Raw genomic sequence first — 1,153,433 nt, forward strand, 5'->3', positions numbered from 1 at the left:
ATAGGAGTGACTAAGTCCCTTCAATTTCTGAAGGAATTAAGAAAAAAGATGCCTATTAAAACATTACTCACTTGGTGGCAACAAGACTCAAGAGGCTTGATTCAAGATAATTTGCCCTTTCAATACAAGAAACTGTATCTTCCAACCAAAAGATTACAAAAACAGGTCCTGAGATGGAGTCATGATTGTCCTTTGGCTGGTCATCTAGGTCAGGCAAAAACTTTGGAATTGGTGCAGCGTAACATTTGGTGGCCACAGTGGAAAAAAGACACCATCGATTTTGTTAGACAGTGTGAGACTTGTGTTCGAGCCAAATCAGACCATACCAGGATATCAGGATATTTAATGCCTTTACCCACTCCACACCAACTCTGGGAAGATATCTCGATGGATTTTATTACCGATCTTCCAAAAGACCAAGGTCAAAATACCATATTGGTAGTTGCAGATAGGTTATCAAAAATGGCTCATTTTGTGGCCTGTTCGGGTTTACCACCAGCCTCCGAACTAGTCTCTCTTTCATTGCAACATGTCGTAAAGCTTCACGGGTTACCAAGATCCATCACTTCCGATCGAGGGGCCCAATATACTTTGCGTCTTTGGAAAGCTTGGTGTTCAGCTCTCCATATCCAAAGTAATCTTTCTACCAGCTTTCATCCCGAGTCAGATGGCCAAACTGAATGGGTGAACCAGGTGTTAAAACAGTATTTAAGGTGCTATCTGTCAAAACACAGGATTCTTGGGTCACCCTATTGTGGGAAGCTGACTTCGCCTACAACAACCATAGCCATTCGTCAACCAAGATGTCCCCGTTTTTTGCCAATCACGGTTATTATCCTCGGTTTTTACCCTGTATAACACCAAGTTTCAGGAATCAAATGCCAGCAGTAACATCCAAGGTACAAGAAATGAACCAATTAATACAATTATTGTGAACGAATAGCCTTAAACCAAAAGCTTTTTACAAGCAAAACGCTGACCAGAAAAGACAGCAGCTCCGGAGTACAAACCAGGAGACAGAGTGTGGTTATCCACAAAAAACCTCAAGTTCAGAAACAAGTACAAATTCCACCCTCGTTTTATTGGACCATTTGAGATTCTAAAATGTATAAACCCATTGGCCTACAAATTAAGATTGTCCAAGTTCATGTCCGTGCATCCAATGTTTCATACATCACTATTAAAAAGTGCTATTAAAAAGGCGCAATTTCGTCCACCTCCAATTTCAGTAAACAATCAAGAAGAATACGAAGTAAAAAGGATTTTGAGTAGTAAACGTAGTAAATGAAAACTATGGTACTTAATTGTATGGAAAGTATAAGGCCTGATGAAAACTCATGGGAACCCAGTAACGCAGTTCACGCACCGCGCCTGGTGCGACGCTTTCATAAACTACATCCAAACACTCCTGTTTAATGAGGAGCTTATTTTGGTGGTAAGAACTGTCATGAATCCCTGGGCTGTCATGAATAACTGGAATATGAACAGAATTAAACTTGCATAAAAAAACAGCTATTGGCATTAAACACCGTTATATTGAAAAGACATACATTCATAAATAACACTAAATCCATTCTATGGTTCCATTGAATTTTTGTACTTTGATTGTAAATAGTAAATCCTGCATCCTTTATGTGCAACAAGTGTGAACTATACATTTGTTTGTGTATCTTCAAACTCAATGAGGGGGTTGTTGGTGTTTGTCCAAGTTTTCACTGTGCCTTCACACCGCCTGATATTGCTTTCCTGTCAGTTGAGTTTCCTTGCAGTGCACGTCAAGATCGCTGAGAAAACATGCTCGCGATTTGCACAGCCACAGCCTCCGTAGATTTCATCGCACGTTCTTAAAAGAAGCCACGCCCATCCGCTGAACGCGGATTATTCTGAGACCTGATCGGAGTTGGAGTGTTGACCGCGTTATTCGATATTTGGCTGATATCCTTCGCTGCCACGCAGGCAATCCAGTTGGGATCGCTCAGGACTAGAAGGGCAGGTAAGGCAATCTTCCTCAGTCTGTTTTTATTGTTTATTTTCATTTTTGAGCAGCGTTTGTCAGTATGGAGAAACGCGCTTAAACTTTCGGATGTTTTCCTCCTGGCCTGAATAGACATAGTGTACTAGTCCAAAGTCCAGACCAGATTGAACGTTAAAGAGAAGTTCTGTCTTTTGTTTTCTTTTTATTATAAGCAGCAAGAGACTGTGTTGGCAAATAAGGCTTTCTGGTGACAATTAACCAATGGCATTGTGAGGACACATTTCAAATTCTACATGCTAACCTATCGTGTATTAGGAAGAAGACTAATACAAAGACATTGTGAGTGCTTTGTGTTAACCAATAAGATACATGAAAATAAGCAACTACAGAGAATAGAGGTCACCTTAAAGAGACTATAATTGTTATCACCTACTGTTATCAAGACTACAGAATTTGTTTTAACCATCAAGATATCGGCTGTTTAATTCACAGGTAATTCAGTGAGTTGCCATCTGATTTATATTCTATTGTGTTACTGTTATCTTTGCTTACCGATCTTCCTCCCCACAGTACCCTCCCTAAATTCCCTTCCCCTCATCTGGCCATTCTGAACCTCTCTTAATAACAACCAGAGTCGGAGCTGCCAGAAGGTGGGCCACTTGAGGGTACTGTTCCTGAGGAACTTGGAGGACTCTTGACAGTTGGTTTGTGATAGGTAATTTTGAAGTCGCCTCAATAGGTTTTGGGCCCTTGCCTGTCACGGGTCCTTGACCCACCCACGTGAGTGAGGTACCATTTTTATCGGGAGACCTGGGGGAACACTGGGTGGGAGGAAATTTGTGGATCCATGCAGTTTCCAGAACTTTCCCACACAGAAATTTTAGAAAAAAAATTTCAGCTTAATTTGAGGTTTGCAGGGTTTCTGGGTAGGAGAATGTTAGGGGACCCATGCAAGTCATACCTCGCTGGACTCCCCCTGATGTCTAGTTTTCAGAAATGTGTGGGTTTGGTAGGTTTCCCTAGATGGCCGCCGAGCCCGGGGCCATAAACTTCTGGGACTCCCCTTGCAAAACTAGGTTGGTTTGTGATAGGTAATTTTGATGTCACCTCAATAGGTTTTGGGCCCTTCCCTGCCACGGGTACTTGGCCCACCCACACAAGTGAGGTACTATTTCTATTGGGATACTTTGAGAAATGCTGGGGGTAGTAAATTTGTTGTTTATTTCTAAAGCGTGAAAATGTTGGCACAATAATGCAAGGAAAATGTGCCAGTCACATTTTGAAGTTTGCAGGACATTGTGGGTAAGTTAACTTTTTGGGATCCACAAGAGAGACATCACTATGTACTCCCATGGGTGTTTGGTTTATGACAATATATACAGTTGGTAGGTTTTTCTTAGATGGAATGTACACCTTGGCAGAGAGTCAAAAATGACAAATATTACTGCACAGCCATACTGGTTGGATTTGGCACGAGGGCGAGTGATGGTTCAGTATTTAAAATGTTATTAACAAGAGATTTCACAAAAATGAAATACACTGTCAATAATTGAAAGGACAAAAAACTGAACCAGTGACTCGCAGCTCGTGAGCTGTAAAGCCACGTCAAGACCCCGACCGCTTTGCAGGTCATTCACACACCTTTCATACGTGATACACACAAGACCATTCACACCACCAGGCACAAAACCAACACATTACAACATTCACAAAAAGGGACAAGGTACAACCTGGTTGAGTAAGACAGAAAAGACAAATATTTCTGCACAACCACCTATTCCTCAAGCACACATACATACCGGTTGTATTAACAAGAGATTTCACATAAATGAAATGAACTGTTAAAAATTGAAAGGACGAGAAACTGAACCATTGACTTACAGCTCGTGATCTGTAAAGCCACGACAAGGCACCAACCTCTTTACAGGCCATTCATACACCTTTCACACGTGTGACACATACACAATCATTCACACCGTCAGCCGCAGGCCCAGCACATTATAACACTCACACCAGCAGACAGCGCCATTCAAGGGCCCATCACTTTCACATGCCCACATTCCTGACACAGCAACCACACCAGCTCACGGATTGCATGGAGTGGCGTTTGGCTAGCAGTGTGTGTAGTGACCAGCAGCAAGTCACTACTCCCACACCGCCAGCCAAGCACCAGTCTACGCACACCGCCAGCCAAGCGCCAGTCCATGCACACCACCAGCCAAGCGCCAGTCCAAGCACACCGCCAGCCAAGCACCAGTCCACGCACACCACCAGCCAAGCGCCAGTCCACGCACACCGCCAGCCAAGTGCCAGTCCACGCACACCACCAGCCAAGCGCTAGCCTACACACACCGCCATCACATTTAGGATATTGTTTTACAAAAAAGAAATCACAAACAGATTGCAAATAGATACAAATCTACTATCACAAAATCTGAAACGAAATACATTGCACAAATGCCAACCTTGAAACTGAACAAAAAATATAAAACAATAGAGACCAGGCAGTTCACTTTACCACTCATGGATGCTCCCAAAAATTATTTTGCGTATGGTACATTCTAAAACAAGCAGGCACACACAGCGCAGGGTTAGAAGGCCACTCGGGGCAGTACATACGAGTCTCCTTCCAAGTACCTCTTCACCAACAGACTCTACATCTCCTACTGGGAAAGTCTTTTGAGGGTGTGGGAGGAATGTGATCAGGAAGGTGGTAATCTTTCAATCTAGCGACATCCTCCACCACTCCAACTCTAGGAACACTTGCCTGTTCCACTACAACAAGGCTGCCTATTACAGACTCCTGAAACTTAGCAAAAGTCAACTTTGACTCAGGACAACAATCCTTGAATACAACAAAAGCATTAAAGGTTGCCAAGTGGAAAAAATGGCTAGCCAACTTCTTATACCAAATGTAAGCCTTACGAAGAGTAGTGTAAGGTTCCAACCTCTGATCTACTCTATCAACGCCACCCATGTGCCTATTATAGTCTAAAATGCACACAGGTTTGTGTGCTTCATTAACCTGACCCCAAACAGTCACAGGTGAAGTGCTTTCATCATGGATGGTAGTCAGCATGTAGGCATCTCTCCTGTCTGAAAACTTCACAGCTAGAAGTTCCTTGCAACGCAACACACTGCACTGTCCCCGCACAAGCTTTTGACAAACAAGTTCTTTTGGGAATCCTTCACGGTTAGAGCTGATTGTGCCACAAGCAACAGTGTCCACTTTGGCCAATTTCCTGAACAACCGCACACCAGTGTAGACGTTATCTACATATAAATGGGGACAGTTGTTAAAAAGTCCTCTACCAAGTTCCCTTACAATTTTCTCAGTCACTCCAAAAGTGGACGGACAACCAGGGGGGTTAATGCTAGATTCCTAACCGGTGTACACCCTGAAATTAGAGACATATCCAGCCTTACTGTCACACAGCATATACATCTTAATTCCATAGTGTGCCCTCTTACTAGGAATGTATTATCTAAAAACCAAGCAGCCCTTGAACAAGACCAAAGACTCATCCACTGTTATTTCTTTCCCTGGAGCATAGATCTCAGAAAATCGATCTACAAAGTGATCAATGACAGGCAGAATCTTAAAAAGACGGTCACAATCAGGGTGATCTTGTGGCAACGCTAAACCATAATCAACAAAATGCAGCATCCGAAGCAGAAGCAAATACCTATCACGATTCTTGACTGCCGGAAATATAACCGTTGTCATCAAGGGACTCATAGACCAATATGAAGACATTGATGGCTTCCTTAGCAAGCCCATCAAAAAAGTTAAACTCAAAAACTTCTTCATCTCTTCCAGATTTGTGGGAGTCCACCGGATAGCTCTAGAGTGAGGCATAAGGCTGGAACTGTTGTCCCCCAAAAACTGTTCGGCATACGAATTAGTCTGCTGAACAATCTCTGCCAAAAATATATCGTCCATAAACAACTGAAAAAATGTATCGGCAAAAAGTTTTCAGTATTCACTCTATACCCTGGAACACCAGTAAAGTCTGGCAAAGCCGGCTGCACCATGCCTGGGGCAACCCAGAGGTCAGCACTTCCAATGGGAAGCCTTGCAGCCCCAGGCTGCAGCCCAGATGCCTCTTGCTGCACTATCGGCACATCAATGTCCTCCTCTAAAACAGGCACTTCATCCGCACTAAGAGTAGCTTCATCCGCACTGAGAGTAGCTTCATCAACCGATGATTCCATGTGGAGAGAAAACTCACTGCCTGAATCTTCCACTGCCTCCTCTGCCTCAGATGCAGAGTCAGTCTCTGAATCATGGTCAGAGGAAGACTCAAAAAGCATACTAACAACCTGCTGAGCAGTAATCCTGCGGCTAGCCATTATCCTTACTAAGAAAGAAGACTGCACAAACAAGTCAACAACAACCAACACTGGGCAACATGAGTAAGTAAAAAAATATGTGCCTTTATCACAAAGATCTATATACTCAAAAACTGTACGATTCACTTGCAAGAGACAGCTAAACTCACTAGCACCTACTCTGCATAGACACAGCAAAAACCAACGATATCCCACTAGAAAGAAGAAAAAAAACGAATTACTCACAAGACAACAAAATGCACATTTAGCACAAATGCAAAAGTTTTTGACACTCAAAAAACAGAAGCCAACCATACTGCTATTATTACACCATTTGCAAAAAACACATTCATGCAGAGAAATGAAACTCATTTCCATTGTACAAAAAAAAGTCTCTTCCCAAACACATGCAACTACACAAACAGCAGAACCACCAGTAACAAAACCGCAAACTGGAACAGTCTAAAGAGCAAAAGCCTTGAACTAGAACAAAAAGGGAGAAATAAAGCATTACAATTACAATTCACAAGAAATAAAACAATTAACATTATAACATGCTATGTTACTACCCAAATGGTAAATCTGCCAGGTGGGCCTTCAAATAGGGCTGAGAAAAATGGGGGGTGATCTTACCCAAGGGACCGGGTGAGGTTGTCTGCCTGGCCGATCTGTCTCCCACGTGGGCCAGAAAACAGCAAACAGAAATGTGCCCCCCTTGCAAAAGAAATACATCCCTGGTGCCTAGTAGGGTTTTCTGCCTCCCCCCTCCCACCTAGGGCAGAAAGGCCGAAAAAGGGACAGATCTGTCCCCAGGAGGGGCAGAAAAACATTAACCAAATCTTACCCCCTTGGAAGCAACCATGTCGCTTCTATTACACACTAAACAAAATCCCTGGTGTCTAGTGGGTTTTCTGCCCCCCCCATCCCTCCCCCCTTGGGGGCAGAAAGGCCAAAAAAGGGCCGATCTGCCCACAGGGGGGCAGAATACACATATAAAAAAATTTGCCCCCTGGAAGCGACCCTTCCCCAAGGGGTCGCTTCCATTTTTTTAAATCCCTGGCTCTAGTGGGCACGTCAAAAAGTGCAGGAGATCTGTCCCCAGGGGGGCAGAAAAATCTTAAAAGTATTTTGCCCAATAAGGAAACGACCCTTGCCCAAGGGGTCTCTTCCTTTAAATAAATAAATAATCCCTGGTGTCTAGTGGGGGCATTCCTGTTGCACGATCGCGATGCTGTACGCGATCGTGCAGCAGAAATGCCCTGCATTGAGACATCAGGGGAGAGGGAAAACTCTTTCCTCTCCCCCGATGCCTCAATACATCCAAAATCCCCCCCTTTCCACAGCGGAGCAAGGAAACATACATCACTCCTCCTGGAAACCTAGAAGCAAATGGCTTCCAGTGCGTCCAGGGCTTCCTCATGACGATGGCGCGCGCTGTGCGCGCTGACGTCATGGGATTGCCTAGGGGGGTTGGGGGTGGCAGCAGAAACTCTTCCGCTGCCATCCCCCTTTGTGGGGGCTAGATGGGCTGCCCAGGGGGGAGTGCCAGCACTTTCCCTTTGTGTGGGTGCCATGACGGAGCGGTTCCGTCATGAGCACACGTCCTCCGTTACTTATGACGGAACCGCTCTGTCATGAGTATGGAAAGGGTTAAATTGATACAAAGTTTGCAGATTTTACTTCAATTGTATGCAAAATAGCAGAATATAGACACTTCCCATAAAAATGATCCTGTAATTAACTGCCGTGGAGAAGGTTCACTGAAAGGAAATGCCATCTAGAATTCAGTCACCAATAAATAAAACTGCTAAAAAAATTGTTCTCCAGTACATTCCTTCCAGTAGCAATGCCCATGGGAAACCAAACGTATATCTAAGTGTGGTGAAGCAACAGAAATGTCTTCAAAACTAGATGACCATGAGAGGAAAATCTGGTTCCGTTGAGAAGAGATAAAATGGCGGTCGTGATCTCCGTGAGGAAAACACACAGCACGTAGATGTAGGGAAAGAGCTGAAGAATGCTCACCAGGCAGACGGAAGCCACATCATGTAAAGCAGGGGGTACTCACACCTCGAGGAACCCACTCCTGCAGCTAAAAACGAGCTGTGTCAGCGTGGAGGTCGGCACCCCTCCTGAGCTGGCATAGAGCCTCAGTGGAGAGCGGCCATCTTCTCCTGGCTTTGAGCCATGCCCCCCTATAATTTCTTTTAAAGGGAGGTCTCAGCACATGTATTTATGTATGTTTGTTTATACTATTTCTGTAGTGCGCACCTAGCCGAAATGCAGCAGAGAGCATTACATGGTCAAGGAGAAGCCTAAAGTCAACGAGTAAGAGATTAGGAGGCCGGGCTATGAATGATTAATGCAGTGTTATGTAGTGTTATTTAAAGAGGAGAGTCTTTAACACTATTCTAGATTGGAACAGCGCTGGGTGATCCTAATGGATACAGGGATGTGGTTCCAGATCCTGGGTGCATAGATGGAAAAGGCCTGCAGTTTTGTCTTTTTTTACACTTCCTAGTTTACAGTCTTATGGTGTCCTGACTGCGGGTGTGCCTAGATCTTCTGGAGATGGTGAGCTAGTTTTCAAAATAAGAGGGGTGTACGTCGTGGTGACTTGGTAAATGATGCAGCTGGTTTTTAAACTGATGTGGCTAGGCAAGGAAATCCATGGAGTTCCATCAGAATAGCAGCGATGTGATCACATCTCTTCAGGCCATGTTCAGGACATTGCTAAAGCATGTAGGATGCCCCTAAGGGCTGCTGGTGTGGGGTCTGGGAGGTCAAGGAGTGAGAGTATAAGGACCTGATCAGCAGTTCTGAAGTTGCTTTCTGGAAGAAATTGTTTGACTTTCTTTACAAGATAGAGCTGATAAGTTTTCTAAAACCCCGAGCTCATAGGAAGCTTATCCTAATAGAAAGAATTAACATTCCTGCAGGTATTTTAGTTCAGGCTAGTAATGGACCCTGGCTCTAACATAAATTAGGTGGCAGACAGATATCTGAGCTCACTCCTTAACGCTACATAGGAGTATCTTAACAAATCACAGTGTCACTGATAAGGCATGCAGTTCCAAAGAAATAGTGTACTCTTAACTCAGAGAGTTTTACTGGAATTGTTAATCTAAATGTAAACTACATTAATAAATCACACGATATAGCAGTTAAGCAGTGTGATAACTTAAATTGTAGCTAATCTTTAAACTTCTTAGTTTGTGCTTCAGTTGAGTTTTGCTTTCTCATAGGCACATAAGATGAACGTAAGCAACTTTTGGAAAAACACAGATCCGTGCTTCATCTAGCATCATCAAGTGCAGAAATACACTCCTACTTTCTTTGTAAACACTATATTTTCACTCAGTCCCTAGGTACCTCTCAGAGTCAGATTCACCTCGAAAAGTAAAAGCGGAAATAATTTAAAAACATGAATGTTCTATTAAATTGTCTTTAATAATATTCTGATTTAATAAACATATATCTGCATTTCTCAATAGATAGTTTTCTTATTTTGTCGTATGTCTTGCATACATGGACACTATTTATGTTGCTAATATCATGGGACATTTTAATTGCATTTTTGAAAGTGCATATAGTAAGACTTTTGTTTTGCGTTGTAGTTATCGTTCCATGTTGAGTATTTGGGAGGACGTCAAATGGTTTTTATGTGAAAACACACTTAGTATGCATTAACGTTCTGTAAACACAGCTATTTAAAATCTGCCTTTACCCCAGCCACCGTGTCTACTACGTGGGAGGATCGTTCCGGTGGGCTGTGTGAGTGATTTTAAAGTCTTGTGCGTGGCGCACAGAGTGATGAGGCAAAATGGCCCTGTTTATATATAAAGTGGCAGATTTTTTTAACAAACCTCTGGATGTGCTCTACATTCAACAATGACATTTGCTGCTTTATAATGGCTATATGTAGACAAATCAAGGAAGGGCAGTACTCTGCAATACTGTGCCTCCATTTATCACAAGCATTACAACTTCTGTATCGATGCTCTGCTTATTTGCCCGCTCATAGGGGCATATTCTCAAGGACTTATCGCTGAGTTATCGGCACTTCAGAGCAGCCAAAGTCACAATAAAAGTATCGCCCCATTCACAAGCTGGTGCTAACAGCCCATAACACCAGTTTACCCGTGATAGCAGCCTCAAAAAACATCGCCACGGATGACCCCGGCAACTATCGCTAATGAGATGCAGAGTAGGTGTTCCCGTGCAAAAAGCCGCAATAACACCACACCTCAACATTCTCAACGACCAGCCAGATTGGGGATAAGATCACAAAACAGGTGATAAGGCGTGTTAACAGCAGGAAATTAACACCTGCTCTCTTACCTGGTGTAAAGTCGGACGACAACCGGGACCAGACAAGGGAGCACAGCCCAGAGCCACACATGAAGAACAACAGATGCCCTGGAGAAACTGATCATGCAGCCCGGAGCCCCAATAGAGCAACAACACTCACTGCCACCACCCCCAGGAGGCCCCCCCCGGCTCCCCTACCCCGGCCCCCCCCCCTTTGTACAAAGATATTGCACATCAACTCTACGAAATCATGAACCAACAATTTGCCTGAAGTCGCACAATCAAAACACCTAACATACATGTGTGGTCAGAAAAAGGAGAATCATACATTCATCTTAGAATATCCAAATAATCTGTTTATTACAGAACAAACACAAAACAACAACTCTGAAGGGTCATGGCTGATCTTCTCAGGACATTCTGTAAGTCACAGCCTGCAAGACAAAAACCTAGATAAGAAGGTGTATCATGTGCTCATCAAAGTACAGAAAGAGAGACCGAACGAGAGATAGAGATAGAGATAAAGAGAGAAAGAGAGGGAGAGAGAGAGAGGAAGAGTAGAAGAGAGAAAGAGAGAGAGAGAGAGAGAAAGAGAGAGAGAGAGGGAGAGACAAAGAGAGAGCGAGAGACAAAGAGAGGGAGAGAGAGAGAGAGAGAGGGAGAGAGGGAGAGAGAAAGAGAGAGAGAGAGAGAGAAAGAGAGAGAGAGGGAGAGACAAAGAGAGTGAGAGACAAAGAGAGGGCGAGAGAGAGACAAAGAGAGGGAGAGAGAGTGCCGACACTGTGGACCCAGGCCTCACTGCTCACCTGCTGCCACCGGTGTGTCTCCAACCACTTGCCGGTATACACTGTAGTCCCCCAGGTCCCTTATCTGAAACAGTTTCCAGAGACATGAATGGCAGAGTCCATACAGTTGCACACGCCATCATCGCTTGCCCGCCCCTGCGCACACAGGCTGATGCACCCCAGCCACTCCCGCCACCCACTGGTGATTGCCCACACCTGCGCAACCAGGCCTCACTGCTCACCTTCCGCCACCGGCGTGTCTCCAAGAGGGCCCACCACGTGCCGGTGGGAGCTCCAAACCCGGGGCCTGCGACCATGGCACCCTCCACATCATGCAGGCCTGCACCATGGGCCACCAGGTCGCACACTTGATTCTGGGTCTTGATTTCGCTATGGCATAAATCGTATCAGTGCACACAGCATCATCGTAGGCTGCACACCTACTCAGCTCTTGAGGTGCCACTAACTCTGTGAACCGGTAGGTGACGCCACGTGTCGGTAGGCCCGCACTGCCGGCTGGCTCAGGCCTACATTGCGGTCCAGCAGGGCTCACACTAATTCTACCAGTCCGGACCGCCAGTACGGCACATCATCGCAGGCTGCACACCCGCTCAGCACTTTAGGTGCCGCTACCTCAGTGCACCGAAATACACCGTCCCATGGTGGTGTGCCTGTGCCTGCCGCAGTGTATCCGGTGCCACCAAGTCTGTGCACCACAAGCCATGGACCCTTTATGATTGAGTCTCGTGGTGCGGACGCTGTCATGTCACCCCCAGCACTGGGCAATGTGAGGTGGCAGGGCCCTAGGCCCTCATGCATAAATGATAACCACACGGAGACACCCAGTTACAGAGTGGAAATGGCATCCAGCATGTGCGCCAGGCCCTTTTATTGGCAGGGTCACATGTCCAGTGACTGCTGTGCTGGATGGGTGTGGTGTGGGTGTAAACCAGCAGTGAGGGAGTGGCTGTGGCATGCTGACAACTAGACCTGTGAGCAGCAGATCCCTACAGGGAAGACCTGGGACATGTAGCGTTGTTGCCCACCCAGTGAGCGTAAGCGGAGTGGGCTGGCCTGGCCTATGCCAGTCCAGCGTAAGGGTGTGAACAATGACCCCGGGGCTCTGGGCTTGGTTCCATCCTGGGCTGGACAAGGAAGTAACTAATGCGTGTGTCTCCATTGTAGTGTCGGCACCACCCGGACCGCAATCGGCAATGTGTCACCCTGTGACCCAAGTCCCACAACATGAGCAACATGGACATAAGGGGGAATCACTGACCCTACATTCATCCATACTTCCACACTTGCAAGATCATAGACATGACACATCTGTGTGAATATGAATGTTTAATGCACATTCAGTGGAGTGTTGTAGCTGGAGCAGTACAGGGCCATCCAAATTCCACTTTACATTGCTGGATCGTGGAGGGCCAGCTAGAGTCCTTCAGGGAATGACAAGTACATCAGATGAGGATGAGTTCAGTTTGCAGTCTGATAGCTGTGTCATTGGTGACCAAACAGAAAATTGCAGTCCATGTCGAGGTCCAAGGTGAGTGTTGCAGAGTGCATCAGGGGACAGTGGAAGGTGAAAATGCAGAGGACAGAACCAAGCACTGCATCCTTCTGACCACGGAGGCAGATTCATCCGCATCTTCGTCCTCTGCTGTTGCATGTGCCTCACGTGTCTGTGGTGGTGTTCGGTCTCCAGCACTGTGTGGCAGTGACACCTCAGGGGCCGGAGGTTGAATGTCTGCCGCACTGTGTGGCACTGACACATCAGGGGCCGGAGATGTGGATGGAGTGGTAGCAGCAGCATGAATCACCGCCAGGGCTTGTGGCAGAAATGCCATGAGGAGGGTCTTTAGGGCATTAAGGGACCCAGCTACCTGGTGTGCAGCCGTGGCAGCCGCTCTTTCCGCCTGCGTCCTCTCCATGTTCTCCATGATCCTACGCATGAGTCCCAACTCCCAGGCTAGCACGCTGGAGCCACTCTGACTAGACAGTTGTTCTCGTCACAGAGTCAGGACTCTAGTGATATCAGCCATGGTTCATTGGAGAGCATGGAGCGGACTGTGGGTGTCCGTTAGGGACTGTGAGTGGTCCCTGATGGGACTTAGACACCCACATATGGCGTCTAGTCTGGCTGCCATTCGGTCGAACCCCACCTGCACCTGCACCTGTTCAGCCAGCTTCTCCTGGCACCTCAACACACGGCATTGGAAGGCCATGTGTTCATCGTGGAGGTCCTGGGAGGCAGCCGTGGTGGTGGGTGCTGCCTGCTGTGTGTTCTGTGCAGGGGGACGGTTCTCCTCGTAGCAGCTGGGCTGCCCTGCCCTGCTCCTGGAAGTGGGCTGTGGAGGCTCTCCATGAGCTGTTGGAGGACGTCGGAGTCAAAGGTGTGGTGGTCCTCTTCATCATCAGAGAAGAGAAGTTCGGCCTGCACTGCAGGAGGTGTTGGATTTCCCCCTGCAATGTGAAGGGGAGATGCAGTTTAACATTGTGTTCACATGTATGTTGATGCATTGTACATGTTTACATTCAGACTGCATGACAGTGTACATTGTGACTGTTTGGGGGGAGCTGCCTATTTGATGCGGGACAGTGGACATTCCGACAACATCACAGATGTGTGTTTGTACTTGTACATTGTCAACTCACATTTCCCTGTAATGCCAAATCTGATTGGGCAGTTTCTACACACAAGCAGCACCAGTTGTGTCCTCTGTTCTGTTGTGGACGTGTTGCGGTTTGTACCACATCGTTGTCAATGTTGATGTGCTCTGCATGTAATGTGTGTGTGCAGCATTTTGGGTGAGTTGCCCTTGCAGCTCTGATTTAGCTGCCCCTTATCCCTTACATGCTTGTGCCTCTGACTTCTGTGCTTATACAGTGCTGAGATGTTGCATACTTGGATGCATTGGTCTCTTGGTGGGAGTTGGGGGTCTGGGGCATGGTTTGTGTACAGATGTGCTATGCTTAATTGTGCATGTGTGCCATTGTGCCCATCTCCCCCTGTCCCTCCAGTGCCTGGTCATTACTCACCCTGTTGCTGTTGTGTATGGTCATGTTGAGCAGTGCCCGGGCCCCCAACTCTTGCCACCGTCTCCCCACTGATGTCTGTGGAAACCATTTCCTCCATCTCGTCCAGCTCCTCCTGTGGCGCTGGTCTCCCAGCTCCAATCTGCATTGCTGCCTTCCGGTTGTTTGCGAGTTTCTGCTTGGTTTTGCACTTCACATCATTCAAGCGCCTCTTGACCTCTTCCATTGTCCTCTTCAGCACTCCGACTGCATTCACCTTGTCCACGATGTACTGCCATATTCCATTTTTAGTTGTCAGTGACACAGTGGAGGTGACGAACAGTAGGTGATGGTGTTCTATCACCTCCGTTAACAGAATCCTGTTTTCCTGCGTATCTTCCTACTCTTCTTGTCCTTGCCCTTCCTTGACCGCGAGGTCCCAGACTAGTCCTGCGGGGGGCTTGTGGGGTTCTGGTTGTCCTCTGTACTTGTTCCGGCTACCTCCATTGTGCTTCGCTGTTGTTTGGCTTTTGTTTGTATGTTTTTTTCTACTTTTATATTGCCTTTTCCCACTTGACGTGTGGGAATTGCAGGCCTGCGGCTGGTTTTCACCGATTTTTGTATCGCGATTGGTGTCATCGCAACTTTTTTTGCGTTTGAATGCCGCATTTTTGTGGCGTCGCGTTGATTTTAATCCAATCATTTGACGCATTATCGGGGGACTATTGCATGGTGCCGCCGTGTTGAGAATACTATGTTAACGCAGCGTTGTTTCGCTGCGATAGACTGCAATATGCAAAGTTGCGTTAAGCTAATTTTGCGATGTTTATCACACGTTCTTGAGAATATCCCCCGTAGTTTGTAAACCAACTGTCTACTTGGATTACTCACAGTATTAACCCTTCTGGGGATTTTTACACCAGTTACACTTAGAGTGCTCCGCCCATGTTGTCATTCACATCTAACATCAGTATCAGCTTTCAGTGGCCTTTTTTACTACCATCCCCCTTCTCGACCTCAAAGCAGTTCGATATGTTCTTGGGCACGAATAACAGGCCAATATATGTATTCTCTTCTTTCTAGCAGTTGGAAGAGATCTAGATTGTATGGTAATGGCTCTTTTTGCATGATCACTCCCCAATTTTTCTAATGATGCTGCAAGATTTTTCCTCTTGAGGGGTTTATATATACTAAGATTCACTTGACAGTAACACAAAGCAGCGCATAGCGCTGCTTTGTATTACTTACTTCCAAGGGAGTGTTCCACAGGTGGTGCCTGGGTATTCCCATGCAACCACCCACGGTTTTTTACACAAAACTCTACTAAAAAAGGTAGACATGATTTTGCATAAAAAAATAACAAGCATTTCAAATAAGCACTATTTTCCAACTTTGCATGTGTGCAGCACTGTACAGCACACATGCAAAGTGGGAAAAGTTTTAAAGTTAGTGTAAGCATAGGATTTTGTCCGAGAACATATGAAAAACAGGTTTTTCAGAACAAAACCTATGCTAGATTCATTCAGACACGTTTGCACTATGGTGCAAAGGTGTGTGCATGGTGCATGGCTGCCTGATTGTGCACCAGCACTAGGGATAGGGGAGGACACACCCCACTCAAAAACCTCTATGACAACTTCACAGACCACCCTCCAGACGCCACAGAGGTACCCCAACACCCTAGAGACACCAGCCATCCCACCATCGCAAACTGGACACCGACCACAACCGAAGACATCGTCTCCACCATGAAAGGCATCCACTCGGGGGCTCCTACGACCCCTTCACTCCGCACATCTACCACAGAGCCGCAGCCACCATCGCACCTGAACTACAGCACACCATTAACACCACCTTACAACAGGCACCTTCCCCGACAATTGGAAACGTGCAGAAGTCAGGCCCCCCCTCAAGAAGCCCACTGCCGACCCCACCGACCTCAAGAACTAGTGTCCCGTCTCGCTACTCCCCTTCGCAGCCAAAGTCGCAGAGAAGAAGGTCAACTCGCAAGACTACATGATGCCGGCATACAAGGAACAACCCTGGACTGGATCTGATCTTTCCTCACCGGAAGAAGCCACAGGATCAGACTGTCACCCTTCCTTTCCGATCCCACGAAAACCACCTGCGGAGTTCCACAAAGGTCATCCCTGAGCCCGACCCTCTTCAACATCTACATGGCCCCCCTTGCTGCCATCATACAACAATACAGCCTCAACATTGTATCCTACGGTGACGACACCCAGCTCATCCTCTCCCTCACCAAAGACCCCATCACTACCAAACTCAACTTCCAGAAAGCGTTGCAGTCTGGATGACCAACAGCTGCATGAAGCTTGTGGTGCTTTAAAATTTGGGACCGCGTGGGAGGCAGGGCCCTACCCTGCCTATTCCGCTATTAGCGAACCGCGAATGGCCAATGCGGTATGTACAAGTGCTTTGTATAACGTTTTATCGATAAACGCACTTTGTATATGATATTACACATTGACTTCGTGGGTTCCATCTTGGAGCAGTGGCCATCTTATGGTTGCCCTCACATAGGCTACACATTACAAACAAGCACAGGCCTTCAGAACACATGTGCCTTCTATTGACTTCTCTGTGACCTGTGCGATTTGGCTTCGCTGCCCCAGGTCAGTCCGGTCCCACGAGCTCCCCGTCCTACGGCCATCTGTGATTAGCATCAGGGTTTGACACACCATAAAGCCTTTTCATCCCACACAAGCCACCGGCTAATCTCTTTCACACCTGACTCTTCCTGCTTTATGGCTTGTTTTCTAAACAGGAGGTGCCGTGTTTATTGGGGTCTGTCGATATCTGATGTGGGATCTGAGCCTCGCTGGGTAAATAATTGTGGGCTGGCTTAACTGGAATGTGGGATGGTCATCATGACTCTGCCTTTTCATTTGTACTGAATACATATGAATGACCATATCGTAAAACGAGGAATGTGTGCCTGAAGCATGATATTTTGTATATAAGGAGAAGGCCGTTTCTGTAAGTTTAAGCAGTCTCCTGAGAACATACATTGTGTTGTACTTCTCGGATACCTGTAATTGGTCTGCAGCCAATAAATCGATCTTTGACTTCACCTAGAAAACTCTGTGTTTCTGTGGGTCTGAAACAGGAAGAACCCGAAGTCTTAGGGTGTGTTCCCCTGCACCGCTGGGCTTTAAAATCCCAGTACTTCAAGCTCAATGCAGAGAAAACAGAAGTCCTCGTCCTCGGAACCACCCCCTCGGCATGGGACAGAACCTGGTGGCCAAGCGCCCTCGGAAACCCACCTTCCCCCGTCGGACCACGCCAAAAACCTAGGCATCGTACTCGACTCATCACTCACCATGAACCGACAGATCAACGCTGTCACCTCCAGCTGCTTCAACACACCCCGCATCCTCCGTACGACCTTCAAGTGGATCCCCCAGGAATCAAGGAAGACAGCCACCCACGCACTCAACACCAGCAGACTGGACTATGGGAACGCACTCTACGCCGGCATCAACAGGTCTCTACTTCATAAACTCCAGACTATACAGAACACCGCCGCCAGACTTATCCTCTGTCTCCCGCGACATGAACACACCAGCCAACACCTACGTGGTCTCCACTGGCTCCCCGCAGAGAAAAGAGTCACCTTCAAGATCCTCACTCACACCTACAAATGCCTACACAACAACAGACCCATATACTTCACCGACAGGATCAACTTCCACGTACCCAAAAGAAACCTCCGATCTGCCAAGCTGGCACTGGCCGAAACCCCGAGCATCCACAGAGCCATCCTTCTCCCACATTGCAGTCAAGACATGGAATGAGCTACTGGCAGACATCAGACGCGCCCCCTCCCTGAACACCTTCAGGAAGACCCTCAAGACCTGGCTATTCGGCTAAGTGAATCGGCTGACCCCTCCCCTAACACCTTGAGACCCTCGCGGGTAAGTAGCGTGCTTACAATTCCCTGATTGATTGATTGATTGATTGAGGACAGTTCCATATCTCTATACATATGGCATTCTCCTGCTCGTTCCTTCTCACACAGCACAGCATTTTTTGCTGCTGTGCTATGCTTTGTGAGAATATGGTAAATAGACCTGTGCCAATGTTCTGAGGCCTACTAACCAGAGGTCAGTGCCAGTGCTCTGGCCCTTAAATGTATATGATTGATTGACCTACACCTTATTGGCGTCACCTTACTTTCTTATAAGTCCCTAGTATATGGTACCAGAGGTACCCAGGGCCTATAAGTTAAAGTGTCTCACCAGGACTGCAGCACTGATCATGCCATCCTGGATGTGACAACTTGAGAATGTGTTAGGAGACACCACTGCCAACTGGCAGAGCAGTTTTAAACTGCTAACTCTACTCTACCATTTAAACTAATTACAAATCTAAAGCCTCCCTTTGTATTACATACATATATCCCTAGTAAAGTTTGCTGAGTATACATAAGTCCCTAGTAAAGTGCACGGAGTGTGCCAGAGCTTGTTAACCAAATGCTACTAGTAGGCCTGCAGCACTGGTTGTGCCACCCACATGAGTAGCCCTGTATATGTGTCTCAGACCTACCAGTATAGTGTCTGCACGCCCAGTTGTTAACTGCCATGTTGCCCAGGCAAGTGCACCCACTTGCCAGGCCCAAACCTTCCATTTTCTTATATGAAAGGCACCCCTAAGGTAGGCCCAATGTACCCCCACAGACAGGAGGAAGTGTATGTGAAAGGTAGGACAAGTACTGGTGTGTGTGACATGTCCTGATAGTGAAATACTGTGGATTTTGTTTTTCACTATTGAAGGACTGTCTGTCCCAAAGGCTTATCATGGGAGCTGCAGGACCAAGTAGGACAGGACTGGTTTCAACTGGGTTCAAAGTCCCTGACCACAAAGAGAACAATGACAAATGGGGTATAAGTATTGGGCCTAAAACCCACGTTTTTAGATTACTTCAAGAAACAGGAGGATCCTGCCAAGAAGAACGGAAGAACTGTGTGAGGAGCACTGCCTTTTCTGTGTGATGGGTGGGTTGGCCTGCAGTTGCTGATTCTGTCTGTGGTGGAGGAATATGACTGACTCTTTTTGCCCTGCTGTGGTATCCTGCTTGTGAAGAATCTCCAAGGGCTGTTGTGTGCTTGCTTCCTGTTGAAAGTCTCAGGGATATCAAGGGGAACCTGCTTGGAAGGAGAGCGGAAGGACTGTGTGAGGATCACTGCCCCTGATGTGTGTGGGGTGGGATGGCCTGCAGTTGCTGCTCCTGGCTGGAGCAGGTGAAGGACCGGACTGTTCTTCACCCTTTTTAAGGAAGAGTACATCCTGAGAGCTTGATGGTTGCTCCTTTGGAGCATGTGGTGAGTGCTGTATTTTCCACCTTCCAAAGTGAAAATGCATGGTGGGCGCTGTATTCTTCACCTTTTTTTCAGTAAGCGCGTGTTGAGCGTTTTATTGGAGGCACAGGTGTGGGAAGAGTGCTTCCTTGTTGAAGGAGCACTCCAAACTGGGATCGGTAATCCCTGGGATTGTCTGCTTCCAAGCGTGTGCTAAGTGCTGCTTGGCTCCATGTGCTGTGGGCAGCACGAGGAGAGAGCTAGTTGCTAAAGAAGTGCTCTCCCCATCCTTCACCACGGGTGCATGTGGCCGTTGCCACAGAGAGCCAATGAAAGCCCTGGGCCGAGCCCTGTATTGCTGGGGCAACACTGATGTCAGAGGGAGGCGGGGCCCAACGGCAGGAGGAAGCCGGAGTCTTGAGGGCTCCCATTAGCCTCACCTGGAAGGAACTGGTGCCTTGCGGGCTCCAATCTGCTGCTTGGGGAGGAATCGGAGCCTAGTGGGCTCCCACCAGCCACCTCGCGCCACACCCGCTGGGAGGAGTGGAACCTCACATCATGGAGACCCGAGGAGAACTCCAAGCACTGGCATGGAGCTCCGTCAAGGCCATTGTACTTTGGCCGCATTTCTTTGTTGGAAATGTATGGCGGCGCCCACTCGGCCAGCTTATCCCCCGGTGCTGAGCTTTAGGGCATATGTGGCAGCTGTGCAACACGGTCGCAGGTAGCTGCTCTGTGTGTATTACGTGTATGGTGGACCAAGGGTGGTCCTACTGCTGACAACAGCAGGGCTTGTCTGCCCCCTGCTTCTGTACATACTTGAGGGGGTGCCAAGGGGCGGCATTGGTCATTGCCTACCCGGTCCCGAGGGGCCATACTTAAAACTTACAGGAGTACTGACACAGCCTAGGGGATTACCGTAATCCCAGTAAACGACAGACAGGAGTTTTGCTGCCCTATGTGTTCAGGGGGAATTGCCATACCAAGTGCATTAGTAGTGCAGTGACACCCCAAAGCCAGGCATGCAATACACAAACCTAAGAGGCATACTGGATGGCTAAGCAAGACAATACCTACTTTCTAAAAGTGGAATTTTCAAACACAGAATGCAAAAACACCCTCACTAAAAGATGCATTTTAACATTCTGAGTTCAGGCATACTAAACTGTATTTTCATAACTTGTTCCCAGGGGTAGTTATATTTATAAGATGTTATAAGCAAACTCCCCATTTTGTCCTATGGGAACTGGTAGCCTTGCAATAGTGAAAAACTGAATTGGCAATAATTCACTATTAGGACATGCCACACACACCAGGGCTTGTTCTACCTTTCACATACACTGCACCCTGCTCACGGGGGTACCTTAAGCCTACCTTAGGGGTGACTAATATGTAAGAAAAAGGAAGGTTAGAGCCTGGCAAGTGTGTGCACTTGCCAAGTCTATATGGCAGTCCCAGACTGCACATAGGCCCTGCAATGGCAGGCCAGAGTTAAATTTTACAGACTGCTTCTGTAGGTGGCACAATCAGTGCTGCAGCATATTACCAGCATTTGATTTACAGGCCCTGGGCACACACAGTGCACTGTACTAGGGTCTGACTAGTAAATTAAATGTGCCAATCATGCAATCACTAATCCATACCAACAATTTACAGGGAGAGCATATGCACTTTAGCACTGATCAGCAGTGGTGAGGTGCCCAGAGTCATAAAACCGATAACAACAGGTCAGACAAAATACAGGAGGAAGGCAAAAAGTTCTGGGATGACCCTGTGAAAAGGGCTAATTCCAACAAGAAGTAATAATGTCACTATTACATCTTGTTAGTTCCAGCAAAGGTTTCAATAATTTAAACCTGAGCTCAAACCCTGGTGGCTATGGCACAGAGCAGGTAGCCTTAACTTAAGAAAATGTGTAATGGATTTAAAGGTACCAGAACAGTTAAAAGGTAAAAAATGCAACACAATAAAGGTCCCACTCCAAGATAAGAAAAGAATATATATTTCAAAGAATGAAATTACACAAATATGATAAAAATCCAATAAGGGGAACCAAACATATGAGTTTTTTAGGTTTTAAATGAAAATTGTGCCAAAAACCTTGACCAGGACCTAGGCGCGAATAATGGCTGACTGCGATGGAGTAAAGGAAAGATACAGAAAACAGGTTCGACCTGGTTGGAAGATTTAATTTGTGACTTAGGGAGGTGATTTTGAGTTTGGCAGACGGGGTCTACTCCATCAGGGTTGCGGAGTAGTACTCTGTCACCATATCTGCCCACCAAATTTAGAGATATCCGCTTGGCTAGCCAACATCTCCTACATTTACAGGAATTGACATTTTGGCGGTTCCTGTAATTGCATTGAAAGTGTGCCACGTGACTCTATCAACATGATGGTGCCACACTGCACACTTTCAAATGTTTTTCTCTAACACAAAACCCAGAAGTGGGGTTTTTAGAAAAGAATTACAAAAGCAATGACCCCTCTCTTGATGGGAATTTTCTCCCATGACATGGGGGATTATTTAAACGTTTTTACCTTAACACACCACGACACTTTTTATGGCTGTAAGTGACAGTAAAAACTTGCCATTTGTCAGCCTAGTCTAAATTAGATGGGCGAACAAATGACAACACCTCTGATGGTGCTGACTCTGTCGGGCTGCCTGAGGTGTATGCAGGTGGGGGAGACAGAGTAGACACACCATACTGAAGGTCGGCCCAACTCTAAATGAGTCTGGCTGACCTTCAGTTAGAGGGTACTCTTTTACCTTGACAATGAAGTGCCCTCTCCGGCAAATTCTAAATCGGGCCCATTGTCTCCGAAATGGAAGTCAAAAATCCTCCGGGGAGAAAAGTAGCAGTTTGTGGCCAAGAAGGACTCCATGATGCCTTATAGCTGTCGGACAATGTCTGATTTAAGCTGTTGACATTTTAAAGGAAAGTTCAGAGTGGGAGAAATTGAAAATTTGTGCCCGTGGAAGTTTCCTTCCAGTCTGCATACTTTTGGCTCCTTCGCGAGGAGAGATTTCCATGTTCAGACATAGTTAAAGTTTTGGAGCTCCATTCCATCAATGGGGCAAGGCTGAAAGCTGTAGTCAAACACAGGCAAATGAGGACAGCTACCTTCTGTGCAACATCTCACTGAAACAGATTTACTGTTGGGGAAAAGCTCAGACCTGGAGCAGCCTCAATCTTTGGACCAGCAGAAACATAGCTTCATCAGATAGACTTGGCAGGTTTGTCCTTCTCCTTCAGAGGTCTTAGGAGCCAAAAGGTTTCAGGTTCCCTAGGATGTTAGGAAGAGTAGTTTGACTCAGCCAAGGCTCCTAGGACCTCTGGAACAACACTTGGGGCCCGATTCACAGAACTAACTTAAAACAAAATCCTAAACTTACTACCATTTTCGTATTCACAGAAGGCACTTACTCATTTTGGTATTCACAGAAGACACTTACTCATTTCGGTATTCACAGAAGTTTGTAGTCCTAAGTTTAGGACTCCTAAATGCCTTCTGTGAATACCGAAAGTCTTAAAATTAGGATTTTTCTCAGTTTAGGAGTCCTAAAGTTGGGACTCCTAACTTTACTACTACTAAACTGAGAAAAATCCTAATTTTAAGGCTTTCGGTAGTCGCAGAAGGCATTTAGGAGTCCTAAAGTTAGGAGTCCTAACTTTACTACAACTAAATTGAGAAAAATCCTAATTTTAAGACTTTCGGTACTCACAGAAGGCATTTAGGAGTCCTAAAGTTAGGAGTCCTAACTATACTACTACTAAACTGAGAAAAATCCTAACTTTAAGACTTTCGGTATTCACAGAAGGCATTTAGGAGTCCTAAAGTTAGGACTCCTAACTTCTGTGAATACCGAAATGAGTAAGTGCCTTCTGTGAATACCAAAATGGTAGTAAGTTTAGGATTTTGTCTTAAGTTAGTTCTGTGAATCGGGCCCTTGGGGGTCAGCAGAAACCACCAGCGGATTCCAGGCCAGGCCCAGTTGGGACTGGCCAGCTGAGCTCTTCAGGAAAAGGTATTCTAAGAGCTTATTGTGTGCCTCTAGCTTAACAGTAGGTCAGCCACCTAACCCTTGAAGTTCACTTCTTTGTTCTGGGTACAAGTGGGAGCAGGTCAAGCCTTTCAGGTCTCTTCACAGGTCTAAACAGTAGGTGCAGGTCATGTTCTTTCTTCCACAGGTTCGGTAGTGTTCTGAAGAGTGTGCACAGGGGTGCCACATTTATGTCTGTCACTAGCCTGTGGGTGTGGGGTGGGACTCCAGACGCCTCCCTAAATGACAGGGCTGACCTTGCCCACATTTGCAAATGTTCCTATGTGCTCAAATACACACAATCCCACAGTGCCCCCGCTTCCTATATTCAACATGGCAGAACCTTCCTTCTCCTGTCCAGATCTTTTGTGCCCACCATGGAGGTGTGGCCAGTGAAATGGGCAACCCCTCCTGTGTGGTAAAGCAAACCCAGTTCTGGGTGCAGCTTCTCTCCCACTGAAATTGGCACCTGGCTGACTAGAAGGACAGAGGAGGGGGCAGGACCAGATGTTAGCCACATGATCCTGTGAAATGGTAGGCCTCTTTGTAGTTAATTAATATCCTGGGCACTGTTCACATGCTCATCCTGTCAGAGGAACATAACACCTCCCTATTCAGCCCCTTGGTGACAGTTGCAAATTAAGGTAAACAGGCTTCGAGAGGCTTTAGGCTGTTAAAAGGTGACTTTTTACCAGTGCTTTTTGTAAAATATTTAGTACAAATGCGACTTTTATAGTGAATTCAGCATGTAATAAATACATTTAAGAAAGTCCAAGAATTAATTATGTAGCTCTTTTCTTAGCGGAGATAACATTATTTGAATGTAATATTATATCACAATGCTTTCCTATGGAACAGCTAATCCCACAACAGTGAAAATAGTTTTTGGGGCCTTATCACTGTAAGGACATGTTTTACACTAAAATGTATATGTCCTGTTTTAAATACCATGCCCCCTGCCGTATTGGTCATTAAGGCCTACTTAGGAGTGGCTGACTTAATAATATTTAAAAAAAAGAGAGTTTAGGTCTGTCAAATGGGCTATTGTGATAGGTCAACATCGTACTTTTAAAACTTCAAAGACAGCTCTGCAATCATGTTTTGCACAGTAACTTGTAACGTTTAACTTATAGTCCCTGGCCAGGTAAGTTAAATATGCTACATTGGAGTACAGCCATTTTGGGTATGTTTTAGGAGTCAGAGTACATGCAGGGATGTGCGGATAGAAAAATCCCAGAGCCCATAGTAAAAAAATCCGCAATGAAATCTAACACAAATCAAGTGTGAACAAGAGAATAAAAGGCAAAAAGGGACATTTTCCTTCACATACTATACCGTTTCATAGTAAACCATAGCAAAATATTTTTCTCCAGATGACATTATACAAGTCATGAAAGAAAATCAGATATCTTTTCAAATGGTTTTCTTTGTAATAGTTGTACTTTTATATAAACTATAGGAAAAAATTGCTTTCATATTATGAACTATATAGCTGGGGCATTTCTGCACAGCCTGGTATGTTTCTGAAGGGATACAGCATGTCAGTACTTTCTCAGACAATTCCTTTTCTTTGTTGGTAAAGCTCGAAAGCAAGTTGCTCATGCTCAGACAACATCAATGAAATGTGTCTTTGCAAAAAGAGGATTATTATTTGGGGTGGGCAACTCTCCGCCCCAAGTAGTTATAACGTTTTGTCATGGCGCACCCTCAAAGTCAATAAATTAACCTGACCTCAGCCTCAAGACAGGCTTAATTTAGGGCAAAATGTAAAGTATTTATGCAGTAGCAAACAGCAACAAAGTCAAAACAGCAGGCAATAAAAATCCCAAACCAAATCAGATAAATAGACCAAAACATAAACAAAATGACACCATAATGGTAAAAAAATCCATAAGGGGAGGTGGAGATGTGATATTTTTACATTTTAAGTACAAAGGGCCTCAGGTCAAATCATTTAGAAAAACTCTAGGAGTCTGGTAGAGACCAGCAGCCAAATGCAGCCCAGGTACAGTGGCCACTGATCAGCTGGGCAATTCAGGAAAATGGTATGTGACTCCTGAAGTCACACAGGAGGTCAGACAGCTAGCCCCTGGAGCCCACATCTCTGTCCTGGCTTCAAAGGGGAGCAGTTCCAAACAGTCTGGGTTCCTCTCAGGTCACAGACAGGATTGTGCCTTGGAATACCACATTTATGCCTGGCACCAGCTAGTGGGTGGGGAAGCTCCTGGCTCTTCCCTAAGCAAGGGTTAAAGGTTTGCTGGGGCAACCATGCTCACTTGTGCAGCACTTCCTGTTTGCCCTATTGCAAAGAAATTCCCAGTGCACTCTATTCCCAAAATCCAGGCTGGAGAAATCCTTCTCTTCTTGTGCAGGGCCTGTGTGTCCACCCAGAAGTGTAACCAGAATAATAAAGAGTCTCCTCCTTATGAAAACTAAAATCATGCTTTACTACCTGTCAAAGGGGTGATTTTGACAGGTCTGCCCAGAAGGGTTCAAACTGCTGTTGTCAGGCCACAAAGGCTAGGCCTGAAGCCTTGTTTTGCCACAGTAGTGGAAAAGTAGTAGTTACATTTAGACAGATCAAGTCTGTTAAAATGTAAGTGGGGAAAGTGTATATATTTACCGTACTATGTAGGATTTGGGTGTTAACCACTAAAAACCATGTTATTCCACAAAAACTTGGCACAGGCGCTATTTATTGCACCTGATGAATAAGGCACCCTTGGCTATCTGTATTTATGAGGTACAATAAATAGCATCTTGATTCTGATAACTCAGAATTGAAGCATTAGAGTTTTACAGCCTGAAAAACAGATGGGGAAACAATTGGAGGGATATCACTCAAAGGAGGGGCATTTCGTACAGCCTTGGATTAAGAAAATCACTAGCAACAATTCCACAGTGGGTTCTCAATGTATGAAGCAAGGGGCATATTTATTAGCCCCTTTGCATCACTCTAGCACCAGGCAATGTGGTGAAAGAGTAACGCAAATGTAAAATGAGATTTATGAAGCCACGCAAGGCCACCTTGTGTGGCCCTGCATGGCTTCATAAATCTAGAGTAATGTAACACAGAGCAAATTGCTGCTTTACATTACTCTGCACCATGGTGGTATTCCCATGGGTGTTACGTCGGTGTTCCATGCTAGATCCATGAATTTTGACGCATTCCCATATTTACAACAGCAGGTAAACCTGGGAATGTGCCAAAACGACATGCCTCCCTAGGAGAGGTGTAACCAGGAGAAATATCTTTCTTTCTCCTAGTTGTGTTCCTCTATTTGTGCTGCCATTTTCAGCACACATAGAAAGAAGAAAAGGCCTCTCAGGATTGTTTCTGTGAGAAAAGGTGCCCAATCCTGCACAAAATCAATCCTGCTGACAAAATAGGTATCCTTACACCATGGTGCAAGGGTGCCTGCATTGGCTCTAGGCTGCCAAAATGGCGCCAGTGCAAAGGAAAAGGACAGGAATGCGCCGTATTGGATAAATACGGCACACTCCTGCCCTTTCACTGTGACACAGGGCACCTTGCTGCGCTGCCTGCGCCCTAGAGTCACAAATATGCCCCGAGTCTATTGTTTTTTTGAACTGGCAGTTTGTTTACTTATAACACCAGATATATTGTGGATTAAGGTGAATAAATATGTAAAAGAGCTAATCTTGTTGATTTCTATCTGTGACAAAGAAAGAAAAAACTGTTTGCTATGGAAAAACGGTATTGTTAATGGCAGAGCCGGTTATAATTCAACTATTGTCTTAAATCGAGTCAGACTGTACAAACACGTGCTTCACGCTCCTCATTTATGGGACGTTTTTCCACTCTCCACCCTTTTCTTCTGAGGAATTTGCGAGCAACACTTCAGAATCAATGCTTCGCACATGGCCGGAACATGTTTTATCGCTTTCACTTCATACATGTGCGTCATATTTTTGCTTTATGATTCCCATCAAAACCTATTAGTACTGCTAATATTCCTTTATCTTTTGCAAAACAAACCCGCTCGTCCTGAACCATTAATCATTCGCACGATTCCACTCATTTATCAATGAATACCTTCTGCGGGTGTCATGTAGAACCTGAACTTTATCTATGCTTCCCCTTGCCAAAAATGTTTGAAAGGGTAACGCTGGCAGATATAATGACTTCATGCTGTGTTTGATCCACAAACATTTACTCCTAATTTCTAACCTCTGTTCTCAACATCTGGCTCGTCTCATCTGCTCTCTCCTGGTTGCTCTGCAGACAGATGTGTGATGTCTTGACTTGTTCTTAATATTCACACCTCCAGTGCTTTGTAGTTTATGGGATAACGTTTGGTCTGACAACCATCTTGTTAGAATGGTATTACACAATCTATTTAATAATGTGTTCAAGATCATCTGATGTATTATTTTAGTAGTTGTCTTGATATTTAGGAAAAGCAATGTTTTGTAGTAATATTATAATAATATTAATAATATTAATTATTATTATTGTTTTTATGAATATTATTATTATATACCCTTGGCTGCATTTAGGCCTCCATAACCGTTTTTCCACATAGGGTATCCACACCGCCAAATTTGAGTCCTTTTTTTCCAACATCCTGGGGATTCCAAAGGTACCCAGAGTTTGTGGATTTCCGTGGAGGTAACTGGGAAAGATGCCAAAATATAGCAACATTTTGGGGTTTTGCGGGAAAAATACGAAGAAAGCGCCCCGCAAAGAAGTGTTATTTTTCCTAAAAATGGCATCAATGAAAGGGTTGCTTTGCTAAAGTCACCATTACCATGGCTTTCAGGAACATGCAGAGCTGAATCAAAAGAGCTATGTTTTTTAACCACAGTTTAGGCATTTTTTAAAGAAGTAGCCCATATTTCCTACTTTTTGTGCTTTCAACCTACTATCAGTTTATGGTGAAAACCGTGGCAAAACCCATGTGTGATCCTGAAAGGTATAGGTTTCTGAAAAGTAGACAGAACTCTGAGTTCAGTAAGGGGTCATTTGTGTATATCCCTCAAGGTTTTCCCAAAGAATCCAACTATTGAAATAAAACAAAATATTGAAAATGAGTAGGAAAAAGCATCCATTTGTGACAATGTTTTAATGTGTAACCTCCTTTCACAATTGCTGATGTACAAGAAAAATATACAATTATGTCCACTAGACCCTTGTGATTGCCACGATTTACAGAGTTTGTAGTTTTTCCAAGAACCCGAGGTACCCAGCGACAACTCAACTGCACCTTACAATTGTTTTACATTGCTTACAGGGTATAGCAGCAATTCAAATGGTAAAATGTAAGGACTCAAACATGGGTATCAAGGAAACCTATGTATTTTTCAAATAGACACAAGATACAGAGTTTAGGAGCAGTGGTTATTTGTACATCTCTGAATTTGTGGGTACCCATACTACTGTGTGATTCAGAGGGTCTTTTTTTTAAATGTCTTCTTTCTTACACATTGGCTTACATTTGGAAGGATTCAACGCAGAGGAGTACAAAAATAAAAACAAATGTTCTAAAACTCTGCATTTTCCCATGTATGTCCATAAAATGGTACCTCACTTGTGTGGGTAGGCCTAGTGCCTGCAACAGAAAAACACAACATGGCCACATCACATTTTCCACTGAAAACTGACCCATTTTTTGCAATGTAGCTAGCTGTGGTTTTTGGGCCCTTGCTCAGCCGGCACCTTGGGAAACCTAGCAAACCTGTACATTTTCGAAACCAAAACTAGATAACTTTGGGAATCCAGGGCGGGTGGCGTTTTTGTAACCAGAAGTCCTACCATCTAGCAGTCCCCAAAGTCTCCTGATAAACATGGTACCTCATTTGAGTGGGTAGGGCTAGTGCCCTTGACAGGAAAGGGCCCAAAATGCAACATGGACACATCGCATTTTTCCACTGAAATTGGACCCTTTTGTGCAATGTGCCTAGCTGTGGATTTTGAGCCATAGCTAAGCCGGCATCTAAGCAAACCTAGCAAACATGTACATTTTTTTAAAGTAGCCTCCCGGAAGAATCAAGGATGGAGTGACTTGCATGGCTCTCACCCCGTTTTCTTTTCTAGAGGCATTAGCAAACATCAAACTTTGAATAAAAACAACACAGTTTCCCCATATTTCTGTGATGGGAAGTTCTGGAATTTGCAGGGTGCATCACATTTCCTACAACCTACCATTCCTCAACGTCTTCCAATAGAAACAGTACCTCACTTGTGTCGGTAGGGCAAGTGCCTGTGAAAGGAAAGGCGCCAAAACACAACATTGACACCACATTTTTCCACTGGAAAATGATCCTTTTTTTCAATGTGGCTAGTTGTGGATTTTGGGCACTAGCTCAGGGGCACCTAGGGAAAGCTAGCAAATCTGTATACTTTTTATAGCTATATACCTAGGGAAATCCTGTGTGGGGTGACTTGTTTGGCTCCCACCAGATTTTCCAACCCAGAAGCGCTTGCAAACCTTAAAGTTTGACTAAAAACATACATGTCCTTCACATTTCAGTGAGGAAAACATCTGGAATCTGTGGGTAGCCACACATTTCCTACCATACAGCATTTTCCCAAGTCTCCCGATAAAAATGCTACCTCAATTGTATGGATGCGGCTAGTGCCCGTGACAGGAAAGGTGCCCAAACGCAACATGGACACGTCACATTTTTCCACTGAAAACGGACCCTCTTTTTGCAATGAGGCTAGCTGTGGATTCTAGGCCCCAGCTCAGCGGGCACCTAGGGAAACCTAGCAAACCGGCACATTTTTGAAAACTAGACTCCCGGGGGTAAGATGTCCAGATTTTGAGGAGGGAAAACCGGGACAGGCCAGACATAATAGTTGGACTACAGCCTTTAGCCTTAACTTTATGTCTATCCTGTCTCAATTTTAATAGCCTTGTAAATATGCATGTACAGACACACACACACACACACACACACACACATAAATATATATACATATATGTATTATCTACTGGTGGTCGCCAGTAGATAGTTATAGTTAGGACCATGTTTCCATAGGAAAAGCATTTTCTGATTTGCTTAGAACTTTGGCGATGTTTGACAAATCTTTACGACATTTTCTAAAAAGTTCCTCTGTTTAGGTCAATTCCTATCCTGAAAGTTTGGGAGTGGGGGTGGCTGAGAAAAAAGGGGGGTCCCAAAACGTGATTTCTCCATGCAATTTCCAAAGGAAACTTTAGACAAGGCTACAGGTCAAACTGCTGAACGGAATTACGCCAAATTTGGCAGGGAGAAAGGTCTTGGTCCAGAAAGCACGCTTTTGTTTAAATGGGGTAAGTCTGTTCAGTAGTTTTAGAGAAATATGCACATTTACAGATATCGATATTTGAGAATTCTGACATCTGATTGGCTGAGGCGTTACGAGCACGAGCAGCCATTTTGTGACTGAGTTGAAAGTAGAGCGGAAAAAAAGAGAATAATTGTATACGAGGGTATAGTAGGAACACTGTGGTCTTAGTTTAAGCAGTCTGTACGGTGCATAAGCAGGGAGTTTGAATGTTGCATAGGCCGTGGAAATTACTTCTGCAGAAGAACGGTGCGCGGTATTGCAGCAAGGTTGCGTAGGGTCTGGAAATCCCGTCGGGATATCAATGTGCCGTATTGCGGCAAGCTGTGTGTAGGGTGCACACACAGGTAGTGTGAATGTGCGGTATTGTGGCAATGTTCAGTAGGCTGTGTAACGGTGCACACACAGGTAGTGCGAATGTGCGGTATTGCGGCAATGTTCAGTAGGCTGTGTAAATCATATCGGGAAAATGACAATGCGCCGTATTGCAGCTTTCCTGTAATATAATGCGCAGTAATGTTTACTTATAATGCGGTGTTCACTTTTATCACGGACAGTGTCACTTTCTTAGACAAAATTTAATATTATGTGGGAGGGCTTGTTCTGTCTGGCTGAGGTGTTCCAACAACGAGCTCAATATTCATTGGCTGTGAACCATTGAAAGTAGAAGTGTTGCCAGCCATTTCTTCCCCGTCTGCGGAGTAGCAGGGACATCTGATTGGCTGACGTGTTCCAAGCAGCACCTTTACAAGCTTAATGTTCATTGGCTGCGAACCATTGAAAGTAGAAGTGTTGCCAGCCATTTCCTCCCCGTCCACGGAGTAGCAGGGACATCTGATTGGCTGACGTGTTCCAAGCGGGACCTTCCCAAGCTTAATGTTCATTCGCTGTAAACCATTGAAAGTAGAAGTGTTGTCAGCTATTCCCTCCCCCTCTGCGAAGCAGCAGGGACATCTGATTGGGTAACGTGTTCCAAGCAGGACCTTCCCAAGCTGAATGTTCATTGGCTGTAAACCATTGAAAGTAGAAGTGTTGGCAGTGATTCCCTCCCCCTCTGTGGAACACCATGGACATTTTATTGGCTATAGTGTTCCGAGTACAAGTTTGCTCATTATTGGCTGGGAACGTTTCACTGTTGTGAACCATTTTGTGACGCACTTCAATGGAGTACGGGAAAACAAAGTAGTAGCGGGAGGGTAGGAACACTATTAACTCGATATATTTTAAGGGCCATTTATATAATTGGCGTGGGGTGTACAAATCACAGCAGCAAAATAACAGAGTCTGTTGCGGTCTTCTTATTATTGAGTTTGCAGGTGGGATACTTCCCAGGAGCACTATTTACTTATAATGTGGTGTTAACTTTGTGGTGTTAACTTTTCTGACGGGGAGCTGTGGATGCAGTCTAGGTTTGAAACAGTTTTTAAGCAATTACATATATACTAGTTTGTAAAAGTGTTGCCCCATATTCTTGATAACATAAGAGGGCATGAGTTACTTTTAGATAAAGTAGAAAATAAGTGCTACAAGAAACACTCCCGCACTACATCATCTCAGGTCGAACAAAGACAAGTAAAAACAGTTAAACACAAATGACTTTATATTACATACCAATGTATGCTTTATCATTTAAAAAAATTTCTATTCTGTAGAATTCAGGAAAGTTCTGTCGTAGTGCTTAGAGGTCGCTCACTGCTCCGCTAACAAATGAATATGTTCAGAGCTTCTTTTCTCCTGGACTTCGAAATCTTTCATCTTCGCGCCGACGGGTCATAAACTTCTCTAAGATCATAATGACTGTGAATATTATAATATACATATTCACAGTATATGATCCCAAAGGGGGAAACAGATGAAGATCCAGAAGCTGCTGACGTTACATATAAATCTGTAGTCTTCACGCCGACGAGTCACCAACACCCCTGACGTCAAGTCCAGTGTCAATATTATAATATAAAGTCACACTATATGAGCTCAAAGGAGCCAGAAAAGGAACAATGTTTGCTTTATTCTGTCTGTTTCTGAAAACAAGCTGCTGACATTACATTTAACCCCTTCGCTGCGGCGGAAATTCCGCCGCAGCGCTGGGGGGTGCGGGGGGGGCAGCGCGGTGGCGCTGTGCTCATGACGGAGCCACTCCGTCATGAGCCACGGTTGAGCTGTGCTCATGACGGAGTGGTTCCGTCATGACTCCGCCCAGTTGCGTTGTCTGCACAGGCGGAGAAACAGCGCCGCATGGGCGGAGCGGCCGCCAACGGTCATGGCATGACGGAACGGCTCCGTCATGAGCACACGGCAACCATGGCTCATGACGGAGCGGTTCCGTCATGAGCGGGGAAGTGTTTTCAATAGTGACAAATAGCTACGTATTATAAATATCTACTATGCCATAATCAAACAACTTATAACTCTGGATTATGTTTTGTGGCCGCAAAAGAAGAATCCGACTCTAGAAAAGAGCACCTGCGCCACTGAATGGACACGCGAAAATAACTCGCAAAAATGAAACTAATCAATCAACGGGTGTGGTTTATATACTTTTTGGTTATTGAGTAGTCTATGGAAGAAAGATGCGGCTCCGCCCATTTAGATGTCATGTTTTACAGTTGACACGTGCTCACGTTTTAACTGTTTAACTTGTGCACGTGTTGAGAAAAGCTACAAAATGTGAAAGGTTTCGATTTCGATCCTAACACGTATAAGGTCCTTAATATGTACATACGTTGGAGTGCTTAAAAACGGATACCGGCAAACCGTGTCATTTCCATACTCATGACTAAATACATCTATTAATTGCCGCAATTCTAAATAGAAGACATAAAAAAAATCTTTCAAAATAGAAGAAAAAAAACCTATGGTTTTAAATTAAAAAAATGCGAGCATTTGTAAAGCGTACAGCTACCCCTGGAAAGGTGTGCCGGCGCTCGGGAGCATCAGAAAGATTAAGCAAGGTGTTGCCCACAGTGACATAGTGGTGGGCTAACGTGCCACTGGAGCCGGGAATCGAACTGTGAATGCTGTTGTTCGAAGTCAGGTATCATAGCTGCTGCGTCACACTTTTTCCACACTTATATGTTAATTACTGCTAATTACGTTTCAAACATTGGTAAATTATAACTTATAACAGACTACTGTTACAGTTAGTTTTTCACTACAAAAAGTATGCATGTCTTTTTAAAATTTATTTTAAAACAATATTGGGTTCAGGGACATTGTAGTTAGAAATTAGCATTTAAGAAACCTTTGAAATTCACTGAAAAAACCATAGGTTTCAGGTACGTTATAGTTAGAAATGAGCATTTAAAAAACCTTTGAAATTCACTGAAAAAAACATAGGTTTCAGGGGCGTTATAGTTAGCTGCACATTTCACACATCCAAAACCATAGAAATTATACCGTTATAGTTTGTTCAGCTAACTATATCTCGCGCCCCCGCAATGCACTGCTCATGACGTCACATATTACATCATTCATGGCATGGTCAGTACCATCACTGATGACATCACAGAAGACATCTCAAATTCCATAACTGATGACATCACTGATGCCATCGTCCACATGAAAATCTGATGTACCTACTCACAGTCTAATAGAAACTTTGATACACCCACTGTAAAATACAGACTACCATTTTCAAAAACATCGAGACATCAATACCAGTAACGACATACCCACTTACTGATTGCTAGGCCTACACACAAATCCACTCATTCACCCATACAATCACTTATACATGAAGTCCCTCATCAATACAACACTATCATATGCACTCATACTCATATCCACATTCAGACACTCAGACACCGCCACTCATCCATAGAGTTACTCACACACCTAGTCAGTCATACAAAGAATCAATCACACTCCCATTTACTCACCTATACAGTTATACACACACCACCTCACTAATTCAGACAGATACTAATGCATACTTACTCTCTTATATAATCACCTATACAAGTACACACTTATCCATACAGCCACTCTCACAATCACTCACTCTCACGTATAGTTATGTATATACACTATGACTCACATATACTGCCTTTTACATATGTAGTTACTCACACATGTACCACCGAGACATCCATTCACTCACCAACACACCCATACACACACTCACCCACTCATACAGCTGTTTCCACATGTACTCTTGAACCCATACATCCAGTGAATGAACCATTCACACATCTATTCAAAGAGTCACACACCTCAAACCCACCCACACACACACTCAGTCTCCCATACAAATACTCAGGCAAACAATAAATAACCCGTATACACACTGACCAACCCATGTAGCAGTTTACACAACAGACAGACTGATACAGACATTCACACAGTTTAGTCACTAACCTATGAATTCACAAAGACACGTTTAATCACTCACTTATACAATCAGTCACACACCTGCTAAATCCTCTATCCTTACACTTATACAACTACTCATTATTCTATAAAGTTTGGCATATATATAAAAAAACAAATTTAAACTTTACAGAAACACACAGTCACTGGATGATGTCATCAGTGATGTCATCAGTGATGTAATTTGAGATGTCATCAGTGGTGTCATCAGTGATGTCACTGACCATGCCATGAATGATGTAATATATGACGTCATGAGCAGTGCATTGTGGGGGCGCGATTTATAGTTAGCTGAACTAACTATAACGAGGGAATTTCTATGGTTTTGTATGTGTGAAATGTGCAGCTAACTATAACGCCCCTGAAACCTATGGTTTTATCAGTGAATATATATATATATATATATACACACACACATATATATACACACATATGTATATATATATATATAAATATATATATATATACATACACATAACAGTAGCAATTATACAAACTATACCCTGAGTACCCCGAGCCCCACTGCCCTCCATCCCACTATGTCTCCGCATCTGCTGCAGCCGCTGACTGAATTTAAGGAAAGCGCCAGGACACCGGGACAGTCCTTTGAAAACTGGGACTGCCCGGGGAAATCCAGGATGTCTAGTCACCCTACCCAGGGGAAACCAGAGTGGGATGATTTGTGTGACTCTCACCAGGTTTTCTCACCCGGAATCCTTGCAAAAGTGAAACTTTGACAAAAAAAAGTCCTCACATGTCTTCGATTGGAAGTTCTTGAATATAATAAAACCCTTAATGGGGGCAAGATGGCATCCGCAAACTCAGACGTGTGAACTGGCTGCTCCCGGGTGCTCACACCCGCATGATGTAGTAACGACAAGTTAATCGGCAGGAGATGGAAGCTGGAGTAGAAGTTACTTACAGAACCAGACCCGGACCTTGATTTTTTTACTGGGATATTGTTACGTTCCATATGCTGGGCATCGCGGCTGCGGTGATCTGAGGCACCCTGATCTACCGACCCCCTGGACCACGCACGCAATTCAGCGAGGACATCGCCGACTTCATCAGCCCGCATGCCCTCCCCTCCGCTGACTACATCCTCCTGGGAGACCTCAACTTCCATCTGGAAAACAACAACGACCACAGCACCAGCACCCTGCTCGACAACCTCGCCAACCTGGGACTCAAGCAACTGGTGTCCACCCCCACCCACCTCGCCGGACACACACTCGACGCCGTCTTCTCATCCAGCACAGACATCGACTTCAGCCACGCCACAGAGCTTCAATGGACGGACCACAGCTGCGTCCACTTCACCTTCAAGAGAACGACGACCCACCAACACCAGCAACACACCGCCCGCAGAAGCTGGAACAAGATCACAGCAGACCAGCTCGCCACCTCCCTGAGCCAACACCCTCCTGCCAGCTCAGCGAACCCCAGCCAGGCCGCCGAGAACATCACGAAGTGGATCAGCGACTGCGCGGACAAACTCGCCCCGCTGAGGACCCCGCCTAGCAGACCCGGCAGCAAGAAGGCCCCATGGTTCACCGACGAACTCAAGAGCTCCAAGAAGTACTGCCGAGCCCTCGAGAAAGTCTGGAAAAGGGAACCGACACCGGACAACAGGACCTCCTACAAACTTGCCACCCGGAAACACCACCAGCTGATCCGCGCCGCCAAGAGAACAGCATACAAGGACCGGTTGGACAACAACGCACACAACAGCAAGGAACTCTTCAACATCGTGAAAGAGCTCTCCAACCCCAGCGCAGGAAACAACGACATCACCCCATCGCAAGACCTCTGCAACTCCCTCGCCTCATACTTCCACAACAAGATCACGGACATACACAGCAGTTTCAACAACCAACCAACGCACACCACGACCGACCAGCCACCCCCCCCCACCACCACCCTCCACGCCTGGACCCAGATCAGCACCGAAGACACCATCCGCACGATGAACTCCATCCACTCCGGATCACCGACCGACCCCTGCCCTCACCACGTCTTCAACAAGGCCGACACTGTCATCGCACCCCACCTGCGAGAAATCATCAACACATCCTTCGACACCGCCATCTTCCCCGAAAGCTGGAAACACGCCGAACTCAGCGCTCTACTCAAGAAACCAACAGCGGACCCCACCGACCTCAAGAATTACCGCCCCATCTCGCTTCTCCCGTTTCCAGCCAAAGTCATCGAGAAGACCGTCAACAAGCAGATGGCCGCCTTCCTCGAGACGAACGGATCCCTCGACCCCTCACAGTCCGGCTTCCGAGCCAAACACAGCACCGAGACCGCCCTCATCGCCGCCACCGATGACATCCGAGCCCTGATGGACAAGGGAGAAACAGCGGCCCTCATCCGCCTAGACCTCTCCGCGGCATTCGACACGGTCTGCCACCGCACCCTAATACAGCGCCTCAGCAACATCGGAATCCAGGACAAGGCGCTGGAATGGATCATCTCCTTCCTCGACGGAAGAACACAGCGAGTCCGCCTACCACCGTACAAGTCAGAGGCCTCCGAAGTCATCTGCGGCGTCCCCCAAGGATCATCCCTGAGCCCAACCCTCTTCAACGTCTACATGAGCCCCCTCGCGGCCATCGTACGCAAACACCACCTCAGCATCATCTCCTACGCCGACGACACCCAGCTGATCCTCTCCCTGACCAACGACCCCGCCGCCGCCAGAGCCAACCTGCACGAAGGGATGAGAGAGGTAGCCGAGTGGATGACGACCAGCCGCCTGAAACTGAACTCGGACAAGACGGAGGTCCTCATCCTGGGCTCCTCACCCTCCGCCTGGGACGACTCCTGGTGGCCTCCCGCCCTGGGCACCGCACCCAAACCGACAGACCATGCACGCAACCTGGGCTTCATCCTGGACTCCTCCCTCTCCATGACCAGGCAAGTCAACAGCGTCTCCTCGGCGTGCTTCAACATCCTACGCATGCTACGAAAGATCTTCTGGTGGATCCCCACAGAGACCAGGAAGACCGTCACCCAGGCCCTCGTCACCAGCCGACTGGACTACGGCAACGCCCTCTACGCCGGGACCACCGCCAAGCTCCAGAAGAGACTCCAGCGGATCCAAAACACCTCAGCCAGACTCATCCTCGACATCCCACGATCCAGCCACATCTCCGGACATCTGAGAGACCTTCACTGGCTCCCCATCAACAAGAGAATCACCTTCCGCCTCCTCACCCACGCACACAAAGCCCTACACGACCAAGGCCCGAGCTACCTCAACAGCCGAGTCAACTTCTACGCTCTCAAACGCCACCTCCGATCAGCCAACCACGCCCTCGCCGCCGTCCCCCGCATCCGAAGAGCGACTACAGGAGGAAGGTCCTTCTCCTACCTGGCCGCCAAGACCTGGAACTCCCTCCCGTCCGTCCTGCGCCTGACCCAAGACCACCTCTCCTTCAGGAAGAAGCTGAAGACCTGGCTGTTCGAGCAGTAGCGGCACCCCTCCCCCCCCAAGCGCCTTGAGACCCTACGGGTATGTAGCGCGCTTTACAAATGTCACTGATTGATTGATTGATTGAGCAAGGCTGCGCCACCTACATTCGCGCTACTGGAGTGTCTTGCTGAGCCAGCGTTGGTATTGCTGCTCGGCTCTTGCACGCTACGGAAGCTGGAGAGGGGAGTATTCGGATCTGCTGGCGATGCCTCCCAAAACCGCGTGAGGGAGGGCCTGTCCCCAGGTTGATACCAGGAGAGCTGGAGCTGGGGACTCAAGATCTCGACTAGCATTGCCAGTGGCAGTAAAACTGCCAAAAATTACCCAGCTGCAATAGGAGAGAAGACAGTGGAGTATACCGGTAAGCGTATTATCCTGCTTCTGTTTTCCGCTAAAAAGGATAAAAGAAATGACGTGCACTCCGTCCAGGGTGGGTCATCTGCTGCAGCAACGGGGGGGCAGGAAAACTATTGACTCTATAATAGAACTTGGAGGGAGGGAGAAAGACACTGCACTCAGTGATATTGCCAGCTCTAATGCAGGATCCTCGCCACTATCTGGGGCAGCACAAGTGATTGAAGACGCTGTAGGGGTGGTGAGATTGCATGATAGTTTGTGCAGTGCTGCCACCCCTGAAAGTGCTCCTAGCGTTGATTCCTTGGATACAAGCCGTACCTTAATTGCTTCAATGGCTGATAATTATGTGCAATCTGGCATGGGTTTAAAGTCAGACATTTCAAGGTTAAAATCTGCACTGTAGGAGATAGAATCTGGGGAGTATTTCTACTTATTATCTGATCATTCAAACTCATCAAGTGATGACCTAGAGTCATTATTTAAGGCCCAGGTGATGGCCAGTGTGCAGGGTGAGGGCGGCAGCGACCATAGTAGTGTACATCTTGAGGACACTGGCGATTTATCAGATGGTAGCCCTCGGACAGTCTGTAAAAGACTGGATGTTAGAGGCGGTGTTAAGGTGATGGATGGTGGCAATGGGAGCAATACTCTACAGTGGGACTACTCTTGTTCAATTGACATAGGCAATGATAACTGGCACAGTCCGGGGACCAATAAAAAAAGTTCAGCCAACTCATCAGAAGATATCTGATAAGCCCTGATTTATCAAACTATTATGACTCACAGGGAATAGACACGAGTACAGAGTCTGAGAGCGCAGAGCTCATGTCCAAAATTACAGAATTCAATGCGACGCATAGCTAAGACCTATACAGAGTTTACATCCAGGTTTAATGCTCGAAGCTCGAAGAAAAATTGGTTGCACAGAAGGCTATGACTCACTCAGTCTCTGCGATCTTAAAAAGATGATACGCAATGGAAGCTAGCTGACATGGAAAACCGATCCCGCAGGAACAATCTCAGAGTTTTGCAAATTCCTGAGTGGAAGGAAGGACAGGATCCTCACAAGTTCATTATTGACTTGTTTACAGAGGCCTTCCCGGAGTTGACACAGTGGGATTGGCAGGGGGAAGTAGAGAGAGCACATCGCTTCCTCTTTGTTCTCCGCCCTAGATCTAGTCAAACCTCGGATAGACCTAGAGCAAATTTGATATCTTTCAATAGTTTTTTGGCTCGGGAAGATGTATATCTGCTGGCACGTCCTGCTAAAAAGAGGGCTGGGAAAGGAGTGGAGTTCTTCGTTAGACCTGACTATTGTCATTTAACTGCTGAAAGGTGATGGCAGTTACGTCAGCTTATCGCACCATTTCAGGCCAAAGGGGCTCAAGCTTTCCTATTAAATCCAGCAAAATTGAAAGTTATATATAAAGATCGCACTCGATTCTTAATCTCTGAGGTGCTAGCAAAAGAGTTTTTACAATTTATGTAAATTATTCCTAACTGGCCCAGACTGCTGATACTTCGCTGGAATGGTTAAATTCAAGGTACTTTGTTTGTGGATTCGTTACTATGTGCCTTTTCTCTTCTTACCTTTCTTTATCAGAGGGATTGCGGGATTTATAGTTGGGACTTGGTACTTCCTTCTCTTTTCTCAAAGTATTTCACCCTATGCGGAACTTCTGTTTGTATGCAAAAAAAGGAATTTGGTGATACATGTAACGTTTATAGAATATATTGGACTGTTGGTGGGCTTATTGTTGTTTTGTGCCACGCTTAGGGTGGGGATTAGTTGCGGGGGTGAACATCCGGGTGGCTGGAGCTTGTCATCACAGGGACCATGGGTCCTAAAGCCTCTTTGAAATGCTGGGATGGTGGGGAGGGCTAGGTTGGGGGAGTCTCGACAGGTAGGGTCTTCAGGGGGACGGGTGGGGTGGGTAAGTGGGGGTAAAGCACGAAAAATAATCCACAGTATTGTTAAGTTTTTTAAGTTGATAGATCTAATGCTTTGTTTAAGAGAATTGAGCAAGGGCTCGCTCCCTTATTTCTTTAATGGCTAGATCCAGACTTTGGATTTGTTCTCTAAATGTTTGTGGTCTGAATAATTAAAAAAGAGACAAAAGGTTACTGCAGAGCTTCGTGTGATTCAGCCCGACTTGGTGTGCATACAAAAAAACACATGTACCTTGGGGAAAGTGGAAAATGCTATCGGAAATGGGCTTCCTGCTATTGGTCGCTTCACAACAATCCTCAATGACTAGGGGTTGGCGGTTTTAGCTAAACCTGTTGTACAAACATCAGGACGGGCTTTAGTGGATAAGTTGGAGCGTTGGGAAATTTTGGAATGCATTTTAGGGGAAGTAAAGTTCACGTTGTGTACTGTTTATGGTTCCAATTTCGATGAGACCATCGTCCCGGAACAACTAAATCTAGAACTTACACTGTGGTATTGTGTGGGGATTTTAATATTAACCTGATTAATCAAGGACTTCAACGTGGTATATTAGACAATAAAGGAAGGAAACCTAGGGTCTTTATGGCATTATATCATTTATTGGCAGATCACGGCCTAGTTTATGTCTGGAATTCTCTCTGTATGGCCGATCCAGGGTTTCCGTTTTATTCTCATCCCCATCGGAAGTTAGTACGTCTCGATTATTTTTTTGTATCTCCATTATTATTTACTGGAGCTAAGATACGAGTATTTCCAAGAATTACTTCTGACCATGCGCCAGTAGTTTTCGACATTCCCGAATTGGGCTTTTGTATACCTGCAAGAGTTTTTACTTTTGATAGGAAGCTCCTTCTTGATAATGCTTTTATGGATCACATGAAGATTTGGATTAAGGATTTCCTTCAAAATAATCTGTATTCTACGTCGGCAGGGGTTCTGTGGGATACCCTTAAAGCTTGCTTCAGAGAGGCGGTCCTGAGATATGGACTGTATCAACAAAAGAAAGGTAAACTTGCAATACAGGAACTGTATACTAAACTTAAAACAGCTGAAGAAAATCTCGCACCGGGGATCTCGCTTAAAAACAATATTACTGATTTACAAACAAATGTGGCAAGATGCAAGGCTAAACATCAATTTATCATGGAGCAAGGAAATCGCACTTAAATATCTGGTATATAAAAAGGATTGTTATGAGTATGGCGAGGCTATAGGGCATTGCTTAGCTCAAAAGCTGCACTCAACGGAGGCTGCCCATAGAATAGCTGGCATGAAGAATGCTTTAGGTGGCATGGTATATGATCCCCAGGAGATTCTTCTGATCTTTCATAATTTTTATGAGGATCTGTATAGGATACAGGAGTTGGAGCAGCACATTAGGAACCTTGGGCTTCAACATGTATTGGAGCGGGTAGATCAGGAAGAGGCAGAGATGCTGGACAGCCCCATTACCATGGAGGAGTTAGAGCTGGCTATTAATAGCATGACGATATGCAAGGCGGCGGGTCCAGATAAGCTTCCTTCGGAGGTCACTAGCGCCTTTTTTCAAGATCTTAAAACAGATATGCTGGCCGTCTTTCAAGCAGCACAAATTGGGGGTGCACCACAATCATGAAATGAGGCTAACATCGCTATATTTAGGAAGAAAGAAAAGCCACGAGATCTCCCAGCGTCTTACCGCCCGATCCCTTGTCAACTGTAGCCGGAAAATCTATGCAAAAATTCTGGCGAACCGATTGGCTAGTCATTTCTTCCTTGGTCTCCTTAAAACAACACAGGTTAAGTCACGGCAGGGGGACAGTGAGCCATATTAGAAGAGTTGTGACTTAATTTGATATCGCTCAGGTGCAATCAAGGAACTTGGGATTGATTCTACTTGACGCCGAAAAGGCGTTCGATCGTGTTGCCTGGAACTTCCTCTGGGGGGTTATGCAGCGGATGGGGTTTGGCCAGGGGTTTATTCAGGCTTTACGGGTATTATATTGATCTCCCGTGGCCAGGATCTGCTCAATGGGGCTTGTATCAGACCCTATAAAGATCTCTTAGAGGTAAACGACATGGGTGTCCCTGCTCCCCCCTGTTGTTCGCCCTATACATTAATCCCTTCCTAACTATGCTGGAGAGAAGTGCCAAGATCAAGCGATTTCTTGTTCAGAAGGATCATTTTTGCGTCCTTGCATATGCCGACGATATAAGTATTGTAACATTGGATCCTGTCACGGCTGTACCTGAAATGGCACCCCTGGCACATGAGTTTGGTGCTATCTCGGTCTATAAGCTGAACACATCTAAAACTCAGATCCTGTGCACGAACCACATTATGGCTGATGACTCTAGAGTGGTTCGGGAGGTCACGTATCTGGGAATTAAGATTTGGGTTTGTTTGAAAGAACTGGTTGAGGTCAATTGGGGGGTCATCATTGGTGATGTGAAACAATCCTTAGAGAGATGCGAGTGTCTGCATCTTTCTCTGGTCGGTAGAGCCAACGTCCTTAAAATGAATATACTCCCCAAGATTTTGTATTTTTTTAGATCAGTCCCTTTGGAACTATCTCGTAGCCAACTACAACATTTACAAACACTTTGTGCCAAATTCCTTTGGGCTCCGGGGAAACCGCGCAGGGCTTCACTATTTATGACTCTCCCAATAGAGAGGACTGGGTGGTCGGTCCCCGATTTCACGAAACAGTTTGAAAATGTTTTCAGATTGAGGAGTTAACTTTTTATACACCTACCACCGCCGCGGGGACACTTTAGTCGATTATAAGGGATCACGTGGTTGCTAGTTGGAGATGTAAGGTTATCACACAAATTGGGGATTTTTATGACGCTAAGGGGCTATAGTCTTCTTTCTCAAACTTGGCAGACAAATATCTTCTACCGAAGAATCAGTTTTTAAAATTTGTACAGATTCGTGATTTTCTGGGTAAACAGTCCACTTTGATGATATCTCATAAACTAGTAGAAGCTGTTAGGCGCCAGGAAAAAATAGGGGCCCTCTATAAAATTCTATTAGTCTCTAGGACGGACGATTGGATAAGCATAACCTTAAATGGGCAAATAGTCTGGGAGAACAATCGGTGTCTCTAGAGAAGGTGATCGCTATTGCTGGGGAAATCTTTTTATCGGCGAGTCCAACATTATAAAACAATGTTTAATCTCTACCACACCCCAGCTAAAATGATGAAATGGGGGGGTTGGGACGATGGTAAATGCTTTCGGTGTGGAGCAGATAACGCTGATAGTCTTCATATATTTTATGTATGTTCTAAACTGGCTCCATTTCTAGAACATATTCAGAAGTTTTTGACAGCGGTTACAGGTGTTGTCATCAAAATCTCGGCTTCCATGATGCTACTTGGGATTGGGGAAGATTTGGAGCAAGGGAGTCCGATGTATAAATTCCGATATTTGCTCTTTATTGTTACAGCTGTAGCACAGTTATGTTTAGCGTCTTCATGGTTACAATCTGAAGCACCTTCGTATGAAATGTGGCGTGCCCGGTTTTATAGCATATTTAATCTGGAGTTCAGTTTGTATTCTGTTAAAGGGCCAAGAAAAGGTAAATTAGGTATCCATGTTTGGGGTGCGATAATTGATCATATGAACTGTTGAAATTTATTTTGGTATAGTTGAATGAATTGAATTGCTACTATGCTCTGATACTAAATCTATTTGTATTTATTAATGTTTTGATATTGTGGATTTTAATTAAAAAAAACAATGTAAGCTCTTAACCTCGAGAAAAAAAAAGGTAGTTCTGGAATCTGCAGGGAATACTAAATTTCGTACCACCTATCAATTTCCCCAAGTGTTTCAATAAAAATGGTAGCACGTGTGGGTAAGGCTAGTGGCCGCAAAAGGAAAGGCACCAATCTTAACAAGGACATATTACATATTTCCACTGAAAACTGACACTTTTTTTACATTATGGCTAACTGTAAATTTTGGACCCTAGCTCAGCCGGAATCTAGGAGAACCTAGCAAAGTTGCAATTTTTTTTAAACTAATTATGTAGAAGAATCCAGGGTGTGGTGACGTGGTGGCTCCCACCAGGCTTTCCTACCCTGAACCTCTTGCAAAACCCAAAGTGTGACTAAAACACACATTTCCACACATTTCTGTGAGAGAAACATCTGGATTCTGTGCAGAGCCACACATTTCCGACCACCCAGCATTTCCCCAAATCTCTCGATAAAAATGTCACCTCACTTATGTGGGTAGGGCTAGTGGCCGCATCAGGAAAGGCTTTAAAAAGCAACATGGGTGCATCACATTTTGCAACTGAAAACTGACCCTTTATTTGCAATGTGGCTAGCTGTGGACTTTTAGCACTAGCTCTGGTGACAGCTAGGGAAACCTGAAAAACCTTTACATTTTTTTAAACAAAACACCCAGGGAAATACAATGATGAGTGGTATTTGGTATTTATTTATTATGCATGATTAATTAAAACCTTTGCATATACAAAAATAAAATTCCGCTCATTCCATAATAAAATCACTATATACAAAAACGTATTTGTCACAGGCAATAAAATTATTGACACAATTTGCAAAAGTTAACTGTTATTGTTGTTATAACTGTAGCTGAAGGTGTTTGAATTTAGATTTCATATATAACTTAGTCTTTCAGCGACTCAATCCAGGTTTTTTAGTCTCTCTGCGGTAATGTCAAGGAATTTAATCAACCTACAGTTTAGCTGTACCCGTTCTGGATTAAGGCACAACATTAATGCTTGTCTACATGATCTGACACCATATTGTTTGAAGGCGGGTTTTAAAAGGGTACTCCTAATGTCTTTTAGCTTACTGCAAATACATATGATATGGATTGCATCTTCTGTACCACTGCTACATAGCCGACATTGGTCGTTTTCATCATTTCTCTCCCAGGGAGGCAGGAATTGGTTGAAGGGGCCTGCCCCCAGTCTCAGTCTGAGGAATTTTTCCTTTATAATAATTTTTAAGCCCACTTTCAGGTAGGGCTGAGGTGTTAATTTGTTGTAAGTGTGTAAGACCATCCAGCCATGAGATCTTTTAGCTAGGGTTTTTTTATCCTCTAGTGCAGATAGGGTACGAGTTACCTTTGTGACTATTTTTAAAAAAATGTGATGGTTACCTTGAACTTCCCACAGTTCTGATAACCCCAGCTGTTTGATCGCCTCCTGGAGGTATGCGTTTGCCGGTGTATTTCTTGGGAAGGAGAGTTCTGTCCAGAGTAGCTCGTTCTGGGTTCCCTTGTGATCGTATTTAATTTTATGCAAGCATTTCACGTAAGCTCCCATACGTTCTAAGGACTGTTTTTGAAGTCCGAATTCTAATCGAATTTGGGCGGGGGAGGCAGTTCTAGGGAGGTGGAAAATTGCGCGGTATGCCTTAGATATTATGTTATCAAGAGTTACGGCATCTTTTCCCATCAGCGCTTCGCTCCCGTAGTATATGGTTGGCTGAAATTTTGCTTGCATGATCTTAAGCAAGGGGTCAAGTGACATGTCCGGTAAAAGCTTCTTAAGGGGTTTAATTGTTAGGTATGTTGTTACCCCCTTTCTCCGCACGGCTTCTATTTGTGGTTTAGCTGAGTTATTTTGATCAAGAATGACCCCTAAGTATTTGTAACTAGTACCTTGATCCAGGCGATGTCCTTCTAGGAACCAGCTAAGGTGTTTTCTCTTGTGGTAATTAACCGCCATGGTTTTTGTTTTGTTGTAATTTATTTTTAAAGCGTTTTCTTGCGAGAATTTTAAAGTGGCATTCAATAGGTGTTGTAGGCCAACGGGGGTCCTGCTTATCAAAACCAAGTCATCCGCGTATAACAGGCAAGGTAGAGGAACATTTCCTAGTTTAGGTGCATGGCCTGCACTATTGATCAGTATCTCTGGTAAGTCTGCAAGGAACAGGTTGAATAACATGGGCGCTAAAACGCATCCTTGTTTGAGTTCTTTTGAGGTGGGAATTCTTCTTGATATTTTACCACCGTTTGCAAGTTTTATCCTAACCCATGTGTTAGTATGCAGATTTCTTAGTTGGGAAAGTAGATTGGAAGGAATACTCCAACTGTCAAGTTTTTGCCAAAGCTTGGTACGATCGACATGGTCGAAAGCTGCTGTAAAATCTATAAAGCATAGAAAAAGTGGGTATTTTCCCTGTTTAGCAGCGTCCATGAGCAGGGTCAGTGCCATTATGTTGGTTATAGTTCCTTGCCTTTTCCGGAAGACAGTTTGGGTCAAGGGTATTACCTTGTTTTCTTTAGCCCAGGTAGATATTTCTTTTAAGAGGAGCCCTGCAAAATATTTAGCCTCTGTATCAATCAGGGTTATTAAGCGATAATTTTTTGGTTCGGCCCTAGCCCCTTGCTTGTAAATTGGGCTTATAATTGAGCCTCTCCATGAGTCTGGGATTGTGGAATTTGTAACTGCATATTGAAAGATGGGCTCCAGTGCCTTGCTCCAGAAGTCCGGATCGCTTTTAAACAGTATTGGTGGTATCCCATTAGGGCCCGGGGCACCTGTTGGTCGGCCCTTTGCTATTTGGATCATTATCGATTTGGTAGTTTGGGCCGAATTCCCTCCGTTTGTGGACGATTCTGCTAAGGTTTCTGTAGAATGCTCTTTGTATTGGTCTGGAACTATTCTTATATAGTTGTCAGGTGGATCCTGGCTGAGAAGTGCTGATTGATTTTTAACCTTGATGCTACTCCCAGGAATTTGATGTTTAGAGTGGCTTATTGGTTCTTCGTTATTATTGAAATGGTTGAAAAGAAAGTTTGCCCAAGCCTCTTCAGAAATGTTGGAATTAATTCCACAATGCTGCGGTTGCTGCAATTTATTTATTGATGAGTGACTTGCATGACTCTCACCAGGTTTTCGTACCCAGAAGCCCTTGCAAACATTAAACTTTGACAAAAATACACATTTGTCTCGCATTTCTGTAATGAAAAGTTCTGGAATCTGTAGCAATTAATTTCCTACCACCTACCATTCCTCCAAATCTCCTGATAAAAATCATTCAGCACTTCTGTGTGTAGGCCTAGTGGGAGCTACAGGAAAGGCGTAAAAACACAATAAGGACACATCACATTTTTCCACCGAAATCTGGCCCTTTTTTTACAATGTGGCTTGCTGTGGATTTTGGGCCATTTGCTCAGAACCTAGTGAACATGCACATTTTTGGAAACTAGACCACCAGGGAAATCCAGCGAGGGGGTACTTGCCTGACTCTCACCAGGTTTGCTTACCCAAAAGCCCTTGCAAACATCAAACTTTCACTGACAAAACACATTCACTCTTCTGTGATGGAAAGTTCTGGAATCTGCAGGGAGCAATACATTTCTCACCACCTACCATTACGATAAGTCTCCCAATAAAAGTGGTGCCCCATGACTGGAACAAATCAAACCAAGATCAATGAGTGACCCTTTGCTAGACTCCCATTGACCTTAATTTTATCCGGTCCTGTCAGAGGCATTAGGCCCAGCTGCACAATTGAGGCAGCATTTATATTGGGACAAGTGAGATAAATCTGGGTGGTGGGAATTTTGTGGATTCCTTCTGATTCAGGAAGAATATCTCACAGAAATTCAAGGAAAGTGTGCGATTGTAGGCACATTTATGGGTTTGCAGGTCCCTGTGGGTTAGAACATTGTGGGATACACAAGACGTCCACCAACCTGTAATCCCCTGGGTGTCTTGGCTTCAGAAATGCCTGAGTTTAGAAGGTTTCCCAAGGTGGCCACCAAGCCCAGGCCACAAAACTGCACCTAGACTTTTTGTTGATGTTCCCACAGTGCATCTTGGACCCGCCCTTCTGTGGGCAATAGGCCCACACACACAGATGAAGTATCATTTTCATTGAGAGACATGTGGGAACTCAGGGTGGCAGGAAATGTACAGCTCCACACAGATTCCAGTACTTTGAGTCACAGAAATCTAAAGAAAATATATGTTTTTAGCCTATGTTTGAGGATTGCAAGGAATTATGGGTACGAAAACCTTGTGGAATCCACACAAGACACATCACCCTGGAGACATCTTGGTATCTAGTTTATGGAAATATCTGGGGTGGGTAGATTTTCTCTAGAGACAATGTACACCCTGACAGAGAAAGACAGAGAAGAGAAATATTACTGCACCACTATCTACTTCTCAAGTTCACACACATATTGGTTGGATTTAGCATGGGGGTGAGTGAAAAGCTCAAAATGTTAATATTCTTAACAAAAGATTGCATCAAAATTAAAATGTAGAAATCCCTGTTAATAAGGAAATTTAAACTTAGTAACACTGAGCCTTTGATTCACAGCTTGTGAGCTGTAAAGCCACAACAAAGCAACATTCGCTTTAGATGCCATTTACACAGCTTTCATGCATCACACACACACAGCCATTCACACTGCCAGCTGTGGCCCCAGCACATAAACAAATAGCACCATTCAAGGGCCCATCACTTTTATACACCCATAGGACTGACACAGCAATCACACCACCTGGCAGCTAGCGTTTGGCTGATAGTATCTGTAGCGACCAGCATCAAGTCACTGCACTCACACACACCACAAAGCAAATGCCAGTTCTCACACACCACCAGCCAGATGGCAGTCACGGTTGTATGACAGAACAATGAGTTCCACAACCCCACATCCCTAAACCAAGTGGTCTGAATAATGGGCGCATCTTAACCACATATTGCTTTACCATGCATGCCATTACCATGAATTTTCATGGTAAAAGCATGCATGGTAAAGGGGTATGCAAGGCTTAGGTCACCATCCCCCTACCCACCGCCCTAGGGTACAAACTCCTCTCCCACCCCCCTCCTGCCCTGAAGTGCAACCCCCACGCTGTGTCTTCCCCCTGCCCTAATTTACAAGACCCTGTCCCTTAACCTGACCCTGGCAGGCCCTAAAAACTGCCCTGCCCTCCCCAAAGCCTTAAAAATCACCCCGACTACCCATTCCTCTCCCCCTGCCCTGAGGCCTAATTCCCTAACCCCTAATTTAAAAACAACCCCAACACTCCATCAGCCCTAAAAACTACTCTGACTCCCAGCCCTGAAAACTTCCCCTGACCCCCAGCCTTGAAAACTTGCCCCACCTCCCGTAGCCCTGAAAACTAACCCCAATCCCCCAGCCCTAAAAACGACCTCTAACCTCCCAGTCCTGAAGACTAGCCCCGATTCCCCCTGCCCAGAAAACTATACCCGACCCCCAAGCTACAAAACTACCCCCAACCAACCCCCAGCCCACAAAACTACCCCGACCCCAAGCCAACAAAAGTACCCTGACCCACCCCTAGCCCCACTTTAAATAACCCTGACTCTCCCCCAGTCCACAAAGCAACCCAGACTCACCCCCCAGCCCCACTTAAAACAACCCCGAACCACCCCAGCCCAGAAAACAACACCCAACCCCCCCAGCCCCACTTAAAACAACCCAGACCCACCCCAGCCCACAAAACAACCTGGCCCCTCCCAGCCCACAAAACAACCCCCTATCCCAGCCCCATTTACTTCCCTGTGATATCTTCCTGCTTCCATCCACCTGCAAGCCCTACCGCACATTGCCTTAACCACGCACATGTGTGGTTAAGGCATATGCATGGTTATGGCATGCATAGTAGGGCTTGTGTATTTGAAACATTCGTGTTCGACTGTTTCCCACCAGTCACACACACCTCGTTTGGCTGGCCTTGTGTGTTGATGGCATCTGCCTGACGGTGTGCATGGACTGGTGTTTGGTTGCCTGTGTGTGTTTGTAGTGACCAGCAGCAAGTCACTATATACACACAATCCCTGAAACGCCAGTCAATATATTTTGTCAGCTGGCAGAATGTGTGGACTGGTGTTTCAGTGATTGTGTTTATATAGTGACTTGCTGCTGGTCACTACAAACACACACACGCAACCAAACACCAGTCCATGCACACCGCCAACCAGATGCCAGCAACACATACTGCCAGGCAAACTCAGACATCACAATAAAGCACCACAACACTTTAATTTCTAAAACACTCGCACAAAGGACAGATTACACACACAAAGCACAGACAGGCATTAAATAAAACATCCAACTAAAAACAGTATTTTTTTTTTAATTGTACAAAGCAACCTACTGGTAGAATTTGAATTACCAACTATGACTGCATACACGACAGCTGTGACTAAGCACATCAAACTACTGCCAACCAAGTTTCTAAACAGAAAATATATCTCAATACAGACCACAGTCAGTTCCCTTTTAGGGTTGTGGTTGCTCCCAATGCTTGTGTTGTGTATGGTGCAACTTAACACATGTGAGAATACATAGGAGGGGATTAAAAGTACAATCAGGATAGTACATATGACTCTCTGTTCGTACTCCTTTTTGGACACAGACTCTACATCTCTGACAAGAAAAGTCTTTTTTGGGTGTTAGAGAAATGTATTCCGGAAAGTCGCGATCTTTTAATTTAGCCACATCTTCCACCACTCCAACTCTAGGAACACTTGCCTGCTTAACCGCAACAAGCCTGCCAATTACAGGCTGCTGAAACTGTAAAAAATCATCTTGGATTCTGGAGAACGATCTTTGAAAACAACATAAGCACTGAAGTATGCTAAATGAAATAGATGAACAGCCAACTTCTTGTACCAGATATAGGACTCTCGAGGAGCATTTCAAGGCTCCAACCTTTTTTATTTACTCTATCAGCACCTCCCATGTGCTTGTTCTAGTCTAGAATGCACACTGGCTTGTGCACTTCTGCAACCTGACTCCAAATAGCCACAGGCGCAGTATTTTCATCATGGATAGTTGAGAGCATATGGACATCTCTTATGTCTGAAAATTTCACAGCAAGAAGTTCATTACTAAACAAAGCACTGCTCTGTCCTTTTTCAAGTTTTTTACACACAAGCTCTTTACGGTAACATTTACGGTTAGATCAGATTGTGCCACCTGTCACAGTGCTCACGTTACACAATTCTTTAAATAATTGCAAACCTGTGTAGACATTGTCCACATTTAAATGGAGACCTTTGTGAAAAAGTGCACTAGCAAATTCCCATTAAACTTTCTCACTGACTCTAAAAATGGAAGGACATCCAGGGGGTCAATTGAAGAATCCCTACCGGTGTACACATATTCAGAGGCACTTTCACACAGTATACAAATCTTAACACCATAATATGCTCTCTTGCTGGGAATATATTGTCTTAAAACAAAATGCCCCTTGATCAAGACCAGAGACTCATTCAACGATATATTTTTCCCTGAAACATAGATCTCCGAGAAATAACCTACTAAATGCTCAATGACAGGCCGAATCTTAAAGAGGCAGTTAGAATCAGGGTGATCTTGTGGCAATGCTCTAGCATTAACAGCAAAATGCAGCCTCTGCTGCAAAAGCAAACACTGAACTCAAATCATAGTTGCTGGAAATATAGCTGTTGCCAACAAGGGACTAGTAGACCAATTTAAAGACAGCGATGGCTTCCTTATCAATCCCATCAGGAAAGTTAAACCCCTGAACTGCTAAATATCATGGCAATTTGTGGAAGTTCACCTGGTAGTTCAGGAGTGGGTCTCAAGTGTAGCACTGTTGTCTCGCAAAAACTGTTCTGCATACAATTTAGTCTGCTCAACAATATCATCCAAAAACACATCTTCAATAAACAGTTGGAACAAATTGATAGGCAAAAAGATCTCTGTATTGACTCTACACCATGAAACACTACTAAAGCCAGGCCAAACTGGCTGCACCATGTTTGGGGAAACCCACGGTTTAGCACATTCTATGGAAAACCTTCCAGCCCTTCTGCACTCCAGCTTGCTCTTGCTGCACTACGGGCATATCATTGTCCTCCTCTAAAACAGGCTCTTCATCAGCACTAATAATGGATTCATCAGATGATTCCTCTCAAACAGAAAATTCACTGCCAGAATCTTGGTCCTTTGGCTCAGATGCAGAGTCACTCTCTGAGCCATGTTCAGAGGCAGATTCAAAAAGCTAACCTACAACCTGCTGGGCGGTCAGCCATAATGCTTACTTATGAAACTAACACAACTAACAAGACAACAATAAACAAGGCTGTGTCAACTTAGTACTCAGGTGTATCAAACAGTAAATAGAACTATTGACGTATAATAATCTGGCAATAACTAGCAATACAATCCACACAATGAACTTGATACTCTTAAAAAATACCTCTCACTTGCCACAGACAGCTAGACTGAGAATCAGCTGCACCTACTCTGCACAGAAACAGCAAGCCCAGAAGATATCCCACTAGAAAGGGAAAAAAAACAGTACACACAAGATAACACAATATAGATCTGGAACAATCCAAACGTGAATTTGAAAAAAAAAATCATAAGCTAAATATGCTACTATTATTACAACCGTTAAAAAACAACATTCAGGCAGGGCAATAATACTCATTTGAAGTAAACATTACAAAAAAGTTTCCATACCGGACACTTTCAACTACACAAACTGCAGATGTATCAGTGCTGAAACCGCAAGCAGGGGTGCCACCAAGGAAATCAAAAGTTTTGCAGGACAATAAAAGAACTAAAACATTAAGATCACAAATGCAAACAATGACAAGAAATGAAACTTTTAACATTATGCAACAGTATGAATTCTAACCCTGGGGACAGATCAGCCTCACAAACTTTAAATCTGCCCCCAAGAGCGCACAAAGCAAAAGTAAGAAATTGCCACACCAGAAGGGAGCGACCCATGGGCAGACTGGCCTATGAAAATTAGGTCTGATCCCCCCCAGTGGGAGCCGAAAACAAAAGACATGTGTAGCACCCTTGCCCAACATATATAAAATAACCTCCCTAGTGTCTAGTGGTTGTCTGTCCCCATTGTGTGCAGATAAGCCTAAATAAATGTCAGATCTGCCCCTGGGGAAGGGGACGGAAAGCAGTCAAAACAGGTCCCCAAAAATTTAGAGTGCCGCTTGCCCAAGAGGCCCGCACTCCATCATACATGTACAATAAAATCCCAGATTTCTAGGGGTTCTCTGCACCCCTTATAGCCATATCGGCCTACAAAATGGCTGATCTGCCTTCCGGGGGCATAAAATGGCCAAAACATGTGTCAAAAAATGGGGGGTGACCCTTGACCAAGGGGCTGCTCCCAACATTCACGAATATTGCATTACCTTGTGTCTAGTGGTTTTCTGCCCCCTTTGTAGGCAGATTGGCCTACAAAATGGGAGTGGAAAATAGCCAAAACACATGCCAAGTAATGAGCAGTGACCCTTGCCCAAGGGGCCACTTCCCACAACAACAAAAACAACCCAGGTGATTAGTGGGTGCATTCCTGCTGCGTGATTGCGGTTCCACCTATGATCCTGCAGCACAAATGCACTGCAAAAACTCTTTCCATTCCCCCTGGTGTCTCTCTGGCCTTCTGATCCCTGTTGGGAGCAAATACATACCTGTCTACTGATTGCACTGGAAGCAAATGGCTTCCTGTGCATCCCCAGTGGCTTTCGAAGACATGCTGTGGGTACGCAGATTCCTGGGACATGTCAAGGATTGCAGTGGAAACACTTCAGCTGCCATCCCTGGTGGGAACATAAGGCGGGGTGGACAATGAGGGGAGGCCAGCCCTGCCATGTGGGGGGGTGCTAGGACATGCTTAGCACCCTAGCAGTTAATAATCATATTAACCCCTTGTGTCCCATGACGTGCTGGACACGTCATGGAGCACAGTCGCGCTGTGCCCATGACGTGTCCAGCACGTCATGACACCCACCCACGGGGGAAGCACTGGCGCTCCCCCCGTGAGTGGTCAATCTTTTTTTTTTACTGGAAAGCCAGGGGATGACCTTCCCCTGCCTCCCCCCGCCCCCCACCCCCGCGTCATCAATGACGTCAGCACGCGAGCCACGCTGACGTCATGGAGGTTTCCCATTTGTTCTCCGAGGCGCAGGAAGCCATTTGCTTCCTGCGCATCGGAGAGGAAAGGTGAGTTTTGGGGCTGGGGAGGGGGGTATTTTGCGATCGGTGGGTTAGGTAGGGTGGGGGCACAATGTTGGGGGGAGGAGAAATGTTTTAGTCAAGGCTCCGCTTGGTTCGTGCTTATTGCAGTTGCTTCCCTGTGAAATGGATCCAAAAAAGAAACACACGCTTGCGAGAGATGCCCTTTTTCTCTCATTGTTCCATTCCAAAGTGCTGCGGGTTGGAGAGAAATACAAAAATTAAATGCTTAAAGCGATTGTACAGATGTTCCTCACTTTGCTTTAGTTTACTTGGCTGTATTGCACTCCAACGTAATCAAAGGATGACAGCCTGTGCTTTACAAAACACCAAAATAAACAGACCTGTGCAGATATATTTTTTCTGCTTGTGACTTGCATATCACCATGCACATCTCTAAACATTGACTTAACGGATGTGTTTTGTACACATGCAAAAAGCAGTATTTCAATTTCCTCCCACAGAGCGAGCGGGGGAGAAACATCTTCGTGGAGAACAGGGCGTTTCTGTTAACGATATGCTTTTGAGGTACAAGTTAATGATTTGTCTGAGGGGTGCTGCTAGCGTGGGAAAGGGAGGTTGGGGGGGCCATACAGCAGGTGCCTTAACTAAATAAAGCAAGACAGAGGGGTTGCAAAGTGGCCAGATTGATTTTATTTACATCCAAATACACCAGCATCACAGAGTTTGCCAGTGAAGCGCTACTTTCGTTTTCTCGTCTTTCTTTGAACAGCATTGTTGTTCCCAGGTTGGGAGAGTGTACCATTCCTGGAGGTATTGCAATACCTGGTTGATGGGTGGATTGGAAAACACAATGTGTACCATGGCTCTGTGTTTATGGATGTGGTCTTTTTATACCATACTGCTTACGTTTTGTAAGGATATAAGCAATGGACATTGAAACTGTTCCCTTCAGGGCCCTCTAGTCATGTCCATAACTTTTCAGGTGAAACCACTCGCTGATTTCTGAATAGTGAGTGAGAGATCGTTAAGGTAACCATGTTGTTTCTGCTTACATTTCACATGTTTTACTTAATCTTGCATTCCCTATGAGTGGTTGCTTTTACTTTTTTTAGGCAGCATATTGCTCTTATCAAGTGCATAATTTGTTTTGAGCCACACCCAAGTGTTTATAGCGGGCACAATTAGTTTGTAGCTGAAGGCAGTGTGAGTTTCTCTCAGTGGGGAAGTATGGTGTTCAGTGGGGGAGAGGATGTGGCCCTATGGCCAGAGCTGTCGAATTTGGAACTGGGGAACCGGGTTCAGCCTTCATGACCAGTCCACCAGACCACTCTACTGAGGAAGCACATTCCCATGCTAGACCGTAGAAGGCCCCACTAGACCTTAGAAGGCTTGATGTCTTAGCACAAGCAGGTGTACCCTAGTGGTGTCTATTGTGGGTTAACCTTGAAGGCCTGTCCACCACAATCCATCTCCAGTCTTGCGGGCAGGCCTACAAAGCAGCACACCCTGGAGCAACAGTGATCCCGTCGCTGTGACTCTGTCACTGAGGTCACATGAACCTTGAGCAGATTAGGGCGATGCGAACGGTGTGACCTCACTGGGTACCTATTTTGGGTGGGTGCGTAGTGTTTGCAAGTATATTATGGTTTGAAAAAAACTTGCTGCCTCCTTCCTGGCCTCCAGCAATTTCCAGAAACAATAAAAATGTCATGATAACTTTGGTGATTAATGTTCTTCCTAGAGAGAGATGGAGTTTTGTCTAGTGGAAGGGTTGACTCCTGGAAAGGTAGCACAGAGGGTTAATGTGCCTGCTGCAAAGAACATGTACCATGCAGATCACAAAGTGCACTGCTTTAATGGGGGGACCATGATGAATGGTCATTTAATGTCAGCTGTAGATGATAGATCCCTGAACAGAGTCATGTATGTGCATGTTTGCATTGTGCTGAGGGGATTACCAGGTAATTATTCACGCAGCTCTTTGATGGATGTCACATGTGGTTTTTCTGAGCCCCCAGATAGATCATGCAGTCTGTGTGTTCTCTTTTGTACTGCCAGTCACCGGTGTATTCAACTGTGTAGCCTTGGACCGTGTCATGTATGTGCATGTAACTTGCATGATCGAGGTAACTAATAGCGGCGATACTACGTGTCTCTCGGACCTCTTTCAAGTGGTCGCTGTCTTTTTTCCCCAGCAACCCCCCCTCCCCAGGGGCGGCAATCTGCGAGATAGCCCCGGGCGCCACAAGCTCTAGCTACGCCTCTGCCCCCAATGTCTCTTTTATGCATTCCTGCAGCAGGAATGGCCACTAGCGCCAGTTTTTTTTTCTTTTTCGTTCTTTAGGTTTGGGGTTGTTTGTGGGAGCGGCGCCTTAGTCAAGGGTCACTCCCCTTATGGCCACATTATTTTTTAAATATTTTAAAGTGCAAACAAAATCAAAGAGGTAGCAGAAGATACGTTACAAGAGGAAAAAGTGAAGTGTGCATGTTACAAAAGACTACAAAATACAAGTAGAGGAAAAAAACTGCAATAAATGGCAGACACTCAGAAAACAAGAGCAAACGTTACGTTACATGAGGCAATGGTGGTAATTGTGCATGTATCAAAAGTAAACAAAATACAAGAGGTAGCAAACAATACGTTACAAGAGGAAAAGTGACATGTGTGCAAGTTACAAAAGAGTACAAAGTACAATTAGAGGAAAAGTGCAATAAATGGCAGACACTCAAAACACAGGAACACACTGGGAAGGCACTTCTATAGGCATGGAGAACAGAATTTCCTATAATGTAAAGACTTCCTTCAGACAATAGAGAGGGCGTGAATTAAGTTTGGAAGTGTCTTTGCAGGAGGAGAACTTTGAGGTCAGTTTTGAAGGACTGGGAAGAGGGGGTGGTCCGGAGTTGAGGCTGAGTTCCAGATTCTCGCCGCGTTGCCTGTAAAGGATTGGGCCATCGATCTTTCCTTCTTGAAAGTGGGAGGGTCAAGCAATAAATGTTGCGCAGTACGTGATGGTCTAGAGCATTATATGCATATGTGACATTAATGTTTTTTTCTCCTTTTTATTCTAGCCTAAAGCTTTTGATTCCTGTTTCCGGTTTCGACAGTGGTTGTTCTGCAGTTTTGTGTAGCTGCATTGTTTTGGTAAGAATTTTTTTGTTGTTCTATTTACTCCAAATGAGTAATATTGTAATGTTTGAATGAATTTTTTTGTAAGTGATGTCATAATGGCAGCATATTTAGTTAGTGGTTTGAGCATGAAATTCTTTGCGATGTGTTTTGCATAGTCTCATGTGTAATTTTTTTTCTCTTTCTTCTTTAGTGGGATATTGTTGATTCATACTGTGTCTGTGCAGGGTAGGTGGTGGTGAGTAGTTTAGCTGCCTCTGGCAAGTGAGTGGTATTGTTTTGGAGTATATATGTGTTTTTGATAAAGGTGCTTTTTGTTTATTACTTATTTTACAAAGTGTTTGTTGTTGTTGACTTGTTTGACAAGTTACCTTTTTTAGTAAGCATTATGGCTAGCCGTAGAATGACTGCTCAACAGGTGGTTGGTATGCTTCTTGAATCTTCCTCTGAGCATGATTATGAGACTGACAGTGCGTCTGAGGGAGAGGAGGGAGGGGAAGATTCTGGCAGTGAGTTTTCTCTCCACATGGAATCATCGGATGATGAAGGTACTCTCAGTGCAGATGAAGGTACTCTTGGTGTGGATGAAGCAACACTCAGTGCGGATGAAGTGCCTGTTTTAGAGGAGGAAACTGCTGTGCCGATGGTGCAAGAGGCATCTGGATTGCAGTCTGAGGCTGCTAGGCTTTCTACTGGAAGTGCTGGTCTTTGGGTTGATCCAAACATGGTGCAGCCGGTGTTGCCTGCCTTTAGCGGTGATGCAGGGTGTACAGTGGATTGTGAACACATTTTGCCTAGACAGTTTATTCAGTTGTTTATGGATGATGTATTTTTGGGTGAGATTGTTGAGCAGACGAATTTGTATGCTGAACAGTTTTTGAGGGACAACAGTGACAAACTTAGGCCCCAGTCTAGAGCTACCCGGTGGACTCCCACATATCTGGAAGAGATTAAGAAGTTTTTGGGTTTGACTTTATTGATGGGTGTGTTAAGGAAGCCAACCTTGGCTTCATATTGGTCTACTAGCCCCTTGTTGGCAACTGCCATATTTCCTGCAGTTATGACTCGTAATCGGTATTTACTTTTGCTACGTATGCTGCATGTTGTTGATAATTCTATGGCGTTGCCACGAGATCACCCTGACTGTGACCGTCTTTTTAAGATTCGGCCCGTTCTTGATCACTTTGTAGATCGATTTTCTGAGATCTATACTCCAGGGAAAGAAATATCTATTCATTAGTCTTTGGTCTTGTTCAAGGGCCGTTTGGTTTTTAGGCAGTACATCCCTAGCAAGAGGGCACGCTATGGAATTAACTTAAGCTGTATATGTTGTCTGAGAGTAGGACAGGATATGTTTTTAATTTTCGTGTGTACACTGGTAGAGATTCTGCTATTGACCCCCCAGGTTGTCCGACCACGTTTGGAGTTTCAGAGAAAATTGTGTGGGATCTTGCAAGAAGACTATTTAACAGAGGCCACCATTTGTACCTTGATAACTTCTATACTGCTGCGCATTTATTTAAGGAATTGAATAAAGTGGACACCTTTGCATGTGGCACAATCCACTCTAACCGTAAAGGTTATCCGAAAGAGCTTGTTTGCAAAAAAGGGGGCAGTGCAGTTCCTTGCGTAGTCATGAACTACTAGCTGTAAAATTTGTGGACAGGAGGGATGTGTACATGCTGACTACCATCCATGATGAGGGTACTTCACCTGTAGCTGTTTGGGGTCAGGTTGCTGAAGTGCGCAAACCTGTGTGCATTCTAGACTACAATAAGCACATGGGTGGTGTTGACAGAGTAGATCAGAGGTTGGAACCTTACTCTGCTATTCGGAAGGCTTATGTTTGGTATAAGAAGTTGGCCATCCATTTCTTCGAATTAGCCAATTTCAATGCTTTTATTGTGTTCAAGGAGTGTTCTCCTGCGTCAACGTTTTCAGCACTCTGTGATAGCTAGCCTTGTTGTTGTGTAACAGGCAAGTGTTCCTAGATTTGGAGTGGTGGAGGATGTGGTTCGATTGAAAGATCGCCACTTTCCTGATCTCATTCCTCCCACACCCTCAAAAGATTTTCCCTGTAGGAGATGTAGAGTCTGTTGGCGAAGAGGTACGCGGAAGGAGATTCGTATGTACTGCACCGACTGTCCTAAACCTGGGCTGTGTGTCCCTGCTTGTTTTAGAGCGTACCACACGCAAAATAATTTTTGGGAGCATTCATGAGTGGTAAAGTGAACTGCCTGGTCTGTAATCTTTGAAAAATTTGATTCTGTTTCAAGGTTGGCGTTAGTGCAATGTATTTAGTTTCTGATTTTGTGTTTGTAGATTTGTATCTATTTGCAATTTGTTTGTGTTTTTATTTTCGTCTAAAAAAATCCTAAATGTGATGGCGGTGTGTGTGGACTGGCACTTGGTTGGCAGTGTGCGTGGAATGGTGCTTGGCTAGCGGTGTACGTGGACTGGTACTTGGCTGGCGGTGTGCGTGGACTGGCGGTGTGCGTGCACTGGCGCTTGGCTGGCGGTGTGTGTGGACTGGCGCTCGGCTGGCGATGTGTGAGTAGGGACTTGCTGCTGGTCACTACACACACTGCTAGCTGAGCGCCACTCCACGCAATCCATCAGTTTGTGTAGTTGCTGTGTCAGGAATGTGGGTGTGTGGAAGTGATGGGCCCTTGAATGGCGCTGTCTGCTGGTGTGAGTGTTGTAATGTGATGGACCCGCGGCTGGCGGTGTGATTGTTTTGTATGTGTCAGATGTATGAAAGGTGTATGAATGGCCTGTAAAGAGGTTGGTGCCTTGTCGTGGCTTTACAGCTCACGAGCTGTGAGTCAATGGTTCAGTTTCGCGTCCTTTCAATTGTTAATAGTGCTTTTCATTTTTGTGAAATCACTTGCTAATACAATTGTATATACTGAACCATTACTCACCCTCGTGCCAAATCCAACCAGTATGTGTGTGCGCTTTAGGATTAGATGGCTGTGCAGTAATATTTGTCTTTTGTTGTCTACCTGAAGCAGGGTGTACCTTGTCCCTTTTTGTGAATGTTGTGATATGTTGGTTTTGTGCCTGGTGGTGTAAATGGTCTTGTGTGTATCACGTATGAAAGGTGTGTGAATGGCCTGTAAAGCGGTTGGTGCCTTGCCGTGGCTTTACAGCTAACGAGATGCGAGTCATTGGTTCAGTTTTTTCTCCATTTAATTATTGACAGTGCATTTCATTTTTGTGAAATCTCTTGTTAATAAAATTTAATATACTGAACCAACACTCGCCCTCATGCCAAATCCAACCAGTATGTGTGTGTGTTTGAGGAATAGATGGCTGTGCAGGAATCATTTGTCTTTTTAGTTTCTCTGCCAAGGTGTATGTTCCATGTAAGAATAACCCACCAACTGTAGATATTGTCGTAAACCCACGGGAGTTCATGGTGATGTCTCTCTTGTGAATTCCAAAAAGTAATTTTATCCACAATGTCCTGCAAACCTCAAAATGTCTGTCACATTTTCCTTGTAATATTGTGCCGAAATTCTCACGCTGTAGAAACCAAAAACTGATTATGTCAAAACGATCTGGTTTTGCAAGGGGGTCAACTGTCTTTTTGGCCCGGTGCTCGGCTGCCATCTAGGGAAACCTACCAAACCCATACATTTCTCAAAACTAGACACCCGGGGGCTTCCAGGGAGGTATGGCTTGTGTGGATCCCCCAACGTTTCCTTACCCAGAATCCCCTGCAAACCTCAATTTTAGCTGAAAAAATCACTTTTTTCACACATTTTTGTGTGGGAAAGTTGTGGCATCACCGGGCCCACTCAAATTTTCCACCACCCAGCGTTCTCCCGGGTCTCCTGGTAAAAATGGTGCCTCACTTGTGTGGGAGGCTCAAGTACCCGCGACAGGCAAGGGCCCAAAACGTAGTGAGGCGACATCAACATTGCCTATCCAAAAACTACGTTCTGGGCCCTTGCCTGTCGCGGGTACTTGGGCCTCCCACACAAGTGAGGCACCATTTTTACCGGAAGACCCGGGGGAACGCTGGGTGGTGGGAAATTTGAGTGAGCCCAGTGATGCCACAACTTTCCCACACAAAAATGTGCGAAAAATGTGATTTTTTCAGCTAAAATTGAGGTTTGCAGGGGATTCTGGGTAAGGAAACATTGGGGAATCCACGGCTGCCATACCTCCCTGGAAGCCCCCGGGTGTCTATTTTTAAGAAATGTATGGGTTTGGTAGGTTTCCCAAGATGGCCGCCGAGCACCGGGCCAAAAACCCAAGTGACCCCCCTTGCACAACCAGGTGGTTTTGAGATAGGCAATGTTGATGTCGCCTCACTACATTTTGGGCCCTTGCCTGTCGCGGGTACTTGGGCCTCCCACAGAAGTGAGGAACCATTTTTACCAAGAGACCCGGGGGAACGCTGGGTGGTGGGAAATTTGAGTAAGCCCGGTGATGCCACAACGTTCCCACACAAAAATGTGTGAAAAAAGTGATTTTTTCAGCTAAAATTGAGGTTTGCAGGGGATTCTGGGTAAGGAAACATTGGGGGATCCACGCAAGCCAAGTCTCCCTGGAAGCCCCCGGGTGTCTAGTTTTCAGAAACGTATGGGTTTGGTAGGTTTCCCAAGGTGCCTGCAGAGCTAGGGTTCAAGAACGACAGCTAGACATTTTGCCAAAAAAGGGTCATTTTTCACTGCGAAATTGAGGTGTGACCACGTTGCGTTTTGCGCCGTTTCCTTTTGCGGGCACTAGGCCGACCCACACAAGTGAGGTACCGTTTTTCTCGTAAGACTTTGGGGAACGCCGGGTGGGTGGAAATTTGTGGATCCACGCAGATTCCGGAACTTTCCACCACAGAAATGTGGAGAAAATGTGTTTATTTGGACAATTTTTTAAGTTTGCAAGGGATTCTGGGTAACAAACCCTGGTGGGAGGCAATCAAGTCACCCCATCCTGGATTCCCCTGGCTGTCTAGTTTTCAAAAATGTAAAGGTATGCTAGGTTTCCCAAGGTGCCCGCAGAGCTAGGATTCAAAAACTACAGCTAGACATTTTGCCAAAAAAGGGTCATTTTTCACTTCGAAATTGAGGTGTGACCACGTTGCGTTTTGCGCCGTTTCCTGTCGCGGGCTCTAGGCCGACCCACACAAGTGAGGTACCGTTTTTCTTGTAAGACTTTGGCAAACGTGGGGTGGGTGGAAATTTGTGGATCCACGCAGATTCCGGAACTTTCCACCACAGAAATGTGGGGAAAATGTGTTGTTTTTGACATTTTTTAGGTTTGGAAGGGATTCTGGGTAACAGACCCTGGTGGGCGGCAGTCAAGTCACCCCATACTGGATTCCCCTGGGTGTCTAGTTTTCAAAAATGTATAGGCTTGCTAGATTTCCCAAGGTGCCCACAGAGCTAGGGTTCAAAAACTACAGCTAGACATTTTGCCAAAAAAGGGTCATTTTTCACTGCAAAATTGAGGTGTGACCACGTTGTGTTTTGTGCCGTTTCCTGTCGCGGGCACTAGGCCGACCCACACAGGTGAGGTACCGATTTTCCGTAAGACTTTGGGGAACGCGGGGTGGGTGGAAATTTGTGGATCCACGCAGATTCCGGAACTTTCCACCACAGAAATGTGGGGAAAATACGTTTTTTTGTACAATTTTTTAGGTTTGCAAGGGATTCTGGGTAACAGACCCTGGTGGGAGGCAGTCAAGTCACCCCATCCTGGATTCCCCTGGGTGTCTAGTTTTCAAAAATGTATAGGTTTGCTAGGTTTCCCAAGGTGCCAGCAGAGCTAGGGTTCAAAAACTACAGCTAGACATTTTGCCAAAAAAGGGTCATTTTTCACTGCGAAATTGAGGTGTGACCACGTTGCGTTTTGCACCGTTTCCTGTCGCGGGCGCTAGGTCGACCCACACAAGTGAGGTGCCGTTTTTCTTGTAAGACTTTGGGGAATGTGGGGTGGGTGGAAATTTGTGGATCCACACAGATTCCGGAACTTTCCACGACAGAAATGTGGGGAAAATTTGTTTTTTTTGACAATTTTTTAGGTTTGCAAGAGATTCTGGGTAACAGACCCTGGTGGGACACAGTCAAGTCACCCCATCCTGGATTCCCCTGGGTGTCTAGTTTTCAAAAATGTATATGTTTGCTAGGTTTCCCAAGGTGCCCGCAGAGCTAGGGTTCAAAAACAACAGCTAGACATTTTGCCAAAAAAGGGTCATTTTTCACTGCGAAATTGAGGTGTGATCATGTTGCGTTTTGCGCCGTTTCCTGTCGCAGGCACTATGCCGACCCACACAAGTGAGGTACCGTTTTTCTTGTAAGACTTTGGGGAACGCGGGGTGGGTGGAAATTTGTGGATCCACGCAGATTCCGGAACTTTCCATCACAGAAATGTGGGGAAAATGTGTTTTTTTAACAATTTGTTAGGTTTGCAAGGGATTCTGGGAAACAGACCCTGGTGGGAGGCAGTCAAGTCACCCCATCCTGAATTCCCCTTGGTGTCTAGTTTTCAAAAATGTATAGGTTTGCTAGGTTTCCCAAGGTGCCAGCAGAGCTAGGGTTCAAAAACTACAGCTAGACATTTTGCCAAAAAAGGGTAATTTTTCACTGCGAAATTGAGGTGTGACCACGTTGCGTTTTGCACCGTTTCCTGTCGCGGGCACTAGGTCGTCCCACACAAGTGAGGTGCCGTTTTTCTTGTAAGACTTTGGGGAACGTGGGGTGGGTGGAAATTTGTGGATCCACACAGATTCCGGACCTTTCCACGACAGAAATGTGGGGAAAATGTGTTTTTTTGGACAATTTTTTAGGTTTGCAAGGGATTCTGGGTAACAGACCCTGGTGGGAGGCAGTCAAGTCACCCCATCCTGGATTCCCCTGGGTGTCTAGTTTTCAAAAATGTATAGGTTTGCTAGGTTTCCCGAGGTGCCCGCTGAGCTAGGGTTCAAAAACTACAGCTAGACATTTTGCCAAAATAGGGTCATTTTTCACTGTGAAATTGAGGTGTGACCATGTTGCGTTTTGCGCCGTTTCCTGTCACGGGCACTAGGCCGACCCACACAAGTGAGGTACCGTTTTTCTCGTATGACTTTTGGGAACGTGGGGTGGATGGAAATTTGTGGATCCAAGCACATTCCGGAACTTTCCACCACAGATATGTGGGGAAAATGTGTTTTTTTGGACAATTTTTTAGGTTTGCAAGGGATTCTGGGTAACAGACCCTGGTGGGACACAGTCAAGTCACCCCATCCTGGATTCCCCTGGGTGTCTAGTTTTCAAAAACGTATATGTTTGCTAGGTTTCCCAAGGTGCCCGCAGAGCTAGGGTTCAAAAACAACAGCTAGACATTTTGCCAAAAAAGGGTCATTTTGCACTGCGAAATTGAGGTGTGATCATGTTGCGTTTTGCGCCGTTTCCTGTCGCGGGCACTATGCCCACCCACACAAGTGAGGTACCGTTTTTCTTGTAAGACTTTGGGGAATGTGGGGTGGGTGAAAATTTGTGGATCCACACAGATTCCGGACCTTTCCACGACAGAAATGTGGGGAAAATGTGTTTTTTTTGACAATTTTTTAGGTTTGCAAGGGATTCTGGGTAACAGACCCTGGTGGGAGGCAGTCAAGTCACCCCATACTGGATTCCCCTGGGTGTCTAGTTTTCAAAAATGTATAGGTTTGCTAGGTTTCCCAAGGTGCCCGCTGAGCTAGGGTTCAAAAACTACAGCTAGACATTTTGCCAAAAAAGGGTCATTTTTCACTGTGAAATTGAGGTGTGACCACGTTGCGTTTTGCGCCGTTTCCTGTCGGGGGAACTAGGCCGACCCCCACAGGTGAGGTACAGTTTTTCTCGTATGACTTTTGGGAATGCGGGGTGGGTGGAAATTTGTGGATCCAGGCACATTCCGGAACTTTCCACCACAGATATGTGGGGAAAATGTGTTTTTTTGGACAATTTTTTAGGTTTGCAAGGGATTCTGGGTAACAGACCCTGGTGGGACACAGTCAAGTCACCCCATCCTGGATTCCCCTGGGTGTCTAGTTTTCAAAAACGTATATGTTTGCTAGGTTTCCCAAGGTGCCCGCAGAGCTAGGGTTCAAAAACAACAGCTAGACATTTTGCCAAAAAAGGGTCATTTTGCACTGCGAAATTGAGGTGTGATCATGTTGCATTTTGCGCCGTTTCCTGTCGCGGGCACTATGCCCACCCACACAAGTGAGGTACCGTTTTTCTTGTAAGACTTTGGGGAATGTGGGGTGGGTGAAAATTTGTGGATCCACACAGATTCCGGACCTTTCCACGACAGAAATGTGGGGAAAATGTGTTTTTTTTGACAATTTTTTAGGTTTGCAAGGGATTCTGGGTAACAGACCCTGGTGGGAGGCAGTCAAGTCACCCCATACTGGATTCCCCTGGGTGTCTAGTTTTCAAAAATGTATAGGTTTGCTAGGTTTCCCAAGGTGCCCGCTGAGCTAGGGTTCAAAAACTACAGCTAGACATTTTGCCAAAAAAGGGTCATTTTTCACTGTGAAATTGAGGTGTGACCACGTTGCGTTTTGCGCCGTTTCCTGTCGGGGGAACTAGGCCGACCCCCACAGGTGAGGTACAGTTTTTCTCGTATGACTTTTGGGAATGCGGGGTGGGTGGAAATTTGTGGATCCAGGCAGATTCCGGAACTTTCCACCACAGAAATGTGGGGAAAATGTGTTTTTTTTGACAATTGTTTAGGTTTGCAAGGGATTCTGGGTAACAGACCCTGGTGGGAGGCAGTCAAGTCACCCCATACTGGATTCCCCTGGGTGTCTAGTTTTCAAAAATGTATAGGCTTGCTAGGTTTCCCAAGGTGCCCACAGAGCTAGGGTTCAAAAACTACAGCTAGACATTTTGCCAAAAAAGGGTCATTTTTCACTGCGAAATTGAGGTGTGACCACGTTGTGTTTTGTGCCGTTTCCTGTCGCGGGCACTAGGCCGACCCACACAGGTGAGGTACCGATTTTCCGTAAGACTTTGGGGAACGCGGGGTGGGTGGAAATTTGTGGATCCACGCAGATTCCGGAACTTTCCACCACAGAAATGTGGGGCAAATACGTTTTTTTGTACAATTTTTTAGGTTTGCAAGGGATTCTGGGTAACAGAGCCTGGTGGGAGGCAGTCAAGTCACCCCATCCTGGATTCCCCTGGGTGTCTAGTTTTCAAAAATGTATAGGTTTGCTAGGTTTCCCAAGGTGCCAGCAGAGCTAGGGTTCAAAAACTACAGCTAGACATTTTGCCAAAAAAGGGTCATTTTTCACTGCGAAATTGAGGTGTGACCACGTTGCGTTTTGCACCGTTTCCTGTCGCGGGCACTAGGTCGACCCACACAAGTGAGGTACCGTTTTTCTTGTAAGACTTTGGGGAATGTGGGGTGGGTGGAAATTTGTGGATCCACACAGATTCCGGAACTTTCCACGACAGAAATGTGGGGAAAATTTGTTTTTTTTGACAATTTTTTAGGTTTGCAAGAGATTCTGGGTAACAGACCCTGGTGGGACACAGTCAAGTCACCCCATCCTGGATTCCCCTGGGTGTCTAGTTTTCAAAAATGTATATGTTTGCTAGGTTTCCCAAGGTGCCCGCAGAGCTAGGGTTCAAAAACAACAGCTAGACATTTTGCCAAAAAAGGGTCATTTTTCAATGCGAAATTGAGGTGTGATCATGTTGCGTTTTGCGCCATTTCCTGTCGCGGGCACTATGCCGACCCACACAAGTGAGGTACCGTTTTTCTTGTAAGACTTTGGGGAACGCGGGGTGGGTGGAAATTTGTGGATCCACGCAGATTCCGGAACTTTCCACCACAGAAATGTGGGGAAAATGTGTTTTTTTAACAATTTGTTAGGTTTGCAAGGGATTCTGGGAAACAGACCCTGGTGGGAGGCAGTCAAGTCACCCCATCCTGAATTCCCCTTGGTGTCTAGTTTTCAAAAATGTATAGGTTTGCTAGGTTTCCCAAGGTGCCAGCAGAGCTAGGGTTCAAAAACTACAGCTAGACATTTTGCCAAAAAAGGGTAATTTTTCACTGCGAAATTGAGGTGTGACCACGTTGCGTTTTGCACCGTTTCCTGTCGCGGGCACTAGGTCGTCCCACACAAGTGAGGTGCCGTTTTTCTTGTAAGACTTTGGGGAACGTGGGGTGGGTGGAAATTTGTGGATCCACACAGATTCCGGACCTTTCCACGACAGAAATGTGGGGAAAATTTGTTTTTTTTGACAATTTTTTAGGTTTGCAAGGGATTCTGGGTAACAGACCCTGGTGGGAGGCATTCAAGTCACCCCATCCTGGATTCCCCTGGGTGTCTAGTTTTCAAAAATGTATAGGTTTGCTAGGTTTCCCGAGGTGCCCGCTGAGCTAGGGTTCAAAAACTACAGCTAGACATTTTGCCAAAAAAGGGTCATTTTTCACTGTGAAATTGAGGTGTGACCACGTTGCGTTTTGCGCCGTTTCCTGTCACGGGCACTAGGCCGACCCACACAAGTGAGGTACCGTTTTTCTCGTATGACTTTTGGGAACGTGGGGTGGATGGAAATTTGTGGATCCAAGCACATTCCGGAACTTTCCACCACAGATATGTGGGGAAAATGTGTTTTTTTGGACAATTTTTTAGGTTTGCAAGGGATTCTGGGTAACAGACCCTGGTGGGACACAGTCAAGTCACCCCATCCTGGATTCCCCTGGGTGTCTAGTTTTCAAAAATGTATATGTTTGCTAGGTTTCCCAAGGTGCCCGCAGAGCTAGGGTTCAAAAACAACAGCTAGACATTTTGCCAAAAAAGGGTCATTTTGCACTGCGAAATTGAGGTGTGATCATGTTGCGTTTTGCGCCGTTTCCTGTCGCGGGCACTATGCCCACCCACACAAGTGAGGTACCGTTTTTCTTGTAAGACTTTGGGGAATGTGGGGTGGGTGGAAATTTGTGGATCCACACAGATTCCGGACCTTTCCACGACAGAAATGTGGGGAAAATGTGTTTTTTTTGACAATTTTTTAGGTTTGCAAGGGATTCTGGGTAACAGACCCTGGTGGGAGGCAGTCAAGTCACCCCATCCTGGATTCCCCTGGGTGTCTAGTTTTCAAAAATGTATAGGTTTGCTAGGTTTCCCAAGGTGCCCGCTGAGCTAAGGTTCAAAACCTACAGCTAGACATTTTGCCAAAAAAGGGTCATTTTTCACTGTGAAATTGAGGTGTGACCACGTTGCGTTTTGCGCCGTTTCCTGTCGGGGGAACTAGGCCGACCCACACAAGTGAGGTACCGTTTTTCTCGTATGACTCTTGGGAACGCGGGGTGGGTGGAAATTTGTGGATCCAGGCAGATTCCGGAACTTTCCACCACAGAAATGTGGGGAAAATGTGTTTTTTTTGACAATTGTTTAGGTTTGCAAGGGATTCTGGGTAACAGACCCTGGTGGGAGGCAGTCAAGTCACCCCATCCTGGATTCCCCTGGGTGTCTAGTTTTCAAAAAAGTATAGGTATGCGAGGTTTCCCAAGGTGCCCGCAGAGCTAGGGTTCAAAAACTACAGCTAGACATTTTGCCAAAAAAGGGTCATTTTTCACTGCGAAATTGAGGTGTGACCATGTTGTGTTTTGCGCCGTTTCCTGTCGCGGGCACTAGGCCGACCCACACAAGTGAGGTACCGTTTTTCTCGTATGACTCTTGGGAACGCGGGGTGGTTAGAAATTTGTGGATACAGGCAGATTCCGGAACTTTCCACCACAGAAATGTGGTGAAAATGTGTTTTTTTTGACAATTTTTTAGGTTTGCAAGGGATTCTGGGTAACAGACCCTGGTGGGAGGCAGTCAAGTCACCCCATCCTGGATTCCCCTGGGTGTCTAGTTTTCAAAAATGTATAGGTTTGCTAGGTTTCCTAAGGTGCCCGCAGAGCTAGGGTTCAAAAACTACAGCTAGACATTTTGCCAAAAAAGGGTCATTTTTCACTGCGAAATTGAGGTGTGACCAAGTTGCGTTTTGCACCGTTTCCTGTCGCGGGCACTAGGCCGACCCACACAAGTGAGGTACCGGTTTTCTCGTAAGACTTTGGGGAATGCGGGGTGGGTGGAAATTTGTGGATCCACACAGATTCTGGAACTTTCCACGACAGAAATTTGGGGAAAATGTGTTTTTTTTGACAATTTTATAGGTTTGCAAGGGATTCTGGGTAACAGACCCTGGTGGGAGGCAGTCAAGTCACCCCATCCTGGATTCCCCTGGGTGTCTAGTTTTCAAAAATGTATAGGTTTGCTAGGTTTCCCAAGGTGCCCGCAGAGCTAGGGTTCAAAAACTACAGCTAGACATTTTGCCAAAAAAGGGTCATTTTTCACTGCGAAATTGAGGTGTGACCACGTTGCGTTTTGCACCGTTTCCTGTCGCGGGCACTAGGCCGACCCACACAAGTGAGGTACCGTTTTTCTCGTAAGACTTAGGGGAACGCGGGGTGGGTGGAAATGTGTGGATCCACCCAGATTCCGGAACTTTCCACCAAAGAAATGTGGGGGAAATGTGTTTTCTTTGATAATTTTTTAGGTTTGCAAGGGACTCTGGGTAACAGACCCTGGTGGGAGGCAGTCAAGTCACCCCATCCTGGTTTCCCTGGGTGTCTAGTTTTCAAAAATGTATAGGTTTGCTAGGTTTCCCAAGGTGCCAGCAGAGCTAGGGTTCAAAAACTACAGCTAGACATTTTGCCAAAAAAGGGTCATTTTTCACTGCGAAATTGAGGTGTGACCACGTTGCGTTTTGCACCATTTCCTATCGCGGGCACTAGGCCGACCCACACAAGTGATGTACCGTTTTTCTCGTCAGACTTTGGGGAATGCGGGGTGGGTAGAAATTTGTGGATCCACACAGATTCGGGAACTTTCCACCACAGAAATGTGGGGAAAATGTGTTTTTATTGACAATTTTATAGGTTTGCAAGGGATTCTGGGTAACAGACCCTGGTGGGAGGCAGTCAAGTCACCCCATCCTGGCTTCACCTGGGTGTCTAGTTTTCTAAAATGTATAGGTTTGCTAGGTTTCCCAAGGTGCCCGCAGAGCTAGGGTTCAAAAACTAGAGCTAGGCACTTTGCCAAAAAAGGGTCATTTTTCACTGCAAAATTAAGTTGTGACCAGGTTGCGTTTTGTGCCGTTTCCTGTCGCGGGCACTATGCCTACCCACACAAGTGAGGTACTATTTTTATCGGGAGACTTAGGGTAATTCAGATTTGTAAAGGAACTTTTATTATCTATTGACTTTCGATGCATTTCTGCCTTCCAAATGAAAGATATTGTGTAAAAAAGAAGTCAGTCTAAAAAATGACTGATAATTCACAAGCTAGTATGAGTATTCCCAATTTCAGAAATGTGCAAATATCTACTGTTTCTAAACTCTATATTTTGTTCCCATTTCAGAAATACATAGGTGTCTTTCATACCGATTTTTCCATGTACACATTTTTACAGAATAATTACTATATACCCGGTACATAATAAAAAACCATTGCAAGTTGCTGCTCAGTTTTTGGCTCTGGGTTTGTCGGGTTCTTGGAGAACCTACAAGTCCTATATATCCCCAGAACCAGTAATGTCCAGCAGATGTAATGGTATATTGCTTTCAAAGAGCTGTCATAATTAGAAGAAGTTACAGGTGAAAACGTTGACACAAAAGGCCGTTTTTTTCAACTAATTTTCAATTTATCCTATATTTAACTGTTAGTTTCTATAAAGAAACCTTGATGGATCTACACAAATGACCCCTTGCTGAATTCAGAATTTTATCTACTTTTCTAAAATGTATAGCTTTCCAGGATCCATTTTTGCTTTTATACCCATTTCTACCATTAACTTGAAGGAGGTCAAAAGCACAAAAAATAGCAAAAATAGGCTATGTCCCAGAAAAATGCCAAAACTGTGTAAAAAATGTTGGGTTTCTGACAAACGTCTGGTATCCCCAAAAAGCTGGGAAAATGGAGATTTCAACCCCACAAACCCTTTTTTGATAACATTTGCAGGGAAAAACCCAGATGCTTTCATTTGGAGCCCGCTTTTCCCATTTTTCCGAAAAAAAACAAAATTTTGCTGTATTTTGGCTAATTTCTGTGACCCCTCCAGGGGAATCCACAAACCCTGAGTACCTTTAGAATCCCCATGATGTTGGAAGAAAAGGACGTAAATTTGGCATGGATACCTTATGTGGTCAAAAAGTTACAGGGGCCTCATCGCGCACTACCCCAAATAGCCAAAAAAAGGCTTGGCACAGGAGGGGGAAAAGGCCTGGCAGCAATGGGGTTAATAATAATTATGATAACAATAACAATAATAACAACAATAAGAATAACATTAATAATAATAATACATTGCAAAAGGTGAAATTTTCTTTATCGGGGTTATAACAGAGATGGACAATTTATCAGAAACTACAGTTACCCAAAAATAACTAATAATCAGGAGTTGAGATTAGGAGCACATTTATTGGTTTAAATATTAACATCACTGCTCTAGCAAAACCAAGATTGGACGGTTCTAAACTTGACCACTGAACCTATGATCATGGTCTACTTAGTTAACTTTGGAAGGCTTGACCGAGCCAACAAAGTACTGGGTATTGTATGTGTTAAAATTAACAGCCTGATTTATTTTTTGGCACGCAAAAGTTTAGTCTGTCAGGCCAACAAAGTATATTAATTCATTGCTCTGACGGAGCCCACGCATGCCAAATTTACAAATGACCATTTCTAAAGCATTGTCAGGAACTGCCATCACGTCGCTTCCGGTTAATACTTTTTTAAGTTTGATGAATGGCTCCGTTTACATGATAGGGCTATCTGACAAACGTATATTTTTTATTTAAAAAAAATAAAAAATAAAAAGTGTGATTTTCTTTCTGAAAAATAAAACAATAATGCTCCCCCTCACCACAGGAGTCAACCCCCAAGGTGATGAGGGCACTTTTAGCTCTTTATTGCCCCTTAGCGCACGGGCGTTCCTTGCAGTGAGGGGCAATAAAAACCAACGATATGCCCGCCAAACTAAGGGGTCTATTAGGATGGAGGATGGATGGCCGCTGCCGGGCCGGCGGTGGGATCTGCCGGGCCAGCGGCGGTCATCCGTCCCCGATCGACACCAGGAAAACTGCCGGTCACATTAGCATTAGAAAAAACAACAGGAGCGTAACCCGTAAACCTCGTTGAGATAGGGTAATAATGTGAGAAACAACAACAACTCTCAACTGGTATCATTCGACCAAGACAAATGATCTGCATGTAAAAAACATTACAAAGGAGATAAGGGTCACAACTCCACAGATTTTGTTTGGCAAGTGATCGAACAACCCACATTACCCCTCAGAGGGGGTAATATTAAACTACTGTTGAACAAAAGTGAGTCCAAATGGATGACCATTTGTGACTCCGTGAACGCTGGCTTAAATACCATTGATGAATGGAACAGTACGATATTGCTCTGAAGTCTCTCTCTACACATATGTTCCCTTGGAATTTATTTTCTCTCCGCCCATGATTCGTAAAACTGTATAGAATTTATTAACTCCTTGATGTTTGCCCTCCCTTTCAACCCCCCTTCATATACGTGTATCCTCATGAAATTAATTTCAATATACCCTTGATTCTTTAATTTGCATAGAATCGATTGACTAACTGTTATTTTTCTTCCTTCGTTTTTCGCCTTTTTCCTTCCCCTACCCTCCCTTTTTTCCCCCCACCCCCTTCTCCTTACCCTGCCCGTCATTAACCCTCCTCCCTCCTTCTTCACCGGCTGGCCCCTTGTCAATTTCATGACTCCCTTTGACCCCTTTGTAATTGGTCGTCTTGGATATACAATATACGTCCTTTATAATTGGTATTTACAGCCCCAATTTAATCTATAGTCCTTTTTTATTTACACCACATGTTCTCCGTGGTAGTTGTAATAAAATATTAAATTGTTATGTGTCCTTCTGACATTTTTTCCCCCACCTTCCCTGCTCTCCTTGCTCTCTCCAGCACACTTTCTTCTATCTCCATTGCCATCGACTTCTCAACCGGACGTACTCTTACGTCATAACCACACCCCCAGCTTGCTTATTTGTACAGCATTGCTTCCCTACGTATTCCCGAGAAGTAATTACTTTTTGCTGAAATCCTGGTGACTGAGACACCCCCCGGACGTCGTTTTCATTAGGTAAGCGTGCCGTCCCGGGTTCACCAGTCCCGCACCTTCCTTCCCATTGATGGCGCTAATTGTTAAGTCCATGTATTTTTCTCCGATTCCAGGCAGTCCTGTCCGCCCCCGTCCCCCGGAATCTCTAACTCCCTCCGGACACCGTATACATTAGGTAAGCGCCCTCTCTTGGCTCCAGTTTTCCCGCCCCTTTCCCTCCCATTGATAACATCAATGGACAACTCCGTGGTTTTATTTTTAATTTATTTCCCAATCAGGTTGTCCTGGCCGCCTCCCCCTCCCTCGGATTCTCCACCTTCCTTCCCGATCGAGTTAATCTTGATCATGGATCCCACGTGACCTACTACTTTCCGGTTCAAGCCCCCTGCTGTTGTATGTGAAACGAATACATATTCATTGTAAGTTATCACGTTTTCTGTGTGCCCATTAGTCTTAGCACCACACATCAGTTTGTCTGTAATGTTAATTCTGACTTCCTTCCTCCCCCCAGAATTGGTGACACCTGACAAGTCTTTACGCCGTTACGGCCACGAGTTCAATCTCGCTCACCCAGATCTGCTGACCTTGATCGCCCCTCGGGTTTCAGGCCCCCGCCCCCTGTCACCCAATCCCAGGTAATTGGTTCTGGCTAGCATCGGACCTTTCCTTCTATCTCGACATCGCCCTTATTACTTATATACCCAATCTCTCTCTCCTCACAGAATTACATTGGACCCTTTCTCTCCACCGTTCCTTAACCTTGAACCTTCATCCATTTAGGTAATTAATTCCTTTTCTCCTTTCTTCTTTCCACTCTCCCCTTCCCCCGCTCTTTTGTTTCCCCCCCCTCCCCCACTTCATCACCTACCTTGCTTTTTTCATCGTCACTTCAGCACGCCTTGATTAGATGGCAAGACCAGCTCTTCGTTCCTTTTACAATTTATATTTCTTTATCCTTCAATCATACTGTTTTCCTTTTTCTTGCATAGCACTGTGATGAATAATTCAACCCTGTCCTGACGATTATCTCAATTTAAGCAGGATCGAAACGCCGTCGACCTTTTCAGCTTAACTGATGGCTTTATGGTTCCTTAAATTGATGTATAAATAATTCTGTAATGTCGAAAATTGAATTCAGAACCTTGTAATTATTGTTCCATTATTCACTTTCACTTCACGTTGCGCCGTCCCTTGCTGATCTCACCTTGTCACTTGCGTCGCCGTCTTCGTGTCACATACACTTTAAGCACCAAGTACAAGTCCGGGTTGTCTTTATGGTATATTAACTGTATGTACAGTGCTGTTATTACTGCTTCATTTTTTTGGACTATTCAAATTTATACATGTTTTTATGTAAGTAATTTTTTCATAACTTAATACAGTATGTTTTTTCTCAAATCATTCTCCTCTTGAGTCTCCCTTATCTCCTTTGTAATGTTTTTTACATGCAGATCATTTGTCTTGGTCGAATGATACCAGTTGAGAGTTGTTGTTGTTGGTCACATTAGCATGGCAGTGATGACCGCGGCAGTGAGACCGCTAAAATGGGGCAGGTGCAGGGCCAGGCTCCGCCGGCATGATTATGATGCTGGCGGTAGCCAGCCTTTCTGCTGCGGTGGAACCGCCATGGAAAGGCATGCGGAGAATGTCTCTGGGGGCCCATTGCGGGCCCCCAATGTCTTGGAGGGGGTGTGGATCCACTGGTGGGTACCCCCCTCCATATCCCTGTACCAGGTGTCAGGCACTGTGCAGTGCCTGCCACGCAGTGCAGGGGTATGCAGGACATGCTCCTTTCAAGATCACGGCGGTGCTCTACGGTCGGATTTCGACTGTAGAGCATACTAATTGGACTGGCAGTTATGCCACTCTCATGGCGGGCGGTCTATACCCGCTACCATGGCGGACAGAGTGATTTTCCGACAGCCATCCTAATAGACCCCTAAGGACCTGATTTAGATCTTGTCAGACGGGTTAGACGGAGATCCCATCTGCTGAAATATAGATCTTATTATATCCTATGATATTTATGTTTCAGCAGACGGGGTACCCGTCACCACTGTGATGGAGTAACCTGTCCACCAAGATCTAAATCAGGCCCTAAGTTTTCACAAATGCAAAAACAACAATTGATTGACAGACTGCAGAACAATGTCATACATTCACCCCATTACAGAGATCTGGGCCAAAATCCATTGTTTTTTGCTCATGGTTGAGGCGAGGCAGACCATTACTCTGGTGGTGTAATGGCTGGATTTTCTGTTTAGATGGGATCAGCCCCCAGGGGCCCCTGTGACCCAGCCAAAACGTACTCACCTTCCCTTCTTAGATCGTATTTACAATGGGTAGATATAAAGATGAATATACAGGTCGCACCTAAGAATGGGGAATGACAATATACATATATGGATTTTCTACAATATCTTATTCACATCAGTTGGCCTCGCGGTCGCCCTGACCCAGACCGTTCTACCCTAGGGCAGATCTGACACGCAATCCGGCGTGTCTACACACGGGCCTGCAGAACCCAATGCTCCCTTTTCCAAATCGTTCGCGATCCTGCGAAACTTACACGGCGGTATCCCTCCCGCCGCTCTCATTTACACACGGGCTGCAATCCGGCAGCCCTACACGCTGGTAATCCTCCCCAGCGCTCTCATTAACGCCGCATATCAACGACGACCACATTCCTATGAAACATTATTAGGATGATATCTTAGCAATCTACTTAGGATAAAACTAAAATAATAACTTTGGATATGGATTCAGATTATATAGTGTACTCCGTGCTTACGACATCAAAGGTCCACTCACTCCCTCTTTATTTGATAACTATTCGTCTGATCGGGATTTCTCATCCGTTCGTCTAAACAGTGCTCAACTAGGAGCATCATTTACCAAGATTGGACACAAGAACCAGGTACACGATAATTCTATATGAATTAGGGCATTTATTAACCATAAACATAAATCACATTACTATGCAGCATTACATTTGCACAAGAAATAAAAGAGAAAGATTAGGGTGCACGCACTATAAGAATCGGTCGGACTTCACCTGGTTAATGGGAAATCGGGACTCGGCAGTCATCTAGGCTCCTGTCTCGTCTCTGGGTCCTGGCTCGCCTTGCAGTCACCCTCAGCCGTCACAAGTACACGTCTGCACTGATAGGCTCAAACTCGTCTGCTCTCCCTCAGGACCTCGGAACCTTGCTGTTAATTAGCTACCGTCTCTCTCTCTCTCTGGGTTAGTGCGCTCCGCGCCACTTCTCGTTCAGTCTATCTTCAGAGAGTTTCGGTCTTAAATCTTTCTCCGACTTCAAAGATGGCGACTTGTCCACCATGAAAATGAATAATGGCAGAGATGCTAACGGCTAGATGCCGCCTACGGACTGACTGACTGAAAGACTAACACCTTTGCTAATATCAAAAGCCCGTTCCTTCATGGAAATTCACGGCCAGTAACCTGCCGCCCACCAAATTCTTGTACCTCCCCGTACCAAGGACACTTTCCCAGCTGGCCAGCCTGAAGTTGTGTCTTCGGAGTGGAGAAAAATACATTCCTTCGATAAGGGTCAGCCTGAACCGGTTCTCTCCAAGCGAACAACAGCTTAAAACTAAAACATCACTTTTAACCTAGAAAGCCTTCTCGAGCTACCAGGCAGAAAGCAAAATGGAGTCTGTCTCGCTTAAGGCCTACGGAGCCCATAATATGCATAGCTCCATGAGAAACAGATCGGCATGTTAGCAAATGAGTAAATCATGACTAATACTTATATATCTAACCCCTCACTTAAATTCATAAGCCTTACTCTAAGAGAAATGGCACGAAAATGCCCTTATATCTGTAAGACAAGGTCCCTGTTTATCGGCCTAATCCCTATGCTATGGGGGTGATAGGCTGGAGTCACTCTCCATCATTCTCCTTCTCCAGAGAGCTGGCAAAAAGACAGCCATAACATTACACCCCTTGACTCCAGTCTATTAACCAATAACTAAATGGAGCTAACGTCAGTAGATGAATAATATGAAACAAAACTAACTGATCTACGACTCTTCGTAAGTTTAAAAAATTGTAGCAGGGAAGGGACACACTGAATAAAGCAGCAAATCGCTATAAGGATGCAGACAATAATAATAACCCCTCCCAAAATTTGTCGTAAAAAATGCATGTCAGGGAGCCAGTTAAAAAGCCAGTCAAAGAAACCCTGATCTATGTGTTCTCTAATTTCTGCAGTCAAGTCGTGGAGTTTATTAATATGGGACTGGATATCTTTAGAATGGTCAGACAAATTAAAACAGCATAGACCTTCAAATTCAGAGCATTCATGCCCGTATTTTAACAGCAAATAATCGATGGCCGCACGATTTTGCAAAATAGCTCTACGTTCACCTTGGGAATCTAACAATAAATCTGACAAAACAGTAGAAGTTTGGTTGATCGACTTGACCATCCAGCAGGCCATCTTGCCTATTGTTTTAGCATTATAAACGGCTAATGCAGGAACACCAATAATAGAAAAAGACAAACCAAGATATTCTGATCTGGAAAAAAGATGAACAGAGGAATCACAGTCGTCATGTAAGGACATTGAGTCACGAACAATACGGGAATGTGAAGGAGGATGTGAAGAAAACATTAGCAAACTTAATCTAGTGATGGCACACGGGCCACCAGAAATATTCGCAGGAATATAGGGCCAAGATGAATTCCCGCATGAAAAGAGCCATCCAGCTGGTAACAACATTGAACGATAATGGCTAGTGGCTACAACTAAACTGTTGCAAGTCATATTGTTCTTCACTGAAAAACATGAATTAGGAAGTCTTTTTGTACAAAGCAAACGTTGATGAAATGAAAAAGTAGTAGCGGCTTGGAGTTTCAACCGCAGACATTCAGAGATGGCCTTAGGATTGCAGGTCATCATAAAGCAAAGGTCACCAGGGGTAATATTAAAAGTAGTAATTCTGGAATTAATAAGGACATCCTGGTCTGGAAGAAGAGTACATGAGGGACAAAATTCATGGGCCAAGAAGTCGCCCAAAATGACATTAGGTCGGGCATAGGACACATTAAATACATGATGAAGGGTTTCAGTAGATGCAGGGACAGCAACCAAACAGGTCGATAAGATGTCAGTAACCGATTTCATGGGGGTAAGGCAAAAATGCGGAGAGTTCGTCACTCGCTTCGCGAGTGTGATCCAAAAATTGGAGGACTTCTGCCACGCGGATCGCGTGGCTCTTGTTATCCCATCACTCGGCGTCGGTAGATGCTCTCCTCTCCCGGCGTAGCAAGCCAAAAGGAGTCCAACGACGACACATCCTGCAGCAGCAGTCCAAAGAATGATCTAAAAGAATACAAACACAGGCCTTAATCATTCTCGTAAATAACATTTGTCAGCTGGGACAGCTTCCCAGCCATCTTTCCCTGGCTTCATCACCAGAACGGTGTTGTCATGACCGGTCGCAATAATATCAGCCTGTTCAGGAGGATTTTTAGGCGATTGCACCCATATTTTAGCTCCAGGAAGATCAGACGATCCGAAGCCTTTTTGTCCACGCACAGTTAGCAACGTTGGGGCAGAGCCTTTTTTGATCTCACCACTGAAGACAGGCATAATCAATAGTTGAGCAACACGGTCAGACTTTTTGATAAACAAATCCATCTCACTGCTATTAAGCAAGAGAACCTTAATCTCTCCCTGATAATCACTGTCGATCACACCACCAAGGACTTGAACACCTTTCAGGGCCAGGCCAGATCTAGGGGCAATTAATCCAAAACTACCGGCAGGTATAGAGACACCTATGCCAGTTTCAACAATTATTCGATCTTTTCCTGGGAAGTGTACATCATTTAAAGCATGCAGGTCGAGGCCTGCGGAACCTGAGGTTGCTCTACATGGAGCCAAAGCACCGGGGGTAATTTCCCAATATGTGACAGTGGTAGCAACAGAATTAGGTTTCGCATCAACATGTGGAGGAAACAAACGCATCAAAGGAGATTCAGCATGCAACAAAGGACGGTTATTCAGAATTAATAAAGCTTGAAGTAGGACATCTCTCCACTGGCTGTAACGGTCATCAGTCAACTTGCGCAACTGTTCTTTCAACAAGCCATTCATTCTCTCAATCAGTCCTGAAGCTTGTGGATAGTATGGAATGTGAAATACCCAGTCGATATTGTTTTCCATACAGAATTCCTGCACCAATCTTCCACGAAAGTGGGATGCATTGTCTGATTGAATTTGGAATGGGACACCATAATATAGAATAATCAGCTCCAGGGTTTTAATCGTATTCACTTGGGTAGCATTCTTGCAAGGAAAAGCGACCAAAAGGCCACTATAAGTATCAACTACTGTACAAATGTATTGACAATTTCTGCTCATGGGGAGCGGACCAATATAATCAATCTGCCAAATTTGGGCGGGCAATTTACCTCGATATAAGTGACCTCGAACAATTTGAGGCACCTCCTTCTTTCTAGAGTGTTGGCAAATGGGACAATGTAGAATGGCATCTTTAATTAAAGAAAAGGGAATATGAATTCCTCTATCAACAGCCCACCTGTTAGTGGCTTTCTCTCCAAAATGTCCTGCCTTCTGATGGGCCCATTTCGCCAATCCCGCCAAATCAGAATCTTGCATGTCAACCACTGCCTCAGAAATTTTAGACTGTCCATCTGCAATGTTATGGAAAAATTTGTCAAGGGAATCGATTGGAGTATGAGCATCCACGTGAAAGATTGTTACAGTACTGTGCGGAAGCAGTTCCCAAATTTCTTGCCACAATTCTTTACCCCATAATTCCTTGGAGTGCAATTCCCAATTGTGTGAGTGCCATGTAGGCAACCACACCGCTAGTCCATTTGCAGTGGACCAAGAATCAGTGAAAATATGACATGTACCTGGTAACTCCTGTTTCAAAACTTGGTAAACCGCATAGAGTTCAGCATATTGACTACTCTTACCGTCTCCAGTTGTGCTCAATAATTTCTGTGTAATCGGATTGTAGGACACTGCTTTCCAATGTCTCTTGTCACCAATGAATTTCGCAGAACCATCCGTAAACCACACATGTTTTCTATCCTCCACGGACAGATCATCAAATGATTTACCCCACTTCACGGGAGACTCCTGCACTACGGGAACCGAACACTCACTTTCAGCCTCATTGGAGGGCGCCTGCGCCACTCGCTCATGTAAAACCGCCACACCTTTCGGACCCACACGTGCCCTGTCCTGAATGTACCATTTCCATTTAATCACACTAGCCTCCTGAGCATGTCCAATTCGATGGGACTTCGGTGAACTCAAAACCCATTGCATGATGGGAATTTCAGGCCTCAAAATCACAGCATGGCCTAAAGTCAATTGCTCGGTATCCACCAGAGCCCAGTAACAAGCAAGCAACTGTTTTTCAAAAGGTGAGTAACGCTCACCAGCCTCTGGCAATTTTTTGGTCCAAAAACCTAATGGCACTTTTTGTCTGCCCTGCTTTTGCCATAAACTCCAATTGGCATACAGACCTTCCACGGACACATTCAAATCAACATCACCGTCACTCACAGGCCACAAATCCAAAGCATACTGAATAGCTTCTTTAGCCAAATTAAAAGCAGTCTGTTGAGGTTCACCCCACTCAAACGCATTCTTTTTACGAGTGACTCGGTACAGTGGAGCCAAGATTTGACTCAAATGGGGAATATGTTGGCGCCAGAATCCAAACAACCCAATGAAGGACTGCGCCTCTTTCCTATTTCTGGGAACAGCAAAATCAAGGATTTTACGTTTAACTTGTGGGATCACCTCTCTGTGACCCTCATGCCAATTGATTCCTAAAAATTTTACAGCTTGAGATGGAGCTTGTAATTTGTCAGGATTTATTTCCCAACCCTTTGCTCGCAAACAGTCAATAATCTGATCCAAATGAGACTGTACCTGGTCTTGCGTATCACCTTGAATCAAAATGTCGTCAATATAATGACAAATTTGAACTTGTGTATTCGTGGGCACTTCAGACAAATGTTCCGCCACCAGCCGGTGACAGATCGTAGGACTATGTACATAGCCTTGAGGAAGACTCCGGAACGTCATTTGACGTCCATTCCATGTAAAACTGAATTGTTCCTGGCATTCGGGGGCAATTGGAATCGAAAAGAATGCATTAGCAATATCGATAGAAGCATACCATGTACCTGGATGCTTTTGAATTCTCTCAATCAATGTAACAATGTCAGGCACTGCCACAGTCAATTTAGGAGTATGTTTGTTCAATTCTCGATAATCAACAGTCATGCGCCAAGAGTTGTCACTTTTGCGCACGGGCCAAACAGGATTATTCCAAGCAGATGTGACCGGAGTAATGACTCCTGCGTCAACCAAATCCTGAATCGTAGCTGTAATTTCTTCATGACCACCTGGGATGCGATATTGTTTTTGAGAAATCACTTTCGTCGCTAAAGGGATCTTAATAGGTGGCATGCGTAAACGGCCAACCCGTACGGGTCTGGTCGAAATGTACTGTCTAGTACCAAACTGATAGTAACCATCATCCAAATGCAAAGTCATACCTTTCAAAATGTCAATTCCAATAATATATTCCAAAAGTGGCACAACCAACACAGAGTATTCTCTACGAGGAATCCTACCAATTGTAATCTCAAGTGCAGTTTGAACTGCGGGTGTTTCTTTGCCACCCAGGCCGGTAATTGTGAAAGACTGTCCATGAAATTTCCTTGACTTACCATGAATTAAAGTGGCCTCCGCCCCAGTATCAACTAACGCTCGGGCCCTTTGGATATTACGATGTTTCCAAAAAATCTCAATATCTACATATGGTCTGTAATCTCTGTGGGCCCACCTGCGTACCGGAGCTTGACCTATTTCCTAGTCATTTTTCCTGCGTTCCGTCAACCAAGACAGATCAGGGTAGATGTTTTCAGTTTTCTTCGGTATCAGGATTTGTTGTTCATATCCGTCTCCAGTACGAAACGGATTAGTATCATGTTCAAAAAGTTGTAAATTACGGTCAGAGAGTCTATTACGATCCTCCCTCCTTCGTATATCAGGGGAATAACGCCTTGCATCTCTATGTCTGCTAGAACCACGATCATCCCTTCCCCTTCCACGATCATCCTCTCTCCCCCTCCCATCACTACGACGGGGGGAACCACCACGTTCTTGGCGCCGGTCATCACGGCGATCAGAATCCACACGTCGTCTCTCATCACCACTGTCATCCGAACCACGATCATAATCATTCTTTCGCACACGACGGGCACCTTCCTTCCGATCCAAACCACGCTTACGAAACATATCCCATAGGATATTATTAGGTTCACCATCGATCTCTTCCCTTTTGACACCATCAGCAATGAGAGCAAGAAACATGTCACGTCTAGAGAACTTATAGTCCCCTCCAGTACGACCCTCAGGTCGGGATTGTCTTTCAGGTTTAAACCATTCACCCAGCTCACCAAGCTGACGAACAGACTCAAGCACAGCAGACAAAGGATTGCCAGTTTGATTAATCAACAACGTCATCATGACCTGCTTGTAAGCAACAGGAGAAGTACGTATAATGCGGTTACGCACGGAAGATGTTAACAAACCATCCAATAACCTGTCAGCAGTACTAAGGAAGATACAAGTTCTCATGACTTCTTCCTTTAAACGTTGCGACGCATCGCGCAGAGTGTACCACGGCTTGTCGTCAGAGGGCCAATCAGACTCTGTTGGATATTTATGATTACAGCCATCAGACGCAAGCTGGAGCAAAGAAGTTTGGACATTACCATTAAAATTCCGAAAATGGTCCTGAATAGTAGAATCAGAACTCAAAGAGCAAAATCGTAAGCAATCAACAGCATCGAGCAGAATACCGGAAGCGCCAAGCTCATAAAGACGCACCATCCAGGTAAGCAAGGCCTCACCAGGCCGTTGTTTAAATCGTTGCAGGATGTCACTAATCTCCTGCTGAGTAAAATCTTCAATACAGTCAAGAGGGATACCACCCGGATTACCAGGGGCTTGTTGTAATTTCCGTCGAAAGATCGGATGAGCAGAAACTGCGGGAAGAGCTTCCGAGGAAGCCCGCATCTTAGATTTAACAGAACAATCAGGGCAAGCTACGTCATCCGCACGGGAAGAACGAGCACGGTCAGAATCGGGAGTCAAATCAATGCATGAAGCAGATTTACAATCACGTCCGGAGCGAGAAGACTCGCGCTTGTCACCCTCCTCTGCCGAGGAGTCAGAAGTATGAGAATCCCAGATATTACCGTCCCACTCATCGGGGTTCCAATCCATTCCAGCTTTCGCTACAAGCATACGCACTTTGCGGGACGACACGCGCCCACGACGATGTTTGTATTTATATCGTGCAATACGGACCGCAGCTCTTTCGGCAATGGTCTGATATGTTTCAAGTTTGTCGGCAAGCAGTTTATTTTGACAACGTAAAAGAGTATGCGCATTTTGCAACTCAACACACCGTCCTTCCGTATCTTTAAATTGTTTCTGTAGTTGAACAAACTTCTCATGCAAAATTCTGTATGCATTAAGAATAATCCATCCTCTGCGTCCTAAAATAGGAAGCTCATCGCCTTTCACTATTGGCGCTTTCTGTAGGCATGAAATCACATCGGCAGGCTCCGCCTGCTCCAAGCATGAAGACCAATTTTCACTCAAACCAGTAGAATCAGCCCACTCACGGGCTAAAGCCTCATAAGGCGTAGACTCCCAGCCGGGAATCTGAATCGGTAATTTGAAAACCGACGGAGATTTTTTCGGAAACATATTAACACGCAAAAAATTATATACACAATTATAAACAAAATTTTATACGTACAAGCCGAGCGCAAACCAACGAGATCAAAACAAAACAATGCACACAGGCTTCGTAAACAGTTCGTGACGCCAGATGTAATGGCTGGATTTTCTGTTTAGATGGGATCAGCCCCCAGGGGCCCCTGTGACCCAGCCAAAACGTACTCACCTTCCCTTCTTAGATCGTATTTACAATGGGTAGATATAAAGATGAATATACAGGTCGCACCTAAGAATGGGGAATGACAATATACATATATGGATTTTCTACAATATCTTATTCACATCAGTTGGCCTCGCGGTCGCCCTGACCCAGACCGTTCTACCCTAGGGCAGATCTGACACGCAATCCGGCGTGTCTACACACGGGCCTGCAGAACCCAATGCTCCCTTTTCCAAATCGTTCGCGATCCTGCGAAACTTACACGGCGGTATCCCTCCCGCCGCTCTCATTTACACACGGGCTGCAATCCGGCAGCCCTACACGCTGGTAATCCTCCCCAGCGCTCTCATTAACGCCGCATATCAACGACGACCACATTCCTATGAAACATTATTAGGATGATATCTTAGCAATCTACTTAGGATAAAACTAAAATAATAACTTTGGATATGGATTCAGATTATATAGTGTACTCCGTGCTTACGACATCAAAGGTCCACTCACTCCCTCTTTATTTGATAACTATTCGTCTGATCGGGATTTCTCATCCGTTCGTCTAAACAGTGCTCAACTAGGAGCATCATTTACCAAGATTGGACACAAGAACCAGGTACACGATAATTCTATATGAATTAGGGCATTTATTAACCATAAACATAAATCACATTACTATGCAGCATTACATTTGCACAAGAAATAAAAGAGAAAGATTAGGGTGCACGCACTATAAGAATCGGTCGGACTTCACCTGGTTAATGGGAAATCGGGACTCGGCAGTCATCTAGGCTCCTGTCTCGTCTCTGGGTCCTGGCTCGCCTTGCAGTCACCCTCAGCCGTCACAAGTACACGTCTGCACTGATAGGCTCAAACTCGTCTGCTCTCCCTCAGGACCTCGGAACCTTGCTGTTAATTAGCTACCGTCTCTCTCTCTCTCTGGGTTAGTGCGCTCCGCGCCACTTCTCGTTCAGTCTTTCTTCAGAGAGTTTCGGTCTTAAATCTTTCTCCGACTTCAAAGATGGCGACTTGTCCACCATGAAAATGAATAATGGCAGAGATGCTAACGGCTAGATGCCGCCTACGGACTGACTGACTGAAAGACTAACACCTTTGCTAATATCAAAAGCCCGTTCCTTCATGGAAATTCACGGCCAGTAACCTGCCGCCCACCAAATTCTTGTACCTCCCCGTACCAAGGACACTTTCCCAGCTGGCCAGCCTGAAGTTGTGTCTTCGGAGTGGAGAAAAATACATTCCTTCGATAAGGGTCAGCCTGAACCGGTTCTCTCCAAGCGAACAACAGCTTAAAACTAAAACATCACTTTTAACCTAGAAAGCCTTCTCGAGCTACCAGGCAGAAAGCAAAATGGAGTCTGTCTCGCTTAAGGCCTACGGAGCCCATAATATGCATAGCTCCATGAGAAACAGATCGGCATGTTAGCAAATGAGTAAATCATGACTAATACTTATATATCTAACCCCTCACTTAAATTCATAAGCCTTACTCTAAGAGAAATGGCACGAAAATGCCCTTATATCTGTAAGACAAGGTCCCTGTTTATCGGCCTAATCCCTATGCTATGGGGGTGATAGGCTGGAGTCACTCTCCATCATTCTCCTTCTCCAGAGAGCTGGCAAAAAGACAGCCATAACAGGTGGTAAAGATACTCCTTTGCTGTTGCACTGGAGTATACTTACCACCAATGTATAAATCAGGCACTTCTGTGCCAATGTGACAAAAATTGGTATTTCAATATCCTCTTACTACCACTATTTGAATGACACTGTGTATTTAACTCTGTTATTTTAAATCCTAATTTCATTGCTCACACTCCTTAGACATGTATTTTGCAAACTCGAAATAACTAAATGTTCGAAAACATAAAGCCATTCATTACACCATTCCAAGTAAAGGTATTCAGTGCTATCATGAAAAGCTCCAAGACCTGAGGCACCTTATTGCTGCGTTTTATGCAGTGATAGGGTGTCAGCGCTCTGCACAAAAGGGTTTTAATATATGTATAATCATGAGTGAATTCAATCACCTGACAGAAAGAGGTAGCAAATGTCATAGCCAAGCATCTGGCACTGAAACCGAAGAGCCTCCTACCGTTCTTTTATGTACTCTCAGTACCTCCAAAATAGCTTGTTTCCTGAGTTCCAAATTCTGTTTTGGTTTAAACTCTGTTTAAAGTAAGATAGATCATTACTACTAAAGAATCACTGACAAAATATCGACGACCACAATATCGAGATACAAAAATATCGGGACATAAGTATCGATGTCAAGAATATCAACGTCCTACAAATGGTAAGTACATAAATATTGGGGAAAAAAATATCGTTGTTAAAAATATCGAAGTACAAAATATTGTTTTTTTAATATATGAAAGATGATGTATAATAAATTAAATAATACATTTAACTTAAAAAAATATGTATAATTATTAGAAAATGTTACCAATTTTAAATATTAAATGAAATGTAAAAAGTAAATTAAACACATATGCATACAATATAAAATATACACTTACTTACTAATATATATAAATTATTATTATAATAACTTATAAATTGTTAAAAAACATTTAAAAATTATAAATGCATATGTATATATACACTTACGCCAGTAATATAAATAAAATATAAATATATATATAACAAATAAAAAACTTACAATGGTTTTTATCTTTTTAAAATAAATTATACACTACATTAACTAAAACAGTAGAGAAAATATTGTATAGCGGAAGGGCTAAAATTACTATTCCAACTCCAGAGAGTGCAACAGTAGGGAAAGTATTGGATAGCGTAGGGGTAAAAATTACCATTCCCACTCCACTAAGCGCAAAAGTAGGGAAAGTGTTGGATATCGTAGGGGTAAAAATTACTATTTCCACTCCAGAGAGTGCAACAGTAGGGGATGTGTTGGATAGTGTAGGGGTAAACATTACTATTCCCACTCCAAAGAGTGCAACAGTAGGGAAAGTGTTGAACAGCGTAGGGGTAAAAATTACTATTCCCACTCCAGTGAGTGCAACAGTAGGGAAAGTGTTGGATAGTGAAGGGGTTAAAATACCTATTCCCACTCCACAGAATGCAATAGTAGAGAAAGTGTTGGGTAGCGTAGGGGATAAAAATACTATTCCTCTCCAGACAGTGTAACTGTAGGGAAAGTGTTGGATAGCAGAGAGTTAAAATTAACATGCTTATCAATTACATATTTTTTTAATTAACTAACCAATTAATAATTAATTAACCATTCATTATTTATGCATACCACTACATTAAAATTAATAATTACTTTATTAAAATTAAATTACTTCCCACCCTTTTCCCCTATAAACCAACAACATGCTCCTAAAATACATTAACACAATTAATATAATTATCAATTAATCAATTAATACAAATTAATTACCAATTATTAATTAATTTTCAAAAATCCATACCAATAAATACAAATTAATAATTAGTTTATTATAATTAAATTACTTCCCACCCTATTCCCTATAAACCCACAACCTGCTCCTAAAATAAATTAACAGAATTAATATAATTAACAATTAATCATTAATAACCAATTAATAATTAATTAACACTAAATTATTTATCAAAACCAATAAATACAAATTGTTAATTACTTCATTATAACTAAATTACTTCCCACCCTATTCCCCATGAACCTACAACCCGCTCCTAAAATAAAATAACACAATTCATATATTTATCAATTAATAAATTAATAAAAATTAATTACCAATTAATAATTAATTAACAATAAATTATTTGTCAATACCAATAAATAAAAGGTCATATTTACTTTATTCTAATTAAATTACTTCCCACCCTAATCCCCTATAAACCCACATCCTGCTACGGAACTAAAACTCAAAATTTAATTAAAAATACTTAATAATTTCCCAAAATTATTATTAAATGTACTATAATTAAATTCTTCCCACCCTATTCCTCTATAAACCCACAACCCGCTATGGAATTAAAATGCTAAATTTACTTTAAAAAAAACTTAATATCTTCTAAATATGTAATACATATATTTAAAACAAATACAATACTATTTATTTTAAAAATATAGAACACATACATATAAAAGACATTCTAAAATACACAACACTAATATAAACATCGATATTATGAACAACGATATTTTTGCAAACGATATTACTGACTTCGATATTAACAAAAACTATGAGGTCCATTAGGATGTAGGGCAGAAAAACACCTGACCGCCATGGAAGCGAAAAACAACCGCCCGCCGGCTCCGTGGGAAAACCAGCAGCCAAATTAGCATCAACCACCAAAGAAATCAGACCGCGGCGGTACGAGGCCCAGAATAAACGGCCATAGCGGGCGAAGATTACCAAAATCTGGCAGAGGCGGTCGGAATCGCGACGGAAAAACAACAACCCGCCGCAAGTATAGCGGAGACACTGCCCCGGACATTAGTATATCCCCAATGGTCCCACGGTACGTACCGCCGTCTCCAACCGCTGCGATCGCTCAATGGGAATGGGAGAGCCAGCGGAAGAGCTGAAGCACTGCCACTGGGGCGGACGAACCGTCAAAAATATGGCAGATGAAGCCAAAACACCACAAGAAGGCCATAAAGTGCACACAGAAAACTAGACATGCCTCCCAAATACACAAAACACACCCCAATGACACAACCACATGGCAAAACGAAAAATACAAATCCCAGGACAACACATTGAGGGTGTCTGGGGGTGGGGGGCTTGCACTACTACTCCCACCATGCCCCCTCTCCCACACTTGAGCAGGATGGATCCCTCCCCCACCCCACCCAGGAGCAGTTGGAAGCCATTGCAGTACACCAAACAAACTGACAGGTAGGTAGCCAGTACGTGCACCCACCCATTTTTCCCAAATTAAATGGTGCCATATGACAACACCAGCCCTCACATTGCACAAAGAACCATACCTACCCCCATTGCCAAGCATAGTGTGCACACAGGTAAGCCAAGGAAACTGTCACAACCACCAAAGTGTGACACACCAATGCACAAGTAGAAGAAAGCCTGGGCACATTCATTCACAGCAACTAGTTATATGTGCATCACCATGGGGCAAGTGCAACAAGGACCATTCTCAAAATATGAAAGCATGTGTGGTGGCACAAATCAAGATATGCACATGACAGGACAAAGGGATGCAGGCGATGACAATGGCCAGTCCATGGCCAGATGTGACGTCTGCTAGGTCAGACAACTAAACCATGAGTCCACAATTAAACACATGCTGTGCCTGGCCCTAGATGGCAACAAATCCCAGTACACCTCAATTGGACACGGTTTGCATGGTATGCCCTGACACCTCGCACCATGGACAAGTAATGCTTGTACCACTGTATCATGTCAGGGAGCACAGTACTGCACACAGTCAACAATGTTATGATATGTCAATTGTGCAGTGTACAAAAAGTGAATGACACACAGCTAACCCAAAGCTTGCCAGGTGCACTGCAATGACCATTTCCCATCTGACCCACAGGTGACCAAGAACTCACTGTCGAGGACAACACCAGCAACCTGCAGAGCCAGTCTCCACCCCCGGTACAAGGACTCTCGGATGTTGACTCCCAGGATTCCATGGAAGATGAGCTCGAGGCCGGCCCATCTGGTGTGCCAGGGAGCTACAGGTCCCAGGACCCCAGCGTCCCCCCCACCATATCTGTGGCAACAACAACTCCACAGCAGACCCCTGCTGTCACGGCCTGTGCGGCCACCGCCACCACTACCACCACCACCAGTGCTGCCTGCAACACCCTCCTTGTCTCAGAGGATGCCCCGCACACACCACACATGGAGGAGGGCAGGGAGAAGATGCGGGTGCCCACAGTGGTGAGGCAACAGGTCTGTGGCAGCAGGGCAGGTGGGAGGGGCAGGGTCACTCCCTGGAACACATCACCAGAGTCCTGGGCGCATACGAACAGGCCCAGGGACGAACGGGCCGGTCGGACGATCTGTTGCACAAGTTCATCCTGCTGATGAGGCCCATCGACAGACGCATGGGACTAATCATGGACCTCTTGGGCCAGCAAGTGGAGGTACTGAGGGACAGGCATGCACCCCAGACAACCCCTCCGCATCCCTCTGGTGGGCTGCACAATGACAGTTCACCATCCTCCCCTGTGCCCACAGAGAGGGGTGAGTCCTCAGACCCCACTGGCCCTGCAGCAGGCCCCCCCTGCCAAACAACGAAGGGGCCGTCCCAAGAAGACCCTGGGAGTATCTCTGGCCAAGCACCTGTCAGACGCACATCACGGAGCCAGCCATGATGGCAACCCTCTCCACCACTGCATTGACTCATTGGACTGTCCTACCCCACACTGCCTTGTGAATGGCATCTGCCTGTTGGACTGGGTCACCACAGCAATGTGGTGACTACTCGACTATCTCATCTACCACGACTGTCAACTCACTCCCCCCAATGGAAATGTACACCCCCCTGACACCTCACCATAGTAAATAAAATATCCTCACACACATGTTGTTGTGTCTGCTCCGTCTTTATTGCAGGGTGTACAGTCTTCAACATGATCACAATGTACCAGGACCATGGGCTGTATGTAGGCAAGGAGAAGTCAAAGGCACCTAGGGAAACACAACAAAACAACTGTCACTGGTCTGGGTGTGGCATCACAGACATCACACAAGCCCTAACACCAGAATAACCCAACATGCACATGTCACAAGTTTCAACATACACGTCCCGTTGATGATACCAAATGACATGTCCTAGAAACATTTCCAACCACCACTGAGTCTACAACTGGCTGATGCTACAATTCTCACATGCCCCTTCACGACAACAGCAATCTCATCAGACAATGGGTATGCTGCATATTGCCACCCACCGTCAAGTGAAGTAGCGGGGGATGAGCTGTTCACGCAGGTCAACACCTTCCTCCTCTCCACTGTCCTCATCACTGGACACGGCTTGGTTTGCAGGCTGGGGCCTTGGGTCCTCACCATCATCCAGGAGCAGGGGAATCTCCCTGCGAATGGCTAGGTTGTGGAGCATGCAGCATGCAACAACAACAATCTGACACACCTTCCCGGGCGAGTAGGCCAATGCACCTCCTGTCTTGTCCAGGCACCGGAAACGTGACTTGAGCAGGCCAAAAGTGCGCTCCACCCCACAACGTGTCCTCCCATGGGCCTCATTGTTGCAGACTTCAGCTGGGGACCTGGGATTCCGCAGTGAGCTCAGCAACCAGGGACGGTTGAGATATGCAGAGTCACCTAGGTATGACAAACACAAATAGACATTGCAATGTCGCAGAGTCTCAGGGGAGCAGGTCACACACAAAGCACACCACACAACTAGGCATACTCACCCAAAATCCATGCATGCTCTGGAAGAAGATTAGCCATCAGCTGGGGCACTCTGCTGTTCCTCAGGATGTAGGAGTCGTGGGCCGAGCCTGGGAATTGGGCACACACCTGCGAGATGGTCATATCTGCCAGGCACAGCACCTGCACATTGATGGAGTGGTAATGCTTGCCATTGCGGTAAATGTGCTCACTTGCCTGTGGTGGCACAAGAGCAACATGGGTGCAATCAATGGCCCCAACAACATTGGGGATGTGTCCAAGGGGATAGAAGTCTCCCTTCACAGCTGGCAATTCAGCACCCCTGGGGAAATGGATGTATTTGTCCTTGTATAGCATCATGGCGGACAGTACATCACGCAGCACCATGCTGAACATCGGTTGTGACATCCCACCAGCGCTGGCCACAGTCTCCTGGAACAATCCTGTGGCAAACAAATGCAGGGCTGCCATCACCGTATGAGTAGGGGTGAAAGCTGTTGGATATGTCCTGCGTGGCTGGCAGGTGGGGCTCCAACAGATCACAAAGGGTTTTCAGGGTGGCTCTGTCCAGGTGGCATTTGCATAACATCCTCCATGTCCTCCAGCACCGTCAAGTGACAAATCAAATTTGGCCTCCTCCTATTGGAGATGATAGTGGACACATGTCAATACAATACACCAAGAGATGTGCACAGCATATCATGTTCTGGATGACACAATGACAACAATGACTGACATGTAGAGTGACTAACAGACCAGCTTACATGGAGGGACACCTTCAGCTACACAAAGGGCACACGTGTCAACTTACACAAGACAAGTACCTCAAACACCACCTTTGGCTATGTGAATGCACATAGGGATATGGCCACAGTACACATGTGCACGCCTGGGAGTCTAGCATCCAGCATATGTGTAACTAATCAAAACCACTGTCTCCTACCTAGCTGCTGTACCGGTCACACCTTGATGCTTCATTACAACCTAGCACACATCCACCACACAATGACCACAATCGGCGCTGGAATGATGAATGTGTTTATGAGCAGACATGAGGAGCAATGCTAATTAGGTCAACATTCATCGAAATGAGCATTGCTGTGATTGTCACTGGACCTCAACACATTGACATGTGTACACATTGTACAGTCCAGAACTACACTGTCCTGCCTACACCAACATCAAATCCTCAAGTGACATGTGAGTGGGTACAGACAAATTTACGTTACACACACACAAGCATGGCATGTGTAGCCATCAGTGGAGTAAATTGAACATTGGCATCGTGTGCACAATGATGTGCCATTGAACATGTTGGCACTATGCACTGTTGATGTTTGACAGATGGCCATCGCCACTGCATGGCACCCATTTCGCGGTAGCTACCGCCTGACAGTGGCGGTGTGTCACCAGCACCCCCATTCACACCAGTGCAGTAGTCATAGGCATGGAGACGTAGAAATGGCAGTTGGCATGTTCCACCGCCAGAATGGTGGTGCCTCATGTCAATGCATGGCACCCATATCACGGTAGCTACCGCCTGGCAGTGACGGTGTGTCACCAGCACCCCTATTCACAACAGTACAGTAGTCATAGGCATGGATACATGTGGAAATGGCGGGTGGCATGCTCCACTGCCAGAATGGCAGTGCCTGGTGTCAATGCATGGCACCCATATCATGGTAGCTACCGCCTGGCACCGGCGGTTTGTCACCAGCACCCCCATTCACACCAGTGTAGTAGTCATAGACATGGAGACATGTGGAAATGGCGGTTGGCATGCTCCGCCGCCAGAATGGCGGTGCCTTGTGGCAATGCATGGCACCCATATCGTGGTAGCTACCGCCTGACACCGGCGGTGTGTCACCAGCACCCCCATTCACACCAGTGCAGTAGTCATAGGCATGGAGACATGTGGAAATGGTGGTTGGCATGCTCCGCCGCCAGAAAGGCGGTGCCTCGTGGCAATGCATGGCACCCATATCATGTTAGCTTCCGCCTGGTAGTGGCAGTGTGTCACCAGCACCCCCATTCACACCAGTGCAGTAGTCATAGGCATGGAGACATGTGGAAATAGCGGTTGGCATGCTCTGCTGCCAGAATGGCGGTGCCTCGTGTCAATGCATGGCACCCATATCGCGGTAGCTACCGCGTGGCTGTGGCGGTGTGTCACCAGCACCCCCATTCACACCAGTGCAGTAGTCATAGGCATGGAGACATGTGGAAATGTTGGTTAGCATGCTCCGCCACTAAAATCGAGGTAGCGCACCCCGGGCCCCAGCGGTGTTACACTGCCATTGATCTCGGTCTAGAGCCAATGGGAATCTCGATAGCGGTGGCATGATGCAATTTTGAAGGTCGAGGTAGGTGTGCTCCGCCACCGCCGAGGCGGTCATTGGCTGCATTTCAAAGAAGCACCAACGCGGTAGCACACCACGGGCTTCAGCGGTGTTACACCGCCATGGAGCTCACCCTAAAGCCAATGTGAAGCTCGATAGCAGTGGCATGATGCAATTTTGAAGATCGCGGTAGGCGTGCTCTGCTACCGCGGAGGCGGTCATTGGCTGCATTTGAAAGATGCACCATCGCGGTAGAGCACCCCTGGCCCCAGCTGTGTTACACTGCCATGGAGCTCGCCCTAGAGCCAATGGGTAGCTCGATAGCGGTGGCATGATGCAATTTTGAAGGTCGCGGTAGGCGTGCTCCGCCACCGCGGAGGCAGTCATTGGATGCATTTGAAAGAGACAGACATGGACCACCAATTGCTGCAGCTTGGCACCTTTGAAACGACCCCGGGGGGCTATATATGTGGGAGTAAGCCTCAAATTGCCACTGCTCACAGAGCCTGCTGCCTGAGACCCCTCACCTGCTGCTGCCTCCAGGGACTACTGCGTGACACCCCTCACCTGCTGCTACCTCCAGGTGCTGCCTCCAGGGACTGCTGCTTGACACCCCTCTCCTGCTGCTGCCTCCAGGGCCTGTTGCCTGACACCCCTCACCTGCTGCTGCCTCCAGGGACTGCTGCCTGACACCCCTCACCTGCTGCTGCCTCCAGGGACTGTTGCCTGGGGACCCTCGCCACCAAAATCCCCTGCTGTTGTCTCACGCCCACAGTGATGGCAAGGACAGAGAAGATCCGTGCTAGTCCCTTCACGAGCGAGGAGCTGGAGGTCCTGGTGGACGAGGTGCTCACACAGTACCCAAGGCTGGGGAACAACCTTTACAACGCAACTTTTACAACGCACTACCATTACAACGCATTTTTTACAACGCATAATCCATTACAATGCATGATATTACAACGCATGACACTACAACGCATTTTTAAAAACTACCATTACAACGCATTCCATTACAACGCATACTACCATTACAACGCATACCATTACAACGCATAATATTACACTATACTATCCAACACTTACCCTACTGATGCACCCCCTGGAGTTAGAATAGTAATTTTTACCCCTATACTATCCAACACTTACCCTACTGATGCACCCCCTGGAGTTAGAATAGTAATTTTTACCCCTATACTATCCAACACTTACCCTACTGATGCACCCCCTGGAGTTAGAATAGTAATTTTTACCCCTATACTATCCAACACTTACCCTACTGATGCACCCCCTGGAGTTAGAATAGTAATTTTTACCCCTATACTATCCAACACTTACCCTACTGATGCACCCCCTGGAGTTAGAATAGTAATTTTTACCCCTATACTATCCAACACTTACCATACTGATGCACCCCCTGGAGTTAGAATAGTAATTTTTACCCCTATACTATCCAACACTTACCCTACTGATGCACCCCCTGGAGTTAGAATAGTAATTTTTACCCCTATACTATCCAACACTTTCCCTACTGATGCACCCCCTGGAGTTAGAATAGTAATTTTTACCCCTATACTATCCAACACTTACCCTACTGATGCACCCCCTGGAGTTAGAATAGTAATTTTTACCCCTATACTATCCAACACTTTCCCTACTGTTGCACCCCCTGGAGTTAGAATAGTAATTTTTACCCCTACACTATCCAACACTTACCCTACTGTTGCACCCCCTGGAGTTAGAATAGTAATTTTTACCCCTACACTATCCAACACTTACCCTACTGTTGCACCCCCTGGAGTTAGAATAGTAATTTTTACCCCTACACTATCCAACACTTACCCTACTGTTGCACCCCCTGGAGTTAGAATAGTAATTTTTACCTCTATACTATCTAATACTTACCTTAAATGTAATTTAATATTATGCGTTGTAATGGTATGCGTTGTAAAGGTAGTATGCGTTGTAATGGTAGTGCGTTGTAAAGGTATTTTTTTAAAATGCGTTGTAGTGTCATGCGTTGTAATGTCATGCGTTGTAATGGATTATGCGTTGTAAAAAATGCGTTGTAAGTGCATGCGTTGTAATAGTGTGCGTTGTAACGTCATACATCCCCCAAGGCTATATGGTGCCCCAAATGTCGTGGTGAGTCTTAAACAGGGTTGTGGTAGGGCAGGGGGGCCACACACATAGTGGACTGATGCTGTATGTGCCTGGGAGTGTGGGGTAGTATCATGCACTGCCTGACATGCTGTCTCCAGTGGGAGGGTGTGTGTACCCAATGCCACAGCTTTCCCTCCCTGCACATGTAAGTATGAGTGACCTGTGTTGTGTTGTCAGCCATACAGTGACACAGAAGCGTATTCATGCTGTAGTCAGGACAGTGATCGCTTGGCTGTGTGTGCCCCTGTAGTCCATCTCAGTGTGAGCCCAGCTGGACAGCACACTCCCCGTCTACAAAGACAAGGACACATCACTTCACTTACAGAGTATGACATCAGTCTTTTCACAATGCACTCCAGCTGTGGGCCATCTCAGCACTGTAGATTGCACACAACCGCCCTTGTGATGGGCATTTTGTATTTGTGAGGTCATGTCCCTCGATGTGACAGCCATGACACATTTATCTATTCACAGGGCAGGGACATTGAGGGCTGCGCAGTCTTGGACACAGTGGGTCCCCCCCCAAACACAGGTTGATATGTGATGTATGTGTTGCTCATCCCAACAATTGACTAGAGATGTGGGCAGGCAGGTTTCAGTGCTGGCATCCTGCATGTGTGTGAGATGTGCAGGAACTGTGTTCCCCCTCACACCTGCATGCTTTAACATCAGCTTTTCCCATGCAGGGGTCACATGTGGGCTGTACTAAAGTCTCTGATTAATATATCGTTGGATATGTGATTTGGTTGTATCTTGCTGCTATACTGATAGTTGTCGGTACATGGCACTGTGTACCTGATCATTTCTCCCTCTTGTCTCCCATGCCTGCAGCTCAAGGTACACCAGCGTAAGGCTGTGTGTAGGGCCATTGCAGCGAATGTGAAAGCCCTGGGGGGTAGCAAACCGACGGCGCACCCACTGCCACAAGAGATGGGATGACATCAGCCGGTTGGCAAAGAATGTGGCGGAGATGAACCTGGGGCTGCTTCCTCGCACTGGGCGTCTGGCAAGGCGCAGCATGACACCACTAATGGGGCGCATCTTGGCGGTGACACAGCCTGAGCTGGACGTGTGAAGGAGCATCAGCAGCAAGCCAAGGGTGAGCATTTGAGGACTCTGACTTTGGATGGGAGTGGTTGCATGTGTACAGAGCCTGTGGCAGCGCTGGCCACCGTGATGTTGGTAGTGTGATGCTGTGGCATGTAAGTGGCTGCTGGCCTGGGTGCCTGTGGCATGCATTTGCCCTACCTGTACTTACAAAGTTGATTTGGAAGCTGTGCCTTCACATTACATTCTGAGTTGTGCTCTTCAGGTTTCTTCTGCATTGGTGTAGTCTTGGGAATCCCATGGGAGGGAACGGCAGTGTGCCCAATCTGACTGTGCGTACATCAATGCGTCCATTGCATGCACCCATATTGGGGAGGGCTAGATATCTTACAGCAATGTGCAGCATTCTATTGTCCCCAAGGTACGACATGGTGGGTGGCATGGGCTAATGTCCACTGTGGACTGTCATGTTGTAGTCTGGGTCTGTGTTGTCCCCTCCTGTTACATCCAGTTCTGTCATTGGCAACAAGTTGTGTGCCCCCATCATGTCCCTAGGTGTGCTCAGAACTAGTTGTGTGTCTGTTTGAACAGAGACACAAGCAGGGTGTTGTGCTGTGTGGTCATCACATGGCTCACTCATGCCTGAGTTTCCAGTTTCCATGCACTGCTTGATTCTATGTAGTGAGTTGGCATGATGTGATTGCACAGGGTGGTGTGCAACATGTAGATTTGCTCAACTTTTGTCATGCATTGCTTGCATATGTTTGTTCTGTTTTTGCCACTGACCTCACCCTACATCTCTCTCTCCCATGCAGCATCACCTATGGTTACGGAGGGACAGGAGATGGACACCAGTAGGGGTGAAACTAGCACCACAGCTGCCCAGGAACCCAGTGACACAGATGTCACCTGCGCATCAGAGGGGGACAGGAGTCTGCTGGAGGAGTCCCAGCCTGAGACGCAAAGCACCACATCATCTGATGCCAGCGGGGATGCATCCATGTTGGAGGGTATAGGGAACGGGGACTCTGCATTGATTTCCACCACACAGCAGCCATTGCCCACCCTCCCAGCCACTTCCTCTGCTGCTGCCCGTGTCTGCCTCAGTAAGAGGGGAAGAGTGTCCTTCACCCCTGGCACGGCTAACCCTGCCCCTGTCCCCCCTGCTGCCATCAGTGCTGAGTCTGTGGAACTTTTGCGCCAGCTGTGTGTAGGCCAGACAACTCTCCTAAATGCCTTCATTGACCACGACAAGAAATTGGCCCAGGTGGTTGCTTTCACGGAGGGCATACATTCCGACGTGGGTGGGCTGCACTGGCAGTCCAGGCTTTGTCGTCAACAGTGACGTCTGCCCTGCAACAGGCACATTCTCACAGTCCAGCTCCAGTCCCTATGTCCACCACCCAGGCAGTGGCCACATCTGGCGATAGTGACCACAGTCCACATACATCAAAGTCAAGATACAGCACACGGAGCACACAGCAGCAGCAACCCAAGCGGTCCCGGGCACAGACACCATCCCCACAGAAGACCAAAGGCACCCCAGAGCGCAGGGAGAAAAGCCCGTCAGGCGACACCAGGGGACAATTAGCAAAGCAGCAGACCTCAGACACACATGCCTCAGTGGCATCCCCATCCAAGGACTCTCCTGCCCCTAAAGCATCACGCAAAAATAACCGTACAGTGTCTGTGCCCACCAAGGAGGTGGTGCATGCCAAGGGTACACCTGGGAAGGGCTCAAAGGCAGTATCACCAACCACCTCGACTCCCATTCCAAGGCCAGTGAAGCAGGGGCCAGAGGGGACTGCAGGGGTGACACCTAGTAAACTGGGGAATTGGGGGAAGAGGCGATGCAAGGCAAAGCGTTCTGCTGGGTCCAGCACATCACCAGAGGGGCTGCCAGCGCCTTCACCTGCTGCAGCAGTGGTGGTGAGTGTGCCTGTTGTGCCCACACAAGTGGAAGGGCACCCCGCCACAATCTCCCAGCCACACCGTGACTCCCGTCTGCATGACTCCACCTCCACGTGCCACTACACCACCTGGTCCAAGCAGCCCTCCAGCTTGCCAAGACACTGATCGCTCTACCTCAGCTGTTCCGTTCTCTCCCCCTTTAAGTGCCCCGACAGTCCCCAAGACACAGACAGCTCCCAATCCGCCTGACAGCCAAGTCTGAGTGGTAGTCGCCCTCACACAGGAGGGCCTGTACTGCACATTGTTGCCCCCTGACTGTGTTGCTGGCCATGGAAAGGTACAGTCGCACACATTCCCTGTGCAGCATCTCATGGACTCAGTCTGCAGTTTGTCATACCCACTGGCCTTGCCGTTCACTGCTGTGTTGGACCCTTCCCTGTGCAGCTTCTCATGGACATGCTCTGCACTCTGCCCTGGCCACTGGCCTTGCTGTGTTGGACCCTTCCCTGTGCAGCTTCTCATGGACATGCTCTGCACTCTGCCCTGGCCACTGGCCTTGTTGTTCACTGCTGTTTTGCTCTTGCCTGTGCAGCTTCTCATGGACATACTCTGCCCTCTGCCCTGGCCACTGGCCTTGCTGTGTTGGATCCTTCCCTGTGCAGCTTCTCATGGACATGCTCTGCACTCTGCCCTGGCCACTGACCTTGTTGTTCACTGCTGTTTTGCCCTTGCCTGCGCAGCTTCTCATGAACATACTCTGCCCTGGCCACTGGCCTTGCTGTGTTGGATCCTTCCCTGTGCAGCTTCTCATGGACATACTCTGCACTCTGCTCTGGCCACTGGCCTTGCTGTTTTGCCCTTGCCTGTGCATCTTCTCATGGACATACTCTGCACTCTGCCCTGGCCACTGCCTTGCTGTTTTGCCTTTGCCTGTGCAGCATCTCATGGACATGCTCTGCACTCTGCTCTGGCCACTGGCCTTGTTGTTCACTGCTGGTTTGCCCTTGCCTGTGCAGCTTCTCATGGACATACTCTGCACTCTGCCCTGGCCACTGGCCTTGTTGTTCACTGCTGTTTTGCCCTTGCCTGTGCAGCTTCTCATGGACTTGCCCTGCATTTTGTGCCTTACTCTTCTCTTCTCATGGTGCCTATCTGTGCAATTTGTGAATAAAGACAGTTGCTCCAGTTGTCTGTTTTGTCAGTGTCCTTACTGAATAAAGTTCTTTTGCTGTGTGTAAATGGCTTACTGTGCCACATGGTCTGTGTGGCACTTCAACATGGTCAATGTTTGGGCTCATTTGCTTTTTTTCAGGGGTGACAGGGTTTTCAGTTCTTCTTGGCCCAGATACTTGTGGTGGCAATGGTGTCAATTTCGAATGGTTAGCATTAGTCATTTACTTGATTAGTTCATGTTGGCTCTATTGTACACATGTCAGGTTGGGGGGCACTGCCAGCACAGGGTGGGTTTCTGCACACAGTATTGCAGGCAGGCTGTCCAGGGCCATCATGTGTGTGTTCTTCCTATATGTGTGCCCAGTGGTGTATATGTGTGGTCATCTTGTGATGGCCAATCATCCTAGTCCCATGGCTTACTTTCCATGTGTGCTCTTGGATGGCCAGGTATTGTGCAGTGTGAATGGGGTGAGTTTGTGGGGAGTGTTAATGTGTGCATGCCTATGCAATGTCAACTACACACATGTGTCACCCAGGAGTTGTGTGCCTGTTGTTTTGATTGTTCATCCCTGTGGATGTGGTTGTATGCCCATGTGTGAGGTGTATGTTGTGCACTGTGCAGTGTGTTGGTGTGTCCTTGCAGTTCTGTCTGACTCCTACTTGTTGTTTTTGTCACTTGTGAGTATGCAGAGGGTGTTACTGGCAATTCAGTGTTGTGTTTTGTTTAGGCCTGGGCAAAAATTTCGTTCCGTTCGCGGAAATTGCGATAATTTGACATTTTTGCGTTCCGCGGAGAGCGCGAAAATGTCAAAAATTCCGGTTTCCGCAGCTTGGCGATAATTTGTTTCTTGCTCGCGCTGTAAAATGATACATTCTCGCGCGCGCGCGATCGCCTTACCTGAATCCCTGCGTTCGCCGACAAGTTTTCTTGATCCGGTCGCGTTCTCCATGAGATGTTGTATTGTTTTTAGCCATTTGCGCTGTCTCGCGACAGTTCGCGCCCGCAGTGACGTCATGCGTCGCGCGATCACGTCTTTCTTCTCGCGATCATGCACCGCGAGAACAACTCAAAACAAGATGGCCGCGCCCGCAAGCAACCACATGGGTAAGTTGGCGACCCGCAACCATGCAGAAAATCTCGCGAACATGCCGGAAAAAAACTTCCGCATCTTTGCGATATTTCTGCTTGTTTGCGATAATTTTAAACATTCTCGCGATAATTTGCGAAGGTTAATTCCGCAAATTCCGCCCACCCCTAGTTTTGTTGCGCATCCCTGTGTCTGGTGGCTGTTTGTGTGGTCTCTGCAGACCTGCTGCTCCACACTGCCATTGTGGTTGTGTTTTCTCATGCATTGCTGTCCCATGGTGCCTTCTTGCCTCCAGTGTGGCATGTTGTGTGTGTTGTCATGCCATCCCCATATCTGTGCTTCAGCTGTCTACCCATTGTGGGTCTGCACTCCCTCTCTTTGTGTATGGTATACTTCTGCCATGTCCCCTACTGACATGCAGTACATTTTACTTTGGTGTGAACTGTCCCCTTGGTTTGTATGCGTGTGTGCCTCCCCATGACTTCATTTGTGCCACTGTGCTTTGTGGTGCAGTTCTTTATCCAGGGTCAATGTGTCACTCGGTGCATTTCCTCAATGGGTCATGTGTGATGTTCTGGTGCTGTTTGTCAGTCATGGTTGCTGCTATGCAGTTCAACTGTGTGTGCTGCCCAGTCCTGTGGTCAAGTTGTTTCCACCTTTGTGTCCCAGACTTGTGCATCTATTGGATGCTGTGTCAGATGTATGTGTGTTGTTTGTGTTATTGCTTCACTTCATGGGTATGCTGTTGTCTTTATGCTGTGCTGTATGGTGTTGTGTGAGTTGCTGTTCTGTCACTGATGTCTGTGTGTGTCTGGTATGCTTGGTGTGCACACACAGCTTGTTGTGCTTGCTGTGCTGTGTGTATGTTGCCTTGTGATTGCCTGGTGTGCATCCCCTGATGTTGTGCTATGTTTGCTATGTGATTGTTCAGCCTGTGCATCTGTTGTGTGTTTGCTGTGGCTGCGTTGTTCTGTGATGGTGCACTTCTTGTGTGTGTTGTGGAATGTTGTCTGTGCATTGTTCCTGAGTGATGTGGTTGTGCACTCCTGTTGTGTCTGTGCTCCCATTGCCTTTCCCCAGTTTAGCTGCACAGGGCATGTATGTTGTTGTTGTTGTGGCTCTGCGTGTGTTTCAGTTGGGTTATGTGTTTGTCTGTTGTATTTGTTTCCACATTTGTGGTGGCATCCCTGTGTGTGTGTGATGTTTGTGGCTGAGCCCAGGGCGTGTGGTTGTTTGTGTGTGTATTGCCTGTCAAGTTTTGGCAGCCTTCAGTGTGTTTGGCACTGGTGTTGTGTGCTGCTGGTGTGATGGGGGTATGTGTGTAGATTCTTACTGGTGTTTGTAAGTCCTGAGGTGTGTAGATGGTCCCTGTGTATAGTGCTGCTGGTGTACTCCTGTGAAGTAGTTGTATGGATGTGTGGCTGTTCCCAGTTTCACTTCAGGGCCTTCCTTTCTCCCTTTCATCCGTGTGCCTATACATAGTTTGCCTTGCTGTCTCCCTGTGTTGTTGCACTTAGCTGTCTGTGGTTTGATTTCACTGACTTTGCCAGCCATGTGTGCTTTGATGGTGTGAGGGTGTTGTGCTCTGTTCCTTGTGTTGATGTGATTTACACATGCTTTTTGTGTGTCTCCATGGCCTTCCATTTGTGTGCAGCCCACTTTGGTTTCCCTATTTGTTGTGCTCCATTGCTGTTGACATGTGAGGTGTGTATGTGTGTGTGTGTCAGTCTGTGATATGTATGTGTGACTGTGCAGGCTGTGTGTCCATTTGGATGTTGATCCTTGCGTGTGTTCATTTGTTGCTTGTCCTCATTGCTTTTTGCCTGAATGTGGTGTTGTGTGTGTTTCCCTGGCCCTGTGGTACTGTGCTGTGTGTTGTGTGTTCCTGTGCAGCCACTCCTGCATTGTGTGTCTCCATGATTGTTTGTTGTGTGGTGCAGGGTGTGTATTGCCCTGGCTTGTTGTTGTGCATGGGGTGCCAAGGAGGGGCACATGGAATGTGCCTTCATGGGGTGTGCTAGTGTGTGGGTGTGGCCCTGTGGTCTTTGTGCCCTGCCCATGCCTGGCACTGGCCCTGCCTTCTGCATTGCGCATGTATTTGCTTCTGTTCTCCGCTGCGGTGACGTGACCGGGACATTGCTGCATGGTGGCGGTAGCTGTGTGTCTAGGATGCAGCGGGGTGAATTTGTGGCAGGTGGGTTATGTGTGGGTGCCATTGGGGATGTGTCCCTATCCCCCTAGGGTGTCTGATGTGGATTTGGACCCTGTGTTAGGCGGTGGGTTGTGTGTTGTGTGTTGTGTTATTGCGTACCTGCGGCGTCGTCCGCGGCAGTCCATGAGTTCCTGGTGATGTAGCAGGTACAGCACCAGAAAGACGTGTAGAGCTGGGTCCATTGCGGTCGTGTCTGGGTGGTGAGGACTGGGATTCTGGTTTCGCACTCCGCTGTTGAATTTCCGCCGTCTCTGATTGGGCGGTGTCTCCGCTGCGGTGCGTCTGCTTGCTTGAGTCATCCTAATTTGTGGACCGGGGCGGACGTCATTCCGTACGGCGGAGGGTCTCCATTGGCTCCCACCACCGCGGTGGCGGGCACACTTTGATGGTGGGGCGCGTCGCACCGCGGCGGTCAGAAATTGGCCTATGTTTGACCATACTGATATGGCGGGCGGGATGTCCGTGCTAGCAGGCGGAAAAAGACACTTTTACGCACTGCCAGCGCAGCGGTGGTCCCACCGCCCTACATCCTAATGGACCCCTATGTTTCTTACCTTTAGGTCGATATTCTGGGCACCATTATTCTTGATGTTGATATTCTGTCCCTTCGATATTTAAAACTCGATATTTTTGTAGGTCGAAATTAAAAACTCAATATTATGTCTGTGCACCACTACTGACTACCATCTGTACCAGACGGAGTTTTTCTCCCAGCCTAGGACTCTCTGCTGCCATGATGTTCAGCTAGTAGCTGCAGGAGGAGGAGGGGAGGAAAAGAAAAACACAATTAATGAAAGTGAGTTGAAGAGTTTAGTGGAGGAGTGCTTAGAAGAACATGATAGAATGCTTGGTAAGGTTTCAATGTTTGTACAAGAAGCCACCAAACAGCACATTTCAACTAGGATGCACCAGCGGATCAATGCAGTTGGAGTGACCGAAAGGTCTGCTAAAGAGTTCAGGAAGAGACTATTATGACCTGCGCTCCTACACCATAGAGAAGTTAATGAATTGAAGGAAGGAGGCAGCAGCTAATGGGGGATGAATGAGTTAAGAACTACCACCTACCTGAATGGAAGAAATGATAGGATCCCCGTTGCAGCCAGAAGCAATCTCACAAGTCTCTAATATTGACAGCTATGTACCTGTATCAGATGCTTCATGTCAGTTTTATTACAATTTACATTATTAAGGTTATAGTTTGTTAATAACTTTCCCATGCAATTTTTGCAAAATAGATAACAAAAAGCAAATTTCCAAAATATTTGAACTAAACAACACTTCAAAATGTTTTCAAAGAACTTCAAACAAAATTGCGTAAAAAATATATTTCACTTGTTATATGTTCATCATTAATATTAAAGGACTCATTTTGTTTTGTTTAAAATTACAACAGCTCAACCTACAACCAGAATCTGAAAATATCATGTCACACTGCAGGTGACAGTGCAGAAAATGTGATTAGCCTTCACAGAGATATTGGAAGTGGAACAAGCAGTCACAACATTACATCAGCATTACTTGAGCCAACTGAAAATATTGCATTATCAGCAAAAACTGAACATCAAACCATACTATCAATACCTATATTACAAAGAGAAGAAGGCTTGTAAAACCTATTTTAAGGTCCAGAGTGCAGAGTATCCAAGTTACCTCAAATTCACCTACACAATTCTATATATAAAAGTACTCTGTGCTAAAAATACAATGAAACAGCAAAGGGAATCATCAGAACTGTTGTGTGGAAGAGTTGGCCGATCAGAAAGAGACATTTCTGAGGGAAATGAAGTAATGGGAGAAGGCTTCGATGAGTTAACAATGGCTATTAAAGACCGGGCCACACAAATGGCTCAAGAATCTGCATAACAAAGGCATCAACAGTGAAACAAGAACACTGAGCTACAAAAAGTTGGCCATTCTGTGGAAAGGTTGGGTAGAGTGATCTCAACTAAAACAGCTAACATTCAGGTTCAGTTAGTACACCACAGTGGTGATGCGGCAAAAAGCCTAGCACAAATTACAAATAGATGAGAAAATCAAAACATATAATGCAGGAAATAGACCCCACAGGTCTGTTGAGGAAACTAAAGAGGGCTCAAGTGTGAGCAGTATTTTATTGGTGAGTAAACTACATCAAGGAGTGCTAGAAGCCAGAGAGGGGATGGGCAAGAAAGGGCCACTCAGTGTTCAACACAGAGACCAAGTACTGGACATCAAATGCGTAAATAGTGAATGAAATAATGGCAATGCTAATTTGTAATTAAAGCAACACATTGTAATTTGATTTGTTTAATTCTAAATAACATTTGTATAACAAAGACAACATTGCTACATTTGACATGTTGTACATCTTCAAATACATCTGCGAATAAACAGAAAACTGTTTTGTTTATTACTCAGAACATTTTGTTTTTGTCTTTTTTAAATATCTAAATTATGTGTCATTTACCTTAAAAGTTCCTCTGCAGCTCTTGCAGCATTAGGCCTTGAAGGTGGCAAGATAGGGGGAATTCTTAATTTTCCTAATCAGACTTTTCACTTGCTGGATCAATTTCTAGGCATATACATACTAGTATGTCGTGTAGCATACCACATATGGCTATAATTTTACAACACATTGAAAAGTCATGCCTCAAAGGACCGCCCACTATTATGCAGACATATGAATTGGCCCTTCTAAAAGGTCTCTCTATAATGCTCCATGCTTATCTGTGGGCATCATTGTACCTCCTTTGTCTAGGGGTTCTAGGCTTTAAGCAGGGAGTCATAATTCATGGCATTAATAAATATGCACTGCCTGCTTAAAACTAAATAGGCTGGTTAAGTTTAAAAAAAAAAAACAATGAATGTCAAAAATAAATTTCAATGTAACCTAAAATTACCTAATAACCAGCTGTCTCCAAACTCTCCTCTGGATAGCCACTCATACAGTCTACAGTGTCTAAATTTGTAGGAGTCATGAGTGCTTCCAGGATATCGTGCCACTAGGTCAGTGATCAGACATTTGCCATCACATACAACTTGTATGTTTAAGGAATGTTAGCTCTTTGTGTTACAATACACATACTCTGTTCCAGAGGGAGGACAAAATAAAATATGTGTACCCTCTACACATCCAAGCACTTGTGGCAAATGGGCTATTGCATAGACTTCGAGTTTTGTATTTTTCAACTCTGCAGGGCTATTGGAAATGAAATGTGAGAATGTACTATAGCCAACAATGCATCTAGAATCTTACTGAAAACCCTGCATAGTGCACTTTGGGTTATCCCACCTACAACAGCCACAGAGCATAAATATGTAGGTATTGCCAGTACTTAAATTTGAATCAGTATTTGCAGGTGGGGCCCTTTGTAACTCACTTTTTGGGACCGACCCTTACCTGATCAAAGCAAGAGAGAAAAGACACAAGACAGAGGAAAGAAGGAGGAAGAGAAACATGGAAAAACAGTGAAACATGGAGAAACCAGGGATGAAAAAGAACATGTACATCAGAGGTAAAGAGGCAGGAAGTGGCTGGTGCTGGATTAATCAGGCATGAAGTGAAATAAAAACTATGTACACTTTGTATTCATCTCCCTGACCTTTGATAGTGTCGGCCGCAGGCTTCTGAGAAGAGCTTTGCGCCCAGTGTTACCCTGCATTAGGTGGACGTGCTTAATACAGGGTCCAAATTAATAATTACACTGAGAATCACCTCATCTGTTTGGTCACACAAAGTTACTTTCTGTCTCAATATCCTTTGTAGGAAATTGGGTCATTACTTGTGTGGCCTGCACAAGTAATATGTCCACAATTTCCCCTTACTGGGAACCAAGCACTCCATAGTAGGGCTTGACTCCCTCAGGGTAGCGAAGTAGAGCAGTCCAAAGCCTACTGAGGAGATGTGGGGTGGGCTAGTAATCATTGTTCGCTGTCACTCAATAAATGATTGCTCAGTTAGTACTTTTTCTTTAGAAGAAGAGAAAATAAATGTATTACACACATACACTGCTAAATACTATGCAGTAATTTACAAATATATACATTGACAGATGAAACATACCATAGATGACATCACATAATCACCTTTGACCCACTTAAAGGGGTCACACAAACATATAAAGTAAGTTCATCAGCTTGGTCAAGGGTTCAAGAGTAGCAAACCACATGTTAAGAACATCATTTTGTATGTAATGAAATCATCTATAATAGTAAGCATGGGTAAATGCATCTAATAATGAGAAAAAAACATGCACTTTTATCAGTATTCACTGTCAACATTACTAGATCAATAAAGCATTTAAAATTAGCAAAACATGTGTCTGTGTACTTTTTATAAACTTGCCAGCCATGAAAAGGCAGTATATAAACTACCCTTATATGGTGTCACATTATGATTACATGACCCGCAACCATTGACTTAGCCCCTAGAAAGCGCTGTGCAACATATACTTTTTACTAGGCTGTTTAGGCCACAGTAAATGTAACCATACACTTTTGCCCCTAGAGGGCTATGCACTCCCAACTATAGAACAAAAGCTCCAACCTGGAGGGTGCTTTGAAAACAATGGACAATTTCAGAGGGGTTCTGGTTTCTAGGACCCAGCAAACATAGCGTGAGTAAACTTAAAAGCTCTTTAGGGGGAGCTGCTGTGCCCCTGCAGCCCCATCCACAAACCTCCTTCACTTAGTTGGTGATTCTCTTGCCAATTTTGGGGACACCATGAGTGGAAAAACATGCAACAGGAAAAAAAAACGCAGGGCATTATTGGGTGCCCCAGCTGGAACAGTGAAAAGTATCCTGCTGTTTCAGGAGCCTGTGTGTCTTATTTCTTTATTGAATTTCCTCTTGGGGTTGCCACCCATGCACCCCCATGCCTTCTCAAGGTTAGGGACAGTCGATGGAGGCCAACTCTCACTGCCTCGTTGACTGTTGTGTGGCCCGCACCTCCATGTGCTGCCATGGGACCTGGCAGCATCCCTCTACCTGCCTGCCACCCTGTTCCCCCAGACACAGGGTGAGCAGTAGCAAGGCCATGAGGGGCGTGATGGCACTCGCCCCTTCTGCTCAGGGGGATGGGGTCCTGTTCCCCTTTTCAGTGAAAAAGGCCCATAGAGAGACTGGGGAGGGGGCCCCTTGCACGCACTCTGCCTGAAAATTGTAATAAATAGATCCTGCACATGGCCCTGGTACACCACAGGGGTAAGTGGTGAAATGGCAGCAGAGCCCCATTCGCTTCGTGGACAAAAGGTCGCCAATATTTCAAATGCCAAAACGCGTGCCCTGTAGTCATTTTACTCCTGATGGTGAGCTTTAGCCACCAAGGGCAGTTGCAGCAGACCTCCTCATCTCTAAAGCAGTGTAATCCTCAGAGAGATGGTTCCCCTGGCTCCTTTCACCAGCCTTTCTCCTGGTCTCTGTCCTGGGTACAGAGGTCCAGGACTTTCCCCCAACTGGTCCTGAGGGGGCAAAAGGGGTCCAGTGTCACTGGCCATGGGGGACCCTTGGGGAGTCCGTTGGGGAGACCCTTCCTGCTGGCCTCTGTCTCTGAGTGCATGAGTCCAGGGATTTCCCCCAACTGGTCCTCAGGGGGCATAAGGGGGCTAGTACCACTGGCTCCTGTGGATACCCATTGGTCCTGGGGCCACTGGGCAGAGTACTTAGTGCGTTTGGGGCATCATGGGGTTCCTCCTTCCAGTTCTCCAGAATGTCCTAGAGTCCAGCAACAAAGCACAGACAAATCACCAGGCAAGAGAGTCTCTCCCTTGTGCAAGAGTTTTTAAAGGGGAGTGGAATGTCCAGAAGCCAGACACCCCTGCCTTCCACATCACCTCTCTATCCCTATCCCAACCCTCCTGCACAGCATGCTGGGACAGTTCACAATGGTGTCATCCAGGAGTCACTAGTCACATCTCCTCTGGGGTCCTCAGTTTTGCCCCATGCTGACATCACTGCTTTTGCCTTTTTCTCTAGATGCAGCATCCTGCTTTGCTGGCTCCAGAGGTCTGGGCTCCCTCCTTTGTTCAGTGGCCTTGGACAGGCCAATCCTTGGTACAGTATGACAGCCGATTGATTGATGCAAATCATTCCGCCCCACCCCTTTCTTCCTCAGTAGCTGAGTGAAGCACTGGTATTTGCTCTCTTTGTGTGGAGAGGCCTTTGTTCTTGCCATTGGAGAGAAATGTAATTAACTTTGCACAGCAGGGTGAAAAAGGGCCTGGGCCCTGGTCTTGAACTGAACTCGAGAAATATAACAATATTGAATGACCCATAATTTGCACAAATATCTTTGTGGAACTTGCAGAATTCATTTTCCCACACAGATTATGCCCCAATTTGATACATCACTGGTCTTGGTATGCCAAAGGGAAGCAAAACTGCACTCTGAGGCAGTTCTCTCTCTATATGTATAATGAGACAAAACAATAAATCACACTGACTTTCCTTATCAGTGTATACTAACATTATAAGGCTTATCCCAGGTCAGTATCTAATCCTGTGGAGTCCTCCAGCGCCAGGTTATGTGTGTGCATCTACTGGGCTGCCCACAACTGTAGTCTCATGTGTGGTTCACTTGTAATCAGTCAAGTGCCCCTTACCATTGCTGCATCACAGCAGCCTTATCTTAAAAGGCAGACACTGGTGGTAAGCATGGGCATTCCATTTTACATGTCGATTACTATGAATTACAGTGGATGTGACACATGTACTCACCCACAGTAAAAAGTCCAAAACTGGGAGATACAAAAAAAAAAACCCAGGTGTATTGAAAAGGCGAAACCCAATTGCAATATCCTTTCTCTCCTCCTCCTCCTCCTCCTCCTTTGTTGAACCCCAAAAGTCCACATCCTACTAACTACAGCATAGATCATCAAAGATTGCAAGGCATTTTGGTACCCTCATACTGTGCTCCTGAATACAACATGTTTCAAATCGATGATATTTTGCAGTTGCAAAATGCTATGTTTTAACAATTGCAAATGCTTTGCTCATCAAAATAGCAATTCGCTAATTAGAAATCCCATTTAGCTGTTCTGTAGTTCCTATTACTTAAATAAGAATTAGCAATGTATTCTGTGCTGGGCACTATTTTAAGAAACGCTACTTTAGTGAGTCTTTGTACATTGCAAACACGCTATTTAGCAGTCAGTAACCAGTTTGTGACTGGTTGCTGCCCCTCAAATCATTTTTACATTAGGCCCCTTTTGATATAGCTACTTGATTACTCTTACATGTGAACAGGGCAGACTCCGCCCTTCCTTGAAATGGGCAATTAGTATTGCATTGAGATGTGGACTGATTTATGCTAGGTGTCTGTCAAAACATGCCATTGAAGAAAATGATATCCTGACTGCCAAAAGGTTTGACATACTTTTTATTACCGAAACCTGGATGTGTGAGGATACCAGACCTGACTTAGCAACTGCATTTCAAGAAGGCTATGATATCCCCAACCACGTATGTCCATCCGGGAGAAGAGTTGGTGTAACCATTATATATAAGGGAAATTAGAAGATTAAAAATTGAATGCATTTACCCTGGAAGAACTGGTAGGCTTTACAGTAATAAACTCAGCTACAGTTTTTATTGGAGGAATTTTGTGCAACTACCCTCCAGGTCCTTCCCCCCAACTGCATCAATTCTTTGGCTGACTCCATTATTCCTGTGTTGCTGTCACATTCAGCCATTACTCTGCTGTGTGACTTTAATGTCTGGGCATGCATTGATAATATCACACTGGCAGCCTACCTACTAAGTTCCCTTGCAGCTCCAGACCTTTTGCAGGTGGAACACAGATGGTCATATGCTGGACTTATTCTTTGCATTCCCTGAGCTGATGGCTAATGTCACAAAAGCCCCTCAGATCTGTACAGACAATTTTCTAAAATTAATTTTGAGGGTAATAGCCAGAGCAGGTTAGGAACCTATAAATTAATCAAAAACAAGTCAGACATGATTCGCTCTGGGGCCACATTTTAGACAGAGGTTTTGGCATGCACTCCTGGCCTGAAGTTGGACTGTTCTGTTAACCATGAGTATCAAAATTATCATAACTGGCTGAATAATGCCGGGACACTCGTGAGTATCCATGCGCGCTATAAATTAAAATAACATAATATATAACACTTCCCTTAAAGCACATTTATTATTATTGGGGTCGCTTTTGGGCTCTTTGGTTCAATACCTCCCTAAAAGAAGCCGATGCAGGATTTAAAAAAATGGAACAAATCTGGCTGATTCATTATTCTGCTGAGGCTAAATAAGATTTAGAAGATCCCCTAAAATCCTACTGAAACATTGCTGTCATCTTCTAAATTAGAATACTACCCCAGCACAAATCTATGTCCATATAAAGAGACTTTTGCAGAAATTCACTCTTTGGCTACTCTAGTATGTACCAGACAGGCATTCCAACACTTACAACAATGTTGTGATGAACTCTCTAATTCTTTGAGGAATCAATTCAAAAAATCTGTGGCAGTTTTACACAGTATTTTCCCAACCTGCCTACCATGCAGGGTTTAAGGTGCAGCAGAGAAGTAGAAGTTGGGGGCCATAATTATCATTATTTTCTGTTTTACTGTGGAGCTGCTAAACTCAGACACTTTTACGATCCTAGCCAATTCTATCACCTCATGGTCACCACTGAGAGAGCTTGGGCCCACTTAAACATTTATCTTCAACCAGATGGTCTTTGTTGCAACTTGAGAGGTAAAAGGGAGAAAACTATCCCAATTCAACCTTAATACAGTGTAACCAATTTGGTCACACAATAATCCACTCGACAACTAAATCTGAGAAAAGTAAGATTTTATTATATATTTAGAAACAAATTGATATAAATCAGTCTCAACATTATCAAATAGGAATACTGAACGAAAAAAATGAATCCGAATTTCCTAAAGAGATTCACCCTATATAATACAAAGCAGATAATTAATTCTATGATGACAATGCAAATATTCTGAAAAAAGAATTGAGTATTAAACTGCATCAAATGGTTCTCAAAGGTAAGCATAAACAAGCTATCTCTTCCTATTCTGCCTTCAAGGATCAACCTTGAACTAAGACGCATTGGATAAAGGTGAAATTAGAAAGGTCTCAGTTGTCAGTCTTAAGTAGAAGGCACTCCAACTAAGGCAGTATAAGATATGTGTTGCATTCAAGATAGACAATTCCACATGACTTTCTCTAGCACAAATTGCATACTTGCACCACCTTTCCCACATCAATAACTTGCAAATTAATTTGTCCTTGGTCATTCTTCTCCTCCTCCATGAGAAATCACCTCCTTGCTCGTTACTCAGTTTCTCCTTGCCAAACTTAATCTTCTTGTGATTGTGTTTGTTTATACAGACTACAGAAATATGTTATTTTATTTTTGTGTGTGCACGATTACCACATGCCTTATTTTTCACTACTGCACTACTTAATGGTGACATTAGTTAGTAGTTAAAACCTTTGATGCAGAATGCCCTTGTTGAAGCTCTATTTTCCACACTAACAGTATTCTGAAAGTAACATGCTTTAACATTTTTGAAACTGCAAATGAAAGAATTGATTTCAGCTAAATACCGGGACTTTCACTGATTGGTGTCCTCATCAGTTCCATAGAGATGTTATGGTGAAAAGGGTATATTAGTCCCTCTAAATTAAAGAATTGTGGAGAAAGACCATATGATGAGAAACATGCTGCCCATCACTATTTTATACTTAAGGCCTTCAGGCTGCATCATCAGGTATGCACAGTGTATTACATATCTTGGGTGCAAGACAGCATAATAGTATAATGCTACAAGGCAAGTAAGTACTTTCCTGAACTAATAAATTAAAACTGGACATTGAACCATGTCTGTGTATATATTCTGTTCTAATAATAGTCATTTTCGCTGAGTTAGTCATTAATGTTATGTTATATTACAAGATGTATAGAGTGCTTGGCTGCCCCCATAATACTCTTGGTTTATGGAAACTGAGTGTATGAAATTAGTTTCACCACATTGTACCCCCCCCCCTCCCCTCTAAACCACATGGTTTATGGACAACTGCCATGAGTGTATCTCACTGCCTGAGTCACATTCACTGTAAGCCCTCTTGAAATGGCTCAATCATGCTAACCACCAGTGATTCCAACATATATGCATTTCTTGTGGCACTTCCAGATTCATTATTTTTCTCTGACTGAGCTCCACATGAGATTCTAGTCTTTCAATCAGCCTGATGGGCCACGTTAGATGGACAGATTAAGGATCAAGTTGATGGCTAGATGGAAGATGAAAGACCTTCTGGCACAAAATAGCCATTTGGCAGAAATTAGGCCTGCTTCTTGGAGAGGAGAGGGTGGGTACAGAATTTGCATTTGATACTTATTTTCCACACTTCACCTGGCCTGAGAAGGCTCATTCTCAGAAAAACTAAGGAGTGTAGCCAGACCTCTGGAGCCAGCCCTATGAGAGGCTGACTTTTGAAGTTTTGGATGGAAGGTAACCAGACAACTGTGGGCGTTAGAAACAGGGCTTAGGCTTTCAGGGAATGTCTTTTAACAGACCAAGTGACTTCACCATCTTGGAAATTCCTAAAATGCTGTGCAGGAGAGTTGTGAAGGGATAGATTGATTATGTTTGACTCTAAGACAGGGTATGAGTGACCAACTTCAAGATCTTTTCACTCCCTCTCAAAAAACCATAAACATATGAGAGACTTTTGATAACAGACTAGATCTTGGGAAAGTGCAGCTTGAGGAATGTTAAACTGGAGGAGTTAACAAACCCAACCCCACTGTAAAGATGAAGTCAATGACATCTATTTTCAGTTGACACCCATGGATTAGGTTGTTTCTCCAGGATAAGTAGCACTAGCCCCTCCATACCCTTTGATCTGAGGAACAGGAGAGGGATGTACCAGCTGGTGTGATCCTTGTAGAATCCCTGGAATGTTCTGTGGATTCATCCTGCAGGAGTGTGACCTCCAGAAGGAAGAGGTCAATGTCTTCTTCTGACCCAGATGCTTTTGCAAGTGGACAGAAGAGGCCATAGGAACAGGAGGGTGTATACAGGGAGGGCACTCTGCCTTGTGGTCCTGGGGCTTCTGCTGAGGAAGGCCATGGGCCCAGCAGAGGGCATGGTCTCCTGACTGGAGACAGGCCCTGAGTGATGAGGGAGAGCATTAGCAATCGGGGTCCCCAAGAATGACAAAATCTAGACCCCATGAGGCCTTGATGAAATACTCCTGGTGACTGAAGCATACTACCAGGTGCACAATTCAACTTTCTCCATACAGTAAATTATTACAGGAATTAATGAATATGATTGTAAGAGGATACTAACTTTATTGATTTTAATGGTATTGCATTAGTTTAGCATGACATATTTCTGTTTTCATTAATGTTAGGATATCCCGACAAATCCACTGTCTGCCTTTTTAATAACTACACCCAAATTATATTGTATCTAGTGTATGGGGAGAGGATGTGGCCTAACCACTAAGGCGGATCGACTTAGAAGTCTCAGCAGGGACACTCAACAACATCCTGTGATTCTGGGCAAATCACTTAATCTCCCTGTGCCTAAAAAAAATGAGTGTGTCCATCTGTAACGCAACTGGGGCTCATGCAAAGCGCTCTGATAGCTTTGTGTCTAGTTTGTGCTATATGAAACTCCACAAAAAAAAGATATCATGGCCTTAGGGTTCAGGCCCTGCTAGGGGTGTGAACTGTTGGGAGGGTGTATTTTTCCCTGCCATTATATGTATATTTGCAAAGGAATGTGAGCGTATAAAGTACTTTTCCTTTTAAAGGTAAAAGCACTGGCTAGGACTGATCAACTGAATGTTGTTTATTGCATCTATGCTGCCTGGAGTACTAGCTACACCACCTCCCCCGAGTAGGCCCTGGACCTCTCTGCTTCATTACCCTGACAGAGTCAAGTGCTACATTGGGGTGCTAGGACCCCAGTAGATGCAACATTGTGGACTTATTATTTGTGAAAGAATTCCAATTTCCCAACCAATAACCCACTTTCCTTCAATCACTACATGTTTACCAGTGTTTATTAAAAATAACAAGCTTTTTGTGTGTATTGGTGCGGGGTTTTGTGGTATGCCTCCTCTTGTAAACATTGGAAGAGATTCTTTAGTAGTCTCACTAAATTCCTAAAATCCCAATATTCCAATAAGAATGACCAAAAGGAGGTGGTGGGAAACATCAGTTTTCCATTTCTCTATCGAGACCAAGGTTATGCACATGCATCTGGAGGCTACAGAAATCTACTGCATGTGACGTCTAAGAAACAGGGTGCATGATAATGTCATGAATTGTCTGTCACATCAAAAAGAACTAAACCATTCACTGACAAATTATGGTATACCAGCCATCTCCATAATTCTAGTATTTCCTTCAGCGTGTCTGTTTTTGCTCATTTAATGTGCATGCCTGGAGTATAGAAGGGTTGATCCTTAACAATCGCTCACAGACTAAATTTGTATGTGGTGTTTCTTCGTTAAAATTATATCCAGGGGAGTGGTCTTACTGCAGAAAGGGAACATGGAATGTTGTTATAGGTTTTAGCCTGATGTTATAATCCACAGTATCAAATGCTTCTAACCAGTCCAACATTACCAAAGCCACATTGAGGTTTGAATCCAAACTAAATGGAATGGACTCTGAGACCTCTAATAATGTGGACTCAGTGCTGTGACAGGCTCTGAACCCCAACTCAGAAGGGTGAAGTACATTATTCTCTGTCAGAAAGGTGGTTGTAGGAAATTCCCCTTTCTGAATGGTTACCCCCTAACTTTTTGCCTGATCTCTAATGCTAACTTGACTGAGAGCATGCTGGGACCCTGTTAAAAGACCCCAGCACCTTTGTTCTTTCTGAAACCTGTACCATTGATCCCACAATTGGCACACCTCTAGCCCACATATAAGTCCCTTGTAAAGGGTACCTGGCCTTAGGACCAGAGAGGGTACCTTAGGGTTGCAGCATGTATTTTGCCACTCTAAAGGAGCCCACATCAAACACATGCACACTGCCATTGCACGCTATTTTTTGTGGTGAAACTAAACTAAAAGGGCCCGATTCACAGAACTAACTTAAGACAAAATCCTAAACTTACTACCATTTTCGTATTCACAGAAGGCACTTACTCATTTTGGTATTCACAGAAGACACTTACTCAATTCGGTATTCACAGAAGTTAGGAGTCCTAACTTTAGGACTCCTAAATGTCTTCAGTGAATACCAAAAGTCTTAAAATTAGGATTTTTCTCAGTTTAGGAGTCCTAAAGTTAGGACTCCTAACTTTACTACTACTAAACTGAGAAAAATCCAAATTTTAAGGCTTTTGGTATTCACAGAAGGCATTTAGGAGTCCTAAAGTTAGGACTCCTAACTTCTGTGAATACCGAAATGAGTAAGTGCCTTCTGTGAATACCAAAATGGTAGTAAGTTTAGGATTTTGTCTTAAGTTAGTTCTGTGAATCGGGCCCAAAGAGTCAACATGAAAAACAGAACAAATAGTCCAAGCCAAGACTAACTAAACCTTATACTTTTCCAACTCCTAAAATGAAATGAAACATGAGAGGAGGGTTTTATAGATTACCTTTTTAGTCAATGGTAATGATTTTAATTTATTTCACATTTCAAAACAATTTAGCGCTGCAACATTACTTCATTGCGCATTCATCTTTTGTACAAAACAATATATTACATTACATTTAATACATCAACATGATACTCATAATCCCCTAAATGAATAAAACAAACACACATACACTCTTCAGACATTCATGGCCAATATACTCCTGCATACACAAAACTACACATACACTATAAACTCGGTCCTAGTAGCACCCTTTCTTTTCTGATAGATTGACTATCAATCAGTTTGTACAACAAAATCGTTCTGTCTTATTTGTTGAAACAATAAAGTTCCAGTGTTATTTTTGAAACAAAAAAATCTCTCAGGACGGTGCAAAAACAAGGACCGAACTGGTCGACGCGTTTCGAACCACTATCTTTTGGGTTCTCCTCAGGACCAACCAATTTCTGCAATAAAAAATAATGAATCCGTTTTAGGTATTGAACTACAACTCAGAATTTCCACAAGAACCGCCAAAGACTCACTTCACCCACCTTCAAATAGTGCCTCCACAATGGAGTTCTAGCTGCCTGAAATATATCCGACTCGTCCCAAATGATGAGGAACCTAAACAAAAAAAACGTTTGCATTATCGTTTCTAGCTCATTTTGAAAAAAGGCTGTACACACAACACTGGACAAACAAAAAACTGTTGCACACAATGGGGTACTTGTTCCACTTACCGGATTAGGGGATGATGCCCTCTTTTCCGGCTGAACAATTTGTTTACTGTTTCAGTACTAGAACCAAAAGTAAACATTGATCAATTACTTGTGAGAGTCCTTTCCCGTGGATAGGCTGATTCTCGACATATCCTTGGGGCAAAGGAAGGCTTACCTAAGTGAGTTCGCTCGTTCGTCTCACGTAGGGTACCCGTGCCGGATCCTGAAAACACAAAGGCGGTATAAGTCGTCAAGAAGACTGCTCCGCCCTCTGTGCTGCATTTTACTAAGCAATCATAGCCCTTACTTTACTATCCTTAGCCGTCAGAAAACTCACCAGGATTCTCCTCTCGTAGCTCGATGTCCGTGTCAAACCATTGGTAAAGCTCGTTTGGCATTGTGGGAAATGGTGACGTTTAGACAACCCAGGAGGTCAGACAACGTATCACCCAGCATAAGTCGAGGATCAGACGACGAGTGGAAAATGCCCCACTAGTCAGCCACTGGGCTACAATGACACACAGTGAGTTGGATTTGAAATGGACAGTGTTGTCCAAGATTAAAAGAGACCCGCGTGGGGGCGATTTGGAAGGCCAGTTAAGCTAACGCGAGGCACTACTCATTATGAAATTCAACACGGCTATCAACGGCCTGAATGAAGTAGCGGAGATATTCAGACCATTGGTCTAAACAGCGAGTAATACTATACAGAGGTTCACACTGCTGTTCCTTTCGGTCCTTGTTTTTGCACCGTCCTGAGAGATTTTTTTGTTTCAAAAATAACACTGGAACTTTATTGTTTCAACAAATAAGACAGAACGATTTTGTTGTACAAACTGATTGATAGTCAATCTATCAGAAAAGAAAGGGTGCTACTAGGACCGAGTTTATAGTGTATGTGTAGTTTTGTGTATGCAGGAGTATATTGGCCATGAATGTCTGAAGAGTGTATGTGTGTTTGTTTTATTCATTTAGGGGATTATGAGTATCATGTTGATGTATTAAATGTAATGTAATATATTGTTTTGTACAAAAGATGAATGCGCAATGAAGTAATGTTGCAGCGCTAAATTGTTTTGAAATGTGAAATAAATTAAAATCATTACCATTGACTAAAAAGGTAATCTATAAAACCCTCCTCTCATGTTTCATTTCATTTTAGGAGTTGGAAAAGTATAAGGTTTAGTTAGTCTTGGCTTGGACTATTTGTTCTGTTTTTCAAGTTAATTGGGCTCAGTTCAGCTGAGTTTTGTTGAGCCAAAACCCGGTGTTGATTTTTTGAAAAGAGTCAACATGGCACACCTTTCTAGGTGCCATGCCTGCACACCACTGCATGTGGCAAAGGTAAGTCACCCCTCTGGCAGGCCTTCTAGCCCTAAGACAGGGTGCACTATACTACAGGTGATGGCATAGCAGCATGAGCAACATGCCCCTACAGCAGAGGTTTTCAAACTTTTTTCCCTGAGGGCCCCCAAAGCTAAATATTTTATAATTGGGCCCCGCCTTCAAACCTCCATGACAATAACTGGCGAGTGGAGGGGCAGGACTGAACGCAGGGGGTCGGGCTTATGAGATCATTTCATGGATACTTTTTCAGTAGCTCATAATCCACAGTAAATTTGAAACCTACAAAGAGCAAATTCATCAAACAAAAACTGAAATTGGCCAACAAATTCTTTGCCCCCCATAATCAGTGTGTTGTGTTCGCCTTTCACACCTGGTGCAAAAGCAACTACACCTGTTGCACCAGTGACTGATAGCATTGGCCATGAGGAAAAGAATATCTCCTCTGTCTCTTTCACCCGTCTCCCATCAATTCCTAAAAATCATTACAGTCTTGAAACAAGCTCTGTACCGTTTGTTTTTTGGGAGTTCTATTCAGCAAAAACTCAGCCCAAGGGCGTTGCAGCGCTCCTTTACATGAGCACCAGTTACATTACACAGGTCAGATTTTTTGTTTTGTTTTTAGGCACATGGAGATTAAGTGATTTAACAACGGGATGTTGAGTCTACATCGGTAGCCAACAAAGGCTTGAACAAATGAAGCCACTTGTAGCTCCAGGAATGTTTCTTATTATTGAGAGGTACAGTGAGGGTGTCTGAAAAGTTTCAGCGCTCTGTTGATCATCTTATTGTCTTTGCTTTGTTCGCCCTAAATTGGCAGGGGATGCCCGGACATGGGTCCCTTGCTCACTTTGCCACTGGATAAAAGCTAGCCAGGCTAATGAGGGGTGTCACCCCGAAACCGGCCCCAGGATGTTTGTTTACGGTCCAGGGAAGACCTGGCTTGGCAGTTCGGCTGGACTGTTCCCATTAGGAACAGGGTCAAGACTGATTTGCATTTAACTGGGTCTGAACTAGGATGACAAAGTGAGCAAAAGAACAATGATGGATTCAACCCAGATCTATGACTGGGGCCTGGTGTCTGAAACGTTTCAGCGCTCTGTCCTTAATCTTATTGTGTTTGCAATGTGAGTGTGTTACCAGTTGAGTTCCTCAGCATATTTTTAACGAACACTCATCAAAATGTTTCCAGACGTAGTCTGATTACTTTTTACTAAAATATATAGATAAAAATGATGACTTACAAATTTTCAGTGTTTTCTGTCACAGGCTTTGACTTTTTAGCACTATATATACACATGCCACTATTCCTCACTGCGCCAACTAGGATTTAGTTTTGTGATTTTCTGGCAGGACCACTAAAATTATGAAATCATGCAGCATTTTCTGTATAATTATGGATTTTGCGGCATTCGTCACTTAATCAGTCATCTGCTGCATAATCTGCAAATGTTCACAAAAAAAAAATTTCTAGCTCAAATGGATTAAAAGGTATTACAAATGTAGTGACATTTAATTTAATTGAATTTTAAAGGTTTTGTATAGCACGAACAAGACCCCTGCGGATATCAGAGCGCTTTACAGGCAAATGTGAATAATCGAGACACGCATAACAAAAATATAGTGTAGAATAAAAACCATAATAGTAAACTAATACAAATTGACACGTATATACAAGGATATACCAATAGTTCAGGTGAATTTGGCAATGAGAATAGATTTCACTTCTTTTTGAAGAATGCCGTGGAAGGGTTCTGTCTCATTTCTGGAGGCAAGGCATTCCAAATCCTGGGAGCCATTCCTGAGAAGGTCCGATTGTAGGTTTTCTTCTTAGCAAAACGTTGTGGTTTTACTAGCAGGTTATTTGAGCTCCTGGTGGATCTGTTACCCCAAGATAGTACCAATTTGTCAGCGAGGTAACTAGGTGTATTGCGATGTAACGCCCTGTGCATCATACAGGTGATTTTCAAGTGGATTCTCGCCTCAAAAGGTAGCCAGTTGAGGACACGAAGGTCAGGGGAAATGTGGCAGTTTCTTTTGGAGTCTGTGATGAGTCTCGCCACTGAATTGATTGAAGCTCTTAGAGGGGCCGTCGTCGATCTGGGAAGGCCGCAGAGAGCGACACTCCCATAGTCAACTCTAGGGATTACTAGCGCTTGAACTGCCTGCTTTAAGTCATTTGCGGGCAGGAAGGGTTTGAGTTTTCTCAAGGTGTTCAACTGAAAATGTGCTCCTTTTGTGGAGGTGCTGATGTGTTTCTGCATATTTAGTTTACTATCTAGAATTACTCCCAGCGATTTCGCTGACTCGATAATGAGAGTTTGACCGTTGAGTGCTGTCAAGTGTTTCAACCAATCAAGGATGATGGTTGATTGGCTGGGGGTGCGATTAAAAGGAATTCGGTTTTGAAGGTGTCTAGTTTCAGATGTTTTTTGGCTAGCCAGGTCTGTGTTTGTTGGAGCGTTGCATTGAGAGATTTGATGTCCTCAAGTGAGTGGATCTTTATGTAGAGTTGTGTGTCATCTACATACATGTGATAATGGACATTTGAAGACCTGAGCAGTTTGGTGAGTGGTTCCATAAAAAGGTTGAAAATTGTCAGCAAGAGGGATGATCCCTGCGGTACTCCTAAGGTAACTGGAGTGGGCTTGGATAGGGATTGATTGATCTTGACTGTTTGTGTTCTATCTTGAAGGAAGGAGGAGACCAATTAAGAACAGAACCGGATAGACCCATTCTGTATTTCAGGAGGTTAAGCAAGTTGTCGTGCTTGAAGGTGTCGAAGGCCGAGGATAGGTCAAGCAAGATTATTAGACAGACTTCGTTTTGGTTCAGGATTGTTAAAGCGTCATCAAGTATGTGGGTCATGGCTGATTCAGTGCTGTGTCCTGCACGGAAGCCCGATTGGTATTGATCGAGCAAGCTGAATTGATCTATGTGGTTGCCAAGCTGCGAGTGAACACATTTTTCAAGCAGTTTGGCCAAGGTGGGGATGTTGGATATTGGGCGATAGTTATTCAGGTCAGAAGGGTCTGCCGATGGCTTCTTTAGGATTGGGCATACCTGGCCTGCTTTGAGGATTTCAGGGATGGTTCCTTGAAGGAGCGAGGTGTTTATAATCTTGGTCCATAGAGGCAATATCAATGGAATGAAGTCTCTTAAGTAAATTGTGGGAAGAGGGTCTGTGTAGTGGTTGGAGGGATTCAGGGCCGTAAGCGTTCTCAATATAGTTTTTTCACGGTAAGTACTGAAGGATGACCAGGAGGTGTTGTTTTCGAGGTCTAACTTTACAGGGCATAGGAGAGGGTTCCATAGCGGGGGCAGTGGAGTGTCCATGTGAGTAACTGTATGGGATGATAGGTCATTGCGCAAGTCTGACTTTATGATTTCTGTTTGACTAACGAAGTAAGAGGCAAATTCCTCACAGTTGGGTAATGTGTCTGTGTTAGCTTGGAGGAGGTGTGAGATACCCTACGAATAACATATTGGGACGATTCTTGGCTTGGACTAATTGCTTACTGAAGAAGTCTGCTTTTGATGTTCTTATCTTTCTGTAATAAGAATTTCTTGTGCTTCTTATTAGCTTGAGATGGTTGGAGGATGGTACCGATCTCCATCGTCGTTCCATTACTCTTAATGAATGTCTATCTTCGTTTAGCCTACCATCATACCAGGGTTTTGAGTCTTTTGTGGTGACTCTTTTCAGCTGTAAGGGGGCTATGTTCTCTAGTACCCTGTTCATTGAATTGAAATAATGGTTAGCCAGATCTTGCACATCAGATACACCATCCGGTGTAAGCATTAAGTTAGAACTAGAGGATGTGAGCAGGTTAGGACTTACATTATTTAGGTTTCTCTTCAAGATTTTCTTTCTCGGGGTTTGGACAGAGAGTGCTTTAACTGATTCATTGATGTGGAATGTGATGATGTGATGGTCCGACCAGTCACAGGGGAGGATTGATTCCAGCTGGGTGCAATCCACTTTGGAGATTACAAGATCAAGGGTTGAGCCTTTATCATGAGTAGGACTGTCACAGATTTAGAAGAAGTTAAGGTCAGAGAGGAACGCTTTGAGGCTATTGACCCCTGGATCGTCAAGGTCATTCCAATGGAGGTTGAAATCTCCAAGGAATGTTTGAATATTATGTTGATCCGCATTTGTAGCTAGGATATCCATGAAATGTTCGATGAAGGTGAGGTTATCCCCTGGAGGGTGGTAGAATGCAGGTAATGAACAAATTGGTTTGTTGTTACTATTGATCTCCAAGCACATGTATTCACAGGAGGTAGGTACCTGGGAGTCAGAGGATTCACAAAGAGGTTGCTCCGATGTATGCAAGCAATACCACCGCTTGCCCTCTCCGTTCTATCAAGTCTTGTGATGTGGTAATTTGGGGGAAGTAGTATGTTTAGGATGGGTGTGGATGGTTTGTTTAGCCATGTTTCAGTAAGAATTATAAGGTCCGGGTCATTGATGAGTATGAGGTCGGCTATGTCTGCGGCATTTTTTGAGGCTGACCTACAATTTAGAAGCATACATTTTAGCCGAGGTTTGATAGGAGTTGTGGTGAGATTGTGCAATATGGGGACTCGCGTGAGGTTGTTTTCATCTATACCTCTGGAAATGAGTCTAGTAGTTCTAGAGGTATTGGAAGGGATGGATTGGATTATAGAGGATCTATGTGAGATGTCTGATTGCGCCGTATTAAGTGGCAATGACGGGAGCTCATAGGATTGGAGTAAGGAGATTAAGTCTTTCGTTGAAAGAGTATTCAACCTCCGGATCAGGCGGGATGCAGCATTGGGGTAGGGTACTGTTCTCCACCTTCGGTGCTCATATTTCTGGGAGCCTGCACGCCGCACTTGGGTGAGTTTCAAGTGATTGGTATGGTGGAATGCCTCAACTTCTAGCGTGGAACCTGTGGACTTGGGGTGTTGCAGAATCAGGTCATGTAGAGTTTGAAGATCTTCTTTGACTTGTTGTAGTGATAGTAATATCTGATCGAGTCTAGGGTCAGATTTCGGTGTTAACATGTTTGAGGTGTGGAATGTGGTTAAGGGATGTGAGGATAAATGTTTTGTGGCATTTGGGAGGGAATCGTCAAATAGTTCTTTTTGTAACAATCTTTCTGTGTGGTAGTCAGTAGAGCATGGGACCTTGGCACAGGGAGAGGGGCAGTATGAGTGTGTGCTATAAAGAGGCTGGTGGGATTAGTGGTGGGGGAGAAAGGGTGTGTACGAACGGGGACTGGGAGGATGTAAGGAGGTGAGGGGTAAATTGGGCCAAGTGAGTATTGGAGGTGTTAAGAGTGGAGAAGGAAGTGGGGGTGTGTGCAATCTTGAGGATGAGAGGGGGAGTGATTGTGGTGTATGAGTGAACACCAGGGAGCAATGGTGAGGGGAGGGGGCATGTAGGAAGGCCGGATAAGAGGAAGTAAGGGTGTGGGATGTGGTGGGAATAATAGGGACCATGGGGGTGCTGTGGACAAGTGTGATTTTGGGAGATGGGTGTCATCAGTAGTGGTGACAGTTAGGACTGGGGTGGGAGTAAATGCCAGATGAGATACAGAGGTGAGATGATTCGGTGGGGAATCAACCTGGGAGTCGCGAAGTGAACTAGGGGTGAGATTGGTTGGGGAGGTAGGATGAGGTCTAATAACTCTTTCTAAGATGAGACGAAAGATGTTATCAAGTAGATTTAGGTTACGATCTGATGATTGCAGGAGGATGACCTCATTATGATAGATGGTGAATGTTTCTGCCGCTTTGTAGAACGGAGAGGGGATGATAGAGATCATGAGACCATGTGCAGTTTTCTTAGTAGAGGCGATCGAGAATAGGGCGAGAAAGGCTTTTTGCCATTGGGCACGTCTTTTAGTATAGAAGATGATGTCATTGGTTATATGACCTTTGTTGTTTGAGAAGTAAGGGTCGGAGATAGGAGTTTTGGGATGAGCTTTTAGTAACTTATGTTTAAAGCCTTTAGCTGCCTTCTTTGTAAGGTTGGGGGGAATATAATGGAGTAGGTATGTAAATCTGAGAGCTCCACAGTGGAGTTGAAAATGTATACAAGGGTGCATACAAGGGTCAGGGAGAGTGTAAGGCAGTGTGTCCTGTAAGGCAATAGAGGAGCTAGGATAGCAAGGAATATCTCTCACAAGTGAATTTGTTGACTAAGGAATTGAGGATGATATCTGTATTGTATGGAAGCCAAGGATATTATGATTGAGACAGTCCAAGATGGTCGTCCCTTTTGCTACCTATCCATGTTCCTTGCAGGAAGTTCTCTCTTGATTTCCATTAATAGGTGACATGTTGCCACGCAGTGGACAGCCCTTCGCAAAAGGTGATTAGGCACCTTTCAGTTGCTCGTTGGTGTATTTCGGGGGTACACTGGTTATAATGAAGTGAAATCTTTGCCCAGAAAGTATTGTGTACAAATGGAAGCATAATGAAATACTATCATAAACTGTGCCACATTAAGTTGTATTATTTGTATTTTCTTAAAACATAACTTATTTAACCCTGCCTCATAACTTTGGTCCTTTCCTGCTTCATACTTATATTGGTGCTGCTTTCTGGCCACTAACAGACATTTGCCTTGATTGCATTAGGCAACTGAGGTTTTGCAGTAAAATTGATAAGCTTAACTTGTGTTTATTTTCCATTTAAACTGTGCCCATGTTTTTGTATGCAGTTACCAGAAGGTTAGAAAAATAAACCTGTTACAGAATATATTGCTCTTTTTTGCCACCCTGCCACCCCACTCACTGCCCCCACCCCCCCCCCCCCCACCTCAGGGCATCCAGGAGCACAGTTTATACTCTCTGGTAAAGCCCTCCAGCTGCTGCATGCAAATCAAGGTTGCCTGGAAACACGTCAAAGGCAAGTGAATAACTTCACCCTCCCAGGCCTACCTTATTTGCAAGTACTTCAAGATCCATTTGCGCCCCCCAGGGAATGCAGCCACGGCCCCCCAGGGGGGCGCGCCCACAGTTTGAAGAACTCTGCCCTACAGTGTCTGAGTCCATTCTTTGACACTGTAAGTGCAGTGAAGCCATTTTCAGGCCATGGGCTGGTAGTTGGCCAACACAAGCTCCACAGCTCCATGATGGCTTTACTGATGACTAAAAAGTTTGGTATCAAACGTCCCAGCATCATAAAACCACACCGATGCCAGTGTTGGATTTAGTATAAAATGCACTCACAGGGCATCTTAGAGATCCCCCTGAAAAATGACCAGTTTCTAGTGTATTGGCTGACTGGACTATGCCAGCAAGCCAGCCCCAGAATGATTTCTGACCTCATGGGGTGATAGCGGTTGTGCTCTCTGAGGTCAGAAACAAAGCCTGCTCTGGGTGGAGGCGCGTCACTCCTCCCCCACTTGGTGGTGAGCCTCAAAGGCTCTCACCTTGTGTTATGCTGATTTGGGCAGCTACAACTAGTGGAGCTCTTCAGCATCGTGAAGGAACTTTCCAACACCAGCTCCAACACCAACGACATCCCACCGTCGCAAGCCCTGTGCGACTCCGTCGCCACTTTTTTCCACCGCAAGATAGCAGACATCCACAACAGCTTCAACACCCAGACAGCCCCAACAGACATCAACACAGTTGACTCTCCGCACACCATCGACCACGACCCCCTGCTAGCCTGGACCAACGTGAGCATCGATGACACCATCAAGACCATGAGCACAATCCACTCCGGCTCCCCGTCAGACCCATTCCTGCACCACATCTTCAACAAAGCCAGCAGCTCCATCGCACCCCATCTGAAAACGTCATCAATCTCTCCCTCGAGACCGCGACCTTCCTAGAGAGCTAGAAACACGCCGAGATCAACACCCTACTCAGAAAACCCAAGGTGGACCCAAGAGACCTCAAGAACTTCTGGCCCATCTCTCTGCTTCTGCTTCCGTGCCCGGCCAAGGTCATCGAGAAGATCGTCAACAGACAGCTAACCCGATACCTCGAAGAAAACAGAATCCTGGACCCTTCCCAGTCAGGGTTTCGCAGCAACCACAGCACCGAGACTGCCCTCATCGCCACCACCAATGACATCAGGACCCTGCTGGACAATGGTGAGACCGTGACCCTCATCCTCCTGGACCTCTCCGCCGCCTTCGATACCATCTGCCACTGCCCACTATGCGCACGCCTCCACGCTGTAGGCATCCAAGACAAGGCTCTGGAATGGACCACCTCCTTCCTCTCCGGCAGAACCCAGAGCATCCGCCTCCCCCCATTCCGATCTGAAGCCTCCAAGATCATCTGTGGCGTACCCCAGGGGTTCTTCCCTCAGCCCGATACTGTTCCACATCTACATGGCCCCGCTCGCACACGTCGCCCGACAGCACAACCTCAACATAATCTTCTATGCCAACGACACTCAACGGATCCTCTCCCTCACCAAGGACCCCATCACCGCCAAATCCAACCTCCACGAAGGAATGAAGGTCGTCGTCGACTGGATGAAGATCAGCCGACTGAAGTTGAACACGGACAAGACGGAGGTCCTTATCCTCGGCTCTAACCCTTCAGCCTGGGATGACTCCTGGTGGCCGACAGCACTGGGGACAGCCCTGACACCCACCGACCACGCACGCAACCTGGGAATCATCCTCGACTCAACGCTCTCCATGACCAAGCAAGTCAACGCCTTCTCCTCCTCCTGCTTCAACACTCTCCGCATGCTCCGCAAGATCTACAGGTGGATCCCGACAGATACAAGAAGAACAGTCACCCAGGCCCTACACAAGGCGCTACACAAGACCGGCCCAGCCTACCTCAACAGACAACTTTCCTTCTACATTCCTAACCGCCAGCTCAGCTCCACCGACCTCGCACTCACCGCGATCCCTCGCATCCGAAGAGCAACCACCGGCAGGAGATCCTTCTGCCACCTCGCCGCCAAGACCTGGAACACCCTCCCACTGAGCCTACAGCAGACCCAAGACCTGCTGACCTTCAGGAGTCTGCTCAAAGACCTGGCTGTTTGACCAGTAGCGCCCTCCCCTCCCAGCGCCTTAAGACCCTCGCGGGTATGTAGTGTGCTCTACAAATGATTGATTGATTGATTAATTGAGATGGAACCCCCCTGTCGTAGCCCCAATTTTGGCAGCAGGGCAGGCGGGACAGTTAGTAAGCAGAGTAGAAGTGTCTACCTTGGCTTGGCACACCTGTAGGGTGGCCAGGAGCTGAGGTGAACCCCTTTCTCTAGAATTCTCTATCTTGGTTTGGAGAACCAATAGGAATAAGGATATGCCCCTTCCCCAAAGGAAGGGGGCAACTAAAGGTGTAGTCATACTAGGGGAGAGTAGCCATTGGCTACTGCCCTCCAACCTCTTAACGCCCATAGATTTAGCATTAAAGAGATCCCCTGAACCATGTTCCTCCGATTTGATCACCTAGAAGAAGGACGGAAGAGCCATGCAGCAGTGGAGAAAAAGACAGCAACTGACTCGGCCCCAGCCCTACTGGCCTGTCTCATCCCCCAGCGACCCTGCTCAAAGAAACCAGTGTGTCCATGGCCAGCATCTCTAGAGCATCTCCAGAGACCTGAGCTGCCTTCAATAAAGACTCTGTGTTAGACCTGGCATCCGGTGGTTTTGACTCTGTTTTTGCAGGTTTAGTGTCTCTGCACACTTTCTCACTGCTGTTCAGTGTTAAAGTGCAAGTGCTCCTGTTGTGAATTGTTATTATGGATTGGTGTTTCCATGATTGGCATATTTGATTTACTGATAAGCCCCTAGTAAAGTGCACTGAGTGTGCCAGGGCCTGTAAATCAAAAGCTACTAGTGGGCCTGCAGCACTGATTGTGCCACCCACATGAGGAGCCCTGAAAAGATATCTCACACCTGCCACTGCAGGGTCTGCATCAGTGGCGGCTTGCATAGGGCGTACTGCGGGGCGGTAGGGCATGGCAGGTGAGGGCCAGGGTGGGGGGTGGTAAACTTGGACATGCGACGGAACGGAGGAAAGTAATTATTACGTTCCTCCGTTCCATCGTATATATGAGTTTAGTACCCCCTACCCTGACCATCCCCGCCCCACAGCACACCCTATACGAGCCACCACTGGTCTGCATGCGGTTTGTAACTGCCTGCCATCTCGACCTGGCAAGTGCATCCACTTGCCAGGCCCTAATCTTCCCTTTTCTTACATATAAGTCATCCCTAAGGTAGGCCTAAGGTATCCGTTGGGGCAGGGTGCTGTGTATGTTAAAGGTAGAGCATGTGTGTGGCATGTCCTTGTAGTGGATTACAGTGCATTTCGTTTTTCACTATGTAAAGGCTCTCTTTCCCATAGGATAGGATGGGAGTTTTACTTATAACGTCTTATAAGCATAACCTCCTATTGGGAAAAGATAGGGACATTGAGTTTAGTATGCTTGGACTCAGAATGTAAAAATGCATCTTTTAGTAAAGATGATTTTTACGATCTGTGTTTGAAAATACCACTTATAGAAAGTAGGGGTTTTCTTGCTTAGCCATCCTGTGTGCCTCTGCTGGGTTGTGGATTGACTGTCAGGCTTTGGAGTGACATGGGCAGGGGATGTGCATTCTCTTCAGACAGCCACTGGGGGGTGTCGAGGCATGTCCTGCCTATCCTGAATGAGTCTGGGCCGGGCTGAATAGATCTGGGCTGCATTAAGAGTAGTGGGAGAAGAGTTCCTTGCACCTGAATGGGCCTGGTTGGCCTTGAAAAATACTGTCTCCACCTCCTGCCACAAAGCTGTCCCAGAGAGAACAGAGCTCGGTCGGACTAAGCACAGACACTCTCTGCCTAGGAGAACAAAGGAATTTTGAGTATAAATATTGGGGCCCAGACCCCAGAACTTTAGAACTTACTGGAATCAAAGAACCTGTCAAGAAGAAGAGCTGGAAGAGCTGCCACGAGAAGTACTGCCCCTTTGCTGTGTTGTGGCTTTGTGGGGTTGGCCTGCAGTTGCTACTTCTGCCTTGGGCAGTGAAAGGACTGGACTGAACTTTATTTACTTGTGCTGCGTATCTTCAAGAGCTTGAAGTAGAGCTTGCCTTTTGTTCTGAAGTCTCAGGGACTGCAAAGACTTCACCAATCTCTGGGTACCGCTTCTGGAACTGCTGTTTCAGTTGCCACAGAGATGGGAAAAGCAACTGACTCCATCACCAACTCTGTCGCTGGGTCCTGAAGGCACCACAGAAGACACTGCTGCATCTTGCACCGCAACACTGGTCTCACTGATGACGACGACCAATGCTGCCGCCACCAAGCCTCTGCTTGCACAGTGACCTGTGGGCTACACAATCCACACCGCCTCGCTTCTCTTCTCTGCCCTGGTCTCACCAACACCACAGCTACCTGCTGACTTCAACACCCGTGACGACATGGAGCCTGGGGGCACCGCTCATAGGTTTCACGATGCACCGCCACATCCAACACAGCAGTCTGGGCTATCCGACGCCAGCTCATGCTAACCGGCTTTGTCACTTGCACCGCAACCTGCCAGCACCACATCGAGCACTCTCTCGACTCGCACCCTAAGCCTTGGTCACATCAACGCTATCTAGATGATTGTCGCCGAGTTGCTGCCTGCATCGCATCGTGAGGGCACGGCACCCTGCATTGCTTCCATGTTGCAACACAAATGTGACGGTTGCCCGGAACGGCTCGCAACAATGTACCAGCCACAACAAGAAAGGTTCTGTCCACGAGTCCGTCCACGCTTTAGCTGTCCTGTACCGACGTGGTTGACTGGAACTGTTAGACTCTGTTGTTTTCAGCATCACGGTAGCCCCAGACGGAGCTACTGACTCAGAAGAACTGCGTTTTTGAGATATTTCTGCAATTTTAAAGATTTATCGCAAAGAGATATTTTTAAGTACTGTATGATGGATTGTTATCGTTTTGGTCTTGTTTTGGATATAGAAAGATATTGGATATTTTTCTAAACTGGTGTGGTGTCCTTTTGTAGCGTGTTCACTGTATCACTGTTGGTTATGTGCAAATGCTTTACACACTGCCTCTGAGATAAGCCTGACTGCTCATGCCAAGCTACCAAAGGGGTGAGCAGGGGTTATTTTAGGAGTGTAACTCCCTTACCCTGACTAGGAAGAAGGTTCCCTACTTGGACAAAGGTGCAAACCATTGCCAACTATAACCCCCCATTTCTAACTCTCTGTCTCCCATGGACACAGTGTTGGTCCAGCAAAAGCAACATTAACTCTAAATAGGTTGTATTTACATTGAAGCACATTTTGCTACTGCGCCAGAGAAATCTAGAAAGTATTTTTTAAACACCGAAGTCACACTTCATAGGCTTTATATCAATATCGTTTGAGAAAATACTTTGCCTGTCCCAGATCTTGAACTATGTATTTCTTTGACCACCCTTGTGCTTTGTAACCTGCGCATAAATTTTTGTAGGTGGAAAGATTTTTTTTAAATGTCCTTCTCCACCTTGTTCTCCTTGTTCTCCTTGTTCTTGTTCTCCTCCTCCTTTTCCTCCTTCTCCTTCTTCTCCCTTTTCTCCACCTTCTTCTCCGTCTCTTCCTCCTCCTCCTTCTTCTTCTCAAGTGAGCCCAACCCTTACTGTGATAGCCTTACAATGTATTTACAGTCATGTCCATCAGCTGAATTTGAATTTGTGTCATTTGTGTGGTTCATTCAGAATTTTTAATCCATGGTAATTAGTAAAACACTGTGTAATAGCCTTTAATGTATTATGCTTCCCTGCTAATAATGATGGACATTGATTTTATACAGTTTTGCCTTGGGTGATATAGAAAAGCATTACTCTCTAATTGATTTATCCTTTCTTTTAGTACTTATATGGTGTTTTCCTAATATGGGCATCACTTCTTCCGAGACTTTATTTTTACGTTACAGAATGTTAAATACGTATACACTTAATGTGTGCATATGCTAATTTTCCTATACTATAATAACTGTACCTTTGAAGTACACATTCATCTTAAAAGGTATATTGGTGCTTCAACGAGAGAACGCTATTGTTTTCCAACTCTATGAATGATACGTATTTTATCAAAGTCAGAAGGATGAAAGGCTGCGGAGATGTGCCAGGATTCGAACCTGTGACAATTTGGTCAAACCCCGAACTCTGGATTGCAAGCATTAGTCCACTAAGAAACCAGATCCAGTTATAGATGAATTACTTGGCCACCCTCAAAACTCCAGATATTCTAAATTGCTCCTTTGTTTATTCCACTCAGCCCAACTCCTGTATATCACCTAAACATGTCCATGCATCTCAGTTAGTTGATACCTGAACTCAGTATTGGTATCTCTGCACCATCATCATTACCATTGGGCAGTGCTTGCTAAATATCTCTATTTGTATTCAGTAGTCCATATTTTAAGGATATTGACAACTTATATTATTCAGTATTGAGCTAATGCTCCTGTTTCCATCTCTGCATGTGCAATTCTATCCACAATTCTTGCTGTCTGAGACGTTATAAGGTGTACTAGCTTTCATCGTCCCAATATTGTACTAGTACTAGAATAGCACCACCCTCAAATGCTGACTCCTTCCATAGTATTACTTCTTTATTCCCACTTAGTGTATGTAGTTAATACTTTAATCTTAAGTGGGCTTGTAAGCATAGATGAACCTGCTCCCCCATTGCGACCCTCTCACAGCTCAAGCCTCAATCTCCATCATAAACTACATGGAGCACCCACAGACCCTTGTCCCAACCACATCTTCAACCTCAGAAGCAAGACGATTGGTGACAAGCTCAAGAAACCCCTGAACACCTCTATCATCTAGGCCTCCTTCTCTGAGGATTGGAAACATGCTCAAGTGAGACCCCTCCTGAAGGAAGCAACCGCCAACCCAGCAGAACCGAAGAACTATTGGCCCATCTCCCTGCTCCCCTTTCCAGTGAAGGTTCTTGAGAAGACAATCAACCAGCAACTCACCAAACACCTGGAACATAACAACCTCCTGAACCCCTCTCAATCTGGATTCTGAGTCAACCACAGCACCAAGACAGCCATGATCACAGGCACCAACTAAATAAAGGTCCACCTAGACTGTGACAAAACTGCAGCTCTCATACTCCTGGACCTGTCAGCCACCTTCAACACCATCTCACATCACATCTGGATCAACAAGCCCCAATACATTTGAATACAGGGTGATGCAGTTGAATGAATCACCTCATACCTCCCAGAAGAAACCAGAGAATCTGTCTACCTCTGTTCACCTCTAGACCCAGGAAGATAATCTGAGGCATCCCACAAGGGTTATCCCTCAGCCCCACCAGCTTCAACATGTACATGACCCCTCTGGCCAACTCCATCAGATTACACAGGCTCAATATCATCTCCTATGCCGACGACACCCAGCTCATCCTCTTGCTGTCAGAGACCCTTCCACCACCAGAGCCAACTTCCACTGGTGTATGATGAACGTTGCCAACTGGATGAAAGACAACTGTCTCAAGCTCAACTCGGACAAGACCGAAGTCCTCATCATTGGGAACAACACTTCGCCATGGAATGATGCATGGTGTTCCGTTGAACTGAGCACATACCCCACCCTGACAGACCATGTCTGCAACCTCAACATTATCATTGGCAGCAATCCATCTATGAAGAAAGAGATGAACGCAGTCTCATTCTCCTGCTTCCAAACCCAATGCATGCTCCACAAGATCATCAAGGGGCTGCCGGTCAGCACAAGAAGGACCATCACACAGGCCCTTGTCACGAGCAGGCTGTACTACAGGAACACGCTCTACGTAGAAATCACCACACGCCTCCTGAAGAGACTATAGACAATACAAAACTCAGCGGTAAGACTCATCCTCAACCTCTCCAGATGAACACACATCACACCACACCTCAACAAGCAACACTGGCTCCTGATCCAGAAGAAATGCCTGTTCAGGATGTTGATTCACACATACAAAGACCTGCATAATGAAGGACCAGCATACATCAACAAACACATGACCTTCCATCAACTGACCGGACACATACAATCTGCCTCCCTCTTCCTTGCAGACACTCCCGCATCCGCCGAGGCAAAAGCAGTAGACGCTCCTTCTCACACCTGGCAGACAAATTTGGAATAACCTTCCCCTGCACATGCAACTGCCTCATTGCTCCAGAAATTCAGGAAAGGTGTCAAGATCTCGCTGTTCGAATGAACAGGCCCACACGAAGCAGCTGGCAACCCAAGTGCCTTGAGACCCTCACAGGTGATTTGCCTGGATTTATAAATGACAGATTGATTGATTGATTGGTGGACACCTGAATATACACAGGCCATACTCTCTATTCTGCTGTGTTTCATATCTTCTCTGAAAGTAGTACAAATATTTAAAAGCAGTTTAATATCAGGCTTTTCTCTTTTAGTAACCCCCTTATTTCATTACATATTTTGTTTATTTAGCTGTAAGTAGCAAATATAGAATGCATGTTTATTAATTTAAATAGTTTCTGCAATATATTCGCAACATATAATCTGAATTGAATTCTGTGTTCTTAATCTTTGCTTTTAAGTTGTGACCAAGACTTTATGGAAACTGATAGTTCCATTTCTTGGTTATTTTCATTATTGTTATTATTGTTATTATTATTATTATTATTATTATTATTATTATTATTATTATTATTATGCAAATGGAACAGTTTCAAAGGATGAAAATAAATGGAAGGACATCAGGCCTTATTGTGCTAATTATTTATTTTTAAAGATTTGGCAAGGACCAGAGCATTTTATATAAGTTAGGAACAGAGTGTAAAGAGCAAGACAGGCCAGGTAGAATCTCTTCACCTCCTGTTGAAAGCTGAAGGGAAGCATATTTAACTTTCCCTTGCTAGCTTATCAGTCGGCCTTATTACCCAGATGAGAACAGCAGACAATGCTGTTATATTGGACAGCTGCTTCATTGTTCATCATCAGGTATGCAGGTGTAGACCATCTTTGAAACTTGAATTAGGCTTTTCTTTTGGTGCTGAGTTTAGCTTGGTCAGCCAAAGACATAAGTGTGGGGTTAATGTAAAGTTATGCAAACATTATGTTGCAATCTTTTCTGCTGATCACACCTCTCATAAATATTGCAGCTACTATTCTGGTTGTTTTTCTCATAGTTGCTGCATATATTCTGTTCACTCAGGTAGGATTTTTATTTTAAAATAAATCTTTAAAATATATCCACTGCTTCCTAGTGTTCTTCAGTGTAACTTTCTTTTCAGAAAGAGGGTTTGGATTCCGCTAATTATCCCTGCAATATTTTATAGGATGTATTGTTACCTTAAACGCAGCTCTCTTAATTACTGCTCGGCGGGTTATGGGGTGTTTGCAGTCGAATTCGGTTTCTATCTCGTGTTGGCTTGTTGACAAAGTCTATAGTGCTAGGTGGTCTCGAAAATCTATTTGTGGGCTGTGTTCTTGAAAATCCAGACAACGTATAAGAATGATTGCATTTCTCATAGCAAATGTTAGTAACTTCCATTTTCTGCTGTTCTCTGGTAAGACATATGTTTTAGAATCCTCCATTTTCCTCTTTCCGAAATCACATTTTCGATTTTTTCTGTTATGTCATGCATCTATCAAATTGCCTTTTGTATTAATTGATGAATTCTGACTTTCATATACATTTATATCTACTAGAGCCACAACTAAAGTTTTCAAATTTCTTTATGTTTCCCCTCATAATCAGTTGATTCACCTCCTTCACCAAGATTCTAATCAGGGTCAACCTTAAGTACTGATGGGATGGGCAGCCGCAATGAGGTACCAAGGTTCAAGTGGTAAATGAAGCTGCTGACACTGCAGTTCCCAGACACCAGCCATAGAGCTCCTGTATCTACTGGAAACAATTTTTCTAATTCTGGAGACTTAGATGCGAGTTGCTGCCATTGAACTATGTATACAGATGCAAATGACGTCATTGATTGATTACAGAAAAACCTGGCATGCAAAGATGTTGCAAGGTGGTGGTCTTAAAGAACCTCTGCATTCTGGGAAGCCAACTACATTGAGACTCCTTATAATCTTTATCACATTTCCTTGCCCCAAGCGTTAGCATTAGTCACATTTTATCAGGGACTGTACACGATTTTGGCATGAACGTTTTGAATCAGTCTGAAAATTATATTTAAAAAGACCTGGCTACTGTATTTTACTGTTAACTCACATATTATAAATCCGATGATAGGATGCATAGTACATATTTGCAAATTTGAAACCCTCCTTTCCCATAGCCCCTTCTCCTTGATTTCAAGGCAAAGAGAGATGATTCATAACCAAGAATGAAAGAAAGTATTCCATCACATGGGGCTTAAACTGTCCTCCTTAGTAGTCCATGGCCAAATTTTTAAGAATACCACCCTATGAAATGGTTCTTGTAAAAACTTAAATTACAACTTTCCTGTTGAGTTCTTTTAAACATTTGTAATACATCCATTTAGAATGAAAATACATAGAACCAATTATATCCATCCCCAATTTCTTCCACAGGGACTTGCGAAACTCCAAAGGAAATAAGGGAGGATTACAGGTACGAAGAAATTTGTAAGCCATCCTGCATCCTTCACAACCTGCAACAAAATACCTCCACTTTCACATCCATGCCTGGCCACCAATAATACAATCAAAGTCTCTCTTTATACCCACATTCGCCCAGCAATATGTCTCACTTTAAAGTTAGACTTATGCATTTTGAATAGCAATCTGACCGCTCTGGGCCTCACCCCATTAAAGTTGCCATCACTAAACAAGTATACCAAAGGTTCTTGTTCAGTAAGAAATATAAATTCTTTATCCCAGATAAAAGTTCAAACGTGGTTGGTTGTCTAAACATAGTCTCTCTCTACCGAGCTATACCTTTTCTCATCACTAGAGAGACGTCTGGAAGCAAAGACTACAGTTCTTCTTTGCCATCTACCATTTGACTTAATGCAGTGCCTACTCTCACTACACTAGCATCAACGTGGCTATCGATTTAGCACTGTCTTTAAAGGTATGGCGAGCTGGAACATTTATAGTCAACATCTTCACCCATTCAAATACATTTCACTCCAAGCAAAAGTACTTTGCACCATTTCTTAAGAGTTTCATTGCAGAGCAAGGTTTTCTGCAAATCTTGAATAATTCTCACAAAAACCAAGAAATCATCTTAATTGATCTTTGCCTTTATGTGAGGGAGCATCCTTTATAGCCTCAATAGGTCTGCCTTTAGTCTTATGGCGTGTGCTGATATATGATGACTCAGATATTGTATTGTACTTCGCTCAAGAGAAACCAATACTTTTCTTTCTAACAGTGAGCCTTACTTCTCCATAATGCCTAACAATTTATCAAGAGCATGAAAATGTGCCTTCAAGGTGTCAGCAACAACAAATATATATCTTTATAGGTAAGCACATTTTCTTCTTTCCCCAGTAGTTGGTACATCAATTTCTGAATGCAGGTAAGGCGAACCACATAGAATGCAAGGAAAACGGAAAGCTCTAAAGGCAGTGTTAAATGTTGTTAAAAATCGACAGACTTCACTTAACTTGACCTGGTGTAATACAGCCCTTAAGTCTAACATAGAAAATACTTTATCCACCCCTATGTGGGCCAACACCTCTTGAATTTCAGTCCAAGGGAATAAGTAAAGTTCTATACATAGCTTTAATTCACCTGACCTCTTCTTGACCACTACAATAGGTAAAAATCCACTGTGATGAGTCAACCGGCTCAATCACATTCTGTCTGATACAAGTGTTCCTTCAGTTGACTTCTGATAATTAATGGTACATTTCATGCTTTATTTTGAACTACAGGTATGATATTAGATTCTAATACTATTCTGTGTTTATAACCCTTGATTACACTTTATGCTCAAAAATAATCTTGTGCCGGTCTAGTAAATCTCCTGCTAAACTGTTCTGACTATCAATTGTCTCAAAGAGAGAAATCGATGTTCTGTTACTGGAACAAGCACTATCCCAAAAGCTCCCTGATCTCTCCAACCCAAGATGTAATAATCTCTTTTTGTCATATAAACCTTTGTATGAATGAGTCTCTAATTAAGCAGCATAATTTCACAAAAAGAACTCATCATGCCTATTTCAAATCCCCCAAAGTCTACAGTGATTATACCAGGAGATGACAATGTGACAAGACTGCACTCTTTTATGCACAATGTGCCTGTTAAAATGGTGATTGGAGATCCTAAATCCACCATTGTGTTTCTTTCCTATGTGTTCTCCAGTCTATACCATTTGGATGTAGAGCACAAGAATGCTCGATTTATTATTCACATTATCTTTTTTTTCGTCAACATTCAGGTGTTGTTCATTTACAAACACCACCGTTCAATTGTTGTTCTTGCATGTCCTGGCAATGTGTTAAACCTGTCTGCATTTCATGCATGTCTTTTCCAAGGAGGGGGACACATTAGATTGCGCCAGGTGAATCCTCGATTCTCATATAATGCAAGTTCCCAGTAAATTCAATCTGCTTTTACAGGAATTTTTCGTTCCAATTCTTTGGAGGGCATGACTGATCTCTCTTCACTGCTCACGATTTCCAGTGTTTCTTCCAGAGAGGGATTTCTGCAATTCTGCAACAGAGTAACCTTTCTAGTGATCTGCTGTCATAACAATTGATCCCTAATTGGTCTCATACATTCACATCAAACTCACATGTGGATGCCAGTTCTGCAAAGCAGCTATCAAGACACCATCAATCGATTCACATTGTTGCTGGTGATGAGCAAAGAACCTGTGTCTTTGAACAATTATACTTAAATCATATTTAAGAGGAGTTTCTAACCTATTGAAGGCTTCAGTTAATTAATCCCAGGTGAGCCGAGCTGAAGGTGGTATTATAGTTAAAAGATGATAAATTATTTGGCCTTTAGTGCCTAATCAATTGTAAAGAATTGCTTTTTTTTCCTCAGCGCATTAAACATTGCACCATTAATGACAATCATGTAATTATCAAAAGACCTACTGCTTCTATTTTAACCTACGAATTCCAGCTTCATACAAGAATGATGCAGATAAGTTTGCATTCTGAATGTTAAAGAAATGTTCCCTACTGAATACAAATAAAGAACATTCTGGAAAAGATTGAGCGACATTGATTCTCATAAAAATAAAAGTCAGTAATATGATTGAAAAATAAAACTAGCCAGGCTTTAGAATTAAAACAAGACAATAGCCAGATCAAATTGTGATAATAAGATGTCTTGCCAAAGAAGGTTTTACATCCAATTCTTGTTTTCTTTTAATTAACTAATGAGCAAGCAAGTCGACTGAGTCCAAGGTCCTGCAAGTGGACATGGTGAAACTACCACGCTGAAAACTGTCAGCAAGCAGAATATTCAAAAATATGTAAAGAGTGAATTCAGCACTGTGCACTGTGCAGCCACATTCAGCAATATATTAAAAGATGGGTCCCGCACCCAACCAAGTTTGTGGAAGCTGCTCTGCGCATGAAGGTTGTTTTGTGAATGGACTGGACTCGGACAGGGAATGTTTCCGTCACGCAGTGAGACTCGAGCAGTAACTCGAGGGTTGCTATGCTCTGATGCTCCAACGGGAGCTCAAGAGTCGATATCAGCTTTCAAATAACAGATTGAAGGGCTCACGCTGAACCGATTGCCAGCAAAATAAATGTGCAAAGAAACTTGTGTTGGGTTGAAATGGAATATAATGTATTATATTAAAACCTGAAAAGATGTGATGTCATGGCTCAACTGGTAACCCTATAATGGATTGTAAACTTTGAAGAATAGGTTGACAAGTTGAGGTGCCAAGCTAATATGCTGAAATTGTGCTAGTCATCCAAGGGTCTAATCAATTGTCAACAAGTTATGTGGAGTTGTTAATCAAAGAACAGGTGATGAGAGGGCCTGTCTTTGAAAGTTTAATAGAATAAAACAGGAGCACCAGAGCCCACACTCTCTCTTTGGCGATTTCTTCAGGCTCCCTCAGCCAACCGGAGTCTGGGACACTCATCAAGAGGTGCCACCAGAACTGCAGGAACATTCTATATATAAAGAAACACAGAAGAAACTTACACTTAGCATTCAATATATCCCCCCCCCACGGTTCAGCCACAAACAAATAGAGTTACTCATTCCAGAAGAACTAGCTTCTCCTTGGACTTTTATCGTGAGACAGATGTGCCTACAGGATTCGGAAATTTCCCCTGTATCATCAATACCAACTCCCTTCGAGCATTTCAACCACTGCTCAACCTATACAAGGAGATAGGATCGCATAAGCTCTTAATGTTTCTCACGTCTCAAAAACTAGAAGCCTAAATCTGCAAATGTCCACTCTAACATTAGATGCACTGATGTCCCCGAACTACTAAAATGACAAAGCTTACATTGGGAAATGAAGTGGAGAAACCTCAAACTTCCAGCTGAATGAATTTCCCACAATTTCCATTAGTGGGAATACAACGTATAGGAAACAAAAACATGCACTTGTAGTAGCATATACTTGTTGCTGATATTTTTCCAAAGAAACACTTGAAGATATTTGATAGGCTTATATGCCCAAGCTCAGGCACCAAGTTGTTTATCTCTTAAGTCGCATATGAGGAATTTATCCCAATATTTAGTGACAAAATACGGTGTTGTGTTTATGGTAGCGCGCAGCATAGATGCGGAGCGCTTTTAAATGTAAACTTGTTTTGTACACGGACCTTAGCTGACTCGAAAGATGTTCTAGAGTCTGGGTCCGTGCCGGGGGGGTTCTAGGGAGACTGTTACAATCTTGGTCATAGCTGTTGGCAGACGTGTATCCAGGTGGTGCTGTTTGTACAATAAATCTACGTTTCAGACTCATCGGCTGTGGCTATTCGTCTTAACAAACTTGACGACGAGCGGGATTTCGACAGCACCATCAGCTTTAAAAAAAATAATAATAATTTAAGGAAAACGAACTCGCGCATGAAGGTTTCCGATCTTAATCTGGATTTCATACATCGGCGAAAGAATACTGTCCAGGACTCCTTCTCCAGAAGCGTCTACCTTATTCAGGTACATCTTTATGGATTTTAATACGAATGTACTTATTTGAAACTCACAGTGCGCATGGAGTTCCACTGCTGCCACGGACGGTGTTTCTCCATAGTGACGCACGCACGCACGACGCTTACAGGATGCACCTGCAACGCTCTATACGATAAACTCTATCGTGAGCACGCACGAAGGCTACGTGCCACCATCTTGTTTTTTTCTTCAGTATCGGACCAAGCATACTGTCACCTAGCAACAGGAAATCGGATCCAAGCTTCAAGATTCACGATTTCTTTCAAGGTATTTCTTATTTACAGAGGCAGATTCACCGTTTTAAATATATTATAACGCATGGGACAATGAATATCTCATTTTAACAGCCATACAACTCATTTCCCACTCGTTTTGCCTCGCATTTGTTACCTGTTTAAATTTTGAGGACATTTAAGTTATTCACTTATAATATTCATTTAGACATTTTCACAGCTGTTTTTTTTATATTCAGTACACACGTAATTTTACTATTTACAATTTTAAGAGTGGAAAGCCTATTTCATTAACTGCAGTGAGACACTGGATGTTAAAGGTAAAATGTCTCCTGCAGAAAAAAAAGGCATTTTCCTACATTCAGTGGGTCCAGAAGGTCTTAAGGCTTACAACCAAATGTCCAGACCTACGGGCGGTACTGATCAAAATGTTTTTTCAGCAGCGATCAACGACTTTGATCGTTACTTTTCACCTAAAGTATGCATTGGCATACTGAGATACAAATTCTTTCAGAGGAAACAAAATGCTGATGAACCCGTTGACAATTACGTTTCCGCTTTAAGAACTCTTTCCTTGGATTGTCAATTTGGGAACCTACAGGAAGATTTCATAAGAGACCAAGTCGTCATGCATATCAAAGACACTTCTATCCAAGATAGGTTATGGGTCAATGGCGATTCAAAACTGGACGACATTCTTGCTATTGTTAGAAAGGCCGAAATGTCTTGCAGAAGCGCAAAACAAGTGAACATCAAGGGTGAAGAAAATAGCAAATTGAGCAATACGGTAACAAAAATTGATAACACAAAAACCAAACTACTATACAAGAAAAACAATATGAGTAAAGAGAATGCTACAGACTCCAACAAATTTAGATGCTACAGGTGCAATAGCAACTCACATTTGGCGAATTTTAAGGGATGCCCATCAATCAAACAGAGATGTTCTGTCTGTGGTGTAGTTGGCCACATTGCCAAAGCTTGCAGGAAAAATAAAAGCAAAAAAGTATGATGCGTGGAGGATGGAGAACCTAGTGATAATGACTTTGAAACCAAAGAAGAATTTGAAAAATCCTATATGCTAAATATCACGGAAGGTCCTCCCATTATCTTGCATATCGACAACAACGTGATAAAGAAAAAACCTATTGGTGATATGACTATTGGTGGAGTACAACTAGAAATCTATGCGGACTCAGATTCTGCTTATTCTATAATCAATGAAAACGTATGGAAATCTAAATTTATAGATAAACTAGGCCCCGTGTTGTACCCTGGAGACATTAATCCGCAAGGGTACTCAGGTGAAAGAATTGATAGTCTTGGTTTTAGAGTACTAGTATTCAAATTTAAAGATCGTGAATGTACTTCAAAATTATACATATCCAAACAAGGGCCGTCTGTCCTCGGGTGGTTTGAACAAGGGAAACTTGATATCATCCTCAATCCCAATAGTTCCAACCCTGTAATGGTGATTGGAGAGTCTGATCAATGTAGTAGTTCCATGCTGAACAGATTTCCAGATGTTTTCAACAAATATAGGAGAATTATTTAATTTTAGGCATAAAATTATTTTAAAAGACAATGCGTGTCCAAAGATTTACAAAGCCAGGAACATTCCCATCACAATTAGGGATGAAGTCAAAAAAGAACTTGATAAGTTAGTTGACAGTAATATTATAGAGAGGATAGAATCCTATGAATGAATTTCTCCCATTGTGGTGGCCAGACGTTCTAATGGCAAAATCAGGTTATGTATTGATCTGCGCCATCTGAACGACAATATTGTTGTAGACCAATTCCCTCTTCCCCGAATCTCTGAAATGTTGTCTTTAGTAGCTGGAGCGAAATTTTTCTCATTTATTGATTTATCGTCGGCTTACCACCAAATTGTCTTAGATGTAAATAGCAAAAAGTACACAGCTTTTGTCACGCCTTTTGGTTGTTTCCAATTTAAGAGAATGCCCTTCGGTCTTGCCTCAGCCGCGGCTGTGTTTTAACGAATCCTGCATGATATGTTTAGTGACTGTAAAAATTGTATTTGTTTCCAAGACGATATACTTGTGTTTAGCGACAACAAACCCTCCCATGACCAAGTCCTTGAGGGTGTTCTGGGCAAGTTATCTGTGAATGGTCTTACAGTTAAACACAGCAAATGTAAATTTGGGGTAAACTCGGTTACGTATTTGGGGCATACTTTATGTGCTGATGGTGTCAAACCCAAGCCTGATCTCGTAGAAGCCATTCAATTAGCTCCTTCTCCTAAATCTAAAGACGACATCCGATCTTTTCTTGGGTTGACAGAATTTTACTCCAAATATGTAAGTAATTTTTCCGGAAGAGTGTTTAATATTAGACAGCTTTTAAAGAACAAGTGTAAATTTGCATGGGATGCTGAGTGCGAGAAAGAGTTTATGGATGTTAAGTCCGTTATTAGCAATGCTGCCGCATTAAATAAGTTTGATCCCTTACTCCGTTGCATTGTCACGACCGACGCTAGCTCAAAGGGTTTAGGCGCTGTTCTTTCCAAGAAGAGAAAGGACGGCAGTGAATCTACCATAGCATATGCTTCTAGAGCTTTGACCCCATCAGAAGAGAAATATTCAACCATAGAAAGAGAAACGCTAGCCGTAGTCTGGGCTTTAGAACATTTTAGAGTGTTTGTCTGGGGAAAAGAATATGAAGTTAGATATGATCACAAACCTCTTGTACGTTTGCTCACTACTGATGGGTTGATCAAAGCATCCGCTAGTATTGCTCGCATGTCCATGAGGTTACAAGATTTCATATACAAGATGATTTATGTTCCAGGTCGTGACAATGTCACAGCAGATTTCTTATCCAGACTCCCTCTACCCTTGAAGGAGTGTATTCATAATACTTGGGATGATTTTCAGATCGCTTTAATCCACGATGAGGGAGTTCCACCCATTAAAGTAGAGATCTGGAAAATGGAATATCACAGAGATAAAGTTTTACAGGAGGTCCAAAGATACTTAATTGAGTGATGGCCAGCTAAGAAGAACCTTTCTCCCGAGTTAAGACATTTTTGGGAAGTGAAAGAAGAATTATCCTTTTCTGATTCTATTATTTGGAGAGGTGATAAAGCTGTTCCTCCGGTAGGGTTGAGAGAAGTTATCATTAAACATGGCCATGAGGCCCACAACGGCATCATCAGAACTAAACATTCCGTCAAAACTACATTCTGGTGGCCAGGATTAGAAATTTTTGTTGAACGTATGGTTAGGGACTGCATTCACTGTGCAAACGCTGACAAATCGTTGAAGACGTTGAAACCAATCATGCAAGGACACAACATCCCTGATGGTCCTTGGGAATCTATTGCAATGGATATTATGGGTCCCATTGGTCCTTTGAACAAATACATTGTGGCTACTATTGATTTATTTTCAAAATGGCCTGTTGTAAAAGTTGTTGAAAAAATTAATACTGACACGGTTTTACTATTTCTAGATGAAGTGTTCACAGAAGAGGGATTACCTATACGTATAATCACCGATAATGGTGTACAATTTTTATCTAATAAGGCTAAGGAATACTTCAGTAAAACTGGAGTCACTCATTGTACCACTTCAATTTATAATCCTTCCGGAAATGGTATAATAGAAAGATTTAATAGAGTACTTAAAGCGGCCATTCAAATGGTTGGTGCTAATGATGGCAAGTGGGAATATCAAGTAATGAAAACAATGTGGAAATACAGGATTACTCCCAATGACATGACTCAGAGTACTCCATTCGAGATCATGAGAGGTAGATTACCTAGGACTAAGGTTAATCCTGCGTGGCTTATTTCGTCCACTAAACGCAATGTGGACCTTGATAAAGTAACTAGGAGGTTGGAAAAATCACATATTGTTCATAAACACAGTTTTAACTTTAAAGAAAGAACTAATCCACTATCTAATGTAAAAGTAGGTATGTTGGTTAAAGTTAAAAAACCGTGGAGAGCTTCCAAAGGTGAAAGCCAATTTATGGGTCCCTTTGAGGTTAGTGAGGTCTTGAGGAATGCCGTTAGACTTTCTAATGGTAAAGTGTGGAATTTGAACAAAATTGCTGTGCTTAAAGGTGACAAGAAATGATATAAAGAGGTCCATTCTTCTCCTACAAGTAGTCAAGTTTTAGAGGACATTCCTGAGGAGATCTCTGGAACAAATAATCGCAAAAATAGTAATATGGATCGCAGTTATGATGTATGTCAGAATAATGACAATGAAGCCACATTATCTGGTAGTCCAATCAATTTTGATGTTTGTCAAAAAGATGTTAATTGTCATGAAACCAAACGTTTGCGTAAAAGATCTGTATGGTTGTCAGATTTTGTAACTTTTATCCAAAGGAAGTTGCATACATAGTCTATTTATCATTTATCTAGTGTTTTTGTGTGGTTTTTTTTGTATTTTGTTTTGTTTGTTATATTGTTTAAGGGAGGAAGATGTGTTGTATTTATGGTAGCGTGCAGCATAGATGCGGAGCGCTTTTAAATGTAAACTTGTTTTGTGCACGGACCTTAGCTGACTCGAAAGATGTTCTAGAGTCTGGGTCCGTGCCAGGAGGGTTCTAGGGAGATTGTTACAATCTTGGTCGTAGCTGTTGGCAGACGTGTATCCAGGTGGTGCTGTTTGTACAATAAATCTACGTTTCAGACTCATCGGCTGTGGCTATTCGTCTTAACATACGTTCATTCAGTTCACCATCAGCAAATCAAACCAAATCAAAATAAGGAAAACCAGGATGACAGTCATTTTAGTTTACCCTGTGACAAATTAACCAATAGGTCCAAGTCCCCGATATTGAAATGCAAACCAATGGTTCTTTGCAGTGTTAGTGGGATTAAACTAGGAAAGTCTTCTCTTGCTTTTGTCATCATTTAAAATGTTCTTTTCAGAAGCCACTGGGGCAAATAACCCTCCTCCTTTGCAGTGGATCCATCGAGAGGTAACAGAAAATCTTTAAAGGTTGTCTTCAAATTGAAAGTAAATCAAAGACCACATTTTGTTTCCAGATACTGATACATTTTTGTTTTCAGCTCCCCCTTCTTGCTACAACATAACACTGATTTTAAACTGTAGCTTCATTAAAAAATGTATTCTCTCGTGTGATTTAATTCTAAAATCTCCAATGTTGTTAAGCCACTCATGGATTTTTAGATTTTTACTGTACTTTTACGTGTAACTTGCCTTCTTTTTGAGTTTATGGCTATGTTTGTTTGCATCTACATTTCTGGCAGAGAGGTAAAGCCCAGACCTATTGTGCTGGTGGTTGCAGGGGGCGGCACCAGCACTTCTTTTGGAGACTGGAACTTTTGTTCCTTGATCCCCAAATACCCAAAGATTGTCCTTGTCCTCTCATCCTTTCACCTCGAGTTGGTCCTGCCTAGGCTCTGACAATGGTGCTGTTTGAATGCAACAGATGCAGTAAAGAGGTATCTCCAATGTCTGAGCTTAGTTATGGGACACAGATAAGAATCTCAAGAGGTTATGCATGTCTCATCACTGTGATTGGCCTCACATTGGTGAAAAACTATTCGGCTGACTCAGCTGGGGAAGACTGTGTGGGCCACAGCTATGCACAGTGGTACTCATAAATGCAGTTCAGTGGTCCATTTGTGACTGCAGTCATACACTCACCCTTTTCCTTGATTCAGCACTGCCTAGACTCAGATTCTAGTGGATTTGTCAGCTAGGACTAGAGAGATTGTCACTCATGGACACACCAACCACAAGTGAATGAACTCCTACTGTGAAGCTGCTGTGCCTGGCAAGCAGCAGACCAGTGCTTGTGCAACCCACAGCACAGATTATGATACGTTAAAGGGATAATTGCAGCACATTATTTAACCAGTGGGACTGCTGGTGCACTGCGAGAACGTCTAGCAATGTGGTACAGTAATACTGTTGTGACATTAATACTTTCAGGGCAAATAGGTATTTTAAGCATCCATGCCAGCAATTCATCCATACTGCTTTGCTTTCACATTCGAGAAATGTTTGTATGGTGAGGAAGTTAGAATGGAGAACAATGTAAATATTCTTCTCTTCTACTGCTTCATCAGCCATCCAGTCCACGTTGCTACTTTTGCCTCTTGTTTGCTCCCTTCATCTCTATTTCTTGCCTTTTCCCTCTCTCCCTTCCTCCCTCTTAATCTTTCTGCACCATTCATCTCCCTGTGTTCCACATTTCCTACATACAAAAAAAATAACTCCTAGCCCCTTTAATTCATTCTTCCTCTCTGGGCCCACTCTTATCATACTCTTTTTTAGGTCTCGCCTAGCTTGGCAGCGCATTCGCTGCTCGGTCGGCGAGATTTATTGTTAAGGAGGACTTTCATAAGTGGGCTAGAAGCCCTGCCCCTCATTTCCATTGGCTGGTGTCATCGTTTATACTAATCGGTGGCCAGCCATTGGAAATGAGGGTTTTGCGTTTACGCCCTTTCGCCTCCGATCCAGACTCGGTGGCCTGCTTTGCTGCTTTCGCAAAGCACTTTCTTATCTTTATGGGGCCATGTGCTTCTAATTAGAAACACATGGCCTCATACAGACAAGAGATCCGCATGCTCCGGCTGCAGCGCGGTCCTCTTTCACTTTTGGGACCCCGCTTTTCTAATTGAGCTGTGCGTCTTAATCTCTACGTCTGCCCAGCTGCAGGGTTGACTGTGGCGTTAGAACCAGAACTGCAGAATTTGGAATTTGAGAACCATGATTGAATCTCAGTGTGCTCAAAATCCAGTGATTCTAGGCACATCACTTCTCCCCGTGCCTCAAAACATGAATGTGATCTTGTGTAATTTAACCGGTGCTCATGCACAGCGATCCAATATCTTTGTGTGGAGTTTGCGCTATATAAAACTGCAATAAACGCTACTCCATCATGGTTTTATATTTGTTTTCATCTTGTTGGTTGGCCTGCTGGGGTTGCCTTCCGTCCTGGCTAATCTTGCATGTAGTAGCGTGCACAGAGCTCTGGGCCTCTGTGTGAACTGACCTGCACCAAATCTGACTCAGTGTCGCCGTTAGTTGTCCTAGTCAGGGTTTTAAGTGGGCCGGGTCCTGCCGGTGCTCTGCACTGGAAGTTCTATAAAGCAGTTGCCAAACCAGGTATCTATCGGGCTCTCCATTTTTGCCCCCAGGGTGAAAAAAAAATCTTACCTCTGCAGCAATGCCACTCGTCATTGCTTTATTGCGTTATAGTTATTTCAGTCTCATCATTCCAGAATGGAGGCATTTTCAATGTAATATACAAGGAAGCCGTAGTTGTTGCTGATTTATCTTACACAAACAACAACCATTGGCAAAGCCAATAGCCCTGGCTTGGTGTAGGTGTAATGTTACTTGCTTTATCAGTATTATATAAATGTATGCAATGACAGAAGAAGCAAAATACAAGTTGTCGTACACGACCACCAGCAAGGCTCCGTTTAATGGCAAAGTGCGTCTTAATCTCCATATCTGTCCAGCTGCAGGGTTGACTGTGGCGTTACAACCAGAACTGCAGAATTTCGAATTTGAGAACCATGATTGAATCTCGGCGTGCTTAAAATCCTGTGATTCTGGGCACATTACTTCTCCCCGTGCCTCAAAACATGAATGTGATCTTGTGTAATTTAACCGGTGCTCATGCACAGTGATCCAATATCTTTGTGTGGAGTTTGCACTATTTAAAACTGCAATAAACGCTACTCCATCATGGTTTTACATTTGTTTTCATCTTGTTGGTTGGCCTACTGGGGTTCCCTTCCATACTGGCTAATCTTGCTTGCAGTAGCGTGTGCAGAGCTCTGGGGTTCTATGTGAACTGACCTGCACCAAAACTGACTCAATGTCGCCGTTAGTTGTCCTAGTCCCCCAAAGATGCAGGGGCACAGCCGGCTAGGGCATGCTTTTACTGCCAGTGTTGTGTGTGCAGCATGATCACGAGTGCGTCAGGAGCTGTGGTCCCTGCTGGGCTCCATCCTCCTACAGGTGAGAGCCAGGGCTTTAAGTGGGTCGGGACCTGCCGGTGCTCTGCACTGGCAGTTCTATAAAGCAGTTGCCAAACCGGGTCTCTATCGGGCTCTCCATTTTTGCCCTCGGGGTGAAAAAGAAAATCTACCTCCGCAGCAGTGCCACTCGTCACTGCTTTTGAGGTAACTTCAAGGAGACTCGTTATAGTTCTTTCAGTCTCATCATTTCAGAACGGAAGCATTTTCAATGGTATATACACGGAAGCCGTAGTTGTTGCTAATTTATCTTACACAAACAACAACCATTAGCAAAGCCAATAGCCCTGGCTTGTTGTAGTTGTAATGTTACTTGCTTTATCAGTATTATATATCTGTATGCAATGACAGAAGCAGCAAAATACAAGTTGTCATACACGACCACCAGCAAGGCTCCGTTTAATGGAGCTGTGCTTCATTTTCTCCACGTCTGTCCAGCTGCAGGGTTAAATGTGGCGTACAACCAGAGCTGCAGATTTTGGAATTTCAGAACCATGATTGAATCTCGGCGTGCTCAAAATCCTGTGATTCTGGGCACATCACTTCTCCCCATGCCTCAAAACATGAATGTGATCTTGTGTAATTTAACCGGTGCTCATGCACAGTGATCCAATATCTTTTTGTGGAGTTCGTGCTATTTAAAACTGCAATAAATGCTACTGCATCATGGTTTTACATGTGTTTTCATCTTGTTACTTAGAGGAGTCGAGCGAAATGCTGCTCATGGGCGGCCTGCTGTGCCACTTCTTTTCAATATCCTAGTACTTGGGCAGGCTCCTCAGGCGTCTCTCCCGGTCCCAGCTGCACGAAAAACCTCTTGTGTGCCTGCGCAAGTAGCCGCTCTTCCACACACTTTTCAGGTTACTGCTGCTGCACTTTGACTCCAGGGAGCACTTCAGCTGCATGCTGCAGATCCTCGCTGCCCCCCTGCAACCCCACTGCCAGGGTCTTTAATGGTGCACTCGTGTGTGCCCCTGACCAAGACTAACAGAGGGCACCTTGGCCCCAGCACTGCAGTGGTTTGTATTCCTCAAAAGCGTTTGCCTCGAGGTTAACTGCAAACATGAATCACTCTTCAAAATGTCACCACGCAGCGCGCTGTTTATTTGCAGTCTGCACCCATTATTGAGTGCCACTGTGCTTGTGCAAATTAACAAAGCAGTGCTTTCTTTTAGCTACTTAAATAAAAACATTCAGATTTTGAAACGCAATGGTCACTTTATTTTCAGGCGCCATTTACGGGTGCTTTTTGTTGTACATGTTTTGTGTTTAACGCACTATTCATTTATTTATAGCCTGTAAGATTCATTGCTCAATGTTTCTCATTTTTGTGCTGTAATGAGGGGAAAATGACTTAATTGGTGTTAGTTCAACCCCGATGCGCAGCGGCAGGGCTGTTTTAGAGGTCTCCCTTCTGTTGCTCTTCCCCCGACATCTGTGCTTTTATGGCTCTCTCGCCAGTGTGCCTCTCTGGTCCATGCACTTCCCCCACATGACGGACCTGGCATGCTGTCCTGCTCCTCTGTATTCTTTCTGCTCTGCCACACTTTTCACACACAACAGCTATTTATTTTCTCACATGAGCGCCTGCCAAGCTGGGCCTCTTTGCTTTGCTAGGTGACTCTTTTCCATAAATGAGCTCCCTGCCGAAATTTATGGCTGTGTCTGCAACTCCACCCTCCTACAGTGAGCTATTAGACTTCAAATGTAATGTCACCAGGGCAGTGTCATAAACCCAGCACACTAGCAGATCAAGACTTTGTATTTAGATTACTGTGCACTTTGTATGTCTGAGTTCTAATCCTATTTCCAGAAACATGTTTAGAGTTTGCATTTTTAAACATTTGAAATGCTGCCGAAGCTTTATTCATTAAATCTGCATTCGCCACCTAAATTATGTTTTTAAAGTTATTTCTTTTCCAAGCCATGGGTAAGGGATAGTTTAAAGTGCTGCATCCAAATTGTAACACCACCTGAAACCCTTCATTTAACTACTCTTTCTGGCACCATCTCCATCTGTTTATTAATTTTTTGGAAATGTTGTGAGGTTTCTGTCTGGTAACTTTGCATCCAACAACTTACTAAGGCTAAAACAGGCCCTGCAAACACATATAATTTTGACAGTCATCCTGCAGCTGTTTTTACCGTTATTCATAAAGGATAATAAAGTACATTCAATATAGCCTTTGCACATACGTGCACATTAATCATTGCCACCTAATTACACTCTTCTAAATACTAGATAAATGCATCCCACATAAAACCACTATGCTACATATCACCCATCCATACAAATACACTCCACACCATGCCACATAATTCCCATCAGCATAATTTCACTCCAAATACCACACAGTTCCATGCCACGCAATTCAGCTCAACACATTTCCATTCTGCACCACATAGTTCAACAACAAACCACCTAATTCAAATCAACACACTTACAAAACAAATGCATCCAATCCACACCTCAAAATTCAACATCATGTCACACAATCCAACAGCTCACCACATAATTAAATTCCACTACACACCACACCAACAAAACAACATACCAATACACATATTTACACTCAATAACACTCCATAACACTCAATCCCATCAGAGGCAGTACTAGGGGTAATGTCATTTATGATAATCTAATCATATATGGAATTTATAAAAGTTCTGTAGGACCAAACACATCATAAGATACCCTATCCCAAACAATTCTTCATAAACTGGAACAGTTGAAATGTTCACCAGGGAAAGGTGTCTTTGTGCTTTGCGCAATGAAGAGTGTGGTTTTAGAACCAAGTTAATCAGTTGTATGGCAGAGTCTTCTGGGTGACAATGTCCAATCAGAAGCAGAAAAAAGACTGTCTCAAAAGCAATCCAAAGGATGAGGAAAAGTATAGAAATTGTAATCCAAAGGTGTTGCCATGGAAGAACAAAGTTAGTATTTTTCAGCCAAAGATAGAAAACAAGCAGTTTTATCCAAAAAGGTAGAGGTGGAGGTGCTGGTGGATCAGATTAATCTGAAGAAAAGTCATTAATGTCGATGAAGTAGCCAGAGGCAATTTGATTTATTGTTGGCAGCTTTGCAGGTTGCATGAAACTGGGAGATGACTTGATCTGTGGTACATTGACATAAACAGCATTCATGTCATGATTCCGAATTGAAATCTGCATGTCTGTACAAGTTGATTGTGTAGTAGTTGCTGTAGTAACAGTTAGAAGGGATACTTCACTGTTGGTTACTGCTATCTCCTGTTGGGGAGAGGATGCTTCATCAGCCATTTAAACTTCCATTGGAACTTTCTGTATGGTAGTGAGAGGAGACAGGTAACTACCCAGGAGCCCATGCGGCCTACTGTTGAGAATCAGTCACATAGTCTAGCTTCATCAAATCAATGGAAACAAATCTCTTTTTTCTGCAGCCAGCAAGAGGCGAAAGAAGCACAGTTCTGGTACCTTCAACGGCCAGGATGGGTACTTGCACTTTGTAGGATGGTTTGAATTCTTTTTATCTACTATTTTTTCTGTGACCAGATCTCAACCTTGAGGATCCACCCGGGAGCTGCTGGCATTTCCTTCACTTTACCTGTGGCGGTGCGTTTTACTTGGACGTTGCTTTGTTTGTCTCGGAAGCTGTTCAGTTTATGTGAAACAGCTAGACCTTTGTTTATGTCAAATGGTGTTTCAGCCCCCACTATGCTGGGACTGCCGAGGTCTGGAACCCACATTTAACCCAAAACAGGATGTCATATGGAGTATGACCACCCAGGGATTTTCTAGGCAGATTGCTCAATACCCTCTGGACCCCATATAGATGATGAACCCAACTGCGACCTGAGTCTAGTACCCTAGCTATTAAAGACTGCTTTAAGTCCAGGTTTTTTCTCTCCATGACCGAATTTCCCTCAGGATGGTATGGAAAGGAATATTGCAGGGTTACAGCAAACTGCCCATGGCATCTTTGTAAGCCCTGGAGGTGAACACTGGAACTTGATTGGAATGGAGTGTGCCAACTACGTATGTCTCAATGAAGACTCACAGATCCTTTATCATAGTTTGGGTGTCAGCCGATCGCTGTGACCAAACCCATATGTAATCGACAGCAGGAAATCACTGCAACCAAGATGTACTTGGAAGCACCATCTGATGACAAAGGGCCACAATGGTCCAGGTAAACACAAGCCAGAGGCTTGCTTGAACTGAGGAGACGTGTCTGTGGTAGACATGCCACTGTTGAACTTTTCATCTGTTGACTGATGTTGCATTTGAGGACAAAGTCCTTGGTCTGTTTATAGAGGCTTGGCCACTAGTATAATTGCTGCAATATTGAAATCGTAACAGCCACCCCTGCAAGTGCAGATCCTAGATCCTCATGTGCAGCTAGATTTAAACCTAATCTTCACCCTAAATTTGGCATTACTTTATCCCCCACTCCATAAATGTGCGCAAATGGTACATTTTGAGCATCTAACTTGTAGGAGTACTTGAGTGGAAAGCATTTCAGCAGTTGGGTGTCATTGCGTGCACCATTGACAGACGTCATGATGACTCCATCCATTCACATACTTGACCAAGTTATTGCAGTGACTGCAGCAGTTTGCACTGTTGCTTTTACAGCTTCATCAGCCATGAAATTCCCTGCAACGTGTACTCCAACACATTGCTGACTTAAGGTATGTATTACATGAGTCTGTGGCAAGCACTCTTTCAGCTTAGCCACCTATTCCCAAACCATTCTATGCTTAGTTGTGCAACCTTTTGAATCGCTGAATCCATTCTGGCTCCAATAGTGTAATTACTCATTAGAAGACTAGACACAATAAAACGAATCACACAAACACAGTGTGGGGTATCCGGGATCTGTATTCTCTAGTACCAGAATTAGAGCCCTAAGTTCAGCCAGCTGTGCAAGGTCTTCTCTGGATAGATTTCTCTATCCTGCATGCACCCCTTTACAGCAGTACATGCTGCTGAATATTGGTGTTTTGTCCCTATGGCAGGCTAGGCAAAATCATTAGTATATATGATTTAATTGTACTGATCTAGAGGCAGATTCATGTTCTTATTGCAGAAAAGCTTGTGTTTTAGTGTTGAGTCAAATCTGTCGTCTACATCTGTTGTAGTGAGTGAGTTAGCCCATTGTGTCCATTGTGGAAGTAATGCTTTTCCATTTGTAACGCTTGCCTTTGTGAATGCCTCTAAGACAGGCACTAGGGTCACAACAGTTATTTGTTTTCCCTGAGTCAGTGCTCTCTCCCTCACCACAACAGTTTGTATTGCAGTTAATAGTTTTTCTGTTGGAGCAAAATGCATTTCGGCATTGGTGTATAAATACAATTTATATGCAATCAATACAGTTTCATCTTCATTGAATGCAAAGTAGGTGTACCCTGATGCTCCTGCAATTACACCGATCACCAGGTATGTTGTGTTTACACATGTGGGGAAGTGTTTTGAAGCTAGTATGTAAGCTTGCTCTGAGCGCAAAATCTTTGAGTGTTCTGTTGCCCAGTGTGTACTTGAAAAGTCTGGATGTATGAGGTTGTAAAATGGTTTAACTCATTTTGTTTAATCTGGAATGTAAGGTTTGCCAAAATGTAGGAATCACAATATAGATTGCAACCTCTTCATCGTAGTTAGAAGTTGTAGGTGCGCACATTTGTATAAGAAGTGTGTAGTAAGGCTTTTGTCTTCACTTGACAGCTCGTATCCTAGAAACAGGACATTGAGATGGGCAATCTTTGTTTATTTTTAATTAGAAATGTATCCCATGTGAGCAAATCCCAGAACAATGCAATCTACTCTCATCAAGAGTACTGAAAGGTCATCATCCGTCAAATATATGTCATCGACTTAGGACAATGCCGGGACATCAACATTTTCTAGAAGTTCTGTTACTCTAGCTGAAAACAACCTGTGGCTATTCTTAAATCAACAGATTTGCTTCTGAGGACCCCACATGGAAAATGTGGGCAAATGCCTGCTTTCAGGCCCTATATTTTGGCAGAAAAATCCATTGAGATATCTAGTGTGGTTTTGTATCTTTTCTTCACTATGTTGTTTATTAGTGCTGCACTATGTGGTGTCTGTAGTCTAATACAAAACAATAAGAATGATTGGGTTTCATTACGCAAAACAAGAAATTATTCATTGAAGAGGTGCAACTTTCTATTACACCCTGGTACTCAAGTTGTTGATGAACTTCACTACCTTGTTTTTAGCCTCATCTTTAAGTATTGTCTTTGAGGTTGTGGGGTTGACCTTAGTGGTATTTCATGATAAGGAGAACCATCATCCCACCCCACATGGCTGGGATATAATACCGGAGCTTGCGCTAACTCCCTTAATTATGTATTCAGAAGAGCATTATGAATCCTTCTTCGGTTTCATGTACTCCTCCGATCTGCGATCTGACCGTCCACCTCCCCCCGAAAGTTTTCTCAGATGACTCCTGAATGGAATGAGACGAACACGTATCAGTATCCTGATACCTGTCAGGCGTTCTAATATTAACATGGTTACGCAGGTTATAGCACTTCGCTGTGACTTTTTGTTGAGGAGACACACCCTGTGATTTAGTTTTGTCTTTCATTTTCTTACTATCCCACTTCAAACCCCTTAGACGCTGGCAAATAGCCAACAGTGCTGCTTCTCCTTTAATGTTACTAACATAATGGAAGATACTGCGGCAAAATTGCCCATCAGTTTCATCCCTTAATCCAGGGCAGGTGCTGCCCCATACTCATTCTGAATCTATTTAAACACAAATGGCAAAACAGAAGGGGTACCAAGGATTCTGATATATACTGCAGCAAAAACTGTACACAAGTGGTGCAGTCTTCCACTGGGGGAGCCTTCCCCATTGACAAGCATGTTGTTAAAATCCTGTGTTTTTCCTAAAGTCCTACATGGGGAAAGACTGCTTCAAGCTGACTTGTTTTTGTGCAATCTAGAACAGATTTTCCTCCCGTCTGATGGGAATTTTACCCATGACTGCATTTATTGTTTGTGGGCTAATACTTGGGGTAGCCAATTGTCATTGTGCATCTTGTCCAGACCTCACAGGATTTAATGTTAATGTTCACATAACTAACTCTATTAAACACCTATATACAAGGTTACTAAACTGTTAAGCAATCTACATACTTGTGGTGCTGTTATGTTTCCTTTATTCAGATGTGGTATGTAACTGGCTAAAACTGGACATGTTGCTCCCTCATTGCCAAGGGGACCTAGTCTTATGTCATTTATTGCATGTGGTAGATCACCTTCAAACCAATTTCTATGTTCTTGGAATGTTATTGGTATTTCTACTTCTTTGTATGGAGTGTAGTTATTTGGAACTTCAACTGCAGTGTAATTGTGACACATCCTAGTTGTGTCGTCTGCTGCAGGTAAGATTAGCCATGATAAAATACCTCTGTCATATATGCTTCATGACCCTCAATCACAAAGGTAATATCCCCACCCATAAGTGCAAAGCCATATTGTAGCAGCTTCTGAGTAACTGCATGTCTGCAGTTCTCAGCTATGTTCAGTAATGCATCTTTAACCATAAGAATTTGTGGAATTCAGAGAGGGTATCACAACGAGATATTCCTTTGAAATGTTCAAGGTTGAACAACATGCAGCCAATACATAGTGGTAAACTACTCAGGTTCGGAGGATAGTTCCTACCACCACAGATGTCTCTGGTTAAGGGGCAAGTAGGGGTCTTTGGGTATGTAAATCTACCATCATTGGTAGTGCCATGTTGTTAGGCTTCCACTTCCTCAGTGGTACCTGTGTGTTTGTGGACAACATAAACGTTGGGATGGTATCAGACTGACACTATGCACCCCTCATTATATTTTGGCCTATAGTCCCACTAGCTCACAGTGCAACCATAATTTCCCCTGAACCTAGTAAGATAACAAATACATTGTGTAACCTCAGAACATGACAACCTTAACTCCGCAAAGAATTGTGGTAACATATTTAGAACCTTTTTGCTCAGTCACTCGTGTTCACCCAGAGAGGCACACAAGAAATACACAAAGGGGCTTTTCAGTATTTATTGAACCATTACAATTCTTATATAAAATGTTTGTGCTGCAATGAGTAATAGACAGAAGCATATGAAAATGATTAGCAATATGAGAACAGTGAAAAGAATAAACCATTCCACCATTGTGCTAAAACAGTGTATAAATGCTGACATATAAATACTGTGTAAAATGTACTCCCACTATGCACTCCCTAACCTCGTTGCCTAGGTCAGGTAACGTGCCATAATCCCCCACCGGATGATCTAACTCCTAATTACCTGAGGCTGAATGTGTTCAGGTCCCCATCTTAGTCACAAGTTGGACATCCCTCCTCTCGGACATAAAGCAGGAATCAGCTGGGCTGGGACTCTGACAACAGCGACCTTGCAGTGACAGCAGAGTGGTCCTCTGATCTGAACACAGAAGTGCTCTTCTTTACATAATAAAGTAGATCCAATCTACCTTGTTGAGACCTCAGACAGGTTGTCATTGTTTATCCTCTTATGAAAGCTATGTTACCTAATGCATGATAAACAAACAACATTTGCACCGTGAACTTTATCCCTTGTACTGAATGTTCAAGATATAGTGATAATGTTTCAACAAAGTGGAAATGTAAGCAAATGTGGTTTCTAAGAACCGAATCCTCCACAGTCATCCAGGCAAATGTGTGTCAAATGTCGACATGTAGAAAAATAGGCTGCTTAAGAAACGTGTGTATGTAAAATGGCAGCATTTCTCCCCGGGCTTAATCCATCCATGTGACAATAACTGCAATTTAATTGTATTTTTTCCAGGTGAATTAATTTTTTTGTAAAAATTTGTTGAGGATTGTCATTGCAAATTTCAAGTAGATTTGTGAATAGGGGAAAGTGGTCAAAAAAATACATTTACCATTTTAAATTGTGTAGGATTCTTTGCTCTCCAGTACAGAATAAATGTCTGAATGAAATTTTACGAAACATGGCATGAAAGTAGAACTTTGGAAAAGAAAGTGTCTTATCTTGGTGTTTGGTGAAAATCTGTTCAATCATTTTTGAGAAATTAGCATTGTAAAAGTGTTTTGTAGGCCTCACATTGAGCCAAGATGTCTGTTAAATTAGAAATATCTGAACTGTCAATCTGTGGATAATCCCACCCACAGACACAATTCATAAATATACATATATCTCATTGGCAAAGAGAAGATATTCTCCCTTCATTCATATCAGGTCTGTGAATCCAATTTTGGGTCCATGGCCCAAGGCTCTCTGATTGGCTTTATACAACTTAAATAAAAATGTGGCTTCTTCTATTACAGGACACAAAGACCCAGTGGCTGCATTGTGAATAAATAAAGGAACAATATTGTGGCATGGAGAACATCATCTCACCCCCTTGGCGCAAGTTTAGCCCCAAAGGGACCCCACAGTTGTTAACAACATTTTGCTGTGTTGTTTATGGACTCAGCTGGGTTCTGAGCCTGCAGCATGACCGCCAGGGCTCAAGAACTCATGTCAATTGCACACAGACCATCTGCAGATGAACTTTGGACCTTTGTTGGGCATCATTTCATGGATTGTGTTTTTTGTTACTCTGCACCAGGTCCTTGAACCCCACAGGGAAACAAGTGTATGAGGGTCTGCAAACCTACAGACAGAGGCCCCAAAAAAAAGAAATTAACAAAAAATGTGTAGGACCATAAGTATCCTCTGCCCCCTTGGATCAGGGAGGGAGTGGTCCCAAGGGGACTCCCTTGGTTGTTAAAGAAATTCTGATTTTGCGATGGGCTACACTAACGTGTAAACTTAGAGAGGTTAGGTGCAGCGGCATGCGCGGCTGACTCTGGTCAGTGGGAAACCTGGTTCGATCCCTGGCAGCAGCTCAGCAACATGTGACTCTGGGCAATAGCTCACTTAATCCCCCCAACGGCCCGGTGCCTTGACACCTTACGGGTTGACATGTTTGTGCTTTCCAAGTATGGAGTACTTACTTACTAAACCCCAGGGCCTGCAAACCTCATGGGATGCTCAACAAAGTTTTTCAAGTTTGTGAGGGTCCACGAAACCCAAGACTGAGTCCTGTAACCATTTAAAGAGGGCAGGCCCGAAGGTCAACCCTCTGTGTGCACAGCAAAATGTTATGTATGGGGAGGTGGCCAGCCCCTGGTGTCCAAGGCGGCATTTCGGGACCGTGCAGAGCTGGGTAGGCTTGCCTGTAGTGGGTACAGGGCCTTGCTACGGGCCAGGGTTTTTAAAGGTAGCTATCACTTTACAATTTGTTCACAGATCGAGGAAGGCTCACCAACAATTCACCCTGACACACCTCAAAGTTCTGCCCTCAGTTAGTTCCCATTAGCAGTCTCAGCTGATTGAGGTTTAAATTCAGTATTGCAACCCTTACTAAGGAGCTCTCTCTATATATAATAAATGATTAGAAAACTTTTTTATGGATCAGTGCTAACATTTCTCTTATGAAGTTTCTTCATACCAGCCAGCCTTCATATGAGACATTCATAATCTAATATTAAAATCACAGATCGAACCTTTTGAAATTGATGCTGTTGCTAAGAGACAACCAGACATTTCATATGCCATGTGAGTCTATAAACAAGGAGCATAGGCGTTACCAGCACCAAAGGATATACATAGGGCTCGGGACAATTCAAACTACTTTCTATCTGCCTCGGAAAGATGAAAGGCTGAGTTGGCCAGACAGCAATTCGAAGCGCAACCTGCTAGTTATACACAGATGTCTATAGCAGGCTTGCAATCCCTGGAGCTGCCATGCTGTGTCATACTGGCATCAGGCCCTTAAAAAACAAAATACATTTTAAAAACGCACAACAGCACCTACATAATCGATCTCTGTAGGACTGGATGCAAACCTATCACATCCAGATTCAAATGCGTGACCTGCACGACCCCACCCCCATTCCCCCACGTACCCCTCTGTGGCCCCTCTGCCTCCCCTCTCACTCACCACAATTCCAAATACTCTTTCTATCTGCCTCAGGAAGATGAAAGGCTGAGTTGGCCAGACAGCAATTCGAAGCGCAACCTGCTAGTTACACACAGATCTCCATAGCAGGCTTGCAACTCCCCGAGCTGCCATGCTGTGTCACACTGGCATCTGGCCCTTACAAAACAAAATCATTTTTAAAAAACGTACAAGAGCACCTACAGGATCGATCTCTGTAGGAATGGATGCAGACCTGTCACAAACGGATTTAAATGTGTGAACTGCACGACCCCCCTCCCCCATCCTTCCAACACGTACTTCTCCATGGCCCTTCTGACTCCCCTTCGCTCTCACTCACGCACCACGATGCTGCTCCCACCTGTTGTTAGGTATTATTGAGCACTATATGGCGTTGTGTTGGGTCTGAGGAGAGAACATTACACACAAACTTTCAGGCTGTGATCCATTATTCTCTGAGATGTCGTCACCTACGCGGGGGTCAGCTGTAGGCACACTCGGCTGTGAATAGAGATTACAAGCCACAACAGAAGTAGAGCGGTAACGGGAGCTCCTTCTCAAGCAGTGGAACCATACCAGAGAGGGTAAGAAACAGCAACAACCATCATGAACTCACACGAGAACTACTGAAGATCCGGCTTTTCCCAAACGCTGGACACAACGGCACCCAAGCTCCCCCGCTGACCGGTTTGTATAGGCGGCTTGTGGTCCTAACTTCACAATACATTGCTTACAACCACAAGTAGGAAAAAAACGAAAATGACAAGCGAAGACGGACTCTGATGTCCCCTGTCCCTAATATCACTTAAACACGCTCAGCCAGTCCTGGCCTGTTAGCATGTTGAGAAACGCCTGGCCGAATGGGGCCTTGAATCGGGTTACTGTCATGTATGGGCTTTGGAAGTGTGCTGCTGCAGGATCGAACATTTGAAATGCAAATGCACGTGTTTTTCTTACCTTTCAGAAGCATGGAGCGCAATGGCAGGCTGAGAGAGGGTGATGCAAGTGTTGTGCACTGGCCTGGCAGGTTGCTGGCAGTGCATACCTGCCCCCCCCCCCCCAATCGTGTGTAGCAGCCCGGGCTGAAACAGCTTCCCGGGCACAAACACAGCCACCCCGAGTACTTCACAGGTCTTTAAATGACCATTCGCTTGTTAATGAGGCTTTGTTGGTTTATCACCCCTTCTAGAGCCCCTGCATCTCCACTCTGACTATTGCTGGAAGAATTAGCACGTTACACAATACCAAGCCCTGTCAGCTGAAACCCCAAGGAATCGGGTTTCTGGATGCTTGAATCGGGATGCGGGAGACTAGCCTTGAAACCGGTAGTCTCCAGCCTGAATCGGGAGGGTTGGCATGTCTGGTCGTGCCTGCAAGTAAAAAACCCACTAAAGAAAAGAGTACTTCCAGACTAAAAAGAGCTGGTCTGGGTTTCCAAGTGAATTCCTGTAGCCGGGCTCTCGAAGTTAAGAGTGCTCCCCACTCAGCAGCAGCCGAGCAGACCCGCAGTGTGCCCCTGCACGGCAGGAACCCGCGCTGCTCCTTACCCCGAGCCTGCCGTGCAGCAGCAGCATGAATGCATGCTCTGAGTCACCGCCTGAGCTCACAGACGCCAGTGAGGGACAGAGCGTGGGAGGAGGCCCTTGCTGCGTGCAGGATAAGGATTAGACAATCAGGACCCAAGGCGCCGTTGCTGCCCGTGCAGCCTCGGTGTTAGATTGAAACGAGCTGTCCCACTCCACGGCGGCTGGTGTGTCTTGTGACCTGTGCGCCATTCTCCTTCCTGCAGCAGCGGTATAATTATACCCTTTTTTGAAATAAGTTAAAAAAAAAAGCATTATACTATGTAAAAAACAAGTGTGGCACAGTTTTACTGGGGCAATCTCTGTTTTTGTTGTCTTTATTGCTGTGTCCCAATTGGATGCTAAGAAGACGTCGCATGGAATGTTTTGAACTGAGGTAACAAGCTGTCGGCATTGTGGGAAAAATATAATGCGTAGCAGCTAATGAAGGAGAGTGTGTAATGCCGCATGTGAGGGATCCAAATCCCAGTGGGCGGGGCCAAAAGTGGACAGGGCGTTAACAAGTAGGGACTAAGAAGCCTCCTTTTCAATCGTGAGCCTGTGTTTTGCATGAAGGATGACACCAGGGAATGAAGAAGATGGGTGGGGCTTCAACTCCGCCTCCAAAAGCTTTGGAATCTGTATTGATTCCAAGAAGCCCTCGCATGGCGTTAGCAGAGCATGTGCGCTGCTAACGCCAGGCGAGACCTAAAAAGCACATGTACTGCTCTGCATGGAAGGGAGAGGGCAGATCAGGTGGAGGTGTAATGTCTTGGCACAAAGCCCTGCCTACCATTACAAGTTGATAAGGTACTGCATCAAATTTAATGGGTGAGAGCATGGCAGCACCCATGAACCACCCAGGGAACTCCTCCTTCACGAAAACTAACGCAGTGCAGCACTACTATGCATTACTTTTAGACAACTTTTCAGAGCAAAACAAGATGTGGGTTGGAAATAAATAAATGATCAACACGTTTGCTGGTGTGCGTCCCTTTTGGTGACGTTACACCAGTGCAGGGTGTTGATAAATCTGCCTCTAAGCGTCCCAGAAGTGCAAGAGTCAACGAAACCTTTGTGGCTAGAAGGAAGCTAAGAGAGACTGTGAGAAACCGAGAGGGCCCTGTCTTTGGTGCAGGGTTGTTTACATTTCTCATGTCATCCCCAAGCACGGTGCCAGATTACTGCACAAACCATTTATAAATGAGTGCCATATATTGTCGAGAACATTCCTCTTGCGAGCTCCCATACGCCCACTGCGCGATCTCGGTTTTCTGACCCCAACCTTTGATCCTCACAGCAGCAGCAGCAACAACAATTGCAAAGCCCTTCCAGAGCGGGCTCAGCTCTGTCCTCTCTAAACAACTGCACAGCCGGAGGCAGATGTGCGCTCTCCCTCGGCGGCCCCGGAGACTCTCCTGCTACCACTCCCGTAATTCTTGCCGTACGTTTATCGGTGTCTGAATGTTATATATTTTATATGTGTGTAAAACATTCTCAGAATGTTCAACAATAACAAACCAAGGCTGGAAACGGCTGAATCGCAAAAACAGATATTGCCCAGCTGTGAAAATTGAACTCGTCACTGAGTTATCAGACAGAGAACTATAAATGTTAGCTTTATTAGGGCCTTCACACGAAGAGCGGTGCAAACAGCCGTCGCGTGTGTTTTCCCCATTTCTGTTCCAGCGAGAAAGTTATAGAAGCGTTCTTAAGTCGGCAAGATAGCTCAGTGAGTTAAGTGTTAGTTCATGGAGTCTGGTCTGATGAGCAAGTCGCAAGTTCCAAATCAAGCCCTTTGTCATTTGGACCAGTTGCATGCATTTTAAGTATTATACTATAGGGAAACTCGCTCTGGGTGCACGTTTAGCAATACAAGCAAGCAAGAAACAAAGGGTCTTTATCTCTTCGTGCTCAGCTCGTTTGAGCCTTAGTTACTGAAAAAAGCTCTCGTCTGTTTTGAATATCTCTTTACACAATTGTCACAGTTTCACTCTTGTGACTGGACCTATAAATCACCTCTTCATTGTGCCATCAATGGTCCACAACTGTGGCAGTGGTGTCAGGATGACTGATTCTCTATAATGGAAACCACACAGCGCACTTCCCTTCATGAAGGGACAGCCCAGGTTCCGTATACTACCCGGTCCCTAAAGGTTATAGCAGAGTGACCTTTCCAAGGGGCTAGCTAAATCATCTGGGTCATCTCAATTCTCCCTTGAGGGATGTACAGGCGAATCATGACACCTCCTGATCTGTATTACCCCCCTTGTCCACCGACATACAGCCAAAGGACCGCGGGTGATTTCAGGATGGATTTCTAAGCCACATATTATGGTTCCCAATTTTCTGTCATCATCTACACCACATCAGATAGCAAACCCTGAGGCTTATAGTCCAGCTATGGGATGCAGCTGAAGCTAAGAACGTGCCTGGCCACATAGGACCTCCAGGCTTGGCATAAAGAAGGAGCTCACAATGGTAGAGCACTTATATGCAATGTAGAAGTCGATCTGGTGTGAGTCACAGGTCCCAAAGAAAGTACCTATCATCCTTCCCAGGTAGAAGGATGTGAGGCAGGGTCACATCCAGGTATCTCTCCTGTGAGAGAACAAAGCACCAGGTCCAAAGGACGTCTTCACCACTTTCTACCCCATTCCTCTCCTATGGAGTCCTCAGAACTTCATGACGTTTGTTTTGAGAGACACCATAGGCACTGCTTCTTACAGGACCCACCCAAGTCTCTGCCCAGGACATTGATAGACAGCTATCCTCTTAAGGGGAAATACCCCACCATCTTTCCAGGAGGAATAATGTCAAGGGGTGTTCATACTTAATAGTGTAGATGCTGATTTTACTCTTCAAGGCCAACTTTTCACTGACACTGAAAACTGTCACATCATCCTTCCTCTTATATTCCATATGGGTCATGCTATGCATTTTTAATTTAGACAACCGCAATGGAGTGCACACCGCTAGCACCTCCTCCGGGTCGCCCCAAGGGAAGCTGGTACATGAAGTTCCCGAGTGGTTCACCCCAGTGGGTGCAAGTAAGTACTTGTTTGATCTCTAGACCCGATACATGTCCCGGGTTTTAAAATATCGCCCGAGACATGGTTCGGGTTTCGGGATAACTTCCCTCCTCAGAAGAGAAAATAGTTAGGAGTGGAAGAGAGGGCCGCCAAGCAACCGTCAAAGGCCTCAGTGCCCGCACAGGCACGCAGGTGCATCGTCCAGGAGCTCGTCAGCTCAAAGCTCGAGGGAGCCATTTTTATAAATAACCGCAATGGAGCGCACAGCGTTAGCCCCTCCTCCGGGTCGCCCCAAGGGAATCTGGTATATGAAGTTCCCGAGTGGTTCACCCCAGTGGGTGCAAGTAAGTACTTGTTTGATCTCTAGACCCGATACATGTCCCGGGTTTTAAAATATCGCCCGAGCAACCGTCAAAGGCCTCAGTGCCCGCACAGGCACGCAGGTGCGTCGTCCAGGAGCTCGTCAGCTCAAAGCTCGAGGGAGCCATTTTTATAAACAACCGCAATGGAGCATTTTTAATTTAGTTAGCCATCTTCTTGATCATTCTACTACTAAGAATTGTGGCTAGGACAAATCTGTACACCTTTCCTTTAGAGAAGCTTTTATTTTTTTATTTATTTGAGTTTTATATAGCGCTGGCTAGACCCGGTGGTATCAGAGCACTTTACATAAGGTTCCACAAAATTACATCAGTTACAAGTTACATCAGTAACAAGAAAACATTTCAAGAGCGTCGGAAGACGAAATAAATGGAGCTTAGAAGGGAAAAGGGGTGGGGTAAAGGTGTAGAAGGGAGAAAGGATGGAGATAGGATGGATGGAGAGATGAAGGAGAGTCTGCCCAAAGTCCGGCTGGGTAGGTGACGGCCGAGGGAGAAGTCCACAGCCCATCTCCTCTATAGCTATCAAGTAGCTCCACCAGGCATCAGTCAAGCGGCTAGGTCTCAATGAGAAAACAATTAGAGAGCAAAGAGAAGGGATAAATGGAGCATAAAGGAGAAAGTGAGTGGAGTAAAGGGGTAGGAGGGAGAGTACGATGGAGAGACGAAGTAAGGTCTGCCCAATGTCCGGCTGGGTAGGTGATGGCGGAAGGGGTAGTCCACAGCCCATCTCCTCTATAGCTATCAAATAGCTTCACCAGGCATCGGCCAAAAAGCTAGGTCTCCACGGTCAGAGGTAGGTTCACAGATTCGTTATCCTGAAGGGTGTGCCGGATGGGGGATGTGATCGAGGTCTGGTCGAAGTCCGTTTTTTTTCTCAGAGGAGTAGCACCAGCGCCGGACTGGTCGTAGTGAGCATCGGGCATTTCCCCGGTGGGCCGCCAGGGTGGGGGCTGGTTTTGGGCCACTGTGGGGCCGTTTTTGTTACAGGGCCAATTTTGCAGCATAGCTGCAATATCGGCCCTTGTAACAAAAACGTCCGAAACCGGCCCTGGCAAATAGCTCGGCCGCGACCCCAACCCCACGGGGGGCGGCTGAGCACTTTGCCAGAACTGGCTTTGGTTCCCAGTCCGGCCCTGAGTAGCACGACGTTGTAGGGAACACTGTGGCAGCCATCTTGGGGTCAGGCAAAGGATTCTGACCTTGGAGTTAGAAAAAGCCGATTCCCATATTAGTCTTTCGCTCGAGGGGAGGGGGTGTTTGTTGTGCAATGGAGCAGCTTGAGGCCGGAGTCAGTGTCTTCTTGCCTCCTGAGGAGGAGAGTATTTCTGCGTTATAGCTGCCACGGACGCCATAATAGGATCAGGTGGGGGACCTCTAGTATCCCACTCGGTTGCTTGTGACGCTAAACGAGGACTTCCCTTCAGGCCTGAGCTGTTGCTGCTATTTCAAACAAATATGCTGAGAATGAAATGATTGTCTCCACATGTCCCCACTGCTGTGCTAGTTGATAGGATAACCCCAGTAGGAGCATAGAATCTTAGTGCAGCCAGGCTTATTCCAAACAGGTCACATCCCAGGTGGGCCAGAGGTATAGTCCAACCTTTCTTTCACATCCCAGACTGAATGGAGACTAAAAGTGCTTTATTGCAGCTCGACCCTTCCAAGATGACCGCCCCCGCAATATAGCCTGCAAAGAGCCCTACCTTTCTTTTCACAGTCCAGACAATTAGGGCTTGAAGCAAAGGACCCTGACTACTAGGGAAATCAGCACTTTCTTTCCCCCAGACGTAGCGGATTCCCAAGCCCACTGAAGAGACAAAAGTAGTGCCCAAACACATTGCCACAACAGGAGCCCAGGGAGAAGTCCCCCGATACAATTATAAGCTCCTCCTAGAGCATGGATAGAAGCTCAAGTCGAATATCAGCAGCGGGCGATGGCTTCCAGGCGTCGCGCTGTAAATATGTGAGGCTATCAGTGTGTTAGTGTTAGTGGCTTTAGAGATATTTTAGTGGACCTTAGGTGTCAGCTGCATGTTTGTATTGTTGTTCCCACTTCCACCCTTCTTATGGGGCCTACAAGGATTCTTTATGGCTACTCTGGCAATGATCCAGTGGTCAGCTGTCTTAGCAAGATCTCAGAGATTTGTCACACTGCTGTCAACTAAGTATTGATGTAAATCTTCAAAACAATTTCTCAACTTTGGAATCAGGTTATTCAAATTGTCAGATATTATAACACTGATAATTTTAATCAAACCCTTGTGTGACTCCCACCCAAAAGTCCTACATTTGGCAAGACTGTTTCGTATTGTACTTGAGTAACCAAGGCTTCATTTAAGGAGTTAGCATAATCTTCTGAGAGCATCTTTCATGTATGTGTATTGTGTGCATATTATAAGGTGAAGGTGGTATTGGTGCCGTCTGAATGATTCCTCACTTAAGCCACAGGTCAATCAATCAAGGTTTGGAAAGCGCGGCTACTCACCTGTGAGGGTCTCAAGATACAGAGGAGGGGGAGGGGGGCTGCTGATCCATCGGGGTGCTGGGGTTCAGTCGAAGAGCCAGGTTTGAGATCCTTCCTGCATTGGGCCAGCGACAGAGATTGCCTGAGGTGGAGAGGCAGGGTGTTCCAGGTCTTGGCAGCAAGGTAGGAGAAGGATCTTCCTCTGGTTCTGGCCCAACGGATTCGTGGGACGGTGGCCAGAACCAGTTGGGCAGAGCGGAAGGTTCTGGTGGGTACGTGGAATGAGAGGCAGTGGTTTAGATATGCTGGCCCTGCATCGTGGAGCGCTTCGTAGGCATGTGTGAGGAGCTTGAAAGTGATTCTTTTGTTGAAAGTGAAAACACAACCCAAGAAGGATCCCACTCATATTTAGAACACTAGAGCAAAATGTAATAAATAAATCATAGCCAAAATGACAAAAAATCCAATCAGTAGGACCAGAGATATGCAGATAAATCATTTAAGTGAAAATAGTGCCAAAAAGTACAAAGCGCCACTCACGGGTATCTTGTTGTGCATGACTGGGAGAAAGCCACAAGTTCAGGCTGACTGCAATAGAGCACGGGTCAGAAACAGGACCTGATTAGTCCAGCTGAAAAGATATCTTCTCAGTCCAGCATAAGAAGAATCCTGTTCAAGGTGGAGGGGGCCGCGAGTAGCAGGGAAGCGTTGCAGACGTTCATCAGAATAGCATGAAAAATAGGTCTGGCATGGTGGACCATTGTCAGTGTAGTGCGAAGGTCCTGTAGTTATCATGAATGGCCAGACCCAAGCTTTGCAATGGCAGTCCCCATGAGCTGTCGGAGAGTCGTGTTGACAGAGCTTCGTGTCAGCGGGCAGTGTAAACAACAAAGTTTTAATGGTAATGGGCCCATTTGCAGTCGCAGAGTCCATAAACTTCAATTTAGCTCCACTGAGGCCACACCATGGGTCCGGGATCTGAGGGGCACCACTTGGGTATCAAGGGCTGGCTTCAGCTGGATCTGGGTGCTGGTTCAGGTGGTTGCAAAAACAACAGTTGATGGGCAGAATGAAGTACAATGTCATACATTCACCCAAGTACAGAGAACTGGGCCTACATCCATCGTTTTTTTGCTCACCATGCCGCTCCAGTTTGAACCCAGCCATATGCAAATCAGTCTTGACCCTGTGCCTCATGGGAACAGTCCAGCCCGAACTGCCAATCCAGGTCCTCCCTGGACTGGAAACAAGCATCCTAGGACCGGTTTTGGAGTCACAACTGTCATGTGCAAGCTGCCTGGCGAAAACAAGCCCCATTTTTAATTTTGTCTGTAAATGTCAAGGACCGCCTGCATGCTCATTAAAAATTGAAAATGCTCTCCATTTCCATATTTAAATTGTGAAGCAGCCTAAGATTAATTAAGAACAGGCGCGGGCCTGTGCATTCTGACCCAGTCGGAGTCTGCCAGGGACCCTGCATTGAGGCCCTTAACACTTGTCTGCCTGGGATTTAAGGCATCACCAAGATGCAGAGCACATCCACCATCTGCAGAGGAGTGGGGATCATATTAGTTTATTCACAGCAGATTTAGTACGTGCAAGAATGGAAACAAGAAAAAAGAACAGCAAGTTCCTTATTATGTAGCTGAAACAAGGGTCTGCTTTTGCTAACGTGATTCTGGTGCTCAGTATGCAGAGAGCATGCGCCTGAAGGAGAGCTGCTACTGAGGAGCAACACAACTTGCACAAGGTGCAGAAGCGGCATTAGCCACAGACCGCACAGCAAGGACAGCACCACCATGAGGGAGGATGACTGTGTGTTCATTTGAGCGCGCTCAAGAGGGTCCTTCTGTGTAAAAGATACTTTTAAAACGGGGTGAGCGTTGGTAAACTCAGCCACGGAATGGTGGCAGAATGTTTGTCAAATTTGCATGCCCTGGGCACATGTAGTACCACTTTGCTAGGGCCTTATAAGTAAATTAAATATGACATTTGTGGATAAGACAATGTCACCATGTTTTAAGGAGTGAGCACATGCACTTTAGCACTGGTTAGCAGTGGTAAAGTGCACAGAGTGGTGCTGAGGTCAGTGAAAATAAGATCAGCAAAAATGTAGGAGGAAGGCAGAAAGTTTGGGGGAAGTCCACCCTAAGCTTGAAAGGTCCAACATATGTTCCCCACATCTGAAAGTTGGGAAAACTCCAGAACCTGTTGGGAGTTCTCATCATTAAGGTGAAAGAACCTGGATAGAACATTAGCAATGGTGTGGTCTGACCCAGGACAGTGTTCCACCGTAAAGCCTATTCCCTGTAGGGAGATGAACCACCTAACAGTTTGGAATTGGCACCTCTCATTTGCATGAACCGTATGAAGGACCTGTGGTTTGTCTGAACCTGGAAGAAAATCCCAAACATGTAGGATCTCAGCTTCTTCTTTTCCCAGACCGTAGCAAAGGACTCCCTTTCAATCGCACTTCAACTCTGTTTCTGGGAAAGTAACCTCCTTCTAATGAATGCCGCCATTTGGTCTAGGCCCCCCTCATTTAACTGTGCTAATACAACCCGTATGCCTTGCTCTGAAACATTTGTCTGCACAATAAACTCCTTAGAGAAGCTAGGAGCCTTTGGTACCGGTGCCATACACATGACCTCCTTGAGGGTGTCAAAGGCTTTCTGACAGCCCTCTGTCCAGATCAACTTTCTGGGCTGCTTTCTAAAAGTTCACTCTGTTAAGGGGGCAATAATGGTGACATATTCCTTAACAAATCTCCTATCGTATCCTGTGCAGCCCAGGAATATCCTCAGTTCCATCTGTGTTTTAGGGGGTTTCCAGGCCAAGATAGCCTACATCTAGGTGTGAAGAGGCTGCACCTTACCCCTGCCAAACATGTTGCCCAGACACGCCACGAAACCCTGCACTGCCTGACACTTACTGGCCTTGATAGTCAGGCCCGCCTGCTGCAAGGCCTTAAGCACTTCCTGGAGGTGGTACAGGTGTTCCTTCCAACTGGAGCTGAAGACAGCTATGTTTTCTAAGTAGGCAGCACAGAATGCCTCCTTCCCAGCAAGGATCCTGTTGACCAACCTTTGAAAGGGGGCAGGGGCATTCTTTAAGCCAAAGGGCATTACCCTATACTGGAAGTGACCCTCTAGGGTCAAAAATGCAGACCTCTCTTTCACCCCCTCAGTCAGAGCAATCTGCCAGTATCCTGATGTGGGATCAAAAACACTGAGAAACTTGGCAGTGCCCAACCTGCCTATGAGTTCATTAACTCAAGGGATGGGGTGTGTGTTGGACTTAGTAATGGAACGTCCTTGGTAGTCCACTTAGAACCTGAGTTCTGGAGTGGTGTCCTGTGGGGCAGCCTTAGGTACCAGCACAACGGTACTGGACCAGGGACTGTTGGAGGGCTCCATCATACCCAATGTCTCCTCCTTGATACTGGCCCTCATCTTGTGTGACAGTCTGTAAATTTTGTTTTTGACAGGGAGACTGTCTCCAGTGTCTGTATAATGGATGCATAAATGTGTAAGCCCAGGGGTGAGGGTGAATAGAGAAGAAAACTGCCCCAACAACTGGTGAGAGTCCATCTGCTGCTCTGGGTTCAAGTAGGGGAGAGGTTAATTCCCTCTTCCACGCCTTCATTTGTCATTAGGAGAGGAGCATGTTGACTTCAGTCCTTTCAAGGAGCACCCTTAAGAGGTTTTTAGGGTTCTTGGGATGCATCAGCTAGGTGGACTCTCCCTTTAGCTCCTTCTCATTGTATGGGCCTGTCCAGCAATCTTGGAGTGCTCAATGCTCCACAGGCTCCCCATCTCACACATTCTGGCCAGGATACACATTTACCAGAGTGGCCTTCTGGTCATATTAGAGTTTCTTGGCTTTTGACTGTTCTCATGATTGTCTTTCACCTTTTTTCAGAAGTGATGCATCAGGTTGCGGAGTGCCAGCATGTAGCTGACCACAGCCAGAAGGGGTTTCCTGTGAGCTTGCTCCCACCCCTCTCTTACAAGGCTGAGAATTCTCCTAACAGTGTGTCCATAGAGGAGCTTGAATGGGCGGAACCCAACACGTTCTGTTGTACCTCCCTGTAGGCGAAAAGAGGGCACAGCAAGAGAACGTCCCACTTATGTCTCATGGGCTCAGGTACGCCGATTATCATTCCATTAAGAGTCTTGTTGAATCTATCAACAAGTCTGTTTGTTTGCAGGTGATAGGGTGTGGAGAACTTGTAAGTCACTGCACATTCATCCCACATGGACTTCATGTAGGATGATATGAAGTTAGTGCTTCTGTCTGAAACTACCTCTTTGGGGAACCCCATATGGGTAAAAATGTCCACCAGGGCTCTGGCTACCACAGGTATAGTCACCAACCTCAGAGATGGCCTCTGAGTAGCAGTTGGTGTGTTCCACCAAGACCAGGATGAACCTGTTGCTTACAGCAGGTAATGAGATCAGAGGAGCCTTGAGCTTTTTCCTGACATCCCACTGGCCTGAAAGATGGGAAAGGAGCTATAGAATGTATCTGAGGCAGTCTTCATCCAGAGCCAATAGAAGTGGGCAACAAGCCTGGTGAAGGTCTTGTCTTGCCCCAGATGTCCTGCCAGCTGGATAGCATGAACCAATCCTAGAAGGAAGGTCCTGTAACACTGAGGCACCATCAACACATATACTGCTCCAGGTCCAGGAACTTTAGACTCACTGTAAAGGAGGCAAATTCTCCCAATAGAGAAGGAGATCTACAGAGGTATCATCTGCTGCCTGAGCCTCAGCTTACAGTCTCAGGGCCTCTAGAATGGGGTACTCTTTCTGCATTTTGTAGAATTCCTCCCTGGTTTGCCCACCTTCAACTTGCCATCCAGCAAGCTCAGGAAGGTCACCCAGGGTGACAATGTCTTCCCCGGTAGGCTCAGGAGCATCCTCTTTAAGTACCTGGTCAACCTTGACTGCAGCAACTTCAGGGGTTTGTTTCCCACACCCCCTACCCTTACTTTTCTTGGCAGCTGTGTGGGCTATTTTTCCAGTCTCCCTTGACTCCCTTTCTGGGCAGCCATGGACTTTGTGATCATACAGATCCATTCAGGCTATTCCAACAATTTGAAGTGTGACCTCTTTCCAGGTGGCATGTTCCAGGTCATTGCCCAACAGATAATCTACAGGCATGGCAGTGCTCACAGCTACTGTTAGAGAACCTGATATCCTCTCCACTCAGAGCCAGAGCCACCGGTAGATGACTCTCACACTTGTCTGTGACATGATGGAATGTGTTAGGGAGGACATGCTCCGAGGACACAAGCTTACACCTTATAGCAGTCATGTTGGCTCCTGTGCCCTTCAGAGCCTCTACACATTTCCCATTGTTGGTGACCCACTGCCTATACTGTGCTGTGGGGGGCTTGGCCCTAATGGGACCTCCTGGTGGACAAAACTCTCCGCCTATCAAATAACCGTTTCTATTGTTGTTCAGATTGGAACAGGTTACTGCTGTTCCCTTGGGGATTCTTTCGGGAGGCTTTAAGAACTCCTTATTTTTAAGTTGTTCTCCCCCTCTTTCATCAGATGGGACCCCTGACCACCCTTTTGGGAGTCCCCCAGATGCCTTTTTTTATCTCTCTTGTGTTTGCCCAGAGGTCCACCTCCTCAACAAACTTCCTGAGGGTCAGTCAGCTTGCTGTCCACTAGATGCTGGTGCAGCTCTGTAAAACAAATATTGAGCATGTGCTCCCTGAGAATCAAGTTGCACAGCCCATTGTAATCACTACCCTTGCTCTCCCTCACCCAGCCATTCAGCACTTTGCTGGAGTAGTCCAAGAAATCCACCTAACACTGTTTTGGAAGCTTTTAGCTGTTTCTGATCCTTTGACTGTATTTTTCAGGATCAGCCCAAATTTAGTCATAAGTATGGCTAAGTAGAATAGGACATGTTACAACGCAAACTTTTACAACGCATGCCTATACAACGCAGTTTTTACATCGCAACATCCATTAAAAAGCATGATTTTACAACACATAAAATCACAATGCATTCCATTACAACGCATACCATATTGTAGGGGTAAAAATTACTATTCCCACTCCAGTGAGTGCAACAGTAGGGTAAGTGTTGGATAGGGTAGGTGCAACAGTAGGGTAAGTGTTGGATAGTGTAGGGGTAAAAACTACTCCTCCCAGTCCTGTGAGTGCAACAGTAGGGTAAGTGTTGGATAGTGTAGGGGTAAAAATTACTGTTTCCCATCACTTACCTTATAATGTGTTGTAATGGCATGCATTGTAGTGGCATGTGTTATAATGGCATGCGCTGTAGTAACATGCGTTGTAATGGCTGCGTTGTAATGGCATGCAATGTGAAGGATGTTGCGTTGTAATGACTGTGTTTTAAAGGTAGTGCGTTGTAATGACTGCGTTGTAATGGTTGTTTCACTGCTAACTATGGCTTTTATGGGGGTATTGGGTTCCCACAAGCCATCTCCCAGTGCTCCTCCAGAATCATGTGACATCATAAGCAGGAAACCACCTATCTATATCATCTACCACCATATAATTAGACACCAGTTCTTTAGGTTTGGGAACCTTCTTGTCTTCTCCAGACACTGAGTGTATGCTGCCACCATTGCTGCACAGCTCTGCTCATCTAACTTTAAAATCCAGCTCTTTGAGGCTCTTCCATGAGGCAAATTCCTTTCTCCTATTTTGAGTTGGGCCACCTGTAGCCTGAACTCCCTCTCTGACTTCCTGTCCGCCAGCTTCTCTGGGGACAGGCTATGCGAGGAGACACTGCTTCCTGCTCTGCCAGATGGTTCCAACTCAGCAGATGGGTCCAAGGCAGTAGATGGGTCTTCCTCCTCCATTGAAGGCTGTGTTTCATGGCTGATATTCAGGTCCTGATCCTGCTCATCCACATCATCCTCATTATGCTGCTCCTTTGTGGTTGTTAGTGACAGATGAATCTCCCACCAGGCCCCGAGAGCTCTCTGCAGCTCCAACTTCTTGATAGCCTTGTTGTCGGGGAATTCTCTCTCCTTGCAAAACTGCTAAGCTCAACCACACTGTAATTTTCCAAGTTGGCCGGCTCGAAGACCATTGCTGCAGGTATGGTCACAGACTGTCAGGTAATGGTAATGGGATTAGTTTTGGTAAAGCAAATTGAGCCAATCAAGAAAAATTTCAAAACTGAAAAGGGTCGCAAATTAATAATGGGAAGATAGTGTCTGTATGGCACTGCACAAACACAAGTCCACATCCTCACCCCTGAACACCAGTATATAAAATTGGGTTATTGGCTGAAGGGGGTGAGACCCTACTCAAGCAGAAACTACAATCCTTGTCAGGACGTGGCACAAGCAGACCCCAAATTATCCTGTGCTCCACCCTCAGCAGCTTTGCACAGAGCAATCAAGCTTAACTCAGAGTCAAAGTATTTATGCAGCACTTCAAACAGTAATAACGTGAAAACACAACACAAGAAAATTCCCATACCAATTTAGAAAAATAGAGCAATAATTAATTAAGAAATCGAGACCAAAACAACAAAAATCCAATCAGCAGAACCGCAGATAAACAATTTTAAGGATTTAAGTTAGAAAAAGTCACAAGTTTAGGCCTACCACAATAGAGTGCGGGTCGGATACAGGAACCAGGTTAGTCCTGCTGAAAAGTTACCTTCTCAGTCCATCGCAAAGAGTACCGTTTATGGTGGAGGGGGCTGCGAGAAGCAGGGAAGAATCAGGAATGGTAGTTGGTGTAGCGTGAAGAGAAGTCCAGGCAAGTGCACTGCTGCACCTTTAAATAACACAGGTGAAACAGCAGTCCCAAAAGACACGGTAATAAAACAAGACCCAGCACTCTCTTAAGGGGAGGCAAGAAAACAAATTCAGGTTCATTTAAAGTAACACACACATGTTTGTTAATTCAATATTTAAGAAAGGAAGGCAAAATATATCATTTAATGCAGACTCCCAAATATCAAGTAATTCAAGGACAAAACCAGATTAACATGAAGCATATATACATGTAGCTAAGAGCAAAGAAACTTAGGAAATATATACACAAAGTAAGTAACAACTCACCAATTGTTCACTCAAAATCCTTTCCAGCGCAAGCTGGGGCGCCCGTTGAAAGCTGGGCTTGGACTCTCAACAGGGACTCAGGTTCCATTCGTCTTACGACAGTACTTCTACTCCGTAAGTGAGCTCCAATTCACCTGTCAACATTCTCTGCCTTTAATACGTTTTACTCGCCGTGGGGTGAAGGTTCTGGAAACCTCGCCCCCTTTTTTCTGTTGCGAGAAACCAAGCTGGCCGTACTGGTCTGTGTCAAGGTCAAGACAGAAGCTGGCCAGGCGCCTGTATTTGATTCCAAGACAGAGATGTACATTCCAGACATTCCCTGAAAGGTACCAAGCACGCATCCCACACAATATGTTCCAGTTAACTCTGATCGGGGAGGAGCGAAAACAAGTGAAGAGTGAAAACATACCCTCCCCACTTCCCCACTTTGCAGCTACGTGCAAGCAAAAAAAATGGAGTCTGTTGCACAAGAGGGAATCAGCACAGAAAATGGAGTCAATTATGCCAAATGGAGCCGATGGTCAATATATAATTCTTAATATCTCTACAGATGGTCATTGCTATAGTACAAAGATACTGATGTTGCTGCAAACAGTCTGGCTGGAACTTTGTGATGGAACTCTCTACAGGCAGTTGATGCTGTAGCACAAAAAGTCAGGCTAGCAGAGCTTCGCTTTGGCAGGCAGTGTGGACAACAATGTTTTGGCACCAGTGGGACCTTTCACAATCACAAAGAGCCTGAAATCTTCACTTCAGCTCCACTGAGGCAACAACAAGGATGCAGGACTTAAGGGGCACCACTTGAGGTTCAGAGGCTGACTCCAGCAGGATCTGGGTGGCGGATCAGGCGGTTAGGACCCTGTGGCTCTGAACAGTAGGTCAGCAAACTAGCCTTAGGAATAACCCTTGGAGTCCTGGGTTTAGGTGCAAGTCCAATCCCTCTGACTCAGGCAGGAGGGCAGAATGTCACTGATCCAGTAAGGCAGCAGTCCAGCAAGGCAATAGTCCAGCAGAGTGGAAGTCCTTTCAGCAGCACAGTAGTCATACTTCATGGAAGAGTCTCCACAGGTCCAAAAGTATACTGAAGGGTTGATGTGTGAGGTCCAACATTTATACCAGGGGCCTCCTTTGAAGAGGGAGAAACTTCTAGAGGTTTCCCTTTAAAGTACAGAGGTTTTCTGTCTCCCCTGTCCTAGCATCAGACCAACTGCAGGGAGTATGGAGTCCTCTGTGTGGAGACAGGATACAGCCTATTCATGTGTAAGTAGGGCTGTGCCCAGTTCCACCTCCCATGCACAAAGTGATGGACCGACCAGGCACGCCAAAGCTTTCTATTGTGTGTGGCTGTCAGCTACACCCAGTCATTAGACCCGGAGAAAGGCTGCAGGCACTAAATGGCTAAGGCAGGGAAATTCAATTTTTCTAAAAGTAACAACAAGGAGTGGGGCCAATTTAACATCAGCAAGGCTAGGCCACTACCAAAATATAACAACAAACAAAAGCCAGTGCTGACTAAATTTCAACTATATCGTAGTTTCAATTACTTGGTCACACAATTTAGTTACTGTGATCACCATTTAATTTTATTATTGTTCATAAGAATCATTCAAATTTACATTGTCATTGGCAGAGGGGCAACATCACAAAGGGATGAATCACTTAACATTCATTTCATGACCCACCTCCAATTAACACCAATACATAATCACAACAATAAATCATGAGACACAATATCAAAACACACATTTAAAACATGTAACAGTGCGTATCACAATTCTGAATTTAACAACAACCAAAGGGTACTAACTCAGATCCCCTTAACCAGTCCCTGATGGCTCATAACCTAGGGGTTGTAACCTTACCTTTAAATTAATTTAAGGCTTAGAACAGGGATATTAATATTGAATTATTTGCATAAGCAATTCCCTGTATTCCTTTGATTTCCTCTTTCTGTAGATGCACTCCCTAGATTAAGATTAAAATTGAACTTCACTCAGGGGCTTTCCTCAGAACTGTGGAACAATAAGTAGCAAGAATGGCATCCTGCAACTGGATTCCTCTTGCCCGTTTCTCTTTACAAGTCGTTTGCTGTGTTTCTGAATGAAGCACAGACCCTTTAACATCAGTTAAATCAACCTTGATCCTTTCCTCTCCTTCACTCTTGATCAAAATTTATATTGGAATGCTAGAACCTCTGCTGCACATCACCAGTTAATATTTTCTGTCTTGATTTTGTATCATGGTGGAATTTAACGCTGTAACTCTCCTTCGGTCTTACGCCCCATGACTTAAGCTGTGGTTGAAATGCCAGTTTCAACTGCACACACAGGCTCTACAACAGCAGGCCTGAGACATGTTTAAAGTGCTACTTAAGTGGTTGGTACAATCAGTGGTGTGGATCAACTATTGGTATTTAATTTACAGGTCCTGAGCACATGTAGTGCGACTTTACTAGTGACTTACAAGTAAAATAAATCTGTCACTTTGATATACACAAATTCTGCCATGTTTTAAGGGGAGAGCACAAGCACTTTAGCACTGGTTAGCAGTGGTAAAGTGCACATAGTCCGAAGGCCAACAAAAACAAATTCAGCTAAAAGTAGGAAGAGGAAGGCAAAATGTTTGGGGGTGACCTGGCAAAAAGGGCCAGGTCCAGCAGATAAACATACAGCAATGACAGTATAAGCATTGAAAGAATGCACGGGAAATACTGTTCTAATGCATAGTATGTGAGGACGACAAAAAAATGAGATTGTTGCAATGTTAGAGAGACTAATTATCCCCCCAACATTACAGAAGTTGAAGTAAAAAATGTAGAGCAAAAGCTCAGGAAGCCTAACACCAGCTCTCAAGAACCTACAGGCACAAATTTAAAAAGTACACATCCTAATATTTCTCAATACACTACAGGCCAGGTCCCTGCAATACCCAATTTAAAAGGACTTACAGCCAGACTAACAGCCAGACTAGAAAATCAACAAGAGAACCCTCTGATGCTCCAAGGCAATTTAAGGATGTTAAAATTCCTGAAACCCTAACTTTAACACACACTTTCCTTTTATATGACAATGGAAAAAATGAGAAAAAATAAATATGTATACTGCTGACAAAAAACAATAAAAACATAACGAAATCAACATGTTGATGATGGATGGCATGTTCAAATCATGCACTCCACCATTCGCACAAATCAATACAATCCATGGAGCATATCAAAACACCAATATCGCCTAAGTCTACGCATTTTTACCAAATAAACCAAGTACACCACACCAAGAACGATTGAACAAAATAAAATTTGAAACCAATAATTTCAATCTTCAAATAAAACTTAATAATTTCAAGCAAGCAATGATTTATGCCATTCTAAAATATGTACATACAGCCACTTAAGGCTGTAACTCCCACTTTAACCAAAGTGTCTGAAGACACCTTAAAAAATCTGTGGAATACTCTAAAGATTTTATTTAGCCCATGAAATTAAAAAAACTCATTGCCCTGGCATAAGTCCCTGTAACTGAATTTGCAAAACATTACAACCTAATAACAGAACCGCCTTACCATCAAAGACATGAACACATATTATCTCCTGTAATGGGCTAACTATTTGAAGACACTTGGGTTGGCAGACAGCACTGTTCTGGACACAGAAACCAACCAAAGCTATAGTGGAATTTTCACATTGTATCGTGGAAAAACAAGAAAAGACAAATAACACAGTGAAAGCGCAGCTCAATTTCTTCCAGCAAGCCCTACAACAAAGTCATCATACACTATTCCAATTTCCAGAAATGTTAAAAATGAAACAAAGTTGACGAAAACTAAGAATGCAACAATGACCTAAGGCAGCAATACAAATTAAAGAAATGCGTAACATGTTACAGTGCAAAGTCCAACTCTTTGACAATAATCCGGGACTAACATCCTTAGACTTCATACCAAAAACCCTACTCTAATTGAACCAATCCAAAAAAAAAACTAGTAAAAAATATATACTCAACTGTCATGTGGAGGTATTAGGCTCAGTTAAGAAACCCCATTTTTACATGTTCACATTCTTAAGTGTTACAACAAACAAATGATGGACGGAATGCTGACAATGCATACATTCTCCCCCAGTCAAGAGATCTGGGTTAAATCCATCGTTCTTTTGCCCACTACACCACCCCAGTTTAGACATGGCCATATGCAAATCAGTCTTGACCCTGTGCCACATGGGAACAGTCCAGCCCGAACTGCCAAGCCATGTCTTCCCTGGACCGGAATCAAGCATCCTAGGACCGGTTTCTGGCTATCAGCCATCATCAGCCAGGATAGCTTGACTCCAGTGGCGTAGTGAGCACGGGTCCCACGTCTGGGAATACCCATCCCACTTAGGGCGAAAAGCGTTACAACAAACAAATGATGGACGGAATGCTGACAATGCATACATTCTCCCCCAGTCAAGAGATCTGGGTTAAATCCATCGTTCTTTTGCCCACTACACCACCCCAGTTTAGACATGGCCATATGCAAATCAGTCTTGACCCTGTGCCTCATGGGAACAGTCCAGCCCGAACTGCCAAGCCATGTCTTCCCTGGACCGGAATCAAGCATCCTAGGACCGGTTTCTGGCTATCAGCCATCATCAACCAGGATAGCTTGACTCCAGTGGCGTAGTGAGCACGGGTCCCACGTCTGGGAATACCCATCCCACTTAGGGCGAAAAGCGTTACAACAAACAAATGATGGACGGAATGCTGACAATGCATACATTCTCCCCCAGTCATTCTTAAGTTGCCTTCTCTTCCTAAACATGGTGACATTTGGCACACGTTCATTTGCGTGCACACACAGGATAACATTCTGTGCACGTAGTTTTGTGTACAGCATAACTACATAGCCGCTCCATCAAAATACCTTAAACATTCTGTACATACTAAAACTAAGTTCAGCACGCAAGATGTTGTTATTTGTTTTTGTCCACTAGGTGACAGAGCTATCACAGTAGAATAAACAATAGTGGCTTGACTGGGGCTTTGCCTTGGCAAAATGGAGGATGTTATATACAAGTCTTTGTTTATGCAGACAAACGTTCTGCTGGCACTGATAGATCAGTCCATGCCAAAATTCCAGCTCAACTCAAGCTTCTTGATACCTCATGTGAGGGATGCTGTCCAACTCCACACCAAGACGGGCAGCTTGCTGACTCTTACCCACAGGTAATGGGGAGTTACACCACCCCACAGGGATTTGGCAGATCAACTCACCTTAGACATGATAGGGTAGAATGTGCCAGGTAGGAGTACACTATGTTACAGTACTTGTATGCAAGCATATAGTTTTCTTTAATTAGCAAAATGGTTGTTATGGGTTTCATCTCTGTTGCCTCCCCCCACAATCACCGCTGCTGTCATGCAAGAGTACAAAAATAATGATATGACACACTGAGTGTGATGGCGCATTGTACATAGTTCTTGTAGCACCATAATGCCTTATGTGGTAGATTTCACTCTCTCTGTTGACTGTATTCTGAATATGTTAACATCTTGTTGTCCATGGCACGTGGTGCAAGAATCTCTCAAAAACTGTAAATGAAGTATTGGCTCAAGAAGAGTAATTGAAAGGCGTTGGCATGTGAACACGTGCAAGTGCCCATTTACATGCTCCAGAGTGAACACTTATCACAACGTGCAAATGATAAAAGCAAAAACACGACACAGCTGGAAGAGCATTCACATGTTTTTGCATGTGCAATCATGAGTATTTAAATGACACAGTGCAGAGGCTCTGTGCTTAGCCTCGTCTGGATGGCAATCCTCTTACCTGACTCCATTTACTGAAGCAGCTCTCCTGCTTTCTCTCCGACACAGCTTTCCTCCTACCATGCAACCTAGAAAAGAAGTACACGAAGATTAGTGCTACTACACATTCAGGCTGCCTACCGTTCTATATACAGTTCTCGGCTGCAGGTTACTTTTACTATTGTTGAAACATTTTATTGCCAGAACAAATTACAGTGGATTCTTGGTTTTTAGCATGTTGCAGTGCAGCTACTTGGAACATAGCAAAAAATACTTTATTCCTGTAAGATAAGACCAAGCAAATTTGGATTGTTTATTATCAATCATTAAGGACATTGCAAGAAGGACTTGTTGAACTGTTTATAGCTCAGACACAAAGATTCAATTTGTGTGATGATTAACCAAACTAAGGGTTGTGGTTTGACATGACTATAACACACCAAAGGCAGAGAAAGCATATTTAGTTCTCCCTAAATAAGAACATTGTTTTAGCAACTGTATGTTCATCTGGTATTTTTGATTCTTGCTTCAGGTGATATTCTTTTATTTATTTACTGTACTTTGAGAAGTACTTGTGAGTTACAGAGCAGCAGTCGCGATTAGTCCTGGTATGTAAATGTTCTACAATATTCTTATTTAAGAGATATAACCAGACAAAAGAACCCAATAACAATAATTGCCTTTATTTTATTACAGATTCTAAAATACCTAACTGTCCTTATGCTCTCGTAAGATATCTGAACATTTCTTGATTGCTTATCTTACTTGGCATGTTATATATCAACTCAACAAATGTATTTGTTTATTTGTGATAGGTTGTCATGCCATCAGTAACTGAGGTATTTCTTTACAGATACAGGTGTGCTGAAATCTAACCCATCTCTGCCGCGGTCTGTGGACCTGATAACCTGATTCTAAAAGCCCTTACTCCTGAGACCAGCCGTAACCAGGACAGATAGAACTGAACCTGGCATTTCTTTTTTATCTCTATCCCATTCCCCCTTCTCCTTGGGAACTCACAGGTGGGCAGTGCTTCCTTCACTATGACATTGTGAGTTTCCGCAGGGATTTTGGAACTACCCTCACCCCATCGGAACCACCTGGAGTTAAGGTGAGTGGCATGCGACAATGGTTGAATTATTCATCTTTTTTCACTATTCTCATAATGCTGATCACATTGTTCAAGTATTTTGCTCAAGAATCCCAATGTTTCAATAAATATTAAAATGCTTTACTGTGAATTTCTTGTATATCTCTTTGGGTATGCATAACTGACTAAATGAAAGGATTCTGAAACCGTTACCAGGATTTTCTTGAGTACTCAGGGTTGTCATGTTCTGAGGTTGTACATCCATTTGTTACCCTGTAAGGTTAGGGGGCAGATGTTGCACTGGGAGCTAGCAGGACTACAGGCCAACATATCCTGAGGGGTGCTCAGAATCAGTCTTGCACCAGTCCAACATTTATGTTGTCCAACAAATGCACAGTTTTACTTGAGAAAGTACAAGCTGTTCGACATGGTGCCGCCAACGTTCCAGGTTGGGTTCTTATTTAATGAATATCCTGAGAATTTTGTTTTTGTGTACCCAAAGACCCCTGATCACCTACTAACAGGACACGTCCTTGGTGTTAGGGAAAATATCCTCCTCAGCTGAGTAGGTCATTCCTATGTATTGACTGTAGGTTGTTCAAGCTTGAACCTTTCAAAGGATCTCCCCATCAAGGTACCCTATCTGATTCCACTCCGCCTATTTAACACGGGTCATGGCGCGGACGCGTGCAGCGGCGCACCAAAGGCAAGCCCGTCTGCGCCCGTCCGCGCCAGACCGCCGGCAGACCGCCGACAGATGCCAAAGAGTCCTGTTTATTTACTCTTACACTCTCCGGTAAATCTGTTCTACCGCTTTGCTGGGTTATTCCAGTAAGGAGCTGCGCTCTCTGAACCCCTTAGTTCTTATATTTATGGAAAATCTCCGAGATCGATTGCGTCTTCTAGTAACTGTCAGTTTACTATCCATAATAGCAAAGAGATAATCACACGAACCCACGAAATAACGAACATTCGTGCTAAAGATATAAAAGCTGCCCCCAAACCCCTTTTGGCCCAATATCTCAACGCTAGGTCCATACCCAAACATGCTCCTGAACTTTGGAGTCTTTTAGAGGCGGAGAAGCCTGATATATGCTTCATAACGGAGACCTGGCTCCACAGTTCAGCCTCATCAAGTGTTACAATAGCGTTTCCCCCTCAATACCATCTAACAAGGTTAGATAGAGATGTGGGTAGAGGAGGTGGTATTGCAGTCGCTACCATGGCCCCTTCTGTGATTAGAGTATTAGAATCACTTACATCCACAATGTCAGAGATAGTGATTTTGAATATAGACATCCTGGACTCGGAAACCTGGAATGGAGCGTTGGTCTATAGACCTCCCGGACCAAAGACGCAATTTGTTAACCATTTGCTGAAAACAATAGTGCCCTATGTATTAGCCGCAGACAACTTTATTTTAATCGGAGATTTTAATTATCACGCGGAGCCACCATTGGACACCGATTCGGGCCACTTAATTGGGGCAATGAACATACGCAGAGGGTAACCGGACCTACTTATTTAGCTGGACACACATTAGACCTGATATTTACAAATTCCCTCAAATTGACTATTGAATCTCCTTGTCCAGTATTATGGACTGATCATTTTATTTTAAAAATTGGGGTGCCTATAAGCACACACAGGAAAACCGGTCCGAATAAAAGTATTTTGATTCGGCCCTGGTGTAAGTTAACACCTGACATTTTTCTAGCACATTTTGAACCCCCACAATTATGTCAAGCGGGCACTGTGGATTTGGCTGCTAGTAATCTTGAATCCGCCATTATACTGGCTCTGGACAAAGCTGCTCCTTTTATCAAGGTCCAAGTAAAAAATAATGCTTCACCCAGGTTTACAGCAGCATTAAAACTTGATAAACAATTAAGTCGAGCTGCTGAACGCCAGTGGAGGAAAACTAAAACCGAGGAAGACTGCAGGAACTATAGGAACCTTCACTTAATTTATATAAAAAACATTAAATCAACTAAAAATACCTATTTAACCCAGCGCATAAATAACGCTGCACATTCGAGCAAAGAACTTTATAAAATATTGAAGGAATTTTCTCCCCCTCGGGTTGAACAGTCCTCTTTCTCTCCTACTCAAGAGTGGGTCGACTCTGTCTCCTCTTTTTTTGATAATAAAATTTTAACTATTTATGCCTCATTCCCTCATCAGGTCAATGATCATAATCACTCTACCAGTAATATGATTAAGACACCTTCTCGGTTGGAAACTGATAATGCCCCCCTATTAATGGAGTTTGAACCCATAACTACCACCGAAGTAGCGGAAGGTTTAATTAGGATTAAATTCGATTCTCCAGCCGATCCTTTTCCTCCTCGCTCCTGCACTAAGATTACGCCTCTGTTCGCGAATGTCTTAACTATCATTTTTAACATGTCATTAAATCAAGCTAAGGTTCCGAAGAGGTGGAAACATGCTCAGGTTAAGCCAATTCTTAAAACATCTACGGCTGACCCTAGCTTACAAGTAAACTATCGCCCCATTTCACTGCTTCCCTACTTTGAGAAGGTATTGGAGCACTTAGTTAATAAACGTTTTACTGCCCATCTAGAGAACCATGGCCTTCTCGATTCCTCGCAGTCAGGCTTCCGTGCTGCTCACAGTACGGAGACCGCGGTTATCGAGATAGTAGATAACATCAGGCTTGCTTTGGAAAAATGTGAATCTGCTCTCTTGGTTCTCTTGGACCTGTCTGCGGCCTTCGATACCATCTCCCACAGTACCTTGGTTCACCGACGAACTCAAGAGCTCCAAGAAGAACTGCCGAGCCCTCGAGAAAGTCTGGAGAAGGGAACCGACACCAGACAACAGGACCTCCTTCAAACTTGCCACCCGGAAACACCACCAGCTGATCCGCGCCGCCAAGAAAACAGCATTCAAAGACCGGTTGGACAACAACGCACACAACTGCAAGGAACTCTTCAACATCGTGAAAGAGCTTTCCAACCCCAGCGCAGGAAACAACGACATCACCCCATCGCAAGACCTCTGCAACTCCCTCGCTTCATACTTCCACAACAAGATCGCGGACATACATAACAGCTTCAACAACCAACCAACGCACACCATGACCGAACAACCACCCCCCACCACCACCCTCCACGCCTGGACCCCGATCAGCACCGAAGACACCATCCGCACGATGAACTCCATCCACTCCGGATCACCGACCGACCCCTGCCCTCACCACGTCTTCAACAAGGCCGACGCTGTCATTGCACCCCACCTGCGAGACATCATCAACACTTCCTTCGACACCACCATCTTCCCTGAGAGCTGGAAGCACGCCGAACTCAGCGCCCTACTAAAGAAACCTACAGCGGACCCCACCGACCTCAAGAATTACCGCCCCATCTCGCTCCTCCCGTTTCCAGCCAAAGTCATCGAGAAGACCGTCAACAAGCAGATGGCCGCCTTCCTCGAGACAAACGGATCCCTCGACCCCTCACAGTCCGGCTTCCGAGCCAATCACAGCACCGAGACCGCCCTCATCGCCGCCACCGATGACATCCGAGCCCTGATGGACAATGGAGAAACAGCGGCCCTCATCCTCCTAGACCTCTCTGCGGCATTCGACACGGTCTGCCACCGCACCCTAGTACGGCGCCTCAGCAACATCGGAATCCAGGACAAGGCGCTGGACTGGATCATCTCCTTCCTCGACGGAAGAACACAGAGAGTCCGCCTACCACCGTACAAGTCAGAGGCCTCCGAAGTCACCTGCGGCGTCCCTCAAGGATCATCTCTGAGCCCCACCCTCTTCAACGTCTACATGAGCCCCCTCGCGGCCATCGTACGCAAACACAACCTCAGCATAATCTCCTACGCCGACGACACCCAACTGATCCTCTCCCTGACCAACGACCCCGCCGCCGCCAGATCCAACCTGCACGAAGGGATGAAAGAGGTAGCCGAGTGGATGACGACCAGCCGCCTGAAACTGAACTCGGACAAGACGGAGGTCCTCATCCTGGGCTCCTCACCCTCCGCCTGGGACGACTCCTGGTGGCCTCCCGCCCTGGGCACCGCACCCAAACCGACAGACCATGCACGCAACCTGGGCTTCCTCCTGGACTCCTCCCTCTCCATGACCAGGCAAGTCAACAACGTCTCCTTGGCGTGCTTCAACATCCTACGCATGCTACGGAAGATCTTCTGGTGGATCCCCACCGAGACCAGGAAGACCGTCACCCAGGCCCTCGTCACCAGCCGACTGGACTACGGCAACGCCCTCTACGCCGGTACCACCGCCAAGCCCCAGAAGAGACTCCAGCGGATCCAGAACGCCTCAGCCAGACTCATCCTCGACATCCCACGAACCAGCCACATCTCCGGACATCTGAGAGACCTTCACTGGCTCCCCGTCAACAAAAGAATCACCTTCCGCCTCCTCACCCACGCACACAAAGCCCTACACGACCAAGGCCCGAGCTACCTCAACAGCCGAGTCAACTTCCACGCTCCCAAACGCCACCTCCGATCAGCCAACCACGCCCTCGCCGCCGTCCCCCGCATCCGAAGAGCGACTACAGGAGGAAGGTCCTTCTCCTACCTGGCCGCCAAGACCTGGAACTCCCTCCCTACCGACCTGCGCCTGACCCAAGACCACCTCTCCTTCAGGAAGAAGCTGAAGACCTGGCTGTTCGAGCAGTAGCGGCACCCCCCCTCCCCCCTCCCCAGCGCCTTGAGACCCTACGGGTATGTAGCGCGCTTTACAAGTGTCACTGATTGATTGATTGATTGATCCTGAAACATCGACTGTGGGAGGTGGGTATCAGAGGAAAGGCCTTAGACTGACTTGAGAACTACCTGGCTGACCGATCCACCACCGTTCATGTAGATGAAATGGTCTCACGTACCTACCCAGTAACGGTCGGGGTTCCGCAGGGATCCATTCTCAGTCCCATGCTGTTTAATGAATACTTAACACCTTTAGCGGGTATCATTAGATCATATGGTTTTGAGACTCTTTCGTATGCTGATGATACCCAGCTACTTGTCACTTGTGGCTCTGATTATGATGGCGCACAATCCCGCTTTAAGAGCTGCATGGTCCAAATTAACAACTGGATGAGCTTAAATAAATTGCAGTTGAATGGCAGTAAGACTGAGATTATTCTATTCGGAAGAGCCGAGCAGTTCTGGACGCAGGATTGGTGGCCCACGGAGTTGGGCACCTGTCCTTCCCCCAAGCTAGCAGTGCGCAACCTAGGTATCATTATTGATAATTCTTTGTCCATGAAAGCCCATATTAACCAGTTTCTAGGAGTCTGCTTTGGGATTATACGTAATCTCCGAAAAAATGTTAAGTGGTTGCCCATTGAAGCAAGGAAACCTCTGGTACAGGGACTTGTCATTAGTCGCCTCGACTACGACAATGCTCTGTTTACGGCACTTAATCAAGATTTGCTTTCTAAACTTCAAATCCTTCAAAATACTGCCGCCAGACTTATTCTTAATCTCCCCCCAGATCTTCTTCAGTTCCAACCCTTAAAACCCTGCATTGGCTTCCGGTTCGCCAAAGAGGACACTATAAAATCTTAAATCTCACACACAAGATAATGTATGGTATCGGTCCTCGTTATCTAGCAAAGAAATTGCAATGGTATGTACCTGGGCGTTCCTTATGGTCTGGCACTAAATCTTACCTTGCTCAGCCCCATATTCGAACTTCTTGTAATGGTGGCCGTTCATTTTCTTATCTTGCCCCCATGCTTTGGAACAAATTGCCATCAGAACTTTTATCCATAGCAGACCATTCATGCTTCTGTCAAAGGCAGAAAACCTGGCTCTTTTCGCAATAAGCTTTTGCATTGGGTTTCCAGGTTACTGTCTGTTTCTCTGTCTTTTTGCTGTTGGCGCCTTGAGACTTTTCGGTGATTTGTGCGCTTTATAAGAATATTTGACATTGACATATTCACATGTCTGAGACCCATGAGACAGCAGTAATTAACTTACCAGGTAACTGCAGACGTGCGGTTACACAAATGCTGGTACAATGTGGTCTGCCCCTTATGAGTGGAGACATTACATTTGTGGTTGAGGATCACGAAGCATTCAGTACAGAGGTATTCTATGCATGGGTTACATTCCCAGAGGTAAATATAACTACAAGACTGTTTCACACATACACTGCAGATACAGCACCTAATAACTACATAGCTTATAAAGCATTAGAAATAACATTAACTTACCAAGAACACCTAAATTGGTTTGAAGGCGCTTTACCACATACATGCAACAATGTTAGACTAGGTACCCTTAGCAATGAGGGAGTAACATTACCCGTCTTAGCCTGATACACACTATATCTAGCTATCGATAATCTGAGTGCTCCAGAACTACATACATTATACACAAATCTGCTTAAAACATATAGATGTTAAAGACGGTTTGTCATGTGAACAATGACAATAAATCCTGTGGGGGCTTTTCAAGCTGCACAACCACAATTGGCTACTCCTGGAATTGGCCCACAAACAATAAATACAGACATGGGTAAGATACCCGTCAGGCAGGAGGAAGGCCAATTCTGGATTACATAAAAACAAGCCAGCTTGATGTAGTGTTTCCCCATGTGGGAGCCCAGGAAAAACATAGAATTCCTACAATATGGCTCCCAAGGGGGAGGTCTGCACCACGTGGGGTACAGTCTTTGCTGCAGTATATACCAGAACACACATGGTACACCCTCACTAGCTGTTTTGCCAGAGGTGCCTAAACAGCTCTAAAATGAGTATCGGGCAGCCCCAGTCCTAGATTTGGGGATGAAATTGATGGGCAATTTTACAGCATTATCTGCCATAATGTTGAGTAACATTAAAGGGGAAGCAGCAGCATTGTTAGTATGAGTTACCTAAAATTAACCTATGCATCCATAGGCAGAGATAATAGTGACCAAGACCTCCTAAATTACAAATTAAAGAAAATACTAATTCATGTGGTGGATCTCCTCAACAGGGGGCCACTGAAACGCACTATAATCTGCATAACTGTGATAATATTAAAATGGATACTGATACACGTTCATCTCATTCCTTTCAGGAGTCATCCAAAAAACGATCAGAGAGGACGATGGTACCTGAAACAGAAGAAGGACTCACAATGCTCTTCTGACTACATTCTAAAAAAAGGAAGATAAACCTGAACAGTCCAAACATCAATTCAAAAAGAAGAAGGTGACTGGCATAAAAGTGAAGCATGCCTCGAATCTTGAGGACACTGCTTCTGAGCCGGGAATGGGCTCTGACCATGCTGGACAGTATGACAGAATTCACAACAGTTTGCTAGAATCTGATGGATTGTCTGGTAGCAGTAGCGTTGAGTGACTATGTCCAGGTAGAAACACCAGACACGAGAGTGAGTGTCCCACATCGATTATACAATATGCAACTCCAATTGGAATGGATATACCAAGATACGTTAATGGTTTCTTTTGGGAAATCTTGTCATTCGTCTACGAATGACAAATTCTCTTGGCTGAAAAGGATTGGCCACCTGAATTTGTGATGGATTGCCCAAAGGTAGAAATGGTAATTTTACCTGATTTTCCCAACCTGAACCCAGAGACTGTGAACAATTCATACACCAGGAAGTAGGCTTTAGTATCAGCTCCTGCATTATAATATAGCCATGTGCAGTGGGATGATAGTTCCCCTTATCACATTATACCAGTGAGGTCAACCCCACAACCTCAAAGACGATACCAATTAAATATGAGGCTAAAAAACAAGTTAGAGTGATACTCACACAATTTGAATACCACAGTATAATAGAAATGTGCTCCTCCCCTATGAATAATCTTTTGTTTCCAGTATTTAAACCTGACCATTCATATCATCTGGTATTAGATTAAGACATCTGAACAAACTACACGTACATTTGCTGCACAAAACATGCATAGCCCTGCACTAATGAACAACATAGTGGGTGAAGGAGAGTAGGATCTGCTTCACATGGGTACCCCCACTTTTTGCTGGTGTTTCACTGTTTTTCGACCTTAGTCTGGCTGTGGCCCCGCTAATCAGGACCCCAGTGTAGCTGCTTCCTCTCTAAAATGGTTTCCATGTACATTAGGTACATCTCTAATTGGATTCTGGAGTGCCTTATAAGCCCCTAGTATTTGGTATACTATGTACCTAGGGCATAGGTACCTCAGAGGCCTACCAGGGGCTGAAGCATGTATTATGCCACCCCTGGGAAGCACTCCAAAATGACACCACAGGTCTGCTACTGCAGCCTGGGTAAGCTGGTGCCCTTACTGTGGAATAGGCTAGCTATTTCACTACCATTGCACACACATATAAAACCTATAAGTCACTCCTATGCAGGCCTTAACAATCCTGAAGGCAGAGTGCTTGGTTTTTATGTGAGAGGGTGCCCCTGCATGAGCAGAGCCACCCTGCAGTGTTCGGAGTACCTCCTCTGATGCTGTTTGTGGTGCAGCCTGACCATATACTCTTAAGTGCATTATAACCTCCTGGTAAATGCTAACTTTGGACTGGCTGCATGGAAACATGTCATATTTGGTGTCAAACACTTTGGAATACTACCCCGCCCCCCGCCAGTTCTGGCGGCGGGGGTAGCATTCCACCCTTCTAGAGGGAGAGACTTGTTCACACTGGTCTTCCCGGTAAAGACTTTCTAAAGCACTGGCATCACAAAATGGAGGCCACAGACATGGGTCTGCCCTCCTGCTGCTGACCAAAACTCCGGCAGGGGAGGCCGGGACAATAGGTTTCCTGTCCTAGGGAGGTGTAGCCACCTCCCCAGACAGGCAGATGTGTATTGGGGCTGGGTGGGAGCGCTCTCTGGTGCTTTAAAGTCCTGCACTGGGGGCACACTTGGTGTCCCTGTGCATAGACCAGTTCAAACCGGTTGCGGTGGCTACCTGCCCCTGCTCTGGCATGAAACTGGACAAAGGAAATGGGTGTAACCACCCCTCTTTCCAAACCCTCCCATAGGTGGGTCCCTAGAGTATGTCCAACCCCCAAACTTAGTATAAGTATGGGAACCCAGTCCTTGAGACTTTAGATTACCCTGGACGAAACTCTACAACATATATCCTGGACCTTCGATTTTCTATTTTTGCTAGAAGACTGAAGAAATCTCCCTTGGGGTCAAGGAGTGACTCCCCTGCTTGGCAGGCACCAAAGAAGCAACTGTCCGGTCTGCAACGCTGAAGCTCCCGCCGGACGCTGAAGTCTTTGCATCACCAGAGGTGGATTTCCAGACTTCTCCGAGGCAACCCTGAGTCCACAGCAAAGCTGAGGCCCATGACTATCATGGGTTACGTGGAACCGTGACCACTAGACTCCGTGAAATTTGCAGCTCCATCATCTTCTTGGTCCTCCTCAAAGTTTTCCTTTGGGCTCCGAGTAGCCCCAGCCTTGGGCACCTCCTGCACCCAAGATCTCTGGCCTCCACTCCACAAGTGACCCGTGGGCCAGTTTCAAGTACGACCGCTCAAGGCTCCTTCACGATCGCTAGCCCTTTGGCTAGTGGGTCCCCTCGAAGGAAAACTCCTCTTCTGATTGAGCTTTCCTGGTTGCTCCAGATGTGCCCTGACTTTCCCTCGCTGGGTAAGTCCCCCAGACCTTGCTGTTCTGCACCAACGTCCTTTTTAGGTCTCGCCTGACCCAGCGCATGCGCTGTTCTGGCGAGACTTATTGAGAGGGCTCCAAAAAGTGCTACCAGGCCAGCCTAGAGCTACAGTGCATGTGCGCGGGCACGCGTGCCAAGCTTGACCGCGATTACTTTCACTTTCGTGGCCGCACGGCCGCTTTGATGTTTGATCGAGAGCGCGATCACTTTCACTTTCGCGGCCGCTTGTTTACTGAATGTACATATGCGCACTATGAGCTCTTAGGGCTATTTATCTGTAAAAGCTTACCTGTACATGTAACAACCGAGCAACAGCCATGTGAGAACCTGCACAAGGACAATACCAACAGTCATAGCAGCCCCAAAGAATACTTTACTTGCTCTCAGAAACAATTGCCTAAACTTTGTGCAAATAAGTCAAATAAATTGAGGTCTAGATGTGTTGTGCATAACTGAGAGGCTCTTAATGGCAGCCGTAAAGAACCGAGAGGAGGCTTCCCAGGGTAGTGCTCTTTTAAGCAAACCTTGTCTTGAAATATTACTTTCATCATCAGCTCTCAGAGAAACCTCCACATGTCAACTGCTCTCTCTCCCCTTCTGACTGGAGTTCAACGTTCCACAATGGCTCCTTTGTCATCTCAACACAAGTACACCAGCCAATCAGAGCTCACCCTCTTCAGACAAAACCCATTTCCACACCACCAACTTACTTATCATAGATAACTACTAGATAAGCATGTTGAATCATACGTTTACGCCTGACATGGATGAAATATGTAGACAGTATCTTCCTCTTGGTAATCGACTGGAAACTGGGTACCGCATGCAGAATTTGACACAGTAACTACAGGTTCTGCATGATTTCCCTGATTGCGTTTCCGTTTCCAGGCTAGTGTTTGGAAACACATTTGCTTTTGCCAAGTTCGTTCCTGCACCCATTAAAACCTGTAATCGAGCGGGGCAGTAACTTTCATCCGTCAGACTTGTAAGGGACCGCTAACAGGCTGGACTTCCACACACGCACTCCCCAAAGTAACTTTTTTATTTTAAAAACATTTCCCCATCTATGCACACAATAAGTTGAGAACCAAACAGGACATCGTTCCTGACAACAATCAGTAGAGCTTATTGAACAATATGGCCTCTCTTCTGTCTTCTCATTATAACACCAACCATTAAGTATAATTGAAAGGTAATTGAATTGTTTAAGAAATAATTGTTTCAATAACAATTTTTCCTTTCAGGTCGCAGGCTATTGGAATTAGTCACATACGCATAGAGTCATCCCCATTTTTAGTGGTAAATCCTTCATGGTAGCATCAGGTAGGGTGGTATTTCACACTAATACTTCCTATAAGCACCATCGGAATCTATAATACTTAAGAAGGAATGGGGAGTTTTTAAATTACCTGCTACATATGGGTGGCAACACTTTATCAGGATCCAACTGGTCAGACAGGCCGAGAACCCGTATTATCCCTAAATCCCTGAAGTTAGCTGCTACACCTGTCGCAGGAAATAGGGGAAAATAGGACAAGCATTGACATAGCCAATAGGTCTCGCCTTTGGGGCCTTATAAGTGTTTAACCATGCAACAGATAATGTTGTTGCACTAAGGATATTGTGCTGCTTAACTAAATACTTATAAGGTCCCAAAAGCGAGACCTATTGGCTATGCCAATGCTTGTTCTATTTTCACGTGACTTGCCGTTGCCAAGACTTGTTGGGTCCAATCTGGTCGCTGACACCGCAGCACTCAACAGACTTTGTGGGACAGCTCGAATCCAGCTCCTGGTTGTCGTCGATGCATCCTGGACCTCGTGGCTGAAGAGTCAAGACACCCGTCAACTCACCTGAAGCACCCGACATCTGTGGGCATTGGACTATCGTGCCCCTGGTCACTGGTAAGTGACCCAGACTCTGTCCCCTCTGCTTTCAGGTTTCTTCCATCCTCAATCCAGGCTTGGATCTCTTTGGACACTTCTCCTCTTCACGGCAGCAGCACTTCTTTGCCAGCTTCCATTGAAAACGACGCCGCGACCCGACACCATTTGACACCTATGCACCCGGCTTCCCTGGGTGAGGTAACTCGAGTACTCCGGTGCTCCCGTGGGTGTTGGCCCTAGACACCTCTAAGTCCAAAAGGGTTAGCTTGTCGCCGTCCTCTAAGTGTCCTTAAACTCGTAATTTCCAACCGCGACTTTCCCCATAGAAGTTAACGGCGATTCGCGGCTGTATTCTCACACTGCATGCGTCTCCCGTGGGTCCCTTGTGTCACTACCTTGGGTGGTACCTTGTGGTCCAAGCACTTCTACAGGCTCTAGGCCTTGTGTCTAGTTCAGTCGTGGTTCTTATATCACTTTATTGGTATATGGTTTTGTACGCCCCTAGGGCCCAAACGTGTATTTGTGCTTTTACTGTTGAATACTGACTTGTAACTTAAATTCTTCGAACTCCAGCCTCATAAAGAGACTAGAGGGGTGTGTTTTATCTTAAATACATATATTTTAAATATATACCTGGTGTCATTGTCCTTTCATTTGATCATTCAAGATATTATAGACTGGTAAAACAAGCTGCTTTACATTCCTTCAAGACTTAGCCTGAAGGCTGCTCTCCATAGCTACCACTAGGATAGCTTTCAATAAAGGTTGTCTTTAACCTATCACCATAAGGGGTTGTTTGGACTGATACAAGGTGCCCACTATGACTTGTAGACAGCATATATCAGGCCAAATTCTCACAGTGGGGAACAATACAAAACAATTCTAGACATCTCAAATAAATATTTCTACCAAAACATAAAATCTGACAGTAGGTATTTGACCACATTTAGCACACACGGGTCTCAAAAGCAGTACTGTTGTTTGCCTCAAGGGTATAATAACAGCCAGGTGACAGAACTTGTGCAATAATTTGATGGCCAGACATTGGCCTATGTCAATGACATCTATCTAATGGATGATGACCTTTCAACACGCTTGACAAGGGTGGATCACATAATTAAGGCTCCTTGTTTTCCCTTTTTACTGATTTTTACAAATAATTCAGACAGAAAACCATTTTATTTTCAGTCTGCATTTATTCTTAAATGTGGATAAAAATGGAAATCAGTCTCTTTTGTGAGTGATTTTTAATACTGCCTGTCATGACTGTCTACCCACTAGCTGTGTAAGTTGACAGGTAAGTTGTTAAAAAATAAAAAATATTATAATAATGATGCTTAAACTCCAGTTGATTTGCAAAAGTTTGATGCTAAAATGTTCATATTTTTTTCATAAACCTGTATTAATTTTTCATGTGTGAGTCTTCATATTATTGAAATTTCTCATACATTCAGATAAGAGTTTACATTTATCATGTAAATAAATGTGGAAATGTACTATTTTTGCTTATTTGTTTTAGAAAATCTGAAATAAAAATGGATAAATACACATAAAAATAGCAAAAAATAAATATGGATAGATACGGATGGAAATGTCAATAAAATAAATTCCATAAAACTGGGAGCGCTACACATAACATTGGGATTTGCTCACATGGACTAAAAATACAATTTAAAAAAATCTAAAATATCCCACCTCAATGTCCTATTTTTAGGATACGAGCAGTCAAGTGAAGGCAAAAGCCTAGCAACACATTTCTTTGAAGAGAGTGCGCTTATACAACCACCAAACACCCTGAATTTTGACAGAACTTACATTCCCGATTACACAGAATCGGTAAAACCATTCTACTACTTAATACGCTCAGACTTTCAAAGCACACATTGAACAACTTAACACACACAGCTCTGGTGTTCAGTGCAAGTTGACATGCTAGCTCAACACACTTACACACATGTGTAAACACCACAAAGCTGGTGATCTGTATCATTGCAGGTGCATCCGGATATACCTATGTTACATTCAATGAAGGTGACACTCAATCAATTGCACATAAATTGCTAATGCTGAGAAGCATTTTGCACCAACAGAAAAGATTCTGATGGTGGTACAGATTGCTGTAGTAAGAAAAAGATCCTTTGCTCAGGGGAAACAAATTATTGTTGTGACTCCGGTTCCAGTCCTAGAGGCAGTCGCATAGACCAGCATTCCTAACGCGTAGGCTTTACAACCATGATGGATACAGTGGGCTAACTCTCTCATTGCAACAGATGTAGGTTGCATATTTTAATCTATATTACAAACACAAGCATACCTGCAAAAAGAAAAATGTATTTCCCCTGCCTAATAAGTCATGCCTCTTGATCAGTATGATTAAATCATCTACACTGATGGTTCTGTACAGCCTGCCATGGAGACAAAACACCAATACTCAGCAGCGTGCACTGCTGGTAAGGGTAAGATTGAGGATGGTGAAGTCCACCCTTACGAGACCTACACACAGTCACTAAGTGATTGCACAGCTGGCAAAACTTAGGGCTCTATTTCTGGCACTGGAGAATACAGATACCGGAAACCCCAAAATGATTGTGTGTGATTCTTATTATTGTGTCCAGTCTTAAAACAAGTACTTACAGTACTGAAGCCAGAAGGGATTCAGAGATTCAAAAGGGTACACCATACAGCGCAAACAGCTTTGGAGACAGGTGGCAAAGCTTAAAGAGTGTTTTCCAAAGAAATACACATTCTTAGTCATCAGCGTTTAGGAATACACATTGTAGGGAATTCCATTGGCTGATGAAGTCACAAAGGCAAATGTGCAAACGGCTGCAGGCTCTGTAATTACTCGTTCTAGCACAAGGAGAGATGGAGACATCATAGTAGCTGTCAATGCTGTACGCTATGGCAACCACCTGCCCAAAGACTTTCCTGCAAAATACTACTATCAGTTAAGTGTGCAAAATATTCCATTTGCTCAGATTCCTGGAGTGAGGGATAGAGTAATACCAATTCAGACCGCAGATTGGGATTGATTTTAGCAGCTCATGAATGCCTGACATCTGCACATTTTCATTATTGCAGCAACGCTATTGGTGGCCAGCTCTCTACAAACAGACCAAGGACTTTGTCTTAAATGTGACATCTGCTAGCAGATGAAGGGTTCCACCGTGTCACGTCCACCAAAGACACCTCTATTGGTCACAGACAAGTCTCTTGCTTGTGTTTATCTGGGCCACTGTGGCCCTTTACAATCAGACGGGGCTTACAAATACATCTCGGTAGCAGTGGATTCCTGCTCTTGATTTCTATGGGTTTCACCACAGCGACTAGCTGACACTCGAACTGTTATAAAAGATTTTCAAATCTTTATTGGGACATCCGCTGTAGCCACATTCCATTAGGACCAGAGTCCAGCATTCGCATTTAAAGGTTACAGAGACACCATGGCAAAACTGGGTGTGACTTTGCAGTTTTCCTCCCTCACCATCCTGAGAGAAATGCTGTAGTGGAAAGGAAAAACCAGGACTTAAAGCATTCTTTAACAGCATGGGTATTAGGTTCAGGTCGCAGTTGGGTTTGTCACCTATATGCGGTACAGAGAGCCGTAAACAATGTCCCTAGAAATTCATTGGCTGGTCAGACTCCCTATGAATTTGTTTGGGTTTAAGATGTGGGTACCAGACCTCAATAGTCTCAGTACAGTGGTGGCTGAAGCACCATTTGACATCACGTTTGGATGTTTTACAGGTTTTAAACAGGTTTTGAGAAGCTCAGAGCCACATCCAGCAGAAACGTTACACCACTAGTGAAGTGAAGGAAACACCAGCAAATCATGTTGGATCCCCAAATTGGCAAACTAGTCTGGGAGAAGATAGTGACAAGAAATAATTTGGGCCATCTCACAGAATGTCTGTACCTGTCCTGGCCATTGAAGATACGAGAACTATACTTTTACCACCCCTTGCTGGCTGTAAAAACAAGAGATTTATGTTAATATATCTTGTCAAACCACACTATGTGGCTGGTTCTACACAATAGGCGAAGATGGCTCCTAGGTAGTTACCTGCCTCCTCTCACTACCCTACAGGAAGTCCAGATGGAAGCTTTGATCAATGATGAAGCCTATTCTCCCCTCCAGGGGACAGCTAACACTGAATCATCACTTCTTTCTTTTACAATAACAACCCCTTTACAAATATCATGCACAGAAACACAGATTTCAATTTGGCAAACAGACAAAGAAGGTGTTTACTGCAACATACCACCATATGAGTGCCAAAGCATCCAGAACTGCCAAAAATAGATCAAACAGCCTCCGACTATTTTATTGACTATTATGACTTGTCTTCGGATTTATCTGACCCACCACTACCACCCCAAGTTAGATTGTGTGAATTTTACATTTGGCTGAACAAGACATATTTTCATCCCACCATGGATATACATTGGGATTATAATTTTGTCACTTTCCCCTTTTCTTTGGGTTGCTTTTGTTTTTTTTCTTGATTCTTAATGAACATTATCTCCCAGAATGCTCTGCTGTTGAACTGGTGAATTTCATCACAGAAAGTGCGACGAGACCTTTCCTTAGTGAACATTACTGCTGTTCCTGTTTCTGAATGAATTGTTTGGGATAAGGTATCCTACGATATATGTGGACCCACTGAATTGATTCAAATTCCATATGTATTTTAAATTTCTCTGCATGATTTCATCACCCCTAGTACTATCTCTGATGATTGGGACATTGCCACAGTGCATGAAATATTAGATGATCTGCAACATTCCGCATTTTTTTATGAAAATGAGATATATGAGGGCACAGCAAATTATGATTAAATATTCGGTTTTCACCATTGTGGTCACCATTTCCTGCTTAAAGCAAATACTCCACATACAGTATTTAATTACACTACACACAATGGGAACACTTTCCTGCACCACCGAAGGGTAACTCAAATGCATTTGCACAGAAGTTTGCATATTTATCAAATCATAATACAACTGACCCAGAGTCTTATTTTTACAAATGACCACCCTCACTGACTCAGAAAACTATGTTCACTCGCAGTAAGCTAACGCATTCTTCACCCTTCATTTCCCAGTTGTCCATACAAACGTTTGACTTTTGGAAAGGCAATGTGGATTTAGAATCCATTTGAGGGAGTAAAGATTGGCAGGTTCAGGGACACCTGGCTTTATTTAGAGCATGCCTTATACAACAGCAAATGATTTTCCTGAACAAAACTGTACAGCAATCATCCTGTCTTGGCTTGGCTATGATAAAAGACTGAAACACTCTAAACATTCCCATATTTACAAGGTTTGCGAAATGGCAATGATTCACAAATTACACAGTGGTAACCTTAGACATCAAGCTTCGTATTGGCTCATAAAATTCTTCAGACACCAATCAAGAGGGATGATTAATGTGGCAGTTTGCTACCATCAGATGTTGGGAAGTTATGTCTTGATTGGAAAAAACCTCAACATTGTCTCAGGTTAACATCACTTGTCCCTTCTTTTTGATCACATGGGATTACAGGACTTTCTACAAGGTCCTCAAAGACCACATCAAAGTGCTTTCTGTATGCAATATACTATGAAGTCTGGAAAATTTCACAGCAGGAAGTTGCTGAGACTTGCATGAAACTTACTGGGCAAACGTAGAAAGGGTTCTGGCAGTAGTAGATAATTGTATGACTACCCTTTTCACCAGAATTTACTCTCTGATTAACATAGTGTCATCTGCAATTGACATCACTCAGAGTGACATGTCTTCTTTACAACATGGGCAGTCGTAGCTTAGAGCTATAATGCTACTAAGTTGGACTCTGCAGACACTTCGAGCTGGTTGCGTTCCATGGTGACACCCTAATGCCCCCAGCTTGTTTTTGCCTTACAATGTCACCAAAGAACAAACAGTCATGGCAAAGAAAGACACAACCTATACCATGATACACATAGAGAGGCTGAAGAAACTGCCATTCACTGTTGCTGAAACGCCTTCTGTGCATTGGATAATCCATGGATTTATATCTCTGCTAACTTTTGCATTTCACTTCCATTATTACTTACAAGACCATCAAGTGGGCAGACATGAAGCATTAGGAGATGAGTATGTACGTGAGTCATGGATCTTATCTTTCAAGTACCGATGTCGGATTGGGGAGTACCTTGGGACATTTCGTAGTTTGCAGGGAAGTTTTGATTTATGACATATGTAATGCATCTTACGAAAACTTGTCATGCTATTTGAAAGGTACCCCAGCTGCTGTGATCTGTCCAGTTTTAAAAGTACTCTTGAATAGGAGTTACTTGATGCTGCATATACTTAAATGTTTGAATATGTTGAATCTTTTTTGACGCTGAGGTTTTTCTGTTGGTGCTTGCCTTCAGTGTTTCTTTTGATTTCCTGCAGAAGAAAAGTTTAAATTTTAATGAATACGTTTAACAGCATCTATTTAATTTTGGGGTTTGTGTGGTTTGTTGGCGATTTAGGTTGGGAATTTTACTTGTTTTATTAGTTTAATTGAGAATTATACTTACTTTTTTGGCAAGGTGGTTTTTGGATGATGTTTGAAGGTAGTGGAGTATGTGTTGAAGTTTCTGTAGAGGAGATATCATAAAAAATATACATTCATTATTTACTTATTATAAAAAGTGCTTTACAATTTTTATATGCAGTTGCAACATTAAATTGATATTTAACTTACTTTTTGAAGTTGTATTCAGAGCTTTCAATGATGAAGTCCAGTGTTGCAGAAGCAAATCTGCAGAGATTCCCATTATTCTTGGTTTTGTTGTTGAGGCCTAAAATAATGTTACATTTTATTTTGTTTATATAGTGTTTGTTTAATTGTGCTTTCAATATTATTGGGTTATTTCACTTGTAGGTATTTTTCATTGGTTGTTACTAATGTTTTCAATTAATTTGGCAGTTTTTTCCTTATATGGGAAACGCAAATTAATTTTCAGTTGAATGTTTTTTATTTTTACTTTATTTAAAAGTGTAATAGTATATTATTTGTATTTTATTTTTCATTGCATGTATAATAAAAAATATTTATTTCATATATAGTGTTTGTAAGTATAATATATTTGGTGAGTTTAAATATGTTAAAGTTATTTTAGTGAATTATAATGTATTTAATGTTAAATGTATTTATTTAATATGTTGTGTGTGTTTGTGATATTGTTTATTTATCTTTGTTATATATTATGTTATTAAGAATATTTTTAAGGTCTCGATATTTTTGTTTGGGGTAATAATAGTGTGATCTATATTTTTGTTATTAATATTTGTATTATTTTGTATGTTTATATAATGTTTTCGATATTAGTTATGACAATATTTTTTGATCGATATTAGTGATATCGATGTTGATGTTTGTCGATAATTTTGTGTCGATATTTGTGTATTTTTTTTAATGAGTATAGAGTATCGATATTCATGTTATCGATATTTGTGTTTCGATAATTTTGTAGGTCGATATTTTGAGTGTCGATGTTATGTCAGTGATCCGGTGGAATGGTCCCTAAAGGCCTTCCCAGAGCAACACAGGTAGTGATCATGACTTGGCAGCAGACTCTTCACCTTTTCGATTGGTGGGGACGTCTTACACGCGAGACCCCGCTGTGGCGAAATTGCCTACTCCCGCAAGTAGCGGACCTTCAGGGGTTCGGTGGCTGGGATCGGATCGGAATTTCAACCTTAGAACAAGTCATGAAGGTCCACATCCTGAAATCCTTTCAGGACCTTTAAAAGGAGTAGTCCATGCCCCACTCCCAGTTTTATAAATACTTACAACTACGGCATGCCCTCACACTTACATTAAGGGCTTAAAAGTCCTGCTCGAGTTCAGCCCTCTAGAAGGCAAACTCCTGATGGGGGACTTAGCGGATCACAAAATGTATCAAACCATAGTGACGAACAGCCCCACAATTCAGAACGTAAGTCACTTTCAACTTTCCCATCTTTCCATGGGCGAAGGACACCAGTTCTTCGCCATTAGGTAGCAAGATAGATCCACATAGATTGTGATTTGACAAGTTCAAACAATTTGTTAGCTTGGTTCCTGGCGTTGACAGATTCCTGAACAAGTTAGTTTCAGCGCTACAAATTTGTTTGTTGTAGATACTTTTCTGTGCTCGTAGGTGCTTGAGGTGATCGAGAGTGGGGAAGATTCTCTATGAGCGCTCAGCTAGTCTTAGATTGCGTCTATCTGTGTTTAGGCTGCCATTGATCCATGGCTTAGAGTCTTTGGTGGATACTATTTTTAGCTGGAGAGGTGCCATATCATCTAAAATGTTTGTCATTGAATTGTAAAGATGATCCGTAAGGCTCTGGGCATCTGACATGTCTTCTGGAGAGGTTAGCATGAGGTTGCTAATAGATGTTAGTTTGTGCAGGTTTATGTTTCTAATGTTCCTTTTCCTATGACTAGGTTTTTTAATGAGTGCCTTTCTAGAGGACATTGCCTTTGTTATGCAGAAGGTGATGCCATGATGATCTGTCCAGTCACATAGGACAATAGATTCAAGCTGAATGGTATTGGCCTTGGAGGTGATTAGATCTAAGGTCGATCCCAAATTGATGGTACGACTATCACAGATCTGGACCAGGTTAAGGTCAAATAGGAAGGTATTTAGGCTAATGACTGTTTGATCGCAGATGCCTTCTCCCCCTAAACACGGTGACATTTAACACGCCTTCATTTGCGTACACACACAGGATAACATTCTGCGAACTCAGTTTTACATACAACACAACTTCTTGGGCACTCTATCAGAACACCTTTAACATTCTGTACGTGGGCTAAGTTTAGCACCCAAGATGTTGCTATTTGTTTTTGGCCGTACGGTGACAAAGCTTTGCCATGCCAACATGGAGGATGTTATTATATGTATGACATCCAGCATTTGTTTAATCAGAGGAGCATTTTGTTGGCACTGAGAGGTCAGTCCAGCTCAGCTGATTCCTGATGCAAGGGATGTTGTTCAACTCTATACCAAAACTGGAAGCTTGCTGACAATTACCCACAGGTAATGTGAAGTTAGAACACCCAACAGGGATTTGGCAGATCCACTCACCTTAAACATGATAGAGTAAAATGCACTAGGTAGGTATACAGTACATTACTATACTTATATGCAAGCATATACTTTTTGTAATCAAAATAATGGTTGAATTATTCATCTTTTTCACAAGTTTCATAATGTTAATCACATTGTTCTGTTTCCTTCTATCAGTCATTGCAGAACAAGTATTTTACTCAAGAATCACAATGCTTCAATAAATATCAAAACTCTTTACTGTGCATTTCTTGTGTAGCTCTTTGGGTATGCATAAGAGACTGAGGAAAGGGTTCTGGATCTTACCACAATTTCCTTGGGGAGTCAGCCTTGTCATGTTCTAAGGTTGCAAATCCATTTGTTACACTGTAAGGTTATGGATGCAGGTGGTGCACTAAGAGCTAGCAGGACCATATGCCAACGTATCCTGAGGGGTTCTCAGAATCGGTCTGGCAGCAGTCCAATATTTATGTTGTCCAACAAACGCACAGTTTTACTTGAGAAATTACAAGCCGTACGACATGGTGCACGCAACACTCTAGGTTGGGTTCTTATTTCATGGATCACTGGAGTAGATTTATTTGTGCACCCAAAGACCCCTACTCACCTACTAACAGAAGACATCTTTGGTGTTAAGGAAAATATTCTCCTCAGCTGAGTAGGTAACCCCTATGTATTGGCAATAGATTGTTCAAGCTTGAAACTTTTTATGTTTATGTTGTCAAACAAATGCACAGTTTTACTTGATAAAGTACATGCCGTATGACACAACTAATCATTTTATTTATTATTCTACATTATTTAATAATTTTAAATATTTTCACTATTTCATTTTAAATTAAAAATAACCTACAGAAGTATTCATAAAAACTGAACAGTAATAATGCTGCAATTATAATAATAAATACAAATACAATAAATAAACCAAATGGCAACTCTATACAATAACATATATGATCCTTCAATATTAAAATTAAGTTACTTACAATTTCTTAGCTGAAGAGGTAAAACTCCATGACAAGGCAAAAACAATCCATAAATAAAAAATGTAAATCCCCAAAACATACATAAATATTAGATTAAAACATTAAAATTCAAACAAAATATAACAATCCATGCAAACCATCAAAAACCCAAAAACATTAAAATAAAATAAAAAACAGTCCAGGAAATTAAAAATAACATTTGTTACAAAGTAACCAATTTTTCTTCCTTGAAATAAAAAGCATCAAAATAGCAATATCACTGAAGGTATACACGAGACCTGTAAAAGAAACATAAAATACTCACCAGCAATACACATAAACTCCAAAAAATTTGAATTCAATATGCACTTTAAGAAACAATCTCATAGAAGAAATACATAGGAAAAAAAGCGATATTCTTGCCGGTGGTATTAAAGTCCATGATATTCTTGACATCACAATATTATTGCAACAATCTTCTTCATTTGATATTTTGGAGGAACATTAGAATGGAAGAGTCTTTACCTCTACTCTCACCAATCAGAGTCACGACATCTTTGAATAAAATTGACATGAAGGATGGAAAAATTCTAAAAGTACTTGTTCTGCTAAAAAGCTTTGGAGAGAGAACATCATGCCTGCAAGCAAGTACTCAAAATAAGGTGATTAGGACAGTGAGACTGTCAAATAAACAGAAGCGTATATAGGGCTGCTGCTAGGCCTGGATGGGAAAGCAGGAAGGAAAACAAGCAAGAAGTACCTGGAAAAGAGTAAAGGGTATTCTCATTGAGAAGTCTTAGATGCTGTGATCTGAAACCAAAACCTAGATACGTAATAAAGGACAAAATAAATTCTCTTGATCTAACGATCCCAAATAGCAAACTTAAAGAAACTTTGACGATAAAAGTGCCGACCTGATTAGCCCAAAAGCAGGGTCGTAGTATGCTTTGGATAAATGATGGGAAACTCCTCAAGGGAATAGGAGTTATGGAGTGGTCACCTGAGTTTGATTGTATAGCAGAGGAGTTGGGGAAGGAGAAATGATCAAGTCCATCTTAAGAAACGCATGCAAAAGAAATCCTCTCATGTTTAGATTATCATCAAACAATTAAGAGAATCATAGTTGATACATTTTCAGCAAAGTTTCTTTCAAGAAATAATGTTTATAAATAGAATAAATGTCCAAAATGTATCATATTTGCGGCCAAAAATGTCTGAAGTCAGGCATGAAAAAGTTAAATTGAACGGAAGGATTCCTGTTGCAGGAAGCCACATACAATCCAGATAATGATTCAGGGAAATTATACCAGTGGATTAATGTAAAAACTCTTCATATTAGAAACTCTGTGTGAGGGTTGCATGGGTAAGATCATTTGGTGGACAAGGAAGCCTTCAGGAAAAAGTGCTGAAGCCAGTTGAATACACAAGCAAAATCCTTGCTTAAGATTTTTACTGAAAAATCGAACTTAAAAGCATTGGAATAATGATCAAGAATATAACTAAATCTTGTGTACAAATGTGCTTTGAAAATATTTAGTATTTTATATTATTCTAATTTTACAACCTCCGAGTCACGCTTAGTTCTCGCTGGAGTCACAACAATTACTTTCAAGGCTGGTAAAATTAGCAAAATAAAAAAAAATATATATATATATATATAAAACATAAAAAAAATTAGCACTACTAGTACCATCAATTTGGATAATAGCCAACATAGTTAATACCCATTTTTGACAACAGCACGAAGCATATCTTATGACTGGCAGGACGAGCGCGCGCGCATGAACTGAGGAGCAGAGCAGTGGAGCAGGAGCCATTGCCTGAGCCGGAGTGGGGGTTAAACTGCTCTGTAACTCCCCCCAGACAAATACACCTACGCTGCCATTGATGTCATTTTCACCACAGCCATCGCCTTTATCATCATCGTCTTTACCCTCACCTTCACCTGCACTAGAAGCAGAAGCAGAAGATCTCTGTGTAAAGACCTCTGGGTAACGGGAGAGAGCCATAAATACCCCTACGCTGCCACTGCTGCTATCTCCATCACCGGCATCGCTCTTACCATCATAGCCTTAATCCTACCCTTACCCTCACCTTCACTAGAAGCAAAAGACCTCCGTGCAACGGCAGGGAGCCAAGGAAACGGAGAGGTCGGAGGTTGGAGTTGGAGTTCAAATAGCTTTTGATACTCAGCTACGGATTTTTCAGAGTTATATTCTTTACTCTGACTGAGGTCTGGACTGTAGGCTCCAGTTCACAATAACAGAACGAAGAACGAGGCAACCGGCCGTTGGTCCACTGGTCAGTGGCAAAGGATGAGATCAGGCAAACAGAGATCTTTAGCCCCGCAAAAGAAAAGGAAACGGAGAGAAAACCTAGAGTTTGCGAGCCAAGAACCAATAAGGTCTCTAATTTCATTGCCAAGTACTCCTGGCGGTAACTCAGGCATGGCGGCCTTGGGCGATGGAGGATTAGATGCAGCTTTTTCAAAAAACTCACAACCGAAAATAACGTCTAAATTTGCCTTTTTGAAAGACGCTGGCTCAGCTGTTTTTTCAAGCAATATGAAACTAAAGGGGCTCCCAGCTCCGTTAAGCCCGATAGTGTCTATCATAAAGAGATCTACTGGAGGATGTAATAACGGTGGCGAAACTCTAACCCAAGGATCATGCACCAACACCCTAGCACTGCCCCCGTTAGAAGAGGGAGGCCTTATCCATCCCGAGTCGATAAATTTGGAGACACCTGTTGGACCTACCCAGGGAAAAGTCCTTTTTAAACCCACAGGTTTATTAGCAGTAGAATCAGCACAATCAGCTCAGTCAGAGCCTACGAAGAAGTATACCGATGAACTTGTCGGAAGCACAAAATGCTCCTCCTCAAGAACCAATTTACTAATTAAAACTCCTATTCACTCCAAGTCTTCTCTGGGTTGCAACTATCCTGAACTAACATCAGAATCTGTCCTAAGCCCTACATCAGGTGTTAGCTTGGAGGGGAGCAAACATACACACATATTTACTCCAATATTACCAGCATTACAAGCATTATCTGCTTTGGAGATGGAAGGAAAAACAGTTTCAGAAAACAGCTCTCCTCAAAATGTGAGTGGGCAAACCTTCTTGCATAGCAGCCAAGCTTTGGAGAGTGCTAGCGCGGTGGAGCGCAATCTCTCTCTTTTCAACACCAATGAATGGGACAACCTAATGTTTCCACATACAAGGGAATTCCCTATTTATTCTCAACCACCGCTACCCCCAAAAGAGGATCCAAAAGAAACTCCTGGGCTAGAGAAAGCATGGACAACAGCTTTGGAAATCTTGCAAAGATCAGCGGATGCAATGAATTTCCAAGCTGATAAAATGGATATTCAGATCAGCCTTCTGGATACACTTGCTACATATATAATCAAAATTGATGAGAGAATCCTGAACTTGAACAACTTGATTAAACGGGCACAGGAAGATGGGGAGTATCAACAAAAAGGCTGTGGCTGCTCACCAATAATAGAGAAATTAGGATCCCTTCCTGAAACGATGGGGAACTTACTGGCAGACTTAAAAGGATTTGCATACCTTAAGGTATCATCCCCGAGCTGCAAAAGACAAGACCTGACACAAGTAAATAATGATATGGAAACAAATAGCCAAGGAGGGAGCAGGGACGCGTTAAACCGTTCTCTCCCACCCAAGGTTACTTTAGCGATTGCGAGCCCAAAGAATAAACAACAACAACAACGTCTAGGGGAGGACAAAGTTTCTATAGCTTCCAATACTTCTCCCTCCTATCAACAACAGGCCACGATTGCGAGCCCAGAGAATAAACAACAACAACGTCTAGTGGAGGACAAAGTTTCTATAGTTTCAAACACATCTCCTTCCCATCAACAACAGGCCATGGCAGATCAATCTGGCAATGGGAAAAGACAAAGGAAAAGGAAGGGTCGAAACAAGATCAGCAGGGCGAGAAAGGGCCTGAGTCTCTATCCCTTGTTCAATAATTGTAGAAGGCCAGTAAGCACAGTCCTCGATAATCAACTGGGTATCGACGATCCCGGTGACAAAATAGAGGTTCAATTATTTACCTCAGGAAGAGATCAAAAAAACAAATCGGATTTATGGGATGGAGCTGAAAATAAGGAGCTAGCCACGATCGATGAGGTCAACACAGGCCCAATAGAGGGAAACAAGCAAAAGGACTTAACCATCTTGAAAGGCACGCTCTCTCTAAACTCAAAGGAAAAAAAAAGGACAATAGCCTCAAGTCCTAGTGTCCCTCAGGACTTACCCTGTTCAAAGTCTTCAGATAGCCAGGCTCCTCAATTCACTTCAAGTAAAGGCCGTACAGGCCCTTACCAGTCGGAGGGGCCATGCAAGAATGAAGAGCTGACAAAAACCAGGGGAAAAAACTCAAGTAGCCCCAGCGTACAAACCAGTCTATTTCCTCTGCTGGCCCAGAACGCAAAATTGGGCTGCCCACTACAAAAAACAATAGGAGATGCCCTGCATTACGCGGCTGTTGGTCAGGGGAGACTAGTAGAAAGTCAAGCAGGTTCGGCTTACAGTGACAACACAGCCACGCTCCTTTATCCGGAGTACAAATCAAAAGGTAGCTGGGACATACTAAATCGAGGGAATATAATTCGACTGCTGAAAGGCTTGGATCCATCAAATCCAATTACTTCACAGGACATAATCTCTATAGAATTTATCGCTCCTAGCACGGGACAATCGAACGAAAGTACAAAGGTCATTTGGAGAACGCAAGAGTTAGCGGACAAAATCCTGCAACAAGCGGATGCCTTTAATTCATGGGGTATTCTCATTCAACCTGGTAGAGATCCAGGCTACCCACATCCTTTGTGGGAGCAACACGGCCTTGGAATCCCAAATATAGGAAAAAGTGCGGTATATTCCGTCCTGAGGGGCGCCCGAAACCAAACTCCTCCTCCTGATGCAAACAACGCAAAAAAACAAGGAGAAGAGATCAAACTCAAAGGGGATGTAAGCAATGCAGATTCATGGTCCTGGCTTGCGGGTGCTCTGAACTCCACCAGGCTACTACGCTGACAAGACCATCGCCAGCGGGGATATGACACCAGCCCGTTAAGGATCTGCTCGTGGAATATAAACGGGCTAGCAAGGAAAATGGAGGACTCAGCTATAATTGCTTACTTACAAACGTTTGATATCATACTCCTACAGGAAACATGGCTACCGGATCCACAGGAAATCGAAGGTTACAAAAGCCACCATATCCCAGCCCAGAAAACGAAATCTACTGGAAGAGGCAGCGGTGGCTTAGCAATATTCATATCAATCAAGAATGCTATTATATCATGGGACCTGGCAAATGATTCTCTTTCTCTGCAGATGGTTGGAATTAAATTTAGAACAAACAAAGGGCAGCTTAGGGCATTAACTTTAATAAATGTCTATGTTAGACCAAACTCGGCGGCTAGACAAGCCTTTTCAGATGAACTAATTGAGACCTTAGTGAGAATGAAGTCAAGCCTGGAGAACACGGATTTCATCCTATCAGGCGACTTTAACATGTGGCTTATGTCAGATTCACATGCCAGTGAGGTAACCCTTGCTCAAGAAAATGGGTGGTCCATCCCAGCACAAGTCCCTCCCACATGGCAAAAAGAAGATCTAAAGGGTCGTTCCTTACAAATTAACTTGGAAAATCTTGGGCTAAGGGCTCTAAATGGGCGATTCTATCCCGACAAACCTCCAAGCCCTTCATACTTATCAAAAACCGGGGCATCTTTGATTGATTATACCTTTGTTAACCTCGGTCTTTTACAACACATTTCAATTTTTGGATTTGGTAACATCGTGGGGAGCGATCATAGACCCAAAGAAATTCTGATTAACATCAGCTCACAACAGCATGAAGAAGTAAGGGCACAAATTCACGAGAGCCACACAGTGAATTTAAAACGTATAAAGTGCACGGCTCTAAACTTACAGGAGGTCTCCACCGCAGCCAAACAAGCCTACGAACAAGGATGTAGGGACCCAAAGGATATAATAGCATACTGGACGACGTTTGTAACAGCACTGACAGCCAAGTTTGCTAAACAAACCAGGCAAAGAAAACCACATGATAAGGAAAATTTAACATTTTCAAGCACAGTACTCCGACCAGCAAAGAAAACTGGGAATCAACTATGGAGGAAACTTAAAAAAAGGCCATCGGACTCAGAAACATTAATAAAGCTGAGAACAGCACGCAACCATCTCAAGAAAATCAAAAGAGAACTTCAAAGGGAAAACTGGAATTCGTTCTGGGCCAAAATATACCAAGATATCAAAGCGAACAACTCGGCCAGGTTCTGGCGTACCATTAATGGCATTGGCGGGAAAACCACAAAAGTGGCAGCTTCAAACATCTTGGAGTCGGAGTGGAGCTCTTTTCTGCATTGCCATTTTTGTGCCCATTCAGTAGTACCCAATGAACAGGGACGAGAAAATATGGTGGACGCAATAAGAAATGAAGTTCACTCGTCCATTGGGCTGGCCAATAACAACATCACAGTCCCTCCTCTTACCGATCCAGATCCCGCTCATCCAACAAACAGGACAACACCAAGACTCTCCCATTTAATCAGCACTGAAATACTAACAATTCAGGAGGAGGACATAGTAAAACTGATCAAAAAGGGCAGGCAAGACGGTGCCCCCGGCCCAGGAGGCATTCCCCCGGCTTTGTATAAAGAGGATCCAGCTTTTTGGGCATCAAAGCTAGCTCCTTTGTTCTCTTGTATTTTACAAAAGAACATTATTCCACCCCTTTGGCATGGCTCGATTCTGGTGCCAATCTTTAAAGGAGGAAACAAGCAAGCCCCTGCGAACTACAGACTGGTCGCACTCATTGACAATGAAGCAAAGTATTTCGCTGGGATACTGTTGAATTCACTACGGGTTTGGGCGGAGGAAAATCAAGTAATTCCGCCAAACCAAACAGGCTTTATGAAAGATACAGGGACAGCAGTCAACCTCTTGTCACTGTCATGTTTGATAGATCAGGCAGAATCTAGCAAAGGATCTCTTTATATGGGATTTATCGATTATAAAGCCGCATTCGACAATGTCAACAGGGCAAAGCTCTGGCAGAAACTCAACAGTCTGGGCATACCAAATGATCTATTAAGAGCCATACAGATGCTGCACCATGACACCTGGGTCAGGATCAAAATTGGGGACGGATCAAGACTGTCTCGTCAAATAACAACATCTAGAGGCCTAAAACAAGGATGTGTCTTGGCCCCCACCCTTTTTAATCTTTTTCTATCAGACCTTCCTGAGGCACTAAATAAAATAAACTCCCATGCTCCTAAACTTGCCAGCTTTTGCTTGTCAAGCATCTTATATGCAGACGATTTGGTCCTTTTAAGCAACACAAAAGTAGGTCTGCAAAGATTAATGGATGCAGCTGCTGAGTATTCAATACGGAATGAGCTCCAGATAAATAACAAAAAAACAAAAATCTTGGCGGTGCGTCCTGGCAAGCCCCGGAAGACGGCTTGGTTCTTAAATATGGTGAGAATTGAAGAAGCACCTTGTCAAAAATATTTAGGTGTATTTTTTAACAACAACGGTGGCTACAAAACTCAGCTAGAAGAGCAGAAAAAAAAGGGAGTAGCACTTTCTTTTGCTCTCAGCTCCATCTTTAAGAAATTGTTTGGACCAACATTCACCCCAATTTTACAGACAGCTCAGGCAAAAGTCATCCCCACCCTATCATATGGAAGCGAGGTTTTAAAGGGGCGGGACAGTGGCAACTTGAACACAATTATTGCAAAAAATTTTAGAACAGTGTTTAAGCTTCCAAAAAACACCTCATCAGCACAGATCAGGCTAGAATTTCGCATCAGCAATCAAACTCTGGCGAGACTAATGAGTTTTTTAATAAACTGCCATAAACTAAGGTCATCAAAAGCCGGGAGTCTGGCACAATATCTTTGGTCCAATATATATACAAACCAATGGCAGTCGGGGCATGCATACTGGGCCAAAGGCCTGGCAACTTTGAACCTAACAGAAGCATGGGATTTGCAAATCAGCCAAGGCGAATTCAAAAGATTGGCAAAAATAAGCATGAAAAAACTTTCTGTAGTAGAGGACAAATCATGCCTCGCAAAAAGGTCACATGGATGGCTAACCCTCAACACGTACTCCAAATTGTCTTCTCAGGGGTACCTAACTTTACCATTCTCGGCACATACTAAACTTCGTTTCTTAAAACTAAGACTGGGAGTACTCAACCTGCTTTGTCATCTGCCGAAGTGGAAAAGAGATCAAACACAGCAGTTATGCCGCCTTTGTGGGAAACACAGAGAAGATATAATCCATATTCTCTGTTTATGCACATGCCTGATGCAGGATAGAAGGTCCCTCCTAAGGAAAATTTGGAACAAAATGGAAATCAGATCCTGCAGAGCCGCAGTTTTAGCAAGTTTCAACTCACATAACCCGGAGCTAAATTACGCCTTAGTCAGGTTCATGGAGCAGGCCGACAAAAGAATAACGAAAGGGTCAAAAAATTGAAATCATCATCATGGACTTAGCTGGGTGGCTGTTCTTGAGGGGCGAGGTTAAATGAACTTGAAAGCACCCCACACCAAAACTTTGCAAAAAAATTTTTTATAGAATTTTGAAAATGTTTTAGCAAGAGCGAAAGGAGAATGGACTCCGAACCTGAAAGGCTGCACTTTTAGTCACTTAATGCACTTTATTGATTGCACAGAATGTCATTTTAAGAATCAGTACAGTCTTATGGTAATATCGCAACCTCTTAAAGTAATTAATTAAATCATTTTTTTTTTTTTTTACACAAAAAACGTTGCCAATCTATTTGGGCTTATGTTATTGTATAATGAAGTGGATTGCAAAGGTTATTTTAACTAAGCAATAAAGTATTATTATTATTATTACATTATTCTAATTTTGTGCAATGTAACTATTTGCATTCTCTTTGCTTGTGACTATATTCTTCAGTTTTAAGTGACATGAAAGGTCATTGGCTGAAATAACTTTGTAAAACATTGAAACCTCTCCATCCTACTTGTCTCCCTGTCAGCCTATCAAAAGTCTGCACAGGATCATCTGGGCTCCTTTCAGAAGTGTGTCTGTTGCAGTGGGACAGTGAATCAGTGGACTGCAGACCCTGAGCATGAACTTCCACCTGGTTCTTTACTTTATTTCCATCTTCATCTTCAGACACCATCTCAGTGACCTCTTCTGTTATATGCCATGACCTCTGACCATTTTCTAAGTTTGTCTTATACTTCTTTGTGGTACGACTGTAAAAGGTGCATGTAAGGGTTAGTATTGTTCATTTAGCTGTGGAAGTTGTGTCCCTTGAGTAGTTTTTATTTCATGGTGTAATTAGTAGATTAAGTCTCGATTAAGAGTGATGAGTAGTTTAGTGCAGATATGCCAGGTGCTGGCAATTAATATTTCTGGCTTTCATCTCTGTGCCTAGCTAAATAAACCTCTTATAAGTTAAACCCCACAGAAGGTTGCACAACTGTCTGAACCCAGTTATGTCGGCGAAATTCCACATGTAATTCAAAATTCCATGAGGCTTAACAAATAAGTTTTCCACCTGCTTTAAGCAGATAGTAAATGTGTGTGGGTAGCTAATACAATTTTGGAGGCCATAGTAAGTGTACATGTAGGTCCCTATAACTATCATCGCCCCATTAGGAGATTGAATAAGTACTCTGATAGGGATTTTTTCTCCCTTCCCTATGACAGTCAGATTTTCTGTTCCATGAGTGATACCTATATGTGTGAAATAGTGTTGAAGATCTGCGGAACTTCAGAGTTATTGTGGGACTCCATACAGTGTGTAATAGACAGCTCTAGATCCTACCTCATCTTAAGCCCATTCAGGAGCCCGGAGTCCTCTTATTTTGAAAAGCTGATTCTTGGTTATGACATTGGACTAGTCGGGGTAGCTAGATACATCCGCATACCTTGCAAAATACAAACAAGCAAGCACCTTGTAACAACCTTATGACTTTACAGCTGATAATACTGTTTATTGCAGGTGAAGTAATTTAAAGTTAAATCTTCACAGCTTACTACATTTACCAGCTAAAAACCTTATTGTGGGGCTATGAATCACAGTCCAGTACACTAAGGAGAGCTGGCTTGCTTTACCGTTCCTTTGGCAGCTAGATCAGATGGAGAAGTCAGTATTCAAGGAGAAAGTATACTGCATTATGTGCAACTGCACAACCAAGCAATGCTATCGATGTGAAATAAAGAACACCAAGCTGGTTCACCTGTACTGGTAACACTTTCTTGAGGAAAATGATAAAATATGGTGAGAAAATGATGAAGTTAAAAAACGATAAAGCGAAAAAACATGAATAGACGTGTAAAAGGGAAGTGGGTTAAAGGATGACCTAAAGCAAGAAACTTCAATATTCTACAATGCTATGTTGAATCTTGAGCTGCAGTTGGTTATGCTGTATGTTGTAAGAGAGAAGATATTGCTATAGTTGGAGATTTAGTAATGACGTTGGTTATATTTTGGTTAGATTGGATGAACCTTCAGAAAACTTCCCAAAACAAAGTTCATCAACCTGAAACGTTTTGGGGGTGTTCCATCAAGCAGAGGCCCAAAATAAATGGGGTAGGAGGTCCCAAAACATTTATTTCAAATGTTAATCCTCATGAAACATTTTGGAAAATGATATAGAAAAAATAATACAAATTTGGCAGAAAGTTGGAATTTTAAATGGATAGTGTTCTTCTTGCTATATGGTGAAGATCCATTCACCCCTTTTGAGAAGTTTGCATCTAAAAATGCGCTTTTTTTATCTTGAAAGGGTTTAAATGGTAGGTGTAATGGACAGTTGGTTACACAGGAGTCCCATGGTACAACAAATTCAAAGAAATAGGTCCTTTTCCTTGTCTGAGTGAGCTTTTTGCTTGTTGTTCGTTGTTGATGTGGTGGCAGCTAATTAGTCACCTTTGGAGATGTGTTGTTTCCGTGAATCCCCCACAGCATGAAATACTTAGAGTTCTTTAGGCTTAATTAAACTAATGAATGGATTTACACCAAATCCCATAAAGCATGCTTTCTGGACCAAGATCTAGATTTCTGACAAATTTGGGGTAAATCTGCTCAGTTGTTTGGGCTGTACCTTTGTCTAAATTTCCTGAGGGAAAATAAATAGGGGAAAACACATTTTGGGACTTTCCTTTTGCTAGGCCTCTGCTTTGGAGCTGAAGTGGAAGAACACTTTTTTTGGAGTTTCTTGAAGATTTTTCAAATGGTGCCAAAGTTATTAGGAAAAGAAAAAATACTTTTCCTATGGAAGCAAGATCCTACCTATAACTACTGATTGGTAACAGCCACTAGGTAAGATATATATATTAATAGTGAAAATCATGCTCAAGATAAACAGACTCCCAGCAGGGCTCAGCAATGCGGGGTCTCAATACTCAGCTAATTAATGCCTAAAGTACTCCCCTCTCTTTCCACTCCTATCAGGATATAAAGCAAGAAGCTTTGGAAATTTCATTTATTAGAGGACAGAAGACATGAAACATTTCAACTCCTAAAGGTCATGTTCACATAATAATGTCACTAAAAAAAGTGCAATTTAAATCATGAAAACAGACAATAGACTTGCATGACTCCATACAAAAAGCCCAGTCGGGTATAGCAATGTTGATTATATGATTTATCCTACATCCACTGTATCATTAAGGCATTATTTGTTGACATTTCCAATTCAAGCTATGTAGATACTGAATTCATAACATACACCACCTGAATGCTGATATAGATTTGTCAAATTCATTAGGTAAACAGACTCCGATGGTATCCTAGATAGTGTTATGAGGCAGGCTTAAACATTATTCTAGAAGCACCAGGATGCAAAGAAAATCAGAAGACTATGTTACAAAGGCTGTAATTTCATTGATATGAAAAAAAAGTCTTCAAAATCTACTTGGCATGTTGTTGTCACCATAATACCCTTATTTGTGATGCATTCGAAAACCAAAAAGGTTCTGTTCAGTATCACAAGTTTCAATAGGGGTGAACACGTGGAACAAGAAATAATGGTGCATCTTCTGGAAGACTGTTCATACACTTAGTCAATTCATGATAACAGTTATAGTGAACATGGTCAATGACAAATTGTTGTAACTATTGTAAACAAAAATTAACAATGAAAGTCAATTTACATATTCAAACATAATTCCATCAAATCACAATACAGCTGCTGTGTGGTAGTGGGATTCTGATCCCCACAAAGATTGCTTGTTAACCTTTCGTAAGGCCATCAAAACCTACCTGTTCCCTTACGGACTAGCCCCTAGCTCTCTACCGACACTGCTACCAGTGCCGGGACGCCTCTTTGCTGAGGCAGCTGTGCGCTATACAAGAATACCTAACATAACATAACATAACAAATCATAATTCGAAAGACTCAAATTTATTCATAAAGGAAAAGTAAAATATAACATATTAAGATTCCAAATTTGAATGTCCACAGTTCATTGGACTGTAGTAGCCTTTATCAGTCCTATTATGCAGCCTGTGTAATCATGCCAACAATACGATCATCTATGATAGTCCATTAAACGGTTCATGTAAGCATAAACTTGTTGTGTATCCTACAAAAAGAAAGAAAAAATCTAGAATAACACAAAACAGCAATCCTAATAAAAACAGAAACAGTTGTGCAATTGCAAACAGTTACTTATAGAAAGTTGAAATGGCAATCTGAAAGCCTGTAAAAGGTTGAAATATTCTTGGTTGTTCTAATTAGAGGTGTACATGCAGTGCCTCATCCGTATTCATGGCACTTGAAACCATGCATTCTGCTTCTATTTTGTTTTTTGACTCCAAACTGAAGAGGGTAAGTATACTATTACTTCCCTTCTGACTTTATGGAACACAGTCAATCCCAAAGAATTTTAGCAACCTTCAATCATTTTGATATGATTCACTGAAATGTCTGGCTGCACTGTAGCTCATGTCCTTATCAGTTATAGCCTGTAGATGTTCTAATATCTGTTTGTTTGCAGGTAATATTATACTTCCCATGTATCATTCTGGACATTGGCGCAGTGTTATGTTATGTGGTGTGAATATGTAGAATACAGCTAATCACCCGTGAAGGTATCCAGGCGCTGAATAGGACAGGCCTGAGGAGGGAGGAGGAGATCATACCTGTTTGGTCTGGAAGAGCCATGTCTTGTGGTTCCTTTGAAAATCAATGAGGGAGGGTAAGGTTCTGAGGTGTTTTAGAAGATTGTTCCCTGTCTTGGCTGTGAGGTATGAGAAGGAGCACCCTCCGCTTCTGGGTTTCTTGATGCAAGGTAGGTGTACTCTTACCTGGGACGCTAATCGAAAGTGTCTGGTGGGTTACTATAAATTGAGCAGTGGTTGAGGTAAGCTGGACCGGTGTTGTGGCGAGCTTTTTAAGCATGGATGATTAGCCTGAACTTACATTTTAAATGGACTTGAAGTCAGTGGAGATTGTTGAGGTGTGAAGACATATCGTTTTCTTTGTGGGATGTTTAGGGTGAGTTTGGTGGTGGGGTTCTGGGTGGTTTGGAATCAGCTTAGGACATGGCTGGGATTTTGATGTGGAGGGTGTTTCCATAATCAAGTCTACTTGTGATAAGAGCCTGGGTGACCATTCGTCTAGTGTTCAGTGGGATCCACTTGAAAATCTTGTGTAACATTCGCTGTATGTTGAAGCATGATGAGAAGACAGCATTGATCCGTCTGCCCATTGAGAGGTTGGTTTCCAGGATGATCCTGTAGTTCTTGGCTTGGTCAGCAGGGGTGGATGGTGGAACAAGTTCAGAGGGCCACCAGGAAGCATCTCAGGGTGTATGGTTGTCTGTGTTGAGCTGCAGGCAGTTGTCTCTCATCTAAGCAGTAATGTTGCTCATGCAGTTGGCGAAATTTGCTTTGGTGGTGCTGGGTAAGTTGGTAATGGAGAAAATGAGCTCTGTGTCGGCATAGGATACCATGTTGATGCCGTAGCCCCTGACGATGTCTGGAAACGGCAACTTGTAGATGTTGAAGAGTGTTGGGATGATTGACAGTCCTTAGGGACTATGCAGATACGTTTCTTGGGTTCTGAGGTAAAGGGGGAAGTCTAACTCATTGAGTTCTGTCGGTAAGGAAGGAGGATGGCCAGTCTACAGATACCCAAGTGCTGAAGCTTTATGATGAGTGACTCTTGGGCGACCATATTGAATGCTGCAGAGAGGTTGAGGAAAATGAGTGTGGCACCTTCTTTTTGGTCAAGGATGCTTCTGATGTCATTGATGGCTGCAATGAGGACCATTTCTGTGCTGTGGTTGGTGTGAAAGCCTGATTGAGAGCTGTCTAGGATTTGATGGAGTTCTAGGTGGTCTGTGAGTTGGGTATTGATGGCTTCATCAATGAATTTAGCTTAGAATTAAGGAGCAACATGAGTCTGTAGCTGCTGATGTGCTGGTTTGTTCAATAGGGCATTGACTTCTACAGCAGAGCATAACAACAAAGTCAGTTTAACATGTAAAGTGTTTAGTGATTCTGCATTTACATTGATCCCTAGGCAATTCATATTATTTCACAGTAGAACTGAATTTACAAGCATTACAATGACCACAGGTATAAAAGCCTGGCATAGGGATAATCCATTTTTTAGAGAGAGATCGGACCTAAGTATTCACCAACTGATCTTTGAGCGATGTCCTCTTCCTCACGGTCAAAGATGGTGCCGGCTCTACCACATCTTGTATGGTATCTTCACTGTGGAGTATGCCCCAAAATTTTCTTAAAATCCATCTCATGTTATTTTCCTGAGTGGTATATGAAGTAATGAACTGAATGTGTTTTTTGATTCATCAATTTTTAATGATTTTCTAGATTTGTAGATTTGTAGAGAATAGTTTCATTACTTATCTTCTCCAACTGTTTGAAATTGAACAGTGATAAAACCGAAGCCATGCTGTTAGGATCAGATGCATCCTTCTGGTCACCAAGATGGTGACCTGCCAGTTTGGGCGACTGCCTAATACCAATGCCCAAGGTCAAAAATCTGAGGTTCATCTTCGATGACAATCTGGCATTTAATAGTCAGATTAACAAGTTATCCTCCACCATCTGGCTCATTTTAAAAACAATAAGAAGTATCTGTCCATTTATCCCTCCTGATGCAATAAAAACACTAGTTTTAGCACTGGCCCTATCCAGATTGGACTATGGCAATGCCTTATATAAGGGGATTCAATCCCAGTACTTACTAAAACTGCAGCGACTGCAGAATGCAGCAGTCAGATTAGTGCTGGATATCCCTAGGTATGAGCCAGTCTCCCACAGATTGAGAGCCCTCCCTTGGCTGCCTGTGGATAAAAGGATTACATTCAAATCACAGTGTCTGGCCTTTAAAGCTCTACATGGCATAGGACCTCAGTTTTTGAGGACTAATCTGAACTGGTACGTGCCGGCCAGAAGTCTCAGATCAGCCATTTAAAACTGTTACAAACACTGAAGTTCAAGTGGCTTCGGTTGGGGGGAAGAAGTTTCCTCCTAGGGATAGTTAAAACCTGGAACCTTCTTCCTATCGCTATAAAGAGCAGCACTTCACTTATGTCTTTTAGAAGAGCACTAAAAACATGGCTCTTCACTAATTAGGCAGCTGGTATATTATAACATTATCACTTTGTCCTACCTACTCTAGCGCCACGACGCCCCCGGACCTTTGTGCGCTATACAAATTTCGATTTTATTTGAGTAACCTCTTTGTATAAATTAAATCAGCGTCTAATCTCATGTTTTTCTGCAGATTTCTTAGAATTTCACTATGAGGAAAACTCCATCTGAAACATAGAAGGTAATGGCTCTTTGCATGAAGTATAGAGTTACTGCAGTCTGCTTATCAAAGAGACTCATATGCATCACCAGAACAGTTATTGTTAGTTTGAAGTCAAGAAATTCAATGCTTTCTGTTCTGTTGTGTGCAGATTTAGATTCCGTATATAGGTTTCACGATTTATGGCCACCTACATCTGTCCATCCACGTCACAACAAATTCTTGGAAAACCAGACCCATAAACCTTTAGGAATTTCCCTCAGCTTGAATATTGATTTCTCCAAGAACTCATTAATTATGCATGAACATCTATTCCTTAGGGGTTCATTCAGGACGTTCTTCTGCCCGACTTTTACGTCAATACTGCCATTCCTAGACACTTTCAAGGTATAAATATACCAGCACTTGCCTTGGCAAATTGTGGTTCCCGGAGGATTCGATCCAACCCAGACTACGCGGTTTGCCACGGCAAGTTTGGAAGGAAATCGAGTTCCAGCCTGATGCACTGACCTGACGCTGCCATCCTCCTGGCAGAGAATCCAGCTCCAGTGCTCCCTGACTTCCCTTGCGGGGTGTTAGACTATCGAGTCCAGAAAAGAGATTCCAACCTCTCTCATTCTCAGGTATGGAGCTGACTAGAACTTAGAGAAACTTTTGGCAACTCTTGGCTAAACTAAAATATAGCTAGCTATACTTTAGAAATAGCACCTACTTCAAACCTCGTACTACACTTAGGTTAGGTACACTGGGGTAGAACAATTTAGAAGTATCAGATGAGTATCACATTTTAGCATTATATTATTTATATATTTATTTTGATTAATATATGTCATAGCTGCAAACCATGCTATTGCAGTATTACTTTATCTTACTGCTAACCTCGTACATATTGTACTTCACAGTCTGTCTTTCGATTGTAGCAATTCGTATATCTTGCATGAGAAATAAGACTGTTCAATAAACCGTTTTTATTGAAACGCCCGTCTCTCTATTTCTGTGCAACTCTGTAGAAATGAAGCATGCACGATTGACTGAGTGAAACTGTTATCTATTGTTTCCATGATTCTGAGACTGTTCCGATTCTAAAGGGAAACAAAGTTGTCATGTTTATGCGGTTGTCAGAGACTAATCTCTTCTTGTACATACGAGAAGTTTCTAGTGACCTCTGAGTTAGCTGGCACACACAAGTAATTAAGTTTAATATACTCAATAGAGACATACTGACCTTAGTCCTATGTCAAATCTATAGTGTATGTTATTCCAATGCGCAGAGCCTATCAGGGATATAGGAACTACACTACAGTTCTAAATTTCATGGTAAATGTCAAATCTAGACTGTAATCATTAATGATGTCAAAAAATGATTTTAAATCATTGACATTACCCTTCCAAATAAGGAAAACATAGTTGATGTATCTGAGCCAAATTACTAAGCTATCTGTGTATTCTTCCATCTTTGATGGACAAGCCACCTGTTCTTCCCACCAGCCCATAACCAATTTGCAAAGCTGGGGTTGCACCAGGTGCCCATCACCATACCCTATATCCATTTGAAGACTTGATCTTTCAAAGAGAAAGATGTTTTCATTTAGACATATGTTAATCATTCGGAGAAGCATATGTGTGTGTTCTAATACATTAATGTCTTGGGCCCTGGGGTAATACTTACAGGTCTCGATACCATCACTATGCTTAATGATGGTATAAAGAGCTTTGACATATAAACTGACTAAAAAGTATGAAGGATCCTAATGAATGTTTTGGATCTTCGTGATAGTATCCAATAGAAAAAGAAGTAAGATTTTGTGAAAAGACAAATAAAAAGTGAACTTGATTTATTCCCTAACAGACTATTATTTGATGAAATAGGTCTCCCAGTATGATTTTAGTGCTTTGCATTGCTCAGGAGTTAGGTTGCATTTGGTTTTACAAGGTTTTTGTAGAACACTTGACAGATCCTTCATAACATATCACAAAAAACATCTAGGTTGTCTCTTGGTACTTTAGGGAAATACCTGGATTTAGGCTTCAGAGCCATGTGTGCAGAGAGATCACTGTGTATCCCATATTCACTTTGTATCCAATTTTTGTGAATAAGATCAAAGGATCAATTTAGCCACAAACATCAATATTATGTGTCAAATCTAACAGTGTATCCAATGTTTCAATATCACCAATCAACAGGTTAGGCTTGTCAATAGATGGAAACATTTATTTTGTTTTTTTTATTATGCATGATATGATTTTTTTTGTGAAAACATTTTAAAAGATCTAATCTTGTTTCAGAGAAGTTGGGAAATACATCTGGACAAAAAGATAATCTTAAACTGATTGTCAGTCTCTGTTTCAGTGTGATTTTTAGAAGAAAGATGTATTACTATTAACATTGCATCCAATGCTGTTTTTTCTGTCCATACTCCCTCTTTCCCATAGAGCTACTGTTGTTTTTTTCTCCTCCTCTTTTAGTTGTTGCTTTCTGTTCCCCCGGCATCCATTGGTTGCATATGGTTGGTTTTGGTTTTCCTTGCCTGGGCATAAAAGCTTGTGCTCCTCTAAAAAAAAGAGTGTTCTTCCTTGGCAAGATTTTTTATCGTCAACACAGTCTGCTTCAGAAATTACATCTGAGTGGGTTTCATCCCTCCTTTTATCCATGGACTGTAGAGTTTTGCCCTTCAGTGTTTGGGAACATGCATTATAAAAATATTTTCTCAAAAGTGAAGATGCGCCCAGATTCAGAATCATTTTTTATTTAGTTGGAACGTTCTCTGTTTGTGCAGGATAATATATTTCTCAAAGGCACAAATGCATTATTCCATTGCCTTAATTGTGGCAGTGATTGTAGTTTGATCTGCCTCCTTGCTGAGTTCAAGGATTCGTTTTTTTATTTGTTCAAATACTTTGTTATGATCTTTCCAGACAAATTAAATAAGTGTACTAAGCATTCCTTGTGAAAACCCAGGTGAGTCCTACCTGAGTACTGGGCTCGCTCAGGTGGAATCTCACAGTGATTTTCATTTTGATGAATGTGTGACTATAAAGGACACCGACCCCACCCCAGATCAGGATGCCGGTATCCCCTAAAATTCAGGGTTAATGTACCTTCTTTCGATACTCAGGAAGGACTCACCTGGGTTTTCCTTTTTTATTGAATCAGTAGATATATCTCGGTGGAATGCCCCAGACCTGTTAAGACTAAGCACTAGGGCAGAAACAGGTTGGCTTAGAGAGACAGGTTGAGCTATTGTTCCTCAAATAAACCGTCTCAATTTGTTTATTTTGGTATACCTGAGGTCCCCACTATTAAAGGTGACATACCAGGGAACCTCTAGGTATTTTTACAGAATCTGTATCCCGCCTTTGTCCAGTGGTTTCTATCTAAGAACTCCCAATTGTCAGAGTCCGTCAGGAGGTCAAGTCCGCCCTGCTGGTATTGTCCTACCAGAGTGGGAAGAGGTTGCTTATGATGAAGCATGAAACAAGTATGTGTGTGAGGCTTCCTCTTCCATAAGCATGATCTTCCCCTGGGCCTTGACAAGAATTCTGTAACATCCACTTCTTGGACATTGACCTGTACTCCAAAATCTGAAGATGGTCTACTGTCCAAATGTTGGAGCTACTGTACTCTTTTTGTGATAAACTATAACTCATGCCCGAAGGTAACTATTACTCACTCTGCCACCATACATAGATTTCTCATTAATAATTTAATTGCAAATGTTGCAGTGATATAATTAATGATGTCATAGAAAATGTCATGGGTGATTTAATGATTCCGTAGTTCTTGGCTTGGTCAGCAGGGGTGGATGGTGTACCAAGTTCAAAGGACCACCAAGAAGCATCTCAGGGTGTATGGTTGTTTGCTGATGATTAGGAGTTTGGTTTTGTCTGTGTTGAGCTGCAGGCAGTTGTCTCTTTTCCAAGCAGTGATGTTGCTCATGCAGGTGGCGAAGTTTGCTTTGGTGGTGCTAGGTGAGTTGGTAAGGGAGAGAATGAGCTGTGTGTCGGCATAGGATACCATGTTGATGCCGTAGGCCCTGACAATGTCTGGAAAGGGCGACTTGTAGAAGTTGAAGAGTGTTGGGATGATTGACAGTCCTTGAGGGACCATGCAGATAAGTTTCTTGGGTTCTGAGGTAAAGGGGGAAGTCTAACTCATTGAGTTTTGTCGGTAAGGAAGGAGGACGGCCAGTCTACAGATACCCAAGTGCTGAAACTTTATGATGAGTGACTTTTGGGCGACCATATTGAATGCTGCAGAGAGGTTGAGGAGAATGAGTGTGGCAGCTTCTTCTTGGTCAAGGATGCTTCTGATGTCATTGATGGCTGCAATGAGGGCTATTTCTGTGCTGTGGTTGGTGCGACAGCTTGATTGAGAGCTGTCTAGGAGTTGATGGAGATCTAGGTGGTCTGTGAGTTGGGTATTGATGGCTTCCTCAATGAATTTAGCTTAGAATTTAGGAGCAACATGAGTCTGTAGCTGCTGATGTGCTGGCTTGTTCAATAGGGCATTGACTTCAACAGCAGAACGTAAAAACAAAATCAGTTTAACATGTAAAGTGTTTAGTGATTCTGCATTTACATTGATCCCTAGGCAATTCATATTCTTTCACAGGGGAGCTGAATTTATAAGCATTACAATGACCACAGGTAGAAAAGCCTGGCATAGGGATAATCCATGTTTTGGAGAGAGATGGGAGCTGACTATTCACCAACCTATCTTTGAGCGATGTCCTCTTCCTCAAGGTCAAAGATGGTGCCGGCTCTACCACATCTTGTATGGTATCTTCAATGTGAAGTATGCCCCAATATTTTCTTAAAATCCTTCTCATGTTATTTTCCTGAGTGGTATATGTAGTAATGAACTGAATGGGTTGTTTTATTCATCAATTTTTAATGATTTTTTAGGTTTATAGAAGATAGTTTCGGTACTTATCTTCTACAACTGTTTGAAATTGAACTGTGATAAAACCGAAGTCATGCTGTTAGGATCAGATGCATCCTTCTGGTCACCAAGTTGGTGGCCTGCCAGTTTGGGCGACTGCCCAATACCAGTTCCCAAGGTCAAAAATCTGGGGTTCAACTGAGATGACAATCTGGCATTTGATACTCAGATTTACAAGTTATCCTTCACCATCTGGCTCATTTTAAAAATGATAAGAAGTATCCATCCATTTATCCCTCCTGATGCACTAAAAACACTAGTTACAGCACTGACCCTATCCAGATTGGACTATGGCAATACCTTATATATGGGGATCCAATTCCAGTACTTACTAAAACTGCAGCACCTGCAGAATGTAGCAGCCAGATTAGTACTGGATATCCCTAGGTATGAGCCAGTCTCCCAAAGATTGAGAGCACTCCATTGGCTGCCTGTGGACAAACGGATTACATTCAAATCACAGTGTCTGGCCTTTAAAGCTCTATATGGCATAGGGCCTCAGTCTTTGAGGACTAATCTGAACTGGTACGTGCTGGCCAGAAGTCTAAGATCAGCCCATTTAAAACTGTTACAAACATTGAAGTTCAAGCGGCTTTGGTGGGGGGAAAGACGTTTCCTCCTAGGGACAGTTAAAACCTGAAACCTTCTTCCTATCGCTATAAAGAGCAGCACTTCGCTTATGTCTTTTAGAAGGGCACTAAAAACATGGCTCTTTACTAATTAGGCAGCCGGTATATTATAACAGTATCACTTTGTCCTACCAACTCTAGTGCCACGGACACTCCCGGGCATTCGTGGACTATACAAATTGACCAATCAAATCAAATCAAATCAAATCCACTCTCTCTGCCACCTGTTGTAAAATGTTATTTGAGTAACCTCTTTGTCTAAATTAAATCATCATCTAATCTCATGTTTTTCTGCAGATTTCTTAGAATTTCACTATGAGGAAAACTCCATCTGAAACATAGAAGGTAATGGCTCTTTGCATGGAGTATAGAGTTACTGTAGTCTTCTTATCAAAGAGGCTCATATGCATCACCAGGTCAGTAATTGTTATTTTGAAGTCAAGAAATTCAATGCTTTACATTCTAATTCCATGATAAATGTCAAATTTAGACTGTTATCATTAATGATGTCAAAAAAGGATTTTAAAACATTGACATTACCCTTCCAAATACGGAAAACATAGTTGATGTATCTAAGCCGAATTACTAAGTTATCTGTGTATTCTTCCATCTTTGATGGACAGACAACCTGCTCTTCCCACCAGCCCATACCCAAATTTGCTTAGCTGGGGTCACACAAGGTGCCCATCACCGTACCCTATATCCATTTGAAGAATTGAATTTAAAAAAGAAAGATGTTTTCATTTAGAAATATGTTGATCATTTGGAGAAGCATATGTGTGTGTTCCAACACATTAATGTCTTGGCAATACCATCAGTATGCTTAATTCTGGTATAAGGAGATTTGACATATAAACTGACTAAAAAGTAGGAAGGATCCTAATGAATGTTTTGGTTCTTCGTGATAGTATCCATTAGAAAAAGAAGTAAGATTTTGTGAAAAGGCAAATAACAAGCATTTGCAATGCATCGGTCTCGCCTTTGGGACCTCTTAAGTGTTTAGACAGAGCTATTGGCACTGCTAATGTGTTTAAGTTATGGTTGAGACAAAAATATCAAGCATCTGCAGGATACTAATTTTCAGTCGTATACTCTCTCGTAAGAGTCATCTCCTCAACGAAACAATTAAAACTAGGGACATTTTGGGTGAAAATGAAGAATGTATGCACAAATCAGAGGGAAGAAAAAGCTAAGGAAGAAATACCAAGCAAAGGCCACCTAAACAAACACCATCTTCCTACAATGTATACTGTAGGTGTTGTGGAATATAAACTTGCAGACATTAAGCAGGATAAAAGATGTTGCAACCAGGAAACTTTGAGGAATTCAATTCAGAAAACTCCAAGTGCCTTTCTGCTCAGCTAACCCGAGACCAGCGAGGATGTCCCAAATCACTCCTACCTGTCGCAACTCTGCCTGATCGCCCTGTTTGCTCCTACTGACTGTTCACTCTGCCTGCTTCTGCTGAACAGTCACTCTGCCTGCTCCTACTGACTGCACTCTGCCTGCTCCTACTAACTGTTCACCCCACCTGCTCCTACTAACTGCTCACTTTGCCTGCTCCTACTGACTGTTAACACAGCCTGTCACTGCTGGCATTTCATTTTGGCTGCTCCTCTCGACTGCTTGCTCTGCCTGATCATCTCGTTTGCTCCTACTGACTGCTCACTCCGCCTGCTTCTGCTGACCAGTCACTCTGTCTGCTCCGGTTGACTGTTCGCCCTGCCTGATCAGTCCCCCTCCTCCAACTAACAGTTCACTCTGCCTGCGCCTAATAGACAGCTGCTAATGACCACTCACTCTTTCTGCTACAACTGACTGCTCACACTGCCTTCTCACACTGCAGTGACTGCTCGCTCCGCCTACTGCTGTGGAGTGCTTACTACTCCGCACACTACCAGGTCCTACTGACTACTCACGCTCCCTACTAACTGCTCTTACTGTCCTAACTCACTGCCAGCTCACGCTGCCTCCTCACGCATACTGTGCCTTGTGCTCCCTACTACATAACAACTAGCTGCTCATACGTTCCACTCACTCTGACTACACACTGAATTCTGACTGCTCCGGCTGGCTGCTTACACTGCACGCTCATGCTTAGCACCAGTCTTAATTGGCTACTGCGCACCCCTACTGACTGTCGCCAGCTATTAAAGTACTGCCTGCTTGTACTCACTGTCCTGCTCCTAAAACCTGATCCATACACCACTGACTGCTCCAATTGTATGATCAATCCTGAACGTCCTGCTCTGACTGACAGCTCCGTTTGAATGTGCATCTTCACTGTTCATACTGCCTGCTTCCTCCGGTGAGCACTGCCTGCTCCTGCAGCTGGCGTGCTGCTTGCTCTGGGAGTGAGAGAAGCTAGCACTCCAACTCGCTTATTTCAACTGTTTTGGTGAATTTTCCTGGGCAGTGTTTGCAGGAGCACTACAATTTTACATACATCAAACGAGCGCACTGAATGACGATGCTCATTAGCAGGGAACTACAGAAGAGGCACACAGAAAATAAATAAACAGCAATTTTTATAGCCAGTATGATACCCGTTAATTAAATTGCTTTGTTTAAACACACTGCACACAGCTTTCAGTCGGCCGTCAATAAAAAACGGGACATGAGTTAAATCTCCTGAAATCAGTCAGAACTGCTGGTGAAAAGCAGGGACTGTCTCGGCAAATTCAGGGCGGCTGGATGACCATATGTATGATTCAACTCAGAACAGGCATCGGGATCTGGGCTACTTACTACCCGGTTGCCCTAATGCATTACAAACATCACAAGCGCATGCAGGAAATACTCAGGGCACCGGGGATCCTTATAACGTGCATCTGATTACGTTACAACAAACTAAGGTGAAGCACTATCAATCATGCAGATACATGCATCTATCAAGAAAACCAGTTTAAAAAAACAAGATTTAAGCAAGCCAAACACCAAAGGTACCGGGGGCACAGGGCATACTTACCATCCACATACAGACGTTTACCCCACAGTCGAGATCGACAATAGAACCATACAACAAGCGTGAGACAATGAACAGTTCAACAGCATAGAAAAAGGACAAGGGAGTCCTCGATGTAGTCAATGGAAACCGGCAGACATGTTGATATGGGAACGCCTCCTATACGTGGTTCGATTCGAAAAAATATTGCATTTTCCTAAAAGGCATCGATAACGCGATGGCTGTTAAAATTAAACAATTTAGTTTTAAAAGTAAGTTGCAAGGGTTTACATGTAGGTGATAATTTAATTTTGAATTCAAACGTGTTTGAAAAAAATACAACATCATTAGAATTAGAAAAAAACGTTTTTACTTAAATTGGAAACTATTTAATTCCAAGTGGACAGAGGTTCGGTGGTGCTTTCATTTATGTTGTTTTGGCGATATTCTCTTTCACTCCCATTAAACAAAGTGAGCGGATTTGGTCCAACGGCTAGATTGCCGACTTTGGTGCTGGAGACCCCGGTTCGAGCCTCGGGGTCGCATCCACATTCTGTGATTTTGGGAAAATCACTTTATCTCCTCATGCCTGAATGTGTCCTTGTGTAATGCAATCGGTGCTCATGTAAAGCACTTCAATATCCGGGGCAAGTTCGCGCTATATAAATCTATAAAAGTCATCTGTTTCCTGGAGTGAAAACATGCCGATGCGGTTTGATAGGTATGCGCGCACAGGCAGGGGGAGCGCTTACAGACATGGAGCTAAAAACAACAAAACACCGGCCAGGAAGAGAGCACGTCATCACGTGCGCACTATTGTGATCAGGCCGGGTGCCAGAAGAAAGTGCGCAAGTGAAGGGGCCAGTAGCCTTGGAAGGTTACTAATGACGACATAATCGTCATGAGGAGGGACTAGCAATCCTTAAACAAATCGGAAAGCAGCATTTACTGACCTAATCCAATGAAAAAGATGGGCGGCGAGTGGGCGGAGCTTCCACGAAGCTTCTCCACTAAAGTGTATACTGCATGTCTCGGAGAGACAGTGCAAGCACTGTCTAGGCGAGACCTAAAAAGTGATCTTCAAAACTTTATGTATTCTCTAACAGACTATTATTTGATGAAATAGGTCTGCCAGTATGATTTCACAGGTCATTTTTCGATTTTGATTTTAGGCAGTAAGTACAGGGTGAGTGTAATCTGTGTATCATTTTTAAGAAATTGGAATTCATCCCACTCGATGATGATTTGGTTATACCATTCTGCAAGTAGTTCCCTGTATCTGATTTGTAGCTCCATGTAGTATTGTTTGCCAATCTTCTCTGAGCAGTCTGTCATATATCATTGCCTATATACTACAAGAACATATCTCTACTATGATAATAACATTTCCCCCTTTGTCAGAGGATTTTATGATCAATTCTGTGTCATTTTGGAGATATTTTAGTGCTTTGAATTGCTCAGGAGTTAGGTTTCATTTGGTTTTACAAGGTTTTTGTAAAACACATGACATATCCTTCATAACATATCACTAAACACACCCATGTTGTCTCTTGGTACTTGAGGGAAATATCTGGATTTAGGCTTAAGAGCCATGTGTGCAGAGAGATCACTGTGTATCCCATATTCATTTTGTATCCAATTTTTGTGAATAGGATCAAAGGATCTATTTTGCCACAAACATCAATATTATGTGTCAAATCGTACCGTGTATCCAATGTTTCAATATTACAAATCAACAGGTTAGGCTTGTCAATAGATGGTAACACATATTTCGTTTTTTTGTTATGCATGATATGAATGTTGTGCAATTTCAACTTGTGAACACATTTTAAAAGATCTAGTCTTGTTTCAGAGAAGTTGGGAAATACATCTGGACAAAAAGATAATCATAAACTTATTAAGTCAGTCTCTGTTTCAGTGAGATCTTTAAAAGAAAGATGTATTACTATTAACATTGCATCCAATGCTGTTTTGTCTGTCCTTACCCCCTCTTTCCCATAGAGCTACTATTGTTTTTTTCTCCTCCTCTTTTATGTGTTGCTTTCTTTATTCACCCGCATCCATTGGTTGGTTTTGGTTTTCCTTGCCTGGGCATAAAAGCTAGGCCTGGGCCAAAATTCCGTTCGGCTGGCGGAAATTGCTATAATTTGGCATTTTCACGGTCCGCGGAAAGCGCAAAAATGTCAAAATTTCCGCAATCCGCATCTTACCGGTAATTTTTTCTTGCTCACGCTGTAAAAAAATACATTCTCGCATGTGCGCGATCGCCTTACCTGAATCCCCGCATTCTCCACGAGATGTTGGATTGTTGGTAGCCATTTTGCGCTGTCTCGCGACAGTTTGCGCCCGCATTAATGTAATTTATCGCGCGATCACGTCATTCGTCGCGCGATCACGTCTTTCTTCTCGCGATCATGCACCGAAGAGAAGATTGAGATCTCGAACACGTCATTCTCCACCGTGAGCGAGAGCGTGAGGACGCGGGCACGTCATATTGAACGCGAAAAGGAGAAAGAGACCCTTAACACGTCATATCCAATGCGACAGGGAGCGAGGGAATGCGATCAAGTAATTTTGGACACTCCATCGACATCCGGCGGAAGTAATGTGAAGCTCAAGAACTCGAACATGTAAAATTTTCAATTTGGAGAAGAATATCAGCTCTAGCAGCATGAAACCTTCTGCAAATGATGATTTTGGATGAAAACAACTCCTCAGATTGACATTTGGCTGTCCTTTTTTGTGCAAGGAGTCCTTTTTTAAAAAGGTGGGGAGAGGGAGGAAGTGCCACAGAATCTCCAACTTTCTGTTCCTGTCCAGCAGGCTCCTCCCAGTGCTTTGTCCATCTCCTGCTCATTCTGCCTTTGGATTTTGAGCTGGAAAGATCACTCTTTTTGTCTGCTGCATCATTGCAATTGGATTTGAGGATTTTTTAATTGGATATTTTACAAGTAAGTGGTTGTTGTGTCTGTTTGATTGTGGGCATTGCAGTTGTTGTAACTACAATTTATTTTTGGTAACTATCATCATTCCTTTTTTTTAAAATGTTGTGGGTAGTAGTAGTCAGTAGTAGGCCCGAGCTAGTCATGGCCTCATGGGTGTGTGCATGATGAAGCAACTGATCCTTTGGTGTTTTGTTTAATGTATTTCCTTTTCAAGCATCATTTAGGGCCTGGATGGCATTGGATTTAGTTGGGAAATGTGTTTTTTTGGGGTGGGCTTTCTGATGTTGTTGGGCCTGGCCATGTGGCTGGTGGCCATTTTGAAGCCTAGGCCTGCAAGCTTGCCTGGCCTTGTCTGCCAACAGGCCTGCTTTCATCCAGTAGGATCAGAGCAGGTAGCCACCGCTTTATTAATCAAGTGTTTTCTGTGTGGTCTGTTGAATTTAGACATCATTTAGTGCATGGATGGCATTGGATTGAGTTGGGGAAGTGTGTTTTTTTGGGGTGGGTTTTCTGATGTTGTTGGGCCTGGCCATGTGGTTGGTGGCCATTTTGAAGCCTAGGCCTGCAAGCTTGCCTGGCCTTGTCTGCCAACAGGCCTGCTTTCATCCAGTAGGATCAGAGCAGGTAGCCACAGCTTTATTAATCAAGTGTTTTCTGTGTGGTCTGTTGAATTTAGACATCATTTAGGGCATGGATGGCATTGGATTAAGTTGGGGAAGTGTGTTTTTTTGGGGTGGGCTTTCTGATGTTGTTGGGCCTGGCCATGTGGCTGGTGGCCATTTTGAAGCCTAGGCCTGCAAGCTTGCCTGGCCTTGTCTGCCAACAGGCCTGCTTTCATCCAGTAGGATCAGAGCAGGTAGCCACAGCTTTATTAATCAAGTGTTTTGTTTTCTGTGTGGTCTGTTGAATTTAGACATCATTTAGGGCATGGATGGCATAGGATTGTGTTGGCAAGTGTGTTTTTTTGGGGTGGGCTTTCTGATGTTAGTTGTCTTAAAGACATGCTTTTGTTGTGTGTGTCTGGTGTGTGTTGGTGTGCAATGCATGCACCCTGCAGACCTTTTTGGGGCCTGTGAATGTTCGTATTTGTATTTTGTTGCATTAAAAAGGCAGAGCAGTGTCCTTTACCATGCATCCTTTACCTGGCTTTTATAGGCCTTTTGTCAGCTCCTGGTGTTTCCCAGGCACCCTGCTTGTTTGTGATTTGTGAGTGTCCATGTGGCTGGTGGCCTTTTTTTGTGTTGGGAGTTATTAGTGTCCTGCTTTTGCCATATAGGCCTGCATGGTTTTCCTATTGGCTTACTGCTTCCACCCAACAACCCCCTTTGCCAGCAGCAGCTCCATGGATGCTGAGATGCTCAAATAATTTAATGGCATATAGGGTCCACCCCACTTCCATTACATTTTTATTTTGGTGGTTCTTATTAACTTTCCTATCCTTCCTGAGAGTGTAGTGTGTGACTGTACACAGTAGTATAACATAGCACTTGTTGAAAAAATGTCTTAAATGGCTAGACTATATCTTTTGTTTGCAGTGGTACAGTAGTAAGTAACTGAACCACAACAACAAATGCAACATTTCACTGATGTTCTTCTCCTGTCTTATTTGCTTTTAGGTGCACAAAAAGCCAGAGGAGGAGGTGTCATCAGCATCACCCGGCTACCCGTTGTACTGCCAGCCAGACAGAAGTCCTGCTGCGCATCACGTCCACGTGTGACCAGAACTTGTTGTGCATCTGCATCCTACCTGACATCTGAAGAAGATGTCCCCAAAGAAAGGTACCGGGTCCAGTACCAAGAAAGTTGCCGGTGAGAAGAAGGAACAGAAAAAGAAAGTGCCTTTAACCACGACTGGTGTGCCGGCCAATATTATTTTTGGCACCAAAAGAGTTACGCCTGCAGCAGCGTTGTCCGGGAACCAAGCTGGGAGCAGCACCTCAGCACCAGCGGTCCAACCCCACCAACCTAGGCCCAAGGGCTTTAGTGTCGCAGAGGTAGCCAGTCTACTAACGAGCAGCGATGTTGAAATGTCATTATCGCAAAGTAGTACACAATCAACGCAGGCGGAAACTCAGCAGATAAGTGTGCAGTTGCAACAAGAACAGCAGCAGCCGCAACAAGAACAGCAGCAGCTGCAACAAGAACAGCAGCAGCTGCAACAAGAACAGCAGCGGCCGCAACAAGAACAGCAGCGGCCGCAACAAGAACAGAAGCATCCACCAGCTCAGTCTGAGAGTGATGCACGCCACAAGCCAATGCTTCTGAAAAGGAAGGTCCCAGAAAAACTTAGAGTTATGGAGGTAGATGTAGAAGAGGGGGGTGATGTGGATAAAGATGAGTAGGTCATCATGCACATCACTCCCACCCCAAAGGGATTGGAGACCAACATTCTCACCTGTAAAGATGATGCCTGCGAGGGTTACTGGTTGCAAGTAGTTTATCATAGAATGACATCCATCCAAGAAGGGGCTCAGGAGCAACTGACTTGTTTAGAACCAACAAGCTACAGTCAGAACACTAGCTCCATGAGCTCATTGCATTCCAATATAGAAGCATAGAGAAACACATTACCACACATCCCCCTTTTTTAACATAAATAAAACAAGCCAATTAAAAACAATAAAATAACTATACATCACCTATACATTTCTAAAAACCTACAAATCTAAATTAACAATACATTTAAATCAATTCAGACACCTGTTAAGAATAATGCATTTACCACCATTCCCTCCCCTTTAAAACTTTAACGGGAAACAAAATCATTGAATCTCATAGGTCTCCTGTGTATACGATCACTCCTACGTGGGACCAACTTGTCTGCTGGTAATTGTGCAACTGCCCTTGGAACGGAAACCTCGCAAGGTATTAAAACAACACGAGAAACACCCCACCAGTTGCCATCAGAAAGCTTCACAGCATTCTTCCTTACTTCACAAACTTGGACAGGATCTCTAAACTTGGAAAAACCCTTCCCAACCAAAACAGGATTCCTGACGCGAACCCAATCCCCTACTTTTAACTTGCAAGGTTTCAACCCCAAATTCTTTTTATTTTCCAACTTCCTTGAGCTAAACAAATTTGAATTATATTCAGCAGCCTCACACCAAATACCCACATTCCCTGATTTTGGCAACTTCTTAAGAATCCAAAACGGACACAATTCAGTAGCAGCCTCTCTACCTCTCATAAGTTCAAACGGAGATCTTCCAGTGACTGAATGCGGGGTAGTGCGGTGAGACCACACCAGTTCATGAATCGACTGAGCCACATCCAAGTTGCTCTTAATAGAAGCTTGAATGCACTCCACCAACACCCTATTGAAGCGCTCTACTTTCCCATTACTCTGGGGATGATAGAGAGGTGTTCTCAAATGTTTAATCTTAAACTTCTCTAGAAAAGAAGACATTTCAGAGGAAACAAATTGAACCCCATTATCGGTCAACAGTTCCGCTGGGAAACCCTCTCTAGAGAACACTTTCAAAAAACAGTCAAGGACTTTCCTTGTGGACGGTTCTGAAACTGGTTCGACTTCAACCCACCTAGAAAGATGGTCCACCATTACATCAAAATATCTCAAATTGTGAGGCAAAATCTGGTACGGACCCAGAAAGTCAACACTAATACGTTGCCACACTCTCTTTGGACACAGACTTACTGACTCAACTTCATGTTCTGTTATCAACACTTTATCACTAGACTTGCACTTAGTACAACTCAATACAAAATCTTCAATCTGTGAGTCCATCCGAGGCCACCAAAACCTCTCTCTGACCTTCCTCTTAGTAGAACCCAAATGCCCATTGTGAGCTAATTTTATCACATGTTGACAAAGAGAAGAAGGCACTACCAACTTCTCTCCACGAACTAGCAAGTTACCTTCCAAAGACAATTCATCTGCAACCTTTCAAAAAGGTTGTACCTCTTTAGATAATAAAGATTCTTTTGGCCAACCAGACTGCACAAATGTGACTACTTCACTTAGCGTGCAATCTGAGTGCAGTGCAGAAATCCACTCGCTTTCTGAAAAGCTTGCGTCTCCTATGTATGCAATAAAACATTCTTCAATTTCTTCTTCCCAATCAAGACTGTCACATTCATCAATAGGGAGACGAGACAGACAATCCGCTCTGGAGTTTCCCCCCCCCCCGGAATGTACTCTATTGTAAAAGAAAACTCTAACAGCTTGGCAGCCAATCTTGAAATCCTGGCTGTGGTGCGTTTGATTTTCTTACCCGAAAGAATATTAACTAAAGGGCAATGGTCTGTTTTTAGCGTGAAATGTCTACCCCAAACATAAGCCTTGAATTTCTCCACACTCCACACACATGCAAGCAACTCTTTTTCTATCACAGAGTATTTACGTTCATCATCCCTTAAGGTGCGTGAAGCAAAACCAATGGTGAACTCACGTCCATTCTCCATTTGAGTAAGTACAGCTCCCAAACCATATTCACATGCATCTACAGTGATAACAGTATCCCTTTTCTCTGAAAAAGATTGTAGGGCTGGTACATTGATGATTCTCTCTTTTATGACCTTAAAAGTTTGCTCACAAGCATCAGTCCAATTATAATCTGCATTTTTCTGAAGCAAAGATCTAAATGCTTCTGTTAAATTTGCAAAATTTTTTAGAAATTTCGCGTAAAACTCACAAAGCCCCAAGAAAGACAACAATTGGTCTTTGTTCTTTGGAGCAGGAGCATCCACAATGCTTTTAACAAGACAAGGTTTAGGTTTGATACCCTCAGCTGAAAAGACATGACCCAGATACTCTATTTCCCTGGTTTTGAAAATATACGTGTCCCTCCTTAGGGTGGCACCTCTTGCTTCCAATATACTCAGAACATTTCCCACAACTGTGTCATGCTCATTTTCACTTTCTGTAAACACCAAAATGTCATCCTGAAAGACCACTACTTGAGATAGGTGGTCAAACATACTCGACATCAATCTTTGAAAGACTGCTGCCGCCGAAGCGATGCCAAAGGGCATCCTGCAAAACTGAAAAGTTCCTTCTGGCGTAACAAAAACAGTCAGATGGCGAGAGGACTCATCTAATACCACTTGATGATAAGCTGACCGAAGGTCAAGCTTTGTAAACCAACAAGAGTGACCAATTTTGGTAATAAGGTACTCAATCCTTGGCAGGGGAAAGTTATCCACCCAAATTGCCTCGTTGACACACCTCAAGTCCACACACATCCTAAGTTCTCCATTTTTTTTCTTCGCGAGAACTATGGGAGACAACCAGAGGGTACCCTCCACCTTTTCAATAATACCGAACACAGAAGTGAGAGCATATCAGAAAGTTCTTTCCTGACACTTAGAGGTATATTACGTAACTTATGTTTAACTGGGACGACTTGACGTTTGACTCTTATTGTAAAAACAAAATCTGTAATTGTCCCCAATTTGTCTTGAAAAACCTTTTTTCGAATTTCTTTCCCAAATCAAACCTGGGCTAAGTTGTGCCTTACTGTCACCAGACAAATTCACCGAACAACATCCACAGCTGGAAACAAGTCTCTCAACAGTAACTGGATTAGCTGAACCAGGTCTAATAACCAACTTCAACTCTGCTTGATGAATTAACCTCAGGACATTAATGCCCTTGCGAGCAACATAAACTTTGCCCTTGGTGTGCGAATCAAGAAACTTGATACTGGCCACAAAATACCCCAGTAAATCCACTTTGCTGCCCTCGAATGCCACTGTGGAGACATCAGGAGGAAGCAAAGAAAGACTACTCCAAGACAAAATGTATTTCTTTTAATCAATGATGGTATTACGGGCACCAGTGTCTACCAGGAGTTTGATGGACACTCCATTAATCCAAATCTCCACTTAAGGGTCAACCACAGAAGAAAAATTATTTTTTTTTACACATCTAACCCCTAACATTAATTCAACATTGGTGCTAACAATTTCATTTTCCACATCGTTGTCTTCAGTTAACACAGAGCGAACAGGATTACTGAATCTACCACCCCTACACACTTTTGAAAAATGACCCCATCTATTGCATTTCTTACACTGTTGACCAAGCGCTGGACAGTACCTAAAGGAAGAAACATGATTAGGTGACCCGCACTTAAAACAGAACAATTTCCTCTGTGCAAAATTTTGGGAACCAGATCTAGCTGCATTGTTTTGTCTTTTTTGTTCAACAGACGTAGTAGGCTTATTCACAACAGCCCCCGAGATGCAAGTTTTGTTAAGAGATTCCTCAAGAGACTTGACATCTTGACCCGGACCCGCAATACTTTTCGCTATATCAATGGCCTTGTCAAGGGACGGATTCTTACACGTGAGTAGGCGTTCCTGTATCTTTTTTGAACTGCACCTAGCCACTAGTTGATCTCTAATCAACTGAGAAGTAAACCCTTCAAATTCACATGTAGACGCTAGAACTTTCAGAGCAGTTACATAGGAATCGATACTCTCCGACGGTTTCTGTGATCTAGTGAAGAACTTGAATCTGTGGACAACCAGATTCTTAGATTTGGCAAAATACTTGTCAAGTTGAAAAATAGCTGCATCAAATTCATCAATGTCGTCGTCAGAGCCATCATAATCGGGGAGATGGTCAAATACGTTTTGACCCTCTACACCAAGGTGGTAGTACATTAACCCTTTTTTCCTGTCTGGTTTGAATTTGGTGGCATCAATAGCTACTAAATAGGCTTTAAATGAGCGAATCCAAAGTTTCCATTCTAGAGGAGGATCACCAGGATCTTGCAAGAAAGAAGCTGGCGCTGTAATGTTTTGCATCTTGGAACAAAATTACAAGTGAAATAAAAATTAAGAATGCTGGGTAAAATGCTAAAGAACCAGCGCTGCGCTAAACACCAAGTAGATTACTGGAATGACAAAAAAAAAATGTTGCAAGAAGAAACAGCTCTGCTAGATCTAACCATAGAAGAAGAATACATTTTAAGCTGAATGCGCAGAAAAGATAAGATAAAAAAATATATATATACACATGCACAAAGCTGGGACCATAAGAGAGAAAAAGAAAACAAACTCCTCTCTCTTTTTTAAGCTGAATGTGTGCATATCACAGAGAACGATGAAGAACTAAGATGCAATTTAATAACACACCACTGGGGGTGCTACAGTCAGGAAACCAGCCAGGAGACGTGCAGTCGACAACTCTATGATCAGTTGGATCGAGGCGAAGGAAGAACGATGAGGGAGCAGCAAAGGTAAGAGCCTTTCTCTTTCAGTTCTCCTTCATATGCTTTCAGACCTTGTTGAAAAGCTTTGAGACCATGTTCAAATATAACGCGCCGCAAATGAAAGCAGAATGCGCAGGAGGCAGGCGCGAGCAAGTTCAAGGTTCCTTCACGAGCACACCGCCCTCGTGGAACTTATGTGGTTACGCTCGCTCTCGTGGAACTACGTGGTATTAAAAAAAAACGAGTATGTTTTTTTTTTCCTTTATAGCTCAACCCTTCTTATTTCGTTGACCTTCCTTGAGAAATAAGAGTTTATTTCTCGGCTTTCGCTCATTCTTATTCGCTCACTCATAATTCGTTGCCATGGCAACACATCGGTTCCCGGCTCCCGGCTCCTCGGAAAACCTTACAGATCGTTAAACACGCTGAGTTGCTCACACATTAAGCGAAGCTGTAGAGGGAAAGCTGAATTTCTCACCTCGCTCATGAGAACAGTTCAGGAAGTCTCATATGATATTTCTCCTTTAAAATAAATTGAAAATTACACCGCTTCGACGAATGGCCCCTTCTTGTTCTCCTTTAGATTCTTCAATCCCGGTCATCGCCAATCTTGTAAAGATGATGCCTGCGAGGGTTACTGGTTGCAAGTAGTTTATTATAGAATGACATCCATCCAAGAAGGGGCTCAGGAGCAACTGACTTGTTTAGAACCAACAAGCTACAGTCAGAACACTAGCTCCATGAGCTCATTGCATTCCAATATAGAAGCATAGAGAAACACATTACCACATCACCCTATCCAGAAAGGCTGCTACTGAGCGGGATGTAGCACGGATATCACCAACACAGGTTACACCACCACTACCTCCAGCTGCCATATTTTCCAAGGCCCGGCAGGGACCTACATCCAGCTCAACCATCTCAGTAGGTAGTGGTAGTAAAAGTCACAGTGTAGCTGCACAGGGTCACATTCCAAGCACACCCTCCAGTTCATCTGGTATTGAAAGTGGCACATCCAGCAGTGCCAGAAAGTTCTCCTCCCCAGTTTGGGACTTCTTTTCTGTTAGCACCAAGGAGGAGAACGTTGCTATATGCTCAATTTGTCAAAAAGGTGTTCGGCGGGGTAAGCTTGGTACAAACTATGGTACCGGAGGCCAAGCAAGTCATCTCAGAATACATCACACTATTGTGTGGGAGAATCACCTAATTCAGTTAAAAGAAAGTAGAAAAACTCAACCCATTGAAGTTGGTCAGGAAGACTCAGGGAGCGCACCGCAGTAAGAGCCATACTCAGAGTCAGGCTGAGACACCAAAGCGACCAAGTACCGCAATGAGACAAACTGTGTCGTTGAGCCTAAGTGGGTTAATGAAAACAACAGCACCACATAGGAAAGTAATCCAGCCAACCATTGAGAGCATGCTTAGGTTGGAGGGGCAGTTCCAACGCAACCACCCAATGGCACAGTTGTACAATGCGAAGCTGGCTAAAATGTTAGCGCTGGACCTTCTCCCTTTTTCATTTGTGAAAGGGGTGGGTTTCCTTGAATTTGTGTCAGCCATCTGCCCTAGATGGAAGGTTCTCAGCCGGTCCTATTTCGCAAGAATTGCTGTTCCGGCACTACATCATGATGTGCTGGAATTGGTTGGACAAGCTTTGCAGCAGAGTGCTGTTCACAATATCCACCTGACAACAGACATGTGGACCAGTTGCTAAGCCACAGATTACATGTGTATCACTGCCCACTGGATCTCTTTTGTGGGGGTTAGAGATAAGCTATCTGCACGAGGTGCTGTTGACACAGCTGCGATTTTTAAAGGTACTCGGAAACATGCAACTGTAGCCATGTTTGCCATGGAGAAATCTCCTACGGCTGTAAACATTTTGCAAGAGTTTCAAAGCAAGGTTTTTGAATGACTGCGCCCAAGAGGGCTTAGTATTGGTTTTGTTGCCACAGACAATGGCAGTAATGTACTTAAGGCCATGGATCTTGGTTCCTATTTCAGGGTTCTGTGTTTGGCGCACTGCATAAACATTATAGTTCAAGACTTTCTGAAAAAAGAACCCATAGTCAGCAACTTACTGGCCATCTGCCGCAGAATATGCACTCATTTCAGCCATTCTTTTAAAGCTCGGAAGCAGCTGAGGATCATCCAACGTGAATATAGGATGCCAGTCAAAGCACTCATCCAGGAGGTGGCAACACGTTGGAACTCAACGTATTACATGCTTGATTGTCTGTTTGAGCAGTACAGGCCAATCCATGAATATATCTGGAAAAGAGGGGATGCTACTGTTAAAGGCATGAACCTTGAGATGGAGCATTGGAGCCTAATTAAATGCCTGACTGAGATGCTTCGTCCTTTTGAGGTCTTCACACGTGAAGTCAGCAAGGAGGACTGTACAATGGGCCAAGCTATCCCATTATTGCAAATGCTAGAGCATCAGCTGAAGAAGGTGTCTGAATCATACAAAGGTGTAGAGGACAAAAGGGAAGCCTATGACTTGGTGGAGAGCTTAGCCCGTCGCTTAGCTGAAAATACAAGGATAAAAAATAAAATTTTGTCACAAGAACATTACATTTGTGCCACAATTCTGGATCCACGTGCAAAATTTGGAGTGAAGACATTCTTTGCTTTTTCAGAGATTGATGTTGCCCGCTAAAAAACTTGTATAGCTGAGGCAGCCTGTAAGTTGGAAAACGAACGGCTGCTAATTAAAAGCCTGCAAGATCAACCCACAAGAAGTACTGCAGCAGGGCATGCAGGATCAAGTGCAACTTTGTTGGCTGAGGGCAGTGCGTTTGGATCACAACACTCACCATCACTATCAACAACAGCAACATTAACTGGATCATTAGGCCCAGTATAATCGTTAGACGATTGGTATGGACAGATAGGCATTAATAAGCACAGTGCTGATGCACAGAGAAAAGAGCCCAAAAGCTTACCAGCAGCACCCCTGAACATTGAGCGGATGGTCCTGGCCTATCTGGCCGACCCAACAGAGGTGTACATTGGTCAAAACCCATTGCAGTATTGGTATCGGAAAAGGTCTGAATGGCCACGCTCAGCAGGCTGGCGATTAGCTATCTGGCTTGCCCTGTCGCAAGTGTCTCTTCCGAACGTGTTTTCAGGGCTGCTGGTTCCATTGTAACATTGAGAAGGACCAGCCTCTCGCCCAAAAACGTGGAGAGGTTAACAATGATCAAAATGAATCAGCACTTCATACCACCGAATCACACAATACATGAAGCAATGGAGGAAGATGAGGACAGCGGCTCAGGTGACGGAAGTAGTGTGTCACATGATTACCTACTACTGGCTGAACCCCCAGAGTTTGAGGACGAGCTATACTTCCCTGACAATTAGGATTGCACTTACTGTCTTCCTCCCTTTTTTCCCCCTTTATTTGTGTGTCGGTCGTTCCGGTTACAAACTTGTGAATCACAACAAATCCATTACCACCGTCTTCTACTCTTCTTATTTAATATAAAAGTTTCAGGTGTCTGCAATTTGACAGTACAGTCCTCCGAATCCAGCTCCTCCGCTCCATCATACTGAATCTCCTGCCCAAATCCATTGCGCTCATGAATGATGATTGGATGATGGGAAATAGAACAAAAAAATTAAACTTTCCTAGTCCCGCCAAAAGAAGTGGAGCATGAATCAGATGGCTACCATAGCTAGCCTCCTTTCAGAGCCGAGAGAGACTGCCCATTAACTGAAAATGAGATGGAACAGGTAATGATTGATGCCATGCATTGGACGCAGAGTCGCAGACTGAGTGATTTTGTTGTGTTTGTTGTGCATGAAGTTATGTTATTGTGCACTAATCATCTTCCTACAGTACACACTAAACTTAACTCAAGGTGAATTTTCCCCTCCTTGCAAATAAGAAATTTGTACTTCTCCTGCAGCTTGATACATTGCTTTTAATTCAATACAGGAAGGGGACTTAATCTGCGCACTGAGTATGACTTACAACAGCACCGTCCATGATGATGATGGCAAAAAAGACGGCCCGTTAACTTAAGATGAGAAGGAACAGGTAATGACAATTAATGGCATGCATTGGACACCTGACTCTGAGCGATTGGTGTTTGTGTTTTCGTTGTTTGTTTGTTGTGCACGAAGTGAGGTCAAAGTGTACTAGTAGTCTTACTGTACACACTAAAGAGTGACTCAAGTCAATAATATTTCTACTCTTGTCGTGTAATAACAAAACTTTACTTCTACTGCAGGCCGATCTTCACAGTCAGTCAGTACAAGTATCGGAGATGATTGATGGAATAATAAGAAGTCAGGAGGACGTTTCATGAGTGGCATAAAACTTAAAAGCCTAAAGGTAAACACATCAACAACAACCACAGCAGACCCAAATGTCTGTGTAGAAGTGGAGTCGAGTGTAGCGGTGGGATGACTGCAGTGCATTGATTTACTAACTTAAACTGTAAAATGCAATGTTTGAAATGGATATTGTGCTTTGCCTTTGTCCAACTCTTTAAAAAAAAAAAAAGTACTCTAAACATAGGATGTGCTACTGCTAAGCAACGTGCCTTCAGGCCTGTCACTGTGGGCCTGCTCTCTCCTGTTATTTTTGAAGGTCAATGCTGGAAACAGACTAGAGTAGAGATGATGCATAAATGCCACCTCGGAAAGTGTTCTTGTTGCACTACACCATAACTTGTGCATTTGTTTCAACTTTGTTTCTCAATATCCCCTTTGTTTTTCCATCTACAATTACAGGCCCTATACTTGGGAAAACATTACGATGCACACTTACCTTACCAATAAATCGACATTTTTTTTCCAGCCGGGCAGTGGCGAGTGGCGACACCCAAGATTGATGGACGAGAGGACCAAGAGGAATGCCGAGATGCAAATCCAGTCCACATTTTTTACCAGGATAACACAGTAACAGTATCAACTTTCATCTTCTTTTAAATAATTTGATTCATTTTTTTGTCTACAATCTTTACAACAGTGTGTTCTTGTTGTTTTTATTATCATCATTAGGTTTGCTCTCTGTTTACGATTCTTCCCTACCAATATTTAAAATTTCTATTTGCTATCTGTAAAAGTATTAAGGCCGGAACAACAGAACAAGAAGTGTATGTAATCCGGGTCTCTCATCATCATGCATGCATTTCCTTTTTCTCCCTTAACATATGGATATGTTAGTCTTCAAAGATTGTCGTTTGTTTGTCCATGCATACTGTTTTTCACTGTCAAACCTTTCCCCAAACCCCCTTCCCATCCATTCAACAAACCCTAACCCTCTTCCCCCGGGCTGTGTGATTTATTGTCGAGGTGTGACTAAATTAAATGTACACCAATACTTAATCACACTCTTGCTGTGGCGGATGTGGCGAAAGCAACAGCACTTCAATTTCAAGGCAAAGCGATGATCTTCTTCTGCTTGCCCACCCATGAGTAGTATATTTTAGAGGTGATTTTATTTAACAAAGGAACATATACCTCTGCATTAATTGCCGGCATTGATTGGATTTGTTGTCATTCCTCTTACACAGCACTAACTGTTAGGCTGTAGGCCTAGTCAAGTCAATCGACACAACTATAGTTTGTAACTCTCTCTAGTAGGCTATCCCAACCACCATTATGTTTTGTTGTAAAATATTTTAGCATATTATTGTTGCTCGGTAAGTTCTGTAATGTACTTCATTCTACTACTCCTCGAACAGTCTCTCAAAGGCGATTGACTGTCTCATTTTCTTTTTTTGCAAATGCTGCAGCCCTGCCTGTGTCTACTACTAGTACTAGACTACCACCACCACCCCAATCATGGCTTGTTAGAAAAAGGTACCCATCTTCACCATGCAGCCATTGCTGTGCCTAAGTTAAACATCAAGCAAAGGTAAGAGAAGTTTGGGGAAGGCAGAATTAATAATGGACATGTTTTCAATTAATTCAATTTCACACACCCCTTTGAGTCCAGATAAAAAATGCATAGACTAGTGGAGAGACTGAAAGTACTAGTAGGACAAGTCAATCAGTGAGGGGTGTCGCATCTATCTGTTTGTGTCTTACACAGCCAGCCAATTATTTAAATCAAACACTGGCTATAGGCGGGCCTGCACCAGCAAGGAAACAGTGTGAAGTAAAACAGTAACCCCACCTACAAAACATTAACAACATTGCATGTAACATAGAAAAATATATTTAATTGACCCTAACAAAAATTAACTAAAGCTGACCCACCCCCCTCCCTAACCCCAACCAATGTCCGTAAGAAAGTACAGAAAATACTAGTCCAAAAAGCAAAAACCCAACGCCCAAACCAGTTCCCACCCACCCAAACAAGAATTAAAAAAGGGGCAGAAGACAGGGACTAAGGCGTGGGGCGGGATTGCAGGAGGACACGCATCTGCTCCTCTAGACGGGCGACGCGGCGTCTGAGGGCACGGCAGTTGCAGCCACAGTGGGGGGGCACCAGAGATGGCATTGCGGTGGCAGTGGGCAGCCGCCAGATGCTGGCGCCGTACTGCTGGAGGGCGGTGGCTGGGGCCCGGGGCACTGGAGGAGTCTTCAAGTGCTGCTGCAGTCTCCTTCTCCTCCTCTGCCAAGACCACCAGCCGCCGATATTCCTGCTGGATTGCCTCCAGCTTCCGGCGCCGTGCCTTGGCGGCCAACTCCTTCCGATTGACTTTGGAAGGAGTAGCTGTGTATCAAAAAGAAAAAAACAAGACAATTGTAAAATATACTCTTAGAAAAACAGTTAGACAAGTTAATTATACACATAGTGGCATGGTAGAGTAGCACTATAAGGCACAGTACATAACATTTTAAATCTCGCCCGTCCTTCTTCCTTCCACCCGTCTTTCACTTTTTAGTTGAACAGTGCACCAGGTGCTCTTCTCCATAAAACTTTCAAAGCGGAGTTGAAATCAGATAGATGAGGCCATTGGTTACTCAATACTCCCGCCCCTATGCCAATTAAAGGGTGTCAAGTCTAGTTCACTCTTCAAACGTTCACAACAACTCATACTTACTTAGGACATCGGATGGCGGGCATACTTTGTCCGCCCACCATCCTCACGCTCAAAAGGGCGGGGGTCCCGTGGGGACAATTTGAAGGATTCGCCCGCCACAGTGGCGGGCGCATCCTGGTTTTTTTACATTCTGGTGGGCGGTGCCGAAAGCAATGCTAAAAATACATGTTGTGCTTTTCCAAGCACAACATCACTGGCCCCGCGCGGAGCCTGTCATGTTTTGCTTTGAAAGGCAGGGGGGTACCATAGCATAGGTACCCTCCATGGGGGCCCCCAAGCATACTCTGCATGCCTTTCCGTGGCGGCCGGCAATGCCGCCACGCAAAGGCATCCCAAAATGCAGATTATATGGCTGGCGGTGTGTTCAGAGAGACACCACCACCATATTGAACCCTTTTCCACCTGGTTGACCTATGGGGGGGTCTGACTCTTTTCTACAGGGATGGCAGGAGGTTTGCCCCTGCGGGGTCGGCGGTGACTACCGCCGGCCCGGTGGGGGCAATCCGCCCGCCATCCTAATGGGGCCCTAAGTCTCAACAGTACAGTATACATACAGTACACCCTTGCAGTGAGTGTACTGTCAAGTTCAACAATAGTTAAGGATTATGAATCTAACTTACCACCACCCACCACTGGTGCTGGCACTCCCCCTACCGCTCCATTGTCGGTATTGGCAGCAACTGCGGCATCCTCTCCCTCTGCGTCGCCTTCGCTGGCCCTGACAATGGTGGTCGGTAGTGCACCTAGAAAACATTACACATTTATTAGGCGTCATATACACCTCCCCCTATTGGTCAGTGGCAAGATTGAAAAATGAGTTAATAGTATATAACATACATTACTAGTACAAATCAGGTAGTAGTAGAGTAGACACTAATAGTTATATATGGTCCCCCCTAGGGTCATTCTAGCCTTTGATTAGTTAGCCCGAGCCATGCAGCCATTTTACCTTTGTGTCTTTTATTTTTGCACATGTGACGTTACCTTGCAGCTTTTTGTATAAGACACCTTTGAGCCCACATGACCTGCCTCACACTGCTTCTGTCTACGTGCTGCATACAAGCGGTCAACAAAAACATTAATAAGCCACTTTTTTATGAAGTACTGGTGTATTGTTAGTCCATATTGCTTACCCATAAATGCTACACTTTTTGGCACGGCAGAGAAATGCTTGCAAGTTGCAATATACTAACGTGCACCATTTCATTTTTTTCGCATTACAGACGGAAGATTCCCTTCTACGAACCAGAGCTTTGCAGAGCTTATGAATGATGGACCAACTACCAGTACTAGGTTCTTCTAAGGTGAGGGGTCCCTTCACTCAGAGATCTTCATTTATAAATTTATATTAACTAAATTCCTAGGGGATGGTGGTGCTGCCGTCCACCACTGTTCAGTTATCATGATTTAATTCCCAACTGTAAGTAAGTGTAACAATGTTTATTGTCTTAATGTTATTGATTTTCCGGTTGGCGCTGCATTATATAATAGAACAATGTACAGAGCTTCTCAATTCAAAATAAACATTTTGAACTTACATAGACTTGGTGGTATTTGGTGTGGACTTACACGAGTGAGCAAATTAAAGGAAGGGTGTGCATGTGCATTGCTTCCATGACTGAGAGGTTGGGTGTGTTATGTTCTGGGTTTTCTACTTGTTGGGTATCTTGGGGGAGGGTTCGGAGACCTAATAGTTATGACAAGACAGTACTATAGTCAGGCAGGGGATTGTGGTGGGTTCTGAATTTCTGATTGAGGTGTGTGAGGAAGGTCCAACCTACCATCACCAACATCCTATTTTCTTGTGCAAAGGTCTGTATGTGCAAGATCCCTACAACAGTAATAGTATGTCCTATAGGCTATCATATCAAAATAGTAATACATCTGGTTGGGCATTTGTTGCTGTGAATTGTCAAAGCCTCAAGATTAACAAAGACTCAAGATCAATAAGACTAGAAGTAGTACAAGAGGACAACCCAAAGGACTGGACTCAATGGCTGGAGCTACTGGTGAATCTGAGTTTTATTTACAACCTTTCAAATAAATAGTGGCACTGGCCAACTGGGCAAGCTTAGCTACTACAGTACAGACAGACTGATAGTAGTAGTAGTACAGAGAGTCATCATAGCAGAGGCAGGGATAGCAAGATTTTTGAAACCGTACAGATCGAAGGATAATTGTTGGTAAAAAATAGCATTGGGAAACTGAAACAATAGTTCGTGAAAAATATGGTGCAGTAAAAGTTATGGAATAAGAAATATTATTAAAAACAAGAAGACTTACTGGGGCCAGCAGAGGAGCCCTCGTTGGTGTCCTCCTGGTGGTGGTGTTCTCCCGCCGACTGCCCACTCCCTGTCTGCCTGCCCCTTGGTGCTGATGAACAGGAAAGATATAAGAAAGAGACAAACATTGATGGATGGTGTCAAACAAATACAATATTTTTAAAGAACTGTCAAAAAACACTTATGTATACAACAATTGCAATAACTAAATTGACCGATCTCATCTGGTCAACAAGTAGTATCAGGGGATTCGCGGATCGACTACTTAAGTTACTATTTATCAACAGTAATCCAGTCTTCCATTCTGATTCCAGAATACTAAATTACAACTAAGCCTAAGTACGACGTACCACCCGACCTAGCCCACTTATTCCAGGCGTGCCAATTGTACATTAAGTATGCATTTCCACTTCTTTTAGTCCTCAACAATGCATATGGTCAAATGGAGGACACATGACTGCATTTTTTGTATACACCAATTGTTAGGTTGATTGATTGATGCTGATGTTCTGCTAGTGCTAAGCCAATTACCACCACTCATTGAACAAACTAGAAAAGGTTCTAATAAAGACTGGCGTACTAGCACAACGTGACGTAACTGAGGGGGCATCATGCATACCACTAAAAAATTACAAACTCATACAAAGTACCTAAACCTAAGTATCAATCCGCCCCTTTCTCTTAGTGACAGGACAAAGTAAGGACTAGAGTCACTGTAGCATTACGTAACTTAATTTATCTAAAATAAACTCTTACAGAATCACGCTAAGCGAGCGCAAACGCAAAGTTGCAAACAAGTAAGATTAGTAGTAGCGCAGAGGAGCACCTGTGTCATAACAATCACAGAAGACTTTTAAACGTAATTAACCTGGAATGTAAGCAGCAACATTCTAGCTGGTTGGAAGAAAAAATAGATATTCGCAATATAAAACAGAGCAGAAGAACAGACACAAAGTAGTAATAATTAAATAGTTACTCACCAAGAACCGGGACCTCCACTCCTAGCAGGTCCAGCAGGTGCTGCACACGGTCCAGGATGTCGGACCACCGGTGCGTCAACTGCGCCTGGGTGCGCCAGACCACAGAGCAGCGCAACACTGCCCGGCGCACCTTCCCCCACCACTGTCGACACTCCCGGAGGCCATACCCAGAGCCAGGCCTGCCACCTGCTGCCAGGGTTGAGGGGAGGTGGCGCTGCACAAAGGCAACTCCACCTACCCAAATAAGGCCCGTGCCTGCACCCCTTGTGGGCGCCGCCAGGCGGTCGCGCCTCTGGCTGCGAAGAGCCCTACCCTTTGACATGGTTCTGAGACGGGGCGGGAAAGAAAAGGTAATAAAATTTAAAAAGTAAGTAATGGAAATAAATAGCAGGCAATAGAAAGAGTGAAAAAGTAGCTAAAAAACTAAAAAAAGTAGACAAAAAACAAAAATATAGAAGCAGGAAAATAGTTAGAGAAATAATAAATAAAAAAGATTAAAAAAAGTGGTTTCAAACACAGGATTGAAAAGATGCAGGGAGGATTGAAAATCAGGCCCCAGAACCATGCAATAGAGTGAAAAACAAGATGGCTGCGCCCATTGCGACCACGTGCGCAAGTTTGCATGATATTTTCTCCCCGAGCAAGCAAAAAGCAACGAGAACAAGTAAAAGCGTTCGCGAACAGGAAATATCTACCGCGAACGGGCGCGAGCATGCATTGTGTGACCCGGAACAGGAAGTAAGCATCGCGGGAGGGCGGGACAAGTGAAAACAAGATGGCCGCGCCCGTGAGCAACCGCATGGGTAAGTTGGCGAGCCGCGATCACGCAAAAAATACCGTGAACAGGCGGGAAAAAGACTTCCGCGTCTTCGCGTGTTTGCGGAGATTTTCAAAATGTTCGCAAATTCCACCCACCGTGTGCTCCTCTCAAAAAAGAGTTTTCTTCCTTGGCAAGATTTTTCATCGTCAACTCAGTCTACTTCAGAATTCACATCTGAGTGTGTTTCCTCTCTCCTTTTATCCATGGACTGTAGAGTGTTGTCCTTCAGTGTTCTTTGGGACATGCATTATTAAAAAGTTTTCTCAAAAGTGAAAATGCGCCTAGATTCAGAATCATTTTTTATTTAGTCTGAACTTTCTCTGTTTGTGCAGGATAATATATTTCTCTAAGGCATAAATGCATTCTTCCATTGCTTTAATTGTGGCATTGATTGTGGTTTGATCGGCCTCCTTGCTGAGTTCAAGGATTCGTTTTTTTATTTCTATAAATACTTTGTTATGATCTTTCCAGATAAATTAAATAAGTGTACTAAGCATTCCTTGTGAAAACCCAGATGAGTCCTACCTGAGTACTGGGCTTGCTCAGGTGGAATCTCACAATGATTTTTGTTTTGACAAATGTGTGACTATAAAGGACACTGACCTTCCCCCCCCAGTGTCAGGTGCGTTTACAGTCTTCAACTAACACGGGAGCAGAATGAAGCTAATTTCCAAATGCCCCCATTGGAACATTCCCGCGAGAATATGTATAACTCTCAACAGGTAAGTGTCAACGGGGGAAAGGGGAATTGGACAGAGAAGAGACAGCCCTGGATATCTTCGTCGTTGTAGAGAAACGATTCTGCAACAATTAACATTTGTTCACTACTCAATTCTTTAAACCTTAACTTACTGTATATGAGGTAATAAATTAGCTTGTCTTACCAGGAGGCATTCAGGGCCAAACCTCTCTTCTATTTCTCAGTTGCTTGAGCGTGTTACAACTGACTTGCTCTGGCTCTCACTAACCCTTTCTTCTTCTTCTTTTCTTACAGGAGTGAAGATGGTGTCGGGTCTTGGAAATAGAATTATAAGGTGAGTATCGTGAATCTTATCTGTCATGTATAACTACACTTTTGCGATGTAACTGTTAACTTACTTCATTTTCAAGCCGTGAGCATATTGTATTTTTATCGTTGAACTTCAGTATTCAGGAGCAGATAACTATAAGTGAGACGTAAATAGACTTCCTAGTTTGTAATCTAATTCCCAGTAATGTCTGAGGTATTGTACACTACTTAGATACTATGGTAGATTACTCGGAAGCTCTAAATCTAGAATGCACTATCTGTCTTTTGACCCAAACGGAATTAAACAAGGACAGTACGAGGTTGGCTCGCGTTGTTCAGGTTTAATCTCGAATTCTCTGAAAGAGTCTTATTCTTCCTGCAGAATAAACTCAGAATTATCAGCGGACTCCGAACTACTCATTGACCTTCCTAAGCTAGAATTCGGACTTCCCTATTTTTCTGTCAGGGAGAGATCATTACTCTGAGACACAATTCTTTAAACTTCTCTAAGTTGCCAATCAAGATACACTAACCTGAGTATGTATGGTGACCGTCGAAGATTAACACAACGAAAATCCTCGACGCGACCTACCCTAACTTCCACGACGGTGAGGTAAGTGTTGTCTCGATAATTTCTCTGGTGAAGTGCGCTCGAGAACGTTGACAGGCGCGCCTCACCTGCTGCGTTAGAATTCAATAAAGACTAGAACGCTGACCCGTGAATGCGTCAGCGGCCATATTGGAAATCCAGCGGCGCCAACAAATACGCCAACTGAGAGCCCCATGAATTCCATCACTCGGTTTACAGAGAAAATGGCATTAACAGTAGTGGGTTCCGAATTACGCGGAGGAAACCTCCCGTGAACCCTGACACCCAGATGAGGATTCCAGTATACCCTAAAGTTCAGGGTTAATGTACCTTCTTTCGATACTCAGGTAGGACTCACCTGGGTTTTCCCTTTTTATTGTATCAGTAGATATATCTCGGCGATTAGTCTGCCTGAGAAAGTTAAGCATCCACAGCCCTCAAGAATGCCCCAGACCTGTTAAGACTAAACACTAGCACAGAAACAGGTTGGCTTAGAGACAGGTTCAGCCATCCTTAAATAAACCGTCTCAATTTGTTTTTTTGGTATACCTGAGTTCCCCACTATTGAAGGTGACATACCAGGGAACCTCTAGGTATTTCTAGGAATCTGGATACCACCTTTGTCCAGTAGTTTTTATCTAAGAACTCCCAATTGTCAGAGTCCGTCAGGAGGTCAAGTCCACCCTGCTGGAATTGTCCTACCAGAGTGGGGAGAGGTTGCATATGATGAAGCATGAAACAATTATGTGTGTGAGGCTTCCTCTTCCATAAGCATGATCTTCCCCTGGGGCTTGACAAGAATTCTGTAACGTCCACTTCTTGGACATTGACCTGTGCTCCAAAATCTGGAGATCGTCTACTGTCCATATCTTGAAGCTACTGTACTCTTTTTGTGATAAACTATAACTCATGCCCTAAGGTAACTATTACTCATTCCGCCACCATACATAGTTTTCTCATTAATAACTTAATTGCAAAGGTTGCAATGATATTATTAATGATGTCTTAGAAAAGGTCTTGGGTGATTTAATATGTTGGGTAATTAGCAGTACATGGGGGGATCGCGAGTTATAGCTGCATGCACCCCGCATCCAAAACCCCCTCAGGCAGCCGACCCCACGCTACACGTGATCTTTGTCTGTGAACAGTGGGGTCTTGGCCACAGGGCCTGAGCTGCAGCCAGGCCCTGCCTCCAACCTCTCTGCAGGCAGCCAACCCCATGCTGCACATGGACTTTGGCCAAGAGTGGCAGTGGGTTGGCCACATTGTCTGGTCTGGGCAAACCCATCTAGAGGCAGCCAACCCCATATGACACACAGCCTTCGTCTTAGTAAAAGGGTCTGTATTTTGTAAGACACGGAGAGGGTCTGCTTCATTTTAAACATGCTCCATATGGTGAATGTTTAAATAATTTAATTAATTAATAAAATTCAAGTTTTGCATTGTCAGATCAGATGCACCTTGTTAATTATATGCCCCCAACCTTTATAGGGAACGTGAAGGGAGTGCCATTTATTTTATTTTATTTTATGCCTTCTGAAGTACCTTGATGTCTAATTTTAAGATTACCCCATAGTGTTGTATTGATCATAGCTCACTTTCAATTTTAATTTGTGTTGGAGGGAAACACAATGTAGAATGGGTTCGTCGTCAAGTATTAAAAAAATCAAGCTGTCGGGCTAAAATGGGAAACATCTATCCTACCATTTTTCTGACAGACCCTTTGTCAGACAAAGGTAATCACATAGCAATGTGCCTTAACCCTGATGGTGATGTCCTTCTTTCAATCTCTTTGGAGACCATTAGTCACAGGCTGACAAGTAAAATGTAAATGCAGGTTGAGCTGGTTTAACCAAGCATGCTCTATTGCACATAAACAGATCTTAGCCCTTAAAAAAGTATCTTGGTCTTGGGACAACCCGAGGAGAGGGGCTGGCTGTCCACAAGGCACTGCACCACATGTCATACATAGTGCCTGGGCGTCTGGCGCAGCGATGGCTTTCCAGCAGACGGTGGTGGCATTGACATTTGGCCGTTCCTCCGTTTCGGTGAACCAAACGGCTGTTGATCGCTGGCCTCTGTGGTGGGTGACAGTGGACAGCCTGGACTCCAAACTAGACTCTTTACTCGCAGTGGGTACCTCCCTCAAACAAACAAGCACTTCCTTTCGACTTCATCCAGGAGCGAACAGATCATCACAAGCTGACTTACAAGGTATATGACATTGAGCAAGAACTGGCCAAAGTCTCCCCAAGTACCCTGAGTACAGCATTGGAGGTGTAGCAGCTAACGGCACATGTGAAGTCACTGGCAAGAGCAGCAGAGAATGGGGAGGGTCGCACCCAGCATAATAACGTGAGGGTTTTGGGTCTGCCTGAGGGAGCAGAAGGGACTGATGCAGTGACATATACTGAGACATGGTTGCATGATCTACTGCCAGCAGGTGCCCTCTCCTCATTCTTTGTTGTGGTGCAGATCCATCGAGTGCCGGTGAGCCGCCATCTGCCGGGGACAGGTCCTAGACCCTTTCTACTCCTCCTCCTACAAAGATCGTGCCAGAGGGGCTCTTTCTAGTGGTTAAGTGATGCTTCCAAGTGTTGGGCATCAAATACTCCCTCCTCTACCTGTAAAGGCTTCGAGTGATCACAGATGTTGACACGCAAATCATTAACACCGTTGAACAGGTCTGGACCTCGCTGCAATCTACTGGTAGCCAGGTGCTGCGGACAGGGAGTGAAGGGTCTGTGCAACAAGCTGTCATTCCTGAAGCCAATCAGATTGGGAGGTGTAGGAGGACCAGGCATCCACCCAACAACTACAAGCCATCCCAAATCTGCAGCAGGTTATACAAGGTTATACAAGATAGGCAGAAGGTGCTGCATGAGGTGGCAACGATGTGCAATTGCACTCAGAGACAGGATCCCGAAACTTCCCCTGAATGCTCCCCTAGTGATGTGGGCTCAACTGGGACGGAGATATCCGGTGCGGAGTCCGTGCAGCCCAGGGATGTGACTGCTCAGACGGCAGAAAACCTAATTTAATGTTGACTGGTTGTGTATCTCTCGTTGTTCCATGGTTACAGACAGCTCCGGAAAGACTCTGGTTTTCTGTGGTTCCTGGTCTCCAGCTTCCTGTTGCAGAAGTTCCATTGTGTACAGAGGTCAGCACTTAGAAGGGATCAGGTGCAGTTGTCACCCAAAGGGAACGGAGCAATTGTTCAGGTGAGCAATGCATATCAGAGGTGGCGATGGTGGTCTCCTTGATGCTCCGAGCTGCAATCGCAGGAGATCCATGGGGTCTTTGACCTTGCCAAGAATGAATTGTGGAAGTTCTTCTATTATCCGAGGCCCTAGCAACACTCTTGCAGCGCTGTGACATCACATGTTTGACATTCCTGTTGCGGAAATGTGCCACAGCATGTTTTAAAGGCCACGCAAAGCCACTTTACATGGCTTTTCATGGACTTGTAAATATGTGACCCTTTCACTCATTAAACAGTGTGAAAGGGGCATTCAATGGGTGTTGCTGTGGGAGTACCCACGCCGGAACAATGGAATCTGGAGCATTCCCAGGTTTACAAGAAACCGTCATGAATCTAATACCACCCGAAGGGTGAAATTTGGGAGGCGCTACGAGCATAAATGTTTTCATTTCTCCTATTTTTTTCACTTTTTCAATGGGTGCTGCATTCTGCAGCACACAGAGAAAGAGGAAATAGCCTGGAGTGATAGGCTTTGTGCAGGTAGGTGTCCCGTCCTGCACAAAATCAATCAACTCTGCAACATAGTCACCCATGCACCATAGCAGAAGGGTGCCTGCATTGGTGCATGGCAGCCATTGTGCATCAACTTAGGTGAAAAATACAGGGGGGCTTATTCATGAGCCCCTTCAGACAGTTTAACGCTGCCGGTACATCATTTTCTTGACATACTTGCAGTGTGAATTTAGCACCACATTGCGATGTATGTAAAAAGTGATGAATCTAGGCATATGCATGACCTTGTAAAGCTCTGTGCCACGTTATACTTGCATCAGGTACGATGTATGCAGGGTGGGCGTTCCAGCGCAACAAAGACTCGTAGGAGTGGCACAGTGAAATATATCAGATTTGACAGCAACAATTCTATGACATCTCTACATCAAAACCTTACGCCTGCCTGTTGGCAAGCGTAAGGGTGACGCAGTGCTATTGGGATAGGCTGGCCCTGTGCATTGCTGGAGTTGCGTCATGCTTGCAACACAACTGCAGCAATGTGTGACTTTAGCACTGACATATATCTCAGGATTCCAGATGTATCTGTCATTGATTGCGACATGGAGCGCTGTACAGTAAATACGGTGCAGCCATGGTGTCGCAAGGAAGGCGCAGTGAAAAGTGTCCAATAGATGTTTTATCGCAGTGATGTGACACTTTTCATGAATGGGGCCCAGGAATTCACCCTATCTTATTAATGGGGAGCATTCCTGACCTTTTGTTTTCATGCAGAGCAGCAATATTCCTTGGAGCACTGTCCAGCACCCACATCTCTTATATGTGGGACCAAGTGTTTGCACCAGCTTTAAGACCAGCTATTTTCTGGTCTTAAAAAACTGCCTCTAATTGGAATTAGCAGCATGTTTGGGGGTTATCGACATGCTGGGATTTCCTTGTAAATGGCAGTTTTTTCCACGGGAATGCCTTGCATCTCATTTTCATTAAGTCCCGCTAACAGAAGTGCCAATCTTGCGATTTCACGTTTACGCTGGAAAATTGCCGCTAACTGCAGTTAGCGACAACTTGTAAATAAGGCAAGAACAAAAGCCACCATAACATCCAAAAATAGACGCTACTGCAGCGTTAAGTTCTTGTAAATATGCCCCTTGGTCCATAGAAAACTAAGGATGCATGATTCTACACAAAGTACCTGCAGATGCATCAAAATTCAAAAGGCAAAACAGCCACAGAAAAGGGAAGCATCAAGAAACAAAGAGATGTGTCAGTTCTGGAGTTCTTTGGGAGGCAATGCAACAGTTCAGCTGCATGCAGGAGAAGTGATGCGTCGAATCTGGACTGTAGTTGGAAGCGATGTGTCGACTCCAAGATGGTTCTGGTCCGCGGGTGATGCCTCGGGAAAACTTGCCGCACAGATGTGTGGAAATCCGGGATGTGTTGCCGATTGATGCAGTAATCAGCGCTGCGTCGGTTTCTTCAGCTGTGATCCCATGATGTGTCGGTACTTGCAGCCTCGGCAGGTGCTGCGTCATCTCTGAAGCGGGGCGGCAATAAGTGGAGATTTTTTTAGCACAGTGGTGCTGTGTCGGGAAAACACCCGCAAGAAGGGCGATGAGTCAATTTTCTCAGTTCTTCAGGTTTCTTCCAGCAGGAACAACCTCCAGAGGCCCAGAACTGGAATAGGCACCTCCTGGCAGGTGAGCTCTCTCAGCAGCAGAGTTCAGGGGAGCTGGGGGGTGAAGTCTTTGTGTCCCTGAGACTTCAGAACAGGGGGACAGCACACAAAGTCCCTTGGAGATTCTTCTTCAAACAGGTTCACAGCAAAGTTCCAGTCTTTGTCCATCCCTTGGAAGACAAAGCAACTGCAGGCCAACCCCACACATCACACAGCAAAGGGGCAGTAGTCCTCCTCACAACTCTCCAGCTATTCTCCTTGGCAAAGGTTCCTCTTGAGTCCAGAAGTGATCTATAGTTCTGGGGTTTAAGGTCTACTACCCCCATTCTGTCTTTGTTCTCTCTGTGCAAGGGTCTCTGATTCCAGTCCAAACCAGTTCTGTCCTCACGGGTGCAGTTTGACCACAAGGGGTATAGACAGCGTTGTGCGTGGGAGACAGGCCCTATTCAGGTGCAAGGAAACCTCATCCCACTACTCTAAATGCAGCCAAGCACCATTCAGCTCAGCTGAGTCATTCAGGAAGGGCCAGGCACACCTCAAACCCCAAGTGGCTGTCTACAGTGAAAGCACATCTCCAGCCCTTGTCACTCCAAATCCAGACAGTCAATCCACAAACAGGCAGAGGCACACAGAATGGTAAAACAAGAAAATGCCTAATTTCTAAAAGTGGCATTTTCAAACACACAATTTAAAAACCATCTTTACTAAAAGATGTGTTATTGTTATGTTATGTTATGTTATGTTATGTTAGCGAATCTTATAAAGCGCATGGTTACACTTAGAACAGTGTGTCCCCGCGCTGCGGTGAGGCAACAATAGCAGGTACTGAGGTCTGTTAGGAGGGAAACAGGAGAGTCTTTAGTTTCTTCCTAAAGATGCCTTCAACAGGTTGCAAGCAAAGGCATGCTGGTAGTTTATTCCAGGATTGGGCAGCCAAAAACCGAAAGGAGCGGCCACCCATCCTGGCTCTCTTCACCTGCGGGGTACAGACTAAACCCAGCCCCTCAGACCTGAGGCGGCGGGTGGGGGTGTAGGGGGTAAGAAGATGCCGCAGATACGCTGGAGAGATCCCATGCATAATGCTGTGGCATACACATAATGCCTTGAAGCGCACACGTTCCCGAATAGGGAGCCAGTGTAAGAAAGTGAGAGCCAGTTTGGAGGGTGCTCTCCTTGGACGCTTCAGGACTAGACGTGCCACTGCGTTCTGTACGCATTGGAGTCTCTTTATGCACCTTTCAGTAGCCCCAGGAAATAGGACATTTCCATAACCAAGACGGGAGGTCACAAGTGCATGAATCATAGTCTTTCTGGCTGCTGCGGGCAATATGTCCAGGGTTTTCCTAAGTTTTTTTAAAACTCCTTAACAGGTGCCCGCAACCCGTTTGGTATGATAGTCAAATGAGAGATGGGTGTCTATCCAGACCCCAAGGATTTTTGTCTGGGCACACGGAACGGGAGTAGGGCCCAAGTCCTGTGGCTACCATGCCGACGACCAAACAGACGGAGCTTTTCCCACTACCAACACCTCGGTCTTATTGCCGTTCAGTTTTAAACAGTTTGAGTCCATCCAGGCTGCAAGTTCTTGGAGGCACGCCACCAAGTTGGGTGCTGCTGATTGTTGATCCTGAGTAAGAGACGCGACCAGCTGGGTGTCATCATCATAGGATACCACTCCAATCCCAAAGCCTTCAGCAATTTCAGCCAAGGGAGCCACATAAAGATTAAAAAGGGTGGGCTTAAGATCGAGCTCTGAGGGACTCCCTGCTGCAGTGCCATCAGTTTCGAGTAGAACTTACCCTGCCTCACCTGGAAGCTGCGATTGTTCAGAAAAGAGGTGAGCCAGCCCAAGGCCCTCCCAGACATACCGCCCCTCTTCAGACGGTCGACCAATATCTTATGGGCCACCCACCGTATCAAAGGCCGCACTGAGATCAAGCAGGATCAGGGCCACAGAATGGCCCGCGTCCACATATTGCCAAATGGTCTCAGTGGCCAGGAGAAGGGCTGACTCCGTCGAGTGACATGCACGGAAGCCCGACTAGGTGGGGTGAAGGAGATGGAATTTCCCAATATGCGTCGTAAGCTGCTGGTTGACCACCTTCTCTGCAATCTTGGCAAAGTAGGGAAGCAAAGAGATGGGACGCAGATTATCTAGTCGTTCAAGGCCTAGGTGAGGTTTTTTAGGGAGGGGTAGAACAATAGCCTCCTTCCAGCAGTTAGGAACTGTGCTGGTCTCAAATGGAACCTCTAGAAGATACCTGATGAAGGGCTCCAGCACTTCTAAGCACCCCTCAAGTCTTCTCGGGGTGGTCGGGTCTTTGGGAGACCCTGATTTAACACTCCGACAGATATTTATCAAGACTCCGAGGGAAGGAGTAGAAAAGTACTCAAGCCTCTCCTCCTCGGCTACAGTTACATGGCATGACCTAGGCCATATGTCTTGGTCAGTCAGAACCACATCAGGGAAAGAGGAGTAGATTGTTAGTACCTTCTCGGAGAAGAATTCTGCTATTTGGTTACAGCGTTCTGCTGATCCTTCACCAGGCACTACTATAGAGTCCAGAGAGGAAATCTCTTTATAGACCCTAAATAGTTCTCTTGTGGAGTTTTCCGCAGACCTGATTCTTCCAAGGTAGTATTCAGCCTTGGTTTTCCTGATCAGCCTATGATAGGCTTTCAGCGAGTTTTTATACCCGTTGCTCCCTTGCACAGAAAAGTCCTTCCTCCATACTCTTTCAACACGTTTACAATCTGCCTTAGCCATTCTCAGGACATTATTAAACCATGGGGCAGATTTTGTAGTTCTGGTTGGAGTTTTCCTCAGCCAGGGGGCAGTCCTGTTAAGTGCTTCTTCTATCCTCCCATTTAGTTCAAGACAGGCACTTTCAGCGTCCTTACCCCCAGGGGGGCCCTCCATCAGGAGGGCACTCTTAAACTTGTCCGGGGAAAAGCTAGCCCATTTCCGGCAGGCTATACCCTCATTCGAGTGCTCTTGCACCTTCGACATGGGGGTCTGTAGCCCAAAAGGGACTAGGTAGTGGTCCGTCCAGATCAAAGGCAGGGGGGTACCTACCACTACCTCCTTCCAGTTGGTAAAAATAGGGTTAAGCAAATGGCCCTTCTGATGGGTGGGGCACGTGACCCTGAGTTCAAGTTGAAGTGTCGCTAGCTCCTGGCGCAAGGCTTGAGCCGTTGTGCAACCGGCATCTTCCAAATGTAAGTTAAGATCACCTAGCACAATGAACTTGCTATAGCGCAGAGCAGGTTGGGTGAGATAATCAACCAAGCTCGCTGCAAACCGGGATGAATATCCCGGAGACCTATATACCAGGAGGCCTTTCACAGTACACTTGCTGTCAACCATGATAGTAAACAGGCCGACCTCACAGTCAATAATGGTGGTAGACTCAAGTTTACACTGAATGTTGTGTTTGAAAATTATAGCCACGCCACCTCCCCTACCAGAATCCCTGTCAATGCGGGTGATAGTGTACCCATCTGGCAAAGCTTCGAGGATCTCAGGGGCAGCATCCCCGTTCAGCCAGGTTTCAGTAAGAAACATGATATCGACCTGTGTATCTGTCAGGAGGTCATAGATCTCAAGTCCATGTTTCTTGAGAGAGCGGCAGTTCAGGAGACCGCAGGCTAGAGTAGGTGAGCCCATCTTACCCTCGAGCGTGAGGTTAAATTTAAAAGAGCAGTGGTTGCAAGCTCTAGTGGGACCGTCAACAAACATAGAGTGGCTACAAGTAACGGTGGTTTTGGGACGCAGAGCATGAAGATATTTGCTATCATAGTAGAGTGCTCTACTAAAACCACCAGGGGGACAGGCCCCGGGCCCCGTACGGCCGCGGACGGGCGCAGACGGGCTTGCCTTAGGCGCGCCAGCGGCGCGCCCGTTGCGTGGGCTACGGAGCATGCGTATTTGAGCCTCCCCGCTGCCTGCCTGTGAACCGGAAGTGCCTTGCCCTGACCTTCTCCGCCCTCCGCGCAACGGTACTAGTTACCGCGTCGGACCGGGGCGAGAAGGAGGAGGAAGAGCAAAGGCACAAGATATCCCGGGTAAGCTGCCACGAATAGCAAGATTAAAAGCTTTAAAAGTGTAAAACGCTAAAATACACAGTCAATCACAGGCTAAAATACATTAAAAGTCTCAGTAATTAAAATTAGCGTAACTCAGCTTTTCGCTCCCAAGTGTCAGCGTACCCACCAAGCGCCTCGGGTCATATCACTGCCCCAATCACCGCTGATTCTGAGCTCAGAGAGCTTAAATCTTCTATCCTCCCATTTAGTTCAAGACAGGCACTTTCAGCGTCCTTACCCCCAGGGGGGCCCCCCATCAGGAGGGCACTCTTAAACTTGTCCGGGGAAAAGCTAGCCCATTTCCGGCAGGCTATACCCTCATTCGAGTGCTCTTGCACCTTCGACATGGGGGTCTGTAGCCCAAAAGGGACTAGGTAGTGGTCCGTCCAGATCAAAGGCAGGGGGGTACCTACCACTACCTCCTTCCAGTTGGTAAAAATAGGGTCAAGCAAATGACCCTTCTGATGGGTGGGGCACGTGACCCTGAGTTCAAGTTGAAGTGTCGCTAGCACCTGGCGCAAGGCTTGAGCCGTTGTGCAACCGGCATCTTCCAAATGTAAGTTAAGATCACCTAGCACAATGAACTTGCTATAGCGCAGAGCAGGTTGGGTGAGATAATCAACCAAGCTCGCTGCAAACCGGGATGAATATCCCAGAGGCCTATATACCAGGAGGCCTTTCACAGTACACTTGCTGTCAACCATGATAGTAAACAGGCCGACCTCACAGTCAATAATGGTGGTAGACTCAAGTTTACACTGAATGTTGTGTTTGAAAATTATAGCCACGCCACCTCCCCTACCAGAATCCCTGTCAATGCGGGTGATAGTGTACCCATCTGGCAAAGCTTTGAGGATCTCAGGGGCAGCATCCCCGTTCAGCCAGGTTTCAGTAAGAAACATGATATCGACCTGTGTATCTGTCAGGAGGTCATAGATCTCAAGTCCATGTTTCTTGAGAGAGCGGCAGTTCAGGAGACCGCAGGCTAGAGTAGGTGAGCCCATCTTACCCTCGAGTGTGAGGTTAAATTTAAAAGAGCAGTGGTTGCAAGCTCTAGTGGGACCGTCAACAAACATAGAGTGGCTACAAGTAACGGTGGTTTTGGGATGCAGAGCATGAAGTTATTTGCTATCATAGTAGAGTGCTCTACTAAAACGACCAGGGGGACAGGCCCCGGGCCCCGTACGGCCGCGGACGGGCGCAGACGGGCTTGCGTTAGGCGCGTCGGCGCACCAGCGGCGCGCCCGTTGCGCGGGCGCCGGAGCATGCGTATTTGAGCCTCCCCGCTGCCTGCCTGTGAACCGGAAGTGCCTTGCCCTGACCTTCTCCGCCCTCCGCGCAACGGTACTAGTTACCGCGTCGGACCGGGGCGAGAAGGAGGAGGAAGAGCAAAGTCACAAGATATCCCGGGTAAGCTGCCACGAATAGCAATATTAAAAGCTTTAAAAGTGTAAAACGATAAAATACACAGTCAATCACAGGCTAAAATACATTAAAAGTCTCAGTAATTAAAATTAGCGTAACTCAGCTTTTCGCTCCCAAGTGTCAGCGTACCCACCAAGCGCCTCGGGTCATGTCACTGCCCCGATCACCGCTGCGCGGGCGCCGGAGCATGCGTATTTGAGCCTCCCCGCTGCCTGCCTGTGAACCGGAAGTGCCTTGCCCTGACCTTCTCCGCCCTCCGCGCAACGGTACTAGTTACCGCGTCGGACCGGGGCGAGAAGGAGGAGGAAGAGCAAAGGCACAAGATATCCCGGGTAAGCTGCCACGAATAGCAAGATTAAAAGCTTTAAAAGTGTAAAACGCTAAAATACACAGTCAATCACAGGCTAAAATACATTAAAAGTCTCAGTAATTAAAATTAGCGTAACTCAGCTTTTCGCTCCCAAGTGTCAGCGTACCCACCAAGCGCCTCGGGTCATGTCACTGCCCCGATCACCGCTGATTCTGAGCTCAGAGAGCTTAAACTTTATTTCTCCTGTCGCAATGGAAAGTTATACTTGTAGGATGTAACAAATTATCTCCCATTCTGTCCTATGGGGCAGAGAGCCTTCAATAGTAAAAAACAAAATTGCCAGTATTTTATTATCAAGACATGTCACACACACCAGTACATTCCTGCCTTTCAAATACACTGCACCATGCCCATGGGGGCACCCTGGGCCTACCATAGGGGTGCATTACATGTATGAAAAGGGAAGGTTAGGGCCTGGCAAGTGAATGCACTTGCCAGGTCGACATGGCAGTTTAAAACTGCGTGCAGCCACTGCAGTGGCAGGTCTGAGTTACATTTACAGGCTACTTATGTTGGTGGCACAATCAGTGCCATAGGCCCACTAGTAGCATTTGTTTAACATGCTTAACATTCCACGATCAACAATTTAGTCCTGCCATTGGAGATCATTAACTGAACAGCAAGACTCGTCTCTCCTCATTGCCCCCCCGCGGCCGGCAAGCTCCCTCCCCATCGACTTTGTTGCTTCAGCTCCAGAGTGTGGATAGTGGCTAAAAAAACACAACAGCAACAGGGTGAGTAACGACCAGGGACTGGTGGGATGAGGGAGATGGCCACAATGGCACACATGCACAAGTAAGCATAGCACATCTTCAGACAAACCTTGCCCCAGACCCCAAACTCCCACCAAGATACCAATGTACCCAATAATGCAACATCCCAGCACTGTAGAAGCACACAAGTCAGAGGTACACCACATGTAAGGGAGCAGGGGCAGCCAAATCAGAGCTGCAGGGGCGACTCCCCCAAAAAGTGGCACACACATCACATGCAGAGCACATCAACATTGACAAAGATGTGGCACAATCAGCAACAAGTCCACAACAGAACAGGGGACACAACTGGTCCCGCATGTGTGCAGTAACTGGCCAATCACATATGGCATTGCAGGGAAATTTGAGTTGACAATGTACAAGTACAAACACACATCCGTGAAGTTGTCGAAATGTCCACTGTCCCACATCACATAGGCAGCTCCCCACAAACAGTAGCAATGTACACTGTCATTCAGTCTGCATGTAAACATGTACAATGCTTCAACATACATGTGAACACAATGTTAAACTTCATCACCCCTTCATATTGCAGAGGGAAATTCAACTCCTCCTGCAGAGCAGTCCCAACCTCTCTTCTCTGATGACAAAGAGGACATCCAGACCTTCGACTCCGACGCCCTCCAACAGCTCATGGAAAGCCTCCGCAGCCCACTTCCAGGAGCAGGGTAGCCCAGCTGCTACGAGGAGAACCCACTCCCTGCACTGTACACAGAGCAGGCAGCACCCACCACCACGGCTGCCTCCCAGGACCCCCACGACGAACACATGGTCTTCCAACTCTGTGTGCTGGGGTGCCAGGAGAAGCTGGCCGAACAGGTGCAGGTGGGATTCGACCGAATGGCTGCCAAACTAGACACCATACATGGGTGTCTAAGTTCCATCAGGGACCACTCACAGTCCCTAACGGACAGTGACAGTCCGCTCCATGCACTCCAACGAACCATGGCTGACATCGCCAGGGTTCTGACTCAGAGGCAAGAACGACTGGCCAGTCATTGTGGCTCCACCCGGGTGTTGGGACTCATGCGGAGGCTCATGGAGGACAGCGAGCGTAAGCGTGCAGAAACAGCGGCTGACACATCTGCACACCAGCAAGAGTTAGCTGGGTCCCTTAATGCCATAAAGACCATCCTCATGGCATTGCTGCCACAAGGCTGGCGCTGATGCATGCTGCTGCTACCACTCCATCCACATCTCCGGCCCCTTATGTGTCAGTGCCACACAGTACGGCGGACATTCCACCTCCGGCCCCTGTGGTGTCACTGCCAAACAGTGCAGGAGACAGAACACCACCACCCACATGTGAGGCACATGCAAAAGCAGAGGATTAATATGCGGATGAATCTGCCCTCGTGGTCAGAAGGAAGCGGTAGCATTCATGTCCGCCATATGGCCTGTTTCTGCTTGGTTCTGCCCTCAGCATCATCCCCTTCCACTGTCCCCGATGCACACTGCGACACTCACCTTGGACCTCGACGTGGACTGCCATATTCTGTTTTGTCATCAATGACACAGATATCAGACTGCGGACTGAACTCCTCCACTGCTGATGTACATGTCATTCCTTGAAGGAATCTGGCTGGCCCTCCATGGGCCAGTGCTTCAAGGTGGGGTTTGCATGGCCCTGTACTGCTCCAGCTACAACACTCTATTGAATGTGCATTAAACATTCATTTACACAACGGAGTGTCATGTCTATGATCTTGCAAGTGTGGAGGTATGGATGCATGTAGGGTCCATGATTTCACCTTATGTCCATGTTGCTTATGTTGTGGGACTTGGGTCACAGGGTGACACATTGCCGATTGCGTGACTGGTGGCGCCGACACTAAAACGGGGAAACACACATTTGTTACTTCCTTGTCCAGGCCAGAACGTAAGCACGCCCACAGCCATGAGGTCATTGTTAACACCCTTATGCTGGACTGGCCTAAGTCAGGCCAGCCCACTCCGCACCACATGACTCAATCATAAAGGGTCCATGGCTAGTGGTGCACAGGCTTGGTGGCACTGGATCCACTGCGGCAGACACAGGCACACCGCCACGTGACGGTGTCTTTCGTTGCACTGAGATAGGGGCACCTTCAGTGCTGAGTGGGTGTGCAGCCTGCGATTATGCGCCGTCTGGAATGGTGGCATTGGTGTGAGCCCTGCAGGACCACAGTGTAGGCCTAAGCCAGCAAGCAGTGAGGGCCTCCTGCCACGTGATGTTGCCTCGCGGTTCACAGAGTTAGTGGCACCTATTGGGCTGAGCAGGTGTGCAGCCTACGGTGATGCCCTGTGCACTGATGTGTTCTCTGCCATTACAAAATCAAGACCCAGAATCAGGTGTGTGACCTGGTGGCCCATGGTGCGTGGCTGCATGATGTGGTGGGTGCCATGGTCGTGGGCCGCAGGCCTGGAGCTCCCCCTGGCATGTGGTGAGCCCTCTTGGAGACACGCCGGTGGTGAAAGGTGAGCAGTGAGGCCTGGTCATGCAGGGGCAGCAGTCTCCGCTGGGCAGCAGGAGGGCTGGGGTGCCGCAGCCTGTGTGCACAGGGGCGGGCATGCAATGATGGCGTGTGCTACTGTATGGACTCTGTCATTTATGTCTCTGGCAACTGTTTCAGATGAGTGACCTGGGGGACTGCACTGTGTACCGGCACGTGGTTGGAGACACACCGATGGCTGCAGGTGAGCAGTGGGGCTTGGGTCCACAGTGTTGGCACTCTCTCTCCCTCTTTCCCTCTCTCTTTCTCTCTCCCTCTCTACCTCTCTCTTTCTCCCTCCCTCTCACCCTCTATCTTTCTCTCTCCCTCTCTCTTTCTCTTTCCCTCTCTCTTTCTCTCTTGCTCTCTCCCTCACTCCCTCTCTCTTTCTCTCTCCCTCTCACTTTCTCTCTCCCTCTCCCCCTCTCTCTCTCTGTTGCTCTCCCTCTCTGTCCTTTGATGGGAGCATGTCACACCTTCTTATCTGATTTTCTGTATTGCAGGCTGTGACTTACGGAATGCCCGGAGAAGACCCATTGTGCCTCTTCATGATTGTTTTTTTTGTTTCATCTGTAATAAATGTTTTTTTTGGTTATATGATGTGGATGTGTGTTTCTATTTTTGTGGCCACACCTGTATGTTATGTGTTGTGGTTGTGCGACTTCAGGCGATTTGTTTGGGTCATGGTTTCGTAGAGTTGATGTGCATTCTCTTTGTCGGAAGAGAGGGGGTGAGTGGTTGGGTCTGGGGGGTGGCGGTGTGTGTTGTTGCCCTCTTGGTGCTCCGGGCTGCATGTTCAGTTGCTCTGGGGCATCTATTGTTCTTCATGTTTGGCTATGGGCTGTGCTCCCTTGGCTGCTGCCGGTTGTCGTCCAACTTTGCACCAGGTCAGAGCAGGTGTTAGTTTCCTGCTGCTAATGCGCCTTATCGCCTGTTTTGTGTCCTTATCGCAGATCAGGCTGGTCGTTGTGAATTTTGCGGAGTGGTGTTGTCGCAGCTTTTTGCTTAGGATCGCCTACTCTGCATCTCATTAGCGATAGTTGCCAAGGTCATCCGTGGCGATGTTTTTTGAGGATAATATCGCTGGAAAACTGGTGGTATCGGCTGTTTGCACCAGCTTGTGAATGGGGCAGTAATGTTATCGTGACTTTGGCTGCGATAAAGTGCCGATAACTCGGCGATAGCTCCTTGAGAATATGCACCATTGTCTCTCAATAGGGGAGTTTAAACCTCTGACATTTCATGATACAAGAAATAAAGAGTTTTCAAAGGATAGAAAACCAAACAACCCAGACCAAACATAGAAGAAACAAGGTACAATCCCAAAAAATCACCAGTATACACAAAATCATTTTGAGAAATGAGAAAAGGGAAATAAAGAATAGAAAGGGTATAGAAGTTTAAAAAAAGTCATGGAAGTAAAAATGATTTAGAAAGGAAGAAAAAGAACAGTAATAAGATAGCAAGTAAAGGGTAGAACATACCCATAAAGAGTAGAATTCCAAAAATTGGGGGTGAGAACACATGGAACAGATGGCAGGCCGAGAATCCAAGGTAAATGCAAGCGAGAAGCACAATACATAAACGAGGAAGATCACAAATGAGGGTAAGATACCAGCACAAAAAAACAGGGTTATTAGTACTTAGTATCATCAATGACAACTCTGAAAACAAAGAGAAAAGAACAATATGAATATCAACATAAAAAAAGCAAACAATATGTAAATATAATGTTAAGGAGCGGGAGACTGCAAAAATAGCGAATTAATTGAAACCAGTTAAGATACAGACGTTCACGATGTATCCATATTTTCTATCTTGCAAGTATTGATGAAACTCTTTAATTTAATAGCATCCTTGTACGTAGTAGTTTTGTTTTTATAGGTGACTTTGAACAAGCAGGGATGAAAGAGGCCAAAGCAAGCTAGCTCCAAGAGAACAACGATCTGGTCTGATATTAAGAAATTCTCTGCGTCTGTCAGCTGTAGTCTTTGCATAGTCTGGTGAAAAATATATAGGGTTACCTAACCATGAAATACATTTCAAAGATTTGACCACTGACAGAACTTTAACAAGATCAGTATATTCCAAAAAGTTCATGATAACTTCTCTCTGCTTTCGCGAAGTGGAAACAGCTGCTGATGGATGACATAATCTGTGGGCACACTGTATATTGAGAAGAGTTCCTTCTGGCATATTCAAAAGTTTAGGAAGAAAGGATTTGAAAAAGGTGAGGGGCTGCGGACCTTCTGAACCTTTAGGTAGCCCATGAAGGCAAAGGTCGTTCCTCCTATTTCTGTGTTTGAGGTTTTCAACCTGTTGCACAAGAGATGACACCTGAGTTTGAAGACATTCACTTTGATATTGGGGGATCCAAAGGATGCAATATTTTGTTCTGCAATATTAAGTCTTTCCTCTAGCTGAGTCCAGTTATCAGTAAGATGCTGCAATTTAGCATTCATCTCCTCCATATAGGACCGTAAGGCGTGTATTTCTTCCAATAGAAGACCCATGAATGCAACCAGAGAAGACTTTGTAGGAGATAGGGGATCTTTTTACAAACGTTTAGAGGAAGCTTTCCCGGTGGGTAAGGCAGGGGCCGCACTAGAGATTGAGGAGGAACCCTATGCACAGAAATCATAGAATCTTACATTTTTTGAAATCTTAAAAAAAGGGTGTCAAATATGGTTTCACCTTTTTCAATCTTGCCATAGAGATAATAAAATAAAGTAGCAGTGCAAGCAAACTTACTTATACTGTCAAACCGCACAATCCTTAACATAAAACAGACGGTTCATCAGTATAAATGAAAAGGTTGGATTAGGAGAGTGCCTTGACAAGAGACAGTCGTGAAAAAGTGAAGAGCCAGTATTGTACTCCCAGGCACCATGCAGAGTGAAACCAAAGGAGGAAGCACAAATGGTGTAAGGCTGGAAGGCCAAGAAAACAAGGCTTAAGAACCAGCCAAAAAATGCAGGGAACAAAGAATAATGATGCCACAATTAAAAGAACACTGTAGCATAAAAGCATGCTTGCCCTTCCAGAGGCTTTAAAAATAATAAAAACAAGCAGAGTGGTGAAAAGGAAAAGAACTAACCGAGGGAAAGAGTGGTCTTCAAATGAGCCAGTTGCAGTTACCGCTGGTTCACAAAAGGTGGGCGGCTCTGTGAGGAGAGCCGCGTCTTCGGAGAGAGTGTGAGTCCGCTGCATAATAGAGAGCCCCGTCTCATGGAAATGTGACGTCCACCATCTCCAGTGCCTCCTCATCTGGGTACGACAGTTCTCACTGTAAAAGTGCTGGCATCCCGTGCAGTCCCAAGGAGAACCACTTGGGCACTGCCATCTTCCGTGAGCATCAAGCCACGCCCTCCCAAAGAAGAGGTAAAGCTTTTAATACACTTCCTTTCCTCAGCAACTAAGCGTGTGGCTGTAATTAGTTTTATACGCTCAACCTAAAAATCAGAAAATGTTATGGAAATTATAATTTCTTCTGTGCTTCTGATCAATTAGGCTAGCATATTTTATTGTTTCTTTTTATGTTTTAACACTTGCATGATATATATTTTTTAACTGTGTTGTACTTTTATGGCTTATTCTTAGCCGAAAAGATAATATTATATTGATATGTAACTTTCAATTGTAGCCTTTCATAAGGGACCATTTGGCGACACTGGCTTGTTACTCAGATGATAATTCAGTTTTTTTCCAACTTTTGATGGACTAATAGTGCCATTATATTGGTATAAAGAAAATGGTTCAGAATACATGAATTGTATGCATCTGCCCTACAAAATTTTTTGATTTGTGTAATTAGATGTGACTATTTGGCAATATTGTGGCAGCATTCGTGTGCAAGTCAAATATAATTAGATTATTAAATACAGCAACAGGCCTATATCTGCGTTCATTATTTTCTACAGAATTGCTTAGACTGTTTTTACATGGGTTGCCATATTAGCCAATAAAAACGAGTGAAGTTTAACATAATTTCATGGAAACGTTAAAACTTAAAAATCATTTGGTCAGTTTCCCTTTGGCCTAGTTTGTGAGTTGCTATTCTGCCTCGAAGCACTTTGGTTGGTAGTTGGTGCGTTATAAATAAAAAATAAAAGCAATAAATATTAGTAAATGTTTTCAATATTATTATCTTACTCTTGTCAGTAAGTTAAATGCCCTATAATTATTAGAAGCGACTCAAAATTAAGAGATTGTTGCTGTTGTCAATATTAATCATGCTTCTGTAGTAGATACCTTTATAATAATTCATCTCAGATTTTAAAATAGAGGCAAAATGCATATTTTGTATTACTTTTCTGTTTTAGGAAACTACCTCCTTTCGAGTTATTCTTTATTTGTACATTGTGATACTTTTTATTAGACTAACAAAGGAAGTGGAAGGATGTTTTGCTCAATAAACTTTCAGGAGCATATTAGACAGCATTATTAGGTTCTAAAATCACTTAAAACCATTGCACCACTCAATGAAATGCATGTCTGTTAAGTTTACGAGCAGTTTGAAGCGGAGTGCCTGGTTTATGTAAATGCACATGTACTTATTTTGGTCGTTATAAGTTTTTATGGCTTCAAAGGTTCCTATAACTTGCTTACTAACATAAAAAAGATCGAGCGCAGGAACTACCATAGTGGACTTACTGTTCAAAGCTGTATAATGTTATTGCATTTTGTTGTTTGCATTAATGCTAGCACCGCCATAGAGCAGCTACAGAGCATTCTGAGATACACTAAACACATAAAAAATAGAACAAATAATAGTTGGTTTTGTAAAAATAAAGGCATTTCTGGACTAGTTAGAAAATTAAATGATTTACCAAGATTCCTACAAAATGAAGTCACTAGTTGATTACCATGCCATTGTCAGCTAAATTCAACACATGATGCAGCACACGAATGTCCTCCGCACAAATCTGGATTGGCTAACAGAAATTTGCATACTAGCCCCATATTGCACCCTGCACACCGACATTACCAGGAAGCCTAGTGCTCACAAGAAAGGAATGGTGGAAGGGATTCATTCTCAAGTAGATTTTTGGCAAAAATGTCACAATGGCGAAATTAAGGGCACAATGTTTTCAAATATATTGAATAAAAACAGGATTCACACATATTTCTGATCGAGAACTAGTGAGCCATTCCAATAAACGTCTATTAATGAGGAGCAATCATTTTCTGTAGCTGAAAATATGTTTGTAAGAAACTATGTCTCTATTACGAAAAATTGGACTAACGGGGGTTAATAGGTGCGGTACAGGAGAAGATGTGCATAGCCAATACAATGTGACCCGCTAGAAACATTTCCAAAGAGAATCCTAGGCCAGAAGAAAAAGCAAGTTTTAACGGATGAGCTAGGACGTAATGGCCAACTCTATAACAGTGTCAGTTAATAGTTAATCAAAGTTTCTTGGATGCCAATAATGCTACTTGCACCCTGCTGGGGAACACTCATGTATACCACATTCTAGTCCAAAATGCTAGTCTGCCAAAAGTGATAATTGATACTAAAACAGGCTGCCTGTTGAGACAGGGTGCATTACTGTGTGCAAGAGGGTTGCTGACAGTGTCCAGGCAGAGTGTTAACAGTTTAAAGAAGTGGATGGATTACTTGAATTAACCTAAATCACTTGTAATTTCTCTAGGTCACACTCCACTGTTTTTGCTCAGTGTGCCATTATAGGCCTTTCTGCCTGTAGAGGCTGTCAGGGAATGAGGGTGGAGGGGCAGGATGGTGGTGGAAGGGAGAGGGGGGGTTGCAGGACACATAAAATAAAAATACCACTTTACTCTTCCGTCAGCCGCGTCTTTCCTCTGCTTCTCCACAGTCTCAGAGCCACGAAGCACCCAGGCTCCACTAAGCCAATCACATTTCTGCAATGCAGCATTGTGATTGGCTCCCCTAAACCAATCCCAACGCTGCAATGCAGCGTTGGGATTGGTCTGAGCGCCAAGGATCTGTGCTCAGACGGAGACTGGGGCCCTGGGTATGTTCCCCAACAGGCTGTGTAATGCAGCCTGGTGGGGAACATGTAAAGTGCGCATGACTGTTTGGCCGGGCAGGACAGATGGCCAAGCAGTCAGGCGCACTTGGAGTGTCCCTAACACTCCTGCCCTTGTGCCACCGCCCTGTCCTCCACTAACCGAGCCCCGAAACTGCGAAAAATACAATGATAATAACAACCTTATTAAAATTGTATTTTTACTGCTCTAAGAGCAGTGGGGCGAAGCTACTCTGCCTTGGCGACTGCCCCTGCTTTCTGCACAGGAGGAGTAGTACCAGAATATTGGGAAAAAATAATATAGTCCAACAATAAAAATATCAACTACTAAGGTATCATCAAGGTAAGTATTTACAGGTAAGTGTAATCTTTCCTTCCTTCCTTTCTTCCTTTCTTTTCATCAACTTTCCATCTTTCTTTTTTCCTTCCTTTCTTCTTTTTGTATCGTTCTTCTGTCCTTCCTACCTTTTTTGTGGGTTCCTTGCTTTCTTCAATACAACATTGTATTCTTCCTTTTTTCTCCCTTCCTTCCCTCTTTAGTTTTGTTCTCCCTTCCTTCCTTCTTTTCTTTCTTTCTTTCTTTCTTCCTTCCTTTCTCTCTTTCTTTTGTTTGTTTTTCTTTCTTTCTTTCTTTCTTTCTTTCTCTTTCTTTCTTCCTTCTTTTTTCTTTTGTTCTTACGTTCTTCTTTCTTTCTTCCTTTCCTATGTTATTTCTTTTCTTCCTAACATCTTTCCTTCATTCTGCACTTTTGTCATTTCTTCTTTCAACCAAACTTCCTCCCTTTTGTCTAACATCCTTATTTACATTCTTCATTTAGTTCTTCCCTGCTTTCTTCTTTTCTTTTTGCCTACATCATCTTTCCTTCTCTCCAGCCTCACTGCCATCTTTTTGTCATATTTGTCTATATTAGAAATGGGGGTCTCTAGTTGGCAATGGCTGGCCACTGTCCAAGTAGGGACCCTTCTTCCTAAGTCAGCGTAAGCGGGCTACACCCTTTGATAACCCCTGCTCAACCCTGTGGTAACGTAGCACGAGCAGCTAGGCTTATCTCAGAGGCAGTGTGTGAAGCATTTATGACCATACACAGTAACACAATGAAGAACACTACAAAGGGACACCACACAGGTAGTTATAAAAAATAAGTATCTTTATATATAGACTTAACACAAGACCAATAACAGTAAAAATCCACAATAATAGGAGAATAGGGTTACTCTTAAAATGCTGCAAAAATAGTTCAAAGTGTGCAAAGAGGAGTTCAGTTCAAGGCAGTGGTCTCTGCGACCCTTTTACTCACAAGATACCTGGTTTCTGTAGCAAAGCAACCAAAATGCCGCTAAGGAGTTGTAGCGAGGATTTTCCTTATGCTAACCAGCGATGCGTTGAATCCTTGCCGCAAGGGAGGATGATGCGCTGATTTGTGTGCAGGACAAAGCGACAAACTTCTACACGCTAAGCCGGCGATGCGATGAAATCCTTGCCGCAAAGGGAGGATGATGCGCCGAGCCTGTTGCGTGTGCGATCTTGTTGCGATTAAAAGAAATGGCGCCCTGCGAGGGAGCGGCGATCCTGATGCGATGCGATGAAATTGGCGAACGCTTGGCATCCGCGCTGCGATGTCGTGAAGCGATGAACTGGATTCGATGATCTTTGGTTAGCGAGCGCTTTGAGGCCCGCAAACATGCAATGCGATAATCTTCGAGTTAGCAAGCATTTGGCAGCCCGCACACAGGTGATGCAACAATCTTGAAGACAGCGAGCCTTTGGCAGCCCGCAGACAGGCGATGCGATGATCTCCGGTAGCGAGCACTCAGCGGCAGCAGCACGATGATTTTCCTTACGCTCTTCAGCTGCGGCGACTCACTAACGGGCGTTAGCAACGATTTTCAGCACTCTCTTCTCCACAGTAGAACTAGAGGCCCTGGAACTCACAGGAGCCTTACCTGCAGATAGAAATCCTCGCTGGGAGGAAACAGGAGGCTGGTGGTGGAGTCTGATGTGCCTGAGACTCCTGCAGGAGGCTAGCTCTCTTCAAGCCCTTGGGTGATTGCTGTAGCAAAAATAAAAGTTCCTTCAAAATCCTTTTCCTCTTCTTCCAAGTCCAGTAGTAACCACTGCAGGCCAGTCCAAGTAACAGCACACAAGCACAAGGACAGTTCTCTCCTGCAGATTCCTTCAGTTACAAGGACAGAGGTTCTTCTTGTTGTCCAGGAGCAATACAAATTGTAGGGGTTTCAGCACAGATATTTATACCCCAAAAGTCTTTGTTCTAAAGAGTCACAAGTCACTGAACCCAGCCAGAACCAGTTCTGCCCAGCACGGGAGCACTTTGTTTACCAGGCAGCATCCTTTCTTTCAGAAAGAGGGGCTCTGCCATCAGACGCACAGTGGGAGGTGGAGCCAGCATTCACCTTGCCAGGCACAGCCCTATTCAGGTCCAGGAGCTACCGCTCCCCATACTCCAATGCAGATCTCTCTATTCAACCCAGGTCTGACTAGGCCTACCCTGTCCCTCCAAAACCAGACAGCCAATACACATAACAGCAGAGCACACTCGAAGGCTTAGGCAAGAAAATACCTACTTTCTAAAAGTGGTATTTTCAAACACAGAATATAAAAATAAACGTCACTAAAAGATGTATTTTAATATTCTGAGCTGAGGCATACTAAATTCGTTTTTCTACCATGTTCTGCGGGTCAGTTGGGACTATAGAATGTAATAGCCAAATCTCCCATTCTGGCCTATGGAGAACAGGTAGCCTTACAGTAGTGAAAAACTAAATTAGTTGTAATTCACTACCAGGACATGCTACACACATCAGAGCATGTCCTACCTTACACATACAATGCACCCTACCATAGGGGTGGCTTACATGATGCCAAGGGAAGGTTCAGGGGCAGGGAAGTGGGTGCACTTCACAGGCAAGTTTAGCAGTTCTAGACTGCACACAGACACTGCAGTGCAGAGACACACTTTACAAGCTTCTTCTGTGGGTGGCGCAAACCAGCGCTGCAGGCCCACCAGCAGCATTTGGTTTACCAGACCTGGGCACACACAGGCCACGCTACTAGGGACTAACAGGTAAACCAAATAAGCCAATCATGGATATACCTAAACACATGTCATCTTTACACAGGGAGCATTCGCGCTGTGGCACTGAATGGCAGCGGCACAGCGCCCAGAGCATCTATTACCAGCAAAAACAGAGGAGCCAACAGCGAAAAATGGAAGGGAGACCCACGCCAATGGTGCCAGGTCTAACAGTCCCCTTTTCATTTTTTTGTCTTCCTTCTTACATTTCTTTTCTTCCTTCCTTCTCCTGCAACCTCTTTTATTCTTTCCACCAACTGTCCTTCACACAATTCTTCATTCTTCCCTTTTTCTCTCTTTCCCCAAATGACCACCTTTCTTCCTTTCTCCTTGTTTTTTTTAATCCCTTTGCTTTTTTCTCCCTTTAGGCCTTGTTTTCTCCCATTCTTCATTCATTGCGTCTTTGCTCCTTTTTAGGTCTCGCCTAGGCAGCGCGTGCGCTGTCTCGTCGAGAGATGCTGTATACAGTATAGCGGGGGAAGCTCCTCCCACTTTCCGGCCATAAATTTGATTGGCTACAATGAAAAATTCTGCATGTTTTTTGGCATTTTATTCCCACCTCCTGACTGTCATGGCGTCATTTTTGCTCTTCCGAGGCTATCAACCGTTTTGTTTCCCTGTCTCTCCCCATTCCCTCCAGCAGTCTGTAACTTCTTGTACCACAACCACCCACCCACCCCCTCCCATTCATGTGTTCTTTTATGCCGGCACTTCCATTTAAAATGCAATAGGTCTCGGGTAAATCCGAGTCCTATTGCATTTTCAGTGCTTGTTTGTCCCGTGATTGGTTGGTGACTTTGCACTATATTTTGCCTGACCTGTCCTAATGACATGCGCAATACAAACGTATGCGTGGGGGATGTCTTTCTGTGTGCTCACGAAGCATTAAAGCCCTAACGTAAGAGAGCTGTAAATGCTTATTCCTGTACAGCGCTCTGTGTGAGGCCACGACAACTGCTCAGACGTACACCAGGGAACACAGACAGGATTCTGCTTTCATAGCAAGTTTCAGCAGTTTGATCCTGACCCCTGCAGCACGAGCTGGTCCAGACGGTGGCGGTTGCATTACGTTGCAGTTTTTACGTCAGCGATGGGTCGTCCTCCCGCTGTCAGCATTGAGGGGATCTTTAATGCACGATAATTAATATTCATCAATTTATGACTTACTTCCCCTCATTCACAAAACCTTAAGAAACCCTTGAACGAGTGTGAATCCAAGGGGCCAAGTCACAAATAAAATAGTAAATCTGCCCGTGTAAGAAAGAATGGGCTGAGGAGTGTCAGTGTGCCTGCAAAGCTGAGCCAGACGGAAGCTTCCAGATGTACCAGTTGGCACGTCATATGACATACTCCCACATCCGATTCCCCCTGTGTGTAATGCTGCACCACGTACATTTGTGCAAATGTACTTTTCTTTTTTGTCTTCTCTGTGGTAGAACATTTTTTTTCATGTAGACTCCTGGTGCCATGAAATGGATGCGACCCCTTATTGCACCTTGCAGGTGGTTAGAGTGCTTAATGCGTACACGCCGCTGTTTACTGGAGTTAATTACCACCGGTCGTGGGGATCTCACATGATTCTCCCAGCTCACTATTACTGATCCCGAGTCAGCCCGTGCAACCAGGAGTAAAGTGCACTACAGCACAGTCCAGCTAGACACAGCTGACCGAGCCGAGGAGAGCTGTGAACCTGCAGCAGACGAGTGTCGTCCGGAAGACCCTATCACAACTGAGGATAGAGACCACCGGACGCAGGTGGGAAGACGGACGTTTTGACAAAGGCCACTGCCCTGCATATGGTGTGGTTTCTTCTCACATGGAGGAACTGGCGGGGGAGGGGGAATGTGTGTTGAGGTGAGAGGTGGTAACAGAGATTAGAGTTCATTCGATTCTCGAGGGCTCATGACGGAAGTGTTCTAGACTTGTGATGTCTGATTGAGCACTGTGGTGACTGTTTGCGTTTCATCCCAGCCTTAAGGAATGCCTGTTATCAGGGTGAATCTCTGCTGAGTTTCCAGGCCCAAAAAAAGGAGTTCTGTATTTAATTTCTCAATTCAGACTCACTTCCCAGCATGCATGGACTGGGTCCATTTACTATTCGAACTCGATTCTTGGTGTAGGGGTTAGCAAATGCTTAATAGAGGTATTAGATGCAAGGCGAAATTGTGCTAGGGAGATATTTACATATTTTATGTAGCGCCTCTACCCCTGACAATGCGTTGACGCGAGTTTTACATTTTGATAGTCTTCGTTTTGGAGCCTGGCCTTGCACCAGTGGATTTTGCATTCTTTTTTACAATTATGTATTGTCGGTCCTCTGAGAGAAAATACTTTGCTTTAGAGGGTGGTAAGTGCACAAGTGCTTGGAGGTGGCTGTGGTTAGCTGGAAACTGGGCTCGTAGGCCAGAATTGTGCCCCCACAGAAGTTGTTTATATAAAGCTACCCCCATCCTACTTACACACTATGCTAGTAGGCAGGACTCGGCCCACTTAAAGCACTGGCTCTAACTCTCCCCAAATGCAAGACCGATTATATTGCAAATGCTTGTTTCTCCACTGCCTAGCAGATTTTTCTTCCTTGCTTCCTGCCTGTCCACTGTCCTCTCCGTCTCTTCTTTCCTTCCGTCTGCTTCCTGCCCTTCCTCCGTCACTCCTCGCTCTTTATCACTCTCTTCCTCCCTCTATTCTCCCATTGTCCTTCCTTTTTCCCAATAGTCCTTCTTCCTCTCTTCTTTCATTTATTGCTTCCATTCTGCCTGCCCACTTGCAGCATTTCCCTCCTTTTCTCTTCCCTTCCAAATACATTTTCACCATCTTTTTTCTTCATTGATTTCACCTGTTACTTGTTGAGCATTGTCTTTCTCCCGTGCTCTGTTCTAAGATAATTTGTAATTCTGTAGGTAGCGCCTAATGTTTCACTATTTTCAACTATTATATAACTTCAGTTGAAATCGCTTTGTTCTCCCTGTTCTTTTGCTTACATCTTGGCGCTACTTGTTGCCAGTGATGAAACGAAGGTGTACCGTACCCCTGCTGATGATGATAATACGATCCGTGAATGAACTAAGGTTATGACTTTATTTTACTTCTTTCTTCGTTTTTAGCCCCAAGGGAAACGAAAAAACAAAATAGAGGAGCTATTCGCGACGTGAAAAATGAGCCTGACAAGCCCCGCGCAGAAGAATTCACAAAAGGAAAGCTGAAGGGTTCTTCAGAAGTTTTTAATTTATAATAAATGAACGTGCACCAGAATATGACATTTTCAAACGTGGGTAGTTTTGTCGGAGCTGATCTGTTGGTTTCATCTGACGTCTGCCTTTTGTTTTGTAGTCCGAAAACTGATATCCAATCCTACTTCAAAAGCAAATGTAGGAAGCAACCTTTGGCAGGTGGCCGAAGAGACGACAGCCGTTCTGCAATAAACCATTTGTACAGCTGATAATTCAGAAATCTAGGCTTCCCTCGTTATCCCAAGAGATGAGGCAGCAAGTCTGCAAATCACAAACGAAACTGACTTCACCACACGCGAAATAGCTTTAAAATGTAGCGCGTTCTTTACACAATATTAAGCCATGGAACCTGATGGCAAATCCTTTCTGATGGGTGCTGTTTAGTGTGCATGGTGGTAGGTAACGCAGTGCTTGGTGTACGCATATATACTTCACAACCGTGTAGATTTCAGCAGGGGTTGGTGCATATTTACTCTGGGGCATTTTGGTTTGCTGGTGATGTGGTGTGAAGGTTTTTTTGCTGCTGTGCTATTGTTCAGCAATATTGCGATATGATTTTGTCGTGTAGTAATGTAGTTTTTCGTTAGTGTTTTACTGTTCTATTTTGTTGCGCGCTTTTATGTTTCAATTATATTGTTATGTTTCTTTTTGTTTGTTACAGTGTTATGTTCAGTTGTTTGCCTTCGCGGGAGCAATAAATGCTGCAACATTTCAAGCCAAATGGAGTCCATAATATTAGCCTCTTAACTCGTGAGGCTTTTCCACACCGAGTGCTAAGCTCATTTTAGTCGCAGCCTACCAGACAAGACATCCTGGGGACATTCTGAAAGTTGACCTCGGAATGCATTCTGCACGTTTCTTGCCATTGGGTTTGTGGTTTGTTACTTACATTTCCTTGCTTTCCATTTGCTAGCTGTTTTATACTGTCCAGCTTGAGTTCCTACCTTGCCTTGCCCAAACCTTATTTACAGTATCCTTCCCAGTGCTCCCTTTCTGTAACCAGGCCTGTAAATCTTGTTCTTATCTGGTCACATTTGCTGTGCATTCAAAGACTGAGGTCAAATGTCAGGTGCAGGCCTCCAAGGGTGTTTGTTTACTTTTCTTTCTCTGACTTCAAAGTGAGAGGATTTATGTGACAACATTGCTGGGGAGCCGCTTCGCTGGGCAAAGAGTGTCGGCGATTATCGGAGCAGCAGCTGGGGACGAACTACACGTACCAGGGGGCCTGGGGAGCCTCACCTGACCTGTCTTTCCTGCCGGCGCGTATTTAGCGCCTCGCCGCTCCCGCTGGCACGGGAGCCGCTTCGCTGGACAAAGAGTGTAGGCGATTATCGGAGCAGCAGCTGGGGAAGAACTACACGTACCAGGGGGCCTGGGGAGCCTCACCTGACCTGTCTTTCCTGCCGGCGCGTATTTAGCGCCTCGCCGCTCCCGCTGGCGCGGAAGCCGCTTCGCTGGACAAAGAGTGTCGGTGATTATCGGAGCAGCAGCTGGGGAAGAACTACACGTACCAGGGGGCCTGGGGAGCCTCACCTGACCTGTCTTTCCTGCCGGCGCGTATATAGTGCATCAATACTTCCGGCGCGCAGACGCGCGCGGACGTGCGCCGGGCAAAGCCCGGGCCAAGGGCGGGCCCGTTTGAGCCCGTTAGAGACCGATTGAGGACGGGACGGGACATCTCTCTTACATCGACTGAAAAGGTCAGTACTAATAAATCTGCTACCTGTTGCACCAAAATTCGGCAGTATTGTATACGGCTAACACAAAGGAACAGAAGTAGGCAGCACTTCCAAAAAGTACTATGACGTGAGCTCCAGATAGAGGTTGAAAATCCATAGCTGGGACACTAGATCAATTTCTGGTGAGGGTTTAGTCTATTTTGGAAAAGGAAATTGTTCAAACTGAGAAACATTTGTCCTTGCAAATTTTAACTGATTAACGTTCTTCTCTGGGTCCACTGGCTTATGTTCGTTCCCCGGTGCACTATCAAACACCGAGAAATAATAATAATGAAGCAAGTCTTGTAGAACGAGAGGTAGCAACCAGTCCTCCTTTGCATGTAGGGCCCTCTCACTGCCTCCCATAATCTGAAGGAATTAATCTCAATAAAAGACTAAAAGCAAGGCAAACAAACTTCATCCAAACCGTTGATGAGACCCAGAGCGTAAAGACACGATCTGCTACTAATGTTAAGGAGAAAACCTCAAACAATAGTGGGAACCTGAAGAGCCAGAGACCTAAAAGGAAACGTGGGGAAACGGCTAATGGAGGAAAAAATCCAAAGGCAAGGAGAACTAATCCTGTAAATGTAAGTGTGAGCACTCCTGCCCCTACGGGAATAGCTATTCCTGGCCCTGGAAACGGAACAACATCCCCTCCTTCGATTCCATTAAAAGAGCTGCCGCCAGACCTGGGAAATGACTTTTGGGCAAAGATAGAATCAATCTTTTATAAAACATGCCTCCCAATCTACGACAGATTAGATGTAATAGAATGCAGATTGGTATGCTTGGAGCTGTCACACGCATCAGCACAGACTCGCTCAAAGAATGTTAGTAATTGTCAGACGTCTGGTACATCGTCCGATAAATGCATCATTAATGCAAATGTCGCTCCAACTTCCACTGTAGTCCAAGTCAGCTCCCCAATATTGGGGCAGGAAACCCGGGTCACTACAAAGAAACTTGCATGTAACATAGTGAGTGCGGGGAGGGTAACAGCTAATGAATGTCCACTAGCTGTGCAATCGGGGAGGGAAGCTTCCAGCACCTCAGTAGGAAGAAAATCCCTAAGCATACACCTCCCACCTGAGTCCGCACCCTATGTGGTGATACTGGCAGGGGTTACACCGTTGGGCTCAGATAAAAGGGAGGACTTTAGGGAACTGAAGAATAAGTGTATTTTTTGGCTTAACTCAAATCGTCCCTTACCCCAGCATGTCTCAGCCGAAATTTTGTTTGCAAGGCGAGTAGATTGGGTTGCTCCCAAAAACAAATCAATAGTGGGAGATTGTATAATAATCAATTTTAGAGACAAGAAGGCAGTGGAACACATTTGTAATTGGCAGAAGATAAACCCATGTACTACTATCCTTTCCTTACCTTTATCCTTTTTCTATTGTGTACATCAACAGCCCGCCCCAGGCGATCGAGTATACAGAGGTTTTGATAATTGTGCCAGGAATAACAGAGGGTCCAATACATATAACGGGATGGATAGGTCCTCTGGGCTGGAAGATTGTGATTGACGGCCAGCCCACTCTGGAGCTAGGAATATAACAATCGATCTAGCGCAAAACCTCTCTGAGAAAGGTGAAGACCAACTAAATGTAGCAGTGGTTGTTAAACCTGGTAGTGAACTAAATCCACTAGTTGGGTTAACAACAACCAACCCGACTCAGATAGGAGTGGTAAGACCACCAATCTCGGTGAAAGAGGCGGGGTGTCCACTGCACCCTCCAAGCGGTGCTGGAGGAGGTAACGAACACGGCGCCAAATCCAACACGGGCACTATCTTTAAGGATAAATTGGTCCACTCAGAGAGGGATGGTTCGAGCGCTCCATTACTGAGTTTAGACATTAAAGAGGGAAAACACAGAGAGAATGGACCACTGTCTATAATATCCTGGAACATTGCAGGCCTAGGTCCTAAGATTGCCTCTTCTGAATGGATGGGATTTATCACAAAATTTGATGTATGTCTCTTCCAAGAGACCTGGTCAGTAGATCCTGTGTTCTGTAATGGCTACCTCAATTTTTATGTCCCTGCTTTAAAAAGTGCAAGAGGCTGCCCGTCTGGTGGGTTAACTATATGGATAAGGCAGGATTTGGGGTGCCAAGTAAACCAAGGTTCAAGAATTAGCGATGACGGGGGCGTTGTCTGGCCACGCAGGAAGATGGCCGCCTGACGAGTGAGCTCCGCCACGGCACGGGCCCCTAACAGAAATTTCTTACCTCACATCGGCTTTGGAGTCCTCTTTTCTTGCCCTGCAGCAGCCGGAAGGTGGTGGGCAAGATTTGGGCGTGTTTCCAGCGATGTGACGGCGAAGTCTCCCTAGTACTGACCGTCTTGACGGGGTTGTGTGGAGATGCATGTCCGGCGCAGTCTGCCTGACGTGTTTCCTTAGGCTGCCTCTTCTTCCTCCTGAAGCCGCGCCTCTGTTGTTCACGAAGAGCGCCTGCCCCCATATGAGGCCGCGCCTTTTGTTGCTGCTGAAGAGCGCTTGCTTCCTCATGAGGCCGCGCCTCCATTGCTGACGACGAGCGCCTGCCTCCTCATGAGGCCGCGCCTTCGTTACTATTGTCGAGCGCCTTCCTCATGAAGACACGCCTCCGTTGCTGCTGCTGAGTATCTGCCTCCTCATGAAACCGCACCTCCTTCAATTTGCCAGCTGCAATATTTCTCTCAGAAATACCGCCTGACAGGAGTCATGGTTCTTGACGTGCTGATGCTCTGCTACTGGTAGGATTAATTCCTTCTACAATTTTGTTGTGGCGCCTATGCCACCCGCCTCATTCAGTCATTGTGCGCCTCATCAGGAGTTGTCTCACCTTTGCTACAGCTGCAGTTTCGCGCCCTTTGACTCTGGTTACAGTTGGTGCTTCATGGAAATGGCTTTCTCTAGCGCAGTCTGTGTGACTCACATAAGGGTGTGCCTTCTTCCAATACCATTATAGTGCCCTCGTCAACTTTTTCAGTCAGGCTGTGTATTCTCTGCTCTGATATGGTCCATGACTACCTTGCATCCTGCAGTCTTGTTTATTTTGCTGTAAATGTAACTGTGTTTACCATCGCTATAAGCGCTGTTTCATCTTATCTCAGTTCTATTTACGTGCCTTTGAACATAGCGGCAGCTGATACTATATCCATAAATGTAATGATACTGTGCTCATAGTTTTTGGGGGTTACTAAACAGTGATTTCTCCTCTATATGATGTACTTTTACATTTTAGTGTCTAGAAATGTGACATAAGCTCCTCTTGGGGTAATTAGCATATTAATATCATACATATACAGTTATTAATTGTATTACTTTTGCATGTCCTGGTACTTCACGGTATTTTTTGTGATTACCTATAAGCATTTCCTCACAGCAAGACGTCCTTACGTATTTTCAAAGTTTTTATCAAACATTCTCCTCAAATGGCTGCTCCTAAGCAAGGAAATAAGACTTCTAAGCCACTTCTTTTTGCAGAAGCTCTCAAGCAGTCCACCAATATGCCAACAAAAGGCAATGCCTCATCTCCTTCCGCTTCACCTCAGGCTTCGGCCTCTAATGGTGGGCAGGCGTCGGCGGCAACTCTGCAACGTATTCTGCACGAAATATCAGAGGTTAGTCGTCGATTAGATGACATGAACCTTACAATTACATCATTAGCTGAGGAGACTAAATCAATTAAAACAGAATTTACCAGCTTTAATGCGAAGGTTGAATCCCTTGACTCTAGAGTTCTGGCAGTGGAGAATCGACTGGACTCCCTTCCAAATCAAGACCGGGACCTTTTACTCTTCCATAGTAAACTCATTGATTTGGAAGACAGAAGTAGGAGGGACAATATCCGTTTTTTTGGATTTCCAGAGCGCATTGAAGGGCAGAGTTCCAGTGTATTTCTGTGTCGCATACTCCCAAAGCTGACTGGCATTTCTTTCAATCCACCTCTGGAGATACAGCGGGCTCATAGAATTGGTCCTCCACGTGGTGATTCTGCTGCGCGCACACGGCCGATTATTGCCTGTTTTCTTCGCCATGAACAAACAAGACAAATACTGTCTGCTGCTCGGCTTCAAGGCTCCTTCTCCTTTGAAGGCCATCGCATTTTCATGGCAGCTGATTTCTCCAAGGAAACCAATGAGCGGCGGAAAGCCTTTCTCTCCATGCGACCTCAATTACGCCAATTAGGCATCAAATATGGCCTATTTGAGCCTGCACGTTTTCGCGTTACCAAAGATGGAGTCTCTAAGGACTTTTTTGACCCAGAGCATCTTCAGCAATTTCTGGACTGTCTTCACCCTCAAGAGATGGAAGTTCTCACTACATCTTCTCAGCAAGTTCAGTCCCAATCACCCTCTAAGTCTTCTACTCCATTGTCAGATCGCAGCAGGCGCCCTCCCAGTAGCCCTCGACCTCGGGGTAGGGACCTTGAACGACTTCATCGCTCACAAGAAGATAGGAAATCTGCAATACAATCGGTTTCGGCTGCTACATTGTCACAAGATTTGCAAAGAGACAAGTCCCGTTCTCCTCTTAACCTCTTCAATGCCCATGACGAGCTGGTCTCGTCATGGGCCGCGGTTGCGCTGTGCCCATGACGAGACCAGCTCGTCATAAACCCCGCCCGCTAATGAAACGGCCGGCACAGGGCGGGGAAAGGGGCGGGCACTGAATGGGTTAAAACTCCTTCAGATGCGGACTGAATAATTCTTTTACTCCTGGAAGTTGCTATCTTCAATCCTATTGGCAGTAAACTATAGACTCCTTTTCCTTGTGAGTCTTATTTCTATTGTTAATTAATTACCGCATTTTTGACATGTTTTGCTGTTCTTATAATGTCTGCTTGCCTTTCTTTATCTCTTTCTCACTAGCTTTCTACTTTATTTCCTTTCTCTTTCACTCTGTTTTCTGTTATTTCTCTGCCTTATAATATTACTCTCTCTTCTTCCTGTATTCATTGCTCTACATGTTACAATTTACTGCATATATTTTTTACTGGTTATGCATTTACTTGGGTGCCTTGGCGCCTAATTGTTTGATTACAGTTGTATTACTCTACTTACACGCTTGCATGTTGGTCTATGCTTATTTATATGCACATTGTATGCCTTATGCTCTTAGGTTACTTCACATTTAATTGTTACTAGATCTCTCTTTTTAAGTAAAGCTGCTTCTCAATTTCTTTTTTGCTCTTTCTACCCTTCTATCGTACTTATGTTCTTTTTCACAATGCATTTCTGGGCGTTTTTACTTCTATATCATTATTACTTTCCTAATCCTTTCTCTTTTTCTGTGGGGTCTTTTCCCGCGGTGGCGCTCTAGTGCGCCCAGACCCGCGGGTAACAGTTTACGGTTTCTTGATCTCTCCCTACTACTATTCAATATTTTATAGTTTTCTTTATTATTGTATCACTTCTCTAAATCTCATCTCCTTTCTTCATTATTCTTCTTATTGTCTCCTTCATGTATCCCACTTAAAACAGAGTATCGTTTCCATTTATTTTATTTTCGTCTCCCCTTCTTTTTGTAATTTCTTTTTCTTTTTCCTTTGTTTGGTTTAACACATTGTTTTGTGCTTCATTCTTCTGTCCCTGATATTTGCATTATTCTAAAATGGCAAAAACACATTCTCTTAATGCAATTACTTGGAATGTACATGGTCTCACCCATTACATAAAACGGAAGAAAGTACTCTCTTATCTGCAAACTAAGCATGTAGACGTAGCCTTGCTTCAGGAGACCCATTTGGATGCTCTAGAATCAGATAAACTCTGTAGAGATTGGGTGGGCAAGGTTATACATAGCAGCATTCAACAAGATGAATCCACGGACGCAGGTCCCCTCCGCAAGTGTGGAGTTGCAATTCTTCTTCGCAAATCCCTTCCGGTCACTGTCTCTAAAACATGGTCAGATGTAAATGGCCGCTATGTATTTGCTAAACTTAAAATTGGTGAGTCCCACATTTGTGTAGGGTCTGTTTATGCCCCCACGGGTACCAAAAAGACATTCTTTCTTCAACTATCCCGCTTGTTGCTTGAAATTAATGCATCGCAATATTTGATTGGTGGAGACTGGAATGTGACGCAAGACTCCATTCTAGATAAAACTGGTCCATTAGATAGGGGCAATGCGTCAGATAGAGCTTTGTTAGGTGACATCATATCAGATATTGGGTTGGTTGATCATTGGCGTTTTAGCCATCCAACGGATAAGGAATATACTTTCTTTTCATCGGCTCATGGTACGTTTTCTCGTCTTGACTATTTCCTCATCTCACATAACGCAGTTCAGCTGGTCACCGATTCCTGCATTCTGGAAGCGGCACTGTCTGACCACTCTCCGGTTCTCCTTTCCCTTGAGCTGGGACTATCTAGGCCTGGACGTAAGCCCTGGCGTATGAATATTCAGCGCCACAAGACCCCTGTTGGTAAATCCCAATTGCAATCACACCTTCAAACTTATCTTTCTACGAATCAGGGGTCCGTGGCCTCCAGCAGGACTCTTTGGGCTGCAGCTAAGGCTACTTTAAGGGGACAATTAATGCGTGATGCAGCAATCGCTAATAAGCAAAATGCAAAGAGACAAGTTGAGCTCGAACATGACATACAAACCTATTCTCGCCTATACATCACTTCTCCATCCTTACAAAATCGTAAATCGCTCGAACAAGCCCGAATGGCCTTAAACAGTCTTTTTACATCTAAAGCAGAATACGCTTTACAGAAAATGAAAGGTCGATATTACGAGCAAGGAGAAAAGGCGGGAAGAATATTAGCCGCGCAGTTGCGTCAGAGGGAGGCGTCTATGGCCATTCCAGCCATTAGATCTGCGCAAGGACACTTGTGCACAAAGCCTCAAGACATTGTTAATGAATTCGCCTCCTTTTACGAATCCCTTTACACTTCTAATAATCGAGTAGATTCGGATAAGATGACAGCATTTCTTGCAAAGGTGCATCTTCCTTCTCTCTCAGCGGATGGCAGAGCCATTCTCGAGGGTGACATAACTAGGGATGAGGTTTCTAGTGCGGTCGCGGCCCTGCCCTATCACAAGGCCCCTGGAGAGGATGGATTTCCTCCTGAATTTTATCGATGGGCAGGTCACAATATTATTGACACTCTACATGCCGCATTCCAGGAGGCGGATAATGCCTCTTCACTAGGCCCCCTTTCTAACAAAGCTATCATTGTTGTGCTTCCAAAGCCGGGTAAAGATCCCCAGCTTTGCAGCAGTTATCGTCCTATTTCTCTGTTGAACTCTGATATTAAAATCCTGGCTAGTATCCTTGCGTCTCGTTTGCGTAAAGTCTTGCCTTCTTTGATACACCATTCCCAAGTAGGCTTTGTACCGGGACGTTCTTCCCGGAACCATTTGCGTTCTCTGGCCCATGCACTGTGGTCGGCTCAACATCTTACAGACGATGCGTTAGCCCTTTCACTTGACGCAGAAAAAGCGTTCGATCGTATCGAATGGAATTATCTATTCACGGTCATGGATAGATTTGGTTTAGGTACGAAATTTATTGATAAGGTACGCTTACTTTACAATCATCCTTCTGCCCAAGTGAATTGTGGTGGGTTTCTGTCTGACACCTTTACGATTAAAAGAGGGACACGCCAAGGTTGTCCATTATCCCCCCTCCTGTTTCTTTTGGCTATGGAGCCTTTGGCTGCTACCATTCGTCAATCTGATGAGGTCTCTGGTATCCCCCTCCCAATTGGACATTCCAAAATATACCTGTATGCTGATGACATCTTACTCACCCTTACTCGTCTTCCTCGGTCGATCCCTTCTCTTCTTCAAATTATTAATGATTTCTCTTCCTTTTCAGGTTACAAGATTAATTGGGACAAGAGTGAGGCTTTACCCATTTCTAACGGTACTACAAAAGCAGCTATTTTTGGATTTCCTTTTCACTGGCAGCCTTCACGCCTCAAATACTTGGGTGTCCTAGTTAATAAAGGGTTACAAGACATGGTTGCAGATAATTTGTCTCCTCTTATCTCCCAAATGCAACGGGATTTTGATAAATGGAAGGCTTTGGGTCTTTCTCTTTGGGGTAGAACCCAGGCTGTTAAAATGGTTACTCTCCCGAGATTTATATACATTTTAGGTATGCTTCCCCTACAGATTCCCTTATCCTTACTTCGGTCAGTAGATGCCCAGATTAAAACCTTCATTTGGGGTACTGCTAAGCCTCGCCTTGCTATAACTAAGTTAAAGGCTCATCAGTTATCTGGCGGAATTGGCCTTCCATCCATTGAACACTACTCTTTGGCGTTACATATTTCCCAACTCTCATATTTTTTACCTGGTATCAAAGACTTACCACAATGGGTTCAAACAGAACGACATCTTCTATCCTCAGAATCGAATCTTACTCCTTTGTATGGTAGTGGTACTAGTCGTCTCGACCCGAAAAACCCGATATTATCTGCCATGCATAAATCTTGGCAGAGAAGTCACAGGTTGTTAGGCTCCAATCCGAGAATTCATATGAAGGCTCCCCTATGGAATAACTCGGGTATCCGTATCAATGGTCGCATGTTATCCTGGCCTGAATGGCGAGCTGCAGGTATCCTTTATCCGGATCAACTTCTGCATGATGGGGATTTTAAGCCATTCTCTCAGCTCAGGGTAGAATTTGATCTTGCTCTACATCACTCTTCTAAATACCTTCAGCTTCAGCAATGTTTGAAGACCCATATGGGGTCATCACCGTGGCTACTGCAAGACTCTCCTATATTATCCTATTTGCACATTTGGGGGAAATTTAAAGGTGTTACTTCTGGTATATACAAAATCTTTTCATCTCATCTTTTTTCTAAATCCCTTTCACATGATCTTCAGCGTAAATGGCAATCTCGCCTCTCAATTTCCTTCTCTGATACTGAATGGGATTTGATTCTAGAGAATTTAAACAAGGGAGCTCGTGAATCAAGGCTCAAATTTTGTCTTTTCAAAATACTGCATGATTGGCATTGGTCCCCAGTCAAATTACACAAAGCTGGTCTTCTCCCTCATTCTAACTGCTGGAGATGTGCCAATTCAGGTTGTGATATTACTCATATCATTTGTGAATGTCCTAGTATCCAATCTTATTGGACTTACATTGGTACTACTTTGAATTCCACTATGCCCCTAAAATTGCCACTCACGCCAACTAACATTCTCTTGCATGATTTACGTCACTCCCCAAAGCTCTCGAAGCCACAACTCCGCCTTTTTCATACCTCACTTGCTACTGCCAAAATATGTATACTGCGTCATTGGAAATCATCTTTACCTCCCTCGCAGGAAGATTGGTTGGTGGCAATGATGCAAACAGCCTCCCATGAACGCACGATTTATAATCTTCAGGACCAAGCTGACGTTTTTCTCCGAATTTGGTCTCCATTTCTTAAATCAAATACTGCTGCATCCCCTGCTTCCACTTTTACCCAAGCACATTAATCAGCTTTTACCCTCTTTTATCCTTTGTTTCATCCGTTGATGCGTTCTTCTGTCTCTATCTAATTACTTTTTCTTCGTTTTATTCATTTATATTTTCTGCACTTTCATTTTCTAGATTTTCCCCCTTTTTCTTTTTTCTTATAGGTTATTTATTTATTATGTATCATTCTATGTTTTGATCTAATTGTTACTTCAACTAGTATTTATTTATTTAAATGCATATTTATATCGTATTTATTCACCAGTACCCTGCTTCTCTCAACATGGATTTATTTTCTCTTTATTTATTGTTATTTATGCTCTGATGTATTAATCTTATAAAACTCAATAAAAAATTTCAACACAAAAAAGAATTAGCGATGACATATTATCAATAAGGTTTATCTCTCAGACCAGGATTAAATTAGAAGTTTTTAATGTGTATGCACGAGGCTTACCGGGGGGCAAAAAATCTGTGGTTGTAAAGGAACTGGAAGGCTTATTGGGCTCTTTGCCCTTGAACACCTTACCCGTAGTAGCAGGTGATTTTAATACCTCCTTTGAGCCTTTGGGCCATGATATATCACAGTTTACAACCGAGGAGGACGCTAGATGGGGTATCCTAACCCTCGAGATTGCTCCCGTGAAAAGGTGGACGGAGGCAGCAATCCAGTTAAAAGGATTGTGTATAGGCAATCATTTGAGGGCAGCCAACGGGCGAAGTGTGTCAGATAAATTAGGAAAGAACACCTTTGATAATGGCTGCAGGAAGAGTCGAATAGACTACTTGCTTATTCATGTGAGGCTTTGGTCCCATCTTGGAGATATGAAGGTCATTAATCGAACCGAGAGTGATCATCACCCACTTGCTTCAGTCTTCAACTTTTCCCTATCCGGGAACTTAGTATCCCAGCAAGGTGATTTGGAGCCCAATCAAATTGTATCTAATAACATGCGCCATCTAAAGTGGGGTAGGATTGTGGGAGACCCAAAAATTATGTCCGCCATTAAAGATGAAGTAACCGGTGCATTACAAGTACCTGGTTCAGCTGTAGATGGTTTGAACTCCTGCCAGGTTGTGGTGGATGTTCATAACAGGCTTTTTGAGGGTCTCAAAAAATATTTTTTTAAACCTATCTCTAAAAGAAACACCAAGCATTACAATAACGAGGGATGGTACAATTTTGACTGCAGGAAAGCCCGGGCTAAACTTGGCAGTGCCCTCAAGACGAAAGATTCAACACTGGTAAGGTCTGCCAGGCTACATTATAGGAAGACAATGATAGAGGCAAAGAAAATGTGGGACAATGATAAGTGGAAGGATCTCCTAGATGCTTGCAAACGTAAGAATGGTAAGCTATTCTGGGACATATATAAATGGGATAGGGGTGGTGTCCCAGAGCGTCCACAGAACAACATGGCTCAGAGTGCGTGGGTTGACCACTTTAAACCACAGTATGCAGCAACCTGTGAAGAAAATCCCAGCGATACTTTTTGCCATGTATATTACGATAAGGCAATATTCTTACCAGTAGATGTAGAAAGGGCTCTAGACACAGTGTCTGGGGGTAGAGCACCTGGCATGGACGGAATCCCAGCAGATGTGTTTACCAGTGATAGACACCTTTGATGTAGTTATATTTCACGTCTTGCTAATGCAATCGCCCAGGGAGCCGATATCCCCTCCTCGTGGAAGGGAGCTGAAATTGTCCCGGTATTCAAAAAGGGCGATAAGTCTGTAGCTGGTAACTACAGACCAATCAGCCTAATAGACTCGATACAGAAGATCATTGGTCATCTGTTTTTACACGAGATCTTAACATAGATAGGAGACCGTGAAATCCTAAGCCCAATGCAGGCTGGGTTCCGACGTCGGACCAGTACAATTGACCAAGTTTTCCGCTTTGTCACTTTGTATTGGAAGACGGTGGTCCTAGGAAAGGGTGCCTTATATGCGGTGTTTGTCGATCTAAAAGCGGCTTTTGATTTAGTCCCGCCAAGAAAGCTTTGGCAGGTCTTGAGAGAAATGGAAATTGCACCTGAACTTCTTTCCCTAGTCATCCGCTTACATGAGGGTAATGTCGCTCGGGTCCGGTGGGGGGGTGTGGGAGAGGTGACGGAGGACTTTCTGGTTGGCAGGGGCGTGCGGCAGGGATGTGTCTTGGCGCCGACCCTGTTCTCGCTCTTTGTCAACGGGGCGGCCGACTTCCTCTCGCTGACCCCCACCGATGTGCCGGCATTGGCAGGGTCACGTGTCCCTATCCTCATGTTCGCGGATGACACGCTGATTGTCTCCAAGACCCCAAGCGGTTTACAAAAGGCACTTGGGGGTTTTGAGGAGTTCTGTAAAGCTAGGGGTCTGGAAGTTAACACTGAAAAAACTAAGTTCATGTCCTTTAATGAACATAAATCATGCAAGGGGAGGGTCTACATGAATAACTTACCCCTCGAGCAGTTTACTTCATTTACATATTTGGGTATTACTTTACAGAAAGGCATGCGATGGGGATGCCAATTAAATCGAGCCGCATTAATACATAAACAAAAATCAGGTGCTCTCCTCTCCAGATTTAAAGCCTCATTTACAAAACCAATCTCCCCAGTACTGGAAGTCTATGGGATGAAGGTTCTGAGTTCATGCTTATATGAGGCTGAGCTCTGGGGATTCGGAAATTTGAGCAGCAGGATAGTGCTCGAGAATGCGTTTTTACGCAAGATTACAAATCTCCCTTCAAGCACGCTGTTGCGACCCCTATTACTGGATCTTGGCAAAAAGCCACTCGAATATCTTGCGAAGCTTCGCCCAATACTTTATTGGCGTCGGCTGTGGTGCACAGGAGAACTTAACCACTATAGGAGTGGCCTTATGGATGTTATAAAATCAGATTTGTTTCACAAAATACATTGGTTGCGGGGGATCAAATCTCTTCTTGGTAACATAGGCCTGGTCGATCTTTGGAACGACCTATTAAATGCTGTTTTCCCTACAAAGGAAAAGTTGAAAATAATATATTGGGAATGGGTATTCAAGGTAGAAACTACACAAGGCCTTTCTACCCATCTAACATGTCATTTCCTCGACCTAAAAGTTTGTCCATCTTTAGAGAGGTATTGGGATTTAATTGAAAAAACCTCCAACCGTAAACTGTATTTCCAACTAAGGGTGGGTACTCTACCCGTTGCGGAATTTACCTCCAGATGGCGGGGTCGACACAGCAAAACTGATAAGTGCTATAAATGCGTAGATGTATGTGAAACAGTAGGATATGTACTATTTTTTTGTCCCATGTATGTAGTACCCCGAAAAATCTGGATAAAGCCTATTTGCAGACTCTTGGGCATTAGGAGATACGCTATAGCTCTGCGTATCTTGTGCACAGATTCTGCTCCCCCATTTGTATAGCTGTGGCCAAGTTTTTGGGGTGGGCTTGGTGCATACGGTCAAAAGCCCTGAGTTATGATGTAAATTGTCCTTAATACACTCATATTCAGTAGCATTTATCAGATGTAGTTCATCTTGTTTGGTAATCAAAATAGTATGCCCCTTGAATTGCGCCAAGCTGACATAAAATCAAAATGATTTGGTTCTAGATTGGCTTAAAGCTTCTTAAGTACTGTATTCGATGGTTGTTTAGAGATTTAATTGTGATTTTAAAATTTTTAGATAATTTATTAATTGTTTTATACTATGATTGTAATGTGCTTTTATGACTCATTTGTCGAATAAAGCTTGATTGATTGATTGGACAACATTGCTGCATACTGGGGGTTGGAAAGAGTTTTTTCCTAGCACACAACAATATTTAAATGAACTGTTTGAGTATTCAGAATTTATCAGAATTAGGAACTCAAATGAAGCACATGTTTGTATATTTCTCAAGTGTGTTGAAACAAATATGAACAAAACAAGTCATTACACTAGGTGATGCAATGTCTACACATTTTCTTCTGGGCCCTGTAGAGTTTTATTAGTAAAACGTTATGTCTGTGCAAATGTATTGGTCAATTCAATTGAAAATGTGTTTTCTGTAATTGCAGTGTGCTACCACACAATGAATATTCCATTTATGCCACTCCACTCTACTCTGCACCACTACACACCACTGCACTCTACTCTGCACAACTCCACTCTACACCACTGCACTCTGTGCCACTGCACTCTACACCTCTCTGCTCTCCCCTGTACCACTCTACTATGCCAATGCACTCTTTGCCACTCTTCTCTAAACCACTGCACTTTTCACCACTGCACTCTACACAACTCTAGCCTAGGCCACACCAGTATACTCAGCACAATTTCACAATGTTACTGTACTCAATGTCACCCTGCAACACTGCACTCTACACCACTGCACATTATGCCAAAACACTTTATGCCAATGCATTTTACTCTGTTACACTTAGCTCTATGCCTCTGCACTCTATGCCAATCCACTCAACGCCACTCTAATCTACTCTGCACCACTGCACTCTATGCCACTGCACTCTACACCACTCAACTCCATGCCATTTTACTCTACTCTGAAAACAACCTACTCTATGCCACTGCACTCTATGCCACTCCACTCTATGCCACTGCCGGCACTCTAAGCCACTCTACTCACCACAAATAAATCTTTATTCAGATTTAAAAAAATACAAAAATCTTGACAAAAATTATTTACATTTAAAACTCATACAAGATGATCTCATCTCATATACAAATCACAAAACCCTAGATACCCGGCAAGGCATCAACTCAATATGACGAGGGTGACATTAGATGTAACAGCATTATACACCAGCATTAAAAGGGACATTGGCCTGACAGCAGTCAAGAGGATGCTAAATAGAAGGGCAGCAAGCTCCTGGAACCACACCGAGATGCTAATTGAGATGGTGGAACTAATACTGGACAATAATGTGTTCCTTTTCAAGGACCACTGGTACAGGCAAAGACAGGGAGTTGCAATGTGCTCCAGATTTTCTTCCTCGTATGCCAACCTTTTTATGGGATGGTTCGAGGAGACGAGAATCTGGGGCTCATTGGGCTCAAAATGGAATGACTCAATATTGTTCTGGGGTAGATACATAGACGACTGCATTATGATCTGGACAGGCACCCAATCAAAACTGATGGGTTTCGTCGAATATCTTAATGGTAATGAGCATAACATACGATTCACCATGGAACACAGTAAAACCAAAATCTCTTTTCTAGATGTGGAATTTTACATACATAACAACAAAATACACAGTAGATTGTATCGTAAAGCCACGGCATTCAACTTTCTGCTGCATGCAACCAGTGCACATCCCTTTCATCAGATACGCTCAATCCCATATGGGGAACTAACCAGAATAAGACGTAACCGGAGCAGTGACGAGGAATTCCAAACCCATAAAAAAGGTGTACTGACAAGATTTGAGAAGAGGGGTTACAGTAAGACATTACTGACCAAAGCAGAGCAAAGAATAGACAAAGTCACACGGATAGACACACTAAAAGAGAAACCCAAACCGAAAGGTCAAGACCAAAGATTAGATTAATCACTGGGTACAACAACTGGTCGGGAATCTTAAGAAAGAGCCTCAACAGACACTGGCACTTACTAAAGACAGATAACTCTCTTAGAGAATTCATCACAGACAAACCAAACATTACATTCAGAAGAGGGGTCTCACTGAGAGACATACTTAGCCCAAGTTACCCAAAACCAGTTAAAAGAACAAATTGGTTGAGCCAACACTCATTGGGCTTTTACAGCTGTGGACACTGCAGCTCATGTAAATGGGCATATGATAAAAAGATTGACTTTGAAGGACCAGCAGGTAGAAAATTTAAAATTTACACTAACATCAACTGCCTTACCAAATTTGTGGTCTACACAATTGAATGTAAATGCAAAAAGAGATACATCGGCAGTACGATCAGAACACTATGAGAAAGGATCAGTGAACACACGAGAGCAGTCAAACAGGGAGACATGAGATACCCTCTAGCAGCACACATGTCAATCTGTTCCGCCCAAACAATGAACCGTGGTTTCAAATTTTACGGAATAGAACATGTTCCGAGAAACCCGAGGGGGGGAAACAGGGAACTTACATTGAGGCAGAGAGAGGCACATTGGATTTTGAAATTGCGTAGTGTGGAACAGGGTCTTAACATCGACCATGAACTGCACTACTTTCTAGGCAAATAAAACTGTGCTTGAGAACATACTTGTAAACAGGTTACAGTAAACATATGAACCCCTAAGACAAAATACATCAACAAAACATGAGTGGAGTTATCATATATGAGTACTAACTAAAAAGACCAACCATGTACACCGTATTTAGGAGAAGCTCCAGATCAATAATATGAAATTATATCATGCTCTAAGAACAGACATGTTGAGTCTAATTACTAACAAGCAATGTTATTTCTAACAAACCTAATGTAAATACTTTGATGCAAATGTTTGTTGTGTAACCTTTCTTTTTACCCCTTTTAGATGCATATTAGCATGAATGACAACAAGTAATATGCTTTCTTTAATACGAGTAACCTTCCTAAAATACTCTAAAGTGTCATAGAACCTATATAGACACATTAATAATACGGAATAACTTTATTATCAGTTTCTGTTACTGTACTGACTCTAATGGATGGAGAGACAAGTTAGTTTTCGTTTACCCACGAATATCTCACCCTGCACTACAAACCTAATAACTCAGTTCCTCAACTATATAAATACTAGAATGACTAGACTGAGGGTTCAAATATTTTGAGCCCATTAATTCAACTACAATTATCTTTGTCAAACTCACTTAAGACTACGCTACATCAATCATAAAACAAGATTGATTTCAGACCATCCAAGGTTTTCTATCCTTTTAGTTCTTACTGATCACCAAAAAATTTTTTTCAGTGGAAACATAATAATTGTATTACTAAAGGCTTTTATTTGTCCAACTAAACATGAATACATGTTATTTTCGTCACGTCTTAAGATGGCCGCCGAATTAGAGTAGTATGTTTAGTCCTTTCTCTCTACTTACTCTTTGACAGTTAGAACGTAATTCACGTACAGCGTAAACACACGGGTAATTTTTCCAGCTTTAAAATTAGTGTGGGGAACCCATCGCACGAGCGCACTCGGCATCACAACTATAGTCTGGCGTCACGGAGGACTTCCTCGTTAGTGGAATAAGGTAAGCAATGTACATTTTCGAATCAGGGATCACGACTTGTTAAAGATATATTTAACCTTTCCTAATGCACTCGAAACGGCAGAAGCCTGACATTTCGAACAGAAGTTTCGAGGGGGCACAATACTTTAATCACAAACAGAGCAGTTTTATTCTTGACACAGATGATGTAGTTATGACATCAATTGGGATCAAGATAATGATTCTCTTTATACAACAGTCGATCCTAAAGCAGAACTTTCTCACAGTGGCCTCCCTGTGTAGATCCATGTAAACTCTGGATAACCATACCTGTTACTTATGGGACACCACGCATAGTTTAAAGTTACTATTTTGGCAAGTTTTTTGCTGAAACACTCATATCGTTACAGCAGATTTGCGATACACATCTACCCAGTGTTTGCCTTTTTAACCCTTTTTTCAAACTAATTTTGGCTAGTCTTTTACCAGCATATATTCTGATAAATTTAGAAAAGACGCCGGTTGACAATAAAACCTCTAATTAGTGTTTTCATAACTTTACAGCACTAAGAGGTTTAAACCTGAAGGAACAAGAACCAGATAAACACTTCCAATACTTAAGACGCCGCCACACCTGAAACCATTGGCGGTTTGGAATTATCACCGCTTACTAAGTAGGTTTCTTCAAAAGCTTAATATTAATGTTGACTATTCAAATAGAGTGAATTGTGAACAGCTTAATTGACGTCACATATCTATTGCTTATGGTTTTCAGATACAGTATCCACACAAGATATAGGTAGTTATAAATTCATCAATATATTCATCACGCTAATTGCACCGATGCACATCACGAGTGTTTCACCTAGTCAATGCACGCATAGATCACTTTTACCAGATCCCTTAAACACCTTGAATGATTCACCTCACACGATATCGCTAACAATATCAGGTTTATTTCTCTCTTTTTCTCTGGAGAAACTCAAGAATTAGACAAACCTTTTTTAATGCACCTAATTTTGCTCTCTCCATCGCTATTAGGTTCATAGACCTACTGTTTCCACAGAGGTACATTCTGTGTTTCTTTTGGTTCTTAACTTCAATGATATTAATTTTCTTCACTTTTGGAGCATGAGTTACATCAACATGGTGACTATCCCACTACCTCAGGATTGAGGAATGTCATTGTCTAAAGTTTGTATATTATCCCAATACGTATACTGGTCTTTTATATTTCTTTATATAAACACAGCCTTGAGAAAGTCGCGGGACAACATCCCCCTGTAGCGACGAAACACGTGTTGGCTGTTGGCTGTTAAAAATAACTGAGAAGACTTGCATAAAATAAAGAGAACAACTAAGAAGTAGGAAGACAAATCCTTTTTGTATTCTTTTGTTGAGCATCTGTGGAAACGCGCTATATATATTGGCATTTTGAAATTATCACGTGTGCTAAGGAGGGTTTTCTATTGTAGAGGGCTAAGGCCCCCTTTTTTTGAGGAGTAGGGTGGTTCTTCTCACCTTTTAGCACCGTCATCTACAGAGTTCTAAATATTAATGTGTGTGACTATTCTATGTGGCGCCTTAACCTAAAATAAATACCACTGCTGTGCTTAATTTTGATCTTAACGTCTAGGTGGCAGCCCGAGACGCACAATGACTACCTTTTCCAATGATAAAGGAAAGAGAGACAGGGAGGCTGAGGACCTCTTCAACAAGATAGTTAGCCAAGGACCAAAGACAACGCCATTACAGAGCGGTCAACACTCCAGACAGGAGGGCATGAAAGAAAAATTCATCAGGTTAGAAAAACTGAGAATTAATGAAATGTCAAGGTGGTGGGACGCAGCAACCTTAAAACAATATATAAAAGTCAAACGGGTACCCAGGGGCTTAAGATCCCAAATCATTCCAACCTATGAGGATCTAGAAGACGACTTATTAGCAGACTGGGAAAAAGAACTGAATAATAACTCCAATAGGTTAATGGAGATATTAATAGAAAACTGTGAAAGGAAGGTTGCACAGCTTCTGAAAGACATAGAGAAATTAGAATCTGAAATCAAGGACTTCAATTTACCAGAGATCACGGACAAAAATTACCTAATTTTAAATGATATTATACATTGACATGTGGCTGATATTAGGAACGTAAGATGAGAAAACTAAGAAGGGACGAACGTGATTACTCCAGTGGTAGGGTGTTCACCTTCGCCAAAAAGTATGATCACTTAGTGCCCAAAACAGTACCCCCTAAATCAGGAGATGGGAAATCAGTGAACTCCAGCACTACTTCATTAGATACTGTGCATATCAGCGATAGTGATTTGGACAGAGTAGAGGGCCCCACTAGTATCTCCAATAATGAAAGCAGTTTTTTATTGGAGGTCAGAAGAATAAAGAAGGGAAACAGAGAGAACCGCAGACCAGTCCAGGTAGAAAAACAAGGAGAGGCAAAAGAGGGGGGAAGAGAAACAGAGCGCCCTGGAGTGAGGACCAGATCATGGAACATGAAAAAATAAATTATGTATCTGTCATGAATTTAACTGATGTCGATCTCACTAAAGATATGCTGTCTGTATTGTTTAAGGGAATAAGTTTTTGCCCCAATAGCATTGGCGACATTTGTGAAATTAAAATTGACCTTTTCAAATTTATTAGACGCATTAAACTAAAAAAACATTTTGAATTGAACAAACTTATGAATAAAGATATGCAGCAAAATCTTGGTCTATTGATATCAAATGAACAATCATTACAAGATGTATTAGATACTAGGCTATTAATGTCTTTAACAGATTGTGAAGATGAGGCTGTTACATCTGACATGATTATGAGAGACCTAAATATCGATATGGATTACAGTATCTCCAGCAACCTTAAAGAAAAATCTAAATGGACCCCTACACTAACAGCAGGAAATAACATAGATCTGTTTTACAAACTTGTAGCCTCAGATTTAGACAAACATGACAGAAGGAACACCGCATCCCGAATAAAAAAAGACAACATCACATATAATGAAAGAGCAGCACTCAGAACACTTAGTGAAAATAGGGAACTCACAATCCGAGAGGCGGACAAAGGAGGAAATATGGTGATCATGCGTAGCTCTGACTATGAGCATGAGATCATGACAAAACTAAGTGATGGGGAATGCTATGAAACACTGCTAGGCAATCCCATCTGGACACTAACTAACTACATTAACACCCAATTGAGACGATGGCATGGCCAGGGATTACTTGACGATAATGAACCTATTTATCTGAAAGTTGACCGACCGAGATACCCGTGTATTTACACGGTACCGAAAGTACATAAAAACCTTCCTTTCCCTCCAGGTAGGCCCATCATATCTGGAATCGATGGACCTACGGAAAGGATATCAGAATATGTAGATATTTTTCTGAAACCACTAGTGATCAACTTACCATCATACATCAGAGACACCAAACACATCTTGGGTACTCTGGCTGACCTGGGCTGGGAAGACAATATGACGATGGTGACATTAGATGTAACAGCATTATACACCAGCATTAAAAGGGACATTGGCCTAACAGCAGTCAAGAGGGTGCTAAATAGAAGGGCAGCAAGCTCCTGGAACCACACCGAGATGCTAGTTGAGATGGAGGAACTAATACTGGACAATAATGTGTTCCTTTTCAAGGACCACTGGTACAGGCAAAGACAGGGAGTTGCAATGGGCTCCAGATTTTCTCCCTCGTATGCCAACTTTTTTATGGGATGGTTCGAGGAGACGAGAATCTGGGGCTCATTGGGCTCAAAATGGAATGACTCAATATTGTTCTGGGGTAGATACATAGATGACTGCATTATGATCTGGACGGGCACCCAATCAAAACTGATGGGTTTCGTCGAATATCTTAATGGTAATGAGCATAACATACGATTCACCATGGAACACAGTAAAACCAAAATCTCTTTTCTAGATGTGGAATTTTACATACATGACAACAAAATACACAGTAGATTGTATCGTAAAGCCACGGCATGCAACTCTCTGCTGCATGCAACCAGTGCACATCCCTTTCATCAGATACGCTCAATCCCATATGAGGAACTAACCAGAATAAAACGTAACTGTAGCAGAGACGAGGAATTCCAAACCCATAAAAAAAGGGTACTGACAAGATTTGAGAAGAGGGGTTACAGTAAGACATTACTGACCAAAGCAGAGCAAAGAATAGACAAAGTCACACGGATAGACACACTAAAAGAGAAACCCAAACCGAAAGGTCAAGACCAAAAGATTAGATTAATCACTGGGTACAACAACTGGTCGGGAATCTTAAGAAAGAGCCTCAACAGACACTGGCACTTACTAAAGACAGATAACTCCCTTAGAGAATTCATCACAGACAAACCAAACATTACATTCAGAAGAGGGGTCTCACTGAGAAACATACTTAGCCCAAGTTACCCAAAACCAGCTAAAAGAACAAATTGGTTGAGCCAATACTCAGAGGCCTTGTACAGCTGTGGACACTGCAGCTCATGTAAATGGGCATATGATAAAAAGATTGACTTTGAAGGACCAGGAGGTAGAAAATTTTAAATTTACACTAACATCAACTGCCTTACCAAATTTGTGATCTACACAATTGAATGTAAATGCAAAAAGAGATACATCGGCAGTACGATCAGAACACTACGAGAAAGGATCAGTGAACACACGAGAGCAGTCAAACAGGGAGACATCAGATACCCTCTAGCAGCACACATGTCAATCTGTTCCGCCCAAACAACGAACCGTGGTTTCAAATTTTACGGAATAGAACATGTTCAGAGATACCCGAGGGGGGGAAACAGGGAACTTACATTGAGGCAGAGAGAGGCACATTGGATTTTGAAATTGCGTAGTGTGGAACAGGGTCTTAACATCGACCATGAACTGCACTACTTTCTAGGCAAATAATACTGTGCTTGAGAACATACTTGTAAACAGGTTACAGTAAACATATGAACCCCTAAGACAAAATACATCAACAAAACATGAGTGGAGTTATAATATATGAGTACTAACTAAAAAGACCAACCATGTACACCGTATTTAGGAGAAGCTCCAGATCAATAATATGAAATTATATCATGCTCTAAGAACAGACATGTTGAGTCTAATTACTAACAAGCAATGTTATTTCTAACAAACCTAATGTAAATACTTTGATGCAAATGTTTGTTGTGTAACCTTTCTTTTTACCCCTTTTAGATGCATATTAGCATGAATGACAACAAGTAATATGCTTTCTTTAATACGAGTAACCTTCCTAAAATACTCTTAAGTGTCATAGAACCTATATAGACACATTAATAATACGGAATAACTTTATTATCAGTTTCTGTTACTGTACTGACTCTAATGGATGGAGAGACAAGTTAGTTTTCGTTTACCCACGGATATCTCACCCTGCACTACAAACCTAATAACTTTAGTTCCTCAACTATATAAATACTAGAATGACTAGACTGAGGGTTCAAATATTTTGAGCCCATTAATTCAACTACAATTATCTTTGTCGAACTCACTTAAGACTACGCTACATCAATAATAAAACAAGATTGATTTCAGACCATCCAAGGTTTTCTATCCTTTTAGTTCTTACTTATCACCCCAAATTTTTTTTACGTGGAAACATAATAATTATATTACTAAAGGCTTTTATTTGTCCAACTAAACATGAATACATGTTATTTTCGTCACGTCTTAAGATGGCCGCCGAATTAGAATAGTATGTTTAGTCCTTTCTCTCTACTTACTCTTTCAGAGTTAGAATGTAATTCACGTACAACGTGAACACACGGGTAATTTTTCCGGCTTTTAAATTAGTGTGGGGAACCCATCGCACAAGCGCACTCGGCATCACAACTATAGGCTGGCGTCACGGAGGACTTCCTCGTTAGAGGAATAAGGTAAGCAATGTGAATTTGCGAATCAGGGATCACGACTCGTGACTTGTTAAAGATATATTTAACCTTTCCTAATGCACTCGCAACGGCAGAAGCCTGACATTTCGAACAGAAGTGTCGAGGGGGCACAATACTTTAATCACAAACAGAGCAGTTTTATTCTCGACACAGATGATGTAGTTATGACATCAATTGGGATCAAGATACTGATTTTCTTTATACAACAGTCGATCCTAAAGCAGAACTTTCTCACAGTGGCCTCCCTGTGTAGATCCATGTAAACTCTGGATAACCATACCTGTTACTTATGGGACACCACGCATAGTTTAAAGTTACTATTTTGGAAAAGTTTTTTGCTGAAACACTCATATCGTTACAGCCGATTTGAGATACACATCTACCCAGTGTTTGCCTTTTTAACCCTTTTTTCAAACTAATTTTGGCTAGTCTTTTACCAGCATATATTCTGATAAATTTAGAAAAGACGCCAGTTGACAATAAAACCTCTAATTAGAGTTTTCATAACTTTACAGCACTAAGAGGTTTAAACCTGAAGGAACAAGAACCGGATAAACACTTCCGATACTTAAGACGCCGCCACACCTGAAACCATTGGCGGTTTGGAATTATCACCGCTTACTAAGTAGGTTTCTTCAAAAGCTTAATATTAATGTTGACTATTCAAATAGAGTGAATTGTGAACAGCTTAATTAACGTCACATATATATTGCTTATGGTTTTCAGATACAGTATCCACACAAGATATAGGTAGTTATAAATTCATCAATGTATTCATCACGCTAATTGCACCGATGCACATCACGAGTGTTTCACCTAGTCAATGCACGCATAGATCACTTTTACCAGATCCTTTAAACACCTTGAATGATTCACCTCACACGATATCGCTAACAATATCAGGTTTATTTCTCTCTTTTTCTCTGGAGAATCTCAAGAATTAGACAAACCTTTTTTAACGCACCTAATTTTGCTCTCTCCATCGCTATTAGGTTCATAGACCTACTGTTTCGACAGAGGTACATTCTGTGTTTCTTTACTTTTGGTTCTTAACTTCAATGATATTAATTTTCTTCACTTTTGGAGCATGAGTTACACCAACATGGTGACTATCCCACTACCTCAGGATTGAGGATTGTCATTGTCTAAAGTTTGTATATTATCCCAATACGTATACTGGTCTTTCATATTTCTTTATATGAACACAGCCTTGAGAAAGTCGCGGGACAACATCCCCCTGTAACAACGAAACACGTGTTGGCTGTTGGCTGTTAAGAATAACTGAGAAGACTTGCATAAAATAAAGAGAACAACTAAGAAGAAGGAAGACAGATCCTTTTTGTATTCTTTTGTTGAGCATCTGTGGAAACGCGGTATATATATTGGCATTTTGAAATTATCACGTGTGCTAAGGAGTGTTTTCTATTGTAGAGGGCTAAGGCCCCCTTTTTTTGAGGAGTAGGGTGGTTCTTCTCACCTTTTAGCACCGTCATCTACAGAGTTCTAAATATTAATGTGTATGACTATTCTATGTGGCTCCTTAACCTAAAATAAATACCACTGCTGTGCTAAATTTTGATCAACTCAATAGCCAACAAACATAAAAACATCATCAGAAGCAATTGATAGAAGAAAGTTAATTAAAACATATTTATGCTATTAAGAGCATAATGTCCCTGACTATTCATCTTTATATCTAAAAACGTCCTGGTCAAGCAGCTTTTTCCTCTTTGGATGGCATAAGATACATAAACAGCAACTTAATAGCATACATCCACATTATCAAGATTACAACTAAAATTGCCTTTCTTGATGGTCTGGAGATGAAATGTCTAGAAAAAGGGTAAACTAGATAGACACTTTTTCATTGCTAGCAGCAAGGTTGTAGAAATTAGTAAAGCTAGACCCCCGTTAGCTCGTCCTTGGCTGGAGGGTATGGCTGGGGTGCTAAAGGTCCTATATTCATCTAAATAGAAATCCCCCATATGGCAGGTTTCCAGTAACCAGATCAGATGGGATGACTTAATTAGGTCTACCCAATCTTTTTTATCTAGTTTGTTGTAAACAACTGCAATATTTCAAGTCCTGATTTCTACTTTGGTACTCACACTATGCAGGGTTGGAGATTCTCGCTCACCCCCATTGGTTGGCTCAGTCAAAATCCCACAGAATATAGCCAGAGTGTTCTGATTATTATAATTAGACTGCTCCCCAGAAAGGTAAAAAACACTCTTCTGGCCTTTAGGAAGTCGGCACTGAGCTTTTAAGGCCTTTCTGTCCCTTTCCCTTTCCAAATCATCCCAATCGTTCAACCAGTCAGAGTCATCAAGGAAAGTCAAAGAGGCATGCCTGTTAAAAAGATTCAATTCCCTTTACTCTTAACCACTGCACTCTAAGCCAATTCACTCTACACAACTGCACTCTGTCACTGCACTCTACGCCACTGCACTTTACTCTCTATCACTGTACTCTAGTCTACAGCTCTCTATGTCACTCCTCTACTCTACACCACTGCACTCTGACACTCTACTCTGCAACCTCAGCCACTGAACTTTACACCACTCTACTCCGCACTACTCTCATCTATGCTAATCTGGTCACTGCTACTGCACTCAATGACACTGCACTGTACAGCACTATACTCTACTCTGCACAGCTCTATGCTACTCTGCTCTGCAACACTTTATGCCACTGCACTCTAAGCCACTCCAGTCCACTCTACTCTACACCACTGCACTCTATTCCACTCAACTCTACTCTGCACCACTGCCCTTTGCATCACTCAACTCTACCACAGTCCACTCTACACCACTCTACATCACTCTACTCTATGCCACTGCCTGCTAGGCTACTGCATTGTATGCCACTGCACTGTACGTAACTCTACGCAATTCCACTCAGCGTCACTCCCCAAACTATGCACCCTGAACTCTACCATTCACCACTCTAATCTATGCCACTGTGTTCTACAATGATGCATTGTGCACCACCGAATTCAATGCCACAGCACTCAATGCCACTGTACTCTACACCACAATACTCTGCTGCACTGTATGCCAACATACTCTACACCAGTCCACTCAATTCTATACCACTCCAGTATGTACCATTCTACACAACTCCACTCCAATACACAATACTCTCTGCCACTCTACTCTACAACACTCTACTGCACTCTTTGCCATTCCACTCTAAGACACTCCACGCCACTCTCCTCAATGCCACTAACGTTTAGCCATGCTGAACAGCAGCTACGCTGGTGTCCAACATGGCAAAAATTCATTGGCAAAGCTAATAGCTCTTGCATAAGTGAGACCTATTGGTTATGCCAATGCTTGATGGCTATTTGGGATACTTTGTGCTTCCACATTGCTAACTTTATTTCTACATAAAGAATGCACACCAAATGTGTGCACTTTTTTAACATTTCATGGGATTCTAAAGATATCCAGGGTTTATATATTTCCCTAAAGGGAACCAAGAAAATAGCCTAAGTATAGCTACATTTGTTTTGTTTTTTAAATGTGTAAGAAAGCATATTTTTTTCTAAGAACAATATCACTGAAACTTTTGCTGTGATAGGATCACCATCTTCCCAGCTTCCAAAAACAAATACAGTTGTATCAAAAAAAAATATTTTTACCAATGTTTTTTCATTTTTCTAAGAGGTAGTCCATTCTTTCTTATTTTTGTGATTTCAACCTACTTGCAGTTTTTGGGAGAAATAGCTGAGAAAAACATGGTGATTCCAGAAGCCTACACATTTCTGAAAAGTAGACAAAACTCTGAATTTAGCAGCTGGTTATTTGTTTTGATCACTCAAGGTTTTCCCAAAAGATTTAAAATCACAAAAAATGCAAATGACTTGGAAAAAACAGCCATTGTGACACAGTTTAACTTACTTGTATGATGTTGGCCAATTTATAAAAGCAATAGACTGTTACATTTGATAGACACTTCTAGTCAAGAGGACATATACGGGTTGAAGGTTCCCATGAAACATGTGGTACAAAGAGGCAACAAATGAGCTGCACTGTTAGAAATTGGGTTACTCATTGACTGGGGTTTGAGCCCTGGTCAAGCAGCAACCACAGTCTTATTCAGGGTAAGGTACAGGCCAATTCTAAATTAACCTGTGTTCACCGTCCGGTAGCCTGGCACAGAGCAGTCAGGCTTAACTTAGATGCAATGTATAAAGCTTTTGTGCAACACATCACACAGTAAAACAGTGAAAACACCGCACAAAAAGACCCCACACCACTTCAGAAGATGTGAGCAAAATGTAATAAATAAACCAAGACCAATATGACAAACATTCAATGAGTAGAACTGAAGTTATTGAGATTTAAAGTATATAGTGTGAAATAGAGCTAGAAAGCACAAAGCGCTATTGGGGATATCTGGTCGTGCCGGACTGGGACTAAGTCACAAGAGTAGGCTGAGCATGATGAAGCACAGCTGACTACAGGGATTGAGTTAGGACCGCCGAACATAGTACCTTCAATCTCGGTTGCAGACCATTGTGTCGATCCGCATTGAAGATGAGTTGCACAGCCACGGCGATGCATTGGTTCTGAGATGCAGCGAAGCTGTGGTGTGAGGTCCTGTTGCATCGACATCAAGGATCCCAATGACGGGACTTGCGATATGAAGGCCGGTGTTGGGGATGCGGTGCGCAGCTGAGGCGATGTGTCAATCTCATTGAGCGGTGAATCTGCATTGTGGAGTTTCATCATTGTGGCTGCCATTGATGAGGGATGTGCGGAACTGTGCTGGGGAAAGCGTAATGCAGTAGGGTTTCCGGAGGCAATGCTTCGGTCCCAAGATGCTGATTATGGTGGCGATGTGAGTCGTTTGCGATGGGTCCAATCCACACAGCAGTGGGGATGCATTAGTTCTGCTCAGGGATGCACTGCGCAGCTGAGAAGATGCATGGGTTCTGCTTCGGGATGCATGGCAAGCACCTTAGGCCCACACCCAAGGGTCCAGGACTGGTGTGGCACCCCTTGGCAGGGTAGACTCACAGAATCCAGGTGCAGCAGTTGCACCTGGCCCTTGGAGTCACTCTGGGTTTTGGGGTCAACAGATGCAGGTCCAGTCTTTCTTACCTAGGCAGAGAGCCGCAGGCAGCATGTTAGCATAGCCGAGCAGGAGTCCAGCAGATTGGCAGTCCTTTAGTAGCACAGCAGTCCTTTGTCCTTGCAGAGTATCCACAGATCTAGAAGTGTACTGAAGTGGTGGTGTCTGAGGTCCAGTATGTATACCCAGTGGTGCCTTTGAAGTGGGGCAGACTTCAAAAGATGTGCCTTTGAAGTGCACAGATTTCCTGCCTCCCCTGCCCTGACTCCAGACTATCCACTAGGTGGGTATGCAGCCCATTGTGTGAAGCCAGGACACATTTATGCAGGAGTAAGTGAGGCTGTGCCCTTCTCCTCCCTCCCACCCTGCCAATGATGGCCCATTGAGACACATCTTAGCTCCCATTCTGTGTGGCTGTCTAGGAAGAATACACAAATCCCAACTGCCAACTACACCCAGTCAAGTGACCAGAGACAGACTGCAAGCACCAAATGGCTAAGGCAAGAAAAAGCCAACTTTCTAAAAGTTGCATTTTCAGAATTGTAATTTAAAATCTGACTTCACCATAATTTAGGATTTTAAATTCAGATTCCAAAGACACCAAGCTAGTTAGATCTTTCAATTTGGAAATTACACTTTTAAAATGTAATAAGGTAATCCCAATGTTATCCTGTGGGCGATACAGGCCTTGCAGTAGTGAAACATGTATTTAAGAGTTTCTCACTACCAAGACATTTAAAAGTTAAAGTACATGTCCTGCTTTTAAATGCATTGCACCCTGCACTCTCGTAACATTTAATTTACAGGCCATGGGCACATATAGGTTACTTTACTAGCAACTTGTAACTAAATTAAATATGTAAATTGGAGATAAGCTAATATTATCATGTTTAGAGGAGAAAGTACATGCACTTTAGCACTGGTTACCAGTGGTAAAGTGCTCAGAGCCCTATTACCAACCAAAACAAGGTCAGACAAATAGAGGAGGAAGCCGAAACGTTAGGGGGAGACCACCCTCAGGCTGACAGGTCTAACATGGACTTTACATTGATTTTTCATTGTGTACCAAATATACAGCAATTCAGAGGGTAAATGTAAAGAATAAAAAATGACCATGAAGGAAACCAATGAGTTTTTTTAAATATATACACAAGATATTGAGTTTAAGAACAGCGATTATTTGTACATTTCTTGATTTGTGAATACCAATACTATTGTGTGATTAAGTGAGCATTTTGCAAAATGTCTTCTTTCATGCACTCTTACTTAAATGTTTGTAAGCTATAAATGCAGAGAAGTCCAATTGGAAATAACAAATTATATACTATTCTGTGTTCCGACACGTTTCCCAAAAACAAAGTACCTCATTCGTGTGGCTAGCCCTAGGACCTGTGACACAATACACCCAAAACGCAACTTAGATACATCACATTTCATCCAGCAAATCCAAATTTGTTTTTTGCTATGTAGGTAGCTGCAGAATGTGGGCCCTAGCTCAGCCGCCCATCCCAAGGAAATCTACCATACCTAGAATTTTCTGAAAATTCGACATCTGGGAGAGCCCTGTGTGGTGCGACTTACATCAATCGCATCAGATTTTTCTACCCAGAAGCCCTTGCAAACCTAAACATTTTGCTAAAAACACGTTTACCTCACACTTCTGATAAGAAAGGTGCCAGATTCTGAGGGATCCAGAAATTCCCTACCTACCAGTGTTTCCACATGTCTCCCAAGAAAAACGGGACCACACTTGTGTTGGTGGGTCTAGTATCCATGCCATGAAAAAGCCCCAACACGCAACATGGACAGATCAGATTTTTTCACTCAAAATCAAAAACATTTTTTCAATTTGGATAGCTGTGGATTTTGGGTCCTACCTCAGTCGACATCTAGGAAACATGATCAAACCCAGACATTTCTGAAAACTAGACTCCTGGGGGAGTCTAGTGTGGATTGACTTGTATGGTTCTCACAATGTTTTTTATCTAGAAACCCTTGCAAGTAATTTAATTTAGCTAAAAAACACTCTCTTTCCTTGCCTTTCTGCAAGGTAAAGTCCCAGAATCTGTAGAAAACTACAAATTTCCTGCAAACCAGTTTCTCTCCTTTCTCCCAATAAAAAAGGTACCCCACTTGTATTTGTATGGGTAGGCCTAGCACCTGTGACTGGAAAGGCCCTAAAATGCAATGTGGAGACATTGACATTTCCTTTCAAAAACAATTTCTGATTTGGTAATGGGGCTAGCTGCGGTATTTGTACCCTGGTTCGGCTGCAATCCAGGGAAAACTATCAAACCCAGACATTTCTGAAAACTAGATACCGGGGGAGTCCAGGGTGGTGTGCCGTGCATCGATCCTTTGACTTTTTCTTCCCCACAATGTCCTACAAACCTTAAACTTTGCCTATGATTTCTCATGTGCATTTCATTTCTGTGACATAACCTTCCAGCATCTGCAGAGATTCACAAATTCCTACAACCCTTCGTTTTCCCACTTATATAGAAATACTCTACCCCACTTGTGTGCCTGGAACTGGAGTCCATGTCAGGAACCAATCAAAGCAGGAACAATGGGAGACCTTTCGAAGGACAAACAAGCTCCTGAGGGAATACTTTGTGGTGCTTTCTTATGTACTACACCCTTTTCACTAAACAGCTGGACTCATGTATAGAATGTATCCACATACTGGTTATATTGTTTATGAAGGAGAAATTTGGCAAGCTCCATATGTTCTTCTCACCAACTCCTGATGTGGAAGGGCAACCTGCAGGATTTATTGGGGAGTCCTTCCCTGTATATATTCTCAGGTTGTATACATAATAACTAGAGCTCTCAAAAACATGTACATCTTAAAGCTATAGCAAATTATTTTACTTGGTATGTACTGCCTGAACAGCAGTCCCACTTTGTACAATATCAAAGACAGGTTGACTGCTATATTCTTTCCAGGAGTATAAATCTCTGGAGACTTGGCAGTTAATGACTGGCTGAACTACCTGTCATGGTCTGGGTGGTCCCTGAGCAATGCAGCAGTATTATCATTGAAATGCAGCATACCCGCTGCAACATCGAACATCTGTCTCTGTTCGTGACCAGTGCAATGCTGGATGTTGCCCAAATCATACAAGATCAGTAAATGGTACAGTAGGGTTATGCACTATTCTCATGTTCAGCGTTAGGCCTGGAATTTTTTCATGTCTCCAAGTGATCTGGGAAAGCTATGAAAAAAAGGACAAATAAAAAGTAGTTCATATTACAACACATCCAATAATACAAAAGCACATTATGCCAAATTTGTCACAGACATCAGTAGAAATTGTTTGTGACACATGTTTTTCACAATGAAGAAAGCCATGTGTCCCTGCTTTGCCAAATGATAGACCAATGTGTCATCCCACTTCAGCAATTGATCAGTCATTCTACTACATTTTACTTCCATCCATCACAGGATATATTGTTGGGGAATTGGATGAGTACAGCTATTGATTAGTTATTGTGCCATTCACATATTACTTCTATCGATGATGACGTACATCATGGGGAAATGGCTAAATCCACTTCAGCACTAATCAAATATTTCACAGCACAATTTTGCATCTGCCTACCACACCATAGGTCAATGTGTCAGCCCATGTCAGCCACTGATCAGTAATTGCACAATTCACATTTTATGTCCATCCAGCACAGACCACATCATGGAATAATAGATGGATCTATTTAAAACTACTATCATTTACATAGCCAGTCACATTTTGCCCTCCTACCCACCACAGCCTCTTCAAAAATGTTGACATAGCAAAGCTTGAATGGCTGAAAAACTGAGCAGTATTCCTGGGGCATTACATGGTACAAAAGAAATGCTCACCATACTTTCCCTTCCCTGGGGTGCTATCTCGTCCGCCCCAGATTAGGGCCAACGCAATCCAAATTGTTTTTCCTGTGCAAAATCATTGGGTGCCCCCTTTGGAGGCTCTACTCGGTACAAGGAGAAGCAGACATCCACCAAATGATTGTGCCGGGTAGCGCAAAAAAAGCCCCAGGCATATCTACATAAAAAATAGCTGTCATATTTTGCGATTGTGGTTCACCCATCCAAGCATTTCTGTGCCTTCATTGGGGAGGTTGACCCATGCCAAGGAGTACTGACCCACCAAATTGAGGTGCTTGGGTAGCACCTAACACCCCAGTCACAGCCACATAAGAAATTAAATGCCCACCATATTTTCCCTTCCCTGGATTGTGGGGGCTGGCTGCTCGTTCATACCTTAGGGGCATTTCAGGAAAGAAAAAATCACAAATATAATGTATGTACCCCATGGTGTTGGTCGACCCTTGCCTGGAGGCTGAGACCATCTCAATAAAGAAAATCAGTGATTTCTAGTGGACCACTGCTCATGGATGCGATCCATGAGCAGGGATCATTTTGAGAGAGTCATCACTGTAAATGAGAGACTCTCACCTTTCTACTGATGCCTCCCTCAAAGGGAGAAGAGGCAGCTGGCAAGCAAAATCCTGCCAGATGTGCGCAGAGCTCTACTCAGCTGCTCATACCGTACAGTGGGATTTCTAGCCTTAGCACCTTCTGGTTTTCTGACATCACTGATGGGTGGCGGAGGGGTGGTGTTTGACACAACAATGATTTTGCTTAAGTCTCTCAGGGGAGCCCACATAGAGGTAGATCTTCAGTAGGAATACTGAAGCTTCCCCCGCACTCCACCAGAAGCATGCCCCATTGACGTTCTCTGCACTGTGGAGGTAGCCCAGAGGACATCAATGGGCCATCCTCCACCTATAAGGGGTTGAAGTTGTGTTAACAAGAAACCATTGAACACTAAGGTGATAAAATAGATCTTTTCTAGCTCTTCAACTATTTAAAAAATGTGTCACCCAAAACTGAGGCAGAGTCCTGTAAGAAATTTGCACTTGTGGTGCTCATTTTATGTGATACTGCCAATGGGGTTTTATCGTGTTCCAGGTCTGTGTGCTGCACTGATGCAGAAGGAGTCTGTATGTTTCTTTCCCAATCACACCCCTTGACTACAGCACATATGTTTATTTAAAAAAATTCCTGACTTAGTGTCTGTACTGCTGACAGCAGAGCTTAGAAACTCAAAGACGCAACGACTGCTCTGTGTTTGCAAGATGTGAACTCTTCAATCCATGAACTACAATTTCTGAGTTAACCTTTGCAGTTTAGACAGGAAAAACAGACACAGATCCCTTCTGTATTGACACAGCTCATGAAAGTAGAGCATATTACAGATGATGGAAATGGTTTGCATGTGTAATATCGACTAATTCTCATTTTTACCGGAGAGGAAACATACTGGTGTATTGGTTTTATAGTTACAGGTGGCTGGATAGTATCAATGTAGGAAATGGGTTATTGGTCAGGAAAGATGTAACTCCTACCCGAGGAATAAGCCCAAAATCCTGTAGGATCAAACACACAATGTTAATAAATTAAACCTGCGGTCAATTCGTGGTAGCTATGATACATGCTTAACAAGCTTAACTTAGCAACATTTGCAAAGTGTGGCAAGCAAAACTAAAACAGTCAAAAAGTCAAAACAAAAAAAAGAATTAATATCTCACAACCAATTTTAAAAAATGAAGAAAAAGATTATTAGAACAAGAATTGGTTAAGACAACAGGTCTGGGGTTGGCCGCCAGCCTTTTGGCAATTCTTTTTTTGTTTTGTCATGGTTTTTGCAAAATGTTATTGTTCAGGAAGCTTCTTGGTCCTCATTAAATCTAAAAAATATATTTGCTAAAGGCAAATTCTTTTTGTGGTCTCAAAAAGTACGTATTGCCATGGTACATCCAGCACTGAATGTATCTACTTTGTGTATGGATGAGGTCTTTGTGAAAGGGCAGCATGCCACAACTCATAGTCAAGTCAGTCAATGGCTGAAGTGGTCTAACATTCCCCCTTGATGCAAGCTGGACTCGGTGGAAGAAAAATGTGAATGACACAATGACAGACTAATGAATGAAGTCTGACTGAAAACCCCTATAATTAACTATGTTGTACATATCTTTAATAAAATCATAAGGTCTTGGCAAACACAGATCTAAAATAGCTATCGTCAGGTATTGGCTGCTAGCCTTGCCTTTGAGAAAGAAGACAAGAAAAAAGGGAAGGAAGGAAGGAATAAAGAAGGAAGGAAGACAGACCAAAAAGGCAGGAAGAAGGGCAAAAAAGGAAGGAAGGGAGGCAAAAAGAAAGGAAGGCAAAAGAAATAAAGGAAGGAAGAATGCAAAAAGATGGTAGAAAAAAGAAAAAGAAAGAAAGAAAAAAAAGAAAGAAAGATGCCTGACGGAAAGAAGGCAAAAAAAGATAGGAAGAATAGAGAAAGGAAAGCAAAAGGAAAGAAAAAAGAAGGAAAAGGGAAAGAAGGCAAAACTAAAGAGGTAAAGAAAAAGGAAAAAGGTAACAAACAAAAGAAAGAAGGAAAAGATAACAAGGAAAGAATGAAAGAAAAAAGCTAAACAGAAACAAACAAGGAAAGAGGGCAAAAAGAAAGAAAAAAGTAAAATAGGCAAGAAAGAAAGAAAGAAAGAAAACAGGAAAAAAGAAAGAAGGTGAAAAAGAAAGAAATGGAAGGAAGGCAAAAAAGAAAGCTAGTAAGAAGGAAGGCAACAAAGAAAGAAAGAAGGAAAAAAAATATAAAAAATTTGAGATGTCAAGAAATAAAGATGCAAAATAGGAAAGACAAAAGGAAAGAAAATGGAAAAGAGGCGAAAGAAAGGAAAGAAGGAAAGAAAAAAGGAGAGAAGGAAAAATAGAAGGGAAAATGAAAGAAAAAAGAGATGAAACAATGAATAAGCAAAAAAGAATGAAAGGCAAAAGAGAAAGAAAGAAGGAATAGAGAAAGAAGGAAAGAATGAAAGAAGGCAATAAAGAAGGAATGATGGAAAGAAGGAAAGGGAAAGAAAAGGTAACACCGAAAGTAAAAGAAAGAAAATATGAAAGAAGGCAAAAAATAAAGAAGAGAATGAAGGAAAGGAAAACTAAAGGCAAAAAAGAAAAAAAAAGGAACACAAGAAGAAAAGACAAAAAGAAAGAAGGAAAGGGAAAAGGCGGTAAAAAGTACTAAAGTCAAGAGGAAAAGAAAAGAGGAACTGGTGAAAGAAGGGAGGAAACGGGGTTCACACTATAAAATATTGCATACTAAAACCCAAATTGCACCCCACATATGATTAAATAAAACTTCAAATGACAATAACCAGAGGCTTAAGAAGACTAACCCCTTGTCCCATGTTGTGTGCTGTAGTGGTCGGAGGCATAATGGGAATGACACAACAACAGACCAATGGGTGAAGAGAGGTGGTTGATTATTTATTAACAAAATGTCTTGGCTATCACCAGAGTTAAATAAAACCAAAATGGCTAAAATCCAATAAGGAGGACTCAAGATATGAAAAAGTAAAGCATCAACCGGAAATCACTGTTTGCATTTTACTGGATTTTAGGTGCAATTCCTGATAGGAGGTCGGATACACCAATTGGGTCACCCTGGTCAAAGTTTTAACCTTCTGACCTGGTCTTTTTTTCTAAAAGTCAAAATCCTCCATGGGGGTAAAGTTTCCCAAAAACGTCCTCTCAATTACAGATAGGTGCTGTATCCGGTCCTTCTGAAGCTGTTAGCTTTGGCGAGAAAATGTCTGAGCCGGGAGAATTAAATGCTCATATCTGATGGAGTTCTCTTGTTGGGCAAGATACTTTTCACAGTTTCACCCAGTCGAGATTTTTACCTTTGTAATTAAGTCCTTATTATGAGTCTGGCAGTCCACAGACTGTCAGGCTCATGGTGGCGGCGGTCTAGTCATCCCAGCAGTAGTGCTCCGACCGCCACATTAATAAGTTGGGTGGTCGAACTGCCAATGCAACACCCCCGCCAGAGAGCACCCCAGTTCCTGCATGGCATAAACTTGACAGTCCATGCCGTGCAGGAACAGTTTTTGGCATTCCCATTGTGGTGCCCATTTTCAGAGGAACACCATGGGAATGTCAAAAACAGCCCGCCAGGCATGAGGAAACTTGTAATCTGGCAGGTGGCCCAACCACAGGTTTGGTGGTGCGGGAGTGCCTGCTGGCGTGAGATCTGTTACCGCACTTATGTAAAGCGCTCTGATAACCGATACCTTCCAGTCAAGTTCGTGCTATATAAAACTCCGTGTAAAAAAAAATAGTTGCACAGTGAGGACTAGTTTGGGAAACCCACATGCTGGAATTTTATGTTCAAGATTACTTCCAAAACATGTGGTACAAATGTAGGTAATACAGATATTTGTAAGCTGCCAGATGCTACTACTCATGAAAGAAACTTGACTGCAGAAGCAGCACAGCACAGTCTTTCATATGAACTGGTATTGGTTGAGGTTTATCTTTTGCTGGATGATAGGATGGCTCTGTTGCTTCTAGAAGCTTTAATATAATTTAACTGCGGTGTCTTTACATTTGTTTGGTGATGCTTACTGGTAAGTCAAGCACTACCACCAACAAAATGAATACTTTATCGCTGTGCAGCCTTTTTATATGTCCGTTCTTTGCAGTTCCATCAGTCGGCATCTATCTACATATATATTTATTGCGGTTTGTTGGGGAAGAGGCAACTGGGGTCTGATTCTGGCCCATTGTTTGCACTTGTTCTTTTATTGCCATTTGCACCTTTGATAAGTAGTGTTGCCTTGCATGTGGTTGGTAAATTGCTGTTTGTGGTAATGCTTATGGAGCTTTGCATTCACCATTCCTGAATCTGCTGACTTGATCTCCATAATTGAGGATTGCCGCAATGTAATGCTGTCATTGGGTGCCGATGCTTCTTCTAATGAGTGATTGAAGGTTATGTGCGCGTTGTTATGCTACGCTTGCAACAGTGCTTTTTATGAGTGGTTCTCGGCCTGAGCATTTTCCATATTCCGGAAGTCAATACAATTCAAGCCGGTGAATATCAGTCATGGATTGAATTCAATCTGTTGCCTTTGTTAAAACTGTCAAGAAGATTATTCATTTTCAATAGTTCAGCCTTAAAGCTTCGGGGAAGGAATGTACACTTACAAATTCCCACAAGTGTTCACTAAAGTTTTCAGTGTAAAGCCCTTACAATGAACATTCATCAGGGTACAGAAAATGAAAAAGGACTATAGAGAGACAGAAAGGCAGAAAATGAATACTTTCTTTCTTTTTGTTTTGTTTCTTTATGTTGCAGAAGACAATGAAGTGGAGCCTCTCGTCTATATGAGATCTTTCAAAGGGGGTGGGGAATCACATTCAAAGGGCGAAGATATGTAGTGGGCCAAACAGCAATTACCTGTAGTATAGTATGTTCCAATGAGCACCTAATTCTCAGGTTCTGCATGTATGTGTCCATTGTTTTTTAGAAAGTGCAAACCTCAGCAGGCACCAACATAGATCCTTATATACGGAAAGCAAACAGTTTGCGATGGTTCACATAGTTGAACCTCATTTGGAGTGGGAAGGGTTAGCTTATGAGTTCTGCGTAAGTTAGAGCCTGGCTGCTAAAGGAGCTGTACCTTAACAATGTAGGGTGATGTGCCTTTAAGTCAAAGATTAATAGACCTATCCAGATGCAAGAGAGCATATTTCAAAGGGTTGCTTCGTTGATTTATCATTTTTAAATGTTTTATTTGAATCCTGTTGGTATCATGGATATGCCTGCAATTAGAGGTATGTAATGCTTTAGGTGATTTCGTAAAATTCCTTCCAAATTACTTGAAATTACGTGAACTGGCATGGGTTCATATTGCATCCCGCCCTCGGAAGCCCACCCACCCACACGGACCACGCACGCAACCTTGGAATCATACTGGACTCCGAGATCAAAATGGACCGCCACATCAACTCCGTCGCATTCTCCTGCTTTCACACCCTCCGTCTCCTACGCAAGACCTTCAAATGGATCCCCCTTGAGCACAGAAAGACCCTCATTCACGCCCTCCTCAAGAGCAGACTCCACTACAGCAATGCAATCTACGCCGGAATAAACAAAAACCTCACCCGCAAGCTACAAAACATCCAGAACACCGCCGCAAGATTGGTCCTCAACCTGCAAAGACACTGCCATATCTCCCAGCACCTGCGCACACTCCACTGGCTCCCCATCGAGGCTAGAATCACCTTCAAGATTCTCACCCACGCACAGACCAGCATACCTGAACAGCCGACTCAAATCCCACACACCCCAAAGAACCTTACGATCAGGCCAGCTCTCGTACGCCGTGGCCCTCAACACCAGAAAGACCAGTTTGGGAGGCTGCTCCTTCTCCTTCCTTGCAGCCAGAGCCTGGAACGCCCCCTGCTGCTCCACCTCAGGCAGGACATCAGTCCCCATCTTCACGGGAAACCTCAAAACTTGGCTCTTCGACAGACCCCCTCCTTGATGGACTGGAACCTACACCTCCCCTCCTCCCCAGCGCCTTGAGACCCTTACGGGTGAGTAGTTGCGCTTAACAAACACATGATTTATTTCTTTATTAGAAAATGGGGTGATAATCAGAGTCTGGCGGTGTAATTTTGACCCAGTGTTGTGTTCTTGCATATTTGGATTGCTCGGCAACACGGGGATTCTGTGTTGGAACATTGAGTTTAGAACACTAGGAGAGGACTAGGCAGAGAAGCTGGACATGTTGCTATAAGCTCCAGACAATAAAGAAGTACATCACTCAACCAACGTGTATGTGTGTACTAATTGGCGAAGAATGTCTGGAGCAGGACCCACGAGTTGCCAAGAATCGACACCTTCATTCTCGGCAACTTCCTGATTACTGGATATCATATTCTTGGAGGCATATCACTTTGCGTCCTAAATTAAGGATTCTGTATCCCTACGTCTCTGCTGCTACAATCCCTACTGAAACGAATCCTTTATCTGCAAGGATTGGAGTGGAGCTACACGAAGCAGAGGTACAACTGTCTCCTGTCTATGACTGACGTGCTGCAGACTTCGTAAGGATTTTGTGTTCATTTTTAACCTTGCCTGTGTCAATGTGTCAATACTGCAATCGGAGGCTGTTTACCTTCAAAGTTGACAGTTCGTTCAACCGCCACTCGATGCCAGCCATCCTCGAGCCCCTTGAAGATTCCTGAATGACATTGGATCTGTGAATCTTCTTTGCCGGCATCCGAAACTCGAACTTCTCGTTGTGCCAGACTACTCATCGGAGCCTTGATCTTGTTCATTGGACGTCATCACGCATTGCTGCACAAAAGAAACTGATTTTATTACATTCCTTGAGCCAGTATGGTTTAAAAATGTACAATCAAATGACTAAAACACCTATTGTGGGGGATGCAAATGTTTTTCTTGCAGCCTTAAATTATCTTGATAGTTATTTTGCACCTAAAGTATGTATTGGCATAATTAGGTACACATTTTTTCAGCGCAAACAGCTAGATGCAGAATCTGTTGACCAATACGTGGCTGAGTTAAGGAAATTGGCTTTGGATTGTAAATTTGGGAATCTCTTAGATGATTTCATAAGAGATCAGCTTGTAATGCAATTAAACAACCAAGCTATTCAAGAGCATTTGTGGGTAAATGGCGACTCTCCTCTGATTGACATAATCAGTATTGCACACAAAGAGGAAATGTCTGGCAGATGTGCAAAAGAGTTAACGGGTTAAAGTAAAGGATTGGAAATGGCCGCTAAAGGTAATAGTAAAGTTGTTCCAAAGCAATATATGCCACAAGCTATAAAAACCACTGTAAGTGGAAACAGATGATAAAGGTGTGATAGTAAGGACCATTTAGCACACAATAAATCCTGTTCTGCCTTAAAACAAAAGTGCAGCAATTATGGTATAATTTGCCAAGGTGTGCAGAAGGAAAAGAGTAGGTGTTTGTATTAGAGGAAGAAAATCCTGAGGATGATTTGGACAGAGAAGGTGATGATGGTAATGTCGACAATGTTTTGAATCTGTCTAACAAATTGATTCTTAACATAGATGTCAATGTTACCATGAACAAACCTGAATGTTTGCTAAGTATTGGTGGGGTTGAGATAAAAAAAAATGTTGCTGATTCTGGCTCACCATACACCATCATAAATGAGGAATTATAGAACAGTAAGTTCATAAGTAAAGTGGGAGATACCTTAAACGAGTCTGATATACATTCTCAAGGATATTCTGGTGAGGCCATTGAGATGTTGGGGTACAGGTGGTTTACATTCAGGTTCAAAGGAAGCAGCACTCATGCTAAATTGTACATTGCTAAGAAGGGTCCACCAGTATTGGGTTGGGTGGATCAAGGCAAATTACACATTATTTTGGACCCCAATAGTGAAGATCAAGTTAAAGTGGAGGATGATGGAACTTTGGTGGCCAGCAATATGTCCAATTTATTCCCTGAAGGTTTCAGTAAAGTTTTGGGCAAATAAAAAAATGTTGAGCATCACATAGTTCTAAAAGACAGTGCGACTCCTAAGATTCATAAGGTTAGAAACATTCCTATCATGCTCAAGGAGGAGTAGTTGAATGAACTGAGAAAATTGGTAGCAGCTCATGTAATTGAACCCATTGACGGTTCTGAGTGGATTTCTCCCTTTTTTGTCACATGATGGAGTGATGGCAAAATCCGTTTGTGAGTTGATTTACGCCATCTAAATGAGAACATTGTAATTGACCGTTTTTGTCTACCCAAAATTAATGAAATGGTGAGTGGTTTGAAGGGTGCAAAGGTTTTCTCCACAATCAATTTGCCAGCGGCCTATCGCCAAATTTCATTAACATCTGATTCCAAGAAATTGACAACATTTATTACACCTATTGGCTTTTCCCAATTTAAAAGGATGCCATTCGGACTGGCATCTGCCGCTGCAGTCTTCCAGAGATTGATATTTAAATTTTTCAGTAAAATTGAGGGTACCAGATTTTTTCAAGATGATATCCTTGTGTTGGGGAGAACAAAGGAAGTCATGACTGTAGACCTAAGAATGTTATGAGTATTTTAAGGGACAATGGCCTTACTGTTGAATTGTCTAAATGTAAATTTGCTGAAGAAAACATTTCATACTTAAGACATGAAATTGGAATTGAAGGGGTAAAACCTAAGGCTTCTCTGGTGAATGCTATCAAGGAAGCTCCTACCCCTAGTAGCAAGGATGAATTAAGGTCCGTTTTACAACTTGTTGAATATTGCTCTCAATGTATTCCCCATTTCGCAACTAGAAGTTTCAATATGACCCAGTTGTTAAAAAACAGGGTAAAATTTGAATGGTCAACAGCATGTCAAGAGGAGTTCCTTTTCCTCACCACAACCATTGACAAAGTACAGGCCTTGAAGGGTTTTGATCCAAATCTAGATAGTTATATCACCACTGATGCAAGTGGGAAAGGATTAGGAGCTTTACTATCACTAAAAAGTGACAGTGGTAAAGAAGTAATTGTGTCCTTTGCATCAAGGGCTTTGACAGCCACTGAAGGAAAGTATCCCGCAATAGAAAGGGAGGCCCTATCCTGCGCTTGGGCCTTGAATCATTTTAGAGCCTTTGTGTGGGGAAAACCTGTCACTATTTTATGCGACCACAAGCCCCTTGTTAAACTGCTGACAACTGAAGGTACTGTAAACGCATCTGCAAAAATTGCAAGACTTTCTATGCGGATGCAAGATTTCACCCAAAAAGTCGTTATTTTACCACGTAAGGACAATGTACTTGCAGATTGTTTATTGAGATTTCCGCTTAAATTAGAAGACTATGAAGAGGATGTATGCAACAATTTTCAAGTGGCATTTGTACATGACGATGGTGGCTGTGCAATGAGTAAAGAGGAATGGTTACTTGAGTGTGGGAAAGATGATGTGCTTAGACAGGTTACAGAATGTATCCAAAATAATTGGACAAATAAGTCAAAGTGTAATGAGAAGTTAAGACCTTTTTGGGAGGTCAGATCGCAATTGAGTATTGAGAATTACATAATTTTGAGAGGTGAGAGAATTGTGCCGCCAGCTGGGTTACGAAAAACAATTATTCAATTGTGTCATGATGGTCATTTTGGCATTGTAAGAACCAAGAACGTTGTAAGAGATTTATTTTGGTGGGATGGAGTAGATGCAGAAGTGGAAAGGTATGTGAGGAATTGTACGAATTGTTCTACGGCTGATCAAACCTTACAAACCTTATGCACACCCCCATGTTGGAGAATGTACTGCCTCAGTGTCCTTGGGATTTTGTAGCCATTGATTTGTTTGGACTTGTTGGAAATTACCCGGTTACTTTTTGGTAATTTTCATTACTCTGAATATTTTCTTCCTCGCCCCATGAGTTACGCAGTGAGCTTCAGCTCTACACCGGAACCCTACAAAGCAATTAGCATTCTATGCCTCCCGTCCCTCCCCAACATGGTCGAACCACCCCACTTCCTGTAGAACTACCAAGGCCCAAAGCAACCACATGAAGCCGATAGCCAAACAGGGAGAGAGAGATGGGAACTCATGTGGCGAAGAAGACAATACTCGGAGTAATGAAGATTACCGGTAAGTAACTGGGGCATAACCTCCTGATAAGTCTTCCTCGCCACTAGAGTTACGCAGTGAGCACATACCCAAGCCCAGCAGCTTCATGGGAAACTCACAAGAAACCACTGACAATGGGATAATGCAAAACAGCAGGTTTAATCCAAAAAGTAACACAGATGGAAAACAACCAAGAAGACGCCCACAGAAGGCGTGACCATAAAAAGCCGGTAGAACCAGCCCGAGAACCGCCTCAGCAAAACTCTCCACAGAAGGACCACCCAACACCACCCGGTAGTGATCCATGAACGTGTGCGGAGAGGATGAGGTAGTGGCCCTAAATATATCATCAGTAGAGACCCCCTTGAAAGAGGCCCAGGATACAGACAGAACCCGGGTAGACCGACCCTGAACCCGGGCAGACATCTCAGAACCCTGCGAAACATAGGCCAGCAAGATTGTCTGCTTAATCAACCTACTAAGGGTGGAAAGAGAAGGCTTATGATCAAAATGAACATGCCCAAAAATGACAAACAAGTTATCACAGCAGCAAAAGGACGAAGTCTGTTCCAAAAACACCAGCACTGCCTGCCGGACATCCAACAGTGAGAGAGCAGAATCCACCCCGGACGCAACGACCGGAGGGGAAATATGCAAAATAACCTCCCGGGAATGGCAAAAACAGAAGAGAGCGCAGAAAAGAACCCAGCTCCCCAACCCGACCAGCTGACACAATGGCCACCAAAAACACCACTTTGAAAGTGAGGAACTTAACGTCCACGGACCCTAAGGGCTCAAACAGAACCATCTGAAGGGCCCAAAACACCAATGGAAGATCCCTAGGAGGTGCAAGACAAATAGCTCTAGGACACTGCAGAAAACAACTCTGAAGTAACCGGGCCACAAAAGGATCCAAATTGTCCAAACGAGGACTGCAGAAAGCCCACAATGCCACCCACTGAGCCTGAAGCATAGAAGGGGCAAGACCCAAGGCAATGTCACCTGACAGGAAATCCAGCACCCTCCTCCGATCCACAGAAGCAGAGTCCAGGCCCTCAGAAACACACCGCTGAGAGAAGGGCCCCCAATGGCGAGAATAAGACAGAAAAGTCGCCGGGTGATGGGAGCCCTGCAGCAAATCAACCACCTGTAGGGAGCATCCCGAGACAGAAGACTCATCCTCTGAAGAGCTAGACCTGAAGATGAAGATGACACAGAACCCCACAGGAAGAGGAGGGCCCCGCAAAGGGTATGGAAGATCAGACAGCCATTTCCTTCAGAGAGGAAACCACAGGCGGTGAACCCGGCCAGGCACCACCAACAGAACAAATGCCTGTCCACGCAAATCTTGCACAGAACTCAAGCAGTTAAAGGGATTGAAGGAAATGAGTAAAGCAGGGAGCATGGCCAACAGAATGATATTGCATCTACCCACCACGTCTCTGGGCATGGAAGGAGCACACAGAAGCGTGGCAGGTGACCATTGGTAGCATCTGCAAGCAAATCCACTGTCGGGCACCCAAACAGTTCCCGCAACATTTGGAACACCGCCCCCATCAGGAAGATGGAAGCCATGGGAGGAAACACCCTGCTTAGGTTATCCGCCATGCAGTTCTCCTTTCCCCCGAAGATAGGCCGGCCTGATCGACAACACCTTCACCTCTGCCCAGGACAGAGTCTCCTGCACACGGAGCCAAACAGAGCAAACCCTACTGCCCCTGGTGATTCAAGTAGCCCATCACCACCTATTGTCGATCTGGACCAGAACATGGTGCCCCCGAAGGGTCGAGGCAAACTCCAGACAAGCTAAATGAACGGCCTTTAGTTCCCAGAATTTGGACAAGCAACCCGCCTGCAGGCGATCCTACCGGCCCTGCACAGACTGGGAATCCAATGTCTCCCCCCAGCCCTAGAGACTGGCATTGGCCGTTACCACCCAGGAAGGGACCCCTGAAAAAAGAAGACCCTTGGAGAGATTGGAGTCCACCAACTACCAACCCAGATCGGCCCAAATCTGAGGCGATACCAACACTGGTAGATCGTAATCTGTGGAACAGGGAACCCAATTGGACAAGAGATGGTTCACCAATGGGTACAGATGAAGACAAGCCAAGGGCAGCACATTGATTGCCGCAGACATCAAACCCTGCACCCTCAACCACTGATGGACTAGGGCGTAATTCAAAGCCAGGAGACAACCCAGGTCCTTCCTCCAGATTGCCCTCCACCCTGCAGGCAAAAACACCAGCCATTTGACCATGGAATGGAATGGAAATGGAATGGAAAAGCATTTATAAAGCGCATGGCTACCCGGAGGCATCCCAGCGCCAGCGTCCAGGTGACCCCCGACGAGCACCAAGTCCTGAGTAAGATCTAGACGAGACTTCTTGCGGTTGATTCAGGAACCCATGACGGTCCAGGACCTCGCACACCCTCTGGATGTGAAGGGTCCCCTTAGGGAAAGAAGAGGCAGATAACAGCCAGTCATCATGGTATGGGAATACCCGAATCCCCTCCCTGTGGAGGATTCCAACCAAGGGGACCAATACCTTTGTGAAGACCCTCGAGGCTTAAGACAAACTAAAGGGAGTACCTGAAATGGAAGTGCTTGGACCACACACAAAACCGGAGGAATCGCTTAGAAGACTGGAGAATCGGCACATGGAGGTAGGCATCCAGCAGATCCAAGGAAGCCACAACTTCCCCCTGAACCAGTAAGGGAAGAATCTTCTGAAAAGAGAGCATCTTAGATTTAATATGAGGGATAAAATAATTCACCCTCTTCTAATCCACCACAGGACGGAAGTATCCAGATACCTTTTTCACCAGGAACAGGATGGAGTAAACTGCAAGATACCTTTGATAGTCTGGAACCGGACAAATGGCCCCTTTGTCAAGAAGATCCTGATTGCCTGCTAAAAGAGTCTCCCTTTTTGGCATGGCTGAAGGCAGGGGAGTGTGAATGAAAGCGTCCAGAGCAAGGGAGTCAAAGACAATCGAGTAACCTTCTCGTACAATCTGTAGAGCCCACTGATCCTAGACCAATTCCTCCCAGGTCTTTATGAAAGCCAACAAACGACCCCCTACAGGAGTCCGGGCATCTGGAACCCAGGAATAGTCAGGACTTGGATGCGGGGGTGGAACCACCATCAGCCTGCTGAGACCGGGATTTGTTGGAGAATGGGGTGCCCTGGGTGTGACCCCTCCTATGAAAGGGCAAACCCAAATCCCAGGTGTAGTAGCAGGACTAAAAGCCCTCTTGGGCCCAAAAAATCTCCTTCGAGATGGACAGACGGGTGCCAACAGCTTCCTGTCCTCAGCTTATTTCTTCACCATCTCCTCCAGGAAGGAACCAAACAACTTGGTCCCTGAAAAAGGAAACTTCATAAGAAGGGCTTTCTGGGCAGATTCTGCTTTCCAATGGCAAAGCCACACCTGATGTCAAGTCTGAATAGCCGCCCCCCCAGCAGCGGCCGTGGCCGCCAAGGTATCAAAAGAAATATCAGATAGCAATCTCATTTGAAGCTCCATGACCACTAGAGTAGACGGGGCATCAGCCTCCTGCTCCATAAGCATGGCCAGGGATTGGAAATCCTTCAATAGGGACTGGACAGTATAGGACAGGTAGGCGGAAGCTCTGATGGAGAAGGTAGCTGCTGCACAGGACCATTTGGCTGCCGCCTCCACTCTCTTTTAGACCGGATCTGAGGGGAAAGCATCATCTGAAATGATGGACCCATGAGAGGACAGGCCAGCCATCAGGGAGTCTAACTTAATGGAAGATGGGAAATTGTTTTCAAAATCTTGAATGGCATAGCATTTAGAGATGTAGCTTGGGAAGGCTTGCTTGTCCACCCCCTGCCAATCATTGTCGATCACCCTCTTGACAGAAGGACGCAAGGGCAGAAACTCTGGCTCCCATCTCTGGTACTGCATAAAAAAAGTCCACCGCCTGCTCCTCCACTGGAGGGACAGACAAGGTCATGTTATCCTTGATGTGCTGAAGAACCTCCTTCAATTCTTGGCCGTGCATATAGCTCCCCTGGAGATCCTTCTCTTCACCCTCATACACAATGCGGGTGGGAGGATCCAGGCGCTATTTCTTAGGAGAATAAGGCAAACACAAGGAGATGATGGACAGAGCGCTGAAACCTTTCAGACACACACCCTCCAGTCACAGATCTCAGTTGAATCCATCATCATTCTTTAGCTCAATTCACCACCCAAGTACAGACACAGCTATATGCAAATCAGTCTTGACCCTGTGCCTCATGGGAACAGCCCAGCCCGAACTGCCAAGCCATGCCTTCCCTAGACCGGAAACAAGCACCCTGGGACCAGCTTCGGGCTAACAGCCCTCATCAGCCAGGCTAACTTGAATCCAGTGGCAAAGTGAGCAAGGGACCCAAGTCTGGGCATACCCTGACAACTTAAGGCAAACAAAACAAACACAAGGAGATGATGGACGGAGCGCTGAAACTTTTCAGACCCACACCCCCAGTCACAGATCTGGGTTGAATCCATCATCGTTCTATAGCTCAATTCACCACCCCAGTTCAGACACAGCTATGTGCAAATCAGTCCAAATTGCACTCTAGATAAAGTCCTCTCATCAGTCTCCTTTGCCCAGTCAAAATGTCTACCTTCAGACAAAGGGACAAATTAAAATGTTGATAGTATATGTACTCCTGGACACTCCCCAGTCAATAGTCCAAAAGTTCCCAAGGTCATGCCACCCTTTTGTTTTTACAGCACATCCTATGGAGAGGGACAGGGCCCAGCCAGGGCTGAAACTAGTGAAAGTAGCAGTCCCTCCTTCCTCAGCCACACTATACTGGTTCTGGGACCAGCTACCCCTCTCACTGGGTCAGTGCCAGGATGACTACACTGTGCTTTGCGATAAAAACGCCACTGTTCCTTAGGTTGCCCATACGCATAATAATGAATGGACATGTCTCATCCTTTTCCCTTTCAAGTTAACGAAGTTCCTGAACCCTCACTTCTTCACAAATTCACTTCTAGAGAGAGGGTGAGTCACATTTCTAACGTGCTCTGGAAAGAGTTTTCACACCCCATGAGGTGAAAAGTGCTAATTAGCATATGAGAACTGCAGGCAGGGAAAGTTTTTTTTTTACAAGTTCATTTTCCTGTATATTTATCAACACCCAACATTCCCATTGAATTATGTTGTTAATAAATAATAAAACAGTGGTCAATCCATTTATGTGGCCATTCTATAAACAAAGTTAGCAAACATAGCATTTTATCTGCACTTTTGTTTTTCTCATAGGATCAAGCTACAGCCCCTTCCTGTGAAAAATGGCTTTTGGGGCTAGTCATTGAATGAACAAGGTATACAGAGAGGGGTAACTGTTCCTAAAGAAAAAGAGAGTGGCAACCTATTCTGGTTAGCACATAGGTGTTAGAGTTGTCTGTCTCAGTAGAGTTGGGATATTCTAGAGTGAGGGGGAATTCCTCCTTTTGAATATAGTGCCCTCACATACCCTTGCGAGTGTCATGCTTCATCATAAGGCATTGCTCCTCGTGGGGGTGGCGCTGCTGTCCCCCTCGGGCCCCGCGAGAGGGCTATTTATCGGAGATCATTTATGGAGATGCTGCAGTTGTGCATGCGAGTGCGTGGGCCTGGGACAGTGAGTGAGTTAAAATTACCAGCCGCTACCTAGAACCTAGTTTTATTCGGTGGTCCGGATGATAAGGTTAAAAATGTAATGGATGTGGAGCTCCTCTAGGAAACAAATGTAGGGGGGGATAAATGTAATTCCGTTGCTCTTAGTATCCGTGAGGGTACATGAAAAAGTATAGGGTCAACATGTTTTGCGCATCAGAATGGTCCATAAGGGATCCATTGGCGCTTCGTCAGGACCAAAAGGGTGAAAAGAATATATATAGAGGAGAAAATGACCAGGGATCAGGGACAAAAAGGACCCCTGCATACCTGTAATACCTATGATCAGGTGTTGATGCGTCTCAGCGCTAGTAGGAACTTGTACTTCAAGTTCCTTGCCCAACCTAGTGATATCAAAAAAGAGAAAGACATACAAACATGTCAAATTCCAACATGGAACAGATTTTAATGCTGGCACTCACTAGGACTCAAATGTGCTTGTGGTATAATATTCGAGTCCTCATGCATACCGGTGTGCATGCTTAGTGAGAAACGCCAAGGTAGACATATTGCCAATGAGCACACAAACTCGCATAAGGTGCGCAGCCCCGATGTTCTGCTTGAGCCCGTCGGATAGGCAGCGGCCAGTCCCTCCACCCCCTGCCTCCGAACGCCTTATCATAATAGGCAGTTGGACTGCAAGTACAGATGTAGGTTGGATCGCAACTGACAGACCATCAGTTGCGATCCGACCGACATCGTAATATGCCCCAAAGTCTTTTCAAAATTCAAAAACTGTAGTTCATTAACCTGCAGAAGCGTTACAGCATAGTACATCAGAATAGATATGTGCATTAAAAATGAGTGTGGAGATATTCATGCCTCCTCACACCCTGACAATAATGCCAATGGTAAACAAAGAGGAAAGTCAGTTTTCACGTAGAACTCTCTGGGTGGTCAGAATTGTTATTATATATGGACAATTTATAGTTTATTAAATCAAATGTAAGAGGTTTGCACTGCATTTATCCTGAACGCCTGTACTCTTATATGTCATAATGAAGAAAAAGGAGGCAATGTGTAATCAGGCAATGTTCCTAAACATTTGGGCCAAGTGGGTAAACTGGCATTGATCCTAGGTTTTCTTATTGCACATCATGCAATTAATTCCATTTCATTTCAATTCAATTCAATAACCAAGTTACTTCCTTTTTCTGCCAAGATAGTGGTAGCAAGCAGAAAGGTGTGGTAGATGGATAGCAATTCAGATACAGAATAACACAGTATTGTCAAATCCATGACTATTCCAGAGAATAGGGGCTTAATTTAGAGGGCAGTATGCAAAGAAACCGTCAAAATAACTCATGACTTACTGACCACACCATGTGTGTGATTTGCTACTCCTACGCCTACCTTAACCCCCCCACAACACCCCACTCTCACTCTGCTGGCATTAATGCGACCCTGGGAACACCACAGACCATAACTTGTGGCACCTGGGGAAATGTTTGCTAATATCCATGTGCTAAGCTATCCAGAATAGTCTCTGTGCCAAAAACTAACCACTTCTTGAAGCAGGCCCTAACAGAGAGAACTTTTTTCTTTCTTTAAGAAAAATGCATTGAATGTGGGCCAAAATGCACAACATATATCCATTGTGTGGGATCCTTACATTTTATTAGACATAGGACTTAGTACTGGTATGCTTCCCATACAACTTATATGCTAGCCAGTAGATGTCACCTCTGCAAGGCTGTGTATCATGCAAGACAGCCTTTTAGTGAGCCAGCACAGGGGATGACAGCAGCAGCAGGGCAATCTGAGTAGATATTGCTCTGCACAGTTTTTGCCCTTTGTACAACACAGCACAGTAAATTGGGTTGCCGTGCTGAATTGCCTGAAAAATGAATAAATATACACCCAAACAATGGCCATTTTGTTTTAGCATTATTGGTATTGGATAGACTTTTTCAATGTCTTGATTCAGTGAAGTAAACAGAAGCAGGATCCCAGCTCATCGAAAAAGGGAAAACTTTTAACCTTAAATTTTTAATCAGTAAAACCTTTGGTTGTATTTCAATCCATCCTCTGTAAAGTTTTTAGATGTGTGTGTAGTACATGGTAAGGTGTATGTGTAGTGTGTGGTAAGTTAATTTAGTGGATTAATGTAATTGTTTATTTAAGTTGTATCAGGAGTGTGTGTGAATTAGTTTTCAATTATATGTTAGTATTTGATGTATGTTTTAGTTTAGGTTTATTATGGGGACTTTATGTAAGTAACTATAGAGGGTTTCACAAAAGTAAATTAACATTTGATTAAATCTACACATTGAAATTTACTCTTACATTGTGTAATAATTTTACTACTTTTGTCTAATTGCCTAAACTGAGTGTAAAGTTACTACAAACTGTAGACTTATATGTTACTATCTCCTCGTTTTAGGGGTTGTAGTCTAAATAAACATATTTATGACCATAAAGTCTATTCTTACAATACAGACTAATAAGTTAAATTCTGCTCTTTTGGCTTTGGGTCTAACTTTGTTACTGAAAGGGCAGTGGTTTGCTTTTTGTCAAACATCTCTATTTGCACCCTGGTCAATATGTAATTAAGTTATTGACTAAATTATATTCTGCCTTTTAAAATTACTCCAAGCCTCGGCAATGTAAGAGAAGCAATATAATATATCTGTTAGTTCTTGTTTTAACTTACAATAGAAGAATCTTTATTGATCTCAAAATAAGTATGTAAACCATCTAAATATTATCTCCTTGTATGATTTAGGATGGCCTATCGCTTATGCAAGTCTTTCTCTCCCGTCAGCTTCTGTAAAACAACGGCCCATAGTCTCCAGTTTGTGAACATTAACACTGATGACATGTCAGGTAAGTCTGGAAACATCAGGCCTTAACCTCTGTAGTTCATCATTAGTTCTTTCTTTAGCTTACTTATCTAATGTTTCTTAGAATACAAAATGTTTAAAGTATTTTCATTGGTATTGATTGTATTCCTTTCCAATAAGTATCTCTAATGGGTCAGAATGTGTTTATGATTACTCTTAAAGATTGACAATATATACTGAAGATAATTATTATTTCTGCAGCAGCTATATCACGAGATACCATGGCACCTACATGGACACAGGTTCAGCAGTTGACCTCACAGGCAGGGGTTCTCCATAAATCAAATATCTATTGCTTATGATGGTGAGTTGACATTGTTGAGATATATTAATCCCATGGATGGATCAACCCCTACTTTCATATGTTTCTTTATGTTAACATGGTACTAAATATATATTTGTTTTGCAGAAAAATATCAATTATAGTACTGTGTTGAACGTTAGGCACAAAACTGTATTTGATATACTTCAACTGTTTACGTTGTTTTCTTCAAGGTACTGTAAACATTGCCTGGGTAATGATGAATCATCTGCGAGCAGGGGATGGAGGGCAATCCAAGGAGATAATCAAGTCTCATGGCCAACACTGCTCAGGAAGAAAAAGGAGGAGGACCTGGACAAGGAGGAGGATATTGTTGCCCTACAATGATTTCTCCAAGAAGTCCACATCACAGGCAGACAGCAGTCTTCCTCTGAAATCACTTCTGAGGATGTCCAGTTCCTAGCCATTAGCTAAGAAGCTGTGGATGTTTGCTCCATCTATGCAGTACTCACCTCCACACAGCGATTAACTAACAATTATCTCCATAAAATCTCCTACATAATCATCCCATGATGGTGCAGCTCAGTCTTCTCTCATTCTGATGGAAAGAACACCTATGGTGAGGAACAAGTATCCCTTATTAATTATTCTCGTCCACAACCGCTCACATAGCACCCCACTCCATACTGGACAACCTGCTGACCAGGTCACCCATGCATGGGGAGAGGGCATCAGAATGGTCTAATGCATTCATCGTCTAGTGCTGCTTTCTTAGGAATCATTATTTCCAACAACAGTCTAATGTGCAAGAGCATATTCATAAAATGGGGGCTACTCTCCTTTAAAGGGCTTCCTTCAATGACTGATAGGCAAACCCATACCTTGGGTAAGACTGGGAAATGTTACTAAGTCATGGCAAAGATACACTGAGAACATCTTCAAAGCTTTAAGGCCTAAATTATAGAGCAGCATGCAGATGACAGAGGCCATAAACCACAAAATTCCAATGTCACTCTTCATGGCCAATGCATACATCTGTAGAAGCTTCACCTCCACCTTCTGCATCTCAACCTCCAACACCACCAACTCAACCATCACCAATTCAAAGATACCCAAAACAAGCATACTAATAATCTCACCACCAGTATTGTGTATGTGGAGTAGTGGGATAAACCCCAAATAATATTTGTAATATATGAACCTTCACAATTCTATCCCTGAAACACTCACTGAAAGCCTTTTGTAAAAATAAAATAGTGTATACACTTTATAAAATACATGTGTCTGTCTTTCATTTTTGTTGAATGTTTGATATTGATGTACAGTGTTGATGTACAGTGCAACCCAGATAACCCAGATAAGACAGAGGTCCTATTATTTGGACGCCTGACTCGCGCCGGAGTCGAGCCAGAGTCTGCCCGTCTGCGCCCGTCCGCGCTAAGTACGCGCGGTACGCGGGGGATTTTATCTTTTATCTTTACTTTGTGTATATTTGTGTGCCCGTAGTTGTCGCCCTGTCAGGATGATTATGTATTCCGGTGCCTCGCTTCTTGCCATCAGAGATACTCTCCCACGCTGCTCTGCCACACCCCACCATCCGCTGGGTGGCCCGTTTCAGTGTGCTTGCAACAGATGGTCATTGGACCAGCCTGTAGGTATTCGCGAGCTCGCCACTTCTCCCGCCCCACGAGCTCCTCCTGGTCTCTCTCCGTTGCCTGGTAGCTTGGGATCTGGTCTACGATTTTTAAATCTGAACACCAGATCTCTAGTGAAACACCATCTGTCTGTGGCTGATCTCATTTTGGATAAGACACCAGATCTGTTGGCTGTAACTGAAACCTGGCTACAAGATACTGATGACGCCATAGTCAATCTTGCCTGTCCTCCGGGCTATTCATGCTTCAGATCTAACCGCCATTCTAGAGGTGGAGGGATCGCCTTATTTATCAGATCCGCCTTTACATGTACCTGGACGGTCTTGCAGATTGCTGGATGTGAGAGTGCGCTGTTTAAGGTTTCCATCAGCCCTCAGTTCTCGCTGTCAGGGATGGTTGTCTATCGCCCTCCAGACAGCGATGTAGCTTTTAGAGGTGCCTTTCCGGAGGCTGTGAGCCTATTGGCTAGCGGCTGTGCAAACTTTTCTATCTTGGGCGACCTAAATCTCCACTTTGATAGGTTAGAGTCTCTGGCCATCAGTGGTTTTTTGGCCGATTTAGAGGCTTTGCAGTTGACCCAGCTTATTTCTCAGCCTACACACGTGGCCGGCCACACCCTTGATCCGTTTTTTACCACTCTCTCTGATGTTCGGATTGTGGCGGTTGATCCTGTGATATGGTCTGACCACTATCTGGTGTCTGCTTGGCTTCCCCTCCCTGCCAATCCCACTATACCGCCTCCTTTGCGGATACCCCGGCGCCACTGGAACAAACTTAGGTTAGAGGACCTTCACCGCATCATGGGTGCTGAGCCATTATGTCCCCTGCTGAATGCCACCTCGGGCTATGACCGGTTCTGTAACTGGATTACCAGGGCGCTGGACGTCCTGGTACCTATCATCTCCAGCAAGTCCAGTCCCCGGCAGGCTAGCCCCTGGTATGACAGCGCGCTGCGTGCAATGAAGTCCTCTTGCAGACGGGCGGAAAGGGTGTGGCGTAAGTCGTACGATGCCGACAAGAAATCCATCTACCTGGCCTTAGTTAAGCTTTACCATCGAGCTATATGCAGGGCCCGGGCGGCGTTTTACGCAGCCGAATTTCGAAATAGCCTTAACCCGACTAAAACCATCTTTAAAACCATAAAAGACTTAATGGCAAAGAGAGTTCCCCCACAGTTGGACAGTTCCACCGCCCACTGTGAAGCCCTAGCCACCTTCTTTTTGGATAAAGTCAGGAAGATCTATCTGGCGTTTCCAAGCACACTGTCTCCTGTGATTCCCTGGAGCGGCTCTAGCAGCTGTCCATCGCTGCACTCCCTTCCTACCATCTCCAATGAGGAGTTCGCAAAGTGGGCCCTGCGAGTCAAGTCTGGATCGCCTGCAGACCCGGTAAGATCTGCTCTTTTCAGGGACGTTGCTTTTCAGGGACGCACAGCAGTGTGCTCCCTGATTAACCTCTCCCTAACCTCTGGCCTGGTCCCTGCCAAATGGAAGCAAGCGGTGGTTTCCCCGATCCTAAAAAAAACATCTTTGGATCCATCGAGACCTGAAAACTACCGCCCTATATCTTTGCTCCCTTGGCCGGCCAAGGTTATGGAGGCCCATGTAAATTGGGCCCTCACGGAGCATATGACCCTTGTGAATGTCCTGGATTCCACGCAGAATGGGTTTCGTGCTGGCCACAGCACTGAGACGGCCCTTCTGGCAATGGTTGAGCATTTGCGAAGTGTGCTCGATGCAGGTCAAACGGCAGCGCTTATTTTACTAGACCTGAGCGCTGCCTTTGACACTGTCTCCCATCGCATCTTGCTACACCGCCTGCAGGACATTGGCATTTGTGGTTCAGCTCTGCAGTGGTTCCGCTCCTTCCTCAGTGATCGCGCCTTCTGCGTTGCCACCCCTCCTTTTCAGTCCAAGTACCATCCTTTGGACCTGGGGGTCCCTCAGGGCTCCTCGCTGAGTCCCACGCTTTTTAATCTGTACGTGCAGCCGCTGGCTGAGGCCGTCAGGCAATGGGGCCTTACCATGGTCTCCTATGCTGACGACACTCAGTTGGCGGTTACGATCAGCGGGGATGCCAAGCAGGATGCCTTCAGGTTCCGAAGTGGACTGAGAGAGGTGGCCAGCTGGATGAATAACAACTGTCTCCAGCTGAACGCGTCAAAAACAGAGGTGATGATCGTTGGAAGGGAAGCGGACCACTGGGGGGACGAATGGTGGCCTCCAGAGCTGGGATCAGTGCCGGCCCCTGTCCTGGAACTCAGGAATCTCGGAGTATGGCTTGACCACACGCTAAGCTTTGTGACTCATACAAAGAGAGTGGCGGCCTGCTGTTTTGGAGTACTACGCGGGCTAAGACCCCTGCTGCGATTCTTCGATGCTCCTACAAGACAGCTGGTCATTCAAGCAATGATCATCTCGCGGTTGGATTACGCCAGTTCTCTCCTACTAGGAGCGAACCAAGCCGAGATTCTTCGCTTACAACGAGTCCAGAATGCGGCGGCTAGGGCGGTGGTTGGTCTGCCTCGAACCTGCCCTACCTCTAACACCCTGCGGTCCTTGCACTGGCTCCCGATATGCAAGCGTATCCAATTCAAGGCTCTCTGCCTGGTTTTTAAAATTCTGAGAGAGTTGGCACCCGGAATACTCAATACACTGATCTCTCCCTATGTCCCTACCCGCTCACTACGATCCCTTGGACAGTCCTTGGTGGTCGTCCCCCGTTTCAGACTTAGTCGGATGGGGGGTCGCTCCTTTCGCGTGAAAGCCGCAACCCTCTGGAATGCGCTCCCCTTGGAAATCCGCCTTTCGAATGACCTAATGTCTTTCCGCAGGGCCCTGAAAACCTTCCTGTTTTAATTGTTTCTAGCTTTTATTGTTTGCTTTTTGTTACCGGACCTAGTGTTGTGTTGTGTTTACCTTTCCCTGCGCCAGGACGCTCCTTCGCTGGAGCAGCTGTGCGCATTAAAATGCAACTAACATAACATAACATGAGATCCACTCACTGGTTGGGTCAGTGCTTGGCCTAACAATGTTCCCCCCAACAACTGTGTCCAGAAACCTGGGGGTATTGTTTGATTCTAAGCTCTCATTTGGACCGCAAGTGTCAGCAGTGGTGATGTCTTGTTTTTGGATTTTGCGCATGTTAAGGAAGTTTCTTCATCTACTTCCTTACGAGGCTAAAATCACAGTGGTTAGAGCTTTGATTTCATCCAAAGTGGATTGCACGAACGTCCTGTATCTGGGCCTTCTGGAATATCTGATCCAGAGGTTGCAGGTCATTCAGAACATGGCAGTCCACTTAATATATAAAATACAAACATTTACCTCAGTGCCAAGTTTCCGGAATAAGCTTCATTGGCTGCCAGTCCATCAGCGGATTAAGGATAAGGCTCTGTCCATAACACACCAAGCCCTTTACAACCGGGGACCCAAGTATCCTAATGACCATGTCAAAGCATACTTTCCTGGGAGACTGCTGCGCTCCAGCTCAGTGGGACTCATTGCAACCCTCCTGTTTTCAGAAACAGTGGAGGGATGGCTCTTCCTTCTCCGTCAAGGCTGCAAACTTGTGGAATAACCTACCGGGCTATCTCATACAGATCCCTGATGAAGGAAAATTCAAACCGGAGCTGAAAACATTCCTATTTAAACCCTAACGGAGAATAGGAGCACTGCCTCTGTGGCCATTATCCTGCAGCATACCTTAAAGCATCGGGACACTCCTTCAGTGTCCGTGTGCTATAGAAATGCTCCATTAATTCATGTTGTAGTTACTATACTGGACATTTTTATATAAGTTGTGTTCTTTGTTGACCTTCAAATAGTACTGCATTTAAAGATGTCATTATGGTATTGAAAGGATTTTGTAAATGCCTATAAAAACAAATTCTGTCATTAAATACATTGCTCTGCAAATATTATATTAATCAAGAAAGACATGTTGTTTACGCTTATTGACATTTTTATATGTTGTAAAAAAGTATTATGCAAACAATTGATTTTGGATAAAACATAACATGCTCTTGTGAATGGGAAAAATAAAGAAAATTGAGTCTTAATGCAGAGGGGAAATACAAACTTGAAGGGGATGGGTAAATATTAAAAACATGTCAGGAAATGTCAAGGGAAGAAATCTATACACAAAGGGGATCAAGAGAAAAAATGTCCATTAAGCGTCCAGAAAAACTGTTCACTATCCTAAACTATAATAAAGTAATTCTCCAAAGCCATAGGGATTGTCAGACTTATGTTTCTGCCTTGGGGGAAATAACCTCTGGCCATCCTCATTATCATTCTGCAGCTCCAATGCAGACAGTAAATGGCTGGATGTAGCGGGATGAAACACCCCACAGGAAGAAGGAAACATACAGACAGCAGAGGAAACAGGGATGACAGGTGAAAAAGAAAATGGGGCAACAGGAGGTGAGGTGGTGTGGGTTGGGAAGCAAGACGGAAAGTTAGACAAGGAGGCCATGAGGCCATATATAGTTCGGGGCGTCTCAGAGACCATTGTGCAGGGTATCCGGGCTTTTATAATTAAGTTATGTATATCCAGAGCAAGTGCAGCCTGAACCGCTCCAATTGGCCTCATGACCTCCTTGAGAGCAACCAAGAGCAACTATTTGGGGGAGATAGAGAGTAGGCTACACAAGAGGGCTGTGGGATGTCAGAGGTTGAGTTGGATCTTACCTGCTGGTGTTGTTTTGGGCAGGCACTGGGAGGAGAAGGTAATACCTATGCAGAGGGACAGTCGGTGGCCCTGGTGGTATGGGACAACTGGAGTTAATGAGGGGTACATGAAGGCCCAAATGGTGGTCTCTGGACACCACTGGATGGTCTTTCTTTTTTTTCAAAATGTTTTATTTCCTACAAGCTTTTTATCCATTATCCAAACAAAGCAAAAGAAAACACGCAAGATCAAACTTGTCCATCCCACCCTACTCATCCCACCACCCTCCCTAGAGATGGATCCAAAACAGAATATAAAATTTTTTCATCAAAGGAGAAAAACAACAATAAAAAATACAAAACAAGAGAAGGAAAGGAAGTAGGACCAAATCCTATAACTAGAACATGAGGTTATTATTCCATTACTCCCTCCATCCACTGTTTGATTGGGGCCCAAACTTTCCTTACCCTTTTCCTAGCATTGGCTCCCCTACGTTCATATACTGCTATTTCAGAGCGGTAAACAGCAAGAAATCTCCCCAGCCATTGCTGCCCAGTAGCTGGTCAGTGTCCAATTAGGCTGTGGCCAAGCACAGTCTTAGAATATTCATGGCTATAAATAGAAATATCTGATGTCTCCAAGAAATACCCATGTCACTCACTCCTAAAATTAGTAAACCCATTAAAAGAGAAATAGGATAGCCTAGCTCACTTTTGAGTATTTTTCCTACCTCTTTTTTCAGGTTCTCAACCTTAGGGTAGTTTGCAAATAGATGAATGAGGTCTGCCGCAAAGCAACTGCACCTTGGACAGTGAACACCCATAGAGCCCCCCATTTGACAATCTTCGAGGGAGTGATATAGTGATTGAACCATGTTTTATAGCATTGGATCTGTAAATTAGCAGCAATAAATGAAATCTGCGCAAAATATAGGGATTCTTGACAATCTCCCGTCCTCATCTGTAAGAGTTCTGACCATCGAGCAGAATGTTTGAATAAATCATCTGCCATTTCTTTATTTAATTGTTTTAATAAATTGGTGAGGGAGGGAGAGGGTATGAACAATAAGTCAACAAGTTCTACCAGATTAAAACCAACACTTCCCCCTTTTTCTTTAGACTAATAAATCCCGGATTTGTAAATACTTGAAAAAATGGGTATTGTTAATACCGAATTTATCCTTTATTACATCAAAAGAAAGGATCCCTCCTTCATCTACCAGATCGGCAATGACCCTCACCCCCCGTAAGCCCAGTGTGCCATATAACCATCTTTATAAATATCTGGGAGTAGAGGATTGTCTACTAGCGGGGAATATCTATTTATCCTACCAATACCATACTTCTTTCGGACTGCTATAATAACCTTAAATATAACCCTTTTAAAAATATCCATATTCAATCTGACGAAGAAAACAACCTCGAGCCTCAGTGTCCATAGTCAATTAATAAATAGATTCCAAATTCCTCTGAAGTGGTTCTCGCCAAGGTTAGAAGTGTCGTCATCTGTTGAGGCGTTGCCGTCCAGTAGTATAATTGGAATTTAGGGACTGCCCATCCCCCTCGTTCTCTTGGCAGAGTCAGAAATGTTAAGGCTCTTCGGGGACGTTGTCCGGCCCATAAAAACCTGGACGCCAACTGGTTTAGAGATTTAAACCAGCAGCTTTCTACTTCCAATGGAATAGCCCAGAAGAAATATAGCATTCTGGGAAGAAACAACATTTTGATCACGCTACCTCTCCCTATTAATGTGAGCATGAAATTATTTATACAGGAAAAATCAGTTTTGGACTTCCGTAATAATGGGGCTAGATTTAGATCAACGATGTTCCCGACATCTGCTGCTATCACCACCCTAAGTATTTTTCTTTGGAACCACCCAAAAGTCGTCTATCTGGGCAAATCCATTTATTACCATCAAAGTTTTACTTTGATTAAGCAAATATTCAATTTCCCCCAGGGCCCCCGATGGATTGGGGGTGGTAATGGCCAGATCATCCGCGTACGCGAGGATCTTAGTATCTCCCCCCTTTTATGCATAGCAGTAATACTTGTATTAAGCTCAATCTTTCTAATAAGGGGGTTGATGTACAGCGCAAATATAAGAGGCAAGCATGGGCAACCTTGACGGGTTCCGCGACATATTGAAACTGGCTCAGACATATCTCCCATTACGGCCACCTGGGAAACTGGATTATGATACATTATCTGGACAGCCTTAATAAAGCCACTGCCTAGGCCATTTCTATCTAGTATTACCCATAAAAAAGGCCAGGAGACCCTATGAAAAGCTTTCTCTGCATCTAGCAGGATTAAAGCCATAGGGTCTCCGGCAGCTTTTGCAGCATCAAACAGGGCGATTGTTCGCCGTATATGATCCGTGGTGCTGCGGTCGGGAACAAAGCCATGCTGGACAGGAAAAACCAGCCTCTTAATCACTTTGGATAAGCGATTGGCCAGTATTTTGGAATAGATTTTTATATCACTATTGATCAGCGTGATAGGTCGGTAAGACCCTAACTCGTTGGTGGGTTTATTTTTTTGGGAAAGACCGCTATATTAGCATACCTGCAAGAATCCGGAGCTTCCCCCCGTTTGGGCATTCACAACTATCTCTCTCAGGATCTCATTTAAACATGGCTAAAAAAAATTATAAAATTCCCCCGGGATTGAATCTGTTCCAGCCGCTTTTCCATTTGGTAAGGAGTTGACTGCCCCGTTTACTTCCTCCTCTGAAATTGCAACCTGAAGGGACTCAGCCTCCTCCGAGGTTACTTCACGAAAAGGTAAATCAGAAATATAATCCACATATTCTGAGTCATCAAAGTGAGAATCTTCTTTGTATAATGCTGATAAACTCTCCGAAAAGCCAAGCGATTTCTGAAATGTCCCCTTGTACAGTCCTCTACCTTATATGTCTTGCTAGTAGCTGTCCCACCCTTTCGTTGTTCTCATAAAGTTTACTACGCCATGCCAAGTACTTGCCAGCTACCTTTTTAGCCGAGATCTCTATTTTTGCAGATTTTCCCACTGCTATTCTAGCTTGTGCCTTCTCGAGATCCCCTCTTGCCGCAATAACCGTGACTAAATGTTCTTCGGCATCTATTAACTCCGTATATAAGTCCTGTTCTAGTCTCTCTTTCTTTCTCTGCTCCACCCAGCCATAACTTGAAGTCTCCCCCCTTATCCCCACCTTGAGAGAGTCCCACACGATATCTGGTCGAGCACTCCCCTTATTTTCCATAATAAATCGGGGAATCCAGGCCTTCATATGCTGTATATATCCACTGTCTGAAAGTAGAGCCCAGTCAAAAGTCCAACGTGAGACTGGTGATGGATTATCTTGTGTATCTATTTAAAGAACAAGAGGGTTATGATCAGACATGAGCCTGGGGTACTTATGGATCTGGCCTTTCTGTACAATTGCGGGAGATACAAAAAAATAATCAAGTCTGATTGACTTGATGGGGGGCTGAAAAGAAAGTATAGCTGGGATCACCAGATTTAAGCACGGCCCAGATATCCAAAAGACCATGCAACACACAAAGATGTGCAACAGACTCATAAACCTTGGGCTTGCTACCCTGATATAATCTTTCCTCGAGGTGGGCTCCTAGCGGTTTTATATTTTATATTTAAATTAAAATTGCCACAAATAACTAGGGGGAGAGGCCAACCAACGAGTTCAGTACTCAGTCAAACAAAGCAGGGTCGTCTAATACAGATCCATACACGGAGCATAGAGTAAGTGAACAATTATCTCTCCATCTTATCAGAGCTTACACGTGGAAACTTAGCTTTCCCCTTCCAGGCCATAATAGCAACACCCCGTGTTCGTGTCCCTTGGGTAGTACTGGTAATTAATTGATAACCTGCCAGTTCTGCAACTTTCTGGCGACTACCTTCTATGTGGGTCTCCTTAAGACACACAATATCTGCTTTTAAATATTGAATGTCCTCATTAATTCTGAGTTTCTTCTGTGGATTATTTAAACCGCAGATATTCACAGAAGCAATCCTTACCTTGTCCTTAACCATTTATCACCGTAAAAAGGGTCCCATTCTCTATATCCAGAAGTCCCCACCCTTTGCTTGCTAAAATCGTGATTATGGATCCAACCCTACCCAACCCCCCCACCCCACAAAACCCGGCAAAATAGGTCCGAAGACCCTTGTGATGCCTCCTGCATCCTGCTTGCACCTGATGTTGCCCCCACCCCCCACAAAAAAACACAAAAAAAGGAAGATAGCATAGTTAGCAAAGAAGGAAAGATTACGAGAAAATACATAACATCTTAACCATGAGGAATCGAGAGAGTGTTCGTAATTTCCCTGCCCCCAATATTTACTGCAGGTACTTTTGAGCCTGAATTTCTGAGTTGCAAACTCAAAGCACTCCTTTATAAATAAGTTTCAAATGGGCAGGACTCATTTGGTAAACTTCACAGTTTACTTTCTGAAAGGGAACAATCAGCTGTCTGAGTTGCCACCTTCTCTCCACTGTTGTGTGGCAAAAGTCTGGCCTGACGAAAAAAGTGGGTACATGCAGGCCCAAATGGTTGTCTCTTGACACTACTGGGTGGTCTTTCTTATGGCCAAGAGGAACCCCAATATTTGGCTCCTCCTGGCTGATGGTATTCACAGCCCTCGCCCCTCCAGTTGGCTTTTACTTCTTCTCCCAGAGCTTGTGGGTGATATGTCTATCTTGTCTCTCTACTGGCATGGGCTTCCTCCTTCTCGGTGGTGGTAGTGTCAAACTGTTGTGCCTATCTAATAGTCAATGATCTTCTTCATTTCCCTGAATCCTGCTGGTTTGATATTTGACCAGCCCAGTCCACTGGAAAGATATGTAAAAAAAGGCAGAAAATGTGATTTGATATGTTCAGTCCTGCCTATCAGATGTACTTTATTTAAAAGGGATAATATAAGAACTGGACTGTGCAGTATTTACCAAACATTTAGCAAGCCATTGTTTATCTATTAACTTTAATTAACTTCCAACCTGCATTGAATGATAATTTTCTAAACTTTATTGTAATCAGACATGTAAAGGAGGAGAAATATGTGGTCACAGAAGGTTGTTTTTTGCATACTCCTGTGAGTAAATGTTTAAAAGATGTTTTGCAACATCTTCCACACATTGCCTGTTTGAGAATAGGGTATATCTTGTTATTTTTAGTGTGATATGTCTGCAAATTTTAAATAACCTGTGTGAATATGCATACTTATAATGGCAATAAATATGGTGTTCTGAAAGTAAGAAAAATCTACAGAATGTCAGCATCAGATAAACTGAGTTAGACTAAATTGAACTGAAACAGTTCCCAAATATAAAAATAGTGTTTTTCTGTTATTTATATAATATAGAATTTGAAAACTATTTTTGATTATGCCCAGATAAGATAATTAGCAAATCCAACCAAAACTTCATCGATACATAAATGTTAGTAGTTTTAAACATACTTCTTTGTTTGTTGCGGTGGGCATGGATCTCTGCCCCTCACGTAGGGTTGAGACTCTGCACACCAAAAGATACCTATGCCTGCAGGAGGGAGACCCCTGCATGCAGAAAAAATGCAAAACAATCTTTAGGATTACAAACATAATAAGAGCGATTATTTGTGTACTTAATGTATTTGTTGAAAGTAAGTTTACAACCTTGGGGCATATTAACTATTGCTGGCCCCACATAGCGGTAGAAATATTATCGCCGGCTATCGCTGAAAATTATCGCCATGATAATGCTATATTAACAATACGTAGCGCTATGGCGATAATATTTCAGCGATAGCGGTGTTTACCATGGTTTTCCAGCGATGTTCCATGGAAAAGACCGATAACATTGCTGATACGACCCTGTGGTCGTATCAGCATAATCCACCTACCATTATTAGTATGCCTTAGTCTGGAATTTAACAGACATTAAATTCCAGCATTAAGGCTGAGTTAGGGCGATTTTTTTCTATCGCTGCACCTCCTTGTTAATATCACGAAGCTGCCTTCGCGATATTTTCATGTATTGTTTTCACAGCCCCGACTTCTTTGCATCTCATTAGCGATGCGAGGTGAGGCTGTGAAAAAACGTGCTCTCCATCAAAGAAACACGCGCTAGTGTGTTCTTGATGATATTGCGATATAATTATCGCCGCTTATCGCCCGAAATCAGATGCTAAAGCGGCGATAATTATATGGCCAGCCCTTGCTAGTAGGCCCCTATGTTCGTTCTCAAAATGAGAGTACTATGTGACAGCTTTTACTCAAGTCAAGTTAATGGAACCGCAGCCCTCATCCTGCTCGACCTCTCAGCAGCCTTCGACACCGTCTCCCACCGCACTCTTGCAGCCAGACTCCATGACGATGGCATACAGGGGTCAGCCATTGACTGGATCTACTCCTTTCTCATTGGCAGAACCCAAAGAATCAGACTCCCACCCTACCTCTCCAAACCCAGAGAGATCAACTGCAGAGTACTCCAAGGATCATCGCTCAGCCCCACGGTCTTCAACATCTACATGGCCCACTCGCCGCCATCGTCAGACAGCATGGGCTTAGCATAGTATCATACGCTGATGACACCCAGCTCCTCCTCTTCCTCATGAAGAACCCCGAAGACACCAGACTCAGCTTCTAGGAAGGAATGAAAGACGTCGCAGCCTGGATAAGCAACAGCTGCCTAAAACTGAACTCGGAGAAGACAGAGGTCCTCATCCTTGGACCCTCCCCCACTGCTTGGGATAGCTCCTGGTGGCCCTCTGCCCTCAAAAACCCACCCACCCCGACGGACCACGCCTGGAACCTCGGCATCATTCTAGAATCCTCCCTCACCCTGACTCGCCAGATCAACGCTGTCTACTCCAATTGTTTCAACTCACTCGCGTCCTTCGCAAGACCTTCAAATGGATCCCCCCGAAGCCAGAAAGACCATCACCCACGCACTCATTACTAGCAGACTGTACTACAGAAACACCCTCTACGCAGGAATCAACAAATCCCTGCTACACAATCTCCAGACCATCCAGAACACCGCAACCAGACTAATCCTCGGCACCCCACAAAATGGAGCACATGACCCAACATCTGCGAGACCTCCATAGGCTCCCCGTCGAGAAGAGAGTAACTTTCAAACTACTCACCCACACCTACAAATCCCTCTACAACATAGAACCCAAATACCTCAATGAAAGAATCTCTTTCCATGCATCCAAAAGAAACCTCGGCTCTGCCGACCTCGCCCTGGCAGTGACCCCGCACATCTGCAGAACCAGAGCTGGAGGAAGAGCCTTCTCCTATGTCGCAGCCAAATCCTGGAACGAGCTCCCAGTCACCATCAGACACTCCCCTACCCTGTACACCTTCAGGAAGAGCCTCAAGACCTGGCTTTTTGGCTGACCCGGAGCTGCACCTCCCAAACCCCCAGCACCTTGAGACCCTCATGGGTGAATAGCATGCTTAAAAATACCCTGATTGATTGATTGAATGAAAAGTGTTTGGAAATTATAGCGAATGAAGTGTCATTTTTTTTAAGTAGAGCATTGCAAATTAAACAGAGTTATCTCAGGGCACTATTTACGGAGACTGTGGTAGACCCTCCCCTGCAACCAAATCACCTGCTCCAGAAAAAATGAATTAACTAGTCGATCCTCACCTGAATACCATAACTCTTATTCTGTAGCTCACCTTGGGTATCTGAATGTCGGTGGGAATCTTGGTCAAGATCTAAATATAAGCCACATTGAATGACGATGTTGTGCAACATATACAACATTGTTGTACACAACTACTGGGGAGTAGATCAGCACCCTTCTTTACAGTCAAGGTATCTCAACCATGACTTAAGGATCCCAAAAGTGCCTTCAATAATGACGTGTGTATGTATGTGTGCCCAATTGTACCACAGCTGAGGGTAGTGTTTTTGGACATCTGTACGGTGTGAGGAGAGAGAAAATGCCTAGCATCACTTAGAGCAAAATGTAGAAGAGGGCTCTAGTCTAAATATAACATGTCATGCCCACATGCATGCAATGGGTATCAGGGTAATCTATGCACTGATTAATAAATATGTTTGAGATATCTCCCCAGATGCACATGTTGCCCCAGTGTGCGTTGTTGTTACTTGCCAATGCGCATGTCATTAAAATCACCAGCAACTAAGAGAACAAGAGGAGACTGACAGAAGAAGCAGCTGTTGTGTGTGCTTCCAGGAAAGGTATCTACAAAACATCAAAGGACATAGAGTGTTTTCGACCATCACACGTCCTCCCTTCTTCAACTACATCAAAACAAAAAGGTGTGCTGTTCTGTAGCAACAATGGGAAACCAGCCTATATTATGTCCTGGACCTGTTCTGGTCATCGCAGGTAGCTCCTGTTAAGCCTTCATTGACCAATAGTGGCATGCTTCATCATCAGGCTGAGCTCCTCATTCGACCAAGGCTGTATAGCCCAACAGGCCCCTCATGGAGATACTTTGCCTTCGATCTTTTGGTATTTGCCTCTATGCCAGGAACATCAGTTGAGGTGAGCTGTGAATCTTAGGACTAATGTAAATTGGTATTAAACTGCTATTAAAATAAACTAGAGATCCCCTGAGCACTAATTTTATTCTCAGGTTCTATGTCAAAGATTAAAACTACAAACGGATCTCAGGAACAATTATGGTTCCTAGGTCATTGTGACACTGGTCAACAAGTTTCGTGCCTAATTTTTCCCAATCTACATGGGTGGCAGTCAATGGCACCTACCATGCAAGGGAAGTGGGTAAAGGTATAAAATTCCCTTGCCACTCTTTGCCTTTCCACCAGTGACTGAGGCATGGCAATATACTGGGACACTTTTCTGATGAAGCACCTCAGTATCTTGCTTATGAGATGCTTATGTTGTCTGAACCGGCCCTCTGGAAAGACCCAGTGGCCATGAAATGAAGTGAAGCCAGTATTTTGAAATATGTAGGAATAGCCTGAGAGTTGGCTGTAGATGACTCAACTTCCTTCTCCCAATATACAACCATGTCAATGATCTCATCAGGTGAGAAGTAAAATCTGGCAATGTCTGTTTCCCTGGACAACCAAAGATGTTCATACTTTGCCTGTAGACCTTCCCTCTCCTCCTCAAATAATTATTCCTGAACATGAGAGGGATGCTAATACACCCATTCACCAACTTAGTAAAGGAAGAAAAAGGTGTTTGGTGTATGAGTTAATTTCTTATGTGATCCGCCTGGGTGTGATTCATTGGTTCTGAAATGCATTTCAGCTGTGAATGGGTGGTGGAGTTCAGTAAAAACACTCTTTACATTACCAGATGTGTTGCAAGTGTTGTGCACATCGTTGTAAAATTAAATTAAATTTGCTCTCAAAAAAGAATTAGATGTTCAAGTAATAAGTTTTAAAAACATTACACAGAATTTACTTAAAGGTTTACAAAATGATTGCATCTTTAAAAACATTTCCTTTATTTTCCAATATATTTCTAAAGATATTTGACAGAGACATTATTTTCTATATTAGAGTCTTGCAGTATCATTGGTTGCCCTTTTGCGTTGGTCGACATACTCCAAAGCTAAGTACATTTATTACAGTTGTGTATCTTTTTTGGCTATAGTAACCTTAAAAGTGCAGTTTGTGAATAGCAATGATCTTACTCTTTTGTGGATAGGTGGTTGCCCCCCTAAAACTCCCGTTTACCTCACCTTATACCCCTCTAAACCCCTCTAATTTACTTGTAAGTATTCACCTATTAAAAGCCACTCTCTTCTGTCCCAAATTCACTGCAAAAACATATGCATACATGTGCATAGATCTCCTGAATCAGGGTGGAGGTCTTCTCAGAATAGAAAAGATAGGAGTGGTAGAGACCTTTGCTTGGAGGTTTTGTAAATAGCATTTCGTAGTACTATTGTAGTACTACTAAATATACTACAAGGTGCTTTTTGCTGAAAGGCTTCTTTGTGTTTTGGGGGGTTGCGTGAATTGTTTTATGTTTTTTGTTATAGAATTGAACTGAACTATTATAAGGACATTCTAGATTTTATTTATCACCAGTTTTGTTTTGGAGATTTTTTTTAAGGAATGGTGTTGGATTCATCTATAAAGCTAACTAGCAATTTGTTTTAAAATGTTTCAGTTTGTGTTTTTTTTAAAATATTTTGGGGAATTCAAAGTGATCTTTGAAATTGCCTATGGCTTTTTCCTCATATACTGATCTTGGATTTTTTAAAACCTTTCGATTGTTGCATTTTTATGGGCACACATTTGTAGATTATTTGCACAAGAGGAGGATTTTCGAAAATGCTCTGCTGCATAAAATTATGCTTCTATTTCTCATTTAATAATGTTTGGTGTGAAGTTATTGGTTTGTTTAAAATGTTTTGTATTGATTTAATTTTTTTTGTAATGTACTGTATTTTTCAGGATTTTTGGTTGCAGTTAGAAAAGTAGTATATACTTGGCAGTTCTTTCTATTTTATGAGACTATTCTAATACATTTTCATAGGGCTATGCAATTAAATATTGTAGAATTATGTTATGTTCTTATTTGTTTATTTTAGTACGTAAAATGAATTTATCTGGTTCTTACATTTGTTTAAACGTTTCATAATTTAGGGTATAGTGGTTTTAGTCAGTGTTTTTTATTATATATTTGAATATATAAATAAAATGAACTAACAGGTAAAACTATGGGCCCCATTATGATGGTGGGTGGATCGCCACCGCCTGGCCGGCGGTGGCGATTCGCCCGCCTTCACCACCACATTTACCCCCCGCCATATTACCATGGCGGGGGGTACCGCGGTAGATGGAAAGTCCGTCCGCCGCTTTTCCGCCGGTTGGCAATCGTCATGAACTTGGGCACAATCCATATTATGATGCCTGGCGGTACATGCCTTTCCATGGCGGCATCGAAAGGCAGATGGGAATTGCTGTGGGGGCCTGTTGCGGGCCCCCTGTGGGTAGGGGGCTGCACTACAGGTGTACCTATGGTACCCCCTTCATTGCCATGGACAAGGTGACAGGCACCACACGGTGCCTGCCACTTTGTGCATGGCAATGCACAACATGCCTCTTTGGCATTGTGGCAGGTGCTGTTTAAAGCAGCACCCGCCGCAATGTCAAAGATGCGGGATGCGACCGCCAGGGTGGCAGTCGCATCCTAATTGGTGGTGCGGGACCGCTGCACCGCTGGCCGCCAGTCCCAGCACCACTAGGGTGGCGAGCGAACTAAAGTCCGCCCGCCATCCTAATGGGGCCCCCTGTGTTTTGGTTTCTTGCTTACATTTCTAAATGTTTCTTTCATAGAGGTTTTCCTTTTGTCTTATTTGTTGTTTAAAGAAAGGTAGGTAGTATTTGCTGTTTTACAGTAGGTTTTAAGTTAAGGATTTGAGGTAGTCTAGGCCTTGCTGTTCATGGTAGATTTGAACTTAGTTTATCATGCATATGTTGCATTTGTTTAGAAAGTTTGGGGGTCTGTGCTAGGAACTGTTTACTTCTTAGCTCTCAATAGATATGTTCCTTTGTAGGATGCGTATGAATTGGTACAGTGTTGGGTGGTGATTTTCAATGATTGCACCCTTCCCTGGTATTATGTGTGTCAGTTTCCTTGTTAAGAGTCTTTCAGTATTCATTCCACTCTTCTAAATGGAATCTAGTTGTGCATCTCTCTACAGATGACCAACCCAGAACTCTTCAATGTAGTCTAGGGTTCACTGACAGAATATTGATGTAAAAAATATAGAAGTAAAAAATATTGATGAACAAATATAGAATGCAAAACTATTGACTCCCTATAATTAAACAGGTATGTACAAAGATATCGGATAAAAATATCGATGTTAAAAATATAGTTGTACAAAATATAGATTTTTATGTACATATAAAATAAAATAATAAATATTAAATATATTAAATGATAAAATGTACTTAAAAAAATATAGTAGACTTAATTTAATATGCATTTTAACAAATATAACGAATAAACTTAATTTAAAAAACACACATACATAATAATAAACATATATATAGAAGTGTATATATATATATATATACATATATATATACATATTTATTTTAAAACTATTTATTAACTATTTATTTTAATATATTTTATCATTTTAAAATGATATAAAAATATACACATATATAAATATATATATATATATATATATTATATATATTATATATAGATATATATATACCAATAACATAAAATCAATTAAAAAAAAAATATTCTATTTTAAATTAAAACATTAAACTATTTAAAAATCTTTAAACTTAAATAAACCACTACAGTCAGTGCAACAGTAGGGAAAGTGTTGGATAGCGGGGGGTAAAACTTACTATTCCCACTCCAGTGAGTGTAACAGTAGGGAAAGCGTTGTATTGCAGAGGGGCAGAAATTATTATTCCCACTCCAGTGGTTGCAAAAGTAGGGAAAGTGTTGGATAGTGAAGGGGTAAAACTTACTATTCCCACTTCAATCAGTGCAGCAGTAGGAAAAGTGTTGGATTGCATAGGGATAAAAATTACTATTCCCACACCAATGAGTGCAACAGTAGGGAAAGTCTTTGACAGCGGAGGGGTAAAACTTACTATTCCCACTCCAGTGGGTGGAACATTAGGGAAAGTGTTGGATAGCAGAAGGGTAAACACTACTATTCCAACTCCAATGAGTACAACAGTAGGGAAAGTGTTGGATAGCGGAGAGGTAAAACATACTATTCCCACTCCAGTCATTGCTACAGTAGGGAAAGTGTTGGATTGCATAGGGGTAAAAATCTCTATTTCCACTCCAATGAGGGCAATACTAGAGAAATTGTTGGATAGCGGAGGGGTAAAACTTACTATTCCCACTCCAGTGAGTGCAACAGTAGGGAAAGTTTTGGATAGTGGCAGGATACAATTTACTATTCCCACATCAGTGAGTGCAACAGTAGGGAAAGTTTTGGATAGTGGCGAGATAACATTTACTATTCCCACTCCAAACAGTGCAACAGTAGGGAAAGTATTGGATAGCAGAGGAGTAAAACGTACTATTCCCACTTCAGTGAGTGTAAGAGTAGGGAAAGTGTTGGATAGTGGCAAGATAAAATGTACTATTCCCACTCCAATCAGTGCAACAGTAGGGAAAATGTAGGGGTAACAATTAATATTTCACTCCAGTCAGTCCATATGTAAAAACAAACAAAACATTAACAACAAAAATATTTAAAAAACAAAATAAATAAAACATATATTAAATATATTAACATTTTAAATACAAATATATTTAATATTCCATTAAAAAAACATTATAATGCTAAATGCAAATGACAAAGAGCTACAAATATTATATTAAATAAAATAGAAATATTTTTCAAACAAATGAATGTGTTTAATTAGAAATTATTCAGAATCAAAAACATTAATTATTACATAATAATAATAATAATAATCTTTATTTAGATATAGCACAGATATCTTTAAAAGAATGTACAAAATTCACATTAAAAACCAACTGTTTTAAAATACACTGAGTGAAAGTGCAACATACTTATTAAAAGCAAGACAGTGTTCTTTGAAATACGATTTGATGAATTAACCTGTCAAATTGCAGAGCGTGATAATCATTTAATTTCATCTTCCCTAAAATTTTTATTAGCAAGACCTCTTTTGCACCAAATTACGATATACTTGCTGAATAAAAATTATTAAACCCAGGTTTAAATCTGTATTTTTGGGGTTCAGGGCCATGATAATGGCTTGCCTGCATGTCCGAGCGCCCAGCCTATTCCACTCTAATTTGAGTTTGCACCTGCGTTGAGAATTAAAGGCTGGGCAGAGACAAACCACATGTAGCAGAGTTTCGGCTGTCTTGCCACACCCTCTACAGGTTACATTTTCCGACGTGCGTCGCCAAGGGGGCAAATCTTGCAAGAAACGCCAGTCACCCATTTTGATTGCCATAAAACTACATTTTAGATACAGTGACTAGGTGCGAGACAGGTAGGAGGCAGGGGCTAGCCGTCTGTATGAATTTACAAGGGCCCAAGCATGAGTACGTTTGGTAAGGAGTGCCTTATCCATTATGAGAGAGCTCATTCTCACACATTTTTTGATGCCAGTCTTAAATACTGCCCGACTGGGGTTAAGGGCCCATAGCTCACTCGCCGACATTTGGTGGATATGGTCCTTGAAAAGACAACCAAACGTACCTCCTGGGTTTTTCTGGGTGATTTCTAACCAGACCAAGGATTCTAGTGTGCCTAAGTCCGCTTGCCTCAATTTATGGCAGAGGTTTAAATATGAACCGATGTTAGAAACATCATAATTCAATATCCCTAGCTCTAGTCTTACCTGGGCTGCGGATGCGGAATTTGGCAAATGGAGTACCTTTTTATGAATTTTAGTCGTATGTTGGTTTAAGACAGTATTCAGCTTGCCCCTGAATATCTCTATGCCATATGATAAAGTAGGGCCAATTTTTGCTCTGAGAACTTCTAAGAGTGGTAAGAGCGTTGGACCGGAGATATTTTTCGAGAGCTTAGCTAATGACACCGCAAGGGTCATCGCTTTAACTGCGATCTCGTTACGATGTTTGATAAGGTTGCCCCTAGAGTCCAAATGGACACCTAGGTACTTGTACGAGTGTCCTACGACAAGGCATATGTTGTTGTATGACCATCCTCCAACAGTGTGCCGTTTCCGACCAAATAGGACAACTTGTGTTTTCTTTAAGTTAACCTCAAGTTGGTTCATGGTCGTATAGATGTACAGTTTATCGAGGAGCCTTTGCAACCCGACCCTAGTGAGGCTAAAGAGAGCCAGGTCGTCGGCATATAAAAGATTACATAATGCCGTACCTCCCACCTTTGGGGGGTAACTGTTAGTATCATCCAGTAAAGTTGACAGGTCCGCTATGAACAGGTTAAAAAGCATGGGGGCCAGCACGCATCCCTGCTTCACGCCTCTTGATGTCGAGATTTTCCGGGAGAGATGCGTGCCGGACCCCAGCTTCACCCTGACCCAAGTTCTGGAGTGCAGTTGTATAATTGCCTCCAAAAGTTTATCAGGGATCCCCCATTTCCTCAGCTTTTCCCATAAGGCAGCCCTCGGAACCCTGTCAAACGCTGCTTTAAAGTCGACAAAGCAGCAGAACACTGATCTAGATGTGGAGAGTGCTTTGTCGACGATAGTTGACAATGTTAATAGATTGGTCATCGTCCCGGACTTGGCAATAAAACCTGTTTGATTAATTGGTATCGGTTTATGGTCCTTTGCCCATAGGCTCAACTCCTCCAGCAGGAGGCCCGCGTAATGCTTCGCCTCAATGTCCAGCAGTTCGATGAGTCTGTAATTATTGGGAGAGGCACGGGAACCTGATTTATAAATAGGTTGAATTATGGCACCCCGCCATGAATCTGGGATTGTTGCTGTTCTCAAAGCAAAATTAAAGAGATTTGTCAATAGGCCTGACCAGAGAGCCACATCAGATTTAAACAGATTCTGTGGCAGGCCATTTGGGCCCGGAGCTCCATCTGATCTAGCTCTTAACACAGCAGTGGCGACCCTTTCTTGTGACATCTGAGGATCCTCACTGTCGGTGTATAAATGCTCTGTCGGATTACTCTGCTTGTTGTTAAAATCTATTACTTTCTCTCTTGCGGGGCTGCCTCCTGTAGTTCCTGAGCATTCTGGAGATCTAAAATGGTCGGTGAGGAAGGTAACCCAATCTGATTCTTGGATGTTGGCAGATCCAAAACTCAATGTGCTCGAATTGGACTGGCTGATTAGGGCCCAGAATTTTCGAGGATTTCGGCTCTTACTCTCCCACACTAGCTTGCACCAGAATTGGTTGTCATGTGTTCGTTTATCTTTAGTGATCGCCAGCCTAAATGACTTTTGGGCTACTTGATACTGTTTTAGACATTCGCTGTTCCCTGGAGCTTTTACCAGTAGCCGTAAGGCGTTGTTTCAGGCTTTCTTGAGTAGCTTCGACAGTTGTAAAAGTGCGAACTGGCGCGTGAGGGGTCTCCTTGGAGAATGCTGTTTTTTTGGAAAAAGATTGATCAGATGTAAGCAGAGAGTCGACCATGTTGCCATCGGGGAGGCATCCTGGTCAATTCCACCTCTTATGTGCTCCATGGATGCATGGAGAATCATCGGGCTGATGTCTTCGCTCCATCTGAGGCGCTTTAGGTTTTCGGAGTATATACCCCTGCTGGTTGTGGGTGCAGATTTATGCTTCACTGAGTTTGTTTTGAAAGCTATGACCTGGGGCCGGTGGTCACTTTCAGTACGTTGGTGAATGCAAAAGCTAACCAGACAATGGAGCAAAGCTGAATTACAGATGGAGTAATCCAGGTAAGATCGTTTCTTTCCATTTGTCCAGGACCAGTTGGGGGGTTTTCGCCCTCCGACCTTCCATTTATAACCAGGTAGCCTGCACTATAGAAGCGCATCACACAAAGGTGTCCCAGGCCACAATAGGCTTGATTTGCCGGTTTGGTTTGTGACACTGCCTGATTCAAGGAAAATAGAAAGGGCCCCTCGGTTTCTGTTGGTTGCCCCTGAAATAGGTTGGTATTAAGATCCCCAGTAACAATACGGTCTGAATCAGGGTGCTCCACGGCTAAGTCGCTCATAATTTCCGTTAGTCGTACCAGATGAACTTTTTTTGTGCGTGTATTTGGGTTAATATACACGTTTAGGAAAATAAGTGAACGATGTTCTCGCCATGAATTGATTTTGACCCCAAGTAGCCAATCTTCATCCAATTTTAATTGTGTTATTGGGTCTTTTAGATTAATTGATATATATATTGATAGGCCGCCTTTTGCATGACCATGCCGGCTGTCCCTCAGTGCTAGTTTCCATAGATCAATATAGCCAATAACGGGGCAGCCTTGTGAAGCCCAAGTTTCCTGCAGGGCTATTACAGCGTGCTTACAAATAAAGGAGGAAGTATCTGAGTTCCTGATTTTCTGTTGAAGGCCGCTGATGTTCCAGGAGCAAATTAAAAAGGTGGAATCTGCTTGCGGGTTGTGCCCCATTGCCGATAAAGATATTTGAGGGCTTATGTTTTCCAGAGATTTGAGGGTTTGACCAGTTGACTCTGTACCTTGTGGTCATTCTGGTCTTTTTGTTGTTAAAATAGCTGGAAGCCAACTCCAGCCTTGGTGAGACTCATCGTTAGAGACCACATTTGAAGTCAGTTTGTTGCGTACTTCAGATCCTGAGGCATTTTTTAGAATCGAGTATGGTCTAGAGTGGGACACAAGTCGAAAGGTTCAAGCTTTTTTAGGTGGCGTTTGCTGGTTTAATAATGCTGGGGGGTACCCTGGGATGGAATATGGGTAAACTCGAATGCCCCAGTCCCGCAGGATGGCCTTGTGATCCAAAAATACCCCTGCCCAATGAGCCGACTTGAATGCTACCAGTGTTACCTCAGACGGTTGTGTGCCTCTTGGTGGGAGGAATACGATAGATTCTATGTCATCCGATACCAGGCCTGCAAACCCCGGAGTGCCATCCACTAGTTTAATTATGTTGGATCTATTGAGGATATCTTGCCAGCCTTTTGATTTGTAATCGGGAGCTAGTATGATGTAAAAAAGATTTAAAACGCTTTCATCCTCTGTGCTGCGTGGGCTTTGAATTGACTTGTTGATTTTATTGAGTGACTGGCCTACAACAAGGTCCTGCTCCTGTTGAGTCTGGTGTTGAAGGGCCTTCCTCGAAGGCTGACTATTAGTTGACAGAAGTGGTTTATGGTTGTAGATTGTTTTTGTAAAATTTGGTTTGGTCGTTAGATTGTCTAGCCAGGGTAAAGTTGACGCTGGATTGAGATTAATTGCGATTGTTGTAGACTCTGGCAAGCTTGATTCGTTGCTTTTCACCCTTTAATTTTCTTTAGCTGTACTGGGATCTTCTATTACTATTCCCCCAGATGTAGACTCTGATAAGCTTGGTTCGTTGATTTTCACCCTTAGCTTTTCTTTAACAGTACTAAAGTCGTCAATCACTGTTCCCGTAGCTGACTTGGTTGAATCATAATTACTACCCAGAGTCAGTTGGGTGTCAGTTTCGGATGGATCCCCTTTCTGTTCAATTGCACTTGGATTTACTGAGGGAGATGGTGCGGCAGTTTCACTTAAGGCTTTTTTGTTAGGAGCTATTGCAAAGAGAGGAAAGAAATTTGACGTGGCAGCTGTTGGTTTAGACCTTGTTCTATTTCTGTATTTACGCTGGCGTTTGCGCTCTCTCTTGCTACGGGGTGGTAAGGTAGCTGGCTGCACTTCCGAGATCGAAGGTATCTGGGCTGCTGAACTAGCCACTAGCTCTTGCTCAATGTGAACTGCGCAAATTGTACGCCCGCTTAGAGAACGGGCATTTTTAGTCATTGCTTCAGTCAGGTCGGGGCCCGTTATTCGAGTTTGAGGTCGGTCAGATGATGACTGCTCATTTAGCTGTTTTGGAAGGGGAGCTATTCCCTCCCTCAGCTGGGTGCCTTGTTTTGTTATAGACCAGGGGCTAGCTTGTATTTGGGACATATTTGGCAATATTTGCGATTGTGGGCAAAGAGTTGATTGAGGATTGCCTACCTTCAGCAGCTTGACTTCATCTATAACATTTGATAGAAAGGCTGGAAGCGACGAAAGAGAGTCTATAATTGGGGAACAACAACAAACCGCCTGCACGAGCTTTGCGGAGGATTGTGCTCCTATTATTAAGTTGTTCAATGTGTCCAATTTATTATCAATACCTGCTATAAAAAGTGCTAGGGTATTCAGGTATTTGCATGCTTTAAAAAACTAGTCAATAACACTGTAAAAAAAGAATCACTCATACAGGATAAAGCTGCCCTGACAGAGCGCGCTCGCGGCTGGTTTACCTTCCTGTCCTACAGGAAGGCGACACCCCAAGTCTATCTCCACACTAGCTTCTCTAGAACCATCAAAGAGAAGTTCTTGAAACTCTGCCTAGGAATATTACTATCTGCATATCATATGCCGTCGAGGCTACACCCTCCGAAACCAGCAATTTGCAGACTATGCGGGGAGGGAGAGGAGGACATAGTACATCTGCTAACCATATGTAAGACCCTAACATGGGAGCGTCTGACCCCCCTTAGACTACTCTTTAATAAGAAGCCCATTTGAACTTGCAGACAAGCAGTGTTAGCAAGGTTCTCCGGCGAGGATGTACAATTAAGATGCCGCCTGGTAAAATTCTTATCTGCCGCCGAACTGAGCATCAAAAGAAGACACGCCAACCAGCTAGTGGACGGTAATGCAGCTGAACGGAACATGGTACATTGATCCAACTTTCACAAGACACTGTCTGTGCTGCAGCCTTAATGAGAACTTCAGCACAATAAAACTCTGGTATACCACGCATTTCTTTAAAAAAAAGGACAAGCTCTGGAGATATTGCTCCATAGAAATAACTTTTATGTTGACTAACCATTTTCCTCTAAGTACCCAACAATTTTTAATGCATGCATTGTTTTACTCTCTAGCAAGGTTTCTCGCAAATAGCTGCTTTGCACTCAGCACCTTTTTCCGCTGTAAATTAGGCGGAACACCAATGATTTTTATTAGAAGCTCACAGAGGTAAAAATTACTGCTTTGGCACTTCGCACTTTCCTTACATACTCAGGCATTTTCGCTTTTTGTCACTTCACCTAACCTACTGCTAAGTATTTGACCTACTTTCGCTCTGCTGCTAAGAATTTACCCACAGGGAATTGATTGCCTGTTCACAACGAATGCTTGCTTACACGGATGAAATACACTATAATTCCTGCAGAGGTTAAATTGTTGTCTTGCACATTGAACTTTCTCCTACATGCCATAGCACTTTGTTTCTTGCTGTTTAATCTATCCTGTTGTCAAGTATTGGACTACCGAGGATAGCTCTGCCAGTCAAGCTGCTAGGCTTAGCAAGGCTATATTTTATCTTAAGTTTATTGTGTTTTAACTATGACTTATTTTTTTCTGGTCAAATTGTTGCTATAAAATTGTTATTGTTATTTTGGATTTATATCGCGCCCAATCACCTGCAGGTCTCTAGGCGCTCGGAAATCGATGTTAACAACAATACACTCGGCAACATAGAATGAAAGGCACACTCTGATCTAAATTACACACAGGATCCTGTTAAACAGCAATGTTTTTAGCATCCTTCTAAATCGCAGGAGGTTCCCCTCCTTGCGCAGCACCTCAGGCAGCGTGTTCCATAGCTGAGGAACTAACACAGAGAAGGCTCTACCTCCCTTCGTTAGTAATTTGTAACGGGGGCAGACCAATAACTGAGAGTCTGAAGATCTTAATGTTCTCACTGGGCTGTACACCTCCAAACGATCGGCAATATAGGCTGGTGCCTGACCATAAATTGCCTTATGAGCCGTGCATAAGTTCTTAAATTCCACTCGCTCTTTAATGGGGAGCCAGTGCAGGCTATGTAGCAGAGGGGAGGCCTTGGTTCTCCTTGGGAGTCTAAAAATAAGTCGTGCAGTGTCATTCATCACGACCTGCAGTCTGTTGGTCAGGGTTTTAGGTAGACCGAGATATAAAGCATTACCATAGTCTATCCTTGAGATGACCGTTGCTGCTACGATTGAGCGCATCATTGATTGGGAGAGGACAGGGGTTAACTTCCGCAATTGCCGAATGATATTAGTACAGCTTCCCACCACGGAGGAAATTTGACTGGACATTGAGAGGTCACAATCCAGTTTGATCCCCAAACTCTTTACATTCGTACTTCATTTTGGGGCAGGGCCTAACTCCGCTGGCCAGTAAAGGTCGCTCCAAGGTGAGGCGGTAGATGGAATCACCAATACCTCGGTCTTGTCAGGATTAATCTTCAGCAGATTTTCAGTCATCCATTGTACCGTGTACCTCAGAATGTTTTGGGCATTGAGTTGTGCGGTCCTAGTATTGTCGATACTCAGCAGCAGCTGCGTGTCGTCCGCATAGTTAAAGACTCTACAGCCCCTGCTGGCCAAAGATGCAATCAGAGGTTGTAGGTAGAGATTAAATAGGAGTGGGGACAGGGCAGAGCCCTGTGGCACCCCACATTCCAAGGATCCCGCCTCAGATGTTTCGTCCTCTAGTTGTATCCTTTGTGTCCTTCCCAACAGGAAGGATTGCAACCACTTAAAGGCCAGGCCTTTGATCCCAAAGTCATTCAGTCTCTCCAAGAGTAAGGCATGACTGACCGTATCGAACGCCGCTGATAGATCTAACAAAATCAGGGCGCTCGGTTTCTTACAGTCAGCCATGCCTCTTAATTCATCCAGCACCGAGAGCATCACCAACTCGGTGCTGTGATGGGCTCGGAAACCTGCCTGACGCTCATGGAGTAGATGGTGAGACTCCAGATACAGGGACAGGGACTTTAATACATGTTGTTCCAGTATTTTTGAGAGGAAAGGCAGCTGGGAAATAGGCCTGTAGTTCTTCAATATAGCAGGATCCGCACCAGATTTCTTCAACAGAGGCCTTACACGTGCCTCCTTGAATTCCACCGGTAGATACCCTGTTTCCAAAGATCTATTGAGGAGGGAGATAATGCGTTCCTCCAATAAGGGGCGGGCTGCACGAAAGACACTGGGTGGGCATGGATCTGCTGGAGAGCCAGATTTAATTCCTCCCATCAGTTTCTCCAGACTCAACGTATCCAGCTCTGGAAATGCTGTAATAGTACAATCCGCTGAATTATACGGGGCGGAGTTGTAGCAGTCCCATTTATCATCCCACTCTTTAATTCCATAATAATGGTCTTAACTTTTTCTAAAAAGTAAACCTGAAAGGAATTACAATTTATAGGGGACTTGGAGTTTTCAGGTTTTTTACTTAACTGTGACAGAATTTTAAACGTCTCTTTCTGGACATTGGTTGCCTTACTCAGGCGGGACTCATAATGTTCTGCTTTAGCTAGGACAATGAGCTTTTTATATATGTTAAGGGAGGCTTTATAGGTGTTCCTAGCTGTGTTTTGTTTAGTTTTCCTCCAGCCTCTTTCCAGAGCTCTGAGCTTTCTTTTATGCTCTCTTAAAGATGACGTAAACCAGGGGGCCCCTTTACCAGGTCCTCAGATCAACTGAGATCTTACTGGCGCTATCTGGCCGATAGCCTGAACCAAGCTCCGCGTTAGATCCGTGTATTCTCGGTCAAGGCTACGTTCCAGATCCGAGGACTGGTTCATTAGCGGTAGCGCCTTGGTCAGAGCTATTAAATCAACCTGTGCCCATTTACGGGTTCTCCTGGTTTCCGACGATATATTATGCAAATGGCCATCAATACGTATCTCACATGACACTAGATGGTGGTCTGACCATATGCATGGTGCGACATCTTTAAGGGTGACATTTGTGTCAGTCGTCCACACAAGGTCGAGAACATGACCTTTAATATGTGTGGGAACATCCACAAGTTGTGTAAAATGACAATATGAGATGCATGTTTGTAAAGGTTTTAATTAACTGTACAATAAATACAATTTCAATTTCACTTTTAGAGAGTCCTCTCTTCCATGTGATTAAAAATTCTACACAATATGAAGCAGCTTTCTTGACATAAGTTTAGTTTTTATAAGTTTTCGTTTTAAGATTTGGTGAGGATTTATTATTTGTGTCACTCTTCACAACCTATGGAGATAATGTCTTATTGTATCTATAAATGAGTAAGCAACTTTCCAAAATGCAAACATCTTACTATCACACGCAAGGAGTAGTTAGATAAAACTTAATGGCATATCAATAACAATATATGTCGCCCAATAACAAGTTATCTAGAGCAGCTTTACTAATAAATGCACATTCACACATTTATTATTACAGTGAAAAGGCCACATTCGAGTTTATTACACAGTACAGTTAAAGCTAACATGAGAAAAATGCTGTTTACAGATTACATGTAACAATTGCTTTACCTGCAGAAACAACTACCCTGGTAGTCAGGTCTCTTCAATAACATTTTACTTGATGGCACAATGAAGGGGCGTTCTTCTGAGTTCCATAGGACCTGGAACCTTCCTTTTTGGTGAAGGCTTAGGTGCTCACGAAAAAGATGATTTTAAAGCTCTATCTGAAATGCGTGACCTAAGTACTGTTGTGAGAAAGCCTGGTCACGCTTCCCACTCTTGTTCAGAAACATGAAATTGTTTATTCTGGTGAGATTGTTTGAAAGAATGGGCATGCATTTGTCTTTGCACCATTTTGATTCAAAGAGCTAGACAAGGTGTTAGGGTTCAAGACATTGTGCGCTCCTTGGCACGGCACTCAGGCCTGCGAGTCTCCTTTTCTCTCCTGGATGCTATTTTTGTATTTGTTGAGACCCCTTAAGTGGCAAGCTGTCAGGGAAAATATAGTACACAGTTGCTTACGATTTTGTGATAAAAACTGGGGTGGGGGAGCTGTGACAAAGGACTTATTTTTTCCAAGGTACAGTTAGATGAAGAACGTTTCTTTATTGGTGCTAAGTTAGGTTCTCCATAAAGAGATGGGTTCTCAGTTCTTTTCTGAAGAGAATTGGTGAAGGAATTTGTCTGGTGGGATGTTTTGAGCCAGATCCTGATTCCCTTCAGTAATCAGCTTCCTGAAGAATGAATGATTTGTAGGTGGGATTTCTGAAAAAGAACTTGTAGTTCTATTCACACCCTCAACGGATGCACCTAAACTGTTGAAATTTAGGATTCTCCCACCACTGTATCTAGAACAATAAAACTCCCGCAGTGCGATGTGTCCTCCACAGTGGCCTGTCATTTTGCAAGTAAGTCAGCAAAACCACACAACCACCATAAATACAACATAGCACATATATCAGATAATCTTTAAATCATCACTAATTTCTGACCCCAATCTTAAACAACCTTTACTAATAAATGTGTGTATTAATAGCAGCATTTTGAATTAGTTTAAAAAGAAATAAATAATGTACACTTACCCCTTACCCACTATTGCTAACCCTCTTTCTAAACCTAACCAATGTTAAATATTTAATTCTGTTTAATAATTGAATTGACTTTAATATGAATTATTTAGTTATATTAAATACATTTTAAACTAATGTTATTGTCTCTCATTTTGCTGCTGTCTATTTTTTATAAACCTATTTTTATTGCCTTGTACAGTTAAGAACTCATTAAAGCATCATTTGACCTATTACTCCATTCACATTTTGATGCATAAACGCATGCTACACACTGTCTGTCTCCTAGGAGATTCTGAATTGAAGCGCAGCTTTTCAGCCACCCTGGCAGCAACCTAAGGTTGCAGATTGGCTCCCAAGCTCCCAGGCAACCCTGAGCCCTCCTCTCACACCTGCCCAGGCCCCTGAAGGGTTTGTTGGGTGAACCCCAAAACATTCACCATTTTGTGGGCTGCAGTTTTCCTTTGGCCCAGATCACTGAGAGACCAATGGCAATTGCCTGTTTGAGCCAGTTCGAGACTGGTCGGGACTAGGGCCAGAAATGCTGCTCAATTGTATATACACCACAACCCACCCTACACCACCCACATCCACAATGAAAGTAACACACTCACAGCACATGTACTCAACTCATTTACCAGAAACTAACCCAATAAAAAATTCTATGTCTCAGCACCCACTACAAAACCCCACAAACCACGCCTATACAACCTTCAATACCAGCTACCACACATTTGCACCATCACTTGCACACAGTACACCACTCTATCCTATACCGCTTACCAATCCACTCATGACTAACACAAACACAACCCAATTCCACACTATAGTTAACTACATCCCATCGAGACAAACACTCCCTGCTTTATATATTCCTAACAGACCCCTTTTTGTCACTAACAAACCGATACTCAGCCTTCCATCATGTCTCCAACCAACACCCTTCTCTTATTTCTACCACAATAACACAACCACACATCACTTACACTCCAGTGTACCACACATATTAGCTCTTGCAGCAAACAAGTCTAAGACAAATACTCTTAACTCTGCTTCTTCCCCTCTTACACACAACATACACTCTACTCACAAACACATGACCACCCACTTTACCTTACAACTTCCACTCACAAACAATACTATACTAACAAATCCATCTCATAAAACAGATACATCAGCACCTCCTTTCACTACTCCTCAAAAACAAAACATATCACGCACACTGGCACAACAAAATCTCTCAAGCGTGACACCTCATATTACTTACCATCACAAACTGCAAACATACACCCACCTTTAAAACTACACAAATGAACACACTCCAATGCCAATATTTCTCTCTTCCACCACACCTAACACTTATCCAGCAACACAGCAACTCTCTTTTAACTGCCTCTCATCCACAGGACAACCTAGAACCTTATTACATGACCCACATGCTGCACCACCACCCCAACTCATACACCTTCCAACCTAAACAGAAGGAAACAAAATAAGCAACGTGTCGCACCTCACAAATTACCTTCTCCATGTCTACTGCACAACAAGTATACACCAAAATACAACATAGCGCATCAACTCACTCTCAAACACCGTCTTCACCACCTGTACATGGAGACCCATCAAAATGCCTTCTTAGCCTGCTGGACGAAGTACACAATACAGAAAAGCTACACAATTGCTATCCTCATATACCTAATACCAACACTAAGGCACACCTGCTGAAAGCCCACAAAATACTACTCACTCCTCTACAAAACAAAGTCACACTATCACCAAAGCACGTTCTCTAAACTGTCTACTGATAAATGCTTGATCACTCTCTAAAAACAAACATCACATCGACAACCTTCTCAACAACACAAAACCAGATATACTATTCATAACTGAATCATGGTTGGGAGATGACGTGGCTCCAGTCCTACATGAAGCCTTTCCTCTAGGCTATCAAACTATCACCCAAAATCATATAGGCAGCAACAGAGGTGGCCTAGCTGTTGTGTTCAGGCAAGCATTACATATCACTAAAGTTGACAACGTCTCCATACAAGGCCCTTTTCAAAAGATGCAATCCTACACCGTCTTCCTCCTGTAACTTTATTCTCCTTTATAGCCTTCCAGCTAGCAATGCAACATTCCCATACACACTTCTAGACACGGTTTCAAACCTGATAAAACTACACTTCAACCTATGCATTCTGGGTGACCTCAACATTTGGTTTGACAAACCCAATATGCCCCATCCCAAAACAATCACCACTGGCCTAGACACACTGAACCTGCATCAGATCATCCACAAACCCACACACATCACTAGACACATCCAAGATGTCATTTTTGATAATACAGAACTACTTACCTTTCAAAGGATGACTCCAGTCACATGGTCAGACCACCGTTTGCTTGCCTACCAACATAAAACAACACTAAGTGACACACCTAAAACCACATTACGTGCAGCCACTTATCGGCCTTTGAACAAACTCAATTTGGAACACTTAGAAATACAACTAACATCCAGTGCAGATCTAGAAACAATAAATTCTGTTCAAAAACTATATGAGTGGCTACAAGAATCTTTTGATATCCTGATACCACTAAAAATCGCACAACAGAACAAAAAAAAACAAGCACCTTGGAGAAATACAGAGCTAAAAGAGATAAAACAACAAATTAGAAAGCTGCAACGTGCCTGGCTCAAAACAAACGCCAATCAAGAAAAACTTCTGCTACTGAAAATTAACAGATCATACAAGTCAGCTATCAAAAAAGTGAAGAAAAGATACTATTTAGACAGAATTCAAAATGCTAAATGTGCAAATAAAGAATTCTATAAAATTCTCAATGAATTTCGTAAACCAAATTGCCTAGAAAGAGATCATCCCGTTACTCAAGATTTCACAGGCAAACTGGCAAGTCGTTACTCGGACAAAGCAGACACGTTGGACTCATACTAAAAACAGAGCCAAAGCATCAGCACTAACCCTCTTACAAAAAAACAATCCAAGAACACTCTGACCCAGCCTCTCTGTTCCTTCCAAGATATTTCACACAATGATTTATGGACCTGGTCAAAGCAAGCAGGCCTTCTGGCAGCCCTCTGATGCCATTCCAGTAAGGAGAATCATCAGCAACTTCTTAACTACTGGAGTATTTCCAGAAGAACTCCAAAAGTCATACATACGCCCATTACTGAAGAGAACAAACTTGGACCTGCTGAACCCTGACAACTACAGACCGATTACAAATGGACCTTTCCTGGTCAAACTGATAGAAGGAGCAGCGTTTGCCCAGATGTCACAATTCATTGAGGAGAATGTCATATTTTCAAACTTCCAAATGGGAGTCCGTCCAGGAAGAGGCCCAGAATTTGCCCAGAATTGGCCCACCTTGCCATCTTGGATGACCTGAAGAAGACAGTTGATTGCAACTGGGTTGCTGCGCAACTTCTCTTGGCCCGCTCTGCTGCCTTTCACATGGTTGACCATGACACTCTGATACAAAGGGAAAACTGGATCTCATCCTACCTTCACAACAAAACTAATGTCATCCATACCCTACCTTTCTCGTCCAAACCATACTTCACAAAACCAGGTGTCTCTCAAGGCTCTATTATCTCACCCATACATTTCAACATCTACATGAAGTCATTACCGGCACTGACCAATCAATTTCACCTCACGTGCAATAACTATGCAGATGACACACAAATACTCCTTCAACTGGAATGCCCAAACATTGGAAACTCGCCAATTTCCAGTTGTTCTAGAGCCGTCGATAAATGGTTGATGTGGAGCTATCTCAATAGAATGCTTCCAAAATGTAAATACTCAAGTGTGGCAATTGAAAAACATTATGACCCCCTCACTGCATGGTCTGATGATCTGAGAACACTCCCTAAAGTTATTGATGAATGCTCAAGAGGACAAAATAGCAACATCAAGCTTTGCTACTATAAAAACTCTGCGACAAATCTTCCCCCATTTGGGATTTTCACAAATGGCCCAGGCTACCATCTCCCTTGTTCTGTCCAAACTTTATTACGCTAATAGCCTCTACCACGGATCACCTTTAACAACCACGAAAACACCACAACGGATTCAAAACTCGGCTGCCCGACTACTCTGATATATAAAACCGCAAGACCACATCTCCCCTGCCTTGAAAGCCCTGCATTGGTTACTGGTTGCCAGAAGATCCACGTTCAAGCTGCTCTGTATCGCCCACAAATTGATACATGGAACAGAACGGCTCTTCATCAGGTATAAAATCACCAAACACATTCAACAAAGGAACCTCTACTTTAGAGTGGAACCTCACCTCAAAATCCCAAGACACAAGAAATAAAATGGGTGGCACATCATTCTCCGTTCAAGCAGACAAACTATAGAATTCTTTACCCAACAACAGAAGATCCACGGAAAACCCCCTTATCTTCAGAAAATTACTCATTAATTGTCTCTTCCCCACATAACCAACATATGCAAACAGAAATATACAGCATATCTCTCCATATTTAAGCATTTATTTGTACTATAGCTATGTACCAATATATGTGTATTGCTTGATATAAATGTGTAGAATAATTACGTTTAAAAAACATATAGAGATAGATATTCATTAGTTCTGCTTAAAAAATGTACCTATTACTGATAGTAACATTCTTATATGTTTTTAACATGTATATATGTGACTGCATAAATAAGTAAAGCTTTTATCATACCTATTTATCTACAATTGCTTCACTACTGATTTACAATATATATATATATATATATATATATATATATATATATATATATATATATATATATATATATATATATATATATATATATATATATATATATATTTATAAATGAATAAATACAATTAATTTAAAGTACAACACTTGAAAGCCAGAGTTTATTTAATGCATCTTTAATCTACATATGCTACCTTCCTTTATGCATCTATATACCTTCCATGTGCTTATGGCTCTATATATTTATTACTTTTCTTCCAATTCAGCATATCCAATGCACTACCCTATCTTTCACCCTATACCGCTCTCAATATATCCTCTACCTCAACTCTCTGACTCATCTCAAGCCTCTTTCTACTTCTCTTCCCAATGCACACACCATACCACTACAATGATCCCCAAAATAACCCTTTCTAAACTCTTCCCTACTCTACCACTCCCTGCATTATCTCATACCTCTTTTTTACTATTCCAATTCCTCAAAACAAGCCTTTCTAAACCCTTCTCTCTGACTCATCCCCCTCTATCTCCCGTTTACTCATCCCAAGCCTCCTCCTACTGCTATGAGTTCCGAAACAAACAAACAAACAAAAACAAAAAATGCTCTAAATACTTCCCTCTTCTATCCCTCCACTATCCTTTTCAATCCACACAACAGACTAACATGTCCACCACTCAAATTAATTTCATATTTCACTGTACTAATTCACCACTCATCCTTTATGGGTTCCAGAGTAGCATGCTACTCACCGAAAAAGCTCTTTAACACCTCACCAGTTGAAGCAAGCGCTGTATAAATGCAAACCTTTTTTCCCTCTTCTTTCCTTTCCCTATCCTTCTGAATCCAAATACCTGAATGAATGAATGAATTCCGATTTATACCACGCTACTAAGCCCAATGGGCGTCAAGGCGCCTAGCCAAGCAGAGCTAACTGGATGAGAGATAAGGGAACTTATTGGTAGGCCTTTGTAAAACACCAAGTCTTAAGTGCCTTCCTAAAAAGAGCCATAGAAGGTTGGGACTTAATCTCCAAAGGGAGAGTGTTCCATAAAAGTGGAGCAGCGATGGAAAAAGCTCTGCTGCCCCATCTAACCTTCCTGGAGCGAGGGACCACCAGCTGATTAGAATCTGAGAAGCGAATACGTCTACTGGGAATGTAGCGGGTCAGCAAAGACCCCAGAGCGTCAACGGGGCCAGCCAACAGGGCTCTGTAAGTCAGGCATAGCAGTTTAAATGAAATCCTATGGTGGATAGGGAGCCAGTGCAGGTTCTTCCTGGCCGTAGTTGCGGAAGAGTCCTTTGGAAGTGCCAGGACAAATTTGGCGGCCGCATTCTGCACAACCTGAAGGCGCTGGATAAGGCATTTATTGATCCCCACATATAATGCGTTACAATAATCCAGCCTAGAACCTACAAGGGCAATCACGGTTTGCTTACGTGCCTGAGGGGACAGATAATGAAGGATTCTTTTAAGAATCTTAATGACTCCCCAGCAAGTGGCTACCGTCCTATTGACCTGGAGGTTCATGGACAATGAAGTATCAAAGATAACGCCGAGATTCCTAGCCGATGGGGACGGAATGGGGCAAGTTCCTAAAGCTATCGGCCACCACTCACTAGACCAAATGTCCTGGTCCTTACCAAAGACCAGGACCTCAGTTTTGTCGGCATTCAATTTTAGGGAGTTTAGAATCATCCACTCCGCCACCAACTGCATGCATGACCTAAAACCCGACGCCGAAACACTAACAGAGTGGGCTAGGGACACCATAATTTGCGTGTCATCGGCGTAAGACACCACCTCCATCCCCTGAGATCTTACTAATCTTGCAAGGGGGGCCACATAGATGTTGAATAGAGTCGGGCTTAAGGCCGACCCCTGGGGCACCCCACATTGCAAAGATTTAGCAGGGGAGAGGAACTCTCCAAGCATGACTCTTTGCTCTCTGAAATGTAAGAAAGAGTCAAGAAGGCTTAAAGCCGGTCCTGCTACCCCTGCCTCCCGTAACCGAGATGTTAAAGTAGAGGGAGACAGGGTATAAAACGCTGCAGTAAGATCCAATAGGACCAGAATGGTCGTCTGACCAAGATCGACCTTACGACGAATGTTATTGACCACCATCGTTAGAGCAGATTCTGTGCTGTGAGCTTTCCTGAATCCATGCTGAGAGCTATCAAGGAACTCAGAGGAATCGAGAAAGGTGGAAAGGTGAAGGTTAAGGTGGGCTTCAAGTATCTTTGCAGGAGCAGGTAACAGGGAAATCGGTCTGAAATTCTTCAACACTCCAGGATCGAGGGAAGATTTTTTAAGAATAGGCTTCACTGTGGCCTTTTTCCAGGCCAAAGGGAAGATACCCTTGGCCAAAGCCCCATTCATTACTTCCAACAATGGAGGCAAAATGATGTCCCTACAATCCTTTAAAACTTTCAAGGGACAAGGGTCCATAGGAGAGGCAGACTTAGTCCTGTCTAACAGGAGATTCAGCCCCTCGAGGGAGAGCGGAGGAAAAAGTGTGAGAGTCTTATTTGGATCTCTTATCCAAGATTCTGTTACCTTAATGTCAAGAAGAGAGTGATCATCTAGCAAATTCCTCTGACTTTCTAAGGCGAGGTGAATATCCGAAATTTTCTTATAAAAGAACTCAGAGATGTTATAACATACCTCCTGTGAGCTCACAACTGGATCAGGTGTCTGAAAGGAGCATAAAGAGTCCACGATCTTAAATAACTCTTTGGGCGAAGAAAGAGAGATCGTCAGATTCGAAAAGAACTCCTGCTTTTCTTTGATCACTCTGGTTTTATAATTACGTAACATCCGTTTATGATCCTCTCTATCAGAGGGATCCCATGACTTACGCCATTTTCTCTCCTTAGATCTACAAGTTTGTCTTAGGAGTCTTAAAGACTCTGTGAACCAAGGCGCTGAAGGTTTCCGCCGAGCCACATACCGCAGGGAGGCAGGGGCTAGCACATCAACCGCTATAGTGATGGACTTGGCAAGCTCTTGGGCCGCCTCATCCACATCTCGCGGAGTCGAAGTCTCAGAGCCTCTTAGAAAAGGAGCCAGGGTTTCATTAGTGATATTCCTATAGCTTCTTTTCAGACCACTATTACTAGTGGCAGAATTACGGGGCTCTTCAACCCAAGATAGAAATTCAAGAGGAACTGCCAGGTGGTCCGACCAGGCCAAGGGTATGGGAGAGCCAACTGAGAGTCTAAAATTGTTGGTGAACACCCCATCCAATATATGACCAGTCTGATGAGTTGAACTTTTTACCAGCTGAGTGAACTCACAGGCTTCCAGTGAGTCCATCAACTGAGAGGTGTCCTTGGCTCCCCGATCGTCCAAGTGGAAATTTAAATCCCCAAGAATGGTAAAATGTGATTTACCAAAGTAGGGCTCCTGGATTCGGAATAGTTCGGAGCAGAAGCTGGCTCTAGAACCAGGCGGTCTGTAAACGAGAATGCCAGTAAAAGAGACTGTAGGAGAAAACGAAATACAAAAATACAGAGCCTCAAAGGGGTCCGAGGTCTCCGACAGGGATTTTATAGTACATGAAAGTGAGGCTCTACAAAGAATTGCCAACCCTCCCCCTCTGCGTCCCACTCTATCCTGTCTGTAAATCGTAAAGCCCTCAGGTACCGCCAGTATAAGATCATGTCCAGAAGAATCGGACTCCCAAGTTTCCGTCACGAATACCCAATCAGGTTGCCTATCGAACACAAACTCATGAAACGCTATATTATTCTTAATAAGCGACCTAGCATTGATCAGGAAGCCCTTTCTAGGTTGAGTAATAGTCCGCAAGGCTAAAGAGGTTCGAGGTCTCGTCCTACATGTGGAAGAAGGACGGAGCACCACCCCACATGTGCGACAGGTAGAGGAGCGTCTCAAAGCCTCCGGCGACAAACAAAGGTGACACGCTAGAGGCAGTGGTCTCAGAGCTAGCAACTCATGTAAGGAATATTCCCTCACTACCTGATGAGACAGGTGGGGGATCCTCGAGTCCAACCCGCCCAGCAGCCCGGCCTCAGCAAGGACGGGCGCAGACGGGCTGAACTCAGGCGTAACTCCGGCGGAGATCCGGCGATCCCGCTGCGCGAGACCGCTGCGCGTCTGCATGACTCCCTTTTAAGACGTCTATCGTCCTTCGGACAGCTAGAGCGTCCGAGCTACACGCTGGCGCCGGCAGGCTTCAGGGAGCGCTCCCAAGATGGCCACCTAACGTCCTGAATAAGACGGGGAGAGGGGCCCACCCAACAGCGGTGAGTAACAAAATTATAGTGCAAGCAGGGGACCTAATAATTAAAAACAGGGTATAATACTGAACAAAATGTTTAATTAAATACAGAACGAGGAGATTTTAAAAAGCCTAAAGCCAGCAGTTCCCAACATCAGACACGCTGAATACGCAAAGCGCTAAGCTCACGTTACACTAGAGATAGGTTAGCAATGTGGAGCAGACAGTTTACCTCCCTTTTAAAACGTCTATCGTCCTTCGGACAGCTAGAGCGTCCGAGCTACACGCTGGCGCCGGCAGGCTTCACGGAGCACTCCCAAGATGGCCGCCTAACGTCCTGAATAAGACCGGGAGAGGGGCCCGCCCAACAGCGGTGAGTAACAAAATTATAGTGCAAGCAGGGGACCTAATAATTAAAAACAGGGTATAATACTGAACAAAATTTTTACTTAAATACAGAACGAGGAGATTTTAAAAAGCCTAAAGCCAGCAGTTCCCAACATCAGACACGCTGAATACGCAAAGCGCTAAGCTCACGTTACACTAGAGATAGGTTAGCAATGTGGAGCAGACAGTTAACCTCCCTTTTAAAACGTCTATCGTCCTTCGGACAGCTAGAGTGTCCGAGCTACACGCTGGCGCTGGCAGGCTTCACGGAGCACTCCCAAGATGGCCGCCTAACGTCCTGAATAAGACCGGGAGAGGGGCCCGCCCAACAGCGGTGAGTAACAAAATTATAGTGCAAGCAGGGGACCTAATAATTAAAAACAGGGTATAATACTGAACAAAATTTTTAATTAAATACAGAACGAGGAGATTTTAAAAAGCCTAAAGCCAGCAGTTCCCAACATCAGACACGCTGAGTACGCAAAGCGCTAAGCTCACGTTACACTAGAGATAGGTTAGCTGACTAACATATCCACCACTCAAAATACTTTCATATTTCACTACACTAATTCACCACTAATACTTTATGGGTTCCAGAGTAACGTGCTACTTGCCGAAAAAGCACTTCAACACCCTGTCAAGGGAAGCAAGCACTATATAAATAGAAACCTTTTCCCCTCTTCTATGCCTCCACTGTCCTTCTCAATGCAAATAATTGACTAACATATCCACCACTCAAATCAATTTCATATTTCGCTGTTCTAATTCACCATTAATCCTTTATGGATTTCGGAGTGGTGTGCTACTCACCAAAAAAAAGCACTTTGACACCTCATCAGGGGTAGCAAGTGGTATATAAATGCAATTACAATTACAATATGTCGAACAATATTATCAGCTCCTATTCATTTTCTTAAGCTGCACCTCTTGCTCTTACTTTGTAGCCTAGCCCTTGGTCCAGATCTATATTTCATTGGAATGGTCAGAATGAAGATGGTGGGGGTGGTCAAGTATGTCCTTCTCCCCTTTCAAGTTAAGTAGGCAAAGTCATGCTGCATGATGAGATCCTGGATGATGCTTAGACATCCTATAATGATGCAATAACCATGGAATGGTTAAAACTGTGGAATAATCAGAGGAAAAGCTAAGGGGAAAGTAAGAGGGACCACTAAGGATGTTTGTAATGAAGAGAGGACAAGGAAAGCAGAAGGGGATACCAAAGGCAATGGGTAGTGAGAAATGTAGTACTTTGTGTCTCTGGGAAAGAGGATGTGATACCTGCAACTTTGGATCCCATGCTTCTTTAGTTCAGAAAAATAATCATAAAGGGGATAGACAAGGGAGAGGCATTTAAATCCAAAATGGAAGGAATGAATGAATGCTATAACCCACTGTCAATACACCACCAAATGAGGGTAGCCCCCAGAGAAAAGTCCCCTCTGTATCCAGGTCACATTAGTAGGACATTAGAAATTCACCTCAGAGAGAATCTCAGGAGACATATAATCTCTCCAAATATGTTTAGAGCAAGAGGGCCAACTTGAAACAAGCATGAGTTGTGGATCACTCTCCCTTTAGGACGACACCAACTATCCCTCTGACAGCGCTTCAATGGGTGTATGTGTCAGATTTTCCCAGTCCTCTTGAAAAGTTACCATGCCCGCAAAAGCATCCTATGAGGCCACTGGTGCCACTATTTGTTGTCCACTCCTCATTGGCTTCTGCTTACCTCTCAAGGGGTTACTGTATGCATACATCCACTGCACATTGGGTATCTTGGGATATTTTGTGCACTTTTAGCCATCTTTCGCTTTTGTTGACACATTCAAGTTTATCTTAGAGACACTCCTTGTTCCCTGAAGTCACTTTGTGCTCTTTCATCTCTTCCATCCTTTATTTGAGACCACACACCATACTGGCCTGTTAGACGCTGTCCTATATTCACATAAAGAGAACAGCAAGTCTGTAAATTGTCTACAAATGGGGTTATATTTCACTTTGATGATTCCTTAATCCTACTGTTTTTTGCAATTGTCCTGAAATATTACACTGGCAGTCTTGAGTCAGGGCACCTTAAGTTCCAACTTTAGGGAGCTCTACCAGGTATTCGTTCTAATACAGCTATTTTTTGCCACTGCTTTTGAGAGACCCAACTTGCCATGGGTTCTACTCCATTACCCATCTGCATATGCAGCTGGCCAGACAATCTACTCCTCTCCTTGCTTAATGCTGCAAAGCAGTTTCCTGATGAAGTAGATTGTGTCTCTTAAGAGTTGCAGCCACTAAGATCATCAACCTCCAGCGGAAGTGCCAAGAAAACACATCTAGCTGGTAACATCTGGCCATGCCCCCAAAATGATCTCTTACCGATTCAAATATTTATTTACATTTCTATTAAGTACATACATTTCAATTTAATACATTCAAAACAATTATGAAACCCTTACAGATGCAGTTATATCAATTAAATTGAATGCGATTAAAATATTTAAATTGCTTTAATATGATTCCCAAAATGAAGGAATACATTCCGTAACTAAAATGTAATTTCACTTAACCTTGCCCTTGCCTTAACTGAAACTCGAGGCCTAATCTTAACCCAACAATGGCGTATATTATTACTTTTACATAGAATTATAGTGTATGTTCCATTATTTGTTTAAATATGATGTTTATCCAATCACCCATCTGCACTAAAGGTGACACCACTTGATTTTCCATCGTCCATTTGCAAAACAAGTATTCAATTTCCAGCCCTCCATCTGCCCAGAAAGTGACATCCCTTGATTTACTATCCATCTGCACAGGAAGTGACATCACTTGTTTTCCACCATTAAAGGAAGAAGCCAAGAAAGAGGACTTCATTTCCCATCATCCATCTGCACAGAAAGTGACACCACTGCATTTACCATCATCTATCCTCACAGGATGTGGCATCTCTGGATTCGCATCATCCATATGCACAGGAAATTACATCACTGCTTTGTCAACAACCTGTGTGGAACAACATCCAGTATCTATCAGGACCTCCTCACTGCTCATCCAATATAAGAAAGTGTTAAAGACACATATCTTTAAAAACAATAATAATGCATCAACCATACAATATCCAGCTTCCTCTCCGATAACTCACTGTCTTTATGTGTGTGTTTGACCATTTTTAGAGTTTTCCACTGCCTTTTGACTATGTTTGTGCTATAGAAAAAACATATACATACATATATTAATTCTGAAGTCTCTGACCACCTTAAAAAATATATTAAATTCGGTATATATATTCCTTATTTGTTGTTTGAACCAGATGTGCTTTTCCACATGAACAAATTATCAAATCGATGACATTTGTAGTCAGACAAGTTGTAAAATGTTTTTTTTGGTTTTTCCAGCCTGTTTTGAGTGTGAAATGTTATCACCTTTTGATCACATTGTTGCATTGTGAGCAGTTCAGTCAAGGAATCTTTCTTCTGATTTAGATGTGAGATATTTCTTTGATTCTTGTGTAGTAGATTCTGCTCTTACAACCACTTGTTGTACATTTCTCTTTCTTGTATACACAAATAATGATTGTATCTGCCTAATTTCATGTAGGGTGTATTCCAGTTATGAATCATATGTTTTACAATTTTGTTTCTTTACCTTGAGCAAGGCAATATCATTTCCACTTGGCCAGGTAAATCATAACAGTTTTTTATTTAATGTCTTTTACCTCTTAATTCATTGCTTATCTCCCTGGATTATTGAATGAATTTAATTTCTTGCCTGAAATTTGTCTCTATTTGTAATTATATATATGTTTTTTATGGGCTGCGATTCTTTTCAACCTTAAAAAATGTTTGTTTATTACAGAATAAACCCAAAACAACAATTCTGAAGAGTCATGGCGCGTCTCCTCAGGACATTCTGCAAGTCACAGCCTGCAAGACAAAAAACCTAGAAAAGAAGGTGTGTCATGCGCTCATCAAAGTACAGAGAGAGAGAGAGAGCAAAAGAGAGAGAGAGAGAAAGAGAGAAAGAGAGGGAGAGAGAGAGGTAGAGAGAATGAGAGGGAGAGAGAGAGGGAGAGAGGGAGAGAGGGGGAGAGAGAGAGAGGGAGAGAGAGTGCCGCTATTGCGGACCCAGGCCTCACTGCTCACCTGCTTCCATCGATGTGTCTCCAACCACGTGCTGGTTCACACTGCAGTCCCCCAGGTCCCTCATCTAAAACAGTTTCCACAGACATAAATGTCAGAGTCCATACAGTAGCACACGGCATCATCACTTGCCCGCCCTGCGCACACACGCTGATGCACCCCAGCCTCTCCCGCAGCCCAGCGGTGATTGCCCACCCTTGCGCAACTAGGCCTCACTGCTCACCTTCCGCCACCGGCTTGTCTCCAAGAGGGCCCGCCACGTGCCGGTGGAAGCTCCAAGCCCGGGGCCCGCGGTCATGGCACCCTCCACATCATGCAGCCCCACAAAGCGGGCCACCAGGTCACACACTTGATTCTGGGTCTTGAGTTCGCAATGGCAGGGAACATACCAGTGCACACGGCATCATCGCAGGCTGCACACCCGCTCAGCTCTAGAGGTGCCACTAACCCTGGGAACCGCGAGGCGATGCCACGTGTCGGTAGGTCCGCACTGCCCACTGGCTCAGGCATACACTGCGGTCCAGCAGGGCTCACACTGATCCCACCAGTCCGGACCAGCAGGATGGCACATCATTGCAGGCTGCACACCCGCTCAGCACTTAAGGTGCCCCTACCTCAGTGCACTGAAAGACACCGTCCCGTGGTGGTGTGCCTGTGCCTGCCGCAGTGTATATGGTGCCACCAAGTCTGTACGCTGCAAGCCATGGACCCTTTATGTGTGAGTCTTGTGGTGCGGACACCATCATGTCACCCCTGGCACTGTGCAATGTGTTGTGGCAGGGACCTAGCCCCTAATGCATAAATGAGAACCACACGGAGACACCCAGTTATAGAGTGGAAATTGCGTCCAGCACGTGCGCCAGGCCTTTTATATTGGCAGGGTCACATGTCCTGTGATGACTGTGCTGGATGGGTGTGGTGTGGGTGTAAACCAACAGTGAGGGAGTGGCTGCGGCATGCTGACAACTAGACCTGTGAGCAGCAGATCCCTACAGGGAAGACCTGGGACATGTAGCGTTGTCGTCGCCCCTTGTGAGCATAAGCCAAGTGGGCTGTGTTGGCGCATGCCAGTCCAGCATAAGGGTGTGAACAATGACCCTGGGGCGCTGGGCATGGTTCCGTCCTGGGCTGAACAAGGAAGTAACTAATGTGTGTGTCCCCGTTGTAGTGTCGGCACCACCCGTGCTGCAATCGACAATGTGTCACCCGTGACCCAAGTCCCACAACATCAGCAACATGGAAAGAAGGGAGAATCACTGACCCTACATTCATCCATACTTCCACACTTGAAAGATCATAGGCATGACACATTAGTATGACCACGAATATTTATTGCACAATCAGTGGAGTTTTGAAGCTGGAGCAGTACAGGGCATGCAAACATCACTTCACATTGTTGGCCCGTGTAGGGCCAGCCAGAGTCCTTCAGGAAATGACAGGTACATCAGAAGAGGAAGAGTTCAGTATGTAGTCTGATAGCTGTGTCAATGGTAGCCAAACAGAATATGGCAGTCCATGTCAAGGTTCAAGGTGAGTGTCGCAGAGCGCATCGGGGGACAGTGGAAGGGGATGATGCAGAGGGCAGAACCAAGCAAAAACAGGCCATAGGGCGGAGATGAATGCTACCGCTTCCTTCTCACCACCAAGGCAGATTCATCTGCATCTTCATCCTCTGGTGTTTCATGTGCCTCACATGTGGGTGGTGGTGTTCTGTCTCCCGAATTGTGTGGCAGTGACACCTCAGGAACCGGAGGTGGAATGTGTGCCGCACTGTGTGGCATTGACACATCAGGGGCCGGAGATGTGGATGGAGTGGTAGCAACAGCATGCATCAGCGCCAGGCCTTGTGGCAGCAATGCGATGAGGAGGGTCTTTATGGCATTGAGGGACCCAGCTACATCTCGCTGGTGTGCAGCCATGGCAGATGCTCTTTCCGCTCTTTCCTCCATGGTCTCTATGAGCCTCCCCATGAGTCCCAACTCCCGCGGTCGAACCTCACCTGCACCTGTTAAGCCAGCTTCTCCGGGCACCAAAACACACAGTGTTGGAAGGCCATGTGTTTGTCGTGGGGGTACTGGAAGGCAGCCGTTGTGGTGGGTGCTGCCTGCTATGTGTTCTGTGCAGGGGGTGGTTTCTCCTCGTAGCAGCTGGGCTGCCCTGCTCCTGGAAGTGGGCTGCGGAGGCTCTCAACGAGCTGTTGGAGGGCATCAGAGTTGAAGGTGTGGTGGTCCTCTTCATCATCAGAGAAGAGAGGTTGGGACTGCTCTGCAGGAAGTGTTGAATTTCCCTCTGCAATGTGAGTGGGAGATGCAGTTTATCATTGTGTTCACATGTATGTTGACACATTGTACATGTTTACATTCAGACTGAATGACCGTGTACATTGTGACTGTTGTGGGGAGCTGCCAATATGATGCGGGACAGTGCACATTTTGACAACATCACGGATGTGTGTTTGTACTTGTGCATTGTCAACTCACATTTCCCTGCAATGCCATATGTGATTGGCCAGTTACTGCACACAAGCGGCACCAGTTGTGTCCTCTGTTCTGTTGTGGATGTGATGCGGATTGTGCCACATAGTTGTCAATGTTGATGTGCTCTGCATGTGATGTGTGAGTGCTGCATATTGTGGGAGTTGCCCCAGCAGCTCTGATTTGGCTGCCCCTTATCCCTTACATGCGGTGTGCCTCTGACTTCTGTGCTTATTAAGTGCTGTGATGTTGCATACTTGGGTGCATTGGTCTCTTGGTGGGAGTTGGGGGTCTGGGGCATGGTTTGTCCGCAAATGTGCTATGCCAACTTGTGCATGTGTGCCATTGTGCCCATCTCCCCTGTCCCCGCCCAGTCCCTGGTCGTTACTCACCCTGTAGCTGTTGTGTCCGGTCATGTTGAGCAGTGTCCGGTCCCCCAACTCCTGCCACCGTCTCCCCACTGATGACTGTGGACACCATTTCCTCCACCTCGTCCAGCTCCATCTGTGGCGCTGGGCTCCCACCTCCAGTCTGCATTTCTGCCTTCCGGTGTTTGTGAGTTTCTGCTTGGTTTCGTGCTTGACATCATTCCAGCGCCTCTTGACCTCTTCCATTTTCCTCTTCAGCACTCCGACGGCATTCACCTTGTCCATGATGGTCTGCCATATTCCGTTTTTAGTTGCCAATGACACAGTGGAGGTGACGAACAGTAGTTGATGGTGTTCCATCACCTCAATTATCAGGATCCTGTTTTCCTGCAGACTGAACCGCTTTTTTCTACTCTTCTTGTCCTTGCCCTTCCCTGGCCCCGAAGTCCTGTGTTTTTTTTTCAACTTTTATAGTGCATTTTCCCGCATGATGTGTGGGAATTGCAGGCCTGTGGCTGGTTTTTGCTGATTTTTGTCTCGCGATTGGCCTCATCGCAGCTTTTTTTGTGTTCGTGTTTCGATTTTTTCGGCGTCGCATTGCTTTTGATCGCGGTCATTTGATGCATTACCATGGGACTATCGCATGGTGCCGCCGGGTTGAGAATACCACGTTAACACAGAGTTATTTTCCCGTGATAGACTGCGATGTGAAGAGTTGCGTTAAGCTGATTCTGCAGTAGTTATCACACGTTCTTGAGACTATCCCCCATTGTCTGTTAAATTGTATGGGTGGAAACATTTTGCATCCCAGGTGTTGGTTTTGTCTGTTGGTTTGAAATAGACAGACAGTGTGCCCAGACATGCATCCCAGGCTCGCTGTGCCACTGGATTCAACCTAGCCTGGCTGATGAGAGATGATCCCCCAAAACTGGTCCCAGGATGCTTGTTTCTGGTCCAGGGAGGACCTGGCTTGGCAGTTTGGTCTGGACTGTTCCCATGAGGCACAGGGTCAGGACTGGTTTGCATATGGCTGGGTCTAAACTGAGGTGGCATTGTGACCAAAGAATGATGGATTTAACCCAGATCTATTGACTGGGGGTAAATGTTTGATTTGCTCTGCATTCCATCCATCATCTGTGTGTCTTTTGCTCTCGAGCCCTAAGTGTGCCGTGTATGCCCAGACGTTGGTCCTGGGCTCACTGTGCCACTGGATTCAAGCTAGCCTGGCTGATATGGGGTGATGCCCTGAAATTGGTCCCAGGATGCTTGTTTCTGGTCCAGGGAGAACATGGCTTGGCAGTTCGGTCTGGACTGTTCCCATGAGGCACAGGGTCAAGACTGATTTGCATATGGCTGGGTCTAAACTGGGGTGGCATGGTGAGCAAAGGTACTTTAGATTTAACCCAGATCTATTGACAGGGGTGAATGTTTGATTTGCACCGCATTCCGACATGAGCCCGGGACCCCCGGGCTCACATCATCTGTGTGTCTTTTACTTTTAGAAAATGAGCATTTCTCTGTGCTTATAACTCTATGGGCTTTGCAGTCTGACTCCAATCTATGTCTCGGGTAGAGTGACAGTTGAGCTTGTGCATAATTTCCAGACAGCCATCACAGAGGGAGGGCTGGGTGTAATAAGGTTGCATCTGCATTCATCTGCATGTTGAATGATCTTCCTGGGCTGGGATAGTGAGGGGCATTGACTCTTTACATTTGTATAGATTGTGTCCTTCCCTCACACAAAGGACTTGTTTAAACCTTACTGATGTCTGGAGCCAGAGCAGGGGAGGCAGAAAACTCCTGGAATTTGTCAGACCTTGCTGGAAATTCTCCTACTTCTAGAAGCGGGACCCCAGAGCATCAGTGCAGGGGCTCTGAACCCACAGTTTTTAGTGTAGTACTGGACCTGAAAGATCTTGCGCTGGAGTTAAGGTTGCTGTGTTCAATGATTTCCATCTTGCTGTGCTGGCTGTTTCCAGGAACTGCTTCCCCTGCCTGTGTGAGCTGCCCTGCTACCAGCTGCCCTCTGCCCTGCAGCAAGGACTACTACATCCCAAGAGTGTCTCCAAGGGCTTGATGGCTTGCACCTTGTTTTTTCTTCAGTAACATAAATGGCCTTGTGACCTTCCTAGATGTAATTCCCATGCACCATTCGTCAAACATTTTGGGGATCACTCCTAATTACCAGCTGGTGCCTGAGCACAGCGGATATGGGTGATTCTCACACCCTTGTGAGCCTGGCTGGCGTGCTGATTTCCCCCTGTACGCATGGTGCTTCTTGTAAACTTGCACCATTGTGAGCCTGGCCTCCTGCATTCGCATGCAGCCTGCCAGCACATCTTAAGATGACCACAGTACCAGACCTCAACCTGTGCATCATTTCTCAAGAGTGCAGCCAAGAGCTTTGTGGGGGAGACTGTTGCACCCCTCACTCCAGTGTATATGTAGCGCTGCACAGCTTCTCTACACCATTGTGGGAGCCTCGGGGTTGCTCAGTCCATCCTGCTGCCCTGATTTCAGGGCGCGCTAAGCGCGCCACTTCCCAAGGCCTACCAGACACTTTGCGGCCATGTAACGAAATTACCTCAACTCGGCCACCCCAAGCATTCAGACCGTGACCTGCCACAGTCCTTAAAGAGAGTGCGTTTTCCGACATCAGCATTCCCGAGAGTCAAGTGTCGGAGGTGCTGCGCTCAAACTATGGTAAGCCCTAAAGACGAGATGAAATAGGAGTATTTCCGCACTCGAAGCTGCTAACATCGAACATATAGGTGACGCATATTGAGGGAGAGTTATCACGGATCCCCGTCACGCCGTTTTGAGTTGCTACGTGACGCCAATATTCGCGCACGATTTTTGGGAACAGGTGACGCACATTGAAGGAGAGTTATCACAGATCCCCGTCACGTCGTTTTTTAATATATATTAGGATATCCGCCCATGAAACATACAAGTGAGGTGCACAGGAGGAGAGATAGCTCGGATCTCCGTTACCTCGACGTTTAATAGAAATCTGGATCATTGATGATAATATAAATCAGGAAAATCGTCTTTAAATATAGAGAAGTCCCAGATCAAATAATGAGGACTTAAAGCCTATAAACTTGTCTTGATAAAGATGGATTAATAAGATTTACCATCGAAACGCGTCGACGCTTCTCATCTACACAATCTTGGGAGAACCGTGGTTTCAGGAGTAGATATAATTGTGCAAAATATCACAAACTACGGATATTGACTCATTACCCAACAGGATGTGTAACAAATGACAAAGCATACTGTCTCTCGTTGTTTTCTGTTATGCGGGCTCATAACAGTTTGTTATATGTATTTTAACTGATATTTGTCAAGTAATATATGGTGTGAAATCCTGTGTTTTTAAATATTCATGTAAATGTATGATTTGATTTTATGAATATACATGTATGTAATTTTTTAGAATTTTTTTTTGTTGCATAATAAATGTGATGAACATACCATGACTATTTGAGTGGAATAGGATTGATTGTGGTGTTACGTGATACTAGTATTGTACCATTGTGTCCCAGCAGAGGGATTGCATCTTGTGTACTAAAGACTCATAGGACAGGGTGCATTATATTTAAAAGTGAGGACACATGGCTTCAGTTTTACATGTCCTAGCAGTGAAAAAACTCATTTTCCACTGTTGTAAGGCTATCTCTTCTATAGAGTAACACTGGGTTTTCTTATTACATTTAATAAGTGCTAACTTTAGCTTGGGGGAAGATAGAGATGTGCTGTTTACATTCAAATGAATTGTAAATTACAATCATACTTAATAGTAAAGTCAAATTTTAGATTATAATTTTGAAAATGACACTTTTAGATATTGGCATTTTCCTGCCCAAAGTTTCTGAAGCCTTTATAGGAATTTCACAGCGTCTGGGCCTGTTTATAGTTCCCCCATCAAGAAAGCGAATTGGCCCCAGACAGTGCGCAAAATATACCCACAATTACGATCTGGGACACTGCGTACGTGACGTCCTGACGGAGTCAGGCAGCGTTTTACGAACCAGCAAGTACGATTCGTGCCTACGTCACTCCGCACGTAGCATTTTTTACAGGAGGCAAAAACTGCTGGGAAATTGAGGAGGACGCGAGGAAGGAGCACCTGTACACGACGGACAGCCATGGACCCCATCCTACGTGTCATCCCGGCCCTCATAGCCTACGACCTGGTGCAGACGCCGCAGAAGGTCAGAACAACACCCAGGGGCAAAGGTGGGGAGCAGGGGCAAGAAACATAACCCCCACCCAAGGCAAAATGTATACATGCCCTGTACATACCGTACCTCCAGGGACTGGTCACTCCGGGGGGGGGGGGCATGTCCACCAAGGCCTGCGTCCCGCCACATCGGAAGTGGAAGTGGACGCGTCCCGTCACCACAACAATTGTGGTACGCACCGTACCCACGCCTTAAGAGCGTGGGTACGGGTCATACCACGCCTACCCCTACGTCACCCCAACATTGGGGGTACGGCCCGTACCCAGGCCTTAAGAGTGTGGGTACGGGTCATACCACGCCTACCCCTACGTCATCCCAACAATAGTGGTACGGCCCGTACCCACGTTATGTAGGCCTGGGTACGGGCCGTACCCCTACAGCACCCCAACAATGGTGGTACGGCCCGTACCCAGGCCTTCAGAGCGTGGGTACGGGCCGTACCACGCCTACCCCTACGTCACCCCAACAATGGTGGTACGGCCCGTACCCACGCTCTTCAGGCCTGGGTACGGGCCGTACCACTATTCTTGGGGTGATGCAGGGGTACTCGTGGTGTGACCGTACCCACGCTCTGAAGGCCTGGGTACGGGCCATACCCCTACGTCACCACAACAATGGTGGTACGGCCCGTACCCAGGCCTGAAGAGCGTGGGTACGGGTCACACCACGCGTACCCCTATGTCACCCCAAGAATGGTGGTACGGCCCGTACCCAGGCCTGAAGAGCGTGGGTACGGGACGTACCACCATTGTTGGGGTGACGTAGGGGTAGGCGTGGTACGGCCCGTACCCACGCTCTGAAGGCCTGGGTACGGGCCTACCCCTACGTCATCCCAACAATAGTGGTACGGCCCGTACCCACGTTATGTAGGCCTGGGTACGGGCCGTACCCCTACAGCACCCCAACAATGGTGGTACGGCCCGTACCCAGGCCTTCAGAGCGTGGGTACGGGCCGTACCACGCCTACCCCTACGTCACCCCAACAATGGTGGTACGGCCCGTACCCACGCTCTTCAGGCCTGGGTACGGGCTGTACCACTATTCTTGGGGTGATGCAGGGGTACTCGTGGTGCGACCGTACCCACGCTCTGAAGGCCTGGGTACGGGCCGTACCCCTACGTCACCACAACAATGGTGGTACGGCCCGTACCCAGGCCTGAAGAGCGTGGGTACGGGTCACACCACGCGTACCCCTATGTCACCCCAAGAATGGTGGTACGGCCCGTACCCAGGCCTGAAGAGCATGGGTACGCGACGTACCACCATTGTTGGGGTGACGTAGGGGTAGGCGTGGTACGGCCCGTACCCACGCTCTGAAGGCCTGGGTACGGGCCGTACCCCTACGTCACCCTAACAATGGTGGTACGGCCTGTACCCAGGCCTGAAGAGCATGGGTACGGGTCACACCACACGTACCCCTACATCACCCCAAGAATGGTGGTACGGCCCGTACCCAGGCCTGAAGAGCGTGGGTACAGGCCGTACCACCATTGTTGGGGTGACGTAGGGGTAGGCGTGGTACGGCCCGTACCCACACACTTAAGGTCTGGGTACGGGCCGTACCCCTACGTCACCCCAACATTGGGGTACGGCCCGTACCCATGCCTGAAGAGCGTGGGTACGGGCCATACCACCATTGTTGTGGTGACATAGTGGTAGGCGTGGTACGACCCGTACCCACGTTCTTAAGGCCTGGGTATGATCCGTACCCCTATGTCACCCAAGAATGGTGGTACGGCCCATACCCAGGCCTGAAGAGCGTGGGTACGGGCCGTACCACCATTGTTGGGGTGACATAGGGGTAGGCGTGGTATGGTCTCTAGTCTGGGCCAAGACAGACTAGAGAAGAAGATATAACAGGTCAAGATTTATTTCAGTTTGAATAATCACGATGATAGTACTTGCATAAAAAATCTAGACAATATAATAGGCAATACAATGTTTACACCTGAACAAAAGATCCCACACAAAAAACACACATAGATGACTCAATCAAGCATCATACTCATAAGTTAGACAAGACAAACATATATGCTTCAATAATACATATTGATTTCCGATTGGATTTAAAATAAACATCCACAATATACAAATTGGACAAAAAGCAAACTTGTGTATTCCCAGTTCATAGGGACATGTAGAATCTTCTGGTGGGCACGAGAAGGTAAGAGCCAACGTACGTTTCGGTGTTCGCCCATACAGGGCTACACCTTCATCAGGGCAACGATGATAAAGGGCGTGTGGGACGAAACAGGCGAAACCTATCGTGGAATCATAAGTTTTTTTTTAAAGAAAACAGTTGATTCACAAAATGTTTATACAATAGTGTCACCTCCAGAGTTCTCATAGAAAACGGAGGGTCACAGGGATGTTAGAAAATGGTATTCATAGTACGAGTCAAAAAGGCCCAGTAGAGAAAGGGATGATATGTGGGATACATACGACCAGCCTCATGCACAGCTTGAGGTAGATAAAACCGTAGTGCACCCGAGAGATAAGAAGAAGAACAAATAACATAAGAGATGTCAATTACGAGAATAACCCATCACCCTGAGCGTGAAGAGAATAAGTTCAAGACGGAGCAATAATATCGCAACCAATCACCCAAAGAAGTAAAGACAAGATTAATAGGAAAAAGATAATACACACAAGGTGAATAAACATGCAAAAAAGCTAAAAAACATTAGAAAACAATACCTTTCACTGCAGGATGATATTAGAGGTAAGTTCTTCTAAATAATATTGAAGAGACCAAACTTAAACATCTAATAAATAGGTGCATCAGTTCTATAACAAAAGAAGGAAGGAACAAAGTAAGGAAGCTTCCGGGGGGTAGATGGATAATCTGGGAAAAGAAGAGGGGAAAGGAAAAGAAGAAAAAAGAAGAAGGGGCAAAGAGAAAGGAGTGAGAAGGGAGGAGGAGCGGTCTAGGTCGCCACCTTACAGGAAACGCTTACCAGGGAAGGGGGGCCCACCATTGGGCGAGAGCCGTACATTTAGATGATCCACAGACTAATATTCACAGTCCTAGCTGGAAAGGATGAAGGTAGAGAGCATCTCAAGTCCAGCCGTCTAGTGCAGGATCTCAAGGGGAATAAGGTAATGGTCCGTCTCAAGAGGTAGGCAGAAGACAGCAAGGAGAGGCAAATACACCAAGTTCATTTTAGGGAGGAACGAGGTGGACACCCTTCCTAGTGCAGCGTCAACAACAACTCAAGTGCAGAGACTGAGCAACGGGATCAGTGAGAGAGGGCACCGTTCAACGATAATAAACAAACACAGGGGCGAAAAATATATACATTGGAGAGATTAATGAGTTACAAACACCCTATCAAGCATCCAAATATAGGAAATAGGTGCAGGGGATAGTGAACCAAATACTCGAAGGGAGGGGAGGTATCTTACCGTACAATGATAACCAGAGTTAGGCGAGCGGGTAACAACCATGTTGGCAATAAACATCTGAGTTCAATAACCCAGGATTTTAAGGAAGTTGGGACCAATCGCGGGACCGAGGATAGAAAGTCTCGCGAGACTACGCGAGATAACGAAACAGGCAACGGACTCCGTATATGCAGCAGCGGGAATTATCTGCATTGGCGGCCATGTTGAAACAGGGTATGATTAAGAGGAATCTAGGTATAATATTTAACATTCTTAAGGACGCAAGCGATTTCAGCGTATTCAGATGGGTGAAGAAACCAATAAACCAATGTAAATGAAATAAATCCTAAAAGGGGAATAGATAGGTGAAGGATAACCCGGACGTGGCTATCCAATAGTTCGCCCAGGGAAACGAATAATGTAAGACGAGATAGCACAAGCCAGATCTCTCACTGGGAGCAGTAATTCGGAAAGGGAAAGAGACAGGAACGGGAATTAATCCGAAGGGGGGAAATATGAATAGAATGCGTGGAACCAGAAGTTTCCTAGACCAAAGTTCGAAAAGGAAAGGCTATTAAGAAAATGGTAAATAAAAGGAATAAAGAAAAGATGCGGAGTGCGCCAGTTCATAGGAGTGAAAGGGCATCAACAACTTGGGAGAGATACATCAAGAAACTAGGGCGACCAAAAAAGGTTGTTCATAATTCAAAGGAATTATTTTAAAAAGGGGGAATATGGATTAAATACAAGGAACCAGATGTTTCCCAGACCAGTATTCAAGGAGGGTCCATCAAGAGACCGGGGCAGCTGGAGAAGGTGTTCATAATTCATACAAACGGATCTCATGTGATGGCATTTTCCCAAGGGCAAATCTCATTAAGACCCTGGGCAACAGAGTCCAAATAAAAGAAGAGGGAAGTCTTCTGGATCTTTTATTTGGACTCTGTTGCCCGACTGTTGGGCAGGGGAGCTAAGGGGAGTGGTTTTGGAGGAAGTGGGTCATAAGGACTGCGGATTCCCACTGTGGCTGTGTGGCTGCCATTTGCCCCCCGACCCAGTGGGTGTGCCTACTTCCCCCTGTGTGTGCGTGACTGGAGGTGTGCGCTTGGCCTTCCCTGTTGGTGTGCTGCCTGTGTCTGGTGGGGTGCGTGCATGGGGATGTCTGGGTGTGCTTGGGACAGGCATGGGAGTGGGAAGTGTGGATGGTGCAGGGGTAGGGGGGGATGGAGCGCTGCAGGAGACCCACATTAAGCAGCGATGTCTGACCAACCTGCAACTGCCGCAGGATGTCCACAGACTCTGCATTGACGGCAGCAGGGGAGACAGGGGCAAGGGGTGCGGTGCCTGGCACGAAGGAGACATGTGGTCGCCTAGCACGGACAGAAGAGACCCGAGCAAGTGGGAGGGCGGTGATGGGAATGGAGGGGGCAGCGAGAGATGTACTGCTGCTTTCAGCTGTGGGAGCAGCCTCCGCCCCCTCTGGGAGCTCAGCCTCGGACCCGTCAGCGTCATAGTCGGTGTTGGGACTGGACAGGTCCTCCGCCTGACTCCACTCACCCTTCATGCCACTTGCTGCGCCAGACTCCCCAGCACTTGTGTGCACCGGTGCTGGATCCCTCCTCCACGTCCGTGCCGGTGTCTCCCTCGGTGTCCCCCGACGATGCTGTGGGCAAGGTGAAGAGACAGGAAATAATCAGACACCTGTATACATATGACACATGAGTCCAAACTACATAGGTCACAGTGCATAGCATGAAAAGCATCATGAGTAACATCTACAATACTACACACATATGTAGGCCCTGCACTACACAGTTGGTTGACCCACCATGCCACTTTGAAACAATGGAGAGCATGACACAACAGCAAAGATCTTGATATTGAATTATACAGAGAAGCTAGTGTCTGTGGACAGTCGAGCACAGCATCTGGACCACACACCGTTGCCAAAAATGGATGAGCAGGAACCATGTCTTTTAACTTTTGACACATGCTGCAAAGCACAAACATTAAACCCTGCACAACATGACTGGGTCAATACTTGTTGAGTGTCTGTTCCGACTATCATCACACACAGGCCAGACCTGGCAAGGAGACATAAGCTTTGGACATGTAGGCCTTGCCCGCACAAACCCCCCCCCTACCTGAGACAATGTGATTGAGACAGAGGAAGGACTTACACCTCTTAATCAGGGATCACAAAAATGGGCTCCATTAAATCCTAATTGCACTCTAACTACCCCTCGTGGGGCTGACCACACATATTATTGACAAACAACCATCATCAGATAGTTGTACACAGACACACAAGCACTGGCCAGTGTGAGAATGCACAAGCCACCTTGGGTCACCCTGTACAGTGTACACATGTAGCACACTTTACGTAAATACAAATGAGGCCAGGGTACAATGCCACAGAGGCCAACCTATGCTGAAGACACTGAGAATGTCCACAGTGTTGGATGACACACATGATTCCTAGGAAAAGGTGTCTCAGGGGACTGTAGTGGCCACACTGCTCCATGGTCCTGGATAGATCTGACTGAAACAGGAGCAACCGTCCCCGCACTATGCATATCTCCCCCTCATGCACATCATGTCTGAGGCCACAACATCGGTCATGCATGCTGCAAGGCAGTTCATTTTAAGCCTCACACTCCTATGTTGAGACTCTGCATCAGTGCCAACAATCATGGACCCCCAAATGACTGAACTGGACAGGGCACAGGCAAGGTCCCAACACATGTCACAGACCACCCCCACACATGATGCTGCAAGCATTGGGCACTTGGATTAACTGCCAGCCTAGATTACCTTGTGCAAGAGTGACTACACACAGACCAGGGAACACATGTCAAGGAGGGGAAGGGAGGAAGAACAGGACCGGTTGACTTTGGGGAACAGGATATGCACTGCACATATAAACTCTGGCAGTGTATTTAGGCGACTGAGCACTTCCAAAAGCTGGTGACACACAACAAACACACATGTACCTACCCCCTTCCTGCTACTGCTTCTCCTGTAACCGCCTATCCATGTCAGGGAAGACCACCGCCAGGACACGCTTCATTTGGTGGGTCAGGCGCCGGCGCCCGCCGTGTTTGCGTGGAGGTGAGTCCTCCAGCAGGACCCGGGCGATCCTCCTGGTCCAGCACCGGATATCCTGCCAGCGTTTCCTCACCTGGGCCAGGCGCCAACTGCGACCCTCCACCGACCTCACGGCCCTGACGGCCTGCTTTCAAATCTCCCCCTTGGCGTAGGCGGCTGCCTGTGAGGATGACAAAGTGAGACAACATCAATACACCTGCTCCATGTCACAGAGACGCACATTAGAATAATTAGTCTTGTTTGAACAGGGCATAGTATGCAGCCAACTCATTGCACCTCAAGAAACACCAGGATTATGGACAGCACCTCAAAGCAGTCACATGCCCCAGGCCACTGACGCAACCTCAGCGGAGTACACAGACACACACAGGCACAGGACAATCACCTGACATTGGCAACTGTGGGTACAAACATCACTCTGCACATGTGCCACTTGACTGGGGGGAGTCACAGGTGTGGGGCTAGCTCAGCACATCAGACACACAGCACGGCTCCCTGCTCACATCAGAGGGGTAGGGCATATGCATCCTCCATGCAGCTGGGGTGCAACACTCCACATAGACACTCACCCACATGACAGGGGACTTACACACACACCAATGTCCAGGGGCCTCACACATCATTTGGACACGATCACCACAGGTACACTCAACTCACACACATCTGTGGGTACAGTCATCTGTCACACTGGGGGGACCACAGAATCACATCAGGACTACAGAAACAACATTCCCAAAAGGATTAGCCAGGCTGAATGTGGTATGCACCATGCAGTGATTGTCACAGTAAGCACAATGCAAGTGGTGAGGAGTGCAGATATGAACCACATCAGGCTCTGCATGGGAGACATAAGGCATTCCCCCCCCTGGGACCCACCATGAACAACATTGCATGTCTGTCACACCTGGACACAATGCCAGAAGTGACAGACACAAAAAAGGGGCACAGTCACAGCTAGTGGAGTCAGCACTCACCTGCTCCCCTGGTCTCCCATACAGGCAGGGGTACTGTGGGAGGATGACGTCCAGCAACGCCTCATTCTCCTCTTGGGTGACAGGCTGGGCCCTCTCCACAGGCCTGGACATGGTGCCAGAGGAATCACAAGCAGCAGCAGTGGTGTGGAATGAAAGGTTGTGCAGGCAAGTGCTCTCTCATGGGTCCTGGCTGCCTTATATCTCCCTTGCTGGGCTGTTTCATTTACAGGAGTACAGAGTGATTGGTCAATCTCATTTGCATCCTACGTTTCCTCCAATCCCTTTAAACCTACCCCAGTAAGTGCCTTTGCATGGTTCAAAATTTGAGGATGATGTCAAGTCAACAACCACTTTGCAACATAGTATATTGTCTCCAACCGACTTTTGCTGGCCATCTGATGAAAAATTTTGAACTGGAAACTCGGTCTCCATGACAACCAGCATGCATTCAGGCTCTTGTACTTGTCCCTCATGTGTCCCCTATGTAATTTCACTATCCACACACAGGTACGGTGTGTTCCACACGTACCCCTAGGGCACCACTACTCCAGTGATACGGTCCGCACACGCGTGTGTAGGGCCCGTATCACTTTGGTAGTGTTGCCGTAGGCGTACGCCATTGTGATACGGGCCGTACACACGTGTGTAGGGCCCGTAGCACTATGGCGTACGCCTACGCCAACACTACCATAGTGCTACGGGCCGCACATACGCGGGTACGGCCCGTATCTCTATGGCGTACGCCTACGCCAACACTACCCTAGTGCTACGGGCCGTACCCGCGTGTGTAGGGCCCGTAGCACTATGGTAGTGTTGCCGTAGGCATACGCCATAGTGCTACAGGCCGTACATACGTGGGTACGAAACGTATCTCTATGGCGTACGCCTACGCCAACACTACCCTAGTGCTACGGGCCGTACCCGCGTGTGAAAGGCCCATAGCACTATGGTAGCGTACGCAATAGAGATACGGGCCGTACATACGCGGGTACGAGCTGTATCTCTATGGCGTACGCCTACGCCAACACTACCATGGAGATAGGACCAGTGTGTACACGTACGTGTGTGCACGGTCCTTGCACACACGCGTACTCCTACCCAAACCCCATATTGTGATACGACCATACACACGCCCTCAGAGCGTGTGTACGGTGCGTTTCACAGCTTACACTGGTGATAGGAGGCGCACAGGAAAGGAATGGAGGTGTATGACTCGCACAAGGATGGACACCAAGTCATTGTCAGTGCAGTGCATCATGTGTAGGGCCTAGGTGTGTCAGGCAGTGAGCTGGCACATGTCTTCTCATGTTTTAACCCAATAGTTGTGTGATGACCTGTGTACACATGTCATGTGTGATGGGGCACCATGTGGCGCACTTCCTCTTCACACCTTTTACATGTGTGCATGTATTTCAAACTTGTCAAGCACTGCATCACTGGCATGGCACAGTCCCCAACACCCGCAACTGTCCCCTGATGCCAGGTACATGGATGATGACACCTGACATCTCACTACCAGCGTGCCCCGATGTGACTATGTCATGTGTGTGTCATTTGTTCCCATGATCTTGCTGTTGGTGTTCAGTCTGCTGTAGCTGCATCCAACATGTGTCTGTGTGTAGATGCCCATGTCACACTATTACGCACACCAGGACACATGTGGAATAAGACGTGACGTGTGTCTGTATGCATCGAACAGGGACTTGCGAGCTTAGGACATATCTGCGTAGTCTCAATGTCTGTGTGATCATATTTGACATGTACCCCTTCATGGCAAAGTGTGTGGTCTGTCCTTTTTACATGACATGTGACCTGTGCGTCTAGCTTGCCGGCAGCTGTCTGTATGAGATGACATCCTTCAAATGCACATATGTGGATGTATGTCACTCCTGTAATGTATCTGGCTGTTCACTCACCCTGGCCCACAGCTACTTTCATGGCATGTCATGTAGACCTTGACATTCCATGTTTGTAGCTGGCTCTTGGTAGGAGTATCACCTGGCTGGCATACGTGTGCAGGATGTATTGCACAGACCAGACTCTGTATGTGGCATATGTGTATTAGCTGTTGAACATGTGCTCAGTTCATTGACATTGTGTAGTAATGTACTCAATCTTCGTTATTCCTTCCAATTTTCTGCAGGGCACCGCCTCTCCCCCGACCAATGCCAGACTTGGCTGCCATGAGGGAACGTGACTGCATACGCCGCTACAGATTCCCCCAACGGTTAATTGTGGACCTGACAAACAGGCTGGCACCACACCTCCAACCGCGACACAGTTATCCGACTGCGCTGACCCCCAAGATCAAGGTGATGTCAGCCCTACATTTCTTTGCCACCGGTACGTTTCAATTGACCATAGCTGATGTGGGTGGCATGTCTCAGACCATGTTCAGCCGTGACCTGCATAATGTTTTAGAAGCCATGTTGGAGCACCTGGATGAATTCATCCATTTTCCAACTCGTAAGCAGTTGACAGGTATCAAGGGTGAGTTCTATGCCCTGGGAGCCCCATGTAATTGGGTCCATTGATGGGACACATGTGGCTTTGGTACCACCACAGGCACAGGAGGTAGCCTTCCGTAACCGTAAACATTACCACTCCATTAATACCCTTGTGGTGTGTCTTGCTAACATGGTGATTTCCCATGTCTGTGCACGTTTTCCAGGGTCAGCACACAATGCCTACATCATGAGGTGTAGCAGGGTGCCAGAAATGATGCTGCAGCTGCACAACGAACGAGCATGTCTTGTTGGTGAGTAGAGTCTGTTTGTCCAGTATTCAGCGGTATCTTAGTATGTGACGGCATCTCCTGACCCACTTCTTTACATGATGTTTCCATGTAGGGGACTCTGGCTATCCCAACATGCCATGGCTGGAGACGCCTCTCCGCAACCCGAGGACAGCTGCAGATCACCGTTACAACAACGCCCATGGGCAGACCAGGCGAGTGATTGAGAGGACGTTTGGCCTCCTGAAGAGCCGATTCCGGTGCCTCCACAAGACAGGCGGGTCCCTCCCATATGCACCGGTGAAGGTCTGAAAAATCTTCCTCGTGTGCTGCATGCTGCACAACATGGCAGTGGCGAAAGCTGTGCCACTCATCCTGGATCCCGATGAGCAGGAACATCCACCCGTGGAGGATGACGGCCTTGGTCACGAGGCAAGTGAGGAGGAGGAGGAGGAGGAGGAGCAGGACATCCGGAGTCAGCTCATATGCAACTTCTTCTCATAATGGTGAGTCCCTGGGTCTGAGTGTGCACGCTTTGAGCCTTGTGTGGCATGTGTTGCAATGTGTGTGTCCAGCTGACTGTATGCTAAGTGACTTTGAGGTGTGTGCTGATGTGTCACTCGAGTGCTGATGTCATTCCACACATTTTAGCTTGACACACTCAATTGACAACTGGCATGGTGTCAACCTTATTCATGTAGAGTACATGACCATGCATGCGGATGACTATATTTTTCCTGACTTCTTGTGTGTCTCTCATCCCCAGGTAGTTGTGCATGTTGTCTGCTCGTGGCATCGTTGTGCTCCTGCTATTCCTCATGAGTAATGCAACGTGTGCTGAATCAGCATTACATGCACGGACATGGTGAAAATTCTCCTTTGGGTAAGGATTGCAGCAAGGTTTTTTGGGTGTGGTAGTTGTTTGTAATGTGTGGGCACTGCTCCTGTGCAGGTTATGTTACTATGCATACATGTCGACTCACCATGGGGCACATGACATATGGCATGACTCACATGAATTGATAGTCACACTTTGTGACGGTCATCTGTTATGGGATTGTGGTTTGTGATGAAGGCATCAATGTGTGTACAACTTTCCTCGGAAACATATGGGAGGCTACGGGTGGACATATTGCGGGACATCCCCATATGATGCTCAATGGGGAATTGCAGCCTCTCCGTGTGCAGCAGGGGATTTTTGGCTCAACCCCTTCACTTGTGTGCCAGTACAATGGATTTACAGCATCTGTGGTGCAAAGGGGATGTCCGGTGTAGGTCCCACATGTTAATCCAATAGACCTGTGAGTCTGTTAATGTTGATGCTTTTGCATCGGTGTGAGCCTGAGTAATAAAGGTGTTCCTCAGCCTCCAAGGTGCCTCATCTCTGTCAATGCAGGTCTCTTGCCACTGTGCATGCGGCATCTCTGGCATGGTTATCAAGGATTGTGTATATGAGTCTATGTGTAGATTAGCAACCTGCATGCTATTCTTCATGTATTTGATTCTCTATTGTGCATGATGTCCATGGCTGTGTATGTGTTTCGGCATTTTAGTCCCCCACACGGGCCGTCAACACCTTCTGGGGTGTGTTTCCTGTGCACAGCTCGGCCTTCAGTGTCATGATCTGGTGTCAGTCATCGTTGGTGATTGTGCATCCTTTGTCTCTGGGTGTGCCATTGCAAACCGGTAACTCCTTCCTTGACATACACCTGTTGCAGTAGTCCTTTTTTGTGTGGATATTGCGGCATAATTCCCAGGACATGCCGCCTGCTGTTGCAGCCACTGCAGCAACGGCACACGTAGTTTCCAGATTTGGCAACACACACACATCAAAGGTGCTCCTCCCTCAACACATTCATTTGGCTGTCTTCGGCTTGTCTGTGCTACAGTTGCGGCCACGCGGTACCAAAGGCTGGACCGTCTGCACATGCAACGTGCACATTGCATGACCCTCAGGTCCTTGCATGACCCACATCACACTACAGTGTGATGTTGCAGGCGCCCTCCAAGCAAGGTCCATCCACACATCTCCTGCCTGCTCTCAGGCATGCACTGAGAGCACACACAACACCTTTGCATGATGAGTGTGCAACTCCGACTGCCTACACAGCGCTGCCACACCATCTAGGATCTGTTACACCCACCAGGTGATGTCCCTCCTACTCCCCACCGGATCTGTACCCCTGCAAGGCCATGGGAGTGGGACTCAAGGCTTCGGCATGTAGTATGCTTTCGTCGTGAGGCACATGGCACAGGTATCATCTTTCAGCGTGTCAATCTACAATGTGTCCAGGACCCCCTATCCACCATCACATGCTCACACGACCTCATCACCAACTCATATGCCATTGACAGCCAGGCGCTCCTCACCCTCACCAAGGATGAAGACATTTCCAGTTCCAATATTCAAGATTGCATGGGATCCATAGATGAATGGCGGAACAGCAGCCACCTTAGGCTGGACTTGTACAGGACTGAGGTCAACATCTGAGGATTGTCCCCTTACAGCTGGCTCAACTGCTTGTGTCCCAACCACAGAAGCCCCGCACAGGCACAGAGTGTCCACGCACACAAGATGTTGTGCATCATGGATAGCTTGCTCTAATTTGCCATGGTAATCACCAGCATCTGTACCTCACACTGAAACACCCTCAGCATTATGCACATGATCCCCAGATAGATCCACTCCAAGGTAAGACAAACCATCCCCCAGGTCCACAACAACATCCGTGTCAAATAATGCCCTGCCCTCTACGGAGCAGCCACATCCAAAATCCAGGGACACTTGTCCACATCCAGGCTGCATCTGCACACCTCAGCGTCAACATCCCGCGCCCCAGCCACATCACCGTCCAGCAGAGATAGCTGCAATGGATCACTGTGTGCTGCAGGATGACCTTCAGACTCCTCACCCACACTCAGGAGGCAGGCCACAACCCTGACCCAAAACCAACCTTGTACCACTGTCATCCAAGACCCCGTAGTGCCATCTCCGTGCATCCAACCTTGACCTGGCCACCATTCTTCTGATCCACCGTACTCCTGCATGCAGGACATAGTTCTCCCACCTGGGAACACATACCTGGGACTCCCTCCCCGGGAACCTCCAAATGAGGCATGACCTCTACGCCTTAATGTTACTCTTCCAAATAGGTGTGTCCTCACAGTTTCCCTAGCACCCCCTCAGCAGCTTGAGGCCATCACAGGTGAGTATTGTGCTCCATGTCTGCATTGAATGATACATTGTGACCCATTTGTGTCCTGTACCAGACTCCGATCCCAGGGTATAGATGTGTGGAGTTAGTTCAACACTCAGGCATAGTTTGACATTTACACACACATATGTTGGTGAATAAGGCCAAATGACAGCAACATCTCATGACAAAATAAAGTATATTTTTTTGGTGGGGTAAGTCTTTTGGTGGATGAAGTAAGGTGCTCTACCGGGTGCATTGAATCCAAAGTTCACAGGGGGAGATGGAATCCTTGTCAGTTGGAGTCATCAGAGTCCAGACCACAGTGTTGGTCATCATTGGTCAGACTGTGACCAGCAAGTCCATGTGGCAGAGAATGTCATTGTGTGAGGTGGTGCTCTTGCGCCAGAGGGCCAGGTGCCAGGCCAGGTGACCTGGGAGATGTGGATGGTCCGCTGACTCTCACGGTCTTTTCCGTGGACGACCCACCTTCCTCGCGGGACCCTCAGATGCAGGCCTTGACGATGTCTGTGATGCTCCGTCGGAAAAATCCTCCTCCTCCTCCCTCCCTCTGGCTGGTGGTGGTCTTCGCTTGGTGGCACAGGGAGGGTTGCCCATGTTGTCGGCGATCCGACGGAGTGAACGGCTCATGTCCGTTTGCACCGCCAGGAGCTCAGCCAGTCTTGCCTCCATCCGTCCTTGGTGTTGTTGACTGGCATGTTGCTCGGCCTGCAGGTTCTTTATCTCATCGAGGGTCCCCTTGATGTCTGTGGGGCTTGACACAACCTGGCTGATGCCCCTGGTGTCACGCCAGTATGTGTCCAAGATGTGGCGCATGTGTGCCATATCGGTTCCCTCAGCTTGCTGGTCAGGTTCTCGCCTCCGCCTGCCTCCACTCCCACCACCCCTGCCCACACGAGCCTCGCCTGCTGTTGTGGGCACATCAGGTCTACGGGACCCCTGAGGGATGGCATTAGCGTGGTCGTCTGCCTCCTCCTGGGTGCCCGGAGAACCTTGTCCCTCCTGGTCAGACTGGTTGTGTTGTTCAGTGCGAGCAGGGCTCCTGGGTGTCTCCTGGGATGTGGCAGGAATGGGGGTGGGGGTTGGCACAGATGTACCTGACGCAGGTGCTGCAGGGGCTTGGGCACGAGAGGGGCCAGGTTGGTCAGGGTCATCCACGGAGTGGTGAGAGTCGTCGCTGCCGGTGGGATCATCTTCACGCTGTGCCTGGGACTGTGATTGTTCCCCCCCATTGTTGGGGGGAGGTCGATGACGTTGCCCTGTGTGTGAGAGAGAGACAATATTAATGCTGTTTCATGCCACATCCATGTTTCATACATATTCAAGTAGTCACAGTTACTCCAGGTGGTTGGATGTGCCTAGCATTCCTCTCAATGTACACTTGGGGATGGGTATGTTGCGGAGGACAGATTGGTATGTGCTCCTGAGTGTTTGCCAGTAGATTTTTGGCTGGGATGCTTATTTGGCTATGGATTGGTCTTGTTGTGTCACATGTCCATTGTGAGAGTGGGTAAATACGTTGCCTGCCCCGAGGGTGTGTGCTTGTGTGAGGGAGGGTGTGACCAGGCCTGCTGTTGTGTGTAGTGTGATTTGTCATTGGGTCTCCCAGGTGATGTGTCTGCCCCCTCATGGTGCATGCTGGCATGACAGTGTGTGTGAGTTCCTGTGCTGGGTATGTGAGCTAGTGGAGTTGTTGTTTGAGTGTACAGTGGTCACAGGAGGGCCTTGTGCTGCCTACAGCAGGGCCAAGTGTCAGTTACCTTGTCATTACTTTGCCAGTCCCTGTGCATTGGGCATGGTACATGGGTATGTACCTAGGCCATATGGGCTGTGGGCATTGGTGTCTGGTTCTGAGTTGCACAATGTGTTGTGTGAGCCCCACCCTCCCAGCATCCCGGACATCCAGTCTTGGGTTTGTGGTTGGTGTGGCCTGGGACATGGCATTGCCTTTATTTGTGAATGGGGCATGGAGACGTTAGTGGCATGAGCGTGGTTTTTTGGTGTGGTTGTGTGCGGTGAGGGCTTGGGGGTAGTTGCGTGCATTTGGTGTATTTGTGGTGTGGATGCCATTCCCCCATGTTACGTGAGTTGTTTGTGTACTCACCAGGCTCTGCGACTCCTTCGACTCCATGTACTCCCACCGGCGGAAGCGTGGCCATCACCTTCTCCTCCAAGGGATGGTAATGTATGGGTCTGCGGGGCAGCCCGCCTCCAGTGATGTTACTCTGGGCGTATTCCTCGTTCATTTTCCTCTTGACTGCCCTGCGCAGATCGTACCACCTGGCCTGGCAATCATGCTAGGCCTGGGCTAAATTTCCGTTCCGCTCGCAGAAATTGCAATAATTTGACATTTTCGCGTTCCGCGGAGAGCGCGAAAATGTCAAAATTTCCGCATTCCACAGCTTAGCGATAATTTGTTTCTTGCTCGCACTGTAAAATAATACATTCGCGCGCGCGCGATCACCTTACCTAAATCCCCGCGTTCGCCGACAAGTTTTCCCGATCCGGTCGCGTTCTCCACGAGATGTTGGATTGTTGGTAGCCATTTGCGCTGTCTCGCGATCACGTCTTTCTTCTCGCAATCATGCACCGCGAGAAGAGTGAAAACAAGATGGCCGTGCCCGCGAGCAATCGCATGGGTAAGTTGGTGAGCCGCGACCACGCAGAAAATACCGCGAACGGGCGGGAAAAAACCTTCCGTATCTTCGCGATATTTCCGCGTGTTTGCGGAGATTTTTAACATTTTCGCGATAATTTGCGAAAGTCGCTTTAGCAAATTCCGCCCACCCCTAATTCATGCCTGGTCCTTCGGATGGGCGCAACAGCATTCACCTTATTGACGATCCTCTGCCACAGGCTGGTTTTTTGGGCTATGCTGGTCTGTCTGACCAATGTTCCAAACATCTGTGGCTCGACTCTGATGACTTCGTTGACAAGGAGCTCCAGCTCCGCCGTTGTGATCTTTGGATTCTTGCCACTGGGCATGGTGTGGGGTGTGGGTGTGGATGGTTGTGGGTGTGTGGGTGTGAATGTGACGGTGTGTGTGTGTGTGTGAAGGTGAAGAGGGGTGTTTGTGAAGGAGGTTGTGTGAAGGTGTGTAAGTGAAGGTGTAGTTAAGGTGTGAGTAAGGTGCAGTTGTTTGTCTGTTGTGTCTGTGAGCAGTGGGTCTGTTGCAATGGCTCATGGGTTGTGTGTGTGGGCCCTTTTTATTGGTCCATTTGTGGGTGTGGCTGTGTTTGAATTTGTAGTGGGTGTGTTATAAGAGGTGGTTGTGATTTGGTCCTCTGTTTGCCTGTTTGGATGTGCCAGGTCAGTCATAGAGATGTATTTTGTCATGTTGACGTGTTTTGTGGTGTTGTGCGAGTCGAATTGACCCTCCTTGTGCTGTTTTACAGTGTCCTGGTTCTGTACGAGTCTTTTTCGCGTAGGTACGGTCCGTACATATACGCGATGCTGGGTGAGGGTGCTGGGGTACGGTGTTGGGGTACGGTGCGTACAGGTGCGGGCTGTGCTGCGTTGTTGGGGTGCGGCACGTACAGATGCGGGCTGTGCTACGGTGTTGGGGTGCGGCGCATACAGGTGCGGGCTGTCCTACGGTGTTGGGGTATAGTGTGTACAGGTACGGGGCTGGGCTACGGTGTTGGGGTACGGTGCCTACAGGTACGGGGCTGGGCTATGATGTTGGGGTTCGGTGCGTACAGGTACGGGGCTGGGGTACGGTGTTGGGGTACGGTGCGTACAGGTAGGGGGCTGGGAGACGGGCCTGGGGTGTGGAGCATACAGGTGCAGGGCTGTGCTACGGTGTTGGGGTATGGTGCATACAGGTACGGGGCTGGGCTACGGTGTTGGGGTACGGTGTGTACAGGTGCGGGGCTGTGCTACGGTGTTGGGGTGTGGCGCCTACAGGTGCGGGCTGTGCTACGGTGTTGGGGTGCGGCGCATACAGGTGCAGGCTGTGCTACGGTGTTGGGGTACGGTGCGTACGGGTACGGGCTGGGAGACGGGCCTGGGGTGCGGCCCGTACAGGTGCGGGGCTGTGCTACAGTGTTGGGGTACGGTGCGGAGGGGGGGGTACGGTGCTGACATACGGGGGTACGGTGCTGACATGTGCGTGGTGAGGGGGGCTGTATGACTCGTATTCGGGCACAAGTTTACCCGTGTACATGTAGGCTACAGCGTTTGCTCCGTACGGGGCCTTTTACATGCGGTTGCGGACGGGCGGTACGGATCGTACTTGCGCGCTCGGACTTCTGTTTTACGATTTGCACATAAAAATGTCCGGCTCCCTGTCGGACACTTTTCCCGACGCTATTCGGACGTAAAAATTTACGGCTCCCTCTCGGACCATTTTCCCGATGCAATTCGTATGTATTTTTCACGTACGAATCGTACTTCGTAGTTTGTATGGTACTTGTACGAATCGTACGTAAAAAAATACGGATACGAGTCGGACGGTAAATTTTTTTAACGGATAGGAATCGGCACCTTATTGTACCAATTAATCTACTTGAACAATAGTGTTATTTTCTTTTCTTTTTATTTTTATTTCCAGGAAGCAATAATTACATACTATTTATATCTGACATACCAGCATTTACATATTCCAAACAAGAAAAGATCAAACTTCATTAAGCAAGAAAAAAAAAGACAGCAAAAAAAAAACAAAAGGGAAAAATCAGAGAGCAAAGGGCATATATTAAGAGAAGACAAAAAACATAATAAGTATCCACGAATTCTCCCTCAAATTCCCCCTACTGTTCCATCAGTAATCCCCACATCTGTCGGGCCCTTGCCCTCCCATTCCTACCTTTACATTTATACAGTGCAATCTCTAAATTAAATATATGATAAAGTCTACCATACCATGCCTAATAGGTTGGTGGATCTACATCCTTCCACGTAGTGGCAATCAATATGCGATAGACAGCTGTCACCATGAAGCATAAGTACACTTGAGGGAGTTCTAACTGTAGTCTTTCATCAAATCCGAATATCAACATGGTTGATGTTAAAGATACTGCCCGCCCCAGATTTTGACATAAAAACTGTTCGATACCTTCCTTCAAACCCAGCAAATTACAACAATCAGCAAACATATGAATTATGTCAGCTGTTGTTTTCACAGTTTTGCCATTATCATTTTAGGTGTCTGGAGGTTACTGGACAAACAGTGACAAGATAAAGGACTCCGCATCCAATTTAACTGTGGCTAACCTCTCTTCAGTGTCAATGCAAAACCATGATTTTTTACATGCTTAGACTTTACTCACTCCCCACACTTACTTATCCCATGCAGGGAAGATGATCGTGCCAGGCCAATTGAACCTGACGCTTTTGTTCTTTTTGAATGCATTTATTCCTTAACCAACAAAGAGAAGGTGATCTTAAAAATATACTTGCAAGAGAATTGGCAACATAGATTAACTGTCACATGTTCACCATCTGCTGGGAAATCTTTTTTTTTTTTTTTTTTTTTTAAGTTTGAAAAACCTTTATTGAAAAATGAGTACGGTACATTAGTGTGATAGTAAACACCAGAGCATATTACACATCAGGACATTTGTATAGAACACCTTCCCGTACCAGAATAAACATGTAGTAAACTTCCCCCCCCCACTAATGTCGATGCAGTCTCGGTAGTCTCATGTTGCAGTCCGATATCTGTCGGCACAGTTTATTGGCATCCGACGTATTCCACCTTTTATCACGGAATATGCGTAGGTCAAAACCACATTAAATAATCAAGGCTCCCAGGCACAGGAACCCCCCCTCCCAGTGTCCAAGAACACCTACAGCGTACAACCTGAATAGTGTGCAACATACTCAAACCACAATCTCAGTACAGCTGTCCTGGCAGTGAGAAGAATCCCCTATCGGGGGGCCCCCCCTGTCAGGCCAAGGATCAGGAGTCAGATTCCGCCTCACGATTTGTCTCTGAACTACCCTCCCCATCCACCTCGTCATTCCTCGCCGCCTGCTCTATCAGGTATGAGGTTAATGGACCCCAAATATCCTTCGGGCGCGACTTAGTGGGCAGAAGGTCGGCATACTCGTGCATGTGCTCTTGCCAGGTGGTCATCGAGTGAATCCAATCTCTAAACTTGGGAGCCCAACCCCTCCCCCATTGACATGCCACTTGCCGTTTTGCCAATAGCAGTCCTATTGCTAGAGATTTTTTATATTTTGTATTAACCACTTGAATCAGGCGCAAGAGGCCTAGTAGTGGGCATGGCTGCACCCGGGCACCTATCATGCCCGATAAACCATCGAACGTCTGCGCCCACAATTCCGCCACCAAAGGGCAGCTCCATGCTAGGTGAAAAAAATCCGCCCCCTCCGTCTGCAGAGCACACATAGATCATTGTCTCTAAGGTGAAGTCTGTAAAGTTTGGCCGGAGAATAATACAATCGATAGAAGAACTTAAAATGAATAAGGCGCAGTCTACTGTTACTAGTAATGGCTACAGTCTGCGTGCAGCTAAGTTCCCACTGGTCATCTGTCAGCGGGGAGCCCAAATCTCTATCCCACTCACTTCTGGCCCGTACGGGGCGGGTGGGCACTGCCTTCTGTGTATGCTTATATAAGAGAGATATAGCGTGCTGGGGGGGTTCTTTCTGCAAAAAAGCATGCAATGGAGCTGATGTAACTGGCTCTGCAGGGAAATCTGGGCTCACTGCCTTAACACTCTGTCGGAGTCTGGTATATAGAAATGTGTCCATAACTGTTCGTGTGTGTGTTCCAAAGAATTGCTCCTTTTAGCGGAACTGCCCCGCAATATACAGGTCCAGCCATGTGGAGTATTGGAGGCCATCGAGCAACTTGCAACATATTCCTTCACACGTTACTCGTATCAGGGGGTTACGCAACAAAGACATCTTGGGGGAGTATAACATAGGGTTCCCCAGCTTGCGGGCTATCTGGTGCCAGGACAGTATAGTACAGTCCACAGTTGATGGATCTCGAGCCCTCTCCCTCACTGCAGTGAACAGATAACCGGACGGTGGGATCGGAGCCATATATCCATCTTCAACCGCCAAATGCGGCATAAATGGCGGTGGATGGAACCAATGGGTGGCAAAATGGGCCTGTGCACAATAGTAATAAAATAAAAAATCCGGAACTTCAAACCCCGCTTGGTGGTATGACAGCATGAGCGTGTTAAGGTTAAGGCGTGCTTGCATCCCGCCCCATATAAGCCTCCTGAGTTGGGTTCTGAGTGTACTAAAGAAAAAACTGCCTGGATGATATGGAATATTGACAAAGAGATATAAGAGCTTCAGCAACAACACCATCTTGATTAAGGATATCCTACCCGCCATGGACAGGGGGAGGCGCAGCCATTTGGTGACATTATCAGTTATTTTATCAATGGCCGTGCCATAGTTTGTTCTCATCAACGCTTCCTTATCCCTAGTAATGCGGACGCCCAGGTATTTCAAGTCATCAGTTTCCCATATTAGGGGGTAGTCCAGCTGGTATGGTGGGGTGATATCTGTAAAGGGAAACACAGCAGACTTTGACCAATTGATTTGTACTCCAGATATAACACCAAATTTAGTTATCTCCCGTAGTATGGGATCCAAATTGATTTGGGGCTTCTTAACATATAATGTCATGTCATCCGCTTATAGCAAGATAAGCAGTTGTCTAGAGGGATAAATCAATGCTTTATCATTGCAGTGCCCCTGGAGACAGCAAAGGGGGGAGATTTGGCTCCATTTAAAAGCACCGACGCCACTGGCTGACTATAGAGCAATCGTATCCAGTTGAGGAAAGTAAAAGGCATCCCCATACATTCTAATACACCGAGCAAGTAATCCCATTCCAGGGAGTCAAACGCCTTGGTGGCATCAAGGAAGACCGCCACGGCCGGAAAGTTAGGGTCAATATCTTGTAACACTGCAGCCAGGGTTCTGAGGTTGTGCGACGTGGCACGATTAGGGATGAACCCCGCCTGATCAGGGAGCACCAACCGCTGCATCAGCAGGCCCAACCGAATCGCCAGAACTTTAGCCAGTATTTTAGTATCACAATTTAACAGCGATAGGGGTCGGTACGAGTCGCAGGACAGCGGGGACTTCCCGGGCTTCAAGAGTGAGGTTATTAACGCTTCACGCATGGTTCTTGGTAAGCTACCCTCCTCTAATGCCGCATAGAATACCTCTTTCAAAATAGGGGCTTGAATCGAAGCATAGGTTTTGTAAAATTCTATGGGCAGCACATCGGACCCAAGGGCCCGACCAGATTTCATCAGCATAATAGCCTCTGTAATTTCATCTAGCTCCAATTCCAGGTTAAAAATGTTTTGCTGATTATCCCCCAAACAAGCCATAGCAATATCCTCAAAATTTTCAGGTAGGTTAAGCGGGGTGCCCCTCTGGGAAGAGTATAGAGTTCTATAAAAATCGCTAAAAGTGGTCAATTGGTCAATGAGATTTCTGTGCGTAGTACCCTGTGCGTCTTGAATCTCCGTTACATAGTTAGAGAATCTAGGGGGCCTAATCGCTACTGCCAGCGCCTTCCCCGGCCAGTCGCCCTCCCCATATTTCCTTGCCATGGGCAGTTTCCCCCAAAATTTACATTCCCTGTCCGCTGTTTCACTATTTTCTGCCAGCTTGCTGCGTAGGGTAGCCCTAAGTGCGTGCCCATCAGTACTGATGTTCACATCCTGCTCCAATTTTTTAAGCTCTGCCTCCAACCTAGAGAGGTCCCTGAGCAAAGTCTTGAGAACTCCCCCCCTTGGACAAGCACCATTCACGAACTGTCTCTTTAAATGCTTCCCAGACAGTAGTTATACTGGACACAGACTTGATGTTGCGTTCTAAGAAATCTCGGATATCTTGCTCCAGTTCTGTTTTAAACACCACGTCATGCAAGTGTGCCGGGTTAAGACGCCAACTAGTGTATGGGGAGTGCTTCAAAGGAGCATAAAGTTCCACCACCACTGGGGAGTGGTCCGAATACGTTCGGGCCAGGTGGGTTGCATCACGCAGCCAGTGCATCATGCCAACCGATATGAGCATGTAATCTAGTCTGGCCCAGGATGAGTGGACTGCTGAGTAGTGTGTATCCTCCTGCAGCGCAGGATGTATGTGCCTCCAAGAGTCAAGTAGACGATTATCGGTTACTATATCTCGCAGTGTTCTGTGAGTGAGTGTGGAGTGTGCAGGCGCTCCCCTAGATCTATCCAGCCGCGGTTGCACTACCGTATTAAAATCCCCCCCATATGACATAGGTGGTGCCTATCTCTTGGATTTTACTCCACAGCTGAATAAGAACTTGAGGGTCATCAGTGTTGGGGCCATAATAATTAGCGAACGTCACATCATAGGACTGGAGCCTTCCCCAGGCAAGACAAAACCTACAGCCAGGATCTGCGTCCATCCCACCAGGTACAAACGGCATCCCCTTTTGAATAAAATAGCGACCCCACAAGAGTAATTGGAGTAGCATGCAAAGCAGCGGTGTGAAGCCCACCTCGAGGCAAACAAAGCTTTAGTACCAGGGTTGAGGTGCGTTTCCTGTAACATAGCCACAGTGATATGGTGTCTATTTAAATACCCAAGTATCTGCCTCTTCTTCCTGGGGTTGTTCAGGCCTCACACATTCCATGATGCTATCTTAAACCCATTCATATCACGTACGGTGTTTGTTGTTGTGATTGCTCTAAAAGGCTGTGCTCAACCCTGCATCAAGAACTATTGTAAGTTGTACAAACCATAAACCGGCAACCGTGCACCACCCACCCGCCACCAACACCGGCTTCCCCAACATGCTGGGCATATTAACCCTTCCCGCCCCACCAACCATCCATATCCCACACTTGCTGTCCCTCGTTTCCATATTAATGGGGGTATGCCCTCATGGGGGAACGCCATGGGCTCACGACCCGCCCTCTCCCTCCTTACTTTCACCCACTCACTGCTTCGCTTGTAAGTGGGCAGCTACCTTGGGACAGAGGGGAGATGCCGAGCAAGACAGTTTGCCAATTGCATAAGATATAATTATCCATCACCAATTACGAACCAGTCAGTAGAAACAAGATATTGCGAAGAGCCATAAGAGAATCAATGCCCATTACAGGTCTTAGTCGGGGTCCGACAGTGGAGAGTGAGATCTTGAGCGACTCCGTGCCTCCGACGTCTTGGACGCCACCCACGATGCTGTTTAAGGTAGTTCTCCGCCTGTTGCGGAGTCTGAAAGAAGTGCTGCTTACTCTGATGCGTTATCCACAACCTTGCCGGGTATTGCATAGCATAAGGGATGCCCTGTGTTCGGAGCTTTTTCTTGACTGCAGAGAACTTACGTCTGGCTTCCTGAACCGATGGTGTGAAATCTGAATAGAATGCCAAGGTAGTGAACCTGTTTCTTTTCACGAGCCAGGCGCAGGACCGCATCCCTGTCCCGATAGTTAAAAAATTGGGCTATCACCGGTCGTGGAGGCGCTCCCGGGGGCGGGCGAGCTCCCAGCGATCTGTGCGCTCTTTCCACCGTAATGTGTGGTGAAAAGGAGTCTCTTCCAAATAGGTCCGCAACCAAACTTTCAATGAAGTCTTCCATGCGACCCACATTGGTGGATTCTGCCAGGCCGAGGATGCGGACATTATCTCTTCGGGAGCGAGCCTCCAAATCCTCGTTTTTTTCAGCGCTATCCTCTAGGTCCGAAACTCTAGTCTCAGCTTCCTTTAGGCGCTGCTCATGCTGGTCCAGTTTGCTGACCACAGCCTCCATGTGCATGTTCATTGTATCAATGTTAGTGCCTATACTCGTGAGGCTTTGCTTCATACCCAGCAGAAGGGCCTTCCAGTCATCATACGGCGCCTCCGAGGCATCCGAGTCTGCATGCTCCTGCGATGACGATTTGGGTGCCTTGCGCGTTTCAAACAGGAGTTTAGTATGCTTGGCGTCCGTGCACCCCATCTTGCAGCGCTGTAATCAGTGCAGGGGCCCCAAGCCGAACCTCCAGCGATGTCACTTACACCCACGACCTCCGCAAATCAGGGATGACAACTGTCCCTCTTAGAGCAATGCGACCAATGCCATCTAATCTGTGCCTAAATACCAGCCTCCTGGCGACAAGCTGAATTGATATCTGGCCCGCCGGCCTCGCGGACAGCCTTGGTAGCAATAAAGCAATGTCCACCTAGTATACTGACAAAAGGCCGCTCCCAAGTTCCAGTGGTGAGTGGTGCCATAACCAAGCTGGGGCTCCTAATGTCCAAAGGCGCTGCCGGGAAGCCCAGAGCCCCACAAAGGTCCCAGGGGGGTATGTAATATCGCAGTTCCCCACACCTGTCGACAATGTTTATACATCCTACCCCAGAAGCGCAGATCCACCGCAGCGCATACAGCACAAAATGGTCACCAGGTGCAGGCTATCCTTCAACTATAGTGGCAGGAAGCTAATCAGCACTGATTGGGGGCCGCAGGCTCAGCACACCACAGGCAGCCGACCGGTGATCCCACACAGCTCACCTCAGCCCCGTCCAGATCTCCGGGGAAAGCGTCTCCACTTCAGGCTGTGGCAGGTCAGGCAGTTAAAATGGAGGCTGCCCCTGTCAGTGCGCGCGCATGCAGCATAATGGTGGCACTGATTTCAGGCTCTGCTTATATGGACGATCCCATGAGGCCAGCAAGTGCGCCCTACGAACCTTCTCGGGCCGCCACAAGTTGTCTCTCACCCGCTGCAAGGAATGCGTGCCGCAGGACTGCCGCTCTGCAGTAGCGCGTGTCTCCGGTCCCGGGGCTCCGGCTCGCAGTTCCACATGTAACGTCAGGTATCGGAAATCAGCGCCAGTGTCCTCACACAGCTCCGTACCCGCCTCCGCCTCACAGCTTCGGTAATCCGCCAGGCAAGGCGGGAGGTGCCATCCGTCAGCGCGCCTCTGTCTGAACAGCTACGGTCGTGTCGCAGCGGCCTCGGGCTCTCCCAACTCGAGCGCCGGCAGTCAGGTTCCACACAGAAGCTGGAACGGCTGCCCACAGCAACAGCAGCACCGTGTCAGGCAACTTCTCCAGGCAAGGCACATGAATTTAGTATCACCAGCTTCAGCATCACATCAGCTGCCTCACGGTGACTTCGAATATACATTTCCCGGCGTCAGGATGTGCTTAAAGTATATTTTCCTGCCCGACTAGGCTAGAGCCTCACAGGCGTGCGGCCATCTTGGTCGTGCGCCACCTAGCACCCACCATCTGCTGGAACATCTTTGTTCTTCGTACACAAGAAAGATCAAAATCTTTACATTTGTATTGATTAAAGAGACTCAAACCAGAGCACCATCACAGATGGATATTATTTGGCTGTTACAAAGGTGCCTTAGAGTCAGTTCATGGAACATAAATCTTTACTAAGCATGATTTACATGGTGCTTATCATTTGTTGCACATAAAGAAAGGTGATGACTAAAAGATTGCGTTCTGCATTCCATTTTGGCATTTTGAATTGAATACCTCTGGCCTTTCTATGAAATCCAAGATGGCTTCAGCTCTTTCATATCAGCATTCATATACTAATTCTAAAGAGGGTAAAAGTTTACCTAGATTGGTAAAGGTTTATCATCAATACAGTAAGAAGTTTTCAAACATAACTAATGACATTATTCATGTTTGAAAAATGAAAATATGTTGATAACTTTTTACTGGAATCATCAAGTCAAAATAGCCTTCAATTAATTCAAACAGATGTTCACTCCAGCAGCAATTGTATTTCAACATGATACTTCAAGGCAGTTCATTTTGTAAACATATGCTTATGAAAGAGCAGATGGAGCAGTTTGATTACAAGAGCAAAAGATGATGGACCACAACATTCTGTCTTATCTAGCTCTTCATTTTGTCAAAGTCCGATCAGGACTACCTGAAATACAACTCTTAACCATGAAAATGGCTTGTTATGAATGAATACATCTTTTATGTACACTCTAGAACCAGTTGAATTTGATATGATTATCAAAATTTGCTGTGTTCAAGAAATCTTCAATAGCCATCAAACTGGATCAGAATTTTGCCAAGTACAATTTTACGATCACTTAGTTTCCTGATTCAAAGATTGTGTTGGTGGATCGTTGATATCCCAACGTTACCCTGAGTCACTGCATACTTATGCTCAGCCTATAATTCCCTGTGTGGTAGGAATAGTACAGTCTTTCTGATAAAGGTTAAGATGGCTCAAGAATATATATATATATATAAAGAAGTATGAGGATCTTCATCTAAAGACCCCATCTGATTTGATGAAATAACTTGCATTCAAGTCATCAAACTATTTGCAAGCACACTAAACAATTACAATTGGATGTGATGAAAATATGTCTTGACTCAACAATTACTGGTTGTGGAGGAGCTAAGGTTACTATTGGTTTGATTTTGCAATATTTATGGTGGCTAACTGCTCATATTGATATTCAAGATTATTTCTTGCTTGCCCCATCTGTGCCTAGAATAAGTCTTTACTTTCCAAGCCAGGGGTATTTAACATTTTGATTTTTATTGCCCCCACTGAATCACTACTGAGATTCAGGACACTTAGCAACTTATATGATTTGAACTGAAAAACAATGCACACAAATACACATAAAAGTACACATCAAACAAAACACACAGATGATACAAGGTTTTATTTAATTCCCAAACAAATATTATACATAAACTGAAAGTTTAATGGCAATATTGGATTTTTTCCAAATAGACTCTAGCATATCAATTTGTCTTGTTGACCTTGGTGCTTCCTCTATATTGATCGATAACATACCTGTGCTACAATTGAGGACATCAGTCATTAATTCTGTTTGCTTTTATAGCACTAGTTCTTTAAATGAAGCTAAGGGTACCAACTTAATTTTCAAAGTTCAAGTTCAAATACCTTCACATTTACAGAGTGTTTTAAAATATTTCATTTTATAATTTGTTCATTATGTGTTTGTACTCTATTACTTTGTTAATATTATTTAATTTACTAAACAGTCGTGGACCACATGAGCATGTGCTGCTGGACTCCAGAAGTTTACGGGGCAGATTTACAAGCCCCTTGCAACACATTTATGCCGGCGTTGCGTCACTTCTGTGACGCAGCGGCGGCGTAAATCATGCGCCATGTTGCGCCGTATTTACAACGTGACGCAGTAAACCCCTGTGCCACATGAAACCTGTGTCAGGTTTCATGTGGGCGTTCCAGCGCAGGGTGGGCGTTCCCTCACAGGTACGCCTCGTAAAAGTGACGCAGTGAAATCTACAAGATTTCACTGAGTCACTTTTACAGCCATGCTGCGTCAAAACCCTGCGCCTGCTTGAAGCAGGCGTAAGGATTGACGCAGCATGTTAGGCATAGGGCACCCCCAAGCCTTGCTGGAGCCGCATCGCGCTTGCGACGCGACTCCAGTTATGAACCGCATTTCCGCCGGGGGATACGACACGCATCTGCCCATCCATGCGTCACGGCGTGCCGCATTGTAAATGCGGCGCATCAGTGGTGGCGCACAGGTGGTTTTGCGAGTCGCAAGTGTTCTGGCGCATCCCTCCTGATTTGCAGAGATGTGCCAGACCTTGTAAATCTGCCCCTAGGTACTCCAGGATAAGAACAACTGTTCTCAGTCTTTTGGATACATACAACTATTATCAGTGGCTCCTCAACCTTGGCATACAATTTCTACGTTATTTGTAATGGATCACCTGCATTCAGAAAAATAGAGAGTGATAATGTTATGCAAAACACTTTTTCAAAGATGGCAACATTTTTCCCCTTTGTTTAAGATACTCACATTTAAAGAAATGTCCCGTGGCTGACTGATACTTTCCATCTTAATAGGTTGCCTCACACTGTCATTTCATGTTTTTGGATAAGTAACAAGCTAACAAGATCTGACACATTGATTTCACAATCATTCTTAACTTTGCTGATTGATACCAAATATATCTCCAGCCTCATGGCTTGAATATGTATCACCTTTATATGGCCATGAGTTGCATTCAAATTTACATGTACAATAGAATCAAGCCACACAAATGTATTCTGAGCTGAAATTGCTGATCCATATGTGAATAATTAATATATTTTGCGTTATAACACAATAGAACTGGTTGAAGGAAGAGATTATTCAGGGTCCCACGAAATTCCAGTAACCCAAGACGTTTGATTAGAACACAGTTTTCTGGCTCTTTGGGGGACTGTCCAGTGTAGGTGCTCATCAATCAAAAATCCTAGGTAAATATACTGTTTTACAGTTTTAAGAGGTGCCTCTATGTAGCACCAGATGTATTTTCTATCACTTTCCAAAGGTCCTTGTCTTGACCTTTGGAAACAGCCAGAAAATGCTCCAAACACTTCTATTGGTGTTGCATGGCATATGATTGAAAGTTACCATACAACCAGCATAGAAAATACCGGGCTATGGGCTCAACCAATTTTAGGCAGCATTCCATTCGTCATTATAAATTCTGAGTACTGATTACTAATAATTTGAATAATTTGGAAACAGTAGGAACCACTTCTGTAAATCTCTTGTTGTGTTGGTTTTGTTACACCACCTCCTTACCTATACAACCTCTTGCACACACATTTGAATGTGTTTCAGGATTTTAGGTTCTGTACCCAATTTACACTTTTTATTAAATGTCTGAGGTTGGTGTTCTGTGTCAAATGCACTCTTGGGATTGATAAATGTGCAGTACACATGGAATTAAATTTGTTAAGGCCTGAGCCATAAAGCAGGTAAAAGCAAAGGAATCCCATGATGTTGCCTGAAACTTCCAAAACCTTGCCAGGAAATTGGAGGAAAATGTATAGCATCTGTCCAGATTTGCAATAAGATTTTACTGAGCGGGCAGAGCATGGGCAACAAACAATAGTTCAATAGATTATTTCTTTTTTTGTTGTTGAAGTAGCCAAAATTGAAAAAAACAAGGTTGTAGTCTAGATCCTGTATACCAAATTTCTTTGAAAGTCATAGACAGAATTAGGGCCCACCAATCTAAAGTAACCAAATGACCAAACTATGTATCTCATGACTCTTTAATAAACAAATGATTACAATCCATTTCCTCATTTTGTGTTGGGCTTTTTTTTAGCTTAATAATGTGCCTGTTTAAAAACATAAGCACATTTCATTTGAGTGGTTGTGGACAACACATAACTGTAATACAGTGTCTTAGACTATGCAGAAATATTAACCACTTAATGAGAAAATTGAGTTCAGCTATGAGAGAGAGAAAAACTCTGTTTATTTAGACCATAGTCTGTAAACACAATAGGAACCCAGAATAATGATGTCAATAAAAATTCTTTAGCGAGTAAATTACCAATAAAACACTTAGCAAAAATGGCATCAATATACAGTCGTAATTCATTATAAACATTTCTTTCTTTAAGCTTTATTCGGCTTATATAGCCATAAAAGCAAGAATACATAAAACATTTCCAACAAGCAAATACAGTTACACAGACCAAATCTTCAAGATAATACATACGGAGGACAAACCACAATTAATCACATCTCGGTTATACTATTTACAGCTTTAAAAACAAGACATATATTATAATTTAATTTAAAAAAGCCAGATTTTGTTTTAAAACTTTTTCTAGAACATGTTAAAAAGGAGGAATCAGTGCAATTCGTAGTAACTAACCAGGCCGGGGAAGGGTACAACCCGCATCTATTCATTACAGCTTGCAACCTGTCTGTTTCCTTATGAGGTACACATTAAATAGGAACCTACTTATACAAAACACTACTAGCTGCGAGGTATTTGACATGAGTATGCGTTCTGCCTCTTTATAGGACCTAATCCCCATATTTTTGCATAAGGGTTTGATCCAACGGTCCCTTGGTTTTTTATAGGCTGGGCAGAAAAGCAATAAATGGGCATCATCTTCTTTTGCTTTTTGAGGACAAAGGGTACACAGCCCACTAGCCTCTTTACCCCCCCACCTACACGTATTTGCCGAAGTCTGTAAGACCCCATATCTAAATTGCAAATATAATGTTTTTGCTAAAGGTGGTCTTATCTCGTCCATGAATTGTTAAAATTCAGGGGTATCCTTTATGGTCAAAAATCTCTGGGTCAGTGTGCCTAATGTTGAACTAGAGAGTGGTTCGCCATTGATATATGTCCAGAAAGTAGACTTCACAAGTTTTTTAAAGGGCGGTGTCATGTTCTGAGGTTCTTCCCAAAAGTGGGAGAACCCTTGCCTGGTAAACCACTGGGAAATGTGCTTCAACCACGTAATCTTCTTAAACCCATCAATCCGGATTATTTCTATCAGTCCACTCTTATAGTCACTCAACTCCGGAGTTGTCCATAACCTAACCCAGTACAGTAGTGGCCTTAGTATGGCTTGGCAATTTGTCCTTTTGAGGTTAATATCCATAAACACTGGAACTAAGGGGGTTCTAATTGGTATTTTAAGCAACCTACGTATAAAATAATTTTCTTCCTTCTCGAAGTTGCTTTTACAAGAATGCCCCCATACTTCAGCACCATAAAGTGCCGCTGATTGAGCCTTCGCTTTAAATAATTCAAGTGCCGGCGTAATAGCTTTAGAGAGACTACTGCCGTGCACCTTTAGAATAGGCATTGAATTTTGTTTTAAAATTAATTTACTTTTTTCCAACTGCCCCTTCCAAGAAGGCGTACTATCCAGCGTGATTCCTAGATAATTAAAACTCTCCACATACTCCAATTTTTGGTTGTTTAAGGCCAGGTTCTTCCTGAAGGACTTCTGGGGATTTATGGACATATATTTTGTTTTAGATAGATGTATTTCTAACCCCTTCCCCACACAGTAATTATTAAAAGAATTCACTAGGTTTTGCAGACCCTTTGGAGTCTGTGAGATGAGAATTGTATCATCGGCAAAAAGTAATGCCGTGATTGCCTCATCTCCTAATTTCAGGGCGTCTTGTTTACAGTCTCTCAGGTAAGTAGGTATATCATTAACGTATAATGAAAAGATGAAAAGAGTGTAGGCGCCAGCACACAGCCTTGGCGTACACCCCGTCCTACTGGAATAGCTTTTGTAGTTTCGCCTCCCTTCCCCCATCTAACTTTAGCATAATTCCCTGTGTGTAGTCTAATGAGTTCCTTAAGTAACTCACTAGGGACCGCCATATTCTCAAGGGTAGACCATAACAATTTGCGTGGTACGAGGTCAAAGGCGGCCCTCAAGTCAATAAATGCCACGTACAAACTGCCCTTCCTTATGTTAATGTATTTCCAGCAGATGCACGTGAACCTGAATACTTGATCGACCGTGCTGGTTTTACCCTAAACCCTGCCTGGTATTTAGTTAATATCTGAGTCCCCTCTATCCATATTAAAAGTCTATTTAAAATATGTCAGGCAAAAACCTTTTGTAAAAGATCTATTAAACTTATAGGACGGTAATTGGCCAGATCATAACAGTCGCCTTTTTTGAAAATCGTTACAATCTCAGCCCCTTTCCAGGTTTCAGGAATTGGCATTACAGCCACTATAGATTTACATAGGAAATTAATATAGGGCCCCCAAACTTCCACATCGTGCTTTAGTAGATCACCAGGGATTTTGTCAGGACCAGGGGCTTTACCCATTTCAACGGCATGTAATGTTTCAATGGTCTCTTCTAGACCAAAACACAGGGGGGAATTATCCGATGTTAAATTAGTCACATAGTCCCCCATGGTCAACCCCTCATTAACATTAGAATATAATTTAGAAAAATGGTCACACCGAGGGCCCGATTCACAGAACAAACTTAAGACAAAATCCTAAACTTAGTACCATTTTGGTATTCACAGAATGCACTTACTACTTCTGGTATTCACAGAATGAACTTACTACTTTTGTGATTCATAGAATAAACTTACTACTTTTGCTATTCACAGAATGGATTTATGACTACTAACTTTACGTCCGCACTCGGGCCGGAAATTCCGGCCCTGAGGCGGAGCTTCCGGCCCGGAGGCGGAGTTTCCGGGCCGGAGGCGGGGCTTCCGGGCCGGAGGCGGAGCTTCCGGCCCAGAGGTGGAGATTTTGGCCATGGTTACATCTCCGCCACTGGCCGGAATCCTCACCTCTGGCCCGGAAGCCCCGCCTCCGGCCCGGAAGCCCCGCCTCCGGGCCGGAAGCCCCGCCTCCAGGCCGGAAATTCCGGCCCGAGTGCGGACGTAAAGTTAGTAGTCGTAAATCCATTCTGTGAATAGCAAAAGTAGTAAGTTTATTCTGTGAATCGCAAAAGTAGTAAGTTCATTCTGTGAATACCAGAAGTAGTAAGTGCATTCTGTGAATACCAAAATGGTACTAAGTTTAGGATTTTGTCTTAAGTTAATTCTGTGAATCGGGCCCCATGTTTTTTCGTCTAGATAAATATCCCTAGGTGATCTACCCTTTTTATTTCCTTTTGAGATTAAGTTCCAAAATGCGCCGTTATCTCTCAGTTTAGCCGCATTTAGAAGGTCATCCCATAGGGCATCATCCCACGCTTTTTTTGCTTGGGTCAGTGTCTTGTTATATACCAATCTACTATCTTTTATACCCTGAGGGTTCTTTGATCTAACAGCCTGGATCAGATTGGACTTGGCTACACGACAATCCTTATTATACCATTGATTAACTACCTCTAAATGATTGTCTTTCTGATTCTTATCCTTTTTATAAATTTTACTTAAATGAGGAGTTAACGCATCTACTAATTTATAATGCAGATCTAAAAAACCCTGTGTGCCCAATAAGGGCATCTGGCATGCTTCAATGGTATCAGCAAAGGTATTGGAAATGTTTAGCATCGTCTCTTCCTTAGCCAGGATGTAGGGCCATTTTATAGCACGTCTATTGTTTGTTACCTGGAGTTCCCCAATGGGGCTGCTTAACATAACTTCTACAGCTATGTTAGATATAAAAGGCACTGAGTGTAACCATAATTGAAGAGGAAAATGATCACTCTCTATCCTATGATCTATTTTAAAATCAATTATTAAATACCATAGGCTCATGGAAACCAATATAAAATCTATATGTGACCTACAGTTGCCTTTGCAAAATGTTGGAGCCGATGGTCTATCGGACTGAAAACGGCCATTACATGCCCTTAATTCGTGGGTCACTGACATTTGTAAAATCTGCATAGCAGCTATGGAATTTTTAACTGAACCAGTGGAATCCAAAGGCAGGACATTATTTGCAATGTCCTGTTCATCAAATAAAATGTCCAAGCCCAACACTGGTTCATACTTACAATTAAAATCTCCTCCGACAATTACCTGTTCATTTGGTCTTAGTGTATCTAAAAAAGAATCCAAAAGCTCTACCACCTTCGATTCCTTATTAAGAGGGTGTGGTCTATTTTAAATATTTAGCAAATATATAGTTTCTTTTCCCCGGGTCACCATTTTTAATCCCATTAGATCGGGGGAAGAAATCATCAATTGGGTGATATCTAATTCCAGAGTAACCCTTACCCAAATCACCAGACCCACAGACGCTCTTCCTCTTACTGACGGAATTGCGTCACAACAGAATGTTTTATACCTAGTCTATGCGGCATTTCTATAGCCCAAGTCTCCTGAAGGAGAATTATATCATACTCCTCAATATAGGAACACCAGGCTGTATCCCGTAGGTTCCTGGCTAACCCTGCTATATTCCATGATGTTAATCTAATAGGTGAGTGTCTTGGTACACCATCCACAGGGCTACTTGAGGTGTTAGTTCCATCAACTGGGAGTTTTACAGTATTAAACCCCTCTATCTCAATACTCCTAATGCAACACTGTCCAGCCTCACCCAAACTAGCATTAATAGCTCCTATATTATTTGGAAGCTCATCATTTACCACAGCTTTAAGAGTCGAGGCATCATAAGACAATATGGGAGCCTCCATCTTTATTTGTTCAGGCTCTTCAGTAGGCTCTACAATACTCGAATTCCTGTCTCTAGCCTGAAGGACTACAGCAGCCTCTACATCAAAATTACCGACCGGCAAAAGTCAATCATTCTGATCCAGGGTAATTAATGCCAGGTATCTGTTATTTGTAGTGATCTGGAAGGTTGGACACTTATTGCAATTTTGAGGCCTACTTAGAATGTTATCCTGGGGAGCCCTGGCTAGATGACTATAGAAGTATCCCAAGGGATGCACACCCACACTATTCTCTCCCAGTGCCAACGATGCTGCTCTGAGTAAAACAGTCGCAACATGTTGGGGATATTTAAAGTTTATAATTATGCAATCGCCTCTGCAGGTTTTCCTGGCATTACCAATCCAGGAAACCCGTCTAGTCGATAGTATCTAGTCCGAATAGTTTACGGGGAACTCACAGTTTTTGTTCAACCAGGACACTGTTTTCTGTTTAAGAGAGTCATGTGATTCATTTCGTACACTAGGCTGTGAGGAGTCTAGGGGTGGAACATTTGAAAGAACAACAACATATGGCTCACACTCTGGAGGTAGATTAATGGAACCTATTCTTCTTACTGGAGCCGAAGACCATGCTAGGCTAGTTGAAGTCTTTTTAGACGGAGTGGTTTTATCGGCCATTCGGCCTCCTGCCCTGGAATTAGGTGAGGAAGCGCTCTCAGTCAACGGTAGCTGTACAGTTTTTCCATGTTGTTCCACTATCCCACTCTGTAAATTACTCTGGACATCAATTATTTTAGGTAGAAGACCACCCAATCTAGTCACTTCTGCTGATAATAAATCTATTTTTTCAACAAGTGGTTTTACGACAGCTTCCAATTTGTCTCCTAATACCTTAGCTATATGGGCCAAAATTTCTGAGCTCATATCTATATTAATGCCACAATTGTTGGTCATGGTTTCCTTTCCTTATGGCCAATAGAACTTCTCTGAGCTTGTTCGGGTAGTAACTTGTGCTGTGCACCCCACCCCTGCTTGAATTGTGTTTTCCTACACTTCCTTACCGCTCTCTTTACAAGAGAGCGAACTATTGGAGTGACCCTGGACTCATCCAGTAGATTCAAGTCTAATACATCCTGGTCCACAACCATTAGTGCAGGAGACTCCTCTAATAAGCAGTCAATAACAATAGGTGCAATAACATTTGGGGTGGTGCTAGCATCAATGGTCGGAGATGTTAACTCCGTACTATTATCACGGCCCAATGATTTTCTTCTGTCGTTATTAATTTTACTCACTACCTTTACTAGGTAGTTATCCATAGTTGATTTGTTTTTAGCCATTGGTGTACTTATATTACACGCTTTAACTCTAGGCTAAAACACTTCTAGTAGCTACAACCAGCAGAAATCAAGCTTTACAAATACTTGTTAAATAATCACCCAAAGGTTATACTCAAAACACAAAGAAATCTTATTGCTGCGACTAAGCGCAATTAAGAGACGCAACAGTTCGGGCGTAGCCGTATCAGAAAAACAGGTGACAAACAGCCCCGCCCCTGTCCTTTCACCTGGCGTGGAATAATCAGCTCAAATCAACCCACAAGGTACCTTCTAAAGCTTTCAAAAGCTTTCAAAACAAAAAGAGGAAACAGTAAGCAAGCCCACAATATTTTGGGGGAGCTAATCACTCTACCGCACGATAGTGAATAGGAGCAAAAATAAGAAAATAAACCGTCATCAATACCCCTCAGGAGCTGGCCACCAAAGCGACACAAGTCGCAGCACGAACAAGGGGTCTCAGTCAATAGCAATTGGTTTGGTCCTTACAACGAGTGTTCAGCACGGACAGTGGGCAACAAGGGTGCTATTGATAGTCAAGGAGAATCCCCCACCTTACCTAGCGGAAAGGGGGTGGCCCAGCCCTGCCTCTCCCTGCCCCGGATGGCCACAGACAGCCCGCCCTCTGCCCGGGCTCAGCCCGGCGCCGCCCGCGCGCGTCCCGCGACGCAGAGGGAGCCGTTCGAATTTAGCGCCTCCAGGCGCGGAAGTCGTCGTGGGTGGGGGCGGTGACGCTGCCGGGAATGCTGGGAGTAGTAGTTCTGACCCCCGCTGCACCGAGCAGCAAGCGCGACCAGCAACAGCAACGCGAGCGTGCAGCAGCCCCTGCTCAGCTCACACCGGACCCCAGGTAAGAGGCGTTGAAGGGCTCTCCTTTAATCTTAGCCTGCAGCAATGACACCGTTGTTAAAAAACAAAAAAAAATTACAAATAATTTCACCTCAAACTTTCATATTAATGGGAAAAGACTAAAATGAATTAAAAATCACTGCTCCTCATTCAGTTTCTCCCTTACGAAGCATTTTATGGCTCTCATATATTTTCCCGGGGCAATAGCAATATCAAGATATGGCATTACTGTGAGCAGGAGTACCGCTTGGGCACAAAATCTTATCTTATATTTTAAAAATATGGGACATAAAACCGAAATACAATCAAGCAGTATGTGCAAAATGTCATTTCTAGTTCCTAACCCACATTTACAAATCCCATCAGTCTGTATCATTGCTACTTTTATTTTTTCTTCCATCAGCCAAGGATTAATACCAACTCGTAATCTTAGGATTTCATGCCTTAGCCCTTGATTAGGCAGTATATCCAGGTACGGAAACCAGGCTTCGTTTACCCATGAATTCCTTATACACTGAACTGATTTTTTCACACTCAGATATTCCCGGTCCGTCATTCTTGAATATTGCTGACCTTGGCACCTGAGAATGCTCTTAGTGAAAACTACTTCCATGGACTGCTGTGATAGTCCCACCTTAAGGCGTGCACCTATTGTCTGGAGTTTCCTTCTTACATCCTTCGCCCATTTTAGGCTACTTAGTTGAATCTCCGCTCTGCACCATTGTGAGACCTTCTGCACACCACCTGGATCTTGCAATTTCCAAAACCTTAGCAAGGACATTTGGATCTGAATGCTCCGTGCTATTATATCTAACTCCATTCTAATAGCCTGAATCATTGTGGAATTTAGTAATGACAATAACATTTTTAAGATCTTCCCTTCTTCTCGATCCCACTCACATTTACCACTCAGGTAAAGAACTTCTGCCCCACACAGTACTTGCGGGGGGTTCATTGCTTCATATGCCTTTAACAGAGGTCTATGCGACATGTCAATGTTAATTTGTTTCAGCTCACAAATTGATGACAAAGCTTTCGCTTTTTGGGCCTCTAAATGGGTATACCACTTTAGAGCACTATCAAACCAAAGACCCAAATATCTATATTCCTTAACTATCTCCAATTTCTCTTGCCCTAAAAACCAGCGAAAATTCTTATCTCTTTTCCCAAAACATAAAACCTTTGTTTTTTCCATATTTACAGTTAAAAACTTTGTCTCACAATAGTTCTTAAAAACATTTAATTTCCTTTGGAGTCCTAGCTCCGTTTGATCAAGTATCACAAGGACATCCGCATATAGAAGGCAAGACACTTTATTACCACTCATTCTGCGACTTGCACTTCTTTCCACTTCTAATGCTACAGGAAGATCAGCTAGGAAAATAGCAAATAGCAAGGGGGCCAAAACGCACCCCTGTCTAAGGCCATTCCCTACAGTTATTTTTCGAGTCAATGACCCTTGCGTATCTCTAATTACCTGGGCCCAGTTTCCTCTATGTAGCTCTTTTAGAATCACTAATATACCTTCCGGTATTCCATACTTTATCAGATCTTCCGATAAACATTTATGGTCCACCGAATCAAAGGCTGCCCGAAAGTCGACAAAGCAGCAATACAATTTCCCTTTTTGCTCTATCGACTTCCGGGCCAGTGTCCATAGGGCAAAACAGTGGTCTATGGTGGAATGCCCTTCTTTAAAAAAACCCTGTTTGACCGGTACAATTGAACCCTGCTCTACCCAATCTTTTAACTTACCTAGTATTATTTTACCAAAGATTTTTTCCCCAATGTCTAATAAATTAATGAATCTATTATTCTTTGGGGCATGAACATCTCCTTTCTTGTGTATCGGCCTAATTATGGCACCCTTCCAATTTTGGGGGATCTTCCCAGTTTCTAAGATTACTAGGAACGTAAGCGAGAAGAATTCTGCCCACCAGGTCAACTTTGATTTTATTATCAGGGCTGGTTGATTATCTGGACCTGCTTCTCTTGTTAGCTTCAAAATCTTTATCGTGCTTGTCACGTTTACTACTGAAAAATCTGGTTTTAGGTCTTCTACTAGACCACTCCATTCTCGTTGTTCCTCCTCTTCAGTTTCTCTGCCCGGGCTATACTGTTCCAGCAGATATTCCTCTCATGCATCCTCTTCCACCACACAATTCATTGAGGCCACCGAAAGTTCTGCTGCTGATTGTATCAGCTTCCAGAACTGACGTATGTTCTTTGATTCGATTGCCTCCAACAATTTTCCCCAGCAGCTTTCCTTATTGACCCTTTTTGTGCTGCGGATTAGCGTGGAGTATTCTCTCTTTCAGCTATGGCCAGTGTAAGAAATTGGGTTATTGTGCAGGATGGGAGCCCTGTGCAAGTAATAGGTCCACAATTGTCTCCTTTGTGGGAACCAAGTACACTTACCCATTGTAGCACTTGACTTCCTCAGGTAGCATAGCAGCTCAGTCTAAGGCCTACTCAGATGAGGTGTATGAGCTAGTATTCTCCATTCACTGCCACACCACAACACTCAATAAATTATTGTCCAGTCAGTGCCTTGTCTTTGAAAAAATTGAAAAGTACAGTTAATTTACACATGCTACTAAATACTGTGCATTCATTTACAAATATATATAGTAGGCAGATTAAACTATCTTTGGTGACAACTTTGGTGGCAGTCCTATATCACATTTAATCCCTAATGGGTCAAGAATCCAATAGTTACAATACCACTCCGTACCAATACCTATACCTGATGCCTCATCACATTTAAGGGGGTATCATTATGTATAAGGCAGGACTATTGGATTTGTCAAGGGGTCACCACATCAATATATAAAGCAAGTCTATTGGCTTTGTCAAGGGTTCACTAACCGTGTAAAAAAGCACTCAATATTAGTAGAAAAATAATCATTGCATTATTCAGTAATAACATTGAATTGGGGCACCAAAAGGAAGATACATATATTCAAATAGGCCACTTGTGGGGCATTCTGGGGAACTCCAGGCCTGAACTATGCAATTTAGATTGCTGGTTCCACCCCTGGCACCATCACACTCCATGCATATTGCAAGTCTTCATGTCCTCACCAGCTCCCCGAATGCAGCCCCTGTCCTCTGGGGCAGTGCCGGAGCAGGCAAGACCACCAGGTGGGAGCAGCCTTCCTCTTCTACTCCCAAGGTGGGATCAGTAAAGATTCACTTTGACCGAGGTGAGAGTAGCCAGGGAGTAGTGCAAAACGGAACCACAGACAGGACATGGTCAACGCATCTGACCAGCTTTCTTTGCAGCCAGGGGAGGCGGTTCCTGGTTCACCTGCTCTGTTGGTCCCCCGGGAGATGGAGACCCAAGATGAGCAGAAGATAAGCACAGGGTAGAGGCCCCACATACACTTTCTCCCAGAAAGGGTACTAAAATAACTTTGCACTGACCCCAGGCCTTAACATACTCCAAGGGTAATTTCCAGTGATGTGGAGGAGCTCCATGCACTCAATGTCTGATGGCAGGGATTCAAAGGTCAAATATTTGCTGGTGTAAATCTCTGGACCTGATGGGACAATTTTCTAGTTTGACTCGTTTTGCTTCTGTTGGCAAGCTCCAACCACCAGGAGCATTTTCATAAAGCCACCTGGCCTCTAAAGGGTGCAATTAGTGGGGAGTTTCACTGGAGCCCCTGAGCAAGTCTTCTTCTCTCCTGGTGCTCCTCTTCTGCTGGCATCTTGTGTAGCCCTTCAGCTACCAGCCAAGATAGCACACTCCTGCGCCCAGTCCCAAGTCTTAGAGGCTCCTGGCTGTATTGAGGAGCACTTGGGATTGCAGTGGAGCCTGAACATTCCCCCAAATGGGCTCTAGAGAGCAAAGGAGGGTCAGAGACACTGGCACAGGATAGGCCCATCTAGTTTGTGGGGTCAGGTGCAGGCAAAGATTTTAGCATGACATATGGTGGCTTCTCCTTCCCAATGTCCATGATTCTGCTGTTGTCGCCTTTTGGGTCCAGAATCTTGCTGCTAACGCAGCAGTTTATAAGTTGGGGGTGGAAAGTTCTAGTTGCCAGTTACATTTGGTAAATCCTAAGACATCCCATCATCTTTCCACCCTGTTAAAACCTGCCTGAACAACATTTTGGAGCAATCCAAAATGGCATTGTCAAGTCTTCTTTGTAAATGGCCCCTCTGAGGATATCAGCTTCACCACTAGCTGATGTCACTGCCAGATACCTTCCCACCAAAAGGGTAAACCCTCCTGTGTGGGCTCCAAATGTCTGGGTTTCATCCTTTCTTCACTGGACCTGGGCTGACCCAGCCTCGGTGCAATGTGGCATTGAGGCTTTTGCACACTCTGCTGCGGTGCACACTAATTAACTTGGCCCAACAGGTGGAACAAAGACCTGGAATCTGATTATGAACTGAGCTGATGAAATATGACAATTCTTGAAAGCTCACAAGGTGTATATAGGTTATTGGGACCTGCAAAATCAAATTCAGCATGTCTGATTTACACCAGTTTGGCATGCCGCTGGTCTATGGAAGCCTACGTTGAGCAAAACTGCACTTCAAAGCAGATTTCATCTATATGTATAATAGGGAGAAACCACTACAGATTTTCCAGAAAATCCTACTGACAAATCTGTGAATGCCCACTAATATTATAAGGCCTACCAAAGGTCAGCGCCTATTCTTGCAATGTTCCAGCTGAACCAGTCTACCTGCAAGCAGTTACTGGGCTGCGTACAACCGTAGTCTCACATGGGCAGCCAAACACACAACCAATGCTGAGTGTGCACACATGCTCACATGTTACCAGCCCAGTACCCATTATCCTATCTGGACTGCAGTGGCCTTTTCTTATAAAGCGGACATTGGCAGTAAACACACTCAATTCAATTACCGTGAAATCCTCTTGAGTGAGACTCAGTTCATGAGACTCACCCACAGTAAGGGTCCAAAGATCGTGTGCTCAAAAGCAAAAAATACTTGTGGGCTAAATAAGCATAACCCATTTACAACAGCCAGTATTAGCAAAATCTTCTTTCATGAGCTCGCTTAAACATGTTATTAGTTTTCACCAGTAAGTAGTCCAGCATCTCATTAAAATATGACTAAAGTAAGTAATTTCTATTGTCATGGCTAGCAATACTCTATTTAAAGTAACAAGTAAAATAAGACCCTATCAGATTTCTTTATCCTTGAGGCTACCTGTCAGGCTAGGCATACACAAAGCCTCATGCTTTTGCAAATAATGATAAGGCATCAAGTGTAGACTAGGGGATGACCAACACATTATCTAAGTTACCTAAAGCCCTGTTATGCCCCCATGGCAAAAAGTCTGATACTTATAAATGGTATATAAAGAAGTCCATAAAGTTTCCTGCCACTTTCGATGCCACATTCATGTCGACATCTACTCGTGTTGAGTATCTCCTGATTGCTCTTCATACTGTCAACATTCCAAGAAAGAATCCTAGTCATTAAGAGATAACTAAGAACAGTCATGGCAAGTCATTATGCTATGGTTTTCTGAGGATCTCTGAGTGCTATCATATGATGATCAAATGAAATTATCTATTGTATTGATTCTGCTACATTATCATCATAATATTCTAAAATCATATTTTACCACTCCCTTCAACAATTATGAATGGAGGAATTATTTTTGTGTCCCCCAGCCATTGCCTATTAAGGTTACTAACCTTGATGGAAGGCAATAGATCATACATACTTGAGATGCATATTCCAAGAATATTCAGAGAACAGCTACAAACAAAAGTTGTACCAACATATTCTCCACATATTAATGGTTTGGTTGCTTCATGAACTAGATCAAGTCTATATCTGGAGAGTGGAAGAATCCAAAACCTATGTAAGGTTAATAAATCTAGTTTTTAAAAAATAGAAGCTTTCATGACTTTTTTCACTAAAGTGTTGTTGCACTGAGGGACATTTGTCTCCAGAATACTTTGATTTGAATGCTGGAATTGGGTCAATGAATTGAGGGATTTTATGAGTACTCCAGGGAGGATTGATAGAAGCAGAAGTGCTTGAGATTGAATCAACAGGCTACGTAGGGATCTTAAAAATATTTATATTCATGCATTATTGTTTCCTTAAAAGATTTAGAATTAGGAAACCTATGATAGACCTTGACTGAGCCGTACTTGTTAAACAAGTCACCTGTTATAACATCCACATCTCATTCTTTAGTACTAAGCTGTATCCTTAAGCACAGTTCAGCTGTACTAGGTGCCTAGATAGTCAGAGACAGCGCCTCCAGTGTGCCCAGATCATCTATTGCTTATTATTGCCTAGTTTACATGGCTCAGGTTTTTTCTAGTTTGAGAACAATTTTCTTTGATTGCTTTATTTGACTAGGATTATGAAGAGGCAACACTGTTGTTGCAGTTAGGGTTTATCATAAGCCACAGTTTCTTGTGTGCATCAGATAATCAGAAAGAGATTACTCATGACCTGTTCCAGATGGTCCTTAACTTAATTTCAAGAGTTTTGTATTGGCACTGGAAAATCTAGGAGACTGATGTGAGAACTGACATGTTCACTTTGTGTCTCATAAAGGTTGACCAATGAGGTCAAGATTGGGTTCATAGTTTTTAGAGATTTAGGTTATAGAAGGGTGTTATTATATCGATTGATAAAAATAGCTTGCATTTCAGTGTTCAAAAGTTTGTGCTTGGTCCCTAAATGACACAGCCTTTTCTGTGATTTGTCATTAATTTCATGTAATACATTCTGCTCTAAAGAAGAGTTTTGATGGATGCCTACCTCAGCCCCAGAAGAGGTGAAATTGAACCCCAGGAAAAGCATCATACTTCCTTTACTGCAGACCTGGATGGAAGAAAGTGCGATATCTTCAATATCTTCAGCTAGCTTTGATGGGTAATTGGAGCTTTAACCAGTGCCATTCCTTGGGGTTATATGCCAAGAGACAGCTATCTTGGGAGGAGGGAAAAATGTTTGTTAGGCTATGTACAAGAAAATCCTAAAAAGTGGAGCGAGCATTGGGGGAAAGGGCATCTGGTGCACTGGTCCCAGTCACTTACTACCAAGCATCTATTTCCTATTTGGACATCCTATTAAGAAATTGGATTACTGTTTGGAGTAGATGACTTTCCATCTTAAGAAGCAATCACAACTCTTGTCAGGGTGAACTCCTAAAGTGAATAAATTAACCATAGCTCAAACCCCTGGTAGCTATGTGGAAGTTGGCAGAGATCACTGTTAGCATGCGCTGAAGCCATTTTGTTTTTGGTAGCCATTTTAGTTAGCCATGTGCTCTCCATGTGCTTTCTCCCTCTTCACTATTGCTTGCCCTTGTTTTCTGCTTGTGTCATCTGTTACAGTTAACTCCTTCAGCACTGAGTCAGAGCCTTGCACATGCTCAGAAAGACCTGTAGCTGAATGCACCTGTCCTAGTGTGTAACTGTCAGGCTGTTTCAACTGATGTCAGCAACTTCATCACCCCTTCCACTTTGTTGACTAAGTATTTTCTGCTACTCCATATATGTGAATAGCTATTCTTGTGTATACTTGTACCGCCTCCTTTTGAGCTCTCATGTTTACTCAGCTACAAAGTGGTTATAAAAGGCCCATGATTTCTGTACTCCTTGTACTACCTCATACATTGCCTGAGGGTTCTGTATAGATGTAGTTCCACTCATGAGGTTTTAATAAACTATTGTTTTGATATTACAGCTTCTGTGCCAATCTTCATTTGTTGGTCAAAGGACTAGTGCGCAAAGAAGGGCGAACCCCTGCTCGGAAGGCCTTGGTAAGGCCCACCCCTACAGCTATGGCACAGTTTTGGTACTGTATAAAGACTTTACACATGGTCCTAAGTTAAGCCTTTGACTTAGAGCAATGTGTAAAGTATTTATAGAGTACCAAAACAGTAAAAATACCAAACAATATGTTTATGTTTATTGGATTTGTAAAGCGCATAGCTGCCCACGGGCTTCCCAGCGCTGAAGGAAGTGACAGAGGTTGCATAGAGGATTACGGGAAGAGCCATGTTTTGCGCGTTTCCGTACGCAAGGAGTTCCAGAGTCACGGGGCCAGATACGAGAAGGATCTACCTCCCCATCTGGCTCTCCCATAGATAAGATGTTAGGTAGTTTGTTACTCATCTGAGTCCCTGGCCGATGCAGTATGGAATGCAATATTTTCAATAGAAGGTTAATACTCTTTTGGTCTGTACAATGTTTCCATTGAATGACTTGGCAGAGTCTTAAAGGCCCCATTATGGAATCCTCGTAATTCCTAATGTGGTCAGTTATGGCAGTTACCAATCCCATTAGGAACTATATGATCTGCTGGGATACCACATAGTAAATGAGTGTCACAGATTTCCAGGGATACTGCAGAGAGTTTTTGAGAAACCCATAAAAGTCAGAAAAGTCTTGCAAATGTTGGATTAATCTTATTTAATGAAATGTCTGACATTTTATCTTACCTTTCTGAACCAGGCTAACTGCGTGCAGTTGACCAACCTAGTTTCTCTGTGACAACTTCAAATTGTAATTTTCTCCATCAGAGTCTCTTACTAAACCTTCATCACTGTTTACACCTCTACATGGAGGCCATTGCAACCAGTATTCTCTCAAATGCTCAGTGGGTATGCCACACACCACTGAAGAAGAAAGGTTAGGGTGTGCTGGGACACAAATGTTTCCTGCATGTGAACTTGCATGTAGCCATGTCCTCAGAGCCTAACTGCTTGCGATTCTGGAATAGTGATATTTATTTTGTCTCTGGCACCATGCTGACCTAATTTGTGCACGCAGGCACAGACATGTCCCTAACAATGACCTGCACTTTGAGCAGGAGGAGTAAAGACAAGATGAGAGTGGGGTGTAAATAGGAGTTGAACAGCAACATGGCACCATTAATGAATGTGTAACTATGTTGGCACCCTCCCTCACTTTTGTCGCATGGAGTTATACCATTATAGGGAATAATGATAAGTAAGAAACTAATAAGGTAAGTAGATCCTCTCCATGGTTTATGTTTTATGTTGTAGAGACAGAACAGAATAGGATGACAGATGGATATAAGATAATAATAATAATAACAACAAGCATTTGCAATGCAATAGGTCTCGCATTTAGGCGCGTTTGAGCTATTAACATTGCAAATAACAATGCCTTTTATTTTTGTTTTCGTTTTTAAAACATAAATAACAGGCATTGTCATTTACAATGCCGATAGCTTAAACTCACATAAATGCGAGACCTATTGCATTGCAAATGCTTGTTACACTTCTACTTCCTTCTTGCTTTCCAGTGCCTGCCATCTGTCACTGGTGATACTGCAGTGGTAGATTATGCAAGTTGTGGTCATAGAAGAGGGACGATTTTAGCCTCATCCAGGAATGAGAGGAATTAAGGAAAGGAAAGAAAAGAAAGAAAAACATAGTGTGGAAACAATGTTCAGGGTTTATTCTTATGTGTGAGTTAGCAACATGCTTTTCTCCAGGAGTTGGTTACCTGCAGAAAAGGTGATGAGAGGAATATTTGCAAATAGTCGAAAACACTGCCAATCGCTCTGGGTAGCTTTCAAACCCTACTGAAGAGCCCCATATAGGCCAAAAAAGATATAGGGTGGTTTGTGCTGTTCAGTGGTTACCTACTCTGGTAGTTTGGGCTGCACTGTTTCTTTTGGAGCAGTAATAAAGTTGATAGGTGTACGGTCTGTGTGAGGTGGCATGCTGGGCAAAAACTGATGGATCAAAAGCGGACTGAGTAATTACAAAGTGGCTTGGATTAATTCAAGCATTCAACTTATCAATTGGTTTGTTTTCTTCAAAATAACACGCGCCAGATTCACTGAAACACACACCAGCATGCAGGATTGTGTAAAGCTTCAGTTGCTTGGAAGTGCATGAGTCACGTGTATACCATGCCAGTCAAGGCTAGGGTACATAGGACAGGTTCTCTACTTGTCTTTTTACTGTAGGTGGCAGGAAGGGGAACCATTTAAGTCAGGGTGAGAACAGCATTCCTCGTTTTACTGCAATTTCTTTCAACTCAGATACTAAACATGTTTTTGATCAATGCAGATACCTGCCTATGTGGCAACTGAGCACGTCTATAAAATTTAATTAGTGTCACAAAATGCGTTAGTGAATTTCAAATAAAAAAGCTAAAGCATGGCTAATTAAACACGTCAAAAACGTCATATTTTTAACCAGTACTAAGAAGAACGTGTGAAAATCAGGCCTGATGTGACACAGAAGTTTGTTCAGTTGTACAAAGAGCTGCTCAGCATAAAATGAAGTCTGTGATAGTTTTACACTTAGTGCGTGAGGGTGGTAAAAGATTTCTACAGCAGATATTTGCATAGACAAACTAGAAAAAAATATATAGTGCTCGCGGTCCGAAAACGAAAGCGGACCGCGCATGTAACTTAGAAAAAATAACTAATATAGTGCTTCCCGAGTAATTGATGGAGGCCGTGTTCCTCCGCAAGTAAACGATCCAATCCCAGTGGGCGGGGCGAAAAGCGGCCAGGGTGGCAACCCTCAGTGTAATGATTGCCTCCGGTGCAATCATTACACTGTGTTTTGCATAATCCATGGCGCAAAGCGACGAGCACGATTCAAAATTGCAGGCAGAGCAGCGACACGACTTCTGGAACCGTATTGATTCCCTCGCATGGCAAGTGCAGCGCATGCACGCTGCTAACGCCAGGTGAGACCTAAAATAATGGGGCAGTTAACTTTAGCCCTGATAACAGCCTGGGACTCGCACAGGCCTAATAAAAAGGGTTATAACAAGTCAACACTAGAGAGGGTGTAGGGTTATCACATCCTATCTACACCCAACATATATTTGTATCAATATTATGGACACCTGTTATTAAAAGGGATCCTTGGGTGTTCCAAGGTATTTGTATTTTTAGAAGACCTCATCAGGAAATTATTGCAAGTGCTCTCTGGAAAATGGTTGAGCCAATCCTGGCTCACAGGGACCAGGTTGAGACCTCTTGAGGAAGCATGCCGCTAATATAGTGGATAAGAATCTTTATAATAAAACCATAAGGTTTCCCTGTGTGTCAACTTCCCTTGTTTTATTGTGATTTTATTTATTCATCCATGAACTGAAGGCTGTAGGATACCTTCACATGTAGGATATTGAGTTAACAAATGTTAATTGCACTGTTAACAAATGTTGGTTATAATCAGAATTTAACTTTTCTTAACCTAATGTGTGCACAAATCCTTAGGCCTGTCCCTAGTAAAGTAAGTTCCAGGACCTGCCCTGTGATCAGAAGGGGGGCACCAATCATGCTCTCATTCTGAACGGGGCTATTGTACCATTAGTGGGTACAACGGAAGTGGCAGCATACCATGTTTTGTGACCAGACCTTTTTATCTATGTCAGTGTCAAGTCAAGTCAAATTCCACTTTATTCGATTAATTAAAATCATAAAAGCATTCTACAATAAATATCAAGAGTTCATCTAAAACAGTATTAAACAATTGATGAATTTAAAAAGCAGATTAAAAAGGCAGTAATTGCATAAAATACATTAAAAGATGCACTTGAGTACGCAGAATATATGGATCCAAGTTTCTATTGATCTTCCAATCTTAGCCTTACCCTCTTGCATCTCACAGATGCGGCTAAAAAACTAGCAGTGCAGTACATAATTAGTGGAGAGGGCAACATCTGTAAATATAACAATGCAGGCTTATACTGGATAAAACCCAGGTCCTTCAAAATAGATTTTAAATATCTAGTGCGAGGTTCATGATAGAAGGAACAAAAAAACAAAAAGTGGGCATTATCCTGTACAGAGAAACCATCACATTTGCATGGGGACGATTCCTCAAGCTTGCACCAGTCTTTCTCATCCCACAGCACCGTATAAGTTTGATTAAACCGAAATTTGGATAAAAGCCATCTATGAAAAGGGTTGGTTACCGTTATTAAATAAGGAGCCAGCACACAAGATGGAGATATTAGAACATGAGCCCTCACAGAGGGTTTACATAAATCATGGGCTTCGCGCTCGGCCATGCGAATTCTCAGAAAATTTGTTTTGACCCACGGCAAGTCAGCTCTACACAGGTCTTCAGGTTTACTAAATATTTCAGGGCGTCCCAAAAGCGCTGTCATAGTTTCAATATAAGACAGCCACTGAATATCCCTCCTGTGATCAAGTTGGAGACAATCTTTGATGATCCGATGATTAAGGCTAAGGTTTGGGTTAAGCCAAAGCTTTATCCACATCAATAGTGGAGCTAGATTTATTATGTCTAGGATGTAACCCATTCCCAACTCTAGGTGTACTGAGTAGGTAGCCGTTGACTGGGGTAAACCCAGCAGTGAGCGAAAAAATTTATTTTCCTCAGTCTGGATATCTTTAGAGTTAACGTAACCCCAGACGGCTGCACCATATCTAGCAATTGCAATTGTCTTGGCTTTATAAACGGCCATAATAGCCTCCATAGGTTTCCCCCCCAATCTCTTAGCAAAACCCAGAATTGCAGCATATGATCTTCTTACCGCATTCATTTTGGATGTTAGCTGCGGTGTCCAGGTTCCCCTCTGGTCAAAAATCACACCCAAGTAGGTAAAGACTTTGACACTAGTAATCACCTCTCCATCACAAAAAAAAGTTTTTTCTTTACGCATACCACATCCTACTGACATGGTATGTGATTTGCTTTTGTTGATCACCAGGTCGAGACTAGTCATAAAATTGCCAAAGGCATCAAGTAGCTTTTGTAAGGCAACTGGGGTCCTAGCTATAAGTACCGCGTCATCGGCATAGAGGAGCACCGGAATTGGTGCACCCCCCATGCTCGGGAAATCCTTTGTAGCAGACGTTATGTCAGTGATATTGTGACCTACTGCCACGTCTTGTGTAAAAGGCAACTCTTACGTGTAACCTAGAACCTTATGCTAACTTACTTGATGGGTATGTGTGGGTCTGGGTACTGAAGTCACTGGGATCAATTTCGGAGGCCCCTGGTTTGAAGTGGCACAAGATGAAGGATGAGGCCAGCTCCCCAGATAGTGGAAGTGTATGTTTGCATTCCTGTGGCTGGGGTTAGAGATCCGGACACTAACATGGGGAGAATGGAAGCAGGGAAACCATCAGAAAATCCTCCATGAATAGTTTGTTAGACATGAGCTGCTGATTAGTTCTTCCTGGAAACTGTCATTTAGTTAATGATAGGGTTGAGATTTGGGACTGAAGTTTCTGTTGTTTAAAATGAGGAATATTCTAGGTCAGGCCTAGAGATGTGTCTGTCCCTGATTAATGCTTCAGGAAGGCTGATGATAGTCAGGTGCAGAAACCTCACACTTCATTGTGCCCATATTGTGAGAACTCCTGCTTAGAGACAGTCTCATAGCTGTCTGCTGTGGTATGCATCTCTATACACAAAGGCTGTATCTGAAGAGTAACCTGAGAAAAACACTTGAAAGAGAACCCCTCAAAGATGTGTTCTTGAGACAGTGGATTCACTACCATATAGTAAATAGTGTACAAGGGACAACCTAACATTCCCATTTTGCTCAAGTTCCAAGTTCTTCAGGACTAAAGATGGAAGTGCTCCACAGAACCATTAAAGGACTTATGACCAGGGCTGGTGTTTTCCTGGCAACTAGTCTCCCAGAGATGAGGGCACATCATGTGAAGTCTGCATGTTCTGCTGGAAGAGCTGAGGGTCTGCCTTGTGCCTAGAAGTCTACCTCTCTGCTCAGAGAGGGAATGAGTCTTTATGGCCCTGGAGGAGGAGGGACTCTCCAGAAGGCAAAGGGCAGCAGATTCCTGGAATGGGAAAATCCAGAGATGCTGAGCTGTCCAAGAGAGTCCACAAGGGATTTCCTATGCTGCAAGTGGGTCTTCATGACTCTGATGAGACCTGTACCCAAACGACCACAGCTGATGTGGGCTGTGAATCAGTACTGCCACCTCAGATGGAATGAGAAGCTGTAATGGTGCTCCAAGAGTGCTGATTGGCCTGAGAAAGTGGCAACTGTCAGGAACGCATACCTGTTTCTGTATCAGCTTGGATAAGGGCCACAACTACCTTACCGTGGTGTTTGTCTGAATCTACCCTCATGAGTCCCGCAACTGCCTTGTTGTAGAGTTTACCTGCATCATCCTGGACTAGAACCACTACTGCTGGATGCTCTAGGATCACTATATCAAAGCCCACTGATCTGCATTCATCTCTTCCACCTGAATGCCTTGTTAGGTGAGGACACAAGCTGCGTTAGATCTCCCTCTCAACAGATCGACAATAATAAGCGAGGTCCACTGGTAACTTTCGACTAGGACACAGAACTATAACATACTGACTCATTGCAAGAACTTGAGACTTTTTCTGACTGCAACTTCAATGGGGGTAAGATCAAAGTGCCTGATTTCACATTTAAAACTGTTGGGGAAAATGTTCAGTACTTGGTTATGTTTCTTGCTTCTGCTAAATAATGCTGTTGTTGACTACAACAAATCAGTGAGAGTAGCCTATTGAGTAGAGGATGGGCTGAGTGCTACTAAGGGTGCGGATGTTAGCAAGAGTACACCCTGTAGTCACAAATTAAATTGCACGGTATTTAATTTTGCTGCTCGATTAAAAGCACTTTATTATACAAAAACAGAAATACAGGGCTGCAGATTGTTATTTGTCCTTAGGCAGCTTCTTGCCTCTTCCAATACCCTGCGCAGAAGCCTTTGACTGCTCACCTTCATTACACTTAAAGTCAGCTGTGGAGAGGGTCAAGATTGGCTCAGTTTGCAGAATCATGGTAGGACAAACCCCCAGAACCCTGATGGAAAAGAATGTAAACCACCATAGTTTGGCCAAGTAGAAACTGCCTGACTTCTGCCCCCACCCCCAGACGTGTTCTGACATGGTGGTAGCATTGCTGCTGCATCTTCGCACTGGCTGACCTGTCCTGCCACTATCAGACTGAGGCCACAGGAAACACGTGAGGAATCAAGGCCACCCTAGGACAATCCAACTTACTTAAACTGACTTGCCTCAGAGACTGGGAGTTAAGAGGGAGATGGTGGATGCAAAACTTAAAGCGATCACAACAGCGACAAATTCATAACTGACTAAGCTGTATCAACAACATATGGATATTAAAACTCTTCTAATATAAGAAGATCAAAAATGTGCCACATTTATAATTGCCATTTTGATAATTGTGTCACGATCGTAAGGATATAATAACCAGAATAACATGAATATGATGAGAAACAGGAGAGTAGGATAGTGACATATAATTAATGACCCTAATTAAAATCTGGAGTTGTTTGCAGTATTTTGTCGCAGTTGTGCCTGATGCAGCTAATGTTAGTGCACAAACGTATCTTGCTTAGAATCAATATTTTAAAAAGTACCCTTGTATCTAAGAACGCTGTGGTATTTTAAAAACGTTTTGGCAGGACACAACAATCACACACATAGAAACATATTTACATATTTAAAAATGAAGCTACTCTGGCAAGGTTTATAGACTAACAAAACATATGTTTTCCTGCTAAGCAATTATCACATTCAAAAACAATATTACATTTCATTAACAAATGAAAAAGACAACGTTCATGCTATGATCCCCTCGTTTATCGAAAATATATACTGTCATTTAACTTTTGTAACTCACTTTGACTTATTACCAGCTAAGTAAAAATCCCTTATATCACATTTAATAAGTTTAGCAGGTTTTGTTCAAACCTATGTCTGTGAGTCCATTTAAAGTGCATCTTGGCGTTAAAACATTTTGAAGTAGTTTGTTCGAGTGTTTTCTGCTTTGCACAACATGTTTTAATGGTGAAAAACATTTTGTATTCTTCTTCTAGAAAGAGGAACTAGCTTTATTTTAGGTTAGTAGATTGTACCACAACGTGTTCATGTTGATTTGTCCGGCTGTAAGGACTGAGAATTATCAAAGCTATGCTCACTTTACAACATTTTTACACAAACTTGGACATAAGACACTCACACAGTTGTACAGCTCCTAGAAAAGAAAATAGTCAAAACAATTAGGACCAATCTCCCAGTTTCACCTGCCATTTATTCGTTCTGACACAGTTCAACTTTTCACTATGTGTAATGGAGCAGAACTTCTAAAACAAAAATGATGTTTATTCAAGCATTTTCAACCTTCGTTTGTTAGTGCCATTCTCTAAATAAATATTCTATATTAGCTTTCATTGGCACAAAGTAACCAAATGTGTTTAATTTCCCATAACAATATAAAACAGTAACAAGAGTTCTCTGTCAAACTTTTGAAAAAATAATCACAGAAAGATGTTTGTTCAAAGTGTTGAAAACGAATGAAATAGGTCTCTGCCAGTCCAGGAACAAATAATCCTTTGAGGTTTTGCAGAAGAAAGAGTGGGTTTGTATAACACATTCTCTTAACGTTTACTTCCAAACAGGAGCAGCTATATACTTTTAAATAAATAACAAGTCCTACTATATACATAATACTGTACACAAGAAGTACACTGGAATCAGTTCGAGGGTGCCGCTGTATCTGCAAGTTTCTTTGCCCAAAGGGCCTGTAAAATAATCCTTAATTTTGCACAGTTTCTCTTTTGCCAAATTTAATGACATCCACAGGATCGCACGACCATATTTCTGTATTTTTTTAAAATGACATTGGAGCTGTCATCAAAGTAGAGTACGGAGATGGCGTTTAACTTTGTTGGTGCGCAACAGGGCTTCGGCACGTGATCAGGGAACATGAGGTGGACCTGCGAAACAAAAAAGTAAACAACATAAAGGGATCTGTTTGAAAAGAAGGATATGTTTATTCGCTGTGTCACTGTGTCAAGGTTAGTAATTTGGATATTTGATTTGTAAATTCTGTTGTAAATAATTCATAGGTCTATAAACAAACGACGACAAATCCCAAATTAGCTGCAAGTAAACATTTACCATAGAGTAAATGGATGTCTAAAATATGCCGTTCCTCAAGAGCAATATCACCTAAGATTAATACAGCCTTTATTATAAGTACATTTTGTAAAAAAGAAGAAAAAAACGAGTCCAATAACAGTTTCTGACATCTGACTGAACAGTTTTATATTTTCTCAGGAAGCTTACATTTTTTTAGAAGTGGTAAAAGTCTAAATAAATGTAATGTATTTGTTATCACGGATGGCATCGGCATTTTCTGCTCCCGAATCTCGACTTGGAGTAATATAGCGAATAACCAGGCTCCTGTACCCTTGCTAGAGAGGCACCGCTTCTCAGCTCCCCATCATGCCACTTTTTGAAAGGTGTTGATCCACACTTCTAAGTTAGCTTCTAGGAGTATACTATCGTTCAATGGTTTTATTTGCTATTAGCTATCCTTTTGTAATTGAGCCGAAAGATTGTGCCCATATTTTATATCCACAGTGATTTATAATTGTGGTTCATCTTTTTGGTGTTTGGCCTTTTTGTGGTAATTTTGTCTGGCTTGCATTTATTTTTAAAATGTATATTTATGTTGCCTTTATAGTTGTATCCTCTAGAACTACTGTTCATTATTAACTATGCAAAGCTTCCTGTCGCCCTCTGGCTGTAATCACAGTAGTATAAAAATAAAAATCAAAAACACATAAGAAAAATATAAAAAAATGAATTGATTGCATTACAAAGTGATTCACCAGTTGTACCTTAGTGGTGCAGATCTTCTCGTGATTTGTAAAACTCAGTAAATATATTGTGGTTCACGTCTTCTAATGAAAGATTCCGTGGAGTAGAGATCCCATTACAGGGGTATTTTCGTGGCTTCGCACATGGCCATATTTCATAACGATTTATTCCATTGCAGTTTTCGCAGCTGCTTCCAAATATTGAATCTGTTTCTATTAATGACAAGTATCTCTGCAAGAAAGTGAGTTATTACTTAGGGTGGGCCCACCTCAAGAAATAGGGTGGGCCCACCTCAAGGAATAATAATAAAACTTGTCAAGGTGAACCTCAAAAGTCAATTTGTTCTTTATTGTTTCAGCTATACAAATGTTAGCCATGCGATAAAACAATTACAATGGCAATTAAGATAATGATAAAAATACTGATTTAATTAAAGCAGTTCATCAGCTTCCAGTGCAGAAATGCAATTCTAAACCTCTGGGAGAAGCAGTACCCAAAATATTTATAAAGGTTAGCTGCAAAACGAATTGAATAGCGTTATTGGGGCGAAGCTACAACAAAGAAGTTGCAGGAAGTACAGAATTCGGCAGCCCCAATATTGCACAGTCTTCTGAAGCATCAGCCTGCCCGACTTGACTTGAATACTCCTCATTTGCTCCCGGCGGGAGAGAGAATTGCATTTGAATCACTTTGCAGCATCCACAGGCCATTTCATGGTAAGGGGCCTGCGATCATTTTTCCCTTGGTAGCCCCCTACTTTACTGGTAGAAGATTGCGGGCATATTATCAAGCACGGCGTTAAAATTATCGTCGCTTTAGCGGCAGAAAACTGCCGCTAAAGCGGCGATAATGGGCTTGATAATATGCCACAGAGAATTCCAATAGAAGCCCATGTTGACACCAGAACAGTTTCCTGCCGCTAAAGCAGCGATAATTTTAACGCAGTTTCTTGATAATATGCCCCTGCATTCTTCCATTGCAAATTCTGGTTGCGTGCCCTTAGTTCAAAGGGCAAAATACGGAGGCCGCTCTTTTGCTTTTAATGCAGTTAAACTCTGGAACAGACTTCCTGTCTCACTGCGATCTGAGAATAAGGACCTCCTCTTTCACGAATCATCAAAGACCTGGCTCTTCCAACACAGTTCCTATTAGGCCCCTTCGATCTGTCGTGTGTTGCACTGTCACTGCCAGGGTTGCCTAAGGGTAACTATGCGCTTTATAAGTGTTTCATAGAATTGAAGATCATGTGCAAGTAGTCATTCAAATAGTAATACATACTAATTAAATAAAAGCGATTCCTCACCTTTATACCAAAATGATATTTGAAGCATTTAGGAACATGCAGTGACCAAGGCATATGTAACAGTATTATGGCAAATTTCATCAAGGTTATATGGATTTGGTCTTTACTTTGGGCGGCCTTTGTGGACAGACAGATAAAAATGCATCAGTTGACATTTAAAACAGTAACCTAAAAACGAATTAAATAACATTGAGCCGATTTCATCAAGGCCATGTACAAATAATTGTTCGGATAAAAATAAATATTAGTTTAGTAAGAGCAATTCACTGCCTTCTTTTGCATGGAAGCAATTCAAAGAATCAGGATGCAGCAATGCCCTGAACGTAGATATCATTTATACAAATAATCACCAAATTTAAACAATGGGTGTATGCTATAACTATGCATAGGGTGAAAAATAGTAGATTAAAAAGCACATGAATTAATGAACATTTAACAGACCTGAGTTCAACAACACGGTATATGCCAAAAGCACAGGGCCCTCGTGTCATGTAGAGGATAAAACCTTGTGGGTGGAAAGTTTAGTTGCACTCCAACCCACATAGATGTAAGAAGCCACAGAGATTTTAAAAATAGCAGATTCTACTTGGAGACATTATACCAAACCTGCTTTACAATGTCCAACATTCAATCTGTAGAAATGGCCCACAGATACTGCCTCCTTGCTTTCAGGGACAAAGTACAAATAAGCATAAAATGCAATAAAGTGTAATTGCTCCCTTGTGTACATGTGCATAATTTTAAGGCGGGGCTTTTTTAGACCAGTTTTTAGTAAAAGCCTAAATCTTACATGCAAAAGTCACTAAATTAACCTGAGCTCAACCCCCTTGTAACTAAGGCATAGAGCAGGCAGGCTTAACTTAAGGTGATGTGTAAAGTAGGGGTGGGCGTAATTTGCGAAATTCACTTTCGCAAATAATCGCGAAAATGTTAAAAATCTCCGCAAACACGCGGAAATATCGTGAAGATGCCGAAGTTTTTTTCCCGCCCGTTCGCGGTTTTTTCTGCGTGGTCGCGGCTCGCCAACTTACCCATGCGGTTGCTCGCGGGCGCGGCCATCTTGTTTTCACTTGTCTCGCGGTGCATGATCGCGAGAAGAAAAACGTCATTGCGCGACGAATGACGTTACTGCGGGCGCGAACTGTCGCGAGACAGCGCAAATGGCTACCAACAATCCAGCATCTCGTGGAGAACGTGACTGGATCAGGAAAACTTGTCGGCAAACACGGGGATTCAGGTAAGGCGATCGCGCGCATGTGAGAATGTATTATTTTACAGCGCGAGCAAGCAAAAAATTTCCAGTAAAATGCGGATTGCGGCAATTTTGACATTTTCGCGCTCTCTGCGGAACGCGAAAATGTCAAATTATCGCAATTTCCGCGAGCGGAACGGAATTTTAGCCCAGGCCTAGTGTAAAGTATTTTTGCAATATCAATAGAGTAATTGAATCAAAACACCAAAAATCGCAAAATAAATTAGAAAAATAGAGCACATTCTTATTTTTAAAAAATTACCAAAATCCAATATGGGAATCAGAGATAAGATTGTTCAAATATTTAAGATAAAATATTGCCAAAGAGCACTAACCACCAATAATAGTCTATGGAATTATAAACCGGAACCTAGCTGCAATTTCATGCCGACTGTAATCTGATACTCTAAGCAGGTTTACCTTCTGACAGTCTTTTTTATGGAGCTCAAAATTCTCCTGTGGGGAAAGCCTGAAGCTTTGTCTGACAAAGTTGCATCGAAATCGGACACCTTTGCCATGATTTACTGCTGTCCATTCTTTTCAGGGTAACTAGAGCAGCTCCTCTGGGTCATTTATAAGGCTCCCAGAACCTTTGTGACTATAAGTATGGGCCAGGACTCACTCTAGCCGAGGCCATCAGCAGGCTCCAGTCTAGATCCTTTTGCTACTGGTCAACTTGTCACATCAGGAAAAACAGCACTTGCAGCTTATTGTGTCCCCTCAGCCACACAGGGCGACACAGGTGGTCAGCCAACTTATCCTTTGAGTAAGCATGAAAAGGTTTCCAGGGGCAACCCTCCCAGTTTTGCAGTACATCTTGTTTGCCTAATTACAAACTATTACCATTGAATCACTTGTGTGCAAGTCAGAGGTGTGTTAAGGGAAATGAGCACTGTCTTCCTAAGCTACAACAAACTGGTTCTGGGCCAGATCCCCTCCACGTGAAGGGGAAATGTTTACTACAATGTGTCTGGGGATCAAAGACTTTCCACTTCCCAGGTCTCTCCTTAAACTTACCTATGAATGGGCAGACCTCACCTCTGCCTCTTTCAAGTTAATGAAGTTCCTAGAACCTTTTACCTGCCCTTCCTGAGCGGATAGGGATCATATGCCCCAAGCCAAGCCCATCCTGTCACCAGGCACAAGCAATTGTTCTGCTCTGGGAAAACAGCAGCTGGCATGTATATTACCCTCCAGGGTCTTGAGGCAGGAAAAAAGCAACTTTCCAAAATGTACATTTACTAAATGCTTATTAAAAATATTATATCATCACTGAATTCAATAAATATGAAATATAAACCTTGAATAATTAGTCTAGTCATTTCCTATCGGAAGTTACAGATTAAAGTTCGTATTGTATGTTTTAACATTTTCCAGGGTCCAGCTACAGTACTGTTAGTGAAAATAGCTCTTGGGGACTAGTCAATGGAGGAACATGCCAACTTTAATTTTCACATGTTACACTTTTAATTATTAGTCATCCCAATTTGTGGGCAACACGGTGTACTTAGGGGAGACATATTAATACTTTGAATCAGCAGTTTCCACCTATCAAGAAGTGTTGTTTTGACAGGTTTGACAGCAAGTGTCTAGGCTGCTGCACAATGGCTACCCATGGTATGACTATAGTCAGTTTTACAGGCCAACCCTGTGAAAGTCAGACTAGGTGCTGCAGTATCCAGGTGACATTTATCATCAAGACCTTGGGTGCATTTTCTATACCATTTACAAGAAACTTATAAGCAAATCAAATATGCCCAGCAGGGTAAGCCCATTTAACCATGTTTAAAGGGGGAGTATTTTACTCCTGGTTAGAAGGGGTGAAGTACACGGAGTTCTAGGACCAGAAAAATAGACATCACAAAAATTGTGGGTACATCACATCAAAGATGGTAATTTCCTACATACTCTTTTAAGGCACATCAAATGTGAATAACAGCCCTTATACATTGTCGCTTAGGCCCCATTACCTTTTATCAGACTCTGAAAGGCTAGACTAAACAACTCTTTTTTGAGTTTTCTGACGCACATGTAGTTGGATATTACCCTCAGTGCCACATTACGGTTTTCCCAGGGTTTTAGGCTTTGTCATCTTAAGGACCTAACTCGAAGTTTACTTTCTTATAATGGTGCAATAAGGAGCTGCTTAGGCAATCAGAAGTTTCTGGTTAGTGTGTAGAGGAAGCAAACTTCTGATTACTTGATTCCAAAATTGAAGATGGCTTTCTCATGCTCTTGTTTTCAAAGATTCAGGACAATTCTGACTCCTTCAATCTGCAGTAACTGCATTATGATGGTATGGTTGTTAGAAACACAGATGCATATCACACTTAAATTGCCCAGCCATGTCATCACAAGAGCACAATGTGATAGGATGTCCTTTCAGAAGAAGGATAATTCCAAATTCACCACAGTATTGATTTGGTATTTGAATCACATATGGATGTTAAATATATATCATTTGTATGGTTGAGTGAGTGCAAAGATAATGACTGACGTTCAGGAACCCTTTTGTGGTCAATGTATATTTTAAGTCCTTCCGTAAATTAATACATTGGATGATGGAGTTCAATCTGGGTCACTCAAGGTATATAGACTTTATTTTGCCTATTAAGAATCACCAATAACAGTCAGCATATATTGCTTATCGTTTACGGATGTTCTAATTTCCTCATTCACGTATTTCAAGTAGATTCATTCAGAAAGTAGATTTCCTGACAGTACCCCTTTACTGAAACGTATCTATAAAATGTATTCAGAGTAAATAAAATACATTAATTTACCAATACAAAATAGAAAATGTATGGTGTTGAAACAATCACAATATCAGTTCATTTCATAATCATATTTGTTAGAAGATTAGCAGATAACTAACAATCCATCTCTTTTATGTTGCATTTGGATGATGAAGATGTGTGTACATGTAAATGAACAGTTTGATACATAACTCACTTTGTCAATCCAGTGGACCCAACATTGATATATACACCAGCTTAAAGGAACATTGCTTGAATGTTTGAATGAAACACACAGCTGAAATTAAAACTTTAAAAGAAAAAAGCCTAGAAACCCCGTTATATTATATATGGGACAGCAGCAGAGACCCCCTGTGCAATCCCCGTGCTGCTCTGATGATATGAGAGCAGGGCAGGGATTGGCCTGAGCGGGCTGTTTTAACACTTGCTCAAGCACAGGGAGTCTGTGTTGTTTCACCAACCTGGCTGTGCAATACAGCTGGGTTGGAGAAACCTCACTGCACATGTGTGTTTAGTGGGCCTAAGACAGCCGGCCAAACACGCATGCATACTTAGAACTGCACTCCACTCCACTCCTACTCCCCCTCCCATGGCTCAGCCCCACCCCTCCCTACACATGCTGGCTCGGCCAGCAGCTAAAAAATTAAACACTAATAAAATATTGTTTTATTATGAACCCCAATGTACCCCAATATAGGCCTAGGTAGTTATTCGACCTTTTACCTATAGCTGTCCTACCAATGTTCTACATAACAGGTCTGGCGCTGACCTCTTACCTAGTTAGGTGCTACATGACCTTCGTGTGCTTTTCCTCATGTATTATGCATGAGGATTCTAAGTATCCCAGCAGGATTACCATCTTCTGCATGATAACTTTGTTTAAGGCTCACCTCTATCGTCATCCTTGCCGGACATGCCCATTGTACACTTCTAGGTAGAACCCTTGAGGGTACCTTTGGGGTATATAATCACTACATCTTCGCTTCGTAAACCTGAGAAGAAAAATACTTATATGTTGACACGCTGACACGAGAGGCTGAGGTTTTTGCACTCAGGCACTCCAGCATGCAGTGGTCTGACATCCCTCGTCCTTCTTGAGACCAAGACGGGGGTCCTTCCCTCTCCCATATTAGGTTCTGTGTATCTCTCTGAGACAAAGTGAGCACAAGTCGCTGAGTGAAAAGTACTGCACTGTTTCCATGATCCCTAAAGGGTCAGGGTTGTCATGTTCGATGGTTGCCAGAAGCTATTTGCTCCTTGGTATGAGGGGCTAGTAGTGGCACTGTGAGCTAGCTGGACTAACAGACTAACATATCCTTTGGGGTTGCCTTAAATCAGTCTGGACACCAATCCCTTAGTTTATGTTGTCTAAACATGCAGATCCTATATAGATTTGTAGGAACCTGATGACACTGGCTCTGAGCCAGTGGGGTGGAATGGCGGAGGAGCCTTGCCTTTGTCTCTACCCACCCCTAAACCCTATAATTGCCCTTACATCCCTTTACCTCTACCTACCTCTACCCCTAAACTGTAAAATTACCCATAACCCCTGTTATGTGGTTACATAGGCCTCGGGTACACACACTTCAATTTTACATGTTCATGCTTAAAGTTGCCATCTTTTTAGACAATGACTCTTAATACACATTTGCTATTGCACCTCGTGAGATAAAGGACTCAGAATTTATTTTGCTTACAGTTACACTTCTTTGTAGGCACACTATCAGGCCTAAGAACATTCTGTATAAGGACTTAGTAAATAGTGCAAAATGTCATTATTTGTTGTTGTATTTTCGGTGACAGCCCTGGGTGAATAGAATCAACAATGACAAGAGGACCAGGACTCAGACATGGAACGAATGATTGCAGTTTATTATACAAACAACACTATGCCTAGGTGTAGGCAGAGCAGCATTTCGATGGATTGTCAAGGGTTGACCTATGCCTGAATTCTAGCCCAGCTGAATTTCAACACCATCCTGAAGAGGACTGCAGTCGGTTCTACACCAAGGCTTGCTGCCAGATGACACACACCCACAGGTAAATGGGGAGCAAGACCACTCTGACATATTCTGGCAGACCTGCATGTCCTATGCTTTATAGGCTAGGAAGCATTAGGTAGAAGTGCTATAATATGTATGCATACAATCTAATGCAAAGGTGCGATGAATACATTATTTATCGTGTTAACCATTCTTTTAATGCTGGTAACATTCTTTTGCTCCATTCTATTAATTATTTCAGCACACGTATTTCACACAAGTGTACAATTGCTTCAATACATATTTGAAATGCCAATTTGCCTACTACTTGTGTCTCCATTTAGGCATGCCTGAGTTCCTTTGGGGAATTAGGGTTGTAATGTTCTGAGGTTGCAGACACCATCTGGTGCACTGTCAGTTTCGGGGCCCAGATGGTGCACTGTGAGCTATCCAGGAATAAAGTCAATATATTCTGATGGTAGGAGTGGGCTCAGTATCACATAGTTTTGAAGCCTATGTTGCCTAAACATAAGTCCCTATCCCCTACTTGCGTTGCTACCCTTAGATCTCTCAGAGGATGCTTCACCTCATTCATGTGGACTAAGGAAAAACAGTTGTCCACTCTCTGGTTACGGACAAATTGGATTACGCTAACCATTTAAATTTGGGTTTACCAGCTTTTTTAACCCAGTGGCTCCAAATTCTCCAGAACTCTGTCTCATTATTTATCTTGAAGATCCCCCACACTCACCAGTGTCTCATCACCTTTGGCATCTCCACTGGCTCACTGTCATCAAGCAGATCCAAGTAAAGGCACTCACTTTTGTCTTCAGAGCATTCACTCATAATGGCCGTCTTTACCTTAGGAGACAACTCAAGCCCTACCTCCAATCCAGAGCTCTGAGATATAACAATCTAACAATCTTTGTGTATGCTCCAAGTTCCTAGCATGCACAAAGCCAGAAGAGGCGGGTGATCCTTCACCTACCTGACCTCAAAACTGTGGAATATATTGCCTCTCAGCTTGCATTGCAGTCCCTCAGACTCAGATTTCAGACTTAATCTCAAAACCCTATTTTTTGACACCTGTCTAATGGGTGTGTAGACTGATAGTTCCTTCCCTCTACTTATGAGCTTTCCGCCAGAACTGGGATGCCTCCTAGAAGGCAGTTTTGCACTCTATAAAACCCATGAGTTGAATAGAAAGTAGGAACCATAGAGCCCTCTCTTTTCCTCTACCCACCCCCAAACTCTAAAATCATCCTTACCTCCCTTTACCTCTAGCCACTCCTAAACCCTGTAAATGGCCTTATCTCCCTTTCCTTTTTCTCACCCCTGAACCCTAAAACTACCCTTCCCTCCTTTTCCTGTTACCCACACCTAAACCCTAAACTTTTTCTTGCCTCCCTTAACCTCTACCCACCTTAAACTCTAAAATGACTCTTACCTCTTTTCACCTCTAACCATCTATAAACCCTAAAATTATCCTTACTTCCCTTCACCTCTCCTCACCACAAAATCTTAATTTCCCTTATCTCGCTTTACCTCTTCCTGCCCATAAACCCTAAATGTACTTTACCCACACCTTTACTTCATTTGTTTTAGAAATAATATATAAAATATGTTATTTACAAAATATACTTATCTGCACGGTAAAGTTCTGTATGATAAAGGATAAACATACTTACCTATGTGGTACTTACCTGCGTGGCAAATACTATGTGGTAAAGGACCTGTGTGTTAAAGGCTGCGTGGTAAAGGCTGTTTCTTCATTATATCTACATTCTGCAGGAAGCCGCATTGGGGGTAGTAGAGAGGATACTCAGGGGCACGGAATAGCAAGTGGAGAAGTGTAGCTCACTGGTTAGAGGAGGCATACCCTGAAGCAGAGATCAGACCCGGGACCTGGGTTCGATTCCCGACGCGGCAGGGTCCAGAGCCCAATTGTCCACGGACTCGATAATTCTCGCTTCGGTGCCCACTCTAAGCACGAGTTCACACTATGCAGCTCTGGGCAACAAGCCTGCTTAATCTCCACAACGGCCCCCCGCGGCGGGATGCCTGGCTTTCACCTTGGGGATGCCCAGTACGGGTTATCTTACAGGGAAAAACCAGGACGGGTTCCCAATGCAAGCGCCAAGATGCCCGTAGGGTGATAGCTGCGCTCTATAAGTACATCAATCAATCAATCAATTGCAATATTATTTGTGATGGCCTAGACCAAGATAGCCTTAACTATTTTTGTTATGTACGAAGAGACAATCTATCACCAAATAAGCGCAAGCAGAATCTTTGCCCAAGTATTTACTGCCTCTATGTCCCGATTTTGAGATGAGACATATCTATGATAGAACCAGCCATTTCACAACAATGATTCACTTAAGGAGATGATAGCTAGACAATGGTTTAATCATTTGGAAAGGCGACAGAGAGGAAGCAAAACAATTTTTGAACTGACTAGGTGAAAAACACCCACAAGTATTGTTCACAGCACACATTGATAATCATCACATTTGTTTCTTGACACAATTTGATTAAAGCAGAAGAATACAGTTTTATCATTGAAGTATCATAAATTTCTTGACAAAAAATCACTACTCCTGTTCAATAGTCAGCATCCACAGTCCCTCAAAGAAAACCTCCCTTTTAGACAGTGTCTCCAAATCCGCAGGAATCATTCAACCTTAGAGACTTTTGAGAAACAGCCAAATTACCTCCGAAACAAACTATATTGCACAGAATTATCCTAAAAGAATAATTGGGAACTACAGAAAAGGGGTTAGAAATAACAACAGGGATTCTGTGTGTGTTACTTTTACAAAAGAAAAATCTGACAGTCTGGCTTTGGTGGCCACCTCAAATTTCAAATGGGCTACAGAAGATTGTAAACAAACACTGGAGAATCCTGAATGTGGGGAGGGGGCTAGTACTACAAAACACACAGAAGGAAGAAACCATTACAAGACTATGTTGTCCACACTAGACTCAAGCAGACTGAAAAAGAAACACCCCATTGATATTGTGGACATTACTTAGTATACTGTGACACCACACACATGGACACAGTAATGTTTGCAGGTTCATTAAATACAGCACATAATTAGATCTGGGACTCCATTCACGTGGAAACATAACTCACACACTAATTGTAACTCTGAATTGGTGGTTTATGTGCATGTGGAAATGTTCACTCAAGTACTTTGATATGATTATATGCAAAGTCTAGACATGCCCTATTGAAACACAACGCAACATTGTCTTGGGTAAATCAACTATGAAGCTGGTTAGACACTAATGAAAATCAGCACAATGAATATGACCTTCAATGGACAGTGATAATAAGTCCCCGGGACCCTTCTGTGGTATGAACAATGCTCTATCTTCTAACTTAAAAGCCATATTTCAGGTCTGAATAACAAAATCAAATAAAACCAGCAGTGAAACACCATTCCCATACAACAATTATGGTTATAGATGTAACCAACACAGATCTTGATTATGAGTATGTTAAAAGTGTAGATTCTATTTAACACACCTAATAAAATCCAACACCAGGAGATTCAGAATTTATTAGGTTTGATAAGTAAAACCTTTCAGAGTTTTGGGAAATAATACACCGAGTTTGGTCCTAATGAACCAAAATCCACATGGCACAGTAAATGCCCTGTTGTTTTTCCCTTTGAAATTTCTGGCAAGTTTGAAGCTGCCGATATTTTGCTGAGAGTGACATATTTAATACTCAGCTTGGAATTCCAACCCCTGCGCAAACACAGGTTTGTGCAGGGGCAGGGATCAGGGAACTCCGACAAACTCAGATTTAGGACCTTCATTCTTTGGGTAGACCAAGGGATACTTTTAATTCCTTTAAAAGTTATTATAGAACAATAACCCTATTTAATGAGCAACTATTTAATCAAAAATAAGATATAATAACAGAGGAGTAGATATCTCTTTTTAAATGTGCCACACCACAGACCGCAAACTGCATGTACCCCTGCCTCCCACAAATTACTCCCCAATGATTTACAACTGCTGACTACTAGGTACATTTTTCCACTCTCCTCCTTCAATAGGATATCAGAGACACATCCTGAAAAAGTCAATACACAATAAACACAATACTCAATACTGCCACACTTGAGTCATTACTTTTATGTACCCTTGATCGCCCATGGGTGATTTCATGTCAGTCTAGAATCATTTTTTAACCTTTCTGGGTTAAAACTAAAATGACTCCCATCTAATCATCTATTTCAGACGGAACTTTCCTACAAAAGTTAGTACGCAGCATTAGGGCCACCCTAGTACTAGGGAATACCCAGAGACTTTGTTCTGCACTAAGATAGCACCGCCTCCTGACAGAAAACATTTAAGCATTAATGACATTTGATGTAATGTTACGCACATGTGCAAAACATAGTGGCTGTTTGATTCTGATCACTGGCACCGCCACGGATGGATTCCTCGAATTAAATGAAATCCTGTGAGCGGGGTTTCCACCATGCAGTCCATCTGTATAAAAATTCATGGAAAGCACTTCCAACCTTTTGGGTAAGTGAATTTAAGGTGGTCTACAAATCCACAAATACTTTTCAAGAGTGGTTATGACATTTATCAACCTGATATTAATCTCTGTAATAGTGGTATGATACCGAAACTGGTCGGAAGGTCTGAACCAGGTGGCTATGCAAATTTGACAGTATGGATGCCTTCACAACTTAGTGATGAGCTGTGCTTGTGTGCTAAGTGGTGTACCTGTTTTAAAAGAGAACATATGTAGTTGTATTATAAAGATAAAACCATGTTGCATAAGAGAATGCCCTCGCAATACTGGAATACAATGTGCCTGACACTAGCAAAATAATATATATTGTGTATAGCTTCCCTTATCATCATAGGTCACTGGACCAGAATGGGCTATGGCAAAAGGCAAGGTGTGGCTCATAACATAATCATTTCTTTTTTACCACACAACTGACAAAGCATGATCACCCTTAAACATGGCATTAGGGAAATATGGTACATTAGTACTGATGAATGTACTGGTCCATATAGAGCCAAAGACTCAGGGCGGAAACAGAAACTGTTCTTCAAGTAAATTGATTTTATTAATGTGATATGGAGGGAGCTATAAAATCCTTCAATTAATTCCCTTCTCTAACACATTTTTAAGCTTTAGTTCTGAATAAGCCTCACTTTCTGGGACTACACCTTATTACTCTTCTTAAAAGAGCTCAAAGGGGAGGCCACCATATGCATCCAGCTGGTAGTCATGTTAAGAAAGGGTGGATAATGAAGCATGTCACTTCATGTTCCTAGTGATGGAGATTAGTCACAGGCTTCTCAAGGATATAGTGTCGGAATCTGCAAATGTAGGATTCAACAATCACCATGCAGCACAATAACTGCAACATTAATGCAAACTAAGTTGTTAGAATCTTCTCAAAACCCATATAGTGGCAAAGCATAAATTCTCAATAGCTTCCAAGTTCTGCTCTGTGGATAGTAGCCTATGGCTAATAAAGGCCACTGGCCGCCAGCTACCCTCATCCTCTGGTTGAGCCCATAACACTATTACTCCCTGATTCGATGCATCTATCTCTTTTATGAAGTGTTGATTTTAGTCAGGGGACTTCAGTATTGGTGCATTGCACGGTGATCTCTTAAGGTTGTTGAAATCTTGCTGACACTCCTTAGTCCAAATCACCTTCTTGGGCTGCTTCTTGGATGTCAATGCTGCCAAAGGGGCGACTTTGGTCTCAAATTTAGATAACTGGTGATTCCTAAAAAGGCTCTCACTTGAGTTTGTGTAATGAGCACCTTCCCCTCCAAAAATAACTGGATCTAAGTATCCAACGGGCAAAGCTTACTCTTACTCACTGAATGCCCATGGTTGATTACAGTGGGCAAACCTACTTGGGAATTAGTTGTCTTTGTGGTTAGTTTTGACCCATCTATCATGGCCATTAAATGTCTAGATGCTTAAGTTAGCCCTCCCATGAAGTGCTAAACACTGCAATGTCATTTAGGTAGGCCTCACAGAACTCCTCTTGTCCTGATAGAACATTGGCTACCATGCACTGGAAAGTGACAGGAACACTTTTCTATTCAATGGGCATCACCTTAAACTGGAAAAGGCCCTCTGGTGGAGAAAACACAGTCTTTTCCTTGGCATTGGGTGTTTCTGGACCCAATCAGACATATGATAAGTCTTACTTTGGACAGAGTGGCTACTATGTCAATCTCATGCACAGAGTCTGGTATCAACACTAGATTCAGGGAGGAAAATAGGGAAAATGGTCTCAACAACTCATCAAATTCTTTTGGCTGCTCGGGCATCAACTCAGGGGCAAGCTGTACCCCTTCCACAGATCCATCCTTTATGTCAGTATGCAGTAAGTCAGGAAGATCTCACTCTCTTTCGCAACCTCCTCTACCATAGCCATGATGTTCACAGTGTAATTGAGTCCAGATGCAGGGCTTAAGTCAATTCACATGAAACACCTTCCTGGGTTCCCTTGTGATATCTATAGTTCAAGGGCTTCTGCTGGAACACACCCTGATCCTCCTAGTTCCCAGTCTGGTCATATCCTTCCTTTATCACATCCTGAAGGCTTTTCTAAGCTTGACCCCTATGCATTGTGCCATCACCTTCCTGAGGCTAAACACACAGTCCATCATATAATTCTGAGATGAGTCTGAAATTCCTTCCCATTCTTCTGAATTCAAGATCAGAGGCCATGCACTGGCTTTCCAACCTAATGCCTTCTGTCAAATCCTCCTCCTATAAGTGAATAAGAAACATGAGGGGAGAAGATCCCACTCCCTTCTAAGGTTTCCTGATCAAATTTTCTTTGTGCATTTAAACTTCTTGTTAAACACCTCCAGTTACCCATTGGCTTGTGGATGATTTGAAGGGAAGAAGTAGTATGTCAGACCAGCTTGCTTCCACATTTCTTTCATGTAAAAGGAGATGCAATTAGTTCCTGGGTCAGAAATAACAATCTTTAGAAATCTAATTCTAGAAAAGATCCAGAGGAAAGCTTTACCTACCACATTTGTAGTTGTGTTTCTCGAAGGTACGGCCTCTGAATACCCAGTGGCATGAACTACCACCACCACAATGTATTGGTATCTAACGTCGAGGATGTGGATGCCAAATCTGGTGGGGTGGAACTCTCCAATAATAGAAAAATTATTAGATGGGGATGAGTTGAAAAATATCCGGAGGGCCTGAAGGAGGTGGTTGTTGAGGCTAAACAGCTGGTACCTGCTTTGGACAGTCTGGCCCTAGAGGACGGAGGACTGTTACTGACAACGATCCATGAGGTGTTCTTTACTAGTTTAAGGGATCGCCTAACGCAAGACATTAAGCGGAATCACACAAGTATAACTATTGGCAGCAGCCAAATTTAAGAATAGGTCTCAGCTTGAGGTGTGTAAGGCATTTTATAAAAGGAAATAAAGACTGCCAAAAGATGCACTCTGGGACAAGTTGTCTCATTCCATGACAGCAAAAGATAATGCAAGCTTTTGGGTGTCTTTGACATTGAAGAATAATGGTGGCAAGAAGTTAGGAGAGTTCAGTGTGCAACTCAAGGACTTGGCATCGCATTTTAGCAGCCTATATTTCAGCAACAATGTAACAGCATGGTTAGTCCTTGACCCTGAGCTGGTAGTTAAATTGAAAAAATATAACACTCTTGTATTCGAATTAAGTGAAACTGAAGAGGCTATAAGAATTAGCTTATCAGAGAAATCACCTGGTCCTGAGCGAATTCCAAAGGAGCTTTTTAAATCAAACTTGGAAATCTGGGGACCCTACATGAACCACCTTTCGAATGCCATTATGAATTGCATGCCAATCCGCAAAACTTGGCTCACTGCATGTATCTGCCCAATCCACAAGAAGGGCCAGCATAGTGTGCTGAGCAAATATCACCAAATCAGTTTGACAGACACTTCACAGAAGATCTTCTATAAACAGGTTCTGGTACATCTCCTAGATTGGATGCAGAAAAAAAATATACTATCTGATTTCAAGGTGGGATTCAGGACCGGTACCAGTACAGTCTATCAGAACTTTTGCTTTAATTGCCTTTTTCGGAAGACTGTACTGGTTAATGCTGGGTGTCTTTTTGTTGCCTTTGTTGACCTATATGCAGCCTTTAATTTAGTCGCTAGGGCTATGCTGTGGTCCAACTTAGATAGGATGGGTATCCCCCCACCTACTTTTGATATGGTAGGGTGAAGATAACTATGCAACAGTTAGGTGGGGGTCCTAGGGCAGCTCAACTCTCCTGTAAGCATCCGCAAGGGGTTAGGCATGGTTGTGTCCTTGCCCCCACTCTATTCTTACTGTTTATAAATGAAGGAGTAAATCAGTTGGATAGGGATGATTGTGATGCATCCAAAGTGGGAGTCAGAAGAGTGCCCGCTTTATTTTGTGGACATTTTCATGATTTCCGAATCAGTTAAAGGACTCCAGCAGCTGCTCAAAAATGTTTTTGTAAAGAGCGTGGGCTTGAACTTAACAACTCTAAAATAACATTTATGTTATTCAACTGTACCAGAAGTAAAAAGTATAAATGTAGGCTCTACGTAGAGTCAGACCCAATAGAGCAGGTCTCTAACTTTGATTACTTAGGGATAATATAGACACCAAATGTGGATTGGTCAATGCAGGTTCAAAAATCTGTTTGTTCGCTGACTCATTATTCAGCAAGAGTGATCAAGATTTTTAATAGAAGTATCTCCAATAAAACTGGCCCGGCGATTGAGATTTAAAATGTAAAAGCACTGGGAGCTGTTTTGTACTGTGCTGAGATCTGGGACCATGTAAACTGTATTATGTTAACATCAACAGAAGATAGCTTTATAAGGTCCCTCTTTGCCCTCCCCAAGAGCGCACCAATGATCCTATTATATCTTGATGTGACATTTAGGAAAATTTCCTGGAAGGCTGAATTAAGGCCCTTGCTTTATTGCTATAGTATACTGATCTCACTGGCTCTAAGAACACATAGAGAAATCATAAAGGATCTTCTGGCCTTAACTAGGACCCAAGATATACCATGGTTTGCGCATGTAAGGTCTTTGTTCAGGAAGTTGGGGAGGGAGGGGTTCTGGGCGGCACCAGAAGAGTTTGGTGCCATCTCTAAAATGGCTATTAAGTTAGCCTATTGGGAGCAGATATCTGTGGAACCTGTTCAGAGTTGTGGGGGATCCCCTAGCTCAGAATGTAATAACTTAAAAATTTTGCAAAGATATGAGGTGAGGAATTATGAGATTATTCCCCATCCATCCTGGAAATTGATGCCTCAATTCAGGTATCAGAGTCTACCTATTAGAACTTATTGTGTTAAATGGGCCAATGTGAAAAACAACAGCGATCAATGTCCGGTGTGTAGAGGGCCACTAGAAACCATATCATATTTGCTATTTTTTTGTCCAGGATATGACCCACAGAAAAAAAGATGGCTATTGCCGCTGAGTAGGATCCTGAGTGTAAGGAAGTATCTCAATGCACTTAGAATCTAAAGTGCTGACAGCTCCAGGCTGGTGGTCTTCTCCGGGTGCAAATTACCTCTTGGCTGCCTGGATCTGGTGATCTAAGTGCATCCGAGGGTATGATATGGACCTAATATCACAGCCACAGAGGAGGGAATTCTGTTGATTTTGTGACATGTTAAACTTATGCATGTGGCTCACACATTTTTGACTTAATCTTTTAAATCAAATTTTTAGTGGTGCTGTCCTCCCTTGCGTCTAAAAAAGCATAGAAATTATATGAAGGAGTATATGAATGTTTCCCTTCTTTTGAATTTCATGTACTAAATGTAAATGCTCTTTTGTACTGGTGAAGTAAAGTGGGAAATAAGGAAAGAGTTTCATGTTGCTGCTAAATTAAGAGCCAAGGGTTTGCTATATAGTCAATTTTTAGGGATTTTTATGTAATTTTATTTTTACTAGATCTCCTTTTAGACCAGAAGGTTTTGGCACTTTTCTTGAGATGTATGTAGTGTTTATTTTTAGATGTACCACTGTATTTTATATGTATTTGTCTGTTCTTTTATGATACTTGTTGATCGAATAGAGTTAAGTCTGACTGACAGAGGGTCCAAACTATCCTATGTCTGTCTAATGTCCAAGTGTCCTGCCATAGACACTTCTTGCTAGCACCGCAATCAGGATTCATGGGCAGACTGTACAGCAGTCCATCCTCCCAGCCAACATAATGCCTTCTAAACAATACTTCAATGATCTGGTCCTGGGCTTCTTTCCTAAGTCCCACAAGCATAGGGAATTCAACTTGTGTCTGGTGAAATTGCTCCCTGGAAGTTCCTCCAGGGGCTGACAACACCTGTAGTTCTGTCAGTGACCCAGGCTCCAAGGCATCTCAGAGTCTGTCCTAATCGCCTTATTAACCTGTTCTGGTCAAGGAAAATCTGGAATGCTCCCAGTCTGCTCCTGGGACTGACATGTAGCCTGTGCTCTGGTCAGTACAGCTGATGTGGGCAAAGCCATTCAGGCTTCAGGTCATGGTACTAAACCTAGGACAATCAAATCATTGCCCAAAGACATCCAGCACCTTACTTCTTTCTAACCTTTACATCCACCAGGGCCGATTTGCCATTGATTGCTATCTAAAATTGGCAAATCAAATACTCCATGCTCACCACTTATTGCCATGCCTTGGGCTTGAGATACTTCATCTCAACCATAGATCCATAAGCTCATATATTTCTCCGGGCAGAATCCTTCCTCCCATTGCTACTAACTCCTAACACAAACCCCTTTGTGTTTGGATGAATGTGTGTCAAACCATAAGGGTCCCTTTTAAAAATTTCCTTAGCCACTAGGTTGAGGCAACAGGGCCCTCTCATCCACAGTTAGCAAACTCACTCAGGTCTATGGTATTTCATCTGACAGCTCTTGTAATGCCTTAAACAAGTAATCACTATGGGGTTGGAAGAACATTCCTGTCCTCCCGTCTTGTTCTGTTCATGACTTGGAATCCAATTGCCTTTTGGAACCATGGCAGGTACTCCTGGAAAGTTTGAAGTGGAATTGCTTTTCCCAGATGTAGCTTTTTCTGCTGCCATCCTGAGCTTTCTATCCACAAATCTATCCTCTCTTCTTCCAGGTTTATCAGTCTATCCCCTTTTCCTCTTCCTGCCTTTCCATTTCCCTTTCCAACACCTCATGCTTCCTCTTTCTTCCTACTCAAGGACCAATTCTTAGTGCTGTACTCTCCTCCTTCCTCATGCTCCTAGCCAGATAATGTTAGCCTCTCCATCTGAAACTCTCTGACCATCTCTTCCTCACCCTTAGCTTTCTTTGTCTGTTTCAGGATCTCAGCTAGGTTAATAACAATTGTATCCTTGTAATCCATGCCAGTAATTGCCTTGGGGTAACACTTGAAAGTAAATTCAGGGATACGCATGGGTGTGACGGAAGAATACCTCTGCTAATGGGTTTGTAAACTCTATGGGGAGAGGAGTTGGCCTAACGGCTAGGGCGCTCGTCCTCGGACCTGGGGACTGGGTTCAAGTCTCGGCAATAATGCTGAACATCCTGTGATTCTGGGCTAATCACTTAATCTCCCGGTGCCTAACAAAAAATGAATGTGTGTCCTCGTGTAACGTAACTGGTGCTATGTAAAGCTCTCTGATACCTGAATGGATTCAGGTCAAGTTCGTGCTATATAAAACTCTGCAAATAAATAAATAAAACAAATAAATAAATATTATGGTACTATCACCAGAGTACATCAGTTTCTCCCTTCCCCTTCAGTGTTTCTAACTGCTCTCTACTTTAACTCCCAAGGACCTCTCATTCCTGGGAGCCCTCCACCAACTGTTCAAAAACAAATACTGAAAACTGATCTAAGGACAAATTATCAAGGTATATCCAAACCAACTATTGAAGTGTAGGTTGTAAAGTATAAAGGTTGAATTTTCACCCATTTGTTGACATTTAGATCTCACATTTACAGGCTTTGAAACTCCTTGATCCCAATTGCCAGACCCTGTTCGAGGGACCATAGGGCATGCAGGTGTGACTGAGGTGGCTGTGATGTCCCTGGCTCTGTCCAACTAAGGTTCTGTAAACTGGACCACATACAACACCTTCAACACTTGACTCTTGGTGGTCGTGAAGACGAGCAGTCAAAGGCTTCTGAGGGAGGTAGTGTGGGATGTGCAAACGTAGAACTTATCAATACCTCGGTGGAGCAATAATCAAATTTCAAACACAGTGCTTGCCTTTTGAAAGCAAAAGTACTTTTTTAGATAGACTCAAAATGGAATAGAGGAAATACTAACAGGCACAACTGAAGGAACTTGCACTCAAGTTATTGCACCTTGCAAACCCATCCATGCCTTCCCTTTGCACAGGTGTCCCTCCGCTGGAAAGGTTAAGAAGGCTCCCCCTACGATTAGAATGTATATGAAGCACAAATCAAAACTCATGTGGAGACTACCCCTGTTCAACATAGAAGTACTCAAATCTGTACAGTCACCTTTGAAGCCTCACCAATTGCCATACTCTGTGCTTAAATTGCTGATGGCAGGGAACCATCAACAGGCTTTTTTATTTGCTCAAGCTTCTAGGAGGAGATGTGCTGCTCATAGTAGCAGCCACTGTCAGTCCAAAAGGTAGTGGCAATAGATCACAGCAGAGGCTGCCATCCTTGGTCCTCAGACATGAAAACAGGTACTTTGAGTCAGAGAAGCCATACAGATCGGAGCAAGTCTCTCTCGTCTTCTGATCTGCTTTTTGATCACGTGGTGATATGCTTCAAGTCAGTCACATCACCTGAAATGTGAGAATGGGTCACAGTGGTGTGACAGACAGCCTTGGGAGCACTTCTTTTTCAAGGCATGAGGACTGTTGTAGGTGTAATTCTTGATTATAGCAGAGAGCAGCACCATGAGCACACTGCTCAGTTACAGCAAAGCAACCAGTGACAGCTTGCATAGGGCGTGATGCAGGGTGGTGAGGTGGGGCGGGGTGGGGGTGGGGCAGGGTGGGGGGTAGTAAACTCGGTCATACGACGGAACGGAGGAAAGTAATCATTACATTCCTCCATTCCATCATATGTCCGAGTTAACTCCTCCCTCTCCATGTCCCTCCCCCACCATGCCAAAGGGAGGGCCAGGGTGGGGGGTAGTAAACTCGGACATACGATGGAATGAGGAAAGTCATTATTACTTTCCTCCGTTCCGTCGTATGTCTGAGTTTACTAAAACCCGCCTCACCGCCGCGCAGCATGCCCTATGCAAGCCGCCACTGAAAGCAACTCACTCTTGACACTGCAGGGAGACCAGCCACAGCAGTGTGATGGTAACTAGTTGGTTCCTTGGACAGTGAACACATCAAGATACTCTTTTAAGCTTATGATATATTCATTTGTAGACAAGGTGTTTCTGAAGCACAACTACACAAAGTGAGAGGCATTTGAATGTCGAATGAGAAAGAATGGTATTTTACTATAGTTTGAATGAAGACTAATAGTAGACTTTCTGCTATCACTCTAGTTATGTTGAAAAAACAAAGGGTTTCCCTACACTGTTGGAAAGTTACCAACCTGCATTAGTTCTATGGACCTTTATAGCAGTGGCAGAAGACTTAGGTAACATAATTTCTGTTGGTCTGCGCCAGATCCTTCGTTCTGAGCACTAACTTCTCTGTTGGGCAGCTATCTGCATTATAAACTCTATGAGAGCAGTTCATGCTGTTTGTACCCAGTGATAAAGCATCTGTAAGATCCTCTCAGAGCCACTGATAGAAGGTCGCGTCATCTCCCTTATCAGTCCGCGAAGCCTCAGAACTAAGTTGTTGAAATTGACTGATGTATTATACTAATAAATCCTGCAATCTCTTTTTCAGAGGGGGAATACCTGTGTGAACATCTTGAATAGTTTGCCTTTTTCGAGATGACCAAGAATTAAGAAAAAATGTTATCCTCATGGTTTAGCCTGTTAGTCTGATTAACAATGATATAATAAGCAGCAATCTTGCCCAACTTTAAGCTTTAGTATTTCAATATGATAGTTTAGAACATTTACTGGATCACCAGAAACTCTTTCGGGACGTCTGATTTGTCCATCAGCAGACATCTTTACCATACCCACTAGCGCCTTCATTCACAAGAACTGCAGGTTCTTTTTAAAGCTGAATCAATTTTGGCCAAAAAGAAACCTCTTTCCCATAATAAAAGAGCTGCTTCTTGTACCCAGAATCAGGAGAGCTAGGATTGGAGGTTGTTATTTTACCTATCTCGTACCCAAGCTTTGAATCACTCTGCCTACAAGCCTTAGAATGGAGGACAATTTCATTAGTTTCAGGAAAAATCTAAAGGCCTATCTTTTTCCCTAATCTTTCTTTCAGCCATATTAACTCACTCCCTCCAACACTCTGATAGCACTGGAAAGCCTGATGATAAGGTAGCCAAGCACTTTATAAAACTGGTGCACAGAATAGAGTCATGCTGTTTCTAGTTCCCCCTGAATTTCAGTAATGGCATTAGTCATAGCCTGCAAAGGACTGGCCTCAGGGTGCATAATGACACTAATTGGGTACTTGCAAACTGTCAGGGATCTACCGAAGTGCCAATCAAACCTAAGCTGATCCCCAACATGCCCTAAACTGTCAGATACAGTGTCTTGCCAGAAGGGAAGGAGTTATGAGAGGGATGGAAAAACTGGTCCAGTTGCAGAGGGTAGCACTAGCTCGTGGACCCAGGAGTCTCAGAGATTAATTCATCAAAGATGCAGACTGCACCTCTTCAGAAAAGATACACAATGAGTATAAAGTGCCCTATCATTATCTCAATATATGTTTCTCAGGAATTAACTCGTAGTATAATTCGCCTGCCTCATCGAAGTCGAACATCATAATGAGACCAAGGAAGACAAAGAAACATCTTTTGTTCCAGAGAAGGAGATGGCGAGTCAGAAAACAAAGCCCAGTGAAGGCAAGGAATGGACATGCTTGTAAGAGGTGCCCATGGGGTGGAAGGGGGAATAACAAAACACGTGGTACGGAATGGCAAGATGCGAACTGAAGCAACCACCAGAAAGCAAGCGTATACACAAAATGGTAGAAGGTAGAGACCCCAAGGAATTGTTTAATCTTGTATTATTACTGCCAGTGATGGACTGGATGTGGCCCTACAAAGAGAAGCTAAACAAAGCTAGGTGTTATCACTTATGAATACCCTCAGTCTACAGCCTCTAAAACTCCATTCCCACGTTTGCCACAAGGGCCATGATTTATTTCTCCTTATGATCTACCAGATATTACCTTATGGTAAGTGTAGGTAACAACCCCTCTGAGTTTTCTCTAGCAGCAAGAATAGATTACGGATCATTCTAAGGGGAATATGTGGGCGGGTACATTGGCATGTGAATAGTCTGTTGATGTCGACCCTGACACCAGCTAGTGGTATCTATGCATCGTTCTCACCATTATAAATAAAAAGATACATCAGCTAAAACTATGAAGAAACTCTAAGAAGCAAAATATCATTGATGAAATTTAGAAAGCCTATAGTTTTTTTACGTGATCCAACCAAGGCAGAATTAAAGGTGAGACACTAAATAAAATGGGAAAGCAGACGTTAATGTAAGCGATTATGTACGAGTCCACGTGTGAACAACGTATCACCTTGGCTAAAAAGAAAATATTTCACTGCAGTTTATCAGGGATACTCTAGATGTAACTGAAGTAATCATAGCAGTTCGACAAAGTAATTACAAAGAATACTCGAAACCTTTTCCGAAATTATAAATTCCTACAAAATTCTTACACGTAGAATGTGTAAATGCTATTGTCATTACAGGGACGTATGGATGTAGTATTAATGTAGATAAAAAATCAATGGGTCCAGAGAAGATCTACCTTTATACCAAGTTTTGTCCCCTTGTAGAATCTGAACAAGCCTTAATGGGAAGAAAACAATTTGACTAACTACAAAAGATACATAACCTTTACCTGAGCAGGTATCCTGCAGGTAAGGAAAATGGAGACATAGAGCTGGAGACGAACACGGGAGCAGCTATCTAGTTTAAATCTGAAGATTAAACAGCCTAGATCGATTGCCTCTGCCCCTCTTGCATGTGGTCTGTACATTTAGTAGGTTACATATCTTGTGTGTTTGTCAATGATGACTTTTTCACTTGCAAAAGCTTTTTGATAAGATCCATCAGCGTATATGAAGGAATAGTAAGCAGTACCTCCCACCCATGAATGTGTGGTAAGTCAAAGCATATGGGACACTTTACAGTAGATAACCAAAAACATGTACATGCAGTCTCACTAATTTCTACGAAAGAACTACATCAATCCCTATTGTCTCAAGAATGAAACAGAGACCTGCTGGTGATTATGCGCTCTATAAATACCAATTAACATAACATTACCTACTCCCCCTGCATATAAACACATAAGCATTGAACTACCAGCCATCCTCCTACTTACCATAATGAAGAAAGACACAGATAAAAAACACTGCTTCAAACCAACCAAACAATGTCATCTACAAAGATGGCTTGCAGGCTAACTACCAATTCAGTTTCCAAGCTATATCAGCATAAAAGAGGTCAACTTAAACGTGCAGGATGATGTATAACAAATTTGAGAGAAGGTGTTTCGTTCACAATAGTGCTACCAACCCTGTAGGTAGATGTTGATACAACAGATCTCGGAAGAATGATACAGATACTACAACACCACATGTACTTTTGAAACTAGGTTCTAAGTTGGTTCCAATACTTCATAGATATTTAACGATTTGAGGCCACATCTCCTCCAGTGCCAAAGTAGTTTTGGGTGTCCACAGGGACGGATCTTAGCTCTCGTCCTTTTCAAAGTTTACATGAACCTACTGAGCTCCAGTCTAAAATCTCAGTTATAGCATTGCACCAATAACAAAGTGCTAATCTCAGCTACAAACCTGAATGCAAGAGACCTTTTTCTTCTTCTAAATCCCCCAAAATAGGATCCCTTTTCCTGTCAACCTCTCTTAAGGGCCATCTCAAACCCTCAATTCAGAATTCCCTAATTATGAAAGTTTTTTCACACACCTGCAACAGCTACAAATGCTTTAGGGGTCACTCTTTATTCGGCCGTCACATCCAAATAGACTCCGTTCAATATGTTTCTCGAGACTAGGTTGTCCATGACCAACACTAGCTTCCCATCAGAGCAAGAATCCAATTTAAAAGCTGTTGCCTTGTCCATAAAGCTATTCATGACAGTGCACCTCCCAATCTAACAGACGTTCTCAGGGCGCTTTCAGGGGCCTCGGAAGTCATGAAAACCTATCAATGTAGCACTTCCACAGCACCGAAACAGTGCTTCTCAGGAGCGGCCACCACCGCTTTGAACTCTCTATCCCCTAAACTTTGAGTGCACATCGCATTCCAGAAACTTAAGGCCTCTTTCGACACCTCCAAAGCTAAGATCTAAACGACCTTGTTTCACAGAAAATATGGAAAAGGCTACGAAATGTTTTTGTATTTATTTTCTCCGCATTTTAATGTAACCTAGTCGTTCGAAATTGTTTTAAAACATGCGGTTACACATGAATTTCACTGAGCACATGCTTGAAAGGTGCACCTTAACGTGAACTATTGAGAAATGCAGACAAACTCTCAACCACTAAGACAACAGAAGCATCTTGGACGGTACCTGAAATGACTCTGATCTTACATTCATGAACAGAATTCAATACCATGAGGAACATGTGTAAAACAAAGAAGCACTTGGTGCTGATGCTGCATCAGCAAAAGCAAAGTGTGTGAGATAAGTGTCTTACCATGGGTGGATGAAGGAGATGCCTTTGGCATTGTTAAGCAGACTGTGGGCACAGAGGAGCCCACTGGGCATTCAGTTGGCATGTCCCTGAAGCTCTGGCTAGGTGGTGGAGATGGTGAGCAATGAGTGCAGAGCAGCGCTAGCACTAGATAGCTACACAGGGACAAACTCATGAGGAGGAATGAAGACCCATGTTCTGAGAGGTGCCACCCCTATGTTGCCTACTTTTATTATTTTGCATTTTCGTATTTTACCTTACATTCTCCTTCTGCAAAGTAGCTAGGTTCCACAATTCACATTACAAATGCTCTCAAAACTAGAACAGCCCGACCCTGCACATTGCCATTCTCCATCCCTCTGTAAATTGCACAATGCTATGTTAGGCTCTACACGTGCCCACTGTAGGAGGACATCTTCAGTAAATGCACATGAAAGGAAAGGAGGAAGGAAAGGGTCGCCTCAGGGGCCCATAGTGATGACCCATCGCCCAGGCTACCGTGCTCTCCACACATCTGAAGAATCAATCAGCTTGTGGCGCTCAGACAGGGAGCCACAGCCGCGTGGGCGTTCTTCTCTCAGAGCCGAGCTGGAATTAAATCTCGAAGAAGCATAACACAAACTTGTCAAATTGTGCATTCGACAAATGTTAACTACCGTATGAGTTCCGACAGTCAGCCAAACACCGTGCTTGACAAAATGATTTCTCAAGCTGCTGTCATATTTCAAAGCAATAACACCACCTCCATCCAACAGCAACAAAATCCTTGCCTGAAGGATTATTGTTTCAAGCTGAAAGGAAAATATTATAAAAAGGAAGACGGAGGGCCACTTACCAGCGTCTGCACGATGGCATGGTTTGTGGCGTTCATGTGAGCATTGAGAGGAAATGAACATTCACCGTCACAATAAAAGGCCGCGTATCCTTCGGGAGCAATGATCCAGTCCTGGAAGTGAATACACACGTTTTAAAAACACGCAGAACATGCTGGCAGGGAATTATAATGTAGGCTTTTATTCTTAGTCAGAGCTACCAAGTGTCACAGAAAGACAAAGGTGAGCGCCTCAGCAGGTGTGCTGCCATAAACGGTACGTTTCTTAACAAAATATATGATCAATAAAACATATTTCGGCCTGTCTTGTCGGTGGGTACTTTTAGAAAATATCAACAGGAGTGCGAGTGGCACAAGCAGTATGAATGTACGTGGATTGCATGGTTGCTTCTAGGCAATAGTTTTTTGAGGACGCATTATTTCCAACCTGTTCTTTTCACACTAAAATGAATGCAGGACAATTGTTACAGAGAGCAGCGCCAGGCCCCCTGCACAGTGAGCTCCAGTGGTGGCTGGTGATTGCAAATAATGGTGAGGCACAAATGCAGCCATGGAATTGCGCCGTGTGAGTGAGCCCAGAGAGCAAGACCAATACTATCATGGAGGGTTTGGGGAAGTTGCCCTCTGAGATGGGGTAGAGTGGGCATTTCTAAAGGAAACCATATTAAATATTTCAGCAAACATATTTCGCTACTCCGCAGACAGGCACTCCATATTTTGTTTGTAATTCATTTTTCTGGTGCCCTGTGATTGTGGTGCTCCCCCCAACTTTTTTGTAACTTTGGGTACCAGGGGCCTAGGGAGGCAGGTTATACTGAACCTGACTTCTTATGTCTTTTTACTAAGACCCATAGTTGTGTAATGGCAGCAGCAACATTTCTGTTCATGTTGCAGTCTTGAGTCTTAAGAAGTGACTACTTCCTGCTTGATGTGGTGACAGCCAATCAGATCTCAGCTTGATATCTGTTGGATACATGAATTCTCAGTGGTGTGATATGTATAAATTTTTTAAAACTAATTTAGCCAAACCTACTGAAGGAATTTACACCAAAACGCTTCTGGTGCAAGATCAAACTTTCTGCCAAATTTGGTGTCAATCCGTTCAGTGGTTTAGGTTGTAGTTCTGTCTAAAATACCTAGGAAATCCATATGCAAGTTGGTCAAAAAGTAGCATTTTGGGGGCAATTTTGTGAAGATTCGTCAAATGGCACCAAAGTTATTAGCAACACACAAAAAGTGCTCTTGCCATGCCATAGCAAACCGCAATGTCCCGGTTGCCCACCCCAGGACATTGCTGTAGCAGGCCCTGGGTGGTGGCGGTCCCCAGGGCCATCTAAGGCTCCTGGAGAGGGGCCACGCAGCCCTCCTCCCATATTCAAATTTGCCCTGGGGAGGTGGTGGTCTCCGGGGGTCCACAACGGACCCCCTTCATTAGTGTATTTGTGCCCCTGGGAGGGGGTGGTCCCGGGGGCAACGGATGAGGGCATAGGGCCTCCCCCACATTACTTAAAAAAAGAGTGCTCTGGGGAGGTGGCAGTCCCCAGGACAGAGGGGTCTGTGAGGCCACCCTATCTACATAACAAGAAATATCCATGGGGAGGTGGCGGTCGCCAGGGCTGTGGGCATGTCCAGTGGACCTGCCCACATTAATAATGAAAAAGGCCCCGGGAGTTGACGGTCCCCGGTTCTTTGATAAGTCCTAGGCCGGGGGCACCATGTGCCCCTTCTATATTTATTACATGCCCCCGGGACAGGGCCCATCCGGGGGTTATTTAAAAGGAAGTGCGGGAGACAGCGTTTACTTTTTTGAAATTATTTTTTGCCGCAAATTTGTGAATATCGCAATCTTGCGGTATTTTTTTAAAGAAAAGCTTTTTGCTGTGGCAGGGTCCCAGGGGGACCCCAAGACCATGGCTTGGGGGTCAGGGTAGTCCTACCCTACCCCATTTTGGGGACTCGGTGGAGCTAAGTCCCAAGATGGCTGCCAACACCTCCTGGTAGAAGTGTCGGCAGCCAATTAGAGCAGTGCATTTCCCTGCGCAAGCTTGTCTTTGTTCACGAAGGCTTTGTGATCAGAGATAGCATTATAATTTTTGGCTTACATTTCTCAAAAACTACTGAAAAGATTTACAGCAAATAGGCGAAAGGCACTTCTTTGAACCAACATCTACCTCCCTGCTAAATTTGGTATAAATCTGTTCAGCAGTTCGGGCTGTAGGTGGGGCTAAAGCTTCCTATGGAAATTAACATTACAGATACACCCGTATTTCGTGCCCCAAATTTTCGCTCCCCACTGCATGGATCACTGCCAAACTTTCCATGACAACTAGAACCTACCTTTACACTTTTTGGGGAATATTTCATGAAGATTGGTCAAACAAAGGCAAAGTTAAAGCCAAGTCAAAAAATGCTTTTCCTATGGAAACTAGGTCCTAACTATACCTACCCACTGGCGACCGCCAGTAGTTAGTTATAGGTAGTTATAATCAGAACCATGTTTCCATAGAAAAAGTGTTTTTTGACTTGCTTATATCTTTGGCGCCATGAGGGACCACCACCTCCCCAGGGCATCCCATAAACAAGAAAGGAGGGGGCCTCGCAGCCCTCCTCCTGGAGCCTTATATGGCCCTTGGGACTACCACATCCCAGGGCTGGCTCCTGCTATGGCCCGGGGTGCCCACCCTGGGGCATAACTGTTTGCTTTTGCTTGGCGGTAGCTGTAAAAGCAAATACTTCAGTTCCAGTGGGCAGGAGCTGTCAAAGTGCTCCTGCCCATTCAAAGCTGAGGTTTCATCTCTTTCCCTGCCCACATGTCTGTGAGCAGGAAAAGAGATTAAAGAATTGCTCCTGCATGGAGAGAGCTACCTTTTCAGCAGTTTCCTCCTTGCAGCAGCAATGCCAGCTCCCTCACTGGGTGCCCAGGACACATGTCTGGGCCCGAGAGAATGGGGACTCCGGCGCTGAAATCAGCCCAGGGAGAGGGGGGTTCGCATGGCACCTCTCACCCATTTGTTTATGGCCAGGCCCCAGACAATGGGCTTTATTGGCCCTCCTCCCCCAGACAAAATATATATTTATTAAGACTGGGTCCTGGGGATAGGGTCCCCGGACCAAAATTGCCCCATTCAGTTAAATTAGGGGCCCGGGGCATTGGGTCCCTGAGGCAGAAATCAGCCTGGGGACAGGGGCTGCACAGCTCCCCTTCCCCTTTCAAATGTGGCCAGGACCCAGGAGATCAATAAATCAAGTAATACTTGTAAAGAATGGCTTATCACCCAAGAGGGCATCCAGGTGCTTGCTGCAGTTCTCAGTCGAAGAGCTAGGTCTTGACCCTTTCCTGAAGTGGGTCAGTGAGGGTTCAGTGCAGGAGGGTGTTCCATGTTCTGGTGGCAACATGGGAGAAGGAGCATCCTCCAGTGCAGCAGGGGCATATGTGAGGGGTCTGTGAGAAGGTGAGGTGTGTGGAGCGGAGGTTTCTGGGGGATCAGTGGAAGAACAGGTGGTAGTTCATGTAGGAGGGTCCTTGGTCTTGGAGGGCTTTGTAGGTGTGAGTCAGAAGCTGGAAGTGGCATCTCTTCTGGACAAGGAGACAGTGGAGGTCTTTCAGGTGCTGGGTGATGTGGGGTCTCTTGGGCAGGTTGAAGATCAGTATGGTGACTGCGTTCTGGATTTTCTGAAATCTTTGCATGAGTTCGGTGGTGGTGCCTGCATAAAGTGTATTGTCATAGTTCAGTCAGCTAGTGATGAGGGCGTGGGTCACCATCTTCATGGTGTTGATGGCGATTCACTTGAAAAAAATTTGGAGCATGCCAAGTGTGTGGAAGCAGGCTGAGGAGACAGTGTTGACCTGGTATCCCATGGTGAGTTCACTATTGAGGATGATGCTGAGGTTGCAGGTGCAGTCTTTTGGCGTGGGGGCAGGTCCAAGTTTCACCGGCCATCAGGAGTCATTCCAGAGGGCATGTGTATGCCGAAGATCAGAACTTATGTTTTGACTATTTTATACTTCAGGCAGTTGTCCTTCATCCAGCATGAGATGTTCTTCATGCGGTTGTGGAAGTTGGTCTTCATCGAGGTCGGGTCAGTGAGATACATATCCAGCCACACCCAAGCCAACTCAGACACTCGCACACCCATTGAAACACTCACACATTCACTCATATATCAACTGAAACACTCATGCACTCACTCACACACTTACTATCAAAGGTTGGAGGTTACAGTTAGGAAAAAAAGTAAAAAACCTTAGAAATTCACTCAAAAAAACAATGGTTACAGGGACATCATAGCTAGGAAATTGAATTTAAAACAACCTTAGAAATTCACTAAAAAAACAAAGGTTACAAGGTCGTTAAGGACCCAACCAGTAGTGTGCCAGGAGACATGTTTGCAGAGTGGTGCAGAAAGGGGGCAGAGCCTTGGATGAACTCTAGCAACGCCACTGTGTGGGACTTACTGGAGGTAACAGGAGGGGTTGTTGTCCCCCAAGGACCCTCAGAAGTGAAGGGGACTTCTTCCCCCAACAAGTTATGTGCTAGGAGGACCCTTTGTCGAGTGGTTGAGAAAGTGGACAGGGCATCCGACAACTTCCCCTGGGGACAGCCTTTTTTTTTTTTAATAGATAGGGCCCACAACCCCAGGCCAATTTCAGCCCCAGGCACCCCATCCCCTGGGGCCCAGACTTTTGGCAATTGGGCAGGGGAGCAGCGTGGCCCCCTCCTAAGGCTGATTGTGACCCTGGGGACCCCAACCCTTTCTCTGCATTGGGACAGCAGGGGGAGCCTGAAGGCCCCTGCACACCTTACTGGCTTCCAGTCTCCTGAAGAGGCAGACACCGATTTGAGATACAGGGACCTGCTGATAAACATGCAGCTGCCTGTGTCTGAAAGAAATGCATATGCTTCCCTGACAACAGGCAGGGAAACGGACAAATGCTCTGCTTCCAGCAAGCTGGAGTATTTTAACTGATCTTGCTTGCTGGAAGCAGAGTGTTTGCTGTTGCTTGGTGGGATTAGTGAGTGAGAGAGTGTGTGAGTGGTTGTATGGGTGGGTGAGAAGGTGTGTGAGTGACTATATGGGTGAGTAAGTGGGTGTCTCAAAGGCTGTATGATTGAGTTACTGGGCATTTAAGTGGCTGTATGGGTGATTGAGGAATGTTTGATTGGGTGTTTGGTTAACTTAGTTGGTGTGTGAGTGGTTGTATTGGTGAGTGAGTGTCAGTGTGAGTGGCTATATGGGTGAGTGAGAGGCTGTGTAAGTAGTTGTATGGATGCATGAATGGGTATGTAAGTGGTTAATGGGAATGAGAGGGGTTCTATGAGTGAGGGAGTGGCTGTGATGAGGTGCTATGGGTGAGTAAGAAGGTGTATGAATAGCTGTATGGGTCACTGACTCAGTGTGTGAGTGGATGTATGGATGTTTTTGTGGGTAATACGAGTCTGTATGTCTGTATGACTGGATGTGTGAGTGACTGTATTGGTGAGTGAGTGGTTGCATGAGTGGTGGTATGGGTGAGTTAGTGGTTGTGTGAGAGGCTGTATGCATGAGTGGAAGTATAAGTGGCTTTATTAATGAGTGTTTGGTTGTGTGAGCACTTGCATGGGTATGTGAATGGGTATGTGAGTGGTTCTTTGGGAGTGGGTGTATGAGATGCTCTATGGGGATGTGAATGGGTGTGTGAGAGGTTCTGTAGATGATGTCAGCAGTGATGTCACTGACAATGTCATGAATTATGTAATATGTGAGGTCATAAGCAGTCCATTGCAAGGCATAAGTTAGAGTTAGGTCAGGTAACCATAACGGTTGAAATTCTCTGGTTTTGCATGAGTGAAATATGAGCCTAACTATAACGTCCCTGAAATCTTTGTTTTTTTCAGTGAATTTCCAAGGATTTATTCAATTGTATTCCCTAACTGTAACCCATAACCATTGAGAGTGGGTGTGTGAGTGCCTATGTGGGTCTGTGAGTGGGTGTGTGAGTGTCTGAGTGGGTCTGTTAGTGTGTGTGTGTGTGTGTCTGAGTGGGTCTGTGAGTGGGTCGATGAGTGGGTGTGTGAGAGCCTGTGTGGGTCTGTATTGGGTCTATGAGTGTCTCTGTGGGTTTTTTAGTGGTTCTGTGAGTGCCTGTGTGGGTCTATGATTGACACTATGGGCCTGTGAATGGGTATGTGAGAGTCTGGGTGGGTCTGTGAGTGGGTGTGTGAGTGCCTGTGTGTCTGTGAGTGGGTGTGTGAGTGGTACTATGGGTTTTGGGCATTACTTAGGGCATTTAAAAGGTAAAACCATACAGCTCTCTGCAGCAGATGACAAGAAAGAACAAAGTCACTATGTGACATATTTGGCTGGAAAAAGCAAAGATGTAAACACCTCCATCATGGATTACAGATAACTTTTAACATTCAAAATGCAGTGAAAACACACTTACTTTGCCTGGCCATGCACACAGATTTAGGATAATTAGTACTTTACAGAAGTGAAGCTTCAACTCGGGCACCTGATCTTTTTATTTCTTTAAGTGCTTCAAGTTGAGGTTTCATTACTGTGAAATGAGCATCAGGCCAGAATCAATCCTACCCTGCGTATTTATCCAAGAAGCGGCCACCATTTTGTGCAACACCCTCTACCTAAGTGGAGTACTTTCTATTAGCTAATTAGTAAGTACTGCCTTGTTGGGTAAATGTATAGTGCGTCTCCTACACTACAGCTGTGTAAAGGACACCAAGGAAATGCCTCCAGTGACTTTGCATGTCTGTAATTTACCATTGTGATTGTCTCTTGAGAGTCTTCATCAAATAACTTTACACGGTGGAACTGCAGAGAAATCACGCTTGGTTGATTTGCACTTTACAGTAGTAATTGCTTCTTTGTTTGGTGAAGATGTGATCGTATTCCTAGGCATCTAGACCCAGTCTCCAAGTTTGTTGAGAAACACGCTCAGGGGCTTTTTAGTAAGCTGTCCATCTTCCTAGGAAAAGGGCGTAAAGAACTTGCATACCACTAATGTATATGGGGGAGGCCAAATGGGCAGGGTTTCTAGGCAAGTTTACATATTTCTAGTTTTTAAATGTTTAGAATACGATCCCTGCTCTCAGCAGCAGAGGACAAGAAAGCACCCCTTGTCACAGACACTACTCGCAATATTGTGCTTGAGAAAAGTAAGGATGCAAACACCTCCATCGTGGATACAGATAACGTTTCATGGAGTAAATGCAGAGAAAACACACTTGCTTTACCTTGGCCATGCGCGCAAAGTTAGGATGATTAGTACTTTACAGAAGCAGAACTTCAACTCAGGCACAAATAAGGGAGTGTTCGCCCCCACCCCACCAGGCAGATTTCAGGCTCGGGACCCCATCACTGGGGCCTGGCCTTTTCATTTTTGTATTTTTAATACGGGAGGGGTCCACGCGACATTCCTCCCCGGCCAATTTCAGCCCCAGAGACCCCTGGGGCCCAGCCATTAACAAATGGGGGATGAGGGCCACAAGGCCCCCTTTCTAAGGCCAATTTTGGCCCCACAAACCCCATCACCCGAGGCCCGGCCATTTGTCCAGGGTGGCCCCAGGGCACTCAGTGTGGTATGGGATCGAGGGGGAGCTTCAAGCCCCCTGCTGTGCCTTCAGGCTCCCAGCCGCATTGCTTTCCCACCCAGGGAGCTACTAAACATGCAGCCCCCTGTGTATGAAAACAGTTGTTTCCTCTGTTTCCCTGCTCACTTGACAGCGGGCAGGGAAACAGATAAAAACTCCACTTCCAGCAAGCAAGAGGATTTCTCTGCTCTCGCTTGCTGGAAGTGGAGTGTTTGCTGTGACTTGGCAGGAGCGGTTATAGCTCCTGCCAAGCCACAGCAAACAGCTTTGTCCCTGGGGTGGGTACCCCGGGACATAGCAGAAACCAGCTCTGGGGGATGGCGGTCCCTAGGACTATTACAAGTTCCAAGAGGGGGACCACGTAGCACCCCTACTTTGCTTTAGTCAGGCCGCCACTGGGGAGGTAACCGTCCCTGGGGCCAAGATAAATACTAATATTTAAAGGGATGTTTTTACATGTCAAAAAGGGTTATTTTAATAGGTTGCACTGCAGGGTTACAGTACACTGTAACAGGGTAGATCTGAAGCCATGGTTGAACTGCCCCTATAGCTGATGGAACAATAGGTGTTGTAGTCCAGGAGTGGCATTACTTTCAGGCCCTGGATGCACTTTTCACACCATATTCTAGGGACTTACAGGCAGGTTAAATGTGCCAATCAGCAAAGAGCCAATGTAATCATGGTTTAAGGATAAGCATAGGCACTTTACGACTCGTTAGGAGGGGCAAAGTGCACAGAGTTGTAAACCCATCAAAAATATAGAGTCCAGAAAAAGAAAGAAAATCTGTGAGGCCATGCAGAAAAGATAGTTTTCCTACAACGTAAACTCAAATGTCTTGGTGTCAATGGTCTGAATTAAAGGAACGAGGGACTAAATCTGATGGGTCATGCCTATGTGACAGTTTGCTTTTCCCAATTGGTTTTAACCATGCTGAAAACCATCCCTGGTGCTGTGTACCATAGATAAAAAAAATATATAAATACATTGATGCATATTACCACAGCATTTGGTAGGCACACAAACTACACATGTGTGCACCTACAAAATGACACAGGCACTTTTATTTTTATTTCTAGGCTAGTAACTGTATCAAGTTGGATCATTAACTATGAAGAAAATCTAAATCCTAGGCAAGGGCGTGGGAGCAAAATGGGGGATCCGGTCGGGTACTTCAGTGAGAGGTGTGTGCAGTCTGATAATGGATGCAGAGCAGGGCTGTAGTGGAGAACTAAATAATGGAAGCAACTATGAGGAACAGATTAGGAAAATCATCCAGCAGGAGATGGAATGAATTGAGGAAGAGAGGAAGAAAAGAATTGGAGTCTGGTGAGGAATTTTTTTCTTTATCTGAGGATGATGAGGATGTGGTAGGCGTAGGAGGTAAAAGGATGAGGAAGATGAAGCATGTGGAGGATTTATTTGTATCAGGAAGAAGGAAGGAAGATTTGAGTTCCATCAAAAGGAGTGGTGTCTATGATGGCACTCAGAGAGTGGAGAGGTGTGGCTCACTGGTTAGAGGCGGCAGATCCGCAAGCAGAGAATCGGCCAGGGACCAGGGTTCAATTCCCGACGCGGCAGGGTCGTGGACCAGGGTCAAAACGGACTCGATAATTCTCGCCTCGGTACCTACTCTAACCAGGAACACACTCGGCAACTCTGGGCATTAGCTTGCCTCATCTCCACAACGGCCCCCCTCATTCGCTGGGGATGCCTGGTTTCACCTTGGAGATACCCAGGAGGGACCATCTCACAGGGATAGCCAGGTCGGGTTCCCCAGCGGTCTACAGCGCCACGACGCCTCAGGGCAGCAGTGCGCTTTACAAGACACATACATTTACAGAGAGTGGATGTTCTAAGCGGCACACATATGAAGGGAGTCCTTAGCGGCACAAAAAAGGACGGATTCAATACAATTTCGGATAGTCCAGAAGCAGTTGAGAAGGACTGGGATGAGTACATTTTGGATCTGCAAAATGATGAGATGGACGATGAATTTGGGTGCCTCGATGATACCGCTTCAGGAGAGGTTCTAAGACACCCTCTTTACCATTCGACACCACAGAAGTAGGGATTGGTGTCCAATGGAGCATTTGGGAAGGTTCATTAAAGAATGGATTAGGAAGCCATTAGACAGAGAAGTGAGAAGGGTGTTAAAGGTGAAGAACTCAAGGCCAGTGATTGAAGAGAAGGTTTGCATAACCCCCAATCTGGATCCGGAATTGATATGTTTTTTATTCTGACTATGGAGAGATCCAAGGAAAGGGCGAGAAAGGTCACTTAAATCTGCCAGGATAAACTTTTGGATGTCTTGGGACCTCTAGCTAGGATTGTGGATATGGTGGAGGAGGCACATGTCAGTGAGGCTCCGCTAGATATGGACTTGCTCAGAGGTTGGAGCCAGAGAGCTATAGTTTTATTAGGAAATGCAAATACGGGTTAAATATCAGAGAGAAAGAAAGCCATTCTTATGAAAATAAGTCCAAAGCTGGGTGCCATGTCTCATAAAGAGCCAAGTAAGGATCCTAAAGGATTACTGTTTGGAGAAGGTTTAGTTAAGAATGTAGGGAAATACGTGGCGACATTCACAGGCTTGGATAAGACACAAACGAATATGCGAAAAATCTTTGGAAATAGTTTTTCTGGCAGGGCTAGTAGGAGAGGACACACTGCTGGCCAGGGCATGCAGAAGTACCAATATTATATGCAGAACAGAGGAAAATGATTTCAAAGTTCAAACACCTACTATCCGAATTGAGGAAGATCAGGAAGAGCTGGTTGAGGAAGGTCGTTCAGAGGACGAGGTCAAATTTCAGGAGGACAGGGTGAGTATAGAGACTACTTTTGGTTTGTCCCAAGGAATGGTAGGTGGTTAGTTAAGAGAGTTTTTGGAAGAATGGAGAACGTTAACTCAGGATCCTTGGGTGTTACAGACAGTAGAAGGGTATATGATATAGTTTATGGAAATTCCATTTCAAATGAAGGAGCCAAGAGAGTTGTCTATGAGAGAAGATCTAGAGAAGTTAGGGGAGGAAGAATTAGTTTCAATGTTACAGAAGGGGGCGGCAAGGCGCCAAGTAGAAAGAGAAAAGTGTTTCGTAAGTACTATTTTTTGGGGTGAAAAAGAAAGAGAAAGGATGGAGACCGGTAATCAACCTGAGAGAGCTGAACAAGTTTTTTGTGTACAGACACTTCAAAATGGAGGGTATCCATTGTCTGAGAGATTTGTTAATGAGGAACGATAGGTTGGTAAAATTAGACTTGAAGGATGCGTATTTTACAATACCTATGGACGAGGAGAGTCAGAGGTATTTACAGTTCCATTGGAAAGGCCAGTTGTATCAATTTCAGTGTCTTCCCTTTGGACTCTCAGCAGCACCTTTGTGCTTTACAAATGTTTTGAGAGTAGTTACGGCTTTTTTTCGGGAGAGAGGAGTACGGATGATTGTTTACTTAGATGACATATTGGTAATGTCTCAGAGTGTGGTGGGATTGAAGGAGGAGTTAAGGAATGTGATTGTAATGTTGGAGTTATTAGGACTTATTATAAACAGGGAAAAATCTGTTTTGGAACCGACCAGAGAGTTAGAATTCTTGGGATTTTTAGTGGAAACAGAGTTGATACTACAGCTTCCAGAAAGAAAGGTGAAGTTGATCAAAACATAACTAAAGCTAGTTCTAAAAAAGGAGTTTGATACAATGAAGCATTTACTTGGGTGATAGGATTGTTGCCATCTTCTATTCAGGCAATTTTTCCAGGTCCTTCACATTACCGTGCTTTGCAGAAATTGAAAGGAGAGGCACTGACGAAGGGTCTGTGGTATGGAGACAAATTGGCATTGAGTTCAGAAGCGAAAAAGGAATTGATTTCATGGAATGAAAAGGCGATTTTTGGAAGTGCCCCGAATTTTGTAGTAGAGATGGATGCGAGTCAAAGAGGTAGGGGAGCTCGTTTTGGAGGTTCAGAAAAATAGGAGGCGTGTGGACACAGGAAGAGAGAGTGAAGCATATAAATTGTCTAGAGTTAAAAGCAGGCTTTTATGCACTGAAGAGTTTCAAAAGAGAATTGCAGGGGCAGACAGTTTTGAAGAAGATGGACAATGTGTCAGCTGTGACGTACATAACAGGCGAGGAGTGAGCAGGTCTCGCGGTCTGGCAGATTTGGCAAAGGATTTTGGGGAGTTTTGTTTAGAACAGAAGATTTCTGTGAGGACAGAGTATTTGCCAGGAGAATTGAACGTTTCAGCAGACTGGTATTTATGGGATAACAGTGATTGGAAGTTAGATCGCAAGATATTTGGGAGAATAAACAAGGTTTGGGGACCACTGGAGGTGGATCTGTTTGTGAGCAGATTGACAAATCAGCTAGTTACTTACTACAGTTGGTTACCAGATCCAGGAACGAGTGCTGTGGATACTTTCCTGAAAGATTGGAGGGGGTAAAGAGCATATGCATCTCCTCCTTTTGCAATGTTACAGAGGGTCCTGTTGAAAGTGAGATAGGAGAGATGTCAGATAGTGTTGGTGGCTCCAAGTTGGGTTTCTCAGGTGTGGTTTCCAGGAGTGCTGGACCTAGCGTGTACGGTTCCTTATTTATTTGAAGCAGAGGAAGGAATAGTAATGAATGGGGATGGAGAAGAACATCCATTGGTGCAGAGTGGGGTGCTGAGCCTACTTGTATGGAGGGTCACAGAGAGAGAGACACAGAAGTATGCATGGACATTTGAGTAGTAGGAGTAGATATAAAGGAATGTGGAGATTTTGGGGTAGTTGGTGCATGGAGAGGTGTTTGGATTCTGTGGAAGCACCTGTGGTAGAGGTTGTGAATTTTTTAGTGGAGAAATTTGAGGAAGGTTTGAGTTACAGGGCTCTGAATTGTTATAGGTCCGCAGTGTCTGCAGGTCATGTGCAAATAGATGGGATATCTATAGGGTGGAATGTTTTGATATGTAGGATTATGAAAAGTATGAGACTACGTAGGCCTGCCAGGATGCATTATGAAGTATTATGGGATGTTAACTTTAGATAGAAGAAGTTTGTAGAGTGGCCGGCTATTAGGTTTTTGGATAATAAGAAAATTTCAGAGAAGTTGGCAGCTCTTTTGTTTTTGGTTTCATACCGGAGATGTTCAGATGTTAAAGCGTTGGAGGTAAGTGGTAGGTTGTTTGGTCCAGAGGAAGTTCATTTTGAGATTTAGAAGAGAACTAAGACCATGTCGGAGTAAATGTTTTATCCTAGGTTTACAGGTAATCCAAAATTGTGTGTTGTTGAGTGTTTGTTGGAGTATGAGAGAAGGATGATGGAATTCAGGGCTCATGGCGAGAAACAGTTATTGATTTCATATGTGAAAACTCATAAAGCTTTAAGTTCAGCAACCATTGCAAAGTGGGTAAAGAATGTTATGAAGGAAGCAGGAATAGACATATGTCAGTATAAAGAGCATTCATTGAGGAGTGCGATGGCAAGTAAATTGTACATGGTAGGTGGTCGTTAGGAGGAGATTTTAAAGGCGGCGGATTGGTCAAATGCAGGTACTTTTGCAAGAAACTATTTCATACCAATATCGCATGTGTCAAATGTGGTGTTGAAGGGCTTTCAACATGCATAATGGTAGCCTCCGGTCTTGAAATGAAATTCGATTCTCCAAATGAAATGCAAAGAGAATCAGGATTTCATTAAAAACATGGAGTCTAACATTATCCCTCCCACCACAACCCTTTATAAGAGATGTGTAAATAAGGTGAGGATGATGGTACGATGTATTTCGGGAAATTACAGGGAGTATGTTTTAATTTAGGGAGAGATTACAGTTTTAAGAATGAACATTGTTATGGACAGTTTTGAAACATGTTATGTGGTGTAATGTCCATTAGAATATTTTTATTGACAGGTTAATGTTTTTTGATAGAATCTTTGTGAAGAGGAGAAAGAAGGTGGAAAAGGAGAAGATAAGAAGAAAGAAAAGGGATCAGATCAAGTTTAAGCTGCATTTAAAGAAGAAGAGTGTTCTATGCAAGGCTTATTTATGGACTATGGAGTCTTCAGTCTAGATTGTTATGTGGAGTGTTCTTTAAAGGTGCTGCAGTGAAGTGGCATTAAAAGTTCTAATGCATAATGTTAGCCTCCGTGTCTTTAATGAAATCTTGAATCTCTTTGCATTTCATTTGGAGTATTGCAATTCCCTTACTACAGGTGTATTGTGACATCTCTAGTTGTCTGTAATAAATAACGTAGCTACCCAACTATAATAACTTCCTAAGGGAAACAGCCATTACGATCGGCTGTTTCCCGCATGCCATTACATCGCCAGCATTACAACGCAAGCGATTTAACAACGTGTAGCCATTAATACGCATTTTTTTACATCGCATGCGCTTTTACAACGCATGCAATGTAAGAAAAAAATGGCAATCCACCTCATTGTGAGGAAACAGAGGTTCTTCCGTTTCGTCACAATGACGTGCACCGCCCCTCAGAGCCGACGTGAAGCAGGAACCAGGAGGAGAGAGGAACCGCGAGGAGAGAGAGGTAAGGGGTTTGGGCCTAGGGTGGGGGTTACTTTTTTAGGGTACAAGGGGGTCGAGGGTGGGGTGTGTGTGTAGTGCTGGGTATTGTTTTAGGGTTTAGTCTAGTGTTGGGGGGTCGTGCAGGGTAGTGTTTAAGTGTAGGGAGAGGACTGGGGGTTGGGGAGGGTCGTGCTGGGGGTAGTGTTTTAGGGTTTAGGGTAGTGTTGGGGGGTCATGCAGGGTAGTGTTTTAGTGTAGGGAGAGGACTGGGGTGGAGGAAGGTCATGCTGAGGGTAGTGTTTTGGGATTTAGGTCAGTGTCAGGGAGGTCGTGCAGGGTAGTGTTTTAGTGTAGGGAAAGGACTGGGGTCCGGGGAGGGTCGTGCTGGGGGTAGTGTTTTAGGATTTGGGTAGTGTCAGGGGGTCATGCAGGGTAGTGTTTTAGGGTAGGGAGAGGAATAGGGTTGAGGGTAGGGGGAGGGTCTTGCAGGGGTACTAAATTAGGGTTTAGTGTAGGGCAGGGTAGTGTAACTTACCTTCCATACTTTTACCATGAGTATACCTTTACCACGCATGGCTTTGCGTTGTAATGGCAAGCGTAGTAAAGGCATATTTATGGTAAAATTATGCGATGTAATGGTAGGTCGGTGTAATTGAGAACGCGTAGTAATACCCACGTTGTAATGGCACGCGTGGTATTAGTATGCGTTGTAATGAGTCATATTCACTTCTTAATGTCAAGTTCTGACGTCACAATGCCTGCTGCCAGAGCCAGCAGTCTAGGGGAAAGAAAGGACACGAAATCAATGATATAATGGGATTGTGGTTGGAGGTATTGCACCTTTGTGAGGGGGTAACGTAGGTTTGAAGACTTCATCTAATCCCCATTAAGACGGTCTGATTGTCCCCCTCCTCGGTGCCAAGCAAGATTAAGAGTTGTGCAAAAGTTGGTCGTACACTGCTCGTCACACCAGCAAGTTGCCCCAAAGGACTGTGGTAAATGTAGTGGCGACGGCGGGTACGCCTATGCCACGATGTGTAAAAAGAACAGTATGTATTGCGTTAGCCATCCCTGGACATGTGTTTTGAGGTAGTTGCCTCTCGTCAGCAGGGAGCAGGTCAGTGTAAAGGGGTGCTGTGTGGACTGCCAAAATGTAATTAAAAACAGGTCAAGTACCTCTCATGGCGCGCAGGTGCAGAACCAAGGCTCGTCAGCCCATTGGCTTCTGGGAGCCGTAATAAATTGTGCAAAAGTTGGTCGCACACTGCTCGTCACACCAGCAAGTTGCCCCAAAGGACTGTGGTAAATGTAGTGGCGACGGCGGGTACGCCTATGCCACGATGCGTAAAAAGAACAGTATGTGTTGCGTTAGCCATCCCTGGACACGTGTTTCGAGGTAGTTGCCTCTCGTCAGCAGGGAGCAGGTCAGTGTAAAGGGGTGCCGTGTGGACTGCCAAAATGTAATTAAAAACAGGTCAAGTACCTCTCATGGCGCGCAGGTGCAGAACCAAGGCTCGTCAGCCCATTGGCTCAAGGGAGCCGTAATAAATTGTGCAAAAGTTGGTCGCACACTGCTCGTCACACCAGCAAGTTGCCCCAAAGGACTGTGGTAAATGTAGTGACGACGGCGGGTACGCCTATGCCACGATGTGTAAAAAGAACAGTATGTGTTGCGTTAGCCATCCCTGGACACGTGTTTCGAGGTAGTTGCCTCTCGTCAGCAGGGAGCAGGTCAGTGTAAAGGGGTGCCGTGTGGACTGCCAAAATGTAATTAAAAACAGGTCAAGTACCTCTCATGGCGCGCAGGTGCAGAACCAAGGCTCGTCAGCCCTGACGAGAGGCAACTACCTCGAAACACGTGTCCAGGGATGGCTAATGCGACACATACTTACTCATACACTTCGTAGCATAGGCGTACTCGCCGTCGCTACTACATCGTCCACAGTTCCTTGGGGCAACTTGCTGGTGTGACGAGCAGTGTGCGGCCAATTAAACTTGATACATTACGGCTCCCCTGAGCCAGCGGACTGACGAGTCTTGGACCAGCACCTGCGCGCCGTGAAAGGTACTCTACCTGTTTTTAATTACTGGCAGTCCACGCGGCACCCCTCTACACTTACCTGCTCCCTGCTGACGAGAGGCAACTACCTCGAAACACGTGTCCAGGGATGGCTAATGCGACACATACTTACTCATACACTTCGTAGCATAGGCATACTCGCCGTCGCTACTACATCGTCCACAGTTCCTTGGGGCAACTTGCTGGTGTGACGAGCAGTGTGCGGCCAATTAAACTTGATACATTACGGCTCCCCTGAGCCAGCGGACTGACGAGTCTTGGACCAGCACCTGCGCGCCGTGAAAGGTACTCTACCTGTTTTTAATTACTGGCAGTCCACGCGGCACCCCTCTACACTTACCTGCTCCCTGCTGACGAGAGGCAACTACCTCGAAACACGTGTCCAGGGATGGCTAATGCGACACATAATTACTCATACACTTCGTAGCATAGGCGTACTCGCCGTCGCTACTACATCGTCCACAGTTCCTTGGGGCAACTTGCTGGTGTGACGAGCAGTGTGCGGCCAATTAAACTTGATACATTACGGCTTCCCTGAGCCAGCGGACTGACGAGTCTTGGACCAGCACCTGCGCGCCGTGAAAGGTACTCTACCTGTTTTTAATTACTGGCAGTCCACGCGGCACCCCTCTACACTTACCTGCTCCCTGCTGACGAGAGGCAACTACCTCGAAACACGTGTCCAGGGATGGCTAATGCGACACATACTTACTCATACACTTCGTAGCATAGGCGTACTCGCCGTCGCTACTACATCGTCCACAGTTCCTTGGGGCAACTTGCTGGTGTGACGAGCAGTGTGCGGCCAATTAAACTTGATACATTACGGCTCCCCTGAGCCAGCGGACTGACGAGTCTTGGACCAGCACCTGCGCGCCGTGAAAGGTACTCTACCTGTTTTTAATTACTGGCAGTCCACGCGGCACCCCTCTACACTTACCTGCTCCCTGCTGACGAGAGGCAACTACCTCGAAACACGTGTCCAGGGATGGCTAATGTGACACATACTTACTCATACACTTCGTAGCATAGGCGTACTCGCCGTCGCTACTACATCGTCCACAGTTCCTTGGGGCAACTTGCTGGTGTGACGAGCAGTGTGCGACCAATTAAACTTGATACATTACGGCTCCCCTGAGCCAGCGGACTGACGAGTCTTGGACCAGCACCTGCGCGCCGTGAAAGGTACTCTACCTGTTTTTAATTACTGGCAGTCCACGCGGCACCCCTCTACACTTACCTGCTCCCTGCTGACGAGAGGCAACTACCTCGAAACACGTGTCCAGGGATGGCTAATGCGACACATACTTACTCATACACTTCGTAGCATAGGCGTACTCGCCGTCGCTACTACATCGTCCACAGTTCCTTGGGGCAACTTGCTGGTGTGACGAGCAGTGTGCGGCCAATTAAACTTGATACATTACGGCTCCCCTGAGCCAGCGGACTGACGAGTCTTGGACCAGCACCTGCGCGCCATGAAAGGTACTCTACCTGTTTTTAATTACTGGCAGTCCACGCGGCACCCCTCTACACTTACCTGCTCCCTGCTGACGAGAGGCAACTACCTCGAAACACGTGTCCAGGGATGGCTAATGCGACACATAATTACTCATACACTTCGTAGCATAGGCGTACTCGCCGTCGCTACTACATCGTCCACAGTTCCTTGGGGCAACTTGCTGGTGTGACGAGCAGTGTGCGGCCAATTAAACTTGATACATTACGGCTTTCCTGAGCCAGCGGACTGACGAGTCTTGGACCAGCACCTGCGCGCCGTGAAAGGTACTCTACCTGTTTTTAATTACTGGCAGTCCACACGGCACCCCTCTACACTTACCTGCTCCCTGCTGACGAGAGGCAACTACCTCGAAACACGTGTCCAGGGATGGCTAATGCGACACATACTTACTCATACACTTCGTAGCATAGGCGTACTCGCCGTCGCTACTACATCGTCCACAGTTCCCTGGGGCAACTTGCTGGTGTGACGAGCAGTGTGCGGCCAATTAAACTTGATACATTACGGCTCCCCTGAGCCAGCGGACTGACGAGTCTTGGACCAGCACCTGCGCGCCGTGAAAGGTACTCTACCTGTTTTTAATTACTGGCAGTCCACGCGGCACCCCTCTACACTTACCTGCTCCCTGCTGACGAGAGGCAACTACCTCGAAACACGTGTCCAGGGATGGCTAATGCGACACATAATTACTCATACACTTCGTAGCTTAGGCGTACTCGCCGTCGCTACTACATCGTCCACAGTTCCTTGGGGCAACTTGCTGGTGTGACGAGCAGTGTGCGGCCAATTAAACTTGATACATTACGGCTTCCCTGAGCCAGCGGACTGACGAGTCTTGGACCAGCACCTGCGCGCCGTGAAAGGTACTCTACCTGTTTTTAATTACTGGCAGTCCACACGGCACCCCTCTACACTTACCTGCTCCCTGCTGACGAGAGGCAACTACCTCGAAACACGTGTCCAGGGATGGCTAATGCGACACATACTTACTCATACATTTCGTAGCATAGGCGTACTCGCCGTCGCTACTACATCGTCCACAGTTCCCTGGGGCAACTTGCTGGTGTGACGAGCAGTGTGCGGCCAATTAAACTTGATACATTACGGCTCCCCTGAGCCAGCGGACTGACGAGTCTTGGACCAGCACCTGCGCGCCGTGAAAGGTACTCTACCTGTTTTTAATTACTGGCAGTCCACGCGGCACCCCTCTACACTTACCTGCTGACGAGAGGCAACTACCTCGAAACACGTGTCCAGGGATGGCTAATGCGACACATACTTACTCATACACTTCGTAGCATAGGCGTACTCGCCGTCGCTACTACATCGTCCACAGTTCCTTGGGGCAACTTGCTGGTGTGACGAGCAGTGTGCGACCAATTAAACTTGATACATTACAGCTCCCCTGAGCCAGCGGACTGACGAGTCTTGGACCAGCACCTGCGCGCCGTGAAAGGTACTCTACCTGTTTTTAATTACTGGCAGTCCACGCGGCACCCCTCTACACTTACCTGCTCCCTGCTGACGAGAGGCAACTACCTCGAAACACGTGTCCAGGGATGGCTAATGCGACACATACTTACTCATACACTTCGTAGCATAGGCGTACTCGCCGTCGCTACTACATCGTCCACAGTTCCTTGGGGCAACTTGCTGGTGTGACGAGCAGTGTGCGGCCAATTAAACTTGATACATTACGGCTCCCCTGAGCCAGCGGACTGACAGGTCTTGGACCAGCACCTGCGCGCCGTGAAAGGTACTCTACCTGTTTTTAATTACTGGCAGTCCACGTGTCCAGGGATGGCTAATGCGACACATACTTACTCATACACTTCGTAGCATAGGCGTACTCGCCGTCGCTACTACATTGTCCACAGTTCCTTGGGGCAACTTGCTGGTGTGACGAGCAGTGTGCGGCCAATTAAACTTGATACAAGATTAAGAGTTGTACACATTAGAATCCTCTAAAATAGAGTGAACAACTTCATCATAGGTAAACGTGAACATGTTGAATACAGAACAGTTTGTAATTTTATTAAACCACAATATTGTGTGATGGCCTTTTCATAGTCTTTCGTGTGAAACTGCAGTTTCCCATTTCATCTCAAGGAAAAATGTGAAGAAAAAAAATACATTCGGAAATGATTAGATTATCACTTTCAGTTGTGAATCATAATGCAAAGTACTCATGAAGCACTGGTGACACCGGAGCCATTGTTGACCTTTGCGTAGAAGACGGGCACAGAGTATTTGCTTTGCAACCACTACCCTTCACCAACCTTGCACTTATTCACTCACACTGTGCATCAACGATTAAAGCTGTTCTGTGTTGAATAATAGTTATGTTTCAAATGATGGTGAAATATATGTTCATCTTTTTGTCTTGTGCCAAAGCAATACATTTACCTTATTACATAAATGAGCAATAATGCTGAGCAATGTTCCACCATTTGCACTGCCACTAGTGAAATATGATGATGTGTATTTAAGATACAAGTAACAATTGTCCCTGTTGTACCAGTTAGCCTTTAAGTGACATGTTTGTGCTAGGCGGGTGTTGCAGGTATTGTCTGTGCAAAGCTGGCAGGCACCGGTGCACATGAATATAATCTGATTTGCAGACACAGGGATCCTGAAGGTGAAATGTAAATACGTTTTTGTAGGGCACGCAAAACAATCCCATCAAACATTCGCTCCATTCAACACACATTGAAGGTGATGAACATATGCTTGACTCCCATTTTATAAATTATGAACAATATTTTAAAAATAAATTGTGCAGTTCAGGGGACAGGAAGGTGTGTTCTTGGTGCGGTGGCCTTATTTCGCAATAAATAGTTTCATTGAGAATGGCGTGTTGCTCTAATAAAACGGTTCCAGTAGAACACGTTGTTTTCTTAACTAACTGCTAGTGATTGAAGCTTGGCTTCTGTATACTTTTATATCATAGACTTTGGCTTGTCCGGAAAAGAGGCAACTAATCCCAAAATTCAAACTAGCAGGTTTGCATTGATGCCTGATTGTGCGTGCCAGGGAGAAGGCAATGTGCAAGCAATTAGAACTGTTCAACAGAAAACCTGTGAGAGAGCTACATTATCTTATGCAAACCAATTTCTTCGTGTTTGACTTTCTTCACAGAAAATATTATTTTAGCTTTTCCGTCGTGGGAAACGAGCAGTCGTTTCGACTTCTGTGCAGATATCAAATGTGTGCTGGTATCATTTACACGAGTATAAATCAAAGTCAGGCCTCTTTCGAACCACTTCCCATGTACATTTCACTTGAATGAAACAGAGAATTTTGGAAATAATCATTCAGTGTGCTGTGTTTACTGACTTTGTCAATGTGTGGCTAATTAGGACTAAAAGCAACATGCAACACAAAGGGGCCATGACATTTCTAATCTAATAAGAATTTCCTCAAGCTTTTCCTTTTCAAGCTCGCACCCTGATATGATTTGTGCGAGGGTATGAACCTTTCATTCGCCACATGTGCATCAAAATAATCATATGCAGGGTACGGGCTGGAAATAGTTCAAGTATCTGATATCCAGGACGGACACGCATAAACTCCCGCTCTGAACCCTCTGTGAGATGCCTCACCACATACAGATCTGTCCAGTGTGGGCCTTTGTCTCACCATTTCCAGACACGGTCTCTCCAGAGTCGTGTCTTCCATCAGTACAAAGCAGTCGCCAGCTACGACTGTGCGTGATTTACATTTCAGAGCCTGAAGCCAAAGGGTGAGGTAATTGTGAGACTCTCTGGGTCATTGAGACCGGCCAGGAGTTGAAACTGTACGCCGAAGCGTGAGGCTGACACCCAATGAGTGACACCTGGGGCTCCTGCTAAGTCTCCCCTACCACATCAACATAATATTTCTCTGAAAATTCAACCAACTGTGTTTATATCACCAGATATGTAAGTATAAAACAGCCATGAAATTTAAAGACAACTTGCCTGTAAATATGGGGATACATTTTCGTGGCTATCCTTAACAAAACTCCAAGCTACTTTAAGGAGATGAATATTGCAAAGAAACTGAACGGAAGACTTGGAAAATGGAAGGCGTAAATCATGAGGGCACGTGCTACGGTGTGAATCCGGAAGCTTAGAACTCAATGTACAGACTTGTGGTTAAGAGTCCGACTGCGGTCGAGCTGAAATGATAAAGCAGGTATCCAAATCGACATAACTTGGCTGAGTAACAAATATGCACCTAGCAAGGTCACTGTTGATCACAATAAATCTTATAGTGTAGGACCCTGTGGCCACGTCAGAGGCATGAAGAGCTAAACCATTGTTTTCATACGATAAGAGTATTTACACACGACAGAGGACAAGGATAAAACAAAACACACGGAGATGTAAGGGAAGTTGAAACAATATCAATTCGCACCCGTACCTGCCAGCCCAAATCACGAAAGCTCACATACAGCTCATGTTTCTTACACGCCTGTTTTTGCTCGCTGGTACTGTAATCTGCGAAGAGAAAGAGACATTTAGTGGTGGCAGTCTGAAATCCGCACTGGTGTTGCCAATGGAGCAGACTATATGAAAGAAAGCAGAAAACACCAGAACACCAACACAGAGCATCACCTGCATTTACACTGGGCAAGTGTCACAAATCCACTTCCTGTCATTTAAGTACTTTACGATCATAAATAGCTGGATTTGCAACTGCTATGCATTCATGCAAGGTAACCTAGCAGTCACAAATCCATTTATTAGTGTACATTGCGTCAGCCTAATGTTACTCGAGAGTAAATCGCAGACAATGGATGGGAAGTGGGTGATTCAAGTTTCGGTTTGACACAAAACTTTGTGACATCCCGAAAAAACATCAGTTTATGGCTGCTCACAAGCCTGACGCTGACCCCTTCTCACTGTGGAAATGGACAAAGACTTACACCATGCAAAGGCAGGATTACATCTCTTTCCAGGCTGTGAATGAGAAAGGATCAACCCCCAATATGATCAAGGAAAAGTAGGGAAAGGGATTTCACCACAGGGAAAAATGTTTCACCGAGAAGAAACAGAGATTTGGGAGTGACATGATTTTACCAGTAGTGCCACTAGCACAGCTTTCCAGAAACTTTCCAGACACAGTAATGATAAGTTTTGTGATTAGCCTTAAGTCATAAATCTACACCCAATTCTAAGAGCATGTGTAAAAGTATAGTTTTTATGGTGTTATTTGTTAATCGGGTCCATGCATTCAATTGCATCTTGCGATGTGAGTGAGTCTTATGACCATTTCACCTATTCAAAATACCTGTGGACACAACAGTGAAACATTACAGCCGAGCAAAACAAATAATATGGAACGGTGGCTACTGATTTTACTAGTGTCCATATTATAGAAAGATTTTTTTTTCCCCAAGGACAAAATTGGACACACAGATTGTGAATATATGCGTGCGCGTGTGTGTGTTTTAGAAATAATTTTAATGATTAAACATTTAATTTCATAAAGAACCACTAGTTTACTGGTTTATTCATAACACACACATTAGGTACATCTCATTTCAGCTACTTGTGTAATAGAACATGTAACATATTTAATTTACATTAAATGTAGCCAAATGTATCACACCTTGTTAGAAATGGGGGTCTCTAGTTGGCAGAGGTAGGTACCTTTGGCCAAATAGGGACCCCTCTTTCTAGTCAGGATAAGGGAGTTACACTCCTGAAATAACCCTTGCTTATCCCCTTGGTAGCTTGGCACGAGCTGTCATGCTTATCTTAGAGGCAGTGTGTAAAGCATTTGCACATAACCAACAGTAATACAGTGTACGCACTACAAAAGGACACCACACCAGTTTAGAAAAATATCCAATATTTTTATATACTCAAGACAAGACCCAAAACGATAAAAATCCACAATACAGTATTTAGAGATCTTCAGTTATCAAAAAAACCTTGAAAAACAGTTCCTTTAGGTCGATAGCTCCCTCTGGGGCTATCACGGGGCAGTGAGCAAACAAATCCAACCAGTTCTGGTGCTCTCAGGTCGCAGTGCGAGCAGCAGCTCGGTTGCGGCATCAGATGGTGTCGTCAGTGAGATCAAGGTCGTGGTGCGAAGTGGTGCAGAGCTCGTCGCGGTGCTGGCAGGTCACAGTGCAAACAGCGGCGGCGGCGTTGCTGAAGCGATGTCGTCGGCTGACGAACTAGAATCGGGCTGGACTGTTCCCATGGTCACATGGTCAGACTGATTTGCATATGGCCATGTCTGAACTGGGGTGGCGGAGTGAGCTAAAGAATGTTGATGGATTAAACCCAGTCAGTTGACAGGGGGCGAGTGCTTGCAATGTTCAACACTTCGTCCATCATCCCCTTTGGTTGTGCTTTGTTCGTTCTAATTTGGCAGGGTATGCCCAGACGTGGGTCCCTTGCTCACTTTGTCACTGGATTCAAGCTAGCCTGGCTGATGACGGCTGATTAGCCAGAAACCGGTCCCAGGATGCTTGTTTTCGGTCCAGGGAAGACATGGCTTGGCAGTTCGGGCTGGACTGTTCCCATGAGGCACAGTGTCAGACTGATTTGTATATGGCCATGTCTGAACTGGGGTGGCGGAGTGAGCTAAAGAATGATGATGGATTAAACCCAGATCAATTGACTGGGGGTGAGTGCTTGCAATGTTCAACACTTCGTCCATCATCCCCTTTGGTTTTGCTTCGAAGTGGAATCGATGGCCCTGGCGTTGGAAGGCCAGGGCTGCAGTGCAGGATGAGAGCGGTGCATCGTGTAACTTTAGGAGCGGTGGCCTCAAACCACGGTGCAAGCAGAAGTGTCCATTTCAGCGTGGAGCGTCGTCGTCAGGGATACCAAGGCGGCGTTGTGAAGCAAGGCAATGCAGAGTGCGGTGCCCACATGTCACGGTGTGAGCAGCAGCTCGGTGGCGGCATCAGCAGGTGTCGTCGGTTAGACTAGAGTCGCGGTGCAGAGGTGCGCTTTATGGTGGCTTCAGGACACGGAGTCAGCAGCGGCGTCATAGACGGCGTCGGGTTGCTTTTTCTTCTGTTGCAGCACAAAACACACAGTACCCAGTGCTGAGGGCAGAAGAACTTGAAGTCTTTGCTGTTCCTGAGACTTCTTGAAGAGGGGGCAAGCTCTGCCTCAACCCTTTAGAGAAACTCACAAAAATAGATTGCAGAAAGTCCAAGTCCAGTCCTTTCACTGCCCAAGACAGAAGCAGCCACTGCAGGCCAACACAGCAAAGCACACAGCAAAGTTGTAGTTCCTCCTCACAGCTTCTCCAGCTCTTCTTCTTGGCAGTCTTCTTCGTCCAAAAGAGTTCTAAAATTCTGGGGTCAGGACCCCAATACTTATACCACAAAATCCTTTGTCCTCTCAGGCAGAGTGTCTGCACCCAGCTCAAACCAAGTCTGTCCTCACTGGTGCAGCTTCCTGGCAGGAGGTGGAGACAGCATTGTCCAAGGCAGAGAGGGCCTATTCATGTGCAAGGGAAATCTCCCCCCACCACTCTAAATGCAGACTGGGCCTATTCAGCCCAGCCCTGACTCATTCAGGAAAGGCAGGACACACATCAACCCCCCCCCGGTGGCCATCTGAGAGAATGCACCACCCCAACTCCTGTCACTCCAAAGCCAGACAGTCAATACACATCCTAGCAGAGGCACACAGAATGGCTAAGCAAGAACATACCTACTTTCTAAAAGTGGTATTTTCAAACACAGAATGTAAAAATCACATTTACTAAAAGATGCATCTTTAGATTTTGAGTTCAGGCATACTAAACTTTATTCTTCTCTCTGGTCCCAATGGGAAGTTATATTTATAAGATGTTATAAATTAACTCCCATGCTGGGCCACATAGCCTTTCAATAGTGAAAAACGAAATTGGCAGTATTTCAGTATCTGGACATGCCACACACATCAGGGCATTTCCTACCTTTCACATACACTTCACCCGGCCCACCGGGTACCTTGGGCCTACCTTAGGCGTGACTTACATGTAAGAAAAGGGAAGGGTAGGGCCTGGCAAGTGGGTGCACTTGCCAAGTCGACATGGCAGTTACAACTGCATGCAGACTCTGCAGTGGCAGGTCTGAGGTACCTTTTCAGGGTTACTCGTGTGGGTGGCACAATCAGTGCTGCAAGCCCACTAGTAGCATTTGATTTACAGGCACTGGCACACTCAGTGCATTTTACTAGGGACTGACAAGTAAATCAAATATGCCAATCATGGAAACACCAATCCATAACACAATTTACCCAGAGAGCATATGCACTTTAGCACTGATCAGCAGTGATAAAGTGCCCAGAGTCCTAAAACCAACAACAGTAAGTTGGAGGAAGAAGCAAAAGGTTTAGGGATAACTCTGCAAAAAGGGCCATCTCCAAAAGACCTGAAAGGTAAAATACATGTATTTTTTGCAATTCTTATTTCAAATACAATAAAAGTAGTAATAAGTCAGTTTGTGCCATGCTTGTCCTGATACAAACACCAGTTGCTCCATTACAACAACACAGGCAATACGATCAAGCATTGACAAAGCCAATAGGTCTCACACTGAAACTTATACAAATGCACGATGGTCTTCTTGAAACATTTTTCTTTTACTTTAAACTAAAATACAAAAAGGAGGCACTAGAAAATCCATCCTAGAGGTTCACTGTGCAAAAGCACGCATGAGTATGCCATCGTGTAATTTTTATTCACTTTATTCTTTAATTACCATGTAAAAGTTGTAGACTAAATAAAGTATGCATAGGGATGCCACACAATGGCAGAAGTCACGATCAACCGAGGAGAAGTGCATAGCTGCTGGGTACTCACAAAATATTTTAAATAAAAAGAAGGAGGGAAGGTGGAAGTAAACTGCGTGGGGCAGCAGATAATGGTAAAACAGTGAGCAGACTAGTGTCAGTATGCAGCCACCAGCCCATTGCAAAAAAGAAAAACAAATTAAACATGTAAATAATAAACGGAGGGAAAGGGAAGTTGTGGATACAGGGATTGGCAGCAAATGGGAAAAACGATCAGGCCCTGGGCAAACATTATAATAATAATATATTTAAAATAAAACAGCAGTGACAGAGGGAATATGAGGAAGAGAGTGTTAAAAGCGACGCACTCACATGGATACTGAAATGCAAATAAAGAAACATTCCACTCACAACTGCAGTGGAAGGATACAAGTCATCCCATCACAAATGACGTAAAGCAAAAGAAATATTCCACTCACAACAGCAGTGGAAGGATACAAGTCATCCAAATTCAAATGACGCAAAGCAGTAACGTTCCAGGGACGGGCAAAAACAAGAACGAGCAGGAAAGTCATTGAATTCGAAGCAGGAAGATGAGACAGACAGAAAAAGACATCCAATCATGAACATGGGCTGACAAAAATCATATGTAATTGAAGACAAAATATCCTTAAGACCTAAATATGGTGTTGATGAGATGAGTATGCTAGTGTGCTGTATTTTCTTTCTTTGCTTCAGTGTAAGTGAATATGTAAAATGGCCCAGGGATGTCAAACTAAATTTCAATTGAATTCCTGCTTGCCAGCCAATAAATAAAGAAATAATGTGGCATTTATGCTGTGGAAAGAAGCATGTGGGACATCTGGCACACTCTGTCTCCCCACAGCATGCATTAGTCAAATAACGCTACATAAATAAATGTCTTTGCAATCGGGAAGGGGTGTCCATAACTGACACGCAAAGGCAGATGAAGAGGATAGCCAGAAAATTAATGGGAAATTAGTGACAATAGGCACAGAGGAGTAAGATAAGGTAACATATAAACACATACATAAACAGCAAAATTAACATTGCAAGGAAAAAAGTTATCACTGCAGGAGGAAGAGGTTGATTGACAGCGAGATAGAAGGGAAAATAGTAAACCGGCACAGGAGATCTGTATTGCCGGAAGTGTAATAGTTTAATGTTTAAGCAGGTCCACAAACAGAGAAGAGCAGTGGGCTAAAGTAAGACAACAGCTGGATTTAAAGAAGTAATGTAAAACAGAAAAAAGTGATAAGGGGTTTGATTTTTCAGGTATTGAATAGATGATCATGACGGTAATCGGAGGTGTGAAATTCTAAGAGGAATTAAATTCAAAGCAGAGATTTAGAGCCGATGAAGAGTATGGCACAGTGGTGGGTGGAAAGGAAATGAGAGGTGGAGCTGGATAGGAACATTGAGCAGAAAAAACAGGTTCTCAGGCTTGTTAGGATTGAGCTTTAAAAATGGGAGGCCATCTAAGCCTCATTTGCTGACAAGCATGCAGTGATGCGTTCCTAAAGAAATAGAGAAACAAGAGAAAGTAAAAAAGATTTTGACTCATCAGCGCAGAAATGGGAAACCAGACCATAGGAAGAAACAATAGGACTGCAGGACGCAAGACACAAGGGGTGCATAGCTTTTTAAATATCTTACCGCCCACGACTTGGTTGATTTACTTGAAATCCTAGGGGGAGCATGCAACACGCTGACGTCATTCAGAGGGGGAGGGAGATCTTTCCTTACAGACTATATGTTCATCAGCTCTGATTTCTTTACCCTGGTTCGCCAAAGGAGAGATCTTGCCCACAGACTGGGGCGATCATAACACCTTGAGCGCCTCTATGTTTTTACTGCTTATGGGCTTCGTCCGTAACAGTAATTTTGCTTCCATTATGCATCACTCCTCGGATGATTTGTGACTAGTCTGGCATTTGAAAGATCCAAAAGAGTTACTAACTGCCTTACTTAAGTTGCACTTAAACAAATTCCTCTACTGTGTAATGGAGAATGTACAGGAATCCATGGACTTACACTATAATGGGTTAATACACACAATTAGGGACTTCATGCTCAAGCCAATTCGTGCCTCAAACATGGACCAAAGATGGTCCGATGGGGTCTGGTCCCTGGCAAATAGGAAGTTGAGGAAAGCCCTAAACGCCCACCCCAGGAATAAGACTGAAATCTCCCTGGCACAAACTGAGTACAGAACCACACTTACAAATAGAAAGAGGGAAGTATATAATCAAGACTGGGAACATCTGGAGCTGGCGTCCCAGGGAAAAGACAGTAAATCCTTTTGGGACTTAGTAAAGTTAATCTGAGCAAGGAACTCTTCCACCATTCCCCCTCTCCAAAATAACATCTCAGTTGCAGACTGGGTTACGCATTTTGCTTCCATCTATCACATGGAGGATGGTCCAAATATGTCTGTTACCGTCCTTAAAAGACTGCAGAACTCCCCCCAATTTTATTAACTTTGGAGGAATTTGAGTAGTAAGGGTGGGAAAGCCCCAGGTCCAGACAGAGTACCGATAGATTTGGTGAAATCTATGCCCAAAATATGGAGTCCCCTCGACACAGCATTTGGTTGAACCTAGCCACTAAACTCTGTAAGTGTTTAGTGGCTAGACGTTGGACAAGGCATGCTCCATACCCTGGTGATATACAGGACACCCTTGGTTTCCTTGGCTTATCCTGGTGGTTTACCGAACCCAGACGTATACCTAAAAATGACAGGCTGGAGGTGAAAATATTATTTAAGAACTACTGTGTAAATATTAGGCTGTAACACCAGTTATCTAAACCCTTGTTGTTGCCTTAGTATAGTCTTTTACATACAAACATCCCTCCTTGTATCTGTCGCTTGATCTGCCAAGATGGGAGTGGTCACGTCTTTTCCGCTTCAAAGCAGAGACAATTTATTGGTCTTTATTTTTCAAACATTTTGTAGACTTAGGGGGTAATATAGTCTTCTTCTGTCCCTATGATAATCATTGTGTACAGTCATTATTGCGCTTTATGTTCTTCTGTAAATTGTACAGACAGGCATGAAAGCAGTTCTTGAGACCCTTGTTACGGAGGCTAGGCCTCTGCCACTGTAGACCAGCTCTCCTTTACTAACAATACCTGTGTTCAACCGAAATTGCATTCATTGTCTGTGCTTTTTTTAAAAAGAGCATTTAGGGCCAGATGCACCATGATGGGCTAGTCTGTCAGATTTTTTTCGTGGAGTATGGTTTAGCATATAGTATTGGCACAGAAGTCGGGTCTACTCCTGAGGGATAGTAGGAGCGCATGGTTGAGGTTTGTGTTCTCTCTCTATCTCCTTCTCATGCTCCCCTATCTAGACTTACTGCTTATAATATTGCAATGGAGCACTGAAACCTGTTTTCACTTTCCTCTTTTCTGTCAGTTTCTAGTATGGTTATTTAACGTATCACTTGATGTGTTGCTGAACCTTTAAAGCCTTTTTATGCACTCATTTTAAAACTGTTTGTAACGAATGATCATTTAAAAAAATGTATGTGTGATTACAGCTATGTGTAATATTTTCATGTACTTTTATGGCCTATTTAGACCGAATAAAGTTATATTAAATTGAATTGAATAGGAATAGTGTTGAGAGAGCAAAGAAGCAGATTGAGGAAAGGGACTTAGGGGAACCCTGAAATGGAAGTGGATAGGATGCGGAAGCACAACCTCACAAGGAATCAAAGGATAAGGACAGGGAGATGTATGAAGAAAGCCAGTTATGAACAGACCCCCAACGCCAGAGAGTGTAGCATAGAAAAAAGGACAGAATTCTCCAAAATCAGCAAAGTATGGGCAAATGTAAATTTTAAACAGTAGTTACACTGGTAAAAATCTGAGACTATTGAAAGAACCAATTGCTGTAACCACCTCCCAACTTCAAAGATGTTTTAATCATGCAGTTCACCTGAATTAGCTAATTTTTTTATTTCATGTGAACATTGAGAGGTGCTTGCACCCACTGTTACATTTTTGCTGTTGTTGTTGCTGTTGTTTACTTCCTGTTTTGTTTAATATACTTTAGAGCTGCTTGGATCCAGTTAGATTAACTTTATGCTTGTTCTGTTAAGTGTGTTTTTTAATTAACCATATGTTTAGATTTGGCATTAGCCAACACCTTTTGATAGAACAATCCATATAAAATACATTCATACACATACTTGCATACAGGTGCTTAATGTTAGTCCTCTTCATCCATTGGTCTGTTGTTGAGCAACTAACATTTTTCTACTGCCCACCAAAGCATAATGCATTGAACAATGTGCTGCCCACTTCAACCGTTGATTTTCTTCTCTGTGAGTCATGGTAGTCAGTCAAAGCACAATGTTGTCACGCACACAGAAATTGGTCTCCCTTGAGTGTCAGGACTAGTAGGCATCTTTATTTTTTTTAAATATGTTTTTATTTGAAGTTTTTACTTTGCAAGGGGCCTGGCAGTCCCTAGCTACTGCTACTGACCTGTAATGACTCTTGCAGTGCTCAGCATTACAAGATGTGTCCATGATTAAAAGGGCTTTCGCCATTCAATTGGGGGAGTAGTCGGCTGAGACTCAAGAAGGCTACACATTCCGGGGTTTCTCTGACATTTTACCTCCTGCTTGACTGTTTTGCCTCCCATTGATAACCACGAGTGGACCAAAATGGTCCAGTTGACAGGGGAGGCAGTTGGGCACCTGGAGATGCAGTGAGGCTCGCTCTCTGGGGCTGCTATGCTCGAAACTGAGGCACCGTCTTTCTGTGTTGGATTCAGGGCAGAACAGAAGGACAGGTTGGCACCCTGAGGGCGTGCCCAAACCGAGGCTGCAGCTCTCTTTCTATGGGCCCCTGGAGGACGGACAGGCAAGAGGACCTGCCAGGGCAAACCGGGGCTCCGCAGCTGTGAATTACCCCAGTGCCCCTTCTGATTGGGTCATAGTACACACAATCCTTATATGGAACTTGGGCCTCAAGTGTGGACCTCCTAAAGGAACGGAACTGGACATTTTGTGAAGTGGTTGAGATGTCTAGGGTGATAAGTAGTGAGCCCTCACTATAGCTAGGTGAATCTGCCTTACAGAGAATATGATGGTAGACCACAAGAAACATAAGGCGTATATTTTTAAACCCTGCAACACCTCAACCAGTATGGGACAGTTGGAAGTGGGGGGTGTATTCACCTGTCAACATGAAGTGTTCCACAAAGAAGATAATCTTACTAAAATCTATCAAAACTATCCATCCAGATATGATTTTCAGAAGCAGTCCAGCAAAAAGTGGAGGGGTAGGCTAGCTGGTTGTCCGCTGTGAATCAGGCTCTTGAAAGCGTGGTACATGACATTCACACACTAATGGCATGCACATATGCTAATTAAATAAGTAAACATTGTTTACAACGACATTTACACATGACATGCCATTACAACGCAGTCATTACAACAACAGCGTTGTTACATCGCATGCCATTACAATGCAAGCAGTTACAACGACTTGCTGTAGGGGGCAGAAGGTGTTGGATTTTTAATTCAACATCTTCCCTACTGTGGCACAGACTGGAGTTGGAATAGTAAATTATACTATTCCAACATCCAGCGCACCCCCTACAGCAAGTCGTTGTAATGACTTGCATTGCAATGGTCTCCGATGTAACAACGCAGTCTTTATAATGACCGCTTGTAAAGGCATGCGTTCTAAACGCATGCATTGTAACGCGGCCTATTCACTTAAATAGCTGTGGAAGATTTGGCTGTCTTCAAATTCTATGATGTTGCAAGTATACTGAAACTGGACACATGAAGAGAGCTTCTGGAAAACCTGAGAAGAAGGGGGCTCTACTTCAAATTCTAGGTGTCCCTGCCATGGTTGAATAGAAAAACTGACTGAAGGACCGGAAGAAAATCTTCCATGAGCTTCTGGACAGTCAAACAGTTCTGAATTTGCGTCTACCTCTGAAGTCACTAGGAGTATGGTGAAAGTGGTCCTCCAGTTATAAGTGAGGAGGGAGAAAAACCTGAGATCTGCTGTCCGCAAGAAAAGGATGATGTTTGGGGAGATCTGATTGCTGTGCATACTGAGCCCTCATCTAGTCACTCTAGCGAGGAAGAAAGAACAGATGGTAGTTAGAGAGGGGGTGGCTTTGAATCGGCTGTCTACATTGATACGGTTCCCAGTGAGACTGAGGGTTGAACACCTGGCAAAACAAAATATTTTTGGAAGGCAGAGTCAGTGAAAAGCTTATTGGAGAGACTACTTGTGGACTTTGAGTGAACCCTGTCTCATGTGGTTTACTATTTTGTCCAGTTTTGTGGTACAGAGGTTGGGATTGGTTGGGCCTTGGTCTGGTCTTTCCAGGGATCATCCTCTGGTAGGTAGGGGAGTTTAGGGGCTTTGGTACATTGTGGAAGGTGTTTGATGCATTAATTCTTTTGTTGTTCTTCCATCCATCTCCTTTACCCTTGTTTGCTATTAGGGTAGTCTGAGATCTGTTTTGATGGGAAATTCTTGAGTATGCCTCATGGCGAATCCTGCTGCGAGCAGAGGTGTCGAGAATAATAACGTGACAAGTGATGCAGCAATGGATTATTGTGTATGTTTCCCATGATGTGCTAAATTAATTAATAAACAGATTTAAACACAAATCATTAAACATCTCTGCCTATGCACGTGCATCCATGCAATGTACGAGTGGCCAGATTCAATGGACTTTAACATCATTCAAACATGGCTGTAGTGCAGGGGTCTTCAAAGTGGGTTCGGGCCGCCCTCGGGCCTCAAGTGATCCCAGGGGGGGTTCCAGTCTCTGGCCAAAAGAAGCATTATGGTGATGACAGTGCTTTGTTTTAAGCAGAAACAAAATGAGCGGCAATACACTGCTCTCTAATGGACCATCACTAACATCTTTTTGTCATTTATATACTGGTTGGGAGAAGGTGTCAAAAGGGAAGGGGCTCCAAATATTTGTGAAAGACCCCAGCCCCATTTCTAATAATCTCACTGAGGATACTTTCACATGATAGTAAGGTCTGGCTGACCAGAATAGCATGTTTGGTAATAAAGTATTTGGTTCCATTTTTAAAACAGCAACAGAATTTAACTACAATGTTTAAATATGTCTTGTGTTGAAATAAGTCGAACATATTTAAACATTGCCAATTTAGTAGAATAATTGTGCAAAATGCTACGGGGGCCCCAATGAATTAAAAAAAAAAATATTGGGAGGGTGCAGCATTCAGAACTTTGAAGACCACTGTTGTAGTGGCATGCTTCAATGTTTTTTAGAAAAGTAAATAGCATTCAAATATGCATGCACGGCATGTACACACTTAAGCAGCCACGTTTCAGTGATTTTTGTGAAGCATGTGTGCATGCATCAGTGGCCATATTTGAATGGCTTTTTGTAATAAAGTCAACTAAAACGATTTCCAAAGAAAGCAAGCCGCAGAAAAGCCAAATGGTTTGCAAATGAAAACAGACCTTAGTACTTCGCAATGCTCGTTTCTTTCTACCTTTGTCATTCCCTCTTTCTCAAAGACTCTTCCTGTCCTTGCCTCAAGGGAGGTGAGTACCCGATTCAGCAGCCAGCGATTGGCTAGCTGTTCACACTCCCTTTCCACCAATGGTGCCCGCTGGGTATGCACTAGAGTGGACAACTGATTGTCGCACCCGCTACCCGACTTTAAGGACTTTTTAATCATGTATTTATTCTGAATGATAGAATCCTTATTTTACTTAAACCATATTTAGGCTTTCATTTTCTTGTTGCCTACCTATTTAATTTCCGTGTATGACGTCAGGGGTTCATGTTGTTTGAACCAGACTGTCCTGTTATCTTTGGGGCTGTCTGGACCACGGGTGTGCTTTCAGGTTTTTAAGTTCAATATGTATTTTTCTTTGGCGGTATTTTTTCTTCCTCCCTTTACCCTTACTAGTCAGCTACTGAATGGCTGGTAAGACTGGCTCCCAACAATGCAACAACTGCGCCTGTTGACGACATGGGTAGATATAGAACACAAGACCTGGCTTTACCTCTTTCCACAGAACATCTCCTAATATAAGAGTGTACTTAAGAGAGGACATTCCAGCATGTCAGGGCATGACTAGTAGTTCTTCACCTGCCCTAAGAGCCCATCTTGAACATTTCAAGCAAGATCACCCACGACCAGATGTGAATGTACGTGAATGGGGGCAAACAGCATTCTCCGCACATGAAGCTAAGAATGACTCTCTCTGCCGCCTCTTCCTAAACACGCAGTCTCTTCAAAGCCCACGTGGAAACTCGATATATTTATAGAAAAACACGACCTTGACTTACTATTTGTTACTGAGAGCTGGTTCAAACATATATCAGCCTTAGACCCGGCATGTGTTGTTCGATGGATTATAACATAATTCACATGGACAGGGTGGGTCAGCAAAGTCAGGATGTAACAGCTATTTTCCACAATATCTTGAAGGCTAGATGAATCTCTTCTTGTATGGTTCCCACCTTCGAAGCTCTGATTTGCAGCTGCTTCCTTTCAGCTGCAGCATGTGCCACTTCCACCTTGAGCTATTGCTCGCCTACAGCTTATTGAGCATAACCATTTTAGGAGAGGTCCTGAATAAACCTGTAATCACACCAGTCAAAGATTGCCTTACAATGATGGAATCCTTAGGTCTCTCACAACTAGTTACTTCGTCTACTCGTGCAGCTGAGTATTCAGATTAGCACCATTAAAAGTAGAACACTAGTTAAAACCCTACCACATCCCTCGTTTGACCGTCCAGCGGGAAATCTAACTGCATATCGGGGGGAGGGGGAGAAGGTAACAAAACACAGTGAATTTAATTTTATAAAATAAATCTAAGTTCTCTGCAAGAATTGATTCAAACTAATTATTATTGCCTTGTTGCAACCAGCTAGGAAATGTTCCTGATTCACTACCCCTTTGACAAAAGGCATTGGAGTTGTTGACAGGACCACAAAAACTTTCATAGTTAAAGTAAACTGTAAAGGAAGAAAAGGGAAAAACGTGCCAACAATGCATTTGTTGTAGGGATTATACCGATTCCTTGCACCTACTTTATACAAGCCAGTCAAAAAAATAGAAAGACCTTACGGACGCTACTAAACCTTGACAAGTATAATTTAAAGTTCTTAGCCAGTCTGAATAAATATAAATAACTTTTTTATGTGACTAAAGAAATTGCACATGCCAATGCAATTAGCTCTGCCATTGCAACTAAGGATCTGTGTGTGGGACGTTGATTTTTCAATCATTAAAGTGGACAAAAACAGGCACAATATTAAAAGCAGCAAAAAACCTTTGCCACTTAACAGAAACTTAGAGGATAGCAAATTCTTGGGATTAATTTTGAAAACCATTCTAACATAATTTCCCATGTTACTGGAGTGGAGGTAGCTCCTTCAATGGCCTGTCTGAAGTCAGGGTAGCCATTGACTACTACCTTGGGTTAATTCTGAGAACCTTATCTACATTGATATCAGTGGCTCTCATGATAATATTAAAATACTTCCTGTACAATAGGATTTGATCCTTCCAAAATTTAAAAACAGATTGTGATTCCGTTACTGAAGAAGCTCTTACTGAATACAACCAAGCCATACAATTCTAGACTCAAGTGGAAGCCACATTGATAGAAAAGACTGCTATGAGATGAATGACCTCCTTAGTTTCAAGGAAGACAAGAGGGCAGAATATACCCGGCTCACAATTATACTTGGAGTAAACACAATGACACAGACATCATTATGCCAGTGGTGACTACTAATACACCAAAGGCTGGCACAATACTGTAATGCCAACAATGGTAGGTGGACATAGTGCACCAATGCCACAGTTATGCCAGATTTAGCTAAGGATGCAGTTTTGCTAATGGTGAACACCAGGAGGGGGACAATATGCTATGGCCTCCATAATAGTATGGTTGGCCAGAGTATAGTATTGCCAGCATCATCTAAAGGATGGCCAATGTCCACACTCACAATCCTAAACAGACTTACTCATTCATTCCAGTATTCAAGCACATACATGTTTACACAAACACACACTCATACAACACACTTATGCATATATATTCCCACACAGAACACAAAATTCATAAGCCCCAAACTTATCCACAAAATGCAGGCAGTAGCATATGACTTTGATGTGCTTCTGCTGAGTGCAGAAGCACTGCCAGATTGCTACATGTTGTCTAGTCATTACAAGGTTGTGGGCATACTGTCATGCCATTGGTGTCACATCATGTGGCATTGGACAATGTGCCAAGCTTCCCTATGGCTATGGAGATAGAGGGATGGAGTCTGCAGCTCTCTGGATCATGATCACCGGTGAAGCTTTATCACTACCACCCAGATACACAGAAATGGGACAGATTGAGGATGCTGGGATATAGACAGAGAGAGAGAGAGAACGAGAGAGAGAGCGAGAGAGACACAGAGAGAGAGAGAGAGAGGTGCAAAGGTGAGGGCAGGGACCGGACAGGTATTAATACATAAATAGCTGCTAAATGCCCACTTTCCCTTTCCTGGAACCTATCGCCTCCTTGCTTTGAATGAGCCATCAATTCTCTCCTATTGAGTGGAGAAGGTGGTGCCCTGGTTGAACTTCTGTCAGAAAATAATTTCGACCTTGATACCTGATAAAAATTCCTGATTTAGCAACATGTCCGCCCTTTAACTCTGCTATTCAGCATGCACATGAAGCACATGCCAATTTGTCAACTTGTGCAACAGTGAAAAGGCGGGTTCAGTTAAATTGATGTAAGTAATCCCTCTTACAGCTGGCCTCTGTCTCGCTCTGCTGTGTTAATTCTCAAATGTTTCACTTGAAATATATATTTAATGTAGTGAGCACACTTGTCTGCAAATAGTCGTATGGCATCTACTCATGATCACACTCAGGGGGATATTTCCAAGAATGTGTGATAACCATCGCAAAAGTTACTTAACGCAATCTTCTACATCTCAGTCTATTGCGGGAAAATTACGCTGTGTTAACGAAGCATTCTCAACACTGCGGCCCAATGCGATATTCTCCAGATAACACGCCAACTGACCGCGTTAAAATCAACGCCATGGCACAAAAATGCAAAACGCGAGTGCAAAAAAGCTGAGATGAGGCCAATCGCGATACAAAAATCTGCGAAAACCAGCTACAGACCTGCAATTCACACACGTCAGGCAGGAAAAATCACCATAAAAGTAGAAAAAAACTGACAAACAAATGCCAAACAACAGCCAAGCACAATGGTTGTTGCCGGAGCAAGTACAGAGGAGAACCAGAACCCCACAAGCCCCCCGGAGGACCTGCCTGGGACCTCGGGGTCAGGGAAGGGCAAGGAGAAGAAGAGTAGGAAGAAGCGCTTCAGTCCGCAGGAAGACAGGATCCTGATAACGGAGGGGGTTGAACACCATCAACAACTGTTCGTCACCTCCACTGTGTCATTGGCAACAAAAAATGGACTATGGCAGTCCATTTTGGACAAGGTGAATTCAGTCGGAGTGCTGAAGAGGACAATGGAAGAGGTCAAGAGGTGCTGGAATGACGTCAAGCGCAAAACAAAGCTGAAACTCGAACACAACCGGAAGGCAGCAATGCACACTGGAGGTGGGAGTCCTGCGCTACAGGAGGAGCTGGACGACATGGAGGAAATGGTGTCCACAATTATCAGTGGGGAGACGGTGGCTGCAGTCGGGGGACCGGACACTGCTCAACATGACCGGAAACAACAGCACCAGGGTGAGTAATGACCAGGGACTGGGGGGACGGGGGAGATGGGCACAATGGCACACATGCACAATTGAGCTAAGCACATCTGCGGACAAACCATACCTCAGACCCCAACTCCCACCAAGAGAACAATGTACCCAAGTATGCTACATGTCAGCACTGTACAAGCACAGAAGTCAAAGGCACACTGCATGAAAGGGATAAGGGGCAGCAAAACAGAGCAGCAGGGGCCACCCCCCAATGCAGCACACACACCTAACATGCAGAGCACATCAACACTGACAACAAAGTGGCACAAACCACAACACTTCCACAACAGAACACAGGACACAACTGGCGCCTACTGGGTGCAGACACTGGCCAATCACAAGTGGCATTGCAGGGAAATGTAAGTAGACAATGTACAAGTACAAACACACATCCTTGATGTTGTCGAAATGTCCACTGTCCTGCAGCAAATAGGCAGCCCCTCCAAAACACCCAGGATGTACACAGTCATGCAGTCTGTATGTGAACATGTACAATCCGACAACACACATGTGAGCACATTGTCAAACTGCATCTCCCCTTCACATTGCAGAGGGACAATCAACACCGCCTGCAGAGCTGCCCAAACCTCGCTTCTCTGATGACGAAGAGGACCACCACAGCCGCGACTCCAACCCCCTCCAAGAGTTCATTGACAGTCTCCGCAGCCCACCTCCAGAAGCAGGGCAGCCTAGCTGCAAATGGGGACACCCCACCCCCTGCACAAAACACACAGCAGGCAGCACCTGCCACCACAGCTGCCTCCCAGGACCACCACGAAGAACACATGGCATTCCAACGCCATGTGTTGGGATGCCAGAAACAGCTGGCTGAACATGTGCGTTGGGTTTTGACCGCATGGTAGACAAACTGGTGTCTAATTCCCATCAGGGACCACTCACAGTCACTAACGGACATCCACAGTCCGCTCCATGCTCTCCAACGAACCATGGCTGACATCGCCAGAGTCCTGACTCTGAGACAAGAACGACTGTCTAGTCAGAGTGGCTCCAGCGAGCTCACCCAAGGAGTTGGGACACATGCGGAGTCTCATGGAGACCATGGAGCGGGCCAATGCTGGAAGAGCAGCTGCCACGGCTACATACCAGCGAGAGGTAGCTGGGTTCCACAATGACCTCAAAACCATCTTCATGGCATTGCTGCCACAAAGCCTGGCGCCGATGCATGCTGCTGCTACCACTCCATCCACATCTCTGCCCCCTGAAGTGTCAGTGCCACACAGTGCAGCAGACATTCCACCTCCGGACCCTGAGGTGTCACTGCCACACAGTGCTGGAGAAAGGCCAGCACCACCCACACGTGAGGCACATGAGACAGCAGAGGACGAAGATGTGGATGAAACCGCCTTACTGGTACGGAGAAAACTGTAGCATTCATCTCTGCCATATGGTCAGTTTCAGCTTGGTTCTGCCCTCTGCATCATCACCTTCCACTGTCTCCCAATACACTCTGCGACACTCACCTTGTACCTCGCAATGGACTTCCATATTCTGTATGTTCGCCAATGACACAGCTAACAGACTGCGGACTGAACTCTTCCTTTTCCTTTGGACTTGTCATTTCCTGAAGGACTCTGGCTGGCCCTCCATGGGCCAACATTGTAAAGTGGGCTTTGCATGGCCCTGTACTGCTCCAGATGCAACACTCCACTGAATGTGCATTAAGCATTCCAAATCACACAGATGTATCATGTCTATGGTCTTTCACCATAGTATGGATGAATGTAGGGTCAGTGAATTCCTCTTACGTCCATGTGGCTCATGTCATTGGACTTGGGTCAAAGGGTGATACATTGCCGAATGTTGTCAGGGTGACGCCAATGCAATAACAGTGACACACGCATTTGTTACTTCTTTGTCCAGCCCTGTACGGAACAACGCCCAGAGCCCCTGGGTCATTGTTCAAACCCTTACGCTGGACTGGCATATGCCAGGCCAGCCCACTATGCTTACTCTTACAGGGGGGACGACAACACTACATGTCCCAGGTCTTCCCTGTAGGGATCTGCTGCTCACAGGTCTAGTTGTCAGCATGCCACAGCCACTCCCTCACGGCTGGTGTACACCCACACCACACCCATCCAGCACACGTGTCACAGCACATGAGACCCTGCCAATAAAAAGGGATGGGTGCACGTACTCAATTCCATTTCCAACCTCTCTCGGGTGTATCTGTGTGGTGTGCATGTAGGCATGGGGGCCTGCGACATCACGGAGGTGACATGATGGCATCTGCACCACGACACCCAATCATAGAGGGTCCATGACTTGTGGGGCACAGACTTAGTGGCACCGGATACACTGCTGCCGGCACAGGCACACCGCCACGGGACGGTGACTTTTAATGCACTGAGGTAGGGGCATCGTAAGTGCTGAGCGGGTGTGCTGCCTGCGATGATGCCCCATCCCAGCGGTCCGGACTGCTTAGGTTTTGTGTGCCCTGCTGGACCGCAGTGTAGGCCTGAGCCAGCGGACAGCAGGAGCTACCGCCATGTGGTGTGGCCTCGCGGGACACAGAGTTAGTGGCACCTCAAGCGCTGAGCGGGTGTGCAGCCTGCGATGATGCCCTGTGCACTGGTATGTCCTCTGCCATGGCGAAATCAAGACCCAGCATCAAAAGTGAGACCTGCAGAGTGGGGCTGCATGATGTGGAGGGTGGCAGGGCGGCGGGAGGGGCTAGGGTGCATCTGCCTGGGTGCGCAGAGGTGGGCATGCACTGCTGGGCAGTGGGAGGGGCTGGGGTGCATCTGCCTGGGTGCGCAGAGGTGGGCATGCACTGCTGGGTGGCGGGAGGGGCTGGGGTGCATCTGCCTGGGTGCGCAGGGGCGGTCAGGTGATGATATCTTGTGCAATTGTATGTTCTGTGCCATTCATGTATCTGGACTCTGTTTCAGATGACGGGTCTGTCTCAGATGTGGAACCTGGTGAACTGCACTACATACCGGCACGTGGTTGGAGACACACCGGGGGCAGCAGGTGAGCAGTGTGGCCTGGGTGCGTAGTGTCGGCACTCTCTCTCCCTGTCCCTCTCTTCTTTTCTCTCTCTCCCCCACTCTGTCCGTCTAGCTCTCTCTCTCCCTCGCTGTCCGTCTATCTCTCTCTTCCCTTCTCTGTCCATCTATCTCTCTCTCCCCCTCTCTGTCCGTCTATCTCCCTTCCCCTCTCTGTCCGTTTATCTCTCTCTCCCCCTCTCTGTCTGTCTATCTCTCTCTCCCCCTCTGTCCGTCTATCTCTCTCCCCCGCTCTGTCCGTCTATCTCTCTCTCCCCCTCTCAGTCCGTCTATCATTCTCTCTCCCTCTCTGTCCGTCTATCTCTCTCTTCTCTTCTCTGTCCGTCTATCTCTCTCCCCCTCTCTGTCCGTTTATCTCTCTCTCCCCCTGTCTGTCTGTCTATCTCACTCTCTTCCTCTCTGTCCATCTATCTCTCTCTCCCCCTCTCTGTCCATCTATCTCTCTCCCCCTCTCTGACCGTCTATCTCTCTCTCCCCCTCTCTGTCCGTCTATCTCTCTCTCCCTCTCTGCCTCCCTCTCTCCTTTGCTCTCTCTCTGTCCCTTGATGTGCGCAGGACACACCTTCTCATAATGATTTTTGTCTTGCAGGCTGTGACCTACGGAATGTCCCGAGGAGAGCCGCCATGTGTCTTCATTTCTGTTCTGTGTTTATTTTAATACATTTTCATTTGTTGCTTCAAAGGTGAATGTGTGATGCTCATTTATGTGATGACACATGCATGTCACCAGATGTGATTGTGCGACATCAGGCGGATTATTTTGTACATGATTCCGTGTAGTTGATGTGGCATGTCTTTGGCTGGGGGGGTGCTGGGGAGGGGGGGTCCTGGGGGTGGTGGCGGTGGGTGTTTTGGCCCTCTTGGGTGTCCGGCACGCATGTTCAGTGGCTCTATGGCATCTATTGTTCTTCAGGTGTGGTTCTGGGCTGGGCTCCCTTTTGTGGTGCAGGCTGCCGATCGACTTTGCACATTGTCAGAGCAGGTGTTAATTTTCTGCTGCTAACGCGCCTTATCGCATGTTTTGTGATCTTATCGCAGATCTGGCTGGTCGCTGAGAATGTTGTGGAGTGGTGTTGTCGCGGCTTTTGGCACCTGAACACCTACTCTACATCTCATTAGCGATAGTTGCCGCGGTCATATGTGGCAATGTTTTTTGTGGCTGCTATCGCAGGTAAACTGGTGCTATGGGCTGTTAGCACCAGCTTGCGAATGGGGTGATAAATTTATCGCGACTTTGGCTGTGTTAAAGTGCCGTTAACTCGGCGATACCTCCTTGAGAATACGTCCCTCAATGTTTTATTCTAATTAAAATTACAAATTGGTTGACATTTCCAGTGCCCATAGATGTATAACAAGCACCAATTTCAATAGGATAGAGAGATGTGCAGTTCAACTTTTGATCATCTACACTCCTGTAGAAAATAGTGGATATCAATCTACACCCAAGCAACAAAGTTAGAGTGGGTGTATTCAAGTATTTACAATAAGAAGCTTCTTCAGGACCGTTTTGCTGAACCAAGCATCAGCAATGGTTATCAAATACACAGATTAATGCTTCAGGAAGGAGTGCACAGGAGCCTATGTGTAAATACTCCACATTTCTACTATTACAATGTGAGTGGATGAGTGACTAAGTGACAGAATTAGTTTATTCTTTTAGAATCATACTAAAAATACAAGGTGGGAGCATTTTCAGTTATTCTATAAAATTGATAAATTGTTTCTGTGCAAATCGTAACAAAAATATGTATATATTTATTTCGGTTTCATAAATTCGCGACCACTGAACTTAAGATAATAGTTGAGCTCTCAGTCAAATATTAACCACTTTCCAGTATTCAATCTTTGAGCATATTGCTGAAAAATTAGATTTTAGGCCACCATCAGAGCTATCTTTAAGGCAAGGGTTCGTTATATATGATATCAGACCAGAGAGTGGGTTGTGATGGCCCTGCTGCGATAGGCAGAGGAACACTGGGATCTCTGGTTTGTTTTAGCACAAACAAATCTATAACATAATTATGTTAAAATGTTAAATAGCATTTCACAATGTATCATATGTTGCTTTCCCAACACACTGCAGATCTGGCAGAGACAGATGCATCTTTAATTTTGATATCTTCGTCCAATAGGACAGGGCCCTGCAGATAGTCATGAATTCCAGTATGTCCCCAGACAGTCATTTTACAATTGAGCAGCTGTAGCAATTAATTCTGTCATGATTTCGAAAAAAGGAAATTGTATGAGTCCGCTTAAAGATATATTTCACCCAATTAATGTTAAATGCAATCAGTATGATGATTAAACATACAAATGTGTCGGTATTATATGTAAGTGTTAATTTCCATCCCTCAATCCAGGTTTATGTTGTCATGAAGATAAAATAGAGTGCTTTAAGGGAGATATGTTCACCCTTTCCTTTTGAGCATTTACTCATTTGTAGTGATATCTTGGTTGGATCTATCCTAGTATTTATTTTATCTATCAAATTCCTCCTACCTGGGGGCATATTATCAAGACAGGTGATAAAATTATCGCCGCTTTAACGGCGATAATGGGCTTGATAATATGCTCTATGGAATTCCAATTGAAGCCCATGTTAGATGTCCCTCACATCTAACATGGGCTTCAATTGGAATTCCATAGAGCATATTATCAAGCCCATTATCGCCAATTTAGCGGCAGTTTTCTGCCGCTAAAGCGGCGATAATGTTATCGCCTGTCTTGAAAATATGTACCTTAGTCTCCTGGAAAGTGTTGTTGTTCTCCCACTCATTGTGTCCCACAATGTTGCATCCATGTCCACTTTCGTTTCCAATAAACATTACTTAATTGCTTACTGTTTACCAATCAAAAACTTTCTTCCAATGATTTGAAAATGTTCATCTTGTTTTGTTTTCTACTCGCTTCTTGATATTATATCTGGTTGTTTTATTTTCTTCATTAATTCTCAGATGGCAACTCTATCTCTTCATTTAGATTTAATTAAAACACAGATGCTATGTTTTCTGGCTCTAAGCTATCAGAGAGTGTCCCATTCTTCTATTTTTTAATTTCATATTCGTTTAAAAATGTTATAAATAATCTAGACATTTTCCTTTATTTATTTATTTTACCTCATTTTTTCTTTGTTGCTCATACGGATTTACATCAACATCTTCAGGGTTTAGTTCTTACCTTCTGCATCACAAACATCTTTTAATTCTGAACTTGCAATGTCCAACCTAATTAAGATTGTTCTGTGAAACCTAATTTATTTTAAATTACAGCAGATTGTTTATTCAAGTCCGTAGTGAAGAACAGCTGACAACACTAGCATGTTATTTACACTAATTTCTGATAAAAGCTAATATAAATTAATATCTAGTGGTGCACAAACATCTATATTTTAATATGTGGATCAGGCATTGTCATTGTAACACTCATTGAGAGTGCTAAATACAAACAAAATATTTCATTCCTTTTCAAATCTGTCTAGTGATGTCTAAATATTACTTAGGCAATGAACAGCTCTGGAATTTTTACAAATTAGAAACAAATATTTTATCAGTGCAAAAGTTAATAATTAACCTTTTCAGAAAAAAATATATGCTGTCATATAATTATTTCAGTGGCAACTGTTTATTAACGTGATGTAAATGAAATGGGCATTGTATTATGAATTTTTATGCATGTGCACCAGGCATTCGGTACAAGAATCTTAAAATCCTGCAATTGATTTTCACTTTGAGAATAGCCACAAGACACCATCCAAGCAATTTGAATCATCTTACATGCATTAATCAAGAAACAATATGTTGTATTATTTGTTGATTCAGTTTGTTTAGGGGTGTTGTGTTATTTATTGGTACTGTTTGTTTACTGTTTTTTCATGTGCTATACACTATTAAAACAACCAAGCTCATGTATCTCCCAGAGACAAGATGACCCATTCAGGATACAGATGTCTTCCCGCCAGTGACTAGTCACCAGCAGCAGAACCATAGTTGCCTTTAAGGGTGTACTGGCTTAATAATTGCCTCATTTAGTTATCTATTGACTCATTTGATGTCATCACTTGCTGAAGGACTTATAAAGACGTTGCCTTTTCTGCTTTGTCACCGTGATCTTGTCACCTTTTTATGGACCCCATTCTTACTGGTCCTATGACTCCATGCACCGTGACACTGCCATTCAGTGCCACAGTGTATGTGCTGTGTCAGTAAAATGGACCAGCAAAATTGGTTTCACACAACTGGGTTATTTAACTTTCAATTAAGAACATTGTATATTGACACAGAGGCTGCACAAATCGCTGTAAATTAACGGTCATACATGGGCCGAAGTGAAGATTACAAGTACTGCAGTGTCAGATGGCAGTGTCTTTGCCATGCAGAAGACATGTGTTTCATTTATTTGTTAATTCACTCCTAAAATATGCCATGTACACCCATAAGCCTGGGTGCTTAATGTATAAACATGTGACTTGCTTGATATTGGGAACAGAATAACCTCATATTGTTCAATTAGAAAAAGTTATTTTCACTGTGTGGGTAAACCTGCATTTTCCAGGAACAGGCCTAGTTATCAATAAAATCCCTTTTTCATATGTAAACAATGTAAAGCACTACAACCGTGATTAAAAGTTAGTTTGCATTTAGGTTAAAAATCTAATGGTGAAATTAGATTTTTAATAATGCAGTAGAAAAGTAGCTTTTGGAAAATATACGTTGTACACCTGATTGTAAACTGGTTTGCTTCTCAGCCTTGCTTCAGAGATGGAATCCATCCAATGTTGCTAATGGTCCTCCATCTGGAAGACAAAGGATTGGCTTCTGGTAGCAGAAATACAGAATTGGTGTCAACAAGTGGATACTTAGCCATTTGGAGGAGAGAGAGAACAAAGACCAGCTTTAATATTTGATTTGAAAATGCCAAAAGTCCACCTGGATTTGCAACCACTGATTCCCAAAGCCATCCCAGACTTTCTTTCTCAAACCCCACCTAGAGTGAAAATCAGTTCTAGCATGGGAGGGTAAGCACTGTATAACAATAGGGAAGTGACAAGAAGAAGAACTGGAATTTCTACAGTTGGAGGAAGGCTGGAACCATTTTGGTTGAGGGATTCTTGGAAGATTGGCAGCATACTGAAATTAGTATTGCTGAAACGGGCAGTGGGAATTCTGTGTTAAATTAGCTATGACTGGGTGTAGGCAATTCTCCATTCAGTGACTTGTGCAAATGATAAGACTGCCACTTTACAACCAACCCCTCAAGACACTCCTGGATATTTGAAACAAACATCTGGAAGAAAGATGACTTGCTTAATATCTAGTGGAAAGAAGAATCAATGACTTCTGACTCCTGATGGCAGCAAGGGACTTCAACTATTCTCCAAAGGTGAACTGGGTGGCCTCCAGGACCTGCCACAGGTACATAAGAACAGAAGGAATCCTGACTGCAAGAATTCTCAACTGACCACTGACCATCAAGGCCTGGATCTTGCAGAAGGCCTGGGTGGAGAGACAACTGGTGCCTAGAAACCTGCCCAGAAGACCTGAGAAAAAATTTTCCCAGCAATTTGAGAAATTTGAGACTCAGTCTTTTCTTTTCACGTCCAGAGGACACAACAAGGTTCTAAGGCTTCCGTGTGGAGGGCACAGCCTTGGCTGGACAGAAAAGCAGGTTTGTTCTGCTCGCAGCTTTTCCTGCACTGAATACAGATTCAGAGAGAATTTCCAGTAAAGGTTTGTGGATTCATAGAAACCTTCCTGGCTACATCCTCCACCTTTGCCCTTGGATTTTGTGAATCAAGAAAGTCCAAAGTGAAAACACTTGACTGGAGAGAGGCAGCAAATCTGCCCAAGGGGTAAAGGAACCTCAGCCACTCTGGAATTCAGCTTTGTAATGCTCAGCTAACGGCTTCAGTTTGAGTGTATTAACAATTTACCTTAATTTGAGGCCCTGTCATCAGCATGAGTTGCCTGCCTTCCCTCACTAGGAGCCTTTGAATTTCAAAAAGTTGACTGAGTTCAAAGATAAAAATGTTGACAGTGTGACCCACTTGGCCTACCTAATCCCCGCTTCATTGTGGTCGGCCTGAAATCATAACTAGGTTCTGGTCAACTGTCTACTTAACTTCTTATTGGTCCTTTTTGCCTAAAAGTTAAAAAAATCTCTATCTGTGTGTCTTATTGCTTATTTTCTTCCATTTCTGATATTCTGGCAAGGGTATTCTAGTAATTTTACTGTGTTGTTTTGACTGTAAAATGTTTGGTACTTCTTAAACTCTGCTTATGCCACAGTAACTAAGGGTACAGCAAAGATTTTCTTAAAAGCGTTTTTGGCCAAATGGGATTGCGCTTATTTATTTTAATTCCAAATTAATAACCCACTTTTTGGCAGGGTTCACAAGGTTTTTATGCAGAGCCATTTACCACCCCAGTATATAGTCCAGCTGCACAGTAGTACTTTAGCAAAAGGGCCTTATTCACAAAGGTAAAATTACACTTTTGGTGCAATGTTACTACTTGTTTGTTATTCACAAACCACGGATGTAGTTTTGCGTGTGTATCTTTACGACTGTGGACATCTCCGCATGTTATAATATAGGACAATCTTTGCAGTCATAAAAGCACTAAGTGCACAAAAATGCACTCATAGGGCCTGATTCACAAAGGTAAACTTACATTTTTGTGTAAGTTTACGATTGTTTGCTATTCACAAAGGGATTTACGAGTAGCATCTTTACCAGTGTGGAGTCTCCGCACATTAAAAGACATATCTTTTTTTGTGTGGTGACTCTGCACTTGTGAAGATACTACTTGTAAATCCCTTTGTGAACAATCATAAACTTAAACACAAGGAGATGATGGACGGAGAGCTGACACTTTTCAGACACTCACCCCCCATCACAGATCTGGGTTGAATCCATCATCGTTCTTTAGCTCACTTCACCACCTCAGTTGAGACCCATCTATATGCAAAATCAGTCTTGACTTTGTGCCTCATGGGAACAGTCCAGCCCGAACTGCCAACCCAGGTCTTGCCTCAACCGGAAACAAGCATCCTGGGCCTTGTTTTCGGGGTAACACACCTCATCAGCCAGGTTAGCTTGAATCCAGTGGCAAAGTGAGCACGTCTGGGGATACCCTGCCAACTTAGGGCAAACAAAGAAAACAAAAGGAGATGATGGATGGAGCGCTGAAACTTTTCAGACACTCAACCCCAGTCACATATCTGGGTTGAATCCATCATCGTTCTTTAGCTCACTTCGCCCCCTCAGTTCAGACCCAGCTATATGCAAATCAGTCTTGGCCCTGTGCCTCATGGGAACAGTCCAGCCCGAACTGCCAAGCCAGGTCTTCCCTGAACCAGAAACAAGCATCCTGCGACCGGTTTAGGGGTAACACCCCTCATCAGCCAGGTTAGCTTGAATCCAGCGGCAAAGTGAGCAAGGGACCCACGCCTGGGCATACCCTGCCACATTACGGCAAACAAAGTAAACACAAGGAGATGATGGACGGAGCGCTGAAACTTTTCAGGCACTGGCTTGGCAGTTCGGCAGTTGTTGTTGTTGTTACTAGTGGGGTAATAATGTCCTCTAGTAACTAAAAGGTCAAAATGTTTCGCACCTTATAGTGGTCAAAAAGAACCTTGGCGCTTCATCAGGACCAGAAAACTTGTTTGTGAGATTCTGAATGAGTTACCCCAATTGAGATAATTGGTAGAGCGGTCCCCCTTCTGTTTTGTTGAGGGTGGCGCCAGCTCATAATAACCACTGGTATCCTGACCTAGAGAACTATTATTTTGATTCAATAGGCTTCATAAGCTATCACATGGCGGCCCGTACCGTAACGAGGGTTTCTGCTGGGTGCGCGAGTCTGCTACACATACCATTGACCATGCGTGCATTATTATCCCACTAGTAACAACAACCTACGAGTTTGTTACTCTGACAAGTGAACCAACATATTAAAAATATTCATGGTATCCCATAGCCAGTTTTAATATTTATTCACACACTCACTTTTCATGACCCCACTTAAAACTAATACCCTCATTCATCATATAGCAAAATAAAAGATCTCTGCTAATGAGATCCTTCGGGGGACCCATAGGGCATTGCAGCGCAGGTCCAACGAGGAACACCACCCGATGATGAAGCATGACATTCCTTGGGATGTGTGAGGGCAACAAGAGACACAACTTTTGACTGTCTCATGTTGAAAAAAAAGGACCTAGAAACCTACTTCTCTATTTACCTTTTTTTGGAAACTATTCGTGTCTCATTAGAAACAGTAACCCTATTCTTGGATCAAAAATTGACTCTGTACCACCTTTTTTTGAATATTTATATCAAAACATTTTCACTTTTTATGGATCTAAAATTCCGTTATTGAGTGGACCCCATTAAATAATGAATTGTTCTATTCTGCTTATTTAATGTTTAGGGTGGTCCTTAACACAGGGCTATTTGTCTCATTAAATTGATGTTAAACACAGTCTCTGATTCAGTAAACTATGGGAAGACTAAATGAGGTAACTTTTGAGTGGGGTAACATTTTGCTCCCATAGTTATGTAATGTCTCTCATGAGTCTTGGATATTGTGATGAGATCTGTTGACGTTAGTGGGTTCGCTCTCATACACATACATCACCCACAGATGCACATCCATATTTAGGGTATATAACGAGGCGGTGACTGTCAATGTATGAAATTACATTCTCACCTAATTTAGGGGTTGGAATATATTTCTGGCCTTCACTTCTCATGCATTTCTCTAGCCATGGAATAGGGGTTACAAGTGCACCAGTGGACAACTGTGTCCCCTGTCTGCTTTCTGCATTCAGAAACTTTGCAGTAGGTCAGCGCTGCCATAAGTGACCAGGAGGTTCAGCGAGCAATGTTTTTGCAGCAATACATGTCTTGGCATACCCTTAAAGCACAATTGTTTGATTTAGCAGATACATGTGGGAGGAGTTATGACTTAGTGGCAAGACCTGCTGACTTTGGAACATGGGGAGCCAGGTTTGAATCCCAGTCTCAGCTCAACATCGTGCTATTCTGAGCAATTCACTTAACCTCCCTGTGTGACCCCACGCTACCAAACGAAATGTGTAACCTAGTCTAATTCTGTTGTAAAGTACACTAATGTCCTTGGGCCAGGTGGGCGACATAAAAAACTGGGGAAAATGTGTGCTAAGGATATGTATCCACATATACAGGTCTCTGTAGTAAGTTAGCTCCAGTGAGAAATTATTGTTGTGAACCCCATCCCTTAGAACTAACTGTGAGTTCACATTTCCCTGGGATTTTCTTGCTGACTTCTACAAAACATAACACTAAATATTTTTTTGAAATGGGCGGTGAATGAATGCTATTTTCATTTGCATGGACTCACTCCATATAAATAAGGCATGCTCAGAAGAGCTGGTCAGTGGTGTTTTTTGCCTGAACTTGAAAACATTTTCCCAGGGTCCAAAATGTATGGTCCATGGTATGACCAAGTGCGCATTGATGCCAGCAGAGTGAGCGTTGGGGTGGTGTTCGAGAAGCGAACCACATCAATGGTGTGGACAGTGAGTCCTGGAGTTATTATGTGAATCAAATCATATTCTTCCTATGCCTTTATACACTGAATTGCCTATATATGATTGAGGTGGGCAAGTAACAGAAAGCTTGAGCCAAGCTTAAGCCATATGCCAGGCTCTGACTCAGGCTCAGTTCGAAGTACTCTTGGATCCCCAAAAACAAACCAATCCTTCATATGACTTCTGTCTGCCACCCATACTCTAACCTCATGAGCCAAGAATGAAAGATAAAACACTCAATTTTGAAGTAAAACATGAGATGGGCAAGAGATACACCTCTAGTGGTTGAATTGTGCAATGTGAAATCAGAAAACCCGAGATCAATCCCTGCTTCCCCACTTGAACAAATTGTGGGATCCTACACAATTGTTTTATTTTACTTTTCCTCCTTTTCCTCATTACACATATCAGAGAGGGAGGGATGAATGTTTCTAAGTTCATTACTTAAAAACTATCATTTCTAATAAATGCCTCTCAATAGAGTAATATAATCTAATGTACTAAGTTGAAACACTTCTGTATGTTAATGACATTTGTCTTTTTTTGAATTTTGAAGAGAGTTCATCATCTTTTTATATGATTGGTGCATACTTTCTTTAAAATTAACTTGTTCTTAAAGGTAAGTGGTACAGGACACCTTAATTTCTTTGATTCTTTTACTTTAGTTAACATGTAAAAAAATGTTTACCCATTTAATAGTTTTCTGAACGTTATTGCTCTGTCGGGTAAACAGCATTCCAGTGTTGACATTCAGCAAAGGGGTTCATGTGAAGATCAGGAGGGCGGAAAATGCACCCAGCCATACTCTGAGCATTCCTGGTGTAGATAATGTGATACTTGCACTTCCTAGTGATCACACTATCTACCTTCCAGTAGTGCAGACAGAGCTTACTTTGAACTGGTGGTTTCAGGTGGAGACTGTGTCACTAATCTTTGGGGACTGGCGCTTAATATTCAAAATCAGGTTTTGACCCAGAGCAAGATAGAGAAAAACATGGAAGACAGAAAGGAGGAAGAGACATAGAGAAAAACCAAGGATGAAGAAGAAGCTGCAATAGGTAGATAAAGGAGCAGGGAGTGTGTGGTGATGGAGGAAAATGGCATGAGGTGGAATCACCACTACGAAGCCTTGGTATTGGATAGCCCTGGCATTCTGTAGCATAGGCAATGGGCTTCTGAGCAGAACTTTGAGCCACATACTTATTCTTTAACAAATTGAGTACTGAGTGCAGGCCACCCATTTCAATGATGACAAACCATATTTGACTGCAAATGTACACGCATATAATTGGACTGAACCTATGCATGTGTCTTACCTCCGATGCTTGGCGTCTTTGAGGATTGTTGTTGATTGGAAGTTTTGTTGCGGTTATGGTTTTTCCTTTTGGTGTTGGCTGCTCTCACAGAGCGCAGCAGCACCTCACTTGCTCTGAAGAAGGCAACCATGAATGGCTGCTTTGACTGTGGTCCATGTCTTCCAATCAGGCCGGCTGATTTTACATTGATACTTCGACCTAAAAACAAATAATTTGCAACACGTTTATTTAAATGTCTATCCATTTATTACATTTTCATGCAAGTCTCATGCATGTCTTCATGGCACATGCACAAGGCAACATACACAAATGCAGATTGTGAAATAATGTGTTAGAAAATCAACACCATTTTCTACATGTGCAGATAGGAACATGTGACTGTGCATCGGCTCCTTTGCATGTTCTGAGCTTTCAAATGAATTGGTTAGATGGGGGTTTCAGATGCACATCTTAGCACATTCCTCATTCATCGTGTGATACACTGAGATATGTACCTGGTGCTCTACAGCAGGCATATTCCTTGCTGGGCTGCTGCATGGGAAGATATCACACAAGTAGGAAGTAGAAATGTTCTCTGTCTGTATTTCAAAGCCCTGTAATTCAGTGTTAATGCAGACATGAGGGCTGTAGTGGACAATTTCTAGACTGTCTTGCTTTTAGTGATGATTTTTCATGGATTTCAGTGGTGTTTTCGCAGGGTTTTCCAAGCCTTTTGAATCATTGCTTATGAGAATTTTTGCAACTGCCTAACCCCCAAAATAGGCAAAACATGTGTTTGTACAGTGTATGCAAAACATGTTGCTGTTTTCCAGTGATTTTTATAAAGTACATATTTAATTAAAAGCAGAAGTAATGTAGTGTATGTAGTGTCTTCCCATTGACAGCATGTGAAACAGACTTGTGTTATTTTAAGCATAGAAGGTCTGTGCATTTCACTCTCACTGACATCTCATTACCCTCTCTCAGATCTCATTACCTCTCACACTCTATCAGGGCCCTGTCAGGTTTGCGGGACTAGGAAATGTATTTTTTTTTAAAAGAGTGCTGTATTCAAATCTTTAAATAAATAATTCCTGCAAAAAAAGTGCGATCATTCACGGAAACCTTACTGAATATTCTGACATTGAAGGGGTGATCAATTCTGCCAAGAGGATAGCATATTGTGAAATATTGTAAACATTTTGAATTAGGCCTTATAAGTTTGCAGTCCTACATTCTAAGGCTCCTTAAATTTGATGGTTTAAATTTGATCGCCTTTGCTTTTATGCTCTCTTTGCCTGAATACATGAAGGTGATGCTGCCATTGTGTCATCATTCATAGCTGTCAAGTGTCCACGTGGTAAATGTCTAATTTCAAGTCAGTCTTGCCCTTTTAAGATACATCACATTGTATTCTGTGACTTGAAATTTAACTCTTGACATTGTAACCATGGGCTCAAAAACAAAAGCGGTAAAGTGCAGTTCGGTAAGAAGCCAGGATTATCTGAGGGTATCACACATAACAATGGGACCCCCTGCAGCTATGAATTTTGCTGGGATGTGAAAAGTCCTGTGTCATGTTTTCACCACTATCCCATTTGCATGGTGACAGCACTCTTTTCACAGGAACCTGTCACTACTGCTTGCATTCAATGTTTAAAGCCTGTGGTATTTGGCAGGTGACCCGCTTTCAATAATTACTTGTTAGCAAAGGAGATGATGTATCAAGAGGTTTTACCCATTCTCTGCCTGTGGGTAGATGTGGTAGTACATATTGGACAAGATTTGTATGAGGCAGCAAAAGATCAAATGTGAATTTAATATTTCCAGATTTTCCATAGTGTATGAAATAATTAGATCAAATCTAAAACATGCACACAAAACTGGAGGAAACAAAAGAAGGAAGAAACAATATTTGAGTGACATTCCTAAAAAACACAAAATCAGGCAGATTACATTTAGACCACTCTTTCTTGTTGCTACCTTGAAAAACAAAATTACAATGTGTTGGCCCTTTGAGAAAGAAATAAAATTACCCATTATCTGACTTTATTTTCTTTGGATGACATTTTAGTTTGTGGTTGTGCAAGTACTTAACAGTGTTGATATGTTTACACTGATGAGGGTTTTTCCCTCTCAGTGATTTTTATCCGTAATTATAACTTTAAACCTAAAACAGAATAGCGTATCAATATTAAAGTAACTTTTATTGAATTCCAAACATTGTGGCCTTTGCAAAAACATAACACTATGATTAAGCAGACCACTCTTTCTTGTTGCTACCTTGAAAAACAAAATTACAATGTGTTGGCCCTTTGAGAAAGAAATAAAATTACCCATTATCTGACTTTCTTTTCTTTGGATGACATTTTAGTTTGTGGTTGTGCAAGTATTTAACAGTGTTGATATGTTTACACTGATGAGGGTTTTTCCCTCTCAGTGATTTTTATCCGTAATTATAACTTTAAACCTAAAACAGAATAGCGTATCAATATTAAAGTAATTTTTATTGAATTCCAAACATTGTGGCCTTTGCAAAAACATAACACTATGATTAAGCAATATAACACTAAGAAAAAGACATTGAAAATGTAAAACACATTTGGGCAAGGTCCCTCATGGAGAAGCTATCAGAACCATAAGTTATTTTGATTGCATTGTGACTAAAAAAGGTAGTGGGCGTGTAATGATACCATGATCCAATATTAGAATTTATAAATTGCATCCGTTGGGATCTGATTAGGATGGCAGGCGGACGTGACCCTAATGGAGAGGAGGATCGCCCGACATAGTGTTGGGGGTCCCACAGGCCAAATTACAATGTGACCGCCACTGTGGCAGTCGCATTGTACGTTTTCCATTGAGGCGTTTGCTGCTGGCTGCACTAGCTGCTGCAATGGAAAAAATGCAGGTTTTGCATTTCCCTGCACAATCCAGAAGCCATAACATTTCTAATACTAGATCAACATTTTAGCAGATGTGTTTTGAAGTTATGTCCTTGGATTGGTTTAAGTTGAAGATTGAAATGTCCTTCAAAATTTTTTCCATCTGATAACAAAACAGCTCCTGCAAGAAATCTATCAAACATTTGCACATTTCTGCACCATTAGAGTGCTATAGAATAATTTTCTCTTACTGTATTACAGCCAATACTGATGGTATATATTAAAGCCAGTGATTAACCAAAGCAAATCAAGTACAGTCATGTGGGCTTTTGCAATAGGAAGAAGTATTCCACCTCAGCCTCTGGATAAATAAGGTGAAAAAGTCTATATAATGTCTACCTGATATGATTGAGAGGATGATTGATTAATTGGTTTGATACATTGATAGAAAAGAATACCTGCTCCCTCAAGTAAAATACACAGATATGCCCTTCCACTAGCTGGATTTTTAACATACATGAATCGTGAGGATATATTGTCACCCTCTTTTCTTTGCACAGTATTATACCATTTTAATGCCACCATACTCAAGCTGACTTCTGACTAATATCTGGACTAGTGCAGAGAATCATGCCCTCTTGTCCATACAACACGCTAGTGGTGCCAATAATTTTAGGGATTCTTCATGAATTATTTGTCAATGTGCTCTTTGATAGCTCAGGGTTTCTTAACTTTTGGAGTGAACTTGAATGGAATGTCATGGGCTCTGTGTATGTCCTGACCAAAGTCAACTGTTTGAAGTTCAATAAATGCTTTTGGCAGTTGTTTGAAGAAAACAAGCATTTTCAATGCAATAGGTCTCGCATTTACACAAGACCTATTGCATTGCAAATGGTAGGCATCATGACAATGGGAGAAAGGGTGGGCGGTGGGAGATGGGGAGAAGGGGAGAAGGCACGGACAACAGGAGGGTGTGGGGGCGAGAAGTCATGGACAATGGGAGGGAGGGGGCGAGGACGAGAAGGCACGGACAACAGGAGTGCGGGCGGGGAAGGGGGAAGAAAGCACAGACAACAGGAAGGAGGGGGAGTTAATAAGGCAGTAGGAGAACCTCATTTACGAAAATAGTGCTCACAGTCTAAATAACATGTACCGTGTAACAACCGAAGTAAAGGGGCCAGTCGCCATGAGAGGTGATAAATGAAGAGGAGGCGATACTAAGGAGGGACTAACAAGCCCATTTACGAATCAAAAGCCAGCATTTAGGATAGACAATGGCACAAGCCAATGGCAAACATGGGCGTAGAGTGGACAGGTCTTCTAATCGCTACTCGTCTACAATAAGTCTCGCAGAGCAGCGCCTGCACGCTGGCTCAGGCTGGACCTAAAAAGCGGTAAGTGTAGGAAACTAGTTGACTGGTTGAGGGGGATGAAACCCTTCTCAAGCAGCATCCACAATTCCTGTCAGGGTGAAACAAAAGCAAACCACAAATTAGGCTGTGCTCAACCCTCTGGTAGCTCGGCATAGAGCAGTCTGGCTGCAATGTGAGGTCTTGCATCAAGGATGCATCACGCAATCGTTCCTTTCAAGGAGCTGCGAAGTCCTGCATCGGGGAGGCGCCATGCAGCAATTCTTCTGTTTCTTAGCTGCGAGGTGATGTGGAGCTGCTAGGTGATCCATCGCGCTGCATTGGTTCTGCTAAGAAGACAGCTGAGCTGGCAGACCACCTTCAGGCCCACTTCCAAGGGTTAAATCACTTAATCTCCCCGTGCCTAACAAAAAATTTAAAAAATGAATGTGTCCTCATGTAACGCAACTGGTGCTATGTAAAGCGCTTTGATAACCGATTCAAGTCAAGTTCGTGCTATATAAAACTCTGTAAAGTAAAAAGAAAAAGAAAAAAAGGTTCTCAGATTGGGGTGGCAGGACTCACATCAGGCACAAAGGGCAGGGTTTAATGAGGTTGGAGGCATTTATTCCCATGAGATGCTGATCAGGAGGCCATCCAACTTTACCTTGGAGTCACTTCAGTGATCCTAGGTTCAAGATACAGTGATCTTTTTGATGATTTAATTGTTCAACCTGATCTTGTTCTTGGAAACTAGGCACTGTCACCACCACTGTCCCAGATCTGCACTAACGGTGTAGAGGCAATACCAGTTACTGATGTTTCAGGCCTAGTCCCTCCTTCAACATTTAGATCTGATGAATGACTAGTTAATTGCCTGAAATGAGAAGGGTATCTGGTCATATACTTCCCAGGGCACTGGGCAGTCACAATGTGTCCTTTAGTAGAAACCACTTAAAAATACTCTGCATCAAAGGAAGCATCAGATTTTTCTTCTCCGCATTTGTCATGTGAGCACATGATCACCTTTCTTAAAGACGATGTTTTTCTCATGTCGTCTTTTGTCGGCATATGAATTCATTTTTTGTTTATTAAACAAGACCTACTCATGAGTTACTGTCTCAGCTTTCTTTTTCTGATTAGTCTATTGGGGTAACGTGGTATTCATTGCTGTCCTGAACATCAATGTCAAAGGACTTTCACCTGTGGTCAAGTGGGGTGTTGAACTATTACGGGCTACACGTGGTGGTAAAGTGTAGATCCCTAGTGCTACAGAGGGGAAGTGAAGAGCAAGTAACTGTGCATATGTTAATATTAATATGTACTCGCAAATTGAACATACCCCGAACCATTGATAATTCAATACACCTCTGCACAGTTACTTGCTCTTCACTTACCCTCTGTAGCACTAGGGATCTACACTTTACCACCACGTGTAGCCCGTAATATTTTTTGCCCCGCTGTGTAGGTCGACACACGTAGAACTTGGATTTCTCTAATCATTATTGAGCTAAGTTCTCTTAAAAACTTTTTCAAAACTTTATTAACATCGTTTTGACCCCGAACAGACTTGCACAACATGCACGCTACTAGAATCTAATGTTAACACACATACACGCTCATACGCATGCGCTGGTTTTAGGGTCAGCGCTCCAGTCGATTTAGGAAGCACCCGGCCTGATCACAAACACGTGACCATACGAGCACTTCCTATTAGAGACAACACAGTCAACCGCTCATGGCACAACAGAGGATCCGACTGGCTGCGTAGGTCATATCGCCTTTTCTCCCCTGACAAATGTGAGTACCCACACCCGTGATTTCTGTGCGGGAGCCGACAAATGGAGAACTCTTAATCCTTAACCTTTATTTATTCATTGCAAACTGTACCCATGAATATCTCCACATCTCGATAGGGTCAGCATGGGGTACAGCAGAGCCCGATCGGATCCATGAGGCATAACAAACTCTGAATTTAAGTGAGACCGCCACTGTCAGTCTTCTATTTTGTTAGTCTCAAGTTCGTGTTTTTATGTTAAAGGTTACTTTACAAAGCAAGAACCACGCGCTATCACTAGATACTTATTTTTAATGTTAATTCTAGCGATTCACGCAATGTGCCAATAAGCGATATCATCTAAAAAGGACAACAAGCCCACTCATTTTTGAGCTATAACCACTAGCATCCATTTACCTGTGGACCCCCTTGTTACAATTCAGAACCACCTGGGCACATTGTAGCCACGCATGGTTTTTTATCGATAGCCATCATGCATGCCTCCACCCAGTCACATGCATGATGCCATCATCTACAATTACAGGAGCGCACATTAATTATTATTATGCATGGCAAACACCTGTACGTTGTGTACCTGCATTCACTAACCTTTTCATTTACAGGTACTCCGACCAGAGGATTTGTGAGTAACATCAAAATCCACTAGACTCACAGCACACTTTAGGGTGTGTGCTGATACTTACACCTATGTGGCCACTTTTTTGGTCACTCACGATTCTGGTCCTGACGAAAGCCTAATCAAAAGGCTGAAACTAGTAGACCCTAAAAAAATCCAAGGCATACCGAGGTACATACTATACCTCTTAGAGATCACAATTTTGTTTTTACATATGTCCTAGGACCCTTTAATTAAAACTTTTATGACGGCTATTCCTAAAGACATTTTTAACTCATAACTGCACTTCACATATCACTTCACTTTCCTTCACAAACAACCTGCTCCGCTGTAACTCAGGCGTTGAAGCACAGCTGGATTGCATTAGGTGATCCAGTTGGACCCCGATGATGAAGCATGCCACCTACCAGGTAGGTGGGTGAGGGGTTTCCTAATAACTACCCATAGTTGTTTGCACTCCTTTATACTGAAGGTTGTGGCAAAGATGTTTTGACCACAGTTACCTCATAAAAGGGCTTGTCCATCGTGTTTATTCATATGTTACTCAGGGAAAAGGACAAGTTAACTTTTTCCTTACTCTCTTCTTGTTTACATATGCAGCCTAAGGAGAAAATCAATTCAAATGCATTTTAAAGCTAGCATTTCTTATTTAGTAAAATAAACTACTAATTAAGTTCAAACATAAAGAAATAAATCAAACATATCATATATGAGTATTTTGTAAGGATGTCAGTGATTGTTACACAGAAGTGTTCAACTCTCATTGAGGCCTACTACCAAAAATCCAAAAAAAGCAATGTGTAAACTATTTCTAAAAATAATTAATATAAAATTGTTTCTATGGTTATAAGATCTTTATAAAGTTAGGCACTTATACTGAAATGTTCAATCATATAGCAAATTGCATACATTAATTGCAACATTGCCAACATTGTTATGGCGCTCTTCAATGAAGTCAATAGAAATACTAAGTTTCATCATAAATTTTCAAGACAACTATGTTAACAATATAATGTAATCAGCTAATATACATTTTTAAATCACTATTTGATTAATATTACTGTTTCTCCTACTCATGTACACTTTTAAGGTGATGGTCGTTAAACCTTTCTCAGTTTCAGTGTTGTATTTCTAGACATGTGCAAAGTGCACATTTGTGTTTTCGGTGTCAAGGTTGATTTATGTGTTGTGTAAAGCATGATCAGCTTTTGTGCTGCATCAGTTGTATTGAAGCTTCCAGTAGATCTTTGCAAACATTACAGTTTAATGAACATTATGTAGGGTATGACCCTGGTTTCATTGTTTTATTTGGATTACTATATTTTAATAGGGATTATCGCTTTCATTTCATATTTCCAGCTTCTTTGAGAGATTAAAATTCACAATAGAATTATAGATTTCATCGCATAATATCATATTGCATCTGATTTTGCATAACAGTTTGAGTATACTCAATATATTTTATAAACATTATGGGACATAAGAGTTGTGCTATCACACAACTCTGACAGGACATTTTTACAACTGTGATGACTTATATTGTACCTACCATCTCATCATAATTCAGTCTTGACTGCTGTCCCATTTCTACCTAGTTGGTCAAGGAAGCTTAAGTGAGGCCTACTTTTGTTTGTGGGCTTGGTATTTTGAGCTTTGGTTGCTAGAGAACTTGAGCCTTCTTTACAGCTGTGGCTCCTCCACATTGGAGGAGTGTCGCCCCACTGGCTCAGAGGCAGCAGCTGAAAAATAAAACTATATTTTATTCTCGTTTTATTTTTCAGCCGCTGGCTGAGCCAGCGTGTGTAGAGTGGTGGGTGGGGCCGGGACATGGGAGGGAGGAAGAATTAAGTGGTATGTGCATGTCTAAGTGAGCATGTCTGTTTGGCCGGACGTCTTAGGCTGGTCAAACAGACATGCACAGTAACATTTCTCACACATAGCTGGGTTGGAGAAACAGCACAGATTCCTTGTGCCTGAGCAAGCATTAAACCTGCCTGCTCAGGCCAATCCCCATGCTGCTCCCATGCTATTGGTAATAGAATGAATGCAGCGTGAGGATGGCACAGGGAGTCCCTGATGCTGTTCTAGTGTCTGCTGGGACCAGTAAGCAGAGTAACACTGAGATACGAGGTGATTGGCAGCTTCAAGTAAGTCTTATTTTTTTAATATTACCTCCCCCACGTTCCCCCTTCCGCGATCCCCCGTTGTCTCTCTATTAAAGAGAGTTCGCTGGCTCCTGCACCTTCCCAATTTCACAGATTTTCTGAAAAACATTATTATTATGTTTTTAATTAACTGCAATTTTAAGATAATGCCAAGTAACCTTTTTATATCTTCAATTTGAAGCATAACTGAACAGTCCCTTGACTCCTCCATTTACGGTGGGCTTTATTAATGTAGAGTTCCCATGGTTTTAATATTTGTTGGTTCTGATCAGTAACAAATTATGTTGTGGTTGGAGTAATAATGAAATACACTTATACTGATAAAAGGGAACAGAAACACCATATTAGGAGTAAGCATTACAAAGCATCCAAAATATTTATACTGTAAATTAGGACTCAGACATGAAGGGACTGATACACAAAGCTGATTCTATGAGTAGTTGTGTCTTGCTCTTGGTTATACTTTTTACTGACTATACACTGATTTAAGTGAAATCAGAAATAATGCCACCACATCAAAACTTTTATACTCTTTTGGAGTCAATATCAGTTACCATTTAAAAAAAAAAATTACAATGTAGTTAACCGAAATTCTAAGCCGATTTATATTGAGTTCTTGAAACTGCTAACAAATGAAAGCACCTTTCCATCTCTTTGATTAGAAACATAAGCACACTAAAAATGACAGGTTGCCCTCCGTGGACCATGCAGGTTAACAGCAGTGGGGCGGTGGGGCTGCGTGGGGGGATTTCGAGGGGCAATGCCGAAGGAAAATTAAATATTTATTTAATTTTCCCTTGGCATCGTCCCTCGAAATCTCCCCCACCCCCCACCTGGCCCCACCGCTGTTACCTGCATGGACCGTGGCTGCAGGCTGCTAAAAGTTCACTTTTTGTTTGGTTTTGATGTCATCCTGATTAATGCTTGTAGGTCTATTTTTGTAAAACACTACACAGATGTTATCAAATCGGGGCACAGGGTGCTGCTTCTCAGATGCTGTAATTTGTCATCACAATTAAAGAGAATGATCCAGGTGTTTTCCCATGACTAGGAAGATGGACATTAGTTTCCCTGTGGCTCCAATAGACACAGACAGCAAATGTCACAATGAGCCAGACAACAGGAACAAAACTGCCAGTGTCACACTTATGCATTCTTGGAGACTGGTGACAGGCTAACTTCAGCAGCGAAACTCACATTATAGCAGCGAATGTAGCTGGCCTTCTGGTCTGCTTTCTTCTTTTTTAAATATCCTGGGGGCTGGGCACTGTCGCTCCAGCACCTGACATGGAGCTCCAAGAGGGCCTCTTTTTGGAATAACCCACATGAGCCCCTTTTGTCCTGGCCCAGCTAGTGGATAAAAAGGTCAGATACATAGGATTATGCATCACAACCACATTGTCAAAACTATACTTAGCCAACTTCTTTTTACTGCTGAATGCCATTAAACAAGACCTCAGGAACTATAACGAGGAATATATTATGTGGTTGGAGAGGGACTACATATTCCAAGCCCTACAAATCAACAAAGTGATCTTTAAAATACTCCAATGTCAAATGTTAGACTTTATTTGGCAGGACAAACATCCTACACTTTTCGTGAAACTTATAAGGTTACCCACAACAAAGAGCGGGCTGAGATTCTCAGACATTCAAGAAGACTCCAGAGTGGCACTACTTCACTTGCTGGGGGGATGGTCGCAGAGACAATTGGAACAATACTGGCCCCATATGGGCAGAACGATAAAAGGAGAGTATGGATCAAACAACAAGATTCTATTTCTGTCAAATTACCATCTCACTCTTAGAATCATGGGATAAAATTGCGTTACAGAGAGGACTCGCAATAAACCCCTAAACAGAAATTCCCATATTTAAAAACCCTGATTTTACACCAGCTTATGAAGAGGAATGGCTACCCAAAATGGAGGGGAGACCATAGAACTACTTGAAAATGGGGATCTGAAATAATTATTCAACAACATTTTATAACTGGAAAAAACATAATATCTCCATGAGAATGAAAGATTTCCCTGCTATCACAGGAACTAAAGGGATCATATAGATACTTTACACAATCCTGACAAATCCCGCCAAAGTAAACAAATGGCCAAACAAGGGAAAATGGGAGAAGGTGACTAAAGCTACAACCTAGAGAGACATAGGGAAATGTGAGAAAGCAGTCCAAAATCAGAAAACAGCAACCATGGTAATGATGAGTTGGTATAAACTCTGACAAGATCAGCCATCTTTTCCATGAAGTCTCAGACAGATGCTAGAGGGAGTGTGAAAAAATATCTCTGATACATATGGTAGACTTCTCTCCAGATCTTAGGTTTTTTTAAGGACGTTCTAGTGGTCATTAAGAACATCTTGTATTAATTCATACCATTTGAACCCAAATAATTCTAAAAGGAATGAGCTAAATGCATAGACGAATGGAAACATATTTCAGCTCCTATTTAGGTTGAAAATGGTTCTTCTGGTAAGGCTGTGGAGGCAGAAAAATGACCCAGTCAATTGACCAATGGTGCTGAAGAATCTGGGAAACAATGGCCATGGAAAAACAAACAACACAAATCATAAAATATAATGATGACTTTGCAAATATTTGGGATTAGGCCTTATGCTATTTAATCTCAAGGTACAAAGACTTAACCTTAACCTGTCCACCAAGAATTGGAGATCCATGCTTCTTTGACTGAACAGCTGTAACAGGGTCTCAAACGTGCAAAACTCACTAGTAATGCTTTACTCTTGTGAGATATTGCAAACATCATGAGTTCAATGGCACTAATATAATATCTAGGCAGATGGTGGAGGAAGACAAAAATGTAAGCTTTGATTTAAAACATGGAAGCTCTAAATTCTTGGATTTAAAAGTGATGTGACTAGTTAACAAGATGTTAAATACTCAAAATCTATTTGGAAAAAAAGGAACAAGCCATTCTTTGTGGTGTACTATCAAGTGGATGAACGTTTTCCTCTAAACGGACTTCTATACAGGTCTGCTGATTAAATCAATTCTAAAAAAATGAGGTTAAAATTCATAATTGAAAAATATATTAGGTCATTTCAGTGGCAGAAGGCATTTCAAAGCCATCCCTGAATTCTGTATTAAGGAATGCACCAATGTTAGATACTGAAATAGGCGCTAGGTATACTTTCCTGCTAGAAAGTGTAGAGAGAGAGATGGATGTATTAGGAAACTTAGTTTCAAATAGGGTGAGTATTCAGTTAGACTAACTGAAAGACTTAGGAATGTCGGAACTATTTTAGAGTGAGACCACTTGGTAAAAGACTACAGGACATGGATTGGGCTAATATCCAATCTCAGATTTAGAAATGTCTACTCTTGATAAATGCAAATGAGCAAATGTAGTCAATGATATAACCAGATTTACTCGAAGCATTGGGTGAGTACTCATGAGCAAAAGAGATGTCTGACACTGATTTGGGTCTCCTAATTGAAGAGAAATATTATTTTACATCAACTCATTGCATTATCAATTGTTAAAAATTGCAAGCTACTGAATGAAATGTATTTCTTCATCCAATATGTCCAACATTTAAAATCAAATGGCGGTCTGTTGTGGTGCAGTATTCCAGTATAAATCATCAAGTGATGGAAACCTGTTAGTCTTTAGAGCAGTTTTGCTTTATTGTGTGTTGGATGCTAAGCTAAAATAACATACAGATATTATGGTAAGAGTTGTTCTAATCTATTGTAAGATATGAGGAGAATACAAGTCCTTTTTGATATTATATTTCCACAAGTGCAAATTATGTATAACTGGATTCAGATACAACATTCTCTGTTAAAGGTTTGAAAATAAGACTGTTATCATGAAGGTTGAACCAAGATGTATATCACTGGCAGTTAATGAGCACATGACCAATTGGCTAAGAATGTCATCCATAGAACATGTATGGGGACAAAAATGGCATAATTTAGTTCATAATTAGTTGAATTTTGCTTTTCTTAACTGTTAAGCTGAATGGTAGCATGAAACCATTTCTACATAAAATGAACATCGAGGGATTGAGCCTCACAGGAAGACTGAAACTTGACTACGTTTCCAGATTGAGGATTTGGTGAAAGGGGGCATAGTAAATAAAGGGAGTTAGATACGGGAAAGTAATAAAAACATGCTTTATCTATGAAAGAGTAAATGCACTACTATGTCTGCACATTTTGTCTAATTGCTTCCCAGTATGCCACCCAAACTTTCCATGTCCTGGAAAGCTTTGAGTCATGCTGAATAAGACAACCTCACCCCTCCTCTCTCTCTAAGAGGAGTCCACCACCACTGCTGCCACGATGACATCTCCGTAAAGAAAGATTACAATTCAAACCCACTAGTCCTGAGAGCTTCACCATCTTCCACTCAATGACAGTGTTTAAAAATGCAAGAAAGGGACTAAAGAAAAGAAAACCATCATGTGATCAAACTCAGGAACCCTTATTGGAAACGCTAGGACTAGCTCTAATATGATTATTACTATGGCCAAGAAGGAGCTCCTCTTCCTCCTGGCACCAGGCATTCTAACAGATGTAATTGTACGAAAAACTTCATATATCAAAGGGAGCAGTAAGCTCCTAGGGAATATTATCAGTTCAATCATGATGGTTCAGGCCAATGACTGGAACCACTTGGATTTCATGGAATGAGTGTCTCACAAAGTCTAAATAAACAATACCTGACACAACAATGCCCCCAGACTACTGACAGCACCTCACTAGAAATTGCTCTCTTCAGACACCTACCAAGAACTGTAACTTACAAAAACACAATAAACTCTGGATCGCTTCACACTCAGAATAAAGTAGTACTCTTGCACACATTGACTGATTTCAACATCCATGTCATCAACTGCCACTTATCCATGAAGCACACATGAAATATTCATAGCCCCTTGTACAATTCAGATTGCCACATAAATGCTCTAATTGAGACATGCTTTGATGTAAGTTACACTGTCTCTATTAGTGTGCTCCTCGCCCATGGTACAGAATCATTCAAAAGAATAAAGCTGTATTTCGCACTTTAACAGACTGCTTAATTACTGTCCATTAATCTCACCAGCTTTCCTATTACTGCAGTTACATCACTCAACCTTTATTTCACAGCAGAATTACATGAACATATACTTCACTTTCAGACTAAGGAAAACATAATTCTGGTTATTGGAGATTCCATTTTATGGATTGATGCACCAGGCTTAAAATCTACAACAGACCTCACCAAGAACATGCAAAAGCTTGGATAACAACAGATTGTGTTCACACACACATAGCAATGCACACACTATGTTCTAGCCCAAGACATCTTCGCACCATGCTACCTTTACTTACCTGACCAATCTTGCTTACAATCTCACTATCTGAACCTCAAACAATACTCCTCAAACTGCCACCTTTATGGTGACCCATATTCGCAACACTCAAACCTCGAAAGACTTGATAACATGCTTAGCCTTGCCTCATATACAGGCATTTCAAATAAACCCTTTAGACGTCTTTGAGCTCAACATACAGTAAAGGTAAAACCCCCTAACCCAGCCTTACTGACCTCATATCCCAGATAAACAACTTATATCACATCATTTTATCAGCACTAGCTGTTCTTCTTTGTGTCAAATCTCGAAAACCCATAGAAGGTATTAAAGACTTAAAAGGAAGTTCAGCAAATAACTGGTCCTGTTGAGAAGCCCTACCTTAGAATGCAGATGTTGCAAATGTAATTCCAAAGAGAACAAATTCAACTGCATTATACAAAGCAAAGGCTAAAACAGGGAAAAGAGAGACAAAAAGGCTACATTGAAAAATACATTCTTGTCGAAGCAAACAATCAAAAGAGATAAAGAAAAAGATGGTCAACTACAATGCACAGAAGAGCAAACCATCTGCATCGCAACAACCCTAAGAAGATATGTAAGAGTTCTTTCAACCTAAAACCGTCGAAATATACAAGCCCAACTTCATTATATGAGATGCATCTCAATATCATTCTACACCTTCCATCTTTATGGTCACCAATATTTGCAATCCTCATCCTCCATAATGACATAGTCACATAAGGGAGGAGCTCCTTCTCTTAATGGATGAGTATAAGGAAACAGCTATCATATACCTTGATCTGCCCTATTATAAGACATAATTATCTACATGATATTGCAAGGCAGACTAGAGAAATTGTCAAAAATAAAAGAAACAACCCTATGATTAATCTGATTTTTTCTCACCAATTGGGACCACAATTTCAAGATTTGGTTAGTTAAATATTTCCTTTGACTGATTCCATGTGTCACTTGCAAGGCTTCTTTCTTTCTAGCCTCTTTTGCTCAACATCCATGTGCACCCCTCTGAAGATCTTTTTAAAGAATGACAGGTAAACTTCAAGATGTGTGCAGACAGGACCCAAATTAATATCCAGCACAACAATACCCCAGGGGAAACCTCATGCTAAGACTATGTTCTCAGCTGGATTATGGAGATCTACCTCTGCATAAACACCACAAGGACTGTGATCATAGTACTGGGAGACTAACCTTCAACTTGTCCCTAGGTATTGGACCCACCTCGACTACTCTTCAGTCTAAAAACCTGAGGAAACTCGTCAGTTCTGGACAGTCACACATTCCATAAAATCAATGCAGTGGTAGAATGGATCCATTTCTAACTATCCCTACTCTACAAAATTCTGAAATTAATATAAGCAAGCCATTAACTGTAACTAACCAAAGCTGTTGTCCAGTCCCATTCCAAATACTTTGTCGTCATTTACATTTATCTTCACCAAATGTTCATAGTCAGGTGGCAATTACTACAAAACTTACTCAAGTTTACCCTGAAAGCTCTCATCTGGCAACCAGAGAAACCCACAATCTAACTCAAGGTTTTTCTGCGGTTTGGGGGATATGATCAGCAGGGTTTCTATGCTCTACCAAACCTCTACCTATTTAAAGCTCACAAATGTCTATAAGAAACTGTTTCCAAGGATATACTCAAAATGGCGATAGAGAATGGAAGATATGGATTGGACTCAGTAGAAGTTGAAGTTGTAAAGTTACAGCCATGTAGGTCTGATGAACTACCAGAGTACAGTCTCACAAATGTGAAGTGAATCACACTGCTTACTTGCTTCTCCAAGATACAGGCAATGACAGACCCATGGGTGACTGGGTTATAACCCTTCAACACAGAAGAAGCTGGAGAACACTCTGCAGTTAAAAAATGGAACAGGGACCAGCAAGCACAAAGTCCAACAACTTAAATTGGGAGAAGCCAAAGGGAAGCAAAACATATATAATAGAGGTAAGTTGCGTGCTAACTAGTATTACAGACTGAAACCTTACAATACACAGAGGTTTCTAGGCAGTTTGTTCCTGGCTGACTCTGCCTAAATAGCTCTGGAAACCTTCCCACAATATCTACTTCCTGAACAGTGTTTCCTGAGCTAAAACCCTAACCTGTACCCAGACTCCACAGGCATATTCTCCAGTGCTTACAGTGCCCTGCCACTGTTCTATTTTTACAAACGCCATGTTTTACTGGCAATCACCTTCCTATGCCAGTGGTTGCAAATCTTCTGTTCTGACATAGTTGAGCTCAAATCCTTACAGTTCTTTCCACTGTTGCTTGGATATGAGTTTACCTTAAAGAAATGAAAAGTCGAGAGATGTTTGACAAAACAGGAACGAGTTGGTTTAATTAAACACAGTGGCTGGGAAAGTCTCAACAGAAAACTTCTCAGGAAAGTCCATCTAGTTACAATGTTTTGGTTGGATTTACATAAATCTTGTGAAGTACTATAAACCGATTTCTGCATTCCTAAAAGGCATAAAAGTCATAAATTAACAAGGTTGGGCATCGTGATAAGGACACAGATGGCTCTCAACCTCGGGGAGAGCTAATGTGGGCCAGTGTGTATGTATCCAGAAGTCTGGCATGAGGAACGTGTGATCACTACGTGTGGTGCGCATGTTGTTGTATCCTGATTGGATGAGTGTTTCTATCTACATATGGCATCTAGCTTTGTGGTATTTTTGGGGATCGCAAGCCTTTGGCCAAACGTATTTCATTGAAGCTACGTGCTGCGAACCTGATTATGGTGAAACTATCTATCTGTGGGAACGATCAAGGTATTCCCTAACTGTGCATTTATCTTTATGTTTGGAGAGATACCACCTGTGAAAAAGACTTTATGATGCTCTCAACACCTCTGAAGGGTAGCAGTGGCCATTTCCTAGGAAAGTGTCAGCTCGCTAGGCATCGGACTCCATGACAGTGCAATCACAAAGCAAAAGCAGCCGGCTTCGTAACTGGTGCTGGTTGTTCGCCTGTGCTTCTACTCCACCTATTCCATTGTTCTACGATCATACAGCAGCGGTTCTCCTCAACAGAGCCTTCTGTTCCCTCCAGTAACCTCTGCTGACCTGCCGAGAACTGCCAAGAGATGAGACACGCTGCATACCGCTAAGGGGTTTTCAGTTACCCTGGTCTTGTTCTCTAGCAGGTGACTCCTTTTTTGCTCCCTTTGCGATGGGGGCAGCTGCTGTGGTGCTCTATGTGAGGCTGTGCAATTAGAACTAGGAGCTAGTGGTGGTCTACCCCCTTACCAGCAGCAGCATCGGCATTCTGGGTATTGGCGGAGCTCAGCAGGGTTTGTGGAGCTGAGGTAATGGAGATGGGAAGAGTCAAGCTGAGGAAGTGTCGGTAATCCTGTTTACCACTTATGCCATTCGTGCTTCCTCACCGGTGTTCTGTGTCCAGTGCTCTGGCCTGTTTCACTGCTCTTGTTCTGCCCTTGCTTTTATCATCATTATCCTGTATATTTAAGGCACTGGTTGAAGCTCTTTTTGTGCTCTTTTGGTGATTTATCAGTGCCTGTAGTATGTGTATTTGCCTGTACTTGCCTGTACCTGTTGCTGTTTCATTATGTACCTGTCCATACCTGCCAATATTTGCCTGCTTTTGGACTTAAGGGTTTTGTGGAAAGCTAGTTCTGGCATGATATATAGGTGCACAGTCGACCAGCTTTGGCATAGACTAGCAGAAGGTTATTAGCAGGGGTGTAAGACTCCGAGGAGGTGAAGCGATCCAGCCAGTCATATGCCCAGTGCAATGCATAATTGACAAATTTTCAGGATGAGCGCAGCATTCAAGTAAAGTTCATGCAAAGCCAGAGTAAAGCCATCACAAGGAGCAAAGGTTGGAAATGTTGAAATCTCAAGGTGGAGAATATCTGGCTATTTAGTCATCTGATCATACGTGTTATGGCTCTAGGGCTCGTAGCCTGAAAACATGTGCTTGTTTCTGAGAAACGTGTGCAGCATAAACAGAGAGGTGACCCTTATCGTCTAACTGTTACTGGACTGTAAGTTTTTTTCGAGACCAGCACAGAGAATGCCTAGATAAATGAGAGACCAGAGAATGGGAAAGCGACGCTTTGAGATGCAATGTTGCGGTCGCTGCTGAATTTATTTTAAAAGTCACTACAACTGAATGCATTAGCACTGTTGATCTTTGTTTGCGCTCTTATTTTAAAAAGCACTAATTGAAGGATTATCTAGCGCTGAAACAAACACCTTACCGTATTCGCTGGCCCGACTCACCTCCTGGTGTACACGCCACTGCTGGGCGCCAATCAGGGAAGTGGGGGGAGGAGCCAAGGCTGACGACGGCTACTAATGCCGGTAGCAGCGAGGGACAGCTACTTGGGAAAGCGACGCTTTGAGATGCAATGTTGCGGTCGCTGCTGAATTTATTTTAAAAGTCACTAAAACTGAATGCATTAGCACTGTTGATCTTTGTTTGCGCTGTTATTTTAAAAAGCACTAATTGAAGGATTATCTAGCGCTGAAACAAACACCTTACAGTATTCGCTGGCCCGATTCACCTCCTGGTGTACACGCCACTGCTGGGCGCCAATCAGGGAAGTGGGGGGAGGAGCCAAGGCTGACGACGGCTGCTAATGCCGGTAGCAGCAAGGAAGCGCAGCGGACGAGCGCAGCGGGCGCGCCGACAGCGCGCCGATGGCGCGCTAAAGGCAAGCCCGTCTGCGCCCGTCCGCGTCCGACAGGGGCTAGGGGCTACTCACAATGCCCAATGCATCACTTACACCTCAGACGAGCTAAAAACAATCCACTGTACCGCGTTCACAATTCACCATCGCACGTTAGATCGACTCTGTAGGATTGGAATAAGGGACACGAGATCTGCCTTTGTGGAATTCAAACATTCCACAGACACTGGTATACCCACTAAACCCCAAGCAACACAGATGGAAAAATCCCTCTCTGTTATTTATCTTAATACCCGTTCATTACCAAAACATCAACTAGATATTTATAACTTGCTGATCTCGGAACAGCCAGACATTCTTCTCTTAACCGAAACTTGGTTAACACAAGACTCGGCTCCCGATATTTTAGCAGCTTTGCCAAATGACTTTTACATTATTCAAGTCAACCGCCCTCAGGGAAAAAAGGGAGGAGGAGTAGCAGCCATCATACACCAAGACCTCAAATTCACTACACTCACTTCCCTAGATATACCACAAACAGACAATCTAGTTTTGAAATTAGAGTCCCCGCTCACCTCTTTAGCTATGGTGCTACTTTACAGACCACCCATGAACATGCCCCAATTTCCTAAACTCTTAAGCGAACAAATGACTCAGTTGGTAACTAATCATGCAAAAGTACTGATGGCTGGGGATTTCAACTACTGGGCCAATGACCCAGCAGAGGGACCACATTCAGCGGAACTCACGGATTTACTTGTTGGACTGAACCTAAAACAGCACATTTCCTCTGCTACACATGTCAAAGGGCATACGCTCGATCAGGTTTGGACAAATAACCTATCCTTAACAAATGTAGAAGCTATACCCTGCATCTGGTCTGATCATTATCTTATTAAATTTGCTATAAATATTTCCACCGCCACTAAAACGATGCCACCAAATCCTGACGCACGCAGGAGTTGGAGGACCATTGACAAAGATCTCTTTTTGGAGTCATTGGCCAACACCGTCCCCGCGGACCAACTCTCCATTGAGCTTAGCGAAAATGCCCTTACAAACTGGCTGCTGACAGCCAGTAATAAACATGCTCCTCTAAAAAAAAACCTACACACTCGTCGACATGAAGCCCAGAAATGGTTTTCTACCGAACTAAAGAACTTAAAACTTGCCTTGCGGCAAGCTGAAAGGAAATGGAGAAATAAATATCTACTTGACGACAAATCTGCGTATTTAACCACACGAGGATTGTACAAAAAAGCAATACTGGCCTCCAAAGCAGAATATTTCTCCTCCAAAATCATTAACTCCACTAATCGATCCAAAGAAATCTTCTCAATCGTTAATGAACTTTCCAACCCTGAGAGAACAATGATTAAACCCATTCCTTCCCAATCCATATGTGACTCTTTAAATAATTTCTTTATTGAAAAAATTAAAACCATCAAATCGAATATCCCTCATTGTCCAAGTCCTGCATACCCCAAAAAACCTGCGAACCCTGACAAGTTGGAACAATTCCCTAAAATAAATCAGGAAAATCTCAACGACCTATTGGCAAAAGTCAAGTCTGGGTCCCCAAGGGACCATTGTCCCCCTTGGATTTTAAAGGAAGTATTTACCACCTGTCCTGGACCAGCCATGGCCCTTCTAAATAAATCAATAGTACAGGGTCAGGTACCTGAGACCTTTAAGGAAGCGGTTGTTATTCCTCTCCTAAAAAAGCCAGGGGCAGATCCTAAAACACTGACTAATTATCGCCCGATCTCGCTGCTCCCTTACTTGGCCAAAGTGTTGGAAGCACATGTAGCCAAAAATTTGTCAGCATTTCTGGAGCAGTCTGAATACCTGGATACCCACCAAGCAGGATTCCGTCCAGCCCACTCTACAGAGTCAGTAGTCTTGTCTGTGCTGGACACCCTGAGAGAAAAGGCGGACAAGGGTCTCCCCCAAGCACTGGTACTACTGGACCTATCAGCAGCCTTTGACACGGTTGACTATAACATCTTGCTCCACCGTGTCGGAGACGCAGGTATCAAAGGAGCTGCTCTTGAGTGGATCAGATCCTTCTTAACAGATCGCTCACAAGCTGTATGCCTTGGTGGATTCTCAACCCCCATGATTAAAAATACATGTGGAGTTCCCCAAGGATCTTCCCTATCCCCTCATTTGTTTAATCTGTATCTTCTCCCCCTGGTTCATGCACTAAAAGAAAAACATATCCAGACTTTTAACTACGCAGACGATTTTCAATTGATTTTCCCCATTAATGCCTCCCCGGATTCCATTTCTGAATTCCAAACAACTATGCTGTTTATTCATGACTGGATGAACAGCAGCCAATTGAAATTGAATCCAGACAAAACTGAACTGATCCTCACGGGTGGCTCACTAAATCATTGGACCCCCAACTTCTGGCCAAATGAACTAGGACAACCTCCGAGCCCCTCCAAGCATGCCAAAACTCTAGGAGTCACTATCGGTAATGATCTATCCATGAAAACTCAAATAGGATCAGTATCATCTACATGTTTCTTTCAATTGAGAAAAATAAAGAAGATTAGTCGTTTCTTAACGCAGGAGGCAAAATTACAAGCTATTCTTGCCATGGTGATTTCGCATATTGATTATGCTAACTCATTATATTTTGGTATCCCAGCCTACCTCAACTATCGCCTGCAATTGATACAGAATCAAGCAGCCAGATTGATATTTCAAGAAAATAAACGTCAACACATTTCTCCCCTTCTCAAAAAACTACATTGGCTCCCCATATCACAAAGGTGCGCCTTTAAGATGGGCTGCATAATATTCAAATCTCTGAATGGAAAAAACCCTAAGTTCATTGACAGCTTAATCACCAGCTATATTCCAAACCGCAATCTGACATCCACCCATAAGCATCTTCTAACAATACCCCCCTTTAAACAGAAGCGTTTTGGTGGATCAAGGTTTGCCTTTCTGGGACCAAGGTACTGGAACTCCCTACCCCTAGAGATCAAAAGCTGTACAAATTTCACGGCCTTCCGTAAACTGCAAAAAACCTGGCTTTTCAAACAAGCATTCGACTGACCCACTGATTCATAAATCCCTTGTCTCTGACCCAAGTAGCGCCAAGAAACCAATCCGGTGTATGTGCGCTATATAAATTCATCATAACATAACATAACATAACAGAATCCTGAAGGGGATTGAGCAGGCAAGTGAGAAGAATGCAGTTCTACCTCCTGCACTACATCATGTGCTACCTCCTGGTCAGAACCAGACAAATCAGAAAAAGTGACTAAAGTACTGGCCTGGATGTTAGCATTTGATAGTGCATGGGAGTTTGGAAGCAGATAGAGCACTAAACTCTATGCCTGTGCCTATTTTACCAGCTGCTCATTCAGCGATTCAACAGACTGGGCACCCACTAACCAACCAAACATGTGGCATAGGCCCAGCTGCACCAAGAATCCTTGTGTTAGAGGTAGAGGTACATCGAAACCCTCACAAGGTAAAAGTATGTGACGGCAAGGCAAGGCATGTGATCAAGCACAAGGAAGGAGTGGGTAGTCACAAGACCAGAATCGTCTATCAAAACATACCATAAGTTAACATGGCGCAGAAGAAACATCAGCACTTTTGAAATTGATTAAATTGTATTAAAAAAATCCTTTACATTGGTTGAAATGCATGCATTATAAAAAGACTGTTTGGGTAGGAACAACAGCTAAAAGTTGGTTATAGTTGTGTATATACATACATATACAATTATGTAGTGTATTTCTACTCAGCATACAATTGACAAGACAGCAGTAGCGTCAGAATTAAAATGCAGAATAAATATGTGTTTGCTGGGCCCAGGCGGTAAACTACACTCTGTTTACAGAGTTTTTTCCACTCTGCGCTCCACGTAGTGTGCTGAGCACTGAAAAACTCCGCGTAACGGTGCAGTTCGCAGCTCAACAATGTTAAGTTGCCGAGCGAGGAAAATCCAACACTAGACCACCTCACAGCGCGATTTCTCAATGCAAGCGGTTGAGACAGGTTTCTACTGCTCACGTCGAGGAAGCTGCCGCTCGAGCAGAACATCCACTTGAGCGGCAGAAAGAAGCCGCGCCCTCTTGCGCTGCACGTGGTGCCATTCACACTGGTTTTACAGCATAGGATAAATGCCTTGTGCTAAAAATCAGCCCCAGCAGCTCGGCTTACCTCACTTTGTCGCTTGTGGAACTCTGTGTAGCGTGGCTGAGGTTTTTTTGTCACTTCCGCAGAACTCTGTAAACTCCACCCAGACCTAGTTTTTATTACTGGTTTGGTAGTAGGGTGGGAGGAGAAAGGCTTTCACGGCCCAGGGTGGGGTAGGGTTTAGGGTGGAGAATGTTTTTTAGGTTTCAGTGATGGGTTATGTTTATGTGTGATGAGGGTTTTTAGAAATCAGAGATGGGTGGTGTTTAGGCGTGCAGAGGGTTTTTTAGGGTTCAGGGACCGGTGATGCATAGACATCAAGAGGGGTTTTTAGGGTTCAGGAATGAGTTTTGCCCACGGATGGAAAGGGTTTTTAGAGTTCAGAGATAGGTGGTTTTTAGGGGCAATGAGAGGTTTTTAGGATAGAGCGAGGAATGGTGTTTAGGAGTGAAGAAGGGTTTTTAGAGTTCAGAGTTCAGGGATGGATGGTGTTTAGGCGTCATGAGTGGTTTTAGGGTTCAGGTGTCAGGTGTCAGCGGAGCTCAGAGATAGAGAGAGTTTTTAGGGTTCAAATATGATTGATTGATTCTTAGGGAGAAGAGAATAATATTTAGAGTTTAGGGATGGATTGTGTTTAGGTGTGGAGAAGGGTTTTTAGGGTCCAGGGGTGGGTGATGTTTAGGGGTGTAGATAGTGTTTAGAGATCAGTCATGCATATAGGTGGAGAGGAGGTTTTAGGGTTTAGCGACTAAGAACATTGAGATTAAGGACGATTGTTGTTTAGGGGCGTTGAGGGATTTGTTTGGTTCAGGAATAGGTATAGGTTTGGAGATAAAAAGTATTTTTAACATTTCAAATGAAAAGGCAGTACTTTAATATACTTCTTTTTTAAAATGCTATAACATTTATCTGGATGCTCCTCTACTGTCAATTTACATTGGGATGCATTACTATGCCATGTAAAGTCTATCATAATAACAGCCTTGAAGTAAAGCACCACACAGTAAAGTATCCTGTTCTAGCAACATATATGTGGTGGCAACACCAGTGAAGACAATGGAGTGGCTCCGGGCCAATGATGGATTCTGTAGATGTTTTACTCCAGCATTTCATTGCTTCTCATTCTTTTTCTACTTTTTTTTATTTTAAAACATTCTCCGTCAGTGAGTGGAATGTTCTAATTGCAATATAGCCCTTCTGCCTGTGGCAATAACAATTAATAAAGGCCCTCTGCCTCGCTATGTGCCCTTACCTCTATAACTCGCCTTTAATAAGTGGCATCGCCTGCGAGAATGGGCTGTGATGCAATAATAGTTCATCTGTCTAGCAAAGAGCTGAAAGTCAAGCTGCTTTTCCATAACTTTCATTAAAGTAATCTGGTGAGCCCTACCAGCAGAGCTGTCTCTTTCTTTCCCAATCTAGTCTCCCGAGGCTTACAGAAAGCAAAACAAGGTCCCGGGATGCTTCCACGGCATAGATTAAATACATCTGCACCGTAAAGTATTATTGGGGACAAAGTAAACAGCTTTGAGTGTTGGTGTGGAGCGCAGGGTAGTATTACCGTCAGAAAACGAGAGAGTGTCGTGTGAGTCTGTGCAGCTGCTCACAAAGTGCATGGCACAAGGGCTCTTTCAATGGAAGGGTATCGGTAGGAAATACAGGGCAGTCTGCGCAGCGTCAGCCTTCTGAATAATTATCCATTCACAGATTGGAAAGATTTGTTTCAGCAGCTCGTGTGTTCACACTACTTAGACTGGTGTGAAAAACAACAATTGCATAAATGGAAAATGGAGGCACTGCCCAGCCGTGGGCATCTGCCTTGCAAATGTGTGGGGCTATTAGCCTCCAACTTAAGAGAGAACGTACAGCGAATCACAGGAGCAAACCTTAAACCAATAACCATCCAGATTTCCCTTCTGAACATAAAGTTACAGTGGCTCTGTGCCACGGTCTATATTTCTTAGAAAAACTCGATCACTGGCATGAATGAAAGAGCCGGTTTGATTTGTGGTCAGGGCAGTTTCCATTCTCCTTCCACTGTAACAAATGTATTAATTCAGCTCAGACTTCCTCCCCCTGGCAGGCCCGACCCCGTAAAAAAGAGAAATTGGAAATTCCAGCCAAATACCATACCTTGAACTGACCCACTTCAATACATAAACACTTTTACAACATGTTTATTCAGGTGTCACACTTTAAATTGGTTTAAGATGTGCCCAGTGACAGGGAGCCCAGGCAAAGGTGAAAGACATGAGAGGCGAGGGCTAGCAGCTACGAGCCAGAAAAACACTCTACCCTCCATCTCCATGAATCTAACCCATTCTGAGCAAGATCAAACGAAGAGTAGGGCCTCCCACTCCTGCTCCCTTTCTGTTACTACGGGTTTCTTAAACTCTTCAGTAATAGTAAAAACCTGCACGCACACGAGATGGGCTTTAAATATTACATCTAACAGCCTGTCCGCAATATGAAGTGTATGCTTCCTTCACTGCATCATCCCAGCAGCATGGTTTGCAAACTGCGCACAAAGAAGCCTGTGTTGCTTTTCCCAATAACCTGCTGTACTTTTTTGTATCTGTAACTTATTAATACGTGATAGGCAAACGTAGGAAATCCAATGAGATTTATGTGCTGCGCTCCGCCGAGGTGTGTGCGGCTTCCGAAGCTGGCTCCCGCACGCTCACAAAGATGGCTATTGTGTGGGAAGCAAAATATCCATAAAACCAAAGGGAACTCCCTCTAAAACAACCTCTGCGCACTACTCAGTTTCCTCCCGGTTTCTTTGGATTTCAGCAATGCGGTATCTATTAAGGTAACTACAGATCGCCTGCTCCTTACCGTGTAAAGATATTGTATGTCCACTTAACTCCAGCGACCACATTCCCTGTGAACACAGTAGCAGCTTACATCATGCAGCCCTGGACTTTCTGTTTTCTTGAACTTTCAGAGCAGCCAAAATATCCACATTAAAGGGAAGTATCTCACTTCTTCCTACAGATCTGCACTCAGTGGCGCAGCCTTCGGGACCTGGCCCTTCCCTCAGTAGTGCAGCTTTGAATCAAAGACCCTAATGCAAGCAATGAAAATGGGCCCCTCTCGCCTCCATACTCTATTTGGCATACAAGGCGGTCCTTGTGGCCCTGGGCCCAGGTGCCACTGCACCTGCTGCACCAATGATAGCTACAAGGTCTTACCTTCGGGACCATTGCGATGTCCCAGGAAATGAATTGCAATGTCCCAGGAAATGACGTGTTCACCAGCAAACACCAAAATGCGTGCCATGTGAGCCTACTGTTACAATACATGGCAATCACGCAAGGCAATTCAAAGGAACATTTTACCACAGTAAATATGTAATTGTATGACAATGCTCACGCAAGCGATTTACATAATTAGAGACTGTGGGACAGATTTATTTACAGGCAAGATTGTTTTTGTGCAGAAAGAGATAACAAGGACAAATAAAGACATTTCTCCTTGTTACATCTCTGTTGGGACGGAGTAGCACTTTGACGCAATCCCAGGATTACTAACCTTGGTAAATCTGGGATTGCATCAAAGTCCATGGGTGGATGCATATGAATACCCATGCTCCGCACATAGAATGCCTTCCCAATGCAGAGTAACGCAAGACCGTGATTTACGCTACCCTGCGTTGCTCTGGATTTACTGTGCCATGCAGAGCAATGCAAGGTGGCTTTCAGAGGCTTAGTAAATCCCAATGAAGGGCTTGCATTCTGTTGCGGCACCTTGCACAACACAAGGGCAATGCAGGCCCTTTGTAAATCTACCCCTGAATTTGGAGATCTGTTTTATGAGTTTAGCACGTGCGTTTGAAAGCTGGCAATGTGTGCTCACTCAAAGATTTATATTTCTCCTGAAGCAGCACTTGATATTTTTGAAACTGTATATGGTCGGAAGTTGGAAATGGTGCAAAAAATGTTTGTATGTACAATTAAGGTCAGGAAACAATATTTAGCTTGGCTCATGAAGCGGTAGGATATGGTATGTTATTTTATGTTAATGAAAATTGTATCGCTTATTGCAACCCCAAAATGGCTTCCCAGTGCACTTGAAAATAAAACAAAAACGGTAGGAGACACTGGTGAAAGAAAAAAACTAAGAATAACCACCATGTCTTGAGATGTTAGCAGAAAACGGTAGATAATTGAAGGAACATAAATTAGATGGAAGGCTGTTCCAGGGCTTGGAGCCAAAAAATGTGAAAAAGGAATGGCCGCCTTGTCTTGCCAATTGTAACCACAGAACAGTGGCCAGACTAGGAGCCTAGGATCTGAAAAGTCTAGTGGGGTGGTAGGTCTTCAGAAGGGATTTGAGGCAAGAAAGGTCAGTATCATTCAGATTTCAGTGCATGACACAGACACCCACATGCATCAAGCACAAAACCGGTCGCAAACGGGCAGATTCTCAGAATCTGCCCCTTTGCGACCGGTATTTTTGCATTTGGGATGCATCATCCCAAAAGCACAAATCGCTATTTAAGGAATCTCAAAATAGCGATTCCTTAAATAGCGATAGCATTTAAGGAATCCCTAATTGAGATTCCTTAAATGCAATGCATTACAGTTTTAAAAATAGCGATTTCGCTATTAGCGTGAGCAAATTACCATGAAGCTAGACTTCATGGTAATTTGCGAAAACTTAGAAAAATGCACTTATTTGCTTTTTTCTAAGTTTCATGTTGCGCACACACATGCCCTTAGAGCATGTGTGTATGCAACATATGTGCAGGGTTAACATACATGGGTGCAATAGGGTGTCATTTTGACACCCTTGCACCATCGAAATTGCGGGAGCAATTTGCGAGTACCTATTGGTACTCGCAAATTGCTCCCGCAATCTCTAATTCATTCCTATGGCCCAGGAGGCCCATAGGCATGAATGGGAAGACATTCCTTAATTGCGACTCGCAATTTGCTAGTCGCAATTAAGGAATTTGTGGGAATCGCTATTTCTTTAGCGATTCCTACATGCATAGGGTTTTGCTATTCCTTAATTGCGATTCCTTAATAATCGCAATTAAGGAATCGCAAAACCCTATGATGATGCATGTGCCTGAGAGTGCCTTAAAATTGTTCCATTTCTCTGCGGGGAGCAAGTGAAGGCTATGCAGCTGACCAGATGTCAACTGAGTTTTAGAAAGATGTCCAAGCAATCTTGCTGTGGAATTTGGGATCAATTGAATCCAATTCTGGATAACTTAGTGATAGCAAATTAAAAGATGTTGCCATAATTGAGACATTACATAATGAGGGCTTGAATGATTGCCCTCTGGGTGGATGGGAGAAAGCTCCACTGAATGTTCTTCAGTCTCCTGAGTATGCATTTGCAGCGAGCTGTCACTATCTTTATTTGTTTGTCAAAAGATAGATTGCTGTCAACCCATACAATTCTATGATGTCTGCCAGCAGCTGTACAGAAACATGGAATAGCATGGGGCTCAAGGACAATCCCTGGGACACTCCAAAAGCTATATGGCATTTAATGGAGGTAAAGGGGTAAAATACAGCTTGGAAAGTGCACCCTTCCAGAAAAGATGTGTACAAAGTTTGTGCTTTGTTGGAGATTCCAAATTCTGACAGTTTCTTCAGTAACACTTTAAAAGTATCAGTGCAGCTGAGCTATATTTATCAACTATTTCCTGGAGCTCTTGGTAACGACCAAAAGACCAATCTCCATGGTTTGGGAAGGCCTGAGTGGGATGTAATAGCTGATGATCTTCTACATAGTCTGAAAGCTGTCTATTAATGAATTTCTCATGTACTTTTGTCTGTACAGGGAGAAACTAAATTGGACGATAGTTATCACACAACATGTGATCCAGATAAGATTTGTTTCAATAAAGGTAAAACTGTTGTGTGTTTTCAACTAGCCGGTACTCGTGCTCTATTAATGGAAAGATTGATAAGGTCAGATAAAATCGGAAAGACAACTGGTCCTCCCATTTTAATTATTCTTGGCACTGCTGGCTCTGTCAGAGAGCCAGATTTTATGTTAAGATGCATACCTTTAAAGTCTCAATATCTATTAAATTAAAAGCCAAGAGTCTTGGCCTGGCATGATGGGCTAGTTTGGGCTGGAAATGATATGCGCTCTTCCTGCGAGAAGTTGCCATAAATATTAGTCACCTTTTTCACAAACTAGTCGGCCAGCAACTACATTCCTCCACCGACGTTCCATGGTTAGACCTCCTGTCTGTCGAATTGGTGAGTACTTGCACAGTGGAGAAGACCTCTTTGGTTGAATTCTGGGCCCCTTCGATTCTTGAAGCATAATGATTTCCACTTTTCTGACAGTGTTCTGATGACATTTAATAGCAGCCATATATGTATTTTTTTTTTTTAGACCTACCACATTATTATCAATCTAGGGAACATATGATTTCCTGAAAATTGAGGGATAAGGGTATCAAGAATTAACTTTTGTTACAGAGCATTTGATGTTCAGGTCAAGCAGCAGTTTAGAAGAGTTGAAAAGATTGCCAAACGTTGATCCATTCAGTTTATGCCAGTGCCCGGTGACACAGGGCAGAGGTGCTGTTGGCGGAGGTGCCATTTGAAGTTGTAGGATTATTGGGACCACAAAATGATCAGTCCAAGTCATTGGGAAATGAGTGTCAGTGTCCAGCAGGAATAAATGACTAACGATTGGGTCAATTTCATAACCTACCAAGTAGGAAGGTTCTTTGGTCAGCTAGACTAGCTGCATCATTTCAAGGTCCCTAATCAAATTAAGAGTAAGGAGGTGATTAGGATTATCAAAGTGGAGATTAAAGTTTTTCTAAATACCAAAGTTAAAGTATTCCATAGCAAAGGTGTAATTAGTTCCATTAGGGCATTGAGGAAAATCGTTTTCAGGCCTTGCGTATGATATAGAAGTGCCTTAGACAATGCAAAATGTTTGGTAAATGGAATGGAAAGCAGAAACGTTTCTCAGCTGGGGATAAAAAAGTTGGTCCAGCTTGCATGTATAATTTGACTTAAAAAGTATTGCTATGTCTCCCACATTTAGTGCAGTCATGTCTCATTATAGAATATCCCTCCAGATGAGCTTGACAAACATCTGGGTATGAGTATTCATTCAGCCAGGTTTCAGTAAGGAACATGGCATCTGGTTTTCGATCGATAATGAATCAAAAATCTCAGCCTTATGCCTGACCATAAAGGCACAGTTCAAACCAAACATGGGGTGCTTATCAGTAATCCTCTCCCCCTCACCAGTGTTGTGGACCCAAGAGGATTTAAGACAAAAGTTACAGTTCTTACAGCCAGTAACTTGCTTTGAGAGGTTGAAACTTCTTTAGGGCGAAGCACTCGTAGTTGATCAAACGAATAGTGAACGCTCTCCCTATGAAAAGTGATACAATTCCTCATCCCTGGCGTGTCCTAGTGCGGATGGATGCAGGCTGGCTTGCCTTGATCGTGCTTTTGGAGTGCCTGTGGCATGCCTACTGTGCGTCAATTCATCTGGGGTATTTTTATAGCGTGTAGGGCTTGTAAGAGGAAGTACGTATCAGCCTACTAGAGTGCACACTACCAAAATGTTTCCCCTAATATGGAACAACAAAAATGGCTGCTAAAACACAACTCCCTCCACATCTGGTGATTGAACTCAGAGAATACAAAAACAGTAATCAGCAAAGGGAAATCTTCAGGTAAGTCTTACAACCTTTTTTGTTTTTAAAATTCAACTTTTAAAGTAGCAAGCACAAGCAAGTGAAACTCCCGTCTCACCCCCGTACTAGCCAAGTGCACCCGTGCATCAGCAGTATTTTTATAGTAAATGTAGTGTCTAAGAAGGGTCATGTGATGTCCAACTAGACTGCACCCTCCTAATATGTCCCCCTTTTATGGAACAACCAAAATAGCTACTAAAACACAACTCCCTCTGCAACTGACTGTGGACATGAGAGAACACAGAAAGAAATCTGCAGGTAAGTCTTACATAGTGCAAGTGCTACCTGCGTCTCCCTATCGTACTTATCAAGGGATCAATGAAAAACATGTGGCACACGCCATTTATGAGCTGAGATGTGAACATTGTGGTAAAGAGAGTGTGGACAGAGAACAGATTAGATACGTGGAAGCACGAAGATATTGAAATTCTGTATACATAAAGAGGCACTTTGCGAAAAAGAATACTAGAGCCGCTAACATCCATTGGAGTAGGCATTGATGAGAAAAGGAATAAAACATAAAGGGTGAAGCCATGGGGTAGACAGATCCAGAAGACATGATAGCAAAAATTTAGGGTAAAAAGGAGAAAAAAGATAGCACTGGAATTAAAGTGGACATGGATTTGACAGAGAAAAAGAGGAGAGCATGTGAAGTGATCAGTATGACTGAAGCAGGCAGCAGGTTTCCTTGATATCCTACACTATATGGATTTACATACTATTGACTAGCTTGAGCTTGATCCAGTGGTAAATCTTAATTGTCCAACATATTTGTCTATATTGATCTTGTAGTCTTCTACAGGCTAAATAATCACTCTGTTATAGGAATGGAGCCATATAAGTAAATGTCATCATAGATAGGTCTGACAATCAAGGTGATCTCTGTCACAGGGGGAGTTTGCTACACCTCTTTTTACTCCTAAGATCTACCATGGATCATACCTGTCACCAGTCTCAAAGGAAATAAATACATGTAACTTTAACATGACACTCAGGACCTTGGTAGGAGTATTGCATCATTTGGAGTGAGGGTACCTGGAACCTGGATCTCTGAATCTGTCCGGGCTGATATCACAGCCACAAACAACAGGCATAACAAGTTATTAACCCTGGAATAGAGAATAGTATGCAGACCTAGGAATAGTGGGTCCTTTTCAGCATGTTATTTCCAAATCCAGCACCAACAAAGGGCCCTTTACCATTGTGATCAACTACATGCTCTTAGGAGGTGGTAAATAACAGGAGGAGAGTGCTATGGGTTGGGGGCCTAGGAGTAAGAGAGCAGGTAGTGGGCACAGCAGGTATAGAAATACTGGTCCCTCTATGGTGCAGGAGTGGGCGAGTGGGAGAAATGCTGCCCCCTTCACGCCAGGCCCTGGCTAGAGACATCTGATGTTTTACCAGGTGCAAATTTCCATCAGATAAAACAGATATAGTGTTTACAGCCCAGGGATTATCTCTCTAGTCAACTTTTAGATTTGGTATCCCTTGAGAGGATATCGCTCTGGGCTACACATAATGAGGCCCTCAGCGGAAGTGCATTTTGGCCTGCCAGATACCAAGCAATGCAACTTCACTGTTCCATGGTCACCTCAGTAGAGGTTACGTTTATGAATGGTCAATACTCCACTATGAAGAAGAGCTGGTTTGCCCGGATGTATGACATTACAACGCGTGTCATTACAACGCGTGCAGTTATATCGCATGCGTTACAACGCATGCGATGTTACAACGCTATGCCATTACAACGCAAGTCCTTACATCGACTTGCACTAGATGGCGTGCTAACATTAGAAAAGTGTAATTTACTATTCCAACTCCAGTCCACGTAACAGTAGGGAAGGTGTTGGGATAGTAAACTACACTATTTGTAATGTTAGCACGCCATCTAGCGCAAGTCGATGTAAAGACTTGAGTTGTAATGGCATTGCGTTGTAACATCGCATGCGTTGTAACGCATGCGATGTAAAAGCTGCGCGTGGTAAAAACCGCGTTGTAATGGCTGTTCGCCGGTTTGCCCAGTACAGCTCTATGGATTGTGGCAATTCACATTGCCACATTGTTATATAAGCTATAAGCAGTTTAAATCAGTGAAGCAGGCAGCCCGTTGCCCTTTTTGCAGGTGGTGTAGATGTTGCCTCGTTAAGGATATACTGCTTCAAAAGTTAATATGAGGGCTAGGACAATGGGGATACATATCTGTAATAAAACAGAGTGCTTTGAAGGCTTTGAAAACTGTGCTATATCTCTAATCTATAGAATAAAAAACATTTTATAGATTCCAAAATCGCTCATCAGCCATCTTTTTTTCTAACAATCGTTTGCTATAGTTTCTAACCAACTTTTGAACGGTAGGTGCAATACATTGCTTTAACTATAGCAAAGATCAAATACTGTGGTGCATAGCTCATTGATTAATACAGAAGGATGAGTACAGGAACACTAGTGCTCTAATATAACAAAAAATTGTTGGAATATTTTAACATAATTCAAACAGGCTATCATAGGAATATACCATAAAACTTTCTATTCTTTACATTTTGGAAGTTATATTGGTGAATTGTTTAAATATTTATTCATTTATTTTGCAATTTTATGTAGCGTGAACATAGAGAGCTTTGCAAGTGTAAAGTTACAAGCTATTATAGTGGGTATATATTTGTGATAGAGCACAGGAAAAGGGACAATAGACATCCAAGAGTGTGTGGGAGATCTTCGATTTAACACTAGTGTCTTGAGTTCCTATTTAAAGGATGGAGGGCAATGGGTTATACATAGGAAGGGACTTCCAGATTCTTGAAAATCTTCCCGAGAATGATTGGTGCCTATATCACTCTCATTTGAAGGTGGGGGGCTCCAGGAGTAGGGATAGTGAATTTCATGAACCCTGTTTTAAGCCCAAGATTTTCAACTTTCTAGTTAGGGAGATGGGTAAAGAGGAATGCAGGACCTTGTGTGCAGTGCTAGTAGTTTTAAATTGAATGCTATAGGAAACACATCTAGGGATAGCAGGGTGGTTGAGACGTGGTAAAATTGTGTGTCTCTGAAAAGAGCTATGTGTGCATTGAGATGCCTGGAAAGAGTGAGGTCTCATAGTTTAATTTGGAAAGAATCGGTACCTGAACAACTTATCTTAACCCCTGTTCTGGAAAGAGCTGCTTCATCACCTCAGTGCAGTCTTCATTGAAACCGGTCGCTCTTGACCATGGCCACAATTTGACTCTTGAGCTTGAGCAGACTGTTGAAGATGATGCCAAGCGCCTTGGCATTCTGAACAATGATGAGCGGGTCCCCCAAGGCAGAGAGGGATTCTATTCATTGCTGTACAGTTTGATTGGGTTTCTTTGGAAGTATAGCAAGACATTCTGTTTTCAAAGGGTTAAGTGAGTTGACATCCATGTTTGAATTCTAGCGAACGTGTGGGGAGAAGGGTAATGTCATCAGAGGATGAGACTTTTAGGTAGATCTGGGTATAATCAGCATGTAGGCGAAAGATGTTCCTAGAGTTCCAACGGGTCTCACAAAGTGGTTCAATATAGGGGGCTAAATAGGGTTGGTGATAGGATCGAGCCTTGTTGCAGGCTGACTTGATTTGAGACAGAGCTCTAAATTTTTCACTACTTGTGAACAGTTGATCAGATGGAACTAAACCAGTAAGGAACTGACCCTCTGATGCTCATTTAATTCCTCAAGTTGCTGATCAAAGCATGATGGTTGAATGTATCAATGGCAGCCAAGACTTCAAGGAGAACAAGAAGACATGAGTTTTGGGTGTCAAGGATGCAGAGTGAGTCATCATTGATCTGCAGAATTTTCAGCCTCGGTATTGTTACTCAGTCTGAAGCCAGATTGGAGAGTGTGTAGAAGGTTATTTGAATGGATATGAGATCACAGTTGTGAGGTTACTTAGCTTTCTATCACCTTACCTAACAAAAGGGAAGGGTGGAGACTGGGCAGAAGTTCTTTAGGTCATCAGGGTCCAGTGATCATTTTTTTAAAGAGCAGAGATTTGGCCAATTTTTGGACAGTCTGGGAAAGTGCCTTGACTGAGGAAAGAGTTGACCAGAGTGGGCCTGAAAGTGGGACAACAAAAGATAAGGACTGCTGAGTTGCAAGTTTTATCCTCACCTATATTATCAGAGGTGGCTGTCAGACAAATGTCTTCGGCCTTTACTTTTTTGGTCTTAAAACTTCATAAAGTCAGAGTATAGGGCCTGAGAAGACTAAGGTGTAGTTTTAGACCAAGTATGGTATGGCCGATTTGTTACTTAAAAGCAATACCAAAAGGGGTGATGGACGGAGCGCTTAAGCAAATCAAACACTCACCCCCAGTCAACTAATCTGGGTTTAATTCATCATCATTCTTTAGCTCACTCCACCACCCCAGTTAAGACATGGCCATATGCAAATCAGTCTGACTCTGTGCCTCATGGGAATAGTCCAGCCCGAACTACCAAGCCATGTCTTCCCTGGACCGGAAACAAGCATCCTGGGACCGGTCAGCTAGGCTATCTTGAATCCAGTGGCAAAGTGAGCAAGGGACCCACGTCTGGGCATACCCTGCCAATTTAGGGCGAACAAAGCAATACCAAAAGCGGTGATGGACAGAGCGTTTGAGCAAGTCAAACACTCACCCCCAGTCAACTGATCTGGGTTTAATCCATCATCATTCTTTAGCTCACTCCACCACCCCAGTTCAGACATGGCCATATCATCCCCTTTGATATCGCTTGATTACTTCAAACACAAGCTTAGGTCCATTCTCTGGTGTGTCCAAGAGGGATCTGATATGTGTTGACTTGGTTTTGAAAATGACATCTTTGTAGCTTTTCCCTGGTGTTTTCGGCCTACCCAGGCTCAGCAGAGAGGGTGATGGTCTCCAGTCTTTCTCAAGCCATTCTTTCTGAAACAAGAGTGAACATTTCTCTATCAAGGGTTCGGTGCAACCCTTGAATTTGTCTGTGGCAGTGTTGATGTCAAGTTGGAGAACTACAGTGGCAGATTCGGGTGAGTCTTGTTCACTAGGGCCTTAATATTAGTGTTTCCTGTGTCCCTGAGCCAGATTTTCTCCTTCTTTGGTTGACCAGTGGTTTGAATGCAGGTAAAAGTCATTTTTAAGGGGATCAAAAGGTGGTCAGACCTATTTACTGTAACTGGATCATTGCCTATTAAGTGAGGAACTTTCAATATGATCAGATTCAGAATGGAGCCCTTGCAGTGAGTGGGTTTCTGGTAGTACTGCAAGAGTTCATTGTCACTGAGAAAGGAAGGTCATGTGTCCATTGGTTTGCTGCTTTTGGTACCCAGCGACAATTGATGTCAGCTAGGAAGAGGATGTTGTCAGAGCGAATACATTGGAATGTGATGAGCTCCATGTGTTCTTCAACAAAAGTATTCATTTTGCTTAGAGGGTGATATATATTTACTTTGAGAGTAGAACAGTGTGGAAGGAGGTTTCCAGAGACATGCACACAAACAATTCAAGGAAAGGATGCAGAAAGCTTTTGTGAATGACTGCTAAATCCTCGACTGTGCCTGTCTTGGCAACTGCAGAAAACAATGTAGTACAGTAGTGGCTGAAGAAAGTTCACTATATTGTTTGTGAGATCATTGAGCCAGGTTTCAGTGAGAAATACCCACACGGTGCATGGCCTTTGGGGTTAGTCGAAGGGTCTAGCTTGTGGCAAGGCCCTGCATGCCACCCCCCACATCCAGCCAACCCCAGCTGACTCCAAAGGCATCTAACCTGGGAGGGGACATGTAGCCCCCCTTCTTGGGTCAATATCGGCCTGGGTGCACCATCCTACAGGGCCCACCCCTGGGGTTATGGAGAGGGGAGCACACAGTCCCCTCCCTGGGCCGATTGTGGCCCTGGGGACCCCATCTCCTGGGGCCTGGCTATATTGTAAAGGGGAAGTTAAGTATGCAGCCCCTCTTCCCAGGCCATTTTGGGCCTGCGGATCCCATCCCCCGGGGTCCTCCACCTTTTTAAATAGGTAGGGGGCATGCAAACCACCTCCCTGGGACCACATCCCCCAGGGCCTGGCCATAACATAATTGAGGAGGGGATCCACACAGCCACCCTTTCTGGGCTCATTTTGACCTAGGGACCTCACCCCCCAGTGGCCTGGCCAATAAAGGGTAGGTTCCCTGGAGCCCAACAAAGGTACCCACTACATCCTTGCTGGGGGCTGTGGGGGAGCCCCAGCTGGCACCTCTCCTCTAGCAGGAACTGGTATTGCTCCAGCCTGCAGGAAGCCGCTAAACATTACAGCTCCCTCCAGATGGGAGCAATTTTTTCATTGGTTTCCTCGCCCACTTTAGTGCGGGCAGGGAAAAAAATGAAAAGCCTGCTCCCAGCGGTCAGGGGCAATATTAATTTTCCCACCTGGTGGGAGCGAACTTAGTGTTTGTTCTCGCTTGGCAAGAGCTTTGAAATTGCTCTCCCCAAGTGAGAGCAAACACAGGTTTCCCTACCGTTCCCCAGTGCAGCATGGAAAGCGCTATGTCCCAGGGTTGCCCAGAAACCAGCCCTGGGTGAATGGGTCCCCAGGACCAATAGTGGCACCAGGAGGGTAGCTGCATGGCCCCCCTCAGTATTTAAAACACAGCTGGGCTCCAAGGGAAGGGGTCCCCGGGGCCGACCACAGCCCAGGAAGGTGGTCCCTCTTCCCCTTCTTTGCTAAGTCCGCCACTGCCTGCTCTTAAAACATGAAAAGAAAACTTTTTATTTTTCGTTTTGTAAAGCATCTCCTTTAAGGAAAATGGGCTGCTTTACAAAAATAAAGATTGCTTTATTGAAAAGCAATCACTGACATGGTGGTCTGCTGATCTCAGCAGGCCACCATCCCTGTGATTTTTGAGATTCCTAGGAGGTTAATATTCATGAGGTAGATCATGTACAACCCCCTAGGAATCGCAAAAGGTGTACTATACACCGTCATACATTGCATTCTGCGATTTCCTAATTGCGAATCCTTGTGATTAGCAATTAGGGAATCGCAAAATGCTATCTACATACATCTGACCCATAGATAGGTATATATGTAAGTGACAACATTAACATTTTTAACTAAAAAAAACACTGAAATACAACAGATGAGCTAACTATAAAGTGTGCCCATGCTATGCTCTGCTTATGACTTCACATATTATATCACTCATTACAGGTTCTATTGTTGCGGGGATTCTGCTCATGCATAGAACTATGCACAGGACCTCAGGGAATTGTGGTGTACCAAAAAACTCACCTCAGTACCCAGAACCCCTATCCGACTAGCATCAGTGTCTCATTCGTTCTCTGTACTACAGCAAAGCTACCAATGATTAGACAACCCAGAACAAGCGACTTGGGATACTCTCAGGAATGGTGGGAATCATGAACACTCTTTCGTTTTTATTCTCATATCAGTCCACAACGTGAGTAATCAGAGACATGGAAAAGTTTAAAATGTTTATTTTTATCTACGTGCTCTAAGATGCAGTATTTTGGGTAACATAATCAGACAAATGATCAGAAATAAAACCATCAGCATTGTTGCAATTCCATAAAACACAAAGGGAGAAATCATATTATAATGATAGTGGAAACAGGTCCTATAGCACCTTGTGTACCACCCTCCCCTGGCTAGAAGCTAGTTTTATAATAATAGAAGGTCTCTAGGTTTGAATAGGGAACCCCATACCTCCAAGATCAGCTTAGGTGAACCGCATCACAGGATCAGCAACGCTCTCTGTGTCTGGAAAGGTTTTCTCCAAGTGCCTGTATCATGCATGCAATGCAATATTAAAGAACCCGAGTTTCAGATATTTGCAGCTGTGTGCTTGTTGTGTCTAGAGCGTGGGCCGATCAACCTGAATTCAACAGCATACATTGTTATTTGACATTGACGGCTTCTGCACACAGTGTTCAGACTAAGGTCGCAGTGTAAGGCTAGGGATGTGAAAAACAGACCGTTCTCATGTGAAGAAAAAGCAAGCAAGCAGTTTTACTTATAATAACAGCTACCTGTGGTGTCATGTGCAAAAGCAGCAAAGTGGCAAGATGGCGTTTAACATCTAAAACGCTTATGCTAACATAGCAATGTGTGCAGGCAAAACCCTGTCATCACTACACTATGACATAATTTATGACATCACTGATGACACGTTTAATGACATAATTGATGACATCACTGATGAGATCATCCAATGAGTGTTAGTTTGTTTTATAGTTTACATAGTGTACGGTAACTACTGTATGACTTTTCTACCTATTATTTTACAGCCTGTGTCCAGCTGATCAATGTTAGTGTTTACAAAAGGCATGTGCTCCTAATGCACCATAGGTATGTAGAAGTATTGAACACATTCTAAACCTTTGTATTGAAGAGTAACTCTGTGTGCAGGTGACAGTTGCCAAATTGTGTTCATTAAGTTCCACACAAGTTTTTGGGTACTGCAAAAAAAGCTTCCAGCAGGGCAAAGATTCTACCTATTGCATACTAAGAATTATAAGCAGCTTTGACTTATTAGACAGGATCGTTTCAGCATGACAATTTCTACTTAACCTAGAAGACTCTGTGCACCAGGTATTAACCTATGTGCATGTGTTTGTTTTGCAGCGGAACATGGCCTATCTGTAAAGTTTTCACCACAGTATGAAGTATGCAGATAGTATGATATTTAGCACCTTCAGACCTTGGTTATTTCAAGTGAACAGTCACTCTTTGGATAAATATTGCATAGAGTGTACACTGTTCGAAGCAGATACTTTTTAAGCCTCTGTGTTGTACTGCTCATGAGAGTTTCACTGTCTGCAAACAGTGTGGAAAAGTGTAAACTCTTTCCATAGAGAAAACAGTGATAACAGTACGCACTTTTCTACATATATACACTTCATTTCTCAATGTACGTTTAATGACTGCCAGAGGTTTAATAAAGGTCAAGACTGTCTGCAGTAGGGCATTAGTTATGTAAAAGAGATTCAGTATCTGGAGGAACTTGGTTTTTCCTGAACAGTTGTTAACAGATCGAACACTGTGTGCAGGATAGGTTACCTTTTCATATGTGGGTCATAGGCAACATGAACTCAGCCACTCATGAAGTGTATAGTAGAGGGTCAATGTTGCACAGAACAAAAGCTTGCTTTCCGCCAGGGTCTTTTTTCTAAAGGAGAGGGGCCAAGTGACACCCTCCCCGGGCTTTATTAGGTCTTGGGGATCCCATCCTCTGAGTTTTTTTTAAAGGGGAGGGGGCACTTGGCCCCTCTCCCTGAGCCTCATTAGGCCCTAGGAACCCCATCTACCTGGGATTTTGTTTCTAAAGGGGAGATGTGCCACAGTTGGCCCCTCTACCAAAGCCTCATTAGACCCTGGGGACCCCAGGCCCTTATGTTTTTTAAAGGGGAGGGGAACCAACTGATCCTCCTCCCTGAGCCATTTGAGGCCCTGTGGACTCCAACCCGAGGGCCATATCTCTTTTAAATGGGAGGAGGGCCACGTGGCCCCTCTCCCTGAGCCTCAATAGGCCCTCTGAACCACATCCACCCGGGTATTTTTCTTTAAAGGGGAGGGTGGGCCACATGAACCCTCTACCAAAGCCTCATTAGGCCCAGGGGACCCCATCCCCCAGGCCCTTATGTTTTTTAAAGGGGAGGGGAACCAAGTGGCCCCCTCCTGGAGCCTTATTAGGCCCAAGGGACCTATCCCTCAGCGATTTTTGTTTGAAGGGGAGGGGGCCAGGGGTAATTATAGCCCCATCGGATGCCACCACTGGGGCAAAATATGCAAACAAGGGAAGGGGGGCCATGCAGACCCCCACCCAAGTCTCTTTAGTCCTGGGGCCCAATCCCCCAGAGCCTATTTCTTTTATTAAAATTGAGGGCGCCACATGGCCCCCTCTCTAAAGCTTGTTAGGCCCTGGGAACCATATCTCCAAGGGCCACTACTAAAATTAAAGGGGAGAGGGCCCCTATAATGATTTTAATTGATGTAGTTACTATTGCAACAATGGTCAAAGACATCAGTAACTCAAGACTATTGTCATTGATCAGAACTAGATCTCTTTATATAAAAGGTTGGAGACCCCTGGTCTAATAGTAATTGAGAGTTGTTTGACCATTTGACCATGTCCAAGGTCATGTCATTTGCATGAAACATGACGTTCCTATTTTTAAAGATTGGAATCGAAAGCTTACATTCAGATTATTTATTATAGTACGATTATTATTCAGACATTCAGATTATTTTGCTTGTTACTGGTCAGTGTTCTGCATGAAGAGGAGGAGGTCAGTTTTGGGTGTTCCTTTCTAAACGCAATGGTATTGGTCTGTAAATTGGGTTGCTGGAAATTCTCTTAGATTCTAATGTTAACAGTTGTTATTGAGTATTTTTAAAGTTGTGTTTACTTTCTTACAATTTACAACTTGTTGCCAATTTGATTACTTTTGTAATAGAAAAGATGCCCTGCAGCACAATGGAGAGCACGTACCCATATCTTTCGTTCCCTTTAGTGAGCCTCTAGTGATTTTTGATTCTTGTCCTCAGTGCATGCGACAATATTGCATGTGTGTTAAAGGCCCATTGAGACCTGCAATGCACATAAAGATGCACTTTGTGGTATGGATGAGGACACCATGTACACCTCTTTGCTATCAACTGAGAGAGATGGCAGCAACTGGTTCACCTGCAGGACAGGCTTTTGACCTGTTGCCTATACAGGGAGCCTGCCTACAGGCTCTCTTATTTAAGTCTGTCTGTCAGCCTCCTGCTACTCGAGCCTTCACTTAATACATGTGGGGCATGTATATTTACCCTATGCACATGTTGTAAAATGAGGTCTAGAGCATATGTGTTGTGCTTGAGAGTTGCCGTTCAAGGAATACATTTTAGATCTGCTGTGGGAGTTACATTAAGACAGATATGCAAAAGAGCATTTTGCTGCAGCTCCTGGCTTTGGGCCTAGCCAAGTACCCCAACCCGCTGTTAATGCACAACCGCACTGTGCATTGGCCTTTGGCTGTGTGCAGTGGAGGCTGGCTCCAGTTTTTCCTTTTCCTTAAGCAAAAAAGACTTTCCTATATTTTATCATTTGTTTTTATTTTTAGTGAAACAGATACTGAGCATATCCTTCTGCCAGGCTCAGTTCACACCTGCCTTAAGCAGCCAACCTCACTGCTCACAGCCTTTAGCCATGTGCATTAGCCAGTGGATGTTGGCCAGGCCTAGTGATCACCCCACCATGGACCCCAGGCCCAGGCTGCACCCAACATGCCACATGTGGCCATTCCACAACGAAAACAGCCTTCAGCCATTGGGCATGGCCTCTGGGCAATTCAAACACAAACAATATTAGTGAAAAGCATGAAATGCATAGTTTCAGAAGAGATGACCTTAAAGAATGAAAGTGACACCAATAATCAAGTTTTGTATTTTGGCTATCTGGGCTACTTTAACACCACAACCAATAATCTTGGACTGTAGATGTACAACTTGGGGTTTCAGGACCCACTCAGGCAGGATCCAGGGGTGGATTCAAGATGGTGGGAGCCTGTTATGTCCCTGTGGCTCTGAAGAGAAGGCAAGTAAACAAGCACTTGGTGTCACTCTGTTAGTCCTGGGTACAGGTGATCAAGCATGGTTCAAGCAGCAGGGCAGGCTTCCGACGGTTCGAGGTAGTCTTCAGGCAGCAAAGCAGCCCTTACAGTTGTAGCAAAACAGCCTTGTGGAGTGCGCAGCAGGCCACATCATCAGTCAATCCTCTGAAAGTCCTTCCGCAGGCCCAGAAATTATACTGAAGAGTGGGTCTGAGCATCCAATTTTTACACCTGGTGCCTTCTAAGAAGTAAAGGTTTCTAGAGGTGCCTCTTTAAAGTGCTTTGATTTTCCAGTCTTCCCTTCCCTGGCACCAGGCTGGCTGCAGAGACAATGCAGTAGTAATGCTGAGAAGCCTTTTGTGAGAAGGCAGAGCATTGTCTATTCAGTTGCAAGTGGGGCTGTACCCAGAACCGTGCCCCATCATGCTAGCAGATGGCCCGCTCAGGCACACCTAATACCTCTATTGTGTGACTATTTGGGAGGAATTCACAAAATCCAACTGACAACTACACCTAGTCATGTGATCCAGGTAGGGCTACAGGCACCAAATGGTAAATGGCAGGAAAATGGCAACTTTCTAAAAATAGAATTAAAAAAAAAAATGCAATCATAAGTTAGCCCTTATTGAATATAATAAGGCAACCCAATGCTATTCTATGGGACAGGTAGGCCTTACAGTAGTGAAAAATGAATTTAGGAGTTTTTCGCTACCAAGACATGTAAAACATAAAGGTGCACATGCAACCTTTTAATTACAATGCAACCTGCCATATGGGTTATCTAGAGCCTGCCTTAGGGGTGACTTATATGTAATAAATGGGGAATTTAAGGCTGAGGGCCTGAAATCTTGGCAGACAGGATAATCAGTCACAATGGATATCCCATCAGCCAAAATATGAATCTCATAGGTTATAATGGAATTGACGTTTCAGCAGACTGGATATCTGTCACCTCTGTAACAGAGTAACCCATCTGCAAAGATCTAAATAAGGCCCTTAGCAAGGTGGTTATATTGCCAAGTCAAACGGGCAGTTTAAAACTACATTCAGGCTAGAATGGCAGACCTGAGATGTGTTCTACTACTGCTACTGCATTGGATGGCACAATAAGTGGTCCAGGCCCACTAGTAGCATTTAATTAACAGGCCCTTGGTATATGTTATACCACTCTAGAAGGAATTTGTAAGTAAATTAAAAATGTTAATTAGGTGTAAGCCAATAGTGCCTTGTTTAGGGGAGTGAGCACAAGCACTTTAGCACTGGTTAGCATCGGTAACGAGCAACGAGTCCTAAGACTATCAAAAATGAATCCCAGCAAAGATGGATGGAAAAAGACAAAACATTTGGGGGAAGACTATCCTAAGTTGACAAGTCTAACACCTACTTTGAGAACTAGTAGTGGTTGATAGTCTGCAATCAATATTGTTGCAGGTGTAAATTTTGTACCTTGCAGGGAGGCTTCAAAATTCCCTACTCCATTTGACTTAGTGTATTATGCATAGTAGTAGGACGATAAGGTTCCATGGAAAGATTAACTAGGACAAGTCTGGTCGTATTGCCATAATCATAGGATGTTTTTACAAGCTCATCAAGGATTTTCATGACAATACAATAAGTTCAACAGCATGACTAAAACGAGACTGGTAGTAACTGAGGAGGGCATTAATCTGCAGGTGAGAACGGACTTGAATGAAGACAATGTATTTAGAACTTTGGCAAAGGAATGGAGGGAAAAGTATACATTTGACTGATCCCCTTAGTCTGCAAACTTTTGATGATGCCGTTCTGGAGTTTCTGGAGTACCAACCCATTATGTTGTATGGGTTTGATGGCTCTATGGCTCAGTGTGAGAATGAGTAGAGATATTTATGTGACTCTGCCTTTGCACACATCAGTAGTAGGCAATTAAAACATCAATCATTTCAATATCTTGGTTGCTTTACATTTGGGGGGGGGGTTGGAATGTTCACAAATTTATAAATGGCCACTTCTATTTCAGATATAAAACTGGATCCATAAAGGGTTATACAGGAAATTTATTCCCAGCCTCTTTGGGAATGATGTACTTAACTCTGGAACAGAAAGAGTCAATTAGCTGACCATATACTAGCTGTGATGCAACCATTGAGGACTGCTACAGATTGGTTATCTATCTTCCTTAGTGGAAGCACTAATGATCACAACCTGTGATTCCTTTAGGAAAACTTTCCTTTGTAAATTGAATTTACATTGGCCGGTAATCAAACAGTTTCCTTGATTTTCATAACAAACTTATTATATCATGGTTATTCAAATCATTGAGCTTGCACCCAATTGGCTGAAATACTGTGCTCAATACACATATGGTCATGGCTCTAAAGAGCTTAACTGTAGAAGAGGTTCAAATTAAGTGTAGCCTGCAATATAAGTCTTTGATTCCTTTTGTCATTAAATCTATTTTTAATTTATTATCAATGGCACCTAATAAGGATTAGGATAATTGCGTTGAGGTTTATTTTTAAGTTAATATAAATGACACCTGAAAAGGATCAGGAAAATTGCATCCAGAGGAGAAAGGAATCAGAGGAACCTGAAATGTAATCGAGGCATAAATTATAAAATATAGTAAAGGTAATGGACATTTTCAACTACAAAGGAAGGGAAAGTATTAAAGACAATTTGGGAACATTCCCATATTTGGGACAGCATTGAAAAAGATTATGGACGTAATCAAAGCATCCAGAAGTGTTGCTTGAATGTAACAGTTACTGCCACACCAGCCTTGCAATGACTTATAATGTCAATGAGAAAAACATACAACTAATTAATGTAGTTTGAGGGATAAGCTATAACAGATTTTGTGAAAAATAAAAAGTGATTTTATTGCGAGACAAATCAGGGTTTTGATGGAAAAATTTGGCGTACTTTGGGAATAAAACAATATACACTGATGTTTTGAGTGCATATCCCAGAGAATACATTTTCCCTCAACAGCAATGCTGTATGACTCTTAGTAAGCCCACTGGGGCAGAACTGATCTATTTAAGTGAAGATATCAGTGCAGTACTATGTAAAACACGTTTTGGAAACAAAATATTAATGCCCAATGTGGTTTGATTGTGATATGCACTCAAAACATGAATGAAATGTTAAACCATATGAGATAAAACGCGTAAAAGCTGTCACATTTTATTTACAGTAAGAATAAGGTAAAAATGTTTTCCAAGCTTGCATGCTCTGCTACACAACTTTTGTGCATGTCACTAAGAATGGTTGTACCTTTAAAAATGAAACTGACAACGTCTTACTCCTGCCAGTGAAAAAGTAGTGAGTTAACTCCCAAACTCGTCGGGATCTGTCTTGCCTAACAAACATGTTTATCTGAAAGTGGCCGCGGTACTGGTGGTTCTTTGGTTGTTGGATAGCAACAACTTTGGCACCTAAGGAGTGTGGAATAATTGGAAACTGTATACCCTGTCATGAGCCCGCCGTCAGAAGTGGCTTGGGCTTTAGCCAAACTACGGAGAGGATTGTGTCAATCGCCCATGCCCACCCCTGACAGCTTGGCCAGAGAAGACGAATGTGAGACCTTGAAGCGCTGCCTGGTGGAGTGTAAACAAACGTGAGAAGGAGTCGGAGGACCCCTGTTCCCGGACGCCGGCCATACACAGGTGAGCACAAGGAGGCAGCGTGTATGTTCATACGGCCAAGTTTAGCAAGTGCAGGGTGCTATACGGAGCCACCCTGGACTGAGGAGAGTTATCTTCAGCCACAGCAATCACTTTAACGAGTTAGCAGCAGGAAGCTGTGAGTTCCATTCCGAACAGTGCTGGAAAGGAATTATGGCATCAGTAAGGGGAGTGAAAAGGAGAGAAGCAGCTAGTAAGCTGTTTATTAAATCAACAACATCCGAAAATATTAATACAGCGACACAAATAAGCCGTAATGGGGAGCATGATAAAAGAAAACTTTGGGACAGCCTGTGGAAAATATTAACAAGCATTTGCAATGCAATAGGTCTCGCATTATAAAAGTGTGAGCAGTTGGCATTGCTAATTATAATGCAACACTAGCTATTGGCATTGTAAATGATAATGGCATTTATTTATGTGTTTATTTTATAAAATAGATAAAAAAGGCATTGTCATGAACAATGCCAATAGCTTAAACTTTTTCAAATGCGAGACCTATTGCATTGCAAATGCTTCTTTTAGGCACCGATCGTCTAAAGAAAGGGGCACCATCTTTATTAATGTGAAAGCGCGTCATGGGAGCTTGAAAACAACCAACGAGACTGTCCCCCTCTGAATGGATGTAACCCAGTGGGCTCATGTTTTTTTCGCATAAGAGACCACGCAGCAGCACACTGTTGCACCAATGACAGCGCTCCGAAGCAGCCAAAAGGAGACGCATAGCGCTATACAGAAACCCTTGATAGATCCAAAAGTACCGTGCAGTAATAATGTCCCTTCCATCTGGACTTAGTCCTCGCGCCTCATTACTCCCAACGCGGCAGAACGCTTCAACAAGCAAATCTATATAAGATTGTGCTGTTCCCCTCCCCCACCCCCCCTCAGGGAGAGGATATGGCTCAGTGGTCAGAGCTACCGACTCAGTATCTGGGGGATCAGTGTTTGAGCCTTGGCATCGGCTCAACATCAGATCACTTTATCTACTAATGTAAATAAATGTGAATAACAAAGTTGAATTTGCACTCATTAGCGAAGCTGCACCCGGAAGTGTTGCTTAGGCGTGCCAGTAGGTTAGTGTACCGGACCTGGAGTATCGATTGTGTTTTTTGTTGGGTCCCGTGGGTGTCTAACAGAGTCTGTGTCAGAGTTTCTAAGATTGACCCGTTCAGAATGATGCGCTTGCACAGTTTATGCAATCTCTGGCTTCACCCAGAGCATTTGGGAAATCCTTTCTGCCTTGTGAAGCCTGCGAGTGTGCAAAGCAGCAGGCTTAGCAACTGTGAAAACCAAAAATGCACCGACTAACCGGTTAAAAAGATCTTTGCAGCTGACGGTGTCAACATTGAGATTCCTTGTGAATTTGAAGGAAAAGTGGATGTCCAGGGAGTTTTTCTCCCTTTCTATTCTCATCAAAATTACAATCCCAAAGCCTTGGAAGGTTCTAGTTGGTGAGGGACAGCTTCCATTTCCTAATGGCAGCTATGGCCATCAAAAGCGGCAGGCAGCTGTCCTGGTGGCTGCTGCTAGAGCCCCTACATGTCCCTTTATTTTTGGGCCATCACAGAGTCAGCATGTACCTCCTTCGGTCTGCTGTCCCTTGCACACCTGAATCTCCCTGGTCGCAACGATTTGCAGAAGGGATCCTGACTCGTGGATGTTGATGAAGCCGGATTTCTGCTGATTCTTGCCACCACCCTCCTTGCAAAGAGCCTGATAAGTACATCTGACAAAGCGCAGAGAATCAGCCAGGTCACATTGCAGGCGCTGTGCTTACACATCTGCGATGACACCTGCACGTGATCCGTTTGAACCTGGATCTTTCTCCACGGCTCTGAAATGGGGGATGCTCCCAGGGGCTTCCAGCGGCACAGCTGGGGTCTGTCTCATACTTTGGGGCAGTGTGCGCTGCCTGTCCGATCCGGGAGCCGTTGAGTTACTCCAGGCTTTGAATGGGCAGTACAGAGGAGCTCAGTGAGTGACTGGAACATGTCTGAAGAAGGTGACATCTCGTTGACCATGAATGGCTACAGCATCAAATTCAAAGCTGAAAGAAGTCCACAGAGCTCAATCCTAAAAGCCTTAAAAAAAATAAAACAAGCCGGAAGTCAGGCGCCCTTGCCCGGGACGTGGGCGGGGCCTGCTCCGACAAAAACAGAAACCGGCGTGCCGTGCTAACGTGGGGCTCCCATGTTGAAGGGAGAGCCCCGCGGTGGCGGCCGGAGTGAAGAGAAGCCCCGGGTCCCAGGAGGGGGCCCGGGTGAAGAATGCGGCGGCCGAGGATGACCACAGCAGCGCGGGGCTCCCAGGAGTGCAGGGAAGCCCCGCAACAGAAGTGTTGCAGCCACGAGGAGGAGCCCCCCCCCCCCAGAAGAGCAGCCCGGTGAGTAAAGAAGGGTTGGGGGGGCTCCGTGTGGGCTATTGTTGCTCAGAATTGCAAAAGTACACTTTGCGCCAACAATAGCCAGCACTGAGCCTCCAACGGGGCTGGCATGTTATCGGAAGCGGGACAGGAGATGTGCACATTGCGTGTGTGCACGTGCACGTACACCAACTCAAATCCGCCAAGAGCCTGCGCGTGCCCATCTCCTGTCCCACTTCCGAGGCAAGTCAGCAACAATAGATCTCGCTTGCGGACAGCAGCGCTTCGCGCTGCGTTCGCAGGCGAGACCTAAAAAAGGAGCACTCCAAATGGTCGGAGGCCACCGCTTTGCAAAAATATGTAGAATGTGGTAGGATACCACGTAATATTTGGATTTTTATAACTCCTACATTTCACAAACCTGATCCTGAAATGGTCGAAGAGTGGATGACAAACAATCACGAATGCCCCACTAACATGCTAAAAATCCTTATAAAATGTGCTGAAAAAGATTGTGAGAAAATAAAAATTAAAAGTGAGGAAATAATCAAGAAATTAAAAGAACTGTACAGTAAAAATTTATTTGATATGGAAATGGCCAAAATTGATAGTAGACTAGAAAAAAATCGAAGAAGAAATAAAAGCGAAAAAGCAACGGAAATATTACCGCAATGAAATCGATTATGAAACGGGGCAGATTTTGACCTTTGGGAAAAAGCTTGATCAACTGAGGAAGGTAACAAATGAGAGAACAAAACAGGAACAGGCCTCAACTTCGAAACCGACTATCCCAGCTGAAGAAAAAGAAAGAAATGATGGAACAGTCACAACTGAGACTGTGGATAGTGACCAGAGCGAGAGCGATGTTTCTGTTCAGTCAGAGCCATTGGGAGTAAAAGCCCATATTTTAAACAAATTCAATCTAATGGCCAATGAGCAAAATCAGACAGCAACGACAAATCGGACAGCCCAGTGGGGGCGAAAAACAAGAAAATGAATTACACCATGACTGTGGTAAATCTTTCGAAACATGTATTGTCTATAAACCAATTAGAGGTATTATCAATAGGGTGTCCTTATGCCCGTCCTCTAAATTTAATTATACGGAGACATGAATAGAACTCTTTAATTTCACACGAAAAATGAAGTTAAAGAAATGGTATGCGACAAAAAATTCACAGATAAGTGAGAAGATAAAAGCACTTCTGACAAACCTGACCACTAATGATATTGAGATTTTACTCACAATGCATGAATTGGAAAATGATGCTAATTTTATTGATGATCCTTTTTTTAAATTGATTACTACTGATATTTATATTGGAATGATAGGTGCAAGCGGTTTTAAACCAAAATCGTTATTTGTCCCCCAGATTAGTAATGATGCAATTGAATGTTTTGAAAGAGGTATGATCAATGAACTACAAAAAATTGAAAAACTGACACCCCATGTCGTTCACAATTTGAAAAAAGCCCACAGGGAAGCCCTGAGAGAGTTAGAAAGCTACACCGATGTTGTCATCAAAAAATCAGATAAGGGGGGCAATGTGGTCATCTGTCCATTAGAAATTTATTTGAATGAAGGTTACAAGCAACTAGCAGACAGAGATAAATATGTTAAATCATCCAAACACAGTATGAGGAAGCCAACAATTAATATTTGAATAAACAAGTGGATTGGTGAGATAAGGGCATCCTGGAATGGGATGAATACTTGTTTCTAGTATGTAAATACCCCAAAATTCGGGCATTATACCTTCTCCCCACATTACATAAAAACCTGTTCAATACTCCGGGGAGACCCATTGTGGCCTCCAGGGGAAGTTTGCTATAAAACACATCCAAGTACGTAGATCATTTTCTACAACCTTTTGTGCAAGTATTGCCATCCTATGTAAAAGATTCAGAAAACTTTCTAAGAATTTTCAATGGAATCACTTGGAATGAGAATTACTTATTAATGAGACTTGATGTAAGTAGTCTCTATACTTGTATTACCCAGGATCTGGGCATTGATGCGTGCAGGTACTTACTTAAAGGAAGATCCCTCTCTTTCCTTGGAGTGTGGAATAATTGGGGGCTGGCTACCCCGCCGCGAGCCCGCCGTCAGAAGTGGCTTGGGCTTAAGCCAAACAACGGAGTGAAATATATATATATATATGTATATATACAAGGCCGCATGTCTAGCGGCCGAAACGCGTCATTTGGACAATGATGTTTGAATAAACTACACTTCCCTGCATCCTTGCTTACAGAGTCTGTACCCTGGTGTTGCGCCGTTCCGGCTGGTTTCGCTTTGGGATTTCCTTGTGTATCTATATATATATATATATATATTCACTGAAAAAACCATAGGTTTCACACATGTTATAGTTAGCGGAAATTTTACTGATAAAAAACCAATGAAATTCCCCCGTTATAGTTAGTGCAGGCAACTATAACTCACGCGACCGCAATCCTCTGCTGATGCTAATACTGTATTTAGACACTTATTTGCCCATGTCTTCTTCCATACATTTTTAGCTATACATATATTACAAATATTTTTTTTTCATAAAGACACATATGTCATCAGCAGAAGATTGCGGTCGCGTGAGTTATAGTTGCCTGCACTAACTATAACGGGGGAATTTCATTGGTTTTTTATCAGTAAAATTTCCGCTAACTATAACATGTGTGAAACCTATGGTTTTTTCAGTGAATTTGCAAGGTTTTTTAAATGCTAATTCCTAACTATAACGTGTGTGAAACCTATGGTTTTTTCAGTGAATTTGTACGGTTTTTTAAATGCTAAGTTACTTGACGCCATTCGTGGCGTGCGCGCCCACTTAACGCAGTTCGTTCCGTGCGCGCACGGTGTGCTTCGCGCACCGTGCGCGCACAGTAAGCACGCGGTGCGCTTCGCGCACCGCGCGCCCACTTTACGCAGTTAGTGCCGTGCACGCACGGTGGGCACGCGGTGCGCTACGCGCACCGCGTGCCCACGTTACGCTAGATGGGCCATGTACGCACGATGCGCTTCGCGCACCGTGTGCACATGGAGGACATATGATGCACTTCGTTTTGAAAGGTAATATTTTAATTTTTCGTAATTTTTATAAGCCATGCACAAATGGTGCCCTTCGGGCACCATTTGCACACGTGGTGGACAGAGTGTGGATAATTTTCTTTTTTTCTTTTCTTTTTTTTAAATATTATAGTTTTTCTCTTCTCTTATAAGCAATGCACAATTGGTGGCCTTCGGCCACCAATTGCACACGGGGTGGGGAGAGTGTGGATAATTTTTTTTTTTATATTATTTTTTACCGTACGCGTACGGTAAGCGTAATCGGCGAAATTAGCGAAAAAAAAAAAATTCCGTTTTTGGCCTTGGGGGATCTTTGGGGACCCCCCCACCTTGGCTATGTGTGTGGGAGCTGTCTAAACAGCCCCTTTACATGTTTTTGTGCTTTGTATTTTCATCATCACTCTCAGTGCGAGAGAGAAAATGGCGGCCGCCGCTTCCTGGTTTCGGCCGATTCGAATGTTTACTAAGATCTAAGAGCCAATCAGAATCGCGCACGCCACCGTACGCGTACGGTAAGCGTACCGTAAGCGCACCGTAAGCTGGCTCAGATATATATATTGATTTAAAGGCTATTTTCTCAGAATCTACTGAACAGATTTACACCAAACCTACAAAAGGCACTTCCTTGACCTGAGGACTACCTCTCTGCCAAATTTCAAGTAATTCTGTTCAGCCGTTCGGGCTGTAGCCCTGCCTAAAGGTCCTATGGAAAAATGCATGGGAAAAACGCGTTTTGGGACCCCCCTTTTATCTCAGCCCCCGCTTGACGAATCCCCCCGAGACTTTCAGGGTAGGAGCGGAGCGTAGCGCCCCACCTATTTTGAAAAATTCGCGAGGATTCGTCGACCGGCGCCAAAGTTATTCAAAATAGAATGTTGCGGATTTCCTATGGAAACGTGGTCCTAACTATAACTACCTACTGGCGACCGCCAGTAGGTAATATATATATATATATATATATATATATATATGTATATATATATATATATATATATATTCACTGAAAAAACCATAGGTTTCACACATGTTATAGTTAGCGGAAATTTTACTGATAAAAAACCAATGAAATTCCCCCGTTATAGTTAGTGCAGGCAACTATAACTCACGCGACCGCAATCCTCTGCTGATGACATATGTGTCTTTATGAAAAAAAAATATTTGTAATATATGTATAGCTAAAAATTTATGGAAGAAGACATGGGCAAATAAGTGTCTAAATACAGTATTAGCATCAGCAGAGGATTGCGGTCGCGTGAGTTCTAGTTGCCTGCACTAACTATAACGGGGGAATTTCATTGGTTTTTTATCAGTAAAATTTCCGCTAACTATAACATGTGTGAAACCTATGGTTTTTTCAGTGAATTTGCAAGGTTTTTTAAATGCTAATTCCTAACTATAATGTGTGTGAAACCTATGGTTTTTTCAGTGAATTTGTACAGTTTTTTAAATGCTAAGTTACTTTACGCCATTCGTGGCGTGCGCGCCCACTTAACGCAGTTCGTTCCGTGCGCGCACGGTGCGCTTCGCGCACCGTGCGCGCACAGTGAGCACGCGGTGCGCTTCGCGCACCGCGCGCCCACTTTACGCAGTTAGTGCCGTACACGCACGGTGGGCACGCGATGCGCTACGCGCACCGCGTGCCCACGTTACGCTAGATGGGCCATGTACGCACGATGCGCTTCGCGCACCGTGCGCACATGGAGGACATATGATGCGCATCGTTGTGAAAGGTAATATTTTAATTTTTCATTATTCAACATAAGCCATGCACAAATGGTGCTCTTCGGGCACCATTTGCACATGGGGTGGGGAGAGTGTGGATATTTTTTTTTATATATAATTTTTAACGTACGCGTACGGTAAGCGTAATCGGCAAAATTATCGAAAAAATGAAAATTCCGTTTTTGGCTTTAGGGGAACTTTGGGGACTCCCTCAACATGGCTAGGTGCTTAGGAGCTGTCTAAACAGCCCCTTTACATGTTTTTGCTCTTTGTTTTTTAACCCCCTCTCAGAGTGCGAGAGAGAAAATGGCGGCCGCCACTTCCTGGTTTCGACCGATTCGAATGTTTACTAAGATCTAACAGCCAATCAGAATCGCGTACAGTAAGCGCACCGTAAGCGCACCGTAAGCTGGCTCAGATATATATATTGATTTAAAGGCTATTTTCTCAGAATCTACTGAACAGATTTACACCAAACCTACAAAAGGCACTTCCTTGACCTGTAGACTACCTCTCTGCCAAATTTCAAGGAACTCTGTTCAGCCGTTCGGGCTGTAGCTGTGTCTAAAGGACCTATGGAAAAATGCATGGGAAAAACGCGTTTTGGGACCCCCCTTTTATCTCAGCCCCCGCTTGACGAATCCCCCCGAGACTTTCAGGGTAGGAGCGGAGCGTAGCGCCCCATTAGTTTTGAAAATCTCGCGAGGATTCGTCGACCGGCGCCAAAGTTATTCAAAATAGAATGTTGCGGTTTTCCTATGGAAACAGGGTCCTAACTATAACTACCTACTGGCGACCGCCAGTAGGTAATATATATATATATATATATATATATCTTGATTACCACATTCACCAGCCTCGATAATCCTTCCGGAGCTTGCGAAGTAAGTACACAAACCAGTTTAAAGTGCAAATTTATTTATTTGCCCAGAGCGACGGCCATCATATATATATATGTATATATGTATATATTATCTACTGGCGGTCGCCAGTAGATATAGTTAGGACCGTGTTTCCATAGGAAATCTGAAAATTCTATTTTGAATAACTTTTGCGCCGGTTGACGAATCCTCGTGAAATGTTTAAAACTAATGGGGCGCTCTGCTCAGCTCCTACCCTGAAAGTCTTGGGTGATTCGTCAAGCGGGGGCCGAGAAAAAAGGGGGGTCCCAAAATGCGTTTTCCCCATGCATTTTCCCATAGGACCTTTAGTCGAAGGTACAGCCCGAACGGCTGAACAGAATTACTTGAAATTTGGCAGAGAGGTAGTCCTCAGGTCAAGGAAGTGCCTTTTGCATACATGGAGTCAATCTGTTCAGTAGTTCCTGAGAAAATTGCAGTTAAAGCACATAAATATCTATAGCCGCGCACCGTGCGCGCACCGTGCGCGCACCCTAACGTGCACGAGCGTAATTCTGATTGGTGGTTACATGTCAGTCAACGTTCGAATCGGTCGAAATCAGAAAGTGTCGGCCGCCATTTTGTTTGTTGTGGGTGCGAGAGTGAAAAAGAGAGTTTGCGAACGTGAAAAGGGGGCAGGGTAGAGAGTTCCTGACTCCCTAGCCTTTGTCAGGGGGTCCCTAAAGGACCCCGAAGGGTAAAAAAACATTTATTTTTTTTTTAAATCGCTGGGTGCACGCACCGTGCGCACACGGTGAAAAACCATACAAAAAAAAATAAAATTGCCATTTAAAAAACCGTACAAATTCACTTAAAAAACCATAGGTTTCACACACGTTATAGTTAGGAATTAGCATTTAAAAAACCTTGCAAACTCACTTAAAAAAACCATAGGTTTCACACAGTTAGGTGGACATTTCACTCGTAAAAAACCAATGAAATTCCACCGTATAGTTAGTTCAGATAACTATAACTCGCGCGACCGCCACTCTATCACAAGGATGATGTCATCAGTGATGTCATGAATGATGCCACTGACCATGTCATGAGTGATGAAATACGTGACGTCATGAGCACTGGATTGCAGGCGCGCGAGTTATACTTATCTGAACTAACTATAACGATGGAATTTCATTGTTTTTTTACGAGTGAAATGTCCACCTAACTATAACATGTGTGAAACCTATGGTTTTTTAAGTGAATATATATACACACACACCTCGGTGGGGAAGTGTCCAAAACATGAGCAGCACTCGAAAGCAAGTCGCCTTTCCCCATCGGCTTTTATTGATACGGTCAGAAACAATTACAAGCACCTGACTCGTGCCGACGCGTTTCGTTAATTTCAGTTCCACTTCAGTTCAATGCTTCATAAAGGCTCCCCATGAGCCCCTCCGATCGCGCGTTCCCTGAATCCATACTTGCTCTCCACAATGCGAGCTCTCCATTTATAGGAGCTCCGTGGCCACCTCTCTCCATGGGTGTTGCTAACTCAGCGGCAGGACGGCCGCTAGTATATCAGGCTCAGTGGGGAAGTGTCCAAAACATGAGCAGCACTCGAAAGCAAATCGCCTTTCCCCATCGGCTTTTATTGGTACGGGCATGCACAGTCAGAAACAATTACAAGCACCTGACTCGTGCTGACGCGTTTCGTTAATTTACTTCTTCATGGGCTTTTGAAGTCAGGAAGGGGCATTGTGTGCTTTTGGGTTCCGTGGTTTGGCAATATCATTTACCCAAATGGGCTGCATTAATTTTTTGCATGTAGTCTTAGGGGTTCAAAAGTCCATATATCAATCCTGGATGGATGCCACATTGTGCCTAGTGTTACCGAAGGGACCAGCACCGGAAATAAAGACTCAGCAGAATTTGAGGCCTATCCAGGGTTGGCATCTGTGACTGTGTGTGACAAAACGGCACCCATCCAAGGGTTTTATTAGCGCTACACTACATTAACCAGAATGCCTGGGAAGACTGCTGATAATGAACCTATCAGGAGGCAGCAATCTAAATAAAGGTGTGGCACAAGACGCCGTGTTACACGCATTAACGGCCTTTGAGAAAGATGTTTATCTAAACGTGTCAGGCCGCATCTCATTGACTGGAGAGTCTAGTTGGTATAGTTGGCCCCAGAGTGCATCGCCAAAGCTGTTGGGCAACTTGGAGCATTTTATATATATATATATATATATATATATATATATATATATATATATATATATATATATATATATATATATATATATATATATATATATATATATATATTACCTACTGGCGGTCGCCAGTAGGTAGTTATAGTTAGGACCCTGTTTCCATAGGAAAACCGCAACATTCTATTTTGAATAACTTTGGCGCCGGTCGACGAATCCTCGCGAAATTTTCAAAACTAATGGGGCGCTACGCTCCGCTCCTACCCTGAAAGTCTCGGGGGGATTCGTCAAGCGGGGGCTGAGATAAAAGGGGGGTCCCAAAACGCGTTTTTCCCATGCATTTTTCCATAGGACCTTTAGACACAGCTACAGCCCGAACGGCTGAACAGAGTTCCTTGAAATTTGGCAGAGAGGTAGTCTACAGGTCAAGGAAGTGCCTTTTGTAGGTTTGGTGTAAATCTGTTCAGTAGATTCTGAGAAAATAGCCTTTAAATCGATATATATATCTGAGCCAGCTTACGGTGCGCTTACTGTGCGCTTACCGTACGCGTACGGTGACGTGCTGATTGGCTGTTAGATATTAGTAAACATTCGAATCGGTCGAAACCAGGAAGCGGTGTCCGCCATTTTCTATCTCGCACTCTGAGGGGGTGTAAGAAAAACGAAGACAAAAAACATATAAAGGGGATGTTTAGACTGCTCCCAACCACCTAGCCTTGATGAAGGTGTTCTCACAGAACCCCCAAGGCCAAAAATTCAATTTTAATTTTTTTTGAAAAATCGCCGATTACGCTTACCGTACACGTACGGTAAAAAAATTAAAAAAAAAAAAAATTATCCACATTCTCCACACCCCGTGTGCAAATGGTGCCCAAAGGGCACCATTTGTGCATGGGATAAGCATTTGACCTGCACTTAAAAAAATCAAACATTACCTTTCACAACGAAGCACATGATATGTCCTCCAAGTGCGCACGGTGCGCGAAGCGCAACGTGCGTACATGGCCCATCCAGCGTAACGTGGGCACGCGGTGCGCGTAGCGCACCGCGTGCCCACCCTGCGTGCACGCCACTATCTGCGTAAAGTGGGCGCGCGTGCTTACTGTGCGCGCACGGTGCGCGAAGCGCACCGTGCGCGCACGGAATGAACTGCGTTAAGTGGGCGCGCACGCCACGAATGGCGTAAAGTAACTTAGCATTTAAAAAACCGTACAAATTCACTGAAAAAACCATAGGTTTCACACACGTTATAGTTGGGAATTAGCATTTAAAAAACCTTGCAAATTCACTGAAAAAACCATAGGTTTCACACATGTTATAGTCGCCAGTAGGTAGTTATAGTTAGGACCCTGTTTCCATAGGAAAACCGCAACATTCTATTTTGAATAACTTTGGCGCCGGTCGACGAATCCTCGCGAAATTTTCAAAACTAATGGGGCGCTACGCTCCGCTCCTACCCTGAAAGTCTCGGGGGGATTCGTCAAGCGGGGGCTGAGATAAAAGGGGGGTCCCAAAACGCGTTTTTCCCATGCATTTTTCCATAGGACCTTTAGACACAGCTACAGCCCGAACGGCTGAACAGAGTTCCTTGAAATTTGGCAGAGAGGTAGTCTACAGGTCAAGGAAGTGCCTTTTGTAGGTTTGGTGTAAATCTGTTCAGTAGATTCTGAGAAAATAGCCTTTAAATCGATATATATATCTGAGCCAGCTTACGGTGCGCTTACTGTGCGCTTACCGTACGCGTACGGTGACGTGCTGATTGGCTGTTAGATATTAGTAAACATTCGAATCGGTCGAAACCAGGAAGCGGTGTCCGCCATTTTCTATCTCGCACTCTGAGGGGGTGTAAGAAAAACGAAGACAAAAAACATATAAAGGGGATGTTTAGACTGCTCCCAACCACCTAGCCTTGATGAAGGTGTTCTCACAGAACCCCCAAGGCCAAAAATTCAATTTTAATTTTTTTTGAAAAATCGCCGATTACGCTTACCGTACACGTACGGTAAAAAAATTAAAAAAAAAAAAAATTATCCACATTCTCCACACCCCGTGTGCAAATGGTGCCCAAAGGGCACCATTTGTGCATGGGATAAGCATTTGACCTGCACTTAAAAAAATCAAACATTACCTTTCACAACGAAGCACATGATATGTCCTCCAAGTGCGCACGGTGCGCGAAGCGCAACGTGCGTACATGGCCCATCCAGCGTAACGTGGGCACGCGGTGCGCGTAGCGCACCGCGTGCCCACCCTGCGTGCACGCCACTATCTGCGTAAAGTGGGCGCGCGTGCTTACTGTGCGCGCACGGTGCGCGAAGCGCACCGTGCGCGCACGGAATGAACTGCGTTAAGTGGGCGCGCACGCCACGAATGGCGTAAAGTAACTTAGCATTTAAAAAACCGTACAAATTCACTGAAAAAACCATAGGTTTCACACACGTTATAGTTGGGAATTAGCATTTAAAAAACCTTGCAAATTCACTGAAAAAACCATAGGTTTCACACATGTTATAGTTAGCTGGACATTTTACTGATAAAAAACCAATGAAATTCCCCCGTTATAGTTAGTGCAGGCAACTATAACTCACATGACTGCAATCCTCTGCTGATGCTAATACTGTATTTAGACACTTATTTGCCCATGTCTTCTTCCATTAAATTTTAGCTATACATATATTACAAATATTTTTTTTTCATAAAGACACATATGTCATCAGCAGAGGATTGCGGTCGCGTGAGTTATAGTAGCCTGCACTAACTATAACGGGGGAATTTCATTGGTTTTTTATCAGTAAAATGTCCAGCTAACTATAACATGTGTGAAACCTATGGTTTTTTCAGTGAATATATATATAGATATAGATATAGATATAGATATATATATATATATATATATATATATTCATATATAATATATTCACTGAAAAAACCATAGGTTTCAGGGGCGTTATAGTTAGCTGGACATTTCCCTCGTACAAAACCCTAGAAATTCCCCTGTTATAGTTAGTTCAGCTAACTATAACTCGCGCCCCCGCAATGCACTGCTGATGACGTCACATATTACATCACTCATGACATGGTCAGTGACATCACTGATGACATCACTGATGACATCTCAAATGACATCACTCATGACATCACTGATGACGTCATCCATGTGACAAATTAGTGCACCTTTTCACACCCTAATATAACCTTTGATACACCGACTCAAAATTTCAAACGGCCATTTTGACAACCATAGATACTCCAATACCAATAACTACACACCCACTCATTGACTTTTAGGTCTACATACATGTCCACTCACTCACCTGTACAGTCACTCATACTTACAGTCACTCTGTGCATTTATACACCTATATAGACACTCACACACCGCCAATCATCCATTGAGGTACTGACACATCTAGTCAGTCATGCAAATAATTAATCACAGTCCAATTTACTCACCTATACAGTTAAACACACTCAAGTTCACTTACTCATAAAAATACTAACAAATTCTGTGTCTTCCTGCAGAAAAACAAACAGCACATGACACAGATATCCTTGCACTATGGTGCATACAGCCACTCACAAAATCACACACTCTCACATATAGATAGTTATATACTCTTACACACATATACACTGCGTTTCACATATGTAGTTACTGACACATGTACAACTGAGATATACATTCAAGCACTAACACACCCTTACATACAGTCACCCAACCATACAGTCCATCACAGATGCACTCTTAAAACCATGCACCCACTGAATCACCCACTCACACATCTAGTCACAGAGTCACACACACACCCTACCCACACAAATACTCAGGTACCCATACAGATACTCAGACAACCAATCAATAACCCATATAGACACTCATATAGCTATTCACAAAGCCATGCAGCCACTTATACACCAACACACAGACACATACAGACATTCACACAGTTTAGTCACTAGTCTGCAGTAAGATACATTTAATGACTCACTTATAGAGTTACGCACCTAGAAAATCATCCATTCACACACTTGTACACCCACTTATTCTTCAACAGGCCTTTCCCTATATATATTAAACATATTAAAACTGTTCAGAAACACATACTCAATGGATGATGTCATCAGTGATGTCATTTGAGATGTCATCAGTGATGTCATCAGTGATGTCACTGACCATGTCATGAGTGATGTAATATGTGACGTCATCAGCAGTGCATAGCGGGGGCGCGAGTTATAGTTAGCTAAACTAACTATAAGAGGGGAATTTCTAGGGTTTTGTACGAGGGAAATGTCCAGCTAACTATAACGCCCCTGAAACCTATGGTTTTTTCAGTGAATTTCTAAGGTTTTTTAAATGCTAATTCCTAACTATAACGTGCCTGAAACCTATGGTTTTTTCAGTGAATTTCAAAGGTTTTTTAAATGCCAATTCCTAACTATAACGTGCATGAAACCTATGGTTTTTTCAGTGAATTTCAAAGGTTTTTTAAATGCTAATTCCTATCTATAACTTATCTCTAAAGATATCATGAAAAGCATTCTTTTTTAAAAGTAGGGTGCACATTAGTTTTAATGAAAAGCATCTTTGTGATTGGTTAAGAAAAAGCAGTTTCAACGAGGAGTACATATCATAGGATAAAATTTGCTCAGCTCAACCACACCTGCTACTTGCATTTGGAAGGCACTGTTCAAACTTAAAACAATCGTGAACTTTTAACCTGCACGTGTCGCTAAATGTTCAAGAAAATGTTGCAAAAAAATATCGTTAAGTTTTAAAAAATTGATGAACTTTTAACCTGCACATGTTGTAGAATGTTCTAGAAAGTGTGTTGATAGAATACGTTGCACTTCTGACTTCTATGTGTTGTTGAATATTTAAAAAACGGTTCATATAGAAAGTTAAAAAGAAACCAATAGAGAAGTATTGAAACCTAAAAGAATCAAGGAACTATTCTAATGTATTCTTTACATGTATTGATGTGTGGAGCAACAAAATTATAGACACAACAGCACCAGGAAGAGGAAGGAGCAGGGAGTGGTGGGAGGGGGGGAGATGGGCAGAATGGCACACATGCACAATTAAGAACAACACACATATAGACTAACAATGGTCAAAATGAAACACACCAACAAGGAGCACAAGTCACACAACCCACCAACATCACACCACTGAACGAGCATAGAAGTGAAAACCACGCTGCATTCATACAGGATGTGTACAAAGGCCAGTCATTGGTGTTATGGGATGGCTGCAACCGTGGTCATCATGGATGAGATGCCCAGCATGTGGCACATGGTCGAGTTCACTGTGTGTTATGTTGCCAAACGGCTGCTCCTCCCTCCCATGAGCCCCCACACTTTTGTACGGTGCGCTGTTGTATCTCGTGCACTCGTACGGCACGCCATTGTAATGCCTATTTGCGCATGTCCTGCTACATTCCAACTACACCATCACAGTGCCGTTTGGAGGTGGTGCATGCAACTTTACAACATCGACTGCTGCGGCTCTTGTAGCAGGCCACACCAGAACACAGAGACACACTTACCGCACTTCCTGTACACGGACATGTCCGAGACACCCCGTTCCCCTTGCCGGATAGGCACACCCCTGCACTGACCTGTGAACCCCAGACCAGCACACGCTTGTTGTGCATGCAGGAGGATGCGTGCGTAGCTACACGTCCAGGCTCACTACCAACGCTGAGGTGACAGCACACTGTGATGGTGCAGGGCTCGTGCCTATCATGCTAAGACAATGACACACTTGCTAAGATGTGGGTTTGGGGGGCATTGGCGGTCCTGGAGTTGTTGAGATGAGTCTTCTGGCCCTCATGGGTATCCCTGTATCATGCTCATTGACTCTACGGCACCTGTGGGTGTTCTGGTGTGGCTCTTGGCTGTGTTCCCTTTCATGGTGCAGGTAGTTGTCCTGCTTCACACCAGCAGAAAGCAGGTGTAAAATCCCTGGTGCTAACGTGTCTTATCGCCGGAATTTGTTTCGCATTGCAATTGGTGTGAAAGTTGTGATGTGATTTTTTTCGTGTGCAGAACAATATACGAACTGAGCAGTGTATCTCGTCAAGATCCAGCACCTGACGCACTATTCCCAATCAATATAAATACAATGAGATTTCTTAATAGATTTTGTGTGTACACTGTAAGTGCAGCCAATACCTCAGTGCAATTCAATACATGATTTTAGTATTTAGAATAAATCGGAAAGGTGCACCTCGTGTCTTTTTGCACGGGAACGGCTAGTCTCCATTTCATTATCAGCACTTTAACGGAAGTAAAGTTGTGATAAATCTAACACACTATTCAGAAGTCGGTGCAAACTGCAGATATCACCAGTATTCCAGCGATAAGTGCCCCAAAATTTAACACCATGGTGGACTCCATCAAATAACAGTAATAAGAACAAGAAAGAGTCACACAGCAGCTAAGAGAACAACCAAAAACGTTATTAATTTTTTTTTCAAACTTTTTTTTTTATAATCATAAATATGTAAACGATAAACTATTTTCAAACTTTATTTTTTTTTTAACATATATATGAACGATAAACTAATTAACAAAATGTATCAAAAATAATACAAAACAACAAGGCGGAACACTCCTGTGGGGACCATGGATGTCGACGACAGACCTGGAAAATCAGAAAGATTGTTAAAAAAAAAACAACATGCTATTCTCAACAAAATACCACAAAAAAACAAATCACAGATATTTAAAATGAATACAGCTAACACAATTTTATAAGTTTAACTTACAAAAACTGTAAATGTTGCCGCTTTAAAATATTTACTGAATCTGAGGACCATTTTTTGCAGAAGGCACCACGCCCACAACGTTTTTCTCCAGTGGTGAGGAAATGTTTTACTTTTCCCAAGGGGCAAACAAAGACCAATGCCACCTTGGTCACGTGCAAGATTTGCAAAAGAGTTCTGTCACGAGGGGATTCTAACAAGAAATACTCGCACGGCAAGTATGATGAAACACCTAAGGACCCTTCATCCGAACCATCTTGCACGAGAAGAGTGCAAACAGATGAGAAACACTCCTATTCTGTATCTGTAAAAAAGAATCACAAATAAATGTATATTAATAACTTTCAAAATTATACTATTCCATTACTGTACAAACACATTTTATATAACTACTGACTAAGAAACTATGTCCCTGAACCACAAGTGTGACGATGGTTAAAACACTACATGCATAGTGCATACTACTTTGAAGCAGTTCATGCCCTAAAGCCTACCTCACTAAAACTCTACATGATAACTGACTAAATGATTACAGTACTATAAGGAGACACGCTGGGTGAGTGACAGGGTGTTTGCTAGAAGAGTATGAATACTAACTAGGGAATTGAAGGTGTGAAACACAACTGTGTTGGTGATTAGAGGACTGCATCCATACTGCATAGGCATTTAAAGCAGTCCATGTGCTAAGGCCTGGCTCACTGCATGACTACTTGGGTACTGACTGAATGATTAGAGTACAGCAAGGAGAGTGCCTAGGTGAATTTATAAGTGCTAGGCTTTTCGCACAGGGAATGTATTAGTACATGATGCTGAATGGGTCACTAGAAGACTGCAAAGGGAGTGACAGGGTGTTTCCTGGAAGTGTATGGATACTAACTAGGGAATTGAAGACAATTGTGTAGGTGGTTAAAGGACTGCATGAATAGTGGATAGGGGTTTGAAGCAGTCCATATACTAAGGCCTGGGTCACTGGATGAGTACTTGGGTACTGACTGAATGATTAGAGTACTGCAAGGAGAGTGCCTGGGTGAATTTATTAGGGTTTGGTGCAGTGAATGGATTAGTACATGATGCTGAATGGGTCACTAGAGGAGTGCAACGGGAATGACAGGGTGTTTGCTGGAAGTGAATGGATACTGACTGGGGAATTGAAGGTGTGAAGGACAAGTGTGTAGGTGGTTAGAGGACTGCATGCATAGTGGATAGGGGTTTGAAGAAGTCCATGTGCTAAGACCTGGCTCAGTGCATGAATACTTAGGCAGTGACTGAATCATTAGAGTACTGGAAAGAGAGTGTCTTGGTGAATTTATAAGAGTTTGGGTTTTGGCACAGTGAATGGATTAGTACATGCTATTGAATGGGTCACTAGAGGACTGCAAAGGGAGTGACAGGGTGTTTCCTGGAAGTGTATGGATACTGACTAGGGAATTGAAGGTGTAAAAGACAAGTGTATAGTATGTTAGAACACTACATGCATACTGCATAGACATTTGAAGCAATCTGTTTGGTACTTAGAAACTGACTAAATAATCAGACTACTTCTAGGACAGTGCTTAGGTAAAACTTTTAAATTTTCAGTTCTGCCACAGTGTACAGAATAGTACATGGTACTGCACCTTAGTGTCAAACCCTGACTCATTTTATCAATGCATAAGCAAAGACTAGCTTCTAATGCTACTAAAACTTGACAACATGACAGGTTTTAAAAGAGTTATCTGCTAAAAAATACATAATGTTACCAAATGCTTCTCTCACAGTGGTTCCCAAATGCACACAGACTCACAGTGTGATTCTAGACAACAACCACTATACCTAGGAGTTTACCACAAACCATTCACTACAGTGCAAGTGGTAAGGGAACTGCACACAATCTACATATTTCAGGACTGCACTTTTCTGTCACAGCCTGACTCATTTAATCAAATCATAAGCCATAACTGTCTTCTAATGTCAACCACTATACCTAGGAGTTTACCAAAAATCATTCACTACAGTGGAAGTGGTAAGGAAACTGCACACAATCTTCATATTTCAAGACTGCACTTTTGTGTCAAAGCCTGACTCATTTAATCAAAGCATAAGCAAAGACTGGCTTCTAATGCTACTAAAACTTCACAACATGACAGGTTTTTAAACAGTTATCTGTCAGCAAATACACGATGTTACCAAATGCTTCTCTCACAATCCTTACCCAAATGCACACAGACTCACAGTGTGATTTTAGACAATCAACACTATCCTAGGAGTTTACCAAAACTCATTCACTAGTCTAGAAGAGTTAATGGTACTGAACACAATCTACATATTTAAGTACAGCACATCAGTGTCAAAGCATGACTCATTTAATCAACGCATAAGCAAAGACTGGATTCTAATGCTACTAAAACTTCACAACATGACAGGTTTTTAAAAAGTTATCTGTCAGCAAATACATGATGTCACCAAATGCTTCTCTCACACTGATCCCAAATACACACTAACTCACACTGTGATTCTAGACAAGCACCACTATCCCTAGGAGTTTACCAAAACTCATTCACTACAGTGCAAGTGGTAAGGGAACTGCACACAATCTACATATTTCAGGACTGCACTTTTCTGTCAAAGCCTGACTCATTTAATCAAATCATAAGCCATAACTGTCTTCTAATGCTACTAAAACTTCACAACATGACAGGTTAAAACAGTTATCTGTCAGCAAATACACGATGTTACCAAATGCTTCTCTCACAGTGGTTCCCAAATGCACACAGACTCACTGTGTGATTCTAGACAAACAACACTATTCCTTACACTATACCAAAACACATTTCTTCAAGTAGTACTACATTTTAGTATAGAAACATAACATAACTCATTTCACAAATTCATAAACAATGACTGGTTTCTAATTCTACCAAAATATAAAAACAGCACAGTTATATGTCTGCAAACACATGAAAAACACAAATGCTTATCACAGAATGGTTTCTACATGCACACACACTGTCAATAAGATTGTAGAGAAAAAAAGTACTCCCTACACTTTAGCAGGAGTAATACATTAGTCTGATTAAAATCAAAATAGTCTACATACATCCCCTCACAATTAAATAACTCATCTTTCAAGTTCTTTTGTAGATTAAGAAGTATATCAGTCACTCACCATATTTTCTTTTACAGGATCTCTGCACTGTGCACCTCTCAGCAAAAACAAAGAATGGAAATGTTTCCCTTTCATTTTCCACACATATACATGTAAACATCAAATCACAATCCTTCACACATAAACTCAAAAGCAAACACACATTTCTATTGGTTAAACATTTCAACCCTTTCCAACTGAAAGACATTTCAACCCTTCCCCCCAATCTGCCTTCTGCCTGTTACCATAGAAACAGGTCATGGAACACTGCACTAAGCACACAGGTCAGAAGTTCAGCACACAATGTTCCTACACAAGAGAGGAAGTGTGCTTCACTTTTCAACATATCAGCTAATCATATATAATGTTCCTTACAATCTGTTTTTGGTAACCAATAAGAATCATACCTTTAAAAAACAGAAATATACACCCTACCTTTCAGTGTACAAAGTAGTCATACAACCAATGATTTCTTGTCTTTTCTTTTTTTTTTTTAAATTCCGTGGATCCGCGTACCCAACGCGATAGGATGAGCGCACTGTGCGCGCATTTCGCCGTTTTTTTTATTTTTAAAAGGGGGCCCCAGGGGGTCCTTCTGGGACCCCCTAAGCACCTCTAGAGGGTCAGAGTATTTCCACTCTGCCCCCTTTATATGTTTTACACACTTATTCCCCATGCTTCTTCAGCCTCGCTTCTACCGAGGCAGAAAATGAGCGCCAACAGTTCCTGGTTTCGAATGTAGAGAGACATTCGACAGCCAATTAGCATTCAGCGCGCGATCGGAAGGGTGCGCGCTCGGTTCGTGGATGGTGCGCGTACGGTGCGTGTACGGTCCGCGGATCCTCCGCGGCCATAGATATTTATGTACTTTTAACTCTAATTTTCTCAGGAACTACTGAACGGATTCACACCATTTATGCAAAAGGCACGAGTCTGAATTGAGGACTACCTCTTTGCCAAATTTGGTGTCATTCCGTTCAGCGGTTCGGGCTGTAGCTGCAACAACAGATCCTATGGGAAATTGCATGGGGAAAACGCGTTTTGGGACCCCCCTTTTTTCTCGGCCCCCGCTTGACGAATCACCACAAAACTTTCAGGGTGGGAGCAGAGCGGAGCTGGCCAAAAGTTTGGAAAATTTCGCGGGATGATTCGTCTACCGGCGCCAGACTTATTGGGAATAGAATGTTGTGGATTTCCTATGGAAAATAGGTCCTAACTATAACTACCTACTGGCGACCGCCAGTAGGTAATGTACATATGTGTATATACACATATATACCGAAGAAAAGTTTGGTGCACTCACGGGGTATAATTTGAGGCTTTAATGATCGCAGACGCGTTTCAGCACATTGCCTTCCTCAGTGCGACGATAAAGCCAAAAGTCGAAGGACACTGTGTACACTCTTTGAAATATCCAGCAATGTGATTAGTTCTTCGGGCCAATGGGAGGACTGCATTTCCCCCTGACTGGTAGTGGAGCGCCGACATCCCCAAGAAAAGTTAATTGAATTTTGGGCCTCAATCCTCCATTAAACCATCCGGTCCGATGTTCTACTGGATGTCCCAACACTCTCACCCGCACCAGTCTTGCCAACATACTTCATTGTGGTAAGTTGATAATTAGAACACTGTGCTTACATGCCAATAGAAATGTCTTTTCAAATTTGTTAAAAATATCACAGCTTTGATTCATAGGTCAAGCATTTAGGTTAGGCTTTTCAGATACTTACCATATAATTTATTTACAGAGTTTACAAGGTCCAAATACCCTTAAAGAGAGAAGAATAGTCCATTCACCTAAGAGCTTAAATCCTACAAAGAAAGGGGAAGGGTTCAGATTTAAAGTCTGTTAAGGGTGAGTCCATTAGCATAGAGCAGAGGAAATTGAAAATAAAATGGTTCGGCATAGAAGGTATCAGTCCATATGCTACAGATTGTAGCATCCCATGTCAGTCCAACAGTAAAAGAAAGTTCAAAAATCGATGAGCATAGCTTCCTGTCACTCGAGGAGAAGAAAAGTGTACTGTCTCATGGAGAAGCAAAAGTCCATGGTGTCCGAGTTGCCCTCCTTTGGGGTGTCTTCTTTTATAAAGTTTTTAAGATTCACAGTGAGATGGCATCACACCACCATCAAAAGACTATCACGTGTCCATATTTGCATAATGTTACCTAGGAAGCTTGAAACAGTGAAATGGTTACCATTGCTGGTCATGAGAATCTAGAGATTAAGAGGCTTATTACAATGTCAGTCGAAGTTTCCTCCGACTGACACTGTGGTGGAAACAGGACCGACCGACCTGCGGTTGGCAGTCCAGACTGCCTAGTTAGGTGCAGTCGCATTTCGTCATTTCATTATGGAAGCATGTGTTACGGCCGTAAACCGGGCATAGTACAAACTCTCATAGGGAAATGAGAGGTTGTGTTAATCCCTGCACCACGTGGCAGGCACCTCAAGGTGCCTGCCACAAAATGCAGAGATTAACAGGGTGGTACCATAGGTGTCCCCTCGGCCTATAAACCGGGGGCTGCAAGTGAAAGGGGGCCTTACTAGGGGCCTACAAACTCACTTTTCGACAGGCTTTCCATGTCGGAAAGCTCTACATGGAAAGCCTGTGAGAAGTCAAGTATCATAATCCTGAAGGCATAAACGCCTTCCTATGGGATTACGGGCTAGTCTCTGACTGGCCGACCGGCTCCTGGAGGCCATAATAAGCCAGCCGGAGTGACTGGCTGGTTTCAATTATGAGATGCTGTATTGTAATCAGCCAGTTGGAATTGAAACAGACGATCTTGGTCGTAAAGCTCCGACCTCAGATTGGAGGCTTTATGACTAAGATCGTTACAGGCCCCTATGAGGTACCTAGGCCTAGTATCGGTAAAAAAAGAAACTAAATATTTATCTAAAGTAACAGCTGCAATTCTGTTTCCACAGGAATAATTCACAGAGAACATTGAAGAAACATTCAGGAATGTCGGGGTGTACACATCTACAGGACAAATAGGGCAACATTTTACTAGCTGTAAGGTGCCCATTGTTTTAGGCCACAAATAAAAAGCCCAACATTTGAAAAAGAAATTCGAAATGCCTTTAAACCATTACACCTTTATCTGAAATAAACTTTAAATAATTGGCAAGTATAATTAAATAAAATCAATTCAAATAAGGAATATGTAGAACATCCACAAAGTATTACTACATGGAAATAGCTTCTGTTAGAAATACCCTACTACCACAATATTTCACAACGTTGATATAAATGTATAATTTTCTAAGTTCATAATACAAAAATCGTTTTTAGTTTTTAATAAACCATGGGTTCTCTAGTTTCATTATGTAAAATTTCAAGCTCATACCTAGTTTCCACATACATTTGCACGATTTTTCTAAGTGGTGCACTCTAACACTAGACATTTGAAAGCACTTGGCTACTTTATTAATAGCATATTCGTATCAATTAATGTTACCAAACAACACTCATTAGAAATTCATTAATACTACTTGTTTATATGTATCAATATTATTTTGTATATATGTTTTCCTAATCTCACATTTTAAAGCACGCTTTTACAGTGCTTCTACTACACTTGTCTCTATTTCATGTGTCAATGTCTTTATCATGTGCAAAGTGCTATTGCAGGTTTTCGTGTCTTTAGTTCGCAAATTTGTAGTGTATTATGATTTATAAAATTGCACTGCATCACCTGTCTGCATGCACGGCCAGGTTTCGGGTAACCTGTGATGTGGCAATCGACTATTGGTTCACACTTAACTAATTAGCAAAGGCTGCGTGAGGAGGCTGAAACGTATGACATCACAAGGGAACACCAAGGACTGCTAACACCATTCCAAGAGGAGGGGAGCGACAAGGAACCAGGAACCCGCCCATCCACTAGGAATGGACAAAATTATAAGTCATGTGCATAATAAGTGATTGAAGCAAATGATCATGTAGGTGACATGCCAAATGTAAGCGATAGGCCTTTTGGGACCTCATAGTAAGCGTAGTATTGACTCAACAAATCGGTTTATTGTAAGGGGAGCTGTTCACACGGATAATGTTCACAACAAGCCCACTGTTAAAAATGGGGGTCTCTAGTTGACAGAGGTAGGTACCTTTGTCCACATAGGGACCCTTGTTTGTAGTCAGGGTAAGGGGGGATACACACTTAAGATAACCCCTCCTCACCCCCTGGGTAACTTGGCATGAGCAGACAGACTTATCCCAAAGGCAATGTGTAAAGTATTTGTACTCAACACACAGTAATACAGTGATAACACCACAAATGGACACCACACCACACCAGTTTAGAAAAATAAAATATCTTTATCTAAACTCAACAAGACCAAAAAGACAAAAATCCAACATACATATGTTGTAGTGTATTTAAAAAGGTAGGACATGTACTTTTGAGTTTTATATATCCTGGTAGTGAAAAATTGTGAAATCTGTTCTTCACTACTGCAAGTCCAATCTTTTTCAATAGGTTAGCATTAGGATTGCCTTAAAACATATTCTAAGTGCAATTTCCAATTGGGAAAAGATACAGGTTCGGAGTTTGGTGTCTCTTGACTCACAATTAAAAATCCCAACTTATGGTGGTCGGATTTTAAAATGTAAGTCTGAAAATGCCACTTTTAGAAAGTTGGCATTTTACTACTTTAACCATTCTGTGCATCTGCCTTTCTCTGAATACAAACCTGGGTTGGGGTACAGCTGGGCTTGCTGCATTACCTCTAGACAGTCACACTAACGGAGCTGGGGTATGACATTTGCATCCTCATGGCCCATCACCAGGCTGATGGGCCTTCCTGGGGTAGATTGAGAGGGAGGAGCTGACTCTGGCATCTGAATAGAGCTGTTCCTTTCACCACACAAATAACAGCATACCCCTCTGCAGTGAGTCTGGAGCCATGGCAGGAAAGTCAGGGGCCTTGTGATTTTCAGAATGCCTCTTTGAAGTCTCCCCCACTACAAAGGCACATTTGGGTATAAGTACTGGACTACTAACACCACCAAATCAGAACTTTTCTGGAACCAAGGACATTCTGCCTGGAACCACAACCAGGGTTAAGGTACTCTTGTTCAATGGGCCTAAATGGGTCCCAGTAGCTGGCCTGCGCTCCATCGCAGTTAGCTTTAACTTGTCAATTTGTCCTGGTCCGGAGCAACCAGATATCCACAGCTGACGCTGCAGTTCTTTTGGCACTATTTTCACTGAAATCTTTAAAATGTCATCTCTCCAGTTCTACTGATTGCAATTTTGTTGTTCTGGTATTGTTTAATTTATTAAACATCACTCTCTTTTTCTAATATGGTGGGGGATTCTTTTTATGGTTTGTTTTCACTTTGTTACTGTTTGAAGTGTTGCACAAGTACTTTACACATTACCTCTTGGTAAAGCATGACTGAATTGCGCCAAGCTACCAGAGGGCTGAGCACAGATTAATTTAGGGCTGCTTGTGACTTCACCCTGACGAGGATTGTGGGTCCTGCTTGAGTAGGGTTTCACTCCCCCCCACCCCCCTTAACCAGCAAATCCATTTCTTACAGTCCCCATACATGTAAAGTACCTTCTGCAGCTAAACAGATGTGTTAAAACATTACAAGGTTGTGTGCTGAATCTTCGTTGCTTTGTCCATTATTATGGTCATGAATAACAGTCCATTTTACTAAATTTCATTTTTGTTTATTTCCTTTGTGCAAATAACCGTGCATTTAATGTCTAATCAAAATTATGTGCAAGTATGTGTTATTTAGGGTGGATTGGAAGCTATTAGCTAGGTTTTCTGTATAAGTAATTATTTTGTGCAAACGTTTTACATAATGTTATGCTTTCCCTTTTAACATTCAACATTATAAAAGATGAGCTATTTGGGAGTAGTTAAATAATTTAATTTTCTCATTCACTCAGTCTCATTTGTCTTTCTGTTTTTGTAATAGAGAAGACTAGATGGTGTGTGGTCCTTTTGTATTAGGGCTTATTATTATTAATTTGACGATAGCCATTTATGTGATGGCTACTTAATTTCTTAAAGCCACATTGTATTATTGCATTTATTAGTGATGTGGCATCTGATTCTGACTATTTTGTACTTTCTGTCATGATTAATGTAATATTTGAATAAATCTACAATCTGAGAACTGAGAGAAATCTAGCTGTGCACATTTTTTCCGAATGGTCTTGGCCGGTTATTTGAGCACAGTATTCTTCCTTTTCTGCAAATTAATCCTCCTTCATGAAAATTGAGTTGGAGCATCAACAAATGCATTTTATTGTGCATCATGTAGAGCTAAAGTAAAGGATGATATGGTATAAGAAATCTGCTGGCGTTGATCTAATATCAATGCAGAGGCTATAGAATCAAAAGCAGAGTGTCAACACCGGAGATCACAGTGATGAAAACAAAGACTGCAATTTATGGAGGGAGGTTTTTCTCAGCAGTGGCCACAAAAGTTACACAGAGATATCTGCAGCAGGTGCATTAACCCATGGAGCTATCATTAATGGTTTGCACATTTTGGCATCTCTGTACAAACACCTCTTTAGCAGCCGCTCAACCCACTCATCTAGCATTAATGAAATTGGAACCTGTGGCCTACAGTTTGCACATAGATATCTGCAGGTGGACCCCTAGCCCATCAAGTTATATTGAAAAGACTGGAAAAGCCCCTAGAATGTTATTTGCAGGCTTCTGAGAATGCACCTCAATCCATTGATCTATTTACTTTGATTGGAACCCATATCCTACTGGTTACAGAAGAACGTTAAAACTGCTCATGGCAGAAATGGCTAGCCCAATCAATCATGTTTGTTTTGCTTTGTGCTTCTTTACATTCTGGTAATTGTAGTCATGCGTTTATTACGGGCATAAAAGGTATGAGTACTAGAGCAGAAAGGATAAACCAGGACTCACAACTGCATTCTGTTTCCCATGGGACAAGTCTAGTGCTATGTTAAGCAGTGATTACTGCATTGCAGCAAGTGCATCCTCACTCACCTGCAGTTTACAAACTTATTTCTGAATCACAAACCCACTGAACTTACTGTTGAACCTTTTGTTGTGTTTCCTGCCTTATCTGTCCGAAACTATTGGTCGTGCCTCACTGATGGGTCACAACCCAATGTTCGGTGGATCGCGACAGTTCAAGCAGTAAATTAAGATGCTTTAAAATCTATATTTATCCTTTCACATTTGCTGCAGCTTCAAAGACAGAGGTCAAATGTCAGGCTATGTCTTCTGAGAAATTGCTGCTTATTGTTTTAACATGGGGGTTGGTGTTTACAAACCCCTCTTACTTAGCAGTCAGGGAAAGAAGAGTAAAGTCAATTATGTGATAATTTTGCTGGGTACAGGGAGCCTGAAAGGAAAGGCTGTAGAATGCCATTTTTGTAACACAACAAAATGTCCGGACCTGTAAATGAACTGTACACATTCAGCAGTTTGGAAGGCAAAAACAAAAGACTTTTTTTGTAATTCTACTTGTGATGGACACAAAGATTTTAATAGGATCAAAACAAATGAAGACACTTTACACATTATCATTGGTGTGGCATATAGTTTTATCATTAAAACTGTATGTTTGTGCAAATTTAGTGGCCATAAATGGGTGGGTCACGAAAGTTTGTCATTCTAAAACGTGGGTGGTGGTTCTAAAAAGTTTGGGAAGCACTACCCTAGAAGTTGTGCACACACCTCTCCAGGTTCATTCAACCGCATTCCTATCCCATGCACACAGCCTCTCTCTCCCTGCTGCCATTTGTGTTCCTGGATACGTTTTTAAAAGCCCGTTCTAGGTGATTTACAGTCAGAACCTGGACTTGACGCGGGAATAACACATTCTCAACATTTCTTAAGATTTAAACATGATTTTATTGGCCCAATATTCTGAGTATTACATTAAGAAAAATGATTGCATGCAATTCTGTAGCCTTCTTATGTGAGTGGCTGGTGCGATTTAAGACTTATACATATTTCGTAAAAGCAACATTAAAATTATATTGTGCAACTGAAATATTCTTAAATCAATTCAGTATATTTTTGCTTGGGGCTGTTACACATGTTTATGTCGGATGTTTGCGCAAGTATAACGCAAAGTCAAATGCATCAACCTTTTATGCGATTTTCATGATGGATTTATTTAACTGGTGTCCCCACTGCCCATTTAAAATTGAAACATTTGATGTCCCACGCACAACCTTTTTCTTTGCCATCATAAAAAGGAGTAAAACTGCCCTGCGCAAGGAGGCCACGTTAAATAAGAAACCATCAGTGTCTCTTAAAGGCGTACAGTGATGATATGGCACACAAATTGGCATCTCACTAAATCGAGCCGTGCTTTTGGGAAAGGTCAACACGAAAACAATATCTACAAAATGTAATTTGTTCTTAAAATTGCAATGTCTTATTTGAGTTATCCCAGTTTACATATTGTGCTCTATATGTGGTTTGCATTAAGATGTCAGTGTAGTTAGTTGCCTCAAAGGTGTTTCCGGTTTTATAAATCTTGGTGGCCAAAGGGCCAGGAGGTTTCTGAATCAGTCGCCCTCCCAGGAGGGGAGGAGAGCACATCCTGGCGTTTCATGAGGTAGATCATTCACAGCAGACAGACTTTTGCAGGTTTTCCATATGGCAGATATTATTAGAGTGCAAACAGGTTCAACAATCTAGTTTGGAGAAGATCTGTTTCCCAATTTTATTCCGATTGTAAAGCATCATGATATTTCAAGGAAAAATAAGGAGAGGATGCTTTGCACCATGGCACACTTGAAATTTCTGCACTGGCCTAGCTTGAGGTCTTGTTAGGATTCGAGTTTCATTAAAAAGAATTCGTATAAAGGGGATGAGGAAAATGTGAAATATCATATACATTTGTGAAAGCAATGTGTATGTATTGAGAGGTAAGAGCTGAATAAGGCTAAGGACGAGCTGGGATTATAGGCCCTTATTTATGAAGGGATTACGTCGCCGTTGGGTCACGTTTTTGTGGCGCTGCGGCAGCGTAATCAATGCGCCACACTGCACCCTATTTACAAATTGATGCATCTAGGCAGATGAGTCACTTTGTAAAGCCCCGCGATACATTACATCATGCAGGGTGGGCATTGCCCCATAAAAAAAGCTTGTAGAAGTGGTGCAGCAAAATCTATGAGATTTCACTGCACCACTTCTACGACTTCACTGCGTTAAATCCTTATGCCTGCTTCAAGCATGCGTAAGGACCGAAGCAAGGCATTTGTCATGGAATTTGCCCATGTGTAATGACACATTGCCAGAGTTGCGTCTATTGTCCGGTACACTCAGGCAATTCGTCATTATTGCGCCAACAGATACGTCAGATTTCCTGATGTATCCGTTCAATCCTTATGACATGGAGCACTGTAGTGTAAATACAATGCATGCATAGTGTTTTCAACCAGCGATGCACCACTATTCATAAATGAGGCCCATAACTGTTAAAGGGTATCAGCAGCTCACACTTCCTTGTCCCAGAGATTCTTGATTTTGCCATTTTCAATGTGAATGGTTATTAATTTCTAACGTTAGCAATAATATTCAGGAGAGGGAAAGTTGGGCCGTTGAGCTTATTCTAATCAAAGCCAGGTAAAAATGAATGCTGAAGGAGTACAGTTGCTACAGCTGGGAAAATTGAACCTTCAAACTATTGTACTTCGGTTGACTGGTGACTTAATAGTTTTATACTTAAGGGGTTGCAGTTTGCCATCTTGTGTATTGATAGAATTTCCACATTCAGGAAGGCCCTATCAACCATGGTCCATATTTATCAATAGTTCAAGGACCGCAACAGAGCAAGCCATCTTGCTGTGCTGCGTGGAAGGGAGAGGGCAGAAATGCACTGGATTTAACATTATACAGAGCATTCCTGCTCTCTGCCTGTGCTGGCTCATAAACTGCTGTCTTGCCCATACGCAGGCACTCTTGCACCATGGTGCAAGGGTGCCTGCGTTGTAGACAGGATTCTTTTTGTGCAGAAATGGGTATCTTCCTGCACAGAAACAACCCTCAGAGGCATTTTCCTAGAAGAAAGAGGAAACAAGGAGAAATACAAATATCTCTCCTCTTTGTGCCTCTGGTGGAGAGGAATACAATTCTGACACATTCCCAGGTCTACCGGACTGGGAAATCTCGTAGTGCATCAGAATGTATCAGCGGATGTGTGGGAACACCCATGCATCCACCCATGTCACGTCACCCTGCTGCAGAGTAACACAAGGCAGTGATTTGTGCTGTCTTATGTTACTCTAAAATTATCAACCAATTCAAGGTGGCCTTGCGTGACTTGATGAAACTCATTTAGGTTTTGCGTTGCCCTGTGTCCCCTTGTGTGGAGCAAGGGTGAGGCAAAACCTTGATAAATATAGGCCCCTGTGTAACTGGATGCGTCAATTTGCACTCCTTTTATCTTCTCATCGTCACACCTTCTCTCTATGTTGTAGTTTTTCATGGTGAGCCTCTCACTTTACAGTTTTCAACTGATTGGTATGTCTGGCTACAGAAAGCTTTAGCTGTCCAGAAAGCCCTAACATCAATACAAAAACACACAATACATACACATCACACAACATAGAACATTCAAAATGCAGAAAGGGGTTTTGGATCAGATTTCTCAGGCATAGACTTATTTGAGTGAGTCCCCTTCAGGCTGTGACTCATGCCTGGCCATCACATTGTGGATCAGCCCGCTGAATTTTACAGATGTTCACATTGTTCCCATTATATTGTTCATTATAAATTAGTGTTAAAAGTGGTCCTCAAACAGCCACTGAGGAGTAATGTAAACTTGTCCTCCATCCCACTCAGACAGGCCAGGCCACTCGGGTCCTACCTGCTGCTGCTGCCGCATTGCCCAGGATCAGAGGGAATGTTTTATATATTTTCTTCTGAGCACCTTTATAAAGTGCTCAACGCTAGAGTGCCAAACAAGGGACACTATGGCACCAAGCGCCATTCAGATTGTACTCACAATACTACCTCCATGAGCACGGTGTCCTAGAACTGCACACCTTGATTTTGATTTATAATGGAGGAGTCAAGTGGCCTGACTCGTGTCCACACCTGACAGCATCACCTCTCACTTCTTCTCAGGCACTGCCATGTTTGAGAAAAACTCCAGGTTGGGTGCAGTCAGTCCCTTTAAAACCAATGCCTCGACTGCTACCTCCTGGGGAGATCCCATGTTATCAGCAGGCAGCTTCTTCCTATCAACTCTTCAATGATTTGAGAGGTGAGTGCCTTTGACCCTGCATGATGGTGTTTTCAAACAGCCTGCCTCTCTTCTCACATTTGAGTGAGGTCTATGGACCCTCCATGTACCATCCACATTATCCTACTTTTCTGGTATCCTCCCTCGTGACACAACGGTTTAAATGTAGAGGTGGACTCACCCAAAAATATCATGCCACCGATAAAGAAAGTCATCCATAACAAGCGATTTTCACGTCCATTGCAAATAAAGCAAACATGAAAGCTTCTAATAAATATAGACTATTGCTTGTCCATGAGTATACATGTTGACTACAAAGGAGTAGTGATAAAAGAAAAGTTCACATTGCAATATTGTTAGCAAGTGAAAATAAAGGATGAAGAGTACTGAAGCGTGCTTCGCCTGCTGAAAATCAAGCACTATTGTTGATTAATATGTAAGCGCTTTGTCTCAGGAAAGTGAGAGATTTCTGGATAGTAAAGATCAGCGAGTTTTCTAAGAGTTTAAAAAGATTAAGATATGATAAGAAATTGAATAATAAATGTGAATTATGTAAGTTCTTTACAACAATAACATGGCATATGTAAGTTCTTTGCTCAATTACTTGGTATTTATAATAAACTGAACACAATTCAATAGCTTATCAATTCAAATCTGCTATCTCGCGTTTGTTACAAGCTACAAAAATAATTTAACAACTATCTTTAATATTGATTAAAAATCCAATCAAATGGTAAAATTACATTCTCAATAAATATTTAGGCACTTACTCTATATTGGTGCATCCCTATGTAGGTTTGCAGCCCGCAAGATATGATGCATAGTATTTAAAATATGACATGCTGAAATGTATCATTGTCATGTCCCTAATTAGACAAGCCCCCAACATCTATTTTCACTGTGGGAAGGCTCTAGCTGTCCTATGAGGAAAACTAGAGTTCAGATTAATTAAAATATTAATTCTACTATCTCAGGTTTGTTAAATTTGTTACAAGCTAGAAAAGTAATGTAACAACTATTTTTAATAGTTTCCGGGAACTTTATTAATTTGAAAGGGATAGAGATGAAGCCTGCCCATTCTAAGTTTAGTGTAAGGGGACACCTGATGAAGAGGAAGCCTTTGCTCTTTAGTCCCATATTAGCCAGTTTGGCACCTGCCCAGTGGGAGGGCTAGCTGGTCCCAGAGCCAATTATGTATAGCTTAGGAGAAGGGGAGAGCCCATTTCCCTGTACACGCCCCTGACTGACACAAGCTCCGTCAAATGGCAGAAGGCCTATGCCATCTTTGGTTTCACTTAAGGTAATGTACTCTGGAATATTTAGCAGTAAGGCAAACAGAATGTGCTGTAAAGTGGGTAGTATTGTCCCTATCCACTCAGTGCTGAACTGTAGAAAAATGTACCTCACCACTAGCTTCCCAGAATACTTCCTCAACCTGTGAAAAAAACTGAAAAACTGAAAAAGGCAGTTTGAGGCCTATAAGGAGACCTGAACTACTGGACCTGCTCCCACTTGTACCCATGACCAAGACAAAGAAGTGGACTTCAAGGGTCAGTTGGCTGACCTCCTGTGTGGCTACACACAACAATATGCAAGGGGCCTTTTGCCTGAACTTCGCACCTGATGAGTTGCAACTACACCTGGACTGGACTCTGCTAGTGGCATCTCCTGGAGTAGGTTCTGCTCCCTAAATATTGTCCCATAGTTCCTGACACCCTTGGCTGTGTTCAGCTGGACTTCTCCAGTAATCTATGAAAAAGAGTGACTCTTTTTGGACTTCCAGATCTCAGGAGAACCAGGACTAACCTCCCCTGTCAATCTGGTCTAGGCATGAACCTGCTGGGCAAGCAAATCAGGTTGGTCCCACTCAGAGCTTTTTGTCACAAGAAAAACTTGTTCAATAGACCTTCACTGAAAGCCTATCTGATTTCTGTGCATTCTTTCCAGATGCAGCCTGCAGCCTCGCCCTGCTACACAACGCTGAGCCCTGATAAAATAGACTAGGTCCTAATGAAGAATCCTTGACTGGGCATAGGTGCAAAAAGTAACCGACTGACGAGGTGAAGAATGTTAACTTTTCCTGCAAAGAGCTTTACCTGCTGAAACCTACAGCTTCAGTGAAAGCTTGTGTAATGACTATTTGGCTTTGAGAGGACTTCCTCAAATACAGTTTGTAACCATGCCCCGCTGAAGACTTCTGCTTTCCATGTCAGTGACTAAATACTAAGGTAAAATATTTGACCAGGATGACCTGCTTGGCATATGCTACCCACGTTCCATTGTGATCCACTTGAAATCACACTTTTGCCCAAGTCACCAGCAAACAGTGATTACTGATTGGTACTTCACTTTTCCTTGGTGTTTTTTCTACTTAAATCCTTTAAAATTCACATTTTTAGTTCCACTTATTGGATTTTGTTTTTTGGTATCATTTTGTTTATTACATTTTCCTCTATTTTATAAAATTGGATTGGATGTTTATTGTGTTGGTATTTGACCTTAACTGTTTTTGTACTTGTAAATACTTTACACTTTTCACTAAGTTAAGCCTGTGCCATAACTACCAGGTGTTGAGCTCAGGCTTAAATTATTGAAAGATGTGCCTGCATCTGATAGGTTAGTAACTTTTTTACTTGGGGTGGGCAACCATCACCCCAACACCCAAATTAATAATGTATTTTCTTACACACTGTGAATCAAAGACCTCTGCATGATGAAAATATGTAGTAACAATGAGAATGCCTCAAAGAATAGGGTTACTTAATGAACATCTCTTATGAACAAGATACCTATCCCTTCTCACATTCTGTCTCTCTCTATTTCTCTCTGTCTTCCCATTCTCACCTCGTTCTCTGCCTGTCTCTCCCCACTCTCTTGTCCGCTCACTCTATCCTCCCACTATCTCTCTCTCCTTCCACTTGCCCCATCCCATTCCTTGCAATCACTCTTCATTTTGACTCCCTTCTCTTACTCTTTGTATCTCCCTTGTTCACTCTCTCTTTTTACTCTGTTCAGACATCATTATCAAGTATGGCGGCCTACATAGACACAGTGTACCAATGCTGGCATGTGAGCAGACGTTTCACCGGACTTGGTTCAGGCTTCACAGCTTTGACAAGATGCCCAAGGTTAGTAAACTTTCTATGGATGATTTAATGTTGCTGTAAATCAAAGACCTCCACAAGATGAGAATCTGCAATAACACTGAGAATGTCTAATCAATACGATGAATATCTCTAATCGTGAAGCCATCTCTCCCCTAACTCTCATATTCTCTGGCTTTCTGCTCCCTCTCTCTCATTCCTCTCTCTCTAGCCTTATTTTCTGCCTGTCTCTCCCTTACTCTATTGTCCTCTGTATCTGTCCTCTTAACTCTCTCCTTCCCCGGATCCCATCCATTCCTTTTTATCACTTTCCACCTTTCCCAACTTTCCTGACCATCCCACACCTTTTCTCTCTTTCTCTCAATTTCACTCTCTCTATCTCTATTTCTCTCTGTCTCTCATTCATCCACCCCCCTTTCCTTTCTCCTCTGGGTGAAAATGTGCAGTGTGAATTCCTTAACGAGCTTAGGGGAACTGATGCAGATCTCTAATGGAGGATTTCAGTGACATTTTATTTGTGACTGGCAAAATCTATTGACATGCAACAGACCCCGTAAGAGATAGCGTCAGTTAAGTGCCTTGCTGCACTCTCATTCTAGTTCCAATACAGATACCTGCTCAAATCTCACTCCAGTTACAGGGCATACCAGTGCTAAAACACTCACTATTGTGGCACAACAGAGCCCTATTTAGATGTCAGAACTAACTCTAGTGCCACTACAGGACCCTCCTCAATTTCACCTCAGTATTAGTAGTGGGACCTGTCAAATCCCACTGTAATGATAACGACGTATCTTTATTATGAGGCTGCTCCGTTATCTCTGGAAGAATTCAGGTTTCCATTTCAGTCTGCAGAACTGCCTTTGGAGTTGTGATGCCACATAAATGTGCAACGTCTCAATTTATTAGAGGGTGAAGCTTTCCAAAGTATTGTTATTATTGGGCTGAAACAAGGCTCGTTAACTTTAACTTATGCACCAGTGCCCTTGCAACTTTCCAAGAATCTTTTACTCAGACCTTGTATATAGTTTCACCCTTTGGATCTAATCGCTGTAACTCCAGCAGACCTCACGCTCCATGGCTCTCAGAAGAACTTAAGCAAGTGAAACTAGCCTGCAGGAAATTGGCGAGGAGATGGTGTGTCTCCAAATGCCTTTCTGATAAAATGACTTACAAATCAGCTTTAAGCAGCTATTATAACAAGCATTTGCAATGCAATAGGTCTCGCATTTGCGAGAGTTTGAGTTATTGGCTTTGTAGATGACAATGCCTTTTATGTATGTTTTAAAAATGAAAACAAAAATAAAAGGCATTGTCATTTACAATGTCAATAGCTCAAACCTGTGTAAATGCGAGATCTATTGCACTGCAAATGCTTTTATATAGATGTTCTGTGCACTTCCTCATATTGGGACTTCCAGCTGTATGCTAAGAAGTGTAGAACTACAAAACCATCATACATATAATCTGATTTCATTACATAACCTAATTTTGTTTATGATATTTGCCTTTCCCACGAGTGAAGATGTTAAATGCACTGAATTCATATGTTACATTTATATGTGCACGTTAGTGTATGAAACATTTTGTGCACATTGTTTTCGTCCTTTTCCCTCAGATAACCCCCTTCTTTGTATTATTTATTTTGATTTATATTTGGTCAATAGATAAGATAACACAATCTTGAATATTTCCCTACAATTGAAGCAATAGGTGTCGACTTGTTGGCACCCTATTGTAAAAGCACCTGGATATCTGTTGTAGAAGTTTATGTTGCAAAAACCTTAAAATGCCTCATTTAGTCAGTTGAATTCCATACAGCACACTGACATTTACATTTTGAGGTTATCCTTTTTCAGTTATAATGTTCAACAGAAGTTACACTCAGAAAAACAGCTGGCTTCAGAGAGGTCAAGGTTACAACCATATGACATAATATGTGTGCTACTAATAAAACACGTATCTTTCACAGTAAAAAAATCAAAGTTCCAAAGAAGGTAAAATTATGATGGGAAAGCAATAAAAGGGGAGTTCTGTTTTACGTCGCTGACTCACTACCGAGTCATCCTCGTTAACGAATTGAAACCACAGGGGCACACTCACATAACGTACGTAATGAATATTAAACAAAGCTATTTGACGTTTACATGAGTTATTTCGATTGCGTAACATACAGGACAGTCCCTAACAGCAATGGCCACAGCACCGAAAAAACAGAACAGGAAAAAAGACGTCCTAGGCACGGTAAAACGGTTACCGTGCTACTTCTTTCTGTGTTGAATGAAGGAGTTGTCAGCAAGGAAAACAAGATAATGAACAAGTACTAAGGTAACGTGCAGGTCTGAAATGGCTTGTGAACAAAAGCGTATGTCATTCTAGGGAAGGTGGTGGAGTCATTTGTAGATCAGTAGAGTATGTTGTATACTATCTATTGCAACGTGGGAAAAATACAACAAATATCTCAAGTGTATACCTTTTACATTATTATTATTATTATTATTATTATTTAAAATCTTATATAGCGCGCAGCTACCCTTGGGCATCCCGGCGCTTCCAGACAAACATCCGATGGTAATGGGAGACAGAATTGACGCATTATCCGGGAAACAAAAAGGTTTTAAGACCTTTGCGGAAACGCAGTGTGCAGGGCTCAGCGCGTAGTTTTAGAGGAAGCGAGTTCCAAAGCTTTGCCGTATTAAATGAGAATCTTCTCCCGCCTGTGCGGGCCTTTTTAACTCTAGGAACTAGCAAGAGATATTTCCTCTCTGATCGCAGCGTTCTACTTGCTTTGTATGACGTAACTAGGTTTTTTAAAATGAGGGGGCCTTTCCCTGAGAGGATTTTATGGGCAGTACAAAGTGCCTTAAAAGTCACTCTCTCCCGCACAGGGAGCCAATGCAATGCCTTCAATGCCGGTTTCGCTGATTGCGTCCTCGGAATGTTCATAAGCAGCCTTGCCGCTGCGTTTTGGACCTGTTGAAGGGTCTTGAAGGTCGATTCAGGGGCGCCCAAAAAAATGGCGTTGCTATAATCTAGTCTAGATGTTATAAGACCCTGAATCAACAGCTTCCTCGATGTTAACGGAAGAAGAGGAAAGATTTTCCGAGCCGACCTAAGCAAAGCATAGCACACTCCTGCTGTTTTCTTGGCTTGAGTGCGAAATGACAAGTCCGGTTCTAGCCAGACTCCAAGGCTCTTAATTGCTTCTTTGGGGGCCGGGGGCTCACCCATACAACCCGGCCAACTGAGCGAGGGGAGAAGGGTAGCTTTACTCCCCAGCAGCAGTATTTCCGTCTTTGAGCCGTTTAACTTGAGGGAGGATTCTCCCATCCAAGTATGAACATCCACCAGACAGGAATTCAAGGTGTACGGATTGTCGGCCAGATGGGATAGGGAAACAACTAGCTGCGTATCGTCAGCATAGCTGACGATTTTGATGTCATAAGGGGATACTACGTCCTCCAGGGGGGCCATATAAACATTAAATAATGTAGGGCTCAACGAGGAGCCCTGTGGCACTCCACACTGGAGGGGAATTGATTTGGATCTCTCCGAGCCATCCCAAACCTGGTAAGTTCGATCCGAGAGAAAAGATCTCAGCCACTGCAGAGCCACCCCAGACACCCCTACCTCAGCCAGCCATTGGATCAACAACTGGTGGCTCACGGTGTCAAACGCCGCGCTGAGGTCCAGGAGGATCACTGCCACTGATCCTCCTGAGTCCAGGATCCGTCTGGCTTCATCCACCACCGCCACGAGGGCCGTGTCGGTGCCCTGGCCTGGGCGGAATCCAGTTTGAGATGGCCGAAGGAGTCCATTCGACTCCAAAAAGGCTGACAGCTGCTTGTTGACCAACCGTTCAGCAATTTTGCCGAGGCCCGGCAGCAGCGAGATGGGCCTAAAGTTCGACAGGACAGTGGGATCCAGATTGGGTTTTTTTAAAAGAGCCTTAACAATAGCCATTTTCCAAGTGGGTGGCACCAAACCCTGGATAAAAGAGGCGTTCATTAGATCTGTCACGGGAGCTGCAATGGCCGCTGTTACCTGTTTAAGGAACTTCATGGGAACCGGGTCCATGGGGGAACCACTTTTAATCGAAGATAGAGTTTTGGCGACATCGCTCACTGATACTGGGCCAAAGGTGTCGAGGTCGAAAACGATCTCTCTGGCCTGAGTTCCCCCGATCTGCTTGCCATAGTCCTGAGATAGCCTGGGCTGGGGCAGGGAGTTTAAGATCTTCTCAATTTTCGTGTGGAAGAACTCCGCTAGTTCCGTGCTTTTTTGTTTGTCATGCGTAGCAGCCGGCTCCGGAACTTTAAGCAGTTCTCTAAGCACTTTGAAACTCTCCCTGGAAGAACTAGAGGCAGATTTAATACGGTCTTCAAAGAATAGGGCTTTCGCGAGTCGCAGAGCAGACTTATAGCCCCTCATTGCAGCACGATATTCTTCTCTCCTAGGAACTTCCCAGTTCTTCCTCCATAACCTCTCCATCCTTTTACATCCCTTCCTGAGGGAGCGCAGCTCTACAGAGTACCACGGAGCCGAGCCAACTCGTTTCTCCCTCTTTTGAACTCTCTTTTTAGGAATCAGAGTGTCCAGGGAAGCGGATAGCCAGTTGTTAATATTGGCGTCGGCCTTAACTGGGTCCGACTCAGAAGGAGGGAGCGTGTCTTCCAGTTTAGAGGTCCAGTTATCAACCGATAATCTGGACCAGGCTCTATCCACTAGGAAGGCCTGTTTGGTACTTGTAGATAGTGGGTCAATTTGCCAGAAAACTGGAACCAAAAAATGGTCTGACCATGGAAGGGGAAGGGCAGGCTTAGCTGTAAAGCGGGGAATGTTCGAGAACATCGGGTCGAGTAGGTGTCCCTTTTCGTGAGTGGGCCCAGAGTTAATTAGGTTCAACTCACACTCTTTTAAAACGCTCTGGAGATCCAGAGCCGTTTGGTCAGTGGGCTCGTTGAAGTGAAGATTGAGGTCACCCAACACCGTGAAATTAGCCGTAGATGTGGCCAGGATCGTCACTGATTCAACAAGGGAACTCACAAAATTACCCAATGCGCCCGGGGGCCGATAAATCAACAAACCTGATATAGACATTAACAAAGCACCTACTTCGATGCCTCGCTGGGGGTAGTGGGCGCTATATAAATGCAACTACAATACAAAACTTCTTCATTATTTTCATGTCTGTTGCGGACATACATTTCAAGTATGTAACGGTAAGCTATCTGTGCGCGCGATGACGGACAGCAACATTGCAGCTTGTAATGGTACAAATGAACTAGCAGTAAACGCAGCCTAAATATGGACAGTGAAAACCATTGTAGCTACCTATCGGAAAAGGGTCAGTGGCCCTTGGGCTTGGCACCCGCTTCGGATCTTGAAGGTTTTGGGGAGAGGATGTGGTCCGTCGGCTGCGCTGCCGCATCTGGTGCAGGAAACCAGGGTTTGAGCCTCGAGGTCGCGTCCACATGCTGTGATTCTGGGCAAATCATTTAATCTCCTCGAGCCCGAATGTGTAATGTAAATACGGTGCTATGTAAAGTGCTCCAATACCTTCGGGTGGAGTTCGTGCTATAGAAATATGCCCAAAAAAAAAAAGGTTACTTACTAATTACTCATTGAAGCGCCTGGTTGAGAGACGCGGTATACTACCTTATTCCTGCAGCGACCGGTAGATGGCGATGAAAGGCCGCGCGGCGTCTTCTTATCAGTGTGCGAGCCCGTTCTTACGGCAGAGCGCTCAGCCACCCACCTGTGTGCGCTCGGAACCTGGCAGGAATCCTGGGAGAGATCTTGTGCAAGTCTGATGTAAAATCAGTGCCAGTCGAAGCAGTGCTTTAAATGCTGCAGTGCGCTCACTGTGGCCCCGCCCCCTTGTGTATCTCGCAGGCCCGGCTCCGGCCTGGTGTCAGAGGGCCTGCGGAACTGAGCCGCTGCTGCCGGGTGGGGGGCGGGGAGTCCGGGGGTCGTAGCCGCGCCATGGAGGTCTGCATGGCCGAGCTCTTCTGCTCGGACCTGGAGATCAGCGCCGCTCTGAAGCCCAAGGGTAAGAAGGCGGGCCGGGGCCGGAGAACCAACAACAACCGGCAGAGCACCGCGACCAGTCTGCCCCCAGAGGTGAGGCGGCGAGGAATGGGGGTGGGGGGCAGAAGTTGCGCTCTTGCCTGAGCTCCGTCTGCGGGAGGGCTGGTTTGTGGGGGCAGGTATCCAGACGTTCTTCTGTTAAAGAGGAAGCGGGAATCACGGGACTGTGGAGGGGACCATGGGGTTAATGGCAATCGAAAGTGAAACTTCATGCTGGCTTGTGAGGGAAGGGCGACAGGAGATGTGCACGCCGCGTGGCTGTAAGCGCGTACACCAACTCAAATCCGCCAAAAGCCTGCGCGTGCACATCTCCTGTCCCACTTACGAGGCAAGTCAGCAACAATAGATCTCGCTGGCGACAGCAGCGCTTCGCGCTGCGTTCGCCAGGCGAGACCTAAAAACCTTAGAGCCACTCGTTCGTCTCATTTCATTAACAGAATCACCAGCACTGGCAATGCTACCAAAAAACTCTTTAAAGTTCGAAATGAGTTCACAAGGCGGATTGCCTCTATCTCTTCTATTCCAGTCTCATAGGAATTGTGCAATGTCTTGGCTAATCACTTGAGGACAAAATTGAGAATATTTATGGTAACCTTACTAACTGCTTCTCTCCCACTGACTTTTTGCCTACTGCTTGTTCTATTCACAATTCCTCCATAACCTTGGAGCACTTTGATTCCATCACCCTGGAATTAGTCTTAGATATTATGAGCAAGGTCATGTCACGTTCCACCTCTGACCCTTCTCCACCTCACATCATGGTGACACTTGCTAATTCTCTACTTCCCGCCATTACAGCTCTGTTCAACCTCTCTCTTGACACAGCCACTCTACCTCAGGCATGGAAGATAGCACAGGTTATGCCCATCTTAAAAAAATCTAATGTGGACCCTCAGAATCCTGCACATTACAGGCCCATTTCTCTTTTCCCTTACCGTAGCAAAATCCTGGAAAGCTTAATCAACCAACAACTCAACCGGTATCTGGAATCTAATACCCTCCTGGACCCCTCACAATCTGGGTTCAGAGCTTTACACAATACTGAAACAGCGCTGATGGGGGTCCTTGATACCATACGACTCACCCTTGTCGAGGGCTGTCCAGCCATGATGGTGCTGCTTTATCTCTCTGCTGCATTCAACACCCTCTCACACTCCATCATGATTCAAATACTTTCTGAGATGGGTGTCGGAGGTAATGCCCTCCACTGGCTTCAGAGCTTCCTCAGCAATTGTACTCTGACTGTCAACCTAGGTCCCTTCAAATCTCGGGTCATGTCAATGAGTAAAGTAGTTCCTCAGGGCTCTTCATTGAGCCCTGTACTTTTAACATCTATGTGGCACCTTTGGCTTAAGTAGTAAGGTCCTGTCGCTTTGGTGTCATATCATATGCAGATGACACACAACTGATCATTTCCACAGGCCCTAACCCCAATTCCATTAAACTGAAATTCAGGGAATGTATGAGGAAAATTGCTTCCTGGATGTCCCGTAATTGCCTACAGCTCAAAGGTGATAAATCAGAAATTGTGCAGTTCGGCAAGGCCTATGACTACTGGACGGATGATTGGTGGCCATCCGAATTGGGCACCCTTCCTCAACTCAAAAAGGTGGTCAACAAGCATTTGCAATGCAATAGGTCTCGCATTTACGAGAGTTTGAGCTATTGGCAATACAATAGCTTAAACTCTCGTAAATGTGAGACCAATTCCTTTGCAAATATTTTTTTGTTTACTAGCGCCCATGAGGCGCTTCCACATTTATGCAGCCCGTGCCCCTTTCTTTAGACAAGCCGCGTCTAAAGAAAAGGGCGTGGCCGATATTAAAGTGAAACCGCGGCATTGGGGCTTTGACAAAAAAAAGCATTTGTTTGTCAAGCAGATTTTTTTTTTATAAAAGCACGTATGCCGCGCTTTCACTTTAATAGTGGTCGCGCACCCTTCTTTAGACACGGCTTGTCTAAAGGAAGGGGTGTGGCCTCCATGAATGTGAAAGCACCGCATGGGCACTGGTAAACGAAAAAATTAAAAAGTAAGTATGCACAGCGGCTATACTTAAAGCGAACCGTCATTAGTAGGTAAAAGAAAGAAAGAAACGCGACACCTATAGTTAAAGCAGACCACCATTAATAAGTAAAATAACAGCCGGCGTGCTGCGACCTAGTGGCTGGAATAGGGGAAAATCTTTAAACAAAATAGTGCTCACAGCCAAGATAAAGCAGACCGTGTAACAAGACAAGTAAAAGGTCCAGTCTTTATTGGAGGTAACAAATGAAGACAAGGCTGTACCAAGGAGGGCCCAAAAAGCCTAAATATGACTCAGAAGCCAACTTTTACGAAGGACAATGACACACGCCAATTAAAAATATGTGCGGAGAGTGGGCAGGGCTTCAGAGCCATACACCACTACTACATGACTCGCAGCAGAGCATGCACAGCCCAGGCTCGACCTAAAAAGCTAACACACTGTATCTATGAGATACAGGTTGAAGTACAGAAGCATTCAACACGGTTACTGTGCATTTGCCCTGCTGATCAGTTACCCCTCAAGTGTATGTTGTCACCACCCACTGTGCCCCTGGGAGTCCCCTGACCTGAAGAATACAAGTTGTGGTTGACACGAACACTCTTTTTCAAAGAAAGCTACTTTGACATGGTTTTGACTGCATTTAAGTGAAAGGCAATTCAAATAGTGATCTCAGCCCCTATTGGCTTAAACTGAGAAACAAAAATGTTAACTGTTGTGAAATGTCAAGATTTAATAGTGTTTCACTTCACTGGCCTATGTGGCCCTGTGAGTAGTAACTGAGAAGGACCATGACGCCAGACTACGGTGGCTCGCTGCCAAAGAGCACATACTTATCTTGCTGGTCCTCAAGTGACATTATAAAAGCATGCCACCTTAACGGTGTAAAAGTATAGCCCATCTTGTATAGGCTCTTCAAATTTAAACTTCCTCTGGTGCCATATCTTTGCTCTACCAAAATACCTTCACACCGTCCGTTGTCACCTGTTCCCAACAGTTTCAATGAACTTCCGGATAATGTGGTTTGCGTTTTGTGCAGCCATTGCCGTAATACAAACTCAATGATCAATCCAACGTGCATCTACCTATACAGTCTTTTCATTCCCACACACGGGTACCAATCAGCAATCTCAGGGCAAAGCAGGGGCGTTATGAACTCCCCGCTTTAGCAGCTTCAACAGAGGTGGAAGCTGATAAATGACGCTAACAAGTAATACAGCCTCAATCGAAGAGTAAACAGGAGCAAGGAAGAATAAAAGATGGGTGAATAGAAGAGAGAAGGAAGGAAGGAAGGAAGGGTGAAAGAATAAATGAGAGAATGGATAAGTGGGCCAAAGGATGAGTGGGTGAAAGGATGAGTGAATGGATAGGTGAACTGACAAGTGAAAGGATGGCAGAGTATAAGGATGGAGGAGTAAATGGATAGGTGAATGGACAGGTGAAAGGATGACAGAGTAAAAGAATGGATGGATGAGTGGGTAAACAGACAAGTGAATGGACGGCAGAGTAGATGGATGGGTGGATAGCGAAATGGAAGACTGTATGATGGATGAGTAGGTGGGTGAATGGCAGAATGGATGGTAGGCGGACAGGATGTATGGATAGCAGGCAGAGTGGATGTATGGGGTGGCAGGCAGCGAGATTGCATAGCTGAATGGCAGAGTGGATGGATGGATGGCAGAGTGGAAGGATGCATGAAGGATGTGTGGCAGGGTGGATAGATGGAAGGATAGATGAACAGCAGAGATGGAATATGGAAAGATTGAATGGATGACAGAATGTAAAGGTGAAATAGTGGATATCACTGGATGGATGGATGGTTGGGTAAAAGGATGAATGGATAGATACTTGGATAGACGAGTAAAGGGAGCTCTTCTAGGGAGGGTTGGGCTCGCTTGGTGCCATCAGAGGTTTAGTTCAAAGTTGGGGAGGGCGGGGGTAATTTTATTTTCAGGTTACTCACTGGGGCAAAGCTCATACTGTTGAAAACGTCAGCCCACTAGACTTACCATCAAAATGTACCCCTTACCCTAAGCTGTGCATCCCACTAAAACCCTAACACCTCCCACCTCCCAGCTGCAAAAATATGCCCTTCACCGATCGCAAGTAGTTCTACAGCCTGCAGGCCAAGCTGTCAGGCCCTCTATGAGAAATTCTGCAACTACATTTACGACTTGAAAATTGGAGCACTCAAAGCCGAGCTGATCTGCGCCTGATGGGCCTATTACCACCAGCGCTGTTACAGTTCCCGCCGCAGAGGAGCGCCCAGAGCAGCCCGCGCTCTGAAATGTCACGAGCCGCAGCGCTCGTGCCCCTCCCCACGCTTGACAGCGCCATTACTGTTTCCAGACGCTTGACCGCTGCAGCAATAATTTAGCACACTAAATTACACTGTATCTTTTACACGTTTTTGACAGGTAAGTCTAATGTGGTCAAAATAATTTTTATGATGTTCGAATCAACAGCTCCAGGGCGGTGAAGTCTTAGACAGCGTGGCACCACAGCGCCAGTAAAAACGGGGAGAGCGAACACAGTCAGTAACAGAGCGGCTCTACGGGAGAGACACTGAATCAGTCCGACTGAGGTCGGGGTTACCGAGAGATGTGAGGGCTCGGCTGGAGTACGCACTAGTGAGGAGAGGATGACACTACACACAGCCGGGCTCACAATGTCTTTTGTCAGATTAAAGTCGCTAGTTTATAGGAAAATACCCAGTTTGTAGTTTTTCTTTGAAAATATAAGTTAGTGGCTAACTCTGAATGTGCTGTTGCCGGGGGACTGGATTTAACCACTGGATGCATCAGGGGGGACCCAGCACTAGAAACAAGAGTCGATGGATCCAGGGAGTTGTGTATTATTTGGGGGCGGCAGCACACTCAAACACCCTTTCAGTTCAGATAGATCATTAATAATGAACAGCCCATTATTTATTATCCTGACGCATACACTGGGTGCTGAACTTCATACCGCAGCGTGACAGGCAAGTGACATTCTTAAATGGGATATACGGGGACAGAGAAAGTCAGAGTTCTTCAGAGGTTTTCTGACAGATACATAAAGATGTGCGTGCATTACAAAGTAAAGTACAGCTCAGCTACAGGGAAAGTACAATCAAGGCACTAAAGTCAGTTGATGTCGATGACCAGCACCCCCACTCTAAACACATTTCCAGCACCACTGATAGCACGTGTTTGAAATAAAACAGCACTATAGATTAAACCTTTACTAACACGTTCACAATCTAGCCCAGTATGCATTTCATCATGCGTCGTTACAAACTACAAAAAGAGTTAAACCTACTTTAGAGCAAGCACTACCATCCACGCTCAGAATGCCCCTGCTTGCTAGTTACATTCTTGCGGCTGAGATGCTGCCTAATCTGCCAGCAAGCATGCCAGGGCTGACTCAGTCGTTCCTCCTTCCAGGACTGAGACACTGAGCTGGTAAATAATACCAATTTCCACCCCAAGTCAGAATCTGCCTGGAGGTCTGCGAAAAGGCATAGTACACACCGCGAAGCCCCGGAACATATCATGGCTGCTGGATGATATCCCATCATCAGTACGCAGACTGTTTCGACATTGTACTGGCTCTGTAAGGGCCAAGTAAGCCTTCTCCATTCTGTTTCCGTGAGTATCCTTTCTGTCGTGCAGGTTTTTAAGTGTTGTATAAACGTTTCAGTCCTAAGTGTCCTGAAGCCATGCTTGAAACTATGCAAAGCATCACTCACACTCAATTGATTACTCAAGGATAAATTATGCAAGAATGTTTGGGACTATGTGATCATCTTTTGTGAAAAGGAAAATAAATTTTTTGACTGCATATTAGTACTATTTATTTATATTTTATAATGTATCCTTTCCATCTATTTGTCTTTAAAAGAACGAGCAGGAGGTGAGGCCGAAAGTGGTGTGCGCGCGCCACAGCGAGCCATGTGGTTTCAATTATCGCGCCCGTGTCTGGGCACGATAATTGAAACCACATGGCAGTGGTGCGAGTAATAGACACCAATATGCCATGGGCGGAGCAATGCGCCCGCCTTTGGCCAATTGCGTGCTGTCTTTGATAAAAAGACGCACGCAAAGGCCAATAGCGTGGGCCAAAAGGAAAAGCACACGCACAAGCGTGTGCGATTCCTAGGTCCGTTTTCAAACCCGGTACAAGAGGTCTCTCGCTGAGCGAGCAATGCTATGCACTGCAACGCTAGGCGCAAGACCTAAAAATCTAGGCATCCTAATTGATGACAGCCTCACAATGAGAGAGCAGGTGAAACCTACATGCGGCATCTGTTTTGGGATAATGCACATGTTAAGAAGAGTTTTCCAATGGTTGCCTCTCAACACAAGAAAAACTCTCACGCAGGCTTTTGTGGTTAGCCGCTTAGACTACGGAAATGCCCTAATGGTAACAGCTAATGAATCTCTCTTGTCAAGACTACAAGTGGTTCGGAATACCACAGCCTGTCTTGTTCTCAAGCTCTCACCCCGCACTTCCTCATAACCAATTCTCAGATAACTGCACTGGGCTTCCTATTAGGAAGCAAACTATTTTTAAGCTACTGTGCCTGATACATACATCCCTTTTAGATAAAGGGCAGGCATATCTTCAAAACAAACTTTCTATATATTGCCTACTAGAAATCTGAGATCCAGGGATCAATTCTTGCTCTGCCCATGCTGCATTCGTGCAGTCAGACATGGCGGCCAATCCTGTTCATATCTGGGTCCTTGTCATTGGAACAGACTCCGGTTTCAAACTTGCACATGCTCTGATTTTGCTTGTTTCAAAAAGCTACTCAAAACCTGGCTTTTTTTGACAGCACTTCTCTTTGTGCTTCCTCTGGGTCTGTGCTTCAGCACCGAGGTACCCCTTTGGGAGTGATTAATCGCGCTATATGAAGTCTTAGTAACATAGGATAACATATGGGTCTGGGAACCGGAGCAATATAGTATTACCGTACTAAAATTCCGGAGGAACCATTCCTATCTTTAGTACGTTAAATTAGTCAGCTTCTTTGCAGCTGTATTTCGAGATGGCATTGCACAGACAATGGAAAAAGTAGAAACAAAATGAATATGTGTTCATTAGGGTAACATCACCAAACGAAGCTGGCAAAACACTGGCAAAGGCAGTAGTTCTGGCTTTGATATAGTAACACGTTCAAGCCGCAGACATACACAAAACGCACTTCGGCATACCTGTGCTAGCATGCTTTAGCACAAGTCAGACCTCTTGTTTTTTTTAAAAAATGCTTGTTAAGTGCGTGCTTAGTCACTAGCCTAACTCCATATTTGAGACTTCGCTGCAACGTAGCTTTCTTTGGTTCAGAAGCTACTGAGAATCATTTATCTTTTTCATTCCCTCTATGGAACCTTGGTTCGTTTTTCTATTTTATGTTGTTTTCGTGTCATTTCAGAAAATAACCACCTTTTGTTGTTTCTGTGCTAAGGAATTTCCTTATTTTTGGGGGGAAAAAAGCAATATGTTATGGAATACACGTGCATATCCCATCTCTATGAGAACTTTGCTTTAGTTGAGATCTTGTACTCAGCGATATGCCATCTTTAATAATTCAAACTTGTTTAAATTTGCCATGCAAATGGAATGCTTATTTTCCGGATTTTGTAATCACATCAAGTACAGAGGGACACTAGTTAGATCAGAAAACCTCTCTCCACAACAGAAAATTATGTGTGTCTTTGGCTTCTTGCAATACATTTTCTCATGCACTTTAAGGTATATTTTTGTCAACTAAACTTTGAGGAATATAGCATTTTGTGCGATTATTTACTAACGTAGTGCCATTTTAGACTGCTCTACACAGCTGATGGGGCACTACATGTAAAAGAAATGCGTCAGCCACATGAAGTGCACGCTATAAACGTAAACTAAAGGTCACTCTTTTCCTAAACAAGTACATCTTGAGAGTTCCTAAAAAAAGTAAACCTTTGGTGGACAGAGCCAAGAATGTTAGATGCGAAGTTGTAGGGCACCAGGCGGTAATATGCCCACTGTAGAGGGCTCTACTGGCTATTAAAGGCACTCTCCAGCGTTAAAAGCCCAAGCCGAAGGCGAGGGCCTTTAACAAAGGAGCAAGCCTTTCAGTAGCCGTAGAGCCCACTACTGAAGGCCCGAAAGGCTAGTAGAACATTCCACAACTAGATGGCAACATTTTCTAATGATTTAAAACAGACGCCGCTTAGAGCCTGAGGGGGTTTAAATCCCCTAAGGCTCTAAGAGGCCGTTGTTGCAGCAACAGCTGTAAACAAATTCAAACATTGGAATGTTGGAGCTCCAGGCTTCTACTAGACATTAGAAGCCCGGATCACTCCATTGTTTTCAATGGAGCTCCTAACATTCCAATGTTCTAATATATAACTTCCAGAAGGACCAGTTGCATAAAATGTCGGCATGCTACCTAATCATAGGTCAATCTGAAGAAGTGGGCTTTCCATCTCTTGCATAACTCCAGGAGTTCTGTTTCCTGTTTTAGAGTGAGATGTCGTATACATGACTAGATAAGCATCCCAGCCATTTACATCTGTATGACTAGATCATTAGATACTTTTGGCTGGCTGACCCTGAGGTCTAGATAGTTGATCATGCTGGAAGGCCATAGACAAGTATTTTAGCAGTACTTAGTAAAAAGTCTTGTAGGTGAGGCTAATTCTCTTTCCTTAATGGAATGCGGATTCCACTGATTTTGTTGCTGGGTAGGCCAACTTTGTTCATATAAAATAAGCTTTGAGTAAGCATGACTCACACAGTAACTTCATGTACATGGGACAACTAAGTCTGGAGTACGACCCAACTACTAATAGAAATACAATTGTGAATTAGACCCAATAGGGCATCATTTTAGCTCCATACTTCATATTCTTATTGGAGGGTGATTCCCATTTTGCTCTCAAACTTTCTAAAGAGAATGAATGGCTTATTGATCCTGTAGCATATTTAGAAATTTGCAGTGTTTTGAGCCATACAATCAGCTCTCTTCAATGGCAGTTTTATTTGTTTCTATTCCACTGGTGAAAATAATGTTGTTGTTTTTTAAATCGAGAGTCACAGATGAAAATTGCGCAAAATTAAGGAACATGTAGCATCCCGCAGTTATTAATACAATTTAGAAAAGCTGTATGGTGAACTTGTGCTAAGTGCCAGGGATCCCAACTCAATGATAGAATGATAAAAATGTACAGTTTCATATCAGCTAGCAACCAGACAGTGTTAGACCTGGCACCATTGGCGTGAGTCTCCCTTCCATTTTTCGCTGTGTCTCCTCTGTTTTTGCTGGTTATAGATGCTCTGGGCGCTGTGCCACTGCCATTCAGTGCCACAGCGCGAATGCTCCCTTTGTAAAGATGACATGTGAATTGGTACATCCATGATTGGCTTATTTGGTTTACCTGTTAGTCCCTAGTAGCGTGGCCTGTGTGTGCCCAGGGCTGGTAAACCGAATGCTGCTGGTGGGCCTGCAGCACTGGTTTATGCCACCCACAGAAGCAGCTTGTAAAGTGTGTCTCAGACCTGCCACTGCAGTATCTGCGTGCAGTCCAGAACTGCCATCTTGGCTGTGAAGTGCACCCACTTCCCAGCCCCTGAACCTTCCCTTGGCATTATGTAAGCCACCCTTATGATAGGGTGTATTGTATGTGTAAGGTAGGATATGCTCTGATGTGTGTAGCATGTCCTAGTAGTGAATTACACCCACTTTCGTTTTTCACTACTGTAAGGCTACCTGTTCTCCATAAGCCAGAATGGGAGGTCTGGGCTATTACATCCTATAGTCCTAACTGACCCACAGAACATGGTAGAAAAACGAATTTAGTATGCCTGAGCTCAGAATATAAAAATACATCTTTTAGTGAAGGTTATTTTTATATTCTGTGTTTGAAACTACCACTTTTAGAGTATAGGTACTTTCTTGCCCAAGCCTTCCAGTGTGCTCTGATATTATGTGTATTGGCTATCTGGTTTTGGAGGGACAGGGCAGGCTGAGTCAGAGCTGGGTTGAATAGAGAGATCTGCCTTGGAGTGAGGGGAGGGGTAGCTCCTGCACTTGAATAGGGCTGTGCCTAGCCAGGTGAATGCTGGCTCCACCTCCCACTGTGCGTCTGAAGGCAGACCCCCTCTTTCTGAAAGGAAGGATGCAGCCTGGTAAACAAAGTGCTCCAGGGCTGGGCAGAACTGGTTCTGGCTGGGTTCAGAGACTTGTGACTCCTAAGAACAAAGACTTTGGGGGTATAAATATTTGTGCCCAAACCCCTACAATTGGTATTGCCCCTTGGCAACAAGAAGAACCTCTGTCCGTGTGACTACAGGAATCTGCAGGAGAAGGACTGTCCTTGTGCTTGTGTGCTGTTTCTTGGACTGGCCTGCAGTGGCTACTACTGGATTTGGAAGAAGAGGAAAAGGACTTTGAAGGAACTTTTATTTTGTGGCTACAGCAATCACCCAAGGGCTAGAAGAGAGCTAGCCTCCTGCAGGAGTCTCAGGCACACCAGACTCCACCACCAGCCTCCTGTGTCCTCCCAGCGAGGATTCCTATCTGCAGGTGAGGCTCCTGTGAGTTCCAGGGCCTCTAGTTCTACTGCTGAGAAAAGAGAGCTGAAAATCGTTGCTAACCCCCGTTAGCGGGCCGCTACAGCTGGTGAGCGTGAGAAAAATCGTCGCTCTGCTGCCGCCGAGCGCTCGCTAACCCCGAAGATTATCGCATCACCCATCAGCGGACCTGAAAACGCCCGCTATCCCGAAGATTATCGCATCACTCATCAGCAGGCCTGAAAACGCCCGCTATCCCGAAGATTATCGCATCACCCGTCAGCGTGCCTGAAAACGCCCGCTATCCCGAAGACCGTCGCAGAGCCTGTCAGCGGGTCTGAAAACGCTCGCTAACCCAAGTTATTGAATCGCCTGTCAGCGGGTCTGAAAACGCTCGCTAACCCAAGGATTGTCACATTGCCTGTTAGTGTGCCCCAAAGTGCTCGCTAACCCTAAATCCTCGCATCAAGCTCATCGCAGCGCGGAAGCCGAGCGTTCGCCATTTTCCCCGCATCGCAACAGGATCATCGCTCCCTCGCGGAGCGCCATTTTCTTTCATCGCAGCAAGATCGCACACGCAACAGGCTCGGTGCATCATCCTCCCTTAGCGGCAAGGATTTTATCGCATCACCGGCTTAGCGTGAAGAAGTTTGTCGCTTTGTCCTGCCCGCAACCCAGCGCATCATCCTCCCTTGCGGTAAGGATTCAACGCATCGCTGGTTAGCGTGAGGAAATTTATCGCTACAACTCCTTAGCGACATTTTTGTTGCTTTGCTACAGAATCCAGATACCTTGTGAGTAAAAGGGTCGCAGAGACCCCTGCATTGAACTGAACATCATTTTGTGCAACTTGTACTATTTTTGCAGCATTTTTAAAGTAACTATATTTTTCTAGTATTGTGGATTTTTACTGTTATTTGTCTTGTGATTACGTCTATATAAATATACCTATTTTTTATAACTACTTGAGTGGTGTCCATTTGTAGTGTTCCTCATTATATTACTGTGAATGGTCATAAATGCTTCACACACTGCCTCTGAGATAAGCCTGCTGCTCGTGCTACGTTACCACAGGGTTAAGCAGGGGTTGTCAAAGGGTGTAGGCTGCTTACTCTGACTTAGGAAGAAGGGTCCCTACTTGGACAGTGGCCAGCCATTGCCAACTAGAGACCCCCCTTTCTAACAGACAGTGTATCATATCTGGGAGTGAACTACCCAAAAAAACAAAACCATCAACCGTGGTGGCAGCAAACACTAAGGGGTGTTAATAACCCATGGCTGTCTGGCAAAATTAAAGAAAAAAAGAAAATAGGATTCGGGTCCTCGAGTTTTTAAGTGAGGTCAATCGCCTCCCCCACACTGGAAGCATTCAGGGAGGGAGCAAGAACAGGGGGCCAGGAGTCATAGAGCCCAACTCGCCAGCAGACGGCCGCTCTCATCTTAGAACCACATAGTCTCAGAGTTCCCAGGGATCCATTCCAGCTCAGATAAGCCCCCTTAGCTACCTGTGGGAGGTGCAGCTGTCTGCACCTTTATTGCCTTTGTGGGTACACATCTTACTCTTGCAGACTCTGCTGTTTAACATTCAGACATTCGAGGAATCAACTCCAAGTGGTGTCATGGAAGTGGTGGATCCCACAATCTGAGAATGAACAGATGGCGCAACACCTGAGTTTTCATCCTTCATCAATATTTCCAACATATCCCTCAGATCTCTAAGTCACATTCCGCATTCTCATCAGTACGGCCCAGGTGGAGTCGTCTCTCCTCGCCTACTCACCATTCACTCAAGTGAGCCCTAGATTTATCCAGTCGGGGGTGTGGGGTGCATTCAATGTATAGGAGTGTGGCGCTTGACCAACACAGCCCCAATAGGGTGAATTTATGTCTCATTTGTGTCCCAGTTTTTGGGTTCAGGAGTACGCCCAATAGGCAGAGTTTAAGCGAGGGCTCCATATGGACCCTCTCAAAGTTCCACAGTGTCTGCAGTACCTCAGTCCAATAATCCTGCAAGCTCACGCAAGACAATGTCAGATGAAGGAACGTCACCGTTTCCTGACCATACCAAGGGCACGCCTCAGAGTGGGCAATATTGAAATGAGATAGTCGCTGGAGTGTCAGATAGGTTCAATATAAAGAGTAGAACTGTGTTATCTGAAGCGTGCATTGCTGGCAACCTCTCGGACCTGTGCAAACGCTTGCCGCCATTCTCCCCCCATGTGAGGGGTAGCGGTAGGTATGCTAACTATCTGTCCTGGACCATCATCACGTCGACATTGCGGTCCTCCTTCAGAGCTTTATATATGCGCAAAATCAGCCCCCTAATGGAGCCCAAGTCAAGTAATAATTGCAATGTATGCGATTCTTACGGCTCATCTGGAAAAGTCAACCATAATTTACAGGTGGTGCGTGACATTTTCAGATATTGCAGAAATGGACCCATTGGTAGTTGATAGTCGTCCCTCCCATCCTCAAGTGAGAGGAAGGTTACATAAAAATACAGACCTCCAGCCAAAAAGCATCCACCAGCATACCACCTTATAGGGTCCTTCACATTCTGTACTCAATGGAAGCTGTGCAACCATCAAAGGGGAAGCAGTCGAGCATATGGGGCTCTGCGGAACACCAAAGAGACTGCATGCTCCAAACACCTGTAACATGCCGGGCTATGAATGGGTAGTTGGGGGGACCTCTGATCCCATCATCAGACACCGCGGGAGGTCCGCTCCCTTGACCCACTCCACTAATAAGGCCCTCTCTGTGTCTGGATTCTCATTAAACCAATGTGTAGCATGCTGCAGTAATCCTGCAAAATAATATAGGGGGAGGTCCTGTAGACCTAGGCCTCCATACTCCATATCCAGCTTTTACAGCTTTAAGCTTACCCTACTGCCCTTGCGGACCCCTACCAGAGAAAGCAGGGGAATATTCAAAGTAGTGAAGGTGTTACGCGTATTGCAGCAGAGGGAATTGTGTAAGACATAGAGGCAAAACGGGAGCAGAACCATTTTGCTTAGGGCCACTCTCCCCATAATAGAGAAAGGGAGGTGGTTCAAGAATCGAACGTAAGCGTCCAGATCTGCAAGGATGTTTAACGCATAGTTAGTCTCAGCCATATGGGTGACCTGTATACCCAAATTCCGAAAGTGGTCACGCTCCCACTGGAGTTCTGTCATAGGGAGAGCTGTAGCACCCACCCCAACCATCCCTGCCAGTGGGAAAAGAACCGACTTCTGGCGATTGACACGTAAGCCCGAGACCATCCCAAGAGTGCGGGTACCAGCCTCTACAGGTGGCAAAAATAGAGCAACGCGCCATTGCATATAACGAGATGACATGCATGCGTCCCCCACCCAGATGCTCCACCAGGTCATATAGGGGCGCAACCGTTTTGCCAAGGCTCCATTGCCAGGGCAAACGGGAGCGGGGAAAGTGGGCACCCCTGCCATATGACCCTTTCTATAGCGATGCCCTAAGATACCACAATCCCACTGCATACACATGCCATCGATCAGCCATAAAGTAGCTGGATCCAGGAGATGAACTCTTGGCCCAGGCCCATCCCCTCCTATACCGCCAGAGGCACTCCCAGCTGAGGGTATCAAATGCTTTTTTGATGTCGATGTCCAGGGCAAACACCACCACCGGTATATCAATACCTGCCACCGAGTGAACGATGTGGCAAAGTCACTGCAGATTCATATGCGTACCTCTGCCTGGCATGATACCACACTGGTCATCATGGACTAGATGGGTCACCACACGGCCCAGGAGCATTGCCATGGTCTTAGCCAATATTTTTGTGTCAATTTCCAGCATAGATAAGGGACAATATGACACGGGGTCCAGCAGATCCTTGCCCAGAAGGAGAAGTATGACTATTTGGGCTGCATGGAAGGCAGCTGGAAGCCTGCACGCCTGAATTTCCAGAGGGTGTCCAGCAAGCTTGGTGTCCAGCAAGCTTGACAACAAAGGATCTGCGAACGTCTGATAGAACTCCATCGGAAGCCCATCAGGGCCTGGGCCTTTGCAGGGGACCATGCTCTGCACAGCTTCCTGTAGGTCTTTGAATCTGAGCACCACATCGTGGCCTTTACTTTATGTTTTAGTGAGGCATAGAAATTTGCAGGTCATCTAAAAATCTCCCAATCTCAATCATGATAATTGTGGGCCTTTTTGTGTAAACCACCACCAAATGGTCTTGCAGCAGGGTGTTAATGCTGATGTGGGTGGTAGCCTCCACCCCATTGGGGAATCTGGCCCTTAATATGAGCAGGGGTGGGAGTTCTTGCTTCAGTAGCCACGCCAAAAGCTTACTGGATTTGTCGCCCTCCCATTGTAACAGTTGCCAGAAATTGTGCTTATTGAGTCAATCTAGTCAGTCCCAAATATCACCCACCCGGCGCTGCGCCTGCAGTAAGGTCTCACGATGTGCCACTGTCGTGGCTCCCAGACCCTGCAGGGCAGTCAGCTCTCCCTCTGCCTAAGTGAGATTTCGCTCCAGGCACCTTCTTGAGCAACCAACTCTAGACACAGTCCCCCGTGTCATTGCCTTGAACGCATCCCACTCCAGCCACTTATCAGAGGTGTATATTGCATTAGTTTTGAAATACCCAGTGATCACCTCAAAGTGTCTCTGACCAAAGACGCCACAGGGAGACTCTTGGCCTGATTCCACCCACACCACACTCCAACAATACCGGGATGTGGTCTGATAGGACGGATCCGAGAGTGCATAGCCACCCCTTGCCAGAAACTAAGAGTCTTTCAAGTCGACTATGTGCATCACAAGACAGGTCATAGCAGGGGTATTCTTGTACCCTAGGATGTGTCTTGCGACCCATGTTAATGCAGTGCAAATGGTTCATTACTGTGTGTAGTGTATCTGTCATGTGGGGTCTAGTATGTAACCTTGGGGGGTGTCTATCCAATGCACCATCAAGCACATAATAAAAATTCTCAGCCCATAATCGATGTATTCCCACATATGGAAGTAGTTTCTCCTCCAACTCTAAGTCAAACCCATTGTCATCTACATTTGGGGCATAAACATTTAGTAGGCAGACATCCACGCCACAAGAATACCATATGCTAGGATATACCTCCCCTCTATGTCTGCTGTGAAGCCCTGAACTCCAAAGGGGACCTGTGGGGCCACCCAGGTAACCACTCCTCAGGCATAAGTGGAGTATGTGGCAGAAAACATCTGACCTCTCCATTTCCTGTGAACCTTGTGGACTTCTGATTCTGACAAATGCATCTCCTGCAGCGTTGCAATATGCACACGATGCCTACAGAGATAGGTCTGCACCATGTATCGCTTAACAAATGAGTTGAGCCCTCTAACATTCCATCTCAGAAATTTAAACTGACCCATCCCACTGTTTCACATCCCCCTGACATTTTGCCCAAGAACCACCATGAACCATAACAATTACGAACGGCATCACCCACCCACCAGGTAAACATATTGAAACAACATGTGCCTTCCCAATCATCTTCAACACCCTCAGCCCCTACCCCCAAAAATAAAACAATATTCAGTATACATCTATCAACTATTTCCACCCAGCTAAGGGGGAAGAAACAGTGAGGAAATATATTAAACAAAATAACAAAGTTTCTACACTCACTTACACCACCTACTAACCACAGACCAATCCAGATTCAGTCAATGAAATAGTGAGTGCCGCGGGGCAGAAGCACACTGGCACTGACCGCATCACCCAGCAATTTGACCCCACCTGACCCTTGTCACATTCTCCTATCACTCATTCTCACAATACAAACAATTACTACAACATCTCTCTAAGATCCACTAAATCATTCAAACATATTCCCCAATGCCCAATACCACAGAGAGGGTGGGGGAGGCCATGCCCGTGTCCTGAATATCCATCACACACATACACCCCCAGGTCTAGTATCTGAATCATGCCTAGAGGCCAAATCGTGCAGCAAATGCCATCGTTCATGGGTCCCATCCAATAGTGCAAAGTCATGCTGCCCCCTATGTCCTGGCATTGAGTAGCAGTCTTCCTGCTAGCTCCCCTGAAGCCTCAGAAGTCCCATGTCTGGGGAGTCTCCTCTACAACATCAAGAGCACTGTTGACAGAGTTAGAGGCAGTCACTTCCTCCACAAGTGCCCTCGCCACCTCCTTCTCACATTGCAACTGCATTTGGGTTCATATGATGCAGTCAGTCCCCACTACACAGTCTGACTCCGGATGATCCAAGCCAAGGGAGCAATCCGGCAGACCACCACATGCCTGGAAGAGCAAGAGGTACACTTGCCCAGTCCATCCTGTCTTCCTGTTCCTCGGAGGCCGGTGGTTCCCAAATGACACTTGTCCATCACCTGCGGGGTCAGGACAAGCCATCACCCCACACCTCAAGCCAGTACCAAGCCACCTCAGGAGTCATGAAAACAGTCACCATGGATAACCTTCAACATGTCAACATCACTCTCAACTTTTGTTTCATGCCCCCAAAAGATGTCCTCATCTGCTGTGCTAGGCGGGTGTAATCAGGAAATATGTGTATGACATGATTCTCGAATGTGAGATCCCCAACACATCTTAAGGATATTGTCCCAGTCCCATTAATTGACGTCTCCTGCAATAACAGTACGGGTTGGGGGCCCCTGTTGGGGGCAATGTGGCTTGGGCCCAGTGCACCCATTCAACCACAAACAGGGAGGACAGGTCAGTAGTAGGAAGAGCCATTTTAATCCGCTTCACTAGAAAAAGTTCGGGCGACATGCCTTCAACCCCTTCCAGAAGTCCTACAAAGCAGAGATTACACCTCCTAGAGCAGCCCTCTGCATCCTCAGCTCCGCATTCCAGGGCCGCTGTTGTGGCAATTAACTTGGTCAGTGCAGCTTTCAGGGTGGACACATCGCCCTGCAATTCCATTACATTTTGTTCTGTGACCAGTTATCTTTCTGCCACTACACGAAGATCAGCCCTTAAGAGTCCAACATCCAGGGAGACGGCATATGATTTAGCTTGTACTGCGTCACTCAACACTTATAGCAGCAAGTATATGTTGTCTGGTAGGGTCCTCTGAAGCCCTTCGGGTAGGGCACCCTTCGGCGGTTCCCCCCTGCACTGTGTATGAATCAATCTTAGTCTGTTTTGCCCCTCGTTGTGGTCTGTCTTTCCTCATGCCTACTATGTGCCAGATGGTGGAAACAGGAGGGTTTAGAGGGGGTGTGGGCCACCAGAGGCATCACAAGCAATGTCCAAACAGGTGTGATCCCTGCACTAGATGAACAAACCAGGCTCAATCTGTGTTTATCCGAATAGGATTGGGGGTGTCTCTCAGTCGAAAAGGGACTTCTGCTAGAGGTGAGTAGGGATATCAAGCACCTCAATGCAAGCTCGTCAAGTAACCGCCCAGAGATGGCTTCCCAGATCCAGGCGCCTGGCAGCACTCCTCAAAGAGAAGGCAGATTTGCCCCAGGAAGGTGAACAGTCTGGCGTTAATCAAAGTAGGTGCGTATGCGACCACCAGGAAGGCAACAGGGAATATCTCCACCAGAATGCTGGCTCCAGGGAGGAAGAGCAGCATGTGAACCCAAGAGGCAGGGAAACACTCAACAAAGACCGCCCATCATGCGTTCTCCTAATCATAGTCTATGAGACAGACGGTATGCACTCCCACAACTAGGAACGCAAGTCAGCATCCTTTGCTGACCTCTCAAAAGTGCATCCATTGGTCTGGCGGATTTATCAGGGGAAACCCATTGTTGAGGGGACACTCACTCAGGGGGGCCAGTCCCATTTTCAGCAGGTCCACAAGGCCAGGTCACTCACCTATCTACACAACGACCGGCTCCAGGGGATCAGGCCCACAAACACATGGCCCTCCTCAAAGCAGAAGGGTAGGATACAGAGCGTCCAGGGTGCCCTCTTACTCGTGGCACCTCAGCCACTAGCAATCAGGGCGACAACTCACTCAGATGGCCCTCGTGTAGCTCACATAAAAATGGCAGGCAACACAGTCACATACAGGCCAGGCACATAAGCTCACTAGGCCCCAGTCCAGGTTCACACAGGTGGCCACTTCCCAAACGTCTCGCCACCGGGGAGACCGCCCTCTGGCCAGTTCAGTTCCAACCTCAAAGAAGGCAGCCTCCATGGCCCCGTCATGGGAGGACCACACAACTTCTTGGGCCGCAATCACTGTGTGTTGGTCACTTCACGGTTCTCTGCAGGAGTGGTGCTCTGCGTACATGGTCATCTGTGTCTCTCAGCCCCCCCAGCGAGGGCCCCGGAGGAGCTCAACAACTGCAGGCATATGTATGGGCATTGTGACCACCCTGTGGGTGCAGCAGCCTGCATCAGGAGTCACTCAGGCCTCCAGGGCCCAGCAGCAGCAATCACTGCTGAAGAGGTGCATGGATCAAGTGGGGGTCTGTGCAACCCACATCTGCACTCAGCACCCAGGCCTGACAATTCAGCAGGGGGAGCAGCGCTCACCGCACGTACCAGCCCTGGCTCGCCACCACCGAGTCCCGCTTCCTTGGTCGATCCCCACAGCAGGTCGGGCCGCTCAGCCAGGAGATGTTGCAGGCTGCAGGCATACCCCAGTGGTTATGCGCAGGAAGCAAGGGGGCCTGTTCAGCTCAGGACACCACCCCTGTGCAGCCCCCAGGAGTGCCAGCAGCAGGGGATCTCTTCCTTGTTCGTGATGGCAGGATGGGCAGGATTAAGGAGGATCTTGAGCGGGCCGGCAGAAGAGCTCCTTAAAGCACATTCGCTGTGGCTGCCATCTTGGCCACGTCGCTGGTGAGGATAATGTTAACCCCAGTAGAGGCAATTTAAGGGTTTATGGGACCCCGAGCAAAATATATTTTGGGTCCCCTTTTTGACCCTTTCAAACCTTTTTGATGACAAACATCTCATGGTAGGTAAAAAGATCGATAAGAGTGACTTGTAAGATGTTGAATAGACTAGTGTGTAGTGTTAAAGTACGACATGCACATAAGGTTTGCAATTGCAGCTTTAATTGCTAAATATTTGTAATCACAAATATATCCCTCTTCACTACTGGGGCTCTTGCTACAATATTTAAAATCAAAGCGCTGCTCTGAGGATTTTCACCATTTCAATAGTAAAAATCTAATAAAATTCTGTGCATTTCTCTTTCCCTGCCTGTCCCTCTTCTCTTCTTTATATGTGTGCACTTCCCAAGCTAGACAGTTACATAGGAGTGTGCTGAGTAACAGAATTAGAACAGAGAATGAAACAAGAGATGTACAGGATACATAAACAGAACAGCATAGCAAGATATGTGAAATATAGGGAAAAAGGGGTAGAGATAGCTATGATCTAGAAAGATATATGAGGCAGGGAGAGAGTAGAGTAAACAGAGAAAGCTAAGGTAGCTAAAAGGATACATAAGGAGATATAGAAAGAGAAATATCAAGGTTAGGAAAGAGAGGCACAGAAAAGGGTAACGTTTTAGAGTGTGACAGAGAGAGACACAGAGAGAATAAAATATAGAGACAGGCAGAAGAGTAGTGTATAAGGTTATGTGTGACAGAGAGAAACAGAGGGAGGCAAAGAAGTTGAAGAGAAAAAGAGGCAGCGGAATGAATGAATGACTGAAAAACATTTATATAGCGCTCGACTACTCCAACAGTGTCCCAGTGCTCCACATCAACTGTACAGCAAACAATAGGACCATAGCCAGTCAACCCCTACCCTAAAGGCTACAGAGGTATATTTGTAATGCTTTTTTGAAGCTCACTTCCTCTTTTAATATTCTCCGCTGGCTAGGCAACGGATTCTACAAGCCAGCAGACAACACTGTAAAGGAGGCACCTCCTCTACGTTTCTCCTTAAAACGGGGTACTGTTAATAGCCCAGCCTGACTGGAGCGCAACACTCTCCTTGGGCTGTGAGCATTAATCCACTCATTCAGATATAGTGACCCTTTGTTATAAAGGGCTTGATGTGTTAATGTTAGAGATTTAAACATTATCTGCTTATGCACCAGGAGCATGTGCAGCTGTTCGCAAAAGAGCGAGACAGATGAGCGCTGCGGGAGATTGTACAATAGGTAGATTGCCATGTTTTGTACCACCTGTAAGCGCTGGACTAAGTACTCTGGAAAACCAGGTAGAGCACATCAAAATAGTCCAGCGGTAATAGTATCAGAGATCTAACCACTGTGATCAGCGCTTCAGGAGAAATCAAATGTAGACATTGCCTAAGCAGTCAGAGAATCCAAAGATAGAATTTTACCACCGAAGAAACCTAGGCATTGAAGGAAAGGCGCGAGTCAAACCAAAACCCCAGGTTTCTTGTCACCACCGCCAGCAGCAGCGGGAGAGTAACATTCATTGGCCAAGCTCCAGTCCATCCCGGAAGGGGATTTGGCCGAAATAGCAGGATCTTGGTTTTATCTGGATTATACTGTAATGTGTCCAAGCTGAGACAATCAAGTAGTGCTTTTAAGCAAAGAACAAATGTTTCTTTGGCGCTATATGATTCCCCATCATAGGTGAGCAGGAGCTGAGTATCGTCTGCATAAGAAATAATCTTAATGCCAAACAATTCAACCATAAATGTCAAAGGAACAAAAAAATGTTGAAAAGGGTGGGGCTCAGTGTAGATCCCTGAGGCACAACCCCATTTCAACTGTTTAGCTGTAAAAGAGTAACGTGTCATTCACACTATCTGCTCGTTTTCCTCCAGAAAGGATCCTAATCATCCTAAAGCAGAGTCTGTCAGGGCCAGATGTTCTAATCCTTTTAACAAGATTCTGTACTCCACAGTCAGATGCTGCTAACAGGCTCAGCAGCACCAATGCTACGCTAAGACCGGAGTCCAGGCTGATCTTAATTGATTGTGTGATCTTCAGCAAAGCTGCCACTGTGCTATTTCGCAAGCAGAAGCCGGACTGGGATTGATGTAGCAGCTTGTTATCTGTCAAAGAGTGGTGAGCTGCTGATTTATTGACTCTTCTTACATCTTAGGGGCCGCTGGCAGTAATGAGACCAGACGAAAGTTGGATCATATTTCCAGATTGGCTTTGACCTTTTTAAGAAGGCGTACCACAATTGCTTTCTTTCAAGAGTCAGGAATGGCACCTGAGTAGAGTGAGACTGAGAATAGTCCTGGTAAATTGGAACTAAGTTATCCATGGCCACCACCATTGTGTGAGGGGGGAGAGGATCATCCAGAGATCCAGATTTCCAGGAAGCAAACTGCTTCTTCAAATCCTCTAATGAGGGTGCAAAAAACATGTCAGCATTATCTTAGCTGAGGGGCCTGCGATGTCAACAAAATCTGGGGCATCGGCCAGGGATTAGGAGCTCTCCATGCTGGCCTGAATTTTGAAGATCGTTTTTTCAAAAAATAAACTTAGTCCAGCCCAAGGTGAGTGATTGGAATCTGGGAGAAGGGATTTTGTTTTTGGATCTGTTAAATTAGAGACAATTAAAAAAATCTCCTTTCCATCGTTATCGGCCTCTCTGATATTTGGGTATAGAAAGAGGAGCGCACTTTTATTTTTAATATTTCGATGGTAAATTTTCAGAGATGTTTTATAGCGTACTTTATCCTCATTTAGATAATGATAACAGCACACTCTCTCTAACTTTTTACAGGCGGCTCTCTCCCGGGCAAGGTCCTGGAGAAATCACTGGGCTGATCGCACCTTCGGCCCCTTAGTAATCTTCCGTGGATCTTTAGAGTCGGACGCTTTCAGGAGCCAGCCCTTTATAGGTGTATCACTCTCATTGACTTTATCTGAAATTACAGGTATAGACTCATCCAACAACAATTTTTTAAGATCAGGGATTAAAATCTTATTCCATGCTCTGGTACCGTGCTCCTGAATGAACGCTCTTCTTTCCTGCATGCACGCATAGTGCCAGGTCAATGGGATCAAAAAGTGATTGCCCATCACACCTGTATAGGACCATATCAGTGGATTGATAAGTTAGACATAATGACATCTATGGAATGGCCTGCTTTATGTTTGGGGCTTGTGTTAGCTTGTAGGAGATTAAATGCAGCTAGAGATTCCAAAAAATGGAGGGACCAAGGGTCCTTTGGTTCATTCAGATAAATGTTGAAATCACCTAGAAACATGAAATTTGCAAAGTTAATACATAAAGGGGCTATGGCCTGGTCATAGTGCACATGAGAAGGAGTGTTTTGCACTAGAAGATATGCTGAAGGCAACGGTTTCAGCGCCCTTCAACGCCTCCGACTCAAATGTGTGACATTTAAAGATTCTTCTAAAAATAATAGCAACTCCTCCCCCCTCTTGCTTACCCTGAATGCAGGGCAGAGCTCATCATTCAATCATGTGTCTGTCAAAAATAGTGCATCCAATTTCTTCTCATTAAGCAACTGAAGCTATCTAAAGCATGCTTATGTAGAGAACGCATATTAATCAGGGCTGCCTTAAAACCCGGTAAATTCAATGACTTACCGATGCAAGCATAATATTACTCCTGATAGGGAAGAGCCTATACCTACAATGTACACAGGAGATGGGTCAATTACACAGGAGATGGGTCCAATACAGTCCAGAAGAAATAGGGAAGGAGCCTTGGGCCCCTCCACCCTCATACCTTTCAGAATGTCAGAAGAGAATACAATTCTATTATGTCAATTAATGGTCGAACTGGCATGGTGGCTGGCACTGGCCTTGGTCATGTCGCAGATGGGTGCATACAGGCTGGCCTTTGGCGCACTTTTGGCGTGCCAGTGGCACACCTGCTGTGCTCGTCCACTGCGTGTCTGTGGTGTGGCCATACTGATGAAGGAGTGTCAAACTACTCTTCCTGGAATTCTCACAGACTAGAGTGCGACCTTACCAAACTGCACTGCTCTAAAGTCACAGTTTCAACCCTTAAGACTGCACAGGTTAAAACTTATGGGGCGCCAAAGTTAAAAGAAGTGTAGAAGACAATTAGAGTTCTGCATGCTATGAAATGAATATGATATTTAAAGAGATGAATGAAAGGAAACAGAGGTAAAAAAAGTGAAAGAGGAGGTGGACAGATGAAGAAGTGAACTAATGATAAGGAAGACCAAGAGGTATGAGCTAGAGAGATAAATTAGATATAAAGGTGAGGCTGAGTGGTGATGTAGAGAAAGAGCTGAAACAGAGGTTGAGAAAGGTAAGGTAGCAGAGACATGGAGAGAGAGATAGATGATGTAAAGATATGTAGGAATGACCATTTTCTGTGTAGTGAAGTCCCAGATGTTTGCCTTGACTGTTCTTGCTGGTTGTAGAACTCTGTGGCAAATGCTCCTGCTAACCAGTGGTAAAGTGGCTGTGCTCCTCTTTTCAACATGATGAAAGTAGTTAACTCTTAATTGGTATATTTAACTTGCATATAAGTCCTTAGTATAAGGTCCAAAATGAACCTAGCGCCTGTAGGTTTAATATCTCTAGTCGACTGCAGCACTTATTGTTCCATCTACTGCAATCACGGCTTAAAACATGGATTAAAGCAATTTGACCAGTTAAAATAAAACTTTTTGATGAGGTCAAAACCTCCCTTTTAAACATCAATTTGTTTCCCGTATGTAAGCCAAGGGAGGTGCATGGTATTTAAAAGAAGGGCCTGTCAAAATGCATGTTAACCTGTCCTTACAGTTACCAGCACCAAAAATCTAGTTTTCACAGGGGCAGGGCTGGCTGTCCTATGTAGAAAACCAGAGTACAGAGTAAAAATCCTAACACTGTGTCACAAAATGAGACTAGAAAAATAACTAAACCACTATTTTTATGACGTTTCTGCAGTTACTCTGAATCTGGGATTAAACCACATCTGTTGGAAAAGGTGCATCATTGCATCTTTCCCAACATGTGCAGGACCGTGGTAGTGTCTTGCCATTGGTGACAATAAGCTATCAGGCAACACTGGTCTGCCATCAATGTAAACCTACACATCATCTTCCCTTTTGGTGCAACCTGCTCTTACCCAACCTTGCGTTCTGCTTCTGTCGCCTCACCCTGCAATTTCTTCACCTCCTTCCAAGTATCTAAAGCTGACAACAACAAATTACAATCTGTGAAGTCAGATGTGTCTTTCAGTATTTCTTCTTTAAATGTATGTGCATTTAAGGCACAATACCTTGCCATCTTGACAGCATAATGGCTGCCGACTGTTACATAGTCGGTACCTTGCAGATGAGTGACACATTTTACAGCAGAAATTTGGGCAGGCTATTGTAGAGACTGCAAAAGCCTCCTCACGCACTCTCCATTTCTAATGGGAGAACCAGAGTACGTCATGAACTCACGCTGTGACCACAATTGCCCATAGTCCTCTACAACTCCAAAGCCATACTGACTATCAGTATGAATTGTAATTTGGAGCTGTTCTGAAATGGTACATTTTCGTGTCAGAGCTATGAGCTCTGCATCTTGAGCAGAAAACACTCCTTGCAACCATGATGCTTCCACAACACCTTCAACTGTGCACAAAGCATGAGCAGCTTTCAGTTTTCCTTTATTGTCTCTCAAACACAAGCCATCAACAAACAACACATGATCAGATTCAGACAATGGATCGTCAAAACTATCAGGACGCTTCATACACAACTCAGTCACATCCAAGCAATCATGCTCGACTTCATCAATCACGTTTTCATTTCCAGGCAATGGCATCGAAGTAGCCGGATTCAACACTGTACACCTTTTAAAAGTCACAATCTCTGCACCCAGAAAAATTTGCTCATACTTAGTCAAAGGACTATTGGTAGGGTACTATGTTCGAGTACGAGTCAACATTATCTCCACTGAATGTCGACACATATACTGTCAGTGGATGACCCATGACAATACTTTCACACTGCACAACACTTACACACGCAGATGCAACCAATTTCAAACATCCAAGCAATGATGCTTCAACAGGGTCAAGTATCACCAACAAATAGGAATAGGCCTGCAATTACTTCCATGTATTGGCATCAACACTGAAAGAGCGCAGTCTTCTCTTTCACTGCAAAATAACAAAAAGCACCTGTTGCAATCAGACATTTCCAAAGCTGGTACCCTGCAAATGCTTTCTCACAACTCTGTGAAGGCAGTCATGCAACTGTCGTCTCAGGGTACCGGATCAGACACGTCTTTTTGTGTCCACCTTTGAAGAGATTTTGCTGTTAAGGAATAATTTGGAAACCACTGTCTTCAATAGCCTACCATTCCTAAGAGCATGCAGGCTTCCTTTTGGGTAGCTGGAAGATCCGTGTTAAGAATTCTGCGACACTTTCCTAGCTCCTTTCTCAATGTGATGTCCTAAATACAGGACTTCAGTTTTGCAAAACGGTATCTTTGTTGGGGACACTGTACATCCATTTTCTGCGTGATGGTTCAACAAAGCAATAGTGTCAATTCTGCACGCTTCCTTTGTAGTTGACGCCACCAATAGGTCATCAATATACTGCACTTACACTGAATGGTTTGGCATTATCAGAGACTCGAGATTCTTTTTGAGTATCTGATTAAAAATTGAGTGGCTATCCGTATATCCTAGTGGAACTCGGCACCATGGCAAAACACGACTACCAAAATGGAAAGCGCATAAATGCCGACTATCTTCATGCAATGGAATAGAAAAGAAAGCCTGGCACTGGCCGAAAAACTGAAAACCATTCAGCGTCTCATGGAATTTTACATAAAATTACAGCTGGATTTGGTACCACAGGACAACATGGAACAACAATAGAGTTAACCCTTCGCAAATCCTGACAATACGATACTTGCCATTCAGCTTCTGCAAGCCCATAATAGGAGAGTTACATGGACTTTCCATTATCTCCTTTAGGATCCCTTGCTCAATCGTTAAATCTATCACAGGATTAATTTGAGCAATAGTATTTGGAGACAAATTGTATTGAAGTATTCTTGGGAACTCTGCATTAAGTTTAACCATAACTTGGACTGGGTCGACACCTTTGATTAGTCTGATATCTTTACCTGTAAAGTCCCAGACTTCAGGTAGCACTGTGTCTCCCAATTCAAAGTGCAAGTCCTCACCCGTCAGATTAGCTGGACATGTGTCACACACCTCAAATTGATGTTAATCATTGACGGATCCTATTTTGACTGCAACTGGTTCTGAAATTGGGGTAAATAATTTTTAATTGTAACTCCTACAACTTGTATACTTTCTTTCAAGAGTAGTAGGTTAGGAACCTCTGCTGTTGTTACAGTAGAGTGAGGAGCACCAGCCACTCTGGTCTGCCTCTAAGGCTGCACCAAGCATGCAGGCTTCCTTCCCCCTCAGGCACCATCATGCTAAAGGGTCCTGGTCACTTTTATCCAGTTGGATTAAATACTTCTGTGTGCTCTGCAGAGAGGCCAACCCACTGACAGGCACGTTGCCTTGGTATCAGCATCAGCGTCACAGCTCTCAATTAAAGCCCCTCAGAAACACCTGCAGAGCTAAAAGTATGCACTGAAAACACAATACAGAAAGAAATCCACCATTATTAAATAGCTAACAGTCGAGGGGGGCAAGAATAAGTAAAATTTCAAATAAGAGAGGAACTAAATCGCTGACATGTATTGCCTTAAGGTTTTCAACACTCATTGTGAATAAATCAATCCAGGTTTTGCCATTAATGTTGTTAAGGGCATGAAGATATAGCCAGCTTTAATGTCATACAGCAGATAACTGTCTACTATAAGCACATTTCTCTCACTTTGCGCTTGACTTGGATATTTGGATCAACTCGAGGCCTGCTCATCTTTTGGATCCATTTCGAGGGGGGGCAAATGCACCAGCGACATGCAGCTAGAGCCTGGGGTGTCACAGTGGGGAAATTTAGTGTGGTGAGGGGTCTCAGCACAATATGCATAACAGAAGTTTAGCATTCTAACACTTACCATTTCTGAGGAAAAGGCACCAAAACACACGTGCTTGTATCCACTCCTACGTGTGACAAATGGAAAAGGGTGGGTTCTATGCCTGTGAACCCATGACGCTGAAAGTGTCACTGGCCTATAGTGGATACTGCCATAGGCTACTCTGCCAAAGATTCATTATGAACGGCTTTTGAACAGTAAGCCCTGAGTCGTGCGTCACAGTTCAGAAAGTTGATTACTGTCTGGCTTCGGTCTCCTGCTTCAGCCGGACAGACAGCCAAGACTTAAATACAACAATTTGTTTAGAGATATACGATTGTATCTCTAAATAACTCAATCTATTTACTATTTGTGCAGGAATGTGAAGGAATATCAGGGGGGGTGCAGTCCCAGAGACCTAATGGTGAATCTTCCCCTGCCTCTGCACCTCCACTGATCAGGAACTGCAACATTCCACGACCTCCCTAAGGCACTTGGGGCCTGTTTTTTAATTTGGCAGATGAGTTATGCCATCCATAAACATGAAAAATGGCCTATCTGCCCTTACTACAAGTGCATTATGTCTTGTGGCAGTTGTAATAAGGCAGACAGGATATCTGCCACATTTGTGATGGAGTAACCCATCTGCCAAAATCTATATCAGGCCCTAAAATATAAAACGTCTGTCAATTCGGAACTTATCCATAAAATGAAAATGTCTTCTGACATCACCAACAGACATATCATATTGAAATGAAGGAACTAAAAGTAGGGCAAATAACACTCCACATGAAAATGGAGCAGTTGCAAGGGAAACATCACAGATATGAGGCGTGATAGATTTTGAAAAGTCAATGACACTAATCCCAGTCATGCCACAAATTCTCAGCCTCCTGCACACAAATTGAGCACTTGGTGAATACCTTTTTCATATGGTTCTATATTTAGTGTATGGACAATTTGTGATCCATTATAATGTATGCATTTCAGAAAATGTCAGAAAGGAGAATATTATACTACTAGTGCGTGTTATTCCCCATTCGGAGTTTCAGAAACAGAGTGTGCGTTCAATTCATCTGCAGGTTTTACCTGGCCAATATCGGTCAGGCAAAATAACCCTGTTTGCACTCAAATCAATATTTGCAAACCAGTCGGCATCAGGCCTCTATTTACTGATCTAAGACTAAAAAAAATCCAGTTTAACTTTAACCAACAATTCTCTGTTAAAGAGAAAGGAATAAAAACAGTGCCCCTTGCCATAGACATGGAAAACACATATTGGCTAGTAACTGCATTCTCAGCCTTAAGTCATAGACATTGAAAAGGGACTCGTGTGGCAGCCACCCAAACAGGGCTGAAATACAGAAACAATATGATAATCTCTCATTTTTAAAATAGGATAGAATAGGATACAATTTATAGAGTGCACTAAAACCAGCAGGTGTCAAGGCGTTGTAACAGGACAGCTAGATCAACATAAACAGAGCAGTCAACAATCAAGTATTCTGAGATTAAAATAGCCAGGTTTTCAGATGCTTTTTGAAGGACACAAAAGAATATGCTTAAGAAATGTGGGAAGTCAGAGTGTTCCATAGTTTACGGCAAATAGGTATAAACACGTATCACTTTGCCCTCGCTTAAATATAAGGTATTTTTGCACCCTCAGCAAATATTGTAAATAACAATCCGTATTATATATAATACATTCTTTTTTTGCCGAAGCTACCTAGAGTGCATTTCAAATAAAGGAGCAGAAACAGTGTCTCGAAGCAGTGTTTCCAGCCGATCTTTATGAATCAGTCAATTGTTGTTTGTATGCAAATGATGGGGAAGGACTGGGCATAAAAGCCTGTCTCTTTTGTGCGAAGATCAAAGGCTTATGTTCTTGCTGTTTTCGCTGGGAAAATCAAGGTGTATGCACTTGGCTCAGACAAAACTAGCAGGATCAGTTATCGTTTCTGGAGGTTACTCTCTCAGGGACACATCAAAGACTTCGCTTTATGGCTCCCGCTCACAGGTCCCTCAAAGGAGGCGCAATGTGTGAGAGTATCACTGACAGATTAGTTCGACCAACATTTCTTGATTTCTTACAAGCCTGAGCTAGCAGCCCTGGGAAAAGGGAGGTTAAAAGATGACAAACTCATCTTTATTCCTTCCTCTCACTGCTAAGCCACAAGGCACGAAATGAAAACCTAAGGGAGGACGGGAAGCCAGCAGGATCATTTGTCTGGGTGTTTTTTAATGTTAATTAAAATGAACATCATGTAGTGACATTCCTTCTCTATTATTGTTCCCAATAGAGAGTCATACGCAGAATGAAATACTAAACGGCGGGTTCCCAGTGCATCAATTGCTGGCCGGGCTCGCCTGGAGTAATGCGCCTTGTTCTGATGATCACATAGAAAATAAGAATATGAAAGGAGGGGATCAGCAAGCAACGTGGCGCAAAAGCAGCACCAAAATATAGCATCTGCGTTTTACTTGTTGTGTATTAGAGCATTTCTAACAGAATATTATTTCATTTCTACAAGTTACTTATGCAGGATACATTCATTTTGAACCCATACATATTTTTATCTTGAATGGCTTCGTGTATGTTGCATTTTGTGGGTTCTCTGCTTTGGGTAAGGGACTTTAAGGAAGATAACACAAGGTGCCCTACAAAAGAAACACAGAACTCTCTCTTCATTCTAAGTCGGGCAATGGAATGCCCAGGTTTGTACATTTTTTCACCCAAGAAGAACATATTAATGTAGGAGATAAGAGGAGTCATGAAGGTGAGAGCAGGAGCTGGAGTTCCATAACAAGCAGCCTGTGGTCTGTACACCTGCCAGTGTTTACTCCAGCATAGGGCTGGTGTGAATCCATTTTTCAGGGTGGACAATCTGTTTATTTTCCTCATTGTTATTGTTATTGTTATTGGTGTTTTCAGAATTATTCTTCAGCACCCCACTTTGAAGTCGTCATTGCTCTTCCTATCCTGTTTCTTTTCTTACCATGTTATGGGGAGTACCAACAATTGCACAATTCTGAACTTTGTTCTAGGTTCTGGTGAAAACCTTTTTATGTCTCTCTTTGCATCTCTGCCCAGTGGTAATCTGGCATATATTTTCACAGTTGAAATATTTATTATTGAGGATTGATTCCAGAAGGAAGAAGCTGGCCAGCACCGCTAGGTCTTCACAATTAACTTTAAAGTTAGTTGCTGCACCTTCATTCATCACTTTGGTATTTTTAGGTCTGGCTTGATAGCACATCTGTCTGCAAAGCATATTATAAATTATTTGAAGTGTACATAGAGTGAGATTTGACCCTTCACAGAGGATTATTACTCTCTCACCTCAGGCTATTGGGTATTTTGTGTATTATCAGGATGACCACTTCTCTCTAGGTCATTATGGATGCTGTTTCCGGTCCTACACCTTTGTGTGGTAGCATAATGTATTCTGGGTGTTGTAGTCATGTTTTCTTTCCAGTTAACTAATTAGATGAACAGACCTGACAACAATGATTTGCAAGTGCAAGGTTTCAGACTGGAGACAGTGTCCATAATGACCTAGAGTGATGTGGTCACCCTTTGTATCATTCTACCAAGTACTTCCATTCTTATGCTTAACGGACTATTTTACATCTGGAAAGTGCACTCAATCACCCTGCTCTTTGCCACATTTAATACATTAGCTCCTGTATGCAATCTGTTATGCTACTTTTTCCTCTGCACTGGCAAAGCCAATAGAGCATCCTTTCTGCGCACAAAACACATTTGAACAGCATTTTTGAATGTCTGTCCCTGCCTACGTTGGCACATTATAGCTAAACCGAATTGCCTTTGTCAATGCTTTTTTACATTTGGTTGCAGTCCCATTATGTTCCTTGTTTTAATTTCGAAGCATCCAAAGTATTCTTGACTGTCAGTTAAGAAAGTTCAGATGGCAGCATTGCGAAGCTTATTGATGTCTCTTCCACACATTTTGAATCTACACTCATCTTTCAGACCAGATATTCTCTCATTATATATTCTGCCGGCAAGTTCACTAGATAGGGTGAAATGACGCTGACTGGTATAACTCCCAACATGAATGAATTAATGAAAAATCTTTATCAGCATATTAATTAAAATCATTGAAATACACACAAACGGAACGTTAAACCTCAATTGATAAAATACATGTCAACTCGCACAAATAAGCATACTCTGTGATCAAAGTTCCAAATCTAAAAATCTAAAAAGACAGTTAGGAGATATGGTAAGAGAGGACAGTGCAAGACCGCGAGATAAATTGCTTGTGCTTGAAAAGTAAACCTTATAAACATTTCTTAAATATCCTGTTTTTACGTTTTCCAACGAAGTAAAATGCACCTGGTTAGGCGGACGTGTTGCACAATGTCCAGACAGCAATAAAAACACACCATTACAAGAAGGACGAACCAAGTTATCAAACTTATGGGTCCCATAAATAAGATTGAAATAAAGTGCTCCTAATTGCACATAAGCGTTCAGTAGTATAACTACTAACATGTTTCACGATGTTCTGTCTTCACTGCAGCTTCTTGTCCAGTGCATAGGTTGTGTATGAGAACAATTAGATGTTCTGGGATACCATTTTCCTAAGGTCATGCCACAATCAAAGGCCTTGCAGTTATAGCTCTTATAGTCTTTACTTTAAAAGCAGACACAAATTCACTCTCACTTGGATTCTCAATATTTGAGACATACAAAACAATAAGGCTACTGAAACATGTTCCTGCCATTTGATAACAAAACCACTATCCATCTCTAGTTGGTCACATACTTTCCTACCTGGGGTTCTTTGAATAGAATCAAATTATTTTACTACATCCAGAAACAATACATTTACACTACCATTTACATTTGTTGAAGAAAACAGGGGCGTTTTGATATTTTAGGACCCATTTGTATTCTTCCTTGCCAATAGACACAGTTCTTGAAGCATTTGTTAATACTTTTGCCTGCTGTTAGAAATGGGGTGTCTAGTTGGCAGTGATGTGCACCCTGTCAAAGTAGGGAGCCTCACTCTAGTCAGGATAAGAGAGTCACACAGCCAAAATAACCCCTGTTCACCCCCTTGGTAGGTGGGCAAGAGCAGTCAGGCTTATCTCAGAGGCACTGTGTAAAGCATTAGTACATAAACACACAGTAGCACAGTGAAAACACTACAAAATGAGTCCACACCAGGCTAGAAATATGGCCAATACTGATCTGAAAAAACAAGACCAAAACGACAACAATCCAACATACACAAGTAAAGATATCACTTTTAAAATGTTAAATAATTTTATTCCTTAGCAATGTAAGGATGCTTTTCTTTTAGAACAAAGTACCTTGGATGTGCCAAAACAATGAAACAGATGCAGGGAAGGTGAGGCGGCAGAAAAGCAAAGGATGCGTTGGTTCCTTACTCCCAGAGGAGGTGATACGTCAGTTCCTTACTGCCAGGGGAGGTGATGTGTCGGTTGATTACTGCTACGCAGGGAATTTCAAGGGTTGGTTCTTTGCTGTCAGGGGAGGTGGTGCAACAGTTCCTTCCTGGAAGGGGAGGAAATGTGTCAATCTCCGGACACGTGGTGGTCTCAGTTCCTTATTGTTGGACAACGTCGATGAAGAGACAGCTTTGAAGGATGATGCACCAAAAATCAAGATGCGCTGCGTCGACACGACGGCGGCGATACAGGTGCTGGGTTGAATTTAGAGTTGCGAGCAGACTAAGCGTTGATTGTTCAGCAGTGAAGCAGGGGCTGCATCGGAGTAGGAGCAGGGGCCTTGGAGGTCAGTGACTCGATGTTCGGGCTGGGGTGGTTTTTCAGCCACAAAGCAGGTGCTGCGTCGATTTTTCAGCCACACTATGATGATGCATCGATTCTTCAGCCACACAGCAGTGAAATGCCAAGAAACTGGGTGCTGAGAGTAGAAGCAAGGATTTTCTCACCAGTTTACCCTTCCAAGAGCCCATTAACTGGATTTGGCACCACTTGGCAAGCCAGGGCTCTCAGCAGAATAGCCCAGGCACTGGCACGTAAACTCCTTGATGGCGCTGAAATGTCTTAACAGGAGGCAAGCACACACAAGCCCTTATGGAACCTTGGAAGCAGAATTTAGAACGCAAAGTCCAGTCCTTTCACTCCCAGGACAGAAGCAGCAAGCAGCCACCCAGCACAGCAACGCATTCGCAACAGGCAGAGTGTCAGTCCCTCCTACAGTATTCAGCTCATCTTCCTGGCAGAATGTCCTTAGTCCAGAAGTGTTCTGATTTTGGGGTGTCAGAGGTCCTATACATATACCCCTCTCTGCCTTTGTAGTATGCAAACTTCAAACTTCAAAGGAAAGTCTTTGTAGTGCACAAGAGCCTGCCTCTTCCTGACCTGGTTCAAGACACAGTACGGGGGGTGGAGACAGCTTTTTTTTAGGACAGACACAGTCCTATTCAGGTGACCGTGACAACTCCTCCGACCACTCTAGCTGAGGAAGGCTCATCAGCCTAGTGAAGGCCCATCAGGATATGCAAGGCACACCTCAGCTCCCTTTGTGTGACCATCTAGAGTGAATGCACAAGAGAACAACTGACAGCCAACCCAGACGTGGATTCTACAGACAGGCAGAGTCACAGAATGGTTAAGCAAGAAAATTCCCACTTTATAAAAGTGGCATTTTCAAGTACGCAATTTCAAAACTAACTTCTCCAAAAGATGAATTTTTAAATTGTGGGTTCAGAGACCCTAAACTCTATTTTCTATCTGCTCCCAATGGGAAATTAATTTAAAAGACAACCCCCACGTTATCCTATGGGAGAGATAGCTCTTGCAATAGCGAAAACCGAAATGAGCAGTACTTCACTATTAGGACATATAACACACACCAGTGCATGTCCTACCTTTTAAATACACTGCACCCTGCTCATGGAGCTACCTTGGGCCTACCACAGGGGTTTGGGCCAGGCAAGTGGGTGTATTTGCTAGTTTGAAAGGGCAGTTTAAAACATGTTTGCAGGGCTACTCATTTGGCTGGCACAATCGGGGCTGCAGGCCTACTAGCAGCATTTGATTTTCAGGCCCTGGGCACACCTGGTGCACTTACTAGGGACTTATTAGTAAATCAATAATGCCAACCATGGATGTAAATGTAAATTGATACTTGTATAGCGCACTACTCACCCGCAAGGGTCTCAAGGCGCTTGTAAGAATACCGCTGTGGAACCCATCCTGGCTTTCCCTGTGAGGCGTCCACTCCTGGGCACCCCCAAGGTGGAGGCCAGGTATCCTTAGCGTTGTGGGGGCTGTTGTGGAGATTAAGCAAGCTATTGCCCAGAGTTGCAGAGTGGGACTCCATGATTGGAATGGCACCGAGGCGAGAATTATCAGGTCCGTGGAATTTTTGAGCCCAAGACCCGCCGAGGCGGGGAATTGAACCCTGGTCCCGGGCTAGACCTCTGCATCAGGGTCTGCCGCTCTAATCATTGAGCCACACTTCTCCACTGGATAAACCAATGACAAATACAATTTATACAGGGAGCACTTGCACTTTAGCTCTGGCCAGCAGAGATAGAGTACCCAGAGTCCTAAAACCAGCAAAAGCTAAATGCAGCACATAGTCCAAAAAACAGGAGGTCAGAAGCAAAAAAGGCAGAGGAAATCACGCCAAAGATGCCAGGACTAACACCAGATTCGTAGTAAAATAGCAAGATAAATGTGATTAGATTAACAAAAGCACAAACAAGAATAATATATATATATATATATATGTTTAACATAATAATGAGAAATATGAAGTTGAGTGTTAATTGCCACAATAATAAACTGGAAAAAAGAGAATATGTGAAAAAGCAGCTAAGAAAGCCATTCTTATAAAGTGTTAGGTCCTAATTAGAATGGGAAGAAAAGTTAAGGGAGAAACAAACATAACAGGAGGACATTAAGTACATTTTATTATCAAACTTTGCTAAGGGAATCTACTATAGATCCAAGTGGAAGGGCTTCATCTACTAGTTCCTGCCCTCATCTTGGCCATTGTTGCTTCTGACCATGTGTTTTTGAGACAAAGGAAAATGAGTTTGAAATTGGGACGATGATTAATTTGATCAAGAATATCATTTGGTTTATTTCTCTTGTATGACACAAGTGGCCAGGGAGATTTTCTGACCTGTAGCCAATGATGATAGAATCCTTGTAAGAAAGTTAAGGAACATCTGGCCTCATTCATGAAGCCCCTTGCACTGCCGGAACGTCACTTTTTGTGACGTTCCGTGGCGTAGGAGCCTGCTCCATATTTACTTGCCAGCACTAAGCCACTTTATTTGGCTTAATGCTGCCTTGTAAATATGGCTCCCTTTAACACAGTTTTCTGCTTTAAAAAGGTGTGCAATGGGTGTTGCTGGGGTTGTTCCGAGCAACATCCATGGCTTTTTGACACTGCCCCAGATTTATGAGAAATCTGAGGCAGTTCCAAAAACCTAAGCCTTAAGAGGCATAACGGAGGCTTTTGGAAAAAGCCTCTTCTGATTGCTTCTGTGCAGGAAGGTTTCCCTTCCTGCACAGAAATAATCATCCCAGCAATGCAGGCGCCCTTCCACCATGGTGCCAAGGTGCCTGAGTTGGCGCACAGCAGCCCATTGTGTGCCGGCGCAGGGGAAAAGAACATGAAAGCACCACATCTGATAGATATGGCTCATTCCTGCCCTCTTCTTTTATCGAAGGGCAGTGCAGCAGGGAGGCCTGAAGGGCTGCTCTATGGTAAAACCTCATAAATGAGTCCCAAGGATCCACAATAGTTTCTTGAAGTCCTGAATAGGCCCAGGTGGAATTTCAGTTACGCTGGAGAAATCAGGGTAATTTCGATAATTGTGCATTACTCCTTGATGCAGAATTACCAATGATTATTCAATTACTCCTGGTTGCATAATTTGGGAAAAAAATCCTATTGCAGGCGCACATTTAGCAAGGGCTATTAAGCACGTGTGGCTGCTCAATACTGGTGCTCTGTTGAATTTAGCACTAATTCAAAGCTCAAAAATGTATCCTCGCATCCATTTTGGATGCAAGGGTGCATTTTGCTCCCAGAAAATGTGCCTAATGCTGGGAGCAAATTGGGAACAAATCCGACTCTATAGGCACATTTAGCAAATGTAAGCGGCTCCTTGTACTTGTTATTCATGCTCTGTTGCATTTGGCACTATTTCTTGCAGCACAATGCCTCCTTGCATCCATTTTTGGACATTTTTGCACTAAGAAATAGCACTAAACACAGAACTACTCTTCTCGCATAATTCTGCATAGTCTCACATAATTCCTAGATAATTCTGCTTCATTACGCTATCTGGAATTACACAAGTTAAGCCCACCCCTAGTCCTGATGCTAGACAAAACTCGTCCCAAAAGTACACTTCTACCATACAAGGATCTTATTCTGGGTTACTCTGGAGTGCCTTCTCTAGTTTCTCACATGCAATTGTTGAGCTATTGTTGACAACAACATTGGGCCTAATTACGATGTCGACACCGTTGCGGAAAAGAACCGCCCAACCTTAGGTTGGCGGTTCCGATTGCAGGATCATGATGCAACCACCCATAGGGCGGTCACAAACATCCATTTGTCAATAGAAGTGTGTGCAGTGGTGCAGGGATGTTTGGGGCCCTATTGCGGAGGGCCGGTAGGGAAGGGGGCACTGCTATGGGCCCCCAAAGACACTTTCTGACAGCCTTTTCATGCCGGAATGGCTGACATGAAATGGCTGTCTGTAAGTGCCATCATAATCCTGACGGTGGAGCCGTGCCTGTTACACCGTCATTTGGGGATTATGCTGGCTTCTGACGCTCTGAGTCCATTGGAACCATGTCGGATATCCGCTGGTTTCATTCCAACTGCCGTCATCCTAATACTGCAGTCAGAATGAAGCCTACAATGTCAGGCAGAAAGCCTCTGACCGCTGATCGGAGGCTCTCCACCCGACATCGTAATCGGACCCTCTGTGTTTATCTAGAATAAGCGCCTCTATTAGTGGATATGAATAGTGTGGATTTTGTTTTCATTCTAGCAAAGCACCCAAATCGTTAACTCTAAATGGAAAAAAGGCAAAATTACATTGAGTGGCTCATTTCCTTGAATAATTTTTCAAGGGGCACTGTAATACTTATAGAGATGGTAAGATTTGCTCTTTTGGGAATTTTGACACAGGGGTTAGTATTTGAAGTGCATAAAGTAGGCATGAAAGGGATTTGGAGCTGTAGCTGATCCTTTTAGAGTACATGTTGGGGCAGTACATCTAAATCAAACAGTTGTTTTTACATTTCTCTGTGGCATTATCTGCAGTAGATTTGCTTGGGGTTTTGGGTTCTCTTGTTTGCAATTAAAATAAACCTGTAAACCCAGTATGTTTTTTTTACCTTATTCTTGAAGATCTTCCAGGATGCCATTGTGTTCACCCCCAGGTTTATTGCTGACTGATATTGCTGGGCTTTGAACTCTGCTTACTGGGGCACTGCTGTCTAGGCTCCATTGTATCTGCTTTGACACTGATACATGATCAAGTTGGCAAGCTCCTAACTGTCAGCTTGACCTTCCAGTAAGGCCATAGTATATTTCGTAGGAAAATACACCAATGGCATGGAAAGGTTAAATGTCACCTATAAACTGCAGCACATGTTGTGACAAAGAAAGCAAGGCTTCAGGCCTAGCTGTGTGGCCTGAGTCCTGTATCTTTTAAAATTTCCCACAAACCTATCACAATAACCTTTTTCTTTTACAGGGAAAACCCCAGCTTTTAAATATTAATTAAATTATCCTTAAGTGAGCCTAGTAGCCCATAAAGTAGGAGAGCCTATTATTCAAAAGTAGTACATGCAAAAACTTCATGTTGGCATGTACCTACAATGATAACCCGCTGTTAGAAATTGCCCTCTCTGCAGGGCCATCCCCAAACATTTTGCCTTCAATCCTCCATTTTTACTTACTTCATTTTTGTTGGCCTTACGACTTTGTGCACTTTACCACTGCTAACCAGCAAAAATGTAACACTGGCTTATACCCAATTGGCATATTTAATTTACTTACATGTCCCTGGTAAAGGGCAATACGGTGCACAGGGCATGTAAATTAAATGCTATTAGTAGGCCTGTAGCACTGATTGTGCCACCCACTTAAGTAGCCCATAAAACAGGTCTCAGATCTACCATTGCAGGGCCTCTGTGCGCAATTTAAACAGTCATTTCGACTTGCCAGGTCCAAATCTTCCCTTTTTATACATATAAGTCACCTCTAGAGATAGGACATGTACCATTAGGTTTTACTTTCCTAGTAGGGAAAAACTCCTACATTCATTTTTCATTACTGCAAGATCTATCTCTCCCATTGGAATCACAATTTCAAATCCTAACTCAAGGTGAAGTCGCATTTTAAATTACAATTCTAAAAATGCCACTTTTAGAAAGTTGGCAATATTTTGCCTTAGCCATTTGGTGCCAGCAGAATGTCTCTGGTCACATGACTGGGTGTAGTTGACAGTTGAGCTTTGTGTATTCCTCCCAGACAGCCACGCACAATGTGAGTTTAGGTGTGACTGGATGGACCATCACTGTCAGGATGGGAGGATGGGAGGCGGGAGGGAGGAGCTAGGCCTAAAACGATGAAGAATTATCCTATGATTACTTCGGGTATACCCAGGGCATCTGCAGAAAAGCCTTCTAGGGGAGCAGGTAGGCATGGAAAGTGCTAATACAAGTGGGACACTTAAACCAAGATTAAATAACAGATGCAATGAATGTCCAAAGGTTGCTTAAAGTATTGCCTCCAATCATATAGCTGTAGTTTATTGGAAGAGTCCAAGCAGAATTTGAGGGTGCTTGTGCGAACAGCAAATTGCCCCAAGGTTGAATGGTAGCTACGCAGAAATATATCACACAGAGATCTGCTTGGGGTCTAGCGAATAAGGAGAGGCACTGTGAATTAACCAGAAATATGTTGTATTGGTGATGTGCCTTGTAGTGATCAAATTTTTGGAGATTAGGTTTTTACAGCACACATAGGATTAGCAGAGCCCAGTTGTGCAGGAGGAATTGGACTGTTTTGTTATTCAGGGAAGTGTTAACTGGGTTCAAACTAGCAATTACCAGCTTAGAGCAGGTTTGAACTCCTCGAGGAACAAAATCACTGCAGAGGGGAATTTTTCTTTGCAGTAACAAGGAGGGGCAAATGCATTGTCACTTCAGCCAGCTTGGATCCCGGGTAGGGGAGGTAGGGGATTCCATGCCCTTCAAAGACACTGTCTAGAAGCTGCTTCCACCTTCCATAACCAGGGCACCTGTGTATAAAAGAAGGACATCAGATACCACCACTTTAGTACTCTTCCAGGCCTGTGGATACTCTGCCAGGAAGAAAGACTGCTGAGCTGCTGAAAGGACTGCCACTCTGCTGGACTGCTGCTCTGAAGGAGCTGCTACCCTGCTGTTCTGACCTACTGACCTCTTGCCTGTGGAGAAAGAACTGGACCTGCTACCTATCTTGAACCCAGGACCACAGAGTGACTCAAAGGGCTAGTCTGCTGGCTTCCTGATCTGAGCCTCAAGGACCTAACAGGCTCCCCACAGCTCCTGGACCCGTCTTCATCGAGTTCCTGACCCCCAAGAGGTGTTTCTCAGGTCCTGGACCCTTGGACAGACCCTCCAGCATTTAGCAATTTCGTGAGTCATGAAATAATCGCTAAATCAGCACATTGCCACAATGGCCGATATATTTAATATTTTTGTGGCAACAAAAAGGTCTCCCGGAAAAAAATGTGCCTCTTATTGGCTGCACGCGCACACGTCCCCACGTGCTGCTGTACAGTCATGAAATAGCAGTAACTCAGGTGGTGGCAGTAGTTGTAACATTGGTGGTGGCAGCCATGTTGGTGCCAGTTGTGTTGTGGCAGCGTTTTTGGCAGTGGTAGAGGTGTAATTGTAATGCCGTTTGTGGCGGCAGTGATGTTTGGGTGATGAAAGCACCCATACTGTTGACAGTGATCATATTATTGGGGACACTGGTGGTTAGTAAAGTGTGGCGTTAATGGCGTTGTTCACGGAGGTGGTTCTGATGTTAGTAGTAGGAGTAGTTAACACTTTTGAAAAAGTGTTTGTGTTTAGCTTTTGCGAATGTATGTACATGCTTGCACTGGTCAAAGATATAAACATGATCCATTCACATGTCAAAGTTCATAGCCATATAGTGTTCCTCCTGGTCCATTTGATCAACGCATTCTTTACAATTTTAAAATATTTCCCTAGTCTTGATATCAGTTGTCCACAAGGTGAGTTTAAACAACTGGTGACAGCATCCTTTTTCACAGTTCTGGCCCTTTTTATATTAAACAGAGGCTAAAATATTGTATCTGCTTACATCTCTAAGAGGGCCTGTGCAAATGAAATAGCCTAAAATTGCACTATTTGAGCTACACAAATGAACATCAAATGCCTTCAACGTCAAAATGCAAATCCCAGGGTGGTTAAATTCCATCATACCAAACTGTAAAAATCTAGGGGCAGATTTATGTTGGACTTGCGCCACTTTTACGCTGCCGTTGTGTCACTTTTGTGATGCAGCGGTGGCGGAAACCATGCGCCACATTACGCCCTATTTACATCGTGACGCATCTATGGAGATGCATCACGTTGTAAAGCCCTGCGCCACATGAAACCTGCGTCAGGTTTCATGTGGGCGTTTCTACGCAGGGGGGGCGTTCCGTCACAGAAACGCCCCTGAAATGTGACTCAGTGACTCTACAAGAATTCACTGAGTCACTTTTCCAACACTGATGCATCAAAACCCTGCGTCTGCTTGAAGCAGGCGTAAGGCTTGACGCACCACGTTACTGATAGGGCAAGTTGGAAGAGTTCTGGAGTTGTGTGTCGCACGCAACACTACTTCAGCACTGCGCCAACTTTACGCCCCAGATGCGACACGCATCTGTTTATTCCTGCGCCATAAATGCGGCGCATCATGGGTGGCGCAAGGGTAAACTTGCGTGCCGCATCTTTCCTGGCACATCCCTGCTGATTTGCAGAGATGCGCCAGGCAACATAAATCTGCCCCTGAATGTTTATTTTTAGCACATGTTTTAAATGACACAAGTAATATTTAGTCCTCAGTAAGGATACTATCCCAGGCCGGTCAAGCCTCATACTCCATATTTCCGACAATTTATATGTAACTCTCGTGTAAATGCTGATCCTTTTCTATTGTCAATTCTCCAAGGTTTTAAGTATGCCATACTGCGCAGTCCGCCTACCTGCCACATGTCCTCAAATGTATGTAAACATTTCAGCGCATGCCTTGTTTGCATGAAGTTGGTGTCAAAGGCCTTTCCACAAAAAGTCTCAGTCTGACGTCAGAGTAGCCATGTACCCAGGACTAACATAATATGGAGCATTTGAATTGGTAGCTTCATACACACAGCTGTCAGGTTTATGTGGTTTTCTTTACTATAAAGCCACTTTTCACCATCACTCCAGATTCAGGGAAGATGTCTATATTCAGCAGACAGAAATAGATGGTAAACTTAATTTTAGGCAAGGCAAAAATTGAGACAGATGTGCCAGGGCACAGGATCCACGACTCCGGGATGCTACTGAGACCTCACTGTGACCTGTGTAAACTACCTCTCATCCATAAGGGTCTGATGGCAGTTTTTTGAGGCAAAGCTATTAACAGGGCTCCCACAAAAGTGGCCAGACTGTATGTGGCGCAGTCTGATGTTTGACAACATATGAGAAAGGAGGAGAGTAACTAAGGATTAGGGAGGTAGATATATACATGTGTTTGTAATTCAGTGTATCACCCTGTACGGTTGTAACAATATGCCATTATTGTTTAATATATTGTACAAATGTCAATAAAAACAAATACACACAAAACAAACTCTTACCACTCTGCTGAGAATCAACCAGTCAGTGTTTTGCAGTTTTACACTGCTATCTGCTATATCCTCTAGTTGAATCGACAGAAAGAATCCCTTGAAGAGCTACATCATGCACGCTCATCAATGCTTGAAGAGGCCACTTTACAAAACAGTAATATCCAGGCAATAAATAAGTAAAAAGCTTTTGGGCTCGTCATGACAGTGAACGGGCTGGTTCACACTGGAACCACGCCGCTCACACCGATAATCAGCGCAACCCGCCGCAAACCCTGTCTCATTGCACAGCGAGCATTGTTCGCCCGCATGGACTGCCAATGCGAAGCTCCACCCCTCCCATCCACAACACCCAGCTTGCTCTTCGAGCCATGCCTTGCCAACCAGCGACTTGAGCCATGCCTTGCCAACCAGCGACTCTCTCCTTGCTCCTGCCGAGTTTCTTCCAAGTGAATGGGACTATTGGCACAAAACTTGAGAAGGTAAACCTCCAGAGGGACTAATCTGGGTCTGTATCCAGCCCGCGCTCCATCACGATCAGCTTGAACGTTTTGACCTTGACCGGGTCCAGTGCGACCAGATGTCCGCGGTTGGAGCTTTATGCTTTTAGGTGCTATATTGCAGTTTATTCTTTAAAAATTCATAACTCCGGGTCTACTGAGTGAATTTTTGTGGTTTTGGTCTTGTTTTATTTATTACATTTTGTCCTGTTTCTCTAAACTGACGTGGGATCTTTTGTGTGGTGTTTTCACTGTTTTACTGTATGAATACTTTACACATTGAGTCTACGTTAAGCCTGACTGCCCTGTGCCAATCTACCAGGGGGTTGAGCACAGGTTAATTTGGGATTGCTTGTGCCTTACCCTGACTAGGACTATGGTTGCTGCCTGACCAGGGCTTACATACCAGCGGCAGGTGTGTGCTTTTTAAGCCTTACTGGGGGAGCAGCCATGCACTATATAAATCATATAACCTGACAACATGAGTTGTGAAAACTGAACTTAGAGCAAACAAATGGCTTAGGCCTTTTGTCAGTGAGACTTAGGTGAGAGGAATGTGACACATATCACCTCAGGAAGGGCAGTGGAGGAGGGTTCAGGAACTTTATTAACTTGAAAGGGACCAGGGTGACCCTGCCAATTCATAGTTAATTATGAAGAGATACCTGGGAAAGAAAAGCCTACTGTCTCCTGTGATATATGTAGCCACCTAGGCACCATCACAATGTGAAGATGTGAGCAATTGGATTTTTGATTGAGGGGGTTAAAACCTCTTCTCAAGCAAAAACCATAATTCTTGTCCGGGTGAATCACAAAACTCACTAAATTAACCTGTGCGTACCACTCTGGGAGCATGGCACAAAGACAGTCAGGCTTAGCTTAGAGGCAATGAGTAAAGTATTTATGCACCACACAAACAGTAATAAAGTGAAAACATAACACAAGGAAACTCCTACACTAATTTAGAGAAATACAATTTAAGAAATAAATCAAGACCAAAATGTCAAAAATCTGATCAGTAGAACCAGAGAAATGCAATTCAAAGATTTAGTTCCGGCTTGTGCCTAAGAGCACAAAGTGCCACTTGCAGTTATCTGTTTGAGCCAGACTGGTGAAAAGTCACAAGTTCAGGCCAAACACGATGGAGCATGAGCCGGATACAGGCTAAAGTTGTTGTGCTGCATTGCACAAGTGATAGCAAGAAGAGGAGAGTCATATTTACTAAATATTTCCTGCAGCTGCTTTCATCCCCTTCCCTGATTCTCCATCTGACTCCCTAGCACCACACACACATAGCTTTCCACTAGAAGTATACACTTACAGTACAAAATATTATAGAGAGACAATTTTTAAAATCATTTCACACATTGGATGTGTGCTGTACAGGGCAGCACACACAAAACGTGTGAACTGTTTGGAAAATAAATATATATCTCCAACTTTGCGCTTGCATCAAGGAGAAGTTATTTTTTATGCACAGTTTGATCTGACAATTTTAGTAGATACGGACTGCCATAAAAAAGGGTGCTTGTGCTGGAACGCCCAACCATCACCAATGTAACTCCACCATTGACAAAAAAAATAGAGCAAGGCATCCAAAAGTTCTATTTGTGCTACAAAGCACTTTTCCCAGCGCAAAAAATGTTTTGAACTGGTAAATAAATAGCCTTAGCAAACACAACAAGAGGATGGACGGAGTGCTGAAACTTTTCAAACACTGACCCACAGTCAAGAGATCTGGGTTAAATTCATCATTCTTTTGCCCACCATGCCACCCCAGTTTGAACCCAGCCTTATGCAAATCAGTCTTGACCCTGCTCCCTATGGGAACAGTCCAACCCAAAGTGCCAGGCCAGGTCCTTTCTGGACCAGAAACAGGTGTCCTGGGACCAGTTTCAGAGCATCACCCCTCATCAGCCAGACTAGCTTAAATCCAGTGGCACAGCGAGCACAGGACCCACATCTGAGCATATCCTTCCGGCATGGTGAGCGTGTGAGCACTACGTGTGCTAGATCCTGATTGGCTATGTGTTCCTAACTCATGTGGCATTTGACTTAATGGTGTTTTTAGGAGCACAAATACCCTGCCATGTGTGCTATATTGGGGAAATCTCCCCTGACCATTGTTATGTCGCTGCACCTATCGGTGGAATGATCAAGAGTTTCCTCCTTGGGTCTAATGTCGCTGCACCTAGCAGAGGGATTGATCAAGAGTTTCCTCCCTGAGTATTTGCCTGCCAGCTATGCACCATCCCACCTGTGACCTATCAAGCCGCAATTCCTGGGCCTAGGTCTCAGGGCCTGCCTAACTCCATATTTGTGAGTTGATGCTGATGTAGATGTCACAACGGGCTAATCTGTTAATAAAGACAATATTTCATTTCCATCAATGTATGCCTCGTTTTCCATATTAAGATTCCCCCCTCAAGTTTATTTTTCATCTACACTGCCTGACTCATGCATTTCAACAATTACTGTAATTGGGGACTGTTGTCCTTTAAGTTCACTGTTGACAACTAATACCTCCCTATTTACTTGCCTTCTACCCAGTTTGAGGACTGTGTTTTTACAGCAGGTGATCTCCAATTGTATAACCCCCTCATACCAATAGAAACACAATGATAACTGGCAGCAGTGATTTACATAAACCGGATATTCATCGTGGGAGCCAGGAGAACAAATGCTAAAACCACTCCTGCTCAGGGGCACCTCCCTCTTCATGCATGTTTCTTTGTAGACTTTGCAGTCCATGAATGGCAAGCAGAGTGTTACATTACATTACTGGAGCAATCTCCACTGTCCATTGTGATGTTGCTGCGCCTGTCTGTGGATTGATCAAGAGCTTCCGGGGGTTTGGCTGCCAGCTATGCACTCTCCCATCTGTGACCTAACAATCAGAAATTCCCAGTCCTAGGTCTCAGGGCCTGTCTAATTGCATATTTGCAAGGCAGGTTGATGTAGAGTTCACAACGGGTGAATCTGTTAATGAAGACGATATTTCATTTCTTTCGATTAATGCTTTGATTTCCATATTAACAGGGTGATTACCCGAAACTGGTCCCAAGATGCTTGTTTTCTGGTCCAGGAAGGATCTGGCTGCAGTTCGGACCAGACTGGACTGTTCCCATGGGGAGCAGGGTCAAGACTGATTTGCTTATGGCTGAGTCTGAAATGGGATGGTGATCAAAAAAACGATGGATTTAAACCAGATCTGTGACTGTGGGTGAATGTTTGACAATGTTCAGCATTCTGTCCATCATCTTTTTGTGTTACTAAGTAAATAGCCTTTCAAGACTTTGCTTTACTTTGTGTGACTTTGCATTGCTTTGCGGTGGTTAAAAGTCGCAGTAAATCTGCTCCTGTGTCTTTTAAATTCCAGAGAGAAATAGTTTGTGTAAAACATACATTATTGTAATATTCCGAATACAGGCCCACAAGTAATACATTTTTATGTTTAAAGCTTGCAGTCTTTATTCATCATATAGCAATTTGGGAACTTTTCAGTGTCACATTTTCTGTTTCAACACTATGGGCCTAACGAAGTAACTCTTTCCAATAAGGATCATTCATGCAGAAAAATATTTTGCACTACATATAAGATAAGATGTCCTGTAATATTCAAGACATCACAATTGAAAAAGAGAATACCATGTTAAATCAACAAACACCACTAGACACAAATAGCCATCCTAAGTTGCAAATGGAATCACTGGTTATAGGTTGAGCCTACTAGACACCGCATGTGCTTTCTGTTGTGAAGCATATTGTTCTTACCAAGAACATAGGGGATTTTGGAGCCCGTCCATTGCTTACCATTGCTTGACTTTCTGTGTCGCTCTCATTTGCCTGCCTTTTATTCTTGTCCCACCTTGTCAGTCTTATGTTTGGCCCTCTCATAGAGCATTGTCTCTTTATAATCTCTTTGATATGCTGGCATCTCTGCTTCCTCTGCCTGCTTTTCAAGCACTACTTTTTAGGTCGAGCCTGAGCCAGCATGCAAGCGTTACTCTGGCGATCTGGGGTAGCTACTGTACGGAGGTGAAGCCCCGCCCATATTTTTCATTGGCTTGTGACTTTGTCCTTTGTAACTGCTGGCGCTTGATTCCTTAATAGGCTTGTTAGTTCCTCCTTACTACGGCCCTGTCGTCACTCGGAACCTCCCATGGCTACTGGCCCCTTTACTTCATTGTTACACGGTATTTATACTTTTGCTTTATTGAGGAGGGACAACGGCGGCCGTTTATTTTTCATAAGGCGCTACACCGCACTTTATCTTTAACTCGCGCCTTTCTGTTATTGTACACGGGCCCACACATTCAACAATGGCACCCGCAGCTTAAAGACCCTCATCCACATCCAACCCCCACATGCTACACTTTAACTTTTTGGTACATTTTCATAACAGCCTAGGAGCACTCTTTTCTTTAATTGGTTTTGTCCTACTTGACACTCTCTTGAGGAACACGTTTTTTTTTTAAACCAGACTCTCACGCCTGCTGTTTCACTGCTCTGAAGAGGCAGCATGCAATGTGAGGGGTCATCGTATATGTCAACCTTTTTTTCAATAAGACACCAACATGGCACCCTCGTGCCTTTCTGTTATTGTACACAGGCCCACACAGTTAACAATGGTGCCCGCAGCTTCAAGACCCCCATCCTGCACCCCGGCACCGCACTTTAACTTTAACATGGGCACCGCGCCACGCTTAATATATTAGCAGGCGCCCTTGCCAACCTATTCCTAATGCGGAAGCTGAGGTTCGCGGCAGGGTAGGGCTCGGCAACCTCCTGGCAGGCGCAGTAGTAGGTCCTCGGAGTTCCGAACCTCAGTCACAGGCAGCATCATGGAGGAGAGTGCCGGCCTCGAGAATCACTGCGTCAAAAGTTTCAAGAATAAGTGTGCGATGTTGACACCATGAAGTTACCGTAGAACTGCGAATATGCCCATTGACAATCTGATAAAATCTTGGATTCTGCCCATCCTCGTGGTGTCTAGAAGTAGAGAAGTATGTTTTTGTTGTGCTATCGATTGTTTTTAAATGCTGCTAAATTTGTGTCTAATATTTGCACTTGAACAAGAATTAAATGACAGTGTGTTCGTTTGATTAATTTTTTTTAATCACTATTAATGCACATTTTTATCAGTAGTGCGGCATGTAGCAGCAACAAGAGAGGATGTGGTCTTACAGCTAGATTGCCGACTTTGGAGCTGGGAAACCACATCACATCACATCCTGTGATTCTGGACAAATCACTTAATCTCCCCGTGCCTACCAGACAAATGAATGTGTCCTTGTGTAACGTAACTGGGGCTCATGTAAAGTGCTCCAATACCTTTGGATCGAGTTTGTGCTATATAAATTGGAAAAAAAACACTAGCATCACTGTCAGGCCCCAGGAACAGTGAGATCCAGCCACTTGAATCCCTTTGGGTGTGTATAGTGAGCTTTTTCGGGATTTTGCACTATCTGGCCTACCCACGCTCTCGTTTGCAAACCTAGGCATCCACTTGCCCATCCACTAAACCCTAGTCTAACATTTACCGACTGACACTCATCTTTGGGGGATAATAATATAAAAACAGTTAAGCATCAACATCGCCTGCTGCAACACCAACATTGTTTGCTTGTCTTATCCTTCAAAAATACAAATCCTCATGGAATTTATCCACCCTGTAAAAACAATCTTCTGAGGTGCTATCAAAAGCAACGCCACATGCCCAGCAAAGCCACCCCTTGTCTTGTACTTTTTTATTTGCAACGTCACTCATCATATCAGAGTTAACTTAAGCACCTCATGTATTCCATTGGTTCATTAGGCGATCCTGCTGATAAAAAAAAAAGCTCTCCGAAAAAAAAGTTCACTAAATAATAGACATAGGGCACTTCATTTATTTGCCCTTGACGTGCAGTAGCCACGCAGTCTGGATCAGTCACGTTTCTTCCTCTGAGACCCCGTCAGAGAGAAGAAACCTTGTAAAAACTAAGCTGCAGTTGGGTGATGCATATACCCAGCTTAACATAATGTTCAATAAATATAACTTTGTAAAAATTAAAACGGATTATTAATAAAATGGTGTTGACAGTCCTGCTTCTCTGGCCTGAATTAGTCGGTATTTCCAGCCGTATCCAATGATGTTATTGTGTTTGGGTGGGCACTGTATAGTTGAGGCCTGAGAGTGTCCTCCATGGTGTATCTATAGACCTGAAGCTGAGGGTGAAAGAAGGGCGAACCTTTCAATACCATGGCCATCTCGCAGAGGGCTCTCTGATTGGAGGAGTCAATCAGAATAGCCAATAGTTTTACATCAGCACTGATGTTCCTACAATTAGAAACATAGCAGCATGGATGACCGAAATTACTTACAATTTTTAATTTCATAAAGATGAAACTTGTCAACATAAAGTACTTGGCAGTGAAATGGAGCTTGTTCCTGCCATTCGCCTCCTGGCTGTCACCTTTCACCTCCTAGTTGCTTCCTTTCATCTTGTCGCTGCTGCCTTTTACCATACTTGCTGCTGCCTTTCACATCGGGTTCGTCGTGCTGCTGGTATTCCACTGCCGCTCCTTAAACATCTGAAGCTACCCATAGGAAAGTTTCAGCATTGTCCCTTTCCACATTACCCACTCCTCTCACTGCCCGTTTTTCGACCTCTGCTAAACATACACTCAGGGCACATAGGCACATAACACTTGTACACACATTCTTACTCCCTAGAAGCTAGCACTCTCAGAAAAGCAGACATTCTCTAACAAATAATAATTAACACATTAAAAACACACGCGCATGCACACACCGACATAGACAGAGCTAGCACTATAGCCTGTAGTTATTTGCAGACTTGTCTCGTTTATTGCTCTTTCTCGAGCATGCATGTCATAATTTCTAAGAATGACACAGCACTCACAATGATGAGTAGGAAGCTGTTTTTAATAGTGCTGCTTTGTGGTGCCACCAGATATTTACAAAGCATGTAAATGTATGGTCCATTCGTAATATATCGAACTGATCGCATCATCTCTCCAATAGTCATGTCCTTAACTTTACAGACAAAAACACTCATATTTCTAAATGTGTGTAAAACCATTAAGGTAAACAGTGTTGTTCCTGCTTACATTTCACATGATTTACTTAATCCTAAATTTCCATATAAGTGTTTGATTTTTTCAGGATGTTATTTTTTTTCCAGCCAGCATATTACACTTGTCTCCCCTGCCTCATAGCCTATTTTCCATTTTCGGGTTCTCCAGCGCCGCAAGATAATACAAGTTGGAATAGTGCTATGCAAATATCATCACTCTACTGCATTAAAAAAAAATAATTAAAAAACATTGCCATTTCAAACGACAAAAGCTCTAACTTCCACAAATGCGAGGCCGATTGCATTGCAAATGCTTGTTTCTTTTGTGTGAAGCACTACCTTAAAGTGTGTGTTCTCAAGCCATCTCTCTCATCTATGTCTTTCCCCATTTGTGCAGCTCCGTGTTCTGACTGCTTCTCCCTGCTCTCCTTCCTCTTGTGTTCACCTCTGTGTGCTTCTCCCCTTTGCTTCCCCCACCTGTGCCCTCTGTGTTGATTTCCCCCGACCCCTGTGTTGCTTTTGCATCCCCTCCAGCCTTCTCCCAATTGCTATCATGTCCCCCACCATGTTGCTTCAGAATTCCTCACACCTTCCCTGTTTTACAACCCTCTCCCACCCGACTTCTTTAAAGAAAATTATTTACGTCATTGTGTAGGTATGCGCATGGGAGCTGCTCGCGCCTACAGAATGACACAGCCAACCGTGTCAAAGTCTTCTGTTTTCTTTATTTTTGACCAGATGCACAGCGTCATGTATTTTGTGCATCGTTGCTTAAAAAAACCCTGGCAAAACCAACAGGTCTCAAAGGTGGGATCTATTGGCTTTGCCAATGCTTGTTCTATTTTATAAATGTGTTACATGAGCAATCATCAGTGTTACCAAATTGCCATAGATATTTAGTATTTTGCATGTAGTTTATAGTAAACCATTGTAATAGCAGCATATTCAAATCAAATCAAATCAAATCGAGCTTTATTTGATTTTAAACATTAAAATCATAAAAGCAGGCATATATTAAAAATCAAAAAGTATATCAACATAAATTACATATAAAATTCATCAATGCACGTCTCATGGATATAAAGTCCTGAAAATTCCTAAAGTGCATGTAGACGATCTGTAGTTCCTAAAACAAACCATCTCACCCTAAATAATTCCAACATGTTATGTATCTTGCGGTTTAGTTATTTAGGCATTTCCTAGTCCGCAACACACTCTTTAAAAAACACACCACGGAACCAATACAATAAGAATTTTCCCAACGTCTGTAAATGCACGAGAGCTGGGCGACATTGCCTCGATCCTCCCTGTTTTAATAGGGGTATTATCCATCTATGCCTTTCATTACTGTAAAATTTACAGAATAAGATTGCATGTAATGTAGATTGTAATGAAATATTATCGCAGGGGCATCGGCATAGTTCCCTTGGCCAATTATTAATGGCTGGAAGGGTAATCAGACGATATGCATTTTGTGCATCGTAGCTAAAAAACATTGGCAAAACCAACAGGTCTCAAAGGTGGGACCTATTGGCTTTGCCAATGCTTGTTTTATTTTAGAAATGTGTTACATGAGCAATCATCAGTGTTACCAAATTGCCATAAATATTTGAGATTTTGCATGTAGTTTATAGGAAACCATAGTAATAGCAGCATATTCTTCTATGGAAGTACACAAAGAGGATTCAGTTTCATTCAAGATTTTAACTTGACTATGTCATGCTATATATTTGGAGTATGATAAAATCCTTTAGTATTCAAAAAGGACTTGTACTTGTGAGAAATCTAAAGGTTCTAGAATGCTTCTGCAGATTCGTTGCAAAATAACAGTTGTTTTAACACGATATTCTTCATCGGAGTATGCAGCGGGTCTGTTTAATGTTGTTTATGTGCTGACATGTTTCTTTCAACAACAATCGAATGTAGCATTTCAATAGTTGTTATGTTCAGTTGGATGGATGTTTCTTTTTTGTTAGGAATACACAATGATTTGAGCTTAAGTCATCAAAACAATTTTGTTGCATTTGTTTCGTCTGATAAATACAATCCTATTGCCCTCAAACATACATCTATTTTATATTAACTACTTTATTTAGTATGTGTAGTGACACATGCACTTGAATAACAGCACATACATAGACAAGGGATAGTTTAATCTATATATAGTACGTGGGATTCTGCAATCACTGTTTAAACTCCTGCCTATAATTTCTTTATAATCGGCGACTTGTGGCACACCCCAATTAAAAAGAAAAGACGTCAGAACTCACCTGTAATAAATTATTGCAGTTGAGTTCTGACATTCCAATGCCTGCTGCCAGCAGCCGAGGTGAAAAGCAAGTGAGGTCATGGAGCAGCTGTTTAAAGCAACGAAAATGAAACTTGTCTTTCTTTCTTCTGATCTATTTTTCTAGTCTACAGTGACTAGCAGAATGAACATGTTAATTTATTTAATTCCTTAGATAATTATGTAAATTTAGAATCTTTCTGAATGTTTCTACACATTCCATACTACTGCAGCCTTTTTTTTAAACTGACTTGCAATGAACTGTTTCTAGTATTTTTTTCCCCCCAAAAATATAGCAGGTTTTTGATGTGTTTAGTTTCACAGTACAGGTTCTATTTTTATTCTTCATGTTTACAAACATGCTATCTCTTTCCAATTAAATGGTACACACTACATTTTTAAGTAGTTTGTGGAAAGATGACGGGTGACCATGTATTATATGGGGTAAAGGACCCCTTTCCATACATGATAAGGCTTTTGCAAGTCACCTCAGAGGTCCATAACTTTATATGGTTATGGGACTAGTCGGTAATAGTAATAATTGATCTTAAACTCACAATTAATCTAGCATGTAAGTCTGGCTTGCAGCAAATAGGACAAGAAATGCATTGATCTTCTTGGATAGATCAGCGTTAGCAAAAGGCAATACAAATAATAAATACAATGATACAACACAATACAACCCTCCGACACGACCACACAGCACAAACACCTATCTTTGCCTAAGTAAAAGAGGGCATGGCTCTCACATAGGCAATTGAGGCTTACACCTCAAGTAACCCTTGGCTCTATACTCACTCAGTGTAGAACTCCAGGAGGCAGAGTTACACTTACATAGTATTCAAACAGTAATTAGAAGGATGCAGAGGATGGCAGGCAATAGCAGATTATGGCACTGCCAAGCACAAGTCTGTCAAGTGTTTTCATTACTACATTCATCAATTATGAGATTCTCATAAGAGCTAGAGAACAGCAACATTGAGAAACGATCAATGGTTAACACTACTTAGTTATAACAAAATTCTATACTGCTATTTCTTCTTTTTCAGAGCAAATGTCACCCAACATGATGTCTCTTCTCTGCCCTGTCTGAGAGTGCTTTTTTTCTTTTCTATACCGATGTGAGTGTAATGATCTTAGTACTCATAGGAGGCCAATGTATACAGAGAGGGTAATCCTTACTTGCTGAGAGTTTCAGAACAACATTCGTTAGCACTGGATTGTTTGCCAAATAAAGATGATCTATCTTAGGGGTTTCTTGTATTTCTAGCATATGTCTGCCTGCACCACAGTGTGTTTCGGTCAGTGCTGTTGTGCAGAAGATTCTAGCATCAGTGGCACTGAGCTCTAGTGACATCACCAAAAGTTTGTTGATGGTGCAGCGCAGGGAAAGAGGGTTGGGAGTTGGCACCTGAGGACAGAGGAGTTTAAACACAAAACTGAAATGGAGGCAGAACTCGTGATGTCAAGTAGCACGGGTAGAAAGCGTTGTACAACGTTATTCTAGTAGGCACCTCTCATGGACTATCTTGAGTGAGTTCCCAGGAGTCTGAAAACCAGGTGTACTTCAGTGAATGAATCTCCCTTCCTTAAAAAGAGCTGCGGATGAGAGGACACTAAGATGTTTAGTATTTTTAGTGAACTGCTAGAATATACAACATTGTATAACATAGCTTCATGAACATGACCAAGAAAATGGTGTTGTGAGTGTTTGAAGTAAACAAAACAGAAGAGGTAGAAAAAACCTTACATCAATGCACTCATATTTATGGACTTCGAAAGTATAATCGGATAAAAAGAAAAGGGCTCATGCTAAATGTGAACCAGTTTGTTTGCATCAAGACATTGGTAAATGAAGATAAAACCTTAAGAAAGTTAGTTGTGGTGTCTTCAATCTCTAACCAAGATCGTGAAATGTTCAAATGTACATAAATGAACTTTATGTTAGCGGAGTGTGTCTAGAGCTCACGTATGAAGTACATAATATGTAAACTATGTAAATGTAGCTTGAACACAGCAGACGTCTGTGGCCACTAAAAAGTATAATTTGCCTATTTAATTTAAATAACGAAAAGAGTGCTATGGACTGGGATATAGTGTGGACAAAGGTTTATTTTACCACTACTGTGCACTTTATAATCGGTCATGATGCCTTTACCGTTCCAGCTGTGAAAGAACAAAATGTTGAACCTGTCCAGAATTTCATGTCTGACACAATAGATGCACGCCATTGCTAAAGTGTTAAACGAATGGCATTACTCCCCGGGCTAATTTACACAATCAGTTTATCTTCTTTCAGATGTTTGGAAGAATGCAGGCCAACTTAGCCTCAGTCCAATACCATCTCCTGACGAACCCACACAGCGCCCAAGAGTAAGGAGAAATGGGAGGGGCTACATCAACACTTAAGAAGTATGATTGGCTTGGAATGATGACAGGAAAGAGAAGCCTCCATTATTCTTCATCCTGGTCATGTTGGTCTCGAGAAGTAGTGTCTGGCGTCTAGAACCTTTTCTAAGGCAGGTTAAAAATGCCAAACCCAACACGGTATATAAAAACAAGCTAAAGGTCAAGTGTTCCTCAGTGACGCTAGGAATGTAACACTAAATTAAACATTAGTTTCATACATTATTAACTCGGCAATTTATTTATTTTACCTGAAATAATTAAATATTTTCCAAGTAAGGTTTTGTAAAGTTGCTTACCATCTCCTGTCTCGGCACAGAGTTGCAGGCCCAGATTGTTCTGTGGATTAATCACCCAGTGATTGCTGGTTACAGTGATGTCGAAGACAAGCCAGCCCACGTCATAGGCATGCACGTTCCGTGTGTCTAACAGGAATAAGTCTGCATCCCTAAATAAACATGCAAATAAGAGGAAAGGAGTGTAAGTAAAGAACATAGAGAACAATTTCCTAGGGTAGGATCTGAAAACATTTTGACTTGCAGAACAGTATTAGTCCTTTAAAAAATGTCCCACTAACCATGTTTATGTAGAAATGCATGGAAGTATGAAGAGTTGCTGCCGCCAAGTTCAATAAAAGGTCTGAACTTTAACTAAATATTTGCAAATGATTTAAGAACCACACATCAAAACAAAAAAGAGTATTTCCAGAAGCACTTCCAATGGCTGAAGTGGATTAATTGAATACTTCTCACATATACTAATACAGCTCTTGACTATTTGGAGTCAGGGGACAGGGGGCCTCATTCAAACAATCCTCTTTGGCACAAACAGTTCCTGCTGGAAATTCCAGTAGACTTCCTGCATCCAATTGCATAAATTCGAGCTTTTGATGTGAGTTTTTGGACATCTGCTGAACGGCATTAAGCACACTTCCACACTTTATCCCAGTTGCATCTTGGACCTGGTTCGTGATGTCTCGAGGCCCGTTCTCAGTTAGCATTAACATAACTTAAACAATCCAAGGTCTAAAAACTTAAATGTCACGGCTGTATTCAGGGAAAACCATGTTTACATCATTTTCATACAAACATGACATTTGAGAGGGAACTGTGCGAAGTGAGGCGCACCCAGACGTGGTCTAAGACACACAAACGTGCACCATGTGCATCACTTTGCACGGCCAGGGCAGAGTTGAGAAAGTGCAGCCGCAAATGGAAATTCATAACTCCAAGAGAATTCGACAGCTTCCTCGAAAGGCCTCGCATTCTGGTGATTATGGGTCTGAGCCTGTCCATCTGTGAAGAGGGACATAAATACACCCCATGTCATCATCACCTTTCTACGAGGCTGGGCCTAAATCTACAGCTCAAATGTATACATTGAGGGGTCTCCACTTACCTTTTGCACCTGAGAAAATATGTTGAATGTCCTCTTCAAGGAGCGCAGTCCACACCGCACTCCATCAATACCCCACATCCTGTTTATATTTACTCTTTCTAAATCTCTTTTTCAAGGGTACTGCCAAGATCAATTGTTCTTTTAATTGTTTATGACATCATCGCCTTAAGGACCTACGTGGATGGTATGTTCTTGATTGGAATGATTGCAGATGTATACATTTTTTTTAAAGAGTAAATGTTAAAAGAATGCCGCGTTGCAAGTAATATAGGTAGGAAGAAATACAGTATAGAAAATATGCAGCATTAGACAACCTGCAATCACACATGCAAGAGGTACGGTGATGCTAGTAGAGAATTGCTTTTTGTTTGCAGTTTTATACAGTGCAAACTTAACCCAAAGGTATTGGAGCTCTTTGTATGAGAACCAATTACATTACACAAGGACACATTCAATATTTTTTCAGGCACGAGCTGATTTAATGATTCGCTCAGAAACACAGGATTTTGAGCAACCCCGTGACTCGAACCTGGTTCTCCAGTGGCAGTTCCACAGTAGGCAGCGCTGGCTGTTACGCCCCACCTTCTCGTTTATTACATGAGTTGTACAAACATGCACATTTAAGTGATGATAGACATCAAATATAGCATGTTGGGGTTTGCAGAGTCCTGCAACACAGAAAAACAGGACATTTGTATATGTGTCAGCTCCTGCTGCTCAAGCCAGTGAGTAAGCTCTTGAAAACAAAAAGTATTTCATTTAAGTGCAGCAGTCACCTGCTTGGTCCTAATGATACTGACGTCTGCCAGAGATACTTCCATGCCCTTGAAGCTTGTCCCCATGGCTTCCCCACTTCTAAGCTGTTTGTGTGCCGTTGCAATACAATGAATCCGGTCCATGCCTGCTATGGTGACAGCGTTACAACAAACAAGTGATGGACGGAATGCTGACAATGCAGACATTCTCCCCCAGTCAAGAGATCTGGGTTAAATCCATCGTTCTTTTGCCCACTACGCCACCCCAGTTTAGACATGGCCATATGCAAATCAGTCTTGACCCTGTGCCTCATGGGAACAGTCCAGCCCGAACTGCCAAGCCATGTCTTCCCTGGACCGGAATCAAGCATCCTAGGACCGGTTTCTGGCTATCAGCCGTCATCAGCCAGGATAGCTTGACTCCAGTGGCGTAGTGAGCACGGGTCCCACGTCTGGGAATACCCATCCCACTTAGGGCGAAAAGCGTTACAACAAACAAGTGATGGACGGAATGCTGACAATGCAGACATTCTCCCCCAGTCAAGAGATCTGGGTTAAATCCATCGTTCTTTTGCCCACTACGCCACCCCAGTTTAGACATGGCCATATGCAAATCAGTCTTGACCCTGTGCCTCATGGGAACAGTCCAGCCCGAACTGCCAAGCCATGTCTTCCCTGGACCGGAATCAAGCATCCTAGGACCGGTTTCTGGCTATCAGCCGTCATCAGCCAGGATAGCTTGACTCCAGTGGCGTAGTGAGCACGGGTCCCACGTCTGGGAATACCCATCCCACTTAGGGCGAAAAGCGTTACAACAAACAAGTGATGGACGGAATGCTGACAATGCAGACATTCTCCCCCAGTCAAGAGATCTGGGTTAAATCCATCGTTCTTTTGCCCACTACGCCACCCCAGTTTAGACATGGCCATATGCAAATCAGTCTTGACCCTGTGCCTCATGGGAACAGTCCAGCCCGAACTGCCAAGCCATGTCTTCCCTGGACCGGAATCAAGCATCCTAGGACCGGTTTCTGGCTATCAGCCGTCATCAGCCAGGATAGCTTGACTCCAGTGGCGTAGTGAGCACGGGTCCCACGTCTGGGAATACCCATCCCACTTAGGGCGAAAAGCGTTACAACAAACAAGTGATGGACGGAATGCTGACAATGCAGACATTCTCCCCCAGTCAAGAGATCTGGGTTAAATCCATCGTTCTTTTGCCCACTACGCCACCCCAGTTTAGACATGGCCATATGCAAATCAGTCTTGACCCTGTGCCTCATGGGAACAGTCCAGCCCGAACTGCCAAGCCATGTCTTCCCTGGACCGGAATCAAGCATCCTAGGACCGGTTTCTGGCTATCAGCCGTCATCAGCCAGGATAGCTTGACTCCAGTGGCGTAGTGAGCACGGGTCCCACGTCTGGGAATACCCATCCCACTTAGGGCGAAAAGCGTTACAACAAACAAGTGATGGACGGAATGCTGACAATGCAGACATTCTCCCCCAGTCAAGAGATCTGGGTTAAATCCATCGTTCTTTTGCCCACTACGCCACCCCAGTTTAGACATGGCCATATGCAAATCAGTCTTGACCCTGTGCCTCATGGGAACAGTCCAGCCCGAACTGCCAAGCCATGTCTTCCCTGGACCGGAATCAAGCATCCTAGGACCGGTTTCTGGCTATCAGCCGTCATCAGCCAGGATAGCTTGACTCCAGTGGCGTAGTGAGCACGGGTCCCACGTCTGGGAATACCCATCCCACTTAGGGCGAAAAGCGTTACAACAAACAAGTGATGGACGGAATGCTGACAATGCAGACATTCTCCCCCAGTCAAGAGATCTGGGTTAAATCCATCGTTCTTTTGCCCACTACGCCACCCCAGTTTAGACATGGCCATATGCAAATCAGTCTTGACCCTGTGCCTCATGGGAACAGTCCAGCCCGAACTGCCAAGCCATGTCTTCCCTGGACCGGAATCAAGCATCTTAGGACCGGTTTCTGGCTATCAGCCGTCATCAGCCAGGATAGCTTGACTCCAGTGGCGTAGTGAGCACGGGTCCCACGTCTGGGAATACCCATCCCACTTAGGGCGAAAAGCGTTACAACAAACAAGTGATGGACGGAATGCTGACAATGCAGACATTCTCCCCCAGTCAAGAGATCTGGGTTAAATCCATCGTTCTTTTGCCCACTATGCCACCCCAGTTTAGACATGGCCATATGCAAATCAGTCTTGACCCTGTGCCTCATGGGAACAGTCCAGCCCGAACTGCCAAGCCATGTCTTCCCTGGACCGGAATCAAGCATCCTAGGACCGGTTTCTGGCTATCAGCCGTCATCAGCCAGGATAGCTTGACTCCAGTGGCGTAGTGAGCACGGGTCCCACGTCTGGGAATACCCATCCCACTTAGGGCGAAAAGCGTTACAACAAACAAGTGATGGACGGAATGCTGACAATGCAGACATTCTCCCCCAGTCAAGAGATCTGGGTTAAATCCATCGTTCTTTTGCCCACTACGCCACCCCAGTTTAGACATGGCCATATGCAAATCAGTCTTGACCCTGTGCCTCATGGGAACAGTCCAGCCCGAACTGCCAAGCCATGTCTTCCCTGGACCGGAATCAAGCATCCTATGACCGGTTTCTGGCTATCAGCCGTCATCAGCCAGGATAGCTTGACTCCAGTGGCGTAGTGAGCACAGGTCCCACGTCTGGGAATACCCATCCCACTTAGGGCGAAAAGCGTTACAACAAACAAGTGATGGACGGAATGCTGACAATGCAGACATTCTCCCCCAGTCAAGAGATCTGGGTTAAATCCATCGTTCTTTTGCCCACTACGCCACCCCAGTTTAGACATGGCCATATGCAAATCAGTCTTGACCCTGTGCCTCATGGGAACAGTCCAGCCCGAACTGCCAAGCCATGTCTTCCCTGGACCGGAATCAAGCATCCTAGGACCGGTTTCTGGCTATCAGCCGTCATCAGCCAGGATAGCTTGACTCCAGTGGCATAGTGAGCACGGGTCCCACGTCTGGGAATACCCATCCCACTTAGGGCGAAAAGCGTTACAACAAACAAGTGATGGACGGAATGCTGACAATGCAGACATTCTCCCCCAGTCAAGAGATCTGGGTTAAATCCATCGTTCTTTTGCCCACTACGCCACCCCAGTTTAGACATGGCCATATGCAAATCAGTCTTGACCCTGTGCCTCATGGGAACAGTCCAGCCCGAACTGCCAAGCCATGTCTTCCCTGGACCGGAATCAAGCATCCTAGGACCGGTTTCTGGCTATCAGCCGTCATCAGCCAGGATAGCTTGACTCCAGTGGCGTAGTGAGCACGGGTCCCACGTCTGGGAATACCCATCCCACTTAGGGCGAAAAGCGTTACAACAAACAAGTGATGGACGGAATGCTGACAATGCAGACATTCTCCCCCAGTCAAGAGATCTGGGTTAAATCCATCGTTCTTTTGCCCACTACGCCACCCCAGTTTAGACATGGCCATATGCAAATCAGTCTTGACCCTGTGCCTCATGGGAACAGTCCAGCCCGAACTGCCAAGCCATGTCTTCCCTGGACCGGAATCAAGCATCCTAGGACCGGTTTCTGGCTATCAGCCGTCATCAGCCAGGATAGCTTGACTCCAGTGGCGTAGTGAGCACGGGTCCCACGTCTGGGAATACCCATCCCACTTAGGGCGAAAAGCGTTACAACAAACAAGTGATGGACGGAGTGCTGACAATGCAGACATTCTCCCCCAGTCAAGAAATCTGGGTTAAATCCATCGTTCTTTTGCCCACTACGCCACCCCAGTTTAGACATGACCATATGCAAATCAGTCTTGACCCTGTGCCTCATGGGAACAGTCCAGCCCGAACTGCCAAGCCATGTCTTCCCTGGACCGGAATCAAGCATCCTAGGACCGGTTTCTGGCTATCAGCCGTCATCAGCCAGGATAGCTTGACTCCAGTGGCGTAGTGAGCACGGGTCCCACGTCTGGGAATACCCATCCCACTTAGGGCGAAAAGCGTTACAACAAACAAGTGATGGACGGAATGCTGACAATGCAGACATTCTCCCCCAGTCAAGAGATCTGGGTTAAATCCATCGTTCTTTTGCCCACTACGCCACCCCAGTTTAGACATGGCCATATGCAAATCAGTCTTGACCCTGTGCCTCATGGGAACAGTCCAGCCCGAACTGCCAAGCCATGTCTTCCCTGGACCGGAATCAAGCATCCTAGGACCGGTTTCTGGCTATCAGCCGTCATCAGCCAGGATAGCTTGACTCCAGTGGCGTAGTGAGCACGGGTCCCACGTCTGGGAATACCCATCCCACTTAGGGCGAAAAGCGTTACAACAAACAAGTGATGGACGGAATGCTGACAATGCAGACATTCTCCCCCAGTCAAGAGATCTGGGTTAAATCCATCGTTCTTTTGCCCACTACGCCACCCCAGTTTAGACATGGCCATATGCAAATCAGTCTTGACCCTGTGCCTCATGGGAACAGTCCAGCCCGAACTGCCAAGCCATGTCTTCCCTGGACCGGAATCAAGCATCCTAGGACCGGTTTCTGGCTATCAGCCGTCATCAGCCAGGATAGCTTGACTCCAGTGGCGTAGTGAGCACGGGTCCCACGTCTGGGAATACCCATCCCACTTAGGGCGAAAAGCGTTACAACAAACAAGTGATGGACGGAATGCTGACAATGCAGACTATGGTGACAGCCCCAGCGATTATCACCATGAAATGCCACTTGCCACTGCACAGAACATTTTCATACCCTGCAGTAAGGGCTGGTGTCCTGCTGCTGGGAGGGGGCGGGTGGATCAATAGGCTGGAACCTCACAAGGAAAGCTGGAGAATGGCGGTGTGCATTGTATAATTGTTATTCTCCTGATGCTAGTTCCCCTTTCTGGCCCTCTGAAGATGAATCCTGCTGAACGCGGCACACACAACACTTTACACAAGTGTCCTGGCTGAAGAACGTTAAATACCTTGGTTGTTGGTGTCACAGATACTGGGTATCTAGTTTGCCACATATGACAGCGGTGGAACATTATATTTATACAGGAGCTCTTTAAAGTGCTAAGTGTCTGCTTTCCAGCGTGACTGGGCTCTTGAATGTCGAGTCCAAATGATCCTGTTGCTGTATTTGCCTGTGCTGGCTGCTGTGTTTGAGCCTGCAAATGGTATGCAGCAAAATGCCACAGCGTCCTTGCCTACTATAGCGGAGGCCCTGAATGGAACCTCTTCATGGTATACGCCTTCTCCCTTGCCCTCATCTTTAGGGGCCTGTGTGCCACTGTGTGATCTGTGTTAATCGCGAGTGACCGCCAACCTAATGGAGGGCTTAGTACTGCATGTCTGAAGATGTGGAGAACCCCAATGGGTGTCAACAGCAACCACCACCCCATGAACACTTAATCTACCATGCCACACCCCATTCTCAAACAGCAAACTACTATTTTTGCATTCACTAATTCCACTACATAATATGTATGGAAAACCATATTTAGTTAACAATTTTGAAAAAGTGACCAATAGTACCTACCTTCCTTCTGCGTGTCATCCAATGTGTGCCTGGGCCTGAAGGTGAGTGCATGTGCATAATGTCATGGAATGTGTTGGAGAATATAGATCGCATGTCATTCAGCCTTATGTCAACACACACGTCCATCTAAAGGCATGTCAACACAGTCAACAGAGTCACAACAAATCCAAGTAAGGTTAAAACATTTGGATAAATATTTTTTTTTTTATAAGAAACAATGGGAAATAGATTCTGGGGGTAGTATGAAGATGTGAGTCGTCGTGGGGAGGATAGAAACAACGAAAACAGAAACGAACTCAGGGTGGACGAGTCAACTTGGAGAGGACTTGGCAACAGAAAAAAAAGCATGTCAGTGGCATCAGGGAAGATAAAGAAGACAAGAGAAATGTCCAAAACAATAGTCCAACAAATATTTAAAAATCCCCTAGTCAAGTTTAAACTAAAAACTATAGAAAAACTGCATGTGTGCACAGTACAAAATCACACAGCGTTCAATGTTCTTAAATGTCTATCGCGAGGTAAGCAAGCATCATTATTCTCAACAATACCCTTGCTGAATTGTTATACTCCGGGATCTACCAGGCCATATCAGACTTTGTTCTGTGTAATGCATTCAGGACCTCACTTCCATAGATCTGTCTGCAGCATTATTGATTTACCATAATTTGGACCAAAGCAACTCAGTTCTGAAAACTCCATTAATTTTTGCTAATGTTGGAGAGTCCAGTGCAAGGCTGAGTCACAGTAGACTCGCCCATCTTTACTCAGAATTGTTCCTGAACAGACTAGAGTTTAATTCCTTCCATTACGGAAGGGCTGTGGTCGGAACATTTTAATGAGAACTCATAACCCAAGCAGAAAATATAATTTCATCTGCTTTTCAGCAATCTATATTATCAACATAATGTTATTTAAAAGCTTAATTTGAAAAAGAGACGTGGAGTGAATCTTAAACAATGGAAAATATCCTGACAATTTCAGTGCTTAATTTGTAAAATAATTAGTGCCGGGGCCCAACGTTTTGCTCAGAAGCCCGTGGCCGGTGCTATCGACAGTCAAGGCTGTGTTCTATTAACGCACGCCACTGCCAGATAGTCCTTCCTTTTTAAGTCACTCTATTTTCATCCCTATGCACTTATTTCCATCTTTCATTTCTTCCTTCTTTTCCCCAGTCTGTGCATTTCTGTCTCTTGCTCTGGATCACGGCATGTTGTGGAAAGATAATTATTGCTCTCCAAAAATGAGTGCGGGTGGGCCACAACTGCAACCACCGCCTCAAATTAAGCATCAATATGTTTTTATGCTGCTCTGCCCACCAAGCCTTGACAATTAACAAGGCCACGAGCAAGCACAGAAACACAGCTTTCCTTATTTCTATGTAAAAGCTTTGCAGCACACCAGGACACCAACATACTTCCAGGTGTCTTGATGATTTAAAAGACACTAACAAGAAGGTGAGAAAAGAACACCTTTCTTGAAATATGTTAGAAGTAAAGCTGTATAGGCTGAAAAATCGACAAGGCTTATACAGTATTTCATTCTTCTCAGGGCAATGACGTAAGCAGCACTGAACGGCACTTACATTATCAACCTTCAAGGTATGACAAGTCAAGTTTATCCTGCAAGACAAATGCGTGCACTTCCTTAAAGGATATGTTTAAGTGCCATCAGGTAATTTGGGTCAACTGAAGAACTATTAAGTGCTTGAACTTGTTCCAGACTCGGATATAGACAAACGAAAATCTGACAATGATTTAATATCAATTAGATTTCAGATAATCGCCATATATTGTAAAATAAAGGCAAAAGCAGATCGTTTTGTCATATTTAATAGTTTATTACAAAATAAGACTTTTCCTGTATACTTTCCTCTTAACATATGAAAAATCTATACAAATGAAAATTAGGAGTTGTTGATTAAATAAAATGAATGCATTACGTATTTCTGCTGCGCCATGCCACAGGGATTAAACACTTTAAAGACATGTTTAATTAAAGAAATCAGAAGCGTAATAGTTGCAATATTGGCAATAGCTGAAACGACACATGTTAAAATTGGGGTGTGACAGAGTAGTGTGACATTTTTGTTAAAAGGAAAAATGACCAGATTCCAACTATGGCTGACAATAATTTTTCAAACTCAAAAACAGCCTGCTGATGAGAGACCAGATTATTCATGAAATGCTGATAGAGCCGACCTCGTTCGCTATGTTTGCCGTAAAGGATATTATACCATACATTGAGCACTAACACCAGTGACCATCAAGTCTTACTCAAATCCTGACACACACATGATCATTTACACTACACTGGTTGTCTTCCTAATTATCTGACCAAAAAGCGGATGTCAATTAGGAGTGGGCAGTAGACTCCGCTCTGCCGGTTGAGTTTGCAGACTTTTGCCCACACCGTGCTCCATTTAGAGTGCAGAGTTCAGCAAAAAGTCTGCAAACCACCATGTGATGGAGTTTATAACCCATCAAAACATTCTCTCATGAACAATGAATATAGAGGGAGGGCGGGGTTCTGCGTGTCTCCACCGCAGTGCCAGAACAGTTCTTTGGGACTAGACTGAGAGCTGCCGGCGGAAGGCAGATTGCTTGTAGCTGGTGGGAGTCAAACTCAGAGCTGCTGGTCATGACCATGTGAGGCAGTGCCTCCAAGCAGGGCCTCACTGGCTGAGCTGAGGGGGGACACCCTTGCACTCTCAGCCGAGCCGCATTCCGAGGGGCAGGGGCTGCCCAATGGCATGGAAAGGAGTCCTGTGAGTGCCCCCGAGAGCCCTCGACGAGGAGTGGGTAACTCTCCTGTTTGTACCGTATGTGTTCTCAAGCAGTAGGCCGTGGGCTGGGCATCAGCAGCAAGGGCAGAGGTGAGAACCGTATACCTGCCTACCCTGATTTCCAAAATCTTCCTGGCAGTGGAGCAGAGCCACGCTCTGAGTGTGGGCGATGCCATCCTGTCTGTCAACGGCTGCAACATCTATGAGGCCACCCGCCATGACCAAGCCGTGCAGGCTCTAAAGCATGCTGGGAAGGGAGCGACCCTGGAAGGTAAGGTGAGTGGGGGGAGCCTTTGGATTGTGAGCGTTTGCAAAAGTGGGATACATATGGCCTAAGATCTCAAAGGTGAGGGGCATTGAAAGCAGTAATCTGAAAGGTGAAGAACTTGAGGTAGAAACAGACTGCAATTGAGTTAAAGATAGATTGGCCCCTGTATGCTAAGGGGAAACTCACCATCCTTAGAGAGAAATCAGGCTAGAAGTTTGAGGGCTGTGGGATTTCAAGGACAGGGCGGATGACGAAAGCTGGTGCATATTTACTAGTGCAATTTCTCTGAAATACCTCGTTTTTGCTTTTGATCCATTAACCTATAATGTAGCTCTACAAGCATATATGGCGAAATGGAATCTCATGGAGTTTTTAGGTAACTCCACAGAATTCCACTGAGTAAAACTCTGCGAGTTCCACCCACCCTTAGTGTCAATGGGCCGTTCCAGAACCCACCAGCTGTCAGTGCTCTACAGTCTCCCTCTGGGTCTTAAATAAATGCATGGAAGGACTTGGAGTTTTCCTTGCGAACATTAAATTGAGATTGACCCACATGCAAGTAAAACATATCTTTCTCTAAATGTCTCAACCATCACAAAAATGTACTGCCTCAAAAACCACCCTACTGTCTTTTATGCATGGATGTCAAAATGCCTACCTAGGGCCAAACCTAACAAATATGGGATACATTAACATTACTTTTGGAAATGGTCCTCTCTGCCGGGTCACTCCCAAAATGTTTTACCTTCCTCCTCTTTTTCTGACCTCAATTTTGTTGGCTTTAGGACTCTGGGCACTTTACCACTGCTAACCAGTGCTAAAGACGTGGAGTGAATCTTAAATAATGGAAAATATCATGACAATTTCAGTGCTTAATTTGTAAAAGCATTAGTGCCGGGGCCCAACATTTTTCTCAGAAGCCCGTGGCCGGTGCTATCGACAGTCGAGATGCTGCATACCAAGGCTGTGTTCTATTAATACTAACGCACGCCACTGTCAGACACATCCCTCCTTTTTAAGTCACTCTATTTTCATCTCTACTTCCTCCCTATGCACTTATTTCCATCTTTCATTTCCTCCTTCTTTTCCCCCGTCTGGGTATTTCTGTCTCTTGCTCTGGACCACGGCTTGTTACTCTTGTTACTCTGCTTCTCTACAATTGGCATATTTAATTTACTCATAAGTCCCTAGCATCGTGTATTACATGTGCCCAGGTCCTGTATATTAAATGCTATTAGTGGGCCTGCAGCACTGTTTCTGCCAACAACTTAAGTAGTCCTTTAAACAAACCTCAGACCTGCCATTGCAGAGACTGTGCGTGCAGTTCTAAACTGCCATGTCGACCTGGCAAGTTAACCATCTTGCCAGACTTGAACCTTCCTTTTTAATGCATATAAGTAATCCTTATGATAGGCCCTTCACAGCCCAAGGGCAGAGTGCAGTGCACTTAAAAAGTAGGACTTTTATGTTTTCTATGTCCTGGTAGTGAAAAAACAGTACAGTCATTTTTTACTACTTCAAGGCCTATCTCTCCCATAGGTTAACATTGTGAATAACTTGTTAGAGCTTACAAGTGTAATTTCCAATTTGGAAGAGATGGGACCCCCAATTTTGGTGCCTCTGGAATCACAATTTAAAAACACAATATACGGTAAAGTCAGGCTATAAATTGTAAGTCTGAAAATGCCACTTTCAGAAAGTTGGCATTTTCCTATTGTAACCATTTGGTGTCTTCTGCCTGTGTCTTAATACATGTCTGGGGTGGGTGAAAGTTGGCTTTGTGCATTCTCTCTGGACAGCCACACACAAAGGGAGCTTAGGTGTGACTGATGGGCCATCCAAATCCTGATGGGACATCCTGAGCAGGATGGGAGGAAGGGGCTGACTCACCTGAAAGGGCTGTGTCCTGTCCTCACACAAAAGGTTGCTTACTCCCCTGTAGCAAGTGTGGGGCCAGGGCAGGCAAGAAAGAAAGAGACTTTTGCACTTCAAAGACATCCATTCGCAGTCTCCCCCACTTCAAAAGCCCAATTGGGTATAAATACCTGCCTGAGCCCTGCTGGCCTCTGCTGGAGTGAGTTCCTGATCCCCAAGAGAAGGCCTTCAGGTCCCCGGACGCTAGGTGTGGCATCAGATGAGCGTCCTCTCTATGGAACAGACATCTCCTGAAGTTTTGGGCTCTTTAGGACCACAAATGGGCCGGTTTATGCCAAGATCTTGCCATTTGCCTACTCAAAGCCCCAGTGCACCTGACTCTTTGTGCTATAATTACCACCAGCGGTGACCAGCAATGCGATATCGGCACTTTGTGCTACAGCATCGACAGCCTGAAGTGCCCATCAATGCAAATCTCCAGAAACAACTGCCCTCGACGCTCGACAGGAACTTCACACTACAGTAATGATACATTGGTATGGGATTTTTCTTGGGTTTTGTTTTCATTTTATTACTTTTTAAAGTGCTGCATAAATACTTGAACTTTGCCACTGAGTTAAGCCGCACTGCTTTTTTGCCAAGCTACCAGAGGGTTAAGAACAGGTTAATTTAGGGTTGTCTGTGACTTCACCCAGACAAGAATTTTCATTGCTACTTGAGTAGGGTTATACCCCCATCAACCATTAACCCAATTTCCTACAGGTATCATACCCTTTAACAAACCTCCTATGGTACCCAGTCAGGCCTAAAATATCTCTGACCTGGATTTGCATCTTAGGAGCCTTCTAGGTCAGAATAGTCTGTATCTTGGACTGGAGTGTTTAGTACATGGCTCCACCTAGTTGGTGGCCCAAGTACACAACTGAGTCTTGTCCCTGTTTTAAAAACTGAAAAAAAACCTGTATTTAGCCATTATTGCGAAACAATGATACAGAGACCAAGCACATCGAGAAAAATTCAAGGGCAAGAAACATATAGCTCAGTGCATCCTGCTGCTTCACAGATCTTGTCGAGGAACTAGGCATACCATTTTCACTGTCTTGAGTAGGACTTGGGAACACCGCATCAGTAGCTAGATCGTCTATAGCCAATTTGTCGCTTATCAATTCAGCAAGCCCCAAGTATTCCAACTGGTCTGTTGTGTCACTACTGGCTCTGTCCCCCTTTTGTCCCCTTCCTGCTTCGTTAGACATTTCAGCGGAGATCTTGCTTGTCTGAGTATTTGTTTCTAAGATATCTTCCACTGTTGGCCTATCCATAACAGGGATATCCGCCATATGTGTTACAGGGCTCAATATCAGGCTGCTCATGTCCACAGTGTTGGCTAATATTTGCGCTGAGATAGAAGTGAAGGCAGAACAAACTTTAGGAGTACTGTGCCTCACTTTGCTCAATAATGAATTGCCTTTCACTCCTCATTTTTCCATAGAATTATCGTCAACTGTACCTGTAGCTAAAGTTTCTGTGCCATGACGAATTGATAATAAAGCAGGTCCTTTTATCAGGGTGTCTCCGCCCCCAAAACCCTCCTGAACAGCAGTATTCAGCAACTCAGCCATATCAAAGTCTGAACTGGATGTTTCTGTGCTGCAGGATTGGAGCAGTTCTGAATCTTTCACCGATTGCACCAATTTCAGAATGGGTTTTCCCAGCCGTGAACCAGCACTTCTCTCCAAGTCGAGGGTAAAGGTAACATTATTTCTTATCTGTTTGCCTGTGTTGTCGACCGCAGTATTGCCATTGTCATCACAATTCCTACAATCCTCCTGTGCCCCCGCAGCTACACCAGTCTCTCACTAGTGCTTCGGACAACCTCGCCCCCTTGTAGTCCGCGGGTAGCCATAATCGCGCTCCGCTGCATTTCTGACCTCCACCAGCCTCCGCTGACCTTCTTTACGCCAGCTGGTTCCAATAATGTCTGCTGCGCTTATCATTTCTGCCAGCAAGGTGCTCTCTCGATTTTCACCGCCTTTTGGACCTCTGTGATCCGACACATCAGCTGGATTCCCCCAGGAGCGGTTCGGTAGCAGTTTTCAGTTTACTCCGTGACAGCAACCCGATAGCCGGCGGGCGGATGGGCGATAACAAGCCTGGAGCTCACGGAACGAGAGCAGAGGTAAGACGCCCTCGGCAGAGTGAAGCCACCATCTTCCTTTCCACAACTGAGTCTTGTCCTATCTGGCACTTCCTTGCCTTGATAGTTAGCCCTGTGTGCTGCAGGGCCTGAAGCTCCTCCCAGGTGGAACTAAATGCCACAATTTCACCCAGATATGTTGCCCTAAAAGTTTCAAAACCTTAAAGAATTCGGCTAAACAACCTGTGGTTTTTCGGAGATGCATTTTCAATCCAAAGAGCATCAGTTTAAACTGAAAGTGGTCTTCAGGTTTTGAAAAGGCAGACCTCTCCTTAGCTCTTGGAATGAGGGCTGTCTGCCAGTAACCTGAAGTCAGGTCAAATGTACCTAGGTACTTGGCAGCCCTAAAATCAACTCCTACCACCGAGTGGCTATCCTACTCGGTATTAAGAAAGTACTCCATGAAGAAATTATGATGAGTACCAAATCTTCCTCCTCTATCACAATCCATGTTTCACTACAGTTGTGCTGTCTTACTGTACTTTGTATTAAGGGTGTCTTCCATGGAAGGGGACATTACATGGGTGGTGCATGGGTTTTGATGCAAATCCCTCAGGGGGCCCAGATTCCGAACTGAACAGGGCAGAGGATGATCTACCCGAGCCATCTAATAAAGCATCAGATGAAAGCACGAAGAATGCAAGTAGCAGTAACTCAGCCATTTCAACCAAGAATAGATACGCAGATCCAGCCACTCCAACAAAAACAATTACCACTGCTAGGGAAGACTTCAAAGCACAAGTTAACTCTTCTAATTTCCACCTTCAAGAGGAACCGGCCATCCAGGTAAACCTCCCAATCACCAATCACCCACAATCTAGACGTTGCTAAATCCTGTTTACCCCTGAATTCAAGTCTAGAGGCTGAGGAGAAATCCTCAATAGAGTGAACATTTTACAAGTATTTCAAACAATCAGGAGCTTGGTGGATATAAGTTAACGCGATCTTGAAAGAATAGATTTCAAAAGCATCAAAAAACTCTCATGTCGAGAAGTAACAAAGGCGACCTGGACCTCAGAGGAAACAGTGAGGAGGATTCTGGATGAAGAGCCCCAACTAAGCCTGGGGAATTAAAATACTCCTCTATCCAAAGCCGGGCTACCCAAATCCCCTGATACCAAACAAATGTGAGCAAGCAATCCCATCTTTTACATCATCGGGCATGCAGCCACAATCTGTGCTTAAAGGTGCCAGCAGCACAAATGCACTACCAACAGAATGAAAAGATCAGTACCGAGCTACCAGATCGGAAGACTGGACGTGGCTAGCAAGAACGATAAAACAACAAGGTGAGAGTACTTGACTCAGGATAAATCAACTTCCACCAGGTAATCCCCAGCTACAAATCTGCTCTTAGAATATAAATGATTTAGGTAATAAAATATCAGATAGAGACCTTCTGGATTCCTTCCAAGGCTTCGACCTCATCCTATTACACGGGACATGGCTTGAAGAACCCATTCATCTACTTTGTTTTAAAACCCATCACACTCCAGCAGTAAATGGCACCAAATTAGGGCACCTAAAGGGCGGTCTAACAATTTACTCGTCAATAAGGACCATAACGGCAACCAAAGATGTTGACATTATCACAACTTCTACAAATGCAATTAAAGCCCTCAAAGTGAATATATGGGATGGCAACACAAAACAACAAATAATACTCCTAAACATATATATACATCCATGTGACAAAACCCAAGGAGTTAAACTGGTGGGATCTGAAATAAGCAGATTGCTCTCAGAAGAATCAACGTCCAATCTCCTGCTGACAGGCGGCTTTAATATGCATCTATTAGGGCCACAGAAAAGGGACGAGCTACTGGAGGACCAATATATGGCCTGGAATATCCCTCGAGAGGAGCAGAGTAACAAGAATCAACAATCAGCACTGGCCAGGAACTTCATAAGGGACCTGGAACACTTAAGCTTTGTGGCAATAAACAGGCGCTTCCCGGAAGATCAGCCCCCGGTGGCAACATTCCACAATGCAGCTGCCAGTACGCTAATAGATTACACCTTCGTCACTTTACCGCTTTTCAGCAAGATTTCAGGATTTCAGATGGGGACACAAGATCTGAGTGATCATCTGCCACAAGAAATCACTATGAGAATATCCAGACTGTCATTAGATCAGCCTGTTGAGGATCCAGAGTCCATACACACTGATAACTTTAGGAGGATTAAATGCAAAACTAACCAACCAGAAGAATTTCTGGTCTCAGCAAAGTCATTATGGATGTAATCAGGAAGAGACAGATACAAACGTGATAACACTCTGGGAACTCTTCATGAAAACACTAGGAGTAATGCATACAGCAAGCCCTGGTTTAACTTCAATGTCTAATGGTTCATCAGACCATCAAAAGAACCACCTTTCTATCTTCAAAATCCCTAACCTTCGGGAGCTCAAGAAAGCAATGAATAAAACATTACGCAGACTTCGGTGAGCAGGAGAGGATCCTATTAATCAAAAGGAGCTAACCCAATTAAAAGCCAGAAAGAAAAAAATAATCTAGCAAACAAAAAGGGAATCAGATTATAAGCTTTGGGCCAGACTACAGTACAACTCAAGTCTGACAACAGGGCAAGTTTCTGGCGCACAATAAACAGCTTAGACAACCTGAACGTACAAAGAATTAACTCACATCTGACAGAAGAAGCTTGGGCCTCCCACCTGCTGCAAGATTTTAACTCAGAACAGAAGCAGAGCTCCAGTTACATGCCTGAGGCAACTCTCTCCGACCTAACTTTCCCAGTAATAAACGATCAGCTTTCATCCACAACTCATCAGATCAAGAATAGGATAGATAAAGAAAAGCTGGAGGGCATGCCGGGCCCCAACGGGATTCTACCAATGTAATTCAAAAAAGATCCAGAATACTGGGCTCCCGCACTACTATCGCTATTTGTACATATCTCAGGAGGAGATAACATCCTTGACTCCTGGAGGGGGTCTATCATATCCCCAATATGCATGAAAGGGGACAAGAACATAGCAAATAGCTACAGGCTTGTAGCCTTAATTGACATTGTTGCTAAATACTATGCTGGCCTCCTTCTGGATGACCTTACAGCCAGGACAAATGAAAAATCGATTATCCCCATCAATCAGATGGGGTTTTGCAGGGGCATGGGAACAACAACGAACATACTTGCCCTGTCTCTATTAATAGATGGCGCCAAAGCAGCAAACTATCCTCTCTTTCTGTGTTTTATCGACTACTCATTAGATTTCGATCAAATTGACAGGAACAAAATCTGGCTTAAACTTAAGGAACAGAAAATACCATCTGCTCTTTTAAATCAGTTAATACTCTTAAACACCAACACGTGGGTCCAAGTAAAGCTAGGAGATGGAAATTTCCTGTCCAAATAAATTCCAACAACAAAGGGGCTTAAACAGGGCTGTGTGCTGGCCCCGATGCTCTTCAACTTGTATATGGCAGACCTATGGACAGAATTGAACATTTGTAACTCACATGCGCCAAGGATAGGAGGGCTCCTACTCTCCAATCTGCTGTACGCAGACGACAATGGGTTGATTAGCCGAACCCCCATCGGACTTCAACACCTGCTAGATACAACAAGCAGATATTCAGCCAACAACGGTCTAACCATCAACCTTGACAAAACGAAGGTAATGCGACTACATCCCAAAAAGATAACATCCAACTACCACTGGCACTTGGCCGATACAACTATAGAAGTAGTTGAAGAATATAAGTACTTGTGAGTGGTAATAGACAATAAAGGCACATTTAATACACAGAAGAAGCCATCAATAGAAGAGGCAATTCAATTGCGGTAGCTCTAAAATCTATCAAACACAAAGCAGCCAGCCTAAGCCTTATCCCACTGCTACAGGTGTGGCAAGCAAAGCTCATTCCAACTATTACATATGGGAGTGAGTGCCTGAGGGGAAGAGACACAGCTATTCTGGACAGAACAGTTTCAAGATGGGAAAGAATGATATTCAACCTACCCAATTATGTCTCGTAAGCCCAAATAAGGCTGGAATTTGGCCTGTAGACCCAAGAAATTGCTTGCAAAGGTGCCTATGTCAAGTGCTGGCACAGGATTAAAGAGGCCGAACTGGGAACACTGAACTCCCATCTATGGAATGAAATACACCTAAAGACGGAATGCACAGCCATGGGTTACTTGACAGCATCAATAGACCGTCTGGGCCTTGAGGATCTCTGGGTGGCCTCAGGGACTCAAAACTGCTTTAAACAACTCATAAACAAGACAGTGAAAAGGCTGTGCATAGTGGAAGATAAGGCAGCACTCAAAGAAAGAGCCCACGGATGGTTCGTTCTGTGTAGCTATGCCAGGTTCTCTCCGCAATCTTATCTAGGTGCAGGATTCAACAGGAGAAGGAAAGAAAAATACCTTCATTTTCAAATGGCATTCTACCATCCCTGCTGCATCTCCCCCCCCCCCCCGAAATGATCTTTGGCCCAGACTATATGTCGCTTATGTGGAGAAGTCGATGAAAGCGTATTACACTTACTGTGTATCTGCAGAGAACTACAAGTTGAATGGCGATTGCTACTGAAGCCCGCCTTTTAAAGCAAGGGGATAAGATCCTGCAGACAAGCAGTGAAGGCATGCCTCGGAGGTTGAGATATACAGTTATTGTATCGCTTTGTACGATTTATGGAAGCGGCAGGGGAAAAAGCTCTGGCATCAAGCGACCAGCAATCTTTATCACTGTAACCAAAAGACTCTCACAGTGCCACTTCTCAGTGAACAACACACACTCAGGTCAACCTCGATCCGGAAAATACAAGCTGCAGTATAACACTCAAACAGTAACATACCATAGCTGCTTTTTATAGATCAATCGAGATTGTACAGTCGTCTTTCTACAGAAACCCAAATATTGGCTGTTCAACTATTAGAATATGTTTCCTTTATCCCTATCCCCTTCTCAATTCTTCTTTAGGCACCTTACGTGACAGCATCAGTAAACTATTTGAAAAGTGTTTAGACAAAGAATGGTCCCTGCACAAACCTTGTTATTGTGAACACACTGAAGTCAGGGCTTTAGTCCTTTACCCGAGGACCTACATTTCTCATCTTCTACACTGAATGTATTGCCAAAACCTTGCACAGGCACCTAACTCATCAGAATTTTTTAACCTCTAATTAGCTCGAGAGGAATAATTTATGTTTAATCTTAAAACCAAAGATTTTGTCAACTAATTGTATTTGATAATAATTACTGATCACTGCTCCAATTATTTTAAAACAAGGAATTAATGGTTTATGATATGCTCTTCAAATTTTTTAATTATGAATTTTGCTGCTATGCTTCTTTATGTGAAAATTGTAAAGATTTTTATTGACCAAACAATAAATTATTACTTATTTACTTACTATCTACAAAGAAATGTATGCATGACTTTCATTTCTCCTCATTTTTTCCACTTTGAATATGTTCTGTCTTGTAAAGCACACATGCAAAGTGGGAGAGCCTTTTTTAACTGGAAGGCATCCCTGTTGTTACATGCTGTTCAATTCATCGCAACATAAACTGACAGCAGTGGAGGAGGAAGTGTGCTTGGATGCATCTTTCTGTCCTGACAACAGGTTGGATTTTGTCAAAACAGCAATTGATGTGTTTCCCTTTATTAGGAAACTGACATTTTTAAACATGCATGCCATGAAATTCAAACATATGAACAACATCTGCACACATGGGAAAATCAGGGTTACAAAAGTCAGATTTGCAAAACATATGCATATTATATGAACTGGAGAATGAAATAGAACTTACTATGCTGAGCCCCCAGTGTTGTTATGTTATGTTATGGCATAGATACTGGAGAAGTATGCAGGAGTGGTTTTAAACCAAAGATGCGGTTCTTGCCAAATAAAAACTTCAAATACAATAGACGTCTTTCATGAATTAGTCTTGAAGGACTTGAAAGCTGTACAAAGACACAAAACTTGGACTTCTCAGAATGGCAATTTATCTAAGAGAGTGACAGCCAGTGAAGTCAGCCAGACTGATCTCAATGTAATTATCAAATCTTCTTATAAAGAGAGCAATTTATTTGTTATGTGAGGGAAAGATATGCACTTGAAAGAATTAGTTCGACAACAGATAGTTGAGGGATATTATATTTCTATTGCGTGGAATGAATTTCGGAATGCAATCTTGCCTGTGAAAGGCAAGTTCAGAGAAGGCTTTTCGATGATGAAGAAGATATGTTTTTGAAAGTGGGCTGCCATATAGTCCAGTATTTTTATTTGCTTCCAAAGATCCACAGGAAGGCCACAGAGCGTGGGGGTACAATTATCTCATTTATTTGCAGCTTATTTAAAAAATGTGTCAGAACATGAGTACCATTTCCTATATCTCTTCATTAATGCCCTCTCCTTGTGTGCAAGACATAGTACAAACTTTATCGCTAAGAGACACAACATACTCTGGCACTTGTTCTTTCTGCTGTGGTTGCTGCTGTGAGTAGAGAAGGGATTTTATTGTCATTAAACCGTAACTCGGTTCCTCATGACTCCTCCCATTTTATTCTACCACCCACCCATGCTCTCAATTTGTGGGTTTCGGGAGTACATTTTTCTAGTTTTTCCATTTTCAACACTGCACAGAATAGTCCTATTTTGTAAGAAAGGACACTTACACCAAAATGGGGAAGTAAAATACCTGGACTAAGTAGCACAGCCTGATATACGTCTGTAACCGATCGGACCCATGGCCCACAACAAATCGGGCAAGCGTGCCTGTTTATAAGGCATTGCATTGTCTAGGGAACATACACTTAAATAGGAAATTCTCTGAGTTAACGTGTGAACTGCAGACAACACGTTGCGGAAACAGGGAGCCTTTCCATGTATCCGAGGTTTGCTGTCTGTTAAAAGTGACGCAAACGTGGCGTAAGGGGCTTGTAAATAAGCCACATGATCTTTAGACAGTGCAATTTCTAGAAGAAAAGGCCCAGGTCTCTGTTCTCCATCACCACACACATTCATAAAACTCCAAGTGTAGTCTTGAAAACGTCTTAGCTCTGATAAGTGTGTAACATACTTTAGTCCCTGACAGAATAGTATTAGTTTTAACATAAAAATAACAGTGTAAGGCTTTTTCTTTAACAATAATTCATTCAAGAATGTTTTACTGTTACAAATGCATGCGGAGGAGATCAGCCTTGAAAAAATGCATTCTTAGGTGGTGATATAGGTTGACAAGAACGGTTCCAAATGGTATTTAACAACATGAAGGTGCATTTCATAAAACATACTGTACGTTAAAATTCCCATTATTTTTTAACCTTAACACCTGGGCTGTAAAATATGTGTCTAGTGAAAACGAAAGAACTAATGAAAGATTTGAATGTGCCATTAAAAGCACATTCTTCATGATGCGGTATGTAAGGTTTTTAATAATCTCATAAACCTATATTCTAAAAACATAGCACTCTAAAACATCTTTGTTAGCTCCTAATTTCCTAGTATCTGTGAGTATTGCCAAATGTGAAGATGAATAGAAATTCTGATTTATTTGGTGAACGTTCTACACTCAGTGAACCCTTAGCTATGGCTGAAGTTATTTGAGTCTTACTGTTTGAAGAAATCAAGCTGGGGCTGCATCTCTATATACAGAGATGGGAGGCTTTCCCGGGATAATTTAACCCGTTACGCATTTTAACAACTTCTCTGAGAGACGACTGGGTGAAATATCCTCACCAGGTCCCACCTCTTTTAATGTCCATTCATGAATTTGATAGTCCGAAAGGTCCACCCGATTTCAAGCTCCCCATTCTCGGACAGTACACCTCCTCCCTCACACGATGATAACATTTTCAAAGTTGGGAGGTCTGAAACTGAGTTTCACTGAATATCTGTAAAATGTTGAGAGGTTACTCATATGAAATTTGATCCTGACTTTAAATTGAGGACAATATGATGTATTGCTAAATGAAAGACTTCGAGGCATACTTATTTTATGCAGCAAGAAAACATGGGGGCATATTATCAAGCACGGCGTTAACATTAACGCCGCTTTAGCGGCAGAAAACTGCAGCTAAATCGGCGATAATGGGCTTGATAATATGCCGCAGAGAATTCCAATAGAAGCCCATGTTCACACCAGAACATGGGCTTCTATGGGAATTCTCCAGGGCATTTTATCAAGCCCATTATCGCCGGTTTAGGGGGCAGTTTTCTGCCGCTAAAGAGGCGATAATTTTAACGCCGTTTCTTGATAATATGCCCCTTAATGTGTTGCATTGTGTGAAAGTGAGAGAGCGGAAATTACAAAGATATAGAGTATTTCTGCTCTATGTTTCTGCAGGTGCACTATGTGCTGCATAGTGTTAACACAGGCACCCTTTCACTATAGTGCAAGGGTGCCTGCTTTACGGGTAGGATTGTTTCTGTGCAAGAATGGATAACTTCCTACAAAAAAACAATCCAAATAGGAACTAATGAGGAGAAAAAAAGATTTTTCTCCTCATTACGCCATCCTCTCTCAAAGCCATGCAAGGTGGTGCAAATTGCCCCTTCAATGGCTTTGTACATTTTCTTGAAGCTCCAACAGTATTGAGAGGACATCAGGAGCCATGCAAAGGAGAAGTCATATTGAAAATGCTCCTCATAGCTAGGTCCGGCCACCAGGATCAAAACAAGTCAAAGAATTGGCCTATAGAGGTCAGAGATATGTTGCTAAAGGAGATGAAAAGAACGGAGCTCATGGCCATCTGCTTGATTCCTTTAGGAAACCGCTAGGGTGGGCCCCGGCGATGGCTAATTCATATTGAATCACTTTCTGGGGGAGCGGGCATGTCCCCAAATCCTTATTGCCTTATTGCTCTCGAATACCCTACCTCTCTGGGGGCTGGTGCATTAATCGCCGGGGCCCAGAATAACACAGGTAGGTTGGTGCACGGATATGCCAAACGCTGGCAAGTGGTGCACAGGATCCCAGGACCCCAGCCCATGAGGCCCAGAAGGAGGAGGAGGACCTGAATGGAGCTCGCCAACCCGCTGTGCTTGTGTCTGGCAGTCAAGTGCTCCCCATTCTGAGCCTACAACCCGCCGCAGGAGGAATACTCACTTCTGTTCCCTCCTATTATGAACAGTGCGGGTGGGAGCAGCACTTACATGATGTCGCCTCCTGCCAAGTGCAGAGAGCTGGCTGGCCCACAGTGGCTTTGAGGTGCCCCCTGTAGGCCACCACCGACCCCAGAAACACGGGGGTTCCTAAGGTGACACTAAGGCTTGGCACAAAAGAGAAACAGTGCAACCCATGGCCTCCATGCAGGAGCCACTGATCTAATATGAATTTTTCCCCGGTATGTGTGCCCCATAATGCCCTGCATTCACCCTATTTACATATTTCTCCTGTTTATGGTGGCTAAGTAGGGGCAGCATCATTTACCAAGGAGTGTTTGGGGGCTGCAGAAGGGCAGCAGTCCCCCACAATATTATATTAAAGGCCACCCTCCATTTTCAATGGCCATGAGGACATGGCCCATGAAGAGTTTTATGCTGAATTTAAGCACTCCCTAGAGTTGGAGCTTTAGTCCTTTGCTTCAGAGTGCCAGGCCTGCTAGTGGTTTTTTCTTCAGCTGCATTATGTGTCCTGAAACAAGTAAAAAAAGGTTCTGGACATATGTTTGTGGCTTTTTTTAATTCAAATGTTTTAATTACAATCTTAATTATGAATATTGCTATGCCCGGGTGTATGGTGAATGTATTTGAGTAGGATTAATGTTGCCATTAATCTTAATGTGATATAACGGTAAAGCATAGCATGACACCCTGACAAATCTAGTAGACTTGCTTTATATATATTTACACTCTCTTTTAATGTATTACATTGACAAAGTATAACATTTGATTAGTGTTATTAATGTGGTGAACTCCTGACAGGTGATCTCCTGACAATCTTATTTAAAATCAAGCCCACCTGAAATTTGTAAGACCAAGGATAAGGGGTATGATCCAATACCCAAATTGGGTGGTCAGTAACAGAAGATTTGTCTAAAAGGTTTTTGCTAATTAAAAATTAATTTATTAGAGAGTATTGATGGAGAACTGGTGAAAAAAGTACCCACCTGACTTGTAGGGTTCTATCAATGCCAGGGATCTACCAGAGCAAGATTGTTCATAATCGCCCCTATACTTGTAATTTATATACCCTGGAACGTGCTCTCAGGATAGTTTTGTCACACATTTGTGATTGTATGCAATTTAAATGTCCTAGAGGAAAGACAAGACCAGGTATAGGTAATAGCAGATCCTGAATTTCATAAAATATCCCAGGATCATCTATATCAGGCCCTTATATGAACATAAATTAACCCCTTCGGTGCTCATGACGGAATGGTTCCGTCATGACCCACGGTTGAGCTGTGCTCATGACGGAACCATTCCGTCATGACCACGCCCGCGCAAGATTCCGTCAGCACAGCGGCGGAATCTGCGCAGCATCGAAGGGGTTAAGAATTTTATTATTACATGTGAATGTGACCAACACCCATTTGTCCTCAATATCTGATTTGCTTCCCAGAATCTGAAAATGAGTATGGAAAAATATTTGTTCCTAGTGGCATTTTTAGTCTCATGTAATCACGCAATGTCGAGAAGAAGAGTCTTTATTTCTAAATGGGCCCTTTTGAGCTTAATCTGGGCAGTCAACCCATTAACATTCAAAGTACCAATGTTAATCTTGGTGTCTACTAAGTTATGTCTCATAAACATATGAATAAGAATACACATATTGCCTGCCTATTTTTCTAACATTTGACCTCTCTCATACCTCCTCCATACCTCCCCCTCCCTTCTACTTCAAACTCCCTGATCCATCTTGCCCTACCAACATTGAATGCTGTTGACTGCATCCTGAAAGATTCTGGCTCCAGCGCTCCACTTATCGCACCACACAATCTGGACCCCTTCAAATGTTGGTCAAACCATTTATTGCTAGACCAAAACCCTAATTGATCTATCTGAACCGACCCACCAAAAAAAAAAAACAATGAAGAGGTTGAAGATAGAGTATGATCATCCATTAGTTAGAAAATTGTCTCTGAATGATTAACTGCTGTGCCTCACTTGAAACGAAGAACCTTGTCAGTTGATCTGGAGATTCCTGCCTCTAAGTGTACCCTGGAAAGCAAGTGTAAATTCAGATATTAGAACATGAAAGCCACAATGTCTTTTCTAAATCTTGAAAAATAAAAAAGTAAAGCCTTGTCAGTGAGATGTCTTTTCTGTTGAGCGCCAGCCAGAACCCGTTATGTTTTACAGTTTTGAAAGTGAAGCATGAATATCTGTGATTCCACCTTGCTTAGGGGGTGAGAAAGGAACTTGATGGGCTCTGGTGATTGATAATGCTGGAATGTGTTTTCATTCATGTAACTCACTCCCCAAGCTAGTAAAAAGTAACTGTGTAACCCAGTTCAAGAGGTTACTTTGTACAGTCTCCACACCCTCCGGAGTTCCTAAAAACCTGAAATGAGATCTGCGTGATCTATTTTCCAATTCCTTGCATTTGCAAATTGAGGTGTGAAGTTGCTGCTCGTGTGCAAACTTATTGATATTAACCTGTTCTTCAGGCTTAGTGAGATGAGTCTACATATCTCATTGTAGGAACATAACATCAGCTAGTATTTTGTCCCTTGTGTACATTTTCTGGTTATGTTCTCAACCTTGGGACTCTGCTCTCTGCATTTATTTAACCCTTTTAATTTCTTTCATAAAACTTTGAAGCATCTGTCTACTGGTAAATATAGAAAATGGTGAATGAGAACTCTCTTATTCTGTGTCAGTCTTGTGTTTCGGATTAATGTTGATGTTGGAAGCTGATCAGAGGCAAGATTATATAAATACATCCCTCTCCCTCAATGAATTCTCTACTTAAGGTTCAATTAATGGTATGAATGAGTGCAAGGAATATAATATAAAACTGAATGTGCTGCTTTAAGCTTACTCAGAGAATACTCTGCATAATTGAGCAGATTAGACCCTAACCACCCAGTATTAGCTTGAAGAGCAGTAATAGAGGGTGGCAATGATAAATAGTCTTAGGCCCATCCGGCCTGGGATTAGATATTATTGGGCGTGATGAGGGTGAGCACTCCAAATTACCAGCTGCCACTTCTTTATTTTAATTTACTGTGTCAGCTATAGTAAGATCCATCCGAGTTGAATATTGAGACGCTGTTATGGTACCAGCAGCAGTGTGGCTAGGTTGGGTCACTGAGTTTGTGTACAAATTACACTGTGCATTAAGACCAGATCTGTCTTTTTCAAGCAAAACTGACCTTGGCTTCAAACTTTTAAGGGAGTTAATTTCCTGTTGTTGTATGAAAGTCAAGTAACCTATCCCAGAATTCAAAAATCCTTCTACATTCAGAAATATATCGCTTCCTTTTGCATCATAAAAACATTATACTACTTTTCCATGCCAGATGATAAATGGTTATGATGAAATGAAAATTACATTTTGGCTTTTCATTCTTTGTAAAATTGTTTGACACATGCATCTTAGTAAAGGTATGCATCTAATTTAAATTAATTCAATATTAGGAGTTTCCTGACCGCCTTACTTTCAATGGCAGTGAGCCTGCTATTAAAAGTGCTGTGGTGAGGAAAATTAGGGGGCCCTACAGGCCCCCCCTGTTGCCTCAGGGCACCATGGGATGCATGCAGGGGGGCACATGATGTGCCCCCCTGTCTGTATGCACCCCCTTGCCTGTATGGCATGGACTTTAAAGTCCATGCCGTGCAGGAACAGGCTTTGGCATTCCCATTGCAGTGCATTTTTAATGAGCACCACTGTGGGAACACCAAAGGACCGCCAGCCAGACCAGGAGAAAACTCCTAATCTGGCGGGTGGTCTGACTATGGGTTTAGCGGGCCTGGAGCATGGCGCTGGCATGGCAGCCGACTCCAGGACTGACAAACCCGTAATCAGTCCATTAGTATTGATGCATTACATTTAGTTAACATAGAGTTAGCTCTTCTTGCCTGAAGTGAGACTTGTTTCTGCTTCTTAAAAAATAGGAATCGGTGTAACAATGAAAGTCCACTGCACTATACCATCCCAAATGGTGTTGTCTTTTATCTATAAAGCTCCCAAGATGCGGCATGCTTAGGTTAGCCCCTCAAATCCTAGGGGAACATTGTAAACCTGCCAAACATTTTCAGAGGTGGGCAAGGGGTGCAGTTCTGATAGTTTGCACAGGAGCAAAATCTGGAATTGTGCATCATTCCAAAGCACGGGAATGCAGTACATTACAGTGCATGCAATTTAATTGTGCATGTATGACATGAATGCATATGGTATGTCCCTGGCACAATTATGCCTCATGCTTACACTAAATTATGTAACCCAAAATTGTCTAAAAAACTTCCATATCATATAACTATTGGCATGTAAAAATAAATGTGTCAAAACTCCCAAATAGAATGAATGTCAAAGGCTAAGCACTCAATAAGAAATGCTGCAAATACATATAAAATCTGAGTACCTGATTAGGATGGTGGCGAGAACGCCCCTGACAGCCTGTCGGTGGCGGTCTCACCGCCATCGGAGCCATTGTTACCGCCCGCCACTTTAGGATGGCTGGCGGTGTGATTGCGGTCAGAAACACTGACTGCCACACGTCCGATAGGCTCCTTGAGTCCACCGGTGCAGCAGAGGGCTACGCAATCCCTGCAATGGTGGCATTGCCTACCAGGCGCCACCATATGGATTACGATGTCGCTCCCCGCCAGTCATTTCATGGCAGTTCACCCATAGTATTGTCAATGCTACTCATTTATATGCCTCTGCAGAGCTTCATAAAGTGTAGAAGCACATTTCATATTATTTGTTTGGGCCTATGTGCTACCTATAATGCAATGTGTATATAACACAAAATCATATATATATATATACACACATATATATATACAATATGTACACACACACACACATATATATAGGGGGATTTATTCAAATTCATCACGAAACTTAAGCTTATGAAACATTTCAAGCTAAATAAAGCAAATGAAGTTGCCTCTCAGATTGCGACACACAACGCACCTAGTTCAACTCTTTTAGTATCTGACATTGGCATACTGAGATCCATGCATGCTTTGACCGACTTTGATGAAAATATTGACAGTTCAACACAAGAAGAGCTGCAAACAATGGGTATCCAAGGAACTAAGTCTATAACTACCCCATTCCGACGACTTCCTCCTTTGTCCCCCTTATGCCTAAGGATGTAATTGATACATTCAGTGACTGTGTTATCAGATAACCATGCTACCTGTACCAGTTCCGCCCACTGGCACTGGTGTACCACCACTCTGCATCTCCCCTTTGTGCAATACCACTTGGCGACCCACATTTAGTTTTGCTCTTTCACCATTTTGGTGTATACATTATCACGCGCTTACATCGCATATAATGCGCAATACCACAATGGTGTCTTTACTATGCACAGTGTGTGCCAAACACGCAGCTATTAGAACTGTAAAATTCGCCCCGAGACCGCCTGTCCACATCAGCATTACTCTTATGTGCAAAACTATTTGGGGACTGGCATTTACCTTATGAGGGCAGGGTTTACTTTTACATGCAGTATCATGTACCTGACATAATATACTGTTCTACCACCTTGGTTACATCCCTTGCCCTTTCACAACTAAGGTGACTGCACACATCCTAATTGTGTATGTTTACATCATGGCCATTCTATTGCATACACTAGCGAGCGTCTCTTGCCCTTTCACCACTATGGTGACTACATCATCGCACTCTTGCGCACAGATATCCTATATTTATATTTAGGTTTCCACTTTGGATATGCAGCATTGTCGATTGGCTTCTCATGCATGTCCACAATATGCTTTATCACCATGGTGTACTCTTCCAGTCTTCGGTACGGGATGCAACACACTTGACTGGCATCTACTGGCGCCCGGTTAGTGGGGACTACATCCCACAATACAAGCCAGCATATAACATTATGGTTTTTAAGTTATCCACTTTACTGTTAGTGATTAGATTGGCATTTATGGCATTGCATTTTTACTGATTAACTGCTTGCATTATGATCATTTATTGTTCCTTGTTATTCAACATTTGGACATTCTGTGACTCTGTCTTCGTATATTTACCTTCACAAAATGGCCGCCATGTTTAATCTTGACTATTATTGATGTATACGAATTAGTCTGTTTTTTATTTTTAACACAAGGCTATGTAAAGAATCTTCACTTTTTACTCACTGTGTGATCAAGACAGTGAGCCTGTCGAAACGCGTAACCTGTGCACATTAAATTCTGTACTTGGCAGTTCCTGAGTGTGTGTATTATCTTGGAATCTGTGCGTCACATACTGCCGTTTGGCTCCGCCAGCATTATACACCACCTGCCTTGGGCCGGGAATCCAGTAGGAGCATTCTGTGGTTTTATATATATATATATATATATTTATATATGAACTCACAATCCTAACTGCAAGACGTTTATCTCCAGCAAAAGCACAGGAACGGACCACCATGCAGCAAGATATTTCTTAAGTGCTTCTTTATTCCACAAACAGTAACATGACGCATTTCGACCGGGTTTCCTCGGTCTTGATCACATGACATGTCGAGACCAATCGTGATCTTATATACATTTGCACAACAATAAGATCCACCCAGTTTGTTCATAGAGCTGGACAACAGACTTTTGATGAGTAACCAACATGAATCCTATATTTAAATACAATATTCATTAAAAAAAGAACTTTTCCCACAGGGTAATCGTTATTTTTATATTTCTATTTGTAAAAATAGGATAATTCACATTTTGAATAATACTGTGTGTTCAAATGACATTTTAGGAATGAAGGACAAGTGCATATTTTAAAATTAAGCATCTCAATATTGCTAATGTAATGAACAAAATTCACTTATGTTTGTTGATATATTTAAAGTGTATAGTGCAGAAATTTATGTCCTGAACCTGGACAGAAAGTGCATAATAAGTATAACCCACCAGTGCAAAAAATTATACTCATATTGTTCTCTTATATATATATATATATATATATATATATATGTTTGCAAGAAGGAGTTACCCAAGAGGCTGGCACACCCAAAGAGAGTTAGACGCTTCTGAAATCCAGCGGCAAAGTAAGGCAAAACCTCTCCGTTAATTTTGGTCCGACGCGTTTCTGGCTCATAGCCCTTAATCATGGACCAGAAGAACGGTGACAGCAGGCAAGGTTACTACTAATGAAATCCCTCTTTTATTTCCAATTTCGGCAGTTGAAATTCAAACAAGTATGCATGCATCTTGGGATTAGTAGTTTTCTACAATCAGACCCCAGTGGGTGAGCTTGCACGCTGTCACAGTCCTTTACATAAATATAAATCGGGAAACAATTGTCCTTCTTTCCGCGATGCAACAATCACCAGAGCACCCCTCGTTCCGCCCTCGCAATTCACACGCTTTGATCAGTCGTGATGGCGGAACAGGAGGTGCTCTTGTAATGATGGAAGCGGCTGCAAAAGGACTATTTGGTTCCCTGTTTTAATTTTGAAGGACTCTGGGCAGCGTGTGACCCACTTGGGTTTGATTGAACTACGAATCCCAATATGCATTTCTGCTTATTCGAGCAAGTATTCACAAGATTGGAAATAAAAGAGGGAAGTTGTAGACCACAAAGCTGCCATTATGTTCCTTGCGGTCCATGAGGAAGAGCTACGGCTTGAAACGCGTCGGACCTGATATACAGTGGGGGATTGTGCCTCTGCATTGCCGCTGATTGTAAGAAGCTTTTCACCTGCCTGAGTGTGCCAGCATTGGGTAAAACTCCTTTTTGAAAAAAAAAAATATATATATATATATATATATACAAATTGAATAAAAATAGTCAAAACACATATTCAACCTTATAAAACAAACTGAAATTAGAATTCACCATAAAAGGCTATAATGTAAGAAAAATTGGCTTAGAATCTTTCATAGTATTTAACTATTGGCATGTAAAAATAACTGTGTCAAATCTCCTAAATAGAATGAATGTCAAAGGCTAGGCACTCAATAAGAAATGTGGCAAATACATATAAAAGCTGAATCTGTAGATTTAAAGAAAACTAACCAACAAAAACAAACCATGAACAAACTTATCTAATACAATTACACAAATAGTAACAATATAAAAGACACACAAAGTAGCACTTACTGTATAAACATCCTACTCAATAACCAATAAATCCCAAAAATAATCCAAATCAGCATAACTAAAATATTTTTAATAAATAATAAACATTATGGGCCGATTACGATTTCGGACGGAGTGAGGTCGGAGGTGTTTCCGACTGAGACTGTCAGTTTCACTTCTGACCACCTAATTACAATTTAGAGGGTCAGAAGCAACACCAGGCGGTCATTTCGGTTGGCTTCCGAAGGGCTCACAGAGCACGTCAGACAGTTAGAACCGGCTGTAATCCATGTGGACGGAGTTTTACGCCGTCTGGATTACGATGCTTTGTTTCCGGCAGACTTTCCATGCCAGGCTTTCTGACATGGAAAGCCTGTCAGAGAGCATGTTTGAGGGCCCCTAGCAGGGCCCTCCTTCTTTTTGCGGCCTACGGCTGGGGGCTGTTGATCCCTGCACCACGTGGCAGGCACCCTGTGGTACTTGCCACGTGGGCAGGGATAAGCACAATCTCTCAATTCCCTATGGGAGCTTGTGCTATGGCCGGTTTACGGCTGTAACACATGCTCCCATAGGGAAATGTGAGTATGCAACTGCACCATGTGGGATTGCATCGTAATTAGGCGGTCGGTAACCCCTACCCGAGGTCAAGAGCAAAAATAAAGCTATGAATAATCAAATTAATAAAATCAAAACATTATTTAAAATCATGAATGAAATAAAGCCTGAAGAAATGTTAATAAACATAAGATATAATCATTTAAAATCACACACCTAAATACATAAATTATATTCATAATTACATTAAAATGTATACACAATATCAATACTCATATCAACTAATATTCATAAACGTACATCCATGTATATTTATTACATCTCCAGGAAATCTGCATTCCTAAAGGAAAACCAAAACACATATATTGTGTTTTAATTTATTGTTTATCAAAATATTTTTTTATTAAAAATAGCAGCATTAAATAAACAATTACAATAAGGAATACAAAAGTTACATATTTAAATTAACTTTGTTTGCATTAAAAGAATGTAAACATTGTTTATTACGTACAAACAAATGTACATTTATTTTTAAAATAATTACAACAATTTACATAAAATATATATTTATTTAAATAATAACATTTTAATATTTACATATATTAATGAATAAAAAATGATCATAAAAAATGAAAAAGAATATGTATAAAATATAAAGATAAAATAAAAATGATATTTAAACATGTTAATATTCTCTCCGGCTGTATCCATTAAAACCCAACATCCTGCTCTTATAGCATAATTACAGAAGCATTGTGTAGTAACTGACTCCAGGCTGGTTGTAGTATTTCAAGAGTATTTATTGTATAAGTTACATGTCCAGTAGTTCAGCCCCACCAGGAGCAGCCAGCATGCTGCTCAGCCCTTCTCCAACTGTAGCCTCTCACTCCCAACATTCCATATTACATCATTCTGAGAGAATCTCACTGGCAGAGCATGAACCACATTGAAACAAGGATACTACATATCCTCCTTTCTTCCAAAAGGAAAACAAAAAACATATCCAAAAAATGATGAAGAAGAAGGAATACCCACAAATACAGAAGAACAGAGAAAAACAAGAAAAAGGGAAAAGGCTAAAAGAGACCAGAAGGAAGACAACAGAAAAAGCATAAGGAAAGGCAAAGGAAACAACAAGGGAAACTGAGGATAGAGATAAACATAATCCACTACCCATCCTCCCTTCCAATATAATGTTGACAAAAAACAAGAAACCTGGAAAAACAAACACCCAGTGTAACGTAGACCATGCACTATGGAAATGAGGTTGGGACCCAAACCATACACCCAATAAGGGTAACAACTCGCTTGTGCAGGGGTAAACTCGAGAGGAAGTAAGACATTGTGCACTGTTGCAATAAAGAAACACCCACACTGTAAAATGTGCACTAAAGAAACACCCACACTGTAAAATGTGCACTATGTAACGAAAGTAAGAGAAAGGTCAAATGCTGTGCACTGAGTAGTGGGACAATAACCCACACTAGACACCTTACGTAAAGTAAAAACATGCACTAAAAAGTGAAGGTAAGGTAAGCGTATGAAAATCCATAAAAAGACGCACCTCGAATGGAGGTCATGTGTTATGCATATAACGATGGGAGAAGACCCAACAGATACACCTCACGGAGAGGTCAAGAGCTGTACATTGTAGGAGCGGGACTACAGTCCACGCAACCCACCTTGTATACTTTAAGGTAAAACATTGTGCACTGTAACAATGGCCGTAGAATCCATAAAACACACCCTATAAAGGGCAACAAAACAAGAAACTTTGACCTTGTGTGGAGGTCTGTTGACGTGCACTGTAGAGATGGGGTAGACCAATGCTTTACACCATACGTGGGGTAAATGTATTTTTGAAGAGTGTAGTAATGGGAACAAAACCCACACTGTACACCCCGTGTGGGGTAGTGGTATACGAGAATGTAGAACCTGAAACGAAAACTGACTCAAGACTAGAGATAGAATGACTGTGTGCAATCAAACTCCAAGGGTCAAGAAATGGACTGTGCATGGATGGAGCTAACAACCTATCCCATCCTCGTCGCCATAAAATTGTAGTAACTGACTCCAGGCTGGTTGTAGTATTTCAAGAGTATTTATTGTATAAGTTACATGTCCAGTAGTTCAGCCCCACCAGGAGCAGCCAGCATGCTGCTCAGCCCTTCTCCAACTGTAGCCTCTCACTCCCAACATTCCATATTACATCATTCTGAGAGAATCTCACTGGCAGAGCATGAACCACATTGAAACAAGGATACTACACATTGTTTATACATATTAATAAAAAATATATTTTTGACATTTTAGACAAATAACTGAAATAATTTGCAAAACATACTAACACAACAATGTATAAACATCTAAAATAAAACACACTACAAAAGATACTTTGTATAATAACCCTTAAAAATGATATTATGTACAGCAATATTTTCTCTTATAATATTTTTTTCAATAATAATAAAACCAAACTCAAAGCTATATTCGTACCTTCACTATTCCGGTCAACGATATTATGCACATCCCGATATTCTTAATACGATATTTCAGTATCACAACATTTTTTATTCGATATCAGTGCCCACGACCCAATGGCATTCACCAGCTTAAAATAAGCCCCTTCAATGAATTGTAATATGCATAGAATGATTATTGTAATAACTATTATCACTGTTTCATCTTATGAGTCCACAGGAATCAAGGTGCGCAAGGAAGACTACATAACATATGGCTTAAAATATTGCTATTAATGTGCAATAAATGTAGCAATGTACAATAATTTTGATATCAATTAGTGCGAATTTTTTTCCTTAGGATTAGCTGAATCTTTCTAATCATTATGAAAACTACCAAAACACTATTCACTTTTAGTGGACAGGCCAGAGGAACAAAAAATGAACTGAGTTTTCTTTACTTTAAAAGATTAAATATCTTGCATGGATATGTAAGCTTACACGAATGGCTACACTGTGTATAAAGCAAGATTAACATATTGCTTTTTATGTTAAACTGGGCAGTGCACTTGTCACTACCCTTTTAAATAAATGTAGACACAGTAGTCTCCTGTAGAGCAAATATTTCTTACCACATGCTATTGGCAGATTGCTAGCTGCCTCAAAATGAACTCAGACAAACAGAGATACTCTTTTTTTGGCACTGGCAGTCACCCAGATTTCTACACCTGGTGGCCCTCAGAACGAGGTACCCCACACAACATCATCTGTGGTAAGAAATCCAAGCGTCAAATTTGATTCCAACTTGTCCTCATGTTAGAGCAGTGTCAGTCCACTCTTTCCTCACTCTGAAATCTATCAGGGTAGTTCTCAAGTTTAGGTGGAAAGCAGCTCCTGTATAGAGCACTCTCAACACCAGCGACACTCTAGATCTGCTCACCTCAAATGTCTGCTTTTCTATCAAAGTTTTTAAGCATAGGATTAGCACAGTGCTATCCACGCCGAGATAGAAATGGACAAAGTCTTTTGCCATTTCTACAGCAAAGTCTTTAAGCATAGGACTAGCACAGTGCTGACCTTGCCGAGCTGTAAAATGACAAAAGCCATTTACCACTCCAGGCACAGTATTACAGCTTTGAATTGGTAAAATACCAACCAAGCCAACCTGAAATGAGTAAAAGCAACCCCTGACACAGTGTTTCGCTCTAATTAGAACTCTTCAGAGAGGTATAGCTTTGTCCAGACACAAGGGAGCACCCAGTATAAGTCAAAAAAATACCCTTTCAGGCATAGAGTGACGAATAAATTATGCAAAAAAGAAGTAGAGAACTCTGGGTAGTTCTCAAGTTTAGGTGGAAAGCAGCTCCTGTATAGAGCACTCTCAACACCAGCGACACTCTAGATCTGCTCACCTCAAATGTCTGCTTTTCTATCAAAGTTTTTAAGCATAGGATTAGCACAGTGCTATCCACGCCGAGATAGAAATGGACAAAGTCTTTTGCCATTTCTACAGCAAAGTCTTTAAGCATAGGACTAGCACAGTGCTGACCTTGCCGAGCTGTAAAATGACAAAAGCCATTTACCACTCCAGGCACAGTATTACAGCTTTGAATTGGTAAAATACCAACCAAGCCAACCTGAAATGAGTAAAAGCAACCCCTGACACAGTGTTTCGCTCTAATTAGAACTCTTCAGAGAGGTATAGCTTTGTCCAGACACAAGGGAGCACCCAGTATAAGTCAAAAAAATACCCTTTCAGGCATAGAGTGACGAATAAATTATGCAAAAAAGAAGTAGAGAACTCTGGGTAGTTCTCAAGTTTAGGTGGAAAGCAGCTCCTGTATAGAGCACTCTCAACACCAGCGACACTCTAGATCTGCTCACCTCAAATGTCTGCTTTTCTATCAAAGTTTTTAAGCATAGGATTAGCACAGTGCTATCCACGCCGAGATAGAAATGGACAAAGTCTTTTGCCATTTCTACAGCAAAGTCTTTAAGCATAGGACTAGCACAGTGCTGACCTTGCCGAGCTGTAAAATGACAAAAGCCATTTACCACTCCAGGCACAGTATTACAGCTTTGAATTGGTAAATACCAACCAAGCCAACCTGAAATGAGTAAAAGCAACCCCTGACACAGTGTTTCGCTCTAATTAGAACTCTTCAGAGAGGTATAGCTTTGTCCAGACACAAGGGAGCACCCAGTATAAGTCAAAAAAATACCCTTTCAGGCATAGAGTGACGAATAAATTATGCAAAAAAGAAGTAGAGAACTCTGGGTAGTTCTCAAGTTTAGGTGGAAAGCAGCTCCTGTATGGAGCACTCTCAACACCAGCGACACTCTAGATCTGCTCACCTCAAATGTCTGTTTTTCTATCAAAATCTTTAAGCATAGGATTAGCACAGTGCCATCCACGCCGAGATAGAAAAGGACAAAGTCTTTTGCCATTTGTACAGCAAAGTCTTTAAGCATAGGACTAGCACAGTGCTGTCCTGCCGAGCTGTAAAATGACAAAAGCCAATTACCACTCCAGGCACAGTATTACAGCTTTGAGTTGGTAAAATACCAATCAAGCCAACCTGAAATGAGTAAAAGCAACCCCTGACACAGTGTTTCGCTCTAATTAGAGCTCTTCAGAGAGGTATAGCTTTGTCCAGACACAAGGGAGCACCCAGTATAAGTCAAAGAAATACCCTTTCAGGCATAGAGTGACGAATAAATTATGCAAAAAAGAAGTAGAGAACTCTGGGTAGGTTTCACACATGTTATAGTTAGCTGGACATTTTACTCGTAAAAAACCAATGAAATTCCCCCGTTATAGTTAGTTCAGCTAACTATAACTCGCGCGCCCGCAATGCACTGCTGATGACGTCACATATTACATCACTCATGACATGGTCAGTGACATCACTCATGACATCACTGATGACATCTCAAATGACATCACTGATGACCTCACTGATGACATCATCCAGTGAATGAGTGTTTTTCTGAAAATTAAATATGTTTTATATATGTATATCTCAAGGTCGATGGAAGAATAAATGGGTATATTACTGTCTAAATGGATGATTTCTTTTTGAAAAATTGATTGTGTAACTGACTGATTAAGTGTATCATAGTGAATACATGGCTTAGTGAGTAATGTTTAAATATATAAATATCTGTATCAGTCTCTCACTTTGTGTATAAGTGGCTGCATGGGTTGGAGAGTAGCTACATGGGTGTCTATATAGGTTATTAGTTGGTTTTTTGAGTATCAGTATGAGTGTCTGCATGGTTCGGTGGGGGGTATGACGTAGTGCATAGGTGCATGAATGAGTGACTCACTGTTTGTATGTGTTGAACAGAGCATGTGTGCAGGACTGCATGGGTGGATGAGTGTGTGTATGGGTGTGTTAGTGAGTGAATGACTGTCTCAATAGTGTCTTTATGAGTAACTACATATGTTTAAAACTAGTATATGTGACTATTGGTTTATATATGTGAGTATATGTGAGAGTGAGAGATTGAAAGAGTTCCTGTATGAATAAGTATGTGTTTCTATAAGTGATTGTTAAAAAGACTAAGTATGTGTAAGTTTCCGTAGAAGTAAGTGTGGTGGTGTGTGTTTAACTGTATATGCAAGTAAATGGATGTTTGATTCTTTATTGGCATGAGTGACTATGTGTGTGAGTAGCTCTATGGATGAGTGGCGTTGTGTAATAGGATGTATAGGTGTATGAGTACATATGATAAGTGAGTACATGTATGAGTGACTGTATTGGACTGTTGGTGAATGAGTGGATGTGTATGTGGATCTTAGAATTACTGAAGAGGTTGTTGTAACTGTTATTGGTATGTCCATTGTTTTGTAAATTTTAGTCTCTATTTTTGATTGTGTGTATCAAAGGTTTTATTAGGGGAAGAGGAGGTCTGCCACTCTATCACAAGGATGATGTCATCAGTGAGGTCATCAGTGATGTCATTTGAGATGTCATCAGTGATGTCATGAGTGATGTCACTGACCATGTCATGAGTGATGTAATATGTGACGTCATCAGCAGTGCATTGCGGGCGCGCGAGTTATAGTTAGCTGAACTAACTATAACGGGGGAATTTCATTGGTTTTTTACGAGTAAAATGTCCAGCTAACTATAACATGTGTGAAACCTATGGTTTTTTCACTGAATTTCTAAGGTTTTTTAAATGCTAATTCCTAACTATAACGTGTGTGAAACCTATGGTTTTTTTACTGAATTTCTATGGTTTTTTAAATGCTAAGTCCTAACTATAACGTGTGTGAAACCCATGGTTTTTTCAGTGAATATATATATATATTACCTACTGGCGGTCGCCAGTAGGTAGTTATAGTTAGGACCACGTTTCCATAGGAAATCCGCAACATTCTATTTTGAATAACTTTGGCGCCGGTCGACGAATCCTCGCGAATTTTTCAAAATAGGTGGGGCGCTACGCTCCGCTCCTACCCTGAAAGTCTCGGGGGGATCCGTCAAGCGGGGGCTGAGATAAAAGGGGGGTCCCAAAACGCGTTTTTCCCATGCATTTTTCCATAGGACCTTTAGAACGAGCTACAGCCCGAACGGCTGAACAGAATTACTCAAAATTTGGCAGAGAGGTAGTCCCTAGGTCAAGGAAGTGCCTTTTGTAGGTTTGGTGTAAATCTGTTCAGTAGATTCTGAGAAAATAGCCTTTAAATCAATATATATATCTGAGCCCGCTTACGGTACGCTTACCGTACGCTTACGGTAAGCGTACGGTGGCGTGCGCGAGCGCGATTCTGATTGGCTCTTAGATCTTAGTAAACATTCGAATCGGTCGAAACCAGGAAGCGGCGGCCGCCATTTTGTGTATTTCACTCTGAAAAAAAAGAGTGAAAACAAGGAAAGGGGGCAATGAGGAGAGTTACAGACCCCCAAACATTTGTAAGGGGGTCAAAGAAGGACAGAAAAGTACAAAAAAAACATTTATTGATTTTAAAAAAAATCACGGGGACGCGTACGGTAAGCTTACGGTAAGCGTACGGTAAAAAAAAAAAATAAATAAATAAATGAAAAGCAGATTTAAGAGTTTAGATATTAGGGAGCTCTAAAAAGAGCCGTTGTGTTTATGAAGTCATTTTTTAGTGGTACCTACAAGTAAGTACCGATGCAGAGTCTAAGGTTCAAGAGGAAGACTCTGTTCCCTTCATCATTGAAGTGCACACCATCTCCTCTATAAATGTCTTGCATGTCATAACGCAAGTTGTTGTGGAAAATGGCACCCATACCATAGTCACGGAGGAAAGCAGAAACAGATTTGTTGACGTGCTTTCTTGCTTTGTCAATCTGTGGACAGAAATGATTGGACCAGTTCCATTTTTGCCTTTGGCATATGTTGGAAAACACAAAGGCAGTTTTAGGGAAAAGTGTAAACAGTTGTGCAAAGGTGTCCTTCATAAGCATTTCCAGACCTACCCCAGTCAAAGTGCCTAGGTCATTGCCACCACAGTGCACTATTATGAGGTCAGGGTGTTGGATTTGAATGAAGGATTTCACTAATGGCATCAATTGGTGCCACTTTAACCCTCTCTGACCAATCCATTTAATGTCTACATTTGGCAAAGCAAGGTCTCTCACCATACCTGTTTTCTCTGCAAACTTTTCACTCCAGAAGACATAGCTGTGCCCTACAATCCACACTGTGAACATCTTCAAAGGAGAACTGGATGCACTCAGGAGGTGTCTTTCAGTAGAATGGCAATATGAAAAGAAAGACAGTTTGGAAATGGAGGCATACATATTTTTTTCAAAACAAAAAGAACTGATTGGCTGTTTCATACCATTCTAGAATAAAAACTAGGCTGTATGTGTAAATTAATAGAAGCATGTTTTGTATTGGTAAAAAAAAATGTGTAACCAAAGAACAGTACTATGGATTTGCTGTTAGGTTTGAAAAGTCAAGCACTCTTGCTCTGTGGAATTGAAACATTGTTTGGCGAACTTCTGACCTAACTCAACACAGCAGTGTTCCATGAGCTGTTGCTATGGTAGCAGGCAGAAGTCAAGTTGGGGGAAGGGTACTAGGCAGAAGTCAAGTTGGGGGAAGGGTACTTTTGGAAAAGGGTTGGTTTTCAACCAATAGAAATGTGTGATTTCATTTGAAAAAAAGGGGGAAGCACTGAGATTTGAAACTTACAAGTATATGTGTGGAAAAATAGAGGGAAAGTTTGCCATTATCTGGTTCTGCTGAGAGGAGAGAGGTGAACACAACAGAGATCCTGGCTCTGATAATCTGCTGTTTGAGTGTCACATTTCTTTCACAACTAACTAATTTTAAAGGTGAGTTTACAGTTTGAGAGGGGATGTATGTGGTAACTTAAGAAAAGAATAATAGAAATGGAAATTGTTTTTGTTGTAGTTACACATGGTGGTTTCATAATGTGTCAGTCTGTAAAAGTGATTTTCACTTGCCCCGAAAAAAAAAAGAGCAGTAAGTGTGCTTTCAAATTGGCAAAGAAATTTCGTTTTGGGACTAATGTGAAAACATGACTCTGTGTGCAGAGAGGAATTATAGGCAGAGATTTATTGCGTATTGCTCTGGTGATTTCACAGTTACATTAGATGGAAAGGGGGAGCGAATTTTTGGGGGAAGAAGCAGAGTCTTAGCACACACCCATGTGCTTGCCATGTATAGTCATGCACAGTATTTACAAGCGAGTGGGGTTTTCAGGTTTCAGTCTGTAATGCAAATACATTCAGCATCACTAAGGCTGGTTGCCCTTGCTGGAGTGTAGGCAGTCACCGAGAATACACATGGTGGTGGTCTGAAAAAACAGTTTGGACATGTGCATTTAAAAAAATCAAAAAAAGTGGTTTCATAATGTGTCAGTCTGTAAAAGTGATTTTCACTTGTAAAAAGTGATTTTCACTTGCCCCGAAAAAAAAAAGAGCAGTAAGTGTGCTTTCAAATTGGCAAAGAAATTTAGTTTTGGGACTAATGTGAAAACATGACTCTGTGTGCAGAGAGGAATTATAGGCAGAGATTTAAAGCGTATTGCTCTGGTGATTTCACAGTTGCATTAGATGGAAAGGGGGAGCGAATTTTTGGGGGAAGAAGTAGAGTCTTAGCACACACCCATGTGCTTGCCATGTATAGTCATGCACAGTATTTACAAGCGAGTGGGGTTTTCAGGTTTCAGTCTGTAATGCAAATACATTCAGCATCACTAAGGCTGGTTGCCCTTGCTGGAGTGTAGGCAGTCACCGAGAATACACATGGTGGTGGTCTGAAAAAACAGTTTGGACATGTGCATTTAAAAAAATCAAAAAAAGTGGTTTCATAATGTGTCAGTCTGTAAAAGTGATTTTCACTTGTAAAAAGTGATTTTCACTTGCGCCGAAAAAAAAAAGAGCAGTAAGTGTGCTTTCAAATTGGCAAAGAAATTTCGTTTTGGGACTAATGTGAAAACATGACTCTGTGTGCAGAGAGGAATTATAGGCAGAGATTTATTGCGTATTGCTCTGGTGATTTCACAGTTGCATTAGATGGAAAGGGGGAGCGAATTTTTGGGGGAAGAAGCAGAGTCTTAGCACACACCCATGTGCTTGCCATGTATAGTCATGCACAGTATTTACAAGCGAGTGGGGTTTTCAGGTTTCAGTCTGTAATGCAAATACATTCAGCATCACTAAGGCTGGTTGCCCTTGCTGGAGTGTAGGCAGTCACCGAGAATACACATGGTGGTGGTCTGAAAAAACAGTTTGGACATGTGCATTTAAATAAATCAAAAAAAGTGGTTTCATAATGTGTCAGTCTGTAAAAGTGATTTTCACTTGTAAAAAGTGAGTTTCACTTGCGCCGAAAAAAAAAAGAGCAGTAAGTGTGCTTTCAAATTGGCAAAGAAATTTCGTTTTGGGACTAATGTGAAAACATGACTCTGTGTGCAGAGAGGAATTATAGGCAGAGATTTAAAGCGTATTGCTCTGGTGATTTCACAGTTGCATTAGATGGAAAGGGGGAGCGAATTTTTGGGGGAAGAAGTAGAGTCTTAGCACACACCCATGTGCTTGCCATGTATAGTCATGCACAGTATTTACAAGCGAGTGGGGTTTTCAGGTTTCAGTCTGTAATGCAAATACATTCAGCATCACTAAGGCTGGTTGCCCTTGCTGGAGTGTAGGCAGTCACCGAGAATACACATGGTGGTGGTCTGAAAAAACAGTTTGGACATGTGCATTTAAATAAATCAAAAAAAGTGGTTTCATAATGTGTCAGTCTGTAAAAGTGATTTTCACTTGTAAAAAGTGATTTTCACTTGCGCCGAAAAAAAAAAGAGCAGTAAGTGTGCTTTCAAATTGGCAAAGAAATTTCGTTTTGGGACTAATGTGAAAACATGACTCTGTGTGCAGAGAGGAATTATAGGCAGAGATTTATTGCGTATTGCTCTGGTGATTTCACAGTTGCATTAGATGGAAAGGGGGAGCCATTTTTTGGTGCAGAAGCAGACTCTTAGCACACACCCAGCTGCTTACCATGTGGAATCATGGACAGTATTCACAAGCGAGTGGGGTTTGAGGTTTCAGTCAGTAATGCAAATACATTCAGCATCACTAAGGCTGGTTGCCCTTGCTGGAGTGTAGGCAGTCACCCAGGTTACAAGTGGTGCTGGTCTGAAAAATGTAAATATGTGTACTGTATTCTAAAATGTTTTAAAAATATTAATACTTTTTTCTTTTTTTCCAGATAGATATAGAAAATTTTCGAAAACTACAAACATTTTTAAAACTATTTTTTAAAAAAACAAATGAATAAATATTTTTTCAGTAAGTATGGTAAGTCAATAATAATAATTGTAGTCTCTCAAGGACAATGTAATGTGATAAATGATTTTTAGTGTTTTTTTTAAAAAAAAAAAAAAAGTACGCGCACCGTACGCGTACGGTAAAAAAAAAATAAAAAAAAGTTTTTAAAAACATATGTAAAAAAAAGATGAAAGATAAGGTTGGCTCTTAAAAGAACCGTTGTGTTCATGCAGGGACAGAGGAAAGGAAGCATGGGAAAATTATTCAAAGCGACAAATGTGCTGATCTATTTTGTTGTTCACTAGGGAAACACTGGTCTCCCTATGGCAAATTAGATCTTTACAAAATGTGCAATGAATATCAACCTTCCGAAATCATGGGTTCATTTCCAGAGGGCCAGCAAAAGGAGATTCTCCCCCCACAGATGAAGGGCTCACCTGACCTGCAGAAGAAGGAGTCAGCCCTGCAGATGATGGTTCAGGCTGAGCTACTGTGGATGTACTGGCTCGTCTTTCTGAAGAGTTACCTCCAAAAAGATGACCATGTGTCCTTCTGTGTACATCCTGGAGGTGTCTCTTCATGGTGTGATTCCCAAAGGAATACTTCCTGTTAGGATTACCTCTAGAAAGTACACGCTTACACAGCTTACAAGTCACTAAGGGTGCATTTACCTTTTGCTGGCCTTCAGGAAAAGTAAAATAATCCCATACATAAGAGGGCTTTTGTTTCCTCGATCTCTGCCTCAAGACAGTGCTGCTAGTGCTAGCCTCACTCTCAGAAGAGCTCTGCTGTTCTGCCATCGTATCCCAAAGACAAACCAGCTCCTTCTCCCAAGGGATCACAAGCAGAAATGAGGGGAATGGGTGTGGTGTAGGAGAGTTCTAGAACTGAAAGTAGTTTCAACCAATCAAAAGTTGTGTTTCATGATCACATGACCTACCGTACGCTTACGGTACGCTTACGGTACGCTTACGGCAAAAGTGCGCATGCGCGTAAAAAAGACACGCGCTTGCGCGCATGCGCATAACAGTCACACCCGGCACTTCCGCGTAACGTGCGCGTGTAGCGTACACGCGTACGCGTCCCACGCGGAGTACGCGCGGCTACGCAAATTGCATAACTATACGCAAGCAGCGTAGGAAAATTACGGACGTTGCGTAAACCGTACGCTTACCGTGAGCTTATCAGTGATGTCATCAGTGATGTCATTTGAGATGTCATCAGTGATGTCATGAGTGATGTCACTGACCATGTCATGAGTGATGTAATATGTGACGTCATCAGCAGTGCATTGCGGGCGCGCGAGTTATAGTTAGCTGAACTAACTATAACGGGGCAATTTCATTGTTTTTTTACGAGTAAAATGTCCAGCTAACTATAACATGTGTGAAACCTATGGTTTTTTCACTGAATATACAATATGTACACACACACACACATATATATAGGGGGATTTATTCAAATTCATCACGAAACTTAAGCTTATGAAACATTTCAAGCTAAATAAAGCAAATGAAGTTGCCTCTCAGATTGCGACACACAACGCACCTAGTTCAACTCTTTTAGTATCTGACATTGGCATACTGAGATCCATGCATGCTTTGACCGACTTTGATGAAAATATTGACAGTTCAACACAAGAAGAGCTGCAAACAATGGGTATCCAAGGAACTAAGTCTATAACTACCCCATTCCGACGACTTCCTCCTTTGTCCCCCTTATGCCTAAGGATGTAATTGATACATTCAGTGACTGTGTTATCAGATAACCATGCTACCTGTACCAGTTCCGCCCACTGGCACTGGTGTACCACCACTCTGCATCTCCCCTTTGTGCAATACCACTTGGCGACCCACATTTAGTTTTGCTCTTTCACCATTTTGGTGTATACATTATCACGCGCTTACATCGCATATAATGCGCAATACCACAATGGTGTCTTTACTATGCACAGTGTGTGCCAAACACGCAGCTATTAGAACTGTAAAATTCGCCCCGAGACCGTCTGTCCACATCAGCATTACTCTTATGTGCAAAACTATTTGGGGACTGGCATTTACCTTATGAGGGCAGGGTTTACTTTTACATGCAGTATCATGTACCTGACATAATATACTGTTCTACCACCTTGGTTACATCCCTTGCCCTTTCACAACTAAGGTGACTGCACACATCCTAATTGTGTATGTTTACATCGTGGCCATTCTATTGCATACACTAGCGAGCGTCTCTTGCCCTTTCACCACTATGGTGACTACATCATCGCACTCTTGCGCACAGATATCCTATATTTATATTTAGGTTTCCACTTTGGATATGCAGCATTGTCGATTGGCTTCTCATGCATGTCCACAATAAGCTTTATCACCATGGTGTACTCTTCCAGTCTTCGGTACGGGATGCAACACACTTGACTGGCATCTACTGGCGCCCGGTTAGTGAGGACTACATCCCACAATACAAGCCAGCATATAACATTATGGTTTTTAAGTTATCCACTTTACTGTTAGTGATTAGATTGGCATTTATGGCATTGCATTTTTACTGATTAACTGCTTGCATTATGATCATTTATTGTTCCTTGTTATTCAACATTTGGACATTCTGTGACTCTGTCTTCGTATATTTACCTTCACAAAATGGCCGCCATGTTTAATCTTGACTATTATTGATGTATACGAATTAGTCTGTTTTTTATTTTTAACACAAGGCTATGTAAAGAATCTTCACTGTTTACTCACTGTGTGATCAAGACAGTGAGCCTGTCGAAACGCGTAACCTGTGCACATTAAATTCTGTACTTGGCAGTTCCTGAGTGTGTGTATTATCTTGGAATCTGTGCGTCACATACTGCCGTTTGGCTCCGCCAGCATTATACACCACCTGCCTTGGGCCGGGAATCCAGTAGGAGCATTCTGTGGTTTTATATATATATATATATATATATTTATATATGAACTCACAATCCTAACTGCAAGACGTTTATCTCCAGCAAAAGCACAGGAACGGACCACCATGCAGCAAGATATTTCTTAAGTGCTTCTTTATTCCACAAACAGTAACATGACGCATTTCGACCGGGTTTCCTCGGTCTTGATCACATGACATGTCGAGACCAATCGTGATCTTATATACATTTGCACAACAATAAGATCCACCCAGTTTGTTCATAGAGCTGGACAACAGACTTTTGATGAGTAACCAACATGAATCCTATATTTAAATACAATATTCATTAAAAAAAGAACTTTTCCCACAGGGTAATCGTTATTTTTATATTTCTATTTGTAAAAATAGGATAATTCACATTTTGAATAATACTGTGTGTTCAAATTACATTTTAGGAATGAAGGACAAGTGCATATTTTAAAATTAAGCATCTCAATATTGCTAATGTAATGAACAAAATTCACTTATGTTTGTTGATATATTTAAAGTGTATAGTGCAGAAATTTATGTCCTGAACCTGGACAGAAAGTGCATAATAAGTATAACCCACCAGTGCAAAAAATTATACTCATATTGTTCTCTTATATATATATATATATATATATATATATGTTTGCAAGAAGGAGTTACCCAAGAGGCTGGCACACCCAAAGAGAGTTAGACGCTTCTGAAATCCAGCGGCAAAGTAAGGCAAAACCTCTCCGTTAATTTTGGTCCGACGCGTTTCTGGCTCATAGCCCTTAATCATGGACCAGAAGAACGGTGACAGCAGGCAAGGTTACTACTAATGAAATCCCTCTTTTATTTCCAATTTCGGCAGTTGAAATTCAAACAAGTATGCATGCATCTTGGGATTAGTAGTTTTCTACAATCAGACCCCAGTGGGTGAGCTTGCACGCTGTCACAGTCCTTTACATAAATATAAATCGGGAAACAATTGTCCTTCTTTCCGCGATGCAACAATCACCAGAGCACCCCTCGTTCTGCCCTCGCAATTCACACGCTTTGATCAGTCGTGATGGCGGAACAGGAGGTGCTCTTGTAATGATGGAAGCGGCTGCAAAAGGACTATTTGGTTCCCTGTTTTAATTTTGAAGGACTCTGGGCAGCGTGTGACCCACTTGGGTTTGATTGAACTACGAATCCCAATATGCATTTCTGCTTATTCGAGCAAGTATTCACAAGATTGGAAATAAAAGAGGGAAGTTGTAGACCACAAAGCTGCCATTATGTTCCTTGCGGTCCATGAGGAAGAGCTACGGCTTGAAACGCGTCGGACCTGATATACAGTGGGGGATTGTGCCTCTGCATTGCCGCTGATTGTAAGAAGCTTTTCACCTGCCTGAGTGTGCCAGCATTGGGTAAAACTCCTTTTTGAAAAAAAAAAAAATATATATATATATATATATACAAATTGAATAAAAATAGTCAAAACACATATTCAACCTTATAAAACAAACTGAAATTAGAATTCACCATAAAAGGCTATAATGTAAGAAAAATTGGCTTAGAATCTTTCATAGTATTTAACTATTGGCATGTAAAAATAACTGTGTCAAATCTCCTAAATAGAATGAATGTCAAAGGCTAGGCACTCAATAAGAAATGTGGCAAATACATATAAAAGCTGAATCTGTAGATTTAAAGAAAACTAACCAACAAAAACAAACCATGAACAAACTTATCTAATACAATTACACAAATAGTAACAATATAAAAGACACACAAAGTAGCACTTACTGTATAAACATCCTACTCAATAACCAATAAATCCCAAAAATAATCCAAATCAGCATAACTAAAATATTTTTAATTAATAATAAACATTATGGGCCGATTACGATTTCGGACGGAGTGAGGTCGGAGGTGTTTCCGACTGAGACTGTCAGTTTCACTTCTGACCACCTAATTACAATTTAGAGGGTCAGAAGCAACACCAGGCGGTCATTTCGGTTGGCTTCCGAAGGGCTCACAGAGCACGTCAGACAGTTAGAACCGGCTGTAATCCATGTGGACGGAGTTTTACGCCGTCTGGATTACGATGCTTTGTTTCCGGCAGACTTTCCATGCCAGGCTTTCTGACATGGAAAGCCTGTCAGAGAGCATGTTTGAGGGCCCCTAGCAGGGCCCTCCTTCTTTTTGCGGCCTACGGCTGGGGGCTGTTGATCCCTGCACCACGTGGCAGGCACCCTGTGGTACTTGCCACGTGGGCAGGGATAAGCACAATCTCTCAATTCCCTACGGGAGCTTGTGCTATGGCCGGTTTACGGCTGTAACACATGCTCCCATAGGGAAATGTGAGTATGCAACTGCACCATGTGGGATTGCATCGTAATTAGGCGGTCGGTACCCCCTACCCGAGGTCAAGAGCAAAAATAAAGCTATGAATAATCAAATTAATAAAATCAAAACATTATTTAAAATCATGAATGAAATAAAGCCTGAAGAAATGTTAATAAACATAAGATATAATCATTTAAAATCACACACCTAAATACATAAATTATATTCATAATTACATTAAAATGTATACACAATATCAATACTCATATCAACTAATATTCATAAACGTACATCCATGTATATTTATTACATCTCCAGGAAATCTGCATTCCTAAAGGAAAACCAAAACACATATATTGTGTTTTAATTTATTGTTTATCAAAATATTTTTTTATTAAAAATAGCAGCATTAAATAAACAATTACAATAAGGAATACAAAAGTTACATATTTAAATTAACTTTGTTTGCATTAAAAGAATGTAAACATTGTTTATTACGTACAAACAAATGTACATTTATTTTTAAAATAATTACAACAATTTACATAAAATATATATTTATTTAAATAATAACATTTTAATATTTACATATATTAATGAATAAAAAATGATCATAAAAAATGAAAAAGAATATGTATAAAATATAAAGATAAAATAAAAATGATATTTAAACATGTTAATATTCTCTCCGGCTGTATCCATTAAAACCCAACATCCTGCTCTTATAGCATAATTACAGAAGCATTGTGTAGTAACTGACTCCAGGCTGGTTGTAGTATTTCAAGAGTATTTATTGTATAAGTTACATGTCCAGTAGTTCAGCCCCACCAGGAGCAGCCAGCATGCTGCTCAGCCCTTCTCCAACTGTAGCCTCTCACTCCCAACATTCCATATTACATCATTCTGAGAGAATCTCACTGGCAGAGCATGAACCACATTGAAACAAGGATACTACATATCCTCCTTTCTTCCAAAAGGAAAACAAAAAACATATCCAAAAAATGATGAAGAAGAAGGAATACCCACAAATACAGAAGAACAGAGAAAAACAAGAAAAAGGGAAAAGGCTAAAAGAGACCAGAAGGAAGACAACAGAAAAAGCATAAGGAAAGGCAAAGGAAACAACAAGGGAAACTGAGGATAGAGATAAACATAATCCACTACCCATCCTCCCTTCCAATATAATGTTGACAAAAAACAAGAAACCTGGAAAAACAAACACCCAGTGTAACGTAGACCATGCACTATGGAAATGAGGTTGGGACCCAAACCATACACCCAATAAGGGTAACAACTCGCTTGTGCAGGGGTAAACTCGAGAGGAAGTAAGACATTGTGCACTGTTGCAATAAAGAAACACCCACACTGTAAAATGTGCACTAAAGAAACACCCACACTGTAAAATGTGCACTATGTAACGAAAGTAAGAGAAAGGTCAAATGCTGTGCACTGAGTAGTGGGACAATAACCCACACTAGACACCTTACGTAAAGTAAAAACATGCACTAAAAAGTGAAGGTAAGGTAAGCGTATGAAAATCCATAAAAAGACGCACCTCGAATGGAGGTCATGTGTTATGCATATAACGATGGGAGAAGACCCAACAGATACACCTCACGGAGAGGTCAAGAGCTGTACATTGTAGGAGCGGGACTACAGTCCACGCAACCCACCTTGTATACTTTAAGGTAAAACATTGTGCACTGTAACAATGGCCGTAGAATCCATAAAACACACCCTATAAAGGGCAACAAAACAAGAAACTTTGACCTTGTGTGGAGGTCTGTTGACGTGCACTGTAGAGATGGGGTAGACCAATGCTTTACACCATACGTGGGGTAAATGTATTTTTGAAGAGTGTAGTAATGGGAACAAAACCCACACTGTACACCCCGTGTGGGGTAGTGGTATACGAGAATGTAGAACCTGAAACGAAAACTGACTCAAGACTAGAGATAGAATGACTGTGTGCAATCAAACTCCAAGGGTCAAGAAATGGACTGTGCATGGATGGAGCTAACAACCTATCCCATCCTCGTCGCCATAAAATTGTAGTAACTGACTCCAGGCTGGTTGTAGTATTTCAAGAGTATTTATTGTATAAGTTACATGTCCAGTAGTTCAGCCCCACCAGGAGCAGCCAGCATGCTGCTCAGCCCTTCTCCAACTGTAGCCTCTCACTCCCAACATTCCATATTACATCATTCTGAGAGAATCTCACTGGCAGAGCATGAACCACATTGAAACAAGGATACTACACATTGTTTATACATATTAATAAAAAATATATTTTTGACATTTTAGACAAATAACTGAAATAATTTGCAAAACATACTAACACAACAATGTATAAACATCTAAAATAAAACACACTACAAAAGATACTTTGTATAATAACCCTTAAAAATGATATTATGTACAGCAATATTTTCTCTTATAATATTTTTTTCAATAATAATAAAACCAAACTCAAAGCTATATTCGTACCTTCACTATTCCTGTCAACGATATTATGCACATCCCGATATTCTTAATACGATATTTCAGTATCACAACATTTTTTATTCGATATCAGTGCCCACGACCCAATGGCATTCACCAGCTTAAAATAAGCCCCTTCAATGAATTGTAATATGCATAGAATGATTATTGTAATAACTATTATCACTGTTTCCTCTTATGAGTCCACAGGAATCAAGGTGCGCAAGGAAGACTACATAACATATCGCTTAAAATATTGCTATTAATGTGCAATAAATGTAGCAATGTACAATAATTTTGATATCAATTAGTGCGAATTTTTTTCCTTAGGATTAGCTGAATCTTTCTAATCATTATGAAAACTACCAAAACACTATTCACTTTTAGTGGACAGGCCAGAGGAACAAAAAATGAACTGAGTTTTCTTTACTTTAAAAGATTAAATATCTTGCATAGATATGTAAGCTTACACGAATGGCTACACTGTGTATAAAGCAAGATTAACATATTGCTTTTTATGTTAAACTGGGCAGTGCACTTGTCACTACCCTTTTAAATAAATGTAGACACGGTAGTCTCCTGTAGAGCAAATATTTCTTACCACATGCTATTGGCAGATTGCTAGCTGCCTCAAAATGAACTCAGACAAACAGAGATACTCTTTTTTTGGCACTGGCAGTCACCCAGATTTCTACACCTGGTGGCCCTCAGAACGAGGTACCCCACACAACATCATCTGTGGTAAGAAATCCAAGCGTCAAATTTGATTCCAACTTGTCCTTCAAACCTCATGTTAGAGCAGTGTCAGTCCACTCTTTCCTCACTCTGAAATCTATCAGGAAGATGATCCATTTTATTCCTGAGAAAAATCGAAAATCCGTCATTCATGCCTTGGTAACATCAAAACTGGATTACACGAATAACCTTTACCTAGGTCTTCCTTCATATCTGCTTTACAATTTGCAGACTATTCAAAAAGCTGCAACTATGTTGATTTGGAAGATCCCGGCTCACTCCACTGCTGTGCCCTCCTTGCGCAGTCTACATTGGCTGCCTATTGACAACTGCATCAAATTTAAAGCTCTAACATTCACTTTCAGAGCTTGAGAGTAGAAATGCTCCACATTATGGGGCCTATTATGATGCCAGACCGGCATTGTGTCAGAATGGAAACCGACCAGTTGTCGGCAGTTCCATCTGACAAATTAGGATGCGGTTGTCCATGAGGCAGCTAGAAACATCCATTCTTCCATTGTGACTTGTGCTGTGGTCGGAAAAAGGCTGCCGAACAAGCCGCATTGGTAAAAAGGATGCTATCATACATCCATGCACCGCCTGGCACATGGGGCATGGATGCTTGGGGGGCACCACAGGTGCCCTCCAGGCCTCATAGCGGAGTCCACGGAGGAATGGGAACCCTGCTAGGGGCACCCAAAGTCTGTTCCCAACACCCTTTTAATGGTGGCTGGACCACCATTGAAAGGCTGTCTGAAAGGGACATCGTAATGCCTGCAGTGGTGACTGAGCCCTCACTGCCTTTACTGTGGGAGTTACATTCCTGCGAAGAAGTAGTGCCAAACTGTTTTGGCATTTATTACCCAATTTAGATAATTACTGTATATAAATGTGGTAATATAATTTCTTCTGTAAATGCAATTTCAATTGGAGGATTTGCTATTTCCACACTACGACATACTCTAGAGTGAAAGATTTATACCCACACATGTCTTTGAGTTCAGAGCAAGGGTGCAGGGGTCCATTTCTCTGCAAATGTTGTACTTGTATTTATTTCTAAGAAATTAGATAAAAGATCGATGACATCAATTATTTTCACATTTATAAATTAGGAATTGAAAATTCACCAAACATTTAAGGAATGCGTGCATAACAACGTGGTACATGGCCTATTTTACCTTATATGTTATTGGTAAAACGTGAACAAATTGCATTTGCGGTGTACCAAGTGCAGATTGCATTGCTTCTGTGCAAGCCCATATACTTACGATGAGGGTTTCCCAGTGGGCAATTGCCAAGGCTAATCAGAGTGCAATAGGGAATGCAAAATGGTTACAATAAGGCCTTGAATGCGAGTCCTTTTTTATTGCAGTGTCATTCATAACAGCCAATAAATAATGATACCATAGAGTTTGTTAATTATTGGATGAGATAAATAACGGCAATTAGGAGTTCGGTCCTCAAAATAGGGTGCAACATGTGGATTTTGCTGCTTGCCACGGTATATACTGGGCCATTCACCTGGTATACTTTGGCAGAATTCACCTGTCGAAATTTATTGTGTGAAAAATTAAATCTGTCTTTATAATGGGACAAATGTATATTTCCACCACTAGTGCAAACAGTGGTTTGCAAGGGTGCCAGAATTTCACGAGGCACTCATACTCTAGACCTTACTATCTTACAGCCTTCACAGAGTGTTTCCCATCATTGTATGCACTTTTGCCAATACACAGATATGCCTGGTGCAATTGAGAGGGAGGTTGCTCCAACAGTTATGCTTTGTGAGCAAATTTCTGAGTTCTTTGATCAAAAAATTAAAAAGGTCTATGACTCTTTTGGACCAGAAATAAAAACAGTGAAACAGGACCTCGCGAATAAGAGCGAGCTAAGTGAGACTTTCACCCAGTTCCTCAATATCCCCGTGAGTGAGGTACGGCAAGAACTGCTCCGATGCAAATCTGGTTCACCCGACGACCCCTGCCCTGCAAAATTATGGAGCTCTATAGCCGACTTCATAGCTCCTACACTTCATCATATCTGGAACTCCTCCATTGCTTCGGGCATATTTCCGGATGCATGGAAACATGCTACCCTCCTGCCCTTAAAGAAAAAGCCTAACGGGGACCCGGAAGATCTCACTAATCTCCGCCCGATATCCCTATTAGCCGCCCCGGGAAAAATGTTGGAAAAAGTCATACAGCGCCAGCTGAGTAAATTTGTAGAAGTAAACAAAATTCTCCATGAAACACAGTCTGGCTTCCGGCCCGGCTTTAGCACGAAAACAGCGCTTATTGAGGTAGCCGAGTCAGTTAGGTGGTCGATGGATGCAGGGAACTCAGCAATGCTGGTACTCCTGGATCTGTCGGCCGCCTTTGATACGGTGGACCACGCCAGACTACTCAGCCGGCTGGCCGAGATAGGGATTCAGGATAAGGTGCTGGATTGGGTACACTCCTACCTATCCCAGAGAACCCAGAAGGTGGCACTTGGAACGATCTCGTCGGCTCCCAAGCCCCTTGGCTGTGGAGTCCCGCAGGGGTCGGCCTTAAGCCCCCTTTTGTTCAATGTCTACCTTGCTCCTCTCTTTACGCTAATTGCCAACTGGGGTGTCAAGGCAATTTCACATGCCGATGACACACAGTTGGTATTTCCGTATTCCGAGATCACGCAAGAGTCCTTTTCTAACTTCAAAGGCTGTCTTCAAGATGTAGCCCACTGGATGAACGCTAATAAATTAAAACTTAATGCCAATAAGACTGAGGTTATCTTTTTTTGCAAGGGCTCCCCGCCCGCGTCAGATCTTTGGTGGCCGTCAGAGATGGGTCCTGCCCCATCACCCAGTCACACGGCAAAAAATCTTGGAGTGAGATGGGATGATTGCATGTCCTTTACCTCCCATATCCAACAAGTTGACGGATGTTGTACGAGCAAACTGAGAAATCTTCGTAAAATCCTCAGACTCCTACCAGAAGACTGCCGAAAAACGGTTATCCACGCTACTGTGACCTCAAGGCTGGATTATGCCAATGGACTCTACCTAGGCCTACCAAAATACCTGACACAAAAGCTTCAGGTAGTTCAAAATGCGGCTGCGAGACTGTTACTGCGAATTCCACTCAAGCAGTCAGTCTCTCTGCATCTTCGATCTCTGCACTGGTTGCCAGTTGCCAGCAGAATAAAGTTTAAAGCACTAACGCTGGCTTTTAGATCTTTGCATGGCTCCTGTCCAGTATACCTGAAAAACCGTCTTCCCAGATACTCCCAAACCCGCGCATTGCGGTCTAACTGCCGTGTTCAACTGACAGTCCCACGCACGAAAAAGGCTCGACTCGGGGGTCGGACTTTTTCGGCTAACGTCTCCGCTCTGTGGAATACCCTGCCACAAGAAATTCAACAGGCCCCTTCCGAATCCTGTTTTAAGACACTGCTAAAAACCTGGCTTTTTAACCAACCACGCTAGCTTTTTAATTTTTAATTGCTAATTTTAACTACTTCCCATGTCTCCTGTGTTCTACTAGCGCCGGGACACCTCCTCGCGAGGTAGCTGTCGCGCTTTTCAAAACCCAGTATTATTATTAAATGTTATTAGTATTGGGGTTATTCGCGTGCACTGATTACCCCAATTGTAAATACCTGCGTAAATTGGCAGAAACAACCCAATGCCATTTTCTAGGCAAATTAATCTTTTTTCAATTATGTAACAAAGTTATTTAGTAGAATTCTGAGTTAGTTATTTATTTCTTACTATGCGGTATCACCTACTGCTCTTGACGCTGTAGAGCAACACATACGTTTCAACCACTACCTCACCCTCTCAGGGTCAGAGAGACACCTCAGCAAAGGAGAAGGTAGGGGTTGAAGATACTTCGTTCTATGGCAATTAAAGTCAGGGGAATAGCAGGGCTGAGGCATAGCCCTACCTTGTGAAACTGACAACTCATCCATACAAACAGCCCATGAACTCTCATACTCTCGAGGTAGAGCTGATGTAATTCAGGCACTCGACTCATAACTCAGGGCCTCCACCAGGAAAGCTTAGAATGTGTGTACTCTTTATGAGGGTCTGTAGTACTGAAATTGGCATTTCCTGCCAACTTTAAGACGCCTAAATACATTTGCTGAAATTGTACAACCAGACTGCCACCATCGTTTGCTGCACAGTGCTCTTTTTCTTTCAAAAGTCCAATGTGTATCAGAATTAAAGGCTTAGGACCTCATTATGGGTGACTTGGGACAACTGATGCTGTTTTCTTGTACACAGAATTACCAATACCACATGTATGAATAACTCCGAGGGGAGGGGATGTAATATATTGATATTCTGAGTTGCATCTGAGTTGCATCTTACAGGCCCCTGAAAAACACGTAATTCCTAGAAGTATGACTGCATCTAATTCCCTTGGTGATTCCCATTATTTCAGTCATTTTGGTCTCAGGAATTCTGGAATGTTTTTGCTGCTGAAATGTCTGTGGAAGGAATTGTCAGGATAGCGGATCACTGCATTAGTTGTAATTCTCGATTGGGCTGTTAACAGCTGAGAGAGAACTTCAGTCCCCTTTGACTGAGGTCTTTAATCAGGTATCAGGTCAACATCAGCAACATCCTTGACTGACACTCAGCAACAAGGTGTTAGAAATTGGGTATCTTTTGTGCAGAGGTATGCACCCTGTCCAAGTAGGAACCGCAATCCTAGTCTGGGTAAGTCACACCACACCCTAAATTTTCCTGCGCTCGCCCTCTGATAGCGTGGCACAGAGCAGGCAGACATAGCTTAGAAGGCAATTTGTAAAGTATTTGTGCCATAACTCATACAGTAATACAGTGAAAACACCACAAAAAAGGCTCCACAACTGTTAAGAAAAATAAAGAATGAGTTTATAAATAAAACAAGACCAAAATGAAAAACATCCAATGTAAGGAAGTTGAGTAATTGAATTTTGAAGAAATAAATGCAGTATAGCACTTAGAAGCAAGTAGCACTAAAAAGGTTACTTTGAGTCGTGCTGAACCGGGGCAAAGTCAAAGTTCAGGTACCCACAATGGAGCACTGGCTGGCTACAAGGCCCACACAGGCCCCGGTGAACAAAGTGCCTTTCCTGGTCACAAACAGTGAGATGCGTCAATCTTCTCCATGCAGTGAAGACGATACATCAGTTCCAAATACAGGTGTCAGAGTTGAGATGCATCGAGAGATGCACCAGATTCTGTCATGCAGTTGAGGAGATGCGTCGATCTCACCAAGCTGCAGCGGTGGCGATAAGCTGTCCGATGCAGTGATCTCTGGAGGCAAAGCACTGGTTCCGAGGCAATGTGCTCACTTTACTCCTGCAACCAGGTCGATGAACCAGTTCTGCTACACACAGACATGAGATGTGTTAAAATCCGTGTTGCAGTTGCCTGGGCCACTTCCAGTGAGTCTGGCACAGGAGCTGGGGAAGAGACTTTGATTTCCCTTAGTTTTAAGCAAGAGGAGGCAAGCCAACAAGCCCTTGGAGATCACTTGGAAGGAGGCAGAGTCCATCTCTCCTTCACCAGAGTCAGAGAGCAGCCGGCAGCAGGGCAACAAACAGAAAAGCAGGCCTTCCAGATCAGCAGTCCAGCTGAGTCCTTTGAGTAGCACAGCAGGTCTTCTGAAAGAGGTTTAGGTGTAGGTCCAGAAGAGTCTGATTTGAGAAGGGTCAGAGAGCCCGTACATATAACCAAATGTGCCCTTGAAGTGGGGGAATCTTCAAAGAGTCATTTTGACTGCCAGGCTATCTTTGGGGGTAATTAGTCCTTTGTGTGGAGTCAGGCCACTACCTATTGAAGTGTAAGCATTAATCCCTTTCTCCCTTCCTGTCCAGGAAGGGCTATCAAAATGCAGATGTATGTAAGATGGGTTTTCAGTCACACCTAGCCTTCCTGTGTTCATGGCAGACTGAAGGAAATGCGTGTAGCTGTGACCCAGCCCAGACGTGTATTGGAGATAGGCTGCAAGACACACAGAGAAATACACACTTTCTGAAAGTGGTGCAGCAACAAATGATGGACGGAATGCTGAATAAATAAAAAATTCAAGTCAAGAGATCTGGGTTAAATCCATTGTTCTTTTGCTCACTACGCCACCCCAGTTTGGACCCAACCATACGTATGCAAATCAGCCTTGACCCTCTTCCTCATGGGAACAGTCCAGCCCGAACTGCCAAGCCGGGTCCTCCCTAGACTGGAAACAAGCAGCCTGGGACCAGTTTTGAGGTATATCACAGCTCATCAGCCGGGCTACTTTGAATCCAGTGGCACAGCGAGCAAAGGACCCACGTCTGGGCATACCCAACCCACTTAGGGCAAAAAGCACTGCAGCAACAAATGATTTGATGGAAGGCTGAATAAATCAAACATTCTCCCCGGTCATGAGATCTAGGTTAAATCCATTGTTCTTTTGCTCACTACGCCACCCCAGTTTGGACCCAACCATACGTATGCAAATCAGCCTTGTCCCTCTTCCTCATGGGAACAGTCCAGCCTGAACTGCCAAGCCGGGTCCTCCCTGGACCGGAAACAAGCAGCCTGGGACTAGTTTTGGGGTATATCACAGCTCATCAGCCAGGCTAATTTGAATCCAGTGGCACAGCGAGCAAAGGACCCACATCTGGGCATACCCAACCCACTTAGGGCGATAAGCGCTGCAGCAACAAATGATTTGACGGAAGGCTGAATAAACCAAACATTCTCCCCAGTCAAGAGATCTAGGTTAAGTCCATCATTCTTTTGCTCTCTACCCACCCCAGTTTGGACCCAGCCATATGCAAATCAGTCTTGACCCTGTTCCTCATGGGAACAGTTCAGCTCAAACTGCTCCGATTTTACTCCTGCAACTGGGTCAATTAACTTTAAAAGTACACGTCCTACCTTTTACTTATACGGCCCTGTGAGTTATCTAGTGCCTACCTCAGGGATGACTTATGTGTAATAAAAGGGGAGTTTAAGGCTTAGCAAGTATTTTTAAAAGCCATGTCAAAGTGGCTGTAATCTTCACACGCAGGGACTGCAATGGCAGGCCTGAGTCATGATTGAGGTGCTATTTATGTGGGTGGCCCAATCAGTGCTGCTGGCCCACTAGTAGCATTTAATTTACATGTTCTGGGCACATGTAGTGCACTTTACTAGGGACTTATAAGTAAATTAAATATGCCAATTTAGAATAAACTAACATTATCATGTTTAGGGGAGAGAGCACAGGCACCTGAGCACTGGTTAGAATTGCTAAAGTGAGCAGAGTCCTAAAACCAGCAAAAACAAGTACAGAGAAATGGAGGGATGCAGGCACAAAGTTGGGGGAAGACCACTCTAAGGCTGTCAGGTCTAACACAGACTATGCATATTAAGGAGAAACTCTTCAACCCAATGTTAGAAGGAAATGTTTGCAGCAATTAGCCATGATTATTCAGTGAAGTTAATTTGATTAATTTAGTGCAAACTGCATCTGGTGTGACTCAAATGATTCTAACGACATAGGTATAGGATCAAATTATTGGAATACAATTAACATACAGCTCAAATTATTTGTTTCTTTTTAAAAATGGCAGCCATATATCAGTTCTATTTCCTCCAATATTTATATTCTTCTTGTACCCTTTAGTGTCTCCAATTTTTTTCTTTTTGTTTTTTTCCATATTGAGCCCTTTCTTTAGTTGCGCCTTTTCTAGTCACCAACCGTTGCACCTTCCTTTAATGCCTTTCCTAAACATTTTCTACTGCAATCCCTATTTGAGCTCAGGCTAGAGACATTATCTGCTTGACATTTAGACATGAATACAACATGAATACAACATATATAGTGAGGCTATGTTTGTTATACAAGATTTAAAAATATACTGCTTGAGTTTTGTTGTTTAGGGATGTCACTAAAACATTGTTTATTCTTGCTTTCATTTACTCCAGTTCTGTGTACTTGGGTTAAAGATGCAGGATTTAGAAGCATATTTTAGGACTGATTTAATTATTTATACACTACAGAGACACTGGGAATATTAAAATCATAGTTGATCTTTGGGCAGTGTTCGATTCTTTCACTGATTGGTGAAATGGCTGGCTCTTAAAAATAGTGGACAATATGTACTTTCACATTTACCCACCGATACAGACTGGGTAAAACCCTTAGATAAATCAGCACTGTTTTCTAGCATGTTGGCAGTAGATCAACTGCTAAACAGCCCAGGGATTAAACATTCAATGCAAGGTGTAGTGACAGGTGCCTGTGAAAAGAGTGCTGCCAACATGTACACAGAGGTGAAAACATGACACAAGACTTCCCATATAATCAACAACATTCATAGCTTCAAGGTGACCCATCATTACAAGGGATATCTTCAGCTAATCCTGGCATTTTCCCAATTGTAATTACTGCTGTGGGTTTTGAGCTCATAGTTACAATGTTAGCAGGAACATTTCAAGTCCCAGAATACAATGTGATATTTGTGAAAAGGTCAGTACTTACTTAAAGAGAGACATTTGCCATGGGGGCACTTGGCAGCTATGAATCTCCACACAACAGTAGAAGCTTCCACTTATAGTCAGGCAAAGAGTAGATTAAAGCAGTAGCAAGCCTGCTTAAAGCATAAGGTGTCAGGTGCCTTAGAATAACGGGTCACAATGGTATCTAATGTAATTAAAAATATTACGTTTTCATACCCCATACCATGTGATACTATTCAGTAAGGAGTAGGTGAATGACCCCCGACTGTGTCCACAAATTCATTTATTAAAGAATTTGAATATAGCACTCTTACTTTTTTAATCAAGTAATAGTCCTGTAAATCTGACAGAGTGAGTGTGAGAGTTAATGAGATGCGAGAGAGGGTAATGAGATGTAAGTGTGAGTGAGAGTGCAATGCACAGACTTTCTATGCTTAAAATAGTCTATCATAAGTTCATTGGACATGCTGTCAATGGAAAGACACCATATACCATGTATTACTTCTCCTTTAAATTAAATATGTGTGTTTTTAACAGTCACTGCAAAAAACATGTTTTGTATACACTGGAATAAAATGTTTTTGTCTACTTTGGGGGTCAGGCAGCTGAATAAATAAGCACTGCTTTTAAAAGGTTTGGAAAACACTTAGAAAACATCACTGAAATCCACAATAAAATACTGAAAATAGTACAGCTTGCATACAGCCTGGGGTCAGCTCCCTGCAGTCACAGATTGCTTTGGTTCAGCTGATTCAGGAATTGCTTATAGAAAATGTTGGCTCTCATTTTGGGTCACCCACAGCAGTATTCACCAGGCTCTGGCTGTTTCACTGGTGCATTAGGTACATGAGTGTGACTATAGAATGATATGCACTATTAATACCCAGTGCAGTGCATCGTCACCTGTCATTAGCTGGCCTGGACCACTCTCAAAAGAGAACTGGGCCACAATGGCTCTGAGGCCACCAGTTCCCCAGTTGCACTGTGAGTGTCAACGAAGCTCATCAATTGGATGCAAGCTGTCCCTGGCACAACATAATGTTGTCAGTCAGTCAGGGGTAGAAACGGTAAGGAGGACTCAGTCCTCATGTACATCCAACTCGGCTTCTGAGGTTCACCTGCTACTACTCATATTGCCAAAGCAACGCACAAAGAGGGTGGACTTGTGGACATATAAGCAGCCTAAGAGCTCCATCATCTATTAATACTGCAACTCTACTTGCCACATTACAAAGAAGGGTATTCCTTCACTGACCCCACACCACTCTCTGACCAGTTAGGGAAGGTCATCTTCTCATTGGCTGACCTATAACAAGGTTTGCCAATGAGAAAAGGGGGCACAATAGTCTGTTTTTCCCCGAAACCTTGAGCTTCTTCCTGGACCTTCGTGCTTCTCTCTCCCACCACCCTCCAGTCCAGCTGTTACTGCTGCAGCCCACTAAGTGCTCAATAAGTACTTAGTGGGTTGCAGCAGTGACACCTGGACCAGAGGGTGGTGGGAGAGAGAATCATGGAGGCCCAATGTGTATTATATATATACACACACACAGAGCCACACAAACATTCAATAAGGCTGCGTGTGTGCATATGTAAATGTATTTCCATTTGCATGTGTGTACTGTGAATGGGTGTGTGCAAGTGTGTGCTTATAAATGGTAGATGTATTTATGTGCACTTGTGAACAGATGGTATGAGTGAGTGAGTGAGTGTGCTTGTGGATGGGTGAGAATGAGTATGGTTGTGCACTTGGAAATGAATGGGTGTGAATGTATTTGCTTTTTGACTGGTGGGTATGAGTATGTGTGTGTGGATGGATGTAAGTGTGCTTGTGGATGGTTGGGTGTGAGTGTGTGTGTGTGTGAGCTTGTGACTGGATGGGTGGAAATGTTTGTGCTTGTGTGTGTCTCCCCCACTCCTCCTCCAAATTATGAGACACCACTGTTGAACAGATTCCTTTATGGTACAGGTCCTTTGGACATTAGGGTTCATGAAATTCCCTACTGTCACACTTGCACACTTCTTTGGTATTTTGCTCTCTAGTCCCAAGATAAAAAAGCTTGACTTGGTGCAAGATCCTGTCTCAGTCACTGTGCCAGCTTTGGAATGAGTTCCCATTTTATTTCTGATCAGAATCCAACTACTTAACCTTCAGAAAAAAATCAGAGCATGGCTATTTAATTAAATTTCAAACACTTCTCCTTTCTCACCAGGACACTCTATCTTGGGTATTGGTCGCACTTTATAGCTTCAAAACTTATTCAGTCATTCATTCATTAAAATCATAGCTCAGCTACACTATTTAATGCTCATATATTGAGGATGCAAATAGACTATTGTTGCATTGTATTTGGCTAATAATATGATGCAGCCTGTCTTTCCAGGGTCGGATTTCTCTTCATTTGATGAATTATTCAAGGAATTGTGAAGCCAATAAGTATGTATTTTAAAAACACAAAGAAGCAAAATGTCATGAACAATTTGTGCTATGCATCTTTCTGTTCTGCTTACGTGTATGCCCCATTTTTAATTCCTTAATCTTGGGGTTCTGCATGGAACGAATAGCATGTGAGCATTTGTGTATGTCTGGCTTTGAATGCATCAATATGTTAAAGTCGGACCTCTTGGTCTTCCTAATGCTTGTTTGAATAGTGTTCTAATCTTTTCTTTTCTGCATCGAATTCAGTCCCATATTAATATTGTTTTAACCATTTGCTAAGAACTATATGTAACTCAAACCGAATGGTACTATTTAGAAACTGGTATCCATAAAATTACATTTAATTTCTTATCACATGATGCTAAAATGAGGGCTGGAGAAGAATGTGAAAATAAAACTATAAACGGGTTAGAACAATCACTGAATTTGGCACATGGTGTTCCCTGTGTATCCTTTATCTCCTGGTACAGTGCCTAGAATTATGTCCCTTCTATGCCTTCCAGGTCGCACTGTGGAACTATCTCCTCTGGCTATTGATTGATTGAGATTGTACTTATAGAGCGCGGCTATCACTCCGCGAGGAGTATCTTGGCGCTTACGTCATACGGTGATGAGAAGAAACAGGATGTTGACTTACTAAGAATAACTAAATTAAAGCAAGACAGCAATCCTCCAGGATGCCATAAATCCAGGTTTTGAGATCTTTCCTGAATGAAAGTTCAGTGTTGCAAAGTTTGATCTGGGCTGGGAGATTGTTCCAGGCTCTGGCACACAAGAAACCTAGAGTTCTTGCGCCTTTTCGTTTATATCTAAAGTTGGGAAGTTTAAGAAGATTTGCCGAGGAGGATCTGAGCAATCTGGTAGTAATGTATGGAGTGAAACGTGCCGACAGGAATTTGGGGCCAACCCTCATTTTTGCCCTGAACGTAATGAGAAGAATCTTAAAAAGGATTCTTTTAGGGACCGAGAGCCAGTGCAGTTTATTCAAAGCTGCGGAGGCTGAAGACTTTCTGGGGAGTTTAAGCACTAAAAAATATTAACGGTTATCAAGTCAGATTTAAAGCCTGTGGTGCATTTTTCTCATTCCATAACTGTTCAGTTTATGATAACACGAAAAGACTCTATGATGGCTCTTATGACAGAATTTAGCAAGGCATGGTGGTATATCATAAGCACAGTTAAACACAAAGGCCATAACTTGGGTTGAATGGTTTATATTCTGCAGAGTTTTGACAATTCCAGAGGCTGGTGGTTGCTTACCAGCACCAGAGCTGTGCTCTTAGAAAGAAAAACATCAATACATTTGAGACTGTGGTAATAGGGACTAAAGAAGCCTGTTTGGACAGAAGATTGATCAGTGAGAAAGTCATACTACTTTACAATTCAATGGTGTGGTGCAGTGTTGATGGCATTTTTACTACACCACAACAGCAACAGAAAAATTATATAATTAGGTATAGCAAGAAATACTTTAAAGGCCCTCACATATCATAACGAAACATAAAACCTAATCCTGATATAAACCTGTAACCTTAAGGATGCTAGGGCCTGATATTACAAAGCCATTTCACTGTCACAAAGTCTGCAAATTGCAAAATCGAAAGGGTTGGCAATCATGAAATGGCTTTTTGTTATGTACTAAACCTATTGGGTAAAAGGCTACTGAATCACAAAATGGATTTAGAAATAAATTGCTATTTGGAAGGGGTGTCTTTAGGGCGTCCCTTCCAAATAGTAATTTATTAAGCTATGTATCAATGTCTAAAATTCTGTTGCAAAACATTAAATTTTTATCAAAACCTCAAAGGAGGATGTAAACCACTTCCAAATGGAAGAGGTGCCCTTGGAACCCCTTCCCCTTTGTGAGTGTTAGGAAAAGGTTTGTTGGAGAGTAGGCAAGCAGCCCTGGTTAATATCAGGAATAGGGTCTTAAGGCAAACAAATGTTTTGTTTATTTAAATTTGATCATGGACATGGTGGTCTGTTGGCTCCAGCAGGCCACCATCCCTGTGATGACATCCATATTGAGTTGCAATTTGCAGCATACCTCTTGAGTACTGATGATATACGGCGGATTGCAGTCCACCAGGATTCTGAATTTTTTAAACCTACTTAGTACTTAGGTCGCTTCAAAAAATTCCTTTCCATTCATAAAAAGTCAGTGCACAATATGCCACCATTTTTGAGAACGGACATTTCTTTCATCAGGTTCATAATTCCTTACAATGTATGTAAACTAGTTAACGAGTAACAAACCTACGTGAAAGGCTTGTTCTGTGGAACAACGTTCCTCTCACTGAATATTGCGCTCCTTTGTGTTTTGCAACAAGTTAACACTGTCATTGATTTGACAAGAATCACTTTCCAGCAGCTCAGAGAACTCCTAATGCTGCTATCTCTGTCAGTCTATATTTCTTTTTCTGTCCTCCCGTTACATAAATTCAATGTTACAAATGTTATTTTATCAGGATACGGTCTCCAATCCCATTAATTCTGACTTGGTTAAAGTGCTCTAGTACTCCCTTTAAGGGACAACGTTAATTAATAATATCATGAGTAAATGCATTTATTTTTTGCTGCCCCATCTTTTGCCATGATGGTGACACTATGTTACAGTGAGTAAGTGCTCATTGACATTCAAAGAGAAGATTTGTCTGTGAGTTAGTGTGAATTATTCAACTAAAAAATAAGCACAAGGATATGCTAGTGTAGCATTCTCAAGCTTATATCAAACAAAAACATATTTGAAAAAATGTTAAAGTTTTCAAACAATGGTGTTTCTAGTAAACATTTACCATTTGTCACTGTGTCATGGAGGATTACATTTAACAGCATTAATAATATAAGGTTTAAATCAATAAGGTGCAACGAATCATGCATTTTTGATATCCAATGAGCTCAAAAGAGCTAAAGCACTCAAGGCATCATACATAGTTGATTTTCATCAAATATATTCATTCACTCAAAACTGGTGGGTGGTGCAGGATGACACAGGACAGAAACACATGCCTGGAAACACATTGCGGGTGAGGAGACGTTATAAGAAAAACACAAAATACTATAGTTAAAATAAATGTGATATTAACATGCAGACCAAAATGATCAAAATAGCAATTTTAAAATGTAGCAACTAGCCATATTTACACGTACTGGGTCTCAAAACTGTTTAAAGCAGCAGTGCTTAAAAAGTGGTTTGACTAAAATGTGCTGATGCATGCATTAAATGTTTTCTTGGGGGATTCCAAGAGATTTAGCTGAATTGATGAAAATAGGGGAGCAGTTGAAGGTAGTGAGGTACTTCATCCAGAGGTCAATCTTGGGGGTGGGTTTAGGAGGGGGTATGAAAAGGAATTCTGTTTTGGCGGTGTTAAGCAGGAGATGGTTCTCAGTTAGCCAGTTTTGGGTAATCATCATGGAGCAGTTGAGTGAGATGAGGGTTCAGAAGAATTGATTTTCAGGTAAAGTTGTGTGTCATCAGCATACATATGAAAAAGAATGTTCATGGATTTCAGAGCGCTCGCCTGTGGTTTCCGGAAGATATTAAAGAGTATGGGAGAGAGTGCAGACCCTTGTGGGACCCCGATGGAGACTGTAGATGGTTGGGACAGTGTATGGTTCACCTTAACTGTTAGGGATCCTGTGTTCCAGAATGGCTAAGAGGATATCGTGATTAACTGTGTCGAATACAGAGGAAAGATCAAGGAGGATTACTAGGCAGGGTTCATTAAGGTCTAACACTTTTAGGATGTTGTCCATGACATGAAGGAGCGTGGATTCAGTACTATGACCACTCCTAAACCCAGACTGATGTTGATCCAAGAGATTGAAAGTCTCAATGTGCGAGCAGAGTTGCGATTGGAAGCATTTTTCAAGGAGCTTAGCCAGGGTAGGGATGTTGGAGATGGGACGAAAGTTGTTGAGGTCAGATCTGCCGCATCAGGTTTTTTGAGAATGGGTGAGACCTGAGCTGCTTTTAGACATTCTGGGATCTTGCCTTGAGATAAGGAGGCGTTGACAATCTTTGTCCAAAGGGGGATAAGTGCACCCTTGATTTCTTAGAAGACAGATGGGGGCAATGGGTTGCTGAGAGGTATATATGTTCAGCAGAGTTTTGTAGATGTCAGTTTCATTGAGGGGAGAAAAGGAGCCCCAGGTGGCCATGTTCTTGGTGCTAGTACTAAGTGGCTTTAGACTCTCAGAGAGAGCAGGGTCAGCCGCACTCACAGATGATGTGAGTAGGGCCTTCTTAGATTCAAGATCAAGACTGATGAGCTTAGTTTTTTCCATAAAGAAGATAGCCAGATCGTTGCATGAGGGTGAATTGACTGTTGATTCGAAATGCTTGGGTACTATAGCTGATTGCTGTTTGACAATTTCAAAAAGTTTTTTAGGATGATTTGAAGCTTGAGTGAGTTGGACTCTGAAGTATTCTTGATTTTTTTATTGCAAAAACTCCTAACCAACGTAAGGAATTTTAGGTGATAAATGGAGGGTTTGGATCGTCATAGACATTCAGCAGCCCTTAGGTTGTGGCGTTCAGAGTTTAGGTTGTCGTTGAACCAGGGTTTGGAAATTTTGGAGGAGGCATTTTTTTGCTGTAGAGGAGCTATTGAGTCCATGATACCAGAGATAGTGGAAGTCAGTGAGATCATGTACATCAGTCATGTCAGTTTTGGAAGACAAGGCATTTTTACAATCGATAGCTAGACAGTCCGTGTTAATATTCCTGATGTCTCTTTTCCATGGTTTAATTTTCTTTAGTTGGACCATTTTCTGTATCACCTCCCTATTGATAAAGAAGAAGATGCTGTAATGGTCGGACCAATCACATGGGGTGGATGCCGGGAGGATAATCAATTTTTCAACTGCAATTTGAAAACAGATAATTTTGTAATTTTTTTAATGGAAAGTCAATTATGGGGACAAGGGAAATAAATGTGACAAATCTAAAAAGCTCCCGGAATAACTACTGGAAAGAGGAACACTAATTGCATATGACTGAAGGATAATAGAATCTTTAGGAACATTTCATGAAAATCAGAAGAAAAAATGAAAAATAGTTTATCATGACCTAGAAAACAATCAGGAGAAATTTGACACATGAATGCTCCAAAAAATAGAACTAAAATTCAAGAAGACATAGCACGATTTGGATCACATGTCTCCTCAGCTAGCAGAAACAAAAGAGGAGAATCAATAGTCCGCAGCTCAAGGTGAAGATTCAGATGATAAAGTATTTGGCAGTATATGATGCCAACTTGCTGAATATAAAATGAAAGTTGGCAGAGCTATCAACATACTAAAGAGTTCGAGGAGCTGATTTATCATGCTTGATAATATTTTGCTACAGATCACTTAGACTTAAGAACTAGAAAATAATCAGCTTGTCCTGGAGGATATTCAATCATTAAAATTGGGGATGGGTCAGAGAGGACAAGATGTACCATGCAAATAAGAACCTTAAATCTCCCCATCCATATACATTCTTATCAAAGTCAGATCGTAAAGGGTTTGAGCAATTAGATCTCATACTAGCATATTCTGGTGAGAAAGAACAAATCAGAAGAATTTGAGGAATATTGCTTAATGAAAAGTTTGGAAAGTTATCACAATCCCCTGACCCATAGTGGTAGCTGTTGTTAGTGTTCTTAGAGGCAAAACACATGAATGTCATTTTTTTGGGGGGCAGACAGTCCAGAAATAGTATAATGGAGAAGAACACAGCAAGCAAATAAAGGCAATGTGAGTTGACCAGCAAGAAGGCCAAATAGTTCAACTAGATCTTACCTCAAAGGGTGACAAAATCATGATTGAAATTTACCAAGAAATTAATGAGGTGTTGAAGCAATGAGACACACTGGACCCTAAATGAAAATAATATGTCTACAGAAAGAAAATATCTGAAAACCGCAAATGAATGGTACAATACAATGCAAATAAAGACAAATTCCAATGAAAAATGAATTTATGTACCAAAGGAGAGGACATAAGCAATCTAGCAAAGTTTATAAAGGATGGAAAAAGACCGCAATGTGAGAAGATACCAAGAGCAAGTTTAGGCAAAATCAATAGGTCTCACCTTTGGGACTCATTGTTTTTTTTTGTTTTTTTTTTGGTATATGTTTATTGAGAAGTACATGTCAGTTTATAAACAATACATAAAGGGACTCATTGGTTTTAACATTGCCTTTTGGTGATGCTGTACAACATGCTGTCACCAATGCAGAAAGAAACGAAGTACCCCAAGACACCCTCTTAAAGTAAACAAAGCCCAACTCACATTACACAATAGGAAGTAGACAGATGAATAGAAATGGCACGAACATTTGCAATGCTTCTCTTTTGGGAACATAGCTCACACTTCCATTTCAAAAAATGTTAGTAGATGAATTCGCAATTCTCAGTATTGCACACTTCTGAGTGAAGACAAACCTCTCTAAACACATTCAGGTTTTAACAGTCCACACTATACAAGCTGGAAACTTCCACTTCTAAACTTAAAGCTTCAAATCTCATTTGCTGCGTGAGTCACAAAACAGACTAAACATCTGGTGACAGAAATGGGGATAGCTTTTATTGTACTTCCTCTAAATTATTCAACATATTTCACAGTTTCTCACATCTCAATATGTTATGCACGGATGGTTCTGATAGCAGAGCTAATTTACCGATTTGCTGATTCTCCTAAAGGAAAATCAAACAAGCAAACTGCACAGCTTGTTGGACAATATTGTTTATCATCATGTTACAGTTTATCCCATTATGTCATCTGCTATTCTATAATTCCTTCTGCCCTCAATGTACTCATTAACCTTATGTCTCATGTGTTATCTACTAGTGTACTACAAAACGTACCCAATTCCTGAGTTCTGCGTGAATGTGTGCAACTCTCATTTTCAAAATGGATTTTTAAGAACAAAACAGATAAAAGGCATACAGTGACATTTTAACCAGCATGCCTATCCCCCTTCCAGACTGGAGATGCAAGTAAAGTCCTGAATAGGAGAGGGAGCCGCTATACTTGTAGCAGGAAAGCAAAATGTTCTTTTGTCAGTACCTCAAATTCCTCACTGTAGAGTGCTTCTTCTCGTAAGACACACAAACCACTGGTTATCTACTGAAGTGCACACCTCAGTGGAAAATGATCCAAAGATTTTCTCTTCCATCAAAGGCTTACACACTTCCTAATCAGAATGATATATTGGGACAATTTATATTGAACACAGTAATGGGAACATTCGAGCCAAACTAGTAAGCTATTGCTGTGTGTTGTGCTTGCTGCAGAAACACCACTCCCGGGAGACATGGAGTGCAGGTACACAAAAATGTTAGTTACAAATCTTCACATTTCTTACCGATTCAAGCATGCAACCACTGCCGCAAGAATAAAAACACAAGTGGCAGTCATTTAAAGCTGGTTTCTGGAAACTTCTCTGTGCGATCAGTCATGCTACTTTTCCTGCTCAGAGTGCCCACTTGCTGCTTTGAAACGAGTATTAGCAAAATCAACAGGTCTTGGCTCAAGGACCTCTTGGCTCTGCTAATGCTAACAAGCGGCTATGTCATTACAGCTACAAAATAATTTACCGTTCTGAAATGGAGTGGCAGATTAATAAAAACAGAGCGCAGAAGGGCTTCTTTAACAAACCTCGACAGAAGCACACGGGCAGACAGCAATCTGTAGAGCAGGAGAAGTTGGGGAGGGGATTAGAGAACTACACAGGTGAGAGACTGCAATGAAGGTGAGGGACAGGCAATATAGCGACATGCAGTGCTGGGTGGGAATGGGTGCACAGAAACACATTGTGCTTATGTAACAGAGCGGGGAGAGAAGCATACAAGAAGGGGCGTTACACAGGCCCCGGCGGACCCCGAGATGCAGGGGGCCCCCTCAGCACAGTACTCAGGCCCAATAGCTCCAGATTAAATCCAGAGCGCGGCCCCTCTGTGTGCGTGACAGTGGTCCCCTCAACTTTTGTTACTCCACTGCATTCAAGGGACACAGCTAGAAAACATGCACTCCCAAGACGAGCTTCAGGAACAAGAAAAAGCAAGCACAGATAGAAGAACAGATGGGGCCAGTCAGAGATTGGTAAACAGGCTATGCCTCAATGATGGGACAAGCACAAACTGGACATCCTAAAACAAATAGAACAATGGAATAGAAAGCAAGCAGATGTGAGTTACAAAATGCAAAGCAGATGAAAAGCAATAGGCGAAATTCCTTCCTCAGTTAGCTTTCAGCATGTCCCCAATATGTATCTGCAACGAGACAGCCCTGCTGTATGGTAGGCTTTGACCTAAAAAATGTCCTCAGTTCATTAAAGGAGACAAAGTGAAGGAGCCCAAAAGTCTGTGTGAAAATAATTATGAGGGTGCATTCTTTATCATCTTGATTATTAACAAACAAGAAAGAGCTGGCTGACTGCACCTAGTGAGCTAAATGAAAAAAAATTTACAATAAGGACTAGCAGCAGACAAAACTACTTAAAAGACAAGAAACCAAGCCCTTTGTTTTCCCTACAGTACTGACAAGCCTGTTTAAGGGAATAGGTTAGATGGTGGCTGTCCTTGTTGAAGGAAGTATTCAGGGGTATAATCAGAAAACAGAAGATCTCATAACCATTGGGAAAAATGTGTGTAACTCCAACCCACGGGACACAAAACACAAGCAGCCCATAGGTACATAGGCCCATACACCTCCTAGATATTGACCAGACAGTGCTTTCCAAGGTCATGTTTCAGGTGCTTTGGGCTGAACTGAAAAAAGAGATATTACTGATAGGGTATTTGTGATAATACACATCATCAAGAAATTCATATACAGTAATACGTACTATTACATTTGGTATTTAAGGATTTCTGAACATTTTTGATGTCATCAATCAAGCAACTTGAGATGTGGGGAATCTAATCTGTATCACAGAATGTGAACTGAATCCTGGACATGGACAAAATTCTGCAAGTGAGAATCTCAAATGATAGATGTGCCACCTTAACAACCACTATGGAAAACATGTCCAAACGTCCTGAATCCAAAAATGTGATCCTGCTCTTTTCCATACTATTCAGTTTACATTGTTGAAATATACTAAGCTCATCCATAGATCAACCCATGATAGCGTATGTTGTCTTACGGCCTTATTATGACTAAAGCAGTCTGATGATGGAGGCAGTGCGGGCACCGCCGCACCGGCAGTATGACTGCCCCATTATGACCGCATCAGAGATTTCTGGCGGTGTTGCGCAATCTTGAGGCCGCAATATGCTTTGTGGGGCCATTGTGGCCCTGTCAATCATATTACAAGTTTCCTCTCCGCCATGATTTTCATGGCAGTGAGCCCACCATGAAAAGTGTGGCGGAGAGGAAACAAAGCCCTGTTGCCTCTGTGCCAGTGGATGCATGCAGGGGGGCACATGGTGTGCCCCCCTATCTGCATGCACCCTTTGTTCCTGCAGGGCATGAACTTGACAATCCTTGCCCTGCAGGGAACCTGCAATGGTGTTCGTATTGCGGTGCCTGTTATGGCTCTCCTATGAGCCTTTAAACAGGCACTACTGTGGGCTAGCCGCCGCAGGACTGCCCGAAATGGATTCCAATCAGAATCCGGTGGGTGGTCTAGTTATGGCTTTGGCGGTGTGGAAGCGGGGCCCTGGCATTGCAGACTACTCCCGCACTCCCAAAGGCATACTATGGTCATTAGTCTAATGTGTTATCAACTTTTTTCTTCATTTGCAGTACAATGTAAATTAAAGTAGTGTGTTTTGAATTTAAAAATAAGCTGGAGGGGCGTGGCCAAGATGGCGGGGTGAGCGGACGCTTCCTCCCGTAGCTCCTCCGGCCCGGCCAAGCTTGAGCCCTTTTCTTACGCTTTTCTCCCCCTGCTGAGGCTCAGCGCGGGAGAGGAGAGTGGCGGAGCATCAGGGGTGCATATTGGTGCTGTTTTGGTTCGGATCGCCCCGGGGGAACCCCCCCAAAAGTTTGATCGAGTTCAAGAGACGACGGCGAGCCCGAGGGGCGGAGCGCATTGGAGTGCTGTCCGGACGCCTCGGTTGGGCCTGGTGCTGAAAGTTGCGATTTGGAGGGGATCTGGCCCGCCGCTCGACGGAGATCGAAGGAGCCTTGCGGGAGAGGACCCGACGGGGCGGAGGGCTTGAGACGGGCGCCCCGGCACTCGGACTTGTGACGGCGACACCCCGCACTGCGGGGGCCCCTAACCCCTAGCCGAGGTACAGCGGACTCCCTGACGGGGTTGGACCAGCTGGGCCCTGTGCGTGACGGACTGGGGCCGGTGGTGGAACTTATTTGACTGTGGGGTGCTTCAGGGGCCCCGGTGGTGTCGTCGGGCCTGGTCATTTTGGCCTGCTCCGCCCTGCCGCCATTTTGTCCCCGAAGGAGCAGTGGTGGCAGCCTTCGCCGGAGTCCTGGCTGCTGGATGCAAGTGACCCCCGCTGCTGCTGGGCTGACTCTCGGAGGGATGTGCTGATGAGACCCCCCCACTGCGGCCCCCTTGGTTGTCTCGCACGGGCTCCCGCGTCTGACGGTGACCGGACTGGGCCGCCATTTTGTCACCTGTGACGCAGCGACTTCGCTCGTGGGGGATACCCACGTCGAGTGCTTGCCGGCGGCTGAGCACCCCTGGGGCGCCTAGATCTGTGTTCGACTGCGGAGCTAGCGATGTCTGGAAGAGGCGGCCCGAAGAAAGGGGACCGTACCCTGCCGGACATGCTTGGCAGGGCCCAGCAATTGCGGGACAGGACGCAGCCCTCACCGGGGTCCTCCCGGGCTCCGGCGGATGTGACTGGGGGGGAGCCACCCGTCACGAGGGCCTTTATGGAGGAACTGTTTAGCTCCCTCAGGGAGGACTTCCAGACACTGAAGCGGGAGGTGGCCAGTGAGGTCCGAGAAGTGCGCAGGGAGGTGGAGGGCCTTGGCGAACGTGTTGAAGCGGTGGAGACGGAGGGCCAACATCGAGCGGAGGAGATAGTCCACCTACAGCAGGACGTTCTCCGCCTCCGGGAGCAGTGTGTGGAGCTCCAGGCCCACTCTGAGGACCTTGAGAACAGATCTCGGAGGAACAACATCCGAGTGCGTGGTGTGCCGACTGCGGATGAGGGGTCCGATCTGAGGGGCTACCTGCAGGCCCTGTTCCGAGAGATCCTGGGGGAAGCTGCGGACTTTCCCATCAGCATTGATAGGGCGCATAGGGTCGGCCGGCAGCGCCAGTCATCGGCACCTCCACCGGACATTCTGGCCTTCCTGCCCGACTTTCCACTGAAGGAGCGCATCATGGCTGAGGCCCGCAGGAAACAGCCCCTGACTTTCCGGGATCGGCCGGTGGCGCTTTACCAGGACCTCTCCGCCATCACGCTGCAGAAACGCAGGTCCTTTAGGATTGCCACTGACTTTTTGCGCGAACACGAGACGCAGTACTCTTGGGGTCACCCCTTCCGCCTGATTTTTTGGTGGAATGGGGTGTTACACCAGCTACGCTCCTTGCAAGACATTTGTGGTGTCCTGGGGCTCACGGCGGCGGAGGAAGAAGGAGCTACGCCGTCGTGGAGGTCCTCGGAGAGACGGAACTGGCGGAGGTCAACGAGGCGGCGCTCAGCGGCCAGCGTGGGGCGTCCGGACTCCCCTACCATCAGGGCGGACATGGCCGACGCTCTGAGGGCGGCGGCCGGGGACTCGACCGGCTCCTCTGGCGTGGCCTTGACGGCCTAACACACACTCCGGGGGGAGATGTCTTTAGCTTCTTTACATGCTTGGTACGGGGCGGGGTGGTGGGGGGGGAGCGGATGGAGGTGAGTGGCTGGACGTCCACTTCGTTCTTTTCTACGGACTTGCCCGTCTTGGGGCTTGACTGAGACAATGGGGTGTTTGAGTTTGTGGGTGGCTAGTTGCCAGGGGTGTGTTTGGGGTGGGGGAGGGGGTTGTTTTGGGGTTGGGAAGGTCCCGTCCGATGTTGTCTATGCCCGCTTTGTTTTGGCTTGTCCTGCGCGGCGGCCCCACCCGCTGATTCCCTGCCCATTGCATGGCGCTCCCGATCCCCGCGAGGAATGCCGGGCCTAAAGGTAGTGACCCTTAATGTTCAGGGTCTGAATAACCCGGTGAAGCGCAGAGCGATCCTATCGTAGCTGGAGGGGACGCAGGCGGACATTTGCCTTTTGCAGGAGACACACTTATTGCCCCGAGATTGCCATAGGATGCGTTCTGCCAGGTTCCCTACCCAGTTCTTCTCCTCGGCAGCGAACAAGACGGCGGGGGTAGCCATTCTCCTAGCGAGCTCCTTTCGGGGGGAGGTTTTGCATAAGTGTGCTGAACAGAAGGGGAGGCTCCTTGCGTATCGCATGCGCCTGGGAGGCATAGCATTTACGGTCGGCTCCGTTTATAGCCCAAACGATCACCAAGAGCGCTTCCTAGACTCCGCGCTGGTGGATGTCACTGCTTCCCCCGACCGCCACATTATCTTGGGGGGGGACCTTAACATTGTCTTCGATTCTGTGATGGACAGATCGGCGCAGCGCTTCCCGCAGACGGGGGAACTGTCCCAGGCTGGGAGGGCCCGGATTGCGGAAATGGACTTGCACGACCTCTGGCGCTCCATGCACCCCACGGATAGGGACTACTCTTATTTCTCGCACGCACACCGAACCTACTCACGGCTGGACTACCTCCTGGTGAGTGGACCGATGCGTGCCGCTGCCACGGCGGCGGACATCGGGGTCCTGACCCTGTCTGACCACTCCCCAGTCACCGGCGTTTTCCAGTGGCCGGCGGCCTCCCCCTCTCGGGGGGTGTGGCGCCTCCGGGATACCCTTCTACACAAGAAGTCGGTGGTGCAACGCATCGGGGAGGTCATACGGGACTATCTCACCCACAATAGCAACACTGACACCTCGCAGGCGACACAGTGGGCGGCATTGAAGGCAGTCCTCCGGGGGGAATTTATCTCTATCTCTGCAGCTGAAAATAAGGAGCGGCAACTGAAGAGGGATGAGCTGACAGCTCAGGTCCGGGAGCTTGAGCAGGTCCACCGCCGCACGGGGGCGCCGAGGGTGTGGAGGCAGTTGAAGGCAGCGAGGAAGCTCCTGTCGGCTCTGGATCTTGACAGGGCGGAGTATGCCGCCCTACGCTTGAAACATGCCTACTACACTGGGGGGGACAGATGTGGCAAGCTCCTAGCACACCGGCTCCGGGTCGCGCAACAGCGTAGCGTTGTGAAAGAATTGGTGGGCACGGACGGGGGGGTTGTCTCCGGGGACGCGGAGGTAGCGGAATCTTTCCGCGGCTTCTACGAGGCGCTGTATGCTGAGGAGCCCTCCTCGCCACGGGATGCCGACGGCTATTTGGAGTCGGTGACCCTCCCGGTACTGGATCCGGCTCAGGCGGACCACCTGGAGCGGGACATCCATGTTGAGGAAGTGATTTCCGCTATCGCGCGGCTGAAACATGGCAAGGCCCCGGGCCCGGACGGGTACACGTCGCTATTTTACAAGACTTTTTGCACGGTTGTGGCCCCTGTCCTTACTCGGCTATTTAACTCTTTCTCCGAACCGGGAGCCATCCCTCCGGATCTCCTGAGGGCGACGGTCGCGGTAATCCCGAAACCTGGGAAGGACCGGGCCCTCTGCGGCTCGTACCGACCCATCTCGCTTTTAAATGTCGACCTAAAGTTGTACACGGGGATTCTCGCGTCCAGGCTGAGTCCACACCTCCCCGGTCTGGTGGAGGCGGACCAGGCTGGTTTTGTGCCCGGCAGACAGACGGTTGACAACACCAAGCGGGTGACGCATGTTCTGGAGAAGGCCTCAAGGATCTCGGGGGAGCGGATGTTGCTGTCCGTCGATGCGGAGAAGGCCTTTGACAGAGTCCACTGGCCGTATCTTGAGCTGGTCCTCAAGAAATTGGGAATCGGCGATAAGTTCCGCACCATGGTATTTAACTGCTATAAGCATCCTTCAGCGTCGGTGCGGGTCAATGGGTGTAGCTCCGGTGGCTTTGCCATCGAGCGCGGAACGCGGCAGGGCTGCCCTCTTTCGCCGCTCTTGTTTGCCCTCTACATGGAGCCGTTTGCTCAGAGGATTCGTAATAATCCGGATGCTGTCGGGGTCCGGATGGGCCAGTACGTCCACACCGTCAGTCTCTACGCGGATGATGTCCTGTTGACCTTGGACGACCCTAGGAGGTCGCTGCCTGCTTGCCTCCGGGAGCTGGACGCCTTTGCGGGGGTGGCCGGCTTCAAAATGAATATGAGCAAGTCGATGGCGTTAGACGTGTCCCTGGCTGCGGATACCAGGAGGGATCTTCAGCGGCTCTTCCCCATGCAGTGGTCCTCGTCCACGGTGCCGTACCTGGGGATCCTACTGGCGCCTACATTACCGGAGATGGTTACGGCCAATTATGCCTCCCTCAGCAGGAAGATCAAGGATGAGCTTGGCCGCTGGAACAAAGGCCTGCTGTCCTGGCTGGGGCGAATCGCGGCGGTCAAGATGACGGTGTTGCCCCAGATACTATATCTTTTCCGGGCCCTCCCGCTCCAGCCCCCGGTGGGCTGGATACGACAAATGCAGGCTGACATCTCCCGCTTTGTCTGGCAGGGCCGCAGGCCACGCATGAAGAGGGTCCTCTCCACGCTTGCTCCGGAGGCGGGGGGTCTCGGTATTCCAGACCTCCGTAAGTACTTTCAGGCGGCACAGCTACGCTATCTGGTGGAGTGGAGCAGGTGGGAGTCCGACAAACATTGGCTCTTCCAAGACCAGGCAGTGGCGGGCCGCACCTTACAAGAGGTTCCATTCCTGCGCCGCGTGCATCGCCCCCCTAATCTTTACGCTTCCTTTGTTACGCGGGTCCCCCTGCGTGTGTGGGACGCGGTCTGTGAGGCCCGGGGCCTTACCACCTTCCCTTCGCCGCTCACGCCCATTGTGGGCAACCCGGACTTCTCCCCAGGGATGGAGCCGGGGGTTTTCTCCCACTGGGTGCAGGCGGGCTGCAGGGCACTCTTCCAGATCTATGGCCCGGAAGGAGTGGTTCCTTTTCAGCAACTCCGCCAGGAGTTCGGCCTGACGGAGCTGGACAGATTGCGCTACATGCAGGTTCGGCATTGGGCCCTCCAGCCCCAGGTGCGTGCCACCGCCGCCCGTCCGATTACACCGTATGAGAGGTGGTTGGCTACTCGGACCTCCGACGCTAAGCTAATTACCGATCTGTACAAATACCTAAAACCCCCGCCGTTTCACTATTACAACCCGGGGAGGGAGCGCTGGCACAGGGAATTGGGCAGGACACTCAGCCACAAGGAATGGGACAAAATTGCGTATCGGGCGCGGCACTCTGCATATCACACGGGCCTTACGGAGACCTTTACTAAGGTGTCCACATACTGGTACTACACCCCGGAGAGACTGTATGAAATGCATAAGCACACTGACAGGGGGTGCTGGCGGAGCTGCGGGCAGGAAGGTACCCTTTCACACATTCTTTGGGATTGCCCAGTGCTGACCGCCTACTGGAAGGAAGTTCTGGACGAGGTGGATAAGCACTTTGGGATAGAGCTGCCGCGACTCCCGGCGTATGTCCTGTTGGGCCTCCCCAATGACCTAATGTACCCACTGAAGTCCCGTAGGGGTAGGCAGATCACAATTGCGCTGGGGTCTGCGGTTCAGAACATTCTAATCCACTGGCGCACAGCCACCGTCCCCTCCATCACCGGTTGGTTGCATAGGCTTTGGCATGTGCTGGGGATGGAGAAGCTGTCGCTTACGGTTGCGGGGGAGATAGACCAATTTGAAGAGCTGTGGCAACCCTTTCTAGCGCTGCTGTCCACTGAATTCCGGGAGCTCACCTGCCCGAGGTATCTTAGGCTTCTCAGGCTGACGCCGCCGGTGACCCCGGCGGACTAGTTTACATGTGAGGCGGGGACCTCCCAGGGAGGGGGGGGGGGTGCGGGGCTTCCTGGTGAGGATTACTCTGGTGCGGGACCATAGGACGGGGGGGGGGGTGTGGGTTTTTTTTTCGTTACTGGGAGAATGGGGGATGGGGGGGGGATTGTGTTCTGTTGAGTTGCTGATGGCTTTCATTGCTTAGATTTGGGGTGTCGGATGCGCGGGCGGGGTTCCATAGCTTGTATTTCTAGCCTTCATCTACTGTGTTTTTCCCCCTGACTTACTGCGCTACCTATTGCCAACCCTCTGGAGTTGCACCCTTTTTCTTTGACAGTATTCCATGTATCCTGACCTCCTATCCCCCTCCCCCATGGTTTGTTTTTGTTTCAATAAAAACGTTTTAAACATAAAAATAAGCTGGAGGTGATGTTCTTCATCTGTTGAAATCTTCTTCTTTCAGGTGCTAGGGAAAAAATCACACAGAAACATAATACAATCCCACAACCAATTTTTAAATAAAAGGGCAACAAATAATGTATACAATAAGATAAAAACAACAAAAAATCTTAGATTTTTGGTCTAGCTTTACTTTTGTGAATGCTGCAAAAGTAGTAAAATTAGACTTTTGGTTAAACTTTACCATTGTGAACTGGGCCTGAAGTCTAAACTTAGACTTCAGGCATAAAGTTGGATTTCAGGTCTAAGTTTACCTTTGTGAATCTGGCCCATAGTCTATGGAAGCGGAAGACCTGATCACATACAACAAGTGGATTGGTCTCCGTAAAAGTCTGAAAGTGAAATGTTTGAAAAAAATTGAAAACGTTTTTAAGTCATTATGTAGAAAGGGTCTTTGTCACTTTCTGACAACAAATTTCCTCACTGAGGGGATCAGTGGTGAAACTGGTGCCATCACTGTTGATCTGAAAGTTGAATAGTTGAAGCAGGTTGGTCCCACTGAAGCCTTGGATACTGTTGCTTTAGATATTTCTTGTTGAAAATGTTTTACTTCGCAAGGCAGAAGGAAATTTAGTTGGTCTGAAGGCCCTCAGAACCACTGGGCAGAGCACTTAGAGACTCTCAGGGTGTCTTGAAGATGCCAACAGGAGAATCTAGTCTACATCCAGATGTACTTTGAAAATCTAATTGTTATAAGTTACAATGTGTTGCTGACTAATGTACATAATGGTTTTAGTATACTTTAGTATAATTGTAGGCAATAGCAGTTATATATGGAAGTATATAACTAAATAATGTCATTGAAACCCTTTTTTGTTTACCGGCATAATGAAAGCAGCTTGCTGGTTGACTTGTTTGCAATTCGTGAGTTGTAAGCTGAGGATTGCACTTGAGAGTGTTTCTGGGCTCTGTTGCCTGGCTACTGGTGGGGAATTTACCAAGGAAATAGCCTGGTTTTCAACTGTCTTTGGAAGTGCCTGTGCTCTCCTGGGTGCTTCTAATGCTGGCTGGTAGTGAGTTCCCAGGCTTGACAGTTTGTACTAAGGAACAGGTGCCTACTACGGATGTCTTATGGTAAGGTGGTAGAATGATAAGTGGTGCAAGTCTGGAGCGCAGTGTTCAGTTTGGTTTGCATTGCTTGAATTTCATTTGTATCTACAGAAGCACTTTTCCTTGGAGGGCTCTGTGGATAATGCAGAGTGCATTGAAAATTGTCCTCGTAGCTATATATAGACAGGGAAGAGATTGCAGAATTGGGGCCATGCATTCTCTTGGATGAAGGAGGAGAAGAAACCTCGAGGCAGCAATTTGGATGAGTTGTGTTTTGCATATAATGAATGTGGGTGCACCAAGGTTTAGGCTGTTGGCATAGTCAAGCTTGGAGATTATGAGCATGAGGGTGGCTTGCAGTTTATGTTGGTAAGAAAGTAATGGGAAGATGAGGCACAGTCTTTTTATTGTGTAGAAGTTACTCTTAGTAACATTGTTAGAATGAAGAATCAAGCATTAATCTAAATCCATGGTCACTTCTAGGTTTCTAACTTCTCTTGCTGTTGTAGGAGGGGCTTAGAAGACAAAGGGCGGTAGACTAGTAGTTTTGCCATTGTCCACATGTTATAATCTCTGTCTTTCCAGTATTGAGCTTTAGATGGTTCTTCATCATGCATGTGTTTATGGCTCGAAGGCAGTCATTGAGATTTGTATTACAGAGTTCTTGGAGGCTATCCTTTTTCAAAATGATTTGGTTGTCAACTGCATAGTTGTAACAGGCAATCTTGCAAGATTTAATTAGAATTGGAAAAGGGGTTAGGTAGATATTGAATAATAGTGGGGTTATGATCGATCCCTGAGAAATGCCGCAGTGTTGTGTGTGAAGAGGTGATGAGAAAGGAGGTACATAAACTACACTTTGTCCACCTGTGAGATAAGGAGCAACCATTTTAAAGCATTTTGATAGATTCCATCATTGTTAGGTCTTTGCAGTTGGGTGTGGTGATGGGCAGTGTCAAATGCAGCCAATAAATCAGGAAGTAAAAAGGCAGCTACGCCGTTTTAGTCACTGTGAGTTTTTGATCATTCCAAATGTATATTTTGGTTCACTCTGTGTCTCTGCATAGTCTGAAACAGGACTGTTGGTCTGACAATAAGTCACAAGGTTCAGTAAAATTAGAGAGTTGACTAATCGCTGCTCTCTCAAAAACGTTTCCTAAGAATGGTCCATTTGATATGGGCCTGTAATGTGCTGTATCAGATGGGTTGAAGTTCCTCTTTTTGAGGAAAGGTCTGATACAGGAGGTTTTGAGCACAGGTGGGAATAAACCATGTTCCTTGGACTTGTGCAGCCATCTGCCTTACTGTCATATGAGACTTTCTGGAAAACTCCAGTTGCCATGAAATGGAGTGCAACCAGTATGATGACACAGACTGAGATAGATTGGGAGCAGGCTGTAGGTGAATCCAGCCCTTGTCTCAGCCAAAAACCATGCCCAGGATCATGTAATGTGGGAAGCAGTAACTGTCAATGACAGTTTTCCTGGACATGTCAACGATGTTGATCCATTGCCTGTAAACCTTTCTCTTCTCATCCTCAAATAATTTCTCCTTAAGAGGCAAACGCTTAAAAATGCTCACCTTCGTAGTGAAGGCAGGATAAGAGGCTTGGTTTTTTGTGTCCCTTTCGTATGCAGTCAGCCTGTTTACAATTGGTGGTAGTTAAAATTAATTTTATATAGAGATTGGTATTGGTGTTCAAAACAATACTAATTTCATTACCAGGTGTGTTGCAAGTTTTGTAATCCTTGTAATATATGTGTCACACATGTGGTCATAAGATACAATTGCTAAGCTGTTGAACTATACATTTCCCCATTTTCAAACATTTAACAACCCTTTAGTTGCAGAGACTCCCTGTTTTAGAAATTTTGATCCACAATTAGAATAAATATATTAATATATTTCATAATAATAATAACATATAGGCAGTGATTTCGATGTCCGCCGAACACTGTATCGGGCTGGAACCGCCTGACCATAGGTCGGCGGTTCTGACCTCTGTATTAGGATGTGACCGCCCATGGGGAAATTGGAAACATCCATTCTACAATGGAAGCTTATACAGCAGGAGGAAAAGGCCTCCAGCACAAGCTTTCATTGTAAAATGGATGTTTTTTAAACATCCCTGCACCGTGTGGCAGGCCCCTCACGGAGTCTGCTACACGGTGCAAGGATGTTTAAGGGTGTATCATAGGTGACCCACAGCCCCAAAAGCGGAGAACCAGGGGGAAAGGGGACCCTGCTAGGGGCACCCAAAAACACTTTCCGACAGCCTTTCCATGTGCGAAAGGCCACCATTAAAGGGCTGTCGGAAACTGTCATCATAATACCGGCGGCAGAGTCGAACTTGGCTTTGCCGTCATTAGGGAATTATGAATGGCTTCCAACGCACGATGCCTCCACCCGCCGCATCATAATGGAGTGGGCGGACCACATTGTCACGTCGGGTGAAACCACGTCATACTCTGGACCATAATTGCTTTAACAAGTGTCATAAAGGTATTAACTTTTCCCAGTTCTTTATCACACAGAGCCCAACTCCCTATGGTAAAGTATGTGTAAAACTAATAAGTGTTTTGCACTTGTACAGAAATTAAAAAAAACATTTTTGTAAAACTATCAATAAAAATTATTTTTATTTCTTTATTTTAAATGTACAACTTCTGTAACAATATTATTAATAATGATAAATTTAAAAATAAAATTACAATATTTTAAATGCATTACATTAAAAAATAGTTCACGTGCACATAAACAAATTCAAAGGTAATCAAAAAAATATAATTTATTATGCATGAATAAATATTAAAAGATATTTTTCCAAATATGTCAAAATTAATTAAGTAGATTTAATTGAATATTATGTTACATTAATTTTGAAACGGATAAGGATATTTGAACATTTTTTAATTATTGTAAGAATATTTACAATTTTTTTATATTTGTTTTTACATTCAAATATATATATTTCTATTTTAGTTTTTTTAATACATGTATTTAAATGTATCATTATTACTGATTGGGTTTGATTCTAAGCCTCCACCTAAATTATTTTCTATGGGAATGGTCTGAAATACTATGGTTGGCCATGTGTGATGCTAGACTTACTCCAACTCTGAGCTATAGTACTTTTGCTGTTGTTTTGGGTTCCTTGTCGGCTATAGTAACTATATATGTGTAATGTGTTAATAGATATAGACTTAGGGGCATATTTTCCTGGGGAATTGCGTCACAATGTGGTGCAAGTGCGACGCAAGCCCAAAATGTGATTTATGAAGCCACGCAAGGCCACCTACCATGGCCCTTAGTGGCTTCATAAATCTGCAGTAAAGCAACGCGTCGCAGATCGCTGCGCTGTGTTTCTCTGCCCAGGGAAGGCGCTCCATGATCATTACGTGAAGGCACCCAAGCAACTCCCTTTGATTTTGACACATTCCCAAATTTACCATCACTGGTAGACCTGGGAATGTGCCAAAAAGATACATATTTTCTCAGGGGAGGCATAACGAGGAGAAATCTCCTTGCGTTTTCCTTTTTCTATTGATGTTGCATTTCGCAGTACACATAGGAAGAGGAAAATGCCTCTCAGGATTGTTTTTCTGCAAGAAGTTGCCCCTTTCTGCACAAAAACAATCCTGCATGCAACCTTGCACCATTGTGCAAAGATGCCTACATTGGTGCTAGGAAGCCCTGTGTGCGCCTGCACTGGGGAAAGGATGGTAATGCGTCTTATTGTAATAAATACAGGTCATTCCTGCCCTTTCCCTGTAACGCAGCGCAGCAAGGTGACTTACTGCACTGCGTTGCATTACAATTTAATTAATATGCGCTTTACTCTTTTTTGGGTGGCTTGATATCCCTCCTTAAACCCCTCCCAAATCCTCCCTTAACACCAATTTATTTCTCCCTATTTCCCTCCCCTTTAGTAGTACGTATTCCCCATTTTTCAGCCTCTACCCTCTGTCCCTCCAACATTTACTACTAATACATATACCTACATATCCGGAGGCAAAGCACTAGGGTGGAGAACTCTGTACATATAAGTATAGGAAATGCAGAGGCAGAAACTCCACATGTATGTCTGTGAATAGAGTTTTGTAGTACATACATTAGTGACCTTGCCCCTAAATGACTTTTGCTTGTACTAAACATAGATACATCTTTGTCAGCCTACATTCAGGGGGGCTATTGGGCAGACAAAGGCTACTGAACGTTAGTAGCAGAGGTTGAGGTCATTTGCTTCTGGTGTCCTGGGGTCTGTCAAATTATTGCTCTGCAAACTAGGACAAAAACAATGCTTCCCACACTTGACTCTCATGATAGTGAGAAAAGGCAGTCATAGTCTTCTCTGGGAGGTAGTGTGGGAGGCACAAGTTCAGAATTCAGCAGTCAACTAACAGACACAACACCGTAATGTCCACCTGAGCTAATATTTTATGTAAATAGAAAGAACTTTAATCACACAGCATAATTGAATGCTACACAATTCAGTGGAAACCACTTATAGGGTTGTAAACAGAGTTGTGTTAAATAATGAGGCATTATCTGCCTTCTTCCTGATATCTTCCTGGTATCCTCCTTCCTCCCACTATTGTCAAGATATAATATCTACAGTCCCCGACACACTATGGGTTTAGGAGAGATTATACAATGCAGATCGCTCCAAACTCTCACAGGCCAAATGTGCAAGTCAGTTCAATGTCTCTTTATGCCTTTGGCAAAAGTCTTGGCATGCACGGAAGTCTCATCTGTGTGCATTTACTCTCTTATCCCTTGTATAGGCCAAGCCCCATTATTTATAAGCTGGGTACTTTAGCAGTTTGAGCTTTGTGGTGAATGTGGTCCAGGACTCTACCTTCATTGTAGTGGCTTGGCTATTGCTGGGACCATGTCAGCAGTTTCACTTGGAAGAGTTTTTCAGATGAATAGGTGAGGCAGACCTGTGCGACATCATTCATCTCCGAAGGCGGGGACCATATAGGCCAACTGCAAACAGGTGTTCTGGTATGGCAGTTGCAACCACCCAGCTGAATCCTCTTGGTGGTGTCTTTCTGGCAGATGTGGCTTCTGGGATGATGAGGGGTTGCCGGCTGCTGCTTTGGCTGAGACATGCCTTCCACTTATAATCCTGGTAGCTGCAACATCAGTCTCTTAAGTCCACAGTACACTGCCAGGCATCACAGTATACTTATTCATGTATCATCTTTTTTGCAAGTTAGCATGTTATTCTGTTAAAGCCTTATGTAGCTCACACTATAATTGTGCAGAGCAACTAGGGGGACTCTCTTCATTACTCAAGTCACTCCTGGCTTTGCTCTCTATGCATCTCAGGTTTTGTCTATGTGCCTCTTGATCTGCATACACACTGGACTCTATCAGCAGAAAGGTAAGTGTCTAGGACTTCTGTAGAAAATGCAAACTTTAGGTAATGTCCCTCTGGGAGACTGGCTACCAGGCAGATATGAGACCTGGATGAACTGCAGTTGTACGGAGCGCTCATTTACTTGGCCAAGTGGAATTTGGGACTGGAAGAAAGTGGGGTGATTTGTATTTCACTTGTATACATATTTTCCAGACACAGGATCTGGATCCTAATCCTAAGATTTCAGTACTGAAGGGTTTGCTTCTCTTTCAAATGTTATTCTCGGGTTCCTCTCTAGACACAGCATGTTTGATATATGATGGCTCTTACTGAAGGTAACAGTGGGACTGGTTCCAAGCAAGAGTATCCAACACTGCTATCCATCTGGCTGTTACCAGCCTTCCTGACTCATTTATCAGAGATAAAGAAATTTCTGGGCAGGGGCAGACCCCACCTAGAAATGTCCTTGCTTTGAACAACCGAACCTGTAGTCCTACAACTCACCTCTAGCATCTACCAAAGGTCAGTTCTCAGGAAGGGATAATAGGCAGCCCTTTGCTAACAAGGTCTCTGCTAAATTTCTATAGGTAGCCCTCTCTCTGTCCTGGTCTGTACCCCCGCTACAAAAATGCTGTATGGGGATTGCAGTCCTCACTGCCTATTGCGCACCATGCTAAAACCAGGGTCATTTAAAATAGAATCCCACTGGCTGTAGTACTCAGACTCATGCAACACAGAGAGTCCTACTACCACACATGTACTACACACACTGCACATACATGCACTCAACATGCACAGAGGATGAAGGCGCATGGTACTGGGTCGCACAACATAACAGTACTGCCTCTCCTTCACACAGATAAAAGGTCTGGTCTCACAATTGATTCAAGAAACATGGTACGCTACACCACTGTTTTATGCAATGCACCCAAGACATGTAGAGCGGTCCATGCCCACTATGGGTCATGCTAGGTGCACTGCTCCAGACACAGAATAGGTTATGGACCTGGCATTAACAGGGACATGCCTAGGATCTATGGACATGCTAGATTAAAGTGACATAAGGGTCAAAATAAGAAATCAAGATGCCAGTTTTACACGCAATCATGCAGTCAGGTTTGGTATAGATGCCCGTTCACCATGGAGGAGCAGGGTCAAGACTGATTTACATATGACTGTGTCCAAGCTGGGGTGGCGTAGTGAGCAAAAGAACAATGGATTTAACCCAGATCTCTTGACTGAGGGAGAGTGTTTGACTTATTCAGCGCTTCGTCCATCATTTGTTGCCACAGCATGTTCACCATGCAGGGCACAATCCTACCGCAGCAAATTTTTATTGCATTAGCACATGCCAGCCTATTTCCACTTTGGCACAAAAAACACTGCCAAAAATACTCTTTGCATAATGGCCAACTCTATTTTACTCCTGATTCCTATTGAAGGTGACAATCTTAAAAAAATAATAGCAGTTTGCTTTTCTGTGAATCTTTTCATTTGTTTTGATACATATGTATTTTGTTCCTATTGTAATAGGGTGGCACAAAAATAAATGGGCTGAAATAATTGAATAAAGAACTATGGCCCTAATTACAATGTGGATCGGAGTTGCCTCCGACCGACACCGTCTCGGTGTAGGAACCGACCGTAGGTCAGCAGTTCCGAACACCATATTACAATGCAACCACATTTCCCTATGGGAGCTTGTCAGGCGGTAGGAAACCGGTCGCAGCACAAGCTCCCATTGAGAAATGGGAGTTTCGGTAAAGCCCTGCACCACGTGACAGGCCCCTCACAGTGCCTGCCACACCGAGCAGGGACTTACAGGTGCCCCCAGTCCCTCAACCAGAGGCATGGGCATCCTGCTAGGGGGCCCCAAAGTCGCATTCGATAGGCTTTTGATGTCGGAAAGCCAGACATGAAAAACCTGTCGGAAACCAACATCATAATCCCAAATGTGAAAAAGCTGTCCGTAGGGGATTATGTGCGACCTCTGACTGGCCAACGGGTTCCTTGAGCCCCTCAAAAGCCAATCAGTCCGACCGGCCGCTTTAAACCATGGATGTCAACGGTAGAAGGCTTTCCGACCGACATCCTAATAAGCCCATAAATAGAGTGGCTGATTAGCCAGAAACCGGTCCCGGGATGCTTGTTTCTGGTCCAGGGAAGACATGGCTTGGCAGTTCGGGCTGGACTGTTCCCATGAGGCACAGATTCAGACTGATTTGCATATGGCCATGTATGAACTGGGGTGGCGGATTGAGCTAAAGAATGATGATGGATTAAACCCAGATCAGTTGACTGGGGGTGAGTGCTGGCAATGTTCAACACCCCGTCCATCATCCCCTTTTGGTTTTGCTTTGTTCGCCCCAAGTTGGCAGGTATTGCCCAGACGTGGGTCCCTTGCTCACTTTGCCACTGGATTCAAGCTAGCCTGGCTGATGACGGCTGATTAGCCAGAAACCGGTCCCAGGATGCTTGTTTCCGGTCCAGGGAAGACATGGCTTGGCAGTTCGGGCTGGACTGTTCCCATGAGGCACAGATTCAGACTGATTTGCATATGGCCATGTATGAACTGGGGTGGCGGATTGAGCTAAAGAATGATGATGGATTAAACCCAGATCAGTTGACTGGGGGTGAGTGCTGGCAATGTTCAACACCCCGTCCATCATCCCCTTTTGGTTTTGCTTTGTTCGCCCCAAGTTGGCAGGTATTGCCCAGACGTGGGTCCCTTGCTCACTTTGCCACTGGATTCAAGCTAGCCTGGCTGATGACGGCTGATTAGCCAGAAACCGGTCCCAGGATGCTTGTTTCCGGTCCAGGGAAGACATGGCTTGGCAGTTCGGGCTGGACTGTTCCCATGAGGCACAGGGTCAGACTGATTTGCATATGGCCATGTCTGAACTGGGGTGGCGGATTGAGCTAAAGCATGATGATGGATTAAACCTGATCAGTTGACTGGGGGTGAGTGCTTACAATGTTCAACACTCCGTCCATCATCCCCTTTTGGTTTTCCTAAATACAGTGGAACAGGGATCTGTGTTTCATGTATTGTTACACAAATGACTGAAAAAGAATTCCAAAACCGTCTTTTTCTATATTCAAAAATAAAAAAACTAGAGAATTCCATCCCCATTTTCAAACATGTGTTCAGGACATCAGTTAGATATTAAATGCAACATTCATTACAATTCTCAGCAACATGTGACATTTCAATCGCAAATAATGTAAACCAATCCAATGTTTACTCACTTGGTAAGAAAATGGTGTTACCTGTTAGGGTTTTCCTTTATGATCTGATAAACACTCATTTTCAGGGTTTCATTTTCAAAGCGAACGTTGCTTCGATCCTTGTATATGCGAAATTCAGCTGCTGTCACTGCTTCTCCGTGAGGGATCTGAGTGAGGTCAAAGCGAAACTCTTTGTAGTGTCTGCGCTGATGAGAAAAATCCTTGTCTCTTTCGACTGCCAATAAAAAAAAGAAATACATGGGTAATTCCTGCACAGAGCAAATGATTAACTGTGAATTTACTATTCTTTAAAATTTAAAGCAAACAAGGTGGCTGATTTCAAGTGAACAAATAGTGAAACTACCAATCCAGGCCTAACTTCCGGTAGAAGGAAACATGTCATGCCAACTGGTTTCAGTTCAAAATGAAATAAACCTCAATCGTCCACTGCTATCTCCAGGAGCCAGAATGAGAAAATATGAGAAAGTTAAAAGAGTACGTTAAAGGTCACATGAAGTACAGAAACTTTAAAGTGCACATTTCAAACTCTAGTATCTCGTATCACCATGGAAACGTCCATTATAAAGGCTTGCTCATATCAGAACAGAGCCAAAGTGATAACCGTGTGCTAGAACTAATGTATAAAATAATAATAAAAAAATATTTATTTAGGGTCTTTTTCATGTTCACTATAATCACATTAACTGACAGGCTCGGTTTATGTTGTTTCCACAATGTTTGTGAGTAAAATACCTTTGGGACATTTGAACAAATCTGTGAACTGACTGCAACAGATGACCAAAGATACAATTATACCTCACTACCAACATAAAGATTCCCATTTGCAAGATCATTTTATTGCTGTTGTCGGCAATATGCAACCAAATATAGCATTCATAAAAAGCACATAGATTAAAAAGAAAAATGAATTGTGAAATGCAGTACAGTGCCTTCAGGGTACATCTCTCAGCAGAAGCAAAAAAACATGCTAGTCACATCAATACAGCTTTTTCCCCTTCCTTAATCACTCATGGAGGTATTCATAAAGGTAAACTGCATTTTTGAGTAATTTGCAAGTGTAATTTTGAGTAACTCTACTACTTTTGGCTACGGTATTCCTTCAGACACCCTGAATGCCTCAGGTGGCGTAGCTGTGACCAAGAGGTCTTCAAACAAGCATTTACAATGCAATGGTCTCGGCATTGGTAAAGTTAGAGCTATTGGCATTGCTCATGACATTCTTTTTGTTTATGTTTTTGTTTTTAAAACATTTAAAGAAACGGCATAGCAAATGTATGAACCTGCTGAGATACAGCTGTGTGAATGTGACCAGGGTGCAATCATGTGACCCTGACACTCATCCATGCCTGGGTGAATTATCCTGCCCGCTTATCTTGTTAACAAGGACGTTCCACACTGGCCTGTGTGAAGCACAGGGAAAAGGTGACCAGGGCCAGTCCGGGAGAGTACACAGGTCACCCTTTCCAAATAATAACTCACACCGCGTAGTCATGTTTGTCCCAGTCATATGACCGCAAAGAAGGAATAATGCGACAATCAGGGTGAGTCATAAGAAGCCGGGCTGCTGAGTGACACAAGACTGATCCCAATGACCATTAAAACCAATAACACTGGACGAACCACTAAACTTGGGTTGCGGAGCAGTGTGGCACCCAGCATAAAGCACTCCCAACGCCTCTTCAGCAGTAGCAAGAGCTATATAAACGTGATACAATACACATCACAAGGCTACGATCTAGGTTGTGATTTCTATCTAACAGCTCACAACCAAACACAAGTAAAATGTTTTTGTTCCGCCCAGTACAACTTGGACAATTGGTTTGCCCACTTCAGCTACTGGTTACCTTTACTGTGAGTTACAGCATTATGACCTTTCACAAGGAGCAAAGCCACACACAAAATAGTGCTCTTCTGTGCCAGGGCTATAGCAATGTGTGCTTTTAGAGCACCTAAAAAAACATTTTCGCATTTATCCCCCTTTATAAAAAAATCAAAAATTTACAAGGGCCCAACAGCTATCCCAACAAAACCTGTCTCCAAGTCCAGACATACAAAGAGCCAAACTTCATGGTGCTCAAGAGGATCTGGTGACGAATTCCAGAGCAGTTTCAGAGAATGTTAGGGAAGTTCTGCGATCCAATACGTTCCGATTAAGCCCCACTCATCCTGTACAATGACAATACCGTGGTGATTCCGATGTATCAAGGATATTGCTCACGGAAGAGATGGGAAGCACGCTTTGAGAGAGAATCATGCAAACAAACGACTAAATCGAACGGTTTCTCCTCAAAGTTAACTAAAATCTCAGCGACACATGCTGCCTCACAGTCAAAGGTCCTTTGCAAAGGTTGACTTCCCACCTTTCTAATACGGAGTACCGGCACTTTTTTTAAGAGGGAGAGTACCGGCACTTCTCAAGACAGTCGTAATACTTTTAATTAGAGAGTACCGGTAATTCTCAGAAATAAGCAGGTACTCTGATACGGAGTACCTGCACTTCTATTTTCCCCATTTCAAGCACTACTTTTCATTATGCTGATACTACCACAATCATTGCCTGCAGCAAGCACAAATTAATACCATCTCTCATACCTTGCAAAACACCTGAATGTCAAAAATAACAGCCGCTTTTTTTGCCACTTAGTTCATTAATGGGGCCCGGGGTACACTTTCATTCTGGTGCCGTGGCCTATTTTGTGTCCCAGTCCAACCTTGTACGCATTTCTTTGACAAAGTTAAGACTTGGGACATCATTTTGGGAGCAGGGGCACTAAACGGACACGTGTCAGATGAACTGCGTGGTTTCTAGCTTTCGGGTTCAACGACTAGGGAGAGGGTTAAATAAACGAGGCTTCGCTCCTATCTCTGGATATCACTGTTCTCTCTGCCCTCCACTACTCACGCAATCGGCGGTGCAGGGGAGCGCGGCTTCTCCACAGCGGTTAGTACGGCTGGCACGGCAAAAGGGAAGGGTAATCACCGGCGTCTCACAGAAATGCCAGACTGCGCTGGCACTACCAACGCGCAGGGGTGAGCGGGTATGCTTTTTAAGAATCTCCGCATTGGCCTGCCCGTCTGCGTAGCCATTTCGAAAAAAGAAACCTCATTGCATCTAAATGTAATACACCCTTTCAAGTACTACGATGCATTCGCGTTGCCTCCCTTCACTCCTTTGTTTATTAGTAATTTGTGTCCACTGCTGACAGTAGTTGAACTTTCCAGCTCCTACGGAAAAAGGCAAGCTAAGAACGGAAATAGAAGAAGGCTATACTATCGTAGAGTGAAACGCATATTTAGTCCTACCTCTGTTTTCAACCTTCTTTGACGCGTCAGTGCTAGGAAACGTCATGCAAATGAAAGACGAGCTTCAGCCAAGTGAAACGATTTCCTGTTAAAGGAAAAAGGTGTTCCTCGTGGGGGATGAGTGTTTACTTTGACCCACATTATGAAGAAACTAAGCTTATATTGTGTGGGTTTTACATCCAGTACCAACAATGCGCGCACTACAGAAAGTGAAATTGCAGTTAGCCTTAATGCCTGTGTGCCAATCGAGCCCGTGGCTTCAACGAGGCAGACTCCGTAAGACCAGCAGATAAAGATGAAAAATGCGTCCGGACGCCGGGACGCCACCGCCTTTCTCCGAGGCGAAGCAGAAATGCCTCGGAGAAACGCAGCGGCGGTTTCGAATTCGGAAGCGTGTTTTCCTTTTCTCTCCTCTTGCCATTGGCTGGAGGAGAGAATTAGAAAAGTTGGAAAAAACACGCCCCCGAATCCGAAAAGGACGGGGCCTGTTCGGAGTGACGGACCTCTTCTCCAATGGCTGGCCAGCATTCAAGAGGCCAGCCAATGGAGAACAGGGGAGAAGAGGGGCGGGTTCAAGCCCCTCTTCTCCAAGTCATTAAATCTCGGACCGAGACTGCGCAAGCGCAGCCTTCGAGCCGAGACCTAAAAAGGAACAAAACGGAAGTGATGAATCGGAGCAGCAACCAATAGGGAGGCCGGAATCGGAGTGAAATCTGAGTGACATAAAAAACCCTATTGCAAGCCGCAGGCAAGCAGCAGGCGGGATTACTCTTGCTATTCGGATTACTGGATTTCTGGGAGAGACAGGGCATGCGCGCTACCTGGGGAAGACCTAAAAAGCAGTCTCTGACATGGCGGTCTGCTGACCCCAGCATGCCACCATAACTGTGAGTGCTAGCCATTCCTAATGGGGTCGCAAATTGCGCCTGTTTCATTAATATTAATGAGGCATGCAATTTACGACCCCATTAGGAATGGCAAACAGTGTCTGGGACACTGTTGTGCATCCCTTTTTACGAGTTGCAAATGTGATGCAATTTGCGAGTCACAAATTGTTGGGTTGTACATTTGGCCCTAAAAGTGTATTATCCACTTTGCTGCTCTTACACTTATTGGCACACAACTTTACAAACCAATAGAAAACGAATCTTTTCAAACTTCAATCAAATTATGTAAAGAATCCTTACACAGTGCAAAAGAAAGGAAAAAAGACATTCGCTCATTGGAACAAGTTTGTTCATAAAATTAATAACTGACGTGTAAAAGCAGATTAAAATACATTAGTTTACATCACAATAGTCACATTAAATTGTTTCATCTTATTTTTAACTGCTCTCATAAATCTTCCTAATGCTATAGACACATCTAAATATTGCATGTTAACTATCAGGCCAACTTTGGTAAGTTGGTATCGTATTTTAAAAACAAAGTTTTAAAAATCGCTTTACTTCCTTGCTCCTTGAATAACTGACAATTAATTAAAATACGTGATAAAATGCATTTTGAGATCAATGGACAATAGCATTTACAATCATTCTTTTGAATCAGCAAGTAAACCTCTAACACTTGATAAGTGGGATTGCATACTATTCTATCATTTAAAATCATTAAGCAACGTTTGTGGTCCATTCATTTGTACAAATAGGAAAATCCTTCCTCATTACCCTTTGCATCCAATGTTAATCCTACCGATAGGATGATCTTCAGATATTTGAAATCCCATTTCTATGTTATAGTTCCAGCTAAGACTTTTAGAGATTTTTTTTTTACCAGCATCGTTCGAATAATTCTGTATTACCAAATAATTCATGTTTTCCTTTAAATTTGCTATCGTTTTTACTTGGTTAACTGCCGCTGCCTTCCACTATTCCGAGCTTCTTGCCAGCACAAATTAAATACTTTATGAGAATTTTCCGCCACTAACAAATTTGTTTATAAAGCATGAAAGGCGTTTACCTGCAAACTGAGTCCATTATGTAGGCTCATATTTGCGCCTAATTGCTTGGATCATGGTTGGTAGATTTAAAACGTTCCTTGATGTGACACTTTCTATTTGCTCCCAAAGAGTTTTTGCAGTTAAGCATACAACATATAATCCATGTATTACTATTGCTGGAATTTTTTTATCCATCTAGGCAGTCAGTGAGCACCCACAGTATTTCTAATTAAATTTTGATAGAGCCCCTGCCAATATTGCTGCGCTTTCTTTTGGAAGATGAAAGTGACCTGTCCAGTCGACGCTGTTTGTAAATTTAGACCTTTATATTTATAACGTTTCACTTCCTCTATTCTTTCCTTCTGGAGAAATCATTTGAACTTTTGTTGTTTTGTTACCAAAGAACATTATCTTTTCTTTTTTCAGTGTTTATTTATAGGAAATATATTTCACAATACTTTGCAAGAACATACATTTTCATCTGCCGACATATTGCAGTATAACTCATAGTAATGAAATCATCAGCGTATATTATGCAAAGGATATATATATTTCTCATCTTGGATAAAAACAAGTGAGTTGATGTTAATGTAGTTGGACGATCAGCTACATGAAGACTGAAAAGTGTAGGTACCAAGACGCAACCTTGGCATAGGTCATTTTCTACTCCAAATTATTTGGAGAGTCAACCCATCAAGTTGAGTTCTACCTGTCTCCAATTAGATGAATTCATTTGCTATAATAAAGAGAGCAGACCGATTGGTAAATCCCACATAAATAAAGGATATATATATTTCTCATCTTGGATAAAAACAAGTGATTTGATGTTAATGTAGTTGGACGATCAGCTACATGAAGACTGAAAAGTGTAGGTACCAAGACGCAACCTTGGCATAGGTCATTTTCTACTCCAAATTATTTGGAGAGTCTACCCATCACGTTGAGTTCTACCTGTCTCCAATTAGATGAATTCATTTGCTATAATAAAGAGAGCAGACCGATTGGTATATCCCACATAAATACATTTTTTCGCAAGTGGCCTCCGTCCACTGTATCAAAGGTAGTTTGGAAGTCAAAAAAGCAATCACAGAGCCTGTGATTTACTTCTACTGACTTCTGAACTATTGCTTATAAAGGAAAACAGTGATCCACTGTTAGTTTGCCTTCTCTAAAGCCTTGCTAGTCTTGAGAGATGAGGTTTTTTATTAATACTACAATCCTTTAGGTGTGTGCGAAGAATTTAAGCAAATATTTTTGAGCTTATATCAGTCAGGCTTTTTAATCTATTGTTGTTAGGTTTACTCCTGTTACCTTTTACAAAAGTTATTTTTTAACCAACACTTTTTTGTTGTCCCTTTTATGCATCTACGTGAATTTGGAAAGCCCAAAATAAATCCCAACTTATAACGTCCCTCATTATGAGTTGGGGTATTTCACTCCATATAGCATTAATGAGTCTCATGGCCAAAAACTCTGGGTCTGGAGACAGTGATCCTGTCACTTTAGCTGCAGGGGAAAGGGCTGTGGACAACAGCACTGTCTAGCTCCGCCTGCCCCTCCAGCAGTTAGCAGTCAAAGCTTCTGCCAGGCAAGAACAACCAAGCCATATAACCCCCAACAACCATTCTATCCCCACCCCTGGCACTCCTTGTAACACTTTCTGCCTACTCATAGCTAGTGGAAATGTCAGTTTTTACATTGAAAATGTGAATGAGCATTGGCAATACCAATACATCTCACATCAGTTACTGATGAGCTGAAATAATAAATACCTTATCATACATGCTGCCGCATCCATTCATCCACCCACAGACTAAGGTAAGATAGGCTAAAAGAATAAAAGTAGAAAAAATAAAATGCTTCTGCATACATGTGGTGGGCATGTGTTTGCAATTAAGAATAAGCAAAACATTAAAACAGAAAAGGTAGGCCAAATTGGGGGCATTCTTGTATAAAAAAAATACCTACAGAGTTGTGAGAAATGTACAGTCTCTTGAGGGAGTAATGCTGGGATTGTGGGAGGTCATTACTTCCAGAAGGACTTTGGACCCCTCCCCTGATGCCATGCTTGTGCCCGTCCATATATGTCACACGCCACATCAGGAGAGAGAGCTGGAGCTGGAGGGAGGACCGTGGGACCCGAACATCGTGTGGAGACTTCTTAGTCCCCCATCTTCAGTGTATCGGCACAAGTACTGTGAGCGGGAGGCTACTAGGCCCATCCTGGGCACTGACATCTGCCCCTCCCCGTTCATCAATGCGCCCGTCTTGCTCAGGCAGGCTCGGGTGTATGGCAGGGCAGCAGGAGTGAGGTGGGGTCACTTTTGGTTTCGGCTTTGTGGTTGCAGTGCCACATGTGGGGTCCCCCGCTTATGCCTCTGTCTCTGCTTCTCATCGGGATTGTTAGTCTTTTATAGCCAGTGGCAACCTCACGACAACGGCCACAGCACTGATTTGGAGCTCATTTTTATTCTATTTCCTGGCCTCAGTTCGAATTATTCCCCATTTTTTAAAACTTCCTAAATGTCTGTCCTCCAGTTTGCAGCCTCAATTTGCAATCATCACTTCTGCTGCCTATAACTGCGCAGCCCACTAGTTCTGCAGCTCATCACCATGGCCTACACCTCCAGCTTCCATAGCCCTTGTGTCAGTGAAGGCAGTGGCAAAAGACCAGGGGAGGAGATAAGTGCTGCCTGTATGCTGCTGCCTGCTAAAGTGTTCCGTGCCAGCCTCTTTCTTTTTTTTGCACCGGGACCATACTACTCCTTTTCATGCCTTCCTTGGATGTATAATCCAGCGATGGGCATTGGAAGTTAATGGCATTGTGGAGTGTGGTGCTATTTTATACTCTTGCGACATTTTGCACCTAGGGGAAGAACGGTGGGCAAACAGAAAACCCAAGGGGACAATCCAGTTAATCAAGGTAGTACTTCACGGGGGAGTACTTTGGATTACTTTTTCGCATGTGTCATCAGTGTTGTTTCTATGGAAGTTGTACTGGCTGAGTGGCATTTGTCTAAGGATTTTGTTGTTGCCTCCAGCTGCCCTCTGACTTCCCCGGTTGGACAACTACTAGCCCAATGCCTATTGCTCCAATGGCTTGCAGGATTTGACAGCTGATTTGACCACAATTCAGTCGACAAGTGTGCTTGTTTTATCGAGCAATGACAATTTAGATACCACGCTACCTAATGATAATGAACCTTGTGCCAAAAGGAAGCATCAAGCCAAACATTGAGGTAGCACCAAATTACAACCCAATAGTAAAAGTAAGGCTGGTTCAAAGAACATGTGGTTAACTTGGCGACTCCCCCTGGGCTGACACCTGGGTAGCTTCCAAGTGGGACGAAGACTGCAGTGGCTGACCTGACATCCTTTGATTGGGACTTCTATTTGGACAACATTTCTATTATTGTGCATTCTTTTCTTTCCCCTTTGTTGGATAAAGTTTGTTTTTTGGAGAATATTGTTAAGCATCCACTCTGGGCCAAGGCAATTTAGGGGCTCCATCTAGTATGCAGCCCAATCTATGGCCCCCAGTTTCCCCTCTCCGCTCTCAAGCCCATTTGAATCTTCCCACTGCTTGCTGTCCATATGTGGTTATTTTAACAGGAGTTCCCCCCCTTTCAGGGTCCCAGTACAGACTCTTATGTGCAACTTAAGAACAAGGTTTGTCATTGGCTGTCTAGGCACATGTGTTTCAATGTTCAAGAATTCGATGACATCCTGCTGGTGAGGAAGGTAGGATGGGTGGGCTTATCCACAAAAAATATTTGAGGAGATTGTGTGGTCATCAATTATAGGAGTCCTGAACTGGCCTAGAGGTTAGTTAGGAGTAGGACAAGAGCCCACTAAGGGAGAGACAACATAAGCCTTGTTTCTCAGTTTTTTTTAATAAGCATCTGGCACCAAGGGCAAGGGTGTTTTTAGGCCCCCACACCATGGGATTTCAAATGGGGATGAGTTTCTTGTCCCTATTTCAAGTAGATTCTCCCCATCATCTGACTTGCATGGCCTAAATTGACGCTCAGTTTTGTCTGTCAGTCATGATAATTCATTGGAAGGTGGGTTTGTGGCATCTACCCTTTCTTCCTCTAAAGCTGGGCCACATACAACTATATGCCCCGCTCCACTTTGCTCTGCACCTATTCCTATAGAAATCCGTTTTCCATTAAGGTGTTGTGTCGGTTCTCAAGAAGAGACCCCAGTAGTGATGGTGTCCACTGCCCTAGATGATCCAGTTCTTTGTTTGCCCCCTAATACGAAGATTGATTCCTGGAACATTTCTGGCTTGGTGCCCAAACATGAGTGTCCCAATTGGGGTTCTTTTATTGATTCATTTGAATATATATATATATAGTCCAGGAGACCTGCTCTGTTGTTCGGCAGCATCGATACAGGTTTGTTAATTTTTCTTTGGCTGCATTTTCCTCAGGGAAGGGCAGACCTTTGGGTGAGTTGGCAGTGTGGGTAAAAACCTCCCTCTGTTGCACATCCAAGACGATTGATTTGGGCAGCACTGATGCTCAGTGTGTTTCCCTATCCTTCCCGATAGGCAGTGTGCATTTTATGTATAATGTATATTTGCAGGCATGAGGGAAATGGAGCAGTGTTAAGGATTATTGAGCTGATTGGAACCCATATGGCTACCCTGCCTGTTAAAGTCTTCAAAATAGTGGCAGGATATTTTAACTGTAAAGTTGAACCATTGTCTGTTTCTCAAGAGGACCCTTTGGGTGACAAGGATCAAATTTAGGGAATCTCGGATCTTTCCCTTGCCCCAGTAAAGAGGTGGACTGCTGCCGTTCTCCAGATTAATGCCTTCACATATGATAGCAGCCTCAGGGCATGTAATGGGAGAACTGTTTCGGATTGAACAGGTAACCACACAGACCAATAGTCCTATTAATTATATCTTACTAGATCTAAGGCTATGGCTATCTCTGGTAGATATGGCTGTAGTTGTCAGGCAGGATAGTGATCACAATGCTTCTGGATTAACGCTGGATCATTTAAGCAACTCTCTTCCATGTTCCTTGTATGAGCAGCTTGATAGAAGGCTTGTCCCTGCTAACAACAGGCGTCGGCTAAAGAGGTGCTCTATGGCAGATTCTAAGATTGCCTTGGGTAAGGTGTTTAAAATCATAACTGCAGGACTGGATGATGTAGCCTCTGCAATGGAGAGTCCAGCTGAAGTAGATCAGTTCTTTTGCTTGGGTGAAATTCATACTCCTGTGTTTTCATCACTTAGGGACATGTTTTTGGTTGAGTACCCAATCTATCCATAAGAGGAAGAAAAAAGCCTGTTGGTATTCCAAATCTTGTCGGCTAGCTAGGAGTGCCTTATCTTGTGCAATCAAGTCTGAGTCTAGAGCCTAAATTAGGATGACTAGGATTTTGTATAAGGGTGCAATCTCTAATGCAAAAAGAAAGTGGACTTGTTTATTTGGGAGTCCATGTTGAGCGCCGTCAATAGCAAGGACTATAGGATATTCTGGTGCATTGTTGCCAACAAGGACCCCAGTACCCTGCTCCCTTGGATAGTAACATCTCAGCCTCTATGTGGGTAGATCACTTTTCCCATTTATACTCAGGAGTTGAGGCACGAGGATCGAACCACGCAGTCCCCAGTGCCCTGGCACCTAGGGAGCTGAGTCTCATTCCAACTCCCTGTGGTATAACAGAGTCTAACATTGAGCCAGCTCTGCAACTAGTTCCTGGTTTTTCTGACTCTGAAATTTCAAGAGCTATAGATCGGATTATACCCAATAAAGCCCCTCGGTTAGACAAGGTACCAGGTGATCTTTTCAAGTCTAACAGAGATGTTTGGTGTCCTTATTTCTCAGTGTATTTTAGTGCCATTAGGAGTGGTGACCTAAGCCACGCACTTGGACAGGGTCTGAGATTATTCCAGTTATTTTAAAAAGGGTTCTAGGTCCCTGCCTTCAAATTATTGGCCGAACAGCCTCATTAACAGCCACCAGAAGCTGTTCAGTCGGGTCATCCTGATTCGACTGATTGAGTGGATATCTGACTGTAACATCTTAACTCCTTGCAGGCTGGTTTTAGGGACAATGTAGGAACCATGGATCAGGTGTTTAGCCAGCAGCCTTTATATTGGAAATATGTGTTCCTGAGTGGAGGCAGACTGTATGTAATTTTTATAAATCTTCGTTCTGCCTTCGACCTAGTCCCTAGAGATTTGTTGTGGAAGACTTTGAAGGATATAGTGGTGCTGGAGTACCTTGTTGATAATCTCAATAGATTGCACCTGAATAATTATGCTCAGGTTAGGTGTGGACCACAAGGTGAGTTGATAGACCCCATTCCGGTTTGTCGAGGAGTTAGGCAGGGATTGTGTTAGCTCCAATACTTTTTCTTTTATATATTAATAATTTGGTATCACAATTGGAGCAATGTGAGGGAGATGCTCCACGGCTTGCCGGGGTCAAGATACCCACCCTCCTGTTTGCAGATGATACAGTTTTGCTATCAAAATCCCCTATGGAGATACAGAATCTTTTGGATTTGGCTGTGGGTCCTTCTGCGGGCAGCAATGGCTTGAAATCAACCTCTGTAAGACCAAGTTTATGGTTTTTAACTCCTGTCCATCCACTTGTCATACCTAGACACTTAATGGAGCGACCCTGGAAAGAGTCCAGGTGTTTGAATACCTGGGGGTTATACTCACAGAGAGCTTTGATTGGATGTGGCCTTAAGCTAGATCAGCTTTGTGGGGTTATTCTGAGGGCACACAGAGCTTTATCTTTACGTCCAGTGACTTCCACTCTTGAGATTTACAAAACCCAGGCTTTATGGGATTTCCGTTCACTAGAAATATTTGAAAATTGAATTGTAAGTGATCTTTGTGGCTTGCCAGTGAGCACCATGCTTGTCCCCCTACGGCTCAACTATGGTTTCAAACGGATTAATGATGTAGGGGGTTTGAGGCCCCGTTTGTACTGGGGAAGGTTGTGGGTCTCCCCTGAGCTTTCCTGCTTTCACATGGGTGTTGAAATGAGGTTTGTAAAATTCCCTGGTTTCAGTCTATGAAGGCTTGTTTGGGACTGATTTGGTTTTCCAATAGGTGGTCCTCCCCTGGTTAAGCTGGACTAGTTTCCAAATCCAAGTTAAAAAGTGCTTACTGGCAATATATTGACAACCAAGCATTATGTTCTGTAAGAGTAGGATTACTTACTGATTCTTTTTTAGGCTTCAAAATTGATTACTGTATTGAAACATATTTGGATGAGATTGAACCTCAACTGGCAAAGAACCTATATGCTAAATTTCACTTAGGGACTCTTCCTCTACGCGCCTTCACATCCATATGGAAGCACTTCTTAAGTGAGGGTGATAGCTCTTGTCCATTTTTCCATCATGTTGAGGAGTTGACTGAGGATGTCATATTTTTTGCCAAGGTTACCAAGTAATTAGAAACAAGTGGATTTTACTGTTTTTTTGTAACCTGGGGACGAGACATTTCAGGATTGCATTCATTATTTTAAGAAGTAACACCAGTCAATGCATTGGGTTTCCTGTAACCCAGTTTTTGATATATATGTGGAGGTACAAGCATAAACATTTGTTTAGCTAGTGGGCCTCTTTGCTTTTAATGTTAATGACCTTGGTGTTTTAAGGTTTATAAGTTTTTACTGACTTTAATAGGTATTTTGTATTTTATGCATTTTCGATTGTGGGCTGTATGAAATAGTGTATGTATAGTGTTTTGGTTAAAATTGGCTGGGCACATTTATGAATTGGTATGTTGAGTAAATTGGTTTTTTTCATGTATTGTAATGTACTATTCTTTATCTATTCTTTTATGGCAATGTGCAGGAAAAAAGATTTACTTACTCACTTTAGAGTGAGAGATTTTAAATGTTCAGTCTGTCCCACACAGGCTACCTTAGACTTCTTACTCTCAGTGAGGACCCCTGTCCAGTTAAGTTGTTACACCTAGGTGCTAGTTCATTGGTACCAATTCTGACAGACTTGCAATACTTTCTGTGGGCCTCGTACAAAATCATTGACTTGGTAAAAGTGGTCGCAAATTGTGCATCGACGTTTACCAAATCATTTTTCATTTTGTGAACCAACCTATGTACTAATAAGTAAGTTCACAAAATACAAAATCTTACTGGGTTGCAATTTGACCTACCTCATATATAATCCTTAGATAGTTCGCAAAATGTGATAATTGCCCACCATCACAGGGATTGTGGCCTACTGAGGTCAGTAGACCTCCATTTATGTGACTGCTTTTAAATAACACAATTGTTTTTTTAAAAACAAGGCTGCCTGTTTTCCTTAAAGGCAAAGCATATTTCTTACAATTAAGCAGTGGTCCCATGGACTGCTGCCAACTCCTAAAAACATTTTTAACAACATTCACGAAGAGGAATGGATCTCTTCCCCTTTCCGAAGGAGTTACTACCTCCTTCGAGTTGGTGATAAAAATATTAATGTTTTGGGACTAGATTTCAGTTTCAAAACATTAATACCATAAGGAATCGATATTTGGAAGGGACGTCCTAAATCCGCCACTTCAGAATATCAATTCCCTATTGTTTCCTAAACCTATTTAATGATTCAGAAAGTGTATTTCAAAAAGTGTTTTGGCATTCGCAAACCCTCAGGTTTACCAAATCTGAGGGTTTGTGACCATAAAACACTTTGAACATGACACCCATAGAACAGCTTTGGTTATGTTGAGTTGGAAGCAGTCAATCGTCATACCTATTCTGAAGATCCACAAAGGTCTTGGAGGACACTCAGTTTGGTTTCAGAGTTATGCATAATACTAGTCAGCTTTGATATCTGTGGAGAAAGAGATAAGGTGGATTGTGGATAATGGAGGTAATGCAGCCCCCATTCTGTTGGATCTTCTAGCTGCCTTCAATGCCATCTCTCAAAGGATCCTACTTGATATAGGCATTGGAGGGCAGGCCCTACTTTCACTTAGTTTGCATCTCCAAGGATGAATGCAAAGATTGAAGATTAACTCAGTCCTGTACGACATATTTCAAGTAGAACCCAGATGTCAGCAGGCATCATTGCTAAATACCACTCTTTCTAATATTTTTCTAATCCCATTGGTAAAACTTATTGATTCCTTTTGGATTCCATTTTGCATTGTAAACCAATGATCCCCAGTTAACTTTAAGGATAGATTAAGATCATGGGTTTAAAAAGACATGGTTTAAAGAATTCTTCTCTGACACATCAAATTGGATGTATAATAATGCGCAAAATCTTAACTTTGATAAGACAGAGCTTTTGTTTTTTGATCAAAACCCAACTCTGTGGTAAAGAACATGAATGTGTATCTTGATTACAGTTCATCTCTCAACACCCAGGTAAAAAATAGCATGTGTAGTCAATTTTTCCAATGTAAGTTGCTGAAGTTTTTTCCCCTTTTTGACTTTAGAAGGGTGGAAAATTGCTGCACCAGCATTAATCCTTCAAGACTGGATTATGGCAAGAGCCTCTACTTAGGCATTTCTAGAGTGGAACTGTCCAAACTTCCAGTGCTGCAGTATTTAGCTATTTATTTGATATTCCTGTTTGGGGAAAAGGCAGATGTAACTGCATTCAGACATAAGGGACATTGGTCGCTTGTTGAGAAATGTATCATATTTAAGTCCGTGTGTATGGTCCATCAGGCAATCCACAATAGAGGACTAAAGTACCTGCAGGAAAAAAATTCTGAGATATCTGGCTAATCACCCTCTTCGCTCAGCCAACTATCATAATCTTGGGATCCCCAAGTTTAAGAAATAATTTTTCAGAGGCAGAGCTTTTAGCTATATAGCAAGAAAAAACTGTCATGTCTTATGGTGTGCCCTAAATGATATTTCTTCACACCCTCCTTTCAGAAAGGCTCTTGAAACCTGCTTTGCTTAACAATGATTTAGAGTTTGTGTTGTGGAGTAAGCTTCTTAGCTCTCAGCACCAGGTTGCTCCTAAGAGTCGCAGGTGGCACTCTATAAGAATGATTAAACTAATATAGTATTCTGTATAATGATTAATTTCTATGCCAATCCTTGAGTACTGACATGTTGCTTCTAAATGCTGCAATTATCTTGGAACAGTAAAATAATGATACACTCTGGATGATACCCCTGAAAGTGGTAGCCTATATTAGAAATAGTGGCTTTAGAGAATGCAGTGCACTAGAGAATAAAGAAGAACTAAGCAAACAGGTTAGTAGCATTTTCTTTGGAACTGCTGAATGGTCCAAAAAACGAACAAAATAAAAAAAGAGAAAAAACAAACAAAAAGGACATATTAAAGGAGAATTTGACTTCTTCACATGGCCTGTCACTAAAGTACATTAAATTACAGGAAGATGTGCTCATGTGATCAGGCAAAAACCACATCACTCAGAGAACTGCAGACCTGATGGCTGAAGTGAGATGACTCATTTCCCATGATATGTGTTGCTATGGATTGAAACATAATGTCATTGAACCTCAAGCAGACCAATAACAAGAGGTTTGACACAAAGTCCCTTTATGTACCTAAACGTACATTTGTTTTTATCAACTTTGAACATTTATGTTCTGGCTACAAGAACCTGGCAGCCTGCTACCCATGTCAAGCCGAATCTAAAAAACTACTTGATTGCACACACCGCTAAAAGCTACACATAAAATTACAAATGTATAAAAGACAATACAAAATCCCTCCTAAGAAGCCTTACAAAGATTCTCAAATGCAAAGCTTCTGCTCCAGGGCTTGTCAGAGGGGGAAAAAACACCAAAACCCTTGTGTCCCGTACTAATCAGATTTCATGTGGCCAAATTATTGTCCACAGGTTTTCATTTAGTTTTATAACAGTCCATCCTTAAATACTTAGTGTATTTAACATATGCTTTTCAGTCAAAATATGTGAGGCCTATTGCCTTCGTTTTAACTTTAATACTATACATATCAGATCTATGTCATCTGACAAAAATGTTCAGAATGAACCAATAGGATTTATAAAAGTTATGATGGGCACCTCTAGCTCAAGAAATCAGGTCCTGCGGATTTGATGTCATCTCTTATGCTGATGACACTCAATTGGTCATCCCCATGGGCCCAAACCCAGACTCTATTAAACTGAAGTTCAGAGATTGCAGGAGAAAAATGCTTCTTGGATGTCCCACAATTGCCTACACCTTATTGAGGACAAATCAGAAATAGTGTTGTTCGGCAAAGCCCATGACTACTGGACGAACGATCGGTACAACCTGAATTAGGCACCCTCCCTCAACCCTAAAAGGAGGTCAAAAACATGGGTATTTTAATTGATGATAGCCTCTCAATGAAAGAGGAAATGAAATATACATGTGGCACCTGTTTTGGGATAATGCACAAGTTAAGAAGAGTATTTCAATGGCTGCGTCTCCATACAAGAAAGACTCTCACGCAGGCACTTGTGGTCAGCTGCTTAGATTATGGAAATGCCCTCATGGCAGAGGCCAATGACTCTCTCCTGTCCAGACTAAAGGTAGTCGAGGACACTGCAGCCCGGCTTGTCCTCAAACTTCCAACTCGTGCCCCCTCTGTACCCATGCTTAAATCTCTGCACTGGTTTCCCATTAGAAAGTGAGTGATTTTCAAGCATCTGTGCCTGGTACACAGAGCTTTATCATGTAAAGGACCAATGTATCTCCAAACAAACTGTCAATTTATCGACCCATCAGAAATTTAAGCTCTAAGGATCGATTCTTGCCCGCCCACATCGTATTTTCAGTTAGACAGGGTGGTTGATCCTTTTCTTACCTGGGTCCTTTTAAATGAAATAGGCATCCGCCTCACATTCGCTTTTGCACTGATTTTGTCTGCTTCAAGAAACTACTTAAAACCTGTATTTTTATCATATATTTCTTCTTTTCCTGTCTCATCTTGGGACTGTGCTTTAGTGCTGAGATATCCCTGCAAGGGGATTCACTGCACTATATTAAGTTTGGATAACATAACAAGAAAAAAAAACACAAGCAAACTAAAGTTGGCTAGGTATACATCTCCAGTCAATTAAATTCTAAATGCCAGGTCTGAAAGAGGGAGGGATTTAAAAAGAACAACTGTGTGTTCTACTGAAGACAGGGGCTATTGTAACTGATAATTTGAATGCTAACATAAGGCCTTGAACTGTAATTGCAAACCGTGCGAGGTGGTTAGAAATTGAGTTTCAAGTTGTTTTTATGCCTATGTTCAGTACTATTAAACCACATCTCGATATTTGATCGAATTGTCTTCCATTTTTGTGTATCCGAGACCAAACAATGAATCATCATACAAGGACGTTTGCGTGTGAAAAACTGCAGTACTGCTTGTACTGGAAATCACAAAACAAGCGTCAAAAGGTTGTGAAATCCAAAAACCAAACCTACATTGTATATTCCAGTTGAAATTAGACTGCTAAGAGAAGGATTGTTGTAAAGAGTATAATACAGAGGGGAACATTAGACCCATGCACATGCTGAAATCATGAACACAAACTACAACGTAAAATAAAATAGCTGTCTTCTAAATTTGGTGTCACTTTATTATCTTAATTCTTTGGTATGGTGTTATTATATATCCCAGTCTTTCTAGCCAACACGATTTTCGACGCTCACAGGGATGAACCAGCGACTTTTTTTTTAGGGCTAAGAGAATATACAAATATGGGTATTGTAGTATATATCATAGTGTGAAGTATGTACAAGTGCACCCTAGTGGAAACGTGTCAACAGAGTTGCTTTGATGGGCAAATAAGGTGGAACTTTGTGAAAAGCCATGCATGCTTTCAACAGATAATTTCAAACATTATTGTATGTGTGAGAACATTTACAAAATGAGGAATCTAGTATATTTTGATAGTTGATACAATAAACTGCATATCCGGGTTGAGCTAATTCTATGGTAGTATTAATCGTGCTGATATCATTTTAAATTTGATCCTTATCAATGGTTAATCATGGTTTTTTGTGTCAATAGACATAGTGCCTCCCATGCTGGCAAAATCTATGGTCTTAGCAAATACATGTAAACTGTGCTTCCAGGTAAACAGAATAGACATATAGGTATCAAGAGGGGATACGATACCTATTTTGTCGATATTTGAATCCCTACAAGTTAAGAGGGATACAAGTGGGCATATAAGTGAAGCGGCCAGTCCCAATTGTAGTATTATTGATAATCGAGTCAATTACACATACTTTGGCCCTGGTAATAATTCCAAACCTGAAACGGTGGCTGAGATTCAAATATGTTCTTGTGAGATCACAATCATAAAAACAGCCAAAAGAGAGCATCAAAGTATCCTGATGCTCCTAAATTTGTTGGAACTATAGTGATGTTCCCCGTCCCTAAAGTGAACTGAAAGTGAGTGAAGTGGTTAGGTCCCATACATTACTTGTGTAGACACAGGATTATCAAGAAATGCAGCCTTGACTGAAGAACGTCCTGCTTACCAGCACGATATTCGTTTGGGATATCATTCCTCCAAACAACGAGTACGTTGAGTGCACGTCATTGAAGATCCCGCCGTTACATATCAGAATAAAACAGGACGTCGAAATCAACGATGGACTACAGGAAAATCATGAAGTAAAGATCCCTGCAGGTGCCATATTGTAGAGGTTAAGAAGTGCTGTTTTTCCTACTTTAGCGCTGGGGATCTGAAGCCTACCCATTATCTGTATGGTTATTGTTATGGTATGATGGTCCATTCACAGATGTGGATCAATATTGCATGGGAAAAAGGGTTACTAGGGGTTATTGTTTACAAGTTGGTTGTATTTAACGCCTCTGATAATAATCAGATGTATTAAATACCTCAACCTTCGTTAAGTTTCGTGAGGTCAAACCTGCCAAAATTTAACAGGGGAAAAGCATGCTGAATTTACTGCATCATGCAGATTTTAGTGTTTTAAATTTCAAGCCCTGAATATGAGTATATGTGATATTTATCACATATGATAAATAACAATACCATGAGATATATTCTTTATTGTGTGTGTTAAATAGCACCTATTACATGTTTGTGGAAAATAACATGAGGATTTGGTGTTTAACGCACCAAAATCTGCATGATATGGTAAATCCTCCAAGATGTTTCCCTGTTAAATTTTGGCACATTTGACGTTTCGAAATTTAACAAAGGTTTAGGTATTAAACCCAATACCTTCCAACTTATAAATCCAACCTGTGTGTAAACAAGGGGTTACACACAGATCAAAATACACAGACACTCTTGTGATTAGGTCCTACTCTTTTTTTTCCTCTATCTAACAATACCTTCTTTTTTCAGACAATTTCTATTTTTTTTATAGTAAAGTCACATTCAATATATAAAAAGTAGGTCGATTTGCTGTGTCAAGGGATCACTACATCAATATACAGCAAGTCTAAAATATATTAATCATTAAAAACAAGAATTGCAATGTCTGTCAATAAACATTTAAATAAGGTATTTGTAGTCAAAACAATATTAAACCTGTGCTAGAGTCATTCCTTTACACCCCTCAAGCCACATAATGCAGCCATAAGACCAACAACAAGTGGTTACTGTGTTTCTGAGCTGCGAGCAAAAGATATAGCTCTGGGAATGCTTAAACATATCATCCACTTTTTCTAGGTCATCTTAAATAGACCTCAGGAAACATAGGATTCATTTCGGAAAATTATTTCTGAGTGGCTGATGCACTCTCCTCAGCCCCAGACAACACTTAAATAAGTAGCTGGTGGTGGCCCTGCCTAGATTGGGGCATCACCGTGAACCACAAGATATGTTAATTAGCCCATGAAGGACATTGTATGGCACTCCTTGTGAGGAACAGTGAACAATAAATAAGTGGCTTGGGACACTCATTTATTATTCTGTCCAGCTTTTCTTTTGTGTATTTTTTTGTGTGCTTGTCCTTGTCCCACCCTGGATACACACAGCTCCCCTGACAGCATATATCTCAGGTGAGGTAGGAGCAGGGCTTCCTTTTAACATTTTCTGCATTGGAGGCTGCTGAGGGAGGCCCATGACCCCCACAACCTCACTCACTCCCTGTCAGCACCCATCCCGGGTGCGACAGGAGCCAGGTTGACTAGAACGCTCCATTGGGTGGGAGCAGCCTTTTCTTTCTTTTTTGTCACGTGGGAGCAATTGTGTGCTCCCTGACCACTACAGTGTAGTCAGGGAGCACTTCAACAACAGTGTCCTAGGGATTGTGCTCCTTCAGATGCTTACATTTTACAGGCCCAGGGGGAGGGGGTCCCTGGGGCTGTTAAATGGATCAGGGAGTGAGGACATGTGCTTTGCTCCCCTTTTTAATAAGAAAACAAATAAGAAGGCCCTGTGGGGATGAGGTCCCTGGAGCCATGTAATCGCTCAAGGAGGGGGTGACCCTCCCCATTATTTGAAATTCACAGCCTTCCCGGACCCTGGCTCTCCCCGGGGGTGCTTCAAAATGAAAAGGATGAGAGCTGGCCCTTCATTGTATTTCCTTTTTACAGCAGAACTGCGTTACTAACGTGATACCACAGCACTGCTTAGACAAATCTAATTTTGGTCCCAAAAAGACTCTACAACCAGGTCTAGGGTGTCAGGGTTTTTTTTATATATTTTTTCCATGATGAGGGGACTGAGTGCCCAAGTCCTAAAATGACCGCTGCATCTTTGTAGATGTTGATGGCAGCCAATCACATCTAATCTTTTGATCTGTCAGGGCCACGGATCCTATGCAGCCTGAGGTTTACATCAGTTTTTAACCTTAATTTCTCAAAAACTACAGAACCTATTTGCTCCAAATCAAGGAAAGCACACTTTCTAGGAAAAGATCCAGCTTTCTACCAAATTTAGTGTAATTTTCATAATCTTTTTTTTTCTGTGTGGCCGCTCAATTTTCTCATGGAAAATTGCATATGGAAAATGTGATTAGGGACCCCCCTTGTACTCGGCCCCCGCTTTACGGATCATTACAAAAGTTTCCAGGAATGAGCTGAGGTGGATGAAACCTTCTTGGGAAAGTTTTGTGAAGATTTGTCAAACAGTGCCAAAGTTCTAAGCAAACCACAAAATAGTTTTCCTATGTAAACATGGTTCTAACTATAACTACCCGATGGAGACCACCAATGCATAAAATGTGTATGTGTGTATATATATGTTTTTTTCAGTGAATATATAGATATACATTTATATATATATATATATAAATACTTATTTATTTTTTCACTGAAAAACCCATAGGTTTCAGGCATGTTATAGTTAGAAATTAGCATTTAAAAACATTGAAATTCACTAAAAAACCATAGGTTTCAGGCATGGTATGGTTAGAAATTAGCATTTAAAAAACCTTAAAAATTCACTGAAAAAACATAGGTTTCAGGGAGTTATAGTTAGTTGGACATTTCACTCATACAAAACCATAGAAATTCCCCTGTTATAGTTAGTTCAGCTAACTATAACTCGCGCCCCCGCAAAGCACTGCTGATGACGTCACATATTACATCATTCATGACATGGTCAGTGACATCACTGATGACATCTCAAATGACATCACTGATGACATCACTGATGACATCATCCACGTCAAAATCTGATGCACCTCCTCACACTCTAATATAACCTTTGATACCCCCACTGCAAAATACAGACTACCATTTTCGAAACCATCAACACACCAATACCAGTTACTACATACGCACTCACTGATTCCTGGGTCTACACACACATCCACTCATTCACCAATACAATCACTCATACATACAGTCACTCATCAATACAGGACTATCATATGCACTCATACACCTATGCAGACACTCACACACTGCCACTCATCCATGGAGTTACTCACACACCTAGTCAGTCATGCAAAGGATCAATCACACTCACATTTCCTCACCTATACAGTTATACACACACCACCTCACTGATTCAAACATGTACTAACACATACTTACTCTCTTATACAATCACTTATATAAGTACTCACTCATCCATACAGGCACTCTCACAATCACTGACTCTCACGTATAGTCATTTATATACTCCAACTCTCACATACACTGCCTTTTACATATGTAATTACTTGGACATGTACCACTGAGACATCCAATCTCTCACCAACACACCCATACACACACTCACCCACCCATATAGCAGTTTCCACATGCACTCTTGAACCCATACACCCAGTGAATCAACCACTCACACATCTATGCACAGAGTCACACACCTCCTACCCACCCACACACACACTCCCATACAAATACTCAGGCAACCAATCAATAACCCATATAGACACTCATGTAGCTACTGACCAACACATGTAGCAGCTTACACAACAACAGACATACTGATACACATATTCAGACAGTTTAGTCACTAACCCATGCATTCAGTAAGACACATTTAATCACTCACTTATACAGTCAGTCACGCACCTACTAAATCCTTCATCCATACACTTATATACCCACTCATTCTTCAATACACCTTGGCATATATATAAAACATATTTAAACTTTACAGAAACACACAGTCACTAGATGATGTCATCAGTGATGTCATTTGAGATGTCATCAGTGATGCCATCAGTGATGTCACTGACCATGTAATAAATGATGTAATATGTGACGTCATCAGCAGTGCATTGCGGGGGCGTGAGTTATAGTTAGCTGAACTAACTATAACGGGGGAATTTATCTGGTTTTGTATGAGTGAAATGTCCAACTAACAATGACTTTCCCTAAAACCTATGTTTTTTTCTGTGAATTTCTAAGTTTTTTTAAATGCTAATTTCTAACTATAACGTGTCTGAAACCTATGAGGGCAGATTTATGTTCCCTGGCGCATCCCTGCAAATCAGCATGGATGCGCCAGGGAAGATGTGTCACGCAAGTTTGCCCTTGCGCCACCACAGATGCGCCGCATTTACGGTGCATCGTGGCGCAAGGACAAGCAGATACGTGACGCATCTGCCGGCGTAAGGTTGGCGCAGTGCTGAAGTTGCGTCGCAAGTGCAACGCAACTCCAGCACTGTTCCAACCTACCCTATCCCTAACATGGTGCGTCAAGCCTTACGCCTGCTTCAAGCAGGCGCAGGGTTTTGACGCATCAGCTTGGGAAAGTGACTCAGTGAAATCTTATAGTAGAAACGCCCACATGAAACCTGACGCAGGTTTCATGTGGCGCAGGGCTTTACACCATGACGCATCTCCATAGATGCGTCACGATGTAAATGGGGCGCAACATGGCGCAGGGTTTACGCCGCCGCTGCGTCACAAAAGTGACGCAACGGCGGCGTAAAAGTGGCGCATGTCTGATATAAATCTGCCCATGGTGTTTTAAGTGAATTTCAAAGGTTTTTTAGATGCTAGTTTCTAACTATGCCTACAGAGGTAGGACATGTGAAGAAAGAAAAATAAATGCACAGAAAGAAGCAAAAGAAACACAGAAAGAAGCAACAGAAGTCCACAAAGACGAAGAAAACTGCAGGAAGAAGCAAGAAATGTGCAGAAAGAACCAACAGAGGAGCAGAAAGAGGCCTTGTTGCAAAATCCTCCTGTGCCCAGAACTTTTTCAGACGGGTACTGGTGGTAACTGACTCTGACTAACCAGGCCTAGAGCCAGTGCTATGCTAAAAGACACTTAGGATATAGTGAAAACACCTACATACACTAGGGAACACTATGCGTTGGGGTACCCCTGTGATTAGCATGACCTCCTCTGTATGACCCTAGTACATAATAAGGCAGGGGGGTTAAAACTACCTCTAAGTCAGAGGTGCTGAAATATACTACTTTAACTAGTAGTCGCATTTGCAGAGTGGTGGAGAAAGGGTGCTGGGCGTTCAACCAACGCTCAAGAATTCTGCTGCGTAGGACTTACAGGAGGTACCAGGAGGGATTCTTGGCCCCCAAACTCCCTCAGGACTAAATTGGACTTTATCCCCCATCCTGTAGTCTGCCACGAGGCACGTTTGCAGAGTGGTAGAGAAAGGAGGCCATGGCCTCTGAAGACATCTTAGCAATCCCACTGTGTGGGACTTACTGGAGGTAACAAGAGGGGTAATTGGCCCCCAAGGACATCCTTGGGGGCCAACTTCCCAAACTATTACCTCCAGTCAGTCCCACACTGCAGCAGTGATAAGTACTCGTACCAGGCCATGTCCACTCTACAAACGCGCTCCCTGGCACACTCTTGGATGGGGATTAAAGTCCCCTTCACTGCTGGTGTTCCTTTAGGGGCCAACTAGCCTACCTTTTACCTCCAGTAAGCCCCACGCAGTGGGATTGGTGAGAGGTAGACAAAGGCCATGCCCGCTTTCTCCACCACTCTGCAAACGCACCCCCTGGCGTGTTGTAAGTTGGAGAATTAAGTCCCCTTGAATCCTGAGGTACCTCCAGTAAGCGCCACAGAGCTGCATTGCAGAGGTGTAAAAAGGGGTGTGGCCTGGACCACCTCTCTGCAATGCAGGCCTGTGGTGCTTACAGGAGGTACCTGTTGGCCTTGTTGGCCCCCAGGGGCCCTCGGAATTGAAGGGGAATTAATTCCCTAACTTAAAACGCTCCACAGGGTGTGTTTCCACACATGTCACCTCAGGCCCTGCCCCCTCCCTTCTCCACTGTGCAAACGCGCTCCGTGGCGCCTTTTTAGTCCCCTTGAATCCTGAGGGTCCCTGGGGTCCAACTAGACCACCAGGTACCTCCATTAAGCGCCACAGAGCTGTGTTGCAGAGAGGTGGAAAAAGGGGCGTGACCTGATCACCTCTCTGCAATGCAGCCCTGTGGCGCTTATTGGTGGTACATGGTGGGCTAATTGGCCCCCAGGGACCCCCAGTATTGAAGGGGAATGAATTCCCCAACTTAAAATGTGCCACAGGGCGCGTTTGCAGAGTGTTGCTGGGAGCGGGTGGGGCCTCCGGCACGATTGTGTCTTTTTTTTTCTTTAAGAAGGGGGGCTGTGTGGCCCCACTTCCTTTCCTATATTATGGGCCCTGGGGACCCCATCCCCCAGGGCCTGACCCTTATTTTTTTTTTTTAAATGGACGGGGGCCACGTGGCCCCCTCCCCAGGTCATATTCAGCCCCAGGGACCCCATTTCCCGGGGCATGGCCAGTGTTTTCTTTTTCTTTATATATTTGGAAGGGGGCTGCGTGGCCCCACTCCTCAGGCCATTTATGGCCGTGGGGACTCCATCCCCCGGGGCCGGCCTTTGTTTATTTATTTATTTTAAATTTTGGGGAGGGGGCCGCGTGGACCCCTCCCGTGCCACTTCTAGCCCCGGGGACTCCATTCCCTGGGGCTGGCCCTCTCCATTGGTGACCGTGGGAGGAGCCCCAATGCCCCCACGGTCCCGCCGGCTCCCCGCGTGCTGCGGGAGCCGGCATTGCTTTTCCATAAGGGGAGCTGCTAACATGCAGCTCCCATTATAGAAAAGCAATTCTGCTTTGCTTCATTGAAGCGAGAGCAGGTTTTCCTGCTCTCGCTTCAATGAAGCAAAGCAGTTTGCAATGACAGGGTGGGAGCCGCATGGCTCCTGCCCTGTCATTGCAAACAGTAGTGAACCGGGGGTGGGCACCCCGGGACACTGCAGGAGCCGGCCCTGGGGGGTGGCAGTCCCCAGGGCCATCAAGGGCTCCAGGAGGGGGGGCCGTGCGTCCCCCTCCCAATGTGTGTATAGCCCGGGGCTCGGGGGTCCGTTACGGACCCCCGAATTAACATACTTAGTGCCCCGGGGAGGTGGCGATCCCCGGGGCGTGTGGGAACTCGAGCCCCCCCACACAGGTTATTATTTTTTTTTAAATCAATCTCCGGGGGTGGTGGTCCCCGGGGCTGCAGGGGGGCCATGTGCCCCCCACAAATATTTTTTAAAAATCCCCGGGGGCACACATTACAAATAACAAGCCCCAGGGGGTGGCGGTCCACCCGGCTACGGGGGGGCCGTGAGCCCCGCTGCAAATATTTAATTGAAAGCCCCAGGGGTGGCGGTCCCCCGGGCTGTGGGGGTCTGCCTGGGTCCACGCAATTTCAATTTTGCATGCCCCCGGGACCTGGCCCACCCAGGGGGCTAAACAATAACGAAGCGCTATAGCCAGCGCTTCATTTTTTAAAAATGTTCAGCCGAAATTCGCGCTAGGTGCGCGAATCTCGCCGATTTGTTTTTTGGCCTTGGGGGCCCTTATGGGACCCCCTGAGCAGGCCTAGGGGTCAGAGGGTTTCTACCCTGCCCTCTTTTGTTGTTTTATGCCTTTGTTTACCTGTTTTCTTGTGCCTTGGTTACCGAGGCACAAGATGGCTGCCAATACTTCCTGGTTTGGAGTGTTGTCAGCCAATTAGCATAAAGCTCGTGGACTCGGGAGGGTGCGCGGATCCTCCGTGCCTCTATATATCGAAACTTTTATTTTTTTATTTTCTCAGCAACTACTGAACGGATTTACACCATTTATGAAAAATAGTTCTTTCTGAAACAAGGGCTACCTTTATGCCAAATTTGGTGTAATTCCGTTCAGCAGTTCGAGCTGTAGTCGTGTCTAAAGTTTCCTATGGGAAATGCATTTTTCGACCTCTTTTTTTAAAATTTCTCAGGAACTGCTGAACGGATTTACACCATTTAACAAAAAGAGTTCTTTCTAAAACAAGAGCTACCTTTTTGCCAAATTTGGTGTAATTCCGTTTAGCAGTTCGGGCTGTAGCCATGTCTAAAGTCTCCTATGGAAATTAACATGGAAAAAACCACAATGTTTACTTTCTCAACTTCCAGCCGGCGATGAGAAAGATCCGGACTCCAATGGTGAGTGGCAAAAGGGTCTTTATTTGTTCTTCAAAGCCATTTATGATGCGTTTTGGACACCACAGTGTCATTGATCACATACAGAAACGCGGGCCACCTTCATTTTTTATATTATTTCTGATCACCTCCCCTGTGTCACATGATGACTAAACATAAACAACATACTCTGTTGCTGCATCACAGGTAGTCTGTTTTCTTTTTCTTCCTAACATGCTTTGCCAGTGTAATGCATATATAAGCAGATATAGCACATATCCTCTATATTTCTCAGTATGGTTAAACAGGCGGTAATGCATTTTGTCAGATACATTTATAAGTCAATGCATAAATATATAAATATAATAAATTAATAAATAACTGATATCATTTTTCAGCACTTACATCTTAAAACCATATATGACAAAGTGAATACATAAATAAATAAATAAATAAATAAATACAGTCTTATTTAAGTATTTAAATATTTAAAACTCATGTATACCTGCATAAATGCATTGATATTTCATGATTGTCACATCAACTGATGATCATTAGGATATTAACCCGACTTGTGCAAATATCGCCTTTAGTGTAACCTTTGGAAAACAGGATATCCCAGTTTGAGCTCATGAAAATGAAAATTCACTTTATACATTTATCATATTATAGCTGCATGAATGCTTGAATAGAATGACCTCTCAGTTCTTCAGTTGTCATTAAGCCCAAGACATGATATTGGGATACCCACTATGGCTGTAATCAATGTGATACCATGTGGGGCAAATTTAAATCACAATAAGTGCAAATGTGCATAACAAGCGCAATAACAGTACTGTTATCATGGTAGAGCAGCCACCCATCCATGTGATAAAGTGCTAGTGCAACCAACAAACTACGTATCTTAACATTTCTTAAAAGTGGGGTTAAAAAAAAGTGAAATAGCAGCAGATGAACGATTTATTTTCTTTTTGTTGATGTCCAAACTATATAGAAATAGATATAGGTGGTAGTCCATATTAATATCTTCTATTGCTATTGGCAGCTCCATATAATAATGTATGTTAGTGGATCTACAGAAAATTATGGAGATCTTCCGTATTGTTGAGCCCATTAGGAGCTTTGCTGTTGAGCTCAAGAATCATACGGAACTCCAACTGGCGCAAAGACCTTTCCCTGTTCCCTCCTCTTCGAGGAGTGGGGACCGCAGCAATTACAAAATACTTGAGATACCCCAGATTGTTATTATGCCCAGTTTTAAAATGTCTAGCAACAGGGTACGCTGTGTCGTTATTCACTATTGCTCGTAAGTTTTGCAAAATTCTTACATGCACCTGTAGCTTTGTGCTCCCCACGTATCGTAAGCCACAGGTCCAAGTCAGAACATATACAGTGTACTCGGTTTTACAAATGTAGTTTCCTTTAATAGGGATTTCCATCTGATGGAAAGGGGAGGAGTATTTGGTGGTGTTCTCTCCAAATTTGCATGATCTTCCTGTCGAGCATTTAAAAAAACCCTGTCTGGGCTGTCGCCACATTGTTTTAACATGCACTTCAGGGCTGCTTTTTACTATTTGTGACCTCATCGGCACACTTTTCCAATAAGTGATAGTAGGGTCAGCTGACAGGTTTTGTGCCAACACCGCATCTGTATGTATATTTGGCCAATTCCGTTTAATGATTGACCTTAACTGTCTCTCCTGTCGGTTATATGTCATTATTAATCGAGGAGTGCTGTTTTCTTGCTGATCATCCTTCTTTTTGTTCTTGGGTTCCAGTAAGGATTCCCTGGGTCTGAGTGCCACTTTCGCTACTGCTTCCCTGAGGACAGAGTCACTATATCCCCTGTTCTTGAATCTTTTAACAGCCTCTTGTGTGCACACATCTAGATCTTGTGGGGTACTACATATTCTTTTCAATCGCAGCAGTTCCCCGTATGGTATACTTTGTACCGAGTGTTTTGGGTGTGCGCTATCGGCATGAAGCATGGAGTTTCCTGCTGTCTCCTATATATATAAGGTCGTGGCTATAAGGCTTTCCTTAATATAGAGTCTAACATCCAGGAACTCAATGATTTCTTTGTTGATATGTGAAGTAAATCTTAGGTTCACATTGTTGTCATTAATGCTATTAATGAAAGAAGTAGCACTGTCTGCATCACCCTGCCACACAATAAACACATCATCTATGTATCTTAGGTAATGTTTGACATGTTTGGCATACATTGCTGAGTGTATGGTCCTAAGAACCTGCTTCTCCCACCAGCCAACCACCAAACAGGCATAGCTGGGTGAGAAGCAGGCTCCCATAGCCACACCCCTCAATTGTTTGTACATTTCACTGCTATACATGAAAAAGTTGTTATTAAGGCACCAAGCTATCATATCCATCAGCATCTTGTTGTGTTCATAGCTTTCAAGTGGTCTTGTATCCAGGAAATGTTTGATCGCCAAGAGTCCAGTTAAACGTTCAATGCATGTATACAAGGACTCTATATCTAGAGTAATGAACATCATATCATCAGCCCATTTAATGCTGTTCACTTTCTGTTGATGGCTGATATGATTGGTCGACCGGGAATAGGGCTCACGTTTTTATGAATCTTAGGGATGAAATATATTGTTTGAATCACTGGATATTCTACTCATAAGTATTTGAATTCCTCTACAGATATCAGTCCATCTCTTCTGTATGGATACAATTTTTTGGTCAGGGAATCTTTTGCCTTATTTTATACTTTGATGTTTGATTTCGCATAACATTCTGGGTCTGTGAGTTGTCTTTGTGCTTCTTTGACATACTCTACTTTAGGCCAAATCACGATGTTTCCACCTTTATCTGATTTTGTTACTACCACTTTGTGATTGTCTCCTAGTTTCTTCATTAGTTTAGCATATTCAATTTCTTGTTACTTTATGTTCCGCTTTTTATGTTTTACTTGGTGATACAGTTGTTTGATATCATCTGTCACTCTGTCATGAAAAATGTCTATAGAATCTTTGGGCATCATTGGAATAAATGTAGATCTAGCTCTGAAAGGGCTACTTCCTGCCCCCCATTTGTTGACGCTGCTCTTGGGTGGAATTATCTAATGCGGGGTTCTCATTGTCATATATGGATTCTTTGTTAAGTTCTTGTATTGTCAATAAAGTAGAAGTGTCTGACACTTGCAAGTTGATTTTAGTATATATATATATATATACCAAGCATTATTAGATTGTCAAGTTGCACTGGTCACTTTTCATTAAGCATTTGCACTGTAAGGAAGATTTAGGTAGGTCAAAGGCAACATGAAATGTAGGTCACTGCATTGGAGCAGTAAAGATATAAGGTAGACGACAAGACAATGATGGCACAATTGTTGGTATCAGTTTTATTAATATAAGATTGGAATGAATCGAGCTCTTTAGGTAGGGATTATATTATACTGCTGCTAAAAAAATCCCCAAAATTTGCACTTTGGAATATATATTTGCACACTGTAAGCACCGAGCACTTTATTAGGATGTAGCTTTATTTGCAATAGTAACATAATTGTTATGACTGCATTATTACACAAGCTGCGAATTTGTTTCCAAAATTATTGAATGTAAACGTGAATTGTATAGCACAATTGATAATCTTGGGGTATATGGGGTATAGAGCATTAATGTGTTTGTAACATTATAACAAGTATGGTCTGTTGCTTATGTTTATACATCACGGGGTGAAGAGGTATAAATACAATGCCAGTAATCACAGCAGGTCATGTGATCAAGACCGTTCAGGAACGGTCGAAATGCGTCATGGGCATGCATTATGCATGATAAATGTTAAAGGATGAAATATTCAAATAAATAATAATTGAAACGCACTGTTAAAGGAGTCCATGCCTACTTCGATCCTGGATTTGTCGATTCAGTAGGACAGATATTGGATATTAAGGGGATTAAGAATAATGTTAGCCCCAAGTTACGAAAATGGGCTGAAACTAATCTTAACTCTTCACGACGCTTGGTAGAAATCCTGGTAAAATATGCCGAAAGTGACTGACTGATTTTACAAACCAATATTGATGAGATCAATGAAGAAATTTCCAAGGAAGAACAAACGGAAACAATATCCAAACATCGTAATGAGATGCTTGTCAGATTACAGAAAGAAGAAGATATAATAAAAAAACAAAAGCCTTTTAAATTCTTCCAGGATAAATGCGACTATGAACAAGGACGGGTGTTCACATTTGCCAATAATTTGACAATGTAAAAACAACTAACATCACAGTCCCAATGAAAAATTTACAACCTAGTACCAGTGGCAATCCTGATTTGCAATCTTCGACATCGGATCTCAGCTCTGCCATTGATAGCGAATCTGATAATGATCAGGCAAGAGCTTCAAAAACAATGGGGTTTCGAAAACCAACTCTGGCGCAGGAAGTCGATTACCTGCGCCAGGACAGACGACAAACCCTCAGATCGAATGTGCAATATGTAAGCACATCACCAACAGGAACCAAAAGCGGAGAGCAAGACGCCGATGTTGCATCAAACGCAAAGCCAAGCAACAAGAAAAAAACAACCAAAAAATGGCAACGCAGATAGCGGCGAATGATGCTAAAGCAAGCACAATAATTAATCTGACAAATACCAAATTAAGCTATGATGAAATGAATACTTTGGCACTGGGATTATCTTACAGCCCACCGGCAAATTTTGATTATGCAACCACAAGGATTGATGTATACAAGTTTATAAACTCAAGCTGCGTAAATATCATACAATGTGAGGAAGCAATACAGAAACTCAAGCGGCTGTGCAAATACCAACTATAGACAATCCAAATGAATTATCAACACAGGAAAATATGTTACTCAGAAATTTAGAGGAACTACATGCGGAAAGCAAAATTTGTACGCAATTACCCTATCATGATGATCTAGAAATAAGTATAAGTGAACGTACCCCATTCAAGCCCAAATCAACATTTTGCCCAATCATGCTGAGAGACAATTTGGACCTATTCAATGAAAAGGTCACAATGGAACTTAAATCCCTTTACTACAAAACAATGCACTCAGCGAGGAGATTTAACAAGCAGAATAATGATTATTACAGACTGATAAAAACACTTCAAGCACAAAGAAAGATCATTATCCGGCAGTCTGATAAAGGGGGCAACATTGTGTTATGGCCATACGAAATGTACATGGAGGAAGCGCTCAACCAACTAAACAACAGGGATTGCTACAAACGAAGTAGCTTACAATCAGTAACCACAGCTCGCAATGAATTTTACAAAAAACTTGTGGCATTGAAATCAGCCGGTTTACTTTCTAATGATGAATTCAAATTTTTAAAGAAAAACCACCCGAAAGTTAACAAGTGCATCGCCAAACCTCCGGGCAGGCCAATTATATCAGCCTGCGGCGGTTTATTGGAGAATACCTCACGCTATGTAGACTTTTTCCTACAAAACCACGTTAAGAGTCTCCCATCGTATATACAGGACACTGGAGACTTTCTGAGAAAACTAAGTGGTGTTAAATGGAAAGATGACTATTTGCTCATAACTTTAGATGTTACAACACTCTATACCAGTATTAATCACCGTGATGGTATCAGGGCAGTTGAATATTATCTAAATACAAGATCTGAGGTTCTGCACTTGCACAACAAAATGTTATCCACCATGATTTTAACCTGTCTTGAAAATAATTTCTTTTTATTCAATAACCAGATTTTTAATCAAATCAGAGGTGTTGCGATGGGGGCCTGTTTTTCTCCCAGTTATGCGTGTCTCCATATGGGGTACTGGGAGGAACAGGTCCTGAGAACTGAACATTCTGAAATTTTAATAAGCCAGGTTTTATGTTGGTAAAGATTTATTGATGATATTTTTTTGATCTGGAAGGGAACAGAAGTAAGTGCTCAGAGATTTGTGAACAACATTAACTGTAATAATGTTAATCTAGGTTTCACAGCACAAATGAGCAGGGATACAATGTGTTTTCTGGATGTGGAAATATAAATTGCAGAAAATAAGGTGGAAACAAGACTACATAGAAAAGTAACCGCAGGAAACACAATTTTACATGCTACTAGCCATCATCCTGCCCATTTGATCAATAGCATCCCCTATGTGGAGATGCTTCGCATTTGACTATTTCTCCCCCTTCCATTTCTCCATGTCCCTGGTCCAACCACCATATTCTTCAATTTTCCTTGGATTATTCCATCCCCGCTAGACCCCTGACCTTGGACAAGTTCTGGGCCAGAAACTGGAGCCGGGCTAATAAGGACGAGTTTCGCTCCTTACTTTCTACTTCTATTCCTGTTGAAACTGACTGCCTTAACAACCAGGCGGACGCTATTAAATGCTGGCTTGACTCTGCCAGCAACATTGTTGCCCCCTTTAAATTATCCACACTTAGACGTCCTCACGACGCCCAACGCTGGTTTTCCAACGATCTTAAATTAAAGAAACTTGAGCTCAGACAGGCGGAACGTAGTTGGAGATGCAATTACTCCATGGAAAAGAAAGCTATATTCATCGGGCTCTTAAAGGACTATGAAAAATCCATAATTCAGGCTAAATCCACGTACTTTTCTTTAAAAATTACCAACTCTGCATCTAAAACTAAAGACATATTTGCTATCGTGGACGAATTATCTCTGCCTGACAGAGTAACGGTCAAACCTCTTCCAACTCAACAGTTGTGTGATGTTCTCAATGACTACTTCTTGCAGAAAATTATCACCATCAAAAGTAGCATCCCTCCGCCAGTCACCCCCACAACTTCTGTGACCTCGTTTAAGAACTCGTAAGTATTAGATCAGATACCTCTGATCTCGAAAGAGGAATTTTTCATACTAGTAAAGAAGGTCGGCTCTGGTTCCCCCACAGATCCATGTCCTCCTCACCTGCTCCAAGAAGCATTCTGTACATGTCCTGATCCCCCTTTAGCACTTCTTAATAATTCCCTGAAACTAGGTCTAGTTCCTGATTCCTTTAAAGTTGCTGAGGTCGTCCCCATCCGCCGCTTTTGACACGGTTGATCATAATCTTCTGATCGACCGTGTCAAGGATGCTGGCATCCATGGAACAGCTCTAAAATGGATCTCTTCTTTTCTTGAAAATCAGTCTCAGGCTGTTCGCCTTGACACCTTTTCTGCCAGGAGGGTCAGCCTGACCTGCAGAGTCCCCCAGAGATCCTCTCTTTCCCCTCTTCTTTTCAACTTGTATATGTTTCCTTTGATTCGTTCTCTTCGCAATTTCGAGGTGGCCTCCTTTAACTATGCTGATGACCTTCAACTAGTGTTCAAAATCGATTCTTCCATCATGTCTGCTTCTAGGTTCCAGGCCACCTTATGTTTTATCAGTGATTGGATGAACGCCAGTCAACTTAAACTCAATCCTGATAAAATTGAATTGGTCTTGACTGGTGGTACCTCCAATCCCTGGAACAACAACTTTTGGCCTCCTATGTTAGGCAATCCCCCTCAACCTGCTGATTCCGTGAAAAGCCTCGGAGTCATAATCAGTAATGACCTGACCATGAAAGCTCAAATCAGCGCTGTAATGTCATCCTGCTTTTTTCATCTTCGCAGAATTCGCAAGATTTCGAGATTTCTATCAACCGAGGCCCTCACTTTGGTTCTCATGGCCTTAGTCATTTCTCGTATAGACTACGCTAGCTCATTGCATGCCGGCATTCCGGCTTACCAACTTCACCGCCTTCAATTGGTCCAGAACCAAGCTGCTCGTCTTATCTTTCAAAAGCAAGACATCAACATGTCCGTCCCCTGTTGAAGAGCCTTCATTGGCTCCCAGTAGCCAAGCGCTGTATCTTCAAATTGGCCTGTACCATTTTCAAAGCCTTAGCCGGCCTTGGCCCTGACTTTATTTCTTCCTTGGTTTTTCGCTACACACCCTCTCGTGCTCTCCGTTCTTCTCACTCTAACCTTCTTGTCATCCCTCCTTTTAAACGGAAAAAACACGGTGGACTTAGTTTTTCTTTCCTTGCTCCCCAACTTTAGAACTCTTTCCCCCTTGAGCTTAGACTTGAAACTTCTTTTTTTCAGTTCAGAACTCTTCTTAAAACTTTCTTATTCACACAGGTTTATCTGTAAACATCTGGTTCAGTATATTTCTGCCGCATCTTTCCCAATAGCGCCATGAAACCGCTGTGGTGTACGTGCGCTTTACAAAAACTTTTAACATAACATATCATAACATTCGCAGGGTATGCAGCAATGACAACGAGTGCAGGATAGCTCAATTGCAGAGTAGGAATAGGTTCCTGGACAGGGTCTATTCGGAAAAGATACTTGATACTGCCATGGAAAAAACTGCTACCCTTGAGCAGTCCAATGCACTAACAGTACGTAATAAACCACTGAATACACTTGATGAGTCTTCAACTAGATTGATTTTAACTTATTGCCTACAACACTAAGCCATATGTAAAATCATGAACAAAAATTGGCAATTGGTAAAAAGTGACTAAATTTTGAGCAACCAAATTACCCGGTCACCATGTATAACATTCAGGAAGGTTCAGTCGATGAGCAATGCCCTAGTAAAAAGTAGACCGGAAGTTTTGGTTGCCAAACTTGGCTAAGTCCCAAAGATGGTTTTACACGCTGTAATACATGCAAAGCGTGTAGATATGGGGTTAACAAAACAAACTATATTACACCTTTCAAACCTAACCCAGTATCTATTACCCAAAGTCTGAACTGTAGAACAGAATATGCAGTTTATGTGCTGGAGTGCTCGTGTAACCTGCAGTATGTAGGGAGTACGAAATTGCAGGTACATAAACGAGTACGCCAGCACTTGAGAGCAATTACAAATGTTGATGTTACTTACCCGGTTGATAGACATTTTAAAGAATATCATGACAGTAAATTGGATAACTTAAAATACTTTGTCATAGATACTATTCCCCCTCAAAAGCGAGGAGGCAACCGGGAAGCGCTGCTCCGCAAATTAGAAATACGATATATTTTAGAACTGGATAGTAAGATACCCCAATGCTTGAAATCGAGTGAGGATTTTTTTACATGTCTGTGATGGTATTTAATTCTTTTAAATTAGATTATAATAAGATCTTAAATCCATTTAGCTGTTGCCTCGCTGAGAATTTCTTTTATATCTTCCCATATTTCCACATATGTGCACTTTAGTATGTCACAGCGGTGACTACTAACAGGGGGTCTTTAAAATTGTTTGTAGCACATGCACTTTAGGCAAATCTTAATATTGAAATCATCAGCAATTATGACGACTTGGTCAGTATTCTCAAGAATTAATACATTGTTATGGGTTGAGGTTCTTGAATGTTTGAAACATATTATATTTGTTTTAAATGTTTTTACCACATATATTGCTTTTAATATTATAGAATGGTTGATAACATGTATTTATTACCATCTATTTTATTGAGCATTATTTAAAGAACTGTAAACTTGTTTGCTTATTTACTTGTAAAAAATTGCAGATGTTTTCTATATCTACGCCTCATGACGTGAGAAATTATGCACTGTCACTTTAAATTTTGGGAAGCACTCCACATGTGCGTCATGTGATCAAGGGCACTCTGCTGCCCGAAACGCGTCATGGCGGTGGTGTAGGGCGTTTAATTACAAATAAATTAAAATATTGCACCGAATTTGGGTCTGCGATCGTCATTTGGATGGTACAACAGCGATATCAGACGAAGAAACAAGCATATATATATATATGTGTGTGTGGGTATATATAATTATATAAAACAAATAGATAGATAGATAGATAGATAGATAGATAGATAGATAGATAGATAGATAGATAGATAGATAGATAGATAGATAGATAGATAGATAGATAGATAGATAGATAGATAGATAGATAGATAGATAGATAGATAGATAGATAGATAGATAGATAGATAGATAGATAGATAGATAGATAGATTACCTACTGGCGGTCGCCAGTAAGTAGTTATAGTTAGGACCTTGTTTCTATTCAAAAAGCGTTTTTTCTTTTGCCAATATCTTTGGCGCCATTTAGAAGAATCTTCGTGAAATTTTCAAATCTAATTGCCCACTCACTTTGGCTGCTGAGTTGAAAGTTTTGGGGTGATTTGTCAAGCGGGGGCCGAGAGAAAGGGGGGTCTAAAGATGCATTTTCTCCATAGGAAACTTTAGACAAAGCTACAGCCAGAACTGCTGAACGGAATTACACCAAATTTGCCATCCCACCTCTATCACTCATTAAAGCCAGAGGATTCTCCCCTTTGTCTGGCCAGTTGTAACCCTAAATGCTTTGTGCAGCTCTAAAGATGTTTTAAAGTTATGGGACAGGCTGATGTTCCTTTGGGTTCTTTTCTGCACAAATGATCAAACATGCGAGTTCTGAGCCTAGTCTGAGGCTTGAGGCTTGAGACTATGAGAGGGTCCACACTTCTCACACATCACAGACCTTGGCCGACTGCCAATAACTCCAAGCTAGTGACAGCTGGGGGCAGTGAATTCAGGAAGCGGGTCCTTGGGTGAAAAAAGGATTATTTGACCTTTATGTCTCACTTAGTACACATGCTTTCCTGCTGGCAAAGGGCTTGATGATGGGCTTTGTATTGCCTGCTGAGGCTCTGGTACTGAAGTGAGGTTTGAAGCTGGCCCAGGGGCTCTCCCAGGCAGAGATGATCACTTCAGACACCCTGCATAGCTACCTCTACAGCAGGTGGATGAACATCCTGGGCTAGCAGCTTTACAAGGAGATGACTGCATGCAGCAGCCCGAAAATGGCCTTCACAGCTGTGGTCCTGGCACAATCCTTCTCTGGCAGTGAGTACCTGGTGCCGGACTTGGGGTGGGGGATCTTTGTAAAGGGGACACAAGCCTGGCTTTCTCTTTCCCAAAATACATACCAGGCTCCTGAGGGATCCTTGCGGGAAATGGATACATGTGTCAGGACTAACTGACCCCGAAGGCTATTCAGGCCGCCAGTGGAGCTGCATGCAAAAGCATCTAACTGGGCTCACCGACCCTAGGGAAACAGCCCATAAAGTACAGAAATGTACCTGAGCTCACAAACTCTCAGATATCTACCAGCCCAAGGCCTGGGACATGTGTGTGTGTAGGGGGGAGTGGGAAGTGGGGATTAGGGGAAAAAACTGTACGTAAAGATACTTTACATGTTGCTGAATGTACCACTACCTCAGGGCTAGACACACTGGCAGCCACCTGGCTCATTCAATTTGAGATATTCTATGTGGGAAGTGAAATTCAACTCATGCTACAGAACCCCAGAAAAAGCAGGTCTGTCTGAGGCAAAAGGTCAATTTTAGGAGCTGCTCACATACTACATTTGCCGGTCACCAAGAGCACACAAACACATCCTTTGGGTTTTATAGAACTTTCATCCCAGTCTTGCAAACGAGCCATGGGTGAACCTTGGCTGCGATGCTTGCCCCCGAAGCAGCCCCAACTCTGCCTTCATTTCCGAGGGACCCCTCCACTCTCCTCTCCCATGGCAAGCACTCAGATAGCCTCTCACCCACATACAGACCCACTCAGATACTTATTTATCCACTCAGAGACACAAACAGACACTTACACATCCACTCACAGACCCACTCAAACACTCACGCTCCCACTTACAGATCCAGTCAGACACTTACACTCCCACTGACAGACCCACTCAGACATTCATGCACCCACTCACAGACCCAGTCAAGGACTGATGCACCTATGTGCAGACTCACTCAGAGACTAATGCACCCATAAACACCCACTCAGATACCACAGACCCACTCATACACTCATGTACCTACTCACAGGCCCACTCACATACTTATGTACCCACTCACACACCTACTTGTACCCTCATGTACTCACTCACACACCCACACAGAGACTCACACATCCACTCACAGACCTATTCTGTCACTCATGCACCAACTCACATACCCACTCAGACACTCATGCATGCACTGGCAGATGTACTCAGACACTCATGTACCCACTCATAGACCCAGTCAGAGACTCACACACCCACTTGCAGACCCACTCAGACACTCGCACACCCATTCACATATCTACTGACTCAGACACTCATGCTCCCACTCACAGACCCTTTCAAGAACCAACATACTCACTCGCAGACCCACTCAGACACTGGTGTACCCACTCACAGACCAACTCAGAGACTAACATACCCACTTACACACCAACTCAAAACCTCATGCACCCACTCATATACACATACGCCCACTCACAGTCCAACTCATACACTCAGGCATCCACTCACACACTCACTCAGACACTCACACATCCACACACACACACACACTCAGAAACTCCCACACACACTAACAGACCCACTCACAGACTCATACATCCACAAAACTACTTACACACTCACTCACCCACTCTCAAAGTTTACAGTTAGGAAACAGAATTAAAAAGGCCTTAGAAATTCACTGTAAAAAACAAAGGTTACATGAGTGTTATAGTTAGACTCAGATTGCAAATGTACAAAATCATTGAAATATAGCAGTTATAGTTACCTGAGCTAACTATAATGTACACCCCCGTGATTACATCACTCATGACATGGTCAGTGATATCACTGATGACATCTCAAATGAAATCACTGTTACCATCCAATGAGCCACTCGCACACCCACTCATACCCACATACAACTTCTTAAGCATCTACGCACACACCCACACAACCACTCACAACCCTATTCACAGAACCATACAAGCACTCAGTGATCCATAGAGTTATTCATACACCCACTCTCCCACTCATAAAGCCACTCACACAACCTCTCACTCACCCATACAGTAATCACACAACCACTCACCCATACAGACACTATTGGCTGTATTGCAGAGTAAGTATCTGTATGAATACCTATATGGGTGAGTGAGCAGATATCTGAGTGCTTGTATAGATGTGTGAATGGGTATGTAAGTGGTTGTGTGGGTGTGTGAGTGCTTGTATCGGTGAGGGAGTGGGTGTGTGAGTAGCTGTATGGGTGAGTGTGTGGCTATATGAGTGGCTGTATGGGTAAGTGACTGGTTGTATGGGTAGCTCTACAGATGAGTGAGTATTTGTATGGGTCTGAGAATGTGTATGTGAGTTGTATAGGGGTGTAAGTGGATATGTGAGTGCTTCTGATGATGATGTCATTAGTGATGTCATTTGAGATTTCATGAGTGAATTCATGAATGATGTAATTGACCATGTCATGAGTGATGTAATATGTGCGCTCATAAGCAGTGCATTGCAGGGGCTTAAGTTTTAGTTGCTCAGCTAACTATAACTGCTGAATTTCACTGGTTTTGTACAAGTGAAATCTGAGCCTAATAATAGCCTCCCTATAACCTTTGTTTTTTTCAGTGAATTTCTAAGGTTTTTTAAATATTTATCAAACTATACTCTCCCTGTAACCTTTGTTTTTTAATTGAATTTCAAAGGTTTTTTCAATTTTATTTCTTAAATGTAACCACTAACCTTTGACAGTGAGTGTGTGAGTGAGTTCATGGATGTCTCAGTAAGTCAGTGAGTGGGTGTGTTAGTCTCTCATTGGGTCTGTGAGTTGGTGTGAGAGTGTATGAGTGGGTATGTGAGTCTCTGCGAGCTTTCTGTTTTCGCCTATTCTGCTCTGTTTTGCCTTTCCTGCTTGTTTTTATGCCTCTGTTTTACCTTTCCTGCTTGTTTTTCTGCTCGTTGCTGACCTTTATTTTGCCTCTTTCTGCTCATTTCTCACCTTTATTTTGCCTTTTGCTACTGGTTTCTGACCTCTATCTTGACTCTTTACTTCTAGTTTCTGAAATTTATTTTGCCTCTTTCTGCTCCCTTCTGATTGTTATTCTGCCTGATTCTGCTCGTTGCTGACCTTTATTTTGCCTCTTTCTGCTCGTTGCTGACCCTTATTTTGCCTCTTTCTGCTTGTTTCTACCCTTTATGTTGCCTCTTGCTGCTGGTTTCTTGCCTCTATTTTACCTCTTTCTGCTTATTTCGGACCTTTATTTTGCATTTTCTCCTCATTTCTCATCTTTATTTTGCCTCATGATGCTCGTCTCTGACCTTTGTTCTGCCTCTTTCTGCTTGTTTCTCACCTTTATTTTGCCTGTTTCTGCTCATTGCTGACCTTTTTTTTAAATCTGTTTCTGCTCCTTTCTCACCTTTATTTAGCCTCTTGCTGGTTGTTTCTTTCCTCTATTTTGCTCATTTCTGACTTTTGTTCTGCCTTTTTCTGCTCATTTCTCACCTTTATTTGGCCTTTTCCTGTGTGTTGTTGACCTTTATTCTGCCTCTTTCTTTTTGTTTATCACCTTTATTTTGCCTCCCTCTGCTCGTTGCTGATCATTATTTTGCCTCTTTCTACTTGTTTCTCATATTTATTTTGCCTCTTTCTTCTCATTGCTGACCTTTATTTTGACACTTTCTGCTCACTGCTAACTTTTATTCTGCCTCTTTTTGCTCATTCCTGACTTTTATTCTGCCTCTTTCAGTTCGTTTCCTATCTTTATCTTCAGTCTTTTGTGTTCTTTGCTGGCTTTTATTTTGCATCGTTCTGCTCGTTTCTGTACTGTATGCTGCCTCTTTTTGCTAGTGTCTGACCTTTAGCCTTTATTTTGCTTCTTTCTGTTTATTTTCCCCACTGCCATGGGGGGATCCTCAAGGCCCCCACAGTCCCAGCCATCTCCCCCCTACAGTGGGAACCAGCATTTCTGCTGCATGGAGGGAGCTGCTGGAAAAGCAGCTCCCTCCAGCCAGAGCAATCATGTCATCTCACGTGTCTGTGGGGAGGGAAAAAGATGAAACCTCTGCTCCCTCCAGTGGGAACCAGCATTGCTGCTGCATGGAGGGAGCTGCTGGAAAGGCAGCTCCCTCCAGCCAGAGCAATCATGTCATCTCAAATGTCTGTGGGTCGGGAAAGAGATGAAACTTCTGCTTCCAGCGGACGGAAGCACTTTGACAGCTCTTGCCCACTGGAACCAGAATGTTTGGTTTAGCTTGGCAGGAGCAGTAAGCTCCCGCCAAGCTAAAGCAAACAGCTATGTCCCAGGGGTGGGCACCCTGAGACATAGCAGGAGCCGGCCCTGAGGGATGGTGCTCCCCAGGGCCCGGGAGGGGGGCTGTGTGGCCCCCTTCTAATTTTACTTATATCATAGGTCTCAGGGAGATAGTGGCCCGTGTGGCACCATCATTACTTTAAATTTAGCCCCAGAAGGTGGTGATTACCATGGCTTGCACCTGCCCCTGGAGGCCCTCCTCCAAATTTTAAATAAAGACCCAGGAAGGTGGTGGTCCCAGGGGCTCAAGAGAAGCTCAGGAATGGGGCCCTGTCTTCTCCTCTCCTCTTTTTAATCTACATGCCACCGGGACCTGTCCCAACCAGTGGCTAAACAGTAGAGAGTAGATTTTGATGGGAGTCATGTATCCAACACAATTCCCGCAGATTTTTTTTGTAATGCTTTTCTTGCCCTGCTGTGTCCCAGGGGGAACCAGGACCAGAGCAAGGGAATAAGGGTCTTTCCATCTTGCCCCCGTTTCTTGTTTTTTAAACATTTTTTCAGGGACTCTGCTGAAGCTAAGTCCCAAGATGACTGTCAACACTTTCTGGTTGCAGTGATGCAGCCAATCACATTTCAACACTGGGACTGTCAGATACTCAGAGGATCTGGGTCCCTAGATATACAAATTTGGTTTTCCGTATATATTTCCAAAAGTACTGAATGGATCTACACCAATTTACAAAAATGTCACTTTCTGGACCAACAGCTACTTTTCTGCCAAATGCTGTATAATTCCTTTCATCGGCTCGGGCTCTAACTGTGTCTGAAATTCCAATGTGAATTAACATTGCAAAAACAATTGTTTTACCCCCCTTTTTCTCATCCCCCATTTGACAGATTGCCCCAAAACGTTCCATGCACAACAAGAATCATCGGGGCACTTTTAGTGGAGTATTTCATGAAGATTCGACAAATGTTACCAAACATATAAGCAAGTCAGAAAACTGTTCCCCATGGAAACTAGGTCCTAACTGTATATATGTATCTTGCAGTGGAACGGAAGCTACGCTCAAAGCAAAAATTATATTGGAAAAGGACTATGCTTGCCCACAGTAAAGGATATAATAATTTTGGAGTGATTTTCATTGTGATGCATTAATTATGATGGAAAAATGTATGCTATTGATGCACAAGTGACACTAATGATTGTGAAAACAAAAACGCAGGGTTTATTGAACTGCTGCAAATTCCGGTGTATGTTGTTTATTTTTCTGATTTAACAAGCATAAAACTTGTAGGTAAAATAGCAACTGGTCAGATTGAGAAAGGCTGTTTGGCTAGCCGACATGAGCCTAAAAAATGAGAGCTGCTAATATGTTGAAATGGATATAAGCAGTGCCACATGCTGTTTTAATTACTGGATGTCCTGCTATTTTGGTGCAATTAAATGGATGGACTATTACCTGTCTTGAGTGCTGCTTCTCTTTGAAGTAGGAGAGGGGTGTTTGTTTGTTTAAATAGGCTCTAGCAGTGGTGCCTTTTCCATGCACCAACTGCATTAGGTGCAAGCCGGGGAAATTGCACCTTGTGCAATATTTTACAAAAACCCGCTAGCCCTCAGGAACGGGTAGAGCTTTAACAACGGAGTGGAAGCTAGGGCAGAATAAGGTGGTCCGATGCTGAGGTTCAATAGACTCTCTTGGCGGGGACCAGACTTGCTGCTAGAAGCCCCTTTTTCATTGTCTTGGAATTGGAAACAATACTAGGAGAAGGGCATCGTAGGCATTGGACTGGAGTTGAGGACCGGTACCAGACATTGTATTGGTGTACCCAGCTGCAAGGAGTGGATGTGAAAGATTGTAGCATCACAGAAACTATGCTCAAAGTAAAAAAGATATTGGACAAGGACTATTTTTGTCGCAGTAATGGATATAATAATTATGGAGTGATTTTTGTTGTGCTGCATTAATTATGAAGGAAAAATTAAATCTATTAATGCACAAGTGACACTAAGGATTGAGAAAACACAGGTTTTCTTGAACTGCTGCAAATTCTGAAGTATGTTGTTTTTTTTCACTGATTTAAAAAGCATAAAATGTGTCAGTAAAATGGTGACTGGTCAGATTGAGAAAGGCTGTTTGATTACTGGATTTGCTACAATTTTGGTGCAATTATATGGATGGGCTATTACCTGTTTTGAGTGTTCAGCACTTATAGTTAGAGTTATCTCAAGTAAAAATAACTCGTGTCGTAAGGTAACTATAACTCGCGCCCCTGCCATGCACAGTTTTCTCATCAATACTTTTACAGCAAATTATACTATCAATGATGTCATAGAAGATGTTATGAGTGATCTAATATGTGAAGCAATTAGTAGTGGATGGGGAGGGTGTGAGGTATAGTTACCTTAGGGAACAAGTTATAGTCACAAGCAGTAGCTCATGTAACTATAACTGCTGAATTTCTATGGTTTATACGAGTGAACTCTGCAATTAAATATAATGTCCCTATAACCTTTGGTTTTTGTTTTTTGCTTTTTTCAGTGAATTTCTAAGGTTTCTTAAATTCTATTTCCTAACTATAATGTCCCTGTAACATTTGTTTTTTTTCAGAGAATTTTCAAGGTTTTTAAAATTCTTTTTCCAAACTGTAACATCGCTATAACCTCTGGTCTGTTCAGTGAATTGTTGAGGTTTTTTAAATTCTATTCCATAACTCTAACATTCCTATAACATTTTGCTTTTCAGTGAATTTCTAAGGCTTTTAAAATGTTTAAATGTGTGTTTGCAAGGGCCTCCATGTGTGTGTGAGTCAGTCTGTGAGTGAGTGCATAAGTTTCTGAGAGTGGGTGCATGAGTCTCTTAGTGTGTCTGTGAGTGTGTGTGTCAGTCTCTGAGAGGGTCTGCAAGTCGGTATGTGAATCTCTGAGTAGATCTTGGAGTGGTCGTGAGAGAGTCTGAGTGAGTCTAAGTTGATGCATGAGTGTTCGAGTGAGTTGGTGAGTGTGTGTACAAGTCTGAGTGGGTCTGTGAGTGGGTGCATGAGTGCTTGAGTGGGTTTTTGAGTAGATGTGAGAGTGTTTGAGTGTGTCTGTGAGTAGGTGCATGAGTGTCTGAGTGGGTCTGTGAGTGTGTGAGAGAGTGTCTGAGTAGGTCTATGAGTGTCAGTGGATCTGTGAGTGAGTGTGTGAGTGTCTGAGTGGATCTGCAAGTGAGTGCATCATTGTGTGAGTGGGTCTATCAGTGGGTGTGTGAGCGTGTGAGTGGTTATCTAAGGGCCAGATGTACGAACAGTTTTTGCATGCGCAAACAGGTTTGTGACCCATTTGCGCATGCAAAAACCTACATGCCATGTACAAACACTATTTTGCGACTCGCAAAAAATTGCGACTCACAAAATAGTGTTTTGCAACTCACTATTAGAAAGGGGCGTTCCCTTCCTAATAGCGAGTCTCTAGCCATGTATGAATGTTTTACAACCACATTTGCGGTCACAAAACACTTGCATATTACCGCCCTCTTCAAGAGGGTGATAATGGAGTGGCAAATAGGAAGGGGCCCCCAGGGGGCCCCTTCCCCTTTGTCACTGGCTCTAAAAATATTTTTTAAGGGTAGGCAGTGGTCCCAGGGACCACTACCTCTCCTTAAAAATGAAACGAAAACACTTCATTTTTTTTTTTAATGAATGCCGTTTTCCTTTTACGGAAAATAGGCTGCATTTAAAAAATAAAACGTTTTATTGACAAGCAGTCCCAGACATGGAGCCCAGCAGGCCACCATCCCTGGGAAGGCCAGCTATTCCCAATGAGATCGCAAATTGCGAGTGGCTCATTAATATTCATGAGCCTTGCATTTTGCAACCCCATTGGGAATCGCAATCAGTGTCTCTGACACTGTTGTACATTCCAAATTGCGATTCGTAATTTGCGGCTCGCAATTGAGCGCACATTGCGAGTCGCAATTTGGAATGGTCGTACATCTGGCCCTCACCTACCCCTTTATCCAAAAACAGTACATAATTTTGCACAAAATATCTACCCAAGTAGAGTACTTTCTACCGGTTAATTACTAAGTGATATCTCTTTCGGTAAATGTTTAGTATGTATTCTGCACTACAGCTGCATAATGGAGCACAAGGAGATGTCACCAGCGACCTTGTGTGTGTTTTGGCAATGTGGTTGTTCCTTGTGCGCCTTTATCTATATATCGTCCAGAAATTTTATAGAAAAGACAACAAGAGTACAAAGAGGTAAATCTCCACCAAACAAGGGTTCTCCCTCTTATTTATATGAAGTAAGTGCTTTTTTGTTTGGTGGAGATGTCCTCATATTCCTCGGCATCAGGTACTCCTCACCAAAATTGGTGGGAAGCACACTGGGGGCTGCTTGTGAAGCTGTCCATCATCCTGGCAAAAGGCAGGAAGACCTTTGCATACTAAAAAGATGGGTGGGGCCAAAATGGAAAAGCTTCCTAGTGATTTGCACATTTCCATACTCACAGTCATTTAAAGAGAGAACCATGGACTCTGCTCTCACGGGGACAGGACAAGAAAAATTCCACTTGTCACAGTCACATACTATACTATCCAATAGATCAACAATCCATTCAACTCCATGAAGCATTTCAGATTGTTTTTCAATATGGAATTGCCAGGAAAACACACTTGCTTTGCCTGCACCAAGCCCAGGAGTTAGAATCATATTTCCTTTGCAGAAGTGAAGCTTTAAAGGGGGCGTCTGCTATGCCTATATGTGTAAGCGCTTACTGTTGTGGTTTATGTTTTGTGAAATGAGTATCAGGGCCAGAACGACCTTGGGGATCCCATCCCCTGTGGCCCAGCCATGACGTAAAGGGGGAGGGGTCTGTGCAGCCCCCCTCCCTGGGCTGATTTTAGCCCCGGGGACCCCATACCCCGGGGCCCAAGACACGGTCTTAATTGAATGGGGAGAGGGCCCACACAGCTCCCCTCACCGGGCCAATTTCAGCCCGGGGTCCCCATCTTCTGGGGCACAGCCAAAATACAATGGGGTAGGGGGTGCACATGGCCCCCCTACCTGGGCTGGTTAAATCCCAGGTACCCCATCCTTTGTGGCCCGGCCACTACTCCCTGCGTGCCCTGGAGCCCACACAGAGCACCCAGTGACCACTGTTGGGTCCGCAGGGGGACTTCAAGGGCCCCACTGTCCCAGCTAGCTCCCCGCCTCCTGTGGGAGCTGGCATTGCTGCTGCATACAGGGAACTGCTGGAAATGCAGCTCCCTGCATGCAGGAGCAATAATTTCATCTCTTTCCCTGCCCGCATGTCTGCAGGCAGAGAAAGAGATGAAACCACCACTTCCATCAAGTGGTAGCACTTTGACAGCTCCCGCCCCTGGAACCGGATGGTTTGCTTTTGCTTGGCGGGAGCTGTCACCTCCCGCTAAACTAAAGCAAGCAGCTATGTCTCTGGGTGGGCACCCCGGAACATAGCAGGAGCCAGCTCTGGATGGTTGCAGTTCCTAGGGCCAATAATGACTCCAGAGTGTGGGCCCCCTTTTTTACAATTCACGGGTCCACCGAGGGGAAGGTAGAGGTCCTTAGGGCTGTATATGGCACAGAAGGGGGGGCAACATATATTTGCAAGGGGTCTGTGTGGCCCCACTATTTGTTGGTGTTAAGCCCCAGGAGGCGGTGGCCCTGAGGCTCTAAAGAGCACACTGAGGGGGGAGTCCACGTGGCCTCCTCCATTTTAATGATAAAGCCTTGGAGATGTTGTGGTCCCCATGTCTGAAAGAGCCTCTGGAGGGGAGCCCTGTGTGCCCGCCTCCTTTTTATCTAATGCCCCTGGGACCTGGTCCACCCGGATGGCTTTTTCAAAACCGAGCACAGTAGACTGCACATGTTTTTTTTTCATATCAAGGCGATATTGACAAATATTTCTCGAAATTAGCAGTGAATAAAAAAAAAAGCTTTTTGCCCTGCCGGAGTCCATCTGGGGACCCAAGAACAAGGCTTTGGAGTTATGGTATTCCTACTCTGCCCCCATTTCTTTTTTTCACTTTTTTTGGGGGGGGCGTGACTGAAGCTGAGTCCCAAGATAGATGCCAACACTTCTTGGTTGAAGTGTTGGCAGCCAATCTGAGAACTGCAGATCTCTGCAAGAGCTCATCCTTATTCGCTAAGTCAACGCGGCCACAGATATACACATTTGGATTTCCTTTAATAACTTACAAACTACTGAATGGATTTACACCAAATAACTGAAAGTGTAATCTGCAAACCAAAAGCTACTTTTCTGCCAAATTCTGTGTAATTCCATACAGCAGTTTGGGCTGCAGTCATGTTCAAGATCCCAAAATATTCCAAACACAACTAGAATTACTGGTGCGCTTTTTTGGGAGCTTTCATATATATATATATATATATATATATATATTACCTACTGGCGGTCGCCAGTAGGTAGTTATAGTTAGGACCACGTTTCCATAGGAAAACCTCAACATTCTATTTTGAATAACTTTGGCGCCGGTCGACGAATCCTCGCGAATTTCTCAAAATAGGTGGGGCGCTACGCTCCGCTCCTACCCTGAAAGTCTCGGGGGGATTCGTCAAGCGGGGGCTGAGATAAAAGGGGGGTCCCAAAACGCGTTTTTCCCATGCATTTTTCCATAGGACCTTTAGAACGAGCTACAGCCCGAACGGCTGAACAGAATTACTTGAAATTTGGCAGAGAGGTAGTCCTCAGGTCAAGGAAGTGCCTTTTGTAGGTTTGGTGTAAATCTGTTCAGTAGATTCTGAGAAAATAGCCTTTAAATCAATATATATATCTGAGCCCGCTTACGGTACGCTTACCGTACGCTTACGGTAAGCGTACGGCGGCGTGCGCGAGCGCGATTCTGATTGGCTCTTAGATCTTAGTAAACATTCGAATCGGTCGAAACCAGGAAGCGGCGGCCGCCATTTTGTGTATTTCACTCTGAAAAAAAAGAGTGAAAACAAGGAAAGGGGGCAATGAGGAGAGTTACAGACCCCCTAACATTTGTAAGGGGGTCAAAGAAGGACAGAAAAGTACAAAAAAAACATTTATTGATTTAAAAAAAAATCACGGGGTACGCGTACGGTAAGCTTACGGTAAGCGTACGGTAAAAAAAAAAAAAAAAAGATAAATGAAAAGCAGATTTAAGAGTTTAGAAATTAGGGAGCTCTAAAAAGATCTGTTGTGTTTATGAAGTCATTTTTTTAGTGGTACCTACAAGTAAGTACCGATGCAGAGTCTAAGGTTCAAGAGGAAGACTCTGTTCCCTTCATCATTGAAGTGCACACCATCTCCTCTATAAATGTCTTGCATGTCATAACGCAAGTTGTTGTGGTAAATGGCACCCATACCATAGTCACGGAGGAAAGCAGAAACAGATTTGTTGACGTGCTTTCTTGCTTTGTCAATCTGTGGACAGAAATGATTGGACCAGTTTCATTTTTGCCTTTGGCATATGTTGGAAAACACAAAGGCAGTTTTAGGGAAAAGTGTAAACAGTTGTGCAAAGGTGTCCTTCATAAGCATTTCCAGACCTACCCCAGTCAAAGTGCCTAGGTCATTGCCACCACAGTGCACTATTATGAGGTCAGGGTGTTGGATTTGAATGAAGGATTTCACCAATGGCATCAATTGGTGCCACTTTAACCCTCTCTGACCAATCCATTTAATGTCTACATTTGGCAAAGCAAGGTCTCTCACCATATCTGTTTTCTCTGCAAACTTTTCACTCCAGAAGACATAGCTGTGCCCTACAATCCACACTGTGAACATCTTCAAAGGAGAACTGGATGCACTCAGGAGGTGTCTTTCAGTAGAATGGCAATAAGAAAAGAAAGACAGTTTGGAAATGGAGGCATACATATTTTTTTAAAACAAAAAGAACTGATTGGCTGTTTCATACCATTCTAGAATAAAAACTAGGCTGTATGTGAAAATTAATAGAAGCATGTTTTGTATTGGTACAAAAAAATGTGTAACCAAAGAACAGTACTATGAATTTGCTGTAAGGTTTGAAAAGTCAAGCACTCTTGCTCTGTGGAATTGAAACATTGTGTGTCGAACTTCTGACCTAACTGCACACAGCAGTGTTCCATGAGCTGTTGCTATGGTAGCAGGCAGAAGTCAAGTTGGGGGAAGGGTACTAGGCAGAAGTCAAGTTGGGGGCAGGGTACTTTTGGAAAAGGGTTGGTTTTCAACCAATAGAAATGTGTGAATACATGTGAAAAAAAGGGGGAAGCACTGAGATTTGAAACTTACATGTATATGTGTGGAAAAATAGAGGGAAAGTTTGCCATTATCTGGTTCTGCTGAGAGGAGAGAGGTGAACAGAACAGAGATCCTGGCTCTGATAATCTGCTGTTTGAGTGTCACATTTCTTTCACAACTAACTAATTTTAAAGGTGAGTTTACAGTTTGAGAGGGGATGTATGTGGTAACTTAAGAAATGAATAATAGAAATGGGAATTGTTTTTGTTGTAGTTACACATGGTGGTTTCATAATGTGTCAGTGTGTAAAAGTGATTTACACTTGCCCCGAAAAAAAAAAAGAGCAGTAAGTGTGCTTTCAAATTGGCAAAGAAATTTCGTTTTGGCACTAATGTGAAAACATGACTCTGTGTGCATAGAAGAATTATAGGCAGAGATTTATTGCGTCTTGCTCTGGTGATTTCACAGTTGCATTAGATGGAAAGGGGGAGCGAATTATTGGGGGAAGAAGCAGAGGCTTAGCACACACCCATGTCCTTGCCGTGTATAGTCATGCACAGTATTTACAAGCCAGTGGGGTTTTCAGGTTTAAGTCTGTAATGCAAATACATTCAGCATCACTAAGGCTGGTTGCCCTTGGTGGAGTGTAGGCAGTCACAGAGAATGCACATGGTGGTGGTCTGAAAAAAAAACAGCTTGGACACGTGCAATTAAATAAATCAAAAATAGTGGTTTCATAATGTGTCAGTCTGTAAAAGTGATTTCAAATTGTAAAAAGATATTTTCACTTGGCCCGAAAAAAAAAGAGCAGTAAGTGTGCTTTCAAATTGGCAAAGAAATTTCGTTTTGGCACTAATGTGAAAACATGACTCTGTGTGCATAGAAGAATTATAGGCAGAGATTTATTGCGTCTTGCTCTGGTGATTTCACAGTTGCATTAGATGGAAAGGGGGAGCGAATTATTGGGGGAAGAAGCAGAGGCTTAGCACACACCCATGTCCTTGCCGTGTATAGTCATGCACAGTATTTACAAGGCAGTGGGGTTTTCAGGTTTAAGTCTGTAATGCAAATACATTCAGCATCACTAAGGCTGGTTGCCCTTGCTGGAGTGTAGGCAGTCACAGAGAATGCACATGGTGGTGGTCTGAAAAAAAAGCAGCTTGGACACGTGCAATTAAATAAATCAAAAATAGTGGTTTCATAATGTGTCAGTCTGTAAAAGTGATTTCAAATTGTAAAAAGAGATTTTCACTTGGCCCGAAAAAAAAAGAGCAGTAAGTGTGCTTTCAAATTGGCAAAGAAATTTCGTTTTGGCACTAATGTGAAAACATGACTCTGTGTGCATAGAAGAATTATAGGCAGAGATTTATTGCGTCTTGCTCTGGTGATTTCACAGTTGCATTAGATGGAAAGGGGGAGCGAATTTTTGGGGGAAGAAGCAGAGGCTTAGCACACACCCATGTCCTTGCCGTGTATAGTCATGCACAGTATTTACAAGCCAGTGGGGTTTTCAGGTTTAAGTCTGTAATGCAAAAACATTCAGCATCACTAAGGCTGGTTGCCCTTGGTGGAGTGTAGGCAGTCACAGAGAATGCACATGGTGGTGGTCTGAAAAAAAAACAGCTTGGACACGTGCAATTAAATAAATCAAAAATAGTGGTTTCATAATGTGTCAGTCTGTAAAAGTGATTTCAAATTGTAAAAAGAGATTTTCACTTGGCCCGAAAAAAAAAAGAGCAGTAAGTGTGCTTTCAAATTGGCAAAGAAATTTCGTTGTGGGACTAATGTGAAAACATGACTCTGTGTGCATAGAAGAATTATAGGCAGAGATTTATTGCGTCTTGCTCTGGTGATTTCACAGTTGCATTAGATGGAAAGGGGGAGCGAATTATTGGGGGAAGAAGCAGAGGCTTAGCACACACCCATGTCCTTGCCGTGTATAGTCATGCACAGTATTTACAAGCCAGTGGGGTTTTCAGGTTTAAGTCTGTAATGCAAATACATTCAGCATCACTAAGGCTGGTTGCCCTTGCTGGAGTGTAGGCAGTCACAGAGAATGCACATGGTGGTGGTCTGAAAAAAAAACAGCTTGGACACGTGCAATTAAATAAATCAAAAATAGTGGTTTCATAATGTGTCAGTCTGTAAAAGTGATTTCAAATTGTAAAAAGAGATTTTCACTTGGCCCGAAAAAAAAAGAGCAGTAAGTGTGCTTTGAAATTGGCAAAGAAATTTCGTTTTGGCACTAATGTGAAAACATGACTCTGTGTGCATAGAAGAATTATAGGCAGAGATTTATTGCGTCTTGCTCTGGTGATTTCACAGTTGCATTAGATGGAAAGGGGGAGCGAATTATTGGGGGAAGAAGCAGAGGCTTAGCACACACCCATGTCCTTGCCGTGTATAGTCATGCACAGTATTTACAAGGCAGTGGGGTTTTCAGGTTTAAGTCTGTAATGCAAATACATTCAGCATCACTAAGGCTGGTTGCCCTTGCTGGAGTGTAGGCAGTCACAGAGAATGCACATGGTGGTGGTCTGAAAAAAAAGCAGCTTGGACACGTGCAATTAAATAAATCAAAAATAGTGGTTTCATAATGTGTCAGTCTGTAAAAGTGATTTCAAATTGTAAAAAGAGATTTTCACTTGGCCCGAAAAAAAAAGAGCAGTAAGTGTGCTTTGAAATTGGCAAAGAAATTTCGTTTTGGCACTAATGTGAAAACATGACTCTGTGTGCATAGAAGAATTATAGGCAGAGATTTATTGCGTCTTGCTCTGGTGATTTCACAGTTGCATTAGATGGAAAGGGGGAGCGAATTTTTGGGGGAAGAAGCAGAGGCTTAGCACACACCCATGTCCTTGCCGTGTGTAGTCATGCACAGTATTTACAAGCCAGTGGGGTTTTCAGGTTTAAGTCTGTAATGCAAATACATTCAGCATCACTAAGGCTGGTTGCCCTTGGTGGAGTGTAGGCAGTCACAGAGAATGCACATGGTGGTGGTCTGAAAAAAAAACAGCTTGGACACGTGCAATTAAATAAATCAAAAATAGTGGTTTCATAATGTGTCAGTCTGTAAAAGTGATTTCAAATTGTAAAAAGATATTTTCACTTGGCCCGAAAAAAAAAGAGCAGTAAGTGTGCTTTCAAATTGGCAAAGAAATTTCGTTTTGGCACTAATGTGAAAACATGACTCTGTGTGCATAGAAGAATTATAGGCAGAGATTTATTGCGTCTTCCTCTGGTGATTTCACAGTTGCATTAGATGGAAAGGGGGAGCGAATTTTTGGGGGAAGAAGCAGAGGCTTAGCACACACCCATGTCCTTGCCGTGTATAGTCATGCACAGTATTTACAAGCCAGTGGGGTTTTCAGGTTTAAGTCTGTAATGCAAATACATTCAGCATCACTAAGGCTGGTTGCCCTTGGTGGAGTGTAGGCAGTCACAGAGAATGCACATGGTGGTGGTCTGAAAAAAAAACAGCTTGGACACGTGCAATTAAATAAATCAAAAATAGTGGTTTCATAATGTGTCAGTCTGTAAAAGTGATTTCAAATTGTAAAAAGAGATTTTCACTTGGCCCGAAAAAAAAAGAGCAGTAAGTGTGCTTTCAAATTGGCAAAGAAATTTCGTTTTGGCACTAATGTGAAAACATGACTCTGTGTGCATAGAAGAATTATAGGCAGAGATTTATTGCGTCTTGCTCTGGTGATTTCACAGTTGCATTAGATGGAAAGGGGGAGCGAATTTTTGGGGGAAGAAGCAGAGGCTTAGCACACACCCATGTCCTTGCCGTGTATAGTCATGCACAGTATTTACAAGCCAGTGGGGTTTTCAGGTTTAAGTCTGTAATGCAAATACATTCAGCATGACTAAGGCTGGTTGCCCTTGGTGGAGTGTAGGCAGTCACAGAGAATGCACATGGTGTTGGTCTGAAAAAAAAACAGCTTGGACACGTCCAATTAAATAAATCAAAAATAGTGGTTTCATAATGTGTCAGTCTGTAAAAGTGATTTCAAATTGTAAAAAGAGATTTTCACTTGGCCCAAAAAAAAAAGAGCAGTAAGTGTGCTTTGAAATTGGCAAAGAAATTTCGTTTTGGCACTAATGTGAAAACATGACTCTGTGTGCATAGAAGAATTATAGGCAGAGATTTATTGCGTCTTGCTCTGGTGATTTCACAGTTGCATTAGATGGAAAGGGGGAGCGAATTTTTGGGGGAAGAAGCAGAGGCTTAGCACACACCCATGTCCTTGCCGTGTATAGTCATGCACAGTATTTACAAGCCAGTGGGGTTTTCAGGTTTAAGTCTGTAATGCAAATACATTCAGCATCACTAAGGCTGGTTGCCCTTGCTGGAGTGTAGGCAGTCACAGAGAATACACATGGTGGTGGTCTGAAAAAAAAACAGCTTGGACACGTGCAATTAAATAAATCAAAATTAGTGGTTTCATAATGTGTCAATCTGTAAAAGTGATTTCAAATTGTAAAAAGAGATTTTCACTTGGCCCGAAAAAAAAAGAGCAGTAAGTGTGCTTTCAAATTGGCAAAGAAATTTCGTTTTGGGACTAATGTGAAAACATGACTCTGTGTGCATAGAAGAATTATAGGCAGAGATTTATTGCGTCTTGCTCTGGTGATTTCACAGTTGCATTAGATGGAAAGGGGGAGCGAATTTTTGGGGGAAGAAGCAGAGGCTTACCACACACCCATGTCCTTGCCGTGTATAGTCATGCACAGTATTTACAAGCCAGTGGGGTTTTCAGGTTTAAGTCTGTAATGCAAATACATTCAGCATCACTAAGGCTGGTTGCCCTTGGTGGAGTGTAGCACTGTGGACATGGGCTTTTTAAAAAATCTGAAAAGTGGTTTCATAATGTGACAGTTTGTAAAAGAGATTTTCACTTGCCCAAAAAAAAGAGCAGTTTGTGTGCATTCAAATTGGCAAAGAAATTTCGTTTTGTGACTATTGTGAAAAGAAATGTAGTAATATATTTAAATACAATAACAGATTTTTTTTTTAGTTTTTTTCAGGTATTGCTGAAGAACAGTGAACAAAATTTAAGATGCCTACAAAATCTCGAGTTCAAAAAACGCTAAAAAAAAAACTATATTTGAAGACAACTGGAGGACCAAAGTTAGTAGAAGATGCTGATGTTGGGAAAAAGAAAAAATCTTCTGGTAAGCAAAAAAAACAATTCCTAAACAAAATATTTAAAACAAAGAAAAATGTACAAAATGTCTGTTCTCGGAAAAATGTAACAAAACATAGAGAACAGCAAAAAATTGAGAATTTAGTTAATGCAAATATACCTTCTGCAATTGAAAAGTTTAACATAAACAGAAAAACAGCATTTAAAGAGATACGTAGAAAAATGTTTCAGAGAAGAGTTATGTCCAATTTGATAAAGGATATAAAGAAATATAAGCAAAAGGCTAAATATTACAAGAGAAAAAAAGAAATTGAAGCCATTGCAGCAAAAGCATTAGAATTAAAAAGGAAACTATTCATATTAATTTTGAATAGGATGCGTACATTAGACAAAATGGTTAATGTACTGAAATCACATAGCAAAAGGAAAAGAGTAGTGAACAGAACAAACTTTTGTAAAGTGTTTTTAGGCAAGTGGATGCATAGTTCAAGTAGTGAACCTTTTTTTAATGAAGAAAGCTATTTTCAAAGTAATAGTTTGCTGCATGCAGTTGACACCAGAGGTCGTTCATACGAAGTAAAAAATGGTTGCATAATGGAGAAGGAGATAATGGTTCCAAGAGATGAGGTACAAGTGATGGCAGATGAGGCAATGGGGAGACGTCCTAAAGCCCCAGTGTACACTTGGAATTGTAGTAGTATTTGCACTGTGCGTCAGGAATCTATTGACAGATTTCGAGAGTTTCTAAGAGAATATAGTAAAAAAAAGTGTAAAACAAAAGATTAAGGTGCTTCAAAGTCTGGATCCATGCAGAGTGAGAGAGAATACTGGTTTGCAGGGTCATTATCTTGCTTGTCTATCTAGAAAAGTGTGCAATAGTGTTTTCCATCATTTTAGGATGCTGGCTGTTCATCATACTGAAATGAGAAAGTTTGTGAGACGGTTGTATTTTGCCAAAAGTCCAGCAATAAAGTTAAATGAATTGAATAGGGCTCTGTTCCGAGGAACGGTATCAGATGTAGAGAAGGTTGTTGATGAAATTCAGTTTTGTTACTTTGGTCCTGAACAAAACAGTGCAGAGAAGGACACAGTAAATGAGGAAGAAGTGGAAGAGAATGTAGAACCCTCTGTAAGTAACACATTTAATGATCACATAACAAAATTTGCAATAGTCTCTAATGAAAGACCAAATTTTACTTGTATTTGTTGCCGCAGAACTCATTATAGAAAACAAACTAGGAATGTTGATCTCTACAGAAAGAGTGAAAATGAAGATAATTATAAGTGGAAGGATTTTGCCACATATATATTTCTAGAAAATTGTTTTGAATTGGGTGAAGATCAGCGTATTTGTAAATACTGTTATAACAAGTTAGAGGAAAATAGAATGCCGACCAGAGCTGTACATAATAATTTAGAATTGGATGCTATTCCTGCTGAACTTTCTGAATTAAATACATATGAGTCTATACTCATTCAATGTGTTCATCCGTTCCAGACCATAGTACGTATGGAGCCCAAAACTGGTAAATTACCTCCTTCAGATTTACTGAGAGGTTTAAAAGGTAGAGTGGTGTATTTGCCCTTGGATTTGAAAAAAAATATGGAAACTATTGATGCGGATACTTTGGAAACTGAACCATTAATTATTCTGGTTAATGGTGTACCTACAAAGAATAAGAAGATTTGGCAGGAGCTGGTAGATGTGCGGAAAGTACAAAGAGCAAATTTGTATTTGAAAAAAAATAACAAATGGTATGAATCAATTTATATAGAAGAAGAAGAAGAAGAAGAAGATTTACAAGGAGACACAGAAACACCAACTGGACAAATTGAAAAAGTGGACAAGTCAAAGGAAGAAGAAATTTATGAACATTTTAGCATACATCCTCTCCATTCGAAAGAAGTTATGGGAGACAATATTGATCTCTTTCAGATGAAGAAAGCAAAAGGAAATCCCGTGAGTGTATGGGAGGAGAGCTTGGAAGCTCGATGTTTTCCCCAGCTGTTTCCTAAAGGAAAAGGAGGACGATACGATGAACGTCCAGAACAGATTCCAGCTTCAGAGTATCGAACTACAAGACTATATGCTGAAGATCCCAGATTTCGACAAAGTATTCCTTATTTGTTCCATCTTTTATTTGAAAGCGACTTGTCTGCACTGTCTTATGCAGTAAATCACATTTTAAAAAGTGGAGTACATTTACAAAATGTGTCTGCTAAGGATTTCATGGAGAAAGTGCAGCACCGAGATGATCATTTGGAAACACAACTGATCAATCTGATGGCTTGTCAGCGTGGGACAAATGAATATTGGTACCGACGCCATGGTGAACTAAAATGCATGTTACGCAATTTAGGAACACCAACATGGTTCCTTACCCTAAGCTGTGCCGAGTACGCTTGGGATGATTTACTGGATTTTCTACGAGAGGCCAATTCAAACATTAAAAACATCGAATACAAGACAGCAGGAGAACTGTGCTCATTGGATCCGGTTAATGTTTGCAGATATTTCAATCATAGATTTGAGGCTATGATGTCCTTCATCTGCAATAAAAAAAATCCACCCCTTGGAGAAGTAGTGGATTTCTTTTGGAGAAAAGAGTACCAGGCAAGAGGTGCTCCTCATATTCATATGCTGCTGTGGATCAAGGATGCCCCAAAGTTTGGAACAGATACTGATGAAGCAGTGTTATCTTACATTGAAGAATATGCAACATGTGCTATACCAAAAAGCACAGAAGAGAACAAGTTAAAGGAGCAAGTTCTACGTTTCCAAAGTCATCGGTGTGGAAAATACTGTCGACGGAAATACAAGAGCAAAGAAAAATACTACACTAAATGTCGATTTGGATTTCCTAGACCTGTTCTTTCAAATGGAAGAGTCAACAGTTTTATGTCAGCTGTGAGACATACTATCACAAGAAAATCACCTAAGAATACCTACAACCTTAAAAGAAAAGAAGAATCTAAAAATATAAATGACTACAACCCAGTCATTTTATCCATGTGGAACGCTAACATGGATATACAGTATGTTGCTGACAATTCCATTGCTGTTGCTCGATATGTAACGTCTTACATTACAAAATCAGAAAAAACAGAATTGAAGGAAATGTGGGAAGAGATTTCTCACGAGAAGACTGTCAGTAAGAAGCTGTACAGTTTCAGTTTGAAGATGTTATCGCATCGAGAAATTGGATCCTACGAATGTTCAGATAGGTTATCTTCTGCAAGTCTCTACTCGAAGTCAAGAAGAATAATTTGGGCAAGTTTAGGCCTTGCAGCAATGAGAAATCGGGTACTGAAATCTGTTGGAGAAATTGAATATTTGGCTGAGAATGACCCAGAAAGTACAGATATATTGAAAACAAACATGTTGGACACATATTATCCCAAGAGAAGTCATCATCTGGAGAACATGTGTCTCTATGAAGTGTTACAGAACTACATTTATTCACGGAAAGCTGCAGAAGACATCAACAGTGGAAAATATAAAGTTGTTGGTGAAGAAGGATGTTTGGTGAAGCAAACCAAAGGAAGTTTGATAAATCACCGGAAGCTGAGTTGCGACACTACCGACAAGAAAGAATTTTACTACTTGGCTCTTTTACAGTTGTTTAAACCATGGCGTACAGAGGATGAACTACTGGGAGAATTCCAGAGCTATGAAGATTCTTTTAATGCTTGTAAAGACAGCATACAATGCAGTACATTCTCAACTTATCTGCAAATGTTAAATGAAGAAATTGAACAGGAAACTACAATTGCAGCAGAAATAGCTAGAGACAGTTCTCAGGACAGCCAAAGTTCAGGAACATACAGTCAAGATCCCCTAGGACAACCAATCGTTGAAAATGAAGCATCAATAGCCATGAATGAAGTGGAAACGGCTATGAATCAAGGTCAAGAAGAATTTATAGACTTAGAAAATTTGGAAAGACAACTGAATCAAGAGCAGCAACAAATTTATGAAGAGATCAAAAACAAAATTGATCACGGATTTCTACATATCAAAAAAGAGTGCTCATGCACATCATTTCATCCAATCAGGATGTATGTAAGCGGACAAGCTGGCACTGGAAAAAGTTTCCTAATTAAAGTCATCAGAAGCTACCTAAAGCAAAAAACGGATTCTACTTTGTCTTGTGTGGTTACTGCTCCAACTGGGTTAGCAGCATATAACATAAAAGGAATCACCTTACATCGTTTGCTAATGTTACCAGTGGAGCATGAGAACAAAATACAATTCAACAAGCTAACTGGAGAAGCATCCTTGGAAGTTTCAAGAGTATTGAAGAAGATGCAAGTTCTCATTATTGATGAGGTGAGCATGGTATCGAACTTAATGCTTGCCTTTGTGCATTTAAGAATGCAGCAAATTTTGAAGACAGACTATGACGTGTTATTTGGTGGAAAACACGTCATAGTTTTTGGGGATCTTTTGCAACTTACTCCAGTTAAAGGACAACCAGTGTTTAATACTGTGACACATGAAGACACGAAGAAGTCATTGGGAAGCATTGGAAATACAAATATTTGGTCCTTCTTTGAGTACAAGGAACTTACAACTAATATGAGGCAAGCAAACGATGAAGAATATGGAAGTATTCTGAAAGATATCAGGATTGGAATACTCACAGAAGTTGGGAAAAAAGCATTACAGAGTCGGCTGCTACATAATTTATTTCCAAAGGAAGAAATAGTTGCAGAGAAAATATACAAGAATATTGCAGAAAACAAAAGTGTCATCTGCTTAATGCCAACTCTACGTGAATGCTCAATATTTAATGAGGAGCTTTTGAAATTGGAAAAGGAAGACATCAGGAAATTGGAAGCAGTGGACAAAATTGAGGATGGAAGAATTACTGTCACAGTAACAGGCAAACTGAAAAATAAATTGGACTCACTAGAGAAGAACATCTCCAAAACAGCAGGATTAGAAAAAAATCTATATGTTTGCATGAACTGTAGAGTGTTTTTAAGGAGAAATTTGGATGTTGAGAAAGGCTTAGTGAATGGAGCAATGGGAAGAGTTGTGGGTTTTATTAATTATCAGAAAAAAGAAGGAATTGAATGTTTAAAAATAAAATTTGATCAGATAGAAGAAGTTAAAGATATTTGTCGTTGTACAGTTCGTTTTATGCTTGTGAAAGACTTATATGTACGTAGGAAGCAGTTTCCGTTTTCTCTAGCATATGCTGTAACTATTCACAAGTCTCAAGGATTGACTGTAGATTGTGCATTTGTGAACATTGGTTCAACTGTGTTCAAAGAAGGTATGGCATATGTAGCTTTGTCACGAGTCAAAACATTATCAGGTTTATTCATGATAGACTTTGATGACTCAAAAGTTAGTGCTGATACAAACTGTGTAAAGGAGTATAATAGATTAAGAAGAAGCTATGCTCCTCATTTAGGTCAGTATCCTGTGTTGGAGAAACGTGTAGTTTCTCGTAAAAGGAGAAATGAGAATATCTGTAATGAAGATATAGAGAAGAGGAAAAAAAAGAGGAGTGATGTAATTGCAAGCAAAAAGAAAAAGGAAAATGAAGAACAGGTTGTAGGATGTCATTTTGAAAATAGCTCTGGTGTCAACTGCTATGCAAATGTAGTGCTGAATGTTGCATTTTATCTGGAAAGTTTGCAAGAGCAGATAATAGTAAATCAGGGAAAAAGATTCTGTTCAGAGCTGAGTCTCCTTTTTCAAAAGCTGAGTAAAGATAAAACTCAAATAGAAAGTGCTACTGACATTAGAAAACTTTTAGATGTATGTTCAGGACGAACACAGTTTTCTCAAAATGAACAGCAAGATGCACACGAATTTTTGATGTATTTTCTTCAGGTAGTGGAAGAAGAAGGAGTTCCCATTGACATTTTTTTTGGTCTCTCTTATAAATGGGAACATAGTTGTGATAATTGTTATAATATATGTGGCTCTATTGTTGATAATGAAAGGTTTATTTATTTGACATTGCCAGAGAGTAAAACAGTCACTTTTGCAAAATGAGTTAAAGATGCTAATCATAGCATGAAATGTGGTGAGTGTAATTCTGACATGTTATCAACATTAATTTTAAGGGAATACGGACAGTATGTAATTTTAATGATGCAACGATGTAGAGCTGATGGATCAAAATTGGATACTTTAATAAAGAAGTTTACAGGACAGCAATTATCAATTTCAGGAAAAACTTTTGTAACTGTTGCAATAATTTTCCATGATGGACCTACTGTTACTTCTGGACATTACACAGTTTATCTAAAATGTGAAAAAGGCTGGACACTGTGTAATGATTCCCAATTGATTTTCAAACAACGTTTGCCTTTTGATTTAGCAAATTCCTATCTAATCTTCCTGAAACCTAAATTTTAGAGAGACTTGGCAAGATCTGGACAAAATAATTTTACCATTTTACTGGATTACCATTGCAATTTTGTAGAAAAAATATTTTTAAAATTATCATTTGGCCTAAAGGAAAGATAACCAATTGTAATGTGGACTTTTTTAATTTTTAATGCAATTTTGAAAAACCAATAATTTAGAGATAATCGGTAACTTCTGCACATTTTAAATTTTGGAATGCTATTGAACTGCCATTGGAAATTTTTTTCAAAAATGATTTAAAAAATTACTATTTGGCCATGTGGAAAAGTAAGCAATTCTATTGTGGACTAAATAAATTATTCAAAAAATTTTCGTGAACCAAAATGTTACAGAGAATCGGTGAGATCTGGACAGATTAAACTTTAGAATTTTAATGGATTTCCCTTGGAAATTTATTCCAGGAAAAAAAAAAAAAATACTATTTGGCCTAAAGGAAATAAAATCAGATGCATTTTGGAGTTATTTGAGATATAATATTGTGATTATACTTCTCAAACAAACATATCAGACGGTATTTTAAAGAAAAAAGTATTGTTTTTAGATGATATTTTTTTAGAATAATATGCATTTCTGTAATGATAAGTTTAAGTGAGAAGAGATTCTGGGCTTTTTTAATACAATCTTTGTGATTGTTAATTTTTTTTGCCCGCTGTAAAATGATGAATGCAATTGCTTTCACAATTAATAGTGAAATGCAATTTATTCTGAAAACAGCAAAAATAAGGCAAAAATATTTTTGGGTAAAAAATGTAAATATGTGTACTGTATTATTAAATGGTTTAAAAATATTAATACTTTTTTCTTTATTTTCAGATCGATATAGAAAATTTTCGGAAACTACAACCATTTTAAAAACTATTTTTTAAAAAAACAAATGAATAAATATTTTTTTGAGTGAGTATGGTAAGTCAATAATAAAAATTGTAGTCTCTCAAGGACTTTATAATGTGATAAATGATTTTTAGTGTTTTTTTTTAAAAAATAAAAAAAAGGTACGCTTACCGTACGCGTACGGTAAAAAAAAAAAAAAAAAGTTTTTAAAAACAAGTAAAAAAAAGATGGAAGATAAGGTTGGCTCTTAAAAGAACCGTTGTGTTCATGCAGGGACAGAGGAAAGGAAGCATGGGAAAATCATTCAAAGCTACAAATGTGCTGATCTATTTTGTTGTTTACTAGGGAAACACTGGTCTCCCTATGACAAATTAGACCTTTACAAAATGTGCAATGAATATCAACCTTCCGAAATCGAAGGTTCATTTCCAGAGGGCCAGCAAAAGGAGATTCTCCCCCCACAGATGAAGGGCTCACCTGACCTGCAGAAGAAGGAGTAAGCCCTGCAGGTGATGGTCCAGGCTGAGCTGCTGTGGATGTACTGGCTCGTCTTTCTGAAGAGTTACCTCCAAAAAGATGACCATGTGTCCTTCTGTGTACATCCTGGAGGTGTCTCTTCATGGTGTGATTCCCAAAGGAATACTTCCTGTTAGGATTACCTCTAGAAAGTACACGCTGACACAGCTTGCAAGTAACTAAGGGTGCATTCACCTTTTGCTGGCCTTCTGGAAAAGTAAAATAATCCCAAACATAAGAAGGCTTTACTTTCCTCGCTCTCTGCCTCAAGACAGTGCTGCTGGTGCTAGCCTCACTCTCAGAAGAGCTCTGCTGTTCTGCCATCGTATCCCAAAGACAAACCAGCTCCTTCTCCCAAGGGATCACAAGCAGAAATGAGGGGAATGGGTGTGGTGTAGGAGAGTTCTAGAACTGAAAGTACTTTCAACCAATCAAAAGTTGTGTTTCATGATCACATGACCTACCGTACGCTTACGGTACGCTTACGGTGCGCTTACGGTGCGCTTACGGCAAAAAGTACGCATGCGCGTAAAAAAGACACGCGCTTGCGCGCATGCGCATAACAGTCACTCCCCGGCACTTCCGCGTAACGTGCGCGTGTGGCGTAAGCGCGCACGCGACCCACGCGCAGTACGCGCGGCTACGCAAAGTACGTAACTATACGCAAGCAGCGTAGATAGATTACGGGCGTTGCGTAAACCGTACGCTTACCGTGAGCTTACGGTACGCGTACTATAAAAAAAAAAAAAAAAAAAAAAAAAACTGGAAATAAATTTTACATGTTTATTTTAAAAAATTTATATAAAATAAATATTTAATGATTTTAAAAATTTAAGCATAGTCTTTATAAAAGGTAAGAAAATTAAATTAAAAATATGTTTGAAAAAAATGAAGAATAAAAAAAAAAAATAGCATTTAAAAAACCTTGCAAATTCACTGAAAAAACCATGGGTTTCACACACGTTATAGTTAGGAATTAGCATTTAAAAAACCTTAGAAATTCACTGAAAAAACCATAGGTTTCACACACATTATAGTTAGGAATTAGCATTTAAAAAACCTTAGAAATTCAGTTAAAAAACCATAGGTTTCACACATGTTATAGTTAGCTGGACATTTTACTCGTAAAAAACCAATGAAATTGCCCCGTTATAGTTAGTTCAGCTAACTATAACTCGCGCGCCCGCAATGCACTGCTGATGACGTCACATATTACATCACTCATGACATGGTCAGTGACATCACTCATGACATCACTGATGACATCTCAAATGACATCACTGATGACATCACTGATGACATCATCCTTGTGATAGAGTGGCAGACCTCCTCTCACCTTAATATAAGCTTTGATACACACATTCAAAAATAGAGACTAAAATTTTCAAAACAATGGACATACCAATACCAGTTACAACAACCTCTTCAGTAATTCTAAGATCAACATACACATCCACTCATTCACCAACAGTCCTATACAGTCACTCATACATGTACTCACTCATCATATGTACTCATACACCTATACATCCTGTTACATAATGCCACTCATCCATAGAGTTACTCACACACATAGTCACTCATGCTAGTAAAGAATCAAACATACATTCACCTGCATATACAGTTATACACACACCACCACACTTACTTCTACGGAAACTTACACATACTTAGTCTTTTAAACAATCACTTATAGAAACATACTTATTCATACAGGAACTCTTTCAATCTCTCCCTCTCACATATACTCACATATATACACCAATAGTCACATATACTAGTTTAAAACATATGTAGTTACTCATAAAGACACTATTGAGACAGTCATTCACTCACTAACACACCAATACACACACGCATCCACCCATGCAGTCCTGCACACATGCTCTGTTCAACACATACAAACAGTGAGTCACTCATTCATGCACCTATGCACTACGTCATACCCCCCACCGAACCATGCAGACACTCAGACTAATACTCAAAAAAACCAACTAATAACCTATATAGACACCCATGTAGCTACTCACCAACCCATGCAGCCACTTATACACAAAGTGAAAAAATGATACAGATATTTACATATTTAAATATTACTCACTAAGCCATGTATTCACTATGATACACTTAATCAGTCAGTTACACAATCAATTTTTCAAAAAGAAATCATCCATTTAGACAGTAATATACCCATTTATTCTTCTATCAACCTTGAGATATACATATATAAAACATATTTAATTATCAGAAAAACACACATTCACTGGATGATGTCATCAGTGATGTCATCAGTGATGTCATTTGAGATGTCATCAGTGATGTCATGAGTGATGTCACTGACCATGTCATGAGTGATGTAATATGTGACGTCATCAGCAGTGCATTGCGGGCGCGCGAGTTATAGTTAGCTGAACTAACTATAACGGGGCAATTTCATTGGTTTTTTACGAGTAAAATGTCCAGCTAACTATAACATGTGTGAAACCTATGGTTTTTTCACTGAATTTCTAAGGTTTTTTAAATGCTAATTCCTAACTATAACGTGTGTGAAACCTATGGTTTTTTCAGTGAATATATATATATATATATATACACACACACAGACATACACATTATCTACTGGCGGTCGCCAGTAGATAGTTATAGTAAGGACCGTGTTTCCATAGGGAGTCTGAAAATTCTATTTTGAATAACTTTGGCGCCGGTTGACGAATCCTCGCGAAATTTTCTAAACTAATGGGGTGCTCCGCTCAGCTCCTACCCTGAAAGACTTGGGGTGATTCGTCAAGCGGGGGCTGAGAAAAAAGGGGGGTCCCAAAACACGTTTCCCCATGCATTTTCCCATAGGACCTTTAGTCGAAGGTACAGCCCGAACGGCTGAACAGAATTACTTGAAATTTGGCAAAGAGGTAGTCCTCAGGTCAGGCATGTGCCTTTTGCATATATGGAGTCAATCTGCTCAGTATTTCCTGAGAAAATTGCAGTTAAAAGTACATAAATATCTATAGCCGCGCACCCTAGCGTGCACGAGCATAATTCTGATTGGTGGTTACATGTCAGTCAACGTTCGAATCGGTCGAAATCAGGAAGTGTCGTCCGCCATTTTGTTTGTTTTGGGTGCGACAGTGAAAAAGAGAGGTGGCGAACGTGAAAAGGGGCAGGGTAGAGAGTTCCTGACCCCCTAGCCTTTGTCAGGGGTTCCTAAAGGACCCCGAAGGGTGAAAAAAATTTTTTTTTCTTTTTTTTAAATCGCGGGGTGCGCACGCGGTGCGTGCACGGTGAAAAACCTCAAAAAAATATATATAATAATACATACATAACTTAGCATTTAAAAAAACGTACAAATTCACTTCACGCATGTTATAGTTAGGTGGACATTTCACTCGTAAAAAAAATGCAATTCCCTCGTTATAGTTAGTTGAGATAACTATAACTCGCGCGACCGCCACTCTATCACAAGGATGATGTCATCAGTGATGTCATGAGTGATGCCACTGACCATGTCATGAGTGATGTAATATGTGACATCATGAGCAGAGGATTGCGGGCGCGCAAGTTATAGTTATCTCAACTAACTAAAACGGGGGAATTTCATTGGTTTTTTACTAGTGAAATGTCCACCTAACTATAACATGTGTGAAACCTATGGTTTTTTAAGTGATATATATACACATATATATATATATATTCACTGAAAAAACCATAGGTTTCAGGGGCGTTATAGTTAGCTCGACATTTCCCTCATACAAAACCCTAGAAATTCCCCTGTTATAGTTAGTTCAGCTAACTATAACTCGCGCCCCCGCAATGCACTGCTGATGACGTCACATATTACATCACTCATGACATGGTCAGTGACATCACTAATGACATCATTGATGACATCTGAAATTACATCACTGATGACATCACTGATGACGTCATCCAGTGAGTGTGTGTTTCTGTAAATTTTAAATATGTTTTATATATATATAGGGGAAAACCTATGGAAGAATGAGTGGGTGTATAAGTGTGTGAATGGATGATTTAGTAGGTGTGTGACTGACTGTATAAGTGAGTCATTAAACGTATCTTACTGCAGACTAGTGACTAAACTGTGTGAATGTTTGTATCTGTCTGTCTGTTGGTGTATAAGCGGCTGCATGGTTTTGTGAATAGCTATATGAGTGTCTCTATGGGTTATTGATTGGTTGTCTGAGTATCTGTTTGGGTGCCTGAGTGTTTTGTGGGTGGGGTGTGTGTGACTCTGTGCATACATGTGTGAGAGGGTGATTCTATGGGTGCATGGTTTTAAGAGTGCATCTGTGATGGACTGTATGGTTGGGTGAGTGTATGTATGGGTGTGTTAGTGATTGAATGTATATCTCAGAGTAACTACATATGTGAAAGGCAGTATATATGTGTGTAAGAGTATATAAGTGGGTATATGTGAGAGTGTGTGATTGTGAGAGTGGCTGTATGGATGAGTGTGTGCTTGTATCAGTGATTGTATAAGAGCGTAAAAATGTGATACTATTTTTATGAGTAAGTGAACTTGTGTGTGTATAAATGCATAGGTGAGTAAATGGGAGTGTGATTAATTATTTGCATGACTGACTAGGTGTGAGAGTACCTCTATGGATGATTGGTGGTGTGTGAGTGTCTATGTAGGTGTATAAATGCATATGATAGTCCTGTACTGATTGACTGTAAGTATGAGTGACTGTACAGGTGAGTGAGTGGATGTGTGTGTAGATCTAAGAGTCAATGAGTGGGTTTGTAGTTATTGGTATTGGAGTATCTATGGTTTTGAGAATGGACGTCTGAAATTTTGATTGAGTATATCAAAGGGTGTGAGAAGATGCACTAATTTATCACATGGATGACGTCATCAGTGATGTCATCAGTGATGGCATTTCAGATGTCATCAGTGATGTCATCAGTGATGTCACTGACCATGTCATGAGTGATGAAATATGTGACGTCATCAGCAGTACATTGCGGGGGCGCGAGTTATAGTTAGCTGAACTAACTATAACAGGGGAATTTCTAGGGTTTTGTACGAGGGAAATGTCCAGCTAACTATAACGCCCCTGAAACCTATGGTTTTTTCAGTGAATTTCTAAGGTTTTTTAAATCCAATTCCTAACTATAATGCCCCTGAAACCTATGGTTTTTTCAGTGAATTTCAAAGGTTTTTTAAATGCTAATTCCTAACTATATCAGGCCTGAAACCTATGGTTTTTTCAGTGAATTTCAAAGGTTTTCTAAATGACAATTTTGAATGTATTAATTGTTATACTGATTTTTTTGATACTGATTTACTACATTTTTTAAACTATTTATTTTTAGATATATTTTTTTTAATTACATTATAATTACATTATACATTACAATACAAAATATACTTTCTCAGAATGAATTACTTTAGTTTAAATACTTGGCAAATAGGCAACAGACTTTTAAGTACAGTAGTTACAGTTGTTGCAATGGGCAACACAATTTCAAACACAAAGCAACATTGAGCTCAATGTGAATTTCTAGTTAAATGCAATTAGTTACTTTATGGATTACTTCTCTAACCACAACACTGGATCCTAGATTCAGTCTTTGGACATCTGTAAACAGTTGAGTAAAAGCGCTTTGGTTACAGTAGTTATTTTTAAGGAATATTATTGTATTTTAAAAGTTGACACTTAGAAACTTTTTCCCATAGAATCACCAATGTTCTCCTATGGCAGAAAATTCACTTAGCAGGTAAGTAGTGTTATCGTTACTTTTTCTTACTCAGTGGTGGATCCTGGATCCAGCACTGGCCAACCTCCTGTAAACAGTTGAAAGAATGTGTTTAAGTCATACAGACGATTTTTTAGTAATATTTTTAGTTTGTGAAAATATACACTTAGAAACTTTTATGGTGAAAACCACACAATGGATTCCTGTGGAAGGAAATAAAAGTTACTGGTAAGTACGCTTAGAATTACTTTTCAAGGTCAGTGCTGGGCTAAAAGATGCAGCCCTGGGTTCTCTCCTGATAACAGGTGAGTAAATCGGAATTCGTAGTTCGGCTGATTTTAGAGGAATATTTGTACATTTCATAAATGGACACTTAGAAAATTTTCTGCTGAAAACCACACAATGGATTCCTATGGAAGGAAATACAAGTTACTGGTAAGTACGCTTAGAATTTACTTTTCAGGGTCAGTGCTGGGCTAAAAGATGCAGCCCTGGGTTCTCTACTGATAACAGGTGAGTAAATCGGAATTCGTAGTTCGGCTAATTTTAGAGGAATATTTGTACAATGGTGAAGGAAGGGGGAGGGGCCTGAGGTGACGTGTGCAAACACGCCCTGCGGCGCGTTTTAAGTTGGGGAATTAATTCCTCTTCAATCCTGAGGTCCCCTGGGGGCCAACTAGCCCACCAGGTACCTCCAGTATGCACCAGGGAGCTGCCTTGCAGAGAGGTGCTCAGAGGCCACACCTCTTTTTACAACACTCTGCAACGCAGCTCCGTGGCGCTTAGTGGAGGTACCTGATGGGCTAATTGTCCCCTAGGGGACCTCTGGATTGAAGAGGAATGAATAGCCCAACTTAAAGCGCCACAGGGCGTATTTGTACAGTATCACCTCAGGCCCCGCCCCCTACCTTCACCACTGTGCAAACGCGCCCCGTGGCACATTTTAAGTTGGGAGATTAAGTCCCCTTGAATCCTGAGGTCCCCTGGTGGCCAACTAGCCCACCAGGTACCTCCAGTAAGCGCTAGGGAGCTGTGTTGCAGAGAGGTGTAAAAAGGGGCGTGGCCTCATTACACCTCTCTGCAACGCAGCCCCCTGGCACATACTGGAGGTTCCTGGTGGGCTAGTTGGCCCCCAGGGACCCCCAGTATTGAAGGGGAATTCGTTCCACCTCTGCAAACGCGCCAGGGGGTGCGTTTGCAGAGTGATGAAAGGAGGGGGCGTGGCCTCCTCCCGATCCCGTTTTTTAAATATTTCTCCTTTTTAAGAAGGGGGGCTGTGTAGCCCCCCTTCTTTTTATTATTTTTTGGCCCTGGAGACCCCATCCCCCAGGGCCTGCCTCCAATTTGTTTTTTTTATTTAAAAAAAAAAAAAGAAATCGGGAAGGGGGTCGCGTGGCCCCCCTCCCGAGGCCATAATTTTCCTCGGGGACCCCATCCCCCGGGGCATGGCCCTTTTAATTTATTTTTTATTTATGGAGGGGGGCTGCGTAGCCCCCCTCCTGTGGCCCATTTTGGCCCCGGGGATCCCATCCCCAGGGCCGTTTTTAAAAAAAAAATTAAAATTTATTTTTGGGAGAGGGGCCGCGTGGCCCCCCTCCCGGGCCACTACTGGCCCCTGGGACCCCATCCCCGGGGCCTGGCCTTCACGTTGGGGACCGTGGGGAGGGTCCCAATCCCCCCACAGCCCCACCGGCTCCCCGCGTCCTGCGGGAGCCGGCATTGCTTTTCCACATGGGGAGCAACTAACATGCTGCTCCCCGTGTGGAAAAGCAATCGTCTTTGGTATTTGGAAGGGAGAGCAGGTTTCCTATTTAAATATTTAGTGCCCCGGGGAGGTGGCAGTCCCCGGGCGTGTGGGGGGGGCTCAAGCCCACCCACACTGGTATTTTTTTTTTTTTTAAAACAAGCCCTGGGGGTGGCGGTCCCTGGGGCTGCGGGGGGGCCATGAGCCCCCCGCATACATTCAGTTAAGCCCCGGGGTGGCGGTCCCCGGGGCTGAGGGTCCCCTCTGGGCCCCCCATTATGATAAAAACATTGCCCCCGGGACTTGGCCCCCCCGGGGGCTAAACAAAAACGAAGTGCGGGAGCTCGGGCTTCATTTTTGTTTTTCATTCGCAAGATGCGCGGACCCTACGCGCATCCCACGATTTAAAGAAAAAAAAAGATTTGTCAATCGGCGCCAAAGATATTCCCAATAGAATTTTGCGGATTTCCTATTTCTTCACAAACATTTTTTTTTTGGCCTTGGGGGTCCTTGTGGGACCCCCTGAGCAGGCCTAGGGGGTCAGGGTGTTTCTACCCTGCCCCCTTGTCGCGTTTTGCGTCTTTGTTTTTGTGCTTTCTTGTGCCTCGGTTCTACCGAGGCACTAGATGGCTGCCAACACTTCCTGATTCAGAGTGTTGGCAGCCAATTAGCATTCAGCTCGTGCTCGGGAGGGTTCGGGGAGGGTGCGGGGAGGATCCGCGGATCCTCCCCGGCCATAGATATATATGTTCTTTTAACTCTAATTTTCTCAGGAACTACTGAACGGATTTACACCATTTAAGCAAAAGGCACGGGTCTGAACTGAGGACTACCTCTTTGCCAAATTTGGTGTCATTCCGTTCAGCGGTTCGGGCTGTAGCTGTGACAACAGATCCTATGGGAAATTGCATGGTGAAAACGCGTTTTGGGACCCCCCTTTTTTCTCGGCCCCCGCTTGACGAATCACCGCAAAACTTTCAGGGTAGGAGCGGAGTGGAGCTGGCCAAAAGTTTGGAAACATTTGCGAAGATTCGTCAATCGGCGCCAAAGATATTCCCAATAGAATGTTGCGGATTTCCTATGGAAAATAGGTCCTAACTGTAACTATCTACTGGCGGCAGCCAGTAGATAATATATATACATATATATAGCTGTACTGGCTGATGAGGAGAGATGTGCGTAAATCTGTCCAAGGATGCTAGTTTCAGGTCCAGGGAGGACCTGGGTTGGCAGTTTGGGCTGTACTGTTCCCATGGGGACCAGGGCAAGAGTGATTTTCGTACGCCTGGGTTCAAAGTGGGATTGCGTGGTGAGCAAGAAAACTATGGATTTAGGCTCAGATCTCTGTACTGGGGAAGAGTGTTTGACAATGTTCAGTATTCTGTCCATCAATTGTTCTTATTACATTTGTCACCCAAGCAGGATGGGTGTGCCCAGACGTGGGTCTATGCTCGCCATGCCACTGGATTCAAGCTATCCTGGCTGGTGCGGAGGGATCCCCCGAAACCGGTCCTAGCATGCTTGTTTACAGTCCAGGGAGGACCTGGCCTGGCAGTTCAGTTTGGACTGTTCCCATGGGGAGCGGGGCAAGAGTGATTTGCATATGGCTGGGACCTAACTAGGGTGGTGTGGTGAGCAAAAGAAATGATGGATTTGGAGCCAGATCTCTGTACTGTACTGGGGTGACTGCTTGATATTGTTCGGCATTCTGTCCATCCACTGTTCTCCTTGCAACTTTCTAAAAATTGCTTTTTAAAATAGTAATTTAAAATCAAACTTCACCATAAGTTAGGATTTTTCATTACAAATCCAAAGACTGCAAACATGAACTGGCTACCTGATCCCATTTAGAAATTACAGCTTCTTAAATGTAGTAAGGTAACTCCAATGTTATCCTATGTGAGAGGTAGGCCTTGCAGTAGTGAAAAATTAATGTAAGAGTTTTTCACTACCGGGACTTGTAAAACTCAAAAGCACATGCCCTACTTTTTAAATGCATTACACCCTGTCCTCTGGGCTATACAGGGCCTACCTTAGGGGTGACTTATATGTAGGGGTGGGCAGTAAGCTCTGCTCCGCCAGCGGAGTTCAAGGAGTTTTACCACTCTGCATTCCGCTTGGAGCGTGGAGTTTGGCAAAAACTCTGCCTGGAGGAGTTTACGGCGCCCATCCCGACTTTTCTGTACAATGTGTGCACTGTGCCTTGGGAGCACAAAAGTTAAATGACGGCAAAGAAGTAACCGAAGTATGATTTGTAAAATTAAACTGCTGCTGCTCAGGAGTGAGAAGAAAAATGCAATATGCTTGTGGCAACTGGAGAGCCCTCTGATGGTGCCAAGTTCATGATGAGAGCTCCCGCCAAGTGAATGCAGACGTGTTAAACAGTTTCAAAGAGCAATCACAAACTGTTAGAAATATGACCTCCATTTTAAATCAAACAAGTAGTGTGCGTGCTACCCAAAAACCACCTACATTGTAGGCAAAATTAACTCGAAATAATGTCCCTTCAATTACTGCAGAGATGTTAAAACAGCTTGTGTCAGCCAAATGTGTGAAGAGTGAAACAATAGTAGTTATTGCCACTAGCTCTCCGTGCCCAAACCCCTTAAAACCTGGCTTAAAAACCAACATAAAATGAGATAAATAAATACATTGCATGGAGTTTATGACACATAAGGAGCGATTCCAAATGCCCAGCTTGTACAGACATGATGGATTATTGAAGTGCATAACGCATGTGGCAATGACATTCAATATTATACTTTGCACTCGCACGTTTACATATGCATTGTCTGCGAAATATATTTTAGGTGAGTAATTTTTTTAAAGCCAAAGAAGCATGGACTGGATAAAGGTGTTATGAATAACATGCAGAATTTGACAGCTTTGTCTCTACTGGTCAGCGCATTGCCTGCTCTTTTTTTCCAGGTCACACTTATTATAAATCAAATGCCCTCACTGGTGCTTTCTTCAATCCCCCACTGTATTACTGCTAGATTTTTTTATCATATTACGATGAAGTCCACTATGCTTTTAGGCATGCTCTGTAACAGGGAATTAATCAAGCCGTCGTAAAAGTATTTCATTTCTATGCATGCTCATTAAATGCGCTGTTTTTGTGAATGAAACAATGAGAAGTGGCTTACAGTTGTGCTCGCTCTGTGGTTCCAGGGTGTCTGAGCATGCCTTGGTAATTAGTGGCTCTTGTTTTGAATCCATAATAGATCAGGCATGTTGTATCTAGGCTCTGTTTAGGGTTGGGATTGGGTTCTTATGACGCTGGTGTGATCAGTGCTAGTAAGGAGCACGTTTCAGGGTAGTGCTGCCTGATCAATGTGCAGAACTTTTACCATTGTGGAATAATTGCAAGACTGCAATGGAGGGACATGCCTCAATAGGAAATAGAGATGGTAAGATCATGCGGCATACAAGAGTGGGAGAAGGGAAGATTCAGTCATGGTCGAAAGCTTCCCTAGAAGACTAAACTAATATCTAAATGGAAATATATACCATTTAAGGTTTGGCTTAATACCTGCTGCACCATTATCTGGAGTCAAATCTTTTAGAGATAGGTGAACAAGGGGCGGTATGTGTCTTATAGCTTTGTGATTGGACTAGAAAGAGAAGTATGTATGTGTCATGCATAATTTGCGGCCTTTAGTTGTTGTGCCAAGCTAATTAATTAGGGATGGGTAGAACTCTGAGGAATCTTGCTACATTTTTATGTAACTGCACTGAATACCGTGGAGTAAATCTCCGCGTGTTCCGCCCACACCTGCTTATATGTAGGAAGGTTTGGGATGGGCAAAACATTTATTTTGCCAGGTCAAAATGGCAGTTTAAACTGCACACACAGGTTGCAATGGCCTTAGCACATATAATACCACTTTACTAGGGAGTTATAAGTACACTAAATATACCAAATGGGTATAGGCCAATTCTACCATATTTTAAGGAGAATGCACAAGCACCCTAGTACTGGTTAGCATTTGCAGAGTCCAAAAGTCAGCAAAAACGAGTTCAGAAAACAGGAGGATGAAGGCAAAGGGTTTGGTGATGGACCTACAGAAAAGAACAAGTCCAACAGATTTTATTGTGCATGTATGATAAGTGTACTGTTGAACTATCATGTGTCAATGTTTTTTAAATAAATACATTAAAGTAATTTCTGGTTTTATAGCTTGGAAATGCTAACAGGACAGTAAATGAGACAAAAAATGGGTAATGAAGAATGATATATATGCTTACTTTGAAAGAATGAAGGGCCACAGGCATGAAAGTTTAGCTCTAATTGCAATCCTGTAATCTCTGACACTAAACAGAGGATTGGTGCCTGGATACAATCATTTTGGTTTTCCTGCCAATACTATCTTTAAAAGACGAAACCAAGCAAAAGGGCCTCATTTCCCACCACCCATCAGCAAAGGAAGTGACATCACTGGATCTCTCATCATCCACATGCACAGGAAGTGACATCACTGTTTAAAATTATCAAGCAACAAACCTCCAAGCCCTCCAGATCCTCTATTCAGGCGTCCAAGGAATTGTGCAAAAACGTTGTCAACTTCTTCGAAGAAAATTCACCAAGATTGAGCTCTCACTAGACATCAACATCAACCCCATCTACAAAAGCCTGCCTCCGGTGACTATAGAAAGTACGTGCTTGTACCCCACAAAAACATGGAAGTCCTTCAACCCCATCCCGGAAGCCGAGATCCTCAAGCTAATCTCCACCTCCAAACCCGGCTCTCACGTCCTTGACCCTATACCCACCCAATTGACCAAAAAACTAAAACTCTCCATAGCCCCGTTCTGGTGCAGGATCATCAACAGCTCACTGAGAACCGCCATCATACCTGAATGCCTCAAAGTCGGCCAAGTCACACCACTACAAAAAAAAACAGGCCACGACTGCAAGGACCTGAACAACTTCAGACCCGTCTCCAATCTCTCCCTCCTATCCAAAATCCTCGAAAAATGTGTCCTCTCTCAACTGACTCAGAACATGGACAACATCAACCTTCTTGATCCCCACCAATCGGGTTTCAGAAAAGGCTATAGCACCGAGACCGCGATCCTCAACATCACAGACGATATCCACAAATCCCTTGATACCGATCAATGCTACCTACTCATTCTCCTGGACCTATCTGCAGCTTTGACACGGTCGATCACCAACTACTCATCAAGGCTCTACAAGAAAGGGTAGGTGCTGATGAGGTGGTCCTACGCTGGTTCTCCTCCTTCCTACACAACCGTTCGCAAAGGATAAAAATCAAAAACTTTACCTCCGACCTACACCCCATCAGCAGGGGCGTACCCCAAGGTTCAGTGCTCTCACCACAACTGTTCAACATATACATGGAACCCCCCACCACCATACTTAAGAATGCCAACATCCCCTTCCCCCTATATGCAGATGACACCAAGATCTATCTCGACACCTCCTCCTTAGATGACATCCTCAGACTAAATGACACTCTAAAAGAAATCCAACACTGGCTGTCTGTTAATCACCTGAAACCCAATCAAGACAAAACTGAGATCCTCCTCATCTCCAACAAAGAAGAGAACCCTCAAATTGCAGAATGGCTTAAAGCGATGGATGCGCTCAACGGTAATCTTACTCTGGCAAACGCCGTAAAATCACTAGGAATCACCCTAGACCCTAAACTCGACATGGCCAATCACATTAAAAACTTTGCAAAGAGTGCCTTCCTCAATCTGAAGCTACTCAACAAAATTAAACCATTCATCCATACCAAAGATCTCAAACAAGCCACCCAATCACTGGCGCTATCCAGACTCGACTAAGGGAACGCAACCCTCACCGGTACAACAAACTCCCACCTAGCTCCCCTAAAAACAACCCTCAAAGCAGCAGCCAGAATGGTCACTGGAATCAGGAAATATGATCCCATTTCACCAGCACTAAGAGAACTAAAATGGCTCCCAGTCGAACAGCGTGCTAATTTCAGAACCTCATGCACAAAGCCCTACACATAGGAAAACCGGAATATCTGGCTGCCAAACTCAAGAGGGCTGGTCAGACAAGAAACCTCAGGCGCTCCAACACCCTACTTCTCATTCCTATGAAAACCCACAAACAAAAACCCGCTGCACGGACCTTCGCCGGAAATGCGCCAAAAATCTGGAACTCCATCCCAGCAGATATCAGAACTATCTCGTTCTTCACAAAATTAAAAAAACACCTAAAAGTCCTCTTCCTCAACCGCTCCCTCCCAAATGGATAACCACGGCCTTAACGCAAACCCCGACTCCATTGCTCTCTGACTCTGTATCACAAAGACCACTTAAGTTCAACCCAAGACGATGTGCAATCCACGAGGTTACCTCAGTAGTCACCACGACCTCAATACTGCACAACACACTTGGACTTCCAAACCATGATGTATAACAGTGCTCTATTATATAACTCTTGCAATAAACTGCTGTAAAGCGCTCCGATACCCCTGGGTCCGAACAGCGCTATATAAAACTCCTAAAATAAAAAATAAAAAAAATCACTGAATATCTCATCATCCATCTTGACAGAAAGTGACATTACTGGTTGTCCCACCAAAACCGTCTTTTAAAGAAGAAGCCAAGCAAGAGGACTTCATTTCCGATCACCCATCAGCACAGGAAATGACATCATGGCACCCTGGACTCCTCCCCCCCCTTCCAAAATCTAGGTAATGAGAGCTGCAACATAGATGCACGGCGGACACGCTGAGCGGGTGTGCTGCTGCAATGCCATAGGTGCACCAAAAGCAAGCCGTCCGCACTCATCAACACCTAGATTGCACCCAGCGCAAAGAATCCTGGTCTGATCACCCCATAGCGATACTCACCAGTTTTCCTTTGGTTGCAAGACTCAGGACGTCATTCCCCCAACTGCTGCCATGATGCTCTTCACACCATGGTAAGACCTTTCACCTGTACTCACTGCCAGTTCTCCAGCAGCCAGCCACCCACACTTCCCATTAATATACTAACAATGCCCTCAACATCCCCTCCCGAAACACACACCACACAAACACCAACAACACCTACACTGCCACCCTACACCATACACCACAGCAAACCCGCAAGTCAACATTCACTTGCATGCATGCTTCTCAACACATGATCACTCAGCAAACACACAACTGAAATATTGGACCTTCTCAGCAGCGACGCACCCAACATCTTCTTCTTCACAGAGACTTGACTCAACCCCTCATCGGCTACCGACATCACTACGGCAATTATAGTGGACTACAAGATCGTTCGACAGGACCACCTTTATAAACCAGGAGAAGGACTCACTATCTTCTAAAAGGAATCAATCAAATGTGCTACATCCACAGAAAATGCCACCCCATTCATGAAACATCTGCACTTCAAGTAGCAAATCTCTGAAAATATCACCCTGAACAGAACCCTCACTTACTGACCCACCAAACCAGCTGCCACCTTTACCAACCTCATCACCAACTTTGCTGCTTTGCTCACCATTGACTCCAGAGCCTACATTCTCCTTATTTACCTCAGTTTTCACCTGGAAGACTGAAAAAAACCCTGCTCCACAGCACTCCTTGAAAGCTTAAGCAACATTGGACTCACGCAGCTCATCACAGAACTAACACAGCACAGGACACACACTGGACCCCATCTCCACCACAAGCGACAGCATCAAATACAACTCTATTACACAGCTCACATGCACTGACCACTCCATCACCCACTTCCAAATCAACACACCTCAAGTCAACAGCCCTATGAGGTTCAGCACTCCAATCTGCAGCTAGGGCAAAATCACAGAAGCAGACTGGATCAGCACCCTCAGCACTGATCAGCTTAGCTATACAGACAACCTCAACAAGAATGTAAACAACTTAAACAACTTGATCAAGAACTGTACAGACTCTCTCACACCCATCAAACCCAACAAGCATAGTAGATGAAACAGGCAGCCCAGCAGGTACACAGAAGACCTCATGCCACCAAACAACACTAGAAATAGCTAGAAGGAAATGGAGAGCCAGTCAAGATACCACCAACAGAACTGCATAGAAAGCCGCACTCAGACGCTATCACCAGCAAATTAGAGACACCAAAAAAACTCTAGCTGATGGCCTTGAAGGAAGCTCCAACAGCTGCAAGGAGATCTTGATCATCAAGTATTTCACCTCACCCTCAGCCACTGTCAACAGCATTGCTGCCTTTCAACCTACCCTACTTCTTCCACAGGACAATTGCAAACATCTACAGCAAATTCGAAGACCAACCCAACCCTAGAGAACTCATTGCTAACCTACCTACCACCAACCAAGATAGCCACCTGGCGGAGTGGACAACCCTCACTAGAAACAACACAGTGGCAATCATGCGGGTCATCTGCTCAAAATTCCCAATGGACCCATGCTTTCACCACAACTAAAACCTGAGAACATCACCAATCAGCACTACCCTGACCCACATCATCAACACCTCCATCACATCCACCACTTTCCGGGATGAATGGAAACTTGAAGAAATTAACTCCCTCCACAAGAAGCCCATAGCCAACCTGAATCAACTGAGCAACTTCCGACCCACCTCCCTGCTTCCCTACCCAGCCAAAGTGATTGAGAAGGCCATTAACAAGCAACTCACAGCCCACCTTGAACTTCATCATCTTCTAGACAACACAGAATCGGATTCAGAAATAACCACAGCACCAGCATTCATCATGGTCACTGATGACATTTGAAACATCCTGGACCGAGTAGAAACACTGGCCCTCATCCTGCTCATCATCTCCGCAGCCTTTGACAATGTCTCCCACAACACCCTCATCGGAAGACTCCACAAGATTAGCATAAAAGGATCCGCTCTAAAATCAATCAATCAATCAGTCATTTGTAAAGTGCACTAGATACCCACGTGGGTCTCAAGGCGCTGGGGGAGGGCTGCTACTGATCTAACAGCCAAGTCTTGAGTGTTCTCCTGAAGGTCAGCAGGTTTTGGGTCTGTCGTAGGCTCAGTGGGAGGGTGTTCCATGTTTTGGCTCTGTTCTTTCCTCATGGGAAGACCCCAAAGGATCAAAGACCGTTATCTCCTATGCCAATGACACTTAACTCATCCTCTCCCTGACAGACAAGACAAACACCACAAGAACCAATTTCACCAACTGCATGTCCATGGTAGCAGAGTGGATGCAAACCAACTGCCTGAGGATCACCTCCAACAAGAAGGAAGAATTGGGCTTTGTCAACAAGACCTCCACATGGGATTTCAACTGGCCCTAGGAGCAAGACCCACACCCACAGACCATACAAGAAATCTAGGGATCATCCTAAATGGCAAGCTCAACATTACAACTCAAGGCTATGCAGTATGCACCTCCTGCTTCAGCATTCTACGAATGCTGTGAAAAATGTTCAAATGTCTGCCTCAGAACACCAAATAGATCATCACACAAGCATTCATCACCAGCAGGCTGGAATTTGGCAAAACTTTCAACACCGGAATCTCCAAACAACTCCTAAACAGACTTCAAACCATCCTCCCTTCATGACACAACCACATCACACCACACCTCAGGACCAGAATATCTTCATACACTTTTACCAACCCACCAGACACCTACGCTCTGCCTCATTTTCACTTGCACATACTCCACGCATCTGGACACGGAAAATAAAAGGCTGCTCATCCTCCTGCATTGCATCCAAGATGGAACGACCTCCCTCAACACACCAAAAACGTTTGCTCACTTCTTGAGTTCCACATTCATGCACACTTTGCCCAAGCACCTGGATACCCTCTCAGGTGATTAGTGCACTATACAAATGAACATCATTCATCCATTAACATCCAATGCCAGCACAGAATTTCTAACCCAAGTATTTTTAGAAAATCGTCCCCACATCAATATAATTCAGTGAGAGGGTGGGACGGCAATGGTAGACCACAAGTGTCTCATTTTTTGCTAAATCTAGACATTATGTTTTCTCTACTTTCCCAGGGTCTATGTGACAGTGTGAAAGGAAATATCAAGTCTATATTACCATGCCCTTTTACACATCATTTGTTACTACTTCTCCATTTTGTCAACAGGAATCTGTCTTTTACGCTGTCTCTCCAGCCATTACATCAGTCATATAATGCCTTTTTTCAGATACACTTCTCCAAACTCTCCCTACTTCTATCAAAACAATTGTTGTGCCCAAAGCCCTCTGACAACAAGCATTCATTAACTTTCAAACTAGCAGCCTCTTCACAATCACCTACAAAGCTCCTTTCATCACACACTCTGTTTTTCCTTTTCCCTATCTTCTGCATTGCATCTTTCTCCACAGAGGAAAATACTGTTTGAACAGGACTCATAGAGTAATGGCATCACAGGAACATGCAGTTGAGATGTAGCCATAACAACAGAACAACTTGTCTATCTATTCCACATGTCAGACGCCAAATGATGACATCTCTCAGTTTATCCCTTACATTATTATAATTACAGCAGTTACTACTTATAACAACTCCAGGTTTACAGTATTCAACCTAGATTACAAGGTGACATTTACATTTGGATAATTATGAGAAGCAAAGCTGACTCCATGTGGTTCTTGTAATGGTAACACAGCATAATGTCTCTAAGTGATAGATTCTATAGGGGAAAGTGCAACGAATGTTAACAGTTTCAGACCTGGTTTAACCTCACAGGGACAATTCATACATTTCTCTGCTGTAATGTTAAGCACATGTATACTGCTATCTCCAGTAATTCCGACAGCTCAAAATGAATGCCTTAAATTCGTGAACTATAACCTTTCATCATCAAACTTTCCTTTCACACATTTTCCCTTTAATGTATCATAGTGAGAACTGCACAAATTTGCAGTAACTTAGCTATTTAGCAGTAATTTGAAACGTTTCACAAACCAACACAAATTGGCAGTTTTTTTTCGAAACAATACAATTTACCTTACGGTTAAGGAGTGAGGTGTTTGTCTTAACTAGATCACCTACACTCATTCCTGAGAGCAGTGTAATTGTAGAAAACGTTTTTATATACAAGCTGCACTAGTGTTGGTAATCTCTTTTGGAACTTTACAAGTCCATAACAGAATAGAGATAAATGTATTATTGCGAACAGAAGTGTAATAAAAGGCCTTTTTTGAGAGGAGCACTTAACCATGCCATATTTATAAATGATCCAATGATTTCATTTCCTCTGCAGCCAAGGATGAATCATTACTTTTCCTTTTCCTTTCTATTTCCATTGAGTAAATCTATTTCAATTTTAATCTGTTTCTATTTCAGTGTTATAAATATTTTAGAAAAGGGTTTACAGTAAATTGATGTTGGCCTTTTTGACAGCACTGTTTCGACACATGGATACATTAATGGATTGTCCCATTATTCCAAAATGATTGATGGTGTTCGGCCCGTGGCTACTTTGTGATAACTCCTGACAAATTGTTTGGAAAAAACACCTGTAGCAAAAGCACATTTGCATACTTCAGTAGAATATCTTATTCATGTTATGATACCTTAATAGGAATTGGTGGTTTCAATTTTAGAACTATTGTAATGAAAGGAAGATTGTCTATCAGCTCGTTGCTGGTTCGTGCTCTGCTGCAGAGTGACAACATGAACTTGCGTGTGATAGCTGCAGAGGGAATGATGTCAGTGCAGTGTAAAGATTTCTGAGGGTACCAACTATGTTAATGGCATTAATTGTATTTATTGTACTTTATTTTGTGGTTTTGCATCGCACATTTGAGACACAAAGTGCACCAGAGTGCTTAACAGAACAACAGATCAACAGAGCACTTAACAAAGCAACACATGAAAGTGATTCAGATAATAACATACTGAAGATAAAAAAGGAAAACATCCAAAACAGAGATTGTCACATTTTTAAATTGGATATTTTCTCCATTTATATATAAATTATTTACAGAGTAAAGAATAGTACTTCAGGAGTTGGCATCAAAAAGTTCCATATAAATGGCAGGATGACCAGAGTAGGGTCACGAAAAGAAAAGGTGTAGATGCTTGGAATGTTGCTTTTAACTACCATAAAGTTTAGATCTCTTGGGAAGGCTCGGTATGAAGGATTGGTCTAGGGAGCAGGTTATAAACATATATTTAAAGGTTTGGGGCTACATTCTTTTTAGGCGCAGCTCTTCAGAGACATTCTTTGTTTACCTTTAAGTCCAAAGATTAGTCCTATAACTTCCTACTTCCACTTCTGAGTCCATAATGGTAACTGGATAATGAGAGTAGTAGTTGCAGGCTGAAGAAAGCTTCTGCTCTTGGAGGGTAAAAGCAATAGCAAAAAGAACTCCCCAAGAATAGAGGCAGACCGAGAGCAGGAGCTTGAATCCTTCTGGCTCAAGCAACAAGTCGAGAGCACAGTTACAGCACACCAATCAGACTGACAGTTCCCTTTTATACTCTCAGATAGACCTGATGTGGAACAGGACAGAGAGAAAAAAGGAAGTAATACTTTGCTATAATGGATTGGGAAGGCCACAATAGAAACAGGCACTAAACTAAGTGGCTTCCTAATGAAGTATATGGTATGCAACATAATCAAACTAAAAGGAAAGGATCTGGATTCACTATGGACAGATTCTAAAATGAGCTACAGTTAATCAATACTAAGAAAAGGTTTGCTTGATCCCGGCTCAGCACTTCGCATGGAACCCCTGAGTCGGCAACTAGGAGAAATGCCAAGATGACTTACATGTGATCCGCCCAGCCAACTGTGGCCAGAACTTAAACTCACAAGGCAGTTGAGACAAGCTGGCCCAAAGCGCCAAGCAGAGGAAGCCCCCGTGTTCTAGCATGAGCTACAGAAATGAACACCATTCTATATAATAATAGACAACACCAAATAATGCGACCGTAGAAACAAGACAAAAATAATTACGTCCTTCAGCCCGGACAACAATCTGCATGAATTTAATTAAGGGCGTTCTTGGTTTGTACTCACATTATAGACTTGATCAGCAACATTGGGCTCTTCTTTGATGAAATGTTATTATCCAATTAATTTGGTTTTTTGGTGTCATCCAAAATATGACCAAATCCAATATCCAACCCCCATTAATACCCTAGATCTATAGATGACTATCAACATGTCTTAGCCAATGATTAAGAAAAGCAACCTTAACAGATTATGACAACATAGTTAATGAACATCACTTCATGTTGATATCAAATGTGCTGATGTAAGAAAGGAAGTATTGTTAACTGTTATATAAAGCTCCAGATGTTTTGTCAAAGAAATACAGAAAGAGTGAAGGAGATTAATGGCTGAAAGATATCTCTGATCATGGTCCAAAGGAGAAGAAACAGTAGTGACACACAATGTATTAGAACATTTGAATGTTGAGTGATCTGTTGAAGCCTGATCCCTTGTTAAAGGCCCTTGCAGAATGCTGGAATGGGCTTTTACTGACCCATAGAGCCCGCTAGGTTGAGCTTGAAGGCTATAATAAATTATACATTTGAAAATATAGTCACAGATTTTGTCTCACACTATGTTCTATACAAGAAGTATTACTTTAACTAAAATGTTCCTGGACTGACCAACGAAGAAAGAAAACTATTACAGGAAACAGTTTCAACAACTAGCCATAAAGGATCGTTTTAAGCTACTATCCTAAGTTAAGGCATTATGATTTCTACTAGAATGACTTATCTAAAATGTTAAGGCTTGTGAATTGATTTAAATACAACAGAGCTTTGAAATCAGTGCTGATAAATGGACATAGAGGAACACACAGCTTTTTCATATTCAAGAACAAATGGCAGCATTATGTAAGTAATTATCCTTACATTCACAGCAACAATACAAGGTGTAGTTGACAAATTAAGATCTGAGTATAAAAGAAAGAAGTCGCTACTGCTTTTGGAAGAATGTAGAAATCATTATCATTATTTAAAAAATAAGATGTATGACATGACAATGCATTGGCAATTTGCTCATGAAAACACCGCTCTGCTGGATCAGTATAACATGATATTCAGTCATAGAAGGAGGTAAGAAAGAAGAACAGCACCCTGTATTGAATGCTGACATTGCTTGAGCTAATCAGAATGCCCTACTCCTGATACTAACTGTTGTTTGAATGTGGAGGTGGGACATAGACTAGACAGGGACAATTTGTCTGTTTAGTCTAAGATAAGAGAATTGGTGCGTCCAACCAAACGTAGTGTCACTATCGTCATTTGCCAGGCTGGCTCTTAATGCAGCACAGGATGCAATGTGCATGCCCGTTTTAGTGTTTGAGGATATTCACAACATATCTCCTGTCTGCCTCGCAAAGCTTACTGCAAACTATATACTTTTTCAAGACTAAAAGCTTTAAAGTAGGTGGATGATCCTCACTAGGGTTGTGCAAAATGTGCATAATTTCCTTTTATGTAATCATGTAAAATTTCAGAAAAATTACATTAAATTTTGCAAAATTAAGCAAAATGCAAATTGTGCATTAAACACTAGGGGGCATATTTACAAAGAAGTGACGGAGCACGGTGTTGGTCTTCTTGGCTTAATGACGTGCTTCTCCACTTCTAAAAGGCAGAGTTGCACCGTATTTGCAACAATACGGTGCAGCCCTGCGTTTACCCCAGCGCTGATGCTAAATGTAGCTGTCTAGCGCCAACGAAGGCACCCTTACACCATAGTGCAAGGGTGCCTACATTGTGGAGAATGATTGTTTATGTGCATGAATGTGTGTTTACCATGGGCATGCATATTAAACAGCGAATGGGGTAAGATCTGTTTCCACAATTCCGTTTGGTATCAGAGTGTCATATTCAAAGTTGTCAAAATCACCTGCTACCCCAGGAAGGTTAGGGATTCAGGTGAGGCACTGTGAGCTAGCTATGAATTGGGCCAACAGTCTCTGATGGTGTAGGTGGACACAGTCCCTAGATTCTGCCATTCTGTTGTCCTAATAGGCAGTCCTACCTTTTCTAGTGGGATCCATATAACATGGTGCCACCAATGTTATTAGGACCGGTACTTATTTAACGGGTCTCCCGAGTAGTTCTTGTGTGTGCTCAAGGAACCCTATTTACCTTCAAATAGAGACGTTCATGGTGTGAGGGACAAATCCTCCTCCACATCATAGGAGGCACCAACTTTTGCCAATAGGTTGGTCAACCTTGAATTTTAAAAGGATACCCCACTATGGTTATTCCCTCTCTGAATTCCATTCACTACCATGTTGAATGTAGTTAATATCCCTGCAACTTGCAGACCTGCTTTTACAGCACATTTAACTTCACATGGAGTACAGAGGTGGAGACTCAAATGGTTGATGCTCATGAAGCTTATAGAACCAAAGTATTTTACTCATGGGTCACTTTTCCAGAAATAGACGCTAATTCACCAACATTTCACACATATATTGAAGCTGCCTTACCAGGACAATACAGAGCTTATAATGACTTAGAAATGCCATTAACATTTCAGGAACGCACAAAATGGTTCCATGGTCTGCTACCACATGTATTACACTACATTCGACTGGGCCCCCTCAGCAATGACTGGGCTACATGGTCAGCATTAGCTGGCTACACACCATACCCAAATTTAGCACCACTTAATGTGGGTTAGTTATGCACTCTCTGTACTGGTCTAGTTAGACTATAGAGACATTTAACACAATTGATTATGCACACAATAACAACTGCCCCAGAACCGGCTGCTCAAGCTGTCCAGTCACAGTTAGCTGTGTCTGCGATTAGTCCTGTATTTACAATGGTATTATGGGCAAGATTCCCACCAGACGGGAGGAAATTCCATTCTGAATTGCACATAAAAGCAGTGTTTCTCCATACGGGACCCCATGGTAAACATAACATTCTCACAATGTGCTTGACACTTGGAATGGTTCCCCCCCTTGATGACTGTGCCACTTGGGGAACAGTTTTTGCTGCAATTTATACCATATCTCATGGTACACCATCACTTGCTGTTTTGCCTGAAGTGCTAAAACAAATTCAAAATGAATATGGGCTGCCCCTTCCCTGGATTTGGGGATGAAATTAATTGGCAATTTTGCTACAGTATCCTCAATCATATTAATCAATATGCCAACGCCTCACAGAAGTCGCAGTGGTAAACCAAGAGCCCAAATCACCTAACATTATTGCAAAAACCTATACATCTGTAGGTCAGGATAATTTGGAGGCCAGACCAAATAAGCCACAGCTTAAACGTAATTCCAACAAGCATTGGCATAACCAATAGGTCTCGCCTTTGGGACGTTATAAGTGTTTAGTCATGCAGCACAATATCCTTGGTGCAACAACATCAACTGTTGCATGGCTAAGCACTTATAAGGTCCCAAAGGCGAGACCTATTGGCTATGCCAATGCTTGTATGGTTTTATGTGCCAGACAGAATATCCTGGGGTCCAGAGGTCCCGGGCTGGTTGCTCACAGCAGCTCCTTGTTTCTGTGTGGTGGCACACACAGGTGACATGATGGTATATGCAATAACAAAAGAATGATGCTGAGAAGGGCTTCTCCCACGCATTACTCCTGGCTGTCTGAATTTATTCCCTGAAGCCAAACAGCAGAATCAGTATAACAGAGCAGGCATACCTGAATCCGCATGGAAACGTCAATGCCTAGGCAATCATGGCTTACCTGCAGCTATTGCTAATTTGCAGTCATGTCTCATGACTGTAAGCATGTCAGTGCTACCAAGGGTCCTCCAGCTGTAGGCCTTAAATTTGAGAGGAAACCCCCAATGAGCACTCATCAGATTTAAAGCCACAGAGGTGGGAGGTAGCAGTGTCAGGCACAGTTCCTCTTCGGGCAGTAGGAAAGTAAAGGCAGGCGAGTCTTTGGAAACGGGCTGGAAATAGATTAATACATGGACATGTATGAAATTCACTGTTTATTAGCTACTACACAATTATGTGTCTAACTCTTGGAATGCACAAAACGAAAGAAACTTCTTCCGTCCTTTAAATTTCTTCAATAAAGCTTCACAAGGCCACTGCCATTCCAGGACATCACTGGAAGTGACATAGCAGGACCTTTCACCCCCGATGATGCCTCAATATATATTTTTTAGACAATCTTTATTGGAAGTCCAAGGCCGCAATATGTTAATGAACAGTGGTTGATGAAAGGTGTATGCATTTCTTCAATTGGATCCTTCGCAGGAAGTGCCTGTTCCGCAGTGTCATGGCCTACACCCTGTTCCTGTTATTGGGGGCCAATAAGTCCCTGTCACTCTCATCCTCCCTTTCCCCTGCTAATATTCTTTAAGCTTTCCCCAGGCGTCTTCCTCTGTGACACTACTTTAACAACAACTTCAGTAAACCAAGCATCAAGTCCCATAGCCCCTTCTCCTCGTTCTGACTCAAACACTGATTTTCTCCTCAAGCTTCATCGATGTCAGGCATGCTGTACCTCTCAGACTGGTTTCTGGGCTCCTTTCCAGGAAAGAAGCAGGAACATGGCTGTTGGACCCGGTGAGTACTGGGGAAGCAGTGAGTCACAAAACGAAGACACGCGCGGGTGATGCGACAGTGCATTGGAGCCCAAGCATGTCAGGCTGCTTCACACTATCACATTTGAGTCTGTGCTAGAGTTTCCTCTTAGTACTGGTGCAGAGGAGCAGATGTCACTCATTAAGATCGTCCCACGAGGGAAATCAGCTACTGGGGATCCAAGTCATCACACGAGTCCTAGGGCTGCAGGCAGCACCTCACTTGTGAACACTACAGCCTTTGATATTGGAGCAGCGTGAGATTGCAGCCTTCTTCCCAAGCAGCAGACCATTTCCCCCCAAGAGGTACTTCTATATTTGCAGCCAGACATGTTCTAGGGCAATACATTCATACTATTTTTATTTCGACTGTTAAAAAATCTCCCCCTGACTTGAAAGGATAAGGGTGCCGAGCGTAAAGAGATTTATGAAAGAACCATCTGCAAAATACACAATACAAAAGCCTGATCTTGAAAGCTGTAGGTGGATTGGAGGCTGACCGACTAAATATCTTTAAAAAAGGTGTGTTTGCCTTAGCTATGTATCCTTCCTGGCGTCAATGTTTGATCCAACCTGTGCCCTATTAAGGGCCAACGATTAGGCAAATGTGCAGCTCCCATACATCTGCAAGCTCAGTTGTCTGTGCAGATAAAAGACGACAAACGAAAAAGGGTAAACCTTGCAAACAGGTGCTACCATCAAGACGTTTTTTCAATCAACAGGAACACAAACTTGAAACAAGCGGCAGTGCGGCCGCGAAAGTGATCGCGATCAAACATCAAAGCGGCCGCACAAGTGAAAGTAATCGTGGTCAAGCACGGCGCGCGTGCCCCCGCACATGCACTGTACCTCTAGGCTGGCCTGGTAGCACTTTTTCGAGCCCACTCAAAAAGTCTCGCCAGACCAGAGCATGCGCTGGGTCAGGCGAGACCTAAAAACGACAATATCAAACTAACACTGGGGTCTTCTAAAAAACACAAGGACAAACAAAAAAATAAAGAAAAAAACAAAATCACAGTCTGCATGTGCAACCACAATATCCAATTAAACATGAAGTGAAAGATCCTGTGAGAGAAATTCTCTCACAATTCAAGTACCAGGGAATTATGGAACTCTGCATATCTCCTATGAAAAATCCCTTATTTCTGGTAGCTAAACCAGATCATTCTTATTGCATAGTCTTAGACTATAGACATTTAAGCAGTTATACATGCAAACTTCCAATTCAAATTTCACACAGTACGGCTTTCATGAACAATATTGTCTGTAAGAAATACAAAACAACCTCAGATATTTCCACAGTTTGCCAAAACATAGCACCTAAAAGCAGAGATCTGGCAGCATTTTCTGCGCTCGGATCATAACATCACTTTTGCAGACTCAGGTGTATAAGGATAGTCTAGGATTGTTTGCTGCCCTAATAACATCAATTCTACATGATATTGGCCATGAAGCATTGTCCTATGTTGATGATACATATCTAAAGGATGATGACTTAAACACACATAAAAGAAATAAAAGATGATGAGCAGAACAAATCTAACAATCACCCCAATCACCCCCAATCACATAGTTTTTTTGCTCGTCACACCATTCCAATTTGGACCCAGCCACATGCAAATCACTCTTGACCCTGCTCCCCATGGGAACAGTCCAGTCTGAACTGCGAGTTCAAGTCCTCCCTGGACCAAAAAAAACATCCTGAGACCGGTTTTGGGGTATCACCCCATATCAGCCAGGCGAGCTTGAATCTGGTGGCATACTGAGCATGGGAACCACGTATGAGCACTCCCTTTCCACTTTTTTGCTCGCCACGCCATTCCAGTTTGGGCCTAGCCATATGCAAATCAGTCTTGACTCTCCTCCCCACCTCCCCATGGGAGCAGTCCCACCCGGACTGCTAGGCTAGGTCCTTGCTGGACCAGAAACAAGCATTCTGGGACCAGTTTCAGGGTATCATCTCTCATCAGCCAGGCTAGCTTGAATCTGGTGGAATAGCTAGTATGGGACCCACATCTGGGCATACCCTTCCCATTTAGAGCAACAAATGCAAAAAGAAAAGACAATGGACACATCAAACATTCACCCCAATTACAGATCTAAGTTTAATCCATTGTTTTTCTTCTCGCTACACCACTCCAGTTTGGACCCAGGCATATGCAAATCAGTCTTGACCCTGCTCCCTATGGGGATCAGTGTCTCATACTCGAGGTTGCCAAAATCACCGCCACCCCAGGAAGGTTAGGGATTTGGAAGAGGCACTGTGAGCTAGCTAGGAATTGGACCAACAGTCTCTGATGGTGTAGATTGACTCAGAAACTAGATTCTGAGGTTCTGTCATCCTAAAACACAGTCCTACCTTTTCTAGTGGAAACTGAATAGCACAACTATTAGCTGAAGCAAGGATGCTATTCAAAAGGACTTTTTTAATTAGTACTGTACCAAATGCAAATGCACATAATGACATATCCATTGTGTAAAATAATTCAGTCTGTCTTCGTCACAGGTATGATGGAAGTGAAAAAGAGGAATCAACTGCATGGAAGACAAATGCTGCTATATGAGATTGTTGAGTGTTGTCTTGCCCAATCAGAGACTTTAAAGTATTAGAACTACGGAATATCTTTCCAAGTTTCTGGGGATGCGCAGGCACCCAGACCTAGAGTTGAGTGGAGGTCAGGCTCATCACTGGCTGCTCCAGATATCTAGAAGAGTGAAAGAGCATGGGGAGTGACTACAACTTCTACCTGCTGAAAGCGCGCCTAAGGCAAGCCAGTCTGTGCTGTCTGCATCCTGACTGCAGCCAGCGTTGCTGGTTTTAAATTAGAGGTAAGACCCCTAATCAATTATACTGCAGATGATCTCCATAGCTTAAACCCCAGCGCAAAGCATTGTGAAGCTCCCATACTTCGAGTCTTCCTAGGCCTTTGTAGCTTCCTTACCTGCCATCAACTCTTTCATCCTTTAAACCTAAGGTTCCGGGACACTAAGAGTCCATCTACAACCCACAGCAAAATTAAAGCTGTTCTGATGAATGTATGCTCCCCTCCCAAACATGCTCTGGACATATATAATCTAATTGAAGAGGAAATATTAGATGTGCTCTTTATGACAGAGACTTGGCTTACAGAGGACTCCTGCCTCTACTTACACCTAGCATGTACACCCCCAAAAAACTCAAGTTGAACCGCACCTCTCCAAAAGACCCAGACACGGAATAACACAGATATATCTCACCTGAAGGGAACCTTTGTAGCCACTAAGCCCACACTTTCAGGTAACATTTCAACAGATTAGGTTTTAGTGACGGGCTAGATTTCACAGGCAGCCACCATAGTTACCCCAGTGCCTAAACCCAGGGATACCAAACAGTTCCATTCTGCCCGCTGGCTTACACCTCAACTCGTGGATGAGAGGAAAAGTTGAAAACATTTGGAGCGCATTTGGAGAAAACACTGCAATGAGGCTGATAAGATACACTACAAAAGGGCCATTAGAATATACCATGGCAATATGAAAGCAGCAAACCCACTTTGTACACCAACTGTATTGTAAAAGCCAATAATAACGCAAAGGAAATATTTAGTGTTGTCTCGAATGTGACAGACCGCAAACATTCCACTCCTCCTATGTAGCAATGTAGCATAGCAGCCATGGAATGGCACAACTCCAACTCGCTCCAATTCAATCCCTAACAATCCAACATCCTGCTCGTCAGTAAGGACCCTGTGGCCGGGAAGTTAGGGGTCTGACCTGCCAGCTATGAGATAATTGACATGTTTTTATTAGGGTTTTTCATGTAATGCATTACAAGTAACAATCATCAGTATAAGCGTAAGTTATTGTACCATAGCACATCATAACATCATGGACCTTTAAGGAAGTTAGCGTGTGCGTGTGCTGTAGTCCGTCAGTGGCTAAGATCTCCTGTGGTGTCGTGAGAGACTCGTCTTCCCAGTGGTCGGCTCTATCTGGCCCCCATGTATATCGTCCTGGTCGTGCCTACATTTTCCGTCTCGGTCGGGGGTCATCTGCACCTCCCCACCGTGGTCCGAGCTGCGGTTCCTTCCTTCCCGGATTCCCTGTCATGTCATGTAACTACAAACAACGGTGTGTAAACCGCTAACTGGGGCTCTTGCTGCCTACGGGGCGGCTTGAGAAGGGCCCTTGAGTAGGGGAGGGGCCTCGGAACTGGGTAGAGTAGGGGAGGGAAGGAGGTAGTGTGGGAAGTATGGGGGGAGGAGAGAGTGCGGGGTCGGCAGACGAGAGAATCTCGTGGTAGATTATGTATGGACTGGTGGTAGGTGTGTGTGGTGTGCTCCGGGGATCCCTGGGGGGGGGGCGGCGGGCCCGCTACTTGGCATGAGGCGGGGGGATCGGGTTCATACTTGCCCTCGTGCCTAGGCATGTTACCTGCCTTATGGGTCGCCTGTATCCCCTGTCGCTTCGGGGCTCCTCGGGGTCATCCCCAACGCGCATTCCTCCCAGGTGGTGGCGGACGGGAGTTCGGTTGTTGCTTGAATGGCTTGCCAGCTATGAGCCTCCACCCCCACACAGACTTGGCCAGAAACCTCGTGGTACTGATAGAAATCCAGGTTTAGTACAACCGCAGATCGCAGCAGTAATAAAAAAACATGCTGGATCCTGAAAATGCTAAGAACATTTCTCAAACTCCTCCCATGGAGTGCTCAGAAGACAGTGGTACAGGCACTGATCTTGCCCGGATTGGATCCTGCCCAGATATGGCAATACGACTGCTATTCAACCTTCCAAAACACACCTCTTTGACTCCCTATCGCAAACATTTACACTGATTACCAATAAAAACAAGAATAATTTTTAAAGCATTAACAATAGCCCACGCTGCCTTCTACAAAATCGGCCTCTCTATCTCCAAAACATCTTGTCAACTACTGCCCTCGGAGATCCCTTTGCTCACAATCAGCACATCTGCTGGTTATCCCTGCTACAAAAAAAGAAAAAATCGGGTGGCTCTGCCTGCTCAGTACTGGCAGCTAGACACTGGAACAAGTTACCACTCACCCTCAAGCGTATTGCAGATAAAACCTATTACAGAAATAAATAAAAACTTACCTATTCCAGGACTAGATGTCACATTCCTTACAGGGCAGATATCCTAGCGCTGGGACACTCTTGTAGTATCCACACACTTTATAAATCTCACAATTCATTAATTCATTAATTCATTCTGCATGCTGTCAATCTATTTCCTTACCACACTGCAGCTTATCATACATACAAGTCTCCAACCCTGCAAGCATCTCCAGGGTACATTTTGGAATAAAGCATTGCCCAAGGAGTCACATTAGTGGTTGCATGATGAATCTATCAAGTGCAATGCCTTTGATTTAGCTTGTGTTTCTGATGCCTAGCCTCATTGTCATAGACATCTCATCCGATGAAAATTGGTCCTGACAAACATCTATTACTGCAATATAGGGAAGTGGCCATGTACCTTTGATCCTGAATTGAAGCTCATATACTATTGATCCTGTTGCTGGGGCTGCCAGGAGAGTAGCACTCCCCCTACGAACCCCCAATTCAACTTTTTTATGGTTGCCTTAGTATCAGTGACCCAGGGAGTGGTTTTCTTAGTAAACACTCTTGGAGCTTGAGGTTTTACCTAAAGGCTCTGGAGTATAGACACCATTATTAGTGGGTCCTAAGGCTGCTCTGACATCATGTTAAAAGTTAAAGAAAAATTCATGAATATATTTTATTGAAATGTACATGCTATATTGACAATGGCAATTTTGGCAGTGAATCATTCTTTATTTATTGGAAGTCATGAAAGGGTTTTATTGCCTAACACAAAGTTAACAGTCAAACATACAAAAATGTAATGAGGTTCATTACAATCTTTTGAAATACTTTTTTCTCCCCTTATATTGTGGCTGATATATGTGGGGAGAATCAAGGGCTGAAGGCTTGCTAAGGGTGTAAACTGTTAAGAGGGTGTCATAATAGGTATTTTCACCTACCATTATATGTATATTTACAAATGTAAATGAATGCATAGTATTGAGTAGTGTGTGAGTGAGGAAGTATATTGTTCCTTTTTATAAGAGAAAGTGCTAACTGGACAATGATTTATTGGGTGTTGTTTGTCACAAGCCTGCGAACTGGGGTGCTAGGACACACCACCTCCCGAGTAGGCATTGGACTCCTCTTCCCCGCTACCCTGAAAGAGTCAAGTGCTACAATGGGGTACTTTGTTCCCAGGAGACAGAAGGTTGTGGACTTACTTCTTGTGAAGGACCAATACCCTTCACAACTAGTACTTTCGTAGAGTTCCCCAGTATTTGTTTCATTGAATGCTTTACACATTAATTTGTGCTAAACTGATTCAATCAGATGATTCATTTTGTACTACTTTGATGTATTGCTCTTTTCTAGCTCTATCCTTACCATATCAAATACTGTCTTTGAATTCTGCTTCCTTTAAAAAAGGGCTGTGATTTGATTGATTTAATAAACTTGACATGCATTTTAACAATTACGGTCAAGTGTATTGATTAACTGGCACATGCATCAACAATGCCATTAGCGATTCCTTATGAGCGAAAAATAAGGATTCGCTAATAAGGAATAGCAAAAGGCAATGCATGTAGAAATCGCTTACAAAATAGCGATTTCTAAACATTCCTTAATTGCGACTCGCAAATTGTGAGTCACAATTAAGGAATACCTCCCCATTTATTCCTATGGGCCTAGAGGCCCATAGGAATGAATGGGAAGACTTTCTCAATTTGCGATTCTCAATTAGAGAATCGCAAATTGCTCATGCAATTTCAAGGGTGCCAGGGTGTCAAAAGGACACCCTGTTGCACCCCTGAAATCTGCATATGAGTACATCTTGCACACACACATGCCCCAAGGGCATGTGTGTGTGTAAAATGGAACTTTGAAAAATGCACTTCAGTGCATTTTTCAAAGTTTTTGCAAATTACCATGAAGTTCAACTTCATGGTAATTTGCTCCCCCTATTAGCGAAATCGCTAATATTTTTACTTTAATGCACTGCATTTAAGGAATCTCAATTTGAGATTCCTTAAATGCAATCGCAATTTAAGTAATCGCAATTTAGAGATTCCTTAAATTGCGATTTTTGCATTTGGGATGATGCATCCCAAATGCAAAAATACCAGTCGCAAAGGGGAAGATTCTGAGAATCTGCCCGTTTGCGACCGGTTTTTGCTTTGATGCATGTGGGCCTAAGTTCTTTAATACTGGATTCAATACTAAGCATGTATACTAATGTCCCAAAAGATTGGTGGAGTTTGGTTTGTCTCCAAATCTAAAAGAATGACAAAGGTATAAAGTTAGCATTTTCCTAAACACTATACAAAACAATGTGTTTTAGCCATGGTGTACACTAGCATAGCCTTAAAATTAATGGCATAGAGTAGAGTGGCATGGAGTGTTGTAGACCTAGATGGTGATGAGTGGAGTAGAGTGTTGTGGCATAGAACATCATGTATTGAAGTGGAGTCACGTACAGTAGAGTGGCGTAGAGTAGTGTTGACTGGTATAGAGTGCATTGGTGTACAGTGTTGCAGAGTACAGTGGAGTAGAGTCTAGTGGTGTAGATTGCAGCGGTATCGAATTTAGTGGCATACAATTCAGAGTCGTAGAATGCATTGAAGTAGATTAGAGTGTTACATAGTAGAGTGCAGTGGTGCAGAGTAGAACGGCATAGAGTGCAGTGATGTAGAGTAGAGTACAGTTGCATTGAGTAGTGTGGCAGAGAGTTCAGTGGTATAGAGTGCAGTGGTATAGAGTGCAGTAGTGCAGAGTAGATTGGCATAGAATTCAGTGGCGCAGAGTGCAGTATTGCAGAATAGAGTGTCATAGAGTGCAGAGGTGTGGAGTACATTGGTGTAGAGCGCAGTGGCATAGAGTAGAGTGGCTTAGAGTACAGTGGTGAAGAGTAGAGTGCAGTAGCATAGAGTGTAGTTGTGTAGAGTGTATTGGTTCAGAGTACATTGTCAGAGAGTGCAGTGGTTTAGAGTAGAGTGGCGTTGAGTGCAGTGCCATAGAGTGAAGTGATGTAGAGTGTAGTGGTGCAGCATAGAGAAACATAGAGTTTAATGGTATAGAGTAAAGTGATGCAGTGTAGATTAGAGCAGCGTACAGTAGATTGGCATAAAGTGCAGGGGCTTAGGGTACAGAGTTGCGCAGTGATGTAGAGTGCTGCAGAATAGAGTAGATAGGCGTAAAGTAAAGTGGTGCAGAGTGCAGAACATGAAGTGGTGTAAAGGAGAGTGGTGCAGAGTACAGTGCAGTGACCTGGAGTGGTGAAGGATAGAGTGCAGTGGCGTAAAGTGGTGTATGCATGGTGTAGCACACTGCCAATACAGACAATACGTTTACAATTGAAATTACCATCAAAATTGCACAGACATACAGTTTTACTAATATAACTATAGATATGATAATGTGGGGAAATGGCATCACCTAGTGTATTGATTTGTTTTGATCACATTAAAGTATTTGTTTCCAACACAGTTCAGAATTAGCAAAACATTTGCTTCATTTGTGAGTTCCTAATTCTGAAATATTCTGAAATACTTGCACATCTCATTCAAATGTTGTGCGCTAGTGAAAACCCCTTTCCTACCCCCAGTATCCAACAAGATTGTTATATAAATCCTCTCAATTTGAAGTCAACGACAGAAAAGAAAACACCAAGCTCCCTAGGAAGACTGAGGCTGACATTTGACCTCTGTCTTTGAATGCACATCAAATGTGACAAGATAAGAATAGGATTTACAGGCCTGTTGCAGAAAAAAGCACTTGTGGAAGAATACAGGGGGAAGAGGCTTTGCTCCTTGGGAGGGATGAACTCACCCTGGACAGCCTAAAACAAATGAAGCCAACCAAGAGAAAGCCAGAAAATGGGAGTTACAAACCACAAAGCCAATGGTAAGCAGAGGGCGGAATGCATCCCCAGGGAATCTTTCTGAATGTCCCCGAGATGTAGGCTTCGACCTGCAACTATTCAGAAATGGTACTGAAGTATGCACTAACACAATCTAGAGAGCAAAGCTCAATTAGAGTCTAGAATCGTCACAAAGTTAGGCAGGATATTTCTACTGATAAAGTTCTCAGAGAGATTAAAAACTCACTGCATAAGAGGGAGTCATTAGGAGAGATTGACCTTCGGCTGAATTAAGTGCCCACACCCTTCGGTTATGAATGCATGAATCGAAAGTAAAGACATTTTCTCTAACAAATGAATGCTGTATTGTCAGTAATGCTTAATTATAATGATTTATGTTAACCACAGCCGTTTATGTCCAAGAACTTCCAACGAGCAAATAGACTTTGTTTAATGTTGTATATCCTGCGTGTGCTTTATTGAGATACAAATGAGCAACCAGTGAACATCATTTATAACTGTTTACAAATAATGTTCTTCTACATTGACACGCTTTTCCAACCCACTCGCCGCCTATATTTTTCATTGGCTTGTGTCATTGTCCTTCATAAATGCTGACGTCCGATTGGTTATTAGGCTTGTTAGTCCCTCCTTGAAAAGCCTTGCCTTAATTTGTAACATCCCACTAGGACTGGCGCTTTTACCTCTGTTGTTACACGGTACGTCTTATTTACTCTGCAAGCACTATTTTCTTTAATGTGTTTCTCCTACTGCAGGCACAGCATGCTTTCCAGCATCATTCAGCAAGCCCATCACGTGCACAAATTGTATATACATGGGCTCCCCTCCATGTTCAGTATGGCATCTGCTTTAATGTGCAGAGGCTCTCCCATAGTTATTAGATGTACACACTGGCCACAGTTTGGAGTGTTTACCCGGGGCCATGTGTCCCCACTTCCATTTCACGACACTCCAGGAGGGGGAAGGGGGATTCTCCTGTTCCTGCCTGAGTTGCTTAGCATTTCCCACTGTGCCATCTGTGGCGTGGGGAACAAACAGAAGCCACACTCGGTCCAACCTGGTCCCAGCTGCCCCTGGACCCCACTGGGCTCACTGCTAGGAGCAGGGCGAGTCTGAGTCTGGGATGGGCTAGAGAGAGGCAGGCAGCTTTCACCCAAGTCACCAGCCATCATAAACCCTCCCCTCCACTAACCGACACGCCCTGCGCCACCTCTCCCGTCTCGGACAATGCAACCCCCAGCTGTACATTTTGCTGCTGCATAAACTGGGCTCGCAGGCAGCTCAGTCAATGTGCCTCACTTTACTTCACTATGTTTTGCTACAGTTATACTAACATTTCTCACATGGAGCGTGGCTCTCTTTTGCAATGCCCACTAGTAGCTTCTACAATTTATATATGGAGGTCATCCAAACACACTGCTCTGTCAATGCACGTCACATGAAATGCTCCTTCATGTGTTGCACACGTTTCCATGAAACTTAACACAATGCTTGTTTACCACTTGAAATGTAACTGTTGGCCGGTAGCAACATGTTGTTTTACTGCAAAAACGTAATAATATAATCACAGACCTTCTGCTGAAAATTAGAGTAATAAAAGAAACACTGACCCGTACACTTATGAACGTGCCTATAAACGTTAAAACATTTGTTTTAAAAAGGAAAGCCGGTGCCGTTTGTTACCCCAACTCGCTCAACAAATTAGTTGATTCTCCACTGAATATTAAAATATCCTTGTTGGTATTCCCAACCAGGACAAACAAAACTATGGTCCACAAGCCCTAGTGACAAAATTGTAGTCTTTGGCCTAAGAGGCCACAGTCCGGATCAGGCTTTCCCATACTCCCACATTGTGTGATTCTAGGCAAAAGGCTTCCTCTCCATGTGGCTTTGTTTGATACTCGGTAATATCTAGGCCCACTTAGACATCAGCAGTTAGGCTATGCCTGAAGACTATACAGATAATGGACACTCCTGCGTAAGCAAGAAGCCCTTCCTTGGTCACCCGCCATCTCTGGCGTACCTGGAGCAGGCCCTAAACAAGCATTTACAATGCAATAGGTCTCGAAATTGCGATATTTTGAGCTATTAGCATTGTAAGTAAAAATGCCTTTTATTTATTTGTTTAAAAAACCTGCAATAATGAAAGGCATCGCCATTTACAATACCAATAGGTAAAAGTTTGTAAATTGCGAGACCTATTGCATTGCAAATGCCTGTTTAATTGTGATGCCTAATTTAGAGCTTCTATGAAAGGAAACTGCAGACCTAACAAACAGAGACATGTGTTATCTAACGTAATGTTGCTTTGCTAATTATGGAAGTAAATACAGAATACAATCTTTTACATTCAATTCAGTAATACCACTGACATCTTTATTTTGCCTTAATTTTAATTGTTAACTAAAATGAGCATTGTACTTAGGTATGTGTCAAGGAACCCACCTCGTAGGCCACTTGTACGAGGGCAATTTCGCTCAGCAACAGATTAATAGGTCAGGATTCACAGCAGAGATCAATCACTACCTACTTTTTCCAATTCTTTCAAATTTTCAGAGACTGGACTTGGTCTCTGCCAGAGAATTATTTGTATCGTTCCGCCTCCCATGGATTGTTAGCATCAAAATACATGAGGGACTATGAATCCTTTGAAAAGTAAACTGAATTATCACACAGGATATATTATTTTTCCCTCATACATGCATTCGAAACAGAAAGCAATCATTCTTTTGGTTTTGCAAAGCCTCTAGCAGACTTTTTAAATGTTTTCCGACAAACGACGGGAATGTGAAAACTAACGAAATAAAACCACTTTCCGTGCGCTCGCCGCATCGCCAAAGTCTGCGATGCGGCGAGCGCAACCTAATTGGTTTTATTTATTTATTTAGTTAGTTTTCACATTCCCGTCGTATGTTGGATGCCACCCCGCACACCCCACTTCACCGCCTCACAGCATTTACTTGTGTGAGCCGCCGCTGGGTAATCCCTCTTTTATCTTGCCTTTTTGTGGCTTAGGTTTCCTCAAAATTTCCAGGAATCTCCAAATCACTTTTATCACTGACTTCAAGCCCTAAAAAATTCATGCTCTAGTTTTTCAACTATCTAGCCAAGTCAAATTTAGAATTCTAAAGAAAATTCAGCGAAGGTGGCATTTTTCTCTCAAAAATAAATTAGAATTATAGATATGCAGTGTTTAAAACAACCTGTGCTCGCTGATAACTGGCAAATTGGGAAACCTGCAGTCCCACCTCCTACCATAAAAAGGATTCGCAGCAGAGATACAAGGTTCCCCATTAAACAACATTTATTTATTTATTTAGGAGTTTTATATAGCGCTGCCAGACCTGAAGGTATCGGAGTGCTTTACATCATGATCACTCGTAAGATACATAGATATACTAGTAAATACAATGGCTCCAGACGTATCATAGTAATATCGTCGTACAGCGCACAATGTCACTTGCAGGGTGTGTTATCACAATAGTATGTACACGGCCTTGTCGTCAGAGAGAGCACAGTGACTCGTGACGGTATTGGCCCGGGGGGGGGGTATAGGGGATAGTGAGGTAGAGTTCTTAATGTCAAAGTGTCTTGTCAGCTGTTGTGGGCCTGCTTCGATGGTTAGGTTGTAGCTACCCATACGGGAGGGATCGGTTGAGGAAGAGTTCTTTGAGCTGCCTTTTGAATTGTAGGTAGGAGGGGTTGCTCCTGATGTGGACTGGTATGGAGTTTCACATTTTAGGAGCATTTTCTGTGAAGGATCAGGATGCGGTTTTTTGATTGTGAGTTCTTGGATGGATAAGGAGTAGGGTGTTGGTACTCCTTAGGCTATTTGTCTGATCGGCCTTCCGGAGTTTGGCAGCCACGTAGGTGGGTTTGCCTGTGTGCAGCACTTTGTGCGTGAGGCAGGCAGTTCTGAAATTGGTCCTCATTTCGATTGGAAGCCATTTGAGCTATCTGGGCACAGGGGAGATGTGTTCATATTTCTTTACTCCAGTGACCATTCAGGCTGCTGTGTTCAGAGTTGATCTGAGGGGAGCAAGGTGAGATTTAGCTGATCCTGTGAGGGTTGCAATCCCGTAGTCCAGACTGGACAGCACCAGGGATTGAGTAGCTTGTTTGAGGTCGTTCTGAGGGAGGAAGGGTTTTATTTTGTTGAGTAGTTTCAGGTTGAGGAAGGCATTCTTTCCGGTGTTGTTGATGTGTTTGTTCATGTCTAATTTGGGGTCCAGGGTGATTCCTAGCGATTTAGCAGAGTCGGCTTTTAGCCATTCTGAGATTTGGTTTTTTTCTCATCATTGGAGATTAGGAGGATTTCTGTCTTGTCTTGATTGAGTTTTAGGTGGTTGCGTGATAGCCAGAGTTGGACATCTCTAAGAGTGCCGTTCAGTCTCTAAATGTCTTCAATGGAGGAGGTTTCCAGATAGATCTGAGTATCGTCTGCATAGAGGTGGAAGGGAATGTTGGGTTTTTTGAGTATGGTGGTGAGGGGTTCCACGTATATTTTGAAAAGCTGCATGGAGAGTACTGATCCTTGGTGGACGCCCCTGCTAACTGGGTGTGGGTCTGATGGGATGTTTTTGATTTTTATACTTTGAGTGCGGTTCTGTAGAAAAGAGGTGAACCTTTGTAGTACCATATGTTCAGCTCCAGCCCTTTCTTGAAGTGAATTGATGAGTAGTTTATGGTCAACCTTATCGAAGGCTCCCGAAAGGTCCAGGAGTATGAGTAGGCAACATTGGCCAGTATCAAGAGATTTGTGCATATCATCTATTATGTTTAGGATCACTGTCTCTGTACTGCATCCTTTCCTGAAGCCTATTTGGTGAGGGTCTAGGACGTTGGTGTTGTCTAGGTGTTGGGTGAGTTGGAGGAGAACACATCTTTCCAGGATTTTCGCTAGGAGAGGGAGGTTGGAGACGGGGCTGAAGTTGTTTAGATCATTTGAGTCTGCGCCCAATTTTTTCAGTAGAGGTGTGACTTGGCCACTTTTGAGACAGTCCGGCATGACTCCAGTACTCAAGGAGCTGTTTATGATCTTAGTCCAGTGTGGGGCTAATGAGAATTTGAGTGTTTAGGTCAATTGGGCCGGTATGGGATCCAGGACGTGTGCTGAGGATTTGGAGGTGGAAATCATTTTGATGACCTCTTCTTCGGAGATGAGGTTGAAAAATGTGGTGTCTTCTGCACAAATAAGTTGGATCCACGCAGACTGTAGAAAGCAGGTCTGGTTTATTCACCTCAGCCATCAACAGCTAAAACATAAATGACAACTAAAGACCCTCCTCACATTGAGATTCTACAAAGAACCTACAACCAGATTCCATAGGGAACCAGGCATGATGTCACACATCTTCCCTCTTTACAACAACAATATGTTTAAAAAAATTAAAGAAGAGAAAAGGAGAGAGAAGAACAAAAACAAGTGACATAACATGACATAAGTGAAAACAAATGACAATGCTTTAGCTGAAACTCAAGTAACATAGTCTTTCATATACAATGGAAATCTGTGCACCCTCTGACTCCTTTTCCTGTCAGTAGCAGGTAATGAACCCAACCTTGCAAAAGAAGGATCGGCAACAGAAGTAGAGGAACTGGAGTTAGTACAAACAGAATTAGGATTGAAATTAACTAACACCACACAACTCTTATTCCAAATTCTTCCATCTTCAGTCTTCACAGCATTTTGGAAGATATTTACAACTCCTCTCACTTTTGTAAACTTAGACCAGGGTTGACATTCAACAGGCGCCCTAATCTTAACATGGTCCCCAACACTCAAATCATTATTTTGAACACATTTTTTCTCATCAAAGTACATTTTTCTTGATAATTGGTTATCATACTCCATACAGCTCCAATCTCCTATCTGATTGTCTTTGAAACCTTTGTCAAGACTCATCCACCCTGGACAGAGCGTAGAATTTGAAGCTCTACCTTTGAACAACTCAAAGGGTGATCTTCCTGTAGTCATGTGAGGTGACATACGATAAGCCGTGATCCTATCTTGTAGAATAACTTTCCAGTTTAAATTATTCGCTCTAGCTACTTGTATACTCTATTTAAGAGTTTTGTTGACCCTTTCTACAACCCCATTGGTTTCTGGGTGATACACATATCTGCACTTGTGTTTTATACCACACTCTCTCATGAAAGACTGGAATTCAGAGGAACAAAACTGAAGACCATTATCAGAGAGAATGCAATTACGGAAACTTTCTCTCTTAAAAACTTCCTCCAGAAACTTCTTGACACTAGCTGAAGAGATATCCCTGACTGAACTTACTTCGATCCATCTGGAATACAAATCCAGATGTACAATCAGGTAATGAGTGCCAGACACACCATCTAAGGGTCCAATAGTATCAATGGCAATCTCATCCCAAGGGTAATCAGGTAATTTTCTGCAGACCATGGGCCTCTGTTTAGTTTTGAGTATCTTATCACTGCAACAACATTCCATACAATCACAAACCATTCTTTCAATCTCCTTATCCATCCCTGGCCACCAGGATTGCATTCTCAAATACTCTTTAGTCTTAACAATTCCAAGATGACCAGAGTGTGCATGACAAAGTAATTTATTTCGCACACCCAAAGGAGGAACAAGTTTTGCACCCCTAACAAGAATTCCATCCATAACAGACAATTCCTCACAAACTAAAGACCAAGGCTTCTCAAGATACTTGTTTTTTCCCAACCTAAGCAAATCCATGACTTTCACGATTTCTTGGACTTTCCCAATTTCATTTTTCCACTCTGATTCCTCCACAGCACCCAACGTGACTTCAGAACATTAACAATATCATCTACAAGACTCACATCATCCAAATCCACAACATAAACATCGAGGAACCGAGAAAAACAATCAGCTGACTTGTTAATAATACCTGGAATATAGTCTACATCAAAATCAAACTCCTGAAGTGAAATAATCCATTTCTTAATCCTTGAGGAGATAGAGTCTAAACCCTTTTTTCCAAAAACCTCCTTAAGAGGTTTGTGGTCTGACAGAACCTTCACTTTAGTACCCCAAATCAAGTTTCTGAATTTGCTCAGTGCCCAAAAGATAGCGAAATCCTCCTTTTCGATTACAGAATAGTTAAATTCCGAACCCCTCAAACACCTAGACGCACAAGCAATCAAATGTTCAATTCCATAATTCTTTTGAAGTAACACAGCTACTAAACCCTTAGCACTAGCATCTGTCAAAATTAGACTTTCTTCACCTGGCACAAAAGCTTGCAAGAGGGAGCTTTCATTAATTCTGCTTTGATGGAGACAAACTCCCTGGCACACTCATCACTCTAGTCAAAAACTACACTCTTTCCCGTAAGTTTCCTAAGACTCCTAGTCTTGTCAGCATATCCCAGTATGAACTTACTATAGAATTCCACCATACCAAGAAAAGAGAGCAACTCCTCTTTGTTGGAAGGCACACAGATCTTAACAATGGATTCTACTAAATCTTTTTTAGGAAAACACCATGTCCAGTGATACAATGCCCGGAGTAATTCAATTCCTCCACAGCGAACATGCATTTCTCCTTCTTGAGGGTCAATCCAGCCTTCCTAAGACAGTCGATCTTCTAACAATGACGACTCCGGTATGTCTGTGAGATCAGGTAGGGCAGTGGTGAGGGCATGCCTAACTTGCAGAAATCTAAATATTTTCTCTTGGGCCATGTCATATTTTTTACGGAGATCCTCAAATCTAAGGATTGAACCTTTTTTAATTTAATCCCCGACAGTGGAAATCCCTATAGTATCCCACTTATCAAAGCCAGGTTGGTGACACAAGTGCCCCAAACTCTGTGTATACCACAGGGGCGTGGCATTTGTAATTATATTTGACCATCCCAGACGGTAATTTGCCTGATGCCAAATCATTAAAGTGTGGGCCCAAAATATCGCCTTTTGCTAACTTTTGAGTAAAGTGTCCCCAAATATCCTGTTTGTCCTGTTTGATACTTATCCAGTACATCAGCAGGGTCAATCGAGGAGCGATATATCCAGTGATTTACTACCTCTAGTTGCGACGCCCAGTAATAGAGCTTCAGGTCTGGGAGGGCAATTCCCCCATCATACCACCCCTTCGTCAACTTTTTCATTGTAATACGTGGAGCACCCCCATCCCATAGTAGCATCCGGACTTCACTTTATACTCCCGAGAAGTAGGCATCCGGAACTCAGTGCTGGCAATTTTGCAGGATGTAAAGAAAGCGTGGGAGGGCCAACATCTCAAAAAGGGCAGCTCGGCCCACCAACAAAAGCGGTAGAGCTCTCCAATGTTTCACATCTGCCCGCAGCCTGGTCAGCGGTGGTGCCAGGTTATGGTCATAAAAAAGGGTGGGATTTAAGGTTATATATATCCCCAGATATCGGAAGCCCTCTGTGGCTATTTCTACATTGCACTCTTCAGGAAGTCGTGGTACCGGACCCTGGAGCACAAATAACAACGACTTGCTCCAATTTATGGCGTATCCGGAGTATTTCCCAAAATTTGTGAAGATGTTTAATACCCCACGAATAGATCTATATGGGGAGGCAAGGTAAAGCAGGATGTCATCCGCATAAAGAGAAATGCCGTTGTCATGATCCTCCGCCCATTTCAAGCCTCTCACCATTACATCTCTCCGTACCCAAGCAGCCAACGGTTCTAACATAAGGGAAAAAATCAATGGGTACAAGGGGCAACCTTGTCGCCTGCCCCTTTTTAATGTGAATGTACGAGACGTGCAGTTGTTGACTCGCACTTGACCCTTTATATTTGTATAGAGCAGGTGCACCCATCCCAGAAACTTTGGGCCAAAGCCCCTCGTCTTCAGGATTTCGAATAAGTAGGGCCACTCAATTGAGTCAAACGCCATGGAGGCATCTAGGAACAGTATCACTGCGTCTTCCTTTATGTATTCTCGTCGTGCGAGTATGTTGTGGAGGCGTCGAATGTTAAGTGCTGTGTTTCTTCCTGACATAAAGCCAGATTGATCTGGGTGAATCAGGGAGGAGATGACCATTACCAATCGTGAGGCCAGTACTTTTGCTAAGATCTTGGCTTCTATATTAATTAGCGAGATCGGCCTATAGGAGCCGCAGTTCTCAGCAGGCTACCTCGGCTTACGAATCACAACTATGGACGCCAAGCGTTGGTCCTCTGGCAGAATCCCCTGTTCGTAACTTTCATTATACATGGCCCGTAAGTGCGGTGTTACCTGAGGGGCGACCATTTTTAAAAATTCGATGGGAGTTCCATTGGGTCCCATCGCCTTCCCTGATTGGATATGACTTATGGCCTTTTGGATCTTTTCATCTGTCAAGTCTTCATCAATGGCGACTTTGTCGGCGTCTGAGAGCATTGATACATCGCTATCAGATAGAAATTGGTGGGAGTCCTCCGCCGTGTAAGTAGTGGAGGGGGAATATATTTCCTCTAAATGATTTGCGAAGGCTTCCGCTATGTCCCTGGGATGTGTGATGAGTGTGTCGTCATTGAAAGTCAGTCGTGGTACCAATCTCTCATTTTGGTCGCGTTTCTCTAAACAAGCCAGGGTTTTACCAGCCCTGTCTCTGAGTTCATACACTCTGCGTTGGGTACGGAGGAGTTTTGCCATCGTTTCTTCCCTAGCCCTAATCTTATATTCCTCCTGTTTAAGTGTGAGGCCGTGAAGAGCGTCATCTGAGGGCGTATTTATGCTGTTGACCTCCAATTGTTGGAGATCGTTTTCTAACTGGACTAGTTGTTTGTGTTTATTCTTGATATATCCGGTCTGGAGAGATAAAGCCTGTGCCTTCAAGACCACCTTGAAGCCCATATGGTTAGCGCTGAACCAACTGAACCTACGTTTTCTTTAAAGTAGTTGATGTTCTGTGCATGTAATTCCTCTATAATATCAGGGATTTTTAAAAGCCAGGGACTTAAGGTAATCGTGGCCCCCTGGTTGTTGTAGTTCCCAGTGTGTATAGTCAACTCCAACTGGAGAGTGGTCAGAAATGCCCCTTGGTTGGGCGCGAGGGTTACAAAAGTTACCAATACTGGCTGCGTATGTTAGAAAATAATCAATTTGGAATGAACTTTTGTGTGCGTTTGAGAAATAAGTGTATTAGGTTCCATCTAGCTGCAGTGTACGCCACACATCTGTCAGACCCATAGCTTTGGTGAATTCGTCCATTAACACATTTGACCTCGCCCCCACCCTTCGTGGGTGTCTGTCCGTTTGGTCATTCATGGTCATATTATAGTCCCCACCCAGGATCAGAGTGCCTACCGGAAGGTCTGTTAATATCTTGCCCAGGTCTGTCAGTGCCGCCTTGCCCAGTGCTGACGGTATGTACAATGAAATAACATTTAAAGACCGCCCCTCCCATTGTGCCTCCAGGACTGCAAACCTGCCACCCGGGTCCGCCCATGTATGCTTCACTATAAGTGCCAGGTTTTTTTTTACTAGAATGCACGTCCCCCGAGATCCCGAGGTGTAATCTGCATGTACTAGGAGTTTGTAACCCCACTGTGTGAGGGCCTTACTTTTATTACCCACCATATGAGTCTCCTGTAGTAACACCACATCAGGTGCCTGACGTTTTAGATATTGTTGGACTATTCCTCGTTTAAGTTTGTCCCCCATCCCATTCACATTCCAAGTAAGCACAGAGAGTGACATCTCCATTTTACCCCCATCATCCGGAGTGAGGACAATCAAGTAGTGACAAGTTAAAATTGTCTTGGGCTCGGCCGTCCCAACCTGTCTATCTGGTTTGCCGTGTCCCTTTGGCCCACTGCAGGTATGGTCTCTTGCACCAATCTCATTGACATTCGACTCCTCCCTGCAACTGGTATTAGCAACGGAACATGCATATGACGATTTATGGTCAGTGACTCGTATATTCAACAAACTCTGAAATAACAAACTACCTTTCCCCGCCCCCCCTCGCCCCCCTCCCAGCCCCCCTGCCCTTCGATTTAAAACTACCCACTCCCCAACTAGGCAGAGTGCCTCTTTCCCTCCCAAAAATACTGAAAGGTGCGGGCTGGCAGTCCTCCCACCCTCGCTCACAGTTATGTCTTTATGATTCAAGTTCGTAGGCTTCCAGCCCAATATCTAGAAGGTCAATATGTCCCGACCTACAACAGTTTTATACTAGTAATCTCAGTCTTAAATTGTAACCATCTCACCCATTCTTGTGGATCTCGTATCTTTGCAGCTCCCAGGGCAGTCCAAGACCACAGATGAAGTGTTCTTAGCTGCGTGTTGTCTCTCCCCCTTCCGCCATGCTGGATTTGTTACCCGGTTGCATCCCATGGTTAGCTGTGTGCGATCTCTATCCTCCATTTCGAGCTCTGCATTGGCCTTCTACTCGGCACCATCTCTCGAGCCATTCCCATATGTCCTCTGGCGAGGTAAAGAACCACGTTTTACCTTCTGACTCCACTCTGAGTTTTGCTGGGAACAGCATGGCGTATTTTACCTCATGATCTCGTAGCTCCTTTTTAACAGCCTGAAAGCTATGCCGTTGGGCTTGGACCTTGGCCGTGAAGTCTGGGAAGAACGTGATCATGTTATTGTCCAAGTTAAGGGGGGATTGGATCGTGCTGTTTGGAGGATCGTGTCTCTGTCTCTATAATTGAAAACATGGGCAATAAGTGGCCGCGGGGGAGCTCCCGGTTTTGGGCGACAGCCTGGCACTCAGTGAGCTCTTTCAATGAAAAAATAGCTTGATAATCTATTGGGTTATAAGTGTTTTAAGATCAAATCTTCAACATATAAGTCTGCTGCCGGCCCCTCTGCCCGCTACGGCACACCCAGTATACGTATGTTATTCCTCCGAGCTCTCCCTTCATACTCATCTAGTTGTTTCGCCATTTGAGCTTGTTGGTTCTAAAGTTCGGCTACTTGTGTCTGGAGTTGGGACGTATCCATTCTCAGTATAGTCATGACTTTCTTAAGGTCATTTACTTTTTCATCCATTTTACGAAAGTCTGCTCGTATGAGGGACACTTCAATATTGACCGAGTCCAGGGATGTGCGCAATCCACTTATGGCTTCCATGATGTCGTGGAGTGTAGGGTCACTCTGTGGCTTTGGAATTTTCTGTGCGTCTGGTGTCTCTATCTGCGATGATTCACGCTCTTCCCCTGATTTACTCCAGGCAAATTTGGCCAATTTGTTATGTGCATTCACTTTGGTTCCCTTGCCCGTGGCCATTTCTAGATCGCAGCATGTGGAGATCGATTATATTTCCCGGAACCAGTCCCAGTAATCGCCGCCGCCTGCCTAGCTAGGTGGTCTTTTCTTGAAGAAGGACAGCAATCCCCACATTGCTGTCATCCCAAAAAATTACAGGTTTTCATTTGGTTTGAAATGGCACAAAGGCGGGTTTGTTTCAAGTCTCCTTCCTATGTTTCAGTTACTCATTCTCGCATTCATAACACCATTTAAATCTGATTTGTTTTCATTAGACACGAGCCGGTGGCTTCCGGTGCTCTGCACTGGAACTTAATTGTCAACACTGGCACTTCAGTCTACCACATGGTGTCGTTGTTTGTCACAACAACACAACCGTTATTTATTAATTCAATATACCTCAAAATAGCTAATGCCTGTCGCCCAAGCAATTCTTATAGCTTTAGGGGCCTGGAATAGTCTGAACTGTGGCAATCGGAGGAGTGTGATGCTTAATAGTTGTGTTGGTACTGTCATTGGCAGTGCTGACAGGACCAATGGTCTGGTGCAAGTTACAGTGGCCTCTTGACGAGGGCCCCAGCACTTATTTTTTTACAAATTAAGCACCGGTTTGGTCTTACCTGAAAACATGGAATAATCTTTGAATAAAATCTCCTAGTTGAAGGAAATATCTAGGGGTGGCATCCATAATTGTAATGACATTTGTTTTCTTTTGGGGCAATTCCCTCTTTTCTTATTTTATGGCCCAGGTAATCACCACTGTCACTATTAATTTTGCACTTTACTTCGGAGATGGTTAGACCTCTCCCTCTAATATAGACAATACCTTGTGTTGGTACTGTCATTGGCAGTGCTGACAGGACCAATGGTCTGGGGCAAGTTACAGTGGCCTCTTGACGAAGGCCCCAGCACTTATTTTTTTACAAATTAAGCACCGGTTTGGTCTTACCTGAAAACATGGAATAATCTTTGAATAAAATCTCCTAGTTGAAGGAAATATCTAGGGGTGGCATCCATAATTGTAATGACATTTGTTTTCTTTTGGGGCAATTCCCTCTTTTCTTATTTTATGGCCCAGGTAATCACCACTGTCACTATTAATTTTGCACTTTACTTCGGAGATGGTTAGACCTCTCCCTCTAATATAGACAATACCTCGAATAAAGGTTTGCTGTGTTCAGAACACATTGGACCAAAAACAAAGATACAGTCCTAAAAATTGGACATAACGTGCATCTAAAAACAGCTGGTCTATTGCATGCTGAAAGACTGCTAACACTTACCTAAAAGGCACGAATTTGTACCAAAATGTTTCTTAAGGAGCTATAAATTATGTCAATGCATTGGATTCCTTATGCAATGCAATCAGGTTATATGCTGACTATAGATCAAGGGTCAGAAATAGGTTGTACACTTAATCAAGGCTAGATTCACACTGATGTTTGGCAGTGGATGACAGTCCACTCAAACACACTAATTCCAGTCTCTCAGATCTACACATAACCTTACACTGCCATTCATTTTCCCAGCAACCACCAATGCTGATAGCATTCAGAGAACTCTATTTCTTAAATCACACCTTTCTGACATAAAGATGTGAGTTCCTTTTTTAAATCCTCTTTTATTGGTTCTGGTACATTTCTCATGTTATGTTTATGAACTTTTTAGTATGACATTTTCTTTTATAATTTAGCAATGCACAAATTCTTTTACAGAATTGATTAACAATTTAGGAAATATCTTCTTTCTTTTGGTCCTGATAGGAATGGATAGCCATCATTAAGGATGTAAACTTTTGCCTGAATGCATTTAACCTTCAAATCCAAACTAGTTTTACAATAATCCAACAACAGGTATCGATTTGTCCCATAACTATTTGAAGAATGCCTGGTGGGCTTACCCTAACATGCAAACAGTTCTAACGTATCCTTACCTTATAGTGTATACGTTTACCCTAAGGGTGCAAGACTTTGTACTTCATTTTCACCTATGAAAATGTCCCAATAGAGTCCAGCCATATCTGATAACCCCCTGTTCGCAAATCTTCAGAATAAACTATTCAGCCTCTCTTATTGTGGCCCGACCCTTATATTTTCCAACTCCACCCTTATTCCCTGCTTTACCTTTGCACATGTGGACATACTGTTCCTTTGCTCTACATTTATGGCATGTTTGCCCTATTGCAGCACTGCTTGTTGCTACAAGCCCTCCTAAACCATGCTAGAAGTCACACCTATAATACATATACTTTGTGGCACATTCTTTACCTTACTATACACAGGTGTGCTCTTTATATTTGCCATGTGAATTACTACTTGTACCCTAGATAGCATATTTATCATTGCAAGCAAACTGTTTCACCCCCTGGGACATTGATTTTAATTGCCTCTGCATTTGAATGGCTTTGTCTAAGATTATGTCTCTGTCAATAACAATTTCTCTTGAATTTTCATGTTATACATCTTATGGATGAGATAATCTTCAATCGTTTTATTGTGAAACGCTTTGTAGTTGCATGTAGCTGTCAGAGTTCTTAAAGCACAGATAACGGTGTCAACAGGTTCTCTAGCAAGTTGAGCTCTTCCTAAACATTTAAGTCTAGCTACTACTTCATTCAATCTTTTCCAATAATTTCACCCAGTTGATTCATAGACAATTCATGTTCATCTAAATCTTCTTCATCAATATCGTCCATTAGAATTGGAGTCAAAGGTTATAGCACTCAGCTTCATTTTGTGTCCAAACAGTGGTTTAATAATGCTAGTTCCTTTTGTCTGTGAATATGTCAATGCTAATGACCTCAACATAGGTTTAAAATGTTCTTTCAACTCCTGCCATTCCAATTCTGGCTCCCCTGAAAACACAGGGCATTGTCCCTCCTTCCATGGTCATTTTGCATCCTAATACATGACAGACATGCTATTGGATATGTTTAGCAACTGACAAATAAATGTTCTATGTTTCAAACCCTTTTATTTTCTCAAAGCATTGCAGGAACAATCATATATTGTTTATTCAAATATTGTTTTCCTTTTCTTTAGGCCAGATAATAGGCTCTGAAAATCATTGTTTTGTTATTATCTCAGCATGCACATATTGCTGTTGTCGGGGTGCTTTCCTAATTGCAATTGCTAAGAAACTGTTTTCATGCATGAAACAACTGCATGGCCTATTAAGGTAAGGAGGCGTACTAGTTAGAGGGTTAAGAATATATAAGCATAATAAAATAGCTAAAAAGGTTCTTAGGGAGGGTAATGATGGAGACTTTAACCAAGTTAATGGTAATAGTTATTTCTATAGATTTCTTGATGGAAAAAGAAGAATTTCAAATTAATACAGAACTAAATAGACCATGCTATTTGACAGGTAGTAAGTCTGGGAAGCTCCCAATCTCAGACCATATGCAGCATAATGCATTTCTGATGAGTTGGGACATTAACTTTTGGGCCTTGGTGAGGTTGGCAAAAAGTTCAATAAGGGCTTTGGCAGCATAGATTACTGGTCCATTCAATAACTGAATTTGCCAACAATAAGAACTTTGTGGTTGAAGGTCCTAAAGCTGCTTCAAGTTCAATGATGCTTTCGAGAAAAGCAGAGTTGGAGCCTGGAGGGCAAAAGACTGTAAGGATGGCAAAACTGAAAATTATGTGGGGCATAGATTGAATAAAGAGAAGCTTGGAAAAGGGTATAACTCAGGCAGAATATATAAAGCAGTTCTTGGAACTTTAACAATAGCTGCAATCGCCTCCCTTCACAGTCAGGGAAACAGTCACCGTGGAAGATATAATATTGGCAGGGCTATAGCTATATCAAAGCCAGAAGATGGTGTGATCCAAGATTCAGGATATGGTTGTTAATTTTAGAGGATGCATAGCAAGACAATGAGCATTAATGTACCCAACCTGAATATGAGGTATAGCAGACATACTTATTGAAGTCCATTAAAGAGTCGGAGAATGGCTAGATGGAAATTGACACAATAATTTCTAAGGGCAGCAAGGAGTAAAAGCAGCTTCACATTAATGGTTGTGTCCGGGTGGCAATTGAAAGTAAAGAGTGGCAGCTTAGATGATCCCTGATGGGCCTGGACAGGTTTGCACTAGGCATGCCTTTAGTGAAATAAAACGTGGCTATGTCAACACGATACTAACGTGGCCACTGCACATGGGCAAGAGGAATGTGCATGTGCATTTGCTACCTCATAACGCCAATGATTCCTGCAACAAGAATAGAGGAATCCTCCTAACTGCATATGTTCATAGATTCAGAGTTAGATTATGTCTTCTTTTCTCCAATTTTTACAAGGACTGATAAACACAATATCACTATGAATGATGTTAGAGCGGAGAACTGTCGACGGTTTTTGGTATGAACATATGCAGTCAAGAGGGTTTATTGCTCCCCAATGATCTATTTTTGAGAATTATTGTACAATTTGTGGCTAGATCTTGTGGGGGAGACAGTGTTGTTGCATTAATATGTTTAAAATGTATGTTTGACCCTGAATATTGTTTATATTTTTTTTGTATGATCAAGACAAATTGTAAGTACTAAATAAGAAAAGTCTTGTTAGATCAGTAAGTCTGAAGTCTGATCATTACTATACTTTTTTGGTTACATTTTGAATAATGTGTTTTGGATATTAATTAGAGTGTTGGATTGATTTACCAAGAAACTGAAAAGTAATTTTGAAACAACTCCTCCAAGAAAACATTTTCTGTATACTTTTAGCCTTAGCCATTTAGTGCCTGTAGCCTGCCTCTGGGTCACATGACTGGGTATAGCTGCCAGTTGGACTTTGTGCATTCCTCTTTAACAGCCATACACTATAGAGTGATTAGGTGTCCATAGATTGGCCGTCAATGGAAGGATGAGAGGGCGGAGCTGGACAAAGCCCTGTGTACACTTGAATAGGCTATGTCCTGCCTCCAAACCAAGGGCTGCACACCCCCTGTAGTTAGTTTGGAGCCAGGACAGGGAAGGCAGGATGCTTGTGGACTTCAAAGGGAAACCTCTAGAAGCCTCTCCCACTTCAAATGAAGGCAGAGCTGTAAATCTTGGACCTCAGACACCAACTCTTTGGTACACTTCTGGACCTGTGGCTAATCTGCCAGGAATAAGGACTGCTTTGCTGCTGAAAGGACTGACACTTTGCTAGACTGATTACCTGATGGACTACTGCCTTGCAGGACTGCTACCTTACTGTGCTGACCTGCTTCCTGTTGCTCTCTTGCCTGGGTGAGGATGATTGGAATTGCATCTGTTGAACCCCAGGCCCCAGAGTGAATCCAAAGGCTAGTTGGCTGACCTCTTGACCAGAGCCTCAGGAACAGAAGGCTCCAACCACCTTGAATCCAGCACCTGGACACTGCCGTCTTGGGGTCTATACTGCCAAGTAGTCCCACTTCAGTCCTGGTCCCTTGTAAGTGGGCCTAGAGGTGCTCTGCCAGCCCATCAGTGGACTCAGTAGAACCAATGCATCTCCTCTGCTGCGTTGCATAATCCTGAGCAGAACAGATGTATCACCTCTGCTGTGAGGGTCCGCTGATGCAAGGACTCTGCATGGACCTCACAACCCGTATTTGAACTGCCACCTGTGTGCAGCTTTCCCGACGCTGGCCCTTGCATTGCGAATCTGATGATGGCAAGCTCAATGTAGCCTCACAGTTCTTCATAACCAACACATCACCTTAACTACGTGATGCATCCTCGATGTGAGACTTCGCATCGCAAGCACTCATCGATGGGATCCTTGAAGACGATGCACAACCTCATATTGCAACTTTGCAGCTCCTCGGAACTGACGCGTTGCCTCAGCTGCGCAATGCATCCATTACGTGGGACCTTGCAGTGCTCTGCAACCACGATTTAAGGTACTCTTGTTCAGCTAGTCTAATTGGGTCGCTGTAGCTGGCCCGTGCTCCATCAAGGTCGGCCTGAACTTGTGACTTTGCCTCAGTACGGCATGGCCAGATATCCACATTTGGCACTTTCTGATGTTTGGCGCTATATTACCTGAAATCTTTAAACCTACATAGCTACGGTTCTACTGATTGGATTTTTGTCATTTTGGTCTTGTTTTATGTATTAAAAATGGCTCTATGTCCCTAAACTGGTGTGGGATTCTTTTATGGTGTATTGTCACTGTGTTACTGTTGAGGTGTTTCATAAATACTTTACACATTGTCTCTGAGTTAAGCCTGACTGCACTGTGCCAAGATACATAAGGGTTAAGCACAAGTCAATTTAGGGATGCTTATGAATTCCCCTTGACAAGGATTGTGGCTGCTGCTTGAGTAGGGTGTCACCCCCATCAACCAGCAACCCAATTTCTTACACCCTGAGGAAAACAAAGCCCAAAATTAAGGCAGCAAGCAGATGGTTAAACCTGGAACTAGTACACCTGGAAAATAAAGGCTAAAACTTAAATTTACAGGGGGGAAAATGTAGGGCTTAATGAGACAGAATACCTCACAAGTTCCCTATATGAAGATACCATAGAGTATAGCAGAAATCATGACAAAATTATACTACTTTTCATCATTAATATGCAAGGCATCTGACTGAATGGGGGAACAGTTTTTACTTTTTAGAATTATTGAAAAAACAGTGCCTCTCGAACGCTTACCAGGCTAATCAGGCTCATTTGCAACAGTGCAATGATCTGCTATACCTCTGCAACCAAGACTGTGAAAGTTCAAGACACAATCAAAGATGACCATTAGTTAAATCTCATCATCCTCTCTGCAATTCATACATCGCTTCCAGGGTTAGTAAGCACCGGCAGAGCTAATACGTCTGTCTTTAAAGTGAAAATGCAGATAGACATAGACAAACATTTTTACATGCACAAATGCTGTTTATCACTTTAAAGTCTGTTTTACTGACTTTGCCACTACTGGTGAAAAGGTTACAATAGAGGTTTGCTTTCTGTATAGAATAAAAACAGAATACAATGAATGGAATATGACAAACAGCTTGAAAATTTAGTGTACTTTACTGATATAATATAGTACCTCATGAATTTCGATGGAGGCACCACGTAGAAGTTGGAATGATGCATCAAAAAAACTTTGAGGAATTGGTAATGATGTTTTGCAGTCAAGCCATCCTTACACAGCAAAGAATTAAGTTCAAAGCTCTCTGACCCACCAACAATGTTTCCACCAAAACATGCCATTCTACTTAAAAAGCCAAGGGCCACTTGTATCAAAGATGCATTTTGCATTCCCTAAATAGTGAATTTTCAGTAATCGCTATTTAAGTAATGCAAAATGGTATGTAAGAAAACAGCAATTACCTAATAGCAATTCCTAAAGATTCGCAATCACAATTAAGTAATCGCTATTAGGTAATACAGCTCCATTTGTTCCTATGAGCCTAAAGGCCCATAGGTGCGAATGGTTTTGCTTGACCTAATTAGCGATTACCTAATTGGTAATCGCAAATTAGGTAATGCACACCTAAGGGTGCCCATGGGCCTAAGGCCTCCTTGAAGCACCCAAAAACAAATGTGCACATGTAAAGCACACATATGCCCTATGGGCATGTGTGTGCTTCATGGCACTTTGAAAAACGAATGTTTGGTGCATTTTCACTTTAATTACTCTTTCAATAATCTAAGCTATCTGATGCATCACAAATCTTGAAAACATGTCTTCATATCTTTAGAGATGATTTATTATTGCTTTACTTACAAAATGTAATACCCTTTGGTTATTATTTACCTTAACTATTCACTTAGAGTGATTATAACATTATCAGTTATAGAACACAATATGACTGTAGTATTGGACTCAAAATCGATCTCACACACAATACATTAATCTGTCACAATTTCATGACATTGGGGTCAGCCATGTCAATCTTTTCAGTATTTCTTAACATTCCCTAATATGTGTTTTAAACTATGATTTTTATGGAAAAGAATATTCTAAATAAAATTGAGTCTATGGGACTTTGCTGGGGAATGTGGCCGAGTACACATCCTGCTGAAGCTTCAAATGGAACCCCACTTATCAGGCAGCTTCCTGTGCAACTGGCAATTCTTGATACAACTGAGTTACAACATTGGGTGATCCTGCACTTGTGGTGCTGTTGAAGATGGCGATCGTGTTATCCCAATGACCTCCTTGCATATGGAGGAGAGGAACCTTAGGATGAGGAATGAAACAGCGGCAAAGGGATGTCCATGTCTGCTTGAGTTATGGCCAACTCCAGCCACCAAAAATGCTATCAATGGCTGCAGGCCTATCTGTTCATCCCAAAATTGCCTGAGATCTCCCAGTGCAAACAAATAAAGAAGATCATCATTCCACTCTATGATCCCTAGAGGTGAGCAGAGAGCTGGCTGTCTGAAGGCCGTTGAGATTCAAATAGCCTGCTACTGCTCTTGTATGGCTGATTTGCAGACTAAATATCTGGCTATGGACAGTGGGGATGTTGAAGTGGGAATTACTGCTATGCCATTTTCATTGACCAACATGATTATTTTGCTTGGATCCAGATCCTGGAGAGACTTGAATTAGAGTGTGATTTAGTTCGGCAATGTATGATACATCTTGTTTAACAAATGGGGGTCTTTGTTATGAATATGTTGAGCTAATAGCTTCATAAACAAATGAAAAGCAACAAAATAGTTCACTACATAGTAGTGACTGGGCTTCCAGGCTAGACACAACAGACTTAAAAATAGGTGCAAATAACATCTGGTATAGTAGATGCAGTTGAAACTATCACCGCCAATGTCTCTAGAATGCGCAACAAGATTATTCAGTTTAAGAAAACCACATATTCATTGGAAGTGGGGGTTGAGGAAGTCGAAGGCACAACAATCTACATATCTTGGCTTTCACAAACAGGCTGATAGCCCCTCAGTAGAGCTTTCGTGATGCCCTGGATTAGAAAAACATAGAAGTGTCACACAGTGCAGCAAGTCACCTTGCTGTGATGCATGACAGGAAAAGGGCAGAAATGTGCCATATTTAAAAGAATAAGGTGCATTCCTGCCTTTTCTCCCGCGATGGCACTGTTTCGGCTGCCTAGATGAGATTACAATGTCGGGTTTTGGCAGCCTTTCCATGCCGGCCTTTCCGACACGGAAAGGCTATCAGGTCTCAACTTTGGGGGCCCCCAGCAGGGCCACCGTGGGTGCACAGCCTCTGGTTGGAGGCCGAGGGGTCATCTATGGTGCACCTCCCATTTTACTATGGGAGCATGCATTCCGGCTGGTTTATGGCCAGAATGCATGCTTTCATAGTAAAATGTAGGAATGCGACCGAACAGTGTTTTGTTGCATCCTAATGGGGCAGTCGGGACCACCGACCTGGTGTCGGTTGGTCCCATGACTGATGCAGTGTCGGGGTGGAAGTGATTCCGCCCGACATAGTAATGACCTCCATAGTTTTTCACTGTAGTAATATCGGTCAGTATTACCACATAGAAAAACCATACACCCTCAGAAATTGTCCATTAACAGGAAAGGGCATATTAAAACAGGAAATATGTAATTTCTAGGTGCCGCCTTCCCATCATAGAAGTGTGATCTGTAGCTTTTATTGGTGACAAGCAGGATTTTACATTTATTTTACATAGTCTGGCTTATGCTGCTTCTCTTTGGCTGCCTTCTTTGGATTTCAAATCAAAAGCAATTCTTGGAAAGCAAAAGACACATCCAGTAGGAAAATCTTAGAAACGTCCACCATGGCCTCACAGCACTGGAGAAAGATGAGTTTTAGTGGGGCAGAACTGCAAACCTACTACAAACGTTAATGCTGTGTCTTCATGCCCACATATGGTGATGGGTTGTTAAAAAAGCATTCATGGTCTTAAACATCATGTAAGACGTTCGCTATCAATCAATCAATCAAACGCACTTTATTCGGTTTTTACATATAAAACCATAAAAGTATTCTGAAAAACCATACATGGTATAAAAGTATTTATACAAATGTCACAAGAAAGACAAGTCTTCCCTAAAAATCTCATACAATGTATAAAATATATTATAAAGAGCATATACCATAAATCATTGGAAAAGGAGGATGAGTCCAAGGACCTCCTCTAGACTATATATATCATCAAGGTAGCCAGATTGGAAACATGTTCTTAAAGCCACTATCATTTAATCGAGGCAAGCTCTAAGCTTCACTGCAGATTTTAGGAAATCAATAACAAATAAAATAGAATCTCCATGCAACAGTTGTAAATGAATCAGGGCTGGTCGCACCTGGTTAAACTTCAACCTCTTTAAAATAGGGATAATAAAAGTTTTCCGGGGGGTCACATACTGCTTACAAAATATTAAAGCATGTCCTATGGAGACCCACCGTCGCAGCCACAGGGTTCTAAGATCTGACTGTTACTACTCCCCCGTCGCAAGGCCAACAGGAGGTGAAAAAGATCCATATGGAACCTAGACAATAAAATGCGTTCATATGTGCTAAAAGGCCCCATGAGATATGGCTCAATTGATTGTGTTGTTTGAAAGATAAAAGAATTACGAACACTGGGTTTCCTTAGTTCCAACTCTTCCCTCTCTAATCTCCTCAAGCTACAGAAAGACTTCCTAGCCCCCCCCCCAGATCCTTCTTAGTCACTGATTCTGGATTTTTGAATAATTCAACTCTTACCAATCTTTCAAAGCTGCTCTTTATATATCTAAGCCAAGGAATGTGATGGGCATAATCAAGAGCCATAAACTCCTTCAGGATCAATCGACTCAAGGATGATCTTTTGTTCAGCCAGATTTTCAGCCAAAATTTTAGGGGGCGAAGAGCCAACAAATCAGAGAGATAGGGCACACCCAATTATTCATGTACCACCACGTTAGACATTCCCCGGGGCACACCTAACACATTTCTAAAAGGTATTCTCAGTAGCTTGTCCATAGTGACATGACCCCATATTTTGCTACCACAGGAGGCTTTAGTGACACATTTTGCATGATATATCTTTAAAAGTGTCACAATCGGTCTCCTACCCAATCTGGAGGCAAAATTCAAAACGGCTGTGTTTGCGTGCCCTAGGTCTCCCCTCTTTCTCTGTTTAAGTGGACCCCATTTAATTTGTTCATCTATTAGAACCCCCAGTTACGAAAAGGCATCTGTACAGGGAACCTGAGCGGATCCAACCATGAATTGAAAGGGCTTTAGAGGACAGAGTCCCACCTGCATCACATTGGATTTGTAATCATTTATTGATAAGTCCAAGTCCACCATGAAAGAGGAAAAGGGATTAAGCAACCCCCTAGTGGTCCAAGATATGAGGACCGCGCCATCTGTATATAATAATCTACCTTTGTCTTCATTAAAACTTTTTCCAAATTATTAATATATAAATTAAACAGAAAGGGGGCTAAAATACACCCTTGACGTACTCTCCTTTGTATTTCAAAATGGCGGGAAACCATTAGATCTTGAGAGAATGTGACCTGAGCCTTTGTTGCTTTGTAGAGGTCTTCCAGAAAATAAACAATATTGCCATTCACCCCGGTAGCCAACATAGTCTGCCAGAGTTTAGCTCTATTCACGCGATCAAACACGGATGATAGATCTATGAAGGCCAGATAGATAGTACCAGGGCAGGCAACTCTATATTTATTAAAAATCATAGATAGATAAAGGCACTGGGCCACGGTGGACTGCCCAGGGTGAAACCGTACTAGATGTCCGATAGAATGTCATGTTCCTCTGCCCAGCTGGTCAACTTGTCTCGAAGGACTCGACCCACCACTTTAACCACCAAGTCCAGCAGGGATATCGGTCTATAGCATTGGGTGCTATCTTGGTTGCCCTTTTTAAAAACAGGCACTATGGTGGAAGTGGCCCATGACTCTGGACAACAAGTTTTTGCAGACACATTCATAACTGCTGTAAGGAAGGGGGCCAAAAATGTTGGGTACGATTTGTAAAGATCCAACGGAATGACTTCAGGACCCGGGGCTTTTTTGCTTGACAACCCAACGATACCATCCTTAAAACCTTCTGGAACAGAGCTTCAAAGTGAAGTACCCACTGCTCCTCAGTAATATGGGCACCCACTGCACTTCCTTTCTCATGATTCAAGAAGGGACTATTTATTATGCTCCAAAACCTAGAACTGTCACTCAGAGTGCTAACTTCAATTAACTCTCTCAAAGACATCCTCCTTTAGCATTGACTTGGCTTCCCTCAGCTTCCTGGCCGCCCTGGAGCAATGAGAATCAAACCTTCTAGGAATCTGGGTAGCGGGTCACAATGACAGGGCACTTAGAAAGTCACTAATTTTACCGGAGATGGTCTTAAAGGCACTGATGACCTCTACAAGGGCCGTTAGTGGGGTGGTGCACAATGCTAACTCGTTAGTACATGTGATGGTTATTGATTCGTAAATACCTCTGGAAATATATGGGCCCATTTTAACCTTCTTCCACCATCTGTTGGTCTCACCGCCCCCCTCTGCCCGGCCTCCCCTCTATGTGCCAATAGGGGCCCATTAATATAAACACACAAAGGGTTATGGTCACTATGTACACTGGCCTGAATAGTGACAATTACTATCAAAACACAGGTGTGACAGTTTGGCCAAAAGAGGAGAATCAACACCACAACTCAACCGAGAAAGAGCAGATCAGGAGCATCAAAAATGGTAAAAGGGATAGAGAGTAGAGGAGAAGCTGGTAGAGGTGAGGAGCATAATAAGTGTATAACACACACTTCTCATACCCATGACTATGTTCATTACACATGTTGCTGTCAACATGAGCAGAAGTTCAATAAGATTTAGATTGATACACACCCACCCAACCAAAATAGTTTTGTAAAATAATTGACTTCGAATAATTATCTCAATTGTTTTGTTTTTTGCAACAGGACATAGAAATGTAGTAGGTTATTAATCCAAAGGTGTAACACTGAGACCTTAATATAAGGTTTGTGAGTCTATGACTCACATTAGCTAAGTAAATATGAAGGTAGAAAGGTCCAGCACAAAAAATAAGAACATAAAAAAGAAATGGTCAACTTATTCCATGAAACTTCACAAAAAATGTAAAATATACTGTGCAAAGGTACATCTATAACTATGCTTTTCTGATGTTTCATCTAGGCTACACATATTTTTTTAAATAACTTGTGAAATCAAACATTTCTACATTAAACAAACCTTTATTATACACATCTACTGTACTTGCAGATAGCACAGCAGAATAGAACATGGAGCAGCTATATACTAGCTGTGCTCTACCACCTGCTAGGAGATCAAAGGTCAGAGCATCCAACAAACCTTAGCTGTTTGTTGTTCAACAGAAACCACAGTGACAACCACTGTGCTTGCAGAAAGCATTTTCACTGTAACAGCGGTCTCTATTGACGTCACTGCTACTGCTACAACCACTGATCTTGTGTACCCTTAAGGATGTCCTGAAAGTGGATCATCTACCACAGTCACTATGGCCCTTGCATTGGCAATTACATCAGCTCCCTTCACACAAACAATGGCTGAAATGCCCATGCCATAAGGGGATGAGGAGGAAGAAGATATACCAATTCCTCCTATATGGCTAGATGCTTCTTCTGGGAGTCTGCTTGCAGAGGAAGACACACAAACACCAACCACAGCAGCACATGCGACTGGTAGTAGCAGTAGTAACTCTGTGGCAGAAACTTTGTAACTACGGTCTGGCACAATTTCTGCAATGGAGCATGGTCATGTTCGGCTACTGGTCAATTCCAAAGAGACAATTAAGGGCATTTTAATGGGCTGGCAATCAACTTCAAACTTTCATCATAACCCAGCAAAAGAAACAGTGATCTGCCATGTGAAATCACATCCAGCTGTGGCGGGATTTGCTCGCAGCTCAAATTCAACGCATAGTAGATCTAGCTGAACAATTACAGAAAAGATGGGCAATACGCCACATGATGTATTCAAACATAGAATTTATAAGACTTTTAGCATATGATCATGTGGCAATTTTAGGTTCGCTAGAGGCACACGCAACATGGATAAATATGCCATGTAGCCTACTCTCACCAGCCACCAGTTGCAGCAGCAATTATCCATCCCATTCTATCTCTTCATAAGCTCAGTCTCCCAGCAAGTGACTACCATCGGGTCACAAAGGAGATATGCCCGCACAGCACAGATCCATGACCCAGCACCTACTCAAGCCAAAAAAAGGGATGTTATTTTATATCCTCTAAAGCAACACACCCAAGATGCTCTCTTTACCTCCCAAGGTGTTGCATCAATGTGAATGCGAAAGTACCCACTCAAAAGCCTTGTTCAATCTGCATTGTCACATTGTTCCCCGTCCACAGCAATAACACAATATGAACTCATTTCACAGAGATTTAACCCACCCTCACACTCCTCTGGAGGCAGAATGTCAGTCTGCTGCTGCGTGACTCCTGCAACCTTCCAACAATTGAAACTTGAAAAGAGGGATAAGAAAGAGATATGCAAAAAGAAAAATGTATTGTAAAGTGAGGAGAACATGGCAATATATGTAAATATTAAGTTCCTTCTCTTATCATGGGCATGAGGCATCTCTCCTAATGAAATTAGGTTTCATGGAAGATGTTACATGTACACATAAATTATTTATGGCCATGTCTATGCTTGTGAAATATTCAAATGGGACATTAGAATCTTATTTTAACTTCTGATATTTTACCTGTCCCTGCCTGAGGGTTATTTTCTCCGTACAGAATTAAGTTTACATGATTTTATTAAAGATATTGCCCAAATTCTACTTTTTCTGGTTTCTTCATTCTGATAGTGCACAGGTTGATATTGAGCAACCAGTTTAATGATTCTCCACCTCCATGCAGCTGACCACATCTATTTTATGGGGTGAATAGCTGTTTTTGAGGCTTCATATTCAGAGGTACTGTGATCTGCTCCTCAGATTAGAGCTAGGGACAGAAATGGGTCCTGCAAACACCTGCTTGTTTCTGCCTTTTCCAGCTAGCACACACAGAAGCTGAGCGAACCCATCTTAATTGCTGGATCACACGTGTGTGACTTGCGTGGGAACACCCTGTCCTATCCCCGCATCTGGTTTTGGAAAGTTCTTCCATTCCTCTGTCAAGGCCCCAAGAGGTCTGGGGTGACAAAGGGCTAAAGTCTGGTCCTTTTGTGTGTGCTGGAAGTTAGCCCTATGAAGTGTAAGTGGAGCAGGTACCCCCAGTCATCCTTTCAGGATGGCCCATCCTGCCCACACCAAGCCCCCTTTTGTGTATAATTTATGTTACAGGCCCTGGGTACATAACGTGTATTTGTAAATTGCACGTTCACCCAGAAGGGTATCATGGTGCTGAATAACAGATATATATTGTTTCCCAAATCAATTGTGCTGATTTTATCAACCTCAGAAGGATTAAAGACTGAGTGGACCTGCCAGGATTTCAACGTGTGACCTTGAGGTTGAACACATGCCCCTGCAGTGGACACATTAGTCTACTAAGCCACCAGACCCAACCTCTACTATGGACTTATAAGTAAATTAATTGTGCCAATCATTTGGAGGCCACGTTTACCATGTTTGAAGGAAAGAGCACAAGAACTTTAGCACTAGTTAGCAGTGGTAAAGTGCACAGAGTCCTAATGCCAACTAAAACGGGTAGAGCAGCAGAAGGCAAAGATCTGAGCAAACTCTGCAAAAAGGGCCAGGTCCAACAGTACCAATTCTGTATGTCTTACTGATCCTGTTCAGTGTATATGATGAAAAATCTGGCGATGGCAGTGCTTGCTTTAGATTTGAAGCAATGAAAAAAGCCAACAAACAGAAAACATGCTCTCAGCAAAGAAGTTTACAAAACATCTCTCTCTTTGTGGAACTCTTAACATTAGGTTTCTCCATTATTTAAACTGCGTAAGGGTGTAAGAGTGACTACTTAGAAGGAGGCTGATGTCTAGAAGAAATGCTTAGAAGGAGGCTGATGTCTAGAAGAAATGCTGTTGTTCTCAGGCACAAAAGCAGACAATTTATGTGATATTTAATTGCTCTTTGGCCTTCCTTTCAGGAGATGCTAGGGCCTCGTTTTATTGAATCACAGTTAATAGTTAACGAGATTATATTGCATTTCTCTTGCTGTCGGTTTATTGGTTGCATGCAACCTGGGCTACCCTCACATTGCTGTTTGCCGAAGGCACTAATACATAAACTGCTATCTCAATTTGGCAATCCTGCAACAGGAAGCAATTAAAAGCAATTAACAGGGAGTTCAGATGGTCATCTGATAAAACGCGCCCTCTAAAGGTCAGGACCACTGAGGTTGCAAGATGCTGGAGACAAAACAAACACGATCATAAATTTGAGGCGATATAAAGCACAGAGAGCTGCCAACAGGAGAGGGGTATTTAAAAGCACGGTCTAGTCTCTAAGGATCGCTTCGAGGGCTGAGGTCTTAAGGATCAACTATCTTGACCTCACCCGAGCGGCGGCTTAAAGGAAACTGACGGAAACGCCATGTTTTAAAAAACATAAAGAATGGAATTTGTTTTCACGTTGCAATTCCAAATGAAAGCCACGTTCAAGATTATCATCTCGGTAATACAAGCCGCATGTCTACAAATTGGGTCGTTTCACAGAACATAGCTCCCACTTTTCCTTTTCTAAACAAATATGTTGACAGCAAACAGATGAAAAACAGGAACAGCGTTTTTCCAGCTGAACAATATGCATGCATCCTTTGTTTTAAAGACACAGCATACACTTTTTGGAGTGGCAATACTTACTTTTGCCTGGGACTTTTGCCCATTGACAATGTGCATCAGAAGCTACAGAGTTCTGATTCTGAACTCATCATCTCCTTCGGCGGCCAGGGGCAGAGATTGACCTGAAGGGTCGAAGAGCAGTGTGCCAGCTTTTGAGTTTGAGTACTCGCTAATCAAAATCTGTCTGTACCACCAGCTCCTCTTCTATGACCACTGCTTATTCACAGTGTGAACCATTCCAAGATATTTGCGAATACACCCACCGCATTGTTCTCTCCCACCCACACCACTGATGAGCAGGCGGCCTGCCTCAGTCAACCCCATACTGCACGGGGCCGCAACTAGAATGGGACCATGGCCAGGTCATGACAGCCCATCCAGTTCTGAAAGCAGCCACCTTCAACATAGTCTACTGGGAAAATGTCGTGTAGCAGAATAAACAACGCGGCCCTGATGCTGGGTACTCATAATCAGTGCTTGAAATGGAAAAATAGAAGTGCGGACACTGTGTCAGGGTACCTGCTTGTTCTGAGAAGTGCCTCTCCAATTAAACGTATTAGAAGTCGCTCTCAAGAAGTGCAGGTACTCTCCATCTCAAAATAGAAAAGAGCTAGCAACCAGTACCGTAACTAGCCCATTTAAACCATTTAAAGCACTGGTTATTATATATATATATATATATATATACCTTTGAAATTTGAAATTTGAAATTTGTGTGTATAATCTCTACCAATTGTACATTTGCACAAGTAATGGCAGCTATTCAACAACGAGTAGGGTTCACATTATTACCCTAATTCCAATATATTATATTTTAGAAACATAGGGAAACTATTTGAATGTTTTTACAGTGTATTTAAACATATATTGGTTTTAACCTCAAGTTTCTCTTACTGCATTGTGACTAATACGGTATATTTTCTATGTTCATGGTTGTGAATACGAGGCGTTTTATTTGCACTTGTCACTTTAAAAACACAAAAAAATGGAACAAACTATTTAAACCTATTGAGCACTGCATAGCGCGTCATGTGATCAAGATCCCTAGAGGATCGAAACGCGTCAGGCGAGGGAGCAAGGGGAAAGAACAATAAACTGATTTTCGCACGTACTTGTGGTCCGTCCTCCATTGGTGTTTATGGCCAGAAGCTGCAGCGGTGTATGGAATTTAACGCATATATATATATATATATATATATATATATATATATATATATATATATATATATATATCACAGTTGCGGGGTTGTAAATTACCAGTAATCACAAGAGCAGTATGCCCAGTTGTTTAATGGGTATTTAGTACGTTTAGACGTGTTTCGGCTATCGCCTTTATCAATAAGGAGCTGCGCAAACAAACAGCTCATTTAAATACACAGTCATTGACAAAAACAAATGACACCGGACATTCTTCTGTCCAATGGTGTCGGTCATCTTTAAACATGCAAATGCGTAAAGCAGCAGTAAACAACAAAGAGTCAAATACTTTCATATTACTCTCGCCATAAATGGGCAAACAACATGCAACAATCTATTTGTTCAAACATGTAATTGGTGGCTACTAGTCCTTCTGTTTTTCTTCTATCCTACCCTGTATGGGTTATTGGATATTTATATCCCACCCTCATACTCTTTAAGAGATGTTATTATTCACTGCTGTTGGTTTTTCTAATGCCTAACTAGATTCCCCATTAAATCAGCAAGAACTATATTCTAAAACAATGTTACAGCTACAGATGTATCACCATCTCCTCCCCACTATTCAGCCCATTAGGTATCTTAGTTTGGATGTCGATGATATATCTCGATTCTAATCTGCAAAGTTGTAACTGTCTATCACCTCCCCTCACATTAGGGGGTAGATGGTCCATACAGAAAAATTGCAACAGATCCCTGTTACTATTGTGGTGCAAATCAAAGTGTCTTGCGACCGGATATGTTGCATCCTTTTTGGCAATCGCCCTTTGATGTTCTAAAATGCGCACCTTGGTCTGATGTATAGTACTGCTGATATACCTCAAGCCACACGGACATACCAAACAGTACACCATGTGGCTGGTATTGCAGTTCATGAATCTCTTAATTCTCTTTGGTACCTTTAACCCTGGTACATTATAGGTTAAGACTTTATGGCAGTTCTTACTCCCCTTCCACCTACCACAGGGGAAGTTATAGTTAGGACAATGTTTCTATTAAAAAAGCATTTTTTCTTTGTCCAATATCTATGGCGCCGTTTGACGAATCTTCGCAAAATTTTCAAAACTAATGGGGAGCTTCAGTCAGCTTCTGCCTTGAAAGTTTCGGAGTGATTCATCAAGCAGGGGCTGAGAAAACAGGAGGGTCCCAAAACGGGTGTTCTCCATGTTAATTTCCATAAGAAATTTTGTCGCAGCTAAAGCCAAAACTGCTGAACAGAATTACACCAACTTTGGCAGAAAGGTAGCTCTTGGTCCAGAGTGCACTCTTTGCTTTAAATGATGTACATCTGTTCAATAGTTTTTTAAATATTAAAGGAAAAATAAATGTATATATCTGGGCGGAGCCTAACCACACATCTCATCGTGAGATCTGATTGGCTGTAAGCACTTCATTCAAGAAGTATTGGGACCAATATACATGATAGCACCCCAATAAAATGCATTGTAGTGAAAGGAAGGTTTTGAGGGTCACCAAAAGGAGAACGTATAAAGGGTGATAAGAGACTTTATTTACATTATAAATAATTTGTTGATGGTACCATACTAATTTTAGGAATTGTGGTGTGTTCTAAGGTGATTTTATCCTGTGAAAAAGTCTTCTGCTGGAATATCATGAATCATGTTTGAGAGAAAACTATTTTGTGATGCTTTTCCCATAGAGGTTTGAAAGGTGTCCAGAAGCTAAAATGAGAGCATATTTTCTGTGAATTCACATTATATTTCTCAGTCATGTGAGAATGAAGTCTGACATTCTGAGGACAACATGTACATCCAACAAGGGCAGAGACTGTCAGTTGATTCCTTTGTGTTCTACTGCAGCTTCCCAGAGTGTTCTAAAGAACCACTAGAGCGCTAACAGTCTTTCTTATGACAAACGTATGGCACACCTGAAGCCATCTTAATTGAAATAAACTGGTAACACTTAAAACATTAAATTTTAAAAAGGAACAAAATGATGGGGTTCATTTTGCCATAGAAATTATGATTAGTGCTGCAGAAAGAAAAATGAGGGCTCATTTTGAGTGACTTCTCAAATCCTCTTCTATTTCATAAACAAATTCTGACATGCAGACTGAAACATGCACTTTCAATATCAGCATCAGACTTCCAGTTAACTCCCTGGTGAGCAGCAGCTTTACTACAGTGATCTAATGAGCAACTAGCGTGCTAACATTCTGAATTTATGGCAAATGTGTGACACATATGAATGCCTTCTTGATGGAATCAAAGTAAACAAGCATTTGCAATGCAATAGGTCTTGCATTTGCGAGAGTTTGCGCTATTGTCACTGTAAATGACAATCCCTTTTATTTATGTGTTTAGAAAAGCTGCAAGTGGTGCGTAAACACACACTTTGTACTTATAGTCCTAGCTTACGAGAAGCAAGGCTGTCAGTAAAAGAGGTGTAGTAACTGCCATTGTTGCTTCTAGTAAGCAACGACTGTAAGTACAAAGTGTGTGTTTATGTACCGCTTACAGGTTTTTAAAATACATAAATAAAAGGCATTGGAATTTACAATGCCAATAGCTCAAACGATCGCCAATGCGAGACCTATTGCATTGCAAATGCTTTTTTTCATGTTGCACAACAGCGTGGAATGCAGTGCAATTGTGCTTAACCCCTTGCCTGCTCATGATGGAACCACTCCGTCATGAGCCACGGTCGCGCTGTGCTCATGACGGAGTGGTTCCGTCATGCTGCGGCCGTTGGCGGCCGCTCCGCCCACGCGGCACTGCTTCCCCACCTGTGCGGGCGAACAATGCAAGTGGGCGGAGTCGTGACGGAACCACTCCGTCATGAGCACAGCTCGCCCGTGACTCATGACGGTGTGGTTCCTTCACGAGCATGGCGGCGCCGCGCTGACCTCGAACCCCCCCAGCGCAGCGGCGGAATTCGTGCCGCGGCGAAGGGGTTAAAGGAAAACAATTGCTATGACACAGTCAAGACTAGCTGCATCATACTGCTTTAAAAAAAAAACTTTAAGCCATGTTGCACCGCAGCCTGCGCTTCTGTGCAAAATGTAAAAAAGAATGACAAAGCCAATAGATTCTGCATAGGCGACACCTATTGGTTTTCCCAGTGCTTGTTTTCTTGGGTGACAGAAGCTTGAACTGCAGCTGCAACTGAGTGTATTTGTTCTGTAATTATCACTAATTCTGGAAAAGCAAATCGTTCCTATCTAAAAGTCAGCACTATTGCCTTTAGCATATACAGTAATTTAGTATTCTATTTCCAGTAGGACAGACCTTCCTCTCCCTTCATGATTCTTGGCCCTTAGGACTCCTTACATCTGCACCTTGCACTTCAGTTCAGACAGAAAATGAAACGTTTAATATCTCCAACTATTGAACGAGCATGGGAAATATTCATCAAAAAGTCATAGCAGAAAGTAGTGAATGAATAGTAACTGTCTTGCAAAAGCCCAACCATTGTTCTCCCTAGAAGTAAGGTTTTATGGTTTAATGGTTAGCAGCACTCTGGACTTTGATCCGAGTTCAAATATTGGTGGAACCAGATGCTTTTACTCTAAAGAAACTTACATCTCTTTATGTACAAGTTTGAAACCTGAAAACATTGTGTACCCAATAAACAACATTTTTTTCTGAGTTTTTAATGATTTCTATTCTATTTATTTGTTTATTTACTGAAACGTGGTAACTTCCTGAGTTACATTAAATATAATTATATGTGTTCTCTGATTTTTGATATCTTGTCTCTTTTTATACGCTTATCATTGCCATATTCTTCCTCGTTTTGAAATCTCACAGTCTTACGTCACATTTTTTCAAAATTCTTGTTTGCGCTTCTACACCTATCAAGGACAATGGGGCTGCTGCATTTATGTTTACTCTGACCACATTTTACTTTAAAAGCGTGTTTCCGGGACCTGATATTTGTTACCTATTATTAATGTTATCACCATCACTTTTAATATTTTAAGTCAGTAAATATGAACAAACTATACATATTCTAAACCATCTTTAGTAGCACACCGAGTGCAAAAGAACTGCCTTGTGGTCACTGCTAGACACACAACGTCACTGACTTTAGAAGAAGTCTGAGCTCGCAGACTTTTCAATCATAGATTACTTAGATTAAAACTGGTGAGAGAAGACACTGGGGCGCCTTTACCGGAGCCTGATGGTAGCAGTAGTTATTCCTGGAGGGCAGTTCCACCTATTTTTGAGCAGCGTTCTCGGCATGTCACGCTCTGAATGCTGGGAAGGCTAGTCAGTGATGGGTGACGATGCTACAGATTACATTTTTCCAGCCCTTGCACAATAGTTGATGTTAGTTGTAAACAACGCACTGTTCTTCCTGCGATGGTATACATCTCTGCTAAAGTGACAAATTTTGAAAAGCACATACACAGCGAGAACAGACATAAAAGTAGGACTACACGTAGACAATAAATTGCATTTGTTTTATATATGCCTAACTATAATGAGTGCTTTAAATTGGATGATAAAAGTGGCCGCAGGAATGGGAGGGAGATCTCTATATGCGGCGTGGCCTAAGCAATTAAGGGCGTGGCGTGTTTGCGTGTTTAATCTTCCCGTGCCTACAAAGCTCTTGAAAGCAGAGTGAGTAATGCAAAATGAGAGATTTTTGATTTAAGCAGATAAATGGAATTTGTATATAGACACTGAAATGTTCACATACAGTTTCTGTGGAAGAGCGAGCCGTAGTGGCAATTTATGTGGGTCTCGAAACGGAAGCAGAAGTAATGATGTAGCAGGCATCGGATTCAAAATATACCAAGAAAGCTAAGAAAATATTAAAGTGTCCGCACGCTCACTTCATTCACACTAGATAACAAGTGCAGGGGCAACATTAAAGAATGCTGCTCTTTTAAACACCGCATGCACTCGTAGACATGTGTGCCGGTCTCAGGGAATCCCTCCGCACCACAAAGGCACATGGATGTGGATGCCTGCTTTTGCCCCGGGTGCACCAAAGAGTGCACAAACAACCGGAAGCCTGCAAGGAGGTCCCTGCGTATACCCCGGGGGTAAGGTGGAATGCGCACTAGATCGGAGCATCAAAATGACTCAGGCACACCCAGTCTGAGCAGAGGCTGAGGCCTTAGGTAATAGGGCAGCACTGCTGAGGCAAAATGAGTAGTTAAAAAGCTTTCATGGACAGGAGGATTTTTTAGCCAGGGAACAGAGGTGCTAAAATAGTCTGCTAAAGAACAGATAAACAACCAAGGTGTAAGGATACTGTAGTTAGTCCCTGCTCTGTGGGAGGAAACAAAGACAAAAGAAGGAGAGACTAGAGGCAGGATTGACCACTAACAAGCAAGTTTTTTTGAAGCACAGTGAAACAAACAAATGAAAGCAGTGGTGGACTGTAATCCTACAAAGAAGTATATCTAAGTATATATATGAGTATATCTATAAGTATATACTAAAGTATATGCAAGAGGTCTCGAAAGCTCGACCTAAAAACTGAAAGCATTTCCTACTGAGTAGACTGCTGTAGATGAGGAAATTAGGAAACTTCATAACAAATAAGTCTCCCAAGATGGCCACCAGAGAAAAAAGAGCTCAAATGTATCACAAATATCACCCAGATGTAGCCCACGTATAGCCCAATGACAGAAGCGTGCAAAAAACTTTTTATTTTTTGTTTTTTTTGCAGTTTTTTATAAGCCTGGGCAAAGCACTACGCTACACTCGCGTAGTTTTCGAAGTTTGCGCTACTTCGCACTACACGAATTGCACGTAGCACAGTGCAAACACGCGTAGCATAGAGCAGCTGTCATTTTTTGCTTGCTCGCAGTCCTCAACGTCAAGTTGGTGACCGCGAGCAAGCAAAATGACATCCCGGCGAGACTTTTTCCGCGTTCGCGATCAGCAACATCAAGTTGGCAATCGCGAGCGTGGAAAATAAACCTCCCGGCGAGATTCTCAACGCAGGGAGGTCAGGTTTCTCATTGCGAGTGGTCGCGTATGCTCGCGACCGCTTGCGATGAGAAACTACCAATCCGCGTTGAGAAAGCTGCCGCTCGAGTAAAAATCTACTCGAGCGGCAGAAAACTACAGCTCGCACTGTGCAAGATGCCGTTTTCAATGATTGCTCAGTGCCAGATGCTTGTCTGCACTGTGCAATCATTGAAAACGGCATCTTGCACAGTGCGAACAGGGTACTACGCAGTGCTACACGTAGCTCGCGCAGTGCGAAGTGCACTTTGCGTAGCTACGCGTAGCGCTACTTCGCGAACTACGCCCAGGGTTAGTTTTTTGTAGTGCAGACTGGTCAGGTATTGGAGCGTTGCATCTTACTTGGACCCCTTATTGCGTATTTTGCATGAAGTACTTGAGATTGATCTTGCGAAACATTGAACTTTACTATTCTGTTAAACTAAAGTTGCTCTGAGCCGTGCTTCTTAACACCCATTTTTACCTACTGGTTTTAATTAATTCTGATTGTATTGTATTGAGAAAGAGGATTTACTGTTTTCATGTACACATTTATGATCTATGTTTCTAAATAAGATCAAATAAAGTTTATTGAATTGAAAGTCTTCCAAGATGGCCACCAGAGAAAAAGGAGCCCAAATGTAGCACAAATATCATCCAGACGTAGCCCACATATAGTCCAATGACAGAAGTGTGGAAAACACTTTTTATTTTTTGTTTTTTTGCAATTTGATATAGTGCAGACTGGTCAGGTATTGGAGTGATTTACATGAACATTGGTTACATCACACAAGGCAACATTTATTTTGGTTGTAGGCCTGGGGAGATTAAGAGATTTGACCAGAATCACAGAATGTCGAGCTGAAGCAGAAACTCCAACCTGGTTCCCCAGTTGCAAAGTCTGCAGCTCTGGAAGTAACACCACATCCTCTCCCCTAACCGCAACATTTAATCAAGTGGTTAACTGGATAAAAAAACATCAAGATACCAAATAATTTAAAAGTGCTTTGTCTCTCTCTATTTGAGAACTCACAAAATATGTCCTCGTTTTAGTTTTTTAGAGCACTAACCATAATTTCGATGCAAATAAGACTCTCTCATTTCTATAATTTCTAAAGGAAGTGCTTTAGGTATTACAGTTTTGATTACATCAAGATTACGTCAGGCGTGCCATACTTTGTAATAAATATAGAATGTTAGCAATCTAGTTGTTCATTAGGATACTGTTGAGAGGCAGAGGTCAGGGGCACATAGTCGGAAAATTGAAGGCAGGTAGGAGGGTGCAGAGGCAATAATTTGACCACACTAGGCAGGCAGGAAGGGCAGTGGTAGCACAACAGACGATGGATGACAGTGGAAAGGGGGGCTGGGGCAACAAACCAACAATGCAGGACAGGCAAGAGAGGCTGTGGCGATATAATAGACCATTGTGGGCAGAAGGAAGAGGCAGTGGTAGTACAACCATACATGACAACAGACACGATTCAGCCAGGAAACGCCCAAAGTTTTTAAGCTCAAACAGGCTTTTTTTTATCTGTCTCCTGTCTACAATCCCCTCTTTTTCAATGTAAGTTAATGGGGAAAATCAATTAGCCATTTTCTTTTTCAAAATCTCCCTCTTACGAAGTTCAAAATGTTTAGCAAGTATGGTACATTGGATCATGGAAGACAGGAGGAACTGGGGTAGGGACATGGACTCAGAAAACATAGGACAGGAGGGACATGGACAGGTGCACCAAACTGACCTTTCAGGGCAGGCAACAGGGTTTGCAGCAGCACAATACACCACACAGTGCATGCAGGACAGCAGTGCAGCACAACAATCCATGGAAAGCAATAGGGAGGGGACAGGACCATGCAGATTTACAACAGACGGTAAAGAGACAATGTCAGCAAGCTGACCATAATGGACAGACAGGAGAGAAAACTGCAGCATAACGGACCATAAAGGGCAGAAGGGAGGGATCAGGGGCATTACAATGGAACAGACAAGCTAGGAGGGAGGGAATAGGGGTCTGCACATGGAAAACCGAGGGCAGGGGGCTAGGGGGCAGGGCAGAAGCAGCAGGTTGACCTTGGAGGGCTACAGTGACACTATAATGGCATACACACTGAACACGGAGGGAAGGTGGTAGGGGGTTAGGGGCAGCTAGCTGACCACACAGGGAAGGTGGGAGAGGCCATGGCAGCACAGAAGACCATGAATGGCAAGCGGGAGGGTTAGTGGCAGCACAATGGCTGTGATGGGCAAGAAGGAGGGGGCAGGGGCATGCACAAAGGACCATGGAGAATATAAGGGGGGGGAGAGCTGGGCACAGACAAGAGAGCTCAGGGGAAGGGGTCTCACAACAGACCACACAGGCAGGCAGGAGGAGCAGTTGCAGCACACCAAACCAGGGAGGCCAGAAGGGTGTGACAGTAAAATTGCCCATAGAGGACAGGAGGAAGGGAATAGGGGCATGGAACATGGACAGGCAGGGTGGAGGTGGCAGGGACAGGATACAGTCATCTGACAATGCTAGGCAGGTGAGAGGGCGAGTGGCAGCCCAACAGAACACTCAGAGTAGGTAGGAAGGGCAGCTCCATGGAACATGGTGGGCAAAGAGGATGGAGCAGAGGCATTCACAAAGACATCGGAGGGCAGGGGGGAGGAGAGTAGGGGCAATATAAGCACAGAGGCTAAGCAGGAGGTCAATGATGGGGCATAGAATTAGGCAATGGAGGGCAGGAGGAGTGGATTGGGACATCATGCTAAATGGAGGGCATTGGCAGCACATCAGACCATGCATGGCAGGAGGGAGGAGGCTAGTGCATGGATTCAGACAACAGAGGATAGGGAGGAAGTGGATGGGGCAGCAAGCTAACTGTTCAGAGTAGGCAGGAAGGCCAGTGGCAGAACAATGGTCACACAGGGCTGTAATGAGGGAGCAGGGACATGGACTTGGACAATGGATGGCAAGGAGGAGGGGAGGCAGGAGCAGCAAGCTTGGGTGGGGCAGCACAATGCCAGGCCAGGCCCTGCTTCCAACCCCCACCATCCATTGTGATAGGCATCTTACTTAACATTAAAAAAAACTAGAAATTCACTGAAAATAACTAAGATTACAGGGACGTTATAGTTGGACTCAGATTTCACTCGTACAAAACCAGTGAAATTCAGCAGTTATAGTTACCTGAGCTAACTATAACTTACGCCCCAACAATGCACTGCTTATGACCTCAGACATTACATCATTCATGACATGGTTAGTGACATCACTCAAAACATCACTCATGACATCTCAAATGACCTGTGAATAGAATGGAACTATAATCGCTAGAACTTTATTTAGGGATAGCGTGTGTATATTAACACCCATTTTTTTGTCTTCTTTCGTGTAAGAACCATTATAATAAGCAAAGTGTCCAGATCAATATGGCCGATAGCCTTTCACTTTAAAGTAATGTGTAGTCCATTGTTTATCTTGATGTTTGCAATCGTAAGTAAGTTTATTAAGAACAAGTCACGTTGACGAACATACAGGTAAGACGGTCACGGGGTAAGATATGCTGAAATGACACTTGTTTTATTTTCTTTATTGTATGAATTCTTGAATGTTCACATAGTTTCCAGGCCAATATAGCCTCCAGCTTTTTGGATTAATTTAATATGTAGTCCTTTGTTAATGTTGGCAACTTGAGGAATTTGTACATTTAAAAAAAACACAGGTTTCATGGGCGTTATAGTTAGTCTGACATTTCACTCATACAAAACCAGAGAAATTCAGCCCTTATTGTTAGCTGAGCTAACTATAACTCACGCCCTGCAATGCACTCCTGATGACGTCACATATTACATCACTCATGAGATGGTCAGTGACATCACTGATGACATCTCAAATGACATCACTGATGACATCATCCAGTGACTGTGAGTGTTTCTAAAAAGTGATATATATATATAATGATTCAGTCAGTGTGTGAGTTATTATACATGTCTGGGTGAATGTATCGGTGAGTGACTAATCTGTGTGAATGTCTGTAAACGTCTGTCAGTTGGTGTGTAAGTGGCTGCATGGGTTGGTGAATTGGTACTGGGTGTCTATATGGGCTATTGATTGGTTGTCTGAGTACCTGTATGGGTGCCTGAGCGTCTATGTGATGTGTGACTACCTGCATGGATGTGTGAGTGGGTGATTTACTGGGTGTATGGGTTAATGAGTGCATCTGCGAGGGGCTGTATTGGCGAGTGAGTGTGCATATGGCTGTGTTGGTAAGTGAATGGATGTCTCAGTGGCATATATGTGAGTAACTGCATATGTGAATAGCAGTATATGTGATTGTTGGAGTATATAAGTGACTGCATGTGAGAGTGAGTGATTGTGAGAGTGGATGTATGGATGAGTGTGTGCTTGTGCCAGTGATTGTATAAGAAAGTTAGTATGTGTTAGTAACAGTATGAATAAGTGAGGTGGTGTGTGTATAACTGTATAGGTGGGTAAATTACATTGTGATTAAGTCTTTGGGTGACTGACTAGGTGTGTGAGTAAATCTATGGGTGAATGGCGGTGTGTGAGTGTCTGCATAGGTGTATGAGTGCATGTAATAGTGGCTGTATTGATAAGATATCTTAGGTGTGAGTAGGTGCATCAGAGATTAAGTGGATGATGTCATCAGTGATGTCATTTGAGATGTCATCAGTGATGTCACTGACCATGTCATGAGTGATGTAATATGTGACATCATCAGCAGTGCATTGCGGGGGAGTGAGTTATAGTTAGCTCATCTAACTATGACGGCTGAATTTCTCTGGTTTTGTATGAGTGAAATGTCAGACTAACTATAATGCCCCTGAAACCTGTGGTTTTTTCATTGAATATATATATATATATATATATATATATATAAATATATATATATATATATATATCACTTAAAAAACCATAGGTTTCACACATGTTATAGTTAGCTGGACATTTCCCTCGTAAAAAACCAATGAAATTCCCCCGTTATAGTTAGTGCAGGCAACTATAACTCACGCAACCGCAATCCTCTGCTGATGACGTCAGATATTACATCACTGTATTTAGACACCTATTTACCCATGTCTCTTCCATTAATCTTTAGCTATACATATATTACAAATATTTATTTTTCAGAAAGACACACATGTAATCAGTGATGTAATATCTGACGTCATCAGCAGAGGATTGCAGTCGCGTGAGTTATAGTTGCCTGCACTAACTATAACGGGGTAATTTCATTGGTTTTTTACGAGGGAAATGTCCAGCTAACTATAACATTTGTGAAACCTATGGTTTTTTAAGTGAATTTGCAAGGTTTTTTAAATGCTAATTCCTAACTATAACGTGTGGGAAACCTATGGTTTTTAAGTGAATTTGTACGGTTTTTTAAATGCTAAGTTATGTATTTATTAATATTGATTTTTTTCAGGTTCTTCACCGTGCGCGCACCGAGCACCCACGATGCGTGGTGCGTGCCGTGCGCGCACGGTGTGCGCACCCCGCACTTTTTCGAAAAAAAAAAATGTTTTTTTCATCCTTGGGGGTCCTTCAGTGACCCCTTGACAAAGGCTAGGGGGTCAGGAACTGTCCACCCTGCCCCCTTTTCACGTTCTCCACCTTTGTTTTTCACTGCCTCAGACTGCGAGAGACAAAATGGCGGCCGACACTTCCTGATTTCGACCGATTCGAATGTTTACTGACATCTAACAACCAATCAGAATTGCGCTTGCGCTCGTCACCGTGCGCGCTCCGTGCGCGCCTATAGATATGTATGTACTTTTAACTGCAATTTTCTCAGGAACTACTGAACAGATTGACTCCAGATATGCAAAAGGCACATCCCTGCCTGAGGACTACCTCTTTGCCAAATTTAAAGTAATTCTGTTCAGCCGTTTGGGCTGTACCTTGGACTAAAGCTCCCTATGGAAAAATGCATGGGAAAAACGCGTTTTGGGACCCCCCTTTTTTCTCAGCCCCCCGAAATTTTCTGGGTAGGAGCGGAGCGGAGCGCCCCACCTATTTTGAAAATTTCGCGAGGATTCATCAATCGGCGCCAAAGTTATTCCAAATAGAATGTTGGAGATTTCCTATGGAAACACGGTCCTAACTATAACTATCTAATGGCGACCACCAGTAGATAATATATATATATAGATATATATATATATGTATATATAAATAGTCAACTGAAAATCAGCTTTTCCGTAAACCTACAGCGGGCAATGCCACTCTACATCATACTAGCCAACACCCACGCTGTCTTGTCAACAGCATCCTGTATGGGGAGCTGTTGCGCTTAAAAAGGAATAGTGCAAGTAAAGAGTATTATGACACAGCTACTAACCAAGTTGTAAATCACTTTGTCCAAAGGGGCTACCCTCAAAAAGTGCTACAGACAGCCAAAGAAAGGGCTAACCTACGAAAGAGAGAAGAACTCCTGAACAAAATACCTCGAACACAAGATGAGGATGTCACTAGAATGATATTGACATTTTCCACAGACTCTGGAGAAATTCGCCAGATCTTGGGAAAACATTGGAACCTCCTCCAATCTGATGGTGTGATAGGCAAAACTATAACACACCATCCAAGCATAACGTATAGGAAGAACATCTCCCTAAAAGACATGCTGGTGCATAGTCATTTTAGTAAGACAGAAGTCATCTTCAACAATGTAAAGGGATTCTACCCATGCCTCAAATGTAAGGCTTTTTTTGTTGTTTTTTTTTGTAAGGCTTGTAAGAGCAGCAGTACTGAGAGTTCCAAGTCCGGGGTAGGAGTCAGACCAAGTGCATTACAAAATTATTGAATTGCAACTCAGATTTCACAGTGTACTGTCTGCTGTGTCCGTGCAACCTGCGTTACATGGGAAGCAAGATACACCAGACAAAAAAGAGAATCCTAGAGCACAAGCGTGCTATAACTAAAAAAGACAGCAACTACCCTGTTGCTAGGCATTTTGCGGAAAACCACAAAAGCAACAGCCAACTGCTAAACTTCTTCTGTATCGACCAGGTGTCCCCCTTGAAGAGAGGAGGTGACAGAATAAGACTCTTAAGACAGTTGGAGTCTCAATATATAGTTGATATGCAAACTTTTGCCCCCTATGGCCTCAATTGTGAAGAAGAACTATGGGTACATGTAGGTTAATTATCTTATGTGAAGCACTTATCATCAATTGACTATAAGGATTATAGTAATGTGAATCGATATATGATGTAATAGGGATATTATTGGATATATACTGAATAGCCCTATGATATATTCATAACGATTACCCATTACTACCATTGTATATATTCCATTTGTAACACTGGTCGCTTCTCTTCTCTACTCCAAATTTGTCCTTATCCTTATCCTTTTCCTTTTCCTTCCCCCCTCCAAGTTTCGTAGCCCCATATCGAGCTCCCTAATATCTTTCAAATTAATTCCTTTCGAATATCTTATCTTTCTCAATCTTTCTCAATTTCTTTAACTTTTATAAAATGTTTCTCTATTTTCACGTCATTACTGATTTGATTTGGAACACATCAGGAACGGCTTATATGAACATAAAGTAGGACTGCTAGATGACAGTTAGCTGTTATATATTTGAGCCCATTCAGGGCTAGATTGTTGGTCAATCAGCGGATATCTATATTCTATGAAATGAATGGCAGATGACTACAGCACATTAGCCCATTCAGGGCAATATTAATATGAATGTATTACCTACTGGCGGTCGCCAGTAGGTAGTTATAGTTAGGACCTAGTATCCATAGGAAATCCGCAACATTCTATTTGGAAAACCTTTGGCGCCGGTTGACGAATCATCGCAAAATTTTCAAAACTTTTGGCCAGTTCCGGTCCGCTCCTATCCTGAAAGTCTCGGGATGATTCGTGTAGCGGGGGCCGAGAAAAAAGGGGGGTCCCAAAACGTGTTTTCCCAATGCAATTTCCCATAGGACCTTTAGCCGCAGCTACAGCCCGAACTGCTGAACGGAATTACACCAAATTTGGCAGAAATGTAGACCTTGGTTCACACTCGTGCCTTTTGCTTAAATGGTGTAAATCTGTTCAGTAGTTCCTGAGAAAATCAAAAGTAAAATCACATATATATCTATGGGCGCGGTGGATCCGAGCACCTTGCCGAGCACGAGCTGTATGCTAATTGGCTGTCAACACTCCAAACCAGGAAGTGTTGGCAGCCATCTTGTGCCTTGGTAGAACCAAGGCACAAGAAACCTAAGAAAGAAATGCGCAGAACGCAAAAAGGGGGCAGGGTAGAAACACCCTGACCCCCTAGGCCTGCTCAGGGGGTCCTACAAGGACCCCCAGGGCCCAAAAGAAAAACAAAAAAAATGTTTTAAATCGGCAAAATCCACGCTGGGTGCACGGATCCTGTCGATAAAAAAACAAAATGAAGCGCGGGCTCCGGGCCAAATCCTGGGGGCTATTTATGTATTGGGTTGGGGGGCCCAAAGGGGCCCCCCCAGCTCCGGGGACCGCCACCCCAGGGCTTTATGTAAATATGTGGGGGGCTCTCTGCCCCCCCAGCCCTGGGGACCGCCACCCCCCGGGGTTTGTGAAAACATTTGCGGGGGGGGCTCACCCCCCCCCGCAGCCCCGGGGACCGCCAACCCTTGGGCTTGTGTATTTAAAAAAAAAAAATACCCTGTGTGGTGAGACTCAAGACCCCCCACCCGCCCCGGGGACCGCCACCTCCCCAGGGCTTTAAATATGTAAATTGGGGGGTCCGTGATGTACCCCCTAGCCCCAGAGACCACCACCCCCCAGGGCTTTCGAAATTGGTGGGAGGGGGGCCACGCGACCACGTGGCCCCTCCTGGAGCCAACTTCATCAGCACGCACGCACTGACCTCCACCGACTACATCCTCCTCAGAGACCTGAACTTCCATCTGGAGAACAACAATGACAGCAACTCCTCTACCCTGATAGACAACCTCGCCAACCTCGGACTGGAATAGCTCGTCACAACGCCGACCCACATCGCCGGACACACGCTAAATGCCATCTTCTCCTCAAGCCCCCACGTCTCCTTCAGCCACGTCTCTGAACCCACCTAGACCGACCACCATTGCATCCACTTCACCTTCCGGAAACCCGTCGCACATCCACACCCTACAGATCCCCCGTCACTGCTGGGGCAAAATCACCGAAGTACAACTACAGACAAACCTCGCACTCAACCCACCGACCAACCCCTCCAACCCCAACGATGGTGCGCGCACTCTCAGACGATGGATGGACAACTGCGCCAACACCTTAGCCCTGCTGAAAAAACAAACCCTCAAAGACACCAGCAAGAGAGCCAACTGGTTCATCCCGGAACTCCTAGTGTCAAAGGGCACCTGCCGGAAGTTGGAGAACATATGGCACAGCGAAAAGTCGTCGGGCAGCCGCGCAGCCCACAAAGACACCATCCGCAACCACCACCACCTCATCAGGACCGCCAAAAGGACCTCCTTTAAAGACCGCCTCGACAACAATGCACACAACAGCAGGGAGCTCTTCAACGTCGGGAAGGAACTCTCCAACTCCAGCTCCAATGCCAACGACATCCCGCCATCGCAAGCCCTGTGCAACTCCCTCGCCACCTTCTTCCACCACAAGATCGCCAACATCCACGACAGATTCAACCCCTGGATTACCCTAACAGGCCCCAACACGCCAGACCCACCACACCCCACCGACCACGACCCCCTGACAACCTGGGCCAACGTGAGCATCGAAGACACAATCAAGACCATGGGCACAATCCACTCCGGCTTGCCGTCTGACCCTTTTCTACACCACATCTTCAACAAAGTCGGCAGCTCCATCGCACCCCACCTGCCCAACATCATCAACCTCTCCTTCGAGACCGCGACCTTCCCTGAGAGCTGAAAACACGTCGAAATCAACGCCCTACTGAAGAAACCCAAGGCGGACCCGAGCAAACTCAAAAACTTTCGGCCCATCTCTCCGCTTTCGTTCCCAGCTAATGTCATCGAGAAGATAGTCAACATCCAGCTCACCCGCTACCTCCAAGACAACAGCATCCTGGACCCATCCCAGTCAGGATTCCGCAGCAACCACAGCACCGAGACCGCCACAGACGACATCAGGATCCTACTGGACAATGGCGAGATGGCGGCCCTCATCCTTCTAGACCTCTCCGCCGCCTTCGACACCATCTGCCACCGCACACTACGCACATGACTCCACGACGCAGGGATCCGAGACAAGGCCCTGGACTGGGCCTCCTCCTTCCTCTCTGGCAGAACCCATGAGAGTCCGCCTCCCCCGTTCCGATCCGAAGCCTCCGAGATCATCTGCGGCGTCCCGCAGGCATCCTCCCTCAGCCCGACGCTGTTCAACGTCTACATGGCGCCTCTCGCACGCATCGCCCGACATCACGACCTCAACATAATCTCCTACGCCGACGACACGCAACTGATCCTCTCCCTCACCAAGGACCCCCTCACCGCCACATCCAACCTCCACCAGGGAATGAAGGCCGTCGCCGACTGGATGGAGGATAGCCGCCTTAAGCTGAACAAGACGGAGATCCTCATCCTCGGGCCCAACCCCTCAGCATGGGACGACTCCTGGTGGCCCGCATCGCTGGGGACACCCCCCGCACCTATCAACCATGCACGCAACCTGGGAGTCATCCTCGACTCGAAACTCACCATGACCAAACAAGTCAACGCTGTCTCCTCCACCTGTTTCAACACCCTCCAAATGCTCCACAAGATCTACAGATGGATCCCGACAGACGCAAGGAAAACAGTCACCCAGGCACTAGTCAGCAGCAGACTCGACTACAGAAACGCCCTCTACGCCGGAGCCCCTACCAAGCTCATCAACAGACTGCAAAGAATCCAGAATGCCTCTGCACGCCTGATCCTCAACGTCCCACGCCGCGACCACATCACCCCCCACCTGAGGAACCTGCACTTTCTCCCCGTCGACAAAAGAATCTCCTTCAAGCTCCTGATCCACAGACACAAGGCACTCCACAAGACCAGCCCAGCCTATTTCAACAGTCGACTCTCCTTCTACGTACCCAATAGGAATCTCCGCTCCACAGACCTCTCCCTGGCTACCGTCCCACGCATCCGTAGAACCACAGCCGGAGGCAGATACTTCTCCCACCGCGCCGCCAAGACCTGGAACACCCTCCCCCTCAACCTACGACAAACCGAAGACCTTCTAACCTTCAGGAGACCACTCAAGACCTAGCTGTTCGACCAGTAGCAACAGCAACCCCCCCACCCTCAGCACCTTGAAACCCTTGCGTGTAAGTAGTGCACTTTACAAATTATTTGATTAATTGATTGAATGATGGCCCTGGGGACTGCCACCCCCCAGGGCCGGCCCCTGTAGTGTCCCGGGGTTCCCACCCCCTGGACACTGTAGTTTGCTATGGCTCCCGCCCTACCAAAGCAAACTTGGTTTGAATTTTGAAAGAGAGAGCAGGGAAACCTGCTCTCTCTTTCAAAATTCAAACCAAATTGCTTTTCCACACGGGAGCTGCATCTTAGCAGCTCCCCATGTGGAAAAGCAATGTCGGCTCCCGCAGCGGGACTGTGGGGGGATTGGGAACCCCCCACGGCCCCAACGGAGAGGGCCAGCACCGGGGGATGGGGTCCCCGGGGCTATTAGTGGCAACTTAAACGGCACCACAGGGTGTGTTTGCAGACATGTCACTTCAGGCCACGCCTCCTTCCTTCACCACTGTGCAAACGCACCCCCTGAGGGTCCCTGGGGTGCAACTACCCCACCAGCTACAGAGGTGCGTTGCAGAGAGGTGTAAAAAGGGGAGTGGCCTCAGAACACCCCGTGGCGCGTTTTAAGTTGGGGGATTAACTCTCTTTTAATACTGAGGGAACCTAAGGGCTAACTAGCCCAACAGGTATCTCCAGTGTGAGCCAGGGAGCTGCGTTGCAGACAGGTGTTCTGGAACAAAGCTCTGTGGTGCTAACTAGAGATACCTGATGGGCTAGTTGTACCCAAGGGACGCTCAGGATTCAAGGGGACTTTATCCACCAAATTAAAACAGCCATAGGGCGTGTTTGCACACGTCAGCTCAGCCCCCCCCTTCACCGGTGTGCAAACGCGCCCTGTGGCGCGTTTTAAGAGGTAGTTTTAATCCCCCTGCCCTATTATATACTAGGGGCTTACAGAGGAGGTCATGCTAATAACAGGGGTACCCCAACGCATAGTGTTCCCTAGTGTATGTAGGTGTTTTAACTGTATTCTAAGTGTCTTTTAGCATAGTGCTGGCTCTAGGACTGGTTAGTCAGAGTCAGTTACCACCAGTACCCATCTGAAAAAGTTGAGGGTACAGGATGATTTTGCATCAAAGACTCTTTCTCCTCCTCCGTTTGTTCTTTCTGCACGTCTTCCTTCTTCCAGCACTTTTCTTTGTCTTTGAGGACTTCTGTAGCTTCTTTCTGCATTTCTTTTTCTTCTATCTGTGTGTTTTTTCTTCTTTCTTCACATGTCCTATTTCTGTAGGCTTAGTTAGAAATTAGCATTTAAAAAACCTTTGAAATTCACTTAAAAAAACATAGGTTTCAGGCACGTTATAGTTACGAATTAGCATTTAAAAAACCTTAGAAATTCACAGAAAAAAACATAGGTTTCAGGGGTGTTATAGTTAGCTCGACATTTCACTCGTACAAAACCATAGAAATTCCCCCGTTATAGTTAGTTCGGCTAACTATAACTCGCGCCCCCGCAATGCACTGCTGATGACGTCACATATTACATCACTCATGACATGGTCAGTGACATCACTCATGGCATCACTGATGACGTCTCAAATGACATCACTGACATCACTGATGACATGTTATGTTATTCATAGGTAGCAACTAAAAACTGCAGCTGATATATTTCATATTGCATTGAGTAGCTTAGGGGTTAAAAAGCCTTTCATAAGCCTGCCAACCCTGATATAGACCATTGCTCCTGTTGGCAAAGAGGGCTAAGTTAAAATTTCTCAATGTCTTCCAAGTAAGAGGTCATCAACATCCAATGTATTTACAGACTCTCATCTAAACGGACACTCCAATTCACAGCTTGAGCTCAAGCTAGGCCAAACTGCTAGCATAAACTTGTTAGATTCTCAACAGCACATCGATTCAGAGCTTTTGTTTTCCATCTCTGGAATGAACTAAGCACCAAGAGCGACAATGAAACAAGACAATGGTAAGCACTAGGTAACCTTTAAGCACAATTAAGCTCTTGGGAGCCCCACAAAATGCCTTTGCAACCAGACACCGTACTGTCTGGTTGGCTCAACCTAAAAAGGCGAACTGCTAATTATAATTTCACAGCAGTTCACAGACAACTGCAAAATTATTGTTTGAACAGTTCTGGAACCCACTTCCATAAAACCCTTCCCCCCTTGATGAATCGGTCACACTGATCAGTTCAGTTTCCGCTATGAAGCTGGCAGGCTAGCTGGATGAGTTAGCTTATGAAAAAAATTGCAACTCAGACCTCAGGCCCCTTGTGGTCAGTACATGGCCCAGACATTTTCTATGTATCCTAATCTAGCATAATCCTGTTGTGCATTGTGTATTTTGCATAATTTAATTTTTTTTTATATATTGTATATACTTTTTGTGTAATTTTCTGTATCCTAAAGACCTGTTTGTATAGAATATGTGATGAAGATTATCACTGAATACACATAACAGGTGTCTTGTGTGATATTTGCACCCACAGACATACCTCATATATTATTTGCATGAGAAGAGCAGCTCCGTACATTCCACAGGTATACTGTATGACTTTTGCACTCGAGGACATATCTTTGAGTGCATTTTTCACACAGAAAATAGCCCAATACATTGAACAAGTATTTTAAGTTAATTCTTATAAGAAATTGATTTACTGGTTGGGGGGTGATACACTTTTCAAACAGCAACCACAATTCTACTCAGGGTGAAGTCACAAGTAAAACCTAAAATAACCTGTGCTCAACCATCAAGTAGCTTGGCACAGACCAGTTAGGCTCAGCTCAGAGGAAACAGCAGCACATCAACGCAGTAGTTCAGAAGAGTGCAGTCCAGCAGGATGGCAGTCGTTAAGCAGCACAGCAGTCCTTTTTCCTGGCAGAGTATCCATAGGGCCAGAAATGTACTGAAGTGGTGGTGTCTTAGGTCCAGTATTTATACCCAGTTGTGCCTTTGAAGGGGGGGAGAGGCATCTAGAGATTTCCCTTTGAAGGCCATCCAGAAGGGAGAAATGAATTTATGAGTTTTTCACTACCAGGACATGTGAAACTCAAACGTACATGTCTGGTTTTCTTAATGAATTACACCCTGCTCTCTGGGCTGTCCTGGGTCTATCCTAGGAGTGACTTATATGCATTAAACAACATTTAGGTCTGGCAAAAGGTCTATTTTGGCAGGATGAAATGGCAGTTTAAACCTGCATACACACAGGCTGCAATGGCATGCCTGAGATATGTTAAAAGCGCTACTTAAGCTGGTGGCATAATCAGTGCTGCTGGTCCACTAGTAGCTTTTAATTTACGAGCCCATGTCACATGTAGTGCATCTTTATTAAGAACTTACAAGTACATTAAATATGCCAATTAAGGATCAGCCAATGTTACCACGTTTTAAGGAGTGAGCATAATGACTTTAGCGCTGGTTTGCGGTGGTAAAGTATGCAGAGTCCTAAGACCAGCAAAAACAAGATAATCAAAATTGGAGGAGAAAGGAAAAAAGCGGGAGGAAGACCAACCTAAGTCTGACAGATCTAACACTTCTGTACACGACGGTATCCCTGATGCACAAATTCCATGCAGAGATCCGACACCGCACAATTCACGGAATATTCATAATTGGCACAATGGTAACTCACATATCTCTTGTGATAGGTAACCCTGGGCAGAGTTCGTGGAGTTGCACTACGGTGAAGTCTGCGAAGTGCAAAAAAAACGCCGCCGCACTACGCGGAGCACCGCAAGTGGCCGAGTACATTAGAAAATGCCGTGCGTGTTGATTGCACAGTGCCGGATGCTTGTCCACACTGTGCAATCATTGCAAACGCAACCATGCACAGTGCAAGCGGTCCCTACTTTCCTTTTCTGATGCTCGAGTAGATTTTTGCTGGAGCTGCAGCTTTCTCAACGCGAATGGGCAGTTTCTCAACTCGAGCTGTCGCGAGCATGCGCGACCACTTGCAATGAGAAACCTGAAACGCCCCGCGTTGAGAAATCTCACCGGGATGTTGATATTCCACCCGCGCTCGCCAACTTGATGTTGATGATGGCAACGAGGAAAAATCTTGCCTGGAGGTTGATTTTCCTCGCTCGCGGTTGCCAACTTGACGTTGACGAACGCGAGCGTGGAAAACAACTCTGCTCTGCTATGTTGAGCAAAGTTTTTCGGAACTCTGCGAGCTCCGTGTAACGTGGAGTGCGGAAAACTCTGCAAACTCCGCAAGCAGAGCGGAGTTCACCGCCCGGGGTTAGTGATAGGAGATGCTCAACGGATGGATGGAAAGTGATTGTGAAAATGTTGCCATAATAATGAGAAACCAATATGCAGATAGTGTGCATTCTCCAAGAGTACCTTTTTCCTCTCATTTGCCTTTGTGCAGATTTTCGTTTTTTTTTTTTGCCCATTAGCATTTCACAGGAATATTACAACTGGCAGATATTGCCCGATCCACTCTTGCAAAGATTTTCAAGACAACTTAGACCAAATGTCCATTTTCCAGTTTAATTCATGGCATTTCTCCCTAAAATGAAGTGCGCTTTGACAAAACTGCCCTCTTCCTCTTATTTGTGGTAAACCCAAATAGTGATAAAATGAGAGAAACAAACAAATACAATCTCAAGTCTTCATGAAATGTGACTGTAAATTTCAGAACAACAAGTACAATGATGGGTCACATATAATGATGAGTACGAGTATGAGTAGGAAGTCTTTGCAGCAGTGGTGATATTTGAATAACAGATCCCCTTTAATAATTAACTGTGGTCCCAATGTATGTGATCTATAGCGCTCCATGGCTACTATAAGTGATCTGCAGATATATGCCTAAATAATATAAAGCCAAATAAAACAGTACGGAAGTTCCAGCCAACTTGTTTTTGGGCATTGAATGGCCTGTATTGCAAAATCTCAGAATTATCCAGATATTTTATTATCCAATTTACATGTCACTTTTTCTACATTTACTGGCTGAAAGTTCAGTTGATAGGGTCTTTTGAATTGCAGGCTCTACCCTACACAGATGACACACACATTATCATGTTCAAAACTAAGGACATCGAGGCCACGGCTGACAACTTTAATAATTGCATGCAAGCAGTAGCGAATTAGATGAATGTTGATTACCTCAGACTGAATGGGGACATACCTGAGGTTTTCATTTTTGGCAACCTACCAGACATCTTCGCTCGGCTAGCTACAATCTTGTAATTGTGCCCAAATTTTGTAAGACCAGGTGGGGTAGTAGGGCTTTTTCAATGGCAGCAAAAAAACTTGGGAATTTGCCCCCACGCAACATCAGTGATCTGCACGAACATAACAGTTTTTGGAAGGCAAGGAAGACTTGACTTCTTACTCTTTAATTTCTGGGCAGTACTCTTCATATTGATCTGTCCCTTCTGGTCTTTCTTTCTCTCTTGAGCTTGTCCTGCTTTAGTGTTTTGTTGCCTCTTTCGGTATTTGTGCGTTTTATAGATTTCCGTCATTTCATTTCAAATCTTTCTTTTTCTGTGACACAATTGAATAGGAAGAGAGGTGTGCTTTTGCATACGTTTGTGTTTATATGTCATGTTATTCTAGCATTAGTGGTATGCTGTCAGGTGAACCAAATCACCTTAATGAATTTTGGGGAGGAACTGCTTTCCGCCAGAGACCAGGACCATAGCTGTGCAGCAATCCTTCACCTTTAGTCTTTCACACGGAATAACATAATATCCTCTTCTTTCTGCTGTACGCTACCTGGGAAGCTATTGAACCAATACTCCAGTGACCAATTTTTTCTGCCCAAATCACAATGATCCCTTCTTCACTACAATCATAAAGGTAACCTATGGTGTGCCCTAAGGATCTTCTTTAGAACAAGCTTTATGCAATACTAACATAGCACCACTACCCACCATTATTTGAAATTATACTATGGGTTACTACATATATGCAGATGATTACTAGATAGTACTAGAAGACCTAGTAATGGATATTCAGTCATTTAGTGTCTCCCACAAGTGCAAGAATGGATAGGTCAAAATGTATTTTGTCTCTGTGACTAATCAGAGATTTTGTTGCTAGCTCCCAACAATACCCAGATGCTTCTGTTTGACCAGCTTTACATAAGAGGCCTTTCTACAAGAGGCAATTCTTTTATACCTTCAATCTAGTCCATGCTCTGTCACCTTCACATCAGATTTAAGTGGCTGTATATCATGTTTACCTATGAATTAATGTGTAGACAGTTAATGTTGTGTCAAAATCCAGTGCAATCCATTAAATGACCCAACTGTGTAATACCTCAGTGAAAGAGGAAGTGTACTAACTGTTTCAATTAAATGAAATTACCTCATTGAATTGTGCTCAATATTTTACTACTAAATGAAGACTGAAAAAGAAAATAAAAGATGTAACAATGGCATGTACCACAATGCTAAAGCCGCACATCTGTGAAATTTTCTGTGCAGATTTATTGTAATGCTACCCCAATCTGTGTTTATATCTTTTCAACTTGCTGCTTCTGGACCAGTGGTCTGCACCAGAAGTTTGCTCCTTTGAGCATGTACTTGAGTACAGCACCACCAATGAAGGAAAAGCTCAGTTGAACAGATATAATAAAAATGAAAGACCTTGATATCAGATTACACCAGTAAAAAGTGAGTTGTGCTATTTGATTTAAAAATAATCAGTATTTTGCTGCTGAATGAAGAATGAAAAAGAAAATTAATTATGTCAAGGTTACATCTGCAACATTGCTATGAGGCCTTACTGAAGGCGCATATTTGAGTAAAGATATGACAATATTAAATGACTTCCATTTTTAAACTCTCATAGTAATTACAATAAACCATAAACTTGTTTACTTCTTAAGACAGTCATATTGCAAGTAGTTCTCTTGTCAAACATATTAAAACGTGTCCTCTCTATACAAAATACCTCATTCATGTATGCTCAGACAGCCAAACTAATTCATAATTGTCTTCTTGTACCACATCTCTATTTCCCTGTGAAAAATCGTATTTCTTATTAGAATGCCTAGTTCTACAATAGCATTGTTTCTACCATAACGTTTTTCAATGTACCCAAATGGAAAGTGTTCAAATTAAGAGGAAAAACCTACTTACTGAGGAAAGTACTTTCAGGATATAATAGGTGTTGGATCTGGCCCTCTCTGCAGGGTCACCCCAAACGTTTTGCCTTTTACCCACCACTTTTTGCTGCATTTGTTTCTGTTGTTAATAAGTAGAAGGGATCCCAAGAATCGATAGGGACCAAGGGTAGTAAGTATTTTCAGGAACAAAGGTCTCTACAGTCAATGAATACATAACAATACTCTGGAGACGATAATAATGTCCAGAAGTAATTAAAAATGGATATGCAGTACACTTTTAATTACGAATATATGTGGTGGATGCTTACCCCACCGGGGTAATCTTCGATGGGTGTTAAAAACATGAAAACAAACAGGAATGAGACATTAAATGACCATCAGTTGTATCCACAATGGGCGTCACTTATTTACATCAAGGAGAACACTTCTGCACCCAGAAGTCATATACACATATTTGAAGGGTCAGAGTTTTGAAGGTTGATGACGTTTTTATCTGTGAGTAATGCAGGATCATCATCAGGACTTCAAAATGCATGCCTGATTAAATTTATTTGTGAGCAAATAATATATAGGCAGTGAAAAAGCCAAATAACCGCACCAAAACCAGGCGAGAAGGAGAATAGACAGTGTCCTATGTATAACCAAATTGGAATACTATCATGCACCATGCGTAGAGCGACTAAAAATACCATGAGATAAGAAAATGATATATCCATGTACCTATCATAGCGTCAGAAGGACGACGTGACAGAGTTTAATACATGTGCCCAAACAGAGGTAGTAAATCTGAAACCACAATAGAAAAGCCAAGTTACGCACCTTAACAATTGAACAGTTTACAAGTAAGCAGGTAGTAAGCATTAAAACGTACCAAGGTAGTATTTACATAGGCAAATATAAACACAATCCATAAATCGGAGAAGTACGTAGCCTTCATGGGGAAAGGTCCCACGGAAAGCAATCCTCAATCCCAAGGTCAGGAAATCTACACAAGGAGGCACAATGCTAGAAGAACGAGTAACACTTACCGGCAAGTATCAATGCCGTGATGCGATGACAGGAGCCTCCGACCGCAACAGTGAGTCAAACGGAGGAGTGAGTGATATTGTGCTTATACGTGCAAGAATAGAGGAGGGAATACGTCGGCAGTGGTGTTGGCCATTTTGGTATACTGATTATGGCTGCAAGAATAGAGGAAGGACTAGATCGGTAATGGTGATGGTGACGGCCATATTAAGCAGTGCGGGGGGTAAAAATATTATGTGACTATATGACATGCAAGTGACAAGGAAAGAAAATACGGAGGAAATTAGGCATAGAGTTATGTCATTTCCAGAGGAAAACATGCAGTTTTGCCTCTTAGTTCATATAGGATGGTGGAGCAATATTTTTAAAATGCAATTGTAGGTAAGGTGAATAAAACCGCTACAGAAGCCAAGGCATGGCAAATTATCAAAAAACATATATCCTCTCAATGTAGAGGGTGAACTTTACACAACACTCTTTCGCAAAACCTCAGAATGCAACACACTTCTGGCCTGCTTCAGCTACCACCCCAGGGCACTTTGGGACTCCATACCATATTCTCAATTTCTGAGGATTAGAAGAAACTGTTTTTTCAAAAAGACTTTTTCAGAGAAGCTGAAATACTGAAATCTGATGGCAAGGGAGTATCTCCAGAAACGTATTACCAGGTCCCTTAAGAGGGCATGGTATAGTCCCTGAGAGGCATTACTCTCCACTAAACCAAAGGAAAAGACAAACAAAATTGTCTGTGTTACCACATTATCACCAATTTCCAAAACTATAAAGAAAATAGTGGTTCGACATTGGCACACCCTAAACACGAGCAGCTTGACATAAGAACGCCCCCTTTCTACCTTCAAAAGGGCCACAAACTTTAAGGACCACATGGTCAAAGCAGGGCTACCATCATCAAGATCTCAGTGCACACCACATGACTTCTGGGAAACCACACCACTGGTGGGTCATTACAAATGTGGTGATTGCAGTGTGTGTGACTACACGATTTAATCAAAAGAATTTATGTATAATACAATATGCATTGCTATGAAAGATGTATCCAACTGCAATACCTCCTAACATAATTTCTGCTATCACTTGTCCATGTAATTTGATATATATTGGCCAAATCACTCCGAAAATGCGGATAAGGATTTGCCTGCACCGCAGCCGCTTTAGGTGCAAAGTGACCACCGCACCATTGGTTGAACATTTCAACACAGCTGGACATAGTGAAAATGACATCAGGTGGCAAGCGAATGAAGTTTCAAAATACTTGAATGAGGATGTGACATCACCACAATTCTGAACAAAGTGGAACTTAAATGGATCCTTAAAACGGACAGCTTAAACAAAGAATTGAACAGAATGGAAGACTGAACAGCCTTGATTTAGGATTTATTTTGTGAACCACCTTTGTCTGGTAGATATGAGCAGCTTGCCAGATCTAATCATTGCAAATTATTCCTTGCCGTATACTTTTTCTTTTCATTGAGAGGATATGTTTTCTGATAATTCGCCACGCCTTGGCTTCTTAGTAGTTTTGTTCACCTCACCTACAATTGTTTTTTAAAAATATTACTCCACCATCCTATATTAACTGAGAGGCTAACTTGCCTACATGTTTTCTTCTGGAAATTACATAACTCTATGCCTAATTTCCTCTGTGTTTTCTTTCCTTGTCACTTGCATGTCGTATGGTCACATAATGTTATGACTCATGCACTGCTTAATATGGCCTACACCATCACCATTAGTGATCTAGTCCCTCCTCTATTCTCGCACATATAAGCCAGTTTGACTCACTCCTCCGATCGACTCACTGTTGGGGTCGGAGGCTCCCGCCATCTTATCACGGCATTGATACTTGCCGGTAAGTGTTACTCGCTGTTCCACAGGTTAGTGAGTATTTCTCCCTTTTCTAAGCCTTGTGCCTCCTCCTGTAGATTTCCCAACCCTGGGATTGAGGATTGCTATCTGAGGGACCATTCCCCGTGAAGGCTATATACTTCTCCGCATTGTGGATTGCGTTTACATTAGCCTATATAAATACTACCTTGGTATATTTTAATGCTTACCACTGGCTTACTTGTAAATTGTCCGTTTGTTATGGTGCGTAACTCGGCTTTTCTATTTTGCGTTCAGATTTATGACCTCTGTTTGGCCATGTGTATTAAACCTTGTCATGTCACCCTTTTGATGCTATGATAGGTATGTGGATATATAATTTTCTTATCGCATGATATTATCAGCCTCTCTATGCACGGTGCATGATAAAATACCAATTTTGGTTTACCTAGCATGCAGTCTATTCTCCTTCTTTTCCGGGTTTGGTACGGTTTATTGACTTTTTCACTGCCTATAGGGCAATTACACCATTATAGACATGTTTATCAAATATATCATGCTTACCTTGGTACAACTGCATTTTCTTGCTCAAAGTGCTACATACGTCTGATTTCTGCTTTTTCTATTTTTCATCTTTTCTTCATCCCAATTTCCTCCACAGGTGTTCTCAGTTATACATAAGATTACATGTATTCTTTGCATACCAATAAATGTAATCAGGTATGTATTTTGAACTCCTGATTATGAGCCTACATTAATCACAGATCGAAACGTCATCTACCTTAAACACTCTGACCCTTTAAATATATGTATATGACTTCTGTGCGCAGTAATATTCTCCTTGATGTAAATAAGTGACCCCCTATTGTGGATACAACTGATGGTCATTTAATGTCTCATGCCTTTTTGTTTTCAAGTATGTTTTTAACACCCATTGAGGATTACCCCAGTGGTGTTAATCTTCCACACCTATATATGATTGAATAAAAGTGTACTACATATCCATTTTTGATTACTCCTGGACAACATTTATGTCTCCAGAGCATTGTTATTAATTCATTGACTATAGGGACCTTTGTTCCTGAAAATGCATTTTTTTGGCTTTAGGACTCTGTGCACTTTACCACAGCTAGCCAGTGCTAAACTGCTTGTGCTCACTCCCCTAAACATGGTTTGATTAACTTATACCTTATTGGAATATTTAATTTACTTATGAGTCCCTTGTAGAGCAGTATCCTATATAGCCAGGGCCTGTAAATCTCATGCTGCGAGTATCCTGCAGCACTCTTTGAGCCACCCACTTAAGTAGTGTTTTAAAGATGTCCCAGGCCTGCTATTGCAGGCTGAATACAGTTTTAAACTTCCATGTCTACTTGGCATTAACATCCCCTTGCCAAGTCTAAAACCAGTGGTGGCTGGGTTGTACCGAGGGTAATTGAGCAGGGGAGACAAAAAAAATGAATTAAAATAGACGTATCTTGGCTGAGTTGCAGCACGTTGTCCTCCTCCCTCGGGCGTATTCACAGGAAGCTCTGACACAGGAAACGGCACTACCTAATCCTGGTGCTGCTTTCACAGCATGAAAGCAGTGCCAGGATTGGATAGAGTGTGCTCTCCCAGTGCTCCTAAGAGCATTGGAGGCCTGTGTCTTCTCTAACCCAGCTGTGTAAAAAAGCTAGGTTAGAGAAGTTTGAAATGTGCATGTCTGGCTGGCCAGCCCAAGATGGACGGCCAAAGAAACATAGCTCATAGCTCATAGCTCCCTGCTCCTGCCATTTGGCAGCACTGGCTGTGCCTCGTCTTGACAGTTCCGGCCAGGTGGCTGAAAAATAAACCGGTAACAAATTAACTTTATTACCATTTTATTTTTCAGTTCTGGGGCTTGTGGGGTGACACACCTACACTCAAATGGAGGAGCCACCCTTGCCATAAACTCCCCTTTTATTACATATAAGGAAGAACTGGTTCTGTTTCCAGGTGAACGGAGACGCTGTGTTGTTGCGGAGCGATGCAGAGACTGAAGCGGCTGCTGGGAGCCATGAGCCGCAGCCCTCCGGCGCACCAGCCTGCAAGTCAGCAATCCGGGATCCTGTATGGTCCTCTGTCACACTCCAAAGGCCACCATACCCTGCAAGCCTGTGAGGGCCCAAGATCACCAATTTCCCGCCCCTCCAGCCCCATCACAACTAGAGACGGTCGTGGAGGGCCAGGGCTGCAAGTCCACAGAGCTGTGAGCGGGCCACAGAGCACAAATGATCTTGCATGCTGTTGGACTTGGCCCTTTTTGTGGGGTCATCCCTAAACTTTTTGCTTTTCTCCTAGCATTTTTTCTGACATGGTGTTGTTGGTTTTAGGCCTCTGGGCACTTTAGCACTGATGTCCAGTGTAAGGTATGTGCGCTCTCTCTGTTAAATATGGTAAGATTGGTCTACAGCTGTTTGGTCTATTTAATTTACCTGTCAGTCCCTTGTAAAGTGGTATCTCATATACCCAGGGCTGGTAAATTAAATACTACTGGTGGGCTTGCAGCGCTGATTGCGCCATCCATCAAACCTATCCTTTCAAACCTATCCACCAAGCCTAGCCTTTCAAACCTATCTCAGGCCTCTGCCATTGCAGGGCCTGTGCGCGCAGTATGACTGCCGCTGTGACGTGGCACCAAAAGTGTGCGCAATGTCAATGACCCCCCTTTTACTACATGTCAGTCACCCCTAAGGTAGGCCCTAGCTAGCCCTATGGGCAGGGTGCATTGTAGATAAAAGATAGGACATGTACCTTAAGTATGTGTCATGTCCTGATAGTGATAAACAGCCATTTTAGTTTCTCACTACTGTGGGGCTGCCATCCCATAGGAATGCATTGGGGATTCCCTGATTAGAGTTTCAGTGGTAATCCTTGATATGAGAGGCGCAGCATGGTCAAGTTTGGAATGCTTGGAATAGTGATAATAAATGCTACTCGAGGGTGTCCGCAGATTTATTATAACTATTTTAGGAATGCCACTTTTAGATGTTGCCATTTCTGTGTGCTATGTGTCTGCCTGCCTGATGTGAATTGCATGTCTGGCTTTTGAGTGGCAGGGACCGGCAGGTGTGTGTGGCTCCAGGAGGGGAAGGGTGAGTCAGCGCTAGGCTGAATGGGACATCTGCATATGGAGTGGTGGGAGGAGAAGTCCCTAATCCCTGAATAGGATGGTGCCTGCCCTAGTGAATGCTGGCTCCACCCCCCTGCGGTGTGTCTAATCACGAGCCCCCACCTGACAAAGGAGGATGTGAGCACTGTACACAAAGTGCTTCAACACCCCCCAGAACCAGGTGGAACTGGTTCCCCCAAGCCCTGTGCTCTGCAGAACAAAGAGAAAAGGTGTATAAATACTGGTGCTGTGACACCATGAAAATGTGCTGTTCTGGACTTACTAAGGGCTTGCTGCGGCTGGGGGCCCAGGAGAAACCGCCACGATGGTTTGCCTCCCTGCTGGAGGGCCCTGTGTGCTGGCCTCCTTGGGCCCCGCTATGCCCCTTGATCCCTAAATGCTTTTGCTGTAGTAGCTTGGGCTCCTAGCGCCTCTGAGCGCTGTATTTCATTTGCTGAGGAAGAGAGGAGTGTCTGGCCTGGCAGCGTGGGGCTGGGACGTGCCCGAGGGAATCCCGGCGTGTGGGATTCCCCCTGCACTGTTCTCTTCGGCGGGAGCCTACCCCGCATTTTGCCAAGCCAAGCGGGAGCCTTCCCCGCTGTATGTGTATTTTCAAGAGCGGGTGCCCACCCCGCATATTTGTGCTCTTGAGCGGGCGTCCACCCCGCAATTGCTTTTATTTAGAAGCGGGAGCCCACCCCGCATTGAGGAGCTGACAAGGAAGTGTGCCGCCAGTGCGACCCGGAAGTCAGGTAGCCTTGCCTGGTTGTGGACAAGGTAGAGGAGGAGGAAGCACAACATCGGCAGCGTGGGGCCTACAGGAGGGTGGAAGCCTGGAAATAAAGTCAAGAGAGACGCGAGTAGCTGAAGCCAGGCAGGAGCCCACCCCACACTGGCGATGAGCGCAAAAGGACTGACCGGAAGCAGAGAGGTGCGGTTGTGGTTGGCGGGGCTCCCAGAACAACGAGGAGAGCCCCACGTGTGCCGGCCAGCAGAAGAGTGTGGGTGCAGCGGGAGCCCACCCCGCCTTCGTGGTCCTGCCCAGCAAGCATCCCGTAGGAGTCCCGGGTCCCAGGAAGGGGCCCGGGTGAAGTCAGGAGAGTCCTGCCCAGGGCTGAGGAGACGGAGCCGCAGCAGCACGAAAGAGCCCGGTGAGTGTGGCTGAAGGCAGGCTTTGTCTGTGCCTAGGCTGGCAGTCTGTGGGGGGGACTACCAAGGCACATTGTCGGTGTCTCCCCCTGACAGGTAGAAGAACCAGGTGAGCAGGTCGCACTTTGAGCATTGTCGGTGCTCCCACGGCACTAGTAGTGCCAGTGGCTATTTAGCTTCACAGCTGCCCTGCTGAACAGTGGGCAGCTGCAACGTTGGGGACAATTGTTTCTAAGGGTCCCAGAGTGGAACTCCCCCAGGCACAGAGGTGCCATTGCCCATTCCTACATCAGCTGCACCGCGAGAGAGCGGGCAGCTGCAACGTTGCGCATTTGTGTAGAGTCCCAGTGGAGGACTCAGGGCACAGGAGTGCCAGTATTGTCCTTTTCCCTACAGCTGCCCCACGGACAGAAGGCAACTGCAACCAAGGGGGCATTGTTGTTTTTGTGATGAGAAAGGACTCCTGCCCTGCCCCAGCGCAATTGCGCACTTTGCTTTTGCTGCATTAGCAGCCAGAGGGCTACTTGAGAAGCCCTATCCTAGCGCCCTGACTGTTGGACATAGGGCATTGGAGCCCCAGTGTATGGCCGGTTGGCCTGGAGGGGGCAATTCAGTACACCTATCAAGTGCTGTGGGCACTTGATGGGTGTACTGGTGGGCGCAAGGCCCTAAGGCGATGTATGCACCTGGTCAGTGTACTGTGGTGCACTACTGATTTATGCCCATAGGAGTTATGCATAATGTGTTTAATGTGTAATGTGATTTAAGCGTAATGTGGGAGTTATGCCTAATATGGTTTAGGCATAATGCAACTGTCATGTTATGATATTTTAGGAGGGTGTCAATGCTAATGTGATAATGCTTAGGCCATTATGGTACCAGTAGTCACTGATCGTGTTTTGCATTTTACTGTTCTGATGGTTCTGACCTTGGGCCGATTGGCCTGGTCCTGTAAATAGTCCCCTGAGAATATTGCCTAGTGCCAGTTGGCAGAGTGTAAATGTGTGATTATGTTTCTAATGTGTTTATAACAAAACAAAGGCTATTTATATAACCTTGTGTGTAGTTCCTTTTGTAGTGTGCCTAGTGTGTTGCTGCTGTGAGTGTGTGTTGCGCAAACGCCTTATACATTGCCTCTGGGATAAGCCTGACTGCTCGTGCCAAGCTACCAAGGGGGTGAGCAGGAGTTATCTTCAGCGTGTAACTCCCTTGCTCTGATTAGAGTGGTGGATGGATTCTGCCTGGCTTAGGCGCAAGCCCTAGCCACCCAGAAATCCCATTTCTAACACGTGCCACACATCGGCCCAGCCAGTCAGTATCACAGGGGACAGTGACACTAAGCGGAGGGTGAGGACAGCGATGTACACCAAGGAGCCAGATCCCACCACCCAACGAGTATATTCAGGCGCCCCCTTGTCCTTGCCCCCCCGAACAGCAGAGAGTGTGCAGAGAGTGTGCTGCTGCAGGAGTAGGCCTGCGGGCCCCCGCGGTGGCAGCCGGCCCAGGCGGCTACACCTGGCCACCCACCACACACCAATAGCGTGAGAGAAAAAGAAAAGTGAATCTGCCATCCAGGGAGACCCACCCCTCAATACGTGGCCTGGGACTGTAGCATTAAAAACAGTACAACCCAATAGCCAAGTAATTGCCAAAGCTAATTATCTCTCTAAGGCCGGATGACTCTGGACAAGTGATCCTGGGGATAAAGATAAAAAAAAAAAAGAAGCAAGATCAAGGGGGTTGTGACAGGCCCCTCACAGTCGGGGGCGGCAATCATTAGAACACCCAGCATTTCTATTACAACCTCAGTTCTATGGAAACAACCAAGCCCCATTGCCTTAAGTCCCACCGCCTCCGGGCTGGGAAGCCCTCCAACTCCCGCAGAGCTAGCCCACACAACTCTACCAGGGCCCTACGATGCCAGCAAAGGTAACAACCCAAGCCAAAACAGAAAATAAAAGCAAATCTGGAAAATACATCAGTAAATGCTGAAGGGCCACCCACAAACCCCGTCAAACCAACCAAGGTGTACAACTTGCGGAGCAGGGCATGGTCACTGAGCCCCAACTTGATAGAGAGCCGGAGAAAGAACGGTCATACAAAAGGCCGCATAAATTCGCACAACCAACATAGCCAGGGTATGGAGCCAAAGGTTTCTTTAAAGAACAAAACAGACAAGAGCCCGCACTGCTCTCGGTGTGCTGGCAACTGAACTACCTCCCCCAACACGGACACAATTGGCCCCTGGAAAAAAAAGAAACCACTCTTGTATTAGCCTAGGGGATACCTGTGACTCAATCATGGACTCAAATATTGAGCTCTCCTCAACTTCATTAGATCATGCAGCTATCCCCCAAGATATACCAGAAGACAACAAGTGTCCATCCGACACTCCAACAACCACACTGGATATCCCGGCTGCACAAAGATCTGCAGCAAGGGCCCAGCCACATTTAGATGCAACCATATGGAAGGGCATCAATGAAACAAGCACCTCCCAAGACTCCACGTTTGAGCCTGATTTAAGGTACTCTTTGCAGACGCCACCCTCCCTCCTTCCATTCAAGCTCTCAAACACACAGGATAACCTGCTTAAATCTGTCAACTTCTCCCTGACTGCAGAAACAAATGCCCTAACATGGCAATCAGAAAAACTTGAGATACAGATGGAAACCCTCCAAGTAATGGCACACACCATGGCAGACATAGCCAGAAAAGTCCACAAGCTCACAGAGGATAGGAACTATGCTACCCCTACATTGGACTGCCTGTGCCTGAAGAAAGTAGATAAATTGGCCTCGCTTCCGACAGCGCTCACCCTACTAGTTGAGGACTTGAAGATAACTTATAAAAACCACCCTGGTACCAAACTCCCAGACCAGGATACGGCCAGCGGAATAAGGGCGCCTACCAAGCTAACCTGGGAATCTGACCTCACAAATAGTCAAAACTCCCTTCCGATAACATCCAAAGAAGCCCTACGCTTCGTATCCACCACCATGGACAAAGATCAAACGGTGAAGCCTGAGGAAAACATCAGAGGGGTCACCTCCCATATTGCGTCACACCTGACTCGGAGAGAAAAAAAACACCTTAAAAAACAACTGCAGCATGCAAAATGGCTGTCAACAAAAGCAGCATTCACAATCTCACATTACACAAAAGGAAAAAATGAAGCTGCCAATCAAGCCATCACCATGAGGATTAACACATCCACCGCAGCACTTTACACCATATTTTACAAGACAGGTCAGCAACATGGCCCATCAACTCAATGTCTTATGAGCACAAAAACACCAAACGAACATCCACACGCTTAGGCATCCAACGGCCAGCCAAATATAACTTCACAAAGGGACAAAACAAAACAGACCTGCGTGGAAATGTCATGAACAGACAACAGGCAATATGCTTCCCCAGGTCTTAAATGGCACCCCCCCAAGGCAATACCTTTTGCGCCACTGATAATAACCTAAGCCCGACCCCGCATGACCAACACCCTGACACACTTCACCTTTTTTCAATCAAACCCGATTTGGGGAACACATTCGACAAACCCAAACAAAAAAAAGGTTGCTGACACAGGTGACACACGGAGGAAGGCCAAGACAATAGAACCCCCAAGACCACTCCAAGTGCATGGCATAGATCCAAAGAGCATCGATTCGCTCGTTCCTCTAACTTCAATATTACAAACCACCCTAAACAGCAATCCATGCTCATGGCCAACCAATCACACGCAAGCTAATGGCCATACATCAAGAATGAGCATGACTCCGCTGTTTACATCTAAAGGCAAAATGGACATTCTCAATAGAGCAAACATACTTAACCTGGTGAAACATATTGTATCACTATCCAACATCACCAGCAGCAACATCATCACGGTGTAGCTTGGTCCACAGGCTCTGGACATAGAAAAGGAGCAGACAACCATAACATGGCATGACGCCAGCACAGCAGAAAGAGTATTCAAAGAAAAGGGCAGTTTGCTGACTGGGGTAATGTCATAGAGATTATCGACAAAGAAAAGTACCCTTTTATTCTACAACTACCCCCAAAAATTACTTCTACAGCATGTATCCTGAAGGGGACCAGCTGAGGTGGGACCAGAACGGACCAGGAGAACATGAACATCAGGTGCAGGCTGACTGGTCAGATTGAGGGCAGGCAAGTAATTACTACTAACTTACCTAGCGCATCCACCCTGCCCACTTCCTTCCCCAACACAGCTTATTGAAGCTGGGCCTCCTCTAACCTGGTGGGAAAAACCAACTCATGTCCCTAGCACAGGGCATCCTCATGCCAACAAAAGGGAAATCAGCAAACAACCCCTCAATATCATGTCATGGAACGTCGCAGGTATCCACAGGATCCTTCACAGCTCAGTGGCAATTGCATTTCTCGAGGGGCACAGATATCATTGGAGTACAAGAAATATGGGGACTTACTTCAACCCCTCTGCCAGGATACGAGGAATTTCACAAACCCGCTAGAAAAATCAACCTATTTGGGTAACCTTCAAGAGGAATTTCCACATACATCAAGCACTCCTTAAAGTTGAGCTTCACAGTACTAACCACCTCTGACATGCTCCTAGCCGGCATTTTAAAAGGCCTAAAAAACATAGCAGGCCCATTATCAACATTACTAATCAATGTATATCAAAACCCCCCGGGGGCCTAGGACCCCCGACAAGCTGGACCGACTAATCCAAAAAATTAAAACACTAATAGCACATCACGCGACCCTGTAAGTCATAATCATAGGAGACTTTAACATGCACCGACTGGGGCATGGAACAACCACAGTACGATCACCGAAGTCAAGGCAAGGTTCAACACCTTCCTACAGACCTACAACTTAGAATCAGCTGAGCCTTGTCAACCCAGGCTGGTTCGAGTTCGGTTCACCCACCCACATTTAACAATCAAACAACCATTGATTACATCTTTCTGAGCCAGCACATAGGCAACATCATGTTAAACTTTGATGTGCTCCAACGGGATGAAAGTGATCACGCAGCTGTGCTGGTCGTTCTGGAGGCAACATCAGGGAAATGGCACATCCATCCTTTCCACTATCGAGAGGTCAAATGGAGAGGAACAACATAGGCTTCTGCAGAGAATAAAATGAACGGAAATGACAGATGGAAATCTACCTGGGAAGGCTGACCATCAGCATTCATCAAAACAGTCATCATTGAGACCTTGGTAAAGCTGATTTCAGTACTAGGCACGCTATTCAGAGGAAAGAGCCCGAGATTAAAAACAAAAATTACACACACATTCAGCACATTCCCGGAGAGTAAGCAAAGTGAGCAGCTCTTAAAATCTAAGCAAAAGGCACACAGGAAAATAAAAAGTGAAACGACAAAAAGACAGCTGAATTTAGCAGCAAAACAACATAAACTACTCATTTGGAAATTCAAACGAAAATAACACAACAAAAAATGGATACGAATCTTTGAGCTCCTGGTCCCCACTAAATCCCAACAATTTTGGCAATATTTGAACAAGCTAACTTACAGGGTGACTAACAGAGGCAATTCGGTTCCAGTCGAAACATGGGTCACACATGTGAAGTCACTCTACATCAGTGATCATGAAACCACAGGCCTAAAGGAACATCGTCCTTGGAGCACATCTACAGACACAGGAACTGAGCCACATGCTGGACCAAGTAAAATTACAGTGAGCTCTGTTTTAAAAAAGATTAGAACAGATGGTACCCAAGGCCCAAACGGCCTGCCAGGCTTCCTATTCAGAGAGGACAGAAACTTCTGGGCACCAACACTTACACCATTGTATGCAGAATGTAGGCTACTAGAAGAAGTGCCAGACTCATGGAGGTTCTTAAAAGTAAATGGGGAACCCAATTAACCCTTGACGGCCTGGGCAAACAAATATTGGTAGGTAAATGTGCCTACAAGAGATTTGCTAAATTGAATTTCGAATAGTTATTCCAATCAATGTTTAACAAACTCTATCAAAGTAGTTTGAAATTTGCAATTTTCAAAGTCAAATTATAATTAACATATAATCAAAATTGGCAAAGAAAGATTTTTCACACTGGTGTATATATTCAAAGAATAGACTTTTCTATTAATAAAATGTTCTTTTAAAAAGGGTACAAGATCATACAAAACACAAAGCAACAAGAAGTTACAATAATTTATATCCATCTTTGTTACAGTTGTGTACACTGTTTTTCGAGTATTTACAAGGCAATATAACCAAATCTTGCAGATAACTTTGCCTTTGATATAGTGATCTGTGAAATTGGTGTAAATGACGACGTTTCAGTCTATAACTGTTTGCATCCACTAGACCATCTTCAGGACTTAATTTAAAAATTACAGTTGAATGACCCTTCAGTAATATTGAGAGTAGCTATGGTTATTAGAATCCAAACCGGTATAAGGTGGCACAAAAGCCTACGACTTATCCAGCAATCAAGGTTTCGTATTGCTTCACCAGAAGATTATCCACTTCTTTACTGCTGGACACAGAGTCAATCTGTGTAGTCACAACGTGGACCACAGAGTCAATAATGCTCGCCCTAGAAAGTGGATGCATCACAGCTAATGATGAGGCCAATCAATATTCATCAAAATACAGTAACATAAATATTTGTACTTAGTCAGGCTCTTAGTCCTGTGAGGTACTTAAGAAGAAATATCAGATAGATAAAAAAAGCCCAAGTCTGGTCCAAATCTGTCGAACACAAATACAAGCAAAGTGCGATAGACCTGAACATGTGAGAGGAAGGGTAAGGACTTGTTTGTAGAATCCCCTGAAGAAGGGTGGATGTATCACCCGAAATGCATTGGGATTTATGTACCCACACCTGATACATATGAACGATATATAAAGGATTTTTTTTTCGAGAAGACCCCATTCCGAATAAACTGAGATTCAAGAATAAATTAACTGATGTTGTTATGAACAAGCGTTTGGGATTTACACTTTTTGAATTTGTTGGTTATATCAGAATTCAAAAATATGTACAGTTCATAAATTGATCTAAGTGAAGTTAAAAGCTTGTGATACACTCACTGAGTGTTGGTTGTAGTGCACTCCCTGTCTAAGACTTTTGTCCTAGTTTTCTTTTTTACTTTTATAGGCAGTTGGGTAGTGCCACCTCAGAGGGTGCTCACAGGAATTGAATTCTGTTGGTTTATATTGTGTACATTGTTTATTTTGTGAATACTGATTGCAACATAGCTGGTTTGCTTTTCCACTTTTCGAAAGTTGGCATTTTCCTACCCTTAGTCCTTTTGTGCCTGTAGCCTGGCCTGGATCACATGACTGGGTGTAACTTATAGTTAAACTTTGTGAATTCCTCCCAAACAGTCACACAATAGAGGAATTAGGGGTGCCTGAATTGGCCATATACTGGCTGGATGGGGCGGGGCAGAGCACAGCCCCATTTGCAGCTGAAAAGCCTATGCTCTGCCTTCACCCAATTGGTTAACAACCTCACATTGTCCCTGCAGCCACCTTGGGGCAGGGGAGTTAGGAAAATCCATGCATGTCAAAGGCACTATTTAGCGGTTTCTCCCTCCTTCCAGAAGCAGGGTACCAGGGTATAAAAAGAGGACCTCAGACATCAACTCTTTAGTACATTCTGGACCTGTGGATTCTCTGCCAGAAAGGACTGCTGTGCTGCTGGAAGGGCTGCCTCTCTGCTGTACTGCTGCACTGAAGGACTGCTGCCCTTTTGGATTTCTTTCATGATTGTGCTGCTTCCCTGCTGCCTTCTGCCTGGTGACTAGGACTGGATCTTCAGCTGTCTCAGGACCTCCAGAGTGACTTACAAGGGCTAGATTGCTGGCCTCCTCTTCAGAGCTCCAAGGACACAAAGCGCTGACCAGACCCAATCCGCTTCTTGCATCCAAACTGCGCTCCATAACGGTCGGCCATATTTTTCAACTTTACCCTGTGTCTCACGACTAGATATCCACGGTTGGCGCTTTGATCTTTTCGGCGCTAGTTTTTACTAAAAATATTTTTTAATCATATCTCCAGTTCTACTGATTGGATTTTTGTTGTTTTGATGTCATAATTTATTTAAATGTACTCTATTTCTTTTAATTAGGTTGGGATTTTTCTTGTGTTGTGTTTTCACTTTATTATTGCTTGTGTGCTGCATAAATACGTTACACTATGTTAAGCCTGACTGCTTTTTGTGCCAAGCTACCTAGGTTAAATTAGGGACTTTTTGTTGTTCACCCTGCAAGGGATTGCGGCTGTTGCATGATGAGTGCTTACACCCCAGTCAACCAACAACCCAATTTCTCACAATAGGGATATTTACTTTTCTCTTCCAGTCTTGTGAGTGTTTGTACTATTATAGTTGTTATTTAATCAGTTTTGCCCCTCTACATTTTAATTATTTTCTATCATTCTTTTTACAGTCATGTTTCTGTGCATGCACCTGGTACTGCTGATTAACTCGCAGTCTCCTAGTATGACATTCTGCAGGCAGTTAATTAAGTGACATTGCAAGACATCTTTTCTGGTCTCTTTTCTGTGGAATTCTTTATTATTTCATATATTATTGCACAAATTATCGAAGAACATTGTAACATAGTAAAAGTTGCCAAACAAATCAATGACCCACATTGTAAAGGATGGAAATAAACTCCAGGTATAATAAACATTTTCACAAACTTTTAAATTCAGGCTCTTCAAATATATTTTTGTTGTAATGCATCATTATTAAAATGGAAAGATCGAGATGTTTCATGTGCATGCAAAGAACCTCCTTAAGGTTCTATCTCATAACATGCATTTCTTCCCGATCTACTTCATCACAGGAACTATATAAAATCAATGGACTTTGCTCCTACTTAACCCATAGAATGTGTCACAGTGTCATTGGAGTATACTGCTTCATTAATGTGTAAATTATTTCCTAAAAATGGTCTTAAAGACATATTTCTTCTGATGTCTTCTTCCATGTGAAAGATTTATCCCACCCACAGCAAGGAAGATAGGAGATTCTTGTCTTGCTGTTCAGTTAAGAGAGAGTATGGCTGATGCTATTTGGTTAACTGTTATCCTAAACATAACAGACACACATTTACAAGCAGAATCATATTCTTTACTCCTTTCAGACAGAGAGCAGAAATAAATGTCAATGTAGGTACTTTAATGGTCATTTTCCAGTCTTTGAATGTGTAATTATGATTTTTGTTCATCACATGTTCTACTTAAATTGTTTGAATAAAAATGGAAAGGACAAACTTCCCCGCTGCAGCTGTCCACAGCTGTACCATACCAACTATGTTGTTTTTGTTACTGCATGTTCCTCTCTCTTTTATCTGGTTTTGGCAAACGTTTGTGGGCACCCAGATTCTGAGGATCACTTAAACTGCAAATCTGATGTTTTTCAGTGACATCCATTTCTGTGAATGCCATATTAAGGGATGATCCTGCAGTATTTCATTCACCCCATATTTTTTATACATCATATGGACAGGTTTTGCAATGTCTGTGAATATTGGAACGTGTGTGTGGGAAATAGCTTGCAATACAAGGTTTCCTTCCAGTGAGGCAGCTGGAGGTTGCACCTAGCCAGCTGTATTTAAGCAGTTCCCACCACAATGGATTCTACGAAATGAGTAGGGACGCCCTTCGTAAAAACTGTTTGAGGAGAGAAAATCTTCTCCAGCATGGTTAGTTAAGATTTCTGAAATAAGAATATGTACAGACTTTGATTTGAGGTTCACTGCTGTTCGTCTTTCATGATTTGTATTATAGACTAGAGCTTTCCTTCTGCTTACTAAACACCTACTTATATGATAATTGTGCTGTATTGTACCTTAGATTCAACATTAGACTGCTTCTTTTTATCTAGGCCTTGGGTACTCATCACGGCAAAGAAACTTTGGATGCTAGCTTTCCATCACACATGAAGTACTCGGGCTTGATTTAGTTTGGAGGATAGTTGGATGTTCATCAGGGCAACAGTTTAAATAACTTCATCATTCTGAAGCACATCCTGTCCCCCAAATCTGAAGTTGTCCACCATCCCCTCCACAGTGAATCCTGTCAATGTTGTAAAAGTTTGACAGAGGGCTCCATCAAACGGGATGGCTGTCCATCAAACTTTTGCATAGTTTTACATTTTCAAAAACAAACTACAAAAGCAGGAGTTTGTTTTTGAAAAATGTCAAACTAAAGACCCCCATTTCTTTGGAGTTTTCTCCCATGGTGTGTGTCATTTATTTCATTTCTACTGTCCCTCACCTCCAGATTTTACCTCGCACTGACGTAGAGTCATAACAAAAAGATATCCGACCGCCCACTCTAAATTTTGCAGATGGTCGGATGAGTAACCTTTGACAGCCAGCCATCTGAGGAGTATATTGGTGATGGAGTTGGAGTAGGCTCCATCGTTGACATCCTTAAGTTCACCCAGCCATAAATCGAGAAGGCAGACTGAATTTATTGTAGAAGGTACTCCATCACTGTTGCACTGTAGTACCCGCTCTTCCAAACTCTAAATCACCCCCTTAAGGATCCTGGTTAGTGGGAAACACCAACACCCTCCCTTTTGATGGCACAGAGATGTCTCTGTCCTCCAAGATGCATACCACCTACCCAAGAGGAAGAGGATGGAAACAGGCTTTACAGTTATATTTGTTTATGAATTTATGATCACTACAGAGAGCTACATGGTCTACCTCCATATATCCTTAGTGGAGTGAAGATGGTGGCCATGTGGCAGGAACTGAAAGAGTCTGTCAATGCAATTGAGGTGGAGGTATACACTGTGGGAAACCACAAAAAGAAGTGGCAAGACAAAAGGGTGCATATGAAGTTGTTTGAAAGGATTATGGGGCATAATATCAAGAAACTACGCTAAAATGATCGCCGCTTTAGCGGCAGAAAACTGCCACTAAAGCGGCGATAATGGGCTTGATAATATGCCCTTGTGAATTCCCATAGAAGCCCATGTTCTGGTGTCAACATGGGCTTCTATTGGAATTCTCTGCGACATATTATCAAGCCCATTATTGCCGAGTTAGCGGCAGTTTTCTGCCGCCAAAGCAGCGATAATTTTAACTCCGTGCTTGATAATATGCCCCTAAATTGCCAAAGGCTCTTCCTAGAGGTGTCCTCAAACCCCAACTCTATTTCACGCCTCTCGAGCAACGTATTCTCTCCACCATGCACCCTGACATGCTATATAGCCTGCCTGTTCCTTGAAAGGTCATGTTAGAACCAAAATGCCTCTAGTTTTCCATTACATTACAGATTTCCACTCATGTCACAATCTCCTCACTCATAGGCACACATCTCATACATGTCACTCACACACATTTTTTACCACCCTGTTTCAAGTGTAAACCGATTATAGTAATCTTCATGCACTCTTTCTTTTATACAATCCCCATATCATATACATTGGTAACAAGAGCTGGCGCAGGAGTAGCCTCTACTGCGGCAGGGTGACAACCATGTCATCTGCTTAAACTAGTCCCAACCATAAATGTTACTAACACAAGCAAGAAATGTGTATGTCTCTGTTGTGCCTCAACACTGAAAATAATTGATGCTTTGTCCACCTATCCCCTGCCTGCCACCACCTTTTATTGTGCTTCAGCCGGTGCACTAACATGTAGGACACATTTACTAAAATACAGTCCAACTTAATGCTGAAACATAAGTTGCTGCACTGTGTTGTGCAAGGGGAGACAGAAGGCATAGCCATGCTTACTAATTATGCCTGGCTGCTGAGCGTGATATCTAGCACAGGTTGGGTACTGTAAGTATACACTTACACTTCAAAATCATATGCCACACAGTTTTTAATATTGTTTGGATGCTGTACAGACCAGCACACATTCAATGTATGAACATTTTGGAGAAATGAAATATTTCTCCTACCGTGCCTGCCTCAAGGAGGTGTTATGTTTGATGAAAGACTGGTCTGACAACTTTAGTAGGTAGAGCTTTGCGTTAAAAAACATGGTCCTTACGCTGAAATGTCCAAGAACCACCCATGCAATTCCCCCTTGACACGAAGGAGTGCAAAGCGCTCTTTGTGCTGAAAAAGAGGACACTTTTGCAGCAGAAAGTACGCTATGTGCTGGAAAGTAAATACACACTCAAGAGGGCGCGTCACTTTCCATTGTTTTGTGAGACTTTGCAGTGGTGCAAAGACTTGATCAATCTGCCCCGTGGGCTGGGCACAGACAAGAGACGGATGACAGTAAATCTTCAGGCAGATCAATTGCAATATCTGTAACCTTTTTATCTATTAAAAGGTATGAGGATTAACAGATTATTCCAACTCATGAAATAGGCCCCATGTTTAGAAAGTGTTAAATACATTGTGTCACTAAATGACTCATTCCGTTGTGCCGATTCATTGACACTATGTATATATTTCTTTGATCGCCCACTGTATCGACACATCCCCATTGCACGCAATCAGTGAGAGATATATTTTTGTCACAGATTCTAACACTCTCTCAGTCATGTAAGTGTATGCATAAAATAACAGCTGCATCCCACTATCTGTGACCCTGACGATGTTTACATGCATGTTATGGAATGTGTATCAATAATATAAATTTTATGCAATCGTGCCATTTGACTGGCAGAAAATGTTTCGACACCATAAACAGCTGATAACAAGTCAGGAAGAGCAGTATTCCTGGGGGGGACAATGTTCTACCTCTCAACAGACTCAGTGTCTCTTTCCACAGCTTCAGTGATAAACCGACCCCTTCACTCAACAAAATATCCTAACTTGATGACATCAAGGGACATCCTTCAAGTAGTAGTTAGGCTCTTGATCACCGTCGATCAAATACATTTGTGACCAGAATATGAGTACTATTACAAGTGAAATGGTGTGTGAGTACATTAAATCTTCACCCAGAGATACAGATTCTGAGAGGCAAATCTGCACATGGGCCCTGCAATTATGATTTTTTTTCTCAGCTCCTACAATATCAAATTTACTGATCATAAATTCCTAACATGGTTTTTATGCATGCAGGGGCAGATTTACGAGTTCTGACGCATCTCTGCAAATCAGCAGGGATGCGCCAGAAAAGATGCGATACGCAATTCCCTCCCTGCGCCACCAAAAATGCCTTGCATTTACAATGTGGCGCACCGTGGCGCAAGGATGGGGTGATGCATGTCGCATCCTGTGGCGTAAGGGCGGCGCATTGCTGGAGTCAAGTCGCAAGCATGGCGTGGCTCCAGCAATGCTCAGGGGCGCCCTATGCCTAACATGCTGCATCACTCCTTACGCCTGCTTCAAGCAGACGCAGGGTTTTGACGCAGCATGGATATAAAAGTGATGCAGGGAAGTCTTGTAGATTTCACTGCGTCACATTTACGAGGTGTTCCTGCGACGGAACGCCCACCCTGTGCCAGAACGCACACATGAAACCTAACGCAGGTTTCATGTGGCGCAGGGTTTTACAATGTGACGCATCTCCCTAGATGCGTCACGTTGTAAATAAGGCGCACCGTGACGCATGGTTTACGCCGCCGCTGTGTCACAGAAATGACGCAACGGCGCCGTAAATGTGGGGCATGGAGGTTGTAAATCTGCCCCGCAGTTTTTCCATGCAATAATAACAGATGGTACTATTACACAGAAAACAATATGCCTGTGAAAAAAATATGCATTGAGAAGAAATGATTTATAAAAACAAGAAATATGCAATCTTTAGTTGTTTTCTTTGTTCCCTTCATCAAAGAAGAGCACTTTATCTTTTATTGAAGAGAAACACCTTCTAACAAAGTCTGTTTTTTTGCTGCTTCTATTTGGTGGCTTTGGTTTACAACCCAAATCATTCCATGGAAAATAACAGCCATCTAGGTAAGAAAAATGTAGAACATTCACCATGTCCTCTGAGCACCAGGGAAAGGTGAAATTTAGTCAGCCAGAACTATAAATACAAACAGAAGATGTTGCTAAACAATCATTTACAATGCAATAGGTCACGAATTTCTAAGACTTACAGCTACTGGATTTAAAAACAGAAAACCGGGCACAGTGCTGAAATATAATGTGCGGCGCCTGTGTCGTAAGGATGAAAGCGGGCGCAGTGCTGAAACATAAAGCACGTTTTACTAAGACAAGGGAACCCAAATAGTGATCGAGGACCTTGGGTACAGAATGTTTTAAGGAACAACGGTCCATACAAAAAAAGCTTTTGCGAAAATTCATGTATATAGAAATGCAATATATCTATATTTGGCTGTCCAACCGCACATAATTATTTAGTGTAAAAGTAAAAGAAAACATACAGGTGAGGACATATATATCATTAGAACGAAAAGAGAGCAGGCAATACAAAAAGTATGGGCAGAAAAATTACAACAATTAGGCCAACAAAGAATATATTAGAGCACCTAGCACATAATAATACAAAGTATCAGTTATGTCACAGTGTGAGAAGTTGGCGACGTTTCGATCCCTCTAACTTAATGCCGGGATAATTTTCAGGACAAGACAAATAGTGCTTGAGGCGACTGCCTATCGAAAAAGGTTCTGGGACTGAACTCGGCACGAGGCTTAGAGCAGAGACGGAGAAGATTCTCGGTCCAGGTAAGTGTAAGAGTCATGAATACTCTGCGGGAGAAATGAGCCCCTGGATGTACAGGGAGGCGCAGGGAGTGGGGTGGAGTGCCAAGCGCGAAGATGAGGAGAGTTCGTGGTCTGGTTGAAGGACCCAGTCTTAGAAGTCGCTGACGTTGCAGCTCTCCAGTCTGTCGCAATTTCACCAATCAGCATATTGAATAGCACTAATAGCAGTGCCCACCACTCCCCTCTTTGACTGCCCCACGATGGCCTCACCCCCAAGACTAGAACTTGAAAAATAAAATTATAATAAACCTGCTTAACTATTGTTCTATTTTTCAAGTTTTGAGTCTGAGCATAGTGGAGGAGCCGTCAATGTATGTGGGTGTGTTTTGGGTATGTGCTTGTGTGGCTGTGAGTGTGTGCATGTGTGGGTGCAAGTGCAGTTGTCTGTGGGTGAGTTTTTGTGTATGTGTGTGTGTGCATGTGTGTTTGTGAGTGTGTGTGTGTGCATGTGTGTAAATATGTATGAGTTATGTGCCAGAGTATTCACCCACAGTAAAATGTTGAACCTGGTACAACAGTGGTCATTTTCGGAAACTTGTAATCAATGGCATAATGCTCACTCTTAGTAAAATGCTAGCCGTGCCACAAAGGTGGCAATTCTTGACACTTGTGAGCTTTCATGCTGATACTTGCAGGATGGTGGCAGTTCTTGTGCTTTTGTGGACATCCATGTTAGGATGTTGTCAACATCAGACATAATGCTGACCTTGGTATAATGGTGGTAATTCCTATCATATAGCATGCATCCATGGTCCAACGAAGCATATCTGTGGCATAATACTGCTCCTCGTATAGGGCTCTCCTTGGAGGCCTAGTGCCCATCCATCACCTTAAGGTGATTCTGGCACCATGGTTGTAATAACTAGAATGATACAGGGATCTACTGCTTTATAGTTCCTAGTTGTGGCAACATGTATGCCATGGTACAATGGTGGTTCTTTCAGTTTGATTTTAAGTATATGCAGGAGCTAGGCTGGTACTGAGGCATAGAATTTTGCAGCCACCTACCACAGTTAATGACTGCAAAGATGGTAAATAATGTAGATTACTATTAACACTTTTAGAATCTAATCTGTACGAGATTCAGCTTATGCAGTGTATGTAATCTGTATTTTAGTTGGTGTAACTACTGTTGTACTGTAACTAAGGTAAAAGGGTACATGCTGCTAGAGAGAACATGCAATGTTAAGCTGGATGATGAAAGTTTAATAGTAGAGTGTGATAATGCCATATCATGTACACAGAGTTAGGTTGGTATAGTTTTTAGACGCTTTTAGCTAGAAGGGTATATGCCTGTCTAGAATGTAGTTTTTAACTGAAATTTATACAGAATTGTATTATTGAGCCAAATCAAATCAAATCAAAAATTTCTTTATTCGGCTCGCCAAAGAGAGTCATAAAAGATACAATTTTTAAAATTACACATTTAAATACATTTTCAGAAACACATTTAAAATTCATTGTGTTTAAAGGTCATGTCTGATTGTAAATATTCACAATAATGGCAGTTTTCCAAGATGTAAACTATAGCATACACCTCTGGGTATAGCATCAATTAAAATGGTACAGTTTCTTTAAATAGGAACAGGTCTGGGTTAGGTCAGCCTAGATTCTGTCTATGGCGCATGATGTATTGTAGGAAATTAGAAACAGTGTGGACCAACCCCTCCCCCTCAAGCGACTGTAAAAACAATAACGCCGGGCGACAGGTACGGAAGCCCGTGCGTCTTAAAAGGGGGATTAATAATTTCTTCCGCTGATCTGTGTAGTATTTACAAAATAAGATAGTGTGAATTGTGGACTGGGAAGAACTCCCGTCACAAGGGCAGAATGGAATTATTTTGGCCCAGTTGTTTCTCAATGGAAAAGTGACTAGTCGATGGAAACAATTCAATCTAAACCTTACAAGAAGGTATAACTCATAAGAAGTAATGTTGTACATCAGGTAAGGTTGTATCCCAAAGACGGTCTGGACTGTTAGACTCTGTCTGACCGTTTGTTTCATGATCTCCGAGTTAAGTCTTAAGTCTTCGAGATGTCTATAGCAAAGATCGTGAAAGACTTTTCTTGTTAACTCCTGGATTGTAGGGGGATCATTATAATATTTTCCTAGGCCAAGATCAGTAAAAAAATGTTTAAGATAGGATAGCCACCCAGATCTATGAGCATTATCTAAGTCCTTGCAGTCTCGAATAATAGTTTGTGTAAGGAGAGATTTATCAGATGTCCATATTCGGTGCCATAATAGGAGAGGCTGGATTTTCGCCAGGTCGGCAACATATGGAAGACCTAATTCTACGTGGCAGGAATAGTTTGCGGCTGATGTTGGTAGAGCAAGGAGATATTTCAGAAAGTTGTTTTCTAACGTCTGAATGGCTGCCACAGACACGTATCCCCATACTCCTGCACCATACAAGGCCACTGATATGCATTTGGCTTTGTAGATCTTTACTATCTCTGCAGGTGCTTTTTTCCCAAGTTTCCTCGAGAAACTCACAAGTGCAGAGGTGGTTCTAGCAAACTGCAGTTTTCTTACTTCAACTGCCGGTTTCCAGTTTAATTTTTTTTGTCGATCATGACACCTAAGTAAGGATAACTATCCGTACTTGCTAAACTCTCCTTATTCAAGTATATTGATCTGGTTTTAGTACTCTTGCTAACACCTGCCCTCATGACGAAGGTTTTCCCTATATTGACCTTAAGGTTCAGACTGGACATAAAAGAAGCGTATTTATTTAAAGCCCCCTGGAGTTCATTTGGGGTGCGGGCCAAAATAACCGCGTCGTCCGCGTATAAAAGTGCCGGAATACGACGGTTGGCCACCATAGGAAGGTCCTGAGCTCCCTTCAACATTTCACCCTCCAGACCATTTGTATAGAGGGTGAAGAGGAATGGAGCCAGGACACAACCTTGTCTCACCCCCTTTTCTATCCCAAAGGGTACAGTCAATTCGCCATTTATTCTGAATCTTACTCTGGCACTTGCATCCGCATAAAGTTCTCTTAGAAAGGTGACTGCGGTTTGGTCCATCCCTAGATCTAAAAGGATGGACCAAAGTTTAGCGTGGTTTACGCAGTCAAATGCGGATGATAGGTCAACGTAGACCATATATAGTGCTCCGGCCTTGATGTTAACGTATTTATCTATCAAAAGTGATAGGTTTAAGGCCTGGTCTATGGTGCCCAGTCCTTCTCGGAACCCATATTGTAGGTTGGATAAGATGTTATTCTCCGCTGCCCACTCCTGCAAACGATCTAGTATAATTCGACCCATCACCTTCCCTGTTGAATCCAGGAGGGAGATGGGGCGGTAGCAGGTAACTAAATTCCTGTCCCCTTTCTTGAAGATCGGGACAAGAATAGATGTTTTCCAGGATTCCGGGATAGCTGTGGCACATAGTGCATTGAACACTCTAGTTAGAAAAGGAATCCAGAGTTCGGTGTTACTTTTATAAAAGTCTATTGGTATAGTTTTTAGACGCTTTTAGCTAGAAGGGTATATGCCTGTCTAGAATGTAGTTTTTAACTGAAATTTATACAGAATGGTATTATTGAGTCATTTAGTTTTAATGTGTCAAATTGTACGTGTATTATTGCTTAATGCTGAAACAATTTAAAAAAATGATTGATTTCAGTTGCCTTGTTCAATTTCCAATCTCCCATTAGAGAGTAGTTTGCTAGGGGGAAATGTTAAAAAAGCATACATTACACACTTCCTCCCATGCTTTTCTCATAAAGTTGTGATTCAATACTGCTTTTTAGTTATATCTGGTGGAAAAATATATATTGTGGGCTTACTTAGAATTAAGAGAGGCTTGCAACCCATCCATTGAATAGCATAGGGAGGCTTTTCTGTCACTCTCATGTGCCTGCTTCTTATTTGATGGCTAGTCTTGTCCATCTTGTGTCATTCCCTCCCAGGAAAATGTTCAATTTACTCGAGTCCTTCCACTGCTCACTTTTGGGAAAGCACGTTGTTGACTTAAGCACTCTTCACGTTTCCCTAATGTTCTTCTCTTCCTCCTTCTGCACTACTATCTCATCCCCTGTGGTTATCCGCAAGCCCTCCACTATAACGTACTCACCCTCGTCTGATTCTCCCCCTCCTTGCTTTTTTGCCAGATATGCATCTCCACCCACATGATCTCTCTCACACATTTGATCTTCTCCACCCCACCTGCACACCCCTTGTTTCCCACACATGCCCTGTATTGCTCCCCCCCACCCCCTTCTTTAAAAATCAAACACTGTCTCACTTTCAATCCAACTCTAATCCGTAAATAAAAAGACAAAAGCGCCTTTGTTATTTTGGAGAACAGGTGCCCACAAAATGAGACAGGCGATCACATCGTTGCCTTTTTTCTTCTACTTTGGCTACGCTGCACAGCGCCTGGGAAGTTGTACCACATTGGTTAAAAAAATGGCTAAGCCATTTAGGTCCTGAGTGAAGCTTCAACCTACTTAGTTTTGAAGAAAAGCTTCAGAAAGGCTACTTGTTTGAATTAATGGCGACGTTACTTTTAGGCTAGAAAGGGCTAACAGGCTGGCTTCGATATTTCTCACTATTTACCACAAGCATTACTTTGATTGCCAAATTATGCTACGAACCAGAGAGAGGGGCGGGGCTGCACGCAACCAGTGCTCTGTTCGAAGAGTCCTTTCCATGTTATCAATGAACCTTGCCCTCCGAGACCCCCGGATGCCCTTGGGCAGATGTAAAAACTGAGAGCCATGGTGTCTCTTGAAAAAGGCAGTCAAAGTAAAAAAAAATAAGCCGACACAAACTGTACGCTTTTAGCCACAAAGTGGCAAAATGAATTACCTACATTATCATGGAACTTGTGCCAAAGGAGACCTACTCTGACACTAGATAGAAAACAGTGGCTGCCTTCTGCAAGTGTATTTTTTAATGTACAGGTGTCTACGATACAGGTTGCATTGCAAATAGTACCACGGAACTGCTTTTAGGACACCACAAGCTGATAAAAACTCTGTACACTTAAAGAGTGGTGGGTGGATGTATGTGAGCCAATTGTCCTGCACCGCAATGTGATACTCGCTAATCTGCCTGCAACGAGAGGGCACACGTACGAGTAACACGATGTGAGCTTCTGTGGATTAGCTGTGTGCGGGATTCCACCCCCGCCACCTGTTTGAAATGCCCAGCCCGAGGCCAGCAGAAAGAGCCTCTAATGAAAGACTCCACACCCTGCCAATATCTGCCTGCGAGGGGGCGGTGGGCAGTGATTGGGAGAAGGGAGGAGGGTGGGCAAAAGAAAACAGAGTGTGGGAAACAATTACAGGGCACGGCAACAGCTCGCCTCTTAGAAACCCTGTGGAGCATGTCTTTAGAAGGAGGCCGCAATTGACACTTCATAAACTGCTCGTTTTGCAGCTCTTTGCAATCACAGCCCTGGATGTGAAATTACAACCCCCAGCCCCTGAGACTCCCTGGAACCAATCAATTCGGAGCTAATGCTAGCCTTTGAGACAGTAGCGGGGTGAAGAATGAAGCCAGCAAACGAGAAAGAGACTGATCCAAGACTGCCCGAGGACAGGGAGGTGGCGCGAGATGTGCTCTGAAGCGTTTCAAACGAAGACGCGGTGCCTTATAATTAACGGGAGATTTCAACACCACTCACTTCAGCCTTCTCGTGCGTGGCGGAGGCCCCCTCAGGAAGACCCCAAGGAGGCTCTTTGTGTGAAGGAGACTTTCCGTGTCACACCATTTGCAGATGGACCACTTCAGAACACTTTGCCAAATAAAAAAAATAGTAAATAAATAACTTTCCTAAAAGCCATTCTCGAAATACTAGGAAGAAAGTGTTCCACTGAGCTCTTTCATAATACTCACCAAGAGTCACACGTCATATTACTCGATGAAATAAATTAATGCCCTTGAACACTAGGGCTGGATGAATGTTTCTAAACTAATGTAATTCGTCCAAATACATCGAATAACCAGTTAGGGGACGTGTGTGGGGGGGAGGGGGGGGGGCAAATTAGCCTCGTCTTAAATAGTAAGCCAATCCAATTTAGTCACAAAATAGTTCAACTGACAAAAATGGGGAAACAATAAAATTTTACAAAAACGAAACAATTTATAAAAACAATACTATTAAACTCTAGAAAAAAAAGTCCTTTATTACAGACAATTAATTATTCAAGCCCCATGATTAAAAGCCTCACAAATGTAAATTAGAATCAACGGTCAAAGTGCTTGAATAAAAGTATGGGAACTGTGATCCTGGGTATAATGAGAGTGCGGCCATCTGAAGGAAGGGTCAGAGACATGGCTACAGAGAACAAAATAATCTGTAACTTCTTTGTTGGTCTTTCACCTACAGGTAAATGCATATAAACTATACTGCACAGACTTTTAAACAATAATGCAACTTAAATTTATCTGTAGGGAATGCATTTTGCTGCTAGGACAGTTCGGCTGGTTAATACGATCACTTCAGATGTCTGTGGCTGTAACAGGGCGGTCACTTATTTAAATCCGGGTGCTATGGGGAAATATTGATAGTTTTTATACTTCTAAGAAGTCCACTTCCAAGCATGTGACAGAAAGCACTGTGAACAAGTAAGTCATTAGTTTAAAAAACGATTACATGCAGTGTGAGGTAGGATTTCCCCAGAATGTAAATAGGTTGACGCAAAATGAGCAAAAGGATTTTATTATAGTGTTTTCAAAAGGTATGTTTTTTTTAAAAGTTTATCATTCAAAAGGTATGTTTTTAGTAATACGCTGATTGCATCCAGTGCAAACCCTTTTCATTGGTGTCCGTTGAATAAAAAGACCAATTCCAGGTTCTATACTGGCTCCTAATCAGTTGCCCATATTTGCATTTCATTCAGGTAGCAGGCACTCTGGACAGATGACTTGTTTCTTCTTCAATGCTTCGCCCATCTCTCACTTAAGGTTGAGTAACACCTTCTTTTACCCTTTCTTCTGCAGCAACTCAACCACTCAGGAACTGTTGTTTTTTTTTGTATAAAAAGAATGGCAACTGTTTTGAACAAATTAATAAACCTTGGAAACCTAAATATGTCGGTCTAGGTTTTGTCTTGTATTTTTATGTCATGCTTAACTTTTTAACATATGCAAAGTGTGCAGTGCAAACACAGAGTATGGACCACAATAAGTATTTCACTTGCATGTTGGTCTTTATGCATTCAAACTATGACATCATTTTGTGTTGATTTTCTTCTGCAACATAGATTGAGGCCTGGTGACCACAAACTGGAACGTACGCATGTAAGCATGGCGATTTGGTAATATTGCAAACTGAATCACAACAGGATCCAGACTACATTGCAGGGATCCTCTGCTTCTGATGAAGGCTGATTGACCCTTGTGGCACTGACATAGGTATAACTTGTAGACCTAATTTGTGATACTGGGGTACTAATAAACTCCCTTTGACTGGTACATTCCGTACCCCTTGCTTTTAACATAATCATGGAAACCTATAAATAGAAATACTTTAGGATCCTTTTCTCTTGGTAATTTTATTTGGATTTGATCCATAGCAATAACAAGAGGTCCCTCAAACAGGTTGAGCCTATCCAGATGTACAATCACTCTGGATGAGGAACTCAATGATGAAGCATGCCACAGATAAACCGCGGTGAGAGTCCTTTGAGAACCCTGCATGAGTGCCACTGTATGGGAACTGTGACCAAGGAGGAATTTCTCAATATTGACCACAGAGATAATGGGCCTTGTTTAGTTGATTGTGTGTTCTGTTTGTACATAGACAACTTCCAAGTTGCAAGAGAAATAATATTAGCAGCTTATTTTCGAAGTTAGAGCTCTAGCGGTGTGGGAACCATCGTCCCACAACTTCAAACTCTTTAGGGAAATGAGCAACTGGAACATCCCTAAATCCTCCTCCTTTCACCTCTCTCTGTGGTCCTGAGCATTAATGATACATGCATCAATAAGTGAGAAGGAGCAGAGAGGTCTGCCTGTACTTGCAGGTAAATATTTCACTTAGTTAGAAGCAGCTGCAAGGCGGGAGGTAGACAATCAACTTCAAAGAGATATGCAATCCCCTATATGCTCACCTACCCCTATGAGCTGAGCCATCCATTGCTAAGCTAACCTATTTCTCTTTCATTGCAGATGGTAGAGCTTCCACTCATCTATTACAGCAGGCAGAACTGACCCTTGTGTGCAATATTTGTCAGAATAAGAGGGAGAAGGAGGTTCAGGCTAGGTTCGTCCTCCTATATCATTAAAGTGTGACCTGTAAGTCCCAGGCTCGACCACATATTCAATATGCTGTCGAGCCTGGGACTTACAGGTCACACTGACGGAGGGATGCCGAGAACAGGTCCTACAGGCCCCTCCACCCAGACAGACCATGGGGCATTTTAGTGCTACCATATAAATACTACGTATTCATCAATAACCGTATGTCTATAACCAAGTACGCTCAATAGGCGCACATTATTAGTCTAATTTTTCACCTTAATTTAGGTTTCTGCACGGAGTGGTACACGTGGGGTTGGATCCCATGCTGTCCTGAAGAAGAGGTTAGGGGATACCTCGAAACATGTTGACAAAATAATAGGCAATATAACCACATAAGTTATATTTTTCCTGTTATTAACCCCTTTTTATCTTACCAGCTAGGAGTAGGAATACATTGTTAACTCACTAGTTAGGTATTTTTAACTAACACAAACACCACTCCCCCAACACTGCACAACACATAGTTTCACACAAAAAAGTGCTCCTACGTAAATCTCGCAAGTCGTAGCACGCCCCAAGCAGTAGATGCATGGGATGGCCCCAATGATGAAGCATGTCACCTAGGGGCAACCCTGGGTGAGTGAGGGGACTCTAGAAAAGCATTTTTCTTTTCTAAATTGTTGAGGCTCACCAATTTGGTGAACCCACTGTCTGTTGACTTAGGCTAGTTTCTCATGATCCATTATCTATGGATCAATTGAGTTTACCTTGTGTGCAATAGTGAGCAAAACTATCTGTCTCTTATGACAGACACAGGTGCTTTGGCAGATCAACTGATAATTGAGACGCCAGGGTGGTATATCTCCTTTAGAATCTGCATCAGACACTACACCCCAAATAACAAGAAGATTCACTAACACTGCTGTATAAAGACTCAGAAATACAACCACTTAGGTCATTTCGAGCAGCACAAGATCCATTTCCATAAATGACAACATGGCCATAGTTAACACAGGTGAGGTAGAGAGTCTCAAGATCTGAACCACCCTTGCCAAGTACCATGCATACTTAACCTAATATGCACTTGACGTTCACATAGAATAGGTTAGGTGCAACCCATATGGTACATCTCGGTGAAGATAACCCACACCCTCCAGATCACCCACACATGCCAATGTGTTTCAGGAGTGGAATTCCCGCAACCGGATAAATGCCAACTGACAGAGGATGAATGGAGAAATTGCCAAGATGCCAAGGGAATAGCCAATGAATATATATAAATATGCAGTAACAGAATATAACCGTAATATAAACGAACAATCAAGTTGGTTGAATCACCAATGCCACAAAGGTCCACCTAAATGGTCAACTTGAAGGAATATAGTGAAATCGCACCTGGGTCTTGAACCTGGCACATATAGAAGCAAATAGGCTTCTTTACACCACACACTTTACATAGCTGTCACAGCCTGCTGTGTCATGCACATGTGCAGCAAGCCAATGCAGACAGTGTAGTTCAGCAAAAATTATTTTATACAGCAACCACACCTCCATAGGGCCATTTTAGGAAACAGGGGCTAAAGGAGAACACTCACACATAATTTTCATATGTAGCAGCTAAAAGTGAAGACGAGAAGTCCTCAAATTCTTGACTGAAATAGAAGAAAGGTAGATTTCTAGTGAAACTGTAAACTTCAGTCATTTGGATACCAGGGGAAAACAGGTAGTAGGTATTTCTAGAATGAGTAACATTGATCATGCAGAATTCTACCTCAATAAATATTTCACACAATTTTTTGGCAAGGAGGACAGTCTGGGTGTTGTTATGTTATGTTAGGTGCAATTTTATAGCGCACGACTCACCCGGGGGCATCTCGGCACTTACTTAGTAATAGGGCTGATGGAGGAAGTCAGAGTCGGAGTGATACATGAATTCAAAACAGACAGGCTTTTAATTGTTTTCTGAAGATGCTATAAGAGGTACATTCGCGCAGGGCAATGGGCAGTTGGTTCCAATAGCGTGGGGCAAGGTACAAGAAAGCCTTTCCACCAGTGCAACAGAGACGTATTCGGGGAACCTTTAGGAGCGCTAAGGAATTTCATCTGAGATTACGACCCGATACTTGTTTGGTAAACTTCTTTTGTAGATAGTAGGGGCCTTTGCCATTTCAGGCATTGTAGGTGTTTAGTCGGGTAAAATAACGCCGGAAAGAATATCACACCTTTTCGGCTGTGCAATATTTTTGCCACACGGGTGAAGTTTTGCAAAAATCCAAATTGAAGACCTTCAATTAGTGGAGAAGTCCCAATTTCCCTTTGCCTGAGCCTGTGTCCAGGAGTAGTCTTTAAGGTTACAATTGGAAACAGCATTAACCCCCACCAGACTATTGTACCCTAAATTATAAATATATCTTATTCTTAGTAATACTAAATGAAAAAAGGGGCTTCAGATAACCTTCAGTCATTGCTCTACTGGAGTGTCATTCATAGTTTAATTTATCCCATAGGTCAGCAGACACAGAGAGGGAGATTGTGTAAGACCCCTTTGGCCATTTCCAGGCCATATCAATACATTTTTTATCAGGTCACTGGAAAATCATTTTGTGTTTGGCTTGCTAGGCAGGGTGAGCGATGACACTGTACCTAATGTATTTCTTCCCCCACATGTGGAAGTAGCAACCTCCTTGTCAGTCCTTCACTTCCACTCACAGCCTCCCCGACCTCTGCTCTTGCTCTTCTACACTATCTTGTTACTATGGGTCACAGTAGTCTAAACGTCAGCTCTACCCTGGCTGTGCCAAGGGGACACTCATTTCTGCCCAGTGCTGAGCATCCTGCACTCATCTTACATTGCAATGTTGTTCAAAAGTTTAAAGTAGAAATTAAAAAGTGTTTGAGCACTTGACAAGGTAATGACTCTCTAATACCACCAACCATGATCAACAAACCTTCGCAAATTACCACCACCATCATTACCTTCATCTCCATTATTACCACCATTATCACCATAACCACCACAACTGCAGCCATTACCAAGACTACTACCAATGCACCCAAAATGATTACCACCACCTTAATTACCAACACCAATGAAACAATTACCACCATTATCACCATTATCAATACAGTTATCACAAAGAATCACATTAACTATCACCATTACCACTGTCATCACCACCACCATTGCTATCACCAACATTACACTCACCACAATTACAGTCACAGCAGTTAGTGTTGGCTGGGTCTAAACTGGAATGACATGGGGAGCAAAAAAACAATGGAGTTAGGCCCAGCTCTCTGTACTGGGGTGACTGTATGACATTGTTCTGCATTCTGTCCATCGATTGTTCTTTTTGCATTTGTCGCCTTGAGTGGGACATGGGTCCCGTGCTCTCCATGCCACTGGAGTTAAGCTAGCCTAGCTGATATGGGGTGATACCCCGAAACTGGTCCTAGGATGCTTGTTTCCAGTCCCGGGAGGACCTGGCCTAGCAGTTCGGGCTGGACTGTTCCTATGGGAAACAGGGTCAAGACTGATTTGCATATGGTGGGTCTAAACTGGAATGGCATGAGGAGCAATACAACAATGGATTTAGGGCCAGATCCCTGCACTGGAGTGAATGTATGACATTGTTCTGCATTCTGTCCATCAATTGTCCTTTTACAGCAGTTAGAACCACCATAATTGCAGCCACAATATTTACACCACCCTTACCATTAATATCACATTACCACCTCCAACCCCTTCACCATTACCACTACTACAAATACCAGCACCACCATTACCACATTAATGTTACTATTGCCACCACTACTTCTGCTACACCACCACTACAATTACTACACCATCTACTACTCTTGCTGCCACCACCACCACCACTACCAACACCACCATTAACAGCACCAGCATCATCCCCACCATTACCACCACAATACCATCACCACATTACTGTTTCTACTACCATCATTACCACCAATATTATCATCACCAAGATTGTCACCACTGCTATTACCATCCTAATTTCAATCACAATTACCACCACTCTGAAGATGATCACAACACCAATGTTATCACAACCACCATTATAAGAACCACCATCATTATCGCATCCATTACAACAAGCAGCTGCATCATTAACACCACGGCTAATATCAATAGCATCACCTTCATTACCTACACCACCATTACAGCTACCTCCAACATTAACAACACTATTACCATTACCACTAATTCCAGCACCATTAATGCCAATTACCACTATCACCACTCCCACCACTATTATCACCACAACCATTTTCACCCCACCATTACCACTAGTATAATCACTACAATTATCACAACTACTATTACCACCTCCACCACTGCTAGCACCATTATCGCAAATTACCCATCAGCACCACTACCAGTAACACCTTGACTGTCATTACGACACAATACAATATAATTGTCATTGTCACCAATATTAATATCATCATTTCCATTAACACCACCATCACCATTACTAGCACCACCACTACCTTTAGCACGACCACCATTAGCACTATCATTATGACCATAACTGCTGCCACCACCACCACCACCATTACCACCATAATAGGTGCCTCCCCACCTCCACCATTAACATCACCACCATTGCCCCTAACATTACCACCACCAACCACCATTAATATTAGCGCTGAACTTACTTTTACCACCAACACAATTATAATGACCAGCATTGCCAGCACCACTATTACCATCACTAACATAATATCATTACCAATGAAAGAAAAATTAGCACCACAACAACAATTACCATCAGCACTATTTGCACCATTACCACCAGCCCATTACAAGCACCACCTCCATTATCACTACCATTAGCATCATTAATACCTCCAGAACTACCATCACAATTGCCACCATTGCCATCTTCACAATTACCACCACCACCATTACTACACCATTACCACCTAAACCATTAATACCTCCACCACCATTAACCCTCTATCATCATCACACCATGACCATCGCCAGTATAATCAACATTTCCGTTACCACCACTAGTACCATCATTACCAACATTACCACTATCACCACAACGATCACCACATCTACCACTGCTACCACCACCACCTACTTTATCACCAGCATCAGCATACCTCCTTTACTTTAATCACTATCACCGTTAGCACCATCAGTACCATCACCACCATTACAATTACTGATACCACCACCTCTACAATTCCCCCACTAATTACCAGCAACATTACCTCCAAATACCACCATCGCCACTACAGACACCACCCCTATTTCCACTGGCACAAACATTAACACCACTACTATAAAACCACTATTCCCAGCACCATCTCACCACCATGTTCGCCACCTACATCACCTTTACTATTGGCACTACAACCAAATTAATCACCACCTTTATCATTGCTATGAACACCATTAACACAACCCTTTTTATCACCACACACATTACCAACATGACCACTGTCACCACCACTATCACCACGCTACCACCACAACTGCCTATACAGACAACCTCACCACCATTACATCCACTGCCAATACCACCATCATTACAACCATAACCGTTCCAAACAAAAGTATTCTTGCCACAAAATACCATTACCCACACCATCTTTCAGTCACTACCATCACTAGTACAACCACATTTCCAAGTATCTCCACAGATACCATGGGAGAGGATGTGGTGTTACTGCCAAAGCCGCTGACTTTGGAACTGGGGAATCAGAGTTGAGTCTTGATGTCGGCTCAGACATCCTGTGATTTTGGGCAAACTATTTAATTAGTTTGTGACTAAAAAATGAATGTGACCATGTGTAATGTAACTGGTGCTCATGTAAAGCACCCCAATATATTCAGGTCGAGTTTATGCTATGTGAAGCTGCACACCACCATTACAGTCACCAACAATACCACCATGCCGTTGTCACCATCATCATTACTTCTATCGGTATTACTTCCACCATCCTCACTACTACCACCATAACAGTTGCCTCCAACATCATTACGAACATTGCCACCACTCCCATTCCAATCACCATTACCAACACAATGATTACCAAGAAAAGCACTATCACTGTTACCTCTTCTACCACAATAATCATCACCACCATTACCAAAGCCATCACCAGGACCATTACTATCAACAACATAACACAATAATCCTCACCACCATTACCACAGCCATCACCAGGACCATTACTATCAACAACATTACACCCCCCTCCACGACCACCACATCATTTAGGCCCACCATCACTACAGCCACAATCCTTACGCCACCATTATTATGAATGAAAATACATATCTAGAGCGCATGGCTACCCGGAGGCATCCCACTGCTAGTGCACACCATTCCAAGTTTGAGGGATTTACAAAAATAGGAAGGTCTTTGATGGAGCGATCAAAGGAACCATAACTGATTTATCACCTGTAACAATGTTCTTTAGGGTGTTTTTCTCAACGAGTAGCAAAGGAGTGTTTGTGTGTATCCTTTTCTCAGTTGTATGAGAAACTCTGTGATGAGGGTTGCTCACATGCATATAAAACAGCTACCAGTTATGCGTAGGGAAAGAGGTGGGGTTCTACCTCCACTTCACCCCACTTTATTTAGTACACTGAGCCAAATGCTGCAATTTTAAAATGCATTTTTACAATAACATTGCCATACAAGAAATAAGGTTAGATATGCCAGTGATGGAGAGCTCCTCACATTTCTAGGGTTTAATACCAATCACAGTACAGAAAAAGATGATATATCTTAAATGAAAGCACTCTTCAAAAGCATAATTTCTTATTCACAGCAAGAACACTAAGATGCACAAACATGTGCTGTGTTGGGAGAAACCATGCAAGTCTGAAAAGCAATGCCTCAATACAACTCACTACCCCCAGCACAACCCCCTACACTACAAAAACACAACACTCCCCTGAACCCTAATACACTACTCCCAGCACGACCTCCTACTCTACATATAAACCAAAACACTACCCTAAACCCCTAAACCATACTATACCTCAGTATGACCCCCACGAGCCCCACTCCTGTCCCTACACTCCCACACTACCCAGCACGACCCACCTACACTACCCTTTACCCTAAAACACTAACCTACACTACACATACACCACAACACTAACCAAAACCTTAAAACACTACCCCCAGCACGACCCCCTACTCTACACATACACCACAACACTACCCTAAACCCTAAAACACTACCCCCAGTACTACCCCCTACACTACACACACACCACGACACTACACTCAAACCTTAAACACTACACATACCCCTTAACACTACCCTCAACCCTTAAACTGTACCCCAGCACGACCCCCTACGCTACAAAAACACACTACATCCCCCTTACCTCACTCTCCTCGTGGTTCCTCTCTCCTCCTGGGACCTTCCTCACGTCGTCTCCGAGGGACGGTGCACGTCGTTGTGAGGAAACCTTCTCAGTTTCCTTACAACGACATGGATCGTTTTTTTTTCAAGCATACCACTACAACGCATGCGTAGTAACAACGCTTGCGATGTAACTACTTGCGTACTGATGGTATGCATTGTAACATCGCAAGCGTAGTAACGCTTGCGAAGTAATGGTGTGCGCAGTAGCAGCCGCGCACTAAAGGCTGTTTACCCTGCAAAATACCTGGCCATCAGATACTGTAATACATGTCTAGCAGTCACTGGGACACGAGATGCCTGCCCACCAGTTAATGAGCCTGGTGAAGCATGTCAGTGAGTTATTAGTGCACATGATACCTGCCCAGCAACTACTTAGCTCTAGAGTCCCTGGCTATAAGTTGCTGGTAAACAAATGGTAATCAGTACTCACTGGCAGTCGATTGACAATCAGTTACTTGGTCTCTAGATGCCAGCCATCAGTTCCAAGTCAACAGGATGCCTGGGCATCATTTAGTGGGTCATTAACATCTGGCCTCTCTCTTGCTGTATCTGTCTTCATCGATCTCTGTCTTGCCTGTTGCTCTATGTCTCTCTCCTTTCCTCTTCCTCTGTCACCCATACTCGCTAACTCTCACTCCCTCATTATTGTTTCTCATCCAACCTCTTTCATACACACACAAGGGCTCACTACTTCTTAATGTCTGTGCCACTCTTTCAATGGACCTCTCCAATGCTTATTCACTCTTACACTTTTCCTCTCTGACACACATGATCTCTTTGTTTCTCGTACTCTCCATATCTATATCTCTCAATACACCCTTTTCAAACACTTCACAAATGTCATATTTCATTTTTTATCCTAATTCACTGTCCCTCTCTTGCTCCAGCACACTCTGTCTCAATCAATCAATCAATCAACAGCATTTGTAAAGTGCAACCCTGTCACCCCTATGGGGTATTTGGGCGCTGTGTCTCCGTCAAAGAGCAAGGTCTTTAGTCTCTTTCTGGAGTCTGCCAGCGAGGGGGATGTATAGAGCTGGAGGGGAAGGTCGTGCCAGGTCTTAGGAGTGATGTAGGAGAAGGAGAGGCCACCGCTGCAGCTGCGACAGATGCAGGGTGTGTGTGCGAGGGTGAGTTAGGAGGAGTGAAGGTTTCTAGAGGGTTGGTGGAGATTCAGTCGATTGTTGATGTAGGCAGGTCCTATGCCATGGAGGGCTTTGTAGGTGTCTGTGCAGATCTTGAACTGGTATCTCGTCTTGATGGGAAGCCAGTGGAGGTCTCTCAGGTGGGGAGTGATGTGGGTTCATTTTGGGAGGTCCAGGATGAGTCTAGTTTATTTATTTTTTTATTTATTTATTTTAAAGGTTTTATATAGCTCTGGCTAGACCCAGAGGTATCAGAGTGATTTACATGAGTGTCAGACCATAGTTACAGGTTACATCGTTACAAAGGTTATACAGTTATTAAAGCATAGCTACATAGTTACATGTTAGGTTGAGACAAACAATAAGGACAATATGCGTAAGGGAAAAAGCAGGCAAGGGGAGAGATTCAGGGGAGAGGGGGTAGGAGCAGGGGAAGTAGACAGCGAATGCAGGAGGGAAAGGGGAGGGGGAGGGGGAGAGAAACAGCATGAACGAAGAGGGGGAGGGTGACGGGGGCACAAACCGGTAGACGAGTAATAGCTGTGTGCAAAATCCAGTAAGCTGTGATCCCAGGGGAAGTGGTATCATTCCCCCAACTCCGTTGCAAGAGGTTCCCTTTACGCAGTTGACTCTCTTAGAGGGGTCTCTGAGACTCCAAGGCCTACATACTGGATCCTTCCCCAAAAAGGGGAGAGGGAGTGCTCTGGAAAGGGGCGCCATACCATACCTCAACTGTGAGTGGCTCCCTTAGTGCTGTGGACTCTCTCAGAGGGATCACTGAGACTCCAGAGTATAAGTAATTGGATCTTTCCCCAACAAGGGGAGAAGGAGTGTTTAGTTAAAGGGCACAAGGGACAGGGAGCTAGGTGACGTAGCAGGCAAGGGGAGAGATTAAGGGGAGAGGGGATAGGGGCAGAGAAAGTAGACAAAGAATGAAAGAGGGAAAGCGGTAGGGGAGGGTGAGAGAGAGCATGAAAGGGGGGGAGGGTGAAGGGGGCACAAACCGGTAAACGGTTAAAAACCTCATCTAAGGTCCGGTAAGCTGTGATCCCAGGGGAAGTAGTATCATTTGTGCTGCTCCATCTTCCAAGTCCGAAGTGCGGCCCTCCACATTGTCCAGTCTCTTGTTGTGACGGTCGATGCGCTCACCCATTCCATCAAGACGCTTGTCATGGGAGTCAAATCTGGTGTCGAGCGCCTTGAATCCGGAGCGCAGTTCTAACAGCAGGGCTGAGTTGTTCGGAGGTACAGAGTAGCTGGATGCGCCAGCTGCTGATTCCGCCGCCATTAAGGTGGGTTGGCGGGCTGTCGTCTTTGGAATGGGGTCGAAGTTGAGATGTTTTTTGCTTGGGATCTTTACGCACCATTCCCACCAGGCGTAGTAAGTTCTGGTCGGGTAGCTCTTAGTGATGCAATAGATGGCTCAAAGCGTAGAGTAGTGTGTGCTTATTTTGTAGCAGGCATGCTGATCTCCTTTCTGGCTCCTCCAGTGACTGGTCCTGCTGGTCAAAAGACTCCTTGCCCCTTAGTTTCTCTGGCGGTGCCCCTTGGGTTGATTTGGGGCGCTCTGTCTTATCACCAGGGGGGGATGGGCGCCCCAGTGCAATGTGCCAGTGTCTGTAAGCCCCGGGCTGTACTCCAGCTCAGTGTCACGTTATGGGCATTTGCCGCCCTCAAGGCAGCCTGCTTAACATTTGCTGCAAGTTATGGAGTGAGTCACCTCAATTCTTGTAGTGCAGCGAAATTAGTGAATTATGACTCTGCCCAGAGAAGTGTGGGCGAGTCCGCGGTGTACCCACTGTCCCTTACAGCACCCTATTCACATGGCCGAAGGGCACCCAGGCTCCGGCAGTTGCAGAGGCAGCAGCTCGATTCTTCACACCCACGCTGTGCTCTCAAGAGCCCCCGCCAGACAAACGCCCCGCAGGTCTCTCACCTTCATCAAGACGTCCGCAGCTCAGCGCGTATGGGCTCTGCCGCCCTGCCCAGCGCTGAACACAGACTTGAGTCCAATTCCTGTGGGGGGCTGTTGTGCTCAGTTCCTCCTGTTGAGCGGCGAAACACTTTCCAGTGAGCGCGCTGGATGCTGCCTCTCTTCATGAGCGCTTGAAGATGCACGGGGTGTTTTCTTTGGTCCTCTATTCGGTGCTGGTGGCCGCCATCTTGTTTGCCTGAGCTCCGATATATTGGTGTTTAATTTGGCCTCATTTGTTGGTTTTCCGACGTATTCTGCAGACCCTCAGGTTCCGTGAACCTTCCGATCCTGGAATTTCGGCAGCGTTGGGGGATTAAGCATTATTTACATGCGTTTTGGTGTCAGGGAGTGCGATAGTTGCAGCATTCTGTATGGTCTGGAGTCTTCTGAGCTGGGTGGTGATGGCAGAGTAGAAGGCACTGCTGCATCCAAGGCGGCTGGTGACGAGGGCCTTAGTGACAGTTTTTCTGCTGTTGGTTAGGATCCATCTGAAGATCCTGCGGGACATGCGAAATGGGTGGAAGCAGGTGGAGGCGACTGTGTTGACCTGCCATTTCATAGTCAGTTGGCTGTCGAGGATGATGCTGAGGTTGCGCCTGTGGTCGCTCGGTGTGGGTGTAGGTCTGAGTTCTGCAGGTCACCAGCTGTGGTACCATGTGTAGGTGTACTTCTCGAACATCAGTACTTCAGTTTTGTCAGAGTTGAGCTGAAGTCAGCTGTCTTTCATCCATTTGGTTACATTGTTCATGGCGATGCAAACGTTGGTTTTGTCTTTGGAGGGGTCCTCAGTGAACGAGAAAATCAGTTGAATGTTGTCTACGTAGGAGATTATGTTGAGTCCTTGGGATCAGATGACGTCTGTGAGGAGGGTCACGTAGATGCTAAACAGGGTGGGGCTGAGGGATGATACTAGTGGTATGCCTCATAAGATGTCTTTGGAGGCAGAGGTGAAGGGAGGCAGCCGGATGTGTGTGTGTCCTGTAAGGAAGGAGGCTATCCACTTGAGGGCGGCTTGCTGTATGCCTATGTTGTAGAGTCTGTTGATGAGGGTGTTGTGGGAGATGGTGTTGAACATCGCAGAGAGGTCGAGGAGGATCAGAGCCACAGTTTCTCTGTGAGTGAAGAGTGTTCTGATGTCGTCAGTGGTGGCAATCAGAGCAGTCTTAGTGCTGTAGTTGGCATGGAATCCTAATTGTGAGGCAACCAGTAGGTGGTTTTGTTGCAGGAATTCGGTGAGCTGTTGGTTGATGGCTTTCTTGAGTACTTTGGTTACGAAGGGGAGCAGGGAGATCGGACAATAATTTCTAGTCTAGTTCCTTCTCATTCATCATCATTCATTCTCTCTATGAATTATTCAGACATTAACTAAATGAAGCATGAATTATGCTGCATAATCTATGCACATCAAATACAGAATGTATTGTCCTGATAAAATATACTTGTTTATCTCGGTAATAATCCCTATATGTAATGCAGATTGGACAAGTTTATTGTGGACCAATTAGGTGTCATCAATACCTGTGTCAAAAGTATCTTTTTCAACCTTAGAAAAATGAAAGGCTAAAAAGGCCACATCCCATTTTAACCTGTGATATGCAGATTATTCACAGATCTTTACAAAAATCGCATTAAACCCCTATATTTGATTGGGGAGCAAGAATTGTTTGATAAGTCAGTAAGCAGCGTGCTCAGCAAATAAATAAACAAGCATTGGCATAGCCAATAGGTCTCGCCTTTGGGACCTTATAAGTGTTTAGTTATGCAACAGTTGCATAACTAAATACTTATAAGGTCCCAAAAGCGAGACCTATTGGCTATGCCAAGCGGTCGTGCGGCCACGAAAGTGAAAGTGATCTTGATCGCGATCACGATCAAACATCAAAGCGGCCGTGCGGCCGCGAAAGTGAAAGTAATCGCGGTAAAGCGCAGCGCGCGCGCCCGCGCACATGCACTGTAGCTCTAGGCTGGCCTGGTAGCACTTTTTGGAGCCCTCTCAATAAGTCTCGCCAGATCAGCGCATGCGCTGGGTCAGGCGAGACCTAATAAATACATATTTAGATATTTATCTTCAGGACTATAAACAACCAGAGCAGGGGGGCTCAATGAAACTGGTAGCATGGTACTTACAGCCATGTGCATACCAGCATAAGGTGGGTACAGACAAAACAGATTACTTCATCAGAGCGACAACTGTAGGTTATTCCTCTAAGATTCATTTTTGTTTTACCCAAGTGTCTTAACAAAATAAGTAATGTTCCAAGAGGCAGTGATGAAGTGTTAAAAAGTATAATCCTATTGACAGAAATTTGGCACAAAACGCCCAGGTGGAGTGCTCTCAAGGCCTGAGCAGCGAGCCCAACAGTGGCACACATAAAAGCAGCCGCGGTCGGTAGTAGGAGTAACTGCAGGGCGGTGACGTGGGGAGGGGGAGGGGCAGGGTGGTGGGTAGTAAACTATGGATTACGTAGGTTTACAGGTAAGTTAACATATAAATTAATAAAACGAATTTCGTTGCGTGCACTGCATCGCATTTGGGGATGCAGTGCACGCAACGAAATTCGTTTTATTAATTTATATGTTAATTTACCTGTAAACCTCCGTAATCCATAGTTTACTACCCACCACCCTGCCCCTCCCCCTCCCCACGTCACCGCCCTGCAGTTACTCCTACTACCGACCGCGGCTGCATAAAAGCTTGCCTTCAGTTATTTTTAGGCCACAAGTTTTACCCCGCCTCTCTGCTGTCCGATAAAAAAACGGCCAGGAAGGTATAAGAGTGAGGGTGTCACTCTTGACTGGTTCATGGCCCTTTCTTGCAAGTGTTCTCCTTTCTTGTTAATAGTACGACTGAAAATGTGCATCTAAAGCTTCATTTAACAGGAGACTCCCTCCCATTTACCTTGTAAAAACAAATGACGGTCCCTCACAGTGTGCAGAGCATCTTGAGCCCACTACTATCACCACAACCTCTATCACCAAAAGAACAACCACTATGACCACCACAATGATCATCATCAATATAATGTCTACCACTTTCACAAATACATCCCCGACTAACACCACCACTATTGCTGCCACCAACACAATCATCATCTCCACCATTGTCCCCATCAAAAATACCACTATAAAAGTCAATGCTGTCCCAACTACCATCATCACCACTATCATGAACATGACCACTATCGTGAACACTACTGCTACTCCCACAACCACTACTGCTTTTACCTTCCTCCCCATTATAACCAGCACAATCACCACCATCACAACAACCACAAGCACTATTAACACCAACTCCACTAGCATCACCACTTTTATCACTACCGCCATCACCACTGCAGACACAATTACCCCCGCTACTACTACCAACACCACTATTACCAGGACTACCAGAACATTCTCATGTATTTTGTGTGCAAGAACATTGTGTGTTTGACAGTATTTTGAGTGTAGGAGAAAGTTTTATGTGAGCATGTGTATGAGACACATTTGAGCTCAATTAGAAATTGGCTAACAACTCACTATCACCATGTCACTGGAGACCATAGCTTTCCTCCCCTAGCAGATGACTACCATATTTAGAGACTCTTATCAGACAGAAGGGGATCTTGGTGCCAACAGAGAAGACATCTTAAATTTGGCTCAAATGAAAATGCTAATTGTTTTCCAAGTGGCACCATGTTTGATGTGCCCAATCAGTAAAGCTTTCTGCTTGCTATAAACATATTTCTGTTTTCAGAAACCAAAAAATGAATGGCACTAGAGCACATGGAGTTTCCCCCTTTCTCATGGGGCCATTGCGTGTTTCTCCTAACAAGGACCACCATGCCCACATGGCGGTCTCTGATAGGTAAAACAACTGATTGTGGCAAGTGGCATCGTGACTTGGTAGTCCAGTGGCAAGTGAGGCACTAGGTAAATGGTTTATGTTGGCAGAGCCAGCTGAGGCCCTTCCAATATAAATCTAGCTCTTTCCCTGGTTTAAATAGAATGAAGAAACTGTAAGATTAGTGGTGTGTGAGCATCACTGATTGATGGCAATGCTCCAACTCTGCAAAAATCTAAAGCACCCCCTTTTTAGGCCTTGCCAGCAAGAGACATTGTGTTCTTCACGGGGCTTGGAGCCTGCCCATTGCTTACCATTCATGGGTTACATTGTCACTCTCCTTTGCTGCCTTCTAATTGAGCAGCACCAACTGGCTTCACTTCCGATTCTTTGAGCTGGAGCACGGACCAAGTACTAATTGGTCCATCTCGATTAGGGTCCTTCCGCCACTGCCTCTGTGATTGGGGTACTCATTTTTAGGTTGAGCCTGTCAGCATGCATGCGCTGCTGCGAGACCTGCTGTTATGAATAAAACCAATCTATTCCTACCTCCTGCTTACCGTCGGTGCATTCCAGCGTCCCTCTTCTTTGCAGTCGTATGACTCATTCTCACAGCCGATTCCTCACTTCCTTTCAAGGCTGAGGAGCACCAGCATAGTATGTAGTCCGTCGGCTAGACTGCTGACTTTGGTGCCGGAAACCAGGGTTCGAGCCTTGGGGTCGCGTCAACATCCTGTGATTCTGGGCAAATCACTTAATCTCCCCGTGCCTGAATGTGTAATGTAAATACGGTGCTCATGTAAAGCACTCCAATACCTTTGGGTTGAGTTCTTGCTATATAAATATGCAAAAAAAATATATATACAGTGTACTTAAGCTTCAGTCTTTATCTCCTGTTTGGGAGAACTTTTTTTCTTTATGAATGCTTTCAGCTCATCGCTGGCTCAGTGCGTATTTCCCATAAGTGTTTCTTTTTTTGGGTGGCCTTAGGCGTGGTTTGCAAGCCTTTCTTTTGTTTCATTTGTATACGTGCCTGCCTCTGCTCAGTAACTCAACCCGGCCCACAGCCACCAGGCTTCCTTTTAAGTGAGCACTTCCCTCACAACAAAACAATTGAGTTATTTTAGTAATTACTCCACTTCACCACTTGGCCACATGATTTTATAATTTAAAATAATTGATTTGGACTCTTCACTTCTGTGTTTATTAAAAACAACTGAAGCGAAATGACCATCTCTGTCATTATTTCCACACTAAGGCCGTTTTCTTCAAGTGAATTGCCACGGCATGAGGAGGTTAAAAATATGGATTCCAGTGCATGTTCTTGTTGGCACTAAATAATTATCGCATCGTTCGAGTAGCCCTCAAAATAATTGATCTGCTGAGAATTACGTCGCTGCTGAGACCTGACAAAATAAACTTCAGCAGCAGATTTCATGGGCTAGCTCACGGGTACTCATAGTACGGCCCGCGGGCCGCTGGCGGCCCGCCCGGCCTTCATTGGCGGCCCGCGGTCCGTTGTTCTTGAAGCATTCTTTACCAGACGCCATTTGTCCATAATTTTAACCGGGCACCGATCGCGCCGGCACAGCTTCCACCCACCTCCCTGCTTCACTCCGATGCTGTTGAGGTCGGGTGTAACAGACTCCATGCAGTGCCAAAGCTCAGATCCCCAGCAGCATTGAAGAGGCACAGCGGGATGGCAGCCCTCGCACCTTCCGCCCTTGATGAGCTGTTAAGAGGTGCTTGAAGGTGACTGAGCGGGAGGGGCTGACGCTTCAGGAGCAAGGACATCTATTCAGCCCTGAATGCGTAATGTGTCTGCAATTTAGAGGGGCCTCACACATTCCTTTTCTGCCCAGGGCCCCAAACATCCTAGAGCAGGCCCGGATTACCCCGAGGCAGCATGTGCTTATCTTCACAGAGCTTAATTACTGTCACTAAATTGTAAGCAAACCTCGGTTCTTCAAACATGCAGTCTATAATGTAATTTAAAAAAAGAAATGGCACAATCACACCCACACTGATTAACAAAGTATGGCGGACAATCAGTTAAATCAGTTCTCTTGAAGTATCTCCTTTAAGTACTGTACATCACAGTGGGGGATGGCAAAACTAACATTTTAGAAAGAGAGCCTGTCTTCTCATTGTTTTGTCCAGGAGTGGGTGAGGAGCCCTACCCCACCCTGGAAGAGACCAAGATACTAGAATACTGCATGCCCACCCTGGTGGATCCTGTTCCCCCTCCTGTGATGGCTCCTGCCCTTCCGCCCCCCCAGTGATGGCTCCTGCCCCCCCCATGTGGTGGCTCCTGTAACCCCACACCCCGCCTGTGATGGCTCCTGTCCCCCCTGTTGTGGATCCTGTCTCCGCCCTGGGTGGCTTCTGTCCCAGTCCTGGAATGGCTCCTGCATCAAGGGTGAAGTTCTTGATGGGCCTCTTCTCAAAAGGTTCAGCTCAAAATTAATATGAAAAGTTGAACGAGTGAGTAAGTGAAGGGATGGGTGGATGGCTGGATGAATTAGTGAAAAGGTGAATGGATGAATGAACGATTGAATAGATGGATAATGAGAGGATGGATGGATTGATGAGAGAGTGGAAGGATGGATGAGAGGAAAGGTAAATAGCTGGATGAATGGGTGGAAGGGTAGCTGGATGGGTAAAAGGGTAGATGGATGAGTGGAAGGATGGATGAGTGGAAAGGTGGATGAGTGAGTGGGTGGATGAGTGAAATGATGGATGGATTGATGAATTGATAAGTGCAAGGGTGAATGGTTGGGCGGATGAGTGAAAGGGAGGATGTAAGGATGGATGAGTGAGTGAAAGGGTAGGTGGACAAAAGGATGAATAGATGAGTGAAGGAGTGAAAAGATAAATGGATGAGAGAAAGGATGGATGAGTGATAGGGTCAATGGATGGATTCATGAGTGGATGAGTAGATGGGTGGGTGGAAGGAAGGATGGCTAAGTGAAAGGGTCGATAGAGAGAGAAAGGGAGGATGGATGGATGACTGAAAGGGTGGATGGGTGGAAGAAAACTAATGGGTGACATGAAATGTAAAATAAGTTTGTAGTGTTTGTCTTTAACATATCTATTTTTGGGACTCTGAAGCCTGTGCTGCACTGGGCATGTGCTGAATATCCGGTTACTGCAAATTGCCATGCAATCCTACTTAAGATTGCTATTGACTGCTAATAAAAAAACATTATAAACATGTGCTCCATGTAGTTACATCTGCTTTGGAAATACAGCATTGTCTAGTAATGTTTTGAAAAGGCAGTGATATTTCCCCCCCTATAGCCCCGCCCCACTGACCCCGCCCCCAATGACCCCGCCCCCACCAGTGCGGCCCTCGGCCAGAAACCACACTGTATATTTGGCCCCTGAGAGAAAGTTTGTGAGTACCCATGGGCTAGCTTTTGTAACTGGAATCATTTATTTCAATGATCTCACCGCAACTGCAGCAGCACTAGACTGCCTGTTCCACCCCCTGAGGAGCCTGGGGGTAAGAGAGAGATCTGAGCCTGCTAGCATTGTGAGTGACGTCCACAGAGTGAGTCCGAGTCCTGCTGAGCAGGAAAGAGAGTGCAATGAATACACCTCTATTGCAACTTAGAGTCCAACATGATTGGCCCAACAGTTCCTTGGTAAGTGGCCAGTGTATAAGGCGGGTAAGAACCAGAATGGTATACAATGAAACATTTAAAAGATTGTGTCCTTGTGATATATAACTCGCTCCTTTTTCGTGTTCTTGATTCACCGTTTTGGTATTGTTTTTTAATGCACATACACGTGCTGGAAGTCATACATTCCGTTTTCCGGAGTTGGATAATTTCTTTAAAGCATCCCATAGATGCTGGGTTATGAAATGATACCCTCTAAAGTTCGGTATTCGGGAGTTTAAACACACACACACCCATCACTAATAGTGGGAGTTCCAATGTTTCACACCCCCAGAACGCGCACTTTCAAATTACAAACACGGCATGGATGCGAGACGCATCCATGTACTGTACCGGTCTCGTGTAGGGTTTGTTGTGCAGCTGCTAGAGTGGAAACTTTATCAAATATGATTATGTTCAAAGTTTCGGCTCCTCTGCTGTCTTCTCTCTCAAGATGATTGCACAGCAGATATTGCTGCAACGCATGCGGTCCCCTGCTCTTCAGAGACTGTTTTTTTCCAGGCTGTTCACTAATCATCATTGTGCCCTTTTTTTACTGTGTTCATGCATCTACAGGCCGATCAGAGGCAGCCTCATGGAATTGTGTGACTTTAAAAACGTTCTCGTCAATTTCATTTTATTTTCACCCCGGGCTTGATCAGACATATTCCAGTCTTAGTCAGGAGAGATGCTCGATAATAGTGTACATCAAAAATATATATACATAGTTGCTGTTAATAATGTATCTGTTTTTAACACTGCATCGCTCTAACAGGTTTTCATGGGTTGTTGGTCCCCATATTACTCTGACAATATTTTGTAAATTAAGTCATTGTTCCACCTCCTTCACAAGTAACAAAACACAGTATTTGCCCATCTCCTACATTGTAAGTTTGAGTATTTGTTGCAAGATTGCGTTCTTCAAACAAACATTTGCTTTTTTTTTTATTTAATATTTTTATTTATGCAGCTTGGAAATAAGGGAGAACAGAAAAAGAAATATTGACAACATTACAGATATTCTTTCACTTCACATACTTAACAATCAAAAAGAAGGTCAGAGCGGCGAGAAAGATAGACATTTTACAATAATTTGTTTTTCTCCCTCTCACGGTCTCGCCGCTATCCAATCAGAGATGGGGGACCAAATAGATTTACCAAAATCCCCGGTTTTCTTCCCCTTCTGAGCATACATAGATAACTCAATGTTATGTATGCCCAATAATCTGGACATCCATATTTGAAAGGAGGGAGCATTTGTATCCTTCCAACCTGAGGAGATTAAAACCCGAAGTACGGCTACAGAAATGAAAACCAGGGCTTCCTCAGCTTTTCCAAGATTTAACCTATTATCTATTCCCAATACCATCAGGGAAGGAGATAGATCGATCTTCTGACCTAGTAATTCCTCCCAGAATTTGACCATCTCTCCCTGAATAGCTGCTAACGAGCCACAGTTAAAAAACATATGCAATAGGTCTGCATGCCCCATATTACATCTGGGACATCTATCATCTTCCCTAACCCCCCTTGCAAAAAGCTTGGCAGGAGTATAATAAAGGTCAAACAAAGTCTTGTAATGCTGAGCCCTCAGATTCGTAGAGCGAAAAACTTTTTTATTCATAAAGAGAGCTTTATCCAAATCGGCGTCGGGGTTCCCTAATTTTAGTGCAAGAGAATGTTCCGTTTTCTCCATTTCATCTTGTATTTCGCCCAATAAGGATATGTAGATAGTTTTGATTTTCAGACCCCCTTTTACCAGCATATCTAACAAGGGGAATTCTACCATGAGTGGTAACCTCGGTCTTAAAGCCTTTATTGTGCTTACTAATTGGACATAAGAGAGCCAATGACTTAAAGGGATACCAGCTCTACACTGGAGGACATCGAACCCCCTTATCCCATCTTCCCCCACTATATCCCCTAGCGTCCTAATTCCAAAATCCTTCCAAACCCGGAGATTTCTATCTAAACCCATCCTCCGAAATAGACTAGAGTTGCAGAGATAGAGATACATGTTTATCTTAGGGATTTTGCAGAGTCTAGATGTAGCCCTCCAAACCCCCCATACCCCTTCCAAGATCTTAAAACGGGCCCTTCTGTAATATCTACGATCGATTTCACACAACAGAAGACCTAATGCTTTTCTCCCAGCTAGTAGCTCAAAGATTGAGGGTGGCGACTGGGTATCCCTATCTCCTGAGTTATAACCTGGCTGTGGCTGAAAAAGGATGGACATTTGAGTTAACAAACAGGCCCAATGATAAAGCCTCAGATTTGGTAGGGTCAGCCCACCCCTTTCCCTCGGAAGTGAAAGTAGATTCGTAGAACGCCTAATTTTCCCATACTGCCATATAAACCTTATGAAAATCGATTCCAAGTTTTTAATTACTTTCTCCTCGATTAAAAGGGGTATAGCACGAAACATATATAAGATCTTAGGGAACATCGTCATCTTGTGAACATTGACCCTCCCGATCAATGATAGATGTAAAACATCAATTCTCCTCAGATCAGACTCTATAGATTTGCCTAATGGGACAAAATTCTCCGCTACTATCTTATCAATTGAAACATTAATTCTGACCCCCAGATAGCTTGCAGAGTCCACAAATCTAGAGTCTGATTTAACAATATTTTGAGTACATATGATTTGCGTTTTGGATTCATTTAACAGATACCCAGATTGACGACCATACATTTTAGCCAATTGGGCGATGACCACAAGTGCCTCTTGAGGGTTAGTAGTAATTACTGCCAAATCGTCTGCATACGCCATGATCTTGCTTTCGTAACCATTACACACTACGGGACTTATCATTGGGCTCTCTAATATCTTCCGAATGAGTGGGTCGATGTAGAGGGCAAAGAGGATTGGGGAGCATGGGCACCCTTGACGCGTACCTCTATTTATATAGATTTTATCCGATCTCTCTCCCATAACCACGATCCGCGCCACTGGATCGACATACATCGCTCTAAGCGCCTTAATACATTTCTCACCAAATCCTCTCCCAATTAAAATCCGCCAGAGAAAGTTCCAAGCCACTCGATCGAAAGCTTTCTCCGCGTCGAGCAGGATCATAGCCATCCCTCCCCCCACCGCCGCCTGAGAATTGAACAAAGCTATTGCCCTCCTAATATGGTCCGTAGTACCTCGCCCAGGTATAAACCCATGCTGCCATGGGGAGACAAGATCGCCAATGATCCTGCCCAACCTCTTAGCCCATATTTTAGAATATAGTTTCGTGTCCGCATTAATTAGCGAGATGGGACGATAAGATCCCGGTTTCTCACTAGGCTTCCCTTTTTTATGGAAGACAACTATATTGGTTTCCCTCCATGACTCTGGGACCACTCCTGTACCAATTATACCGTTAAAAAGACAGATAAGAAGCGGGGTGATCTCATTTTCCATACATTTATAAACCTCCAAAGGGATCCCATCAGGGCCCGCTGCCTTACCCATAGCTAACTCATGCAAGGCAGCCAAGATCTCACTCCTATTAATATCCCTCTCCAATTCTTCCATTACTGAGTCTCCTACACAAGGGCCATTATCAACAACCATTTCGCTCTGGGGGTCATCTAATTTCTCCTCGGTATATAGATTTTGATAAAAATTCTTGAAAACCTGTAGGATTTCTTTGGCATCTGAATATTCTATCCCATTTTCTTCTATCTTAGCGATAATATTCTTTGCTTTCCCCTGCTTGATTTGTAAAGCAAGAATTCTACCTGCCTGTTCACTTGTTTCGTAGCGTTTAGCCCTAGATGATTGATATTCAGACATCGCCCTCTGCATTACCAGCTTTTGTAGTTCCGCCCTAGCTACCAACATTATCCTATAACTCTCGTTACTGTCCCGACCTTGCGCTATATCAAGAATATGTTGTTCCTTCGCAACTGATAATTCCCTTGTAAGTCTTTCGACCTTACTCCTATCTTCCCTTCTAAGTCTTGCTGCGAAGCTTATTGATTCGCCCCTACAGGCCGCCTTAAATGTCTCCCAGACCCCATTTCGTGATGTACTATATCTGTTGGCATCAAAGAATTCCACCACCCATTTCCTTATATGTTCAACAAATCGGTTTTCCGACAATAGCCTCCTTTCGAAGGTCCATCTTGTCCGAGCCCTTTCTTGCCCTTCAATTTCATATGATAACACCAGAGGGTTATGATCCGATAGAATTTTCGGAAGTTTGGTGATTTCTACCCTGTTTATTTCCGCGGATGATACAAAGAAATAATCCAGTTTTGAATATTTTTGAGAAGGGTTTGAAAAATATGTAGAGCCTGATTTTAACGGCTCCTTGACTCCCCACACATCTACCATCCCATGTGAACTTATAAGAGCCTTAATGGCCCTAAAGACTCTCGGTTTCCGTCCCAGATATGCTGACTGACGACACCAGTCGGCCGAAATGTTTAAATCCCCACAGAATATTATGGGAGATAGCCAGTTCACCAATTCTATTTCGAGGATATCAAAAATCTCAGGATCATCACAGTTTGACCCATAAACAACACACAGCGTAAAACCCTTTCCCATCTCCGCTACAAGCCATCTCCCACCGCTATCTACTTTTATCCGCCTAGCTCCACCCAGGGATGTTCTAGCTAAAACAGCGACCCCTCTAATTGTCGACGATTGCGTTGTACATGCTATCAACTCAAAGCCACTCAAAAACATCAGACTCCTTCTAGCCCAAGGGAGATGGGTTTCTTGTAGACAGAGGATATCAAAGTTATTGTATTTAACATACTGTGCCAATTTATTACGTTTCCTCCAATCATTCATCCCGCCTATATTAAGCGAACATACTTTAATGCGCGCCATCCCAGAAATCTACTTGCACAACGAACATCGCCTGAACCTTCAACAAATTATCCATTACTGTAATCATAATCCGACAAAAAAGAAAAAAGTATACGAGATCCTCCGCATACTCCAAGCTGCAATTTTTCCTTTTATTTTCTGATACCACCACCCCACCACCCTTTTGACCCCGAAACCCCAACCCCCCCAACTCCCCCACCACACCCCCTTCTGAGAAGCGCTCAGATCTAGTCTGTGCGTATGATGGGATGCAGAGATTACAGTGAGAACAGACTGTTATTACAAAACAAAATAATCCAAATCAGTTATCGAGGCTAAAGCCAACATTCTAACCAATGTAAGGTATATGGCCTGATCCCCTTCTGGAGATTCTAATAATCGAATACAGCCTTAGAAGCAGAACAAAGTGGATACTGCCCCAACACTATTTGACAGATAAATCTATTTGCCTAAGGAATCCAAGTACTCCTTTGCCTTAATTTCTGAGGCAAAGAATACAGTTCTGCCTTCATTGATAATTTTTAACTGGGCAGGATTTATCAAAAATGCTTGAATCTTCTTATCGTGAAAGGGTTTGATCATCTCCCTCAGTCGCCACCTACGCTCCACAGTCGCATGGCAAAAGTCCGGGCGCACAAACAAAGAGACCCCTTCAATGCTTCTCTTAGCATCCGGTCTCGCTTTTTCTGCGATAGCTTGCCTCAGAATAAAGTTGCCAAAAAAGATCAGCACAGCCCTGGGTTTGTCACCCTCCTTGGTATTTCTACGAAGTTTGAACGGAGTACGCTGAACCCGTTGTATCTCGGTAGACCAGTTCCAGTTAGAGAGTTCTGGGAATGCTTGCTCAAAAAGTTTTATTATATAGGCTCTGATATCAGAGCCCTCGACTCCCTCTGGGATTCCCAAAACCCTCAAGTTGTTCCGGCGCAGCCTGTTCTCCATCTCCTCCATTTTCCACTGCATGTCTACCACCTGTGCACAATGAGAGTTCACCTGAATAGTGGCTGCAGCTACCTCAGTCTCCGTTGACACAATTCTCTCCTCCAAATTTGATACTCGATCCCCTATGTTGGTACAAGCTTTTGAAAGTTTCCTGACCACGCCCTGTATCTTCCTCATTGCGGCCTGAGCCTTACGATCGTCCTGGCGGGTTTCCTCTCTATGTGAAATTATCTCCTTATGAATTGTTTCCAAAATTGAGAGATGGGTAGTATCCATATTAGGGGATCCCTGCAAAGCCAAAGCAGGAGGGTGATCCCAACTAAGTTCGTGTTGGGGGCTAACCTGGGTCTGTTTCCTCATAGCCGGGCCTGCCGGTGGCCTAGATGTAATAGCCGGTGAGTCTGTTTCTGAGTCACTCTCTGAATCTGAATAAGAGCTATGCTCATCGTCCTCGGACCATTCCGCCCCTTCAGATACAGAAAAAAAACATTCACTTGAATCCTTTTCCTTATCATTGAAAGGGACTCCGGATCCCGAACCCATATGCGAGCGATCTGGCTGTACCTGTAAAGGTTCCTGTGGCTGAAGCCGGCCATCAGCCATATCAGCACCCTGTGCAGGTCCACCTACTTTGGCCGGCATTACTTAATCCAAAGGTAGCAAATTCTCAGCCGAAGATATCACCTTAATCGTCTCACCCCCAGCATTAGGACCACCAGAGCTTTTCTCCATAGCCAAGCTTAATACCGTAGGTGATATCCGCTCCGAAAGTTCCACAAGATTAAGGGGGGACCCACCCATGGTTTTACCGGCCTTAGTCTGATCCTTTTGAGAGCTTTCTGTCACAACCGGGGATATGCTACCCCCACCTCTTTAACCACCTCCTTCACCTTTGCACCCTCATTCTCATTTTCCTTTTCCTTACCCATTCTGGGGAAGATATCAGCAATTGAGGCGATCGGGGAGGTAGCCTGTCGAGTTCTCCCAGTATTCAGCTGCCGTTTTTTTGAAGAACCAGTAGGGCGAGTCACTGCATGGGAGTCATCATTGTCTGCATAGGTATCCTCCCGTAGGGCTTTTTTCCTTTGAGTTGAAGCTTTCACCCCAGCTATATTTTAGGAGCCATAACCTTCCTCTGCCTCCTGGCAAACCAATTCAGTGGAGCCTGATCGTCGCGCTGGGCTCTCTCTGCTTGCAGCCCAGAGCGATAGTCTGTTCCGCTCCACCTGGATCCCGCAACACTCTGCAGCCTTGAGCCTGGACTCCGCCCTCCCAAGCAACCGTGGTGTCTATGGCCAGACGCGTAAGCAACAAACGCCGACACAGCCCGAGCGATTTGCTTCACGGAGCCACGGCAGGTCAGACAAGTCAATAAAATCACCCTCTGCATTCCAGACATTGTAGCTGTTTTCAGGTTTTTGTTCTTGCGAGGGAAACGAATCGACGCGACCTATTCTCAGCCTCGTACATCCGAGCTCTCACTGCATCTCTGCAACGGATGTTTACCTAGCCGCCATCTTGCTTCTCGTTCGTCAAACAAACATTTGCAATGCAATAGATCTCACATTACTGAAAGTTTGAGCTGTTGGCGTTGCATTATTATTTGCAATGCCAATAGCTCTAACTTTCACTAATGCGAGACCTATTGCATTGCAAATGCTTGGTTTATTTCTTGCTTCCTCCCTTTGCATCGCTCTGTCTGTTGCTTCTTCCCCTCCTATCCCCATGTGAGTGAATCCTTCCGCTTCCACCTCCCCGTCCTTGTAGCTTCTTCCCCTTCCATCCCCTATCCCGAGCTGCTTATTCCCATCCCCATGTGTTGCTTCTTCCCCTCACATCCCAGTTAGTGTGACTTCTTCCCCTCCTACACCCCTGTCCATTTCACTTCTTCCCCTCCAACCCCCCCACCTGCATGTTGCATCTTGTTAAAAATTGGGTTTCTGGTTGGCTAGGGAATGCACCGAAGCCAGGCAGAACCGACCACTCTAGTCAGGGTAAGTAAATTACACACCAAAGATAACCTGTGCTCAACCTCTGATAACTTGGCACAGAGCAGGCATGCTTATTATCAAAGGCAATATGTAAAGTGTTTGCTCAACACACTCACTCAGGAACACAATGAATGCACCACAAAAGAGACTCCACACAGGATTATATAAATATATATAGTATATTGTACTAACATAGAGACCAAAACCACACAAATCATACATTTTGTGCATACTATAGCAAATCCCCTGAAGTAATAGTCATTATCCTGACTGTGCAAGAATCAAAACGACATACATTAGAACATCAGGGCATGAAATGCAGCAGGTTAGGTTTAGTGGAATCACATAAATCACCATATGTCACCACAAGTACATGATTAACACAAGAGTGCGAGTAATACAACCCGGTTTGGAGGCAAAACATATGAATTGCTGTTGAAACATACGACACAGTGCACTTGAGCTCTTCCTAAATGTTATATGGGACACAAGCATAAGATAATGGGGCACAAAAGCACCGGTGCACCTTTTTCAATGAATCAGCTCATTTTCAACAATGCAGCCACTTCCTCTCTCAACCATCTTAGCCTCAGGATCCAGGGAGGCTTCTAATTGGCCTTGTGGTATCCGGAATGCCACAAGACAATTTTTAGGATATATGCAATGTATTCACAGTACTTGAGGCTAGAAATGCTTAAAAAGCCTCTGTGTGTAAAACTGATCACGATCCCCAAGACTGTTCGGGTTCGAACAGGGAAAACCAATCAGACATTTAGCACACATAGCTGTGGGCTGATAGCAAGCCACTGCACATTCAGGCTTTAAAGCCAGGACTCAACAGATCCTGTAATAGCTTCAATGGGGGAGAAGAAGGCAGTCAGCACAGGACAGCAGGTTCCTGCCCCCTGGTGCCTAGGTGGGTAAATCCATCCACTAGCTGGTGAGAAACGCTGAGGCCCTATGCAGAGGGGAAGGTGGGGCTAATGCACATGCCAGTAGAGCCTCCAGCGATGCTACTGGGCGACGCACTGCTCCTCATGCACTTCCACACAACAAGTGTGATCTTGAAAGCACTCGGTCACCCAGCAACATGTCGGCAGAGGCAAGATGCGATCGAATGTGCCACTCTGGATTTCCGATGCTGGTCTCCTGGAAAAGATGCACACTATGCTCTGAGTGTGGCACAAGCGCTGGGTTCAAGGATAGTAGCACTCAACACTCGCTGGTTTAGAGAACAGCAAAGTGCTCCACACGCACTGGGGAAACAGCAATGAGGAGCTTCCAACACTTGAGGCCTCGATGATGCCACAGCACTCACCATGCACTGATTAACAAGATTGTGAGGGACGGACTTACGAGTCCCACTGCCTTTTCTAGGCTGTTTAATGGAGTCCCCTTTCAGATCCCACACAAATAGGGAGGGGGCAAGCCAACCAGTCCAAGAAGAACACTTGGGGGAACAAGCAGGGAGCAGGAGAGAGGCAGACCAGCACAACAAAGCAAGAAGCTCCAATGGCAATCTCTCCCGGCAGCACCATAGGGCATTGGTAGAAGAGAGTCAAGGAGCAGCAGGGCAACAAACAGAAAAGCAATCCAGTGAGTCCTTTAAGCCACCCAGCAAGTAGCAGGCAGTAGGGTAACAGCAGAAGAGCAGTGCAGGTGAGTCCTTTGAGCAGCGCAGCAGTCCTTCCGGCAGAGGTTCATTTCCAGTTCCAAAAGTGCTCTGAAACCCTGGGATCAGAGCCCCTGTACTTATACTCAAAATTGTCTTTGTTCAAGGGGGAACTTAAAAAGAAACATTTGAAGTACAAAACTCCTCCTCTCAACTCATCCTGGGTTACAGTCATCAGTATAGGTTAAATCAGCCCTGTGTATGTTGGCAGGACACAGCATATACAAATGTAAAGTGTTAATAACCCTCTCTCTCCAAGCCCAGAAAGACCATCAGTATGCAGATGAATGCAGATGTAACCCTGTCACCTTCTGTGTGATGGTTGTCTGAAAAGTATGCAAAAAGTGTAGGTGTCAACCAGGCTGAAATGTGAATTGGAGTCAGGCTGCAAAGTAGAAAGAGTCATAAGCACAGAGAAATGACCACTTTCTAAAAGTGGCATTTCTGAAATAGTAATGTAAAATCCAACTACACCTGTAAGCAGGATTGTTCACTACCATTCTAAACATACCAAGCATGGCAACACTACTCCTTTCAGATCAGGAATTACCACTTAAACACATGCATTGGCATTCCCAATGCTAGCCTATGAGAGGAGTAGGCCTCACAGTAGTGAGAAACAAAATAGGGTGTTTGTCACTACTGGAACATGCCACACAATAAAGGTACATGTCCTACCTTTCCCTTACAAAGCACCCTGTCCATAGGGCTACCTAGCGCCTACCTTAGGGGTGACCTCTATATAGTAAAAGGGAAGTTTAAGGCGTGGCGAGTAGTTTTAAATGTTAAGTCAATGTGGCAGTAAACTGTGCATGAAGGCTTTGCAGTGGCAGGTCTGAGACAGGGTTGAAAGGCTACATCTGAGGGTGGCACAAGCAGTGCTACAGGTCCACTAGTACTATTTAATTTACAGGCCCTGGGTATATGTAATGCCACTATACAAGGGACTTACTAGTAAATTAAAAATGCCAAACAGATGTAAATCAATCATACCATGTTTTTACGGGGGGCATGTGCACTGTACCACTGATTAGCGGTGGTAAAGTGCCCAGAGTCCTAAAGTCAACAAAAAAAACATCAGAAAAATAGTAGGAGGAAGGCAAAACGTTTGGGGACAACCTGCATAAATGGCTTTTACACAATTGTTCTTAACTCATGTAGGACTAGCAGACCTGTCCATATTCTGTTTTACTTTTTGCAAGAAATACACTAAGTTCACAAAAGACACATTTTGCATCTTTGCCACCCCTTACTTTCAAAATGTTGTTCATAAATGAATAGTAACTATTTGAAAGTAAAGTAAAAATACAAAATAGTGAAAAACCTCAATGATTTTGATGTTGCCGAAAGACTGTATTAAGCAGATGTATATGCACAAAACGCTGCACACCTTAGGTGAAAAGAGCATATTTCATTCTGTGACAAACGAAAACATGCTTCCCGAATAGTTTGAGATCTGAAGCAGTGCTCCTCTTACTTAAATCTGGTTGCTCAAGTCACATTCAATCATGCATATGCCATGTTTGGCCTTCAGCTACACGTCGGCAGATTGGAAGAGCTGTCTGGGGGTTTGAATTATTTCACCATGCAGGATACTGGGAAGAAATGCATGTTGCACATGAGGCTTTCACTACGATAAAGAGAAATGGAGCCAAACTTCTTTGTTGTTCCCTACGTTTCCAGCTTCCGCTGCCACAGCTTATGTTTTTGCACTTTTCTTTATTTGATGTCTTTTATTTGAAGCCCCCTAGTGTACAAGTCAAATTCTGTCCTGGGGTCAGTGAGAACTGTAAGATTACTCCTGAATGAATTTTTTCCACATATAACTTAGTTTGCGCAGCATATATGACATTTATTTGCAGAAGAAAATATGTAACAGGCTGGAAAAACAATATCCAGGCAGAAATGGAAAGAGATGGAGAGCCTGACTGAAGGGCAGGCAAGTGAAAGACTAAGGGGCAGATTTACAAGCCCCTTGCAACACTTTTACGCCGCAGTTGCGTCACTTTTGTGATGCAGCGGCGTCGTAAACAATGTACCACGTTGCAACACATTTACAACGTGACATTTCTAGGGAGATGCGTCATGTTGTAAAGCTCTGCGCTACATTATACCTGTGTCAGGTATAATGTAAGCAGGGTGGGCGTTCCGATGCAAGAAAGCCTCGTAAAAGTGACGCAGTGAAATCTACAAGATTTCACTGCGTCACTTCTACGACGCCACTGCGTCAAAACCGTATGCCTGCTAGAAGCAGGCGTAAGGAGTGACGCAGCATAATAGGAATAGGTTTGGTAGCTCTCGGTATTAGATACAGTATTCAACATAAACAAGGAGTGCAACAAAACAAAATCTAAATCACCATACATTTATTTTCTTATAATCTTTACTTTTGACAATTATTGTTGTCAGGGTTTCTCCAGAGGGAACGTGCATGTAGCAAGGGTGCTTAAGGGGGAATGAGTGAAGAAAGAGAGAAATCAGAGGGTAGTGACATAGGGAAATTTGGCATAATTCAATATTGGACTGGTTATCAATCACCGTCCTACAGGGCCTGGTCACGTTTCAAAGTATGCAAACTGAATTACACATTTACAAATTAAACTAGAAAACAATTCTAGTATAGCACGTGGGGGAGTGACATGTCCCAGGCTAATAAACTGGGGGCGTCGACGTTTCGACCCGTCTTTATGGCCTTAAGGGTGGTTTAAACCTTGGCCGTGCGGATCTTCATCAGGACAGATGGGGCAACCTGGATAGGTGCTGGACCTTTTCGTGTGCCCGCTGTCGCTAATGGGGCGGGACTAATCAATATAGGACATAAGAGATAAGGATCATAGTTCCTGTGTCCAAGCGTGATAATCCGCTTATGGATACATATTGGATCAGTGGCTGAAAACTTAAGGTAGAATAATACAGGTTGCTGCCAGCGAATCGAGATACAACACGGATGCCGAAATAGAGCGGTCCCAGCTTGGCTTGACATCCAGCTTATAGAGACACTTACACGTCCTTAAGAGGATCCTGTATTCTTCTACCTTACGTTTTCAGCCACTGATCCAATATGTATCCATAAGCAGATTATCACGCTTGGACACTGGAACTATGATCCTTATCCCTTAAGTCCTATATTTATCAGTCCCGCCCCACGAGCGACAGCGGGCACACGAAAAGGTCCAACACCTATCCAGGTTGCCCCATCTGTCCTGATGAAGATCCGCACGGCCAAGGTTTAAACCACCCTTAAGGCCATAAAGACGGGTCGAAACGTCGATGCCCCCAGTTTATTTGCCTGGGACACATCACTCCCCCACGTGCTATACTAGAATTGTTTTCTAGTTTAATTTGTAAATGTGTAATTCAGTTTGCATACTTTGAAATGTGACCAGGCCCTGTAGGACGGTGATTGATAACCAGTCCAATATTGAATTATGCCCAATTTCCCTATGTCACTACCCTCTGATTTCTCTCTTCCTTCACTCATTCACTCTTAAGCACCCTTGCTACATGCACGTTCCCTCTGGAGCACCCTTGACGACAATAATTGTCAAAATTAAAGATTATAAGAAAATAAATGTATGGTGATTTAGATTTTGTTTTGTTGCACTCCTTGTTTATGTTGAATACTGTATCTAATACAGAGAGCTACCAAACCTATTCATTTTAGCTCACAATTAAGTGAATGATATCACTGAGTAAGGGCCTATAGCCCCTTCTGGTAATGAAGGTCTAGGACCATTGTTTTTTGTATCATAATTGCACCCAGGCCCTCGGCTATTGGGTTACCCCATTTTTGTAATGGCATAATAGCAATAGGCATTCCTGAGCATTGCTGGAGTTGCGTTGTGCTTGCGACATGACTCAAGCAATGCGTTGCCTTTAAGCCAACAGATGCATCACGCATCCGTCAATCCTTGTGCCCCGGTGCGCCGCATTGTAAATGTGCTGCATCCATGGTGGCGCAAGGGTTTTTTTGCGTGACGCAAATGAACTGACGCATCTCTGCTAATATGCAGAGATGCATCAGTTCTTGTAAATCTGCCCCTTAGACTGAAAGATAGACAGGGATAAACAGTCTCAATGAAACAAAGGCAGACAGGGGCAAGGTTTACTGGGCTGAGGGAAAACGCTAGTCTGTGAGATGCTCTTTCCTCTCACATATTTTGGGTGGACTTCAGGTCTGTGTTCTTCTCAGTGGGTATTCACAGGAGTGCTCAATGTGCTTGATGCTATGAAGACACTAGTGACAAGAACCCTTTGGCATCTGATGGAGCCAGTGGAGTTGTCCCTCCTCTCAAATAAGCCAAGGCAGAGCTTTCACAATGGAACAGCATGCACCTGCCCTCACTATTTTTGGCAGTCAGGACAATGGAAAGTATGATGATGATGTGAATCATGATTTCTAGAGCGCAGTAAATGCCCATGGGCAGGCGTCAAGGAGCTGTAGTCCTACTGCGCTGCTTGGCAAGAACTGGAAAAAAGAAAAGGGAATAGAAAGGGTTCCTATGTCTCCTATGCCTTGCTAAAGTTTAAAGAGCCAGGTTTTTAACACCTTGCTAACAGGAAGATGCGGCTTTATGGAGGCAAGATAGAGGGATAAACTGTTCCACAGCCTTGCAGCCAAAAAGGCTCTGCCTCCCCATTTCTTCCTACGGGCTGTGAGAACAATACCTGCTTGCAAGCTGCACAGCGGAGGTTTCTAGCTGGTATATACCATTGGAACATGGCTTTAATGTACACTGGACTTGCTGAGTAGAGGGCTTTAGAAACAATGCAGAGTGACTCAAACGATATACACTTCTCTGCCGAAAGCCAATGCAGGTCCCCAAGACCTTTTGATGCCGACTGTTGCTGAGGAATGTCCAGCGTGAGTCTAGATGCCGCATTCTGCACAAGTTGCAGCTTTGCCACAGTTGTCTTATTGGCCTGGAGGTAGAGTGTGTTACAGTTGTCTATCCTAGAGGTAACCAGAGCAAACACGACCTGTTTACGAACCAGACGGGTCATGTAAGGAAAAGTTTTCCTCAACCTTATAATCGTCCAAAAACAGGTTGACCTGGCTGTTCAATGACAGCTCGCTATCCAAGATAATGCCCAGATTCTTCACTGCTTCTGCTTGCTTCAGTAGGGTACCTAAAGTGTCAGGCCATCAAGTACTATTTCAGACTGAAGATTGACAGCCAGAGAGCAAGACCTCCTCCTTATCTCCATTAAGTTTCAGGTAGTTTTTGACCATCCATGCGGCTACCGCCGTCATACAATTATTAAAATTAGCTGCCAACTCCTCAGAGTCTTTGGAGACAGACACAATTATCTGTGTGTTATCAGCATATGACACAGCCTTCAATCCAAAAGAACAAATGAGTTTGACCAGTGGGGAAATATACAGATTAAATAATGTAGGGCTCAGAGAGGAGCCCCGAGGAACCCCACAAGGCAATCAAAAAGATTCTGAATGGAAATGATGGAAAGTGACCCTCTGTGATCTACCTGAAAGAAAGGAGGACAGAAGGTTCAGAGCTCTATTGTTGATACCCAGTTTCCTCAAGAGCTCCGTCAGCAATGAGGGAGAGATGGTGTCGAAAGCTGCAGAGAAACCACCAGGATCAGTGCCACGGCCTTCCCTTCATCGACCAAGTGTCTGATGCTGTCTGTTACCAAGGCAGGTTCAATTCTGTGATTGCTACAAAAGCCATACTGCGAAGCATCCAGTAGAGTTGGATTGAGGTGTTTCTCCAGGATCTTAGGTGGGACCAGAAGCAAGGCAGACGTGGCGACGTGAAGGGAAGCTCTTAAACAGAGAAACTACAATCAATAACTGACAGCAAACAGTATCACTAGAGTGATAACAAAGCAGAAGAAGATGGGAGGCAGGTTGCGATGAACACATTCAAGCATTGCCAGAGGGATCTTCTGTGAGAAATGCAATACAAGCGGCACCAGATATAGCAGGTAGCATTTGCCTATATGCTACATCCAAAAGAACACCCTGCTGTAGCAGCATCAGCCCAGGGGATGGGTTCCTGTGCCAAGAATGAGTCAGGGGAGAGGGCCCCATGCACACTCCCACGAGGGGAAAGAACAATTAAGGAACCTTGCATCGACCCCGGGGTGCTTGGCCCTTACCCGGGGTAATCTTGGTAATCGCAGCAGAGCTGTTTGTGATGGGAGATCACATTCTTTCAAGGTGCATAACTCAGACCTGATGGACTAATTTCAATGTTCCTGGGCTCATTTTACATCTGGTGACAAGCTCTAGCCACCAGGAGCATTTTAGCAGGCCTCCTGTATCAAAAGGGGCGTACATTGCAGGGAGCTGGTTTCATTTGCTTTTTGCACCAGCCTTCTCCTCTGCTTTGCCCTCTACAGATCCCATGACCTCCTAGCCATCCTGCAGGGCATATGGGGAAGGGAGGGCAGAGGAAGCTAGGTGTTCCCCCAATTGGACCTTAGGCGGCCCAAGGAGGACAGCACCACTGGCCCTGGAGATACCCATCTAGACCCCAGGGACAGCTGTAGGCAAAGTCCTTAGTCCATCAGGGGCATCAGGTGGCTTGCCCTTCCTGCTGGCCATCATTCTGGAGTTGTCACCATCCAGGACCAGAATCATGCTCACTGTCTTTCTCTTGTGCAAGGGATTTTAAGTGTGACTGGAATGTTCTAGATGCCATGCACCCGTTGGCCTATTCTAAGATGCCACATCCTCCCGCCACTGCTGTCCCAACCCTCCTGTGCAGCACTCTGGGACAATCCAAAAAGGTGCAATCAAGTTTTCTCTGTGCAGAGTTCCTCTGAGAGCCTCAGCTTCGCCCATAGCGGACGTCATTGTCAGTAAATCCTACTACCTATCTAGGAATGCCCACTGGTATTATAAAGCTTTCCCCAAGTCAGCATCTACCCTGGTAGGGTCCCTTCTGCACCAGGATACCTGTGTGTAATTACTGAGCTGCACTTGACGATAAACTCACTCATGCAGTCCACATATGCACATGCACACAAGTTTACATGTAACCAGCCCAATGCCCCTTGCGCTACCTGCGCTGCAGTGGCCTTATCTTAAAAGCCAAGCACTGGTGGTAACTATGTTCAGAGCAATTTCTGTGCCATTACTGTGGGTGAGACTCAGGTGGTAAGTCACACCCACAATAAAGGTCCAAAAACTAGGCGATCAAAAAGCAAAACCTCCTGACATACTATATTGGCGTAACCCATTTGCAACACATGTTGCCATCTGCGGAATCATGGGGAAGAACTAGCCATCGCTCATGGGTATTCTTGCCTAGTCAGGGGTAACAAGTGGCAATTAGGGGTGAGATGAATAGGCAGAGTTTTATTCAACAGAATTACATGGAATGGCATTAAAATTCCATGAGATTCCGTGGAATTCCACGAAAGGGCAGAGTGGGCACCACAATATGCAGTGCATCACCTTTGGTGCCCTTACATAAGCATGTAAGGGCACTGAGGGATATTCACTCCAGTGAAGTGCTTATCCCACAATGCTCTCACATACTTATGTACGGGCAATGATGTGTATGTGTGGTGCTGCGCTGCACTGCAGTGCATAACCCTTGGTGCCCTTACATAAGCATGTAAGGGCACTGAGGGATATTCACTCCAGTGAAGTGCTTATCCCACAATGCTCTCACATACTTATGTACGGGCAATGATGTGTATGTGTGGTGCTGCGCTGCACTGCAGTGCATAACCCTTGGTGCCCTTACATAAGTTTGTAAGGGCACCTAGGGGTATGAATAGCGCTACAGTGGTTTAAACACAGCTTGAAGAGAGAGAAGTCCCTTTATGTTTAAATCACTGCAGATTAAAGTTTAATCTACAGCTGCCACTCTCCCAGCCCTGTTTAAAAAAAAACAATTAGAGTGCTGATTAATTCTGCCGGTGGAGAAGCGGAATTTATTAGTAATTCCATGTCACATGAGTAATGCAGAATTGCTATATCCCTCCATTTCTGTCAGTGGAATTTAAAATTCCGCCCGCCCCTAGAGGCAATGTTTTCTCACCAGACACACCCACCTCTCTGCAGTTGCCCACCACCACAGTTATTGTATGCTGGCCTTCCTAAAGTAAGACCACCCACCTAACTCAACCATGAGGCCACCTCTCCCCACAAGGAACCAAGATTGCACTAAGAACTCTCTTGGTATTAGGTCATATCCATCCAGACCACTAAAAGCCTTCATGCCTGAGCAGGTCTAGATCCACCCTTGCCCTGGGTCTCCCAACACTGCACCCACCACACCGTTCTTAGCAAGAGTTCGGTGCCTCTGCACTGATGCCACCACAACAGAGAGATCTGAATCCTTTCCCACAGGTCACTCACCATTCTCCTTCTAGGGAATACACAACCCAGGACCCTTGCTAATCTTGGTCACCGCACACAAAGATAAACACCCCTCAGAGGACCTCTGACTCTCACCCCACTCTGTGGTCTTTTGCTGCCACCACACTTTTTCAGGGTGAGTGAGGAAAACCCAGCCCAATCACAGAGTGCTCCTTTGAAAAGAGATACCCTTAGGCTGTTGCCACCATAGGAACCCCTCACCTGGGGACTCTCAAGCCCCACCAGGTCAACTGGAAGTGCCACTGGGCACTATGCAGTCCACGCCTTAACCAGGCCCCACTCTGGACCACTTCCCATCCTCCAAGTGGTCCAGCTGGAGACCAAATAACAACCCTTAAGATCCCCAATAATATTTGACAGGACACCCTGAAGGCACACAGTGCCACCTTCTACCTCACTCAGCTGAGGGGACAACCCCACCTCCTGAGTCCCTACCTGGTGAATCAGGACTCCCGAGGGTTCTGAGGGACACACCCCAAAACCTATACATCTAAAGTTCACCAGTCAGGAGTCTGCCATGCAAAGTCCTCGACTACCTCACTTCTGACAGCCTAAAGCAACCTCCCATCCAGAAGTCTAACAACAACCCACACTGATGCACAGTGGCCCTCCTCTTAAGATAGGCCCCAGCTGCCCACCTGGCTGTGCCACTGCAGGCACACCCTCCTCCTACACCATTTAAACATGGACATCCCCCCAACTCATACACTTAAAGTGCACCCACCAGAAGTCTGCCGGGCAAAGTCCTCTGCAAATTGCTCTTCCGGCAGCTCAGTGCAACAGTCATAGAGAAGCATCTATCACCAACCCAGACAGATGAAAGGGTCCCCTCACTTAAGCTAGGCCCCATCTGACCACCTGGTTGTACCGCTGCAGGCACAGCCGCCTGCTTCACCATCATGCTGGGTCCTGCACTCACCACCCAAACCAATGACTGGCAAGCCAGAACTTCAAGGGTCCTCGGGCCGCAACCCAGGGCTGGTACACCAGAGGTGCACCAGGCAGACTTCTGCTAAAGCAGAGCCCCGGCAGCCTGCCCTCCTGACAGGTCAGAGCGATAACCCCTAAAATTGTCACCAAAGGAATTTCCATCTGCCTGATGTACATATTTGTAAATTGATGTGTAGTATTTAGTAGTGTGTGTGTATGTGTATGTGTGTGTGTGTGTAGTAAATGTACTTTTTCAAAGAAATCCACTGACTGGACAATGATTTCATGAGTAATTATTTTTTTACAACAGGAAGTGAAGTATAATTTTAAGGGAGCCAGATCCTAAATCTGAGAGCAAAATATATCCTGTTTTTTATTAGACTATCTGGCCAGACGCTGCTCTCAACATGGTTTGGTAAATAGAGTTAACCATATTTGAATTTAAAATTAGAAATGCTAATTGCGGACTGCTCCGGTTTTATGACTGCAGTTGTAGAGTGAAGTTCAAAGCACCAACGCAATATGTTTTCGTATTGGTACAGGAGCCCTGGTAGACATTGTGACACCAGCAATGCGGACAAATAGAAAAGATTGCTTTACATAAAGAAGCGACACCAACATAGCTTCCTATGAAGGACACGCGCATTGATGTACCTGGCCTATGGCGATACAATACCATCTGCAGCCAAAAACAGATCCTTGCAGAATTAAACCGTGCGCGTGTTCGGATGCTAGCTGCACGGCCGTATCTGCGGGCCGATGGATGGTGCTTTCGTGAAGGGGTCCCCGTCTGACTCCGGCACGGACGTGTTTTTTCTCAGCCGCCGGGCTTGGCTGGTCCAATCTCTGCCCAGGCTGACGCTCCTCGCTCTCGGCCGGTATATCATAATATTTTTGGAAAGCCTGTCTTCCCTCGCGGGCCGCCGCGCGCTCCCACCCCACATGATGCGTGGCCTAAACATTTCCTTCCTGACTCACGGGTCACAGGCTGTCCCCGCTGGTTTGTAAACACGGCCTCGCGAGCAATGGAAGCGGGCATTCTGAGCCCTCCTAAGTATGAGTAATCAACGAGAGGCTGGCTCCCACACGACCCTCTCAATCTCAGAGTGTCCGGATGATTCGGTGTTAGACGGAGAATGTTAACGGCTCGTCCCCAAGGCGCTTTTCGTTTTAGCCGCTCGTTTGTCGTTGACGCTGTTCTCGCACGCCTTCTTAACAGCATCCAGAGACTCTCGAAAAGAATAAAACCAACCGATGCTGCCCAGGTACACGAGTAAAGCACGTGAACGTTTTCGCTGCCTGCGAGGAATGTGCCTGGAAGTGCCCAGGCAATCAGAGGCACTTGGGGCACGGTGTAGCTAGACCCAAAATACATTTTGTCCCATTGACTTTCATCGGCACATGGGACCTTTTTGGAACTATTATATAAAATGCAAGTTAACTTACTCGCGGATTTAGCTGCAAAAAAGAGGTTGGGATCAATCATAGTACCGAGACCGCCTTTATGAAAACTCTTCAAAAGAGTTTCAGCGTCTTAAACAACAAAATGGACTCTGGGTTGTCGTTGTGTCACATCTGCTGGGATAATATCACGATATGAGACGCAGATAAACTGACGGCAAAGAAACACAGATAGATTTCTGTTTACCGTTTAACGTGTATTGTGCACAACAGCACGCTTGTTACATAGTAACACAGTAAGATGCGAAACGTGAACTCCTTTGGGCACGGAGAGGTCCCTTCAATACACACCAGTGGCTGAATTCACGAACCATCGTTTTTTTTCCCGAGCTGCACTTTGGCGAAGATGCTTTACGCTTCAAGCCAACCTACGGTGCAGCAGCCGCTCTCGAGCGATGTTTCCACTTCCAGCCCTGCGGCTGGGCGCGACACTTAAACGATGATGCTTCTTGACTAAGCTCTGATGGAAAAATGTCTTCAGCATTATTAGCCCAGTTTCCAACTTTCACCAGGAACCCGGCTCCTGGACTCGGGTATGTGACGCAGCTGCGGCCCCTCCTGGGCGGGGCCGGACACAAGGCGTCTTTCCGTTCACCCACAACCGAGCACAGGGGGCAATGCAGGGGCAGGATCGCATGGGGCGTCAGTGCGCTACAGTAGGTTTGTTGATTTGGAGGACGTGAAAAGCTCCCAGCATTTACTAACGAAATACCGGCCTGACGAACAGCATACACATGCCATGCTTATGGCCAGAGTAGGAGCAGGCTTCGAAGGGGAAATATATAGCACAGTCAATCAATTAAAGACACAAGACTTATGTTGAGTGTAATGCTCTTACGAATTCCAATCTAGCATGGAAATTAAGAGGCATGCGAGGCCTCCTTTGGGTCTAATATTTTGAGTCATTGAGCTGGGAAGGGTCAACTCTTCCGAGTTTAATCTACCCGTATCTTTGGTGAAGTTTCAATGTACGCGCGCCTCAGCAGCAAGACCGGGAGAAAAGGTGGATGTCGGGGCACAGGGATACAAGGCACTGCCACTGAAGGAACATTTTCAAAGAACTTCCAGCTACTGATGCAGACGCAAAGGCTGGTGAGCATCGTCCCAAGATCACACATGGTGGGCAGCTCTCCATGAAGCACCACATTCTGTGGGCGCAGGCTTACTGATCCAACCCACAACCGAGCTCACTGGAGGATTGTCATTCAGCTGCTCACTGCATACATCTATTGTAATCAACTGCTCTTAAATGCACCTCGGCGCTCACCGAAATTAATTTAAACCGCCTTCATTTTCTTAAGTCAAGGAAACAGCTGTATTTGTGTTCATAATTTTCAAAAATGTCTGTAATTCCTTTCAAACAAACGACGTTTTCGGCAAAACTGTACACACGCGTCTGGCGCCCGTTTTTTCAGGAACATATATTTCCCAAAGAGATATTTACCAACGCGTGTAAGAGCGTGAAAGTGAGGGTTTCAGAATATTGCTCGTACGGATTACTCCAAACATGCATTTCAAACTCAAAATTTAGCAGCCATTTGTCAGAATTACTCTCTTCCCCGTGCCTCCAGACAAGATGTGTCATCGTTCGTGCATCTTTCGTCTCAATGTGCATGGGGCAGTTCTCTGGTTCACACGCCACCAGCTTACTAACGGCAGCAGCAACCAGTGTCTGTGCGCTTATCCCCAACGCCATTTCAGGAACAAGGCACTTTGCGGCATCCGTAGATGTGCTTAAAGAAAGAAACGCTAAAACAGACCAGGTGATCAGTCGACATAAATACCTCTTTCCTCTCTTTACATTGTCAATCTCACGTTTAAAATCCACTTGACCACACACAGGCGCAACACCGCTTCTACTATAACAGCAAAAACATGTTGAATATAACAAGTAACTTCGTAACAAAGGGGCCCTTGCACAGAATGGGCGCAGAGAGTGTGAGCCACTATTTCATGGGGCGTAAAGAAGCAGTATCAGGGCCAACACAGACATTATTTCCGTGCCTGACAGCGTGTTGCCTTTCAGCAAAGCAGGCGTCGTGTCAACAGCTACCACTATTCCGGCGACTTCAGAAATTATAGCTCTGAGATCACTCACTGTTGTTTCATACTTGCACCTGGAGTCAATATTTTCAAATCATGTAGGAGGAGTTGAAATCTAGTTGAGGAAAAGAAACGACATTTTTCCTGCTGTGTATATATGAGACAATAGCATCCCCTGAATCAAATATCAGATGTAAAATGCACATAATTCTTGAAAAGAGTTGACCTTTTCTCCGATAGCTTTGGGGGGCGCGCACAGCGTTCGCCAGAATGGCTAATGGTGTTTATATTTGAAGGCGAAGCAGAGAAACTCAAGTGTTTCATTTAACTTCGTGAGGGCGCAGTGAGAGAGGCAGCCCCAGGGATTAACTTCTCTTACAACAATATGTAGCAGAATAAGCCTCGGTGGCCAAAGGGGGGACGCACAGTGGCAAACAAGTGACACAGTATGCCCGCCAACACCTAGAAATTAACATGGATGGACATTCCAGCGGAACAGTGGCACGCGGGCTCTATCGTGTGATTTTTGGAAAGTAGACTATATAAATCCATTAGAAGAAAACATTATTTTTTCAAGGGAAAAAAACACAAGGACTAAAATTAATATGGATAATTAAGACTCGGAAACCATTTCCAAAATGCAGCCAGAAATACCAGCTTCTTCAGTGCATTTTAGTTTAAAAGCAGCACTTCGGGACCTGGCGTGGGTTAAACATTTAAGGCATGTGTTACCCAATGACTTTAGTATTCTTTTTTATCAACCACGGAAGGATGAATGGCTGAGTGGACCCGAGCCTGGATTCAAACCCATGCTTGTACCAACCAGTCTTTCCTTGAACTAAAATACTTCTTCGTGGCAGTGGATGGCTAAACAGTCCTATTGCAGAGACTAGGTCCAGTAGAACCACTCTGAAAAGAACATCTGTGACAATTTTGGAACACAATTGAAATCCATTTGGCACTTGTCAGCTGGAATAACCATCAGATAAGGGGGGCATATCAGGCAACATCGTCCCTGCGCAAAAGGCTAGGCCCAGTGGCACCTACCGAGGTTGACGAAGCTCATGACCATGTCGGCGTCGTTGAGGAAGTTGGCGTCGTGAAGGCTGGCCAGAGGCGGGCTCTGGGTGGACGGGATGCTGGCCCGGTACAGCTGCGCCCGGCGCGAGTACCCGTTGGCCGCTGCGGGCTGCGCCTTGCGCAGTCCTCTGCTCTCGGGGGCCGCGGCCCGGAGACTGAAGCCCAGCTCCTCAGCCGCCTCCTCCGTGGTCATGGCGTTGTACAGGTCGAGCATGAAGAGCGGCGCCGAGGACGCCTGCTTGCCAGGTGAGAAGGGCCGCGGGCGGTGCGGCAGGCCCAGGATGGACAGAATCTCCCTCTGGATCTCCTTCCGCTCATGGCTCCTCAGCCGCCGGTAGATGAAGCTCGAGTGCACATGGTTGTCCCCCAGACCGCCTTTGCCCTGTCCTGGCAGAGTCCAGCAACTCCAGAGAAACCAGACGATGCCCTGGAGAACCAACCTGCCCTGCTTCATGCTTTATCACCCACGTATCTCCGTCCACGAACCTCTGCTCGAACCCTGGCAGGCCCTTCACACCTTCAGCCCTGCAGAAGTCTCACTCTTCCAGCCACAGACAGGTGTGCCGGCTGCTCAGGACAGCATAGTCTCCAATTGGCTCATCTCGTCAAACATCGCTTGTGACGGTATCCCTTCTGTAAAAGTGCAAACTGTCAACATTCCTTTTTCAAAGGGATTGCCAGTGCCCCTTCATAGTACCTACATTTCAGCACGCATGCTCATTGGGGAGTGGAGCAAGTGGTTGTGTGACTCCCGTGGTACCTTGCCGCTCGTGCTGCCGCTGCGCACTCGCGCGCTCTCAAAGACGCAGCGCGCCTCACTGGTCCCGAGCTGCACTTTGATGTTGCAGCGCGCAGTTAGCCCACAGCGTGTCCATCACGCGCACACCTTCCTTCAGCCCCTCCGTGAACGCCGCCCCTGCTTAGGGACCGGCTCTGATCTTCCTAGACAGTGCCCTGCAGGTCCGCCCAGCCCTCCTCTGCTTGCACTGCCACAGTATCCACCTCTGGCTGGCACACACGTACTGGCCCCCTCACGGTAGATCTGAGGGCTCGTGTGAGCACAGCCCTGCTGGGAAAGAAGAGGCTTCTCATTGTAATATGAGCCGGCAAGGCAAGCATATTTTAACAAGCATATTTAACCCATTCGGCTGCTAAAAGAAATGAAACCCTGATTTTTAAGTTGTTTTAAATCTGTACGAATTTCCCTGCTTTACTTGTGTAGTTCGACTCATGGACAGAATGGAGACCACTGTATGAAGCACTTAGATTTCTGAGTGTTTAGAGCACACCCACTTCACGGTAAATATGTGTTCACGAAATGTGAGTTTCTTTAAAACTCCATGCGCAACAGGTACTCGTGAAAATGTTCCCAGCGGGTGCGTAATGTGCGTTCGCGCAATAAGACAGACCACACCAAATTTTGACTTAGCAAAAAAGGTCACTTTATTAGGACAGGTAACTAAGAACCACTTATTGATGCTATGTAAATATTATCAAATTGCTTCCCAAACATTTTTGCCACAAACAATTCCAAAAATACCCCAACCAAAATTTACCATAAATTACCCCATGTACTGCCCCAATGGCATCATTTCCTTTTTGACCATTTTGGTTTACCTGTCCAGCTTTTCCTCCACCCTCCCCCCGCCCCAGAGGGAAGGATAAGCCCGCTCCAGACTATCCAAACCCTCAAAAAACCGCATGAAAGAAAAACACATGAACAGAAACAAAATGTCACCTGTCCTAAACGTGACTTGAGATCAAAAAATTCATCAATATATATTATATATATATATATATATTTTTTTTTATTTATTTATTTATTTATTTATTTATTTATTTTTTATTTTTTTTTTATTATTTTTTTTTATTTTTTTTTTATTATTATTTTTTTTTTTATATACATATATATATATATATATATTTTTATTTATACAGAAAAAAGAGGGTGGGAGGGAGGGTCACAAAAAACGACCGTCTCCCTGCCTCAGCGATCGTTTCCCGCCTAAAACCTTCCCAACGGTGAAAAAACTAAGCCCCGCCCCCTACCTAACACGTGATTCGCTGCGTGGTCTGTACCATCGCGCGAACCTTCCCAGGGGGACACCTGGCTCGAGCCGCGGTCCCCCCGGGTCCCATCGCGCAATAAGACAGACCACACCAAATTTTGACTTAGCAAAAAAGGTCACTTTATTAGGACAGGTAACTAAGAACCACTTATTGATACAATGTAAATATTATCAAATTGCTTCCCAAACATTTTTGCCACAAACAATTCCAAAAATACCCCAACCAAAATTTACCATAAATTACCCCATGTACTGCCCCAATGGCATCATTTCCTTTTTGACCATTTTGGTTTACCTGTCCAGCTTTTCCTCCACCCTCCCCCCGCCCCAGAGGGAAGGATAAGCCCGCTCCAGACTATCCAAACCCTCAAAAAACCGCCACCCAGGAAAACCCAAAGAGTTTTCCTGGCCCACCCCCAAAACAAATATGCTCAAAAAAAAAAACAACATACTCTACTTTAAAAGATGATCACACCAAAGATTCTCATTCCAAAAACCCGCCAGCAAGTCCCGTAATTCCATCATATAGTAGGCTTGACCTAACTGGGATAAATGAACCCCATCCTCCTGAAAAAGATGATACTCGACACTGGTGATGTTATCATGAGACAAAACCTGAATACCCATTGCATTGCAAAAAATCTTCATCGCACGGTTTAATTTTTTGCGAGCTTTTTCCATGGCTGAATGATTGCGGGCCCCCCTCCACTGTTGTCTATAAATAAATTCGGTCCACACCAGAGACGTACCCACCCAATTGTTCTTGATGACTGCTAGATCCAATTGCATTTGTTTCAAGAGCGATAACCCAGATAAAGGTACAAGATCATTCTCACCTAAATGTATGATTAACAAGTCTGGAAAACCTCTATCAGTTGATAATTCAGATAGCGTAGAAAACAACTTGCTCCACCTCATCCCACCGTTACCCTTCCATAGAACTTCGTGGCCTTTGCTAGGAAGTCCGAGCGACCTGCCGTAGATCTGACGTTCTGCAAAAACAGCAGACCACTTGACGAAGGAATGACCTATGATCCAAGTACGCATTTTTGAGGAAAAAGAATTGATGGCACGACCTAGGTAGAAAAGTAAAAATTAGCCTGTATCAAAGCAAACGGATAAGCCATCATAGTCTGACATAACGAGAACAACATGCAGACTTCCACCTACCAATCCTCTTAATGTCCTCCCAGTCCCAGCCCAATTTAGCCGCTTCCGTAGCTGCCCCGATCCTAAATGAGTGAGTCCCAAAAAGTAAGGGGTCCCTCCCAATCTTCTTCAAGGATTTGCGTAAAACAGCCAATAAATGAGCATCAGTAATTTTTGACCCATCTTGATGCAAAAATATGGGCCCATGTATGAACTCAGGGGAACCTACAAATGAATCCCATTCCCCAATCGGACAACATCCTTGAACCCCACTCCCACTCAACTTAACCCAAACACCTTTACCCAACTGGTCAGTTTTAGACTTTTTCAAAAATAACTTGATTGACACCCCACGTTGAAAATCAATTTCACTGGACCGAATCCCCATTTGTCCTCGCAGCCCCAATAATTCTGAAACCCGAAAGGCACCAAAAAACAACCAAATCATACATAGACGAAAGCGCGACACTTCCCAATGGTCATAACAACAAAAAGGCAATTGAACTAGTAACTGCTGTAACAATCCAAAAGTAATAGGTTCTCGTAAAGGCCCGGACTGTGTCCGCTCCCTGCTCAAACCTTTGAGCATCCTCCGCAACAAAACATCCCCAACTAAATCTTGACCCCACCATAGCTGACCATAAAAAGAAATCCCAGCCAATTTGCCAGAAATGGTTGTGTGTGATAAACCTTTATTGACTAAAGATAAAACAAACTGTAACATACAAAACTTGGAATCCAATAAAGGACCTTCAAAACAGTGTGATCTCATAAAAGTTAAAAATTCAGACCAAGCCTGCAGATAAGTGCGTCTAGTAGCAGGGGCTATCGATTTCTCGACCAAATCGATGATTCTCATTCCCCCAGCACCCAGATGTCTTGCGGGATTGGAGTTTTGTAGGTGTCTGCACCAGGCGCCAAGTTGTGGAATTTCTGCCAATTAGAACGAGACAAGGCGTCTGCAATTGAATTATTGACACCTGGAATGTGCTTTGCACGAAAAACAATATTGCATTTTAAGCTGAGCAACATGAAAAAACGCAAAAGCCTCAACACCCTTAGATCTTTGGCCTTCTGATTATTTATGAGCTGAACCACAGCCATGTTATCAATGTGGAACATTACACATCTGTTACTGAATTCCACACCCCAAACCATCAGGGCCACAATTAATGGAAACAACTCAAGGAAAGCAATACTGCGCCCTTGTGATAACCAATGGCGTGGCCATGCCTCCGCACACCAACGACCCTCCCAAAAAAGACCAAAACCGTGTGCTCCAGAGGCATCCGAAAAAATCTGTATCTGCCAAATAGTATTGTCACCAAGAAAATATAAAGAAACTCCATTGAAATCTGACAAAAAGGTTAACCACACCCGAAGATCTTCCTTGATGGCTTTGGTAAGACGAATTCTGTGGTGAGGAAGGTAGGCTCCGGACATCGCAAAACCCAACCTTCTGCAAAAAGTCCTGCCTGCCCTAACAACTCGACAAGCAAAATTCAGATAGCCCAACAGCCGTTGGACTTGCCTAAGCTCAATCTTATCCTTACCCAGCACCTCCAACAGAAAAGACCTGATCTCTTCTACCTTTGCAGTTGGCAAACTAGCCATCATAGCTACTGTGTCTATCTCTATGCCCAAAAATACGAGCTTAGTGCAAGGACCTTCCGTTTTTTCAGGAGCCAGCGGAACACCAAACTCCTCAGCCAAGTCCTGAAAGAATTCGAGACCTCTAAGACATTGTTTTAGTTGTGCATCGCCAATGAACATAAAATCGTCCAAGTAATGACAGACATGTGTGTGGCCACTCCTCACCGAAAAACACCATTGTAGGAACGTGCTAAACGTTTCAAACAAGGCACAAGACACTGAGCACCCCATAGGAAGTACCTTGTCAACGTAAAAAGCTCCATTAAAAAACATACCTAGCAATTCAAAATCCGATGGATGGATAGGAAGTAAACGGAAAGCCGATTGAATATCACATTTTGCTAATTCTGCACCAACCCCTACCTCCCGTACCAATCTCAAAGCGTCATCCACAGACGCATAAGAGACATTGGAATCCTCAGGGGAAATGAAATCGTTAATAGATTGGCCTTCCGGCCATGACAGGTGTAAAATCATTCTGAACTCACCAACCCGTTTTTTAGGGACTACCCCCAACAGAGATATTATCAAATTCTCCAAGGGGCATTGAATAAAAGGCCCAGCTACACGACCAGCTTGAATTTCAGCCTCCAATTTCCGTTGCACCACTTGAGGCAGTTCCTTAGCAGATTTTAGATTGTCAGCCCAACGGTGATCACGAGGCCCTTGGTAGCCAATGCGAAAACCTTCTTTAAAACCCCAAAACAGTTTGGACGCAGCTTCATAATCAGGATAAGCTTCCAACCAAGGCAGCAAACGCATCAGATTAATTGGGGTATGAGCCCTTTGACATAAGTTGAGGGAATCCCCCTCCACCCCTTGGAAAACTCCCTGAACCCCCTTGAGGCTGTTTAGCGAAGCATTGGGTGATGGCATGTCTACCGCCACATTGGGAGCACTCGTGTTTGAACCTACAGAATTGCCTAGTGCATGAGCCCCGGTTAAAATTCCAGCAGGCCCCTGGCATCGGCAAGTGACCCCTTCCTGTAACCCCCGCCCCGACTGGAGCGGGGCGAGGCAGAAAGGGCCGATATATAATCGGCAGACCACTTGCAGTGTGCGTTGACGCAACCGGCTGAGCAGAGGACATCCACTGCAGCCAAAGCTCTTGATCTACTTCACCCCACGGTTTATCTTTAAACATACTGATCCTCGCTCTAAATTCTTCGTCATAATTAAGCCATGCATAGCCCCCAAACTGCAAATGTGCCTTACGAATGTTGTCCATGTATTTAAACAATGAAATAGCCCTGTCCGGATACCTCTCACAATACACGCTAGCATATATCAAAAAAGCTGCAGTCCAATTTTCTATAGACTTTGGGACCCTGGGCCGCCTAGAAAGTTCCCACTCCTCCTCCTTGGACCCCTCTCTGGCTTGAATATCCCTATGAAGGAGTTTAAAAATATCGACAAATTCATGAAGCCAAATCTTATTCTTGGTGTTAACTGACAGATGTATGCCTAATGGCATGGCAAGACCCATATAAGGAAGCTTCTGCCGAGTCCCAGCAGTAGCCTTCACCTGACTTGAACCAGCAGGACCAACCTCAGCAACCCCACTACCCAACGAAGACCTTTTGCTGGATCTATCCACATTACCTGAAATAGATGTTCGAAAAGCCTTGTCCCTTGTATCCCCACCAAAACCAACCCCCAACACCTTAGATGTATTTGACTCGTCCACCCCCACTGAGCCCGGCAAAATTTTGCCTACCCAAGGTTGAGACCAAGCAGCCCACCAATGAGGCTTACCTGACGTTAGTTGTGCAGCACGCTTCTGAAATTCCCGAGGATCATCACGACGCTGATAATCGCGATGCCGCTCTTGGTCCGCCGTGAAATCCGCACTTGACTTCTGTAAGACACTAGCAGAATTGGTTGCCCCCGCACCCGTTGAAGGCACGAAAGGAACATGTTCGGAACAACAATCATTACCCCCACGATCCTTTTCTGAAAAAACATCTTCAGTACCATCAAAATAACCCAGACCTTGAATACCCTGCACCTCTGAAGCTTCACAAACATCCTTGCTTGTACTTGGCATTTCGCCATCTCCCACCCCACCATCGTAAAACTCCCAATTGGTCACAGGCCTCCGAATAGAGAGCCCGGCCGCTATATTAAGATCCGCACCTGATCCGCTTGACGAAAATGGCACGTTACCAAAAGGCGAAACCTGTTTCTGAATTGCTTTTCGAGGAAAAACTTGAGGTGTCTGCTGGACTGAATAACCTACCGCCTCCTCGCCGCTCGTGCCAGAATGCGATAACTTACCATGACCAGAGACATGATTAATAGCATCCGCCTCCGAAGAGTCAGGAACAGCATGCTCAACCCAAATCCATTGACCACGTTGAGGACCAAAAGGAGAATCAAAATCCACCTGCGGGTGACAAGGAGGGGGGCGAGAAGCCGGGAAAATGGAGACAATGTCTGAAGAATTAATAACAGTATCTTCCTGTAAAGGCCCAGCATCTTCCGATGACCTCTGTATCACCGTAGCCACATTCTCTGACACATCTTCACCCAAAGGGAGACAAGAAGGAGTAACTTGCTCCAAGCCAACTGCTGATGTGAGAGCATACACACCTTTGGACCCAGGGGGGCCCCTAGGTAAAGGGGACACCCCAGAAACTGAAAAACGCTTACTGCAATAAGTTCCCTTCTCTAGGCGTCCCCCACAAGCCTCAGAAGGGATAGAAAAAGATGACCTGTCTAGACAAACCTCCTCCTCCCCACCACTATCGCTAGGATAGTCCACCAAAGCTGCAGAGCGTCCCAATGACAAAACAGGAGGAGCAATGTCAATATTGTGCCCAGAAAAGTAACCGGGTCTGTTCAAAAAATACTCTGCGCCCCTCAAAGACGCCCGTTTTGCAGGAGAAGGGGACTCAATAAACATAATGTCAGCACCTTCACTAGACATTCCCCTCCCCTTCCCACCTGTACCTCTACGTGATGATGCAGGCAGGCTTCTAGAAACCGCGCCTCCCCTGGCGCTGACTCGACGACGGGCTCGTCCCACCCGAGACACAGAGACCTCCCCAGACTCCCTCACCGTGACTGCTGGTGCAGAGGCGCAGCGCGCTGTCAGGAGCCGGGAATGGGAGCTCAAACGAGCAGGCCTGCCGCGTGGATCCTTAGCTGAAAAAGGGGCGAGTTCACCTCTGGTGGCCATCTCCTGCACACGTCCTTTGGCAGGAAGACAAGCTGCCACTGCGTCGCTCACACCTTTCGCCGCCAATCTCTTCGGGCGCCTCACAGCTGAAGACATTAAGTCAGGAACACCAGGGGCCAGTAAGTCCACCCGGCCTGCCTCATACAGAACACGGAGCGCATTCTGAACAGCTGGGTCGTCAGCCATGACCAGCTACTTTAGTTAAATACCAATTAAATAAATAATGAGGCAAAAAACGGCACAAAAAACGACCGTCTCCCTGCCTCAGCGATCGTTTCCCGCCTAAAACCTTCCCAACGGTGAAAAACCTAAGCCCCGCCCCCTACCTAACACGTGATTCGCTGCGTGGTCTGTACCATCGCGCGAACCTTCCCAGGGGGACACCTGGCTCGAGCCGCGGTCCCCCCGGGTCCCATTTTTAAAGAATCTGTTTTAGATATTATGGGCAAAAGAAACCAATGCGGAAACAGTTCCCATATTTTGATACCGTGCGTGCATTTTTCAGTACACATCAACAGTAATCGTGTAACGCGTAACACATGACTGGCATGTGCTTTTCCATATGTGTAGTAGGTCATTCTTAGTGTACCTGGAGGGCGCATCTTCTCGCACACATACAGTGCGAATGTGTTCATGCAATGCTTTGTCTACTTTAGCTCAGCACGAGTTGGCCCCGCAGTGCAGAGGGGCCCCTTTAGGAAGGGACTTTTGCGATTACAGTGGCAGGCGATGACAAAGGACGCAGCTCAAGGACGCACATTTTATCCTACCTGAGAGGCAGATTTAAAAGCAACGGATCCCCTGTGTGTAGTTGTAAAAGTGTGTAGAAATATATGTCTAGTGATATATATATATATATGTGTGTGTTGTAACATATGTGTGGAGTGATATATGTGTACTATACATGTGTAGAATATGCACGGGCCCACGGACGGATTCGTCCTTATTGGATGCTTCACTTTTAGCAGAAATACAGCATCCGGCAGCTTATGTCAGCGTGTAACAATGTCTTCCCTCAGGTCATACCCATAGGGCCTCAGTGGCCCATCACAAGTATGGCCCAATAGATACAGCAGTGGCCGAGCAGGATCTTTGGCTCTGTAAAGGCATCTCCAGGAGGACCGTGTGCTGTCAAGATGTCTCTCAGTGTACTAGTTGCATGCAGAGTTCTCCCATTGTTAACACAGGCAAGCATTTTGCTCTTGAAAAGGCCCTTGACGAGTGAGTGAAGTTGTTGCACCCACTGATGTAAAATAGTGTCTCTAGTCAACGATATAGTCAGATCTGGTTATGAACAGTCCACAATACCACATCTAGACTGCTAGTCAACTGCAATTACCCTAAAATAGGCAGAGTGTCTTGTAGCTGGTAATGCACCAGTACAGAGAATTGCAAGGTAACCCCCCCCCCCCCCAACTCGCGGGACCTTATCAACAAAAGAAGATGCTCCCTGGGGAATCTCCTTTGTAGAATATCTCACAAAGGAGGGCATTGCCACTAAACAGGCCAGTCACTGACTTAAGCAAAGCTAAATTAATAGCCTTTTCAGAAAATTAGCGAACTATTGTTTGGATTAGCTAAATTGAAAAAACATACCTCGTAAACAAAAGCATTGATGTAAACTAGCATTCGCTTTTTGTGATGTCACACACATCAACAAAAAGTATAGTGAATACAAGTGGTGTATTCAGTGTGATATGGGCCCTAGTGCAAGGAAGGTAATGGGCTGTTTGAATGATAAATTGCAGCAATATTCAGGTTTGACAAAAAAAGGGAGGTTTGAGGCAATACATACAACACCTATCTCATAAGTGGATTATTATACAAAAACGGGTTTTCGTGATGCACGAGCCAGAAAGACAAACCTCTTTCTTTTCACACACTAATGAAGAAGAATGCATTTCTTCCAAGATACAGTGAGGCTGTGATGCGACGGCCCACATCATCATCGTGGATCCATTGACCGGTTTGCGATGCAAAGTTCAGTGTTGAAATGTGGCACACAGCCTAGCGATGCATCTGCTGCTCCGAGGAGCTGCAAGGCAGCAATGCAGAGTCCAGCCTCATAGTCGAGGCTGCCTTTGAGAAGACATGCGAGAGTCTGAGCCAAGGATGCAACACACCGCAGCTGTTCCTAAGGCGATGTGGGCTTCAGCAGTGATGCAGGTCTCTGTGATGGGTCCAATCCACGCAGCAGTGGAGATGTGTCAGTTCTGCCCAGGGTTGTGCCGGGCAGCAGAAAAGATGCATCCATTCAACTGGATCCACAGAAGATGGCAGAACACTTTAAGCCCATTTCCAAGGGCTCATGACTGGGGTGGCACCTCATGGAGGGTAGATTCACAGATGGCAGAGTCCAGGTGCAGATGCAAGGTTGTTGGAAGCCTGTTATATCTCTGAGAATTAAGAGTAGGAGGACAGACAACTAGCCTTTGGAGTCTTTCTGGGTTCAAGAGATGTAGGTACAATCCTTCTCACCCAGTCAAGAGGGCATCAGGTAGCAGGTCAGAACAGCAGGGCAGCTGTTCCTTCAGAGCAGCTGTCTACCAGAGTGGCAGTCCTTGCAGCAGCATGTCACAAACCCCCTCCTACACCCTCACTGTACCAACCCCCTCTTGTGTCATTTGCATTGCAGTCTAACACGCAGGGCTCACGTTGCTTCATGTAGTGGTCCAGTGGGCAGGGCTCATGTTACCTTACCCCTATGGTGCCCTATGCAGAATATGATATGCCTGACTCATGCTTCTCCAGCATCCTCATGCCCCATGTCCCTCAATTTCCCTCAAAACTGATGCTCCTCAGAATCCCTCATTACTGATGTTCCCCCAGAATCTCTCATAACTGATCTTCCCCCAACTCCCCATAACTGTAGCTTCCACAGCATCCTTCATAACTATGTTTCCTCAGTTCACTCATGACTGATGCTTCCCAATATCCTGCATAACTATGTTACCCCAGCACCCTAATGACTGATGCACCACCAGCATCCTCCATGGCTAGTGTTCCCCCAGCGCCATCTTGACTGATGCACCACCAGCATCCCTCATGGCTGGTGTTCCCCCAGCGCCCTCATAATCGATTCATCCCATCACCCTCATGACTGATGCTTCCCCAGCACCCGTAATTTCCTTTGCACTTGAACCCATGAACCAATGGATGAACTACTCTTGCTATCCTTAGGACCTTGGTGTGGTTTTCCATTACATCCCTGAAAGCTTCCCCCAGAGTTCCGTGAGCTAATGGCAAGCCTACGGTCAGGAAGCTTCCACGGTGGAGAGTGAGCATGGGGCACGGGGACAACAGTGGTGGCTCCCCCATTGGGGCGTGGGTGCGTCGCCCCACTGCTTTCTCGCAGTGAGAGAAGCAGAAACATATAATGGTGAAACTACCATTTTATGTTTCTGCTTCTCGCACTGCGAGAATGCAGAATGTGCCTGGTTGTGGGAGGGAGGGTGGGTGGTCCCGCTTGAGAGCAGCAGGGGAGTGGCTTCCCCACTGTTGTGGAACCTTACTGCTTTGGTCGGCCTGGGGCTGACCAAAGCAGTCATGCGCACTCTCCATTTGCTCTATGTAGGCTGCTGCATGCATCCTACATAGAGAAAAGGGCCTCCGATTAGGCTCCCGGGTGGGGCGCTGTGCGCCTGCACCACACCAATCATAACGCTGCCATTGCAGCATTGTGATTGGCGGAGGGGAGGGAGCTCTGCCTGTGGGTGCCTTTCCTCCAGAGGAGAGTTGCTGCAGGAAAACGCGCGGGACGGCAGGAGTCGGGACCCGGCCGCGGCACAGTGAGTTACTTTTATATTTCATTTGAATTTATTTAGTTTGCATTTGTGCTGACTTCACAGCTATGTACAAAGGAACTTTTTGTACCCCACATTGTCATGCGAGTGAGGCGGTTAGAGCGTGAGTACCTCAGGCACCGGTAAAACGCCATTAAAAACAAATGCACTACTTTTGAATGGGCATTGGGTAGGCCAGGGAGCTCTCCTGCCCCCTTGTAGAACCTGCCTTGCGGGATAAAGCTGACATAGGGCAAACTTCCAGTCTCGGGGGGGTCACGAGCAGCATGTGTCATCAGTTATACCCACGCAGCAAATCAATGGTTTCAGTGCCCTTATGAACCTCTCACGCACGCCTGGGTTTGTGTCACATTCATACTGCGCTCCTGGAATTGTTTCACCTCAGCTCCCCTTCTGATAGTAGGGGGTCGAATTGTTATTTCTCATGCCCAATTTTCACAGAATGTCGTTATCCTTGGGCTGCTCCACAAACGATCCTCCCGACCTCCTTCAGCAGTCCATGTTACAGCTTCCTCACAGCTCAAAACCTCAGAGAATCCACATACTCCAGGCCCAGTTTAATAATATTTGCTGTCCCCGATGAAATACAATCCCGTTACCCCACCACCCCCGCGACCACCCCATTTCCACCCCCCTACCCGTCATGCATTGCCGGCCGTGACTGGCTAAAGGTGATGGCAAGCCGTGTTTTCCCCTTTCAAATGTCGTCTCCGTTTTAAAGGAAATCTTTTTGTTCAAATGATGCATGTGGGGTTGGAGAGGGAGGAGTGGGTGCCTAATCTTTGTGCATCTGTGGGGTTGGAGAGGGAGGAGTGGGTGCCTAATATTTGTACATCTGTGGGGTTGGAGAGGGAGGAGTGGGTGCCTAATATTTGTACATCTGTGGGGTTGGAGAGGGAGGAGTGGGTGCCTAATCTTTGTACATCTGCGGGGTTGGAGAGGGAGGAGTGGGTGCCTAATATTTGTACATCTGTGGGGTTGGAGAGGGAGGAGTGGGTGCCTAATCTTTGTACATCTGCGGGGTTGGAGAGGGAGGAGTGGGTGCCTAATCTTTATACATCTGTAGGGAATTCCTATCAGTAGAGATTTTGATAGTCCAGTCTCATCCGTACAGTAGATTGAATTAATATCTTAACATCTGCACCGTGGAAAGTTTTGATAATTCTATTCCTAATTGCTACTTCTAATGACTTTATTCCAACTTGACTTCATGTGTAAATTCATTTAAGTGTCTTATTATTTGAATTTCTCAAATGTGCTTTAAAATGCATCATTTGTCCACTTTTTTTCAAAATTTTCTTAGGGGGATGAACCCCCCCTCCCCACCTCCCGGTAGGTTGTTCTGGCTCGCTCGCTATGCTTGCTCGCCACAGTGCAATACGACAATTATTTTGCGGCTCACCACTTTCAAATGTCACCAGCCACCACTGGGGGACAATGGGGGGTGGGGGAGGAGTGGGGGACCAGGGAGGGGTGGAGGGGCAGGGGGGCAGGGGGGACAGAAAAATGGGAAAATGGAAAAGAAAAGTCAGGTATAAAAATTATAAGCAATACAAAATTAAATGTGGAAGATTATAAACAAGGGTCAACAATGAGGGCAGCTACAAGTCAATATGGGTAGGCTTAAGATTTGCACAGTTAATGTGGGTGGGCTAAACGATAAGAACTAGAGAGGTAGAGCTTATGAGATACTTGGAACTATCAACCCAGATGTAATGTGCTTTCAGGAAACGCATATCCCCTGGAACAATACAGGCGTTCTGGAGATTAGGGGTTATAACTTGGTTGTATGCTCCCCCCAAACCTCTATGATTAGAGGAGTAGCAATATATACTAAACAATATTTGGGAATGGCCAAGAGGGTAGCAGCTGATAATTGGGGACGCTGGGCAAATGCAAGACTAGCTATGGGGGTAACAGTGGCAACTATATATGTGTCAAACCAGAACGATCCTGAAATTTGGGAAAAACTTTAAGTAGAGCTTGCCTCCTGGCCAGAGCCAATGGTAGTGTGTGGTGATTTGAATATACACTTAGAGACCACTAAAACTCAGACCCAGAAATATGCAGGATGAAAGCCCAGGGTATATAGGGCATTGACTACCTTTAAAAATAGCCATGGGCTGTTTGATGTATGAGAAGAGAAGAAATCTAGTGGCCCTGGATATACCAATTAGTCTCACCCCATAGGATGTATGTGCGCCTAGATTAGTTTTTAGCCGAAAAGTAAAATAATGGATAAGGTTGAAATTAAGGAATTGCCTCAACTTTTCTCAGATCACAATCCGCTTATGTTGGAGGTAATAGGATTTAGCGGTGACAGGAAGCAGGGCGCCTGGTCCTTCGATAAAAAACTGCTTACCAATGAAGAGTTTTGCGCTCATATCAAGAGTTGGACTATAGTATTTTGATATTAATAGATATAGTGCCTCGCATAGGATAGTATGGGACTCTTTTAAGGCTGGGTTGAGGGGAGAAGTAATTAGTTATGTGGGACAATCATGGAAACAAAGAAAGGCCGAGGTCAACTCATTAATGGAAAAATTAGCAGGATTGGAGGCAGAACTTTTTTTTAAATTGATCAACAAGGGGGAAAAGGAAGATCAAATTAGAGAGCACATGCTGAAACTAGCACAAACAAAGGCAGAATTTAATAGCTTCTTTCAGGAAAGACTGGCCCAAATATATCAAGCACATCGGGGGGAGATGTACGAGTATGGTGAGACAGCAGGAAGGCTATTCGCACTGCGCTCAAGGCAGAAAATCGTCAGGAACAACATTCATAAAACTCGGAATAGCAAGGGCCAAATTGTGAACGGCCCAAAAAAAAATTACAGATGTTTTCGAGGAGTTTTATAGGAAGCTATATCAGGCTGATTCTTTAGAAGCAAGCATGACGGATCAGGACGATAGGTGGCCAGCATTAACAAAAATAGATGAAGGCACAGCTCAGGAACTGGAAAAAGAAGTTACTCTGAAAGAGGTTCAGGAGGTGTTAGACTTGGGGGTCTCTATTTTGCACAGGTATACACTTGTGACAAATAGGGACCCTCGCCTCTAGTCAGGGTAGCGGGGTACACTCCTAAAATAACCCCTGCTCACCCCCTTGGTAGCTTGGCACGAGCAGACAGGCTTATCTCAGAGGCAGTGTGTAAAGCATTTGTGAACACATACAGTAATCTAGTCACAACACTACAGATGGACACCACACAGGTTTTATATAAAAAATAAGTATTCTTTATATAGATTTACCACAAGACCATAAACGACAAAAATCCACAATACTGTTACTTTAAGATGGTAGAATTTAGCTTAGTTCTCTTTAGTTCTTAAATGCGACACTTTAAGTCAATGTACCTTTAGATGCGACACGCCGGGCAACGGAAAGTGTTGCAAAGATGATGATGAGTTGAAGATTTTGGTGCAAAGAAATAAAGACGTGAAGATCTTCCAAATGCGGCACGCTTATCCGATGTTGCGAGAAGACTCGATGCGTCAGCTACAGCGGCGACACCCATTTACGCAATGCGAAGACAGCGGCTTTGGCGGCGACACTCTTCTCCGATGTTGCGAGATGCTTCCGCTCGATGCGACAACTGCAGCGGCGATGCCCCTTTATGCGATACGACGACAACAGCTCCGACGGCGGCACGCTTCTGAATGCGAGGCGCTTTTCTTGATGCGGTGCAATATGACAGCTACAGCGGCGTCATCCAAGATGTGACGGCAGCGGCTGCAACGGCAACATGCTTCTTCCTCGATGCAAGACTCTTCTCTTGATGCGGTGCAATGCGTCAGCTACGATGGCTGCGATGTGACACGCTTCTTCGCCGTTGCGAGACACTTCTTTGAAGATGCAAGATGCTTCCGCTCGATGCGACAACTGCAGCGGCGAAACACTTTATGCGATGCGACAACAATAGCTCCGACGGCGGCATGCTTCTCCTTCATGAGTCGCGCTTCCAACTTCTTGCGACACGCAGTCCCTTAGAAGGCCCCAAAACAGCAGCAGGCACTTCCAAAGAAATCTGGGGAGCTGGTGGTTGAAGTCATTTGTTCCTGAGACTTCAGCAGGAGGCAAGCTCTTTTCCAAGCCCTTGGAGATCGTTCACAAGTTGAGCAAAAGTACACACAAAGTTGCTTTCTCCACTTTTTGGCAGTAGGCAACCCCTGCAGGCCAATCCCCCAGTTTCAGGGATAGTCTCTCCTTAGTTCCTTCTTGGTTCCTCTCCTCAGCAGAGGTTTCTTCTTGTTTTCCCAAAGTGATCAAAATTCTTGGGATCAGGGTCCCAATACTTATACCCCAAAATCCTTTGTCCTCCGAGGGCAGAGGGGCCTTTGCCTTGTTCAAACCGGTTCTGGTCAGTCCTGGAGCACTTTGTTTGCCTGACTCCTTCTTTCCTTTCAGAGTGCAGGGCAGAGACATAAGACGTACCACAGGAGGTGGAGCCAGCATTGTGGAGGGAAGGCACAGCCCTATTCAGGTCCCAGGTGCAACTCCTCCCACCCATCTAGATGCAGATCTCTCTATTCACCACTGGGCCACCTCACCCTGTCTCCTGGAATTCCCCAGCCCTGTCACTCAAACTCCAGACAAGGAATACACAGCCTAGCAGAGGCAGGTTTGAATGGTTAGACAAGAAAATGCCTACTTTCTAAAAGTGGCATTTTCAAACACAGAATGTTAAAACCAACTTCACTAAAAGATGTATTTTATCATTCTGAGTTCAGGCATACTAAATTCGAATTTCCACCATGTTACCTGAGTCAGTTAGGATTATAAGATGTAATAATCAAACTGCCCATTCTGGCCTGTGGAGAACAGGTAACCTGGCAATAGTGAAAAACGAAAAAAAATGGCTGTAATTCACTATTAGAACATGCCACACACACCAGGGCATGTCCTACCTTATCCTTACAATGCACCCTGCCCTTGGGCCTACCATAGGGGTGTCTGATATGAAGAAAAGGGAAGGTTTAGGAACTGGAAAGTGGGTGCACTTGCCCAGTCAGCATGACAGTACCAGACTGCACGCAGGCTCTGCAATGGCAGACCTTAGACACACTTTAACAGGCTGCTTCTGTGAGTGGCACAACCAGTGCTGCAAGTCCACCAGCAGCATTTGGATTTACAAGCCCTGGGCACTCCTGGTGCACTGTACTGACAGGTAAACCAAACCAACCAGTCATGGAATCACAAATTCATACATCAATTTACAATAGGGAGAGCATATGCACTTTAGCACTGATCAGCAGTGGCAAAGTGCCCAGAGTTATAAAACAGCCAACACCAGGTCAGAAAAAATATAGGAGGAAGGCAAAAAGTCAAGGGATGACCCTGCAAAAAGGGCCAAGTCCAACAGGAGGCTATCGAAACCCTCTCTCCGGGGAAGGCAGCGGGCCCAGGTAAGATCCTGCTAGAAATATACAAAATATTGGTATACAAAATTGCTCCAATATTGCACGATAGGATTCTGGGTGTTCAGTACAGTGGGTTACTGCCTTCATCATGGCAGGGAACTGACGTGGTGGTCTTTCCTAAAAAGGGTAAACCGGCAGAACTACCTGCTTCTTACCATCCAATCTCTCTCATGAATTCCGATGCTAAGCTTTATTAGAAAATCATGGCCAAACGATTACAAGGGATTATATTGGTACTGGTATACCCTTGGCTGCATGGCTTTGGCCCGGGCAGGGGAACCACAGACCACATCAGGCGGGTTATTGCAATACTTGATATAACAGAAGCAGAATCTAGTGAGGTGGCTGTGGTCCTCCTGGATGCCGAGAAAGCATTTGACCGGGTATCATGGTAATATCTATGGGGTGCCTTGGTAGAAAGGGGACTCGGTCCACGGATGGTGCGAGCTATCCAAGCGATGTATTATAAACCTTATGCTCAGCTACAAATAATGGTCAATACGTCAGGGAGGATCGAGATAGCCAGAGGGACACGACAAGGATGCCCTTGCTCCCCAGTTTTATTCGCCTTTATATAGATGCACTCATCATGCAAATTGTACATAATCAAGCAATTAAACCTGTAACCACTATGGGATTTGAAACTAAGATCTTAGCATATGCAGACGATGTCGAAATAATAACATCAGAACCGGTGGTGGCGGTTAGGGAAATAGAAAGGATGGCGTAGGCATTCAGTAAGAAATCGGGCTATCTACTGAATAAGGGAAAAACCCAAATGATCTGCTCTTCCCAGTGCCAGTTACAAGATCCCCGAAAAAGTGAAGAGACTATGGGGCATATTATCAAGAAACGGCGTTAACATTATCGCCGCTTTAGCGGCAGAAAACTGCCGCTAAAGGGGCGATAATGGGCTTGATAATATGCCCTTGAGAATTCCCATAGAAGCCCATGTTCTGGTGTCAACATGGGCTTCTATTGGAATTCTCTGAGGCAAATTATCAAGCCCATTATCGCAGCTTTAGCGGCGGTTTTCTGCCGCTAAAGCGGCGATAATGTTAACACTGTGCTTGATAATATTCCCCTATGTATTTAGGGGTGAACATTACAAGTCATCTGGATACTCTATGGGCAGCCAATATAGACACTGTAATAGATAAAATATATGCTGAACTTAAACAATTAGATAAATTGCATCTTACAATAATAGGCAGAATTAACTTAATAAAAATAAAAATGTTTCCCAAAGTATTGTATCTGCTCCAGGCGATACCACTCGAACTGGCAGAAGATAAGATAAATAAAAAAATGTCTGGTTTGTCAATTTCATCTGGGGTTATCAGAAAACCCGACGTGCACTGAAGTTTATGACCCTACTAAGAGAGCAGGGTAGACGGGGAGCCCCCAATATTTTATTTTATTATTGGGCTATCGCTCTGCAACAGATGGGTAGTTTAGTTCTACCTGGGAAAGGCAGAACTGAGGCCACGGGTTTACCTACAATTATCAGCTATCAATTGGAAACAATGAAGAAGGGCTTTTTTTGAGGCAGCTTGAACCAAGCTATTATAAGAAAACACGGTTCAAGTATATCAACGTGGCTTGGAAGGTTTGGAACAAAGTTAGTAAGATCTTGAAGATCCCCAGACAGAATAGATATACCCCTTTGTGGCGATCAGCTGTATTGCCGGAAGCAATTTACGATAGCATGGCTAGGAGCTGGGAAAAGGCCGGCATAAACAGTGTGGCAGATCTACTTCAGAACAATGTGTATATCTCATTTGCAGGGCTCGTACAGAGATCTGGAGTTAAGAATAGTACACAGTATGAATATATGCCGGTGTAAAGGAGTTTAAAAAACCTCTTCCAGGAGCCTAACAATTTGGAGAAAATCCCATTGCTTGAAATCATCAAGCGACATGATAGTAGGATAGGGGAATACTATCAGGAGCTAATTAAGACTCTCCCAGACGACATGGAAAAACAGAAACAAAATGGGTAGAAAAACTGGGGGATGGGGATATCGATCTGGACATGTCAATCAAATTAGGAGCAAAAATCTTTCTGTCAGCCATTCTAAAAGCCCAGAAATATAAAACCATATTTAACTTATATTACACGCCGGACAAGCTTTATGGGTGGGGGAAGAGGAAGGATGACAAATGCCCAAGATGCCAGACAGGCCTGGCAGACCTTGTACATATGTTTTATTCCTGCACCAAGCTTTCATTGTTCAGAAAAGGTATTGAGGATTTTTGGGTACAGACACTTAATAAGGAAATTTCGATTACTCCAGTGTTAATGCTGTTAGGGTACAACAGCCGGGCAAATCTTGATACAGCACAGAGGGATTTTGTATTTATGACAGTAGCTATAGCTCGGCTGTTGATAGCTACAGCATGGAAAGATGCAGAGCCACCCACCTATCAACTATGGTTACATTGAATACTGAGTATCAGTATGCAGGAAATGTCATTGTATAAATGTAAAGGACGAAAAGCAAAGAAGAAGGCTGGGAATCCCTATCACTATGGTGGAATAGTAAAGTAATGTAAAGCATGTGTGAAATATGTAAATACCTAACGTTTTATGTAAAGTATGGGGTTTTGGCAGAGATGATAAGTATGATTATAATGTAATAGTGTTATTTTCTGTAATCATTGGTTTACCCGACTTTCTTCTTTCTTCAATAAAAAAATATAAAAAAATACTGCTTTTAAAACCATTTCCTCGTGTCTGGTCGTAGCCAATGTGTTTCGTCCATAGGGAATCTAACAAGCACCTCCGCTATCAGAAGTGCTAATCCTGTTCATGTCAGTTACCACTCCAGTTCCAGTGCTCTTGGCCTTGAACACGTTTTTGGGAATAGTCACAATTTTCATGCATTTTGGAATCAGTGCCAGTTACAGTTTCTTTGTAAACCAGGAACCTTTCCTTCAAATACTGCTAGAATAGCCTTGATTATATCCTATCTCAAGTGTACAGCTCCTGGTTGGGCTAATCTACTCATTGAAAGTAAAGACCTGGATTTACATCATAATGGAAGATTGAAGGAGGCTGTGCATCACGCTTTGCTATGAACACTTTTGTCCATGCCAGTGAAAATGAGTTGTTAAAACTCTGTCAGGACAATAAGGACCTCCTTACCTACATATCAGCTTTTTGTAAACTAGTTACGGAAACCCAGTGACCAGAGGACTGCCCTTTTTTATAGGAGATTAATGGATGACTCAAAAGATTTCCTAGCGCATATTGTAGATTTATCCTCAGAGTGTTCAGAGTTCATTAAGTTAGTTGTCAGGCTTGACCAGAGTTTAATGGAATTTCCCTGAGGAAAGACCAGACTGCTAGTTGTGCAGTCTGACTGGAAAGAGTCAGAGTCTAAGTATCAGGATTACAGAAAACCCATGCAGATATGGGACTTGTGCTGTCCTTTGACCGCTGACGAAGAAGAACAAAGAAAGAAATTAAATCTGTGTTAGTATTGAAGTGAAGCGGAGCATTTTGCATGAGGATATCTTGCCAAACCAAAGGGAATTCGGAAGGCTAGTGCCCTGGCACACAGCAAAAAAAACAAAACACAGAGTGCTAATTTGGCACACGGGTAACTCAGTCGGTGTGGTTCTTGCTGGATTCAAGGTAGCCTGGCTGATGAGGGGTGTTACCCGAAACCAGTCCCAGGATCCTCGATTCCGGTCCAGGGAAGACCTGGCTTGGCAGTTCGGGCTGGACTGTTCCCATGAGGCACAGGGTCAAGACTGATTTTCATATAGCAGGGTCTGAACTGGGGTGGCAAAGTGAGCTAAAGAACGATGATGGATTCAACCCAGATCTGTGACTGGGGGTGAGTGTTTGAAAAGTTACAGCGCTCCATCCATCATCTCCTTGTGTTTGCTTTGTTCTTGAACCGACCCCATTTACCTGGCTAATACCTCACATAAAGTTCCATGCAGTTTAACAAAAATTGTCACCTTTATTATTGCACACCAACAGAGGCAGGCATTACTCATGCTTGTAGATTCCAGGGCCACGGGAAACTTCTTAGATCTAGCCTTGGCCAGTTCTTTACATATTCCACTGGTTAGAAAAAGTGAACCAGAGCCTGTTAGAGCCATAGATGGCTTTCAGCTCTCTTCAGGGAGGATTATATACCAAACTACTCATCTATACCTAGTATGTGAGAAAGGGCATAATGAAACCTTGTCCTTTGACCTCATTGACACACCTACCTTTGGTGCTATTTTAGGGTTCCCTTTGGCTTCCATTGCACAGTCCCTCTATTGACTAGTCCCACCATCTTTTCACCTTGGGATCCCGTTACTGTCAGATGCATTGTCCCCAGAGCTCGAGACAGAACATTTTTCTTTTGCCAAATTGGATAGTAAGAAGGTACAGTTTGAAATGTCCCAGGAGACCAAGAATGCCTTTCTTTTAGTTAAGGAGGGATTCACCATGGTCCCAGCACTTAGACATTCACATCCCACGCAGTCTACTCTTGTGGAGGCGGATGCCTCCCAGGTAGCTGTGGGTGGTATGTTATCACAACATGATAGCACAACAGAATACATACACCCAGTTCCCCATTTTATCAAAAGGTCACTGCCAGCAAAACAGAATAAAGTACTCAGATACCAAACAAGAGTTATTGTCCATTAAATTATGCGTTCAAGAACGGCAACCCTACCTCCAGCCAGAGACACAGTAGATTAGGACTGATCTACTATTTAGAGGGGGTTACACTAATACGGACACTCTAGGGCACACATCACAGAACACGGTAAACTCAAAGAACATCGTAGGTGTGAGAAGATGGCTTTGTATATGGTGTACACTTATGTAAGTGGGCACCCTGCACCAATCCACAGAAACCTTATGGTGATTTTAGTGGTCTTAGACAACCTTAGAAAGCTCTCTAAGTGGTAGCTGTGGAGAGCAGGCTTCAGGCTTAGTCTAGAAGGAGTGTAAATCAGCTTGTTTTACCAGAATGCAATCTTATAGTATAGATTAAGTGAAAAAGAACCACACCAAGTATTTATAAAAATATATATTTATTATAAAAAAACTCACTAACACGTACAGGTATCTCCTAGCTGGAGAAACACCCAATGAAATCCATACTTTTCAATAGAAACAGGTCAGTAGCACATAATACACAGTGGTCACCAGGGGGAGACCAACCCATATACTAAAATAGTGGTATGCGAACCACGACTCAAGTTAATACTATACCCAGAAGACATAGAAGTGCTGGGGACCCAAGTAACCACCCAAGGTAAGTAACTAGGAGCCCCATGAAGGCCATGTGCAGAGTGGGAACACGACCGTAGGATCAATGCAAGTCAACGGGTAAGTCGCGGTTGAAATTTTAAAGAAGAAGGACCCTTCCCAGTGAACACCAAAGACACCCAGTGGAAGACAGAAGGTTGGAGAGTCACCCCACCCGTGGATACCTTAGGAACCAGGATGCCTGCCCCAGGGGAGCCGGGTGCATAGGTGTGAAGTGGCATCAGAAACAGCCGTTGAACCCAATGGAGAAGTACAGGAAGATGCCACTGCTGGGGAAGGAGAAAGTGTCCGGTAGAACCCAAAGGTGGATTCCAGATGGGAAGAATCTGTAAGCAGAGGGGACAGAGTCTATGCCACTCAGAAGTGACCAGGAGGCACGGAAGACGAATGCCCACCAATGTTGAGTGATGCAGAAGAGCTGGCAGTAACCTTGAACTTGCGACTTGCAGCTGTGTGGACAAGGTGGTGCTGTGGAAGATCAGGAGCTGTACACTAGCTATCCCATGTCGGATGTCGAGAGTTGAGGGGTCAGTGTCCAGTGGTAGCACCAACAAGCCTTGGCAACTGCAACCAGCGTAGAAGTAGAAGAAAGTGCAATGTCAGGACCAGCAAGGTAAAAGAGACTCACCACAAGCAGGGCAGTCAGGGCAGGCCCTGAGAAATCAGGGGAGCCCAAAGAATACAAAGATGACGCTCAAGAGGACCTACAGACTGGAAGCACTGGAGTCACAAGAGAACCTCGAGCAGGTCACCAAAGAAGCAGGCCCACGATGCAAGTGATGTGGTGAGGACAAAGTTCTTGGTCACTGGAGATGCTTGAGGTTGGGGTCACTTGGAGCCCAAAGATCTTGATGGAAGGAAGCCAACAAGCCTTTGCTACTGCAAGTCAACGCGGTGCACAGGGGTTCAGTCCCTGCGGCTCCGACGAGGGATACTGGCCTCAAATTTGGTGAGAGGACAGGACAGGCCTTGAGGGATGTGAAAAACTACAACCTGTGTTGCTGAGCCTTTTGGAGTCCGTGGAAGTTTGGGATCAGCAGACAAGTCAGCTTAGTTGCGGTACCTGGGTATGCAGGGAAGTGACAACTACACTTCATGGGAAATTCCTTCAGGTGTCTTGGATGCCCACAGGTCTTGGAAGGTTCCTGTATGGTGTACAGGCATGGATGTTGCAGCAGACAAGCAGGGCAATGAGATCAGGAGCAGCAGGAGTCTTCCTACTTGCAGACTTGATGCCCAGACTGTCAAAGAAGAAGTGGTGTCTGAAATGAATCTGGTCCCACAACGAATCTAGGGACCCACCCACAAGTAAGCCCTTAAGTACCCTAATGAAAGGGTTTGGATGATTCAGGGGGTCCCTCCCAAAGGAAGGCTGGACAAGGGGGAGGATGGGATCTCCCCTGTCCTTTGTTCAGTTTCGTGCCAGAGCGGGAGCCAGGTTTGAACTGGTTGTTACCTTGTCCAAGTAGGAACCCTTCTTCCTAGTCAGGATAAGGGAGATACGCTATTGAAATAACCCCTGCTCACCCCCTTGGCAGCTTGACACGAGCAGTCAGGCTTATCTCAGAGGCAGTGTGTAAAGCATTTACACATAACCAACAGTCATACAGTGAAAACACTACAAAAGGACACCACACCAGGTTTAGAAAAACAATATTTTATCTGTGCAATCAAGACCAAAAATTATTTTAAAATATCACCACACAGTTCTCAGAAATATCAATAAGCAAGAAAAGACTTAAAATACAGTTCCTAGAAGTCGATAGCTCAGTTCGGGTCTATCACGACATCATGAACAACAAATCAAAACAGTTCTGGCTGACTGCGGTATCGGGGGCCAGCTACGATGTCAGGAAGACCCGCACAACTGTACCTTTGGAAATGCGAGACGTCGGCGACCTCTCGTTGAGCTCCGAAGAGCTGGCATCGGCAAGCGTCGGTTCAGGAAGTCGGTGCAAGAGCCATCGGCCCCTTGAAGTCACACACATTGCAGATCGAATGCCTCGCAGTTGAAGTCTGGAGCAATGGCAGGCATCGGGGCTGCGGTACAAAGTGCAGCGATGCGGCATGTAGTGCCCTCAGGTCATGGAGTAGGCAGCAGCTCAGTGGCAGTCGTACAGTGGCGTCGGTGAGACCAGGGCTGCGGTGCAAAGTGATGCAGGGCTCGTCGTGGTGTTAGTAGGTCAAGGAGCAAGCAGCAGTGTTGTTTTTGCAGAAACGTTGTAGTCGGCTGATGAACTGGAGTCGATGGCGCCGGCGTCAGTAGGCCGAGGCTGCGGTGTGGGATGAGGGTGGTGTGTCTTATAACTTACGAGCATTGTCCTCAAACCATGGTGCAAGCAGAGATGTCAATGTCTGCATGGAGCGGTGGCATCAGGGATAACAAGGCAGTGGCGTGAAGCGAGACAGTGTGAAGTGTGGTGCACACGGGTCACGGTGCAAACAGCGGGTCGGTGGCATCGTCGAACAGCATCATCAGTGAGACCAGGGTTGCAGGGCAAAGGGCTGCGGTGCCTTTTGCGATGCATTCAGGACACGGAGCCATCAGCGGTGTCGGTGATGGCGTCGGGGTGCTTTATCTTCTGTTGCAGCACAAAACACATAGTTCCCAGTGCTGGTATCAGTTGAACTTGAAGTCTGTGCTATTTCTGAGACTTCTTGAACTGGGGGCAAGCTCTACCTCAAGCCCCTACAGAAACTCAAAGAAGTTGCAGAAAATTCAGTCCAGTCCTTTCTACGCCCAAGACAGTAGCAGCTACTGCAGGCCAACACAGCAAAGCAGACAGCAAAGTGGTAGTTCCTCCTCACAGCTTCTCCAGCTCTTCTTCTTAACAGGTTTCTGAGTCCAAAAGAGTTATAAAATCCTTGGGTCTGGGCCCCAGTATTTATACCACATTTCCCTCTGTTTTCTTGTGGCAGAGAGTGTCTGTGCTCAGTCCAAACCAGTTCTGTCCTCTCTGGCCCAGCTTCCTGGCAGGAGGTGGAAACAGCATTGTCCAAGGCAGACCAGGCCTCTTCAGGTGCAAGGAAACCTCCTCCCACTACTCTAAATGTAGCCCTGATTCATCCATGAAAGGTAGGACATACTTCAATACCCCTAGTGGCTGTCTGAAGAGAATGCACATCCTCGGCCCCTATCACTCCAAAGCCAGACAGTCAATCCACAACCCAACAGGGGCAAGAACATACCCACCTTCTAAAAGTGGTATTTTCAAACACACAACATAAAAATGATCTTTACTTAAAGATGCATTTTTACTTTCTGAGTTCAGGCATACTAAACTCCATTTCTCTATCTTGTCCCAATGGAAAGTTTTACTTGTAAGATGTTACAAAGTATACTGTATTTCACTATCAGGACATGTGACAAACACCAGTATGTGTCCTACATTTCACATACACTGCACCTTGCACGCTGCCCATCGGGGTACCTTGGGCCTACCTGAGGGGGTGCCTTACATATAGAAACGGGAAGGATTGGGGCCTAGCAAGTGGGGGCACTTGTCAGGTCAACATGGCAGTCACAACTGCATGAAGACACTGCAGTGGCAGGTCTGAGATACCGTTACAGGACTACTTCTGTGAGTGGTGCAATCAGTGCTGCAGGCCGACTAGGGACTTACCAATAAATCAAACATGCCAATCATGGAAACATCAATCCATAACATAATTTACATGGAGAGCATATGCACTTTAGCACTTAATAGCAGTGGTAAGGTTCCCAGAGTCCTAAAACCAACAAAAACAGGGTCAAAAACAGGAGACCAAAATGCAAAAAGTCTGGGGATAAACCCACTGAAAAAGCCAAGCTTAACAATGAGTCAAGAAGAAATGGACTCTTGGGTACCTGGAAAGGGTACTCATGTGCCCAATGCGTAATACCTTATATGTCCCCATTGAATAATTTGGACAGGAAGACTTCACTTTGTGTCATGACACTTCCTTAGCAGGTCATCCAGAAATCCAAAAGATTTTAACGAACTGCCAGCAAAGGGTTTGGTGGCCCACATTGTCTAAGAATGTGCATTACTATGTTCAGAACTTCAGACTGCCCAATATGTTCTCAAAACAAGACTTCCCATTCCACCCCAGCTGGCTATATACGAACTTTGCCAGTGCCTCCACATCCATGTCATCCCAAAAGCCTGGAGCGTATTACTGACCTCCCTAACTCTAATGGCTATTACCATTTGGATGGGAGTAGACCCTTTATAAAAGATGTTGCATTTTATTGTTCTAAAATAACTACCCACAGCAAACACCCTGCAATGCTGTTTATTCAACAAATCATGCTGTTGCACAGACTCCTCTCTGCCATCATTTCTGATGGGGAACCACAATTAATTTCCCAATTTTGGTGCAGTCTTTGCACATCATTGGACATTGATGCTTGACTCTCAGCTGTCTATCATACACAAACTGATGGGCAGATTGAGTGGGTATACCAGGTTATGAAACAGACATTGCAATGTCTTTTGAACTCTCTTAGAAAAGGGTTTTGTTTACAGAAACTCACAGCATTCAGCCACTTGGATTTCACCCTTTTATTATCTAACTGGTACGCATACGTGTATGTTGCCCTAAAATATTGTAATGCACTCTGAAAATGTACTTGATACTCAAGACTTTGTAAAACTCCTGGCTGATCCACAACAGCAGGTGTTATCACATTTACATCAGGCTAAGTTGTTTATGAAAGATATGTCAGACAATAATGTTGGAGATCAAGTCTGGCTGTCCACTATACACCTGGGATTTAATGGGCCACGTAAACTGCCACCAAGATATGCGGGTCCCTTTCCTTTTGAATGAGTCATTACCGCAGTAGCTATAAAATTATAGCTGTCAGAAGATTTACCCATTCATCCAGTGTTTCCTGTGTCCCTATTGAAGCCCTAATGTGGCCATACATATTCCCCGTCTTTCACCTATATCACTGGATGAGTATTTGGAATTCAATGTACAGAGAATCATTGATTCTAAGCGTAAGAAAGAACGCTTTGTTTTACTTTATTCCTTGGAAAGTGTATGGTCCTGAAGAACAGTTTTGGGATCTAGCCAGGGGTCCAGAGGAAGCGTTATAATAGTTTTTAATTTGATCTTTTACTTCAGCTACTTACTCATTTATCCCTCTAACCGTACTGAGCCCTCTACAGTTAAATGAATCACAGCATTACCCTTACAACAGAGGTGACTTGTCCTCTGATGGATCTTTCTCCGCTGATAGGAGGGGTGAGAAGTAGGATGTCAAAAACACAACATTAGCCACCCAATGAAGGCCATTAATTGGTGACCAACTCTCAAATTCGAGATCAGGTTCAAATACACCACTTTCAGGACCATGCTATAGAAATAAAACATCGCAATGGGGAAACTCAACATCCTAAAGAGGTTAAGTTTATCATAAATTGTGCACATTAGGAGATCTGCAGCACAGAATAAAAGAAGCAGAACTTGATACTCTAAAAATATTCACTGATTCTCTCTACAACACTGTTAGAAGGTGGTTGTGACACTATGGGCCGCCCGGATTTTTCGCTTTTTGAGCACCTAATTGTTGAGCTTTTCCTGTGGGGGAGCCTCATAAGTTTTGACTTACCCACAGTGAACTCATAATGAAAGAGACTGCATGGGGATTTTACTGGTGCCCTCCTGGCTTGACCAGGCTGCTGCGCAGCAGCAGGAGTAAGGGGCACCGGGCTAGTTACATGCAGACACATGTGTACATGCGTGTGCACACGTGTACGGGCTGCGCAGGGGAGATTCCTAGCGAGGAGATACAAAGTGAATGGTGTGGCAGGACCTATGCAGAATTGGGTGGTGACATGGAATAGGCTCTATACTGGGAAGAAACATGCCATGGAAAGTCAGTCTGCTTTACAGTGTTTATTCCATTATTCTCTTAGGGTGATAGGGAGCAGATGGGCTAGTTTTACTTTCATAGGGCTTACAAATTCCAGACACGCACTAAAATCCACTGTAACTTGTGTGAGAAGAAGTATTCTGCAGAGTCCAAAGTCATATTTGTACTGCTTCTGGGTCATCCATAAATGTTATATGTCTCTGAGTCAGCTCATAACCAGGGCCTGGCTGGTGGCTAACTCTGACAGGCTGATTTAATGACCTTCTTCTCCAAGCCGTGGCCTCAGAGACCCAGCACAACAAGCATTCCAAGGGTGAGAGCCTCCATGCCAAGAAGTGACGATGGGTGGAGCAACAGGATCATCCATCAGTAGCTGACACCTGGTGCCAGGCACGAGACCGCTCTGGAGGGAAGGCAGCCTGGAGGGAAGGGGCTCTCAGAGACCATGTGGCATGAGACCCTGGACGACGCCATCTTGAACCAACCCAGAGGCCTGGGCAGGAAGGAGGGAGCAGAGGCAGAGAAGTGATGTGTCCCTGTGTGATAGGGCAAACAGAGACTTCCTGCCAGTCCCCTCCCCAACTTTTTAAAAGAACTTGCACAGGAAGAGGAGCTCTCTCTGGGGTGTGGTCTGCTGAGGTAGAAGGTGCTGGAGTCTGGCACAATGGGCAGTTGGAATGAGGAACCCCCCGACTATCCCAGGATCCTGATCTGCTCAGGGAGAAGAGAGGTCCAGGAGGAGAGCCAGGTGAAAGGCTGGTGCAGGGAGCCAGTGAAGACTGCTCCCTGCTGAGTTCACCCCCTTGGAGACCCAGAGGACGAAGGAGAGTGCTCCCAGTGGCTGGGGAGCGCCACTAGGAGCAAGAGGAGGCGAGCATGGCGCAGTTCGGTATCCTGGGGGCTGGGATATGCCCCCCAGAAGGTAGGCGACCTTTGACCTCCAAGAAGACCTACGACGAAGCGCGCAGGACTCCGCTGCTGGTCTTGAAGGTGCCCCCGGGGTGGGTCAAGTCCCCGGGGTTGCCCCCACAAGAAGCGGAAGTTGGGGAGCGCTGTTGCTCTCCACGTAAAAAATGTCCTCGCGGGGTGCCAGATGCCCACCCTGGCCCCCGCCGAAACCAGAGGCAGGGGAGCGCCGTTGCGCTCCCTGGGAACAGGGAGAGGGGCCCTGGATCCCAACTCCGGGCCCCGCCGAAGCTGGGGAGCGCGACGGCGAAAATGCCGGTGATGAGGATGTGGGGAGTGCCGTCATGCCCCCCGCAGAGAGGTCTTTAGGGGCCCGGGACTGTATCCCTGGGCCCGAAGGAAAGGCAGGGAGCGCTGTCGCGCTCCCCATGAAGATATCCCCCACGGGGGGCCAGGAGCAGCCCGCGGGCGCTGTCGCACTCCCCGTGAAGAGGAGGAGGAGCCCGGCACCCCGTCTCCAGGCCCTGAAGTGAACTGGATGGGGGGAGAGCCGTCACGCCCCCCGAAGATGTTCGAGGCCCGGGATCCCATTCCTGGGCCCCGAGTGCTGGAAGGCAGGTGGAAAGTGCCGTTGCACTCTCCCTGAAAGCCGAAGGAGCCGGCGAAGGTCTGCACATCTGCCCGCCGGAGCGGGCAGACCAGAAGAGGAGTGACGGCTCCCGTGGCAGAACGCAAGGGTGCTGGCCAGGCGGGGAGCCAGTGGGGGCAGCCAGGGGTGGGCTCCCTGGGCTGCCCTCCACTGAGAAGGCATGCAGGGGTTCTGGGTGGGACCAGGGCCGTGAAAGAACAGAGTTTGCGGCAAGGGGCCCGGGTGGGACCGGGCCCCTGAAAATGGGCATACGCGGCCGGGGGTGGGCTCCCTGAGCCGTTTCCATCACCTGGGGGTCCAGGTGGGACCGGACTCTCCAACGGCCAACCGACACAGCCGGTGGCCCACATCGCGGCTCTCCCCGGCGCAGTGGGGAGCCGCTGTTCTAAAATGCACAAGTTACCATAATGCCTTGCAGGCCCGGACCGGCCTGCAAGGGCAAACAGCGCTTTTCCCTGCTTGTGGTGGCCCCAGGAGGACGGGGTCACCACCACATGTGTGCAAAGGTGCAGGGGGAGCTGCAGGAGCAACACAGTCTCCCCCAGCACCCCAAATAAAAGTTTCACCCTAAGTTTCTAGGGGACCTAAAAGAATAACCCCTCAAGGGTTCAACTCAGGCATTAACACCTCCTGGGCTGGAACTTTCTGTCTACAGCTGGGGGTGTACTGAAAAGTGCATCAAGGAGTGAAAGACTGAGCTGGGGATGTCTGGAGAAGGGCATCACCTGGAGGCCAAGAGGTGTAATTGCACCAGAAGTGCATTTACTAAAGGTATTTCTTTTAAAGAGACTGGAAGTCACATGTGTAATGTGAAGTAACTGTGTAAGGTGATGTCATAAGCAAAGTGGGGTTATGTTGCCAGACATTCCTGCTAGGGTGTCTAGCTGTATATGCATAATCCTTTGATTTTATCTGTGATGCCTTTAGGGGCTGTAATTGCAAAACATTCTAATGATCCACAAATGTGATGAGTACTGTCATTCTAAAGTGATGCTTACACATGTACTCCTGCTGCTGCGCTTAGGTGAAGAACCCAGACTGCTAGCCCTTAAGATGTAGAGGTGTATACTTCATGGTCAGTAGGAAATGCTCAGTCAGGGTTATGTGTCATCAAGGCAGGGTTACCTATTTTAAATTCTTGTTGAGATAATGGGGTGGGTCGCCACTGGGATTGTGCCAGTCCGCAGGGCCCTCGCTCCAGGTTATGTTCAACTACCTGCATTGGGGGCAAGATGATGTGCATACGTGGGAGTGGTGGTACTAGACCCCACCCCCCTGCGGGAGGGGTGGAGATGTTATGCAATGTCACAAAGTAATTCTAACAGCTTATGTATATTTGTAAATTGTTGCATAGTATTGAGTAGTGTGTGTTTAATAAATGTACTCTTACTTTTATAAAGCAAAGTACAGACTGGACAATCAATTATTGGGTGTTATTTCTGCGCACCTGCAAATGACGATTACTAGCCCACACCGCCTCCCTTGAGTAAGCCTCAGACTGTTCTGCAACGCTACCCTCTGAGAGTCAGGCGCTACAATTGGGTGTTTGGTTCCCAGAGAAGTGCAAATGTAGTCTTGTTATTTTTGCAGGCCTCACAGATACTGCCTTGTTTCCGAACAAACACATTTTTATTTAAATGGAAAATAGCACACTTCAATTAATGAACATCAGTAAACAAAAACAGTCTGAGACAATTTAGATAGCTTAATTATTGTATTAATGATCCAAAATCAATACAAATAAGTAATCTCTTAAGCAGTTCAGTCAGAAATATTACAGCATATAGTACAAGATTATACATTTAGGGGCCGATTCCGATCCTGGAGAAACCGGGTACGAACCGTCGGACGGAGCATTTTCTCCGTCCGACTCGTACCCGACCAAAAAACATTACAAAAATGCAAGTACGATTCGCATGGAAACACTATTTCCGTGCGAATCGTACAAAACACCGACCGACGAAAATATACATACAAATGTGATCTGGGAAAGCGCCGACGTGACGTCGGGACGCATTCAGGCTGCGTTTCACGAACCAGGAAGTACGATCCGCACCGACGTCACCCCGCACGGATTATATTCTCCGGCTGCCAAAAACTGCTGGGAAATCAGGACGACGCGCACAAGGAGCACCTGTACGCGATGGACAGCCATGGACCCGAACCTACGTGTCATCCCAGCCCTCATAGCAGTCCACCTGCTCTACAGGAACCGACGCAGACGCCGCAGAAGGTCAGAACAACACCCAGGGGCAAAGGGGGGGGCAGGACACATAACCCCCACCCAAGTCCCAAATCAGACATGCCCTGGACATACCTGACCTGCAGGACCTGGTCACCTCGAGGAGGTGGGGGCGTGTCCAGCAACGCAAGCGTCCGCCACAACGGAAGTGGATGTTGATGCGAACCGGCAACACAACAATTCCGGTACGTACCGTACCCATGCCTTAAGAGCGTGGGTACGGGTCGTACCACGCCCACCCCTACGCCACCCCAACAATGGCGGTACGGCCCGTACCCACGTTCTAAAGGCCTGGGTACGGGCCGTACCAGCATTGTTGGGGTGATGTAGGGGTATGCGTGGTACGACCTGTACCTACGCTCTGAAGGCCTGGGTACGGTGCGTACCCCTACGGCACCCCATTGGGGGTCCGCACCGTACTCAGGCCTTAAGAGCGTGGGTATGGGTCGTACCATGCGTACCCCTACGTCACTCCAACAATGGCGGTACGGCCCGTACCCACGCTCTTCAGGCCTGGGTACGGTGCGGACCCCCAATGGTGTGCCGTAGAGGTACGCACCGTACCCAGGCCAGAAGAGCGTGGGTACGGGTCGTACCACGCGTACCCCTACATCACCCCAACAATGCTGGTACGGCCTGTACCCAGGCCTTTAGAACGTGGGTACGGGCCGTACCACGCGTACCCCTACATCACCCCAACAATGCTGGTACAGCCCGTACCCAGGCCTTTAGAACGTGGGTACGGGCCATACCGCCATTGTTGGAGTGACGTAGGGGTACGCGTGGTATGACCCGTACCCACGCTCTTAAGGCCTGGGTACGATGCGGACCCCTACGGCACCCCAACAATGGTGGTACGCACCGTAGCCACGTTCCAAAGGCATGGGTACGGGCCGTACCCAGGCCTGCAGATCGTGGGTACGGGAATGTACGGAGCGTACCCCCACCCGTGTATGTATGGAGCGTACCCCCACCCGTGTATGAATGGAGCGTACCCACACCCCACCAGTGTATGTACGGAGCGTACCCCCACCCGTGTATGAAAGGAGCGTACCCACACCCCACCGGTGTATGTACGGAGCGTACCGCAACCCGTGTATGAATGGAGCATACCCCCACCTGTGTATGTCCCGAGCGTACATGCCCAGACACAGGAGGGGTGGGTGCAGAGTCCTCCCAGCAGTGCCCAGACACAGGAGGGGTGGGTGCAGAGTCATCCCAGCAGTGCCCAGACATAGGAGTGGTGGGTGCCTCTCACTCCCAGCAGTGCCCAGACAAAGGAGGGGTGGGTGCCTATCACTCCCAGCAGTGCCCAGACACAGGAGGGGTGGGTGCAGAGTCCTCCCAGCAGTGCCCAGACACAGGGGGGGTGGGTGCAGAGTCCTCCCAGCAGTGCCCAGACATAGGAGGGGTGGGTGCCTATCACTCCCAGCAGTGCCCAGACACAGGAGGGGTGGGTGCAGAGTCCTCCCAGCAGTGCCTAAACATAGGAGGGGTGGGTGCAGAGTCCTCCCAGCAGTGCCCAGACATAGGAGGGGTGGGTGCCTATCACTCCCAGCAGTGCCCAGACATAGGAGGGGTGGGTGCAGAGTCCTCCCAGCAGTGCCCAGACACAGGAGGGGTGGGTGCAGAGTCCTACCAGAAGTGACCAGACACAGGAGGGGTGGGTGCAGAGTCCTCCCAGCAGTGCCCAGACACAGGAGGGGTGGGTGCAGAGTCCTACCAGCAGTGCCCAGACACAGGAGGGGTGGGTGCAGAGTCCTCCCAGCAGTGCCCAGACACAGGAGGGGTGGGTGCAGAGTCCTCCCAGCAGTGCCCAGACACAGGAGGGGTGGGTGCAGAGTCCTCCCAGCAGTGCCCAGACATAAGAGGGGTGGGTGCCTATCACTCCCAGCAGTGCCCAGACACAGGAGGGGTGGGTGCAGAGTCCTCCCAGCAGTGCCCAGACATAGGAGGGGTGGTGCCTATCACTCCCAGCAGTGCCAAGACAATAGGAGGGGTGGGTGCAGAGTCCTCCCAGCAGTGCCCAGACACAGGAGGGGTTGGGTGCAGAGTCCTCCCAGCAGTGCCCAGACACAGGAGGGGTGGGTGCAGAGTCCTCCCAGCAGTGACCAGACACAGGAGGGGTGGGTGCAGAGTCCTCCCAGCAGTGCCCAGACATAGGAGGGGTGGGTGCAGAGTCCTCCCAGCAGTGCCCAGACACAGGAGGGGTGGGTGCAGAGTTCTCCCAGCAGTGCCCAGACACAGGAGGGGTGGGTGCAGAGTCCTCCCAGCAGTGCCCAGACACAGGAGGGGTGGGTGCAGAGTCCTCCCAGCAGTGCCCAGACATAGGAGGGGTGGGTGCCTATCACTCCCAGCAGTGCCCAGACACAGGAGGGGTGGATGCAGAGTCCTCCCAGCAGTGCCCAGACACAGGAGGGGTGGGTGCAGAGTCCTCCCAGCAGTGCCCAGACACAGGAGGGGTGGGTGCAGAGTCCTCCCAGCAGTGCCCAGACATAGGAGGGGTGGGTGCCTATCACTCCCAGCAGTGCCCAGACACAGGAGGGGTGGGTGCAGAGTCCTCCCAGCAGTGCCCAGACACAGGAGGGGTGGGTGCAGAGTCCTCCCAGCAGTGCCCAGACATAGGAAGGGTGGGTGCCTATCACTCCCAGCCGTGCCCATACACAGGAGGGGTGGGTGCAGAGTCCTCCCAGCAGTGCCCAGACACAGGAGGGGTGGGTGCAGAGTCCTCCCAGCAGTGCCCAGACATAGGAGGGGTTGGTGCCTATCACTCCCAGCAGTGCCCAGCCACAGGAGGGGTGGGTGCAGAGTCCTCCCAGCAGTGCCCAGACACAGGAGGGGTGGGTGCAGAGTCCTCCCAGCAGTTCCCAGACACAGGAGGGGTGGGTGCAGAGTCCTCCCAGCAGTGCCCAGACACAGGAGGGGTGGGTGCAGAGTCCTCCCAGCAGTGCCCAGACATAGGAGGGGTGGGTGCAGAGTCCTCCCAGCAGTGCCCATGGAAAGAAAAGGGTGGAGTACCCACAGATACAATGGCCACAAATGTCAGTCCGGTGCCCAAAGACCCTGAGAACACGTAACACATGTGTGCGAGGCTGGGAGAACACACATGCATAGTGTGTAAAAGGGAACATGTCCACATGAAGTAATGTCAATAAACTCCATACACAAGTACAGTGACCACCAAGGATGCCACTAATGATGCAGGTGGAGACATTGCCCAGCATGCATGGCCAAAGTTGAACGGATCCGTCACACACCAAAGAAATGTAGACACAGCTCAGCACAACATATTGGAAACACCCTGCAGGGAAGATGTCAGGGTCCACAGAGGAAGGAACACACCTTGGGACAATTTCACCATACAGTAAGAACACACATGACCAAAGATTATTTGCAGAGCCCTTGTGATGGCACACGAATACCAGGGTCCACCCCATGAGCAGCACACCACAACATTTCCCAGACACCTAACACATTATCACCACCCCAAATCATGGAGCAGCACCACCAACAGCCATACCAGAAAAGCAGTAGTGTACAAAGGAAAAATAAAACATTGCTTTATTCAGCATGAAAATAAAAAATTGTTATTAAAAGTTCTATCTGTACAAGGCCCATAGGGCAGTCCATAGTCCAATTCCTGGTGGGGGACACATAGGGACGCGTGTCCCCTAGCTTGCCTGCGCAGTTCATACCTCCTTTGCTTCCACAGGGGGGGCATCATGTGGGGGGGAAGGACCACGCACCGCAGGGACAGGAGGGGCAAGGGTAGGTGTTGTGGGTGCAGGGGCAGAGGACTCCACCACAGGGGGTGGGGCAGCGCCAAAGGTGGTGGTGAGAATGGTGCTGCACACGGTTGCAAGGTCCCCCAGCGTCTCCCCTGCACCCGAAGGAACCACAGGCCCCAAGGAGGGGGGGGTCGGAGGGATGGGTCGCAGCGCTACTGGGGGAGGGTGTGGACTGGGGGGGACTCAACCACCCTGACCGGGGACTCCTTTGACCGCTTGCGGGGTGGTGTCACTTTGGGGCTCAGGGACAGAGCAGCCATGAAGGAATCTTTGTTGGAATCTTGGCCAGGAGAGCTGAGGGGAGTGGATTCGGGGGGAGTGGGTTGTGAGGAATGTGGACTCCCACTGTGGCTGCGTGTCTTCCGTTTGCCCCCCGACCCAGTGGGTGTGCCTACTTCACCCTGTGTGTGCGTGAGAGGAGGTGTGCGCTTGGCCTTCCCTGGTGGTGTGGTGCCTGTGTCTGGTGGGGTGCGTGCATGGTGACTTCTGTGTGTGCGTGGGACAGGCATGGGAGTGGGAAGTGTGGATGGTGCAGGGGTGGGGGGGGGACGCAGTGCTGCAGGAGATCCACTGCTGCAGTCAGTGTCGAGTCTATGGACCTAAGCAACTGGCGTTGGTCAGACTGCGCAGTTGAGATGCCCTCCATGTATGCATCCATCTGGGTGAGCACACGGGTGTGGCCATGGAGGACATTAAGCATCGCAGTCAGACCAACTTGCAGGGGGTACGGTGCCTGGCAAGAAGGAGACACGTGGTGACCTAGCACGGCGGGAAGGGACCCGAGCAAGTGGGAGGCCGGTGATGGTAATGGAGGGGGCGGGTAGAGATTGAGTGCTGCTTTCAGCTGTGGGAGCTGCCTCCGCCCCCTCTGGGAGCTCAGCCTCGGACCCATCAGCGTCATAGTCGGTGGTGGGACTGGACAGGTTCTCCGCCTCACTCCCCTCGGCCTCCGTGCCACTCGATGCGCCAGACAAGACAGCAATGGTGCTCGATCCCTCCTCACGGTCTGTGCCAGTGTCTCCCTCGGAGTCCCCCGATGATGCTGTGGGCAAGGTGAAGAGACAGGAAATAATCAGACACCTGTGTACATATGTCACATTAGTCAAATCTACATAGGTCACAGTGCATAGCCTGAAAAGCAACATGAGTAACATCTACAATACAAGGTACATATGTAGGCCCTGCAACACACAGTTGGTTGACCCACCATGCCACTGAGAAACAATGGAGAGCATGACACAACAGCAAATTACTTGATATCAAATTGGACAGAGGAGCCAGGCTCTGGGGACAATCGTGCACAGCATCTGCACCACACAGCGTTGCTAAAAAAGGGATGAGCAGGAACCATGTCTATTAACTTTTTGCACATGCTGCAAAGCTAATACATTAAACCATGCCCAACATGACTGGGTCACTGCACCTTGAGTGTATGTCCAGACAAACATCACACACAGGCCAGACCTAGCAAGGAGACTTCAGATTTTTACATGTAGGCCTTGCCCGCACAAACCACCCCCTACCTGAGACAATGTGATTGAGGCAGAGGAAGTACTTACACCTCTTACTCTAGGATAATAACACATGGCCTGCACTAAATCCTGATTGTACACAAACTACCCCTGGTGCGCCTGTCCACATATATCATTGACAATCAACCATCATCAGATTGTCGTACCAAGACACACAGGCACTGCCCACTGTGAGTATGCACAAACAAAATTGGGTCACACTGTACAGTGGACACATGTAGCACAGTTTACGTAAATACAGATGAGGCCAGGGTACAATGCCACAGATCCCAACCTATGCCGAAGACACAGAGAATGTCCACATTGTTGGATGACACACATGATACCTAGGAAAAGGTGCCCTAGGGCACGGTAGTGGCCACACTCCTCCATGGTCCTGGTTGGATATGACTGGAACTGAAGCAACCGTCCCTGCACTATGCATTACTCCCACTCATGCACATCATGTCAGAGGGCACAACAGTGGACATGCATGCTGTAAGGCAGTACACTTTTAAAACACACTCCTATGTCGGGACTCACCATCAGTGCCAACTGACATGGACCCCACAATGACTGAACTGGCCAGGGCACAGGCAAGGTCCCAAAACCTGTTACACACCACCCCCACACATGATGCTGCAAGCATTGGGCACTTGGATTAACTGCCAGCCTAGATAACCTTGTGCAAGAGTGACTACACACAGACCAGGGAACACATGGCAAGGAGGGGAAGGGAGGAAGAACAGCACCGGTGTACTTTGGGGAACAGGTCATGCACTGCACATTTAAACCCTGGCAGTGTATCCATGCAACTGCGCACTTCCAAAAGCTGGTGACACACAACAAACACACATGTACCAACCCCTTTCCTGCTGCTGCTTCTCCCGTAAGCGCCTATCCAAGTCGGGGAAGACCACCGCCAGCACACGCTTCTGGATGTGGGTCAGACACCGGCGCCCACGGTTCTTGTGGCTCTCAGGTGAGTCCCCCAGCAGGACTCGTGCGATCCTCCTCGTCCAGCACCGGATATCCTGCCAGCGTTTCCTCACCTGGGCTAGGCGCCGCTTCCGACCCTCCGTCTTCCTCACGGCACTGACGGCTTGCTTCCATATCTCCCCCTTGGCATGGACACCTACCTGTGAGGATGCAAAAGTGAGAATACTTTAATACACCTGAGCAATGACACAGAGACACACATATTAATAATTTGTCTTGTTTGAACAGGCCATGGTATGCAGGCAACTCATTGCACGTTTGTCATAGGGACATTATCCTCTGGGGAAGGCCAAATGCACTACGTGGCATTGAAAGTACACAGGTGGCATGAGGGGTGCCACACAACCAATTATCCTGGATCACACTGTGCATCACAAGCTACACCAAGGATTATGTACAGCACCTCAAAGCAGTCACATGCCCCAGCCCACTGACGCAACCTCAGCAGAGTACACAGACACACACAGGCACAGGACAATCACCTGCCATTGCCAACTGCGGGTACAAACCTCACTCTGCCCATGTGCCACTAGACTGGGGGGTGTCACAGGTGTGGGGCTGGCTCAGCATGGCAGTCACACAGCACTGCTCCCTGCTCACATCAGATGGGCAGGGTATATCCATCCCTCATGCAGCTGGCGTGCAACACTCCACATATGCAATCAACCACATGACAGGGGACTCACACACACACACACCAATGTCCAGGGGACGAACACATCATTTGGACACTCTCAGCACAGGTACACTAAACAAACACACATCTATGGGTACTGTCACCTGTCACACTGGGGGGACCACAGAATCACATCAGGACTGTAGAAACAACATTCCCAGGAGGAGTAGCCAGGCTGAATGTGGCATGCACCATGCATTGATTGTCACAGTAAGCACTATGCAAGTGAGGAGTGCACACAGGAACTACAGCATGCTCTGCATGGGAGACATGAGGCATACCCCACCCTGGGACCCACTCTAAACAACATTGCATGTCTGTCACACATGGACACAATGCCAGAAGTCACAGTCACAAAAAAGTGGCACAGTCTAAGCTAGTGGAGTCAGCACCCACCTGCTCCCCTGGTCGACCATACAGCATTGTGTACTGTGGGAGGATCACATCCACCAACGCCAAATTCTCCTCCATGGTGAATGGCTGGGCCCTCTCCACAGACCTGGACATGGTGCCAGAGGAATCACGAGCAGCAGCAGTGTTGTGGAATGAAAGGATGTGCAGGCAAGTACTCTCTCATGGGACCTGGCTGCCTTATATCTGCCTTGCTGGCCTATTTCCTTTACAGGAGTACAGAGTGATTGGTCAGTCACATTAGCATCCTACGTTTCCTCCAATCCCTGTAAACCTACCCCAGTGAGTGGCTTTGCATGGTTTAAAAATTGAGCATGATGTCAAGTCAACAACCACTTTGCAACAAAGTATATTGTTTCCAACCGACTTCTGCTGGCAACCTGATGCAAAAATGCAAACTTTAAACTCGGTCTCCATGACAACCAGCATGCATTTTGGCCCTTATACTTGTCCCTCATGTGACCCCTATGTTATTTCAATATTTACACACAGGTACGGTGCGTTCCACGGCCCTAGGGCACCCCAAATGCAGTGAAACGGACCGTACAGGCGTGTGTAGGGTCCCTATCACTATGGGAGTGCTGGCGTATATGTATGCCATAGTGATACGGACCGTACACACACGTGTACGGTCCGTATTACTATGGCGTACGCATACGCCAGCACTCCCATAGTGATAGGGACCCTACACACGCCTGTACGGTCCGTATTACTATAGCGTACGCATACGCCAGCACTCCCATAGTGATAGGGACCGTACACGCGTGTGTACGGTCCGTATCACTATGGTGTACGCATATGCCAGCACTCCCTTAGTGATAGGGACCCTACACACGTGTGTACGGTCCATATTACTATGGAGTACACATACGCGAGCACTCCCATAGTGATAGGGACCGTACACGCGTGTGTACGGTCCGTATCACTATGGCGTACGCATACGCCAGCACTCCCATTGTGATAGGGACCGTACACACGCCCTCAGTGCGTATGTACGGTGCGTTTCACGCCTGACAGTGGTGAAAGGCGCCACACAGACAGGAATAGAGCTGTCATACTTGGCCAAGGCTGGACATCAAGGCATTGTCTGTGCAGTACTACATGTGTCGGGCACAGGTGTGTCAGGCTGTGATGTGGCACATTACTCCTGAGGTGTGAAGCAAATATGAATGATGAGCTGTGTACACATGTCATGTGTGATGGTGCACTATGTGCCACACATCCCCTTCACTCCTTTGACATGTGTGCATGTAGTACAGACTTGTTGAGCCATGCGTCACTGGCATGGCACAGTCACCGACACCCGCAACTGTCCCCTAATGCTAGGTACACGGAATGTTACACCTGAGATGTGAATGCCCGCGTTGTATGCTGTAACTATGTCATGTGTGTGTCATGTGTTCCCATAGGTTTGCTGTAGGTGTTTGGTCAAATGCATCTGCAGGTGCTGCAACCAACATGTGTCTGTGTGAAGATGGGCATGGCACACTGTTACGCACACCAGCCCACATGTGTAATCCGGCGTAAGGTGTGTATGTATGCATCGACACGGAGTTTCAGAACAAGGACACACAGGTACGGTGCGTTCCACGGCCCTAGGGCACCCCAAATGCAGTGAAACGGACCGTACAGGCGTGTGTAGGGTCCCTATCACTATGGGAGTGCTGGCGTATATGTATGCCATAGTGATACGGACCGTACACACACATCCACCAACGCCAAATTCTCCTCCATGGTGAATGGCTGGGCCCTCTCCACAGACCTGGACATGGTGCCAGAGGAATCACGAGCAGCAGCAGTGTTGTGGAATGAAAGGATGTGCAGGCAAGTACTCTCTCATGGGGCCTGGCTGCCTTATATCTGCCTTGCTGGCCTGTTTCCTTTACAGGAGTACAGAGTGATTGGTCAGTCACATTAGCATCCTACGTTTCCTCCAATCCCTTTAAACCTACCCCAGTGAGTGGCTTTGCATGGTTTAAAAATTGAGCATGATGTCAAGTCAACAACCACTTTGCAACAAAGTATATTGTTTCCAACCGACTTCTGCTGGCAACCTGATGCAAAAATGCAAACTTTAAACGTACGCATACGCGAGCACTCCCATAGTGATAGGGACCCTACACAAGCGTGTACGGTCCGTATTACTATGGCGTACACATACACCAGCACTCCCATAGTGATAGGGACCGTACACGCGTGTGTACGGTCCGTATCACTATGGCGTACGCATACGCCAGCACTCCCATTGTGATAGGGACCGTACACACGCCCTCAGTGCGTATGTACGGTGCGTTTCACACCTGACAGTGGTGAAAGGCGCCACACAGACAGGAATAGAGCTGTCATACTTGGCCAAGGCTGGACATCAAGGCATTGTCTGTGCAGTACTACATGTGTCGGGCACAGGTGTGTCAGGCTGTGATGTGGCACATTACTCCTGAGGTGTGAAGCAAATATGTATGATGAGCTGTGTACACATGTCATGTGTGATGGTGCACTATGTGCCACACACCCCCTTCACTCCTTTGACATGTGTGCATGTAGTACAGACTTGTTGAGCCATGCGTCACTGGCATGGCACAGTCACCGACACCCGCAACTGTCCCCTAATGGTAGGTACACGGAATGTTACACCTGAGATGTGAATGCCCGCGTTGCATGCTGTAACTATGTCATGTGTGTGTCATGTGTTCCCATAGGTTTGCTGTAGGTGTTTGGTCAAATGCATCTGCAGGTGCTGCAACCAACATGTGTCTGTGTGAAGATGGGCATGGCACACTGTTACGCACACCAGCCCACATGTGTAATCCGGCGTAAGGTGTGTATGTATGCATCGACACGGAGTTTCAAAACAAGGACATATCTGCATACTCTCAATGTATGTGTGATCAGTCTTGACATGTACTCCTTCATGGCAAGGTGTGTGGTCTGTCCTTTTTATATGACATGTGACCTGTGCCTCTAGTGTTCCGCAACCTGTCTGTATGATTAACATACTTATTCTGCACATATGCAGATGTCTGGCACTCCTGTGATGCGTATGCCTGTTCACTCACACTGGCCCACCGCTAGTTTCATGCCATGTCATGTTGAGCTTGAGAATCCACGTTTGTGGCTGGCTCTTGGTAGGAGTGTCACCTGCCTGGCATACGTGTCCAGGGCATATTGCACAGACCTGACTCTGTATGTAGCATATGCGTATTGCCTGTTGAACATGTGCTCAGTACATTGACATTGGTGGTGTACTGTACTCACTCTTCGTTGTCCCTTCAAATTCACTGCAGGGCTCCGCCTCTCCATCGACCAATTCCGGACTTGGCTGACCTGAGGGAACATGACTGTATACGCCGCTACCGCTTCCCCAACAGTTGATTGAGGACTTGACGACACGGCTGGCACCACACCTCCAACCGCTACACAGGTATCCTAATGCACTGACACCCAAGATGAAGGTGATGGCAGCCCTACATTTCTTTGCCACGGGTACCTTTCAATATACCATTGCTCATGTTGGTGGCATGTCCCAAACCATGTTCAGCCGTGTTCTGCATGATTTTTTAGAGGCCATGTTGGATCACCTGGATGAGTTCATTAAATTCCCAACTCCTGAGCAGTTGACAGGTGTCAAGCGTGAGTTCTATTCCCTGGGAGGGATGCCCCATGTCATTGGGTCCATAGATGGAACACATGTGGCTTTGGTACCACCACAGGCACAGGAGGTAGCGTATAGGAACCGCAAGCATTACCACTCCATTAATGCCCTTGTGGTGTGTCTTGCCAACATGGTGATTTCACATGTCTGTGCTCGTTTTCCAGGATCAGCACACGATGCCTACATCATGAGGCGTAGCAGGGTGCCTGAAATGATGCTGCAACTGCGCAACGAACGAGCATGTATTGTTGGTGGGTATACTCTGGCATTCCTGTATTTAACGTCATCTTCCTATCTTACTGCTTCTCCTGACCCACTTTTGTCCATGATGTTTCCATGTAGGGGACGCTGGCTATCCCAACATGCCATGGCTGATCACGCCTCTCCGCAACCCCAGCACGGCTGCCGAGCACCGCTACAACAACGCCCATGGGCGGACCAGGCGAGTGATAGAGAGGACGTTTGGCCTCCTGAAGAGCCGATTCCGTTGCCTCCACAAGACCGGTGGCGCACTCCCATATGCACCGGTGAAGGTCTGCAAGATCTTCCTTGTGTGCTGCATGCTGCACAACATGGCAGTGGAGAAAGCTGTGCCACTCATCCTGGATCCGGATGAGCAGGACCATCCACCCGTGGTGGATGAAGGACTTGGTCACGAGGCAAGTGATGTGGAGGAGGAGGAGGCGGTAGAGGACATCCGGAGTCGGCTCATATGCAACTTCTTTGCTTAGTGGTGAGTTCCAGTGTCTGAGTGTGCACGCATTGGGCCGTGTGTGGCATGTGTTGCAATGTGTGTGTCCATCTGCATGTCTGCCAAGTGAGTCAGAGGTGTGTTTGGATGTGTCACTCGAGTGATGGTGCAATAGAAGAATGTTTTTCCAGAGTCATCATTGTCACCTAGCATGTTGACAACCTTATACGTGTCGAGTACATGCACATGCATGCGGATATGCTTCTTTTGGCTGACTTCTGGTGTGTCTCTCATCCACAGGTACTTGCGCATGCTTTCTGCTGGTGGCATTGTTGTGCTCCTGCTATTCCTCATGAACACAGCAACATGTGCTGAATCAGCGTTACATGCACGGACAAGTTTGAAAATCTCCTTAGGGTAAGGGATGCAGCACGGCTTTTTGGGAGTGGTATTTGTTTTGAATGTGTGTGCACTGCTCCTGTTCATGTTTGGATACTTTGCATACATGTAGAATCACCATGGGGCACATGACATGGAACTGAATTCACCTGAATTGATGGTCAGACTTGGTGACAGTCATCTGTAATGGGATTGTGGATTGTGATGAAGCCATCAATGTGTGTAACACTGCCCTCGGAAACATACGGGTTGCACTGGGTTGACATGGTGTGTGAATTCCCCATTAGAGGCTCAATGGTGTATAGCAGCCTCTCCGTGAGCAGCAGGGGGTGTTTAGCTGTAACCCGTCACTTGTGTGCCAGTTCTATGGATTTCCAGCATCTGTGGTGCAAAGGGGGGTGCCAGTGTTGGTCCCACATGTTCATCCACATGACCTGTGTATGTGTTGACAGAGTTGCATTAGCATTCCGACACACATGACTAATAAAGGTGTCCCTCTGCCTCCAAGGTGCCTCATCTCTGTCAATGGTGGTCTGTTGCCACTGTGCATGCGGCATGTCTGGCATAGTTATCAGAGATGGTGCATATGAGTCTATGTGTAGAGTAGCAAGATGCAAGCTGTTTGTCAGGGATTAGAATCTGTATTGTGCATGATGTCCATGGCTGTGTAGGTATTGTGGCATGTCAGTCTCCACGACGGCCACTGTGCTGCATGTGCATCCAGTGTGTGTGTGTGTGCCATGTTGAACCAGACATTCCTTCCTTGACATACACCTGTTTCATAGTTCCTTCCTGAGATCCTTGTCTTTGTGTGCTACTTGTGGCATTGTTTTCTTGACATGGCGCATGCTGCTGCAGGCCCTGCAGCAAGGGCACCCAGTGTCCACACAAACGAGCTGGTGTTCATCATGGATTGCTTGCTGACATGTGCAATGCTGATCAGCAGCATCTGTGCCTCATGCTGCAGCACACTCTGCATTATGCGCAAGATCCCCAGTTCCATCCACTTCAAGGCAAGAGAGACCATCCCCCAGGTCAACTACGACATCCGTGTCTAATCCTACCCTGCACTCTACGGACATGTGCGTTACAACTTCCATGATACTTGTCCACATCCAGGGTGCATCTGCACAGCTCTGCTTCTACATCCGGCGACTAGGCCACATCAACGTCCAACAGAGATGGGGGGAATGGATCACTGCCAGCTGCAGGATGACCTTCTCAATCCACGCACACACTCAGGATGCAGCCCACAACCACAACACAACCTTGTGGCACTGTGATCCAACACCCCATTGTGCCATCTCCATGCATCCAACCTTGGCCGACCCACCATTCTCCACATCCACCTGACTCAAGCATGCAGGACATGGTTCTGCCACATGTCTACACATACCTGGGAGTAGCACCCCAGGACACTCCACATGATCCCTGACCTCTGCGCATGACTGTTGCTCTTCTAAATAGGTCTGTAGGCACAGTTTTGCGGGCACCCCCTCAGCTGGTTGGGCCCATCACGGGTGAGTATGGTGCTCCATGTCTGTATTGGATGATACATTGTGACCCATGGGTGTCCTGTGCCAGACTCAGACCCCAGGGTATGGATGGTTGGAGTTACTTCTGAAATCAGGCATGGTTTGACTTTACAACACACACATGTAGTGGAATAATGCAAAATGACGGCATCATCTCGTGATTGTGATGATTTTTATTTGTGGTGGGGTACGTGTTTGGGGGGATGACAAGAGGTGCTTTGCGGGAGTGTAGAATCCAAAGTTCACAGGGGGAGTTGGTATCCTTGCCATTGGAAGTCATCAGAGTCTATGCCACAGTCTTTGTCTACATTGGTCAGACAGTGACCAGCAATGCCATGTGGCAGAGAATGTCATTTGCTGATGTGCTGCTGTTGGGCCAGAGGGCCAGGTGCCAGGCCAGGTGACCTGGGAGATGGTGATGTTCCGCTGACTCTCACGGTCTTTTGCGTGGACGACCCACCTTCCTGCGGGGACCCTCAGAAGCAGGCCGTGACGATGCTTGTGATGCTCCGTCGGATGAATCCTCCTCCTGATCCCTCCCTGTGGGAGGTGATGTTCTTCGCCTGGTGGGACAGGGAGGGTTGCCCATGTTTTCGGCAATCCGACGGAGTACACGGGTCATGTTCGTTTGCACCGCCACGAGCTCAGCCTGTCTTGCCGCCATCCGTCCTTGGTGTCGCTGTTGACAGGCATGTTGCTCGGCCTGCAGGGTCTTCATCTCCTCGAGGGTCTCCTTGATGTCTGTGAGGGTGGACGCAATCTGGACCATGCCCCTGGTGTCACGCCGGTATGTGTCCAGGATGTTGCTGACGTGTGACATTACCGGTTCCTGAGCCAACTGGTCAGGTTCGCGCCTCCGCCGTCCTCCACTCCCACCACCCCTGCCCACTTGCGCCTGGCCTGCCGTTGTGGGCACATCAGGTCTCCGGGACCCCTGAGGGATGGCATTTGCGGTGTCGCCTGCCTCCTCCTGGGTGCCCGGAGAACCTTGTCCCTCCTGGACAGACTGGCTGTGTTGTTGTGTGCGGGCAGGGCTCCTGGGTGTCTCCTGGGATGTGGCAGGAATGGGGGTGGTGGTTGGCACAGTTGTACCTGACGCAGGTGCTGCAGGTGGTTGGACACCAGAGGGGCCAGGTTGGTCTGGGTCATCCACGGAGTGGTGAGAGTCGTCGCTGCCGGTGGGGTCCTCTTCACGCAGAGCCTGGTCCTGTGAGTCTTCCCCCCCAGTGTTGGGGGGAGATCAACGACGTTGACCTGTGTGTGAGAGAGACAATGTTAATTGTGTTACATGCGACATCCATGTTTCATTCATTTTTGAGTTGGCACAGTTCCTCTGGGTGGTTGGATTTGGCTTGCATTCCTATCACAGTGCACTTGTGCATGGGTATGTCCCTTGGCCACAGCTTTCGACACTTTACCTATGTGTGATACAATCTTAGTTGATGCATCTTTTTGGAATGCTGTCAGCAGTGTAGTGAGCGGGCGTAGCAAGCCATGCAGAGCCGCCTTACGTGTTGCACTGTACGTGGCCAAATGGTGATTTTTCCCTGCTATTTGAGAATGCAGGTAGGTAACTTAAGCATTTGTGACAGGGTTCTGACAAACACAATGGGTGGGTATACTGGGTGTAAGGTTAGGTTTGTGCCTGCAGCACGGATGTACTCGTGCACAGATTGACACATGGCCCAGTGTTTATCAAAGGTTAAAGGGGGGGTTCACGCACTGCCAAACCTTGTCTACATGCACACAGTCCACCTGCTGACGAGCGGACATGGCCACACCACCCAAGGGTGATTTGGTCTCCCTCTGTCTCCCTTTCTCCCTCCCTCTGTCAGCCTCCTCCCTCTGTCCGTCTCCCTCTGTCAACCTCCTCCCTCTGTCCGTCTCCCTCTGTCTCCCTTTCTCCCTCCCTCTGTCAGCCTCCTCCCTCTGTCCGTCTCCCTCTGTCAACCTCCTCCCTCTGTCCGTCTCCCTCTGTCTCCCTTTCTCCCTCCCTCTGTCAGCCTCCTCCCACTGTCCGTCTCCCTCTGTCTCCCTTTCTCCCTCCCTCTGTCAGCCTCCTCCCTCTGTCCGTCTCCCTCTGTCTCCCTTTCTCCCTCCCTCTGTCAGCCTCCTCCCTCTGTCCGTCTCCCTCTGTCAACCTCCTCCCTCTGTCCGTCTCCCTCTGTCTCCCTTTCTACCTCCCTCTGTCAGCCTCCTCCCTCCCTCTGTCTGTCTCCCTGTGTCCACCTCTGTCTCCCTCCCTCTCTCTCCCCCTCTCCCTCCCTCTGTGTGTCACCCTCTGTCACCCCAGTCCAGCTTCCTGGGCACACACAGTTTGCAGGTCTTTCAAAGGCCATTGGCTTGTTCATGTGGGTGTGTTTCTTATCTCCGGGCACCCATTGGGCGGAGTGTCTGAGTCTGCGCTGCTGCTGTGGCGGTGTGTGCTGACACTCTTTCAGAGTGATGTGTCTTCATTAGCTGCTATTATGTGCAGATTGTGCCTTCATACCCATGTCATCCTGCAACGCAGCCACCATTTGCAGGCAACACAGTACTGTGTGGGGACACACTGTTTGTATGGCTGTGCCCTAGGCCATATGGGCTGAGGGCATTGTTGTGTGCTTCAGAGTTGCTCTATGTTAGTTTTGAGGCCCACCCTCCCGGCATCGGGGACATCCTGTCTTGTGTTGGTGTTTTGAGTGGCCTGTGACTTGGCATGGCCTTGCTTGGGGCGTGGGGCATGGAGGCGCCAGTGGCATGTGTGTGTTTTTGGAGTGTGGTTGTGTCCGATGCTGGCTTTGGGGGGGTTGCGTGCATGATTGGTATTTTGGTTGTGTATGGCATTCCCCCCATGTGAGGTGAGTTGTTTGTGTACTCACCAGGCTCTCGGACTCCTTCTACTCCATCTACTCCCACCGGCGGCAGCGTGGCCATCACCTTCTCCTCCCAGGGATGGTAGTGTACCGGTCTGCGGGGCGGCCCTCCTCCAGTGATGTTCCCCTGGTTGTGATCGTCCGTCATTTTGCGGTGGACCGTCCTCCGCAGATCGTACCACCTGGCTTGGCACTCATGCCTGGTCCTTCTGGTGGACCCAACAGCATTCACAGAATTGACAATCCTCTCCCACATGGCTGATTTTTCGGATATGCTGGTCCGTCTGACCAATGTTCCAAAGAGCTGTGGCTCGACTCTGACGATTTCGTCGACAAGGACCTCCAGCTCCTCCTTTGTGAACTTTGGATTCTTGTTAGTGGGCATGGTGTGGGGTGTGGGTGTGGATGGTTGTGGGGGTGTTGGTGTGGATGGTTGTGGGTGTGTGAGTGTGGTTGTGAAGGTGTGTGTGTGTGAATGTGATGAGGGGGTGTTTGTGATGGTGGTTGTGTGAAGGAGTGCAAGTGTAAGGTGTATTGATGGATGTAGTATGCTGCAGTGCGTTGTCTCTGTGGTCTGGCAGTAGTGGATCTGTTGCAAAGGATCATGGTTTGTGTGTGTTGGGCCTTTTTATTGGTCCATTTGTGGGTGTGGCTGTGTTTGAACTTTGGGTGGGTGTGTTATAAGGAGTGGTTGTGTTTTGGGCCTCTGTTTAGCTGTTTGGCAGTTGCAGGTCAGTGTATAGGATGTATTTGGGCTTGTTGGACATGTTTTGTGGTGTTGTGTGCATCGAATTGACTCTCCTTGTGTTGTTTTGGTTTGTCCTGGTTCAGTACGAGTGTTTTTTGCGTCTGTACGGTGCGTACATGGGCCATGTTGTTGTACAGTGCTGTCCTTTGCTATGGCTTAGTACGACTCGTACATGCGCGATGTTGGGTGAGGGTGCTGGTGTAGGGGCCTGGGGTAGGGTGCGTACAGACACGGGCAGGGTGTTGGTCCGCACCGTCCATCGGTGGTGGTGTTTCGCACCGTACATACAGGGGGGGCTGGGTGTACGCTCCGTACATACACGGGTGGGGAGTTGGTACGCTCCGTACATACACTGGTGGGGGTATGCTCCGTACATACACGGGTGGGGGTACGCTCTGTACATACACTGGTGGGGTGTGGGTACGCTCCATACATACACGGGTGGGGGTACGCTCCGTACATACACTTGTGGGGTGTGGGTACGCTCCATTCATACATGGGTGGGGTACGCTCCGTACATACACTGGTGGGGGTTCGGCACGTACATCTGCGGCCGGGGGGCGATTGGGGCGTACATGCAGGGGCTGGGGGGGTGTTCAGCGCGTAGAAACGAGGGCTGGGGGGGTGTTCTGCGCGTACATACGGGGTCTGGGGTGGGATTTGGAGCCAGATGCGGTCAGGGGCAGCTAAACATTGCGCGGACTTTCTCCTCTAAACCGGAGACGGGGATTGAACTTTAAAATACTGAGCACAGCTGATACGACTTAAGCATAGACCTTACAGATGTCTGCCCCGCCCGTCGCTTGAATGTATGACCTGGAATTACCCTCATACCTGATATTTTGTGTTTAAGACAGTGTTCAGCCGTGAACAAGTCGCATGTATGATATAACTAAAGGCGACGAAACACGTGTTGGCTCAGGAACCACTGTGAAGACTGTGAAATCACTTTGAAAATGAAAAGATTAAACTGAAGATATTCACAAGAAAAAGACGAAGATTTACTTTTTGTGCTACATGCTGATTTGTACTATTATCTTTGCCTACTTTATTTCTACGTGTGCTTGGGTACCTTTATGCTTGGTCTGGGGTGGGGTGTTCGGCGCATATGCGGGCACATGTCTCCATGGTTGCCATAGGAGTTCGGTCTGTACGGTGTTTTTTCCTTACGGTTGTAAAATCGAAAGGACGGGACTGATCGTACTTGCGCGGTCGGACTTCATTTTTCCGATTCGTACGGTAAATCGTCCGGGGATGTGTCGGACACATTTTACGACCCGAGGACGTGTGGGGAACTTTTCCCAATGCGATTCGTATGGACTTTTTCCCATGCGAATCGTACTTGGCAGTTTGTGCGCTACTTCGGATCCGGATACGATTCGTACGGGGAAAATGTTTCCAGGATCGGAATCGCCCCCTATGTTAAAGATGCAAATCCGAAGAGGATGGTTTAAAAGCTGTCATCTGCTACAAGGTTACAAATACCTACCACCATTAAACACACAAGGATGGTCTATTTCTCTAACAGCATCCAAAGATTCTAGAGCAAAAAGGAATCACATTAAAGTCCTCTAAGGGTGAGACCATAAGCATGGGCAAAAAGGGAAAATAAGACAAAATCATATAGTTCAGTAAAGAATGACTCCAGCTCACTGCTTGAGGCAGCAGTTTAGCAAAAGTCAGACCAAATTAAAGGTTTAAGGATGGTTTTAACATTATAGGGAAGACATTCATTCTTCTTGCAAGGAAAATTAAGTAAAAGTGAATGTGTTGCGTTGTACCATTGAAAGAAAAATAATAGCGTTGCTCTCACATAGAGAGAAAAAGTAATGGCGTCGCCCTTCCCATGTTTTTTTTCTTTTATAGTCTTTATGACGCTTTTGGTGATGTAGTATCACCCCACAATGGTCAATCCATCACACGGTTAGTTACGTATGAAATCACCAAATACATTTTAGTTATTCCTGCATTGTTTCCATGCTGAAAATGAAATGAGAATGAACTGGCTTTCTGGGCCTCATAGATTTGTCAATGGTTAGAAATATAAAGTGTAGCAGTTTATGGAATCGGGTTATAGTTCATTTTCCCACCAGACCATTTCACAGTGAACTCTAAAGGAATGCACTTAACATGTTAGAAGATACATGTACAGAACAAAAACAAGCAACATTTGCAAAAATGCAAAAGATGTATTGTATTTGGCTAAGGGAAAATGCAGCTTAGGAAAGAACATGTTTAAAAGGCCTTAAAGGCATATTTCAGCTTTCAATGAATTGAACTCAATTAGAATCAAACATAATGCTGTTAAATCAAATATTTCATAGTAAGAGAAAAATGTATTATTACACTAAATTGATTAATGTTAGCTGTGGCCTATTGCCACAATTCTTCAATATCAATACATGTAATTTTATTCTTAAAAGTAATTTTACTAAAATAGTTTCTTAATTGTTATGTTTTTATGGTCCCTAATTTCACATTTATAAATTTCAACTTCTTAGCTACTTTTATCGCCATTTTGCATCTGTTTACGATGTGTTTCAATAAAAGACAATAGAAATGCCAAGCCATACCATTAGATCATTAGTCTCATCAGTAAATTAATAATAAAACATCATCTTATACATAGTTCGTTAGAGAAAAACCTATTATTGAGCATTATAAGCATTTAGTAATGATTTCCTTTATTCTAAGACTTTCAAGCACGCTTTTATGAAGCTATTCCCTCAAATGTCTCTATTGCTGTATCACTTCATTTAACACGTGCAATGTTCACGTTCACATTTCTGTGTCTAAATCGGTGAATGTGTTGTGTAAAATGTTTTTAAAATATTTTGTTTCAGCACCAGCAATGTTCATGCCCCTTATCTGGTTTGTTCCTTCTGTGCCTATCACCCAGACGAATCACGACCTGTAGGTCATTACTTGTGGGAGGAAACTTGCCATGACTTCCTCCTGCTACCTCACTGTCACAACCCCCTCTTCTGTCCTCTGCATAGTGGTCGACCACACAGGGCTCATGTTGCATGCTATGATATTCCTGGCTGGTGCTTCCCCAGCATCTCATCACCCATGTCTCCAACTTCCCTCTTAACTAATGCTCCCCCAGCATCCCTCATAACTGATGTTTCCCCAGCTCCCTCATGACTGATGCTCCCCCGGCATCCCTCATAACTGATGTACTCCAGCTCCCTCATGAATGATGCTGCCCCAGCATCCCTCATAACTGATGTTTCCCCAGCTCCCTCATGACTGATGCTACCCCAGCATCCGTCATAGCTGATGTACCCCAGCTCCCTCATGAATGAAGCTTCCCCAGCATTCCTCATAACTGATGTCTCCCCAGCTCCCTCTTTACTAATGCTTCCCCAGCTTCTCTCATAACTGATGTACCCCAGCTTCCTCATGACTGATGCTCCCCCAGCATCCCTCATAGCTGATGTTCCCCCAGCTCCCTCAGAACTGGTACTTCCCCAGAATTCCTCCTAACTATTCTCCCTCAGTTCCCTCATGACTGATGCTTACCCAGCATCTCTCATAACTTTGCTCCCCCAGCACCCTCATGACTGATGCGCCCCAGCATCACTCATGGGTAGTGTTCCCCCAGCGCACTCTTGACTGATGCTAACCCAGCACCCTCATGACCGATGCTTCCTTAGCACCTGTAATTTTCTTAATGTTTGAACCCTTTTAAGCAGTCTCCACTTCCGGTGAACCAATGGATTAACTACTCTTGCTATTCCTAGAGCCTTGGCATGGTTTTCCATTACATCTATGCAAACTTCAGACTCCAGACGTCCGTGAGCCAATGGCAAGCTTTGCTCGCATTGTCACTCGCACCTTGGTGTTGTTTTCCACTATGCACGTTCAAGCAAAAATGAAACATTGAAAGTGTACTAACGTGTTTTCCCTAAGGTTTGAGAACCTTGCCTATGGCCATGTGCCCCATGTGCTGCACGCAATCAAGCTACATCCATTGAGCCTTCGAGAGGGTATATAAACCCCACCCAAACCCAAAGTGTGCCTTGACTTCTCTCCCTGCAGAAAAAGCTTCACCCTTCCCATTCACCTGAAGAATCCTGATGGAACCAAGAAGCATGCCAGTCTCCTAAAAGTCCATCCAAACTGGTGGTTCCTGTAGCATCCGCTCCATCGACGTCGTCCTCCATGCTCCCTCCTGCACAGCTACCCCCGCGTCACCATGAGTCAAGGCCTCGAGATATTCTTCAAACTTCAGACAAGTTGAAGAACTAGGCTTAGCACTTGATATCAGTTCAGTGCGCACTAAACCTACAGTATTAAACAGAACCAAGTATCCCCGTCTTCAAAGACCATAGACTTTTCCTTTGTTTCCTATGTGGGATTTACTCCAGTGCTTCTTGCGTGTTTTTACTCCCTCCCTGAAGCTTGATCCTAGAACTTTCACTGCTCTAGATTAAAGACTTTAGTCCTGTGTTTCTCTGATGAACAGTAATGCCAAGAGAAAGCACTTCAGAGTCTTTGATATGTGCATCAACCTTGTACCCTCACTTTGTGTTTTGAGTGTATTCTTAGGAGTGCGAGTCATTCCAAGCGATGCTCGAAGTGTATCTTGAGGAGTGCTGAAAACTCCAATGTGTATTTAAAGTGTATTTCTAGGAGTGTCACTTTCCAATCTGTGATTTTGATATTTCTTCTATCATGCCGAGCTGCTGACGAAACTTGGCATTGCATCATCGCAAAGTCAGAGGTTCTGGTTTGGTGCACATCTACCTCGCAAACGTCGACAGTCTCAGAAGTGACAAATCCTGTTACTCAGTTTCACATAGCCGCTCAGCAGATCCAGTACCGCAAGTCTCTCTTTTCTAATGTTATCCCAACCATGCTTCCCCCAGGATGACAGTGGGTGTTCTAAGGTTTCCATTCCTTAACTTGCATGATCTTCAGGTGGGATGAGAGGTCCAGCTTCGGTTCCAGTGTCATCTCTGCAGTTGGGACCAGGTGAGTGCATGACACAGCACAGCAGTCCTTCTTCCCGGCAGAGTATGCAATGGTTCAGAAATGTACTGAAGAATTGGTATCTGAGGTCCAGTATTCATACCCAGTTGTGTCATTGAAGTGGGGAGGCTTCTGGAAGCATGCCTTTGAACTGGGTACGTGCCCTGCCTTCCTGGCCCTGGCTCCATACTAACAATGGGCCTCTGGAGCCCTCTAATTGGAGACAGGACATAGCCTATTCAAGTGTAAGTGGGGCTGGGGCCAGCTCCTACCCCCATCCTGCTAGTGATGGCTTATCTAGTCACAGCTAAGCTCCCCATTGTGTGTGGCTGTCTAGGAGTAAATACACAAATCCTACCTGTCACCCACACCTAGTCATGTGAACGGGAAACAGGCTGCAGGAAACAAATGCCTAAGGCAAAAAAAATGACAACTTTCTAAAAGTGGCATTTTTAGAATTGAAATTTAAAATCCGACTTCACAAGAAGTCAGGATTTTAAATTGTGATTCCAGAGGCACCAAATATGAACTGATTTCCTATTCCCATTTGGAAATTATACTTATAAAATGTAATAATGTAACTCCAGTGTTACCCTAGGAGAGAAGGAAGTCTTGCAGTAGTGAAAAATGAATTTAAGAGTTTTTTTTACTAAAATGACCTATAAAACTTAAAAGTATATATCCTGCCTTTTTACAATACATTGCACCCTGCTCTCCGGGATATCTAGGGCTACCCTGCGGGTGACTTGTATGCATTAACATGGAAGGTTTGGGCCTGGAAAAAAGTTTATTTTGCCAAGTCAAAATGACAGTTTAAAGCTACATGCACAGGCTGCAATGGCAGGTGTTACACATGTTTAAAGCGCTACTTGAGTAGGTGGCCCAATCACTGTTCCTTTTAAGGTGCGCGTCTGTGTGCCTATTGAATCTGAGTGCGAAGTGACTTCTTTGTAGCGCGCACACCACCAGAGGCAAGTATTCATGTTAATCGCAGCACCCTGTAGAAACATGATGGGTGCTGTGATTAACATGAATCCTTGAAGAAAAGCAGACAATCTGCCCCCTCCGCATTCTATCAAGAAAAGTCATGCAGCAAGCCTAAAAGCACAACGTGTGCGTTCACAATCAATAACATATATCAGTGATTGTGAAAGCACACATCGTGCTGTTGAGCTTACTGCCTGCCTTTTCTTAACAGAGCGCAGCAGTTATGTGCCTTTTTGAACATTTTCATGTTAATGCTGGCGCTCCTGTCTTTTGTCAGTACGACTAGTACTGCGATGAGGGCGATTTGTATAATGAGACTGCACTTTGGATCTGGATGGTTGTGGTTTTGCAGTGGAGGACCTTTTAGTGTCGCGAGATTGGAGCCTGAATGCCTGTTCACGTTTTTCACCTCTTCCAGCTTCCATTTTCTTGGCATGTTCTTCTGCTTGATCATGTACATGCGTCATTTCTTCGATTTCATCCGGAGAGTAGCTTTTCTTTAATAGACGTCTACATAACGACACAGACTGGAATCCCTCTATGATTCGCAGGCAAAGGGCGTCTTCTGTCGTGAATGAGTCAAATTCACAGTAGCGAGCCAACCGTCACAGTCGCGTAATGAAAGTACTCATGGGCTCATCTTTTTCTTGAGATACCAGGTTGAATGTGTACCTCTTATAATTAATGTTTCGTATGTGAAGACATTTTCTGTTTAGCACATCACGCACATTGACATATGACGAAGCAGCGTCAGCCGGAAGTTCCTTTATGATCTGACCAATGTTTTTCCCGATTAAATTGCGTAATGCAATCAGTTGCTGCTCCTCTTCAGTCACATGTGACCCTTTCATGAAGTCTTTGAAGTCCTCTAGCCATTCTTGCCAGCGAAGGCCCATGCCTCCCCCTGATATGAGGACTAGGGGTTCCGGCGGGCGTAGAAAAGGGACTCCGAGCATGCCAAGTCTGTGTCCACCTATTTGCGCGGTGGACGTAGGCGACTCCGGCCCAGTGCTGGTACTCGCAGAGGCATGACTCTGTCTTGATGTGGGTGATCCAGACATGCTATGCGACTGTGTAGACGACAGTGGAACCACTCCCTTGTAATGGACAGTCTAGCACCGGAACCTCACAGTGCCTGTCACTCAGCTTAACTCAATGTATGTGATGCTTATCCGCACTTGGATAGTGTGTAGACACACCAGCAGGGAGCTCAAGAGAAATGCAGTCCATGTAGTATGCTAATGTGGTCCTGTAATGTAGTGTAAAGCATGTAGTACCTCTTCAGCAGAACATTTGCCAATGCTTGATGCTATTTTCAGCCATTGCCTGACTTCAAAATGGCCACCGGTCACTCCTTGCAAGGGGATTGGTGGAGATGCCTGACTCAAAGATGGCCGCTGTGAGAGCTCACTCCTCGCGAGACTAGCGAGCCCAACTCACACGGTGGCAGCAGCTGGGACTCAGACAGGCACCGGTAACCTCAACGCTGATGGATTCAGCTACCGGGCACCTCATGCGACTCAGCACTCCTCCCTCGATGTCAGCAACCAGATGGGCACTCACTGCCCAGACCACGTGACCGAGGTGGGCTCCCGGGATCGTGAACAGCAAGATGCACCTTCCCAGGCACGCACGCGACCGGGGTGGGCTCCCGGATCGTGACATGAAATGCAGCACTCCGAGTAACGAAATGCGGCAGGGGCGGACTCCCCAGGGCGCAGCAGAGCTCTGAGGCAGCGGAGCCGAAGAGCAACTCGGCAGGGGCACAACGCGACCGGGGTGGGCTCCCGGTCCGCGTGACAGCACAGCTCCGAGGCAGTGGAGTGCACACCAGGATGCAGGTAAGTGAGGCAGGGTCCATGGCCACTCCTCGTCGCCAGTTGTAGTGTCGTAGAGCAGCAGAGCACGACACTGACACGTAGTTATTTCTGGTGTACTTTATTTTTTACTTCTTTCCTTTACCCTGCTCCTACTCTAACCAACTTTCCCCGCCTTCGCTCCTCCTCTTCCATCCCCGGTTCTCCTCCCACCTCTTGTGCTGGTCCTAGCACCCAGTACGTTTCACGACATTACAGGGGTCTTGCGTGAGCCTGCCCTCGTAAGTTCTATGTTGAAGTAAGTGAGTCTCTAGTCAGTGCTTTATGGGTGCAGTGCATCCTAGTGTGTGTTGTTAAATAATTCCTTTAAAGGCCGTGCGCGGGCAGGCAGCTGTCTGCAGTCAGTGGGTGCCGGGCGTGTTACAGTACTGTTGCTCAGAAGCCCTGCCTAGGACATCAGCGAGCACAATATGCATTGAGTATTAAGTGCTCCTAGGCAGAGTTCTGTCCGTGCCTCTCTGGCCGGTCTCGATGAGCATCTGGATTGTTCTAGCCTCAGCCTGTAAGCACTAGAGGGACAGCTCACATAATCCGTACTTAAATTTGTTGAGAGGCTCGGCCTCTGACCCTTATCTACAGACCATCTCCTCTACATTATTCTCTGATTGTATACACTTAACTGGTTTACATAGACATTTTCGATTTGGTGAAATAATATTAAAATATTACATTTTGAGTGGGGTATAGATGATACAAGTAATATGTTATATGAGAAGACATGCGCATCCCGGTATCTAAGTAATGCTATATTTGAACAATGTGGACCATTATAGTTTCACAGTTTCGAGTCATTGTAAAGGTGATAGTTTCATACTCATTTTATCTACATTGGCATGTTGTTCGTTGATTTGCACAGCTGGCATTCGATTCGGCAAGGGCCACAGGTCCTGGGGGTCAGTGTCATGTGGTGCCTAGAAGGAGAGCGCCTTGCACATTCACACCTGTAGCACAAGGCTGCACCTGTGCCTGCAGCCTGGGCATCCTCTTACAAGTGTAAGAGGCAAGGTAGGGCAGACGGAGCACCTCAGAAGCCAGGGAGGGCCACAGGTCCTGGGGGTCAGTGTCATGCGGTGCTTAGAAGGAGAGCGCCTTGCACATTCACACCTGTAGCACAAGGCTGCACCTGTGCCTGCAGCCTGGGCATCCTCTTACAAGTGTAAGAGGCATGGTAGGGCAGACGGAGCACCTCAGAAGCCAGGGAGGGCTACAGGTCCTGGGGGGCAGTAGTGTGTTTAGAAGCAGAGCGCCTCCCACATTCACACATGTGGCAAGACCCTACGGGGCATATTATCAAGACAGGCGATAAAATTATCGCTGCTTTAGCGGCAGAAAACCGGCGCTAAAACGGCGATAATGGGCTTGATAATATGCTCTATGGAATTCCAATTGTTGCCCATGTTAGACGTACTTCACATCTAACCTGAGCTTCAATTGGAAATCCATAGAGCATATTATCAAGCCCATTATCGCCGCTTTAGCGGCAGTTTTCTACCGCTAAAGCGGCGATAAATTTATCGCCTGTCTTGATAATATGCCCCTACATTCGTTCTAAAGTATGCCTGCAGCCTGGGTGTCCTCCTGGTGCGTGAGAGAGTCACGATAGGGTGGAGGGAGCGCCCCTGAAGACAGGGAGGGCTGGAGATCCTGGGGGACACTGGTGCAGTTGCTTAGAAGCCGAGCTCCTCATGCATTCACACCTAAGTGACCTTCAATTTCTGATGCTTTGCACCAGTTTTAAGATTTTCTTAGAGTTTCTCCTTGCTCAAATGGTTTTAATTTCTAATATTTATATATTTCCCTCGTCTTCATTGTTTGATTTTGATCATTAGAAAGTGTCACTCATAGTCGATGAAATGTCACTCATAATTGCACTGAAATAATGAACAAGTCACACATAGCAATTTAAAACCTTGGCAGCTATGAGCACAACGTGTGTTTTCACAATCACCAACATGTATTAGTGATTGTGAAAGCACACCTCGTGCTGTTGGGCTTGCTGCCTGCCTTTTCTTAACAGAGCGCAGCAGTTTGTGTGCCTTTTTGAAAGTTTTATGTTTAAATGCAGCCCCTAGTGTAAGCATGTCCGGAGCTGCAAATTAACATGAACACTCTCAAAAAGGCACACAATCTGCTGCACTCTATTAACAAAAGGCACGCAGCAAGCCTAACAGCATGACGTGTGCTTTCACAATCCCTAATATATATTATGGATTGTGAACTGCTGTTAGGCTTGCTGCGTGCGCCAGAATTGTAAAGCCAAAAACCGGGACATTTCACACAAACAGAACATGGACTACACATAGCTGCCAAGATTTCAGATTGCGATGTGTGACATTTTCAATATCTCAGTGCAATTAGGGCACAAGTCCTAAAAAAAAGGAGCGGGGGGACTAACCTAGTTAGGCAGTATGCAAGTGACATCAAGGCGCACGAAATCACGGCGAGCGACATCACATATGGCATCACAGGAATTGACATCACACATGGCATCACAGGAATTGACATCATAGAAAGTGGCACCACAAGCCATGACTTTACAGGAAGTGACATCAGATCTAAAGCCTTCACATATATGTTTAACGGGTCTATCATGTGTACGTTTGAGCGCATTGCAAGGACAATAGCACAGTGAGCTATGGAAGAGGATATGTGACTTCTACACCTCGCAATCCTCCAGTTTTATATTACACATCCTGTACATTAATTTACAAACGTATATAATTGATTGTACATGTAATATGCACGTGTTGATGTAAAGCACTTTGACACCCTGCATTGGAATGAGTAGGGCTATACAAGAAAAAATAGTGGTACTTAAATTATTTTAACGCCACCTCTATGTAGCATTCACATTTGACAAAAGTGATAGTAAGGGACACATTGTTACATTAAAAGACTTTTAATGGAGAATATGCTTTTGAATACTGTATCCTTTTTATGTTTGTTGTATGCTGCAAACCTGCCTTAAGACCCTTCATGTGGTGCTGTATGTGTAAAAATACAGTCTATTCACTTTATTAAGCAAATGTTTGAGTGATATTTGCACTGATATTTGTCACTGCACCCACACGTGCGGTTAGGTTCTTGGCGCATGTAGCCTTGGCTGCAGCGCACAGGGACCTTATACTGCCACACACAGAAGAAATAAATTAGAGAGAACATTGGGCCCAATCAGTGCTGCAGGTCCACTAGTAGCATTTCATTTACAGACCCTGGGCACAGGTAGTGCCACTTTACTAGGGACTTACAAGTAAATTAAATATGCCAATTGGGTATAAGCCAATCTCATCATGTTTTAAGGAGAGAACACAACCACTTTAGCACTGGTTAGCAGTGGTAAAGTGTGCAGAGTCCTAAGGCCAGCAAAAATGAAGTTTGCAAAAGAGGACATCTGAAGGCAAAAAGTTTGAGGAAAAATCATGGCAAGGATGCCAGGACTAACACCATGTAATAAAAAAAAACAAATTTAGAAGAAAATGTCAACAACATGTTTCAAAATAGATTAACTGAACTACAGATATGGATTTTTAAACGTTTCAGGCAAAAATCTCCAACAACACAAAGCACCAATCCGCATATTTGCTTGCTGTAGTCTGAGGCCTAACTGTGATTTCTGGCCAATTGCAATGGAGTAGGAGTCAGGAAAGACTTGTAAGTCATACAGTTTAAAGGTTTTACCTTGGGACTTAGCCTTTTTTTCTGGAGTCACACTCCTTCAGCAGCACAAGGCAGAATGCTGAAGCCCTCATGTGTTCCTTGTAACCAGATGGTGAGCAGTCAAAATATCGAAAATTAAATATCGACCTACACTAATATCGAGTTGACAATATCGAAGGGACATAATATCGATGTTAAGAATATCTATGGACAGAATATCGACCCTAAGGTAAGTAATATCGATTTTTTTTATATCGATGTTAGTAATATCGAAGTTAGTAATATCGATATCAAATATATCGATGTTACTAATATTGATGTTACTAATATCGATATTTATATTATTGTTATGTATTTTAATATGTATTTAATATGTATGTGTTATATGTTTTTTGTTAAGTGTTCAACTGGTTTTAAAATAAATGTATACAATTTTTATATGTTAATACTGTTTTTTTAAGTCAATTTTGTGTTTTAGTACAGTAGCGGGTTGTGGGTTTATAGGGAAATAGGGTGGGAAGTAATTTAATTATATGAAATTAATTATACATTTTTAGGAATTATTAATTAATTTTAAATAATTTTTGCGTTTAAGTTCTGTAGCGGGTTGTGGGTTTAAAGGGGAATAGGGTGGGAAGTAATTTAATTGTAATTAAGTAATAATTTATTTTCATTTATTTGTATTGATAATTATATTATTGTTAATTAAGTATTAATTGGTAATTAATTTGTATTAATTGGTAATTCGTTTTTATTAATTGATTAATTGATAATTATGTTAAGTGTATTATTTTATTATTGGAGTGTGTCGTGCGTTTATAGGGGAATAGTGTTGGAAGTAATTGAAATCTAATTAAGTAATTATTACATTTGTTGTTGGGTATTGATAATGAATTTATTGGACATTAATTATTAATTGGTAAATATTTTAAATTAAAATATGTTGGATATGAAAAATAATGTATTGCTTATTAATCATTAATTGGTAATTAAATATGATTTAATATTATTTATTGAAATTGCTAATAAATATATTAATAAGTAATTACTAATTGGTAATTAATGTTTAATATTTAATATTTTTTGGTATAAAAATATGTATTTGTTCAATATTTTTTAATTGGTAATTAATGTTTAATAATTATTATTTTTGGGTATAACAAATATTTAATTGTTCAATATATTTTAATTTGTAAGTACTTTTTAATAATTAATATGTTTTTTGTTATGAAAAATATTTTATTGTTCAATATTTATTATGTTGTAATTAATGTTTATTAATTATTATTTATTGGTATTTATTATTAATTTATTGCTAATTAATTATTCATTGGTAGTTGTGTTTTTAATAATTATTTATTGGTATTTGTAAATAATTTAGAGTTATTTAATAATTAAATCAATAATTATTTTAAATAATTATTTTATTCATAAGTATGTTATTTTTAACTTCTATGCTATCCAACACTTTCCCTACTGTTGCACTCTCTGGAGTTGGAATAGTAATTTTTACCCCTACGCTATCCAACACTTTCCCTACTGTTGCACTCTCTGGAGTTGGAATAGTAATTTTGACCCTTACGCTATCCAACACTTTCCCTACTGTTGCACTCTCTGGAGTTGGAATAGTAATTTTTACCCCTCCGCTATCCAACACTTTCCCTACTGTTGGACTCTCTGGAGTGGAAATAGTAATTTTTATCCCTACGCTATCCAACACTTTCCCTACTGTTGCACTCTCTGGAGTTGGAATAGTAATTTTTACCCCTACGCTATCCAACACTTTCCCTACTGTTGCACTCTCTGGAGTGGGAATAGTAATTTTTACCACTACGCTATCCAACACTTTCTCTACTGTTGCACTCTCTGGAGTTGGAATAGTAATTTTTACCCCTACGCTATCCAACACTTTCCCTACTGTTGCACTGTCTGGAGTGGGAATAGTAATTTTTACCCCTACGCTATCCAACACTTTCCCTACTGTTACACTCTCTGGAGTGGGAATAGTAATTTTTACCCTTACGCTATCCAACACTTTCCCTACTGTTGCACTCTCTGGAGTTGGAATAGTAATTTTTACCCCTTCGCTATCCAACACTTTCCCTACTGTTGCACTCTTTGGAGTTGGAATAGTAATTTTTACCCCTACGCTATCCAACACTTTCCCTACAGTTGCACTCTCTGGAGTTGGAATAGTCATTTTTACCCCTACGCTATCCAACACTTTCCCTACTGTTGCACTCTTTGGAGTTGGAATAGTAATTTTTACCCCTACGCTATCCAACACTTTCCCTACTGTTACACTCCGTGGAGTGGAAATAGTAATTTTTAGCCCTACGCAATCCAACATTTTCCTTACTGTTGTTTTTGTTGGAGTTGGAGTAGTAGTGTTATTCTCTCTGCTATTTAATATTTTTTGTATTATTTTAGCTAATGTAATATATAATTAATGATTAAAAATATTCAAATTAAATGTAATTTTTTTAATTTGTTATACGTAATTATTTATTTTTTATTCATGTTATTGTTTTATGTGTATAGATGTATTGGTAATTTATAATATTTTTAATAATTTATAAGTTATTAAAATAATTATTAAAACTAATTATTAAGGTGCCGATTCCGATCCTGTAAAACCCGGTTACAAATGGTCGTACGGAGCGTTTTCTCTGTACGACTCGTACCCGGGAATTCCACCGTACAAACCAGCAAGTACGATTCGTACAGAAATACCATTTCCGTACGAATCGTAAAAAACACCGTACGGCTAAAAAATACATACAATTCCGATCCTGGACAGTGCGTACGCGACGTCCGCACGGAGTCAGGCAGCGTTTTACGGCCCAGCAAGTACGATTCGTACCCACAGCACTCCGCGCGGCTATATTTTTACGGGAGCCAAAAAGTGCCGGAAAAGCTAAGTATGCCGCGATGCACGAGGAAAAGGGGACCCGGTACGCGCCGTACATGCTATCACCATCATCGTACGTGTCATCATGTACGGTGCATACCCCAACATTGCATATGTACGGACCGTACCCCCAACCCCCCCGTATGTACGGCGTGTACCCCCCACCCCCGTATGTACGGCGCGTACCCCCCACCCCCGAATGTACACGCCGTACCCCCCGTATGTATGCGCCGTACCCCCAGCCCTGTATGTACGCACCGTACCCCCAGCACCCCCCGTATGTACGTGCCGTACCCTCAGCCCCGTATGTACGCGCCGTACCCCCAGCACCCCCCGTAAGTACGTGCCATACCCCCAGCCCCGTATGTAAGCGCCGTACCCCCAGCACCCCCCATATGTACGCGCCGTACCCCCAGCCCTGTATGTACGCGCCGTACCCCCAGCACCCCCCGTATGTACACGCCGTACCCCCAGCACCCCCCGTATGTACGCGCCGTACCCCCAGCCCCGTATGTACGTGCTGTGCCCCCAGCACCCCCCGTATGTGCGCGCAGTACCCCCAGCGCTATGCACTGGGGGTACTGCACTGCGCGTACATACGGGGCTGGGGGTACGGTGCGTACATACGGGGCTGGGGGTACGGCACGTACATACGGGGATGGGGGTATGGCGCGTACATACAGGGGTGCTGGGGGTACGGCGCGTACATACGGGGCTGGGGGTACGGCGTGTACATACGGGGGGTACGCACCGTACATACGGAGGTGGGGGGTACGCGCCGTACACATGGGGGGTGGGGGGTACGGTGCGGACGTACGCGGGAGGGGTGGGAGGCTGGGGGGGACTGTATGACTCGTACCCCGGGCACAAGTGTACCCGGGGTAGGGGTCGTGCAAAGTTCGCTCCGTACGGGACGTTTTCCATACGCTTGTGTATTCGGGACGCCGGTTCGGATCGGACTTGTGCGCTCGGACTTCAGTTTTACGACTCATACGTAAAACTGTCCGGGGACGTCTCGTGGGCTTTTCCCGAGGTCATTCGTATCTATTTTTCACGTACAAATCGTGCTTCGCCGTTTGTATGGGACTTGTACAATTTGTACGTAAAAAAATACGGATACGAGTCGGACGGTAATTTTTTTTAACGGATCGGAATCGGCCCCTAAGTAAGTATTATATATTATATGTATATGTTTAATTAATGTTTTATTAAATTATATATATTAATGATTAATTTTAAACATTATAAAATATATTTAATTATGTTTATTTTATATATAAGTATTATTTGGTTTATTTTACATATTTTTTTTAACTAAAGAAAAAACGATATTTTTTAATAACGATGTTTTTGACATCTATATTTTATTTTCGATATTTTTGTACTTACCATGTTGTAGATAGGATGTCGATATTCTTGACATCGATATTTTTGCTCCGATATTTTTGTGAGTCGATTTTTTGACCTTCGATATTTTGTCAGTGATCCTAACCAGATATGTTGTTCTTCAGCATCTGTTGATGCCTACAGTCTTTGCATCAAGCTGGACAAAATAGGTTTTCATAGCTGTCAGGGTTGCTTTATCACTGATGTGTCTTTGTTGACTCACTACCTTGCTGTTTTTTTGTTCCCAGAAATCTCCAATGGAGCAAGACAGTATTTAGTTGGTGAGCATTCTCTATGGCTCGATGATTCTTTTTGATAGTCCTATAGTACCCTTCAATTTTGAGGGAAAAGTCAAAACCAGGAATCCTTAGTTGAATAATATGAACCTTTTTGAGGGCACTTTGGTGCCTTCTCCTAATCCTCCATATGTCAAAAATTTACAAACTCCCAAATCTTGTTCATCCAAAATAAAAACTACTGGTCTGTCCTATTGCTTTTACAGGGAAGCTCTCAAGTTCCAAGTCTCTTTCCAGATGGGGAACCCATAAGGCTCATGAAAGTCCACTCCCAACTGGGCTACTGATTCTCTTAACCCTGCTTCTCAAGCGAAGGTCCATACCAGGCTGCTAATCACATCTGAGCTAATAAGGAGCCCTTTCGTACTACAGGCGAGAGCTGAGCTGAGTTGTGGAATGCAAACGGAATCTATTTGTGTAATTAGAATTACAATTGTAAAAGCTAGGCCCAGTTATATAGTCTTTAAATCTAAAGTGTGCATTGAGCAGTTAAATAACATTTTATAGTATTAATAAATGTGAATTGCAATGTTGCCAATGAAGATGCACACATTTAAATTGCTAAGTTTTAAAGCCCTTTGATTTCTAATTTTGATTTGAAAAATATTAGAAGTTAATTCCCATTAGATAACTAATTAAAGAAAATAATAATCATTGGCCAGTACGTTTTTAGTCTGAGCAGGTAACATTAACCCCCTGCTTCTAGATGGTCTCCCTGGTCTCAAGTAATGAGTTTCTTTCATACCTATTCCCTTCCATGGATAGGTGCTTTTCCCATTAGACAACTAATTCTATCCTATTTTCTGCCTTAGCAAATATGACCTGCCTTCTGTGGTGACAAATATCTGTCAAGGAATGTTTGGCCTTGACCAAAGTGCTACATAGACAGCATTATACTCAACTGTTAATGTCTTCTGTCATTTACACCCATGACAAAGGAAGTCTTGGTAAAGATTAGAGCTCCAGAGTAACAACACATGACTCCTTTGAAACATACACATCTTACAGATAGCAGTGATTCCTAGGTGGAGTATGGCAAGGTATTTAGGAGGGTAGTCTTTTGCATTAATCCTAGAGAAGCCTAGGGAGTTTAAATATGGGGAGGCTCAGAATAAGGAGAGAGATAACTTTAGAAAAGGTTCAGTTTCCATCAGTTGGTTGTTTGCTCCTAAATGTTTTATTTGGCTATGTGAAATTGCTGAGGGGCTTCTGAGTAATCCAGCCGAATGCTTACCGTCATCTAATCAGATGACACTATCTTCTGGTGCTTATTTGGCATTCTATATAAAGAAAAATGCTCCACTGGCACAGTTTAACATTAAAGACACATTATTAAGTGCCTGACTAAACTCAGAGAAGCTACCAATGAATGTGCAGCCCATTTGCATGTAAAGTCGACTTCAACAAACAGTTGATCTCTTTGAACCAGCACCAGTCCTCCACCTTGAAAAACTGGAAAACAAAACTGGAATATGACTAAATTAGCAGTAAGTCATCCATATGAAGCAGGAGCTAGAGCATAGTGCTGAAAAGCAATGAAGTAGAATATGCTCGAATTCCAGTGTGAATGTCTCAGAAAAAGACTTATTTTAGTTTGTGTATTACTGCAGCTTAAGCAGTCGGTCAGCCATATGGCTCTTGGAGTCCACCTCTATGTGCTGGATACCAGAAGAAGCAGGTCCAGTACTTCTGGACTCTTCTCAGGTCACAGACAGCAGGTCCAGCCCTCTTCTGATCTCTCGTAGTTCCAGGAAGTGTTTGGAAGTAGGTGCCTGGAGGTGCCACATATATGCCTGGCACTAGTTAGTGGGTGGGAATGATGACTGGGCACACATAACAACGGAGTAAAAGTCCAAGGACAAACCCTACCCACTTTGAGCATTTTTTAAGATGGAAAAATTCTTTGGCCACACTTAACACAGGCTCTAGAGCTGTGTGTGTTTCGGGGAAGTGTACTATGGTAACACTAGTGTTCTCCCACAATTAACACTAAAATCCATTCTTGAGGCAGCCAATGTACCCACAATAAACCCAGAGACAGGCGTCTGGTAGGATAAAAGCAAAGACCTTCTGCAGCCAGGCAATTAATCCAGAAGAATTGTCTCAGCATCCTGTTTTATAGGCTTTCTAGTATGCCCCAAGGACCCTGTAGACCTGTCAAACAAGATCTGACAGTCAAACAGGAGTTTACATTATAGTAATCATGACCTGACACTGTTGGTGCAGGGCCTTGCCACCACAAGCCAGTGATGTCATAGATAGGTATTGTAGTAAGATCATACTAACTATATGTTACTATAACATGTGCCCCAACCATGTGCTGCTTATGATCTCACATATTACATCACACATAACAAGCTTAATTGCATCATTGATAACATCACTGATGACATCTCAAATGACATTATTGACATTACTGATGATATCAATGATGGCATCATTCACATACTGCTGTTCAATTTACTTTTTTTTTTTTTTTTTTTTTTCTTCAGTTTAAAGAGGATTTTATTGAAGAACGAAAAAAGTTGCAGTACAATAATAATATACACTTGTGATAAAAAATACAATGTAAAACACTTCAGAACAATAAAAGAAGTCGAGAGAAAAAGAGAAAGAAGAAAAGAAAGAAAGAAAAAGGGATATCATCAAAAACATATTACAACAATATATTAAATAAGTGGCAGTATAAAGAAAAAATATGATTTCATAATACAGGAATTAGTATTTAACAAGAGATAGAACAAATTGGCAAATTACATACATTAATACTATCAGAATTATTAATAAAAACAAGAACATCAAGGAGGTTTAGGTACTTCCTCCCTGCATGGGTTATGTAAGGGAATGGATTGGGCAGACATATTTAGAAAAGAAGTAATGGGTAGCCTTAATAAGTCCCTTTTAATCGCAAGGGAAATAGGGTGGACATATGCTCTATCTAGCCTATGGTTATAACAAACCCCATACAACCATGCCTGGTAGGAAATAAGGGAGGTATCCTTCCAAGCTTTCGTGATTTGTTGAAACGCCACAGCAAGAAGGAGATCAACAATAGAGGTATCAGTGTTGGAGGAGGACCACATTTGTGAGAGGCTCCCAAGAAAAATATGAGAAAAAGAAAAGGGGAAATTGGTAGAAAAAATGGAATTGATTTGTTGCCAAACTTTGCCCCAAAAAAGGTGAACAGCAGGGCAAGTAAACAACATGTGTTTAAGATCAGCCACTAAGGCCGAACAGGACCAACAGATGGACGGGATAGAGGGGTCAATGTGGTGTAGTTTGGATGGGGTGATTAAAGGTCGATTGTATATAAAAAAAAGCGTTTGGGTTGTATTTGCCGCTCTAGACGATTTCCTTATTTTGATCCAAATATTATCCCAGGTAATAAGAGGAAAACAATCCTCTAAATCTGATTCCCAAGCACACTCCACAGCAGATTTCACTCGATTAGCAGACGAATCTCGCAATGTTTTGTAAATTTGAGAAGCAGATGGAGAGGAATGCAAAAATGGTAAGGAAATGAGAGAAGAATTATATTGAATGGAAGTACCCGTAAGAGCATCAAAAGTAGCTTGAGCCGCCGATTTTAATAGAATATATTTAGGATAAGAAGAGAGGGGGAGAGAGAAACGATCCTGAAGAACAGAAAAGGGGATAAAAGAACCATCATGAAAGAGTTGATGAGTCCATTTAAGACCTAGAGATAGCCAATCATTCCAAAAAATAGATCTATTTTTAATCTTGATAAGAGAGTTATACCAAATAGGGGATTGTAAAAAACGAGCACGGTCATCCAGGTTATGCAAAATAATAGGTTGAAAAGTCTTGCAAACACGTTGAAGAATAGGAAGAGAAAATTTCTTTGGAGCTTGTGACAATGAAACAAATTCTTCAAACGTAAAGGGCTGAAAAAAGGAAGTCTCAACCTCTACCCATAAAGGACAAGAAGAGGGGTCAGGAATATGATCAGAAATGAAAGAAGCAGAATGAGTAAGAAAAAAGGAAGTATGATATGACGAAAAATCAGGAAAATTGACACCACCTAAGTGTTTAGAAGATTTAAGTCTAGAAAAAGACATTCAGGCAGTTTTGTTTTGCCATAAAAATTTAGATAATACGGAATAAATATTCTTGTAATAAAACTTAGGAATGTGAACCGGAAGATTTGACAAGAGAAATAAGACTAAAGGTACCAACATCATCTTGATAGAATCTAATCTACCCCACCAAGATAAGAACAAAGGATGCCATTGTTTCGTAGAGGCAGTAAGAGCTGTTAGTAAATTTTTAAAGTTCAAAGCCACTGTGTCCTTAATAGAAGGTGTAAACCAAAGACCAAGATATTTGATTTTGTTCGGGCTCCAGTTAAAGGAAGAAGTTAAGAAATCGGCATGAAAACAGAATTTATTAAGAGGAAGGATTTCGCATTTGTCTACATTAAGCTTATAGCCAGACACTGATGCATAGTTCGAAACTTCTGATAAAAATGCCGGGAGAGATGTATGGGGATTCGAGAGAAATAATAAAATATCATCTGCGTATGCAGAGATCTTTAACTGTGTAGAACCATAAGGGAAACCAGAAATATCAGCGTTCATACGAATTTTAGTTAAAAAGGGTTCTAATGCTAATATAAATAGGTGCGGAGACAGCGGACAACCCTGTCGAACACCACGAAGAAGAGGAAAGGAAGAGGAGACAAGGCCATTGGCTAGAATAAAGGACCTAGGAGAAGAATAAAGCATTGAGACATAAGAAAGAAACTTAGGGCCGAAACCAAACCAAGAAAGGGAGGAAAAAATAAATTGCCAGTTGACTCTATCAAAAGCTTTCTCAGCGTCCAATGCAATAGCTGCCAATGACGACTTATGAGAATGAGATTTACTTAAAACATTAAAGAAAAGACGGGTATTGTCAGATAAGTGACGCCCTTTGATAAATCCACATTGTTCTTTGGCGATTAATGTTGGAAGAATTTTTTCTAAACGAAGTGCAAGGATCTTGGCAAAAATTTTGTAATCTAAATTAATTATGGAAATGGGCCTATAATTCTTACAGAAGGTGTGATCTTTACCATCTTTGGGGAGAAGACAAATAAGGGCCTCCTGAAAGGTACCTTCAGATTTTTGGGATGTTATAAAGGATGAAAATAATTGGTGAATTCTAGGAAGAAGTAAGGAGGAGAAATGGGAATAAAATTCTATAGTAAACCCATCAGGGCCAGGGGCTTTACCCCTCTTTAGAACTTGAATAGCCTCCAGAATATCTTTGCGAGTAATGTCAGCCTCTAAAGGGGAGAAATCAACCTCTGAGGAGGAAGGTGGGGCAATGGAAGATAAATAACGAGTAATTTCGGATACGACCGGAGAGGATTCCGGAGTATATAAACGCTGGTAAAAATCCGTAAATTCAGCCAAAATATCTTCGTCTTTATGAACCACAACATTAGAGGAGGTAACAATGGATTCAATTTTAGTACGTTCCTTCTTGACTTTGAGGTATCTAGCTAAAAGATTACCGGCTTTATTTTGGGCAGTGTAATACTTAGCACTAGACTTAAGTAAAAATAAATTGGCAGAATCAGTAGAAATTTTATTAAAGGAGAGCTTAGCCTTAACAAGATTATCTAGGTCGGATTGTTTCTTAGAGAGGTAAAAGGAGTGTTCTAATTGTTTAATTTGTGCGTTAAGCAACTGAGTCGATTGAGAGGCTTTACGATGTTTACGGGCAACAAATGTAATAATGAAGTCTCTAGAAGCGGCTTTAAATGTATCCCAAATAAGGGAAGGGGTTAACTGAGGCGAGTCATTGTTTACAAAAAATGAAGAGGCAAAGTCCATAAAAGCTGGTGTGAATTGTGGGTCCAGTAAAAGAGAGTTATTAAACCTCCATCTCCTAGTGCCTTTCACGGGGGGAGTAATTCCAGACTTAAGGAGACTGGAGCATGATCAGAGATTAAGATAGAACCTATGTCTGAATGAGTAATAAGCTGAGTGAGGGCTTTGGAAATGAAAATATAATCTAACCGGGACTGGGAGGAGTGAGGAGCTGAGTAAAAGGTGTATTCTCTAAGAGTAGGGTGGCAAAGCCTCCACGAATCAACAAGGGCTCTTTGGGAAATAGTGGAGGTAAACAAAGAATGCATGTGGGAGGGGGAGAACCTGGAATCAGATCTTCTATCCAAAAAGGGGTCTATAACCATATTACAGTCACCACCCAAAATCAGATAATCATCAGTGACTTGCATGAGCAAGGAAAGGATAAGGGGCCAAAAGACTTTATCTGGAACAGTGGGAGCATAAATATTAATAATAGTCAGAGGAATTTTATTAATCAACAGAGAAACTGCTACCCACCTACCATCTGCATCATTATCTTGATTGACAAGCTGAACATCTAACCTCTTATGGCATAGAATGGCGACACCATTGCGCTTCCCAGACCCAGGAGAGGCAAAAACATGACCAACCCAATTACGACGCAACTTAGGAATTTCAGTATCTTTAACATGAATTTCTTGTAATAAAACAATATCCCCTTTTAAATTTGCTACATGAGATAAAACTCTTTGGCGTTTAATAGGTGATCCAAGACCTTTAACATTCCAGGATAAAATATTCAAAGTCATTCACAGATAAGGAAGAAAATGTAAATAAAAGGAAAAAGAAAAGCATAAGTAGAGAAAACCTGGATAGTAATCCTTACACTAGTAAGAGAAGGAAAAACAAAGCATTGCAGGGAGACGAGATAATATCAAGTACAAGAAAGAAAAGCAGATACATAATTTAATAAATACGACCAAGGAACCGCCATAAACACATTACATTGAAAAGGGAAGGAAATCAAAGAGTACAGAGAGAAAACGAGAATAAAATAGGAATCAACAAATAAGAAAAAGGGGTAAAAAATAGATTGAAGTAACTGGATAAAGAGAAAGAGAGAAAGAAAAGAGCAGTAGATAAGAGTAAAAGGAAAAAGAATGAAATAATGGTAATGAAAAAAGAAATAAGGAGCAAGAGAAGAGAATAGAATAAAGAGAAGAGAACGACAAAGCAAAAACAACCAATTCCATAAACATAAGAACACAATGGCAAAAGACATACCACAGGAGAACAAGAAAGGATGAGGGTGTTGGAACCACATCAGGGAAATGGAACGCCGAACGGGAAACCACAGGGCAACAACGGCAGGGAGGACGTCATCCAGGAAAATTGAAGAGGATAACAAACAGGGGCCCAAATATCCAAAACTAAAGGGAAAAAGACAAAATACAAATGTTAACAAAGCGGAACAACAGAACCATATACAGTAAAACAGCAAACATTCTACATGAGGGAAACAAAACAGTTACAATCTGGAAACATCCATAGACTCATGACGACAAGTAGTCAAAAACTGTTGGAGAACAGCCGGGTCTTCATAAGAAACAGTCTTGTTATTATATGTCACTTTAAAAAGGCATGGATGAAAAAGGCCATATCTCGCATTAAGACTTCGAAGAGCAGGTCTCATTTCCAGAAACTTTTTCCGACGATCTGCAGTCACTTTGGCATAGTCCTGAGTAAAAAATAGATTGGAGCCATGCCAAGAGATCTTTCCTTTTTGTTTGGCAGCTTGGAGTACTTTGAGCAGGTCCGTATATTCCAGAAAATATAAGATAGTACCTCTAGGTCTCGCTGAGGAGGAGGAAGAAGCAGACAACCGGCCCAAACGATGAGCGCGTTGAATGTTCAAAGGAGGAGATTCAGGAAGACCAAGAAGAGACGGTAAGAATGACTGGAAAAATGAAATTGGATTAGAACCTTCAAGGCCTTCAACCAGACCATAAATACGCAGGTTGTTGCGCCTGTTGCGGTTTTCCAATTGTTCGACTTGTTGTTTAAGACGATCAATTTCTGTATGTAAAATGGGTACCTGATGTATAGTATCCTCAGACGCGTCAACTCTTTGTTCAAGGGCCACAACTCTCTGGATGGTGTGAGACCAGTTGTCTTCAAGGCTTTGTAAGCGCGAATTAGTTTCCTCCATATAAGGCTTCAGAGCACGAATTTCATCAAGGAGAAGCTCCATAGAGACTGAAGAGGGTGGATTAGTAGGAGAAGGAGGGTTAATTTTTGCCCGTTTGCCAGAGGGCGAAGCTGCTGGTAGTTTGGAGAGTTGCTTGGGGCGAGTATCCGCCGAAGAGGAGGATTTAGGATCAGAGGATTCCGGAGAAGCTTCATCCATATTATCTCGTAGGACATTAAAAGGGTTGTTATCAGCCAGTGGCGGGGAGATAGCTTGGTGAGCCCCAGCACGAGCACCACTGCGAGCACCACGCGGCATTGCCATGAAGAAAAGGAAGACAGAGTCTCTTTTGGTGATGGAAGAGACGGTCACAAGGAAAGATGATTCAGATAACAATACTTGTCAAAGTTGGAGGAAATCCGCAACAGAGCGATGATGAAAATAAAACGAAAAACTGAAGAAAAAAGATTCTGCAGGAGGTACTCCAATAACTGTCACAAAGAAGACCAGGAAATTACACCGTGGATAAAGAAAAAAAAACTTTGTTCATATGATATAATATCAATCCCGTAGTGAATGGCACTGATAAAAAGGTAACGAATGCATCAGGAAACTATCGTCACAAAAAACAAAATGGCGGCCGTTGTTCTGACTGACCGCATTTTCCGAAATAAAATCACCTTAACGGCATGGAAACTCTCCGCTATTCTTCACACCGATAGCTGAGGTATTCCGACGGAGGACATGCCGATTTCTGCGACCCAATACAGAGGAAAAGAAGCCTGGAAGCTCTCCACTGTCTACGTTGCCGCGGAGCTCCCGAAAGCAGCGGCCATCACCAACGGCTCCGAAGCCACGCCCCTCTGTTCAATTTACTTAACAAACCGATACAGCCCTTGAAATACGTAAATAAGTATTAAATGACAAAGAATCATAGAAAGCATAAATTACATAAACATGTGTTCTTTTATATAATCATTAGACAGTATCCCACTCATTCTAGACACACATGCCCCATTTGTGGCCTAGCCACTATTACACAAATCCTTCGCAATGTGTACAACTTTTCCAGACCTCCTCCAGACACCCATGTCCCATTAGGTGTTTAAGCTCCTACTACACATAGCCTTTACCCTGTGCAAAACTCTTTATGGAGAGCCCATTCCATGCAGACATCCAAGCCCCATTAAGTGGCCAAGCCCCTACTAAACACAGCTTTCACCCTCTGCACATCTCTTCATGGAGAGCTCACTAAGGTGAGACACCCAAGACCCATTAGGTGGGCAAGCACCTACAATGCACAGCCTCTACCATGTGCACAACTCTTTACAAAGAAGGCACCCTTGAAGATTCTCAAGCCCCATTAGGTTTCCAAGCTCCTACTATGCACAGCCATCACCGTTTGCACAATTCTTCATGAAGATCCCACTACCTACAGACTCTCAAACCCTGTTAGGTGTATGCACTACCTTTGATCTGTGGACAAGCCCTATAAGGAGGCTAAACATGTTGAAAGCTTACACTCATTGGCAATACTGAAGCTAAAGAAAATTTGTTCTGAATGTGCATTGACTAAATACCATTTAGTATCAAAAGCGTTTTCACCTATCTATAATATCATTTTAATATTTTGGTGGAATCACCTTGATCACGGGTACTGTCGGCAAAAATAAAACCAGCAGGTGAGTATTTATAATACATAATTATCCTCCAATTAATTCATAGTATTTATAGCATGAGATTATCCTCAAATGAGTACATCATAAGCAAAGCCTTCTGGTATAGTTAGTTCCATAGATCGCAATGTTCTCATAATCAAATTCGCCTGTTTGTCAATAAATCCAGCCTTCCCAAAAGCTGACAGAGGCCTCCATGAGTGCGTAAATCTGCTAGAGCGACTGCCGCCCACAATCTTCACAGGCAGTTAGGTAGCTCGTCTCATGGAGTGGTGCAGTTCCTGTTCGGCTTTGGGCAAGCCGCCAATATTATTTACAATCTCCATACTCCCACTCTTGGAGACAGAATGCACTCCAAACAAGGCTTCCATCAATTTACTAGTGGCATGGAAAAGTCTGGGGCTCCTTAGTCAGGAGGAGTATAAGTTCATCAAAAAGAGCATCCTCTGGTCCTGGTGATCTATTTTATACCAAAAATTCCCAAAAACATCAATAGACCACCAGGCAGGCCCATAATTGCAGCCTGTGATGGACCATTAGAGAACTTATCCAGGGATATTGACTATTTTTTGCAGGTGTTTGTTAAAAAGTTAAAGTCATATGTGCAAGATACATGTGATTTTTTGAAAAAGATACTGGACTTAAACTGGAACTCTGAGTATCTGCTCATAGCCCTAGACGTATCCTCCTTATATACATGTATTCGAAATAAGGATGGGCTACGAGCTGTGGAATACTTATTACGCACTAGACCCATTATGTATGCACAGCATACAAAAATGTTATTGGATATGCTGCTCTTTTGTTTGGGAAACAATCTATTCCTTTTTAATAGCGAAATGTTTCAGCAAATTCAGGGAGTAGCAATGGGGGCCAGCTTCTCCCCAGCTATGCCTGCTGGTTTATGGGCTGGTGGGAGGAGTTGATCCTCATTCGGCAATATGAGGAAATTTATTACTCTAAAGTTAATTCCTGGTTACGTTTTATCGATGACCTATTTATTGTGTGGAGAAGAAGTGAGGAAAGTGCCATGAAATGTATTGATCAGATTAACCACAATGATATCAATTAAAAATTGACATCTACTATCAGCAGGCACACAGTGACCTTTTAAGATGTACAGGTCTTGGTTGCGAATAATGTTTTAACTACTACCCTTATTAGAAAGCCAACTGCAGGAAATACGGTACTGCATGCGTAAAGTGCTCACCCTCCCCATTCAATCAAGAGCATCCCTTATCGGGAGATGTTACGCATCCGACACATCTGCAGCAAAAATGAGGATGTTGAGATTATGTGGGCAGAAAGTCGTGCCAGGTTTTTGGCCGGGAGATACAGGACATAAATCGTGGATGCCGCCATTAGAAGGTCCAAAGTGAAGGCCAGGGATGACCTTTTAACATACATGGTCAAAACAATATATGGTGATGCCAATAACAAAATTCAAGTCCCCCAGCCTACCAGACTCATCCTATCGTATTCCAGACAGAAGAGGCTACTAAGAACCATGCGGCATATCCAGGCTATAACTAACAATTATCAAAATTACACGGTGGCAAGGCATTTTCAAATCATGCATGACAGTAATCCAAGACATTTGAAATATTATGTCATTGAAGCTATCCCCATTACAAAAAGAGGTGGTGATAGAGAAGCGAAGTTGAGACGCCTGGAAACCAGTTTTATACTGGAGTTCGATTCTTAGCATCCAGGTGGTCTCAACACCACAGAAGACCTTCACACCTTTATATAATATTCATGAATTTTTAACTTCTTCAAATTAATATCAGTCAAGGTCTCTTATAATCTGCAGTAGTTAATGAATTGGTAATTTTGTTTTTTTCTGTATGCCAGGTTAGCAAATGTTATGGGGCTTTTATCAATATTTATGTGCATATTTATATATTAACTTTGTTTTAAGGATTGGTCTAGGGCGTATTGTTTTATCTTATGTGTCGTATTTCTAATCATTGAGACAGGGTTTTATGGTTTAATTAAATCATGAACATATTTATTGATGTTTTTCAAGAATCACTATGTCATATATCATGAAATCGATTGTTTAGAAATCCCTGTAGTACCTGTAATAATGGATACATGATATTCGAATACATGGTCTCTGAACATTTGCACATCCATAGTCTCCAGATCCCCTAGCACTTTTGCACTTTATGGTATCTAGGCACTTTGTAATTAGGTACTGTAGCACTGAGTCACTTTATATGTGTAAAGGAAATGATTGTGGTTTCTGTACTGTAGGGTCAGGAAATAAGAAAACCCGCAGAATATATTAGGAAGTTTTTATACAATAGAGTTAGGCATTTTTTTCAATATTGTATAAATCCTGGAATATATGGAAATCCCATTATTTGCAATTCTGAAGCACCAAGTTACATAGTGAACATATACCTATTGTTTTATTTTAAATATTCATTTCTTTTTTCTTTTTCATTTCCACATATATGAGGGGGCACTTTTTATGTTCATTTAAGTCTGGTATATCGCTTTGAAATGCCAAGGTATTTTACGATAATTATGTATGGTATCTGCAATGTTATGTCTTTTCAACAAAAAAGCATTTAAGCACGAAATGTACCTAAGTGGTAAAGTCTATTTTCTATGTCCATGATTTTTGTCAAGCACTGGCACTTTAAAAAGCGGTGGTAAAACCTAAGTATTGTCATGTGATCAAGGCCGCTTGTTCGACTGAAACGCGTAATGGCAGACAATGGCGAAATAAAATAATTGCAGCACTTATCTGGGTCCACGCTCGTTCTTCCGAGGAGCTGGAGTTTGTGACGAGGTGTTGGTATATATATATATATATATACATATATATATATATATATATAGGTATTTATAGTTAGGACCTAGTTTCCATAGGAAAAGCATTTTTTGACTTGGGTAAACTGTGGCGACGTTTGATCAATCTGCATGAAATTTAGCCAAAAATTGTCACAGTGGGTATTATTGTTATGGAGAGTTTGGGGGTGACCGTGCAGTGGGGACCGAACATTTGGGGCACGAAATAAGGTTGTATTTGTAATGCTAATTCCCATGGGAACCTTTAGCAACACCTACAACCCGAACCGCCGAACGGACTTACACCAAATTTGACAGTGAGGTAGATGTCAGTTAAAGGAAGTGCCCTTTGCTTATTTGGTGTAAACCCGTTCAGTAGTTGTTGAGACATTTAAGTTTAAAATTATAGTGATAGCTCTGGCCGAGGATATTTTGCAGTAGTTTTGGGCTGAATCGCGGATGCACGTGCCAATGTGAATGCTCTGATTGGCACTTGCCATCTCCGTTATATTGGCAGCACCAAACTACAAGTGTTTAACCGAATCCTGCAACACCTCAGAGCTATTGTCAATTCTGATCCTAGCTATCCTGTGGCGCGTCATTTCAAACTAGTTCACCAGAACAATCTAAAAGATCTCAACTATTTTGTTATTGACGCTGTCCCGATTTCCAAGAGAGGTGGCGATAGAGAGAAGAGGCTTAGACAGTTGGAAAGCCACTATATTCTTCTGTTAGATACCAAGATTCCTAATGGCCTGAACACTGGGGAGGACCTCCATAATTTTCTATAATGTATAATTCTCTGATCTTGACCTATTTGTATTGCGCTAGTTGTTTGAACTGATGAATTTACTTGATTGAGTTTTTAGATGTACCTTGATTACTTGCATTTTCTTCTCTTATATTATTCCACGTCATTTTTAGTATTTATACTACTTTTCTTATCCAGCTATGTTTTTATCTTGATCAATTTTACTCCATGTGTATCGTTTTAACTGGTTTTATCTTTTGATCTTATCGGTTTTAGACTGATGCTGGTGGGGTGCTTTTGGTTATGTTATCCTCATGGCTGGTGATCTTTATGATCTTGATGCTATTCTACTATTGTCTCCAAACCTTTTTTTGCCTAAGATTTATTACAGGTATCTGTCCAGTTCCTTATGTCTCTCATTAGGACTATTTAATATTCTAATTCATTTTAGAGTATTTATTCTGTAATTTTTTGCATTCGCCAATGTTTACATTAATGAATTCATTCATCCTATTCTCTGGTATCTGGACTATTCCCACATTTTATTGCATCAATTATTACCACAATGTAGAGCTCAGGGTAGTATTGTCATTCTGTCATTTTAACTTTCTCGTGCTTGTAGGCATCTGCACTTTTCTACTCACTGTATATTTTCTATGTGAATTTGCTGCTATTCGTCCAACTGACAACCAATTTTGGTTTCTAGGTCTGAGTTGTTTTCCATGTTTCATTTTTTTACCAACAGTCTAGGGGCACTTGCCCAAGAGTCTTCTTTATTCCCCGATTATTATTCTTTTTTTCAGTATTTACAATATCGTGACATAAAATATTTTAAAGGATTCTTTATTTACTTAAATAATATCTTTTAATGTTTTCCCGCTTTTACTGATCATAGGGGTTCAATACATTAATTTTACATTTTAATTATTGTATTTTATATTTATTATTCTAGCCTGTTTGTTTTATGATTGATGGCATGGACTATATCTTTTTATCAAGATTACTAACTCGACCTGTAAAAGATTTTAGTTTATAGTATGTTTTCTATTTCTATTACATGGTTGGTAGTTTTGGCGGCACTCACTGTTATTTAAACTCTATGACCCTTGTACATGTCATGTGATCAAGACCGGTTCTCCGGTCGAAACGCGTCATGCTGTTGTACGAAAAATAAAGCACTTTACCTGATAGCCACGGAGTGGTCTGTTCCTGCTGCTTGCATCATTGGGCATTCTGAAGGACTTTGGAAACCATATATATATATATATATAGGTATTTATAGTTAGGACCTAGTTTCCATAGGAAAAGCATTTTTTGACTTGGGTAAACTGTGGCGACGTTTGATCAATCTGCATGAAATTTAGCCAAAAATTGTCACAGTGGGTATTATTGTTATGGAGAGTTTGGGGGTGACCGTGCAGTGGGGACCGAACATTTGGGGCACGAAATAAGGTTGTATTTGTAATGCTAATTCCCATGGGAACCTTTAGCAACACCTACAACCCGAACCGCCGAACGGACTTACACCAAATTTGACAGTGAGGTAGATGTCAGTTAAAGGAAGTGCCCTTTGCTTATTTGGTGTAAACCCGTTCAGTAGTTGTTGAGACATTTAAGTTTAAAATTATAGTGATAGCTCTGGCCGAGGATATTTGCAGTAGTTTTGGGCTGAATCGTGGATGCACGTGCCAATGTGAATGCTCTGATTGGCTGGACGCAACCTAAATAGAAAGTTGTGGCTCCCATTTTATCTATCGCGATTTGTTCCCGGGGCTGAAAATCTGTGCAAAAGCCCACAGTACAGTGTATCATACATAAAATAAACAGAGAATGACACTCACATCGGATTAAGGTAATATGGCATACAAACACTTGAAGTCACCAAACTGAATAATACAACTCTTTTTTTTATTTCATTTGTTAATATCACTTTTTATAATACATAAATAGAATTTGTTGGATTTTTTTTACAAAAATAATCACAATGAATGAATCACATAGTGCATTAAAACAAAACATAAAGGTGTTAAACACACACAATAAATATCTGGAATTTATACAAAAAGGAATATGCCACAGAATGGAGGACAAAAACAGGTTCCCAATCAGGGGAGAACAGAGAAGGAATGTTTTTGATCAAAACTACATACACTCAAATTCGAACAGCTCACATTCATACAACATTACATAATTCATTCAACAAAAGACCAAAGACACTCGTGGGCCCAACTCAAAGCAGTGGCATAGGTGATCCCAAGGTATTCTGATGGTTATTCAGGATAAATGTCGAAACACTTATCTAGAGTACATAATCAATGGGAATGGAGAGGGCCTAATTAACAACGCCGACGCGCGTTTCGGTGAGACAACTCCAGCTCAGGAGTACCACCTTCTTCAGGGCGTAAGGGACAAACCCCCACAAAATGGGACCTGTGGAAATGAGAATAAACATAAAAATAAAATAGGACAAAGAAATAAATCAGGAATATATACAAAAACACAAAGATCATCATAACGGACAAAATGTATGTCATATAGCGACCAAAAATGATAAACTCCAACATGAGTGTCAAACCCTTAAGAGTAAATGGATAAACTTTTCTATTTAATGCCATTTGATTTAGAAAATAATAAACAGGCACTAGAACAGCAATTGAAAGGGTTAAGAACGGGTGAAAAAAATGGAAGAAAAGATGAAAAAATAAAAAAAGGAAACAATGAAAAGGACGAATCCAAAGGCATCTATCTAAACTTTATATAGGAACTATACAAACTGACAAACAGACAAAAACGGGCGCAGGTATATAGATACATAAGAGCTTACCTGCGTTGAAATTCAAAAAGCAAAGGGATGTTCCGTGCAAATATGTTCTAAATCAAATTTCACTGAAAATAAAAAAACAAAAAAATAAAAGAAATAAGCACCCGTTGTTCGATATCCGTAAGGGATGGATCAGAAGATGCTAACTTAAAAAGAAATAACTGCATTTGACCTAAACATTTCTGTTGGTATAGCAGCACAGGTAGTGCAAAGGAAACAATAAAAAGAATTAAAAGAATTACCTAGATTCAACACGAGCTAAAGGTTCTAGGAGTAGATCAATCAGGCAAATATTGACAGGCAATAGATTAAATGCTGTCCCCACTTCTCCTATTTTTATATCCTATTTTCGGTTCGGTAAACGGGGAACAAATCCAAAAGGATGCCCTCCTGGGACCTAGAAAAAAGGAAACCAGAAACGAAAATGTAGATATAAATGCAAAAACACTGTAGGTCCTTAATTGGGTGGAGCAGTGTTATTCAACATCAAGAGCGAGTCTCACAAAAGATGATGTGGGAATCAAGCAATTCACTAAAGAATGACTGCACGTTCATAATCAGACACAAAGCTGATACACTAGGGGGATTCCTACCTATAAACCGAAGGAGATAATCAAATTAATGCAAAACGCCTGATGAAAGAAAAACAGCTCACCTGAGCCCAGATAACTGTTCCACGAGCCCGCTTAGAAAGGCAAACAATCGCAGGATACAAGCGGCGTTTTCAAGGTAGCAGGGCCATAAAGGTCAATTAACTGAAAATTTTTTAAAACAAGAGAGAAGGGAAAACTAAAATAAATCGAATCCAAACATCCCAGACTGGTGCGCGAAAAGAGCAGCCGAGCTATAAATGTAAAGCTAACTCAGAGGGCCAGACTCGAAACCCCCCCCCCTCACACACACAGAAATTACCTTGATAATTAGGTTCAGAGTCGGAGCTCAATCGGCCGTAGTCCAAATAGCGCGAATCTCACGAGAGTGGTTGCGAGGGAGACCCTATCGCAAAAGCCGAATTTGAGATCTCCAGGTAGGCCCCTCCCATATAGTTAGCGAATCAAAATAGAGGGCGTAACAGACTGGGCCCGTAAGAAAGGCCAAAGCAAATATACCAATGGCGAAACCTATAGACGAACTGAAAAAAGAGAGGAGAGAGAAATCTATTGGTATAGACAAGCCTGAGTGATTTAACTCGACAAGCATGTACCGATGGATCCAAGTAACAAAATCAAACGCATATGGCTAATAAACAATTAAAAGGAAAAGGCTAACGGAGAACGATAAACGAGGACCAGAATAGCGAACCAATAAATGTGACAAAACCAAAATATTCAAAATGGCCAGAATACCTTGGGATCACCTATGCCACTGCTTTGAGTTGGGCCCACGAGTGTCTTTGGTCTTTTGTTGAATGAATTATGTAATGTTGTATGAATGTGTGCTGTTCGAATTTGAGTGTATGTAGCTTTGATCAAAAACATTCCTTCTCTGTTCTCCCCTGATTGGGAACCTGTTTTTGTCCTCCATTCTGTGGCATATTCCTTTTTGTATAAATTCCAGATATTTATTGTGTGTGTTTAACACCTTTATTTTTTGTTTTAATGCACTATGTGATTCATTCATTGTGATTATTTTTGTAAAAAAAATCCAACAAATTCTATTTATGTATTATAAAAAGTGATATTAACAAATGAAATAAAAAAAAGAGTTGTATTATTCAGTTTGGTGACTTCAAGTGTTTGTATGCCATATTACCTTAATCCGATGTGAGTGTCATTCTCTGTTTATTTTATGTATGATACACTGTACATCTCTCAATTATAGGGGTAGTGTTGTTGCTTGGTCTCATTGTTCCCCTTTTTCTCTACCCATATTACGCTACTAGGGGTTGCCCTTTGTTCTTTGGAGATACTCTGACCCCATGGTTGAGAAATGGAGGTTCTAGTAACACAAGTTATGTGTCCAAAATGTAATTTTTTTATCACACGCAATATTTCTGATGACGCTGCGACTGCCAGCGCAGCCCCCGTATACCAGCGCAGGGACATCGCGACTATCAACCTTGTCGTGAATATTGGTGAAAATATAAAAAACAGATTGATAAATGTTTTAATAGAGTTATTTATATAGTGACTTATGTACTGTGATTGTTAGAATTAATTATATAGTCATAACTTTTTAATGTTGTGTTGGCTATTAAATTCCTGCTTTTGCTCTCTCCTTTTACGACGTGTCTGAGGGGATCGCAATTACCGATGCCATTGGAATCTCTGGCCTCACCGCAAATACAGAAAATATGTTTTAAAGATGGTTGTTCTAGAAATACACTAGAAAAACATGAGTTTGATGTCTACAGTAATAAACCCCTAGTGTGTAAAATACTGTAATATGTGTGCATATATGTGTTTTCACTTTATTGAAAAAGCGTGATCGTCACGGTTAACAACGTCATTGCGATGTCACGAATAACTGCGAAAATGGGAACAAGGTCTGAAAGATGGTTATAAAGAAAATGAGTACAAAATTATTAGTTTAAACATGCTTTGAAAGAAGTATGTATCTACTAATATGTGTAGGGCAAATTTCAGAATGGAATGTTTTACATATTTTTTCGATGTTTTGGTGGCCATTGAATGTCTGCTTTTGTTTTCCGTTTTTGCGACATGTCCACGGAGATCGCAACGTTGTCATAAAGAACCCCCAAAACTAAAGGAAAAAACCCTTTAGAAAAAAACTTCACAATATGTTGGGTACTAGGGTGGCTCTGACAAGAGCCGTTGCATTGGTTGTGTGTATATGGCTTCTACAAATAAGACTGATGCAAAGTTCAATGTTACTTAGAAACACCCTGTTGCCTTCATCTGCAAAGTGCACTTCAAGATTTATATAAATTACATGCATGTCAAAACATAGAATGTTGTTATAGCTAAAGTCCATGCGATGGTCTCCAAGGAATGCAAAAAGTTTTATTAACATGTTTCTTGGCTTTGTCAATCTATGGACAGAATTGATTTGACCACTTTTCCATTTCTGTCTTCGGCATATGTTAGAGTACACCAAGACAGTGTGAGGAAAAAGTGACATCAGTTCTGCAAAAGTTTCTTTTCATTAGGATTTCCAGCCCTACCCCTGTCAAAGTGCCTAGGTCATTGCCACCACAGTTCACCATTACGAGGTGAGGAGTTTGGGAATCCACAATGGATTTAACCAAAGCCAGCAACTGATGCAACTTTTACCCTCTCAGGTAAAACCAAGTAATCTGCACATTTGGCAAGGCCAATCCCTGTCAATACCTCTCTTTTTGCACCTTCTTTAGCCCAATAGATGTAGCTGTGGCCCATAATCCATAATCTAAGCATTTTGAAGTGAAGGAGCAATAGTAGTCAGGAGAAGGCTGGAGCTGAATTAGGTAGTTTTCCAAAGGAAAAGCAGTTAAAATGGACAGGAACCTCGTTTTGAAAGAAAGGGAAAGGGTTACAGTTGCTAACCATTCACAAATGGAGATGCAGCATTCTAAAATGAAAGACATGATTTCATTTGCTGCCTTTCTCATGATAGAGTGGAAAGTTGAAGAGGTTGCCATTTTAGAGTTGGTTTGTATGAGAGTGGTGTACCATTTTTGTGCTTAGTTTTTACAAATCTTAACGATGTCACAACTATCCAGAAAGAGCTCAACAATAATATAATCTACAAACTGAATTCACTGGTATGTATATAACTTTGTAATTATTTTTAAAATGGAAATTAGAAATGGAGATGTGTATGGGAGTTTGATTAAAAAGAGTATCACAGTAATGAGAAAACATATGCAAGATGAACTGTATCTATTAGAGGGTATGTGTTAAGAGGTTAGTGGTGAATGTTTTGGGACGTAGGAGAAAAATGAAGTAGTGCCTCTTTATTACATTGTGTTTTTTATTGAAAAATAACAGTATAGTCTTGCTGAAAGTTGCAATGAGGATCCAAGAATGTTTTAAATGTCTAAACAGCATGTGCAGAATAGATACATCTGCTATTTACATTCTGGGAGTTTTAGTAACATTATTAAACAGGAATAATGTAGTGAGAAATAAAAGATGAGAACATGTTGTCTGCCTGTGTATGAATTAGAAAGAATTAATACTTGTTAGGTATTGGGAAGTGTTTGTCATTGTGGTTTGTAACTTTTATGACTGCTTTGCATAAGCTTAGATGGTGAGATACGGTTTTTGTGCTTGCAAATAGCTATATATACGGCGGGACTTTTGAGTTTATTTAAAGATACAGAGAGGTATATATTTTGAGAAAGATGGCTTGAAGGTGTACATCTATTAAGAACACGGATATATGTTTACATGGTGATCTCTGTTCAGTAAGGCTGATGAAAATGTCATGTATACGGTGAGGGTAGTGTTTTTCTTTAAACATGGATTGTTTAAAATTGAGAAGTATTAATAGTGCAGATTGCCTCTAGAGTTCTTGTGCTAGCTTCATTTCGAGTGTAACTTTTGTTTGAGATATGCTGAATATATGTTTTACAAGCCGAATAAGTGTTAGAGAAATTATGTAGGTATGCATGGGCTTAAATAATCGTGCATGCACTACCCATGCACTGCATACATCACCTATATACTATGTATGCACTCATGCGATCATCCAGGCACTAGAGTTCCACTCATTTAATCATCCTACCAGTATCTATGCATGTATTGAATTATCAAAGCATTAGTCACACACTTGCCGAATCATTCAGGCTCTACTCGTGCACTCATCCAAATACCCAGATACCAGAGATATACTCATGCAAACATGCAGGCAGTAAGTATGCAGATATGGAATGACTTATGGAGTTATGACATAGTCAGGGAATCATCTAGGCACTACTTGTATCGTCAAGGAATCAGCACTATCTATGCACTCATTCAATCATCCAGGGAGTATTGATGTGTTCAACCACAAACCCATGTATTTACAAATTTTACTGAATTTGTAGTCTTTAGACAATATGGGTGATAAGTTTACTACAACGGTACTCTCTGCATAATTACATCAGAGCATGAGTGTTTCATCAGACACAGGACAGCCACACAGGCCACAAAGACGCCATCTGCAACCACCATCACCTCATCAGGTCCGCCAAGAGGATCTCCTTCAAAGACCACCTTGACAACAATGCACACAACAGCAAGGAACATCATGAAGGAACTCTCCAACCTCAGCTCCAACACCAACGACATCCTGCCGTCGCAAGCCCTGTGTGACTCCCTCGCCACCTTCTTCCACCGCAAGATCACCAACATCCACAACAGCTTCAACACCCAGACAGTCCCAACTGACACCGACACACCGGACTCACCGCCCACCATTGACCACGACACCCTGACAGCATGGACCAACGTGAACATCGATGACACCATGAAGACCATGAGCACAATCCACTCCGGATCCCCGTCAGACCCTTTCCCGCACCACATCTTCAACAAAGCCAGGAGCTCCATCGCTCCCCACCTGCGCAACGTCATCAACCTTTCCTTCGAGACTGCGACCTTCCCAGAGAGCTGGAAGCACACCGAGATCAACGCCCTACTCAAAAAACCCAAGGTGGACCCGAGGGACCTCAAGAACTTCTGGCCCATCTCCCTGCTCCCGTTCCCAGCCAAGGTCATCGAAAAGATCGTCAACAGACAGCCAACTCGATACCTCGAAGAAAACAGCATCCTGGACCCATCCCAGTCAGGGTTCCGCAGCAACCACAGCACAGAGACTGCCCTCATCCCGGCCACCGACGACATCAGGACCCTGATGGACAACGGCGAGACCGCAGCCCTCATCCTGCTGGACCTCTCCGCCACCTTCGACCCGGTCTGCCACCGTACCCTACGTGCACGTCTCCATGACGCAGGGATCCAAGACAAGGCCCTGGAATGGACTACCTCCTTCCTCTCGGCAGAACCCAGAGAGTCCGCCTCCCCCATTCCGATCCGAAGCCTCTAAGATCATCTGCGGCGTACCCCAGGGTTCTTCACTCAGCCCGACACTGTTCAACATTTACATGGCCCAGCTTGCACGCATCGCCCAACAGCACAACCTCAACATAATCTCCTACACCGACGACACTCAACTGATCCTCTCCCTCACCAAGGACCCCATCACCGCCAAACCCAACCTCCACGAAGGAATGAAGGCCGTCGCCGACTGGATGAAGAGCAGCTGACTAAAACTGAACACGGAAAAGATGGAGGTCCTCATCCTCGGCTCCAACCCATCAGCCTGGAACGACTCCTGGTGGCCAAAGGCACTGGGGGCAGCCCCGACACCCACCAACCACGCACGTAACCTGGGAGTCATCCTCGACTCAACGCTCTCCATGACCAAGCAAGTCAACACCGTCTCCTCCTCCTGCTTCAACACCCTCTGCATGCTCCGCAGGATCTACAGGTAGATCCCAAAAGATACAAGAAGAACAGTCACCCAGGCCCTCGTCAGCAGCAGACTCGACTACGGAAACGCCCTCTACGTGGGAGCCCCGGCCAAGCTCATCAAATGACTGCAACGCATTCAAAACGCCTCTGCACGCCTCATCCTTGACGTACCACGCCACAGCCACAGCCACATCACCCCCACCTGAGAACCTGCACTGGCTCCCTGTCGACAGGAGAATCTCCTTCAAACTCCTCATCCACGCACACAAGGCACTGCACAAGACCGACCCAGCCTACCTCAACAGACGACTCCTCTTCTACGTCCCTAACCGCCAGCTCTGCTCCGCTGACCTCTCCCCCGCCACCGTCCCACGCATCCGAAGAACAACCACCGACGGCAGATCCTTCTCCCACCTCGCTGCCAAGACCTGGAACACCCTCCCACTCAGCCTACGACAGACCCAAGACCCGCTGACCTTCAGGAGGCTACTCAAGACCTGGCTGTTCGACCAGTAGCGGCACCCCCTTTTTGTCCCCAGCGCCTGGAGACCCTCGCGGGTAAGTAGTGCGCTCTACAAATTCTATGATTGATTGATCAGTGCACGCGTGTGCCTCAGAATTTCAATAACTGCATGGTTTGTAAGTGGGTGTTTAGATGCCTGCATAGGTTCTGCACAATTGTTATAATGATTGCATAGGTACAGCCTTGTAAATTTAGTGTTACATTTTTAATAAGTGTAGAAGAAGGAGGGATGCAGTGAAACAGAAAGAATGAGTTGAGAGAGTAGTTGATAAGTCCTTCGCTTTGAAGAGGAAACTTTTCATTTTGATTCTTAATAGAATGAAGACTCTTGACAAAATAGTATTGTGCATGAGCAGACATAACCAGTAGAAACAATTAGTAAATAGAAGTAACTGTTGTGCTGTTTATAGTAGAGAATGGATATATACTTCTTGTACAGAGCCTTTCTTTAATGAAGAAAGCTATCTCCAGGAGAACAAATGAGTTCATGTTATTGATTAAAGAGGACGCTGTTATGAAATGAAGAATGATAGTCCTACAGCAAAAGAAGTGATGGTACCTAGAAATGTAGAAGACGTTATTGCAGAAGAAGTACAAGGAAGACATAGTCAGGGTACTATATATAAATGGAATTGCAGTAGTGTTAATAGTATTAGGCAGTAATCCATTGATATATGAAGGAAATTCCTACATATCTTTCCAAGGCAAAGTTTGAAACACAAAATAAGTTATACCACTCAACAATGCGAACTTTAGGTAGGAGGCTGTATTATGTGAAAACTCCTGCTTTATGTTTAGGAAAAATGAATAGAGCACTTTTGCATGGTTGTGTGGCATACGTAGAAAAGGTTTGTAGTGAGCTGTAGTTTTGCTTCTTTGGTCCTGAGCATGATTCAAGGGAAAATGAAGAGTTGTTAAGAGGAGGAGATGCAGTTACAGTTGATAGTTTTAAAGAGATTACAAAATGTAATACAGTGTTGTCTAAAAAAACAGAGTATGTTTGCATATGTTGCCAATTCACTTACTAGAAGATTTAAAAACAGACTGTTGACTTATATTTAAAAAGCGAAAAAGTAAATCATGATAACTGGCAAAAGCTACCTGTGTATTTATTTGTAGAGGGACGGCTTGACTCGTATATACTGCAAGTTATATGTAAGTAGTGTTACAATAAATTAGAAGATAAAATTAACAACACATAGATATTAGATACCCATTTTGTAAGATAACAAAATGCCTGCTAATGTAGACAATTTATAAAGGGCCAAAAACAAAAAACTAAATCAACATTTATTATTCTTTGCAGCATTGCGAAGGGCCGTATGGCCTGCTCTCCAGCACTCACAAAAACTCCACAATCCATGCAGTATGAAGCCATCGGGAAAACTGTGGAGTCAAATCTTAAAGTTGAGATTGGACTTTTGAATGGACTCCCTGCTTTGGTGTTGTTGTGCTGCTATTGAAGTCGAGGGTCCTTCAGCTTCGCGTTGCCTCTTCTTGCTGCTCACTATGAACTCCTCTCATGAAATATGCAGAAAATATAAAAGGGGGAAAAAAATGACCATGTATGATTTTTGGCAGCATTGCGAATAGCTGTAACATACGGCTCCCCAGCTTTTATAACAACACTACAGTCCATGTAATAAGTGGACATTCTTGAAAACCCTGGAGCCATATCTGTTGTAGTAGTCTGTATCTCTAAAGCGACTTTTTGGCTGGGGATTGTTGTTGCTGCCACTGATGTAGATGGTCCTCCAGCTTCCTTCTGCTTGATCAGCAGTTAGAGGTGTTTTCTATGATAAGTTTTAAGATGATATACCATGAAAATTGTCCGACATGAGTCCAAAAAAAGTCTCCAGCCAAAATCTACAACCTACTCACAATAATCGCCTCGAAAAGAATATTTAAGAAGAAGGAGTGGGTGTGTACTTCCTATTCATTTTACTGAACAGTATATCATCCAATGATATTCCTTACTTTCCTGGTCATGTAATGCTTTCAGATTGTGGATTGCACTAGTTTGGCAACTGTTTTTAATTCCCCATGAGTTTCGGTAACAATGGGTAGTTTGATGTGTGTTTGGTAGTTATGTTCTATTTGTGAGGTCAGATGTTGAGTTATTTTTTTAAACTGCTCTTTTTTTAAATAAATATGTTGTTAAAATAAAGTTAGACCAAAATGTTACTAAAGAGCTAGACTCAAACTTTGTGTTAAATATGTCTATATACATGTTTTTCAGTTTGTCATTTGTGTATGACTACTGATGTCATTGGGACCTCTGGTGTTGCTGTGAAGAAGGAAAATGTATTTTTGATTTAGTTATTTCGACAAATGAATACAAAGGGGTTAAATTAGTAGCTTACTAAATTGGTACACTGAAACCTTGTGTAAAATATGTCTATATATGTGTTTTAAACTTTGTTAAAAACACCTAGTATTTGCAGTCTGTACTTGGCAATGGCACTCATAGAATCATACAGGCACTACATGTGCAATCATCAAGGACGTCCTTTCTCATCCCCCTGCAAACACACCTCCTGGAATAGTACTAGTTGGGGAAGTCACCTTGGCTATTGAGGGTATCTGGGAGCCAAGTATTCCTCTTGTTACCACCAGCAAGTTCCACACAGTCAGTTCACTAAAAGGTATTTGGAGGCCACACCCCCTTTCTTTGCTACTCTGCAAACACATCTCCTGGCATACTACTGGTTGGGGAATAAAGTTGTCTTGGATGCTACAGGAACTTGGGCACCAAGAAGCCCTCCTGGTACTTTCTTTAAGTCCCACTCAGTGGGATTTCTGAAAGCTGGTCAGGGCCCCACCCTCTTTCCACACCATTCTGCAAAGACCATTGCTACTTATAAAACCATGGAAATTCACTGGAAAATCAAAGGTTACAGGAAAGTTATAGTTAGGGATTAGCATTTAAAAAACCTTAGAAATTGACTAAAAAAACAAAGGGCACAGGGCTTTTATAGTTTGGAAATAGGTTTAAAAAATCTTAGATATTCACTGAAAAAAACAAAGGTTACAGGGATGGTATAGTTAAGCTGATATGTCACTCAGACAAAACCAGAGAAATTCAGCATTATAGTGAGCTGAGTTAACTATAACTCGTACCCCCACAATGCACTGTTTATGACCTCATATATTACATCACTCAGGACATGTTCAGTGACATCACTGATGACATCTCAAATAAAATCACTGATGACATCAGTCATGACACCATCCACAGAATCTCTGACACAGCCACTCACCCCATGTAGTCTTTCATACACCCACTCCAACTTTCACACTACCATTCTCGAAATCATTGAGACACCCATACCAGTACTTACATACCCACTCACTGATTCATAGATCTACACACACATCCACTCAATCACCCATACAGCCACCCATACACCCACTGACACATTAAAACAGCCACTGACATATCTTCTCATACACCCATACAGACACTCACACACTGTCAAACACTCATGAAGCTACTCACACACCTGCTCCCTCACCTATAGAGCCAATCACACAGCCACTTACTCACCTATACAGTTATATGCACACCAACTCACTTATTCATACAGATACTAACACATACTTACTCACCTATACAGTCACTGACACAAGCACACACTCACCCGTACAGCCACTCTCACAATCACTCACTAACACATACAGTTACTTATATACTCAAACACTCACGTATACTGCTTTTTACATATGCAGTTACTCACTCATATACCACTGACACATCCATTTCCTCACCGACACAGCCAAATGCATATTCACTTACCCATACAGCGCCTCACAGACACACTCATGAACCATTACAGCCAGTGATTCATCCACTCACTCATACATGCAGGGAGTCACACACACCCTCACCCATCCACACATACACTCATACACCCATACAGGTACTCAGACAACCAATCAATAACCCATTTATGCACTCATGTACCTACTCACCAACCCATGCAGCCATTTACACACCAAGTGACAGACTGACACAGACATCCATACAGATTAGTCACCCACCCATACATTCCCTGAGAAACATATAATCACTCACTTAAACAGTCAGTTACACACCCATTAAGTCATCCATACAGGCACTCATGCACCCACTGATTCATCAATACACCTTGGTGTATATATATTTAACACTCATAAACTTTTTAGAAAAACTCCCAGTTATCGGATGATGTTTAGTGATGTCATTTGAGATGCCATGAGTGATGTCACTGACCATGTCATGAGTGATGTAATATGTGAGGTCATAAGCAGTGCATTGCTGGGGTGTGAGTTATAGTTATCTCAGCTAATTAGAACTGCTGAATTTCTCTGGTTTTATACAAGTGAAATTCAGCCTAACTATAACGTCCCTGTAACCTTTTTTTTCAGTGAATATCTAAGTTTTTTTAAATCCTATTCCCTAACTTCAACAGCCCTGTAACCTTTGGTTTTTTCAGTGAAAATATATATATTGTTAGGATCTAGGACCTAGTGTCCATAGGAAGAGAGTTTTTTGGTTTGCCAACAATTTTGATGCCGCTTGATGAATCTTCACAGAATTTTCAAAAGTTATACTTTAGTGGGTTCTGCTGCTGTGTTGGAAGTTTTGGGGGAATCTGTCTAGCGGGGGCTGAGAAAAAAGGGGGGGTCCCAAAATGCATTTTTCCCATGTAAATTCCCATAGGACCTTTGAACTTGACTACAGCCCGAACCCCTGGATGGAATTAGACTAAATTTGGCATAAAGGTAGATTTTCTTATGCAGATCACGCCTTTTGTGATTTGGTGTAAATATGTTCAGTAGTTTTAGAGCTATTAAAGGGCAAAACATATAGGTATCTAGGGCTGTAGATTCTTACAGAGAATGCGCTGAGCCGTGCTGAAATCTGATTGGCTTTCAACACTTCAACCAGGAAGGGTTGGCGCCCATGTTGGGACTCGGCTTGAAGCAGAGTCCCACACAAAAAAGATTTCAAAAAAGAAAAGGGGCACACCTTGAGCCCCTGGCCATGGTGGAGGGGCCTCTCAGAGACCCCGCCATGGTTAAAAAGCATTTTTTTTTTTAATCTCAGAAAAATCTGCAGCCGGATCGGCAAATTTTTCTGAGATTAAAAAGAATGTGGTCTCACGCGCTTTCACTTTATTTGGCTCCTGGGTGGACCAGGTCCCGGGGGCATTCAGGGCTAGAAAAGGAGGGGGAACACAGGGGCCCCCCTCATAGGGCTTATAGTAGCCCAGGGGACTGCCACCTCCCCAGGTTTTTAATACACATGAATGCCAGGAGGGTCCAACCAGACCCCCTGCAGCCCCTGGGACTGCCACCTCCAGAGGCTTTAATTGAGCATGGTGTGGGGGGCCATGCAGAACCCTTTCACAGCCCCGGGGACTGCCACTTACCTGGGGCTTTAATTAAATATAGTGTGGGGGAGCATGGAGCCCCCGCAGCCCCAGGGACTCCCACCTCCCCAGGGCAAAATATTTACAGAAATGTGAGGGGGCCTGGTGGCCACCCCACAGCCCTGGGGACCACCACCTCCCCTGTGCAAATGTAACAGAATAATGAAGAGGGTTCATCGTAGACCCCCGGGGACCATTACCTCCTCAGGGATAAAGTAAACATTGAAGGGGGGCTGCATGTCCCCTCTCCTGGAGCCATACATGGCCCTGGGGATCGACACTCCCCAGGGCTGGCTCCTGAAATTTCTCAGGGTGCCCACCCCCAGGACACTGCAGTTTGCTGTGGCTTGGCAGGAGCATCCCGCCAAGTCACAGCAAGTGTCCTGCTTTCAGCAAACGAGAGCTCACAAATACTTTTGCCTGCTGAAAGTGGAGCATTTGTCTGTTTCCCTGCCTTCTGTCAAGCGAGCAGGGAAACAGACAAATTGGTTTGAGATCCAAGGAGCTGCATGTTTAGCAGCTCCCTGGGTCTCAAAGCAATGCTGGCTCCCACAGGAGGAGGGGAGCCGGCAGGTACCACGTAGGCCTTGAGGCTCCCCTGCGGCCCCCAACGGAGAGGCCGACCCCAGGTGGATGCAGTCCCCAGGGCCTAAATCAGCGATGCCACTGCCTCTTTTTTTAATATAATAAAGTCCAGGTCCCGGGTGATGGGGTCCCCTGGGCCAAAATTGGCCAAGGAGGGTGACCGCTCAGCCTTTCTCCTTTAATGTGAAAAATAAAATAACATTAAAAAGTCTGTGCCCTAGGGGATGGGATCCTTGGGGCCCAAATTGTCCCAGGAAAGTGGCCCCCTCCCACAATAAATAAAATTCAATAAAAATGTGCGACCGGTAAGTTGCTGAAGGCCACGCACCCTTTCTCCACCACTCTGCAAACGTGCCTGCTGATGCACTGCTGGTTGGAAGACAAAGTTCCCTTGGCTGCAAAGGGTCCTTGGGGGCCAACCAGCCCTCCTGTTACCTCTAGTATGTCCCACAGAGCAAGATTGCAGAGAGGACTTCACAGGCCACACCCCCTTTCTCAAACGCTCTGCAAATGCTACTCTTGGTGCGGTGCTGGTTGGGGGATGAAGTCCCCTTGGCTCCAGAGGGTTCTTGGGGGTCAACAAGCCCTCCTGTTACCCCCAGTAAGTCACATACAGCGGAATTGCTTAGAGGTCTTCGGAGGCCACGCCCTTTTCTCCACCACTCCGCAAACGCGCCTCCTGGTGCACTGCTGGTTGGGGGATGATGTCCCCTTGAATGCTGAGGGTCATTGGGGGCCAAGAACCCCTCCCGTTACCTCCAGTAACTCCCACACAGTGCGATTGCCGAGAGGTGGTCAGAGGCCCACCCTCTTTTTCTACCATTCTGCAAATACACCTCCTGGCACACTACTGGTTGGGGGATGAAGTCCTCTTGGAGGCTGAGGGTGCTTGGTGACCAAGAAGCCCTCCTGTTAACTCCAGTAAGTCCGACAAGCAGTGTTCCTGAGAGCTGGTTGGAGGGCCCACCCCTTTCTCCACCATTCTGCATACGCGACTACTGGTTAAAAAAACATAGAAATTCATTTAAAAAAACAAAGGTTAGAGGGACGTTATAGTTAGGCTCAGATTTCACTCGTACAAAACCATAGAAATTCAGCAGTTATAGTTACCTGATCTAACTATAACACACACCCCCACAATGCACTGCTTAAGACCTCACATATTACATCACTCATGACATGGTCAGTGACATCACTGATGACATCTCAAATGACATCACTGATGACACTGCACTACACTCTATGTCACTCTATTTCACTCTATGCCCATCTACTCTACGCCTCTGTACTACAATGCATAACACTCAACGACAGATCACTCAACTTTTCTGTACGATACACCACTCCACTGTATGACACGGCACTCCAGTCTACATTACTCTTCTCCACTGTACTCTATGACACTCCTCTTGATGATACTCCACTCGGTGACACTCTAATTTATGCTGCTCCACTCTAAAGCACTCTACTCCACTGTTTGACAGTCTAAGACACCCTATTCTACTACATTAGCTCATTAAATTGAATGTCTTAAAAATATTTAAATTAATTAAATATAGTCCTTTAATTTTTAATTATTATTTAAAATAATGTTTCAAAAAATACATCCTCACTATAATTTATATTTTTCATCATTATTAAGTAACGAATGTTAAAACATATCTTTTTTAAATAATTGTAAAAATGAATATATATTTTGAATAATTTAATTTGTTTTACTAACTAATAATAAAAAATATAAATTAAAGTGAGTATGTATTTTTTTAAACAATTGTTTAATAATAATCCTTAAAAATTGAATTAATATATTTTATTTAAATACTTTTAAGGTATTCAATTCAATGAGTTAATGTATTGTGACATTTAAATTTTCTTCGTTTCAGGTTACCAATAATTATTTTAATTTAATTTACAATTTTGTTTTACTTAAAACTATTCAACATGATGTCAGCCTCATCTTCAGTTTCAGCCAGGTGGAAAGTATGGTTGATCCATTTTGAAACCTAATTGTCGGCCACCAAAGAAACTTACCCCTCTATGAAAAGATCAATCTTACTGCATTTAGTGGGGAAAGGAGTGCATAAAACGCTTCTCACCCTTGCTGACATTAGTCAAAACAATGACTATGCCGCTGCAATGGCCACTCTGAATTTGCAGTTCAGTACTCAAGCAAACATGCATTATGAATGTTTCATTTTGAGACTAGTGAAACAAGGGCCACGTGAGTCCATCAATGCTTTCTAAGCTTAACTGTGTGGGCTAGAGAGTACTTGCAAGTTTGTCAATGTCAATGAAGAGTTGCGGGATCAAGTAATCCAGGGCAGTTACTCATCTGAACTATGAAAGGGGATATTAAAAACTGCAAAGATGCCTCTACCCAACATGCTCACCCTTGGGAGGAGCAATAAACTCGCCAGATCAGCACACATTGAGTCCTTGCTCGCTATCAAAGTCATCAAGACTGAGCGGAATGACTCTAGTAACGCTAGTGGAGCCAAAAGGCCTATTCACGAAGAGGTCAGACAAACCATGTGGGTACTGGAATGTATGACGTTACAACGCATACATTCACAACTTCGTATTTTACATTACGTTTGTTACAACGCAAGTCATTACAACAACTTGCTCTGGAGATCGCTGGACTTAGGAATAGTATGATTTACTATTCCAACTCCAGCCTACATTACAGTAGGGAAGGCGTTGGAATAGTATATCATACTATTCCTTAGCTTAGAGCGCCATCCAGCGCAAGTCGTCGTAACGACTTGCGTTGTAATGCCCGCGATGTAAACGTACCGCGGTGTAACGCCCACGTTGTGAAGGTCGTTCTCCGGGTACTGTGCCAACCTGCAACACCGAGGGTCCTAGTGTCCCCCTAAGGCAAAACCAGTTCTGCCCATTGCAAAGCAAGATCACTTTGCAAACATACACTGTTCTGTGATTCCTGAACTACTAACCAGCGAAAACCTACCTGGAAAATCTAAATTGAGAGTGAGAAACATGGACACTCCAGACATGAGAATGCATCCACTGAAAGACTCAGATGAGACAATACCCTCTAACACAGAACATATTCACATGGTATCAGCCACTGACAACCCAGGACTGCTCTGAAAGAAGACATGTGATGGCACTGGGTTCCCTTTTGTCAATGTACTAAGGAACCCTCGATCAATGGACCGTTTGTACCTGCTTGGAAGTGTGGTGGGGAGAAATAACTCATTAGATGAGACTCACAAGTTCAAAGAATCATGACTCCGAAGAATCCCAGACACCAGGTTCTAAGTTAGTGGGTTTATTACAAAGCCAAAAATAACTGGACATACAGGCACCTCAAGACGAGGTTGTAGAAATACATCGGAACTAATACAAAGCCGAACCAGCGTGCAATGTTCAATCTTTGAAACATGAAAAGAATGACAAATTCCAAAAACAGAACGCAGGCAATAAGTGCCCCCGTGTCAAGATCAGACTTAATTTGAGGTTTGTGGGTAGAAAGCATTAGGCTGTCCCTACACTACTACTAATGTGACATTCCTACTTAGCATTCCCCAGGCAACTTCAGGAAAAAGGTGTCAGCGTGTGAGGACTTCCTAAGAAGTTCACTCACATTTTACGGGTCAAGTAGCATAAAGCTACAGACCTCGTTCTAAGATGCTCCTTTTGTCTTCCTCGATCTCCTCTCCTAACTCCACCCCCGGGGCACTGTCCCTAATTCAAACACCAAAATCATAAAACACACCCATTTCTACCAAAAGACGTCCCCACCACTTCTTAGACTAAACTGAGTTCTGATGTGCTAGTTTTAGTTATTCTAACTAACAACGATGACTTTCTTCACCCGCAACAAAAACGTGAGAAAAAACAAATTCAACATGTACATGTAATTTAACTACTGAGTCTAATATGAGAGCTTCCAGGGAAAATGCATTTCAGGCCTGCAGAAATCAGCTAACATAAGGAAATAGCATGTAGGCCTTTTGAAACCACACAAATTACCATTTTACTAAGCATTTCTAAATTAACACATTATGTGAATATATCAAATACATGAATGACTGTAAGCAACCAACACGAATTCTACACGTTAAAGTTTCAGTTAAACACGCCTATATGCAGACATTATTATGGTGCACATTTAAATCAGAGGCATTACATTTCAATAAATTAACTTCATTAGTCAGTTATAAACGAACACAAGGATTTACGTTATTCAGAACGCAACTGCCATGTTAATTTCATCACATTGCATGAAATATTTCTATCATTTCACCTGTACATGTTATTACATTTCACTTTCTAATGACCAAATGTTGACACGACAAAAATAAATGCAGGTGCAAACTACCCATGATTATGATGCATGGTGTGAACTTTCCATTCATGGCTACCCTATGACTAGTCTCATAGGCACTGGAGCCATTGTCTGTGTCATGTCCAGAACTGACTATAAAAAGCTGTGCCCCTCTTCTACCCAACAAAAGACATAAACTAACACATATGCCCACAGTAGTTAAACACCCACTGACCTGGTTGGCATGTTGCCCACCAGAATAGTGCACCACACTGATTCAGTCTCTGCATGTTGCAAATGCAATGTGGCAGAGTCATCATTCAAACTGATTGCTTTTGCTTTTGCGGTCAACTACAAAGGGTAATGATGATGCTAGAAGATTTTAGAACACCTTCCAGTGCACTGACTTTCTAAAAGGAAATCAGTAAAACTCTGCAGTGACCCTACTATACAGTCAGTAGCCATACTTCACCATATATGCATTACATTTAATGTATTCCTGCTAGTGGAGCAGGGACTGGAGAAATTGGAACTGCTGGCATTATAGAAAAAGTTGAAGAACCCACCCAATGGGTGTTGATCATTGTTGTGAAGAGGAAACTGAAGCAGCCTGGAGCTGTCCAAATTTGCATGGGCGTGGGAATACCAAACAAGGCCATATGCTGAGAACGCCACATAACACCCACAGTAGATGAAATACCAAGACCGCCTTATTAGCAAAAGTGACCATGAAGTACTACGATCCAAGAAACCAAGCAGAACTTGTAGCAGATGCTAGCTGAACCAGGCTTTGGGTAGTGCTAATGCAGAGGCAGCATCAGGATGTGTGGGCACCAGTAGCCTACACCAGTCATGCACTGATGGAAACTGAACAAATGTACACACAAGTAGAGTGAGAGCAATTGCTGTGGTGTGGGCCTGCAGACACTTTCACTTGTATCTGTATGGCAACGCATTTAATAGATTCACTGATCATGAGCCCCTCATACGTTTGTTTCAAGGATCAAGAGCCAAACTACCACCAAGAATTGAAAAGTGAATGCTCGCACTACAAGAGTGCTAATTTCAGGTAGTGTCCAAGTCCAGCCAAGACAAACCTGCTGACTGGTTATCTTGTCACTACCGAGTCACAGCCATAATAGAACAAGAGCAAGCAATGAATATGTGGACCCAATGATTAATGACTCATGGCCTACACTGTTCACAGTAGAAGAAATAAGCTGGGTGTCCTAGATTGACAAGTGTTCCCAGCATGTAGAGGAGACTTTCGAAGTGAACAATTGGTGGCCAGTCCTCAAAGGACAACTCCACAGAACTTCTGAAGCCAGATTCAAGCAGTGTACAACGTTCGCCACGAGCTGCCCATAGCTGATGGTGGTCTGCTCCTGAAGGTTAATAGGCGTGTGATTCCCCATGATTAGGTCCCCACCTGATGTAAACTGTCCCTCAGACTCACAAAGGGATGGTAAAGACAAAAAAACAGACTGTGGCAAACGTTATGGCTCCCTGATTTGGACAAACAGATTGAGATGATAATTGCAAGCTGGCCAGTAGTTGGACAACTGGACGCCCCTGCACCAGTTCTACCAAAAGACGTCCCCACCACTTCTTAGACTAAACTGAGTGCTTATGTGCTAGTGTTAGTGGATGATCTGAGCAAATATCCGGAGGTAGAAGTGGTTCCCTCTACATCTGCTGAAGAGATACAGCCAAAGTATGAGAAGGTGTTTGTTACTCATGGGCTGCTGCAGAAAGTCCAGACAGACAATGGCAGAATTCTTCTAGTCATTGACTATCCAGCATCTTGAACTCACTCACAAATGTCCCCAAAGGCAAAGCAGAAAGGTTCATGAGCGCCCTCAATTAAGTCATTTGAACTGCTGAACTTAACAATGACCACATAGAGTGGGCCATCTATAAATCCCTCAGAGAATACCACAACACCCCTCATGCCAGCACTAAAGTGTCACCCATAACCTTCCACAGCAAACGCTCAACCGGGGAGGTCATCCCAAACCACTCGTTGAAGGTTCCCACTGTTGAGAAGGCAGAGCTAGTTCAAGCTCAGCGAAGGAAGAACATTGATGCTATGAGTGTCTACAGAAAGGCCAAGTGGATCCCATTAGAAGTCAATGATTCAGCAGTGGAATGGTCCTGGCAGGGTGGAAGAACATTCAAGCCAAGGTCTGAAGCACAACCGTGGCAACGGTCCTCAGTGAAAGTAACTCCAGTCACTGCCACTAGAGGCAGCATCACCATTACCAGGGACATTTTGCTTTTTAAGCAGGTCTCTGGGCAGGCTGCACAAAGTTACAACTCTCGCAACGACTTTAACAACACATTATTAGAAACATCTGTGGCACCTGATAGCCCCAGGTGCAGGCTGTTTGCCAAACTAATGTAGACTCCCACTGGGCCCACAACCACCCAGCCTGTACAAACCGGGGTTTCACCACCATTCCTAGCTGCAGCTAAAACCGCATGAGGGACTCCACCATTACTCCCTGCGACTGCAGCCGCAACCATTGCAGCCATACAGGTGGCACTTGGGAATCTTATGATTTGCTAGGTCAAGGGCTGAAATTTCGAAATCCCAGAATCAGATGATGGACATGTATTTTGTTATTTTGTTGCCTTTATTTATTGTTATTAATGTATTGGTTTTGTTTGTATTTGAAAGTTTGGGATGAATGTTGTGTGGGTGTGAGTGGAAGAGTGCCCTGCTTCCCCCTTCAGACCAGTTCTTATGGGTTGTTCCAGTGTGAGGTCCCTATCGCCATTAATAAATAAGGCACCCTTCACACGCAGGCAGTGCATGCATAACACTAAATCAGGTCTCTGTGTCTATCTATGAACACTGCGGTGGGGCTGGGCCTATGTGATTGCCAACAAGACACAAAGCTCCCATTACATGGTGTAGCAAAGTAAGGCGCTTTTGTTTATAAATTACTTCATTCTCAAGCTTGTGCCTAGCTCAGCCAATATCAAGATATTAAATATTTTGATAGTGAAAATCGAAAACAATAATAGCTAGAGTTAATAATTGTGAACAACTAGGAAAGCAGCTCTAGACAGGTGTGCAGCAATGTCACAGATCTGGGTGTATCCTCCTTTTTTTGATGTTAAATCTGTAGCCGTTTGCCAGTCACTCGATCCTCAGCTCCCGCGGGTCCCAGCAGTGACATCTGGAACGTTTCAGGAAGGTTACAGTGCATTTGACGGAGGAAGAGAGACCTACAGTCCCGTGGCGAAGCTATTAACACAGATCACCGGCAGGCCTTTTCCTCTTCACGGGCTATTGAAAGTGACTTGAACTCTATTTAAAACATATATTTATTTTATTCCATCTGTTTGGCACGCGTTGGGCAGCGCTTTTCCAGCAGGCATCACGTTTACTTCCTGCTACATGAAAGAGCCGCCTATCAGCATGAACACTTTTCTCCTACGTATTTATTTTTATTTCTGAGACAAATGTGCACTTAGATCCTCAGACATGTACAGACGCTAGTAATGAGTAAAGGAGCTAGTGAGCAGAGGACGTTATCACATCCCCAGTGGTGGTGACTTCGGAATGTTCAGTAGGCGTCACTTTCCCCAAACACCTCTACATGTATGGGGGTTAGTATAGTGAACGGACATGAGTGCACGCGGGTGTTGTTTGGGCAGACCATCATGCTGTGTCTTATTTTTCGACAAAAAGCTACAGCTCAAAGCACTTAAGAATAAACCTTAAAGAAGCAGTCCACTTCATACCTAGCTCTCTCTGAACTGTGCGGCCTGATACACAGATCTGGCAGTGTCCTGCCTGAGGTTTCACCTTTCTTCACACTCCACGTTTTTACAAATCTTAGTCCACCTGCTCAATTCACTCGTGTTATGAGACCTTCACCTTAAAACAAATCCTGTGAGGAAATGTATAAACTCCCTGGTAACCAAACCTGCCTCCGCAGACGCTCATGAACACTTACCTCCAACCTCAACGTGTCACCCACCCACTAAAGATATCCGCCCTGATCCCACCTCTCCCGTATCAGTGGTAGGTGTTTTCAGATAGGCCATTATTCATAGTTCTGGAGTACCTATTCAGTAGCTCCAAACCAACCTAGGGCATGACCCGCCTTTTGGATAGCTGAAAATTCATGTTTCTAATCAATACTCCTCAACATAGACAAAAAACCATTGCCTGACATCCTGGCTCATAAACATGTGAGTTTCCACCTCACCATGGATTACTCCAAATTTACAGGCACGTCTCTGGTGACTTTTCAACAACACAGCACATCTTCAGAGCCTCAGATCTGTTTCCATCCGTATGGAGAAATAAAGTTTCACAGGACTCAGTAGAACCACAGCTAGCTATTCAGAGGTCCACAGGGCTTGTAAGCCAAGGAACAAACACATTATGTGGCTAGTTTGAGTGAATTAATCACTATTCTTCTGTTTATCAGAGCAATCTTCTGCTTTGAGTATTTCTTTTAGAAATTAAAAAAAAAGATATTCTCACTTTCATACATTCCATTTTTGCCGAAATTGCTCCAGCTATGTTGGTTAAAGGATTTTATGTGGAAATGCCCAGCTGACTCTGCATACAACTCTAAATTTGGTGAGGGTGTCACCATAGACTGGCAGAGGCAGGGCCATAGCAGTTTGGAGGCCCATCCATCAAATGCAAAAACAACCCCACAACCCTTAATTCCCATTAATTGTAGCAAAGTCGCTGATGTTCTATCCCCGTATACAAACCAGGAATGAGGAAATTTCACAGTGACTGATTTGGGAATAGAAATGCAATTTGCGATTCAACCTCTGTACTAATAGGCTGCATCAACAATTGCTCATTCCCAGGGGTTCCCAAAAAGACCTGACTAAATTCATGTTGTTGTTCATGATGATGTTCATCTGGTTGCATGTAAAGGGCTCTCCTGCCTCTGGGGTTAGGGCCATGCTATGCAGTAATAATAATAATAATAATAATAATAATAATAATAATAATGATGATGATGATGATGATAATAATAATAAAAATATGGTCCTCACACACACACACACACATATATTTACGCAAAACTGAGAAAATACAAAGGTTTAGTGAGGTATATTTATATGTTCAAAATATATAATGTAATGATCTAATACATTTTTTTTCCTGCATTTAAACACAGTTTTAGTCTTTGAATATGTGGTTCATGCGTTTTCGGGGAGTAAATTAATTTGTATCACATGCAATATCATATTAACCCAGTTTTATGAAGTGCACATTCACCTTACCTGGGTGCCATGGTGATATTTATTAAAGTAGTCAACCAGAGTGAAATGCCAGAGTCTAAACCACTGTTAGAAATGGGGTCTCTAGTTGGCAGTGGTATGCACCCTGCCCAAGTAGGGACACTGACTCTAGTCAGGGTAAGGGAGTCACAAAGCTAAGATAACCCCTGCTCCCCTCTTTGTAGCTTGGCACGAGCAGTCAGGCTTATCTCAGAGGCAATGTGTAAATCATTTGTACAAAAACACAAAGTAATACAGTGAAAACACTACCAAAGGAGTCCCCATCAGTTTAGAAAAATAGCCAACAAGACCAAAATCACAAAAACCCAACTTACACAAGTTAAGATATCAGGGGCCGATTCACAGAACTAACTTAAGACAAAATCCTAAACGTAATACTTTTGGTATTCACAGAAGTTAGGATTTTGTCTTAAGTTTGTCTTAAGAAAAACTTAAGACAGACTTAAGACAGTCTTAAGACAGACTTAAGACAAACTTAAGACAGACTTAAGACAAACTTAAGACAGACTTAAGACAGACTTAAGACAGTCTTAAGACAGACTTAAGACAGTCTTAAGACAGACTTAAGACAAACTTAAGACAGGCTTAAGACAGACTTAAGACAGACTTAAGACAAACTTAAGACAAAATCCTAACTTAAGTCTGTCTTAAGTCTGTCTTAAGTTTGTCTTAAGTCTGTCTTAAGACTGTCTTAAGTCTGTCTTAAGACTGTCTTAAGTCTGTCTTAAGACTGTCTTAAGTCTGTCTTAAGTTTGTCTTAAGACAAACTTAAGACAAAATCCTAACTTAAGTCTGTCTTAAGTCTGTCTTAAGTTTGTCTTAAGTCTGTCTTAAGACTGTCTTAAGTCTGTCTTAAGACTGTCTTAAGTCTGTCGTAAGACTGTCTTAAGTCTGTCTTAAGTTTGTCTTAAGACAAACTTAAGACAAAATCCTAACTTCTGTGAATACAAAAAGTAGTAAGTTTAGGATTTTGTCTTAAGTTAGTTCTGTGAATCGGGCCCCCTCTGTTCAAAGATTAAGCAAGTTTAGTCCATAGAAATCAATGGATGCGGTTGTTTTAACTCAAAGTACCTTGGATGCGTCAAAAATAATAGGCGAGAACATGTTGGGAGAGGTGAGGTGCTAGAAAAGCAAAGCGATGCGTCGGTTCCCTACTCTACAGGGGAGGTGACGCATCGGTTCCTTATTGACAGGCAGGGGAGGTGATGCATCGATTCCTTACTATAAGGGGAGGTGATGGCTCAAATTCCGGACACGCAGCCTTGTTTCCTTACTGCAGCCCGGCGTCAATGAAGAGTCTGAATCAAGGGACAATGCATTGATAGTGCAGATACACAGCATCGATGCGGCGGTGAGATGCAGGTGCTGCATTGGAGTTGGAGCGGGTGCCATGGAAGTCGATGACACAGTGCTCAAGACTCACACTGCGGCGATCTTTCAGCTGCAAAGAAGGTGCTTTGTCGATCTTTCACCTGCATTACAGGTGCTGCATTGAGAAATCAGGTGCAGAAAGTCAATGCATGGGTTTTCTCATCAGGTTACACTTTCAAGGCCCCAGGAACTGAATTTGGAACCACTTGGCAAGTCAGGGCTCTCAGCAGGTGAATTATATGATGCCTTAAGACATCTTAGCAGGAGGCAAGCATACACAAGCCCTTGGAGAACCTTGGAAGCAGAAGGTAGAACGCAAGGTCCAGTCCTTTCACTCCTAGGACAGAAGCAGAAACACCAGGCCAGCACAACAAAGCAACAGGCATAGTGGCAGTCCCTTTTTCAGCATCCAGCTCTTTTTCCATCGCAGAATGTCCTCAGGCCAGAAGTGTTCTGATTTTGAGGTGCCAGAGGTCCATTACTTAAACCCCTTCCAGTCCTATTCAGGTGTCAGTGACAACTCCTCCTACCACTCTAGCTCAGGAAGACCCATCAGCCTGGCCTGGTGATGGGCCATCAGGAGATGCAAGGCACACCTCAGCTCCATTTGTATGTCTGTCTAGAGTGAATGCACAGGCGCCCAACTGTCAGTGAACCCAGACGTGTATTCTACAAGCAGAGGCACAGAATGGTTAAGCAAGAAAATATCCACTTTCTAAAAGTGGCATTTTCAAACATGTAATTCAAAACCAAATCCATCAAAAGATGTATATTTAAATTGTGAGTCCAGACACTCCAAACTCCGAATCTCTATCAGCTCCCAATGGGAACTACACTTAAAATATATTTTAAGGCAATCCCCAAGTTACCCTATGGGAGAAAAAGTCCTTGCAATAGTGAAAACCAAAATTAGCAGTATTTCACAATTGGGAAACGGAAAAACACATGTCCTACCTTTTAAATACATTGCACTTTGCTGAGGGCTGCCTTGAGCCTATCTTAGGAGTGACGCACATGTAATAAAAGGGAAGGTTTGGGCATGGCAAGTGGGTGCACCACAATGCCTGCTACGCCAATAGTAGTTGCGCCTCTGACCCATTGCCCTTTACAGGACCCAGAAGAAACCCATTGACCACTGTGCCAGGGTTGTCAGCTCTCCCAGCTAAAAGTTGTATTCCAGCTTGAAAGTGATGGGAGGTAAAGCTGGATTTCTCGCCTGTGACTGGAGACAAGCTGTCTAAAAGCATTCTGGGAATGAATAATAGAACAAACACAAGAAGAAGAAGGACGGAGCGCTGACACTTTTCAGACACTCACCCCCAGTCACAGATATGGGTTGAATCCATCATCGTTCTTTAGCTCACTTCGCCACCCCAGTTCAAACACAGCTATATGCAAATCAGTCTTGACCCTGTGCCTCATGGGAACAGTCCAGCCCAAACTGCCAAGCCATGTCTTCCCTGGACCGGAAACAAGCATCCTGGGACCGGTTTCAGACTAACAGCCTTCATCAGCAAGGCTAGCTTGAATCCAGTGGCGAAGTGAACAAGGGACCCATGTCTGGGAATACCCTGCCAACTTAGGGCAAACAAAGTAAACACAAGGAGATGATGGATCACAGATCTGGGTTGAATCCATCATCATTATTTAGCTCACTTCGCCACCCCAGTTCAGACACAGCTATTTGCAAATCAGTCTTGACCCTGTGCCTCATGGGAACAGTCCAGCCAGAACTGCCAAGCCAAGTCTTCCCTGGACCGGAAACAAACATCATGGGACTGTTTTCATGCTAACAGCCCTCATCAGCCAGGTTAGCTTGAATCCAGTGGCAAAGTGAGCAAGGGACCCACGTTTGGGCATACCCTGCCAACTTAGGGTGAACAAAGCAAACACAAGGGGATGATGGACAGAGTGCTGAAAGTTTTCAGACACTCACCCCCAGTCACAGATCTGGGCTGAATCCATCATTGTTCTTTAGCTCACTTCGCCACCCCAGTTCAGACACAGCTATATGTAAATCATTCTTGACCCTGTTCCTCATGGGAAAATTCCAGCTGCGTAGACAGGAGCTATATCGCAATCTCACCCCATTCACAGAATGAGTATGTGTTTAGGAACAGAAAGTCATATAATTCCATGAACATTGCAGGTAGTGTGCAACGCCAAACATATAATCACTGATATTGTGGCAAAATACCCATTAACCTTTTTCGAATGATGATGTTCACTTTTGTATCTTTATTACGTTTGTATTTTGACTCTTGAATTTGTTTCCCTCTAATGTTATTGTTTCTTGTTTTTCTTTAACTTCACTGATTTCTTTTTTCTTGTAACTTTATTTAGGTTTGTTGTTTATTTTTTCGTATCTTCGTTTTCACACGGTTTATATTTGTCTGGCCGCTTTATTGGCCGCCAGCGTCCTTATTTTTGATAACTTGATGCCCATAGGCTTGCGAAATTACGTCATCACGTAACCAATTGGCTCATTTTCACTCATATATATTGACCAATCACGGGGTGTCTTAGATTGATGATCCTGAACCGACGTCGAACCTTCACGCCGCCAGCAGAGCCTTAGACATGTGAAAACCGTCCGGTTTTTAGTAAGTCTCCGTTCAACATGCTCCCCTCTGGGTTTAATGGGATCCTTTAGTATCATTTTTCACATTATCTTTTCACGCGTTTTAAGCCTTCGTTTTTCACCCGCTCCAATTTTCTCACTCGCTTGATATTTTCGTGTTTCTTCTAATTGGTTTTTGATCCTATGCCACCTATACGCTTCGTTAGCCCTTGCACGTTTTGTTAATTTTCGTTTCTTTTAATTTTTCTTTTCTCTTCACTTCTTGTTTTCACGCCTAATTTTCTACTCAGTTTGTTCTCATTGCAGTTTTATGGATTTGGTACATATGTTTCGTCTTATGTATGTATTTGATTGTACTGTTTATAGCATTTATTTATTCTGGTCAGTGAACCTAATGGTCCTGTTTCATTTCATTTTTTAGACCCCTGAAGAAGGGTCAGACACCAATGACCCGAAATGCATTGGGTGGATGTCTAATGAGCTTAAGAAGAATAATCTTTGTTATGTACTATCATATTTGGAAATGATATTTTCAACGAGTGATTTAACCGGATGAATTTGTTGTAACTCAATCCATGAAGTCAATAAATGGATGAAGAAACTCAACAGTTTCGTTGTTTATTGAGTGCCCTTGCTTTGTGAGAAGGTGACTCTTCTCACTACATACGACAATTTTCACAAAGACGTGGGAGGACGCCACGTGACACAAGGAGCACCAACAAAATAATTTTTTTGAACTTTCGCTGAAATTGTTTAAATAAGAGTGCACAGGGATAACATAGTGTTTTTTATTCGTTGCTTCAGTCCTTCTCATCCCTGTTTGCACCACCAGTAATCATGCAACTAGACGACATTGCACAATTTACCACCAACAAAGCTGAAACGCTTGGCTTCTCTGTAGAAGCCGCCCAAGAAATTTATGATTTGATCCAGGAGACCAGAAGCTTCACTTCACAAAAAACTACCACCTCTCAACTTTTGCGACAGTTTGAATATATAAGCAAAAAAGAAATTAATCAAAGGATGCATGCCACCACGTTAATCCATTATCACAAAAACAAAAGAATACCGAGGGGACTTAGGATAGCCCTCAAGCCAATGTTATGCAAAAACAGCAAGAAATTTGTTGAAAGATGGTATCAGATACTGAACAAATGTTCATTAGACCTCATTCTCCTGATTGTGGAAGAACTTTCAAAAGTCCTAATTGAATTAGAAGAGGAAATTAAAATTTTACAGATTGAAATTAATAAAATTCCAGATCTTACCAAAACTCTTGAAGACATCAACTTGAAACTGGAAAAATATGCAAAGGAAGTCAATGAAAGAAAAATAAGAAAATACCGCAGAGATACACTGGATTATAAACTAGAAGAAGTTTATACTTGGGCCGAAGTTTATAATCAAAGGAAATGGCAATCACAACCCACACAAAAGACAACTACATCTTCATCTCAAGAGAGTGTGGTATCAGACTCAGAAATCTCAGGATCAAGAGGCCCATTAAACAAAGCAACCTTATCCACCACCAAACCATCCACAAGTAATAACACTCAACAGCCTGCTTTTTTAGATATCAGCCCCGCGGCCAACGCTCCACCATCAACAGAAAGTCAATCAGAAGGAGTAAAAGAATCCGATCAGACAATTGCAGAGAGGACCAGGAGTCAGAAATCGAAAATAACCTCATAGTCAATATTTCATCGAAACAGTTGACAAAAGCAGAAACTAAATTACTTAACAAAGGCACGACATTCGTTCCCACCTACCATTCCAACCAAGCAGAAACGGAAATTGCTTTGTTTAAATTCTTCAGAACTTTGAAACTTAAATTTTTCTTCAAAGATATTCAAACACCACAATGCATAGAAACATGGGATAAAGATTTTAAACCCACCAGTACCTTTTGTGCGCCTTTCACCCACAAAACTATTGAAACTTTTGAGAGATCTGTACTAGCGGACATACAAGAAATGAAATTTGTCAAACCAAGAAAGTTGAATCTATCTCCTAAAGAATGGAATACACTTAAAAATTTAAGTGCTGACAAACAACTAACCTTTTCTAAAGCAGACAAAGGCGGCGCCCTTGTCATAATGGACACTGAATTCTACATCAATAACGTCAATGAACATGTTGCAAATCAAGACATTTATTTGCCTTTGGAATCTGATCCTACTGTGGAATATCAACAAATATTAGAAAACATCACTAAACATGCATTTGAAATGAATTGGATTGGCACCAAGACTAAACAATTTTTTGACACAAAATTTCCAAGAAGACCCAAGCTATACATGTTACCAAAGATTCATAAGGATATTAATAACCGTCCCTTCAGACCCATTGTCTCGGCGTGTGGGTCTATCTCTGAGCCTATTGGTAAATTTGTTGATAAATTCTTACAGCCTCTTGTCCAGAAAAGCGTTACCTACATTAAAGACACCACCTCTTTTTTAAACTTGTTGAATTTGGTTGAACTTGAAAATGATGCATCCTACAGTCTGTGCACTATCGATGTAGTAGCGTTATATACATCAATACCCCATAATGAAGGCCTCGAGGCATTAGAATGGAGCCTGCTAACAAGTGAATTAGAGGAGTCACAAAGGTTGTTTATTATGGAACTCATGCAATTTGCTTTGTATTGCAGCTATTTCGAGTGGCAAAACAACTTTTATAATCAAACAAGTGGCACATCTATGGGATTCGGGGGGGCTCCCTCGTATGCTAATATTTTTATGAGCAAATTTGAAACAGATCACATTCTTGATAATACGATGTGGAAAGAAGGCATCATCATGTACAAACGGTACATTGACGATTTATTCTTTATTTGGAAAGGATCACGTTCACAACTTGAAGAGAATATTTCGATATTAAACACACACAATGACCGGATCAAATTCACCTACCACATTGATGAGAAAACCATTACATTTCTTGACGTCATTGTCAAACTTGATCAGAATCAAATTTCGACTCAGCTACATATTAAAAAGACTGACAGAAATTCCAGCTTACTTTTTCAGAGTTTTCATCCGGAAACTTTAAAAAAACATCTACCTACTTCGCAACTGATTAGAATAAAACGTATTGTATCCAACAATGATGATTTAACTAAATCTATTGAACAACAATTGACCAAGTACCGACAAAGGGGTTATCCAGAAAGTGTGTTGAAAACAGCAGCAGACAAAGTATCACTGTTACCCAGAGTTAACCTTCTCCAAGAAAAAATCACAGATACAAAAGACAAGAACAAAACTGTATGTGTATTGAAATATTCTACTGAATCACCACAGATTAAGAAAATCATAAGTAAACATTGGCGAATCATCTCTATGGAACCAGATCTTCTTGATCTTTTTGACAATAAAATCACATTTGCTTTTCAACGTTCAAAAAACATTAAGGAAATTTTGAATACACCTAAGAAATTGACTAAACCATGGCGAGGTATGCTTCAATGTCAAAACTGTACCCATTGTGGTAACGTAATGATTGGTAACCAATTTAATCATCCCACGAAAGGTTACTCCATACCTTTACATCATACAAGTACTTGTGATACGACTAATTGTATATACGCCATCAAATGCCCCTGCGGAAAAATATACGTAGGTCAAACTGAGAGGAAAGTGAAAATTCGGATCTCAGAACATAAAAGCAACATCAGAACCAAGAATTTAAAATCAGCTGTAGCATCACATTGGATTGAAACTGGTCACCAAATTTCTCAGTTGCGGTTTACAATACTTGAAAAGATCACACAACGTCGAGACATGGATCCTGCAAAACAAAGACAAAGAACTGAATATTTTTGGATAAAAAAACTTAATTGTTCCCACCCTATCGGGTTGAATGATCGTATAGAATACGCTTGTTTTCTTTAGTCAATTAAACATAGTTCCATTGGCAAACAGTGTTATCCGGTCCTGAAATTCCCTATGCATAATCCATTAACCTTTTTCGAATGATGATGTTCACTTTTGTATCTTTATTACGTTTGTATTTTGACTCTTGAATTTGTTTCCCTCTAATGTTATTGTTTCTTGTTTTTCTTTAACTTCACTGATTTCTTTTTTCTTGTAACTTTATTGAGGTTTGTTGTTTATTTTTTCGTATCTTCGTTTTCACACGGTTTATATTTGTCTGGCCGCTTTATTGGCCGCCAGCGTCCTTATTTTTGATAACTTGATGCCCATAGGCTTGCGAAATTACGTCATCACGTAACCAATTGGCTCATTTTCACTCATATATATTGACCAATCACGGGGTGTCTTAGATTGATGATCCTGAACCGACGTCGAACCTTCACGCCGCCAGCAGAGCCTTAGACATGTGAAAACCGTCCGGTTTTTAGTAAGTCTCCGTTCAACATGCTCCCCTCTGGGTTTAATGGGATCCTTTAGTATCATTTTTCACATTATCTTTTCACGCGTTTTAAGCCTTCGTTTTTCACCCGCTCCAATTTTCTCACTCGCTTGATATTTTCGTGTTTCTTCTAATTGGTTTTTGATCCTATGCCACCTATACGCTTCGTTAGCCCTTGCACGTTTTGTTAATTTTCGTTTCTTTTAATTTTTCTTTTCTCTTCACTTCTTGTTTTCACGCCTAATTTTCTACTCAGTTTGTTCTCATTGCAGTTTTATGGATTTGGTACATATGTTTCGTCTTATGTATGTATTTGATTGTACTGTTTATAGCATTTATTTATTCTGGTCAGTGAACCTAATGGTCCTGTTTCATTTCATTTTTTAGACCCCTGAAGAAGGGTCAGACACCAATGACCCGAAATGCATTGGGTGGATGTCTAATGAGCTTAAGAAGAATAATCTTTGTTATGTACTATCATATTTGGAAATGATATTTTCAACGAGTGATTTAACCGGATGAATTTGTTGTAACTCAATCCATGAAGTCAATAAATGGATGAAGAACAGTTTCGTTGTTTATTGAGTGCCCTTGCTTTGTGAGAAGGTGACTCTTCTCACTACATACGACAATTTTCACAAAGACGTGGGAGGACGCCACGTGACACAAGGAGCACCAACAAAATAATTTTTTTGAACTTTCGCTGAAATTGTTTAAATAAGAGTGCACAGGGATAACATAGTGTTTTTTAAAATACCCAGGAAGCACACACAACTCATTCATGTTTCGCCACTGTGCATTAAATCGCAGACTCACAAATGGCGAGTTTGGAGAGGCCTACCTGCTAGGTATGTGCATGGCTTACAAACACACAACCAGTAAAGGTTTGAAGTGGCAGGACAGTATTGAACTTAAATCTACGTATACCCTGCAGGTGACAGTGCGTATGCTGTACGTGACTACATCCTCACACCGTAGCGGAATCCAGCCACTGCAGGCGAGCAGAGGTACAACAGCGCCCACAGAGCCACACGCTGTGCCATTGAGAGGACCTTCGGAATCCTTAAGAGCCATTTCCGCTGCCTCCATAAGAGTGGAGGTGTGCTACAGTACAGCCCTGAGACATGTTGCAAAATCGTGGTTGCCTGTGCAATGCTACAAAACATCGCTACCAAGAAAGGCACCCCAGTGGATCTGACAGATTCAGACACATCAGATTAGGAGGGACCAGCTCCACGTCGCAGACCAGCAGGTGGGGCTGGGGCGGCTGCCGGGCGCCTGGGACGAGATGAGTTCACACAGAACTACTTCTAAGTGAGTAACGAAGACACAATGCCACAGAATGGTGCTTAACAGTGATGTTTATTTCCTTTGTTGCAGGAATACATCTGTCACACAGCATGACTTTATTGTGAGTGCTTGCACATGTTTGTGCCACAGTGCAAGTATTTCCATCAGCCAATAAGTCCACATGGAATGTGTTGCTTCACACATAGTCATAAGTCCCTGGTGTACCTTCACCTCCTACGTGCATGCCCTGTTGCCCCTTGCACAGGCTGCCCACTGCCCTCCCTGGAGTCATCATATACTCTCCCCTGGCGCGCACTCCGGTGGGATTGGTGGAGTGATGCTGCTGCTGCTGGACTGTACGTCCGTATCCATTGTGCTAAGTGGGCCTATGCCACCTGTCGCAGCTGCACGCATCTGGGCCACCGCATGTGTAACCTGCACCAGGACCCTGCCCATGTCCTGGCAGCAGTGGGCCATCTCATGCTGCATACTGACACATCTTCAGGCCAGCAGGGATGTGGCGGTTGACTACTCTTGTGTACAAGTCCAGCCGGGTGTGATGGCGATGTCTCTCCCTGCACCTGGCTGCCCTGTCTCTCCTTATCTCCCTGCACAGTACTTCCAAAGCACCTGTCATGGCCATTACACCAACCCACAACTCAGTCATGTTATGATTGTGTGCAGCCAATTGGCGCTATATTGATCTTATTCCTTTGACTTGCAGGTGCTGTGCTTTCAGCATGCTTCCCTCAAGGACCGAGAACCCCGTGTCTTCTTCGACAGGAGCAGTGCTGGTAGACGGCGTGCCCTGCGACTCGACCCACTCCCTTCTCTGGATTGTTCAGGGGACTGTGTTGTCTGTCCTGCACGCTGCCTGTGCACTGGCTGTGCCTCTCCTGCTGTGTCTGTTGCCTCTGCCTCCAGCAGTGGCACTATGTTGAGCCGTCTGCATGGCGCAGGGTTTGTTGGTCTCGCTTTGCCCTGCTCCTCCTGCCCTGTCTCATCCTCATTTTCTGGTGTTTCCTCCCCTTCTGCCACGGTTTCCTGTGTTGTTGGTGGTGCTGTGAATTTAAATGCACACATTTATTCTGTGTCCTGTCTCACATTTGTAATGCATTACAGTTTACAATTTTAAATTCACATGAGTACTATCTGTCTGTTTTCTTCATTTCCTGAATGACTCATCCCTATTCCACCTTGAAGTGTCTCACTGGCTCAGGTATCAGTGCATGTGACTACATATCCCATAATGCATTTCTGGGCGTGCTGGTGGACATATACTGGAGTTGCACTCAGGTTGGGTGTCTGGTGGTGTGAGTGGGTTGGGTGTGTATCAGGGGGTTTTGGCATGCATCTTACCTTGTCTGGTGTCTGGGTGTTCGGAGCTGTCCAGGTCAGCCACTCCACTCACACTCTCAGGCTGAAGGGTGCCCTCCACCAGCTTCTCCAGGGGCGTTGGGTCTATTGCTGTGGTTGTCCCACCACCGGTCTTTTTGGCCTCGACCAACCTTGTAGCCACCCTCTCCTTTGACCTTTGCCGCATGTCGTACCACCTTTTTCTGAGGTCTTCGACTGAGCGGTGTGTCAAGCTAATAGCATTTACTTCCTGCTGGATGTCAGTCCATATTTTTCTTTTTCGTGCCTCTGGCACACATAGTGAACTTTTTCCAAACAGGAGGTCATGGCTGCTGACTATTTCCTGGGTGAGGACCTCCAGCTCCCTTTCGCAAAATGTTTGTTTCCTCTTTCTGGGTGTTTCTTCCTGCTGCTTCTCTGTCCCCTGGGACTCCATTTCTCCTGCTTTCAGTAGCTGAGCACAAATCTCCAACTCTCCTCACAGGCTCTCACTCAGCTTCTGGCTCTCACTCAGCTTCTGGCAATCAGGTGCAGCATGGGCAGTCACACTTCCTGGTTGTGATGTCATCATTCTGCACCTGAATTGGCAGATTCCTGGATTTGCGATTCCTTAATTGCGTTCTCGCAATTAGGGAATCTCAATTTCAGTAATCGCTATATAATTGTGTGATTTTTTGGGAATCGCTATTATTTTTCGATATTTTACCTACATCGGAATTTGCGATTCTCAAAATGCGATTTGCAGAAAATCGTAATTTCAGAATCGCAAATTCATTTTTACCTATATATGGCCCTACGTGAGGTAATGTTTGCTGGAGGAGTTATTTTTATAAGCACAGTTTGATTAATTCCTTTTTTTTAGCGTTTTCTGACGATTTAGTGTTTTCTTTTCTTTTATAGCTCATCAGTATGAAGCAAATCTGTTTTTGAACAGCAGTGCCCCCCCTTGTCTTTATAAAAGACAGACCAGAGATCTACATAAAATCCGCTTTGTCTAACCTTGTTAGTAAGGCATTAATGCTATTAAGCCATTTTTTCACTCCCATGTAACCTGATGTCAGCATCTCTTTCATACTGCGGACATCAAAGTTTGTGTATAGAAGCATGGTAATTCTACCACTGACATACTAGTTTTAACTTAAAATGTATGGCCAAGCTGTAATTGAGTAATGCTGGAAAGGGGCATCAGACTCCAGATACCTTGCAAATATGCAGGCGTTTTCGAACTTGAAACCCCCAATTCACAAATACGTAAATGTAGTCAAGGAAATGTACGTGTATATAGAAATGTACGTATATATATATATATATATATATATATATATACACACACATATATATGTATACACACATACACACATGGGTATGTATACTACTGTATGTCGTTTTTTTGAAGCAAAGAATATCCACAACAATAAGCATAGATTTTAAGAGTTTGTGCAGAGAGGAATGTCAACGGGCCCCCTTCCAAATTATGCAAATCAAGGTAAGATGGGCATTTGAAAATTCGTAATTCTACTGCAAGTAAAACAAAACGCACAATATGATCGTATGATCTAGGTCATGTCAACAGAACTGTCCGCACCACACCCATACACTGCCTACAATTCTGAATGGGGGACCAGGAAAATACCCCACCCTGACCCCAGTCATACACACAAAGCGATAAGAATTTAAAGCACCGAACACTCATGGCCCTGCCCGCTTCTCCTGCTGCACGTTGCTTTGGAGCCAGACTCCCTGGACGCCACAGAAGATGCCGGACATTTCACTGAAGAGGAAGAGGCATTTCACTGAGCAGAGGCTGACATTGTGGTCAACTTTGTAATTTACTGCTGTGCTCAGAGGAGGGTCGGCGTCCACACACCTTCACTGAAGATAAGAAGGAGGCAATAGCAGTACCTATCCGATAGCATCAATGCCATTGACTCGTCTATTGACTCTTGTGACTTTTGTTATCACTGAAGCACTAATATGTGTGGATCCTTGTACAGCAACATGTTAGTAATGCTGGATACAGATACCTTGCAAATTTGCTAACAGCAGTAACTGAAAAATAAGTTTTAAGGGTATCGAATTGGATGACTGTAGGCAGACATTGCACCATTCAGTAGCTCTAATACTCATGAACCTACCTTCATGGAAGAACATAAAAGTGAAAGAAAACTGTTGCTACAGGATTACTGTGCGGCTTAAAATTATGCAGACATAACTTTCCAGTTAATTGTAAACTTATGCAATGCAAGCGTCAAATAGCTTTGTTGTTTTTCTCACAACACATGCGCCTGTCATGAGCTTTTTCTGGGGGTCACCGAACCCTAGGTATGCAAACAACAAATATGTCTCTCTCAGGATGGCCTCAAAGTATGACTAGCAAGATTTAAGATCAGTATTTGAGTAATGAAACTTCCTACCGATGTTAATCTTAGAAATGCCAGCGCTGTCCTGATATCACATTACAGAATGTGGATATCTGGTAAGTTTACCAGTTCACAACTGTCATGTATGCCTGTCATGGCTTGTCATAGCACTGTACTGACCAATGAAACGGCCAGTTTCAGATTAACAAATCTGACATTGTGGAATGCCACATGGAGTTAAACAACTAAAGAAAATGGCCTAATTGTGCCGGAATACACGAAGCAGGGCAGCCCACAGGGAAACCCCATGGACTGGTGCTCTCTCCAAATTGTTCCTTCACCTCCGATATGAGCCATTTACTATTAACATGTACCAATCTGTGTTGGTTCACAGCTGCATTAACTCAACGCCCCATGTCACATCAGTGCTGATCCCCATTAGGCTGCAGTGGGGGCAATGCACAATGGACATAAGCCAGTTCTTTAGTTGTGTATTGTACATCTGTAGCCCCAGGGCCCTATTTAACAATCCATGGTTTCTTCCTGTGCACTGGGAAATAAGAACACAAAACATATGTCCCCAATATTAGTTGGAAAGCTTGTTGGGTACCTTATGTCTTTCCTATTTCTCTTCATTTTTTCAATAGCTACTTCTTTAAAGTACACGTGTCCCTCACCTTGTGCCCGAACAATGGGAGAGTGGCAGATATCATGTGGTCCTGCCTCATACAGACCAGCTATAGCACGGAGAGGTAAGACAAATGACTGTAAAAAACTTTGTTGTCCATTACAAGCATCATGATGTAGGTCTCTCTGATTTTTCTTGGAAATTGCCCGTGCCACTGTCCCATTAGCATTAGTCAAGTTACATGCAACGTATTTGTATGTGCTTGTGTACATTGTTACCCTATCCAAAGCCACCGACAACCAAAAGTGTCTGTCTCATTCACAACACCCGAGGGAGAAGACTCTGACGATTATTGGAGTCTGAACTTCAGTCTCAGGAGAGAAAACTCTGCTCCCGCAGGCATCTTCTGTACACAACATCACTGATAACAAGGATAATTTTGTGGCATATTCAGGATGGCCTACCCACTATGAGATACCTATTACAACATCACTGAGAGTCACAAGTCTCCCTTATTGGGCTACTTTCTGTCTTACATGTCCATGGTTGCATGATCCAATGTCACAGGTGCTTCTTCCGGCTATGCACAACTCACCTAGCAGGTACTACAGATAAATCCCTAGAGGTCCAAGTTCAATGTTCTTTCTGGCATTTCAGACATAGGACTCCCTAAGTGAGTAAGGGGCCTCTTCCAACTCTATTTGCCACATCGACCCCTTATGTCACTCCTGCCCCACCTATCCTGCCAGATGGGTGAGTAAGAAGAAATAGCATGGTGAGTTAGCTTAATGAAGGACAGGTGTCATAGAGCAAGCCTTCTGGACTACGCAACACCCTCTACGTACGAATTGCTGCACACCTCCTATAGAACCTATAGACAATAAAGAACACCCCACAGCCAGACTCATCCTCGGCCTTTCTTGATGAAGCCACATCACACCCCACCTCAGGCAACTCCACTGGCTCCCGATAAGAAGAGATGCCAATTCAAGCTTCTGACCCATGCACACAAGGCTCTACACAACCAAGGACCAGCCTACATTAACCACCATCTGAACTTCCACCAACCGTCGAGAAGACTATGCTCTGCCTCTTTTTCACTTGCCCAATCTCCTGCATCTACCGAAGCAGAAGTGGAGGACGCTCCTTCTCCCACATTGCAACAAAGACCTGCAACAGCCTCCTCATGCATCTCATGTACCATCACCTCACTTCCAGAATTCCGAATGGCCATCAAGACCTGGCTGTTCGAATAAGCCTCCGGGACCTGCAAGCGACTGGATACCCTATCAGGTGAGTAGCTGTGCTTTATAAATCCTGAAGGGAGCCATGTACTCCATCATCACCTACCTAGGGATCCCACAGTCAGCATCTGCAGGACACATTGGACGTGCACACGGAATATCTCTAGATCATGAGTGAGAAGAAGATCAACTAACCTAATTAGGTTCTGCATCTCATTCAGACCAATCCATTGAGCAGGACAAAGGCGTGCTTCTGACTCATGTGTTTATTACCTGCAGGGCCCGGACTCCACCCTCCAACTTCCTCTAAGTAAATAACCTGATCTCACTCACACCCCGTACTGTTTTTGTGTAGCCAATAACATGGGCGAACCTTCCTCATAGATGTGCAATTTAGTCCCCACCAGCTTCAACATATAACAGTGAATGCTTGCAAGCACTGCCCTCGCACACACACTGCTCACCCCTTCTTATATGTGCATATATACTCTGCCTGTTCAGCTCAGGCCAAACAATAATGTGTTAAGTTTTAGGAAGTAACTCAAAACTCAACTTTTTACATAATTTTGGATAATATCCATAGATACGTCTGTGTCTCAGTTAGCTCCTTCTATCAGTGCTGGGAGGCCCGTTGCTGGGTAGCTGTTGCGCTTTATAAGACTATTTAACATAACATAGCATACCAACACATTTCAATAGGGTGTGTATATGGAAACATATTCACCTTGCCTTTCTATCACAATAAAAAGTTTGCACTCAAAGATATATGCTTCACGCCATATGCTGTGCACTGGTGTTGGATTAAAGGCATAATATCTATGCATACAATATCAAAAAACAAAAATATCGGAAATTACATATCGATAACAAAAATATCGACTTCCTATACTTAACTAGTAAAAACAACAAGTATTGAGAACACAAATATTGCTATTAACCCTTTCAGTGCTCATGACGGAGCGGTTCCGTCATGAGCCACGGTGAGCGTGTGCTCATGACGGAACCGCTCCGTCATGGCAACCACCCATGGGGGAAGTGCTGGCGCTCTCCCCATGGGCAGCCCAACATCGTGCCACAAAGGGGGGTGGCAGCGGAAGAGCTTCCGCTGCCACCCCGACCCCTCCTCGGCGATCCTGCGATGTCAGCGCGCACAGCGTGCGCCGACGTCATCAGGAAGCGCTGGACGCCAGGGAAACCACTTGTTTCCAGGCGTCGAGGGAGGCAGGGTAAGTTTTCTTTGCTCCGGTGGGGTGAGGGGGCCAGAACTGTTAGTATTTAGGCATCGGGGAGAGGAAAGAGTGTTTCCTCTCCCCTGATGTCTCAATGCAGGGCATTCCTGCTGCACGGTCGCGGACAGCGTCACAATCGTGCAGCAGGAATAGCCCCACTAGACACCAGGGATGTATTTTATCATGAAAGGAAGCAACCCCTTGGGCAAGAGTCGCTTCCTTAGGGGATAATTAATTTGAAGACTTTTCTGCAACCCCTGAGGCCAAATCGCCCGATTTTTAGAGCGTTTCTGGCCCCAGAAGGGGCAGAAAAGCCCACTAGAATATTGGAAGCAACCCCTTGGGTAACGGTCGCTTCCAGGGGCCTTATTTTTAAAAAAAAGTAAATTCTGCCCCCCTGGGGGCAGATCAGTCTGTTTATTTGGCCTTTCTGCCCCCAGGGGGGGCAGAAAACCCCACTAGACACCAGGGATTGTTTTAAATTTTAAATGGAAGCGACCCCTTGGGCAATGGTCGCTTCCTTATGGGCCTTATTCATTTTTAAGACTTTTCTGCCCCCCCCTGGGGACAGATCGCCTGCATTTTTTGGCGTTTCTGGCCCCAGGGAGGGCAGAAAAGCCCACTAGAGCCAGGGATTTAAAAATAAATAAATTGGCAGCGACCCTTGGGCAAGGGTCGCTTACAGGAGACATATTTTTTTTAATGTGTATTCTGCCCCCCCTAGAAGCAGATCACCCCATTTATTTTGCCTTTCTGCCCCCGGGGGGCAGAAAATCCACTAGGCACCAGGGATTTTGTTTTGCGTGTAATGGCAGCAACATGGTTGCTTCCAAGGGGGTAACACTTGTTTAATGTGTTTTCTGCCCCTCCTGGGGACAGATCTGTCCCTTTTTTGGCCTTTCTACCATAGGCAGGAGGAGGGAAGCCGAAAACCCTACTAGGCACCAGAGATTTATTTCTTTAGCAAGGGGGGCACATTTCTTTCTGCTGTTTTCTGCCCCACCTGGGGGACAGATCGGCCTTGCAGACAACCTCACCCAATCCCTTGGGAAAGATCACCCCACATTTTTCTCAGCACTATTTGAAGGCTCATCTGGCAGATTGACCATTTGGGTAGTGACATAGCGTGTTCAAATGTTAATTGTTTTATTTCTTGTGAATTGCAATTGTAATGCTTTATTTCTCCCTTTTTGTTTTAGTTCAAGGCTTTTGCTCTTGAGACTGTTCCAAGTTGCAGGTTCGTTATTGGTGGTTCTGCTGTTTGTGTAGTTGCATGTGTTTGGTAAGAGACTTTTTTTTGTACAATGTAAATGTTTTTCCTTTCCCTGCATGAATGTGTTTTTTGCAAATGGTGTAATAATAGCAGTATGTTTGGCTTCTGTTTTTGAGTGTCAAAAACGTTTTGCATTTGTGCTCGATGTGTATTTTGTTGTCTTGTGAGTAATTGATTTTGTTTTTTTCTTTCTAGTGGGATATCGTTGGTTTTTGCTGTCTCGCTGCAGAGTAGGTTCTGGTGAGTGTAGCTGTCTCTTGCAAGTGAATCGTATAGTTTTTGAGTATATAGATCTTTGTGATAAAGGGACACATTTTTTTACTTACTTATTTTGCACAGTGTTGGTTGTTGTTGACTTGTTTGTGCAGTCTCCTTTTTTAGTAAGGATAATGGCTAGCCACAGGATTACTGCTCAGCAGGTTGTTGGTATGCTTTTTGAGTCTTCCTCTGACCATGGTTCAGAGACTAACTCTGCATCTGAGGCAGAGGAGGGATGGGAAGATTCAGGCAGTGAGTTTTCTCTCCACATGGAATCATAGGATGATGAAGCTACTCTCAGTGCGGATGAAGGTACTCTTAGTACTGATGACGTGCCTGTTTTAGAGGAAGACATTGATGTGCCGATAGTGCAGCAAGAGGCATCTGGGCTGCAGCCTGGGGCTGCAAGGCTTCCAGTTGGAAGTGATGAACTCTAGGTTGCCCCAGGCATGGGGCAGCCCGCATTGCCAGACTTTACTGGCGTTCCAGGGTGTAGATTGAATACTGGACATTTTTTGCCAATACATTTTTTTCAGTTGTTTGAGGACGATGTGTTTTTGGCAGAGATTGTTGAGCAGACGAATTTGTATGCCGAACAGTTTTTGAGGGACAACAGTGACAGCCTTAGGCCCCACTCTAGAGCTACCCGGTGTACTCCCACAAATCTTAAAGAGATGAAGAAGTTCTTGGGTGTAACTTTTTTGATGGGTTTGCTAAGGAAGCCATCAATGTCTTCATATTGGTCTACTAGTCCTTTGATGGCAACGGCTATATTTCCGGCAGTCATGAGTTGTGATAGGTATTTGCTTCTGCTTCGAATGCTGCATTTTGTCGATAATGGTTTAGCGTTGCCACGAGATCCCCCTGATTCTGACCGTCTTTTTAAGATTAGGCCTGTCATTGATCACTTTGTTGATCGATTTTCTGAGATCTATGGTCCAGGGAATTAAATAGCAGTGGATGAGTCTTTGGTGTTGTTCAAGGGCCGCTTGGTTTGTAGGCAATACATTCCTAGTAAGAGGGCACACTATGGAATTAAGCTGTATATGCTGTGTGACAGTAGGACTGGATATGTCTCTAATTTCAGGCTGTTCACTGGTAAGGAATCCAGGATTAACCCCCTGGTTGTCCGTCCACCTTTGGAGTGACTGAGAAAATTGTGTGTGAACTTGGTAGAGGACTTTTTAACAAAGGTCACCATTGTAGATAACTCCTACACTGGTGTGCGGTTGTTAAGGGAATTGGCCAAAAGGAACACTGTTGCTTGTGGCACAATCCACTCTAACCGTAAAGGTTTCCCAAAAGAACTTGTCTGTCAAAAGCTTGTGCGGGGACAGTGCAGTGCATTGCGAGGAACTTCTAGCTGTGAAGTTTTCAGACAGGAGAGATGTCTACATGCTGACTACCATCCATGATGAAAGCACTTCACCTGTGACTGTTTGGGGTCAGGTTGCTGAAGAGAGCAAACCTGTGTGCATTTTAGACTATAATAGGCACATGGGTGGTGTTGATAGAGTAGATCAGAGGTTGGAACCTTACGCTGCTCTTGATAAGGCTTACATTTGGTATGAGAAGTTGGCTATCCATCTTTTCCACTTGTCAACCTTTAATGGTTTTGTTGTATTCAAGGATTCTTGTCTTGAGTCAAAGATGACTTTTGCTAAGTTTCAGGAGTCTGTAATAGGGAGCCTTGTTCTAGTGGAACAGGCAAGTGTTCCTAGAGTTGGAGTGGTGGAGGATATGGCTAGATTGAAAGATTGCCACTTTCCTGATCACACTCCTCCCACACCCTCAAAAGACTTTCCCAGTAGAGATGTAGAGTCTGTTGGCGAAGAGGTACGCGGAAGGAGAGTCTTATGTACTGCCAGAGTGTCCTTCAAACCCTGGGCTGTGTGTGCCTGCTTGTTTTAGAATGTACCACATGCAAAATCATTTTTGGGAGCATCCATGAGTGGTAAAGTGAACTGCCTAGTCTCTATTGTTTTATATTTCTTGTTCTGTTTCAAGGTTGGCATTTGTGCAATGTATTTAGTTTCAGATTTTGTGTTAGTAGATTTGTATCTATTTGCAATTTGTTTGTGTTTTCTTTTTGTATAAAAAATCCTAAATGTGATGGCGGTGTGTGTAGGCTGGCACTTGGCGGTGGTGTGCGTGGACTGGCGCTTGGCTGGTGGTGTGTGTGGGCTGGCGCTCGGCTGGGTGTGTTCGTGGACTGGCGCTTGGATGGTGGTGTGCCTGGACTGGTGCTTGGCTGTCAGTGTGCGTGGACTGATGCTTGGCTGGTGGTGTATGTGGATTGGTGTTTGGCTGGCGGTGTGTGTGGACTGGTGCTTTGCTGACGGTGTGTGTGGACTTGTGCTTGGCTGGCAGTGTTCGTGGACTGGTGCTTGACTGGCAGTGTGCGTGGACTGGAGCGTGGCTGGCGGTGTGTGTGAACTGGCGCTTGGCTGGCAGTGTGTGTGGACTGGCACTTGGTTGGTGGTGTGGGTAGACTTGCGCTTGGCTGGTGGTGTGCGTGGACTGGCGCTTGGCTGGTGGTGTGCGTGGACTGGCGCTTGGCTGACGGTGTGTGTTTTATTTTTTGTATAAAATAATCCTAAATGTGATGGCGGTGTGTGTAGGCTGGCACTTGGCTGGTGGTGTGCGTGGACTGGCGCTTGGCTGGCGGTGTGTGTGAGCTGGTGCTCAGCTAGCAGTGTGCGTGGACTGGCACTTGGCTGGCGGTGTGCCTGGACTGGTGCTTGGCTGGCAGTGTGCGTGAACTGGCGCTTGGCTGGCAGTGTGTGTGGACTGGCGCTTGTTCATTTCATTTTTGTGAAATCTCTTGTTAATACAACTGTATATACTGAAGCATCACTCACTCTCGTGCCAAATCCAACCAGTATGTATGTGTACTTGAGGAATAGGTGGTTGTGCAGAAATATTTGTCTTTTCTGTCTTACTCAAGCAGGATGTACCTTGTCCCTTTTTGTGAATGTTGTAATGTGTTGTGCCGTTGGTGTGAATGGTCTTGTGTGTATCACGTATGAAAGGTGTGTGAATGGCCTGTAAAGCGGTTGGGGCCTTGACATGGCTTTACAGTTCATGAGCTGCGAGTCACTGGTTCAGTTTTTTGTCCTTTCAATTATTGACAGTGCATTTCATTTTGTGAAATCTCTTGTTAATAACATTTTATATTCTGAACCATCACTCGCCCTTGTGCCAAATCTAACCAGTATGTGTGTGCTTGAGGAATAGATGGCTGAGCAGTAATATTTGTCTTTTTTGTCTCTCTGCCAAGGTGTACATTTATCTAAGAAAAACCTACCAATTGTAGATATTGTCGTGAATTAAACACCCATGGGAGTACATGATGATGTCTCTCTTGTGGATCTCAACAAGTTATCTTACCCACAATGTCCTGCAAACCTCAAATTGTGACTGTCAAATTTTCCTTGCACTATTGTGCCAAAATGTTCATGCTTCAGAAAGAAACAACAAATTTCCTTACCCCCAGCATTTCTCCAAGTCTCCCAATAGAAATGGTACCACACTTGTGTGGGTGGGCCAAGTACCCGCGGCAGGAAAGGGCCCAAAACCTATTGTGGCAACATCAAAATTACCTATCACAAACCAACCTGGTTTTTCTGCAAGGAGGATCACATGAGCTTTTGGCCCCAGGCTCGGCGGCCATCTAGGGAAACCTACCAAGCCCACACATTTCTGAAAACTAGACACCCAGGGCATTCCAGCGAGGTATGGCTTGCGTGGGTCCCCCAACGTTTTCGTACCCAGAATCCCCTGCAAACCTCCAGTTTAGCTGAAAAAACCACATTTTTCTCAAATTTCTGTGTGGGAAAGTTATGGAATATGCGTGGATCCACAAATTTCCTACCACCCCGCATTCCCCCAGGTTTCCCAATAAAAATGGTACCTCACTCGCGTGCCCAGGGCCAAAAACTCATGGAACCCCCCTTGCAAAACCAGGTTGTTTTGTGATAGGTAATTTTGATATTGCATCAATAGGTTTTGGGCCCTTGCCTGTCGTGGGCACTAGGCGTACCCACACAAGTGAGGTACAATTTTTCTTGGAAGACTTTGGGGAACGCGAGGTAGGTTGAATTTTGTGGATCCACGCAGATTCCAGAATTTTCCACCACAGTAATGTGAGGAAAATGTGTTTTTTTTTTTACACATTTTTAGGTTTGCAAGGGATTCTGGGTAACAGAACCTGGTGGGAGCCAGTCAAGTCACCCCTTCCTGGATTTCCCTGGGTGTGTAGTTGTCAAAAATGTATAGGTTTGCTAGGTTTCCCTAGGTGCCGGTAGAGCTATGGTTAAATAACTACAGCTAGACTCTTTGCAAAAAAGGGGTCATTTTTCACAGTGAAAATGTGGTGTATCGAGGAGGAGCCTAGCGCGCAACCAAGATGGCCGCGTAGGTGCGAGGCTCCCGAGGACCTCCGCGACCTCCTACGTTTATCCTGTCTTCATCCTGCATCGGTTGAGGGGACTGTGTCGGTGAGCCTGAGCCGAGGTGGTACCCGTTTCCCGTTCTCGAATTGGACCTCGGGTGCCGGAGTGAGCACCGATTGAAGTTTGCGGCCTCCTTCGCTCCTGACCCCGGACTCGCGTTTGGGGGCGACCCGGTGGCAAAGTGAACAACAACGGCGGGCTGGGCCTGGCGATTCGCGTACCCCGCACTTTCACTTTCACTTTCGCGCCCCCTTGCCGTCTTTGCAAGTGGGATCGCGGCGCTCTTGGTGTTGGGGTGGCCTCGCTGGGTGACCCAGCCTGCCTGCCTGCTGTGGCCCGCTCCGCCGTCCTGGGGTGACCCCCCGGACCCCGTGGCCTTGATTGCTTGCCTTTTACTGCGTGGCTGGTGAGGGGGTGAGACCCGCGACGATGGCCACGAAACAAGATGGCGATCGGTTGAAGGCCAAGTCGACCCGGCGTGGCACCGCACATCAGGCCAACATCATGGACCGCTACACCCTCCCGAAAGGATCTCCCGGTGGACCGCACAAATCCTCTGAGTGCCCTCCGGATGCCCCGGATTTGCCCACAGAGTTGACTCTGCAAGACGTCATGGGCGCCATTGCTGAGATGAAGGCCTCGGTGGGCCAGCAGTTTGACACCTTAGCCCATAAAATCGACGCAATCCTAGTGGATGTCAACCTGGTGAGGGCTGATCTCTCCAAAACCAACGACCGGGTCGATTCTTTGGCCCACACCGCGTCGGGCCTCACGACTGAGGTGGCGGCCCTCCAAACGGAAGTGCGCCGACTTCGTCAGGCGAGTGTGCTTATGGATCGGCGCCTGGAAGATTCCGAGAGTCGGGCCCGGAGGAATAACATCCGCATCATCGGAGTACCCGAGGGACGGGAGGAAGCGGCGGCGGATCTTTTTGTGGAGGACCTGATCGTTACCCATCTCCAGCCTAGGGGACTGAGTAAATTCTTTGCAGTGGAGAGGGCCCACAGAGTTCCCGGGGGAAGGTCGAAGGTCGGAGCCCCTCCGCGGCCTCTCATTGCCCGGATTTTTAACTTTCGGGACAGGGACGCGATCTTGCAAGCCTCCAGACTGCAAGGGCCGATGAAGCTGGAAAATATGGAGGTGAACTTTTATCCCGATTTCACTCAAGCGGTCCAGAAACAGAGACTGAGTTTCCTGGGTGTTAAGCGCCGGCTCCGGGACATGAACTTAAAATACGCCATGCTCTTCCCGGCCAAGCTGCGGGTAGAGGTGGATGGTCGCACGCACTTTTTTGATCGTCCCGAGGCGGCCGGGGACTGGCTGGACACTCTGTCTGGGGGTAGTGCTCGGGATGGTGGGGGGGGGGCGGCGGGAGGAGACGGCCCGCTGGATCGGGGCTGAGGGGTGGATATTGGATCTCACTCTGGACGATTATGATGCCACTTTCGACCAAAGCTTCTGTCTTTGTTCTTTCCCCTCTTTTGGAGGTTGTGTGGGGTCTAGAAGGGGTGCTCTTTCCTCCTCTAGGGGGTCTAGCTAGTTTCACTATATAGGGGCGACAGGCACACTGCAAGTTGGGGGGGCTGTCTGGGCTCATGCAGGGGTGCAGGGAGGGGGGAGTTTTGTTGGGGTGGGTGGGTTGGGGTGGGGTGTTGTTCGTTTCTACCACAAGGCAAAAACATTGTTGTATTATTTCTAAAGTGCTCTCTGGGGGACGAGTGATGGCTTCTGTTTATGATGGGGGGTAGGGGACTGTGCTTGTTGTCCTGGAATGTTAATGGATTGGGGGACAGGATAAAACTTAAACAAGGGCGAGACCTATTTCATTTTCAATGCTTGTTTACTTTGGTTCCATCAAGAAGGCATTCACATGTGTCACACATTTGCCATAAATTCTGAATGTTAGCACTCTAGTTGTTCATTAGATCACTGTAGTAAAGCTACTGCTCATCAGGGAAATCTGCTGCTGGTATTCAAAGTGCATGTTTCAGTCTGCATGTCAGATTTGTTTAAAGAAATAGAAGAGGATTTGAGAAGTCAAAATGTGCCCCAATTTTTCTTTCTGCAGCACTAATCATAATTGCTATGGCAAAATTAACCCCCTCATTTTGTTCCATTGCAAATTAAATGTTTTAAGTGTTACCACTTTATTCCAATCAAGATGGCTTCAGGTGTGCCATACTTTTGTCATAAGTAAGACTGTTAGCGCTCTAGTTGTTCTTTAGAACACTCTGGGACATTCTGTCATTGAGGTATACTTGGGCTACATCTGGGTGATATTTGTACTACATTTGTTTTTTTTTGTCTCTGGTGGCCATCTTGGGAGACTTATTTGTTATGAAGTTTCCTAATTTCCTCATTTACTACAGTCTCATCAGTAGGAAATACTTTCAGTTTTTTACTTTGATTCCATCAAGAAGGCATTCATAGGTGTCACACATTTGCCATAAATTCAGAATGTTAGCACTCTAGTTGCTCATTAGATCACTGTGGTAAAGCTACTGCTCACCAGGGAAGTCTGCTGCTGGTATTGAAAGGGCATGTTTCAGTCTGCATGTCAGAATTTTATAATGAAATAGAAGAGCATTTTAGAAGTCACTCAAAATGTGCCCTCATTTTTCTTTCTGCAGCACTAATCATACTTTCTATGGCAAAATGAACCCCCTCATTTTGTTCCTTTTTAAATTAAATGTTTTAAGAGTTACCACTTTATTCCAATCAAGATGGCTTCAGGTGTGCCATATGTTTGTCATAAGTAGGACTTTTAGCGCTCTAGTTGTTCTTTAGAACACTCTGGGAAGCTGCAGTAGAACACAAAGGAATCAACTGACAGTCTCTGCCCTTGTTGAATGTACATGTTTTACTGAGAATGTCAGACTTCATTCTCACATGACTGAGAAAGATAATGTGAATTTACAGAAAATATGCTCTCAGTTTAGCTTATAGATCACCTTCCAAACCTTTGTGGGAAAAGCATGAGAAAATAGTTTTCTCTCAAACATGATTGATGATATCCCAGCAGAAGGCTTTTTCACATGGTAAAATCACCTTAGAACACACCACAATTCCTAAAATGAGCATGGTACCACCAACAAATGATTTATAATGTAACTAAAATCTTAAAACCTTCTATTAACTGCAATGCTTTTTAATGAGGTGCTATCATGTATATTGGTTCCAAGATGGCTGCCAACACTTCTTGGATGAAGTGCTGACAGCCAATCAGATCTCATGACGAGATGTGTGGTTAGGCTCCGCCCAGATATATCTATGATTTTACTTTGGATTTTCTCAGCAACTACTGAACGGATTTACATAATTTAACCAAAAGGCATGAGTGTGAACCAAGGGCTACCTCTTTGCCAAATTTCGTGTAATTCTGTTCAGCAGTTCGGGCTGCAGCTGCGATTAACGGTTCCTATGGAAAATTGCATGGGGAAAACATGTTTTGGGACCCCCCCTTTTTTCTCGGCCCCCCACTTGACAAATCACCCCAAGACTTTCAGGATAGGAGCGGACCGGAGCGCCCCACCAGTTTTGAACATTGCTCGAAGATTCATCAACCGGGGCCAAAGTTATTCCAAATAGAATGTTGCGGATTTCCTATGGATAATAGGCCCTAACTATAACTACCTATATATATCTTACTATAGGTAAGATATATATATATATATATATATATATATATAGATATATATATTTATATATCTATATATGTATATTATCTACTGGCGGTCGCCAGTAGATAGTTATAGTTAGGACCTATTTTCCATAGGAAATCCGCAACATTCTATTTGGAATAACGTTGGCGCCGGTTGACGAATCCTCGTGAAAGTTTCCAAACTTTTGGCCAGCTCTGCTCCGCTCCTACCCGGGAAGTTTTGCAGGGATCCGTCAAGCGGGGGCCGAGAAAAAAGGGGGGTCCCACAACGCGTTTTCCCCATGCAATTTCCCCTAGGATCTGTTGTCGCAGCTACAGCCCGAACCGCTGAACGGAATGACACCAAATTTGGCAAAGAGGTAGTCCTCAGTTCAGACTCGTGCCTTTTGCATATATGGTGTGAATCTGTTCAGTAGTTCCTGAGAAAATTAGGGTAAAAAGGTTAGTGATATCTATGGCCGCGGAGGATCCGCGGACCATACTCGCACCGTAAGCGCACCCTCCCCGAACCGAGCGCGCACCCTCCCGATCGCGCGCTGAATGCTAATTGGCTGTCGAGTGTCTCTCTACATTTGAAACCAGGAACTGTTGGTGGCCATTTTCTGCCTCGGTAGAAGCAAGGCTGAAGAAGCAAGGGGAATAAGTGTGTAAAACATATAAAGGGGGCAGAGTGGAAATACTCTGACCCTCTAGAGGTGCTTAGGGGGTCCCAGAAGGACCCCCTGGGCCCCCCTTTTTAAAAAAATAAAACGGCGAAATGCGCGCACGGTGCGCGCATCCTATCGCGTTGGATGCACGGATCCTCTCGCGGTGGGTTCGCGGATCCAGGGAAAAAAAAATGAAATTGTTGGGAGATAAAGATTAAGTGTTTTGTTCTTGAGTGGCTCTAAAAAGAACCGTTGTGTTCATTGAGAGTTTTTGGTACTTATAAGTAAGTACCTATACAGAGTCTAAAGTTGTTGAGGAAGGCTCTGTTTCCATCATCAGTAAAGTGTACTCCATCTCTCCTATACATCTCTTGCATATGAAAGCGCAGATTGTTTATGTAAATGGATCCCATTCTATAGTCTCGGAGAAAAGCAGAAACAGATTTATTCACATGTTTCCTAGCTTTCTCAATCTGTGGACAAAAATGATCGGACCAGTTCCATTTTTGCTTTTGGCATATGTTAGAGTACACAAAGGCAGTTTTAGGGAAAAGTGAAATCAGTTCTGCAAAGGTGTCCTTCATAAGCATTTCCAGACCTACCCCAGTCAGAGTGCCTAGGTCAGATTTGCAACATATTTATGTACATATGTGGCATCCCTGTGCTTCGGAAGTACTATAGCACACTGCAGCTAAAGAGGTTACTGTGTGATGCTGCAGCACTTCCTTATAGTTCTGCACTTATACATTCACCATACGCTACTAATGCATTCATTCAGTCAATTCCGTATTACACATACATTCATGTAAACTTTCACACACTAACAAAGAAATTTAGTTCTTTTTTTAAACCAGGAAAGTTAGTTCTTACTAGAACTTTTTTTTTCTTCTTTCTTCTTTTATATATTTTTTTGGGTTTTCTGAACAATTTTGTGATTTTTTTGATTTTTGTGAAAAAACAAAAACAAAAAACAAAACAGGAGAAACCAAAGAATGAACTTCAGGGAACAATAAAAAAGAAAAAAAAATCCTAGCAAATATGACTTTCTTGGTGGCGGCAGATCAGATCGATCGACTGCTCGCCATAGCACAAAGTCTTATTGCACTTAGTGCAGAGCACTTTTAAAAATTGAAATTGAGGACGGATGTCCAAGGTTTGGTCTGATGGATGCACTCTTGATGTGCTCGGCTGCGATGAGGTGGATGGCGCAGGAGCAGGAGTGTTTTTCATCCGTCGGCACTCTTCTTTTGCAAGATTGTTTGGATGAAGTGTCCTCATGTGCTTCATCATACTTGCCGTGCCGCAAGAGTATTTCTTGTTAGGATCCCCTCTCGATAGGACTCTTTTGCAAATCTTGCATGTGACCAAGGTGGCATTGGTTTTATTCTGCCCCTCGGGAAAAGTAAACAAGCATTTACAATGCAATGGTCTCGGCATTGGTAAAGTTAAAGCTAATGATATTGCTCATGACATTATTTTTGTTTATGTTTTTAAAACATTTAAAGAAACGGCATTGTTATTTACAATGTCAATAGCGTAATCACTCTCAAATGCGAGACCTATTGCATTTGCACCCACACATAACAATGCCGTTTCTTTACATGTTTTAAAAACAAAAACATAAACAAATAAATGTCATGAACAATGCCAATAGCTCTAAATTAAACAATGCCGAGACTGTTGCATTGTAAATGCTTGTTCAGTATCGGCTGGGCCCGTAGAACAGTGCGCATGTGATCATTCACCTGGGGAGAATTAGGGAGATAAATTGTACTAGTCTCCAGCAGTAGTTTTGGTTCAACCTCAAAGAAAATCGGGGCTGGTGTTGTGTGTCTGTCACAAGATGCGGATAAGCGAGTGTGACAGTAGGAAAGGAGATGACATAACAGAATGCTAGGAGGGCACAGAAGAAGCTGCAGACGGTGCAGGAGAATGCATCTTGGGAGCCGGCCAGGGTGGCCAGAAAGCAGCGTGGAGAGATGTGTCTGGGGTTCAGAGTGTGGAGAGCTGTGGCGAAGTAGTTATGCTGGTAGAAAGGACCAAAAGTGCAGTGGCTGGACTGGCCATTGGCGCACGTATGTGCGAGAGTCAGCTGTGGCTGCCATTAAGAAGGTCCAAGGGAGCGGGGGGGTTGAAATCATAGAGACAGTGGGCGGGGCTGGGCAGGAGCATGCAGCAGGAGAATGCGGCAGGCAGTGGAGGGCAGGTGAAGGTAGGCAACCCGTGAAGGAGGGTGAGCACAATCGGAAAAAATGCTATAAGGTGAGAAAGAGCGAGAAAGGGTGAAAACAGTCAAAAGTGGTAAAAAGAAACGCAAATGTGAGGCAGTGGAGATAGTGAGGGGAAAAAGGAGCAAAAAAAGGAGCAAAAAAAGGAGCAAAAAAGCAACAAGTTGTCGCAAAAGCAGAGCATGGAGAGTGAAAACAGTGCAAAAAGGCGCACAGGAAGGAGTGGATAATGTTGCGAAAAGGGGCAAGAGAAAGAGCAGAGAGTCCGAAGAAGCACAAAGAGGCAAGTGCTGAGAGGCAAAGGGTGAGGCAGAGAAAAGGAGGCAGCCTAAGAAGCAAGCAGGAGGCTAGGAGTACTCTGCCCAAAGTTGCAGAAGGATTCGGTGTCTCAAAGGGCTGAGCCTTGTCGGAGAGCCAATGCAATCACGAGAGGAAACAGGCAGGGCTAGGCAACATCTCCTCAATATTACTCTAATATAACACTGCAGTATTAGGCATATGACTACACGGCAAAGCAACAGAATAAAGAATAGGATACAATGTAACAGTGGAGCATTAGTAATATGACTACAATGTAAAGCTGCTGCATGAGGAAAAGAAATATAGACCCTCCAGCTCTACACAGGTTAGATAAAGCTAGAGACTATGGTCCTGATTAGAAGTGACCCGTGTAGGGCTGAATGCGATAATTATCACATTCCAGCACTGAAGTGTTTAGATGCATCTGATGCCATAATGTTAGCCTATTCCGATGTTTTAGGGACTAATGCGTGGATTTTTGTGCTTACTGCTCCAAAAACAACTTGCTACACCAAATATGGAGTCTTTTCCCCTTTGTTAAATTCTAGCAGGATTTCCCAGCCAAAATTTAACAAAAGGGTAAGTATGATATTTATCGCACCTCTCAACTATCACGTGCATCATCAATACTTGTGACTGTAATCCTTGCGCAAACAGGACATTTGTAATCAAGCTATAGATGTGTTTTAATCAATGGGCACATAGGATACCCATCTGTCTGTTACTTCAACGATAGAACAGTAAAACAGTTTCGGTCTAAATTTCCTTTTTATGCCGCAAAATTTTCAAATCAATGCCACAATATCCTGGCTGTGCCTGACAATTATGATCGTAAGTACCCAGTAACTGTGTAAGACTGCACTACTCTTGAGCCTGCCATGCAATTAACCCAGGACACACCCTGTAGTAGCGTTTAATTATCCCATTTCACATGACTGGACCCCCTAACACACCGACCCCATGCCACTCGACACCTCGAGCACTGCAAAGAATGCAGCTCTTTCTCGGCTCATCCACAACGTGCAGCTCCTAACCCCCCCCCCCACACACACACACCCCACCCCAAATAAATCAATGTAAGGTTGCGGCTGCCTTCGCAGCCCAAATAGGAGACCCCGTTCAGTGACAGGCTTTACTCCCCTCCTCCATTCACTGAAATCGTAGATGTGCTCGTTACCCGACACCCACCTCTTTGCCTTCACCCCAAGTAGCAAGGTCCTCACCACCACTACCCCCGCCTTCCCTATCACCCATAGGCTTTGCTATTCCTTTATTGGCTGCGATAGTCGACCACCCAGGAAAGTGGCCAATCAGAGGAGCAACTGCGTCACCCCAGACTGGAAGGCATCAGGCCTGGCTAAAACTCCAGCCCTCTTAACAGCTTAAGGCGCATTGTCTGTAAAGGAACAAAGACAGCAATAGCCGGTGAAGAGGATTCGAGTCCCTCTGGGTGGCTCTAATCATCCTCCTACTCCCGGCGCTACACAAAAGAGCTTGCACTCACTCCATCTCCAGCAGTCCATAAAGAAAAGTTCACCGACAAAAGAGGCCGCGTGTTTACTGGCCTCTTTCGCTGTAATAGACACGTCACTGGTATCCGTGCTTTCCATGTGTGTGTTAACAGCTCACTCGCTGCTTGCTCCTCTACCTTCGCTCTCCTTTCCCTCTGATAAAATCTTGACCATGTTCTGGTTTTCGAAAAGCGGCTGCACGATGTTGCTCATGTGGATTGGTTTGTAGGTGCTATCAGTGTGTAAATGTGCATGTCCCGCTTGTGAGCGTCATGTATTATAAATTATACAGTGAACGCTCATAGGTCGCAGTTTTCTTCGTGTGAACTTTCACTTTAAAATGGGGAATTTTGCTCCTCTTAAGTTGCTTCAAGGGAAGAAGGTAGCCAACACCCATCCACTTTCAAAGTCGCAAGACAACGCAATTTAAAGTTCAATCCCGATGGGAATAAAATTGGCATCTTTTTTCAATTCCAACTAGCGTTCGTGAGAAAATATTGTCAGATGGTGGGGGAAAACTACAGAGGGCGTAAATGGCTGAAAAGCAGCATACTGCACATGCCAGTAATCGGGATGTAGATGAGACCGTTGTAATGAAAACTTCAGAATCCCTTTAACGGACCCATGAATTTACTGGCTAGGAAGTCCGCCGCTCTGGAAACCCGTGTCAGACATTGAGGGTCTGTAATTCCCCAATGAAAAAGTCCTGCGGAATGTTGTTCTCGCGGTCTCCCAGTTAAGGGAACCGCATCTGGCACCAGAAGGCTGCCTGGCACTCCAGGGGACTAGAGAAGAAAGCTCCCATTACACAGTACTTAAAGAGATGGCATATGGCAAAATTTGCTGGGATTTGGTGATTCTGCGGATGTGCTGGTTTAAAATTACCCCCAAAAACTTGTGCTGTGCTTTTAGAACACACTCGAACAAGCACACCACGGCCTTTCTCCGAGGCGAAGCAGAAATGCCTCGGAGAAAGGCAGCGGCGTTTCCAGATTCGGGAGCGTGTTTTTCTGTTCTCTCCTCTTGCCATTGGCTGGAGGAGATAATGAGAAAAGTAGCAAAAAACACGCCCCCGAATCCGAAAAGGATGGGGCCTGTTCGGAGAGACAAACCTCTTCTCCAATGGCTGGCCAGCATTTAAGAGGCCAGCCAATGCAGAAGAGGAGAGAAGAGGGGCGGGTTCAAGCCCCTCTTCTCCAAAACATTAAATCTCGGAGCGAGACTGCGCAAGCGCAGCCTACGAGCCGAGACCTAAAAATGTCCATACCACTGAAGAGAAACGTTCTTTGCGTGGTAACTCCGGCAAAAATTCATCCTCAGAAGTTTGAGGTGATGCAGGTGATGCCTGCTGCCCTGAAGCCATTTATGGGTGAAAAAAATTAGAGCTAAGTGTAAACTTAGTTTAAAAAATGTTCTTCTCTCCAAAGAGGTGGTTCTCCAAAGAAGCTCAAAGAAGAATGATTGAAATGGGTGGGGTCTTTCAGTAGTTAGAACAGGAAGTGTAATCAACCAATCAAATCTCTTTTTTTGCAGGTCACATGGGATCCGCGCACCGTGCGCTTATGCAGCACGCACCCAGCGCGCATCCGCGAAATTGAATTCAAAAGAAATATAGGATTAGATGTCAAAATATATTAGTTTTAGGACTAGTTTAGAGTTTGTCTTCAATTAATATTCACATGCAATACATAAATATGTTTTTTTTAATGTTAAATACTTCGCGGGATCCGCGCACCCATCATAGACGCAGATGACGCATCGCGGAAGCGCGTAAACGTCGCGTTACGTGCATCGAACGTGTCCTGTATAGGCTAGGAGTCGCGTACCGGTCGCATTGAAATCACGCACTAACCACGTACCGGCCGCATACCATGCGCGGATGCTGTCGCGTAGGGATCGAGAACGGTGCGCTTAGGGTGCACGGATCCAAAAACATGGAAAAAATATATATAAAATAAAGTTTTGCACATATAGTTAAAAAAATATTTTGAAAAATATAAAAAAATATGTTTGAAAAACCCATTAGTTCAAATAATATTTTTTAATTTTTAAAAGAATTATTTGAAAAAATACATTTAAAAAATGGTGATAAAAAAGTATTTTAACAAAAATGTAATTAATGAAATGACAGACTGAATTTGAAAAATATAGAAATCCAATCAAAATCATTAAACATGATATCTTCAGAGATAAGTTATAGATAGGAATTAGCATTTAAAAAACCTTTGAAATTCACTGAAAAAACCATAGGTTTCATGCACGTTATAGTTAGGAAGTGGCATTTAAAAAACCTTTGAAATTCATTGAAAAAACCAAAGGTTTCAGGGGCGTTATAGTTAGGAATTGGCATTTAAAAAACCTTAGACATTCACTAAAAAAAACATAGGTTTCAGGGGCGTTATAGTTAGCTGGACATTTCCCTCGTGCAAAACCCTAGAAATTCCCCTGTTATAGTTAGTTCAGCTAACTATAACTCGCGCCCCCACAATGCACTGCTGATGACGTCACATATTACATCACTCATGACATTGTCAGTGACATCACTGATGACATCACTGATGACATCTCAAATGACATCACTGATGACATCACTGATGACGTCATCCATGTGATAAATTAGTGCATTTTCTCACACCCTAATATAACCTTTAATACACCGACTCAAAATTTCAGACTTTCATTCTCAAAACCATAGATACTCCAATACCAATAACTATATACACACTCATTGACTCTTAGGTCAACACACACCTCCACTCACTCACCTGTAGAGTCACTCATACTTACAGTCACTCAGTACAGGACTATCATATGCATTTATATACCTATATAGACACTCAGACACCACCAATCATCCATAGACATACTCACACACCTAGTCAGTCATGGAAATAATTAATCACACTCCCATTTACTCACCTATGCAGTTATACACACACAAGTTCACTTACTCATAAAAATAGTACCACATTCTTACGCTCTTATACAATCACTGATATACAAGCACACACTCATCCATACAGCCACTCTCACAATCACACACTCTCACATATACCCACTTATATACTCTTACACACATATATACTGCCTTTCACATATGTAGTTACTCACACATGTACCACTGAGATATACATTCAATCACTAACACACCTATACATACACTCACCCAACCATACAGTCCATCACAGATACACTCTTAAAAACATGCACCCACTGAATCACCCACTCACACATCTAGTCACAGAGTCACACACACCCTACCCACACAAACACTCAGGCACCCATACAGATACTCAGAGAACCAATCAATAACCCATATAGACACTCATATAGCTATTCACAAAACCATGCAGCCACTTATACACCAACACACAGACACATACAGAAATTCACACAGTTTAGTCACTAGTCTGCAGTAAGATACATTTAATGACTCACTTATAGAGTCAGTTATGCATCTAGAAAATCATCCATTCACACACTTGTACACCCACTCATTCTTCAACAGGCCTTTCCCTCTAAATATATAAAACATATTAAAACTGTTCAGAAACACATACTCAATGGATGATGTCATCAGTGATGTCATCAGTGATGTCATTTGAGATGTCATCAGTGATGTCATCAGTGATGTCACTGGCCATGTCATGAGTGATGTAATATGTGACGTCATCAGCAGTGCATTGCGGGGGGCGCGAGTTATAGTTAGCTGAACTAACTATAACAGGGGAATATATATATATGTATATATATATATATACATATATATATATATATATATATATATATATATATATATTCACTGGAAAAAAACAATGGGCCCGATTCACAGAACTAACTTAAGACAAAATCCTAAACTTACTACCATTTTGGTATTCACAGAAGGCACTTACTCATTTTGGTATTCACAGAAGGCACTTACTCATTTCGGTATTCACAGAAGTTAGGAGTCCTAACTTTAGGACTCCTAAATGCCTTCTGTGAATACCGAAAGTCTTAAAATTAGGATTTTTCTCAGTTTAGTAGTAGTATAGTTAGGACTCCTAACTTTAGGACTCCTAAATGCCTTCTGTGAATACCGAAAGTCTTAAAATTAGGATTTTTCTCAATTTAGTAGTCCTAAATTTAGGACTCCTAACTTTAGGACTCCTAAATGCCTTCTGTGAATACCGAAAGCCTTAAAATTAGGATTTTTCTCAGTTTAGTAGTAGTATAGTTAGGACTCCTAACTTTAGGACTCCTAAATGCCTTCTGTGAATACCGAAAGTCTTAAAATTAGGATTTTTCTCAATTTAGTAGTCCTAAGTTTAGACTTAGGACTACTAAATTGAGAAAAATCCTAATTTTAAGACTTTCGGTATTCACAGAAGGCATTTAGGAGTCCTAAAGTTAGGAGTCCTAACTATACTACTACTAAACTGAGAAAAATCCTAATTTTAAGACTTTCGGTATTCACAGAAGGCATTTAGGAGTCCTAAAGTTAGGACTCCTAACTTCTGTGAATACTGAAATGAGTAAGTGCCTTCTGTGAATACCAAAATGGTAGTAAGTTTAGGATTTTGTCTTAAGTTAGTTCTGTGAATCGGGCCCATAGGTTTCAGGGGCGTTATAGTTAGCTGGACTTTTCACTCGTACAAAACCATTGAAATTCCCCCGTTATAGTTAGTTCAGCTAACTATAACTCACACGCACGCAATGCACTGCGGATGACGTCACATATTACATCACTCATGACATGGTCAGTGACATCACTCATGACATCACTGATGACATCTAGCACTCTAGTTGCTCATTAGATTACTGTAGTAAAGCTACTGCTCACCAGGGAAGTCTGCTGCTGGTATTCAAAGTGCATGTTTCAGTCTGCATGTCAGAATTTTTTTATGAAATAGAAGAGGATTTGAGAAGTCAAAATGTGCCCTAATTTTTCTTTCTGCAGCACTAATCATAATTTCTATGGCAAAATGAACCCCCTCATTTTGTTCCTTTGTAAATAAAATGTTTTGAGTGTTACCACTTTATTCCAATCAAGATGGCTTCAGGTGTGCCATACTTTTGTCATAAGTAAGACTGTTAGCGCTCTGGTTGTTCGTTAAAACACTCTGGGACATTCTGTCATTGGGCTATACTTGGGCTACATCTGGGTGATATTTGGGCTACATTTTGGCTCTTTTGTTTCTGGTGGCCATCTTGGGAGATTTATTTGTTATGAAGTTTCCTAATTTCCTCATTTACTGCAGTCTCCTCAGTAGGAAATACTTTCAGTTTTTTACTTTGGTTCCATCAAGAAGACATTCAGATGTGTCACACATTTGCCATAAATTCTGAATGTTAGCACTTTCGTTGCTCATTAGATCACTGTAGTAAAGCTACTGCTCACCAGGGAAGTCTGCTGCTGGTATTGAAAGTGCATGTTTCAGTCTGCATGTCAGTATTTTTTTATGAAATAGAAGAGGATTTGAGAAGTCAAAATGTGCCCTAATTTTTCTTTCTGCAGCACTAATCATGATTTCTATGGCAAAATGAACCCCCTCATTTTGTTCCTTTGTAAATTAAATGTTTTAAGTGTTACCACTTTATTCCAATCAAGATGGCTTCAGGTGTGCCATACTTTTGTCATAAGTAAGACTGTTAGCGCTCTAGTTGTTCGTTAGAACACTCTGGGCCATTCTATCATTGGGCTATACTTGGGCTACATCTGGGTGATATTTGTGCTACATTTGGGCTCTTTTGTCTCTGGTGGCCATTTTAGGAGACTTATTTGTTATGAAGTTCCCTAATTTCCTCATTTACTACAGTCTCCTCAGTAGGAAATACTTTCAGTTTTTGACTTTGATTCCATCAAGAAGGCATTCAGATGTGTCACACATTTGCCATAAATTCAGAATGTTAGCACTCTAGTTGCTTATTAGATCACTGTAGTAAAGCTACTGCTCACCGGGGAAGTCTGCTGCTGGTATTGAAAGTGCATGTTTCAGTCTGCATGTCAGAATGTTTTTATGAAATAGAAGAGGATTTGAGAAGTCACTCAAAATGTGCCCTAATTTTTCTTTCTGCAGCACTAATCATACTTTCTATGGCAAAATGAACCCCCTCATTTTGTTCCTTTTTAAATTAAATGTTTTAAGAGTTACCACTTTATTCCAATCAAGATGGCTTCAGGTGTGCCAAATGTTTGTCATAAGTAGGACTTTTAGAGCTCTAGTTGTACTTTAGAACACTCTGGAAAGCTGCAGTAGAACACAAAGGAATCAACTGACAGTCTCTGCCCTTGTTGGATGTACATGTTTTACTGAGAATGCCAGACTTCATTCTCACATGACTGAGAAAGATAATGTGAATTTACAGAAAATATGCTCTCAGTTTAGCTTATAGGTCACCTTCCAATCCTCTGTGGGAGAAGCATGAGAAAATAGTTTCTCTCAAACATGATTGATGATATCCCAGCAGAAGGCTTTTTCACATGGTAAAATCACCTTAGAACACACCACAATTCCTAAAATGAGCATGGTACCACCAACAAATGATCTATAATGTAACTAAAATCTTAAAACCTTCTATTAACTGCAATGCTTTTTAATGAGGTGCTATCATGTATATTGGTTCCAAGATGGCTGCCAACACTTCTTGACGTCATCAGCAGTGCATTGCGGGGGCACGAGTTATAGTTAGCTCAACTAACTATAACGGGGGAATTTCTATGGTTTTTCATGAGTGAAATGTCCAACTAACTATAAGGTCCCTGAAACCTATGTTTTCTTTCAGTGAATTTCTAAGATTGTTTAAATGCTCATTTCTAACTATAATATGCCTGAAACCTATGGTTCTTTCAGTGAATTTCAATGGGTTTTTTTAATGCTAATTTCTAACTATAACGTGCCTGAAACCTATGGTTTGTTTCAGTGAATTTCAAAGGTTTTGTAAATGCTAATTTCTAATTATAATGTTCATTAAACCTATCTTTTTTTCTGTGTTTTTAAATTATCATCCCATTCTCAACCTGGTCAAAACTGCAAATCTCACCACTTTTCCATCGATACCTTCCGCCAAAACAATCGCCACAAATGAGAGCCACAACTAACGCTAATGATATGCAAAGTAGGCATTCCCGTGGAAGAAAAAACCTAAAACACCACTTCCCTATATTTTCAACGACCAGCCAAATCTGCAATGCGATCCAAAAAGCAGGCGATAAGCCAAGTTAGCAGTAAGAAATTAACATCAGCCTTTAACTGATGTAAGGAGGTCGACTATCTACAGCATGAATTGAACCCAACTCACAGCCACATCTAAAGACCAACACGTGATACAGCTACTGATCATGCAGCTCCGACACCCAACAAGGCCACAACACCCACTGCCACCACCACCAGGAAATCCCCCCAGACACCCCCCCCTACTACCACAGAGGCAGTGCAAAACAGGACAACAGACCTGCCCAAAACTCCATGGTCCATCGGCCGCACAATAGCTGAATGTTGGGAGATGTGGGAAAAAAGTATGTGTGAAGGAGGCAAGTCACCCATCAATAATAATGCACACAATACCAAGTGTAGCGGTGATGTGCTGGACAGACCTCACTATGCAAAGCACAAACCTCTCCATGTGGACATATACTACTAATACTTGTAGTGTTGTGCACAGTGGACGCAACCATGTTACCTCAGGCAATGGGGAAGTTCTCGGTCATGTAGCTGTGTTGTCCCCCTTGGAAGCGTAAGCGGAGTGGTCTGGTCTAACGTACGGCGGCACTCCAGCATAGGAGTATGAATAAATAGGCTGGGGCTCTGGGTATGGTTCACTTGTGGGAAGGCCAAAGCATCTGCCAGAGCAGTGGCCCTCAACCTGCCACGTGGCTGCCGCCATGAGCGCGGGCCCCCTCGACACAGGCCCCCTGCGAATCCAGTGGCACAGCACCACAGACTTATATCTGTACAGACTACTGCCATCGATCTACACTGCGGACAGCAGGGCTCACAATTCAGATGGAGCGGCGATTGCAGATGACGCAGTCCAGTAGGCAAGACACATTGCTCCCAGTGTGGCCCGCCCGGACCACGCATCATCCCAGGCTGCACACATGCCTAGCACCAAAGGTACTACTAACTCAGTGCACCATAAGTAATCGCAAGGAAGAGTGAACAGTTTTATGTCAGCAGTGAGGCATACTATCACTCGAAAATCGAATTGAGGCAGAATTCAATAGACAAAAGGCATTGGTCCGAGTACAGCCCCCTCGGACCACGCATCATCGCAGCACCAAAGGTACTTCAAACTCACTGCACCACAAGTCATTGCCACGTGGCCTTATTGAGGCAGAATTCAATGCAAGCCACAACACGTGGTGCCACTAACCCTGTTCAACACAAGCCGGCGACACGTGGTGCCACTAACCCTGTTCAACACAAGCCAATCCCACGTGTGGAACTGTGTCCTGAGTCCTGAATGGCAGTGACCCCAAGTCCATGGCAGCGACCACAGCACCAGACTCCCTCTGATCAGTTAGGCATATTTCCATATGCAAGACTGGCGACACATGGTGCCACTAACCCTGTACAACACAAGGCGCGACACGTGGTGCCACTAACCCTGTTCAACACAAGCCGATCCCACATGGGAACTGTGTCCTGAGTCCTGAATGGCAGTGACCCCAAGTCCCTGGCAGCAACCACAGCACCAGACTCCCTTTAATCAGTTAGGCATATTTCCATATGCAAGGCCGGCGGCACGTGGTGCCACTAACCCTGTTCAACAGAAGTCGGCAACACGTGGTGCCACTAACCCTGTTCAACACAAGCCGATCCCACGTGTGGAACTGTATCCTGAGTCCTGAATGGCAGTGACCCCCAATTCTGTGGCAGCAACGACAGCACCAGACTCCCTTTAATCAGTTATGCATATTTCCATATGCAAGGACGGCGACACGTGGTGCCACTAACCCTGTACAACACAAGGTGCGACACGTGGTGCCACCAACCCTGTTAAACACAAGCCGATCCCACATGTGGAACTGTGTCCTGAGTCCTGAATGGCAGTGACCCCAAGTCCATGGCAGCGACCACAGCACCAGACTCCCTTCAGTTTTATTTGTTGTTGTTTTCTCTAAATAAAATGTTTTATATGTAAACCTATACATGAGTAAGGTTCTTGTTTGTCCAACCATACAGGGACACTTCCGGGCCCAAGAAGGTTTTCGGGGGTATGTTGGTAATGTGGGAAGAGGGTGCATTACCTGCTGATGTGGGGAGAGGGAGAGTGAAAGGGGTATCTCTCACAGAAAGAACTCTGATATGTTTTCAGAACTGCCTCGGACAGATGCCAGCTGACGGACTGAATCACAAAATGGTTTTTCAATGCTTATGTAGTGTGAGTTATGAACAGTTCACACCCAGGCTCGCAGAGGGACAACTGCGGCCCGTCCGCTCGACTCACAAATGCAGTACTACGAGCCGTCCGCTCCCAAAGAAACAGCAGCGTAGTAGCTCGCAGAGGTACAGGCACAGTAGCGTACTAGCTCGCAAAGGTAGAGAGCTGCGAGCCGACGGACAGGCTTCTAACGGCATAGCTGCGAAGTGGTGATGTTGGGCAGAGGGAGCGTGAAAGAGTTATCTCGCAGAAACAGAGCTCCGGTATATTAAATTGCCCCCGAAACCTTTCTTTTATATTTTCACTCGATGTGAGAAAGCGCGCTTTCTGGACCAAGACCTTTCTCTCTACCAAATTTGGCGTAATTCCGTTCAGCAGTGTTTGACCTGTAGCCTTGTCTAAAGTTTCCTATGGAAAATCCATTGAGAAAACACGTTTTAACACCCCCCACATAGCTACCTGTCTCAGGCGTACTCGCTGTTGCTGTGCAGGTCAGTGGCCTAGTTGTCAACATGTCACGGCCACTCCCTGAGGGCAGATTTGCACACACACCACACCCATCCAGCACATGCGTCACAGACCATGTGACCACGCAAATATAATGGATCGACAACGTCACATCCTTTATTGCCGGTGGTGACTGGATGGCGGACGCTTCACGGGTCTCAATCATTGAGAGTCCATGAAAGGTTGCGCAGAGGGTTAGTCGCACCCTGAGCTGTATGGCCATCAGGGGCCTACTACCACGTGGCGCGGACTTGAGTTCCACAGGGTTAGTGCCACCCGAAGCTGATGTGGCCGTCAGGGGTCTACCACTCCATTGTGCGGACTTGAGTTGCACAGGGTTAGTGCCACCCGAAGCTGATGTGGCCGTCAGGGGCCTACCACCACATGGCGTGGACTTGAGTTGCACAGGGTTAGTGCCACCCAAAGCTGATATGGCCGTCAGGGGCCTACCACCACGTGGCGCGGACTTGAGTTGCACAGAGTTAGTCGCACCCTAAGTTGTATGGCCATCAGTGGCCTACCACCACATGGTGCTGACTTGCGTTGCAGAGGGTTAGCGGCACCAAAAGCTGATGTGGTCCCCACCATTGATGACTCAGGACTCAGCGACATCTGTGAGATCTGCCGGGCTGTAGAGCTTTGACGGGCATGTGGAGTGCCCACTGGTAGACACTCCGGTGGCAGTGGCAGCAGGTAATTATTTGCTCATGGATGTGCAGGGGTGGCAGTATCTCTCTCTCTCTTTCTCTCTCACTTTCCTTTCTTCACTCTCTCTCTCTCACTCTCTTCCTTTCCTTCTCTTTCTCTATCACCCTTCTCCCTTTCTCACTCCCTTTCTTTCCTTCCCTCTCTTTTTCTCTCTGGCTTTTTTTTCCTTCTCTGTGTCTCACTCCTTTAATATGCGCATTTCACACGTCCATATATTGTGCTTTATTTTCCAGGCTGTGTCGTCGACATTCATGGTTCCGACAGGAGTCTTCCGCCTTGTTGTTTTGTGTTCATTCTTTTAAATTTAGTTTATCCTTTAAAATATATGTTTACGAAAAAATAAAGTTTGAAAAAAAAATCAATAAAGTTTTTGGTTATTACTTAAGTGCTGTGTGACTCTTTCTCGTTCTTATTACTGTTAATTCGTGGTGTCCACCATGGTGTTAAATTTTGGGGCAGTTATCACGGGAATACTGGTGATGTCTGCAGTTTGCACCATCTTCTGAATAGTGTGTTAGATTTATCTCAACTTTAGTTGTATTAAAGTGCTGATAATGAAATGTAGAGTAGGCGTTCCCGTGCAAAAAGACACGAGGTGCACCTTTGCGATTTATTCTAAATACTAAAATCCTGTATTGATTTGCACTGTAGTAGTGGGGGCACTTACAGTGTACACACAAAATCAATGAAGAATTGTCATTGTATTTATATTGATTGGGAATAGTGGGTCAGGTGCTGGATCTTGACGGGGTACACTGCCCAGTTTGTTTATTTTTCTGTACACAAAAAAAACACATCACAACTTTCACAACAACTGCGATGCGAAATAAATTCCGGCGATTAGCCGCATTAGCGCCAGGGATTTTACACCTGCTTTCTGCTGGTGTTAAGCAGGACGACTACCTGCAGCATGAAAGGGAACACAGCCAAGAGCCACACCGAAACAGCCACAGGTGCCATAGAGTCAATGAGCATGATACACGGATACTCATGAGGTCCACAACACTCATCGCAACAACCCCAGGACCACCAACGCCCCCGAACTCACATCTGAGCAAGTGTGTCCCTGTGGTCATTGTGTTAGCATGATAGGCACGGGGCCTGCAACATCACAGTGTCAGCAGATGTTACCATGTCACCTCAGTGTTGGCAGTGAGCCTGGACATATAGCTACGCACAAATCCTCCTGCATGCACAAGTGGCGTGTGCTGTCAGCACAGGGGTCTGCCTATCCGGCAAGGGAAACGGGGTGTCTCGGACATGTCTGTGTTCAGGAAGTGCGGTAAGTGTGTCTCTGTGTTCTGGTGTGGCTGCCACAAGGGCCGCAGCAGTCGATGTTGTAAAGTGGCATGCACCACCTCCAAACTGCATTGTCACGGTTTGGTTGGAATGCCGCAGGACATGCGCGAATGGGCATTACAATGGTGCGCCATAGGAGTGCATGGGATACAACAGTGCACCGTACAAAAGTGTGGGAACTTGTGGGAGGGAGGAGCAGCTGCTTGGCAATGAAACACACAGTGAACCCGCCCATGTGCCATGTGCTGGGCATCTCATCCATGATGACCAGGGTCACAGACATCCCACAACACCCACGACCGGCCTTTGTACACATCCTGTATGAATGCAGCTGGAGAATTTACTGTAGGGATGAAAGGTTCTTTGTCTGAGCTATCTTGCGCTAGCACACCGCTGCTCCAAGAAGGAACTTGCAAGTGGCCAGCCCACCCTGACAGATCCGATAATATTTGCATCCATCTCCCACACTACGCACTGCCCGATTTGAGAACAACGAGTACACATCCCACACTCAAAAGTCCTTTGTCGTAGTTAGAGTGCATGAAATGGCCTTCACACGTACTCCCACCACAACCCTGCACCCATTGCACACAGACCCAGCTCATTGCACCAAGCTGTGCCATTTCATCCACAAGACTGGCACACTGCAAGCCAGTGCAGCTACAAGCAGAGCCACTGACGCAATGGCAGAGCATCCCGAACACATGGTCGACTCCATTCACGTCCACCTATACCTTGCATATCTGCTGCATGTCCTGGGTGCATTGCCTTTGGCAGTACTGCGGATCACTTACCGGCTAAGCTTCCGCATTGTGGACATCACCTGAGTTCAACCTATATCGCAATGTCACACGTACCTATTCGAGTGGTGCATGGACGTGTGCCTCTCCAACGAGTGGGTAGCTGACATGGATTATGACGGGTGTGTGCGCCCCCTGTTGGCCCACGACCAGGAGTGTCATGGTGATGCCCGTTTATGGTATGCATGGATGTTTGGCATGCATGTTCATAACTGGGCCTGGGAGATTGCATGTGTCGTAGTATGGAGTGAGCAAATTGACCCACTTCCCGATTCTGCTTTGGTGCACATTGGGTACAGTGGTTGGAGTCAGCACATCTGTCCCAGTCAGTTGATGGATTACGTCGACGACATGTCAAATATTGTGGCCAACCATCACTCATTAGAGATAGTGACTTACGCAGCTGCACTCACGTTCATGAAGAGTGACAAGGTACCTGCAACCACGACTCGATGTGCCATATTGCACGTGTCCCCCCACATCATTGCACGTTGTACATCTGGTCACATGTCCCAAAACAACAGTGGACATGGCTGCATTGGCGTCAAATCATGTCAGAGGCGCGGACAACGAACACTGCTTGACACTGACGTGTGTTGGTGATGGACTACCCCGAGGTGAACATGGACATTTTCCTACGTTCCTTATTCAGGCATGCTGCTGCATTTCTCTGCATATCATGGCACTACTCTTGGACGGACTGACTCACACTTTTCTTTATAATGTTTCCACATTTTCACTTGTCTCCAAATGTGTTCTGTCTTCATTTGTATGCCAATGTGTGTGTCAAGGACTCTCTGGCTGCCTGCCATACATGAATTGCTACCCCATCCGGACTGTGGGATTGTACTTATGCGTTCTCATGTGCCTGTTTTGTACTGACGCTTTTGGATGCTTATCTGCCACAGGCGATTGCATTTGTGTCCTGTGTTCGATTGTGAGAATGTTGGTGTTTGGACAACATTATGTTGGTGTACTGTGCTTCCTATGTGTGTGTGCTGCATTGTGTGTGAGATGTCCCTTCATGTGAGCTTTTGTTCACCCTTCTCCCGTTCAAGCTGTGTGGTTTTCACTTCTATGCTTGTTCAGTGGTGTGATGTTGGCGGGTTGTGTGACTTGTGCCCCCGTTGGTGTGTTTCATTTTGGCCATGGTTTGTCTATAGTTGTGTTGTATTTAATTCTGGATGTGTGCCATTGTTCCCATCTCCCCCCGTCCTCCCACTCCCTGCTTCTTCCTCTTCCTGGTGCTGTTGTGTCTGTAATTTTGTTGCTCCACACATAAATACATGTAATGAACAAATTAGAATAGTTCCTTGATTCTTTTTGGTTTCAAAACTTCTCTCTATTGTTTTTTTTAAATTTTCCATGTAAACTGTTTTTTTAATATTCAAGCACACATAGAAGTCAGAAGTGCAACGTATTCTAGCAACACACTTTCTAGAACATTCTACAACACGTGCAGGTTAAAAGTTAATCCATTTTTTAAAACTAACCACATTTTTTTGCACCATTTTCTCGAACATTTAACGGCACATGCAGGTTAAAAGTTCACAATTGTTTTAAGTTCGAACAGTGCCTTCCAAATGCAAGTAGCAGGTGTGGTTGAGCTGAGCAAATTTTATCCTATGATATGTACTCCACGTTTAAACTGCTTTTTCTTAACCAATCACAAAGATGCTTTTCCACAAAACGAATGTGCACCCTACTTTTAAAAAACAATGCTTTTCATCTCCCAATCAGGTATCGTTTTGTATGGCAAAAAAAGAAGTTCCCCATCTTTAAACATATCTCTGATTCAACAAACGGACTATCCATTCCTCCCAGCCATACCTTCAAAATGCTAGTGTGGATTGTTGGACATAGCTATGTTTTCTGGTGCAAGAGGTATGCAGAACAGAGACGTATTGACTTAGACCTAGGTTTACAAAATGTGGACATTAAATGGTTTGGACAGAGAGGATTGAAGTGGCACCAATTGGTGCCTTTGGTTAAAACCTGTTTTCATCTCCAACACCCTGACCTCATGATTGTGCACTGTGGTGTAAACGACCTAGGCACATTGACTGGGCTAGGTTTGGAAATGATAATGAAGGACACCTTTTGACAATTGATGTTGCTTTTGCCTCAAACTGTCTTTGTGCATTCCAATATATGCCAAAGACAGAAGTAGAAATGGTCAAACCAATTTTGTCCTCAGATTGAAAAATCTAGGAAGAATGTCAACAAAGCTGTGTCTGCATACCTCAGAGACCATAGAATGGGGTCGATCTACAACAACAACATACGTTTTCATATGGCTGATATCTACAGAAGTGATGGAGTACACTTCACAGATAAGGGAAATCGAGTTTTTCTGAATAACCTGAAGCTGTGCATCCGCACTTATGTGTAGCTCCAACTAATAAACACAAGGGCTCTTTTTAGAGCCGCCTTATATTCCCAATATCGGTTCGCAGAGTGACAGCTGCGATCTGGCTAGCACAGGGAGACCTGTGGGCCGTTGAGCAGCCTCGCAGAGGGACACCTGCAGCCCGTGGGCTCAGCTCGCACAGGGAGAGCTACGGGCCGTCGGCTCGCACAGTGTGAGCTGTGGGCTTTGGCTTGCAAACGCACACCAGCGTGCTGGCTCGCAGAGGGAGAGCTCTGGTCTAACTCGCAAAGAGACACCAACGGGCCAACGGCCCTGCTAGCAGAGACACACCTATCACCTAACGGACTGACTCGCACATGTACAGCTAGGGACACGACGGCTCACAGATGCACAGATACAAGCCGACGGACTGTTACTGTTTTATACTTTAGGGTAGTACAGTGGTGTTTGGGTAGGGGGTCATGCTGGGGTAGATTTGGGGTAGTGCACTGGTGTTTGGGTAGTGTAGGGGATCGTGCTGGGGTAGTGCTTTAGAGTTTACGACAGTGCAGTGGTGTTTGGGTAGTCTTTGGGTAGTGTAGAGGGTTGTGACGGCACACTGACTCATAGAGCTCCGAGCTGACGGACGGGCTTCTAAAGGCATACCCGCGACCTGGTGATATGATGAGAGGCAGCGTGAAAGGCATATCTCACACGGACACAGATGCCAGTGTTGCCAAACTGCGGACCAGATGGCTTCTACGCAGAGAGATGTGAGTTGACGTAGTAAATCACAAAATGGCTGCCAACACTTCCTGGTTTCCACCATTCACAGCCAATAAGCCGTAAGCTGGTGCTTGGAACCCCTCAGCCAATCACATGTCAGAATTCTCAAATTTTGATATCTGTAAAATGTTATATTTCTCAAAAACTACTGAATAGATTTACACCATTTAAACAAAAGCATGCTTTCTGGACCATCACCTTTCTCACTGCCAAATTTGGTGTAATTCTGTTCAACAGTTTCACCTGTAGTGTTATGTAAAGTTTCATATGGCAATTCCATGGAGAAAACACGTTTTAGGACCCTCTTTTTTCTCAGCCCTACTACACCATTCACCCCCAAACTTTCAATCTAGGAGCTAATTAAAAAAAGAGTAACTTTTTGGATAATTTCATAAAGATTCGTCAAATGATGCCAAAGATAGAAGCACATAGAAGACTCCAGGAGCGGGGCCGCGCAACCCCCCTCCCAACATAAGTGAAGCTGCACGGACCCCAGCGGACCCCCACAACCCCTGCGAGCCCCTGCTATTATTTTTTAAGAAATACCCCCGTAACCTAGCCCACCCAAGGGCCTCATTAAAATAAAAACTGAAAACCCGCAACCCCAGCGTGAATTTGTGACGTTTTTTTTTTTAATGATTTTTTGGGCCCTGGGGATCCTCCTGTACCTAGTGGGTCAGGGTTTTTCTACCCTGCCCCCTTCTCTTGTTTTATACCTTTGTTTCTCTGTTTTTGGGTGACTCGCTTCTACTGAGCCACAAGATGGCTGCCAACACTTCCTGGTTTGGAGTGCTAGCAGCCAATCATAGTGAAGCTCTTGCACGCGGCTTAGGCTCTGCCCAGATATTGAAACTATTATTTTTCTAATTTCTCAGCAAATACTGAACAGATTTACACCATTTTTAAAAAGGTTGGTTTCTGACCCAAGCACTACCTTTCTGCCAAATGAGTAATTCCGTTCAGTAGTTTCGGCTGTAGCCCTACACAAAGTTTCCGATGGGAAATTGATTTTTTTAATTTCTCAAAAACTACTGAACGGATTTACACCATTTAAAAAAAAGGTCGCTTTCGGAACCAAGCTCTACTGTTCTGCCAAATTTGAGGTAAGTCCGTTCAGCAGTTCAAGCTGTAGCTCATCGCAAAATTTCTATGGAAATTAACATGGAGAAAACGAGTTTTGGGACCCCCCTTTTTCTCAGCCCCCGCTTGACGAACCACCCCCAAACTTTCAGGATAGGAGCTGACCTGGATAGACTTTTCTTGGGAGAATTTCAGGAAGATTCGTCAAACGACGCCAAAGTTATTAGCAAATCAAAAAATGCTTTTCCTATGGAATCTAGGTTCTAACTATACCTGGCGACCGCTAGTAGGTAATATATATATGTATAGGGGGCCTCCAACTCTGCAGGGCGGGCTCTCATTTAGTCAGGAACAGAGAATCCTGCTTGTTAAACCACAAAAAAGACGAAGAGCCCACAGCTTCGGCACCTTTTCAAACTGACATCTTTATTCTGTCTGAATCACGTGGCAGCTTTAGCAACTCTTAAATACCTTACGCGTTTCAGCGCACCAGCGCCTTGGTCACAGGTGAGTTGTATGTGGTCGTATTTAGTCCCAGTGGTCATGTGGCCTCTTCTTCAGACCACAGATCCCAAAATGCACCATTATGCTGTGGTAAATAATTTAATTACCGGGACTTAATTTGATACAGAACATAATAAAAATAGCTCAGTAAATAAGAGGCAAAATCCGTGATATTAGAGGTTCAGAATGGGCTTTATTCTAATGGACGATTTCGAAATCGTGGCCTCCAAGTTCCATCTATTCGTGAGTAATTCAGTCAATATGTCAGGTAAGGGACCAGGATCTGAATGTTGGCTTTTATATAGTATAAGAAGTTGTTGAATCATATAAATCCCAGCTAAACGCTGTTCATCTGGGGTGAGGTTCAAAAATGTGTGTGCTACTGTATCATCATCATACTTTCCGGGACTGTCAATCCAATGAACGGCTGACCTGGCTAATTCTTGTTCATCCATAGAATCAAGAAAATGATAACCCCTTCGTTCTCGCAGTAATTTGTCAGCGGCCTGGAACGAATGCTCGGGGGACCTCATATTTATTATAGGTGTTTGGAAATTCCTGTTATTATCTGGACATATCGGACGTATCGGGTCAGTAAAGTATCTAGTACTATTACAAGATCTTCCTCTACCTACATAGGCTATGGTTTCTGACTGTCCTGTGGACAGTCCTGATCCTTCCTCCTCCTCGTTTTGTTCAAACTGGTCTACCGCTAATCTCTCTTCGTGTAGGCGTTCTATTTCTTTACGGATCTTTCTGCACATGGCTATTATACATTTTTGCCTGTCATGTCTCCCTTCTGATATGTTCTGGCTCCATCTGGTAAGAGTTTCCATTGTTTCCGGGTCTACCCCCGGTCGGTCTTGATTTCTGATCACACAATTTATGAGGAAACGTAACAGTTCCCCCTGTATCTCCACTTTCTGGTATTCCATAGCTCTGTTAATACTTTCAGAATCTCGCCCTGTTTGGACAAAATGATATATATTATCTAGATGCATAGTCATTCCTGGTAACTTCCCTAAATACACCGCGGCTCGTCTGATACGTAATGATGCCAGGATCATTTCGTCCTCTTTGCCGGGCACAGGGTCATATCTACAATCTACAAGAAGTTCCTTAAGCGTGCGGGAATTTATGAGTTTGGGGGTACGTGGATGTGCTGACTCTTGAAAGGTAAGTTTATTTATTCTGGGTGGCGTAGAAAAAATGTTGGTAGCCCCTCCCGTAGCCCCGTCTGGGGTATCGGGCGTGAAAGGATTCGTTGAACGTGATACAGCAACTATAGGTGTGGACACAGCCATAGAAGTAGCTGTAGGAGCAGATGTGGAAACGGACGTGCTTGCCGGAACTTGTGTCAGTATTTGATGCTGTAAGGATACAGATACAGGATCTTGGCGTTGAACCTCCCCGGCCGACGGTCTGTGTGGGGCGGGGTGAGCATACTCGGGAGCTGCGTCATCTAAATATGAGGAAAGAAAAACATCTTCTGCGGTTCTAGGATGCCCCTTGGGATGTGCCTTTATTGGAAATAATGGGGGTGGCAAATCTTTTGGTATCCCCGCAGTAGCCTTAGGTAATCCCTCGGCCAGAAGGGGATACATACCCTTCATAAGGGCATGTCTTTGTCTGTCTACTTGTTCTGATTTCACTCGTGCACCTTCTTCAATTAATAGATTTTCTCGGACTTCATTTGAATTCTCTTTACTCTTCTCTTCCTGTCTACGTGCTTTTTCTGTACGTCTATATGATTCTTTACGCCATAATTCAATGGCGTCTTTCTGTGATTGTCTAGCTTTCTTTTTCCATAATTCTTCCTCTACTTTCACGATGCAATCTGCATCCCAGGTCCCAGCTGCGGGCCACCTCTGACTCTCTGGTAATTCCTTGGTGTAGTCTACCCATAAATCAAGAAATAATATAGCGTCTATGCCGTGTTTATGATACATGAAGTACCCTGGAGTGTCCCTAGGAGGAATAGGAACAGCTTCTTCGAGTACCCCTTTTCTAGTTGTGATCTGTCTTAATTTCGAAAAGAGCGGCATATTGAGAATTGATCTGATACTTGATCTTGAACAAACTTAATACAGTAATCACAATAATGAACAGTCATTCAGACCACAATATGCAGAACGTACTAAAAACATTTAACATTTAACATTCCTGAGCAACAATGATGATACGATCTAAGGAAACTTAATTACTGAACATAATACTCGGCATTATCTGAATTATTCTGAATTTATATACTTGACATACTAGATATACTGCTAAACAGTACAGATACACTGCTAAAACAGTGCAGACCGGATTTGTGTACCCAAACCCGTCTGGACCGGCACAACTTATGTGCACGCCAGAACGCCTCCCCAGTAATGGTACTCACCGGGTAGCTCGGAACGGAAGGCCTCGGAACGGATCTGATCTGAACTTGAACCGGACTGGACTCGACTCGAACACTTCGGACACGTCAGGACATCGGAAACCTGGTGGGCCTCTGTATACCTCGGATCTTGCTCTCTCAGCTAGGCTCTGGTCGGGATACTTCGCACTTCTCACCGCCTCGTCTGGGTGTTGATCGCAGCCTCAGTCGCCCCCGCTTGACCGGAGGGAGATACAGGAAATCCTGCTGGTACGCGTTGTTGTCCGTCCAGCTGTGGCAGGAGACCGGGCCTGCAACGCACCACCGGCGCGTGAGATGAGAAAGTGTCCCTGTTCGGGCGCCATTTATGTGGTAAATAATTTAATTACCGGGACTTAATTTGATACAGAACATAATAAAAATAGCTCAGTAAATAAGAGGCAAAATCCGTGATATTAGAGGTTCAGAATGGGCTTTATTCTAATGGACGATTTCGAAATCGTGGCCTCCAAGTTCCATCACCACGGAGGTTCAGGAAGTGAAGTACATACATTATTGATAATTATTCACTTTTATACAATAGGCATTACAGTGAAGTAAATGCGAGAGGCGTAACAATTGATAGTGTAGATAAGACATACATACGTAGCAAAAGTAGGTGGAACTGGGAGTAACAAGGAAAACGTCATTGGTTATGATGTCACATATGGGTGGACCTATGAAATAATTTCGCAATGTCAGCAGAAATACTTGGCAGAGATGCGCGCGCAGCAGCATGACGTGTGATTGACGTGCAGCTAGGGGGTGGAGGGGACTTGACATTTAGCTCTACATGTGGCGACAGAAGTCTGGAGGGTCAAGTCAACCTAATCCCAAATCATATCTAACATCCTATGTTTAAAGAACTATGTTATCCAAAAGAGAGGTCTCTTAGAGTAGAATCTTATTCTATACTGACTATACTGACTGTTAGTGCGTGTACAAGCGTCTAAGTGTCTACACTAGATGCGAGGGCAGGAATCTTCCATAGTAACAGGGCTATGAATTACTTGCATGAAGACAGAGAAGCCGGGCCTTTGCTCGGTAGCTGGCAGAATGTTTACTTAAACTACTAGACAGGAATGCATTGGGCAGGGATCGGAGCAGATAATTTCGAAGGTGAAATACAGTTCTTGGCAGGCAGCAAGCTGATGTCAGGCTTCGTGAGCCGCGCAGGGAATGAGACAAAGTTCATGGTCACAGATGCAGGCTCGGACTGGAGCTTCAGAGACAGAAAGCAAGAAAAGCTTGATGACAGAATCAGGGCCTACTTGCCTGGACTGTAAAAATGGCATAAGTGAACCATATAAAGGCGGTGGCCTTTTGTACTTAGGAATGGAATATCCGGCCCATTCATGGCGGATCTGAAAGAGGACATGTTAACGGTGGACGCACATGTATTTGCGTCTTCATAACTGGAACTGGAGGGAACATACATGTACTTGTAACATGCACACAGAACCGTTGGGGTCCAAGATAGGGGACATAACTGACCAGAAAAATCCATATTTCCACAATGCAAATATATCAGACCGGCTTTTGCATAGTGTTATATTTAGCATTAGTAGCTTTCTAATTTTGCCAAAGTCCAGCGTTTAACTCTTAATCAGCGATGCTTTCAGGAAAATGTCTTTTAAAAGCATAGTGCACCTCGCTGCCACATGGTGAGTAAGTGGTTGAAAGAGAAACACGAAGACTGCTAAAAAGAGGCCACCGCCTCCTTCACTCCCTTTCTTTCCAGCCTCCCAAATAGTTACGGCAATCCATTTTCTACTGTTTTGGTAGGAAAGCGAGTCATGCCCCCTCAATTTGCTGCACAACTATTTCTCTGCTTTACCGGGGGCCTCCAACTCTGCAGGGCGGGCTCTCATTTAGTCAGGAACAGAGAATCCTGCTTGTTAAACCACAAAAAAGACGAAGAGCCCACAGCTTCGGCACCTTTTCAAACTGACATCTTTATTCTGTCTGAATCACATGGCAGCTTTAGCAACTCTTAAATACCTTACGCATTTCAGCGCATCAGCGCCTTGGTCACAGGTGAGTTGTATTTGGTCGTATTTAGTCCCAGTGGTCATGTGGCCTCTTCTTCAGACCACAGATCCCAAAATGCACCATTATGCAAATATATCAGACCGGCTTTTGCATAGTGTTATATTTAGCATTAGTAGCTTACTAATTTTGCCAAAGTCCAGCGTTTAACTCTTAATCAACGATGCTTTCAGGAAAATGTCTTTTAAAAGCATAGTGCACCTCGCTGCCACATGGTGAGTATATGCTTGAAAGAGAAACAGGAAGACTGCTAGAAAGAGGCCACCGCCTCCTTCACTCCCTTTCTTTCCAGCCTCACAAATAGTCACGGCAATCCATTTTCGACTGTTTTGGTAGGAAAGCGAGTCATGCCCCCTCAATTTGCTGCACAACTATTTCTCTGCAGGATTCTCTGTTCCTGAATAAATGAGAGCCCGCCCTGCAGAGTTGGAGGCCCCCGGTAAAGCAGAGAAATAGTTGTGCGCATATATATATATATATATATATATATATATATATATATATATATATTATTTATTATTTTTTTTTTTTAGGTACAATTGATTGGTGCAGACCCCCCGCTTACTGACAGACGCGTTTTGCCTTGCGGCTTTTTAGATGTACCCAAAAAAAAAAATATATATATATATATATATATGTATTTATTTAAGATTTCCTTGATGCAAATCTGCACAGTTTGGGGATTTTACCATGCCTGAAACACATCTGTTGAACACACATGGCCCTTTCCTTTGTCTTGAGTTCTAAGGTCATTTGGAGATTAAAAAGGAAGTTGCTATTTACCTCATACTGTATAAAGGTTTCCTGCCTCAATATAGCATACGCATCACTGTCATAGCAAACATATTCATTATACGTGTTACTTCTTGTTATAACATCCATGATGTGGCTAACTTGTTATGATGTAGCAGATTACAAATTCAGACTTTTTGCTAAACCTTAAAGCTGTTTTTTCTTTTTTAGTTACAGGACTCATTGGATGATTCCTCAAATTTTAATTTTGGAAAGCTCTCTTTGGTGTCTTAGCAGTTTTGAATAGCCAGCACAATATTGAATACAAACTGATTTGAGACCCTCTACATAAGGGTCACTTTTGTCGGCTTGCTTTGTTGTTGATGGATCAGGCTCTTTGTCAATGGGCCTCAAGATACATCAACAGATTGTGTACCCGTGGTTGACCCGCCCGCCAGATTAGGAGTTTCTCCTGTCTGGAAGGTGGTTCTTTGGCGTTCCCACGGCGGTGCCTATCGCAATGGGCACCTCAAGAACAGTACGTGCATGGCATGAACTACTGCAGTCCATGCCGTGCAGGTACTGGGTTGCATGGTCAAAGGGGGACACCTCATATGCCTCCCTGCAAGCAACCCATGGTGCAGGGGCACAAGGGGGCCACTGCCATGAAATGTGTGACAGTGAGGAAAACTTGTAATATGCTTGGCGGGGCCACAGTGGCCCCACCAAGCATATTACGGCCTCAAGACCACTACACCACCGCCCCTGGTGGTTGCGGTGATCCTAGGGTGACCCCCGGACCGTAATAAGGTGGCTGGAAGACTGCCACCGCCACGCCCCTGCGAATCTGGCAGGACTTGAATCACCAGCGTCGTATTGAGGGCCTTAGACTTGAGAGAGGATGAGGAATGGGGGTTGCTTCTGCCGGGCTTGAGCAATCCATCAACGTATTCTTCACTGGCCTGCATTTCAGCAAGGGGGGTGTCGGTCGGAAGGATCCCATATCTCCCGGCCCTGCAGGGTTTGAGGGGAGACATGTAAGTATGCAGGAGCTTCTTTTTGGGCACATTGGTATCGCTGACTTTCAACATTGACAATGGACATAGAAGATGTCAGATCGGGTGCCTGACTTCCTGACTGCAGTAAGCGCATTCACGCCGAATTGACTTTCCTGAGTCATCGGAGTAATGGGAAAAGCCTCAAATACTGGTGATCGGGGGAGTACTGCATAGCTTCTTTTTTGGATGCCTTGGCAGTAGAGTGATATTTGGCATTTCTGTTGGTGGGTCTGGCAGTTTTTGAAATGGGCAAGCATGCAAAAAAGAGGAGGCATGTGGAGACATACTCTTCTTCTGAATCTTCTTTCTCTCCCCCTCTGCCAAAGAGAAGCAGGGAGAGTGATGATGCCAGGATAAAGAGGCTCATTAAATAAACTTTGTTGGAGATCAGGTCAGATAAAGTTAAGCTGGGGGACATCCTGCTGGTGAGATCCTCTCAGTCCTCTGGATCAGAGGATGAGGTGCCAGGGCAGAGGAACAAAAGGGCAAGTACATTGCTCGAGATATTTTGCATGGGTTGATAATGCATGTTAAGGCTAACATGGGTTTTTCGGGGAAAGAGGTGGGGGTCACTCTTACACCATTTTCAGAGTGCAGCTCCCCTGGATGTCCCTGTACATTATACATAAATGAGGTCTTGAGGAGGGAGTGGAAGGACCCAGACAAAATCATTCTCCCAAGATTTATGGAAAGGGTGTATTCCTTGCAGGATGTGCAGTGGACATTTCCAGATTCAATCCCTATTGATTCTTTTGTGGTCAGTTTGGTGGGGAGAACATCATTGGCCGAGGATACAGTCATCAAAGATCCAGTTGACAAAAAGATTGATGCTGCACTGCATATAGTATATTTTTGCTTGCATCTGGCTCTGCAGGCTGGGATATATTGGACATACATGGTCTATGGATGATGCATCTGATTGTTCGGGTTTGTTGGAACAAATCCAACGTCAGGTAGTATACGTCGGTTATCATCATAAAAACTTTATTAGGTTTGGATTTAAAAGTACACATACAGTTCCATAGTATATAAAATACATCATGATGACAGTATTATATCTACCACACTAAAACAAAAGCAATAGATACAAAACAGATTCTAAGAATACACTTAGTACACGACATAGATAAAGCGCATAGTGGTAGCTGTGTGATGTAAGCAATGGTAAATTGTTATTTCTTAAAAGTCATAATAAAATACTAACATGTTATTGCAGTTATGCAAAATTCAGCGAGACCAGGTGAAACAGAACATCGATAGATGTCTTTGTCATAGTGAAATGGTCTGGTGAATGGAAATGGAAAAGAGCAGGTAGGCTAAAAGTTTCATATAGACAAGGGGATGCAAGTCAAGCAGGTTTTATCTCCAGATTTTTATAACCAAAACCTCTATCTAGGGTCCGCTATCTTACCAAAGGGTAGAGTGATCAGCCTACATGTTGCATAACTTTTGAAAAATAGTCAGTGAAGCATTTAAAAAACACCAAATTCTTAATTGGCATTCTTTTACCTTAGTATGAATAAAACACTGTCTCTGGCCTACAAGGTCCCTACCCCTAAAAATTGGAGTACTAGTTCCAAGGCTAAAAATAAATGACAGATCCAATCTGAAAATTGCATTCACCAATTAAAAAGGACCATGAAAGCACATATGTCATCGTAGTCAATAACATTTCTAAGTGGCATACATGTTTTAAAAGCATTTCAGGTCCTAGTGTTTACAATTGGGTGGAACCCGACAGTCCTCGTCTAGAGTTAAAGATTTCCAGCAACATAAATAAAACAAAAAGAAGCAAACAGCCTTGAGAAAAGACATAGACAAATTTGACATTTGAGAAGTAGAGGAGGGGACCAACACAGACTATTTCAAGACATTAGCCCTGATGGCTCAGTGCCACTTCAGGTATTTGGCCAAAGCATATACAGTAATGGCAGATGTATGAAGGCATTTTGCCTGCCTCGGCACGTTTGCGAATGCAAAAAGGACTTTTGCAATGTATGTACCTTTTTGCATTCGCAATATAGGTATTCACAATTTTTTGTGATTACCTAAACTGCGAATGCATTCAGGGAATCACAATTTGCGATTCGCTAAATGCAATGCATGTAGCATTCGCTAAATGCGACTTTACATTTAGGAATCGCAAATTACCATCAACTTCAAGTTGATGGTAATTTACGAATCCTTTGAAAAATGCACAGAAGTGCATTTTTCAAAGTGCCTTGTGGCGCACAAACATGCCCATAGGTGTGTGCCATTTGTGCACACTTACCTTTTTTGGGGGTGCATCAGGGGGGCTTAGGCCCCCTAGCATCCTTGGGTTTGCATTCACAAATTGCGATTACCAATTTGCGAATGCATTCCCATTCATTCCTATGGGCCTATAGGAATGGGAATGCATAATTTGCCATTCGCTATTAGGAAATGTTAAGGAATCGAAAAATATTTTGCAATTCCTACATACATTGCATTTTGCAATTCCAAAATAGCGAATTGGTACATTTCACTATTTCAGAATCGCAAAATGCTTTCTTGATACATCTGGCCCTGGATTCCCTAGTTTCAGTGTGAAGTAATGTGAGCGATGAACAATACTGCCTGCATCCCAGCTTTCTACAGATTGGGATGATCCAATATTTCCTAGGGTGAATGTACACTGGGCAAAAAAACAGAAGCATGGTAGAGACTTTTCAGCCTGCAGGCATACGAGACACATAGAATTAACACTAGTTTGGAATGCCATTTTGTGGTAAAAGATAAAAGAGGCTGAGTAAGGTGTCACAATTTAAGAAATAGATTTCTAACTCCTCGTTCCGTCAAATGATCACGAAAGGGATCAAATTCTGTGTGTGTTCTGGGTTTAAATTACAGAAAAGTGTCAGTGAGAGAGTTATAGTTTGCCATTTTCATGTCTTTCTTCCACATCCTTTTTCAAAAAGGGTCATTCAGCAACTCCCTTGAAAGAGGAGGGAAGCCATCATCCAAGTATTCACCCAAGCCAATTTCCATCAGGAAGTCTTTCACTAACGCCAACCATTTAACTGTACAATATTTTTTTTAAGGCCACAATATCCTTAAAAGATTGATAACAACGAAAAATGCAGGTGTGTGCTTAAGTCTATGTAAATAAATTAGAGATTGTAGCCTAGCTCTGGAGGCCACAGACAGAAGGCCCAGGTCATGCAACAGGGGTACTAGTGATCCAGCGGTAAACCAGCCTCAAATATTCTAATACCTCATACTCACCATGGGCCCATAAATACACACACACACACAGGCCAGTTAAATCCACTGGAGTACATTTTTATATTTATCTCACTAAGATTAATTATGTGACATTTCTAACCAATCTTTCACAGATCAAAAGTTCTTTCCTCTGGTCAATGGATCATTAGTTGAACTAGTTGATTCCCTCCAAGCAAAAGCTTGTCATACTACGTAGGTGTAGTGGACATGCGCAACGCAATTTCCAGCGTTAGCGGCCATCTTAGATTTCACTTTAGTTACTTGTTAATATAACACATACGCAAGCTTCTCTATTCTTGATATTTGAAATGTAGTGCATATTAATTACACAATACACTATTAGTATGACTTTATGAGTTACATGAGAGGATTGTCTCCAAGCAAGTCTCTTTTCTACGAGTCCTTGCTCCATCACTAGTGGGGTGCTCTTAGGGAGATTAACTAGGGTGTACAAAAAATTGATTTCAGCTTTACTCAATTCTGTTAGATTTGTGCTCTGCCTTGGCCCTGTAAACCTTAACACAGGTGAAAGACGTTTGGTTTTGGAGAGTTTAAAATGTTTAAGGATGGCTGCAGCATGATGTGACAGGTTTAGGGCACTTTTCTTGACCTGAATGGACCAACACATGTTTTTGCATAATGTGACTCCTAGGTAATTAAAATCCATTACTTTTTCAGGTGGGATGCCATCAAGGGTAATAGAGCCATGAAAGACCTGTGGGGCTGATGGCCATTTAAATTTAGTTGTAGAGTGATTAGTCACCAGCCCTCGTTCATGATAAAAATCCCTAAATCTAATGACCAATGTTTAGAGTCCTCTCAGGGTCTTTGAAATTAAGAGCATATTAGCAGCAAATAGGAGCAGGGGCATCTTCCTACCCACCAACTTGGGTGCATCACACATACAGGCCTCCAGGAAGGCAACCACACCTTTTAGATATAAGGAAGCAGCTTGGGAAAGAGAACGCTCCTCTTGCTTATGCCCTTTTGTATTGCAATCTTGTCTGTTAGCTTGCCCTTCGGGCCCCAGTGGACCTCTGCGTATGTGTCCTGGTGTAACCGCCTAATAATGTCCAAAGGGGGTAGTGGTATCCCACTGGCTTTTAGGACTTTCCACAATTTTGGGATGGGCACCAGGTAAAAAGCAGTCTTCAGGTCCATGAAGACTAAATACAGATACGATTTTTCGAGTTGGACGATCTTCCAATAAATAGAAGCGAACCTGAAGACCTAACTAATAGTAATTATCTGACTTCTAGAACCCACTTGTCGGTAGGGTAAAGGCCCGTGGTTTTCAATCTATTTCTCCAGCTGGTACACAATCTGCCTACTAAGACTTTTTGGGCTACATCAATAAGACTGACTGTTAGCCTTGGCTTTTCCAGCTGGTTTATCCCCAGGTTTTATTGGCTTCCTGTTGTTGATCCTGTTTTTTTTGGTTTTAGGACTGCTGTTCAGTGCTAAAGTGCATATGCTCTCAGTGTAAATTGTTATTATGGATTGACGTTTTCAGGGAAACAGCGGTTACAACGCTGCTTTTACCACGCAGGTAGGTAACAACACGGCCATTACAACGACCGCGTTGTTACCACGCATGGCATTACATCGCAAGTCGTTTCTACGACTTGCGCTAGGTGGCATGCAACACCAGGGAATGTGTTGGATTTTAAATTCAACTCATTCCTTGCTGTTGTGCTAACTGGAGTAGGAATAGTAATTTATACTGTTCGTAAGTCCAGTGCGCCATCTAGCGCAAGTCGTAGAAACGACTTGCGATGTAAAGCCACACGTGGTAACAATGCGGTCGTTGGAACGACCGCTTTGTTACCCACCGCGTGGTAACACCACGCGCTGTACCATCATACAATCGTGTTTCCACGATTAGCTGATTTGATTTACAACTAAGTCCCAAGTACAGTGCACTGTGTGTGTGCCTAGGGCCTGTAAATCAAATGTTGCTATTGGGCCTGCAGCACTGATTGTGCCACCCACACAAGCAGCCTTGTAAAAGGTTCTCAGACCTGCCCCTACAGTGTATGCATGCAGTTTTTACTGCCATGTCGACCTGGCAAGTGCACCCACTTGCCAAGCCCTAACCTTCCCTTTTATTACATATGAGTCACCCCTAAGGTAGGCCCAAGGTACCCCTGTGGGCAGGGTACAGTGTCTGTGAAAGGTAGGACATGTTTGATGTGTGTAACATGTCCTGGTAGTGTACTACAGGGAATTTGATTTTTAACTATTGAAAGACTATCGGTCCCATAGGATAGAATGAGAGTTTATTTATAACATTTTATAAATATAACTTGCCAGTGGGACAAGAGAGGAAGGTGAAGTTTAGTATTCCTGAAATCAGAATATCAGAATATACAAATGCATCTTTTAGTAAGGATGATTTTTACATTCTGTGTTTGAAAATACCACTTTTAGAAAGTAGGTATTTTCTTACTTAGCCATCCTGTGTGCCTCTTCTGGGTTGTGGATTGACTGTCTGGCTTTGTAGTGACAAGGGATGGGGATGTGCATTCCCTGTAGACAGCCTCGGGGGGTGAGGTGTGTCCTGCCTATCCTAGATGAGTCAGGGCTGAGCTGAATAGACCTGGGCTCCATTTAGAGTAGAGGGAGGATATTTCCTTCCACCTGAATGGGCCTGGTCTGCATTACACAATGCTGTCTCCACCTCCTGCTGGGAATCTGGACCAGAGAGAACAGAACTGGGTTTGACTGAGCACAGAGCCTCCCTGCCACCAGAGAACAAAGGAGAATGTTGTATAAATATTGGGACACAGACCCCAGAACTTTAGAATACTTCTGGACTCAAGAGGAACCTCTGCCAAGGTGAGGAGCTGGGAAAGCTGAAGGAGAAGTACTGCCCCTTTGTTGTGTGCTGTCTGGGGCTGGCCTGCAGTGGCTGTTTCTGCCAAGTAGAGGACAACGACTTTGCTGTGTGCTGTGTATCCTGCTTGAAGAAGTTCTCCAAGGGCTTGAAGTGGAGATTGCCTCCTGTTCTGAAGTCTCAGGGACACAAAGACTTCACCAACAGCTCCCCTGAACTCACTTGCTGGGTGTTCTGACCTGCCATGAGGAGCCTGTTACTGTGTTGGGCTTCCTGAGGTTGTTCATGCTGCTGGAAGCTGAGGAAAGAGAAGCAGCTAAATAAGCGTGACACATCCGCACCCGTTTCTGATGCATCACCACTGTGCGGGTAAAGTTTCCACGCATAGCCATCGTGACGCTAAAGAAACTGATGCAGCACCTGCTTGCGGCTGGAGAAATCAACACACACCGAGTCTAGTACCCCGATCTCTGAAGTCTGAGATCAACGCACTGACTCTGATGCAGGCCCTCCTGTGCGACTGCAAGAACCGACGCATCGTGAGACCACGGCTGGAGAGATCAACGCAGCGCCGCTGCCGCATCGAGAACCAATGCATCCCTGAATCCCCACGCAATGCACCGGGGCACCAAGTCTACAGCAACGCCGGGGCTACAGTAAGAAACAGACGCATCACCTCCCCGCACAGTAAAAAACAGATGCATCACCTCCTCTTCAGTAAGGAACCGACACATCACCTCCCCTGGCTGGCAGTAAGGAACCAAAGCATCGCCTCCCCTGGAGCAAGGAACCGACCATGACCTTCCCTGTGCGTAAGGAACCGATGCATCACCTTTCCTGTGGCTTTCTTTACTTATGATTTTGATGCACCCAAGGTACTTTGTGTTGAAAGTGTCACGTCTATAGTTTGCTATGGACAGAATGTTTTCACCTTTTAAAAAGTCACATCTTGAGTGTTGGATTTTTGTAGGTTTTGTTTTGTTTGGTTTAGATAAAAAATACGTATTTTTCTAGACTGGTGTGGTGTCCATCTGTAGTGTTTTTACTGTATTACTGTATGAGTGCCCAAATGCTTTACACACCGCCTCTGAGATAACCCTGTCTGCTAGTGCCAAGCTACCAAGGGGGTGAGCAGGGGTTATTTTAGAAGTGCATCCCTCTTACCGTAGGAAGAAGGGTCCGTCCCTATGTGGACAAAGGTCCAAACCATTGCCAACTAGAGACACTGATTTCTAACATTGGTGGTCAGCGGTGAGGATTAGGACTTGCATTTGTGTCTCATATCCAGTGATTGGTGTACACTACTAGTATAGTGCAGACCATTACACAATCACATACTTTTTTTCTGCTTTTTGGTGGCCTCCTGGATGTATTTTTGATAGTGAGACTCTGATTAGCTGTTACACCTGTGAAGTCTTGACAAAATGGAAATCAACTTTTGTCACCTGTACATCTACACGATGAAGGAGATAAAAACCTTTTGCAAGGAGAGGGGGTTGCCTGTGGAGAGAGGATCCACAAGGAGGGATCTTGAGGCATGCCTGTATTCTTATGAAGTCACACTTTTGGAAGCAACACTACTAGATTTTTCTGAGGATGAGGACTTCTCTAATAGTGAGGGAGAAACACAGAAAAATGAGTGGCTTCTAGTTGTTGAGCAGAAGCGGAGAGACTTTGGCTGGGAACTCAAGAGGGCTGAGACAAAGAGTGCCTTAGCCCAGGAAAATGAAGTATGTGTAGCTCAAGAACTTGGGGGCATATCAACAAGCCAAACGATAAAATTATCGCCGCTTTAGCGGCAGAAAACTGCCGCTAAAACGGCGATAATGGGCTTGATAATATGCTCTATGGAATTCCAATTGAAGCTCAGGTTAGACGTCCTTCACATCTAACATGGGCTTCAATTGGAATTCCATAGAGCATATTATCAAGCCCATTATCGCCGTTTTAGCGGCAGTTTTCTGCCGCTAAAGCGGCGATAATTTTATCGCCTGGCTTGTTAATATGCCCCTGAGTTTGGCTGGGCTGGAGGTGGAGTCCAGCTGAGATGGTGGCAGCAAAAAGGTGTTATCTAGTGCTGAGGGAAAAATACACACACCCAGAGATGTGGTTCCTGAATTGAAAAATACACCAGGGGGTTCAGGTTTATGAGGTGGCTCCAGTGGTGTGCAGTGTCCCTGAGGTGGATTGGAGGGAGAAATGGCACAGGGGATCACATTGCTAGAGGTGGGATGGGGCAGGGCCGCAGTCGGGGGGCAGGGAGAGGGCAGTCTCACCCCTGACCCCTGCCCATTCTAAGGGTACAGACCCTAGGCTGGGATACCAGTTGCGGGATAACACACCTGAACTGGTGGGCGAATTGTGCATGACACCTGCCCCGATAATTCTAGAGTTGGAGATACCGCTCCAGATGAAATGGTACAGGGCCCCAGGGAGGAAGACCGGGTGTGTGAGAGCCCACCCCAGTCTCCTGTCCATCCACCGGGTACAGACCCTGGGTTGGAGGGGCCAGTGTCAGGTTACCATACCTGACCTGGCAGTAGGGAGAGTGGACAATGGGTACGAGGCACTAGGTGCTACCGCCCCCCACTCTTTCATGCCACAGAGGTTGGAGCGCCCTGAGAGGCATAAGGTCTGGGTCTCATCACTGACAACTGGCAGTGGCCACTGTGGCTTCCTTTCCTGCTGCTATTTTTGCTTATGATTTTGACACATCCAAGGTACTTTGAGTTGAAAGTGTCACATCTATAGTTTGCTATGAACAGAGCTGTTTTCACCTTTTAAAAAGTCACATCTTGATAACTGTATGTTGGATTTTTGTTGTTTTGGTCTTGTTTGGTTTAGATAAAGATTACTTATTTTTCTAAACTGGTGTGATGTCCATTTGTGGTGTTTTCACTGATTTACTGTATGTGTGCACAAATGTTTTACACACTGCCTCTGAGATAAGCATGTCTGCTCATGCCAAGCTACCAAGGGGGTGAGCAGGTGTTATTTCAGAAGTGTACCCCCCTTACCCTGACTTGGAAGAACGGTCCCTACTTAGACAAAGTTGCAAACCATTGCCAACTAGAAATCCCTATTTCTAACACTGATGGGTCTGTAATTTGCAGGGGAGAATCCCTTGGTCCTTTCTTGTATACAGGGACAATTTCTGCTGCCTTACAACTTTGTAGGATTACCATCCCAGATAGTATAGCGACGGTTGACATATTTATTTATTTGGCCCAACGGTCGATGTCAGATAAAAACAAGCCTCCCAGAACTACAACAAGCCCTGCAGCTTTCACTGCGGCTATGGACTTAATTGCCCTCACTATCTCACTTAGGCCAATAGTGATGGAGAAGGATAGTGGGGCTAGTGCAATATTCTGTTGGCTTTCATCACCAGAAACCGTGACTGGATTTGGGCCCTAGAGGTTTAAAAATTGTTTATAACAGGTCTCCAGGTGAATAGAGCCAGCTAGATGAGTTGTATGATTATGCCCTTTGTTGGCCACCAATTGCCAACATTTCTTAGAGTCCTTTTTGGTATGGCATCATATAAACCATCCCAAAGCAAAGAATCCCAGCCATTCTGGGCTTTATGTTGGATCTGCTTGTATTGTTTCCTGCAAGCTCTAATTGCAGGGACATCTCCTTTCACGAGGGCCTACCTCAGTTCAAGTTTTTCTCAGCTACAGTTATTATTAAACCAAGTGCAGATTTGTTTTGGGGCACTACCTGCACAGGTGCAATTAGATGTAAAATACTCCCACAGTGTACAAAATAAAGTGTGGTGTATTGTTGACACTGCATGAGATCTACTTTCAGTTGCATGCAGGTGTTCTAACTCAACAGTAGCTTTAAGCAACGCCCTCTTCATTTTGTCCCTAAGATCAGGGTGGACAGCCACTTTGGCCCATTAAATTCTCCTCCCATCATTAGAGTGAATCAGATATGAATCACATGAGAGGAGGATTGAATGAGGGAAATGTTCAAAGAGCAATGAAAGGTGTTGTGATCACTGTCAGATCTAAAGAGGACCCTCATATCCACAAGATGATGTCAAATTGGAAGGGCTAACATTATATAATCTATTCTACTGGTAGCACTAGGGCGATTAAAGACGTGAGACATTTTCCGGTCCGACAAGGTACACCCATTGCAATCCCTCAGCCCAAACATAACAGTGAACAATAAAAGCTGATAGGCTAAAACTGTCCAACTCCTTGTTGGTATAGCACCAATAGATGGAATGCCCAATTTTTCGTCCTGGGCATCAAAAATAGTAGAGCTACTGCTATCCAGGGGCTCATATGTTGTATTAAAATTGCCTGCGATATTGAGACCATCCTGTGAATCACATGAATTCCTTTTTTTTATTTTTTATTTTTTTATTTGTCCAGGTACCAGAAACAATATACACTTTACATTTTACAATCCCATTCGAATAGTTTATACAAAATAAATAATATAGTTCTGTAGTTAACATACTTGGATCTTATTAACTGAGCAAAGTATTACAGATTAGATTCCCTCCATCTTTTTAATGGAGCCCACAAATTCTGTCCCACTTCTCTTCTTTTCCTACCCCAATGAACAAAAAGGGAAGATTCAATATTGTGTATACCCAAAAGTCTTGCAAGCCACATATGAAACACCGGCGCTTGTGTGTCTTTCCAGCCCGCGGAGATAAGAATCCGAAGAACCGAAACAGCAATAAAAACAAGGGCTTCTGCTTCTTTATTCAGCCCCAATTTACTGTCCGTTCCCATTATCATAAGAGTAGGGGATAAATTAATCTTAACTCCTAACAGCATCTCCAAAAATTTCTCAATTTCTCCACGAATTACATTTAGTTTCTCACATTGCTGAAACATATGTACTAAATTTGCGGGCCCTTCCTGACACCTAGGACAGTTATCATTCTCCCTTTTACCCCAAATAAACAATTTCGCTGGCGTAAAATACAAATTAAACAGGGTTTTATATTGTTGGGCTTTCAAATTTGTTGAGCGAAACAACCTCATAGCTAACTGAAGTGCTCTGTCAATATCAACATCCGGGTCTCCCAATCTCGATACCCAGGCAGCTTCCATCTTTTCCAAATCATCTGGGATCTCTAACAATAGAAATCTATATACTAATTTAATCTTATTACCTCCTTTTAATAAATAATCCATCACTTTAATTCTGTCCCCTATAATAATCCTTGATCTTATAGCCATTATAATACTATGAATTTGCACAAACTTGAACCCTTGATTCCCTGGAATATTGTATTTTTGCTGGATATTCTTGAATTCCATCAAGACCTCCCCTTCAAAAATATCACTTAATGTTTGAATTCCATGATGTTCCCATAATCTCCCCATACTATCCCCACTCAATTGCGGGAAAACCTTAGAATTCCACAATGGTGAATACCCATTAACTTTTGGTATTGATAGTAATTTTCGAACTTGTTTCCATACTTGCCAAATACCTTCAAGCGACTTGTATCTCATTTTTTTGAAATATCTTCTCTCAGTTTTCCGTAGCAGAAGCCCCAGTGCTTCTCTGCCCAGCATAAGTACATAAATAGAGGGGGGATATTGAGTCCCAAATGATGATTCCAAAAGGTTAGTGGCAGGATCAAATAGGATTGCCATCTTAGTCAGCAAACACGCCCAATAATACAGTCTAATATTCGGCATTGCTAACCCCCCTTTTTCCCGTGGAAGGGACAAATACTTCATTGATCGTCTTATTTTGCCGTATTGCCAAATAAAATTCACGAAAGTTGCTTCTATTGACCTTAATAGACTCTCATCTATCGCAAATGGAATAGCACGAAAAAGATATAAAATCTTAGGGAACATAGTCATTTTCACCACATTAACTCTCCCTATTATAGACAGATGTAGGGTATCTATTCTTTTACGGTCTGCCGTTATTGATTTCAACAGAGGGGCAAAATTTTCTTTTATAATCATATCTATAGCTGAGCTAACCATAACCCCTAAATAGACTGCTGACTCAGTATATCTTATATCCTCTTTTTTAATATTAGCTGTACAAATTATCTGAGTCTTATCCTCATTCAAACGATAGCCGGATGAGCGGCCAAATTCCTCTGCTATCTCTTTAAGAGCTACTAATGCCCTAATCGGCTCAGATGTAATTATCGCCAAATCGTCCGCATAAGCCGATAATTTGGTCTCCATCTTATTACAGACTATTGGTTTAATATCATTGCAACCCATAATTCTGCATATCAAAGGATCTATATATAACGCAAAAAGGATAGGTGAGCAGGGGCACCCCTGACGTGTCCCCCTGGAGATATGAATTAGTTCTGAGCTTTCACCCATTAGCTGAATTTTAGCCTTAGGATCACAATACATGGCCCTAATAGCTTTAATTATATTAGGGCCGAAGCCCCTTTGGTCCAATATCCCCCATAAATACTTCCACGCAACACGGTCGAAGGCCTTTTCTGCGTCGAGAAGGATCATGGCCATCCTTCCCCCCAAGGCCACCTGCACATCAAACAGAGTGATCGCTCGCCTAATATGATCGGTTGTTCCTCTGCCTGGAATAAATCCATGCTGCCACGGGGAGACTAGACCGCCAATAATCCTTCCCAACCTTTTAGCCAAAATCTTAGCATAGATCTTATTGTCCGCATTAATGAGGGATATTGGCCGATAGGATCCAGGGTGCTCTTTAGGTTTTCCTTTTTTATGAAAGACAATAATATTTGTTTCATGCCAGGACTCCGGTATTACTCCCGTACACATTATCCCGTTAAATAAATCCAACAATATTGAGGCAATTTCCTTCTGAATGCTTTTATAAACTTCTAGCGGGATACTGTCCGGTCCTGACGCCTTTCCGACTGCCATCTCCTGTAATGCCTCCAATACCTCACCCATTTCCAGATCCTTGTCTAGCTCTCCTTTATCGGTCGTGCTTACCTGAGGCCCACTATCCACAAACTCATGTCTTCCGGTCTCTGAATCAATCTCTTCCTTATACAGTGTCTGATAAAAGTTTCTAAAAACTTTTAATATATCACTTGGTTCAGAATAATTCTGGTTGCCTTCACATATGTATGAAATAATATTTTTGGTTTTCCCTTGTCTGATCCGAAGTGCCAATAATCTACCTGCCTGTTCTCCAGTCTCATATAATTTACCTCTATGGGTCTGATATTCACCTGCAGCTTTCTGGGCTACCTGCTTATGAAGCTCTGCTTGTATAATGGAGATCCTCTGTCTAGTCCCCACACCATCTTTTCCCTGGCCAATTTCCCTCATATGCTGTTCTTCTGCTTCTGTTATCTGATTAATTAATCTCAGGTTCTCTGACCGATCTGCTTTCCTACGCTTAGCAGAGTAACTAATTGTTTCACCCCTCAGTGCTGCCTTAAATGAGTCCCAAACATTATTTCTGGATGCGCTAAAACGATTAGCATCAAAATAATCCTGCGTCCATTTCCTTAAGTGTTCAACATAGCTACTATCCGCTAACAATTTCCTTTCAAAGGTCCATCTTGAGAATTTTTTTTAAAAAGCCTCGCATTCATATTCCAAAATCAAGGGACTATGATCAGACATAATTTTCGGTAATTTATTAATATTAACTTTGTTCAATTCTGTTGCTGATACCAGAAAATAATCCAATTTTGAATATTTCTTGAAAGGACATGAGAAATATGTAAAGCCCGGATTATTGGGCTCTTTATTCCCCCATACATCTACCAGCCCATGTGATTTAGCCAAGGAGCTAATAGCTCGAAATACCCTAGGTTTTCGCCCTAAATAAGGGCCTTTATTTATGAAATCAATATGGATATTAAAATCTCCACATACTATAACTGGGCCAGGCCAGTTTGCCAATTCTATTTCCAAAAAATCAAATATTTCAGGATCATCCTGATTAGATCCATAAATCGCACAGATTGTACATCCAATTTCCAATTCTACCAATGCCCATCTCCCCGTTATATCGGCCCTTTGACGTTTTGCCCCTCCCAACGTTGATTTGGCTAAAATTGCCACACCTCTTAGAATAGACGTCTGTGAGGAACAGGTCAGCAGATCAAAACCTTTAATATTTATCAAATGTTTTTTTTCCCAGGGTAAATGCGTCTCCTGTAAACACAGAACATCTATAGAATTTAAGCTAACGAAATGCCCTAATCTCTGCCTTTTCCTCCAGTCATTTAAACCGCCTATATTGACTGTGCATATCTTAAGTTTCCCCATTGCTATCTTTTAGATATTTCTTTGACTTCACCAAAATTCAGAGCCCAAACCGTTATAGAAATACAAAAAATATCGCTCCTGAAAATGGCACCTGGACTTATTATTTTTTTAAGTTTTTTCACCTCCTTTCCTTTCCCTTCCCCCAACCAACCCCAACCCTCTCACCCCACCCCCCCACCTCCACCCCCTCTCCTCCCCTTACCCCTACCCCCACTCCCCAAGAGGTGCTCAGACCGAGGTCTGTGCATGTGATGTGAACAGCATTGGCGAGCTGGGTGGTACTTAAGCCAATCATCAAATATATCCATACCCATACCAGTACCCCCCCACAGCCCTAGTAGATCCGAAGAGCTTCTATAATACACCTGAGATAAAATATTCAGCCTTTAGGGTTACCCAGAGTGTCCAAGAACTCTTTCGCCTTTATCTCAGATGAAAAATATCTTGTCTGTCCTTCATAAATCACTTTAAGCTGCGCTGCATTAATTAAATAGCACTGAGTATTTCTCTCTTGAAATGGCTTAATTAGCTGCCTCAGTCTCCAACGTCTCTCTACCGTTGTGTGGCAGAAGTCTGGACGGACAAAGAAAGAAAACTCCCCATTTGATCTTCTTGCTTCTGGTCTAGCTTTTTCCAAGATAGTCTGTCGCAGGAGAAAATTCCCCAGGAATACCAAGATTGCTCGTGGTTTTACCTCGCCTCCTATCGTTGCTCGAATCTTAAACGGGGTGCGGTGCGCCCTTTGAATTTCAGCTGACCAATTCCATTCTAATAGCTCCGGGAAGGTGGATTTAAATAGCTTCATTATGTATGCTCTAGCATCTCCAGCTTCCACCCCCTCGGGAACCCCCAGCACCCTGAGATTGTTCCTCCTCTGTCGGTTTTCAAATTCTTCCAGCTTCCACTGGATATCACTGATTTGCGCATTCTGGGCCTCCACTTGAGTAGAGGTGTGAGCTGTTTCTGCTTCCGTTTCTACAATTCTCTCCTCTAGGCTTGTCACCCTCTCCCCTATATTGGTAAATGCCTTGGAAAGCTTCCTTACTACCCCCTGCATCTTTCTCATGGCAGCTTGAGCTTTTCGACTGTCCTGAGAGGTTTCTTCCCTAGGCGCAAGGATAGCTTGATGTATGACCTCCAGCATTGTGGTATTTTCTACTGTTTCCGAGATAGGAGTGCCTGCAAGTAAAGTGGCGGATGAATAGTCCCATTTTAGATTACCACTCCCCCGATCTTGAGCATCTGCCTGTGATTTAGATTTAGATTTTTTGGTAAATGTGGGTGGATCCAAATCGCTCTCCTCCAAGTCGAATTCGGGATTACTGTCCCCCGACATTGAGCTTTGTTCATCCTGAGACCACTCTGCCCCTTCGGAGACTGAAAAGAAGCAGTCACTATGCTCCTTTTCCTTATCCTGAGTATCCTTATCTCCAGGAGCCATATCTGCAGCCGCCATTTGATTGCCATCCTCCACAGCAGAAATCAGCTGAGATGGCCCTAATTCAGCACTTTCTCCCGTCGTTTTAGGTATTTTTTCCCTCATACCACTGTTTACCAACAGGTTAGGTAAGGCCTCTGACCCTATCGATGTATCTGGCAGAACAGTCATTCCAGAATTGTTGCTTTCATTTTCATTCACAGACAAACGGGGGGGCATAACCTTCACTACTTTTTCTGAAGTAGCCGTAATATTACTTTGGGCTAAAGTCTGGGTTGCTTCATTACCTTTACCCCCGTTTTCATCCCTTGCGGGCACCTCCGAAGCTGCTTCTACTGCAGTTTCACTCCTTGGCTCCTTTCCGCGGCTAAACAGTTCTGCTATCGACGTGCCGCCTATTCGATTCTTACTCGAAGCACCGCCTTTCCCCCGACTCACCGGGTCCGCTATCGGCGTCCGACGAGAGCCCATTGGATCCGCTGCACCCGACTCCGATGCTGTTGAGCCCGTAGTAGTTCCCGTAGTGGTTCCACCTCGGGGCTTTCGTGCCGTAGCGGCCGCCTTGGTTGTTTGCTGCTAGCTTCGGAGCCATACTTCGTCCAATCCTCGTCCTTACTCCCAACAGGTGAGAGAGAAACCTCCAAATCGGGCGTCCCGCTATCCGTAATGTAATCGATGTGCTATCCGTCCAGACTTTAAACCGCATCTCAGATCATGCATTCCTTAGCGGCTCGTACTCAGTACTTTCTTCCCTCTTTCTGTCAATATGCGGGTCTGTATGGTCACCTACACCATCCCGGCTCACCGATGCTGCTAACGACCTCTAAGCAGTCGCTATCTTGCCTCCTCCGTGGGAATCAAGGCGAATCACATGAATTCCTATTTAAAGCAATCTGGTGTATAGTGGGGGATTTGCCGCCCCCTCTGAACCCTCGATTGTAAACGTTGTAGATATAACACGGACAGGAGTCAGCCCCTGTGACCATATTCATGGGGCGCGATCTCAAAAAGGCGGCATTTCGCATTCAATGATATACAAACCCAGATCAGAAGCCCCACTGATGGACGGCCCTTCCCAGTATGGCAAGTTGGTTTATGGAAGGTGACGACCCCAGGCCTGTGGACGAAGTCAGTACACCACGTTTCCTGGAGGAGGCACACATTGAAAGAGTCAATGAATGCTCTCCACTCAGGGTCAATCATCTTGACTCTAACCCAAATCACGTTCCAAGATAGCAAATTGATGAATTACTGGTTAGTATTGAGGACCTCCAAGGGAGTTCCTATCACTCTCCATGAGACCTTCCCTCTTGGATTTGGGAACCCAGGGTTGTTGGCTCTCTAAAGGCTTGGTTTTTCATGGCCTCGGCAGAAACTTATAGGGGCCCAAGACCCAGTCAGTCCACCATAGACAAAAGTAAAAGAAGTAGTGGGATGGGGTTTTGTAGAGGAAAGCCAGTCTGTGATGAAAGTACCAGAGGGATCTTTACGCAGCTCGAAGCCAACTAATCCCTTCGCTAGCATTTTTTACTTTAGTGTTAGCTGTATCAGATCAGAAGTGTCGCTAAGGTGCCTTGTGTGTAGAATATTGGTGAGTATAATTGAGAAACAATGTTGAACTTCCCTAATATAATGAATACACTTTTGTTAAGGGAATGCTTGTCCTCATGTCAGATATCTCTTTTGATGTGGTCAGGGCCTCAGCGTTGTCTGTAGGGGCTTGTGTGGTGGCCCGACGTAACTTGGTATTAAAGGACTACCATACTGATTCAGCCCAGAAGGCATCTGTTCTCTGCCTTTACACTGTAACTAGTTCCCACAGATTGACGCCCGAATTGCTGCCCACATTTATGGCTCAGAAGGACCTATCATAGTCCTCTCAGCGCCTTGAATTCTATTATCTGTTGCATACATTTTGCTGATGACTTTTTAAACTGGAATACAATATTACCAGTCACCTTTCGTGAAATAGCTAAGACCTTGTGTCTGTTTCTACTTTTTTATATATACAGGATTGTTTAAGTACTTGATGTCGACCAATGGGCAATGGCTAACAAATTGAAATTTGTGATATTTACAATTCGCTTCATCTAGAATTTAAGCCTTGATAAAGTTACGTACTGTAATGAAACACGTGTCGGCTGTCCTGGATTGTTTGGCTGTCCTGGATTGTTTCCCTGGCGGGGTGGCAACTTTGGATTATTTTCCCCTACGGGGATTTTGTGTTCTCTGGTCTTCTCTCAAAAACCTTTCTTGAGAAAACTTCAGACCAGATCTCCACATTGGGTCATTATACTGTATATTGTGTTTTACAAATGAGACAGTTGAATATTGAAATTGTGTCTCTGAATTTTGTACAGTGTTTGAAGAATCAGTTTGAAATCATATAGAGTGTGCTGTATTTATAAGAAATCTTATTGTAAATACTTTTGTCATCACCTTATTGTCTGCACTTTTTGTGTCTCATAACCACTCATACTACATTAAACTGTGCGGATATTAATTACATAAATCATGTTTGTTCATTGATGTTCTTTTCGGCTTTTTCAAGGAAGCTTCTTATGACACATTTGGTCTCTCATTGAGGGGACAATTTCAATCATATGTAAAGTTACTTATGGTTGTGTTTATGCATTGTTTCAGAACACTGGTTGACATTGCAACTTTAACGTTAGAGTGCCGGGGTAGTTCTAAATAATCAACACTGTAACTAGTTGTTTGGGGTGGAGCTGGAGGAAAAACTCCACAAATTGTTTAGGAAGAAACATTCATTCTCCCTGAAACATCCTTTTTCTGAGAAGCAGCCTGCAAATATAAGTCTCTGTTTCGGCAACCCTCTCGGAGAAAATATCCACATTCTCAGGGTCGTTTTCAGATCCGTCAGGGTAGAGACAAGAAAAACAAGCCTCCCCAAAACCACAATCCTGTCTTTATGGTGAATGGCCAGGGATGTGTGGGAGGAGGTCAGATGCAGCAGCTTCTCCAGGTTTGGGAAGCATTGACTACAGATGCCTAGGTGCTGGGTATTCTAAAAGAAGGGTACCAGATAGAATTTTGAAATCTGCCTCATCCATTAGGAGTCCATCTGACTCTTTGGCCATCTCGAAGTGAAAAGAGGTTGGCTCTGGCTCAGGGCATCCACTCTCTTCTGCAGAAGGTGGCAATTCTGGAAGTTCCTTGTATGTAGAGGAGCAGGGGTTCTTATTCCATCATCTTTCTCGTGGCAAAATCAAGGGGGGGTTTGAGGATTGAGCTGGACTTGAAAGCTCTCAACAAATCTGTGCAGGCCCTGCCCTTCAAGATGGAACCTCTGTAGAGAGGGGTTCCACTGGTGATCAAAAGACATCTGAAGTGCGCATTGGATCGCCAGGATGCATTTTACCATGTTCTGATTCATCCTCAGTTCCAGCAGCTTCTAAGATTTTGTGTCAAGGAGAAGCATTATCAGTTCAAGATGCTGCTCTTTGTCCTCAAATTGGCACCAAGGTATTCACTAAGGGGGTTGTTGCCTTGGTGTTGGCTATTCATCTGTTGGACATTCACTTGTATCCGTACTTGGATTATTGGTTTCTCTATGCTCCCACTGAGGTGCAGCTCCTTCACAATCTGACCTTGGTCTGCTCAATGATCCAGGTTCATGGGTTTTTGCTCAATCAGGGGTTGTGCTAGTTGATTCCTACTAGGGAACTGACTGCTATAGGAACCACGTTCTGTACAGATCTGTACAAGGTGTTTCTTCCTGCTCCCAGGCTGTTTTCTTGAGGCCTTTGGCCTTGAGAACAACAGGTTGCCATTCCCTTACAGTCTGTCAGTGATTGAGGCTGCAGGGGCATGTGAAAGCAGCTGTTTTTATAGTTTCCCGGGCTCGGTTTAATCTTCGTCCAATGTGGTTTCATCTTCATTCATTTTGGGACTCAAAGTCAGGGAACTTTGACTTGCAGTGACTGCAGAGGTCATCAAGGTCCTGAGTAGGTGACCTCAGCAGGACTCCAAAGGCATGGCGTTGCAGCTGGATCCTCCTTTGGGTCTCACAACGGATGCCAGCTCCTTGGGTCGGGGAGCCAACCTTTGGGAAAGGTCACTGCAGGCACAATGATCTCTGCAAGAGGGCAGGTGCTCCTCTAAGTGGTAGGAACTAACGGCTGTTTACAGAGTAGTGATGGGTTTCCAACAACTTCTTGTGGGTTGCAAACTGGTGGTCCAATCTGACAACCAGGTTAGGGTGGCCTATCTGAGCCATCAGGGGATACAGTCCAGTTCCCTGAATGCTGTGGCTACCCTGCTATTCCAATGAGGAGAGGTCAATTTGCAGTCTCTGGTGGCAGTCCACATCAGAGGAATGGACAATTGGGTGGCAGATTCTCTCAGCTAGTTCTTTCCTCCTTCCCAGGAGTTGTCTCTGGCCAGGGCTGTATTTCTTCAGCTGTGCGAGAGGTTTGGTGTGCCTTTTCTATACCTCTTTGCTTCCCAGCTCAATGTGAAAGTTCCCGGTTCTGTTCTCAAAGTCTGCAGGAGGAGGCCAGAGGGGTGGATGTGTTGTGCCTTTCATGGACAGATCAGCTCTTGTATGCGTTCCCTCTGATTCCACTCATTCCCAAGTATCTGGCGAGGTTATTGGTAGAAGCAAGAGTAATGGTACTGGTAGTCTTTTTTTGGCCCAGGCACTCATGGTTCCCCAGGCTCAAGTTAATGGCAATGCACGGCCGATGGACAATTCCTTGTTCTTCCTACCCTCTGAGGTCACCCCCCTTCATGTCCCTGCAGAGGCTGCGTCCCTCAGTTTGGAAGCTGAGAGGAGGCGATTGTAGAGTAAGGGACTGCCCCGTCATTTAGCTGTGTCTATTCAGCAATCCCCCAAGTGATCTGCATTGAAATCATATGAAAGGCATTGGGGTTGTTTTCATTGTTGGTATAAACCTCTCCAGCTGTCCTCGCTTGACTGTCACCTGAATGAGGTTCTGCATTTTATATGTAACTGTATAATCACACGGCTACACATCAGTACGAACTCAGAACAAGTGCATCGCCATCTTTCCACACTAAATTAAACATCAGCTAAAAATCAAAACCTCCATGATGTCTTACACAATTAAAAGCTAAACTGATTGACACTGTCAGTGTGAATTGTTACTTGGTTTTCTCCGCTGAGCAGGCACAATAGTCCATGAAAGTCTTAAGGGGATGATACGCAAATTAAAAAACTGGAACACTAACAGGACACTGAACTGGACGAAAGCCAAGCGATAACAAGAAAAGTGACTGCAGGAGAACAATACCAATCAACGAAAATCCCCAAGTAATTACAGCCCAGCCAGACCCTAAACGTTGCTGCTTCTAGTCAGCTCGAATGTTAGCCCTCAAAGAATGTCTTTGGAATCCCGGGAAGGGGATGTGCCCATCATGCTCTGCTGCAGAACCAGCAGGCGATGATATATTGAGAGAAGTGATGCTGCAGTAGCTATAAACACTCTTGGAGGTTGCTAGGCACTCTGCGGCTGCACGTGAGGCCTGAATGTCTTCTTTTATCAAAAGGCAACTCTGCTGTGCCTGAGCCATAGAGTCTCAGGGGTGCTTAACCAGTTTATAATGCTGAAAGTTCTTCCAACTCTCACAAGAAGCCGTCTAATCCACTGAATCAGAGACCTTATAATACATCTTTTTGTTGAACATGGCTCTTTTTTGTAGAGCCTACTGTTTTTATTCCTTAGGATGTAATTAGAAGCATAAGAAAGGCATAAATATTAATAGAATGTGGATGATATTTTCAGCGAGATCTTGGAAGGGCTTAGAGCCATGTATGAAACTTTTTGGGGTCGCAAACAGCCCCATTTGTAGAATTGAGCCATTTGCTACAGCGAAACAGTTTTTTTTTTTTAATGTACATAAGCCAAATAGTGAATTGGTAACTTGTTACTGAATGGCAATTTGGGTTCGTGATTTAGTATTTCGAAGGGGCTTGTGTAGGGCGTCCCTTAACAATAAAGATTCGCATTTATATGTGTTAATGTTTTGCTTCTGCATCCCGGTTGCAAACATTAACATTTTACTGACACCTCGAAGAAGGTGGTAACCCATTTGCAAATAGGAGAGTATAAAAAATATGTTTTTAAAAGCAGACAGTGGTCCGACTGCACTCTGCCTACTCTTCATGAAACCTAAAGATTTTATTTCTTTTTTTTTTTAAACGTATCCCATTTTCTTTAAAGGAAAACAGAATGCATTAAAAAAAAAATTTCTTTATTAAAAACAATCACAGATCTGGTGGTCTGCTCACCCAGCAGGCTACGATTGCTGTGACTCCTAGTGGGTCACAAATTCTGACCTTTTTAACATATATAAGGTTGGTGGATTTTCAAACCTACTAGGAATTACGGTTTTAAAAATATTTTTTTAGTACATTAGGAATTGAGATTTCCAAATTGCAATTCGATAAGATTCGAAACTTTGTAAATCGCAAATCCTTAGTACATCTGGCCCATACTGCACTCAATATAGGTCGAGCTAGCTTAATTTTCTATTGAAGTTCCTAAAGAAGTTATCATGTTCCGACCAAATACATTTGGGTGTGTGTTTACACAATTTTGCATGGCACTCGCAATATTTATAGGGAATGGTAAATCACGCTACGGTTGCGCCACGTGAGCACCTGGTTGTGTTTTTGAGAGTTGCCTGAAACATTCTGCAGAATGTACTGCTGGAGAACGCGTGAATACTCATATTTTGTAAAAATAATAATAGTACTAAACAAACACAGGGCTTCTGATTATAAAAAAAAAACTAGGACTCCTGATCTAATCGGCACATGCCAGAGTCTTAAGTATCCTCGGGTCCACGTAAAACCCTTTCCATGTATTACTTTTGTCCCACAGTCAAACCTTCAAAAGGGTAGAAGTGGAGATTCAAGTGCTCACATCCTGAGCGATTCCATGTGACCCAGTAAGCCTGGTGCAGGCGCAGGGTGATATTGACACAAGACAGTGCTTTCCGAAGCTTAGCTGCTCTCTTCAAATGAAAAACTAATGAGATTTACAGATTTACACCAGGGGGAATGCGAGGCCCCCTCCTCCCGGTGATGTTTCCCAATTTCCACAACTAGTTACAAGGGAATGACATGAAAGCTGGCAATATGACTGATGACAATGGCCCACTGTACTTGTCGGGGTTATACGAAACACATGTTGCACTGTGATTAGTGACCTCTACATTTAAAAACGTGATCACTGGTAAATCTATCTGCACGTCTGTTCCATTTGTTTTGTGTTTTTTTAACCAATGGATATGAAATTGTACACACATACACAAACTCACGTATTTAAAAATAACATACTTCTGAATATGCTTGATATCTTCCTTGTGTGCAGGGGTGTGACGCAGCCCCCTGCACTCCTGCTGGTACCAGGGGCTCCCAGGCTTTCAGGGGGCTCCAAGACCTTCAGGGGTCCCCTATTTAGACAAAGACCAATGAATTCCAATAATATGGAAGACATAGGGACTCCGCATCCCATTCTGCAGGGGGGGGCCCTGTCATTTTGAGTTACGCCACTGCTTGTGTGCTGCTTGGGTGTTGACTCGCTAGCATTTAAAATGCAAAAATTAAGTGAAGTCTGCGAGTTAAGAATATTTCTCATCTGCTTCTTTGGCAAAAAATGTCTCCTTTTCCTTGAAACCTCACACCCAGACCCTTCTCACTACAGTCAGGGCAATTCTAGTTTCTTACACTCGGTACGTGTATGTGTATCTAAAAATCTGCAGCACTTTGATTCATTTTCATTGTGCACTATGTTCAGATAAGCTTGACAAATGTAATTGTGGGAGTGTTAGAATAACTGACTGTATGTCATTAGTCTGTGTACACCTACCAATAACATTTCACCAGTTTTGGTTCGGTTGAATTTTTTTATTGAAAAATTATCCTTCCAGAAAGGAACACGTTGGGTAGGGTGGAGGATGAGACTCTGAAATTCCAAAAATGCTGTGTGAAGTTCGTTTTACTTCAGGCAAGTAGCCGACATAAATTACTACATCCATGCCAACAAAAACTTGCATCTTCATCATTTAAAATCTTGCAATTTTGGGTTATTATTCTCCCTTCCTACTGCACTGCATAATTCTCCAATGCTATCCATACCACCAAGGCTTTGCATTCCATCACAGCCTGTCTGCTTTCGGGTACAGCGCTGTTTCATTTTCTTTTTCTTGACTGTTAGACCTGGCATATTTTGACATGATTTCCCCTGTATTTTTGCTTCTGAACACCTGTTTTTGACTGTGTGCTGCATTTCATTTTTGCTGGTTTTAGGAGTCTGGCACTCTACCTCTGTTGACCAGTGCTAAAGTGCAAGTGCTCCCTGTATAAATTGTATTGCTGATGGGTTTATCCATGATTGGCATATTTGATTTATCAGTAAGTCCCTTTCAAAAAAGCACCAGGTGTGCCCAGGACCTGTAAATCATATACTACTAGTGGGCCTGCAACACTGATTGTGCCAACCACATGATTAGCCCTGCAAAGATGTCTCAGACCTTCCACTGTAGTGTCTGTGAGTGCAGCTTTAAACTGCTATTTCGACCTGGCAAGTGCACCCACTTGCCAGGCCCAAACCTTCCATTCTACTACTAGTAAGTCACCCCTGAGGTAGACCCATAGCGCCCCATGGGCAGGGTGCCGTGTATTTAAAAGGTAGGAAATGTACTGGTGTGTTTTACATGTCTTAATAGTGAAATACTGCTAATTTCGTTTTTCACTATTGCAAGAATTATCTCTCCCATAGGGTAACATGGGGATTGCCTTGAACATATCTTTTAAGTGTAGTTTCCCATTGGGAACAGGGAGATTTCGAGTTTAGAGTATCAGAATTCACAATTTAAAAATGTATCTTTTGGTGAAGTTGGCATTTAGTGTGCATGGTTGAAAATACCACTTTTAGAAAGTGGGTATTATCTTGATTAACAATTCTGTGTCTCTTCCTGTCTGTAGAATACATGTTTGGGTTGACTGACAGTTTGGCTCTTGTGCATTCACTCTAGACAATCACACAAAGGGAGCTGAGGTGTGCCTTGAATATCCCGATGGCCCATCACCAGGCTGATGGGTCTTCCTGAGCTAGAGTGGTGGGAGGAGTGGTCATTGACATCTGAATAGGGATGTGCCTGTCCTCACACAAAGCTGTCTACACCCTCTGTAGTGTGTCTGGAGCCAGGTCAGGGAAATGCTGTGTCTTGTGCACTACAAAGTATTTCCTTTGAAGTTTACCTACTTCAAAGGCAGAAAGAGGCATAAGTATCAGACCTCTGACACCCCAAAATCAAAACACTTCTGGACTGAGGACATTCTCCCATTAAGAAGTGCTGGGTGGTGTAGGAGGGACTGCTACTCTGCCTGTTGTTTTATTGTGCTGGCCTTCTGCTTGCTGCTTCTGTCCTGGGAGTAAAAGGACTGGACTTTATTTTCTACATCCTGCTTCCAATGTTCTCAAAGGGCTTGTGCATGCTTGACTCTTATTAAGAAGTCTCAGGGCCATCAAAGACTTCACCAACCAGTGCCCAGACTCTCCTGCTAGGAGTTCTGACTTGCCAAGTGGTGACAAATCCAGATCCTGGGCATTTGGAAATATAACCTGGCGATCTTCAAGTGAAAATCCATGCATCGACTCTCAGCATCTGTTTTCTCAATGCACCACCTGCTTTGCAACTGAAACATCAACAGATTCATAAACGCTCCTTAAACATTGCAGATACCTCCATTTTGTCTTTTTCTTCTGGGCCACAGAAATAATCCTCAACAGTTGGTATTATTTCTGCCCACTCCTATCTTAAATGTCTTACTCCCTCTGGACCTAACAAACTCCCCCACCACCACAATCAGTGCCATCAAATATGCCTGTTTCCCTTTGAAGGGCATGTGAACCTTGTCCTCAGAAAATAATTCAGGTAATGTGTACACTATATCCTGATGAGCCACCATCCCAAAGCCCAAAGCTCTGCAGAATCCCCCAATTTCCTTGTTCAGCTCTTGATTGGCTCTGTCCAGGGCTGTTGCTTTCACAGCTCCCTGAAAACTCTGCTTGGAAAGAACTTGGTCCTTCTTAGGTCCACTCCTGGCCACTTCTGGCTCAGCTCTATAATGTCTTTCATCATTTGTCTCAAGGCTAAGCATGTCATATTCAACAAATTGTTCCCTCATAAATGCATAATTTATGGGATGGGGATGGGAATGTGCCCAGCATGTAAAATGGGCATATACCCCTCCCCTAAGGGCTCAACTGCAATTGAAATTAGCATAGTGAATTTTATTTTGGCTATGGCATCACACTAATCTAGCCTAGGCTCTGAGGCCTAGGACTGTCCCTAACAATGCGATGTTTAACACCTGGTCTGTGACCTGGATGTGTGCACCAAGCATGCCCTGATAGTAGGCTACTGTCCAGGCCCTGGCTGCCTCACATAAAGCAGTGGTGGCAAAGTACAGTGTTGTTGAATCTATTGTGTGACCAGACCTTGTCCTATATCAGTGAAAGTGCATCTACCAAACCAGCTTGTGTAAAGTTATGCTGTGATGTGCAACACAGAACCTTCCTCTGTGTGCATATTGAATGTGTGTATGTGGAGAAGGTGTGTATCACATATATGGTAGTGGAACTCTGTGTGTTGTTGAGTTTCAGTACTGGAGCCAATCCGATCCACTGTGGATGCCTTTGATTTAGCATGAACATTTTTTAATAGTAAACATTATAAACTTATTGAAAGGAAAAGGTTCAATGTCACATTTAAGGAACCAAATTGGGATACGCGGAACACACCACAAGGACAAAATATTTTTTGATCAAAGAATGACAATTGTATAGTATGAGTATTATACACACAAATTAATGAATATGGCTGTCAATAAAACAATACAATACAAAGCGATTGTATTCGCATTCGATGCAGCATGCACTACGAAATTTGTTTTATTTATTTAATTGTTTACTTACCTGCAATTATCCATATTCCGGTTTTTAGAACCCCCGCCCCGCCTTACCGCCCCACGGAACTCCCTCCACGGGCCGCGGCTGAATCACTGGGCTTATCCTGTACCTGGGCATAAGACTCTGAAGCTAGTGAGGCTGTCTCTCCCACTGCAGACTATTTACTAATTGTAATTAAAAAGACATTGAGCTGAGTTGCTAATGAACCTATAACAACATTCAATCCCCTATACACAAGGGGAGAG

General features: G+C 43.8%; 1 protein-coding gene across 1 annotated transcript; it reads right to left on the reverse strand.

The window, feature by feature from the left end:
* Positions 1 to 435,433: 435,433 nt before the first annotated feature.
* Positions 435,434 to 968,976, reverse strand: BMP5 (bone morphogenetic protein 5). The gene is made up of 7 exons (XM_085610867.1): positions 967,892 to 968,976; positions 745,308 to 745,500; positions 656,419 to 656,567; positions 515,114 to 515,311; positions 485,071 to 485,147; positions 462,975 to 463,085; positions 435,434 to 436,136 (listed from the first exon to the last, which is right to left on the reverse strand). Exons 1-7 carry the CDS (start codon positions 968,376 to 968,378, stop codon positions 435,987 to 435,989), a joined length of 1,365 nt encoding a protein of 454 aa, XP_085466993.1. The 5' UTR covers positions 968,379 to 968,976; the 3' UTR covers positions 435,434 to 435,986.
* Positions 968,977 to 1,153,433: the final 184,457 nt, after the last annotated feature.

The sequence above is a fragment of the Triturus cristatus genome, chromosome 6 (genome assembly GCF_964204655.1).
Source record: "Triturus cristatus chromosome 6, aTriCri1.1, whole genome shotgun sequence".
NCBI classification, from domain to species: Eukaryota; Metazoa; Chordata; class Amphibia; order Caudata; family Salamandridae; genus Triturus; species Triturus cristatus.

Bases quoted from the DNA above. Each gene is read 5' to 3' on its own strand.
- BMP5 (XM_085610867.1), bottom strand. From the start codon at position 968,378: ATGAAGCAGGGCAGGTTGGTTCTCCAGGGCATCGTCTGGTTTCTCTGG. The intron at 656,568-745,307 runs GTAACACCATTT...ATGTTTATTTAG, and splicing joins ATAAAGGAAAACCCTAACAG to GGATGCAGACTTATTCCTGT. The intron at 515,312-656,418 runs GTAAGCAACTTT...ATTTGTTTTTAG, and splicing joins CTGTGCCGAGACAGGAGATG to GTCGAAGTATCAATGTAAAA.